General features: G+C 43.1%; 3 protein-coding genes, 1 non-coding gene and 2 pseudogenes across 4 annotated transcripts; 3 read left to right on the forward strand and 3 right to left on the reverse strand.

Annotated features, from left to right (window-relative positions):
* Window positions 1-117,656: 117,656 nt before the first annotated feature.
* On the reverse strand, window positions 117,657-158,330 carry LOC126336473 (dehydrogenase/reductase SDR family member 11-like). Its single transcript, XM_050000212.1, has 5 exons — window positions 158,199-158,330; window positions 141,016-141,181; window positions 131,882-132,011; window positions 131,666-131,795; window positions 117,657-117,753 (listed from the first exon to the last, which is right to left on the reverse strand). Exons 1-5 carry the CDS (start codon window positions 158,328-158,330, stop codon window positions 117,700-117,702), a joined length of 612 nt encoding a protein of 203 aa, XP_049856169.1. The 3' UTR covers window positions 117,657-117,699.
* An 85,742-nt stretch (window positions 158,331-244,072) lies between these two features.
* On the forward strand, window positions 244,073-245,077 carry LOC126335976 (uncharacterized). Its single transcript, XM_049999453.1, has 3 exons — window positions 244,073-244,265; window positions 244,317-244,433; window positions 245,037-245,077. Exons 1-3 carry the CDS (start codon window positions 244,073-244,075, stop codon window positions 245,075-245,077), a joined length of 351 nt encoding a protein of 116 aa, XP_049855410.1.
* A 229,544-nt stretch (window positions 245,078-474,621) lies between these two features.
* On the forward strand, window positions 474,622-953,139 carry LOC126335977 (uncharacterized). Its single transcript, XM_049999454.1, has 8 exons — window positions 474,622-474,669; window positions 489,093-489,456; window positions 798,378-798,571; window positions 893,285-893,529; window positions 899,041-899,203; window positions 908,452-908,593; window positions 918,721-919,189; window positions 949,721-953,139. The coding sequence occupies exons 1-8, from the start codon at window positions 474,622-474,624 to the stop codon at window positions 949,893-949,895; spliced, it is 1,800 nt and encodes a 599-aa protein (XP_049855411.1). The 3' UTR covers window positions 949,896-953,139.
* On the forward strand, window positions 583,733-583,850 carry LOC126337341 (5S ribosomal RNA; annotated as a pseudogene).
* On the reverse strand, window positions 659,608-659,725 carry LOC126337213 (5S ribosomal RNA; annotated as a pseudogene).
* Window positions 934,373-934,446, reverse strand: Trnat-ugu (transfer RNA threonine (anticodon UGU)). The gene has a single exon. It is a non-coding gene; the product is annotated as a tRNA-Thr (tRNA).
* Window positions 953,140-1,000,993: the final 47,854 nt, after the last annotated feature.

Genomic DNA, 1,000,993 nt, shown 5'->3' on the forward strand with positions numbered 1-1,000,993 from the left:
CTACATTTCTAGCATTTGTTGAATTAGACAAAGCTTTTTACAGTGTTGACTGAAATATTCCATTTCAAATTCTGAAGATGGCAGGGGTAAAATACAGGGAGCGAAAGGCTATTTACGAATTGCACAGAAACCAGATGGCAGTTACAAGAGTCGAGGGGCATGAAAAGGAAGCAGTGGTTGGGAAGGGAGTGAGATACGGTTGTAGCGTATCCTCATGTTATTCAATTTGTGTATTGACCATGTAGTAAAGGAAATAAAGAAAAATTCGGAGTAGGTATTAAAATCCATGAAGAAGAAATGTGTCCTGAAAGGAGGATATAAGATGAACATCAACAAAAGCAAAACGAGGATAATGGAATGTAGTCTAATTAAGTCGTTTGAGGCTAAGGGAATTAGAGTAGGAAATGAGACAAAGTAATAAAGGAGTTTTGGTATTTGGGGAGCAAAATAACTGACGATGGTCGAAGTAGAGAGGATATAAAATGTAGACTGGCAATGGCAAGGAAAGCAAACCATTTCTGAAGAGGAGAAATTTGTTAACATAGAGGATAGATTTAAGTGTCAGGAAGTCGTTTCTGAAAGTATTTGTATGGAGTGTAGCCATGTATGGAAGTGAAACGTCGACATAAATAGTTTGGTCAAGAAGAGAATACAAGCTTTCGAAACGTGGTTCGACAGAAGAATGCTGAAAATTATGTGGGTAGATCAAAAATGGTTTAAATGGCTCTGAGCACTATGGGACTTAACATCTGAGGTCATCAGTCCCCTAGACGTAGAACTACTTAAACCTAACTAAGCTAAGGACAGTAAACAGATCCATGCACGAGGCAGGATTCGAACCTGTGACCGTAGTAACAGTGCAGTTCCGGACTGACACTCCTAGAAGCGCTCGGCCACAACGGACGGCTGGGTAGATCACATAACTATTGTGGAGGTATTGAATAGAATTGGGGAGAAGAAAAATTTGTGGCACAACTTGACTATAATAAATGATCGGTTGGTAGGACATGTTCTGAGCCATCGAGGGGTGACCGATTTAGTATTTGAGGGCAGCGTGGAGGGTGAAAATCGTAGAGGGAGACCAAGAGATGAATACACTAAGCAGATTCAGAATGTTGTGGGTTGTAGTAGGTACTGGGAGATGTAGAATCTTGCACAGGATAGAGTAGGATAGAGAGCTGCATCAAACCAGTCTCCCGACTGAAGACAACAACATCGAGGGTAAATTAAAATCACCACCAACTATAATCGTATGAGTTGGGTACGTGTTTGAAATGAAGCTCAAGTTTTCTTTGAACCTTTCAGCAAGTGCATCATCTGAATTAGAAGGTCGGAAATAGGCTCCAATTATTATTTTATTCCGGTTGCCAACAATGACCTCTCCCCATACTAACTTACAGGAACTATCTATTTCAGTTTCACGACCAGATGAAGTACTTCTAACAGCAACAAACACGCCACCGCCAACCGTGTTTACCGTATCCTTTCGGAACACCATTAGGTTTGTAAGCGAGCTGCTTCTGTGTTGGCAGCGCTGTGTAGTGCTTTGCATTGGACCTCTGAATGCGCTTTCTTTGTAAGAGACTCTGTGACTGGTCGGACTCGTTGTTGGAAGTGAATCGCCAGTGTTGTTGGGCAGTTGGAAGTTAACCGCCAGTAGTGATGGAAGCACTATTGGGCAGTTGGAGGTGAACAGCCAGCAGCGATGGATGTTAGGTGTGAGAAGTTAGCATTGATGCACGGTAGAGGTCTGAAGTGTTAGCGTAGGCTAACGATCTGGAAATATTCGACTTGGAGATTGAATATTATATATCTTTGTACTAGATGTCAACGACGATTTATATTCGTGTTTGAACTGGATGTCACATTCTTAAGGTAGAAAATACATTATTTGGTTTCCAACAAAATCTTTCCTTTGCTAACCACATGTCTATTAGTAGTTAGTTGCTTTAGTAGTTTGAATCTTATATTTAGCTGACATTCGCTGTATTGTAGTTGTTCGCGTAATGAAGATTTTTGTGAGATAAGTGCTTAATGAAATGTGTAGGTTATAGTCAGGATTGCTTCTTATTCAGGGCCATTCTTTTGTATTAATTAGGTGAAGTCAAGTTGGTATTTTCTTTTCTTGCGTTGTGCTAGAATATTGTGTGTCAGTGTTGACATGATAAGTAAAAGTAAAGGGAAAGTAGGCTCAGCACGTTCTGTTTTACTCAGCTGTTTCAGAAACAAATAACGTAGAAGTTTCATCTTCTCAGTCGTTCATCAGTTTGAATGTAGATTCAACATTTAAATAAATAAGTTTCAGGTTCTTCGCAAAAAATTTCGGCTGAGCTTATCTCTCGCATTAGCCAGATTTCAGTGTCTACAATGTTTTGAGCATCAGTGCTTTCTATTAGCGATTGGAGCTCTGGTACTATTCCAACACAGCTACGACAATTTACAAGTTATACCTATGGTTCCTGTATCTACATTCTTCCTGCGTTGGGACTGCACCCTTTGTGACTGAAGCCCTTCTTGTGTTTTCCCGAGACCCTCTAACCTAAAATACCCCCCAGTCCATGCCACACAGCCCCTGCCACACGTGTAGCCACCTCCTGAGTATAGTGGACACCTGACCTATTCAGCTGAACCCGAAACCCAATCACCCTTTGATGCAAGTCGAGGAATCTGCTGCCTACACGGTCGCAGAACCGTCGGAGCCTCTGATTCAGACACTCCACTCGGCTCTGCACCAAAGATCCGCAATCGGTTCTGTCGACTGTGCTGAAAATGGTCAGCTCTGCTTTCATCTTGCAAGCAAGACTATCAGCCTTTAGCACTTCCGTTAGCCGCTCGAAACCAGAGAGAATCTCTTTTAATCCAAAGTGACACGCATCATTAGTAACGACGTGAGCAACCAACTGCAGCTGGCTGCACCCTGTGCTCTTCATTGCATCCGAGAGGACCCGTTCCACATCTGGAATGACTCCACTCGGTATACACACGGAGTGCACATTGGTTTTCTTTCCCTTCGTGGCAGCCATGTTCCTAAGGGTTCCCATAAGGTGTCTAACGTTGTAGCTCCCAATTATCAATAATCCCATCTTCTGTGATTGTCTGGATCTTGCAGGCTGAGAGGTTTCCTCTGAAACAGGACAAGCGACAGCATCTGGCTCAGCGACAGTGTCAGCCACAGACAGCGCCTCTATGTCAAACAAACGCACTTATGTGCGGCCGCCTGGGAAGTCTTTCGCCTCCTGCTACACCTCGGGGCGACCTCCCACTCGACCACAGGTGAGGGGATCAACCTCATTACGAGCAGTAACAGGGGTGGCCACCGGTGAGTACCGATCGTAGGAACTCTGACGTGCTGGACGTCCGTTGGATCCGCACGGCCGGCCCACAACAGTGGTGCCCATCCACTGCACCCTCAAGCTGTGTAACCGAAACCATCACAGCCTAAGGCTGAGAGCGAAGTGTCACCAACTCGGCTCGCATCTACACACAACAATCGCAGTCCCTATCCATATTAAAGACCGTGTAAAGCTAAACTATGCAGATAAAAGAACTCTCGCCATGTGCTACGCAACTCTACTGTAAACCCTGACGAAAACGCAGGAACAGGGCCAATAAATTAGATTAACACGCACAGATTCAAGAGCCTAATTACTAAAGCTCTCAGGTGAAACTAAATAACTTGCCCCTGATTAGGAATTTGTAATATGTCACAAAATAGGTTCGCTTTCCGGCGTAAACGAAAACGCGAGAACTGTGGCCTTTAGATACGAGGGTTGGAACTTAAATAGTGGCAACTATTTATTTACAGCTCGTACAAAATACATACGTGTTTCAAAGTTTTACTGAACTGCATTGTGTATGACCGCTGCCAGCGATGTGGGAGTCGTAGGACACTGTTAGCAGTGCCAGTTGTATTGACAGTTCGAGCGGCGCGGTCTATTGCCAGCCGAATTTGTAGCATTTCTGAAGCGAATGCCGTGAAGTGTTTCCTTCAGTTTAGAAATAGAGTTGAATTCACGATAGCTTAAGTCAGGGGAGTGCAGTAGGTGGTATAGCACTTAGCAGCCCCATCAGTCAAACAAATCAGTAACAGCTCGCACTGTACGTGCTTGAGCATTGTCCTGCGGAATGATGGCCAGGTCACTGCTGTATTTAAATTGGACGTAGGTTGTGTTCCAAAAAAGAACAGCATAGCGACAGAATTGATAACACTTTCTGCAGGACCTGACCATCATTTTACAGGACAATGCTCAAGCACGTACAGTGCAAGCTGTTACTGATTTGTTTGACTGATGGGGCTGCTAAGTGCTATACCACCTACTGCACTCCCCTGACTAAGCCGGCGTAAGTTCAACTCGATTTCTAAACTGAAGGAAACACTTACCGGTATTCGCTTCAGAACTGCTACAAATTCGCCCTGCTCGAATTGTCAACACAACGGGCACTGCTGAGAGTATCCTATGACTTCCACATAGCTGGCAACGGGTTATACTCAATGCTGGTGACTGCTTTGAAGGTCAGGAAAACTTTGAAATACTTATCTATTTTATACGAGCTGTAAATAAGTAGTTGCCGCCATTAAAGGTCTAACCCTCTTAATATATTAAGACGTAGAAACTCAAGAAAGTAAGTGTCATTAAAGCACACACATGATATTATAAAATTCGCTCCTCGTTTAGGAACTCGTAAAAGTCACAAAATCGGTTACTTCCCTGTCGCTGCTTGTGTCTGCCGGCTGCTACTGCCTGTCTCCAGCAATAGCCACTTCATTTAGCTGAAGTTTCAGTTTCACATCAAAATACACTACAGATAATCTGAACAGTGCCCTTTCCATCACAGCGCCTTGTCACACAGATGTCATTCCTAAGTTTACCATGTGACGGGCATCTGGCGCACCTTGCACCGTCAACTCTCAGTTCACGTGCCTCTGTGCAGTCCTGCAGTTTAGTCTATGATTCCATATTGTAATCTACAAGCACCTCCTCCCATATTACTAAATCAGAAGGTAATCATAGAAAATTGCGTTTGTACTCGCATTAGCGATTCCAAAGCAATTACAGGCTGTCTCTACGCTGTACGGCATTCTGTATATAACAATAACTACATTGTGCCCATATTTCGTTGCTACACAGCACAGAAGAGGGACATATGACATATTTAATAATTTAATTAGCTCATCACAACTTAGCCAACTTAAAGTCAACAACTGTAAATTTTACAATATTTGAATTTCGTTTTATTCATTCATAGCTTATTGGGTGTTACGCTTTTAACGTAGATGTTTTTCTTCGATTTATTTTACTGTATATGATGAGGGCAGTCTTTTTTTGCCGATGCTCTAATCGTGGTACCCAAAAAGTAACAACACCGTACTGGTAAGTTTCAATAGAACTTTTAAATTTTTAATTTTTCCAGTTTGCAACAAAGGATCAAACATTTCTAATACGATTGCCATAAAGTTAGGTCAGCCTCAAGATACATTGTATTAGGCGAAACGCACATCATAAATAAATAAATCAATAAAATCAATTCTTCAACCAAGACTGTTGTTTTCACCACATTCTTCGTACTGTTTGCTGTAGCCGGCCTATGTGGCCGAGCGTTTCTAGGCGTGGACGTAGGTCGAATTCTGCCTCGGGAATGTATGTGTATGATGTCCTTAGGTTAGTTAGATTTAAGTAGTTCTAAGTCTAGGGGACTAACGACCTCAGATGATAAGTACTATAGCGCTTAGAGCTATTTGAAATTTGTTTGCTGTACCAACACGCTATGAAGTGGATATGCTTTTATAATAAGCAAAAATGTACATTAAATTTGTTTTATATATGAAATCATGCAGAATACATGACCGCAAAAAGTATTTTGCTTGAAATGATCGTTCCTGTCACACAGCTGAATATTAACCATACGACTTGGGATGCACTGCATATTGAGCATACGTGACTATAGCGCAAAATAAATGCTTGTATTAGTACAACACGTTCTGAAGGAAACAATTACATCAATAGGGTCACATGTATTGCACAATTCAGATGTAATTTAGCATCCAGAGTTTTTATAGATGTTGGTCTCTAGTGTTAAAATAACGGAAATTAACTACCCTTAGATTCAAAAGTGAGATAGTCCTTTTTTAAACAATTCACTCGTTTAGCGCTCCCTTCAGTCCAACCAATTACTTCAAGCAGAAACAGGGTATGACTAGAATTCGCGTAGCATAGTGTGGCTGTAGTCGTGCTGGGGACCTAAAGTGGTGCAGGGAGCGTCCATGTGAGGGCGGTGTCTTCGACCGCGAGACCATTGCGTGCAGGGCTCGGCAGACGTTAGTCGGCACTGCGTTGCGGGCTTGCAGACCTCATTAGGGGCGCCGGCGGCAGCAGAGAGGTTAGGCGTGGGCGTCATTGAGAGGTGCTGCGCTGCCGGCGGCCGACTCAATGGCCGCTTGTACCCAGCCTGCGGTCGATGGCGGGCCGAGACCGCCGGCTCATTCAGCACGGCGGGAGGTCAACAGTGTGGTGACAGTGCTCTCGTGTAGCGCTGGCAGCGAGGCAACGCTGCGGCTGCGGTGACACTGACATACAGGGATTCCGCCGACGGCCGACAATGTCCGAAGATGCTGAGCTCTTCAGAACAGTGCGGCGGTACATTAGTCTAAGTAACGTAGGAAAATGAGACAAAAAATTCGTGTAGGCGCAAATTTCTTTTTACAGTGGTAGGAGTGTGTGTCGTGAAAAACATACTAAGAATCCTGATCCAGGGGGGGGGGGGGGGGGTGAGCGTCGTGAGGGGCGGAGGAGGGAGTTATGATTTTCCTTTTTTTGTGTTTTTTTTCTTTAACATCGCAAACACCGTGGGTTATAGGGAAAAAGTTTACCACTGTGAAATTAAACCATTGAAGTTCCGCCATAAGGTGTCCTATTCCTTTTTTTCTCTAGGACTAATAGTTTCCGCGTTGCAGTGGACGGAAAAATCCAAGATTATTGAAAATAGAGGATTAATGGTATAAAATTAATGTATGTTGTTAAACGAAGTGGATCAAGTATTTCTCTCTTCACAGCTTTGCCAAGCTGAAGATCTTTCAGGTGATTTCCCATTATGCGTAAAGCAGTTTGTCGCAAAAATTATCTTTAGAGTGTCTCATTTAAAGTTATACCGACCCTTCTGTAGCCCTTACGACTAGCTAGAGACGCTGTGTGCAGACATGTATCGGGAGGGCAGGGGGGGGGGGAGGAGGAGGAGTGTTTATTTTCCACTACATGGAATGCATATATGGACAGAATCTACGCGAATCTCTGCACGCTGTACTGTACTGCTAGAGAACGATTGATTCTTAGCCATCCTGCATCGAAGCTGTTGTGTTTTTCTATCAAAATCAATTCCCTTCTCACTTTTCAATTTACAGGCGGACTATACCTCCGAAACATTCCCTATCCAATTATCGCATGTGAGCAGACAAAATAACTTCACTGAACCCGAGTTTATATGTTGAAGTTATATTTAGTTTATTAATTGTGGCCGGACGCAGTGGCCGAGGGGTTCTAGGCGCTTCAGTCCGAAACCGCGCTGCTGCTACGGTCGCAGGATCGAATCCTGCCTCGGGAATGGATGTGTGTGATGTCCTTAGGTTAGTTGGGTTGAAGTAGTTCTAAGTCTAGGGGACTGCTTACAGATGTTAAGTCCCATAGTGCTTAGAGCCACTTGAACCATTTTTATTAAGTGTGTACTTATGTGCTGTTGTTGAGTGATGTCTACAGCTGGAGCAGTCAACTGTCTACCACACCGAAGAACCTCTCCAAACTCTAACATTCTGGCAGAATATTAGACAATATTGATTTCATGGTGTCACTGCAAATGACTGTAATACCTTTCGCAGCATCTTTGGTATCAAATGCTTCACTCCAGCTCAGTTCTCCACACATTCGAAGAGGCCCAGAGGCTTACATTGGCTCTCTCTGCAACAGAAATAGTCTACCTAGGTGTTATAGAGCTTCAGATATTTCATCATAAGTCGAGCAATTCATTACAGCAGATTACTATTCTAGATTTGAACATCATGTTGTTGTGGCTCCACTCAGCACAACCCTCTCTACCAGTTTCACCAATTCCTAAATATAAGAGATTTTTGCGGTCTACCAGTAGCACAGCTGGTACTGAGAGAAGTTCAGTAACCTACTAGTCATTCATTTATCGCCACCAAGTCACGACAGTGGTTATGGGTCTTTACAATATGCTGTCAACGATATAGTGGAGAAATATGAGACACTTTCCAATGCAATCATTTTCGCACCAACTCACATCACAGAAAATTAAGCACTTCTCTGTGATAGGAAATTATTGTACATAAGAGTTCACTATCAACTGTAAGAACTGGATAAACAGAAAACAAGTCCATCATATCAACACGAGCGCAATGAAACTATTTTTGAAATGTCAGTGGACACCCAGGATAAAGGAACAAGTAAAGAGGCATAGAAAAGTGCGGGCCATTTATAACAAGTCACTTGTTACTTCGCAAGATAAGTCTTATAATCTTCCACAAATCAATCTTATAATTCAGCCGCCTAGCAAAAATTCTGAATTCGCTTATTCCATAAAAAATAAATATAGAGAATTTTTCAAACATAACTTACAAATTGAAACTCTTCAGTTCATATTTATAGTTAAACAGAAGATAAATAGTTTCAATATAAATCAATAAAAAATTTATAACGCTTGCCAAAGTTCAGTCACATAATTCTGAAAATATATTTCCTCGGTCAGGGAAGGCTCTTGGACATATTCAAGATACTGTGGTGGAAAAATAACAAAATACCATTTAACAGTCGAGAATTACATCAATATTAAAACTACACTTACGCTCATACATTAAGTATAATGCTGATACATGGTGAAACAACTCTCTGGTGGGCGATTTGCGGGATTAAATCACCTCGGGGTATGACCATGCGGTGCTTTTGACCTGCTGTCGTCGCACGGTGGCGCTGGCAGCAGTCCACATACGGAGAGGTGTATTGGTGCACGTCAGAGTACGGTGCAGCGAGTAAGTGTGCAGACGTTTTCATACGTACTAATGGTGATTGTGTGTTGAAAATGGCTCAAAGCACACATGTTGTTGACGTTATGAGGGGTAGAATACTGGGGCGACTGGAGGCTGGTCAACAACAGAAGGTCGTAGCATGTGCCCTCCAAGTGCCACAAAGTGTGATCTCAAGATTATGGCAACGACTCCAGCAGACACAAACGTGAAAACGTGACCAGGCGCTACAGTACGAGACGTCCACAGTGTACAACGCCACAAGAAGACCGCTATCTCACCATCAGTGCCTGCAGACGGCCACGGAGTACTGCAGGTAGCCTTGCTCGGGACCTGACCGCAGCCACTGGAACATTTGTCTCCAGACACACAGTCTGCAGACGACTGAACAGACATAGCTTATTCGCCTGGAGACCTGCAAGGTGCATTCCACTGAACCCTGGTTACAGGAGACCCCATGAAGCTTGATGTCAAGAACACAGTACACGGTCATTAGAACAGTGGTCCCAGGTTATGTTCACGGACGAGTCCAGGTATAGTCTGCACAGTGATTCTCGCCGAGTTTTCATCCGGCGTGAACCAGGAAGCAGATACCAACCTCTTAATGTCCTTGGACATCGTGGTTTGATGGCGTGGGGTGGGATTATGATTCGTGCACGTACACCCCTGCATGTCTTTGACAGAGGAACTGTAACAGGTCAGGTGCATCGGGACGTCATTTTGCACCAGTATGTCCGCCTTTTCAGGGGTGCACCCCATAGAGCACGCCTAGGATACTCTCGGTCGACACATTCCTGCTCCTCTTCAAACCCTTACGACACTTCAGGAGCTCGCACAGGCACTGGTGCAAGAATGGGAGGCTATACCCCAGCAGCTGCTCGGCCACCTGATCCAGAGTATGCCAACCAGTTGTGCGGTCTGTGTATGTGTGCATGAAGATCATATCCCATACTGATGTCGGGGTACATGCGCAGGAAACAGTGGCGTTCTGTAGCACGTGTGTTTAGGGAGCGTTTGCTGAATTCTGTGGACTTACAGATCTGTGTCGTGTATGTTCCCTATGTGCCTATGCTATTAGTACCAGTTTTGTGTAGTGTCACTTTGTGTGGCACCACATTCTGCAGTTATCTTTAATTTATGAGGATGAGTGCACTACGTTAAAAACCAAATTTCAGACAGGGAAACCATGGAATGGGCAGGTACGGCACGTGAGGACTGAATAAGATGATTTAGAATGACGGGCGCTATTGGGTAAATTAACGCCCGATTGCTAAGCGATAGAAACACAACCTCCGAGAGATACCGTAGCAAGCCAGGAGGCCACAACGTCTCAGAGACTACGGTGAGACGGGAAGCGGGGCGACAACCGCGCGCACCTACTGTACACAGCCGGCGCGGACAGGCTACACCCGATGAACCGGAGGGTAACAGATAACACTCAGGAGCAGCGCATAGAAACCCAACAGCACGGATGGGCGAGAGAAAACAAGCAAACATACAATTCATGCATAATAACCATAGAACATACGAAAATGCTCAGATCAAGACAAGAGGCTCAATTTGAGCTTTGCTCAAAGCCCCCAGCCATATCTTACGTGTAACAACAAGAATTTTACAATAAGAATTACGAAGAGGATTAACCGGTAAATCTTACAATAAAATATAACAAGTTACGTAATAATCAGAAAATCACACAGCCACCACACGCATTAACTTAAGCGGCTTAAAAATCTTGAGGGCTAATGCTCAAAGAGCTACAATAGTAATTCTATTTGAAACAATAAATATTAAATTTCCTGAAAGGGACAAAATCTCACCAGAGGTATGGAATTCAACTGCTCAAATAGGCCAAGATTCACTGGGCCGCTAGCGTTTGCTTACCACAGCCATAGGCAATATTATATAGTCTCTACGTGAGTCAGGGAAGCAACAACTTCCAATAAAAATACGACTGAATTTCGACGTAAGTGGTCACTAACATACGTGGAGGTCTAGAACATATGAGAATTACCTTCGGGTGCAACTGACAAATAAGCAGAGATTGAACAAGTTGTAATTAAAAGGAATTTTAAAACAAACAAATAGGGCACTCAGTTTAAAACAGTGGCACCAAAGAGTAAATTTAACACTTCAGGCAGTGTGATGGAGAATCACAGGCAACCCAGCGCAGCGGGAGAAACTTCAACACGGGAGCACAGGCGTTAATCAAGTAATGAGTATCTTACCCACAAACAGCGGAACAGACGGCACCAGAAAATGAACGGCACTCCAACACCCACAACAGCAACTGTGCCTCCTTAATCCAGGGTAGATCGGCTGCGTCGACATTAGCCCCAAGTATTGTCGACCAACACAACTCTACCGACCACCGGCCGCTTAAACAATCGTGCGCCCGTAAGCTCCGTGAACAGCCCGCCGCACGTCACACGTGCATCTTGTTTCTCTGATTGCGACCGACCGCCTGACTATGTGGTGAACAACCAAAGACTCAACCAACAGGCAATCGAAGCGCCACGCGCCGACTAGACAGAGATGGATCGCGTCAGTAGGCAAAGATGTAAAACGTAGAACGCGCCGACACAGCTCAATTTTATCTGCTCACGTAAGGGGTCAGGATATGATGGGGAAGTACACATTGAAGAGCCAGTAGCGCTCTTGGTTGAGTAAGTCAGCATTTCCAGATGAACACTACACTAACGTAAAAGATAACCTAGAATCAATTTCGTCTCTAGCAGTGTAGAACAGTGTGCCAAGATATACGTAGCATTTGTTCATATGCTTTTCTTGCGTTAGTATTATCCGCATCTCACACCTGTAACCAGTGTAGTGTTAACTCTCCAGGGAGTGTGTGCGCATTACGTCGCCAGTGATTCACAAAGAGAGCTGAGGGACGGTAGGCATAAGTTAGTGTACTATCCTGTAGTGCCTTTTTGTTACTAGTGAGGCAGAGAGGGGGGAGGGTGGAGTGGGGGGCGAGGGGGCTTGTTGCCCGTACTCGCTCTCCAGCCCACAGACCTACAGAGAAGGGTAGTGTGTGACCACAGTCTGGTGACCTTCCTTCTCTAGCGCATCCTCTCTACAACTTCCCCCCTCCCCCCTACCCTCAACCTCCCCTCCAGATCGTCACACCATCAGAGCAAAATTTTTCCCTTAACACGGTACTGCGCTTATATGAGGTGTACCTTTTCATATTTGTTCTTAACTCACATTCTTTCGCAATAAACATTAATTCCATACGATTTAACCACTATTTTTAGTAATCTGTTACTTTCCATCTCCTGCAACCCATAAACTATTTAATAGGTAATTGTATTTATACTTATATTTGTGATGGAATTGTGATATCATGGCTGATAACGAGACATAATTTTTTCCTTTCTCTTAACACCTTGTACTCCATAGATATATTTCAGATGACGTAGAACATTTTTCAGTTGGTTATACAGTGTTGAACATGAAGCGTGTATACCTATGTCTGCTGTGCTATTTTCTATACGATTTCCTTATGTAAAGACTTCAATTTTTTCTGATGATATTTTAGACAGTTTTTTTAATGTATTGTATGAAACAGATACAATAGGCAGAAGTGTTATAACAACTGTGGAGCGAGACATGTATCGATAGTTCTCGGGTTAAACAGTATGTAGCAGACAGTCGCGGATTGCGCATGAGCGTGGCGGTACGAAAGCAAGTACTGTGTGTAGTAACGGTGTGCGTTTACCGCGATATTAATACCGGACTGAAATTTAAATTTGACTGTATGATGGATATTGTAAACGGACGCTGTATTACGCAAGCGCTGTTAGTTTTTGCAGAATGATGCTTGTGGCAGTGACAGAGCACTCGTGAACAGACAGTACTGTCGTCGATTTAGAACTGAGCTGCTTTACATAAACTGTGAATTTAATATTGCTCATTTCCTTGACTACGATGTATGATGTATGTTAAAACACTAACAGCCAATGTGAAAACTGTGAACTGTGTTGGGCTACGTAAGTGAATGCTTTCGCGGGAACAGTGCTATCGTGAACCATGAATATTTACTGTAGATGGACTGTCTAACTTCGCAATTGGCAAATTATAGCAAACGGAATGTTAATTTAAACACGTCGTGTGGATTGTTCCAAACTATCGTGCGTGAAAGTTGAAGTTGAACTAACACGACCTTCACGTGCTGCATAAACAGTTACTTTGTTCCAGCCTACGACAAATGGATGCTACGCAACTTATTACCAACGCCAGGCGAAACAGGATGTAAGAAAAAGAGGATATAATAATGCCAGGGACACAACTGGATGAAGATTCATACCAGCAATTTCAAACTGCTTCTATTGCCGTTGCTACATCACGCCGACCCAGAACAGGTAAAACTCAAAACCATGCCTCTCTTCGAGAAACACAATTGCAAACAATTTAATTTCTTTTAGATTTGTCTGTCTCTTCACGTCTCTCGGTAAATAAAAGTATTGTAGTGTACTGTAAAGACTGTTCACCTTCAGTGATTGTTAACTTCACCACTAACAGTAGTTACGGGCATCGTTTGTTTGTTTATGCTTTTCAGTGTATTTGTACTAGTCGTTGCATGCGTTGTATGTGTCTTTTGGAAGGGCGTGCTTCGATGTGTATATACAGTAGCTTAGACTATGAAACGTGGCCAGACGGGTAAGTTGATGCATCCGTTATTGAAGTTATTTATACTGACCAATTACAAAGAAGTAGCTTATTCGCCATTGGTTCAAGTTAGCGTATTAGAGGGAACTTTGAATCTGACAGCTGTCAAAGTACACGATCTTCGTTTACGTGCCTTTTAACGTCATATTTCGATTCATTCACGGTTAGATACAAATTTATCTGGGTTTAACTGTTACTGGTAAGCAAAATTACAGTATACTGTGTCATTAATCAAATTAGCTTCATTTTACTGTTTTCCACTATCAAAAAATTTTCAGAATTTTAACGGAATTAGAAAACTTTTATAGAGGTTTGATTTTGGAGTTTCCGGAAGTAGACCTAGTTCTTGGGATTAATGCAATATTAATTTACTTCATGCAGTTTTTCTTTAAACATTTTCTGATTACAAATTCACGGTCATAGTAAATCTCCAGGAACCGTTTTCTTCACAGAGTACACTTTAGAATTGTGTCTCGTCCAGAGTGAGAGAACGACTGTTGCAAAGAGTGGAAATATTCATACGCAGTTAGACAGTAAATTCAGTGCCCCAATCGCGAATACTGTGATAGAACATATTCAGTGTCTGGGATTCTTAAGATAGGTCCATAACTGGTTGAGTTTTGCCGAATAAAGAGGCTTTTAATTTTGTGTACGGTACATTCGGGAAGTGATGGTCAATATTCTTTCATTTACACTCATTCAGTACGATAGTAGCAGTTTCATCACAAAGAGGTATCTCAAGCAGTACGATGCTGTTCTCAAAAGCATCCAGAATAAACATAGTCTTTAACAATTAGATTTCCGGCCACAGATGAGTGAAAAGAGATGGAGCTAAACGTAGCTACTGGTTGTTGAGTGTGTAGTCTAAAAGTTTTAATAACTGTAAAGTACTTGGCTCGAGTCTCATCGGTTCTACTTGCTTTTATATTTTATTTAAAGTTCTATATTTATAAATAAGTGGGAGTGTTAATTAAGCAATGCTGAATAATAGGTTTAAAAAAAAAGGAAAATTTTTCTAATGACTAATCACATGAAAACGATTAAAACTTGGTAGATATGCGTCATGTAAGAGTGTGAAATGAAGAAAAGTTGTATACATCAATAACGCTGATTAATGTCTAGAGATAAGAATGTATTTTATTTTCTCATTGACGGTTTGCATCTTCTACCAAATTTTAATTTATTGTGAATACTCATATTTTCATGTGGTTGGTAATCAAAAATAGGAAGATATTATTTTTGTCAAAAATGGTAAGTCAGTAGTTGTTAATTAAGATATCCGTTCGTAAATGTATATGGAATTTGCATGAAAGTAAAAAGTGTTCACTACCAACAAGAGTCGAACCAAAACTTTATGATCAGCAGACTTACGCTACGCGCTCCATTACTGGCAACTGTGTTACTTAACTCGACATTTTTATAGTCAAACGCTGCAGGAAATCTTTTTCTCAAAAGCGATTTGTTCCAAGTTGTTGTGAGAAATCCGTCGTACTGCTTTGGGAATTTGATGTCCAGGCACAGATTTTCAAAATATATAAATATGCAGAAGGTGGAGGATGCCAGACCAGTCCGCGAAGTAGCCTTGTAAAATGTAACGGAGGTTAAAACGCTGACACATTTCCCCTCTCGTGATCTTCATTTAAGACCTTTCTTTTCTACCGCTTGATCCTCTGACTGCCCTAGCGTAATGCTTGAATCTCAGTTGATGCGACAGTTGTTTGGACGTGAAGATCTTCGGAATACTGCGAAAGCAGCCTGCATCTTTTTCGTTGTTATTATCGCTTGCCTAGGGCGACTGCATAACTCAAGCATTCGTATTCCAGCGGCACGCGGCAGCTCCACGACAGCCTTTGGTGTGTCCCTCTCAGCCCCTCCTGCTGTTTCAGGCTCGGCTCGCCCCCCACCCCTCGCCAGCAGCAGCAGCAGCAGCAGGAAGGCTACTGCATAAACATGAGAGGTTGGTGCGGAGAAGAGAACAGAGCGACTGCCTGCCTGCCGTCACAGATCCCCAGCCCGGCAGCAGGAGCAAAACACAGGCGTCGGCGAAACGAATTCAGAGACAAAACAGGTGTCCAGCTGTTGTGACTTTCAGCAGCGAGGGAGCTGACTTTCACAATATCACTGTAGGGTGCTTAGACCAAAACACACAGCACATCACGTTTTCCAGCTAAGCTAGTACTAATTCGACACAAGAGAAATCGAGAGTTCGCTTTATCAAGGAACTATTTGTCGTGGCGTATTACTGAGCAGTTTTTCTTCGGGAAATAAGGTAAATATACCTTTCATTAAGTAGATTAGTAATGAGGAAATCCTCGTTAATATGAAAATGGAGAGCTGCAACAACTCTTATCAATCAGTGGCAAGCCGAATAACTGTTTGCATAAGGTGAAAAGGTAGACCAACGCGTTATCGACTTGTGCAATTTGTGAAAGTCGTTCTCGTGAACAAGTGATCCAGTTTTTTGAAACTGTAATTACTTGTTTGTCCACACATGACCTCATACCCACTGATTTCCGTTCCATTCGGTCAATTATTTCGTGGTGTAACACTTTTTTTCCTTCTGCCTTAGAGTGTATATTTCTTTGATTTGAATTCGCTTTTGAATTTATCAGCCGGCCGCTGTGACCGAGGGTTTTTAGGCGCTTCAGTCCGGAACCTCACTGCTGCTACGGTCGCAGATTCGAATCCTGCCTCGGGCATGAATGTGTGTGATGTCTTAGGATAGTTAGGTTTAAGTAGTTCTAAGTCTAGGCGACTGCTGACCTCAGATGTTAAGTCCCATAGTGCTCAGAGCCATTTGAACCATTTTCTGAATTTATCCCAAAGTTTTAGCGGGATTTTTGAACACATTTTGTGAGAGTGTAATGGCATAGGGCCTATTGTGAGACGAATAGAATCTTTCCTGAGGGGAGATCCTTACGATCAAACGAGTCAGAAAACAGCTGAAGAGCAAATATGGGCATGAAGAAAAATTGTCATTCTCTTCCACCGTTAGAGATCTTATCTCCTCCCCCTATGTAATGGGACTTCCTCCTCAACAGAAATTGTCGGTACCAGTATTATTTTTCGACTTTCAGGGCAGGTCAATATTGTCTCATCTGCTTTTCTGAATACTTTCATATCGTTTTATACACAATATGCTACATTTCAAGCTAAAATTTATCAAAAGGAATTATTTTATTTTCGATGGTACACTCGATAAGTACTAGCTCTGAATGTAAAGTTAATTTTTCTTAGAAACATTTGAAATCACGAGTTATTTGGCACACTTAAAATTTCTATTATTAATTACGCAATCTAGTACTGTTTACAGTGTTTATTTCTGGCTTCATTAATGAAATAATAATCGAAATTAATAGAAATTCATTTGTCAAGAAAGATTGTAAACCCTCTGGAATATTGTTATTACCGCAGAGTGAAGTTGTAGTAAGGATGCCTCTATGTGATCGGACGTATTTTTGTATTTTGGGCGAACAATATAATTTCGGCTTTGTTAAGGAGAAAATTCAAAAGACTATATGATATACTAAAATGAGACAAAATGTATTAATGTAACAACGAAAATCTTGCAACAACAATTTTCATATTTATTTAGAGCCAACTCTACACGAAAAGCAAATCATATTAAGAAGTTTACTGTAATCTTCGCTCCTATCAAATTTTTCATAAAAGTCTTTGCTTATTGTGGACAATAGATGGAGTTAGGAGAGCTTACACCTATCGTCTGCGAATGTGTCACACCGTTTGAGGACCTCTAACTTTTCTACAGTAAACAGTCACGTTCTACCAGAGAAGCGAAACAATGTTTTCCAAGACAAAAAAATGTAAGCCATGGCATCCTGAAACCAACGGGACAGTCGTCGTGGCTTCAGTGGATTGTTGTGTAAGACCTAAAGAGATCGACATTTTGTCATAATTAAACGGGTCAAATTAAATTAAACTTAATAAAATTGTAGTGTGTTATTTTGGTTAGCAATTAATATGTGCAAAAATTTTCATATCAGTTTTCTGTGTTTTCTAGCGACGGGAGAAAGGCAGAAACTATATCTTGTGTTCTTTAGCTGCCCAAGTGTTTTCAAAGTTTTTTTTTTTACGGCGATGTATCGCCTCTCCAGTTATAATTTTGTTGATTTTCACCAGGATGTCAGCCACCGTTACACGTTCTTTTGTGTGAATAATGTTAATGTTTGATGAACAATATCTGTATTGCTTACGCTAGAATTATTCATTCCCAGTTTCAGAAAGTTTGTCCAACGGCTTGCAGGGGCAACAAAATTTATATTTCAGTATTTTATTTAATTATTGACCGAATTACAAAAATTTGAAATCCCACCATAACTACTCACTGTTGTAAACTTGCGTTAACGGTTGAACACACAAATCAAGTTTGAAGTGGAAAAAGTGTGGATGTCTTGGGGCAGTATAACTCTCACCGCACAAATACCTACACTATATTCATGCAGTATTTGAGAATGAGAGCAGTTAACGACTTCCAACAACCTTTACAAACAATTTCAAACCTTTTCGAAACTTTTCTCGCTGACACACTACATAAAATAAAAGGAAAAAGATTTTCGCTATTCTAGCTATTTATAAGTATACCTTCGAGTAGTACTGTAACATTTATATCGATTAGTAGGTTTATTTTATATAATTGTGTATTTACAATTAAGGAAGTGTGTATTTTGTGTTGTTTAAATTCCTTGATATATGGCAAGAAACTAGAGTTTTGTAATGTATATATTAAAAAAGCGAAAGAATATGTTGCAACTATAAATTATTATAATATGAATATGTTTATAAAAAAGAATATGTTTGTTAAAAGCTGGTTCATGCTTAGGGCACTTGTATTTGTAACATGTAAACGATGTAGGGAAGTCTCTCTACAACGAAAGTTTTGCAGGATTACAGTGCAAAATTGTGTAAATATTATTGTAAAGAATACCTGCTTTGCAGGTAATTAAAGTTCTAGTACAAATAAATCTTTACTGTATTGTTAGAAGAAAAATTATGCACATTTTTAAAGAAGGAGTACTTTTGGTATCCATAATGAAAGGTTCGTTTTTTGAAGTTAATTGAGCCCAATATTGTATTTTATTGTTTTGCAAGATAATTTAAATGAATTATTAGCTTTTAGAGTTATTCATCACTACTGTAATAATCAAAGAAATTTGAATAGTGAAACTATGCGAGTTTATGGGTCCCCATCATATCTTTCACCTATTAAGAAAAAAATTGAACTATTACTGTTACTAAGGAAACACCTATATTTATAGGAGCTTAAACAGTGTATTTATGATGTTATTCATCTTTGTGTTTTTCATCTCAGTCAAGATAGAAGCCCTTCATGTCCAAATGTAGTTCTGCACTTCATGCAGTGACATTTCAGTATTTGGTTAAGTAATACTCTTGAATGTGGCTGAGATTAGTAAGAGCCTGGTGCAAATTTGCTCCCAGTAATTTACTGGTGTGTATGTTATTGGTAACTTCTGCTGCATACAGTACAGAGTGCACTGTGCCAGTTTTTATCCTTTTTGCTATTCAAAGGGGAATCTCAACAAAAGTAACTTCAATAACCAATACTCAATTTTCTCAAATATATATCTCCAAATTAATGTGCCTAATTGGGCTGGAAACCATTCATTTTTTCATTCATTTATGATTTTACCATTTTCGTTGACTCCCAAGATCAAAGCTCGTTTGGTTTTCCTGTTATTTCTCCAAATTCGAAATTTTAGTTCGGTACCCTTGTCCATTAGATACACGCGCGGTCAAACTTCGAAATCCTCTCACAGGGTAACATTAGCTTGTTTCACGGCACGTTAGTCTTATAGTACCTTTTGCACTTGCCAAAGACCCTTCTTTGAATATCCGGGTAAGTGTTACACCACATGGTCGCAAGATTAAGCCTTCCTAAAACTTTAACTTCGTGCGCGTCGTCTTTCTTAAGGCAATGCGTTTTTAAGTTTCAAATTCTGCTAGTGGCATTCTTGTGTATAAAATAATGTGTATTGATTTTCTGGCTATTTGTAATCCGTGTAGTTGCCAGTGGGTCGCCATATGTTGGATTGTTGGGTCCTGTTAACGATATAGAAACTTTTCTTGGTCAAGTGAGAGTCATCCGTTCGAGGAATATAAACGTAGTTCTTTTGAGCTTCTGCACATACAGTTTTGGATAAAAGTGTTTTTCTTAGTATTTGTCGTTCTATTGTCTTTGCAAAACAATATTGTACATTAGGAATAATGCGAATGTTATTGCCCTCTTGTAAATATACTGGATTTGTATTCGAGAGGACGGAAGTTCCATTCCAGTGGTTACCATAAATTACTTCAGGAAATTCCGATATTGTCCCTAGTCTAAGGCCATGACCAGCTACCTGTGAAATCTTCGTAAAGCTAGACCCGTAAGATTGCAAATGTCTGTTTATGTGACTTATTGATTCTTTTATTCTTAAACTGTAAAACCGTGACATGCACAACGTCACTGTAGACTTGAGCCACTCATGACTAAATCTGGTACAATTTCTGCAACTACATTACGCACTTGCTTAAATAACTGCACTAGTTACAGACAGTCACATTGTCACCACTGTCCTTCGCAAGGTGGATTGCCACCTGATCATGTTGCGTGCAGGGAACACGCTAAGGAAAGTATGTTCGTGGGACATAAACGAAATGGGAATCGTTATAGCGACGAAGCGGGCCGCAAATGGGGAAATCTATTGCCGTAGGGCAGACTGTTATGGACCGACGTCTAGGAGCGAGCATCTCTGAAAAGGCGAAAATGATTGGGTGTCCGTGATAATGTCGTGAGCATCTTCCAAAGCTGTGGCGGCTCCAGTTCATTTTAACTCTGTCTTGGTGGTGCCTTCTTTCACTGGCACCCCACCCCGATAGGCGGCGCGAATTCAGCTTGCAACTCTCGTAGATGATCAATGGCTCAGAGAGCTATAAAATAGGCCAGTAGCGGATTGTGAGGTGAGAAAGGGCAGGAGGGGTGAAGCTTTAGGGCATGACGCGTGGAATTTCGGGCGCAGTGGTTCTAGCGGCCGTTACTTATGTTTGTGATGAGGTTGACTATTCGCTCCTTTTGGGTAGTGGTAATCACACAGCTGTACCGAAGGTGTCTTCCTACGGCCTTCGTTGGATTTGTACTTCCCTGTTTACCATTACTGGAAAATTTTGCTGTCAGTATTGCTCGCGCCCAGATATCTGTGCCTCTTCTGTTGGTGTTTTATGGAGCACTGGTACATTTTACTTTGTTATGATTGATCTTGGCCGCAACTTTGCTGTACATGTGCATTAATTTCAGTGGTGAAAATTTTGGGTGGAAATTAATGACTGTGCCTGTGCTGGCGATAAACCGTACCATTGAGACCTTTGCTTGCCGCAGATTATCAAGGCCATGAGCCGTCCACCATATTCAAACTCAGTTGTTTACTAGTGTATGGCAATTTAGTGTTCAAGCTTTAGTGTTTAATGATGTTCTCACCACTCAGTCTAAAACCGGTTGTATATTTACAATGTACAGCTGATATTTCTATAACCCCGTACGTCAATACTTTTTTCCGATATGCAGATATATCGATTCTTTTTTCAATATATCTAGGACCGACATAGCTACTTCTTTTTAAATATCAATTGTCGAATTCCCGATTTTTTTTAAAAACTAACAACAGTCCTAGTCTGTGCAGACAAACCACCTGTCCGTAATTTCCAGTAATTGCGTGACCTGTACGTACACATATGCTGCCACATATTTCCGAAAACCTATCGAGGACTTGCCGAACCCACGCCACTCAAAACTGTTACTGTACTGCGTTGCAAAGGTTGGACCAACATGCTTTAACCTGTTGGTCACATTGTTTCAGGTAATCAATGAAAATGCCAGAGTTTCGGCATGCGTTCTTTCGTTTCCCCCTCCATTCATGCCCGGCTGATCTTGTGTCAGTGAAATCTGTGGCAGTGATATAAGTATCTTTATAGGCATCGACCGGCACCGGCGACGTGACATCAATCATGGCACTTAAATTAATCTACTTGACGTTCATCAATCCTGACTTTAAGTTTCCCGTTGTTCTAATTTCTGCTGCTTCTCATTACTTTCGTCTTTCTTCGATTTACTCTCAGTCCATATTCTGTACTCATTAGACTGTCCATTCCGTTCAGCAGATCATATAATTCTTCTTCCCTTTCACTCAGGATAACAATGTCATCAGCGAATCATATCACTTGAATATTAATACGATTTCTGGATCTTTCTTTTATTTCCATTAGTGCTTCTTCGATGTACAGATTGAATAGTAGGGGCGAAAGACTGCATCCCTGTCTCACACCCTTTTCAATCCGAGCACTACGTTCTTGGTCGTCCACTCTTGCTATTCCCTCTTGGCTCTTGTACATATTGTATATGACCCGTCTGTACCCTAGCTTACCCCTACTATTTTTAGAATTTCGATCATCTTGCACCATTTTACATTGTCGAACGCATTTTCCAGTTCGAAAATTCCCCTGAGCGTTCCTTGATTTTTCTTTAGTCTTGCTTTCATTACCAACCGCAAAGTCAGAATTGCCTCTCCCGTGCCTCTACCTTTCCTAACGCCAAACTGATCGTCATCCAACACATCTTCAGTTTTCTTTTCTTCAATGGGAGGAAACAAAAACTTATTAGTGGGGATACAAGAGGGAAAACTTGCGCTAACTATGCACAGGAGTAGGCCAAAGTTGAGCTACAGCGTGAATATTAAATCTTCTGTACATAATCCTTGCACCAGGGAACTATTTTGGGCCTGACAAATTTAAGGAGTGGCCCGAAATATCAGCGCCTTACCAGGATGAAATCTGAATAAAGTAAACAAGCTTACAAACACGATAAAATGCAATTAATCTTCTGACTAGAGAGCGCAATAAATTTACAGAAATCTTAAATATGTAATTTGCAGTAAAATATTATCTAGATCACAAATTTACATCACCAAGTTCTGCAATGGTACGCAGCATGGTACCAATAAGGTTCAAACTTAAAACAAGGTAAATTAAGCTTTAATACCTTACAGTTTACCACAGGTCTAGCAACGAGCCCACGAATAAACAACAGGCAGATACACCCAACGGAACAACCGTCGAGTGACAACCATAGTTTATCCTTAGCAGTCCACGTGACAATACTAGAAGACACAAAGATTTCCATCACTTTTCAGTACATAGAAATGGATGAATTTAAGGCAAATGACACCCAAGCAAATTTAAACAATGTCACATTACACGTAGCCGGAGCCAAAGTTGACAATCTCAAGCCAGCTCTCATCAGAGCGGCACTACGAATGCAATAGGAAGCAATTACGGCACCAGGATCTAGAGTTCCGAACAGTAATACCTTCGTATCCAGAATATGGGCTTCGTTCTCCTAAAATATGGCTTGAATAGACAAACAGAAGGCCCAACCAAAATCACTTTGGCCCGTCGGCCTGCGTGCAACCAAAATGCAGCACGACCACCAAGATCGTGACCACTGTAAGATAAGTATGTAGATAAAATGCCGATATATCGATATTTTTTCAAAGATATTGACATAACATGGATATTCTTACTCTATATATCGATTAATCGATACCAAAATTTCAATATCGAGTTCCTATATTTTTATTTCATACTATATTTCTTCCACAATATTCGGTAAATATTTGAAGCTGTTCTTTTGAAATCGTAATGGGACCTTCACTCTGTGAAGAAGTCTTACTACTTTTTGAGTCTTCATCACGCCCAATCTTTGTCTTTGACTGTGTGAAGCAAGTAAATGTGCCACAAAACAATAAGTCTGATTGAACTTGAGGGGGTGACGGTCTGAATGGAACAACCATATTTCCGATGTGAGCAAATAGCACAATTTTTGACGCAACTGGTGTGCTATTTCTTCACATTGGCATTCGTAACAGGAATATAAATGACAAGACTGGTCTTTTCAGTGGGCGGAGACGAGTGGAAGAAAATGTTGACATAATCGGCGCTCGGCGCTGCCAACAGAAACAGGAACGTTTCGGTTCACCACGCAATTTTGACACAATAACTGTAAGATCACTGGCGATGTCAGCAATGAGATACAGGAAAGTCGACATTAAGTATTTCGGAACAATCTGATACGTGATGAACACGGACGACAGACCAATCGGACACCTTTTATTGTGCCACTCACATGCAGTTACCACTGTCAGTAAAGTGGTTATCGGCAAGTGTGAACGTGCATCGATTTGCTTTCAATTCGTGAAGGGGGAAAGGCAGCCTTGTAGCTCGTTGGTGCACAGAATATCTAATAATAAATCAATATTCAAATGTTTAATACTTAAAGGTAGAGCTCTAAAACAGGCACTATATTTACAATGTCATCCGGTATTTTTATAGACACCACCGTAAGTATTTTCTCCGTCGATATATATAGATACACTCCTGGAAATGGAAAAAAGAACACATTGACACCGGTGCGTCAGACCCACCATACTTGCTCCGGACACTGCGAGAGGGCTGTACAAGTAATGATCACACGCACGGCACAGCGGACACACCAGGAACCGCGATGTTGGCCGTCGAATGGTGCTAGCTGCGCAGCATTTGTGCACCGCCGCCGTCAGTGTCAGCCAGTTTGCCGTGGCATACGGAGCTCCATCGCAGTCTTTAACACTGGTAGCATGCCGCGACAGCGTGGACGTGAACCGTATGTGCAGTTGACGGACTTTGAGCGAGGGCGTATAGTGGGCATGCGGGAGGCCGGGTGGACGTACCGCCGAATTGCTCAACACGTGGGGCGTGAGGTCTCCACAGTACATCGATGTTGTCGCCAGTGGTCGGCGGAAGGTGCACATGCCCGTCGACCTGGGACCGGACCGCAGCGACGCACGGATGCACGCCAAGACCGTAGGATCCTACGCAGTGCCGTAGGGGACCGCACCGCCACTTCCCAGCAAATTAGGGACACTGTTGCTCCTGGGGTATCGGCGAGGACCATTCCCAACCGTCTCCATGAAGCTGGGCTACGGTCCCGCACACCGTTAGGCCGTCTTCCGCTCACGACCCAACATCGTGCAGCCCGCCTCCAGTGGTGTCGCGACAGGCATGAATGGAGGGACGAATGGAGACGTGTCGTCTTCAGCGATGAGAGTCGCTTCTGCCTCGGTGCCAGTGATGGTCGTATGCGTGTTTGGCGCCGTGAAGGTGAGCGCCACAATCAGGACTGCATACGACCGAGGCACACAGGGCCAACACCCGGCATCATGGTGTGGGGAGCGATCTCCTACACTGGCCGTACACCTCTGGTGATCGTCGAGGGGACACTGAATAGTGCACGGTACATCCAAACCGTCATCGAACCCATTGTTCTACCATTCCTAGACCGGCAAGGGAACTTGCTGTTCCAACAGGACAATGCACGTCCGCTTGTATCCCGTGTCACCCAACGTGCTCTAGAAGGTGTAAGTCAACTACCCTGGCCAGCAAGATCTCCGGATCTGTTCCCCATTCAGCATGTTTGGGTCTGGATGAAGCGTCGTCTCACGCGGTCTGCACGTCCAGCACGAACGCTGGTCCAACTGAGGCGCCAGGTGGAAATGGCATGGCAAGCCGTTCCAAAGGACTACATCCAGCATCTCTACGATCGCCTTCATGGGAGAATAGCAGCCTGCATTGCTGCGAAAGGTGGATATACACTGTACTAGTGCCGACATTGTGCATGCTCTGTTGCCTGTGTCTGTGTGCCTGTGGTTCTGTCAGTGTGATCATGTAATGTATCTGACCCCAGGAATGTGTCAATAAAGTTTCCTCTTCCTGGGACAATGAATTCACGGTGTTCTTATTTCAATTTCCAGGAGTGTATATCGATACTAATGACCGAATATTTTTAAAATATCGATACATTAGATTCCCCTTATTTTTGAAAATATCAACAGTCCTACGGTACAGTTGCTATAAGGCCCCACAGCCCGTGGAGCTACCACTGGCGTGCAACACGGACTTCTTCGTAAACGGCCTTGCCTAGCACGGTGCAGTCACCTCACTCCCCGACGGCAACTCTCCGGCGCTTGTAGTTCGCTTGTCTCCCGGCTCCGGAGCGCCACCTAGCCACACTGCGCGATAGTGAACCAAAGATGTGAAAGTAGCGATGGATCGACTGCAAACGAGACGCCAAGGGTCTCCCAGTCGTGCATATTAACATGGTGTGAGGTCACCGTTTCTATAGGGCCAAATGGGACCGGCCTCGCAACACGAGATAGCTGAAGCAACGGGAAAAGAGACTGTGTGTGTGTGTGTGTGTGTGTGTGTGTGTGTGTGTGTGTGTGTGTGTGTGTGTGTGTATGAGTGTATGTGTGTGTGTGTGTGTGTGTGTGTGTGTGTGTGTGTGTGTCAAACAGCAAGCAGCTACCGTGCACTGCGGTGGTGGTCTTCGTTACAACATGGCCCACAGACAACATCTGCATCATTTCACACGTGGAAGAATCGTCGGGATTCTAGAAAAAGGGCGGTCTGTGACGAGTGTAGCCCAAAATATGCATGTGGAGAGTTCCGAGCCACCGTCAATGCTGCCATAAGGAGGGGATATTGTTGACCACAGCAGATGACGGCTACTGTGTGCAACAGGCAACAAGGGAGCCACGTCAGACATTTAAGAGAACTGTAAGGTACACAGTCTCACTATAACAGGGGCTCGGCGACTGTTTGGGGGTGGTCCCTTTGCCGAACGACCAGTACCTTGTGTTCCATTGACACCCGCACATAAGCGACACCCGTTGGTGTCAAGAGTACGGGGTGAACCAATGAGAAGTGGGATCGGGTGCTCTCCTCGGAAGAGAGAAGATTTAGTGTGAGTAGTGATACTGGACGTACCCTCAGATAGCGAGAGGTGGGAACACGTAACCACCCAGGAACAGTGTCGATAATGATTGTTTTGATGCGCAGAGTGTTATTCTGCGGCGAGGCATAATAGTGTATAGACGCACTGAGCTACAAACACGATACAATTGATCGGTCAACGTTAATTTGACACTTGTAACATTATTAGCGATATTACTTGTAATTCTCTTATCTACTTAATGCGGTTTATGTACAACCGTACTCTTTGATATAACATCAAAGTAATTGTTTTATTTATTACTTATGGTAATTTATGTAATTGTAATTAATCTATGGATATAATCTCAAATGTAGTGTACTGTAAAACAATGTAAAACATTAGTTTTAATACTTGTTCACTCATAAGAGAAGTAGGCTTGTAATCATGTAACATTTTGAGGGAAGTTGCTCCGCAATGGAACTGGCTAGGCGGGAAGAGGAATGGTGGATTTTTCGGTCGAACTTCAAGGCTCCTGTGTGGCATGAGTTAGTCGGTGGGTAGCATGCAGAGGGTGAACATCTTGTGAACTGAAAGAGGCGAGAAGAACTGCGAAATTATACAATACAGCAGCGGATTCGGAGGTAATTCGGCTTACTGTTTATGGCATACTTTGGTTACCTCTTTACTATGAAAATACGAATCTAAAAAGATAATATTCAGAGCTTGTTACCCAGGAAGAGCCATGTGTAGTTTTTCAGCCTCTTTTGAAAAGCGCAGGAAATCGACACTGCCACCAACTTAATCTAAAATCATCAGTTGAGGACTGTATAATTGCATGAACCAGTTACGTGGTTTCGCTTTTAATAATAATTCTGTGTTCTGTAAAGTTTGTGTTGAGCCATCGTATTTTATCCTCAGTCATTTACCTACACAGGGTCCTGTCCCAAGAGCTACGATGAATCTGAGTATCCTATTTTACTGAACTGAAAAGCAATTATCGTCCTTAATAAAATTTAATAAGCTTTGCGGAGATGTAAAGTACATTATTATTTTGAGAGTATAACTTTTGAAACACTGCACGTAGTTTTCATAAATGGACAGTTAAACTTTCATCAATGTACGATTATTAATAGAAGATTTAAAGTATTCAGTTCAATGATTTCTCTTATTGAAATAATATTTATGTACTTAACAGTGTTTCCCATATTGTCTTGTAACTAAAGTGTTCAGCCTCGATCTGAGTCCACCGAGAAATTAGTTTCTGGGTGCCCACGCTACTAGTTGAGTCAAGAATAAGCAACTGGATACAAATATTCAAACGGTACTACATTCAGGTGTCACATGTTCCGGTTTGGCTAGTTAGAATTGAGAAGTCAACAGTCCTTGAGAATGCAAATAGTAATCAGTACGAGAAATACAATTACTTCATAGCTATTTTAGTAGTAGTAATTGCCTATAATTAAACTGACAAAAGAACCGCCATGCCAAGTCAGCAGTGCTGCACCATGTGTAGTCATTTAGCTATAATTATCGTTATCTTCTTACTATAATGTACAGATACTAAGTGTTACTGACAGCCAGTTGGACCCTAAATGCATTAATACAGCTCCCATGCAGTTCAAGTCAAACCACTGGTACATTACTTATTAAATCGGTGTACTGTCTTTTATCTTATCCGCAAAACAGAAGTTCAACAAAGTAAAGTCAATCCTAATAGTTAACTTCCTTTATGGACCATGCTAGTACTGGGTAAAACTTTGCCTAATTAGGCTGGCAACCGTTTCCTTTAACGTAATTACAGTTTACTTGCTTAGTACTAGAACTTTGGTTCAGTTCCCGTTTGTTTTGCTACTGCTTCCTTTCAATAGAAATCCATAGGGAAATAAAATTACTCCAACATCTTTCCGTCACCCACGATCACGTTCAAAGAAGTATCCTTTCACAGGAATAACATTATCGGCATATTACTAATTTAATAGTAGCCAGTAGTGTTATACGTGGCTTTTCCCGTGACGGGATTAGTTTTCCTGGTGGAGGAAGAGAGTTATACGTTGTGCCGTGTGACAGAACATTCGTTAGGTTCTTACACAGTAAATTTATGTCTAAAATGTGGCTGTGGCACTTGATGTCCCATACCACCCTCCGAAGTTCAATGCAGCCAAAAAAAAAAAAGAAAAAAACGTTCAAATGGCTATAAGCACTATGGGACTTATCATCAGAGGTCATCAGTCGCCTAGAACTTAGAACTACTTAAACCTAACTAACCTAAGGACATCACACAAATCAATGCCCGAGGCAGGATTCGAACCTGCGACCGTAGCGGTCGTGTGGTGCTAGACTGAAGCGCCTAGAACCGCTCGGCCACTGCGGCCGGCTTTCAATGTAGCAGGCAACAGGTATCACGACTACGTAGGTACTGATACTGGTGGTCGCACGAGGGCCGACACATATCGAGTGGTCGTATCAAGACTGACCCTTCGTTAGTGGAATCTGATTCCTCGAGGATGGTGAGAGAAACAGGGTGGTGGTGCTAGTGACGGGCAGTTGTGTTGCCAATGTGTTGTAAGCCAGAGACTATTTCGTGCAGGGCATTCACTTTGCCATAGAGACCTTGTCTTCTCTCGAATGGGTGTGTTCAGGATGAAAACATCTGTTTCTTCGTGGGTGGTAGCTACCCTCATGAGGGGAAGGGCGTGCAGGCTCCAACGAAGAACCTTATTCTGCAGGTGCTGGAGGGTCTTCATCCGGGAGGCACTAATCGTGTTCCACGCGTTGGAGCCATAGGTGAGGGAAGGGTGGACAACCACCCAGTACAGTCGGAGCTTGGTGTCGAGGTTCAGTTCCCTGCTGTTGAACATTGGGTACAGCGCTTTTGTCAGCTTCTGTCCTTTTTTGGGTGAATTATTCTGCATGTCAATGGAAGAGCAGTATTTTATCCATCCGGACACCTAGATATTTGGTATCAGGGGACCATGAGACACGGACTCCTGCAATAGTGGCGGAGGGTTGGACGCCGTTTGATGAAGTAGACTGCCGTAGTTTTGGCACCATTGAGGGAAATCTTTTTTGAACAACTCCACTGTCACATCCACCTGCCGCCTTGTTGCGGCCGGCCATATACAGCACCATAATCATTGGTACATTGCGCCAGGTGGCAGTGTGGGATGAATGGCGTATCATTAACATAAATGTTAAAGAGGATTGGAGATAACACAGACCCATGAGTGGTAGCCACGATATGTGACGTAAGCTTGAGCGTTTTCGTTACTGAGTAACCAAGAAGGAAATTATCCACCACCTTGACACATACAGTAAAATACAGATCGTAGGATACGTACTAAGCGCAAAAAAAGTATTACGAGCACTAAATGCCCAATGGCACGAACTTCCATTGAATTCAATAAAACAAATAATAGCAAATATTACGAGATTTTACGAATTTATATTTAATAGTATATGGCTACAAAAACAGTAGCAGATCAAAGCGAACTGAAAGAGATATTACAGGGCATACCGAGAAACATCATAGAGCCCGATAGTAGCTACTTTAATGTGTACAGAGGCAGCGCCACAGAACGGCAATTGACTTATGTAGCACATCACGCTTATGTAAATTATCAGATTCAGATAAGAGCCTGTCACATAAAAAACAGGAACCAAAGACCGGAACAAATGAGAAAGGTGACGTGGTAGATAATGATAATGCATTTGAATCGGCTGATATGTTCAGTTCATCACAGAGAAAAAACCGATCGAGAAACCTGAGATAGAATCAGAACGTGGAGATACGGTGGAGAAAGAGAGTGAAAAACCTTTGAGCAAGAATGATATGTTGAAAATTTTATACACACAAATTAAATTAGTCCGATATCTTTCCATTATGGACCATCACGGTGAAAGAAGTATCTTTTCAAAGGAATAACATTGTCGGCATATTACTATTTTAATAGTAGCCAGTAGTGTTACACACTGAGTTCGTCTTTTCAGTGGTGCATTAGGCCCTGTCTTCATTTTTATGGTACACAATGTGCGACCGTATAGAACAGTGCAGCTGGAGCAGCTCTTGTCACTAGAGCGTATTCGCTGAGCGGAGTGGCCAGCCAGTTTTCCCGACTATCAATGCTATCGCGCACGTGTAGGATGCAGCACGCCACACACACCAACGACCATCCAGCACTTTCAACCGCGGTGGTGTAGAAGTTGAACGCCGTACCAGAACTACTGGTTACCAACCTTGTGGGCAGCGTGGGAGCAGATTACAGAATCAAGAACTGCCATCCATGGTAGTCACACACCCTATTAAACACCATGCCGCCGGCCGCTGATGGGCGAGCGGTTCTAGGCGCTTCTTAGTTGGTTGGTTGTTTTGGGGAAGGAGACCAGACAGCGTGGTCATCGGTCTCATCGGATTAGGGAAGAACCTGGAAGGAAGTCGGCCGTGCCATTTCAGAGGAACCATCTCAGCATTTGTATGGAGTGATTTAGGGAAACCACGGAAACCCTAAGTTAGGATGGCCGGACGCGGGATTGAACCGTCGTCCTCCCGAATGCGAGTCCAGTGTCTAACCACTGCGCCTCTAGGCGCTTCTGTCTGGAACCGCACCACCGCTACGGTCGCAGGTTCGAATCCTGCCTCGGGCATGGATGTGTGTGATGTCCTTAGGTTAGTTAGGTTTAAGTAGTTCTAAGTTCTGGGGGACTGATGACCTGAGATCTAAGTCCGATAGTGCTCATAGCCAAACATCATGACCCGCCTTTTGTAACGTTGTTCAGTGTAATTATTGTCTTTGAGTAAAACTGCCATTTCCGTTCGTCTTATTACGTATTACTTCCGATTACCATCAGTACTATATAATAACAGGAGTTTATTTTTTGTGTGGTCCAAGTTCCGTCAAGCTTTGTTAGGTAGCAGATAAAATACCTTCGACACCATTGAAATTTTTTCGTCGTTTAATATCCGTTAGTAAATTGTACTGTATTTTTGATTCTGAATCTGTGAGCTTTATTACATTTAATACGTAATCGATGTAGTAGTATATTTATTTCTGACTGCATATAAGTGATTGTAAATATAATGAAAATTTCTGGGTAATGGCCAACGGGACTTTATTTAAATGTATCGGTAGCAACGACGAAATGATGGTAGCTGTGCCGTTGTTTATTTTTGCTTACGGAGAGTATCGGTCACGTTGCGAGTAGAGAGGAAACAGAACACCTAGTCATGAAAGAATCCGGAAGTGTTTGTTGGTCGCTCCTGCAGACTCGGGATGCAGCCATGATCGCGCCAGTGTAGGGGTGCCTAATTCGTTAAACTACGAGTATTGAGAGCACGGTAGGAGCGGACAGGCTGAGGAAGCTGCAGTTCTAACTACTGCCTGTCCCATTCTTATCCGTGGCTCTAAAGGCGACTCGGGGTCCTCAAACAGCAGCAACAGCAGCAGCTCAGCATTGTGGTCGGATACATATTTCGTCGTCCGCACAGTTACAAAATCGTAAGACTGTCAAGTGAAAAGTTATGAACCTATATAGGCATTATCCAGCGATTTTTTTCTTTCACAGATGCAGACTAACCTCAATAATAACCTGCAATAATTAAAACTTGTAGGGCACCAGTGTTGACATTATGTTCAGCCTTTATTACCAGGCAGGGTCCCTTTCCTTTCCAAGCAATCACAGAGTGTCTTACATAGATCAAACAAGACGCACCGCTCATGAGAGATGTGTGGAGCATCGTAGATACACACGCTTATTACAGCCAGACAAGTCAGCTGTGGCCGAACATTGTATTGATACAGGGCATTCCATGAACTACAGTGATGTGAAGATTTTAACATCCACCTCTTCCTTTTGGTAATCTGTCTTCAAGGAAGCTATAGAGATTAGGTTAGCTAGTAACTTAATAAATAGAGATAATGGTTTTAATTTGGACAAAGCATAGAATCCGGCTCTTGGGGTAATTAAACTGCAGAGAAGTCGTCATGGTGTCACCGCCGCCTATCATATATCGACAAGCGAATCGAATGTCTGTACGCCTTAGCCACAGGCGGCGCACGTGTAAGCGTATTTCGTTGCCGCCGACCAGCATCTGTTACCCGCATGCGCAGTACCGCCGCGGTGGAGCATATAAGGCTGCGCTTGGAATCTTGTCGTCAGTCTTGTGACTCACTCTGAGGATGGCCGGACGATACGCGGCCGAAATATCAGTGGAGGAAATTTTATTTGCACGGCTGCATGTCCGAAATTTAATGGACTATATGTGATCACGTTCAGTTACATCGCAGTCCATTAGGTCGATTAGGAAGGAGGAGGTTACGACATAATTCGAAAATTACTTTCACCTTTAAGTTTTACACGCTAGTATGCAATGGAATACGATGCTTCCGAAGCAACAGAATCTGCCTCTTTTAAGTTGGACTTGTTATGGTTGCTAGTGAGCGAATTAGGTGTGTCTACACTCTCTGTCGGTAAAGAGACGCTCTCTACATTGAACGTTGCCGAAGCGTAAAACAGAGGAGTTGGTAGAAAATAAAAAACAAATGGAATGTAAAATCAACATGAAGAATGTAAAAAGAACATGAACGGTCACAACCGTAAGAAAATTGTTTTATTACGAGGTTACCGGTTTCGGTCTGTTTTAGACCATCTTCAGACCCATCATAGTTTTAGAAGCGTCGCACCAGCTTGGAGTGCGGCCGTGTGCGCCGGCCACCAGTGGTGTGAGTCTCCAGTTATAGCAGGTCTGAAAATGGTCTAAAACGGACAGAAACTGGTAACCTCGCAATAAAACAAGTTTCTTGGGGCTGTGACTATTCATGTTCATTTTAAGTATTAAAAAACCATCTTTCTCCAAGAGAAATGTCCTCAAAAATTATAAATAGAATGTATTTCTTAAGAGCAGCATATTTATATGTGTGGAACGTCATGAACGATAATTTACATAAGAAGTACAGAGAAGCTGACGACATTGACGTCTCGTGCTCTTCACGCAGTGCATCATCAGCGGACCGGCCGACAGTGGACACACAAAACAGATATTCTTGGGGGAGAAGTGCGCTATAACTTGGTGGCGAGAGTCTGCGAGCCGGAAGTTTTAATTCACCGCAAGTTTGCACCGCCGCGATGCCCGGCCCGGAGCCGCTGGCTCCCCGAGCCACTTGTTTGCCAAACTGCAGCGGCGGAACAAAGAGTAAACAACATTTGTCTTCCCGAGTTTGGCCGGCGGCCGGAGCAAATGAACTAATAACTTCTGCGCCCGGTTTTTTGCAGCAGAAGTTATCCCCCAGAAGTTACTGTTATCTGTGAGACGTTTTCCGATGTACTTGCGACAGTGAACAATGACAGGAATATTTCACGATCGTGTGAGACACGATAAAGAACTAGTGGTCGAAGCGTGTTAGATAGGTTTAGGTGACACTTTTCACACAAAATTAATTTACTACCTACAACTGGGCAGAAAGACCAATTAGAGTTGGAAAAAGGATGTAAGTTCATGGCTAACTTCTCGACCACGATCGGCTCGTTAAAGATGGAGCAAAGGTTCGGAATTCCGTAGGATGGAAAAAAAACGGTCGTGTCGTTTTCTGTTTGATAGTACTGCGGAAGTGTGTACATACACTTCGTGTCACTTCGGTTTCGAGAGTTCCGGAACCAGTACAGAAAATTGGAATAGAGGTCAACATAAACATCACTTTCACGCTTTTTATTGCTCATGAAAACCACACTTGCGTGTTGGAAAACCATACAGCGAGACCTTCAGGGGTGGTGGCCCAGATTGCTGTACACACCGGTACCTCTAATAGTAGCACGTCCTCTTTCAATGATGCGTGCCTGTATTCGTCGTGGCATACTATCAACAAGTTCATCAAGGCACTGTTGGTTCAGATGTCCCACTCCTCAACAGCAATTCGGCGTGGATCCCTCACAGTGGTTGTTGGGTCACGTCGTCCATAAAAGAGCCTTTTTCTATCCCAGGCACGTCCGATAGGGTTCATGTCTGGAGAACATGCTGGCCACTCTAATCGAGCGATGTCGCTATCCTGAAGGAATTCATTCACAAGATGTGCACGATGGGGGTGCGCATTGTCGCCCATGAAGACGAATGACTCACCATTTTTCTGCCGATATGGTTGCACTATCGGTTAGAGGATGGCTTTACGTATCGTACAGCCGTTACGGCGCCTTCCATGACCACCAGCGGCGTACATCGGCCCCACATAAAGCCACCCCAAAACAGCAGGGAACCTCCACCTTGCTGCACTCGCTGGACAACGTGTCTAAGGCGTTCAGCCTGACCAGGTTGCGTCCAAACACGTCTCCGATATGCGACACTCATCGGTGAAGAGAACGTGATGCCAATCTTGAGCGGTCCATTCGGCATGTTGTTGGGCGCATCTGCATGGTGTCGTGGTTGTAAGGATGGACCTCGCCATGGACGTCGGAGTGAAGTTGCGCATCATGCAGCCTATTGCACACAGTTTAAGTCGTAATATGACGTCCTGTGGCTGCACGAAAAGCATTATTCAATATGGTTGCGTTGCTGTCAGGGTTCATCCGAGCCATAATCCGTAAGTAGCGGGCATCCACTGTAGTAGTAGCCCTTGGGCGGCATGTCATCGACACTTCTTGTCTCTCTGTATCTCCTCCATGTCCGAACAACATCGGTTTGGTTCACTCCGAGACGCCAGGACACTTCCCTTGTTGAAAGCCATTCCTGGCACAAAGTAACAATGCGGACACAATCGAACAGCGGCACTGGCCTCTAGGCATGGTTGAACTACAGACAACACGAGCCGTGTACCTCCTTCCTAATGGAATGACTAGAACTTTTCTGCTGTCGGACCCCTTCCATCTAATAGGCGCTGCTCATGCATGGTTGTTTATATCTTCCGATGGGTTTAGTTACACCTCCGACCAGTCAAAGGCAGTGTGTCTGTGATACAATATCCAACATGAACGTTATCTTCTGGAGTTTTGGGAACCGGTGTGTGCTTGTGTTGTGTGTATGAACTGGTGTTTGTTTTGGTACGATGAGGTGTGGTTGGATCTTTTTTAAAGTGGAACGTTTTTATATTATTTCTTTTATTATATTTAGCAGATTCGGTATTGATGTGTATCTGGTTTTCCATCACACGTTTGCTCTCAGCAATGATTAGCTGAAGTGGTAGTTTTCCCACATTTGTAGAAAGCATTTGTTGTAGTTGTTTAACCTGATTTTTCATATCTTTTTCGATGTTTGTAGGATAGTGGACGTGATGTTTTACGTGTTCTGCAAATGTGGAATGGATTGTTTCATATATCCAATACCCAGTTTTTCTTTCTACAAGTATTGCTTCAAATGGCTCTGACCACTATGCGACTTAACTTCTGACGTCATCAGTCGCCTAGAACTTAGAACTACTTAAACCTAACTAACCTAAGGACATCACACACATCCATGCCCGAGGCAGGGTTCGAACCTGCGACCGTAGCGGTCGCTCGGCTCCAGACTGTAGCGCCTAGAACCGCACGGCTACTCCAGCCGGCTACCAAGTATTAAAATGTCATGCCAATATATACAGCATCACAACTTTGACACTCAAGTTTTTAGATACCTGATCCATGAACTGTGTCCCTCTTGATTTTTTGGTTGGTTTAAATTATATTGGGAAGTTTGCACAATTCTATATGCTGTTTAGAAGACCTGTTTCTTTAGTACATTTGCCACTCTCTGTATTAATTTTTGTAAGTCATAGTATACCATGGTGCTTCGACCGATTCCACAAGAAGTGTTAGTTGACTGTTTTCAACAGGTCTATCAACAATGTCACAAGCGTGTTGTAGCTAATGTTAATTGCTTTGAAGGCCACTAATTGTACTTGGTTTGTAACTCGTGTTTCCTTTAATTTTTGAGACTACTCACTGAACTTTGTACAAGCTATGTACTCGTGTTCAAATGTTGACTGTTTGTGAAAAGATCGTAGTATGCAATGTGCACGTAGGTACGGCCACGATTTAGAATCCGACAGCATTATGATGGCTGTCTAACGAGGTTGCAGTCTTTCAAGTAGACTAGGGAAAAGGGTAATCGCTGACTACTCCAAATGTAGTCGTTCAATTGCCACTGGTAGCACAATGTTTCATGGCTCTAAGTTAGAATGTCTTCATTGTTAGTTAGTTACTGCTTCGATAGCCGAGAAGCTATGACGCACGTCTGTGCGGCTGCGTTCCTCTCAGAGGTAAGCCTGTTCGAATCATGGTGGTATATGAAATTTAGACGGTCAGTATTTCGCCGACATGCGAGGGAGAGATGGCAGCGTGTAGCGTGTAGCTACCGATAACCAGTCTATGCTCCAGTCTCCTGGATTAAATTCCGAACCTCTCTGCAGTCCATCATGACGTGAGAAAATGTGATACTGTTGACCGTTAACCCTCCGTTGGATGGAGACGATAGGCAAGCAGGCCCTCTTGATGTAGGTTGGATATCACCGCCGGATCTCATCCTCTCCCTTCTTTCATCGTCATCATCACAAAACATTAAGCATCCATCGTGCTCGTCTATACTTTACAAATACGTATACGACACAACCCTCAAATATCCGCAAGGATAAACGGAATTCTGCTATTGAATGAGCAGCCATCTAGGCTTTAGAAGACATTGTATTTCGGTAAAATTTTCCAATAGCCTCAGTGCAAACTACTATTGAACATTTACTACACCATGTGATTCAGAAAGAAAGAATACTTTTCGATTGTTACAGACAAACTAAAATGTAGAAACACATTCCGCGCGTCACAGGGAAGAGGAAGGTTCAAAACTTTTGACAGAATTGCGCTATTGATTGCAGCAAAATGGCGACTACACCACAAGAGAAACCATTTTGTATGTTGAAATTTCATCTGCATCCACAACTCTATCTGCATGGGCTCTCCCCAAATCACACTTAAGTGCCTGGCAGAGGGTTCGTGGAACCACCTTCACAGTAACTGTATAACTTCCCTCTCTAAAAGCGCGGATAAAACGAGCACCTATATCTTTCCATGCGAGCTCTGGTTTCCCTTAATTTATCATGATGATCGTTTGTCCCTACGTGGCTCGGCGTCAACAAACTATTTTCGCATTCGCAGGAGAAATTTCGTGATTGAACTTTCGTGAGAAGCTTCCATCGCAACGAGAAACGTCTTCGTTTTAATGGAGTCCACCCCAACTCCAGTACCGCGTCATTGACACTTCTATTTATCTGTAATACAAAACGTGCTAACCTTCTTTGAGTTTTCTCGACGTAAACCGTTAACCCTATTTGGTAAGGATCCCACACTGCACATCAGTACTCCAAGAGAGGATGAACAAGCATTGTGTGCGCAGTCTCTGTAAGAGATCTATTGCATTTTCTAAGTGCTCAGCCAATAAAACGCAGTCTTCGAGTCGCCTTCCCCACAGCATTTTATGTGTGTTCTTTGCAATTTCAGTTGTTCGTAATTGTAATTCTTAGGCATTTACTTGAATTTACGGACTTGAGATTTGACTGATTTATCGTGTAACCGAAGTCTAACGGATTCCTTTTACCACTCATGTGGAAGACCTCACACTTTTCATTATTTGCCGGCCGATGTGGCCGTGCGGTTCTAGGCGCTTCAGTCTGGAACCGCGTGACTGCTACGGTCGCAGGTTCGAATACTGCCTCTGGCATGGATGTGTGTGATGTCCTTAGGTTAGTTAGGTTTATGTAGTTCTAAGTTCTAGGGGACTGATGACCACAGCAGTTGAGTCCCATAGTGCTCAGAGCCATCTGAACCATTTTTTCATTATTTAGAGTCAACTGCCGATTTTCGCAATATACAGATGTATTTTGTAACTTGTTATCATTTGGTTTTGATCTTCTGATGACTTTACTAGTAGCTAAACGGCAGCATCATCTGCAAACATCCTAGGACTGCTGCTCAAATTGTCTCCTAAATCATTTGTATACATAAGGAAAGGCAGAGAGCCTATAACACTACCATGGGAAACGACATAAATCATTTCTGTTTTACTCAACCACTTTCCGTCAGTTACTACAAAATGTGAGCTCTCTATTCACGAAACCACGAATCCAGTGACCTAAGCACGCAACTTGATTACAAGTCGCTTGTGAGGTACGGTGTCGAAAGCCTTGAAATCTAGAAATACGGAACCAATTTCAAATCCCTTGTCGGTAGCACTCAGCACTTCGTGTAAGGATAGAGCTAGTTGTGTTTTACACCAACGATGTTTTCTAAATTCTTGTTGACTATGTACCAATAGACGGTTCTTTTCAGGGTAATTCGTGCTGTTGATACACAACACATGTTGTTAAATCCTGCTGCATATCGACGTTAATGGCATTGCCCTAAAATTTAGTGGATTACTCATATTGACTGTAACAGAACATTAAGTGGAAGGGCTGTAGGTGAGGAGGTAGGCGTAATATAGCAGTTCTAAGCATAATTTTATTGTAACTAACCATATAGTAAAATCCAATGATACTCTTAAAACCATACTTTTAATAACAACACAAAATAATTGATTTAAAACAGTACGTCAAAAAAACTTCACAATGAATTGATAATTAAATTTAATGTGGTACCTTGGCCAAGAAAGACTTTACAGCCAGAACTGAATATAACACATGTGCTCATCTTATCAGAATTGCTGCAGTTCCTCATTCGTCTATCATTGCTCAATGCAAACAGTTACAAAAGAAAACACAACTATCAGAATTTGTCTCTGGAAGGGACACGAAAATAACCATCTGAATACAGTATATATGAGTACTACAGTACTACCAGCCCGGTGGCCTCGTCTGGATCTTCATTCCTGTTTGGATGGTTGGTTTCCCTGAGAAGTTCCTCAGGCGCTACTTTGAACCTTATAAGGTTGTATGACAGTTGTCTGATGTTATTTATGAAGCTGAAGATTTCGACCCCGACCATCGACGACGAAAGATCAGAGATATGGTCCGCGTCTTTCGAATGAAGACCTGTAAGGATCATGAAACCGAGGGTAAATTCGAAGCTCCGGCGACAGGCGACAAGCAGAAAGGTGACGAAGAACGTAGCGGCAAGGGATGTTCTAAGAAGATCGCCACCAGGGCGAACATGAGTCATCGGGAGTCGGAGTATGCAGGACCGATGACTTGTTCCGGGACTAGGAAGACATAACACTCACAAGTTGTTCTCTTAAAGAGAGAGCAATGTCGCAGAAGGAGCTGAGTAGTACAGTGACTGTAGTGTAGCGGTTATAATACTGGACTATTGAATTGAGAGACGTGAGTTCAAAATTCAATTGAAGTGTAAAATTTTAATTTCTATATTCGGTTCGAGGACATTCTAAAAGTACTCACAAATGTCAGGAATCATTATACTGGAATGTTCTGTAACTACATATACAGGGTGTTACAAGAAGGTACGGCCAAACTTTCAGGAAACATTCCTCACACACAAATAAAGAAAAGATGTTACGTGGACATGTGTCTGGAAACGCTTAATTTACATGTTAGAGCTTATTTTAGTTTCGACAGTATTTACTGTACTTCCTCGATTCACCGCCAGTTGGCCCAATTGAAGGAAGGTAATGTTGACTTCGGTGCTTGTGTTGACATGCGACTCATTGCTCTACAGTACTAGCATCAAGCACATCAGTACGTAGCATCAACAGGTTAGTGTTCATCACGAACGTGGTTTTGCAGTCAGTGCGATGTTTACAAATGCGGAGTTGGCAGATGCCCATTTTATGTATGGATTAGCACGCGGCAATAGCCGTGGCGCGGTACGTTTGTATCGAGACAGATTTCCAGAACGAAGGTGTTCCGACAGGAAGACGTTCGAAGCAATTGATCGGCGTCTTAGGGAGCACGGAACATTCCAGCCTATGACTCGCGACTGAGGAAGACCTACTACGACGTGGACACCTGCAATGGACGAGGCAATTCTTCGTGCAGTTGACGATAACCCTAATGTCAGCGTTGGAGAAATTGCTGCTGTACAAGGTGACGTTGACCACGTCACTATATGGAGAGTGCTACGGGAGAACCAGTTGTTTCCGTACCATGTACAGCGTGAGCAGGCACTATCAGCAGCTGATTGGCCTCCACGGGTACACTTTTGCGAATGGTTCATCCAACAATGTGTCAATCCTCATTTCAGTGCAAATGTTCTCTTTACCGATGAGGCTTCATTCCAACGAGATCAAATTGTAAATTTTCACAATCAACATATGTGGGCTGAAGAGAATCCGCACGCAATTGTGCAATCACGTCATCAACACAGATTTTCTGTGAACGTTTGGGCAGGCATTGTTTGATGTCTTGATTTGACCCCATGTTGCTCCACCTACGCTCAATGGAGCACGTTGTCATGGTTTCATACGGGATACTCTACCTGTGCTGCTAGAACACGTGCCTTTACAAGTACGACACAACATGTGGTTCATGCACGATGGAGCTCCTGCACATTCAGTCAAAGTGTGCGTATGTTTCTCAACAACAGATTCGGTTTCTTCTTCTTCTTCTGTATCCGGATGCACCAATAACAGATTCGGTGACCAATGGATTGGTAGAGGCGGACCAATTCCATGGCCTCCACGCTCTCCTGACCTCAACCCTCTTGACTTTCATTTATGGGGGCATTTGAAAGCTCTTGTCTACGCAACCCCGGTACCAAATGTAGAGACTCTTCGTGCTCGTATTTTGGACGGCTGTGATACAATACGCCATTCTTCAGGGCTGCATCAGCGCATCAGGGATTCCATGCGTCGGAGGGTGGATGCATGTGTCCTCGCTAACGGATGACATTTTGAACATTTCCTGTAACAAAGTGAAGTCACGCTGGTACGTTCTGTTGCTGTGTGTTTCCATTCCATGATAAATGTAATTTGAAGAGAATTAACAAAATGAGCTCTAACTTGGAAAGTAAGCGTTTCCGGACACATGTGCACATAACATATTTTCTTTCTTTGTGTGTGAGGAACGTTTCCTGAAAATTTGGCCGTACCTTTTTGTAACACCCTGTATACCGTATGTGTTCTGGCTGGAGGCAGTTCCCTCCGCGCTCTTGTATGTGCAAGTGCTGTAAAAACCTCTGTTAAGTGAAGTTAGTGTTCGTCATTCATCTAATTACACCTTATTCTACGTGACAATATAGAAGGGGCCTCTCTCGCAACTTGTCCTAAGGTCGGCTGAGATAATTCCCCATCCATGGCGTTTCCTCCACGTACTAAAACCCATGGGTACGTCTTAATAATGCGTTTAACTTTTCAGACAATTCTTTACACTGGGTGTTGGATGAGATGACAGTACACAGATCCTGTGCCCTACCAACATAGTGTATTAATCTGTGAGCGTAACGGCTCACTGAATTCAAAGAAGGAAACTACTGACTGTATGTAACTCGCGTAGTGCACACTTAATGCTCGATATGGCGTCACTCACCTCACTTTCCCCCAGCTGCGGCGGTACAACCGGACGGTCAACAACTTCCCGCAGCCGTCGCGCTAACGCGGCCACACACCCCGAGGTATCGGCGCCCCGTACACTTACTTCATATAATAGTTCCTCCTTCCTCAACTCCAACACCCCAATCACTTCTCTGGCTGCCATGCTGAAACTATACAAAACCAAAGTACTATCGGCTTTACAAAATATAATACAGTTCAATCTTAGTGAACTGCCATTAAAAAAATAATATACTTCGTACCACCTGCACGTCCTCACACCACAACCAGTGTAACAGAGCATTAAGTGGAAGGGCTGGGGGTGAGGAGGTCGGCGCAATATAGCAGTTCTAAGCTAATTTTATTGTAAATAACCATACAGTAAAATCAACTGATAATCTTAAAACCAAACTTTTAAAAACAACACAAAATAATGGATTTAAAACAGTATGTCAAAAAACTTCACATTGAATTGTTTAATTTAATTTAACGTGGTACCTTGGCCAAGAAAAACTTTACGACCAGAAGTGAATATAACACATGCGATCATCTTATCACAATTACAGCAGTTCCTCATTCGTCTATTTTTGCCCAATGCAAACAATTACAAAAGAAAACACAACTATCAGAATTTGTCTCTGGAAGGGACACGAAAATAGCCACCTGAATACAGTACATATGAGTACTCCCCTCCCGCAGAGTTCTCTTACTTAAATATACGCAACAGCTGAGCCACACAGACCACACCAGGTATTCAGAGCCCTGGGCGACGACCATTCCAATCAACGACAGCACACTATAACTCAAAAAGGTTAATGATCGGTACTATCCACGGTGTCACCGACACCGACCAAATGCTACGGTCGCAGGTTCGAATCCTGCCTCGGGCATGGATGTGTGTGATGTCCTTAGGTTAGTTAGGTTTAAGTAGTTCTAAGTTCTAGGGGACTAATGACCGCAGCAGTTGAGTCCCATAGTGCTCAGAGCCATTTGAACCATTTTTGAACACCGACCAAAGGCATCTTCTTCCCGGAACATGTCGTGTAGCAGACTGACGCAGACCGGGGCTCCGCTCGTCGTCTCGTTGCCTGGTTGCAACCGTTCTCCGACCATCTCTCTTGGCAGTCGGCAGAGGGCGACATCTGGATGGCATTGGTTGCACCACACTGTAGCACCGGCGCGGGAAGGTTGCGCGCGGCATTCAAAGGCATCGGACATGTGACGGCACACTGACCTTCTTGAATATTATATGCTTACATGTATATGGTGTCTGTTCTTTCGGACATCTGGAGAACAAACACCATTGATGACCTGCAGGCGTCTAGAACAAAATTAGAATTATATATTAATATCTTCAGCTGCTGACGGGCGTTGATATATATCGACGTGGACAGAAAAAAATGTGTGCCCTGACCGGAACTCGAACCCAGGATCTCCTGCTCACAGAGCAGACGCACTACCCATCTCGTCCACCGAGGGCACACATGATAGTGCGACTGCAGGGACTATCTCGCGCACGCCTCCCGCGAGACCCACATATTACCCGAACTCTTACGGAACATGATAAGATTGTCGTCCACGAGTAATGAGTGTGTTGGCTAGGTACACTACGAATGTAGTGCGTGGACATATACGGTGAGAATGTGGGTGGCTCAGAAGGATAGAACGTATGCCCTGTAAGCAGGAGATCCCAGGTTCGAGTTCCGGTTGGAGCACACATTTTCACATGTCCCCTTTGATATATATCAACGCCAGTCAGCAGCTGAAGGTATATTAATATATAATTCTAATTTCGTTCTTGAATATTGGTGTGACCTGTACAACTTTCCAGTTTTTGGGTACGGATCTTTCACTCGAAGTCAGTGCATTGTTCAAGTGCAGCGTGCATTCCGTATTCGATTCAGCATGAAGCCGCCTTCGCACAAGAATATTTATGACTGGCATACAAAATTCTTGAGAGTCGGTTTCATACGCAATGTCGGCCACGCACATCTGGTTAAAATGTCGAGCGTATCCGAGATGAGGTCACACGGAGCCCTCGGAAGTGGCGTGTTCTGAAACGATGCTCTACATACGAATCCTTACAAGCTGGAATTACTGAAGCAATTTCGACGTAACGGAAGGTACGAATTTTGCATTTCAGTGCTCCAGAATAGGCTCAAAAATGATTCAAATGGCTCTGAGCACTATGGGACTTAACTTCTAAGGTCATCAGTCCCCTAGAACTTAGAACTACTTGAACCTAACTAACCTAAGGGCACCACACACAACCATGACCGAGGCAGGATTCGAACCTGCGACCGTAGCGGTCGCGCGGTTCCAGACTGTAGCGCCTAGAACCGCTCGGCCACTCCGGCCGGCCCAGGATACGCAAACCACTTTTTCCCTAACGACTAATCTTTTGGGACCAATCGACGTTACATGTACCAGGTGAAGGATACAACATTATTTGTTTATGGTACATTTAATTTTTTTTAATTTTTCTACTTTAAAATTTTCGCATATTGGTACTATATTTGCTGTATATTGTAAAGTAAAGTGTTCTATACTGGAATTTGAAGTTCTTTGAATTCTATGTGAACAATGTATGTAAAATACTATGTAAATTGTTTATAACGTTCAATAATTTTCGGATGACATTTCGCATTTAAAAATATTTCTGTCTATAAGTTGTTCATGTCGATGTAAATCTGACAACATAATAAATGGTCATGCTTAAGAACAATGTAAGCAATAAGTGTTATGTACAAGCCAGTGTCTATTTTTTTAAGACTGAAGTGGCTCTGGGGAGTGGAAAAGGTGGCAAAGGTGAACTGGCGCGCTACCTAGAGCAAGAGCGGGAGTTAAGTTACACAGTCTGCACGCAGCAGTGGTTGAGGCATCACCTCTGTGGAGCAGATGAAACTTTGCCTGCAAATTTGCACAAAAGTGCCTCGCATGAAGACTGCAAACGGCTTATGGCATGCCTGCGGGTTGTTGGGCTACTGTATTTAAAATTGATCGACGCCAAGGAGAGAAATTAAGGCCATACAGCAAGATACTTGCAAGGCATAATGTGGGTAGTGTAACCGTCATAATTGTTCGCCACACCCAAGCCTACAGCCACCAGAAAATATTTTCTTGTATTTTCACTTTCGTGCAGCGTGAACCATTAATTCCATTAATTTAAGTTGTGTTTTAATAATCATGGTTGAACTTTAAAGAAACTGGTTCACTCCGTGTTTCATCCTAGCCATACACCTGTATAGATTTCCTTCCTGGTGTTTGATTAATCCTTATATCCTGTTTGGACCTGTTGATTGCTGTATGGAATTGTACTACCGTTTCGATATTTTTCGATCATGATGCTCATGTTGAGTACATAGCATAGTGTCTGACATAAAACTCTGAACCTTTCTGTATCCAGTGATATGCGCAATTTGTTTATTTCTTTCACAGCCTGTCTACAATAAACAACTGAAATCCGTTTTTTTCCTTTTTAAATGCCCTGTATTTGGCCTTCAGGTTATTGATGTTTTTATGTATTAATGCGTTGCACACAAATTATGTTGTTTCTTTACTAGCCTTTCAGAGTAATTTCAAGTAACATACTCTCCTATTGTTACGGCAAATGTATGCGAAAGCGCTTCAAAGTATTAGCACTGCATTGGCAAAGATAAACGTTCGTGGAATTGTAATTTGCGTTGCCGCTGTTTTTGTTGATGTACTAACACTATGGTGTAGTATGCCTGACCTTTGAAATCCTTCTGTACTTTTCTATGAGTTTAAACACATGTCGTTCAAGTAGGAAAATCCTAGTATACAGGGTGTTCCAAAAAGGTACGGCCAAACTTTCAGAAAACACAAAGAAAGAAAATATGTTATGTGGACATGTGTCAGGAAACGCTTACTTTCCATGTTAGAGCTCATTTTATTACTTCTCTTCAAATCACATTAATCATGGAATGGAAACACACAGCAACAGAACGTACCAGCGTGACTTCAAACACTTTGTTACAGGAAATGTTCAAAATGTCCTCCGTTAGTGAGGGTACATGCATCCACCCTCCGTCGCATGGAATCCCCGATGCGCTGATGCAGCCCTGGAGAATGGCGTATTGTATCACAGCCGTCCACAATACGAGCACGAAGAGTCTCTACATTTGGTATCGGGGTTGCGTAGAGAGCAGCTTTCAAATACCCCCATAAATGAAAGTCAAGAGGGTTGAGCTCAGGAGAGCGTGGAGGCTATGGAATTGGTCCGCCTCTACCAATCCATCAGTCACCGAATCTGTTGTTGTTGAGAAGCGTACGAACACTTTGACTGAAATGTGCAGGAGCTCCATCGTGCATGAACCACATGTTGTGTCGTATACTTGTAAAGGCACATGTTCTAGCAGCACAGGTAGAGTATCACGTATGAAATCATGATAACGTGCTCCATTGAGCGTAGGAAGTGCAGTACATACTGACGACACTAAAATGAGCTCTAACATGGAAATTAAGCATATCCGGACACATGTCCAAATAACATCTTTTCTTTATTTGTGTGAGAGGAATGTTTCCTGAAAGTTTGGCCGTACCTTTTTGTAACACCCTGTATACAGTACAATAAATTCTAACAACCCGCCAGGGTAAGCGAGACCACTAACGCGCTGCTTCCTGGACTTGGGTAGGCGCGCCGGCCCCAATCGACTCCGCCCGGCGGATTAACGACGAGGGCCGGTGTGCCGGTAAGCCTGGATGTGGTTTTTAGGCGGTTTTCCACATCCCGCTAGGTGAATACTGGGCTGGTACCCACGTTCCGCCTCAGTTACACGTTCGCACTATTTCACGATTTACACTCGATTAAGACAGCTGGGGTACACTGATTCCATCCCTGGGGGTATGGGGTGGCGGCAGGAAGGGCATCCGGCCACCAGGCCACCCATAAAACTCACCTTGCCAAATCCGTTCTAACCGCGCCGAGCCAGCGATCGCTGCAGGACTATGGCGTAAGCGAAAGAAAAGAATTCTAACAATAGTTTTCCGATTTTGATGACTTTCGCTTACATGTCACCCAGACATTTGATGAAATGAACGTGGAATTCTTTCAGGTTGTCGGCGGGGGACTTCCTGGAGGCTGACTGGTATGGAGGAGCGATGTACCAGACCGACAGCACGGCCACGGAGTACCGCTCTGCTCTCCAGAGCAGGACGGGTGTGATGAAATGGCCGTCGCCAGACTCTGAATGGTGCTGGCGCCATTGTCGTGTGGCTTTCTTGTGGGCGACAGGTCCTTTCTGTAGACCCTGCCTGCAGCACACCACGCTTCGTACAGCACGCTTCTCTCCACTGTACTTTACATGCCGATAAAATTACTTTCCTGCAGTGGTAGCTAAGGTCTTCCCTGTAATTTAGGTGATGGTAGGATTTTCAAATGACCTAGGTTGTTAACACATATCTCATTCCAGCAAGAACAGCGACAAAACTCAAAACTGCAATAATTAAGAAAACTCTACTTAAAGAATTAATTCTCTAAAACTTACACAATGTTATAAGCTGCCTTTGAATTTCAAGTAAATATTATTGACGGCAAATACCATTATATTCTCTGTGCACGTTGGAGCACTCCACAAGTTTTTTTTTTTTTTTTTTTTTTTCAGTGACAAACTAAAGAGCTGCCGTTTTTCGACTTGTGTCACTATTCTTCCCAGGGCGCGATATAATTTCTGTATACGAGTGTCTGGCGCTCTACCATTCTTATATGAGTGTCCAGAAGCCACGTCTCTAGAATTACACATTTTTTCGAGCAGGTAACTGCAGAAACATGTTTTGAGTTATTACTCTGTAATTCATTGGCTGACAGTGTTTGTGCTGCACCACGTATACTACAAGCCTGATTGTTCTCATTAAGGCGGGCGCGGTGGTCTCGCGGTTAAGGTGCATAGTGCGGAACCGCGTGAGTGATAGGGTCGCAGGTTCGAATCCTGCCTCGGGCATGGATGTGTGTGATGTCCTTAGGTTAGTTAGGTTTAAGTAGTTCCACGTTCCATGGGACTGATGACCACAGATGTTAAGTCCCATAGTGTCCAGAGCCATTTGAACTTTTTTTTTTTTTTTGTACTCATTAAGTTCCTCTTCTGTGAAATTACGTACGACGGGTGAAGCTTTGATAGTTTACTTTCTTATTTGGATGAATGTCGAGGACCGAAACCAGTAGTAATAAAGAAGATGTACAACAAAGCTCTGTTATGTATTTCTCGAAATATATGAAATTATTGACGCAGCAGATAGACCGAGAACTTTTTACGCCAGGACTCCGTGGCGCAAGACTCCGCATCGACACATGAGGTATGGTTCTTCATGAGGAGAAAGTGAAAAATAGCCAGATTAGTTGCAATAGTAAAAGGGTTTACTCAAACCCGTCGACATAGGTTTCGACGTCTTCTTCAGGAGGACCAGTGAATCACACTTAAAGTAGTTAACATTATATACATGTTAAAATATAAGTGTAAAGTAAAAGTGAAAACAAATTATAGACTTACATGTTACACATTGTTGTGGAGGCTCGTTAAAAATGTCGCCATTAGGCACAAACGAACATAAAATTCACTTCCCTAATAATAATAATAATATCGTGCTGACTATAATTAGAAAGTGCTTCACTATGACACCCAGTGAACTGACGTCGAGGACGCGAGAGGACACGGATGTAGAAGCGGCATCAATGCGCAGGAGTAAAGAAAATAATGGAACTCAAATGACTAGAAAACCACTACAGTATTAAATACTGACATAAAAAAAATCACAAACCTAAAACGTGTTATTTGGTTAGCAGCCAATTTTTTTTTCGGAATCAACTGCATTACAGTATTTATATACAAAATAACTTAAAATAAATTATTTTCAAGCGATAAAGGGGGGAACGAGGAGGTGGAGGAAGGAGGAGAGGGTTAAAGTGAAATGACAGAAGAAGATGGAGAAAAAGGGGAGGGGAGGGGTTCACATTAGGTAGCTACAGCCCAATCGTCACCACAATTTTGTAGAAAAATACGTTTGTTGGCATGGTCATATTACACGAAAACCGTTAAAATTACTTACTATTGATTTTCCGTCTTGACCTTACTACAATTTAATTATAGAGAACTACACCAGACGTGTTTTACTTTTATTTATAAAGCATCTTCGGGAGTCATTCTACTATTTGAATATATATCTACAAACAGACGTATCCAAGTTGGAGAATAACCACTGAATCGCGTCTGGTGTAATTCTCTTTAATTAAACTGCAGAAAGCTGAAAATGGAAAACTATTAATAACTGAATTTGTAGAAAAAGTTCACAGAACGTATACCAGATTTAGTACAAAAATACCATAAAATGCAACAACAAATTTAGGAGTTATATAATGTGTGGTTTATAGTAAATACCGAAACATAATATTATATACAAAAGATGTTTATTAAAAAAATTGTATTTGCACTTGTACCTATTCCTTTCATTCTTTAATTCCTGCTTCCAGTCAGGTTCAATATTTTGAAATACATTCTCAAGCCCTTCATTTTATAAATGGACATGCAATTCCATCGTAGTATACCTCAAGTCTATAGCAGGTGGTCTAATACATCTAAAAGGATGGAAGAAACGAAGGAAGATTATCGCTTAACGTCCGGTCGAAAGCGAGGTCATTAGCGACGGAGCACAAGCTCGGATTATAAAAGGATGGGAAAGTAAATATGCCGTGTCCCTTCGAAAACATTTACAAAACAAAGACCTTATGTGCTTCAACCCTTTTTCCCAAAAAGAGTGGGAAATCGGAACCAAGGAAAAAGATAGCAAGAAAACGAAAAAGAGCTACAGTAATCCAGAATGAGATTTTCACTCTGCAGCGGAGTGTGCGCTGATATGAAACTTCCTGGCAGATTAAAACTGTGTGCCCGACCGAGACTCGAACTCGGGACCTTTGCCTTTCGCGGGCAAGTGCTCTACCAACTGAGCTACCGAAGCACGATTCACGTCCAGTACTCACAGCTTTACTTCTGCCAGTATCCGTCTCCTACCTTCCAAACTTTACAGAAGCTCTTCTGCGAAACTTGCAGAACTAGCACTCCTGAAAGAAAGGATACTGCGGAGACATGGCTTAGCCACAGCCTGGGGGATGTTTCCAGAATGAGATTTTCACTCTGCAGCGGAGTGTGCGCTGATATGAAACTTCCTGGCAGATTAAAACTGTGTGCCCGACCGAGACTCGAACTCGGGACCTTTGCCTTTCGCGGGCAAGTGCTCTACCAACTTTTTTTTTAATTATCAGATTGACTTGGTATATTTCACGAGAATTCAGACAACCATAGTCAAATCATCATTTAATATTAGCTGCAAAAAGAAAATCAACAAATTAGTTGAAACACAAATAAAACATTTCTTCTGAAGGGGAAGACCAACCCGTTATCCCACCCGTATGAATTTTGGGTGTGTATATATATACATGCAAAAGAGAAAAAAAAATTACGAAAAAATACAACAAAGGAGGGGACTCAAGCTCAGGGAAGAAACAGGAATCACAGGGGAACTTAACCAACACCTTGACGGTTAAACACAAGAAAAAGCATATTCGCAAAAAGCGTTCGGTATTGTGGTAACCGCTGCCATTTCCAATGCGCAGTTGACAAATAATGGTGAAAAACGCGGGGATCTGGGTCATTACCGCCTTCAATGACGTAGTGGACATAGTAACCCAAGAGCCAGACAATCGTGTTCGTTTTCGTCTGAGGAAAATAAGAGATGACCGGATGTAAGAAGATGTCGTCTGGGAATGCGGTTTCAGGCCCTCTAGTAAGAAAAGCTAATTGACGGCGGACCCAGAGCCAATGATCCCGTCCGCAAGCAACTAGCCTGTGAAGTAAGGTGTCAGTTTGATGACATTCATCACACTGATCAGTCGGACGAAGGCCAATACGAAAAAGACGATCACCAGTAGGTATCAGACGGTAAATGACCTTATACCACGTTGAAACAATCTCCATCGGCAAAATGGGAAGACTAAGATGAGACCAGACCGTTTTCCATGACGTTGACGGGGAAGCAAGTTCAACAGAAGAAGGGAAACATGCTGTACCCCAACGGATTTGTAACATGTTGGTAGTAATATGCGTCATAGAAAGTATATCAGCACCCAGAATACCGACAAGTACAAAGTATTCACGAATGTGCCGCAATTTAGGATTAATCCGTCCAACATCAACAGGAGGGGTCAGACTGGCCGGCCGGAGGCGGGAAAGTAAACGAGAGGTGACTGAATGCGGAGCCCGCGTACAGGTTAAAACATTGCGGCGGGCAAATAAGATGGACGTCTTCACTTCGATATCTGAAAGACCCAATCCTCCAAGCTTCCGAGGCCTGGCCACAACTTCATACCGGACACGGAAGACATGGCGGCGCCACAGAAATCGACTAGACAGCTGTTTCAGCCTGCAGGCCATCATCGCGGGAAGCGGGAAGACCTGCGCAACGTAGTATATTTTACTGAAGACATAGGTCTCTAAAACCCGTGCCTTGTGAAGGAGGCTAAGGGAACGGCGGTCATGTTCAAGGATCGCCCCGTGAACACGACTCGTAACCTCACGCCAATTTAGTGCCGCCATTTTGATCGGATTACGATCCACTATGATCCCCAAGGTCTTATGGCGATCGACAACCGTCGCCCAAGGAATGACGACATGATCAAAGCCTCTCAACGGCAGGAACGTGCATTTGCGATCATTAATGCGAGCACCAGAAAGACCACAAAATGAATCCAAGGTATCCTTAAGCCGCGGTATGTCCTCGGCATGTCGTACTAAAACCATGACGTCATCGGCGTATGCACGGACTGCAAAAATTCCCCCCAATATATTCCAGCCAAGTAATTGCATGGTGAGATGGCGAAGTAAGGGCTCTAAGGATAGAACAAAAAGTGACATGGATAAGGGGCTTCCCTGGGGTAACCCCCGTCTGATCGATATCCGGGGGGTAGGGTGACCGTTCACAATCACCGAGACACTGATACCGGTAAAAAGATTAGTTAAGACTTGTAGAGCATCATTATTAAAGCCGACAGCGGTGAGCACTCTCGATAAAAAATCATGGCTGACGCGATCGAACGCTTTTTGGAAATCAAGAAAAAGCAAAGCCCCTGGGATATTAGCGGCAGCCGCCACCGAGATTACATCGCGACATTCGAGAACGGAAGTCAGTATCGTGCGTCCAGGCACACAGCTTTGGTGGGCGGCAATAATGGTATCGAGCAGCTTAGAGAGACGGATATTAATTGCTCGAGCGACAAGTTTATAATCAAAGTTAAGGAGAGTAATAGGACGGAGGGAATCAATTGCAGGTCGACCTGTGGATTTCGGGAGGAGGACCATTCTGCCTTCCTGAAAAGGAGCAGGAAGTGAGACTCCCCGCATCACTTCATTTACCATTGACGTTAAGGTGTCACCAATGAGCGGCCAAAATTGAACATAGAACTCCTTAGGAATACCATCTAATCCAGGCGACTTGCGGGACTGCGATCCTGCAACAACATCATATATGTCATCCTTCTGAAAGGGACGCAGAAAGGTGTCGCTTATTTGAGGAGTGACGACGCGAGGCAGCAAGGAGGTAAAGTCGTCAAGAGAGGTTTCCGCCGGGACATGAGTATCGTACAGATCAGTAAAATAGGTGTAAACGAAGTCAGAAATGTCACGGTGAGAGGTGAACACGCGGCCGTCAGCGGTTGTGAGGGAGGCAAGGCACCCACGTTTCCGGCGCGACCGTAAACGGACTAGATGGTAGAGTGACGTCAGTTCCTCTTGTAGAAGGGAACGTGGTTGAGACCTCGTCCGCAGGCCCTCCATTTGAGTGCGTTTGAGCTGCAGCAATTTGGCTTTGATGCGCTGTATATCAGTAACCCGTAGGGGAGCATGCGTAGCACTATCGTACAGTTGACGTAAGACAGAATAGTAAAATTCTTGCGTTCGTCGATCTTCTGCCACCTTCGCAGCCCCAAAACGCATGAGAGCCCTACGGATGTGTGGTTTTGCATACAGTGTCCACCATGCCACGATAGACGGGTACCGGTCCATAGTACGAGAACCACGAGTCCAAATGTCCTCCAGGACAATACCAAGGGAGGTATCTTGCAAATACGCGATATTGAGCATCCAAGGAGGACGAAACAATTTTACCGGTTGTCGCTCGTAATTAAACGTAACGGCTACAGCGCAATGATCAGTAAAACAGGCTGGTATCACATCAACAGCCAGAAGTTGCCCACACAAGGAATCAGAAAGGTAAAAGCGATCGAGGCGACTGCTAGACGTTGGAGTAAAGTAGGTATGTCGCACAAGTGTAGGATAGCGAGAAACCCACACGTCACGCAGGTGCAAGGAGCGCACAAGGTCGTCGAGTTCTTTACTGAAATTAAAATTAGGAGACTGATCTACCGGCCGTAGAACACAATTGAAGTCCCCACCTATAATTATCTTTGTCGGGGATTTACGAAGCAGGTAAATGACTTCTTCTTTATAGAAACTCGAACGTGCGGTAGTACAACCCGAACCAGAAGGGGCATAAAGAAGGAGTAAACTGAGATCATAAAACGTGCACCCGATCCCCCTTCCACTGTCGAGTACTTCGAAATTCATCAACGGAATGCCTTCTATATAAAACAAGGCAGTGCCCGTAGAAAGTTCGGAAGCGACATTAAAAAACGTCGAGAACCCAGGAATGGAAAACTGGTCGAATAGGACTTCAATTAAAAAAACAACATCTGCCCCAGACTGATAGATAAACTGTCGCAAAGCGGCGAGCCGAAGCTCAGAACATATTCTGTTAATATTCAGAGTAAGAAATGTATATGCTTGCATGGAACTTCAACCCAGAAAGAAGAACAAAGATCGGTAGAGAGCCGTCAGCTGACGGAGCAACATACAAGTAATCATACCAGAAACAAGCGCTGAACCACAGAGAGAAAAACTACGAAACAGAACCCTCATCTTCCCACTGCTTTTTCTTCGGCCGTGACGCGGCTCTCTGTGGCTGTCTACGGATTCGACTGCGGCTCCGCGGTGCCGACGCTGCAGCGTTCGGCTGCGTGGGAGCATCATGTAGACATTCCGTGTCAGATTGCGGAAGAGAGGCCTCTACATCCCACTCGTCCGCAGACATGGGTTCACGGTGGGACAGTTGGTGAATAACAACGGGATCCACTGGCTCTGGAGAATCAATCAGTTGTTTGATGGGAGGAGGATGTGACCCAGAGGGGGCGACAGAAATTCCAGAAGGGGGATGCGAAACAGAGTCAATAGGAGAAGTGTGAGAGAGAACCGGAGAAGACACGTGGCAACCAGAAGCAGGTTCCGTCACGGGCGTCTCCGAAGAGGCTGCCGCGGCAGCAGGAACAACGTCAGATAAGGTGTCAGGGAGCTTCTGCAAAGGCGGGATAGCACCTGTGGCGTCCTCATCCACGATTTCCGACTGAGAAAGAGAGTCCTTTACCGGAGGCCCATCGGAAGGGCGAGCCAATAAGGAAGATTCATCAGCCGCATCATCCTGTGTTCGCCGACGCTTGTTGTGAGAAATCAACGCGGGCACATCGGAATTAAGGGCAGCAACATCCCTACTCAAGGACAACGGGGGAAAATCACGGCCGTTGTCGGGCAACGGATCACTGCGTCCCTCAGTAACAGTGAGCGATTCAGTCCGAGATCCTTGCGGGAGAAGATCAGCTAAAGTCAATTTTTTACGCTGTTCGTATGTAGGTTTTAATACCACCACACGCCGCGGACAATTAGTACGGAAATGACCAGTTTCATTACAATAATAACATGTTCCTTCCTGGCCACTGTACGTGATATGGACCCTATAACCACATACCTGTAGGTGAGAAGGAATAGGTTTTTTGACCACCATTTCCACCGACCGAATACCACTATATACCTGTAAGCGGTGCTGAGCAGACCAGCGTTCCTTTCGAATATGGCGTACGTCCCCATAAGGAAGTAAAACGGACTTCAGAAAACAGTCGTCAACCTCGGGCGGAAGGTTAAATACTCTAACATTCGTATATATCACTACTGCATTTGCCAAGAGAACCATACTAGTGGAACCATCACGGTGCGTAAAGGGTACCTGAGAACCATGACGAGAAAGTAGCCTATCAACCTGGAGCGGGTCAAGAAACTTAACAAAAAACACATATAATTCGCTGTCGAAATATGCGGTATGCAACTGATCAGTAGTGACCTTAACTGTATCGACTAACCAGTCATGTATCTCCAAAGAACCGGGCTGGACGTGACGCGTGGATTTGTCAAAGGTAAAACTGACTGTCCTGTACGCGGAACTTTCGTGGAAACCATGGTGGACATCACGGCGAGAGACGACGCCGCGACAGGAAGGGCCGCACGAACACCAAACACCAGCCGACAATCAGCGATGCGACGCGCACGGAGACCAACACGGCACTAAACTGACAGGAGGAAAACACGCTGCGCTACGGTAGAGGCGGAACTAAGAGCACAGCCTAGTCGCCCGACGCGCGAAGCGAGAAGTGTCCAACTGAGCTACCGAAGCACGACTCACGTCCGGTACTCACAGCTTTACTTCTGCCAGTATCCGTCTCCTACCTTCCAAACTTTACAGAAGCTCTTCTGCGAAACTTGCAGAACTAGCACTCCTGAAAGAAAGGATACTGCGGAGACATGGCTTAGCCACAGCCTGGGGGATGTTTCCAGAATGAGATTTTCACTCTGCAGCGGAGTATGCGCTGATATGAAACTTCCTGGCAGATTAAAACTGTGTGCCCGACCGAGACTCGAACTCGGGACCTTTGCCTTTCGCAGGCAAGTGCTCTACCAACTGAGCTACCGAAGCACGACTCACGTCCGGTACTCACAGCTTTACTTCTGCCAGTATCCGTCTCCTACCTTCCAAACTTTGCAGAAGCTCTTCTGCGAAACTTGCAGAACTAGAACTCCTGAAAGAAAGGATACGGCGGAGACATGGCTTAGCCACAGCCTGGGGGATGTTTCCAGAATGAGATTTTCACTGTGCAGCGGATTGTGCGCTGATATGAAACTTCCTGGCAGAAGTAAAGCTGTGAGTACCGGACGTGAGTCGTGCTTCGGTAGCTCAGTTGGTAGAGCACTTGCCCGCGAAAGGCAAAGGTCCCGAGTTCGAGTCTCAGTCGGGCACACAGTTTCAATCTGCCAGGAAGTTTCATATCAGCGCACACTCCGCTGCAGAGTGAAAATCTCATTCTGGAAACATCCCCCAGGCTGTGGCTAAGCCATGTCTCCGCAGTATCCTTTCTTTCAGGAGTGCTAGTTCTGCAAGTTTCGCAGAAGAGCTTCTGCAAAGTTTGGAAGGTAGGAGACGGATACTGGCAGAAGTAAAGCTGTGAGTACCGGACGTGAGTCGTGCTTCGGTAGCTCAGTTGGTAGAGCACTTGCCCGCGAAAGGCAAAGGTCCCAAGTTTGAGTCTCGGTCGGGCACACAGTTTTAATCTGCCAGGAAGTTTCATATCAGCGCACACTCCGCTGCAGAGTGAAAATCTCATTCTGGAAACATCCCCCAGGCTGTGGCTAAGCCATGTCTCCGCAGTATCCTTTCTTTCAGGAGTGCTAGTTCTGCAAGTTTCGCAGAAGAGCTTCTGCAAAGTTTGGAAGGTAGGAGACGGATACTGGCAGAAGTAAAGCTGTGAGTACCGGACGTGAGTCGTGCTTCGGTAGCTCAGTTGGTAGAGCACTTGCCCGCGAAAGGCAAAGGTCCCAAGTTTGAGTCTCGGTCGGGCACACAGTTTTAATCTGCCAGGAAGTTTCATATCAGCGCACACTCCGCTGCAGAGTGAAAATCTCATTCTGGAAACATCCCCCAGGCTGTGGCTAAGCCATGTCTCCGCAGTATCCTTTCTTTCAGGAGTGCTAGTTCTGCAAGTTTCGCAGAAGAGCTTCTGTAAAATTTGGAAGGTAGGAGACGGATACTGGCAGAAGTAAAGCTGTGAGTACCGGACGTGAGTCGTGCTTCGGTAGCTCAGTTGGTAGAGCACTTGCCCGCGAAAGGCAAAGGTCCCGAGTTCGAGTCTCGGTCGGGCACACAGTTTTAATCTGCCAGGAAGTTTTATATCAGCGCACACTCCGCTGCAGAGTGAAAATCTCATTCTGGAAACATCCCCCAGGCTGTGGCTAAGCCATGTCTCCGCAGTATCCTTTCATTCAGGAGTGCTAGTTCTGCGAGTTTCGCAGAAGAGCTTCTGTAAAGTTTGGAAGGTAGTAGACGGATACTGGCAGAAGTAAAGCTGTGAGTACCGGACGTGAGTCGTGCTTCGGTAGCTCAGTTGGTAGAGCACTTGCCCGCGAAAGGCAAAGGTCCCGAGTTCGAGTCTCGGTCGGGCACACAGTTTTAATCTGCCAGGAAGTTTCAGCTACAGTAATGTTGACAGACAGTCCAGTGAAAGACACATTACAATGGAAACAACAAGCCTTCACAGAGGGGAGATAAAAACTTGAAAGAGAAATAATGATATTGTGCGTAAAAGTTGCTGTGGTCATGAAAAGCCTCCTCAGGTAAAGCGCAGAAAGAAAGTAGGCATTCATAAGTAGGTTTTCAAGACGAAGAAAATGAGGATGAGAATGTACTGTGTCTTAGGTGTCTTAAACCATTTTCTCACAGAACTCCAGCTGATGGTTGGAGTCACTGAACAAGTTGCAAGCTATGGACACATCTGTTACATGTTCAAAATGACGTGAAAGGAATTATTTTATGAGTATTTGAACTGTGAAGATCCTATCGGACAATCAAATGAAGACTAATAAAAGTTCCGGACATGCTTTTCTGGCCGGCCTCAGTGACCGAGCGGTTCTAGGAGCTTCAGTCTGGAACCGCGCGGGGCGCTACGGTCGCAGGTTCGAATCCAGCCTCGGGCCGAGGTCAGGGATTTTCTCTGCCTCGTGATGACTGGGTGTTGTGTGCTGTCCTTAGGTTAGTTAGGTTTAAGTAATTTTAAGTTCTAGGGGACTGATGACCATAGATGTTAAGTCCCATAGTGCTCAGAGCCATTTGAACCTGCCTCGGGCATGGATGTGTGTGATGTCCTTAGGTTAGTTAGGTTTAAGTATTCCAAGTTCTGGGGGACTGATGACCTCAGATATGAAGTCCCATAGTAATCAGTGCCATGATTTGCTGTCAGTCTGTTATTATAAGAATTATAGCACAATTTGTGATACTTTTCTATGATAAAGCTGTAGAACTAGACATAGTTTTCGAACACCAAGAAAAAAAGTGGGTCAACCTGTCCCGGTCTCTCTCGAACCGCATTTCAGCGATGGCAGCCGTGGTTTTCCTACTCGTATGGGGACGAATGTCACCGTATTGCGAAAGCTCTTTTCGTGACAGTAGCCTACACACTCTCGACTTATTGCAACCAAGCGTCCGTGAAAATCCGCAGCGCTTACATACTCCCACTACAGAAAACACGCCCTCCAGCGCTGTCCTTGGTTATCAGCCTCCACGTTACCCACTGACCTAATGACTGGAGTTCAGAAAACGGGCTGTACGGTGCAGGGATTATGCTTATAGAGATTTTCCTGCCACCTGCAGTTAGGCAAAAGTACTAGATACTCCCAACTGTAATGAGTCAAATGGCGCATCGTGAATGATGGGAAAGATAAAGTGTAAATCAATATGGAACACCTCTCATAATTTGACGTATGACTATTTAAAAGAGAAAAAATTCTTTCAAAGGTTAATTTTGTTTAACACATGGGCCTTCAAAAACAGGAAAACAATTTTAAAAAGAATTAACTTTTTGTTACAAATAAATACAGAAAAGACTTCGGTAAAAACAATCAACACTAAAATCTGAATTCTGTTTGCCTTCTACAAGCAGGTTTTGAATTACCTGAGTATTTACGTGTAACCCGTAATGCTGATATACATTGGCTTCTAAGACCAAAATAATGGTCGTTATTCAAAGCAAGCAAGCAGCACACACGAGAAACAATAGCTCTCTAAAACAACTATAGTGTCCACAAATCACAACCAGCGCTTTTTTCACGTATAACTCTAGTCCTTGGCTGTTTAATAATAACCGGCAGCTCAGAATCCATAAACCAAAACAGCAGGAATAAGAAACGTGTCGACTCTGAAGACACAACCCCACGACCACGAATGCGGAGGGAAGCAGTATCTCACAAAAATGGTAGGCATACTTTCCACAGTCATTCATGACACGACGAACCTGACCTCTGTCTTCGGAGAGCAATCCCAGTTAGTATGCGGAACAGGAAGCAAACATCGAGAGCCAGAAAGGAGAGCGCGTGCTATTAAGGCAGCTCGATGTGCGGTGACATTGCGCCTCTACGTAAGCTGGCGAACTCGTCGCTAGGACACGAAGCGTGGACGACTTTAACGAGGGACAGATATCGATTCTAACGGACGCACTGCTCAAACAGTTAAGACTATTACCTGTAGAAAACGATTACATCCATGTGTGCCTGCTTTAATTTGCCGAAAAATCTCGTGTCATTATCTGGAATCGCCCACGAAATAAAAGGATTGCGAGTTTGCCTCGATGCGCAGTATATAGACAGAATCGCCCATGAAAAAAAAGAGTTGGGAGTTTAACGCTACGCACAATATATAGACAGAATCACTCAAGAAATAGAGGGTTGCGAGGTTCACGCGATGCACAGTATATAGACAATCCAGATGTCAATATTGTATGGGAACGCTACAATCGTGGCCTGTGTGAGTTTGCGGACTGCCTGCGGACGGCACCTCTGCTTCTCCCGTGTTCTGGTGTAACACCACGGCAGGTGTGTACACAGGCAGGGGACTGGGTAGACTGGCTCCGCCCACGCTGTGTTTTCCGACTCGGCCTCCCACGCCATTCAGGAGTCCCAGAGGACGCGCCAGTGCGGATGTCACCGGCGCGGCTTCATCCCCACTTGTTTACAAAGCCCCATTTGAAAGGCCAGCAGTACCGCCCCCAGACTCCACCGCTGTACGTCACAGCTGCTTCAACGCTTCATTCCTTTATACCTTTTAATTGCCGGCATACACAACTTATTTAACCTTTCTTCGGTGAACATCCTTCACTGCACTGGTAAGAAACATAGCAGCAGAAACTGTAGAGAATTTTGTAGACCCACGAATATGTTTCCTTCTTAAGCAAAACACGGTATTCCTTTTCCGATCATCAGGTTTGATGCGGTCCGCCACGAGTAGCTCCTGCATCTATCGTCCTCCTCATTTATTTCTGTATGTCTACAGCTACATCCACACTCCGCAAGCCACCTGACGGTGTGTGGCGGAGGGTACCTTGAGTACCTCTATCGGTTCTCCCTTCTATTCCAGTCTCGTATTGTTCGTGGAAAGGAAGATTGTCTGTATGCCTCTGTGTGGGCTCTAATCTCTCTGATTTTATACTCATGGTCTCTTCGCGAGATATACGTAGGAGGGAGCAATATACTGCTTGACTCTTAGGTGTAGGTATGTTCTCGAAACTTTAACAAAATTCCGTACCGAGCTACTGAGCGTCTCTCCTGCAAAGTCTTCCACTGGAGTTTATCTATCATCTCCGTAACGCTTTCGCGATTACTAAATGATCCTGTAAAGAAACGCGCTGCTCTCCGTTGGATCTTCTCTATCTCTTCTATCAACCCTATCTGGTACGGATCCACTGGTGACCAATATTCAAGCAGTGGGCGAACAAGTGTACTGTAACCTACTTCCTTTGTTTTCGGATTGCATTTCCTTAGGATTCTTACAATTAATCTCAATCTGGCATCTGCTTTACCGACGATCAACTTTATATGATCATTCCATTTTCAATCACTCCTAATGCCTACTCACAGATAATTGACGGAATTAACTGCTTCCAGTAGCTGACCTGCTATATTGTAGCTAAATGATAAAGGATCTTTCTTTCTATGTACCCGCAGCAAATTACACTTGTCTACATTGAGACTCAATTGTCATTCCCTGCACCATGCGTCAATTCGTTGCATATCCTCCTGCATTTCCAATTTTCCATTGTTAGAACCTCTCGATATACCACAGCATCATCCGCAAAAAGCCTCAGTGAACTTCCGATGTTGTCCACAAGGTCATTTATGTATATTGTGAACAGCAACGGCCCCACGACACTCCCCTGCGGCACACCCGAAATCACTCTTTTCAGAGATGGTTGCTGGACTTGGCTGTTCGATACAGAATGTCAAATTAAACACCTTTCCACCGTCTAGTCTGCAAACTTGTTTTATTTGGCTACCAGTCAGGGGTCTGAAAACGGCGTAGTAAATTGCCGAAAGTGGTAGCTAAACAAAAGACGTTAACTAGTAGCCAAATAAAATAAATTTGGAAACTAGACGACTGAAAGGTGTTGAATTTTACGTCCTCCTCAATAATTTGTTGGATGTATTCCAGCTTCTGTCTTCCCCTGCAACTTTGTACCCTCTACAGCTCTTTCTAGTGTCACGGAAAGTAATACTTTAATGTTTAACATACGATGTTCTACCCCTTTGTATCGTCTTCTTGTCACTCTTTTTCCGTATGTTCCTTCCTTCGCAGACTCTGTGGAGAGCCTCCTGATTCCTTATCCATCAGTCCACCTAACTGCCAACATCCATCTACATAGACATCTGTATCTACATACATACTTCGCTAGCCACCATGTGCTGCCACAGGTGTCATTTCCTTTCCTATTCCACTTGCAAAGAGATCGAGAGGAAAAGTTGGTCTTTATGCCTCCGCAAGAGCCCTGGCTTCTCGTAAACAATCTTCGTAGTCCTTGCACGAAATGTACATTGGCGGCTGTGGAATAATTCTGCAGCCAGCCTGATATGCCTGTTCTCTACATTTTCTGAATACTCTTTCTCTGGAAACGTCGCCTACCTTCCAATGATTCCCATTTGAGTTCCCGAAGCGACTCTGTCACACCTAGGCGTTGCTGGAACCTACCGTTAACAAATGCATCAGCCCACCTCGCAATTTCCTCGATGTCTTCCGACCTGGTGAGGATCACAATCACTCGAACGGTATTCAACAGTGCGTCGCACTAGCATCCCATTAGCAGTCTCCTTTATAGATGGATCACAATTTCCCAGAATTTTCTCAAGAAACCGAAGTGAACCATTCGCCTTCCCTACCACAATCCTTACATGCCCATTCCATTTCATACTGTTTTGCAACGTAACGCTTTCATATTTAGCTGATGTTGCTGTGTCACGCAGAACACTACTAATGCTGTACTTGAACATCATGGGTTTCCTTTTCCTTCTCACCTGCATTAACTTAAATTTTCTAAAATTAGAACTAGCTGCCATTCATCTCACCAACTACAAATTTTGCCTAAGTCATCTTGTATCCTCCTACAGTCAGTCACCGATGACACCTTACCATACACCACAGCATCATCAGTAAACAACCGCAGACTCCTGCTTGTCCTGTCCGCCATATCTTATATGTATACAGAAAATAACAGCGATCCCATCTAAAACGGAACAACAATGTACTGGTGATGCTGGTATAAATCTGTAAAAAAACTATGCGAGCATTAATTTGTAAGGAAGATCGGTAGTAGCGAGCCAGACTGGGTTTGTCTTCACAACTTTCGAGTCGAGTATAAGAAGTTTCAGTCTTAAATGATAAAGAGATAATATTTTGTAAAATAAAAGAGTAGTTAATGTTATTATTGAATATAACGACCGATGAGCTGCTCCAAGCTTTTAAAAATTAACATAATTAGAATAAAAACTGTAGAGAAACTGCGGGCTAGTCCTGATTGGACGAGAAGGGTGGCGTCCATTGGTGACATGTGCAACCCCAGCGGAGGTAGCTTGAGCCTTGACGTGAGAGTACCTGGTACTCACGGCTGCAGAGGTGAATAATGGTGTTGTGCAATAAGGCTCTAATTCACCCTAAGGTGGGAGGTGCCTTTTATGTCCACTGCGGAAAGTCGTCTCGTAGAGTATGTGGTCGTGGACGCAACAATTTCCCGACTAAACCGCTGTTGTTGGTTGCGGTTGTAATGTATGCCACAACAGCAATGGTCCAAAATGTAGCGTGGTTTTGAAGCACACCATATCCATGCAGGGAGACTTGGAAATCCTTTGCTACACCGGACTTAACCGCACTGAACATCTAACAACGAGTAACACTGCTCACAAACAGGCAGGAATTTGTATTTAATTTTGTGTAAAATCATTTGTAATGTTTCAGTCTAGTAGACACGTCTGGGAGAGGAATGCCGTCTTTGCCTGCACTAGACTGCTTTTCATGTCGCTCTTCGCCCATCATGGGTTCTTTGGCTTCAAAAGTAGTAGAATTCTTTAACTTCGTCTTCGTCTTCGTCTTGATCTCCAAATTTTATGTTAACTTTATCGTTATTATCAATTCTGCTACTCTTAATTACTTTCGTCCTTCTCCGGTTTATCCGCGGAACTGTATATTCTAACTCATTAGACTACTCATTACGTTCTTCTGACACTGTATACCCTCTTTGCTTTCCATGAGTACAGAAATGTTATCAGCGAATATTATCATCTATATCCTTTCATGCTGAATTTTAATACGCTCTTGAATCCTTCTTTTATTTACATCGGTGCCCCTTAGGTTTATAGATCGCTAGGGCTTAAAGAGCACAGCCCGATTTCACATCCTTTCTAATTCAAGCACTATGTTCTTGGTGTTCCATTTTCATGGTTACCTCTTGGTTGTTCTACATGTTATACTATCATGTTTCTCCAAATTTCTATTATCTTGCACAGTTTTACATGGTTGAACACCTTTTAGGTCAACAAATCTAAAGAACGTGTCCTGATTTTATGCTGTGTCTGTGTTAAAAATAATAGTAGTTTTTAAGTAAATGAAACATTCCTAATAACATCCTAGAAAGTGTCGGAAACACTGATGAGGGTCTGAGTGGTCAAACACCCCAACGGACAAAATTAAAACAAAACAAAAATCATATGACACTACTGCCTCCCTACCTTTTCAGCACGATGTTGATGACGTTATCGTGACGACCTGAAACAAATAGTAGGGATTTCCACTTCAATATGAATAACTGACTCGTGCTTGTTTGAAAGCGTCTAGAAGGCTGTAAAACCTTAATGCATTCTTGTTGTTCGGTAACAGGTTCACTACAATGTAGTTAGAAAGGATTTTTAAATAAACTTATGTCAAATGTACACTCCTGGAAATTGAAATAAGAACACCATGAATTCATTGTCCCAGGAAGGGGAAACTTTATTGACACATTCCTGGGGTCAGATACATCACATGATCACACTGACAGAACCACAGGCACATAGACACAGGCAACAGAGCATGCACAATGTCGGCACTAGTACAGTGTATATCCACCTTTCGCAGCAATGCAGGCTGCTATTCTCCCATGGAGACGATCTTAGAGATGCTGGATGTAGTCCTGTGGAACGGCTTCCACCTGGCGCCTCAGTTGGACCAGCGTTCGTGCTGGACGTGCAGACCGCGTGAGACGATGCTTCATCCAATCCCAAACATGCTCAATGGGGGACAGATCCGGAGATCTTGCTGGCCAGGGTAGTTGACTTACACTTAAGCTGAAGACGACACGTCTCCATTCGTCCCTCCATTCACGCCTGTCGCGACACCACTGGAGGCGGGCTGCACGATGTTGGGGCGTGAGCGGAAGACGGCCTAACGGTGTGCGGGACCGTAGCCCAGCTTCATGGAGACGGTTGCGAATGGTCCTCGCCGATACCCCAGGAGCAACAGTGTTCCTAATTTGCTGGGAAGTGGCGGTGCGGTCCCCTACGGCACTGCGTAGAATCCTACAGTCTTGGCGTGCATCCGTGCGTCGCTGCGGTCCGGTCCCAGGTCGACGGGCACGTGCACCTTCCGCCGATCACTGGCGACAACATCGATGTACTGTGGAGAACTCACGCCACACGTGTTGAGCAATTCGGCGGTACGTCCACCCGGCCTCCCGCATGCCCACTATACGCCCTCGCTCAAAGTCCGTCAACTGCACATACGGTTCACGTCCACGCTGTCGCGGCATGCTACCAGTGTTAAAGACTGCGATGGAGCTCAGTATGCCACGGCAAACTGGCTGACACTGACGGTGGCGGTGCACAAATGCTGCGCAGCTATCGCCATACGACGGCCAACACCGCAGTTCCTGGTGTGTCCGCTGTGCCGTGAGTGTGATCATTGCTTGTACAGCCCTCTCTCAGTGTCCGGAGCAAGTATGGTGGGTCTGACACACCGGTGTCAATGTGTTCTATTTTCCATTTCCAGGAGTGTATTTCTCGCTTTGGATCACGGAAATTGCAACATAACCGATCACAGCTTTTACGTGGTCGTCTGTAACCTTCAGTTCCATCAGTCAGAGTGCAGACGTGCTTCCATTCCTTGGTTTGTTAGTTTGTATGTTTACATAAGTACCGTATACAGCCTTTTTGGGGAGTTTGTCGGTCCTTGAAAACTTTGGGTGGCACTAGCATGAAAACCTGATGGTCTGTTTGTATAATGCAAGCGTCTGTATACAGACGAATATACTCGGCGCGCCAAGACGTCTTATGAAGTGACGGTCAATATTCAGGAACGTGACAGGAATGATCATTCGAATCAAATGAGTCAGGTAAAAATGGACTCTAAAACGCATACCTCAAGAGCTATGAGCAGTTCTTGATCCTCGATTCTGTGATGCAAATCTGTTCCACTGCAAGCTCTTCGCTTTCCATTTTTAGCGAAGTGCTAGTGTGGGGCAAAACAAGAAAAAAATGTCCAATAAACGTGTGATCTGAAATGCATACCTTAAAGATTATGAGCACTTGTTCATTAGAAGAGTTGTGTTTAAGAGTAGAGAAGATAAACTAGTGCTCATAGGTCTTAAGGTATGCCTTTTAGGGTACGTGTTTACTGGACATTTTTTCTTGTTTTCGTTCATACTACTACTTCCCAAAATATAGAAACTAAAGAGTTTACAGTTGAAGAGAACTGTTTCATAGTATCAAATATCAAGAATTGCTCATAGCTCTTAAGCTATGCCGTTTTAGAGCCGATGTTTACTTCACTTCTTTGTTCCAAATGATCATTGCTGTCATATCCCTCAATACTGACCCTCGCTTCTGAAGCATCCTGTAGATAGGATATGGAGTCACACAAAACGTAACATCCCTTTTGTTTCGTAAACGGTTACAAATATCGAAACGCGGTTTTCGGCAAATATTAAGCGTCGAGGCGCACGTATGTTTTCTTTGGTTAATGTTTTAAGCTCTGGAATCAACTGAGATAGTGAGTAGGTACGTCTTTTTAAATGGAACCGTATAATTTTTATAAGTACCGTTCCTCACAAGCGACTATTAATCAGATTACGTGCATTTGGAGTATCGTCTCAGTTGTGTGACTGGATTCGTGATTTCCTCTCAGAGAGGTCACAGTTCGAGTAGAACATAAGTGAAATCTGGCGTTCCGCAAGGTAATGTCACAGGCTCTCTGCTGTACCTGATTTATATAAATGATCTAGGTGATAATCTGAGCAGCCCCCTTAGATTGTTCGCAGATGACGCTGTAATTTACCGTCTAGTTAAATCATCAAACGATCAATTCCTATTACAAAATGATCCAGAGAGAATTTCTATGTTGTTGTTGTCTTCAGTCCTGAGACTGGTTTGATGCAGCTCTCCATGCTACTCTATCCTGTGCAAGCTTCTTCATCTCCCAGTACCTACTGCAACCTACATCCTTCTGACTCTGCTTAGTGTATTCATCTCTTGGTCTTCCTCTACGAGTTTTACCCTCCACGCTGCCCTCCAATACTAAATTGGTGATCCCTTGATGCCTCAGAACATGTCCTACCAACCGATCCCTTCTTCTGGTCAAGTTGTGCCACAAACTCCTCTTCTCCCCAATCCTATCCAATACTTCCTCATCAGTTATGTGATCTACCCATCTAATCTTCAGCATCCTTCTGTAGCACCACAGTTCGAAAGCTTCTATTCTCTTCTTGTCCAAACTATTTATCGTCCATGTTTCACTTCCATACATGGCTATACTCCATACAAATACTTTCAGAAATGACTTCCTGACACTTAAATCTATACTCGATGTTAAAAAATTTCTCTTCTTCAGAAAGGCTTTCCTTGCCATTGCCAGTCTACATTTGATATCCTCTCTACTTCGACCATCATCAGTTATTTTGCTCCCCAAATAGCAAAACTCCTTTACTACTTGAGGTGTCTCATTTCCTAATCTAATTCCCTCAGCATCACCCGACTTAATTCGACTACATTCCATTATTCACGTTTTGCTTTTGTTGATGTTCATCTTATATCCTCCTTTCAAGACACTGTCCATTCCGTTCAACTTCTCTTCCAAGTCCTTTGCTGTCTCTGACAGAATTACAATGTCATCGGCGAGCCTCAAAGTTTTTACTTCTTCTCCATGGATTTAAATACCTACTCCGAATTTTTCTTTTGTTTCCTTCACTGCTTGCTCAATATACAGATAGAATAACATCGGGGAGAGGCTGCAAATCTGTCTTACTCCCTTCCCAACCACTGCTTTCCTTTCATGTCCCTCGACTCTTATAACTGCCATCTGGTTTCTGTACAAATTGTAAATAGCTTTTCGCTCCCTGTATTTTACCCCTGCCGCCTTTAGAATTTGAAAGAGAGTATTCCAGTCAACATTGTCAAAAGCTTTCTCTAAGTCTACAAATGCTAGAAAAGTAGGTTTGCCTTTCCTTAATCTTTCTTCTAAGATAAGTCTTAAGGTAAGTATTGCCTCACGTGTTCCAGTATTTCTACGGAATCCAAACTGATCCTCCCCGAGGTCGGTTTCTACTAGTTTTTCCATTCGTCTGTAAAGAATTCGAGTTAGTATTTTGCAGCTGTGGCTTATTAAACTGATTGTTCAGTAATTTTCACATCTGTTAACACCTGCTTTCTTTGGGATTGGAATTATTATATTCTTCTTGAAGTCTGAGGGTATTTCGCCTCTTTCATACATTGTGCTCACCAGATGGTAGAGTTTTGTCAGGACTGGCTCTCCCAAGGCCGTCAGTAGTTCCAATGGAATGTTGTCTACTCCGGGGGCCTTGTTTCGACTCAGGTCTTTCAATGTTCTGTCAGACTCTTCACGCACTATCGTATCTCCCATTTCATCTTCATCTACATCCTCTTCCATTTCCATAATATTGTCCTGAAATACATCGCCCTTGTATAGACCCTCTATATACTTCTTCCACCTTTCTGCTTTCCCTTCTTTGCTTAGAACTGGGTTTCCATCTGAGCTCTTGATATTCATACAAGTGGTTCTCTTTTCTCCAAAGGTCTCTTTAATTTCCCTGTAGGCAGTATCTATCTTACACCTAGTTAGATAAGCCTCTACATCCTTACATTTGTCTTCTAGCCATCCCTGCGTAGCCATTTTGCACTTCCTGTCGATCTCATTTTTGAGACGTTTGTATTCCTTTTTGCCTGCTTCATTTACTGCATTTTTATATTTTCTCTTTTCATCAATTAAATTCAATATTTCTTCTGTTACCCAAGGATTTCTACTAGCCCTCGTCTTTTTACCAACTTGATCCTCTGCTGCCTTCAATACTTCATCCCTCAAAGCTATCAATTCTTCTTCTACTGTGTTTCTTTCCCCCTTTCCTGTCAATTGTTCCCTTATGCTCTCCCTGAAACTCTGTACAACCTCTGGTTCTTTCAGTTTATCCAGGTCCTATCTCCTTAAATTCCCACCTTTTTGCAGTTTCTTCAGTTTTAATCAACAGTTCATAACCAATAGATTGTGGTCAGAGTCCACATCTGCCCCTGGAAATGTCTTACAATTTAAAACCTGGTTCCAAAATCTCTGTCTTACCATTAAATAATCTGTCTGATACCTTTTAGTATCTTCAGGGTTCTTCCATGTATACAACCTCTTTTAATGATTCTGAAACCAAATGTTAGCTATGATTAAGTTGTGCTCCATGCAAAATTCTACCAGCCTATATGGTGCGAAAAATGGCAATTTACGCTAAACAAAGAAAAGTTCGAGGTCATCCACACGGGTACTAAAAAAAATCCGATAAGTTTTGGGTATACGATAAATCGCACAAATATAAGGGCTGTCAATTCAACTAAATACCTAGGAATTACAATTACGAGCAACTTAAAATGGTTCAAATGGTTCTGACCACTATGGGACTTAACGTCTAAGGTCATCAGTCCCCTAGAACGTAGAACTGCTTAAATCTAACTAACCTAAGGACATCACACACATCCATGCCCGAGGCAGGATTCGAACCTGCGACCGTAGCCTAGAACCGCTCGGCCACACTGGCCGGCCAAGAACAACTTAAATTGGAAAGACCACATAGATAATATTGTGGGGAAGGCGAAACAAAGACTGGCGCTTTGTTGGCAGAACACTTCGAACATGCGACAAACCAACGAAAGAGACAGCCTACTTTACACTTGTCCGTCCTCTTCTGGAAAATTGCTGCGCAGTATGGGAACCTTACAAGGTAGGATTGACGGAGGACGTCGAAAAAGTGCAAAGAGCGGCAGCACGTTCCGTGTTATCGCGCAATAGGCGTGAGAGTGTCACTGATATGATGCGCGAGTTGGGGTGGCAGTCACTGAAACAAAGGAGGTTTTCTTTGCGGCGAGATCTATTTACAAAATTTCAATCACCAACTTCCTCTTCCGAATGTGAAAATATTTTGTTGACACCCACCTACGTAGGGAAAATAATCATCACAATAAAATAAGAGAAATTAGAGCTCGAACGGAAAGATTTAGGTGTTCCTTTTTCCCACGTGCCACTCGAGAGTGGAATGGTAGAGAAGTAGTATGAAAATGGTTCGATGAACCCTCTGTCAGACACTTAAACTTGAATTGCAGAGTAACCATGTAGATGTAGATGGTGCATTCGATAGCTCTTGAGAAGACAGTTACAGTGGTACAGCGTTTGTTAATGTAGGCGTTTAAGCTTGTAAAAAAATCGAGACATACAATAGAATGTGAGAAAACAGTGACCGGAAACGGCATTTCGGTGCAAACACTGCCAAGCAGGCGTCTCTGATCAGACTTCGTAGTTGTATACCGTAAGGGGTAGGCCTGCGCTACGAGAATAAATCATTATTTCCGGTTGAACCAACATAAGATCTGGACACAGGTTCACCTACGATTGCTGTATATGGGAATATGACGTAGGCTAGAATCTAGCGTGTCGCAAAGGGCTTAGGAAAACTCATCTTGGGGTTGAAGCTCTTTTGTCCGTGTTTGAATTAACTATACATTTGTTTTTGGATGGGGCCCGCCTTTAGCAATATTTCACATTTGTGTATCCTCCCAGATTTACGTGAGCTGATACAGAGAAATCAACTGTTCATTCTTCAAAAATAAAAAAGTCTTACACGGTGCAAAAAACAACTGCTGTATTAAATAACTAAATTTTAGAAGGAAGTTTTGATCTATCCTTCCCTGCACGTGGCTGTGTGTTTCTTAGAAGTAAAATACATGCTGTCGGACAACAGTTTCTATCTACACTGCTCTAAATTATATAATATGGGATACATTCGTTGAAGTAAACATATTATTAAAAATACTTTGGTGACCACGTGCACACCGCAAAATAAATATTCTTCTTAACGAAACGTCGTTTCATGCTGAACGTAAGCGCGTAATATAAATTTTACCAGCTACGTGCAATACACGCTGTCGTCTTATTTGACACTAAAATGCAATTTAATACACACAATGATTTCATAACCATCCAAACCACGTTAGATAAATTTTGTCTTCCAAAAAAATAACTTTATTATTAATTTAAGTATGCGTTCAAACTATTGACCATAGACTGAAAGGCACATTTGCAATCGCCGTTCAAAAGAACGATGAATAGATGTCATTACAGTGGATATATGGTAGATGACGCACTGGCGATTCGACGGCACATATCGTCTGGCGTAGTTGGAGCTTCGTCATAGGCTGCATCTTTGAGTGCTTTCCAAAGAAAGAAATCAAGAGGAGTTAGATCGGGGGCCTTCACAGGCCATTTTACAGCAGAATTTCGTCCTATCCATCGTCCAGGAAAGTTTTTATTCAGTATCTGCATTGCAACACGGAACGAGTGAGCTGGACAATCGTCGTGTTGCAGCCACATGCATTGTCAACTATCCAGTGGCATCTCTTCTAGAAGAGCCGGCAAAATGTTATTCAGAAAATGTGCCTACGAATGTCCATTTACAACGCCTGAGATGAAGGAAGGACCCAGAAGGGTTCAAAATGATTCATATGGCTCTGAGCACTATGGGACTTAACATCTGAGGTCATCAGTCCCCTAGACCGTAGAACTACTTAAACGTAACTAACCTAAGGACATCACACACACCCATGCCCAAGGCAGGATTCGAACCTGCGACCGTAGCAGTCTCGCGGTTCCGGTCTGAAGCTCCAAGAACTTCTCAGCCACCGGTGCCGGTGGTCCCACAATGTAATTTCCTGTGATACCGCACCATACGTTTACGCTCCACGTCCGTTGCTGCTGCACCTGACGAAGCCAGTGTCGATTTTCGGCTGGCCAGGAGTACATCTTACGCAAATTCACATTAGCCAGGGTAGTAAAATTTGCTTTAGAGCACGCGTTGAAAAAGTGTAAGGTCGACCCTCAGTTGCTGAACAAACCGACAAAATTCTGGACGACGTTTGAAATCACTGGCATAGGGTGCATGAAGTAGTTACAGGCGACGGGGATGAAAATTCCGTCGATGCAGGATGCGAATGGCATTCGTGTGGCTGACTCCACAATCTTTGGCAATATGTCTCGTACCACTGTGCGGATTCATTAGCGTCGTAGCCAGAGCAGCTTCTTCGTGTTCTCTACCTGTTGCAGTATTCCTTCTTGTCCTGTTTCTGACGTTCAAACAGCCTGTCCGCGCTAGCGTCTTAATAATTCACACAGTTGTCTGGCGCGTCGGACACTGGAGATCCGGTTAGATAATCCTATACAGTTGTATTGCTTCTACGGTGTTTCTTTTCCATTCACCAAACAAAAGTAGTATATTTAACTTATCCTCACTGAGGTGCATTTCTGCAAGTAAACAGGCACATCTGTCGACATTCTGACACAGCGTAACATGGGACCTGTGTCTGGGAGCGTTTGAACCGCTAATGCCGATTCCGGCCACCGTGCTCTCAAATTCTAGGACATTTCTCGAATTTTTTTTTAACGACAGGTCTCAATGTCAACAGTAACAAACGCAACATCGCTATAATTGTCTTCTCAAGAGTTATCGAATGCTGTTACAAAAAGTATATGGTTCCATTTAAGAAAACGTGCTTGTTTCAATATCTCTGTTGATACCAGTGCTAAAAACATCAACCAAGCAAAAGAGAACGTGCCCCTCGACGCTCTAACATTCGAAAACCGCGTTTCGATATGTGTAACCGTTCACGAAAAAAGTGTTCGTCTTATATGACTCACTCAAAAGGCACTACTCCTCTGCTTATAGGGATTTTCAGTTTCGTAGGTATGCCGAATGGCAATTCGCTACACACTTTTGCACCAGAATACAAACTCCATTATGAACTTTAGGGGACGCATGGTCTATACAGAAATTATTTCTACCTCCAGTGTTGTAATCGTGAATAGATGAATTTATAATCTGTGTATACTGGCGATATCACTACATGTACTCAGTGGCAATCCAAATTTTTCGCCTACTTAAATGCTACGCAGTTCACACGTCTACCCTTTTGCTCAACACACAATGGCAGATGTGTGTCATGAAAATAAATGTTATGTTTCAGGATACAGGAAAATTAGTTATCGGCTTTCCAATGGCTCTGCGTTTGGCCTTCACTTTTTCTTAATTTCACAAAGAGCTTACTATAGAACCGCAGAACCGCTTTTGTTTACAGATATTACCCTCTTTGTTAAATGACAAATTCACGCTGATTTACTCCAAAAAAGGGAGGGGAGACTGCAATTGAAAAATAAATTACATGAAGGTTTTAGGAGCTAGGTTGAATAATCGTTGTTGATATGAAAAACACGTTACTTAGCTGAAAAAAGCAGCAGTAAATACAGTTACGTCTTAGGAAAGTTTAGGGACTACAAAAAGAGCACAACGCAATTACGTGCTTCAAATACAAATGTGCACAGCTTGTTACCACAAGGTGTAGTCATCTAGAGAAATGTAACTTCAGCAAACTAGTCATTTAAAATTCAAAAACAAGCAAGAAAGAAAATCAAAAAACTCCATCCGAACAGCCATTGAAAGGCCCGGCGGTACCGACCGACCGCCGCGTCGCGCTCAGCCGATTGGCGCCACTGGATGCGCATATGGAGGGGTCATAAGGTCGGACACCGCTCTCCCTGCTGCTGTCAGTTTTTATCACCAGAGCCACTAATTCTCAGTCAAGTGGCTCCTGAAATGGCCTCACAGGGCCACCCCCTTGCCTACAGCGCTCGGCATTCCCGGACGGTCACCCACTCAGGTGCCAGCCAGGGCCGACAGCGCTTAACTTCAGTGATTGACGAAAATCAGTGTTACCTCTGCGGCAAGGCCGTCACCAATGAAAATGAAAGGGGTTTCCCATAGCGAATGAGACAGGTGCGTTTTGAATAACTTAACATTTCGAATCTTCCAGCGCTATTTGCATACACTGAAGAGCTAAATAAACTGGTACACTGCCGAATATCACGTAGCATCCCAGTAAGCATGCAGAGTGCCGCAACACGATGTGGCAAGGATCCGACGAATGTCTGAAGTAGCGCTGGAGGGAACTGACACCATGAATCCTCCAGGGCTGTCCATTAATCCGTAAGCGTACGAGGGGGTGGAGATCTCTTCTGAACAGCATGTTGCAAGGCATCCAAGATATGCTCAATAATGTTAATGTCTGGCGAGTTTGGTGGGCATCGAAAGTGTTTAAACTCAGAAGAGTGTTCCTGAAGCCACTCTGTAAAAATTCTGGACGTGTGGGGTGTCGCATTGTCCTGCTGGAATTGCCCAAGTCCATCGGGATGCGCAATAGACACGAATGGATGTACGTGATCACACAGGATGCTTATGTACGTGTCAACTGTCGGAGTCGCATCTAGACGCATCAGAGGTTCCATATCACTCCAACTGCACACGCCCCACACCCTTACAGAGCCCCACCAGCTTGAATATTCCCCTACTGACAAGCAGGATCAGTAGATTGATGAGGTTGTCTCCATACCTGTGGACGTCCATCCGCTCGGAATAATTTGAACGCAACACGCGTTTGTTACTGCTGACATTGAAACCTGTCGTTAAAAGAAATTCGAGAAATGTCCTAGAATTTGAGAACATGGTGACCGTTATCGGCATTAGCGGTACAAACACTGCCAAGCACAGATCACAAGTTACGCTGTGTCAGAATGTCAACAGATCTACCTGTTTACTTGCATATTTCCAGTCATCAACAGTCCAGTGTCAGTGTTGACGGGCCCAGGCGAGGCGTAAAGCTTTGTGTCGTTCAGTAATCAAGTGTACACGAGTGGACCTTAGGCTTCGAAAGCCCATATAAACGGCGTTTCGTTTAATGGTTCGCACTTTGTCACTTGTTGATGGTCCAACACTGAAATTGCAGCAATTTACGGAAATGTTGTCACGTTGAATGATCTCTTCAATCGTCATTGGTCCCATTCTTGCAGGATCTTTTTTTCCGGCTGCAGCGATGTCGGAGATTTGATGGTTTAGGGATTCCTGATATTCACACTAGACTCGTGAAATGGTCGTACGGGAAAATCCCCACTGCGTGGTCAAAGACGTACGCTAATAAACCTAAAGTAATCTACACTGTATTCTCCGCAAAAGTAAATACAGTAAAATATCAGAATGAAGGAAGAACTGAAGACGATATAACATTTAATAGTTTCAGTGTGTGAAGTATGTGACTCAGTCCTGTCAGTAGGACGACGGTTCAATCCCGCGTCCGGCCATCCTGATTTAGGTTTTCCGTGATTTCCCTAAAATCACTTCAGGCAAATGCCAGGATGGTTCCTCTGAAAGGGCACGGCCGACTTCCTTCCCCATCCTTCCCTAATCCGATGAGACCGATGACCACGCTGTCTGGTCTCCTTCCCCAAAACAACCAACCAGCCTGTCAGTAAATTTAACCATAGCAGCCATAACATGCCATTTTACTTAGTTCTATCAGGAACTCAGACATATGTGAAGTATGTGAGTTGTATAACAAAATTTAACCATATGTGATGAAAACGATTATTTGAGATCTAACTCTGTCTAATTTTGACCATGGAAAAGGAAATATAGTGTGGCTAGGGCCTCCCGTAGGGTAGACCGTTTGCCTGGTGCAACTCTTTCGAGTTGACGCCACTTCGGCGGCTTGCGTGTCGATGGGGATGGAATGGTGATGATAAGGATAACACAACACCAGTCCCTGAGCGGAGAAAATCTCCGACCCAGCCGGGAATCGAACCTTGGCCGTTAGGTAAGACATTCGCGCTGACCATTCAACTACCAGGAACGGACATTTTGACTATGAATTTATTTAACTGATTTGGAAAAACTTGTTGAAGTAAAATTCGATTATTTACCTCAAAGGTACGCGTTTCACTTCCGAACTTGATGAGAGCTATTATGTCACAATTTGTTAACGAACTCCAAAAAAATACAAATCGCGAAATAATTCTGTAATTAATCTCATACATAGCAATGTAACAGAGTGTAATTCTGTTCAAGTATGTCTGTGAAACCCAAATAATATCGCACTTGGTCATGAGCATATGGTAATATGAGCTGTACTAAATGCAAAAACCTCTCGCATAGTTGGACATCTATCACCGACAGCGAACGAGGAGCTTTGCTATGCAAACGTCGCACAGATACAGAACTACACATCCCTCCCAAAGATATTTTTGTACACATGTAACAACTACTATAATAACATTAAAGAGAAAGATGGAGTTGGTAAGAGGCAACGACAACTGCTAATGGCGAAACCAACAATGTCATCGCAGACGTTGACACACTTCACTGGAACTAAATTTATTTAAGAAAAACAAATATTGGGAATAACGTATCACAACAAAGAGAAGTTACAATTGAGACTATTTTTATATTGTTTTAAGAGTTTTGACTCACAGGTAGAACGAACGAGAGTTTAGAAAGAACGAGAGTTTTAAGTTGCAGATTATCTGTCCGTAGTTGTTCTGATGTGGCATCAGCGACGGCTTGTTCGTACTGGCGGTGTAATTAAAGCTGCTCCATCAGTCATTGCAATGGCTACATCCTCTTCCTTGATGTAAGTTGCTCTTGATGGTGGTATTGTCCCTCGTCGCATTCTTTTGGCAATTTTTGCCGTATGCAGAGCAAGATTCGTATATGCACGACAGTAAGGTCTCTTACATACGCTGCTGTTATTAACATTCGATACAAGATTTGCAAATAGTGAAAAATTCACTTTAATACGCCGTCTCGAAGCTGCAGTTCATTCGATTTTTGCATGAATATCACGATCGTGATGAATTCGCAGTTCCGACGAAGAAAGTCCCAACACAACAAACAGTTTAAAAGTGTCAACATCGGCGATTCTGAAAGTTCATTAACCTGCAAACAAGATAAGGATTTGGAAGTATATTAATTTGTGCAACTTAACCGGATGCAAACATTTCTAACAACGACAATCACTGGCCATAAGTGGGTACATTGTCATTATTGTTCATCACAGTCTACAAAGCTAGGAGTTTTCAAATACTTCCTTTCGTAATGCGCACTTCAAAATTTAGTTCAAACTGTGTCCAATACATAAGAGCTCTGGCGTAAAGTTGTGGGTCTTTTCATCAGACGCGGTACTCAAACAGTTCACAGCGCACGCATGTACACCACATCACTGATCACTGTTCAACTGCCCCTACCAGTTTCATTCTCGCCTCACAGTGTATATTAAAGTTCCGTGCATTAATTTTTTTACACATTTCATTTAGCAAAAGAAATATAAGGAAGATCGAACACATGTTGCAATTCTGTGTTCTCTACTAAAGTCACGTTTCATAGTACAGAACGAAAAAAAGAAAATAGACCATCAAAGAAATACGTACAGAGTAAAAGGAAACAAAAGTAAAGAAAGAAGCCAAAATTTATCTCTCGCAATTAGCAATATCTTCACAAGTGCCACTGAGGAATATAGAAATTATCTGTTCACGTTACACTCTGTTGAAGGATACATGAGCTATGTATTTTCTATAAAGAACATTTCTACTTCATCTCCTCTCACTTGATTGTTATTAAGGGACAACTTCATTCTCATTTAATTTAGGTGTGACTTGTTAACGTAACTGTACAAAATAATGAAAGGAAGAATAAATATTTGAAGACGCTAGCGCACGACACCATCTAGACGCTCTGTTAGCTCTACCAGTGGCATCACGCACGGGTTTCTCTGCCCGTTACTGACCTTTCCCTACAGGACTTGAGTTAATTACCGTCCTGATTTAGCAATTAATGAGAGCCGCCATGTAAATGTGACTTCTTTGAGTGCAGTGAATAATTCTAGCCGCTAATGCAGCCGCGTGCAGCTGGCAGAATTGATTTAAACGTACGCTGCGGTTTCCTACTCCCCATCACTTATTCAGCAAACGGGGATTTATGCGAACGAGAAAACCACCCTTTGATCATTGGAAATTACTCTACTTTCAATTAATTAGGGCGAAAAATTACAAAAACATCAATATTCTGGAGAAAAATTGAACAAATTGACACGAAAATTCGAGCATGCTATTATTATAGTAAGGGTGAACAAACCACCGCATTTAAACCGCTTGCCTCAACTGTACATAGGAGAGATCTGCGTATTTGAAAGCAGCACCGCGCTTCGTGCTGTGAGAACGACAGAATGCAGCTGCGAGAGCAAACTTTTCGAGTGGAGCCCAGGGACGATCTCCCGATCGAACTGTCGCAGAAGACCATTCAGGCGCGAGGTAGCCCTTGGATTGCATCACGACTTTACACTGATGTGACAAATGTCATTCGGTACGCACGTATACAGATGGCAGCAGCATCGCGTATACAAGATATAAAAGGGCACTGCATTGGCGGAGCAGTCATTTGCACTCAGGTGGATCACGTGAAAAAAGTTTCAGACGTGATTATGGACGCACTGCGGGAATTAACACACTTTGAACGCGGACTACTAGTTGGAAGTCGGCGCATGGAACTCGCCACTTCGTAAATCGTTAGTAAATTCAATATTCCGAGATCCACCATGTCAAGAGTGTGCCGAGAATACCACATTTCAGGCATTAATTCTAATCGAAGGCAACGCAGTGACCGGCGGCCTTCACTTAACGACAGAGAACAGCGGCGTTTGCGTAGAGTTGTCAGTGCTAACAAACAAGCAACACTGCGTGAAATAATCGCAGAAATTAATGTGGGATGTACGATGAACGTATACGTTAGGACAGTGCGCCGAAATGTGGCGTTAATGTGCTATGGCAGCAGACGAGCGACGCGAGTGGCTTTGCTAACAGCACGACGTCGACTGCAGCGCCTCTCCTGGGTTCGTGACCGTAACGGTTGGACTCTAGACGACTGGGAAGCCGCGGCCTGATCATCTGAGTCCCGATTTCAGTTGGTAAGAGCTGACGGTAGGATTCGAGTGTGGTGAAGACTCCACGAAGCCACGGAGCCAAGTTGTGACGAAGGCACCACGCAAGCTGATGGTGGCTCCATTATGTTGTGGTCTGGGTCTTTTAGTCCAACTGAACCGATAGTTCACTGGAAATGGTTATGTTTTGCTGCTTGGGCACAATTTTCAGCCCTTTATGAAGTTCATATTTCCAAGTAAGGATGATGAACATTCAGCACATTTCGAGGGAATGATTTCGCCATCCAGATCACCCAGTATGAATTCCGTTCTGTCAACTCGTGAGTGTTACGGAATGCTCAATATGCGCAGTATCACCGAGACACAATTGTTCACGACTTGGTTTGATGAACATTCAGGACAATTCGAGGGAATGATTTCGCCATCCACATCACCCGATATGAATTCCGTCGGACATTTAGGGCGCACAATCTAGAGGACAGTTTGCGCACAAACTCCTGAGCTGGTAACACTTCCGTAATTTTGGACGACTATAGAGGCAGGGCCGATCTTAGTTGGAGCTTATCTTCCTATTCTGTCGGTCCTACCTAGTAAGGGTCGCAGACTGATAAATAATACACTCCTGGAAATTGAAATAAGAACACCGTGAATTCATTGTCCCAGGAAGGGAAAACTTTATTGACACATTCCTGCGGTCAGATACATCACATGAGCACACTGACAGAACCACAGGCACATAGACACAGGCAACAGAGCATGCACAATGTCGGCACTAGTACAGTGTATATCCACCTTTCGCAGCAATGCAGGCTGCTATTCTCCCATGGAGACGATCGTAGAGATGCTGGATGTAGTCCTGTGGAACGGCTTGCCATGCCATTTCCACCTGGCGCCTCAGTTGGACCAGCGTTCGTGCTGGACGTGCAGACCGCGTGAGACGACACTTCATCCAGTCCCAAACATGCTCAATGGGGGACAGATCCGGAGATCTTGCTGGCCAGGGTAGTTGACTTACACCTTCTAGAGCACATTGGGTGGCACGGGATACACGCGGAGGTGCATTGTCCTGTTGGAACACCAAGTTCCCTTGCCGGTCTAGGAATGGGTTCGATGACGGTTTGGATGTACCGTGCACTATTCAGTGTCCCCTCGACGATCACCAGAGGTGTACGGCCAGTGTAGGAGATCGCTCCCCACACCATGATGCCGGGTGTTGGCCCTGTGTGCCTCGGTCGTATGCAGTCCTGATTGTGGCGCTCACCTGCACGGCGCCAAACACGCATACGACCATCATTGGCACCAAGGCAGAAGCGACTCTCATCGCTGAAGACGACACGTCTCCATTCGTCCCTCCATTCACGCCTGTCACGACACCACTGGAGGCGGGCTGCACGATGTTGGGGCGTGAGCGGAAGACGGCCCAACGGTGTGCGGGACCGTAGCCCAGCTTCATGGAGACGGTTGCGAATGGTCGTCGCCGATATCCCAGGAGCAACAGTGTCCCTAATTTGCTGGGAAGTTTCGGTGTGGTCCCCTACGGCACTGCGTAGGATCCTACGGTCTTGGCGTGCAGCCGTGCGTCGCTGCGGTCCGGTCCCAGGTCGACGGGCACGTGCACCTTCCGCCGACCACTGGCGACAACATCGATGTACTGTGGAGACCTCACGCCCCACGTGTTGAGCAATTCGGCGGTACGTCCACCCGGCCTCCCGCATGCCCACTATACGCCCTCGCTCAAAGTCCGTCAACTGCACATACGGTTCACGTCCACGCTGTCGCGGCATGCTACCAGTGTTAAAGACTGCGATGGAGCTCAGTATGCCACGGCAAACTGGCTGACACTGACGGCTGCGGTGCACAAATGCTGCGCAGCTAGCACCATTCGATGGCCAACACCGCGGTTCCTGGTGTGTCCGCTGTGCCGTGCGTGTGATCATTGCTTGTACAGCCCTCTCGCAGTGTCCGGAGCAAGTATGATGGGTCTGACACACCGGTGTCAATGTGTTGTTTTTTCCATTTCCAGAAGTGTATTCAAGAATCGGTCGAACAAGAGGCTTGACTCCTGCTGAATCTGTGCTAAAGCTCTCTTTGCTTGCGTTACCGGTAAGTTCTGTCAACACGCGAGTGTTACGGGACGCTCAAATGGGAATCCTTGGAGTACAGACGACGTTCTTCTCGGTAAATCTGTTTACGAAAGTTTATAGTGCCGGAATTTGAAGCTGAATGCAGAACGATTCTAGTGTCGTGAACGGACATTTCGCGTAAGGTCCATGAATATAAGCAAAATTAACTGTCTTACGGGCGTATAGAAAGTTGTACGTCACTGGCTCTATTTGCTAATAGAAGAGGAAAGTAAACGATTAGTAATGGTACAAGGTACGCCCCACGTTACCCTTGTCAAATGTGCACCGTTTTCCACTTCACTACTCCTCTATGTTTCACACACTCTATATTTCGTGCTTCGTTGATAAATACGAAAAGAATGAATAACAACACAGCAACTTCTGTTTTTGGGAATATGAGTCTGCAAGTAGTGTATGTTTTAATATATATTTCTTGAGAAAAATGCTTGGATTTTGGTCAAATAATCCCCCCTATTTTCTTACACTAAGTCTCGTGATAATAGTATCTGTTACGTGGTATTATTTCCTCAAAGCCTTGATTTACGATGTCTTTAGATACGTTATCGTTTAAATATCGGATATATGTGAGTACAGTGTTTTAAAGTAAATGGACTGGATGATTACTAGAGCAGAGACAAACCTCATTTTTAAAAGTAATTTCAACACGTTTTAGTCATTCTAGCTGTAATATTTCCCTTGAAAATATAGCCGATCCTCGGGATGGCGTGGGTTGGCTGAATTGACAGGAGGCTAAGTGATTGAAGGCTAAGGCCGATGGCAGTCCGATGAGGCACAGCAAGAGTCGGTTATCGAGATAAATACTTCATTTGATACGTCGTACGTTGGTTTCGCGCCATGGGGTGGAGGCGATTACGTCTCTGCCCCACAAGGGGGCGGGGGGGGGGGGGGCTGGAAGTCCGTCAGCTGACAGCTAGCACCGATCCATCTGGCTACGAGACGTGCTTTCGCCCCGCTCCGATGACGTCTGCACTCGATGCAGGGCCCGCTGCTGTTTTTCGTGAGCCGCAGCACCAAAGTCAGTGTCGTGTACTGGAATCCTGCAGACGTAGACCCTCCCAGACGAATGACCGCACACTGGTGAACAGGAAGAGATGTACCCACCACATTGTCGGTAGGTAGCTATCGTACCTGGACGGTGACCTGGCAGCAGTCGGGCTCCTGCTGAAGTGGACCAGCAGGCCCGCTGCTCTGTGGCACCAAGTCTAGGGGTGCAGCAGGAAGCTGTGGAGGCTCGCACCTGCACCTGTGCCTGGTGGCTCCACGTCATTTCCTTGTCTAGCATATCGCCGGTTCTCGGTGGTACTACTCAACTCTGAATGACTCTACTGCAAAGTCAACAGTAATTTATAACCTATATCAGTTCAGTTATTATGAGAGAAAGGGCATAACATATTCCACGTTCATCTCGCACAGCTGATCGGTCACGACCGACCGTCAGCTGGCTGACTAAACTGGCTGCTCATCATTGTGGCTGCCCAGTGCTTTATAGCCCAAACTGCTGAGGCCATCCAGCTGTTTTCATCTTGAAGGATAGTTTCAGCACTGTACTGCTTGTAACATTACAGGACATATTGGGACATATTGAAGTATTCGATACTGTAGACTTTTAGGGGATGTCGATACAGATATGCAAAATGTAAAGGGAAACTTTGGTGATGTTTAAATATTGTACTGTGTCAATATTAGGACATTTTGCACAGAAAGAACAAAAATAGAATTAATGTAAATATATATTAGTGTTAGTAACCTATTTTCATTCAATTTTGTAATTATATTTCATTTTGTAAAAGAAAGACTCACTGTTTGCTGATTAATTGTATAAATTATCAGTTTTGAGCTAAATTATTTCGTATAATATGGACAAGATGCTTTTAAAAACTCACCAGCTAAGGAGAAAATCTGTAAATGAACGTTTAATGCACACTTCTGGAACTTTCTATGGAGAAATTCTATATTATGATCACAAAAATACGAAAACTTGTGAAAACTGTTTCATAACCTAATTTCGAAAGACGATTTGTATCAAGAAATATTGCTAAAAAGATTTATTTACGTTTTGAAAGACGATTTAAATCATTTTACATATAAATAGTTGTTCTAAATCACTCAAGAAATATCCAGAATCAAATGTCAAGATATTTCTGGAAACATCGGTACAAATCTGGTGAAGGTTATCCAGAAGCTGGTAGAAAAATGTTATAAAATCTATTTGGAAATTATACTTGTAAGAATTTATATGTACTGATACTTTTACTTACTTTAATCTGTACTAAAATTCTGTAATGTCTAATTTAGTTTTAAGTCGTGAATTGCTATCGTATTGTAAACAAAACATTGTCAAAGACTCTCATTGTTTGGAAAGATATTAATACACCTAGGAGCTGTCAGTTGCCAGTTCGGATATGCAGTGCGGTTAGCTCGGAGAGTCAGTTGTTGAGTCTGTGAAGTCTGTCAGTTGTGTTTGTAAATAAACGTCTGTAATGAAGAATTACTTGTTGTCGTCAATATGAACTCAAGACCTTTTGCACGAAGCAGACACCTCCTAATGCAACGTTTTAATTTGGAGTTGAGGAGCTGAAATGTTATAATTTGCTGGAGGAGCTGGGATGTTATAATTTGGTTGAGGAAGCTGGGATCGCTATAAGTGCAAACAAATTGAAGTGAAATGTTATAACTTGGTGGAGGAGCTGGGATGTTATAATTTGGTGGAGGAAGCAGAGGATTTGACGACCACCCAGTGATTCTTCAAAATAAAATACGTCTCTTCTGGGATCACAAGAAGAAAATACGTCTGTTTTGGGACCACAAGAAGAGGATATACGACGGACCAGTCATTCTTCAGAAGTAAATACGTCGATTCCGGGGTCACAAGAAGAGGAGTGAATCAACCGAGCGAAACCATCCTGGAATTGAAGAAATTTCGCAAAACACGGACACCAACGACCGCCGACGGACACTAAGATAAGTACCTGCTTCCTAAAATAATGGAAAAAGACGCAGATTTCAGTATTGACAGCGGCGTAGCGAGTACACCTATTAGGGAAAGTGCTTCTGACAGTGTAGGAATGTTGGAAATGTTAAAGCAAATGTTTTCAGAGTTAAACTCGAAGTTGGATAACATAAACTCGAAGATGGACGATTCTTGTGCCGAATTACGTCAACAAATTGAACAGACACAACAACAGATGGACAGGTCGATTTCGAAGGCTGTGTGTGATTTAAAATCAGAAATAAATTCAAATACAGAACAGATTGCTCACACTAATCAGGTTCTCGAAGAATGGCGAATTACATTTGAGTCAAACCAAAAAGAACTTAGTTGTCGTGTGGACACGGTTGAGAGCAAAAAATCTGTCCTTGAAACTGATTTAAGTAACGAAATTTCAAATAACCAGTCAAAACTTAAAAAAGTTGTTGATTTTGTAAATGAGGAAAATTCTCAATTGAGAAATGAATTTGACCAGACAAAACGATTTTTTGAAAGCGAAATTGAATCTTTCAAATCTGATTCTGACAAAAAGGTCACAGAAATTTGTAGTAAAGTAGGTAATGTCGAAAAAACTGTAGACAGAAAATTTGTAGAAATACAAGAAACTATGTTGCAAAAAGGTTTTAGTAATAGTTGTAATGGGGTATGGGGAAATTTTCCCATTAAAACTTATCCCGGTGACAAGAATATACACCCAAAAGACTTCATGCAATTCTGCAAGGAGCAGTTCACGTCCATAATGACAGATAGTGTTAAGATAAAATTTGTAAAGAAATTACTTGATGGTGAGGCGCTTTCGTGGGCCAATCAGAATTGTTCCGCAGAAATGTCCTTTGAAGATTTCGAAAAATGTTTTCTAGCCAAATTTTGGTCTGAAACTGAGCAAGCTCGAATCAAAAGTGAATTCTTGAATGGTCCTAGTTACAGAGAATCTGATGGGTCAATGAAAGCCTATTGTGAGAAACAGTTGCAAAAATTAGTGCATCTGAATAAGCCGTTTGATGAGCTAACTCAAATTGATGCACTGAAACGGAGACTTCCGAAAAGAGTACAATGGGGTTTAGTATATGGTCCAGATGAGTCCATAGAACAATTCTTGAAATATGTGGACAAACTTGATAGAGTCTTTGAACAAAACAACAGATTTAACGACTTTGTAGGTTCATCACACAGAGGGTGGGAACCGAAACGTGGAAATAATAACAATAATAGTGAACGAAGAAACTTTAACAACAACAGGGATAATTATAATAGCAATGACAGAAGAAATTTTGGTAGGAATGATCAGCACTTTAATTCAAACAGAGAATGGGAAAATCGAAACAGGTCCTGGGGTAATGACATGAGAGAAGGTAACCCGAGGCAGGGAAACGACAGACATAGGCCTTTAAACGACTAAATGCTCCACTGGGAGTCTGTCAGTTTGGGGCAAGGAATTTTCAAAATCAGGCTAATTTCACCCGGAACAGACAGCACTATAATCAGAGACCTAACCAGTATAGACAGTATGCTTATGATCGATCTGTAGATAGAGGTAATGAAAAAATTAAATTTGACAGCAAATTTTGGAATGTCATCAGAGAAAATACTAGAAACAACTGTAATAGGAACCAGGCAACCTTTGATGAAGTAGGCTTAGAAGATGATATAATTGCAAATTTATATAATCAAGAAGAAGCACCTAATGCTGAAATGAAAGGTAAGGATAAATTTGATAATTTTGGATTGTACAAACTTATGTGTGGTGATGTTTTAGATGTAAGTTGTCGTAATGATATTCGTACTGAAGTTTCTGGAAAGTCTGATATTCATGTGGATGTGGTTGGTGAAGATGGTGTCGTGAGTAATGTTGGTGATACTAGTAGTGTTTGTAGTGTAAGCTCAGGCAATGATGATGATAATGTTGATGTTAATGGTGATTATGTACTAGAAGATTTTGATGGTGAATTGGATGGTATAGTTTATGTTGAAGTTAAGGAGGATGTTATAAGCAATAGTGTTGAGAATAGTTGTGCCAGGAACTCTAACTACATTCCACATGAGAATCAGATTGTGCCAGTTCAGCTTAGTAATACATCAGGAGACAGGGGGGTTGATTGTGCTGATGCATCTGAGATTATTTTGAAATCTGTTTGGGACAAATTTAAAGATTACAGTGATGACAATGATGTTAAGATCAAATTAAGGGAAATTTGTGAACCAGTTGCTGCTTTTAAGCCTAATGAAATCATCAAACGGGGTACTAGTCAGGATGTGTGTGAGGTAAATAGTAATCCAGACATTCCAATAAATTCCAGTAGACCTAGAAGTTTGAAGAAAGTATTGCCTAATAAAGAAAACCTAAATATGGAACAGAGGTATGATGAGATAGCAGAAGATCTTTTGTATAAAGAACAGGAAGAAAGGGAAAACACCACTATTGGTAGTCCATACATAAAAACTAAAGCTGCAGGTTGGGAAGGGTATTGTTTGATTGACACAGGGAGTCCAGTTAGTGCCATTTCAAGCAAATTAAGAGATATAATTAAGCATGATCCTGACTTTGTAGAATTACCAGTTGTTGGAATAAAAATTAGAGGCATTACCGGCAAACTGAGCAAAATTGTTAATAGACAGGTGTTGTTGTCCTTCAGTATAAATGATGTACAGTTTACTCAAGGATGTCTTGTAATAAGTGACCTAAATGAGAATGTACTGTTGGGTATGGACTGGATATTAAAAGCTAATGCAGCATTTGATTGGGAAAAGAGTTTGTTTACCTTTATTGATCCTAAGACGAGAGTATGTTCCAGTACTAACATGTCGGTTCAAAACTGTGCTGATAAGGGGATTGAAATTAGGGACGTTACATTTTCTAAAGACAGTGGTTATTGTGTAGAGGAAATTACTGAGGATTATGATGATGTAGAATATGGGGATATAGTTCAAGAAAAATTACAGGAATCAGATAATTTGAACCAAGAACAGAAGGTAGAGTTAGAAAGATTATTGTGGAATTACTGTGATGTTTTTTATGATAGACCTGGCAGAGTAAAGAATTATCAATGTAAACTCAGCTTAAAACCACATGAGCCATTCTTTATAAAACCTTATAGTGTACCCATTGCAAAGAGAAAAGATGTAGAAAAGGAACTTCAAAAGATGGAAGAGTGGGGCAGCATTGAGAGAAGTAAGAGCCAATACAATAATCCTTTGGTAGTGGTTGCAAAACGTGATGGCAGTGTCAGGCTTGTACTAGATTCAAGACACCTAAATAAGTATCTGGAAAGATAGACCGATCATCCCGAGAATATAGACGAATTACTTCATAAATTTGAAAGAATGAAATACATGACCAGTTTAGATCTCACATCAGGATTTCACCAAGTAGAATTAGAAAATGATTCCAGAAAGTATACTGCCTTTTTGTATGGGGGAAGATGTTACCAGTATTGTGTGGTACCATTTGGGCTGAATGTCTCAGTAGCCGAATTCATTAGAGCACTTGACTTTGTTTTGGGAAAAGATCTTTTATCAAAATTAACTGTGTATGTAGATGACATTTTGATCACTGGAGAAATTTGGGAAGAACATGTTAATACTTTGATGGAGGTTTGCAATAGATTAAGGAAAGGGGGAATGTCACTTAAATTATCTAAATGTAAGTTTGGTATAAAAAATTGAAGTTTCTGGGGCACAGTATTTCTGAGGAAGGTATTTTACCAGATCCTGAAAAACTCGAGGCAATTGCAAAATTCCCAATTCCAAAAACCAAGAAACAACTAAAGTCATTTTTCGGGATGTGCGGTTACTACAGAAAGTTCATTAGTACCCAAGCTCTAAATGCTCCAAGTCTTAACAGATTGCTGAAGAAAAACGCAATGTGGGTTTGGGATCAGGAATGTGAAGCTGCTTTTGAAGAAATAAAAACACAGTTATGTAACAGTCAAATTTTGTACCGTCCTGATTTAAGTTTACCTTTTGCATTATGGCAGATAGTAGTGATTATGGCCTAGGTGCTCACCTTTTCCAAGAAGTAAATATAAATGGGAAAATAGAACACAGGTCTATTGCTTTTGCTAGTCGAACCTTGAAAAAACATGAGAGGCAATACACTGTTACCGAGAAAGAGCTTTTGGCCATTTACTGGGCATTTTCTAAATTCAGAAATTATTTATTGGGAAACCAGGTAGTTGTCTACACAGACCATAAGGCATTAATTTATATTCAAGAATGTAGGTTGCATCATGGAAGGATTACCAGGTGGGCACCCTTGTTACAACAATTTAATTACTCAATAAAATATCTTAGAGGACCCGATAATGTAGTTGCTGATGCTTTATCTAGACTACCTGGGGGGGGGGTGACTTTGAAGATGACTGTGGGGAATGTGAAAAAGAATTCAAAATTATGTATTTAAGAGGGGTGGACAATGAGCAAGAAATCAGAGATATTTGTAATGACATCCGACAGAATCGGAACCACGATGAGAACTGTAAACTGGTCAAAAGTTATTTAGGGAAAAAGGGACATTAAAAAGTGGGAGATTATTACAAAATCTACAAGGGGATTCTATTCAAGAGAAACAGTGTAGATAGCGATGTATGGAAATTATGTTGGCCTGAACAGTACATCAATGTACTCATCGAGTACATTCATGAAAGTTTTGGTCATTTTGGGATTCAAAAGTGTATCCAGAAAATCCAAGAAAATGTGTACTTTAACAACATAGCCAGGAGGGTTAGAAAAATTTTGACGGGTTGTGACAGGTGCCAAAGAGTAAAAGTATCCAACCAAACTTGTCGAGGATTGATGCAAAACATCTTACCAAAAGAACAACACGAGTTAGTCGCTGTCGACTTATATGGACCATTACCGAAGACCAGAGGAGGCTATTGCTACATTATGGTTGATGTTTTTTCAAAATTCATTAAGTTATACCCTCTTCGCAAGGCAAACAGTAAGAGCATTATTTCAAAAATCAGAGGAGATTATTTTGGCAAGGTTGGAAAACCTCAGAAAATCTTATCAGACAATGGGACTCAATTTACTTCTGGAGTATGGAAAGCTTTTGTTGAAGATGAAAATATATGTCACATTCTTATTTCAGCTTATCATCCGTCAGGAAACCCTTCGGAGAGATACATGAGGGGAAATTGGGCGATTCTTTAGAACCTACTGCAATACTGATCATGCTAGTTGGATTGACTATGTTGAGAAATTCGAAGATGTTGTGAACAGCCTACAGCATTCCTCAACAGGGTTTTCGCCTTATGAAATACAGTATAATAGCAAACCACCACATCCAATTAGTGATTTCATTGATTTTCCAGTCTGCAAACCATTAAGTACTCAAGAGAGAGAGGAAATAGTGAGAAAGACCATGAAATCTCAAGGTGATAAGAGGAAATGTAGACATAACAAAAGATTGAAGCCTACTCAATTTAAAATTGAAGACTTGGTCCTTGTTAAAACACAAGAGAAGTCTAAAGCCATCAGTGGTGAATTAAAAAAGTTTTTTGACATATACATTGGACCTTTCAAGATTCAGGACAATCCTCATTCGAATGCTTACCGTCTAGTCTACCCAAATTCTGGCAGACTGTTTGGCCTACGAAACGTGACTGAACTGAAATTGTATAAAAAAATGTAAAAAAGTATTTTAGATAATAGATGTTTATAGACTTTTATATGTAATCTTACCAGGATATTTTTGTATACTTTGTTATGTTGTATTTATCTGATTCCTCAGGGGAGCATACATTCTTTGTGTGCTAAGTGTTTGGCGAGCACTAGGTCCCCTAGCTATGCAATTGTCATATTTCATTTTCGTATTCTGACATTGCATCTTACACTTATTCTGTGATCCTGTATAATCAATTTTCTCCATCTGTCAGTCTACCCTCTCTTAGCTTTAAGAAATTATTTGGAGTAAATTTTCTTGAGTAATTAGACTTTAGAGAATTCAAATTTCTGTGTCCTTAAAAAACCGGTCCACCGACTATTAAGTGCTTTTGCTAATGTTTAACTGGGTTTGACCACTGTATGCTGTATATTCATAGCGGACTGTGCTATTGCAGCCTGTGATAGCCGGCAGTGTATATGGAAACCATACTGACTGTGAAGATGAGACTGAAATACAGTGTGTGGCATTGAGGTATACCGACCTTTAAGGAAGAAGATCACCGACCTTCAAGAAAGAAGATCACCGGTCTTCAAGAAAGAAGACACCAAATATATGTGTAAACCTTTTCTGTTTTGTAATGTAAGGACATCAACCCTTCCGTGTTTCACGTGGAAGTACTGATGGGGGGGGGGGGGGGGTTGTGTAACATTACAGGACATTTTGGGACATATTGAAGTATTCGATACTGTAGACTTTTAGGGGATGTCGATACAGATATGCAAAATGTAAAGGGAAACTTTAGTGATGTTTAAATATTGTACTGTGTCACTATTAGGACATTTTGCACAGAAAGAACAAAAATGGAATTAATGTAAATATATATTAGTGTTAGTAACCTATTTTCATTCAATTTTGTAATTATATTTCATTTTGTAAAAGAAAGACTCACTGTTTGCTGATTAATTGTATAAATTATCAGTTTTGAGCTAAATTATTTCGTATAATATGGACAAGATACTTTTAAAAACTCACCAGCTAAAGAGAAAGTCTGTAAATGAACGTTTACTGCACACTTCTAGAACTTTCTATGGAGAAATTCTATATTATGATAGCAAAAATACGAAAACTTGTGAAAACGGTTTCATAACCTTCGAAAGACGATTTGTATCAAGAAATATTGCTAAAAAGATTTATTTACGTTTTGAAAGACGATTTAAATCATTTTACATATAAATAGTTGTTCTAAATCACTCAAGAAATATCCAGAATCAAATGTCAAGATATTTCTGGAAACATCGGTACAAATCTGGTGAAGGTTATCCAGAAGCTGGTAGAAAAATGTTATAAAATCTATTTGGAAATTATGCTTGTAAGAATTTATATATACTGATACTTTTACTTACTTTAATCTGTACTAAAATTCTGTAATGTCTAATTTAGTTTTAAGTCGTGAATTGCTATCGTATTGTAAACAAAACATTGTCAAAAGACTCTCATTGTTTGGAAAGATATTAATACACCTAGGAGCTGTCAGTTGCCAGTTCGGATATGCAGTGCGGTTAGCTCGGAGAGTCAGTTGTTGAGTCTGTGAAGTCTGTCAGTTGTGTTTGTAAATAAACGTCTGTAATGAAGAATTACTTGTTGTCGTCAATATGAACTCAAGACCTTTTGCACGAAGCAGACACCTCCTAATGCAACGTTTTAATTTGGAGTTGAGGAGCTGAAATGTTATAATTTGCTGGAGGAGCTGGGATGTTATAATTTGGTTGAGGAGGCTGGGATCGCTATAAGTGCAAACAAATTGAAGTGAAATGTTATATGCTCTACTAAGGCATGGTGGTATGCACTATTGTCATTGTTGTTGGTAATTGAAACAATGACCGGAGAAAATCGTAAGATCTACCGGGAAAGGAACCCTAAGCCTTTCTTAGTGAGAAACGTATACCACTGAGTTCTTGACAAACTATTAATTAGTTACTTCTCAAGCAGAAAATGCAGTAAGGCAAGGAAATAAATACTATTTCTGGTAAAGAACTAAACAAAGAAAATACGGTGGCATTGTACGTTAGATTATTTTACTTATTTCTGAATAAATTTGTTCGAATGATCTACTTATTCGGATAATTACTCAAATAGAAATCTATTTGAGTAATACCCATCTCTTTTCACCGCTACATCTTACGCTTCCTTTCTCTTTCTGTTCATATTATCAAATTGGCCACGTCCTGCTACTTTGTTTGCTCGATTTACTTACGACAGCCCACGGTGTAGCTGGACTGAAGTTTCTTTTTTTATTATAAACAAAATTAACGACTATAGTGCGTTGACACCCTCTTCAGTGTAAATCTTTTTAAGTTGTTCTGTGCTAAGTATGCCTAAACGTCAGTGCGATTTTAGCAGCTAACTGAAAGCGACCATTAATTCATCAGTTATTATATCACGGAAAGCACAATTTCACAACTGAAACGTACTTTCGATAATAAACATTTGGTTATCACTTTAATTTTCGTAATTCTGTTTTAACACTTGGTGAATCTCAGTTATACAACACACTCACTCTCCATAGAAAACATGGAAAATCCACACCTAAAGGTCTCGCGGTTCTAGGCGCGCAGTCCGGAACCGTGCGACTGCTACGGTCGCAGGTTCGAATCCTGCCTCGGGCATGGATGTGTGTGATGTCCTTAGGTTAGTTAGGTTTAAGTAGTTCTAAGTTCTAGGGGACTAATGACCACAGCAGTTGAGTCCCATAGTGCTCAGAGCCATTTGAACCAATCCACACCTAAAGGCTTGCAGGGCCCGTAAGTTCCGCTGTTTTGTGTCGAATCTGTGTAGATAGAGTCCTTGTTTCCTTCCCCACGCGTAAGGCCATGAGGCTTTTGCCAATCCCTCAGTGAGCGAGCGCCATGTGATACCGAGAGTAAGTCGCGTACTTCTGCGTGTTTGCGCATAGCTAGTGATGTGGACGAGCGCTACTCACGGGGATTCGCGAAAATCAACACTTTCAGCTAACTACTCAAGATATAAAACTGCGATCACATCAGAGCGTACCTTCGACTACGAAAGAAGTAAGTCAATTCAGTGAATACGTCGTAAGGTATGTTACATCAGACAGTAAAGCGACTGGGTTATTTTTTATATAGATATTGAGCTAAGAATTGGAATTAAAAATTCTTATACGAGGAGAGAGAGAAGAGAGAGACTAGAGGTGGACCATTAGCGGATGAACGAGTCCAAAGGAATGGGTCACTTAACTGAACGGAATTCACCATTCAGTTCGGCTGGCCTTGTCCCCACCACGGTCTCGTTTAGTCGCTCTCCTTCCTTGGGATAGTTTCTCCGTTCCTGCCTTGCTCCCATTCAACCGATTACTTTCTTTTTTGTGTAGTCATTCGTTCCTTGTTCCAGTTCCACATTTTTATAATAATATAACTAACACAAAATTTATGTTTTATGTAATACGTACATATTTTTCGTCATTTTGATCAGTTGTAGAACACACACTTATCACAAGGATATTAATTTATTTCACCAAGTAAAATGAGAAGCCATTATTTAATTCTCAGACTTTTTCAGTTTCGTCTGCTTGATTGGACGACAAATTTTTAAGATAACTTTTAGTCATTCTAATTGAAATCTAATGAAGTTTACATAAAACATGCGACTATCGCTTTTATTCCAGAAATAAAATACGATACTTATGGAGGCTCTTATTTTTCAAATTTGTTTCTTTGTGGCAACCCCTAGTTTGGTTTTCATGCTCAAAAAATGAGTTGCGCGTGATTTCGACTCAGTGAGAAAGGAGGAACCAGTTCCTCTCCATTTCAAAAGTCGTAGACTGTCACGAACTCGTATTTACTTTTTATCTCAAAGAACATTGTTCAGAAGTAGCATTTTGAAGTAGCATGTTAAAGAAACACTTTTTTGCTTTCAGCTTAGTTATTAATACCGCACTGCTGCTTTAATTTTAATAACTCGGCCTATAAGCATATTATTTACTAATTGTGTGAGGCAGATGTGACAAGAATTTTATTTCAAGCATACTTATTCTTCGCTAGTCTCGTTATAATTTAGATGTCGGTGCATGGGCAGTGACAGCTCTTAGACAGTGTACGTAGATATACCCTTGCTACTAGTAGCGGCACTGATCACATCACCTTAAACAATCTCATTTTTGCCAATGTTGCCTCACATGCAGTAAGTTGAACGTTTGGAAAATCTAACGTTTATACAAAAATCTGACGTTCATACTAAGACGTGACGCTTATTCGAACAGCTGACGTCTACACTACGTTAAATAAAGATTAATGTCACGTGGGACTATCGGAGGCAGAACCAACAAGGACACAGTTTAGTATTACATAATAATCTTCTAAAACAATGTCAGAAGTCACATTTATTAAATATTGGTGGTTTTCATATTTTGATTTTGTTATCGTCTTTTGTTGTTGAGTTATCCCAGAAACCATCTTCCATTTACTTTATACACGTGACTAGCTGCTATCCACAGCTGCGCTGGCACATCAATAGTTTTATTATGATGATTGATGGTGAGTAAGACAGCCAGTAATTTATTAAGTGTCTGTGTACACAGTGTGTGGCGATAATGGATCAGGAGATCCCACGAAACGTAACTAACTATATCATCCGAAACAGCACCCCTTCGAACAATGAACGAGCTGTAACGGACTGTGTGTGTGTTTTGTCTAATAGCCATTCCATAAACGTTCTGTATTTTGTCAATTACACTGACAGTTTATAACACTATTCCCTGGGAACTGAACCTTTAGTTCTGTCACGAGAAAAGCTACGTATAACACTGACGTGCGGTGAAGCATGAAAATGGCACCCTCTGAAAGGATTTCAAAGTTCGATCATGCGTGTGTCTAATGGAAAAGGGTATCGGACAATAATTGCGAATTTTCTGAAGCTGACATTAAAACCAAACGGGCCTTACCCTTGGAAATTAAAATAAGTGTAAAATTACAAGTGAATTAAAAATGAATGAACGGTCGCCAGCCTAATTAGGCATACTATTTCGGAAATATATATTTGAGGAAACTGGATATTAGTTATTGAAGTTTCTTTTGTTGAGATTTCCCTTAAATAGAAAACAGGATACAAACTGACACAGTGCACTCTGCAGTTACCAGTAACACACACACACACACACACCTGTAAATTATGGAGATCGAAACTGCACGGAGCTCATACTATTGACGACCACAATCATTAGCATTACTTAATCAAAACACTGAATCATCACTACATGAAGTGTAGAACTAATTTTGGACATGAGGGGCTTCTATCTTGACTGAGATGAATAACACAAATCAAGATAAATAACATCTTAAATTCACACAAAGGAGCCGTTCAGTAAGACCGCCAAACCCACCTTTTACATCGCGCCATGCCACTTTCGTTGCGGAGGGACTTCCCTACAGCGTTTACATGTTACCAATACAAGTGCCCTAAGCATGAACCAGCTTTTAACACACTTACTTCTTTCATAAACATATTCATAATATATTAATTTAAAATTTCAACATATTCTTTCGCTTTTTTCATACATACTTTACAAAACTCCAATTTTCTTGCCATAAATACAGGAGTTGGAACAACACAGAATGCACACTTCATAAATTGCAGATACACAGTTATTTAAAACAAATCTACTCCTAATCGATGTAAGTGTTACAAGTTAACCTTCCACTCCCAACCAACCCTTTACCATCACTGAGCTTTTGTTTTGTGTACCAAGCTTTCAGTCGCCGAAATCTTGATTCCATTTTTTATGCGTTTCCAATGCACTCATATTTCTGCATTACATCACCGCCATAGGACTTCAGTTTTTGAATATGTTCGAAGCTTTTAGAATCAATGGACTTGTTGCATCTTCTAAGTGTCCTGCCAATGAAACGCAGTCCCTAAGCATGAACCAGCTTTTAACACACTTACTTCTTTCATAAACATATTCATAATATAATAATTTAAAATTTCAACATATTCTTTCGCTTTTTTCATACATACTTTACAAAACTCCAATTTTCTTGCCATAAATACAGGAGTTGGAACAACACAGAATGCACACTTCATAAATTGCAGATACACAGTTATTTAAAACAAATCTACTCCTAATCGATGTAAGTGTTACAAGTTAACCTTCCACTCCCAACCAACCCTTTACCATCACTGAGCTTTTGTTTTGTGTACCAAGCTTTCAGTCGCCGAAATCTTGATTCCATTTTTTATGCGTTTCCAATGCACTCATATTTCTGCATTACATCACCGCCATAGGACTTCAGTTTTTGAATATGTTCGAAGCTTTTAGAATCAATGGACTTGTTGCATCTTCTAAGTGTCCTGCCAATGAAACGCAGTCCCTAAGCATGAACCAGCTTTTAACACACTTACTTCTTTCATAAACATATTCATAATATAATAATTTAAAATTTCAACATATTCTTTCGCTTTTTTCATACATACTTTACAAAACTCCAATTTTCTTGCCATAAATACAGGAGTTGGAACAACACAGAATGCACACTTCATAAATTGCAGATACACAGTTATTTAAAACAAATCTACTCCTAATCGATGTAAGTGTTACAAGTTAACCTTCCACTCCCAACCAACCCTTTACCATCACTGAGTTTTTGTTTTGTGTACCAAGCTTTCAGTCGCCGAAATCTTGATTCCATTTTTTATGCGTTTCCAATGCACTCATATTTCTGCATTACATCACCGCCATAGGACTTCAGTTTTTGAATATGTTCGAAGCTTTTAGAATCAATGGACTTGTTGCATCTTCTAAGTGTCCTGCCAATGAAACGCAACCTTTGGCTCGCCTTCCCCACAATATTATCTATGTGGTCCTTCCAACTGAAGTTGTTCGTAATTTTAACACCCAGGTACTTAGTTGAATTGACAGCCTTGAGAATTGTACTATTTATCGAGTAATCGAATTCCAACGGATTTCTTTTGGAACTCATGTGGATCATCTCACACTTTTCGTTATTTAGCAACTGCCACCTCCCACACCATACAGCAATCTTTTCTAAATCACTTTGAAACTGATACTGGTCTTCGGATGACCTTACTAGACGGTAAATTACAGCATCATCTGCGAACAATCTAAGAGAACTGCTCAGATTGTCACCCAGGTCATTTATATAGATCAGGAACAGTAGAGGTCCCAGGACGCTTTCCTGGGGAACACCTGATATCACTTCAGTTTTACTCGATGATTTGCCGTCTATTGCAACGAACTGCGACCTTCCTGACAGCAAATCACGAATCAAGTCGCACAACTGAAACGATGCCGCATAGGTCCGCAGCTTGATTAGAAGTCGCTTGTGAGGAACGGTGTCAAAAGCTTTCCGGAAATCTAGAAATACGGAATCAACTTGAGATCCCCTGTCGATAGTGGCCATTACTTCGTGCGAATAAAGAGCTAGCTGGGTTGCACAAGAGCGATGTTTTCTGAGGCCATGCTGATTACGTGTCAATAGATCGTTCCCTTCGAGGTGATTCATAATATTTGAATACAGTATATGCTCCAAAACCCTACTGCAAACCGACGTCAATGATATAGGTCTGTAGTTAGATGGATTACTCCTACTACCCTTCTTAAACACTGGTGCGACCTGCGCAATTTTCCAGTCTGGAGGTACAGATCTATCGGTGAGCGAGCGGTTGTATATGAGTGCTAAGTAGGGAGCTACTGTATCAGCGTAATCTCAAAGGAACCTAATGAGAATTTCACACACTAAAGAATGCTGTTTTATCTACACACCCTATTTTTCCACGTCATCTCTATCCTGTTCTATGGCATTCCTCAAATCCGGAAACATGGGTGTGTAGGCCCTGTTGGTACCAATCCTTGTCCTGATGGCGGAGCCAGTTCTTCACTGTATGAATCACCTCCCCTCCCTCCTCAAAATGTCTTCCACGAATTGCACCCTCTAGTGGCCCACAGAAGTGGAAGTCCGAGAGGCTAGGTAGATGTTTTAGGTGTGACAGCTGTGGATGGTTTCCCTGAGCGCTGCAAATCATGGAGCTCCGCCGAACCGCGTTCTGATGACTCACCCTCCGTGTCCAGCGACTAACTTTACTTCTGTCCACACCTTATGCTCCACAGACTTTGCACAAGCGTTTGTGAATATTGTCCACAGTTTCTTTCTCTGTGACAAATTCTATGGCAGCACGTTCCGTGCAACGTACATCACCTACAGACGCTATTTTGAAATTGTCCTGCAGCTACGGTATCTGTCGGAACTGACGGAAACTTGCCGCGCACACTCAGGAGACTTTAAATAATACATACGTAACGTTTCGCATTCGTAGCATTGTTTTTGGCTGAGAAAAAAATGCGGTGTATTACTTTCTGGGCAACCCTCGTATACCAGCAACACCAGCCACCACCATTCCTCCACTACTGTCACTATGTGCAATTATTTTCATGTGTACCTTTATATTTTTGTGGATGCCTACAATATTTAGATATTACTGTTGCATCTAATACTTTCTCTGTATACATGCTGGTGACAGACACTACATCATAAAGAGATGTTATACCTGCTGAACACTGTTTTCTATTACTGCGTCCTCCACAACTTTCTTCATAGAGTGTATACTGACATCTTCTGCTTTAGACCCTATAAATCTATTATAGTTCTTGAACTTGGTTAGGGGATTTGAAATATTCATCATGCTACAGAAAACTGACCCGCAGTAGGACCCTTAAAATCGTACGCAAGGCAAAAACAAATCTATTGTTATGTGTTTATAGGTTTTGCTACCATTTTGTTCATTTGGAGTTACTGCAACACTGTTCAAAAGGGTGGTCATGTATGAACACTTATCACATTTCAGTTCCATTTAATTAGCAAGTCCTACGTGATTTTTTATAGAGAGTTTCAGACCGACTTAATAGCAATGAATGCATCTTAAACAGTTTGCAAAAATTCTGTAGAGAACTGGCGTAACAAATATTTCGTTCACATCCGATTCGCCCATAAAGCATTCATACTCTTCACCAACCTTCCTCTGCGAAGTACTTTCTTTCTCACTGTCACTGCAATGGCTAGGTGTACCAGCAAAGGTTAGGTTAACATATTTGGTTATCGTCTTTCTTGTTTACGATAACAACACCTACCTTCACCTTTCCAACGTTTCTCCTTTTCTTAAAAGTCTTCAGAGGATTTCTAGTGACTTTACAAAATGGCTCTAAGCACTATGGGACTTAACATCTGAGGTCATCAGTCCTCTATACTTAGGACTACTTAAACATAACTAAAATAAGGACATCACACACATCCATGCCCGAGGCAGGATTCGAACCTGCGACCGTAGCAGCAGCGCGGTTCCTGACTGAAGCGCCTAGAACCGCTGGGCCACAACAGGTCGGCAGTCACATTACATTTACGCATGGTTAACCTTCCATATAACAGAGATTTCAATGAACAGAATTCACTACGAAAATTTTTCAGGATTACAAAAGAATAAATAAACATGAAACACACAACGATTGAGCGAACGATATATATCGAACTATCTCAGGTTAGTGATAACACATATTTTGTACCACTTATTTTCTCTCGCATCACTAAAATGTGCATGATGAGCTCGTAGATACATGAATGTAACATTGGACAGCAGTTTAACAGCGCCACAGTGGGGCATGCCCATGCAGAACATATTTCAAAAATATTTTAAAAATATTTGTAGTCTTCTGAACTGAATGAATTATATACCAATTGAAAGGGGAAAGCCTGTGGGTTTTATAACAGCAAACGTGTAAAAATTGAACGTCTCTTGATTTTGAACCTTTATGGAGCCCCTGAAAGTTTTGACAAGGGACATTCAACTGCTGGCACATTTAATGCGCGGTATCTCATGAAACCATCGCTACCAAATACCAGCCATTCCGATGACGCCTAAATAAAGGTGAAACACGTCATTGAGAAATAATAAGAAATTTTAACACTGCAACCAAGACTGCCTGTTTTTTGATATCTTAGCGAATCTTTTACTCGGCTCCTTTCGAATTCCTCTAGCTGTTAGTAATTGGTTCAACTTTTCAAATAGCCTCTTTCCCATAGATAAACTCACCCATATTTGTACTGTGCAGCTTACCCCACATCTCATTAAACTTCGTAGATACAAAAGGATTTTACTTGTTCAATCGTTTTTCCGCCTAGGAATATGTTAACTGGTGTTTCCTTCTACCTTATTCTCATCACTAATGTCTTTCCTTTATTTTTCATTATTCCATACTTCTTGCCCCTTCTTGCAACACTCCTCGGCATCTTCTGTAGCTCCTCTTCTGGTCCCCCTAGTACTTCTTGAACATCCGCATATTTTGTTGACTTCATTACTTCTCCTCAAATTACAATGCCTTTAGGTCCTCTACGGAGTTATCCACCACTTCTTCTCCATGTATGTTGAATATCTTCTATGATAGAAGGCATCCTTGCCTTACACCCCTTCCAATGCTCATCTCTTCCATCTCCTCATTTCCTTCTCAGTCACTTTTTGCTTTGTGTGCATCTCCTTCATTAACCTTCTCTCTTTCCAGTCTAAACCAATAGTTTTTAAAATTCTGAGCAGTTTCCTCCGGTTGACTCTGTCGAATGCCTTCTCCCAGTCGATAAAACAAATGTATACTTCCATGTTCTGAGATTGCCTAAGTAGATGTAATTTAATTCAGCTGAACATACCTGTGCCTTTCGATGACTCCATATATAGAAATTAATTATGTTTTAACAGTTCGTGGCAATTTTAAACTGTGAGGTGGACCACGAACACGGTACAATATCTTTGCAGAGTCGTGCTCCTACTGACTGAAGTAGCCAGGCACGACCCACGATCAGACCTCACTACACTTGACTCATGCCTGGCTAGTTCGATAAGAGCACTGCCCTGAAAAGGCATGCAGTTTTAATCTGCAAGTTTCGTAACAGCACACATTCCGTCCTAGAGTGAACGGTTCATTCTATAACTAAGGTGAAACCTAGTGATCGGGCTGGGCAATCTTCTGTCGCACTTCGCCCAATGCAGCATCGTTCGTTTGTGTGCATTCTGTCTTTATCTAACGCTGAAACTGGTCACCTTAGTCGAATTTTCAGAAGTAAGGAATGCCATGAAGCGACCTTTCTCATTCCTCAGCTGATAAAAGCCTGAAAATAGTATCTGCACAACAGCTGTGCACAGATTTATTTAGCTGCATTACGCTGGCGCAGTGAATTAACTTCAGCAGGTCTGACTTATTACTAAACAATGAGAAGTCCCTGCACAACAAAGAAGTAAATATTTCTACTCAGTTTTATTGGTGTCTGAAATCTGGTTTCACAGGACAGAGTGGACCAGGTTGTGGAAAAGGGGCCAATCTCAATTACTGTTAGCTATACAAGAACACACACAACTTTATTCCTCAAACCAATGCACAGTTTCCTCTTTAAAGCAACAAAGATCAATTCACGGCTGAGCGCCCAAGTAACTTCTCCAGAATAAGTTTAAATGATTGCTTTTAAAACACCAGGATTTAGAGTAATGGCTGAAGGCGTTACTTAAGTAAACCTACAATATCTTCTTGGCTAAAGGCCGAAATAATATTTCAGATCAGCTAAGGAAATTCTTTAAAGATAAGCATTTACAAATTCTGGCTAAAGGCCATATTAAGGAAAATTCAAGTTAATTCTTCGACTGAAAGTCCAATTAAAAATTCTTTCTTTACATAGTAAAAGACAGAATTTAAAGATAAGCCTTTACACAGTACAAATCTTAAGAAACTTGAAGTATCTTGTCGGCTGAAGGCTCAAGCAATAACTCAAGAATAATTAAAGACAACCTAAAGATAAACATTAATAGAAAACCGCTGAAGGCCGTTTCAAGAATTCAAGATAATTAAAGAGAAACCTTACAGACAAGGATTTACATATTAAAGCCACAGATTCTGAAACAAATGCTGCTGAAGGCCTAAATGCAGAGCAACAAGAATTTTAAATGAAACACGGCTGTAGGCCTAACCTTAAAGTTGTTAAGAAGTTCAGCTGAAGGCCATATACTAAACATAAAACAGACAATATTAATACATGGCTTAATGCCTGCCACTGTACCTGCGACCAAATAAAATGACAATCACAAACAACAAACAGCTGTGCTCAGAAGTGTTCCAAGGGTCGGTCTGAGGAGGAAACTCTAACCACAATTTAGGTGAGACAGCCAGCCAAGCATAACACTAAACTGTCGGACTGCAGCACGATCTACAGACGGCTGACGAACCAAACTGCTTAATCAATTCCCTTCGACCCGACCAACAGCACGACAACCCAAAGTACCAGCGAAGACGAGGATCGCAGCAGGATTATGTCTTAATAACTGGCGTATAAAGTCAAGGCACAATAAAAACTCAAAGAGAAACGGAGAACAACAATAAAGCTGTCGAAATACACGCCGTGCTGGACAGCATCAACACGGTGAGGAAAACACACAGCCACAAAACTATGCTAACGACCAGGACAGGTAACCAGAACGTTAACGGCCACAAGGCAGACGATACCGCTGGTGCACTTCACTAATAAATTACAATCATTTCAAAGGTTAATCACCATATAGGGAGTCAGCTGCAAAATTCTACCGACTCCAACACACCATCATGTTTTCTGCTTGCCGTTACAGCCAAGGAAGCAACAAGTAGTAATCAATGAAGAGATGTCACAACGGTTGAGCTTTCATGACAGGTACACAGATTGCTCAACTGCACTATGCAGGTGCGGTGGGCGACGAACTTAAGTTTTCGCAGCTAGTGCCACACAACTCCGACCGCGCATGCACGCCGCCAGCGGCCCCGGCCTGGTAACACGCCGCAGAGACTTCCTCGCTGCTCCGTCGCAACTGACCAACTGCCACACACACCACGACACGGAAATATAACTGCCACGCCAAAGAAATTACAGCAGTACTAATATCGATAAATGCTCCCACTGATGGAGGCGAGTGAGCAGCTCGTTCAGATAGTAACTGAGGGAGGAATAAGAGGCCACTCGATGGTGACAAAATGCCCAAAAGGAAAAAAGACATTAACGCGAGCCGACTACGGCTTATTGTCAGTTGTAGTTCCCCCACCAAATTGACGGAAATGGAAAGTGTTACACCACTGACTCAAGGCGACCAAACAGTCCCACAGTTTAAAACTGTGTGCCAGACCGAGACTCAAACTCGGGAGCTTTGCCTTTCGCGAGCAAGTGCACTACCAGCTCTTTGTCCGCGAAAGGCAAAGGTCCCAAGTTTGAGTCTCGTTCCGGCACACAGTTTTAATCTGCCAGGAAGTTTCATATCAGCGCGACACTTCGCTGCAGAGTGCAAATCTCATTCTGGAGTCCCTCAGTTTTTCCATGTGAGGTGGACATGGTTAAAATTTCGTCCATATACTAACTTATCTTCAGAACAAAAAACTCCATTCATACTGATGAAGAATGTTGAGAGTACGTATTCCTGTTGGGTGGGCGTGACAGAATTAAAGCTTTTCAGTAGGAGATAGCAACTCAGTACTCACTAGGGACGAGAATGTGCACATTGTCGTCAATTATCGAGCGAAGAGAAAGGTCGAATCAATGGTATGAGGCACCGTAATACCGGCCTAGGGCACAGTTGGCTGTAGTCCAGTGACTGAACGAATGGCTTTGAGTCTGACTCAGGACAGCAATGTGGAAAGTACAGTAGGCATGGATACGTCCAGGAGGACTTTATCGACTGCTTCACGAGAAGACAGTAGGACTGTTCTACTGAATCTGACGAATAGAGAACGGCCAAAGGCTGAAACACGTGCAGAGGTTACAGGCAGAGGGTCACCATCAACCGTCGGGAGAGATTACTGGGAGCTGCACTGAGGCACTGAGTTGTTATCCATCATCTACCACAGACATCATACGTGAAAGATTTGCAAGGCGTAGAGCCAGACTTTACTCAAACATTGAGTGGTACTCTCTACTGTTCAGCCATGAGCCACGCTTCTGTTTGTTATGGACCGTTCAAAGCCAATGTGCTCATGGGCGACCTGGTGAAAGGTCACAGGAAGCAGCGGTTCTCGAGACGCTTACCTCTTCAAGTTGTGTAACCACCGTGTGGGGAAGCTGTTGGAAATAATAACAGGATTATTTGTTAATTGTAGCAAGAAGGATAAACGCTCCCCAGTAGTAACAAAATGTAAAACCCTGTCGTTATTCCCTTCATGACCATGACACTAAATGACATATACAGGCAGCATAATGAAAGACACCGCACTGCAGGTCACAATTCAATCTATCTGTAGCGCTGTCGATATTTTTTGGGCGTTGCTGTGGAAAACGGCAGCCCATCCACAGTAATCTATGAAGCTTTAAGCAATCCGCGGACGCCAAGGCGTTGGCAACGTGTACCGTCATTCAGAAAATGACGTACGTTGTGACGCCAGTGCGGTGGAGCTCCATCCTGTTGGAAAAAAAGTCAACTCCTCTTGAAGTTGTGGAAAAGCCAGCAATGCTGCATTTGAAGACAGCTCATTCCAGTCACTGCATTTTCCTCAAACAAGAATGGACTGTACACTTTTTCCAGAGAAATGGTACAAAAAACGTTCATTTTAGGTGAGTCTCAGCAATGTGGCAAAGACAGTAGGCATGGATCCGTCCAGGAGAACTTTATCGACTGCTTCACGAGAAGACAGTAGGATTGTTATACTGAATCTGACGAATAGAGGAATGACAACAGCTGAAACACGTGCAGAGGTTACAAATAATGTCATGAGGGTTCTAGAATCCCTATACGCGCACTTTATGACGTTTACTTTCCTGCTAACGAGAAATGTTGCTCCATCATTGAAAAATAACTATGGTAAAAATGTATCGTCTTCCATGTCTTCTAGCAGAGCATTGCTGACGTCAACATGTTTCCATCCATCATCAACCCGAACACCTTACACTAATAGTAGTCTCTATGGTTTATAGACTAACGATGCCTTGAGGTATTGTCAGTTCACTGGTTGCACAATGAGTAAACTTTCGTGGACTTCGCTCAAAGATTGCCGAATTCCTTCCACCACGTCATCAGAAGTGAGAGGTCGACCTGGACTCTTCCCTTTGTACAAGCATCGTGTCTTTCTCAGTTGCCGATATCAACGATGAATGTTTTTGGATGCAAGAGGATCAATGCCAAACTCCGACGAAAAACACGCTGGACTGGAATCACTGACTCACTCTATGCAAACTGCAGCACACAAAACACCTTCTGTTGAGTGGACGCCGTCTTCCTTCTGACTGAGTGCAAACTGATAAGACGCATTGACTGACATCGCGGCGATTTTCTGAAACTCTAGGACATTCAAACAACATACATTTCCTTACCGGCACGTCCCACGTTTCGTAATTACTACCGCCCAAAATGAGGCCATTCTTTTGGAAACACGCTGTATTTGAAATTAATTATAAAAGAGTCTAGATTGCATAGGTACATTCTTAAAAGGTGAGTGATTTCGATCATCATAATCATCTTCAGATCTTCAGCCACACTGATAGACAATGGCTGTGCATGGATCAGGAACCGCTGAATGATGATAGTGCACGGTAATTGTCTGTCAGTATGACGATCATCATGTGATGATCGAAACTGGTCACTTTTGATAAACGTGCCTTAGCGATCTAGACAGGTTTATAATTAATTTAGTGTAAATTATTGTTAATATTACACTACTGGCCATTAAAATTGCTACACCACGAAGATGACGTGCTACAGACGCGAAATTTAACCGACAGGAAGAAGATGCTGTGATATGCAAATGATTAGCTTTTCAGAGCATTCACACAAGGTTGGCGCCGGTGGCGGCACCTACAACGTGCTCACATGAGGAAACTTTCCAATCGATTTCTCATACACAAACAGTAGTTGACCGGCGTTGCCTGGTGAAACGTTGTTGTGATGCCTCGTGTAAGAAGGAGAAATGTGTACCATCACGTTTCCAACTTTAATGAAGGTCGGATTGTAGCCTTTCGCGACATTGCTGCTCGCGTTGGTCGAGATCCAATGACTGTTAGCAGAATATCTAATCGGTGGGTTCAGGAGGGTAAGTGTTGGATCCCAACGGCCTCGTATCACTAGCAGTCGAGATGACAGGCATCTTATCCGCATGGCTGTAACGGATCGCGAGCCACGTCTCGATCCCTGAGTCAACAGATGGGGTCGTTTGCAAGACAACAACCATCTGCACGAACAGTTCGACGACGTTTGCAGCAGCATGGACTATCAGCTCGGAGACCATGGGTGCGGTTACCCTTGACGCTGCATCACAGATAGGAGCGCCTGCGATGGTGTACTCAACGACGAACCTGGGTGCACGAATGACAAAATGTCATTTTTTCGGATGAATCCAGGTTCTGTTTACAGCATCATGATGGTCGCATCCATGTTTGGCGACATCGCGATGAACGCACCCTTGGAAGCGTGTATTCGTCATCGCCATACTGGTGTATCACCCAGCGTGATGTTATGGGGTGCCATTCGTTAGACGTCTCGGTCACCTCTTGTTCACATTGACGGCACTTTGAACAGTGGACGTTACGTTTCAGATGTGTTACGAGCCGTGGCTCTACCCTTCATTCGGTCCCTGCGAAACCCTACATTTCAGCAGGATAATGCACGACCGCATGTTACAGGTCCTGAACAGACCTTTCTGGATACAGAAAATGTTCTACTGTTGCCCTGGCCACCACATTCTCCAGCACCAGTCACTACTCTTGAAGAACTGTGGTATCGTCTTGAAGCTGCATGGGCAGCTGTACCTGTACACGCCATCCAAGCTCTGTTTGACTCAATGCCCAGGCGTATCAAGACAGTTATTTCGGGGAGAGGTGGTTGTTCTGGGTACTGATTTCTCAGGATTTATACACCCAAATTGCGTGAAAATGTAATCATATGTCAGTTCTAGTATAATATATTTGTCCAATGAATACCCGTTTATCATCAGCATTTCTTCTTGGAGTAGCAATTTTAATGGCCAGTAGTGTATTAGGGTTTTGCATCTCAAAACATAAAGGTTTTACATGCTTAACGTGAAATACACAGTAACTCATATGTAAGGTAATCAGAAGTTTGCATCTGTCTTATACGTGGGTGCTCGATTCTTCAGAAAATCAGGGGTAGTTGCGGGCTTGCTGGTACCTATTACTACACCGTAACATTACCGTAATCCTGTGCCTCCTCGCACATCAGCGTCACCACCCCTGGCATTTGCCACACACAAAGAGCGCGTGCGCTCTCTCGCGCTACAGCAGAATGGGGGTTACTCTGCCTTGTAACGTGGGCAGGCGGGCTGCGGCAGCTGTGTGGAGTGCTCCCTCCGCCTCCCTGAGCCCGGGGAATCCCCCGCGCTGAGTGCACGCGTGGGAACCGCCGCTGCCCTCGGGGGCCGCACGCCTGACCTTTCGGGTGCGCTCCTCCGCCCTTCTCTTACGCAAAGGTTGGCCCCCTGCGACCCCGTCACTTGCTGGAATTTGCAATACTGCTGGTGTACACAGTAATTGGTGGTGGGCGTTAGACGACAATAAAATGTCAAGTGGTCCCCGAATGTCAACCAGTTCTACGTCCACGGCGCGCTTTCTGCTTCAGTCCGGCCCGATACGAAGGCTACTAGTACGTACGTTCCGCCACACGCACGATACACGTGCAGACTGGCAGCTTTATTGGAAGGTCGAGACACAGTGTACTCTTTGCAAGGGTGCTGTGGGTTTTGCTCCAACTGCCGGTAAACGTGCGCGGATAACGTCAGAACTGGTCAGACGGAGTGAAACTTCTACTCACCTAACAGCACATGTTGGTCCAGCCTTACTACAGACAATAGATGCAGTTAATCACGCTATAGATACAACAGTGTGATTTTCTACCTCTACATCTACGTGATTACTCTGCTATTCAAAATAAAGCGCCTGGCAGAGGCTACAGTGTACCACCTTCAAGCGGTCTCTCTACCTTTCCACTATCGAAAGGCACGCGGGAAAAACGAGCACTTAAATTTTTCCGTCGAGCCCTGATTTCTCTTATTTTATCGTGATGATCATTTCTCCCTATGTAGGTGGGCTCCAACAGAATGTTTTCGCAATCGGAGGAGAAAACTGGTGATCGAAATTTCGTGAGAAGTTCCCGCCGCGACGAAAAACGCCTTTGTTTTAATGATTGCCACTCCAATTCAGGTATCATGTCTGTGACACTATCTCCTCTATTTCGCGATAATACAAAAGAAGATGCCCTTATTTGTACTTTTTCGATGTCTTCCGTCAGTCCCACCTGATGCGGGTCCCACACCGCACAGCAACACTCTAGAATAGGGCGGACAAGCGTAGTATACGCAGTCTCTTTAGTAGACTTGTTGCACTTCTAAGTGTTCTGCCAATGAATCGTAGTCTTTGGTTTCCTCTACCCACAATATTATCTATGTGATCGTTCCAGTTTACGTTATTTGTAATTGTAATCCCTAAGTATTTAGTTGAATTTACAGCCCTCAGATTTGTGTGACATACTGCGTAATCGAAATTTAGCTGATTTCTTTTAGTACTCATGTGAATAACTTCGCACTTTTCTTTATTGAAGACCAATTGCCACTTTTCACACCATACAGATATCATGTGTAAATCATTTCGCAAGTCGTTTTGATCATCTGATGACTGTACAAGACGGTAATTGACAGCATCATCTGCAAACAATCTAAGATGGCTACTCAGATTGTCTCCTATGTCTTTAATATAGATCAGGAACGACAGAGTGCCTACAACACTTCCTTGGGGAATGCCGAATATTACTTCTGTTTTACTCGATGAGTTTCAGCCTATTACTACGAACTGTGACCTTTCTGACAGATACAGACGCACAACTGAGGCGATATTCAGTAGGCACGCAGTTTGGTTAGAAGACGCTTTTATGGTACTGCATTATTTTTCTTTCCCCCAAAACAGTATTGACCATGCAGTCAGAGTGAATTTGACCGTACTGAAAGGGGAAGGAAGATTAATGTTAAACTTGCAGCGACGAGCTCATTCCATACGAAGAACATCAGATTGCGGAAGAATGGAAAAGGACACTGACCATTGTATTTCAAATCGCAATACCCTTGTTTGCTACGTCGACTACGTGTAGTTTAGTTGATTCATAAGTCATGTATAGATCACTGTGTTTAGGGTCTGAAATTCCCGCAAAAATATTCAGCAGTATTCTTTGAGGTACATATTGTACCTAGCATTTCTATGTCTACATCTACGTACATTCTCCATAAGCCACAGTGCGGTGACTGGTGGAGGGTACCATTACCACTACTAGTCGTCTCCTTCTCTGGTTCACTCACAACAAGAGGGAGGGAAAAACGGCTGTCTATATGTCTCCGTATGGGCCCTAATTTCTTTGATTTTATCCTTGTGGTCCCTGCGCGAAATGTACGTTAGTGGTAGTAGAATCAATATGCAGTCGGCTTCAAATGCCGGTTCTCTAAATTTCCACAACAGTGCCTCGCGAAAAGAGGGCCGTCTGTCCTTCAGGGACGCCCATTTTGATTTTACGAAGAATCTCCGTAATATTTGCGTGCTGATGGACCCTACCGGTAAAATATCTAGCAGCACGTCTGTGAATTGCTCCGATGTCTTCGTTTAAGGGGGTCCGGAAAGGTTGGTAATCAACAGCTTTAGTAGTGTAAAATTTATTCATATGAAAGGTACTTTTTATCAGAAATTGTTGGGAATAAAAATTTGTAAAAGAAATGTGGCTTGTAGGTTACACATTTCTAACCACTTTATCAGAAGTATTTCTAAAAATAATGATTAATTTTAGGATTTTAATTATTTTAGTAAAATGTATATTCATTTTTCTTTGGAAGTGAGGCTCTAATGTATCGGAGATTAACAAAATAAGAATGTCCCTGTGTTATAATATGCACTATACTCATATTAGTGTATCCCGCAAAAGCTGAACAAATTCGGCAGGAAGAAGCTGAGAAAAAGTACACTTTACTATTAAAAAATACAAGTTAATGGAAAGAGCGATTAAAGTTGTCAGTGCATCCCAGCTCCATAAGATGTGTTGACATCATCCTCTTCCACGTAATTTGCAATGTCCTTTCTCCTGCTCGTATGCGTACTTTTGCCCTTGTTTCAAGGTCGCTAATAGCTCTCTCTGATGCAGTAACTTTCTCTTTATCTAAATTTAACGTTTGTTTCACTGTTAAACGACCAGCATTTAGTAGAACTGTTTCCAGGACTTCATACCTTGCAACGTTTCGTTCACTGAATGTTGCCATTACATCAAAGACCCTAAAATGCAGAATACTAATTGACACAAACACTGTCTTGGTGTTTCTGATCCAGACTGTACTGTTAATGAACTCGTTGGGATTCTGGTTGCGGCCATGAACACATTTCTTCAATACTCTTACATCTGACAAAGCTCTGAAACACTATGGCAAAAGATATAGCAGGTTTGTGAATAAATTTCTCACCATTTTGCTGTGCTCTGATGTATATCCATTATGAATACTTCCTGGAGGGGACAGGCGAAGAGTGGGTTTGTCGTCTGTTGTAAGTGCGTGGGACAATACTGCCCAAACAGCTTTTCTCGTGTCTTCTACGCTACTAACGTTTGCCTGATGGCCATGCCATGATAATTTTGGATTTTATCTATGATATATCCTGCGAGTCGCTTCTTACCATGAAATCCTCTGCCATCTTCCAATTTATTTCCCTTGTTTGCACTTTCCAGTCGTCTCAGCTTCATACTCATTCGCTTTTGTACATGATCTATGTACTCCAGTTTAGTGATAGTTATATCTTCTCTGTATGGCTTCTCTTCCTCAGCTGCTTCGAAGCTATTGAATACCCATCTCCTAAGTAACTGACGAATCTTACATTCAACTGTTCAGGTTCTTGGAAAGCGGTCACGCCCACACAGTGTTTGTTTTAATATATATAATCATCGGAAATGGGACTGGTATGGAGTCCCCTAAATCCAACCTAGCGCGGATCCCAAAAAATCTGGCAGTACCTAAGAATAGTCTGCACTAGAGTTCTGTACGCCGTCTTTTATACATGATCTACACTTTCCCAAGATTCTCCCAATAAAACGAAGATAGCATTCGCCTTCCCAAATGGCAACCTGATGTGGTCATTGCATTTCATAGCGACTTGCAGCGTTATTCCCAAGTACTTAATCTATGTGATTCTGGCAGGCAGAACATTACTAGTGGTGTATTCGAACGTTGCTGGATTGTTTTTCGTGCTCATCCGCGTTAGCTTACATTTTTCTACATTTAGAGCCAGCTGTCAATAATTACACCAACTAGAAATTTTTCCTGCGTCATACTGTATCCTCTTACAGTCACTCAACGGCCATGGCCTTTTGGATATAAGATAAATTACTTTGTTTCCGCATTACGACAATGTCTGAACTGTTTTCCGCGCCCCTAATTTCTCGCCCCCCCCCCCCCCCCCCACCCCCGACAATATTTGTAAACCCTCTTCTACTAGTGCTGCTATCTACTGTCTGCAAGTGGTTATTACACGTTGACGTCGAACACAGGCGGTGATCATATTGCTGTTGCTGGGCCGTGTATTTACTTCACCACAATGGCATTTTTCATAGACAGTATATATCGATACCTCGAGCAAGCGATGCCTGTTTACGATACACTTGGCCCGTGTTCTGTTTCGTTGTGTAATCGAAAGCGCGATATATCCCTGGCCTTTAACCAAGGAACGACCTGCTTCGAGTTTCGCCTGGATGCATCTCCGCGCTCTGCCGCGCCGACTTAACGACGGCCCGCATCAGCTCGCTCCCAGTCCCAGGCCAACGATATCTGGAGCACGCCAGTCCAACCAAAGTGCTGGAAGTTACGTTGGACATGGTCGCCATAAGAAACTGCCGGAGCTACATGTAACTTTGAGAGAGAGTATGTGTTCCTAATCTGTTAATTAATACAGTTGTAAACTACCGTAGGCTACCATAAGTAAGTGCAGCCTGTGGCAGTTTCCCTAGTAGCCTTGGTTAGTAACTAGCGTATCCGCGTTACCTACACGATAGATGTGTTGCATACCTATCGGGCTTTACCTCATCTGGATTTTATTTGCGTTGCTCAGTGCTTTACTAGATTCTCCTAGAAGCCGGAAGTGGAGAACCGCGTAGAAACTGAGTGAGGAAATGCAAAGGGCCGTATACCCTGCGGAACATTTTTATGCTTCATAGTTATCCTCGAGTCTGTTACTTAAAAGTTAACCATAGTTATAGCGAAAATGAAACAGCCAACGATTAATTCACTGTTTATTCGAAAGTTTTTGTTCATTTCTAACGTAAAACAGGTGGATGTTGTAATAAAAATAAAAACAAACAATACACATGCGTCACACAGTGCTAGAAGACACAATTTCCTCAACAAAAAAAAAGTAAATCAAATCAACGAAAAACGGGAAACAAAAACGAATCGATTCAACTCTTTGTCGAGCTTATATAATACACAACAAACATTTGCACTTCATTTATAACAGGAAACTCTTGCATTTGATCATGATGAAGAATGATGCATCGAGTACAGAAGAACAACAATAATTATGTCGTATTTTTATGTTGGCACACGTAAACTGTACATTCATTTACAGTACTTGCTTTGGTTACGTATAAGTGTAGAACTTACGCGATCAACCAAATTTATTACATATAAAACGCAACTTTTACGTTGTAAGGATGCAAAATGCACTACCGACAAACGCAGAACGGTTCTAATTATGTATATTACAAACAAATACACAAAAACAAAGAACAGTCCTCGACTCCCATTTTGCCTCTTACATATTCATTTATGTCTCTCTCGCTACCAATGCTACTAATACTACCGATAATACTAGCATTTACTACGTCACAGAATCGTAGTTTTTGTGGAGCGCAACTGTGTCAGTTTATATGCTTCAGAAACAAATCTCTTGGTTTTTGAGTAATACGGTGTTGTTCTTCCCTTTACTGTTTGGTATCTACAGAAATTATGCGCAAAGTTGAATGATTGAGCCGTATGGACTTGTCTGGTGAGGTCTTAATGTGTAGAATGTACGAGCTGCTCCCCGGAGCTGTCCACTTTACCGTAGGGCCTTTTTATACCGAGTTAACCCCGGTGGTATTTAAAAGAGAGTGTAAAGGGGGCGCTAACTTACGTTGGTAAGTACTTTCACTGTGTAAATTGAAGGTGGAAGGGCGAGAAAGAAAAGGGACTATTGATTTCAGCTGTGTGCCAGACTGGGATTCGATCCCAGGATCTCCAGCTTACTAGGCAGTTCCGTTAACCACTGCGTCACACAGACATGCCCTCCATGCTCGCTGTTTCGAGATTCCAGCAGGAGGTCGTACTTAAATGTGCATCCTCTTTGCATTTGTCCGAAAGAACAGACACCACGCCTTCAAATCAATATTTTATGTCATCGTTATTTCTGTCTACTGGGTTTGACCACTGCTAATAATTTATGAGCATTGTATGAGTTGTTTTCGTAACCTATTGTGCAGTCAGCATAAAGGCAAGTTCAGCTTTCTTGTCTTATTTGAAACAACGTGGATGTTCTCATCAAATTCTATTTAAACACGCTTTTATGGAACTAGACTCTGTAATCTAAACTTAATATCAAGCTATGTACACTGCTTAAGCTTTAATGTTTGTAAATGTAAAGATTTTACTGTTTATCAGGTGTGAGCCAGATTGGTAATTTATGAGTATTATTTGTGTTGGCTTTGGTTTTCAGGGTTAAACTTACTACTTGTTGTTGAAACTAGCTAGATGTTCTTCTTTAAAATTTATATATGCATTTTTATCGTTGCCGATTTAGTTTCGAAGTTTTTTTATTCTTTTTTTATTTATTTTTTTTATAATGGATCATTGCCTTCTCTTCTCTAATAACTTAATATATGTTCGACGTGAATTTATTACTGTGTAAAACTCACTAATGAAATTTTTTCTCTTTTTTTTAATTCATACTGTGCTTCATTTAATGCATGTTGGAACAGAACCATTGGAGTGTGGTGACTCTCAACGGTTTGATATCTCAGCATAAATTATTCAATGTATAATTCTAAAATTGTATTGTTCATTTGCATTCATTTGAGACTTATTACAGAAATATGTAATAGTTATCTGGAGCACTCGTTAAAAAATAAAATCGTTTTTCTTGTTCAGATGTCATATTTTTGTGACATGTCACCTCACACCTCCTGGACTGCCATAGTTTTTCAACACCACTAACTGCCATTAAGCTTTAAGATACTCACTGCTACTTGTCACGTAGCTAATTGCAATTTTAGATCAATTTCTTGTAGTCATTGTCAGGTCACTTTTATGACACTGCTCCGTACGCAGTCGTGCGGTACACAGCGACAGCCGCAGAAAGCGCCACTATCCAAGCAATTTTCACGCCTGACGCTACTCACTTCCAGTCTGTCGCCAGGCAGATGACATTCAGAAACTGGAACAAATTTATGCTCCCGCCACGTGATCTTCAAATAGTGCGTTCCATCCTGCTGTAGTTATGTCTGCTGCCACAGAGGTTACTGGTAACTGGAACGATTTTGCTCATTCTCAAAATAGTGCGCACACTGACGTCGTTTTACCCGTCACGGATAACTGGAGAAGCATTGCCACACTCAGCCAGCTGGCATATTTGGCAACGGTTCGGGTTCCTATAGTTCACCAGCAACCAGATACAGGGTGTTTCAAAAATGACCGGTATATTTGAAACGGCAATAAAAACTAAACGAGCAGCGATAGAAATACACCGTTTGTTGCAATGTGCTTGGGACAACAGTACATTTTCAGGCAGACAAACTTTCGAAATTACAGTAGTTACAATTGTCAACAACAGATGGCGCTGCGGTCTGCGAAACTCTGTTGTACGATATTTTCCACATATCCACCATGCGTAGCAATAATATGGCGTAGTCTCTGAATGAGATTACCCGAAACCTTTGACAACGTATCTGGCGGAATGGCTTCACATGCAGATGAGATGTACTGCTTCAGCTGTTCAATTGTTTCTGGATTCTGGCGGTACACCTGGTCCCCACAGAAAGAAGTCACAGGGGTTCATGTGTGGCGAATAGGGAGGCCAATCCACGTTGCCTCCTGCATGTTTCGGATAGCCCAAAGCAATCACACGATCATCGAAATATTCATTCAGGAAATTAAAGACGTCGACCGTGCGATGTGGCCGGGCACCATCTTGCATAAACCACGAGGTGTTCGCAGTGTCGTCTAAGGCACTTTGTACCGCCACAAATTCACGAAGAATGTCCAGATAGTGTGATGCAGTAATCGTTTCGGATCTGAAAAATGGGCCAATGGTTCCTTTGGAAGAAATGGAGGCCCAGACCAGTACTTTTTGAGGATGCAGGGACGATGGGACTGCAACATGGGCTTTTCGGTTCCCCATAGCGCCAGTTCTGTTTATTGACGAAGCCTTCCAGGTAAAAATAAGCTTCGTCAGTAAACCAAATGCTGCCCACATGCATATCGCCGTCATCAATCCTGTGCACTATATCGTTAGCGAATGTCTCTCGTGGAGCAATGGTAGCGGCGCTGAGGGGTTGCTGCGTTTGAATTTTGTATGCATAGAGGTGTAAACTCTGGCGCATGAGACGATACGTGGACGTTGGCGTCATTTCGACCGCAGCTGCAACACGGCGAAAGGAAACCCGAGGCCACTGTTGGATCACCTGCTGCACTAGCTGCGTGTTGCCCTCTGTGGTTGCCGTACGCGGTCGCTCTACCTTTACAGCACATTCATCCGTCAGGTTCCCAGTCTGTTGAAATTTTTCAAACAGATCCTTTATTGTATCGCTTTTCGGTCCTTTGGTTACATTTAACTTCCGTTGAAAACTCCGCTTGTTGCAACGACACTGTGTTCTAGGCGGTGGAATTCCAACACTAGAAAAATCCTCTGTTCTAAGGAATAAACGATGCTGTCCACAGCACACTTGCACGTTGTGAACAGCACACGCTTACAGCAGAAAGACGACGTACAGAATGGCGCACCCAGAGACTGCGTTGTCTTCTATATCTTTCACATCACTTGCAGCACCATCTGTTGTTGAAAATTGTAACTACTGTAATTTCTAAAGTTTGTCCGCCTGAAAATGTACTGTTGACCCAAGCATATTGCAACAAACGGTGTATTTCTATTGCTGCTCGTTTAGTTTTTATTGCCGTTTCAAATATACCGGTCATTTTTGAAACACCATGTATCTTCAGTTCCACTCGCCGCAGATCTGCAAATGCACCCTTTCATATCCAGCTGCTATAAAACAGTGGTCGTCGGGCTGTGAACGCAGAGTGTCTATCTAAGTGGTTTTCAATATTCAGAGCCAGAACTCAGAACTTTTAGATATAGCAGTCCAGATTGAACTTCTATAGAGTCTACAACTCTCATTCAAGGCATTTGGTTAGATTTGCGTGTAGGATTTGGACTACAAAGCCATGCATCATTCATCACTCAAAGACGAATGTTTCATTGTACTTTTGTTAATAAATGTTATCTCCTTGTTTCAGTTTGTGTTACGATTTTAGTTTACATATATCGTCCAGTAATCACGCCTCTTACTAGCGTGGAATCCAAATGTCTTATACAATGACTAGTTTTCTGTAGTAGGGTGTTCGTTCCCTGTTAACTTGGATGCTGGTCGTGAGATATTTTGGCAGATACAAAAAAATACCTAAACATGCACTGATGATCCAATACATTATGGCCACTGCCCACTGCAAGTTTAAATGCCTGCTGGTGGTACTGCGGGCAAGTGACGCAGTAAGGAAAGAATGTAAGTGGAAGAGAAACGAATGAGCAGTCACTATGGCGAAGATACGGGCAGCATATGCGAAAATCCACCAATACCAGCGGTATTAACAAAGAGCACATTGTTGTGGCGTTTCGGTTGGAAACGAGATTCTATGGAGCCGGCCGTTGTGGCCGTGTGGTTCTAGACCATCACTCCGGAACAGCGCGACTGCTATGATAGCAGGTTTGAATCATGTCTCGGGCATGGATGTGTGTGCTGTCATTAGGTTAGTTAGGTTTAAGTAGTTCTACGTTCTAGGGGACTGCTGACATCAGATGTAAAGTCCAATAGTGCTCAGAGCCATTTGAATCATTTTTTCGAGCATCTATGAAACAGCGAAGCTGATCGCCTGTTGGCGTACATCTGTCGTGAGCACTTACGACAAGCAGTTAAAGATGGTGAAATAACGTGTAGCCGTACGGTACTGGATGTCCAAATCTCATCAACGTAGAGGTCGGAGGACTCCCCACTGAGGTCTGTGGTAGCTCTGACGACAGAGTGCAATGCTGGTGCAGGCACAAGTGTCTCGGAGCACACGGTTCAACGGCCACTGTTGGACACGTAGCTCCACATCTCACGACCCCTACGTGTTCCTACATTGACCCAACGTTATCATTAGTTATGTTTGCAGTGGGCACGGCATCACTGAATTTTCAAAGTGGACCAACAGAAACGTGTCACCTGTCGAATGAATTGCATTTCTTGTTACACCAGGTGGATGGTTGCATCCTTACACGTCGCTATCCAGGAGAATGGCATGGATCATGTACCACACCACAGATTCAAGCTGGTGAGGACAGAATTATGCTATGGGGTTGGGCTTATACGGGATCTGTGGTGGTAACTGAAGGCATCAGGACAGTCACGAACTACCTCAACATTATTGTGGACCATCTATATGCTTCATGTTTGAAGTCTCTCCCTACGGGGATGATATCTCCCAGCAGGATAGCAGTACATGTTGCAGGGTCAGAATGGTGCTACAGTGGCTTGAGAGACACTGTAGTGAACTCATAATGACTTCTTGCCCAGCAGATGTAGGAGATTGGTACCCACTGGCACACGGATCGGGAGCAAGCTGCAAGCTTGTAGAGCACCATCCTGTAATTTCCAGGAGCTACTTGACCTGTGGGTAATCTGCTTCCATGTACTTTGGGAATCCTGTCAAGGACTTGAAGAATCCATTCCAAGCAGAATCTCTGTTGTACTGTGTTTGAAAAGTGGAACAACATGCTTTAAACAGCTGGCCATAATGTTTTGGCCCCTCGGTGTATGTGTTTTTATAGATGTACACCAAAATAAAGTAAAATTTTAGGTAATGAAATGATTTCGTACCTTACAAGCAACATGCCATTTTTAAATCAATACAGGTAAGTATATACAATTACTTTGTTGTATTCAGGACTTCACACTTCTACGGAAAAACATCAAAATAGACATTGTTCCAAATCTTTCTTTCAGTGCCGAAGGGGTAAGAACATACGGCAAATGACATGTGAGTTAAGAAAACATGGATATATTTTGATTATGTTTGTGATTTACGTCGACTGTGTCGCATACTGAAGAGGCTATCACAAGTAGGCAGCGTGTCTGCTACAGTTCGCTCAGGTGCTTCTGTTTGACCGGCATCACCATCATCTCGTGCACCTGAAACGTAACGGTTGCCTTTCACAGATGAACTAACAATTTCAGGACATCAATCACAGTATGACATTTCATAATCTTGAACCAGGTAGACACTTATATTTCAGTCAAAACAAAATAAGGAATAATCTGAGCCTTTTCGGGGTCGTGGAGGGGAAGTGTGGGACATGGAAAATCACTTTTTGGAGCGCCAAGTCGCTAAGTGTTGGTCGAAGTAGTGATAAAAGTACTACTGTGTTCAGATACTTGTTAAGTAGCGTCTGGATTATAATTAGCAGTTTGATAGTAGTAGCGCAGGAGATGTTAGTATCTAGCCAATGGGTGGTAACTGCGTCATTAAATGAATGACTATCACGAAGCTGCTCAATTTACCAGCAAGATAATGTTTGTTAGAATAATTCTTTTCTTAATGTCAATACAATTAATTACATGTCAAACTGATGCGTCATTTACCCTTTCGTGTTGTGCAACGTGTGGTTTGTAACATCTGATGCGAAGCGTTTTAGTTCCAGAGTAGGCAAAATGCCACTTCCTTGAAACTGAGAAGAACTAATCTAAAGTTTAGTAAATCACACAATTTATTGAATGCGTATTACTTGACACTATTAAATTATTATGGAAAGTAGGCATTGATGAAATCTTACTTGCAACATGAAACCGAAAAACAAATATCTTATCCTAAAAATGGTAGTACGTATTTCAGACTCTTGGAGATGGCCCATTACGACTCTAGTGTTTTTATAGTCAAACTAGTAAAGGCTTCTGTGGGCCATCTCCAAACACCCTCTTGCTGCTTAGTTTTCCACGTTTAAATTCTCGAAAAATTGATGTGAAGCTGGTGGAGTATAAAGTAACAAACACATCAGGTTTTCATATTTAGTTTTAGTTATTTTAATGGCTCCTTTATAAGAACGTGAGAGATACCATGTGGAAGGAACGGCAGGTGTAATATTCATAGTCTTTCTGCCCCTTTCCACTGGCGAATTACCAATAACTTTTCAGGTTTATTTCATTTAATGAACATCGGAATTTAATTTTCACGGTTCTATATGTTTTAAACCTCATCCATCTACTCATAATTTTTAACCATTGACGTTTTCTCCATCTATAGTTTCCTAGCACCTTGAAAATTTTCGTTTTGTATTACCTTTGATATCCAAAGAGTCTGATTTATTTCTTTCACTGTGAAAGGGTTCTTTCTCCTGCTGCAATTTTTTATGAGATCCACATGCTCATCTACTGAAAACTGAGATTTGGCTTTGCCTTTATAAGATACAATACTACTGAAGTTCCTGTCATTTGGGAGGAAAGAATGACCTGCTTCTAGAAATTATTGATCTATAATATTTGAGTGTGGTGGAATAGATAGGCCCACAGCGAAGCTATGTGCTGCTTCCTGTTTTATCCTCCACATGTGTCAGAATATGTTAGTAAATAGTCAGCTTTTGTATTTACTGATTTGAGGTAAGATAAGAGACATGTTCCCACTTCATTAGCACCCCTTTGAGCAGTGTGTTCCCTGCACAAATACATGTGTCCTGAATCATGTTCACAATCATAAATTCCTACATTGTACAACCAAATTTTTTTGTATAGAAATAAACATTTGTAGTGAGAAGGGGTAGAGGTATTGTTTGCTCCATGGCAAAAGTTATACTATGCACAACGTCACTGTTTTTAGAATTCGTAATGTCTGCTCTCATCTCATTTTGTGCTTTCTCCGTACGACGCTTATGAAACTTCCATTTAAACTTTTGCTAATTTTCTCCCTCCTGACTTGCACTCACTCTCATTAGAAAACCAACAGAGCATGTATCAGTTATTGTTTTTTTTTTAATAAATTGAACTTAGTATTAAACGTACTTCTGCGACATCATTCTTTAACAGAATTATTTTTTTTCTTTGTACAACTTATAATAAAGTTCATACATTTGCTCAGCTATAGTTTTTGCTATAAATACTGACATTTATCGTTATCTACACTGCTGTAATGACTTGTCTCGGTAGGAAGACTTTTAATTCATGATAACCTCCTATACCTATTGCCATGAAAGTTGAGAAATGTGGTTTTGCTTGCTCTGACATTACTGTCACCGTAGAAGAAACCAAATGCCACTGTAACTAAATAATATACTGTTAACACTACTTAGTATAATCACGAACGATTTATGACCATGAACCAGTGCGTGGCTGGGATGAAACATACTTTCAAGTTGGTGTAATAAACATGTGAATGTTCACGACTGTCTTCTGAGTTAATATCCTCACGACGCCGCTTGATTATCATTACATGAACCATCCCTGAAAGATATACCTTTTGCTACTCGGAATCACCAGTGGACCAGAACGTAGCATGCACATGTGCCCAGTTATTTGTATCGCCCAAACGTTCGAAACAGTGCAAGCAACATTTACAGTCTTTGTCTGTGTATGTTTTCGCAGATACACGTTTTCCATTTGAATTAACATACTGTTGTGTTTCTTTTTCAAGTATTTTTCATTCAATGATCGCAATCTTACATACGTTTTCTTGCTTTTGTAACTATTTCACTACTTTCTTGCATAATGTCGACCATATTGAATGTTTATATCCATGGTACTAGTTGTTTGTTTTGATTGACTGCTTAGATATTGCCCACTATGGCTCTTAAGGGAACTGAAATTTCATAGAGAGGATTTTCTTTGTCATTATCTCCCATTATGAGGGGTTTGAACAAAACCAACCGTTTCACGAAGCGCTTAAAGCAGCTTTCTGGTCTAGAGGTTCGATTTTTATCTCACTTTCAACATTTTGTGAGATGATATCAAAAGCTAAGTCAAGCAAAGCTTATATCTTTTTTATTCATCTGTCTATTATCTGCATTTAAAAAATTTGTGGCCGGAAATATTGTGGGGTTATGAAACAAAATGGCGCCGAAGACGGTAATGCACTGGTGGGCAGCTGGACCTGGTTCAGGTAACAGTGTGGTCTGAAAGAGACCAGACGAAAAATCTGTTAAAACGTACGACTGTACTTAGGGTCAGAACCCCCGAAATGTGAAACTGTCTTCTTTCACAAAATGCCTGCTATTTGAAAAAATTAAGAAAAATTTACATTTTGACATTTCAAACGTTCATAAAAATAGATATTTTGAAAATTGTTTACAGTTTAGGGGCCCCACCATACGCATTTGAAGCGGTATCAAGAACGGCAGAGTAGTTTTTCCACAATATAAACACCCAGCAAAAAAATGTGACTTTTAGGAAATCGCGATTAAGGTTTTGGAAAGTTATAGCAACAGTCTGCGATGCCTGGAGCATACAATACGCCTTTCTCGATCTCGTAAATCTCGTTCGCGTGCACAGCTTCCTCCCGGGCCTCAGATCTGGCTTCTATACTGGCCGCAGACGCGCGGTGCTCTGAGCGCACAAGGCGGTCTGCGTTGCGCCTTCTGCAAAATTCGAACGCCTTGTTGCCATGATGAATGCTCATGACATTCATTGTCTGTGCGATTCCCATGAGGCTGTCGCTAAAGATAGCTGCAGTTAAATTGTTCGCAATTTCAAGTACTTCTTTTCGGGAATATATGTGTTTTGGGGAATTTATCGACTCGTCAGAGTTTTGAGTGTTCGCGCCAACACATTTTTCCAGTAAACTGTCACTCGAAAGGACTTCGTATACAGGTCTGATTGCCTCCGAGCGCCGTCCGTAGGCACTCGACGACGCGGTACTGCCGGTCCGATGATCACGTACTTCGACTATATCCAATACTTTGCAGGTAAGACGGGCTCGTCCACACAATAGAAGGAGTCGAAAAATGGAATAAAAATTCATTTTTTGAAGCTTGTAGACCAGAAAACCCCCTTAACTCAGCAAAGAATCCATAGATGCCGTGAGCTTCAAAAACATGAAAATTGGATTTGGCCCACACTGGTTCTCAGCCCTTCATTTATTCTTGCTGTCGGCAAACACTTTGATTCCCCCACAAGCCCTGCAATGACAGCAACATTGAACACATTCTGCCTTTTGAACTAAGTACAGAGACATAGAGAAAATACTTCATAATGTGGTGTCACCATTTCTCTTGCGTGATCACTATCAGAGGTTACATATCAGTTAATAATCCATCCAGTAACTTATACAGCGTTCACTGGCCAGTTCATCAGCGCTCCCATTCCAGGTCTGTGCGGCTGAAGGAGATGACTCGATCCTTAATTATTGGATTTCTTATTTAAAACGAAATCTGACTCGTAATAATGACTTGCAGCGTAGAAAACATAATCTAAATCTAAAATTTTATTCACGCACTCAGCGAAGTACCTGGCTGTGCAAAGTCACCATCCGTGCAATTAAGTCTGATCTTCTCTAACACCGAATCCCGTCTAGCTATTGTGCCAGCGATATCGATAATGGGTCCCGAGTCGAAAGGCTCGTAAATATGTGATTTCACTAGACGTGTTCAACCCCCGTACAGGCCCAACTTGTTTGCCTGACGATGCACTCGGGCAGTGCCGTGAAGGATCTGTTCCCCGTGCCACCCTGCCTCTATCGGTCAGCCAAGGATCTCAGGAGTTGGAATCGCATGTAGATTCACAAATGAAAAAACAACTTACAGGCCCTGAAGCCCACAAGAAGCTACAGAGGTAATGTCAAAGGAAGTATGTGTGGGAAAAGTGTTCTAAGTCTACACCGAATACTAGAGGTGACAGCTGGGAGTCAATATCTACGAAAAATGTCGCTGTCCAGCTGTGAAGTGCCAGCAAGTAGGTAGCTGACGTAAAGAAGGAGCTGTCGCAAAGTAATCACCGCTAACCGCAGGGTTAAGGAAGTAAGACGCTGAGTAGTACACAAGCCTGCCCCTCGTTTACAAATAAACTCCATCTTCGTTAACGGCATTGAGTATTAATTACTTGGAAATGATTGCCTTTCATCAGCAGCAAAAACGACAAAACAGCGCATGCTAGAGGCAACGTCAGCAACAGAAACATGTTCTAATTTCCCCCTCTCCCCTTTAACACAGCACCGTCGTTGCCAGAACCACATCCAGAATGCCCCCGTCGTGTTCTCACGTCTTTTCATGACATTGATAGCACACTGGAGTACTGGAAGGACAAAACACGCATTTGAGAGCTGCCATATTGTGAGTGCCCAGCGGACGGGACGCTCCATCTCTGACGTGCTCCCCCACGGCTGTACCGTGGGTAATTTCTGGGAACATTTGTCATGGAGAAAACCAGCGGTCTGGCTAAAATAGTCTAAAAATGGATTAAAAATAATCTTTAACGTAATAAAACTATAATTTGTTTTCAAGATTATCGGTTTCGGTCAGAATGTGACCATCTTCAGACTATTTATACCATGTTGGCAGGCGGGGCCGGTGAACGGAACACGTGTCGTGCCTCCACAAACGTCTACTCAACACATGACGTTCATGGAGTCACAACGGCTGCTCCATTCACCACCACAGCCTACCAGCATGATATAAATCGTCTGAAGATGGTAACATTCAACCGAAACCAGAAACCATTGCAAACAAATATTTTTTTAAGTTACCTTCCATTAGGAACGTGGATGCTCTCGACGACTGAGATATGATTTACAAATGATAGCGCAGGAATCAGTCGTCCTTTACTTGCGGATTTTATTTGGCAAATCTCCACCACTGGCCATTAAAATTGCTACACCATGAAGATGACGTGCTACATACGCGAAATTTAACCGACAGCAAGAAGATGCTGTGGTATGCAAATGATTAGCTTTTCAGAGCATTCATAAACGGTCGGCGCCAGGGGCAACACCTACAACGTGCTGACATGAGGAAAGTTTCCAGCCGATTTCTCATACACAAAGAGCAGTTGACCGGGGTTGCCTGCTGAAACGTTGTTGTGATGCCTCGTGTAAGGAAGAGAAATGTGTACCATCACGTTTCCGACTTTGGTAAAGGTCAGATGAAGCCTATCGCGATTGCGGTTTATCGTATCGCAACATTGCTGCTCACGTTGGTCGAGATCCAATGACTGTTAGCAGAATATGGAATCGGTGAGTTCAGGAGGGTAATACGCAATGCCGTGCTGGATCCCAACAGCATCGAGTTACTAGCAGTCGAGATGACGGGCATCTTATCCGCATGGCTGTAACGGATCGTGCAGCCACGTCTCAAACTCTGAGTCAACAGTTTGGGTCGTTTGCAAGACAACAACCATCTGCACGAACACTTCGCAGCAGTTTGCAGCAGCATGGTCTATCAGCTCGGAGACGATGGCTGCGGTTACCCTTGATGCTGCATCACAGACCATGCCTGCGATGGTGTACTCAACGCCGAGCCGGGGTGCACGAATGGCAAAACGTCATTTTTTCTGATGAATCCCGAATCTGTTTACAGCATCATGATGGTCGCATACGTGTTTGGCGACTTAGCGGTGAACCCACATTTGAAACGTGTATTCGTCATCGCCATACTGGCGTATCACCCGGCGTGATGGTATGGGATGCCATTGGTTACACGTCTCGGTCTCCCCTTGTTCGCATTGCCGGCACTTTGAACAGTGGACGTTACATTTCAGATGTGTTACGACCCGTGGCTCTACCCTTCATTCGGTCCCTGCGAAACCCTACATTTCAGCCGGATAATGCACGACCACATGTTGCAGGTTCTGTACGGGCTTTTCTGGATACAGAAAATGTTCGACTGCTGCCCTGGCCAGCACATTCTCCAGATTTCTCACCAATTGAAAACGTCTGGTTAATGGTGACCGAACAACTGGCTCGTCACAATACGACAGTCACTATTCTTGATGAACTATGGTATCGTGTTGCAGCTGCATGGGCAGCTGTACCTGTACACGCCATCCAAGCTCTGTTTGACTCAATGCCCAGGCGTATCAAGGCCGTTACTACGGCCAGAGGAGGTTGCTCTGGGTACTGATTTCTCATTATCTATGTACCAAAATTGCGTGAAAATGTAATCACATGTCAGTTCTAGTATAATATATTTGTCGAATGAATACCCGTTTATCAATTGCATTTCTTCTTGGTGTAGCAATTTTAATGGCCAGTAGTGTAGATTATCAATGCACTGTTTCGCAGTATCAATGCATGTCAGTTCCCTGTTGTTCGGTCGTCTGTCACAGTTTTTTCAAGACTACGGAACTGTGACAGATGGGGACTGACATGCATTGATACTATGAAATACTGTATTGATAAAGGCTAGGTACTAGCCGAAATCTAAATTTGCTAAATAAAATCTGCAAATAAAGGACGACTAACATTATATATATATGTTCTTGACAGTATCACTGATTTTCTTCGAATGCCCTCACTCTTAATTTTAAAAAGACTAATTTATTCAGTTCTGCATATTTAGGAGTGTTATATCAATGGTTAGTGTAATACATGCTTAGGAATTAATAATTATGGCGGACACTTCAAAATTTTAAGGTATACGCATTGATGATATTGTAAACTGTGCTTCTTCAGTTTACATTATCATCGACAGGGACACCTACGAGTTTTGAAGTTTCCACCCCATTTATTATTTTCGTCACCAGCTACATTTGCACTTAGCATCACTGCAACTTCTGAGGAGAGATATAACAGTCAGTTGACATATTTTGCTAATTTCATTATAATATCGTATGGATTAATGTACTGGGATAACTCATCTTTAAGAAAGAAAGTCTTCAAAGCTCAAAAACGCAATGAAACAATAATATGTGGTGCTCACCCACGATCAACTTGTAGACATCTATAGAAAGAGTTGGGCCTTGTGACTACTGCTTCAATTGTATTTATTCCCTCATTAAGTTTGTTGTAAATAATCCAGTGCAAAAGCAAAAGGAATAATAACATTCACTATTCCACGTTAAGATTGTGTTTAGCACCAAAGGTAGTACATAATACTGCAACAAAAATTTTTGATACCAGATGCTGGGATGTAACAGTTCTGACAGAGAGAAAAGTAGAATTTGAAAAAGAAACTGAAATAGTTTCTCCTTTACAACTCCTTCTATTCCACAGAAGAATTTCTATTATTGTAATGCGTCATAGGTGGTGTGCAGAAATTACTAAGTCACATCTGTATGTTGAAAAAAATAATATAAAACATTTAAAAAATGAAAAGTCATTCAGCATGTAGCTACATTTTCAAATTCATTTGAGATGTGTGTGTGAAATGATTCATTCCATATAATTAGGATTTACCTGATAACATGATCCTTGAAATATGACACTAACTACTGCATGCAAAGACTCTAGAAAACAACGGTGGTATCTATGTACGATGTTGTTAATTTTTTTTATTGCCGTTGTAGCTGAACATGATGTTTATACCTCGAAACACGTTCTTTCAATAGATAATTTGTCAACAAATTTTACGAACGGTTACGGACTGAAGATCAGAAAACAACATCTGCAGAGTTTCAAAGAATGTATTCTAGGTAACTTTGCCATCAACGTTCTCTGAATTTACAAAGGCTAAAAATGTAGGTACCACTTCATTCAATCTATCTTTTATGGCAATTCGTAGGGTCATTATTGCGTCACATGTTTCATTTCTCCAGAACCCAAATTGATCTTTCCCAAAGACAGCTACAACCGATCTGCCCACTGTCCTGTTAATAATAAATGGTTTTTTAATCATGACATATTAATTGCTACACAACAGAGAGTGGTGGGAAAATGAAGAAAATGCCAGAGCCTATCAATACACAACGTAGTTCAGTCTCTGAACTTGGTGCTTTTGGCTCATAGGTGGAAAGTTGGCAAGTACGTACTAGCACAGAACCCGGAGCTCCCAGGACATAGATGACGGCATCGGCGATGTCCTCCGGCATGATGTGCGGATGCTTCAGGACAACGTCCCGCGAGAGGAGCTGCTGCTTGTCGAAGATGTCGGTGGCCACCACACCAGGGCTGATCTCCTGCAAGGCGAATGAAAGTCGACACAACCACGCACCACGGCTACCCGCACTTTAGGTACAATTTATATGTACGTAAACATTATATGATTTCAAAATAAACAAAATGTGAAGCTCGTCATAAGGTTTAAATTCTTCTTTTCCTATTGCTATTTTCTCGTTTTGTATTGGGCCACCATGCTACTTTAGCAGCGCTGGGCGTCATTTCTGACGCCACCACTCTCTCCAGGAAGGAATTTATATACCACCCCATCTCAGGGAGTGTGGTGCAGATCTCGTGTTCAAGTTCAGTAACGTTTTCTGAGTATGCCTAAAGTACAACTGAGATAGAAAGTGGGTACCATCCCAGTATGTACAAAGGGCGTTCAAAAAGTTTTGCACAGTCGTCTCTAATTGTCTTATTTTTTTTGTGAACATACTTAAATTATTTAGCTATAAGTTGGTATACAAAAGTATATTCTTTCATTTACAGGTGAGCCATAATGGACCGTGAAGTAGATGTCAGGTTGCGACAACGGTCGGTGATGGAGTTCCACTTCAAGAACGACCATGACTCTGCCAGGATGAAACATGGTTGTTTTTGTCCGAAACTGAGAACAAAACCCAATACATGGAGTGGCGTCATCCAGGTTCCCCTCGGAAGAAGATACCAAGACTTTCACGAACAACAGGCCTTCTTCTGGGATCAGTTTGGTGTCATTTTCATTGACGTTTTGGAACCTGGTTCCACAATTAACCAGGACTGTTACTGTTTGTCATTGAACAATCTGTGACGTACCATCAAGACCAACAGACCACAGTTTCAGGGTCAGCTCATCAGTCTAGACCATCACAATTCCAAACCCCATACAGCCCTTATGAAACAGGAGAAAATCAGAAAAGTGGGTTGGAAAATTGTTCCTCATCCTCCCTACAGTCCCGACTTGGCTCCTTCTGACTTTTACCTCTTTGGTCGCCTGAAGACCCACCTGCGTGGTAAAACATTTGATAGTGAGAAATCCCTTATTTCCTGCGTCAAGCGATGGTGTAAAAGTCAGTCCCTAGAATTTTATTAAAGTGCAGTTACATCATGGAAAGAACGTTGGACCAGATGCATTACAGCTGATGGAGGCTACATTGAGTAGTCTCAATGTATAGCTAAATGTTCCAAGAATGTTAACAAAAAAAGTTTTGCGCAGTCGTCTGTGCAAAACTTTTTGAACGCCCTTTGTACCTATTTGGATGTGAAAAATAACTTCGAAACTACATCCAAGCTGGCCAATATACCAGCACCCGTCATTAATCCCCAAGGAGAATTCGACATGAGGCTCGCTTCCCCGGGTCCCGGAAGGGGTGCCTTTAACGCGCTTTGCTATCCTGCCTCCATAAGTAAAGTTATTTAATTACTTTTTCGTTTCCTTGCATATACTGGTCTGCAGAGCTGGTACACTTCGAAATTCCTGTACACAGTACCTGAGCACGTCGCTAGAGGGGCTCAGCATTAGATATCCGCTGAACAGTGGGACAATGAGATTGAAAGAAGAGTTAGGCGAAGAGAGCCTACATCATCGAAACTATTCTCAGAAGTCCTTGAGGATAATTTCAGATCCGTAAACTGGGAAAAGAAGCGATCGCTGTTACTAGAACATAACTGGAAAATTTTGTTTTTGCTTATAACGTATTGAGTTTTCACCTGGGACAGTAGTATTTCAACGACGAATGTTGAAACACATTTTGGCAGTTACTAGGAGGAACAACAAAAGAAGCAAATACATCAGGAAACATACTAGAGAGAGACGGATAACTAAGTGATGGACATGAAAGGTAGGTGGACGTAGCATGGAACCAGGTAACTTGATGGTAGGTGGTCCAAGAGGGTTCTTAACAAGGGGATAAGAAATTAAAACGACGACCTCACGAACGTAGTCGTGAAAAGCTGAAGACCATAACACACGAAAACTCAGGAAGACACCTTTACACAGCAATGGATGCCAGATTGGAGGGGGGAGGGCTGAATATTATGGTGAGACTCCTGGAGATACCTAGCAATGAAAAGGTGCCAACGCCACGAAGACTGGAAACGAAGATGTCTCAACCCTCTGCGCTAACAACTGCATCTTTTCCTTTCCCGTTTCGGCAGCAGAGATTATCTATCAGATTTCATCAATGTACAAGTGGCCTCCCATTCGAGTGAAAGTTGGAGGTACCGAACGTGGCGAACATTGGAGAAAAATAAGTGTTGTGACCTGCGCTTTCTAAACCCCAAGACAATTTTATACATGAATGACAATGTGTAAAATTCTGAGGCCTGTGCACAGATGCCGTTAATCATAATAGCGACAGAGATGGTAGTTACAGGCTTTTTTTTTCAGCCAAAGGCAGTACGAAAGTAGAACTGTATGGTTCATATAATGATCCACATTGAAAACTACACCCCTGCCCTCTGCCCTTTCCACAAACCATGTACCTAGTCAAGGTGAGGTGGCTTGTGTGCTTTACTCATACAGATAGCTGTACCGCAGGTGCAGCCACTATGGAAGAGTTTTTGCAGACAGTCCAGGCAAACGTGTCGTAGCTGAATAGGGGCGGCAGACGTTGCAAGGGGCAACAGCCAGGATCATGGACTGATCTGACCTTGTTACATTGGCCAACATGGTCATGCTGTGTTGGTACTGCGAAAAACTGAAAGCACGCTGAAACTACAGCCTGATGTCAAGCAACCTACTCTCTGGCTCAATGATGACAATATCATCTTGGATATAATAATCCTAAGATAAAATATTGTATTAATCGAACTTCTGGGCGTGACTTCTCTGGACGACAACAAAACTCAATCTACACATTGGAGCATGGAAAGTTGGTGAAGGTGGATTAGTGAACTTAAAAATAGAAATGGATATGTTGGAGTTAGAGATTATGAGAATGAATGAATTACAGTTCCAGGAAGGGTGGTACTTCTGGTCAGGTAAGTATGCAGTGATCAACAGCAAATCAAATAGATGTAGTACAGTAGAAGTTCTAATAATGAATTAGAAAACAGGAATGCGGTAAGTTATTACGGAGAACGTACTGAATCTTTTATACTAGCCAAAATGGACACGAAGCCAACATCCACCACAGTAACACACATTATCCTAACCAAAATAGACACGAAGGGAACACCCACTACAGTAGTGCGAACTAGCTCCAAGCATCACGAAAAGGTAGAAACATTATGTGATGAGATAAAAGAAGTTATTCAGACTGATTGTGATTGGAGACTGGAAGTCTATAGTAGCAAAAGGAAGAGAGCGAAAACTAGTAGGAGAACGGGAATGAAAGTGGGAGTTGCCCGCTAGAATTTTGCTCGAAGCACAATTCAATCATTGCTAATACTTGAATAAAACGTTCTCCAGTTTTCAGCTCCGTCAAGAGATCAAAATTACACGAGCTTTCGGCCAAGCGCTCCTTGGCCACTGTCAATTACTATGACTGCCAGTGGGCTGATGGTACGTCTTTATATACCGTAGCTGCCGGCTGTGACGTCACTGGTGCCTGCGGCATCGCCATATATGGCCATACGTTGACTCGGCACTCGGTGTACCCGCTTCAACCGCGCCATCGCCTGGATCCCAGGCTGCGCTGAACTGCAGCCTTCGTCTCTATCAAGGGTGTTAACGGTGATTTATGTCAATGGCTTCTTCTGTTAGTGCAAGCCACGAGAGAGGTTTCGTGAAATTTGATCCGGTGACCGTTTTCTAAAGCATGCTTATTAAATCGAGTTATCGGCTTTTACGTCTTTCTCGGCTTAGGGCAGGCGATAAAAACTCGCATGCTCCTTCCTGCATTGTTCCATAGTGCGTACTGTTTGTCCAATCTAAGACTGGCGACTCTCGCAAGGTTTTTGTAGACCCCAGGTCTTCTGAGACGTGCTGCGTCTTTAACTAGTCTCTGTAATTGCCAGATTTTTGTCGTAGATCTGAATTCGATTGGATCTTGTGTCTTTTTAGCATGCAGCTTATCTTGCGCCACAGGAGGCGATGAAGAGTATTGCATTTTCTTTTCCTACCTCCGTGGTTAACTGGATCTTACTGTTAGTACCGCTGAGATTATCTAAGAACTCTTGGAACTTGTCACATGCATGAGGTCAAGTGACGAAAATGTCGTCATTCTGTCGAAAGAAACAACTAGTATGGTACCGCGCGCCGCAGAATTTGAATCCCCGCCAGACGGCATGGACGTCTCTGCAACATCGCGCCGTAAGCTGTGGCGGCACGCGCCGTAAGCTGTGGCGGCACGCGCCTCCTGGCCCGCTTACAGTGTAAGGGCGCCACAGTGGAACACGTAGTCCCAGCGGCCAATAGCGTCGCTCCGATATTTAAGCGCCTGCCTCTCGCTCAGCCAGCGAGTCTAATCGTTGCGTGAGTCTCGACATATCGCCTCAACAACAGACAGCGTGTTTATCGTCATTTGTTTTCATTACTAGCGGACGTCTTGGATTTTTTTGGTTGTCTTTGTCACTCCGATGCTTCTTGCGTGTTGTCGTCGTAAGGTCTCTCTCCATCGTCCATCGTTGTTTCGTGTCCGTCCTTTCTGTTCGTTTGTTTGTTCGCCGGCTGCTCTCTGTTTGGTCCCACCGCGCTTTCCCGACCAAGCCGCCACCGTTCTGGTCTCGGTCACAACATATTACAACTAGGGTTTAATAGCACTGTGTCTAAGGCAATATCCTCAAAATTCTCCATGAAGAGGTCTGCAATACCTGAAGTTTACAGGCTTCCCGTGGCCACGTCATCGGACTGATCGTAATACTGATCGTTGTACAGAAAATAAGAAAAAGAGAGAGTTTATCGATGTCCTCGTCGTTCATAACAGATGATACGGAAGCTTATAGAGATTTGTTTTTCCCTCGTTCTATTTACGAGTGGGTCAGAAAGGTGTATAATGATCTGCAGTAGTGTAACTGCATATACATGTAGACCATGTAGACACCAGGTGGAGCAGCAGAGAACTGGAGTCTGCTCTATTGCTTCAGCAGAGATGCTAGGTCGGTAGGAGTACTCACGGTGACCCTCATGTTCGAGTCGCGCTGGAGGAACTCGCGACGCCGGCCCTCGGACAGCACCCTGACCGCGTGCTTGGTGCCGTAGTAGAAAGCGCCCTCCGACATCAGGGGTAGCCAGTGGCCCGCCACGCTGCAAGCACACAGCAGACAATAAGTAATGAGGCAATGATTAGCGTGAGCAGCAGCTGGTGGGCGGGAGAAGGGAGCGAGCGTCACCTGCCGATGTTGACGATGTGGCCGTCGTCGACGCCCTTGGCGCGCATCAGGTTAACGGCCTCCCTGGTGCACAGCGTCAGCCCCAGCACGTTCACCTCCAGCATGCGGCGGAACTCCTCCGTGCTGCTCTCTGCACACACACTCACACACATACAAGCATTACCCAATGTAGGCCTGGTCTGACACATTAGTCTCCCACAGTGCACTGATGAGCCGAAACATTATGACTACCGTGGTTAATAACATACTGGAACGACATAGAAATCCGATTCTGCGTCGAATGAATTCATCAAGTCCTTGATAGGTTTCTGGAAGTGTGTGACACCAGATCTCTACCCAAGTCACGCCAATTACGAGCCAATGGATTTTGGGCCAAAAGTGGCACATAATAGCTTCCTTGATGTGCTTCATACGTTCAGATCATGCGAATCTGGTAGCCGAGATACCACTGTGAGTCGACTATGATGCTCCTTGAACCACTGTAGCACGATTCTGGCCTATTTCTCACTGGAATATGCCGTCTACATCCGTAGCAAACTAACCATGAAGGGATACACGGGCTCCACATCAACGATGATGCAGTCGACTGTGGTTACTATCACAGGTCCCACGTAAGACCCATCGAGTGTCCACCATAGCTTAGTGCTGTCCCCCACTTTCATCCGTCCACGGCAAGGGTCATGTTTCCAGTAGCCGTTTACCTGGATCACGGCCTAACCAGACACGACTGAGGACGTGCTGTAACGACAAAAGTGATTGATCATACCATGTGGCACGTTTCCATTGATCCATGGTCAAATCCCGTTTATTCCACTTTCGCTGCATTTACCATCGGCGATGCCGGTAACTCTTGTGTCTGCACCAGCACTGTACCCTGTCGGCAGATCTGCCTCAGATCGCTACCTGCCTTGCTTTAAACAGCTGGGAAATCCGACCTCCTTGTCCCGTGATGAGACGTCGACGTCCAACACCATGTCACTGACTGGCCGTGTCACCATCCTTCAACCATTCTCCATAACTGCTCACGGCAGTAGTTGGCGCACAAACAGTCGACCAGCATAGCTTTTTTCCTTGACGCACGTTTCCAGTTGCCAGGCCGTAATAATCTCGACTTTGCCACAGTTACTTGAATCAGTAAATTACATTTGCGGCTTGCAACGTGATTCCTCATTCGTCTCTGTTCATTTACCCCTGAAATCTGGTTTCGCAGGACAGAGCGGATCAGGTTGTGGAAAGGGGCCAAGGTCAATTACTGTGAGTTATACAAGAACACACAACTTTATTGCTCAAACCAATGCACAGTTTTCTCTTTAAAACAACAAAGATCAATTCACGGCTGAGGGCCTAAGTAAGTTTTCCACAAAAACTGATTCCTTCTAAAACATCAGGATTTAGAGTAATGGCTGAAGGCCCCATTTAAGTAAAAATGCAATATCTTCTCGGCTAAAGGCCAAAATAAAATTTCAGATCATCTAAGAAAATTCTTTAAAAGACAAGCATGTACAAAATTCGGCTAAAGGCCATATTAAGGAAAATTCAAACTAATTCTTCTACTGAAAGCCCAATAAAAGAATTTTTTACATAACAAAAGAGAGGCTTTAAAAATAAGCTTCTACACAGTACAACAAAAAACATCTTAAGAAACTTGAAGTATCTTGTCGGCTGAAGGCCCAAACAATTATTCAAAATAATTAAAGACAACCTTAAGCTCAACATTGTAAGACGTCGTGGTCTCCTGACATTCATTGCTTACATATTCCGCCCTCACAATCATATTCCGCACATCAAGACGCTTCATTCGAATCCAAACTCGATAAGATAAAGTCAATGTTGTATGAATTCATGTAAACGATATGTGAATAACTAATAAATTGCAAGTGCGCACCGTGGTTGAAATACTCGAGGCTGGCGTACACACATACATTCCAGACACGACGGTCATAGGAGCTTTTAGTTTGAGAGAGACAACCGCGCGCCAGGAGGCCAGTACCAACCCATCTACGTCAGCCGGTGGACGCGTTCGTCCGAGGGAAAGGAGGATTGACCCCGTGTTCGGCTTAATAGCAAATTCCGCTACATTGGGTGGGAGCGGCCAGCCTACGCATTCTTTACACATAGCATGCAGTTTCAGAGATTTTCACAGGGAGACAGCAAACGCCAAACGCCGATACTACAGATTTCCGGATTGGTCGCCTTAAATGACACTTCTCCCGTTTTAGAAGAGCAATGCTGACTGACAGACGATATTTCTGAAGCCTTGAGCGGAAGGAGTAATGGAAGAGACCGAAAGATATACCCCTTCATGTTTGGCGTGTTGTGTTGATCAATTGTATTTTCTAGAATGACGAGATCACCCAGCGAATGCCACAAAAATATTCCCCAGATCTTAACGTTCCGCTTTGTTTGCTTCCAGATGTTTCACGCCGTACTCGCGAATGGCCATCTGTCTGATAGGGCATGAAACGTGATTCATCTGAAAGGCCACCTGTTGCCACTGAGTGGGCGTCCAATTGCGGCATCGCCGCCTTCGTCGCCGATGAGCAGCAGTCAGCACGGTTCCAAGAACCAGCCACCTGCTGCGGAAACTCATACGCAGCAACGATCAATGGACTCTCTGCCCTCGTTCGCCCCTGTCATCTATGGCCCGTGTTGCACCACAGTTACTGCGGAGCCAGTTCTGGACAGCTCCATTTTGCCATGCACAGTATACTTTCATCACGGCGGCTCGCGAACAGTTTACAAACTTTCCCGTTTCGGAAAAGCTTTCACCCTTGGCGTGAAAACCAGTGCTCATGCCCTTTTGGACGTCAGATAAATCGCTCCATTTCAGCATTACGACAACGACTGCATTGTTTTCCGCGATCCCGCCCCCCCCCCCCCTTCCCTCCGCCACATGCTTTCCATTCTCCATTTCTACTGCTGCCACGTGTCATTAGCGGGGATGATTGCCGTCGAACATAGGCCGTAGCTACATTAATAAAACCGTGTAACGGTCTGAAGTTATGAAAGGGAAGCCATAGTAGAGAATGGATGAGACATGTTGTACCCTCACCTTGTGTCATTTAACCTCTACACTAAGGAAGCAGTAAAGAATACCAAGGAGATATTTGGAAAGGGAGTTCAGTTTAAGGGAGAAAAAAATGAGATTTACGAATGATATCGGAATTCTGTAAGATACGGCAAGGACCTGGATGATTCGTTCAACGGAATGGATGGTATCGTGAAAAGTGCTGACAAAACGGACATCAACAAAACTAAATCAAAAGTAATGGAGCACAGTCGAGTTAAAACATGTGATGCGGAGAGAATTAAATTCGGAAATGAGACAGTAAAATAAATAGATGATGTTTACTACATGAGTAGCAAAATAAGAACTTTTTGGAATATTGTCCTTCTGCGAAGGCTGAATGATGTCATTCTTCGTCATTTTCTCTACCTCGTCGCGAATTATTCGACGTTCCGTTGCTGACATACGGTATGCTCTCTGGCTTATTGGTTGATGGTCTCCAGTGCAAATCCGGTGCTTCACCGTCGACTTGTCTAACTTGCTCTTCACCTGCGGATTGATGCATCCAGAGAACTCTTGAAGATTGCCAAGTAGCTTCTTCTGTTTTTCCTTAGTGAGATCTGGTGATAGTCGAGCTAGAAGATCTTGTAGTAGTAGCGCTAATTTCGCCAACAGACTCGGCATGGGAGGTTTCTATGACGCTCAACTGTTCTTCAATTAACGGCTCAGCGTTTGCTACGCACATGCGTCTTGGTAGGATCTGCCGTTCTCGACGACAGTTAACTATCCACAGTTCACCGAATCCGTTCTTAAACGAGACGACGGGGGTAGCCACCTCTTTCCAAATGGATCAAAGTTATTCTTGCAAAGCAATCCATTAACTACCTTAAATTGTCATTTCACATCCTCTGACAGATTTAAGACAAGCATAATTGAGATACCTTGGAGGCATTCTTCTACTCAGCAGAGCGATCTTGGAGTGCAGCGAGACAGTCACTATCTTCATCAAAGCCTTGATGGTCTTGCACAGCGTTTCTTGATAGATAGTCAACATCTTGGTGTTTTCTTCCAATTTTGTACACTATGTTACTGTCATACTCTTGAAGACGTAGTGCCCACCTATCGAGTCGTCTTGTTGGATCCTTAAGACCTGTCAGCCAACAAAGTGAATGATGGTCTATAAGAACAGTGAATGGCCTTCCATAGGAATACTGTCGAAATTTGCACATGACCCATATCACAGCAAGACATTCCCTTTCTGTAGTTGAGTAGTTTCACTCGGCTTTTGTAAGTGTCCTAGAAGCGTAGGCTATAACCTTCTCATTTCCAACCGAAATTTGCACCAGAACAGCACCGATCCGATACCCTCTGGTATCTGTTTGTAGTTCTGTAGGTGCTCTCTCTGGCGTTCAACGGATCGGAGTATGGAATGTCAGATCCCTTAATCGTGCAGGTAGGTTAGAAAATTTAAAAAGGGAAATGGATAGGTTAAAGTTAGATATAGTGGGAATTAGTGAAGTTCGGTGGCAGGAGGAACAAGACTTCTGGTCAGGTGACTACAGGGTTATAAACACAAAATCAAATAGGGGTAATGCAGGAGTAGGTTTAATAATGAATAGTAAAATAGGAATGCGGGTAAGCTACTACAAACAGCATAGTGAACGCAGTATTGTGGCCAAGATAGATACGAAGCCCACACCTACTATAGTAGTACAAGTCTATATGCCAACTAGCACTGAAGATGACGAAGAAATTGAAGAAATGTATGATGAAATAAAAGAAATTATTCAGATTGTGAAGGGAGACAAAAATTTAAGAGTCATGGGTGACTGGAATTCGGCAGTAGGAAAAGGAAGAGAAGGAAACGTAGTAGGTGAATATGGATTGGGGCTAAGAAATACAAGAGGAAGCCGCCTGGTAGAATTTTGCACAGAGCACAACTTAATCATAGCTAACACTTGGTTCAAGAATCATGAAAGAAGGTTGTATACATGGATGAAAGCCTGGAGATACTGACAGGTTTCAGATAGAATATATAATGGTAAGACAGAGATTTAGGAACCAGGTTCTAAATAGTAAGATATTTCCAGGGACAGATGTTGACACCGACCTACAGAGGGAGGAACGATCTCCACGATAAAATAAGGGAAATCAGAGGTCGTACAGAAGATATAGCTGTCCATTCTTTCCACGCGCTTTACGAGATTGGAATAATAGAGAATTGTGGAGGTGGTTCGACGAACCCTCTGTCAGACACTTAAATGTGATTTTCAGAGTATCCATGTAGATGTAGATGTAGCAAATGGCAGAGTTCCACGTCGGGCGATCTTGGCTTGAGCCGGCCGCTGTGGCCGAGTGGTTCTAGGCGCTTCAGTCCGGAACCGCGCTGCTGCTACGGTCGCAGGTTCGAATCCTGCCTCGGGCATGGATGTGTGTGATGTCCTTAGGTTAGTTAGGTTTAAGGGTTCTATGGAACTGATGATCTCAGGTGTTTAAGTTCCACAGTGCTTAGAGCTATTTGAACCATTCCTGGCGCCTGTAGTCACGTTAGCAACTGTGGCAACACTTCCGCCCCTTTTGTTCACACATTAGAATATAGCGGCAACATATTATTGTCCAAGCGGGCCGTACTATGCACAACATTACAAATTAATTCCAATTAAACATTATATACGAGAGTATAGGCTATGGACAGCGATCGTGAAAAATGGAATGAATCGGGAGGCAGCGCTAAATATGGCCCGCTGGAGATTTTGAGTGTCGCTGTGCAAGTAGCTCGAGGTTAAAGTGTCTGTCTGTCACTCGTTTATCGCACTTCGGTTCTGCCATCGGACCAATATACATGAAATGTATTCGCAGTTGCGAGTATGGACAACCGTCAGCTGTAAACTGGAATGATTGCAATGAAAATTTGTGCCTCTTTTCACAAGCGGTCTCCTTACCATTAGGCTATTCGAGCATGACTCACAGTCAGTCCCAAACTTCCACATGTCGTCAACAATTGAAAAGTCCAATTAGAAAAATTTATGAATGACTGTGCTGATAAACCTCTTAGATTATTTGATTTTAAGCAGAACTGAAGTACCCAGACATTTCGCTCTTTACTTATTCTGATCAACACTAAACTGACACACAATATTTTTAGCGCAACGCAGTCTGACTTTCAAAAATCCCTACAAAAAAATTGCCCTGACTAACAATAACCTATACCTTTCATGAATCACTTACCTCACAAAAATCTTCGTTACTCGAACTACTGCAATACAGCGAGCGCCAATATTGCCAGCTAAATAAAGGATTCTAAGTACTGAAGGCACTGAACTACTGATAGGCATAGTTAGCAAATGAAAGATTTTGATAATGAACAAACAATGTATTTACCTTAATAGTGTTCAAAAGTCAAAATAAATATATATCATTTTATTTACTCTTTCTGATGGACACACGTCCAGATCGTCCGCTCTCAAAATTCTGTCATTTTTCTCCCCACATCCAGCACTGCTGGCGGCTCACCTCCAACTGCGCAACGCTACGCGCTGTTCACATCCAACTGCCCAACACTACAATGGCGAATATTCTAACAATACCAACCAGCCACAGACTGCACAAAGCACAGCCAGTGATTTTCATACAAAGCGCTAGGTGGCGTTACCAACATAAAAATCTAAACAGCCTACTTACACCATGTGTGTACAACCTATACTCGTACATCCATTATGGGTATTCCCATACAGGGGAGACATTGTACTTGAAAGTCGCTTGCCCGGTGCCGGCATGTAAATGCGATGTTGCAGTGCCTGTGTTATTCTGAATTACGATGCAATATTCCTTGCATCTCCACAGGGACAATGCATCGTAATTCGGAATAACACAGGCACTGCAATAAACCTAACTAACCTAAGGACATCACACACATCCATGCCCGAGGCAGGATTCGAACCTGCGACCGTAGCAGCAGCGCGGTTCCGGACTGAAGCGCCTAGAACCACTCGGCCACAGCGGCCGGCTCAAGCCAAGATCGCCCGACGTGGAACTCTGCCATTTGCTACATCTACATCTACATGGATACTCTGAAAATCACATTTAAGTGTCTGACAGAGGGTTCGTCGAACCACCTCCACAATTCTCTATTATTCCAATCTCGTAAAGCGCGTGGAAAGAATGGACAGCTATATCTTCTGTACGACCTCTGATTTCCCTTATTTTATCGTGGAGATCGTTCCTCCCTCTGTAGGTTGGTGTCAACAAAATATTTTCGCATTCGGAGGAGAAAGTAGGTGATTGGAATTTCGGGAGAATATTTTGTCACAACGAAAAATACCTTTCTTTTAATGATGTCCAGCCCAATTCCTGTATCATTTGTGTAATTCTCTCTCCCATATTTCCCGATAATACAAAACGTGCTGCCTTTCTTTGAACTTTTTCGATGTACTCAGTCAGTCCTATCTGATAAGGATCCCACACCGCGCTGCAGTATTCTAAAAGAGGACGGGCAAGCGTAGTGTAGGCAGTCTCCTTAGTAGGTCTGTTACATTTTCTGAGTGTCCTGCCAATAAAACGCATTCTTTGGTTAGCCTTCCCCACAACATTTTCTATGTGTTCCTTCCAGTTTAAGTTGTTCTCAATTCTAATACCTAGGTATTTAGTTGAATTTACGACTTTTAGATTAGACTGATTTTAACGAGTTCCTTTTAGCACTCATGTGGATGACCTCACTCTTATGTTATTTAAGGTCAACTGCCACATTTCACACCATTCAGATATGTTTTCTAAATCGTTAAGCAGTTTGTTTTATCTTCTGATGACTTTATTTGTCGATAAACGACAATGTCATCGCCAAACAACCGATGACGGCTGCTCAGATTGTCTACCAAATCGTTTATATAGATAAGGAACAGAAAATGGCCTATAACACTACCTTGAGGAACGCCTGAAATCAATTCTGTTTTACTCGATGACTTTCCGTCAGTTACTACGAACTGTGACCTCTCTGGCAGAAAATCACAAATCCAGTTACATAAGTAAGACGATATTCCATAAGCACGCAATTTCACTAGGAGACGCTTGTGTGGTATAGTGTTAAAAGCCTTCCGGAAATCCAGAAATCCGGAATCGATCTGAAATCCCTTGTCAGTAGCACTCAACACTCAATGTGAATCAAGAGCTAGTTGTGTTTCACACGAACGATGTTTTCTAAACCCATGTTGACTGGTGTCAATAGACCGTTTTATTCGAGGTAATTCGTAATGTTCGAAGACAATATATGTTCCAAAATCCTGCTGCATATCGACGTTAACGATATGGGCCTGTAATTTAGTGGATTACTTCCGTGCGAACAGTTCTGTTGTATGGACTGTAGATAACTGAATTTGATGTTGAAGACAAGAACAAGAAAAGACAAGAAGTATGTATGCTGAAAAAAAAGTTTAATGTATTTAGTCTCTTAAGAAGCTTTTGCTGCAGAACTGGTTACAACTCGGGAAAAATAGCAACATTAACAAATGTAAGTCTACGAACAAAAATGGCCTCTCTTACTAAGAGATATCCTGTACACAAACGAGCGAGCTAAGCACCTATAAATAATATTTGAGCAGCTCCCTTGTGAATTAAATGTATTGGCTAAAAACGGAAGTAGTTTTAAAAACATATTAAAATCATTTTTGGCAAAGAAATCAGGTACTAAATTTAAATGGAGGTTAAGATTAACGTAAAAGCCATTTGTGTGCATTGTTTGTAGCGTTACTATCCCCGAGGAACGGTATCGGAATTGTAGATCAGCTGGCTTGTTCAGCACTATAGCGAGCTATCGTATGCTGCAGACAACATACAAATACCTAGGCTATTTAAATAAACTAAGCTAAACCTGCTGGCCATGACACTCATTTGGTCGAGGTTGGTTCAAATGGCTCTGAGCACTATGGGACTTATCTATGGTCATCAGTCCCCTAGAACTTAGAACTACTTAAACCTAACTAACCTAAGGACATCACACAACACCCAGCCATCACGATGCAGAGAAAATCCCTGACCCCACCGGGAATCGAACCCGAGAACCAGGGCGTGGGAAGCGAGAACGCTACGGCACGACCTCGAGATGCGGGCATTTGGCTGAGGTATGGTGACTAACCTGTAAGCTGAGAGTCAGAGAAGACGCCAGCGTTGTTGACCAGGATGTCGACGCGGCCAAGGTTATCCTTGAGCCAGCGGAAGGCCGCCTGTATGTCCCCCTCCTTGCTCAGGTCTGCCTCGACTGCGTGCAGCTTGCCAGGGTACGAGTGGGTCTTGGCAATAGCCTGAAAGCAAGAAATGTCCCACAAAACGACTGAAATGTTTGAATTCTGTAAACAATGGGGCTCCACAGATATAGTATTTCACTCGATTCAAAATGCAACAGATACTGAAACAAAAGCTTGCGAAAGAGACGGAAGTGAATGAAAAATCATGACATTTCTGAGCTTGTAAGCTCTCGATGTGAACATCCAGAAAGATACCTTTACTCCCAAGGAGAACTGTTCATCGTCCGTGTAATACCTGGCAAAGGATGTTTTGTAATCTGGAATACTGCTGCGCTATTACTTTAAAAATATCAACATTAAAAAATTCAAACATCAGCCTACGGAGAAATGTACATAACATGCAGATTCCTCGATGGCAGAGAAAAGCTTTTCTAAAAATATTGCAAAAATTAGGCCTGGAAATAGTCCAGTGCTAACATGACGGATATATGGCGCAAAGTCAAGAAGTTTAAAAACAAAACGTATGTTGACAACCTCGGAGAGACTGTCACAGCCTGGACGGAACACTTTGCAACTACATCGCGATCTGTTAACCTTCAAACAATTTAATTTGATCTCATGATGACGGATTAGTTTCTACGCATACCCTTTACAGTGGGAAGCAAGAAACAACACAACGACGTCTTTAGTAGGGCCCATCATATTTTTCTCCTGAACGATAGGCCGAAATTAACTTGAATTCATACACTAACCCAGTTATAAATGTAGAAAAACGTATTTTCATTGGGCATATGATGCTATATTTACAACTTTTTTACTAATGCGTCTTACTCCGGCCAACGTTTGCCAAAAATACATATATTGGTTGTATCTTTAAGAACACAAAAATAAAAGAAATGAGCATGTTGCTCACAGGAGATTGTTTCGAGGGATATTGTCACAAATAAACACAAAACTGATACAAAGCTTTCTTTATCAGGGCTACAGTAGACAAGGACTCGAAGCCAACAAAGGCGGCTTCCGAAGTAATAAACACCGCATTCGTGGTCACACTATTCAGATTGAAAACAAACTCAGTCTGTTTCAACACGCCGAAAGTAAAGTACTAGAATAACATGAAGTTGCGAGGTTTTGTTCATGATTTTAGAGATAAGGTCTTGGGCACTGACAGGAAAATATTATTTTGTAAGCTGTGTGAAGCTAAATTTAGAGCAGGAAAGCGCCTTAAGGTGCGCCAACACCGTAATAACGCAAAACGCAGCAGCTGTCTGAAGAGAAGTGCTGAAAATTATAGCCTACAAACGCTGTTATTTCAACAGAGAGTCGCAGCTCGTGGTCGTGCGGTAGCGTTCTCGCTTCCCACGCCCGGGTTCCCGGGTTCGATTCCCGGCGGGGTGTGGGATTTTCTCTGCCTCGTGATGACTGGATGTTGTGTGATGTCCATAGGTCTAAGGGACTGATGACCATAGATGTTAAGTCCCTTAGTGCTCAGAGCCATTTGAACCATTTTTTTCAACAGACGGGTCTATCTTCAACTCTGCAGTCGTTTTTGGAGGACTTGTGTGTCTTGTAACATAAGATCGGAGAAGCTGAGGAATCCACACAACACCTTGAGTTCCAGATCAATTTACTTTGAGAATGAAATATTTACCCGTGTGCTGCATGGAGTTGCTCATCAAAATGCGACGCGGGTTGCAGACCAGGTCTTGGGGCCCGTAGATAAAACCATCGACGTTGGTGGGCGTTACGTTGCAAATTATGTTGTCGGTGTCCCATAAGCCGACTGACCTGGAGAAACGTTCCTCCTAAAATGTGAAGTTCCCTTGAGGGTAAACAACTAGACAAATGATATTTTGCTTCGTAACTTCGTAAAGTTAGTGTGGCCGGATGGTGTGAATACAGACAACGTTTTTCTGCTTCGTACATGGCTAAAGCAGCCAAACGGCTTCAGATTCCCTACCCCGGTATGGTGTGCGTCACGTGCCTGGCACATGAGATCACTTTACCCTGACGTGGGCAAATTAATTTCCTGTACTAAGAAAATCTATGTGAAAGCTATGCTATGGCTGCATAAATTCAAGGCACAAACACCTCTCGAAATCTGACAGGAAATCCAAAGAGATTCTCTTCGTATGAAAAGTATATCAAGGCCAAGATGCAGTCAGTACTTTCACTGGACGATAACAATGGTGATGTAATGATGACAGAACTACTGGAGCAGGCTCACTAAACACGGTTTTCCTAAATTCCTTCACAAAAGGAGACAGGGTACATTTTCGAGAATTTGAATGAAGACCAACTGCCAACACGAGTATCTTAGAAATAAACATTCTCGATGTATCGAAGCAGCTTAAAACTCTCAAGACAGGCAAAGCCTCCTGTACAGATTGTATATGAATCAGTCATTCAGAGTATGCTGATACAATAGCTCCATTTCAGGGAGCATATACAACTGCTCGCTCGTAGAAAGATCCCTACCCAAAGACTGGAAAGTGGTACGAGTTACGTAACTGGATTCGAGATCGTCTGCCAGATAGATCACAATTCGTAATAACTGGCAGAAAGTCGTCTGGTGAAACAGAACTAATATCTGGCGTTCACCAAGGAAGTGTTACAGACCCTCTGTTGTTCCTGCTCTACATAAAAGATTTTGCAAAAATTCTGAGCAGCCGTCTTAGATTGTTTGCAGATGATGCTGTCATTTAAGCTCTTGAAAAGTCATCAGATGATCGAAACAATTTATTAAAGATATTTGTATGGTGTAAAAAGTGGCAATTGACTCTGAATAATGAAAAGTGTGAAGTCATGCATAAAGTACTAAAAGGAACCCGCTAAATTTCAATTACACGATACGTCACACAAATCTAAAGGGTGTAAACTCAACTAAATACTTGGGGGTTATAATTACAAACAAAATTAAAGCAATAACAGCCTTCAAACTGGTACGTCATGTATAAAATAAATATCTAGCGATAAAGCTTCAGTCACAAAATTTTTATAGTAGAACACGTGGAAGGCAAGCCGCTACGGGCTGCTCACATACGGTCGAGCAACAGGAAGTATTAAACTCATCGTTTTACTTTTGATGAAGGCACTCTTAGCAGTGCCGAAACCAGGTCAAGAGACTTACCTTTTACGACCGAGGGCTGTTATTGCTTTAATTTTACTTTGTAAACGATCGCTGACCATGCAGCAATGTTTAAAACTTTAATTACGAATAACTTAAATTGTAACGCTCACATACATAACGTTGTGAGGGAAGCAAACCAAAGACTACGAGTTTTGGCAGAACACCTGGAAAATGTAACATGTCTACTACAGAGACTGTCTACACTACGCTTGTACGTCCTCTTTTTGAGGGATTTCTCCTCAGAGTGTGAAAATATTTTGTTGACGCCCACTTGGAAAGGGAGAAATGATCATCATAACAAAATAAGAGAAATCGCAGCTCGCACGGAAATATTTAAGTGTTCGCTTTACCCGCGCGCTATTCGAGAGTGGAACGGTAGAGAAGTAGCTTAAAAGCAGTTCATGAACCCTCTGCCATACACTTAATTGTGAACTGAAGAATAATGATTCAGATGTCGGGTTCTTGGCTTAATGCTGCTGAGTATTAGTGCTCCAACTGTACCAAAATAAAGACAATCTTTTGTGAGCTTGATAGAGATGAATCAAGTGCTATCAAAACTGAGAGAGGGTTCTTTAGAGATACCTTGGATGTGAACATCAACGCCAACTTTTCAGTGGCATCTCACGACTGGAAGCTGTTCCTACTGAACTATATGGCGCCCTAGATATTGTGCAACAGGTGCAGATTTAGTTGGGTCGAGCGCGTGGTCATGTGTCTGACAAAGTGAACTGTAAATTGCAACCTGATCTCCAGCGGAAAACTGAAATTTCATAATGTAAAAAATTAGTGACAGTCTTTCTGGGACAGTCACAACATTTAAAGAAAATGAACCAAAGCTAGAAACTGAAGATTGACAGGATGTGTAAAGTAATTTGGAATATTTTAAACAAGTAGTATGCAGTAGTAAAAACGTGGTGTTATTATTTGGATAGGTTTTATGATTTACACTTACTTTTTGTTTTTTTTTCTTCTTTTTTTTAGTTAGTTTCAAAGACTGCAAGAAGTATGTACTATACTCACAATTTGTTCAAAAATGAGTTTCATGTTACATAAAAAATCAACAAATGTTTTTAAATAAACTTATATAATGATATATTTTATGTTTAAAGCCATATTTATATAATTTGTATCTCATGAATGCTTCCATATTCCGCTGACTTTTAGGTATTAAAAAAACGGACTTAAGTCGTCAGAGACTGCGAACAAGTTCAGATTAGGGAATGGTGTGGAAACAAGTAGCATCTTATCATTTTGAAAGTAGCCATACCGGCTTTTGCCTCAACAGATTTAAGGAAATAACGTGAAATCTAAATCTGGACGGCCGGACGGAGATTTGAACCGATGTTCAGTGTGCTGGCCATAGAACCTCCTGGCTTATTTGTTCCTTTGAGTGAAATTGTGATCAACGAATCTCTGAAACCGATCCAGGAGTTGAAAATATTTGCATTACACAGTGACCACATATTTACCATCAGACTAGAATAGAGGGGAGAACCGATAGGGGTACTCAGGGTACCCTCCGCCACACACCGTCAGGTGGCTTGCGGAGTATGGATGTAGATGTAGATGCAGAGGTTTTAAAATTTCAAAACAGGAGATATTCTTCACAAAGAATCCACAATCCCTATTTATACAAAATAGACTTATTTTCTGCCTTTGTATCATTGTTCATTTATATAGAAATTAACGGTTTCTGGCAATGTCACAATCTTCTGATAGGGTTCTTGTATTTATATTTACAAAGCTTACACATTTTATTACTTAATTACAATAAAAAGGTTCTATAACACACTATACAAGGTGCGACAATAAAGTAATAAGACTGATCTTCTTTGCAAGATGTGGAAACCCTGCAGGCTTGCGTTGGCACAATATCTTTGACCTTGATCTATTTGCTGCTTCTAGTCCAAGTGACACATCGATGCAACTGCTCAGTCGTGAGTTGTGCTGTAATAAGCTAAAACATGTTTGTGTCTCTCGTCACGGAAATGGAACTGCATAATATTGCGCAGCGTTATGCCATTTCTTTTTGTGTTAAATTGGGTGAAAACGCGACGACAACTTACGGTAAGCTTCAGAAAGCTTTTGGAGCGGATGTTATGTGAGGAGCTTAAGTTTTTCGTTGGCATAAAATGTTTAGTGAAGGCAGAACGAACGCTGAAGATGAAGACCGCGGTGGACGACCATCACCCTCACGGATCGATGTCAACTTGGCCAGGGTGCGTGAACTCTTATGATCTGATCGAAGATTATCCTTGAAAATGATTTCAGAAGAACTGAACATCAATTGAGAAACGGTTCGTCTAGTAGTAACTAAAGATCTTGGTATGAGGAAGATTTGTGCAAAAATTGTCCCCAAAAATCTCACATTACAACAGCTAGAAACACGGAAAAATGTGGCAGCCGATGTATTAGAGCAAACAGAAATAAATATAGAATTGTTGAGCCGTGTTATCACTGGTGATAAAGTTGGTTTTTTCAGTACAATCCAGAGACAAAACGCCGTAGTTTCCAATGGTGCTCAAAGGGATCACCCAGACCAAAAAAACTCGCATGTCAAAGTCAAAAGTGAAATGCATGCTTGTGTGCTTCTTTGATTTCAAGGGAATTGTTCATAAAGAGTGGGTGCCTCCTGGACAAACAGTTAACCAATACCACTACAAAGAAATTTTCGAAAGACTTCGTAAAAGAGTTCTCCGTCTCCGTGACAACATTGCCGATAATTGGATTCTGCATCATGATAATGCGCTGCTCTGTCAGTACAGCAATTTTTAACCTCAAAATAAATTTCAACACTACCACAGCCACCTTATTCACCAGATATCGCTCAGTGCGACTTTTTTCTGTTTCCAAGAGTCAAAACGGCGGTCAAGGGACACCATTTTCAAACAACACAATATGTCAAAAGAGCTGTGACGAGGGTCTTGGAGGATATTACAGAAGATTAGTTCTAGAAAAGTTACCATCAATGGCAGAAGCGCTGGAAAAAGTGTGCGTAATCAGAAGGGAACTACTTTGAAGGAGACAACAATAGACTAAATAAGCAACTTTTTTTCACATCAGTCTCATTACTTTATTGTATGTTGTAGGTGCATCTACACCTACGTCTACGCATACTCCACAAGCTATTGTACGGTGCATGGTGGAGGATGCCCTGTATCACCGCTAGTCATGTCCTTTCCTGTTCCACTCGCAAATACAGCAACGGATAAACGGCTATCTATGAGTATTCATACGAGTCCTAACTTCTTTCATCTTACCTTCGAGGTCATTACTTCAAACATACACTGGTGACAACAGAATCGTTCTGAAGTCAGCTTCAGATGCTGGTTCTTTAAATTTTCTCATTAGCTTTCCTTGAAAAGAACGTCTCCTTCCCTCCAGGGATTTCCATTTCGGTTCCTGAAGTATTTCGTAGGACTGTTTTGTTAGAACCTACCAGTAACAAATCTAATAACCTGCCTCAGACTTACTTCGTTCCCTTAACCCGGCCTGGTGCACAACCCAAACACTAGTGCAATACTCATCAATAGGTCACGCCAGCATCCTGTATGTTGTCTCCTTTGCAGATGAACCACACTTACCGAAAATTCTGTAGCAGCTCTACCATTTGGGATAGAAAAAGTCAGTTTTGGTGCAATATTTCTGAGTGTGCAAGTTACAGCCAGGAGCGGGCCTGTTTCCAGTGAGTTATACTCACCAGCAGTTGTGAAGTAAAATGGAGGTCACAGGGGCATAGACCTGCCGGAAAAAGTACACGCTGCAGTTTACATGGCGCAAGTCACAGGCAGAAGGGGTCCACTGACCAACCTGTTATGAGAATGTGACACAGAGTGGCGTGTATAGCAAAACAGAGGCGCACAGCCACATGTAAATAGGCGCCGGTTCACTGACAAAGCATTCAAGTGTGGCATCTCTCGCAGACGGAGGGGCGTGTCACACCACCGACTACACACAGCAGCAGATGGGGCGCCAGCATTCCAGTCCATGGCGGGTCGCTGGTTCGACCCTCTGCCCTCTGAGGCTGACGCAGGGTCTGTAGCCAGCCAATGGAGGGCCACTCCATGGCTTGCTACCTCGGGCAGTCGTCTCAGCTCCCAACGTGCACTGGAGACATCCAGGGCGAGTGCCGCAGATCAGCCATCGGATCGCGGGCGCTTGTTGCCGCTGGGAGGGGAGGAAGCACGCCGCTGGGCCGCCTAGCGGCTTCCCGGTGTCAGCGCTGAGGCGGCAGGGGCTAAGATCGCCGATTCGACTGACGTCGCAGCAACTACACGGTCGTGCAAGCCCACCACACTGCAGTGCGCTGCTTGGGTCACTGAGACAGCCATTTCGCATCAAGCTGTTTCACAGACAGCGAAGTGGTGTCCTCAGCATTGCGGGACCCAGCGACGCTGACTGAGGGGAACACGGCACTGTAGTTGGAAACGATAAATCACTTGGAAAGACACTATGGTGCCTTCTACCTCCTCGCTCTACAATTCTTTCAATAAACCCAAGCCGGTTATTTGCCTTCCAGCGTAATTTAATATTATTGTTGCTTATCGGTTGGTGTGTAGTACTTCAGAGAGGTTAAAAAATGAGTTTTACAAGTCTGATGATTTTAATTTTTGTACCTGATTAAATGATCTACCCATAGATTTTTAAAGGTAAGTGGTAGTGTGCTGCAGCGTCTATGTATTTTCAGGTTCAAGCTTATTGGGATGCTACAGTAATCACAGCATGTTTTATAGCGTTAAGAATATTCTGTCAAAATTATTGCCATACTGGTTTCAATACCATAAATTCAGTAATCACAGGCAATATTTTTATCTGCAGGCATGATTCAGAATGTCATAGTTGTACCCGCAATAGTTGATTATGTGCGTCTTTGCTATAAGCAAACGATTTTGAAGTTTGTCCGAGCAGACGGGGGCCACTATTACTTAAAAATTATTCTAGTCCCCTGACATTATTCAGTCAGTGCATTTCCGTGAAAGATCAGTACCAACTTTAATCATTTTATTCATAAATAATTCCATAGCGAGAATGTTGTGAATGAGTTAGTTGTCACTGCCACTCTCGACAGTGGCTTGCACAGAACAGTGTTGATCCTAGAGGACTGTGTAAATGTGACACACGATGGTATTTAGCCGGTACTTCAGTCTACTGATTCACTGTAGAATCACATGAAAGAATGCGCACTAGAGACCACAGTAAACAGTTTCCGTCATTTCCTACTGTTTTTGTTGTTGCTAGGCATGAGGTTGTGTTTTGTGAGATGTGACATGTTTACGTGCTATTTTGAATATGCTGCTAATTCTTCAGTTATAAAATTTTATAGGAAGTACAGTTCTATACATTTTTAACATTATTTATATAAAGTGTGAACAATTGAGCCATATTCCGTCAGTAGTGCATCACTTAGGCCTATTACCATGCAACATTTGAGATTTGCAAATAAATATTTTATCGTTACTGCCTTATAAACTTACCTGTCATGAAAATGGAAACTTGTGTCACTTTCTCATAGCAACAGTTTCAGAGTTTGTTGAACGTGAAACCGTTTTTGATGATATTTCTCCATGGTTCGATATCACTTATTATTGGTGTGTAATAATGCAACACACAGACGACTAAAAACAGTGTTGACAATATTTTTTCGCCTGCAATACTTTAAAATTTGTTCCTAGCTAAACAATCGTATTGTTACTTGGAATATGTTTCCAAATTTGGAAAAAAACTTATTTTCCGTAGTAATTTTGATATTTTCAGAAAAAGACTCTAACACAGGATTGTGAAGGCCACTGTTTAAAAATGCATTAAGAAAATATATTACATTTCAGAGGGCTGGCTGGCTAGGGACGAAAGTCTGAAAAGTGCTCCATGGTTCAAAACTCTCCCCTATATGTTTCCTCGTTCTGATTCGGTGCTATTAGGATAGAATAGTCCCGTTCCCGGAATCCGACTATGCGATCAGACGGTCAAATGGTTTAACAGATCGGAAATTGCGCGACGTTACAAATTTCACGGGTATCAGACGAGTAATATGTGTTCATTGCAACAGGTACGTCTGCAGTTATACGGTTGAATCGTGTGCTTAAATCACCTTACGCACAGCGTTCTACACGCATAGGGAACTATATTTAACAGTTCTTTTGAAATGATAAAAGCCACTCTAAATAAATGAAGATTATTATATCATGTACAGAAAGCTTATGGTCCATGATTTGTCTCTCTGACTCACACATTTCTCATCCCACTTAGCCCGGAAGTCAGTTTCTTTCATCTACTTCTCATTACGTATGTTTAAATTACCTACATATTTAAAATAAATTAGTTTGCTACTAATTACTGCCATTCATGTATCACACTGTGATCATCAAACTGTTCAAAATTTATAATTCTTGAAACTTAGACTGACTAAACTAATTACCCTGAAAATACCGTTACTGTCGCAACTCTTTCCTCTTATCAGTTTCAAAATATTTATTCTTCTTGTCGGCCTTTTTGGACCGCATCCCGACCGCCTCTATCGATCACTGGCCACCGAATGACTCACTCCAACGTCTCCTAAGCACGCACTCTCTGCCAGGGATTTCCCAGCTGTTGATACACAACTGCAACTGCCAGAACCTTCTACAATATAGAGCGTTGATATCGCATCCACAGGAAATGATCCGCTAATAGCTATCATTAGTAAGTGTATCGACAACGGCATCCTTGGATGTCGTACGACAGCCGTCTTCGGTTGTTTGCAGATGACGCTGTCGTTTATCGACTAATAAAGTATTCAGAAGATCAAAGCAAACTTCAACATGATTTAGAAAAAATATCTGAATGGTGCGAAAAGTGGCAGTGGACCCTAAATAAGTGCTAAAAGGAACTTGTTGAACTTCGGTTACATGATAAATCAGTCTAATCTAAAAATTGTAAATTCAACTAAATACCTAGATATTACAATTACGAACAACTTAAATTGGAAGGAGCACATATAAAATGTTGTGGGGAAGGCTAACCAAAGACTGCCTTTTATTGGCAAGACACTTAGAAAATGTAACAGACGTACTAAGGAGACTGCCTACACTAAGCTTGTCCGTCCTCTTTTAGAACACTGCTGCGCGGTGTGCGATCCTTACCAGATAGGACTATTAATATTTTTTGTGGAAAAAAAATTAAAAACCACTCTCACACCGGCCTGATTTAGCTTCACTGATCAGGATAGTAAAAACATGCGCGTGTTAAGGGAATTTTCATTCACAAAGCTGGCTTATCACATTCACACAGTTCAATACTGTTCTATCCTGATTAAATTGAGCTTAACTTAAATTCCATAAGCCAGTGAAGCAATTTCGAAGTCTCGGTGCGACGAAAATTGTCAGTCGATCTCCTGGAAACATTTGTAATAATTATTAACTTTCGGTGATAACCTGGGGAAGATCGGAGATCTGCTGGTAAGACCGTGTTAGCCTATTTATTTGAAGTAACTGGATATCTTGAGCACACAAAACGGCAGGCTCGTCCAGTGTAAATAAGACGTTCCCCACTGATCCCGTGCAACACAGAAGAGTAAGCAGACACTGTCAATAATAATCAGTTAAATAATACGCGAACACACTTACTTTAGTTTAGTTCATGTATTAAATTCCTTCTCATACAGAATCTCATCAAGATGGCGACTAGCTCAACAATACATACATATACATCCTCCTTCTTTCACGACTAATCCGCAAGCATTCCTTCATTCTTTTCATCAGAGAAATCATAGATAGCAGAGAAGCTATTCCATGGAGTAAATGGACGCTCCATGAAATAATTGGGCTTGAAACTACTTTGCATTGATAATCGGTAAGATAAGAAGAGATATTTCGAGATATGTACTGAGTTATGTAATTTATAAAATTTCTGAAAATGTCGCGGAGAGACCACTGCAAGAGACATTACAAACTGACGGAGTACATCTAAGAAGTTCAAAGAAAGGCAGCACATTCTGTATTATCGCGAAATATGGGAGAGAGAGTAACAGAAATATAAAGGATTTGGGCTGGAAATCATTCAAAGAGTGGCGTTTTTCGTTGCGACGGAATCTTCTCACGAAATTCCAATCACCAACTTTCTCATCCGAATGCGAAAATATTTTGTTGACACTGACCCACATAGGGAGGAACGATCACCACGATAAAATAAGAGAAATCAAAGCTCGTACGGAAAGATACAGATGTTCATTCTTTCTTCGCGCTATACGAGATTGGATTAATAGAGAATTGCGAAGCCAGGCACTTAAATGTGATTTGCAGAGTATCCATGTAGATGTAGATGTAGATATATATACCATCCTCTGCACGCTAATACGTAAGCTTCGTTCTCTTAGAACATCCGATGCCTTCGTCACATCTACATCCACGTGGAAGCTCAGCAAATCACACTTAAGTGCCTGCCAGAGGTTTCAAGGAACCACCTTCACAATAATTCTCTATTATTCCAACATGAGGAAGAAACGAACACCCATATCTATCCGTGCGGGGTCTCATTTCCCTTATTTATTATGATTATTGTTTCTGCCTATCTATGTCGGCGTCCAGAAAATATTTTTGCATTCGGAAAAGAAGGTTGGTGATTGAAATACCGTGAAAAACTACTTCGTTTTAATTATGTGCACCCCAAATCTTGTAGCATGTCAGTAACAGAATCTCTTCTATTTCGCGATAATGCAAAACGTGCTGCTGTTCTTTGAAATTTCTCGGTGCACTCCGTTAATCCTATCTGGTAAGAATCGCAGGCCACGCAGCAGTATTCTAAAGACAGACAAACAGTCTGTTTAGCAGATCTGTTACATTTTCAAAGTGTTCTGCCCATAAAACACAGTCTTTGGTTTGCCTTCCCCACACCATTTCCTATGTGTTCTTTCCAATTTAAGTTGTTGGTAATTTTAATTCCTGGGTATTCAGTTGAATTTACGGTCTTTAGATTTGACTGACTTATCGTTTATCCGAACTTTAACGGATTCTTTTTAGCACTCATGTGGATGACTTCACAGTTTTCATTATTTAGGGTCAATTGCGAATTTTCGCACCGTTGAGATATCTTTTCTAAATCGTTTTGCAATTTGTTTTGATCTTGTGATGCCTTTACTGTGCGATAAACGACAGCATCATCTGAAAAAAACCAAGACGACTGCTCAGATTGTGGCCCATATCGTTTATATGGATAATGAACAGCAGAGAGCCTATAACACTACCTTGGTGAACGCCAGAAATCACTTCTGTTTTACTCGATGAGTCTCCGTCAGTTACTAAGAATTGTGGCCTCTCTGACTGAAAATCAGGATTCCAGTCACATAATTGAGACGATATTCCATAAACATGCAATTTGATTAAATGCCGCTTGCGAGGTATAGTGTCAAAACACTTATGGAAATCTGGAAATACGGAATCAATTTGAAATACCTTGTCAGTAGCGCTCAATACTTCGTGTGAGTAAAGAGCTAGTTGTGTTTCACAAGAATGATGTTTTGTAAATCCGTGTTGACTGTGTGATTCGAACACAATATATGTTCCAAAATCCTGCTGCACATAGGCATTAATGATATGGGCCTTTAATTTAGTGGCTTACTCCTACTGCCTTTTTTGAATAGCGGTGAGACCTGTGCAAGTTACCAGTCTTTGGTTACGAATCTTCCGTCACGCGAGCGGTTGAATATGATTGTTAAATATAGAGCTACTGCATCAGCGTACTCTGAAAGGAACCTAACTGGTATACAGTCTGGACAGGGAGACTTGCTTTTAGTACACTATTTAACTTACTTCACTAGTCAGAGGATAGCTACATCTAAGTTACTCATGTTGGCAGCTGTTCTTGATTCGAATTCTGGAATATGTACTTCGTCTTCTTTAGTGAAGGATTTTTCGAAGGCTGTGTTTAGTAACTCTGGTTTGAAAGCACTGTTGTCGATAGTATTACCATTGCTATCTCGCAGAGAAGGCATTGATTCTGCCTTCGTGTTAGAATGTATCTATGGGCTGTTTCACACTCCTTGGACATCCGTTAGGTACAGAAACGGCTCTGGAGAGTCGAGTTGATCAGGGATCAGCACTGCAATTGGAAGCAGCGGAATTTCCTCTTGACATTCGGTGTCAATCGCTGGAGGATAAATTTGTGTTGTTGGGACTTACTTCTCTGGAGCTTCTGATTGCTCAGCAATCGGACGATCTCAGGGGCTCGTTCGGACCAGTTACCGTTTATCCCTTGAAACGAAATACGCGGTGCCTGAATAGTAACTGCCACTTCACGGCGACGCTTCCCTACAACGGACAGAATACGAACCAACGCGTCAAAATTCTTTTTTCTCACTCACTTACTTCGTGTAATATCCATCTGGTCCACAAATGTGAATCACTAGAACATTAACGACGTAACGGCAGCAGTACAAATGCGGTGGCTAGACCCGATTAGAATTTTCGCGAAAAGGACGAAACTGTCTGTTGATTCATGTGTGGCCAGAACTTTATTTTCTTCTACAAAAACAAATGACATACTGCCCTTCGTCATAACTCGTCAGTATTTACTGCAGAGTGAAAGTTCTCAGTTACATTGCAACTTTCAATATTGAATTTTACTATTTTACAATTCAGTCATTTTTGCGTTCTGATTACTGATATGTGGTATTGATCTGTAAGGCACTCCAGATGTATTCTGTGAGTTCCAGGTAACTGAATCACAGTTCACTGCCCACTCGCTGACAGTGCTGCGGCACAGGTTTGAATAGCTAGTCCTGTGTTACGTAGTGTGGAGATAAGACGTCCCTGGTATCGCACGACGCGGGTACGTGTGTTGCTGTACGGTGAGAAGGTGACATGTAGGTTGATTTGGTCAAGTAAATGCACAAATGCAATAATTGACAACACACTTGTGGTTCATGCTTGACTATTTGTTGATTCGCGCCACGAAACTGCTATAACTTTCACGCCTTGGACGTGCGTCTGACTTGTGGCTATCGGCTATTTGTGTTTTTGTGAGGCGAGTATGTTTCGAGGCTCAGAACAGATTCCACGTGCCATTAATTCATGTGAATGGTGATATAGCTAGTTTAGACATACTCCCTATTACTGATTTTTTGTGAGTGTTCTGCGATTTATATTCGATCATATTTTGATGAATTTCCTTACCGTCAGAGGTATGCCCAAGGAATACCTCTGCCGCTGTGACTTGTTCACTTTTCTGAGATCAGTTGTATGAAATTATATTTACACGTTCTTCACATTCATTCTCCTCGCCATGCATTTTCATATTTGAACGAATTAGGTCAACTTGATAAGTTAATCTAAAACGTCTTGAATGGCTAGCCGGCCGCGGTGGTCTCGTGGTTCTAGTCGCGCAGTCCGGAACCGTGCGACTGCTACGGTCGCAGGTTCGAATCCTGCCTCGGGCATGGATGTGTGTGATGTCCTTAGGTTAGTTAGGTTGAAGTAGTTCTAAGTTCTAGGGGACTGATGGCCACAGCAGTTGAGTCCCATAGTACTCAGAGCCATTTTGAACCATTTTTTTGAATGGCTGCCTTAAGTAATAGAATTTTCCTGTTTTCTCATTCAATTCACGTCAGCAACAGTAGAAGTCACAACGTGTATTATACTTCACATTTCTGTGCAAAGTTTTTTTTTCCAGCAGAGAAGGTGGCTTCTGGTACAACTGGCAGAGAAGCAAGCCTTTGTTCTACGGAGAGCGTCTTTATTCGACGTCTTATGTTTCGTACAAGACAGCAAAATACTGGGCGCACATTCCCATTGGATTACAAACGGTAGAACCCACGTTGCTTGAACACTGTCATGCCTGGTGGTTTGATATGATTGCTCATATTCACATGAATTCAGTTTTGGGTTACTAGGTCAAATGTAAGGATTTAGAAACATATTTCACTACGGGAAAAGTAGATACCACCTACATGAAAACTAAATAGGCCTTTGGAGAAGCAGCTGCAAACTAATCCTAAACAAAGAAGGGAAAGCTGAAAGGAGGGACATGAAGTGTAAGGTAATGTTATAGAAATCGAGGAGGACGTCGAAGATGAGGTAAGAGATATAACACTGCGGGAAGAATTTGACAGAGCAGTGAAAGACCTAAGTCGAAATAAGGCCGCCGGGAGTAGACGACATTCCGTCAGAACTACTGACAGCCTTGGGAGAGCCAGCCATGTCAAAACTCTTTCATCTTGTGTGCAATCTGTATGAGACACGTGAAATACCCTCAGAGTGCAAGAAGAATGTAGTAATTCCAAATCCAAAGAAAGCAGTTGCTGATAGCTGTGAATATTACCGAGCTATCACTTTTATAAGTCATGGTTGCAAAATACTAACACGAATTCCTCAATGAAGAATGGAAAAACATGGACACACCAACCTCTGGGAAAATCAGTTTGGATTTCGGAGAAATGTGGGCACGCGTGAGGCGATACAGACCCTACAACCTATCTTAGAAGATAGGTTAAGGAATGGCAATCCTACGTTTACAGCATTTGCAGATTTAGAGAAAGCTTTTGACAACGTTGACTGGAATACACTCTCTGAAATTCTGAAGGTAGCAGGGGTAAAACATAGTGAGCGAAAAGCTATGTACAATTTGTACAGAAACCAGACGGCAGTTATGAGAATCGATTGGCATGAAATGGATTGAGCGGTTGAGAAGGGAGTGAAGCAGAGTTGTAGCCGACGTTATTCAATTTGTACGCACATCAAGTTGCAAAGGAAACAAAAGAAAAATTTGGAATATTAATTAAAAATCAGTTACTCAAAAGGACAGTCACAATCGCATTATTTATTTTTCCACCAACCTGTTTCAACCCGCGATGCGGTATCCTCAGGGCAATTCACATTTGGTCGCTTGCTGGAGTCGTCGCCCTGCCAGTGCACGGTTGGTAACTAACAACTGGGATACCGTTACCAACCGTGCACAGGCAGGGTGACGACTCCAGCGAGCGACCAAATGGTATAAATATCCCTGAAGATACCGCATCGCGGGTTGAAACAGGTTGGCGACAAAATAAATAATACGATTGTGGCTGTCAATTTGAATAATTGATTAGAAGTAAATTAATCGCTTTTATCCCCACACAACAATGTTGTCTACAAATTTGTATATTAATTAAAGTACAGCAAGAAGAAATAAAAACATTTAGGTTTGCCAATGACATTGTAATTCTATCAGAGACAGCAAAGAACTTGGAAGAGCAGCTGAATGGAATGGACAGGATCTTAAAAGGAGGATATACGAGTAAGACGAACATCAATAAAAGCAAAACAAGGATAATGAAATGGAGTCGAATCAAATCAGGTGATGTTGAGGGAATTAGATAAGGAAATGAGACACTCAAAGTAGTATAAGATTTATGCTGTTTGGTTAGTAAAATAACGGATGATGTCTGAAATAGAAAGGACATAAAACGTAGATTGACAATGGCAAGAAAAGCATTTCTGAAGAAGAAGAGAAAATTATTAACATCGAATACAGATTTAAGTAAGGAAGCTTTTTCAGTATTTGTCTGGAGTGTAGCCATGTATGGAAGCGAAACATGGGCGATAAACTGCTCAGACAAAAACAGAATACAAGCTTTTGAAATGAAATGCCAGAGAAGAATGCTGAAGAATAGATGGGCATATCACGTAACTAATGAGGAGGTACTGAATAAAATTGGGCAGAAAGGAAATTTATGGCACAACCTGACCAGAAGACGGGCTCGGTACATAGGACACATCAGGTATCGCCACGTTAGTATAGGAGGGCAGTGTGTGTGTGTGTGTGTGTGTGTGTGTGTGTGTGTGTGTGTGTGTGGGCGGAGGGGGTGGGCAAAATAGTTGAAGGAGACCAAGTCCAGGCCTACACTAGAGAAGCTGCTGGAGTGGCGTGACCATCTTAAGGGCTCACCCCCTACTTTCTCTCCAGCTGGAACTGGGTGGCCCGGTGGCCCACACCCACCTGCACCCTGTCGGCGCGCCGGGCGACTCCCACGACGGTGACGCCGTGCCGGAGCAGGGCGCGCACCACGGCGGCGCCGATGCCCGCGCTGGCGCCAGTCACCACCGCCACCCGGACGCGCCAGCGATCCATCAGTCAGGCCTCTGGTCCCTGGTCTCTGGTCTCGACTTGTCGTCTGGGCTAGTCTCGACTCGTCGTCTGGCCTCCAGGCGCAGGGCGCCGCTCTTATATACGGCGCTGCGCCATCTGCGGAGGTGAGGTGGGAGGTTCTGCTATAGCCTGCGGGACACAGAGCTTGCGACAACTGGCAGGTGGAGCGCGTGACGTCACGAAGTTGGTCCACGAGAAGCCGAGTTTTAATTGAATTCCCGGTAATTCCTTCACTTACGGTCGAGTCCTGATCCCTTAGACTATGGTGGTGGGCTCCATGTCGATGATGGTGAAGCCATAATTCATAACTTGAGATGCACTAGACAGGTTTGTATTTGTATTTTAACCGGGGACCTAGAAACGACGGAGAGGCTCTGTCCCCACCGCAGTCGCAGTGGTCCACAACTCCACGACGACTACCGCAGTCCACTTCACCCCTCCGCCGTCCCACACCGAACACATGGTTGTTGTGCGGTTCGCCCCCCCCCCCCCTCCTAGTGAACGTCTCACACCAGACGAGTGTAAGCCCTATGTTTGCGTTGTAGAGTAATGGTGGTGTTCGCGTACGTGGAGAACTTGTTTGCGCAGCAATCACCGACATAGTGTAACTGAGGCGGAATAAAGGGAACCAGCCCGCATTCGGAGAGGAAGATGGAAAACCGCCTAAAAACTATCCATAGACTGGGCGGTTCACCGGACCTCGACACAAATCCGCCGGTCGGATTCGCGTGGGGCACCAGGCGCACCTTCCCGCCCGGAAAGCCGTGCGTTAGACCGCACGACCAACCGGGCGGGCACTAGATAGCTTTACTACAACCTGTTTCCTTCTAAGCACATTTGAATTCTTGCACCCATATACTCCTGGAAATTGAAATAACAACACCGTGAATTCATTGTCCCAGGAAGGGGAAACTTTATTGACACATTCCTGGGGTCAGATACATCACATGATCACACTGACAGAACCACAGGCACATAGACACAGGCAACAGAGCATGCACAATGTCGGCACTAGTACAGTGTATATCCACCTTTCGCAGCAATGCAGGCTGCTATTCTCCCATGGAGACGATCGTAGAGATGCTGGATGTAGTCCTGTGGAACGGCTTGCCATGCCATTTCCTCAGTTGGACCAGCGTTCGTGCTGGACGTGCAGACCGCGTGAGAAGACGCTTCATCCAGTCCCAAACATGCTAAATGGGGGACAGATCCGGAGATCTTGCTGGCCAGGGTAGTTGACTTACACCTTCTAGAGCACGTTGGGTGGCACGGGATACATGCGGACGTGCATTGTCCTCTTGGAACAGCAAGTTCCCTTGCCGGTCTAGGAATGGTAGAACGATGGGTTCGATGACGGTTTGGATGTACCGTGCACTATTCAGTGTCCCCTAGACGATCACCAGAGGTATACGGCCAGTGTAGGAGATCGCTCCCCACACCATGATGCCGGGTGTTGGCCCTGTGTGCCTCGGTCGTATGCAGTCCTGATTGTGGCACTCACCTGCACGGCGCCAAACACGAATACGACCATCATTGGCACCAAGGCAGAAGCGACTCTCATCGCTGAAGACGACACGTCTCCATTCGTCCTCCCTTCACGCCTGTCGCGACACCACTGGAGGCGGGCTGCACGATGTTGGGGCGTGAGCGGAAGACGGCCTAACGGTGTGCGGGACCGTAGCCCAGCTTCATGGAGACGGTTGCGAATGGTCCTCGCCAATACCCCAGGAGCAAACAGTGTCCCTAATTTGCTGGGAAGTGGCGGTGCGGTCCCTTACGGCACTGCGCAGGATCCTACGGTCTTGGCGTGCATCCGTGCGTCGCTGCGGTCCGGTCCCAGGTCGACGGGCACGTGCACCTTCCGCCGAGCACTGGCGACAACATCGATGTACTGTGGAGACCTCACGCCCCACGTGATGAGCAATTCGGCGGTACGTCCACCCGGCCTCCCGCATGCCCACTATACGCCCTCGCTCAAAGTCCGTCAACTGCACATACGGTTCACGTCCACGTTGTCGCGGCATGCTACCAGTGTTAAAGACTGCGATGGAGCTCCGTATGCCACGGCAAACTGGCTGACACTGACGGCGGCGGTGCACAAATGCTGCGCAGCTAACGCCATTCGACGGCCAACACCGCGGTTCCTGGTGTGTCCGCTGTGCCGTGCGTGTGATCATTGCTTGTACAGCCCTCTCGCAGTGTCCGGAGCAAGTATGGTGGGTCTGACACACCGGTGTCAATGTGTTCTTTTTTCCATTTCCAGGCAAAGCATCTTCGTAACACGTGTTGTTTGAACCTACCGGTAACAAATCTAGCAGTCCGCCTCTGAATTGCTTCAGTGTCTTCTTTCAATCCGACCTCGTACGGATCCCAAGCACTGGAGCAGTACTCAAGAATAGGTCGCACCTGCGTCCTGTATGCTGTCTTTTCTAAAATTCTCCTAATGAACCGAAGTCGACCATTCGCCTTAGATACCACATTTCTTGCATGCTCTTTCCATCTCATATCGCTTTGCAACGTTACACCCAGACATTTAAACGACTTTGCTTTGTCAAACACGACACTAGTAATACTGTAACCAAACATAACAGTTTTTATCTTCCTACTCACTTGCATTAACTTACAGTTTTACATTTAGGGCTAGCTGCCACTCGTCATACCAACTAGAAATTTAGTCTAATTCGTCTTGTATCTTCCTACAGTCACTCAAGTTGGCACCCTGTCGTACACCACCGCACGTCAACCAACAATCGCAGACTGATGCCCACCGTGTCCGCCAAATCATTTATGTATACAAAGAACAACAGCGGTCCTATCATAGATTCCTGGGGCACTCCTGACGATACTCCTCTCTCTGATGAACACTCACCGTCGAGGACAACATACTGGATTCTATTATATTTGCGACAGGCCCTGTACAAAACAGAATTAGTCACTATCGATAGATGGATGGTATCAGACTCTCTAAAGAAACAAAGTAATTTGTGAATGTAATTGTATTTAAAGTGTATCTGTGCTGGTTAAAAACAGTATTGGTTGCAATTTGAGCTTTTTTTATTTTTCAACGACGCGTTTCGCCTTATTTAGGCATCTTCAGGTTATCTTTTCAGGTAGACGCGAGTGACACCAAGATCTGCATAACGCATAAAATTCTGTTACTCGCTCCTGTGAAGGGGAATGCGTTATGCGGATTTTGGTGTCACTCGCGTCCACCTGAAAACATAACCTAAAGATGCCTAAATAAGGCGAAACGCGTCGCTGAAAAATAAAAAAAATAAAATTGCAAAAATGGTTCAAATGGCTCTGAGCACTATGGGACTGATGAGGTCATCAGTCCCCTAGAACTTAGATCTACTTAAACCTAACTAACCTAAGGACATCACACACATCCATGCCCGACGCAGGATTCGAACCTGCGACCGTTGCGGTCGCGCACCTCTAGACTGTAGCGCCTAGAACCGCTCGGCCACCCAGGAAAGGCTAAAATTGCAACCAAGACTGTTTTTAACCAATACTGCTTAGCACTGGTTTGTTGTATGCCACATATGGATTGGAAGAATTTCTGTATCTGTGTTGTTTCGTGACTTTTGTGAAAGACCTGACATTCATTTCTGTAGAACAAACGTGTTGTAGACATTTAGAGGATTTCATGAACGTACAAGTCAAATAGAAACCTCTCAAAATGACTTTTCTTGAAATCTCTAAGTGGGGTGCTATAAATGTAAAAGCCCGTTTCTGTATCTGGGTCGTCAGCGCGGCTGACTGCCATGCGGAAGACCCGGGTTCGATTCCTGGTGCTGCTAGTTATTTTTCATTGGTGACAGGACTGGTCTGGGGTGCATTCAGCCTCGCCGAGGCCAACTGAGGAGCTATTCGAGTGAATAGTAACCGTTTCGGGTCGCAAAAACTGACTATGGCTTGGAGAGCGCTCTGGTGATCACACGCCATCCAGTGACGCCCCTGGCGGAAGAAGATATTGTGCTTGATCGGGTCCGACTGGCCCGTCTAGAGACAGAGCGCGGAACGATATAAACGTAAAATATTTGTTGCCAGTGCGGCTGAGATCACCGCAAACGGGATAAACAATGACATATTTACTCAATCTCTTGGGATGAGCATTAGTATTTCAAAGAGTCATCGGAGAGTACCCATGGCTTCAAACTGTTATATCTGGTGACTTTAAAAGATCATTCCTAAGCAGTAGAAATCACAGGGAATGAAACTTTTACCCATTGCTGATAAGCATTACTGCGATTGTCATGAAGAAAGGTTTCTTGGAATTACTGCCACCAGTCGCCACTTGCTTTGTTCTTCAATTTTTATGACTCCTTTACCGGTTTCGAACTGCCTAGCGATTCATCATCAGATAGCACTTATTTATTGATTGTCTACAGCAGTATGGGAGTCGTGTAGTTGTGGTAATATGTATTAACGAAACGTATCAGTACTGAGTGAGGCGAGAATCATTCACATTACGAACATAGTTTTGTTGCGTTACTTACAGTTACTAGTATCCTTTGATTGGGTGTTGCTGCCCACAGTATTCTGAAAAATATAATTAGTGTTTTCCAGTGACGTTAATTTTACTGCAATTCACATACTTAGCCACAGGTAACACGCTCCACATGCTTTAACGAAACGTAAATAAACCAAGGAGTACATCCAAAATTATGTCAAAGTGTTCGTGTTAGGACAAAGAGTCTCATTGTTCTGCTCTTGTAATACACACTGACGACAATATGTGTGTATCTTTTGTCTACGGCAAATATAACATGTAGTTACCTGCCAAAGCTGACATGTGATATTTTTAAAATGTATTAAACAGTGAGTTTGGAACGTAATCCACACCGAAATGTGTGTGTGTGTGTGTGTGTGTGTGTGTGTGTGTGTGTGTGTGTGGGTGGGTGTGTGTGACCTGATGATGAACAGCTAGGCTGTTCGAAATGGGATAGTAAAAATTGAAGAACAAAACAAAAGGCGACTGACACCATCACAGAGGATGGTTTTTGAACAACTTCTGAAACTGACAGTTGACTATTCTCGCTTTACTGATAAGTGTACTTGTGGTAATATGTGAAAGAAATTACTTTAAAATATGTCACACTTTGTGATTCCTGATGTTTCCGCAGAGTAAAGAGTATTCCACGAAATTTTGGGTTTGCAGTCGTATGACGTCCACGATATTTCGGCTGTCAACTATTGAGCCATCGTCAGATGAGTGCTTTAGACTCGAGAGAGCTGTTCCAAATCGAGAACTTTATACGAAAGACTGGCGCGGAGACGCACACGCATAGGCAGCCTCTACATGGGCGCCGTCTTCGAATAGTGTTCCATGTATTGCAGGCAGGCTCATGTGTAACGGAAATGCTACATGCACAGCACCTGTCTAGATCCGGGCAAGCGCAGTTAAGTATAAGTAGTAAAATTAACTGTCACTAAACATATCACTAGGCGTAAAATGTTTTCTTTCTGAAGAACAGCAGCTCCAAGCGTTATCGGTTTGAAAGCCGCCGTCGCGATTAAAAAGATCTTCCGCCAAACGTATGTGCACAGGTTCCTTAAAAAGTGAATCCCAGAAGTATCTTGCCGAGGCCAAGAGTGGCAGAGTAATCCGTCGAATGTTCTGTGAAGGTACGATGCTCAGTATCACTGGGCTGTGAAAAGCGGGCGTGGCGATCATGTTCAACACACCTTTCACGTACTGTGTGTGTGGTCTGAACAGTGTAGTGTGTTGTTTTTCTAATATCTGTGCATGTTGTCCTGTTCCGTACGTCAAGTGGTGCAATTTAATTGTGTATACATGTGCTGTTCCGTAAACGGTATCACTTGTAGGCACATATACGTATAATTGTACATCAAATGACGCCAGAAAAACTAAAGTGACAATACAATTTATCACTCTCAAATTACACTCTTTTTTATGGAAATATTATTTGAAGGGTTTACCCGCAATATGACACAGGTAAAGAGCGGTGTGAATCATCGCACTAGCTCGTATATTAGTAAGAGATCTCAGGCTCTTTTTGCGTTGCTGTTTCATTGAAATTAATAGTGCTTTAATGTCCTAGGTTCGCGTAGAGGAATATTATTATTGTCTGACATGTTTATCACTGATCATTTTGGATTAAGTTAATTTCTGTGAATTTACGTAGCTGAGATAAAAGGTAGCCGTTAAGTGGCAACCACAAAATTTAATGAAAACTGTTATTAATTCCTGCAAATAAATTAAAATGACACGGAAGTTAAATAACATAATCAAAATGCCAACTTTGTAAGTTATTACCGCGGCTCTGTCCCGTTTAATATTGGCAATATTCAAATAAGATGTTGCGACCGTTAAAATGACCGACAACAATCTTTCATAGGCTCGCACTGTATTGCACTTCCTGACATTCTGAAAAACTAAGTGATCAGTTTCCTAACATGTAGGGATGCTAAAGATACATCAATAAAGGTTTTAAGAGCTAATAAACAAATACATTCAAGCAAAATGCATCGTAAGTACTTTTACAATGCTTCTCACGTCTACCCTCATCCAAGATAGAGACCGGACAAAGTAATTACATAAAATCATTCAACTGTTTCGCACTTATTAATATTTTTGACCTATAACAAAGTACAATATGCATGATAAATCTATATTGTGTTTAAATACAATTGCGTTGAATGAAAAATGTTTTCCTGTATATTTTTACGTACGTCTTTCAATGATCATAAAAGTCTTAATTCACTGCACTGTACGTAATTCGATACGAATAAATATTGTTCTCCCCAGGGCAATCAGTAACGTAGGCTTTGCCACATTGGCACTGTATTCCGTAGATTCCAGACTTTCGCACTACTAGAGAAGAATCCAAATATTTGTAGGTGCCTGAAAGATTAACAGAATTTTTCCTTAGCATTTTGCCTAATTTCTACGAAATATTGCTGACATCTGGGAGGACTGCCCTAGACTTGAACGTTTCCTTCTCTTGATCTTACGGATTGTATTGCTTCATCCTGCTAAAGGTCTGATGTGAACACAGACTGTAGGTAGAGCACTTGCCCGCAAAAGGCAAAGGTCCCGATTTCGAGTCTCGGTCCGGCACAAAGTATTAATCTGCCAGATTGTGGTTTTGCAGCTCCTTTGCAAAGCTGTGTCTGTCAGACACAACATGTTTCCAGTGCACAAACGTTGGAAGAACGCCTGTATGTTTGTGAAAGATGCTTATAGCTAGACGTAACTGCAGGTCTGTATGTGAGGGCTTACGGTAAACGGAATACCCATATACTTTCTGAATGAATCCGACACCCTGAAACAGCAGATAACCGCTCTTCTTCATTTCCATCATAAACTGGATCTTCTCATGGACTGAATTCAGATGCTGAAGAAACCGACGGAGTTGTTCTTCAGCCGGGGGGCCACACTAGAAAAGTATCATTAACATATCGGCAGAAGACTTTTGATTTAAGTACCCTCTCCACTGAGTAAAGAAGTTTTCTACTAGAGGGGAGAAAACACCATACATGGCAACACCTTCAGTTTGTTCAAAATACTCATTGTTGAATTAAGCAGTGATGTTTCATTATGCCGTTTCCACAACCTACTTTTTATTGAGCAACCAATTTTTTGAGCAAATTGACGCTGTTGCCATTGATGGTCCTCTCTCCCCTCTGGTAGCAAACTTTTTTATGGAAGATTTTGAGGAGAGGATATTGGGTTCGGCAGGACTTAAGCAAGAAGTACCTATAATGTATTCGCAGTTGTGAATATGGACAACCATTGGCTGTATAATGGAATGACGACAATGAAAATATGTGCCGGATTGGGACTCGAGACCGGATTCCTGTATATCGAGAGCGGTTGCAAAACACGCATGTCCAAAGGAATGTGGCCTCACACTTCTGAACAGCACAGGCACTGCAATATCGTAAGCCAGAAGTATTCTGGCGATATGTTGATTACATTTTTGTAGCGCGGTCCAACTTAAATTCATCCGAATTGAGTTCACAAGAATATCCAATTTTATGATGGAAATGTAGAAGGGCGGATGTCTGTCGTTTTGGACGTCTTGGTCAGTGGGAAGGTGGGTGGCCTATTGGAATACGCCATTTATCGCAAACCTACACATACGGACCTGTATTTCCATCCATCTGCCTGACACCATACTGCAGTCCGCACCGATAGCTGAGTGGTCAACATGACAGATCGCCGTCCTACGAGCCCGGGTTCGATTCCCGCTCAGGGACTGGGTGTCGTATTGTCTCAATCACTGTTTCATCCACATCCGGAGCGAAGATCGCCCAATGTGGCGTCGAACGTAATGAGACCTGCACGAAGGCGGCCTAACGTGCCCCGTAAGGGTCCCTCCGGCCAATGACGCAAAAAGCTCATTTCCATACCATACTGCACGAACTATGGCCGTCCTTCGAACTTCTTAGCTACACTAAACAAATTTTGTGTCTGGTAGAGACAGCCTTGTAAAGAAGCTGGAACACAGAAAATATGTTGTTCAAATAGTGTATGCTTAAAATAGGTTGAAATGAGTAATAATGTCAGTAATAAATAGGAGAATTGGTAATTCTTAACGATCCTGCTCTTAAAAGAGCCCCTCATTGTCCGCTTCGTCACGCCTTCATAACTTAGTGAACTTAGCTTGCTTCATTTACTGTCCACTTTCTCAAATTACCAGTAAATGAACCAAATATATCGTTAGTTCCTTGAAGTGGAGAGAGCAGAATTACGTCGTCGTAATATATGTTGCACACCTAGCCGTCGTGTTATAATATGCGCCCGCAAGAAAAAATTAACGAATTTTATTCCTTAGGCGTGATAATTAAGATTTTATGAGTATCCTTACACGGGCAGTGCACTTACCAGCTGAGCTATCGTTGTGCAGATCACGATCCAACCTTTCAGTTTCAATCCTGGCAAACAATCCCCCAGGCAGTGGCTTCCTCCTAAACACCTTTTCTCGCAGGAGCGCTATTCGAGCTAGGTATTCCAGAGAATATCTGTGGTGTTCAGAGAACAGGATAGAAGAACTCGCAGAATTGAAGCCGTTACAGCGTTTCGTTAAATCGTTGAAGGATAGCTCAGTAGATAAGAGAATTTTCTGTCAAAAACGAGGCTTGACAATCACGTCTCTCCCCGGAAATAAGCTTTAAGGTGGTACGTAGATGAACATTACCTAGGGTTTTCACGACGATAAGGTATCTTGTTCTAGTACCACGACGTTTTCAATAGTTCTAAAGTCATTTGTACGCTTGATTCAGTGACGTACGGGAGGTAAGAGGCCTTAAACGCCATTCAAACAGTCAAGACTCAAATGACAACTGAAGATGTTTCGCATTCGGCTGTGCTGGAGATGTAGCAAGCAAGTTAAGTGTCTCCGTCTCAGAATTCTCGACACTTCACAGTCAGAGGCTCTTCGTTCAGCCCTTCACCTAAGAAGCAAAAGAAGTGTTGTCACCATCTCAGACAGGTAAGGTGCCCTGCGGAAGACGGCTCAGGTGAAATACGTCCGGCGACCACAAACTACAGCAGTGCGCTCGCTATGACACGGAAGCAAGGAAGGTCACGCTTCATCACTCTGTGACGTCAACGCCGATGGAGGAGAGGCACTACCTCAGTTGGAAAAATCTTCATCATCATCACCAGTTAAAATTAACAGCAAATTAACGAAGCTGTTAGTAGCACTAATAAGACTCACTGGGACTAGAGTTCAGAACCCCATTCGTCCACAAAGATTTTGTTGTTGCCTAAACTGCTTAAGCTTCCTTTCAAGAGAGCACTACCATTGTCCTTCCCAATTTACATCTACATAAATATTCGGCACGAAGCTGCGCAGCGCATGGCGGAGGGCATATCTGACCAATGTTACTGATTTTCTTTCATATTCCATTAGCATATTGAGGAGGTGTAGTGAAAGAGGAGATACCCACCAAATCAATCTTCCTACTAGTAATGACCTTGTTTATGCAAAATGTAACAAAATTTAATCTATCTTTTGAATGAAAGGGAAATCTGGCGAATAACTTAAAAGAAAAGAGAAGAAACCTAACTCCTCCACAACGATTCAAGTACAAAATCTGTCTTACGTACTTTTGGAACAGCTAAAAATAAATTATAAAATTTGACTGTTCCGAGAATTTACCGGATGCTACTCTCATGCTTGCCAGATTAATCGTTAACTCTCTTCATCATAACCAGGTAACTTCCAGCAATGGCTCTGGAATATTGTAATATGACAAGTTTCTATATGTAAGCCAACTTGATTCGGAACGCCACCCACCAAATTAAAGCTTTCCCGCTGTCTAAACGCTCTACGAACGGAAACCTACATACTCTGCATTGACTGGTCTAAGCTAACTGGTGTAATGGTGGACACTTTATGAAGCGAATAGTTTATTGACACTCCGAATAAATCATGACATAATCAGTATAAGATATAATGAAAATAAATGCTCCTAAACTATTTGCAATAAGGTAATATATTTTTTAAATATTTTACACGACAGGTCTATTTTGGCTTGATGCTATTGTCAAGTGACTTGCAAAAGCAATACTGGTAAGATGATCTACACGTAAATAATGGCTATTTCATGTTTACATTTGCAATGGTACTTACGTCTAGTTGGAAATGATGACCATATTGCACACATATTCGCAGGTCACTTGATAGTGGCAATGAGCCGAAACAGGCCTGTCGTGTAAAATATTAAAAATATGGTACCTTAAGGCAGCTAGTCTTGGAAGATTGATTTTCATTATGTCTTATACTGAGGTATATTTTGCTGCGGGCCCAAAGAAACATAAAGTATTACACAATCCACTGAAAAATATTCACCGACTTACAAAAGAAACAGTAATACTCACAAACGAACAGAAAAACTGAACTGAATGGTTCTACTACTGCAGAAGGTTACAAATGTGTACTTACGCAAAGCGTATGATAACAGTGAAAAGAACTATGCATTTAAATTAGCGAAATTTGGTTTTATTCGACAATTCATTGAAAAATCTTCCCCATCAACTGTAATTTTCTGGAAAAGAAACTTCGCTGTGAGACACTGCAGACTGAAAGAAGAAGCTGAAGACAGAGATAATTGGTGTCAAAAATTCTCTGTATGGAGACACTGATCTTACCAGCCTACAAATATACTGTTTGTAATTACTACAATTATTAGTCTGCAAATGACATAAAACTGATGTAATGTTGTGCACTACACCGTCCTCAATCAACAACAGAAAGATCGGCGCTATACCCGTTACATCATGTGCAGTGCACAGATGGGAACATGGTTTTAGTACTGAAATCAACTCACTCGGTAAACCTATCCTTTTACTGACACAGCCTTCATATTCATCCACGATATGATTTCATGATAAGAGGCACATCGACACATTGGAATTTTATCTTTGAAGCCTGCGTTTTGCTTCAGAAGACTGCCGTTAACAGACGTATCTCTGTACATCTTCACGGTCGCAGCCTTTATGATATTTTCTGTAAAATTAATCCGTGACGCTTAACACATAAATATATTTCATCGATAATTTCGACTGTCGATAGTACACCGGAAATTCGTCATCGACGCGCGTCCAAAGGCCAAGGGCCAAACTCCTGTAACCGAAGTCCTCTACTGTTATATCAAAAGTAACTGCTTATCAACACACACCAACTCGCTCTCTCACAAAATATTTTCTCAGTTAAATTTTGTCAAATTTCTTAATTTAAAACAAACACACACACACACACACACACACACACACACACACACAAGCATATTTCATTTAGTTATGCAAAAAAAAAATTAATTGTTTGAAAGTCATTGTATCTTAAAGGGTTACTATTCTGTCCACAAAAAGTTCCGCTGAATTTTATATCAATTACAGTAGAGCCTCATCATCTGCCCTTGTTTATGTCGTGCTGTACTGCCCAATCAGTAATTTTCGGGTCTGCATTTGTAATATTCTACAGAAGGAGCGGGAAGGAAAGCCCTAACACAAAAAATATTCTAGATATAACATTTACTAAAAGAAGGCAGAAAATTATATGCACGCTTGGTTGATTGTTGACATTTACATGCACTCTAGCTATATTGAATGAAAATGTATCAACTGATCTGTCCCCAGGATGTGCAATGATTCTAAGAGCAAATGTGGGCAAACTAAGTTGTTTTAACGGTTCCAAAATTAGCTTTTTCCGTTTTAAACTCTCATCAATATGGACACTAAAATTTTGATGTTTCCACCATAATTGTTATTTTCCCATCATGTGTTACACTTATCATTTGTGTTGTACCCTAGGATTGCAGAACTAAATGTAGACCATTCGCATAAAATCAGTCAATGATACTTTTAAGGACACTGTTTACCATTTCTTATGTTTCTGTATACATGCATGGATTGAATGCAATACTAGTGTCATATGCAGAAAGAACTAGTTCTGCTTGTTCTATGTGAGACGATAGGCCTTTTAAATATATGAGGAACAACAGTGGACCCTAAGACTGAGCCTTGGAAAACTCCGTACATGATTTCTCTTCAGTCAGAATTATGTCCCCGGACTGTATTGGCTGAATTACTAAGTATTACCTCCTGGGTTTTTTGGTTAGACATGACATTATACATTGGTTGCCTACGCTATTATTTCCATAAACTTCTATTTATCTAGGAGAATAACAATGCATTAGATAGACGGCACAAAAATCAGCCCGCGGTATTTTATTATTTAATGCTTGTAACATTTAGTGAGTGAACATTTAAATGACATGCCCAGTAGAGAAACCCTTCTGAAACCCAAACTGTGATTTTCTGAGGATGTTATTGTTGCTAAGGTGAGATACTACTCTAAAACACATCATCTTCTCAAAACGTTTAGGACACTATGTCAGCCTTGAAACAGATCTACAGTAATGACATCTCTTCCATCACCTTTCTTAAAGAGGTTTTTAAAAACGGCGTATTTCAGTCTCTCTGGAAAATTGCCTGGAGTTACTGTGCATTACATATTTCAGGTAAAACTGAGCCTAAAACAAGGAAATAAATCTTTAGTACTATTTTGAAAACATCATCAAAACCAGATGTGCTTCTATTTTTAAGAGCATGCATAATTTTCTTAATTTCAAAAGGAGAAGATGGTGATACATCAATATGATTGTATTGTGTGATAGATACTTTTTGAACGTAGTGCTGTGATATTTTTCTTGAATTATTTGTTCCTATGCTTTTTCCTATATTTAAGATAGGATAGAGAGTGTCACGGACATGAAACGGATATGGGGTGGATGTGATTAAAAGAAAGGCATTTCTCGAAGCAGCGGGGTCTTCTCACGAAATTTCAATCACCAACTTTCTTCTCGAATGCAAAAATATTGTGTTGACCCCTACCTACATAGAAAGAAACGATCATCAGAATAAAACAAGAGAAACAGAGCTCACACGGAAAATATAGGTATTTTTTTTTTTTCCAACGCGCTGTTCGAGAGTGGAATAACGGAGAATTATTGCGAAGGTGATTCGATAAACCCTCTACCAGGCACTTAAGTGTGCTTTGCAGAGTAGCTCCGTAGACGTAAATGCAAATGATTACTTAGTACATTTTCTACCTGTGACACGTCGTTTATACCCTTCCCATTCAGTCCAAAAATGATATTATTCTGCTCTGTGGCAGGTTGTCCCGTCACTCGTACCACTACATTCCTTACAGCTTCAAGTTTGTTATCGAACTATTGACTTCTGACATTATATACATGTTCCTTGATTTTTTAATTACCTTTCTTAGTAATTTTAAGTAGTTTTTGTAGCCTGTAATTACTCCAGGATCTGTGTTTCTTCTTGCCAACAGATACATTTCCCTTTTCCTTTCACAAGATTCTTTATAAATCCTCTAGTGATCCATGGCTCTTTCCGTAGTTGCTCATGTGCTTTCTGATTATTTTAAGCAAAAATCAGTTTACGAATAATTATATGCATTTATCACGGAATAGATTAAATTGTATGTTAACATTTGGTTCATTATAAATTTCATACCATGTCATCTCTTGTTAACTGTTCTTAAAAACATTTGTCCCGCTGTCATTAATTATTCTGATTGCCATTGAGGAGTATCCATACTGTAAGGCAATATATTATTGATCACAGCTGATGGTCAGAGATAGCATTTCTGACTGGGTAAACAGTTACTGTCTTCCTTTGAACATTTTTTTTAAAAAAAGGAAAGCGTCAATTAGGGTAGTGCTGTCTTTATCCATTCATTCCGGAAAAGTAACTACTGAAGTCAAATTGTAGGATCCAAGTAAGGTTATTATATTATTTTTCCTAGCAGAATCCTTTAGAGATTCTGTATTTAAATGACCACGGACGATCAACTGCTTGGTGCTGTTTGACAGAGAGCACAGTGAGGAATTCATATTCCTCGTAAACAGTTAAAAGTATCCTAATGGGGATCCGTATACAGTTACAGCTAAATGTGAAATATTTTTCCGTATAAATTCAGAAGCAAGCATTTCCTTGTGCTAATCACTAGAAAATCTTCTTGTCTCGCTGTTACAGTTTGTGTAAATATTTGACATAACCACGTTTTCACGCCTTTATCTACCTCAATAGTCGAAACGACACTGAGTTTAATTTTGTGGGAAAGCTGGAATACGAAAAATACACTGAAGAGCCAAGAAAACAGGTATCGGCATACGTGTTCAAATACAGAGATATGTGAACAGGCAGGATACGGCGCTGCAGTCGGTAACGCCTATATGAGACAACAAGTGTCTGGCGCACTTGTTAGATCTGTTGTTGCTGCTACAAAGTCAGGTTATCAAGATTTAAATGATCTTAAACTTGGTGTTATAGTCGGCGCACGAGCGATGGGACACAGCATCTCCGAGGTAGCGGTGATCTGCGGATTTCCTGTGCGACCATTTCACGAGTGTACCGTAAATATCAGTAATCTGCTAAAACATCAAATCTCCGACACCGCTGTGATCGGAAAAAGTCTTACAAGAACGAGAACAATGACGACTGAAGAGAATCGTTCATCGTGACAGAAGTGCAATCCTTCCACAAATTGCAGGAGATTTTAATGCTGGGACAGCAACAAGTGTCAGCGTGCGAACCATTCAACGAAACATCAACGACATGGGTTTTCGGAGTTGAAGGTCCACTCGTGTACCCTTGATGACTACATGACACAAACCTTTACGCCTCGCCTGGGCCCGTCAAACCGACATTGGACTGTTGATGACTGGAAACATGTTGCTTGGTCGAAAGAGTCTAGTTTGAAATTGAATCGAGCGAAGGGACGTGTACGGGTACGGAGACAACCTCATGAATCCTTGAACCCTGCATGTCAGCAGGGGACTGTTCAAGCGGGTAGAGGCTCTGTAATGATGTTGGGCGTGTGCAGCAGGAGCGATATGGGACACCCACTACGTCTAGATACGACTCTTGACAGGTGACACGTGCGTAAGCATCCTGTCTGATTACCTGCATCCATTTATATCCACTGTGCATTCCGACGGACGTGGGAATTCCAGCAGGACAATGCGACACCCCACTCGTTCAGAATTACTACAGAGTGGCTACAGGAACACTTTTCTGAGCTTAAACACTTCGTTTGGCTACCCAACTCACCAGACATGAACATTATTGAGCATATCTGGGATGCCTGGCAACGTGCTGTTCAGAAGAGATCTCCACTTCCTCGTACTCTTACGGATTTATTGACAATTCTGCCAGATTCATGGTGTCATTTCCCTCCAGCACTACTTCAGATATTGGTCAAGCCCATGCCAAGTCGTGTTGCTGCACCTCTCCGTCCTCGCGGGGACTCTGCACGATATTAAACAGGTGTACCAGTTTCTTTGGCTCTTCAGTGTATGATCTTAATGTAGCAAACATCAGTAGGTTGTACTGAAACAAATTCTCTACCATGTGATTAATACATTAGTACTTGTCATATTCTTCAAAAGGCAGCAGTGATCAGAATGTAGTTAGTAATTCTTCTTGAGGGTCTATAGTATCTTCGCATTCACTTCTGCAAAGTTTCATTTCAGAAACTATACCAATGAATTCATATGTGTGAACTATACACTCTTGTGAATGAGACAAAGAGTAACAATAATCATGTTTTAGATAGCGAACATTAATAAAAAATTATTTTTTTTAATCGTAAATCGCTTCGAATTTGTGAATTATAATATTTGTCAAGTTTCGTTGCCATACGAAAATTATAGCCCGTACTGGATCTCTGTGAGTGGCTGCGCTACAATTGCAATCACCCAGTATCTCTTACAGTTCCGCTGCATGGTACCTTGTTATAGGAAATGACATATTTGTATATACACATCTTTCTCCTTGTGACATATGAGGCGAATGCATTAGTTTGTACCATCTGTGGCCATGTTGTTCACTTTCCCACAATAAATCAAGTTCACAGTGCCGCTGTTAAGAAGCTCAATCATCACTGACGGAAGGGAGTCTTGATGGTAGATATGTTTTGCAGTCAAATAAACCAGTACTGGTGCTTCAGATTTGGTGTTGACATGCCTTGCCTTCAATATTTGGTTCCGTTTCCCCTTCTCTTGTGTCGAAACACTTTCGGTGCCTATTGATGTTTTACCATTACCCAGACGCATTCCTGTTTTCTTGACCCGAACAATCCGTGCTCTTTTTCGTACTTATACACACAGCATGTCGTAAAGTGGTTTAATGGCAAAAGACAGACACCGTAAAGAAAAAAATTCATATAATACAAATGTGTATTATAACATGCGAACTTCTTATTGCAGTCCGCCTGCTTATCTAGGTGGTAACGTGCTCGCTTCTCATGCAAGCGGGCCCAGATTCGATTTCCGGCCGGGTTGGAGATTTTCTCCGCTCGGGGACTGGGTGTTGTGTTGTCCCCATCATCATTTCTTCGTCCCAATGTTGCGTCGAGGCGTCGAATGCAAGAAGACTTGCACTTGGCGGCCGAAATTCCCCGAATGGGGACACCCGCCCCACGATGCCATATGGTCATTTCATTTATTATTGCATTAGAGTAAGTTATTGATTACTGTTAAATCAACTGTTGCACTCAAAGCAATGACTCCACATAGCAATGACCACTTTATCGTCTAGTATGACACACATTTCCACCTTAGCGAAATTGAAGAGCCTTTTCTTCGAATTTTTAAATCACATATGTTTGGTAAAACAATACAAGCTATATGAAAGATAAAAGACTAAAAACTAGCGATGTCCAGGTAAGGTAGGAACCGAGAAGCTGAATTTTTAAAGAAGCGTCATTTTTAACAAAAATTTAGTTGTTTTTGGTTTAAAGAGACTTAATGTTCTGTTTGATAATCCAATACCAGTAGGAATGGCTATTTTACATTTCTTTAAGACTCACCTTACACACATTTATTTCGGATATACACTAAGGAAGTTTCCAGCAAACATTGCAAAAGTGTGCTGTGAGGATATCAGGTGATTATGGTACTTTAGGTTTCCCTGTAAGTAACAAGTATAACATTCGACTTGTGTGAAGAAAAAAAGGTTTCCATAATTGAAAGGCGAGTTGAAAGGTGAATCTGCACTGAATTTGATCGTCTGTGAGGTAAAATTATGGACTCGAGACTGACTCAAGATGTGTAATGTGCAGAGTGAAGTGTGTGACACAGCCTTCTGTTAAAGAGTTAACCATTGATGATTGCTACCAATGTGCTTTGAATTCTGTTGCTGAAACAAATGTACTCGAACCCATCATGTGTGGCTATTATAACAGCATATATTCGGTTTCTGAAAGCTGAATGCACGCAAACCCGTGCTAGATTAGCATCATTAATGTTAACACGCTTCATAGCTGCCTCACCCACTGGTTATAATTTAGACTATTGAACTGTCGGCAGTTGCCTCTTCTTCACCAAGGGATTTCAAAATGGAGACATTACAGTACCCTGACGTGCAAAAATCTCTCGAAGACATATGCAGCTTCAAACGAGAAATTTCTGATGGAGTCTCGCTGGCTTTGTTACCCACATTTTCGTTTAGTCAAAGAGTTAATTCTTTCTTGATCTCCAAACATGCCATACTTCGCTCACATGACGAAAACGCATGTGTGCTTTCCTCATACAAGCCATGACAAGCTATGGCTCGTTTTGTCATTGAATTTGTATTGACTGCTGCTTGCTTCCACATCCAAAGAAATCAGTATGCAGGTCATATTGCACCATGCTGAAAGCAAAATATACTGACGAGAAATGTGAGATGCGTGACGAAATGAAATGGTTTGTGGAAACATCAAGCATTATTTTGTGAAACATCGATTATATCATTAACCTGTACCCATAATGTAAGTGGTATCATTGCGGATTACGATAAATAATGGAACGTTATGAAGTCATCCAACGAATCGTTTGGACACATCTGAACACACCGACCGTTTATGCTCAGTTCGTTCAGATACCTTTCAAAATGACGCTAATTTTTGTGAAACTGAGATACTTTTGAACGTGATAGGCTATATCACTGTTTACCAGCTGTCTATAGCGGTGCAGTGGTGGTCAGCACCTTTTCCCAGTTTGTCGCCATGTCTAACTTGAGCTGTGCCTGTCTGTCGAACTTCCAATTGAAACAAGCCACCTCTCGCACACGCTTCAATTTGAAACGAGACTCGTCCGACCAGGCAACACGTTTCCAGTCATCAACAGTCCAATGTCGGTTTGAGGGGCCCAGGCGAGGCCTAAAGCTTTGTGTCGTGCAGTCATCAAGTGTACACGAGTGGGCCTTCAGCTCCGAAAGCCCATATCGATGATGTTTCGTTGAATGGTTCGCACCCTGACACTTGTTGGTCCAACGATAAAATCTGCAGCAATTTGGGGAAGGGATGCACTTCTGTCATGTTGAACGATTCTCTTCAGTCGTCATTGATCTCGTTCTTGCAGGACTTTTTTCGATCGCAGCGGTGTCGGAGATTGGATGTTTTACTGGATTCCTGATACGGTACACGCTTGAAATGATCGTATGAGAAAATCCTCACTTCATCGCTACCTCGCAGATGTGTCCGATCGCTCATGCGTCGGTAATAACACCATGTTGAAACACTCTTAAATTTTGATAACCTGCCATTGTAGCAGCAGTAACGTATCTCACAACTGCAACAGGCACTTGTCTTATATAGGCGTTGCCGACAGCAGCAGCGTATTCTGCCTGTTTACATAACTCTTTATTTTAATATGGATGCCTATACAAGTTTCTTCGGTACTTCATTGTAGTATAAGAAAAAGGAGATACTGTTTTTTTCGGTCGTTGCACTGCACTTTATCGTACTCTGGACTCCATGTCAATAAAATACGATGTTCCGGTATTGGAGAATGGTTCTCTACTATGTCAGAGCGAAAGTGCCCTCGTAAATGAACTTGTAAAAAATATGGGATTTATCACACTTTGAAATATTTTTCGGGAATGAAATCGTTCCGATTTTTAGGGTTCTGTATCTTAACCGGTGAGAACGGAACACTAATAGGATACCTTCGTTGTCTGTCTGTCTGCCCGACTGTTAAAAACCCTTATTCCAGGTAACAAGTTTAAGTTCAAAAATGGTTCAAATGGCTCTGAGCACTATGGGACTCAACATCTTAGGTCATAAGTCCCCTAGAACTTAGAACTACTTAAACCTAACTAACCTAAGGACATCACACACACCCATGCCCAAGGCAGGATTCGAACCTGCGACCGTAGCAGTCCCGCGGTTCTGGACTGCAGCGCCAGAACCGCACGGCCACCGCGGCCGGCCAAGTTTAAGTATCAGTTTACTTCAAATTCTTAAGTCTACGATTCCCTGTCGATGTGAAAATTTCGAACATCTACGTCAATGCAGTCAAAAGATACGGCCAATTTGATGCTCGCAAACTCACTCATCAAAATCTATAGATGGTATCACTATACATGTGTCGGGATTCGTGGCAGTACAGTAGCTCAGTGTGTTAGGTCACAGTGTGACTGCGCAATCTAAGTGAAGTAATCAACGATGAAGTTGAAAGTGTGTCATGCGACATCTACCCATACCAAATGAAGCGATCGTTGCCGAATAAAATGGAAAAAAGGAAAAAAACATAGTTCAAATGGCTCTAAGCACTATGGGACTTAAGATTTGAGGTCATTAGTGCCCTAGACTTAGAACTACTTAAAATTAACTAACCTCACACACATCCATGTCCGAGGCAGGATTCGAACCTGTGACCGTAACAGCAGCGTGGTTCCGGACTGAAGCGCCTAGAACCGTTCGGCCACAGGGGGCGGCTGAAAAATTTATAGTTAAGTACATGACTGGAGACAGTGAGGTCACGAGATTGAATCACCGTCCGACGAGGGATTTTTCACTCTTCGTTTTAGCTTATCCTTTACCATTCTACGAAGTGATGAGCCGCCAGAAAAAAAAACACGTAGTTCGGATTCCTGGCTACACTATTGGTTCTCCTTCTCCAGTTGGATACCTGGGACGTGTTAGAGACATGCGAGTCGCCGAAGTGGTGTCCAATAGGACGACTTGCACTACGCTATGCAGCCACACGAGGTTATTATTATCTACATACATAATCGAAGTTTGTGCACAACCCTCAGAGTGCAAGTCGTACTCGCACGTGTCGGGTTTTTTTCTGATACAATCTTTTTAATCTTAGGTTCATAGGTAAAATTAAATACGAAGGTTTACTGAAATATAATCCCTCCGAATTTTTTATGTAGTAACTCGTAAAGCTTTTTTAAATTAAAACAATAGTCAATACCACTCTGTATCTTTATTCTTCGTCCCTACGTACTTGAGATCCTCACTACCACTAGAGGGCTCCTAATTGTATGACGTAACATGGCGGTTGTAACGTAACTACACTGGTTGGTAAGAAACAGCATTCTGCAGTCAAGTCTCGAATTCGAAGACTTCGTCCACAGATGGGGCACCCTCTCCTTCAGTATGACAAAGCCAGACCACACACAAGTCATAACACCTGCAACAATCCGACGCCATGGGTTCACTGTCGTCGATTATCCTCCATATAGCGCCCACTTGGCCCTGTCCGCTTGTAATCTGTTTGGAAAGCTTAAAAAAATACCTTCGAGAACTTCACTTTGATGACGATGAAGTAGTGCAACCAGAGGTGACGTTGTGGCTCCGTCAGCAAAGTCAAACATTCTACAGTGATGGTATCAACAAACTGGTCTCTCTTTGGAAGAAAATTATTCGTCGCCAGGGTGACTATGTTGAGAAATAAATATACAGACTTGAAGAACAAAGATGTAGAATGTTAAATAAGCTTTGTTTTATTTACAAAACCTTAAAACTTCTCACATATTAAATTTGGAGACATTACTTTTCAGCAGGTCCTTATATTATTTGCTCATAATCATTCTCCATTTTGTGGCCGGGCGTGCATTCACAAGATATGTCAGGCTTTAAGTCACAAAATTCACGACAAAAGAAGGTTACATCAAAATACTGATGGACGATTATTTGTGCTCATGTGGTACGCCCAAAGGACTCCACTCTGATCATTTGTTAGCGAAAACATGCCCTCCACTCGACCTTGCACAGTAAGGCTGTATTTCTCGTTGATGCATCCTTTCCATCCATGCTATACTGCAGAAATTCCTTTACTCTCAGGATATTTTCCTTTGATCCTACCCGGCAGCTAAGTCCATCCTGTGGTTTGGATGCACAACTGGTCCAAGAATTGTAAAACTGACATTATTACCTCATTAATGTCACTATCGCTCTGGTCATTACCATCTTCCCGCACGAATTTCATTTCAACTTCGACAATTTTTTTGTGTTTACCCTGATAATATGCAGTCTCGACATCTTGTTCCTGTATTGGCAAGGCCCACTGTATCACTCTGCCACTACTGTGCCTAAGAGTTTTTCGGAATGACAGAACACAAGTGGTCAGTGTATAGAAGAGTCTTTTGATTTAGAGCCTGTATTTCCAGTTCTGTAGTGAAGTACCATGCCCACATGTCTAGTAGTTTCTCGCTGCATGTGGCGCCATGTGCAATCTCCCAGTTTTATTCTCCGTTGCAAGCAGGCTCCGGTGAGACGTGTTGTCGCATTTCTGAAGAGTTGGACAGGTGCCAAGAAGTGAGGATGTGCTAGACATATGATGTCATGGAATGCAATCCTTATCTCCATGAATCCATTTTCATCCTTATCTCCCAAACTTATTTCTTTCCCTTCTTCAACAGTGCGCATAGGCAACTCAACTCCGGTGGAAATTTGACAAAGTGCCTCTATACAATGAAATCAAGATCAAGAACTGGCTCGATTCTCGTAGGTGCGATGACCGCTACATTATGCTTGATTCCATTACTTTCCCCATTTTCAGACGGATGCCATCTGGCGAGATCACGCTTTGTCAGGCGTACCTCCCGCAGCCTCTTTTGTCTTCTTAAGTCGCGTATGTGTTTTTGAAATGTAGTCGATAGAGGCGACGCAAAATTTCTTAGTTTATGTTGCGATTATTCAGGGACCTGGAAAAAAAAACTCGAGCTCCTAACGTGAAGTGGTACTCAGTTGTAAACAGATTGTTTACCCCTGAACGGGAAAGCAGCGCACTTTGATTAGGGCGCATCGAGCTCAGCACGACTGCAGCCAGCCGTAACGTCGAGAGTCAAAAGTAAAGTTTTCAAACATAATTCGCGGAGCCTATCCTGAATAGGTACCGGCCTTGCTCCGTCTGCCACATTGTGCATTTGTGGGGGAAACCATGGGCGCTTTCACGTATTCCGAAGCGGTCTGCGTTATGAACAGGCAGCCACCAGCATCTTTATTGTTTCCCTCGCAGGCCTTCAGTGTTTCCAGGGAGATAGGTACTCCATCATTGGATGCATGCGATGACACACCACCCTTAATTTGTGAAGTGCTCCACGAAATTTTCTCCATAGTAATGAAACGTCTGTCTGAATTCTGTTGTCGTCGCCAACAAATGCTGTCTCTGCTTCTGTCTCTAAACCTAAGTATCCCGATCGGTGCTCCGCACATCTACCTCTGACTTACAGCTCGTACACTCGACATCATCTACTATGCAGTCATGTGCGTTAGAATGAGATGTCATTTCTGTCTTCGCCATTTCGGCCCACGGAAACACTTGTCGTCCGACAACTGTCTAACTTCAGTAACTCTTTCGTCTGTGGACGGAACAGCATTCTTTTCTACTAATGGTTGGGGCCGTATCCTAAAGTTCCGTGGTGCACCTAAAAGTGGGCAATATCTGCCACATTCTTCACTTCACCTAAGCTTCTGTTTCAACGAAGCGGTCCTACTTAAACTTTTCTTGTCGTTGGTTTCGTTAGCGCGCGGTTCGGTTGCAGCCTTACGCCGCACACTAGCAAGGCCTTCTTGGTGTTCGCGTGGGAGGCGTGTGGTATCATGGCGTGTAGCCGTCTAAACCCTATAAAAACATTTACGTGGCTATGTGACACAAGGGAATTCAGAATGTGTCTCTCAGATCCCCTTCGTCGGAAAGGGGCGCGGACGGTAGATTGAGCTCATCTGGAGCACCTGTTGAATCTAATAAATTACCCTTTAGCTCCTGCGGCCCATCTTTAAAAACTTTCTTGGGAGCGACAACCAGCCCATAACAATAGTCTTCACCAAAAAGACATTTATTCCGTCTCTCAGTGACATCAAGACATCGTTTCTTTCTCACTCCAAACGCATGAATCTATGATGTCCCTTCTACTAGTTTTAAGTGAAAAGACTTCGAAAGGGTCATCGTTTCCGAACTAGAATCCAGGCATGCCGTGGTTGAGACTCCTTCCTAGGTTATCTGGATGATACTGTCGCACCGATTGCCTGCCTTCTCGGACATCTCTTGTTCATCACAATACTCGTCAATTTTGTCTTTCCCTTCCGACCGCCAGTACAGAACACTGAGTTCGTCATGCCCCTTTTTTAGTGATAAGTCTTGTAGGAAAAATATCCTTTTGTCATGTATTTGCGAGCTTTTCCATAGTTCTTCTTTATTCGAGGCCAGCGATGGCGCACACACATTGCTGTCACGCCCTGTATTTCTCTCTTCTCTCCCTAAGGCGCCTCGCGACGGTGCTCCCGGCTCTCTCCGTCGAAGGTTCGAGTCCTCTCTTGGGCATGGGTGTATGGCTTGTCCGTAGTGTAAGTTTAAGGTAGATTAAGTAGTGTGTAAGCCTAGGGACCGATGACCTCATCAGTTTGGTCCCATAGAACTTTCGACAAATTTCCAATTTCTTTTCTTCCTCTCTCCCCCTCCCTCTTCCCTCCTCCGCCCCACCCCCCTCTCTCGCCATACTACAACATGGTGCCTGTCATCATCTTGCCTCTTCCTCTCATCTCTTCGTCCACCGGTATTTTGCGAATTCGACTCTCTACTGTGTCACCTGAACACTTGCGGCGCACGGTTCGCCATCCTCTGTGTACTAGCATGCGTCGTCCTCTGTTTTTCTTGGCCGTCATTGTCGTTAAACTGTTCTGTCAACATCACCTTCACGAGTGCACGCCGTGGGTGAGCAGGGAAGTGTGTGGGCATCGCACTACATTCCTCATCTTCCATTTTGTCGAGAATTGAATTGATGACCATCAGTTCTCTGGGATTTAATAAGATTTTTGTATCTCTTATAAAAATCAGCTCTTGTGACATGACACACCTCGAAACTGTGAATCTCATTTATATCAAAGTTATCTTCTCCCCCATGAAAAATTTTTTGCCGACACCTCTGCCTACAGTATTAGATGCCGCATGTTTACTTCCACTATAATTGATACTATTCATCACTAAAAAAAGATTTCTAAATATTAATCATTTAACGCAATATTACACTAAACCGCGTAGTTGAAACCCTGATATGGATATTTCGTACCTAAAAATATTTGAAACTTCTTTATTTAAATGAGTGTGTCTGTACTTGAATTGCCGAATGACTGAGAAGGTGAAACTTCTACGTTGTTTGATTCTGAAACAGCTGAGTAAAACAGAACGTACTGAGCCTACTTTCTCTTTACTTTTTCTTATCATGTCAACACTGACCCAAAATATTCTAGCGCAACGCAATCTGACTGCTCAAAAAAATAAAAACCTGATTTCAAATAATTAATTCCAAAGAATAGCCCTGACTAAAATGAAAGCTTAACAATAACCTATAAATTTCATTAAGCACTTACCTCCCATAAATCTTCATTACGCGAACTACTGCAATAGAGCGAGCGTCAATATTTCCAGCTAAATAAAAGCTTACAACTACTAAAGCCAGTAACTACTAATAGGCATGTGGTTAGCAAAGGAAAAATTTTGTTGCAAACCGAATAATGTATTTTTTACCTTAATAATGTGACATCCAGTTGAAACACGAATATAAATCGTCATTGACATCTAGTACAAAGGTATATAATCATGAATAATATTAAATGTCTAAGTCTAACATGCACAGATTGTTAGCCTACGCTAACACTTCAGACCTCCACCCTCCATCAATACTAACTTCTCACATTTAACATCTATTACTGCTCGCTGTTCACCTCCAACTGCTCAAGAGTACTTCCATCACTTCTGGCGACTAACTTCCAACTGCCCAGCAGTACTGGCGATTAACTTCCAACAACAGGTCCGGCCAGCCACAGAGTCTCTTACAAAGAAAGCGCAGTCAGAGATCCTATGCAAAGAGCTACACAGCGATGCCAAAACAGGAGCAGCCCACTTACATACTGGCTACTACACTGAGGCAGAAAAGGCACGGTATATCTCCTAATATCGTGTCGGACCTCCTTTCACCCAGCGTATTGCACCACCTCGACGTGGCACGGACTCAGCAAGTCGTTGGAAGTTACCTGCACAAATATTGAGCCATGCTGATTTTACAGGCGTCCACAGTTTTGAAAGTGTTGCTACTGCACGATTTTGTGCACAAACTGACCTCTCGATTGTGTCCCATAAGTGTTCGATGGGATTCATGTCGGACGATATGAATGACCAAATCATTCCCTAGAATTGTCCAGAATGTTCTTCATTTCCATCACTGTTTGTGATCATGAAGTGTATGAATGGCTGCAAATGGTCTCCAAGTAGTCGAACATAATCATTAATCATTACCAGAAAAATGGCCTTTAAAATTGCTTACACCACGAAGATAACATGCTACAGACGCAAAATTTAACAGACAGGAAGAAGATGCTGTGATATGCAAATGATTAGCTTTTCAGAGCATTCACACAAGGTTGGCGCCGGTGGCGACACCTACAACGTGCTGACATGAGGGAAGTTTTCAACCAATTTCTCATACACAAACAGCAGTTGACCGGCGTTTCCGGGTGAAACGTTGTTGTGATGCCTCGTGAAAGGCGGATAAATGCGTACCATCACGTTTCCGACTTTGATAAAGGTCGGATTGTAGCCTATCGTGAATACGGTTTATCGTATCGCGACATTGCTGCTCGCGTTGGTCGAGATCCAATGACTGTTAACAGAATATGGAATCGGTGGGTTCCGGAGGGCAATACGGAACGCCGTGCTGGATACCAACGGCCTCGTATCACTAATAGTCGAGATGACAGGCATCTTATCCGCAGGGCTGTAGCGGATCGTGCAGCCACGTCTCGATCCCTGAGTCAACGGATGGGGACGTTTGCAAGACAACAACCATCTGCAAGAACAGTTCGACGACGTTTGCAGCAGCACGGACTATCAGCTCGGAGACCATGGCTGCGGTTACCCCTGACGCTACATCACAGACAGGAGCGCCTGCGATGGTGTACTCAACGACGAACCTGGGTGCACAAATGGCAAAATGTCATTTTTTTTCGGATGAATCCTGGTTCTGTTTACAGCATCATGCTGGTCGCATCCGTGTTTGGCGACATCGCGGTGAACGCACATTGGAAACGTGTATTCGTCATCGCCATGCTCCCGTATCACCCGGCTTGATGGTATGGGGTGCCATTGGCTACACGTCTCGGTCACTTCTCGTTTGCATTGACGGAACTTTCAACAGAGGACGTTACATTTCAGATGTGTTACGACCCGTGGCTTTATGGAGCCACTAGCAGTTTGCTCTGCCCCTTGTTGACAACTTGTGTCCATGGCTTCTTGGGGGTCTGCGTCACACTCGAACCCTACCTTGACTCCTTACCCACTGAAATCAGGACTTCTCTGACCAGACCACGGGTTTCCAGTAGTCTGGGGTCCAACCGATATGGTCACGAGCCCTGGAGAGGCGCTGCAGGCGATGTCATGCTGTTGGCAAAGGGACTCACGTTGCTGGCCTGCTGCCATAGGCTATTAACACCAAATTTCGCCTCACTGTCGTAAAGTATATGTTTTTCGTGAGTCCCACATTGATTTCTGGGGTTATTTCAAGCAGTGTTGCTTGTCTCTTAGTGCTGACGACTCTACGCAAACGCCACTGTTCTCGATCGTTACGTGAAGCCTGTCGGCAACTGCGTTGCCAGGGTGAGAGCTAATGACTGAAATTTGATATTTTCAGCACACTCTAAACACTGTGGATCTGAGAATATTGAATTTTCTAACAATTTCCGAAATGGAGTGCCCCGTGCGTCTAGCTCCAACTACAAATCCGCTTTCAAAGTCTGTCAATTCCCATCGTGTGGCCATAATGACCTCGGAAACCGTTTCATCTGAATCACTTGAGTACCAATGACAGCTCCGCCAATGCACTGCCCTTTTATACCTTGTGCATTCGATGCTACTGCCATCTGTATTGTGCATATTGCTGTCCCATGACTTTTGTAACCTTCGTTTAATGTTACTGTATATGCTACCGTCTGTCACACCTACATCTACGTCATGACCCAGGATCTGAAATATTTTCCTCCCTCGCCTCGTCTCCTCTTCCCTTACATACACCCATTTAAGTTATTTTATCTATGTCCCTCCTCCATTTTTAATACACACATATCAAACAAAAGTTTTGCATCACCTCGGTTTCGAGAGTTCTGGAACCTGTACAGAAAATTGGAACAGAGATCAACATAAACATCATTTGCACCCTTTTATTACTCATGAAAACCATACATTGCATGCTGTACCACCATACAGCGAGACCTTCAGAGATGGCGGTCCAAATTGCTGTGCACGCCGGTACATCTAATACCCAGTAGCACGTCCTCCTGTACTGATGCATGCCATTATTCGTCCTGGCATACTAACCACAAGTTCATCAAGGCATTGTTGGTCCAGACTGTCGAACTCCTCAACGGCGATTCGGCGTAGATCCCTCAGAGTGGTTGCAGGGTCAAGTCGTCCATAAACAGCCCTTTTCAATCTATTCGAGGCATATTCGATAGGGTTCATGTCTGGAGAACATACTGGCTACTCTTCTAGAGCGATGTCGTTATCGGAGTGGCGGCGTGGTTTCAGCCGCCCTGTCACGGATTGCGCGGCCCCTCCCGCCGGAGGTTTGAGCCCTCCCACGGGCATTGTGTTTGGGTTATTCTTAGCAAACGTTAGTTGAAGTTCTTTTTAGTAGTGTGTAAGTCTAGGGATCGATAACCTCTGTAGTTTGGTCCCTTATAAATTCACACATTTGACCATCTGAACATTTGATGTCGTTATCCTGAACTAAGTCATTCACAAGATGTGCATGATGGGACCGCAAATTGTCATCCATGAAGTTGGAGGATGCCATTCACGTATCGTACAGCCATTACGGCGCCTTCCATGACCACCAGCGGCGTATGTCGGCCCCACATAATGCCACCCCAAAACATTAGGGAACCTCTACCTTGCTGCAGTCGCAAGACAGTGTGTCTAAGACGTTCACCCTGACAGGGTTGCCTCCAAGCACGTCTCCGACGATTGTCTGCCTGAAGGCATATGAGACACTCATAGGTGAAGAGAACATGATGCCAATCCTGAGTGGTCATTCGGAATGTTGTTGCGACCATCTGTATCGCGCTGCCTGGGGTCGTGGTTGCAAAGATGGACCTCGCCATGGACATTGGGAGTGAAGTTGCGCATCATGCAGCCTGTTGCCTACAGTTTGATTCGTAACTCTACGTCCTGTGGCTACATTATTCAACGTGGTGGCGTTGCTGTCAGGGTTCCTCCGAGCCATAATCCGTAGGTAGCCGTCATCCACTGCTGTAGTAGCCCTTGGGCGGCGTGACCAAGGCTTGTCATCGACAGTTCCTGTCTCTCTGTAACTCCTCCATGCTCGAATAACATTGCTTTGGTTCACTCCGATACGCCTGGACACTTCCCTTGTCACAAAGTAACAATGCGGACCCGATCGAACCGCAGTATTCACCGTCTAGGTATGGTTGGATTACAGACATCACGAGACATGTACCTCCTTCGTAATGGAATGACTTTAACTGTTCGGCTGTTGGTCCCCCTCCGGCTAATAGCCGCTGCTCATGCATCGTTGTTTACATCTTTGGGTCGGTTTAGTGACATCTCTGAACAGTCAAAGGGACTGTGTCTTTGGTACAATATCTACAGTGAACGACTATCTTCAGGAGTTCTGGGATCTGGAGTGATGCAAAACTTTTTTTGATGAGTGTATGTGCAGTCCACTGTCTTATCCTTGTTTTTATTACATCCAGTAATTATTTTTGCTCTCCCACTCTTCTTAATGCCTTTTCATGTTTCGCTCTGTCCGTTTATCTTATTCTTTCCATCCTCCGCCATGTCCACATCTCAGAAGCCTCCATACTTACTACATCTTCCTTCCACAGTGTCCACATTTCAGCACCACGCAGGGAGACAATTCATACAAAACAAATGTTTCATTACTCTTTCCCTCATCTCTCTGGCCATATTTCTGCGAAAATTCGCCTTGTCTTACAAAATGTCTCTTTCGCCACTGCTATCCTGGTTTTAATTTCTTTGCTGCCCTTCCAGTCAATTTATATACATCGTCCGAGGTATTTAAATCTTCTCACATGTCTTAATATTTCCCATTCAGAATTATATTTACGCTTGTATTTCCCCTTAGTGCCATAACTTTTGTTTTCTTTATATTGATTTTCATTCCAAAAATCTTTCCTTTAACTTCTGTGGCACCCACTACGTCCTCTCTTTTCCATCTGCTGCTAGAAGCACCACGTCGTCTGCAAACCTGAAACACCAATTTTTACTTCTTGTCTCGTAGTGGGCAGTGATCAGTCACATTTTCTAAATAGAGACTGAGAAGTGTAGGAGACATACGGCAGCGATCTCTTACTCACTTTGCTAGTTCTTTTAAATGGGTACTTGTTTCTCTCACTTTCATTTACGCTTTTTGATTTAAATACAATGCGTTTATAAGTCATCTGGTTTACCAGTCCACTCCCTTTTCTGTTATTATAGTTGCAAACTTATACCAAGCCACATTATCAAATACCTTTTTACAGGTTTATTAAACACATTCCGCTTCAAAAAACCTCTCTCCCAAAATTTGCAAGAGCCGTATTGTAGCTCTTTGGCCTGTATTCCGTCTAAAACTTATTTTCCTCGGCCACATTTTTCTTCAGTAGCTTCTCCAGTGTTTTGATTATTACTCTTAAAGATAATTTTGGCTGCAAGTGAAAAGAGGCTATCTGTCCCGTGTTCTCTGCATTCATAGTTCCTTGCCGTTTCATATAGTTCTCTGGTCACCATCACTGCTATATAATTTGTTACATAATCTCAATATTTCTCTTACCCTTTCTTGGTTCAAATATTTCAGTATTTCTCCTGGTACCATATTTACTGATTTCCCATTTTTCATTGTAGCTATTTCAAATTCTTCCGTTATGATTGCTGATCCTTTATCCTCATCATTAACACTCTTTGAGGATTCACGTTCCAGAGTTGTTGTTCTGTGATATGTCATATAGCTCTTTAAATCGTCTTCCCATATCCGTAGGACGTCATCTGGATGTTTGTACACTACAGTTTAGACTTTAATGAGAATTTCCGTAGCGCCACTTCCTGGTCTTTGACTTCATGTTGTAGTCTTTACTCTGCTGTACAGGACTGTACCCGCGGTCTAGGGGTAGCGTCTTTGATTCATAATCAAAACGTCTTCGGTCCCGGGTTCGACCCCCGCCACTACCTAAATTTTGATAAATAATCAGCATTGGTGGCCGAAGACTTCCGCCATAAGAAGTCAGCCTCATTCTGCCAACGTCCTTGTCAAAGAGGGCGGAGGAGCGAATAGAGGTTCAGGGCAGTCTGTTGTCCTAGGGGTGGGAAATTGCCCCTAAAGGTGGAAGAATCAGAAATGATCAACGACATGAGGATGCAGAAGGCAATGAAAACCACTGCATTAAAGACACGTAACGTGTATCAACAGCAGCAGGATTAGTTATGAATAGGGAGGTAGGGCAGAGGGTGTGTTACTTTTAACAGTTCAGTGACCGGGTTGTTCTAATCAGAACCGACAGCAGACCAACACCGACAACGAAAGTTCAGGTGAACATGCCGACGCCGCAAGCTGAAGATGAACAGATAGAGAAAGTGTATGAGGATATTGAAAGGGTAATGCAGTATGTAAAGGAGGACGAAAATCTAATAGTCATGGGCGACTGGAATGCAGTTGTAGGGGAAGAAGTAGGAGAAAAGGTTACAGGAGAATATGGGCTTGGGACAAGGAATGAAAGAGGAGAAAGACTAATTGAGTTCTGTAACAAGTTTCAGCTAGTAATAGCGAATACCCTGTTCAAGAATCACAAGAGGAGAATGTATACTTGGAAAAGGCCGAGAGATACGGGAAGGTTTCAATTAGATTACATCATGGTCAGACAGAGCTTCCGAAATCAGATACTGGATTGTACGGCGTACCCAGGAGCAGATATAGACTCAGATCACAATATAGTAGTGATGAAGAGTAGGCTGAAGTTCAAGACATTAGTCAGGAAGAATCAATACGCAAATAAGTGGGATACGGAAGTTCTAAGGAATGACGAGAAACATTTGAAGTTCTCTAACGCTATAGATACAGCAATAAGGAATAGCGCATTAGGCAGCACAGTTGAAGAGGAATGGACAACTCTATAAAGGGCCATCACATAAGTTGGGAAGGAAAACATAAGAACAAGAAGGTAGCTGCAAAGAAACCATGGGTAACAAAAGAAATACTTCAGTTGATTGATGAAAGGAGGAAGTACAAACATGTTCCGGGAAAATCAGGAATACAGAAATACAAGTCGCTGAGTAATGAAATAAATAGGAAGTGCAAGGAATCTAAGACGAAATGGCTGCAGGAAAAATGTGAAGACATCGAAAAAGATATGATTGTCTGAAGGACAGACTCAGCATACACGAAAGTCAAAACAACCTTTAGTGACATTAAAAGCAACGGTGGTAATATTAAGAGTGCAACGGGAATTCCACTGTTAAATGCAGAGGAGAAAGCATATAGGTGGAAAGAATTCATTGAAAGCCTCTATGAGGGTGAAGATTTGTCTGATGTGATACAAGAAGAAACAGGCGTCGATTTAGAAGAGGTAGGGGATCCAGTATTAGAATCAGAATTTAACAGATCTTTGGAGGACTTACGGTCAAATAGGGCAGAAGGGATAGATAACATTCCATCAGAATTTCTAAAATCATTAGGGGAAGTGGCAACAAAACGACTATCCACGTTGGTGTGTAGAATGTATGAGTCTGGCGACATACCATCTGACTTTCGGAAAAGCATCATCCACACAATTCCGAAGACGGCAAGAGCTGAAAAGTGCGAGAATTATCGCACAATCAGCTTAACAGCTCATGCATCGAAGCTGCTTACAAGAATAATATACAGAAGAATGGAAAAGAAAATTGAGAATGCGCTAGGTGACGATCAGTTTGGCTTTAGGAAAAGTAAAGGCACGAGAGAGGCAATTCTGACGTTACGGCTAATAATGGAAGCAAGGCTAAAGAAAAATCAAGACACGTTCATAGGATTTGTCGGCATGGAAAAAACGTTCGACAATATAAAATGGTGCAAGCTGTTCAGGATTCTGAAAAAAGTAGGGGTAAGCTATAGGGAGCGACGGGTCATATACAATATGTACAACAACCGAGAGGGAATAATAAGAGTGGACGATCAAGAACGAAGTGCTCGTATTAAGAAGGGAGTAAGACAAGGCTGTAGCCTTTCGCCCCTACTCTTCAATCTGTACATCGAGGAAGCAATGATGGAAATAAAAAAAAGGTTCAAGAGTGGAATTAAAATACAAGGTGAAAGGATATCAATGATACGATTCGCTGATGACAGTGCTATCCAGAGTGAAAGTGAAGAAGAATTAAATGATCTGCTGAACGGAATGAACAGTCTAATGAGTACACAGTATGGTTTGAGAGTAAATCGGAGAAAGACGAAGGTAATGAGAAGTAGTAGAAATGAGAACAGCGAGAAACTTAACATCAGGATTGATGGTCACGAAGTCAATGAAGTTAAGGAATTCTGCTACCTAGGCAGTAAAATAACCAATGACGGACGGAGCTAGGAGTACATCAAAAGCAGACTCGCTATGGCAAAAAAGGCATTTCTGACTAAGAGTGTGTCTGTGTATGTGTGTGTGCATGTGTGTGTTTATGCTCGTGTTTATGAGTTTGCTTGTGTGTATCCGATAACAGGAATGAATTAGGAGAACAGCGAGTGATTTATGGTGTTTGTTTCCGCTACAAGGCTCTTACAGCAGAAGCATAGACGCAGTGGCAGGTGGATTGTAAGGGATCTCAGGTCTACTTTCTCATGCAAATCCCGCCGTCACTCGGAACTCGGCCGCCGTTGAGGTGTAAGGCCGCAGTCTGCCACGAAATGAGGCGGGCGGAACCTCTACAGACAGACAGCTAGGTGTGGGCTCGACAAATGACGTCACGTCGGCTGTCTGCGAAAACGCCTGCGAAAGGAACAGCTCGATATTTACATCCTTGCTTTTCATTCAACGACAATAGCATAGCTATGCTATTGTGGGCATAGCGTCGCTCTTTCAGCATCATTTGGCTACAATGGGTCACTGTTGCCTCATTTGCAACTTTACCGGGGTGCATCTCCAGCCTGGTTCGGAGTGATATGGCATATATTTATTTATTTGTGTGTTTATTTTTCATGCATGTATTTCATCTCACAAGGTTAGGTCCTTCAGATTCTTCGCTACATTTAACCAGGCGATGTTAGCGGCTTATATCCCAATATGCATAGTACACGAAGAGTGTATAATGACAATCTACACACACAGGTTAAGTCACCTGCCCTGATCTATGGATTTTATGCAACGCCAAATTCGTTTAAAACCATGTGCAAGAATTTCATATTTCCTCACTTGCTACATGCAAACTATTAATCCAACAAAAAAAAAGGAACGGGGCCTTTTTGTAGGAAATTTAATGTATTTACGTTTTGTGCAGGAATACGTTTCGCTGGACGACATGGTTTTCGTGTTACTCAAGAAAAATGCATCACTTTTGTAGATTTTTCTTGAATATTCGAATACTGCGGCCTCTAGTGAAAATGTATCCCACCATACAATTTAACTACATTAAATTTCCTGCAAAAACGTCCAGCCGATTTTTATTTTTGACTAATAGTTTGCATGTCGTGAGCATAAGAATATGGAAGTCTCGCACATGGTTTTTGAAGGCAATCCGATCGGTTGGGGGTAGCTGAATTACCCAGGATATATAAAGTCATGTGCTACGCTTTTATGTCTGTACGTGGAACTAGTGTAGCGATTTCCGTACAGTGTTTGTTAATGTACAAACTGCTACACGAGGAAGGTTTGAGTAAGTACGTTGCTGCTACACCAGTGAATCCACTAAACCAAGAAGCCGGGTCGAAAAACTAGTACTCTATACCACTGAAGTAACATCAGTTGCAGGTTTGCCTATCTGACGATTTCCAGAGGCAAAAACATTTAATTTACAATATTTCATATAATTAATGAAGCCTCTAGGTGACATGCAGATGACATTGTAGTTGTTGCTCGCTACTCATACGCTGACCTGAGAGTTCTTCAACATACACAGCTTTTTCCCAGAGGACGACAGTGTCTCTATCGAAAATTATATATATATCACCCTCACACAACCTTACAGTATGTGGTGGAGAGTACTAAAGAATTTGCCGCAGGTGGAACTAAAGTCACTAGTGTTCGTAAATATAGTTATTGGGAAATATGGTATGCTAGTCTGCTGCGACGAACCAAACACACAAATTAACGTCCAAAAATGACTGACAGGCTGAAGGCCTTAGTCCGACAACTCGAAGTCTTGTACTTAGTCGAGTTTCCACGAACGAAAATTTACGAAGTTCTACTACTGCATACGGTAACCAAATTCTAAGAGAGTCTAATTTTAGTACGTGCACAGTGATAAAACACAAGACAGTCAATGTTCTAACATAGTTCGTGATCCAGGTTACGTCACCAAACAACGAAGGCTGGACTGGCGATGGAGCTGCAGAGGCCAGGCAGTGTCTGTCGAAGATGTAGCTGGTCGGAGGCAGGCAACGTGGTGGATGGATAAGCGTCAGTAGCTTTGGCTCGACGTGAACTGCCTCTGCACGGCGGTGTGCGGGTCTTAATTCGCCGCGCGGCAAGATATTGCAGGAACTATTCTGTGTCATTTGGGTCGCGGATGCAAATAGGCTCCTCCCTGTCCGCTATCCCTGGCGGAGCGGCTAGGGCTGCCTAGTGGAACTGCTGCAAGATTGTCTCCTGGTGCAGAGTGGGTGCGTGGCATGTAGGCAACCCGCGAAGTTGTGGTGCCAAATGGGTTGCCGGACACACAGGCGGAACGCAGAAGCATGTCTACATCTACACTACTGGCAATTAAACGGGCATTCATTGGACAAATATATTATACTAGAACTGGCATGTGATTACATTTTCACGCAACTTTGGTACATAGATCCTGAGAAATCAGTACCCAGAATTACCACCTCTGGCCGTAATAACGGCCTTGATACGCCTGGGCATTGAGTCAAACAGAGCTTGGATGGCGTGTACAGGCACAGCTGCCCATTCAGCTTCACCACGATACCACAGTTCATCAAGAGTAGTGACTGGCGTATTGTGACGAGCCAATTGCTCGGCCACCATTGACCAGACGTATTCAATTGGTTACAGATTTGGAGAATGTGCTGACCAGAGTAGCAGTCGAACATTTCCTGTATCCAGAAAGATCCGTACGGGCCTCCAATATGCGGATGTGCATTATCCTGTTGAAATAAAGGGTTTTGCACGGATCGAATGAAGGGTAGAGCCACGGGTCGTAACACATCGGAAATGTAACGTCCACTGTTCAAATTGCCGTCAATGCGGACAAGAGGTGACCGATACGTGTAACCAATGGCACCCCATACCATCACGCCGGGTGATACGCCAGTATGGCGATGACGAATACACCTTTCCAATGTGCGTTCACCTCGATGTTGCCAATCACGGATGCGAGAATCATAATGCTGTAGACAGAACCTGGATTCATCCGAAAAAAATGAAGTTTTACCGTTCGTACACCTAGGTTCGTCGTTGAGTACATCATCGCAGGCGCTCCTCTCTGTGATGCAGCGTCAGGGGTAACCACAGCCATGGTCTCCGAGCTGATAGTCCATGCTGCTGCAAACGTCGTCGAACTGTTCGTGCAGGTGGTTGTTGTCTTGCAAACGTCACCATCCGTTGGCTCAGGGTTCGAGACGTGTCTGCACTATCCGTTACAGCCATGCGGATAAGATGTCTGTCATCTCGACTGCTAGTGATACGAGGTCGTTGGGATTCAACACGGCGTTCCGCATTACCCTCCTGAACCCACCGATTCCATATTCTGCAAGCTGTCATTAGATCTCGACCATCGCGAGCATCAATGTCGCGATACGATAAATCGCAATCGCAATAGGCTACAATCCGACCTTTCCCAAAGTCGCAAACGTGGTGGTACGCATTTCTCCTCCTTACACGAGGCGTCACAACAACGTTTCAGCAGACAACGCCGGTCAATTACTGTTCGTGCATGAGAAATCGGTTGCACTTTGTAAGTGTCTCCACAATCGCCAACCTTGTGTGAATGCTCTGAAAATCTAATCATTTGCATATCTCAGCATCTTCTTCCTGTCGGTTAAATTTCGCGTCTGTAGCACGTCATCTTCGTGGTGTAGCAATTTTAATGACCAGTAGTGTAAACTCCGCTAGCCACCAAGCGCTGTGCGGCGGAGGGCACAATTCGCACCAAAGTCATTTTTCCACCTCTCTGTACCACTCGCGAATCGCGCAAGAGAAAAACGACTGTCTGAACGCCTCAGCAGGAGCTCTTATTTCCCTTATCTTTGAATCGTGATCACTGCGCGATTTGAATAATATATGCTCTACATCCTCGGTGAAGATCGAATTTCGGAATTTAGTGAGCAGTCCCTTCTGTTTAGCATGTCGTATATCTGTAAGTGTGTCCCACTTCAAACTTTCTATGAAATTTGTAACGCTCTCGCCGTGGCTGAATGCTCCAGTCACGAATCTTACCGCTCTTCTTCGGACCTTCTCAATCTCGTGAATCAGACCCAATTGGTAACGGTCCCATACAGACGAACAATACTCCAAGACTGGACTAAGTAACGTATTGTAAGCTATTTCCTTTGTTGAAGGATTGCATCTCTTCAGTATTCTACCAATAAACCGCAATCTAGAGTTCGCCTTATCCTTTACTTGTGTAATCTGATCATTCCATTTGAGGTCATTTCGAACAGTCACACACAGATACCTGACGGACGTTACGGCTTCCAAAGACTGGGCATTTATTTTGTACTCGTATATTAATGGGGACTTTCGCCTTGTTATACCAATATTGAGAGATAACTGCCAGTCATTACCCAACGCATTTATTTTCTGCTAATCCTCATTGATTTGTTCACAACTTTCGTGTGACACTACTTTCCTGTAGAATAATTAGCAAACAGCCTAAGGCCGCTATCAATACCATCAACCAGATCGTTTACATAAATCGTAAAAAACAGAAGACCTATTACGCAGCCCTGGGGCACACCTGACGTTACGCTTATTTCTGTTGAAGTCACCCCGTTCAGGACGACATACTGCTCCCTGTCTGTTAGAAAACTTCCTATGCAATCGCATATGTCATCGGATACACAGTAAGCGCACACTTTTTGTAGCAAGGGACAGTGCGGAACTGAGTCGAACGCCTTTAGAAAGTTGAGAAATATGGCATCAACCTGGGAGCTGGTATCTAGAGCCTGTTCTATATCAAGCACAAAGAGTGTGGAGTCTCGCATGACCGCTGTTTCCTAAAACCGTGCTGGTTTCTGCAGATGAGCTTCTCAGTGTCTAGAAAGGTCATTATGTATGAACACAAAATATGTTCCACGATTCTACAACAAATCGATGTCAGTGAAATTGGCAGGTAATTGTGTGCATCCGATTTTCTACCCTTTTTATAGATTGATATGACCTGGGCCGTCTTCCAGTCCCGTGGAACTTTCCGCCGTTCCAATGATCTCTGGTAGATGACGGATAATAATGGTGCTGTATTTGTAGCATAATCAAAGTCTTACAGGGTTACCATCCGTGGGGCAACGGCCTTGCCACAGTGGTTACTCCGGTTCCCGTAAGATCACCGAAGTTAAGCGCTGTTGGGCGTGGGCGGCACTTGGATGGGTGACCATCCGGCTGCCATGCGCTGTGTTGCCATTTTTCGGGATACGCTCCGCCTCTTGATGCCAGTTGAGGAGCTACTCGACCGAACAGTAGCGGCTTCGGTCAAGAATATCATCATAACGACCGGGAGAGCGGTGTACTGACCCCACGCTCCTCCTGTCTGCATCCTCCTCTGCGGATGACACGGCGGTCGGATGGTCCCGGTAGACCACTCGTGGCCTGGAGTGTTTTTTTTTTTTTTTACCGTCTGGGCCAGGTGCCTTCCTGGCCTCTAAGGGTCTTACAGTCCCAGAAACACTAAACACTATGACAGCCATCCTTTCGGTTTTCGATAATTGAAAGGGGGAATGATGCTACAGTCGTCTATCGTAAACGAGTTTCTGAAAGGTAGGTTTGGAATTTCGGCCTTCTGTTTATCATCAGCAGTTACATTACCCGTACTGTCAGCTAGAGAAGGTATTGAATTATTTGTAGCATTCATAGATTTTACTTATGCCAACATTTTTTGGGGGTTATTTTTAGAATCTGCAGATAAAATATTCCTTTCAAATTCGTTAAAAGAATCTCTCATTGTCCTTGGGGCAGCTGCTTTTTTTCGCTTAATTTCAGCGGGGCAGTGACTACATTTAAAACGACTGTGCAAAATTGCTTTCTCAGCAACTTTCTTTTTTTTTCTTTTTTTTGCAACTTCCGCTGACATAGAAGCAGAACGACATTATGGTTGCTAATACCTCCTTCTAGATTAACTTCCTCAAAAAGATCAGGTCTGTTTGTCGCCAAGATATCTAATATGTTCCCATATCGAGTTGGTTTTCTGACCAATTGTTCTGCGACACTTGCTGCGGATGCTGGTTGTCTATAAAAATATCCTAATACAGTGGTCAATCCTTGTCTGATTGACAGCTGTATCCAGACTATTTCACAGTCCGACCCAGTATCGATCTCAATCGTGTTTAAACAGCTTTTGCCGTCCGCTGTGGCCAAGCGGTTCTAGGCGCTTCAGCCCGGAACCGCGCTGTTGCTGCGGTCGCAGGTTCGAATACTCCCTCTGGCATGGATGTGTGTGATGTCCTTAGGTGGCACTCTGGAGCTTGTTTACTGTGGCCAAAAAAGCTTCCAGCTGCGTTTGGACTGTGGCCAACTCCTCCTGCATCCGCACACAACAGACACAGTCCCTATCCATCTAGCTAATAACTGATTTACTATAAAAAACTTAAGGAAACCTACTGCCATACAAGGTTAACAGCTACACTCTAGTTGGCAGAAAGGACATTCAATAATGAAAATAAAAATTTGTGGTAGAAGAAAGATCTGGTGCTTATTTTCCTGCTAGGGGCTATTTAGTGAAATCTAAAGAATACGACAGTGACCCACAGTAAACGGCTAGGTGCTATCTAGTGAATGTTATAAACGAATTAAACAGTGACCTACTGTAAGCTGCACCTACTGATTATCCCTCGTATTTGTAATTTAAACAAGCGTTTACGTACACGTGAAAGTTACCTAATAAAATTATAAAAACTGCTACCTTAAATGTACCGAGTCTAAATCACAGTAATAAACGTAAACACTGGGTATTGTACACTGACAGATGCAACTACCAAACAAAACGTTTACCTAACAATAAGAGTTCAGAATGTAAAGCACAAATACAAATACTACTTTATAGGAACCGATGGGATTACCGTACACGATCACCATGGCCCACAACACGCTAAGTAATTTAAGAAGACGGCGAAGTGAGTTTTCGCTTTCTGCTAACTAAACCGTATGTAAGAAGGACTCAGAAGTTGTGTTGTAACACTAATTTACTCAGATATTGTAGTGTAATACTACACTCCTGGAAATGGAAAAAAGAACACATTGACACCGGTGTGTCAGACCCACCATACTTGCTCCGGACACTGCGAGAGGGCTGTACAAGCAATGATCACACGCACGGCACAGCGGACACACCAGGAACCGCGGTGTTGGCCGTCGAATGGCGCTAGCTGCGCAGCATTTGTGCACCGCCGCCGTCAGTGTCAGCCAGTTTGCCGTGGCATACGGAGCTCCATCGCAGTCTTTAACACTGGTAGCATGCCGCGACAGCGTGGACGTGAACCGTATGTGCAGTTGACGAACTTTGAGCGAGGGCGTATAGTGGGCATGCGGGAGGCCGGGTGGACGTACCGCCGAATTGCTCAACACGTGGGGCGTGAGGTCTCCACAGTACATCGATGTTGTCGCCAGTGGTCGGCGGAAGGTGCACGTACCCGTCGACCTGGGACCGGACCGCAGCGACGCACGGATGCACGCCAAGACCGTAGGATCCTACGCAGTGCCGTAGGGGACCGCACCGCCACTTCCCAGCAAATTAGGGACACTGTTGGTCCTGGGGTATCGGCGAGGACCATTCGCAACCGTCTCCATGAAGCTGGGCTACGGTCCCGCACACCGTTAGGCCGTCTTCCGCTCACGCCACAACATCGTGCAGCGCGCCTCCAGTGGTGTCGCGACAGGCGTGAATGGAGGGACGAATGGAGACGTGTCGTCTTCACAATGAGAGTTGCTTCTGCCTTGGTGCCAATGATGGTCGTATGCGTGTTTGGCGCCGTGCAGGTGAGCGCCACAATCAGGACTGCATACGACCGAGGCACACAGGGCCAACATGGTGTGGGGAGCGATCTCCTACACTGGCCGTACACCTCTGGTGATCGTCGAGGGGACACTGAATAGTGCACGGTACATCCAAACCGTCATCGAACCCATCGTTCTACCATTCCTACACCGGCAAGGGAACTTGCTGTTCCAACAGGACAATGCACGTCCGCATGTATCCCGTGCCACCCAACGTGCTCTAGAAGGTGTAAGTCAACTACTCTGGCCAGTAAGATCTCCGGATCTGTCCCCCATTGAGCATGTTTGGGACTGGATGAATGTCGTCTCACGCGGTCTTCACGTCCAGCACTAACGCTGGTCCAACTGAGGCGCCAGGTGGAAACGGCATGGCAATCCGTTCCACAGGACTACGTCCAGCATCTCTACGATCGTCTCCATGGGAGAATAGCAGCCTACATTGCTGCGAAAGGTGGATATACACTGTACTAGTGCCGACATTGTGCATGCTCTGTTGCCTGTGTCTATGTGCCTGTGGTTCTGTCAGTGTGATCATGTGATGTATCTGACCCCAGGAATGTGTCAATAAAGTTTCCCCTTCCTGGGACAATGAATTCACGGTGTTCTTATTTCAATTTCCAGGAGTGTAGTTTACCACGTATGTTACGTTTGCTTAACTGTTAACGGTCGCAGGTTGCGCTAGTGAAACGTATACAAGTGAGGTTAGAAATCACTGTCACTATCACTATTCCTAATAAAACATATAAAAACTGCTACCTTCAATGTATCGAGTTTAAATGGCACTACGTGAATAGTAAGTATTGTACACTAAGTTAAACTGATTAACCCTCATATTCATAATGTAAACAAACGTTTACGTTCACGCGAAAAATAACCTAATGAAACGTATAAAAACTGCTACCGTCAATGTATCGTCCCTAAATGACGCTAATAATCGCAAATTCTGCGTATTGTGCACTGAATAAATGGATAATACCTCGTATTTAACGTCAGTTAAGAATGTAAACAAACGTTTGCGTACACCCGGAACTGTCCTAAATAGAAACTTCGCTTATTTTATTCAGACGCAAATAAAAACTTAAACCTTTAATTTATCACGTGTATCTGACGCTAATGCACGTAAATACTATAGAATAGACAACAAAAACGATTAATTACTAGCTAAATTACTTATCTTGTGACACAGCAAGCGAAAAGAGCTCGTAGCCGGCGTCAGGGCTGCCATATAACGAGTACATCTGACATTTAACCTGCGAGATTCACGTTGATAGAAAAATTGTCAGTGTAAACCAAATACTCTCTTATTTCTCATTGTGGGAGAAAGCAATATATTCCCCAGAACGTACTCCCTCAGATTTTTGCAACTGTAAACCTCTCCATGATATGGAACGCCTCTCGGGCAGCAACCACCATTGGAGTCCATCAAGCATCTCCACAACGATCCCACGACAAATTGTGCTAGTCAGAAGTATCTGTAGAATAAGTGTCTGTAAACCGCTCTTTGTGTAAAAGATTCCTATCCAAGTAGCGCCCACATTTCCTACTGTTTGACTCATGCGTTCCATACACTCCACTTCAGTTCGGACAGTTCCTTCTTGATACTTCACAATTGTTTACGCTGGGCAGCGATTTATCGTCAATATTGTAATATAACAGTAATGGGCCTCTTTGTCTGTTTATATGCAATAAGTTACACTTACGTGTGTCAGCAGTGGGTAAGTTCCGCTCCTAATACAAAGAGCACATTGTTCTCCTAACCAGCAAGGTCAAAGCCCACTGTCCTCCAGAGACTATGGTCTCCGCAGTTTTGTGTAATTTATTTCCAAGGTAAAGGGATCTATTGTTCTATACAAGTCAACTACCTGGCCTAGCCTCCTTACCTCCATCATTTTTATTAATGATCTATCGTGTTACTGCTATAATTTATTGTCCATTTAGTATAATTTATTGCCCATTTACTGTAATTAATGACATGGCACTTATATCGCCATTATTGACTTAGAAATTATAATGATTTAATTGTTTGTCTAGGATTTGGGACGAATTGTATTACGTTTAAATGGCAAGACATTCAAAGAGACGATGCCCTATTGGTTGAGGAAATGAGTGCAGCTCGCATATATTATTCATCGCGCCTTTGTATAATTTAGTATCTATTTATAAAGATTTATGTCTAAAAATGGATAGTCAATAATTTCCCTCCAGTTTACATGGCGCTGAAGGGACGAAAGGACATACTCCCCCACCCCCCACTCTCCGTCCAGCAGACACACACACACACACACACACACACACACACACACACACACACACATACAACACCGCCACCACAAGTCCAAAATACTTACCTCCGCCACTCACCAACTGAATTCTGATCTAATAATCATACGACATTCGCGCTCTGTACAGTGTAGCGAGCGCATCGTGAAGTGTTGGCAACAGTAACAGAAGATCTATCACCCAATCTAGAATAAAAAGAAGCTAACTAAATGTAATAATTATTAGGCATTTACTCATTGTAGATTATTATTCTTTACGTTTTCGCAAATGCATAAGATTTGTCTTTCCAACATCGTAACTCTCTCTTGATGGAGCACTAGGTGACATATTGGAGCAGAAAACAGGACTATTCAATCGGCTGTTGTCTGCACCAGCACCGATCATCGAACAACGGTACATGGATAGACTAACTGATTTTTTGAGCAGGAGACACTATTGTTTCTAAAGAGATCTACCACCACTGCCCCCACACAGAAGAAGAAGAAGAAGAAGAAGAAGAAGAAGAAAAGAAAATGACATGTAGGTATTATTAAGCCATACGTCTCACTACCTCTCTCTCTCTCTCACTCCTCATTACCTTTCCTTACGTTCTCAGTGACATTTACGCTTTCCTTCTCAACAGCAACTTGATGCTGCACGACTTTGTATATAGGAACAGGACATGAAATAATTCGAGCTTTCGCTAACTCCAGTGAAGCTGCAGTGCATGGATGGAGTACCTAATATATCTGAGCAGGAGACGCAGTCTCGTAACCGGTTGGCCCTGAATAATATTAGTACGCAATATGACTGCATAGAACAACAACAATGAATGAAAGGAAATTTCCGTTAACACAATTAATTAATTAAATCCCCAGCAACTATAAAAGCTACGAAACAAGAAAGCATAAGTGTAGCTGTTCTGTGTGTGGAAGTGTAATTCAACGTACACATCTGGCATGGTTCTTCCTCAATACGACAAAATGTTTTAAACGCCATTTACAATGAGGTAATTAAAAAAACCAGAAATACTATGATTGCACATAGAAACCAGAATTACAGTCTAATACAAGAACACGAGCCAGATGCTTTGTTGACTGAACCTGTGACCAAGAGGCATTGTTATTTAGGACATTTGAAATAAAAAAATTTCTTTACCTTCATATATACTGACGAAAAATACACTCTGATCATTACAACATCCCCAAACGAACAACATATGGTGTCTTGCCCAACACAACAACTGCACACGACACTCTCACAACTAGTACTATATCAACATCGTCTCAACAAGCACTGATCACTCCTACCTCAGAACTACAACTGCCCATAGCAACTTCTGAACTACAACTACCAGTGGAGGCGGCTGAATAATACTCTTTGGTACAATCTCTGGCGCTGTGACTCAGTGTAGCCACCTTCCACTACTATTACTACTACTACTACTACTACTACTACATTACCACAGTCCTCTCTCATTATCCTCTACTCTGGGTATAATTTCACAAATACTTACTTTTTTCCAACAGCGAAACAGCCCTCTGATGCATCACTAGCTGGTATGCTGGAGCAGGAGACACAAACTGTTTGCTGCACAACGAACCGTGAAGCCACAGCAGCATGCAAATAAATGAGTTACTTGATATTTCCGAGCAGGACACACAACCCGCCAATCCACAGCTACATAGTCGAAGTCTATTACATATAATTTGACTTCCAGCTGATCCAAACTTGTAAATATAGGTATAGAAGTAGATAGTGACTGTGATGTAGCACTAACAGAAATCGAGAATACCAAACACGATGCTAAAGCAGAGTTTACGAAGGCTATACGAGACGAGCTATGCGGTGCATGTAGTACATCAACGTTCAGATGACGACTGTGTATGATTTGTCTCATACTTCTTTCGACATCTGTCTCTTTGGCGTTAAGGCATCCATAATCGAACAGTACGAGGGCACAACACTCAACGCAACGTCTGGACACTCATCCATTTCTTCACTTCTTTCGAGTGTTATGTATCTACGTGGTCTATATCATGCATTATAGACTTCGACAAACTGGCTGAGTTGCTAGAAACTGTATGTTAAAACTGTATTAAATGACTTTATAAGCTCTCTGTGTGGGCATAGTACGAGTGTTGTGAAACATTTATATTTCTATTGTCTATTGTCAAACCACGATTTATCGAAGATGTTTATATTTTATTAATAGGATTAAGTAGGAATAATTAATATTTGTCATGTTGGAAAAAATTGTGGTAGCAGGGAATGTCTGCACCAAAGTATTGTTGGCAAGAGAGACCGCACATTGATATAATTTTAAAAAGGGCGGGAGAGAGAGCGTATGGATACATTTTAAGGAAAGAGCGGGAAAGACAGCGTATTGATACGTTTTGTAATGGTAGCAGGGATTCTCTGCACCAGAAAGCATTGTTGGCAAGAGAGACCGCACTTTAGCGTTCGTAGGAAGTCAGTAATAAGCGAGATGTGAAGCGAGTCAGTAGCAGGTCTGAAGCGAGAGGATGAGAGGAATGGTGTGTCTGCCAGCCACCAGCTATGATTTTCAAGAGATTATAAACGGATGTACAGAGACATCAGCTAATTATTATCATAAGAGGAACTAATATTATTGAATTATTTTTTTTAGAAACTCAAGACTATTGAAGGTATGTTGGCGCACTGCCAGTTGTAAGCTTATTGAAAAAGTAAGTCCCCTTTGAACGTTGGTAAAATCATTTCATTCAGAATATAATTAATTTTTGCCAGCAATATTGCATTACTGATTATAATCCATCTCAAAAACTATCAACATAAAACTTCGCAAAATTTTATTGTTGTCAAGAAAAAGTTTAACTCTGAATTACGTGACGTCAGTCAAATTAATTAAAGAATAACGTCAGCTTTGCTATTAAAGAATAGCGTCAGCTATGGTAATAAATACAGCCACTTATTATGACAGCCCACCAGCACCTAATAGAGTATAGTAAAACAGAGTAAGTATATTCAATTCGCAGTTGATGTAGCAGTCAGATGGCGATCCAGTAAGAGTGAAAAAGGTAAGGAACAGTTTTGGGTTGTTGCAGGTAACGGCTGAGGGCTACGACCACGACACGTTCTACATTTCTTAGAAATAATCAGAAAATCACTTTTAATAAGCAGCATTTAAATTTGCATGCAAAGATGCAGTAGTTATCATTAAGCAAGAGGAAGAAATCCTAAGGGAAGGTTTCATAGGTTATTGTAGAAAGGAAAGTTATCATTAACATAAGAGGTGACGGGAAGGTTTCAATGTGAATGACTTATAACGAAGTACAAACTTATGTGTCCACGCAGTGACAAAGTCAGCATCTACTACAACTTAAATGTTACAGACGGAAACACCGAATTTTAATTGTTGTTTTCTTCTGTTTGACTGCGATACAGTATCAATAAGAAACAGATATTTGTGAAATACTGCAGTCCACGTGCCGTGTAGAGAGAGACAAACTTTTTTTACGATTGTGAACAATAGCGTATGAAATATATACATTGATGAAAAAAATTGCAGCACCAAGAAATTATTAATGTAGAATAATGAAATTTCGGAGACACATTTATCTAGGTACCATATTTAAGAGATTAACATTACAAGATCACAGGTCAATGTAAGCTCAACATAACCCATTGCAAATGTGACATGCTGGTACATTAACAACAAGTGTACGCGCCAGAATGTTGAATGCAAACGTGCGTGCATTGTGTTTTACAGGAGCTGGATGTCTGTTTGTGGGATGGAGTTCCACGCCTCTTGCACTTGATCGCCGGCCAGAGTAGCCGGCGCTGCACTCTGGAACCGCGCGACCACTCCGGTCGCAGGTTCGAATCCTGCCTCGGGCATGGATGTATGTGATGTCCTTAGGTTAGTTAAGTTTAAGTAGTTCTAAGTTCTAGGGACTGATGACCTCAGAAGTTACGTCCCATAGTGCTCAGAGCCATTTGAAGCATTTTTGCACTTGGTCGGTCAACACAGGGCGGTTACTGTTGTTTGTGGATGACGCTGGAGTTGTCGTCCGATGATGTCCCATACGTGCTCAACTGGAGACAGATCTGGTGATCAAGAATGCCGAAGGTACAGGTTGACATTCTGTATAGGATGTTGGGATACTACAGTGGGATGTGAGCGAGTGTTATCCTTTTGGAATGTTGTTCATGAATTGCAGCACGAGAGGTCGAATCTCCAGACTGACGTCCAAATTTGGTGTCAGGGTGCGAGGGATTACCACGAGAGTGCTCCTGCTGCCGTATGAAATCGCCCCCAGACCATAGCTCCAGATATAGGACCACACAGGTCGGTTGCAGGCCCTCAACTGGAATCCTTCAAACCAATACACGGTCATCACTGGCACCGAGGAAGAGCTAGCTTTCATCGAAGAACACAACAGGCCTCCACCCTACCCTCCAATGGCCTCTCCCTGACACCACTGAAGTCTCGCTAGTGGCACGAGGCCGTCCGGAGGACGGTCTTCTTGAAACGATACATCCTCATGACCATCACCAGCAGCAGTTATGTACAGTGGCTACATTATCCTGAAAAGACTTTCTGCAATATCGCCAAAAGAACATCCAGCTTCTCGTAGCTCTATTATATGACCTCGTTCTAACGCAGCGAGGGGTTGATAATGGCGTCTTTGTCGCGTTGTAGCCATTCTTGACTAACGTGAACTCACAACTTCCAATCTCAAAGATTATTGACGCTCGCTACCTTTACAGTGTGTGTATAAAGCAAACTTGATTTTCATCCTCCTAGTGGCGCTACTGGAGCCCTCTTATGAAACTGCCGCGAAATGTGAATAGTCGTCAGCTTCCTGATGTAGAAACACGCCGTCCAGTATTAATTTATGTTACACGACTCCTTCTTAGTTTGCGGTTTCTTTCCGTCAGTGTTTATAATAAATAATACAGCATTTTCTCATAAAACTTTGTCCTACGGCATCACGACATTTAAAAATGGGGCTGACAAACTCACCAATGCATTAAATTGTTAAATACACCATGTGATCAAAAGTATCCAGACACCTGGATGGAAATGAAGTACAAGTTCGTGGCGCCCTCCATTGATAATGCTGGAATTCAATATGATGTTAGCACACTGGACTCACCTTCGGGACGATGACTGTCTAAATCTAAGTCAGGCCGTCGTGATTCAGCTTTTCTACAATTTTCCTAAATCGCACCATGCAAGTGCTGTGTTAGTTTCTTGCGAAGTGCAGGGCTGATTTCCTCAAAGAATTTATTACTTCTTCTAAATTCCTTGGCATTCTTTACTGCTTGCTCAGCGCACAGACTAATAAGTTCAGGGATAGTTTACAACCCTATCTCAGTTCCTTCTCAACCACTGCTTTCCCTTCATGCCGCTCGACTCTTATCCGTCTGTCTTCTATGCAAGTTGTAAATAGCCTTTCGCTCTCTGTATTTTACCCATGCTACCTTCAGAATTTCACAGGCAATATCCCAGTCAACATTTTCAAAAGTTGTCTCTAAGTCTTCAAATGCTATAAACTTAGACACGTCTTTCCTTAACCAATCTTCTATGAGCGCTCGTAGGTTCAGTACCAAATGGTTCAAATGGCTCTGAGCAGTATGTGACTTAACATCTGAGGTCATCAGTCCTCTAGAACTTAGAACTTTTGGGGATGTCCGGATAGTTTTGGTCTCTCTAACCGTCACCTCCTCCCTCTTCCCCATCCCTCTGTTCACCTCCTCCTCCTCAAACTCTCTGTCCATCTCTTCTTTCCCTAAAGACATCACACATATCCATACCCGAAATAGGATTCGAACCTGCGACCGTTGCGCCTAGAACCGCTGGGCCACACCAGCCGTCGCGGTCAGTACCACCTCGCGTGTTCCTGCATTTCTTCAGAATTTTAACTCATCATCTCCGAGGTCGGCTTCTACCAGTTTTTTTATTCTTCTGAAAGGAATTCGTGTTAGAATTTCGCAACGATGACTTGTTAAACATAATTCGGTAATATTCGCATGTGTCAGCACCTGCTGTCTTTTGAATTGGAATTATTACATTATTCTTGAAGTCTGTTCGTATTCATCCTGTCTCATACATCTTGCACGACCTATAGAATAGTCTTCTCATGGCTGGCTCTCCCAACACTGCCAGTAGTTCTGATGGAATGTCATCTACTCTGGTCCTTCTTTCTACTTAGGTCTCTGAGTGTTGTGTCAAATTCTCCTGGCATTATCATGTCTCTCATCTCACCTTCACCTACTTTCTCTTCCCTTTCTATAATATTACCCCCAAATACATCTAACTTGTATAGACCCTCTATATACTCTTATACAGGGTGGTTCATTGATAGTGACCGTGCCAAATATCTCACGAAAGAAGCGTCAAACGAAAAAACTACAAAGAATGAAACTCGTCTAGCTTGAAGGGGTAAACCAGATGGCGCTATGGTTGGCCCGCTTTATTGTGCTGCCATAGGTAAAACGAATATCAACTGCGTTTTTTTTTAAAATAAGAACCTCCATTTTTCATTACATATTCGTCTAGTACGTAAAGAAATATGGATGCTTTAGTTAGATCATTTTTTTCGCTCTCTGGTAGATGGCGCTGAAACACTGACAAAAGAAAACGTACGTAGTACCACGCAACATTACGCCAATGCGGACGGTATTCGCTTCCTGATACATTACCCTTGTTAAAATTGACCATTTATCAATTGCGGAAAACATCGATATCGTCTTGATGTATGGCTATCGTGATCAAATAGCCCAACGGGCGTGTGCTATGTATGCTGTTCGGTATCCTGGACGACATCATCCACGTGTCCGGACCGTACGCCAGATAGTTTCGTCATTTACGAAAACAGGAAGTGTTCAGCCACATGTGAAACGTCAACCACTACCTGCAACAAATGATGATACCCAAGTAGGTGTTTTAGCTGATGTCGCGGCTAATCCGCACATCAGTAGCAGACAAATTGCGTGAATATCGGGAATCTCAGAAACGTCGGTACTGAGAATGCTACATCAACATCGATTGCACCCATACCATATTTCTATGCACCAGGAATTGCATGGCGATGACTTTGAACGTCGTGTACGGTTCTGCCACTGGGCACAAGAGAAATTACGGGACGATGACAGATTTTTGCAAGCGTTCTATTTAGTGACGAAGCGTCATTCGCCAACAGAGGTAACGTAAACCGGCACAATATGCACTATTGGGCAACGGAAAATCCACGATGGCTGCGACAAGTGGAACATCAGCGACCTTGGCGGGTTAATGTATGGTGCGGCATTATGGGAGAAAGGATAATTGGTCCCCATTTTATCGATGGCGATCTAAATGGTGCAACGTATGCTGATTTCCTACGTAATGCTCTACCTATGTTACTACAAGATGTTTCACTGCATGACGGTGCAACGTATGCTGATTTCCTACGTAATGCTCTACCTATGTTACTACAAGATGTTTCACTGCATGACAGAATGGCGATGTACTTCCAACATGATGGATGTCCGGCACATAGCTCGCGTGCGGTTGAAGCGGTATTGAGTTGCATATTTCATGACAGTTGGATTAGTCGTCATAGCACCGTACCATGGCCCGCACGTTCACCGGATCTGACGTCCCCGGATTTCTTTCTGTGGGGAAAGTTGAAGGATATTTGCTATCGTGATCCACCGACAACGCCTGAGAACATGCGTCAGCGCCTTGTCAATGCATGTGCGAACATTACGGAAGGCAAACTACTCGCTGTTGAGAGGAATGTCGTTACACGTATTGCTAAATGCATTGAGGTTGAGGGACATCATTTTTAGCATTTATTGCATTAATGTAGTATTTACAGGTAATCACGCTGTAACAGCATGCGTTTTAAGAAATGATAAGCTCACAAAGGTACTTGTATCACATTGGAACAACCGAAATAAAATGTTCAAACGTACCTACGTTCTGTATTTTAATTTAAAAGATCTACCTGTTACCAAATGTTCGTCTAAAATTGTTAGCCATACGTTTGTGACTATTACAGCGCCATCTATCACAAAGCGAAAAAAGTGGTCTAACTAAAACATTCATATTTCTTTATGTACTACGCGAATATGTAATAAAAATGGAGGTTCCTATTTAAAAGCCAGCCGTAGTGGCCAGCGGTTATAGGCGCTACAGTCTGGAACCGCGCGACCGCTACGGTCGCAGGTTCGAATCCTGATTCGGGCATGGATGTGTGTGATATCCTTAGGTTAGTTAGGTTTAAGTAGTTTTAAGTTCTAGGGGACTGATGACCTCAGAAGTTAAGTCCCATATTGCTCAGAGACAGTTGAACCTATTTAAAATAACGCAGATGATATCCGTTTGACCTATGGCAGCGCCATCTAGCGGGCCAACTACAGGGCGATAAGGTTTCCCCCTTCAAGCTAGACAAGTTTCGTTCTTTGTAGTTTTTTCGTTTCACGCTTACTTTGTGAGATATTTGGCCCGGTCACGATTAATGGACCACCATGTATACGCCTTTCTTCTTTTATGTTTCCCTTATTTGGTTAGGTCTCGTTTTCTGTCTGAGCTGTTGATATTCATACAGCCGGAACAATGCATGAAGTCATGTGTTCATACAACACCAAAGTCCGTTACTACCAGCCCCATAAGTATTAAACCCTTATGAGTGGAATGTACAGACATAATATGTAAAAATTTTTGTATCCCTATATGTTTGAATGCAATCTAGGTTGAATTTATGACATATGAAAAACAATTTTTTTGCGAAATACTGCACTGTGATGTACTAAAAAAACATTGCCTTTTGTAATATCGACGATTTATTGCATCCGATGTATCAAAAGCTGTAATAAAATATTGTTTGCAGAATACTGTAACAGTGTATAGCACCAATCCTTGTAAGGGACATGCTTGCACTGGAGAGGCTCCACACCATATAAACTAACAATTATTCACAAGAGAAATCAATCACATTCTCAAAACATTTCAGCATCAGCACGTCTCGAAGTTCTCTGTAGCTCAGACCTACCTCATTCCCGCTGTAACATGCACGCAAAGAAATAACTGGACAATCCATCGATTGCAAATGATTTCACGTATCGTACAGCCATTACGGTGCCTTGCATGGCTACCCGAGGCGTACGTCGGCCCCACATAATGCCACCCCAAACAGCAGGGAACGTCCGCCTTGTTGCACTCGCTGGACAGTGTGACTAAGGCGTTCAGCCTGACCGGGTTACCTACAAACATTTCTCCGACTATCGTCTGGTTGAAGGCATATGCGACCCTCATCGGTGAAGAGAACGTGGTGCCAGTCCTGGTCGGGCGGAGAGGCGGCGGGTTCTAGGCCCTACAGTCTGGAACCGCACGACTGCTACGATCGCAGGTTCGAATCCTGCCTCGGGCATGGATATGTTTGATGTCCTTAGGTTAGTTAGGCTTAAATAGTTCTAAGTTCTAGGGGATTGATGACCTCAGAAGTTAAGTGCCATAGTGCTCAGAGCCATTTCTTTGAGTCAATCCTCAGCGGTCCATTCGTCATGTTGTTGGACGCATCTGTACCGCGCTGCACGGTGTCGTGGTTGCAAAGATGGACCTCGTCATGGACGTCGGGAATAAAGTTACGCATCATGCGGCCTATTGCGCACAGGTTGAGTCGTAATACGACGTGCCGTGGCTGGACGAAAAGCATTATTCAACATGGTGGCGTTGCTGTCAGGGTTCGTCCGAGCCATAATCCGTAGGTAGCTGTCATCCACTGCAATAGTTGCCTTTGGGTGGCCTGAGCGAGTCATGTTATCCAGCGACAATTCTTGTCTATCTGTATCTCCTCCGTGTCCGAACAACATCGCTTTGGTTCACTCCGAGACGCCTGGACACTTGTTGAGAGCCCTTCCTGGCACAAAGTAATAATGCGGACGCGATCAACGGCAATATTGACATTTTAGGCATGGTTGAAATACAGACAACACGAGTCGTGTATCTCCTTCCTGGTGGAATGACTAGAACTGATGGGCTTTCTGACCCCATCCGTCTAATAGGCGCTGCAAATGCATGGTTGTTTACATCTTTGGACGCGTTCAGTGACATCTCTGATCAGTCAAAGGTACTGTGTCTGTGTTACAATATGGATAGTCAACGAATATCTTCAAGAGTTCTAACAGGGGTGACGCAAAACATTTTTGATTTTTTTATTATTGTTATTATTAGCTCTATTCTCGATCATTGCCCTTTAGGAGAGGGTGTCAAGTTGAGCCAATAACAGCTTCACTTCTTTTCTTCCCAAATGCTCTTCATTAAATCACTGTGTTTTCTTCCTTTCGTCTGTCCATATTTTCACTGCTGTCTCTTTCGTTAAGACTTTCTCAAATTTTTTATTTTACTTTTGAATTGTTTTCAGTCCTCTGTTTCTTCTTCTGAAATTTTCAGTTGTTGCACACTTCTTGTGTTCTTTTATCTAGCTGATCTTTTAATTTTTCTTTCATAAATAACAGATAGATAAATAATAGATAGATTACATAACGGTAAGACAGAGATTTAGGAACCAGGTTTTAAATTGTAAGACATATCCAGTGGCAGATGTGGACTCTGACCACAATCTGTTGGTTATGAACTGTAGATTAAAACTGAAGCAACTGCAAAAAAAAGTGGGAATTTAAGGAGATGGGACCTGGATAAACTGATAGAACCAGAGGTTGCAGAGAGTTTCAAGGAGAACATAGGGGAGCAATTGACAAGAATGGGGGAAAGAAATACTGTACAAGAAGAATGGGTAGCTTTGAGGGATGAAGTAGTGAAGGCAGCAGAGCATCAAGTAGGTAAAAAGACGAGGGCTAGTAGAAATCCTTGGGTAACAGAAGAAATATTGAATTTAATTGATAAAAGGAGAAAATATAAATGAAGCAGGCAAAAAAGATAACAAACGTCTCAAAAACGAGCTCGACAGGAAGTGCAAAATAGCTAAGCAGGGATGGCTAGAGGACAAATGTTGGGATGTAGAGGCTTATCTCACTAGGGGTAAGATAGATACTGCCTACAGGGAAATTAAAGAGACCTTTGGAGAAAAGAGAACCACTTGTATGAATATCAAGAGCTCAGATGGAAACCCAGTTCTAAGCAAAGTAGGGAGACCAGAAAGATGGAGGGAGTATATAGAGGGTCTATACAAGGGCGATGTATTTGATGACAATATTATGGAAATTGAAGAGGATGTAGGTGAAGATGAAATGGGAGATACGATACTGCGTGAAGAGTTTGACAGAGCACTGAAAGATCTGAGTCGAAACAAGGCCCCAGGAGTAGACAACATTCCATCAGAACTACTGACGGCCTTGGGAGAGCCAGTCCTGACAAAACTCTACCATCTGGTGAGGAAGATGTATGAAACAGGCGAAATACCCTCAGACTTCAAGAAGAATATAATAATTCCAATCCCAAAGAAAGCAGGTGTTGACAGATATGAAAATTACCGAACTATCAGTTTAATAAGTCACAGCTGCAAAATACTAACGCGAATTCTTTACAGACGAATGGGAAAACTAGTAGAAGCCGACCTCGGGGAAGATCAATTTGGATTCCGTAGAAATGTTGGAACACTTGAGGCCATACTGACCCTACCACTTATCTTAGAAGCTAGATTAAGGAAGGGCAAAACTACGTTTCTAGCATTTGTTGACTTAGAGAAAGCTTTTGACAATGTTGATTGGAATACTCTCTTTCAAATTCTGAAGGTGGCATGGGTAAAAAACAGGGAGCAAAAGGCTATTTACAATTTGTACAGAAACCAGATAGCAGTCATAAGAGTCGAGGGACATGAAAGGGAAGCAGTGGTTGGGAAGGTAGTGAGACAGGATTGTAGTCTCTCCCCGATGTTATTCAATCTGTATATTGAGCAAGCAGTAAAGGAAACAAAAGAAAAATTCGGAGTAGGTATTAAAATCAAAATGTTGAGGTTCGCCGATGACATCGTAATTCTGTCAGAGACAGCAAAGGACTTGGAAGAACAGTTGAACGGAATGGATAGTGTCTTGAAAGGAGGATATAAGATGAACATCAACAAAAGCAAAGCGAGGATAATGGAATGTAGTCGAATTAAGTCGGGTGATGCTGAGGGAATTAGATTAGGAAATGAGACACTTAAAGTAGTGAAGGAGTTTTGCTATTTGGGAAGTAAAATAACTGGTCGAAGTAGAGAGGATATAAAATGTCGACTGGCAATGGCAAGGAAAGCGTTTCTGAAGAAGAGAAATTTGCTAACATCGAGTATAGATTTAAGTGTCAGGAAGTCATTTCTGAAAGTATTTGTATGGAGTGTAGCCATGTATGGAAGTGAAACATGGACGATAAATAGTTTGGACAAGAAGAGAATAGAAGCTTTCGAAATGTGGTGCTACAGAAGAATGCTGAAGATTAGATGGGTACATCACATAACTAATGAAGAAGTATTGAACAGGATTGGGGAGAAGAGAGGTTTGTGACACAACTTGACCAGAAGAAGGGATCGGTTGGTAGGACATGTTCTGAGGCATCAAGGGTTGACCAATTTAGTACTGGAGGGCAGTGTGGAGGGTAAAAATCGTAGAGGGAGACCAAGAGATGACTACACTAAGCAGATTCAGAAGGATGTAGGTTGCTGTAGTTACTGGGAGATGAAGAAGCTTGCACAAGAAAGAGTAGCATGGAGAGCTCAATCAAACCAGTCTCAGGACTGAAGACCACAACAACAACAACAACAAACATAAATTCACGTATACATCTCCCCACTTAGATTTACTTATAGTTCTTTTTCAGGTACCATAGTGTGTGCTCTATAAATGGACGAGACTTCCATGCGTCATCACCTTCATAATGATATGTTATAAAACGAATATGTCGTCATTATATAATGTTTCATATGTAGTGCGCAATTATAACTTACACAATAACATGCTAATTTCTGCTTGTACTTTCATTAGTTTTTTTTAACATTTACAGTTTTATTTTAATAGTACGAGGAAGGCATGTAGAAGGAGATAGATATATAGATGAAAAGCCTGTCAGGGTACACCAAATGTATATGTTGTTGGAAACAATCTAAAACGACAGCGTTACCAGGCTGGCATGTGTACCACGCAAATGGTTGCAAACCCTGCATCTTTAAGTCAGCATAGAGATACTACACTGAAGAGCCTAATAAACTGGTACACCTGTCTGATATCGTATAGAGCCCCCGCGAGCACGCAGAAGTGCCGCAACACGACGTGGCATGGACTCCACTAATGTCTGCAGCAGTGCTGGAGGGAACTGACACCAAGAATCCTGCAGGCCTGTCCATAAATCCGTAAGAGTACGAGGGGGTGGAGATCTCTTCTGATCAGCACGTTGCAAGGAATTCCATATATGTTCAATAATGTTAATGCCTTGAGAGATTGGTGGCCTTCGAAAGCGTTTAAACTTAGAAGTGTGTTGCTGGAGCAACTCTCGAGCAATTCTTGACGTGTGGCATTTCGCATTGCCCTGCTGGAATTAGCCAAGTCTTTCGAAATGCACAATGGACATGAATGGATGCAGGCGATCACAAAGGATGGTTACGTACGCGTCACGTGTTAGAGTCGTATCTAGGCGTATCATAAATCCCCTATCACTCAAATTGCACACGCCTCTCACTAATACAGAGCATCCACCAACTTGAACAGTCCCCTGCTGACATGCAAAGTCCATAAATTCATGAGGTTGTCTCCATAACCGTACACGTCCATCCGCTCGATACAATTTCAAACGAGGCTCGTCCAACCAGGCAACACGTTTCAAGTCATCAACAGTCCAGTGTTGGTGTTGACGGACCCAGGCTAGACGTAAAGCATTTGTGTCGTGCAGGCATATTGATGATGTTTCGTTGAATGTTTTGCACGCTGACACTTGTTGATGGCGCAGCACTGAAATCTGCTGCAATTTATTCAAGGGTTGAACGTTGCACTTATGTCACATTGAACGATTCTCTTGAGTCGTCGCTAGTTCCGTTCTTGCAGGATCTTTTTCCGTGCGCAGCGATGTCGGGAATGTGATGTATTACAGAATTCCTGGTACTCACAGTACGCTCTTGAAATGATCGTACGGGAAAATCCCCACTGCATCGCTACCTCGGAGATGCTTTGCTTCATCGCTCATGCACCGACTGTAAGGTCAAGTTCAAACTCACTTAAATCTTGACCACCTGCCATTGTAGCAGAAGTGATCGATCTGACAACTGCGTCAGGCCCTTGGTACCTTATAGAGGCGTTGGCGACCGCAGCGCCGTGCTCTGCCTGTTTACGTATCTCTGTATTTGAACAAGCATGCCTATACCAGTTTTTTTTTGGCGCTTCAGTGTGTGACAATGGAAATATTGGTTTGTTCAAAAATCCGAAAGATGTTGACCGATTTGTTTGAAAGTTTTGATAAACGGAAATACCACATACTTTTTGATGAGAGTTTGTTAAGTATCAAAATATGTGAATTATATGGCCGTATCTATTCATTGAACTGACTTAGGAGGTTAAAAGCGTTATACCACCAGCGGACCGCAGACCTTAATATATGACACAAATTTCAACTTGATACTGCTTCCTGCTGCTGAGGAAAAGTGTTTTTAACAGTCGGACAGACAGACAGGTAGATGGAAAATAAAGTCATCATACTGTATAAGGGTTCCATTTTTTAGCGATTGAGGTACACAACCCTAAAAAGTGCTCCTGAGTTTGTAACGCAGCAACTTATTACGAGCTGTTATCTTAGATTGAAAGTGTAGCTTGACGTGGAGCCAGGAGGAGAGCAGATTTTCATTCCCACTCTGGCAATGCTAACGCTGGCTACTGGACCGAGCGAGTAGTTTACTGAACTAACTCAGCGTGCTGGTCGTTACACTTACTGGACCGAGCGAGTAGTTACTGAACTAACTCAGCGTGCTGGTCGTTACACTTACTGGACCGAGCGAGTAGTTTCTGGACTAACTCAGCGTGCTGGTCGTTACACTTACTGGACCGAGCGAGTAGTTACTGAACTAACTCAGCGTGCTGGTCGTTACACTTACTGGACCGAGCGAGTAGTTACTGAACTAACTCAGCGTGCTGGTCGTTACACTTACTGGACCGAGCGAGTAGTTACTGAACTAACTCAGCGTGCTGGTCGTTACACTTACTGGACCGAGCGAGTAGTTACTGAACTAACTCAGCGTGCTGGTCGTTACACTTACTGGACCGAGCGAGTAGTTTCTGGACTAACTCAGCGTGCTGGTCGTTACACTTACTGGACCGAGCGAGTAGTTACTGAACTAACTCAGCGTGCTGGTCGTTACACTTACTGGACCGAGCGAGTAGTTTCTGGACTAACTCAGCGTGCTGGTCGTTACACTTACTGGACCGAGCGAGTAGTTACTGAACTAACTCAGCGTGCTGGTCGTTACACTTACTGGACCGAGCGAGTAGTTTCTGGACTAACTCAGCGTGCTGGTCGTTACACTTACTGGACCGAGCGAGTAGTTACTGAACTAACTCAGCGTGCTGGTCGTTACACTTACTGGACCGAGCGAGTAGTTTCTGGACTAACTCAGCGTGCTGGTCGTTACACTTACTGGACCGAGCGAGTAGTTACTGAACTAACTCAGCGTGCTGGTCGTTACACTTACTGGACCGAGCGAGTAGTTACTGAACTAACTCAGCGTGCTGGTCGTTACACTTACTGGACCGAGCGAGTAGTTTCTGGACTAACTCAGCGTGCTGGTCGTTACACTTACTGGACCGAGCGAGTAGTTACTGAACTAACTCAGCGTGCTGGTCGTTACACTTACTGGACCGAGCGAGTAGTTACTGAACTAACTCAGCGTGCTGGTCGTTACACTTACTGGACCCAGCGAGTAGTTTCTGGACTAACTCAGCGTGCTGGTCGTTACACTTACTGGACCGAGCGAGTAGTTTCTGGACTAACTCAGCGTGCTGGTCGTTACACTTACTTTCTATAAATCTGCAGCAGTATTATTAAATATTAGTCGATCTTTTTCGTACTTAGCATATCAAATTCCATGAATAACACAGCCATACTGTTAAAAATTCAAATGAATAATTTCATAGATATAAATTTTTACCTAAAACGCGTAATAATCGTGCTAGTTTTGTGAAAGTGAGTTACGGCGGTTATATATTGAAACTCCAGACAAGAAGATAGGTCCATATAATGTAATTTTCTGGAATTTTCTTCAGTTTCACTAACACAGATTACTGGCGTAATTAAAAGTACTTCGGAAAATTAAAATTTCATCGTATTTTGAGTGTGTGAGTGATTTGGAGAGACAGGGAGTGAATGGAGAACATACGTAAATTGGTAATATGGTGTTGTACTAAAACAATGTGAACGTCAGCTCGAGAAATTTGTTGTGTAATAGGAGAATTTGTGACAAATGCTCGAGTGAGTTTGATTTTGTAAAACGCAATCAGAATGGGGGTTGAATATTAAATTTATTAATAATTTATTTTGTGGAGACGAATCACATTTTGTTTTCGTTAAAGTTTATTTATTTTTCGAAATTACTTGTGGTAATTTTATTGGCTGACATTAGAAGTGCTCGAGATGATCGGATTGGCTGCTTAACATACTAGCCAATAAGAATTCACCATTTCCCGCGAGTTTGAGCAGGGCTTTGTGCCTCAAATCAATCAGTCGATACAGTCAGGTGAACACCTATGTTAAACTAGGCTGATAAAATGTGTACCAAAATGAAGACATTAGCGCGTTTGATCGATTCTCGTGTCGTTGACGAAAAGAGACTACATTACGTTTGAGCTTTGTGAGTGGTCTATTTTAAGAAATATTCGCGTGTGAACATTTCATGCCGAGCATAAACTGCACGTGGCGTGTTTCGTGCAGATTACGAGACAATATGGCGAGCACTTCTTTACAAGAGGTCTACTGAACGACTGACTGCGTTAACTCGCAAGTAGTCGTGGGTCAGTGACTGTTTAGCACGTTAAAAATATCGGGTCGGACTAAACATCTTATGACTGCTTTAGAATGTGAACTTGTAACAGAGCCGGTCAGCAACAATGCATAAGTGATATCGGGATGTGAAATACGGACTTTACAACCATTTTCCGTGTTTTAAAGACAATAAATCAACTTAAGGGTGAAACGTCCCCTTGGAAAAATTATACAAAACTGTGCTTAAACTGACACACAATATCTTTAGCGCAACGCAATCTGACTTTCAAAAATCCCTACAAAAGAATGGCCCTGACTATCACTAACCTATACGTTTCACATATCACTTACCTCACAAAAATCTTGGTTACTCGAACTACTGCAATACAGCGAGTGCCACTACTGCCATCTAAATAAAAGATTCAAACTACGGAAGGCACTAACTACTGATAGGCATAGTTGCAAATGAAAGATTTTAATAGAGAACAAACAATGTATTTACCTTAATAGTCATAATATATATAGCAGTTCATGACATCCATTCTTACAAATTTCAAACCTCCGCCATCTCTTTCCCCACATCCACCACTGCCAGCTCTACAAGGACTACAGTCGGTCTACATCTTTGATGACTCACCTATACCATTGTTTCTACCAGGACTGCAGTGGGTCTGCACCTCTGGTGGCCCACCAATACCATAATCTCTACTAGGACTACAGTGGGTCTGCTCTGTGATGACCAACCTACCAATATTCTTCAAAACTTCCACTGACTCTGCTGTGGGTTTGCTCTGTTGTGGCCCATTACCTGTCAGCATGTCAAGAGTCAGAACTGTCTTTCCGTTGGAAGGACAACACTACTTCTTCAAGACATCATGGAAATCCACTACTTCCGTGTGCATTCTCTTTTACTGCTCAGACTTTGAAAAAAAAAAATCTGCAGTTTTACTGTGATGAATGATCAGAACTGTCTTTATGGACTGTGGGAAAATTTTAGCTTTTGACCAACATTCTATCGATAATTTTGAAATTTGTAAGAATGGATGTCATGAACTGCTATATATATATATATATATATATATATATATATATATATATATATATATATATATATATATAATGACTATTATGGTAAATACATTGTTTGTTCTCTATTAAAATCTTTCATTTGCTAACTGTGCCTATCAGTAGTTAGTGCCTTCCGTAGTTTGAATCTTTTATTTAGCTGGCAGTAGTGGTGCTCGCTGTATTGCAGTAGTTGGAGTAACCAAGCTCTTTCAAACCCATACAGCCCCTCAGAACTCATCCGCATTTGCTTAATCAAATTACCTGAACATTTACGACAGATTATTTTAGCAGGACGATGCAAAGACGACATTGAAGCTTTTCAGGGACTGTTCCAAGAACTGGAAATTGACACTGACAATTGCGGAACGCGAAAACAGGAGCACTTCACTTTTGTTTATCATGAGGTAAGTACATTGACTTCTGCAGAACTTAGCTTTCGGAGGACGATAACTACGACACTTCCAAAGAATTTCTTACAACAAGACGCACAGTTTAGCGCTACAGTACACGTAATTGAGTGATTAATTTTGTACTTAAAACATTTATTTTTAAAGATATTTGAAGTACAATGATACAAAGGTTTTCCGTGATACATTTCATTCCATTGCTGTAATCTGTAACACCTAAGGATATAATTACATTAATCCTCAGGGGGTACGTGCTTACTTTGTGTGCCATGTGTTTGGCAAGCACAAGGAGCCCTAGCCAATATGGTATCTGCTTATACAACTTTACACATCGGTACCATATTTCTCTCCACACACAATTCCTTTTTTTTTTTTTTTTTAATGTCCTTAGAATGAGCAATGCTGTTAACCAGTCCCTTGCTGAATTATTAACTCACGTGCAAACACTATCATTCCCTACTTCTCACATATTGTCCATATACTATGACCAACAGAAACGTGTGCAGTGAAATGTAGTTTACAAGTTACTTAATTTGATGAACTGGTGTCAATTACAATTTTATAACATAAGAATACAATAACAAATGTACAAAATACATCATTAAAGAAAATAACAATACAGATAACATTTGTAGTAATAGGGGCTTTAGAAAAGAATCTAAATAACAAATACATCAGTGTTACAAAAATTATGACATAAGTATATACATAAAAGATCAGAATAACTTTTGAAACATCAACTTCACAAGTGAGCATTAGAACAAAACAGAATAAATAATGTTTAAACATCTTTATGAAGTAAATAACATGTTATTAATGCAAATTATATTTGAGGATAACAGTATTCCTCAACATAGTGAATGTAGCTTAGTGTTAGAAGAGAAAAAATTCTGTGAAACAGTACACAGAGACAGGAAGAAAATAAATACACAAGGGTACACAAACACATAGTGGGATAACACAAAAGGAAAGAACAGGGTTTGTTTTCAGGGTAACATTTGGTACTGCAGTCCAACCCAAAACTTCATTCCATAGATCGTCACTCTTATTTCAACATTTTCACCAGCCAAAAAAAAAAAATGCTATCCAAGCATGCTTTGTGTATTCTGTTCACATCCTCGTTCAAAAATAGTTTTTCTCCACTGTACACTACTTTTTTGACCAAACCATTTTCTTATAGCTTCTCAATCCATTTCTTCCAATTCATCATAGTTAGTTTCTTATATAGTCTACCCCCTCTTAAGCTAACTTAAATCTACTGAGCTCAGATGCTAAACTAAGGAACGACGCATTGAAGCAGCACAAAACAATTAACACAAACAGCAATGACAAAAAATTCAAATTGGCAAAAAAGGCAGCAATATAGGACTTAGCAAAGCAAGTGCAACATTACAACTAACATGAAGCAATGAACAGCAAAAAGAAAAATAAATCAGTAGTAAAACTGGCTTAACAGAGTAATACAAAGTGAAATTCAGTAACACTATGCCTGGCAATAACTTATATCTAAACATGACAAAGCTCAAGCAGAAAAAATATTACAGTAAAGACAACAATGCAGAAAACGGAAATGTCTATTCACATATTAATATCTGTGTTATTAAAGTGGTGCACCACAAAACTAATTCTACAAAAGATATTACCAAGTAGTTGAAAAGAAAATTAAGTATGCAGCAACTGTTATTAATCCCTTCTTATTGTTCTTTCCTTTCCAAGTGCTCCTTTTTCGAAGAACGTGGATCATAAAATGATTAATTAATAAATCTGTTGACAGAAAGTGTTAGCAAATGCATTTAATTTTATTTTATAAAACCAATGCTGCAACACAGCTGGAAACCAGATATCAAATGAAATAAGCAACTATGAAAGGCAAAGCATAAAAATATCATTCAATAGTTATGTGACATTTCATAAGTTAGTACAAATTCTCTCAACTCTCGTAGAAAGACACTTGTCGTTATCAGGTGTGCAGATGTAAGAAAGTATCTTTCCAAGTAATGAGCGTGTCGTTTTTGCGATGCTTTCTACAAAGGAATGTCAATAGCGAGGATAATGGCCTCTCTTTTTTTTCACCTAATGGCTTTCTTTTGTCAGGTGGCTGTCGCGCAGCTGGGTGCCCACGACGCATTACGTGCACGTGGTCACTTAACTGTCTTACCGAAATATTTACGACACCAGTTTCCGCTACAGTGGCAGTCTCATATAAAAAATTTCACAGGTCAAGAATTTGCGTTACACATCTGTAGAAACAAACTCCTATAAATATAACAGTGTTCAAAAAAATTTCGCCGGCATTGTGATACATTCACGCATTTACACACATTTCATAACTCTTAAAGTACGATTCTTGGTTTCCAACATCCTTTTTCACAAACCAGAGTCCCTAACCACTACTCATTATTCCTTTCCTTATTATACATATACATATTCGTAGACACTTCTTCAATATTTCATCATAATAAATACGTAGCATAATCAAATTCCTCACATAAGGTAGCATCATCTTATTGATCATAAATATACCGCAACAGCATAATACACATAGTCATCGTAGTAATTACATCATAACATCTCAGTCAACTCTCAATCATCGTAGCTTCCTCCAATAATTTCAAAACCTAAAAACAAATCTCTGCTCATGTCAAAAGTGTCATCTGCCTCAAACGTACTTTAAAAATCATGATCCCATACCAAATACATCATTCAAAGCTCTCATAGTATCATAATGGTTCCGAAAGAATATGAACATTTCATAAACTACAGACAAAATACAATTTCATAAGTGTGAAGTTATCCAATCATGTAATTAAACATCTGTCACTGATATAGTAAAATAAATATTTATCTCTCTCAGTTAAATGATCAGATATCTGTGTAATTCTGTGTTAGAGAAATATGGTACCGATGTGTAAAGTTGTATAAGCAAATACCATATTAGCTAGGGCTCCTTGTGCTTTCCATACACATGGTACACAAAGTAAGCGTGTACCCCCCTGAGGATTAATGTAATTATATCCTCAGGTGTTACAGATTACAGCAATGGAATGAAATGTATCACGGAAAACTTTTGTATCATTGTACTTCAAATATCTTTAAAAATAAATGTTTTAAGAACAAAATTAATCACTCAAATACGTGTACTGTAGCGCTACACTGTGCGTCTTGTTGTAAGATAATCTCTGTGGAAGTGTCGTAGTTATCGTCCTCCGAAAGCTAAATTCTGCAGGAGTCCATGTACTTACCTCATGACAAACAAAAGTGAAATGCTATGCATATAGACATCGTAGTTACTACGCTTCTTGCCGTGATGAAGTAAGTGCTGTACTGTAACGTATTGTTGTGCTTCAGAAAAGGCTGTCTCATTGTAGCTATACCACAAAGTTACTACTAAAACATGTTTTCCTTTCCAGAAGAATTCAGAAAAACTGAGCAGATATAAAACAGATACACCGCAAAAGCACAATGTAAATTGTGTCACACATTAGTAGCGTCGTGATATAATCATGTACCTATCAAAGAAACCAAATGCTAAGTCATCTTTAATCTCACAGAAAGTACTTCAAATAAAGAATGTCTTTTCAACTAAACCAAAATGTTGCATTAAAATCTCATTAATAGTATATGTTCTAAGTATGTTAGCCTTAAAGTCGTTACGTAATCGTGCAACTAACAAGCAAGAATATACAAATAACAACACTGTGTCGTCTGTTCATTCTAACAATGCATTCGTTATTTCTGTTTAAAAATGTTCCCTAGGTTCTAGACTGGATAGTTAACTTTAAAACATAGTTGCATGTTAACAGTTTGTAAGTGTCACAAGGAGTACTAGTAACGTGAAGTGAAAAATTTTATAGCAAAGACTAAGTTAAAAAGCAGATTCTCATTCAAGAAACTGTTTTACATGTGAAATGTGGTGTAAACCTTTACTCTTCCTCCTATGCAAAGATCGAGCTTCAACGGAATTATCATGTCGTATATGTCGGTAAAGAATGCTAAAATATTTCTCAAGGTTAGCGTCTATGTTATTTTTCGCTGATCCAGCCGGCGCACGTGGCTGCCTGCGGTGCGAGTCATTGTCTGCTATCTCTTTGTTGGCGCGCGTCGTTATTGGGATTAGGAGACCTAACTTCTACAAATTCACCTTGACGAGAAGGCCCTGCCCTGTTTGAAGCTCGGCAGTTCTGATGAAATTCAGGTCTGTCGTTTTGTTGGTAGTTTCCATAGTTTCTTGTTTGTGGGTCATGTGGTGGAGAATTTCTCCCGTAATCGTAACTGCGTGGTGGACCGTTGCGTCTAAAGTTATTCTGTCTCCCTTGATAATACTTATTTTGGTTCCCGTATTGTCTGTTTCTCTGATTGTCTCTGTGATAGTCATTACCGCGGAAATGCGATCTTTCTCTGTGATTATTGCTACTCTGCCAATGGTTGTCATATGGGTGGTGTTTGTTTTCGTCACGATTTACGTTGTAAGAATAGCCTTGTCGTGTCCAGTTATTATTTCTGTCATTGCGGAATTGTGACGGATGTGACCTGTGATTGTTGTGCTTCTGTTTTTGCGTTCCGCGATTGCAAGTGTCAATTTCCAGTTCTTGTAACAGTCCCTGAAAAGCTTCAATGTCGTCTTTGCATCGTCCTGCTAAAATAATCTGACGTAAATGTTCAGGTAATTTGATTAAGCAAATGCGGATGAGTTCTGAGGGGCTGTATGGGTTTGAGAGATACTGATTCTTATGTAACATGTCTTCGAAATATTTGACAAGACTGGAGAATTCAGATTTTTCGAAATGTTTCATCATTATGATGCTATGTTTTACTCGGTCTTGTGTAGCATGAGACCAATATGCTGAGAAGAAGGCATGATAAAATTCTCATTCACTGTGACAAACGTGAATGACCGATCGCATTCTTACAGCTGGTTCATTATCCAAGTAGCCACACATAAATTCTAATCTGTGCTCTAATGACCAGTTGGGAGGAAAACAATGAGAGAATTGATGGAGCCACGCTTGTGGACGAATGTCGTTGCCAGAATTCTTAAATATTTTGAATTTACGTGCAGTAATGAACAGCTTATAGTCAAAATCATCGTGTCGGCGAGTAGCATATCGATCATTGTTACATCGTGTCGGCGGTTCCTTCTCAAAATTCGGTGCACCTTGGCAATTTCTTTCATGATTTCCGAAATGCCCTGTGTTATTATTTTGTGGCTTTTCCGTATTTCTAAGTGCCTCTTCCCGTGTTGGAGAGCGAGTGTCCTCTGAAATATGTAATTTTTGTATTACCTGCGTCAACTGATCTTGTACTTCCCGTGTTTCTCTTTTGTATTGCGTATTAATTTGTTTCTGATTTTGTTTGAATTTCTTAATTTGTTCATACTCTTCTGTGTCAGTGATGGCTACAGGTCTTGTGTCATTCAGATCATCATCTACCTTTGCAGATAAATTGGTGAACTGGTGCGGAAGTTCGGCTACTTTCTCCGATAGGGAACACATTTCCTCAGTGTGTTTTTCTGAACCAAGTTTCAAAGTGTCAATTTGTGTTGAATCTACTGTGTCCTTTACGTTTCCCTGAGTACTTGCAAGTTGCGTAACCGAATCGGTGGATGCAACTGAGTCCATTTTAGCTTGAAAGGTGTCGTGATTTTCACGAACAATAGTTTGCTGTTCTTTTATGGCTGCTTCGTGATTCTGTAATGAATTTTCATGCCATGAAAAAATAGGTTGAAAATGCTCACAAATTTGTGTTTTTAAATCATTACAGATTTTTTGACATTTCGATTCAATGTTATGTAACTCAGTAGTTAAATCTTCACGAATTTGTTCAAGTGTGGTGTCTAACTTCCGAAGATTTTGTTCCATTGTGTCTAACTTTTGAAGATTTTGTTCCATTGTGTCTAACTGTTGCTGTGTTTGTCTCTGGTGTTGTTCCATTGTGTCTAACTTTTGAAGCTTTTGCTGTGTTTGTCTCTGATTTTGTTTCATTTGTTGCATTAATTGCAATAATAATGTATTAGTGTTTGGAATCTGTTCCGCTATGCGTTTCGGCAGTGCATTTGCACCGGCAACATTCACATTTTGACAAGCAGAAAATGTGTCTTGACTTATTTGAGAAAACGGCGAGGACGCAAAACCTGAATGTACAGTATTTGTAAGATTGTGTCCTGTCAATTCGGATTCCTGACGCGAGCTGTTGCCGACCGATCGATCGATAATGCTTCCCTGTTCACTAATTGTTTCACTGCCTACACCATTATTTGCAGCCAGCTCCATTTCCCTATGCACTATTACCAGATTACTCCTTTGAACATTAGTTAATTCAGTACATGGTGGCGCTAACACACTGCTTTCGTCTTCACTGTCATTTCTCAGTTTGATTTGGAGCCTAGTATTACGTTTTTCACACGTCATTATTGTCTCAATACTTCACACGACAACACATAAAAACACAATTTGAAGAGAAAAAATAAGAGAACACATTAACATAGCACTGAAAATAATCTCTAGTTAATTGCAAGCGCAGGTGCGAAATACTTGGTGCAAATTTACATGCGTGCCACAACTGTTTTACTGTACAACAATGAAAGACTACAACTACAAAGGAGATTCTCTCTACAATTACGCGCTAGCAATAAACAAAATCTACACTATTACACAAACTGCAAGAAAAAAATCAGAAGATTCCAGTGAGGTATCTTCGGCTAAGGGTCGACATATGAAACGACCCCTTGGAAAAATTATACAAGACTGTGCTTAATCTGACACACAATATCTTTAGCGCAACGCAATCTCACTTTCAAAAATCCCTACAAAAGAATGGCCCTGACTAACATTAACCTATACCTTTCACAAATCGCTTACCTTACAAAAATCTTGGTTACTCGAACTACTATAATACAGCGAGCGCCACTACTGCCAGCTAAATAAAAGATTCAAACTACGGAAGGCACAAACTACTGATAGGCATAGTTAGCAAATGAAAGATTTTAATAGAGAACAAACAATGTATTTACCTTAATAGTCATAATATATGTAGCAGTTCATGACATCCATTCTTACAAATTTCAAAACTCCGCCATCTCTCTCCCCACATCCACCACTGCTGGCGGCCCACCTCCAACTGCGCAACGCTACGCGCTGTTAACATCCAGCTGCCATTCAAATGGCTCTGAGCACTATGGGACTTAACATCTATGGTCATCAGTCCCCTAGAAGTTAGAACTACTTAAACCTAACTAACCTAAGGACATCACACAACACCCAGCCATCACGAGGCAGAGAAAATCCCTGACCCTGCCGGGAATCGAACACGGGAACCCGGGCGTGGGAAGCGAGAACGCTACCGCACGACCACGAAATGCGGGCAAAGAGTTTGTCAAGTTCTAAAATTAATAAAGGGGACGGTCGTAAAAAGTGCTTACCGGTACATCTGTGAATACATAGTAAGAAAGATGTCCATAGTAGATGGCTTAAAAAAGAATAACAAATATTTAATATCCTATTTTGGTACATGTATCTTAGTAATAGCTTTAGTTTTATCATTTATCCGTAAATAAGGCTCTTAAATTGTTGGACGGTTCTGACTAATGTGATGGAACGGTAGGATTGTGAATTTCTGTACCATAAAAAGTATAATTACCTTTTTGCCCCAATTTTTATGCTCATAATTGACAATGTAGCGATGTGTAAAAAAGAAAACTATCTAATAGTGATAAAGATACGATTACGATGTGTATTCACAGATCGCATGTAACATACTGAAGCTCCCACAAGTTGTAAAACTGGTGAATGGAAAGCCAGTGAAAAGAAATGAAAGTGCGCTTTTCTTTTATCTTCCTCTTGTAGGGGGACTACTACTACCTTTTGTCGTATGAAGCTCAAGCAGAGCGGAAGAAACTGTTGTAAATGTATCTATATATCTTCGATAAAGGTTATTTAAATCCATTTTTGTGTCGGCTCCAGCATTAATTACCTTGTCCTATAATCATTTATGCTGTTTTCTCCACATGCTACAGACAAAAATAGGCGAGATTGGCGACGGACTCATCGGACACGAACAATTGAACATAATTAGTGTCCCAACAATGACGTCTTCCAGCCTACTCAGTGGCTTAATAACACGCAGATCTGCAAATGAAAATCAAGGGGGTCGAGTTCAGTGAGGTAAGTCGTTGTTTTAAAGCAGAGATCTCTCTTAAGGTGCACCGCACTGTGCACCTCTTAGTAAAATTATCCATACTCAATTAAGGCTGCCTCCATGTCGCAGCTGTTCTATTGTTCTAAACTGTACCATTTGTAGATTGTGAAATTCTTGCCAAACCTTTGAGTACCGCCACATCTGGCTTTCATCTAGAGATTGGGCGGAGACACTTCAACCGCCATCATACTCTCCGGAGTTGAGCCTTTGTGACTTCAAATTGAATCCTAAATTGAAAGGAGCACTTCAAGGCATTCGCTTCACAACCTTTACAGAGATTCGATGGGCGACAGACCGCTTCCACTCGAACTATCAACCCACCTGGCGCGTCGGTGGATCTCCTGCGAGTTCCACATCTCTGGGTGACTACTTTGAAGGACAGTAAAACTTTTAAACATGTATCCATTTTCTTTAAGTAGTAAATAAATAGTTGCCACTATTGAAGTTCCTACGCGCATATAAAGCCGCTTGGTTGTGGGGTGAAAGAAAGGAAACCTTTTAATGCAAGGAAAATACGAACGTAAATTGTGGTAGAAAGACATTCTAAGGTTTCAAAAGGTTATTTACACAACACCTCATGGCGACGATACAACTAGCGTCAAGTACCAGACGCTAATAATTCGTGGTCCAGTTACGCAGCAAGACCAAAAAAGTAGTATTAAAGCAGTCTTTCTACTTTTTGTTGAAAGGGAGAAAAGAGGAAGAGAGAGAAAGAGAGATAGAGACAAAGAGTTTAAATGCCGCCAGAGTTTACGGATGTTCACCGATTTTCACGGATATGTTAAACAAAACTGGATATCGCCATATACATCATTCTGAACTGGTCACAAAATATCTTATTTTCGTAATAGTATGAACAAACACACGACTTAAGAATGTATTGCATATAAATATGACTCAAACACAATACGATCTGGAAAAACTGAAAGTGACTCAACGTGAAATGCACAAAGCACAGAGCTTGTAGCTATCTGAGCCAGATGCTGAAACATCCTTTTGAAACCGCACACCCACGTCGCCCATTCGAAAATTAGCACCAGAGTGTGCCACGACACAAAAGCCGAGCACAAATGAAATGAAATGCCGTGTGACGAGGGCCTCCCGTCGGGTAGACCGTTCGTAATACATATGGGAATTGGATATACGTCCTGTTTGCTTCTTATTGTATTGACACTGATGGGAGTTTCTTCAAGTGACAGCGGTGTGAGTGCATCTGGCAACTGTTTCCGAAATACTGTGACTGATATTTTCCGTCTCCTCACATCTTAGAATATACAATACGCATTCCCAGCATCGGTGTTTAAAAAATATCGAATGCTAACTTGCGATCTGGTATTTTCCTTATCAAGTATTTTACCAGTGTAATTTCTAAAACTGTTGCAGTATCCAATACTGCAGAACAGTTTAAACATTTTCATGCATTACTTGTGACTCTTTTGTTTCAAATATTGCCTGAATATACGAGGGCTATTCGGAAGTAAGTTCCGATCGGCTGTGAAATGGAAACCACTGTTAATATCAAAAATGTTTTTTTATTTGGAGTAGTTAGCTACACCTTACAGCTACTTGTCTACAAAGTCGCCGCTCCGACTTAGACGTTTCTCAGCGTTGTACCAATTTTCCAATATCCTCGATATATAACGCAGCCGCCTGTGTTTTTCGCCAATTCTCTAGGCTCGTCTACAGCTCGCTGTCTGTGTCAATATGTTGTTTTCATAGCCAGCGGTTCAAGTGCTCAGAGACGAAAATCAGGACGAGCGAATTATGAACTGTATTATGGATTATCAATCACTACCCATCGAAATCGGTGCAGCAGCTTCTTCATTGCCACTGCATTGTACGGCCGAGATCTGTCACGAAGAACAAAACGTATGACAGTTATGTTATGTGGCCTACACGATACCAGGTGGAATCTCTCACCAGATCCTCATACTTGGCGGGAGTCACTGTATTCGAGGCACCTTTACGTGATCATTGCGCCCTCAGATCTTAAAAGAGTGACGCGTCGCGACAGACGGGCATACATGAGACACTACCAAACACATCTGTGCAAAACGTCATCGGATTTTCACAATGGTTACGATTTCGCGACCTATCAGAACTTACTTTCGTCCTAGGAATGGTGTTAGAAATTCGACAGTACATAATGTTTCAGCATGAAGATAATTTTTTTTAAATTTTTTGTTCAATTCGCCGAGCATTTCACAGCCAATCTAAAGCATCTACTTTTATACTGTCTGCAAAGTTGTCCTTGAACACTTGTTCAAATATCGAAAGAATAGATAGTGTCGTAAGTTCCATGCGGAAGATGCTGTAGTATACAGAGAAGTTGCAGCATTAGAAAATTGTAGCGAAATGCAGGAAGATCTGCAGTGGATAGGCACTTGGTGCAGGGAGTGGCAACTGACCCTTAACATAGACAAATGTAATGTATTGCGAATGCATAGAAAGAAGGATCCTTTATTGTATGATCATATGATAGCGGAACAAACACTGGTAGTAGTTACTTCTGTAAAATATCTGGGTGTAGGCGTACGGAACGATTTGAAGTGGAATGATCATATAAAATTAATTGTTGGTAAGGCGGGTACCAGGTTCAAATTCATTGTGGGAGTCCTTAGAAAATGTAGTCCATCAACAAAGGAGGTGGTTTACAAAACACTCGTTCGACCTATACTTGAGTATTTCTCATCAGTATGGGATCCGTACCAGATCGGGCTGACGGAGGAGATAGAGAGGATCCAAGGAAGAGCGGCGCGTTTCGTCACAGGGTTATTTGGTAACCGTGATAGCGTTGCGGAGATGTTTGGCAAACTCAAGTGGCAAACTCTGCAAGAGAGGCGCTCTGCATCGCGGTGTAGCTTGTTCGCCAGGTTCGAGAGGGTGCGTTTTTGGATGAGGTATCGAATATATTGCTTCCCCCTACTTATACCTCCCGAGGAGATCACGAATGTAAAATTAGAGAGATTCGAGCGCGCACGGAGGCTTTCAGACAGTCGTTCTTCCCGCGAACCATACGCGACTGGAACAGAAAAGGGAGGTAATGACAGTGGCACGTAAAGTGCCCTCCGCCACACACCGTTGGGCGGCTTGCGGAGTATAAATGTAAATATAGATGTAGATGTAGAATTCTCACTTCCACATGATGGCAATTGCATTGCTCGGTGATGATTAAGTGTTACAAGAAAAGAGCATTCAATGAATCACTGTTGAATTAGTGTATTCTAATCGCGACTTTTTGCTTTTTTCAAATGAATCGCTGTGACTCTGTAGCTTTCTCCGATTGCTTGGCGTTGGAGGTTGTCGTCCTACCTCACCGCAACCATATATACTCCAAGTCACCAAACGTCAAGTGGTGCCTTACATTTGGTTCAGTTGTGCAATTCGGCGGCAGGTGCCGAGCAAAAATTTTCCAAGGTAACGCCTGCGTGCTGCGTGGCACGTACAGAGAAGCCGTCGGATGGGTTGCAGACCCGCAGGCGCACCATTACGAGCCTGTTTAATTCGGCACAGGACAAGCGGTCGCCGGCACACGAAACTGCCGCCTCGAAAAAAAGCCCATTAAAATCGACTCTGCGCTCATCTTTTCACCTGCGTGTGGGATCAAGACGAATAGCAGTCTAGGTTCTGTAACGTGCTCCCATGCTGGCTACAAGATTTCTGAGGAGTTCATGCAGTAACATGCTCCATACATGCATAGCGCGTTTGACAGCTGCTGGATGGTTGTGGTGCATGTGGATATGCTGCAATACGTCCTCCCAACGGACCCCGCATGCGCTCCATGGGACTTAAGCCGGAGGAACACGTAAGTCAGTCCATTCGCCAAATATTCTCACGTTCCTAGAGCTCTTCCACTTGCGCTCTTCGGTCCGGTGGCACTTGTCAACAATAGAAAGGGACCACTGAAAAGACGCTCCTGGTGAAGGAATAACGGTGACCGCTTACTCATATATTTGAAAGTCAGCACGGCCTCAAAGCACTATGCCGCACCATATCATACCACCTGAACCACCAAAACAAACATGTTCGAGAACGTCCCTGGGTGCAATGCGTGTTCCCACTTCTCACCGTAAGGTCGTATGTCCAGAATCACTACTCAGACTGCTCCGATACGAGACGAGCTCGCGACCCACTTCTCCTTGGTCCAGCTTCTATGTCCTTGCGACCATCGCAAACGGTGCAGCTGATGTGCGGAGCCGATGGAACACTAAGTACTCGTCTTCGGTTGAAACGCCCGCCCCGAAGCAGTTGTCGTTCCACTGTGGAGCGTGGGACTGCCTCCTACCTAATACCTCTCTTTTGTCCAGTCGCTGTTGTGCTTTTACTGTTCGTGATAGCCTTTAAAGTTATTGATCGATCGCCTGTACTTTGACTAGAGATGTCATTTGGATTAGCTTCTATGCTCTTGAGGTCTTTCTTCAGTTCAAATGGCTCTGAGCACTACGGGACTTATCATCTGAGGTCATCAGTCCCCTAGACTTAGAACTACTTAAACCTAACTAACCTAAGGACATCACACACATCCATGCCCGAGGCAGGATTCGAACCTGCGACCGTAGCAGTCGCACGGTTCCGGACTGCGCGCCTAGAACCGCGCGACCACCGCTTTGCTTAATTTAGTTCGCCCTTAAGTTCTACAGAGTGATTCCATGATGATATTACAGACTTTTAGGGAGGATAGAGAAGAGAAAATAAATCAATTTGGAGTAACGGACACTGTTCCGGAAACGACAGGGTTGAAAGTTATGAGTCAATGTCGTTCTGATACCTTTGAAGGTGAATTACATGCCTCAGGACTGTTGTTGCTAACGCTGTAGTGTAGACAACTTTCAGATGGGGTAGTACGGACCGAAACAAGGAAAAAATGTCCAATAAACATGGGCACTTCTTCATCTCTTCCAGTAAACAAGAGCTCATAGCTTTTGAGGTATCTGTCTTAGAGCCCATGTTTGTTGCTTAGTGGAAGAGAAGTGTTTCAAAGTATCTAAGATGAAGAAGTGCTCATAGCTCTTAAGGAATGGATTTTAAAGCCGATTTTTACAGACTTTTTTGTTGTTGTTTTGGTTCATTGTACCACCTCTGAACGTTGTCTACGCTATAATTATAGCAACAACACTATCAGGGGTATCAGACCGATTTTCGCATTTTACCTTCGACTCGGTCGTTTCCGAAACAGGATCCCTGATATCAAATTGATAGACTTAACCTTCTCTATCATCCCTGGAAGTTAGTAACATCATCACGGCATTAGCTGCCTCTGCTGACGTCGTTTTACGCAACCCGCAGTTCTGTATCTGGTCTTAAAAATTACGCTCGACTTTTTCATGTTCTCTCGCTCGCCAGGCAAAAATTATTACTGTTACAGAGAAGAATGAAGGGGACCTAACGTAGCAAATTTAATATAGTTAAATTTTGTACTCGGATACGTTTGGTTGGGGGTCACGGTTTTCGAGTTATTCTAGAAAAACGTACAGAAGCGACCTTCAAACACATCTCCATCTCACACTCTTCCCTCACCGGCCAGGATTTCTAGTATTTTGTTCACGGCACTCCCTCCTATCATCGTACAAAAATTTCCAGCTACACGAACTATTCCCTAATTTTAGACACTTTTGGTCTCTATTGATTGGGCTATTACACCACTAGCATAATCGGCTATTTCGTTAGCATTGTTAGTTCAAACGTGCCCGTGGGAGTAATGAAGGAAAAATGACTCTTGTAAACATTGCGCTAAAACTAATGATAATGACAGTTCGATCTAAACTTAACCCTTACAAACATTGCAGTTTCGTAGTCAAAGGCCTGACGAATAAAACGATGTAACTGTTTATGTTATGCAGTTGAAATCAGCAAAATTTACACAAACGTCAGTTTCACAGTTTGTATGTAGTTGACAAAGGTCGAATCGGGGAAACAATTCATGCAGTCGTCATTTTTTGCATCGTGGTAGGAGGGAGTGTCACGAATAACATACAAGAACTCCTGACGGGGGGGGGGGGGGGGGCTGAGTGTGATGAGAGTAGGTGCATATGAAGGTCACCATTTTATGTCTTTTTGATTAACTTGAAAACTACAGCCTTTAAGGGAAATGAATACACGTACGAAATTTACCTACATTACTTTCCTATAGAAAGGTCCTGTTTGTTTTTCTTTAGGACTAATAGTTTGCGCGTAGCTAGCGAGAGAATATGAAAGGCTCGAGGGTGGTTTTTGAAGGCCAAGTATAGAATTACAGGTTGGATAAAACGACACCCTATATATACCAGATGACGGACAGTGTCTGTAGGTCTACAAAATAGTTGCGTACAGGGCGGTGACATCGTCAGAAATGAATTTTGAAATGCAGACAGACTTCCAGATGACCTCCCCTTGGTGCAGACACTGGTAGCTGACCGTAGAGATATTAAAAAGTAATTTAAATATATACTATATCGTTTGACTACCCGATTAGCAATCAGACACCTGTAATCCTCACAGGCTTCAAGCGTCTTTAAGCGTGTTCGTCATGAGTGGTGTAAGGTTGTCAGGTAGGTGTTGGGAATCCCGAGTCAGACTCGTATTTATTGGCAGAATTATTAGGAAAATTTGATTCACGCACAAAAGAGAAAGGTTACAAAGCTCCTGTTCATCGAATTCTTACTTTCTGTTTGTTGGTGAAGAATGCTTAGAAATTTGGATCAACAGAAGGGATAGAAAAGTTTCAGAATTCGGGCGAACTGCCCGTCATGGATTTGTTAATACGTCGTGGGAGTGTGAGAGATACATTGAACAAACCACTGTGGGAGACCACAGGGGATTGATGTGCATCTTTCGGAGCCTCACTCAAAAAGTTCATGAATCATATGTTCCACAAAAGGTCGCGAGACACACCATGCATCTCGCGCGGTGACCACACCAGTAGCATTAAGATCTGCCTTCGGCACCCTGCAGGACAGGGCAAGATGACATTTCATGCAACTGTTAAGTTCTTTTCCACGCATTTTTCATTCCTGCAAGTGGCTCCCATATATCTGGACGACAGCGCACAAATATCAATAGTAACGTCTTGCCGCACTGACAGTTACAATGAGCTGACGATGTCGAAGGTGACCATATCAACGCAAACTTCAGATGTCACCGTTAATTTTATTATTGACGAACAATTAAACTTTGTGTATGTAAAGTAACACGTAAGTTAAACCAGAAAATAATGCTGCAGTTTGATTAGAATAAAGCAGCACTCTGAAAACAAAATTATTGAAAGAGTATTGCATTAATCGTTAAATCATGCGAAAATCTAAATTGTAAAGTTGTACAGAGGTTGGCTTAGGCTGTTACCTAACGCCGTTACACACTGAAGAGCCAAAGAAATTGGTAAACCTGCCTGACATCGTGTAGTCACCCCGCTAGAACGCAGAAGTGCCCCAACACGACGCGGCATAGACTCGACTGATGTCTGAAGTAGTGCTGGAGGGAACTGACACCATGAATCCTGCAGGGCTGTCCATAAATCCGTAAGAGTAGCAGAGGACGCAAACCTCTTCTGAACAACACGTTGCAAGGCATCCCAGATATGCTCAACAATGTTCATGTCTGGGTAGTTTGGTGGGCAGTGGAACTGTTTAAACTCAGAAGAGTGTTGCTGGAGCGACTCTGTAGCATTTCGTGAGGTGTGGGGTGTCGCATTGTTCTTCTTGAATTGCTCAAGTCCGTAAGAATGCAAAATGGACATGAATAGATGCAGGTGATCAGACAGGATGCTTACGTACGTGTCACCTGTCAGAGTCATATCTAGACGTATCAGCAGTCCCGTATCATTCCAACTGCACACGCCCCACACCGTTACAGATCCTCCACTAGCATGAAAAGTTCCCTTCTAACACGCAGCGTCCATGGATTCATGAGGTTGTCTCCATACCCATCCACGTCCATTCGCTCGACACAATTTGAAACAAGACTTATCAGATCAGGCAACACGTTTCAAGTCATCAACAGTCCAATTTCGGTGTTGACGTACCTAGGCGAGGCGTAAAGCTTCGTGTCGTGCAGTCATCAAGGGTACACGAGTGAGCCTTCAGCTCCGAAACCCCACATCGATGAAGCGTCGTTGAATGGTTCGCATGCTGACACTTGTTGATGGCCCAGCGTTATAATCTGCAGCAATTTGAGGAAGTGTTGCACTTCTGTCACGTTCAGCGATTCTCATTAGTCGTCGTTGGTCCCGTTCTTGGTTCAAATGGGTCTGAGCACTATGGTACTTAACTTCTGAGGTCATCAATCCCCTAGAACTTAGAACTACTTAAACCTAACTAATCTAAGGACATCAGACACATCCATGCCCGAGGCAGGATTCGAACCTGCGACCGTAGCGGTCGCGCGGTTCCATACTGTAGCGCCTAGAACCACTCGGCCAATCCGGCCGGCCGGTCCCGTTCTTGCAGGATCTTTTTCCGGCAGCAGCGATGTCGGAGATTTGATGTTTTACAGGATTCCTGATATTCACGATACGCTCGTGAAATGGTCGTACGGGAAAATGCCCACTTCATCGCTACCTGTTGTGCTCCATCGCTCGTGCGCCGAGTGTAACACCACGTTCAGACTCACTTATCTTGGTAATTTGCTATTGCAGCTGTACTAGCCGACCTAACAATTGCGCCAGACCCTTGTTGTCTTATATACACGATGCCGACCGCAGAATCGTATTCTGCCTGTTTACATATCTCTGTATTTCAATACGCATTCCAGTACCGGTTGGCGCTTCAGTGTATCTTTTTGTAACATTACCCACTAGTATACGTTGCTTCCATACAGGTATTCCATAGTTTGTTTTACGATGTAAGAACGATCTTCATATATCCCGAAATATTTAACTATATTCGATACAGGGTGTGTGGATAGGTCATAACATTTTTGTGGTTTTTCTGTGGTTGTTGACTGCTTTGTCTGGATAATGGCTTACTTACAAATTATTAGGTACATTGCTATTTTCCATCGGATATCTAATACTTTATTACATTATGGATATTACTAATAACATATAATACGATCTCCAGATACTATATGTTAAGTGAATGTGTATTAATAGTATCTATCATTTACATGACTTACGTAGTTCTCCATGTGTGATATTTATTTTATGGCATTACATGATATGTGGATGCATTCACACACGAATGTTGTTCACCCGGAATAGTTTCTTGTGAGGTCTTTTCATATATTCTGCATATGTTATGATATAGGTGGGACCGCAAAACAATTGAAGAGGGTCGTAATGTGTAATAGGCAGACATGTATGCAGACCATCACACAGGAATTCCAGACTGCATCAGGATCCACTGCAAGTACTATGACAATCAGGCGGGAGGTGTGAAAACTTGGATTTCAATGGCCGAGTGGCTGTGCATAAGCCACACATCACGCCGGTAAATGCCAAACGACGGCTCCCTCGGTGTAAGGAGAATAAGCATTGGACGACTGAACAGTGGAAAAACGCTGTGTAGAGCGACGAATCACGGTACACAATGTGGCGATCCGTTGGCAGGATGTGGGTATGGCGAAATCACGGTGAAAGTCATCTGCCACCGTGTGTAGTGCCAACAGTAAAATTCGGAGGCGATGGTGTTATGGTGTGGTCGTGTTTTCATGGAGGGGGCTGTCACCCCTTGTGTTTTGGGTGGCACTATCACAGCACAGGCCTACATTGATGTTTTAAGCATCTTCTTGCTTCTCACTCTTGAAGAGCAATTCGGGGATGGCGATTGCGTCTTTCAACACGATTGAGCATCAGTTCACAATACACGGCCTGTGGAGGAGTATTTACACGACAATAACATCCCTCTAATGGACTGGCCTGCACAGAGTCCTGACATAAATCCTACAGAACACGCTTGGGATGTTTTGGAACGCAGACATCGTGGCAGGCCTCACCGACCGACAGCAATACCTCTCCACCGTGCAGCACCCCATGAAGAATAGACTGCCATTCACCAAGCAACCTTCCAGCACCGGACTGAAAGTACGCCTGAGAGAGTGGAAGCTGTCATCAAAGTTTAGGGTGGGCCAACACCATACTGAATTCCAGCATTATCGATGGAGGACGCCAGGAACTTGTATGTCATTTTCAGCCAGGTTTCCTGATACTTTGATAACATAGTGTAATTTTGATGTGAGATATAGACATTTTTATACTTGTATTTTGCTAGCCTCTCTTGTATTGAGTCTAATATATTGTTGATGCTGTGCTTGTGCAAGAACTGTTTCCGATAGATCGATATTTCTTGAGTTTACTTATTTCTGAAGTTGTACTTTCTTTCAAACATCTGTCCTTTTCTACAGTTATTTTAGTCGTTTAGTAAGTTATTTTAGGATTTTGCAGTTTATTGTATCATCAAACTGACCAATAAAAATCATCGAATATTTTATTAATGAATTTATTAATAAATATTATATTTATATAACTTGTATAGTGGAAATTCGTTCTGGTTTCCTTTGGCATGTGGCAATGGATATATCTGTTGGTTTTATCAAATTTATAGTAAATTCACTTGTATAGTCTTGTACTTGATTCTTATTCCGTTTTTAATCTGTCATTGTATTGCATATCTGGTCAGTTGATGATGCTATCATTACTGTTTATGCCTACAGCCCTGAAGATCGTGTACTAAAGCACCGAAACCGGTACTCGTAGAATAAATAATATCGAAAGGACGCAGGTAAGTATTCCATTTTATTACATAAAATGTAATAGGTGAATATCATCACATATGATCTAGGGACGCTAGCCACTGGCGCCAGCCGAGAAGATACACCCCTGAATACTGAGGCCCAGCAGGGCAGTTTGGGGCAGTTGCGAAGTAGAGAAAGTTGGGACCGGGCGAGAGTGAACATAGAGGAGTGAGATCAAATTAGGTGGAGGAGTAGTGAGGTAATCAGAAGTTTTGAGACAGAATACTAAGGGCGGAACATAGTCCTGTGTACTGAACACTCGAAACAGTTTATTGTTAAATTAAGTGCAACACAGCGAATACACGCGATGCCACTGGTAATGACAGTCTGTGGTCGTAACACAACAGCGGTCATGACAACTGACAATGCAAAATGAATGACTGAACGTTGCTCTTGTTTCAATAAATCATTTGCCTACAAATTTACCCCAGGAAAGGATTGACCCACTCTGTCAAAGCTCAGTTTCATGTCAAGGTAACAAATAATTGATTCGTATTGCAGGAGTTGCAAAATAGTTCTGATGAAAAGGACAGCTTGGAAATGTCAGTGTTGTCTGTAGATCGTTGAAGCTCTGAATAACTTTCCTTGCTGTCATATTCCATTTATAAACGCTGTCATATTTAGAAACAGGGACAGACATAATTCCCTTGCGCATAAACATTAATATTTAACAAACAGAGAACAGTAGGTTCACTGTAATTGTCACCAATGAGAAAGTGCGCTACAGTTGTAACTGTTATTTAAAAACTGATTTTATCGTTGGTGTTGGATATCAACCTTTATGGATGACCCGTCAAGAGAACTGTATTACTATAATTGCCTTTCAATGCGAAAAATAAAGTGTTAAAAGTGCACGCTATACACCTCGCCTCCTGCCAGGATATGATATCACAAAATTTATAGGTTGCTTCGATAAAACATTGTGAGACGTGTGCAGTGTAATCCGCTAGCAAACCTGTGAAGAACATTTGCAGCAACTCTATCGCGAATGCCCCGGAAGTTAAAATTACAATTCAGTTTGTTTACGACTACTGACGTGTCATTGATCGACCTTTAAAACAGTGCATTCAGATTTGTTTCACCTTAAGTGGATCGACTGCTTTCGTTATCAGGTCTTTTCTTTGCTCCCATTGCCGTAGTCTATAAATCAGGCCACGTGGCGCGCTGACTTTCCTTTTCCCGCGGCCGCCCCTCCCCACCCACCCCCCACCCCCACCCCTACCAAAGCCGTTCGCCACGTGACGTCACACCATTACCTGCACCAGGCGCGCTCTCACGACACCACTCTGCCAGCTTCCGCTGAGCACCTCCTTCACTTCTCCTGGCCAATTACCTTTCGTATTGCGTCACAACCAAATCTGCCATTCCAATCAGCTGTCAAAGAAATTCAACAACGCTAAGATGCTAGGCAGTATCGTGACTGCGAATAAATAAACAAATCACAACCAGTCATTAAACTTTAACTATTCAGTCGATTTAAAATTAGTTTAATTATTTTTTCTTTATATTTGTTTACTGAAAATACTGGGAAAATTCAGTCTACAAATGATATTGGCCAAAAACACTGGTCCATCTACATCTGTACTTTGCAGACCAATGGGAAATGCATGGAAGAGGGTACATCCCACTGTAACAGTTATTAGGGTTTCTTCCCATTCCATTCATGCACGCGTCCACGGCTCGTGTTCTTGCGGTAGCGTTCTCGCTTCCCGCGAACGGGGTCCCGGGTTCGATTCCCGGCGGGATCAGGGATTCTTCCTGCCTCGAGATGACTGGGTGTTGTAGTGTCGTCTGCATCATCATCTTCATTTATCTCCATTACGGTCGGAGGAAGGCAATGCAAACCACCTCCACTAGGACCTTGCCTAGTACGGCGGTGCGGGTCTCCCGCATTGTCCCCTACGCTCCTCGGAGTATGGGACCTCATTAATCAATCAGTTCACACATGCAGCACGAGAAGAATAAGTGTTTGAATGTCTCTGTGTCAGCTGTAATTAATATTATCTTCTCCTCCTGTTTTCTACGGGTGCTTTCCTTAAGGGGTGGTAGTAAATCCCTAGATTCATCATTTAAAGCTAATTTTTAAAATTTTGTAAGAAGGCTTTCACTGAGTAGTTAGCGTCCATCCCCACGCATCTGCCAGTTCAGTTTCTTCAGAGTCTCCGTAAACTCTCACATGGGTAAAAAAAAAAAAGAAAGAAAGAAAGTGACCATTCGCGGTTATCAGTGTATACGTTCGTTATCCCCAGCTAGAATATTACGTAACCGTCCCACACGCTTCAGCGAAATTCTAGGATGGGTCTCATCAGCATTTCGCAAACCAGTCTCCTTTGTAGACTGACTGCAGTTCGCTAGTATTAATCAACCAACCGGGCTGTGCTACCCATTTAACCCATGACTGTCTATGTGAAAGTTCCATTTCATGTCGCTACAAACTGCGACATCCCGTTATTTGTATGAGTTGCCTAATCGTCAGGATGTCTTTTACTAAATTATTTGTGTGGAGTGTAGCTCATATTGAAGTGTAACAGTAACAAAGATAAACAGTAGAGACAGAACGAGAATGGGAGTGTTGAATTGTAGTGTTACGAAAGAAAACTGAAGACAACGTGGGTAGATCAAGTAATTAATGAAGAGATTGTGAACTGTATTGAGTGGGAGAGAAGTCAAGGCACAACTTGAGTAGAAGGAAGGTAAGCTAATAGGACACATCCTTAGGAACCTTTAAGGAGGGAGGGAGAGGTGCAGTTTAAACGTTGTAAATAGAGAGTAAAACTTTTCCAAATAAGGAGACCGAAGTGTGTGTACGAGTAGATTGCTGTAGCTGTGGATTATTTTGGAGTAAACCGTTCAACCAAGACAAATTTTTCCGAGTGCAAGATCGTATAATATTATCTATTTGTGGTGTGAACCTAAGAATCCTTTACAGACACATACGTTGGGAATTACTTCCCAACATATTTATTTATTTATTATTTTTAAACCAACGGCTCAGTTCATAACCTCAGTTCTAGAAACAGGAACCCTTTTTCCTAAAGATTTGAAGTCATCTATATGCGCCACGAACAAACATATTTTGTTACCCGGCAGCATCCATAACAATAACGCTGAGTTTAAGAGGAGCATTAACGATTTATTTATTTGTTTCCAACATCAGACACATTAATGGACTTCTCAGCAGAACCCGTTTATGTGCATCCTACAAACAATATCAAATAACTTGTCTTACACAAAATCTAAGTTATGCACAGCTTCAATGCAGTTATGTCGTCAATGAAAATAGCTGTCGGAAAGTAATTTTCGACAACGGCTGGTTACGAAAGTTAAGAATTATCATATGCTCCCCAACGTACAGTATATTTGCATGTTCTGCCACAGGTATCTTCACCTCTCCTTGTCTCGTCTAGGGCCGTTAGATACCACCTCGAATAACTACGAGGCGCTTCTGGAAGCTTTCTTCGCAGCGGAAAACAGTTGCGTTCCCTCTCTGGCCGCCCGCCTTATCTCTTCCGTCCAGCCGCAATTCTGCTTTTGTTCATCGCAGAATTCCTTAAAGTTGTTGATCAGTGATCTGTACCATGACTGGTTAGAGAAGTGTTCCTGATTCACCGCAGTGCACTTCAAGTCTTTCCTCACTTCTTTCAGACACTTATCAGCGATAAGTATTTAACAGAGAGTTTAGGTATTTTATCCAAAACATTAGAAACTTGTTTCGTTACTCGGGTTAGGCCCGCCTTCGACAGATGTCCATAGTACTTCGGTCGTCGTTTTCTTATTGACTCCATTGCTCGTTCATTAACACTGTATAATCTTTCTCAAAGCCTGTATCGGACCCAGTATTTTGCGAATGATTTCTAGCTCCTACCTATTTTGTCATTCTTAGGCATTCAGTTGCTATTCGGTTTTGATCACTGCGTTATAGCGCTTGAGTTCAGCTTTCCTTGAGATTACGTTTTACTTGCATTGAACATGAGTCCTACGACAAGCGGCAGACATCTTCCCTCGCCTGGTGCAGTTCGCTCTTTTTCGCTATTTTGCATCTGCCCTGTCTCACCAAGGCATCTGAAACTCGATACCTAATTCCAATGGGAACCGTGTGCACCACGACCGTATTACTGTCTAAATATTATGGACAAAGGGGAACGTTGCTCGTAAAGATTGAAATCCTGTATTTTACTGATCTATTCGAACCTTTTAGGTCCAACATACAGGAAGCTCAGTGTACAATGGATCAGCGACTGCTAAGGTCACAATATAGGCTCTTCTGTAATTTCAAAATTATTTATGCGGTAAAAGTGAAGATATCAGTTGGAAATAATGATCACAGTATATATTGGATTATTATGATATGCTCCTACAAGGTTTGAATAATTTGCACTGAAGATGGTCATACAGTGACTGAAATCGATCTTCATAATAAAGGATTTGTCTGTCTGTTGCTGCCATTTATCCAAAATATATTGGAATCTGAAACTGTCCACTATTTTTATTTTACAGTAATTTGCTGTTGTTCAGATACTGATTGTGTACTTCGTTGCTTACGTACTACGTTTCCTCGGTAGCAATTTGTAGGCCAATTTTTTTCTACCTATTTCTTCAGCATGTTTATCTCGTTCAGATCCTCTGCGGACGGCTTCACTTAGGATCTGTGGAAACAATATTGTCTTATCTCTATTTTCTATTAATATTTATTATGTCTGTATATTTCTTTTATGTCATGTTCTATGTACCTGAGGATCTTCTCATTACGAATCCATGGAACAAAAAGCACATCGAGTGTAATGCTGTCTGTAGAGATGGGGAGAGTTGTACAGGATACAGCAGCGCGTATCAAACCAGTCTCCGGACTAAAGACAGCAGCAGCGTATCTTCCGCAGATACCCGCAGTGAAGGCTCCTGGTTAAGTGGATATGTAGGACAGTAGCCACGCACAACGCCTTAGTCCCATCTGCGACGCCACACGCACAGCGCAGCACGGCCCAGCACGCCACACAGCGGTGAATGGCAGCAGCAGCGGCGGCGGCAGCGGGGCGCAGCGCGCCATTGCGTGGCGTCGCGGAGCGTCGCCCTGCGTTCCGACGCCTGCCGCCGCCGCCGCAGCCGGCTCGTCCAGTTTCGTGCCGTTCCGTTCCGTTCCGGGCCGGGCAGAGCCCGCTGGCGTCGCCGTCGCTCGATATGACGCCGAGGCCCGGAGGTATGACGTCATCTGATCGATGACGTAGTGTGACGTCATACCGGAATGCAGCGGCGGTGGCGGCGGCGGCGGCGGCGGCGGCGGCAGCGCGGGCGGGCGTGGGCGGATCAATACGGTACAGCAACAGCAGCAGACAGCAGCGGCTTCAGCATCCAGTCAGCTGCAGCGGTACAGGAAAAGGGGCAGGCTGGAGGGTCCTCGTACTGAAAGCTAGAAGTGTACATACGGGAGAGCGGCGCAGCTGCTGGGATGCTGTACTCTGCCCGTCTAAAGCGTATCGTGTGGGCACCGGGAATAGGAGCCGGTACTGTTCCTGTATGTGGAAACGGTAGCCGGAATACGTTTAGATCTAAATGCCTACCCTGGAAACGACTTTGAAGTGCATGGGAGAGGATACTTACCACTGTACTACGTGACAGGGTTTCTTCCCGTTCCAGTAGTTTACAAAGTGCGGGAAGAATGTAAGTACAAATGCCTTGGGAGTTTTGTGGAGATGTGGCAAAATAAAATTGGCTTGTAAAATATTTGCACTGACACTGACACCGAATTCGATCCTTTGTAAATGAAAATAGCAGAAGAATCTAGAAATGGCCACCGTAGACATCGATGCGGTGCTGTGCACGAATTCTCAAATTATGACACACATGTAGCATATCGTCATAGAGTCAGCAGCAAAAGTGTTTTCAGTCTTCTGCTGTTGCTCTTCCAGAGTGTGAGGATTATTTGAATCCATTTTACACTGTTACTTTTTTGTATTTCTTGGTTTTACAGACAAGATTGGAATGCATCTTGGTTTTAAAATGGTGTCTTGAAATTGTCCATAGAAAATACACTTACCTTGTGTGTGTTTTGTAGTGTGGTAATATGTCGGTAAAGAGCTGTGGCAGATTTCTTGTTGCGTGCTCTTGAGTCTGGTGGAAGTCGTCGTGTTCATTTGCAGGTTTGTTCGCCAATCCCCCCTCCCAGTGTCTCTCCAACTCCACGTCGAATTAGTGCAGCCGAAATTTTCTATAGTAACTAGAATTATTAGAAAGACAGATATTTATGTCCGAGGCTCATTTAATCATTTATCAAAGAAGACAACTTTTTCATTTCTTCCTTGATACTTCGCTCATATTAACAAGTTTTAATATGTAACATTCACAATTATAAGCTCCCTTCGTCTTTATCGGAGCAAAAACAATATCTTAGTCATTAACATTACGTTCAACAACAGAGTTAATAAAAATCAGCGATAACGAAAATATAGTGTTCGCTTTTCTTCTGCAATTCTTCTTTAATTCCTACAAATAGCACAGTATCTGACACAGCTATTTCCGTAATAAAATGTGATATTACAACTTGAAAGTTCAATTTACCCCACTGGCAAAAACGAGAGACAGAAGGCGGTGGAGGTGCCCCGAAATTTTCACCGCCTCTGCTGATTGTCGTCTTCTCACCAGTCACCTCATGAACTAGTGACACGGTTGTCAAGACGGTGTGTGCTGCTGTACCGTCTTACTGAAGATTCCGCAAGTCCTTCATCTTCTTTCAGTTGAACCGTGTATGAATTAAATAGGTAATGAACATACCTGTTAGATTTACAGTTGGATGAAGGAATCGTGGTACGAAGTCAACACAGACATTATGAACCAGACACTATACTCTTGAGACTATCCAATCGCTAGTCAAAGTATTAGTTGGCGCAGTGGTTAGTACAGTGGATTTTGGTTCAGGAGAACGACGGTTCTAATCCGCGTCCCGCCAAACTGATTTAGATTTTCCGTAAAATCCCTAAGTCGCTCTAGGAATGTCTGGAACGTCGTTTTGAATGGGCTTGACTTATTTCCTTCCCCATCTCTGAAAAGATCCGAGCTAGTGCTCCTTCTCTAAAGACCTCGCTATCGACGGGACGTTGTTGTTGCTGTTTTGGTCTTCAGTCCTGAGACTGGTTTAATGGAGCTCTCCATGCTACTCTATCTCGTGCAAGCTTCTTCATCTCCCAGTACCTGCTGCAACCTACATCCTTCTGAATCTGCTTGGTGTATTCATCTCCTGGTCTCCCTCTACGATTTTTACCCTCCACGCTGCCCGCCAATAGTAAATTGGTGATTCCTTGATGCCTCAGAACGTTTCCTACCAACCGATCCCTTCTTCTAGTCATGTTGTGCCACAAACTTCTCTTCTCTCCAATTATATTCAATACCTCCTCATTAGTTATGTGATCTACCCATCTAATCTTCAGCATTCTTCTGTAGCACCACATTTCGAAAGTTACTTGTGTAAATTATTTATCGTCCATGTTTCACTTCCATACATGGCTAAACTCCATACAAATACTTTCCGAATCGACTTCCTGACACTTAAATCTATACTCGGTGTTAACAAATTTCTCTTCTTCAGAAACGCTTTCCTTGCCATTGCTATTCTACATTTTATATCGTCTCTACTTTTTTTTTTTTTAGTGGCGATTTTCTCATACATAATGGCGCACGTTCTGCCAGTTCAGGCTAAACCAGGCCTTGTCTGAAGAAAGGAAGAACTGAGGATCCAAGAGTCGTCATTCCACTTCGCTCAGAAACCACCAGCAAAACTCAGCAAGCGAAAGCTCTTTCGGATGTTCCTACTCACACGCACCAGCAAATTAGTGAGGATACTGATAAAAGAACTTTTTTGGTAGTGTTTTGATAGGGCGATCTCCTTAAACCTTGCTGGCACAGAGTCAAGGCTTTGTTATTTCGTCGGACTTTGCTCGAGCCTTTCGTATATTCGAGCAGTGTTTTCTAGAGTTAGAACTCGTTTCAGATAGTTTCTGATTTCACTCACTAAAGAGCCCCTTCATTTTACCACTAAATTTTCCATTACAGGCGTTGATGGATGTTTCCGGAAAACACTTCCTATCTTAAACTCCTGCACAAACACGTTTTACAACAATCATGCTTCTCGTTACACTCGACAATTAACATGGGCTGTTTTTTCGGAAGCACCACTCTGCATTGCATTCAGCTGTTCACTAAAGACGTCTGCTGCTCTTGCTGACTCATATGTAACGACACAGTGATGTACTCGAGACAGAGCACACAGGAGATGGGCATGAGCAGACATAATTATGGCAGTACCTGATAGGTCCATCAATATCACAGTTTCCATCATTTTCTGTCTATTCATTGACGACGGTCATCAGTCTAATAAACACTATCCGCGCCAGTTCTATTCTGCACACCCAGTATTTCCAAATTCTTAGTAGTGGTTTTTTAAGCTTTGAAAGTTGGCTTCACGTGATACTAAGCGTCTATCTTCAAACGTCTTACAATTCAAGTTTGTGTTGGCGTGCTTCTTCGCCAGCACACCGGTCGGCATTAGGAAACACTATGTAGCATAAGGTGAACTAGGCGTGCCTATGACAAGAGAAGGCCAAGACACACCCCCAGGCTAAGCGCCGATAACGCCGTCTGGGCAGCGTGCTTATAGACCGCCGCCGCAGACCGAGTTGTCTCAGGTGATCATTGTAGGCAAAACCACCCCTTCCTTCCGTCTCCTCGATTTCTATATCGCAATCTACGGCCGTCCTATCATCCTCAACCGCACCCTCAAGTACCTTGGCGCCACCCTTGACTGTTGCTTCTCCTGGACTCCCCCATCTCCGGACTATCCAAGCCAAGTACGCTCCAGAGTCCGTCTCCTCAAGCTCTTTTCTGGCCGCACATGGGGTCTGGACCCCTCCACCATCCTCCACACCTATAAATCCCTCATCCGCCCTATCTTCTGCTACGCCCATCCCGCCTGGATCTCCGCCTCTCCAACCTTTTACAAATCCTTTCAAGTCCTGGAACGCCATGCATTCTACCTCGCCTATCGCATCTGCCTCCCCTCCCCCACGCGGATCCTGTATGACCTAATTCCTTTTCCTCAAACGGATACAGATCCTCTCCACCTTCCACAAACTTGATCCTCCTCTTTCTCATCCTTTCCCACCCCTGTACACTGCCGCACCTGTATTCCCACATCCCACCTTCTCTCCATCTCTCCACTCCCCAAACCCTTGCCCAAGGTGGCTAGCACCAACCCCCCCTCCCTGATGATGCCCTCATTCCCTCCATCTACCCTTCCTACCAACTTTGATCCTCCCATTCCACCTTCTGTGTTTTTCCCAGGGCACCCTCTCTCCCTTCTCTTCCTTCTCTCCCTCCTCTCGTCCTCCCTCCCTCCTCTCCCCTGGGCTTTCCCTACCCCCCCCCCCTACCTTCCTTCTTTCCTCCCCCTCCTTGCTCCTCCGCCACCTTTTCCCCTTTGGCAGGTCCCCGGATTCGTACCTGAACAGTGAACATTCGTGCGCCGGAGATCGTCGCCAGTGTTTGTGTGTGCCTTCGTGGTCGTGTCTCAGTGTTTCATCGTTTGTGCTCCATCGTTCACTTGTGTCATTTCTGTCACCTCTGGTCGTGTCCTCGTTCGGAACGTTCTTTATTCGGACACTGCGCCCGTGAGCGGCAACATGTATTTTAATTTTGACTGTCTACTGTTGTTTATCCACCATGTTTGTTTTTCGATGTCTTCTTATATACCGATTGTCTTATCTGTGGCCAAAGAGAGGCGTAGTTTGCGCTGCCGGCCTACCTGTATGAGGTATGAAAATAACAATAAAGAAAAAAACCGAGTTGTCTCAATCTCTCAATCTCAGTACCTCAGTACGTCACATAAGGGACTCAGTTCGCATTGCATACCAATTCGTCGCACTGTACTCTCGTCTTCCACAGTGATACTCGTCGCCTTGCACCTTAGCTAGCTGTGAGGGAATGTTATTGTATATAGTCGCGACATGAATTAGTACATATTTTTTAATTGCTGCTAACGACAGAGAGGACCGGGGTGGCCGAGCGGTTCTAGGCGCTACAGTCTGGAAGCACACGACCGCTACGGTCGCAGGTTAGAATCCTGCCTCGGGCTTGAATGTGTGTGATGTCCTTAGGTTAGCTAGGTTTAAGTGGTTCTAAGTTCTATGGGACTGATGACCTCAGAAGCTAAGTCCCATAGTGCTCAGAGCCATTTGAACCTAACCACAGAACTTCAGATTGAACATCATTGAAGTTAAGTACTCTGTTGCTTCCTGTAATTAAGTGTACTTTAACCATGTGTGCATTTTGTGTTGTAGTGGGAGTAAACCGGCCACCCAATTATCATACCACCTTCTCCTCATCGAGCCAAGAACCGCAAAACATTACAAGAGGGCACAGACACAATAAAGCTTTTCAGCGTTTCCGAGACACTCTGGTGTGAATCATATACAGCTGTAACCGTTCGAGCTGTCCTCTCTTGAATACATTCAATATCCTCTATTGCTCTGTCAGTACAGTCTTGTATCCAAAAACTACCCATATGCAACCGGAAGCCTTTTATACGCATCCGTAATTATTAACGTTCAGTAAATCACTTGGCCCTACGTCCGGGTGTATGCGAGCGCCTAGCCTGAATTTTTGTCTGAATTCGGACTTGGTACTTTACACTCCACAGACTGTAAATGAAAAAAGTAGATCAAGACAGCATTTTAATAATACATTTCCATCATGTTATTGATACGTTCCGTAAGCTGAAACTTTTTATCGTAACTACTATAATAGATTTTCTAATATTTTCTTGTAGCATTTTCGCAACATTAGACATTATAATAAAATACTGGTAGAAGTTATCGTCACTCTTTCTATACTATTAAATGTCAGTCATAAAGTACACTAAGGTGACAAAAGTCATGGGATACCTCCTAATATCGTGTCGGGGTGCCTTTTGCCCGTTGCAGAGCAGCAACTCGACATGGAATGGACTCAACAAGTCGTTGGAATTTCCCTGCAGAAATACTGAGCCATGCCGCCATTGTAGCCATCCATAATTGCGAAGGTGTTGGCTGTGCAGAATTTTGTGCACAAAATGACTTCTCGATTAGTCCCATAAATTTTCTATGGGGTTCATGTAGGGCGATCTGCTTGGCCAAACCAGAAAACCTGGTACTATGGGACTTAACTTCTGAGGTCATCAGTCCCCTAGAACCCACAACTACTTAAACCTAACTAACCTAAGGACATCACACACATCCATGCCCGAGGCAGTATTCGAACCTGCGACCCGAGTGAAGCGCATAGAACCTCTCTTCCACCGCGGTGGGTTTGACCAAGCCATTCCCTCAAACTTTCCAGAGTGTTCTTCACGCAAATGGTGTGCAATTGCGGTCCGGTGACATGCCACATGGTCATCCAGAAAAAATTCATCATTGTTTGGAATCATGACGTTCATGACGCTGCAAATGGTCTCCAAGTAGTCAAACATGTAAACACAGCCCACAGCGTTATGGAGCCACCACCAGCTTTCATAGCGCCTTGTTGACAAGTTGGGCCCATGACTTCATAGGGTCTGCACCACACTTAAACCCTACCATCAGCTCTCACCAACTGAAATCGGGACTCATCTGACCAGCCCACGATTTCTCACCCGTTGAGAGTCCGACCGATATCGTCATTAGCCCAGAAGAGGCGCTTCAGACGGTGTCGCTCTGTTAGCAAAAGTAATCGCATGGGAAGTCTGCTGGCATAGCCCATTAACGCCAAATTTTGCCGCACTGTCTTAACAACTACGTTCGTTCTACATCCCTGACTGATATCTGTGGTTATTTCACGCAGTGTTGCACTGACAACCATAAACAAACGCTGCCGATACCAACCGTTAAGTAAAAGCCGTCGTCCACTGCGATGTTCGTGGTGAGAGATAATGGCTGAAATTTGGCATTCTCGGCATACTCTTGATACCGTGGATGGAAAAATACTAAATTCCGTAAAGGTTTCCGGATTAGAATGTCCCATGTCTCTAGCTCCAACCACCAGTCAGCGTTCGAAGGCTGTTAATTCCCGTCGTCCGGCCATAATCACGTCGTAAACCTTATCTTACGAATCACTTCAGTATAAATGACAGCTCCGACAATGCACTGCATTTTTATACTTTTTGTATACGATACTACCGCCATCTGCAACGTGCATTCGCTATCCCACGATTTTTGTCACCTTAGTGTGTGTTCATAAAATTTACGTTAATGCTCCACAACGTTCGTTCACTTTAATGTGTTACACTTCTCAGCATAATAAGAATTTCCTTGTGTGTTAGTAGTTATATTTAAGGGAAACACACACATGGGTCTTAACATGTCAGATCATCAGTCCCCTATATATATATATATCATATGCTAAAAATATTTATATGCATGTACTGCAAACAGGCCAGAATAATAATACTGACAATGACCATTAACATTTAAACGTAAAACAATTATTAACGCAGATATCCGCAGCAGAAAGCAAGCATTATCGCTTATATCGGTAGACTCACCGTATGAGCACAGGGTAATGACCTAAAACTGGTTATTACTGTGGATTTTCCCCAGGAATCCCTGTCCGTGCATACCTCAACCTATTTGGTGTGGTTTCCACGCACCTGAACAGTTTCATAAGCTAGGGCGCGAAAGTGATTCCTAAGCACTCTTCTTCACAGGCTGACTACATTTTTTCAATATCCTATCAATTAACCAAAGTCGTGCCACATGCTTTACCTAGAATTCAGTGTATGTGTGTAACATTACGAGTATGTTGACGAGTAACTCGTGCATCTAGTACTGGTATGGAGGTGAGCTTGTGACACAATTATCGATATTACATATTGTGGTTTTTTTATATAAATTATTTTTTCTGATTTTACTTAATTTGACTTCTGCATAATTATGCTCTTTGGTGTAAGTAACATCGTTGTATATGTTTTATTCTTTATTTATGATAAGTTATGTGACTGTAGTTAATTATGAATATGATTTCGAAAATAATTTAGTGTAAAAGAATGTAAGAAGCTAAAAATTTAAGTGTATTACTGGTTCATGCATAGGGAAATTAGGTTTGTAATCATGTAAAAGTTGGAAGTCCTTCCGCAACGGAAATGGCTAGGCCGGAATAGAAAAGGTAGATCTGGTGGCTGAACTGCGAACTGAAAGAGGCGAGAACTGCAAGATTACATCATATATAGCTTCGGATGCGGAATTTATGCTGCTTATTATTTTTCATGGTATACTTTGGGTAGCTCTGTACTATGAAAATCCGACTATACGAACAGAATTTTCAGAGCGCGTGAGACAGGAAGAGCCACTGATACATTTGACACCCATTGGCATGTGCCACGTTCATGTTGTGAGTAGGCTGTTTAGGTGGGGAGAGAGATGGCGGAGTTTTGAAATTTGTAAGAATGGATGTCATGAACTGATATATATGTTATGACTATTAAGGTAAATACATTGTTTGTTCTCTATTCAAATCTTTCATTCGCTAACTATGCCTATCAGTAGTTAGTGCCTTCCGTAGTTTGAATCCTTTATTTAGCTGGCAGTAGTGGCGCTCGTTGTACTGCAGTAGTTCGAGTAACGAAGATTTTTGATGAGGTAAGTGATTTGTGAAAGGTATAGGTTAATGTTAGTCAGGGCCATTCTTTTGTAGGGATTTTTGAAAGTCAGATTGCGTTGCGCTAAAAAACATTGTGTGTCAGTTTAAGCACAGTCATGTACAATTGTTCGAAGGGGACGTTTCATATGTCGACCCTTAGCCGAGGATACCTCACCGGAATCTTCTGATTTTTTTCTTGTAGTTTGTGTAATTAGTGTGGCTATTGTTTATTGCTAGTGCATAATTGTAGAGAGAATCTCCCTTGTAGTTGCAGCCTTTCATTGTTGTACAGTAAAACAGTTGTGGCATTCATGTAGATTTGAACCAAGTATTTCGCAGCTGAGCTTGCAAATTAACTAGATATTATTTTCAGTACTATGTTAATGTGTTCTCTTATTTTTGCTCTTCAAATTGTGCTTTTCTGTGTTATCGTGTGAAATATTGTGACAATAATGGCGTGTGAAAAACGTAACACTAGGCTCCAAAGTAAACTAAGAAATAATAGTGACGACGTGCGTAGCTTATCAGCACCACTGTGTAGTGAATTAACAGACATTCGAAGGAGTAATTTGGTAATTGTGCATAGGGAAATGGAGCGGGCGTCAAATAATGGTGTAGACAGTGAAACAGGTAGTGAACAGGGAAGCATTATCGATCGATCGGATGGCAACAGCTCGCCTCAGGAATCAGGAATGACAGAGCACAATCTTGCAAATACTATACATTCAGGTTTTGCGTCCTCGCCGTTTTCTCAAATAAGTCAAGACACATTTTCTGTTTTTCAAACTGCGAATATTGCCGGTTCAAATGCATTACCGAATAGCACTGAGGAACATGTTTCAGACACCAGTGCATTGTTATTACAAGTAATGCAACAAATGGGACAAAATCTTCAAAAGTTAGACACAATAGAACAAAACCTTCAAAAGTTAGACACAATGGAACAAAATCAGAGACAAACACAGCAAAAGCTTCAAATGTTAGACACAATGGAACAAAATCAGAGACAAACACAGCAAAAGCTTCAAAAGTTAGACACAATGGAACAAAATCAGAGACAAACACAGCAAAAATTAGACGCAATGGAACAAAAGCTTCAAAAGTTAGACTCAGTGGAACATACGCTTGAACAAACAAACGAAGATTTAACTACTGACTTTAAGCACAGTTATGTGTAATTGTTCGAAGAGGACATTTCAATGGTCCCATTTTCAGTGATAATTTTGTGTCCTGTAAGTTTTGTGTTGAGCCACTGTATTCAATCCTTAGTGATTTACCGAGACATAGTACTATCCCAAGTGCTGCGATGAACCCCAGTATCTTGTTTTACTGAAATGAAAATCAGTTGCTTTCCTTAACAAACCTTGTGGAGTTGTAAACTACATAGTTATTTAGTGAGCATAAATTTTGAAATATTCCACGTAGTTTTCATGGATAGTTAAAGCACTCAGTTCAACGATTTTTTTTAATTGAAATAATAGTGTTTACAATTTCATGTGTAAAGATAATAGTGTTTACAATTTCATGTGTAAAGATAATAGTGTTTACAATTTCATGTGTAAAGATAATAGTGTTTACAATTTCATGTGTAAAGATAATAGTGTTTACAATTTCATGTGTAAAGATAATAGTGTTTACAATTTCATGTGTAAAGATAATAGTGTTCACAATTTCATGTGTAAAGTAGTTAACAGTGCGCCCCATTGTGTGCCTTGAATAAAGTGTTCAGCCACAATAAATTAGTTTCTGGGTCCCCATGCTGGATATTGAGCCAAGTTTAAATATCATATTACAATAACAGCAATAAAAAAACAGCTTGCCACAATTATTCAAACTATACTAGATCCAGAGCCACATATTCCACCTGAGTTAAATAATATAAGGCAATGACTGATCCTTGAAAATTCAAACAATGATCACTAATCAAAGTAATATTAATTCATAACTATTTCAATATTAGTGATTTCCTGTAATTCAACTAACAAAAGAAGCTCTTGTCTATATCAGTAGTGTGCCTCCCCCTCCCCCCCCCCCCCCTAGTTAGTAATCATTTACCTATTATTGTCATCTTCCAACTGTAATAAACAGATAATAAGCGTTGTTGAGAGCCAGTTAACTTTCTTTATCAATCGTGCTAGTACTGAATACATCTATGCCTAAGTAGGCTGGCGTCCGTTTCATTTTGCGTAATCACAGTTCGCTTCATTACTAACAGAACCTATGTTCGATCCCCGTTTGTTTTGCTACTGTTACCTCTCAATAACAATATTTCCAGGCCCATATGTTTCCATTACACACAGTCACCGTCACAACAATCCTTTCATAGCAATAATAGTATAGGAATAGTACTAATATAACAGCAGCTGGTAGTATTATAAGCTGAATTTGCTAGCTGGAGTGGGTGCGAGTCGGCTGCACAAGGGCGTCTTGCGGCCGCTCCGGGCATGTCCAGGGGCAGAGGGGAGCAGCGCCACCGGAAACGGGTAAATCCCAACAAAGGGAATTTAGGCGACTGTTGCTCGCATTGCCTTTGTGTAGGAGACAATGCTCCAAGAAATGGCAGTGTGTTAGACAATCTTAAAGATGGTTAAGTTACAGCTCTCTGAGATTCGACAATAACTCACAGTCAGATATGAATGTAAATCTGAATACATCTGTGATCTCATAAAAATGAGGCACACCCTCTTTAAAATTAAAGAAGATAATATTTCATATTTCACAGTGAATGAACATTTACACACTGAACCTCTGAATTAACAACATTTAATCGCTTAATCTGATTTCAACAAACGATATCCCACGTGGTAACACAGCACTATAGGTACGTATCCCTGAAAGGTACGTATCTGTATCTACTTTATTTAATGATTTACAACGTCTTTTATATCTAATTCATTAAGCAAATGTTTGTCAGAACATCGTATTCTTCACATTCCCACAGAAAATGAACACAGCACGAATAACTCATTCTTGTGTATTAATATAATGAACAGTTTACTATTTTGTCATTAATTTCATTTAAATATTGATTGGAAGTGCTATTAAAACTGTACTAATTTAAAAGTGTTCAGTCGCATGTGTTAGCGTGTACCACAACTGAACAGGGAACGCTTTTGTCCAGCAGACATAAATAATTGTTGAGAAATAATTATCTACAATCTGTTGTCATTTATGGTGAGCGCCCTTGCGCAAGAATACTGGCGTATTTATTTATGGACAAATATTTATTTACATTTATTATGAATGGTTTGAGTATGACTGAAAGTTTATAACATTTATTTACTTAAATATTGTTGTAATTTATTAGTTTAGTGCAGGAAACAGGCCATGTTGAGTCAGTTCAAGTATTTAGAGCTTGAGAACGATGTATCTTAGGTGTGGGCGGCCTTCAGCCAATGCAAAAGCAGACACTAGCGGAACATTATGGGATTCAAGTGGAGACGGACTTTTGGAGTGAAGAGCTTATTGGAGCGATTCGGAGACTTTGTAGCGAGTTCTGGAAGAAGAGAGACCTGTCCAGAGTAACATGCGTGATTCAATCATGTAGGTAATTGTTTCTGGGCAGCGAACGACGGCTACAGTAAACTTTTCAAGGGATTTTATATTTAGAGATGTCTGAATATGCTCCAGAGTAGGTTTCCACTTCCACTTGCTTTAAAGAACTGAGAACAAATAGAGTATGAGTTACTATTCGTTGTACTTTGTATGTTAATTTGTGAATCATCATGTTGAACTCTGAACTATTGTGAGCCGTCGAATAATTCGTGTATAGTGATTAAAAGATTGACTTAGTTTTGGCGTATCTTCGATTACAGTTAAGTCTGAGGATTTTACAACCATTCTCACAATGCTCTCAACATAACTTTACTGCATATGATAAGGATATTTATAGCTGTATTTTTAATGAATATTGGAGAACCAATTCCCATCTACTTGAAATGTCTTTTGTTGAATAAACATTGCTCAACGTAATTCTCTGTAGTCTACTTCGATTACAAATGTTTGAATCGAAGCCTTGTTATTAAATTATTCATTTACCTTTTATTTTATATTCCTGTGTATTTTAATAATTCGCAATTCTGGCCAATGCAGAGACAGTTTAACTGCAGGATGAGAGCTACAGGTTATTATTTGCAGCGAATTATCTGCGAGGTATGAAAGCAGAAGTGCTCGGCTTGACCTTATGACTAGTCGGAGCTATTCTTCTAAACCGAGCCCTGCATAGCCCCATTACCTAAAGTAATAGTAACCGCAAGTAATGACGCAACTGGTTTGAGCATGAAAATGGAAATGAGCGTTTGGCACCATTGATGATAAAGACAACCCAACACCCAGTCCCTAAACGCAGAAAATCCCCAAGCCAGCCGGGGATCGAACCCGGGCCTGTTATGACGGCCGTCCGTCACGATGACCATTCGGCTATCGGGACGGACGCGGTGTTCGTATGAGATGCTGTTTGGAAGAACATGTAAACGAGCAGTAATCGTTGGATACTATCGCAATTGGGGTTTCCTCGTCCGGCATACGTATCTAATCTCTTTAGAATTGCTACTGTAATTCTAACACTTCACAATATTCTGTGATCCAGAGGTCCCAAACCTCAAGCATGATAGGCAGCTTGCATGGACATAAATTCTGCATCAGTTGTGTGGCTAAGAAATGGTATCAAAAGCTATATGAAGGCAAGTTCGCAGCGGAACTTCAAGAAAGAAGGAGTCTAGGCAGACGCGTGCTGAGTTCGAATCTGCAGCGCTCAGCAACAGCGGAGACCTCGGCGACGGCATAGGGTAGTGGCGGTCACGGCAACTCCAGCCACCGCCGGCGACTCCGACATCATCAGCATCGACCCTTTGTGCAGCACAGTAGAAGCAGCCAGTTGACTGACAAGTAATCACTCAGTGTGTGAAGTTCAGGTAATGTGGAGTGCGTCCACAGTCTGAACGTGGTGATGTTGACAGGGACGATGTTACTGGGGCATATAGTCTGAAATTACAGAAAGTAAATGTAATTGTGAGTGATCCAGTGGCATGGTTAAGGGAAATTGTGACAAAATTGAACTCTAAAAAGTTGATATTGTTGCAGAGATAGGTTCGATAAAAACAGAGATAACTTCAATAGAGACAAATGTAGCAGAAGGTGTAAAAACTAAGGCGAAGAAAATTATATCCGATGTAGAAGGGGTGATAGATCCAAAATTAGAAGCTCTAAAGGCATATGTAGGCAAAATTTCTGAAGAGGTTGGCCTGTTTAACACCAGAGTCGACGCTATGGAAAAAAAGTTTCTTGGGCAAGTTGGAAAACATACGTTACAAGCTGGATGGCGATGTTAGAAGTGTGTGCTGAGGCAAAATGCACTTGAAGAAGTGACCACTAAGTCTATTAACAATTCGTCTGGTAGAATGGTAGAGTAGGAAAAAGAGGTAGCGAAAAATTCACAACAGCTGAAGCAGAGATTAAATACCGAAGTTTTGCTGCGAGAACAGCAGAGAACATAGGTGTGGGCAGAATTAAATACTTTAGCTATTAATCAAGCTACTACTGTGTTCCTTGGGTTAATTCAGGAACAATCAAGCGTTTTGAAAATGATGGAATATACCATCCAGTTGATTTTCTTGCTAAGTGTAGAGATTGTTGTGTGGGAGGAATGTCGGCAGAGGCAAAAATTAAGTTTTTAAACACCTCGAGGGCAATGCACAATCATGAGGAAATTTATTGAATTTACTACCTATGAAGTGTTTGAGAACTGTTTCCTGAACAAATCCCGGAGTGAAGCGAAGAAAACGCGACTTCAGAATGAGTTTCTAAACGGACCACGTTTCAGACACGGAGGTGGGTCGATACGGGATTTTTGTGTGCGTGAACGGGTTAAGTTGTCACACATAAATCACCCGCTAGGAGTGATAATGGAAATTACAACGCTGAAGAGACGCATGCGGGAACATTTATAATGGGATAATGTAAACAATCCGACTAATTCCACTGACGAGTTTTTAGATTTTACTGAGAAATCTGAATAGGCGTTGAAATTCAAGGCACATAACTGGAACAGTAGACAGGAAAATGGGTACCATAATGGGTATTATAATAAATATCAAAATAGTTACCACTTTAATAATTATTTTCACATGGGAAATGGGAACGGGAAGTTTCATAACGAAAATCAAAATCGGAAATGATTATTTGAGAGGCAGGAGTATCACGAAATGCAACGCTAGAATAAGAGATCGGAAATCTAGAGATGGCCGGATATCAGATCCGGAGGTGGCGAGTGAACCGGCGTTGAAAAAGACACGTTATTTTAAAAATTATGTGGATATCGAAAATTTGGCAAATAAGCCACAAATGTTGGAGATAGACGTTATGAGAAATAAAAATAAAATTGGGAATAATTTTAAGCAGCACAACCGTAAAGAGGGCTCAACAACTATCGTAAAATGTGCTGAGCGATAGGACAATGATGATATGAGGCTGGAGAATTTATTTGGTGAAAGAGAAGTGAATGATGGAATGAATGTATGTTTGTTGAGTGAATCTGTGATCAAAAGAGAGACAAAGGTGGATCTGAAATTGGTGGATGCGGAATGTATGACGAATTCTAATGAGATACTGGTCAGTAGCTACAATAATAATAATTTAGGTCCAAGTAATGTAAAAGAGTTTGTATCGGTGGAAGTATGTAAAGATATTTGGAAAGCTAACGACGCTGTACTCTCACCAGCTGGTGATGAATTTTATTAAGTATCGGCAGAAGTGGATGATTAAAGGGAGCAATGGTGATGTTTTAGGTGCTGATATTGCGAAGGGTGAAGCTACTCATTTAGAGATCTCGGAGGTAGAAGTCTGTGCATTTATTTCTGTTGATGAAAGTGAACCGATGGCTCTTGATGAAAGCATAAGTTATGAATTAATGTGAAAGTAGTGTATTAGGTAGTAATCGGCATGCAGTGTCGGAACAATCAGAGAGTAAAGAAAATGTAACGGAGACAAACGTACACCCAAGTCTGGTGCAATTGGAGTGTACTGAGAATTCTATTGTGGAGCGATGCAGTAGGGGCAATTTATATGTTGTATCGGCGAATGCTGGCGGAGTTATTGGTGGTGATTTGTAGAATATACTGAAGGATGTAATGGATATTTAAACTAATAAAGTTTGTGAGTTGTCCAATGTATGTTAAAAGAGTTAATTGTGATAACGTTTGTAGGGTTTCGGCGGAAATAAGTGAGGATTTGTTTAAGAGACTCGAAGTTTTAAATTGTATGATTAATTGCGAAAATGTTGCAGCTACTGATATCGTTACTTCAGAGAAAGTGAACAGTATATTTGACGCTTACGAGAATGAAGAAACGAAGGATTCTGAGAATGATTTAAATCCTATGCATAAGTTGCTGGTACATCAGGAGAATCTAGGAATGGATAATGAGACTGAGGGTTGTTCTGAAGTTATTATATGCACTATATATATTGAAAAAAAGGAAGGGATGTTGGTCTTTCAGGGAACACTGTCCATGGAGAAGCGAAATGAAAAAGTGTGCAGCCTGCAAGTGAAATAAATACTGTTGATGAAGAATCAAAATCGGCATCTCTCTAATCTAAAAATGGTGTTGCAGCAGGAGTTACAAATTTTGTCTAAAAAACGCAAAAGTCCATTGGTGAACGAGAAGAGAGAGCTAGAATTTGAGCAATTTAAGAAACGCAAAAAATGTGAGATTCAGGAGATACGCTGGCGAGAAAAATGCTACAAGAGGCAACGGTGGCAGAGTTGTACCTTGTGGTTGAAAAATATGGTGTGTATTAATATAATTGTGTAAGGAAGTGTGATTTCATGTTTGAAACTTCCTGGCAGATTAAAACTGTGTGCCCGACCGAGACTCGAACCCGGGACCTTTGCCTTTCGCGGGCAAGTGCTCTACCATCTGAGATACCGAAGCACGACTCACGCTCGGTGCTCACAGCTTTACTTCTGCCAGTATCTCGTCTCCTACCTTCCAAACTTCACAGAAGCTCTCCTGCGAACCTTGCAGAATTTGTCATTCTCCAACAGTTCTGCAAGGTTCGCAGGAGAGCTTCTGTGAAGTTTGGAAGGTAGGAGACGAAATACTGGCAGAAGTAAAGCTGTGAGTACCGGGCGTGAGTCGTGCTTCAGTAGCTCAGATGGTAGCCGGCACGGTATCTCAGCGCGTTCGGTCAGAGGGGTAGCTGCCCTCTGTAATAAAAAAACTGAGTTAATCGATCAACATCGAACTTAAAAGGATGTCTTACGACGTCAGCCTCGAGCAGATGCAACGAACAGAAGCGAACAAAATGAAAGAAGAAAAAAAAAAAAGATGGTAGAGCACTTGAGCGCGAAAGCCAAAGGTCCCGCGTTCGAGTCTGGGTCGGGCACACAGTTTTAATCTGCCAGGAAGTTTCATATCAGCGCACACTCCGCTGCAGAGTTAAAATCTCACTCTGGATTCATGTTTACCTCTATAAAAAAAATTTTGGGCTACTTCTATTCTGTATAAGCTGTAATTTGGTGAATTTAAAATGTAAATGGTAAAGTATGGAAGCAAAGTTTAGTGCAAGAAGGGAAAGGAAGGAGTAAATATTGGCCGCACAAATGTTAGTGCTAGGAGCTTACCAAAACAAAATTAACTTAGTTATTTATGTAAGAGAGAAATGAGTGCTACTGTGCATACGATTTGGGGGTGAAATTTCAGGGGGCTATTTATATATGTTACTTGTAGTACTTTGGAAGGTTTTTCAGTGTAATATGTGTAGTTTATTTGTAACTATTATTAGCACAAAATTTGGTGCGTGGAGGTTATCAAAGCGCGTTAAAATTTTACTTGTTTGTGGGAGTAAAATACGTAGATATGTGCAAACTATGAAGTACGGTTTTGAGGGTGTCTTACATACGTTAATTAAATAATGTAAATTAATTTTTAAGGGTTTTGAATTGATTTATTTATGTCAAATTACGGGGATATCTTCGTAAATTGTTCATGAGAATAGAGTCTGGAGATACTTTCTATTTTAGTGTAAACAAGAGCGAACATTTGCTTCATTTATGATCAAGCTATCCGCTGAGTTAAAAATGAAAGTTAAATAGGCGATTTGTGCACAGGGTGGTATTATTTCCAAAGTTTCTAACTGGACCTTGTAAAATTATAAAGAAATGTAAAATCTTAATTGATTTATGATGTCGAAGTAATTTCATAGCACGCAAGACGTGTTTTCTAGTTGGAACGTGGAAAGAGTTTTTGAAGTGTCGAGTTAAATCAAATGCGTTTTGCCTGTCTTATAAATCAGTTTTTACTTGCTATCCTGTTTGTGAATCTATCGATTCCACTGGGGAGGGCGTTCAGTGCCTGATTTATGGAGACTTGGGAAGTCATATGATTATTGGTAACAAAACCACGGTCGTATTTCGACAGTTATCGTCCTTCATCACTGACGGTGATTTCTGATTGGCGCATGTTCGGCACAGTACTTGGCCAAGTGCGGCACGAACATCGGCAGAGACAGCTAGCCCGCGAACTATCTAAACTTCGACACCAGAACATTGATGGTGTGCTGTGTTTGCGTTGATGAAGTGCTCCGAAAATGTGAACAAAGCAAAAGAGTGCTATCAGGTGAGCGCAAAAGCTCTAGAAACTTTTGAAAAATCGAGATGTCTCTAAAGTTACATAAAAGTTACGTGTTTATTTGTGCATTTAATTAATATATCGCAAGTGTTATAATTTGTGTTAGATTTAGTAAATGTATACTGATAAAATGACAATTCCTAGGAGGTAGATGCTGTTGCATACATGGTCTCAAAAATAACTACACTGTTGTTCTGACACGCAGTTAGGATATTCTATTTATTATGTTATGTACGTATTTATTATGTTATGAGAGAATGTCAAATTCAGTGCGGCTTAAAGTGCCAAATTAGTGAGCTAATGTGCCATATTAAATGTATATGTATAACGTTACGTGTCTGTGGACGAGTTACTCGTCCGCCTAGTACTGGTATTGAAGAGAGCTCAATTTGCTTGCTGGGGTGGGTGTAACTCGGCTGGACGAGGACGTCACGCAGCCTCAGGTGTGTCCAGGTGCAGAGACGAACAGCGAAGTCTGAAACGAGTAAATCCCAACACTGGGAATTTGTACGGTTGTCGATCCCATTGCCTCTGTGCAGGAGAACATGCTCCAAGTCATGGAGGAGTATCAGACAATGTTAAAGATAGTTGCAGCTCTTTAAGATTCAACTATAATTCAAAGTCAGACATTAATTCAGATCTGAATACATCTGTGATCTCAGAAAAAGAGGCATATCCTCTTTAACACCACAGATGTTAATATTTCACAGTGAATAAACATTTACACAATGAGCCTCTGAAGTAACAACATTTAATCACTTCTTGCGACTTCAAAAAACAATATCTCAGACGATAACATTGCACTAGAGTTGTAATCTCTGAAAGCTACTTATTTGTGTTTGTTTAATTTATTGATTTACGACGTCTTCTAAATCTTTTTCACTAAGCAATTTTTTGTCAAAACATCGTATTCTCCACACATGCACAGCAAATGAACACAGCATCAGTACCTCATTTTTTATCATTCTTCTATTTTTATTTAATGAACAGTTTACTAATTTGACATTAATTTTATTTAATTGTTCACATGGACTGCTATTAAAAAATGGTGCTAACTTAAAAGTAGTCAGTTTCACTGAACAGGAAACCAAAAGACTGTTCTTTCAAGCATGTATAAATAACAGTTAAATAATAATTGTTGTCATTTATCGTGAGCGAATTTGTACAAGTTTGCTGGCTTATTTATTTATGGATAAACTTTTATTTATATTTATGGTTTGAGTTTGACTGATTGTTTATAACACTTCTTTCTTTAAATATAGTTGTAATTTATTAGTTAAGCGTTGGAAAGTGGTCATGTTGAGTCAGTTCATGTCCGTAGATCTTGAAATGATGTATTTTTGGTGGGGATGGCCTTTAGCCAACGGAAAAGCAGACAGTAGCAGAACACTATGAGAGTCAAATGAAGACTGGGAATTCTGAAGTGGAATTTCATGGGAGCGAGTTCTGGAAGAAGACAGACTTGTCTAGAGTCACGTGCACCGTTCAGTCTGGGCTGCGAACGACCGCTGCAGTACTCCACCTTCTGAAGGGACCATAAATTTCGAGAGGTCTCAGTGTGCTCCAGAGCAGGCTTCCACTTCCTCTCGGTTTACGGAATCGAGAGCAGACAGAGTATGAGTTATTATGCTTTGTATTGCGTGTTTTAATTTCTAAATAATCGTGTTGAACTCTGAATTAGTTTGAGATGGAGAGAATTTCATGTATTGTCATCACGAAATGGTCTTAGTTTAGTGTATCTTTGATTACACTTTTGTTTCAGAATTTGCTTCCATTCTCTTAATGCTCTCAACGTAACTTTACTCCATTTGATGAGGGTATCTTTTACTGTATTTTAGCTGAACATCGCAGAACAACTTACCTTTTATTTGAGATGTCCTTTCTTCAATAATTGTTATTCAAAGTAATTTTCAGTCATCTACATCATTTACAGAGATTATTCATTTATCTTTTATTTTATATTTCTGTATATTTTAGTAATTTGGAATTCTAGCCAATGCATAGACTATTTGGCTGCAGGATCACAGCTACAGGTTATTATTATCTGCAGCGAATCAGCTGCGAGGCATGGAAGCAGACGTGCGTGGCTCGACCTTATCACTACATCGAGTTATTCTTCCTACGAGTAACCTCAGGTAAAGACGCAAATGATTTGCTCCTATGAGATGCTGTTTGGAAGAACAACAACACAAACAGTAACTGTAAGGTTCTGTCGCATTTGATAATTTCAGTTGATATACATAAAAATTGTTACACCCAGGTATTTATATGATTTGATGCATTTCGACTGTGACTCTTTTGCTGTATGGTTGTAGGTTGCTACTTTTCTCCCTTTGTGGAAGTGCACAGTTTTACTTTCCCCTTCATTCAAAGCTTGGTGTCAGTACATCATGCAGAAACTATATCTAAGAGAATATTTACGTAATTTTATTTTCAGGCAATACTTCATTACACGGTAGATAACTGTATAAAAGTCTCAGGTTACTATTAATATCGTTTTCCATGTTATTAAAAGACAAATTGAACAACGAGGTTCCCAATAAATTTCCCTGGGCCACGCTAGAAGTTACTTCTGTCGCTGACTCTCCATACAAGATAGCCCAGTCATAAATTTTGTTCGATACCCCATCGTAGGCAAGATATGCACGAGATACCTCATTACTTCCACGCTAACTCCACAGATGCTGAAGATATTGGTGGAATATATCACGAGATAAAAGACAATATTAAAATAGTTAAGGCCACACCTACTACAGTAGTACAAGTCTATATGCCAACTAGCTCTACAGATGATGAAGAAATTGAAGAAAAGTACGATGAAATAAAAGAAATTGTTCAGATAGTGAAGGGTGACGAAAATTTAATAGTAATGGGTGACTGGAATTCGAGTGTAGGAAAAGGGAGAGAAGGAAACATAGTAGGTGAATATGGATTGGGGCTAAGAAATGAAAGAGGAAGCCGCCTAGTAGAATTTTGCACGGAGCACAACTTAATCATAGCTAACACTTGGTTTCAGAATCATGAAAGAAGGTTGTATACGTGGAAGAACCCTGGAGATACTAAAAGGTATCAAATAGATTATATAATGGTAAGACAGAGATTTAGGAACCAGGTTTTAAGTTGTAAGACATTTCCAGGGGCAGATGTGGACTCGGACCACAATCTATTGGTTATGACCTGTAGATTAAAACTGAAGAAACTGCAAAAATGTGGGAAATTAAGGAGATGGGACCTAGATAAACTGAAAGAACCAGAGGTTGTACAGAGTTTCAGGGAGAGCATAAGGGGACAATTGACAAGAATAGGGGAAAGAAATACAGTAGAAGAAGAATGGGTAGCTCTGAGGGATGAAGTAGTGAAGGCAGCAGAGGATAAAGTAGGTAAAAAGACGAGGGCTGCTAGAAATCCTTGGGTAACAGAAGAAATATTGAATTTAATTGATGAAAGGAGAAAATATAAAAATGCAGTAAATGCAGCAGGCAAAAAGGAATACAGACGTCTCAAAAATGAGATCGACAGGAAGTGCAAAATAGCTAAACAGGGATGGCTAGAGGACAAATGTAAGGATGTAGAAGCTTATCTCACTAGGGGTAAGATAGATACTGCCTACAGGAAAATTAAAGAGACCTTTGGAGAGAAGAGAACCACGTGTATGAATATCAAGAGCTCAGATGGCAACCCAGTTCTAAGCAAAGAAGGGAAGGCAGAAAGGTGGAAGGAGTATATAGAAGGTTTATACAAGGGTGATGTACTTGAGGACAATATTATGGAAATGGAAGAGGATGTAGATGAAGACGAAATGGGAGATACGATACTGCGTGAAGAGTTTGACAGAGCACTGAAAGACCTGAGTCGAAACAAGGCCCCCGGAGTAGACAACATTCCATTAGAACTACTGACGGCCTTGGGAGAGCCAGTCCTGACAAAACTCTACCATCTGGTGAGGAAGATGTATGAAACAGGCGAAATACCCTCAGACTTCAAGAAGAATATAATAATTCCAATCCCAAAGAAAGCAGGTGCTGACAGATGTGAAAATTACCGAACTATCAGTTTAATAAGTCACAGCTGCAAAATACTAACGCGAATTCTTTACAGACGAATGGAAAAACTGGTAAATGGGTACCTCGGGGAGGATCAGTTTGGATTCCGTCGAAATGTTGGAACACGTGAGACAATACTGACCTTACGACTTATCTTAGAAGAAAGATTAAGAAAAGGCAAACCTACGTTTCTAGCATTTGTAGACTTAGAGAAAGCTTTTGACAAAGTTGACTGGAATACTCTTTTTCAAATTCTAAAGGTGGCAGGGGTAAAATACAGGGAGCGAAAGGCTATTTACAATTTGTACAGAAACCAGATGGCAGTCATAAAAGTCGAGGGGCATGAAAAGGAAGCAGTGGTTGGGAAAGGAGTGAGACAAGGTTGTAGCCTCTCCCCGATGTTATTCAATCTGTATATTGAGCAAGCAGTAAAGGAAACAAAAGAAAAATTTGGAGTAGGTATTAAAATTCATGGAGAAGAAGTAAAAACTTTGAGGTTCGCCGATGACATTGTAATTCTGTCAGAGACGGCAAAGGACTCGGAAGAGCAGTTGAACGGAATGGACAGTGTCTTGAAAGGAGGATATAAGATGAACATCAACAAAAGTAAAACGAGGATAATGGAATGTAGTCAAATTAGATCGGGTGATGCTGAGGGAATTAGATTAGGAAATGAAACACTTAAAGTAGTAAAGGAGTTTTGCTATTTAGGAAGTGAAATAACTGATGATGGTCGAAGTAGAGAGGATATAAAATGTAGACTGGCAATGGCAAGGAAAGCGTTTCTGAAGAAGAGAAATTTGTTAACATCGAATATAGATTTATGTATCAGGAAGTCGTTTCTGAAAGTATTCGTTTGGAGTGTAGCCATGTATGGAAGTGAAACATGGACGATTACTAGTTTGGACAAGAAGAGAATAGAAGCTTTCGAAATGTGGTGCTACAGAAGAATACTGAAGATAAGGTGGATAGATCACGTAACTAATGAGGAAGTAATGAATAGGATTGGGGAGAAGAGAAGTTTGTGGCACAACTTGACTAGAAGAAGGGATCGGTTGGTAGGACATGTTTTGAGGCATCAAGGGATCACAAATTTAGCGTTGGAGGGCAGCGTGGAGGGTAAAAATCGTAGAGGGAGACCGAGAGATGAGTACACTAAGCAGATTCAAAAGGATGTAGGTTACAGTAGGTACTGGGAGATGAAGCAGCTTGCACAGGATAGAGTAGCATGGAGAGCTGCATCAAACCAGTCTCAGGACTGAAGACAACAACAACAACAAGGCAGAAAAATTTTTAGTGTGAAGGGCAACTGAAATATCGATAGCAGAAAAAGCAGAAAGGAAAAATAGTAGGAGAACGTTGACTGTCGACAGGAATTAAATAGGTAGCGCCTTAGTGGATTTTCGAAAAGAGGATAATTTAATCATTACAACATTTGGTTTAAGGGTGTTAAAAGAAGATTGAACACATAGAAGAGCTCTGCACCCGTAGAAAAATTGCAGATGTATTACGTAATTGTATGACAGAGATTTCGAAATTAAATTTTAAACTGTAAGACAATTCGACGGGCAGATGTGATCCTCTGATCGTAAGTTATTGGTTATAAAATTTAGATACAAACAGAAATAATTTAACAGAAGTTCAAAATTAATGAGATGAGACCTGGATAAGTGAAAATAATTTCAACAGTTTAAAAAGGGCACGTTAGGGAGTTATTGTTTGTACCAGGAAAATAGAATATGAGAAGCTACGAATGGGTAGGTCTGAGAGATGAAATAGGCAAAAGACAAGGCAAAAGACAAGGCCCAGTAAGAATACTTGGATAACACAAGAGATATTAAATTTATTTGACGAATGAAAGCAGTACAAAAATTTATAAAAGGAAGTAGGATCTGCATTTAAATTTGCTTACGGTGGATGGTGGAAGGTACGTAGTAGTTATTCCACTTCTTGTTTCACTCCCAAACGTAGCTTGGCAAGAATGACGACCTATATGCCTCCGTGCGAGCGGCAATAGAACTGTTCTGCAGTCAACGCCAGATGCCGGTTTTCCTAAACTCTCTAAATAGTGTTTCGCGAAAAGAACGTCGTCTTCCGTCCAGGGATTTCCATCCAAGTTCACGAAACATCTCCGTAATACTCACGTGTTAATCGAATCTACTGATAATAAATCTAGGAGCACGCCTCTGAACAGCTTAAATATCTTCCAGGACACATTACGATGCAGCAGACTTTTAGGAAATAAACTAGATGTAGCACGGTACCGAAAGAGAATAGAAAGAAAAGAGTCTTGCGAGTAAGTAGTAGTCATGGGAGGGGTGTAGACCCGATGGTACAGGACAAATTAGGGACAGGATACTAGGTAACAAGCATCGTGAAGCCAAGTGCTATCCTAATCCAGGCGACAGAGGACATAGAGAATTTCTGCAAAGGTTTTGGCAAAGAGAATCAGGTTACTGTAGTTGGTGGAGCGGGAAACAGGCTGGCTATGAACAGTAATTACAGCATTAGGGGTGGTCTGGACGAAATGTCAACGATGATGTCAGGGTACGCATGAAACAAGGTATGTTTACCTAGTAGGCCCACATCCACAGTCGCTGTGTACACAGTCACAGACGTTGCAGTGTGGCACAGACACTCTGCAGTGGAGGGCATGGAAAGAAAGGAAACAAGGCAGTCACAAACTGATGTGTCCCTATGGCTTTTAATGTGAATCGTTCTGTTGTTTTTCGGATGTGACGACAGTTTATAGGGACTGAAACTGCATCCTGGGGACCAGGGTGGGACCAAGCATGTGGGACTTCAGAAGAGGGGACCGTTATTTGATTGTAAGGGTACGACGGTACCGCCTTAGCACTGCGTGGCAACTGGCATCTGCCTTTGCAGCATCCACTGGAGGTGGTGTTTCGAGGAAGACGATGTGCAGAACCCTTAGGCAGAGTTGCCTCTGTTGTCAAAGACCTGCTGTACGTATATCTCTGGACGGCCGAACAACGGGCCAATATTGTTTTCACACACGAGCATCTGGAAGGAACGTGGAACACGATTTCGGAACCAAAACGTTGTTGATAGCGACCAATATGGAGGAGGATCCCAAATGGTGTAGGCAGGGATTATGTTTACCATTCGAAACCCTGTTCCTGAAATTGTATGGGTGAATCGGTAAGGTTTAACTGCTACCAGGTATCATCTTGGGACCACATTGGCCACTGTTGCGAGATGGTGTGGGCCCTGACTTCGATAATGCTCGACCTCATATAGAACGGATGGTTGACGGAAGATACTACACTCATGGCGTGGCCTGCTCTATCTCCCGATCAAACAGGGTATGTCTGGGATGCACTAGGGAGACGGGTTGCATCTCGTCAACATCCACCAACTACTCTCCAAGACTGCGAGCAGCTCTGCAGCACGAATGGGCGCTATTGCCTCAGCATGGGACTGATGACATCACTCACCGCATTCCCCGAGCCATGTGAACACTTAGTTGAGGTGCCTGCCACTGAAACAGAATTTCATGAGTGCAGTGCCAGTTGCTACAATTGACCTAAGGTAATGTACTAGACATGGCCTACACCTGAATAGGAGAGGGAAAGATAGGTTGGCTGACCTTTCTTCAGGTAATATACGGGGGCCCACCATCACACATAGCAATATCCCTATGGCTACTAACCTTTTTTAGGTTAAAATCAGGATTCAGGAACCCTGTTTTGGAAGAAGCTATAATAAGAGAAGAGCGCCACACAATCCTTAATAATGGACAGAAAAATAAGGAGCTCGTTTCATTAAAATAGTAGAGTAATGAGTAGTAAGGTAGAAGAGCTTCTTGTCTGTTTGGTAAATTTAGTTACATACATTAAGACAGAACACGAGTTCAGAAACACTGATACAATTTTGAACTATTTATGAGGAATGAAATTTTCACTCTGAAGCGGAGTGTGCGCTGATATGAAACTTCCTGGCAGGTTAAAACTCTGTGCCGGACCAAGAGTCGAACTTGAGACCTTTGCCTTTCGAAGTGAAGGCAAAGGTCCCGAGTTCGAGACTCGGTCTGGTGTACAGTTGTAATCTGACAGGAAGTTAGTCATAAGGAATCTGGATTCCTTACTTTGCTACCTGCCAGACGGCAGCAAGCAGTTAATGGTCTGCAGTGATTTCGATGTAGATTTCTCTACAGAATTTTGATACGAAAAATGATGTTGAAACTTTATTTGTATCCTACAATTTCCTCACACTAATTTACTTTCCAACATAGGTGGATAAAGATAGTAGAACTCTAATTGATAATGTTTCCTTTGATGAAGCTCAAAGCATTGAAATAACTGTTTCCCCAGTAACAAATGTTCACTCTGATCATAATGCACAGTTAGTCAGGATAAATATGACAGTGCCTTACAATATCGATACTCCTCAGTGGAAATCAGTTAGCACAATTAATGACGCCAGGACAAAAGTTTTTAGGAATGGCTTGCAGGATCTGAATGGGATGTAATTTACAATAAAGCAAATGCTAACTTAAAATTTAAACTATTCCATGATAAATTCTTATCATTATTTAAAAACAGCTTTGGGCTTAAGCTAGTCAGAAAGAACACTAAACAACCATGGAAAAAACAGTGGATCCCTAAAGAGATTAAAGTAGCTTGTGAAAGGAAAAGTGAACTGTATGTTTTGACAAGAACAAGTACGGATCCTACAAATACTGCTCGTAATTACTAAGAAAGATTATTAAAAATCTAAGTAACATGAACATAATGTCGGAAATCAGTACTTCCGACAACAGACTTAAGGCTGTACGGAATGCACTGAAACGAGAGAGAGGATAACTAGCCACAAGACAACACACTATTGAACTGAATGGAAGAGCTATAAATGATGATGCACACGTAGCAAATGCATTTAATAATTATTTCTTAAATATAGTAGAAATCATAGGGACAAACAATTCGTGAGCAAAGTCACCGCAGTATGTTGAAAATGTAACTTTCACAGAATTCAATCACATGAACGTATCACCAACTTCTCCTTCTGAAATTAAGAAAATCATACACTCTCTCGAAAATAATGGCTCATCTGGTTTCCTACAGAGTACTAAAAATCTGTTCCCATGTAATAAGCTGAGCCTTATTTGAAATATATAGTGCATCGCTCACTCAAGGCATTATTCCAGAGAGCAAGGTGATAAGAGAGATGTCAGTAGCAACCGATCTGTTTCACCACTGACATTATTTTCTCAAATTTATGAGAAGATGTGTATTCCAGAATAGTGTCTCACCCTAACAACAACACTATCCTCAGCAAATGACAGTTGTTTCAGAAGGGTTGCTCGGATGAGAACATCATTTACACGTACAGTCACCAGATTTTACAAGCATTTAACAATAATATAGCGCCGGTTGCTATTTTCTGGGACGTCTCTAAGGCATTTGACTGTGTGAATCACAGGGTTCTCCTAGGCAAATTGACGTTTATCAGGATTGATGGTATAGTCAATCAATTGACATCCAACCAACAGAATGTAGAACGTTATATTTAGTAATACGAACAATATAGTCCAGAGACATAATTCTGACAGGGGAGAAATTACGTATTAGATTCGCCAAGGTTCAATCTTAAGTCCGCTACTATTCCTCAAATTCCTCAAATATGCAAACGATCTTCGGTCTAGCATACAATAAGCACAATTAGTTCCTCTTGCAGATGACACTCGTATTGCAATCAATCCAAGTGTACATACTGAAACAGAAGAAATGGTAAACAAAGTTCTTAAAAGTGTCATTGACTGATTTTCTGCGATTCGTATCTACCTCAACTTTAAAAAGACAGAATATCCATCCCTGCATATCTAAAGGCACTACACGAATGATAAGTGTAACACATGGTGAGGAAATAATAAATATAATGGAAACTCCAAAATTCTTAGGGGTCCACATTTATGAGAATTTAAATAGAATTGAACAGATTTTGGAGCTCATAAAACGATTTAGTTCAGCCACATTTGCACTTAGAATAATTGCAAATCTTGAGGAGAGACAAATCTATAAGCTGACAAGAAAATCTTCATTGCGCAAAAACGTGCCGTAAGTATAATATGTGGTGCACACCCACACTCATCTTGTAGACATCTGGTTAAGGAGGTCGGCATTCAGACTACAGCTTCACAGTTTATTAACTCCCTCATGAAGTTTGTTTTAAAAAAAAAAGTCCACTACAGTTCACAAAGAGCAATGATGTATGTAACTGCAATACCAGAGGGAAAAATGGCGTTCATTACTCCACATTAACGTTGTCTTTATCATAAAAAGGGGTTCAAACTGCTGTAACAAAAATATTTGATCACATACTAAAATGTCTGACAGATAGCAAAGTAAAATATTGTAACAAACAGTATGTTTCTCCTTGGAAACTCCTTCTGTTCTATAGAAGAATCTCTATAATTGTCGAAGATGCTACTCCAGGCGAGTGCAAAATGAATGTGCGCAATGGAAAATAATAAACGCTAAAATGAAGATTTGGCCCTGTCTGACAACCCCCTGAATCAGGTCTTAGGATCTGCTAATTCTATAAATTACAATCTAAACAAAAATGAATGATGAAGGCAACTAATCCTACTGTATGATAAACGTTGTTGTTGCTTATATATTCATTGTAGATTAAAAAAACCTTTATACTACGAAGTTAACATTTCCTAAGTAAAATTATTAATCAGTTGCCCAACTCTGGCCCTTATTATGACAGCGCGATCTAATATCAATAACACGAAATGACGGACATCATACACGTACCAAACACTAGAAGACACTACTTTCAAAGATGATCTACGGTGGTGTGGAACCTCAGTGGAAATAAAGTAACGGGATCACAGCTGTTTAGCTTTTATAGCCCTAATAAGCTGAAGCAATTTGCGATATCACTGTATGTACTGCGTCCGGTGCGTCGAAGTGATGGTTCTCGTACTCGTCTGTGACGATGGAAGAACTCCAGCCACAAATAAACTCTTTCAAACACTAGGACGGCAGAAGGCAGTCCTCTGACTATTATACTCTAATACTGCCTTCTCGTCCCTGTGTTCTACAGACGAGAAACGCGAACCACGCCACAAGGACGGAGTTCAGATAAGGGAGAGGAAGTGCTCTCAATTACTGAACTCTGTGTACTCAGTGATGACTTCCAACCCGGAGATACAGTCCAGAATCGTATAAGTTCACAACAGTTCAGTGCCTAACCGTTCCAACTATAAACTCTCCTGCGAGCAAAGAGAGCAAGTTCGTCTGTACCAACAAAAGCTGATATCGAGCGACCGTCACACACGGGCGCTCACAACAGAAGCCCACGTCTCTCCACTGCTGGCCGTCCACCAAGGCTCGGCTCCCCACCCTCGTAATTCCGAAAACAAATTATATTCCCGAAACCACGGAATATTCTCCCTCTGTACAGATTCTTCCGAACGCCGACCTACCATATTTTAGTCTTTTGTCGTCCGGCGCGGAAAGTTGGTAGGGAAAACTTACACTCATACAATGGTACGCTTCTGAGTAAAAATCATTGGAAATAACCCAGCCTGCATGGTTTCTAAGGTGACGCTTCCTCGTTCCTCTCAGCTGCGTACAAGATTTTCGTAAAGTATAATCCTTCCCGTCCGACTACAACACCAGCCGGTCGCTACTCTATTGTGCCCCAGCTCTCAGGTGTCCTAATGTCCGTCTTTCTACTTCCTGTGTTTAAGCAGGACCGACACACCTGTGTAGGGCCTTCCACCCAGGGCTTGAGTTCCGCCTGCCGTTTCATTTCCACTGTCGCTCCAACCTCTACTCCTATGATAAGAAAGACACTCCGTCACCTTTCATGCAATAAGCGTTAACAATTATTTACAAGGTGTACGTGGCGATGTCAGTCTCCTTTATATATTCGTATATAAGAAGTACAACCTATCACATGATACCTAATTGCGTTTCTAGATCACAGCAAAAGTATGGGGATGGATGCTTGTAAGGTGCAAAATTATAGCCACCTTACAACTGCATTACTGTAATGTGTAAAAGGTGGTGGGTACGAATTTCTGACATTAACTCACATCTGAATTTCGTTTTCTGTTAAAATAAAAAAAGAGAGAAGAAAAACCTTAGAAATTTTTACAATGTAACCATATGTACAAATTAATTTGCAATGTGAATGTAAAATGTCTCGTTCCACATCATTACGTTCTAGCTAATAAAATGAACCGCAGAACATGTAACGAACTAACGAACTTAATACTATGCCAGACAATCGAGCAGGACTTCAGAATGGGTCACACTAGTGTTCTGTACAAGGTCTTTTCCATACATGAGCTACACTTTCTTAAAATTCTCCCAGTAAGCCGAAGACGACAGTTCACCATCCCTACTACCGACGTTATGTGCTCGTTCCATGTGATGTCGCTTTGCAACGTTACGTCGAAATATTTAATCGACGTGACAGTGTCAGTCAGCACATCAGTAATACTGCATTCGAACATTAGGAGATTGTTTTACTTACTCATCTACATAATTATTTTTTCTGTATTTACACTAATTTGTCATTCATCACAAGTAAGATTCCTGTATCTTCCTACTGCTACTCAACGACGGCAAAGAATAAAGGGAGTATAGACGTCTAGAAAATTACACTGACAGAAAGTGTAGAAATGGAAAAACAGGAATGCTTAGAGGAGAAATACAAAGGTGCAAAGAATCATGCATACACATGGGAAAGACAGATGCTGGCTATAGGAAAATTAGAGTGAGCCGAAGGGCAAACATGAGCTCAGGTGGCAGAACAATTCCAAGCACACAAGCCGAGGCTGAAAGTTGGAAGGTTTATATGGAAGATGTGTACAAAGAAAACGAACTTCAAGATAATAATGTGGAAAGGAAAAATTCAAAATTAGGCACATGGAATGAAGGAATTTCCCTCAGAATTATTGAGATCCTTTGGAGAATATTTTGAGATGAAACTATTCCATCTCTTCTGTAAGGCCGTGTCCTACCTGAGCGACAGAAGCGACCTATAGCGAGCGACTTCTGGATACGTGACGCTCCAGCGACAAGCAGCAGCATCGGGCGAAAAGTTCGGGGTGTCCTGAGTGCGAGCGACCATGTCGCGATACAAGATGGTTGCTTAGAGCCAACCAGCTGTTTCTATAAAATGGCGTCCCTAAACTGTAGAATACTGTAGCTGGAGAGTAAGGCTACAAAATTAGGTTTACTTGAGAAAATAAAACGAAAAGGAATGCTGTACATGACAATTACAAAGAGAGGAATCTCCATGGAGAATTTCATAAATATCATCAACTACGACGATCACCAGATAAATTCCTCGAATACACGTGAATGAACAGAGGAGCATTCGACTATCTCATCACTAAATTAAATACGAATGTTTTTTACATGATCAAGAACTTTAACAGCCAATAAATGCTGAAGAATGACTGACTACATGACTAAGTACCCTAAATACTTACATAAATACACAGATTGATAACCTGACATAATGCTAGCTAGCTGCGGTGCGTTACAGTTCGTGAATACGTACTTCGAAAACGTCCTGGGTTCGATTCCGCGATCTTCTCGTATTTTAACTGACTTAGTTGCAATTCTGCATACTATGTTTTACGTATGCTGTTTACACTGGATTCCTAAGTATATTTTTAAAGTCTTGCCAAAGAACTTGATCTTAGAGTGTATACACACATATCCCAGTTTATCACACACATTAAATTATTAAATTAAAATATTCATATCATTAATTAATTAAATTAAATTACATTAAATTAAATATTAATTAAATTACAATGAACCATGAAACTTTACAGATATTGGATGTTGCGAAAGTAATTCATCAGTAGTCAGTGTTAAAGCCAAGCATTTCAATTAATCTAAATAGTATCTAAGAGTAAAGCACACAAAATGTTTCAAAAGAGAGTCAAACGTTTTGTGTAACGATTTGTCTAAAAGTATGAAATAAAAAATGTTAGGGAAACGTTTGGTGCACCCCATTTTCTGTTCATTTTTTCTAGCATCATTCAAAGGCAAGTAGAACGTTTTTCTTTTACACAAATCATTTAACAAAATATTTGAGTGATTTCTTTCATTTTTCATTTTAAGTTTTATTCAGAAAGGTTGATCTCACTGACTCTTCGTTTGCCTACCTAACGTACTTGTTCGAAGGAAGTCTTTTTGACATTTAAATACAGTACCAACGTATCTTTTTATGTGCAAAATAGCTAGGCCTTGAACAGATGAAATTTTTAATAATCCATTTACATAGCTTGTCAGCAGCTTTTTGTGAAATATTTCAGTTTTTCCTCAACTCATTAAATAATTTATCGTTAAGTACCATGATTACTTCCAAGCAATTAAATATCTTAATGCAGAATTAGACCTCACGCTGGTCACTTTGATACCCCGTTTACCTGTTTCTTTCCCTTTTTTTGCCTATGAGAATTCGGACAAAAACTCATGGCATAATTTATAGGGAGGTTTGTTTTCGCTCTGCTCACGCGTTTACTAAAACGTATCGAGTGTTAATCACATGATAAAATAGTCCTTTCTGCGCGCTGTCATTTCCAAAAATCGTCGTTTCGATATCTTGAACTGTTTATGAGATACGACGAGTTTTACAACCACTTGCGTCCGGAAGAGCAGGAAAAGTTCGGACACACCACGAGTGACTCGTCCGCCGTTATAACAACCAATATCTCAAGAATGAAAGGGGATTTCGTCCCCATCGTTCAACATTAAATACAATTTAGATATATTGGTTACATTTAATTCGCAATAATGTATCGCCTTAAATGAACTATACAGAAATTCTACGCAATGTGATTTTACCTCTGTAAATTCTTAAACATTTCGTGCAACCATGTACCCAATTTCGTGCAGCACAGCAGCTATGACGAATAACGACAGTAAATTCAGACCCTTATCGTTTAAAGATATCAAGCTATAAGATGCGGAAGAATCAAATTTTTTCACCGAATACGTTTCTTAAAATCGGATGATAAGTATTTCATAGGTGCCGTCGCGTCCGCAGCCCTGCTTTGCCGAGAAGACATGTGGCTGTCGCTCCCTGTCGCGCGTGCTGCAGCGACAAGATTCAAACACGTTTGAATTCAAACGTCGCCAGTTGCAGCGGGAGACAGGCAGCGACACAGATATCGCGCACGTAGGACACTTCATGAACTATACATGCGGTTGTGTTTTGTCGCCTGAAGCTGTCGCGCTCTGTCGGTCGCTTCTGTCTCTTACGTAACACGCGAAATATCCCCCGGCTTCAAGAAAAATGTAAAAATTGGAGTTCCAAAAAAGGCAGATACTGATATAGGTGTTGAAAAAGTCATGGTTCCAAAAAAACTAACTCTGCTTATTTATAGAAGATTGGCGAAAGTGGTAGGAGCCGACATTGGGAAAGATCAGTTTTGGTTTCGGAGAAACGTAGGAACATTTGAGGCAATACTGAGTCACTAATTTGTCTTAGAACACTAGTCGATTTGGAGAAATCTTTTGACACTCACATCAAACCATATGGTTCGTAAAATTCTCCCAACAAACTACCAACTCAACTACAAACGAATGGAAATTTGTATCGAGGCTGGGATTCGAAGCTGGGTTTTAATTCGTCGCTTCAGTGTGCATATATACATAATAGATGTTTGAGATTCGAAGAGGTCTCTGGAACCATACAGTTTCATTGGACTGAAACATGTATGCCCTAGTTTCAGGTAGGATCCCCCGTTTCGTTTGATGCTGAGGCTCTGTTCCAGTGCAGTTGAAGAGACTATGCAATGTAGTTCTAGTTTAGGGGGAACACCAATTAGGCTGAGGCGTGAATGGGAGTTTGGATTGAGGAAGGAGGCATGCTGGGGTAGTCCGTGCAGTTGTGCAAGGCCACTGTGCCAGGGAGGAGTAGTCGTTAGCGCAACCACCTAGTAGGGAATAGTCTGATAAAACAGGGTAGTCTGATGAAACAGGGTACTGTACTTTTCTCGTCTGATATATGCTGCCATCTCCCGGTAAACATAGTAACCTCTTTCCCACTCGATGGCCTTCATTCTAGATGAGATTAGTAGTTGTTCCATAGATCATGAATACGACATTTCGTAATGATGTGGACTGTGTCTGATTAATAAAAGGTGTCTATACAAGATATTACATTAGACAAAATATTACATGACACTCAATACTTTTTTGTGGGTTGGGAAATTATCCACTTACTATATAAAAAATTCATCTAATGAGTAGAAGGAGTTGCCATTAAGAAATTTATTAATTTCTTTTTAATTGCTATATGGCTATCTGTCAGACCTCTGATGCTATTAGGTAAGTGACCAAAGACTTTTGTGGCAGCATAATTTACCCCCTTCTGAGCCAAAGTTAGATTTACCTTTGAGTAGTGAATATGATCCTTTCTCCTACTGTTGTAGCCATGTACACTGCTATTACTTTTGAATTCGTTCGGATTGTTAATAACAAATTTCATAAGTGGATATATATACTGTGAGGCTACACTGAAGATTCCTAGCTCTTTAAATAAGTGTCTGCAGGATGATCTTGGATGAGCTCCAGCAATTATTCTGATTACATGCTTTTGTGCAATGAACTCTCTTTTACTCAATGATAAGTTACCCCAGAATATGATGCCATACGAAAGCAGAGAAAGAAAATACACTCCTGGAAATGGAAAAAAGAACACATTGACACCGGTGTGTCAGACCCACCATACTTGCTCCGGACACTGCGAGAGGGCTGTATAAGCAATGATCACAAGCACGGCACAGTGGACACACCAGGAACCGCTGTGTTGGCCGTCGAATGGCGCTAGCTGCGCAGCATTTGTGCACCGCCGCCGTCAGTGTCAGCCAGTTTGCCGTGGCATACGGAGCTCCATCGCAGTGTTTAATACTGGTAGCATGCCGCGACAGCGTGGACGTGAACCGTATGTGCAGTTGACGGACTTTGAGCGAGGGCGTATAGTGGGCATGCGGGAGGCCGGGTGGACGTACCGGCGAATTGCTCAACACGTGGGGCGTGAGGTCTCCACAGTACATCGATGTTGTCGCCAGTGGACGGCGGAAGGTGCACGTGCCCGTCGACCTGGGACCGGACCGCAGCGACGCACGGATGCACGCCAAGACCGTAGGATCCTACGCAGTGCCGTAGGGGACCGCACCGCTTTAACGGTTCAGTGGTGAAGCAGTTGCTGTTAGAACTTTATAACAGGTACAACTTCACAGCCGATAGAGTCTATGATGTGGATGAGACAGGAATAAAAACAGTCCTTAATAAGCAATCAAAGATGCTTGCCTTGAGGGGAAAACGTCAAGTTGGCGGTTTGGTTTCTGACGAGAGAGGCGTCTTAGTGACTGCTGTATGAGCGATTCCGGAATTAATATGCCCACAATGTTTGCATTCCCTAGACAAAGAGCCAAGCCTGAGATGCGGGATAATGCTCCGCCAGGATCCACTGCGGAGTATCAACCCAGCGGATGGATGCGAAAAGAAATTTTCCTGAAGTTCTTTCAACGATTTGTTGAATTTTCTAAACCAACTGCAGAGAAACCCGTTCTTCTGCTCTTGGATGATCACTCAACACACACAAAGAGTACTGAACTTATTGATATGGCTAGAGAAAACCATGTTCATTTCCTATGCTTCCCCCAAAGTGCACCCACCGAATGCAGCCCCTGGATGTTACATTCATAGCTCCACTGAGCAATTATTACTCTCAAGAGGTTCGAAAGTGGCTTCAGTGTCATCCTGGACGAGTGATAACCATCAATCAAGTTGCAAGGCTGTATGGGACGGCATTCATGAAAGCTGCTTCTGTTGATACTGCTGTAAACGCATTCCGTAAAACTGGAATGTTCCCACTGGATGCAGATATTTTTCCTGATTGGATGTATCAGCCTGCTTAAATAACAGACACTGACCCACCGTTGAAGAAAGGTGATGTCCCGCCTACGGAACCTACTTCCGAGTCATTAAGCAGAGAAACATATTTTCCAAACACACCAGGGTGTTCCCAGAGTGATAGGTCTAAGCCTTCAACTTCAGCTTTCCACGTCTCTACGAAAGACATAAAAGCAGGGCCGATAGCTGAAAGAAAGGAACAAAAATCTGATAGATGAAAAGGAAAGACAGCTATTCTCACAAGTTCACCTTATGAGGAAGAACTAAAGTCTTCTATGAAAAAGGGGAAGACTCCCAAAAGGAAACCTCAAATGGGGCCACATTCTAACAGTTCTAGGCCTACTGAAGTCAGAAATGTTGGACAGAAGAAAGCAAAGTAAGCTGGAAAAGTACGGGAGTATAGCACATTGTCAGAAGAGGAAGGGGAAGATAATAATACAGCTTGCATTTATTGTAATGAACTTTTCTACAGTTCTAAGTGTGAAGAAGGCTGGGTGAAGTGTTTTAAGTGTAGTGAATGGGCTCTTGAACAGTGGGCCGGCGGCATTGATGATGACGATGATGAACAATATATATGTGACTTTTGTACATGAAATGATTGTCAGGGTTTGTAAATGGATTTTTTTTTAAATTTTCATTATAATGTAGTACCCTGTTTTATCCAACTAGTCTGACAGAACGGGATAGTTGAAACAAGTGCAAAAAAATTCTTTTCTGTGATGAGGCAATTTTTAAATGTATGTTTTTCATGCCCAATTGTAAGTAGACAGATTGGACAATTAGTCATTAAAAATTCAACAGATTGGTGCACATAGTTCATTACATATGCCACTTTGTTTATTAAGTACCCTGTTTTAACCGACTCTCCCCTAAACAGGAGACCTGGGTCGAATCCCGGTTTAGCACAAATTTTCATTTGTCGCTTCAGTCTGCATATATACACTCCTGGAAATGGAAAAAAGAACACATTGACACCGGTGTGTCAGACCCACCATACTTGCTCCGGACACTGCGAGAGGGCTGTACAAGCAATGATCACAAGCACGGCACAGTGGACACACCAGGAACCGCTGTGTTGGCCGTCGAATGGCGCTAGCTGCGCAGCATTTGTGCACCGCCGCCGTCAGTGTCAGCCAGTTTGCCGTGGCATACGGAGCTCCATCGCAGTGTTTAATACTGGTAGCATGCCGCGACAGCGTGGACGTGAACCGTATGTGCAGTTGACGGACTTTGAGCGAGGGCGTATAGTGGGCATGCGGGAGGCCGGGTGGACGTACCGGCGAATTGCTCAACACGTGGGGCGTGAGGTCTCCACAGTACATCGATGTTGTCGCCAGTGGTCGGCGGAAGGTGCACGTGCCCGTCGACCTGGGACCGGACCGCAGCGACGCACGGATGCACGCCAAGACCGTAGGATCCTACGCAGTGCCGTAGGGGACCGCACCGCCACTTCCCAGACAATTAGGGACACTGTTGCTCCTGGGGTATCGGCGAGGACCATTCGCAACCGTCTCCATGAAGCTGGGCTACGGTCCCGCACACCATTAGGCCGTCTTCCGCTCACGCCCCAACATCGTGCAGCCCGCCTCCAGTGGTGTCGCGACAGGCGTGAATGGAGGGACGAATGGAGACGTGTCGTCTTCAGCGATGAGAGTCGCTTCTGCCTTGGTGCCAATGATGGTCGTATGCGTGTTTGGCGCCGTGCAGGTGAGCGCCACAAACAGGACTGCATACGACCTAGGCACACAGGGCCAACACCCGGCATCATGGTGTGGGGAGCGATCTCCTACACTGGCCGTACACCTCTGGTGATCGTCGAGGGGACACTGAATAGTGCACGGTACATCCAAACCGTCATCGAACCCATCGTTCTACCATTCCTAGACCGGCAAGGGAACTTGCTGTTCCAACAGGACAATGCACGTCCGCATGTATCTCGTGCCATCCAACGTGCTCTAGAAGGTGTAAGTCAACTACCCTGGCCAGCAAGATCTCCGGATCTGTCCCCCATTGAGCATGTTTGGGACTGGATGAAGCGTCGTCTCACGCGGTCTGCACGTCCAGCACGAACGCTGGTCCAACTGAGGCGCCAGGTGGAAATGGCATGGCAAGCCGTTCCACAGGACTACATCCAGCATCTCTACGATCGTCTCCATGGGAGAATAGCAGCCTGCATTGCTGCGAAAGGTGGATATACACTGTACTAGTGCCGACATTGTGCATGCTCTGTTGCCTGTGTTTATGTGCCTGTGGTTCTGTCAGTGTGATCATGTGATGTATCTGACCCCAGGAATGTGTCAATAAAGTTTCCCCTTCCTGGGACAATGAATTCACGGTGTTCTTATTTCAATTTCCATGAGTGTAGGTGTGGTAAGCTAATTTACTCAGATGAATATCGCCAAAATTTACAATGACCCTAATAGCATAAGTAGCTGAACTCAAACGTTTCAGCAGATCCTCAGTGTGTTTTTTTCCATTCAACCTCTCATCAATGCATACACCTAGGAATTTTGAATATTCTACCTTAGCTAAAGATTTCTGATCGAAGTCTATATTTATTAATGGGGTCATTCCATTCACTGTGTGGAACTGTATATCCTGTGTTTTGTCAAAGGTGAATGAGAGCCCATTTGCAGAGAACCACTTAATGATTTTCTGAAAAACATCGTTTACAATTTCACCAGTTAACTCTTGTCTGTCGGGTGTGATAGCTATACTTGTATCATCGGCAAAAAGTACCAGCTTTGCATCTTCGTGAATATAGAATGGCAAGTCATTAATATATCTTAGGAACAGCAGAGGACCCAACACCGAACCTTGCGGCACCCCATTCCTGATCGTTCCCCAGTTTGAGAAATCACCAGTTTTTTGCGTATTAAGTGAACTGTTTATTTCAACTTTCTGCACTCTTCCAGTTAGGTATGATTTAAACGATTTGAGCACTGTCCCATTCATACCGCAATACTTGAGCTTATCTAGAAGTATTCCATGATTTACACAATCAAAAGCCTTTGATAGATCACAAAAAATCCCAATGGGTGACTTCTGGTTACTCAGAGCATTTAATATTTCATTAGTGAAAGTATATATAGCATTTTCCGTTGAAAAACCCTTATGGAAACCAAACTGACATTTTGTTAAAACTTTATTTTTACATAGGTGTGAAGCTACTCTACGATACATTACTTTTTCAAGAATTTTGGATAAGGCAATCAGAAGAGAGATTGGGCGGTAGTTGTTGACATCAGACGTATCCCCTTTTTTATGCAGTGGTATAACAATGGCATACTTTAGTCTATCTGGAAAAATACCGTCCTTCAGAGAGCTATTACATATGTGGCTAAGAATCCCACTTATTTCTTGGGAACAAGCTTTTATTATCCTGCTGGAAATGCTATCAATCCCATGTGAGCTTTCATTCTTGAGAGAGTTTATTATCTTCCTAATTTCAGACGGAGAGGTGGGTGAAATTTCAATTGTATCAAATGGTGTGGGTAAGGCCTCTTCCATTAACTGACTTGCTTCTTCTGATGAACATTTAGATCCTATTTTCTCTAAAACATTTAAAAAATGATTATTAAAAATGTTTTCGACTTCCGACTTGTTGTTTATCAAGTTTCCATTTGCTTTAATAGTGATGCCGTCAACCACTGCTGGCAGCTCACCTCCAACTGCGCAACGCTACGCGCTGTTAACATCCAGCCGCCCAACACTACAATGACGAGTATTACAACAATGCCAACCAGCCACAGACTGCACACAGCACAGCCAGTGATCTTCATACAGAGCGCTACATGGCGTTACCAATAAGAAAACCTAAACAGCCTACTTACATAGCCCCATGCTACCTACAAAAAATTTTACAAATTGTTTTGGGCACTGGCCAATACAGATTTGAAAATTTTTTTCATAATTATAATAACAAAGAAATGAAATGCACACACTTATCGATACAATGTTGGACAAAAGCTAAAATTTTCTCACAGTCCATAACGACAGTCCTGATCGTTCATCACAGTGAAATAGCAGTGTTTTTGCTCAATGTCTGACCAGTGAAAGAAAATGCACACTGAAGTAGTGGATTTCCATGCAGTCTTGAAGAAGTAGTGTTGTCCTTCCAACGGAAAGACAGTGCTGACTCTTGACATGCTGAAGGTAATGGGCCACAACAGAGCAAACCCACAGCAGAGTCAGTCCACGTTTTGAAGAATATTGGTAGGTTGGTCAACAAAGAGCAGACCAACTGTAGGCCTAGTAGAGATTATGGTATTGGTGGGCCACCAGAGGTGCAGACCCACTGCAGTCCTTGTAGAAAGAATGGTATTGGTGGGCCATCAAAGTTGCAGACCCACTGTAGTCCTTGTAGAGACGGCCAGCAGCCATCTGTTGCGACCGTGCAGGTGCACAATAGCAAGTACATGAACCAACAATCGTGCACTAAAAAAATTTTTTTTGAAATGTCCTTAGAATCAGCAATGCTGTTATCCAGTCCATTGCTGAATTATTAACACACGTGGGAGCACTATCAGTCCCTACTTCTCACATATTGTCCATATAATATGACCAACAGAAATGTGTGTGGTGAAATGTAACTTACAAGTTACTTAATTTGATGAACTGGTGTCAATTACAATTTTATAACATAAGAATATAATAACAAAGATACAGAATACATCAATAAAAGATAATAATACAGATAACATTTGTAGTAAAACAGGCTTTACAGAAGAAAAGAAATAAACATGCACATCAGTGTTACAATAATTATGACATAAGTACATCCATAAAGATCATAATAACTTTTGAAACATCAGCTTCACACATGAGCATTAAAACAGAACAGAATAAATAATGTCTAAACATCTTTACAAAGAAAATAACATATTATCAGAAAAATTCTATAACGGAAATCTTATTACCTAAACACATAAAGACAGGACAAACACAGATTCACATAGTGTAATAACACAAATACAGGACAGGGTTTGTTTTCAGTGTGACATTTGGTACTGCAGTCCAACCCAAAACTTCATTCTGTAGATCTTTCGTCACATCTCAACATTATTTTCCACCAAAAATATCCTATCCAAGCATGCTTTCTGTATTTTGTTCACTTCCCCTTTCAAAACCAGTTTTTCGCCACTGTACACTACTTTTTTGGCCAAATCATTTTCTTATAGCTTCTCAATGCATTTCTTCCAATTCATCACAACTCGTTCTCTTTTATAGCCTACCCCATCTTAAGCTAACTTAAAGCTACTGAGCTCAGATGCTAAACTAAGGGACGAGGCAATGCAGCAGCATAAAACAATTAATGCAAACAGCAATGAAAAAAATGGAAATTGTCAAAGCAAGCAGCAATATTAAAACTAACATAAGTCAATAAAAAATGGAACTTGTCAAAGCAAGCAGCAATAATACAACTAATATAGGGTAATGCGCAGCAAACAAGAAAAGTAAATCCGTAGTAAAACTGGCTTAACAGAGTAATACAAAGTCAAATTCAGTAACATTATGCCTGGCAAACAGCAACAGCAAATGCACTAACTTATATCTAAACATGACAAAGCTGAAGCAGAAAAAATATTAAAGTAAAAATGTTTAATACCTATGTCACATCTTAACACTAGAGTGATGCATCACAAGAACATACTCTAGCAGATAAGTTACCAAATCGTAAAAAAATTATTTTTGCATTTCCTGTGAAGGGAAATGTCGATTTGTGCTCTCTTTTCTAAGAAAGTACATCATAAAATGATTCTTTACTGGGTCTGTAGACAGAAAACAGTGATATTAGTACGTCTATAAAATTTTATTTTAACCAATGCTGCAGTGTAGATAGAAACTGGATATTAAACAAAATGAGCAATCTCTCAGCTAGAAAGACAATAGATATAAAATGTTTCTCATCATTTTATTTCAGTAAATATCATAAATTAAGCGCTTCACAGTGTAATCATATGTTTTCAAGTTTGGGCGTGTCGTATTTCCGATGCTTTCTACAAAGGAATGTCAATAGCGAGGTTAATGGCTTCCTATTTTCTCCACCTGTGCCTCTGAAAGGCACACACTAATGACTTTTTCTCAAGACTGCTGGCACACCTGGACGCTCACAACGCATTACGTCACGGTCACTTACCTTTCATACCGAAATATTTACGACAGCAGATTCCGCTACAGTGACAGTCTCATATTAAAAAAAATTCACAGGTTGAGAATTTGCGTTACAAATGTGTAGAAAATAAAATCCTATAAATATAACAGTGTCCAAAAAGTTTTCGTCGGCATTGTAATAGATTCACGCATTTACATACATTTCATAACTCTTAAAGTACGATTCTTGGTTTCAAACAACCTTTTTCACAAACCAGAGTCCCTAACCACTATTTATTATTCCTTACCTTATTCGTTGACACGTCTTCAATATTTCATCATAACAGATGCATAGCATAATCAAATAACTCATATAGCACCAGCTTATTGATCATAAACATACCGCAACAGCGTAATACACATCGTCATCATAACATCATAAAACCTCAGCCTAATCTCTAAATCGTCATAGCTTCCTCCAGTAATTTAAAATCCTAAAAAAATTCTCTGCTCATGTGAAAAGTGTCATCTACCTCAAACATACTTTAAAAATCATGATCTCATACCAAATATGTCATTCAAAGCTCTCACAGTATCACAATGGTTCCGAAAAAATATGAACAGTTCATAAAGTACAGACAAAATACAATTTCGTAAGTGTGAAGTTATCCAACTGTGTAATTACGTAAACATCTGTCACTGATGTAGTATAATAAATGTTTGTTTCTCTCAGTTAAATAATCAGATAGCTGTGTAATTTATGTGTTAGAGAAATATGGTACCGATGTGTAAAGTTATATAAGCAAATACCATATTAGCTAGGGCTCCTTGTGCTTGCCAGACACATGGTACACAAAAGTAAGCGTGTTCCCCCCCCCCGCCGAGGATTTATGTAATTATACCCTCAGGTGTTACAGATTACAGGAATGGACTGAAATGTATCACTGAAAACTTTCTTTGTAATTCAAAAATCTTGAAAAATAAGTGGTTCAAGTACAAAATTAATCACTCAAATGTGTGTCCTGTAGCGCTAAATGTGCGTCTTCCTGTAAGATAATTCTGTGGAAGTGTCGTAGTTTTCGTCCTCCGAAAGCTAAGTTCTGCAGAAGTCAATGTACTTACCTCATGATAAACAAAAGTGAAATGCTTTGCGTATAAATATCTTAGTTATTACGCTTATTGCCGTGATGAAGAAAGTACTGTGCTGTAACGTATTGTTGTGCTACGAAAAAGGCTGTCTCATTGTACCTATACCACAAAAGTTACTACTAGAACATGTTTTCCTTTCCAGAAGAATTCAGAAAAACTGTGCAGATATAAAACAGAAACACCGCAAAAGCAACATTGTAAATTGTCACTCATTAGTAGTGTCGTGATGAAATCGTGTAGCTGTCAAATAAACCAAATACTAAGTCATCTTTAATGCCACAAAAACTACTTGAAATAAGGAATGCCTTTTCAAGTAAACCAAAATGTTGCATTAAAATCTCATTAGCAATATATGTTCTAAGTATGTAAGCCTTATAGCCGTTAGTAATGGTGCAACCATCAAGCAAGAATGTACACACACAGTAACACTGTGTCCTCTGTTCACTATCACAATGCAGTGGTAATTACTGTATGTTCCGTAGGTTATAGACTGGATAGTTAACTCCAAAACATTGTTGCATGATAACAGTTTCAAAGTGTGACAACGCATACTAGTAACGTGAAGTGAAAAGTTTTATGGCAAAGACAAAGTTAAAAACCAGATTATCTTTCTATAAACGGTTTTACATGTGAAATGTGGTGCAAACCTTTACTCTTCCTAGTACGCAGAGTTTCAACTTCAACGCAATTATCATGTGGTATACGTCGGATTCTGTACGGTCCATTGTAAATCAGAAAGAATTTGTGACTCAAGTGTTTCTTCTTATGTGACAATGAATGACCTTTAATGAGAACTTTCTGACCAATATATAATTTCTTTGCATTTGCTTTACCGTGTAGTCTTCTCCTTTTGTCTGCTGCAGAATTTATATTTTTATTAGCCAAATCAATTATGTCTTTGTGTCGAAGTTTACGAGTATTCGGAAAAGGTACAAGCTCTCTGATTCTGTTCGGTGGTTATTTATTCTTCAGTACAAGAATAGGTGGTAAGGCAGTGGAGTCATGAGGCATTTCATTCAGCACGTTTTGAAATAACTGTAAATATCTGTCCCAATGCTGATGCTTTCTGTGACAATAAAGGCTGCAAAGCTTATTGATTTCTTTCATAATCCGTTCAGAAGGGTTACAATGTGGTGAGTATAATGAAATAAAAACAGGTTTGATTTTATGGTTCCGCAGCATGAGTGACCAAACAGCAGATCTGCGGTCTGTTGTCTGAAATGACTTTACTAACGTGTCCAGCTTCATGTAAGAAATTTTTAACAAAGGCGTTGGATACAGACCGTCCAGTGGCTTTACGTAACGGAGTGAAAGAAACAAATTTTGAAGTAAGTTCAACAGCGACTAGAACGTACGAAAATCCATTAGATGTTCTGACAAGGGGTTCCAAGAGATCAACGGCAGCAAGTTCTTTTAATTTAGAAGGAATGATAGGAAACAACGGAGCACGATGTGAGATAGTAGATGGTTTCGCCTTTTGACAAAGTTTACAAATAGACAAGACTCTTCGAATTCTCTTTTCCATATTGTTACAATAACAAGTCGTTCGAAGAATATGATAACACTTTCGTGGACCGAAATGTGCGTAGCTGAAATGAATGTAGCAAATGAGCTTACTAACAAAATCGTCCGGAATGCAAAGTACCCATAGCTTGTCATCAACAGTGCAGCGTTTGAAGGTATAGCCGGCACGGTAGCTCAGCGTGTTCGGTCAGAGGGTTAGCTGCCTCTGTAATAAAAGAAAACTGAGTTCATAGATCAACAACTAACTAAACGGATATCTTACGACGTCCGTCCCGAGCAGCGTTTGAAGGTATAGCCGGCACGGTAGCTCAGCGTGTTCGGTCAGAGGGTTAGCTGCCTCTGTAATAAAAGAAAACTGAGTTCATAGATCAACAACTAACTAAACGGATATCTTACGACGTCCGTCCCGAGCGGATGCAACGAACAACAGCGAACAAGATGAAGTTTAAAAAAAAAATTAAAAAAAGTCTGTTGTTTCTAACCAGATAATAATGCCGAATCTGCGTGTGCAGCTTTTCATGCCATTTACTTTTGATGTCTTTCCAAATCGGATCTCTATCCTGTTCATGAGCAATGTCTTTTAAAGATGTGGTGATGAAGTTTTCAAAGGCGGCTTTCTGAATGTAAAGAATACTGAAATTTTTCTCGAGATTGCCTTCTGTGTTACTTTTCTCAAGCCCAGCAGGTGCGCGTGACAGTGCGTCCGCAACAATGTTCTCCTTGCCGGGAATGTAGACTACTGTGAAGTGGAATTCTTGCAGAAACAATGCCCAACGTTTTAACCTGTCATGATTTAATTTTGAAGACATAAGAAATTGTAATGCACGATGATCACTGTATACTTTTACGTGCTTACCAAAAAGAAAGAAACGGAATTTGTTAAATGCCCAAACGATAGCTAAAGCTTCTAATTCCGTAACGGAATAATTTTTTTTCAGATTTTGTTAGCACTCGGCTAGAAAAAGCAATGGTTTTCTGAACAGTAATGTCATTTTCTGTGGCTTCTTGATATAAACGGGCACCAAGACCGATTTTAGAAGAATCCGTGCTAAGGCAAAAATCTTGTGAGAGATCTGGATGAGCTAGTATTGGCGCGTTAAGTAGCGATTCTTTCAAAGAATTGAATTCCAACTGTGTTTGTTCGTTCCAGTTCCAAATAGTATTTTTTCCAGTGAGAGACCTAGAAAACTGCGGACTTGTCTTTTTGTGGATGGAACTGGAATGGCCCTGACTAAGATTAACCTATACCTTTCACAAATCGCTTACCTCACAAAAATCTTGTTTACTCGAACTACTGCAATACAGCGAGCGGCACTACTGCCACCTAAATAAAAGATTCAAACTACGGAAGGCACTAACTACTAGGCATAGCAAATGAAAAATTTTGATAGAGAACAAAAAATGTATTTACCTCAATAGTGTTCAAAAGACATAATGTATATAGCAGTTCATGACATCCAGTCTTACAAATTTCAAAACTCTGCCATCTCTCTCCCCACATCCACCACTGCTGGCGGCTCACCTCCAACTGCGCAACGCTACGCGCTGTTCACATCCAGCTGCCCAATACTACAATGGCGAGTATTACAACAATGCCAATCAGCCACTGACTGCACACAGCACAGCCATTGATCTTCACACAGAGCGCTACATGGCGTTACTAATAAGAAAACCTAAACAGCCTACTTACATAGATACTCTTTCTTTCATTTGCTAACTATGCCTATCAGTAGTTAGTGCCTTCCGTAGTTTGAATCTTTTATTTAGGTGGCAGTAGTGGCGCTCGCTGTATTGCAGTAGTTCGAGTAAACAAGATTTTTGTAAGTCATTTGTGAAAGGCAGAGGTTAATGTTAGTCAGGGCCATTCTTTTGTAGGGATTATTGAAAGTCAGACTGCGTTGCGCTAAAAATATTGTGTGCCAGTTTAAGCACAGTTATGTATAATTTTTCAAAGGGGACGTTTCAAACCTTTCTTAATGTAGCACAGTAGTTTTTATAATATTTGGCCGTTTCTGGGTCATTACTCTTTCTTTTTGTTGGATACAGTTCCCCTCTTGTGCTGTGTGCAGTCTGTGGCTGGTTGGCATTGTTGTAATACTCACCATTGTAGCGTTGGGCAGATGGATGTGAACAGCGCGTAGCGTTGCGCAGTTGGAGGTGAGCCGCCAGCAGTGGTGGATGTGGGGAGAGAGATGGCGGACTTTTGAAATTTGTAAGAATGGATGTCATGAACTGCTATATATATTATGACTATTGAGGTAAATACATTGTTTGTTCTCCATTAAAATCTTTCATTTGCTAACTATCCCTATCAGTAGTTAGTGCCTTCTGTAATTTGAATAAACGTTGTCTGCACTACAGATCGTTAAGTGTTTCAGAAAGTTTGTACCGCTCCAGGGCTGTTGAAATCAACTTGTCCTTAACATGGCTTTGTCGGATTAAACAGGGTGCCACGAAGGTCTGATAAAATAGGATAGTACCCCGTTTTATCTAACTGATTTTAAAATCGCTGTTTGCGATTTTCAAATTGTTTATTTAGTTTGTTCAATTAGAAAATTTATTATTATTATTATTCATAGGATCCAACTTAAATTACGCCATAATTATGGCGCCTTATAAAACGAAAACTGACAGACAGTCATGGAGTCAAGAGAGTATCAAAGAAGCTGTAGCGGCAGTTTTGGCCCAAACAATGGGCTGTTTGAAGGCATCGAAGTCCTTCGGGATTCCTCAGAGTATTCTGGAAGCGCGTGTAAAGAAGGCCCAGAGTGGAATGTGTTTAGAGGATGCTACAAAGAAAGGTAGGCCTATTTACTATTTTAGAAGAAATTAATTAAATTGTTGCAGTTATTATTATTATTATTATTATTATTATTATTATTATTATTATTATTATTATTATTATGGCAGTAGTTGTTGTTGTTGTTGTTGTTGTTGTTGTTGTTTTAGGTCTAGGCTGCTACAAACCTGTATTTAATCAGGAGCAGGAATATGAACTGACTAAATACATCCTTTTAATGGAAAGACGATTGTTTGGATTGACCATCGATGAGGTGCGGAGTCTTGCTTCCGAACTGGCCGAGAAAAATAACTTGCCGTATAACTTCAACAAGACTAAGAAGATGGCAGGTAATTGTTGGTTCTACTCCTCTTTGGAGAAGAAACCGGAAATAAGCCTGCGTTCTGCCGAGCCAACATCTCTTGCCAGAACAATGGGCTTTAACGGTTCAGTGGTGAAGCAGTTCTTCTGTTTGCTGTTAGAACTTTATAACAGGTACAACTTCACAGCCGATAGAGTCTATGATGTGGATGAGACAGGAATAAAAACAGTCCTTAATAAGCAATCAAAGATGCTTGCCTTGAGGGGAAAACGTCAAGTTGGCGGTTTGGTTTCTGACGAGAGAGGCGTCTTAGTGACTGCTGTATGAGCGATTCCGGAATTAATATGCCCACAATGTTTGCATTCCCTAGACAAAGAGCCAAGCCTGAGATGCGGGATAATGCTCCGCCAGGATCCACTGCGGAGTATCAACCCAGCGGATGGATGCGAAAAGAAATTTTCCTGAAGTTCTTTCAACGATTTGTTGAATTTTCTAAACCAACTGCAGAGAAACCCGTTCTTCTGCTCTTGGATGATCACTCAACACACACAAAGAGTACTGAACTTATTGATATGGCTAGAGAAAACCATGTTCATTTCCTATGCTTCCCCCCACAGTGCACCCACCGAATGCAGCCCCTGGATGTTACATTCATAGCTCCACTGAGCAATTATTACTCTCAAGAGGTTCGAAAGTGGCTTCAGTGTCATCCTGGACGAGTGATAACCATCAATCAAGTTGCAAGGCTGTATGGGACGGCATTCATGAAAGCTGCTTCTGTTGATACTGCTGTAAACGCATTCCGTAAAACTGGAATGTTCCCACTGGATGCAGATATTTTTCCTGATTGGATGTATCAGCCTGCTTAAATAACAGACACTGACCCACCGTTGAAGAAAGGTGATGTCCCGCCTACGGAACCTACTTCCGAGTCATTAAGCAGAGAAACATATTTTCCAAACACACCAGGGTGTTCCCAGAGTGATAGGTCTAAGCCTTCAACTTCAGCTTTCCACGTCTCTACGAAAGACATAAAAGCAGGGCCGATAGCTGAAAGAAAGGAACAAAAATCTGATAGATGAAAAGGAAAGACAGCTATTCTCACAAGTTCACCTTATGAGGAAGAACTAAAGTCTTCTATGAAAAAGGGGAAGACTCCCAAAAGGAAACCTCAAATGGGGCCACATTCTAACAGTTCTAGGCCTACTGAAGTCAGAAATGTTGGACAGAAGAAAGCAAAGTAAGCTGGAAAAGTACGGGAGTATAGCACATTGTCAGAAGAGGAAGGGGAAGATAATAATACAGCTTGCATTTATTGTAATGAACTTTTCTACAGTTCTAAGTGTGAAGAAGGCTGGGTGAAGTGTTTTAAGTGTAGTGAATGGGCTCTTGAACAGTGGGCCGGCGGCATTGATGATGACGATGATGAACAATATATATGTGACTTTTGTACATGAAATGATTGTCAGGGTTTGTAAATGGATTTTTTTTTAAATTTTCATTATAATGTAGTACCCTGTTTTATCCAACTAGTCTGACAGAACGGGATAGTTGAAACAAGTGCAAAAAAATTCTTTTCTGTGATGAGGCAATTTTTAAATGTATGTTTTTCATGCCCAATTGTAAGTAGACAGATTGGACAATTAGTCATTAAAAATTCAACAGATTGGTGCACATAGTTCATTACATATGCCACTTTGTTTATTAAGTACCCTGTTTTAACCGACTCTCCCCTAAACAGGAGACCTGGGTCGAATCCCGGTTTAGCACAAATTTTCATTTGTCGCTTCAGTCTGCATATATACACTCCTGGAAATGGAAAAAAGAACACATTGACACCGGTGTGTCAGACCCACCATACTTGCTCCGGACACTGCGAGAGGGCTGTACAAGCAATGACCACAAGCACGGCACAGTGGACACACCAGGAACCGCTGTGTTGGCCGTCGAATGGCGCTAGCTGCGCAGCATTTGTGCACCGCCGCCGTCAGTGTCAGCCAGTTTGCCGTGGCATACGGAGCTCCATCGCAGTGTTTAATACTGGTAGCATGCCGCGACAGCGTGGACGTGAACCGTATGTGCAGTTGACGGACTTTGAGCGAGGGCGTATAGTGGGCATGCGGGAGGCCGGGTGGACGTACCGGCGAATTGCTCAACACGTGGGGCGTGAGGTCTCCACAGTACATCGATGTTGTCGCCAGTGGTCGGCGGAAGGTGCACGTGCCCGTCGACCTGGGACCGGACCGCAGCGACGCACGGATGCACGCCAAGACCGTAGGATCCTACGCAGTGCCGTAGGCGACCGCACCGCCACTTCCCAGACAATTAGGGACACTGTTGCTCCTGGGGTATCGGCGAGGACCATTCGCAACCGTCTCCATGAAGCTGGGCTACGGTCCCGCACACCATTAGGCCGTCTTCCGCTCACGCCCCAACATCGTGCAGCCCGCCTCCAGTGGTGTCGCGACAGGCGTGAATGGAGGGACGAATGGAGACGTGTCATCTTCAGCGATGAGAGTCGCTTCTGCCTTGGTGCCAATGATGGTCGTATGCGTGTTTGGCGCCGTGCAGGTGAGCGCCACAAACAGGACTGCATACGACCTAGGCACACAGGGCCAACACCCGGCATCATGGTGTGGGGAGCGATCTCCTACACTGGCCGTACACCTCTGGTGATCGTCGAGGGGACACTGAATAGTGCACGGTACATCCAAACCGTCATCGAACCCATCGTTCTACAATTCCTAGACCGGCAAGGGAACTTGCTGTTCCAACAGGACAATGCACGTCCGCATGTATCCCGTGCCATCCAACGTGCTCTAGAAGGTGTAAGTCAACTACCCTGGCCAGCAAGATCTCCGGATCTGTCCCCCATTGAGCATGTTTGGGACTGGATGAAGCGTCGTCTCACGCGGTCTGCACGTCCAGCACGAACGCTGGTCCAACTGAGGCACCAGGTGGAAATGGCATGGCAAGCCGTTCCACAGGATTACATCCAGCATCTCTACGATCGTCTCCATGGGAGAATAGCAGCCTGCATTGCTGCGAAAGGTGGATATACACTGTACTAGTGCCGACATTGTGCATGCTCTGTTGCCTGTGTTTATGTGCCTGTGGTTCTGTCAGTGTGATCATGTGATGTATCTGACCCCAGGAATGTGTCAATAAAGTTCCCCCTTCCTGGGACAATGAATTCACGGTGTTCTTATTTCAATTTCCAGGAGTGTACATCACACCTTTTGACAATGTTGACAAATGGCTCCTAATTCTGAAATACAGAGCGCGATATGTTATCTACAACCTGCACAGAAATAATAATGAAGTAAGTAAAGTTCCGCATTCCAGCTGCAATGGACCAGTCGGCCCCGACATGACCGACCGCCGTGTCACTCTCTACCAATGGCGTAACCGAGTGCGTTGCGGGCATGTCATCAGCACATCACTATCTACCGCCCCCGAGTTTCGATTCTAAGACCTTAAGAGCTATGAACATTTGTTGTACGAGTAAATACGACAAATTCAGCTTCATAATGATAACCAGCAAAGTGTACTTTCAAACAATTTCATGAATCAGAACTGTCTACCAGATGCTATGCTGCCAGAACTATCAGAATAAGTTTTAGATGGCGTCGAGCCACAGTTATCAAATACTTTTTTAAAAGAGTAAGCCTTCATTTGACAGTGTATATTATATTTACCTTTTGTTCCATCCACGTTTCGGCTTTTATGCCATTATCAAGTTCAGCGCTAAAGGTTGTTAGACCATTATTAAATCATATTTTTAAATCAGTCCAAAGCAGCTAAAAAAGGTCAGCACATGTCTTTAAGATGTAACTGTCAAAGACTTTGGACTCGCTTAACAAATACGACTTAATAATGGTCTAGCAACCTTAAGCATTGTAAATGATAATTAACTGAAACCCTCAGCTGCCGACAGGTGTTGTTGATATACCTTGATGGGGACAGCTGAAAATGTGTACCCCGACCGAGACATTCGCACAGACATTCACACAGACACATACGTATATCAACACCTGTCGGCAGCTGAGGGTTTCAATTATTTATTATATATTCTAGAGAAGCTGCACGCTCATCAGTGGTATCTGTTCTTTCGAGAACAGTTACTACCTTTACGTATAGTTAAAGGCTAGGCGACCACTGACCTTCGTCTGTGCGAATGCGTACAGGTTGCACGAACTCTTTTTGGAACCGTCACCTTAGTTGGCGCGAGTAATGAGTGGATGGGCAGTATGTCTGTTAGGAACATTACGTATGTAGATTGTGGGAATGTGGGTCTCACGGGAAGCGTGCAAGGGATAAGTCCCTGCAGTTGCGCTATTCATTTGTATCCATGGTGGCTCCGATGGATGCCGGCACCGTATTTTGAGCGTGTTCGGTCAGAGGGCTGCGTGCTCTCTGTAATAGAAAAAAACTGAGTTAAAGATCAACTTGAACGGATGTCTTGTGACGTCCGCCCAGACCAAACGCTACGAACAATATCGAGGAAAAAAAAAAATGTATAGAGCGTCTGCCATGTAAGCAGGAGATACCGGGTTCGAGTCTCGGTCGGGGCACACATTTTCAGTTGTATCCATTGAGGTCTATCAACAACACCTGTCGGCAGCTGAGGGTTTCAATTAATTATCGTTTATTCTAGAGAAGCTACACGGTTATGAATGGTACCTGTTCTTTCGAGAGCAGTTACTACCTTAATATATACTTTAGCATTGCACCTGATAACTGCATAAAAGCCGGAATATGGATAGTACAAAAGATAAATATAATAATAGACAAATGGCATTTCACTCTTTTAAAACCTATCAGAATGATAGAAAGAGAGCTCAACTCTCCTTACGTTCGGAAACGCTGATATACCACAGTTACATAAAGTGAAATAGTCTATGACCCTTCATTAGCCAACCCCCGGTAGCTGAGTGGTCAGCGCGACAGAATGTCAATCCTAAGGGCCTGGGTTCGATTCCCGGCTGGATCGGAGATTTTCTCCGCTCAGGGACTGAGTGTTGTGTTGTCCTAATCATCACCATTTCATCTCCATCGACCCGCAAGTCGCCGAAGTGGCGTCAAATCGAAAGATTTGCACCAGGCGAACGGTCTACCCCACGGGAGGCCCTCGTCACACGACCTCCCTCTCTCACCCTTCATTACAAAGAAAACGTTTCTTCATTCTGAAAAGTAACTCTAGTATTTACAGTGTTGACGAGAGCGAAGATAACAGGATTTTCGCTTTACATTCCGTGGAAAACGAGGGTATTAGAGATGGTCCATGTGCTCTAAATGAGAAAGGTGGAGGAAAAAAGTGGATCGGATATTGATTACAAAAAAATCACCATGGCAGTGAATTAAATGATTTAGGAAAATGAAAACCTGTTTTCCAGACGGAGATATGAACCCTGCATCTCACCGATTCGTCTCCAGTGACTTACTATTACGTCATCTCGCTCGGCAGTAGCCACAAGACGCACCAGTACGTGCAACCAGCCATGTGCAAAGTTAAACTGCACTCGTTGCTAGAGCTTCAAATCCCAGTTCGGCCGTCCAAACTTAGGTTTCCCGTGGTTTCCCATACTGCTGAAGGTGAACACCGCGATGGTCCATTTGTAAAGCCGATGTCCTGTCTATCCTTCCTTGCCCCGAGCTTATGCATGGTCTCTGCTGTCATCCTCATCGACGGCTCATGAACCATAACCTTCCTTCCTTCCATACTTCCTTTTCTCCTGCATAACTACCGCATCCTACGTCCGTTTCAGTTTGCTTATGTAGTCAGGCCTCCGTCTCGCTGAACAGTTTTTACCACCTGCCCCTACTTGCCTCCATTTCTAAACTGACTCTTCGTTCATGTGTCCCGTAAGCCAACCCATGTAACCTTCAACATTCTTCTGTAGCACAAAACGTAAAGAGGAGTCACTATTCTCCTGTCGTCTCCACAGTCCATGTTTCACTTCCATATGAGGTCACGTAAGTTTTACTTATTACTGTCAGTCAGTACTCTGCATATTTCTTTACGTTTGGTATAGTCAGTTACTTAGCTATCCAATCAGCAAAACTCGTATAGTACTTCCAGTGCTCCATTTCCTAGTCTGCTTCCCCCAGACTCAGGTAATTTAGACTACACTCCATTACACTTGTTTTGTTTTCATTGATGTTTTTTACAATGTCTACTCCAGATACTACTCATTCTGTTCTACCTATGGCCGGCCGTGGTAGCCGAGCGGTTATAGGCGCTTCAATCTGGAACCGCGCGACCGGTACAGTCGCAGGTTCGAATCCTGCCTCGGGCATGGCTGTGTTTATGTCCTTAGGTTACTTAGATTTAAGTAGTTCTAAGTTCTAGGGGACTGATGACCTCAGATATTAAGTCCAAAAGTGCTCGGAGCCAATTGAACCATTTTTTTGTTCAACCTATCTACCAGATACACTGATGTTACAATTGTGTCATCGACAAAGCTCGTAACTTTAATTTCTTCACCCTAAACTTACATTATTTTCCCAAATTTCTCTATGTGTCCTTCACTGTTTTCACTCAAGGGAATAGAAGGTTTTTGGATTTGGTGCTACAGAGGAATGCTGGAAATTAGAGGATTAGATCATGTAACCAGTTAATAAGTACTGATCCGACTGGAAGAGAAAAAAACAAACTGTAAAGAAAGACCAAGAGATTGTAATATTATTCGGTTTCAGATGCTCTGTATATAAAATATTTGTCGTAAAAGAGAAGAATAACTATCGAGCTGTAGTTGGCAAAATGTTACGCATCACACCGCAAATGTTAGGAAAAGAAATATTTTTGTAATGTGCGTCTACACAAAGGCGCGAGTCGAGCATTAACTGCGTCAAATAAACACTATGGCCCACCGAGCGCGGATATGCAAATAATTGCCGCATCGCTCGATCCTAATAAGATACGAAACATATGAATCATAAAAATTTTGTCTTTTGTTATGAATAGTCTAGAGACGTGGGTACCTTTTACTGTTTCGATGATGACGTGTTAAGAAGTGCAGTGTAGCATCGCTACAAGTTTTATATTTGTGTACCAGTAATGTAAATTTTCGAACGAACGCTTCGATAAACATTGCGACGCCATAAAATATTCACGCGAACGCAAGGAGAATTAATTTTGAGAAAATATTGGACATACAAAAAAGGACATTGTCGTAGCACGGAATGTGCGTAAGAAGTGCAAAATGTAAGTTCTATATTCCATGGTTATTTGTTCATGCTTAGTGGCATGGATTATTTCAGAATATACTGATGTATTATAACGAAATCCCTTTTTTAATTCTTTTCTTTGAATAAGTTCAGTGTTTTTCTGTTGTATGCAAACTATGTAACAGGGCAGCTGTTTATAGCGGTATCTTGGTTGTTTTCTGGAGGTTACTAATATATTCAATCACAGGTTTGATAACCATTACCATAGCTCACTTTTGTTCATACATTTCCCTTTCGGTATTCAGTTAGGTCCCTTAGGCATTTGTATCGAAAAATCAGATTGCGTGACGGCAATCCGGGTTAAATGTCAGGTTCAAACCAACTTCGAACACTATTCCCCCTGGACACAATTGAGAACCGACGCAACGCTGTTCAGAAAATCTGCTCTCTCTGTCTCTCTCCAACCTGCGCTAAAATCGGTAAAGAAATTACCATGAGTGCAAGATCTAGTATAATTACTATCGTCATACCACATTACATTAAACTTATAATAATATATTCATGATATTAGAAGATGAATACAGTTCATCAAACCAGTCTTCGGACTGAAGGCCACAACAACAACAACAACAACAACAACTCCATCTACTGATACAAGAACATGGCGGGCAGGTCCTTACCCGTCCTGCTCCTACACCGCAGTATCGTTCCTGTAGGTATGGCAGATAGCCTTTCTCTGCCTGTCTTTGTCCCTCATAGCTTCAGCATTGAAAAGATGGTAGAAATGGAAGAGAGGGAAAACGATGACAAATTACGGGTCTGATCCTCAAAACCCATCACAATAAAACTCATTGCTCACAATGACAAAACAGTAAAAACACCTCAGGAAACTATATAGCATTAGGATAATTACCTTTACACACTCAGTAAATGATTTTACCAAATTTAAATTTACGCAGGTCTCGGCATGGATAATAACCACGGCAGACATTTAAGATTCCCAAGTAAAACAAGATATTATGTGAAATGTCCATATAATCCAGAATCACGATTAAACTGTTTCAGAGACACTTTGGAGCTCAAGATAAGTTTCTAAACACGTCTTATTGTCATTTTCTTCACGAGAGGTACCACAGACGCTGTAATGTCTCCACATCAGCCTTTGCTTATTCCCTTTATAATCTATCACAACTGGGCAGATTTGGTCTTACATTTCATTTTGAACTGCATTACGTGCCGATAGTCGTTTTCCTTCGCCATCCTTCCCAGTTGTATCGTTTCTAACAAACTCATCCGAGTCAGGATTTTTAACCCTAATCATTATTTCCTTTATCCACGACATTACCTATTGAACGTAAGCGTTTCATGAAGCTGAAATGGTCACAGTTCATCACATTTGCCAGCAGTGCAGTGGTCTGTAGTAGGAAGCAGTAAAAACGACATTCGTGGAAGCCCGTTGGTCTTTTCGAAGTGGCAACGAGAAAATCATTTTCTTGCTTTACTTCTTCTAGCACTTAGCCTAGGTATAGCACCAATATTTCAGCTGCCTCCGCTATCTGCAGCCCTTTACTAAATCTAAAGGAAACAAAATTTCACACATGTTATATTTTTCTTGCGTTTCAAGCTCCGTTTTCTAACGCTTAACACGTGGTCTGCTGCAAGTGTGGGAGCCGACGCAACAGGGATTCATGTCTCATGCCGCGTTCCGACCGATGTCTTACGTTGTTGTATAGCGAGCAAATAAAAATAAAGAACTTATTCACCTCTCTTACTACCGACCTGATGTGCTCCATTTCATATCACTTTGCTTCGTTGATATTTAACAGAAGTGACTGTGTCAAGCGCACATCACTGATACTGTATTCGGACAGTTGGGGATTGTTTTTCCTACACAACTAGATTAGCATACAGTCTTTTAAAGTTAGAGAAAGCTGCCAGTTAGCACGTCAACTGGAAATCCTAAATAACTCACCCTGCATCCTCCTACAGTCACTACACCACAGTATCCTCAGCAAACAGTGGGTCACTCTATTGGTCAGATCGCCTATATACTCGTACAGAGCAAGGTAAGTACCATCACACTTCCCTGGGACACGCCTGACGATAACCTTGTCTCTCATGAACATTCACCGCCCAGGACAACGTACTGGCAGTGTGGCCGAGCGGCTCTAGGCGCTTCAGCCTGGAACCGCGCGTCCGCTACGGCCGCAGGTTCGAATCCTACCTCGGGCATGGATGTGTGTGATGTCCTTAGGTTAGTTAGGTTTAAGTAGTTCTAAGTTCTAGGGGACTGATGACCTCAAATGTTGACTCCCATAATGCTCAGAGCCATTTGAACCATTTGACAACGTACTGGTTCCTACTACTTAAGAAATCTTCGATCCACGTACGTGCCTGAGAGACTATCCCGTACGCTTGGACCCTTGTTAAAACAGTCTGGTGTGGGACGCCGTCTCAGATCCTTTTCGGAAATCTAGAAATATGGAGTCTGAATGCTGCTCTTCATCTGTGGTTCGCACAATGTCGTGGGAGAAAAGGGCAAGCTGAGTCTGACACGTACGATGATTTCTAAATCCGTGATGATTTGTGGACAGAACATTTTCTCTCTCAAGGACATTAATTAAAATTTATTACTTTCGAACTGAGAATATGTTCAAGAATTCTCCAACAAACTGATAAGGACATTGGTTTTTAATTTTGTAGATCCATTCTTTTACCTTTCTGATATACAGGAGTCACCTGCGCTTTCTTCCAGTCTTTCGGGACTTTGCGCTGAGCAAGAGATTCGTGAAAAATGCAAGCTAAATAGAGGCCACTGGTATGAAACTAGCTTCTGTGACACCGATCTGGGATTTCATGTGTTCCTGGTGAATTATTTATTTTCAACTCTTTCAGTTACTTCGCGACACCAGAGATGCCTATTTCTGTGTCCTCTGTTAGGGAGTCTGTGCGACTGAACGATCCTATTGAGTAAATGATTTTTTAAATGCAAAATATGAAATGCAAAATATATATTGTCTGATTGTGCCACACCAGTCTGGTCGACGGGTGACTGAATAGAATTCTTCCACCCGTTTAGCAGTTTTACGTAGATCCGGTGACTCGGATTTTCTACAAGATCTTTCGCTAAAGTATGATAGGGTAAGTTGTTGTACACTGAGCTGACAAAAGTCGTTGAACAGAGATATGCACATATAAAGATGGCCTTAGTGTCGCATACACAAGGTATAAAAGTGCAGTGCATCGACAGAGCTGCCCCTTGTACTCAGGTGATTCACGTGAAAAGGTTTCCACCAAGATTATGGCCGCGCGACGGGTATTAACGGACTTTGAACGCGGAATGGTAATTGGAACAAGACCCATGGGACATTCAACTATGGAAATTGTTAGGGCATTATATTCTGAGATCCACAGTGTCAAGAGTTTGCCGAGAATACCAAATTGCAGGCGTTACCTCTCACTAGGGACAACGCACTGGCCGACGGCCTTCGTAAGGACTGACAGTAGAACCATTTGCTTAGAGTTGACAGTGCTGACAGAAATGCAGCACATGAAATAACCGCAGAAATCAATGGAGGCCATAGAACGCAGGTATCCGTTAGGAGAATGCAACGAAATTTGACGTTAAAGGGCTATGGCAGCAAATTACGTCTCGAATGCCTTTGTTAGCACCACGACCGCCTGCAGAGCCTCTCCTGGGCTCGTGATCATATCGACTGAACTCTACATGACTGAAAAACTGTGACCTTGGTTGGATGAGTCCCAATTTCATTTGATAAGAGCTCATGGTAGGTTTCGAGCGTGGTGCAGACCCCAGAACCCATGAACCCAAGTTGTCAACACGGCACAGTGGAAGACGGTGGTGGCTCCATAATAGTGTGGGCTGGGTTTACATGAAATATACTGGGTTCTCTGGATGTCCATCTGAACAGATCAAAAGTTTATGTTCGGCTACTTGGAGTCTATTTGCAGCCATTCATGGCCTTCATATTCTCAAATAAAGGTGGATTTTTTATGGATGACAGTGTGCCATGTCCATGCACCACAATTGTTCACGATTTGTTTCCAGAATATTCTTGAGAGTTCGAGCAAATGATTCGACCACCCAGATGGACCTATATGAATCGCGTCGAACGTTTATGGAACATAATCAACAGATCAGTTCGTGCACAAAATCCTACGCCGCCAGCACTTTAACGGTTATGGACGGCTATGGAGGCAGCATAGATCAATGTTTCAGTTGGGGAACTTCCAAAGACGTGTTGAGTCCATGATATGTCGTCTTGCTGCACTAGGTCGGGCAAAAGGAAGTCCGACACGATATTAGATCATTTCAGTGTATGTTTCACGCATCGATCTTTCTACAGACGTGCGAAATAATGATTTTTCCTACCGATCATGTTTGCTTTTCGGACCGGACGTGCAACAGTCTGTTCCCTCAGCATTTCTCGATTTTTTTTTACTAAACCACGGTGGTATTTTCCGCCCTTAGCACATTTGATATGATTTTGACAGAGAAGCTAAAACAGCTTAGGTTTAACCCGCCACTGTCCGCACCAAAACTGAGTTTATTGGACGGTATTGCTCTCTGTAAATCTAGTAATTCCAACCAATGCCCTTGAATAGTTCAAGGAGTTCCTTTACCAGTTTTTTGTGAGACACAATTTCTTCAGGTCTAGTTGTCCCGAAGATTCTGTATCTTTTGCTCTCCAATGCCAAGCATTCGAAGATTAAGTGTGATGCAATTTCTTCACCCTCATCACAGATCCTACATTTAGGGTCTTCTTCTGTTATACCAATTTTATGGAGGTGTTTTTTGAAAGTCCCATGGGCGGTCATCAGTCCAGTCATAACTTTGATCTCCTTCCTGTTCAATCCTAAGATTACAGAGCTTCTGTTAAAGCATGGCTTGAGCATCATTACCTTATCATGTTTTAGTTGATGGACCTTGGTCCAATATCCTACATTCTGTTTCCTAAGCCAGCTCTGTAGTTCTAGTTTGATCATAGCCTTGGTGATTATCAATAAACGGAGTCATTGTCCCCATCCAGGCCAATCTGTCGGCTTGTTCATTGCCACAGATCTCTGAGTAGCCAGGGACCCACAGTATATTTACCCTACTGCTTCACCCTGCTCCACCAGAGCCCTATGGCATTCTGCAATAATCTTAGATCCCCTTTTAGGCGTTGCCAGTGATTTCAAGGCTGCCTGGCTTTCTGAATAGATGTAGATGCTACGGTCCTTGTATCACCTATGCATATTCTCCTCCACGCATGTGCTGATTGCAGTAATTGCCCCAGCTGCTGCCTCGATCTTGACCCATAGGTGTAGTGGAGGCATGTCCAGCATGGCTTCCATCCCAGCGGTTGGTGTGCTGCTAATTCCGCCTGTTATGGTTAAGCAGGCCAACCTCTGCACCTTAGCAAGCTCCTCAGCTGCAACCCACGCTGCTACTGCACAGGAAATCCTAGGTCTAGCCACTGTGGTGTATATCCAATGCAAACCTCTGGGGCTTAGGCCCCAGTTTTTACCACAAGTCCTTCTGGTACTCACTAGAGTACTTTTCGCCTCGGAGCGAATGCTCTTAATGTTAGTTTTTCATCTAAGGTTACCCCTAGATATTTCATTATCCCCTTCACAGGTACAGTTTCATCAAAGAGCTTTAGATTCCAACTTGAGTGTTGGATATGCCTCTTCGTGAATGGCACGAATGGCACACAGTCTTCTTAGGATTAACCCTTAGATCCTGTTTAATGCACCATTCTTGCAAAATGTCCAGTTCTCCTTGTGCCATATTTCCAACCGTGTCAGTAAATTTGCCAGGTCTTACTATGACAAGGTCATCTGTGTATCCTTGGCAGGAGCATTGTCTGGAATTTAGTTCCTCAATGAGTTCGTTCACCACTAGATTCCACAATAAAGGGGACAGAAATCCTCGTTGGCAACCTCTACTGGTGTTAATTACCATATTTTCAATCATCATGGTAGCCTCTACCTTCCTTCCACTAAGCATGATCCTAGTCCACCTACATATAGTGGTCCCTAGGTCATGCACCTCTGCTGCCCTTACCATGGAAATGAAGGTCGTGTTACTGAAGACCCCATCGATATCCAGAGGACTATTTCTTGGAAGCGAAGTGCTTTCTCCACCCTCCCAACGAATTGATGGAGAGCTGTCCTACATGATTTACCTGGTTGATATGCGTGTTGGTTTGAATGTAGAGGGGCCCTAATTAGCCTCCTCTCCCCAACGTATACATTCACCAGCTTTTCTAATGTTTTGAGAATGAAGGAGGACAGACTGATTGGTCTCATATCCTTGGTCTTGGTATGATCAATTCTCCCTGGTTTTCGAATGAAGACAACCTTCATTGCTCTCCAACCATTGGGAATGTTTCCTACTGCTAGATAAACCCTGAATAATCTGCATAGGACTCTTACGAGTTTCTCTCATGCCTGTTGCAGGAGAGCTGGAAAGATTCCATCTGGGCCAGGTGATTTGAACAGTTGGAATGTTCCGACCACTCATTGGATTTTATTGAAATCGACACATTTCTTGGCCGATTCCGAGTCTCTCTTTGAGTGCCTGAGAACCATTGTCTCCCCAGGATCACATTTTGGACTGTGTTGTCTGACAGAGCATATTGAGGAAAGTGAGTTTTGAGGAATAGTTCCAATGTCTCATGTGCTGTCTTTGTCTACTCCCAACCTCCTTCATCAAAGTACCTCCTGGATTGGTTGGTACTCTGGTTAGGATTCTGTGGAGTCTGGCTTGAGCAGTCGTGCTCTCCACTCCCTCACAGAATGGCTTTCAGGATGCCTCCATTGCTTGTCTGATTGCAACGTTGTAGTGCACAATGGCCTCACGATATTTTACCCATTGGCCTTTATGTCTCACAAGGTTAAACAATCTTCATACCTGTTTTCTTTGCATTTCCAAGTTATTATTCCACCAAGGCACACTCTTATTAGTGCACTTCTTGGTGATTGTGCCATTGTCCTGATACGGCATCACTACGGCAGAGGTAACAGCTCTGCTACTTCCTCAAACTCTACTGGATCCCTTATTGAGGTTGTAAATTCCGATAAGCTGAAATGAAGTTCCTTCCTAAATGTCTCCCAGTCTTCCTGGGATTCCTGTAGGTCATGGTCTGTCTGATTCCTGTTTCAACCTTGAATTTAATGTACATATTGTCCTCTGAGGACCATGGAACCAAAGGTTATGTCAATTACTTCTTCCCTTGTGCTATTCCTGAATGTAGGTTCGTTGCCCCTATTCAGGACCTCCAAGATGTTAGCTAAGAGAAATTCAAGAAAGTACTCTACTGTTGGTGTCCTTGCTAACCCACACTAGGCTGTGGGCATTGGCGTCACATCCCACCAACAGTTGTCACCTTGCCAATGGCAAGCTTCTACCAGTCTCCTCACCTCCAAATGCGAAGGAGAGCTGAGGCCAAAACAATTTCCCTCATGATACCTTCCTGATCACTAGGTCACTAGATCCCTGGAGCAGAAATCCATCATTGGCAATGAAAGGAATTCCGTTTCTTATATAGATGCACCTCCAGTGCCACCAAGGCCCGATACACCCTCTTTATACAAGTATGGTTCTTGTATCAGGGCCACGTCCACTTCCTGCCTCCCGAGGCAGCGGATCAGGGAAGCAGAGGCCCCTTTACAGTGCTGCAGATTAATCTGCAGTACCACCAGTCTCCATCTTGCTGCTGTCACTGCCTTTGAAGTCTTTTATAACTCTGACAGTGACCTGTGAGAACCCTAAAAACAATTTCAGGCCTTGGTGTCACACCACGTTCAGGGACTTCTCTCCTAACTCCACCACCAGAGTTCATCCTTCCGGTACAGCCTTCTGGTTGATCACTCTCCAGTCTTCTGTCGGGACTTTTGGGTTCTGGGCCCCTACTTTCTAGAACAGAGTCTTAGAGGAGACATCCTTCAGGATCTTTGTTACCCATATTGATACATTTGCTGTCTTAAAAGCTCTGCTGCTGTCTTGACCAGCAGCTTCGCATCTTCTCATGGGCACCTTGTCCTTAATCCATTCTACCGTGTGCACCACCTTACATACAAAAATGAGGGCACCTCGATCTTGATAAACCCTCCTGAAGTTGGGTCCTGGACCAGCATCCCCCCCCCCCCCCGCAATCTTTTCGAAGAGGGCCATCTGTACAAGTTCCTCCTGCTGTGAGGTGATGGCTACCGGTCGATAGCTATCCTGGATAACTGCCATGTCAAAAACTGAGACTATAGTACTATAGGTCTGTTTCCCTATTTCTTGGCTGTGTTTTATCTGGGCTCGCTTATTCAGGTAGGAGGGAGTCTTAGATTCCTCCCTTATCCTCTTGCTGCTTGTCTTCGACGTTGTGGGGGTCTGCGTATCCCCATCAACCTGAAACAGTTTTTTCTTGGGGGTCTTAGGTTCAAGCTCCTTTAATTCCCTACACTTGTCTTCAGGAAGCCATTCTTTCCCTTCAATTTTTCTCTGTTCCGTGATTAGTTTCCTCCTCTGGGCCCCAGACAAGGTTTTAATGTTGATCTGGTCCAACTTCTCGGTAACAGTTCTCACTTCTGACTCAGGTCTAGTCCATGATTCAGTAGTGGGAATGCCTTCCATTGGTCCTGACTCCGATATTTGGGTCTCTGAGGTCTCAGTTTGCCCCTCAGTTCGTTTTATTTTCTTTAGTCGTGTCCATATTGATCCCACGAAATTTGGGGTTCTACACGGTCCACACCGTGCAGTAAAAGGCTAATTACTCAGGGAGGTCGCCAGTATCCCTGAGGCTCCGTTTGCAGCACATCTTCCCACGTGCTACGCACCCCTTGGCATGGATCGCATCCCAGCTTGGGTTGGGAAAGGGAATCTGGTAAGGAGTAGGAGTGGATAGGAAGATGGGACGTTGTGGGACACTCTTAGTCTGATCCACACAGCTGAGCCCTTTCTGGCAGCAGGTCCTCTGCCTTCGGTATAGCCCTCCGTTTCACACGGATACGCAAGCCTCTCCACATGCACAGACAGTGCTTCATCAAGATGGTGTCCCCCGCCGAAGTTAGCACATAATTCTACAGAGCGCGATTTATAATCATTTTAAACATTGGCCATCATCCCTATACGTCCATCACACTGGAACTAAATCATGTCCATTCACTGCCTAAGTAGGATGCAAACGACAGCTTATCTGCTCCTTCCAGCAATAAAGCTCTCGTAGTCTTCTTGATGCGTTTACTAACTTTAGTTAATCTCTCTACTGACATTGTCGGTAAGTTCAGACATGTTTGTAGCTTAAAGGTATAAAATATTTCAAATGCTCGTGGGTTGTCGACCTAGCTGCTGAAGACTGTTTTCGGAAAATGTTTTCAGAACTACTTCACAATAATTTCTGCGATGAATTCATATGCGTCTCATCAGTTTCTTGCAAAACCCACTAAGAGACCGACTAAAGACTCCTGACAAAACCATATGCGCCCTGTCGTTCGCCCATATATACTTTCTGTGATGCCACATCCTACTGAAACCAAGTCAGACACATAAATAATGACTTCTATTCAAATCTAAAGGCCAGTACAACGAAATACCAGTGCAAAGTTGCAAATTTCACTTTTTTTATTCACTCGATAACTAGCTTCGGGTCCAGTACCATTTTCACATCATCATAACATATTCAAAATGTTATTTTCGAAAATGCAAACCCATGTCAAAAATGTACAAACGAATAGTCACAGTGCAATTTCGGAAATACCATTTTTGACTATGTTAAGATGATTTGAAACTGGTCTTCGAGTGAACAAAAAAATGAAATTTGTCCCTTTGGACTGGTTTTACGTCGTTCTGATTGACAGATGTTGCTAACTCACAACAATTTCAGGTTGCTGAATGTTCATAAATCTAAATCGCACGAGCGATGGGACACAGCATCTACGAGGTAGCGATGGATTTTCCTGTAAGACCATTTTACGAGTGTACTGTGAATATCAAGAATCCGTTAGAACATCTAATCTCCGACGTCACTGCGGAAGGAAAAAGATCCTGCAAGAACTGAACCAACGACGACTGAAGAGAATCGTTCAGGGTGACGAAAGTGCAACACTTCCACAACTTGCTGTAGATTTCAATGTCGGGTCATCATTAAGTGTCAGCATGCGAACCATTCAACGACACATCATCGATATGGGCTTTCGGAGCAAAAGGCCCACTCGTGTGCCCTTGATAACTGCAGGACACAAAGCTTTACACCTCTCCTGGGCCCGTCAAAACTGACATTGGATTGCTGATGACTGGAAACATCTAGCCTTGCCGGACGAGTCTCGTTTGAAATTGTATTGAGCAGATGGGCATGTACGTTCATTGAGACAACCTCATGAATCCATGGACCCTGCGTATGAGAAGGGAAATTTTTAAGCTTATGGAGGCTTTGTAACGGTGTTGAGCGTGTGGAGATGGAATGATATGGGGCCGCTGATACGTCTAGGTACGACTCTGACAGGTGACACGTACGTAAGCATCCTGTCTGATCACCTGCATCCATTCATGTCCATTGTGCATTCCGACGGACTTGGGCAATTCCAGCCGGACAATGCGACACCCCACACGTCCTTAATTGCTACAGAGTGATTCCAGAAACATTCTGAGTTTAAACACTTCCGCTGGCCACCAAACTCCCCAGAGATGAACGTTATTGGGCATATCTAGGACGCCTTACAACGTGCTGTTGAGAAGAGATCTCCACAACCTCCGACTCTTACGGATTTATGGGCGGCCCTACAGGATTCATGGCGTCAATTCCCTCCAACACTACTTCAGACATTAGAGGAGTCCGTGCCATGTCGTGTTGCTGTACCTCTGCGTGACTCTGGGGACCGACCGATATTAGGCAGGTGTACCAGTTTCTTTGGCTCTTAATTGTAAGACAGCTCCTTTAGTTTAATTACTATTAAATGTCTGATCTATCACAATTAAAACAGTTCCAGATTTCTTAACATACATCCTAGAATCATGCTTGAAGCTGCAACGGGTTCATCTCATTGGCCCAGGTCCTTTTTTTTAACTTGTAGAGGAGTTTAAGACTGAATTACAGAACTTACTGTTGGATGAATCACATCATTCCGCTAAAGAGTTTCTCCATAGGAAATCTTAAAATCAACATTTTAGTTATTTGATAATTAGCACTATCACTGTAAGACAATTATATTTCTTAATTTTATGTAATTTCAAAGTATTGCACTTGAATAAAATATATATATATGGGTTCTTTCGTCATTACGAATATCCTTCCAGTGTGGTCCACCGAACTGAACTCACGAAATGTAAGAAAAAAATTGTGATGGAGACAGAGTACGGTGGAATTATCTGGAAACTGATAAAATTGTCAAATGTAATATCACGTGGATTTACTCGTGACGATACCGGAATTAACGCCCGCGTAGCTCAGGTTACACGATGAAGAGAGACAGACGCAAAATCGATGCGTAATCATGCTGATGGCGCTTCGCTTTTCATTATTACATAATTAACGGCTGTTCTGAACGAGCGCAGCTCCGATTACAGTTACGGCAAAGAACACACGCGACGCCACTTTCGCTGTCAGTTGACATGCTAACAGCACGTGTAATACACAGCGAATGTAAACGCACCAAGGCAGCAGCAGCAGCAGCGAGGCTTGTAAGGTACAGTATTCGCGTTCCAGTTCCTTTGGCATAGTGACACTTTAAAAAGACACATCTTATACAGTACTTAATGATGATTAACACATGTTTCCTCACTCCAAAAGTGTAGCAAACCTTGTTAATATTTACTTGCTGAATTTATCTGAGAAAAGCAGTACACTCGACTGAAAAAAAAATAGTGTCATAATCAACTCAGCGTCTTCCAGCGAAAACATGGAAATAATTAACTAGCTTAAAACCACAACTAGTATTATTTTAAGCAAAATATTACAAGCGTGGCCTTCTGATATAGCTATCGCACTCAGCCACATATTTAATGCATTACTTTCGTAAGGTATCTTTCCAGTCTGTCTGCAGTATGTCACAGTTAGAATTCTCTTTTAGAAAGATATTAATCATGGACCCACTTCGCTTTTTTGCTCAAAGGTTTTCTAAAAGGCAATGCATTTCAGAAAGCCTGAGCGTATCTGCAAGTATAGGATTCTGAGTTACAATTTCCAGAAAGTCTCCTCCACTAGCTCATGCATCGGAATACGACATGGGTCTAACTTTTCAATCCCCTCGTCACAGAAGGCAGCCACCTATGCTTTCTGTCAATTCTTTAAGCTGATCTGCACTTTTTTTGTCAGTGCCAAAATGTTGTCTTCATAGCCAGCGCTTCATGTAAGCAGAAATTAAAATCAGGAGGAACGATGTCTAGGCTGTACAGTGGTGGATGAAACACTTCCGAAAGAAAACGTTGCAGGAGCGTCCTCATTTCCCCTGCAGTGTGCGGCCGAGAATTGTCATGAAGAAGGAACTGCATAACAGCTACGTTTCCCAGGCTGCATGAAATCAGGTGAAATCTCTCACAGGCATTCGTACTTGGCGAGAGACACTATCTGCTGTGCATCTCTAAGTGCTTTCTGTGCGCTTAGAAGTAAAGAGAGCGACGTGACGCGATCGACGGTAGTACTAGAGACACTTCCCAACACATCTACCCAAAGCTTCGTCTGATTTTCCTGTGGTTTCCATTTCACGATCGATCGCACCTTACTTTCCGAATAGCCCTCGTATAAACAACTACCATCTTACACAGACAAAGCAGAAATGCTTATTTTTTTAAAGGACATCATATTCAACATTGACTGTAGATATTGTTTATTTCACAATTGCAATTTCGGCCTTATGTCACTTATCAAATGGTGCTGAGAACTTTAAAATACTCTGACTTGTATACATGTCATTAGATGGGAAATAGATAGTCTCTAAAGCCAACGGCGAATATGATCTCCTTCAAAAATTCTACATAACATGAGAAGTTAATCAGAAATTTTTATGATGCAAGCATCATAACAAAGCTGCAACAACAGAAGGAGCAATAAAGGAAGTATACACAAGTACATAAAGTACTTTTGACTTGTTCCCAATAAACTGTGAAATAATTAGAAAAAAACACAATTAATTCAATTCTGTCTAAGACAAGAAATATTATGATCAATAACAGTACAACACAGGCGAAACGAAATGTATAAAACTGAATGCTGAAAGTTCCTGGTTGTACGTATTGATCATAACTTGAACTGAAAAACACGTGTTATAGATTTTTCAAACCTCTGAATTCAAAAACGTGTGCTTGTAACCTCACCCCCTCTCTAACCAGCTACCCAAAAAATTACCATGATCGTTTGGACCTAATCGTATCCGAAAATTTAAGTCAATCGTTTCTAAAGTAAATAACTGATAAGTGGGGAAGAGTGTAGAACAAGATAGTTTTACAAATAACTTACTTCACTTACGCAAATTTCGAATAAGTTTTATAAATAAGTGTAAATCGCACTTTGTGAAGAGTATGGAAAAAGTATCACAAAGCATCTAACTAACCCACAGCAAATCAGTCAAATGCTGTGCTGGATCCCAAATTCTAGCGTTGACCGATGAACAGCAGTCAGCATAAGTGGTTGAACCAGGTGACTGCTGCGGAGGTCCATATGTAGCAACGTTCGATGAACGCTGAGACACTGCTTCATTTGAGCTGGCACCTGCTCAACGGCTGCACATCTGTTCGCCCGCACACATCTCCATATCGTTCATTCCTGTCATCTATGCGCAGTTGCTTAAGTTTTTCTTCTGTGGGGAGTGGGAATGGCGCCATTCCATCGACTGTCGTTTTGTTTCGTGCTCAAAATGGTGAACCTAGGTTTCATCAACTGTCGAAATCCGGGACAAAAAGGCCTCCCCCTTAGCTTGAAAATGTTGCAACAAATTGAGACAATTTTTTTTCTTTCTGATTTGTGATCCACCGTTAGACACCGTGGGACCCATCTTGAACACAATTATCAATATCCAAGAGTGCCGATGATTTCATCCACACTTCTTTTGCTGATTGACAATTGCAACGCTAACTGAACGTCAGCTCGCTGCAACACGTCAGGTTCGACAGCCGTGCGTAGTCTCCCCGACCGCTGCAAATCGAGGACCTCCGCCGAACCGCCTTCTGATAACATTATTCTCCGTTCCCAGCGACTAACTGTGCTTCTGTCGACAGCAGGTGCTCCATAGACTTTGCAAAAGCGTTTGTGAATATTCCCCACAGTTTCTTTAATTCAATGGCGGCAGGCTGTCTGTAATGTACCTCACCTACAGACACCATTTTGAAACTGTCCTGCATTCCACTCAGTAGCGTCGAAGGTTTCTCTACGTATACAACTGCAATAAACGTAGATTTTCCCTAGTTCAACCTACCTTCCAGCTTACGTCGTAGAGTCAGTATTGCTTTGCGAGTTGTTACATTTCTCTGGAACGTAAGGTAATCTCCACAGAGGTCGGTTGACGGAAACGGTCGAGTGACGGAAACTTGGCGCGATCATTCAGGAGATTTCAAATAATACATGCGTAACGTTTCGCAATAGTAGCATTGTTTTCGTCTGAGAAAAAAATGCGGTGCATTACCTTCTCACCGACACCCGTAATATAGGGCGAATATCGGCATAATTCAACAGGAATGTATTAAATCCAACTTCAAAGAAGGCATGTCCTGACAGGTGTGAATATTACCGAACCATGAGTTTAATATGTCATCGTTGTAAAATGCTGATATGAACTTTTTACAGAAGAATAAGAAGATTGATAGAAGCCGACCTCGGAGGATATCAGCTTACGTTCCACAGAAATGTAACAATTCACAAAGCAATACTGACTCTACGACTAAGCTGGAAGGTAGATTGAAGATGGGAAAACCTACGTTTATTGCATTTTTATATGTAGAGAAAGCTTTGACTCTATTGAGTGGAATGGCTGCCAATGTTGATTTGGCTATGATCTTTAGAACCGTGACGTTAACAGCGATAAAATTTCATTCTGTACATTAAGAAAGCTGTGAAGAAAACGAAGGAGAAATTTGGAAAGGGAGTTAAAGGTCTGGAAGACGTAATCAACACTTTGCGATTTGCAGATGGTAATGCAATTCCGTCAGAGACGGCAAAGGAAACAACAGCTGATCGGAATAGATAGTGTCTTAAAAAGAAATTATAACATCAATATCCAACAAAAGAAAAACAAGGACAATGGAATGCAGCCGAATTAAATGAGGCGACGGTGAGGAAATTAAATTGGAAAATGAGGAAGTAAGAACAGGAGACACGTTTTGTTATAAGAGCAGCAAAATAAGTGCCGATATGTGAAGTAGAAACGATACTATATTCAGACTGGCAACAGGGAGAAGACCAATTTGTTAGCATGTAATATAAATTTTAATGTTAGTGTGTACGAAATGTAGCCTTGTACGGAAGTGAAACGTGGGTTATATGCAGTCCAGAGAAGATGAGAAATTGTTTTCTTTTTTTTAATTTATTTTGTTTTTATTTTTTTAATGTTTTGGAGATATATTGGCACACAAGAATGCTAAGAGTAGGATGGGCAGATCGGATGACCAATGAGGAGCTATGTACAGAATTGGGGAGAAAATAAATGTACTAGGACACATTCTGTGATTACTGTAAGTAGCCTCAAATGGACGAAGGTTGAAGTAGTCTCGCAGAGATGACGTGTCTTGCACAAGGTACTCTAGCGTAGAGAGATGCATCATACTAGATCCCACAACGAGAACAAAGGCGTATTATGACAAAGACCATTTTATATACTCGTAGTGAAACGGGAAAGATCCTCAACCAGAGATTATTTACAAACAGAGATATCAGGTTCATTCAGCTATTTTAGGCGATTGTAATTTCAAAATCCCCTCTCGGTACCAAACTTCCACACAAGTTCCTTAGTTCAGCCACGATTCCACAGAAAGTGGTATAGCTAACGTACTGTATACTGGTCAAGCCTTCCCATCCGAACTTTGCTGTTTAAGATGACGCTTTCATGGTTTAAAATGTGTGTGAAATCTTACGGTACTTAACTGCTAAGGTCATCAGTCCCTAAGCTTACACACTACTTAACCTAAATTATCCTAAGGACAAAGACACACACCCATGCCCGAGGGAGGACTCGAACCTCCGCTGGGATCAGCCGTTCATGGATTATCTTAGTGAATCGATGCATAGGATTACCTCCTTAGCCCCTCAAAGCAGCTCTTATAGCGCATTCGAGTCCTCAGGAAATTCAAGCAGGTTACCTGTGATTCTAAGTGGTTTTTTTTATTTATTTATTTATTTTTTTTTGAGAAAGAGGTGGAGCCCGTCCACGCCCACACCGGCATGATGGCCAGCACAAAAGGTCTACTGCCATCTCTGCATAAGGGTTAGTATTCACTAAAGTGAGGTGTCGCAAAATGTGGGTACTGCGATGTTTGCGTACGTCTGCTTAGGATTAACCATTAATACGCGCTCATCTGGAGATAGATTGGTCGAAATCTGACGAAGGGTAGCGGTTTTACCTCTGCGATAGTTAGGTCGGGTGGTAAGAGCAGTAGCGGTTGTCTTGCTGCCTGCGATAGGTTGTGCAAGGATAGGCTTTGTTAGTAGTGGGTATCATGCTTGTCGATACCTTGGCGTTGTCCGTTGTGCTGCTCGGCGGCTGGCGCTGGGTGCTGGTACGGAGTCCTCGTTCAGCGTCAGCAACCTGCAACAGTTAGGTTTGTTATCGATCTTGTGTCCGATAGGTCATATACCGAAGATCACTGTGTGAGGGAATGTTGGCAACTTGTTTGTGCGCCTGTGGGCGAGCTCGGTCGGTGTCCCTGCTGTGGCCTGTTGGTCGGCTCTGGTAGCAGCTGGTAGTTGCCAGTCAGTGTTGCTGATGTTCCGGGGCTTACCGACGTTTGTCGCTGTTTGCGTATGTTTACCACAGGTGGCTATGCCCTAGCTAGCAGTGTCTTTGGCCGCTTGTGTTTCCACCTGTGGTTGTGATTAAAGTGGTGGTGCGGATAGCTAATTTCTATGAGAAAAGACTAGGGATGTCATTACTATGTGTTTAACTGGAAACATCGTAAAATACTAACAATTTAGTACACTCAGCGGTACGTTGACGATTGTCTACGTTCCTTTTAGTTGCCCTTCACGGCAAGTCAACCTGGGCTTACATTTCAGCAAGGTAATACCCATCCGCACACAGCGAGAATTTATCCTACTCGTCTTTGTGATAGCCGAACCTCGCATTGGCTAGCAAGGTTGCCGGATCTCTCGCCAATTGAGAACTTTGGGAGCATTATGGGCAGGCCCTCCAACCAGCTCGGGGTTTTGACGATGTAACTCGCCAGATGGACAGAATTTGGCACCATATCTCTCTGGAGAATACCCGACAACTTGATCAATCAATGCCCAACCGAATAACTGCTTACATAAGGGCCAACACATTATTTACTTGCTCGGTTTTTGAATCTGTTTCTCTTGAATCAGTAATTCAATTTTTTTTTTTTTAGATTGTAATCTTTGTTTCTCTGTGCATATACGTTACATGTACCGCTTTCCGCCGCATCGGATAATTTCTTCGTGGTCTGCCGTGTTTTTCCTCGAAACTATTCCTCTCAAAAAGTTAACAAAATTCGGGTGCATGGTAAAGCCGACTGTCACATAAAAACAAGCTTCGAGCACGTCCCTTCGCTGACTGATAAGATTGAGTTGTACCTTATACACCATTTAAACTGGATACGTCCGGCATATGTGAACCGTTGTGATATTGTGTATCGTGTTTGTATGACGTAACAGACAACTCCAAGCAATTCGTAAATGGACCTGGCCTTTTGCACTAGATGCGTTATGTTTTTAAATATGGGCTACTTTTATCCGCTTGATATCTTGTGCGTGAAGTTAGCGTAAAATGAACATCTTATACAACAAATATAAGTATACAGATCCACTTCCGGTTTTCATAATACCAGACTAAAGCTTTTATATCAGATGTGACGTCTTAACTTATGAGACATGTTCCACGTATATGCACTTTCTTGCAGACCTGAATATGACAGGATAGTCTGCTAAAACAGTCTTCCTTAAATGAAGGAAAATTTTATGTGATCTCTTGAATAGTTTTTAACAATTAAACAGGCCACCCTGCAGTTTTCTAAAAATGAGAAAATTCAATCCACGATATTGGTGCGCAGTACTGAATTTACAGGTTTCCAGCACAGCGATTTTATTGCAGTCAGGTTCTGATGACCTGTAGGCTTCTCCCAGTAAGAGTTACGCCAAAAGTGAACCTTAATCGGTATTTGATAAAGTAAAATCCGCGTTTCACACCAGATCACTTGTGATCCCCGCGCATTTACAGCCGAACAAGTTCGTTTTCAAAGCTCGCGTTATTCCTCCACCCTCGGGATTCACCGTAGTGCCATGTGGTCCTTTCGCTAACTTCGCCTCTATGGGAACCAGCTACTTGTTCACTGCCATCTTATTCTGCTGCACTGCTTGAGGGAGCGAACTGACTTCGGATATGTGCCAATTTCCAGTAAACGTAAAATTTGGAAAAATTAATACACTCTAATTCAGAGTAAGACTACAGACTGACAGATTCTCGAAAGTTTACAACCAATCCATAGTTGTAACAAACCAGTGGGAAAACTTGTTGGGGGCTACCGAAGTGCACATATTCGTGCTGCACTAAGTCTCATCTCTCTTTTTGCTACACGAAGAATAGCACTGAATCCATGGGTGAATAGATGTACTATCTAGAGAAATATGAATGGTTGTTTTGTATCTCCGTATCATTTCCATATTGATTAACACTAAGCGAAGATTACTGCAGACTACACTCGCCAGGTGGACCTGGTTTATACGAGGGCTTTTCGGAAAGTAAGATGAAACTCAGAGGGAGACAATTACGGGCTGTATTGTGGGTAATCAAACATTTCCAACTGAAAAGGATGCAGGAGCATCTCCACTGCCCCTGCAGAATGCGGCTGAGAATTGCCTTGAAGAAGAAAACGCACGACAGTTATGTAATATTGGCTGCATAGCTTCAGGCGAAATTTCTCGCCAGTCCCTCGTACTTGGCGGGAGACACTATTGTTCTAGGTATATTTACGTGCTCCCTGTTTGCTCAGAACTAAAAAGAAAGACATAATGTGATCTACGGGCATACGAGAGACACTGCCAAACAAACCTTGCAAAACTTCATCAGATTTTCACTGTGGTTTCTATTTCGCGACCGATCGTTCTTTACTTTCCGAATAACCCTCGTAAATCGCGCGATCTAAGGCGCCTAGTTACGGTCCGCGCTGCTCCCTCCGTCGAAGGTTCGTGTCCTCCCTTGGGCATGAGTGTGAGTGTTGTCCTTATAGCGGAAGTTAGTTGAAATTAGACTAAATAGTGTGTAAGTTGAGGGATCGATGACCTAAGCAGTTTGGTCCCATAAGATCTTACCACAAATTTCCAAATTTATAAATGAAAATTATTGTCATAGTCTGGGCTGATTCAGCCGCTTTCATGGCTGACGGAAACGTAAATGTTCACAATGCGCAATATTTAAGAAAGGTCTCACCAGAAAGTGTTGTGCATAAATACTTGATGTGGCCTCATCGACTCCAATGTTATAGGGCTCTCTCAAAAACAGTTATGGGGTACCGTATTTGCGGGGCTGGGCCCCTGCTTCTTCCGCCACTCCTGTTTCTGGCACGACGGCTGCGTCACGCGGGTTGCCGAACCATATTCCCGCAGGCGCTTCTCCTTCGGAATCACTCATGCATCTCGTCAGTACAATCCATGTTTGGACTCGGTGGTGATACTAAACACCACCAGGTATCGCTACCATCGTTCATAGACAGCGCGAGCAGCAGTAAAGGCGGTGGTGGTATCGGAGACTATTTTGCGTCCTCGGGTGATTTGATTATTAAGTACCCGTGGATATTCCTCCCCCGCGGTGTACGTAACCACTAGCGAACAAATACGGTCAATCATTCTGTGAAACTCTTGGTGCCACCACTACTATAACTACCTACCTGTAGTATCTTCTGACCGGCAACACTGAACTTCCACCGTTGCAGGGTGGTTCAAATGGTTCAAATGGCTCTGAGCACTATGGGACTTAACATCTGTGGTCATCAATCCCCTAGTACTTACAACTACTTAAACCTAACTAATCTAAGGACATCACACACATCCATGCCCGAGGCATGATTCGAACCTGCGACCGTAGCAACAGCGCGATTCTGGACTGAAGCGTTTAAAATCGCTCGGCCACAACGGCCGGCTTCGGAGGGTTGTATGAGCTTCACGTCTCACCGCCAAACCTTCAACTTGCCATAAAATGACGTCATTCTATGGTGGGAAAAAATTACTGCTACACCAAGACAGTTAGCCCGGTCTACACTGTTTGGTGCTGTATCACAACCTAAAGAGAGAGAGGGGGGGGGGGGGGGGGGGGAAGAGAAAAATGGCTCCGCTAAGTCCCCAGCACTGGGTGCCAGCGATTTTGTCGCGAACTATGTCACGGCAACGTCATGACCCAGATGACGACAGATTTTTTTGGTTTTGCTGCATTTATTCGTCACGGACGATCATATCTGTCACTATTGTGTACGTGGAACTTCACTTTTCTGTGGTGAGTCTGCAATAAAAGTACACGGCCAACCTAAATGTAGAAACAGCAATCATATGCTTTCAGTACGGACTACTGTCCAACCAAAAAATTAAATGATGAGCGGTACTCCGAATTTCTTCGAATATGTTGACACAGTTGCACTAGCGATATGATTGTTAATGCGGCAGCAAGTGGATTGGAGAGCAGCAATTTTTTGTTGTTGGCCAGGCAAACAAAAAATTCATTTTTTCGTGGTCGATGGTTTAATAGCAGAGCCAGGAAGTTTACCACAACAGTCGCTTGATTTAACTCGGCTGGATTATTTCTTTTGGGGACACATCAGGGACGTTCTGTTCACACACACACACACACACACACGCAGACATACACTCCTGGAAATTGAAAAAAGAACACATTGACACCGGTGTGTCAGACCCACCATACTTGCTCATGGACACTGCGAGAGGGCTGTACAAGCAATGATCACACGCACGGCACAGCGGACACACCAGGAACCGCGGTGTTGGCCGTCGAATGGCGCTAGCTGCGCAGCATTTGTGAACCGCCGCCGTCAGTGTCAGCCAGTATGCCGTGGCCATCGGAGCTCCATCGCAGTCTTTAACACTGGTAGCATGCCGCGACAGCGTGGACGTGAACCGTATGTGCAGTTGACGGACTTAGAGCGAGGGCGTATGGTGGGCATGCGGGAGGCCTGGTGGACGTACCGCCGAATTGCTCAACACGTGGGGCGTGAGGTCTCCACAGTACGTCGATGTTGTCGCCAGTGGTCGGCGGAAGGTGCACGTGCCCGTCGACCTGGGACCGGACCGCAGCGACGCACGGATGCACGCCAAGACCGTAGGATCCTACGCAGTGCCATAGGGGACCGCACCGCCACTTCCCAGCAAATTAGGGACATTGTTGCTACTGGGGTATCGGCGAGGACCATTCGCAACCGTCTCCATGAAGCTGGGCTACGGTCCCGCACACCGTTAGGCGGTCTTCCGCTCACGCCCCAACATCGTGCAGCCCGCCTCCAGTGGTGTCACGACAGGCGTGAATGGAGGGACGAATGGAGACGTGTCGTCTTCAGCGATGGGAGTCGCTTCTCCCTTGGTGCCAATGATGGTCGTATGCGTGTTTGGCGCCGTGCAGGTGAGCGCCACAATGAGGACTGCATACGACCGAGGCCCACAGGGCCAACACCCGGCATCATGGTGTGGGGAGCGATCTCCTACACTGGCCCTACTCCTCTGGTGATCGTCGAGGGGACACTGAATAGTGCACGGTACATCCAAACCGTCATCGAACCCAGCGTTCTACCATTCCTAGACCGGCAAGGGAACTTGCTGTTCCAACAGGACAATGCACGTCCGCATGTATCCCGTGCCACCCAACGTGCTCTGGAAGGTGTGAGTCAACTACCCTGGCCAGCAAGATCTCCGGATCTGTCCCCCATTGACCATGTTTGGGACTGGATGAAGCGTAGTCTCACGCGGTCTGCACGTCCAGCACGAACGGTGCTCCAACTGAGGCGCCAGGTGGAAATGGCATGGCAAGCCGTTCCACAGGACTACAACTAGCATCTCTACGATCGTCTCCATGGGAGAATAGCAGCCTGCATTGCTGCGAAAGGTGGATATACACTGTACTAGTGCCGACTTTGTGCATGCTCTGTTGCCTGTGTCTATGTGCCTGTGGTTCTGTAAGTGTGATCATGTGATGTATCTGACCCCAGGAATATGTCAATAAAGTTTCCTCTTCCTGGGACAATGAATTCACGGTGTTCTTATTTCAATTTCCAGGAGTGTATGTATATGGTATGATGGAGAGGATGAGCATCAGTCTGCTGCTGTTTGCTGATGATAATGTGTGTGTGCGAATTCCTAAGGGACCAATCTGCTGAGGTCATCGGTCCCTAGACTTACACACTACTTAAACTAACTTATGCTGAGAACAACACACACACACTCATGGCCGAGGGAGGACTCTAACCTCTGGCGGGAGGGGTCGCGCAGTCCGTGACAGGTTGCTGATGATGCTGAGGTGTACCGGAGAGTGTCGTTGTTAAGTGACAGTACTAGGAAACAAGAAGACTTACGCCAAGTTACTAGTCACGATGACGGTCAGCTTCCTCTAAATGTCGAAAAATGTAAGTTTATCCAGATGGGTAAGAAAACCAACTGCGTATAGTTCGAAAAAACGTGGTGCAGTCACTCTGATGTGACTACCGCCTATGTTAGACATCAACGTGCAATAACCATTCTGACGACAGCTGGCTGCACTAGCAGTGGAGTGTATATATACCGCGTTGGGAGGAGGTAGGAAACAGTTCAGTCGTTGTCGTAATGCGGAAATAGAACGAGCTATCTGACGTCCGAAAGATCATGATCATCAGCTTTCGGGCCAAGAATGGAAGGATTTTCGAAACGGCTATGTTTGTACATTGTTTCCGTGCCTCCGTGGATAAAGTACGTTGTACATGGCAAAAGGCTGCTACCAAAACCAGAGCAAGACAACTACGGTGTACCACGGGTCAGAGATGGGCTAAGAGACGTGCAGCTGTTGACCACCCAGATGAGCAAAGGGGCTACCAACACTGTCTCCCCAGTGACCGTCAGCGAACGTTGTAGAGTACGGGTGTCCGCAGCAGTTGCCTGGTTGATTCACCCATGCTATCTGCTGTTCATCGGCGACGGAGAGTACAGTTTGTACGTCAGTATCCCAAGCGAACGTTCACTGAGTGGCGACACGTTGCCTTTTTAGATGAGTCACGTTTTATGCTCCAACGGACTGGAACGTCTGAAGGCAAACAGCCTGCAACAATCATCGGACGAAACCAGAACGGAGGAGCGAGCGTTTTGGTCGGGGGAATGTTTTCGTGGCATTCCCTGGGTGATCTAGTCATTCTGGAAAGCACAGTGGGTCAAAACAAGTATGCATCTATCCTTGGCACCATGTTTTTCCTCGGCATGACGACACCAATCAGTAGGCCAATGCAACTTATCACACAGCTCGCCGAGTACGTGAGTGCTTCCTAGAGCACCAGGATGATTCTGCCGCACTCCACTGACCACCAAAATCGCAGGATTTAAACGCAATGGAGAATCTGTGGGACAAACTCGATCAGCCTGTTCAACCTGTCGATCCTCGACCGACAAACCTAGCGCAGCCGGCCACAGCACTGTAGTCGACGTACGATGCCACTCCCTGTCGGCACCTTTCAGAACCCCACTTTCTTCCTGCACTTCTTTCAAGGTTCCGCGCTGCAAGGCTTCTGACAGGAGCTTACATTAATGTGACTGGATATTCCACTGCTTGACCCATCCGTATCGATAAATATCTGCATGTAACGTGCAAAGAAATTCGAGATGAAACGAGCATGTATGAACGTTAGTACGGAAGGCGAATGGTCGAGCTTGCTTCATCTGGTCACCTCTGGGAAAGCGACTTATCTGTTAAAGAGACCACGTATAGAACACAAGTGCGACCCATTCTAGGGTACATCTCGAGTGTCTGGTATCACAACCAGATTAAAGAAAGATATCGAAGCTATTCAGAGGCAGGCGCTAGATTTGTTGCCGGAGGGTTCGATGAACATCCGAATATTACAGAGATGCTCCGTGTACTGAAGCTGGTATCCCTGAAGGAAAGACAAATTTCTTTCCGCGGTACAGTATTTATAAAACTTAGAGAACCGGAATATAAAGCTGACTGCAGAACGGTTCTACTGCCGTCTACGTTCATTTAGCGTTAGAATCACGAAGATAAGATCGGAGAAATCAGGGTTCTTACGCAGGCACATGGACAGTCGTTTTTCCATCGCTCTATGAATAGTTAGCGGTACGGTGTACCCTCCGCCACACACCTTACTGTGGCTTGAAGAATGTATACGTAGATGTAGATATGGAACTGTATCACACAATGCAAGATGATACGAAAAGTGAACCTGTGAAATATGCGCTCACTCCCAAATCCAGAGATACTCTGCCATGCTCATAGTGCGCCTAGACACGCACAGATTTGCTTAGAAACAATGCGGTAGGCCTTCTAAACCCCTATTACCCCAGACATAACTAAAAAAGACTGAAAATTCAAGTGATACCTCGTCCGTCTAAATTGTAAGTAAAGGTTAGAGTTTTAAGAAATCTATTCTTTTTTCTCAATGCTGCATTGCATTCTGTGGTTGTTTACTGATGATGCCATGGTGTACAGTAAAATGATACAAGACGATTTACACAAAATTTCCAGTTGGTGTCATGAATGGCAGCTAGCCCTAAACGTGGAAAAATGTAAGTTAATGCGGATGAGTAGAATGTTAGGGTATAGTATTACTACTGTCCTGCACACAGTCAAGTCATTTAAATATCTGAGCATAACGCTGCAAAGCAATATGAGGTTGGACAAGCATGTGAGATCTGTGGTATGGAAGGCGAATGGTCGACTTCGGTTTCTTCCGAGAATTTTAGGAAAGAGTGGTTCACCTGTATAGGAGACCGCTTACAGACCGCTGGTGCGACCTATTCTTGAGTACTGCTCGATTGTTTGGGATCCGTACGAGGTCGGATTGAGGGCAGACATCGAAGCAATGCAGAAGCGGGCTGCTAGATTTGTTACCGGTATGTATGAGCAACACCTCAGTGTTGCGTATCAAATACGATTCCCTGGATGGAAAACTATTGACGAAATTTAGAGAAACAGCATTTGAAGCTGACTACCGAACAAAGGGACCACGAAGATAAAGTAAGAGGAATTAGAATTCCTAAGGAGGCATTCAGACAATCGTGTTTCCCTCGGAGTATTTGCAAGTGGAAAATGGCCACGCACCGTACGGCGTCTTGCTGAGTATCTATGTAGATGTAGATATAGACAGAGGACCTACATTACAGTAGACACTTCCTTTTTCTTTCCGTAGATGTTGTCATGATTATATCACGAAACAAAGAAAAACAAAAACCATTATTCCTGCACGTATTTTTAACGGCATGTTCTCCCGCGTTTCAATTTTAAATTCTGGGCTTCCTTTACTTCATTTCCATGCAGTTTAATAGCTTCATGTATGCATTGTAGCCGAAAAAGATAGGCCACAACATTTCCGAGAAAAAGTGCCTGCGAAGTACACTCCTGGAAATTGATAAAGAACACCGTGAATTCATTGTCCCAGGAAGGGGAAACTTTATTGACACATTCCTGGGGTCAGATACATAACATGATCACACTGACAGAACCACAGGCACATAGACACAGGCAACAGAGCATGCACAATGTCGGCACTAGTACAGTGTATATCCACCTTTCGCAGCAATGCAGGCTGCTATTCTCCCGTGGAGACGATCGTAGAGATGCTGGATGTAGTCCTGTGGAACGGCTTGCCATGCCATTTCCACCTGGCGCCTCAGTTGGACCAGCGTTCGTGCTGGACGTGCAGACCGCGTGAGACTACGCTTCATCCAGTCCCAAACATGCTCAATGGGGGACAGATCCGGAGATCTTGCTGGCCAGGGTAGTTGACTCACACCTTCCAGAGCACGTTGGGTGGCACGGGATACATGCGGACGTGCATTGTCCTGTTGGAACAGCAAGTTCCCTTGCCGGTCTAGGAATGGTAGAACGATGGGTTCGATGACGGTTTGGATGTACCGTGCACTATTCAGTGTCCCCTCGACGATCACCAGAGGTGTACGGCCAGTGTAGGAGATCGCTCCCCACACCATGATGTCGGGTGTTGGCCCTGTGTGCCTCGGTCGTATGCAGTCCTGATTGTGGCGCTCACCTGCACGCCGCCAAACACGCATACGACCATCATTGGCACCAAGGCAGAAGCGACTCCCATCGCTAAAGACGACACGTCTCCATTCGTCCCTCCATTCACGCCTGTCGTGACACCACTGGAGGCGGGCTGCACGATGTTGGGGCGTGAGCGGAAGACCGCCTAACGGTGTGCGGGACCGTAGCCCAGCTTCATGGAGACGGTTGCGAATGGTCCTCGCCGATACCCCAGTAGCAACAGTGTCCCTAATTTGGTGGGAAGTGGCGGTGCGGTCCCCTACGGCACTGCGTAGGATCCTACGGTCTTGGCGTGCATCTGTGCGTCGCTGCGGTCCGGTCCCAGGTCGACGGGCACGTGCACCTTCCGCCGACCACTGGCGACAACATCGACGTACTGTGGAGACCTCACGCCCCACGTGTTGAGCAATTCGGCGGTACGTCCACCCGGCCTCCCGCATGCCCACTATACGCCCTCGCTCAAAGTCCGTCAACTGCACATACGGTTCACGTCCACGCTGTCGCGGCATGCTACCAGTGTTATAGACTGCGATGGAGCTCCGTATGCCACGGCAAACTGGCTGACACTGACGGTGGCGGTGCACAAATGCTGCGCAGCTAGCGCCATTCGACGGCCAACACCGCGGTTCCTGGTGTGTCCGCTGTGCCGTGCGTGTGATCATTGCTTGTACAGCCCTCTCGCAGTGTCCGGAGCAAGTATGGTGGGTCTGACACACCGGTGTCAATGTGTTCTTTTTTCCATTTCCAGGAGTGTAGATGTGTATAGAGGCCGCGCGTCCGTCCCTCCAGTCATCCGTTTCCAGATGAAAAGATAACAAAAATTTTTAAAAGCTCGAGTTTTATCTAATACGTGATCAGCGAGAAAATTTTATATGCGGATGCCACCACGAAAAACGCTGAGTCCATATTGTACTTTTCTGTAGATTTTTTTTGTTCGTTTCTCCTATTGTTTACGAACATCTAACAAAAATGTTCGTGTCTAAATTTCTTTTTTCTTAAACTAAAACGCCAGTAATACAGAGTTCATATTTATGCAGGCTATTGAAGTAAAACTGACCCATAAAACATGTCATGCACCTAAAAATAGGCATCCGAAGGTACATCACCTGCTATAGGTGCTCTTATTGTAAGTTGGGCTGCCTAACTTAAGGTGCATGAAATGTTTTCCCGAAAACTTCTGTTTTTCCCACCCTGTACAAGGGAAGGGTAAAATTTTGTCAGCCGTACGGCAAGAAAAATAAACAGTACATTTTCGATAAAGTCTCTTTTTAAATCGATGCAGTTCGTACTTTCTGTCACTAAAAACATTAGAGAATTGATGTATCCTAAATTATATAAAATTCGTAGTAGGCTTATTTGACCACAGGGCAATTAACACCTCGACTGGGAACGACATAATGTTAGAACACGTTGAAGAATCCTCTTGGAATCAATATTACACAGGATAAGAAAACGAAGAAAAAGTTGCTGAAAGAATACGTCTGCCGAATAGCATTCTGTGGAAGTGAAACCAGTGTCATTGAAAATCCGCAGAAGGAGAAATTAAAAGCATTTGAGATGTAGTGATAAGGAAGACTGTCGGAAATTAAGCGGGCCTATAAAAGTGCGAAATGAAAAAGTTCTAAAGACAGTAGGTGAGAAGCGACGTGTGTGGCAGACCTTACATCTACCACGGCATCCGGGCGTTGGGAAACATAGCACAATACAGGTAACAAAACAGGGTCAGACAAAAGCTGAATTTGGAAAATATGCTATAACTGATGTTTACAGAAATAGTAACATGAGTTGAAAATATTACACAGCGGTAGGATCGGATTTGACTACAGCATCGAACCACTCAAAGAGTAATGAGTTGGGGAAAAAAAAGACAGTTCGATAGATCAGCCACTGTTTTTGGGGTGAGTAGTACTACACGTCAGAATAAGCAAATGGTTCCAAAAGCAGATGGCTGCTTAATTAAAGTTAGCTTTGGCGGTATCCTGGTCGAGTAATTACACATTGCTAATAAAACGAGACCCCAGCATCACAGGAAATGAAGCAGGATGAATGAAGCACCAGCGGATCAATACTCGGACTGTCACATGTGACCGAATAGTAAGGAATCAGACTTACTTACACGAGCACTTGAAGATTACACATATTACGGTAACCAAAACAGCACAAAACCTAATCAGCTTCGTTTATCATTCGCCAAAGCTGTCAGTAATTGGCTGCACTGCAGTAAAAGTCAAGACTCATTAAAAGTGTCAGAACAAGATTTCTACGTGGCTACAAGAATTAGTAATTGTAAACCAATATTATCTGTCATATAAGATAAACATCACAACTTGAAGTATTGACTCAATAAACCGTGTGAAATCGCAAGCTAAGTTAACCTTAATTAATATACTCACTTGGCAGACTGTTACTCATCAAGTTTTTTCATTAATTATGATATTTTCAAATATATCGTTAAGGTAGTGTGGAAGGTAATCATTCTGTAATGCAAGAAGTCCTACCCTGTAATTTGGCAGCTCATTGCTCACGAAATTCTCAATAACCGTTCGCACACAGTACTTCCAAGATTCAAATGGTACTGGATGTGTTCTAGATAATTATGCCAGATGTAAAGTAAGCTGTTAGTTACTGAAACAATAACTGTTGCTATCGTTCCCAATCGGAAGGCTGATTTGAGCAGATCCCCATGCAAATTCCACTTGTGCAAGTAATTGCATACATACCATTTACAGAATACGGATGTAATCGGAAATCCAGACTAATAATAATGCACGAAAGACTATACCTGAATGTGTGTCTAGGAATTCTTCTTTGTTCAAATATTCGGCACTTGCCGGTAATATTATCCTACCTCTTAATTCACGTTAGTTTGTATTAGAGCCTTCTACGTCATTTTTGTCCATCTCCTGACCTTTTCCTTATTGGTGGTTATTTCATTATTACACTGAAGAGCCAAGGAAACTGGTACACGTGCCTAATATCGTGTAGGGCACCTGCGACCACACAACACGACATGGCATGGACTCAACTAATGCCTGTAGTAGCAGAATTGGCACCATGAAACCTGCATGCAGGGCTGTCCATTAATCCGTAAGAGTAGGAGCTCTTTTCAACAGCACGTTGTAAGGCATCCCAGATATGCTCAATAATGTTCATCTCTGGGGATTCCGGTGGACAGCGGAAGTGTTTAAACTCAGAATGTCAGTATAGCCAACGTGTAGCAATTTTGAACGTGTGGAGTGTTGTATTGTCCTGCTGGAATTGTCCAAAACAGTCAGAATGCACAATGGAGATCAATGGATGCAGCTGATCAGACAGGATGCTTACGTACGTGTCACCTGTCAGAGTCGTATCTAGACGTATCAGAGGTCCCATATCACTCCAACTGCGCACGGCCCACACCATTACAGAGCCTCCACCAGCTTGAAAAATTCACTTCTGACACCCAGGGTCCATGGATTCCTGAGGTTGTCTCCATACCCATACACGTCTATCTGCTAGATACAATTTCAAACGATACTCGTTCGGCAAGGCAACATGTTTCCAGTTATCAACAGTCCAATGTCGGTGTTGACGGGCCCAGGAGAGGTGTAAAGCTTTGTGTCGTGCAGTCATCAAGGGCACACGAGTGGGCCTTGTTCTCCGAAAGCCCATATCGATGATGTGTCGTTGAATGGTTCGCACGCTGACACATGTTGATGGCCCAGCATTGCAAACTGCAGCAGTGTGCGGAAGGGTTGCGCTTCCGTCACGTTGAAGGATTCTCTTCAGTCGTCGTTGGTCGCGTTTTTTGCAGGAACTTTTTCCGGCCACAGCGATGTCGGAGATTTGATGTTTTAGCTGATTCCTGATATTCACGGTACACTCGTGAAATGGACTAATCGCCACTTCATCGCTACCTCGGAGATTCTGTGTCCCAAGGCTCGGGCGCCGACTGTAACACCACGTTCAAACTCACTTAAATCTTGATCATCTGCCATTGTAGCAGCAGTAACCGATCTAACCACTGCGCCAGCAACTTCTTGTCTGATATAGGCATTGCCGACTGCAGCGCCGTATTCTGACTGTTTACATATCTCTGTATTCGAATACTCAAGCCTATACCAGTTTCTTCGGCGCTTCAGAGTTATTTTGGGCATTCCACTTTCATTGAAAATTGTAAATTGATCTCTCCGTTTCTTTCTGTACTCATGAGCTGTTGGTCTACGCTTTCAAGTCCCAGTCCTTCTCTGACAGAAGTTTATAATCAGCTACTCTTCTTTAAAAAATCCATTTCTGCAGCTTGCGTTCTTTGGTCGTTACGGGCAATCATTGTCCAAGTCTCACTACAGTAAAATATAGATGGAATAAGCCATTGTAATGTGCAACTTTATTAGCTTCGTCCCTCACCTTTTTATTCTGTGGACCCATTAACAGAATCAAATCTTTCACTTATTCGAGGCATCGTTATGAGAATTGCTAGTAGCTAGAATTTCCCACGGCAGCGTTAAGGGTGCTGTGCTGGGTAAGCCTTCTGATGAGGGTGCCACCTCTACGTCTTCAGGCAGGCACAATTTCTGTCAGGGTTTACTCGCTCAACCTCTGAAGGTTCGTCTTTCGGCAAGATGCCCCTCTCTCAGCTCCGCTGTACCAAAGAGAATGTATTCTGTTGTTTCTGTTGTTTTGTCAAAGAGGGTATGACCTGAGCCGAACGAGGTATCACTTTAGGGTTAGGACAGCTACCGTAATTGCCTCGGGACATATGGAGCTCCCACAGTGCTTCACCCGTAAAGACAATTCCTTTACTTTATGCCGTTGCCCGTCTCTCGTGGCCAAACTTGCACTATGGTTGAGGAATCACGGTCTTTAGTAACTGATTCTCGTAACCGATCGGTAATCGTGGAGTAGAAGGAATTTGAACTCCTCTCCTGCTTGGCAGTGCACTAGTACCGCTCATCAATTGCTGGCGTCCCAGGGACTTGTGTGTCAACTTGCACAGCGCCACTGCTAAGTGAGAAATGGCGTGCTGCCAGAGTGAACTGTAGTCTGACTGCTGGAACTGTAGCAGCACGATCGACTTGAGCCATTGACTTGCCGCTGTCGGTAATGGTGGACAAGACTTCGGTTCAGTGCCGACGAGATTGTATGGCCCACTGGTCGAACTTGTTTTGATTTGTGTGGCTGGCCCAGGGGGTTGGCCGGTTATAGTGGCCCTTTGGAGCTGCAGGACGCAGTGGCTGGGGCCGACATAGGAGCCTGTAGACAGTGGTGTCATCTAACAGTTTGGAGTATGGGAACTGCTGTCTGCATTCGAAACAGGAAGCAGGCTGGGCATCAAGGGCGAGATTGTTGCTGTCAACCAAGGGGCACCTTCCCGACTGCAGCAGCGGAGGGTGTTTCGCTTTGAGTATCCAGAGGACACGGGACGGCTATGAGGGAGGAGGTGCTTGCTGCAGAGGGTGTTCTACAACGACGGTTAGAAAGAAGTGTGTTGTGGTGGCTAGTGCTACTATGCCAAGGAAATGTTAATCCAGTGCTGGCCCAGTTAGCACGCTACACTTTTGAAACGAAACGAGTCTGCCGTCGGGCCTGGAAATTGCAGAGCACAGCTCCGTCTGTCTAAGTGTGGCTATTTGTGTTGTCTGCCTGATGCTAACTTAAGATGTCCGTCTTGATTGGGTGCGGTTGTTATTAGGTACTGGGCTAAAACCCTTTACTTGATCTATTTGTGTGTTCTACTGTTGCTACGTATCTAGTTTTTTTATTGTTATTGATGACCCCTTTTATTATGAAGTTTAAGATCTCATAATGGTTCTGTTATTGATACTTTATGCTATTGTCGTAAGTTAATCGTTTGTTATTTTTATATACGTATTCGTGCTCCATTTTGTAAAGCTGATTAATTCCAGTGGTTCAAATATCTCATATTGTATTATTGCATTAGGACTCTAGTGTTAGTTGATAACTGAATAGTATTTCATTATTTGTTCGTTCTCGTGCATGCTCTCTGGGTTGCTGTACTGTTTAATGAGTTGGATTTACATTTTGTCAAGGATTGACGCTCATACAACTCCATACACTTTCCACTGCCACCGTTTGCTCCGTCACAAAGTGTGCCGAGAATTCGTTTTATATGCACTGTGTTACACTGAGCTGACAAAACTTGTGGGACAGCGATATATACATATACAGATGGCAAAAGTTATCACGTACACAAGGTATAATAGGTGGTGCCATTTGTACTTAGCTGATACACGGCGGGGATTAACAGCCTTTGAACGCGGAATGGTAGTTGGAGCTAGACTCATGGGACATACCATTTCGCAAATCGTTAGGGAATTCAGTATTCTTATTTGAGTAAATAGTATAATTAACTAATATACACTCCAGGAAATTGAAATAAGAACACCGTGAATTCATTGTCCCAGGAAGGGGAAACTTTATTGACACATTCCTGGGGTAAGATACATCACATGATCACACTGACAGAACCACAGGCACATAGACACAGGCAACAGAGCATGCACAATGTCGGCACTAGTACAGTGTATATCCACCTTTCGCAGCAATGCAGGCTGCTATTCTCCCATGGAGACGATCGTAGAGATGCTGGATGTAGTCCTGTGGAACGGCTTGCCATGCCATTTCCACCTGACGCCTCAGTTGGAAAACCGTTCGTGCTGGACGTGCAGACCGCGTGAGACGACGCTTCATCCAGTCCCAAACATGCTCAATGGGGGACAGATCCGGAGATCTTGCTGGCCAGGGTAGTTGACTTACACCTTCTAGAGCACGTTGGGTGGCACGGGATACATGCGGACGTGCATTGTCCTGTTGGAACAGCAAGTTCCCTTGCCGGTCTAGGAATGGTAGAACGATGGGTTCGATGACGGTTTGGATGTACCGTGCACTATTCAGTTTCCCCTCGACGATCACCAGAGGTGTACGGCCAGTGTAGGAGATCGCTCCCCACACCATGATGCCGGGTGTTGGCCCTGTGTGCCTCGGTCGTATGCAGTCCTGATTGTGGCGCTCACCTGCACGGCGCCAAACACGCATACGACCATCATTGGCACCAAGGCAGAAGCGACTCTCATCGCTGAAGACGACACGTCTCCATTCGTCCCTCCATTCACGCCTGTCGCGACACCACTGGAGGCGGGCTGCACGATGTTGGGGCGTGAGCGGAAGACGGCCTAACGGTGTGCGGGACCGAAACCCAGCTTCATGGAGACGGTTGCGAATGGTCCTCGCCGATACCCCAGGAGCAACAGTGTCCCTAATTTGCTGGGAAGTAGCGGCGCGGTCCCCTACGGCACCGCGTAGGATCCTACGGTCTTGGCGTGCATCCGTACGTCGCTGCGGTCCGGTCCCAGGTCGACGGGCACGTGCACCTTCCGCCGACCACTGGCGACAACATCGATGTACTGTGGAGACCTCACGCCCCACGTGTTGAGCAATTCGGCGGTACGTCCACCCGGCCTCCCGCATGCCCAATATACGCCCTCGCTCAAAGTCCGTCAACTGCACATACGGTTCACGTCCACGCTGTCGCGGCATGCTGCCAGTGTTAAAGACTGCGATGGAGCTCCGTATGCCACGGCAAACTGGCTGACACTGACGGCGGCGGTGCACAAATGCTGCGCAGCTAGCGCCATTCGACGGCCAACACCGCGGTTCCTGGTGTGTCCGCTGTGCCGTGCGTGTGATCATTGCTTGTACAGCCGTCTCACAGTGTCCGGAGCAAGTATGGTGGGTCTGACACACCGGTGTCAATGTGTTCTTTTTTCCATTTCCAGGAGTGTAGTTAATACTGGCAGTAGTTGTGCTAATAGCCTCTTGCATCTGGATAGTTTGTTAATCGCATTCATCCTTTCGTGGCGCGATGGATTCGTATCTTCTTGTTGTTTCTTCCTCAGCACGTCTTATTCGCAACTTTACATCTCGCTGTTCTGTTTGGCTATGCTGGCATTTATACTCAACAAGAGTGTACTACTGTTCTGGGCGGTTTTTCGAGATGTTTCCTGCGCAAGAACCGTTCTTCATGTCTGTCGGATTGAGATGACGAGTCCGATTCTCCTCTTCGACGTTTGCGTCTTTTCATTTTTCTGTAATATTGAGTGTCGCAATTTGTGCGCTTTATTCTTGTGTCATGATCAACTCTTGCGTTAATCATTTTGGTTTGCGCTGCTTCTTGAATCAAGTAGTGTAAAATTAGGAGTACAGTTTGTTGTCTTGTGTGGGGTGTTTTGTTGTTGAAGTGAGATGATCTTCCTGCACGCGTCCACTGTTCTATGCCTAATTGGTCTTCCAATTGACACCCTCAGGTGGAGACCTGGCTTCTCAGCGACCCCCGTACGTCACATCTAGCAGGCACGGCTAACCTCCCTCAATGCCCAATGCTGATAGGTAAGAGAGAGTGTTGTACGCGGGGGACAGTATACCTAGCAACACATGATGATTGCTGGTCAGTACTACAGACTCATAACCGATTTTAGAACCACATGAAGGAATGTGCACTAGAAAACGTTGTACCCAGTCTTCGGCATTGTCTACTCGTTTTGCTGTCGTGGGACACGTTGTGTTTTGTGTAGCGTTTTTAAATTACACGAGTAAAGAGCTGCACAATACATTAAAGCTATTTCGAGCACACTGTTAGTTCCTCAGTTACAGTGTTTTATGGGGAGTAAAATTCAGTACAGTTTTACAACTTGTTACATAACGTCTGGACGATTAAGCCAGATTTTGTCGAACATGCACCATCTTGTACAGAGGGCGGAAAATAAGGAAACACTAGAAACACAACACATTACCATGCTTAATGCCGTCTAGAAAAACCGTTGGCTTCTGAATCTCGGAATGGATAAATACAAATCCTGTGTGGTTTTTCAAGAGAATCTTCTTCTGCAAAAATAGTGGCAGGTTCGGTTACCGATGATGGAAGTGGACACCTATCATGCAACATTCTCTCCAAAGTAGTGCAACAAACGCTCAATAATATTGAGGTCTGTTGACTGTGATGGCCAGGATAGATGGAACAATTGATCCCTGTGCTCACAAAATCAGGCCTGGAAGATGAAAGCTGTGTGAACAGGTGCCCTGTCCTCTTGGAACACAGCATCACAATATGGGAACAAACTTTGTACTCTGGGTTGGACCTGATTATCCAAAAAGCTCACATAGCCCTTGCCAGTAATGCCACCTTGCAGAGTAACAACGAGGCCCACAGAACACTACGATATAGCTGCCCAAATCATCACCCAACTCCCACCGTGTTGCACTCTTAGGACGTAAACTTGTCCAGAGGTTGGAAACAGCGTGAGACAAGACTCATCCGACTCAATGATGTTCTTCCGTTACTCCAAAGTCCAGATTTCATGGCTTCCGCACTGCGTTTTAATGTTAAGGGTACTTGCAACACTGTTCAGTAGCGTTGGAATTCCAGCTCTGCTCTCATTTCCCTGCTTGTGGTGCTGTTATCGTGCTGACAGGATCCGCGAGTGCGACATATATTTCTGCACTGGCTTTTACAGCTGTCATCGTTTTACTTTTCACCACAATCTTCTCTAATTACCGACCGTTACGATCACTGGACACATACTTCTGTCTACGTTCTAACTTACCGCAAGACGTTTTCCCCATTTCCTGAAAATGCAGATAAAATACATTCTGCACCATCCAAAAATTTTCCTTTTAAATACCCGTTGATAACTTGTACTGTATACTGATTCTGAATCTCTAAGCTGTATTGCAGAAACTATATTTAATAAGTAATCGATGTAGTGGTGTATTTATTTCTGACTGTATATAACTGATTGTAATTGCATTGAAAATATTGTAAACTGCTGGGTAATTCATTTATTTGTTTACATGTCAAGCTCCGTAGGACCAAATTTAGGAACAAATCTCCAAGGTCATGGAACGTATAAGTACATGACATCACAACATAAAAGTAATAACAGATAAAAATAAAATGTTTATTACCACTAAAATGTTATTCCATAAATTTAAGTAAACGCAATACATAATACAACAGGAATCAGCTTAATTTTACTCCTCGACAGAATAGAGGGAGTGATTCATGAGGAAACTCTTCAGTTTAGATTTACAAGCGCGAGGATTACTGCTAATATTTTTGAATTAGAGTGGTAGCTTATTGAAAATGGATGCAGCAGTATACTCCACACCTTTTTGCACAAGAACTAAGGAAGTCCGATCTAAATGCAGGTTTGACTTCTGACGAGTATTAACTAAGTGGAAGCTGCTTATTCTTAGAAATAAGCTAATATTATTAACAAGAAATGACAGTAAGGAATACATATACTGAGAGGCCAGTGCCAAATGCCCAGACTCTTGAACAGGGGTCGACAAGAGGTTCGTGAACTTACACCACGTATTGCTCCAACCACCCGTTTCTTAGCCAAAAATATCATTTTAGAATGGGAAGAGTTACCCCCAAATACAATAATATACGACATAAGCGAATGAAAGTAAGCAGAGTAGACTAATTTTCGTGTCGAAAGAGCACTTACTTCAGATACCGATCGAATGCTAAAAATGGCAGCATTAAGTCTTTGAACAAGATCCTGAACATAGGCTTTCCACGTCACTTTACTATCTACATCAACACCTAGAAATTTGAACTGTTTAGTTTCACTAATCATATGCCCATTCTGTGAAATTAAAACGTTAGGTTTTGTTGAATTGTGTGTTAGAAACTATAAAAGCTGAGTCTTACTTTGATTTAGCATTAGTTTATTTTCTACAAGCCATGAACTTAGGCCATGAACTGCTCTAGTTGAAACTGAGCCAATGTTGCACACAACGTCCTTTACTACCAAGCTAGTGTCATCAGCAAACAGAAATATTTCAGTGTTACCCGTAATACTAGAGGGCATATCATTTATATAAATAAAGAAACAGGAGCGGCCCCAACACTGATCCCTAGGGCGCCCTCCACTTCACCATACCCTTCTCAGACCCCACATCACAGCCATTCTCTACATTGTGAATAATGACCTCTTGCTGTCTGTTGCTAAAGTAAGAGGTGAACCAATTGTGAGCCACTCCCCGTGTTCCATAATAGTCCAACTTCTTGAGCAATATTTTGTAATTAACACCATCAAACGCCTTAGTTAAATCAAAAAATATGTCTAGGTTTCGAAACCTTTTGTTTAACTCATCCAGTACCTCACAGACAAAATAAAATAAAGCATTTTCATATATTAAACGACTTATAAAGCCTAGCCGTACATTTGCTAGCAAATCGTGTGATATAAAATGATCAATTATCCTTATATACACAGCCTTCTCAATAACTTTAGCAAACACTGATGGCATGGAAATAGGTCTAAAATTATCTACATTATCCCTTTCCCCCTTTTTATAAAGCGGCTTTACTACTGAGTACTAGAATCGTTCAGGAAACTGCCCATTCCTAAAGAAAAAATTACAAATAGATGGCTAACATGTGCAGCACAGTACTTTAATATTCTGCTAGGCACTCCATCATAGCCATGAGAGTACTTGTTCTTGACTCAGTCTCTCCCTTGTATGTATCACAGAAGAGTATTTCAGACATCAATTTCAGAAACGTATTTGCCAAGAGAATTATATGATTACCTGTAGAAGCTAAATTTTTGTTTAGTTCACCAGCAATGCTCAGAAATTGATTGTTAAATACTGTACATATATCTGATTTATCAGTAACAACAATTATTTTTATTATGAACTGACTTTATATCGTCGACCTTGTGCTGCTGACCAGGCACTTCCTTCACAACTGACCATATGGTTTTAATTTTATCCTGTGAATTAGCTATTCCATTTGCATACCTCATACTCTTTGCCTTCTTAATAACATTTTAAGCACCTTATAATGCTGTTTGTAATGGGCTACTGTAGCTTGATTGTGACTAATTCTACCATTTTAATATAATTCCAGCTTTGTTCAACACGATATCTTTATCCTACTAGTCAACCACTTGAGTTGCCTATTTCTGATAGTTCCCCGTTTAAAACGTTCTAATGGAAAACAGCTCTCAAAGAGCATGGTAAATGTGTTAAGGAAAGCATTATATTTATCATCTGTGTTATCGACACTATAAAAATCCTGCCACTCTTGTCCTTGACAGGGTTTTAAAAATTCTCTATTGCTGTTGGATTAACTTTCCTACATAGTTTGCAATTAAATGTGACATTTGTTTGAGTGCAAAACCTTTTTAGTGTTAAAATCTGTGCATCATCGTCTGATAGGCCACCCTTTTACTAACAGAATGCCCATCTAGTAATCAAGAATGAATAAAAACATAGTCTATGGCTGTGCCACTGTTCCCTTGCACCCTAGTTGGAAAAAACACATTCTGCATCAGATCTTATGAATTTAGGAGATCTACCAACATCCTTTTTCTTGCACCATCATATACAAAATTTATACTGAAGTCACCACATGTAACTTATTTCTGGTACTGCCGACAAAGTGAATCAAGAACTCTCTCTGGCTTGAGCAGAAATTTTCTGAAGTTAGAGTTAGGGGAGCTATAAACAACAACAATTAGAAGTTTAGTTTCACTAAATTTAACTGCCTCTGTACAACATTCAAATATCTGTTCAGTGCAGTACCGTGATACGTCAATGGTCTCAAATGGAACATTATTTTTACGTACATAGCCACTCCCCCAGGTTCTAGGCGCTACATTCTGGAACAGCGAGACCGCTACGGTCGCAGGTTCGAATCCTGCCTCGGTCATGGATGTATATGATGTCCTTAGGTTAGTTAGTTTCAAGTAGTTCTACGTTCTAGGGGACTGATGACCTCAGAAGTTAAGTCCCATAGTGCTCAGAGCCATCTGAATCACTCGCCCACCCAACAAGGAACTCCTTGAAAAACAGCCAGCTAATCTGTATCCTGGTAAAGGACGCCTCTGAATTGTCAAATTATTTAAGTGGTGCTTCGACGTACCAATATTTTCAGTGTCAATATCTGTAAGCAGTTCACTAACTTTATCTCTAATACCTATTATACACTCCTGGAAATTGAAATAAGAACACCGTGAATTCATTGTCCCAGGAAGGGGAAACTTTATTGACACATTCCTGGGGTCAGATACATCACATGATCACAGTGACAGAACCACAGGCACATAGACACAGGCAACAGAGCATGCACAATGTCGGCACTAGCACAGTGTACATCCACCTTTCGCAGCAATGCAGGCTGCTATTCTCCCATGGAGACGATCGTAGAGATGCTGGATGTAGTCCTGTGGAACGGCTTGCCATGCCATTTCCACCTGGCGCCTCAGTTGGACCAGCGTTCGTGCTGGACGTGCAGACCGCGTGAGACGACGCTTCATCCAGTCCCAAACATGCTCAATGGGGGACAGATCCGGAGATCTTGCTGGCCAGGGTAGTTGACTTACACCTTCTAGAGCACGTTGGGTGGCACGGGATACATGCGGACGTGCATTGTCCTGTTGGAACAGCAAGTTCCCTTGCCGGTCTAGGAATGGTAGAACGATGGGTTCGATGACGGTTTGGATGTACCGTGCACTATTCAGTGTCCCCTCGACGATCACCAGAGGTGTACGGCCAGTGTAGGAGATCGCTCCCCACACCATGATGCCGGGTGTTGGCCCTGTGTGCCTCGGTCGTATGCAGTCCTGATTGTGGCGCTCACCTGCACGGCGCCAAACACGCATACGACCATCATTGGCACCAAGGCAGAAGCGACTCTCATCGCTGAAGACGACACGTCTCCATTCGTCCCTCCATTCACGCCTGTCGCGACACCACTGGAGGCGGGCTGCACGATGTTGGGGCGTGAGCGGAAGACAGCCTAACGGTGTGCGGGACCGTAGCCCAGCATCATTGAGACGGTTGCGAATGGTCCTCGCCGATACCCCAGGAGCAACAGTGTCCCTAATTTGCTGGGAAGTGGCGGCGCGGTCCCCTACGGCACTGCGTAGGATCCTACGGTCTTGGCGTGCATCCGTGCGTCGCTGCGGTCCGGTCCCAGGTCAACGGGCACTTGCACCTTCCGCCGACCACTGGCGACAACATCGATGTACTGTGGAGACCTCACGCCCCACGTGTTGAGCTATTCGGCGGTACGTCCACCAGGCCTCCCGCATGCCCACTATACTCCTTCGCTCAAAGTCCGTCAACTGCACATACGGTTCACGTCCACGCTGTCGCGGCATGCTACCAGTGTTAAAGACTGCGATGGAGCTCCGTATGCCACGGCAAACTGGCTGACACTGACGGCGGCGGTGCACAAATGCTGCGCAGCTAGCGCCATTCGACGGCCAACACCGCGGTTCCTGGTGTGTCCGCTGTGCCGTGCGTGTGATCATTGCTTGTACAGCCCTCTCGCAGTGTCCGGAGCAAGTATGGTGGGTCTGACACACCGCTGTCAATGTGTTCTTTTTTCCATTTCCAGGAGTGTATTTTGATGAAATATGGTAATTCCTTCTGCACTTCGAAACATTACGTCCTCGGAAAGTGAGCCCTTAGAGGGACTTCCTTTAAGCAGGTATACGTATCAGCTGACTTCAATCTAAAAAAAGATGCAGCTCTAACACCAACTACTACATGAATTTTTCCATGAGTGATCTCACCACAACCCCCTACACTGTCACGTATAAGCTTCGCCAACTTCCCCTTCCCATTCTTATTGAGGTGCAGGCCATGCATAGTGAAACCCGGTCTACTGATAGACGCAACTGGCACCACTGAAAGGTGACCCATGCCCTCTGCCAACAGCGCCCTCCCCAGCCCCATGTTAACTCGCCTAACAGACGCATTAAAATGAGGCCGATCATGACGCTGAAACAGTTGCACGAAATGCACATTAGTGCGACCAGTTTGAGTAGCTATACTTACCAGGTCACCATCTACATCATATTGACCATCCCTATCAAGGCTGTTCCCAGCTGCATCCACCATCACTACTTGATCATCCTTCGTAGAATTCCTAGGTAACACCCCTATGCTGTCAGTCACTTGAGCCAACCCTGCACTAGGCTTAACAATGCTAGTGACCTGGTACTTACTCCCAATCACTTCCTACAACTGCTGGCCCACACCTCTACCGTGTGAACTAGCTAGCAGCAGAACCTTCTTCTTTCTGTTAGACTTTGTAACTGATGTAGGCCTCCTAACTGCTGAGGACTGCTGCATGTTCTCTACGTCTACAGCTACAAGACGCTCCTCTTCACTGAACTCTGACAGGTAGTGAGATCTATTACATATACGCAAAGTATAACAGTCTGAATAACTCCTCTTCCTAGCTGCCTTCTTGCCAACTGCCAGTTCCCATTCCCCACCACCCTTCACCCTCCTCAGCCTATCTAGTTCCTCCTTTGCACGTTGTAACTGCACCTGAGTGGCACAGGTTTTACGCTCCTGTCCTCCATCAACTTATTTCTACTACAGGTTCTGCGTTCTCAGGAGAGGATCTAACTAGAATGCCTACTGGCTTCCCCACTGTATTTCCCCCAATGAAAATCCTTTGAACAAATCCCACACCATAACCCATTACTCACAAACCTACGATAGAGCCCACACTTCTCACTCATGATAAAATTTTACTGGTACTGAAAAAAAAAACTATATGTCTACATGACCGAAGTTTTGTTACACCAGTAGAACTATTTATAGAACTAACAATAGCGGTCTAGAAGTGTTCTATCTACTAACAAAGCAACTATTTGTATTAATACTACTACACCACTGCTAATAGCAATATCAACAATACTTCACAAAAACATTAGGTAAAACAAAATACTGAAGCGGCCACTGGAACACTCAACGAAGTTAAAACACTGAATGAAACTTTTACTGAAATATTACACCAGAAACAATAAGAAACGTCAACTGAAAGCTAAAACACGAAATTTACTTAAATACTTCAACGCACAAAAAACTCTAAAAAACACAGCGAGCGAAAGTATCCAAAAGTTTATTAAATCGTTATTTCGACACAAATAGCACGAAACACCTCTGAAAACTATCAAATTTGATAACTGTATAACAGTTCACAAATAACTTTATCAGTACTTAGCTTTCTAACTGCTACAGCCGCAACTACACGCCGCAAAATGTAACACACTACTGAGGCGTGAGGCTTGGACGAACGACGTAAGCACACTCAGGAATAACAGACCACTCGAGTCAATAACACAGGAAGAAAGACTGAGATTAAAGAAAATCCAGTAATAAGTTACTTTTACAGCAAATATTAACACAAATATACTTTAAAATAAGTAACTGAAGACTAAAACTTCATAAAATATTGACGAGCAATTTCAACAGCTGTCCAGCACACGTGACGTCAAACCGTAATAGCCAAGGGAACTCTATTAAAATGTATCGATAGCAACGGCGAAACGGCAGTATCTATGACGTTGCTTATCTTTGCGTATGGAGACTCCCTGTCGCGTCGAGAGCAGAGAGGAAACAGAGTAGCTCGAATCATGAAATAGTGTGGAAGTGTTTGTTGGGCGCTGCTGCAGACCCTTGTGCAGCTATGCTCGCAATAGTATAGACGTGCCCTATTCTTTAACCCGCGAGTATGGAGAAGACGGTAGGAGTGGACAGGCGGAGGAAGCTGCAGTTCCATCTACTGCCTGTCACGTAATTATCCGTGGTTCTGGAGCCGACTCGAAGTTTTCAATCAGCAGCAGTGGAAACTCAGCACTGTCGTCGGCTACATACTTCGTCGTCCGCACAGCTACAACATCGTAAGACTGTTAAATGCCATATATAGTACTGTAGAGGCTTTACCAAGTTGAATTTCCTTCATAGAGTATGACTAACTTGAATAGTTACTTGCAATAGTTAAAACTTGTAGGGCACTTGTGTTATTGTCCTCAGACATCAAGCACGGTCCCTTTCCTTTCCATGCAATCACTGACTGTAGTAAAAATATGGAAATTGTGACTCTTCAAGCTTTCCCGGCGGATGTGTTGTAAATAGTCTTCACGGGTTTGCCGCCGGATCACGTTGTGCAAATTCCACAATATTTCCTCGGAGAAACTGTCCGACTTCTTCAGGTGGTTCATCCTTGCTGGTGGCTAGGTACGACTGACGGTATCCGCACACCAGCACCCCGTTTTTAGAACACGCGCGCGAAGAATGCGCAGCCGCGGAAATGGCGCATGCGCAGTGATTTGCCATATTCAAACTGCCAGTCCTTGTGGCCGAGCGGTTCTAGGCGCTTCAGTCCGGAACCGCGCAACCGCTACGGTCGCAGGTTCGAATCCTGCCTCTGGCATGGATGTGTGTGATGTCCTTAGGTTAGGTTTAAGTAGTTCTAAGTTTTAGTGGACAGACGACCTCAGATGTTAAGTCCCATAGTGCTTAGAGCCATTTGAACTATTTTTGAGACTGTCGGATAGTTTTTTTCAGTGCACATACCTCTCACTCGTACTGAACCTCCAGAAATGACTCCGTTTACCCGGTGAGTCCGTAGATGGCGGTAATTAAGCCTGTCCATCCTTGAACTGACTGCCTGACTTAGTAAACCACCGGGAAGGAATGCTTCCTACCTCTTATATGAAGATGCTCTCACAGATTTATGGCCCTTGCAGAGACGTAGCAGCGCCGTCGGATTCTCAAAGGGCAATGCTACAGTCTATGTTTTACGTAATGAAGTGGGAAGATGTTTTTTGTGCAAATACATTCATGTTCAGAAAAAAGCAGAACGCCTTGAATGACTAGAGACAGGACGTTCACATTCACAGCACATGTACTTTAGTATGTTCTAAAGAAATAATTATCATTTGAACCATATTGGCCTGCGGATTCCACATCAACATCGATATCGCTGCGCAACACCACCTATCTGTAAAATGTGCCTGCGGCTCTCGTTGTCGCCGTAAACCGAAGGTAATGGATCCGTGTCACTTGAGAAGACGTGCAGGATGCCTCGCAGACGAATACGCTAACAATACTGTCAGATCAGTGATTCTGAAAGTGAGCGCGTTATTGGCAAGAGAGAATGTGATGTATCCATCCGGAAAATTGCTGCTCGTGTGGGACGAAGTATTTCGTCAGTGCAACAGGTGTGTGCAGAATGGTTGACGGAAGGACGGAGAATGAAACGAGATGGTTCTGGTCACACCACCCAGACCATCCCCCCAGAAGATCGACATCTCATACGAATGGCATCGCACGACAGATCTGCGTCCTCCTGGGCTCTGACGCAACAGTGGAACACATCGTATACTATCAGCAGTGACAGTCCGTCGTCGATTATTACGGCGTGAGTTAGGTGCGCCTCGTCCACTTCTCCTCCTGTCTTTGACGAATGTGCAGAAACATGCTAGAAGGCAATGGCGTATGGAACGACGTCACTGAGGACAGGAATGGCAACAGATAATGTTTTCGGATGGATCCAGGTTCTGTTTGTTTGAAAAATATGGTCGCAGTTTGGTTCGCAACGGACAGGAGGAGCAGCATCACAGTGACTGCATTCGCACAAGACATATAGTGCTAACCAAGGCCTTATTGGGTACAATCACAAATCGCAGTTGGTGGATGTCCAGGGCATTGTGACCAGTGTGACCTACGTGAATAACATCTGTGACCCGTGGAAGCAGCCTTCCTGCACAACACCCCAGATGCCACTTTTCAGCAAGACGATGCACGACCACATGTTTCTCCACGAACATTTGCTTTCTTGGTGTCACAGGCCCACCAGATCACCAGACTTGTCGCCAATCAAAAATATGTGGGATATGGAGAAACGATGGGTGCAGTGCTCTGGCCCGGTGCCAGCCGCTACAGATGAACTTTGGAACCATGTGAACGCAGAATGTATGGCTATACCACAGGACGACAATCACGCCATATAGGCTTCGATGTCATCACGCATGGAACAGGTTATCTGGCCTATGGCGGACCATGTGCTAGTAGGCAACAGGACACGTGCTGACCTGCTAATCATTTCAGCGGAACATACTAATGTACACGAACTGTCAATATTAACTTCCCATCTCTGATCCTTCGAGGTGTTCTAGTTTTATATATATATATATATATATATATATATATATATATATATATATATATATATATATATATATATATATGAGTGTAATTTTTACGTGGGACGCCAGAATGGTGCGTTTATTTAAGAAACACGGTAAAATGAACTCGTTCACACTACTTAGAAGCTAACTGTTAACGGTAGAAGAGTAAGGTCTAGTGCATGACTAGATCGAAAGGCGTCGTATCGACGACTGCCGACTAAGCCGCTCAGTCTGTAACTCGAGCATACAATCGATGTAGCTCCTATAAGATCGTACATCTTCGGTTATCAAAAATGGCTCTGAGCACTATGGGACTCAACTGCTGTGGTCATCAGTCCCCTAGAACTTAGAACTACTTAAACCTAACTAACCTAAGGACATCACACACATCCATGCCCGAGGCAGGATTCGAACCTGCGACCGTAGCAGTCGCACAGTTCCGGACTGCGCGCCTAGAACCGTGAGACCACCGCGGCCGGCTCTTCGGTTATCCCAAAGTTATTTATTTATCAATATCAATGTTTGCTGGCAATATAAAACTACTGAAAGATATTATTTATAACTCATAGACTCCTCCAAACCCGCCAGGTTAGCCGAGCGCGCTAACGCGCTGCTTCCTGGACTCTGGTAGGCGCGCCAGCCCCGGATCGAATCCGCCCGGCGGATTAACGACGAGGGCCGGTGTGCCGGCCAGCCTGGATGTGGTTTTTAGGCGGTTTTCCACATCCCCCTAGGTGAATACCGGGCTGGGCCCCACGTTCCGCCTCAGTTACAAGGCTCGCAGACATCTGCACACTTTCACACTATTCCATGGACTACACTAGTCGCAGACAGTTGGGGTACACTAATTCCTTCCCGGGAGGGGGGGGGGGGGGTGGCAGGAAGGGCATCTGGCCACCCCTTAAACTACTGACATTGCCATATCCGATTAACCATGTCGACCCTGCGTATCCGCGGGAAAAACGGCACAAGCAAAAGAAAGAAAGAAAGACTCCTCGTAATCTCTGAGTGGCAAAAGGCAATTTTTGTTACCAAATATTTATTAATGACAGTAACTTGATTCACGCCAGAACAAATGTACTTTCCCTACATATCTTTTAGCTGACGCGACAAATGATTTCTGCATCTGCGCTGAAAGAGCCAGATGAACAACAGCCTCCACTAGCGAGCGTGGGAACCTACTGTTCGCTCCTTACTTCGTAGACACTGCAGCGCTGATGCTTCACGTAAGTGAAAAAGCAAAACGAAATAAAGTAAAATGAGCTCTTACCGGCAAATAAGAGGTACCTTACACATGCTTTTAAGTAATTTCCTTTCAAAATTGTGATTTTTTTCTTTCAGATGAAATCGGAATTTTGGAAATATTAGAAATGTGGTATCTAATTTCTTAGGATCAGCTGTTATACCATAGGTCATTTTATTTCATACCAGTTACTTCAAATATACTTTTTTGTCTTCAAATACAATTTGAGTAGTTTGACAGAACTCTTTAAAATGAAAAATCTACTGATTTATGAAACCTTATTACATTAGCACCTACTGAAATATTTTTCCTAGCTTCTAATTTTTACTATTTGCGTAATCTTTGGGTTTTAACTACAATGCTCTCCTAAATTTTAACTACCAAAATTCTTTCAAAATATCACATTAATACACATCAACAAAACATTTCATAGAAAACACTTTAGATATGTTCACAAAGACAACTAAACATTAGCTTTTGAAACATGTATCAAGCACATAAAATTAAATGTGTCCTTTGAGTCGTATTTGATCATTATCATCACATAAAATTAGTTTAGCAATATCGTAACAGTACAGTTTGTTTAAGTTTAACAAAACTGTAGCTCATTTTTTCAAGCAGCTACTTGGCTGCGCCACAGAAGTCCATTTTAGCAGAATTTTCTAGAGTTTTGCTAAACACGCAAGATATACAAAATACACAACACATTTTATAAAACCACATGGAATTTTTTTTCTTTTTTCACTGACCACCGTTGGTATTTATGGGGCACTTACGACTCAGGGTCGTTCTTTGACAAATCGCTGCAATGATACACTTATTTGGCGAGAAGCACTATTATTCGCTGGCCGAAATTGTTGGTCCCAAGCGACTTGTTTGTATTGCTTGATGAGAGCAGCCATAACCTCGGCATATCCCAACGGCGTCTCTGGTTGCTGGCTGGTGGTTAGGCTTGGTTATCAGTGGACTTCATCTGGGTAGGGCTGCTAAGAACTACCCGTGTTCCCATCATCAAGACATCAAATGTAGATATATGAAAAAAAAGACATAGTTTAGATCATAGCAATAATAAGTTACATTTCCCAAACACTGGACTGTTCCTTCTAACAATACTTGTTCTGCCGAAGTGGCAAAAATTCAAAACTACTACCTTCATGAATTAGAGAATACTTTTCAAATTATTATTATGTAATTAACAATTCTGAAGTTACACGACAGTCTATTAATTTCATTGACTCTTGAAAAGTTATCCTCTTTCAATTGTTTTATTCTTTACATAATTGATTAACTGCTGACTATTAACTCGTGATATTAAATTATTTACGTTTACATGGTTGATCTAACTATATTCATAACGGGTCTCTATGTTTACCAACGTCACAGTCGTGACGTGTCTCTGCTTACGTCACACCGGTCACGTTACATAATCACCTGACTTAGCTATTTCAGCCGCCAGCTGTGCTATGCACATGTCATTAGCCTCTCGCTGCCTGCGCACTCCCTCACATCACAATACGCCAGCAAATCGCGTCCTCTCGAGGCTCATACAACTCCTGCCTTATGTATACAAACACATAAACAGGACATTAGTCATTTCAAAATACTCAGAACTACTTTCGCTCTCAGCAGTTTAATAGAGCTAAAGATTATAATGCATTTCATGCTCGTGTCTGTGTCTTTTACAATATATGTTCCTTAATAACCTACTAGAGAGATCTTGTCTTGTAACTGATATACAACCACGTCATAGTTTGTAGGCTTTCCCTTAATTACCATGGAATCTCTTAACATCGATTACATTTTTCATGCCCCTTACTACATGGGATTCTGGATGTGCTGCTTTCACTGCCCTATGGTGTGGCACCCTATTAACCACATATGATCCTCCAAAAATTTTCGTAAAATTTCATTATTTGAACATCTATTTCAGATGATTTTCCGTGAGCCTTAACAGTACCAGGTCACCCACAGTATATTCCATGGGTGTTATGTTCTCGTTATGCCTCACCTTACGAGACTGTCCCTTTGCTATTATCTTTTCCAAACCTAATTTACGTTTTCTTCCAAATTCAAGTCAGTTCATTTTGGGAATTTTACTAGGAATTTTACTAAGCGTTCGATCATAGTTTCAGGTCTCTTACCTGTCAACAATTCATAGCGTGATATTTCTGTTGTTCGACGTGGAAGCTCATTAGGCATCTCCTCAAACTCTCTAACATACATTCTCCAAGTGCTATGGCGGTCAGGCAAAAAGCTCTACATAGTCTTCCTAACTCTTCCATAACACTCTCCATGTGGTTCAAAGATGGATGGACCTGGATATATATTCAGACTTTTGGAGATGTTCTTCCAAGATTTTGGTAAAAACTGGAATCCATTATCTCTAAGTATTTGTTTAAGCCTGCATACTGTATACATATGATCTTGCCCTAATTTGCTAGCCATTACTTTTCCATTGTATTTCCTCATAGAGTACGATTTTAAAAATGTAGAAAACACGTCGGTTATCAGCAACAAATCTTTAAAACCGCCTCTGGTGGTCAGAGTCCTGAACACGTCGGCTGCAGCTCACCTACCTCTTTCGGCTCATTGCATTACAATTGCCCTTCACCGCTGGCTGTAGGTTTTTTCGTTTTCTGACACTTTTCACATCTTTCTAATATTTTTTCTAGCCCTATTTATCGTACTGTTGAAAACGTAAGTTTATTTCAACGGTTCCGTGCATTTTTTGGGTCCAAAAGCTCATGTGTATATACCATACAAACTACTCTACAGTATGTTCAGGTAAACGTAACTCCAAATCTTCCCACAGTAAATTAGTTCAGCGGTGCAATATCCCTTTTTCCACCAAATAATATTCCCTTATTTTGGGCTCCTGATTCTCGTAACACTTTTGCTTTACCTCTGCCAAGATCGGATCGTTTTCTTTTTCTCTTTTCATGTTTCTTAAGATTTTTCGAACCTCAGTTTCGTGCTATACTCCTTTCATGTGAAACAAACGTATTTCACTGAGATTTGATTCTCTCTGTTCCCTTGTTCCATTCCTAATGACAACTGTAACAGTGCATCTGCCACCACAGTGTCCTTGTCAGAACTATAATATATATCAAACTGGAATTCCTGGAGAACTGTGGCCCATCTGGTAATTCTACCACAGGTCAATCTGCAACTCTTAATAAACAAAAGTGCTTTATGGTCTGTATATATGTTTCTTCCTATCAGTTAGTACTGGAACTTTTTCAAGGCCCACACAATTGCTAATGCATCTTTCTCAGTGACTGTTTAGGTAGATTCACACTTCGTTAACATCCTGCAAGTAAAGCTAATTGATCTCTGTTCTGCACCATTCTCAGTTTCAAATACCCTTGGAATATATGTCCTCAAATTCCAAAACTGAAACTGTCAGCAGATACACAACCCGGAGGTGAAACAGTATTCCAGCTTTACAGAGTGTCTCCATAATATTATCGATCTCTTTCTGACACTATTGTGTCCACGACCATGGAATATTCTTCTCAAGTAAATTCAGTAGAGCTGCTGCATTTTGTATCTGTTCATTTACGAACTTGTGATAAAAATTACAGAGACTGAGGAAAGATTTTTTTTTTGTTCCTTGGTGGTGGGAACCGTTGATTGCTTCTAGTTTATTAGGATTCGCCCTTTTTTGGAATTCAGATTTGGCTAAATTGACTGTGGCATTATCTCTTTGAAAGGCCTTCAGTACTTCCTCCAGTATTCGATTGTGTTCCTGCCAATTGCTAGCTGCACTTAAAATATCGTCCACTTACATAGTGGTTTTAGATAACAGCTCTTCCCCAAGTATGGAATGCAAGAGCCTTTTAAACGCACCTAATGAAATATTTAGCCCAAATGATAATGCCCAGAACTGATAGCATCTGCTGTTAGTTATGGAAGCTGTGAATTTCCTATTATTTTGAGCCAATTTTATCTGCCACTAGCCAACAGTCAGGTCCAGACTAGATAACTTACTAATAGCCTCGAATTTCTGCAATAGTTCCTTTAAAATTTATGGTCTATTGCTCTAAGGTTCTATTACCTTATTTAGTACTCTTGCATCCAACGTATTCACACTGAACCATCTCTTTTGGTAATTTAAACTACATTGTTACAGTACTGACTGGCTGTTCTCTCTATAATCTGTAAAGACATCATCCTCTGTATCTCTCTACAGCCTCCTTTACTGATATTGGTATTACATATGGTCTTAGCCTAATTGGTTGATGTGGCTTCACTTTAAATTCATAAGATTCTCCCTTCATTAATCACAGTCCATCAGAAAATACTTCTTTACATTTTATAATACATTTTCTAGCTCTCTTTTCCCATCTATGTCAATAACATCAATATTCATTACTTTATTTCAGTCACTATCCCTGAACCAATCGCACTCTGATCAGATTCTCTTTTCTGTGTGGAATACCTTCCTTTATATCTACTTCTCACTGACACCACTTGTACATTATTCTTAGGTAGTACTTATCCTTCACTCTCCCTTTGGCACTAACCACGTTACCAATTTTAATTTATCTTTGAGTACTGTTCTCTTTAGGGTCATACTGCCCTGTCCCAAATCCGTAAGTGCTGTAATTGCTCTGTGAGCTACCAACAATTCAGTCCCTATTATATCCAGTAACTTACCTGTTATTACTTTTATGTTGTAATTTCATGTTCTGACACGTTGGAGATTCGCTCCTCAACTTGGGCCTACGGAAATAAAATAAAATAAATTTGAGGCCACCGTAGCACTAACCTCCAATAAAATTCCTTGAAAGTTTACCTCTACTAACATTTGACTATTTTCTGACTTTTCCTTCCTACTGTACCGATAACTGTAACTTATAAGGGCAAAACTGGTACCGCACTTCCACCTCTTATTTGATCATAGAGCTACAGCACATAACTTGATACCTGCATCAATAACATCAATTGCTTTAATTCATTAATTTTCATGTCTACGACCAGCTGTTATTCCTCTTTACTATCTTCTTCAAAAAGGAATTTCGTAATACATGCAGGACTTTCCCTTATTAACCTTTTCACAGTGAACAGTCCGTCACTTATCTGAGCATGTGTTCAGGCCTCGCACGAACTCCTTTCTAGCTTTCCCTTTCCCGATTCATTTCCGTAGTGTCATCATTATGTCTCTCATTTCCTCCTTGATATTGCTTGTTTCTGTGATTATTATTATCTCCTCGGTTCCCACCTTCTCTACCACAACTGTTTAATCCATTTCCACGCCTCTTGTCATCTCTCCCATTTTTATTTCTGTTATGTTCCCTTTGCTCATTATGGTTTCTATTTTGTTCCCTCCAATTACCAATCTCTATCGATCTCCAATTTACTCTTCTCCTGCCATTACTAGATGTTTCCTCACCTGAAATTGAATCCACCTGCTCTAAGCTTCTAAAATATATTGTTTTCTTTTACGACATTCCAATTAATTTTTCCTGAATACTCAGTGGTAGATTGACCAATACTACAGCAATACGGTCTTCCTCACCAAGTGGATTATCTAAATACAAGTTCTTCTCACAGAAACCTTGAAAGTAATATTTATAGCTATCATATCCACTGACTAGGGAACTTCTCCCCTGAGTTTCTGACATCGCATTGAGTACTGTTAGACCAATACTTGTCAAAAAATGTTGATAAATTCGTCATACGCTTGACATGATTCGCCAGCTCTCATTCCCCATGTAAAAGCATCTCCTTCCATTCCACTTGTAACACATCCTATTTTCCTCGTCTCAGCACATTTACTTCTAGTAAAAGACCTTGGAACAGTTTCGCAAAAGCTTTACGACGAAGTTTCCCTTTTACTGAAAAATTACGAAAAGCACAAACTTTTAAATAGTGGTCGCCATTTGTACTGTAGCAACATCTTTCAAATTTGAATCCAATTTCCTTTCAACCCTTTTAGCAAAGACATCAGTGCCTCCATTAGTAAAATCACTGACCTCTTTCTGAACGCTGGCTACATTAGTGAATATCTTTTGAGTATTTTTCTACTGAAGATATTCTATGTTTATCTACTTTTTTATTTACCTTCGAGATCGACGGATTACATTTTACAATCTCCTAACCATAAACGCGATCTAAATTTATGATTTTCTATTGTAATTGTGTAATAAATATACGGCTACTTCCCCAGTGTTGACTCTTTTTTCCTAATTTTGAGCGACTGCCCGCTGTTCCTTGATTGTATTCTCAATTGTTTCACCTACCACTCTGAAATTTTGGTTAGGATCACTAATATATTTATCCAATCCATCATGTGTTCTTGTTAACATCTTTCCTAATTTTTATCAACTGTTCTTTAGTGTCTCTAGCACTTTCATCTATTTTCTTATTAGTTGCTTAGAGTTTTTGGTTATTTTCTTATAGTTTCTTGTAAGTTTACCTCATAGTTCCTTCTATTTTGTTGTTAGTCATTTCCATTTTTGGTTTAATTGTTTAGCTTCTCTAGCTCTTTACTCATCATAGCTGAAAATCTGGCTTGTATATTAAATTCTGAACCATAATTAAATTCTGAACCATAATTAAATTCTGAACCATAAATTCTGAACATTATTAGGGATATAGGACGAATTCACCAGAGACACCAAGAGAAAGCAGTCTTCCACCCACCAGCTAAAACGTAGATGCTGACTGCTCGGCAGTGTCAAGGATGATCTCGAACTACAAAAGCCGGGGTTTTCTCAGATCCCCTGCCGACGTGACACGACATATAAAGATCAGATGGTCCGTATTGTCAAAGATACTTGCTGAGAACACCAACGGCACACCAGACTGCAGCATCCGTATAAGAAATGAACTCATCGAACAGTGCTTACCGTAAATACACGGAATGGATGACGACTATACTAAGGTTTTGACACAGACTTACTTTCGACGTGTCAATAAAGGATCTATAGAGATTGGAGTAAGGTAACGGCTGATCATTCGTGAAAGTGGCCACATACTTAGCGTGATTAAGAAGAGGGAGGAGATACCCCACAACAAACTGACGTCGAGGAGAGACGGAGAAACAGTGGGTACCCACCAGCATGCGTCCCTGGGCGCGAACCGGGGTCTGAGCGGCAGGTCGGAGACAGAGAGAGAGGGAAGGGGGCAGGAGGGGAGATATGAGCCCTGCGCTAGCTCCTAGACAATCAGTTCATCAGCGCACCTCACGATGGCAATGTGGACGCTTGATGAAATATTGTGCCTGCTGGTCTCTGAAAAATAGCTCTGAGCACTGTGCGACTTAACTTCTGAGGTCATCAGTCGCCTAGAATTTAGAACCAATTAAACTTAACTAACCTAAGGACATCATACACATCCATGCCCGAGGCAGGATACGAACCAGCGACCGTAGCGGTCGCTCGGTTCCAGACTGTAGCGCCTAGAACCGCACAGCCACTCCGGCCGGCCTGGTCTCTGATATCCGCCTGTTCACCCTTCGTTACAAATTACGATGGAAGAATTGAAAGAATCGCACCTATAGGGTGCCCCAAACCTTTAGAGACAAAATTACACGCATCATGTTAAACTGAGAATATTCAGACGAGATTACGTGTTGAACGAGAGGCATCTTTACGTAACTGCTTATGTTTCGTCTTCTTTATGTTTTATGACAAACAACTCCCTGCTGCATCAGCATTGTGACAATAGTTTCATAACCGCCTCACGAACTTCCGTGGTGTTTGCACAATGGAGTCTCCCACTATTTACAGCTCATGAATGTTTGTAGGTGAAGAATTGTTCGTTACAGGAACTCCTAGCCACAGATTTAATGTGTGGTGGAGCAGGGCGCACTGACATAAAAACGAATGATTCGAAACAGAAATCCTTGCCAATATGTTTCATCCTAATTGTCAGAAATTCATCACCGTGGGAAAAAACTTAAAGGGAATTGGGCAGTTGAAGCCACAGAGATCTCTCCAATATATTCGAAAAGGCGTTGTCTACACTGTAGAATTTTAGGAAATGGACCTGGTTTGTTTGGAGAAAGAGGCATCGCTTAGTCCCCACCAACAAGGCCGTCAAAGTTTCACTTAGTTAGAATACAGTGTGGAACAGCAGTTACACTCCTACATCATAAACAATGTTTTCTGAATTATTCTGGGCCTACAGCGACCGCGTTAACGATGTGTCATTGATGTAAGTACCACGACAGATATATACAAAATTGTTATTAGTTACAAAAAGACACACATATATGCACTAATAATTCCATACGTTATCAGAAAGTTTGATAATGTCCATGGAACCGAAATAAGTTTGTAGCATCAATACATAACTCACAATAAAAAGTCTTTGAATATAGCAGTGTTTTGGCTTACTAAACACATAATGTCTTCACATAAACTATTTGCTTAAGCTACAAGTTCTGAAAAAGAATCATTTTGTAATACACCCATTTAGACATACGATAATCAAATTGTAGAGTTGTTACTAATACACTCCTGGAAATTGAAATAAGAACACCGTGAATTCATTGTCCCAGGAAGGGGAAACTTTATTGACACATTCCTGGGGTCAGATACATCACATGATCACACTGACAGAACCACAGGCACATAGACACAGGCAACAGAGCATGCACAATGTCGGCATTAGTACAGTGTATATCCACCTTTCGCAGCAATGCAGGCTGCTATACTCCCATGGAGACGATCGTAGAGATGCTGGATGTAGTCCAGTGGAACGGCTTGCCATGCCATTTCCACCTGGCGCCTCAGTTGGACCAGCGTTCGTGCTGGACGTGCAGACCGCGTGAGACGACGCTTCATCCAGTCCCAAACAAGCTCAATGGGGGACAGATCCGGAGATCTTGCTGGCCAGGGTAGTTGACTTACACCTTCTAGAGCACGTTGGGTGGCACGGGATACATGCGGACATGCATTGTCCTGTTGGAACAGCAAGTTCCCTTGCCGGTCTAGGAATGGTAGAACGATGGGTTCAATGACGGTTTGGATGTACCGTGCACTATTCAGTGTCCCCTCGACGATCACCAGAGGTGTACGGCCAGTTTAGGAGATCGCTCCCCACACCATGTTGCCGGGTATTGGTCCTGTGTGCCTCGGTCGTATGCAGTCCTGATTGTGGCGCTCACCTGCACGGCGCCAAACACGCATACGACCATCATTGGCACCAAGGCAGAAGCGACTCTCATCGCTGAAGACGACACGTCTCCATTCGTCCCTCCATTCACGCCTGTCGCGACACCACTGGAGGCGGGCTGCACGATGTTGGGGCGTGAGCGGGACCTAACACCTAACGGTGTGCGGGACCGTAGCCCAGCTTCATGGAGACGGTTGCGAATGGTCCTCGCCGATACCCCAGGAGCAACAGTGTCCCTAATTTGCTGGGAAGTGACGGTGCGGTCCCCTACGGCACTGCGTAGGATCCTACGGTCTTGGCGTGCATCCGTGCGTTGCTGCGGTCCGGTCCCAGGTCGACGGGCACGTGCACCTACCGCCGACCACTGGCGACAACATCGATGTACTGTGGAGACCTCACGCCCCACGTGTTGAGCAATTCGGCGGTACGTCCACCCGGCCTCCCGCATGCCCACTATACGCCCTCGCTCAAAGTCCGTCAACTGCACATACGGTTCACGTCCACGCTGTCGCGGCATGCTACCAGTGTTAAAGACTGCGATGGAGCTCCGTATGCCACGGCAAACTGGCTGACACTGACGGCGGTGGTGCACAAATGCTGCGCAGCTAGCGCCATTCGACGGCCAACACCGCGGTTCCTGGTGTGTCCGCTGTGCCGTGCGTGTGATCATTGCTTGTACAGACCTCTCGCAGTGTCCGGAACAAGTATGGTGGGTCTGACACACCGGTGTCAATGTGTTCTTTTTTCCATTTCCAGGAGTGTATAAGTTGTTTATGAACATAAAAAGCTAACTTTTCGTATTGTATTATTAGTTTGACATCTTTAAGTAAATAGTTTAAAGTAGCTTATGTCATGTGTTACTTTTTTAAAAAATGATTTGTAGGACACCGCCTATCAAATCGAGTTAAGCGATTACATTTTTAGAACCTCTGGTGCTGTTCGCAAACAACATACAGGGAAGCGGAATGGAATAACGGTTACAGTAGATGCAGGGACACTTGAAAATTATCAGAGCTGGCCGAGAAGACACCTGGTATTCAACATAAGCAAATGTAATGGAGCAGTCTCGACACACTTCGTGTGCAGAAAACTGTGGGAGTGACAAATGGGTAGATGTTGCGTGGGCGTATATTCTAAACGAAATATAAAAACAACTCATTAAACAGTGCAATAACTCAGAGCGCATACACGAAAATGAACATAAAACGAAACAGACGACAATTATTAAATGGCATTACAGTCCTAATGCAGTAATATAAAACACTAGGAACTGTTTGCACAATTGGAAATAATAAGCTTCACAAAAAGGGGCACGAATACATATATAACAATTACAAAATAGTAATCGAAGACAATAGCATGAAGTATCAACAAAATAGCCCCTCTGAGATCAAAAACCTTTTTATTGAAAAGGGGCACCAATCACTGTACAAAAAAAACAAGACAATAAGCAAAATCAGAACGTAAGTATATAAAGTAAAGGATCTTAGCCCAGTACCTAACATAGCATGCACTCAACAAAGGGCGACACTTTAAAACCAGGCGGACAATATAAACAGATACATTTAGACAATCAACAGCAAAACTCATTTACATACTCTTGAGTAGGTAAGACAAAAAAAAGGGGCAACAGCAAAAACAGGCAGAATTCGCCCTAAGCACAAATTATTCAGATGCAGCTCTCCTCTGTAATTTCGAGGCCCAACAGTGGACGCATTTACGAGGGGCGTTCAATAGCCGATGCAATTTTCTTTTCTGCTTTTATTCAGGATTTCAGTAAACAATATTGTATTGTATGTTAACCGGGAGTCTATAAACGGCGGTGACGCTCCATCCCCGCCGCAGCCGCAGTGGTCCACAACCCCACGACGACTACCGCAGTCCACTTCACCCCTCCGCCGGACCACAGCGAACCACTCTTTCAGGGTTATTGTGAGGTTTGGTTCCCGGTGGACATCTCCCCCCAAGGGAACGTCTCACACCAGACGAGTGTAACCCCTATTTTTGCGTGGTAGAGTAATGGTGCTGAATGCTTACGTGTTTGCGCAGCAATCGCCGACATAGTGTAGCTGAGGCGGAATAAGGGTAACCAGCCCGCATTCGCCGAGGCAGATGGAAAACCGCGTAAAAACCATCCACAGACTGGCCGGCTCACCGGAGCTCGACACAAGTCCGCCGGACGGATTCGTGCCGGGGACCAGGCGCACCTTACCAGCCCGGAAAGCCGTGCCTCAGACCGCACGGCTAACTGAATGGGCCATACGAAGTATTACTTCCCGTTCTTCCACTTGCAAACCCCTGCTTTTCAAAATAGTCTCCGTTCAATGGGTTTGTGCATGCCCGGATGGTACAACTCTACTGGTCGACTTCGGAATCAACGTCTTGGTGCATCAATAACCTCCCAATCACCCATGTACTGCTTCGTGCGGAGGGCGTCCTTCATAGAGCCAAACAGATGGAAGTCAGAAATTGCGAATCCTGGCTGTAGGATGGATGAGGAAGAACACTGCAACGAAGTTGGAGCGCATTTCGGGTGGGCAGACTTGTGTGAGGACTTGCGTAGTCATGGAGAAGAAGAAGTTTATTTGCATTTTTGTTGCGACGAACACACTGAAGTCGTTTCTTCAATGTCCCGAGGGTAGGCCTCAGTAGACATTCTGCATGCGCCTATGAATATCTGCAACGCTTTACTTTTCCGCCAAAAGTAACTCAATGGCGGCTCTCTGCTTGGAATACATCTCCGTTACAGACGCCATATTCAAGGCTACGTACTTAGAATCGTATCGGAACTTAATGAAACTTTGGGGGCTGATGTAGGAATATTCCACAAAGTTCAACAACAAATTCCGCAGTTTTCAACCGAAAGTTCAAATGGCTCTGAGCACTACGGTACTTAACATCTGAGGTCATCAATCCCCTAGACTTAGAACTACTTAAACCTAACTAACCTAAGAACATCACACACATCCATTCACGAGGCAGGATTCGACCTGCGACCGTAGCATCAGCGCGGTTCCGGACTGAAGCGCCAAACGAAAGAGGACGAGAAAAAAAAAGTTGTGTTACTTATTGAAAGCCCCTCATTGATCCAGAAATTTAGCCTCTTAATTGGGTGAGCACTGGATCAAGCACTTGCGTCGCAAAGTAGCACTGGTGACCATAACACCCTCCCTTCCATCTGTCGTTGTAGAACACCTCTACAGCAAACACTCCCTCGCTTGCAGCTGTGCCGTGTCACCTGGATGCGCAAGCCAAACACCATCCGCTTCCACGTTGACAGCACTAGCCTCGGCATTGCTGCGCGCCATGCTTCGTGTTTCCAATCCAGTTGGCTGTTGTCGTTCTCCAAATTAAGAGATGAGCTCACTTTCACTGAACGATGCTCCAACGACGGCCCCAGCCACCGACCGTGTCCTGCATCCCCATAGCGTCACTACCGCCGGCGAACCCCCTGGTCCAGCCACAGGAATCAAAGCAAGCTCAGCTAGCGCACCACCCAAGGTCCTCGGCGCCACCCCCACTGCGGCAAGCCGCTGGCTCAAGTTGATTGTGCTGCTACAGTTGCAATCGTCAGATAGCTATTCCCTGTGACAGCACGCCACTCATCGCTCCGCAGTGGTGCTGTGCTTGTCGACCATCAGGTAAGTGCGTCCTCTGGGGCGCCAGTAATGGATGGACAGTGCTGGTGCAGTGCTAAGTATGGCAGGAATTCAAATATGCTGGTGAAATGTTAAGCAGGGCAGGAATTCAAATGTGCTGGTGAACTGCTAAGCAGGTCAGGAAATCAAATTTAGCTGGTGAACTGTTAAGCATGGCACAAATTCAAATGTGCTGGTGAACTGCTAAGCAGGGCAGGAATTTAAATATGGCGTGGAACTGCTAATTTATAGCTCACCTTCGATGCCCGATTAGCGATCACCTACAGGATTCAGTTACAGGCAAGTCTTTAAAGCAGACCATGATTCCTAAGCCTTGATCTATTGTTTGAGTGGGATGTGAAACCGCTGCTGCCGTTACGCCCCTAACATTGTTCCAGTTTGGTCATTGGAGACGAGCAACGTCATGAAGTAAAGGAACTGCCTTTACAGATGATGTACAATGGGGACTCCATGTGTTCCGAGGCTACTACCGTAGCTGTGGTACCTCAAAAAGTGATGCCTAATTGAAATCTGATCAAGAACTCGATGACAACAACAGCGCAGTAGATTCTCTTTAGAACAGTGAACTGAGAGATGGGCATCTTAGTCACTGCCGAGGAGAGGAATCTTCAAATGTAGGAGAATAAACCCTGACAGAAATTATGCCAGCCTGAAGACATAGAGGTGGCAGCCCCATCAGAAGGCTTACCCAGCATAGCAACTGTAACGCTGCCAGAGGAAATTACTAGGAATTCGCCGTTCCGAGACTAAAACATCGAATAATTGAAAGACTCAATCATATTAATGGGTCCACAGAATATATGGATGAGGTAACAAATCCTAATAAAGTGCTGAAAAAGAATGGCAATGCCAACTGTATTTTACCACAGTGAGACTTGAACAATGATAGCTCGTGACGAACAAAGAACACACAAGCTGCGGAAATTGATTTTTAAGAACTGTAGCTGGCTATCGACGATCTCATATAAGGAATACAACAGTCTGAGAAGAACTAGTACTTACAAGCGTAGACGAACAGCTCAAGAAGTACAGAAGTAAATGGACAGATCATGTCCATAAAAATGAATGTAAATAGAATGTCCAAAAGACTGGCGATCTTTTACAGAAGCTCCAAATTCGGCGCGGAGTTCAATGCGAGATGCTTATAATACAATCCTGGAAATTGAAATAAGAACACCGTGAATTCATTGTCCCAGGAAGGGGAAACTTTATTGACACATTTCTGGAGTCAGATACATCACATGATCACACTGTCAGAACCACAGGCACATAGACACAGGCAACAGAGCATGCACAATGTCGGCACTAGTACAGTGTATATCCACCTTTCGCAGCAATGCAGGCTGCTATTCTCACATGGGGACGATCGTAGAGATGCTGGATGTAGTCCTGTGGAACGGCTTGCCATGCCATTTCCACCTGGCGCCTCAGTTGGACCAGCGTTCGTGCTGGACGTGCAGACCGCGTGAGACGACGCTTCATCCAGTCCCAAACAAGCTCAATGGGGGACAGATCCGGAGATCTTGCTGGCCAGCGTAGTTGACTTACACCTTCTAGAGCACGTTGGGTGGCACGGGATACATGCGGACGTGCATTGTCCTGTTGGAACAGCAAGTTCCCTTGCCGGTCTAGGAATGGTAGAACGATGGGTTCGATGACGGTTTGGATGTACCGTGCACTATTCAGTGTCCCCTCGACGATCACCAGAGGAGTAGGGCCAGTGTAGGAGATCGCTCCCCACACCATGATGCCGGGTGTTGGCCCTGTGTGCCTCAGTCATATGCAGTCCTGATTGTGGCGCTCACCTGCACGGCGCCAAACACGCATACGACCATCATTGGCATCAAGGCAGAAGCGACTCTCATCGCTGAAGACGACACGTCTCCATTCGTCCTTCCATTCACGCCTGTCGCGACACCACTGGAGGCGGGCTGCACGATGTTGGGGCGTGAGCGGAAGACGGCCTAACGGTGTGCGGGACCGTAGCCCAGCTTCATTGAGACGGTTGCGAATGGTCCTCGCCGATACCCCAGGAGCAACAGTGTTCCTAATTGTCTGGGAAGTGGCGGTCCGGTCCCCTACGGCACTGCGTAGGATCCTACGGTCTTGGCGTGCATCCGTGCGTCGCTGCGGTCCGGTCCCAGGTCGACGGGCACGTGCACCTTCCGCAGACCACTGGTGACAACATCGATGTACTGTGGAGACCTCATTCCCCACGTGTTGAGCAATTCGGCGGTACGTCCACCCGGCCTCCCGCATGCCCACTATACGCCCTCGCTCAAAGTCCGACAACTGCACATACGGTTCACGTCCACGCTGTCGCGGCATGCTACCAGTGTTAAAGACTGCGATGGAGCTCCGTATGCCACGGCAAACTGGCTGACACTGACGGCGGCGGTGCACAAATGCTGCGCAGCTAGCGCCATTCGACGGCCAACACCGCGGTTCCTGGTGTGTCCGCTGTGCCGTGCGTGTGATCATTGCTTGTACAGCCCTCTCGCAGTGTCCGGAACAAGTATGGTGGGTCTGACACACCTGTGTCAATGTGTTCTTTTTTCCATTTCCAGGAGTGTAGATTCCACAACGAAACTTCGTCTCCAAACCTGGCAGAAAATCCAAACAGATTGAAATTTGACGATAAAAAGATCCTGGCAATGTCGTACACAATTCAAGGCTGCAAGTTAACGTTGTATGCAATGAAAATTAACTCTTGTGGTTACCATATTAAAATGATGATTTAATTTAGAAGGCAAACAACATTTAGTTTATTGACAACATTTATATTTCCAAACAAACAGAAGATAGATGTAACAAAGACAGGTCTAATTAAACCTAAACAGATTATTTTCAAATATCGTAAACAACTAAGAGGTGGTTTATGACCACAATGGACAAGGATCCTGGGTGGCAAACGTGAGTCAAATACACTGGCGCTAATCTGTCGGTGCTAATCTGACGCTGAGCAGAATTTGACTTGTTCAATCTACTTTAGGCTATGTGGGTGCAGCTGAGAGAAAGTAGCGATTAGGGTTTGTACGCCTAGACAAGGCCGGAGCAGCAGTACTTTACCCTGTTGGTTCGTGCAGCGATGTAACTTGCAGATGGCGAGTCGTGGACGGCAGAGGCGAGACGAAAGGCAGCACTTGTGAGTCGATCGCGCCCACGAAAGAAATGAAAAATCCCACGATCTAGTGATCAGGCAGACGACGGATCGCAATTTACTCCCTACTAGAGCCTTGATATCACGGAAGATCTCAGTGTGTGACACACCCGTTCGCTGGTTGTACCAAGGACCGATTCGGCTCACTTATACGGCAGAGCGCACAAGGATGCCAAACGTCGAGACTGGTTAACCAAACTGAGTAAGTGTGCTCCCGGCAAACGAGTAGTCCGAGACGTTTGAAGTCACACTGTCGGTACAGTGAAAACTTCACCACAGGCTCTCCAGTCTAACTTCTCGCAAGTTGAGTCAGTCTTGGGGCGAGTCCCAAGTACCAACCACACCTGCCAGAGCTTCGCCCAGAAATTGATTGCTTCCAGACCGAAGTCCAGAGCCGGAGAGCCTCGCCGACCGAAGTCCAGCGTCAGAGTTCTCCAGATAGAAACAATTCCCACTTTTCAACACAGTATACGAACAACACCTTCCATTTCGACTTGAGCCAACCAAAGAGCTTCAGAGGCACTAAATTTTCCCTCCTCCACGCCAGCATCAACTCACGACCAATCAGTGCAAGAGTTAAGAGACCTGCATCTGTCGAAGAAAAGAAACCGCCAATTACAGCCATTTTTAAGATTGGCAGTGGGAGCAGTTATTTTTCCCCGAAGTCGCGTCGCTTCCCACGGCAGCAAACGAGCAGTTACAATCTTACAGATCTTTATCTTAATTGCCTGTGCATTGGAGCAAGTTAGTCCTAGCTATGTGGTGTAATAAAGGTACTGTCTTCAAACGTTTCCCCGGCGTCGGCATTTCCTTTGCGACCGAAGTGGCCTATGGAAGTGGGTCACTGGCCCCTTTGCAGTTTTCAGCGAACACGAAAACTTGTAAACTTTTTTTAGGCGTAGCGCAGTCCACAATGCCCTGTTTACAACCCCAGTGTGTAGACGCGTCCCTTCAGTCCGTCGCCCCCAGCCCAGCTTTCGGATGGCGCCGACGCAGCTAAAGTGGACATTGTCCTGCTGGAAACTGTCTCGACTAGGAGGTGCTCTGTCGGCACCTTTGCGATCGTCGAATAGTCCGGCATGGTCAACTAAGGGACGGCTCGCCGCCACTAGTGTTCAACTTCAAATATGCCGTTTCTAAGAACCAATAACCATAAACGTTCCTCATGCTTCTACCTCCGTCAACGTCCGCTCAGGCTGTCAACTTCTGATGTCTCGCATCGGTTGCGAAACGTTGGAACAACATTATTCATTTCAAACAAAATATTTATGAAAAAGAGGTGAGAGAGTAACTTGTCCAAGAAATATTTATGAAAAATCGGTGAGAGAGAAACTTGTCTTCTCTCAAGGTTCTGGTCGTATGTGGAGTAGCTTAGCGGCAAGAAACAATCAATGCCTTCTCTGCGCTATAACAACGGAAATGCTATCGAAGACAGTGCTGCCAAAGCAGAGTTACTAAACACAGTCTTCCGAAATGCCTTCACAAAAGAAGATGAAGTAAATATTCCAGAATTCGAATCGAGAACAGCTGCCAACATGAGTAACGTAGAAGTAAATGTCCTCGGAGTAGTGAAGCAACTTAAATCACTTAATAAATGCAACTCTTCTCATCCAGACTGTATACCAATTAGGTTCCTTTCGAAGTATGCTGATGCATTAGCTCCATACTTAACAATCATACACAACGGTTCGTTCGACGAAAAATCCGTACCCAAAGACTGGAAAGTTGCACAGGCCACACCAACATTCAAGAAAGGTAGTGGGAGTAATCCACTAAATTAAAAGCCCATATCATTAACGTCGATATGCGGCAATATATCGAAACATATATTGTGTTCGAACATTATCAATTACCTCTAAGAAAACGGTCTCCTGAGACACAGTCAACACGGATTTATAAAACATCTTTCCTGTGAAACACAACTAGCTCTTTATTCACATGAAGTGTTTAGTGCTACTGACAAGGGATTTCAGATAGATTCCGTATTTCTGGATTTCCGGAAGGCTTTTGACACTGTACCACACAAGCGGCTCGTAGTGAAATTGCGTGCTTACGGAATATAGCCTCATTTCTGTGACTGGATTTGTGATTTCTTGTCAGAGAGGTCACAGTTCGTAGTAATTGGTGGAAAGTCATCGAGTGAAACAGAAGTGATTTATGGCGTTCCCCAAGGTAGTGTTATAGGCCCTTTGCTGTTCTTTATCTATATAAACGATTTGGGAGAGAATCTGAGCAGATGTTTTAGGTTGTTTGCAGTTGACGCTGTCGTTTATCGACTAATAAAGTCATCAGAAGGTCAAAACAGATTTCAAAACGATTTGGAAAAGATACATGAATGGTGCGAAAATTGGCAGTTGACCCTAAATAACGAAAAGTGTGACGTCATCCAGATGAGTGCTAAAAGGAATTCGTTAAACTTCGGTTACACGATAAATCAGACTCATCTAAAAGCCGTAGATTCAACTAAGTACCTAGGTATTACAATTACGAACATCTTAAATTGGAAGGAACACATAGAAAATGTTGTGGGGAAGGCTAACCAAAGACTGCGTTTTATTGGCAGGACACTTCCAAAATGTAACAAATCTACTAAAGAGACTGCCTACACTGCGCTTGTCCGTCCTCTTTTAGAATACTGCTGCGCAGTGTGGTATCCTTACCAGATAAAACTGGGAGGAAGACATCGAAAAAGTTCAAAGAAGTGCAGCATATTTTGTATTATCGCGAAATATAGGAAAGAGTCTCACAGAAATAATACAGGATTTGGGCTGATCATCATTAAAAGAAAGGTGTTTTTCGTTGCGACGGAATATTCTCACGAAATTCCAATCACAAACTTTCTCCACCGAATGCGAAAATATTTTGTTGACACATTCCTACACAGGAAGCAATGATAACCACAATAAAATCAGGGAAATCAGAGCTCGTACGGAAAGATGTAGGTGTTCGTTCTTTCAACGTGCTGTTCGAGATTGGAATAACAGAGCATTGTGAAGGTGGTTCGATGAACCCTCCGCCACGCACTTAAATGTGATTTGCACAGTATCCATGTAGATGCAGATATAGAAAATAATAACGAATTAAAGGGCAATAGGATATAGGTCAACAGTTAGACGAAATGGAGGGATTAAAGACAAACTAAACAAAATTAATAGTGGCAGGAGGACGTAGTAGGCAAATGCCAAATACTTAAACAAAGAAGAAGAAGAATTCGTTGACACACAGATTCATATATATGTTGCAATATTACTAGTCTCCCGGCCGCTGTGTCTGTGATAGCATATCCACAGTGAATGTCTATCTTCAAGAATTCTGGGAACTGGGGTGGCCGGCCGATGTGGCCGAGCGGTTCTAGGCGCTTCAGTCCGGATCCGTGCTGCTGCTGCGGTTGCAGGTTCGAATCCTGCCTAGGGCGTGAATGTGTGTGATGTCCTTAGGTCAGTTAGGTTTAAGTAGTTCTAAGTTCTACCCCTAGAAGATGTTAAGTTCCTGAATAAGGCCATATTCTAAAAGTCATACGCAGGGGGAGAAAGTCTTTTTGCTTATAGTGGCTTTAGATTTACTTCATGCTCTTTCACTATCTGTTTTATGTCATTCTTCAATTAATTACTAATTGATTCCCTTTTAGTTCATTATTAAATTCTGAACTATGTGAAAATTCTTCTCATATTCTACTTAATGAACGAGCAGCAAAATGAAAATTGTTTTTCTACAGTATGTATACTTCTTTTTTTATTTCCCTTCTGTCGGTTTTAGTTTTGGACAGCAAATGTTTAAACTTTCACAGAGTTCTGAAACAGCACTTCACAGCACACACAGATATTCGGTACATGCACTGCTCCATGCTACGGTAAGCACTTAATGATAAAGCCGTTTCTGCTATTTGGTTGACGTGATACTGTGTGTGACTGCTAGGAGATCCGGCGGATGTTCTGGCTACCAGTATCATCGTTGTTCATTTAGCACTATGCAGGAGGCACATGTAGTTTAAAGAATGCTACGGGTGCGAACGATTTTAACTCCCAACTCAACACCATTATACGCTTTATATACGGCGCCATCTAATCTACCACGTTTCTTTGGCTTCTGGTGATAACAGAGATGTCGTGCCATCTGCACAGATCTACTGCTATTATGAGGTAATTCAGCAAGATCTCCAGATGTCCCAACCAATCTACTTGTAGTAACCTGCCTCTTTTAAATATTAAAAGGCTGCAGTCACGCCATCCTGTTCTGTGTGATAACACGGCTGTCAGAGGTTTTAAACCTTTTGAATAATAGATAGGTAGATGGAGAGCAGTAACAGATGTATGACTGGATAACGTCTTTTCAACTGCTCAGCTCCCAGTGGGATCTCACCTACTACGCCAGACCTTGACTGCTATCCTGAATCGACTGCAAACGGGCCATGGCAGTTGTAACAAGCTTACCAATCCAGATTTTGGGTACGGAGCTCCACGTCACTTTGTATGTGCGTCACATTGTCAGCGATTGTTGGATAATAATATTTCACGTCAGTGAATATTTACTCCTAGCAACAACAGCGCCTGTGTACTGCATTGAAGAACTGGACATTCGGTTATGAAACACATGTATTCTTGTTAAGTTCTTTGTCTGTCACTGATATCAATGTGTACAGTGTGTTACAAAAAGGTACGGCCAAACTTTCAGGAAACATTCCTCACACACAAATAAAGAAAACATGTTATGTGGACTTGTGTCCGGAAACGCTTAATTTCCATCTTAGAGCTCATTTTAGTTTCTTTCGTCAGTATGTACTGTACTTCCTCGATTCACCGCCATGATTTCATATGGGATACTCTACCTGTGCTGCTAGAACATGTGCCTTTACAAGTATGACACAACATGTGGTTCATGCACGATGGAGCTCTTGCACATTTCAGTCGAAGTGTTCGTACGCTTCTCAACAACAGATTCGGTGACAGATGGATTGGTAGAGCAGGACCAATTCCATGGCCTCCACGCTCTCCTGACCTCAACCCTCTTGACTTTCATTTGTGGGGGCATTTGAAAGCTCTTGTCTACGCAACTCCGGTACCAAATGTAGAGACTCTTCGTGCTCGTATTGTGGACGGCTGTGATACAATACGCCATTCTCCATGGCTGCATCAGCGCATCAGGGATTCCCTGCGACGGAGGGTGGATACATGTATTCTCGCTAACGGAGGACATTTTGAACATTTCCTGTAACAAAGTGTTTGAAGTCACGCTGGTACGCTCTGTAGCTGTGTGTTTCCGTTCCATGATTAATGTGATTTGAAGAGAAGCAATAAAATGAGCTCTACTATGGAAAGTAAGCGTTTCCGGACACATGTCCACATAACATATTTTCTTTCTTTGTGTGTGAGGAATGTTTCCTGAAAGTTTGGCCGTACCTTTTTGTAACATCCTGTACATCTGTGTGTATCTGATGATAATTGGGTTTATTAGCCTTAGGTTTAATTAAATAAGTAGTGATAAAAAAAGCTAAGCTGTTAGAGGTGGAGGAGGCATTAAAGTAACTCTTCTTGATGAATCGTTGCCTGCAATTTTAATATAACTAGTCTGCAGCTATTCAAATAGTCACGTGCTCTTGTTCCACCATCATCACGTGTTCTCGTAGTTAATCACTGTCTACTAAAATTGTGCGTCTATTGATACCAGAAAATGAAACGTAAAATTTGGGCTGCATTGTACACAATTTATAGCTATCAGTACTTTAACTTTTGATACACAGAAGCGAAAAAGAAACTGATACAGACTTCCATATTCAAATACAGAGATGCGTAAATTGGCAGGATACGGCGTGGCGGTAAGCAACGCCTATATAAGACAACAAGTGCATGACGCATTTGTTAGATCAGTTACTGCTACTACAATGTCAGGTTATCAAGATTTAAGTGAGTTTGAACATGGTATTATTGTCGGCGCACGCGCCATGTGAGACAGTATCTCCGAGGTAGCGATGAAGTGGGGATTTTCCAGTATGACCACTTCACGAACGTACCGTGAATATCAGGAATCTGATAAAACATCAAATCTCCAACACTCTGTAAGAATGGGACCAACGACGACTGAAGAGAATCGTTCAACGCAACAGAAGTGAAACCCTTCCCAAAATTTCTGCAGAATTCTATGCTGGCCATCAACAAGTGTCAGCGTGTGAACCATTCAACAAAAAATCATCGATATGACTTTCGGAGCCGAAGACCCACTCGTGTCCGCTTGATGACTGCATGACACGAAGCTTTTGCCTCGCCTGGGTCCATCAACACCGACATTGGTTGTTCGGACGAGTCTCGTTTCAAATTGTATCGAGCGGATGGACGTGGACGTGTACAGGTATGGAAACAACCTCATGAATCTACGGACCCTGCACGTCATCAGGGGGCTGTTCGAGCTGGTGGAGGCTCTGTAATGATGTGGGGCGTGTGCAGTTGGAATGATATTGGACCCATGATACGTCTAGATACGACTCTGACAGGTGACACGTGAGTAAGCATCCTGTCTGATCACCTGCATCGATTCATGTCCATGATGTACTCCGACGGCTTGGGCAATTCCAGCAGGGCAATGCGACACCCCACACGTGCATTATTGCTACAGAGTGGCTCCAGGAACACTCTTCTGAGTTTAAACTCTTCCGTTGGCCACCAAACTCCCCAGACATGAACTTTACTGAGCATATATGGGATGAATTCCAACGTACTGTTCAGATGAGATCTCCAGCCCCTCGCACTCTTACAAATTTATGGACAGCCCTGCAGGATTCATGGTGTCAATTCCCTCCAGCACTACTTCAGACATTATTCGAGTCCACGCCACGTCGTGTTGAGGCACTTCTGCGTGTTCGTGGGGGCCCTACACGATATTAGGCACATGTGCGACTTTCTTTGCCACTTCAGTGTATCTGCAGTTGAAGACACGAAAGGATGTTGTCCCCACGACACTGTAACGAAGCGAATGTTCAGTAACACGTAAAATACGCTCATGTAATGTAGCCTTTCACTGACACTGAACTTTCACACTGAAGCTTCTTGTTCTTGCATACTAAGCCGTCAAGATCGTGGTAAGTGCTGATCTTCACGACAAACCACACTTATTCGAAACTCAATTCAATTTCTAAAACTGTTCATACACTTATTCCAAACTGAGCATACACATCTGATATCATATCGTTTAACAGGATTACGACCGTTTGAAAGCGTTTTCATTGTGCATGATACTCAAGCCGTTAACATGCTTACTCTCAAGTTTTGTCCGTCTGAAACGGAATAACCGTCTCACATCATTACATTACATAACTTACACACATGTTAACTGCATTCTTACATCTGACCATCATTGGAGATACTTAACTCTTGGTGCCAACAGTGTTCAGGAGTTAAGAGAGAAATCTCCAAGATTACCTGTATAGATTAAGGCAAGAATATGTTGACTATAACAAGTCTTAGAAAGGGGAGAGAGAGAGAGAGAGAGAGAGAGAGAGAGAGAGAGAGAGAGAGGTTTATAGTACAAGAGAAAGATGCTGTGCAGACCACAGCGCCTGAAGGAGCGGCAACCCACCTGACGACTCACTGCGGCAGGTTGCCTACACAAAATAAAACAGGTGCTCGGAAGAGGCGCCAAGTCATTGGAGCACCGGTGTTTTACGCTTCGGCTGAGAAAACGACTTTCAGATAAGGCGAGGTATAAATTATCGTCAAAGATAGATAGTTTTACAGTATGCCTATCCTATAATACGAACCCCAAACTATGAATGGGCTGTAAATGTAGTTTAGAACAGTGATCATATGTAAAATAATAAGCGCACTGATTTAAAAAATACCTTGATTAATTATAGAAGCGTGGTATCGGCTATTCAGTTTTGTGGACATACTCTCTCAGTACTACTAAGCAATTGGTAAGGTTGCTCACGCTGTTAAGCATAAGTCCCCATCAGGGTTGTTAAGGTTTGCCTGTAGAAGCACATGCCGAATAACGAACTCATTTGTTCAAGTATTGTTGTAGGTTGTGTTGTGTTGAGTGTAATCGGCATAAAATTTGTCACGTGTGTGCCTATTCATTGAACCAACAAAAAGAAGAAAATACGAAGCACTTTAAAGGTGTTACAACAAACTAAAGTATCCAAAAACTGTACTGCAGCAAGAGCTTTAGGTACAATATAGAAGATGATAAAAGGCTAACGAAAGAATGAAGATTCTATTTAAAAAATGCCAATGAAAAAGTTTTCTATTTGGTGAGGAAAAGTTGCTGGCCAGATTTAGAAAATAAGAGTTGCGAAGTGGGAACAAGAACAGAGGCAGAACTGTTCATGTTGTAGCGAGAAATATGATTAGGTCTTATGCACTGAACTGGGCACGGACCACTGGAGAGCATGGCAAGCAATTTAAAGCGACATTAGGTTGGTGTAATCATTTCATGACCAGAAAAAATATGACGGAAAATAAAAATTGCACAGAAATTACAGAAAGATCTTGAGTACAAAATTACGAGATTTCGTAACTTTTCACTATCTCATACTGGAAATATGGATGAAACGCCGATGAACTTCGATATTTTAAAGAACAGAACTGTGGCAACGGTTGGCCTACGGTACAAACTGTGCAAATCAGAAGTAAGGACATGAAAAGACCAGGTTTACAGTAGTATTAACATGCATGGCCATTTTCAAGCAGAAAACACGCAACCAATCGCTTGCTTGCTATAAACATAAATATATGTCTGAGTAATGCTTAATGTTATTTTTACACCAAGAAAAGTATAATGTTCTAAATCTTCAAATCGTGAGCTACTCTCTTAGTTTTTATATATGAATTAGTGAATTTACTCATGGCACTTTTGTTGCCTACGCCTGCGGTCGCTTTCAGAACTAAAATTAATAACCAAACTAATTACTTACATAAGATTGAACCCAAACTTGCTGGTGTACCCATGTACCACCACAATAAAACAAAAGCAGTGTTTCGTTGAGGAAGTATGAATGAGAACAGTGGAGCATTTCAGTTTAAAAAATGCCAAGTTTTATTTATCCTTTTGAAATTACATGTGGCTGATAAATCTTACACAATAATGACAAACGCAAATCAGGAAAGGAATAATGTTTGATTAGCAAAGTATGCACTGGAGTGGAAGGAATACAAATTCTCTCCTGAATTAATCCCTTTTTCAATGCAATCTGTTTACATGAATCCTCTGACTGGCCCAGCTCTGTTCAAATGGAATTAACTACGACCAAGTACACCACAAACCACGTTTCACTTCAGAACAAGGAGCTGTGAATAACACTTAATAACCCTAAGCTGGGGCAGCAATATTTTACCCTTTCATCATAACGCAGGCAGCAGCAGAAAACGGCACGCTGTGGGCGTGGAGCACAGTGATGTAGCAGAAGTAATTTTCTGACGCGTCCACGAAAATTTGTAAACCAAATGGTCAGTCCATCACAAGATACAGACCACAAGTCTTCCCACTAGGAAAAGAACTGAAGTTCTTCACCAGGGCAGGACCAGAAGATGAAGAAGGCAAAGAATCACAACCACTTTCCACCAAGCATCTACATCTACATTTACACTCCGTGTGGCGGAAGGCACTTTACGTGCCACTGTCATTACCTCCCTTTCCTGTTCCAGTCGCGTATGATTCGCGGGAAGAACAACTGCCGGAAAGCCTCCGTGCGCGCTCGAAACTATCTAATTTTTCATTCGTGATCTCCTCGGGAGGTATAAGTAGGGGGAAGCAATATATTCGATACCTCATCCAGAAGCGCACCCTCTTGAAACCTGGCGAGCAAGCTACACCTCGATGCAGAGCGCCTCTCTTGCAGAGTCTGCCACTTGAGTTTGCTAAACATCTCCGTAACGTTATCCCGCTTACCAAATAGCCCTGTGACGAAACGCGCCGCTCTTCTTTGGAGCTTCTCTATCTCTTCTGTCAACCCGACCTGGCACGGATCCTACATTGATAAACAATACTCAAGTATAGGTCGAACGAGTGTTTTGTAAGCCACCTCCTTTGTTGATGGACTACATTTTCTAAGGACACTCCCAATGAATCTCATCCTGGCACCCGCCTTACCAACAATTAATTTTATATCATCGTTCCACTTCAAATCGTTCCGTACGCATACTCCCAGATATTTTACAGAAGTAACTGCTACCAGTGTTTGATCCACTATCATATAATCATACAATAAAGGATCCTTCTTCCTATGTCTTCGCAATACATTACATTCCTTTTACTTCTCCTCCGGAGTAGTACAAGACATATTCATCTGACTGCAACTCTCCATGTCCATTCCATCTTACCTCAGCAACTCCTACGAGGTCCATATGATTCTTTTCCATCTCTCTTTTAAGGTTTTCTAGTTTTCCTGCTGGTAGCAGAGTTCTATCATTCCAGGTATCAATTCTCGTTTTGATTTTTTGACTCCTTTCAAGTTGCCCCCCCCCCCCCCCCCCCACGCCACGTCGGACACGCTGTGTCGTCCGTAGCTCGTGGTCGTGCTGTAGCGTTCTCGATTCCCACACCCGGGTTCCCGGGTTCGATTCCCGGCAGGGTCAGGGATTTTCTCTGCCTCGTGATGACTGGGTGTTGTGTGATGTCCTTAGGTTAGTTAGGTTTAAGTAGTTCTAAGTTCTAGGGCACTGATGACCATCGATGTTAAGTCCCATAGTGCTCAGCGCCATTTGAACCATTTGAACACGTGTGTCCCATCGCTCGGGCGCTGACTATAACAACACGTTCAAACTCAGTTACATCTTAATAGGCCGGCCGGTGTGGTCGAGCGGTTCTAGGTGTTGCAGTCTGAAACAGTGCGACCGCTACGGTCGCAGATTCGAATCCTGCCCCGGGCATGGATGTGTGTCATGTCCTTAGGTTAGTTAGATTTAAGTAGTTCGAAGTTCTAGGGGACTGATGACTTCAGATGTTAAGTTCCATAGTGCTCAGAGCCATTTGAACCATTTGAAATCTTGATAACCTGCCATAGCAGCAGCAGTAACCGATCTACCAACTGCTCGAGACCCTTGTTGTCTTATATAGGCTTTGGCGACCGCAGTGCCGTATTCTCCCTGTTTACGTATCTCTGTATTTGAATACGCAGCCGGCCAGAGTGGCCAAACGGTTCTAGGCGCTACAGTCTGGAACCGCGCGACCGCTACGGTCGCAGGTGCGAATCGTGCCTCGGGCATGGATCTCTGTGATGTCCTTAGGTTAGTTAGGTTTAAGTAGTTCTAAGTTCTAGGGGACTGATGACCTCAGAAGTTAAGTCCCATAGTGCTCAGAGCCATTTTGAGCCATTTGAATATGCATGGCTACACCAATTTCTTTGGCGCTTTTATATATATATATATATCATGAGACGTTGGTCACTGGAGTGTATCAAACAGACTTGAATACCGCCTGGAGACTGGCCAATGGAGAAATGAATCACTGTTTTGCCGCGAGACTTTACGACCGCTCCGTTGAGCAACTTCCTCTGCACTTCGCTGTGCTCAAATGAGCGTCCGGTGAAACTCAGACGGCAGAAATGCATTTCTACTGCGCAACCATCTGGCTATGCGAATGCGCTTCACGAATGACAAGGTGACAATCTGGAAGTCCTTCACAGACTTAATGTTCTACTTCCCGGGTGTCCACACTTTTAGCGTGCAGGCTGTGTTTACGAGTGACAACACGTTGTTAAAGTCGACACCTGGTCGCAGTTACAGGAATGTTATGTTGCTTTCCTTTCAAAGCAAGGTGGGGAACAAGAGGTTTTCTTTTTCAATCTTAACTTGACTCCCATTAGCGAAATGCATATTTCCTTCATTTCTGTTAGTCTCACAGTGTTTTAGAACACGTATGTCTATTTTAGTTCTGTGGGTATAAACTTATTTTATTTATTTGTCTTTATGTTACACACTGCCATCTAAACATTACCCTGGAAAATTGTTTACGAGGACAATCTTCGAATGATGTTATATTTGTTCTGTGTTACGTCTGCTCCTGTGCTCCGCTTATTACGCAGATACTGTGAATCAAACAACCAGCTATATTATGTCTAATACCACAGAACTGCTTAATCCGATGTAACGGATAATTCTAACAGTGCATACTCACTGACCGCAGCTATACACGAAAAAAATAACCTTTCATAAAACGTAAACAAGATACTGTCTTGGAAAATGAATATCAAGTAAACTCTCCCTCGCGGGTTTTCAATTAAATAAAACTAAACAGTACACAGATTATTGCTAATAAAGCATAAATATAATTAAATTTTTCACGCTTCTGTTCCTAACAAATACTGTCCCTACGTAACATTACTTGATAAAATATTACCGGTATAAAACCCCGACTGAGGTCAAAAGTTTCGAATCAGTCAACGTGCTTAAATAAAATCGGGCACTTCCTAAAGTATAATTCTCTTTTATTGTCATCTTCTACATTTATCGCATCGTTTATAAATCCATTTAGCTCTCGAATTTGACCAGACAGTAAAAATAAACTAAATGTCCTTGAAACATCAGTTCAGCCCTAGTGGCAATTGGGGCAGTGGGTGCCACACGCGTTACGAAAAACTGGAGCAAAAAAATTAAAGGGTCTTATGCCAGTCCTGTGTTCGCACAAAAACTCCAGTGATCACCAGTGACTACGGATAACTGTGGCCTTGTGGGATTTTATTTCCTATTGTGATATTGGTTAACACCAACAAATAGCGAAAACTCAATAGGATTCGAAATCGCCATGAATGCTTGCTTAACATATGTGTGCAACATTCGGTTGTTTGATCACGTCAGAGAGCCGCGCGGGGTGGCCGCGCGATCTTGGGCGCCATGTCACGTACTGCACTGCTCCTCCAGCCGGAGGTTCGAGTCTTCCCTCGGTCATATATATGTGTGTGAGTGTGTGTGTGTGTGTGTGTGTGTGTGTGTGTGTGTGTGTGTGTGTGTTGTTCTTAGCTTAAGTTAGTTTAAGTAGTATGTAAGTTTAGGAACCCATGACCTCAGCAGTTTGGTCCCTTAGGAATTCACACACATTTGAGCATTTTTTTTTTGATCACGTGAGTTCATCCTATGCACGACTATGGTGGACGTGACTGGAAAGGCTACGTGATTTTCAAGCGCTGCGTTTTCTTCTTCGTTTCCTCAGTCACTGGCGTCCTCAATAACCGCTATATTAGAACTTACGCTATGCCTATGGATAACATTAATTCTTTCCCCATCTCCATTTATTAAATCATTCTCCATCTCCGTATGCTCTAACCTGTTTCTTGTCCGAACCCACTCTGCTCACAAGAGCAGATCAAGAATTTACCCATTATCAACACCACAGCTTCCCTCTCGGCAAACCCCAGAAACAGCTCTGCCATCTAGTCTATGCGAGCCTCTTCGTCTCTGCAGCCTATGTCCATTGTAACCTGCTTGATGTACACATGCCCAGGTCTACTGCTTCAGTTTCTATCCCACACACCTCCATCCGTTTTCCATAACGACAATGTAGATGTAGAATTAGATGTACAGCCGTGGACAAAACGAGCGAGACCCCTCTCCTTTTCGTTATGCTGATCCGCACAGCTTTAAAGTCTGCTACACAGCATAACAGGCAAGGCGACGAAGTGCTACCAACATACTATGCACAGGAGTGAAGTTGAAAATCTATCCGAGCATCGTCTGACTGTCTTCGATCATGTGTAAAACTATATTGATGCTGATTAGTGTGCTAAACAGAACACGTAAATATAAGATATAAATGAAAGGAGAAACGCTAATTAGTATGAACTGTACTAATAAAATGAATTTCAGCTTATCGAGATAACACAACTATTTTAGAAAGACAAAGTACCCCAGATCGTCACGAATTAGCAACATATTATGCGCATTCGGACGCGAAACGGTCTGTGACAACGTTCAGATCAGTCATACTGGATTGGCGTTGCTGACCCACCATGAAAGTGTGCAAATTTAGCAATGCCTGAATATTCATAACGAAATCAGTTAAAAACCATTCAGTGCCACACTTAACTCAGTTCAATCATTGACAGAAGCTGAAACAGAAGGCAGTGACAAGTACGAAATTCTACAAGAGTTTCATATTGACATCCACAGGGCGCTGGGACAGAATAAATGTAACAATAAAACTTATTTGGGGCCCAAGAATTTCTTAAAATTGCTTTACTGATAGTCTATCTTCCTCCGTCGAGATTAGAACCGAAAACAAACCAGACCTCCCTTGCAGTATCAAACACCTTTCACTACGCTAGCAGACAATCCAGGCAAACAGCCCTCTTTTGTTACCCCAGACATGAATAAGCCGGCAATTTTGCATTGAAAATGGCAAAATGATCTGCAGTTTCTTAGAGCTTTCTGGACCTTTATGTCACCACTTATGTGACAATCATTCGGGATGTTTATCGAAGTGACAAAATGCTGTTATTAGCGAGTAAATTTAGTAGGATAATGCTGCACCACCCCAGGAAATAAACGGCGACATAGCCGCCAAACGTATTCCACAATGTTTCGAATTCTCCATTAGACTCGCCACAGCCAGAAAACGTTCATTATCCGAAGTTTTTCTATAGCTCTGGAATGCTCGCACTTGTAAAACGCGATGGCATTAATTCTGGGATCTCAATTACCATGTGTATAGGCAAATGGATTTTATTTGTATTCCTGTAAACGTGATTTGGACCGCATGCGTAGCTACGATTAATATGCTGATATCGACTGCAACTAGAACATTTCGAATAAAGAGTAGGGGGAATTATTTATGCGGCCCTGGTCTTCAGTAACAGTCGGAGCTATTTCGTCACCTAAAACGGTAAAAATGGAACCCTACTAGTCTCACTTTCTCGACCGTTTACCTCGAGCAAGAGTAGGCATAATAAGCGGAAGTGTATCGCACTTACTGCGGTACACCGTCCCTTAGTGGTGTGAAAATGTGAGCTTCTATATCAACGCACCATAAAAAGATAAGGCCGTTTATGTAAAGAAAGTTTACGCGAAACGTCGAAAAACGGTTCTGAGAACTATGCGACCAAACTGCTTAGGTCACCAGTCCCCTAGACCTAGGACTACTTAAACCAACCTTACCTAATACGCATCTATGCCTGGGTAAGGATTCGAACTGACTGCGCAAAAAGCCGCGCGGTCCGCGATATGACGTCGTTGAACGCACGGCTAACCCGCCCCTGCAAGCTGTTAATATCATCCGGTGTTGCTAAAAAGTTATTCACTTCTGGTGAGTGATTTTCTACGCAGATCATTTAAGGTGGAATAACTCAAATATATTTGATGTCACGGAAGAGGAAGGACGCCTAATTCCCTTCCCTTGTGTTTCTTCATGATTTTAGATTCGCAATCTGAGCATACTTACTATCCATAACCACACTTTAGCGCCAAGTCATTGTGACAGATGTGCGAATACAACACATAGGCTTATACTTGAGGTATTTCGTTTCTCACGAAGTGGTGGCAGACGATGCTGCGGCGTCTTCGAAGCGCGTGGTTCGCCAGTGCTACCTATCTCAGCACATCAGCTGAGCAAACGTTTTCTTCCTGCTGCAAGTCTAATAGACAATGGCAACTCCGTAGAATACGTTTGACAACTATGTGATAATCGATATACGTTCTTGAGTGGTTCATAATTATGTTAGTATATCCACTCGATCTTTTTATGTCCTTTAAATTACATTTGCTACATGATTCGCACTGAAGACGTAGGACACGTATGTTATTTGGTCCAGGAAGCACGTTCCAACAGAAACTGATGCTTACATTGACATTTATGTTGCGAATTAGTCGTCTTAGGCATCACATGGACAACTAGGATGCTCTGTTTTGCTACAGTTGTTTCGTAGCTTTGTGGCATTGTGTGTTGGTGGCGTTGCCAGTTTACATACTACGCATGTAACATACAATAAAAGCGTTGTATGTCTACAGTGATCAGTCAACTTGAAAAACGTTTGTTGTCGTCGTTATTTATGTAACTTGCTCATCGACTTCCTATTTGACAATTTGTGGAAACATGTTTTACCTTGCTATTCCTACCTTCAAAAATTGTCTGACTGAGAAAACGTAGGCATGAAGCCGTCAGTAAAAGCAATTATTCGCTATTATAGCAAAATTTTGAATCTACTGGACACTTGAAGTCTCTATATTGATTCTGAGAGTTTTGTTATTCCTCTTGTTATGTACTGTCTCAATGACATCCGTGAGAATAAAATTAAAGGCATTGGGATTAAGTTCCTGATCTATATACTGTGTATTAATATTCTGCGCTACTACGTAAATTTTAAAGGTTATATTCTTATACGTAAAACAGAGCATCGGTTTCAGTCCTAGAATCGACGACAAACTTCAGAAATACGATTACAGAATAGTGGCATATCGATTATGCCTCCTCACCATCAACAGTAGTTGTTACCCATAGTTTCGTATTTGCTATTTGACCGTCGTCACCCTTTAGAGACCAACCTGATCTTTCCACAACACAATTTTTAACTTGCTTCGTACTATGTCCTATAACTACAGATATGTTGAAAATATCACAGCAACGTTTCACCAGGCAACGCCGGTCAATTGCTGTTTGTGTATGAGAAATCGGTTGGAAACTTTCCTCGTGTCAGAACGTTGTAGGTGTCGCCACCGGCGCCAACTTGTGTGAATTCTCTGAAAAGCTAATCATTTGGATACCACAGCATCTTCTTCCTGTCGGTTAAATTTCGCGTCTGTAGCACGTCATCTTCGTGGTGTAGCAATTTTAATGGCCAGTAGTGTATATAAAATATACGTCTCTAAAACAAAAATAACTTGAAACATCTATTGCAGCTTATTGGTTCAGAGCTGAAAAGAAAAACATCTCTACTGATGCTGCTTAGTATCGCGTATAGCGTACTTCGGCTTGCACAATGGCTCGAAGTCTGTTGGGCACTGAGCCCACAGCTCTAGCCACATAACTAGCAGATTCAAGTAACTCATCCCAAGGGTCATGAATCACATCAGAAAGCTGTCGGCGAGTCGACGGTGTCTGCCCCTTTTCCGTGTTACTCTAACCATTTCTGCCCAAATATTCTCAATGGGATTCATGTCAGCCCCTCTAGGTGGCCATTCCGTTACAGTAATATTACTATGGTCGTCGAACCACCTCTTAACCACACGTGTCATATGAATAGGCGAGCGATCTTGTTGGAATATGATCTTATCATCGCCAAATCTTGCTGTCACAGAAGGCAACATCACGTTCTCCAGAACTGGTATATAATTGCGCGCATCGAGTCTTCCTTCCACATCCCACAGGAACCCACACCCTTCGACCGATATCCATACCCATACCGTTACCGACTCCCTGACACTCCCTAGGCAACTGTAAATATATTTTGGATTATACCTAGCTCCTTTCGGCCGGTAAACAAGTACTTTTCCGGTTGATGCCGTAGAGAAACTTTTTCGTCCGTGAAACTCACTGCCGCGCGGGATTAGCCGAGCGTTCTGATTTGCTGCAGTCATGGACTGTGCGGCTGATCCCGGCGGAGGTTCGAGTCCTCCCTCGGGCATGGATGTGTGTGTTTGTCCTTAGGATAATTTAGGTTAAGTATTGTGAAAGCTTAGGGACTGATGACCTTAGAAGTTAAGTCCCATAAGATTTCACACATATTTGAAAATCACTCGCCTCCAAAACTGGAGAGGTTTGTTGACATTTGCAGCAGCAAAAGCAAGGCGGGTGTCTCCGTGGGAAACAGTCAATGTCTCTTTCACAACAACGCTTGCCGGCCGGAGCGGCCGAGCGGTTCTAGGCGCTTCAGTCTGGAACCTGACGACTGCTACGGTCGCAGGTTCGAATCCTGCCTCGGGCATGGATGTGTGTGATGTTCTTATGTTAGGTAGGTTTAAGTAGTTCTAAGTTCTAGAGCTGTTGTTTTGCGGTGACGGCCATGAAGCCCTCCATTCAGGTTACCTCCGTCTTCCTTTCGTCAAATTCACCTGGCTACTTGTGATGACCCATTTAAAAATCCCTCTGCATGGAGTGCTACTATAGCGCCCTTGTCTGCCTCAGCCAGATGCGATATGTCACGTTGACTGAATGATTCGTCGCGGTTAATATCTGCTGCAAAAACAGCGCTAATAGGAAACAGACGACCTCCTCCACGACTTCAGCCACAACGCAATGGCCAAGTATGTGTAACACGGAAATCGATGGCATAAACCAGAGATCGCAAGTCCCGTATCCGTGTCATTACATAGTGGAGCAACTTAGAATTTGTAATTTTTCTCAGAAGGGACTGGACCGCTCTTGTCATGTCTTATCCTGATAAATATTACAGGAAATGAAATGTTTACGTTTTGAATAAACTGCGGGCCTAACGTAAGAAACATTTCTGAAATATCTGAGGCAACCTCAAGAAGACTCCGTGAATTTTAGCTGTAGAAGGTTGCCTTATAAAAAGAAAAACGTATCTATCCTCTCATGCCATGTTTCCAAGTGGCGCAGTATATTCTGAGGCATACATAGTTCTCGCCGGGCTTAAGAAGCGACTCTATTAACGAGGGGAACTCGCCAGGTGCCATACACTGAGTGTCCGGAAACTTTGCTCAGTGAAGGAGAGGTCAAAATAAGCTTTCGGCTTATCTGCAGCCACTCGACCGTTTCCGAAAAATCCACGGTCAAAGTTATCAACGTGCTGTTGCTATACTATAGATACCTTTTGCACCCAAAAATACAATTGAAGCGGTGGCTCAGTGGCTACCGCCGTTCCTTCTTAACTTTGATTCCCGAGTTCGAGACCATATTGGGTTTTTCATTATAATTTTTTCCTCCCTTCATCAGAACGTTTTTTCCAATTTATGTTGAAATAATATTGTCGTTATTCGTCAATCAACTTTCAATGTAACTAATGAATTTTAAAAAAATAAACGAATGAGATAATAATGTGAAATATTTTTGAACCTTCTTACAACTGTGAGGTTGCAAGGGCATTCACAAATATTCCACATCATATTCTCATTTATTTATTTTTTAAACTTCTTTCATTAGACAGTAAATTAACTGACGAATATCGACAACACTGAAACATCCTGGCAGATTAAAACTATGTGCCGGACCGAGACTCGAACTCGGCACCTTTGCCTTTCGTGGGCAAGTGCTCTACCATCTGAGCTATCCAAGCACGACTCACGCCCCGTCCTCACAGCTTTACTTCTGCCAGTATCTCGTGTCCTACCTTCCAAACTTCACAGTAGCTCTCCTGCGAACCTTGCAGAACTAGCACTCCTGGAAGAAAGGATATCCTTTCTTCAACTGAATCGTTACACACTAAAAGGGTTGGGTTATTTTGGGGGAAGAGACCAAACTGCGAGGTCATCGGTCTCATCGGTTTAGGGAAGGAAGGGGAAGGAGCCGGCCGTGCCCTTTCAAAGGAACCATCCGGCATTTTGCCTGGAGCGATTTAGGGAAATCACTGAAATCTTAATTGGGATGGCCAGCACGCTAAAAGGTATCTACACTAGAGCAATAGCGTGTCGAAAACTTTGACCCTCGTTTTCTCAGAAGAGGTCGAGTGTATGCAGATAAGCCGAGACACGTGTTCGCTTATTTTGTCCCCACTTCCACTGAGTGAAGTTTCAGCAAGATCGGGGTATGACACTTGGGTCCCGTCGTAAGTGGCTTGCGTTGTGATTCAGTAGACAGAATGCGTCCACTTTCCTCGACTACTCATTGACATATTTGGAAAATTTCGTACTTTTAGTGGCAGTTTGCACCATGAGGGCTTGTTTACCTGATAACGATCTACTAATGGACTTTGCTCCTAATCCTAATTTACGTTACTGTGTAATAGACCTACTGCTACGAAATGTTTGTTTATTTGGATATTCCGTTTCTTAGTTGCCATTTTTCGCTATAATATTTTCATTTGTTTCAAAACAGCAAGTTTAGATGACAACTGCAACTTGTTACATCAGTAACAATTTAATACTTTGAAACAGTTACGTGTGGTGTACGAGGGTGTACTCTGTTGAATACATTAAACACGAAAGCTGCGTCCAGTAACAATAATTAACTTTCGGTTACATGACAAAACACAAGTCGAAATACTATCAATTCATCTCAGTGCCCAGTAAAACTTAAACTGGAAAGATCGAAAACATACTTTCGTGGGGAAAGCAAACGGAAGAGTGCGTTTTATTGACCGAACACTTGGAATACGCAACAGGTCTACTGAAAACACTGCCTACACTACGTTTGTCCGTCCACTGCTACAGTATTCCTGCGCGGTATGGGATCCATGACAGACGTCATTGACGGTGCACGGTGCACGCACAAGTAACGGTAGCACGAATTGTAATATCACGAAACAGGAGAGAGAGAGTTCCAGATTTGGTAACCGAATTGGTGTGACATTCATGAAAAAATTGCGTTTTCGTTCCCTCGAGATCTTTTCACGAAATTTCAATCACCAATATCTGTTCTGAACCCCAAGACATTATTTCCTCGGGAACGTACACAGGAAGAAATGACCATAGTAATAACGTAATTCAGGGTTCGTAAGAAAAGATTTAAGTAGTCCTTTTTCTCCGCATGCTGTTTAAGAGTGGGACGGTAGAGAAAAAGTTCGAAGGTGGTTCGATGAACCCTCTGCCAGGCCCATAAGACTGGATTGCAAAGAAATCCTGTTGTCATTGCGACATGTGAGTTACATTTGATTTGAACATCGAAGTTGTTTGCTGTTTATTTATTTTTTGTTCATTATTTTAAGCCATAGACAGACACCTAGGTGCCTTAAATTGATAGTGAAATAAAGTGTCATGCATGGATCAATAACAATGAATTTTTAACTCATTGTTATAGTGCTGCAATATCTTCCAGAGTCTTCAGAAGTGGATATCGTATACGACGTTCCTAGGGTGTTTATATGTGGATATTGCAGACGACTTCGAACAAAATTTGAATGTAGCTTCGTGAAAGTTCCGTGATCAAACGATCTGAGTTGCTGGCGAAAACAGTTTATCCTCACTAGACACCATATATTATCATTATACATAAGGTGAAAAGGGTTTCGCCGGGTACTGTGGCGCGAGCGGTTCTAGGAGATTCAGTGACGAACTGCGTGGGTGCTTCAGTCGCAGGTTGGAATCCTACCTCGGGCATGGATGTGTGTGATGTCCGTAGGTTAGTTACGTTTAAGTAATTCAAGGTCTCGGGGACTGGTGACCTAAGCAGTTGGTCGCATAGTTCTCAGAACCATTTTTTGACGTTTCGCGTAAACTTTCTTTACATAAACGGCCTTATCTTTATGGTGCGTTGATATAGAAGCTCACATTTTCACACCACTAAGGGACGGTATACCGCAGTAAGTGCGATACACTTCCGCTTATTATGCCTACTCTTGCTCGAGGTAAACGGTCGAGAAAGTGAGACTAGTAGGGTTCCATTTTTACCGTTTTAGGTGACGAAATAGCTCCGACTGTTACTGAAGACCAGGGCCGCATAAATAATTCCCCCTACTCTTTATTCGAAATGTTCTAGTTGCAGTCGATATCAGCATATTAATCGTAGCTACGCATGCGATCCAAATCACGTTTACAGGAATACAAATAAAATCCATTTGCCTATACACATGGTAATTGAGATCCCAGTATTAATGCCATCGCGTTTTAGAAGTGGGAGCATTCCAGAGCTATAGAAAAACTTCGGCTAATGAACGTTTTCTGGCTGTGGCGAGTCTAATGGAGAATTCGAAACATTGTGGAATACGTTTGGCAGCTATGTCGCCGTTTATTTCCTGGGGTGGTGCAGAATTATCCTACTAAATTTACTCGCTAATAACAGCATTTTGTCACTTCGATAAACATCCCGAATGATTGTCACATAAGTGGTGACATAAAGGTCCAGAAAGCTCTAAGAAACTGCAGATCATTTTGCCATTTTCAATGCAAAATTGCCGGCTTATTCATGTCTGGGGTAACAAAAGAGGGCTGTTTGCCTGGATTGTCTGCTAGCGTAGTGAAAGGTGTTTGATACTGCAAGGGAGGTCTGGTTTGTTTTCGGTTCTAATCTCGACGGAGGAAGATAGACTATCAGTAAAGCAATTTTAAGAAATTCTTGGGCCCCAAATAAGTTTTATTGTTACATTTATTCTGTGCCAGCGCCCTGTGGATGTCAATATGAAACTCTTGTAGAATTTCGTACTTGTCACTGCCTACTGTTTCAGCTTCTGTCAATGATTGAACTGACTTAAGTGTGGCACTGAATGGTTTTTAACTGATTTCGTTATGAATATTCAGGCATTGCTAAATTTGCACACTTTCATGGTAGGTCAGCAACGCCAATCCAGTATGACTGGTCTGAACGTTGTCACAGACCGTTTCGCGTCCGAATGCGCATAATATGTTGCTAATTCGTGACGATCTGGGGTACTTTATCTTTCTAAAATAGTTGTGTTATCTCGATAAGCTGAAATTCATTTTATTAGTACAGTTCATACTAATTAGCGTTTCTCCTTTCATTTATATCTTATATTTACGTGTTCTGTTTAGCACACTAATCAGCATCAATATAGTCTTACACATGATCGAAAACAGTCAGACGATGCTCGGATAGATTTTCAACTTCACTCCTGTGCATAGTATGTTGGTAGTACTTCGTCGCCTTGCCTGTTATGCTGTGTAGCAGACTTTAAAGCTGTGCGGATCAGCATAACGAAAAGGCGAGGTGTCTCGCTCGTTTTGTCCATGACTGTACATTTTTGAACAATAATGATTCTGTAATAATTACTTGTGAAAGACGTAGACGTAGATGTAAGTAGATGTACATATTTGGACAACAGTAATTATTCTGTAATAATTACTTGCGGAACTCCAAAACTTATATTTACATCTGAAGATTCCCCCTTCCCTCCTCCCCATTTACGACAACACGTTCAGTTCTGTCTGGTAGAGATGGTTTTGTGGTTACCTTATATTTAACTTCTGAATGCCAGTGGGGAACTCCATCTAAGGTCTTCCGGGTGCAATTGAACACTTCATCAACCTAAGAAATACTGTCTACTGTTCTTTGGATTTCATGGACGCAAAGAAAGCGTTAAATTTAACAAGACAGCTGTTTGTAGGACGCATTTAAACACTTTCATAGGAAATTTTTGGTCTGAAGTCAGCTCCAAATCTTTTTTACTCTCCGAAACTTTTTGAACATCGAACACCCACCATGAATACCTCTCCTGTGACAACCTTTCCATCTCAGAATGGCACTTTGTAGCTACATCCTCAGTTTGCTGAGTGTATTCCGTCTTCCTCTACAGTTTTTACCCTCTACAGCTCTCCATTGTGGCATGGAAGTTACTCCCTGATGTCTTTAAAAATAGAGATGGGGCCCCTCCACGCCCGCACAAACGTGGTGAGCAAACCAAAAGTTCTGTGGATCACAGGATGCTGGGCTGTGATGTTACCCGTGCGTCTGGGTAAGACTACGCATTAACACGGTCCATCAGGTGATAGATAGTCGACGAAACGCGAGTGAGAGTAGCGACCTGAAGAGCAGAGGGAAGGCTCGTGCCGTGGGAAAAAAACCTCTCCGACAGTGGGATGGGTAGTAAGAGCAGTAGTGGCTTACCAGCTGCGATAGTTCAAGGAAGGTTGGATTTGTTAGTATGGGTATCATGCATCATTACCGTGGCAAGCGATGGCGATGTATACCAGTTGCTGCAGCCGCTGCATTCCTGGAACAATCAAGATCGTTATATAGTAGTGGGAGATAGGCCATAGATCATCTCACTGTGTGGGGGATGTGTGGAGCTTGTCTGCATGCAGTGTACGGTACGGCTATCCTGCGTGGTGCCAGTTATTCGGCAGTGTATTCCAGCTGGATATCCAGTAATGACGTCTGATTAACAGGGGCTCACCTGTACCGTTGTGTTTGCGTGTGCTCGGCCAGAGATGTTATGTCCTTACAAGTATGTCTTTTGGTCTTTTATGTTTCCATCTATGGTTGTGGTCGCAGTTCTCCACATTCAGAATAAACGGGTTCTGCGAATGTCTGCAGTTTCTGTATAGTCTTGTGGTGAGTTTGTGAACTACGTCCGTACGTCGGTATTCCCGGTGAAGGTCCGCGATGCCTGTGTATCGTGGAGCATTGCTTATGATATTGAGTACTTTGTTTTGAATGAGCTGCAGACGGCGCCGGGGTCGAACATGTGTCATGTACATGGACCTCGACACCCTTCTGTTCAGTGTGCTACGCCTGATCAGCATAGGGTAGAGCTGTTTGAGCCTCGCGCTAGCTCCGTTGGTCATGTGTTGTGTGTGGTCCCCCAAGAGTATTTTCCGGTCCAGCCAGACACCGAGGAATTTGACTTTCTCACGGCAACGTATTGTTCGTGCATGTAGAGTTATTGGTCTGCAATGTTTGCGCAGTTGCTTCGGTCTTCCAGTTAACAGAACGGCTTCGCCCTTGTCGACGTTAGTCTAACACGCCGTTTCTCCAACCAAGGCTCAGCCGCTCTGAGTGCAGTCTGTACGCGTGACGTAATGTTTGATGGTTTCCAATCTTGCGCGAGGATGGCGGTGTCATCCGCGTAGATTGCCATCGTTGTATTGTGTGGTTGGGAGATCGTTTAAACAGTAGGGCCCCTAGGATGCTTCCCTGGGGTACTCCCGCGTGTATACCGTGTGGTGTTGATTGTTTTCCCTGCACGTCAGTGTTGAAACTCCTGTCTGTGAGGTATGAGTGTATGAGACGCAGCAGCCCGTCGGGGAATGCCGCGTCGCTGAGTTTGCGAATGAGGCCGTTGTGCCAGAGACGAAAGCCTTTTCGATGTCCAGGAACACCGCCCCTATTGCTTTGTTTATGTTGAAGCCATGTGTTATATGTTCAACGACTCGTAAGAGTTGTTGTGTTGTGGAGTGGTGATTCCTGAAGCCGAATTACTCCAGTCTCAGGATGTCATTTGTTATGCAGTGCCTAGTGATGCGCTTGAGAATCACCTTCTCAACAATCTTGCTGAGCGAGCTCAGAAGGCCGATGGGTCGGTAATTTTGTGGGATGCTGTGGTCTTTCCCCGGATTCCTGAACATCAGGACCTTGGCCGTCTTCCAAAAGGCGGGGAAGTGTTTGTGTTTTAGTATGGCATTCGTTATGTGTGTTAGGTACTCAGTTGCTTTATCTGTGAACTCCTGGAGGACACGGTTTTGAATGCCATCATGATCAAGGGCTTTCCTAGCAGAGAAATGCACTATATCCCAGGAGATTTCGTCTGTGCTAGCATGTCGAATGTCGTCGCGCGATGGTCGGGATAGAATGCGTGTAACCTCCTGGTCAGTAGCAAGTGTGAACACTGGATCTGATGGTACCAGGTTCGGTGTGAATGACGCTGCGAGTGTGCAGGCCATTAGTTCTGCTTTCTCTTCCGCTGAGTATGCAGGTCCGTCAGGCCCTTGAAGCGTTGGGGTATATATTTTCTCCCTGGTGAAGTGTCGGGCTAGTTGCCACACACCAGATCGCGCGGTGTCCAGCCCTTCGAGTTTTTGGTTCCACTGTTGTGTTCTATGTGTTTGTAATTTGTCGTGTATAATGCCCTGTAGCCTGTTAGTGTGCCGTTTGAAGTACTGACGCCTGGTGAGCTGCCAATGTCTCCTGAGGCGATTTCTCATTGAGATTAGGCCCAGGACTTCCTGAGGCAGGGCCGCACTGTGTTGCTGTGAGGTGCGATCAGGTATGGTGCCCGTCATTGCGTCCTGGACGGCGTTAGTGAGGGTTTCTACTGCCTCGTCAATTTGTGCTGTTTCGTTAATTTCGTGTAAGGGTGGGATGTGATTATCGAGCGTTTCCTCGAACAATGTCCAATTCGCACGACCGCAGTCCAACATCCTGCGTTGTTCCATGTGCTGCAGTGTGTCCTCAATGTATAATATTACAGGTTGGTGGTTTGAGGGCAGATAGTCTTCAACGGCGACGTTGAGTGTCGATGTAATGCCCTTAATGAGGACCATGGCTAACACGTCTGGCCTGTGTCCCCTATGATAGGGAGTGAGCGTCGGTTCAGTCGTCCCTGATGCCTTAACACATTTCCTATCACCCTGTCTCTTCTTCTTGCCTTCCTTACTTCTCCGATTGTGCGGAGAACCCCCTCGTTCCTTACCTTTCAGTTTACCTAATTTTCAACACTCTTATGTAGCATCAAATCTTAGATGTTAAAATATGTGTGAATTCCTAAGGGACCAAACTGCTAAGGTCATCGGTCCCTAGACTTACACACTTCTTAAATTACCTTTTGCTAAGAACAACAAACACACCCATGCCCGAGGGAGGACTCGAACTTCCGGCGGGAGAGGCCGCGGAGTCCGTGGCATGGCACCTCAAACCGCGCGGCCACTCCACGTGGCTACACCTCAGATCCTACGTCTCTCTTCTCTTCTGGTTTTCTCACAATCCACGATTCACTAAAATACAATGCTGTGCTCCAAATGTACATTGTCAGAAATTTCTTCCTCATACAATGAAGGCTTTCACGACCGGATGTTTCAGCTGCCGAGAATTCTTCTAGGTTGTATGGCCGTGGTCCAAGGAACTCTCCTATCCCTGACGTTTCGTCCAAAGCTACATTAGACATCTTCGAGGTGCTCCTGGTTGTGATGAATCTTGCAGACTTCCTCAAATGAAGGCCTATGTTTGATGCTGTGTACTTACTCCTGGAAATTTACGGTTTGTTTGATCTAAGATGCCTTTTCCTCTTACGACCATGTACGGAACAGTGATCTGTGTTACAGGTTAAACTAGATATTAAACTATCAGTTCTTCCTAACAGTTGGTTTTCAATTCTTAAATGTCTTTTCAGTAGCAACTGTGATGACCTCAACCCACAGGAAAAATAATTATCAAAATCTGAACTGTGGAGTCATCCAAAATTCTAGTTGGAAAACCACACTCTTTTTTACACTTCTCAATTCGTCACGACCCCACTTTGTTTATGAACTGAAAACTCTAATATTCACGAGAAACTGTTCTGAAATTAACCTGAACCGACAAAGTTGTGTATATATTCTATGAAACTTCAAAGGAATTAGAAAAAGTGACAAAATTTCGTGAATCACACACAATACTTTTAACAACCGCATGAACGCAGTTCGTACATCTACCCACTTTTGAGTATAACCAGAGTCTCTTAATACTACGACTCGTAGCAATACAATAACAAAAAACTTTTATTACTAGGTAAAGAGTCACTACGTGTTTTGACAGCGAACATTTATAATTCCCGCTCACGTCAGGAAAAGCACCAATACGGGAATAGCAGCTTTTACATTATTGGTCAGAACGGAAGCAATTATGGCAGTCGCCGTAATTTTCGCGCAAAGCCATATTTCGCGACAAAATACTCTTATTAGTGACTGTCATACATCTAGTCTCATAACAATACATAAAACTACATAAAATAACTACAATAATTTTGACAAGCAAGGAGAATTAGTCCTAATGAGAGGAAGAAGTTTATATTTACTGGTGTTTCAACAATGACTACCAGGCAACTTTTAATTCACTGATTATAATTTTATTTTCGTTCTGGTACTGCGAACGGCTGAAAGCAATGGGAAACTACAGCCGTAATTTTCCCAAGGACATGCAGCTTTACTATATGGTTAAATAATGATGGCGTCCTCTTGGGTAAAATATTCCGGAGGTAAAATAGTCCCCCATTCGGTTCATCGGGCGGGGACTACTCAGGAGGACGTCATTACCAGGAGAAAGAAAACTGGCGTTCTACGGATCGGAGCGTGGATGTCAGAGCCCTTAATCGGGCAGGTAGGTTAGAAAACTAAAAAAGGGAAATTGTTAGGTTAAAGTTATATATAGTGGGAATTAGTGAAGTTCGGTGGCAGGAAGAACAAGACTTCTGGTCAGGTGAATACAGGGTTATAAACATAAAATGAAATAGGGGTAATGCAGGAGTGGGTTTAATAATGAATAAAAAATAGGCGTACAGGTAACCTACTACAAACAGCATAGTGAACGCATTATTGTGGTCAAGATAGATACGAAGCCCACACCTACTACAGTAGTACAAATTTGTATGCCAACTAGCTCTGCAGATGACGAAGAAATTGATGAAATGTATGATGAGATAAAAGAAATTATTCAGGTAGTGAAGGGAGACGAAAATTTAATAGTCATGGGTGACTGGAATTCATCAGTAGGAAAAGGGAGAGAAGGAAACATAGTAGGTGAATATGGATTGGGGCTAAGAAATGAAAGAGAAAGCCGCCTGGTAGAATTTTGCGCAGTGCATAACTTAATCATACCTAATACTTGATTTAAGAATCATAAAAGAAGGTTGTATACATGGAAGAATCCTGGAGATACTAAAAGGTATCAGATAGATTATATAATGGTAAGACAGAGATTTAGGAACCAGGTTTTAAGTTGTAAGACATTTCCAGGGGCAGATGTGGACTCTGGCCACAATCTATTGGTTATGAACTGTAGATTAAAACTGAAGAAAGTGCAAAAAGGTGGGAATTTAAGAAGATTGGACCTGGATAAACTGAAAGAACCAGAGATTGTACAGAGTTTCAGGGAGAGCATAAGGAAACAATTGACAGGAATCGGGGAAAGAAATACTGTAGAAGAAGAATGGGTAGCTTTCAGGCATGAAATAGTGAAGGCAGCAGAGGATCAAATAGGCATAAAGATGAGGGCTAGTAGAAACCTTTGAGTAACAGAAGAAATATTGAATTTAATTCATGAAAGGAGAAAAATATAAATTCAGTAAATGAAGCAGGCAAAAAGGAAAACAAACGTCTCAAAAATGAGATCGACAGGAAGTGCAAAATGGCTAAGCAGGGATGGCTAGAGGACAAATGTAAGGATGTAGAGGCTTATCTCACTAGGGGTAAGATAGATACTGCGTACAGGAAAATTAAAGAGACCTTTGGAGAAAGGAGAACCACTTGTATGAATATCAATAGCTTTGATGGAAACCCAGTTCTAAGCAAAGAAGAGGAAGCAGAAAGGTGGAAGGAGTATATAGAGGGCCTATACAGGGGCGATGTACTTGAGGACAATATTATGGAAATGGAAGAGGATGGAGGTGAAGATGAAATGCGAGATATGATATTGCGTGAAGAGTTTGACAGAGCACTGAAAGACCTGAGTCGAAACAAGGCCCTGGGAGTAGACAACATTCCATTAGAACTACTGAAAACCTTGGGAGAGCCAGTCCTGACAAAACTCTACCATCTGGTGAGCAAGATGTATGAGACACGCGAAATAACCTCAGACTTCAAGAAGAATATAGTAATTCCAATCCCAAAGAAAGCAGGTGTTGACAGATGTGAAAATTACCGAACAGTTTAATAAGTCACAGCTGCAAAATACTAACGGGAATTATTTACAGACAAATGGAGAAACTGATAGAAGCCGACCTCGTGGAAGATCAGTTTGGATCCGTAGAAATGTTGGAACACGTGAGGCAATACTGACCCTACGACTTATCTTAGAAGAAAGATTAAGGAAAGGTAAACCTGCGTTTCTAGCATTTGTAGACTTAGAGAAAGCTTTTGACAATGTTGATTGGAATACCCTCTTTCAAATTCTGAAGGTGGCAGGGATAAAATACAGAGAGCGAAAGGCCTTTTACAATTTGTACAGAAACCAGATGGCAGTTCTAAGAGTCGAGGGGTATGAAAGGGAAGCAGTGGTTGGGAAGGGAGTGAGACAGGGTTGTAGCCTCTCCCCGATGTTATTCAATCTGTATATTGAGCAAGCAATAAAGGAAACAAAAGAAAAGTTCGGAGTAGGTATTAAAATTCATGGAGAAGAAATAACAACTTTGACGTTCGCCGATGACATCGTAATTCTGTCAGAGACAGCAAAGGACTTGGAAGAGTAGTTGAACGGAATGGACAGTGTCTTGAAAGGAGGATATAAGATGAACATCAACAAAATCAAAACGAGGATAATGGAATGTAGTCGAATTAAGTCGGGTGATGCTGAGGGAATTAGATTAGCAAATGACAAACTTAAAGTAATAAAGGAGTTTTGCTATTTGGGGAGCAAAATAACCGATGGTTGTCGAAGTAGAGAGGATATAAAATGTAGACTGGCAATGGCGAGGAAAGCGTTTTTGAAGAAGAGAAATTTGTTAACATCGAGTATTGATTTAAGTGTCAGGAAGTTGTTTCTCAAAGTATTTGTATGGTGTGTAGCCATGTATTGAAGTGAAACGTGGACGATAAATAGCTTAGACAAGAAGAGAATAGAAGCTTTCGAAATGTGGTGCTACAGAAGAATGCTGAAGATTACATGGGTTGATCACATAGCTTATGAGGAGGTTTTGAATAGAATTGGGGAGAAGACGAGCTTGTGGCACAACTTGACTAGAAGAAGGGATCGGTTGGTAGGACATGTTCTGAGACATCGAGGGATCACCAATTTAGTATTTGAGGGCAGCGTGGAGGGTAAAAATCGTAGAGGGGGACCAAGAGATGAATACACTAAGCAGATTCAGAAGGATGTAGGTTGCAGTAGGTACAGGGAGATGAAGAAGCATGCACAGGATAAAGTAGCATGGAGAGCTGCATCAAACTAGTCTCAGGACTGAAGACCACAACAACAACATGAGAAAGCAAACAAACTAAACAAAGAATTCAATTAAACAGAGACTGTAATTCTTATACTTTTAATAGAGAAAGAAAGTTTCTAGATCAGGGGATAGCGCTCAGCAAAATCCCTTAACTTTTTGTTTCCTACGAAGCGTTGCGTTAGGCAGCACGATGTCTGCGGGTTGCGATGGTGAGAGCAGGATACAGGCAGATTCGCTGGTTAATCTTCTCCAGCAAAACGCAAATAAAGTTCCGGCACAGCTGTATCATTAACCCCGTGGTGATTAACAAACCACAAGACGCCAGTATACGAACGTTGACATGTGTCTCTTTCAAAGTACATGACGTAGACATCGCTCATTTTTACACTTTATGCACTGTCCGTGACGCTATCATCCATAATTGCATTGTTCTTCACATTCATATAGTCTTAGCCACAAATACACAGTTCATATAATTGTTCATGCATGTGAAGCACACTGTAAACAATGTCCACTCTGTTCTCGCATTTGAAACTTCGACAACGTCACTGAAAGCTATTTATATTGCACAGTTAATTAGTCTTCACTTTCATGGCTTGATAGAATGTGATATACAACAGTTCCACCACCCAAAACCAATACCAGCAAAGTTCATTCGAATAAAGGCACAGTTCGTGTCGGCCACAACAAAGTAATGTTAGCGGCACTTTCACAGTCTGGTTTATTTGCTCTTAAAGTTCGCTGGCGGTGGCATTACATACAGCACTGGTAAAGAGAATTAACAATCTGATAGTTCGGTATCACTGTCCATACAATTACGTATGCTTTTCATGGAACACAGTACTATTTTTCCCGCGCACGCTTCACAAACACGCCATCCACCATCCCCTCTACAACGCAACAACCTTTCGACTCTCGATATCACTATCGCTGTCCCCTGTCTATAGATGTTATATCGTTATCGTAAATTACATAAACCTTTATAAATGTTATTGACTGCATTTTTCACAATTAATAATATTCCAAAAGAGAACTTAAGAAACTTTACCAAAGGTACAAAGCAAGAAACATATTTATCCATTGGCAAACGAAATAATCACAATTACATCTTTACATTTAGAAACCACAGTAGAGTGTTACATAATCACAATTAGAAATGCCCATATGAACAAAAGAAAAAGAATAGAAATCTAAAGAAAATCACGAAAAAAAATTATATGCGTAATTAGCAATGCCTTCACACAACTAAAAATTAGCTGAACTGGTTACATGTGTGGTAATAAGCTGTTGTCACTCTTTCATCTTGCTCCTAGTACCATGTCAGCCTTCAGCAAACGGAATATCTGTTGAAGCAGACATAATGTGACACTATCGATATACCTGAGGCAGTTAAGTCTTTGGAGTTGTGACATATTTCTGTTAATTTTTTTTCGGTCAAGTTGTCAGGGAATGTGACGTCACTTTCCATTGCCGAAAGGTGATTTTGTGTGCATGGACAATTGTCTACCGAGTGTGGGACAGAAAGAGGGCAACGAAAAATTTTACAGTCACGAGTATGTTGGGGCAGGTAACACATCGCAAATATCACTCTCAGAAATATGGTACACGGGTGTACCGGTGTGAAGTCAAGCGCCGGCACGCCAATCACGATATTGGAGCGGAGAGGGCTGTGAGACGGCGTCAGCTAACAGTACGTTTGAGGCGTAGCGCCTTATATCGCTCCTGTCTAGAGCCTGTGCATCAGTACAATGATTCACGCGTGCACGGTGACGTATGGTCTGAAGTGGGTTCAGTCGAGAACGTAGTTCTACTTTTCATGCACCAGAGTCCAGTAGTCCACAGAGACATTCAAGAAACAGAACAAGTGAATGTTTTTGTGACTTGTTGTATTCATTTCTTAAAAGCTTTTTTTGTATATTTATGTTTGAACAGTTTCTTATACGTTTTGAGCAGTGTGAATGATGCGTGAATGTGGTCTAAAGTATGTAGATCATTGTTCTACTGATTAACGCTGTACTAACTAGTGTGAATGTAGACGACAGCGAATTTTACATCATAATATGTTAAGTAAGTTTATAGTAAAAGGAAAGATAAGTTGAGTCCAAATGAAAATAGTTTATAACGTAAAGTATAGCCGCGCGGGCTTAGCCGAGCGGTCTCAGGCTCTGCAGTCATGGACTGTGCGGCTGGTCCCGACGGAGGTTCGACTCCTCCCTTGGGCATGGGTGTGTGCGTTTGTCCTTAGGATAATTTAGGTTAAGTAGTGTGTAAGCTCAGGGACTGATGACCTTAGCAGTTAAGTCCGATAAGATTTCACACACATTTGAAAATTTTTTTCGTAAAGTATAAACAAATTACCAGAATGTTAAATATTTATTTTGGGAAAAAGTACAGTTCCAAAGTGTGTTATTTGTTGTTTGGTTGGTCAACAAAAGCGCGGACTAACGCAGGAGAATAATGTTTATCTATCGGCCTTAAAAAAAACTGACCAATCAGAATGGAGTATTCTTCGCACATCTTTTCTCTTGGAGATACATAATGCTTACAGCAGCCAAAAGGTGTTGGAGCCCAGCCTTTCAATGGTTCAGTCGTCTGTAGTATGAGCTCCTAAGGAAGTTATATTTTGCCACTTTTAGTTGTGCTACATGCTTCAAAGTTTTAAACGTAAGGCATATTTATTCCGGTGTGTTTTTTAGAAAGTACGGATATATTAAGTAATTTTGTGTATGAGAAAAGACAGTAATTCGGCGTGGCATATTGAGCAGATCAGTGACTAAAAGCCTTGAGTCAGACTCCGACCGATAAACTTAATACACTACGAGACATTATAACTGCTACACCAAGACGAAATGCAGATGATAAACGGGTATTCTTTGGTCACATATATTATACTAGAACTGACATATGATTACATTTTCACGCAGTTTGGGTGCATAGACCCTGAGGAATTAGTAGCCCGAACAACCACCACTGGCCGTAATAACGGCCTTGAGACGCCTGGGTATTGAGTCAAACAGAGTTTGGATGGCTTTTACAGGTACAGCTGCCCATGCAGCTTCAACACGATACCACAGTTCATCAAGAGTAGTGACTGGAGTATTGTGACGAGCCAGTTGCTCGGCCACCATTGACCAGACGTTTTCAACTGGTGAGAGATCTGGAGAATGTGCTGGCCAGGGCAGCAGCCGAACATTTTCTGTATCCAGAAAGGCCCGCTGAAATGTAGGGTTTCGCACGGATCGAATGAAGGGAAGAGCCACGGGTCGTAACATATCTGAAATGTAACGCCCACTGTTCAAACTGACGTCAATGCGAACAAGAAGTGACCAAGACGTGTAACCAATGGCATCCCATACCATCACGCCGGGTGATACGCCAGTATGGCGATGACGAATACACGCTTCCAATGTGCGTTCAGCGCGATGTCGCCAAATATGGATGCGACCATCATGATGCTGTAAACAGAGCCTGGATTCATCTGAAAAAATGACGTTTTGCCATTCGTGCACCCAGGTTCGTCGTTGAGTATACCATCGCACGCGCTCCTGTCTGTGATGCAGCGTCGAGGGTAACCGCAGCCATGGTCTCCGAGCTGATGGTCCATGCTGCTGCAAACGCCGTCGAACTGTTTGTGCAGATGGTTGTTGTCTTGCTAACGTCCCCATTTGTTGACTCAGGAATCGAGACGTGGCTGCACGATCCGTTACAGCCATGCGGATAAGATGCCTGTCATCTCGACTGCTATTGATACGAGGTCGTTGGGATCCAGCACGGCGTTCCATATTATGCTCCTGAACCCACCGATTCCATATTCTGCTAAGTCGTGCCCTACGCAGCTTATAGTGAATAACGCTTCACCACGCACACCCACCAGTCCATCGCTGTAAGTCGTTCATGCAAACGCACTCCCACTTGCCCACTCTCGCTCACTTACTCAGCCCAACTCACTGTCATTATGTCTTTGTGTCTCTTTAACTGCCGCTGTCTCACAGCCCCAGCCCCTTCGTTCTGTCCTACTTCTACAGCCTCCTCTCACTGACACTGCCTTCGTCCTGCCCTTACTGCCCTCATTCATTCCTGTCCACTGCTGTTGTCTCTTCTCACTGTCTCTCTCTCTCTCTCTCTCTCTCTCTCTCTCTCTCTTCCTCGTTTTCATTGTCACAGACTTGTCTCCCATTATCACTGGCTCACATTCATTTCCACTTTCGCTTCCTCTTTATTCGTCTCCCCACTGGTACTGTCTCCTTCACTCTTAACCTCTTTGCATCTCTCACACTGCCTTTTCTCCTCTGATCTTCCTACGCTGCAACCACTGTCTAGAATCATCCACTATTTATTACTTTTCTGTCTCTTTCCCAATGGCACTGTCACCTTCTCTCTCAGCATAGAAAAGCGCGATACGTTCGCATGTCAAACGTTTTGGGAACATTTTAAAAGGTGCTGAGGAAGGCAGAATGAGTCACCTGGTATCCCACTTTTCAGTCAGAGTCTTTTAAACAGGAGCACATTAGCCTTTTTTGTGCTCCGATAGAAGCATTTTGCCTCTGATTTCCTTCTTTTTCCTGCTACAACAGGGCATATCACTCACGTGAAACTGCATGAGTCAGTAAAAGTTTACTTATCTGAAATTTAAATAATGCAAAACTAATTTTACACTTCATGCCGGATTTTAGTGCACGAAATGTTTCCATATACCTCCGCACTACAACATGGGGTAACCAGAACACTTCTGATGATAACAGAAACACTTTACCGCATATTTCTACGCGCGACATTTCATAAATTACGTTTTCACCTCACAAGTGCGTATCTTGCGTGTACGACTTGGCTAACTTTGAACCTCCGCGTCTCGGTAACCGATAAAGATATCAAGAAAATTTTCATGGTTATTCGAGCCATTTGCTGTGCAAAGACGTCTTGAAATCGGTGGCTCGGTTTTGGAACCCAAAAACCATGTGTTTCTCGATAACGGATAAAGATTTTTGGAAACGAGAAGACAACACTTCCAGATAAATGCTAGAGAACATAGCGTCACAATATTGTCGCTGACGACGCTGAGTAGCTCCGTGGTGTAGTTGCTATGATGCTAAATTGTTTCATGGAGAGGGGTGGGTTCAAAACTCACTTGGACTGCACAATTTTAATTTCTTTATTCTCTTCGAGTACATTCTAGAAGTATCCACAAATGTCAAGTATCATTGGACTGGAATGTTCTGTAGCTGTATATATACCGCATGTGTTCTGGCCCAAGGCAGTTCGCTTCGCACTCTTGTATGTGCAAGTGCTGAATAAGCCTTCGTTACGTGAAGCTGGTGTTCGTCATTCATCTAGTTACACCTTCTTCTACGTGACAACATGGGCAATTTGCTGTGGTTAGTTACTGAGATATCCGCTGTTGATGGCGAAAATTTTGGGAAAAATGCTGTTTTATGTAAGACGATCCTTCTGTTGGTTATACCCAAGGACCGTCCGGAACACTTGACCCTACCTTTCTATCACCAATAGAACCCGAGGTACGTCGCAACAAAAATCTCGTTTGTGTGCGCGGCGTTTTAGAACATGTTGGTCGGTTATGTTGTCCCATGTAGTGGTCCAAGTAGGAAGCATCAAGTCGACGTAAAAACACATTACAATAAAACTTCGTGGGGGGAAGGGTTAACTAGTTAAAGTTGAAAAAATACCCGCTAATTTGATGTTACAGTCAGGAAACGGAAAACTACAACGTGAAGCCTAAAGAAATACACTGGTGTCCAATTAAAGCAACATACCGCTATTTCCCTGTCCTGTGTCTAATTAATGATATCATCGTGCAAACCGTCAACAGATGGCCGTACGATCGTGTTGTACACAGAAGGTGGCATTCCGCTCAACGGACAACCACGCCACCGATGACGTAAGGGCACCTATCAAACGAGATAGTGTTTGCTGGGTAGTCCCATGTCCAAAATCGCTGTGTACAGTCACAGATGGTGCAGTATGGCACAGAGAAGACGCCTACAGACTCTGCTGTCAGGTGTCATAGGAAGAATGGAAGCAAGACAGTCGCTAACTACTGTGGCTCGAGGCTTAATGCGAATCGTTCTGTTGTTTCTCGGAAGTAGCGACTCTGCCAGGGTAGAGCCGAACACGTATGACATCAGAAAGAGAAGACCATTATTTGGCTGTAAAGGCACGACGTTACTGCCTTAGTACGGCACGGCAACTGGCATCTGACCTCACAGCATCCATTGGATGTGTTATATCAAGGCAAACGGTGTACAGAGGACTTCGGCAGTGGCCTCTATTGTTGGAGACTGGCTGTATATGAGCCTCTGATGCTTCTTCACAGAAGAGGACGTCTTTGAAATCATCAACAATGCCACTTGGACAGTCGAACTGGGAGCCAATGTGCTTTTCATAGATGAACCCCGATTTGGTGTGGAAAGAAATTCGCGACAAATTCGCATCCGGGACACGATTTCGGGACTCTTGTGGAAAAGAAGGTATCGTGGAAGATCCCTAATGATGTGGGCAACAATTATGTTGACCACTCAGACACCTCTATAGGAATCTGCACGGATAAATCGGCAAGGTTTAATTGCTTTCAGGTATCGTGACGCGACCTTGGGATCACATGTCTGGTTGTTGCGAAATGCTGTTGGACCAGAACTCGTACTAATGGACGATAATGCTCGACTTCACGGAGCACCAGTAGTTGATGTTTTCTGGGAAACGGGAGATATTGCACATGTGGCGTAGCCTGCTAGCTCTTTCGACTTGAATCCCATAGAGCACGTGTGGGATGCACTAGGCAGCCTGTTTGCATCGCGTCAGCGTCCATCAAGACTTGAGAGCAGCTCTATAGGAAGAATGGGCGTTATTGCCTTAACATGAGACTTATGACATCACTGACAGCATTCCCCGGTGTTGTCAGGCCTGTATTGCTGCCAGAGGTGATCACACCCCCTTTGAGCGCATTAAACCAGTTGTCCAGATGTGTGTAAATCTGTTAAGTTGGAAAAAAAGAAGAACTTCTTTGTCTACAGTTATGCACTTGCAATTGTTTACATACTGAATTCTTTACGTTCTTTCTGCTTTACTACCACTTGTATATGTTGTTTTGTGGCAAAATAAACGGAATCTTGCATGTATTTTACCATAGAACCGAATAAACAGGTGATCTGCAATCTTGAAAAATTTCCGCTTGTTGCTTTAATTGTGGACACCAGTTTACATAGTTATTAAGCATCACTTACAAGCAGATGACGAATCATACAAAAAATAAAGTCGGTATGACCTCCACATACATTTTTTGTATTGCGTATTGTTGGTACTGTCTCCAGCGCTCGCTTTATGCAGGTGGAATGAAAGTCTCATCCTTTGTCACACAACACACAGTCAGCGGCCAATTCCTGCAGACCAGATGGACGTGAAAGGACGTCCGGTACATTGCTCTTAACTTTCAGCTCCAACTAAGAAACGTTACTCGCCTACTTCTGGACCGTGAAGGACGCAGCGAATCTGAAAGTGCAGAATAGCGGGGGTGACGTGTTAAGGTCGCGGCCGACTCCAGGAACCCGCTGGGAGCACCGTGTGACGTGGCAGCAGGCTGAGCGTCGCGGTCCGTTTGCAGCCCTGCGCGATCCGAACTGCTCCTTCTCCTTTTTATGACGTATGACATGGTCGGCCGCTGCGCTTACTTTCACAAGAATACCTGCGGACGGCGGCAGCAGAATGCAGCAGCAAGCGGGCAGACTACAGAGCACAGGGAAACAGCTGCAGCTACCGGGGGACCAACGCACAGCAGTCAGCTGCTGTGGTGCCTGGGCTGGCAGGCACCGTAAAAGGTCGCGAGGCGTGCTGGCATCGCTGTCAGTTATACGTCTACATCTCACGCGTGGTTGTAGTTAAAATGTAGCTGCCCACAGAAGTCCGGTGTGGGCTGCAATTATCGTATGGCAGCTAAACGTGGCAGATATTCTAATGCGATAACGCGGAACCGATTTAATGTTGCAAAAGAAGTAGTTCCAATTTTGGCCACCAGGCGCAAATCTGGTCCTGTACAGAAAAATTGTTCAAATGGCTCTAAGCACTATGGGACTTAACATCTGAGGTCATCAGTCCCCTAGACTTAGAACTACTAAAACCTAACCTAAGGACATCACACACATCCATGCCCGAACTTGTGGCCGGAGCAGCAGCAGCGCGGTTCCGGACAGAAGCGCTTATAACCGCTCGGCCACAGCAGCCGGCACACGGGCAGAAAAGGTCAAACAAGTGAGCAAGGCACAATGTTGATTTTATTATTAATCGCCATTTACACAATTTGTTCAGTAGGAGAACCGGAGACGTTGATGAGATACTGCATCCGTAAAACGACGTGATCAACAGTTGCTCGCAACAGTTCCAGTGAAATCTGCGCAACGCCTTCCTGTGCACTGACCTTCAGAACAGGTACAGACTGAACGTCAGTCCAACAAAAACCCAGTTCAAAGTTGCAATTTTTTTTCTTCTTTCGATGACTAGTTTTGGCCCGTGACCCATTTTCAAATCATCGTAACATAGTTAAACATGGTATTTCGGAAGATGTTAAAACCATGTCAAAAATGTGCAATGAACAGTTACAGCGCATACGGTTATCCGTATCATCATAGTTATCTGTATCCGTTGCAACTGTTCGTTGCACATTTTTGACATGGTTTTAACATCTTCCGAAATACCATGTTTAACTATGTTACGATGATTTGAAAATTGGTCTCGGCCCGAAACAAGTCATCAAGTGAATTTAAAAAAAAGTAAAATTCACAACTGCGGACTGGTTTTTTCGTTGTACTGATTTACAGAAATTGCTGACCCACAGCTATTCTAGCATGCTGGAAGTTCGTTGAAACCGAACGATCCCTGCTAAATGCGTTCGTTTACGTATCCCCAGAGCCAAAAGTCACATGGATTTAGATCAGGTGATCTTGCAGAATACGTATCTGAATAACCTCTGGAGATAACAAGTTCAAGGAAAGTTGCAACATCCAGATCTTTCACTGTCTGGCCGAGATGAGGTGTTGCCCTATCTGGCAAGAAAACAGTGGTTTCCACACAGATGCGTTCATTCAAAGCAGGAATCACATTTTGTACAAGAAAGTCTCGTGATTTGCAGACTCACAGTACATCTGATAAGTCCTCTGGGTGTGTATTCCATTCAAAGAAGCACGAACCGAGAATAAAGATGGATCCACGCCACATAGTCACAGACGAGTAGTGCGAGGGATCTCCGTGCATAATACACGTTTTAACAGTACCGCAAATGCGGCAGTTGTGAGTATTCACTGCAGCCTATAGTGTAAAATATGTCCCAAGACTCCATAGAATACTTCGCGGTTAGATGTCATCACTTCGATCGACGGCACAAGCCGAAGAGCAAATTCAGAATGTTGCTGCTGATCCTGAGGTTTAGGTGCTGCACCATCTGAGGCTTGTTCGCAAAACTTTCCGTGCTGTTGACCGTGGTGGACAATTCTCTTAACACTGTACGAGCACTAGCGCTACCAGGAACACGTGCTGCGTGGTCAGTTACAGCGACAGCAACCTCGTCACTAACGTCCAGTAGGATACGACACGTACCCCTACCTGGTGCTACACCATGCTCGCCCGCGCTTTCTAGTGATCATCACCTTCTTTAAACCATTTAATAACGTCGAGCTTGTCTTCAGACGTTTCAGTCAGTGATACTCTCTCAATACAGCACGGTAATTGCTGCAGCCCACATACAGTGCGCACAAAGTTAGGAAACTACTGCGTAATCAAAGAGAGCTTCACTGCAAATTTAAACGCAGCCAAAACCTCTCAGACTAACAAAAGCTAAACAATGTCAAAGTTAGCGTACGGAGGGCTATCCGTGGAGCGTTCAGTGAATTCGAAAGTAAAATTCTATGTACCGACTTGACAGAAAATCCTAGGAAGTTCTGGTTTTACGTTAAATCAGTAAGTGCATCGAAAAAGCTTTTCCAGACACTCTGGGATGATAATGGCCTTAAAACAGAGGATGACACGCGTAAAGCTGAAATACTAAACACCTTTTTGCAAAGCTGTTTCACAGAGGAAGACTGCACTGCAGTTCCTTCTCTAAATCCTCACACAAACAAAAAAGTGGCTGACATCGAAATAAGTGTCCGAGAAACAGAAAAGCAATTGAAATCGCTCAACAGAGGAAAGTCCACTGAACATGACGGGATACCAATTCGATTCTAGGCAGAGTACGCGAAAGAACTTGCCCCCCTTCTAACAGCCGTGTACCGCAAGTCTCTAGAGGAACGGCAGGTTCCAAATGATTGCAAAAGAGCACAGGTAGTTCCAGTTTTCAAGAAAGGTCGTCGAGCAGATGCGCAAAACTATATACCTATATCTCTGACGTCGATCTGTTGTAGAATTTTAGAACATGTTATTTGCTCGAGCATCGTGTCTTTTTGGAAACCCAGAATCTACTCTGTAGGAATCAACGTGCATTCCGGAAACTGCGATCGTGTGAGACCCAACTCGCTTTATTTGTTCAAGGAACCCAGAAAATATTAGATACAGGCTCCCAGATAGATGCCATTTTCCTTGACTTCCGGAAGGCGTTCGATACAGTTCCGCACTGTCGCCTGATAGACAAACTAAGAGCCTACGGAATATCAGACTAGCTGTGTTGCTGGATTGAAGAGTATTTAGCAAACAGAACACAGCATGTTGTTCTCAATGGAGAGAAGCAACCTCTGGTGTGCCACAGGGGAGTGTTATGGGACCATTGCTTTTCACAATATATATAAATGACCTAGTAGTGTCGGAAGTTCCATGCGGTTTTTCGAGGATGATGCTGTAGTATACAGAGAAGTTGCAGCATTAGAAAATTGTAGCGAAATGCAGGAAGATCTGCAGCGGATAGGCACTTGGTGCAGGGAGTGGCAACTGACCCTTAACGTAGACAAATGCAATGTATTGCAAAAAAATAGAAAGAAGGATACTTTATTGTATGATAATATGATACCGGAACAAACATTCGTTGCAGTTGCTTCAGTAAAATATCTGGGAGTATGTGTACGGAACGATTTGAAGTGGAATGATCATATGAAATTAATTGTTGGCAAGGCGGGTGCCAGGTTGAGATTCATTGGGAGAGTCCTTAGAAAATGTAGTCCGTCAATAAAGGAGGTGGTTTACAAAACACTCGTTCAACCTATACTTCACTATTGCTCATCAGTGTGGGATCCGTACCAGGTCGGGTTGACAGAGGAGATAGAGAAGATCCAAAGAAGAACGGCGCGTTTCGCCACAGGGTTATTTGGTAAGCGTGATAGCAAACTCAAGTGGCAGACTCTGCAAGAGAGTCGCGGTGTAGCTTGCTGTTCAGGTTTCGAGAGGGTGCGTTCCTGGATAAGGTATAGAATATATTGCTTCCCCCTACTTATTCCTTCCGAGGAGATCACGAATGTAAAATAGAGAGATTCGAGCGCGCACGGAGGCTTTCCGGCAGTCGTTCTTCCCACGAACCATACGCGACTGGAACAGGAAAGGGAAGTAATGACAGTGGCACGTATATTGCCGTCCGACACTCATCGTTGGGTAGATGTTGGGTAGATGTTGGGTAGATGAAGATGCATACAACAGTTTCACTGACAGCGCACGATCTCTTTTCTCGATAGCCATTGTTCACTGTAAAAAAATGGTTCAAATGGCTCTGAGCACTATGGGACTCAACTGCTGTGGTCATTAGTAACCTAGAGCTTAGAACTACTTAAACCTAACTAACCTAAGAACATCACACACATCCATGCCCGAGGCAGGATTCGAACCTGCGACCGTAGCAGTCGCACGGTTCCGTACTGCGCGCCTAGAACCGCGAGACCACCGCGGCCGGCTGTTCACTGTACAGCGCCAGATTTGCACCTGGTGGTCACAACTAGAACTAATTATTTATTTTTTTTTTTTTGAGTGTAAATCGGTCCCGCTTTAACGAATTAGCGTACCTGGCAAATTTCGCTGCTATACGATAATCACAGCCCACACTGAACCCTGTGAGGAACAACACTTAAATTAAACTACTCGGTATATCTACAACCAGCCGACCACTGTAGAGTGTGTGGAACAGCGTACTTTTCATTAAACTCTGCATGAAGTTTGGAATACCAACAGTCTTCGAAATTCTAAAGTTAGCGGGAGTAGAATACACGGAGTAAAAGGTTGTCTGCAGTTTGAATGGAAAACGCACTGAACTTTGAACTCATAAGAATCGAAAGCCGTGAAAGGGAAGCAACCGTTGATGAGTGAGTGAGACGGGGTTGTACCTTATAACTCATGTTCTTCAATCTGTATATCGAGTAAAGGAAACCAAGAAGACAATTTGAGAAGAGATTTAAACTTCAACGAGAAGAAATAAAATTTTTAAGCAATTTTCGTTTCGTTTTTATCCGATTTTGAAATGAAGGAACAGAAGTAGAACTTCAAATAGCCAAGGTCACTATTGTACAGTATTTACTGTGATGACCGGTTTCATTAAACAATAAATGATGCACAGGAGCGATCTTGGCTGTCTGAAGGTGTGCTTCTGTTTCTACATTAATTCAGGTCGCCCTGTAACTTGATAATGTCAAATTTAAAAGGTATCTATGACAAGCTGTGACGTGGACTCATGCACGTAAAAGCGGCGACTCCTTACCACGTTCATGACGTCAGCAGCGACAACATGATTGGTCTTCCTAATTGCCGTCTGGTTTACATACTACATTAATTTAGATCGCCGCGGAACTTGATAATGCCAGATTTAAAAGGTATTTATGAGCAGTTATAAATCCGAGGGATGGGTTCATGCATGTTTATGACGTCAGCAGAGACAACATGAATGGTCTTCCTAATTGCCGAATAGATAAATTTTAAAAAATGCCATGCTATTTGAAATTTATTACTTTCATTAGTATACAAAACTATGTATGTGTACCAGATATGTCGCGGACAGCCGGTGGGGAGAAGGCGATGGCATGATGAACCATCCCTGTTTCTTCTTCTCTTACTATCAAATCTATTCATCAAGAATCAGCAACATTAATGGGCATGGGTCCCTTTGAAGTAGAATATTCCGGAGGTAATCTAGGTTCCCATTCGAATCTCCGGGCGGAACCTACTTCGAAGAGATTCAGGCCGAAAGGAACTTTCAGGTTGGGAACATAGAAAGTTAAAAGTTTGAACAGGCCAGGAACATTCCAGACATTAGACGAATTAGATAGGTAGGATGTAGACATTACAGCTATTCAAGAAACACGGTTTCAGGGGGAGGGTAGCATAAAGAGGGGTAACTATACATTTTTCTATGGAGGCGCGGAAGCTCACAGTTTCCGAACAGGTTTCGCAGTACAGAGGAAAGTGCTTCACGCAATCAGACATATAAGGTTCATTAGTGACCATCAGTTATAGTGTTGTCCGGCAGGTGGAATACACTAGCAGTAATTAATGTATACGCAGCAACTGAGGACACTGAAGAGGTTGTTAAAGATGCCTTTTATGAAGAACTAGATCAACTGTGGGATGAGTTATCCTCGAATGATACAAAATTAATCATAGGTAATTTTAACGCGAAGATAGGAAAGGAGGAAGCATTCCGTCCTACAATTGGGAAAGAAAGTTTGTATAAAATTTCGAATGATAATGGCACAAGGGTGGTTAATTTTGCTGTTTCAAAAGTCATGATTGTTGAGAGCACATATTTCAAAAGGAAGGACATTCATGAAGCAACTTGCGTCTCTCTGGATGGACACACGCGAAACCAAACTGATCATGTTCTTATAGATCGAAGATGGCACACTACTATAGAAAATGTTAGGACTTTCCGAGGAGCAGACTGCGATTCTGATCATTTTCTTGTAGTTGCCAGAGATCATCAACGGCTATTTACAGCAACATCAAGGTGTCACAATGCAGAACTTGTTAGGTTCGACACTGACAGGCTAAATCATGAAAACTTTAGAAGAAGGTACATGATAGAAATTTCAAATGGGTTTGATGCTCTCAGGACACACGAAGATCAAGACGAGGATGTAAATATACAGTGCATCATTGTGAGGTATAATATCAAAGAGACAGCGAAAGTCACAATAGGTACAATTAAGAAGAACAGGAGGAAACCGTGGTTTGATGAGGAATGCAAGAAATTGGTAGAGGAAAGGAGAAGAGCGCGATTAGATTGGGATAGAATGGGAGACAGGAAACGAGAGGAGTTCTTGCTCTTGAGAAGGGAAGTTGGTCGTAGGCTACGGGCAAAGAAGAGGGATTATTTGAACAATAAAATTACCAAAATGGAAGCTAACAGTAAAACAAATAACATTACGGAACTTTACATAGAAATAAATGGGTATAAGAAGGGCTTCAAGGCTAGGACAAATGCACTTCGAGGGGATGCTGTGGCAATACTGACAGACCCCAGTGCTATATTAAGTAAATGGAGAGCGTATTTTGAGCATCTATTAAATGTAAACCAGGAATCAGGAAATGAGCAGACGTACGAAATACATACAATAGAACCCCAGATACCTGAGCCAACGTTAAAGGAAGTAAGAGATGCAATCAACAAATTGAAAAACCATGAAGCTCCAGGATCAGATTGCATAACTGCAGAATTAGTGAAAAATGGGGGACAGAAATTGGTGGAAGTAGTTCACAAAGTGATAACTGAAGTATGGAACTCAGAGATGATACCTGAAGAGTGGCAGGAGCAGATTCTGATCCCAATTTTTAAGAAAGGTGACAAAATGGATTGTAGTAATTATAGATGGATATCGCTATTACCAGTATGTTCCAAAATTTTCTCGAATATTCTGCTAAGCAGGCTTACACCATATGCAGATGAAATTATGGGGGATTACCAAGCCGGCTTTGGGGGGAACAGATCCACTATAGACCAAATATTCACCCTGTGTCAAATTTTGGAAAAGAAATGGGAATACAATAAACCAGTTCATAATCTTTTCATACATTTTACAAAAACATATGATTCAGTATTGCAGTCAAAATTGTACACAATTCTTTTGGAACTTGGAATACCAAAGAAGTATGTTAGACTTACAGGAGCGAGTTAGAAAAACACAAAAGGTAGAATACGAGTGGGGAAACTGGAGTCAGAAGAATTTGTAATAAAGAACGGACTTAAGCGGGGAGATGCCCTGTCTCCGCTCTTTTTAATTTAGTCCTAGAATATATTGTACGAATGGCAGGAGATAATTCTGAGGGTGTGGAGTTAAATGGAATTATTAAGATATTAGGGTATGCAGATGATCTAAACATCATTATCGATAGGAAAGAATCTGTAACAGCAAATGCGAATGCGTTAATCAAAGCTAGCGAAGATGTAGTTCTAAGGATAAGTGAGGAAAAAACTAAATACCTGGTTACTACTAGAATGCCAACAGCAGCAGATCAGGAAATGTTAAGACTTGGAGACATGCACTTTGAAAAATTGGACACATTTAAGTAATAGGCGTGGACATCACTTCGAGAAATGAGATTGAATCCGAAATGAAGAAGATATTACGGGCGGGAAATGCGTGCTACTTCTCACTGAATAGATTACTTTCATCACGGATATTGTCTAGAAATTTAAAGATTAGAATATACAAAACTATTATTCTACCAGTTATGCTGTCTGGGTGTGAGACTTGGTCTCTCACTGTGCAAAATAAAAAGCCGTTTCTAGTATTTGAAAACAAAATTTTGAGGAATATTTTCGGAGCAAAATGGGATGACATTAGCGGAGAGTGGCGAAAACTAAGAGGTTCACGAACTCTATTGAAGCCCTGACATAATCAGTATTATCAAATCACGTAGGCTGCGATGGATGAGGACAGGGCAGCACGCAGAGTACGGGTGGGCACCTAGGAAAACGTCCTGTGGGGACCGAGAGACCGGGAGACCGAGGCGTAGATCGGAGGACAATGTGAAGGCTGATTTGAGGAGCCTAGGTATTGAAGGTGAATGGAAGGAAATAGCGCAAAACAGGGACAGATGGCGAAAATACGTTGCTGCGGTAATGGACTCTCGAGTCCGGTATGACCAGTGAGTGAGTAAGTAAGTAAGTAAGTAAGTACCAGATATGTTTATTGCACATAAATATTAATGTTCTAAATGCCTTCCCCTCCATATAAGGGACTCTAATAGCTATAGACGTAAGAGGAGTGGTGTCACCATGTCTCAATGGTACGTTTAATCTAAACTAACGCAAGCTAGCTTTAGTATCATGAATAACCTGTTGTATACATGCCGTATGTCTATTAATATTCATAAAAGCGGCAATTATAATTTATTTTGTAAATTTGCTATGTCTTTCAAATTACTTTAATAAGCACGTATGGCTTTTTTGGACCTTTATTTGTTACCAAGCGGAAAAGCTTCGTATGTTTGTTATAGTTTAGTAATATTATTATTTTTTGTATTACACTGTTTTACGTTACGCATCATAAGGTAGTGTAAAAGCGTATCGATAGGGCTTTGACTCGCCCAGCAAGAAATGATATGTTTTGCTGTTTAATCTTAGAATGTACCTGACCAGAGACTTCACGTTAACTGTACACTACCAACATCCTTCACTTTATGTATGAGGGCGGCGCTGTACACAGCCAGATATGTGTAACGTGTGGCCCTCGGCAATGCAAGTTATCGAGTCGTAACTTGAATCTGTGAATTTATTTTATCGTATGGTGTCGTGACCTATTGTATTTCCACAGTTCTGAAGATACTCGCTCTAGTCGAATAAAAAAATACATGTAAATTATGGCTGCTTTGCAATTGTAAAAACTTTAAGGTTAGCCTGTGAAAGTGAAATTTCGTCAGAGACAGCGAAGGATTTAGAAGGAGCAGTTGAACGACATAAATATTGCCTTGTAAACAAATTATTACATGAACATAAACAAAAATAAAACTAAGGTGATGGGCTGTAGCCCGGATGAATCAGGAGAGGCTGAATTTATTAGGTTAGGAAATTAACACTAAAAGCAGCAGATGAGTTTTGCTATTTGGGAAGTAAAATAACTGATTGTGGGCCGAAGTAGAGAGGATATAAATTGGACTGCCAAAAGCAAGAAAAACATTTCTGAAAGAGAGAAGTCTGTTAATATCCAATGTAAATTCAAGTGTTAAGAGGTCTTTTGTCAAGGTATCTGCAGTACATTCTTGTGTGAAAGTGATTTGTGAACAATAAACAACCTAGATAAGAAGAGAATACAAGCCTCCACAATGTTTTGTTACAGATGAATATTGAAGATGAGATGTGTAGATAGAATAACTAACTGTGACTTATAGAATACAACTGGGGAAAAAGGAGGGATATAAAACTGAAAATGAGCTCCAAACTGAAGACCAGAGTGAAGAAATCAGAGACGGGTAACTTCAGATTTCTACCTACTTGATCTCCACTGAAAGATGCAAACCCGATTTAGAGGGAAGCATAGGGAAACAAAATACGTTGTTAATGCATAGCTTTTTGAAACACCATAGGTGTATATTACTAGCAAAAATCCCTATAACGCCCTAGTTTGTTATAGATCCTAGATTTGAGGTCGCTTTTTTCCTAATCTTTCAATTTATTTTTATTTTTTTGTAATTCACTTAATCCATTATGCCTAACGCACAGTTCATTAAATCTATTCTTCCCGAAGCACAGTACTGGTCGAATTGTCAATGTCAATTAAATTCATCAACAGCCATGTAACTCAAGATGTTATTTTATTATGTTTTGAAGGCTCACAGTTCCATCAATCCACAAGCCACCGAATGAAGTACTAGTGTAACGACTGAATTTACGACGTCCAGAGATTTATGTCTCTATATGACATTTTCGTGAATTTGGAGAGATGAATGCGAGGCCTGAAAATGTCATAGTGAAATACTTAAACTGGTAGCCTTCAAAACAAAATAAAATAACATGTTAAGTTACACGGCTATTGGTGAATTTCATTGAAATTGCCACTTACTTAACCAGCTGGTGTCCCCAGTCCATGAAAGACCAACAGGGATACTGGTCGAAGGTGCCAATTTGCTTTATCAGGTTTTGCGCTCAAGGGGTAGGAGGAGAGTCATCGGCTGTTATAGACGACAGTCAGTTCCACTAGAAAGTGTACGCCGTTATCTGTATGAAATAAAATACACTATTATAAATATATGTTTACAAGAAAATACATGTTATTACTAATTGTGCAATTGCCTAATACTTAATACAATCACCGCCATTATCGATTATAGCTTGGCATCTTTGTAGTATGCTTTTCACGAGATTTTCTGCATACTCTCTCGGTAACAACCTCCATACGCTGCTTCAAAGTATATATTGGCTTTCCTTTAAGCTTCATCTTAATATACTACAAAACGTTTTCGATGGGATTTGCATCCGGAAACATTGCAGGCCAATCCATCGTGAACACCCCACCGTCTTGCTTCCACACTATACAGAGACGGCTGCGATATTTCGGATCATTATGCTCTTGAAGCACCCAGTTTGCCTCGTTCGAAACAAATAGCTTCTTAACTGACCTCAGAAGGAATTTTTGATAAATATTGCACATTTTTTCTGAGTTTAAGTTGGCTGTAAATAAACCGACAAAACAAAGCATTCAACTCTCACACTGTTTACTCTACACTGTGCAAAAGGGCATTGATTATAGAGACCACTACCCAAGATGTCGCTGCGGACGTTACATTTTAAATCATGGCGTACACTTTCTTGTGGAATCGACTATCGTACACAGTCTCCTGACTGGTTTGCCGACCTCTTCCTGTCAGAGCATTCCAATCTCTGTCTTCCTCTCCAGCTTTTGCTCACTGTTTCTCAAGCGAGCCTCCTCTTTCCTTATCTTATCATTTCACCTAATTTTCAACATTCTTCTGTAGCACTACGTTTCAAACACTTCGATTCTCTCTTATCCCGGCTTTCCCACAGTCCGTGCTTCACTACCTTCCAGTGCTGAGGTCCAAACTTACTTTCTCAGAAATTCCTTCACTCACTGGCTTCCTCAGAGTTTAAACGTCTGAACCGTCCAGCAGAACAAGAACAACTCTGAAGATAACGTTAAAACATCTAGCAATCAAACAGAAAGTCAAGAAACAGTCAATTTCGAGGAAATTCCTATGCAAAAGACATTCCAGAGTGATTTTTTCTTTGTATAATGAATGTCACATTAACATACCATGCCCTGAAATCTATCTATGGCACTTTCAAGTCACCGTAATTCCCAAGAACCTAATACACAATATGTGTATCGAAGATTCTAATTTAAACTTAAGGACTACACACGACACAACATTGGTTAAAAAAGGCCATTGAAACCATAATGTAGTGAACTCCAAGCTGTTACAAGGAGACTGGAGACCCAAAAATAGAAATAAAAAAGAGAAGTGAAAAAAGGTATTCACTGTGTATGACTGCCGTGTAAAGGGTATATGTTCGACTGCTGGTACTGTTAGGGACTTTTCCGTGGTAGAATGACTGGAACGGTCTGCACCACTTAAATGAAAAGTTACAAGGTCCCACATCGACCGATAGAGCGTTGTTCTGACCCTGTGCCGTTCCATACCAGATCCGAATGACTCCGTGGGAAAGGATGACACGGCGGTCGGTCGCCCACGCGTGGTCCAAAGAGCATGATCAGAAATTAATTCTTCTTTATTTTTGCTTGATTTTGACTGCATAACAAACATCACTATTAGAAAATGTGAGTTGAATTTCATTCCTTTGTAACACGGACATGAACACGCCTTCTTATGTCAAATTATCTACTAACTAAGGGGTTTTCGTACTGTGCATCGCGACCCAAGATTTCACAAAATGAATAACTCTGTTTATTTATTTATGAGTAGAAGAGTAATGATACTAGGGGGGCCTTCAAATAAGTGTTGTTATTATGACATTCTTTTAAATGACAGTCGAATCTAACTACAGTAACAATCACTTTGAAGGTTAGTTTTCTCGAAAGTAGATCATTTTTAATTCTTGCTTGTCCTCTGTAATTTGTATTTCTCTCTCAGCATGGACAATTTTTAAATATAAGTGCAACACGTCACGTTTCAAATGTATCGTACAGCTCTAAAGGTATGGATACACGAAAATGCGGAAAGCATGATTAATAACAGATGGTATTCATCCTCCACAGTACGCAGAAAACATCAGAATACTATTGTAGAAGCAACGAAAGAGGCATGCCAAATTTAAAATAACGGAAAACCCCTAAGATTGGCAAAGCTTTACAGGAGCTCGAAATTTAGCACGAACGTCAATGCGAGATGTTTTTAACAGTTTCCACAGTTACACAATGAAACTCTCTCTCGAAATCTGGCAGAAAATAGAAAGAGATTCTGGTCGTGTGTAAAGTACACCACAGGCAAGACCCAATGAATACCTTCACTGGGAGATAACAGTGGTGATGTTATCAACGGCAGTGGCACTAAAGCAGAGTTACTACACACAGTTCCCAAGAGTACTTCACAAAGGCAGACGAAGTAAATACTCCAGAAGTCGAATCAAGAATAACTGCCAACATGAGATATCCTCGGTGTAGCGAAGCAGCTTAAAACAGTTAAGAAAGGTTATGTACAAGTCTGGTCACCTTCAGAGTACGCTGATACCATAGGTCCCTATTTAGCAATAATATACAACCGCTCGCCCATCGAAAGGTCCGTGCCTAAAGACTGAAAAGTTGCACAAATGACGTCAGTATCCAAGAAAGGAATTAGGAGGAAGCCAATGAACTACAACCCCTATCAGTAACGTCGATTTTCAGTAGGATTTTGGAACATATAATGTATTCGATGTTTATGTATTAGCTCGAAGTTTCAGAAAATATCGTCCTTGTGAAACACCGCTAGGTCTTTATTCGCACGAAGTAATGAGTGCTATCGACATGGGATGTCAAACTGATTCCATATTTTTAGATTACCAGAAGGCTTTTGACACCGTTTCTCAAAAATGACTTCGAATCAGATTGCGTGCCTATGGATTATCGCCTCAGTTGTGCGAATGGGTTAGCGACTTCCTGTCAAAAAGGTCACAGTTCGTAGTAACTGACAAGAAGTCATCGAGTAAAACAAGTACTATCTAGCATACCCCAAAAAAGTGTTCTAGGCCTTCGGCTGTTCCTGATCTGCGTAAACGATTTAGGAGATAATCTGAGCAGTCCTCTTAGATTGTTTGCAGATGATACTGTCACTTACCATCTTGAAAAGTCATCAGATGATCGAAACAAATAGCAAACTGATTTAGACAAGATATCTGTATCGCGGGAAAAGTTTCAATTGTCTCTAAAAGATGAAAAGTGTGAAGTCATGCACATGAGTACTAATAGGAATCCGCTAAATTTTAGTTGCATGATAAATCATACAAATCTAATGTTTGTAAACGCAACTAAATACTTAGGCATTATAATTACGAATAACTTAAATTGGAATGATCATACAAATATGTTGTGGGGAAAGGAAACCAAAGACTGCGAGTTACTGGCAGAACACTTACAAAATGTAACATGCCTATTGAAGAGATTGCTTACATTACGCTTTTCCGCGTCTTCTGGAGTACTGATGGGCGGTGTGGGATCCGCATCAGATAGGATTGAAGGAGGACATCGGAAAAGTCCAAAGAAGGGTAGCTTGTTTTGTATTATCATGAAATAAGGGAGATAGTGCCACGGATATGATGCACGAATTGGGGTGGCATTCATTAAAACAAAGACGTTTTTCCCTGGAGCAGGACTTTCTCATGAAGTTGATTTCACCAACTTTCTCCTCAGAGTGTGAAAATATTTTGTTGGCGTCCACTTACATAGGGAAAAATGATCATCATAGTAAAATAAATCAGAGCTCGCACGAGTAGATTTGAGTAGATTTTAGTGTCATTTCCCCTCGCGCTGTTCAAGAGTGGAACGACTGAGAAACTGCTTAAAGGTTGTTCGATGAAACCTCTGCCAAGCGCTTACTTGTGAAATACAGAATTATCATATAGATGTACATATAGGTTTAAGCAGTTACTTGAATGTTGGCATTACGTGTACTACTTTTGGAAATGAAGAACGACAGCGTATCACTTGTTTTAAAGTCCTAGAAACGTAAAGTATGATTCTTAAAAAAATGAAAAATTTGGAGCATAATTACAGTGGTCTGGTGAATAAACTGTGAGAACAGAAGTAAAAATAAATGAAGGAACCAAAAAACTTCACTAAACAAGCTACGACTGCTACAAAGGCTCTTCTTTCTCCTTACAAAGTTGTCTTCCGTGTAGCAAAGAGCAAGAAACCTCACCCCATAGCGAAAGAACTTATTTTACTAGCTGCTCTGGACATGGTGTCTATTATGATACGCGAGTTTCTGAGCAACTGGTAAGTGTTGCTTACAGACAATGTTCTTAATTCTAGTAATACCAATGCGTTTTACTGAAGGGAGAAGAATGTACTTTATACTCACCCTAACAAAATTAAAAACAGAACAAAATTCGTTAATTCTTGTTATCTTATAACGTTTTTTAAAGAAGTGCTGATGTTTAAGTAGGTTCCATAATCTGAAAATATCCTTTTGCACATTCTTTCAATATCAAGGCACTTTCAAGAATGTGCACTGCCAAGAGTGAGGACTTTATGACGACCACGAAAAAATTAAGTGCAAATTTCGTTAATTATTATTGACTTTGACTTACAACGTAATTTTCAAAGAAATATTGACGTTTAAGTCAGGTACTGAACCCGAAAATATTGAATATGATATTCGATGGGAAAATTGACATCTACTACCAACAAGGAGAGGTCCCCAGCGGTACAGTCGTCTTGAAACTACATGTACGGTAATGTAGGTTAAGATCCGAGGTATTACACACTGCAGCCACTGTCCTGGTGGGCCTTCACTTGCGAGTATCTGATGAAAGAAAAATATGGATTTTTGTGCGCCTCTCAATAGCAGTAAAAAAAGTTACGTTGTATACCTTGGCTGTGTGGTGTGACGGACACTATAACATCTTTCTGCGCACGAGGTTGTCAGTTGCACAGTTTTCTTTTTATTTTTAAATCCTCTTCAAAATTACTTCGATCATTATTTTTATTTAGTTTCTTAGTTTACATTTTTTTTATTTCTGTTCCTTTATCACATTTTATTCGTTCCATTTTTCTTTACATCGTTCTTTTTCAGATAGGAATTTTTGTGAATATGAATTTCATTATATTTATTTATTGTAATATTCAATTGTTTGAAAATTCCGCTCTATCAGTTAAAAAACAAAAGACGAAATAATCTATTTTGTGCAATGGTGTGACAAATGTATTTTTGTTATGATATGTGCAACTTTTTTGCGTGGTAATCGTCATTCAATCATTTAAAACATAACCAAAGTATCTATTGCACTATGGACGAAATAACACAAACGCAAATTTAAGTGAAAAACAGGTGTAAAAGTTAAACTAAATTCAAGCAAACTGAGAAATAGATATGATGAAAGCAATATTGTGGACGAATAACCGGATAACTACACAAAAGAAATTAAATCGAAATTAATACATGAAATTAATTAAAAACACATGAACAAAGATTTCAAGTGGAGATAGAATGATAGGAAGAAAAATTCGAGCAAATGAAAAAGTTGGTATTATGATTAAACTCATGTGACAAAAGAATGGAATTAAAATATCACATTTAAATCAATTAACTGAATAAAAATAATGATCGAAGTAATTTCGACAAAGATTTAAAAACAAAATATTTTATGTGGACCTGACAACATTAGAACCAGCATCCTCCTGCACAGGAAGCTCTTATCGTATTCATTACACAACTTGACATTTTTATTATTATTCTGAGTCACAAAAATATCCGAATTTTTCTTTCGTCAATTTCTCGTAAACTAGGGTTCGCCAGGGTGAATGGCTGCAGTCTGTGATACCTGGGATCTTAACCTACATCACCGTATACATAGTTTCAAAAAGTCGACTGCACCTCTGGGGACCCTTCCTTGTAAGATCTAAGGAGCTTAGGACGTCAAACGGGTCGACTTGGAGCAGGAGAGTCATCACAAGACAATTTAATTTCCACTGTCTATACTTTTACAAACAAATTCATAAAACTTTGCCACCATGACCAGGAAGGATTCAGGCTTCACACTCATAGCAGTGGACGTTCAAAAACAGAACAAAGTAATTTTTTTACATGTGAAATTTCATCCTTTTTCACTTACTATTGGCTGCATTTGTTGCTTTAAGTACACTTTTGTCCATAAGTAAGAGAATTCTTCGATGAATTTTGCACAGAATACAAACCATACTTACAGGTATATGAAACTCTAGACTTTAACTTCTAAAAAAAAAAAAAAATCGAATGAGCTGTTACATTTTAAACTCTATGTTTAGAAAAAAACTCAAATTTTATGGTTAATTATCTCAATTTTTACCACGGTTTTAATATGTTTGGAAAATTCTACAGTATCATATACCTGAAAATATGGCTTGTATGATGTGCAAAATTCATCGAAGAATCTCACTTACTTATGAAGAAAAGTGTACCTATAGCAACAAACGCCGCCAATAGTAAGTGAAAAAATGATGAAATTTCACATGTAAAAAGGTTTTATTTTGTTCTGTTTTTGAACTTCCACTGCTCTGAATGTGAATTTTGAATCCTTCCTGTTCGTGCTGACAAAGTTTTATGAATTTTTTTGTAAAAGTATAGACAGTGCAAATTAAAATGTCTTGTGGTGCTTCTCGTGCTCCAAGTCGGCCCGTTTGACGTCCTATGCGCCTTAAGTATTTGGCTTAAGTTTAACCGAGAAATTTAAAACATTTTTGCAATTGTAGAAGAATTTATTAAAAATGATAAATAATTTTTTCAGACTTTTAAAATATACAGTAATTCACCTGTTTACAATATTTTCGAAAGGTAGGCATAAAGTAACTTCTAGCGCATCCAGTCCTTGCTATTGCGAGGGTTAATCGTCGAATATTCGATATTACTGAGGACGTTAATGATAATATGGTTGGAAAACTCTTCGGTAATAGTGATTTCGCTATTTGAGTGGATGAAGCTGCAGCCATCCACAATTATGCGTATCTGATTTGTTCCGTGCGGTTTGCACAAAATAAATATCACCAAGATCTTCTTTTCCGCAGACCTCTTTGAAATTCTACAATCTTTTATGGAAGAAAACAACATCAACTGGGAAAACTTGTAGGCTAGCGTTGGGAAAGCTGTGTAGGCTGGGACATAGTTGGAGGCGGTAGCATGGCTGGCAGTTAGGCCGGGATGAAAGCTTCGAGCCGGAAAAAAGCTCCTGACGCTAGCTACAAATTTATTTTCATTCATCGAGAAGCACTGACGTAAAGAAAAGCAAGAGCTCTGTCCTTCAATCAATCAATGACCGAAGTGGTAAACATCATTAAAACTCGGTCACTAAAGTCGAGAAGTTTCCAACAAACGTGCATTGAGTACATTTCCGCAATTTATTACACTAACTCTCGCTGGCTTTCACAATGGATTGTCTTGAAAAGCGTTTGTGAGCTTATGAATGAACTCTACTTTTACTGTGTTCAAAGGAAACATCGGAGTTCCGAGAAGTTCGTACACAGTGATTTTGTTTTGATGGACATTAATGAAAAACCTAATTTATTGAGCTTATTGGGTCAAGGTAATGAGAGCAACAGTCTTCAACAGTCAGACAAAATTTCATGCTCCAGAACGAAATCATTATTGAAAAAAAAAGTTGAATTATAAGGATATACACGTTTTTCCCGCTTTTAACGCGGTTTTGGAAAAGAATGACTTTTTTTGCTGCGCTACGAATAAGTACAGGTGTGGATTTGGGAAATTCTTATATGTCTTGCGCCGCTACAGCTGGAAAGGCAGTAGTTAAGGGACCGACCGCCACATCGGACGTGCGGGCGATGTTGATATTTTGCAAACGGGTCTGCGGAGCAGGTTTACGACACCGCTCGCACGCTAGAAGGCACTGTATACAAGTAGGAAGTAATCAGGGCAGCACAGAGCTACGACGTGCTGTGTAGAACCCATACGTTGCAGTTACAAAAGCTCCTAGTGACCTGTGTGTAAGGCTCGAAGCGGGGTGAGAAAAGCTGACGTTGTAATTATCAAAGACCACTCTCCTTGTCCTCCTCCAGAGGAAATCCGTCAGAAGCGTAGGGAAAAGACGTATAAATTAGCGAGCCCGGAGGCTCAAAGCAGGCAGTCGTATCGCTAGTTTGTCCGAGTCTAGAACTGGAGAGAATGACGCTTATTCAAATTGCAGGCCAACCACGACGACCCTATGGTGATGGACATCGACGACCGACCGACCCGCCCGCTGCAGCTATCCGCAATCTCCGCTGCACGGACGCATCATTATTGTGACAGGGCGCGTCGCACCTTGGAGCCACACTGGTGCGAGGACCGGGGGGAGGGAGATGTGGAAGGGGGGGGGGGGGGAGGGGTAGGCGGCTGGCCTCCGCTCTCTGCGCGACGTCGTCCATCGTCCGGTGGACTGTAAGCTGCCGTCAGCAAAGGTGGGGATGGGGCGCGAACTCGCGGCGTCCCTAGCGCAGAGCCGTCTGCGGGCACCCAACGAGCTACCCTGGGCCAGAGCCAGAGCTGCTAAGGCCCACCACAATGGTATGGTCAGTTGTGAAGGAAGTGTCTAGTAAGCAGCACAAGGTCGACGATATAAAGTCAGTTTGTAGTAAAATAATTTCTGTTACTGATAAATCAGATATTTGTACAGTACGTAAAAATCATTTGCTGAGCATTGCGGGTGAGTTAAATAAAAATTTAGTTTGTATAGGGAATCATATAACTTTCTTGGCGAATGCCTTTCCGAGATGGATGTCTGAAATACTCCTCTGTGATACAGACAATGGGGAGATTGAGTCAATAATTAATCCACTAAAGACTAAGGACTCTCATGGATATGATGCAATGCCTACCAGAATATGTAAGTATTGTACTGCGCATGTTAGCCCTGTATTGACTTATATTTGTAATTTTTCCTTTAGGAATGGTTAGTTTCCTGAACGATGATGTACTCAGTAGTAAAGCTGCTTTACAAAAAGGGAGAACGAGATAATGTAGATAATTTTAGATCTATTTCTATGCCATCAGTGTTTGCTAAAGTTATTGAAAAGGCTGTGTATATAAGAACGATTGATCATTTTATCTCACGCGATTTGCTATTAAATGTACAGTTCGGCTTTACATGTCTTTTAACAACTGAAAATCCTATATTCTCTTTTCTCTGTGAGGTATTGAGTGTGTTAAACAAAAGGTTTCGCACGCTAGGCATATTTGTTTATTTAACTAATGCATTTGATTGTGTTGATTGCAAAACATTGGTCCAGAATTTCGACCATTACAGGATAGGGGAGTAGCTGAGAATTGGTTGACCTCTTACTTTAGCAACAGACAGTAAAAGATCATTAATCACGATGTTGAGAATGGCTGTGATGTGGGGTGTGAGTGAGGTACGGTCAAGTGGAGGGTGCCCCAGGGATCAGTGTTGGGGCCACTCCTGTTCCTTATTTTTATAAATAATATGCCTTCTAGTATTACGAGTAACTAAAATATTTCTGATTGTTCTGATTTATGGATCATATGTTGAAAACAATAGACTGGCTGGGTGAGATTAAGATATGTGAACACAAAATAAGCAGTCTTGCATATGCGGATGACTTAGTTGTGATGGCAGATTCTATTGAAAGTTTGCAAAGTAATATTTCAGAGCTAGATCAGAAATGTAAGGATTATGGTATGAAGATTAGCATCTCCAAAACGAAAGTAATGTCAGTGGGAAAGAAATATAAACGGATTGAGTGCCATATAGGAGGAACAAAGTTAGAACAGGTGGACGGTTCCAAGTACTTAGAATGTATATTCTCACAGGATGGCAACAGGGTGAAAGAACTGTAAGCGAGGTGTAGCAAAGCTAATGCAGTGAGCGCTCAGCTACGATCTACTCTCTTCTCCAAGAAGGAAGTCAGTACCAAGACTAAGTTATCTGTACACCGTTCAATCTTTCGACCAAATTTGTTGTATGGGAGCGAAAGCTGGGTGGATTCAGGTTACCTTACAACAAGGTTGGGGTTACGGATATGAAAGTAGCTAGGATGATTGCAGGTACTGGTAGATGGGAACAACGGTAGAAGGGAGTCCACAATGAGGAAATCAAAGAAAAACTGGGAATGAACTCTATAGATGTAGCAGTCAGGGAGAACAGGCTTAGATGGTGGGGTCATGTTACACGATGGGAGAAGCAAAGTTACCCAAGAGACACATGTGTTCAGCAGTAGAGGGTAGGAGGAGTCGGGGCAGACCAAGGAGAAGGTACCTGGATTCGGTTAAGAATGATTTTGAAGTAATAGGTTTAACATCAGAAGAGGCACCAATGTTAGCACTGAATAGGGGATCATGGAGGAATTTTATAAGGGGGCTATGCTCCAGACTGAACGCTGAAAGGCATAATCAGTCTTAAATGATGATGATGATGATTATTAAAATATTTCTGTTTGTTGATGACACTGACTTGGTAGCAAAGGGTGTTGTGTGCAACAGTGTCTCGGATTCAAATAGTGAAGTTCATGACCCAAATTCACAGCCTGTAGAAAATAAACTAATGCTATATCACAGTAAGGTTCAGTTTTTACTTTTTGTAACACACAATCCAACATAACCTGTCGTTTTAATTTCACAGAATGGGCATATGATTAGTGAAACTGAACAGTTCAAATCTCTATGTGTTCAGATAGATAGTAAACTGTCGTGGAAAGCCCACGTTCAGGATCTTTTTTAAAGACTCAATGCTGTCATTTTTACTATTCCAACGGTATTTGAAGTGAGTGATCGTTCGACACGAAAATTAGTCTGCTTATTTACATTCGCTTATGTCGTATGGTATTATATTCTGGGGTAACTCTTCCCATTCTAAAAGGATATTGTTGGCCAAGAAACGGGTGGTTCGGGCAATAAGTGGTGTAAGTTCACGAACCTCTTGTCGACCCCTGTTCACGAGTCTGAGTAGTTTGACATTGGCCTCTCCATATATTCCTTACAGTCATTTCTTATTAACAATATTAGCTTATTTCCAAGAATAAGCAGCTTTCACTCAGTTAATACTTGGCAGAAATCAAACCTGCATTTGGATCGGACTTCCTCAACTCTTGTGCAGAAAGGTGGGCAGTATATTGCTGCATCAGTTTTAAATAAGCTACCACTCGAATTCAAAAATCTTAGCAGTAATCCACGCGCTTTCAAATCGAAATTGAAGAGTTTCCTCATGGATCACTCCTGCTATTCTATCGAGGAGTTCCTTGAAGAATTTAGCAGATTTTTTTATTATTGTCGATTGCGCTTACTTAAACTTACGGATTGAGTTTTCCGGTTCATAAACATTTTATTTTGATCTGCTTTTACTTTTATGTTGTAATTTCATGTACTGACACGTTCCATGAGCTTTGAGATTTGCCGCTCAATTTGGTCCTACGGAACTTGACGTGTAAATAAATAAAATAAAAACGAGGGCTGCCGGCTGATTCTCTTCGGCGCTCTATACGGGGTCAACGAGTCGCGCTTAAGGAAGCAGTCAGCCGTGTTCCGGACCGCGAGCACAGTTAACGCAGGCGGTGGCCACTTAGCCGTGGTGGGAGTGGAGCGCTACGTCCGCAAGGCTGGGCAACCGGAAACTGAAGCTGCAAATTCCGGCATTTCATTGTGGATCATTTAACCGAACTCAGTAATTACTTTAATAAAGTACTTTCCACAAGTAGTTGATCAAAACAACTGGATTGAACATCCTTTCAGTACATAACTTCTGCCAATATTAACCACTGAACACCAAGAGCAGTCTACCGGTATTTCTTCGACCTCTGCACTCGAATCGACGTGCGTTTCCTCACTACTGCCGGAGTTTTGGCGTCTGGTGAAGCAGGAGTATCAGCAAATAGGTAACAAGGCCCTACGAGAGTATTGATACTTTTTGCAACATGCTACTTATGTGAGTATGGTTTTTGAACATTGCCAGTCATCAACTCTAAATATACCGATCGAGGTGGCGCAGTGGTTAGCACACTGGACTCGCATTCGGACGGACGACGGTTCAATCCCGCGTCCGGCCATCCTGATTTTGGTTTTCCGTGATTTCCCTAAATAGCTCCAGGCAAATGCCGGGATGGTTCCTTTGAAAGGGCACGGCCGACTTCCTTCCCAGTCCTTCCCTAATCCGATGCGACCGGTGACCTCGTAGTTTGGTCTCTTCCCCCAAACAACCCAACCCAACCCAGCCCAATTCTAAATATAGCGCGCAAACTGATGTGGAGAAAGAGATGCGAGTTGCTGTTTCGAGTATTGTGCCAAGATTTGAATAACTGGTGGTGAAGATGCAAACTCATCCTTCCCATTGATTGGGTTGTAGGAAAAAGGTACAAGAACATTTGCCGGCCGCGGTGGTCTCGCGGTTCTAGGCGCGCAGTCCGGAACCGTGCGACTGCTACGGTCGCAGGTTCGAATCCTGCCTCGGGCATGGATGTGTGTGATGTCCTTAGGTTAGTTAGGTTTAAGTAGTTCTAAGTTATAGGGGACTGATGACCACATCTGTTGAGTCCCATAGTGCTCAGAGTCAAGAACATTAAAAGTTGATTGCGGTGTGTTATGTGAAGAGTTAATAAAGAAATAACTACACTTGTTAATTTTTTATCGAAACTTAAGTTTATTTATTGCATATTTAACGACAGTTGTCATTGGAAAAGAAGCCGCGTGTGTTTATATTCAGTTCCCTGTGACAGGTAAAACGGCAACCAGAGTGCATTAGAGGTGTTCCTGTTTACTGTCGTTATCACGTCTGGTGGGATATAACTCTCTAAGAGTCGTAAACACCGTCGGATGTTGAGTAATTACCGTAAAAGACACTGAGATGCCGCGTGCGAGACACCATTATCAGAACCTAATACGGCTTGAAAGATGCCTCGTTGTGGGTCTTCATTTGGCCGACTCGTCAAATCGTGTAATGTCCAGATTTGCTGGACAGTCGGATGTGATAGTACCCCAATGTTGGACTGCAATGTTCCTCTCGATCGTGTCTGAACGTCACAAGGGAGAACCGTCGTATTGTGCAGCAGGCACATCGTAATACCTCACTCCTGTGCCTGCCATCCGAGAACAAGTAAGTAGCTTTCTGTGTCATTTTACACCACTGGTCTGAGACTAGCAGAAACCAGACTGGGGAACTACCGTCCAGTGTGTATACTGCTGTTAACACCTCAGCACAAACGGTGTGCAGAATTATTTAATTTAAGAGCGAATAGGCACTTCAACAAGAACAAAAAACAACAGGATTAGCGTTGCCATAACTTAACAAATAGTCTCTAGTTCCCTAATGTTACATCAATGCCCATTCCCAATTGGCCATGGTTGATTACTGATTTACGTAATTTATTAATAATAGTTTACTGAAATACAAGTCTTAAAACACTTCAAAGAAAGACTGATTAAATAACTGTTCCTTTGGGTAATAAATTCTCAACCAATAACAGTAGCAAACAACATCACTTCCAAATAAAAACTTACAGAATCGTAATGTTAGAAATGTACCGTACAAACTTCAAAATTCACTTTCATTTTAACAAGCAGACATAAAAATTTATCCAAAACTCACAGTTAGCATATATGGTAAAGTCCAGTATTTATAACCCGCTGAACTACAACGCAGAACTGAATTTCAGATCTATCCAATGAGTACTCCTGATAACACAAAATTATGTTCACAAATGAGAAATATAATAACTTTATGACAACGCCCATCCGGCATTAGCCAAACCTTTACACACTCCTTAATTCCGTTGAAAAGTGATAGTTACTGCTGAAGCAGTTAAGCAAACTGACACCGCAGAATTCACTGAAGATTAATACACATACCGTATTCCATTGCTTTCTTCTCCAATATCATGACATCCTTATTGTGGGCAAACATGATACAGCACAGCGTGTTCAGGTTGGGCCCACACTGTCTTGCCGATCTGCCGTGACAAAACACCCACAAACGACATCGGCCACAGCTCGCCGTAATTGCGTCCATACAATTTTTAGAGCCCACGGCTTATCGTTCCACAGCAGTGTTGAATTCTCAAGCGTTTCGGTTTCACCATCAGTCCATAACCACAGAGTACCCAAATTATTAAATGCACAGTTATGACCATCCAGATCCCAGCACTCTGTCGTTCTGTCTTTCTCGCTCGGTACTGTACAATCCTCCACTCCTCTTCGCCAGAGGGCGACTCACCGCCAATTCGGCGCCCCAGTGCCTCTGGCGAGGCCAATATCGACCTTAGCACTCGCGGCCGGAGCACAATCGTGCCGAAAATCGTCACAATGGTTGCGTTTATATTGGCGACCTGGCCAGGAATCATGGACTGCTAATGAATGCGTCACACTACATTCAGTGATGAAGCACAGTTCTGCTCTACAGCATATGATCATCATCAGTAAGACAGCGATCTGGGCCGAGGGTGACGTGTTACAGAGAGGCACAGCAGTATTATTTCTGATGTCATGGTGTGAGGAGCCACTGCATATAACCTGAAGTCACTACTGGTAGTGTATGAGGAAACTGACAGCAGAATGGTATGACCATCATCGACGAGTACGATGGCGACTTATTGGGAGGTCACATAGTTCCAACATTTTGGAGTAGCGCACTGATGCTACTCCTGGAATCATGTTGTGGGCAGCCATCAGGTATTACTCGTGGTCGCGAATGTTACTGACTGGGTGCACTCTGACGGCACATAGATACGTCATGGAGATCCTGTGTCCTCGTGTGTTATCTCTGAAGCCACAGTGTTGTGGTACGATTTTTTAATACGACAGCGCTGGTCCATAGATGGCACGTATTTCTATGAGCTGTCTCTGCAGTGCAGAGTACTCCATTATCCAGTGAGATCCCCCAATCTGTCATCGATAGAACATGAACTATATGGGACCAACTGTGACGTCTACTCCGTCTCAGTGCCAGTATTCAGAAGATCAAGGGCTAGTTAGAACAATAGTGAATGAGCTCGGCTCAGGAAAGGAGCCAACGGCTTTTTGACACCCTTTTCAAGATAATCAGTGCGTGCACCCAGGCCACAGTGGGTGCAACGTCATTCTGATAGCTGCACATACTGGCAAGTTCTTCATAAATTTGACTAGATTTTGCTAGCACTGAAGCAACAGCACAAACCTCTTCAACCAGTGAGGTTTGATTTCAAGACGCAAAGGAATTATAGACATTAGCTGCAAAGGGCATTGATTTACCAATGGGGAAAGTTGAAAATCTGTGCTGGACCGAGATTTCTACCCGGGTCTCCTGCTTACTAGAGTAACACCTACAGCGCCTCTCGGTGTTGAAAAAACAAAAATAGCTCCCAAATTAGCTCCCATGTCCTTAAAATATCAATTCACTAAATGACCCAAGTCCCTCCCCAAGTAGTAACTACGAAAAACATATAAAAAACAAATGGAGAGAAATATCTAGTATAGAAAGCAAAAGAAAAGTAAAGGAAAATTTAATTATAAATTTTAGAAACATGGGAAGGGGGAAAAACAGTAGAAAATATTAAAATATTAGTTATTCCAATATGTACGAAAATCAATATTATGCTCACAGAACGTAGGTCTGAGACATCAAAGATAGTGTTTATTAAAGTATGAATAGCCATACGTTGTAATTACGATACTCCAGTCTCTAGTCTGTTCTGGTTCGGAAGTTATTTAGGATGTACAGCTTTAGAGAACAACAATTGGGACCTTATTTATTTTATTTATTTATTTATTTATGCATTTATTTTACCTGGCAAGATTAGGGCCTTCAGGCCCTCTCTTACACCTAACCAGGCATACTCAGGTTGAACGAGTTACAGTTTCTACAGAACATTAAGGACATATAACGTATTATGCAGTATTGATGTTAAAGAAAAAAAATAGAGATTATAACCGTAGTACAATGATAATTATAACAATAAAAAAATAATTATAACATTCAAGAATAATAATGATAATAATAATAATAATAGTAATGACTATGTATATGAAAGTAAACACACTTTTCTTTTGTTAATGTCAGTCCTATTGTTAATTGGGAATTTTCTCGTTATGTTCTTGCAGCTTGTGAGTTATTCACATCGAGCAGAGACATGAAACGATAGAATGGGGTGAAAGAGATGTATAAGAGGTAGATAGGTTAGAGGAAGAGAAATAGAATGGTAAAATTCGAAGATGTGATGGAGAGGAGAAAGAAAGAGGTGAGAGAGGCACAACAATGGTGGCTATACCGTCCCTAATATGTAAGTTTTGAGTTCCCTCTTGAATGTTGAGTAGTTCTGGATAAGACGCAGATCACAGGGGAGCGCGTTTCATAGTCGTATGGCTGAGATGGAGAATGACACCGAGAAAGATTTTGTGTTATGTAAAGGTACAGCCAAGATGCTAGACGTATCCGATCTAGTATTGCGATTGTGGAATGATGATAGGTGTTTAATGTGAGAAGATAAGTATTGGGGCCACCAGTGGCTAAGAAATCGATGAAGTAAGCACATCTTGTAGAGATCGCTTGCCTTATGTGGGCGTATCCAACCTAGCTGGGAGTATGAAGGACTGATATGATCATACAACCGAATATTGCACACGTATCTAACGCAAGCATTCATCACTAGCTCGAGGCATCTAGAATTTTCACTATTTGTGCCGTGTTTAACTACATCACAGTAGTAAAGATTAGGCAAGACTAGTGTTTGGACTAATTTTTGTTTAACATGGGTTGGAAATATTTTTCTAAATTTTTGAATTGCATGTGGGAAGGAGAGCGATTTCCGGCAAGCTGTGACTGTTTGTTCTTCCCAGTTTAGGTGTTCATCCAAGATTATTCCAAGGTCTTTTACAGTTTTTTGGTATGGTAGTTGGGTACCATTGAGGAGTATTTGAGGGACTTATTAAACGGGGATCAAGAATAGATCGTTACGAGATTGCTTTTGAGGATTGTCAATTCAAGACTTTAATTTGGACATTTATCTGATTAGATAAACGGGAAGGTGAATAGTAATCTCTTTGGCTTTAATGTCAATTCGTGTGAATATTTAAACGCTTTACTGAATTGAGAATTTTAAGCGTATTCGGACTTTGAATTGTGATAGTGGGAAACTTTAACTTCACGCGACTAGTGATCATAGTTAATGACAGTTTGCGGATATTAAACAGTAATAACTTATTTACCGAAAGTGACAGGATATTATCTAACATCTCTGATGCTAGCGGGAATCCTACTTAGATATCTAATTAAAGAACTTCTTTGAATGAGATCGTATGAGTGAACCTATTTATTGATAATTCTCGTCAATAAACTGACATTGTTAATTTGAAACATAATACAAGTCTTGAACATTAATTTAACTTAGATTAATAAACGTTAATGTTACGTGATCTATGCCAAGAACAAATTAGCTATTCGTAACTAAAACAACTGAACGAAAGGTTAAAGTATCGTCATCTGTAAACATTGGTAGTAAAGCTACTAAAGATTTTTTCTCTCAGAGTTGGGAAGACTATACGTGTAGTGACCCAGGTTTAACATTGGATTTTAAAAGTAATCAAACTGATACTTAGCCGGGACAATATTAAATATAAGTGAAACCCTTCAATGACAGTCAATGTGTAAAAAATAAAATCAAACTTTCACCTATAAGACGAAAAAGCGAAAACAGAAAAAAGGGCTGCTACACTAGCCAGATGCCCTGACTACTGCGCCACCCGGACCCGGTGGTCACCACACCCGCAAAGACTACCCTGGCACGCCACGCACCACACCCAAATACTCAGTTTAAACCACACACTGCTCATGTAGTTCCCCTGCTCATTTAGCTTCATTATTCGCCGCATCTTGCCGATTACCCTAAAAGTTCGAGCTTGGTGTATATCTGCACTGCAGGAATCATTGGCTGTCTTCGCCTTAATTATGTATATTTCATCCTGCAGCCGCTATGAATCACGACACAAAGCAATAACACATATATAAGTCTGAATTTGTCTCCTGCTCCACTTCTGGGTGTTTTATTTTTTCTGTGAGACTGTGCGATTTCTGATAGGTATGTGAATGATACGCTACAGAAAATTGAATAAAACGAAATGTTCAAATGTGTGTGAATTCCTAAGGGGCCAAACTACTGAGGTCATCGGTCCCTAGACTTACACATTGCTTAAACTAACTTGTGCTAAGAACAACAGACATACACCCATGACCGAGGGAGGACTCGAACCTACGGCGGGAGGTGAATAAAACGAAAACGTTTTCTATATACTGTCAAAGATGGTTCAAATGGCTCTGAGCACAATGGGACTAAACTTCTGAGGTCACCAGTCACCTAGAACTTAGAACTACTTCAACCTAACTAATCTAAGGACATCACATACACCCATGCCCGAGGCAGGAGTCGAACCTGCGACCGTAGCGGTCGCGCGGTTCCAGACTGTAGCGCCTAGAACCGTTCGGCCACCCCGGCCGGCTGTCAAAGATGCATCGGCGCTGTGTGCTCTTGCTTTTCTTGCGTGAAATAACCGCAGGTCTCTTTGTTTCTCGGTTATGTCGTCACGCCATCCACCAACTGTCCGGACGACAGACCGTAGCGAATGCAGTGTTCGCGAACTGCTCCAGGATACTGGATGGCCTGAAACGCCGGACATACAACGTGCATTCTACATCAAACACGATGCATTACACCGAAATAAAAAGTTGGTACATTTGACATGTACGAGGGCTGTTCGGAAAGTTAGGTTCGATCGGTCGCGAAATGGAAACCTCAGTGAATATCAAAAATGTTTTTTTGCAGCAGTGTGCTACACCTTGCAGCTACTTCTCTGCATAGTCGCCGCTCCGACTTAGATATCTGTCGTAGAGTTGTACCAAATTTTCAGTAATCTAGTCGTAGAATTACCCACCTGTTCTTTCCGCCACTTCTCTACCATGGTGTGCGGTTCGTTGTCTGTGCCAATATATTACCTTCAAAGCCAGCAGTTCGTGAGCATGGAGAAACACCAGAGGGAGCGAAGTGCAGGCTGTACGGAGGGTGATCAAACATTTTCCATCGAAAATGTTGCAGGGCCGTCCTCATTGTCCCTGCAGTGTGCGGTCGAGAATTGTAATGGAAAATGAAATTCATGACAGATACGTTACGTGGGGTTGCTTGAAGTCAGGCGCAACCTCGCAGCAGGCACCCATACTTGGAGGAAGACATTATTTGCTAGACATCTATACATGCCCACTGTACGCTCAGAACTAAAAAGAGCATTGTGACGCAATAGACAGATATACTAGAGACACTTCCCAACACCTCTGCGCCAGGCTTCATCGGATTTTTACTGTCGTTTCCATTTCGCGACCTATAGGATCTTACTTCCCCTTGTATTATTGAACATATTGAGTGTTTGCTGTGTGCAAGGCCGAAGGCAACAGTAACAGATTGGAGGAAACAGAGATGGGTTGCGAGCTATAGAGAGAGAGAGAGAGAGAGAGAGAGAGAGAGAGAGAGAGAGACTATTGAGCACAAAAAATAAATGGAAAACTGCATTTAGGTTTTAAAGTGAAGCCATCCTCCAGTAAGAAAAGAATGAGAATTATCTTTCCTAAGAGAACACCTAATGGTATTAAGCATCGGTAATGGAATCTCCTTTTTGCTTCCAGCAGTAGCTGCTTCAACTCCCAAGAGTGTAAATTCGCTTCTGGGAATTGTGAGGAATGCTGTAACTTTGATCTGCAGCGTCGCCGAAGACAAACTCCTGTCCGGAACAGCACTTAGGCAGATGAAGTGGGCACCCGGGCGTCCGTATCCTCCGGTAAATTTCTTATGGACCGGGAAGCTAGCGAGGTGCGCCATTCCGAATGCAAACGGCCGCGCGATACCGAGAAAAATGTCCTCGTCTGCTGCATCGACGTAGGTAGACAGACGTTCACTAAAACATGTTCGCTCCTGCCGTGTTTCGAAAGTAGTAGATTAAGTAACACAAAAAAAACTTTATAAATAATAGAGTGGTTGGTGGCTTCTGGCGCAATACCGAATCTACGTATACCTGCTCAGCGTGGTCTTCAATGAGTGCGTAACGTAAGACTGAAATATTTTGTATGTTATGTCATATCTTTGTCTCTGTATTACCATAACAGTTAAATCGTATGTGAAGGCGTTCTGTGCAATTACTATTTAACTGGTGTTTATGTATAATACCTGTTTTATCATGCTAATGTTTTTATTATTGTGAAGTAAGGACTTGTTAAGTTCGTGAAAACTTCTCCTGAGAGTTTAGATGGGGAGGAGAAATGAAATCAAACTTCATACGTTGCGAGGGAATTTTGTGTTACTTCCGTCATTGTAATATCGAGTCAAACTTCTAAAGAAATTGACTGTATGGCCTTATAGACTCTCTGGCCTGGATACAAACTCTGCTTCAGTTGGGATGGATGTGATAAGGCTGTAGTATCCTGTCCTGAGGCAAGCTGTCCCACAATATTTGTAATTGGTCCTTGATATCCTGAATACTGCGACCAGGACGAAATTGATGTCAAAGAGATGTCCACATATTGTAAGTGAAGAATTGTATCGCTGACTATCGATAGTCGTCTCTCTGCCGAGCGCAGAGCAACAGTGGGGCGTAGCTTTCGTGGAGCGTGGGCGGAGTGTTGTATTGATGCCGAGGCTGCAGCACGTATCTTACAAGTTATGGTGAAGTAATTGAAAAAGTTTGCCACACAAGTTTTGTGTATAATTTCAGTGATCACGACTCAGCACCAATGTTCATCCAAAAGGTGATGTTTCTATGTTTCGTGCGTCGTGTTGGGAGAACAACAATCAACCACGTCGCGATGGTTACGGAAAAATAATGTGGACTGGTATGAACCTAATTGCAAGTTGTAAGTGAAAGAAACACATATCGTTTTGACTGGCTGAATATCACGAGCGCAGGTACTTACTCGTTCGTATGTCGTAACCGATATTTTATGGAGCATCCGCGCCGCGATTCCGTCAAGCACACGCTCGTGTTGTAAGCTGTTGAATTGTTTAGTACTGTTGGAAGAACTGTGACAATCGTCGACTGATAAAACATCCTCTGAACAGCAATTGTTTTGATTTCTATGCACCGTGTTTTTGCATTGGATGCCATCATTTAGATAGCAACCTTATACATCACAACCGACACGTACTTGGAGTCCATTGTGGAATAATGTTAACTGTGAATAGTGCAGGCCCACCCTGTGCTAGTGTATAACAGAATACAGTGAATTCCACCAGATCAACTTGGTATCGTCGGTGTGAGTGGCTCCTCACGCTGCTAGACAATAGTCATTAGAGAACACGTCATGGCAGGCAGTGCAGAGAGCAGCATATCAACCGCTGCGGGAAGGACCAGGTACGTGGGTTTAGGCACATGGTCGTTAGATACCCAGTCCCATTCCTGTGTCTAGGGAGTGTTTTACAGTCTCGAGTGCTAAAGGCTAGCTTCTATTAGTACTGCATATCTACACCTTTTCCCCCCGGGCGTGTTGCAAACGTGTTCTATCTGAAGATCTTGCTGATCACGAAGCACCTCAACATCACGCAGACAGTTCATATAGAGGCGTGCCATGCATGGACGAGCATTGTTCTGCGCAAAAATGGTACTGTCGCGTGAGAGATAATACATGGGGACACAGGATATCCATGAAGTACCATTTTGCCGTCAGAGTTCCGTCAATCGCTAGCAGTCATCACACGAAATCATACCGTATGGTTCCCACACCAAACCGTTGTACCTTTCCAAAACATTCTAAAAATGAGATCTCTCGCTATACTAGTCAATAACGGTAACCCCGTCGTAGCGCAAATCGCGAGATTCATCGCTGAAAGCCATCATTCATCAGAATTTCACCACTCTATACGCACGCCGCAGTAATTACCAAGCGCAGTTGCTGCCAGTCTCTGACCAATGGTGCAGGATGACTCTGAATGTTGATGGGAGTCCATTACTCGTTCTCAGATGGCAGGTGCAGGCGTGAAGTGGTTACGATGTGATTGGTACACAAGACGGCGATCCTCCTTTAAGGTGGTCGTGCGTGGTTGACTGGAACCTTGACATGTTGCCACACAGCCCAGCATCGGACCACTACCATGTGCGAATGCCCCACAGATCTGGGCATTACACGATTCAGCCAGCGGACCCAGTGGAGAGTCAGCATGAGACCCTTGCTTATAATGCTGTCTCACACGAGTACTCGGCATCTTCGTGTCCTTTGCAGTGGTCGCTGAATATCCCGACGCTGTTCGCGCCCCAACACTACCAGGCGTGGTAGCAACATGTGAAGATATTGCTCAATAAAAGATACATTTTTGTCCTTCTTTGTTTTCTTTTGTTCCTTTTAATCTGTACAATTATTTTTAATTTTTTTCCTTTCTTCCACAGTATGAAATGTGACTACTTTTTTTCTTTATTTATGTTACTACATGAAACTCTATTTAACGGACTATGCAAAATTTCAGTGTAAAAAACGTGTTATGTGAACTGGAATGCGAGAGCGATGGTGATACTGACAGTCTGATAGGAACACTCAATATGCGCGCAGTTTGGTGGCGTGAACGTGCGTTCTGTTTTTTAACCGTGCTAGACAGAAACACACGAAGATGCACTACAAGACAGAAAAGACTCACCACGAAAGAATCATCCGAGTGGGACGCAAATCATGCACATGTACAGAGGATAAGTTTCATTTAAAATTGGATGATTCATTCGAAAGAAAGAGCTCGAAGACTGAACAAGTCAGTAACGAGTTGGTCCACCTCTGGCGTTACGTATTGATTCACAGAGTTGTTGGATGCCCTCCCAAGGGATATCGTGACAAACTCTGTCCAACTGACGCGTCTGATCGTCGAAATGGCGAGCTGGGTGGAGAGCATTGCCTATAATGCTCCAAACGTTGTCAATTGGGGAGAGATCCGGTGTTCGTGCTAGCCAAGTTTGGGTTTTGCAGGCACAAAGACAAGCAGTAGAAACTCTTGCCGTGAGAGGGCGGACATTATCTGGGTGGAATATATGTCCAGGATCACTTGACATGATGGACAACGTAACGGGGCGCAGACAATCGTCGACGTACCGTTGTGCTGTAAGGGTGTCGCGAATGGTCAGAGTGCTGTCACCTAAGCTTTCCGCGGTTTCCAGTTATGCTGGTCACTGATGCGATATATGTAGGAATCGTATCTACCCCTTTCCGCATCAACTACAGCCCGAAGATGGCACATTGAAACACCGAAATTGGTTGCAGCAAAATAAATAAAACCTCAAGGACGACTGTAGACATTTTTTTTCTCATGACAACCACAGGGGTCCTGCTATAAAATGAAATGCTACGCCAGACCGTCACTCCTCGTTATGGAGCCCTGTGCGATACTCAGGTTGGTATCCCGCCGCTGTCCAGAGACCACAGACAGGTATTGGCTCGTCATCGGGGCTCCATTCGAAGCGGGACTCATCACTGAAGACAATTGTACTACAGTCAATGAGATTAGAGGCCAAAGAGTTGTCTGAATAGTGGTAGAATGCCAACTTGACTGCCCCCCACGCCCCCATTTCAGTGAGGTGTGTTTGCTACCTGTGCTATTATATTAGTCCTACTATTTGCTACTTTTGCTACTTTCTCTTTTATTGTAATTATTATTACGCGTGTTTTATCATATCTTTTCGAGGGTTGTGCTTTCACACACACTACCATAAAAAATTATCACACTCGGAAAGATGACATCGATTTTGATCGGAAGATGGCATATGCCACCTGGGCGTTAGTATATGTACCGATGATGATTTCAACGTCGTCCACCAACAGATAGCGTAGTGGCGTAGCTACCAGAGCGCCATCTGTGTCTACCCGTTAATAGGGAATGTTCACGGCTAGAAGGCTCAGTGTGGTGCAAACGTGAAAATCAAGCAGCCAACCATGTCACGTAGACGCACCCGTGCTTCCTACAGCCAACTCAGCGAGGTTGAAAGGGGTCAAATTGTAACCTTCCGAGAAGCGGCCACAGAATTTGGTCGTACTGTGTCAGTTGTGCAACGATGCTAGTATCACTCTCACACCGCTGGACGAGGTTCTGGACGTCCACGTGGCGCAGACATCCGCCAGGATCGTCGTACTGTACGGACACCAGTGGCAGATCGTACTCCTGCCACAGAACAGATAAGATGGCTTCTGAGCCTAGACGTTTCAACACGAACTGTTGCGAACCAGCTATGAGCAGCGGGACTACAGCCACACACACCTCTACCCCGTCTTCCGCTCACGCTGAAGCATCGACGTGGCTCATGGTTCAACTGGCTCAACTGGTGTCGTCAGAGGATCAGAACTGGCGCGCCGTGGCCTTCTACGATGAAATCAGTTTCTGTCTGCATGCTAGTGGTTGTCGTTTGTGCGTACGTCGTAGACCTGCCTAGCGCTGTCTCGTACAGTGCATTCGTTCAAAACGCGCTGGCCACACTCCATACCTCATGGTCTGAAGTGCGATAAGCTATAGCTCTCGTTTACCCTTGATGTTTCTGATGGGGACACTATCCAGCGCAGTTTGTTATGCCCGTTCTTTTGCCGTTCTTGTATTAGGAAGGTGATGTGTTGTTCCAGCAGGATAATGCTCATGCACACACTGCCCGTGCAAGACGCGCAGCAACTTCCCTAGTCAGCACGATCTCCGGACTTATCTCCGATCGAGCGAGCACCTGCGGGATGTGACGGGACGAGAAGTAACACGTGTGAACGTTAACCAACAACTTTTGCTGAACTGCGTAAACAGGTCGAGCAGGTGTGGAATAACGTATTCCAAGACAGTATTCGCCATCTCCACGATCGACTGGATGCTAGAGTCAGCACCTGCATTGCCGGCTTGTGGAGGCCACGCCACGTAGTAATAAGGGTGTTGCAACATGGTTCGATACCCGGTACCTCAGAACCACTTGTGCTATTGATCTGTAAATTTTGTAAAGTATGTACGTAGAACTGTAAACGGATCCTAGCCAAGGCTCGACATACGTTACGTACCAAGAATAATTGTGCGCAATTTCTGGTTAAGCCACCTCATAAGGACATTAATAAATTTAAAAATCACAGGGTCGCCACCAGCCCAAGCCCATCCTAACAATTGAGAAAAGACAGAACAGGAAATTATCAGTTCAATTAAATTAAGAATTTAATTATAAGAATGCATTTTTAAAGACACTAACAAGATGAACAGCATTGTATGCACTACATCAATGAGCGTGTTTAATTAAACTTATTTTGCCTCCCATTTTTGTTCATCACAAGCAAGCAGATAAAATTAAAAATCAGGGAATATAAAATTAAGTTGAAAATTAAAGGACGCAGAGTTTATCTTTTACGTGGCACATTTATTTCATTACTGAATTTGATGCACATCCTATGAATACACATGACTGGTGCCTGAATGAAAAATCTAACTAAATAATTCGCTAAAAAATGTTAGACCAGCGCAATTTAAAAAGGAAAAACACACAAAAGGGAAGTGGAACACAATAATTCAATCATTCCATCTACATACCCACGACAGAAATTGTTCAGAGAGATACCTGTCACCATTATGCTCATGCACTAGCTTGGAAAGAGGTTTATCCGATTCGAAAGGTTTGTATAGTAGATATATGACACGGAATCCGCGCCTGCAGCTTACGAGCGGCCGAACTTCAGCTCGTAGTAAACTTGATTACGACTTAACTGTTCAGAAATTAGACATTAAACCAGGCCCAAATGTAAGAAATTTTAATGGTGCAATAGCAGAATGATTTTGCTGTCATGAAATAAAATTAACTCGGCAAGGCAGAAACCCTCCCTAGGAGCTACGAACTGTACTCACCAACAGCTAGCTGCAGAGTGTCCTTTCTCCACCGAGCTTCGCCTAACGACCCGTGCAACGGAAGCTTCCAGAGGGCTAGTCTTCCGCCACCAACCTGACAGACAAACCAACCTCAGAGTAAAAGGGGTAAACCTCTCTGTCCAGGTACTGGGATCCTATTTTGGTCATCCTGTGCTACTCTCCAAACTAGCAGCAAACATCACCTGCTCCTAGCAGACGACAACCAACTCAGCGTCCCCCGCAAAAGAAACCCGAAACCACTCATAAAAACACTCATTCAGTCACGTTTAAGCACACACAGGGTAGGGTGAAGGGAAAAACATAATAAATACAGGTCATGATTTCCTATGGAACACAAAAAAAATCAGACATAATATCATTTAATAAGCCTTACTTTAATTGCTCAGTCTTTTTGGGAAGGTTAATAAATTAAACCGTAATCAGGCGGTGGATAGAATAGGATGCACAGAATCAAGTGAGACAAGCGTCTATGAAACTACTCCACAGAGATGTTTCAATTTAAACATTTCATTTACTCTACACGCAATGTTGCAACAAAAAGTCTTGAGTGAATTGGAATCCTCTAAAATGGTGTACTAATCTTTTTTCGGCAGTGTATGTGGGCAGAGTTTTCGTCAGGCACATTTACGTATTTCGTTCCGGTATGTGGCGTTATTCCTAAGTTCTGGCGTCCGTCATTAGATTCCGAACTCCGATCCAGCATAGCAAAGCCGTTCGCTGTCAGTGCAAGGCACACTACCGTGGGGGACAATGAAACTGACAGCTGTCAGCTACGTAAGCTGTGGTTACGTTCTGTAGGACGTCACATTACAGCATACACATGACGAAGTGCGAGTTCGTTTGACTGTTTATAACTGAACCAAATTTGCAGCCATTTTCATCATCGATTGCGAAATTATTCATGGGACTTTTATGTGTTTTATATTCTTTTAGAGTTCGTTATCAGACTCTGACGTGTTTACTTTAGTTAATTTTCAAAGTGGAACGGGTGCTTTTGATAAATGAAAAGCACTGTATTCCTTACCTTCTACACGATTAATTTATTGAGTTCACCGGTTTTCGGCTTACAAGGTCATAATCAGACTTTAACTCGTCATTCTTGATTTGTTTTGAGTCTAAATGATCAAAATTCGCAGTCAAAATTACGCGAAGTAAGTCTCTGACAACTGTTTTCTTCACATATTGATTACTTTGTGACGGCTCAACACAGCAGGTTAGGTGGCGTTACGGCTAAATTTCGTGTCACCACTGATCTATTTTCCTCACAAACACTAAACACGAACTACACTCGCTCAGTCTAGTGGCCGTTCTACCTGTCGCGGAGTATTGCAACTCAAATAATTTGCATATGTACTGATGATGTGGATATGTATCAAGTTACATTCACTTCCCACCATTTTTTGCAAAAACATCGGTCTATTAATTCTTTTTGCACTAATTTCACTCCACATTTCCGTTTTTACATAATGCTATTGGTCTTGATACAATGGATCAGGATTTTCAGAACTCCAACATCGATTTTTGTGCGAGTTAATGCACACATACAGAAAGAAAAGGAAGTTTCAAGATCAATCTGCTACAACAGACAGTTGTCCAGCTCCCTATTTTATGCTTGAGTTTGTTATGGACGGTTGCGCCATTGTCAATATGACTCGGACGGCACTGTGGACTAGTTCACACCACATTTTAAATATATGTGACGACGCTAAGCTGGTTTTGTATAAATTTTCTGACGATTCCACTATGAATTTATTATAGTAGGACATGTTACAAAACGGATCTGACGATGGATATTACAAAAAGAAACCGGTAGTCTAGCGACCAACCGTTTTGTGGTCACTGATGGAAATAAAAGAAATTTTTCTGCTTTTCTTAGGCTTCATTATTTTTATCTTTGTCTTTCAGTATGAGATTAGCTCAGATTCTTTGTTGCTTCCCGGAGTTCACTTTCGCATTTAATTACTGTATGTTAACTTTAAGTTGGCTGGTTTAACAAGGGATTAGTTGGGGAACTGAAGAAGAAAGCCGAGTTCGCACATAGCTCGCCAACGGGGGAAGAGGGGAGAGAGGGCGGGGGGTAGGGAAGCCACATCTGCCCCCTGACAGTGCTGGTAAAACATACTATGCTTCGTCTTTTTGCGAAAACGGAAGTCACTCAAGAATATAAAACGAAACTGAAATCGTCTTACACATTGGCATGATTAAGAAGGATCTTCTTGATTTGTGGTTTTACTGATAATTCTGTAGATTCTGCCTATCACTGTTTCCTCTTCCAGCAGTTAACGCTATCACCTGCTGTTCTTCTATTCTCTGAACTGCGGAGACATCGTACTATGATATCTACAGCAGACAGTTCTTTTGAATAGATAAAAGACTCAGTTAATAAATGAAACTGTGGAAGAACTAAAAGCCAGTAATAAACAGAGAAGCATACCTGTTCTGGACAAAAAATACGCAAGTGTAAGGCAGTCTTGTCGCGAAGAATGGCGTTATTCAGCCCACAATTCTAGGTTATACAGTATAGCGAGCCGCCAGCTTGCTGTGGGTCAAGCTAAATGAACATACAATAGATATACATGGCGAAACAGAATTAAAGAATCACTTTTTCGAAAGCGTGTAATTTCTTCCACCCATTGCGACGTTTAAGTTCGAAATTTGACTCAAAGGTTCGTTCAATCTTCTTCTGCAACGATGCAAACTCGTGGCGCCCTGTGACCTGACCGTCAGGCTCGACAACGCTTCAAACAGCAAAATGTCGACACTTACGAAAATAGCACCACCGCTCAGAATCGGCACAAAAAGGCCGCAGGGTGTGGAATAAACGGCGTCAATTAAACTACCACTATTCCTGGTATGTTGATTCCCACACAACGTGATCGCACCCATTTGATCTCGTGTACAGGCTGGAAGCGCTAAGGACTGTTCAAAACCATTCAACGAAATCTGGATGTGATCCGAAGCATTTAAGAGCGTTTGTGCTTTTCCGGCGCTCCTAATTCGTGTTCTCCAGTGGCATGATCATGGGGGGGGGGAGGATGCGACATTGACACATGAATGAATTAAACACCACTCCGTTCGGTAAAATCCTCGGTGCCATCCACCTGCCTTTTATGATCACCTTGACAATGTGCCTGTACAGACTGAACTAGTGACGAGAGAATCATGCGCCTGCTCGCTGGCTACACTGCCGTTCTTGGGCCTGATAGTAGGCTATCCGGAATCGGGAATAGTCGAAGGGGTTCCCGGTCTGCAGTGCGCTCAGGACTTCGTCACGGGTTCTTTGTGCACAGGTACATTTTTAAAATTCTCAGTTCAGGCGGGCAGGTGCCCCAGAGGGATTTGCTAGGCTGGGCTTTTAGAGGGATCCTTCGCTGTTTTATTCACTTATGGGTCCTTGTCGCATATCCCTGCTACCTCGTCATGGGGAGGGGGGCACAAAATAGGAGCGCTGAAGAGGCAGAGCATCCTCAGCTGCTTTTCATATCACGTTCAAATTAGGTCGAATGGTTCCGAACGGTCCCTAGGGGTTCCAGTCTCTACACTACAGCACAATTTGTGGTCTCACTGCCCTCCAATGGGGTCGAATCACTGTGGATATTATGTCCGAAGGTGCCAGAGGTATCAAAGTTTGTCAAGAACGTCTTCCTGTTACTCTTCGCTCTGCGGACCGTCGTTTTCCACCGATAAATGTGTGGAAATCAACGTCCCAGAGAAAGGGATGGTTTCACTGAGGTTCTTTACGCCACGCCCTGAGACCCTTTCGTGCCGATTCTAGAATGTTTTCCTCGGACACTCATAGGAAAAACGAGCGATTTCAGCACTGGGTGTCGCGGTTCTGACCTCCATCGCAGAGGCGTCAAAAGAAGGGGGGAAGTGTGTGTAAGAGGGGGTGTGAAGAGCTTTCCATTGCGTGACACGTCCACGGTGCGTTGGGCAGGATTGTGGATTAGTTTGATGCCAATCTGAACGTTTGAACTTTGTACTTTTGAGCTGTAGCCTTTTTTTTCGCGTTTGGGGACACCTTACCGTTTGAAGCATCGTCCGTTGCTGCATTATAGAGGAAGGTTATAGTCATCTTTGAGCCAAATTTCAAACTTACGCGTCGTAATGGATGGGAATTACTGGGTTTCGAAAAAGTGATCCTTTAATTGTGTTGTGACGTGTAGAATCAAACAGGAAACAACCATAATTTGTCCATTGCCTAGACGAAAGAATTTCCGGAAAAACAGAGATGAAATCTGGGAATTGAGAATGATCGCCGAAATCAGGCATGAGGAGCCACGTAATTTAACACCATGTATAGGGGCAACATGATAAAGATTGGCGGTCTAACATTGATGGAAGCGCAATGCAGGTTGCCCGCAATGCAAATAGCGTATTTGCAATTTAATCATGGACTAGGTTGCCACGAGCATTCTACTGCGAAATGTGATGAGTTAAGTTGACTGAATCTACACATGACCGCTTTCAGGGTGATGGAAGCCAATCGATGAATTGCGAAATGGCGGCAATTACTGCACTGCTGCCAGTCACGAAGTGAAGTCAGCTAAGAACTGCAACGAAATGGGGCTGAGAGAACGTCTCTCCATAGTTTTTAAACTCGGTTGCAGTGTGACTTTTCCTCTAAAGGTCTCTGTAAGGAATTTGAATGAGGATGGCAATGCGAACCGTTCTAACTCCTCTCAGTAGATGGGGGAGCAAAGACCTTCTCGCGCTGAGGTTGATGGCTCTGGTGGCGCAGTTCATTTATACTCAGTGTGTATGCTTTGGGAGCCTCATGCAACATGTTTAAGAGATTATTCCGGCGGACACAGGGAACCAGATTGCGGCTCACATTGGCTAGGTCGATGCCTTTCTTCTGGAATCGAAATCACACTTGGAACATTCCAGCGACTGGCAGAGATGGTTCAGAATATCAGCCCTGCTCATGGAGTTCAAACTAATCTGCAGTACTGTCCCAGAGCAGATCGTGGTCTCCTAGTTCTGAGTCGACTGTAAGGCTTGAGCCAGAAACTGCGAATGTTCTAGGATAAGCTATGCTGCGACTTTCTTGAATTTCGCCATAAGGTTTAGAAGTGTAAGGTATCACCAAATGAGTGTGGTGTGCACTACACATCACACGATGCTACTGTTTGAAGCGTCCACCCATGGTTTCTCCGGACTAGGCGGTTCTCCATCCAGTCCAGGTAATTATAGCTGTAGGAATAAGATCCAAAGAAATGCCCCTCCCCCCCCCCCTCACACACCTGGCGAGAGTATTCAAATTCATTCTAGTGGGTACCTGCCGGAACATTCGCAACAAGATGCTAGAGATTGTAGCGCTCCTAAAACATCATTGGAGCTCAAGCAATGTTACACACAGAAAGTCGGGTAAAATGTAAAACTGAAAACAGCAAAATTTTTGGAGAAAATGTATGTTTCTGTAGGAAGGACAGGAAAATGGGAAACAGACAAGGTGTCTTTGTCGCAGTAAATAAAAAACTCAAATCTACCGAGATGGAAACTGAAGCTTCATATGAGAATGTTTGGGCAAGACTCGGTATCAGGGGTGAGTATAAATTTATAATTGGAGCCTTCTATCGACCACAAGAGTGATGTAAGCAAAACCTTCGCTTGTACATACACTATTTGATCAAAAGTATCCGGACACCTAGCTGAAAATGACTTACAAGTTATTGTCGCCTCTATCGGTAATGCTGGGATTCAGTAAAGTTGTTGGTCCACACTTAACCATCATGGAATAGAAACCCATTCTTCACGGAGTGCTGCACTGAGGAGAGGTATCGCTGTCTTTCGGTGAGGTCTGGCACGAAGTCGGCGTTCCAAAACATCCCCAAGGTGTTGTATAGGATTCAGGTCAGGATTCTGTGCAGGCCAGTCCACTACACCGATGTTATTGTCGCGTAATCACGTTGCCACAGGCCGTGCGTTATGAACAGGTGCTCGATCGTGTTGAAAGATGCAAACGCCATTCCCGAATTGCTCTTCAACAGTGGGAAGCAAGAAGTTGCTCAAGACATCAATGTAGGCCTCACGACCACACGATAACACCACAGCCTCCGATTTTTACTGTTGGCAATATACATGCTGGCAGGTGACGTTCAACGGGCATTCGCCATGCCCACACCCTGCCATCGGATCGCCACTTTATGTACTGTGATTCGTCACTCCATACAACGTTTTCCCACTATTCAATCGTCCAGTTTTTACGCTCCTTACACCAAGCGTGGTGTCGTTTGGCATTTACCAGCGTGATGTGTGGCTTATGAGCCGCCGCTCGACCATGAAATCCAAGTTTTCTCACCTCCCACCTAACTGTCACAGTACTTGCAGAGCATCCTGATGCAGTTTGCAAGTCCTGTGTTATGGTCTGCATAGATGTCTGCCTATTACACAGTACGACCCTCTTCAACTGTCGACGGTCTCTGTCAGTCAACAAACGACGTCTATCTGTACGCTTTTGTGCTGTGCGTGTCCCTTCATGTTTCCAGTTCATTATCACATCAGAAACAGTGGGCCTAGTGATGTTTATAAGTATGGAAATCTCGCGTACAGACGTATGACACAAGTGACACCCAGTCACCTGACCACGTTCGAAGTCCGTGAGTTCCGTGGAGCTCCCATTCTACTCTGGCTGGCTGGCTGTTTTGCGGAAGGAGACCAAACAGTGAGGTCATCGGTCTCATCGGATTAGGGAAGGTTGGTTAAGGAAGTCGGCCGTGCCCTTTGGAAGGAACCATCCCGGCTACTGAGGTTGCTGATATGGAGTATCTGACATCAGGTGGCAACTCAATGTACTTGATATGAAAAACATATGTTTTGGGGGATGTCCGTACAGTTTTGATCACATAGTGTAAGTTCCCAAATCACACTGGAATGCTTAAGCATCCAACAATCAGTTGGGCTAATTTCAGTTTTGTTAGTGACGAGGGTGACACGACAGCCTGTGAAAGATTACTGTAAGCCTCCTCTGGAATCTACCTAGAACATATCGTTCGGAACCTCACTCATGATAGAATTATGTTACATCTAAAGGCAACAAATAGACCTGACCTGTTTGAGAATATCCACATCCAAGTTGATATCTCTGACAATGAGTCAGTTGTAACAACAATGATTAGCGAAGAAAAAGAGGCTACTAAAGCAAGTAGAAGGATTTATGTGTTCGGCAAATTAGATAAAGTAGCAATAGTGTCATACGTCAGTGAGGAACTTGAGACTTTTAGTACAATGCAGGATCATGTACTGGAGCAGACTATGTACTGGATAGATAAGTACACCGTAGACGAAATCGTGATGGACAGACTCTCCATTATACACAACCACTGTAAAGAAACACTCCTATCAAAACAGAGGTTACTGCACAACAGATGCAAATCGAAGTAGGGGGCTATAGATAGAAACTGAATGAAATGCGTTTGGCTGTAAAGACAGGTATGCCTGAAGCTTTCAATGACAAACTAGCAGAAAATTGCCAAAAGATCTTTCACAAAACCCAAAGAAATGCTGGTTCTAATAAAGGCTGTGACACCAAAATTAGTGTACAGTCATTCACAACGAGACAGTCATTCACAGGAATACTTCACTCCGTTTCCAAATGTTCTTTTTCATAGAAAATACATGATTATTGTCCAATTTAATTCTCGTACCAATGAAATACATATTAGTGTCAGTGGCGTTGAAAAACAGCTAAAATCGTTAAAATTGAACAAAGCTTCCAGCGCCGGATGGAATCCATATGAGGTTCTAAACTGAATTTGCGGCTGAGTTAGCAGCTTTTTCAGCTATAACCTAGTAGATCCCTCGAACAAGAATCCGGACCGACTAGCTGGAAGAAAGCATGGGTCACACCCTTCTTGTAGAAGGGCAGAAGAGGAGCAGAAGTGATCCACAAAACTACTGTCCAGCATAACTGACATCTGTTTGTTGGGGAATTGTTGTTGTTGTGGTCTTAGGTCCTGAGACTGGTTTGATGCAGCTCTCCATGCTACTCTATCATGTGCAACCTTCTTCATCTCCCAGTACCTACTGCAACCTACATCCTTCTGAATCTGCTTAGTGTATTCATCTCTTGGTCTCCCTCTACGATTTTTACCCTCCGCGCTGCCCTCCAACACTAAATTGGTGATCCCTTGATGCTTCAGAACGTGTCCTACCAACAGATTCCTGCTTCTAGTCAAGTTGTGCCAAAAATTTCTCTTCTTCCCAATCCTATTCAATACCTCCTCATTAGTTATGTGATCTACCCATCTAATCTTCAGCATTCTTCTGTAGCACCACATTTCGAAAGCTTCTATTCTCTTCTTGCCCAAACTAGTTATCGTCCATGTTTCACTTCCATACATGGCTACGCTCCATACATATACTTTCAGAAACGACTTCCTGACACTTAAATCTATACTCGCTGTTAAATTTATCTTCTTCAGAAGCGCTTTCATTGCCATTGCCAGTCTACATTTGATATCCTCTCTACTTCGACCATCATCAGTTATTTTGCTCCCCAAATAGCAAAACTCCTTTACTCCTTGAAGTGACTCATTTCCTAATCTAATTCCCTCAGCATCACCCGACTTAATTCAACTACATTCCATTATCCAAAGATACATACCAATCATACAGAGAGAGCCCGAATGTTCAGAGATTAGGGTAAACTATGGCAGAGTGCCACAGAGATGCTGCAGAATCTGATAGGGGGGACGCCACATATTATTTTGGATGGAGAGTAATCGTCAGATGTAGAAGTAACTTCAGGTGTGCCCCAGGGAAGGATGTTGGGACCCTTGCTGTTCCTGTTGGATTTTAATGACCTTGCAGATAACATTAATGGTAACCTCAGAATTTTTGCAGAAGACACAGTAATTTACAATGAAGTGCTGTCTGAAAGAAGCTGTGCAAGTATTCAGTCAGATCTCAATAAGATTTTAAAGAGCTCAAGAACTGGCAACTTGCTTTAACTGTTCAAAAATGTAAAATTGTCACAACGAGAAAAAAATGAAGTATCCTATGGCTACATCAGTGAATCGGCCAACTCATATAAATACCGGGGTGTTTAAGTGTTTGCGGAAATGAAATGGATCTAACACATAGACAAAGTATTAGCTAATGCAGGCGAAAGACTTGGCTTTATTGGTAGAATACTAGGGGGGATGCAGTCAGTCTATAAGTGAGACTACTTACTAAACACTCATGCAACCAATCTTAGAATATTGTTTTAGTGTGTGCGACCCCACCCCAAAGGGGACTAACAGGTGTTATTGAAAGGGAAGCACGAATGGTCGTAGCTTAGTATGAACCATGGCAGAGTACCACACAGAGGCTGCAGAATCTGAACTGGCAGACACTTGAAGATAGATACCGATCATACAGAGAAATCCAAATTAAGAAGTCCCAAGAATCAGCTTTAAGAGATTAATCCAGGAATATACTAGACCCCTCCAACGTATCGTTCCCATAGGGATCGCGGAGACGCAATTAAACTAAATACAGCCTGCGCAGAGAACACTTGGAAAACAACAGAAAATGGGAGCTGACAGGCTGCATAAGCGAATAGAATTAGAGTAAGCCGGAAACAGTGGAACAATCGAAGTTATCCTCTCCCATGCACTTCACAGAGGTTTTCAGATGTAAAACTTGGTGAACAGATAGATGTAGGCGCAGAGTTCTGGAATTTAGTTTTTGTTAACTCGTGGTCCATAGTGGATGAATTCTAATAAACGGATAATAATAATATTATTAATATTAATAATAATAGGCGAGGATGTAGATGTAGTTATAGAGTTGGAGACTTAACGTCTTCTCATGGTGTTTCGATGTACCAAGATGCTGTTATTAAGTGGTATATGAACAGACTTATGTCTATACTTCACTATTCCATGGTGCGAAGCCAATTTCAGTCGCTGTTGTAGCAGAGTGGAGAACAGTAACGCGAACAGCTGTCCTTGGAATTCGCGTTTCCACCCCTCTCTTGTCCATGCCCATTCCGTGTTTTGCAGCAGTTTATGAAAATTTTCCATTTCTTGTAATACTGATTAATGGCGACCATTGAACCGTAATATTTCAGTCACTTCGTCCAATTTCCTGTTCGTCACTTATTTAAATCCGCTTCTGCACTGCCGTCAATACCACGAACGACAGAACACGAATAAGTGGTACCGGAAATTAAATCAGAATAACTTGCAGTGTTGTTAGAAGGGAAACAGGGAAGTCTTTCAAGGAACAAGACGATGGAGTACTTACAGATAATGGCCAAACGGTCCGCGAAAGAAGTGTGTGGCATAGCACAGAAAATCCGTACCACCAGCTCAAACGAAAAAGCGTTGCAACATTTGCGATTATCGGTACCACAAGCATTCATTTAAATCTGACGTCACTCTGAGTGATCATCCAGGGAATTCAGGGGAATAATTAACTGTTTTAAAATTATAAACTCTCATCTAAATGATCGTATGAAAAGAATATATTAAAAGCTTATTCTTCTGCTTTATCTTTAGCATTATTTCGTACATGTAATGAAACATATCCCAAGGTACCTCTCCAGACAAATCAGAGCATTTCACCGACAGTCTATTAAAATATCTGATTGACAAAAATTCACGTACTGAGATTTTTTGTGATCTATTTATGGCATTCGACTGCGAAGATCACAGTATTGTTTTGGAGAAACTTTGGTAGAATTCCGTATGCAAAACACTCATTTCATTTTTAACTAAGAGGGAACAAAGGGTCTTAATCCCTCACAAAGTTTTCATGATGAATCTTGTTCTGAATAGGCAAAACATTACTACTGATATTCCATATGGTTCAACATTAGGAGAGCTCTTGTCTTGCTTACATTGAGAACTTGCAAATGACTGAGTTCTTACATAAAAACGTTTTGGTTTTTCAAGATTAGTGATTAATGAGATATAACCTTAATAATTTTAAATATTTCAGTTTAATCGATACGTATGGTGTAGTCACCCAGTTGTGTTTGGTAGTCTTTACGATGATCTTTTGCTGGGTGGAATGGTTCAGTCACTAAGAAACCAAAGCGGCCAGAGCGAACAACATACTGTTTCAATGGATAACAAAGGAACTACTCATCTCCGTTCTGTGTGGTGTACGGTGTAAGGTGGAGAGCTCTACATCTACATCTACATGACTACTCTGCAATTCACATTTAAGTGCTTGGCAGAGGGTTCATCGAACCACAATCATACTATCTCTCTACTATTCCACTCCCGAACAGCGAGCGGGAAAACGAACACCTAAACCTTTCTGTTCGAGCTCTGATTTCTCTTATTTTATTTTGATGATCATTCCTACCTATGTAGGTTGGGCTCAACAAAATATTTTCGCAAGAGAAAGTTGGTGAGTGAAATTTCGTAAAAAGGTCTCGCCGCGACGAAAAACGTCTATGCTGTAATGACTTCCATCCCAACTCGTGTATCATATCTGCCACACTCTCTCCCCTATAACGCGATAATACAAAACGAGCTGCCCTTTTTTGCACCCTTTCGATGTCCTCCGTCAATCCCACCTGGTAAGGATCCCACACCGCGCAGCAATATTCTAACAGAGGACGAACGAGTATAGTGTAAGCTGTCTCTTTAGTGGACTTGTTGCATCTGCTAAGTGTCTTGCCAATGAAACGCAACCTTTGGCTCGCCTTCCCGACAATATTATCTATGTGGTCCTTCCAACTGAAGTTGTTCGTAATTTTAACACCCAGGTACTTAGTTGAATTGACAGCCTTGAGAATTGTACTATTTATCGAGTAATCGAATTCCAACGGATTTCTTTTGGAACTCATGTGGATCATCTCACACTTTTCGTTATTTAGCGTCAACTGCCACCTGACACACCATACAGCAATCTTTTCTAAATCGCTTTGCAGCTGATACTGGTCTTCGGATGACCTTACTAGACGGTAAATTACAGCATTATCTGCGAACAGTCTAAGAGAACTGCTCAGATTGTTGCCCAGGTCATTTATATAGATCAGGAAGAGTAGAGGTCCCAGGACGCTTCCCTGGGGAACACCTGGTATCACTTCAGTTTTACTCGATGATTTGCCGTCTATTACTACGAACTGCGACCTTCCTGACAGGAAATCACGAATCCAGTCGCACAACTGAGACGATACCCCATAGCTCCGCAGCTTGATTAGAAGTCACTTGTGAGGAACGGTGTCAAAAGCTTTCCGGAAATCTAGAAATACGGAATCAACTTGAGATCCCCTGTCGATAGCGGCCATTACTTCGTGCTAATAAAGAGCTAGCTGCGTTGCACAAGAGCGATGTTTTCTGAAGCCATGCTGATTACGTGTCAATAGATCGTTCCCTTCGAGGTGGTTCATAATGTTTGAATACAGTATATGCTCCAAAACCCTACTGCAATCCGACGTCAATGATATAGGTCTGTAGTTAAATGGATTACTCCTACTACCCTTCTTGAACACTGGTGCGACCTGCGCAATTTTCCAATCTGTAGGTACAGATCTATCGGTGAGCGAGCGGTTCTATATGAGTGCTAAGTAGGGAGCTATAGTATCAGCGTAATCTGAAAGGAACCTAATCGGTATACAATCTGGACCTGAAGACTTGCCCGTATCAAGCGATTTGAGTTGCTTCGCAACCCCTAAGGTATCTACTTCTAAGAAACTCATGCTAGCAGATGTTCGTGTTTCAAATTCTGGAATATTCCATTCGTCTTCCCTGGTGAAGGAATTTCGGAAAACTGCGTTCAATAACTCCGCTTTAGCGGCACAGTCGTCGATAACAGTACCATCGGCACTGCGCAGCGAAGGTATTGACTGCGTCTTGCCGCTTGTGTACTTTACATACGACCAGAATTTCTTCGGATTTTCTACCAAATTTCGAGACAATGTTTCGTTGTGGAACCTATTAAAGGCATCTCGCATCGAAGTACGTGCCAAATTTCGCGCGTCTGTAAATTTTAGCCCATCTTCGGGATTTCGCGTTCTTCTGAACTTCGCATGCTTTTTCCGTTGCCTCTGCAACAGCGTTCGGACCTTTTTTGTGTACCACGGGGGATCCGTTCCATCTCTTACCAATTTATGAGGTATGAATCTCTCAATTGCTGTTGCTACTATATCTCTGAATTTGAGCCACATCTCGTTTACATTCGCATAGTCAGTTCGGAAGGAATGGAAATTGTCTTTTAGGAAGGCTTCTAGTGGCACTTTATCCGCTTTTTTAAATAAAATTATTTTGCGTTTGTTTCTGATGGGTTTGGAAGAAATGGTATTGAGCCTAGCTACAATGACCTTGTGATCACTAATCCCTGGTCTTATTTATTTTAGAGAAAGGAAGAGAGAAAAGAGAGAGAGAGATAGATTATGTGAGAACTGCTTCCTGCATTTTCTGATCACAGTCGACGGGAAATAAGGTAACATACTTCAGTCCGCAGCTTTTCGTGCCATATTGATGCAAAGAGTCCACTCCGGTTAAGGTGACATGACTCGGTGATTGATGGGAGCGACCGAAAAATGCATTTCCGATTTGCAGCCGCTCCCAAAACCACCAAACCGAATGTCATCTTAGTTTGCGTAGATAGTACTCACGTCTGTATTGAGTCAGTATCATTGATACTATTGGACATGACTAGCACTGTGGGACACCAAGTTTCGAATAATGTGATCCAGAATGCGTTTCCTTTATGCTATGTAATTGAATCGCAGGCGAGATATTTAAAAATGTTCTACATTCATCTGACGATACCCAGTATTTTCAGTGTTTTCAAGAGAACTTTGTAGCTGAAGACTTTTTTATATACAGCTATACAATGATCAGCCTGAACATTATGACCACCGACCTACTTCCGATATAAATCCGTCCAGGCGATAGCAGCCTTACCTGGCGAGAAATGACCGCCTGTAGTACCAACGAGCGTGCTGTCTGTATGTAGAATGGGGAACGCGCGCGATCTATCTGATTTTAACTGTTGTGGTGAGTGTCTCCAACACGTGACGAAATCAAGGTGAAACCACTTCCAGACATTGTGAGGTTGGGCGGCGACCCCTCATTACAGATGTCGGATGTCGTAGGGCGGGTAGACTGGTAAAACAGGTGAACTGCGGCGGAACTAACATCAGACTTTAATGCTGGGCAGAGTGTAAGTGTGTCTGAACACACAGTGCAACGAACACTCCTAATGATGGGCCTCCGCAGCAGACGACCCATGCATGTGCCAATGTTAACACCAAGACATCGACAGCTACGGCTGAAATGGACATGCGACCATCAGCACTGGACGTTGAGGCAGTGGCAGAGCGTTGCATGGTTTGATGAATCCCACTACTTTCTTCATAATGCAGATGGTATGGCGTCGTCTTCCAGGGGATCAGCTCCTCGACGCCTGTGCCGCAGGACGGAGATAAGCTAGTGGTGGCCCCATGATGCTCTCCGGAACATTCACGTGGCCATCCATGGGTCCAGTGGAGCTCGTACAAGGCACCATGACGGCCAAGGGATTCAGAAGACATGGAAGACTGGATGCAGGTCACGTACAATCCTTCATGACGATCATGTTTCCCGTTGGCAGCAGCGTTTTTCAACAAGATAACGCGCCATGTCACAAGGTCAGTAGTGTGATGGAGTGATTCGAGGAACACAGTGGCGAATTCCAATTGATATGCTGGCCTCCCAACGCGCCAGATCTGAACCCGATCGAAGACATCTGGAATGAGATTGAGCGTGGTGTCATAGCTCATCGCCCACCTGCCCGAAATTTACGGTAATTAGGTGACGTGTGTGTAGGTGTGGTGCCATCTCCCTCCAGCGACCTACCGAGACCTCACTCCTTCTATGCCAGGACGCGTCGCCGCTGTTGTCTATGCCAAAGGTGGACATATTGGCTATTAGGTAGATGGCATAATTTTCTGACTGAACAGTGTAGTTGTCACATGGTTCATGTAACAGTACGTAAGTTCTTCCACATAACATGAGACACGTTTTCGCATTGAAATAATGAATAATTGATACACTATCATTCTGCATTTGTTCGTGCTCCATCCGATTATCGAATTGAGAGCATTTGTTCAAAACGGCTCTGAGCACTATGGGACTTAACATCTGAGGTCATCAGTCCCCTAGAACTTAGAACTACTTAAACCTAACTAACTTAAGGACATCACACACACCTGCGACCGTAGCGGTCGCGCGGTTCCAGACTGAAGCGCCTAGAACCGCTAGGCCACACCGGCCGGCTGAGAGCATTTATATAACGATTCTTTAAAAGAAACTGCATAGTCACTGACTTACAAATTATGCAATAGAAAGGATCGTACCATTGTCATTTGGCTTCGGCAAATTTATGCAGAACTGTTTCAGCGTAAGACTGATAGCAGCATTTTTTTACCTGATTCTTTCAGGTTGCAGAAGGTAATTCTGCGACATGATCTTGGGAGCAGAGAATGATATATCAAGTTCCACTCAGTGTTCTTCCGTTATTCAACAGTTTCAGTTTTCTCGTGGGTAAGTGGTTAGATTACAATAGTGAGCCAAGCATGTTGAGGGCACTATCTTCGTTTGCAAGCTGGGGCGTTTAAAACAACTCTTAAGTCAAGTAATAATTTCACTAGTGGGAAACTGAAATATCAGTTATCGCCCCATGAGGGATAATGTTGACAACGTCCTTACTAACGTCTAACTGATCCACCTTTCAACAGATACGACTCGTTCGTCACTTGTCAAAGTTGTGGGGACAACTCGGTCACAGTGATCAAAGGGGGCAGTTCTCAAATTGAAATCTCATAAACCAACTAACCTTGTACTGCCACGATGCACCTGGCTCCTTTCTAGCAGTCATATCTACATCAGAACAAATGAAAGCAAGACACAGTTTCTCAACAAAGTAATGCTAAAGCAGTGGGCACCAAGTCTGGCACAATGCACCAAGACACTCTGCTGGCAATTGTAGCACCGGCTTGGGTGAAGCAGCGTTTGGGTTGGAGGCTATGCAAGAAGTGGGCTTATATATAATTTTGTTCAAATGGTTCAAATGACTCTGAGCACTATGGGACTTAACAGCTGAGGGCATCAATCTCCTAGACATAGAACTACTTAAACCTAACTAACCTAAGAACATCATACACATCTATGCTCGAGGCAGGATTCGAACCTGCGACCGTAGCAGCAGCGCGGTTTCGAACTGAAGCGCCTAGAACCGCTCGATCACACCGGCCGGCTATAATTTTGTACCATAGATAACATTGCTTTATAAACAAAACAAGTAGAGATTTGCTCTTCAGTTTTTCAATTTCTTTATATTCATCTGTTCGTCTCTATAACTGATATCGGGCCGATGTATTACGAGCTCCGTCAATATTGTTAAAAAAAACTCTGTTTGTCTCTGTAAGCGGTAGCGGGCGGACGTATGAAGAGTTCCGCCGCATTAATATTCCTCAAAAATGTGTATTCTAGTCGGACATTAAAGAAGTATTTGTAAAGAAATAAATGTTATTTGTGAGACGTAGTTTAATACAAAAAAAACGTATGTTCATTATTGAGCAACGTGCCTAGAATCCTGCATCAAGAGGATCGAAGCAAACAAGAGGAATTTGTGTGAGTGGCGGAGGGGCGATCGTCATAAGCAGCTCTATGCCCAATGGCGATAACAAGAAAAATAAGTACGTAAAATTAAGTGCTGAATATATATACTGAATACTGAAGGTCTATTGATAATAGTGCCAGTTAAAGCCCACTCTGGATATGTGTACCTTCCAACTTCTTTCAATTATTCTTTCAAAATTCCCCTTTTAATTATTTAAGCACCAAATTTTTAATCAGTTTTCCAACATACATTACATTTTATACTCCCCCTCCAGTATTCAATGGCGACCGTTCAAAGGACGGCGCCGAGCGGAATATGAACAGACCTTTCAATTGTTGAGATTAAATTTTTTGAGATAAATTATCCATATTTTCATTACAAAAACTAATGAGGATTTGTTACATGTCTGTGAGATTGGGACTATTAACGACTTGAAGGACCAAATTAAAATTAAATTCTGCCTACAAACGAGACACGCCGGGAATGCGGATTTCAGCGGTTAAGGTAGGAAGCTGCTACACTGTATACCTCTATGTCCGCGCTTGGCGCCGTATCTCTCGCAGTAGATAATCTCCCTTCCTTCCAATTAATATCCTTTACGGAAAGTGCGATTCTGTAGGAAATACGAAGATTTGTGTAAAGTTAACACCAAAGAGCAAAATAATTCATTCAAATTCTGTTTCAGAATAATCAAGTTCATTAATGAATATGCATATAAAATTGCTTGATTTGTGTAAAGTTAACACCAAAGAGCAAAATAATTCATTAAAATTCTGTTTAAGAATAATGAAGTTCATTAATGAATATGCATATAAAATTGCTTTAATTGAAAAGTACCGATACAAACAAAATTTCGTTTTCGAAATCATTTTTTTCCGTAATTTTATTCAACACAGTTCATAGTGAAGTCAAAGGGAATGGCCATTGTTGAACACTCATTACAAAATGCAATATGCCAAGATGGAAATCCGAACTAGGCAACAGTTGAAAGCAACTCGTGAACTAGCCAATGGCTACCAAAATAGCCAGGTTGGCGTCCCACTATTGAAAAGTGACACTGGTAATATAACTAATCATGATGTCACTTCCATGACGCTCAATGAGACAATTTCTCAGGTCTCACCGGGAATCTTTTTTTTTTTTTTTTTTTAATAGTGAAACTGAAGCGCGCGACAGCGAAAATTCCTTTGATTATTTGCTCACGACGTCGCGAACGCAAGCACAGGTAACAGCTCACAAAAGCACTGCAAATACTAATGAGACACACTTTGACACAGCTCATGCAACTAATAACACCACAGTTTCCACAGCAAAACTATACGCGCTGAATTATCTCACGAATTCTCCGGTAAGTTCACAGAGCTCGGTAAACAACTAAAACAAGAAATAATTACGTACATGTCCCTCAATGTAAATACGTTATCGGAAAAGGTAACATCCGTAGACTATAAACAGTAACAACTTGCAGATGAGTTACAAAACCTTACTGGAGCATATTCTCAAATTCAGGAGAGATGCGTCGGTAAAAAATGTGACGAACGTAGTCAGCGAGCTGCGAGACGCATGCAAAAACCTACCTACAGAAATACAGAAGTTGGGTCTAAGAGTAAACCAGTTACGTTTAGAGTCAGAATTTGCGAAAAAGCAAAGAGATAATCTATGTGCAGATGTAAAGGAAATAACTGAAAAGGCTGAAGCCGGGATGCTGGATAAGGGCAGCAACCTTGCTGAAAAGGTAGTGTCAGAATGCAAAACGTATCTAGACACTGTAGAAAAAGCTGTAAAAGAGAAAGATATTCAACTGCTAGCTAAAATAGACTCGGATTTAAAGGAAGCAGAGGAAAGGTTACGAGGCAGTGTTGCCAAAACTACAGACATTCCAAAACATCGTATGACAGAAAGCAAACTTATGCCTTTAGAGAAGTTAGACACCTTCTGTGGTTATCCGCAATACGGGGTTAGATCGCCGAAGGAAAATAGCGAAAGTTGCACAATGCACCTTTCGAGCAAGCGCAGTTACCATGCGCTACGCCAGGAGCGAGCTTAAAAACGACTGTCACTGACAGCGCTGCATGTTTGTGAACATTACTTGCATCGACAGTTCCCGACATTTACTTCTGAAGGGAAAAGAACACACCCTGTGGTCTTTATCAGAGCATTTCGAAATGTTTTACCTCGTACCTGGACCGAAGCTCAGAAAATTAGATTTGTTGTCGGATACACATAGGGTGACGTTCCGTTATGGGCTACGGACATGGCGGAACGTTGCCACTTTTATGAACAGTTTGAGAGAGAATTTCTGGATAAGTATTGGTCTGAGGCCATACAAGAGAGGCTCAGACGTGACGTATTCAACCCTTCTCCGTTCAGTAGCAAGTGTGGAAGCTCAAGGGGCTACTTTGAAAAATATTTGAATAAAACCAGATACTGGACGAACCCGGTATCTCAAGTAGACGTGCCGAAAACTTTGAAGAGCCGTCTTCCTGCCCACATTAGGGAAAACTCATTACCATCTCGGAACACGACACGAATACTTTCTATCTACCATCCCGGAAAACGACACCGAATACTTTCATCTGTACGGGACTCAACAGATTTAATATACGAAGAAAGACCAGTACAACCGAAGCCCGTTAATACGCCTATAGCGACACAGATTTACAGACCAACAAGTAAACAACGGATTCGTAGTACAACACGGATAGCAACCTCACCCCACACAGACCTACGGTAATGGTAACGGTAATCACACCAGCAGTGGAGAACTTCGTAAATACAAAGGTGGATATAAAAGAAATGGACAAAAATTTAGAAAAACAATTACAATGAGCTAGTAGCGTACGGCCAGCCTGTACAATATGTGCAGACACAAGCTACCGGCAATAATCAGCCGATCGCTTGGCAAACGCAATACAACAAACAACCGAATAACCCGCAGACAGTGGCCGAATAACACGCAGAGGCAGAGAGAATTTCAGTCGAGAGCCTCTCAGGACACTAATTGGCGTAACCAAACTCCAATGGTCAAATAGTGAAAGTTTTGCCTAAACTTGAGGTCGATGCCACCGCGACGCCGGAAAACTTCAATCGGTCCAAATGATAAGGTGTGTGGATGTAACAAGAAAGAGCTTTACTTTTATACGTCTAGAGACGACGATACTTAAACACAACGCTTCGCATTGCGTGTAGCCCATTTGTAAATGAATAAAGGACTTGTGAAACACACGGTAGCGCACACTGCAATACACGACTCGCCGCGACGTTAGTGGTAACAGAACGACGCAGCGCATGATTATTGGGAAGAAAGCTAGTCAACAAACCACAGGCGCACGCGCATCAGACACAGATGAAAGTGTTGGAACACCCAACAAACAAACCCTATGAGCTACAGCCTGCACTAGCATTTTAAAGCCTATTGCATAAACTGAGACATAGAAAACTAAGGGAGAGTCTATACTACAACTACGACTATCTACACAATACATACAAACAAAGATAAGCTAAGGGATTACATACACGGAAAGGGATCCTAAACTACGAAATATTTACTGAAGTTACACTACTATGTACATTATTTCTATACATTCACAAATTTAAGTACTGAAAGTACACGCACTAATTATAATTGAGGGACCAGAAAACTCTTGCTTCAGGTAAACAAGCGAGTACAATATAAGTGGCAAGCTATAACACACTTTATCTTTCAGATTTATAAGGTAAGTAGAGACGCAGACATGACATTAAATGAGGTTGTGATAGCACGACTGCAAACTGACGTAAATGAATACATGGTTGAATATATGAGAGAGGTATTAGTGATCAACGAGCCACTGTACACTTACCTATGAAGATTTAGTTTTAAGTTAGTATTCAGTTTTTTTCTTCCGGGGGTCGATGCATCGGCACGTCCTATAGTGAAGAAAGACAAATGCTTGTCGAGTGTTAGGTACGATATAAACATCAGAAAAGGCCGCACCACAAGGAAATATAGTTTATTATATGTATGAATGTGATAATGTGAAAATACATGTAGAAGAATGCAGTCGCAGTACGTAGCATATCACGATACTGAACTAAGGTGGAACACTACCAAATAATCAAGGGTCGAAACCGAACTACTTTGAGCGTCGACTACTCATGAAAGCGTCAAACACCTGATTTACATTGAAATTTGTATACACGTTTGTTTCTTATATCAAACTATTTTACGCTCATTATACATAACATATAGTATTGATGATACATCTCTGTATACCTCTGCATATGAAATGGTTATTCTTTATACAATGAACATAAAAAGTAAATACTGAGGTGCACTTTAAACACTCAATAAGTATTTGATACCATTGGTGTCACCAGACTCGCGTTGTATTTATAACCAACAAACTATTTTGTTGACCAGCAACGAGACGTAACTGAGCACTTAAATGCCTTTCCGTGAAGTTTCCTCAACCCTGTAGTGTGTAGATCCGTCTGGAGAACGGTAAAGAGGGGAGGCCATGCGTAGTTATTCAAGCAGCGCGTAGAACCTGTTGTAGCGACTATTGTTTACTTCTTTAATTCTTTGAACTTGATAAATATGCTCCGACAAGAAGCCACTGTAAATTGAAATGAAATTATTTATGTCATGAAGGAAAAAAGAAGCTATTATTGTATGAATGTTATGTAAAGAATGTAAAACCAAACGAGAGTAAAAAGTGTATTCGTATAATTGGAACTGAAGAATGTAACGAAATTATAATTTAACAAAATGTATTAAAGCAAAATGACAATCAGACTACAATGTATATAAGTATCAAAAATGGCATGTCAGCAAATGAACAGGATAAGTTTATTCTTGTAGTTGTATTTTTCTGTTATGTGTATAGTATGTGAATAGGACACTACAGAATTTTTGTGCAGTGGTATGAAAGACGCTCAAAAACAAAGCCGAAAAACATACGAAACCTGTCTGCAAAATGTAACTATGCGTGTAAGATATGTGGGTGTGCTGGTGATGAACTAAAAATGACTATACTTCGTGCAACCTGAATTTTCTGTGCTCGACAACGCCGTAGAAGCGGAAAGAAACTTATGTTGTCGGCGAATGTCGGATTACGGCTGGTGTCCCCACTGAGTAAGTGCAAGCGACGCGTTGAAATACATTCCTCGGGCCGCTGATGTGGAAACACCAACAATTATGAGACTATGCGCTTACAACAAGCACTTTGTTATGAAGAAAAAATTATGTATATATGTATGTGTTAAGGGAGCTGACATGCCCATATACATTGGTAACAATATAGGATAACTCAAATGGCCGAAAAATAAAGGCTATCCCATACCGGCCAGGGTTATCAACCCATAAAAAGAGAAATAAGCTCAGACACTGTGCACCTCCGTAGGACGTCAGTGCCAGTGGGGGGAGAGGGGAGGAACTGTAATATATAATTTTTTTTTCTTTTCTCTCTCGTTCTTTCCTTTATATACTATATATATGAAGAGTTCCGCCGCATTAATATTGTTCAAAAATGAGTATTCTAATCGGAAATTAAAGAAGTATTAAACACGTTATTTGGGAGGCGAAGTATATTTAAAAAAAAAACTATCTGTTCATCTTTACGCGACGTGCTGAGAATCCTGTATCAAGAGGATCGAAGCAAACAAGACGAATTTGTGTGAGCAGCGGAGAGGCCATCGTCATACCCAGCTCAATGCACAATGGCGACAACAAGAAAAATAAGTATGTAAAGTTAAATGCATACTATATGTACTGAATATTGAAGGTCTGTTGATATTAGTGCCAGTTAAGGTCCACTCAGGATATGTGTACCTTCCAATTTCATCAAGTTATTCTTTCAAAATTTTCCTTTTAACTATTTAAGCAGCAAATGATTAATCAGTTTTCTAGAATATATTGAATTTTATTCCCCCCTACGACTTTTTAGATGCCCAGCACTATTGTGCATTTTTCTTTAACAACCTCCGTAAAGCTTCGCTGTTAAGCTGATGAGTCGTCAGAAATCTTCGAAAAAAGATGCTAATCCAATGAAACTTTTGATTTGTTTTTTCCGTGAGTATGGAAAATTCGCAATTGCCTCCGTTTTGCTTGGGCCTGGTCTTATGCCTTGAGGCGATATTATGTGACCTAAGATTTTAATTTGTTGTCGAACAAACTTGGATTTCCTTTTTTTTTTAATTTACAGTTACTCTACTTGCTAGAAACTTGTCCAGCACATTCTGTATTAATTCAAGGTGTTCTTCCCAAGTGTCCGTCGCTAGCAAAAGGTCATCCATGTATGCTGTGACCTGATGTAATACCTGGTGTCCTAGTCCATTATCTAAGGCTGTTATGAACACACCAGCACTAAAATTCAAGTCAGAGGGAAGAAAGAATTGGTAGCTTCGGCCCCCAAACATAAAAGCAGTGTATTGTCTAGATTCCTTAGATAATAAGATCTGCCAAACGAAGAACGCAAATCAAGTGAAGTCAAATATTTCTTACCAAAGAACTTCTGAATTTGCTCGTCGAGGTTTTCAGGCCTTGTTCCCACTGGCGCAATAATCTTGTTGGTGTCTCGTGCGTGGTGAATTTGATGTTTCAGTAATTCCCCAGTCCAGCAATTTTCGGATTTCCTTCATTATTTCATTTTTCTTTGTTCAGAGGACCGAGTCTGAAGCTCTACAATAGGTCTTATGGGGATGGACTTTCACATCATAAACATAATCTTTTATGATACGTTGTCGATCTATACAAACTTCATGGTACCTGGATAGCAATTTTATTAATTGTCCAGCCTGTGAAGCGTCAATGCAAGATGATTCTTTCAACTTCTCCTCTAGTGTTGCACCGATGTCACTCACGGTATTGGGTGCAACATTGTTTCGGTTAGTATAAAACTTTTGTAGGTGATCATACTAAACACCAACAATTTTTGTTTGCCGACAGATACGTCTAATCCTCTTGTCAGCGGAAGGCTGGCACAGAACTCCCAATTCAGCTTACGCGTTATTGGTCGCTGCTGGGACTTAAGTACACATGTTCCCCGGGCAAGATTTATTATTGCCTCTCTGTCCCGTGAAAATTGAAGGCCCAGTACCATCGGTATTGATAAGTTTTCCATTAATAGGAACGTGTCTATGTCTGGTACTTAATAATTGGTGCCTTTTTCCCCAGCACTCCTACAACTTTGCAATTCGTAACAGGCAAAATAGGCACTCTTTTTATTTGCGTTACCTTCTTGAAAAATTGTGCGTTCATCACCGATACACTCGCTCCTATGTCTAGGAGGATAATAGTTGCTACACCATTTATGGTTCCATTGACACTTGCCTGAATACTTTCCTTTTCTTTTCTATCAGCGACGGCAGATTCTTGATATAGTTCATCATCGATTTTCTTACCATCCTGATAGCGAATCATACTGACGCTCTCTTACATAGACCTACTGCCTTTATTCTTAGTCTCGATCTCCTGGCGAGGGCCTACAGGGACAGAGAATAGTTTGGTGACTTTGGTATATTCTGTTTCGGCTCCGAGGATACCTCCACTATTTTCACATTTTGTGATTCTACAGTTGGAGGTGCTCTACTCGGGTCCCGCCACTGTGGATACTGGTTATTCGGCATGAGTACAGGCTGTACGTAATTTATCGGCTGACCCGGATCCATAAAATTTCGTTGCGGCTGTCAATGACTTGGTCGTGGTTGTTGCCAATATTCATTGTCACCACGCATGTTTTTTTATTTATCCTTGTACGAACTCTCTAATTCATTTTCATTTCGTCTTCTACTTTTAGAATTATTATTATTGTTGGCATTTTCGTTACTATACTGCATTTGATTACCATTTTTACATGTACGAGGTGCATTCAAGTTCTAAGGCCTCGGATTTTTTTTTCTCCGGACTGGAAAGAGATAGAAACATGCGCATTGTTTTAAAATGAGGCAGCGTTCATTGTCAATACGTCCCAGAGATGGCAGCACCGTACGGCAGATGTAATTTTACCGCGAGCGGCGAGAATGAGAACTGTTTTATACTTAAAATGTTTAATGAAGGCAGAACATCGTGTGGCAACAAACCGAAACAACCTCGGGCTCGCACAAGCCGGTCGGACGACGTGATCGAGAAAGTGGAGAAATTGTTTTGGGGGATCGCCGAATGACTGTTGAACAGTTCGCCTCCAGAGTTGGCATTTCTGTGGGTTCTGTGCACACAATCCTGCATGATGACCTGAAAATGCGAAAAGTGTCATCCAGGTGGGTGCCACGAATGCTGACGGACGACCACATGGCTGCCCCGTGTGGCATGTTGCCAAGTAATGTTGACGCCCAACGACAGCATGAATGGAACTTTCTTGTCGTCGGTTGTGACAATGGATGAGAAGTGGAAGCCATTTTTCAATCCAGAAACAAAGCACCAGTCAGCTTATGGAAGCACACAGATTCACCGCCACCAAAAAAATTTCGGGTAACCGGCAGTGCTGAAAAAATGATGGTGTCCATGTTCTAGGACAGCGAGGGCGTAATCCTTACCCATTGCGTTCCAAAGGGCACTACGGTAACAAGTGCATCCTACGAAAATGATTTGAAGAACAAATTCCTCCCTGCACTGCAACAAAAACGTCCGGGAAGGGCTGCGCGTGTGCTGTTCCACCAAGACAAGGCACCCGTGCATCGAGCTAACGTTACGCAACAGTTTCTTCGTGATAACAACTTTGAAGTGATTCCTCATGCTCCCTACTCATCTGACCGGCTCCTAGTGACGTTTGACTTTTTCCAACAATGAAAGACACTCTCCGTGGCCGCACATTCACTGCCGTGTTGCTATTGCCTCAGCGATTTTCCAGTGGTCAAAACAGGCTCCTAAAGAAGCCTTCGCTGCTGCCATGGAATCATGGCGTCAGCGCTGTGAAAAATGTGTATGTCTGCAGGGCGATTACGTCGAGAAGTAACGCCAGTTTCATCGATTTCGGGTGAGTAGTTAATTAGAAAAAAAATCGGAGGCCTTAGAACTCGAATGCACCTCGTATTTCAAAGTATTTTCTCAAATGCCTGTCTTCCGGTTATATATTTTGCGTTATATACGATCTTCCGTAGTCGTTCTTGAGTCGACGCTGTCCAGAACTTGTCGAGAAAGGCCTTCTCAAATTCGTTACACGTTTTGCATGTTTCTGCTGCGTTCAACGCCCAGAGCCATGCGTCGCCGGGAATGTGTGAAACCACAAACTGGATTTTCTGTTCCTCCGTCCAAAACTTTGGGAGAACACTTCTAAAGTTTCTAATAAAAACTGCGGGATGAATATTCTTTTAACTCTCCTCTTTGAATACTTGGAATTGGCGGTGTTTAATCAAACTCTCTTCATACATTAAGGTACTTAAGTGGGTGGAGTTGTCATTAGCAGGGAGTATACTGACTTTATTGCAAGTACACTCTGCTTCATAATTTGGTTTCTTTTTGAAACAAATTGCTGTGTTATTCCAGAATGTTTACCGGAACTTGGTCTATTAGGCACTGCAATAGAGGTTGTCGGCAAATTTTCAATGATCTTTTATCTGTAAGTACCAGCGTCCTCGTTGCTGCGTGCTGACGTTGTTTCAAGTTTGTGGTTTTCCATGTTCAATGCCTTGGCTACTTCCTTTCTGACTTGTTTCTGTACGTCTTTGGGGATATCATTCTGTATTGACTCCACAGTAGTAGTCAAAGCCTTGAACTGGATTTCTATCTACATCGATTTGAAGATTATTCACTTGAGTTGGTATGTTTTCTAACGGTTTAATACTAGTCTTTATTGCGTTGATTTCTTTTTTTGAAATGAGTCGTAATTGCTGTATCGCGGTCAACTAACACCTAATTAATTCTCTGGACCATCTCCTTATCTCGTTCTATAATAATATTATTTATTGGTTCGATGAATTTCCTATCATGCCCCTGCTCCCTGGCCTCGCCTTGCTTTTCTTTTATAGCCTTTTGTTCCTTGCTCTTTTCCTTTTCCTGTCCCATGATATTGATCTTTCCAAATAATAATAATGCTAGCATTTAACTATTCGGTAGTGGCATAGCTTGAGAATTGCTAATTTCTGCCCTTGCCCGGAAGAAATATTATCATTCACTTCTAAAGGTTTAAGTGCAAGAACGTCCGTCTGTGTTGACATCGCCTCAGTGTCATTTTCGCTCGGGATATCAGGTAATAAATCGTTGTCATCTATATTTACATTATCAAGAACTTACACTGAACTGTGCGATGGTTGAGAGTCTGATGCCATTTCTACATCACCATGCTAATTCGATTTTACTTGCTTCTTCGGTCGAGCCATGTTTGACACTAATATTGCAGAAAAATATATTACTGACAATAACAAAAAATCTCAAAAAATCTTACAACTAACACATATACAAATAACAATAGCTAAATGGGTGAAATGTGTGCACAAAATATCTACCAGAAAAATTACATCTGAAAATGTTACACACGCAGCTGGTATACTGAAGCACTGATATTTAATGTTGCTGTCACTTTAAGTGCACTGTGGCCATTTTGTAACAGTGCATACGTAACTAATCTCGTGTTAGGCTCACACATGAAAAGAGAATAACGTAATGCCAGGAAAATTAGCATGAACATCTGACATACTGCGTGTAACAGTGCATACGTAACGAATCTCGTGTTAGGCTCACACATGAAAAAAGAATAACGTAATGCCAGGAAAATGAGCATGAACATCTGAGATAAAGCCAGGAATATGAGCATGAACATCTGAGATACTGCGTATTACAACAAATACAATATTACAATTAATGTTGTTTATTGTGGCCCCACGTTAGGCGCCAATATGGCGTGTATGGTTTGATTGCGTGTTGTACAATTTCAACAAGATTATAATAAAACTAGTTACTTACTATAAAGAAATCTCCACCTGGGAACATGTAGCAATGTTGTCTGTCAAGCAGTGAAAATGTCACTAAGTTCATGCACAATAGTAATAATATTTAACCAGCAAACAAGCGAAATGTATGATAAGTAAGCTGAACTAAACAAGAGTAATGATTCTTAGTAATTTTCAGTACTCTTGTATAGTAGTCTCTTTACTAGTTGCAGATCGTTCAAATTTAACGCTACTGTTATTCGAGGTGGCAACACTTTTCTTTAAGAAAAATGAACAGTTTTGTCACACAATACCAGACGCACACAACACTAATCTATTTTTTCCTGTCAAAATATTTTATAAAAGTTGTTAAGAAATAAACAAGCCTCATACGTCAGCAAATACGAATTATTATCACGTAAGATGCTGTTTACATTCATATAAGTTTACTATATTCACAGCATAACTGGAATTTATTACGTCAGAGTGGGTTCTGGGCCACCAGTACACAATTATTAACGCAATTATGACCGACAACATTTATGTCTGTATAGAAAATCAATTTAAAACTACCGCTGCATCATTAAGATGGCGGCTAACATAAGACACTCACTTATCAATTCTGCTTCAGCCCCTGTTTTACTACTGACGAATAATATATATTAAATCTTTTTGTACCTTAACTATATGCATTAACCTCTGAAAAAATTTCTCAATATTAATCGCTTATTATTCAGCATTTAGCAGTAAACCGCGCAGTATATCAATAGCGCTAATGGCTGCGCTCTTTTGTAGTTGAGCAGAAAACTTAATATTTACGTAGGTCCTGAATTACAATGAAATAAAATCGCAAACAGAGAAGATTCATTTCAATGACACATAAACTCTATTTTTCAAATATTAAATTAGCAACTTAATACAGTTTTTTTACAGACCTCTGTGTTACGAGACATCAATCACATACCGTCAGTACAACAGTTGGAACAAGAAGAAGGATTTTTCAAGAAGAATCTTAAATAGCAAAAGATTGAGATTTTCATTACCTTTTTCGATGGGTATTGACTGAGGTATAATTTTTTACAAAATATTAAATTAAGTCATTGACAGTAATTATTATTTTATTAACGATGAAGTCATTTTTATTAATATCACGAGAATACATTTAATGTTCATTCACACAATGCTGTCGTGAATATTATTCTGAATAAAATTTTGGCGTGGATATTACAGTCAGTACCATGTTTCAACATTTTTGGAGGATTTCTGTTGGATGGTTTATGCGAAGAGAAATGTTCACGCGAAGTCGTTTAGTTATTTTGTAGTTGAGGATTAAAGGACGCACTAAGGGATAGCAGCGTTGCATTGCATGATTGTGGCCGTATAGGTGTACACAGGCACTCAGGAATAGTGACTTAGGTTTATTTGGTTATAATTTGTTGTGTGACTTTGACCTAAGCATCGATAATATAATAAATTCCGGAAATCTCGTTGGATGCACTGAATGTGTAGTCTGTATTAAAGAGAACGGTCGTCCTACGTAAAAGTTATTTACTGAGAAACTATCCGAAGCTTACTTAGAATTTGATAGCTTTTCCCCTTGTCCCTAAACACAAATCAATAACCATTCTTTCGAGAATATGCTAATTCTCTCTAAAAGAGATCATTGAGAGCTTTGTTTTGAGTTTTAAATACTAGCGGATCGCGAAAATCAACGCCTGTAGTGGTTGCGCTTTGTTTTTTTATTTAAAGTTTACATAGTGGTGGTGACACTCAGGTTTTTTGTTTCACTTTTTCTTTATTACATTTCCGCTTAATGAGGTTTGGAATAGAGAACCAGCACTCGTAAAGTAAAACGCTGACTTGTTCCTGTAAACGAATTAATGGGAGGAAATTAGGAATTAAGTGTTTTAAAGTGAGAAAGTCACTAAACCGAGTAGTCGTTTAATCCAGAACTAGTACAAGAAAAGTATTCAAAAGTTTATCAGAAAGCAAATTAATATCTAGAATATATCTTCACGTATTAAAGTAAATCCAAAGGCCAATAAGCTATAAGACTGAGATGTCGGTAAAAGCAAAGTTCAAAGAAAAAAATGCTAAAGAGAAGGAATACAATTGTTCAATTAATAACTTGCAGCGAAAAGGAAGATGATTAATCTTTATTTAGACAGGGAAATCAACTTCACGGTTTGTAGAAATGTGACTAATAATAAATGAAAAGTTATTCCATTGATTTCTAAAGTGTTGAGACTGACGAAATAGTTTATTACGATAAAATTTCAATAGAGTCAAGGATAATGTTGAGGGAAGGCGATGCTTATATAGGTTAACGTTGACTGCCGACGAAAGATAAAATTATATCTTTGGCTTGTAAACATATTCTCCAATTTGTGTAAAAATTTATAACGTTCACACTGATTGCTTGTATGTATCAATAGTCGTTGAAGCTTTAAAAGAGTAACTACAAGAGGCAACGCATCTATATGACGTTTTCATCAGTTATATATGAAAGCTGTCTTTTCTAGTGCTAACATCGTCGAGAAAGTGTTTAGTTGTGTTGTCAGAGTGCACAGAGTAAGCTTCGCTATAGGTTGCTGTTAATGGTAAAGTAAATAATGCTTTTCAGTGCATAATTTGATGCGGCATCTTTAAGACAATGGTTTGTGGCAAATAACATTCCTGAAATGGAAGCTAGGCCAGAGTCCCGTTATGAACAGCACAACTTTGGAATGAGTTAGAATGTCGACTTGGCTCCAGATCCCATCTTCTCTGGTTTCGGATCTTGAGGGAGAATGGTCTGTCACTCTTCCACAGACATTCAGACACCTCGTTGAAAGTGACCTCAGCAGAGATCAAGCCGTCTTAGAGGAGAAGGGTGGGCATACCCCACACTAGTGTCCGCTAATAGACGTCCAGATATTTTTAATCAGATAGTCTGCGTTATCCAGATTGAATATGTTTGTGACTCCCGTATTGTACACCCATCACGCAACTGTAGCTCTTCCATTTATTAATATGTTATATGCCACTTTCATTTGTTTTGAGTTGTGTGGGAGTGGTTACAAGAAATGTATGAAGTGGGCAGAAGCTATAAGCTTGTAGCATTGTGCCACGTAGCTTGGTTGGAAAACGGAGTGTTGGGTTTTATTGACTGATGGTCGGTTGAGTTAAATGTTTCTTTCATTTAAATCTCTAATAAAAATAAGTCCGCCTGTGTCTTCTAGACGTCTGCTTCCTTGTCGCTGAGAGGGAGGTGTGGGGAGGGGTGGCGAAAGAGAGAGAGTGACAGCGCGACTGCAGAATGGCTGCCGGTGGAATGCAACCAGACACGACAGCTTACCCTGAAACTAAACTGTATAAATAAAATGGCCTTTGCTGACATACTCCTTATTACCTTACTGCAACGTTGCAGATTTTGCAGGTGGAAGTATTTTAAACAATCAATGGCACTATACAAAAAGAAAGCGTTCATGAATTGCAATGATTTTAACAAACAATTAAAAATTACTAATAGCCTTTAAAATCAACACATACACCTCAAACACTAAAAACAGTTGCCTTGAAAACAAAACTCAGCTCTCTGACCGATGGCGTCCTTAAAGCCACAATAGGCATTTGCAATCTCTCATAAAATTTCCGATCAGCACGCACTGCCACACACCCAACACAATACAGCATATGTAAACAATCAACATATGGTCAAATATAATAAATAAATTATATATATACACTCCTGGAAATGGAAAAAAGAACACATTGACACCGGTGTGTCAGACCCACCATACTTGCTCCGGACACTGCAAGAGGGCTGTACAAGCAATGATCACACGCACGGCACAGCGGACACACCAGGAACCGCGGTGTTGGCCGTCGAATGGCGCTAGCTGCGCAGCATTTGTGCACCGCCGCCGTCAGTGTCAGCCAGTTTGCCGTGGCATACGGAGCTCCATCGCAGTCTTTAACACTGGTAGCATGCCGCGACAGCGTGGACGTGAACCGTATGTGCAGTTGACGGACTTTGAGCGAGGGCGTATAGTGGGCATGCGGAAAGCCGGGTGGACGTACCGCCGAATTGCTCAACACGTGGGGCGTGAGGTCTCCACAGTACATCGATGTTGTCGCCAGTAGTCGGCGGAAGGTGCACGTGCCCGTCGACCTGGGACCGGACCGCAGCGACGCACGGATGCACGCCAAGACCGTAGGACCCTACGCAGTGCCGTAGGGGACCGCACCGCCACTTCCCAGCGAATTAGGGACACTGTTGCTCCTGGGGTATCGGCGAGGACCATTCGCAACCGTCTCCATGAAGCTGGGCTACGGTCCCGCACACTGTTAGGCCGTCTTCCGCTCACGCCCCAACATCGTGCAGCCCGCCTCCAGTGGTGTCGCGACAGGCGTGAATGGAGGGACGAATGGAGACGTGTCGTCTTCAGTGACGAGAGTCGCTTCTGCCTTGGTGCCAATGATAGTCGTATGCGTGTTTGGCACCGTGCAGGTGAGCGCCACAATCAGGACTGCATACGACCGAGGCACACAGGGCCAACATCCAGCATCATGGTGTGGGGAGCGATCTCCTACACTGGCCGTACACCTCTGGTGATCGTCGAGGGGACACTGAATAGTGCACAGTACATCCAAACCGTCATCGAACCCTTCGTTCTACCATTCCTAGACCGGCAAGGGAACTTGCTGTCCCAACAGGACAATGCGAGTCCGCATGTATCCCGTGCCACCCAACGTGCTCTAGAAGGTGTAAGTCAACTACCCTGGCCAGCAAGATCTCCGGATCTGTCCCCCATTGAGCATGTTTGGGTCTGGGTGAAGCGTCGTCTCACGCGGTCTGCACGTCCAGCACGAACGCTGGTCCAACTGAGGCGCGAGGTGGAAATGGCGTGGCAAGCCGTTCCACATGACTACATCCAGCATCTCTACGATCGTCTCCATGGGAGAATAGCAGCCTGCAATGCTGCGAAAGGTGGATATCTAGTGTACTAGTGCCGACATTGTGCATGCCTGTTGCCTGTGTCTATGTGCCTGTGGTTTTGTCAGTGTGATCATGTGATGTATCTGACCCCAGGAATGTGTCAATAAAGTTTCCCCTTCCTGGGACAATGAATTCACGGTGTTCTTATTTCAATTTCCAGGAGTGTATATCACAGCTAGGAAATACAAGGTTCAATACAAACAGCTGAAGGCCACAATTAAATTTCAAAATTTTAATATATATTACCATAATCTTTAAACGTAGAAGGCCGCAATGTTTTAGCTTAAAGGGAAATTTGGAGAATGAGGCTTTAATTGGTTGAAGGCCCACAGTTGATTTACATAAACTGATTTAAATAAAACACAATGATTTTTTTTTCTTTTAAGGATTGGCTATAACAGATTACCAACAAGCATTAAACACCCATGAAAAGGACAGTATAGAAAAAGGCACTCAGACGTCTCCAGGGGGGGGGGGGGGGGGGGGGGAGCTGCCCTCTAAACATTAACATTTACTTAGGTGAGACAGGTAGTGGGCCCAACTACACTTGATCCGTCGGTAACCCAACCAAGAAACAGTCACGGACCGACCGACCAGATGACTTGCTAGCCGCCAATCGGTACAAAAGAATTTTAAGACCAAACTGTTACGGACGTGATTATCCACAATGAAATACGTATTAATTTGTCAAAACTAGACATCATATTGGACAGAGACAACAGGTGACGAAAGGACGCTGCCTGAAATTACGTTAGTGGCCAGGGCAGATAACCAGAACACTAAGGCCACAAGGCAGAAGATTCCGCTGGTGCACTTGAATTATAGTCAACCAATATAGTTAATTCCACCGCACGGGGCTCATTTCACCACTACAAACACTCGTTGTTGCTCACAGGAAAAGCTCCCCAACAGCGAACCACTGAAGCGAAGGAGAACATGAACGGACGTGGTTTGGGTACTTAACACACCACTCAGCTTTGACGTCCTAGATTGGTGAGCCACGAAGCTCGTAGCGATCGGACACCTCCATACACGCTCTGACACCGCACAGGGACAGCCAGCGGACCCAGCCGACCGCACCGCTCGGAGATGCCCTCCCTGGTCGCACAGACGGACCAGTACGCCGACAACATTTAAAACAAGTTGTCAGTGGAAATAACGCCAACTACACACACAGTTTGACAAACACTTGCACGAAGACGTGAACGACACTCAGCAGTGCCTGTGCAATCACAAAGACAAATCGGGAGTCGATAGACACACTCAGCCAACCCATAAACGATCGGTGAGCCAATTCACGTCGACGACCGACCGACGATCCACGAATACCGTCTCCGGCTCAAGTGATGCGTGGCGGCAACGGTCCGGCGAGCCATTGACATTCTGGCCACGCTGCTGTTCCAACTCCACGACTGGCAGGTCCGAACTGCCCCCCCCCCCCCCCCCCCTGGCACGTTACAACTGACTCCACGACAGACGACAACAGGGAAGTAATAGCAGTGCCGCAAAGATAACACGTGAGGGCTATATCGATAGGCACTGCTGTTGCCGCTGACGGGCAGACCAAGCAGCAACTCAGTGACAACAGAAATAAAAACTAACATAACGAGGAGGCAACACGAAAAAAAAGACAAGATGCAAAATAAGAGATGGCACGAGTGCGAGCCACGCACGGCTCAACCGTCTATAGGCCTTCGATGTTTGTCGCGGTATTTCAGAGATGTCCTGTATGCCATGCCTCATTTCAGCAACGAAACGTGTAGCAGGTGATACCAGCTGATGGCCCCTTCTACTGCATTTGGCGGCACTAGAAGAAATGCCATCATCGTCAGAGCATGTCCAAACTCTCTCTCTCTCTCTCTCTCTCTCTCTCTCTCTCTCTCTCTCTCTCTCTCTCCCTCTCTCTCTCTATTATATCGACACACAGTAACACCCTCTGAAAAATCGCTCTTTTGAATCGTGTCCTTTTGTTTTCAGGGAATGCAGGAGGACTTGATCAACGACGTGTAAGGAAGTGATGTTGTTCAGTTTAGGATTTGAGAACGTTTACGATGAACAGCACAGAGAAGCGGGAGCTCTCCAAAACAAACAGAGGAATTAACGAGAAAGGTTGATTAGACGAAAAAATGCGACAAATTTTTGACGGTCGGGTCACATGTGCTTACCATGACGATGACGAAGAAATTCTTATTGGGTGGTTACCGTGACAAACAATGAATGTTTACATTTTCCGCCTAAGCCATCAGCGTGTCTTACCGTCAAGTGGAGGTTCAAATGGCTCTGAGTACTATGGGACTTAACATCTGAGATCATCAGTCCTCTAGAACTTAGAACTACTTAAACGTAACTAACCTAAGGACATCACACACATCCATGCCCGAGGCAGGATTCGAACCTGCGACCGTAGCGGACACGTTGTTCCAGACTGTAGCGCCTAGAACCGCTCGGCCACTCCGGCCGGCCGTCAAGCGGAGGATACCGGGTTTAATTCCAGTCATAGTCAAAGATTTTCCCTTGGTTGGAGGACTAGAACGGGGTATATTTAGTAAGGTACACATGCTGTGCTGTGTGGCGATACATGTGGTCGAAAATTAACACATTTCGTACGTCGTTGTGGCAGTGTAGGCACTTTTATTGTTCCAAGATGACCGGGTTACACTGTCTTATGCTGCCATCATCTGATCTGATGGAACTTGTTATAAAATTGCCACGCTACATTACATGGAGTGTCCTGTGTCTCATGAGTCCACTTCTGCTTGATATAGAAGTAGCTTCTTTAAGGTCTATGCAGGTGACAATAGCAGGGAGACCGGTGTACTCACAACACATTGTAAGTTGTCAGGCAAATCCAACACCTTCCATGAAAACCCTGACATGATAAGCAAATCTAGTAGTATGTCACATAGCTCCGAATAAATCGTGACATTAAATTAACTAAAGTAATACGAGTAACGAGTGAGTAAATGGAATACCATAGACTAACACAAGAATGCCTAAATGCATGTCATACCTTCCCACTGTGAGACAGACGCAGTTCCGAGGAGAGAAACGAGAACCGAAGCCGAGAGCAGAACCGTGTTAAGCTAGAAGGCCCAACGATAAGGGACGGACTGGACACCCACGTCGCCAGCTAACCATTATAACGACACCACCCGCAAGTTTTTGCGTGAGACTTTTTCGCGTCTCTGTTACGTCAAGGACCACCCCCCAGCCCATGTTAAAAGCTAGAGCCCTCCAGAAAAACAGTATAGATCTTACGATAACACAAAAAGGGCCACTACCACCCGCAAGTTTTAGCGTGAGACTTTTTCGCGTCTTGTTACGTTAGGATCACCCCCCAGCCCATGTTAAGAGATACAGCCCTCCAGAAGAACAGTATAGATCTTACAATAACACAAAAAGGGCCACTACCACCCGCAAGTTTTAGCGTGAGACTTTTTCGCGTCTTGTTACGTTAGGATCACCCCCCAGCCCATGTTAAGAGATACAGCCCTCCAGAAGAACAGTATAGATCTTACGATAACGCTAAAAGGACCACACCAGCTGCAACTTTTAGCGTGAGAATTTTTCGCGTCTCTGTTACGTTGCAAACTTTAAAAACATTGCCCCACCACGAAAAGTATAACGTTTCTCATTGGATAGACAGAATTTTTGTAGGCGGAGCTTAAGGTTAACATTGAGACTGTGATTGGTCAGATGAAAACACAGCCAGATAGTTTTTTTAAACCAACTTCGTTAAATTGTAGTAAGTAGAAGTTAGAGTTAGTTCCGAGACGGCGAGCTGGATGGCTGCTGCGCCGGCCGCTGCCGCCCTGACGCTGCCTAAACACCGACAAGGTAATGAACACACGCGATGCCGCATTTTTGAACGCATAAGGCTTCACTCAGAACTGCAGAAGTCTCATCTGTTACACCCCCTTTTTGCGTAATACTAGTGTAGATCGTTAATTAAAACTCATGGTGTTCACATTTGCCACTTGAAGTAAAGATCTGAAACGCGATGATTTTTCTGTTATATAGTTATTGAGAAGCCACATCAGCCACTGTAATTTACGACAAGTTAGATAAGTAATTAAAGTAATTGAGGGTCACTGTAGACCATTTTGATAGTTTTATCTTTTGTGAAACTTAATTTAAACCTAGATTATAGACGTGATATGGCATAGGTCATCCTTCGATCCATTGTAGAACTTGGAAACCCATTCAGGGAATATTCGTTCACATTTTTGTTGAACGCAGTTGGCTTTTACCATCCTGTATTAAAACACTTCTTTTATCATTAGTACAATTTATAAACAATGTTTTGTGAGTAGAATAAGATTTCCAGTGGTAAACTTAACTGCTTTTTCGACGTTATTTTACCAGCTAACTAAAAATAGGAAAGCCTTGAACCCTTTCCACTAAATTTAGTTAGTATTAAGATTCTTTTACAGGGAGTGCAGTGGAGCTGACGCTGAGATCATTTAGTATTTGGTTATATCATCGCTAGTCTCACTGAACTCTTCTGAATTCTACATGTCATGTGTGATCTGGCGTCTCCATACCAGCAACAGGTCCCAGGTTCAAACTAGTTAATTCCCTAAAAAACACACTCAGAGCGTCGTTACGCGAAAGTGGTAGGGAGACACGATATAGTACAAACAGACAGCACCATGAATGATTAGAACATCACACGACGGGGTCAGCCGTGCGGACCGTGACAAGGCGTCCAAAACCACGCGGCTACCAGCGCGGCCACAAACACGTTAACTTACGAACATTACGCAGAATGTTGTTAAGCTATGGATAAGCCGAATGAGACAGCATAGTTTTAAACGGTGTGGCTTTGTATCAGAGAGGGTCAGGCCACGATTGACTAACTCTTGACAAACTAGACTTGCAAGTACGTGGGTGTCTGAGTACGATAATTACCTTATTATTGTTACTGCTAAATTTTGATAGCAAGACATGTCGGATATCCTTGTAAAAGCGACCTCTGGACGAATAAAACTACTAAAATTGCTACTATTAAGTAAGTATGTAAGTCCAGTGAACAACCTAATCTTAAAACTACGGTACGCAACCCATAGAAAGAGAAACTGGAAGAGCCACAGATGCAAAGAGTCTTCGGTTCTGCAGGGTATATCATAACTCATAGCGAACACTGACGTCGGTGAAAGTTACGACAGCAGAAGCAAAAACTATCCGGCACAAGTGAGTCCACAGATTAGCCGCTTGCAGGATAACTGTGAGTGTTTGAGTGAATTCCCTACGAAATATGGCTCTAGTTAGTAGAAAAGTATCTCATATATAAACTCCCCACCTGACTCGACTCAAATTTCACCCAAGGTTAGGTTCTTCGCATATCGGTTACAAATAAATGAAACAAACGAAGTAATGAAGAGTAGTAGGAGGAAAGAGAAAGCTTGCTTAAAATGTAACTGGGTGTAGACGTAAGAATTCTATATTTCAGAAAATGGAAGGTTTATGGAAGGAACTACCACGGCCCAAGAAAATGTCTGCACAAAAAATGTGTAGGACTCTCTCGTAAAGAAAGAAAAACATTTGTTGTTTCACGCCGTGTCAACGACAAAGTAATTTGAAACAGAGAACTCGAATTAGAAAATGATGCGGTAGGAAATCTAACCAGGATTTTTTAAAGAACCCGTAGTGACGGTCGCACTTATGATTTAGGGAAACCAAAAGAACGAAAATCTGGATGGTCACTTTGGGGCTTGAGTTCCACCCGTCCCGAATTTGAGTTCCCTGTGTTAACCAGTAAACCACCTCGAGCGACTAGTTTTGTACGGTACAAACATAGAAGTAGATGTTAGAAGGACAATATGAGGACTGAATGGGTATTCAGCACATTATGCGGAAAAATAAACTTATAGGAATCATCTACACGAAGAAGGGACAAGTAAGTGGGACATTCGCCATCACATTAAAGAGTAGTTAACTCCTAAGAGTACGTAGCTAGCCAGGAGAAGGGAACACTAAAGGGGAAGACAACAGCGCGAGTCGAATGTTATCACATGAACAGCAGATGAGACTGTTGAGAATGGTAGACATTGCAAATAATCTACTGCCTCCTAATGGACAAAATACAAGCGTACGTAATAACAGGCCAACTGTGTAACCGGATTAAAGTGTTTTTATCAAACAAAACGCAGCATATCATTCTGAAAGGAGAGAAGTCTTCAGACGTAAACGTAACTTCGAGCGCACACAAGGGGGGTATTGTACCCAGATTTGCTGAGGGAGCCGATATGAAATTGTGTGGACGCTTTTATATTTCGAAGAAAGTGTTTTGATTGTGGAGTTTGCCCGGTCATGTAATGTAAAAACTCTTGGGGAGGTGCCTCCAGTGGTGGTAATCGAATTTTTCCATTTGTGCAACAGACTCCTGGTGTTTCTCCATTAAACTGATCGCATTACAAAATTGGCAGATGGGGTTCATTCCTCCAATTACAACGTGAATGTGTTCCTCACATTCTTTCGTCGGGTCGTAGCTGAATGCTTCATCTGTTTGGTTCTACTGTTTACTTGTCCTCGTCCGCGCTTCTCTTAAATATTTTCGCGGCTGGCTTCAGTTCTCAGTATTTTATTATTAGATGTGTCACAGTTCTGTATTCTTCAATCCGCTCATTCCGTTGTTCTTCAGTTTCTCTGCTTCTGATGGTGCTCGTTCTCGTTCGTTGGGAATTTAAACATGCTTTGCGATCTTCGTCTGTTTCGCTTTTTCGCTGTCCTTTTTGTTTTCACTGTTTTGCTTCAGAGCTGGCAAGATCTCGTTCTCTTTTGCGTTTTGGGCATTGCCTGAAATATAAACCAAATCAACTTTTTATTAACTAATACACTAAGTACACTTAAGGCACTTTTCACGCTTTATTTTCGAGTTATATCCAGTGACTGTATCACTCTGACTACTCACGCTTCACTGTTTGTTTTGATTCACTCACTGAACTACTTTTTCGGTTCCTCCCTTCGTCACCGATAAGATGATAAGAAACTTTCTAACTCACCACGAGTCTCGCTTTATACACCCCGACCAATGGATAGACCCACCAGTGGCGAATTCTAGAACATACCAAAAAGACTTCAAATGGTCCACAATATTCCAGAACATTCCACAACATTCGAGAGTGTTCTGGAATGTTCCAATATGATCTGGGATATTCCCGAATGTCCCAGACTATTCCTAAACATTACAGAGCATCCCGGATCGATGTGAAACATTTTCGAATGTTGTAAAATGCTCTAGAATGCTCTGGAATGTTCTCCAATACTCTCGAATTTTCTAGAAATATCTAGTGGGCGAAACTTTTCAGCCCTTATATCTTCAAAGGCACGCCCTTCAGGTAATGGTAACATTCTTCATGAATGGGGAATAGAGGGTTACCACACCGTGTAACACCCTTGATCGTACCAGGACTCGTTTCTGAGTTTTAGACGCACGCACATTCTTTTATAATATGTATTGATTACTTTGCACTGTACATATAAACGACCTAGTAGCTAGCGTCGTAAGTTCAATCAGCCTTTTCGCGGATGATGCTGTTGTCGGTACGCTAGAAAATTGTAGCGAAATGCAGATCTGTCGAGGATTACCGCTTGGTGCTGAGAAGTGGCAATCGACCCTCAACACATGGTTACATGACTGCAGAACATTCACTGGAAGCAGTTGCATCCGTAAATACCTAGGAGTACGCGTAGGGGGCGATCTGAAGTGACCACTACGGTCGCAGGTTCGGATCCTGCCTCGGGCATGGACGTGTGTGATGTCCTCAGGTTTAAGTAGTTCTAAGTTCTACGGGACTCATGACCTCAGCTGTTGAGTCCCATAGTGCGCAGAGCCATTTGAACCGCTTGATTTGATCTGAAGTGGAACGACTGCATAAAACTAATCGCGAGTAAGGCAGATGCGAGACAGACTAACTGGAAGAGTCCTCAGCAAACGTAGTCCATCAACAAAGGAAGTAGCTTACAAAACACTCGTCCGCGCAATACCCGAGTGTTGCTCTTAAGCATGGGATACAAAACAGATAGGACCGATAGAGAAAATAGAGGATATCCAAATCAGAGCAGCGCTTTTTGTTACAGTTTCATTTATTCAGAACGACAGCGTCAGGGAAACGATCCGTCAATTCCAGTGGCAGACGCTACAAGAGAGGGCCGGCCGCTGTGGCCGAGCAGTTCTAGGCGCTTCAGTACGGAACCGCGCTGCTGCTACTGCGGTCATAGGTTCGAATCTTGCTTCAGTCATGAAAGTGTGTGATGTCCATAGGTTAGTTAGGTTTAAGTAGATCTAAGACTAGGGGACTGATGAAAAAATTGCACAGGATTTATTTGTCGCCACCTCCTTTTGCTCCCCTGATGAATTTGTCAGCAATACCAAATGGTATCCGTGTTACTAATATACAATGCATAACATTAACGAGATGTAATGTCTGGCAATGGCGCCGCTTCTGGGCCGTAGTACTGTGTGTTCTGTCTATGTAATTAAGCCATGTAAATCGTTTTCGTTCAGACAGTTCTTAGAAGAGTCTAGTTATTATCCTAGCCTTTTTAGTATATTAATTTTTAATGTTAGTATTAAGCTTCTTGAACTAACATGTTAGCGAATACATTTGCAGTTTTGCGTTTTTCGACATCGTTAATGACCATGTCATTTAGGACCTGTGGAAATAATCTCTCCGGTATATCAGATATTTTCTAAACATGTATCAGTTTTATTTATTTATTTATTCATTTTTGCTTTTGTGACATGTTTCACAATCTGGAGCATCTTATCAGTATAGTTCTGCGCAGAACAGTGTATCTAACCTACTCTAATCTCTTCATCTATCATTCTACGCCTTCATCTACGTTTGTATCGCACAAGCCTCCTTCAGGTGTGCAGCGGAGGATATTTTGTGTAACACTGCCATTTCCACCTGTTCCTGTTCCAGTCGCGTGAGGTAAGCCTCCGTATAAGATCCAATATATCTAATTTTAACTTCATGGTTTTTTCACGAGGTATAGATAGGAGGAGCATTCGTTGACTTTCTAGGAATGTACGCTTTCGGAAGTCTGACAGTAGACTATAACGTGATGGAGAACGCCTCACTTGCAAAATGGTTCAAATGGCTCTGAGCACTATGGGACTTAACATCTGAGGTCATCAGTCCCCTAGAACTTAGAAGTACTTAAACCTAACTAACCTAAGGACTTTACACACATCCATGCCCGAGGCAGGATTCGAGCCTGCGACCGTAGCAGTCGCGCGGTTTCGAACTGAAGCGCGTACAACCGCTCGGCCACCGCGACAAATAAATCCTGTGGGATCCTTCTTAACTGTACTTCACTAGTTTCTGAATTTGTTGTGTTTGCTGGCAAGCTGTTAAATACATTTGTTCCCGGATGTCTTTCTGGGCCAAAGAGTGAGTTCGAGTACTTATGAAAATTGTTCTTATTATTGAACTGAGCTATCCGTTTGAAAGACTAGTTAATGACATATTTAATTGCGAAATAATTGCGTGATATAGACAGTACAACAAATTCTTCGAAGAGGATTCCGCTAAGACATTCTAGAATTTACAATTCGTATTACTCTCTTTTGGACCAGTAAATCTTAAGCTTGGCTTGTTGAGTTACCCGAAGCAATGGTACCATATTCCGTTATGGGATAAAAGTATGTAAAATAGCGCGAAATTTCTATTTCCTTGTCGTTTAGGTCTGACATTGAAACAAAGATTTGTTTAGGGTTTGCAGCACTTTTTTCTTTTGTTATTCTCATCTCAGTTTATGACATAGCGTAAGTCCCAAAAATTTAACGCCGTCAACGGTTTAAATCTGTTTCTTCTCATGTTTCAGACGTAATTTTGATGGAAACTCTTAACGGTTCTGAACCGCATACGATGATGTGAATTTGGTAAAACCATCTAATAATGTTTCGAGAAAATGTGTTATTAATTGTGTCTAAAACTGAACGTGATGTGCCACATATCGTAATATTTGTATCATCTGCAAACAAAAGAAAAGTCCGACCTGCTTATGTTACTGTGGACAGGTCCTTCACATCTAAAAGAACTACAAAATTCCATAAATTAATACCTTACGTAACCCACAGTAATGAATGATAGCTTAGCGATTTTCTATTCACAACTTTTGTTTTGTTTCAGATATGACTTGAACATGTTCCTGCAGTTTCTTTCGATACTGTAAAATTCTAAATTACTTAGTCAGCCGCTGTGACCGAGCGGTTCTAGGCCTTCAGTCCGGAACCGCGCTGCTGCCACGGTCGCAGGTTCGATTTCTGCCTCGGGCATGGATGTATGTGAAGTCCTTAGTTTAGTTAGGTTTAATGAGTTCTAAGTCTAGGGGACTGATAACCACAGATGTTAAGTCCCATAGTACTTAGAGCCATTTGAACCGTTCATATTACTTAAAACGGCGTTGTGATCAGCGGAGGCTAGAATGAAGTCAATAACTTCATCAAAATACCGGAAAAACGAATAGCTCTGTAACAATAACGTCAGAATATTATCACGTAATTTACTCAGAGATTGCTGTCAACAGGCCTGGAAACACATTGACCGTGACACTATTCCCAACTGACAACCTTGGTCGCGGCGCGTAGAAATTTCAAGCTGTGAAGATATGAAATGAAAGGTTCATTGTTTTCTGTAGTTCTGTTTGACACTGCGAGCAAAAAAAGTTTCGCGACACGCAATTTACACACCAGCAGGTGACACGTATTTCCCTTTCAACTTTGCGTAGGACCTGGTACAGCTCTCTGTTCATGGCCGCAGCGAGCTGTTGTAGGAACATCCACATCACATCAAGAGCGCCTGTGAACAACAGTATACAGAACATTGCATCAGATTTACCAGAATAAGGAAAATAGTTCAGTTTCTGAAAATGCTTCTATTTGAATGTCATTAAATAGCCTACAATCTCGAGTGCTTCATTTCAGCATAAACGTAATCCTGTTTTTTTATTATTTGGCTCGGGCGAACCACCGTGATAAGAGCCTGATTAAAAATCCACTGAGAAAAAAATCTACCTGTTGGTGACTTCAGTCTGAAGACTGGTTTGACGCAGCTCTCCAGATCATCTTATGCTAATTCATCATACTAGGTTCCTGAAATTATCAACTTGTTCCAGAGTTCGTGGTGGTCGGGGACTCGCCCGCACGATAGCTCTGCGTGTTCGGTCAGAGGGTTAGCTGGTCTCTGTAATTAAAAAAAAAACTGAGTAAATAAATCAACGACGAAGTTAAACGGGTGCCACGAGACGTCCGCCGCGAATAAATGCAACGAACGACTACAAACAAAATGAGATCCACACAAAAAAAAATTGTTAACATTTGAGGTTCTTAAGACGAAGTGCAAGAGGCGACTTTTGGACTCCTGCTCGCACTTAATTGTTAACCAATTTTTTTTCGTCACTGGTCATATCACCTAATGTATATGACATGTGGGAGGTACTAAAATTAAAAGAAACCCCGTGTATTTGCACGAAGTTTTAATGAATTTAATGTTAATTGGATACCTACAATAATTATTAGAACGAACATATTTACAGTTGTAGACAACTAAACGAAGAAACGCATCCTGATTTACGAGTGTCGTCCACAAAGTAAGTTCCTTTTGGTTATATAAAACAAACGTGTACAGATACAGAAAAAATATTTATTGTACAAAAATCTACAACTGTTAAACTACTTTTCTAACAGCTTCCGAAATTTTGTGGGCACTTGACATAGCGTGACACAACTCTTTGTATGCCTTCTTCATAGAAGGTTGCCGCTTGTGTATTCACCCATGTGGTAACACGTTCTTTCACCTCGGCATCATCGTTGAAGTGTTGACCACCAAGGACAGATTTTAGGTGTAAGGAGACATGAAAGATTGTAAGAGAGAGGTCCGGGCTGTAGGGAGGATAATCCAAAGCGTCCCAGTGGAATTCTCGTAAGAGTTGTTTGGCCACATTCGCAGTGTGAGGTCGGGCATTATAGTGGAAAAAAATAACACCTTTTGACAGTAATCCTCGGCGCTTCTTCTGTATTGCGTGGCGCAATTTCCTAATGGTCTCACAGTAACCATGTGGCTTGATTTTTTGGCCTCGTAGTAAGAAATCAATCTGCAAAATGCCTTTAATGTCCCAAAAACGGTGCACATGGCTTTTCGAGGTGTCAAGATTTGCTTAGGCTTAACCTTCGTTGGGGATGAAGTTCGCCTCCATTCCATTCATTGCCGTTTTGTTTCAGGGGTGTCGTACGAAACCCAAGTTTCATCCCCCGTGACTATCCGAGAAACAAAACCATTGCCTTGTTCATTGTAGCGTGTCAAAAACTGAAAAGCACTGCCCATCCGTTGTTTTTTATGTTGTTCAGTAAGAATTTTGGGTACCCAAGGTGAGCAAAGTTTTCGAAATTTCAGTTTTTCAGTAACAATTTCGTAAATTAGTGATCGTCATATCTGCGAAACTTCCATAGCAAGGGCACTAAGTGTAAGCTTACGGTTGTGCTTAATCTTCCCTTCAACTGTGGGAACCAGTTCATCAATAACCACAGACGGGTGTCTACTTCGTTCTTCATCGATCATTAGATCACGTCCTTCATTGGTCTGATCCCTCTTCTAACCATTGAATCACTCATAGCATTTTGTCCGTAAACCTCGCAGATTTTCCGATGAATTTTCTTTGATTTAACTTTCTTTGCATTCAGAAAACGAATCACAGATCTGATTTCACACGCGACGGCATTTTCAGTTACGGCTGACATTATAAAGAAGCACTACAAAGCACACGTCGGCTGAAGCGACCTGAAAATAGCGTACATGTCTTCTCCTTGAGTCTGAGTAACTGCCGCCCTTGCTCGGAACTGCGATCATAGCGCTGTCGCGGATATAAATAGAAACGGGACTTACTTTGTGGTTCAAAAAATGGTTCAAATGGCTCTGAGCACTATGCGACTTAACGTCTGAGGTCATCAGTCGCCTAGAACTTAGAACTAATTAAACCTAGCTAACCTAAGGACATCACACACGTCCATGCCCGAGGCAGGATTCGAACCTGCGACCGTAGCGGTCGCTCGGTTCCAGGCTGTAGCGCCCAGAACCGCACGGCCACTTCGGCCGGCCTTACCTTGTGGACGATCCTCGTACACAATGACATCTTTACCGATGACGCAAGTCTTCCAGCTTGCACAGTTAAAGCCATACTCCCAAAATGTACTCCGATTTGCCAACCATGAGAGTTTTTGCTTCACGTGAAGATGCTCTTAAAATCCATTTCACTGTACATCACCAATTATTAGCATCTATAAAGAAATGGTTCAAATGGCTCTGAGCACTATGGAACTTATGATCTATTGTCATCAGTCCCCTAGAACTTCTTAAACCTAACTAACCTAAGGACATCACACAACACCCAGCCAACACGAGGCAGAGAAAATCCATGACCCCGGCGGGAATCGAACCCGGCAACCCGGGCGGGGGAAGCGAGAACGCTACCACACCACCACAAGATGCTGGCGTGTCAGCATCTATTTTTGCCAAAATGTCGCGTTGCGCATTTTTTGCATTCAAACTATCGGAAGAAAGAGAAATTTTTCAAAAGTCAACGAAGTGTGTTTTTCCTTAGTAACTCTGAACATTTACTGTAAGAGCGGGAAACTGCATTCATTCGATGTAGTGGATGCCGTATCTATTTATGTTTTCCATATCTGTGTGACAAATCTCAACCCGCAACGTGTGACGTCGAGAGCACCTCAGACGATTAATTGTACATTATTACTCTTGTGGTCTGGCACATTGTGACTTACTGTATTACTGATTGTGAATAACGCCATTCGCATCATAGTTCATCGAGGTCTGACTTGGGCTTACCAAGCCCGTTCCACGACCTTGAAAATTTAATTAAAAATAGTAAACAGTCAAAAACATGTGAAATTCACAACTTCATGTGGGATTTTTTTTATTGTATTACCTGTCATATTATTATATAAGTTCAATAATGTGATCAGTGATGAAAAAAATATAGATTAGGTGTTAACAGGATTCGAACCACCGCCTCGTCTACGCCCTTCTTGTTCAGCGCAGACCACAATGACCTCCTACGGCCGGCACCTTCGCCCAGTCACATCAGTTACACAACAGACCCGTAAAACTTCTCTTGCGATTTTCTCGGAATTGCCAGAGTGGTGCAACATACCATTTGCCGTTATGTTGTTTTAACGGCCTACTAAAGGTGTACAAAGTTTGCAGTAAATACGTGATCCCAACGTCTTGGCCACCGCTTGTCAGTACTGCCATGTCATCAGCAAATCTTTTATTATAAGTCCTGCTATTGTCTGAAAAAAAATCTGCACAACTTGCAGCGAAAACTTAGTACCCTGTTAATACAGCATCAGTGAGTCACAACTCGAATCATTCAGCACACACGTATCTTCCGTGTAACAATTTGTAATAATATGAAGCGGAACGACAACTGCGTTCTACCGTAGGTAAAGTAGCCAGGAGACTTCGATTCATTAGTAGAATACTAGGGTAATGCAATTAGTTTCCAAGGAGACTGCCTGCAAAACATCCATGTAACCCAGCCCAGAATACTACTCGTATGTGCGGGAACGGTGTCAGAAAGTTCTAACAGGAGATACTGAACGTGTACAAAGAAGGGTAGCACCAGCGGTCACAAATTTGTTCGAGCCCTTGAAGTGCATCACAGAGATGCTGAAAGTCTGAAGTCGTAGACGCTTGTAGATAGACACCAATTACTATGTGAAAGACTACTTACAGAGTTTCAAGAACCAATACTAAACGAGAAATCTAGGATTATTCTATGACTTCTTACGCTAGGCCCCACCGGGGCTGCGAGAACAGGAACGGACTAATTGCAGCGTACAGGGAGGCGTTTGAAACAGTTGTCCTTCTCAAGTTGCATGCTTGAATGGAAAGAAATGGCTCTGAGCACTATGGGACTTAACTTCTGAGATCAGCAGTCCCCTATAACTTAGAACTACTTGAACTTAACTAACCTAAGGACATCACACACATCCATGCCCGAGGCAGGATTCGAACCTGCGACCGTAGCGGTCACGCGGTTCCGGACTGTAGCGCCTAGAACCGCTAGGCCACCTCGGCCGGCTGAATGGAAAGGGGAGAGACAGTAGCAAGTGGTACGACAGTACAGCTCACGGTGTGCAGCAAAGTTCATATGTAGCTGTAGAAATGTTTAGTATTCTCTCTGCCTTCGGTTAGTCTAGGTTGATGAATCAAAATTCAGTTCCACGAGTTTTTTGTAAGCAGAATGAATCTTCCACTCTTCAGCGGAGTGTGTGCTGATATAATACTTCCGGCTTGTCGGTCGATGAATTACGCTTCCATGTTGTTCTTGAAACCAAATAAATCTTAGTTTGGTATTTTCCACAGAACTTAGTTAAAAATACAGGCCGCTGATGTACAATCCTATGATCTATGATCAGGATGTGTCGCTGTCACTCACCTTCAATAGGCGACTACGTATTTGCGTTCGCAACGGAGAGAATTCGTCAGATTTGTAGAGAAATGCTGGAAGACATGCAGAGCATCGTCGCCAAGTGCAGAGACTGCCAGCTGACTCTCGTGTAGAGTGATTATCAATCACCAGAGAGGGAAACAAAGGTGAAGTTTCTAGAAGTGGGCATCCAAGGGATCTGAAATGAATCGGTAATGTAAAACTATTTGTAGGAAACGTAAATGTCTCATACATTCAGACATTCACTGTAAGCACGGTACGGAAGTTAAATTGATCCACGAAGGAAACAGTTTACAAGAGACTCGTTGAATCGGTTCTTGAGTATTGTTCGTCCGACTGTAACCACTACCACATAGGGTCAATAGACGAGACAGAGAGGATCCGATCAAGAGCTACACGTTTCGTCACGGAATCGTTCAGCAAGGGCAAGAGCGTCGCCGAGAAGGTCAACAAACTACAGTGTCAGACGCCGCCGCAAGAGAAGCTTTTCTGCATGAAGGGAAGGTTTACTCTTAAACTGTCAAGAATATATATATAAAAGTCAAGCAACGTAAAAAATCAATTATTTTCTGTTATTTTCTTCAAAAGTTCTGTGGTATTTTAAAAATGTATAATGCGTCCCCTGGCCTATTATTACATTTCTTTATATTCGATCGCGATTTTAGAATCTTTTCCATTCTCAACAAATAGCTCACCACGATGTGCGACAGTAAATACACCCCTCCTATACTACGATGCACTTCGTAGAGAGCTCTTAAGTAGCAAAATAGCCGAAACTGCGATGTCAAATAAAGAAATTTCATAACTGTTCAGGTGGATCTCTCCATTTTTAAACAGAAAATCCAGTTCATACGTAAAGTTACAGTTGTACAACGTCCTCCCATCATAGCGGTCTTCCAGGTACCCATTGCCAAATGCGTAGTGTAGCTACACTTTTTTCGCAGCCCAGTTTAGAACCCAAAACGCCCAAAGTCGAGTGTCGCGATGTTAACGCTATTAAACGATCTCCTCCCTACAGGCAAAAGCGGCATCGAGCGTAATTTGTGACTGGATTGAGGAGTTATTGGTAGGGCGGATGCAGCAAGTTATCTTGGATGGAGAGTCATTGACAGAAATAGAAGTAATTTCGAGTGTGCCCCTGGGAACTGTATTGGAGTCCTTGCTGTTCACATTGTACACTCCTGGAAATGGAAAAAAGAACACAACAATATTAAATTTTACCTAGAAGTTACTTTACAAAATTATTTTTAAAGTTACGTTATGATGTTCGTTAGTACTACGATAAACATCCGATTCCGTTTCAAAGTTCGGTTCTACACTCCTGGAAATGGAAAAAAAAACACATTGACACCGGTGTTTCAGACCCACCATACTTGCTCCGGACACTGCGAGAGGGCTGTACAAGCAATGATCACACGCACGGCACAGCGGACACACCAGGAACCGCGGTGTTGGCCGTCGAATGGCGCTAGCTGCGCAGCATTTGTGCACCGCCGCCGTCAGTGTCAGCCAGTTTGCCGTGGCATACGGAGCTCCATCGCAGTCTTTTAACACTGGTAGCATGCCGCGACAGCGTGGACGTGAACCGTATGTGCAGTTGACGGACTTTGGGCGAGGGCGTATAGTGGGCATGCGGGAGGCCGGGTGGACGTACCGCCGAATTGCTCAACACGTGGGGCGTGAGGTCTCCACAGTACATCGATGTTGTCGCCAGTGGTCGGCGGAAGGTGCACGTGACCGACGACCTGGGACCGGACGGTAGCGACGCACGGATGCACGCCAAGACCGTAAGATCCTACGCAGTGCCGTAGGGGACCGCACCGCCACTTCCCAGCAAATTAGGGACACTGTTGCTCCTGGGGTATCGGCGAGGACCATTCGCAACCGTCTCCATGAAGCTGGGCTACAGTCCCGCACACCGTTAGGCCGTCTTCCACTCACGCCCCAACATCGTGCAGCCCGCCTCCAGTGGTGTCGCGACAGGCGTGAATGGAGGGACGAATGGAGACGTGTCGTCTTCAGCGACGAGAGTCGCTTCTGCCTTGGTGCCAATGATGGTCGTATGCGTGTTTGGCGCCGTGCAGGTGAGCGCCACAATCAGGACTGCATACGACCAAGGCACACAGGGCCAACACCCGGCATCATGGTGTGGGGAGCAATCTCCTACACAGGCCGTACACCTCTGGTGATCGTCGAGGTTACACTGAATAGTGCTCGGTACATCCAAACCGTCATCGAACCCATCGTTCTACCATTCCTAGACCGGCAAGGGAACTTGCTGTTCCAACAGGACAATGCACGTCCGCATGTATCCCGTGCCACCCAACGTGCTCTAGAAGGTGTAAGTCAACTACCCTGGCCAGCAAGATCTCCGGATCTGTCCCCCATTGAGCATGTTTGGGACTGGATGAAGCGTCGTCTCACGCGGTCTGCACGTCCAGCACGAACGCTGGTCCAACTGAGGCGCCAGGTGGAAATGGCATGGCAAGCCGTTCCACAGGACTACATCCAGCATCTCTACGATCGTCTCCATGGGAGAATAGCAGCCTGCATTGCTGCGAAAGGTGGATATGCACTGTACTAGTGCCGACATTGTGCGTGCTCTGTTGCCTGTGTCTATGTGCCTGTGGTTCTGTCAGAGTGATCATGTGATGTATCTGACCCCAGGAATGTGTCAATTGAGTTTCCCCTTCCTGGGACAATGAATTCACGGTGTTCTTATTTCAATTTCCAGGAGTGTATATTAGTGACCTTTTGGACAAAATAATAATCTCAGAGTTTTGGCCGACTTTGCAGTTATCAATAATGAAGTGGTGTCTGAAAGAAGCAGCACGAATATTTAGCAGCACTTGATAAGATTTCAAACTGATGCAAAGATTGGCAACTTACTTTGTATGTTCAGGAATGTAAAATTGTGCTGTTCGCAAAACGAAAAGGCGTAGTGTCCGATGATTATCGCAGCTAGAATCGATCAACTTTTATAAATATGTGAGTGCAACAAATTGTAGGTATGTGAAATGCAACGTTCTTATAGGCTCAATCGTAGGTAAAGCAGGTGACGCGCTGGAATTTATTGGTAGAATACGACGGAAATACGGTCTATAACGGAGACTTCAGGCAAAATACTCGTGCCACTCATCCTAGGACATTTAGCAAGTGTGTGGGGAACCACATCAAACAGGACTAACAGGAGATGCTGAACGTATACAGAAAGGGGCGGTACGAGTGGACACAGGGTTGTTTGGTCCGTCACAGAGGTGCTGAAGAAACGGAACTGGCGGACGCTTGAAATAGACGTAAACTATCCCACGAAAACCTACTTAGAAAGTTCGTAGAAACGGCTTCAAAAGATGACAGCAGGAATATAATACAACCCCTTAAGTATCGCCCCTTCTTCCTGCGATCCAAACGTGAATGAAACGGAGAAAGCCCTAATAACTGGCACAATGAGATGTACCCTCTGCCATGCTCTTCATGGCAGTTTGCAGAGTATAGACTGCAAAATACTGATGCGAATTCTTCACAGACGAATGGAAAACTGTTAGTAGCTGACCTCGGGGAAGATCAGTTTGAATTCCGTAGAAATGTTGGAACACGTGAGGCAATACTGACCTTACGACTTATCTTAGAAGAAAGATTAAGGAAAGGCAAACCTACGTTACTAGCATTTGTAGACTTAGAGAAAGCTTTTGACAATGCTGACTGGAATACTCTCTTTCAAATTCTGAGGGTGGCAGGGGTAAAATACAGGGAGAGAAAGGCTATTTACAATTTTTACAGGAAGCAGATGGTAGTTATTAGAGTTGAGGGGTATGAAAGGGAAGCAGTGGTTGGGAAGGGAATGAGACAGGGTTATAGCCTCTCCCCGATGCTATTCAGTCTGCATATTCAGGAAGCAGTAAAGGAAACAAAAGAAAAGTTCGGAGTAGGTATTAAAATCCATGGAGAAGAAATAAAAACTTTGAGGTTTGCCGATGACATTGTAATCCTGTCAGAGACGGCAAAGGACTTGTAAGAGCAGTTGAACGGAATGGAAAGTGTCTTGAAAGAAGGGTATAAGATGAACATCAACAAAAGCAAAACGAGGATAATGGAATGTAGTCGAATTAAGGGATTAAGCTGAGGGAATTAGATTAGGAAATGAGCCACGTAAAGTAGTAAAGGAGTTGTGCTATTTGGGGAGCAAGATAGCTGATGATGATCGAAGTAGAGAGGATATAAAATGTAGACTAGCAATGGCAAGGAAAGCGTTTCTGAAGAAAAATTTGTTAACATCGAGTATTGATTTAAGTGTCAGGAAATCGTTTCTGAAAGTATTTGTATGGAGTGTAGCCATGTATGGAAGTGAAACATGGACGATAAATAGTTTAGACAAGACGAGAATAGAAGCTTTCGAAATGTGGTGCTACAGCCGAATGCTAAAGATTAGATGGGTAGATCACATAACGAATGAGGAGGTATTGAATAGAATTGGGGAGAAGAGGAGTTTGTGGCACAGCTTGACTAGAAGAAGGGATCGGTTGGTAGGACATGTTCTGAGGCATCAAGGGATCACCAATTTGGTACTGGAGGGCAGCGTGGAAGGTAAAAATCGTAGAGGGAGACCAAGAGATGAATACTCTAAGCAGATTCAGAAATTTGTAGGTTGCAGTAGGTACTGGGAGGTGAAGAAGCTTGCACAGGATAGAGTAGCATGGAGAGCTGCATCAAACCAGTCTCATGACTGAAGACCACAACAACAACAGACGTAGATGAAGCTGCAGCCAACCACTCCTTTTCACTGGCAGTACATAACGGTTTCCGAGCTACGTTTACCAAGCGGATAGCGATCAAGTCCCTCAGTCTTGGCGATTATCGGAGACCCGGCGCGTGACACCGGTCATTAGGCCCGTGACACGACCAGAGTCGGCGGCCTCGCCGCCACGGCAGGCGGTGCTTCGCGCCGCGGCCGCTAGAGGACGCCGCCGTGACGTCACGGCGGCCCTCCAGGCCCCGCAGCGGCGAGTGCGTCTGACACCTGGCACCACTCCAGTCCGCGACTCGCTGCCGGCCCGCGCGCTCCGGAGAACTCCAGCTGCCATGTTGGTGCTGACGTCGACGCCGCGCGTCGTGTCCGGCGTCCGCAAGCAGCGCGCCGCCCCCGGAGGCGGGGGACGACCGGAGCAGCCCCGCACCGCCCCCGCCGCCTCCAACCTGCGTCTCGCCGGTGAGTGATTCTGTGGCCTGTTTGTAAACATAGTCTCCCCCCCCCCCCCCCCCAATGGGGTCGCGACGCTGCACTGTGGTAAGCTGCTTCGATGAGTCTAGATGATAAAAGATTTTCCATAGGTGTAGAGCCACAGTCATAGTAAACGTTTTGAGAGATACAACCACCAGCCGACTGTACATAATAGGTTCTATTCCACAATTTAGATTTGAATTCTTGACCATTATAAGGTGTTATGAATTTAAGTATTTACAAGATTTGAGTACGACCAATCATTTTAGGATTACTTACCTTCGGTTATATAAATCAATTTTGTCATAAATAAGAACATTTGTGTAATAGAGCAATTTATTGGAAATTAGCATTTTATACGGTTGTGCAGTCAAATAGATGACCAAATCACAGGTTTTAAACGTCGTTAACCTGAGTCTAAGCAGACACTGACATAAACGTAAGTGAAACGATCTACAGTTACGTCCCAGTTTCCACCATGTGACCTCTACTCAAGTTTAATGATTTTTTAAAATACTTTAACACTTGATAATGGCCAAAGGCTACATTGTGGAATAAAACTTGTTGTACAGTCAAATGACAGTTATACCTTTCAATAAAAAAAGTCATTTAACTAAGGCAGAGGTGCTCGACTTGAAGGTCTCAGTTTCGTGCTCGCTAGAGAATGTAATATTTATTGCGAGATTACTTTCGACCGAAAGGCAATTCTCAAGTCTAACTACAATTAAAACAGAGTACAGCTGTGAGTGTATATTTAAAGGGTTCAAGCATAAACATTTCACAACAGCGACGGAATACGTGTACCTCATATCGTACATGTTTATGGCGTTCCCTACTACGATATCTGGCACCATGAATAACTTTGAACATAAACAAAGGCATACGCAAAACAAGCAAATGCATTAAGAGCCGTAACGGAGTACAACATTTATAACCAACATCACACGATGTAAAACACGTTCTAGAGAGCTTTTTATTACTGTGCTGAGTAGATATGTTGCTTTCATATTCCGTTGCCTTCTGTGATACACTAGTATTTGCTTTTCCCGTGAAATGTTTTGTCTTAGTTTTTCTTTTAGATTAGATTCAATTTTAGTTTCATAGACCCAAGTATGAGATGATTCTCGTGGGCATGGAACAAGTCAGATAGTAGAACATAAAAAACATAAAACATTTGACATAATACTCACTATCCTGATCATTTGTCAGGACACTGTCAAATTATATCAGTACGTTAGAGTATACTGGAATTGCTGACAGTTACAGAATTAACACACTTCAGAAGGAAACATGGTTATGCACTTCTGAAAAATTTATCGTGCACACAATTGCCTAATCTTGCGTGTTAGGACAAAGTGCTGTCAAAATTGAAGTCCTGAATATGAGACACCTTTTAATTAATAAAAATAATAGTAATATCTGCGTAAGTGTGTGATACCTCCTTATAACAACTGGATACAATGTTTCACCGTGTAAATAACATGTATTCCGACAATATAACATTTTTGTAGCCTCCTTATGATACGGCTTCGCAGCCTCAGTGAATTATTTGTAACATTGTTTTTTTTTATTCCGTACTTCGTTCGGTATAAACGGAACTCTAATAGGAACACTTTGTTGTTCGTCAGTTTGTCTGTGCGCTTGTTGGTCTATTAAGAACCCTCTGTCTGAGGGACGGATAGACTTCACAGGTTGACGTTTATCTCACATACGAAAGACCACGGTCTCTTATACGGCGATAGAATGGAACTATACGTCAATTTATGTCGTATATTGTGGTATCTTGCCATTATCCGAGTTTTTATGTTAACTCCACAGCTTTTATAAATGACATTTCTATGTATAACCTTCACAAAACTGCGTAAAGTCTTTATCGTTTTGCAACTATTTTGATAGCATCTCATCTGGCAGATTTAGTATGTTGAAATTTGAGAATATGCTAAGTTTCTATTCTCTTTGAAGCTAACAATACCATGCTTATGTCACATGATGTATCCCAGAGCACAACTATGTAAATTTTTGTAACTTCTGCATATGCGATCAACTGTTGCTGTGTTTTAAGCTTACGTAGATTTCAAATTTCATACGACAAAATTACTGCTTCAGTAAAGCTTATCGTGTTTGTCAGCTTCCGATGTTTCAACGTGAAACTATTTCAACAAATATTTAAAAGTTTACAACGCAAGGCTTGCAAGTCAGTAGCATTAATCACATACGTATTATTTCTTTTGGCATTCGCTGTGAATATGTGTATGGGACGTAAAATGTTTTAACCAGCAGTCATCAGTAGTTGTTCTACAAAAATCCAATGTTTAATTCATCATCAAGTTTAGTAAATGTTACCTCCTTCGTAAAATCACATGTTGTGGCTGTTAGTCCATTGCGCGTTCCACGGATTTCGTTGAGTTGGAACGGGTCTGTTGGTTTCCAGAATCGTACAATGTACGTATAGGTTCTGGCAGACCATTACATGAATGCTCTGTTCACACTACGGGAGGCTTCACAACCGCAACGCACCATTCAAAGAATGAGCTGCAACATTGTGAGAGCAGACATTCAAAGAGCTTAGCAAAACCGTACTTCATCTCGATGTCTGTAAGAGTAATTTTGGCGATTGCTTCTTCCAGATATCATACGTTGACTTCCACAGACAAACAAACAAAATGCAAATATCTTACTTGACAGAACACGTTCTGCAAAGGAGCAGAGAGATTTGCCAAGAGATTTTTTAAGCATTTTGATTAGCTCCCTGCGGAAACGGGTGAAGATGTTAAAGAATGTAAATTTTACTCCATAATACACGATAAATCATAGCTAGTGTTTTTACTTCTGGTGCTATACTTTCGGTACTATAGTTTTTGGATTGTGTTGGGCTCTTGATGACGAATGTTGATGCGGAACTAAATGGTAAGCTGTAAATACTTATAATGGCACCCTTGTTTTGATATTCTGTTTGCAAAATGCTACCGACGAAAATTAAAAACGCTCTTGACGCGGTACCTGTCCACCTGTTATTTAGTTGAAATGTCGTAATATACCAACAATCCACATACGGAACACAATGGGCACCTTGAATACATAATTCCTGTCTTATGAATTCTGTAATTTATTGACGCAGCGTAGCGTTAAATGTTGGTAACGTCAAACACTATAAAACAGCATGTATCAGGCATCTGAAGACTTTACTCCATCGAAAAAACTGAATCTGCGGATTTTTACGGTCATTGCTATTTAAACGAATAAAAAATTATTTTGGTTTGAGAAGCTAAGGATCTGAGTTGTTTGGCAGTGTAGACATTTACACTTAGTTACCGAAATGTAGGCTTTTAATTAGCATCCTATGTTTCATTTCACTAACTTTCATATTTGGACCATGTAGGTCTACGTGCGGACCTGCATAAAGAAAAAGAATAAAGTTCGTGAAGAAATAAATCTACTTGAAGGGTAGAGGGTTTCCCTATTAGTAAAGCCAACTAATATTAGATGTACAGGTAGGCGTTAAGAAACGTTTTATACCTACGTGTGTTACTGGAAAACTCATTCTCAGGTAATAGTAGGCCGCACGCGATATCAGATGGTGATTGACAGACACAAAGTAAAACAACGCTAAATGTTTCTCAAGGAAACCTTATAGGCCCTATAATTTTCGCCAGACACACAAACAATTTATGAGGTAGGATAGCAGCTACGTTGCTGTTCGCAGATCATGCTGTTGTGAACTGGAAGCTGTGTTTGTTGGACAACCGTAAGGAAGTGCATAAATACTTAATATTAAAACTGGTGTAATGAACGATAGCTACCTTCAGTTGGTGATGAATGTAAGATAACAGTAACAATTGGAATTAATGTAAAGTTTCCCTTTATGTCGTTCCTCACCTCTAAGACTTGTGTGTTCAACCTGCATGTACTTATTTATCCATTCTCCACATCGGTAGGAGATACAAAAAAAAAAAAAAAAAACCACTGCTTATTGGAAATAATCTTCTTTCAGCAGAATTAATAGTATCATCGGAAAAATGGTACCATCGGAGCATAAAACTGCAATACGCTCCTACTTAAAAGTCACCGACTCAAAAATGGAATACCAGCTGCCTCTGCACATTAAAAAATTTTCCCAAAAAATATGACATGCAAATCTCTCACTCCCAAAAGATCCGCTACCTGTAACTCACTCACACCCACTAGTCCATCGCTGTAAAGCACTCATACCCATCCACTCCCGCTTGCCTATTCTAATTCATTCTTTCAGCCAAATTCATTGTCATCTTCTCTTTGTGGCTCTCCAGTGATCACTGTCTCCTTTTTCACAGCCACAGTCTCCTTAGTTCTGTCCTCCTCCTCCTCCTCCTCCTACTACTACTACTACTACTACTACTACTATTACTACTAGTATCCTCCTCTCAATGTCACTGTCTCCCTCTTGCTCTCTCTTACTGCTACTGTACCATTCTTTCCCTCCCACTGCTACCCTCTCTTCTCACTGTCACTATCTCCTCTTCCTCGTTGCCATTGTCACACTCTCCCTTATAACTAGCTGTCGCCCACTTCCACGTTCTCCTTCTCTTTATTCCTCTCCCCTTCGTACTGTCTTCTTCACTGTTTAGCCGGCCGTGGTGGCCAGCGGTTCTAGGCGCTTCAGTCCGGAACCGCGCTGCTGCTAAGGTCGCAGGTTCGAATCCTCCCTCAGGCATGGATGTGTGTGATGTCCTTCGGTTAGTTAGGTTTAAGTGGTTCTAAGTTCTGGGGGACTGATGACCATAGATGTTAAGTCCCATAGTGCTCAGAGCCATTTGATCCTTCACTGTTTTCCTAGCACTGTTCTCTCACTGTCAACTATGTTCTACTCACATTGTTTCCCACTCTTTCTCCCACGCTGTCGTGTCTTCTACGCTGTTCCTTTATCACTAACACTGTCTACTAATCTTGCAGAATTTATTATTTTTCCGTCTCCTTCCCACAACCAATGTGACCTTCTCTCTTAGCCAAACAAGCGTGAATATATTCGCATGCCGAAAGTTTTGGGAAATTTTTTAAAGCAGTTGTGGAAGGTAGAATAACGCAGATGGTACCCAACTTTTCAGTCTTCTGAAACGGGACAGTATTGGCCTTTTTTGTGCTCTGATGGGAGCATTTTCCCACTGTTTCCCTTCTTTTACCAATCTTAGCAGGGCATTTCACTCATATTTTTTAACGAATTAACCGAGTTTCAACACCGCTAGGAGTGTCTTCCTCAGAATTTAAATCAAAGAATGGTCTATATTCTATAACATGTCACTCGTATGAAAAGAAATTTATGGAACAGTAAACTTTTTGACGGTTTACGTATGTAAAACTGGAAGTAACCCAAAACTAATTTCACAGCTCAGACCGGATTTGACGTGTACAAAAATTTTGCACGTGCTTCATTCTACAACATGGGGTTTCCAGGACCCTTCTGAAGATGTCCACCTCCATAGCTGAGCAGTGCCGGCTCAGTGTTTTCGGTCAGAGGACCGGCTGCCCTCTGTAATAAAAAAAATAAAAATGCTGAAGTATTTAACAATGAACTTAGGGGTGTCATGCGTCGTCCGCCCAGACTAAATGCAGAGAACTACGACCAACAACATGAAGACAGGGGGAGGGAGGAAAAAGTCGTCATTGCAGCAGAATGCAATCCGAGGGCCTGGGTGGATTCCCGACTTGTTGGAAATTTTCTTCGCTCGGGGACTGAGTGTTGTGTGGACTTCATCCTCATCGACACTCCAGTCGCAGAATTAGCGTCAACTTAAGACGCTTGCACCACACGATCTGTCTACCCGACGGGAGACCCTATTCATAGGCACATTTCATTTTCTTCTGAAGATAACTGAGACTGTTTACAGCATATTTCTCCGTGCTACGTGACTTTATTAACGACATTTTTGCCTCGCATCGGATTTTATGTTCGTATTTTACTTTTAAAGGTAGGGTAATTTTGAACCTCTGTATCGCGGTAACGGATAAAAATACCAATTTTGAAAATTGTTACAGATCGGGAACTTAGGAATATATTGTAAAAATTTCAACCATGCTGTACATGCCCGTCTTGAGATCCGAGGCTTGGTTTTGGAACGATAAAATGGGGAAGCACCCTTCAGTTACCACAAGAAATGCAAACAAGAAACAACCGTTCTGCTCCATTTGCCGAAACAGGAAAAGTGCATAATATTCATACTTCTTACTGTAGGATAGTGACACTAAGGCGATACTTCCGTTGGATATACAAATCGTCCTTAGTCCAAGTAGGGCAACAGGGGTACCATCCCACTACAGGAGACGCGCTGCAGGCGATGTCGTGCTCTTAGCAATGGCACTCGAGTCAGTCGTCTAGTGCCATAGCACATTAGTCATACACTACTGGCCATTGATATTGCTAGACCAAGAAGAAATGCAGATGATAAACGGGTATTCAGTGGACAAATATATTATACTAGAACTGACATGTGATTACATTTTCACGCAATTTGGGTCGATAGATCCTGAGAAACCAGTATCCAGAACAACCACCTCTGGCCGTAATAACTGCCTTGATACGCCTGGGCATTGAGTCAAACAGAGCTTGAATGACGTGTACAGGTACAGCTGCCCATGCAGCTGCAACACGATACCATAGTTCATCAAGAGTAGTGACGGGCGTATTGTGACGAGCCAGTTGCTCAGCCACCATTGACCGGACATTTTCAGTTGATGAGAGATCTGGAGAATGTGCTGGTCAGGGCAGCAGTCCAACATTTTCTGTATCCAGAAAGGCCCGTACGGGACCTGCAACATGCGGTCATGCATTATCTTGCTGCAATGTAGGTTTTTGCAGGAATCGAATGAAGGGTAGAACCACGGGTCGTAACACATCAGAAATGTAACGTCCATTGTTCAAAGTGCCGGCAATGCGAACGAGAGGTGACCGAGACGTGTAAACAATGGCACCCCACACCATCACGCCGGGTGATATACCAGTATGGAGATAACGAACACACGCTTCCAATATGCGTTCACTGCGATGTCGCCAAACACGGATGCGACCATCATGGTGCTATAAACAGAACCTGGATTCATCCGAAAAATGACGTTTTGCCATTCGTGCACCCAGGTTCGTCGTTGAGGACACCATCGCAGGCGCTCCTGTCTGTGATGCAGCGTCAAGGGTAACCGCAGCCATGGTCTCAGAGCTGATGATCCATGCTGCTGCAAACGTCGTCGAACTGTTCGTGCAGATGGTTGTTGTCTTGAAAACGTCCCCATCTGTTGACTCAGAGACGTGGATGCACGATCCGTTACAGCCATGCGGATAAGATGCCCGCCATCGCCACTGGTAGAGATACGATGTCGTAGAGATCCAGCACGGCGTTCCGTATTACCCTTCTGAACCCATCGATTCCGTATTCTCCTAACAGTCAGTGGATCTCGACCAACGCGAGCAGCAATGTCGCGATACGATAAACCGCACTCGCGATAGGCTACAATGCGACCTTTATCAAAGTCGGAAACGTGACGGTACGAACTTCGCCTCCTTAGACGAGGCATCAGAACAACGTTTCACCAGGCAACGCCTGTCAACTGCTGTTTGTGTGTGAGAAATCGGTTGGAAACTTTCCTAATGTCAGCACGTTGTAGGTGTCGCCACCGGTGCCAACCATGTGTGAATGCTCTGAAAAGCTAATCATTTGTAATCACAGCACCTTCTTCCTGTCTGTTAAATGTCGCGTCTGTAGCACGTCATCTTCGTGGTGTAGCAATTTTAATGCAAGTAGTGTAGTTTTTATTTTCTGTTATGAGGTTCTGCTTTCCTTCCTGGAGCAGGGGCTACGTGGCTGTAGTTGGTACCTCTCTTCGGTTTCTATGCGCCTAGGCCCCATCACCACTCCCCCGTGCAAAGACTGCTCTTCTATTCCTCAGTTTTACCAGTTTTTAGATTTGACTTACCCTTTTATGCCTTCTACTGTATTTCTTTACCTTCCTCGCTTTATTGTTTGCGTCTGACTGGATCCGCCCTCTTTCCACGGACGCCTCTATCTTTCGCATGTAGCTTTTGAATCGCAGAACTGTTGAGCTCGCTGTTTGTTCCGATTATCACCCTCAGGAAATCATCGGACAGGTCTAGTACAAAGGACAACTTTTGATCAGCTACAGCGTTGAAATAAACTTCCTGGCTCATTCTCAGGACAACCTGAATAAGTGAGGGCAAGGTCGTGGTGCGCGAAACACCCCCTAAACACACTCAACTGCATCTGGCCTGGAAAGTACGCTCAATACACTGCGGCTTAAACACGCGGACCACATTACGCGCCTCCAATCAGAAGTGTCCACTTCATGGCAGTTCCCTTAGCAATGTTGGCTCATAAACTTGTCAAGATGGGCCCTCCATTCGCTAACAGCAGCAATGACTGTCGCATTTCAATCTGTCATTGTGAAGGCGTGACACTTCCAGTCACTGTCTGGAAGGATTCCTTTAGCTGTCTCTGTTCTTACGCCATGGCTGCATGCAAGTCGGACACGAATCTATGAAGACACGCTGGGCCGTACGCTTTGATACACAAGCAAATCCGAGACAGACTTTTACGCTGTGGTAATGGAAACGTCGAAACACTATAAGCTTCTTTCTTCCATTCTTTCACCTGTCGTTATTGCACTGATTTCGCACTACGTCTGGTAGGAGTTCTCTGCCATCTATGTCTTAACAGAGACACAGAAAGACGACTAGCTCGCTCTATTAAGCGGGTGACTAATATCTTGTCTGGTGAGACATCGCAGCTCGTGACAAGGAATCAAATCACGACTCTGCAGAAGCAGCCCGGTAACAGATTCTTTGGAAGACCGGCCTCCACAACAGGAAGTACGTCGTTTGTCATCAACCAGGAAGCAGGATCAGGACATGGGGCTACCACTAACCACACACATCTCCCTCCCTCCCTCCCTCCCTCCCTCCCTCCCTCCCTCCCTCCCTCCCTCCGCGCCACGACTATAAAATTGCAGCACAGTTTTATCCTGCACTTCTGCTTCAATGTTTGACGCAATTTGGCATTACAATAAAGCTTTCCTACTGACAGTGGATTGAATCTTGCCACTGTTGAGTGCTGTCACTCTGTAGTCTTAGAGAAGCATGGATTTCAGCATTACTGTTACTTCCTATTTGCGACAATATTCATGACCCATTCTTATTGGTATCGCTTAGAATGCTACAGCCTTCGTCTAGAACGCACTTGTTAAGTGTATTAGCACACAGTACAGTTACTTTAAGTTAATGTGAAATATTTAAGGAGCGGTACTGCTATAGTTTGATTACCTTGCTTAATGACTTCTAATATTTGTCCCTCATAGATGAATCCCCTATCTTTCCGTGTCGTTCTAGTCCGTCGTGAAGAATACCAAACAATCGGAGGAATTATATTCGCTGCTGCTTTGCATACCTTATCTCCACGTTTCAGTAAATACACCACGAGAAATACGTATGCATAGTGATCTCCCATTCAGCAAGGCATAACTACACTGAATCGCCGAGGAAATTGCTGAAGGCATGCGTATTCAAATACAGAGATACATAAACAGGCAGAATACGAAGGTGCGGTCGGCGACGCCTATGTAAGACGACAGCTGGCTGGTGCAGTTGTCAGATCGGTTACTGTTGTTACAATGGCAGTTTATAAAGATTATTGTGGGTTTGAACGTGATGATATAGTTGGCGCACGAGCGATGGGACACAGCATCTCTGAGATAGCGATGAAAAGGATTTTCCCGTACGACCGTTTCACGAGTGTATCGTGAATATCAAGAATCCGGTAAAACATCAAATCTCAGACATCGATGCGGCCGGAAAAAAAGATCATACAAGAACGGGACCAACAACGACTCGAGAATCGTTCAATGTGACAGAAGTGCAACCCTTCCCCAAATTGCTGCAGATTTCAGTGCTGGGCCATCAGTAAGTGTCAGCGTGAGAACCATTCAACGAAACATTATGGATATGGGCTTTCGGAGCCGAAGGTCCACTCGTGTACCCTTGATGACTGCACGACACACAGCTTTTCGCGCCGCCTGGGACAGTCGATACCCCGACTTTCGATTACTGGAAACATGTTGCCCGATCGGACTAGTCTTTCATCAAATTGTATTGAGTGGATGGACGTATACTGGTATGGAGATAGCCTCAGAAATCCATGGACGGTGCATGTCAGCAGGTGATTGTTCATGCTGGTGAAGGCTCTGTACTTACGTGGGGCGTTGGATTGATACGTCTAGATAAGACTCTGACAGATGACACGTACGTAAGCATCCTGACTGATCACATGCATCCATTCGAGGCGTTTATGCGTTCTGACGGACTTCGGCAATTCCAGCAGGACATTGTGACGCCCAACCGTCATGAATTGCTTCAGAATGGCTCCAGTCGCACTCTTCTGAGTTTAAACACCCGCTGGCCACCAAACTCCCCAGACATGAACATCATTTAGCATATCTGGGGTGCTTTGCAACGTGCTGTTAAGAATAGATCTCCACCCCGTCGTACTGTGCAGGATTTACGGAGTAAGTTCCCCCCAGCACTGCTTCAGACAGTAGTAGAGTCCATGCCACGTCGTGTTGCGGCACCTTCGCGTGATCGCGGGGGCCCTACACGATATTAAACAGATGTACCCGTACCAATTTCGTCCTTCAGTGTACATTGAACGATCTAGTTACCGGCTGGTTCCGGACTGAAAAGATGAATATGTTGTCACTGAAACGGTGGGCAGTAATGGCAGCGCTGGGAACAATAGATGGCTTTTTTTCATACCTGGCATTATTTAGATTTTGTCCCAGAGGTACAGGATTCGCTAATATTCTGAGTACGATAGCGCACAACAGAGGGTGTGTGTGTGTGTGTGTGTGTGTGTGTGTTTGTGTGTTTGTGTGTTTGTGTGTTTGTGTGTTTGTGTGTTTGTGTGTTTGTGTGTGTGTGTTTGTGTGTGTGTGTGTGTGTGTGTGTGTGTGTGTGTGTCCTCCCCCCTGCCGTCCACCCTGCCGCCGGCGTGTACTACCGGGACGTCACACCGACGGAAGGGGCGTCCGGCAGCTGAGATAAGCAAGCGCTCGCAACGTGATGGCCGCAGTTGTCTCGGAAAACAGATAGTGAACATCATCGCTGGACGCAACGAACAGCGATCTTTTGTCCACGAAGTGACAGGCAAGGAAAACAATGAAATCTGTACTTCTTCCGAACGAATGCTGTATGCAAAACAGCTGCCATTCGTCAACGGTATCATTTCATCCGGAAGTACTAGTCCGTGAGAGCTTGGGGAAGCCTGAAAAGGGCGACAGATGAAATGGCGATAGCGAAGATGCGAGGTTAGTTTCCTATGCCTGGATACGACAACCGCTTCAGCGTTTACCGCTGTTCACTATTCCAACAATCGAGCAACAACCTGATAGTGACCGAATATAAGGAAGTATATGCGATTGTAAGCCAATTAGGTGCAGCTATGCTTTCCACCAACTGAGCAACCTTACATTATACCGGAATGTCAGGGTACAGCACTGCAATAGTCCGGCCAAATGCAACAGGAGCTATAAAAATACACAAAATGAAATAGTTTAACCAAGCCTTGAACACACACACACACACACACACACACACACACAGGGTTGGCAAAATAAAACTGTCGAGGAAAATACTTCGTGCGCCTTAGGCAGGCCACCCAACTCACATCATCTGCCCCAGGTGCATATAATGTAAGTTGGGTCGCTTGTCTTCAGGCGCATCAAATATTTTCTGCAAAAGTTGTTTTTTAATTATTTTTTGCCAATGCTGAACATAAATACACTCAAATGATCGACAACTTACTGATAGTGGTAAGTTCTGGGTACCAGAAAGTCTGACACATGGTCAGTGAAAAGCTGAGACATCTGTTTCTTTATTTAAGGTACACTAATAGCAGTCGCATCTCCTAGGACTTAAAAGCAAATGGAAATAACACAGAACATGGGAGAATGTCATAATAGCGGGACAGAGTTTGATTTGATCACCCACTCACCTTGATTCAACACCCACCCACTCATCTTGCTTCATCGAGCGTCGCTAGAGGTTATGGTACAACTGTCTGATAAACGGGCCTTTGAAGTACGGTGATCAATAGCAGACCATCACAGCAGGCTTTGAGGTGAGAATTTTCGGTAGATATAGTCACCGGAAGCACGAATTACCTGCCAAGGACTTACAAGAAATAGTTAATGTGCTTTCTCGGTAACGTAATTAATGTGATTAGCCGCGTTGCTGCCTAGCGAATTTACATGAGAATTAAACTATAAATAATGTACGCAACGCTCGCTGTTGGCCAACCAACGCCCTTTGACATATGCAGTCTGCGTTACTTCGGTTTGATCATTAGGCTTTGGAGAAGCTACGCAGAACGTGATCTGAATAAATACGCTTGAATACACAGTATAGTATCTGGCGCATTAAAAGAGACGACTCGGCACACAGGAAGGAAAAATGTCCGGCTTTTCTACAGAAAAATCCACTGTTAAGGAATTAACTGTACATATACGGGGGAAATGATCCAAAACTTTGACCACTTTTATTTCGTGAACAGTTTAACATAACGGTGCGAGGTTTTTGACATCAGATCGTATATGGAGGAGCATATAAATTTAACAGATTAATCCCCTCGACTCTTGCATCATCCAAGATAGTGACTCTGAAAGGCCTCTACTTTAGCGCGAAACGCGTTTCAAGTCGCTTGTTCGTGTACGCTACAACAGTCACTGGTCAGTCCCAAGAATCTCTGGTCGCCTACCTGTCTGCCAGAGTCGTTCATATCTGGGCGAAAACTGCACGGTATGTCTTGACAGCCGACCGAGCTTCGGTTGGAATGGTCAAGTGGAATGCTGGTCTGCAGAATTCATTTCGGAAGGAGTCCTGGCCAGCTCACAGAGGCTCTCTGGTCTTTCCTAGAGATCAGAAATGAGATCAGTGTACTCGCTTTGGACTCCCCAGCGAGTCCCGTGACGTCATCCCCGATCTCGCCGTCCCCGCGTGGCCGTAGACAAGTCTACTGCAGCCCATTCGTCACCTGAGTCACTTGTCGGGTCCAAGTGGACTCGACTCACCCACAAAGCTGAGATAATATATGACTTCTCAAGTAGAACCGCGGACACGCTGCATTCTGGCTACATACGCAACTGTTTAGAAGGAAATTTCCGCCAGTAGACTGCAAATTACCATTTATTTCACTTTCATGATTTCGGCTTTATAGCCATTCTCCAGTGCAAACTGAAGTGTCACAAAAGGGCCCACATGCCTAAACGACAGGCTCAAGATTTGTACCAGTATAACGACTCATCAATTAGCAGTGAATATTCTGTTTATATACCGGATGGTTATAATTAAACTTTCCCTACTGAACACGTCATAACACGGAAACTACAGTGCAAGTACCAAACTTGGAACGATCAGTGTTTGATTTCCATGCGTCACAGCGCCACCGTCCAGTTCAAACTCTGTCCACCAGGCGCCGTGTTAAGTCAGCGTGACTCAGTCTCACACCTGACCATTCGAACTGTTGACGTGTCAATGTGAGCTTGGACGTAAGGAGCACAGAGTTATTGATGAAGTTCTATTATCAAAACAAGAGTAATGCTGCAGCTGCAGTTAGAGAATTTTGCCCACTGAATCGATTGCGGAGGGGTCTTCTTTCTCCAACTGCTCTGCTGAGCATGGTGAAACAGTTCGAATCAACTAGAGAAGTGGCGTCGCTCTGGGAAGAGGCCGACGACCAGTTGCACCACAGGTGGTTGATAAAGTTGCTGTTGCTATGTTAGACAACGTTGCGCACAATTCCCGATCGTCAGTCTTCCCCCCCTCCCCCCCTCTGCGGGTCCGGGGGTTAGATTAGGCCAAGGGTATCCCTGCCTGTCGTAAAAGGCGACTAAAAGGAGTCCCACACTTATCGGCCCTGTAAGTTCAGGTCCCATTTTATGGTTTGACCTGCCACTTTCTAAATTCTACAGAAGTGCGAACCATATGGGGAAGGAGTTTCCCGTAGTGCCCTTGGATTCGATCTTCTGAACCTCTTGTCATGGCTTTGCATCTCCACCTGCAATTCAACTATTTGGGTGTGGACACTTCCATATCTTCTTCTTCCATTGTCTCCTGTTCTTGCGCCTCCATAACGATATTGGATTTCTCTGTGCCCAACATCCAGCATGGTAGCCAGTCTTTTGTGGTGGGGCCGTCATGTACCCATTTGGTGGTAGCCTCCTGACAACACAGAGATTGCACTGTTGATTCCTGAGCTGTAAACTCCCCACGTATGCCAAGGAGTAGATGCCAGTCTCCTGCAGCACCAGGACTCCCGGCAACGGCCATCTTGATAGGTGGCTTTTGCTGCGGCTGGGTGGAGCCCATGGGGAGAGCCTCAGATCGAAATGAGTGGCATCAGGGTGGATGACCCGCAATGAAGCGGACTAAGTCATCTTTTTCCGGTAACTGTACGACGTCAGCAGTTTTTAAGAGCGCAAGAGCGAGTCCAGTGCTGACAGATACGGCCCTAAATCCTTTCCCTCTTTCACTGCACCATGGGAGGAACATAGGCTACAGAAAGAAGAGAGCCATATTCGCCACAGTATTTAGTCTGTAGCAGAATGGACGGGGACTCCTTTCTACCCACGAAGCCTCAGTTCTTTGTGGAACATCTTGAAGATAAGTTTGGGTAATTGACAGCACTGTACAAGATTAGAAGCGTGGAGTCTTGATTCAGACAGCATCCCCAGCCCAATCCCGGGCGTTACTCGCTTGCGACCAGCTGCGTGATAGTCCTGTTTCCGTGACTCCCGATAAAAGCCTCAACATGGTCCAGGGGATTATTTTCCATCGCGACCTCCTCTTGCAGTCAGACGACGAGCTCCGCGCTAATCAAGAACGGCGGGGGAGTCATTTCATCCAACGCGTTTTCAGGTGACCTAAAGACAACAGGTTTGCTACTGGTGCCTCCATCTTGGCATTTAAGGGTGATTCATTGCCTGGAAAGGACAAGGTGATGGTTTACCACTGTGACGTTGAACCATACGTCCCTCCCTCTATGCGGTGCTTTAAGTGCTGGAAATTCGGGCACATGTCTTCCCGCTGCACTTCTAGCGCCACATGTCGAGACTGCGGACGTCCACTGCATCCAGATACTCCATGTGCGCCTCCTCCCACTTGTATCAACTATGGAGAGTAGCACTCCCCATGCTCGCCATAGTGCACAGTACTCCAAAGGGAGCGGAAAAATCGGAGTACAAGACCCTGGACCGGTTGACAGCAAGAGGCTAAACGTAAATTTGAACGATTACATCCCGTTTAGTTGACATTCACATATGCTGCACGTACATGACCATTTCCGTCACAAGTACGTCATACCATCCTCTGCGCCACGAACAGTGGGCCCTCTGGGCCTCCAGAATACATTCGTCCCCTTGGTGGGGAGGGGGGGGGGAGGAATTTCCTTCCATTGCTCCCAAAGTACCCCAAATGCAGGGGACACTGGTCCCCTCCTCCCAGCCAGAGAAGCAACAGCCTCCTCCGGCTCCTCTCGTGCAGAAGGGGTCCCTTGGGACCCTCTCTCCCAAGGTCTCCACTAATGCCACAACAGACGCTCACCAATGGCTAAGGGACCCAAAAGCTACTAGACCAGGAGTTTCACGGTCTTCCTCTGTGCCTGAAGCAACCTTGGAGAAGTCCTCCCAGCAAGCCCCTGAAGAGAAGCGAGAGGGCAAGCAAACAAAAAAGTCAGCTAAGAAAAAGGACCCTCCGGTGGCCCCAACACCACCACCACCACCACCACTTCCTACCAATTGTGCACCTGCCGATGAGGTGGAGATCTTAGCGTCCCCTGAGGACCCGGATCTCACTGATGCCTCATCCATAATAGGAATGGATACAAATAATCAATCGGTGGCAGCATGTGACCCTGAGGTATAACATGCCTCCTTGTGTGCTTCATGCCTTCCCAGCCTCATGATAAAGTCATCTTCCAGTGGAATTACTATGCTTTTTTCCACCACCTGGCTGAGCTACGGCAACTGTTAAGCTTTACACCTGCTTTCTTCATTGCCCTCTAGGAAACCTGGCTCCCAACAATGTGGAAACCTGCCCTCGAAGGCTACAGGGAGTATTACAAGAACTGTAGCGACTAAAATAGTGTCAGGTGAAGTTAGGGTCTATGTCCTGAACTCTGTATGCAGTGAACCTGTGCCCATTCAAACCTCTCTCGAAGGGCTATCACGATAAGGATGCCGCAGAAAATAACTATCTGCAATGTATATCTTCTTCCAGATGGTGCAGTACACCTGAACGCACTGACTGCACTGATTCAACCGCTCCCTGAAGCTTCCCCACTTTCAGGCGATTTTAAAGCCCATAAACCCTTGCGGGGTGGCAACATGCTTACTGGCCGAGGTAGAGGTGTCGAAACTTTCCTGTCTCAACTCGACCTCTACCTCTTAAATACTGGGGCTAAAAATGGTTCAAATGGTTCAAATGGCTCTGAGACTATGGTACTTAATATCTGAGGTCATCAGTCCCCTAGACCTTAGAATTACTTAAACGTAACTAACATAAGGACGTCACTCACATCCATTTCCGAGGCAGGATGCGAACCTGCGACCGTAGCAGTCTCGCGATTCCCGACTGAAGCGCCTAGAACCGCTCGACCATCGCAGCCAGCAATACTGGGGCCCCCCACATATATCAGTGTAGCTCATGGCACTTACTTGGCCATTGATATATCCCTCTGCAGCCTAGGACTTGTCCCATCTGTCCACTGGAGAGCCCACAATGACTTGTGTGGTAGTGACCACTACCCCATCTTCCTGTCACTCCCACAGCGCCATTCTCCTGGACGTCTACCAAGATGGGCTTTAAACCAGGCAGACTGGGGAAGCTTTCACTTCTGGTGTCACCGTTGAATCTTCCCTACATGGTACCATCGATGTGGTAGTTGAACAAGTCACTAGAAAGATCGTTTCTGCGGCGGAAATCATGATCCCTTGTTCTTTAGGGTGCCCCCGGCGAAAGTCAGTGCTTTGGTGGTCGCCGGAAATAGCTGAGGCCATTAAAGAGCGTCGGCGAGCTCTACAGTGACATAAGCGGCACCCTTCCCTAGAGCCTCTACTAAACGGCTCCGTGTCCGCATTCGCCAGCTTATAAAAAGATGGAAACATGAATGTTGGGAGAGGTACATCTCGACCGTTGAATGCCATACGTCACCTTCCCAAGGTTGGACGAAGATGAGACGTGTCTGTGGGTACCAGACGCAGACAGGTGTCATTGGCATTAACATCAATGGCATGTATCTATCGAAGCAAACGCAATTGCCGATCACTTTGTTGAGGACTACACTCGAGCCTCCACATCGAAGAATTACCCACCAGCATTTCGCACCCTCAAACGGCGGATGGAAAGGAAAGCCCTCTAGTTCATTGAATGTTATAGTGAAACCTATAATGCTCCTTCTACAGAGTGGGAGCTCCTCAGCGTCCTTGCACATTGCCCCGACGAATCCAGATCGGATCCACAGTCATGTGATCAAACATCTCTCGTCCGACTACAAGTGACATCTCCTCGTCATCTTCAATCAGATGGCGTCTTTCAATCGCAGTGGCGAGAGAGCACCATCATTCCAGTGCTCAAACCCGGCAAATACCTGCTTGATGAGGAAAGCTACCGGCCCATCAGCCTCAGAAATGTTCTTTGTAAACTGTTAGAACGTTTGGTAAATCGGCGGTTGTGCTGGGTTCTGGAGTCACGTGGCCTACTGACTCCATGTCAGCGCAGTTTCCGCCAGGGTCGCTCGGCCACTGATGGTCTAGTTTCCTTAGTCTGTCATCCGAACAGCCTTTCCCAGACGCCAACACCTGGTTGCCGTCTTTTTGATTTACAGAAAGCTTGCGACACGACCTAGTGACATTATATCATTGACACTATCTGAGTGAGGTCTCCAGGGCCCGCTCCCGGTTTTTATCCATCGCTCCGCATTTTCCGTATCAAAGTTGGTGTCTCCCATAGTTGCCCCCATATGCAGGAGGATGGGATCCCGCAAGGCTCTGTACTGAGTGTGTTTTTTAGTGGCCACAACGGTCTAGCAACAACTGTAGGGCCGTCTGTCTCACCTTCTCTGTATGCAGACGACTTCTGCATTTTGTACTGATCCTCGAGTACTGGTGTTGCTAAGCGGCACCTGCAGGGAGCCATTCACAAGATGCAGTCATGGATTGTAGCCCACAGCTTCCAGTTTTCAGCCACGAAGTCGTGTCATGCCCTTCTGTCGTCGTCGTACCGCTCAACCTGAACCAGAACTTTACCTTAATGACGATCCACTCACTTTATTGCAGACGTATCGAGTCTTTGGACTGGTTTTCGATGCCCAATTGATGTGGCTTCCTCATCTTAGTCAGCTGAAGCAGAAGTGCTGGCAGCACCTCAATGCCCTCCGCTGCCTGAGCAACACCAACTGGGGTGGAGATAGCTCTACGCTGCTGCATCTCCACAGAGCCCTTGTTCAATCCTGCCTTGACGATGGGAGTCTGATTTACTGTTCGGCGACGCCCTCAGCGTTGCATTTACTCGATCCAGTGCACCACTGTGGCTTTCGACTGGCAATGGGAACTTTTAGGACAAGTCCAGTGACCAGCGCCCTGGTGGAGACCAGAGTCCCTCCGTTGAAGGTTAGGCGTGCACAGCTGCTCGCCAGTTACGTTTCACGCACTCATAGTTCTCCTGAGCATTCGAATTACCGTCTACTTATCCCACTTACAGCTGTTCCTCTCCTGTGTTTGAGACCCAGGTCAGGGCTTACGACTGTGGTTCGCGTCCGATCTTTTCTGTCTGAAGTAGAGTCCTTGCCTTTACCACCTATACTCGAGGACCATTGAACGTACACCTCCATCGTGTACACCTAGGGCGAAGATTTGCCTGGACATTTCACATGGCCCTAAGGACTCAGTTAATCCCGCGGCCCTCTGCTGTCACTTCCTCTCGATTCTTGACATGTACCGGGACTATGTAGTGGTTTACATACACGGCTTGATGGCTGATGGTCACGTTGTTTTCGCGTATGTTCATGGAGGACATATTGAACATCACTCAGTGCCAGATGGCTGCAGTGTTTTCACTGCAGAGCATGCGACAATTTCTCGTATTGTGGAGCGCATCCACTCATGTCCTGGCACATCGTTTCTTCTCTGTACTGACTCCTTCAGCAGCCTACAAGTTATCAACCAGTGCTACCCCCACAATCCTTTGGTAGCAACCATCCAGGAGTCTATCTATGCCCTGGAATTGTCCAGTCTTTCCCTGGTGTTTTTGTGAACCCCAGGCCACGTCGGAATCCCAGGAAATGAACTTGCCGACAGGCTGGCCAAACAGGCTACACGGAAACCGCTTCTGCAGACCGGCATCCCTGTAACTGAACTGCGATCATTATTGCACCACAAGGTTTCATCTTTTGGAGACAGAGTGGCATAATCTCAGCATGCACAACAAACTGTGTGCCATTAAAGAGACTGCGAATGTATGGAAGACATCCATGTGAGCCTCTCACAGGGACTCTGTGGTTCTCTGCCAGCTCCATATTGGCCATACATTGCTAACACATGGTTACCTCCTCCATCGCTGTGGCTCACATACGACTGTCGTCCACTTCTTGCTGGACTGGCCACTTGTAGCCGCTCTGCGGCGGACTTTTAACCTTCCCAGCACCCTACCTTCAGTGTTGGGTGACAATGCCTTAACAGCAGATTTAATTCGTTTTATTCGTGAGGGGGGGGGGGGTGTTTATCGTACCATCTAAGGGTGGGCATTTAGCCTTCTCTCTGAGGCCACCAGGCTCCCTCCATTTCAACTCTGTCGCACTTACTTTGTATTTGTTGGTCTTGGTTGTCATCTTTTCCCTAAATGTGTTCAGACCGCCTTGCGTTTTTGGGGGTGGACATTTTAATGTGTTGCAGAGTGGCTGGCTCATCCTCTTTTTTTATTGTGATCAGCCAACCCAGACCATGTGCTCTATGGTTTTAATACCTTCTTCTACTTTTCCTTGTGGTGTATGTTTTCCCGTTTTTTGTTCATTCCATTCGTTTTCTTAGGTGTTGTTACCCATTCCTTTCCCCCTCTCACTTTCTCAGACGTACTTTCGGTGTTTTTGTACCTTCAGCCTTGATTGCGCCAGGGAAAAGGGACTGATGAACCTGCAGTTTTGTCCCTTTATACCCCCAACCAACGAACTGATACTCAGGCAGTGTATGTGGTGACCATTCTCAAATGGTGTCTATAAAAGATCCATACCGGCTGCTGGTTGCACCACAGGATGAATAGCAACGTATTGACTTCACTTTCTCGCAAAGATTTAAGTTTATGGTCATGGATCATCCTATTGACAGGCGAAGCTCATTTTTCTCTCATGGGTGAGGTGAACACACAGAATTTCAGAGTGTGGAAATCCACCTCCAGTCACTGTGCATTCACACATGTGCTGATCTGAAGAGCAGCATATGAAGAGAGGTAACCAGCATATCTACAGACATACTTCTTTCTGCTGTGCAGAATCCAATCCAGTGCTTTCAGACTCTTCAGGACACTTATGGGCGCCTTATTGATCCCCTTTCATAGCTGTAATGGCACCGGTAGGTAACGGTGTGATGAACCATAGCAGCACATCAAAAGTGTTTCAACTGAACTGATTCTACAATATCTCTCTACCCCATGCCCTTGACATTGTTACCAGGTTTAGTCCTTGTGTGGAAAATTAGTTCAGAGTTATAGGGGAAGTTCAATTATAACCACTCGGTATACGATTACGTAGACAAAATTTTGCGAAAGCTGCTGTAAATTAATTTGATATCTGTTCAGAGAGTGCATAACAATTGTTGACACATACACACTTACGAAGCGTTACCTAGTCTGTAACGACAGTAACAGAAAACATGACATGATGATCAAGTGCCATCTCTTAAAGGTGATTAATTTTTAAAATACAGCAATGAACAATCAGCTACACAACTTACTTTCAGCCCACACACACAACCTGCCATGAACGAATGAAAACAGATATGGGTGCCTAGTTGTCTCAGGGTGTCAACAGTGATGTTGCTCTGCTCAGTTTTCATTCGACGTAGCACACATGTTTTCTAACATTAGAGGTGGAATAAACAAGAATACGTTTTGTTTGCATTGGATAAAGTTTACACATTTTTCGTCTGAAGCGTGGACTATAGCATGAAACTTATTCCAGATATCACTGCTCCTCCAGTGGAACGCATTTACAACTGTGTAATTTGCATTAATTAATATTAGCCTTAGACCTTCCACAGTAACAGAACACAGCTTCAGTTAAATGCCATCTGATGCCAACAGTCGGTCATTTCGCCTTGTGAGTGCTACTATACAGCAACAAGATCGTATGCTCATCTTCCGTACTAACAGTAAGTCACGACTAGCCTCACGCTCCTGCATGCCTCAGTAAGAGAGGAGGAGTCGACGGGTATGAAGTGACTGCAGCGCCACAGTTCCCAGACGTGTCATACTCTCGGAACTACAGTGGGGACAAAGGACGGCCGCTAGCGCTGATATAATAGCGGCCCCTTGATTCGTGAAGTATGCAACCCGTAACATGAGAATAGTACTCTGCCCATTAGAGAGCTGTAGTAGCTTCCTGTTGCTGCACTGACTGCACGTGCCAATTCTCCTCATAGTAAAGACGCTTTGTCTTGTGATAGTGAAATGAGCACATTGCAGCGACTTCGTTGTGGGTTGTTCGTTGTGAGTTGTGCCGATATTGTTGCTGGCTTGCACATTTGTGTTAGTTACCTTTTTGTAAATAGCGTGACCTCTGAGGTGATCCAGAATTCGGTTTCCATCCACAATATATTTTACAGTCTTATATGGCGTGGGGAATGTTAGGTCTTCGTTCACACTTTCAACTTCTCTTGAACACCTGGGGATGAACAGCCATTTCTGTTTTTTTAATGTCCTCTTGCTTTCAGCGGTTAGTGTCATATTTTATGATTCCAATTTTGGCATTATACAGTTTCCAACCATAAGATTCTGAGAGGTTACAAGAAAGTAACATTTCGAATTTAGTCATCCAATATTTCAAGAACTAACAATTGCATGCTGGGAATTTTGTTTAATGTGTCTGGTGGGAGTAAAAGGGCACATCAACTGTTGAATGTCAAGTATGCAATTGTGTACATGTATAGTGATTATTACATTTCATTCCAGTATTCGGTACATTACGAATTCATTATCCTCCTCCATGATCTTTGTTTAATAAATATTCGCGCATCTTCCACGCTTCTACATGTGTTCACTTAAGACATAAGTTCTCGAAGTGTACTTAATTTAAATTAGTTCAAAGCTGGGGTAAAGTAAGCACCCTTCAGTAGTAATCACAAATATACAGTCCGAGAAGTAATCGTCTGTATTCAGGAATACGATAGGACAGAACATTCGAAGCAAGAAAGCCTAGTAAACAAGCACTCTAAAATTAATACCTTAAGAGCCATGAGCACTTCTTCAGTGGAAGAGATGTTTCATCATATCGAAGACGAACAAATTCCCGTACGTTTTTTAGAGCACATGTTTACTGCACTTTTTTGCTTCGAATGATCGTTTCTGCCTTGTCGCTTAATGCTGACCGTTCCCCCTAAGACTCCGTGCGTATTAAGCAAGAATTTCAGCTACGCAGCTAACTCTGTTTTAGTGAGGAAATCGAGCCACGTGCCAACAGAGGTGGAGTGATAGACAGAAAATTTACAGAAGCATTTTATTGGATTTATACTTTTTACGACGTCCGAAAGCTGTTGAGTAGGCGAGTGCAGCAATGTAGTGATTGTTAATGTCGTGGTTGAAACGAGTTGAAATTGGAACGCAAGAGGGTAGAACCGGGATTGCGATGTGAACTCTATCAAATGGAGCTGAAGACAAGGATTTATCAGAAGTACTTTGACAAGCTTTCAGTGTGGGTTCCTCACAGCAAAACAAGAAGAAACTGTTAAGTTGTTGAAAGATAGTAATTAGCAAGTAACAAAAACTGTTATGGCCTCATCGGTTTAATGGCTCATGGACGGTCGTACCCTTGTATAGACTCCAGACTGCTGTCAAAAGCATCCACCAGTTCCATTGTAAAGCGTCTGTGTGCTTAGAATAACTGCGGATAAAAATTCAATTATAGAGGTCTGGTGTACTTTCAAGCCAAGAGTTGAATTCTTCCATCTGTCCGTCCGTGCGTCCACTCATGAATGCATGCATGCATAGGCCACCGAAACATGGTCATTGCACAGCACTATTCTGATTTGCTGCGGAAAACTTCTTAGAAGTTCTAAAAAAAAGTCATCACTTATTTAGATTTTACAGGTAACCTCATGTAGAATGTAGCTTCAGTAAAAATCCTAAATCTCATTTCGAGATAGATAGGATTAAACTGTTTCAAATTCTGAAGGTAGCAGGGGTAAAATACAGGGAGCGAAAGGCTATTTACAATTTGTACAGAAACCAGATGGCAGTAATAAGAGTCGAGGGGCATGAAAGGGAAACAGTGGTTGGGAAAGGAGTGAGACAGGGTTGTAGCCTCTCCCCGATGTTATTCAATCTGTATATTGAGCAAGCAGTAAAGGAAAGAAAAGAAAAATTTGGAGTAGGTATTAAAATCCATGGAGAAGAAATAAAAACTTCGAGGTTCGCCGATGACATCGTAATTCTGTCAGAGAAAGCAAAGGACTTGAACGGAATGGACAGTGTCTTGAAAGGAGGGTATAAAATGAACATCAACAAAAGCAAAACAAGGATAATGGAATGTAGTCGAATTAAGTCGGGTGATGCTGAGGGAATTAGATTAGGAAATGAGACAAAGTAGTAAAGGAGTTTTGCTATTTGGGGAGCAAAATAACTGATGATGGTCGAAGAAGAGAGGATATAAAATGTAGACAGGCAATGGCAAGGAAAGCGTTTCTGAAGAAGAGAAATTTGTTAACATTGAGTAAAGATTTAAGCGTCAGGAAGTCATTTCTGAAAGTATTTGTATAGAGTGTAGCCATGTATGGAAGTGAAACATGGACGATAAATTGTTTGGACAAGAAGAGAATAGAAGCTTTCGAAATGTGGTGCTACAGAAGAATGCAGAAGATTAGGTGGATAGATCACATAACTAATGAGGAAGTATTGAACAGGATTGGGGAGAAGAGGTTTGTGGCACAACTTGACCAGAAGAAGGGATCGGTTGGTAGGACATGTTCTAAGGCATCAAGGCATCACCAATTTAGTATTGGAGGGCAGCGTAGAGGGTAAAAATCGTAGAGGGAGACCAAGAGATGACTACGCTAAGCAGATTCAGAAGGATGTGGGTTGCAGTGGGTACTGGGAGGTGAAGCAGCTTGCACAGGATAGAGTAGCATGGACAGCTGCATCAAACCAGTCTCAGGACTGAAGACTACAACCACAACAACAACAGGATTATACGAGATACATTGTTCGTTTGCATATCGCTTTAGTGAGGAAACCCTAGAGTATGTGGAAGATCCCAGAACAACAAAAATTCACGATACATACTTACAAATGAACAGATATGCTAATGTACCTGTGAAAATCCTAAGTGAGATGGTACTGGAAAAGGCGAAAAGTTGAGATAACTCTTTAATTTATTCATTAAGAGTTACCACAGACACTGAGATGCATACAACTAAAGCGCTTTTATAAAAAAAAGACAAGATTTCATAGGCTTACTTTTAAAAAATCTATTATAACATTGACGTTGATACGTACATCAGTTGGTTCTGCTAAAAAATTAATCAACGGAATGAATTACGTACGTTCTCACCAAAAGTTTGTCAAAATATTATTGTTCTACGCTTCATTTAATCTACATTTGGGGCAAGTATCATGTAAACTGTTTACAGCGTCAGCCCTGGAGCAAAGACGGCAGCAATGTTTCGGCATTAATCAGAGTGATTAGTCGGGCCCTTGCAACTGGGGAAGTTATTTACTCCCGCCCCCTGGCTTCATTTCCCAGACAATTAGAGCCGCGAGAGGAGCCATCTCCGGTGAAGGATGGCGCTCGCTTCCTGCGCCTCCCCGTCGCGTCGTCATCTGACGTCTGTGTTTCGAAATGATGGCTATTACATCAGCTGCCCGGTAGCTGCAGATGAACACGCCGCCAGCTGCTGGAAATGGAGCGTTTAGAAAGTGGTAGAAGGCGGCGAGACAGTTGCAGAATTTCCCCTCCTCTCGCACGCAGCAGACGGCGGAAATTACGCGGAAACTGAAGCTTCAGAGACGCACTAGCAACGCGTCCTGCAGTTCCCACAATTTGTACTAACACTCGTCATTTATTAAAAAATCTTCACTCCACTCGTTATTGTTACGTATAAAAATATTACTCCCAGCACTATGTTATTTGTTTCTTTTACATTATTTGTTTATCGTGCGAGCTAGCGTAGTGGTTAGCACACTAAACTTGCATTCGGGAAGACGACGGTTCAAACCAGCGTCCGGCCATCTTAATTTACGTTTTACGAGATTTCCCTAAACGGCTTCAGGCAAATGGTTCCTTTAAAACGGCACGGTCGACTACCTTCCCCGATGCGATGATACCGATAATCTCGCTGTTTGGTTCCTCCCCCTATTCAACTAAAAAAAAAGTATTTGTTTCAATTAATCAAAACATTTTGCTCTTACAACTAAAGATTTATGACGACATTCTAAACATTCATGGCGGTGTCTGTTTGTTCTATATCGTGTCTCCCCACAACGACGCTCTGAGGGTGTTTTTTTAGGGAATTGACTAGTTTGAACCTGGGACCTGTTGCTGGTAAAGAGACACCAGACCACACATGACATGTAGAATTCAGAAGAGTTCAGTGAGACTAGCGATGATATAACCAAATACTTACTTGTTTCAGCGTCAGCTCCACTGCACTACCTGTAATACAATCTTAATACTAACTAAATTTAGTGGAAGGGGTTCAAGGCTTTCCTATTTTTAGTTAGATGGTAAAATAACGTCGAAAAAGCAGTTAAGTTTACCATTGGAAATTTTATTCTACTCACAAAACATTGTTTATAAATTGCGCTATATATAAAAGGAAGTGTTTTAATACAGGATGGTAAAAACCAACTGCGTTCAACAAAAATGTGAACGAATATTCACTGAATGGGTTTCCAAGTTCTACAATCGATCGAAGGATGACCTATGCCAAATTACGTCTATAATCTAGGTTTAAATTAAGTTTCACAAAAGAGCAAACTATCAAAATGGTCTACAGTGATCCTCAATTATCTCTAATTACTTACCTAACTTGTCGTAAATTACAGTGGCTGATGTGGCTTCTCAATAACTATATAACAGAAAAATCATCGCGTTTCAGATCTTTACTTAAAGTGGCAAATGTGAACACCATGAGTTTTAATTGACGATCGACACTAGTATTATGCAAAAAAGGGGGTGTAACAGATGAGACTTCTGCAGTTCTGAGTGAAGCCTTATGCGCTCAAAAATGCGGCATCGCGTGTGTTCATTACCTTGTCGGTGTTGAGGCAGCGTCAGGGCGGCAGCGGCCGGCGCAGCAGCCATCCAACTCGCCGTCTCGAAACTAACTCTCCCCCTCACTTCTCCTTACTAAAATTTACCGAAGTTGGTTTAAAAAAACTATCTGGCTGTGTTTTCATCTGACCATTCAGGGTCTCGATGTTAACCTTAAACTCCGCCTACAAAAATTGTCTATCCAATGAGAAACGTTATACTTTTCGTGGTGGGGCAATGTTTTTAAAGTTTGCGGGTGGTAGTTTTAGAGGTAGGCTGCCGACGTGGGTGTCCAGTCTGTCCCTTACCGTAGGGCCTTCTAGCTTAACACGGTTCTGCTCTCTGCTTCTGTTCTCGTTTCTCCCCTCGGAACTGCGTCTGCCTCACGGTGGGAAGGTACAACATGCATTTAGGCATTCTTGTGTTAGTCTGTGGTATTCCATTTGCTCACTCGTTACTCGTATTACTTTGGTTAATTTAATGTCACGATTTATTCGGAGCTATGTGATATACTACTGGATTTGCTTATCATGTCAGGGTTTTCATGGAAGGTGCTAGATTTGCCTGACACCTTACAATATGACAACTATGACAACGACGTGATGTATTTTATACTGTCTAAATGATGTTAAACCCTCAGCTTTCCTTACCTTCTATGAACATCGTTGAATCTATTCTACGCATTCTAGAGTCATCTCCCCTCTACTGCAGTGTTATCAAATTCTGTAAGATCTTGATTACAGCACAGAAACCTCTTCCTTTCTCTGACATGGGTTCTCGAATAGTCTCTTCTCCTGTGACGTTTCTGACAGCTATATGATACTTCATTGTTCTCTTAGTGTTCCATTCAAAATGTCTTAAGTTTTCTCGAATTACCCTATTATCCACCACCAAAAATCTTCGGCTCCTCACATCATCTGTAGGACTTAATTTGAACCCTGATGCCTATATTTGCCCTTAGTACAGCTGTACTTACACAATCGAACTGTACGTCTTGACCACAATTATTTCATCGATTTTCATGAAATTTTTAGGCCATTGGGTGTCTTCAAAAGGACAGTACCAAAAAAGGAAAAGTATCGAAAAAAAGTTATGTCTAGAAACATGTTAGGAATCACAAGCTTGTAAATCGCATGAACAAACTCGATATATGCATCTTGCTTATTTGCTAATAAAATGAACGTTTACAGTGAAAGACATAATCCTAAAGATGATAAATGCCTTAAACGCTCCTGGAAATTGTTGTTATTAATGATACAGCCTTGACAATACTACACACAGTACCCAGAGGAAGAGTCATGAGCGTCCTTGAAGACAAGGAAACATCTTTTCAGAAATGTTCCTGACAAAGTTTTAAACGACCAAACTGACTTGAGAAACAAACGATACCTAGATAACTTTTATTCGATCGTACGACGTATGCACAAATACTAGCTTACGCATAGGTTCATATTAATGCAGTAAATCCAGTGTTTTATGAATTTTATATAACGACGTAATCTCGCCAAAACGACATTGTACCATATTTTACGACTAAAAATTTTTATTTTTCGATATTAACGCTATTTTATGCAATTGACAACAGAAAATGCTTAGTACATTGTCATATCATTTTAGTATGCCACGTCGACGATCAATTCGTTTGCTTATTGTTTATGTAAAGTTGGCGAAATGCCACGCCAGTTGTATTTTAATTGAATGAGGGGGGCCTATGGGAGCGTGCCGATGATTTGGAAAGTGAGAGACCGCCTCTGTGATTCTGGTTATGCTAAGTTAATGCAACAAACCACGACGAAATAAATAACCTATTGAAATTTAACAGTAGTGATGGGCAGCATAAGAATACCTACAATTATATACAAAGATGTATATCCTTTATGTATATAGAACGATGAATAACGGTATATTCCTTTTTGTAAGTAGAACGGTGATCAACCTCCATGTATTTTGTGTACGATGTATTAAAAATAGGTTACGTAAGAGGATATAGCGGCACCAGGGCACACACTAAACTTGCTATTACAGACGCTGGTCGGAAATGGCGCTCCACACAGAGCAAAACAATATCTGTAATTATTTTACGCGCAAACACGGCTACCAGTAGCCTGTAAACAGTAATCTACCGCTGCAGTTTAGTGCATATGTGACTAGTGATGGGCTAACGAACATGAGTGTCTACAGACTACGTTGTTTTTTTATGATGGATATGTGTGCTCGCACTATGTAACAGCGTCACCAATATATTTAATAGTTATCACAACTACCTATAAATCGCCTACAGAATAAAAGTTCTCACGTGGAGTCTTCACGCCCCTCCGCTCACCAGGATTGTCACTCTGCATGAGAAGACAAATACGGCTCATCTTAAGATGACCATTCGCTGTAAGGCTAGCCAGCTATACAGTAAAGTGCACGCCCTCCTTGACACGGTCGCTGGACTACAAACCATCGGCACCACGGTTCCATGGCGCTCACCATCCTGGAGGACTCTGATTCGGGCTATGACTGGCAAATGGCCCAATACGACCACGTTTTTCTTTTTGCTTTCGTACAGTCACTAGGAGTGGCCTGTTCTCGTCCAGCCACTTTTTTTAAAATAAAAACATAGTTGGCGCATTCCTGCACCGCTCCTATGTACTTCCAACGTCGGAGGGTGGCCACACCTTCAACCTATGCTCGGTTGTTTATCATCTGTTGCTTTGAGTCTCCTCTCACTCGTCCACCGAGAAAGTTGGACCGGATCTGAACCGGTGACGCTGTGTATTAGTAAATTGCCACAAAAAAACGTATGTGTCGGCTCATTTTAGTTTGATATGGCCTAATAACCATAACATGTAAATAACATGCTTACGCAGTTGAATTTTTCATTCTGCGTAATCGGCTGAATACAAAGATACACAATGATTATGTTTAATAATTTAAAAACGTTCTGTATTTTTCAGCTTCTCTTGATAATGGCCTAAGCCCAAAATTGCAATCGTGAAATAAAGAAAGTCTTACAGTCACTGCCGTAAATACGTCTCTTATTTAAATTTTTAATTGTAAGACATTTCCAGGGGCGGATGTGGACTGTACTATTTATTGGTTATCAACTGCAGATTAAAACGGAAGAAACTGCAAAAAGACAGGAATTTATGGAGACGGGACTTACATCAACTGAAAGAACCAGAGGTTAGAGAGGGTTGCAGAGGGAGCAGTCGAGACGAATGCCAAGCACGGCGGAAAGTAATAAAGAAAAAGAATGGGTAGCTTTGAGAGATGAAATAATGAAGGCAGCAGAGGATCGAGTAGGTAAAAAGGGCTAGTAGAAATCCCTGGGTAACAGAAGATATATTGAATTTAATTGATGAAAGGAGGAAATATAAAAATGCAGTAAATGAAGCGGACGAAAGGGAAAACAAAAGTGTAAAAAATGAGATTGAGAGGAAGTGCTAAATGGCTAAGCAGGAATGGCTAGATGACAAAGGTAAAGACGTAGAAGCATATACCGTTAGACGTAAGATAAATACTGCCTATAGGAAAATTTAGATGATTTTCGGAGAAAACAGAACCACCTGTCTGAATATGAAGATCTCAGTTCTAAGCAAAGAAGGAAAAGTAGAAAAGAGGACGGAGTATACAGAGTATCTATACAAGGGAGGTGTCCTTGAAGGTAATATTATGGAAATGGTAGAGGACGTAGATGATCAGGAAGATACGATATTACGCGAAGGATTTGACAAAGCACCGAAAGACCTAAGTCGAAACAAGGCCCGGCTGTTTATAGCCTTTGGAGAGCCAACCACGACAGAGCTCTTCCGTCTGGCGAGCAAGATGTATGATACAGGCTAAATACCCTCACACTTCAAGAGGAATATAATAACTCCAAAGAAAGCATGTGCTGACAGGTGTGAAAATTACCGAGCTATCAGTTTAATAAGTCACGGCTGCAAAATACTAACACGAATCCTTTACGGAAGAATGGAAAAACTGGTAGACGCAGACCTCGGGGAAGATAAGTTTGGATTTCGGAGTAATGTAGGAACACGGGAGAGAATACTGACTCTACGGCTTCTCGTGGAACGTAGGATAGGGAAAGACAAACCTACGAATATAGCGTTTGTAGACATAGCGAAAGCATTCGACAATGTTGACTGTAATACTCTCTTTAAAAATCTGAAGTTGGAGGCGGTAAAATGCAAGGAGTGAAAGACTATTTACAATTTTCATAGAAATCAGATGGTAGTTATGAGTCAAAGGGCATGAAAGGGAAGCACTGGTTGGGAAGGGACTGAGACATGGCTGTAACCTTTCCCCGATTTTACGCAGTCTGTATACTGAGCAAGCAGTAAAGGAAACGAAAGAAAAATTTGGATTAGAGATTAAAGTCCAGGGAGAAGAAATAAAACTTTGAGCTTTGCTGATGACATAATAATTGTCAGACACCGCAAAGGACGTGGAAGAGCAGTTTGAACGGAATGGACAGTGTCAGGAAAGTAGGATATAAGATGATCATCAACAAAAGCAAAACGAGGATAATGGAATGTAGTTGAAATGAATCACGTGATGCTGAGAGAATTAGATTACGAAATGAGACACACAAAGTAGTAGATGAGTCTTGCTATTCCGGGAGCAAAATAACTGACGACGGCAAGGAAAGCTTTTCTGAAGAAGGGGAGTTTGTTAACATTGAGTATAGATAAGTGTCAGGAAGTCGTCTCTGAAAGTATTTGTGTGGAGTGTAGCCACGTATGGTAGTGAAACATGGACGATGAATAGTTTAGACAAGGGAATCGAAGCTTTCCAAATGTGGTACTATAGAAGAATGCTGAAGATTAGACGGGTGTATCACGTAACTAATTACGTACTGAATAATTGAGAAGAGGAATTTATGGTACAGCCTGACAGAAAAAGGTATCGGTTGGTAGTACACATTGAGGCATCAAGGGATCACCAATTTAGTTCGGGATGGAAGACTGGGATGAAATAATCGTAGAGAAAGACCAAGAGATGAATATACTGAGCAGATTCAGAAGGATGTAGGTTGCTGTAGTTACTCGGGTGAGAAGAGGTTTGCACAGGTTAGAGTAGCAGGGAGAGTTGCATCAAACCAGTCTTTCGACTGAAGACAACAACAAGAACAACAAAAAATAGGGAGCCAGAGCAACTAGTAAGAACGACTGCCAACCGCCCAAGCACTTCGTTTTTGCACACCAGGATGCCATGTCACATATGATCAAATCCGTATGTGTCAAAAATAAAATAAATTCACTGTAAACCTAAATAACACATGCAGGCCAACAAGGTGTATGGAACCCACACCACTTGGGAAGTTAGATAAAGCGGTTGAATTGTCATATCTCGAATGTAAAATTTAAACAGACTTTCACGAACGCCCCTGCCGTATACAGCCCTTTATGCGAACCAGCCTGACCTAACTCCCGCTGGAGATTACTCCGTACTGAGCCAATAAGAACCCCAAATAGCCATCCCCTCGCAAGAGATACCCGACGCAAAATACAAAGCTGTAAGATCTGAACAACACTGAATCGCATAAGTATGGGTGTAGCGCTAGTTAAAACAAATCTAATAAAATGTGGCTTCAGAGACGAAGCAGTCAACAAACTGTGGTGAAATCGAGGACACGGAACTTCTGCAAATGTCCCAGCTGCCTCGCGAGCTGAAAAGTTGACGACCTATGGATTGACAAGAATGAAGCATGAACGTGGCCTGATAATGGGCTGGAAAACTTTTGGGGGAATTTTCTGGACAGGAGGAAGTAAAGAAATTCGTGTGTGCCATATATGGGCGTACTTTCCTTAATAAGCATTGACGTGATACTGAGTTAAATTCTTTTCAGAAATGAAAGAATACTGTCTCAAGCTGATGACATTCATTCATGGCTCCCTGAACGCCATCTGGGGGAAATCACTAGTTTCACATGACTGATGATTTCGAAATTTGTGCTTCTTGTCTTAGATGATATAATTCTGTTAGAGATACTTCACTTACGGCGACTGAATAATGTCACTAGAAGAGAGAAACGACTGGGCGATTGGAAAATGGCAGTACAGTAGGCGGCGACGTGGTCACTCAGGATGCCGCTCTTTGTGGAAGACTGTCCGTGGCTAATTGGCTTGCAGTTCCCGTGCCGACTCCAGGTGAAACCTTTCTTTACGTCGAGGCAAGGCGAAGAGCATATCCTGTTAAGACTCTGACCCGACTCACCTGCGAGGAATCCCTTTGCTCAGACTCGCAATTCTTGTTCCAAGAAACGTCACGGATATTCCATAAATTTTCTTTCGATTACATTATTTTCAAGCTAAATATGGGAGGGGTCAGGTATTTCATTATACTGGAGACGGTATATTTGCTACTATTCAGTCGTGAGACATGGTTAGGTCGCGTTATTAGAAAATTGTTGCGAAATCCAATTGTAGAATCTCAACTGTTATTGAAAAAGCCGGCAACTGAGTCCCAGTAAAATGAAATGTAATGTAACGGTCGCGAAAAAACAAATTTCCGATACTGTTAGTAACAATATCAAGAAGCAGCCCCTGAAAGTAATCGTAATATCATATATTCTGGGGCGATGATCCGAAATTATTCAGCAATTTATAGTAAAACGACGACATATTTCTAGTAAGATAGATCTTTGGCTACAATAGCCAAAGAATGATGTGTTTACACGTTTGTGGCGTATTCCGTAACACCTCTTAAATGAAAATGTATCAGAAGTTTTACTTATTCTACATGCACGAAGAATGTTTTCCCTATGGTCTGTGAGTGGAACTTCAGAATCTTTTTTTTAAATGTTTACCATATATTCTTGCCTTTCTGGTGTGTTTCATTCCTTAAGGATTTCCTCACTATGGATCTGTGCATCGAAAAGCAAATACAATTTATTAAAGATCACTTTAAAGGATTGGAACGATGTATAATTCGTTCACTATGGACTGACCAGTTCTCGAATATTTTTTCGTCAGTGTAGAGCACTTATCGAGTTTAGGTTTAGTGAAATACGACATAATCTTTTAAAGATAGTGTATCAGTGCAGTAGTGTTTATTAAAGAGAGAGACTCGTTTAGGTAGTCACAGACTAGGACAGTATGGCACTGCTGTCTTCAGCGATGTGGATACGTTCAGTGTTTGTATTCGAGTGACGGACATACACGTGCGCCGTACAAGCGGTGAACACGTCAGTTGCAGGAGTGCAATAGAGTTCCTGTTTCAAACAGGGACGAAAAGACTAAAATAAGAGTACGTGCGCCGTCAGCACATTTTAAGTGTTAATTTCGTGAATAATTATTCTTCTATTCTAGGTGTGAAAGCGCACCTGTAATAAATCATGTTAGTACGATAACGAATGGTCTTAGTATAAAGAGATCGTTATTGCTGTGCGTTTTGTGTGATTATTTCTTCATTGTTGCTGTCGTCATGATACTAATATCACACTTTTATTTTCACAAAAATTTAAATAGCACATTTCTTTATTTTTAGATCTAAAGATAATTTTTTCTGTCATGAGTCTTCTGACTGGTTCGATGTGGACCTCCAAGAATTCTTCTCTTGTGCCAACCTACTCACTTCAGTTTGCACCCTACGTCCTCAATTGATTGTTGGTTGCACTCCAATCTCTGTCTTCCTCTACAATTCTGACCTTCTAGAGCCCCCTCAGAGATCATGGAAATAAATTACTGATGTCTTAACACACGCCCCATCATCCAGTCCCTCCTTGTTAGTGTTTTCCTTATGTTCCTATCTTCGGAGAAGCTCCTCATTCCTTATCAGCCCACCTAACCGTCAGCATCCTTTTGTAGCAGCAAATTTCAAACGCTTCGATTCTATTCCTTACAGTATTTCTCACAGTCCATGGTTCAGTACCATAAAATTCTGAGCTCGAAACCTTTTTCAGAAGATCTTTCCTCAGTTTAAGGCTGACACCTGATACTAAGATTTTCTTGTTCATTAATGACCTTTTTGACTTTGCTAGTGTAGTTCTTATGTTCTCCCTTCGTCTTTCCAGTGTTATTTTGTGTCTAAGATGTCAGAATTCCTTAAGTTCTACTTCGTGATTACCAGTTGGGCAGGCAGCATATCTGCCACTCATGACTTTCATATTTTTTCGGGCTACTCGCCATCCATGTCCTGTAGTCATTACTCTGTTCATTTCATTCGACATATAACCCTACCAATACTATTGTAATTTAGCATACTTTTACCCAAATAACGGAAAACCTTGTCTCTATGTTGCCACGTATACTATCCCAACAGAACAAATAGCACTGTCACAGGAAAAGCCACGTATAACCCTCTTTTTAGCTTCGAAATAAAGTACACTATGGGACCTTGCCAAATAAGGCGGTGCGGGTCTCCGGCATCGTTCCCCTATAATCTGTCAAGAAGCATGGTATTTCATTTCCATGGGGGGAAATAGGAAAAGCCACGTGTAACCCGCTTACCAAACTTCAGTTCAGTTTTCAAATAAAGTACGCTATTGGGTGGGGGGGGGGGGGGGGAGGGAGGGTAGTCCTGTTAATAGGAAAAGCTAATCAGAGTTATCCTTCTTACAGGATTTGACCGTGTGTTGTGACTAATGGATAAGTAAATCAGACTATTCACTTCTTTTCCTAAAATCTTACCCAGCCGTTAGATAGAAATGCAGTATGAATAATATTACATTGAAGCTAGGACAACTCAGTTCCAAGTGAAGTATTGGAAAAGCAGAATTATGAATTTCGCCTACTTTCTTGCTACGGTATAAGTTGCTTCTTCAAGTAAATAAGACTCCACGTAAACAATATTGGACTTACATCCTTACACATTACGTTTTTAAGAGAAAAAAAAGTAGATAACTTTAACGACGCTAAAAAATTTGGCCACAGGGCACCTTTAGAAAAGCACTTTCCATAATCAAAAAACTTAAATACTAAAATAGTTGGATACTAAAGCGCACACTTTTTATGCTGAACATGTCACTTCAACAACACCTCTTTCTTACTGGAATTTACTTTCAAAAGCTATTACTCTTTGAACTAACTCTGTATATTCGTTTAATAGGTTTTAGAAACTTTGCTTCACTCTGAGTTTTACATAAGCAAACTTGTACTATAACATTTTGCACTAGTTAAGGAAACTTTGTTTATTTACACAAAAACAATTTAAATTGTGCTTCTTTATATTAACTTGGTGCTTCATAAGTCTTCAAAGCAGGATACTCGGATTAATCAAACACCAGGATGAAGTAACAGGGTGAACCAGTTTCTTTAAAGTTCAACCATGATTATTAAAACACAGTTTAAATTAATGGTTCACGCTGTACAAAAGTAAAATACATATAAATGTTATCCGGTGGCTGTAGGCTTGGGTGTAGCGAAAAATTATAGCGGCTACCCTCCCACAGTACGGCCTGCAAGAATCTTGCTGTATGGGTTTAGTTTTTCTTGGCGTCGTTCAGTTTTACATACAGCAGCCCAACAACTCTCAGCTGTGCCATAACTCGTTTGCAGTCTTCATCCGAGGCATTTTTGTGCAAATGTGCAGGCAAAGCTTCTCCTGCTCCACAAAGGTGTTGCCTCAACCACTGCTGCCTACAGACTGAGTGACTTACTTCCTGCACTTGCTCTAGGTAGCCCACCAACTCGCCCTAGCCACCTTTTCCACTCCCCAGAGCCACTTTCGTTTCAAACAAAAGCACACTGGCTTTTACAGAACACCTATTTCTTACATTGTTCCTAAGAGTGACCATTTCTTAAAATTGTCAAATTTACATGAACATGAATAGTTTATACACACACATTTTTAAATACAAAATGTAATCAGAAAATTATTTAACGCAATAAACATTTTACACAGTATTTTGCATACGTTACTCACATACAATGCAAAGAACTCCAAACTCCAGTAGAGCACATTTCACTTCACATATACAGAAAATATAGTACCAATACATTAAAATTTTAAATCAAAATATTACAAAAATTTAGATGAACCCTAAACAAATAGTGTTACAAACACGTCCTGTAATTATTAATCACTTGCACTAAGGAAAGCTGTCATCCGCGAGTCGTATGCAAGGTACCTCGTATTCACCAATTTTAATCCCATTCTTGAATGTTTCCATCTCTCCGCCATCGCTTTTTCCACCTATAGATACAGCAGTAGGGGCGAAAGACTACATATATGCCTCACATCCTTTTAATCCTAGTACTGAGAACAAAGTAAGTTCATGCATCTGTGACCAAAATGCAATAACCATTTGGGAATTGTGTAAGCTCCCGGCATACTAGGGAATTCCGCGTTGGTTCCTGCTAGCGGTAAGGGCTGCGCATACCTTCGGCCGTGGAATGTTGCGGAGTAGGATAACATCTGCGCTGCGCCTATACGGCACGCAGGCTTTCACCGGTTACGCTACCGGCATGCCTCGAGCGAATATACCGGAACAGACTGCTAGCTGCAAGCACACTTAATAGACATCTACTATGTTACCGCCCTCACAGTCTTTGAAAATCTGGGACACAGGGTTGTTGTGCCTCCACAGCATCATTACCTCCGAAGGACAAGAGTAAAACTGTACGTAAACCGCCATTACTCGTCGGGCGACTAGGTGAGCCAACTAATGGTTCCTAACTGTGAACGAAGTCTGTGACTGCAACTAAACTGCATGAACTATCGTCCGCTGGGTGCAAGAGGTCACGTAGTGCTGTAGAACCAGTTCTCCCCCACCCCATTACAACTCATTTTTCATTCCCCTATGGTTTTTCAAACTGTTCTAATATGACGTTACAGAAGAGCTAAAAATGTCAGCTGGTCACCCTATTCCAACTGAAGGCTGCTTTTCGAATGGCTTTCAGAGCCAACAAAATCTTTATTTTCACTAGTTCATGTAATTATTGATAAAGTTTAAACTTCTACAATGCTGTCGTAATCCACACACAAAGAAGTATAAGCTTAAAAATTTAACACTTTAAGTCAAATATTAAAGATACACTGAGTGTATCTCTTCATGAAGCGTAACTCATGGAGCGCGAATTAGCTGTATTATATTAACACGGCATTTGAGAATGACAGCACGTAGCGACTTTCAACAAACTTTCCACATGATTTCAAACCTTTTCGAAACATCTTCTCGCTGACTTGCCCACAAATTAATGGAAGAGAAACAATTCATGGGTTACTATATTTTCACTGTTCATGCAGTATAACTGCAGCATCAGGCAAGTTTGACTCCTTTACAATTGACTATCTGCAACACATTCCTACTCAGAATTTTTCTTTCGTTTCCTTTACTGCTTGCCCGATATACAGATTGAGTAACATCTGGGAGAGGCTACAACCCTGTCTCACTCCCTTCCCAACCACTGCTTCCCTCGACTCTTTATAACTGCCATCTGCTTTCTATACAAATTGTAAATAGCCTTTCGCTCCCTGTCGTTGACCACTGTCACCTTCAGAATTCGAAACACTATTCCAGTCAACATTGTCAAATGCTTTCTCTAAGCCTACAATTGCTATAAATATATGTTTGTCTTTCCTTAATCTTACTTCTAAGATAAGTCTAGGGCCATTTCTGCCTCACGTGTTCCAACATTACTACGCAATACAAACTGATCTTCGCCGAGATCGGCTCCTACCAATTTTTCCGTTCGTCTGTAAATAATTCGTGTTAGTATTTTGTAACCGTGACTTATTAAACTAATGGTTCGGTAATTTTCACACCTGTCAACATTTGCTTTCTTTGCGATTGGAATTAACATATTCTTAAAGTCTGAGGGTAATTCGCCTGTCTCATACATCTTGCCCACTAGATGGTGGAGTTTCGTTAGGGCTGGCTCTCCCAAGGCTATCAGCAGCTCTAATGAAATGTTGTCTACTCCCGGGGCCTTGTTTCGACTCGGGTCTTTCAGAGCTCTGTCATTTTCTTCACGCAGTATCATATTTCCCATTTTATCTACGTCCTCTTACATTTCCATAATACTGACCTCAAGTACATCGCCCTTATGCAGATCCTCTATATACCCCCTCCACCTTTTTTCTTCCCCTTATTTGCTTAGAACTGGTTTTCCATCTGAGCTATTGATATTCATAAAGGTGGTTCTATTTTCTCGAGAGGTCTCTTTAAGTTTTCTGTAGGCAGTATCTATCTTACCCTTAGTGATATATGCCTCTTCATCCTTAAATTTGTCCTCTAGCCATCCCTGCTTAGCCATTTTGCACTTCTTGACTTTGTCTTTTTGAGACGTTTGTATTCGTTTTAGCCTGCTTCATTATTGCATTTTTATATTTTCTCCTTTCATAAATTAAACTCAATATCTCTTACGTTACCCAAGGATTTGTAATTGCCCTAGTCTTTTTACCTACTTGATCCTCTTCAGCCTTCCCTATTTCATCTCTGAAAGCTACCCATTCTTTTTCTACTGTATATCTTTCCCCCATTCTTGTCAATCGTTTGGGAGCTGGTACGCAAGTGGAAAGGTGCTGGGATAAAAAAATTTTAAGTATATTTAAACAACAGATAAAAGCACACAAAGATAGGGCTCATCAGAGTTAAAAAGGAGTTAAACCAGGGGTCTCCAAACTTTTTAGTCCTCAGGCCACATTGACTCCACGAAGTCATAAGGGTCAAGATCTACCTAGTGAGATTAAAGCGCCCTAGCACTCCATGATAACCGTAATGTAAGGCTAAAGGAAAGATGAAATCGCAAAAATCTAAGATTGTGGGAATAGCTAGCACTGAAACTAAGATTTTTATTTAATTACATAATTTTGACTGGTGGATGTACCTGACCGAAATTCTGGCGAATTGCACCGACCAAAAAGTATGTCGCTGCACATCTTCACGAAAGCGTCCTGCAAAGTTAACGAAATCTCAAAATCATTGTTAGCAGCACTATTACTGCAAGACGTAACAAGGGTAGAGTATGTCGAAGCATTGTTATTTCAAGCGACGCAACAATAAGTTTAGTTATGTAGTCTTGTAGAGAGTAAGAGAGCCAATGTCGCCGTGTATTGGTCGTGATAGGCCTCGAAACTCAATTGTTGGCAGTATAGGCACCAGCTCAAATATTTAGCGGGCCGGATACCGGGGATGTCCGGCCAGCTAACGCGGGCCGGTTTCGGAGACCCCTGAGTTAAACCAGTAACAATCTAATAAACAGTCAAGGATAAATAAGCGCTTTCTATAACGAGACTTAATTATTTTTAAATCTTGCACTGACAACGTATCAAATTGCTGTTAAACAGTTAATTGCACTGTTACTTTGTTCATAGTCACGTAAAGGACGCCAAATGATACTTAACAACTAAAAATTTGGTCTAAGCCACAAACAAAGTACCCGATACACGATCTTAAACTTTAGCGCGGCACCGGATAAGTTATGACTGCTACATAATAGAAATTTCCCACAACCGTTACAACAAATCTGACTCTTCAGTTCGCCTTTTCTAATAATGGATCCTAAACACGAGAGGACTATTATAGCCCCCTTGCGAGAGGTGACTGCCGTTCGATAGTGTCTCTATCTCCCGAGGTAGGCCACTTTGGTGGCTGACAGCAGCGGGCCGTCTCGCGGAGGCGGCTCCACTTGCTGTCGCAAGAGTCTGACGGGATCCCCTTTGCTGTGGCTCGCGCTGGCGGAGCGCCGCTAATTGCCGCCGAGTGCAGCGCCCACCAGCTGGTGGTCCGCCGACGGACGCCTCGGTCCCGGGAGGTGCGGCCGAGGCTCCAGCTGTGCGCACAGCTTCCGACGTCCGCCGCGGGAGCGCGCTGGCGCTGCCGTCGCTGGCGGCGCAGCTACGTCTGGGCCTCGCGTCCCAGCTGGTACAGTCGTGCGTGCGGCGTGTGCGGGGCGCCAACTGGCTGCGCTGGACGCGAGCGTGTAGCGTGCGCCAGCCATGCTGGTCCTGAGCTCGCAGCAGCCGCGCGTCGTGGCCGGCGTGCGCAAGCAGGTGGTCGCCGCGACGACGACGACGACAACAACAGCCGCCGTAGACGCCACCGCTAACTCCCGGCAGCCACCGCGCATCGCCGGTGAGTCCGACCACAACAATACCGTATCCTCACGTCCCAGGCCTGAGATTCAAGCTGCTGTCAGGATAACGGCACGCACTTTGTACTGTACTAGGACACACAAGCTACAGTTTTCATTGTACGTGTTTCGAGCGAGTTTTTCATCCTCAGGAACAGAGTGAAATTGGAGGACAGTGCACTAGATTGGAACTCGTCCGACGGGACAAGGGTGTCAGCAGATTAGATTTATTCATGTGTCTCTTCTTTTTCTGCAATTTACTTGCTCTTAATGATACAGCTGACACAGAAAAACGGCAACTTTGGAAACATTCAGTAAAAAATCCAACAAATTTTATCGACAGCAGTTGAACCATTACAGCGTGCTTTTAAGAGACAGAAATCCAAAGTATCTTTTTGAAAATTACGTTCTGTAGATGCTGTCTTCTTGTATGTATGCATTCTTCCAGTGTCCATATAAACTGCTGCTACATCTCAGCCTTAATCCCATGAATTCTGTCCTGAATTCCTTGTTTCAACTCAACCAGCATAGTTGACGGAGTCGTGTTGCCCCGGCTCCTGACGCAGTCCCACACGAATAGAATCAAAAACGGACAAATCCCGAGATCATGGAGACCACGGAATGTCACCGAATCTTGAGGTGACACAGTTACCGAACAATTCCCGCGCAGCTGTCATTGATTGCCCTGCCGTGAGCGGTGTTACGCCATCCTGTAGAAACTAGGTTTCGTTAAGTTCTGGGACATTTTTCAGTGCAGGTGCAACTAAAGATTGCAACATCCAAACATACGGACCCGAAATGACAGTAACTGTGATCTGTTCTTCATTTTCTAAAAAGTAAGGTCCAACGGTAGTTCTGCTTAATCACATAACCTGTATGACGAAAATGGGGCACTATCTGACAAAGACAGCTTCTCAACAAATTCATTGTCGTCGTTTGCTTGTCATAATTTGCTGACAGAATTCTAATCGCAAGCCTTCAGACCTGTAGCTATTACAGAAGAAATTTTAAATGATTGTGGAGAATGCGGCGAACACTCTCTGGATACACTGCCCATAGCTGCTTGCTTAAGAACTGCCTGCCGTTAGCAGCACGACTCTGAAACGCGTAAAGCTTCGATATTGTATGGAGTAACAGCACTTCCCTGACATTGAGTCGTTTTTTCTGTTTTAGAGAAGATCCAAATCCTACGTTTCAAGGAAGCTCGACCACGAGGCCTAAAGTCGAAAAAATTGCCAGAACTCCCTCTGCGCACTTTCCACGGTATCATTGTGTTAGTAAAACATTCTTATGGCAAAAGCACGCTGTTGGCCGTTCCACTGGTCATTACTAAAAATGGCGAGATTGTTTACAGCTCATGGTTCTTGTCCCGCAGTGATACCATCTGTCACTACACATTTCCAATATTTCCTTTTTTCTGAGTCTCCTTGTATGCTGTTATCAAAATGATGGCATCATTGTCCACATGAGGTCCCACTACATGCCTATGTACTAATTTGTCTGATAATTTAATATTCAAGTCTTTGCGGGGCTACGAGAAATCCAATATACAGAAAGATCTGGACAAAGTTTCCAGTTGGCAAACGAATTACAGCTCTCTTCAAATACGGACAAATGCAGAATGAAGCCAATAAGCAGGCACTAAACACCCCGATCCTATTCCATCACAATACTATTGGTGAAGACGTTAGGCATGTAAGTCGTAGGATGGACACTTCGGAAAAAAACCAAGTGACAACCATGGAATTTGATTTTCAGCCCTTCACCTAGATGTTCACCTTCCAATAAGACAAATTTTTCCGTAAAGACGAATGACTTGACGGAGCTCTTGGTTGTACAAGTTCGGATTTTGGCTGTCCAGGAAACTTTACGGCTCTCAAATCACCTAGCTTTTCTGGAAATACATGCCACGGAATGGTTTCTTTATCCGAGGAAAGGGGAAGGGTTCATTGGGTGCCGTGTCAGGAGAATAACGCAGTGAATTTGAGAGTCCAAAGAAGTAACATGTGGGACTGTGTGGAATGTGCTGGGGCGTTGGTGCGCAGCAAAAACAGATGGACAGCTTGCTGCGACCCTGTATCTTAACAGCCTAGAGTAACCTCGCCAGGAGGTATCGTTATCATGTCCCTTTAAGGGTTTGCCCTTTACCAAATAATCCGGTAGCACGGCACCACGGTAGTCCCAAACACCACTCAAAACCACCTTGCCCAGTGGCAGTCTACATTTTTCGGCGGTGATGATTCCTCGTGTTTGCATTGCTTGCTTTTGGTCCTTTGTCTTAAGGCTTACAGAACCCCAGGTCTCGTCCGTGGTGGTTAGGTGGCAAAAGGAGTCATCTGGATTGGCATAATGCAGGTGGAACGAAGTTTCTGCTGCTCTCTACGGTCTGAAGTTTCTTCTTTTCTTTTTAAAAAATAGTGCGTGTGAGCTGTCGCGGAACCAAGCGGTCGGTGACTTATAACGTTCAAAATGTTGTAAAAGCTGTTCACAACTGATTCACGCTAATTTTCAGTTTTTCTACTATCGCCTCGATTGTGTTGTGAAGCTCTGATTTTTGAGCACCACGACCTTCACTTATCTTCAGATTTTCGCTTCTTGAGAGAGAGAGAGAGAGTGGTCTACCACTTCGTTCTTCGTCTCGCGAATTTCTTTCGACGCATTGGAAGAGCGAGCGCCGTCTAACCAGTGTAAGACGACGACGACGAAATATTGTCGTACAATTCCAGGTCACCAGAGATTCTCGCAGCATTGTTCACCTTAAAATTCGTAGAACGTATTCTACTGCACCTTACGCCGCTTTATCAGTGCGCTCCCTCATATCATTATTTCCTTTTTCCACTAGCATTCTGCTACGGGGAAAGGGGGTAGGGAGGAAGAGGGAGATTTCAGAATGTATTAGGACTGTGGGCTTGTACCTGCAAATAAACACCACATTAATTAACACTTTATTTTTCTGGGTGATAATTTAAACACTGGGTCTTGTTCGTATTCTGTACCAGGTCGTGAAAGCTGTTGTTTACATCGTGTATGTTTCAAACTCGTTGTTCGTTCTCAGGCACATAGTGAAGTGCCACCTCCGTTCACGAATCTGGGTGTGTGACATTGTGGATACCATACCGCCGCCGACTAAACTTGTTAACATTTTCCCAGCTTTATCTGCAGATTACTTGAGCTGAAAGTTCATATTTTTTCTTCAGGAAAGTAATGATTCTTGCTTGATCTACCAACATGTCTAATTCACTCGAATGATTTAGTTCTCAGCTGAGGAACGTTTTTCTCGAAAAAAATTACACTAAATATATTGGCATTCGCTGTATTTGGTATAGATCTACTACTCAATAGTGGCATACGAAAATTTTTGCCATACAGGCACTTAACCTGTATTTCTCTCTTAACTCGAGTAGTCGCCTTAACCGGATCAGCTACTGTGCACGCTCCCTGGACCAACGCAAAGTTCCACGATGGGTACATTACAGTTGTAGCGTATGTCTCGATTCCAATTTGTCTCATGCTCCCTGTTGTGGGGAAAGCAAGAAATGTTGAGAGCATAAAGTAATGAATTCAGTTGACTATGGTATAAGAATGTAGAGAGTGTGACATATGTAAGTTGTGATCGGTTCAGAGAGCGTCCACGGATAGGAGAAGTGGTTACGGTGACCGCTCGTGATAAGGACGAAATCCGGGTTAGAGTCCCGGCGTGGTAGAAATCTTCATAAGTCACTATCGTGTATTAAATCTACACCTAATACAGCTGATGCCAAGTAGTTAGTAGTCGGGGAACAAATTTCGAATTCTTTCAAACAGTTGTGGATCGTCAACAGTGTCTGTTCCTTCAGGCAAAAATGTAAGAACATATTTTTGCTGCATTACGAGAGCCCGAAAAAGCAAAAAGTTTTACAAAATTTCCACATTGGAGAAAAGACTGAATGGGCTAAAGAAGGAGACAAGGACATAACCGTCAAAATAAGATGTGTGGTCTCTACCAAAATAACAAATTACAGAAAAGAAGCCAAATAAACTGTGGAGACACACGAAAAAACAAAACGCCGTACATGGACACAAAATCCATCGACAGAGTTCCACTAGTAACGACGTATGGAAACATAACACTAGTAGAAAGTTTCAAATAACTGGGAAAAAACCATACAGGAAACGAGACCGAACTAGACATGCAGTGAAGAAGAAAAGATTGCAAAAGTGTACAGACTTAGAGGTATAGGGAACCATTACAACTAAGGTAGTATTTCCATCAATGTTAAATTGAGACATTACTCCACATTAGCAGAGGCCTTGTGTGCCTCAGAAACAACAGTAATCAAGGGAAGAATGAAAATGAACGAGAAAATAAGAGTGGAAAATAGAACGATCCACAGGCCGCTTCAGAAAGAAGGGCTCTACATAAAGAGATAGACAGAGGTACTCTACAGACAGGAAATTGAAATAATATCAGGAAAAGAAGATAAAAGTTCAGTGGACACATACATGTGTGAACGAAAACTAAGAAGATGAACATTGTGATAACTAATAGATCACCTCAGAAGACATGACTGGAAAAAATACAGAGGAAAAATCAGAAAAGACATGTGAGCAAACGCGCAAAGAGAAGAAAACAGGAAAGAAACAGAAAGAAGAGAGGGAGAAAGAACACAGTGATTATGTGAGAGATTTTTAGGAAGGAAACAGAGACAGAAAAATACCAAGGAAGTTAATTGCGTTTTAGTGTTCCTCTTACTAACTATGATGATGATGATGATGATGATTTGGGACTAATAAGGAAATGGCAATCACTTGAAATCGGTATTAGAGATGAGGAATGGAAGACAGCTTTGTTGGAGAGGTTCTGGGCAAAGTACTGTGCGTCTGTTAATGAAATCACTTAAAAGGTGTTAGTCCACCTAATTCTAGAGCATTGTTCCGATATTTGGAGTCCTTATCAAGAAGCGCGACACCAAACATGGAAAGAATTCATGAAGACGCCACTAGATGATGATAAATCGGCAAAGCTCACAGGAATGCCTAACACAGTTGCTTGAAGGATCTTAAATGTGTATGCTTGGAAGAAAGAAGACTTAGTTCTCGCGAAACCCTTATGGGTTTATTTGGAGAAGTATCATTCGCACACGACTGTGAGACCATTATACTGCCGTCGACGTGCATCTCGTGTAGGAATCATGAAGATAAGGTAAGAGACAAGTAGGTGAGCAGCGGAACATGGGCATTATTTTTTCCTCCGGTCAATATGTGAATGGAATAGAACAGGAAATGCATATTGGTACGATATAGCCTCCGCCATGCACCGTACAGTAGCTTGCGGATTATATATGTATAGGTAGACAAAGCTGATTACCTATGTAGTCCGTTTCCAAGGATAAATTTAATCATTTTGGAAACAGCGGAAGCTAGTTGCCGCAGCATTCCAAAAAATCCAACATCGGCGCAGCGTTAGCACGAACAAGTACTCCCGTCCAGTTCGCAACATTGTGCATGGAACCCGCCTCCTTGGATGAGGTCGGCGGTAAAACACGTCTGCGTGATAGCTCGGGACTAAAGTATACTAAGTAATCCTATAGTTTCTCCCAACCAACAGTGCCATACAACATTACCTATTTACTGCATTATCTGTGTGTGTGTCAATTCTTCATATTCATTGCCAATCTCTTCTTCTCACAGTAACACTTATATCCTACGCCTTCAATTATTTTTCAGATGTATTCTGTTTTTACCTAACCCATCCCTCAAGGACCATGGAAGTTATTTTTCTATTTCTTCACAAATTTCCTACAATTCTGCACCTTAAGCTAGTCATTTTTCTCCTGTCCCTGAAAGTTCTGTGGAGAACAGAATTTCTTATCAGTCCACTTTATCTTGAGCATGTGCTATTCTCTTCTGTTCCGGTTTCCCCACAGTCCATGTTTCACTACTATTCAATGCTGTGCTCCAAACGTACATTCTCAGAAATTTCTCATGTTGAAACCTACGATTATGTTTGACACGAGTAGACTTCGTTTGGCTATGAATGCCTGTGCCTTTGCTAGTCTGCTTTTCATGTTGTCCTTGCTTCATCTGTCAAGTGTTATAGTTCAAGCTAGAAGGATTCCTTCACTTCGTCTACTTCGTAATCGTCAACTTTGGCGTTGAGTTTAGCTCTCATCTTATTTCTACTACTCCGCATTACTTTAGTCTTTCTTCGATTTGCTCTTAATCCGTCTTCCGTGCAAACAAAACCGTTGATTCCGTTAAACAGTTTCTGTAATTATTCCTAACTTTCCTGTGGATACCAATGTCATCAGTTAACCGCATCAATGACCTTTGACCCTGGAGTTTAATCTCACTCCTGAACATTTATTTACGTTATTGCTGTTCCATACATCGGTTTAACACTAGGGGGAGAAAGACTGCGCCCCGTTTCACACCCTTTGCAATCCCGGCTCTTCTGTACTGGTGTTAGATTATTATTGTCCTCTTGGTTCTTATACATATTGTATGTTACCAATCCTTATTTACCGGCTGTTTCCCTGAGAATTTGGAACATCTTAAACAATTTACTTCTAAAGCTTTTCCTAAATCATTAATCTCATGGAAAGTGTCTGCATTAACAGGAATGCCCAGAACTGCCTCTTGAGTCTACTATTTACTCAATTTTACTGAATTTTCGTTTCCATTCTTCAATTTAAGTATTGTGTATCACCACTCAATATCTTATTGAAATAGTTTTTCCCTAGTGCCACAGAAGGGTGTGACCCTGACCTCAGTCTTGTTGATCTTCGATTGCTGTCCAACAACACTGCCAGCACCTCGAACCTCCAAAGTCTTCTGTTCCTACAGAGAACTATACCGATGTTTTGCACCGCGAAAGGGCGATCACAATACGCATTTGTCGACTGCTTAATGATGACAACCAAGGACGATTTAAAGCACAAGCGGCAGCTTGGGGCATCAAGTTGTATCACAAGCGTCGCCCAAGTGTAATTTCTGTGTACAGGATCTATCTTTAGTAGCGAACTGGCACAGGGGAGAGAATAAAACAGGTCGGCGGGAACACCAAATGCGTCACTTGTGTGGAAAAATGGTCTCGAAACGCCGCTTATCGCAGCTCTGAGTATAGTCAACAATAGTAAGCAACACTCACGAGAAACGAAATATATAGATTCTAATTACTGTTAATTCCAGATAATAATACTGTTAAAGTCACCATTTAGGTGTATTTGTTAAGCACTTCTGGCTACATAAACGACATAAGAGCAGGTTGTTATCGACGGTGAGGTGGCAAAATATTAACTTTCTGTAATTAACTGGTGCCTACTACATAGTAAAACTTCATCAATGATATAGCCGTTGTTGCCTAATACGCAAATACGCAGTTAATTTGCTTTATTTTTTTATGGAAGTGTAAAGAATGCAAATTACTTGTAATTCATAAAGTGGAATATAATTGTGCAGTTTCTCGTACTCCGCTAATAAAAAGCGAGTGGCATCCCGTATAAATAAAACTGGAAAATTTTATTATCCATACAATATCGTTTCTTGCTAAGAATTTATTGTAGCCTCCAGATAATGCATTCACGACCTGTGCGCTGTTTTTGCGTACGGGATAACTACTATAGACGACTTCAGGCTGCTGAACATTAATTATAACTTACGCATTCCACTCATTGCGATGGAAGCCAATAGGCGCCTCGCGTCTACTGCAGTCGTAGTACAAATGACATCAGTGACACGTCATCTGTGGTAACATAGAGGAGGTATGAAGCAGAGAAATTTTTGAGGGAATGGGTTCATCACACTCAAGTATATACCACCCCCCCCCCCTCTCTCTCTCTCTCTCTCTCTCTCTCTCTCTCTCTCTCTCTCTCTCTCTCTCTCTCTCTCTCTGTTTTTTAACTTGCCGTAACAGATGTTTTATAACAACGAATAATGAAGACAGCCGGCCGTTGAGGCCGAGCGGTTCTAGGCGCTTCAGTCTGGAACCGCGCGACCTCTAGGGTTCTAGGTTCGAATCTTGCCGCGGGCATGGATGTGTGTGATGTTCTTAGGTTAGTTAGGTATTAGTAGTTCTAAGTTCTGGGGGGACTGATGACCTCAGATGTTAAGTCCCATAGTGCTCAGAGCCAATAATGAAGACAATAAAAATGTAGTGGCACCATTCGCCTTTGCCAGTACCAAAAAAAGTTATCTTACTCGAGTTGAAACTTCTCTGCCTATATTTTTCTGGGGAGGAGGGGAGGAGGGGGTCTTTCCGTTGGTTTCATGGAATGCGGGTCAACAGTCAAGCCGACGCTTACATAGAAACTCTCATCAAACGGAGAACGGAGGCGAAGTGCCATTCAGAATGGAGGGCTCAGGAAACTATCTTCCTCTGTAGTGCTTCCCCCCTAAAACGGGCATTCACTGCCTCTCAGATCCTGCGGAGGATAAAATTGGTTGGAAAATTTTCGGCCATTCACACCACAGTCCTTTTAGTCGCGAAACAGTAGTTCGATGAACAGTGTTGATGATGAAGAGCTGTAGAAGGACACTACGAGCTGGTTCGTAATCCAGCCAGTGAAGTATACGGAGGATTTGAAGAAGCTTATGAGAAACACAAGAACTATGAAAAGAAACCGCGTGTGTGCGTGCTTGCGCATGTCTCCCGAACGGTGTCATGCACCCTACGCCTGGGTCAAGCTCGCCATTTCAGAGTAGCAGTTGTTGCACAAAATATCGTCACTTATTTGTTGGATGTTTTCCCCTTCAGATTTTATACTCTACAGTCCCTCGAGTACCCTGAACGTTATTCCTTGACGTCCTAAACCGTGTCATAGCCTGCGTCCCTTCTTGTCAGTTTTTCCTGCTGTTCCAGTATTGCAAACAATGTTAAATTCATATTTAATGCTTGGACCTCGCCCACCCCCTCCCCCCTCCCATGCGCACCCAGTGACTGTGCAGTCGGAGAAAGCATCTCGGGCGTCGTCGATGACGGCAGGTGCTAAACGCCGAAGCAGGAAAACAGTTTCTAACTCGCGAGTGAAACGAAACGGCACCTGTGGAGGAGACTGACGAAACAGTATTACTCAGCAAAATATAGACTCCACTGGTGGAGGGAAACTTTTTGCCAGCGTACCGCTCTCGAAATAAAAATTCTACATGGTGATATCATTCCGCAATGTTTCAGAACTAATATGCGGAGCCGTGCGCAGTGGCCGAGCGGTTAGAGGCGCCATGTCACGGATTGTGTGGCCCCTCCCTCCGGAGGTTCGACTCCTCCCTCGGGCATGGGTGTATGTTTTGTTCTCAGCGTAAGTTAAAGTAGCGTGTAAGCCTAGGAACCGATAACATCAGCAGTTTGGTCCCTTAGGAATGCACACACATTTGAACATTTTTTCTTCCTAACGTGCGGAGTCTTAAAGTGGGATCTCGGCATTAGAAGAGCGCAAAAAGAAAACGCCATGTGGAATGCAGTGCATATAACGTCTATGCAAAATTGTTGACGTTCCGCTGCAGCTGTTTGTTTACAAAAAGAAAAAAGATAGATCTGAGTAGGACTCGCGACCTGAGGGTTCCGCACAAACCCAATTATGTTTACAGGCAGTTCATCCATCTCGAGAATCTCTACGATTTTTGCCTGTTACCGACACTGAGATAAGCAAGATATCGGTCCTCAGAATTCCAATACTTTCGAAAAATATTTCCATGTTATGTTTGAAATCGGTTAAAACTGGCAATAGAAATATTTCTTCGGGTGATTAACAATTTTCTGATCATTTCCTTTGCTTGCACTGTGAATCCTTGCTTTTTGCCAAATTTGATGATTCTAGGTCAAAGGAAAGCACCCCATAGTTTCTGAAGAGCAAATTTGCGAGTATTAAAATATGTAACATAAATCGCCTTGTCTATTGATTCCATTGACTCACAACCTGCAATTTTTTTTTGCAAATTCTGACAAACATTCGAGCATATAATTTTTTAAATATCTTTATATTCGTCATAGACCGTACCACTTACTTAAAATACCCACTACCGTAATGTCGACCTTAGTCATTTTACAGTGGTTACACGTACTGAAAACAGTGGTAGTCAACATCAATACAAAGAATAAAAATGTCACCCTCTATGGCTCCTGTCAGTCTTTTGTCAAGAACACATCGTTATGTCACATGTGAAATGAAAATTCACATAACTAGATTTGTGCCTACTATACCTGTCAATAACGAACACGACAATGATTTAGCTTTCCCATGGTTTACCAAGATCGCTTAAGGCAAAAACCGGGATGGTTCCTTTGGATAGGACACAGCAGACCTTTTCCCCTTCCTTCGCGAATTTATAGGTGGATTCATTATTTAAGAAGGTACACAGATAAAGTTAAGCGGTCCGCAAACCCGACGAAGATTTTTAAATGAACTCACCGCCATTTGACTGTATTGTTTTTTAATTACGACCCAGTTTTCGGCCTTCTATGCCATTTTCAAGTGTGAGTTCATGTTATTAACTTAAAATTCAGGACATCAACCTCAAAATTTGATACAAATTAAGAAAAATATTCGCTCCCCACGAAATACCAGTAGCAAAATAATCTTGTAAAAAGATCAGTAAGACTCCCCCTATTATTTACTGATCTTTTCACAAGATGAAGATTTTACGACTGACATTTCGTGGGGAGCGAATATTTCTCCTTAATTTATGGCCAATTTTGAGCTGCTTGTCCTGAAATTTATGTTAACAAACTCAATCACTTGAAAATGGCATAAAAATCCGAAACATGGTTCCTAATTAAATAAACGCCAAAAAAATAAAACGGCGACTTGATCATTCAAAAATTATTGAATGACTGCTGCCCAGCAACATCAAAAACTGCGACGAAGATTGATTGGAAGATCTCGAAGGAAATGTAATTCGTCCGCCCAACGTATATTTATCCGTAATTATTGGCCTCACTCCATGAAACTACGTATCAACATTGTTCGTGATGATACAGTGGTACTTGCTGACAGCTGAAATAGTCCTCAGCATCTTGTATATCGCGTCAATGAAAGCAATGGGCTTTAAGGCCTAGAAATTAACTAAGTTAAACAAAATTTTCATTAGCAGGAAATGCATACTAAACTAACGTGAACACTAATAGTAAACTTACTGAACAAGTAAACAAATGCACATATCGGCATATTAACACTAACAGCCAATGTGATAACGCGCAAGAAATTAGTCCGTATTTACAACATCAGAGCTACACATTGTAAAATGACTAATGTGTCAAAGAGCCATCACCTTCAGTCGAAATAAAATTACGACTTCTACGTTACTACATATTTCTCATCCTTTCCAAGCATCTGACTTCGTCTGAGATTAACTTCAGGCGTCTGAGATGCGACTGTACAGGAGAATGGTAGGAGTCCCACGGAAAGATAAAATGACTAACGTCTCCGTAAAACTAAGAAATAAAAGGAAGCCCCAAATACAGTAAATGCGGAGAAACTAGAATATTTTGGCTGTGTTATGAGGAATAGAAACGGGTATAAACCGGTGTAGAACGTTCTTTTTAAAGAAAAATGCCTGCTAAAAGTAGGCTAGGAAGAATAAGAACAAGAAGGTATTTTTAAATTAAGATTAGAATTATCGACGTTTAGACACTTCGGTTAAACTACAGCCGAGAGGGCGGAAAAGTCATTACTGAAAGATGCTCAACCCCCCCCTCCCCCTCTCACCATTAGTTTCTCAGGAGTTTCTTCTGGCATAATATCCCTGTCCATACCTAGACTCACGGACTTTTCAGGGAGTATTTTATTCTTAAAGTCTGAGTAGCCACCGTGGTGGACTAAAAAAACGAGCGAGGAACTATTTCGAAAAAATGAAAGTGCAATGGTCACCAACATCCAGGACGGATAATCACTAGAAAAAGAAAAAGGTGATACCCATCCAAGTGACTAAAGAAGTTAGTCCGAGGAGAGAGAGAGAGAGAGAGAGAGAGAGAGAGAGAGAGAGAGAGAGAGAGAGAGAGAGAGAGACTCTGATTGGGAGGGAGGAACTTAAGTGTCGTATAATTATTCGCGAGCTCGCTTAGCCAGCGCGAGAGCGACAAAAGTTTAATCATTTCCAGTACAAAAAGGAAACAGAAAGGCATTGTGTCCAGAATGAATCTTTCATTCTACAGCGGAGTAGACGAAGCTTTTATTCCTGGTAGATTAAAAATGTGTGCCGGACCAAGACTCGAACCTGGAACGTTGCCTTCAGCGATGAAGGTTCTCACAACCGCGCTGGATTGCACCATGGTGTCCATCACATAGTTTAGGCAAAATCAGGATACCGGCAAGGAGCGAGCCATTACAGGTCCTGGAAAGCTCAATGGTAAGAACACTGGTGGCTAAAAGCAAGCTTTCGTATCTTCGTCCTCGGTTCAGTACTCGATTCCAATACCACTTCACGAATAGTACCGTCTGGATCGCTTAAAGACTTGCATAAAATGTCATAAATATAAGTATTTAAGCGATCCAGACTAGCAACAATGCAGGTTGAACACGGGCAGCACTGCAAGTGTGTGTATACGGTCGGAAGACTTGTATGGTGTAGCGTCAATCTCTATACATGAGTGACTGAATCACTCATCACCGCCCAGCCCTAACCACTGAGGACAGAAACTTTAAACTTTGCGAGGGTGTTGATCTTACACTGTAAGCATGGTTTAAGAAGGGATTTTTCGCAATTGTACCAGTAATGGGGTGACATAAGGGATCAAAAGATTTCTTTTTGAAATGTCGCTAAGGCGATTTTGAAGCTCTAACTGCGAAAGTTAGTATTTGGTTTTGAAATGCGGTAAGGAGCTGTTATTGAGCGGAAAGGTACTGAGCCATAATGAATTTATTAACGTTAACAAATTGCCTCCAGAACTGAAAAGACTAAATTCCAGTAATACATAAAACACCTCAAAACGGCAACAGTATAAAATCACTTCCTTTTAGTAAAGAATATTAAAACAAAAATACATTTACATTACAAACAGCAAAAAACAAAAAAATTGGTTCAAATGGCTATGGAACTCAACTTCTGAGATCATAAGACCCTGGAACTTAGAACTACTTAAACCTAACTAACCTAAGGACATCACACACATCCATGCCCGAGGCAGGATTCGAACCTGCGACCGTAGTGGTCGCGCGGTTCCGGACTGTAGCGCCTAGAACCGATTGGCCACTCCGGCCGGCACAAACAGCAAAACATAGGCTCAAATGAATGGCACAAATATCAACCATCGCCTATTGCCAGTAATTATCAAAACGCCATTGCCTTCGAAGTAGCCAAAATGACTGAAAAATTTGGTTCAAATTTATGACTAGAAGCGGTGGCAGAGACAACACCTGTAGCAATACTTCCCGCTCCTCTCTACCATAGGACGGTGGTTGCCTCTATCACAGTACTAGCAACCTTCATTAAAAATTTCAATTATGGTACTCAGTCATCTTTAACTAGAGCACAGTTAACAAGAGGTACGATCACCTATCCTGTAACACAGAGGCAATTCGTTAGTTATTTAGCAAAAATTAAAAATACACAAATGCAGATAGGTACGATCATTTTTTACGTGAACAGTTTAGTAAACAGCTCAAGGTCGTGATACTAGATAACAGGTAACTACAGACATGCCTCAGAAATAAGGTAGCTAGGTTAAACAATTTTCACTGACTGTAAGGTACAATTCGTAAATCAGAATTACATCTGCGTTCTATACTCTTAGATTCTAAAAGAGACAGCCACAAGCCTACACACATTGACAGAACTGAACTCAAGTAGTACCAGGCAAAACCTTCATAAATAACGCGTTCATATGCACAACGGGCAACCAGGATATCGAGTCAAAATAGGCACCACGCGATACCAAATGACGCGCACGCTAATCGAATGTTCACCATGATTTCTCGTAAAATCCAGCGTCCAATGACGAACGCTTGCTAAGAGCGCCGAGAGAACGACTTAAAGATCATCTCACTCTTAGTCGGATACCCACGGGTATCATCCAGAAGACGCAACCGCGTCAAGTACTTGCAAAGGTCAGACTGGACTCCAACCCGCCACCACAATGGACACGAAGTGCTTTGCAACTTCAGCAGCAGAGGATACGCCGAATACTGTGCGTCCTGCCGAAGTGGCTTTTAAGGGGCAATGTTCACGGCTGAGACCAACACCCGGCCCCGCAAAACCCGCAGTGAGCAAAGGCACCACTCTAGACAACGGGCCACGGCTGACGCTTGGCCACAACACGCCGCCTAGGTCAGACTCTCCTCTTCTCCAGGTCGTCGCAGCCCCTAACTACCTTCTCCTCCGACCTGCCCTCTACCGGCGACAGTAACGCTCCATGCGCTCTTGCGACAAGAGGGATTCCAAATCCGCGGGAATTGCGCGAAATTAAACGCGGGCGCACGGCTCAGGTTTCTCTGTCAGAAACAAACAAAAAAAGTTTGTGTTTCGAAATTCAACCCCTAAGGGGGTGAGCTTTTTGAAAATCTTCAATTATTAAAGCATTTTTGAAGGTAAATCTATGAAGATGTGTATTTGGCTTCTCGGTTAGAAATTAAAAAACATGTCAGGGGATGAAAGTTTCTACGTAAATGTCACCAAGAGAACTCAGAAGGCAGGATTAAAAGAGAATATCAGACTCCAGCTACCAGGCTCGATTTTGGTCAGAAATACATTCGGAAAAGACCACGCTGCTTCTATTCCCTCAATGAACGTGAAAAGCTTATAAAGTGTTTAATTTATGAACTCAGTCAGAGAAAACTATGTAACAGTCACTAAGATTAATCGGCTGTGCCAGAATTGCATAGAGAGAGAAAAAAAGTTGCTCTCTAATTCATTAAGTTTTCTGTAGGCCTAAAATATGTTTATAACATTATTTTTGTTGTAATTTACACGGAAACTCGAGCGATGTAGCGAGCGCTAAGCAGAAAATAATATACAGAAACCTTTAGAGTGAATCAGTCTGTCCATTAGTGAAAAATTTGTCAACAGCCCTAGCGTAGTTCCTGAGACTAACCGTCACATAAGAGAGGAACCGCGACACGTATATTTAATTTATAAGAAGTCAAGCAGCTTTCCCTCTACGTCACTACGTCACTTTTTTAAAGTACCTAATGCGTAGTGACTGCTTTACTATACGTCAGGCGTTAACCCTTCCACGACCAAGGGGACTAGAGTATCCGAGGGACGTACCTGCTTCGCACCGCCCACGGAGGCAAGAATGTCCTACATCTGTTGTTCGGATTCCAGATGTATTCCAAACAAACAGGCCGCTTTATGTACTGCGTGAAGCATGGGTTTCCGCTTTGTTTTGACAGTACGTTGTTTGAGAGAGAAGGGTGAATCCCGATATCTATTGTCAGTTACGTTGTTTCTACATGCGGTGCCTACTAAAAAAATTGTAACACAAACAAAGTGAGGAAGAAGCGAAATGAAGCATCATGTATTTAAAGGTAATGTGTTTATATCCTTCTGGACTGATCGCCTGAGCTACGAAGGGTATCTAGCGACTGGAGGAAAGCGCAGGTCGGTCATTCTAGTTTTAAAAACTAGAGGGCCGCAGGACAGATATACACAGTTATAGACCTACACCTTGACGTCAGTCTGTTTCACACTTACGCAATATGTTTCACGCTTGAGCATTATGACTTTTCTGTACAGTGAGAATCTCCACTATAAAAATCAACATGGATACCGAAAATGGAGGTCCTGCGAAACTCAGCTCTCTGTTCCTCCGTGAGATCCGTAGACAACGGTTGATGCTATGTTAACTTCAGGAATGCACTTGAGACCGGCCCGCAGTGCCGTTTAGTGAAAAAATACAAGCTTATCGAGTATCGGAGCAGATTTTCGACTGCATTGAAGAGAACTTAACACGTCGCTCTCAACGGAACAAAATCTGCAGATGTAAATTTCCACAGTACCCCAAGGAAGTGTGATAGGACCCTTATTTATTACAATGTACACACATCAAAAAAAAGTTTTGCATCACCCCGGTTCCCAGAACTACTGAAGATAGACGTTGACTGTGGATATTGTATCACAGACACAGTCCCTTCGGCTGTTCAGAGATTTCGTTAAACCCGCCCAAAGATGTAAACAAATATGTTTCAGCAGCGCCTATTACATCAGTTTGTCATTCCACCAGGAAGGAGGTACACGGCCCGTGTTGTCTGTACTTCAACCTTGCCTTGACGGTCAATACCGCGGTTCGATCGCGTCCGCATTGTTCCTTCGTGCCAGGAAGGGCTCTCAACAAGGGAAGTGTCCACGCGTCTCGGAGTGAACCAAAGCGATGTTGTTCGGACGTGGAGGACATACAGAGAAACAGAAACTGTCGATGACATGCCTCGCTCAGGCCGCCCAAAGGCTACTACTGCACTGGATGACCGCTACCTACGGATTATGTCTCTGATGAACCCTGACAGCAACGCCACCATGTTGAATAATGAGTTTCGTGAAGCCATAGGACGTCGTGTGACGACTCAAACTGTGCGCAATAGGTTTCATGATGAGCAGCTTCACTCCCGACGTCCATGGCGAGGTCCATCTTTGCAACCACGACACCATGCAACACGGTACAAATGGGCCCAACAAAATGCCGAATGGACCTCTCAGGAATCGCATCACGTTCTCATCACCGATGAGTGTCGCATATGCTTTCAATCAGACAATCGTGTTTGGAGGCAACCCGGTCAGGCTTGAACGCCTTAGACACACTGTTCAGCGAGTGCAGCAAGGTGGAGGTTCCCTGATGTTTTGGGGTGGCATTATGAGGGGGCAACGTACGCCGTTGCTGGTCATGGAAGGCGCCGTAACGGTTGTACGATACAGGAATGCCTCCATCCGATCGATAGTGCAACCACATCACCGGCATATTGGCGAAGCATTCGTCTTTATGGACAATTCGCACCCCCATCAGGCACATCTGAATGGCTTCCTTCAGTGAAACGACATCGCTCGACTAGGGTGGCTCGCGTGTTCTCCAAACACGAGTCCTATCCAACGTGCCTGGGATAGATCGAAAAGGGCTGTTTATGGACGACGTGGCCCACTAACCACTCTGAGGGATCTACGCGAATCGCCGTTGAGGAGTGGGACAATCTGGACCAACAGTGCCTTGATAAACTTGTGGATAGTATGCCACGACGAATAACAGCATGTATCAATACAAGAGGGCGTGCTACAGGGTATTAGAGGTACCGGTGTGTACAGCAATCTGGACCACCACCTCTGAAGGTCTCGCTGTATGGTGGTGTAACATACAATGTGTGGTTTTCATGAGCAATAAAAAGGGCGGAAATGATGATCATGTTGATCTCTCTTCCAGTTTTCTGGACAGGTTGCGTAACTCTCGGAACTAAGGTGATGCAAAACTTTTTTTGATGTGTGTATGTAAATGGTCTAATAGAAAGCTTCGGATGCTGGTTAAGGCTTTTCGCAGATTATGCTGTGGTCTATAACAAAGTAGCAACGACAGAAGGTATTAACGATTTGCAGACTGATATCTAGAGAATTGATGAATGGCGCAGACTCTGGCAGTTGACCCTGAACGTAAATAAATATTATTGCCCATACGTAGTAAAAGAAATCCGCTACTCCACAACTACACTATTGATAACAAACCGTTGGAATCAGTATCTACTGTAAAATATGTAGGAGTAACTATTCAGAGCAATCTTAAGTAGAATGTCCACATAAAAGAAACACTAGGAAAAGCAAATGACAGACTGAGATTCATAGGAGGAATCTTAAAAAAATTTAATGCACTAAAGGTGTGGCTTACAAAGGGCTAGTTCGACCGATTCTTGAGTACTGTTCCTCTATCTTGAATACCTGCCAGGTAGGAATGGCAGAAGAGATAGAGAAGATAGGAAGAAGAGCGTTGCGTTTCTCACGGAATCGTTTAGCTGGTGAGAGAGCGTTACGGAGATGATAAACTCCTGTAGCAGATCTTAAAAGAGAGGCGTTGAGCATCACGGAGAGATTTACTACTCAAATCTGGAAGAGTCGGACAACATATCACTTTCCCCCACATAGGTCTCGCGTGATGATCACGAGATGAAAATTCAAGAATTTCGAGACAATACAGAAGCTTACCGATATTTCTTCGGAAGCGCCATTCCCGAGTGGAACGGGGTTGGAGGGCTCAGTCAGCGGTAAAAAAGGTACTCTCCGCCACACACCATAAGGTGGCTTGCGGAGTACCATGTAGATGTAGTTGCAGATGAACGTAGTTAACACCCGAAATGGTCTCACACATGTTCTATCGGGAAGAGAATTGGGAATCATCTTGGCTACAGCAGACAGTATCTCACCTACTCGTAGGCAGTTCATACGGAAACTTCCCAAGTGTGGACGAGCATTGTCCTGTTGAAAAGTGGCACCACCATACTTTCGCATGAGAAGTAAGACACGAGAATCTAGTAAGTCTTTGACGCACCGTTGTGTCGTCAATTTCCTCAATCATACGCGTTGAGACCTGACGTTATGCCAGCGTGTTCTGCACACCGTGACGCCAGTAGCCACGCCGAGTGCTTTTCAAAACACTGTAAGAAGGTGACCTCTGCCCAGGACGCTGCTACGGTCACCGACGATGATAATCATCCGGGGTAGTGCAGAACTGCGATTCATCGGTGAAGACATTCATCGGCAGTGTGTTTCTCTGTCACGGTACCATGTCAGACAGCCGTTTCCGTTGTGTCGCTAACGGCAGCAGGAGCGTGGGACGGTAATTAGCTGGTCCAGCTGCTGCCGTTGTCCGACCTGTGGTTCAGGATGGCCCGCTTTGTTACAGGGAGTCCATTACATGTTCTCGGATAGCAGGCTCAGATGTGAAGGAGATGCACAATATGGCGACCCTCCCTTTTGGTGGTCAGATGTGATCACTGAAACCTTGATGACAATTGTCTGATCTCACGTTCCCATGCAGCCCAACACTGGGTCGCTGTTACTGAATGTCCCAAAAATCTGGATGTTGGATGATTCGACCAGACAGTCAAATAGAGATCCGATAGTGGTACCCCTTCGATATCTTGTCATGTGCTGATGATGTCTGATGTGCCCTGTCAGTGTCCTTCACAGTAATCACTCAACGTCTGCCCTGTTCATGCCTCTTATGTACCGTACAACACTTAAATCGAACAATATACATGCACGGCTGTTGATCAGTCCACTTATCACGAAGAACTGCAATTCTAATTTGAAGAATGTGAGGTAGAAATTGTTAAATTTTAACAGTAATAACTGACAACATTGAACCGTTTAATGTCTTACCGCAATTCAACAATGCATTTCGAGAGACAATCTGACGATGGTGGACATTGTCGAAACATGTTCAAGAGTTGTACTACTACCTCTATGAATATCTGCGATGCTCTGGTTTTCCGCCATAAGAAAATAAATGAGTTCTCTGCTCGGAACGCGCCTCCGTTGCTGACGCCGTCTTGAAGGCTACCCCATAGCGCTTCCACTTACCGGAACTTCACGACTCTACTTCTACTTAAGAGACAATCTAATGAAGCTTTTTTACCTCTACTTCAAATGAAAATTGAACACCCACCACGCATGAACCATGGAATGGTTCCATTCTACTCACCACTTGCGTAAAGACATTATCCCACTGGCAAACGAGACGATCAATTTCTTTGGAGGTATGAATTGAACAATGCTTTAAGTCACAACTTCTTCGTGTTTTATTAACTAGACGATGCATTTCGGACCCTGTGGGGTAAACCGTCAGGTGTAACTTGTCTTAATACACGTTTATTTGTTCTTTTGAATGAAAGAATTCCGTCATCATGCAACAAGTGGCCCATGGGGACCGCCCGACCGCCGTGTCATCCTCAGCTGAGGATGCGGATAGGAGGGGCGTCTGGTCAGCACACCGCACTCCCTGTCGTTATGATGGTTTGCTTTGACCGGAGACTCCACTATTCCGTCGAGTAGCTCCTCAGTTTGCATCACGAGGCTGAGTGCATCCTGTCTCTTGAATGAGGTGAAATGCGTATTCCACGTAATCCAAGGAAAGGATTTTTAACGTTTTAGTACTGGCAAACATTGTTTTCTCCGTCGTTTTAGTACATCTTGAATGAAGTGACGTGTGCTAAAACGACGGAGAAATAACGTTTGCCGGTACTAAAACGTTAAGGCTGCTTTCCTTGGATTACGTGTAATATGCATTTCACCTCATTCAAGAGAAGAAATAAACATGTATTAAGACAAATTACACCTGTAAATGGACCCACAGGCTCCGAAATGCATCGTGGAGTTCATAAAACACGAAAAAGTTGTTACTGACGGCGTTGTTTAATTCATAGCACCAATGATTTGAATAGTCACGTTTCAAGCTGCAAAATATGCATAAAATTAAATCGATCTATTCCTGTTTCGTATAATGCGGTCGGTCGTTGACGGATGCACCCACTTGTCCGACTGAAACCGATGTCCACGGAAGTCTCTTCAGGTTGCCAAAGCTGTGCAAATCAAACGGTGAAAAGCCAGGCCGTACGGAGGATGTTGCAGTGTTTCCCAGTCGAATCGCTGAAGTGTAGCCTTCGTCATATTGTCAGTGCGGGGGCGGGAGTTATCATGCAGCAGGATGATTCCGTCTGATGGCATTGCGACAGCCCGAGGGTAAACGGGAAAGCGAACAGTGGAAACATCCCATATCTCTCCCGCCAAAGAAAGAGGTGCAAGTGCGCCTGTGGTTACGGATACGTCGGCGGTCGACAGCGATTTACGAAACTGATCTTCTCATCTCCCAAAGGAATAAATGTCTTTAAGCGTGTGGTGATTAGTTTTGGATGGAACCATTCCATGGTCCCATTGTGGTGGGTGTATTCTTTACGTATCCATCGATGGTGGGTGCGTGAACGGCTTTGCATTGGAATCCCACCATGACTTGTACGTGTTTCACTTCTTTTGTCAGACACTGTATGTCCCACATAAAATAAAGATAAAACTGAAATTAGTAGGGGGAAATTACAAAATTGGCTTACGGACTACGCATTCATAAATGAAACTTCGAGTCTCGGTCGGCCACACAGTTTTAATCTGCCAGGAAGTTTCATATCAGCGCACACTCCGCTGCAGAGTGAAAAAATCTCATTCTGGCATTCATGAAATACTCAAAGTAATTAGAGTTGTGTGATACGGGAATTAATTAGTTCCTTAAATTCTTCACAACGGCAATATGTAGGGGGGCTATCAGGAAGAAAAGGCGGTCTGTGAAAGTAGATTCCAGTACAACTACTGCAGAATGCGGCAGCGTAAAAAGCGGCTCTCGCTTTCCGTGAACAAAGGCCACTGTGCATTTGGGTTGCTTAGCCTCTGCTGTGGCACTATATGCAAGTTAAGAGCTGCATTCAAATAAATATAAATAGTGTTTGTTTCAGGCTACTGAATATTCCTCGGTAAATTCAAGCGAAACGCATTTCGCAAAGAGGTAATTGGATTTATTTTCTTGATCATACACTCAGATAACCTAAAAATCATTGTTATCGGAAATTTCTATTCAGTGGCAGAGTAGAATGCTAATTCAGTTTGCGAAGATCTTAAACGGGATGGAGACAGGTGGTGAGAGTATGATACAGATGCTTTGCCCTGTTCCCTGCTGAATTAGTACCTGGCGCACGTAGAATCGTCACGACGACGATGTGCACATAACGCGTACTTCTAATTTTGCTCTGGCCCAAGAGAGCTTCACTTACGTCAATGCCTTCCTAAGGGTACGTCTAATTACTGTTCAGCAATTCACACGTAAGTGCCTGGCACACGGTTCATCGAACAACTTTCATCTAATTCTCTACCTTCCACTCTCGAACAGCGCACTACAAAAAAACACAAGCATTTTCCCGTAAGAAATCTGATTTCTCTTATTTTGTTACAATCATGATATCTCCTTGGCGACAGCAAAATATTTTTGCATTCGGGGGAAAGAGTTGGCGACTAAAATTTCATGAAAAGATCTCGCCGCAAAGAAAGTCTTTGCTTTTATGATTGCCACCGCAACTCCCGTATCGTATCCGTAACACTCTTGTCCTTATTTCACGGTAATACAATACGAGCTGCCCTTCTTTGAATTTTTTCGACATCGGGCGTCGATCGTATCTGGTGCGAATCACTTACCTCGCGGCAATAGTGAAGACAGTCTCTTGAGTATACCTGTTGCATCTTCAAGGGTTCTGCCAATAAAACGCCATCTTTTGTTCTCCTTCCCCACAACATAACCTGTGTGACCGTTCCAACTGAAGTTGTTGGTAAATGCTATCCTCAGGTATTTAGTTTAACTGTGACAGTCCATAAATTTACTTGAGTTATCGTGTAAGCGAATTATGAAAGATTCCTTTTAGTACTCATGTTTATGACCTGTCAGTTTTCATATCCTCGTATCAGTTGCCTTTTTTGTGTGACACAGATACTTTTTCTCAATCATTTTGCAATTGGTTTTCATCTTCTGATGATTTGACTAGGTGGTAAATGACAGCATCATTTCGAAATAATGAGAGGCTTGGTCAGATTGTCTCCTAAATCGTTTATATAGATTCGGAACAGCAGATGGGACGCCAGAAATCACTTAAATGTTCCAAAATCCAACAGTAAATCGACGTTAATGATGCTGGTCTGTAATTCAGCAAGTTACTCATATTTCCTTTCTTGAGTGTTAGTGTGACTTGGACAACTTTCGGAACGGATCTTCTGCCGAGCGAGTGGTTGTACATCGTCGCTAAAGAAGAAGGTGTTAAATCAGCAAACTCTGCAACTAACCTAATTCATATACAATCTGGACCGGAGGCCTTGCTTTTATTAAGTGATTTAAGCTACTTCGTTACACCGAGGATATCTACTTGCTGCAGTTCTTGATTATAATTCTGGATTATTGACTTCGTCGACTTTGGTGAATGAATTTCGGAGAATAAAGGTCAGTAGCTTTGTCATCGCTAACATTAACATCGTTATCACGCAATGAAGGTATTATGTCTTGCCGCTAACATACATCACATATGGCTAGAATCTCTTGCGATTTCCTGCGAGGTTTCGTTGTGTAACTATTTAAGAGCATCTCACATTGAAATCAGCTCTAAATTTCGGGCTTCTGTGAAACTTGGTCAATCTTGGGATTCTTTCGTTTTTTAAATTTCGCAGGTTTTTTCTTCGCTTCTGCAACAGTTATATGTCCTATTTAACGTGTCATGGGGCATCAGTTTCTTTCATTAAATTAGTTGGAGATGTTGAAAAAAAAATTTCAGCCAGTCAGTTGCAAAGTATAGGTTTATTAGCCTTGCCCTGTCAGCAAATGTACTAGAAGTTTTATATGTAATGTATACCAGTAAATTTATTGTATTTTTGGTAGCCTTGTAGAGCAGATTTCATTCTTACTTTACTCTAAAATGCTGTTGTTTATCTCTAACAATACGCAGGTCTTACGCGCATATCTTTAGCTCCCTCTGCAGCCCAAATTTTCCTGGTCGCATGAGCCTGTACATTCGTACAGTTGGCCTTTGTCTCTGGCATGGTGTATACCTAAGTTACGCAAATATTTTATCCTTTGGCTCGTGCTATAATTTTATGTCGACAAGAGTCTTTACCTGTCGGCATTTATTGTGACGTACGCTGAACGTAATTTGGCTGCTGTCTTAAGCCATGTTCACAAATATATTTCTATTATTACTTATTACTTACTATTATTATTCACGTATGGACGCAATAGGACCACGCGAGGTACAACCTTTGATGGTTGGCCTTCCTTTGTGTTCACGCGTTTCATCCTTTCAGAATGGAGTCTCTCTCTTCCTTCATCAGACCGCGGTGTTAGTCCGTTTTCTAATTTAATTCTGACCAACTTTCCAGTCTCACACCTTTAGTTAGAATGTTTACCTATGTGTAACGTTTGCCTTTTAAGTTTGTAAAAATAATTTTGTAACCAGATATATACACTTACTTGGCTAATGGCAAGTGAGTGCATTTAAATATCTTGGAAGCACAACTGAAGACTGTTACCAGGAGGTGAAAAATCGAAATTCACAGCGAAGGAGGCAGTCAACAGGAAGAGGAGACTGTTACGTGGCAAATTAGATAAGTGTGTAAAGAAAAGGCTTCGCAAATGTTTTGTCTGGAGTGAGGCACTAAATGGGGCAGAAGCATCGACGCTGAGACTAGAGGATGAAAAAAAAGTTAGAATCATTTGAGATGTGGATCTAAAGGAGAATGGAGAGGATAAGCTGGATGGAAAAGGTGAGTAATGATAGTACTGGAAACGGTTGGTGAGAGATGTCTGCAGAAGGTTATGAGAGAATCGAAGAAAACTGAGTGGGACATATATTGAGAAGGGAGTGATTGCTAGCAGATGCTTTGGAAGGACTAGTTTGTGGGAGACGACTGAGAGGAAGAAGGAGATACAAGATGATGAAAGACATAAAGGGAAGAGGAAATTATGCGGACCTGACGAGGATGGCAGAAGACCGGACAGCCTGGAAAACTACCATGTGAAAACATGCCTTTTGGCAGAACACTGGTGGTGGTGGTTGTCGTTATATACATGTCTAGGGCGCACTCCTTCTGAAGAAAATATTTTTACAAATATCGAAACCTAAATCATGGGCTAATGAACCTTTATTTTGCAACTGGTTGGCCGATTTTTTTTAACCTCTTCGAATTTACACAGTTGCTGATCCGCATCCATTTTTAAGATTTTTAAATTGTATTTTTTAATAGATAAGTTTTGTGTTTATTTTTCGTAGGTTCGGAAGTTACGGTAGTCAGTGTCGCTACAATGACCATGTTGTTAGTGATACTTGTATACGTGATGGTGGTCATTAATTGCTCGGGATTATTTGTTGTTAAGATGTCTCCTGAGCTATCAAACGTAGATCTGCTCAGCGTACACAGTATAACTGGACGCGTTGCCGCTGGCTTGAGCGCCGGCGCCCTTGCTGGTCTGCTGGGAGAATTGGCGCCCTGGTGAGGGAGGGAGAGAGAGAGAGAGAGAGAGAGAGAGAGAGAGAGAGAGAGAGAGAGGGGGGGGGGGCCGTTGCTGGCCGCTGTGTTCGCAGCTTCCTGCGGAAGCGATAGCGTCGCCCGATAAGGCGAGCCAAGGCGAGGCGGCAGGCGCCCGCGTCCCTGCAGCCGCCACGTGTGTGTCCCCCCTGTACTCTGGTCCGCTGTATTGCAGGACAGTGGGTACGTGACAGTGCGTGCTGCTCCCGTGTCTGAGAGGGGTCGTACCGGTCACCGGACACCGAGCACACAGGGGGTGGGCGCCCATGTATTGTCTGCGCACCGCGTGAGAGCCGGAAGCAGGTCCACTTCTCCCGCCAATTGTGCGAGGCTTCTTTCCGGCTAGCTCTCTGTCGCATCATCTGAGTGGCCACCCAAATCCTGTTTCCCCAAAAACTGTATACTGGTTAATTTTCACTAAGTGAGTTATCGCGAGTGCTGGGTACTGCAATGTTTGTGTACGTTCTGGTTACGATTAACCATTAACAAGCGCTCATCTGGAGATAGGTTGAGTCGAGATTTCCGCACTGTCGCCTGATAAAGTAAGAGCCTACGGAATATCAGACCAGCTGTTTGGCTGGATTGAAGGGATTTTAGCAAACAGAACACAGCATGTTGTTCTCAATGGAGAGGCGTCTACAGACTTTAAAGTAACCTTTGGCGTGCCACAGGGGAGTGTTAAGGGACCACTGCTTTTCACTATGTATACATATATAACCTACTAGTGTCGGAAGTTCCATGGGGCTTTTCGCGGATGATGCTGTAGTATACAGAGAATTTGCAGCATTAGAAAATTGTAGCGAAATGCAGGAAGATCTGCAGCGGATAGGCACCTGGCGCAGGGAGTGGCAACTGACACTTAACATAGACAAATGTAATGTATTGCGAGTACATAGAAAGAAGGATCCTTTATTGTATGATTATATGATAGCGGAACAAACACTGGTAGCAGTTACTTCTGTAAAATATGTGGGAGTATGCATGCGGAACGATTTGAAGTGGAATGATCATATAAAATTAATTGTTGGTAAGGCGGGTACCAGGTTGAGATTCATTGGGAGAATCCTTAGAAAGTGTAGTCCATTAACAAAGGAGGTGGCTTGCAAAACACTCGCTCGATCTATACTTGAGTATTGCTCATCAGTGTGGAATACGTACCAGATCGGGTTGGCGGAGGAGACAGAGAAGATCCAAAGAAGAGCGGCGCGTTTCGTCACAGGGTTATTTGGTAAGCGTGATAGCGTTACGGAGATGGTTAGCAAGCTCAAGTGGCAGACTCTGCAAGAGAGACGCTCTGCATGGCGATGTAGCTTGCACGCCAGGTTTCGAGAGGGTGCGTTTCTGGATGAGGTATCGAATATATTGCTTCCCCCTACTTATACCTTCCGAGGAGATCACGAATGTAAAATTAGAGAGATTCGAGCGCGCACGGAGGCTTTCAGACAGTCGTTCCTCCCCTGAACCATACGCGACTGGAACAGAAAAGGGAGGTAATGACAGTGGCACGTAAAGTGCTCTCCGCCACACACCGTTGGGTGGCTTGTGGAGTATAAATGTAGATGACTGTAGATGTAGATACACGCTTCTGGTTGCTCATGTGAACCCTACAGTATCTATTTTCCGATTTTGTCACCGTGGTTGTTTAATGGTATGCTTTCGTGAGTTAAGTCAGCTGTTTATCCCATTTTTCCCGATCGAAATTTCAACAACCAGCATACCCACTGCGTGGACGCTGACGAGATTTTCAATTATTCTCAGGTGTCGCACTTATCAACTCAGGTAAAAAAAAAAAGAAAATAAGGTAGAGCCCCACCACGCCCACACCAGCATGACGGCCAACACAAAAGCTTTACTGCCATCTCTGCATATTGGTTGGTTTTCGCTAAGTGAGGTATCGCAAGAGCTGGGTACTGCGATGTTTGCGTACGTTCTGGTTATGATTAATCATTAATAAGCGCTCATCTGGAGATAGGTTGAGTCGAAAGTTGAACGAAGGGTAGCGGTTTGGAGGGCAGAAGGGAGGAAAAAAGTGCCAAGGCAAGAGACAAGGGGGAAAAACCTCCTAGATAGCTGGGTCGGGCTGTAAGGGCTGCGACAGGTCATGCAAGGGTAGGCTTTGTTAGTAGTGGGTATCACGCCGGCGGATACCTTTGACATTGTGCAGTGGTCTGGTTACGTCTCGTCACCACCTGCTCTTGCAGCAGGCAGATACCAGAGACCTAAAATGGCAAAAATCTCGATTTTTGAAATCTACAACTGGAGTAAAGATGCAGGTAGGACTTGCGGAGCAGTTGTGAACTCCATTTCCTTTTCGTTAATGCCTGGTTCAAATGGTTCAAGTGGCTCTGAGCACTGTGCGACTTAACTTCTAAGGTCGCCCGGCTCCAGACTGTAGCGCCTAGAACAGCACGGTCACTCCGGCTGGCTAATGCCAGGTGTTGAGGCGGTGCGAATACTCTCGGTCATATAGTATGTATCATATATTCACAGCGCTCCGAACACACAGTTTCTCGGGCAGCATAATTAAGAAATCTATCGAAATAAACCGGAACGGATGTTTCAATGTTCAAGCAAGGCTTCTGATCGAGGAAGCAGTTTATTTATGCACATCCGAACGTCTCATCATCCAGATCTGGAAAACGCAGAAAGTGTGTCCGTTTCGCAGGATATCAGTGCGGACTCCGAAAAACAAGGGAGCGTTGCAGGGAGTTGGTTTGGGGGGAGGGGGCGGGGGCGGTGGTGGCGGTGGCGGCAGCGGCGGCAGAGATTCCGAACCGGCTGTGAATGGTGTCGAGTGTCCAACAGTGCTTCATTCCGGGTGGAATCCAGTCAACGGGTAGCGTAACAGCACAGCTCACAGCTCCTGATGCTGATAGCTGCGTCGGTTATCGAAATGTTGTGCAGAAAAATGGAATCACCAACTCGGGTGCACACCAGGAGAAACTGCGTTACTCAAATATATATTCTGGAAATGTGGTTCTGGCTGGCGGAAGTCCATTTCCACACTCAGTGGCTTCCGCATACACAGACAGCCGCATTTGAGTTACGATTGGACAGTCATGGTTTTGTTTCTTTAAAGGTGCCCATTAACGAAGACGAAGTGATATTGTGCGCAGAGAAAAGTGTTGGTTTGACCTGGGAGCTATTAATTTGCTTTATTTAATTGAAGAGACAAACATTTTACATTTATTAAATGAAAACAATTCTTAGACACCGTCATATAGCCGCGTGGGATTAGCCGAGCGGTCTTAGGCGCTGCAGTCGTGGACTGTGCGGCTGGTCCCGGCGGAGGTTAGAGTCCTCCCTCTGGCATGTGTGTGTGTGTGTGTGTGTGTGTGTGTGTGTGTGTGTGTGTGTGTGTGTGTGTCCTTAGGATAATTTAGGTTAAGCAGTGTGTCAGCTTAGGGACTGGTGACCTCAGCGTAACCTCCCATAACATTTCACACACATTAAAACACACCCTCATATACCACGGAAGCTGCTCCATGTGCACGGAGCGTTAAACTGGCGGTGTGACACAGTATCAAAATATCTGTAAGTGGCTTTGAAACGCGGAATGCGTCTGTTCGCGAGTGTCCTCTTGTTTGTTAGGCGTCGTCAGCGGATGGAGCGAAGCGTGACTAGTGCGTGTGACGCGGAGAGCGAAAACTCCTTCCAGGAGCGAGCGAAAGCAGAACGCTAACAGTACGTACGGCGTCGCACCGGAACGTAACGTAGCGTAGCGCTGCGCGAGCACAACCTGTCTAATTAGTTCCCGCACGGCGCCTTGTGTAACAACCGCGGGATGTGGCGTGTCGCTACAACTAAAAAAAAAATTTCTCTCCCTGTGTGTGTGTGTGTGTGTGTGTGTGTGTGTGTGTGTGTGTGTGTGTGTGTGTTTCAAAATGTACACTCCTGGAAATTGAAATAAGAACACCGTGAATTCATTGTCCCAGGAAGGGGAAACTTTATTGACACATTCCTGGGGTCAGATACATCACATGATCACACTGACAGAACCACAGGCACACAGACACAGGCAACAGAGCATGCACAATGTCGGCACTAGTACAGTGTATATCCACCTTTCGCAGCAATGCAGGCTGCTATTCTCCCATGGAGACGATCGTAGAGATGCTGGATGTAGTCCTGTGGAACGGCTTGCCATGCATTTCCACCTGGCGCCTCAGTTGGACCAGCGTTCGTGCTGGACGTTCAGACCGCGTGACACGATGCTTCATCCAGTCCCAAACATGCTCAATGGGGGATAGATCCGGAGATCTTGCTGGCCAGGGTAGTTGACTTACACCTTCTAGAGCACGTTGGGTGGCACGGGATACATGCGGACGTGCATTGTCCTGTTGGAACAGCAAGTTCCCTTGCCGGTCTAGGAATGGTAGAACGATGGGTTCGATGACGGTTTGGATGTACCGTGCACTATTCAGTGTCCCCTCGACGATCACCAGAGGTGCACGGCCAGTGTAGGAGATCGCTACCCACACCATGATGCCGGGTGTTGGCCCTGTGTGCCTCAGTCGTATGCAGTCCTGATTGTGGCGCTCACCTGCACGGCGCCAAACACGCATACGACCATCATTGGCACCAAGGCACAAGCGACTCTCATCGCTGAAGACGACACGTCTCCATTCGTCCCTCCATTCACGCCTGTCGCGACACCACTGGAGGCGGGCTCCACGATGTTGGGGCGTGAGCGGAAGACGGCCTAACGGTGTGCGGGACCGTAGCCCAGCTTCATGGAGACGGTTGCGAATGGTCCTCGCCGATACCCCTGGAGCAACAGTGTCCCTAATTTGCTGGGAAGTGGCGGTGCGGCCCCTACGGCACTGCGTAGGATCCTACGGTCTTGGCGTGCATCCGTGCGTCGCTGCGGTCCGGTCCCAGGTCGACGGGCACGTGCACCTTCCGCCGACCACTGGCGACAACATCGATGTACTGTGGAGACCTCACGCCCCACGTGTTGAGCAATTCGGCGGTACGTGCACCCGGCCTCCCGTATGCCCACTATACGCCCTCGCTCAAAGTCCGTCAACTGCACATACGGTTCACGTCCACGCTGTAGCGGCATGCTACCAGTGTTAAAGACTGCGATGGAGCTCCGTATGCCACGGCAAACTGGCTGACACTGACGACGGCGGTGCACAAATGCTGCGCAGCTAGCGCCATTCGACGGCCAACACCGCGGTTCCTGGTGTGTCCGCTGTGCCGTGCGTGTGATCATTGCTTGTACAGCCCTCTCGCAGTGTCCGGAGCAAGTATGGTGGGTCTGACACACCGGTGTCAATGTGTTCTTTTTTCCATTTCCAGGAGTGTATTTCTGTAACGTTCTGGAAGACACCGATCTACCGCACTGGCTGTTGTTGGTTGCGATAAAAATATCATTTCACTTTCTGGTATCCACTACTGCAGAGTTTCGGCTTGTGTATCCTTTTAAATATAGTGTAATCCGTCAAACGGACGTGTTCATGGAGGACAGTTTCCGAGTTTTCCACCTTGGCTGTTTTCCACAAATATTGAGTTTATTTACCTTGCACGATTCGCCAATTTCGCCCTTTCTGGACATTCTTCAAGATTATGTGTCAATGCACTGTTACTCTATTACTAAATAGCAGTATAGCTGATCTAAAAGCGAGCATATAACGTACAGGCGTCAGACCTAAAATCAGAAAGCTTACTGCGTGCAGTAATAGTCTCTATTAATGCCATGTTTTAAACACTACATGTGCCTGCTTTCTTTGTCAACATAAACGCTAATTGGTCACTTCTACAAGGAATAGTAACCTGAACGACAGATAGCCGAGGTGGAAAACTTCAAATTGTCCTTTAAAAAATGTAAGATTGTGACGCACCACACGAAGAAAATGTTTGGGACGTTTTACAGCTGCACTCGAAACATTCTTCTAGTTGCAGCTTGGTAACACATAGTGAGTCGGCCTAACTTCAAAATTAAAATGAAAGTGTTTAACTAGTTGTGACTTAACATACCTCTTACACTTACGTGCGTTAAGTCGCTTCTGTTCAGTAAACACTTCGTCATTGTGTTAATTTCAAAATTAATTAATTTATTTATTTATTTATTACCTTTAGAAAACCTGAGTCCATGTGTGTGTGTACAGCTTGTTGAGCAAGACATTCAATGCATTAAATCTCTTTGTGTGAGATTTTTATTATTCCTCTACTCCAATAAGACAGTAAAAAAGATATTTTGTACAATACCAGTAAATCCCAATCCCGATTCTTTAAAAAGTCGAAAGACCATGTACAAAGGAGCTTCAAACATCCGATTTCAAATTAGATAATGTGTTAATAAATTTGACGTTAAGCAAGTAATGTTTGAAATTTAGTTTTTTGAGAGTATCTATATGCTGTGATAATGGAAGATAGAATAAGTATCGTCTGGGTAATCTGGGCGTTATTTTTTGAGAAGATAGTTTTTCTCGCATTCCAGTGTTTGTGGCACTACTTCATGAACTGTTTCTGACAGTGACATAATTTTGCAGGTACAGTGACTGATATATGTGGATAATGCCTGCAAAGTCTGTTGCGGTTAGTAGTAAAGAAGTAATTAATCACAAAGTCATGCCTAATGCTGAATTTTACTGCATGAACAGCGATAAAGTAGTCAGCGATGGACTTTCTTTCCTTTCATTATTTAGTCAGAGAAAAAATCCATAAATTTTTGAAATTAGGGAGCATCCATGAAACTTTACACCTATCTATAATACTGGATAAACATAGATGGGAAATTTGCACGCAGCCAATTATGCTGTCTAAAGACACACACATAATTCGTTCAGGTCTGCAAAATCTTTATCGTAATATTATACCCCTTAAAGAGTAGATTGTGAGCAGTTTGTATTGTTAAATTATAAATAATTATACATAACACCGAAATCAAGTTCGTCTTGGTCTTGGAAGCCATTCTATAACCAATCCGCAACTTGGGCGGTGCACCAGGTTAGGTGTTCAGTAATACAGATGACGTAATAAGTCTGTATAAGAAGTCATAACTAATTAGAAAGTACATTCATTTCATATTCTAAGTTGCTGCTAATGTGGACGTCTGTTGATGCCCTTGTTTTCGCGAGCGCCACATTATGTGCCGAGCTTGCTTGCACAGAGAGAAAAAAGAACATTTTGAATGCGACACTTCAAAATGGCTATGCAGTCTGAAGCGCCGAGTAGTGAAAAGGGTATTGAACCCAAGCTACGGCAGCCAGCGTGGAAGACGACAGTTAAAATATTTGTATCTTTGCCGTCAGCTAATTACCATTCTTTCGGTACGTACGCCAGCTGCAGCACATTTCTAGGTTCTCAACCAACGTATTCCTGAAACTTTCTGAATACGTTCTCCTGTTACGACAGGCGTATATTTACTAGCGTATGCATACTAGATTATTTCACAGTACCCGTGATACTCTACGAAGAGTCAAACAAGCATAGAGCCATTGCATTTCCGTTCTTTAAATATCGTAAAACCTAAATACGTGGACGAAAACGGGGACACTGCTTTCCACTCGATTTGTTGGATAATGTTCGTCTCGGTCTTGAAAGACCCATAGCTTGCTTGGGCATCAGTGGTCTCGATAAAGTGCCTAGGGACAGGATTTAAGTATCCCGAAATCGGTTGCATGTGTCTCAGTAAATCTTCAAAGAGCACAGCTTTTTGTGGAAGCGAATTAGATAAACGGAAGTCGAATAACAAAGAGTAGCGAAAGCTCGTAAATATAAAGGCAGCGTGGAATCGGTTGAGACGTTTGCCCAGTCTGGAAGGTGACGTTAGCCCGCATGTTGACCAGTGGGCGGTGCGGGCAGCTGACGGTAAGATACAGTCGCCTTTCATTCCTTGCTACGTTTAAGTCGTGAGACTATTCTAACGTTGAAGGAGGAAGAAAAAGTACTTCTACAGTTAAACTATTTGATAAAGAATCACTTAGACAGCTACAAATACAGTCAAGCGTTTTTGAGGCAGAGATTTTCAAGGTTAAGTACTTATTCTTTTATTATACAGCCCTACCTACTGACCATTACGCGACTCGCTGTAGTATAGGCATTCGTTCTTATATCAGTCCTTTCTATCTGTGTATGTCACGATCTGTATTGTTCCTGTAAACCGAACGAGGTGGCGCAATGGTTACGACGTTGGACTAACATTTTGGAGAACAACGTTTGAAACTGCCGTAAGACCATTCTAATTCAGGTGTCACGTGGTTTCCCTGAGTCGTTAAAGGCAAATGTAGGGGTAGTTCCTACTTAAGCGAATCGATCGATTTCATTTCGAAGACCTACAGGGGGTAAATCGAACCTATATGTTCCTACCTTGTCCTGAAAAGAGACAGTGTCTTATGTAATACATATGTACTTAAAACCTGTACAATCAATCAAAAAATTAAAGTGATCAGAATGGACACTCTTAATCTGAGACTCTGGTCGCTTCGAAAGGTAAGTCTTCGAACGACATTGTCTTCTTTCAAAACAAGACAGAAAGATCATGGTTAAATGTCTTTAACAGGAGGTCTAAAGTACTCAAGAGTCAATGTAGGTAGTGACGATGAATGTTTCTCTGAAATTTTATTTTGTTGACTTAAAGCAGGGTTTTTTTAATGCTGTGAAGCAAGTCAGAAATAAATCTTACCCTCCGGTCACGAATGACAACCAAGCCACCCGCTGAGTAGACAAAAAAGGGCCTCTATACATCAGTTGAAACCCCACTCTTCCTTTCTGTCAGAGAGAGAGAATTGCAATGCGTGTAAGAGTTGGCAGGTGCGTATCAAGATTTTGACGAGATTTAGAGGAAGCAGCACAATATGACGACGTGAGGGAAATTGCTATAGTCAGGCAACTCAGCACCGTCAAGATTTCAGGTACAGAAATCTGAGTTAACTGATGGTGTAACCACGGTTCGAAATGAAAGCATTACCATGTATTACACGCATTACTGGAGACATCGCAGCCGCCGTCACGTTGGATAGAGTTAGACTTCCGACGCCTATAGTGCACCTGAAGAAGCACACTGTGTCTTTCTGAGGGGTTGTCGAACGGAGGCACTTGGTTATTGAACGTTGTCCTTTCATTGAGGAAATCTCTGAAGCAAATACTCCAGGAAAGAAAGCATGACAAACGTTAAAATTTCAGTACATACAGCAAGTATCACAACACGTAAAAATTTACAACGTTATGTGTACTGAAGAAATTTGCAGAAAGTACGGAGGACGAGAGATGAGACAGGCTAAGAACCGATCTACGGCTTGGTTATTAGTAACTTCGACATTCGTGTAAATAGTGTGTACGAATAGAAACAAACACAGTACCAGAAACCAGTGTGACTTAGTACTGTTTTTAAACACTTCATTGTCAGACAGTATGGAAACGAAAAACTGTAGCACCCAACACTACCTCTAAAAGTGGTTAATAGTGACTTAGGTCCATTCGAAGGGGAACAAGGATCTTAGGTGAATCATACCGGGTGGTTATAGTCAAATTTTTCTCTACTTCAGCCAGTGCAGGTGGAAAACTATTCACCATATCATCTGAAACAGTGGAAGTTCAATTATGACCATCCGGTACGTCATGCTATTTCGTATTAGTGATTTTCCAGAGCACTGTTCTATCTAGTTAAACTGCAGCTCTAATGAGAAAGTAATTTGGCCGTTGTCAGAACTTCTTTACAAGACTTTGTTTCACACGAGGTGAAAAATTGCCCCTGTGACAACATGGCGCCCATTTCACATAATGTAATACGGCCATGAACATGATCACAACTAAATATGTGGAATACAGATGGTCTGGATATTCACGCAATCGTGTCTCACTGGAGTACCGTGAGTGCCTCGATTTGACACGTACTTCCAGATTGAACTGCCGATGGGCCGCAGTAGAGAATGGGGGCCACCTACTTCAAAGCTTGGACCGCAGTGCAGCATCTATTCCGCGTGGCATGGATTCGACAAGTCCTTGATAGGTTCCCGGGAGCACCACTTGTCTGTCAACCATTTGCAAAATTTCCGCAAATTACGGATCAGTAGTTCGTCGGCACGGAGTAGTGCCCTATAGCGTTCCAAATTTGTTCCGTTGAGTTAAGATGAAGCGACTTTGGTGGCGAAGATATCAAAGTGAGTTCACTATCATGGTTCTCAGACCACCGTAGCACAATCAGCCCTTGTGACACGGACAGTCATCCTGGTGGAAGACGCCAACGCGTTGAGGGAAGGTTTCAAGCATCTACATTTGTACTCGGCAAGCCACCCAACGATGTGTGGCGGAGGGCACTTTACGTGCCACTGTCATTACCTCCCTTTCTTGTTCCAGTTGCGTATGGTTCGCGCGAAGAAAGACTGCCGGAAAGCCTCCGTGCGCGCTCGAATCTCTCTAATTTTACATTCGTGATCTCCTCGGGAGGTGTAAGTAGGAGGAAGCAATATATTAGATACATAATGCAGAAACGCACCCTCTCGAATCCTGGCAAGCAAGCTACACCGCGATGCAGAGCGCCTCTCTTGCAGCGTCTGCCACTTGAGTTTGCTAAACATCTCCATAACGCTATCACGGTTACCAAATAACCCTGTCACGAAACGCGCCGCTCTTCTTTCGATCTTCTCTACCTCCTCCGTCAATCCGATCTGGTACATATCCCACGCTGATGAGCAATACTCAAGTATAGATCGAACGAGTGTTTTGTAAGCCACCTCCTTTGTTGATGGACTAAATTTTCTAAAGACTCTCCCAATGAATCTCAACCTGGTACCCGCCTTACCAACAATTATTATATGATCATTCCTCTTTAAATCGTTCGTACGCATACTCCCAGATATTTTAAAGAAGTAACTGCTACCAGTGTTCGTTCCGGTATCCTTCTTTCTATGTATTCGCAATACATTACATTTGTCTACGTTAAGGGCCCCTGCACAAAGTGTCTAACCGCTGTAGATCTTCCTGCATTTCGCCGCAATTTTCTAATGCTGCAACTTCTCTGTGTACTACAGCATCACCCGCAAAAAGCCGCATGTAATGTCCGACACTATCTACTCGGTCATTTATACATGTTGTGAAAAGCAATGGTCCCATAACACTCCCCTGTGACACTCCAGAGGTTACTTTAACGTCTGTAGACGTCTCTCCATTGAGAACAACATGCTGTGTGTGCGATGCAGGTTGTCCGCAGTAAGGTTTACGTGGTTGACAGCCGTCAATGTGCATTCCATTAGTACTTCATGCCCCATGGAAACTCAGGTCATTGTCCCATATATTCTCCTCCCTCTCGCGCCGCGCCCCGGGCCGGACTGCGTTCGAACCGTGGTAGATGTTTCGTGGAGCCGTTCGTATGAATGGCGGCGTACCTGGACACAGCCATCGCCCTGTGTAATGACAGATGTGATTCAATCTACGAGGCGGCACGTTACCATTCATGTACTGTCCGATCCTGATGATACCCTGCACGCTGCAGTCGTGACTGACGATGTGTCTGGGTCAACGTGGGCACGTGTCGTCTGCTGAGAGACAGCATTTTCAATAATGTGCTCCGAACGAAGTGCGCTGAAAAACGTTGTACTGCGGCGTCGGATTTGCTGCAGATCCTCTCTTATCCTTCTTTACAAAGCAGGGAAGCATCAGACATCTACTTCCTGTGATGAGGCATGGACGTCCAGCAACCACTAGTTGTTTCGCCGTCCGTCGACCACTTTAGATAGGTGCTCGCGACAGTAGCACGAAAACAATCGGCCAAGTTCGCCGCATATAGCATTTTTTCGTTAATTCCTTCTTCATTAGTTTCTGACTGTATAGCACACTCTAGTTCAGAAAATAAAGCAGATAGACTAAAGACAGGACGTTCATATTCATAGGACATGTACATTAATATGTGCTGTAAAAATTATTAGCATTTGAAGCATATCGGCCCGCAGGTTTAAGATACAGAGATCGCTGCGCAGCACCTCCTACGGATAAAATGTCCCTGCGGCTCTCGTTGTTGCTACAAACCGAAGGTAATGAATCAGTGTGTCTGGAGCAGTCGTGTAGGGTGCCTCTTACGAGGGAAGTTTGAAAAGTCCGTGCAAAGTCGAGAGATGGCACCGCCTGCGCGTATCGAGGTCATGTTTAGTTAGTAGTATCTTTGGAAAGAATGCACATAAAGTTTCAGCCATATTGGTCTATTTCTTTGTGTTCGGCATTCGTATGAATCAAAGAAGTCGAGTGATTGTCAAACAATGGACGACAATGAATTTCGTGTGATGATTAAACATTACTTTATGAAAGGCAAAACGCCTCAGGATACTAAAAAGACGCTTAATAAAAATTACGGTGACTCTGCACCTTAGATTAGAACAGTTTATAAGTGGTTTCAAAATTTTTGCAGTGGCCGAACGTTCTGGACACCCTGTGGAGGTTACGACTTTAGAAATTATTGGTAAAATACATGATATGATAATGGATAACAGAAGAGGTAAGGTGCGCGAGATTGCTATTGCTGTGGGCATCTCGAATAAATGGGTACATAATATTTTGCATAAACATTCGGACATGAGAAAACTATCCACAATATGAATTCCGCAATTGCTCACTCTTGACCAAAAACGGAATCGCGTGAAGTCTTGCAAGAATGGTTTGCAGCTGTTCAGGAAGAATCCACAGGACTTGGTAAGCGTCGTTTCGTCTCTGTGGATGAAACATAGATACATTACTATACTCCCGAGACCAAACAATAATCTAAATAATGGGTTACCAAGGGAGAATTTGCACCAAAAAAAGGCGAAGGCCATTCCTTCGCCCGGAAAGGTTATGGCGACTGTCTTTTGGGATTCACAAGGGATAATCCCCATCGACTATCTGGAAAAGGGTAAAACAGTTACAGTTGCATATTATTCAGTGTTATTGGGACTTTTGAAAACAGAGCTGCAAGAAAAACGCCAGCGATTGGACCTCAAAAAAGTTGTTTCCCATCACAACAATGCGCCAAATTAATCGAAATAGGATTCCAACTCGTTTCACATTCTCCCCCCCCCCCCCCCCCCCCCTATTCTCCATACTTGGCTCCTCGGACTACTATTTGTTTCCCAATTTGAAGAAATGGCTGGCAGGACAAAGATTTTATTCAAACGAGGAGGCGATTGCAGCAACTAATAGCTATTTCGCAGACTTGGACAATTCCTGTTATTCGAAAGGGACCAACATATTAGAACAGCGTTAGACGAAGTGTATAAGTCTAAAAACAGACTGTCGAAAAACAAAAGGTTTACCCCAAAAACGTAAGTAGTTTTTATTTTTGCACGGACTTTTTGAACGTCCCTCGTAGACCGTAACGACAAATAAGTGAGTTTGAAGGAGGGAGCATTTTTGACATGAGACAATGTAATGCATCCATCAAGGAAATTACTGTTCGTGTGGAACGAAGTGCTTCGACAGAGCATCGGGTGTGTGACTGATAGTTGACGGAAGGACGTAGAACACGACGAGATGGGTCAGGTCGCACCACCCAGACCATCCTTCGAGAAGATCGACATCTCATCCGAATGGCGTTGCAGGGCAGATCAGCGTGCTCCTCGGCTCTGGAGCAACAGTGGAACAAATCGTACACTGTCAGGGGTGACAGCCCGTCGCCGTTTATTACGACATGGGTTACGTAAGCGTCGTTCCCTTCTCCGCCTACCTTTGACGAACGTGCAGAAACATGCTAGACGACAATGGTGTATGGAACGAAGCCACTGGGGATACGAATTGAATCAGACAGTGTTTCGGGCGAATCCAAGTTTTGTTCGATGAAAATGGTGACCGCATTTTGGTTCGCCGCAGACAGGGCAACAGCATCAGTTACTGCATTCTCAAAAACGTACGGCACCAGCTCAAGGCCTTATTGTGTCGGGTGCTGTTGGGTACAAACGCAAATCACAGTTGGTGCGTGTCCAGGTCACTGTGACCAATGGCACCTACGTGACTGACATCCTGCGACCTGTACTCACACCCTTTCCGCATGCCACCCCAGACGCCATTTTTCAGAAAGACAATGCACTACCACATGCTGCTGCACGACCACGTGCCCCCCTTGGTGTCACAGTACTTCAGCCTTCTGTCTTAGCCCACCAGATCATCAGACCTGTCGCCAGACGAATGTGTATGGGGTATGGTGAAAAGACGGGTGCACGGCTGTGACCCAATCCAACCACCACAGTCGAACTCTGGAACCAGGTGAATGCAGCATGGTCGACTATACAACAGGGTGCCATTCGCGCCTTTTACGAGTCGACACCATAACGCATGGAACAAGTTATCAGAGCGTATGGCGGACCCTGTGCCTACTAGGCAACAGTACATACGCTGAACAGAGGTGCCTGAAATAGTTAAAATTTCTGCGGAACATACTAATGTACATATCCTGTGAATATTAACTCTCTATAGTCGTTAAAGGTGTTCTGTTTTCTTTTCTGAACATGAGTATATGTTACTTATGATAATGTTATCTATAATGTAATTCGTAACAATAAATTATGGAGTGAAAACGTAAAATCATAAAAATTCTGTCAAAGTTCTCAGGAATAGAGTGACCGACATTACCATATTTGTAAAAGGAATATTCGTCTTTTGTCTACATCCTTCATCTGTCACTTCACTCTCCACATTTCGTCCTGTGGCCTTGTGTGAAGACGTACAATGTAAGTTTCTTTAAATGAAAATAGTCGCTATTTTTTGTACAAACTCTGGTTTATGATCTTATACTTAATAATGTCTCCTTTTATATGTTACTAACAAGTTTTTTAATCGAATGCAGGTGGGTCTTGGTGTATGGACGGTCATAAAGGGCTTGGGAGATGTTTCGGCCCGCAATCACAACCATCAAGTGTAGTAATTATTGAGCACCTCCTTGCTATTTAATTTACGAAGTGCGATCTGATAGTGCCAACAGTATTGGCGCACCTGGGATATTCAGAGCTTACGCGGTCGCGAAAAATAGGAAAACAAGCCAGTTACTCCCGAAGCATATATTTCATGCGAGCTTAATGATTTTCAGTTCATCATAAACTTAAGCCTCCTTCAGAGTTAACCGGGCCTTATCAGTCTGCTCGATATCGGTCACTTATTTCTCACTTGCGGCCAGTACCTTCGCTACAATGAATCCCCATTCCTCTCTACCCTGCTTATGTACTTCCTTACCACCTCACATACCTGCAACGCTACAAGCGGCTCTGTCTCACATTGGACGATGGCAAAATGTTTCGTCTGACCACTGCAAATGAACCACAGCGCAACAAACCATTCTCCAACTCGATGTTGACAGACAACAAATGGAAGCAGCCGTGTAATACTGAACAACCGGATTGTTAGGAAACACACACACACACACACACACACACACACACACACACACACACACACCCCCCACACGTACCTATGCTAACAGCAGGTCACAGGGCACCGACGTTAGTGCGGTTACTCACGCTGGACATCCAAAGTATGAAGAAAGGTTGGCCTGTTGCGGTACAGTACATGGTGGCTCACGCCAATGATAGGGTGGGTGAACGTAGACCATCATACGAGATGGTGCAGGCCATTTTCCACACAGGGCACCGATCATTCAGATTGAGGAGGTATTTTCCGCGTATGGGAACTTGACGTGTAATAAATGAGGACCTGCTGTGAGATCATATCGACTCGTTTGCTAGCTTACAGCATCCCTCCAGTGTTCTGTACTTCCAGGAAGTCAATGCACCATCAAATCTCACCCAAATTGTCAAACTGATTTGTGGAACACTCCACGGTACCTCTCCTTAATTTTTTTTTCATCTGACATCAATTTTGCTTTTGCTGCCTCTATTCTACCGCTTCTATGTATTATCACAATTCAATCAAATTTCTGTCTGACAGTCACTAACTCCAGATGGACTATCATTTGAACGAGGAATTGATCACCTAGCTGTAGACACTGTTAACTGCTCCCCTTCCCCTCCGCCAAACCAATCGACGAATGAAAGAAACATGGAGGTAACTAATACCTCCCCTCATCACCTCATCTCAGACCTAATCAGACATTCTGGAAGTCAGCAAGCGCCTTGCGCCCAGCTCTGTGAGTTCAGGGTGGCAGTTGAGTGGTCAGCATGTGTTATCTCGTGGACTCCACACCACAACCCACTGCTGATACCAACCAGGAAGTAAAGGGTCGCTACACGCTGCTTACTTACGACTTTCCAATTCAAGCACTCATGTGTGTGTTTCCATAAAACGGGCAAAGGTGTGAAAATAGTCTGTGATAGTATGATACAAGTGATTTGGTGGAACCATAACACTTTATACTACAATATCAAGAAGGGAGTGGTTAGACTCCAGGTTTCTGTGGTCTCTTCTAAATTCCTTAAGATTTTTTTTATAGTTCGTAAACTTTGTTCCCATTTTGAGCATTTGTTTCCCGAAAAGATTTGCATAGCTAAGAACAGGATGTACATCCGAGTAATAAAGTAATTAAAGTACTGGCCGTTAAAAACTGATGACATTCTGTTCCTATCTTTGAGTGCCCACGCTACCTCAATTGGCAATTTGCATTCAGTATACAAACGCATTAAATTTAACTGACATTTTCCGTCTTCGAACTGAAATTCATGACACTTGATTTACGTCCAATCTTCACCAGCGTAATGTAAATTTCCTCTAGAGTTGAATTTGCTTGCTCTGCAAGGAATTACCTTGCTTTTTCAGTGATAACAATGTTACTGTCATAGGCAAAGATATTTATCCTTCCTTAACATATTTGGGTCCGCAGTTCGTGGTCTCGCGCTTGCGTTCTCGCTTCCCGAACATGGGTTCCTGGGTTCGATTTTAGGCGGGGTCAGGGATATACACCTGTCCCGATATGACTGGGTGGTGGTGGTGCGTCGTCGTCGTCGTCGTCGTCTGTATCATTCATCCCCATTACGGTCGGAGGAAGGCAACGGCAAACCACCTCCACTAGGACCCTGACTAGCACGAGGATGGGGGTCACCCGCATCATTCCCCCTAGCTGTGTCAAGAAGCATGGGACTTCTTTTCCAACATATTTGGGAAGTTATTAATGCATACCATGTGCATCATTGGAGTTGATACAGTTACTCGGAGGAGCTCATATAAATTGTTCCTTAAAAGTGTTTCACTGAATTGAAATAAATGGTTGTAGTTTCGTCATAGGTTTCATTGAGAAGTATCTACTTTTAATTTCTTCGACTTAAATCGGCCCTCTGCCGCTTTGATTACTGCAGGGGCAGTTTTTGTATGTGGGCTATTGTCTGTATGGATAGCATGGATAGTTTGAAAATGGACACAGGTGTCAGAAACTAGTCACCACGAAGAAATAAAAGCAACAGATACTTCTCAATACAACTTACGACGAAGCTACAACCATTTATTTCAATTAAGACAAGTTGTGGACCTTATTTTCACCTGCAGGATGGTGCAAGTTCTTCTCATTAAATATTTCGCCTTATTTCAGATTTGTATTACCTCTAGTCTTTGCATCCTACTTACTGGACATGACTGGTATCACTCGTTAACTACACGTACCATTCCTAATGATTCTGCCTTATTTAGCATAATCTGACAGTCAACAGTATCAAAAGCTATGGCTAGATTTAGGAATATGCCTCTGGCACATGCTTGTCTAGAGCATCGTTTGTGAATTTACTAAGGTTTATCTCGTACTCCCTCCATTTCGGACACCATAAAGCGACTCTCTTGAAAGGTTGACTTTCGTCACTGACTTATTTTCTGGAAACATGACAGCAGGTAAACCGGCCGGTAATTTTCCTTTTCTTCTGAATTGTTGTTGTTGTGGTCTTCAGTCCTGAGACTGGTTTGATGCAGCTCTCCATGCTACTCTATCCTGTGCAAGCTTCTTCATCTCCCAGTACCTACTGCAACCTACATCCTTCTGAATCTGCTTAGTGTACTCATCTCTCGGTCTCCCTCTACGATTTTTACCCTCCACACTGCCCTCCAATGATAAATTTGTGATCCCTTGATGCCTCAAAACATGTCCTACCAACCGATCCCTTCTTCTAGTCAAGTTGTGCCATAAACTTCTCTTCTCCCCAATCCTATTCAGTACCTCCTCATTAGTTACGTGATCTATCCACCTTATCTTCAGTATTCTTCTGTAGCACCACATTTCGAAAGCTTCTATTCTCTTCTTGTCCAAACTATTTATCGTCCATGTTTCACTTCCATACATGGCTACACTCCATACAAATACTTTCAGAAAATACTTCCTGACACTTAAATCTATATTCGATGTTAACAAATTTCTCTTCTTCAGAAACGCTTTCCTTGCCATTGCCAGTCTACATTTTATATCCTCTCTACTTCGACCATCATCAGTTATTTTACTTCCTAAATAGCAAATCTCCTTTACTACTTTAAGTGTCTCATTTCCTAATCTAATTCCCTCAGCATCACCCGATTTAATTGGACTACATTCCATTATCCTCGTTTTGCTTTTGTTGATGTTCATCTTATATCCTCCTTTCAAGACACTGTCCATTCCGTTCAACTGCTCTTCCAAGTCCTTTGCCGTCTCTGACAGAATTACAATGTCATCGGCGAACCTCAAAGTTTTTACTTCGTCTCCATGAATTTTAATACCTACTCCAAATTTTTCTTATGTTTCCTTTACTGCTTGCTCAATATACAGATTGAATAACATCGGGGAGAGGCTACAACCCTGTCTCACTCCTTTCCCAACCACTGCTTCCCTTTCATGCCCCTCGACTCTTATGACTGCCATCTGGTTTCTGTACAAATTGTAAATAGCCTTTCGCTCCCTGTATTTTACCCCTGCCACCTTTAGAATTTGAAAAAGAGTATTCCAGTCAACACTGTCAGAAGTCTACAAATGCTAGAAACGTAGGTTTGCCTTTTCTTAATCTTTCTTCTAAGATAAGTCGTAAGGTCAGTATTGCCTCACGTGTTCCAACATTTCGACGGAATCCAAACTGATCCTCCCCGAGGTCCGCATCTATCAGTTTTTCCATTCGTCTGTAAAGAATTCGCGTTAGTATTTTGCAGCTGTGACTTATTAAACTGATAGTTCGGTAATTTTCACATCTGTCAGCACCTGCTTTCTTTGGGATTGGAATTATTATATTCTTCTTGAAGTCTGAGGGTATTTGGCCTGTCTCATACATCTTGCTCACCAGCTGGTAGAGTTTTGTCATGACTGGCTCTCCCAAGGCCGTCAGTAGTTCTAATGGAATGTTGTCTACTCCGGGGGCCTTGTTCCGACTCAGGTCTTTCAGTGCTCTGTCAAACTCTTCACGCAATATCGTATCACCCATTTCGTCTTCATCTACATCCTCTTCCATTTCCATAATATTGTCCTCAAGTACATCACCCTTGTATAAACCTTCTATATACTCCTTCCATCTTTCTGCCTTCCCTTCTTTGCTTAGAACTGGGTTGCCATCTGAGCTCTTGATATTCATACACGTGGTTCTCTTCTCTCCAAAGGTCTCTTTAATTTTCCTGTAGGCAGTATCTATCTTACCCCTAGTGAGATAAGCCTCTACATCCGTACATTTATCCTCTAGCCATCCCTGTTTAGCCATTTTGCACTTCCTGTCGATCTCATTTTTGAGACGTTTGTATTCCTTTTTGCCTGCTTCATTTACTGCATTTTTATATTTTCTCCTTTCATCAATTAAATTCAATATTTCTTCTGTTACCCAAGGATTTCTAGCAGCCCTCGTCTTTGTACCTACTTTATCCTCTGCTGCCTTCACTACTTCACCCCTCAGAGCTACCCATTCTTCTTCTACTGTATTTCTTTCGCCTATTCCTGTCAATTGTTCCCTTATGCTCTCCCTGAAACTCTGTACAACCTCTGGTTCTTTCAGTTTATCCAGGTCCCATCTCCTTAATTTCCCACATTTTTGCAGTTTCTTCAGTTTTAATCTACAGGTCATAACCAATAGATTGTGGTCAGAGTCCACATCTGCCCCTGGAAATGTCTTACAACTTAAAACCTGGTTCCTAAATCTCTGTCTTACCATTATATAATCTATCTGATACCTTTTAGTATCTCCAGGGTTCTTCCACGTATACAACCTTCTTTCATGATTCTTAAACCAAGTGTTACCTATGACTAAGTTGTGCTCTGTACAAAATTCTACTAGACGGCTTCCTCTTTCATTTCTTAGCCCCAATCCATATTCACCTACTATGTTTCCTTCTCTCCCTTTTCCTACACTCGAATTCCAGTCACCCATTACTATTAAATTTTCGTCTCCCTTCACTATCTGAATAATTTCTTTTATTTAATCGTACATTTCTTCAATTTCTTCGTCATCTGCAGAGCTAGTTGGCATATAAACTTGTACTACTGTAGTAGGTGTGGGCTTCGTATCTATCTTGGCCACAATAATGCGTTCACTATGCTGTTTGTAGTAGCTTACCCGCATTCCTATTTTCCTATTCATTATTAAACCTACTCCTGCATTACCCCTATTTGATTTTGTGTTTATGACCCTGTAATCACCTGACCAGAAGTCTTGTTCCTCCTGCCACCGAACTTCACTAATTCCCACTATATCTAACTTTAACCTATCCATTTCCCTTTTTAAATTTTCTAACCTACCTGCCAGATTAAGGGATCTGACATTCCACGCTCCGATCCGTAGAACGCCAGTTTTCTTTCTCCTGATAACGACATCCTCCTGAGTAGTCCCCGCCCGGAGATCCGAATGGGGGACTATTTTACCTCCGGAATATTTTACCCAAGAGGATGCCATCATCATTGAATCATACAGTAAAGCTGCATGTCCTCGGGAAAAATTACGGCTGTAGTTTCCCCTTGCTTTCAGCCGTTCGCAGTACCTGAACAGTAAGGCCGTTTTGGTTAATGTTGCAAGGCCAGATCAGTCAATCATCCAGACTGTTGCCCCTGCAACTACTGAAAAGGCTGCTGCCCCTCTTCAGGAACCACACGTTTGTCTGGCCTCTCAACAGATACCCCTCCGTTGTGGTTGCACCTACGGTACGGCCATCTGTATCGCTGAGGCACGCAAGCCTCCCCACCAACGGCAAGGTCCATGGTTCATGGGGGGGTCTTCTGAATTATCTTTCCTATTTTAAATACTTCAGCCTGCTGATTTTTTCTTATTTTTTGCAACTTTACTCACTTCGTGCTTTGTCGATAATCATGCACTGCGTACAAGTGCATGATATTTACGTGGTGGTTCATGTTACAAGGCCACGGTCAATTCTCGCACCGTATTAATCTACACGTGGTAGCATGTAAATACCTGTATACATGAAGTACAATGTTTGTTTTTAACCTGCGACAACGCGGTGTGCCCAATATCCTTGTAAAGTAATGGACAGCTGAAAAAACCACCACCACCACCACCACCACCACCGTCTGTCAGAGGCTGGCCAGGTGTGTGTCGTATCACCCGCGTTTTCTGGGAGTAGCCATATACCGGCGCATTACATCAGCGCGAGTCGCGCACAGCTGCGCAGAAGTTGTACAAACAGCGCTATCGGCTACAGTCCAAGGCTTGGCGACGGTTCGTTGGTTTTGAATAACCAACGGTCGCTTACTGTTACAAGGCTCGTCTTTGTCCAGAAACTGTGACCTGTTTTCCGTGTTTTTACAAGTTGGAAAGTCATTCCCCCTCCAGCTCCCTGTAAGATACTGTATAATTTTATCAGTGTACTTGTTTTTCTAACAAGGGGAGCTCACGATTATGCGGTCATAGATTTACTTCGAAACTTGTATACCTTCAGTAAATACCTTCAGTAAGCCGTTGTTGTTGTTGTTGTTGTTGTTGTTGTTGTCTTCAGTCCGGAGATTGGTTTGATGCAGCTCTCCAGGCTACTCTCAGTAAGCCCTTAAAACAACATAATGTACAAGTAGTAAGGTGCACTAATCTGGCAGTTCCGAGAAAAACGCTGAGAAGGTTTACGCATATATTATACAACTGATGTATCTGTTCGAAGGTGCCGGCCGTAAGAAGTCGGTGTGATCATGTGGTTAGCGTTCGCTTTTTGCAAGAGTCTTGGACGACGCGACGGCTCGAATAGTCATGGTATTCTTTATCTGAAGTATTCGAAGAACCTTTCCTGTAGTGAAAGTGTAATTTCTGTGACATGCAAAAAAATTAGCACTTACCATTTATTTTTGCTGTATTAGCAACGTCTCACCACTACATACGTTAACTGCAAAGTGGGTCTTGCGTCGAGATGCAAAGTAGTTCCGGGTACCTTAGCAGACTACAGAACGCAACATGTCATTCTCAATGGAGAGAAAAGTGTTCCGAAGTAAGAGTGATTTCAGGTATGCCGCAGGGGAGTGTCGTAAGACCGTTGCTATTCACAATGTACGTAAATGACTTTGTGGATAACATCGAAAGTTGACTGAGGCTTTTTGCGGATGATGCTGCAGCATATCGAGAGGTTGTAACAATGGAAAGTTGTACTGAAATGCAGGAGGATCTGCAACGAATGGACGCATGGTGCAGGGAATGGCAATTCAATCTCAATGTAGAGAAGTGTAATGTGCTGCGAATACATAGAAAGAAAGATCATCATTTGGCTACAATATAGCAGGTCAGTAACTGGAAGTAGTTAATTCGATAAATTAACTGGGAGTAGGCATTAGGAGTGATTTAAAATGGAATGACTATATAAAATTAATCGTCGGTAAAGCAGATGCCAGACTGAGATTCATTGGAAGAATCCTAAGGAAATGCAGCCCGAAAACAAAGGAAGTAGGTTACAGTACATTTGTTCGCCCACTGAATACTACTCAGCCGTTTGGGAACCGTACCAGATAGGGTTGATAGAGGCAGAGAAGGTCCAACGAAGAGCAGCGCTCTTCGTTACATGATCATTTAGTAAGCGTAAAAGCGTTACGGAGATGATAAACGCCAGTAGAAGACTGCAAGAGAGACGCTCAGTAGCTCGGTATGGGCTTTTGTTGAAGTTTCGAGAACATACTTTGACCGAGGAGTCAAGCATTATATTGCTGTCTCCTACGTATATCTCGCTAAGAGACCATGAGTATAAAATCAGAGCGACCAGAGCCCACAGATAGGCACACCGACAATCTTTCTTTCCACGAACAATACGAGAATGGAATAGAAAGGAGAACCGATAGAGGCACTCAAGGTACCCTCCGCCACACATCGTCAAGTGACTTGCGGAGTATGGATGTAGATATATATGTATAAGGGATTTCACAAACCACGACAGGCATACATTTTAAGGAAAACTCTAAAATGGTTCAAATGGCTCTAAGCGCTATGGGACTTACCACCTGAGGTAATCAGTCTCCTAGGCTTATAACTACTTAAACGTAAGTAACCTAAGGACATCACACACATCTATGCTTGAGGAAGGATTCGAACCTGCGCCCTTAGCAGCACCGCGGTTCCGGACTGAAGCGCCTAGAGCCTCTCGGCCACAGCGGCCGGCAGAAAAACTCTATGCGTTTCTTTGTTTACTTCTCGATTGTTATAAATGTTTGTTCTAATAACTAAATTTAATTAAAAGGAGTAAGTAGTGAAATAGCATGAAATATCCTAATACTTCATGCAAAAACATTTTTTTAAAATTATATTACCTCTAAAATTTCAGAGAATAAAGAATATAACCAGTAATGAAAAAGATATACGAGGCGCATTCAAGTTCTAAGGCCTCTGATTTTTTTTCTCCGGACTGGATAGAGATTGAAACATGCGCATTATTTTAAAATGAGGCCGCGTTCATTGTCAATACGTCCCAGAGATGGCAGCACCGTACAACAGACGGAGCTATTTTAAATACTTAAAATGGCAACGTTTTCCTTACTTGAACAGCGTGCAATCATTCGTTTTCTGAATTTGCGTGGTGTGAAACCAATTGAAATTCACCGACAGTTGAAGGAGACATGTGGTGATGGAGTTATGGATGTGTCGAAAGAGCGTTCGTGGGTGCGACAGTTTAATGAAGGCAGAACATCGTGTGACAACAAACCGAAACAACCTCGGGCTCGCACAAGCCGGTCTGACGACGTGATCGAGAAAGTGGAGAGAATTGTTTTGGGGGATCGCCGAATGACTGTTGAACAGATCGCCTCCAGACTTGGCATTTCTGTGGGTTCTGTGCACACAATCCTGCATGACGACCTGAAAATGCGAAAAGTGTCATCCAGGTGGGTGCCACGTATGCTGACGGACGATCACACGGCTGCCCGTGTGGCATGTTGCCAAGCAATGTTGATGCGCAACGACAGCATGAATGGGACTTTTTTTTCGTCGGTTGTGACAATGGATGAGACGTGGTTGCCATTTTGCAACCCAGAAACAAAGCGCCAATCAGCTCAATGGAAGCACACAGATTCACCGCCACCAAAAATCTTTCGGGTAATCGCCAGTGCTGAAAAAATGGTGTCCATGTTCTGGGACAACGAGGGCGTAATCCTTACCCATTGCGTTCCAAAGGGCACTACGGTAACAGGTGCATCCTACGAAAATGTATTGAAGAACAAATTCCTTCCTGCACTGCAACAAAAACGTCCGGGGAGGGCTGTGCGTGTGCTGTTTCACCAAGACAACGCACCCGCACATCGAGCTAACGTTACGCAACAGCTTCTTCGTGATAACAACTTTGAAGTGATTCACCTGACCTGGCTCCTAGTGACTTTTGGCTTTTTCCAACAATGAAAGACACTCTCCGTGGCCGCACATTCGCCAGCCGTGCTGCTATTGCCTCAGCGATTTTCCACTGGTCAAAACAGACTCCTAAAGAAGCCTTCGCCGCTGCCATGGAATCATGGCGTCAGCGTTGTGAAAAATGTGTACGCTTGCAAGGCGATTACGTCGAGTAGTAACGCCAGTTTAATCGATTTCGGGTGAGTAGTTAATTAGAAAAAAAATCGGAGGCCTTAGAACTTGAATGCACCTCGTAGATTAAAAATTACGTCTGAACGGGAGTCAAACCGCTGCCTTATATACTCGTTCGTCTTGGAAACCTCGAACGCTAACCATTTGGCCGCCATGAACTCCAACGTCCAGTATCTACGCTCACATACATAAGCCACATAATAGACGTCTAAACTTGTCTTGCGGATTTCTCGGAATTGCAGAGTAGCGCGCCTCACTACTAGCAAATGACGATGTTTTTAATCGCCTACTAAAGGTGTGCAAAGTTTGAAGTAAATCTGCGATACCAACGTCGTGGCCTCCCCTTGCAAAATACTGTACTTTAGGTTAGAACATTTTGGTATCGTGGCATTAAAACTGAAAGTTCAGTGGTTCTTAACATTTTACATCGATACACACGTTCTCTGAAAAAAAAGTCTATATCTGTAAATGTTAACCATTTTGTAGTTTTTCGCTTCATTTCAGCTGTTCTCTCCATTATGTTTCCGGTCTTCAGCTTTTGTAGGGCTTGGTGGCACTGAAAGACATGCAAAAGTTGATCATATTTCGTTTCATAAACGCACCGTATCCTACTGACGACAATGTTTGTCCTAAAAAACCAAAAGTCGAATCCGGTTACCGCAAAATCTACACAAGCAAGCTAAACTGGCAGCAAGCGTGTCCCATGTTGGTGCTCGTATCAAGAACGTTACCGTTCGCTGGCAACGTTCTTACCGACTGAGGGATTACCAAGTTGTCCACTCTGATTCAGTTCTTCCCCAGTTCTGCGATGTCCATTCCTCCAGCCTCCAGAGTGATAGTCCAGTAAGAAGCCTTCATAAAGATCGAAAGCTTCAGAGGCCTGGGAGATCTTCATGTGAGGGGGGGGGGGAGGAATGTAGGGAGGGGGGGCGGAGTATATCGCGACTAATGTCCAGGTGCCCACTAGGTAAGAGCGTTGCTAGCGGGAGGCAACGTTGTGAGTTCGTGTCCCGGTGCAGAGCACAGTTTTAAAAACCGTGCTCACTCCTCTGCAGAACAAACTTAATTTGAAATTTGTATAGTCGTAAAATACCGTGCCTCAACCGTTGAAGAGTCGCGAAATAAATTTAAAATAAAATCTAAAACAAATGCACAGTTACGGAAACAGTATCCACTGTCTGAATTTTAAAGCGTGACCTTCGTAGCATTGTGAGAAGTAATTCTTAACTTGCTTTGTTTGACGACCCTTTTTTTCAGCTGCAGAGCCGAATTCGCGTTACGAAAGAACTGCAGTAATTTGACACTCCAGCTTGAAATAATTAAGTGCTGGGTCAGGGGTTATCTTACTGTTTCAACAGAGCTAATAATCTTCATTTACCAACACCGAGACGAGCACTGGGAAGCTTTTGTCTGACAGCAAGCGGATTTGAAATTAAACTACGGGCAAAGTGGATCGCAGCTGCTTACACCCGGCGTAAAAATAGCAGAGATTCACGACATGACGTCAGTCATGTGGCTGACAACGGCCCGAAAACGGCTGTGGTTTGCACTGTCCGTATACAGCTAGTGTCAGAGCAAAATCCCACTAAGTCCAGAAGTTATTCATTTTAAAACAGCCACCAGTACATTAAAAAAAAGCATCTTGCAAGGTCGCTGTATGGCACTAGGGCTGCGTTACATAACGTCCGTTATATAAGATATAGCTAATAGTAAGTTAAGCGAAAGATTCTAATAAGAGCAGAAAGAAACTAATAATCCCAGAAGGAAGGAATGGCCAACAAAGCCTTTGAACTCTTCATAAACTGTACTTAATTCACATCCAAATTTTCTGTTGTTGCTGGTAAACTGTGGGAAACGTTTCATTTGTAAATAATGGATACATGAACGTCTTCATGAAGATCCTTCGGGGTCATAGTATTGGTTTCGAGAACTAGGTGTTCACCAATTTTCATTGAGTTATACAGAGAAGTAGTAAACCCAGTATTGAGAAACAGGATTTCAGTAATGGACACGAAGGATAAATTTGGAAAAATAAACTGAAGTAGGAAGTGGGAAAAAATAAAGGTTTTTCGGATGACTCTATAATTTTTTTCAGACGATTTCGAAGATCAGTTCAACGGAAGAATGTTGCAAGATGAATAGGTTAATTCAATGTAGTTTAATTACTACTGGTCATGCAGGGGAATTAGATAAAATTAGACACTAAAAGTAGAATATTTCAGCATCAAAATGACTTAGGATAGCCGAAGTAAAGAGGTAAAGGGATAAGATCAAGAAGACTTTATCTGAAAGAGAACCTGGTTAACAGTGAACATAAATTTAAATGTTGCAAGAGGGCATACTGTGAAAGCATTTGTTCAGAGAGTGGTCTCACGTGGAAATAAAACGTAGACGATAAGCGATGCAGGCAAGAACAGAATAGAGGAAACTTTCGAAATGTCTTGCTACAGAAGAATGCTGGAGATCAGACGGTTAGTTCTAGCAACTAACGACGTGGTACTGAATCGAATCGAGATTTACGCCACTCTTAACTAAACGGAGGAGTCGTTTGATAACTAATCCTGAGATGTCAAGGAATTCGACAAGTTTTCGAATAGTCAGTTATCTGCTTGATCGAATCAGGCAGGATGAGTGATTGGGAAGGCAGGTGATTGGTAAACGCTGTATAGCGATAGCATGACTTACGCAAGCAAATTCAGTGCTCAGGCAGACACGAGACTTGCAGAGAGTAGAGCACCGTGGTCTGTGCATAATTGCTATCTTCGAACTACCGGCAACGATACCTTCATAAAATACTGACTACACCTTGGGTTGCTCCATATGTCCGCAGCGTTTGTCAAAAATAGCTCTGAACACTGTGGGAGGTCATCAGTCCCCTAGAACTTAGAGCTACTTAAACCTAACTAACCTAAAGACATCACACACATCCATGGCCGAGGCAGGATTCGAACCTGCGACCGTAGCGGTCGCGCGGTTCCAGACTGTAGCGCCTAGAACCGCTCGGTCACTCTGGCCGGCCTAGCGTTTGTCCATAAGTTTAATAAACACAAGAGATACGCGAGACGGAGAGTTTAAGCATCAATAATATATTCTTCTTCACTATCTACAACAGTCTGCCAACACTGGGCTAACTTTTCGATTCCATGGCTGATGAAACCAGGTGAAGAAGTCTTACACCCAAGTTCGGAGCGCATTTTCATCAGGAAACGAAGTTTCTTGAAGGTTGTTAGACAGGGAGCGGAAAAGGTGAAAATCTGAGAGGGCAAGAAGCGGGATTTCCCAACACATCTCCTATACAGGGCTTCTTGTCAGTCTACCAGAACACAGGCAGATGTTATCGTGAAGTAGCATCACTTTAGCCAGTCGTCGTGGTCGTTATTGCTCGGTTGCGTCTGCAAGACGTCTGTTGTTAACAGCAAATGACAGGAGTGATGGTTACACATCGGGGGAGCAACATTTAGTACACCGCACCGTCGCTGTTCCACCAGATGCGTAACATCTACTGTGGATGCCCGTATAACTTTGTACGGGAGTTGGTACTTCTTTTGTTTTCAGCCACTCCTTTCTTTTCCTTATGCTACTATAAAGACACATTTTTCGTCACCATTAACGACACAGGAGAGACATTTTCGGTGTTTTAAAATGAACATAAACAGAAACCTAAATTTTTTTGTTACAAGTTTTGGTTAGTTTTCGACATCTTCAAGCCTTACACCATGATGGAAGGCGACGGTGGTGAAAGGAGCAAGGTTACGACTCCACGAAGGTCAACTGCTCAAGTAGCAACGCCTGCTCCGTAACTACAAAAATAAATCTTTCTTGCGATCGAGACTGTGTTCATTTTAAAGTACTAAAAGACAGCTCTTCTCCACGAGAAATGTTGTCAAATATTAATGGTCGGTGTAGTTCATGAGCCGCCAACTGCCTTGCCGCAGTGGTAACACCGGTTCCCGTCAGATCACAGAAGTTAAGCGCTGTCGGGCTGGGCTAGCACTTGGATGGGTGACCATCCGGTCTGCCGAGCGCTGTTGACAAGCGGGGTGCACTCAGCCCTTGTGAGGCAAACTGAGGAGCTACTTGATTTAGATGTAGCGGCTCCGGTCTCGTAAACGGACATACGGCCGGGAGAGCGGTGTGCTGACCACATGCCCCTCCATATCCGCATCCGGTGACGCCTGTGGGCTGAGCAGGACACGGGGTACCGTTGGGCCTTCCAAGACCTGTTCGGACGGGTTTAAGTTTTTTAGTTCACGAGCCAATTGACGACTGGTGAGCGCAGATGCACATATGGCATCCCGCTAATCTTCGTGATTTCTTATATCATGCTGTACCCATACAAACGATTTTTTAATCTTCTCCATTGCATGCAAATGTCACGTGATGGTGGAATGATCACAGTTCATCACATTGGCTAGTTCTCGAGTACACTGGCGTGTATCATTCTGGCTTAGTGTGTTTAAACGATTTTAATCAGTCCCCGAAGGTCTTCCCGAGGGTGGCGAGTCATTAATGTCATTGATCCTCCTTAAAACGAGACAACCATTTTCTTGCCGTTCTCTGTCCTGTAGCGTTATCCCCAGACACGGCGCAAATGTTTCTGACTGCGAGCGCTTCTGACACCCCTCTACTGAACGCAAACAGAACAATATGTCGGAAATGTTCCGATTTCTCCCCTTGGCACTCCATTTACCGACGTCCACAGCTCCGCTCACAAATCCCAAACGACTGTATGTAAACTCAGACAGCAACAGTGAACCACAAATAAAAAATGAGAACTGATATATAAACCCGTAACAGGAATACCAACATGTAAAACAAAAACGCTACGAACTTACGCACCAAACTAATACAACTAAAATCTGAGTGAAATCGTTTGTCACCTCGGAAAAATTACATTTGCAAAAACTTTTTTAAAAGTACGCGAATAAAATAGGGAGGTTTAGAATGCTCAGAGTGTATTCTGTGGTCCATCTCTTCGCGATATGTCGCCTGCTGCCGCACTGTCTATCGATGTGACAGTCCAGCGCAAGGCGCGAGACATCTCCGCATTTCATCGCTGCCTCATCATGTCAGGCGCACGGAACACTCCTTTTTTGACTAGGTTATACAAACACTGGGTTCTTCAAGAATTTCCCAGTATCCGGTAGGTGCGTGTCACGATTTGAAGTGAAGCGCAGCTACCAACCAGCTCTCGTGGACCATGACTTGATCATGACAGGAGCCACCATCGACTACTGCTAACCGTAAGTCGACAGATGGACTGGAATGCAGCACATCACAACAAGCACAATACCAGACAACTGCGGCCAATGAATAATCATAACGCCTTTACTGTGCTCAGCATTAGAATAAACCTGATGTAAACGTTACACTATGTGTTCTTTCGCGTTCGCTAGAATCTGAATTTCGTTTCGCACTGAGCGGGAGACCAGATGTGTCGAGCATAGTCGAGTGCAATAATAAGGATACGTTTTATGCCGTGAGCTACTCGCACATCGACTGAGTGATAATACGGGACAACAGTTCTATCTACGGATTTAATGTGGGTAGCAGTGGCTATCCAGCTGGTCCGACTAACCTGCAGGAGTGTGAGCAGACGCAGTTGAGACGAAAAGAGACGAGCATAGAAACAATTCAGCGAATATCATTTAAATTTCAAGGTGAATGAGATATTAGGCAGAAATCCAAAAGTACCCCACACTTGTTAGAGGGCCAGATGTCTGACACCTTAAATGTATTGAAAATTCTTGGTAGATTAAAACTGTGTGCCGTACCGACTCTCAACTCGGGGCCTTTCCATTTCGCGCTCAACCGCTCTGCCGACTGAGATACCCAAGTGCGACTCACGATCCGCCCTAACAGCTTCGATTCTGCCAGTACCTCGTCTCCCACCTTCCAAACTTTACAGAAGCTCTTCTGCGAACCTTGCAGAACTAGTACTCCTGGAAGAAAGGATATTACGCAGACATGGCTTATTCATAACCAAGGGGTTGTTTCATTGTGTAACGGAGTGCCAGTTCTGCAAGGTTCGCAGGAGAGCTTCTGTGAAGTTTGGAATGCGGGAGACGAGGTACTGGCAGAATTTAAGGTGTGAGGACGGGACGTGGGTCATACTTGGTTTGCTCAGACGGTAGAGCACTTGCCAGCGAAAGGTAAAGGTTTCGAGTCTCGGTCTAGCACACAGTTTTAATCTGCCATGAAGTTTGTGAGGGCTCACTCCGCTGCAGAGTGAGAATTTTATTCTGGAGCTTAAATGCCATTTCTCGCGACACATCCCTTAACTTGGCCCCAGATCAGTTCTGCTGTGTTCATATGCAACGATACTGTTGCAACTGTAAAAATGCAGCATGTGTATGGGTGGTCGATGCTGTGAAAATTTCTTCTTCTTTTTTTTCTATGACGCTTCTCACTCTGGCCCGAGTAGGACCACATCTATGGTAGAAAAGGTCTTAGTCCCAAAAAAGAGTATTTGATTTTTCATTTTTGCCCCGAAATTTAGTAATGTAAACAACCTTTATTAACTATTTTTCTTTGAATTATCTATAACTAGGAATTTATATTCGCAATGACAATCGGAATTCCATGTGCAGTACCTAATTAGAAAAGAGATGACGTGGAGTTTTTCATAAAAATGGTTAGTTATCTTAAATTTGATGAGTTTTACATTTAAAAGTTGAAGGCATTCCAAACTGAACGAAAAAGAGGCGAAAGCGAGCGTGAAACCGTCGATCATTGGGCTTGTACTAGTTTGCGTTTCAGAACTCAACTGAGTCAGCTATGCACGCAGTTTTACTAAGCACCTTAAGATACAGTTCGTCTAAAAACTTAGAAGCTGATTTTTTTGTGTAAACTTGTGAACAACATTATGAACGACCTGTTTCTTGCTGCTTTGTTTACAGTGTTCAATGCGCGCGTTTCACTATCGAGCAGGAAGCACCGTCATTTGTTTTCACATTGCATATTAACAGCGCGACGATCAGAGCACAACAGTAGAGAGACTGTGACTGTACACGATTTTTTTGTATAAAAACTACATAGCTACAGCGTGATTAAGAAAAATGTTGTTAACTGTTAATGTCGTGAAGTTAATTTACAATAACTTAGTAGATAATAAAACCTTTAATACATAAGTAGGACCTGCTTCAAACAGCGTAACGACACCCGTGTACGTGTGCTACGGCTGCTGACCCATCATCGCGTTTGTATTTGTTTGCATCGGGTTTATTCTTACGATAAACAGAGTACAGCTAACGCAGCCTTCGGACGCGCACAGCACGGAATGGGACCCCACGTACTGTTGCGCCGCGTCGTACGTCGTACGAGTCAAGGGCGTATCCGCTTTCTTGTCATTTCATCGTCGACGAAACTTGAAGACTTACGAAACGACTAAGTTACTGAGTCTCAAAATGTAATAAAAGCAGAGAGCTATAACGGAAACAGTAAAAATAGGGTAAACTAGAGCCATGGAGCGGCAGTAGAAGTTAATAGCTGGCGCAGTGGTGAATGGCGGGCCCGCATTCCTTGGTCTCGCTTCGACCTCCGGTGCTCCCCACCACCCACTGCCGCCTCAGACAGCCGTTAACCCGCACCTTCTGCGCACACTAAACTCCACCTCACCCTGTCGCCGTCTAATGACACGCGTAGGCTGCCCTAGGGACCCGTATATTGTCTCCTGCATACACCGTCTTAGACTGTCGCAACCTGTCCCGTAAGTAGCAGCTGTTCGCGTCCACCACACACGTGCTACTGAGTTTGCCCCGCTCATCTCCCAAGACCCTGTCTTCCTAGCAGTGCCTACCGCCGTACATTGGAGTCTGCGTTGATACGAAACTTTGTGGCTGACTGAAACTGCGCGCCAGACAGGATTCGAACCTTCGCTTACAGTAGCGATGACCTTACAGACTTCATACTCCGTGAACGACTCACGACCCATCCTGACAGCTCCACTTCTGACAATCTCTCTTCCCTACTTTCCGAATTTAACACACATACTCCCGCACACGTTTCAGAACTGGCACTTCCTTCCTTCCATGGGTGCTACTATAGCAGAAGTATATTAGAACAAATAAGCCTTCGGTCACAAATATAAGTCAAAATTGACCAGGTTTCGATGCTACTATGTGCGTCGTCTTCAGAATTAAACTAACTGTTCTAAAACATATTATGTATATAATACTTAGATTTTATTAAAGTTTGTACTGACTGAAAAGAGTTGCAGTACTTAAGTCACGTTTAAAAAAGGATCTAAGCCGGAAAAGCGACGTCATGAATAGTTGTAAATAAGATGGCGAGCAGCTAAGGGCTGCTCGTACTTCAGCGAACAAGGGTTGCAACAAGACTAACGTCAATAGTGCTGTTTCTAGTAGCTTACACGCATGCCTATTTTTTTCTTAATTCTTTATTAAACCTACTCCTTTCTGATTTTGTATTTATAACCCTGTATTAACCTGACCTGAAGTCTTGTTCCTCCTGCCACCGAACTTCACTAATTCCCACTATATCTAACTTTAAGCGATCCATTTCGCTTTTTAAATTTTCTAAACTACCTGCCCGATTAAGGGATCTGACATTCCACGCTCCGATCCGCAGAACGCCAGTTTTCTTTCTCCTGATAACAACGTCCTCCTGAGCAGTCCCCACCTGGCCGTTTGCAGTAGCATCGTAGCAAGGCCGTTTTGGTTAATGTTACAAGGTCAGAGCAGTCAATTATCCAGACTGTCGCCCCTGCAACTACTAAAAGGCTGCTGCCATTCTTCAGGAACCACACGTTTGCCTGGCCTCTCAACAGATACCCCTCCGTTGTGGTTGCACCAACGGCAAGGTCCATGCTTCATGCGGGGATAATGCTAGTCATGCGTAAATCTGCAGTATACGGACTGAGTCCACATCATTTCGATAAAAGAATTGGTAAAGAAATTTATGAAATACGTAACTAAGTAGCTAAATAACTAACCAACTTCGTAAATCGTCTGTATAAAATTACCATGTGTACATATCATCAGAAAATGTCAACTATAGGGACAGACACATACTATACACTACATAGAAAAAATAATGGAAGACCAAGAAGGAAGTGCTTAGATTAGAAAGGGTGTCACGCAAGGATGCAGTCTTTCACCACTAACATTCAATCTACATACCGAAGAACCATCAACGTGAGTGAAATTCATAGTGGAAGAACATCATTTACATGATTCGCTGACGACATTGCTATCCTCACTGGGAAAGAATTGCAGGACCAGTTACACAGGAAAAAAGTCTGACGACCACACACTGTGGACTAGGAGTAAACCGAAGAAAGACGAAACTACTGAGGCGTGGCAGAAATGAGAACAGCGATAAATTTAACAGCAGAATTTGGAATGAAGTAGGTGAAGTATTTCTACATTGGACGCGAAGTAGCAGATAAAAATGGTTCAAATAGCTCTGAGCACTATGGGACTTACCATCTGTGGTCATCAGTCCCCTAAACATAACTAACCTAAGCACATCACACACAACCATGCCCGAGGCAGGATTCGAACCTGCGACCGTAGCGGTCGCTCAGTTCCGGACAGAAGCGCTTAGAACCGCTCGGCCACAGCGGACGGAAGCACATGAACGACGAAGCAAGGACATAAAACGAGAATACTTCAAGGACATTCCTGGCGAAAAGAAGTCTTCTGCTATTAAACACTGGTCTCGACTTCCATGAAAATTTCTGAGCACATACGTTTAGTACACAGCATTGTAAGGAAGTGAATAATGGACTGTGGGAAAACGAGGAAAGTAGGAAATCCAAGCATTCGAGATGCAGTGCTACAGGAGATTCTTGAAAATTACGTGGACTGATAAGACAAGGAGTGATCAGGTTCTCCAGAGAATTGTTCAGGGAAGTAATGTAAGGAAAACATTAACGAGAAGAAGGGACCGGACAATAGGACAAGGGTTAAGGCATCATGGATTGACGTCAACGATACTAGGGGGAGCCGTAGAAGGTAGAAGCAGTAGAGCTTTGCAATACATCCAATAGGGGAGGGGGGGGGTGCAACCTTACTCATCTCGTCGTGTTCTACGGCCTTCCGTGAACGATTCTTTACACACACGTTCCACTGCGGAAACAATTCGTCCCACAAGAGCAGCAATTTCCCGGATGGATGCGTCACCTCCTCCCATGCCAGCAATGTGCCATCTTTCAAACTCACTGACTTGACGGTTCGGTTCGATGATTCGCGCATTCGTCTGCGAGGCATCCTGCATGTCTGCTTAAGCCACACTCATCCTTTTTCGGTTTACAGCGACGACGAGACCAGCAGACGTATTTTACCGGTAGGTGCCGTTGCGCAGCGATATCGATATCGATATCGATCTTGAACCCACGGGCCGACGTGCTTCAAATTCTAATCATTTCCGCAGAACATACTAATGCACGTGTACTACGAATACGACCGACCTATCTCTAATCCTTTCTGTTCTGTTTTTCTGAACATCAGTGTATATTCTACTTTCGTATAAAAATCGTCGAAAAATTATTTACATGTATGAATGCATGTCACACGTCGGACATATAAAAACGTTTCAAAATGCACTTGAGAAGGGCTAGAAAGCCAAAATCGTGGTTGTGTGCAGTAAATGAATATTTAAAAGTGAAACGGCGGAAATTTCTTTCAAAAGACTCTAGATGCCTGCGGTCCCTCCCCCCTTCCACGAAGGAAGAATATATGAACATGATTTTACGCAAGTAATAAAAGCTTCACCAACTAATACATAATCGCGTATACAAACAGTGATCCAATACTGTAAAATGCTTTTTTATTCCAGTCTCTGATCACAATATCAATTCTGTAGACGATGACCGGTTTCAGCCCGTAATGACCATGATCAGACCTAAAATATATAAATATATGCATCTAGTGAGAAGTGTGTCTTTTAACATAAAACAGCATATGTATCACAATATACTGTCATACAACCAGGGAAATGTACAGGTAAAATATGGTATAAAGTACCTTTTTCACACCATGTCCTAAAGTGATACGGCAATAATGGCATAGTCAAAACATATAAATATAATCAATAGCATCGTCACATAGATCTAAAATAAAGTGTAGAATAAATAGGCTACATCGTCCACATAGTGATTATTGCAACTAGCTACTGAAGTACAGCAGCAACCAGAAACCCTTTTTATGATCGGACCTATCCTCTTCATATATTTCCTTTTGGTAATTTTACATGGGTCACTGCACGATTGGTTGCTATGATTGTCATCAATTTTAATAAGTTTGCTACATACATTTTATCTGATGTGTTTTTATCGGATTATGTTTTTGCGTAAATGATGACTACATATAAGCAAGCCCACAGCAGCGACGTCAAGGGAGGGTGTAGGTAAACAGGTTTCTGGTTGCTGCTGTACTTCAGTAGCTAGTTGCTGCTATGCTGATTATATTTGCATGTTTTGACTATGCCATTATGGTCGTATCACTTTAGGACATGGTGTAAAAAAGATGCTTTATACCATATTTTACCTGTACATTTCCCTGGTTGTATGACAGTATTGCTGTTTTATGTTAAGACACACTGTTCACTAGATGCATATATTTATTATTTTAGGTCTGAGGGTGGTTATTACGGACTGAAACTGGTCATCGTCTAAAGAATTGATATTGTGATCAGAGACTGAAATAAAAAAGCATTTTAACAAAAACTTATCGACATATGGATTCCATGTTTGCACGTATGGCAGTTTTGTCAGAAGTTATCAAGTATTGTCACTGTGTAAGATTCAACAGCAGTAACGTATATGACAACCTGTGCGCTGTGAGACGGGACAGATTTCAGATGCTGTCGTATTAACTGACACGCATGTCACTGCTGCAGAGGTACACAATGTAAGTAGAATTATATTACTGCCACTACATAAGTAGTTCTCAGTTTGTAGAAATCATCTACATACATTTGTTTGACCCTCTGCATCAGATGTGACTGATAATGAATTATGAACCCGGAAAACGGTTTTGCCAAATAAACTTTTCTAGTGCAGTTCACGCTGTATACATGATGTCCTCTAAAAACGCGACACCGTGTGTTGAAGAGTGAGTACTGTAATAGAAAAAACTGAGACACTCACTTCGTGTGTGTGGGGGGGGGGGGGGGGGGGGGAGGAGGGGGGGGCGGGCGTCAGGTAAGCAGATACACCTTTCGTCCCATAGATCCATTTTGAAGAGCTGCTTACGGGTATTGAACATATAATACAAACAAAAATACTTACTTACAAAAGAACGAATATACTTACGTTCCTTCCACAGATCCTAAATGAAATGGAAATGGTCCCCGTAAGAAGTACTTTCATTCTCAAAATCCGTCCAGCTGAAGATTTTTGGAATTTTGTTACATGAGGCTGCTTTTCATTTTCTTTGTTTGCGACTGAAGACGACCTTTGGCAGCCACTCGCATGCGCTATTCTCTTTTAACACCATTGGAAGTTATCAGAGTATCGTCACAACCATCGGTTGGTGCCAGTGTCTCGGTGTTAACTGTCGTCAAATCCCGTGCTCTGGTGCTTCTTCACAAGCTGCAACCACACTTTGTACTTGCGTTCCTTCTGTTCCAATATTTGATTCACTACAACCAATTAATTACTTGACCATCTTCCGTTTCTTACCAGTCAGTCGTTGTAGTGCATTGTATCCAAATCTTTTTCAGTCTCTTAATTTTTTTACTAAATCACATGAAATAACTCGGCTGGCAATGCCCATTTTCTGTAACAATACACATGGCCTCATATGGTGAACATCTGACCCCTTCATGATAATCCCTATTTTTCCTTGTTTGCACAAACCTTAAGACTATTTTGATGTGAGTGTTCGGCCACCATGACCTATAGCAGTATGGATTTCCTGTATTATGTTAAACAGGTTAGCAAAAAAACGTAATAACGAATTTCTTCTTTCCCAGCGGACACAAGTGCAATGGGTTTCACTTTGTTCACTACAGACTGTCGAAGCGATAGCGATACGTTGTTCTGAACATTCGAGGCCAAAACGATGAATTGTAAATCTTTCTGAAAAGATTTCTTATTTTTAGTACAGATTCTATAAACTGAGCTGCTCGTTTGAAACAAATACTGTTCGTGCTTAATTTCGTTTAGAAATTCAAATAGTGGGGAGTATTGGTTAATACTGAAGTTCCTTCAACACGCCTTTGCAGGACATTCCTGAAATCACGCTATAAATAAGTGGTACTAGATAATTTTTTACTTAAAAAATTCAGATTAACTTTTCGAGTTACCCCAAAATGTAATTGCCTTTGGCATGATTAACTTCTTTATTCTTAATCAACCATCCCCGACAATATCCGCATTGCAAACAAAGATTTATTTAGCCGTTTCAGAAGTTCTATGGTGTGCCCTTTCATCTTAAAGTATTACCACGTTATGATCAAAAAAATTTAATCTGTTCCATCTGATTGTCGTCATACTTCAAACATTTATTTAGTGGAAACCTCTTAAACTTTCTTAACTGCAACTACGTCTTTTTCTGAAATTTAGTGGTACATAATTGACTAGAAAGCATCGATTAACGTTCATTAAATGTCATTAACAGATCTTCATAAAAGTAGACTTTATATTTTGAATGCATGGCCATGTCACATTGTGCCGGGGCAGGTTACTCTCACCAACCTTCTAAACAATCTGTCCACTTACCCGAGTAAGCATCAGGTTGTCTGCCCCTTCAACCTGCGATGGTAGATACTAGTTTAGCCGACAAAAGCAACGTTGATGAAAATTCAACTAAACACCTACCACGCAAAGACCACGTAACTCCAGCCCATGGGCAGTAGCTGAAAGTTAAACTATCGAGCGTTCTATATACTTACATGAATCGTATCAAAGAACGTCTAAAATTTGTTTCTCATTCGCTTTATTGTCTTTAAAATAAGGAAAACTGTTTTCAGGTCCGTATTTAATATTCCGATACTAATTATGCTATGGCACTGGCTGTCAGTTAAAAGCTCACACCCAAAAGCAGCCAGAAGATATTTAATTCGACCTGGTATTTTCAACTGATCCGCGACTACTTGCGAGTTGACACAGTCGTTTAGTGGTCTTCTTGTACAGAAGTGCTCGCCATAACGTCTTACAATTTACGTGATACACGCCACGTGGAGTTTACGTAAGACTTGAAATGTTCATATTCGAAATCTTTTAAAATAAACCACTGACAAAGCTGAAACTTTCACAAAATACAAACACTATAGTCGATTTTCGTCAGTTACACGAGAACCGATCAAACGCGCAAATTCCTTCATTTTGGTACAAATTTGATCAGCGTGATTTAACATACAGTGGATTTACCAGAAAGTGGCTCCCGAGCGAGTATCGCGACTCGTACATCTGCGGGACAATCCACTAGCCAAACGCGCGGGGAAATGTGGAATTCGTATTGGCTAGTACAGGGTGTTTCAGAAATGACCGGTATATTTGAAACGGCAATACAAACTAAACGAGCAGCGATAGAAATACACCGTTTGTTGCAATATGCTTGGGACAACAGTACATTTCAGGCAGACAAACTTTGGAAATTACAGTAGTTACAATTGTCAACAACAGATGGCGCTGCGGTCTGGGAAACTCTATACTACGATATTTTCCACATATCCACCATGCGTAGAAATAATATGGCGTAGTCTCTGAATGAAATTACCCGAAACCTTTGATAACGTGTCTGGCGGAATGGCTTCACATGCAGATGAGATGTACTGCTTCAGCTGTTCAATTGTTTCTGGATTCTGGCGGTACACCTGGTCTTCCAAGTGTCCCCACAGAAAGAAGTCACAGAGGTTCATGTCTGGCGAATAGGGAGGCCAATCCACGCCGCCTCCTGTATGTTTCGGATAGCCCAAAGCAATCACACGATCATCGAAATATTCATTCACGAAATTAAAGACGTCGGCCGTGCGATGTGGCCGGGCACCATCTTGCAACCACGAGGTATTCGCAGTGTCGTCTAAGGCAGTTTGTACCGCCACAAATTCACGAAGAATGTCCAGATAGCGTGATGCAGTAATCGTTTCGGATCTGAAAAATGCGCCAATGATTCCCTTGGAAGAGATGGCGGCCCAGACCAAAACTTTTTGAGGATGCAGGGACGATGGGACTGCAACATGGGGCTTTTCGGTTCCCCATATGCGCCAGTTCTGTTTATTGACGAAGCCGTCCAGGTAAAAATAAGCTTCGTCAGTAAACCAAATGCTGCCCACTTGCATATCGCAGTCATCAATCCTGTGCACTATATCGTTAGCGAATGTCTCTCGTGAAGCAATGGTAGCGGCGCTTAGGGGTTGCCGCATTTGAATTTTGTATGGATAGAGGTGTAAACTCTGGCGTATGAGACGATACGTGGACGTTGGCGTCATTTGGACCGCAGCTACAACACGGCGAACGGAAACCCGAGGCCGCTGTTGGATTACCTGCTGCACTAGCTGCACGTTGCCCTCTGTGGTTGCCGTACGCGGTCGCTCTACCTTTCCAGCACGTTCATCCGTCACGTTCCCAGTGCGATGAAATTTTTCAAACAGATCCTTTATTGTATCGCTTTTCGGTCCTTTGGTTACATTAAACCTCCGTTGAAAACTTCGTCTTGTTGCAACAACACTGTGTTCTAGGCGGTGGAATTCCAACACCAGAAAAATCCTCTGTTCTAAGGAATAAACCATGTTGTCCACAGCACACTTGCACGTTGTGAACAGCACACGCTTACAGCAGAAAGACGACGCACAGAATGGCGCACCCACAGACTGCGTTGTCTTCTATATCTTTCACATCACTTGCAGCGCCATCTGTTGTTGAAAATTGTAACTACTGTAATTTCGAAAGTTTGTCCGCCTGAAAATGTACTGTTGTCCCAAGCATATTGCAACAAACGGTGCATTTCTGTCGCTGCTCGTTTAGTTTTTATTGCCGTTTCAAATATACCGGTCATTTTTGAAACACCCTGTATGTTAAACAGCCAATCAGATCATCTGGAGCACTCCTATACCACCTTCATTTCTAATGTCAGCCAATCAGATTACCACACGTAATTTAGACTAGTAATCTCGTAATTCCGAATCTACGTAAAATTTAATGAAAACAAAATAAGACATCTTTCTACAAAATAAATTGCTAATAATAAATTTAATACCCAACGCCTCTTCTGGCTGCATTTTACAAAATCAAGCTCACAAATTCCCCTATTGTTCAGCTACTTCGTCGCGCTTACGTTTACATATTTCTAATAAAATCACATTCTCAGTTTCAACATGTCCTCCATTCGCTCTGTCTCTCCAAAACACTCGCACAACCAAAAGACAATGAAATAATAATTTTCAAATGCACTGTTAATTACGTCAAAAATCTGTGGCAATGAAAATAAAGAAAATTCCAGAACGTTAGAGTATATGGACTTCTCCTCTTGGTTGTAGTTTAAATTGATACTATACGTCAATACATTCCACTCCCTAACTCAGTTTCACTGTGCCAGCACTGTTAAGTGTTTCAGGTAAAATAATATATCTCCTAAGATATTGAAGTTATTGATTTGAAATTTTAGCAGTATGGTTCTGTTATCCAGACTGTGGTAAATTAAGTATGATAAAGATCGATTAATATTTAATAGTACTTCAGATTCGCAGAGAGTGTGTAAAAAAAATAAAAATAAAAATAAAAAATAAATGCACCCAGTATTAGTCAAGCACATCGCTCGCCCGGCCCAATAGCTCAGTTGTGCGAGCGTGAGAACTAACATCACTCCAACCGGCTCCGCGGCAAGCTACGTTTTCAATGGAAGCTGACAACTCGTAATAATTTACTACATTACATCACGATGTTACGAAAAGTATTGAAGATATCTAAAAGTGCACCTGAAAAGGAAATTTTTTGTAAGCCGTTTACAAGAAGGTTGTCTCCGTATTCATGGCATTTAAGGTTTACTCAGTCACGTAACCAGAAGCTCACATCAAAGAAGGCAGAGGAAACTGGGTACTTCTTCATTTATTTATTTATTTATCTGGGCAGCTCACAGATATTGAATATCTTTACTAAATTTTACGTGGACTAGATAGCTGAATATTACACCGTCATACAGTGATTCCGAAAGTGGTTTTCTTGTAAGTCCCAACCACCATTAAAGTTCCGTAATTGAAAACGATCTTCAATCCTCCATTACACGTAAGCGAAGCTTTCAAACGCTTGTGACATTAACGGGAAGGAAAAAGCTTTACTCGTGTCGAGAACGGTGGATTTTCTATATTTTTACACCACAGCAGTATACTTCGTTTTGTATTGCCTGCTTGTATTTCAAATCTTGAAGCAAAGAATTAGTATATTATTTGTTAAACCCACCATTTCTTTGATGACCTTGACTGAATCCCATTGCGTCTATCAGTACTTCCGGATCAGCATTATTGATTGCTCTCGTCCCCCCTTGATACTGGAACCCGACGTTCAATATTTTGTACAAGTTTACCGCTTCCGTAAGTTTTACTACGGCAACAGGTCATTAACTGCTGGAGACTTGGGCCCCAGCTTGTGACTAGGGGCAATAAAAGAGAGAGTATATAGCGGCGTCCAATGTGTGTCTAGCAAGCTATCTTGAGCCTGCACGCATATGCGTGTGCCTCGGGTGTTCTTCCAGCGGCTTTCGCAGAAATTTGCTTCACCTCTAAGGAACGTTCTGTGAGGTTCTCTCTTCTTGACAGGCCTCTTCCACTTTCGCTGAGGTTAACGACGCGAGAGCCGACACGTGATAGGTTGGCATGGCCCTTAGAGACAGCACTCTGTGAAAGTAACTTTAAAGATTTAAAAGCATTTTATTACTAACGCTGACATTTGGCGTGGTGGAGAAAGCCGAAATCTCACTGACACGAGTGGAGAAGATTGGACGACAGCTGGCAGTGCAATAAAGTGCTCCGCGCAGATGTGGACACATGTCATTAATCACTAGCGTATAGACAGAAATTCAGTACTCCATTAGGAGTCGGAGGGTTTATACAGATTCCAGTAACAATGAGCTAGCACAGCGTTAAGAACACTTTATCTCATTCAGGAAATAATGGGTTGAAAACTGGTAGAGTATCCAGATTCAGGTTTCTGTAAATGACATACTTTCTTCAAAAGCGGGTACAGCTCCGAAGTCCGGCCTCCATTGTCAGCGCTATCGCTGCCGGGTGCGGACTTCACTGTAAGCGAACGCTTTTCCGTGCCTGAATAAATTGCAGACCACTATCCTGACACCTCATTTCAATGGCCTCTTCAATCACGCAAACATAGGAGAACGAAGATAGCTAAATATTTTTCTGTCGTTGTAACCGACAGTATGGCGTAGCATACGAAAGGCGGGAAGAGCGGCCATTGGCGAGTTACGTAACAAATGTTTCTGAGCACTATGCGACTTAACTTCTGACGTCATCGGTCGCCTAGAACGTATAACTAATTAAACCTAACCAACCTATGGACATCACACACATCCATGCCCGAGGCAGGATTCGAACCTGCGACCGTAGCGGTCGCCCGGCTCCAGACTGTTGCGCCTCGAACCGCACGGCCACTCCGGCCGGCAGTTACGTAACAATCCTGAGTTGGTCGTCCTGCCTGCTAAGTGACCTGCTGGCGAGTTTCGACGCAGTGCCTTCTTTATCAGGGTACCACTGAAGGACTCCATGGATCTGGAAAGAACGAACTTCCAAACCAACGGAACGAGACTCAGTTTGTGCTCACTTAAACGTACTTCCTCTGTTCATTTCAATCGGACACTATCTTCATGTGATGTTCCCTGTTCCCTGTTGTCGGTTGTGGCGGATTTTCTCTTGGAGGATTTCGAGGAAAAGACCTTGGATCAAGCCCAACTAAAACAAACTTGTTGCTACCGTTATGTGAGTGACAGGTTCGTTGTTAAGTCACTTGGATGGGTTAATTGTCTTCTCCATCACTTCAACTCGCTGCACCCCAAGACACAGTTTACCATGGAGGTGAAACAGATTTTTGGCGCCCTGGTGAAACGGAAACCAGAAGGGAAGTTATTTACAGAAAACCTCTAAGCACAGACCTCTGTCTGCGTGAAGTAATCACAGCTCCCAGCGCGCAAGTTTTTATACGCACACTTGTTCCCATGGCGCGGTTCATCTGTGAACAAGAAACACTTCCAATTGCACTCAAGCACCTCGAAACGACATTCCGAAGAAATGAAAACAACAGTAAGTAAGGAAGGCGTGTGTTCAGACAGAATGTAGCTAGACGACACCAGGAAGAAAAAGAAAGGCACCGGTAGGATATGGGAGCGACATAATGCCAAATGTATCTTTCGTTCACCACCGACTAGGCACAGTAAAAGATGTCGCTTGCCAGTGTGGCAAAGTATACGTACCGTAGAAGAGAGGTGCCGTGGACATAAACGCCACACTGAATTATGAAAGACCACGGCCGACCACACCAAACAACTGACCATCGTATGGAGTACTAAAACGCCAGAATGATTACGCCAGCTTCCTCCTTCGGGCTTTGCGTGATAAAGAGGCTATTGAAAGTGGGGTCGAGGCTCAAGAAAGATAGCGGCCTACAACTGAATCAGTGTGTAATCCTGTATAGTGTCTAGAAAAGAAATGCGTTCCCGCGCAGAGAGGTCGGCACCCGAAGGCGACAGCGAGGACGCTGGAGACAAGAACCTGGAGTTGGGCACGGCTACCCCCCACCACCGCACCTCATCTACTGCAGCGAGCGGACGGATAGCAACAGGAGCGGAGAGATGGAGAGGGTGACACAAGACGCCGACAGTAGCGGAGCAGCAGTCATCAGGGTCCACGTGAAGACGCAACAGTGTGTTTGCCGAAGTGCCCTTAATTACGACGTGATCTGGCCGAACAAACTAGAATTCTAAAACTTTTTGTGTTTGCTGCGTAATGTCGTCGGCTAGTCAGAAAGAGACGTGTCATCGGCGACTTGGACATGCGTGATATTGATAGTTGGCATGTCATTAACGTAAACTGAGCGTAACATCGACGATAAGACAGAAACTTGCGGTATTCCGGCCAGTAGAATTTTTGCGTCTGATTTTTTTTTTCCTTGATTTTAACGATCATTGTCCTTTCTAGAAAGCTAGCGATGATCTCGATGCAACAGAGTAGTATTGCAGTTCGTTCATGTAGCTTTCCTACGAAGTTTACTTGGCAAACGTTATCATATGCTTTCTCTACCGAGCGACTGCTACGGTCGCAGGTTTGAATCCTGCCTCGGGCATGGATGTGTGTGATGTCCTTAGGTTAGTTAGGTTTAAGTAGTTCTAAGTTCTAGGGGACTGATGACCAAAGATGTTAAGTCCCATAGTGCTCAGAGCCATTTGAACCAGTTTTTGGTTTCTCTACGTCGAGAAACAAGGCTGTGGATGGAAAGGATGAAGTTGCTAGTTACGTGTTTCATCTGCTTCAGTACATGGGACTTTCGCTGAGACCTTCTGCTGAAATTCGTACTGCTCTGACAGTTTCATCGATGACAGAATATTCCTGGATTTGTTCCTTGATTAATACCCCCAAACACCTAGCGTAGAATGTTCAGAAGACTTATTTGCCAATGGTTTTCCGTTCGTAAGTGGTCTTTCTTAGTTTAGGGATAGGGCCAGTACTTGCTAACATCCATTGTGTTGGGAAGCAGCGGTTCAGTATATTGCTGCTACAAATTCTGATTGCCGCATCTCCGCGCGCGCCGACTTGTAAAGAGGCGCGGAATGATATAATGCCCGAAGATATGAAACTGCAGCCGGTCGCCACAAACTTCACTCCACGGTAATCAGACTGGAACGCCTGCCAGCCATCCTCAGGTGAACCGAGCGAGGTGACGCACTGGCTAGCACACTGGACTCGCATTCGGGAGGACGACGGTTTAATCCCGCGTCCGGCCATCCTGACTTAAGTTTACCGTGATTTCCCTAAATCGCTTCAGGCAAATGCTGGGATGATTCCTTTGAAAGGGCGCGGCCGACTTCCTTCCACGTCCTTCCCGAATCCGATGAGACCGATGACCTCGCTGTCTGGTCTCCTCCCCCACACAACCCAACCCCAACCTATCCTCAGGTGAGCCATTGAAGAAGACGTTCTCCGCTTCGCCTTACATAGTGCGTTGATAGTACTGCATGCATCAGAGTCAGGGTGACAGGACCACACAGCCCGTCGGCAGCGCCCTCGTTGGTGGAACTGCAAGGATCAGCTGTCTTCGGCGTTGCCACTCGCCACAGTCATAGGAGTATTCTAACAAATTCGTCTGGAGCAAACGTCAGAGATAACAGGATTCCACGCATTATCCAGCTGGTAGCTTTGTCACGGTTCATTAGATTTTCCGCGATGCGTACTTCAACGATTTCTTTTATAAAAAGTTATTGCTGTGGCCAAAATTAACGCTTTTTCGTACACTATTGAAAGTCCTTTGGAGCTAAATTGTTCCGAAAGTGCAGACAGCTGGGTTGCTGAAGGCGAGTACAAAGTTACTCCTGTGCAACGTTCTTCCACTGCGCGTGTTGTTCGTCCTACACTAAAGAGCCAAAGAAACTGGTACACATTCCTAATATCGTGTAGGGCCCCTACGAGCACGCAGATGTGCCGCAACACGACGTGGAAGGGACTCTACTAATATCTGAAGTAGTGCTGGAGGAAATGGACACCATGAATCCTGCAGGGCTGTCCATAAATCTATTAGAATACGAGGTGGTGGAGATATCTTCTGAACAGCACGTTGCAAGGCATCCCAGATATGCTCAATAATGTTCATGTCTGTAGAATTCTGTGTACAGCAGAAGTGTGTAAACTTAAGTGTGTTCCTGGAGCCACTCTGCAACAATTCTGGACGTTTGGGGTGTCATGTTGTCCTGCTGAAATTGCCCAAGTCCACTCGTATCACTACATCTGCACACGCCCTCACACAATTAGGGAGCCTCCACCAGCTCGAACAGTCTCTGCTGATATGCAGGGTCCATGGGTTCCTGAGATTGTCTCCATACTCGTACACGTCCTTCCGCTCGGTACAATTTGAAACGAGACTCGTCCGACCAGGCAACTTGTTAACAGTGAAGTGTCGGTGGTGTTGGGCCCAGGCGAGGCGTAAGGCTTTGTGCCGTGTTGTCATCAATGAACACGAATGGTCCTTCGGCTCCGAAAGCCCATGTTGATGATACTTCGTTGAATTGTTCGCACGCTGACACTTGCTGATGGCCCAGCACTGGAATCTGCAGCGATTTGCGGAAAGGTTGCACTTCTGTGACGTGAAAGATTCTCTTTATTCGTCGTTGGTAGAGTTCTTCTAGGATCTTTTTCCAGCGGCAGCCATGTCGGAGATTTGATGTTTTACGGGATTCTTCATATCACGGTACCTCGTGAAAGGGTCGTACGGCAAAATCCCCACTTCATAGCTACCTCGGAGATACTGTGTCCCATCGCTCGTGCGCCGACTACGACACCATGTTCAAAGTGACTTAAATATTGATAACCCGCCATTGTATCAGCAGCAACGGATCTAACAACTGCGCCAGACACTTGTTGTCTTATAAAGGCGTTGCCGGTCGCAGCGCCGTATTCGGTCCGTTTACATCTCTCTGCATTTGTATACTCATGCCTATATCAGCTTCTTTGGCGCTTCAGCGTACATAGGCCATACCACAATGGCGAGATATTTTATAAATCCCCGCCTCCCACAATAACAAATTATCCTTCAATGGTCCCATCAGGTCTGAAATCTTAGCTCGTGGGTGGAGAATGGCTTTCACGTGAAAATTTCTAAGGATTCATACTATTTTAAGGAATTACTTCCAACGAAGGGAAGAAAAACTAAGGACTTAGCTGGCTCGTACTCCGATTTATCCACTTCCCGGTTCTTGATTTTAGCTGACAACACTTAGTTTGGTGAGTCGAGTATGTATTGACTCTCAACACTGTCCTCAAATGTTAAAGCTCTTTAGGTTAACTATCTTCATCCGACACTGTATGGACTCTGTGTACGAGGGTTTCAAGCACACTCATGGTTGGGATGGGTGATATTCTGCGTTGAGGGCGGGGCCATTGACGGCATCCTGTACCTTCATATATAGCGCCACCCGTCGGTCTTTTGGGGAACCGGCGTGGAGTTATCATACTGTACTCGGTCGCATTTGGAGCGGCCCGCCGGCACCGCCGTGTGCGGTCGGCGCGAACAGCGCCGGTCCCACAGCGTGCCTTTGGCGCGTCGCACAGCCGGGCAGCGGCTTTTGTCAGTGCGCCGTAGACTCGCTATCGCGGCGTCCTAGTTCTGCTGCGGCCGGCCAGCTGGTGTTTGGAGCAAAGCAGCCAGCCGCTATCTGCCGCCAGCATCAGCTGGCCAGCCCATCGCGTCCCGGCCACTGTGCTGCGTGTCAGCTGGGGGAGGCGACCGCCCACCCCACCCACGCACACAACGCCACCTTCTGCCGAGCAGCTTCTGTGAGCGCCGCCGGCTCGGAGGCCTTTGAGGCCGATACCCGCCCACCTCACACTGCAGTCCTCTGGCTTCCGGTGCGAAAGCTCAGCTGTTGTTCACCACACTCTTAGTTACACTTCCTCTTTCCGTGTAAAAATAGCAGTGACGGATTTGACTTCACGCGCCTCTTGCCGTACAGACTACTTCACGCCATAAGAGGAAATTGGTTTCTATTGCTGTTCCTCTCTCTCCGACCACAATATATTAAGTCCATACTCAGCGAATACCTGCAGACTGCGTAGCAGTGGGTAATTTCTGTTGCACCACGTAATTACTAAGGTTTATTGCTGTTCCATTCACAATTGGAACACGGTTGGGCTAAATGCTTTTACGTCCCCACGTGGGATTTTACTAGCTGATTTTATCTCCAGTCTGCGAGATAAATACGTAGGGGGCGTTTAAGGCGTTAAAGACTATTCCTAAAGTTGTATAAGCCGGTTCTAGAGAAATATATGGCGCCTTTCTTGAATAGTCTGCCACTTAAGATTTGGAAACACTTCTCTCCCTGCTCTAACATAATTCCATTTCTGGAGCACCGTATTTATTTGTAATCAGATTATTAATTTTGGTAGGTAATTTATGATCTTCAGACCTGAGTATAAATCTGCCCTCTCTGTCTATCCATCTATCAATCCCGGCAGTCACATAAACTTGAGACCGTTCCTGCAGTCCTGCTTTGTACACGTGCGATATCCCCTGGTAGTCCTATTTGCTACGTCTCCCTTACACTTAGACAATAATCTAGGACAAGTCGCTCGACTAGTTTGTATGCAACTTTACTTGTACAGTGAGTAAATTTTTGTAGTATACTAAAAACGTATCGTACTCCCGTACTTGCTCCACATACGACTGAATCAATCTGACAATTCCATTTCAGATACGCAGGAATTGACACATCCGGGTATTTGTAACAGTTGTCTGTTAATTGCTTCTGTTTTAGGGACTTACACTGTAGTTGCGGGATAGTATTTTCCATTTTGTGAGGTTGTGAAATACTAGATTTGCCATGATTATAAGTAATTCTGATGGCTGTAGTGAGCCGGCTGGAAAATCACGTACTGTAGTAGCGCACAAATGAACACGGCTGAAAAGTTTCCCGTTAGTGGGGAATGGAGCTCGATGATTACCTATATCCCTAGATAGGATCACAGTTTCTTTATATTACGTTATGTTGTTGTTGTTCATCTGTATTTCTTTTGGACTTCATGCTGCGCCAAGTTTGGTCGAGGTGAGACTGACGTCACCCACAAATGCAGCATGAAGGCGTCTGCGCCGAACGCTGCTCCAAGGAATACCGATGAACCGAACGTCCTACACGAGAATGTCAACGGGATTAAGAGCTCATTGTATGTTCATGTTAAAAGCTTGCCTGTAAAACGCCGTGAGAGTGAGTCGTTGTACAAAGAATGAAGGTTAAATAGTGTTGTAGCCACAAGTTCAGTTTCTTCTTCAGTACAGTTACTAATAATTAATGTAATGAGTGACTTTTACTTTATCAGACGAGTTTGACAGATGTGTATTCTGATAAGGTGCACAATTTTACGATTAAGAATAGTTCAAAAAATGTTATCACTCTCTGCACCATTTCTAATCTTGCATCTTGCATTTTGCCGGCCGGAGTGGCCGTGCGGTTCTAGGCGCTACAGTCTGGAGCCGAGCGACCGCTGCGGTCGCAGATTCGAATCCTGCCTCGGGCATGGATGTGTGTGCTGTCCTTAGGTTAGTTAGGTTTAATTAGTTGTGGGTTCTAGGCGACTGATGGCCTCAGAAGTCGCATAATGCTCAGAGCCATTTGAACCATTTTTGCATTTTGCATCCTTTTTTAGATTGTACTTCAGCGCTGAGGAAATGCGTCATAGAGTTGTTGCCGCTTCAAATTCGTATTGTCTCCATCGTTCGACGACGCGCTCTGTTATCCTCCAGACTTACCTATAGGCCGTCTGTCCCAATTATGTCAGAGACGTGACGAGATCAATGAATTTCTTTGCGTTACCATAGGGTATGTCGATGTCTTACTATCGAGAAAATATTTGGTAACCATGTTATTTCGTTAGATGCTTGATGACTCTGATTCTGTGTGGTCCTTCAGCTTCGAGCGACCGTTTTCATGCAAAACTAAGGACGCAACCACTGTCAGAGATGCAGTAGTTAGGCACTAGTAACTTATCTGGCGATCATTTCTAGAGCATTTTCATTTGTTTTACTGGCCATCTACTCGTTGTCATCAAACGATGTAAACGGACAATGTGCATCCAATTTACAATTTTCGTTCAGACACGGTAATTGTGTGTTGTTTAGGTGTTACTGCAATTAATGTTCAGACCTACTTGAATACGTATAACAATTTCTTCCACTCGCTGTTAAAGTCCATTGCCTCAAGAGTTAAACAGTGCAGTGTCATCAACAAAACAACCACTTAGTCCTTGATCGTTTCTCACGTTTCTTGATCTGAATACTTCCCGTAGGACTGCGGAATTATTATTGCTAATAAAGATCGTCTGTGGCTCTTATTTAAATTTTGGACTTGGCCCTCTCCTGATGCAGCCCAACAGACTATAATCGTGCATGTAACCTGCTGTAGTCCATCGTGGGTTGAGTCAGTGCGTTATTTTTGAAACGCAGTTAGCATAGTGCTCCTTTAAACAAAGTCAAAAGCTGTCACAAAATAAACGAATCCTAGGCGTAGTAGTAATTCGCACCAAGTGCTTCGTTATGATTTGAAATATAGTGTAGTACACACTTATAATGTCAGCTCTTTCCTTTGGCTGTTTATTCAACTTTACCGAAGCGGTTGGTGAAACTTTTAGCGAATGTATGGTGCATTTATGCAGAAAAAGCAGGTGGATCGTATTCTTTCTCTTTTCTTCCTCCGCGTGCATCTCTGACAGCATTCTGCAAGTTCCTTGCCTACAAATTTCCCTCCAACTTTAACCATATCAACAGCCATGTCACCCGGTAGTGAAAGCCTTGATTCTACAATGAGAAGACTCTACGGGGAAGATTTCTCAAAATCAGTTAGGCGCCTGGAATTTTTACGTAAGAAGAGAGCACATTTAATTTGTACTCTAACTTCTTTGTTACGTTGTAGAGACTCGTCTTCTATACCAAACTTTTTAAAGCTGAAGTGGATGTTCCGGACAGCTCGTGTACATCGGATTTATTATAAGAAAGAGCACTACTTCGAGAAAGGATTCATTACACAAGACGAGAAATGGATTCTGTTGACAGTTACTGAAGCTTCATTTATTCTTAGCTTGTAAGATACAGATAGACCTGTGGAATACAATTGATTATCTTACGTTTACAACTATGGAAGCTACGATAGAAATGACTACTAGTAGACATAAGAAAAAGTTCGGAAAGTTACAAGCTAATGTAACAACTACAAGTAATACGATGATGATTGATACTGTTATAAACAAGTCAATGAAAGTGTTATCTCAAGACGAGATTTCCGTCATTGCAAAAGGAGGAAATTACGCTATAACACCTGTGAAAGTACCACTTCAAGATATCATCGAGAATATAGAAGCAGATACACGAAATATCCCTAAGGCAACCGCGAATGCAACTCGAATTGAAACCACTAGAGTTTTAAGCCACAGCAGACCTCTGGAAAGTAATTTAACAAAAGGTCAGAGAAAGGCTCTTATGGATTTGAATGCAGATGAAGAAATAGTGGTTCTTCCTGCAGATAAAGGGAACGCTACTGTTGTTACGAATACAGAAGATTACCGTAGAAAAATTTTGAACCTTTTAACGTCAGGACAGTATAAAAAACTTGCGAGGGATCCTACAGCCAGTGTACTTAGGAAAACAAATAATTTGATTAAGTCATCTACCTCTATCCGAAAAGAAGATAAAAGAACTTTGTTGAAAAGTGAAGCTGTGTGTCCCCGATTGTATGGTGTACCTAAAATTCATAAAATAGATTTTCCTTTAAGACTCATAGTTAGTGTCATCAATTCTCCCACTTATGAAATAGCAAGATATTTAACAACTTGTTTACAACCATTTATTGGAAAAACTGTCTCATATATAAGACTCGCGTCATTTTATTGAAAAACTAGAGGGGCTAACTCTAGCCCCTGAAGATATTGTTGTAAGTTTTGACATTGTCCCCTTATTCACAATGATTCCTGTTAACGAAGTTACGATTTTCATAGCGGATATTTTTCCAGACGATTTGACTGTTCTTTTCAGACATTGTCTAACATCAAGTCAGCTCCAGTGGGATAATGAATTTTATGAACAACTTCATAGAGTAGCAATCGGTAATCCATTAGGCCCTGCGATTGGCAATCAGCCCTAGACAAAGCTAATAATAAACCATCTCGTTGGTATCGATACGTAGATGACACATTTGTGGTTTGGTCTCATGGCAGAAAGGCCTTGGACGATTTCTTTGATTATCTAAATAAAATTCACCCAAAAATACAGTTTACCATGGAAATAGAAAAGGATAACAGAATATCTTTCTTGGATGTCTTAGTTATGAGACGGCCCGATAGAAGCTTGGAATAGAAAGTTTTTCGGAAGGCAACACATACGGACAGATCATCATCCACAACAAAAAAGGGGTATCATAAAGTCTTGTCGATCGAGCGGAACGGATATGTACACCTGAACATTTGGATGCTGAAGTGAAACATCTGAAGCAGGCTTTTGGAAAAAAAAAGCTACTCAAGAAAAGACAAGAAAAGAGAAATAGAATTTTGCGTCCAAGGAACAGAAGACCAAAAGATAAGAATGTACCACAACGACAGAAAATTACAGTAGTTCTCCCTTTTGTTAAAAAAGTAACAGATCGGATAGGTAAGATTTTACGAAAACATGACATAAAACCGGTCTTTAAACCAACAAAGAAAATAAGTACTACGATCTGTGAAGGATAAACGCCCTCCCCTGTCGACATGTGGTGTGTATAAAATTCCATGTACCTGTGGTAAAGTTTATATTGTTACTACCAAAAGAAGCGTAAATACGCGAATGAAAGAGCATAAAAATCTTTGTCGACTTGGAAAAATAGAAAAATCACCTGTAGCGGAACATGCTCTTCAACCAGGCAACCACCACGTGAAGTTTTCGGACACCGAAGTTTTATCTACAACGTTAAATTACTATCCACGGTTATATAGAGAAGCTACTGAAATATATAAACATAACGATAATTTTAATAGGAAAGAGGAGGCTATGAAACTTAGCGATATATGGACAGTGGCTCTACAAAAATGCTAACAAGTTTTATCTTTGACAAGGTGGTAATCGATAGTCAACCTTAACTTTCCTATGGATTATCACTGCTCATCACGTGTCTCCCGAACCACGCCCCCCCCTTTCTCACAATATAAAACTCGCTCTCAGACACCCGACCAGTCAGTCGGCAAGACTCAGCGGAGCAGCGCCTCTGAGGAAATCCAGCTCAGCCCTGAACGAAACGTAAGGAGCAGAAGAGTTCTTGGACCACGAACTCACATCCCGAAAAGTATATCAACAGCCATATCACCTGGTCGTGAAAGCCTTCATTCTACAGTTTTCTTTTTGTTTTACAATGGCTTCTTTGTAGACTTTGCTCTAACCTTGGTTAGTTTTGGGGGAAACAGTATTCAAATAAGGTAAGCACTTCATTAGCAAAAATGTTATGTTTTTCTTCATTCCATGAGCACTGTAAGCATCACTCCAGTGAATGTCTCTGAGGAGTGTCCTAAAATAATCAATTTTTGGCTTATTGGCTACCCTCTTGAGTTCAGATGTAACAGATTTTATATCTGGTTCAGTATTAACATTTAACTAAAGGAACTTCATGTCATGGTCTGAGAGGCCATTGACTATTGGTTTTATAATATAATTTTGTTCATTGGACTTTCCTGTAAGATATCAGTGTCTGTCAGTTCCCACGTTGGGAACTTCACAGTGGGAATTAAGTTGAATGGAAGTGTTACTAACTCAGGTAAGTTCTTATCTGGAGAGTCTTTAAGGAAATCTACATTGAAGTCACTAGCAACCACTATCTCTTTGTTTTTGGTTTTTAAATGTGCCAGTACAGCTTTAAGGTGGTTTATGAACAGATTAAAGTTACCTGCAGGTGCTCGATATACACTTATTAATATGGAGTTTTTTACGAAATTCTGCTTTTTTTGACGTGCTTCCATATGCTGTTATAGGCAATGTTTATGAATGTTTATGTTCTTAAATATATGGTAGTTCCTGATGAATGTGACAGCTTCTTCTTTCTCCATTTCTGATCCACAAAAGTGAGTTGCTAACCTAAATCCTGTAACACTTCAGTTTGATACCAGTGGTCACATGATGTTCAGAGAGGCAGATTATGTCAGCTGGGTCTGAGGACTCTAATTCATCTGTGCAGATAATTAATTCGTTGATTTTATTTCTCAGTCCTCGAATATTTTCATGCAATAAACATAACTGACATTTCATATTGACTGGGTTGAAATTTACGACAGGAATTGATTGGAATGCTGATTGGTAGTTCGAATATCGTTAGGGAATTCAAAATCCCGAGATACGCACTGAAAGATTGTGCCAAAAACACCAAATTACAACCACTTACCATGGGCAACGCTGTGACCGACAACTTTAACGACCGAGAGCTCAGCGGCGTTTCCGTAGGGTTGTCATCGCTAACAGAGAAGCAACACCGCGTGATACAAGCGCAGTGGTGGACGTGAGCTGAACGTGTCCGTTAGGACACTGCTGAGAAATTTGCCGTTAATGTGGTATGGCTGCAGACGACCGACGTAGCTGCCTTTGCTAACACGACATCGCCTGCAGCGCCTCTCCTTAGCTCGTGACCATATCGGTTGGATCCTAGACGAGTGGAAAACCGTGGCCTTGCCGGATGAGTCCCGATTTCAGTTGGTAACAGCTGATGGTAGGGTTCGAATGTGGCGCAGACCCGACGGACCCAGGTTGTCAAGTAGGCATCATGAAAATAGGTGGTCGCTCTTAATGGTGTGAGTTGTGTTCAGTTGGAATGGACTGGGTTCTCTGCCCCTATTGAACCGATGATTGGCTGGAAATGGTTATATTCGGCTACCTGGATACCATTTCGGATATACACGGACTTAGTGTTCCCAAAGAGCAAGAGAATTTTTATGGATGACAATGCGCCATATCACAGGGCCACAATTGTTCGCGACTGGTTTGAAGAACGTTCTCGACAATTCGAGCGAATTTTTTTTTTTCCACCCATCGAACGTTTAAAGCTCATAATCGACATGTCAGTTCAGTTCGTGCACAAAATCCTGCACAAGCAATACCTCGCAGTTATGGACGGCTGTAGACGCTGCGTGGCTCAACATTTTTGCAGGGGTCTTCCAAAGACTTGTTGAGTCGATGCGACGTAGAGTTGCCGCACTACGCCGGATAAAGGAGGTCCGAAACGATGTTAGGTGGAGTACAATGACTTTTGTCACCTCGTTGTATGTCCCACGTCTCCTCCTATACTAGTGAAGTGATTTCATCGAAACTTTGTATACCTATCACATACTCTCTGACAAAAATCTTAGTGGGGTAAGAACAACGTACCTCTCAAAGAGGAGAGGCTGGGGGTGAAAGAGGAAGAAGAGCTCAGGCAGTATAAACAGCCATACTACACTACTGGCCATTAATGTTGCTACACCATGAAGATGATGTACTACAGACGCGAAATTTAACCGACAGGAAGAAGATGCTGTGTATGCAAATGATTAGCTTTTCAGAGCATTCACGCAAGGTTGGCGCCTGTGGCGACACCTACAACGTGCTGACATTAGGAAAGTTTCCAACCGATTTATCATACACAAACGGCAGTTGACCGGCGTTGCCTGGTGAAACGTCGTTGTGATGCCTCGTGTTAGGAGGAGAAATGCGTACCATCACGTTTCCGACTTTCATAAAGGTCGGATTGTAGCCTATTGCGATTGCGGTTTATCATATTGCGACATTGGTGCTCGCTTTGGTCGAGATCCAATGACTGTTAGCAGAATATGAAATTGGTGGGTTCAGCAGGATAATACGGAACGCCGTGCTGGAAACCAACGGCCTCGTGTCACTAGCAGTCTAAATGACAAGCATCTTACCCACAAGGCTGTAACGGATCGTGCAGCCACGTCTCAATCCTTGAGTCAACAGATGGGGACGTTTGCTAGACGACAACCATCTGCACGAACAGTTCCACGACCTTTGCAGCAGCTTCTTGGTATAGCAATGTTAATGGCCAGTACTGCATATTCAAACAGTAATTCAGAATGAGAGCACGTAGTGAATAGCAACGAACTCCATGCAAAATTTCAAACTTTTAAGAGACTTTTTCTCGATGACAAACCCTTCTCAGACAAAATGATGAAAAAAAATGAATCTCGTCAGAGGAGCCCACAACTGAGCATTATAGCAGAGGTTGAAAATGCCGCTTCAGTTGTAAGGTTCCTCTTATTTAAAACACGATCGGTTTGGGGCTCTTATATGCCAATCATCAGGTGTCACACTGAAAGTAAACAAGAGACCAGAGATAATAAGATTTTTACTCCCAGCAGTACACGCAAAAAGGTACAGAAGTTCCATATAACAATTTAAAAACTAGCGGTCGGGCTACATGCGGTAAAATCTAAGTCAACGGCAAAGTGACACCAGACAGTACTACGTACGACTGCCTGGGTAAAGAAATCTGTAATGGACACGGAGAGACACTTGGTTCTCTGACCCGAGCGCCGCGATGGACGAGTACAGGACGTGGTGTATTACCAGCGAGCGCAGAGCACCGGAACACCTTACGCGAACGGGAAACCGCTTACCATATTCTCACTCTTTCTGCAGTAAAGTCTCCGCACCGGAGTAAAACTCCAACAACAGGGAAGGCATTTATGTTTCACTTCTTAAAGTTTATTACTTCTTTACCGCTAACACTATTTGCAACGCAATTTACAGACAGTATTCACATATACCACCTGTTAAAATGTATCCTTCTACGTAATGTGTTTCAACAGATAGGCCGTCGTAAACAAAGAGATGCGTTATAAAACAAGTTCCTCTTAAAATGAAGCAGAAATTAGCCAGAGTATACGCATTCAGTGTTTGATATCACACACACACACACACACACACACACACACACACACGGTATAAAAGGGTAATGCTTAGGCGGAGCTGTTTCTTGTTCTTAGGTGATTCATACGAAAAGCTTTACGACGGGAATGGATCAGAACGCTGATTGGTAGTTCGGATATCGTTAGGGAATTCAAAATGCCGAGATCCGTACTGAAAGACTGTGCCAAAAATACCAAATTATATGTACTCATCATGGGCATAGCTGTGACCGATAACCTTAACGGCAGAGAGCTCAGCGGCGTTTCCGTAGGGTTGTCATTGCTGACAGAGAAGACAATACTAGCACTTACGGACATATTTAACACACTAACTTATTTGTCAAGTAATCAAACGTTTGAAGGACCAGAACGAGAAGGAGGGGGGGGGGAGAGATAATGGTAGCATTGTAGTATTTAACCACTGCCACAGACCGTAACTGAGTCGCGGAGTCCAGATGCACACTCTTCAGGACTGTGACGCTTCTTGGGAGGAACGTGGCAAGATTAAATGAAGGTTAAGGGATTGGACGATTATGGTGATGTGGCCCATTTTACAGGCATTTATCTTCTGTGACAAAGGAGGAGAACAAGTGCGTGTCAAACGAAGTCGCCGCAGACCATCCCGTAAAGGTCAGCGTGGACTCAATGATGAGCTCATATCTGAAATGAAAAACGACTTGGGCTTGTATTAAATCATTTGACAGGGATTTACGGTCTGAGAGGCGCAGTAGCAATTAAACTATCAAGTTTATAAGGGCGGTATTTATTGGCGGGAAGGACTGTGTGGGCATTCCTGTCAGAAAGGGCAGGGGTGGCCACCCATTCCGAGGCTGGTGTGGCGTGTTGAATGGTGTAATGTCCGTCCATTTGGGGAGACACCCGGCGCTGTATCTGGGTCGGTAAACAAAGCGACGGGGCGGCCGCTGCTATTTCTGGCTCACACACATATGTGTGTGTGCGTTCTGGCTGGCCACCGGCGGCCCTTTATTGGTGCGTCCGTTAATCCCGCTGTAGGCCACGTGTGCGCACGTGCGAGAGCGCGCGCCAGCGGTCTGCATGCCGCAGGGAAGACCGCGCGGGAAAAGAGGAGTCAGGGACATATGTGTAGAGTGGGACGAATGGGGGGGGGGGAGGGGGAGGAAGGCACAAGGAGCTCGACACACACCACTGCTGCTGACATTTCCATTTTTTTTTTAACGAAGCTGTGAGACTAAAATAAAACTTTTCCACCTGCAGAGTGTTCCACGTGCGACACAAGCGCTGTATCTGGCGCTGCACAGAAACCGCTACTGTGTAGGGTGGCTCCGAACGCCGTACGTGTTCCGGCGCAATCCCCGGACTCACAAGTGATGTATCGCTTTACGTAGAATAAGTGTCGCGTGGCTAACAGACTGTTGCAAACCCTTCCATTTCATCATTATATCTACACCAGTACTTAGTGTAGCAAACCAGTGCGCGGTCCAAGCCCCGGGAGTAGACAACAGTTGTACACAGAATTTACTGAATCTTTATTGCGTTGTTTACTTCGTTTTTGTGACACAATGCGGACCCTCCCGCCGGAGGTTTGAGTCCTCCCTCGGGCGTGTGCGTGCGTGCTGTTCTTAGCATAGGTTAGTTTAAGTAGTGTGTAAGTCTACGGACCGATGACCTAAGCAGTTCGGTTTGTTTAGGAATTCACACACATTTGAACATTTTTTGCGACACAATGAAAAGATTGCTCGAGGTCTTGGCATTTTTCTACTAGTGTTGTCCAACAACACACGAAATATGTGAAAACAAAAAGGTATTTACGTTTTATAAAGGAAAAGCCTACATTGTGAATAAATAAGAACGTAAATAGACGTGTTTTAATGAAAATTACTTGAACAGTGAAAAAAACCGTTATTTGACGACAAATAAAATTCAGCGTTATTTGGCCCTTAGCACCAAAACGAAATACAAAGGAGAAAGCAGAAAGACGCTGTTCCTGCGTTGTAGATACTGTTTGGTGTGGTTGCTAGTTGGTATTTTTTCGAAAAAAATACATCTGTGTTCTGGAATGTTTGGATGATACTTCTACTATGTATTCTTCCAGTTCTCAGGAGTGTAATGAATTTACCACACAACCTTTGACAAGATCTTTAACTATGAATTGTGCTTTGTTCATTAATAGATTCTATCGTCGTTGCTGTATTTTGTTACTATATTTCAAATTTTTTGTAAAAAGCATAGAACCTCATCTCACTTCAGCCGTTCAGATGCCAAACTGAACAACAGACAGATCTCTTAACACACGCAATTCTGATACGGCGGGAACAGACGATTCAGTACAGGAAAAAAAAAAGCCAGGGACTCTGTTCGAGGCTCAATTTTCTCGAGCACTCTATTCAGTCAGTCTTCCGCGTTTAATATCGGGCACACGCGGATGAATCATTACATTACGACTATTTCCTTTAATAGTGCGTTGTTTCACCTTTCCAATGCAATGCAGCAGCGATTCTGTGTCTCATGGAATCGAAAGCCGTGGGTAGATTAGTGGAGGCATGTCTGCTCTCAGGTAACGCAATTCCCGTAAATACGTGCCGGTATTTTGTGAACGCGGAGCTGGCACCCGATACCATCCCAGGCGTGTTCCATCGGATTTAGATCAGACAAATTTCGTGGCCAAAACAACAGAGTGAGATGACTCTTCCTCGTCGTCTTGACGACAAAGCTGCGTACAAAGCACGAGTTAAGCTCGCAGCATCCCGCTGTACCGCCGCTGAGCAAAGAGGCCAAGCAGCGAGTGCGTTGACATCAGCGCCGTATCCGTCAGCTGTTTTTATTCGGGGAGCCACGCGGGAGAACCATTCCGAGAAGGGCGGGCGTGCCTCCGTATGCCAGACGAAAAAGTAATTGCCGCCAATGAGACCACTTGACCAAGTCTAATTAAATGTGTACAAAGAGGCGACGGCTTGGTGCACGCGCCCAATTGCTCCATCTGTTATTGCCTGACGTGCGGGGCTAGCTTAGCTGCGGGAAGCCGGCAACGAGCACGCTGCTGTAACACGTCCAGTGTACAACTGTTAGCTGACCGCTGTTCGTGTGCATAAACTACGACGCTGGTTCTTTCGCAGCACTGCGGAAGGAAATATTCCCCGTACTGGATCACTGTGGCTCTAATGTATGGATCCGTACGCTTGTAAACAAGACTACTTTCTGCAAATCGTTAAACGTGGCAACCCTGCACGATTGGCCTTCGTACAGGGTGAAATTTCTTTATTTAAATGAGTGTGTCTGAACGTAAATTGTAGAATGACTGAGAAGATGAAACTTCCAGGTCACTTGATTCTGAAACAGTTGAGTAAAACTGAACGTACTGAGTTTACTTTCTCTTATGTCAACACTGACCCACAAAATTCTAACGCAACGCAATCAGACTGCTCAAAAAAATTAGAACCTGACTTAAAGTAATTAATTCAAAATAATGGCCCTGACTAAAAAGAAAAATAACAATAACCTTTACATTTCATTGAGCACTTACCTCACAAAAATCTTCGTTAGGCAAACTACTGCAATACAGCGACCGTCAATACCGGCAACTAAATAAAATATTCTAACTACTAAATCCATTAACTACTAATAGGCATGTTGTTAGCAAAGGAAAGATTATGTTGCAAACGAAATAATGTATTTTTTACCTTAATAATGTGACATTCAGTTCAAAAAATGGTTGAAATGGCTCTGAGCACAATGGGACTTGACTTCTGAGGACATCACACACATCCATGCACGAGGCAGGATTCGAGCCGGCGACCGTAGCGGTCGCGCGGTTCCAGACTGTAGCGCCTAGAACCGCTCGGCCACCCGGCCAGCATCCAGTTCAAACACGAATATAAATCGTCATTGACAGCTAGTACAAAAGTATATAATCATGAATAATATTCAGTCTCCAAGTGGAACATGTACAGATCGTTAGCCTAAGACCTCCACCCGCCATCAATGCTAACTTCTCACATCTAACATCCATCACTGCCGGCGACTAACTTCCTATTGCACAACAGTACTGGTCACTAACTTCCAACAACGGGTCCGGCCAGCCACAGAGTCTCTTATAAAGAAAGCGCAGTCAGAGACCCAGTGCAAAGAGCTACACAGCGCTGCCAACACAGAAGCAGCCGACTTAAAAGGGTTCTTTATTGATGCGCCTTCTTACAAACATCTGATAGCTGCGATAAGGAAAACAAACGATACTATTTTTAAAAAAAGACTTCATGTTCACCATTAACTGCATATTTACATTGAAGAGACAAAGAAACTGGTACAGCTGCCTAATTTCGTTTAGGGCCCCCCGCTAGCACCCAGAAATGCCGCAACACGACGTGGCGTGGACTCGACCGATGTCTGGACTAGTGCTGGAGACCAGTGACACCATGAATCCTGCAGGGTCCATAAACCCGTAAGATTACGAGGGGATGGAGATCTCTTCTGAACAGCATGTTGCAAGGCATCCCAGATATGCTCAATAATGTTCACGTCTGGTGAGTTAGGTGGCCAGCGGAAGTGCTTAAAGTCAGAAGAGTGTTCCTGGAGACACTAAGTAGTAATTCTGGACCTGTAGGGTAACGCACTGTCCTGTTGGAGTTGCTTAAGTCCGTCGGAATGCACAGTGGACACGAATGAATGCACGTGATCAGACCGGATGCTTACGTACTTGTCACCCATCAGGGTGGTATGTAGACTCCTGGAAATGGAAAAAAGAACACATTGACACCGGTGTTGCAGACCCACCATACTTGCTCCGGACACTGCGAGAGGGCTGTGCATGCAATGATCACACGCACGGCACAGCGGACACACCAGGAACCGCGGTGTTGGCCGTCGAATGGCGCTAGCTGCGCAGCATTTGTGCACCGCCGCCGTCAGTGTCAGCCGGTTTGCCGTGGCATACAGAGCTCCATCGCAGTCTTTAACACTGGTAGCATGCCGCAACAGCGTGGACGTGAACCGTATGTGCAGCTGACGGACTTTGAGCGAGGGCGTATAGTGGGCATGCGGGAGGCCGGGTGGACGTACCGCCGAATTGCTCAACACGTGGGGCATGAGGTCTCCACAGTACATAGATGTTGTCGCCAGTGGTCGGCGGAAGGTGCACGTGCCCGTCGACCTGGGACCGGACCGCAGCGACGCACGGATGCACGCCAAGACGGTAGGATCCTACGCAGTGCCGTAGGGGACCGCACCGCCACTTCCCTGCAAATTAGGGACACTGTTGCTCCTGGGGTATCGGCGAGGACCATTCGCAACCGTCTCCATGAAGCTGGGCTACGGTCCCGCACACCGTTAGGCCGTCTTCCGCTCACGCCCCAACATCGTGCAGCCCGCCTCCAGTGGTGTCGCGACAGGCGTGAATGGAGGGACGAATGGAGACGTGTCGTCTTCAGCGATAGTCGCTTCTGCCTTGGTGCCAATGATGGTCGTATGCGTGTTTGGCGCCGTGCAGGTGAGCGCCACAATCAGGACTGCATACGACTGAGGCACACAGGGCCAACACCCGGCATCATGGTGTGGGGAGCGATCTCCTACACTGGCCGTACACCTCTAGTGATCGTCGAGGGGACACTGAATAGTGCATGGTACACCCAAACTGTCATCGAACCCATCGTTCTACCATTCCTAGACCGGCAAGGGAACTTGATGTTCCAACAGGACAATGCACGTCCGCATGTATCCCGTGCCACCCAACGTGCTCTAGAAGGTGTAAGTCAACTACCCTGGCCAGCAAGATCTCCGCATCAGTCCCTCATTGAGCATGTTTGGGACTGGATGAAGCGTCGTCTCACGCGGTCTGCACGTCCAGCACGAACGCTGGTCCAACTGAGGCGCCAGGTGGAAATGGCATGGCAAGCCGTTCCACAGGACTACATCCAGCATCTCTACGATCGTCTCCATGGGAGAATAGCAGCCTCCATTGCTGCGAAAGGTGGATATACATTGTACTAGTGCCGACATTGTGCACGCTCTGTTGCCTGTGTCTATGTGCCTGTGGTTCTGTCAGTGTGATCATGTGATGTATCTGACCCCAGGAATGTGTCAATAAAGTTTCCCCTTCCTGGGACAATGAATTCACGGTGTTCTTATTTCAATTTTCAGGAGTGTAGATGTATCAGGGGTCCCATTCACTCCAATTGCACACGCCCCAAACCATTACAGACCATCCACCATCTTGAACAGTCCCCTGCTGACATGCAGGGCCCATGGATTCAAGAGGTTGTCTCCATACTCGTACACTTGCATCCGCTCGACACAATTTGAAACGAGACTCGTCCGACAAGGCAAAATGTTTCCAGTCATCAACAGTCCAATGTCAGTGCTTCCGGGCTCAGGCGTGGCTTAAAACTTTGTGTCGTGCAGTCATCAAGGGAGCACGAGTGGGCCTTCGCCTCCGAAAGCCCATATCGATGATGTTTCATTGAATAGTTCGCACGGTGACACTTGTTGATGACCCAGCATTGAAATCTGCAGCAATTTGCGGAAGGGTTGCTCTTCAGTCACGTTGAACGACTCTATTCAGTCGTCGTTGATCCTAGCCTTGCAGGATCTTTTTCCGGTCGCAGCGTTGACGGAGATTTCAGGTTTTACAGGATTCCTGTTGTTCACGGTACACTGGTGAAATTGTCGTACGGGAAATCCCATCATTACCTCGGAGATGCTGTGTCCCATCGATCTTGCGCCGACTGTAACACCACGTTCGAACTCAATGAAATCTTGATAACCTGCCGTAGTAGCAGCAATAACCGATCTAACCACTGCGCCAGACACTTGTTTTATGTAAGCGTTGCCGACCGCAGCGCTGTATTCTGCCTGTTTTACAAATCTTTGCATTTGAATACGCATGCCTGTACCAGTTTCTTTGGCACTTCACTGTATTACAATACCTACCATTGCAATTTCGATCTTTTGGCCATTTTGAAGTGGGTACAGGTGACGTCTTTTTAAAAATATTCTGCGAGGTAATGTGCGCCAGGGGCGTACGAGGAGCACATCACCAGTCACTATACTTTGCAACGTCCAAAAGAGTGCTTCGTAGAAAGCTCGTGATATTTTACATTATTGCTTCATAAGTTATGTAGTTGTTCTAAATTAATTCATTAACTTGCGTTATTAAAGTCAATGAGTTAAGACACTTGGTAATGAGCATAACGACCTCGAAACGTTCGCATTATATTAAATGAAAACGGAATAAATAATGCGACTGGAGGCCGTACAAAACGAGCAGTTTACACCCGTAAAATTAGTAGGATTTTCTTGGTGCTGGAACTAGTGGACTTTTACTTCAAGCACTGCAGGGAGAAACAGCAAAAAGTTGGTCTCTGATATCGAAAATTCGTTGTCTGTCGAGCAAGCAGGAGCGTGCTTTTCATCGCCTGCAGGTGAGTTTGGAGCGAAGGACACAGCGGTAGGAGGTAAACGCCGCTCTTAAGAGTGAGCGGATACTGCTGCTGTTGGGGTTAGACCGGCTAGACAAGTGTGTTCGTGGAGAGGGATCTGAAAGGCACGGCGCGTGCGTTTCTCTCGCAAGGCGAATGAATCAGTGGTTCTATGACGGCTGGGGAGAAGTCCACGTGGTCGCGGCATTGTGCATTTCGAGCTAAGAACATAAATCATTCGGTAGTCATTTGCTCTGCCGTCACAGTTCTGTCCGTCTCCTGAGTGCTGTCACTCGCTTCTGCACCATTGTGTAGTGCATGGCAAAGGGTATTCCCCACCACATGATTTATTTGTCTGGAGTCCCCTTCCACCCGCGTAGGGAACGCGGTCAGAATGATTGCTTAAGTGTTTCTGTAATTGGTTTCACTCGGTCTCGCGGTCCCTTCAGGACCAGTACATAGGGGTCTGAAGTATACCTCCAGATTCTAAACTTAATTATGTTCCTTGAAACTTTCGCAGTAGGTTTTCACATCATGTATTATTTATTTATTCCAGGTTATTCTGACATGGCCTGATGAATTTCTTGTTGAAACCCAGCGTTTCGTCCCCGTCTGGAAAGGACATCATAAAGGTGGGCTGCAGCCGCCAAAGTGTGCATATGACGTTGGGGAAAGCTACAATTCCGCTTCAAGATGTCCTCCGCAGACAGGGACGAAACGCTGGGTTTCAACAAGAAATTCGTCTGACCATGGTACACTAGCCCAGAATATTTTAATAAGTGTGACATTTCCGGTCGTGAAAGTTTACATTCTAAAACAAATTTGCGTCTGGTGATTCTGGCCTCAGAGTTGCTGCGACTTTGTCCAGTGAGTCAAAACAACATTTCATTACTCACGCTGCCCTCCTTTAAATACATTCTGTATAATGTGGTAACATAACGAGACTTAGCAAGCCTACTGCAACTGATAGCCAACTTTGCATTCTTATCATCGTTTTCAAACGCAGATCTTAGTTTTGTTTAATATATGAGCTAATAATTAAAATACATAAATGTAAATTTGCATTTAAGGGAGAGTTGTACTGATAAATGAAGTTGATAGTCTGCGGTGTAACAAATTGGGGAAAGATGGTGGGGGGCGGTTGTAATTCAACACGTTCGAATGGATGTAAGTTGCAGTAGTTACTATTAGCTCGAGGCTGATGCACTAACGTGGAGAGTTACATCAAACAAGTCTACAGAGCGAACAACACCACAAACAAACAAACCTGTACAAAAGAAAAGCTTTGCATGAAAATAACAAAAACTGATCGATGAAAACTGTGATGACGGCTGTCGTAAGCTTTCATTCGGAAACGGCAGCAAGGCAATTTTACACAAACCAGTAACATTGCGACCACCTGTCAAAAGACTGAATAACCAAATTTTTCAGCGTGAACTGCTGCGAGACGAGCAGAAAGACAGTCAGTGAGGTTCTGGAAGTTATAGACAGGGTTACATGCCAACTCGAGTGCCGTGAGCACCTTCCGTAGGTTTCTCATTGAGAAGCCGTGGCACAATCAGCCCAGTGGATGTGGTCCCACGAATTCCCGATACGGGAAGCTTGGTGCCCAGGGGAGTACGGTAAGCTCATCTAGGTGCTTTTCAAACGACGCACGAACAGTGTGACACGTTGTACTCTCCTGCTGCTAAATGGCATCGTACCGAGAAAAAAAATGCATTTAGGGGTGCACATAGTTCCCAAGGTCAGATGTATACTTAAGTTAATCCATTGTGTCGAGAATTCTTCCGGGTTGTGTGGTCCATGGAACTCTATCCTGCCGTTTCGTCCGAAGCTACGTTGGACGAAAGGTCAGGGATAGAAGAGTTCCATGGACCACGGCCTTACAACAAGGAAGAATTCTCGGTAGCTGAAACATTCGGTCGTGGAAGCATTCATTGTATGATTAATCCATTCTGCCTTCCAGAATGATAAAAATATTACCGAGGCCATAACACTCTCTCCTCCCGCCTGGACCCTTCCGACTACGGTTACAGGGTTTTACTTTGACGCTTCAAGCCATACACAGAGACGGCCGTATGTCCCATGCAACATAAATCGTGATTCATCTGCAAACGTCACCTTCGCCACTCAGCTGCTGTACTTTCGTGCAAATTCCAGCCTCGGTCACCTATGAGCAGCAGTCATCATGGGTGCGTGAACCAGACACCTACTGTGTAAGCCCATACATGGCAGTGTTCGCTGAGCTGCTTTTGAGGAGACACTGTTGACAACCCCTTGGTTCATCCGGTCGATCAGTTGCTTAACAATTACACGTCTATTCGCCCGTACACGACTCCGCCGCCGCCGTCTTTCACCCCAGTCATCTACGGCCCATGGTGAACCAGTTGCCTCAGCGCCGGTTTTGGATAGCGCCATCTTGCCATGCACGTTTTACTTTAACCAGGTCGGCACTCGAGCAGTTAACAGACTTAGCCGCTTCGGAAATGCTTCCACCCTTGGCCCGAAAGTCAACGATCGTGCCCTTTTGACTTCGGATAAATCACTCCATTTCCGCATTACGAAAAATATTGCACTGTTTTCCGCATCCCCCAACAGGTTTTACATACTCCCCATTGCCAATACTGCCGCCTGCCGTCTGAGAATGGTTATTCCACGCTGACGTCGAACATAAGCGGCGGTGACATTCATGTGACGAGACAGAGTATGTGATCGTCTGAGACTAGCAATCGTTTAACGAGATCGTTCTTCCAACCAACTGCGGCAACGTATAATGAATCGGTCCTGGTTCGCTGTGGAAGAAGTACTTCTATCAAGCACGGGTAACTATGTAATGTACGGTATTAAATAAGCCCGGAAATTACGATCAAGGTTATAGCATTGTGAAAACTTAACTTTACTGAATCGAAGTCTACCTAAAATATTACGTAAAATTAGGTTATGTCACATACACAGCGAGAAAGCATGACGCTAAATGTGTTGCATACATTAGAAATCTACAAAACCCAAAAATCTGTGGTCATATGTAATTCTGAATGAAATTACTGACAATGAGTACGGTAAAGAAAGAAGGGATTAGCGCCACATGCCTCTCCCTCAAACAACTTGTTATGCAGTTGGTCCTACTCAATTTTATTTACTATTTATCCTCTCTTCGAATATACAAAGATATTTTATTTTTGAAAGCTCATCAAATCCAGTTACATTCGTACTATGAAACGCAAAATGACAAATTAATATATATTTTCTAAATTGAATGGCTGATGTGTCGTAAATTAATAGCACAGTGCTCGTTTATGTAGATACATACAGACTAAATATGCAGAAAACAATGTTCACTGGCGTATAACTTCATAATAAGCTTTCCACGTTGTCACACAGTAAGAACAGCTATAAAGTGGCCATACTTTAGTGCGCATGAGTCAACTTACAGCGGAAGTAGTCTAGCGAAGTATTAATATCCTGTTTACGTTTTCCGCTAATACCGAAAATATAATTTGACACATATTGGCCCTGTGTTTACACATTCATTATTAAAAGTAAATGTGTGTTGTTCCTGTAATGGGTATAAATCGAAATTCTTCAGAGAGGGAAAAGTTACTTTTCTCAGGTAAGTGCCAAAATATTCCTAATTTCTTTTTTCATACCAATTAAGGGGGTTTTATTTGTTGTTTAGTATTGAAACACGGTGTAAAAGCGATAAAATCGTAGAGCTAACACATACGAGGCAGGTGCTAGATATATGTGGCAGTGTTAATGTGCTATGAGTCAGTCCGTTGGATGCATACCCGCTTTGAGCATTTTTTGACTGTAGATCAAATTTATACATAACTGTTAGAGTCCTTACCTCTGGATTATACAGATTTCCAAACCACTGTGTTGTTATTAAGGTAATCATAACAGGAATTTCGGGTGCTAGCTTGTACTATGAGGTGGGGAATGAGTATGTTCAGTTAATATTGCATTTTCCGTGAGGATGAACGAAGATTGAGGTCATGGTACCAGAAACTAAGAAAGGAAGAATTTGGTTACTAAAAAGTTTACCAAAGTGTAATAAATCATTAATTGCATGTATGTCGTAGCTCCAAATTCGATGTTCGTCGGACATTTTCACTTCAGTGTACTATGAAGTCATTTCCCAATACCACACAAGCATAATTTATTATAACACAGAATAGGAATCATACAAAATGTAAAAAAATTGCAGAGGCCCTCCTTTCTTTTCCTATTGCAAAAAAAAAAATCAAGGTCTTAGCTGCGACACATGGTGAAAACAAGTAAAATACCCCTGTTAGTCATTTTCATGTACATCATTAAGATGCCTATGAAATGCGTGTAGAAATGCAAGGTACGTTTGAACGGGATTTCCACTACAGCTGACATAATCGTCTTCGGAGAATTCAGTATCTGTATACGAGCAGATATTTATGATTGTCATTTATTGTTCCGCACTCTGCACTCTGATGTGTTCTAGGTAGACAGAACGGGTTTCTGATGTAGTTATTTAGATACGAAGATGATTCAGAGTCTCGAAACATGTAATCGATACAAAAAAAGTGTGCAGCTGAGAAGGAACAATGAATGAGAATTATCTTAAACATCTGAACGGGATTCGTCTGTACTGAAGATATAATGACATTTAAAGTCTGCAGTGCGTTTAAGGGTAAAAATAACACGGCATCATGTTGTTGTGGCTTTTGGACCAAATATATGTAGGTGACAAATTTTGTTCTGCGCATTTGAATTCTCACTCAACAGGTATTCCTCGTCTATGCACATAGCAAGACATCCCCCATTCCGTAAGACGAAATCACACACAGAATCTTAAACGAGGAGACGCTAAGGGCATGAAACCTCTCTGGCAAATTTTGTAGGGCGTCAATGTGTTAATTTAAAATGCAGTGCTGTCGAGAAAATGAATATACGCGAAGCTTCAGGTATGCGACATCAGTTCCGAAATGTTTCTTCTCGGTAATCGAGAAAAACGATTCTGTAATAAAAGCGAAAAACTTTATAGACAGACATAGTTGTTCTCCATGGATAAATGCACATAAACTGATGTGCCACTTAATGGAGAAAAGCCTGAAAATACACCGTATAAGATGGTTGCATCTAAACTGACGATTTTCAGAGTGGTCGAGTGCGTGCTGTATATACCGCAGGACACTGAAACATCTCAGGTATGTTGTTTAGTCGGTGTGCTCGCGGGGGAAAAAAAAGTTCTATCTTCTGCTGCCAGGTGCAAATACGGTGCGTTAAGCAGGCAGAATGTGGTGTGGGTGCAGGAAAATGGGAGCAACGATCAAACCACGAACAAGTTGTGACCATACCCTAAAAAGTGTGCCAGGACCAAGTTATATTTTCAGTACGGTCTCTCTACTCAGCAACGTGCTGCATCCGTAACACAGCATGGTCAACAGTTGCTTGAAGCGTATCTGGTGTAATCAGAGCTGTCCTTCTGATCAGGAAGAGTCCGGATACATCTCTGATAAATACGAGCTTTCAGATATCCCCACAGCCAGAAGTCACTTGGATTTAGGTCAGCGGATCTGAAAGGCCAGACAAATTGAAATTGCCTAAAGATGGTTTCTCGAAGCAAATATTTCACCTGACAAGCCACGTTGTTGTGTCGCTCCATCTTGCTTGAAAACAATGATTTGAATATAGCTGCATCATTGCTTGAAAAATAGTGGTGTGATCACAGTTGCTTTCTTGCAAATGGGGAACAACGTGTTGTACAAGGAGGTCCTTAAAACGTGCAGAAGTCGTTGTACACCTAACGGGCCCGCAAGGTGTCACTCCTCGAAGAAAACCGGGCCGAGAATGAAGAAGCTTGTGGAACCACACCACAGTCACATCAACTGAGTGCAGCAGATGATCCTTCACAATATGTGAAGGGGCAGAACCACATATCCGATTGTTCAATGCCTTCGCGGCACTGTGCAGAGTGTAAAATTTACCTCGTCCGTCCAGGGAATATTTTCCGGCGACATGTCATCCATTTCCAGGAGGTCAGAAAAACTAAGGGCAAAGTCACGGCGTTGTAGTCTAGCCTGGGGCTTCATTTCGTACATACTCTGAATCCTGTGTACAATGCGCCGGGAAATCTTTTAAGCAGGTAACCAGGGAAGAAAAATTGCCATGACGAAGCTCAAGCTTCATCGCTTCATAAAATATCTTTCTTGCGCGCACGGAGGCTTTGACAGTCGTTCTTCCCGCGAACCATACGCGAGTGGAACAGAAAAGGGAGGCAATGACAGTGGCACGTAAAGTGCCCTCCGCCACACACAGTTGGGTGGCTTGCGGAGTATAAATGTAGATGTAGAAGCACTGACTGCAGAATTTGAGGCATGTGCTGCACGACCGGCTGTAGCTACAGTAGCTTCATCACTAACAGCCATGGGAATGCGCCTTCTCCCTCAGCCTGCTGCACCACCTAACATAACTGTTGCTTTTTGGTTTTTTTAGATATGTAGAATATATTCTTTGGCCCGTTTATTGACATGGGGCCTCTTCGCAGCTGTTTCTGTGAGCGATATTTCAGCAATGAGCGGTGCTTTTGCTACCAGTCTGACAAAAGTTCACCAGCGGTGCACAGTCGTTCTTCTCAACAGCCATTGTGTTTCGTACGGAGAACCTCAACCTTCTTTACCCTTCACACAAATAGTCGCTTCACAAAAGAAATAAACATACTTCGCCAAGCCACAAAGAGCATAGTCAGCCACGGATTCAGAAAATACCGTTCTTGCGAAACACAACTAGCTCTTTATATTCATGAAGTATGAGTGCTGTCGACAGGAAATGTCAAACTGATTCCATATTTTTAGATTTCCAGAAGGCTTTCCACACTGTTCCTGACAAGTGTCTTCTTACCAAACTGCATGCCTATGGAATATCGCCTCAGTTGTGCGACTGTATTCGTGATTTCCTGTCAGAAAGGTCACAGTTCGTAGCAATACAAGGAAAGTTATCCATCAAAAAAGGAGTAATACCCGGCGTTCCCCCTAGGAAGTTTTATAGGCCCTCCATTATTACTGATCTATATGAACGACATAGCAGACAATCTGAGTTGCCCTATTAGACTGTTTGCAGATGATGCTGTCATTTACCGTCTTGTAAAGTCATCAGATGACCAAAACGAATTGCAAAATGATTCAGATAAGATATCTGCATGGTGCGAAAAGTGGCAATTAACCCTGGATAAAGAAAGCTCTGAAGTTATTCACATGAGTTCTAAAAGAAATCCGCCAAATTTCGATTACGCGATAAGTCACACAAATCTGAAGGCTGTAAATTCAACTAAATACTTAAGGATTACAATTACAAATAACCTAAATTGGAATGGTCACATAAAAAATGTTGTGGTTACAGCAAACCAAAGACTGCAATTCATTGGCAGAACACTTAGAAGGTGCAACAGGTCTACTAAAGAGACTGCTTAAACGACGCTTGTCAACCCTATTCTGGAGAATTGCTGCGCGGTGTGGGATCCCCATCAGGTTGGACTGACGGATGACATCAAAAAAGTTAAAAGAAGGGCATCTCGTTTTTTACTACCGCGAAGCAGGGAAGATAGTGCCACAGACATGATACGTGGATTGGAGTGGCAATCATTAAAACAAAGGCGTTTTTCGTTGCGACAGGATCTTATGAAATTTCAATCACCAATTTTCTCCTCCGATTGCGAAAACATTCTGATGGCGCCCATCTACATAGGTAGAAATGATCATTACGATAAAATAAGAGAAATCGGGGCCCGCACAGAAAAATGTAAGTGTTCGTTTTTGCCGCGCGCCCTTAGAGCGCGGAACGCTACAGAGATTGCTTGAAGGTGATTCACTGAACCCTCTGGCAGGCACTTCATTGTGAAAGGAGAGTAATCACGTAGATGCAGATGAAGACATCAAAACAGGAACCCTTTCACGTTATGAGTGCTTACAGCGCTAGGTTTTCACCTGGTGGCAGAAAGTGGAACTTGCTTTGCAGCGTATTCCGTGAGAGCGCTAATGAATGAACGTACCTACGACGTACGTGTATCCTGTGATTTATACGGAGCGCAGTGCAACAGTAAGAAATGTATCAGTTTAATTATCACCCGATGTGTTAAAAAACATGAAGTTCAGTGATTTGTTAAGTCGCTTTTTTTATTTTTATTTGTGGCTCTTCTAATTGACGTTGTCAAATAATTTGTGCTTTGTTTGTTTGTTTGCAGGTGAGTTCACTGCCCAGTTGCACATGCTGCTTCAGCACCCTTGGTGATGTAAGTAGGTGGAGCGGCTTGCATAAAACGTTCCGTCAACATCGAAGTTATTAAAGTTCCCGGGTTCGATTCCCGGCGGGGTCAGGGATTTTCTACGCCTCGTTATGACTGGGTGTTGTGTGATGTCCTTAGGTTAGTTAGGTTTAAGTAGTTCTAAGTGACTGGTGACCATAGATGTTAAGTCCCATAGTGCTCAGAGCGATTTTTGAAGTTAAGGTGGGTTGTTTTTGGGGAAGGAGACCAGACATCGCGGTCATCGGATGAGGGAGGGATGGGGAAGGAAGTCGGCCGTGCCCTTGGAAAGGAACCATCCCGGCATTTGCCTGGAGCGATCTAGAGAAATCAGGGAAAACATAAATCAGGATGGCAGGACGCGGGATTGAACCGTCGTCCTCCCGAATGCGAGTCCAGTGTCTAACCACTGCGCCACCTCGCTCGGTGAAGTTATTAAGGGCTGTGTACTAATACAGTTATACAGTGACAAGTGTGTTATGACAAAAGTGTGAAGTCTATAGTGATGTACGTAGACGAATCTGTGCTGGGCGCCTTTTATAACAATTAATTAATTAGCCCCATATTATGAAAATAATTGTTGATATTCACAATTACTAATCACCAAAATTGGTTCCTAATTACACCATTCGTAATCAATAACGAAAGTATTAGGTGCTCAAACACCAAGAGTGGTATTAAAGTATGTACACCAAATAATAATAATAGTAATAATAGTAATAATAATAATAATAATAATAATAATAATAATAATAATAATAATAATAATAATAATAATCGCAAGGAGTGGCCGCGCGGTTTAAGGCGTTATGTCACGGATTGCGCGGTCCCACCCGTCGGAGGTTCGAGTCGTCCCTCGGCGTGTGTGTGTGTGTGTGTGTGTGTGTGTGTGTGTGTGTGTGTGTGTGTGTAAGTCTAGGGACGGATGACCTAAGCAGTTTGGTCCCTTAGGAATTCACATTAATTTGAACATTAAATAATAATGTGCAATTCGACCTTAACGAATCGCGTCAACCTTTTATGTTTCAATCTTCGGAGTTTGCAAGCACCTCTCATTTCTCTCTGTCAGTTTTGTTTCTTCCTTCAGTCCACTTTGTCCTTGGCCAAGTGGCAATTTCGTTCTCTCACACTACTCCCAAATGGCGAAGTTTTGTCTGTATGGACTAATATGGGCCTTTTCTAAGCCCGTTTAACAGCTGGACCCACGGTTTGGTTTTCAGTTGTTCTGTATACGTCCTAGCTTCGTGAGTGATTCTTGGTGTAGGAAGTCTGTGGGTATGTGAATGGAATTTGTCATTTTATGATAGGATACTATAACTGCTTTTAAGAAAATGTGGCTAGACTTACTGCAGCTACCCTTTAAAAAACTTACCTTGGCGCAATTAATATATTCCCACCATACACTATTTTTTTAAAAAAAAATCCACATTGTTTCTGGAAAATCTGAGGGCCATCTTGTCGCGTGTTAGTGACCATTGGCAGACGTATTTTCATTTGGATGCATTAGTGTCGATAAGTACCAGCCAGTACATGGCTGACATGCTGGTGTGTTGAGTGACTCCCTGAAGCCTTTGGCGGGCAGCAGGCGTTTACTTTGAAGGTTGCCGCCAGACTGCGTGAGCTACAAGGACGTCGCAGGACCAATAGGGGCAACAAGGACTCCCCCTGACACTGCACTCGGAAGCAGTGTCCTGAACATCATCTCAGCGACCGTTAAGGAGCCTCAACTCATTCCGCCTCACACTGGTGCGAAACTCCCCTAATGGGAGTATCTCCATGTATGATCATCCAGCGCAGACTGTACACTCTGTGAGCCTAACAATTTGTTTGTAACTTTCATTGCTGTTGCATACTGCTCTATTTTTCCTACATTACGAGGCATACGCATTGGCCAACAATATTCCTATCCAAATACAGTCCTGCATGCCGATTTCTCTGTGCTCTGCTGGGAGAAGAAGAAAATAAGTCGTGCCCTTTCGAAGAAACTTTCCCAACGTTTGCCTGGACCGATTTAGTTAACACGGGAATCTCTGATCTGGATGGCTAGACGCAGATTTGAGCCGTCGTTCTCAAGAATTATTCCAGTGTGCTACAGACGACTGGAGGATTTGGTAAGGAGACTGCCGGCTGCAGTGGCCGAGCGGTTCTAGGCGCTTAAGTCCGAAACTGCGTTACTGCTACGGCACAGGTTCGAATCCTGCCTCGGGCATGGATGTGTGTAATGTCCTTAGGTTAGTTAGGTTCAAGTAGTTCTAAGTTATAGGGGACTGATGACCTCAGATGTTAAGTCCCATAGTGCTCAGAGCCATTTGAACCGGTTTTTGTTGTTTTAAGGGTTTCAATAACGTGACAATCCCCCGATTTTTACATACGGACATACAGACCGTTGCCGATACATGTTATGTGGCGAAAGTTAGTCAGTCTTCCTGAGAAAGGAGAGTTTAAATACGTCGAAACCATGGTATAGGTTATTTGAAAACCACCATTTACAGCCACTGGTTGGCTGTATACCTGCCGATACAAAAATCGGGCAAAATAGAGGTAAAACCATACAGTCCGGTATAAAACCATTAAATAGAATCGGACTTAAATTTGACGTACATCTGTCTTAGAACTCCTGGTAACAAAGTCCTGCACTCACAACTGCATCCCATTAGTTAAAGAAGACTTCATTTTCGCTCCTCTTCATGTACAAGGAAGTAGGAACAGCGAGTTGATACAGGCCACAGTGGGGTAGAATAGCACACAGCAGGTACCCAGAGCTGCGGCTGGTTAGAGCCAGACGTGCAGTGTAGGCGGAAGCAGCTGAGACTCGTATGGTGTAGTGGGTGGGCGCGTGCTCACAACCGCTCTGCGCTCTACCTGCAATTAGCTGGAGCACCACACCTGCCGCTGGAGGCGACCTCTCCGCACCTGGAAGAAGCTGTCACCACCAGACCACTGAGGTTGTCACTGCTGTCTAGCGCGCCTGACGGACTGACCTCCTTTGATTTTCTCCACACTTGTACGATTTTAGTGACAGTACCTGGCCACTGATTCCATAAAGCACTGCGACCAACTACTCGAAAAAATGGACTTGGAAGACTAACTGATATCCAAATACTCCTAAGTACAAAACCTTTCAAAATTGTGGATATTTACCATTGACTTTTTAAGTTCAGGATTTACTATAGAAGGGGGTGTAACCACGAAGAACTTACTGGACTGTTAATTATGGTTCGGTTACTCACTCATAAAGAACCACCTTGGAATAAGGGGGGAGAGGAAACAGGTACGGAAATGCCACTGTTTAAGGATATGATGACAGTTCTCGAATAGAAGTAGACTAAATTTTTGCCTATGTGTAATTCTTGCCCACTGGATGTGACTAGTCAGTCTGAGTGCTCTAATTGGGATCTGTAATTTGCAGTTGCCTTATGTCTTCTCATATTAAGTTGTTCATTTTCCTCATTCATTTAATGAAGAAATCTTTTTTTTCCAATTCTTAGAAATAGAAATTAATTACAATGTAATTATACACCGAGAGACTTTGTTACCTTCAACGTGACAATGAGTAATAAATAATAAAAGGGAGCCATGATTTTAAGGAAATGAGTAAGTGTTGGAATCCAATAATCACCGGTTCGGATCTCGCTAGTTGACACGTTCTTTTAATTTTTCGAATTATATAGCATCAAATAGAAACGTCAGTTAACAAATATTATCATATTGTTTCGGTGCTCGTGGTCTAGCGGTATCGTTATCGCTTCCCAAGCACGGGGTCCCGGGTTCGATTCCCGGCGGGATCACCAGCCCAAGATGATTGGGTGTTGTCATTTTCATTATCATTCATCCCCATTACGGTCGGAGGAAGACAACATGCCTGAAAATTACGTTTCATAGAACAAGACGATGTATTACGGACGAATACAACCTAACATTCCCTCGAAGGTTTGGTTCCACACAGTTACGGCGAATAAATCGCATGAGACTTACCATGGATCTTTCCTCAGCCATTTTCAGCGAATACACATTCGAAATAATCCTTATGTGAATGCATTGGGGTAACAGTACGAGACATCAATCACATGTCTTTCGTATTTAAACTGTGTTCAAACCAGCAAAATGATTTCATAGAAGGGAGATATGATAAACCAATATCAAACAATAACAGCATACATCATGAGCCATTTCAACTAACATATCGGTTCTCCTTCATCAGAATAATATACTTCAAAACTACTTACAAATTTTTAAATAAATGTTACTGTACACTGCAAGTCGTAGAAAATCACTAAAACACGAAGACAGTGGTTCCCAATCTCCACCCCGGATGCCATCAGATATTAGTCGAGCATTCGCCTTCCCTACAACAGACCTTACGTGCTCATTCAATTTCATATTACTTTGCAAAGCTATGCCCAATTATTTAAACGATCTGACTGTGTCTAGCAGTACCCTACTAATGCTATACTCGAACATTGCAGTACTCCTACGACGACACCTTCCCTTACACCACAGCGTCATCGGAAAATAACCGTAAACTGCAGCTGCACTATGCGTCAGGTCATTTCTATATACAGACAACAACGGCGGTCCTGACGATGCCTTTGTATCTAACACTGGTCACCGAGACCAAAGTACTGGGTTTTAATACTCAAAAGTCTTAGTGCCACTCACATATTTGGGAATCTAAACCTTACCCTTGGGCCTCTGTCAACAGTCTGTAGTGGGCACAGTGTCAAATGCTTTCCAGGAAGCTGTGGTTCAAATGGCTTTGAGCACTATGAGACTTAACTAAAATCTGAGGTCATCAGTCCCCTAGAACTTAGAACTACTTAAGCCTAACTAACCTAAGGACATCATACACATCCATGCCTGAGGCAGCATTCGAACCTGTGACGCTAGCGGTCGCACGGTTCCAGATTGAAGTGCCTAGAATCGCTCGGCCACAGCGGCTGGTGAAATCCGACACTGGAATCTGCCTGTTACCCTCTATCCAGTGTTCGTAAGTCAGCATGTCAAAAAATTGCAAGCTCAGTTGAGCACAAGTGACGCTTTCTAAATTCGTGCTGATTTGTGGACAGACCTATTCTGTCTCAAGGAAATTTATTAAATTCGAACTTCGGGTATGTTCAATAACTTTACAGCAAACCGATGTGAACGATGTTTTGTAATTATGTGGTCCGTTCCTTTATTTTTCTTATACAGAGGAGTCTGCTTAGGCGGTTTTTTAAGTCGTTTGGGATTTTTTGCTGGCTGAGAGATTTGCGAAAAATGCAAGCTGACTGAGAAGCTAGTGCCGCTGAGAACTCTTTGTAAAAACGAAATAAAAATAGGAAAAAAATAGGATTCCATTCCGACATGGCGACTTATTTGAACTCTTTCAGTTGTTTCTCCATACGACGGAGACATATTTCTATGTTCTCAATGAGGAAATCTGCACGACGGTCAAACAAAAGTATGTTTTTATAGTCCTCCTGCGTGAATAATTCACGTGAAATTTAAAACTTTAGCTTTCTTTTGCTGTTTCCTGTTGCCACCCCAGACTGCTTATACAGTCAGTGTTACATTGTCCCGAAACAGTGATGTAGCGTTTATGCCACATCACTGCTAACGTGTATTACATTTTTATTGCAATGTTTCAATGCGCAGTGTAGGAAGATTTTGTTACGGGAGGCAGGATCACCGAACGACGCGTCAGTTGGTCACTTAGCGTGAGAATGGCAGGTTAAGAAAGAGCTGTATCGTGTCGGAGCAGAGAGAGAGAGAGAGAGAGAGAGAGAGAGAGAGAGAGAGAGAGAGAGAGAGAGAGAGAGACGGTGGGGATTCACCTGCCACGCTGACTGCCAAGAAGCGAGTCTTATATAATTTATACTTAGCGTTTACATATTAATATACGGTTCCAAGGCGTGCTGATGATGATGCCTGCACTGAGAACTTAATAATCATTTCAATAGCACAAAACTCATAAGGAAATGCTAATTAAAATTTTTAGATATTTTCAGTGCTTATTGTTGGGAAAGATGGACCAATGAAAAGCTCACCCTGAAAGGGAAGGCACCAAATTGCCTAGGTAGCTGGCTAATTAGTCTGCCATAGGTTTACGAGGTCGCAACACGTGAAGTAATGTGTGAAGTGCAACTTCAGCGCAAAGATATAATTAACTGATAAAATTACCTCAGAAAACATATTTGTGCGAACTCGATTCCAAGATCGTGTGAAGCGTTTTTGTGACTTTTGACGTGCTCGAGAACTAATGATTAATACCCGGGAATCTTGTTTTGAATATTATCGATTAACTGGCTGTAGAAATAGTTTCATTAATTTTTGGGATTAATGAGATAAAACAAAATTAGTTGGCATCCTAACATTTTTCGTTACTTATGCTTAGTATTTAAACCTACCCACTTGTTAAATTATCATGTACTGTTTAGGACACAAGCGTTAGAGCTCGCGACCGACGGACAAGAAACCATCCTGGACAAATTGCTACGCGGCACCTTTAGAGGACGTGAGGTAAGCAAGCTGCCTCCGGTTGTGCTACGGAAAGCGATCGCAGACATTTCTTGTTAAAATCCACCGTGCTTGTTGATCCTGGCTCATCTTTAACATATGAAAGTTTATATACTGTAACCTACTTGTAACCACCGCAATGAATTTATTTCTGTATGAAATTTAGCTCAACTTTACCTCCCACTCCATAAAAATCGACGTATTACCAAAACTATCTCTACAAAAACTGTTATCCAATTTACAGTCGTGTGCTAATTTTTGACTAAACAGAACCTAATTTGAACTGAACTGTAACTGATCTGAATGCAGTTTGACCTGTATTAAATTCGCAATGAAAGTAAAACAGTTATCTGGTCCTAATCAAAATTTCCACTTACCTCGCATTGTTGGAGGTTTCTCGAAAGTACGACAGCAAATAGCAAGCAACTAGTCAGTGGCTGAGCTGGATTTCTGTCTCTAAATACGTACTCAAACTGTTGTGTGTGGTAATGCGGAATGATAAACAGTGGCGTGGGGAGAGTAACTATTCCTCTGAAATGATATTCCAAGACAACGGTTTTAGAATGTAGTATACAAGGTGAGGCAGCTAAGTCATAACACACCTTGTATCGCCCCAACCGTAATGGACACAAAGACGCCGTTTGGACAGTGAATTGCAGGTACAGGGACTACCTGAACACATCACATTTCATGTTTGTGCTACTTTCTATTACAGAGATATGAGGCCATATTTGATTTTTTAAATGGAACCCTGTATTAAATTTTAGCGTAACATGATGGGCTTAAAAAGACGGTTTCAAATATGTGTATATCATAATATTTAGGCGAATAGTTTTTGAGACACAGATGTGTTCCCGTATCGTATTAGTCCTTCGAAGCGGCATTGTCCACTGTGACCTTTCCTGTTGACCACTGAGGAACTTAAAGAGGAAGGCGTTGTGTTCCTGCTTCTCGATAACGCAGCAATGTGACGCACGAGGTAGCTGGAGAAAGGGTGTAAATGTGCTGCTTGGGTAATGAGACATCGCATTTCCGTCACAGTTTCTTGGAGCAGAAATGTACATCTACGAAGAAAAGTTAGATATGCTTCTAGTGTGTAGTGAAAGCAGAAGAAATGCTGTTGGAGAAATAAAGCGATATGGAGAGCTGTATCCTGATCGTGAGCGTCCTACGCGCCAGCTTCTTGCACGTATTTGCAAGAAACTACTTGAATCGGGATCATGGGACGCCATACAGAGAACAAGGGAGAAAACTGCAAATGGCGAGGTACATGAAGAGGGCGTTCTAGCGTTGGCGCATAACGACAATAGTGTTTCGTCGCGACGTATCGCCTCGGGATGTGATAAGTCAGAGAAGTGTTCTACGCATATCGTACCGGCATAGATTTCACTCGTTTCACCTCTCATTACATTGAGTTCTCTCCGGTGTGGATTTTGAACGACGCCAGAAATTTTGCCGGTTTGCTCTGCAGCGCCTACAAGATGATCCAACGTTTTTTCGACGGGTGCTTTTTACAGATGAAGCGACTGTCACCAACCACGGTAATGTGAATTTGCACAGTATGCATTACTGGTCAATAGAAATCTCTCATTGGCTTCGACAGGCACAGCATCAGCAACCATGGAGTGTTGACGTGTGGTGCGGCATAGTCGGAAATGTCATTGTAATGTAGTACGTCATTCAGGGTATACTAAATGGCAATAACTATGCACAGTTCCCGCGAAATGTTCTGCCTAATTTCCTGGAAGAGGTACCACTAACTACGCGTCAGTGCATGACGGCTCCCGTGCTCACTCTTCCCGTGTGGCTACAGAGCTCTTAAATGGAATTTTCCGGATTGTTGGATAGGACGACACGCTGATGTGAAGTGGCCAGCCCGGTCTCCTGATTTGACCCCTCTTGATTTTTTTTCCTGCGGGGAGCAATCAAACAAAGTGTGTGCTCAAATACCAACTGCGCCAGACGATATGAAGCAACGTATTATCAAAGCGTGCGCTGACATCTCACGTGATACCCTCGCAGCCGTCCACAAATCATTCGAACGGCGACTACAAATCCGAATTCCAGCAGATGGGAAGCATTTTGAGCCCATGATTCAGTAAAATTTTGTGTCATGTACAGTATGTATTTTGCATCTTTGTGTGTATTTGCTTCGTATTGTGATCAATAGTAAATATTTTCAAATAAAAAACAAGTAAGTACGAAATAATTGTGAGCGATAAAGGCCCCCACATGTAGATTTGTGTTACTGTTACTTAAAATGTATTAACATCTTGTAGTATTTTAATACTGTATGTTGTCTATTTTGGTATCACAGTTGTCAAATAACTGAATAATATTTGCGCGACATTATCAGTTAATTTTTACGCAAAATAACGCAGTGTGTATTACTATTGTCGGTAAATGGGCGTGTTTGTGTACAGACGAACTCGCGACGTTTACCACGTGCTCTACACAACAGGAAAGGTCGCATTGAACAACGCTGCTTCGAAAAACGAATTCGATACGGGAACATATGTGTCCCAAAAACTATTAGCCTAAATATTGTGATATACACATATTTGAAATCGTCTTTTTAAGCCCATCATGTTACGCTAAAATTTAACATAGGGTTCCATTAGAAAAAAAACAAAGTAGGCCTGATATCTCTAATAAAAAAAATAGCACAAACATGACATGTGATGTATTCAAGTAGCCTCTGCACCTGTAATTCACTGTCCAAACGGCATATTTGTATCCATTAAGGTTGGGGAGATACAAGGGGTGTTATGACATAACTGCCTCACCCTGTATATTTAAAAAAAGACAGGCCAAACCTTCGCATGATTTTTCACAAATATCATTGGTCTGAACAGTACTATGCTTAACGAAGTTTATAATGGTTTAAGGAGGGCACAATGCTAACAGAGAATTTCTATAAAATCAAACGGCTAAATTACTTAGTGTGGAAATCCATGACTCAGGTGGTCTTTCTCTCAGCTCTGAACTAGTTGACTGGCTAACAATAATCATTCCTAGTTGAGCAGAGCTGCAGTCTTACCTCAAACTTCTTCTAATCAAAAACGGTGACATTATTCAGAATTTATATTCCTTTCAACTTCCATTGTCTACATGATATTCATCCTTGCTCTCCTTTCTTCACCCAACGGATACAATCACAATTCCAGACAGCACAACTAAATACGTCCGTATCCTACCATACCTCAACGAAGAATGTATGGGACTGCGCAGAGGCAAAGACTGTGTCACGACAAGGCAAAAGACTGTTTAACAGTAACGTAATTTGTTCTGTGGCATACAAAAATCGAAATGACATGACCATCTTACAGACTTTTTAGCTTATGAGGGTCAAATCAGCCTTGACGTGAAATTATATTTTAATATCGATCCTAATATACGTTACACTTGGCACACCATGTGCGAGGAAAAGTACCTTTAAACAGCGGTTAATTGTATAGGATGGTTAAAACCGTCATAAAATATTCTTTACAATGAAAGCCGTTTTTTCTTTAAAAAATAATTTAGTGTCTTGTCCTAACCGCAGACAAACCCTTTTGTTTTTTACCCCCCTCAAAAAATTCTATTTTACTCGTCAGGGGATAATTACCTCCATTTCGGAACCGCTGCATTAGGATATGGCTGTGCGATTCTGTGGCCAGACGCAGAAGGAAGGTTGCCCCTTGTCAGAGCAGTACGGGCACCCAGCGCACCCTTTTGTTTGTGTGATCGAACGCAGCTATCGCCCTGTATGCGCGGTCCCCTCCCTCCGTCTGCTACAGACTCTCACTGATGATGAAATATCGGTACCTCGATTTTTTTCCGAAAGGTATCTGTAAATTCCAGCTATATAGCCATCGATATCGAAATGGCAATATCGACTGCCGATATTTTTATTTTATACTGTGTTTTTTTTCACTGTTCGGTAAATACTTGAAATTGTAGTAGAGGAGCAAGCATAAGTGACACAAAGAAGAAATCTGACTGCACTGGGGAGGCGAGAGGAGGGGGTAGTGTGAACGGAATAACTCTATTTCGAACAAGGAGAAATAGCACACCAGTTGCGCTAAAAAAAAAAAGAAAAAACTAAAAACTGTTCCGCCAATTCCTTACATCGACTTTCTACAAAAACGGTTGCTGAAAATGAACAAAAATCCAAATGTCAAGACTGGTTTTGCTTTGGGCGAAGACTTGAGGGGAAACGCCGGCGTAATCGGTGCTCAGCGTTACCTACAGAAACTGCAACATTTAACCTCGCCACTCAATTTTGACACTACCACTGCTAGGTCGTTGGCATTTGCAGAAATGACAAAAACAGGGAAGTCGACCGAAGTGTTCCGGACGAAACCGATATGTGACGAAACCAAACGACGGACCCATCGGACACCTTTTATCGTGCTACTTACATGCAGTTACCGTTGATAGCAAAGTTATTGCCAAGCGTAAACTTGCGCTGCTTTCCTTACAGTTCGCCGGCCGGTGTGGCCGAGCGGTTCTAGGCGTTTGTCTCGAACCGCGAGTCCACTACGGTCGCAGGTTCGAATCCTGCCTCAGGCATGGATGTGTGTGATGTCCTTACGTTACTTAGGTTTAAGTAGTTCCAAGTTGGAGGGGACTGATGACCTCAGGTGTTGAGTCCCACAGCGCTCAGAGCCAATTAAGCCAATTCCTTACAGTTCTTGTTGTAAGGGGTAAGCAGGCTGATAACACCTTATAAGAAGTCAATACCTAAATACACTGCTCCAAAACCGGCGGTATATTTGCAATGTACAGACGATATTCTTATAGAGCGGTTTGTCGATAATACTTCCGTTCTCTAGATACCTTCTAGGCCCGGTAGCACTTCTTTGAATATCGATCTATATTGATTCCCGATATTTTTAAAAATATCAACAGTCCTATTAGACACACACGCCGGGACGGCGGCTGCAGAATCTGCGCAGAGGATGGGCGAGCCACCGCGCCGGCGGGCGTTGGCGGTTAGGCCGCTGCCTGTTCTCCCATTGTTCTGCGGAGCGTGGGTGGCATGCGATGAGATGAGACCGCCTGCTCACCTCTTGCACACGAATGCGCGAGCAGCAGAAACAGCGGCAGCAGCAGCAGCAGCAGCCGCCGCCGCCGCCGCCTGTCTGCAAACCGGTGGCGGCCGTGGACGTTGCAGCCCGAAGCTTCAAACAGACCAGTACCGGCCAACACGCGCAAACAGCCACACACTTCGATTTCTTTTATCTATCTTCTCGATGAATGAAGTCTCTGGATTAAAAAGTGTGTAAGACAGGGATGTAATGTTTCGTCCCTACTCATCAGTCTACACACACACACACACACACACACACGTTTTGCGTCACCCTGTTGTGTTATGCAGGTGTGTTGCTAGTGTGACTAGAGTTGTAAATCTACGGTAGGCTACCGTAGACTGTCATAAGTAAGCATACACTATGGTAGTTTGCCCGGTAGCCTCTGTCCGTCAATTGCGTTACCTGTACGTTAGGTGTGTTGCATACTTATTGGGCGTTACCTCATACCGACCGCTTTTATTCACTATCCGATCAGTGTCTTACTAGTTTCCCGTCTAGAAAGTAAGTGAGGACATACAAAGGGCCGTGTAACATACGGAACATTCTTGTTCCGTATAGTTATTCTCCTGCCTGTTACCTAAAAATAAACAGCATTTGTAGCACAATAGAAATTTTCGGTGTTTACGTCACGTTTTATACGAAAATTGTTGTTGATTTATTACGTGAAACAGAGGGATGTTGAAGCAAAAATAAAAAATACACAGTTATCACATAGCACTAGAAAATGCAGTTTCCTCAGAAAGTTAAAATTTAAATAACGCAAATCAAAAGCGTATCAAACATCGCTTCAATACTCCCTCGAGCTTATATAAAGTCTTTTTCTATTATTTGTAAGAAAAATTGCATTTATCAATTACAACAGCGAACTTTGGTTTTGATTATGATGAACATTCGATTGAGATCAAACTAACAATAACTATATATATTAAAAAAACAAAGATTCCAAGACTTACCAAGCGGGAAAGCGCCGGCAGACAGGCACATGAACAAAACACACAAACACACACACAGAATTACTAGCTTTCGCAACCGATGGTTGCTTCTTCAGGAAGGAGAGGGAAAGACGAAAGGATGTGGGTTTTAAGGGAGAGGGTAAGGAGTCATTCCAATCCCAGGAGCGGAAAGACTTCCCTTAGGGGAAAAAAAGGACAGGTGTACACTCGCACACACACACACACACACACACACACACACACACACACACACACACACACACACACACACACACATATCCATCCGCACATACACAGACACAAGCAGACATATTTAAAGGCAAAGAGTAAGGGCAGAGATGTCAGTCGAGGCGGAAGTACAGAGGCAAAGAAGTTGTAGAAGACAGGTGAGGTATGAGCGGCGGCAACTTGAAATTAGCAGAGGTTGAGGCCTGGCGGATATCGAGAAGAGAGGATATACTGAAGGGCGAGTTCCCATCTCCGGAGTTCGGATAGGTTGGTGTTGGTGGGAAGTATCCAGATAACTCGGACGGTGTAACACTGTGCCAAGATGTGCTGGCCGTGCATCAAGGCATGTTTAGCCACAGGGTGATCCTCATTACCAACAAACACTGTCTGCCTGTGTCCATTCATGCGAATGGACAGTTTGTTGCTGGTCATTCCCACATAGAAAGCGTCACAGTGCAGGCAGGTCAGTTGGTAAATCACGTGGGTGCTTTCACACGTGGCTCTCCCTTTGATCGTGTACACCTTCTGGGTTACAGGACTGGAGTAGGTGGTGGTGGGAGGGTGCATAGGACAGGTTTTACACCGGGGGCGGTTGCAAGGGTAGGAGCCAGAGGGTAGGGAAGGTGGTTTGGGGATTTCATAGGGATGAACCAAGAGGTTACGAAGGTTAGGTGGACGGCGGAAAGACACTCTTGGTGGAGTGGGGAGGATTTCATGAAGGATGGATCTCATTTCGGGGCAGGATTTTAGGAAGTCGTATCCCTGCTGGAGAGCCACATTCAAGGTCTGATCCAGTCCCGGGAAGTATTCTGTCACAAGTGGGGCACTTTCGGGGTTCTTCTGTGAGAGGTTCTGGGTTTGAGGGGATGAGGAAGTGGCTCTGGTTATCTGCTTCTGTACCAGGTTGGGAGGGTAGTTGCGGGATGCGAAAGCTGTTTTCAGGTTGTTGGTGTAATGGTCGAGGGATTCAGGACTGGAGCAGATTCGTTTGCCACGAAGGCCTAGGCTGTAGGGAAGGGACCGTTTGATATGGAATGGGTGGCAGCTGTCATAATGGAGGTCCTTTTTTTCCCCTAAGGGAAGTCTTTCTGCTCCCGGGATTGGAATGACTCCTTACCCTCTCCCTTAAAACCCACATCCTTTCGTCTTTCCCTCTCCTTCCTGAAGAAGCAACCATCGGTTGCGAAAGCTAGTAATTCTGTGTGTGTGTTTGTGTGTTTTGTTCATGTGCCTGTCTGCCGGCGCTTTCCCGCTTGGTAAGTCTTGGAATCTTTGTTTTTAATATATTTTTCCCATGTGGAAGTTTCTTTCTATTTTATTTATAACTTATATATATATATATATATATATTATGTTTGTGCATGCAAACTGTACTTGGTTCTGAAATAATTCCTTTGGTTATACAAAAGCGCAGACTGGGCACAGTCTGTCGCCTGGCCATTAAGAGCTGTTGCACGGTCAGTTATATGGCTCCTTCCGTGTATAGCGATTTTACGACTATGACGTGTAGGCCTGAAGATGCCACCAATGTAATGCCGAAACTGGTAGAACATACGAAGTTCATAAAATAAATTTTTGCAATACATACGGCTGTTGGTAAATTATTGCATCAACAAAAACATGCCAGCCGTTGTCCCACAGTCCATAATGGATCAACAAAGATTGCTCAGGAGTGGCATGAAAAAACCTGCATGCGTACCAGACGATTCTGTCGTTACACAAATGTTAGTTCCTTTTATTTTATTTTATTTATTTGGTGACCTGGACACATTCCAAGTGTATGTATACGCATTTTGCACAACCAATTTTTGTTTTCTTTTGCATGAATTTCGAAATAAAGGGATGACGCAAAACTTTCGTTGATACGTGTATGCAACGGAGCAATGGCAGAAATTACGAAATGTACAGGACTGTTCTTAAACTGACACACAATATATATCCAAGTGTATATATACGCATTTTGCACAACCAATTTTTGTTTTCTTTTGCATGAATTTCGAAATAAAGGGATGACGCAAAACTTTCGTTGATACGTGTATGCAACGGAGCAATGGCAGAAATTACGAAATGTACAGGACTGTTCTTAAACTGACACACAATATATATATAATTTTTTTTGCGCAACGCAATCTTTCAGTTATCCCTAAAAGAGAATGGCCCTGACTAAATTAACCTATACCTTTCACAAATCACTTACCTCACAAAAATCTTCGTTACTCGAACTACTGCAATACAGCGAGCGTCACTACTGCCAGCTAAATAAAAGATTCAAACTACGGAAGGCACTAACTACTGATAGGCGTAGTTAGCAAATGAAAGATTTTGATACAGAACAAACAATGTATTTACCTTAATAGTCATAATATATATAGCAGTTCATGACATCCATTCTTACAAATTTACTGTTTCTGATGGACACACCTCCAGATCATCCATCTAAAAAATCCGCCATCTCACTTCCCCACATCCACCACTGCTGGTGGCTCGCCTCCAACTGCACAACGCTAGGCGCTGTTAACAGCCAACTCCCAACACTACAATGGCAGACAACAATGCAAACTAGCCACATACTGCACACAGCACAGCCAGTGATTTTCATACAGAGCGCTACGTGGCGTTACCAATAAGAAAACCTAAACAGCCTACTTACAAAATATAGGAAAGTTACAGAAGCGACATTAGAATTCACCAGATTCGCTGCCGGTGTTGTTATCCGCGGTGAAATACAAGGACAAAAGGACGTTCAAAACAGAGTGAAGAGTGCAGTGCTCGCGTAATAAGGTTTGAGGGTAAACCGAAGAAAGACAAAAGTAATGAGTAATAGCAGAAACAAGGATATCAATAATTTAAAAATTAAGACTGGTGACTACGAAGTAGATAAAGGAATTCTGCCATACTAGAAGCAAAGTAATATGACAAATGACGCGAGGAGGACATATGAAGCAAACTAGCACAGGCGAAGAGCCCATTCCTGGCCAAAAGAAGTATACTAGTAGCGAACATGGGCCTTATTTGAAAAAGAAATTTCTGAGAATTTACCTTTTCGAGCACAGAATTATACGGTAGTGAATCATGAACTGTGGGTAAAGCCGAAAAGAAGAGTATCGAAGCGGTTGAGCTGCAGGTTTGTAGAAGGACGTTGAAACTCAGATTTACTTATGAAAACGAGATGATTTTCTGCAAAACAAGCAAGGAAACGAACACACGGAGAACAGTGGTTAGTAAGACGGTAGGACGTGCTTTTCGACATGTGACAGAAAACGTTCCATGGTACTAGAGGTAGATGCAGAGGCTAAAAACTAGGGAAAGGCGCACATTAGAATACAGCCAGCAAATAATGAGTGTCGGGCACGAGTGCTGCTGTGAGATGAAGCGGGTGGTACTGGAGATAAATTAGTACCGGGCCGCATCGAACCAGTCGGAAGACTGATGACGCAAGAGACCACCTCATCCAGTGGTTGGCATGCTCTCTACCACGTGACGGCATGACGATATAGATTAGTGGGCAGTGTCACTTGAGGCCGATATAAACCCCACACACATCACATAGTGTGGATCTTCTTACTTAACGAGATCTCTAGCTGGCAAATCTTCAGTAGACGTAACGATTCCATGGACTACTCCCTCGGTGCTCCAGTGTTCAGTGAGTTGTCTACAGGCACAAAAGTCTCCAATTCGATAGCAGGCGACATCTTTTACAAATCCAGATCATCTTTCTAGATTTCCACCTCGTAACAGAACGCAGGAAAAGTGCAACTTTAATTTCTACGCGCATGGTGTGTGTGTGTGTGTGTGTGTGTGTGTGTGTGTGTGTGTGTGTGTGTGTGTGTGTGTTTTCTGCGGTGGTGTCGGCACTTCGCGAGGTCTTACACAAAAGCAGCCGGCCGTGAGAGACTGTAGGAACACAGACAAAAGCGAGCAGCAGGAGGCGTGCTTAGTCACTGGAGCTTACTCACCTGGGGGAACGCCTTGTTCAGGGATTCCCTGGAGAGGAAGGGAGGGGGAAAGAACCGTGTTCTGTCCTTGCACATATTCGGCCTTCTTGTCATTTTACGCTGTTCTCTGAGAATTTCAGAAAACGTTGGAGCCGCACGCGCACCCACACACGGTGCATTCCAGTCAGCAGCCACCCTCACACGAAACATTTGCTCATTGACGTTCCTCACGTCACAGCGCAGAATTCTACGTTGCGCAACATTTCCAAGCACCAGCTCCCGAGTAAGAGCACAAGGAATCTTATGAGATGGGTCAGAAACACGAATGAATGACACCATCTTGTAGCTTCAGTAGTAGTGGGACGTGGAGTGGACGTCAGCTAACAAACACATTACGGTGGAAATAGATTATTATAGCCTCCTTATTGACCTCATATTCCGGAGGGTGGACTCTGCAGCACAGGAGAACTTCCGTGAATGAAATTACAATAAAATCCAGATCTTTAGCTGCTTACATGCGTTGATAAATATCAATGGGGACAGTTGAAAATGTGTGCCCCGACCGGGACTCGAACCTGGAATCTCCTGCTTACATGGCAGACACACTATCCGACTCAGTCATCAAGTACACAAAGGACAGTCCGACTGCAGGGACTTACCTCTGGCATGCCCTCAAATAAAATCACAAACCCGTAAGCCAGCCATGTAAGCTCCGGCCACAATCCATTTATGAGGATTACAGAAAGGTCGGACCATCAACTCCAGGGTGGGAAACCGCTATCCACCTTGTAAGTAAGCAGGCGGGACTCGGAAATTATACGTTACAAATCTCTGCTTTTATGAAAATAATGAGTGTTCATTACTCAGGGAACTTCACTTCTTTATAATCTGCACAGTCAAATATTTTCCCATTTGTCTCCTTTGAAAAACTCATAAAATTTATTCACTGGCTTCTACCATCGGACGATTGTCCTAAAAGTGGCATTTGGTCTAATTATCATGTGTGTGTATATATACATGGAATTTTGTTCTTCTGTTACTTATTTACCATAGAAAAAGCGTAAATTCATAGCCTACTGTACTTTTTAGTAGAACTGTTATCATGTTTGCCACATTTTTCTATAGTTAAAGCACACATTTAAATTGCTTACATTTTAAAATTCTTTTTTGAGAATTACTAGATTAGTTGCTCTTGGTGTGAAAGTAAAGTTTTTTGGTTTATTCTCATTTACATACTCATAACAGACTGAGTTACTCTAAGTGACAGTCAAATTAAAACGAGACAGATGGGAAAATATAAGTAAACTGTTTACTGTTTCTAAAATAATCGCCACAGCTGTTAATACATTTATACCACTGTGTGACAAGATGGTCAATGCGTTCATAGAAAAATAACTGCAGTTGTCTACGGTGCCATGATTGTACCCAGCGTGCATCTCTTAGTTCAAAACAAATCGACGGTCACGAATGTCTTGTTTCGGGGCTCCAAAAATAAGAAAATCGCATGTTCATTTCATTTTGAGCCGGAGAGCAAGCATCAGAGCCAATAAGAGAAGCAAAGAGATTCACCCCCACAGAAACGATCAAAAGCCGCGCACGCCAGCTCTAGCGAAGTCGTCGCCACCTTTTTCTTAGATTACAAGAGCCTTCTGCGTACTAACTTTCTGGAACTCGGCACAGCAATTAACGCATGGCGGTATGTGGACACTTTGTGAAAACTGATGTGCGCCATCAAGACCAAACGCTCCGGAACGTTGACGAATGGCATCCGTAAGCAAACATAACGTTTTTTCACGAAGGCATTGATCGTCTTGTCTCAATAGAATAAAAACAGAGAGGTCCAAAAAAATGTATCCACTGTTTAAAAGTCCTTAATTGGCAAACTAACTGACGGAGTTGTCTCGTCTTTGGTAGTGTAATAGTTTGTAGTTGAGGCAATCGCCACACAAGCGTTGTATTGCGTTGTTTTGTTTTGTCAGATGACAGTCGCCAATTAACCAGTGTTTTGTTCTTAGTTGCACCTCGTTACTAGAGTAAACATGGCTGGCGCAAGGCTTACATTCCATCAAAGGAAGTCAGTTTCGAAGTGGCATTTTAAGTACGAAAACATCATGAGGTTCAACGGCAATGGCGAAATGAGTATCAAACAGAGCCACCGACACGTTTAACGATTCGTCGCATTCGAGACGAATTTGGAGCCGAAGGCTGTGTTACAGATGTACACAAACAACGATCTGGACGATCTAACAGTAACAAGTCCAGCTAACTCCTGTCGTATGTTACAACAATTCACTCGCTCACCACAGAAGTGCCGGCCGTAGTGGCCGAGCGGTTCTAGGCGCTACAGTCTGGAACCGCGCGACCGCTACGGTCGCAGGTTCGAATCCTGCCTCGGGCATGGATGTGATGTCCTTAGGTTAGTTAGGTTTAAGTAGTTCTAAGTTCTTCTAAGTTCTAGGGGACTGATGACCTCAGATGTTAAGTCCCATAGTGCTCAGAGCCATTTGAACTACAGAAGTCTGAGACAGGATGCCCGTGAAACTGGAGTGAGTCGCTCAAGTGTTCGGCGAATTTTGAAGACAGCAAAGTGGAAGTGCTACATCCCACGATTGCTACACGCAATCAACGAGGACGACCCAGATCGTAGAATGGAGTACTGCGAGTGGTTTACTAACATAGTGCGCAACGATGAAGAGTTTGCAGAGATGATTGTGTGGTCTGATGAGGTACAGTTCAAACTTAATGGTACAGTTAATCGCGACAATTGCATCTACTGAGCCGCCGAAAATCCGAACGTCCTTGTAGACAAAGCCGTGAATTTGCCAGGAGTAAATGTGTGGTGTGGGTTGTCTTACCGGGGCTTGATTGGGCCATTCTTCTTTGACGGCACAGTTACCGGTGAGGTGTAACTTCAGAAGCTTCAGACATCCATTTTACCTGCCATTCTAGACTTTTATGGAGACGATGGAGACGGAAGAGTTTACTTTCAACAAGATGATGCCCCAACCCACTACCAAAATCGTGTTAGGACGTATCTCGACGAAAATCTACCAGGAAGATGGACAGGCCGTAGAGGTGTTGTGGAGTATGCACCACGTTCCACGGATCTAAATCCTCTGAACTTTTACGTGTGGGGAACACTAAAGGACGTCGTTTATCGACAAAATCCACGTACATTGAATGAACTTCGAGAATCCATTAAACATTAATGTGTAAATATCCAACTGAACCCGTTGCAGTCAGTAGTTCGTGCTGCAGTTCGGCGGTATCGTTTGTGTGTGGATGTTAATGGTGACTATTTCGAAGACCTATACTGATATCTTTAAGTTGGACTTTCAGCTACCCTTTCACCAAATATGAGACAACTCTGTTATTTTGCAGGTAATGGACCTTTAAACAGTGGATACATTTTTTTGGACCCCTCTGTATATTACCAGTTACGGTGATTACTTTCGAAATAATAAACAGTTTACTTCATGTTTTCCTCCTTCCTCGTTTTCATTTGACTGCCACTTATATTCTGCACATTCAGTATACGTCCTCTCTTGTTACTGTAGAGATGTATTCTGCGTGTGCACAGACTTAGTAATTATTGTACACATTTCGTCTCGTACATCTGTTCGATTTTTTAATGCCATCACAGAAATCGTTGCGCGAAACGTACAGTAGTGGAAATAGTCTACCTAAACCACTGCCTTGAGTGACTTTCACAGCGTTTCTAACGCAGTTTGATAGATGTCTGTCCTCTCCGCAGAGCCTAGAACTTGGAGGCCTCTGAATACATGCGTAACGTGCTGCGAGTGGAAAATCGCAGAAAAACCTGATCAGGATGGCCGGAGGAACTGGCACCCCCCCCCCCCCCCTTCTCGACTAGAAGCCCAGATTCTTAAAAACACTGTGCCATCTCCATAAGTCAGTGCATCACAGTTTGAATGGAGCTATCTGCCACATGCTTGGCTGCCTAGGACTCAAGACACAACTTACGTCAGACTTGGCACGAAAGTTCATGAGACTGGTCTCAATTAAGGAGAACAGAAATATTTTCGAAAGAAGGGAGGGGGAGGCGAGACTGAATTTTTTAAGCTAGATGTGCGTTTAGGTAGAAGCAGTACCAACCTTGTTGTGGCTTCCCGCTGGGCGCCGAAGCACCCACCGCCAGACGCCCAGACGTGTTTATGTGCTACAGCACGAGCCTTCGGCGGCCTCGCCCCCGTCATTTACTTGCAAGGACACGAATCCTGCGTCTCGAAAAGGTCGTTTGTCCTCCCGGCGCAATTGTCCTTGCAGCGTTTTGTGAAACCGCCTTAAAGTACGCCACAGGAACGCCGTTCCAAATGATCTTCTGAATGTTGCCTGGCTACTTTTCTTAAATCGTAAGGAAACGGTACACAGTGTCTGAAAGAGCAGATTCTGAACTGTCATGTATCTCCCGCCTTGTACGCATGGTGAGAAAAACAAAATCCAGTCTACAGTTAATCGGCAGCCTTCTTAGAATAAGAACAACCACGATTAACTGCGCGTTTGGTGTTGATGCAGAACGTGGGCGTACTTTCGGAAGAGAGAATTGTTGGACAATTCTCTGCCATAACACGAGCTCTAAGGTATATAGGGAAATGAAATTATTGTATGGCATTTATTGGCCGGGATATCCCCTTCAGGATTCGGTCGCCGTATTGCAAGTCTTTTGTTGACGCCATTTCGGCGACTTGCGTGTCAATGATTATGTAAATGATGATGGACACACAACACCCAGTCCCCTGCCGGGAATCGAACCCGGGCCCCTTGCGTCGTAGGCGGTAACACTACCGCTGCGCTACGGAGGCGGACTATATACAGCGATGTATCCTACACGTTAGTATGACATTTTCGCCCATGTAGAAGAAATTTCATCGGAATGTTAACAAAAAAGCAGCTCTCTTTTGAGTAAGATTGGACAAACCATGACATAAACGAATAATGAACCCGAGGGCGAAATTTTCGGCAGTTGTAATTAAAACCGTGTATATCACCGCAAAACTAAACGTGTTTCGTCTCCCAGTCGAAACATGAAACAAGTATCAAGTATGTTTCCTGTTTACGGAGGAATGTTGGAGGGAGGTGCAACAAATAGTGGGAGGGGGAACATTAGAGGACGGACTGCGTAGCTGTATGACTGTAGCCTGTTGGCAAACAAGGTGACGCGAGCAAGATGTTTGAATGTGTTCCCCTCTCTTATCCAACAATGTTTGTTCAGTTACACGCAATTTTAATCAAGCCTGTGTATATTATCGCAAAAGTAAAGTAGATGTAGATGAAATCGGAGATACACGGGCTATTACGAAGGTACTCAATAACACCCGAAAATGAAACAAGCTGTGGTGTCACCGCCAGACACCACACTTGCTAGGTGGTAGCCTTTAAATCGGCTGCGGTCCGGTAGTATACGTCGCACCCGCGTGTCGCCACTATCAGTGATTGCAGACCGAGCGCCGCCACACGGCAGGTCTAGAGAGACTTCCTAGCACTCGCCCCAGTTGTACCGACTTCGCTAGCGATGGTTCACTGACTACAGACGCTCTCATTTGCAGAGACTACAGTTTAGCATAGCCTTCAGCTACGTCATTTGCCACGACCTAGCAAGGCGCCACAGTTCAGTTACTATGTCATCTGAACAGATAATATTGTGACTCATGTACCGTCAAGAGCGACGTTCATCATTAATGGTTTAAAGTTAAGTATGAAACTAATTACGTCCGCTTTCTGAATTCTCATTCCTTGTCATGTTTCAGACCTCGCGTCAGTATAGTTCTTCCCTCTTCACGCCAGCCTGCGTGAGCTAAAAGCGTGCATTTCAGCCTCCTCTAGTAACACGGTGTTGGCTCTCATGTCAACATTACACAAGCTGTTGCCGTTCAATATAAACGTGAATATTTTGCTTATAGGCGGACACACCCATAATGGTTTTATTGCATGACTAGCGATCAATAACTGAGAATAGTATCAGTTTCTGTTAGTGACAGAGGAACATCTGCTGCAACAAAACATTGTAATAATCAGAGCAGGTGTCACTCAGTGGCAAATTATTAAGTAGAAAGTTGATTTTCGTGAATTCCACCTCAGACTTCATTGCTCTTTCAAATTCTCTTGACAATACCACATGCAGTTCATCTTAAGTTCATCGTGTTGGCTTTCTTTTATGAGAGCAGCAATTTTCATACCCAGAATTTTCAATTCGTCTCTCCTGTACAGTTTTTCTTTGTAGAGTACGCCTTCAGCAACCCTTACAGGCAAAAATATGACGCCGTGTAAGATTCGGGAATAGGGTACAAGGCCCTATGAAACGATTCGCTTACACAACAGACCTAAAGAATTTAGCACAACACACCATACATTTACAGAACTAAGTTCTTGAAAATGTCCCCACAAAGGAATGTGCATTTTCGTCGGACCACCGATGTGCGTTAAGAACGTTACTCACTCCATCACGAAAGAAACTGCTCATCAGTAAACTCCACTAATGCGGTTACTCTGCCTGGGTAAATTCAAATCGTCTAGCTTCATTTCCTCCTCGAAGGTGTTAAATCCGCTCTAAATGATAAGGCTGGAGGCCACTCGTACACAACGCATAATGCCCTTTGTATTTTGTGCGTGTGCACACGCTCTTTGAAGGACTGCTTTCTGACAACTGACTGATACCTTCTACTTGATGCACTTTGTCCATTGGCACATTCGGATGATACATTACTGATAGTACAGCACAAATCTCTAACAGTGTACTGGAAACACGAGTAAACACACACGAGTCTGGTACCCTACGGTAGGGAAATAGCTTACCAGATTCTCTCAAAGCAGCAGCGTTTCCATTAAAAATATAAATAAATAAATTCACAAATACCATATCAGGATACTCACCATTTGTAAATATGTGCAGCATGCTTAAATTATACAGTATAATTAGACGACAAACTATAATCACAGTTAAAAAATTCAATACAACTTAGTTTATTCTGCAACCTCTTTAAGGTAACTTGCCTGCGAAGGCCCTGAAAAAGCTAACAAGTTTCATAAAGTTTACACGGCTCTTAACTACAAAATGTGAACTCTTAAAAGGGTAAAAATTGTAGGATAATAGGACTGTCGCCTGCTTAACATTTTGATACAGACTTAATTACAGCAGTTCTCACACTGATTTTATTACAATTTTTTGTGAAGATCAGTAAATTAAATTTTCATTTGTTGGTCCGTACTTGGAATCTACGCGCTGAATACCGATCTTTCTTAGATGCTTGAAACTTAAAGTACACACTAACAGTCATGTCTGCTTAAAAAGTAGACTACGATCATGTCACTTCAGCCATAAACTTGTTCTACAAATACTTACTTCTGATTATCATAATTGAGGTTACCTTTTTTTATAATTAATCAGTATGTATTTTTCCTCCTGACGGTAGTGCGTTAGTGTCTACAGTCTACTTTCTTCCACGTAGTACCGTAAAACATGCTAAAAAAATTCAGACCTCTAGCTGAAATAGAGTTTTTTGTGCATAAAGTAAACATCTCAGGAAACTTATTCTTACAAAATTTAGTTGAAAATTACATTTGATCTGTTACTCACCTCAGCTGTTACTAATACATTTCAATTACATAGTCGTCTTCTTGCTTTTCTTCTTCCCCTCATGTGACTGTGGCGCCTTTAGTTGCCTCAAGAACCAGTTTTTGCGCTTCGGCCACTCCCCCTCTCAGGTTTCAGTTTCAACAGTGATGTGTCATAGTAAACGCAGAACATATTCCTAGCAACTCTAACACTTCACACTCTCTAACTGTTCCACATTAAAACAAATTACAGGCATAATAACATTCGAGAAAAACAAAGAAGCAGCAACTCGGACAACGAAAAGTTTATGAAGAAAACACTCGAAAACCAAAGATATACTAGGGAAACATAAGAGCATCGCAAAATGTATATTCCATCGGGGCTATCAACTTGAAAAAACAGTGTACATTTTGTGTTTTCCGAACAGGAGTCTAATGAAAACACTGACGTGTGTAAGCAACGGGAACATGGATGTAAAAGTACCCTGAAGTATCTTTGATTTGACAACTTCCTGATATGCTGTTCAGCGCTTGTAACTAATGTTTTTTGTTGATTTAAGATGAAAGAGAAACAGCCGATGTTTTAAGCGGATTCAGAAACTAAGGACCGTAAATGTATATTAATCCTCCTCAGATACCCTGTATATTTGACTTGGATTACACAGTGTGTTCATAAATTAGCTAAACATGGGTAACCTTTAATTGTGGAAAGAGTAAGTAACTTACATAATTGTTTGATACAGCACTGAAAGCCGTAATCTTAAAAGTTCAATTCCTGCGCAATACTGTTAGTTCCCGTCGCTCGCACTGGGGGGCATGCACGTATGATTTATTCCAACAGTCATCATGGAGTAGTACGATGAATTCAAATCCGCTTAAACAGTTAACACAATTCAGGGCTACAAACTATTAGTAACTGGTACAATCGTTTGACGGGTGGCCAGAGTCGGCCAGCAAGCTCTGATGCAGCAATTGAAAAATTTAGACAGTCTTACATTCGTATTCTGGGTAAATCAGTGAGGTGCACCAGCTTAGAATTGAATATGCCTAGTTTTACAGTGTGGAATGTGTTACGTAAAGTGAATCGAGATAATGTTAAGAAATGGAGTGAGCAGAAACCACTTCACTTAATTCGCCTAAGGTAAACTTTTTTGCCCTGTTAGCTGTAACATCATTTACGGTGCATTTTCTGCCGAATCAATTGTAACTGTCATATGATACCTGGACATGCTTGAACACTATCAATTACTACAGGATATGGGTACAGAATTTATTTTCCAGCAAGATGGCGCGCTGCGAGATTATCATCGTGAAGTTGTCGCATGTCTCCATAGGAATTTGCCGACTTGAAATACACCTGGTGGAACTATATTCTGGCCACTACGATCATCTGATATAACCCCAATGGACTTAGGTCTATGGGGTTACATTAAAGACAGTGTGTTTGTTCGGGCGCTTCCAGAAACGTCGACAAGCTGCGACAATGGATAATGCAAGCAGTTGGCACCAGACATCAAGACTGGATTCATAGGACTTGGCAGGAAAATGATTACAGATGCCAGACTTGCCATGTTACAAAAGGTAGCCATACCGTACGCAAAATTTGAAGGTATACTGCATTCAGTGCTATATAAAACAATTGCGTATTTTACTTGATTTTTACCATTAAAGGTTATTACGCAAAACTAATTTATAAACACCTTGTATGTACTGGAACGAGAGGCCTGATGGCATGCATGCTGGACTTGCAATGGAGAGGACGACGGTTCAAATACGTGTGCAACGTCCCAGATTTTCCTAAGTCGCTTCACGTAAATGCCGGGATGCTTCCTTGAAAGCATGGCCCCCTTCCCAATCCTTGAAACACTTTGAACTTGTACTCAGTCTCTAATGACCTCGATATTGACTAGACATTAACCCTAATCCTCCTTCCTTCCTGGTTGCGTTCGCATATAGCTTAACAGTTAAACGCTGCTGTTGGTGCTAAGCAGAAAATTTGGCAATTTCCAGTTACTACCACATACTCATTACAATTCATTTTCTTTACTTCACGTCGATGGACACAAATTTTTTGTCGTCAGACTGCCGCTTTCGGTCTATGACTATCTTCAGATCTGTTTCATAAAGACACGTACTAATATACTGGAGCCATAGTGGCGTCGTCAAATGCTACACGACGTCACTGTGTCTCCAACATATTAGTACGTGTCTTTATGAAACACATCTGAATATGGTCATTATAGACCGAAACCGGTAGACAGATAAAATTTGTGACCATTGACATGAAGTATAGGAAAATCAGCCTGTTCGTGTCACTGTTCAGTTCGCGACTACGTCGCAGCTTGTATTCATTACAATGTAAGTTAGTCATATCTGAATGGTTTGCGTTGATACCTCTTCATGTTGTTGCAACTATGATATTTCATCCGTAGCAATCCATTCAATATATATATATATATATATATATATATATATATATATATATATATATATATATATATATATATATATATATATATAGTATGCAGCGTTTAAAGTGGAACGACCACTCGTAACTATAGAAGTTGTAGGTAGAAGTTGTAGGGAATGCAGATTGCGGATTAGAATTCACTGGAAATGTGATTCGTCAGCAGGAGGAGGCAGCATGTGGAGAAATTTTCTCAACATATTCTAGAGAACTTCTGACGGTCTAAGATTCTTAATAACGAGGATTGATAGAAGAGACAATAGACCCAAAGAGCGGTGCGTTTCGGCACAGGTTTCTTCAGTGCGGGCGATTACGTGCCTGGGCGGCTTATCCAACTACAGTGAGAGATCAGCACGACAGGTATTTCGCTTCACGGAGAGGGCTGCTGTCGTAAGAGTGTACGCTTTTACAAGGTTCAAGTAATACGTTCTTTTCTCCTACAAATATCTCGCGAAAGACCTCGATGGGGAAATCAGAATAATGAGAACTCATGGACCAGGAAGTGTGGGAAATTTATTTTCCCCGTTCATACATTTTCAGAAATAATTCTAATTTCGTGTGGCTCAGTTGCCTGGTGCGAGTCTTTCAGTTGGACGCCACTTCGGTGATTTGTGCCTCCTTAACATATCCTGGCCGCTAGGTGTCATACAGTCATACTCAACATTGCTTTGTCAATACTGGACATAACAGGAAACAAAACTGATTTTGTTCTGTCAGATACAGTCATAAGAAAAAAAAATAAAGATCAGAAACACATTTGTATTTGATAAATACAAACAAAAACTAAAAGCAGAGCCTTACAAATGATCCCATCCAAACACTAAAATTCCGTCTGTCTGTCATCTTGCATAAAAACTGTTTACAAATCAACTGGCCCTTTTGTGCGGAGTTCGGCATACATCTTACCAAATTGTCTAGGTAAGTCTGTGGGAATTGTCCTATTCCTCCACAATGACCTACGAGATGCGCTGTACGGTCTGTGGTGGGACAGGACGACTGCAAACCGTCGTTTTAGCGTGGCCTCTGCATTCTCAGTGCAGATGACATCTGGAGAATATGGAGAACATTCCGTTCGACTGATTCTGTGCCTCACTAGGGAGACTGTTACGATGGAGGCGTACATTGTCGTCCATAAGTCTGAATCCCATTTCAACATATTCGCCAGACTGAACCACAATGCACGGAAAGGTGTCTTCCCGATCCACCAGTCATCCTCTCATGTACTGGCACAAGGAATGTCCTGTGGCTATTCATGACTCAAAGCCAAAACATGACTACACTTGTTGAGGCGGTTCAGTCATCTACGATACATTTCGGGTATAAACGTTCTTCTGATTGCCTCCAAACGCCAGTGTCACTATTGCCAGGGTGGAGACTTACACTGGCCTCATCAGCAAAGAGCGTTGTGTCCTACTGCTGCTGCCTAGTCCACAAAGATCGGTTTCGTGTCCATGCGACACGAGGTCCTCTCCGAACCAGATTAAGAGGAGTCGTCTTGAGAGGTCTCCTCGCAAGTAATCCCTGCTCATGGAGTGTGTTTCGAATCGTTTACGTCGACACATGCACACCTGTAGCTATTTGTAACTTCCGCCGTAGGCGTGTAGCATGGTGCCGAGGGTTTCTCCTTGCTGTTTTACGCAGATACAGGTTCTACACACCTGTTGTTTCTCTCCCGCGGCCATTTTTGTGACGAGACTCAACTGATCCTGTCACTATAAACTCATTCGGGATTCTAGACACATCGCCTTGACTCAACGAGATTCGCTGTGACGTTCACAGTCTCATTCGCTGCCAATTTTAGGGCCTCTGATCGTATGTATTGTCAGAAACACGATATCGTAATGACACACAAGTTTTGCAACATTTACAGGCGACACGGTTGCGTTAGACTGCACATGCTGCCCCGTCATGGTAGGAAGATGGATTATTTTTCCGCTACAATTACATTACAAACATCCAATGTGTTTATATCATATTTCGTATCACAACGTTCAGTATAAGTTTCGGCAATTTTCAGCATTTATTTTGACCACTGTATTAAGACGACAGCGCTTCTCTCGACTCCAAGATGTTAACGATATATTTATTTATGACTTAGAGAAAATTTTTAGTTGCTGTAATGAATAGCAGATGGCTATAGATGTGGAAAAAACGTAAGTTAATGCGGATGAGTAGAGAGAACAAACCTGTACTGTTCAGTTACAGTATTGCTATCGTCCTGCTCCACACAATCCGGTCGTTTAAATATCTGGTCGTAGCAGAAAGATGTGAAACAAAAAGAGCACGTGAGAACTTAGGTAGGGAAGGTGAATGGTAGACTTCAGTTTATTGGGAAAATTTTAGGAAAGTGTTTCACCTGTAGAGGAGACAGCTTATAGGACACTGGTGCGACCTATTCTCGAGTACTGCTCTAGTGATTGGGATGCGTACAAGGTCGAACTGAAGGAAGATAACGAAACAGTTCAGAGGTGGGTTGCTAGATTTGTTACCGGTGGTTTCGAGCATCACGTAAGTGTTATGGAGAGGCTTTGGAAACTGAAACGGGAATACCTGGAGGGAAGGCGACATTCTTTTCAAGAAAAACTTCTGAGAAAATTTAGAGAATCGCCATTTGAAGCAGACTGCCGAACGATTCTACTGCCGCCAACATACATTGCGGATAAGGACCACGTAGATAAGATTCGAGAAATTAGGGCTCATACAGAGGCATAAAGACAGTGGTTTCTCCCTCGCTCTGTATACGACTGGAACAGGGAAGGAAATGACTAGTGGTACAGGGCTCCGTCCGCCACAGAGTATAGATCTATATGTAGATTCCATTTACTGGTAATTTGAGGAAGAGAATAATGACAGGTTCGATTAAGAACAGAGACTGCTAGCGAATCGCCAACTGTACGGTTTATTGCCGAAGTTATTACTCATTTCAAACACTTTTAAAGACACTGGGTTTTAGCTGTATTCCGCATACCACTATACAACATTGATCGTTTGACCCTGGAACTTTAACGTGAACAGAACGCGGCGCGAATGACTACACCGGATGCAAACTCGCAAGTGCGTCTGAGCAATGCCGGCACGCAAGTGTCTGAGCTCCACGGTCCATTTAGCACTGCACTAATTCGACCGCCACACTAAGCACCAGCGCCAAGCACACAGAATCACTACTACTGACAGCAGCAAGCAGCGATTGTTCTGGAATACAGGACTCGGCTAAAGCAGCTGCGGTTCCAGTAACGAATTATACTCTCCGCAATGATGCAGATGGATAGCTTTAAAGGCGAATATCACAAAGAATGATAAATAAATCACTTATATCCCAAGGGCCTACAATTTATCATGGAATACGAACCACACGTCGTAGTTTTCTGGTGAATCTTCACACCGTTGAAGGATGAAGGCCAAGTTAACGGCAGATTGAAAACATTTGCGCGGTTCGACCGGGATTCGATCCAGGGTCCTCTGTTTCCAGACACACGCCTTACCAGTAGACCACAAGGCCCGACGTTTCCAGAAATAAACACTCGGTTTACAGACGCTACTGCCGGCCGAAGTGGCCGAGCGTCTCTAGGCGCTACAGTCTAGAACCGCGCGACCGCGACCGCTACGGTCGCAGGTTCGAATCCTGCCTCGGGCATGGATGTGTGTGATGTCTTTAGGTTAGTTAGGTTTAAGTAGTTCTAAGTTCTAGGGGACTGATGACCTCAGATGTTAAGTCCCATAGTGCTCAGAGCCATTTGAACCATTTTGAACAGACGCTACATGTTAAACCACTTGAATATAACTGCTATGCATCCCACGCTGGAGTTTGATGGATCACTTTTAAAGTGATCCAATCCTAACTTCGAGGATCACTTGTCGTTGCCATGATTCCAGCTACTAGCAGCATTTCACAAAGAAGTTAAAGTTCATGCTGAAACCTAACGGTGCGCTTGAAACTTGTATGATGCTTCACAGGTTGAGTTTGAATATTCAAATGATTTCTAGCCATTTTTCAGGTAATCCCACGTGTTAAGGCAAACTGACTCAAAATACTCAGTGACAACAATTAAACTTCAGCAAGGGCAAGGAAAGTTTTGTTCATGTGTTCCTGAAGGATAAAAATCAGATAACATTAGCAAAGGAGATAGGCAAAGTTAATACATTATGGCTATAAGGAGTTTTATCTTGAAGATAAATACTTGTGCAATACGTATGTAGGCTACAGGCCATCTTCAAGATCTGAACTAGCAATGAAATCTGATTTTATGCCTCCGAAAGTGTTAACCTCTGAGTTCTAATCATTTACGACGACCTTAGTCAGAGAGAGAACTTCCAGCGGAACTGCATTCCTTAACAAACTGCCACAGAAACAGTTAACGGAAATCTGAAATGTTACATAAAATAAGGGACTAATACGTGGCGCTACGAAGCTAGTGCATTGCTGGTCTAAACAGAGAAGTTAAATATGAAAAGCCAAGTGATTCCACGAACAAAGGGAGTTTCAAGAGACGAATTTGGATACGTAAAATCAATCTAATGGTCACAACTTGAGATACATAATTAGTGGCTTTAAACAGGCGACCAACAGAAATCTTAGCTGTTAGACAAAGGGGCGTAATCTATCAAGTCTTTATAAAAACTAAACTCCGTCCGAACATGCCTTGGAAGGCCCAACAGTAACGACCGGCCGCCGTGTCATCCTCAGCCTAAAGGCGTCACTGGATGCGTATATGGAGGGGCGTGTGGTCAGTACACCGCTCTCCCGGCCGTATGTCAGTTTCCGAGACCGGAGTCGCTACTTTTCAGTCAAGTAGCTCCTCAGTTTGCCTCACAAGGGCCGAGTGCACCCCGCTTGCCAACAGCGCTCGGCCGACCGGAGGGTCACCCATCAAAGTGCTAGCTCAGCCCGACAGCGCTGAACTTCGGTGATCTGACGGAAACCGGTGTTACCACTGCGGCAAGGCTGTTGGCATCAAGTCTTTATAATTTTCATGAAATAATCATAACAAGACGATAGATTTGTATTTGGAGGGTTCCGCATTTAAAAAAAAAAAAAAAACTGTTGGTAGGGTATTCACGAACAGAAGACTTTCACCCTCAAGATGATTATCTTGACAAAGCAGTTCGCTCACATATAACTGAAAAAGGGACTAAACGTCACGAATGCTCACGGAGGAATGAAGCGACGTGAACAGGAGATGCTCAATTGATCGTAAGGGAAAACTCAGTTCTATTTAATCTGACAAAGCACATCCCACAAGTGTTTACCCGGGTAACTATGACTCGCCAAACAAACTGGATCTGCATGAATGTAGTCGAATATGCGCGAAAAGCATTGTTCAACCTAAGAGCACGTTGAGATCTCGCCTAACAAGGCTGATGCGGCGTGATGAAAACCGCAGTTGGCGTCCACCAGATAGGTCCAGACAGAACGAAATTCAGCTTTAGAGTGAAGCTTCTGGCTGACCGTGCAACCACACAACCGAAAATCAGCGATCCTTTGCCCTACTGACTGACTCTGGCCGAAGTCCCTGACCTGCTCAAGATACGTCACACACACGTCATCCAGAGATGAGAAAGGCGGTCAGAGCAGAGAGATGAAGATTCTGTCTCTTTGGACCAGAGTAAGGCAGCCTGTCTAGGAGTACGTGTCTCTTTGGAAAACAGAAGGGTGACAAGGTACGTACTTATGGAAAAAGGTAAAGAGTCTATGCGAATAGCAGAAGCGTTTCATTGTAAATAAGTAGCATCTGAATAATCCTGCAGTGGATCGAATGCTGTCTAATTGGAAAGCAAAACCTTCTACAACAACATAAAGTGACTGCTTGCTATTTCTATAAAGAGAACTCACCACTTTACCACATCTACATACATACACCGCCAGCCACTGGACGGTGCATAGTGGAGGATACTGCGTAGCATTACTAGCCGTTCCCTCACCCGCTCCACTCCGATGGCGCGCGGGAAAAACGACTGTTTATATGCCTCCGTATGAGCGCCAATTTTTCGTATCTCATTTTCGTGGTCTTTACGTTGGCTGTAGAGTCGTTCTGCAGGTTCTCCATTTCTCAGTTTTTTTCTTCGAAAATAATGTCACCTTCCTTTCAAGGATTCCCATCTGAGGTACCGAAACATCTCCACAAAACCTGAGTGTTGTTCGAACCTACCGGTAACAAATCTAGCAGTCCGCCTCTGAACTGCTTCGATGTCTTTCTTTAATGGGATGTGGTACGGGTGCCGAACACTTCAGCAGCACTGAAGATAAGGTGGCACGAGCGTCCGATATACGCTCTCCTGTAAACATGGACGACACTTTCCTGAAATTTTCCCAATAACCGAAGTCGATGCTTAGCCTCCCCTACTTTAGTTCTGACGTGCTCGTTCCATCTGATATCGGTTTCCAACGAAACGCCGAAACATATAAACGACGTGACTGTGTTTAGCAGCACACTACTAATACTGTATCCCAACACTACGGCTTTGGTTTTGCCCACTCATCCGCCTTAACTTACATTTATCTACACTTATCTACACAACCAGCTGGAAATTTTGTCTCAGTCGCTTGTATCTTCCTACAGTCCCCTATCTCATGCATATTCCCGTACATCACAGCATCATCAGCAAACAACCGCAGATAGCTCCCCGTACTGTCCGCCAGTTCATGTATGAATGTAGATGATAATAGCGATCCTATCACGCTTCCCTGGGGCCCTCCTGACAATACCCCTGTCTCTGGTGAAGAGTCGCTGTCGAGGACAACATACTGGGTTCTATTACTTTAAGGAGTCTTAAAGCCACTCACATACCTGGCAATCTAAACCGTATTCTCGGACCTACGTTAAGTCTGTAGAGGGGTACCGTGTCAAATGCTTTCCGAAAATCCAGGAATGTGGAATTTGCCTGTTCCCTTCATTCGTAGTTCGCAATATGTCGTGTGGAAAAGGGTGAGCTGAATTTCACACGAGCGATGCTTTCTAAAACACCACTAACTCGTGGACATAAGTTTCTCGACGTGAAAGAAATTTATTTTTTTCGAGCTGAGAATATGTTCAAAGTATTCTGCAGCAATCTGATGTTAGGGATACTGGTCCGTAATTTCGCAGGTCCGTTCATTTACCCTTCTTATGTACAGGAATAACTGCGCTTTCGTCCAGTCGGAACTTTCCCGAGGGGGGGGGGGGGGGGGGGAGGAGGAGGAGAGTGATCAGCTATAAAGGCAAGCTGAGTAAAGGAACAGTGCCGTTGAGTACTCTCTGTAAAAACCGATCTGGGATTCCACCCGAACTTGACGACTTACTTGTTTTCAATTCTTTCTGTTGTTTCTCTACTCCAGGTATGTTGACTACTTTGTCATCGATATGGGACTTCGCGGTGGTCAAACGACGGTATTTTTGAATGATTCTCCTGCGTGAATGATTTGTTATAAGCAGAATTGAAACCATCGGCTTTCGTTTCGCGATCTTGAACTGCTGGTGTTTCGTCGCAGCGTTCAACGACCGGAATGGATAACATACATTTGTATTATATCTCCCACAGGTCCGATTTCAAGAGGATCAATCGTTGCGATGCGCCGTATTGTATGTTCGCCCCCACTGCTCTTTCTGACCTAGGAGGCGGCTTCCTCTACCATAACATTGTAGCCTTACACAAAACACCCTCCGTAACACATCTAAAGATGTCCTGCACAGGACAGACGTAGATGTACTACTGTGTACATGGTCACAACCTGCAATATTCCGTGTGATTAAAATTAGTCTCTGGCACCAGTAACGATTTCTGTCTCGACTCCGACACTCCCATTAAAACCCGATATTGGCACAATAGCACGGGAGAACGCTGCCTGAAATTTGTCCTGCCATGAGACTGTAAGGTGGGGAATTGCTACAAAATCCGTTTATAAACATATTTTGAGAAATGAGGTGAACGAAACACTACCTCCTTTAAATGGAATTGAAAACGAAATAAACTGGTGATTTATTACAAAAGTTCGTCTTCGTGCACGAAAAATCAGCAGATTGACAATACGAATGTAGCAAAATAGGAAAGTAATCAGCGTAGATAGGATTTGCAGGGAAGGATGATTGATTTACGCTGCGGATACCTTCAGTGCCGTGAATAAAACCCACGAATCTAAATGAGCTGTCCAGTGGATGCTAATCCAAACTAAAATGAAGAACAACCTATCTTCGTGAATGGAATCCAACGACACATTGATAAACTCCCATTTAACGACGCAGTGCTGGACAATATGCTCACCGATCTCTGGTCGTCCCTCCCCATCCGCTCAGCTATCGAGCACGTGAAGTCGTCGCCTCTAAGACAACCGATCCCAGAGTGTTTGCGATCCTGCATCCCTGCACCCAACCCCCCCCCCTTTCTTTATATCTACCATTTGCGTCGGCATGGCAGCGAACACCAATTAGGCAAAACATTATTTACTTACGTCCAATTGAGTTAGTAATTTCCCTCTACCGAATGTATCAACTAGCGGGTCAATCAGTGCACACTCTTCTCTCAAAGTTTGTTGCGTAAATTCCTGTCTGAGGTCAAAAGGTAATCTCAATAAAATTCTTCTGGGCTGTTGACCCCATTGTCAATATATGAAATTGTCCGACTTTTCGGAGCAATAACAAAATAAAAAAGGCGTTCTAGGCTGAGCGAGAAATGCGGTCGACAAGCTAAACACAGCAGGAGCGTACCACATCTGTTGTGAATGTGGACTGGTGTGTGTAGGCGCGACGGGGCGGCCGATGAGCGCAGTAGTTAGAGAGCGCGAAACATACATCCGTCTGGGACAACGCACCAGGTCAGTGGTAGCGGAACACCAACAATATTTCGTGAAGCCCGTATACTAAGCGAAACAGCCACTTAGATTGAGGAGGAAGAGTAGAGACGCGATAGAATTAGCCAAGCGACCCGCCAATATGAACAGAGAGGACAGTAGTGGGTTCTGGCCGCCAGCAGTGACAGCGCTACAGGAAGGCGTCGCACGAAAAGACGGGCGCGCGGGAGACCGCGGTGGTCGTACGTGCGCGCGCGCGCGCGCGCGCGCGCGCGCGCGCGCGTGCGCACACACACACACACACACACACACACACACACACACACACACACGCTCTACACAGAGCGCGGGCATGCCGCAGCCCGCACCTCTGCAGCACGTAAGCAACGTTACGTCACAGCTACCGCCCGTCTTTGATTCGCCTGTTTCAACCAGTGGCAAGAAATGATGTAAACACGAATGAAGCGCGTCTTTATTTACCAGTGACAAACAGTAATGTAAAGGCCAATAAGGAACACCTAACAGCCCTCTTCCTGTCCTCAAGTACCCAATCAAATTACCTAAACAGCTTCACCCACGCTGTTATACAGGGTGCTCCATTGATAATGACCGGGCCAAATATCTCACGAAATAAGCGTCAAACGAAAAAACTACAAGAACGAAACTCGTCTAGTTTGAAGGGGGAAACCAATGGCGCTGTGGTTGGCCCACTAGATGACCTTGCCATACGTCAAATGGATATCGACTGCGCTTTTTTTACATACGAACCACCATTTTTTATTATATATTCGTGTAGTACGTAAAGAAATATTAATGTTTTAGTTGGACCACTTCTTTCGCTTTGTGATACATGGCGCTGTAATAGTCACAAACATGTATGTACGTGGTATCACGTAACATTCCGCCAGGGTGCGGACGGTATTTGCTTCGTGATACATTACCCGTATAACGATGCCAAGTACGTATTTTAGCTGTCTTCGCGGCTAATCCGCACATCAGTAGCAGACAAACTGCGCGAGAATCGGGAATCTCAAAAACGTCGGTGTTGAGGATGCTACATCAACTTCGATTGCACCCGTACCATATTTCTATGCACCAGGAATCGCATGGCGACGACTCTGAACGTAGTGTACAGTTCTGCCACTGGTCTCGAGGGAAATTACAGTACGACGACAGATTTTTTGCTTGCGTTCTATTTAGCGACGAAGCGTAATTCACCAACACCAGTAACGTAAACCGGCATAATATGCACTACTGGGGAACGGAAAATCCACGTTGGCTGGGACAAGTGGAACATCAGCGACCTTGGCGGGTTAATGTATGGTGCGGCATTATGGGAGGAAGGATAATTGGCCGCCATTTTATCGATGGCAGTCCAAATGGTGCAATGTATGCTGATTTTCTACGTAGTGTTCTACCGATGTTACCACAAGATGTTTCACTTCATGACAGAATGGCGATGTACTTCCAAGATGATGGATGTCCGGCACATAGTCCGCTTGCGGTTGAAGCAGTATTGAATAGCATATTTCATGACGGATGGATTGGTCGTCGAAGCAGCATACCATGTCCCGCACGTTCACCGGATCTGACGTCCCCCGGATTTCTTTCTGTGGGGGAAAGTTGCAGGATATTTGTTATCGTGATCCACCGACAACGCCTGACAACATGCGTCAGCGCATGTGCGAACATTACAGAAGGCGAACTACTCGCTGTTGAGAGGAATGTCGTTACACGCATTCCCACATGCATTGAGGTTGACGGACATCATTTTGAGCATTTATTGCATTAATATGGTATTTACAGGTGCACCGCACTTTTCTTTCTCGACCGAAAACAATGCTAAGAATGCGAAACGTCAAGTATGTATTAATTAATGTCTCCTGAGAGAGTGAGCGAGCCAAGTTTCCGTCACTTCCGACAGTGTAGCTGCAGGACAGTTTCAAAATGGCGTCTGTGGGTGATATACGTTACAATCAACGTGCCGTCAATGAATTTCGCGAGGCAGAGAAAGAAACTGTGGGGAATATTCACAAACGCTTGTGCGAAGTCTCTGGAGGATCTGCTGTAGCCAAAAGTACAGTTAGTATCCGGGCACGGAGGGTGAGGTCATCAGAAGGCGGTTCGGTGTAGCTACACGATTTGCAGTGATTGGGGAGACCATCCACGGCTGTCACACTGTCACACCTGATCTATGCCCCTCGGACCTCCACTTGTTTGCGCCATTCGTGGAAGACAAGCTGAGGACGACGAGGGGGTGATTCACCAAGTGAAGAACTGGCTCCGCCACCGGGAAAATGACTGCTACCGACAGAGCAGACACGCCCTTGTTTCGCGCTGGAGGAAGGCTATAGAACAGGATGCAGATTACGTGGAAAAATATAATGTGTAGATAAAACACCACTGTGTCTGTAATTCTCTTTACAATCAGTAAAGAATTGTTAATCAATAAAATGGGATACATTACTTTCTGGGCATCCCTTGTATGTTGACAATGAGGTCAACAGCCCAGAAGAATTTTATTGACACTGACAACGGCTGCGGAAGCCTATGCTTACATGAACAGTAGTTGTTAATACAATTCCAAATTTCCAATACGCCAAGCGATCGGGACGCGAGCTCCACCAGGTCCCATTCCAAAAGCGCAGTCTTGCCCTCCACCAGATGCCATCAGGCGGTGCGCCAGCCTTTAAGGATCACACTCGCCCCAGCTGGGCACCGGACAGTATCGTACGCAACAACCCCAAAAGTCCCGTCCTTTGAGTGCCAGTCACGCAAAGGCCCACTCAAGTGTGTTTGCCACCCTCGCAAGCGAGTGGCGTGCGGACTGCCCTGTAACTGCCAGTACTGTATGCATTGGCTGTTCCCAAACTCCTGGAGAAACGAACTCGCAAGGTTCTCTCGAATGCCCTAGCCGCAGCGGCATAAGCTCAGAAAGGCTGCCCATAACCATTTACCGTACGAGGGTCGGTCAAAAAGTAATACCACCCATTTTTTTTCTACTTAAAAAAATTAAGTTACGTGAAAAATTTGAATTTGGCGCCATTCCTCAAACCTTCTTCTGCAATCCACTGCAATAGTAACTTTCTGTGTCAACAGGTGGCAGCACAGCAGAAGTTTGTAAGATGGCCGACATCGATGTTCGTTTGAGACAGCGTTGTGTGATTGAATTCTTGAATGCAGAAGGTGAAACGCCCATACGCATTCATGAAAGACTGAAGAAGGTGTATGGTGTTGTGACAGTGGATGTCAGCACTGTTAGACGATGGGTTCGTAGTTGTAAGGAAGCTGAAGGGCAAACACCGTTGACTGACGAAAAGCGGAGCGGCAGGCCGGTGAGTGCAGTGACTCCACTCAACATTCAGCAAGTTGATGACATCATTCGTGGTGACCGTCGGGTGACTGCAGATGAAGTGTGTCGCATTATTTCTCTTAGTAAAGGCAGTGTGATCACGATCATTAAACAATTGGGGTACTCAAAAGTTTGTGCACGGTGGGTTCCAAGAATGTTAACCGATCAGAATAAAGAGGCAAGGAAAACAATAGCCTCCCAACACTTGCAGCGCTTCCGTTTGGAGGGAGATGAGTTTCTGAAAAAAATTGTGACTGGGGACGAAACATGGGTGCATTTTTTTGAACCCGAATCAAAGAGGCAGTCAATGGAGTGGCGTCACACAAGCTCGCCGAGGAAGAAAAAATTCAAAACTGTGCGATCGGCAGGGAAAGTTATGGCAACAGTTTTCTGGGATACAGAGGGTGTGATTCTGGTTGATTTTTTGGAGCAGGGATGCACAATAAATTCTGTTCAATACGTCACAACCCTCAAAAAACTTAAAGCACGTCTTCAGCGAGTTCGCCCAACAAAATCAATGGCAGATGTTCTTCTTTTGTATGGCAATGCAAGACCATACACCAGTCGTCACACCTCTGACGAGATTGTCAAAATTGGATGGGAAGTTTTGCCTCATCCCCCATACAGCTCTGACCTGGCACCATCAGACTTCCATCTGTTCGGGCCACTAAAAGAAGCTCATCGTGGGATTCATTTTGAAGATGAGGAGGCCGTCAAAACATCCGTGCGTCAATGGCTTAGGAAGCAGAGCTGTGATTTTTACCGTGCTGGGATACATGCCCTTGTTCAAAGATGGACCAAAACTGTAGAGATGGGCGGAGATTACATTGAAAAATGACAAAATGATCCTCAATGTTGTGGTTTTCAACCTATGTAATTGCATTTAAATTTCCTGACAATTAAACGTAGAAAAAAATAGGAGGCATTACTTTTTGACTGACCCTCGTATTTTACAGACTATTAGACACACTTCTTTTTCTTTTTTGAAAAATTGTCTCCAAAATTCAGGTGCACCTTACAGTAGAAACTACATAAATGCCGACGGTTCGATTTTAAATTCCCGCCAGCCTTAAGAACGGCCATATGTTCGATCGCGGGTAACCTCTCTCTATCGGGCAACAATGGATTCAACTGGCAGCAGCAGTGCACTCATCCGACTAACATCAACTGCGTGGATTCAGAAGCTCGCTAATACTGCTTCCCTCCCGCCCCGTAACTAGCAAACCAAAATACTGCCTACCCTGCCTGTGAAGCATCATTGCAATCTACAGTGCTAGAGAAATTGAATTGAAAGTGATCTGAGTTATCAGTAACAGTAAAATATTTTTGTTAGTAGCTAGTTTCATAATGGAAAAAGTACTCCTACAATGTAGGCTGTGCATTGAAGGTAATAGCGCAAGCAGAACAACGTGGAAACCGAGCAGCTGAGCTACATTTCGGCCCTTCAACAGAAAAAACCATTCGCGATTACCCAGCGGTGCCGCGCTGGTTAGCACACTGGATTCACATTCGGGAGGACAACTTTTCAAACTCGCGTCCGGCTATCCCGATTTAGGTTTTCCGTGAGTCCCTAGATCGCTTCACGCAAATGCGGGGGAGGTTCCTTTAAAAGGGCAGGGACGACTTCCTTCCCCAGCTTTCCCTAAACCGATGACACCGATGATCTCACTGTTTCGTCCCCTACCCCGAATCAACCAAGCATTTGCGATTGGAAGACTAATAAAGAAGGGGATGCGGAAGATAAAATGTGCAAATAGAAGACTGAATGCAAAATGGCCAAAACTTGAAGGTATGATATTGAGTGATTTTAATGGTCAGTTCAGTTATATAAACTAAGATTTTTGTAGTGCGTCTTTGCAGTCAAATAATAAAAATGATAAAAATATTACTTAAAAAATACTTAAAAATTAAGGTCCGTCTTGTAGTCCATAGCGTCTTATAATTGTAAGTAGCCTGTTTGTATGTTAGCAGCGCTATAGACTGTGTTAATATTGTTGACGTCACTATGCGCCCTCGGCAAGATTGGACGGATTAGCAGTAAGCGAGTGGATACGGAAGTGTATGGGCACGTTTTTCTTGGTGGAGACTCTGTGTGGATGGGACGCGCAATGTAAATTCAGATGAAATTTCTTATAAGGAAAGGTATGATAATGGATGTATGGTTGATAATGTTTGGGGAATGGAATTATTTACAGCTACATGATTTTTGGAACTGGATGTCATATGAATCAGGTAAAATTTTTTAAATACATAGTTTGCTCTACAACAAAATTCTTCTTTCGCTAACCATATGTCTCCTAGTAGTATATAGTAGTTAGAATCCTTTTATTTAGCTGGGTAATTTTGGTACTTGATGTAATTGCTGTAGCTCGTGTTACGAAGATTTTCTGTGAGGTAAGTGACTTAGAAAAAAGAATGGGGGTTTCCACTATTGGGATTCGTGATTGAAATGAGTTTAGGCAATTAACAGACCTGGAGGTAGTTTCATATTTCTTTAATTTCATATTTGTTTGATTTGCATTATTGTTAGGATTTCTTGCAATTCAGGGCTATCCATTTGTGTTAATTATTGGAAGTCATGTCATCAATGTGTAGCAGTCAGATTGCGTTGGGCTTGTATCTGTCAATCGCTTGCGCCTTTGTCCCGCATTTTGCGCGGGGTTGGCGTGGTTAAATCGTATTTGGCATGTTAATGTGAAGGGGTGGCCGGATCCCCTTCCTGCCGCCACCCAGTGCCCCCTGGGACGGAATCATTGTACCCCATCTGTCTCCATCCAGTGTAAATCATGGAAAAGTGTGGATGTGTTTCAAATGTATGTGAGTCGTGTGACTGAGGCGGGACGTGGGGACCAGCCCGGTATTCACCTAGAGGGGTGTGGAAAACGCCTAAAAACCACATCCAGGCTGGCTGGCACACCGGCCCTCGTCGTTAATCCGGCGGGCAGATTCGATCCGGGGCCGGCGCGCCTACCCGAGTCCAGGAAGCAGCGCGTTAGCGCTCTCGGCTAACCTGACGGGTCTGAGTTGGGTTTGTATATTGGGTAATAAATGAATAGGCTAAGTTGGAGTCGTCTTCGTCAGGGCAAATTCTGTAGGTCAGTGTTCAATAAAGAAATAGTTTCATAGTCCATAAAATACGGCTACAAATAAAACATGCAGAATCATGTCCGGTAATTGGAATTAAAGTGATGAGAAACATATGAACCGCATATCTCGTGTCACGACAGGGAGCGGATGGTGTTAGTTTATTAACGGAAGAAGGCAAATCAGGCGGACTGTAATCTTTCGAAGTCTTTAAATGGGAAGGGCTCTTACTGGCGACAGTATTTAGTGATGTCTTGTACGTGGGGCTGGTGGTGTGTGGTGTCGCTGCGGAGCCTAGCAGAGTTGTCCCTTGGCAGGCGATGGAGACGGCCGTGGGAACCCTCGAGGTGAGTGACCTTGGCAAGCGGCCCTCCACAGCCGCGCGCCTACTGCCGGTGCAGCGCCTGCCGCCTAGAGGCAGCCACAGCCAGCAGCCTTGCTACGCTAACGGGACCGCAATTACACACCTGCCGCCCGCCGGCACCGGAGGCTGCCGGGCACGCCCCGCCCACTCACAGCCCCACAGGGCCGGATCACGCTCCACACACCCTCCAACTCTCTCTCTCTCTCTCTCTCTCTCTCTCTCTCTCTCTGTCTCTCTCTCTTTCTGTCTCTCTCTCTCTCTCTCTCTTTCTGTCTCTGTCTCTGTCTCTCTCTCTGTCTCTCTCTCTCTCTGTCTCTCTCTGTCTCTCTCTCTCTCTCTCTCTCTCTCTCTCTCTCTCTCTCTCTCTCTCTCTCTCTCCCCCTTCCTGTCTGCACTGCAGACCTGTCACCGCCACAGAGCCGTAGACGACCGTACTTCATCTACTTCTATACGACTACTGCCAAAATCACACACTACGTCACCTGAAAAAAGAGTTCTTCAAACCACCTTCAGACTACACTGAGAAAGTCGTGGGATAGCGATATGCAGATATACAGACGGCGGTAGTACTGCGTACACACACACTAGGACAGTACATTGGCGGAGCTGTCATTTGTTGTCAGGTGATTCATGTGAAAAGGTGTCCGACGTGATTAAGGTCGCACGACGGGAATTAAGACTAGGAAGGCGGAATGGTAGTTGGAGCTAGACACATGGGACACTCCATTTCGGAAATATTTAGGCCATTCAATATTCAGAGATCCGTAATGTCAAAAGTGTGACGAGAACACCAAATTTCAGGCATTACCTCTCATCACGGAAAACGCAACAGCCGACGGTCTTCACTTAAGGGGGGTAGGACGTCAAACGGGCCGACTTGGAGCAGGAGAGGCATCGCAGGACATTTTAATTACCACTGTCTATACTTTTACAAATAATTTCATAAAACTTTGTCAGCATGACCAGGAAGGATTCAGGTTTCACACTCATTGCAATGGAAGTTCCAAAACATACCAAAATAATTTTTTTTACGTGTGAAATTTCATCATTTTTTTCACTTACTAATGGCTGCATTTGTTGCTTTAGGTACACTTTTCTTCATAAGTTAGGGAGATTCTTAGATGAATTTTGCACAGCATACATACCATACTTACAGGTGAATGAAACTCTACAATTTATTTAATTTATGAAAAAACGAATGATCTGTTGTATTTTAACTTTCATGTTTAGAAAAAACACATTTTGTAGTTAATTACCTCAATTACCTCAATTTTTACCACAGCTTTTCTAAGATTTGGAAAATTTTAGAGTTTCATACACCTGTAGGTATGGTATGTATGCTGTACAAAATTCATCGAAGAATCTCTCTGACTTATGAAGAAAAGTGTACCTATGGCAACAAATGCAGCTATTAGTAAATGAAAAAATGATATTTCACACGTAAAAAATTATTTTGTTATGTTTACGAACTTCCACTGCTATGAGTGTGAATTCTGAATCCTTCCTGGTCATGCTGACAAAGTTTTATGAATGTATGTGTAAAAGTATAGACGGTGGAAATTAAAATGTCCTGTGGTGTCTCTCCTTCTCCAGGTCGTCCCGTTTGACGTCCTACCCCCCTTAACGATCATAAGTAGCGGCATTTGCGAAGAGTTGTCAGGGACAAACAACACTGGGAGTCAGTCACAGATTGTACCGACCTAGGCATATGTGACAAGGCATGAACGTATATTATTTTATTTTTGAGCATAGCTGCTCTCAATTTTGACCTTTACTTTCTTTCAATGTACTTTTAAGATTTCTTAAAATTTCATTCTGATGAGGACATCCCTAGGTGGTGTCGAAACCTAGGTTAGTTGTACCAGTTCGCTGTATAATTCCTATGTTTGTAAATTTTGTACGGTTGCTGAGAAAACAGCCATGTTTAAAACTGTAACACTAGGTGAAATTACGGCAGAAATCAGTATAGGCCGTATGACGAACGTTTCCGTTAGGCGGCGAATTACGGCGTTAATGGGCTGTGGCAGCAGACGGCCGGCGCGAGTGCTTTTCCTAAAAGCACAATATCGCTTACAACGCCTCTCTTGGGCTCCTGACCATAACGGCTGGACTCTAGATGAGTGGGAAACGGTGGCCTGGTCGCAAGAGTCCCGATTTCAGTTGATAAGAGCCGATAGTAGAGTCAGAGTGCGGCGCAGACCTTAAGGCGCCATGGACAGTGCAAGTCGATGGTGACTCCATAATGGTGTGGCCTCTGTTCAGGTTGAATGTATTGGGTCCTCCGGTCCAATGAACCAAACGTTTACTGCAGATGGTTATATTCGTCTACTTGCAGGCCGTTTCTAGTCATTCATGAACGGCATGATCCCAAACATCGAAGGGATTCTTACGGATGACAGTGCGTCATGTCACCGGGCGACAGCTGTTCGCGACTGGTTTGAAGACCAATCTCCAAAATTCGGGCGAATGGTTTGGCCACACAATCACCTAAAATGAACCCTTTCAAGCATTTACGGGGACATAATAAACAACTCCTTCACCGGCAACACCTTAGCAAATATGGAAGGCTATACAGGAAGCATGGCTCAATATTTAGTCAGGGGGCCTCCAACCACTTTGCACATGCGACTTTGAGCTGCTCTACTACCTCGGTCAAAAGGTGGTCCGACACGATATTAGGAGGCATCCCATGACTTTCGTCACCTCAGTGTATTTTTCTACCGTTCTACTCTCTAACAGCGCCCGGGAAAATACGGCAAAATCTTCCTGTACGTAGTCTGATTTATACGAGGTTCAATAAGTAATGCAACACATTTTTTTCCTCGGGCAATTTCGGTACAAAAAATGCGGAATTTGTTGTGGAACGTCCAGGAATATTCCCACTTCACCCTCTGTAGTTTCATGAAGTGCCAATAGATGGCGGCGCTGCATGTAGCCTTCAAAATGGCGTCTCTGACGGAGATGTGTTCCAAACAGAGAGCTGTCATCTAGTTTTTTTGGAAAACAAGACTATCGCAGTTGTTCATAGCCTCTTGAAGAATATCTACTGAGGCCTAGCAGTGAACAAAACCATGGTGAACAGTTGGGCGAGCGCCCGTCATCATTGTAAACCTGTCTGATCTCTCGTCTGCCAGCCTGGTCGCACACAGCTGTGACTCCTCCAATGTTGGAACGTGCGGACACTCGCATTCGAGGTGATAGACGGATCACTAACAAACACCTCGCAGCACAACTGGACGTCTCTGTTGGTAGTGGTGGCATACTCGTCCACCGGTTTGGGTACTCAAATCTGTGTGAGCCCGCTGGTTCCTCACCCTGCGAGGAAATGCTTGCGCGTTGCGAGGCTGATAGCGACAATTTTTGTTGTACACCGTCACAGACGATGAAACATTGGTTCATCACTTAAAACCGAAAACAACGGCAATCCATGGAGTGACGACACACAACCTCCATTCCAAACAGTTCAAAGCAGCACCCTTAGCCGGTAAAGTAATGGCGACGGTCTTCTGGGACTCAGAATGGTTTATTCTGGTTGATGTCCTCCCTCATGGTGGAACGATCAACTCTACATCTACAAACATACTCCGCACTCCACCATACGGTGCGTGGCGGAGGGTACCTCGTACCACAACTAGCATCTTCTCTCCCTGTTCCACTTCCAAAGAGAACGAGGGAAGAATGACTGCCTATTTGCCTCTGTACGAGCCCTAATCTCTCTTATCTTATCTTTGTGGTCTTTCCGCGAAATATGTTGGGGGCAGTAAAATTGTACTCCAGTCAGCCTCAAATGCTGGTTCTCCAAATTTCCTCAGTAGCGATTCACGAAAAAGAACGCCTCCTTTCCTCCAGAGTCTCCCACCGGAGTTCCTGAAGCATTTCCGTAACACTCGCGTGATGATCAAACCTACCAGTAACAAATCTAGCACCCCGCTTCTATGTCATTCCTCAATCCGACCTGATAGGGATCCCAAATGCTCGAGCAATACTCAAGAATAGGTCGTATTAGTGTTTTATAATAGGTCTCCTTTACAGATGAACCATATCTTCCCAAAATTCTACCAATAAACCGAAGAAGACTATCCGCCTTTCCCACAACTGCCATTACATGCTTGTCTCACTTCATATCACTTTGCAATGTTACGCCCAAATATTTAATCGACGTGACTGTGTCAAGCGCTACACTACTAACGGAGTATTCAAACATTACATGATTCTTTTTCATATTCATCTGCATTAATTTTCATTTATCTATATTTACAGTTAGCTGCCAGTCTTCACACCAATCACAAATCCTGTCAAAGTCATCTTGCATCCTCCTACAACCACACCTTCCCGTACACCACAGCATCATCAGAAAACAGCCGCACATTGCTATCTACCCTATCCAAAAGATCATTTATGTAGATAGAAAACAACAGCTGACCTACCACACTTCCCTGGGGCACTCCAGATGATACCCTCACCTCCGATGAACACTCACCATCGAGGAGAAATTACTGGGTTCTATTACTTAAGAAGTCTTCGAGCCACTCACATACTTGGGAACCAATCCCATATGCTCGTACATTAGTTAAAGTCTGCAGTGGGGCACCGAGTCAAACGCTTTCCGGAAGTCAAGGAATATGGCATCCGTCTGATACCCTTCATCCATGGTTCACAAGATATCATGTGAAAAAAGGGCGAGTTGGGTTTCGCAGGAGCGATGCTTTCTAAAGCCGTGCTGATGCATGGGGCAGCAACTTCTCAAGGAAATTCACTATATTCGAACCGAGAATATGTTCGAGAATACTGCAACAAACCGATGTGTAGGATATTGGTCTGTAATTTTGAGGATCCGTCCTTCTACCCTTCTTATATACAGGCGTCACCTGCGCTTTTTTCCAGTCGCTCGGGACTTTACGTTGGGCTAGAGATTCGAGATAAATGCAAGCTAAGTAAGGAGCCAATGCAGTAGAGTACTCTCTGTAAAACCGAATTGGAATCCCATCGACCTGGTGATTTATTTATTTTCATCCCATTCAGCTGCTTCACAACCCCAGGGATGTCTATCACTATGTCCTCCATTTGGGAATCTGTACGAGACTCAAATGGTGGTATGTTTGTACGATCCTCCTGCGTGAAAGATTTCTCAAATGCTAAATTTAAAATTTCAGCTTTCGTTTTGCTGTCTTCCATTGCCAGGCCAGACTGATCAGTGAGTGAGTGACTGGATGGAAGCCTTCGACCCGCTTATCGATTTTAGATAAGACCAGAATTTCATTGGGTTTTCGGCAAGACCTTTTGCTAAGGTATGACGGTGGTAGTGGTTGAATACTACGCGCATCGCTCTCTGTTAACTTTTGCCTGTCCTCATTCTCCCGATCTTCCTTGTACCGCGAGTGCAGCTGCTTTTGCTTCCTGAGCATTCTCCGAATTGCGCTGTTAAAGCACGGTCCGTAACCCACTTTTTCGGCACATACTTGTCCAATGCGTGATTTACAATGTGTTTAAAATTGGCCCATAATTCTTCCACGTCCATCGTACCGGAAGTAAATGAAGTCGATTCATTTACTAAGTGGGATGCTAACAACTGCTTATCTGCTCTTTATAGTAAGAATACTCTCCTAGCCTTCTTGGCCGACTTTTTAACTTTCGTAACCATAGTCGTAATGACATCATGATCACTAACCCCTGTCTCAACACTGACACCGTCGATGAGGTCTGGTCTGTTCGTGGCTACCAGATCCAAAATATTTCCATTACCCGTTGACTGTCGATTTAGCTGCTCAAGACAGTTCTCGGATAATGTGTTCAAAAGTAATTCACAGGACGGCTTGTCTGTACCAACTGTAATGAATACCTAGACATCCCAGTCTATACTAGATTGAAATGTATTGTGGCACCCTCAGGAAATACAGTAAATGACTTTAGGGTCTTCGTCGCCACAAGAACGCAAACTAACTTCTCGACAATAACGCAAGGCCTCACACAAGTCTACATACCCGAGAGCAGCTCGTAAAGCTTCATTGGACTGTTCCTCCACATCCACTCCACAGCCCGGATCTTGCACCTTCCGACTTACTTCTGTGTGGCATAATGAAGATGTGCACCACAGGAACCACTACACGGGTGATATCGAAGTCATTGATGCAGCAAGAAGTAAAAATAAATAAATAAATAAATAAAGGTTCAAATGGCTCTGAGCACTATGGGACTTAACATCTGAGATCATCAGTTCCCTAGACTTAGAACTACTTAAACCTAACTAACCTAAGGACATCACACAAATCCATGCCCGAGGCAGGATTCGAACCTGCGACCGTAGCGGTCGCGCGGTTCCAGACTACGCGCCTATAACCGCTCGGCCATTCCGGCCAGCAGCAAGAAGTCAGCTTCGACATCTACCAGTAGCGTGGTACCATTTAGGCCAACAGGCCCTCTCAGTAAGGTGGTAAGGGCCGCCGCACTGAACGGAGATGGTGTTGAAAAATAGTTTTTTAGCCAAAAGAGTGGGGAATAATATTCTGTGCCGGATTCGTGAATACAACCACACTGATTACGGGAAAAGAGTGTTGTATTACTTACTAAAGGCCCCTCCAATTACGATGATAATTTCACACGGTGTATTTCGGCGGCCTCAACATATTTTCACGTACGTAGGCGTAAAATGGTTATCGAAATTTGATGAAAATATCTCGTCGCAATGGAATACACTTTTGCTCTAATGACTGCTATCCCAACTCGCTTATTATATCCCTGACACACTCGCGCATATTTCGCGACAATACAAAATCAGGTGCCCTTCTTTTAACTCTGCGGATATCCTCCATCAATCCTCTCTCGGATACTGCACAGTAATACTCTACCAGAGGAAGAACATGCGTAGTGTAGGCAGTCTCTTTATGAGGCCTGTTGCACTTAGTGTTGTGGCAATAAATCGCAATCTTTGGTTCGCCTTCACCACAACATCTTAGTAATTGTTCTAATTTAGGTTCGTAATTGTAGTTCCTCAGTATGTAGCCCACCTGAGTGCTTTGACATACGTGGGTGTCTTCACACCTTTCCTTATTAATAGACAATTGCCACCATCACACCATACTAATATCTAAATAATTTTACGTTTGGTTTCCATCGCTTGAAGATTTTACGAGACGGCAAATGACAGCATCATCTGCAAACAATCTAAGAGGGCCTAAAACGTTTATGTAGATCAGAAACAGCAGAAGGCCTATAACACTTCTTTAGGGAACGCCTAATATTACTTCTTTCTACTCCATAGCTTTCTGTCAGTTACTACGAACTGTGACCCTCCTGAAAGAAAATCACAAATCCAGTCGCAGAGCTGAGGCGATACTCCATACATACGCAATTTGATTAGAAGTCGCTTGTGAGGAACGGTGTCAAAGGCCTTCCGGAAGTCGAGAAATACGGTATCAATTTGAGATTCCCTGCCGACAGCACTAATTATTTCGTGTGAATAATCTCTTTGATGTAATTCTGTTAACCAACGTAGCTAGTTTCCATTATAACACTGGTATAAAAATCCACAGCCAGTAGCTATACGGAGATTATGATGCGAAGGGTACAGAAGTTTAAAAAATTTTTGTGTGACTATGGTACTTCGTTAAAAAGGTACGCGCAGACCTCTAGGCTTCTTCGTGCGTCGTATCACTGAGTTAACGACCTGTGGCCGTGTTAATCAACCCGTCGGCGCATGGACAGCGGAAGCTAACGAGCATCGAACAGAGGACCCCGGTGTGGCCGGACGTGACGCATCGCGAGCTGGAGAAAGCTGGAGCCACCGCGCTGGTGCAAACACGACCGCGAGCACCGCCTGGAGCAACACTGCTGATCAGGGCGGCCGCTGGAGCCGCGGCTGGAACTTTCCCTGGAAGCACTTCCGCACAATCTCGCAGGCTGCTCATTGTACCGCACCCACTCAACCGCTTCCTTTCCACTCTCGATTACTGCAGCCGTCATGTCCTCACTTTCTGCGGAAGCCATGTGTTCACAATCTGCCCGTCTTTCCTCTTCCAACACACACACACACACACACACACACACACACACACACACACACACACAGACACTGGTAGTGCTTTAACTACCTGTCATTTCTCACGCGTACAGATGGCAGTCAGTACCCCAACAAGGAACACTAAGACCCCTAGTGTTAAAGCAACGAATGATAAATAATAGTTAACAATCAAACAAAACAAACAAACACGGTTTTGTAGCTTTCTACTGAACGAAGAAATGTGTGGATGAGACGGTTGGTTCTGCTTATTTGTGATGTTATTGTAATACGCAGTTCCTCCTGTGAATCAACGTATGAACGCCGAAATGGCAGGTATTGAGACAAATGATAGCCGAATATAAAATCAAGGAAAATCAGTGAACAGATGTAGGATGGATACGATTCCTGTCAGACTGTACAAAGGTTAGTGTTAATGAACATGATTATAGTGGAAGCGTATTACAGGTTACTGGAGAAGAGAAGTGTACCCAGAGAAAATAAAAAAGACGATCGTTCCAATTTTCAACAAAGATGTTACAGGAAAAGTCCATAAACTATAGGCTTGTGTGACTCAGGAAGTTGGGATGAGGGGTACACTTAGCATGGACGGTCAAGGTCCCTACTATGTCACTCCGTAACACAACAACTAACAAATCAATAATTGACAGGTTATTCAAAACAGATAAGAGGCAATCAACATGTGACCGTGAGTAAGACAATATCAACATACACAATCACATGACTTAAAAGATGAGCCACAGAGCTTTCAGTACTTAAGAATCATACATTACAATCTGAAGGTGATTTTAAAAGGTGGCACAGATAGTTTTTTAGGCAATAATCTGCAATATGAAAGAGATTCACAAGCACGCCAGTTCGTTACAAACCCAAATAACACAAGGAGCACAACAAATAATACAATTCGTTCACAAGCAGATTAAACCCCCCTTTTCTTATATACATGATAGAGGTTAAACGGGCAGCGAAGCCAAGCTGCCCTGGGCAAAAGGTGACTTGACTTAAAATGGCGGGAGCAGCAGACCAGCCGTCCAAAACAACACCTAAACGTCAGGGTCCAACCGGGAGTCACTTCCCATTAGACGACACGCCACAGCTTCTGTGCACCGGAGCAGAGCGTGGCGCCGCTCCCAAACACCCCAACTAAAAGAAAACTGGAATACAACCAGACCGCAGGAAACACGGCAAACACCAAGCAAACATCAATTAATATAAGCAAAGGTATCAATAAACAATATAAATGAAGAACCAATAAATGCTTTCAATACAAGTGACAAGTCTTACAGTAATATCAATGCTGTAAAACATTTAAACTAGGAACTGTACACAAATCCAATGCTGAAAACACTCTCGTAGTTTGCCAAACAATATGTCCACATCTGATTAAGGTCGACAATGTGTACAAAGATGAAATGGAAAACATTTCAAGATAATATCACGTTATTCAAATGCACAACTTCACAACGATACTAGGTTTTGTGCACTTTAATTTGGTTGCATAGGTCTGCAATGTAGCTCCCAATTGTGTAAGCTTGGTATGCAGGAAATTACAACTAGACTATGACCTAATATGACGTTAGGTACTACCTCAGTTGGAACACCGATTTTTTAAGGAAGTAATGACTATTGTTCCCCATGAGGTCACACACCTTGCCGGCTGCTCTTACTTCAGCAACACGTACGTTAGGGCAACCAACCGACAAGTACACTCGCTGCAACGCAGATCGTTCAACGACACGAAGGCACCCAAATGACTCACACCTTCAATGGAGAGCGTTGTTCGAGATGGTCTCGAGGGATGTCTCTCTCCGAGAAAGCAGGTCCCAAAGAAATGCGACGACCACCGCCCAGAGTTGACATCAGGCAGGTCCACCACAAACTCGCGACCGTCTTGCAAGGTAGACCGACAACGCCACTGCTGGCCGAACCCGCGTGATCCCCCCCCCCCCCCCCCCCCCCTCGTCACCAACCATCGCGACCGCACAGCCCCCAAATCACAACAGGGGCAAAGATCGTAGTAAAGCTGGGTAATCGATAGTGACGTGCCAAAGACCTCGTGTGCCAGAAAAGGCGCACCACGGATCGGCCTTTATTGTTGACATAAGGAGTAAGCTAAAGGGATAGAGACTAATCTGCAGTATTTGTAATGACCAAGAAGGAATAATGAGAACGGAAGAATAAGAAACACAGTGCTAGCATTAAAAACGGTGTAAGACTGGCATACAGGCTTTTACCGTTATTGTTCGATCTCTCTCTCTCTCTCGAAGAAGCAATGACTGAACTAAAAGGTTCAAGAGGGGGGGGGGGGGCGAAAGATTAGACGTCAGAGTCAGAGATGCTGAGATTATCTGTCGACGTTGCTACCCTTAGTGAAAGCGGCGAAGAACTACAGGACGTACTGAATAGAATGATCAGCCTTCTAAGTACATAATATGGATTGAGAGTAAACAGAAGAAAAACGAAAGTAACAGAAACAAGATACATGATAAACTTATCATGAAAAGTGGTAGTCACAAAGTATACGAAGGTAAGGAATACAGTTACAGTGGAAGGTAGACCTAAAAAGCAGACAAGCACAGGCAAAGAAGGCATTTCTAGGCAAAAGTGTCGTACAAGCATCAAACATCGGTCGTAATTTAAGGAAAAACTTTGAGAAACGTGTGGAGCACATTACTGTGTGGTAGTTAATCATGGACAATAAGGAGAAACGGAAGAAAAGAGAATCGAATGGTTTGAGACGTGATGCTACAGAAGAGCGTTATAAATACGTGGACTGGTGAGATAAGGAATGAGATGGTTCTCTGTAGCATCGGTGAAGAACGAAATATGAGTAAAACACTGTCAAGAAGAAGGGCTGTCATGACAGGACTTGTGTTAAGACATCATAACTTCCATGGTACTAGAGGAAGCTGAAGAAGATAAAAGCCGTAGGGGAAGACAAAGACTGGAATAACAATTGTGGACGTAGGTTCCAAGTGCTACTGAGATGAAGAGCTTAGCACAGGAGAAAAAATTTTGGCAGGCAGGCAGGCTGTCAGAAGGATGCTGCCGTCAATCCGTTTCAGAATAAATGAACATGGCCGGCCGCAGTGGCCGAGCGGTTCTAGGCGCTTCAGTCTGGAACAGCGCGCCCGCTACGGTCACAGGTTCGAATCCTGCCTCGGGCATGGATGTGTGTGTGATGTCCTTAGGTTTATGTGGTTTTAAGTTCTAGGGGACTGATGACCTCAGGTGTTAAGTCCCATAGTGCCCAGAGTTATTTGCACATTTTTTTTTAATGAACATGCCTTTACGCATGGTGTGGTGTTATGAGCACGAAAATATTTATAAAGATAAACTTGCATCCCGGAGGCAGAGGTCTTGTGAAACAGTTAGATTTGTTTGTCCATAAGATTCGGTGCGGCGCAGGCAAAAGCGCCCACGTTGATGCCGTCTTCCTGGGTGGATTTGATTCCTCTCCACACTGTCTTGCAGTGAACAAACTTCGAGCTAACCGATTAATCTACCTCTTATCTAGGTGGATTTTTTGGAACTGCTTACAAGGCAGAATTCAACATTTCGTTATTACGGCGACGAAGCACACGCATAAACAAAATTTGGAAAGTGCCCCACAAACTGTGATAGAGTAGTTATAGTTTACAATATATACAAATATTCTGAACCAAAGAAACCGGTACACCAGCCTAATATCGTGTAGGACCCTAGCGATTACGTAGAAGTGCCGCAACTAGACATGGCATGGACTCTACTAATGTCTGAAGTAGTGCTGGAGGGAATTTACACCACGAATCCTGCAGGGCTGTCCACAAATCCGTAAGAGTACGAGAGGGTGGAGAATTCTGAACAGCACGTTTTAAAGCATCTCAGATATGCTCGCTAACGTTCATGACTGGGGAGTTTGGTGGCGAATGGAAGTGTTTAAGCTCAGAAGAGTGCTCCTAGAGACATTCTGTAGCAATTCTGGAAGTGTGGGGTGTAGCATTGTCCAGCTGGAATTGCCTAAGTCCCTCGGAATAAACAACGGACATGAATGGGTGCAGAATTCTTATGTAAGTATCTAGACGCATTAGCAGTCCCATGTTACTCCAACTGCATATGCCCCACACAATCACAGAGCGTCTACCAGCTGAGACAGTCCTCTACAGACATGGAGCATCTATAGATTTATAAGGTTGTCTCCATACTCCTACACACCCATCCGCTCGATACTTTTTAAAATGGGTCTCGTTCGACCAGGCAACATGTTCCCAGTCATGAACAGTCCTATGTCGGTGCTGACAGGCTCAAGCGAATGGTCAGTACGCTGACACTTATTGATGACCCAGCATTGAAATCTGCTGCGATCTGCCGAAGTGTTCCACTTCTGTCACGTTGAACGATTCTCTTCAGTTGTCGCTCGTCTCGTTCTTGCAAGCTCTTCCTTCGGCCGCAGCGATGTCGGAGATTTGATGTTTTAACAGTTTCCTGATATTCAATGTACACTCATAAAATGGTGGTACGGGAAAATTCCCACTTCATCGCTACCTCGGAGATGCAGTGTCCCATCTCTCGTGCGCCGGCTATAGCACCAAATTCAGACTCACTTAAATCTTCACAACCTACCGTCGTAGCAGCAGTAACCAGCCGGCAGCGGTGGCCGAGCGGTTCTAGGCGCTTCCGTCCGGAACCGCGCGACTGCTATGCTCGTAGGTTCGAATCCTACTTCGGGCATGGATGTGTATGCTGTCCTTAGGTTAGTTAGGTTTAAGTAGTTCTAAGTCTATGGAACTGATGACCTCAGATGTTAAGTCCCATAGTGCTCAGAGCCATTTGAACCATTTTTGAGCAGCAGTAACCGATCTAACAACTGCCCCAGACACTTGTCTTACATAGGCGTTGCCGACTGGAGCTCCGCATTCTGCCTGTTTACATATCCCTGTATTTGAATACACATGCCTATACCAGTTTCTTTCGCGCTTCAGCGTAACTAGGTCTGTGTGCTGTCAGTGTCCTTATGACGACACCGCCATCAGTTTTTTATCATAGTTTATCATGTTTTTTTTTCTTTTTGTGCGCCTGTCTTGGCTGTATTTTTCTTTGCGTTTCATATGCTAATTTGGCGAGACAGGCATATCCAATGAAAATCGATGAATCGAAATCGGTCGTAAGACAAACTTCTCGCTATCGGAAACACACATTCTACACGTTAAAAACATCTTGTCGCTGTGTCATTCACCGTGATCATGCTACATTAAATGAAATGATCGTGTAGCACTGATAGCCGGGAGGGCCAGTCCGGGGAAGTTTGGCCACCGTGTTGCAAGTCTTATTTCAGGTGACGCAACATTGGGCGCTGAAGGCAACACTCATTCCACGAGCGAAGAAAATCTCCAACCCGACTAGGAATCGAACCCGGGCTCGCTGCATGGTAGGCAAACACATTACCAATCAGCTAAGGAGGCAGACTATGTTACAGTACTTCGTTAGCATTATAAAGGGAAGAAAGGAAGAAAGAAATGAAAGAAATTAAAGAAATTAAAGAAATGAAGGAAAAAGATTGTTCCATGTTCCGTCGACAACGGCATCATTAGAGACGGAGCCCAAGCTCATGTTAGGGACGAATTGGGAAGGATGTTTGTCGTTCCCATTCAAACGAACCATACCGGCATTTGCCTCAGGCGATTTACTATTACAGTTGGTTGAAATTCAGGCATCGGTCTGTAACGGGGCTCCCATATGTGGATCTACATCTACATGATCACTCTGCAATTCACTATTAAGTGCCTGATAGAGTTCATCGAACCACCACCAATCAATTTCTCTAGCATTCGACTCTCGGACAGCGCGTGAAGGAAACGAACACTTAAACCTTCGGCGCGAGCTCTGATTTCACTTAATTTATTATGATAATCATTTCTCCCTATGTAAGTGCTCGCCAACAAAGTTGGTGATTGAAATCGCATTGAAGAGCCCATCTCAACGAAAAACGCCATTGTTTTGATGATTACCACCGTAATTGGTTGGTTGGGACCAAACAGCATGGTCATCGGTCCCATCGGGATAGGGAAGGATGGGGAAATAAGACTGCCGTGCCGTTTCAATGGAACCATGCCGGCATTTGCCTGAAGCGATTTAGGGAAATCACGGAAAGCCTAAATCCGAATGGCCGGACGCGGGTTTGAAAGGTCGTCTTCCCGAATGCACTCCAACGTGTTAATCACTGTGCCTTCTCGCTCGGTCCACCCCAATCCGTGCATCATATCCGTGGCACTCTTTTCCCTATTTCTCGATAACACAAAACAAGCTTTTTCGATGTCCTCCATCAGTTCTATCTCATGCGGATCGCACACCGCGCAGCAAAAAGCCAGAAGGGGACGGAGAAGCGTAGTGGAGGCAGTCTCTTTTTAGAAGACCTGTTCCATTTTCTAAGTGCTCCGCCAATAAATTGCACTCTTTAGTTTGCTTTCCCCACAACATTATTTGTATTGGAGAAATTCGTAATTCTAATCCCAAAATACTCCCTTTGAATTTGTGTGATGTATCGTGTAACCGATATTTAACCGATTTTGGCACTCAGGTTGACTGTTTCATACTTTCCATTGTTTACTCATCTGCCCCTTTTCGCACAATCTTGTCTAAATCATCTGATGACTCCACAAGACTATAAATGACAGCATCGCCTGTATACAGTCGAAGAAGGTTGCTTCACGGCCTCCTCCTATGGTAACGGTTTTGTTGGTAACAATGACCGCGTGGACCTCCTGCTAATGAGAGGAAAAGTTAAAATGAGAAATTACACAATTTTTTCACTATCCTTTATTTTGATGTTACCTGTGAATATCACTGTGACGTAAGTCTCGAAATCTCAATTCTGCATTGTATGTAGTTAGCCGGTCTATTACTCGAGATACTGTACAATCAGTCCTCTCAAAATTAATCAAGCGCGAGCTCGGTTTGCTGTTCCAATCATTTGCGGTCGCAAAAACTTTCAGTAATTTTACTTACTTTTGTTCAGCGACTACTATATTCTCTTAAAGTGTGCACCAATCGATCACAAAATTCAGTTAAATCAGTCCGTAAGGATGACATTGCTTCAGTTCTTCCTCCACCATGACATTACCGGAAATACGAAAAAAATCATCTAACGTTAATCATTACGAAAATATTCTCGCCTTTATTCCGCTCATCTCGCGTAAATCGACCGCGCCCTAGGAAATCACTTCAATTTCCTCTCCTTCAGTGCGCTCAGGCGGCTCCTATTCCAAACCGACATTGTGCTTCGTCGCCGCAACACTCTAACCTTGCGACAGCAGAAAGCGAACCACTGGCAGAGGAAAAACTACACCGTCGTCCAGGGTAAGCACGAGCGTACGCTGTTTGCTTAGCAGCACGTGAGGGCCCCTCCGACCGACCCCTACCCGACGTAACAGAGCAACTGTAATTCTGTGCCGTACTTCTGCGCAAAGCACCCCAGCTCAGTGCTGGTGGGTCTCGCTTGCAAGATAGCAAACGAATAAGGGGAGCCTGAAAGTTAAACGAAGCAAATGAATAGGACACAACCATCATAATTCGCATCAACGGCCTTGCCGTAGTAGTAACACCGGTTCCCGTCAGATGACCGGAATTAAGGGCTGTCGGGCTTGGCTAGCCCTTAGGTGGGTGATCGTTCCGTCTTCCGAGCGCTGCTGGAGAGCGGAACGCACTCAGCTCTTGTGAGGTCAGTTAAGGAGCTACTTGACTTAGAAGTAGCGGCTCCGGTCACGAAAACAGACAACGGCTGGGAAAGCGGTGTAACGAGCGTACACGCCTCTATATCCAGTGATGCCTAACGGCTGAGGAAGACAGGGCTGTCGATCGGTACCGTTGGGCATTCCGAGGGTTGTTCGTGCGGAGTTTATACACTGAACAACCAAAGAAACTGGTACACCTGCTGAAAGTCGTTTAGGGCCACCGCGAGCACGCAGAAGTACCGCAACACGACATGGCCTCGACCAATGTCTGAAGTAGTGCTGGAGGGAACTGACACCATGAATCCTGCAAGGCTGTCCATGAATCCGTGAGAGTACGAGTATGTGAATCTCTTATGAAGAGCACGTTGCAAGCCATCCCAGACATGCTCATGTCTGGGGAGTCTGTGGCCAGCAGATGTGTTTAAATTCAGAAGAGTGCTCCTGGAGCCACTCTGTAGCAATTCTGGACGTATGGCGTGTCGCATTAACTCGCTGCAGTTCCCCAATTCCGTCGGAATGTACAATGGATACAGGTGATCATACAGGATGCTTAGTACGTGTCACTTGTCAGAGTCGTATGTAGATGCATCAGGAGTCCCAGATCACAGCCCCCTGCCGACATGCAGGGTCTATGGATTCATGAGGTCGTCTCCAAACCCGTACACGGCCATCCGCTCGACATAATTTGAAACAGTCCAATGTCACTGTTGACGGACCCAGGCGAGGCGTAAGGCTTTGTGTCGTGCAGTCATCGAAGGTACACGAGAGAGCTTTCGGCTCCGAAAGCCCATACCGATGATATTTGGTTCGCATGCTGACACTTGTTGATGGCTCAGCATTGAAATGTACAGTAATTTGCGGAAGGCTGGCACTTCTGTCACGTTGAACGATTCTCTTCAGTCTTCGTTGGTCCCGTTCTTGCAGGATCTTTTTTCGGCCGCAGCGATGTCGGAGATTTGATGGTTTACCGGATTTCCGATATTCACGGTACATTCGTGAAATGGCCGTACGGGTAAATCCCTGTTCATCGTTACCTCTGAGGTGCTATGTCCCGTCGCAAGAGCGCCGACTGTAACACGACGTTCAAATGTTGATAATTCTTCCGGGATATATGGCCGTGGTCCATGGAATACTTCTATTCCTAACATTTAGTCCAATACTACGTTGGATATCATCAGAGGTATGGCTGGTCCTGTTGAGTCCTGCCTTCATTGTATGACCACGTTCAAACTCACTTGCAGGTCGGAGTGACTGTGCTTCGAGGCGCTACAGTCTGGAGCCGCGCGACCGCTACGGTCTCAGGTTCTAATTCTGCCTCGGGCATGGATGTGTGTGATGTCCTTAGGTTAGTTAGGTTTAATTAGTTCTAAGTTTAGGGGACTGATGACCTCCGCTGTTAAATCCCATAGTGCTTAGAGCCATTTGAACCATTTTTATCCTATCGTTTTCCAGTTGACACCGTATTTGACATCGGTTCAAATGGTTCAAATGGCTCTGAGAACAATGGGACTTAACATCTGTGGTTATCAATACTCTAGAACTTAGAACTACTTAAACCTAACTAACCTAAGAACATCACACACATCCATGCCCGAGGCAGGATTCGAACCTGCGACTGTAGCGGTCACGCGGTTTCAGACTGAAGCGCCTAGACCTGCACGGCCACACCGGCTGGCTTGACATCGGTCCTTGTCTTCCAGTAGCGGGCAACCGTTCTCCGAGTACTCTTAAACTGTTATTGAAATTTTACAGGTTATTTGCTTACTGATTCGTGGCGTTTCAGAAACATCAACAGATACGACAGACTGGTGAAACAGTCTACTTTGGTCCAGGAGTCCAGGGCGGCGCGCGGTGTCCGGGGAGTGGTCCGCTGTGCCGGGAGCCTGCAAGTGGCGCCTGTTTACCCTCCGGCATTAGCGCTAAGTGGCGTCGCTCAATCTGCCCCCCTGTTTACTCGGCGACGCGGCCGCGCCTCTGCCGACACCAGCTGTAGCCGCCACCCACGCCCTCCCCTCTGACGGGCAGGCGCGCCCTGGAAACTGAGAGCATTTGTTCTGCTCAGCAGTGCCCTGGACAACTTGCGTCGACGCGGAACTGGCCACAACCTTAATATCTGCGATATGTCCTCCAGTGCATATATTCCTGTCACGGTAGCCAGCTTTACAGAAACCACAAAACCATAGCTTCCAGGCGCGAGATTGTGGGTAACGAATATTAAGTGTGCAATAAACAAAATACAGTTGATGATAATATAAAAGAATAATTGCCTGATCTCTCAGTAAGTTCCCAGGGATGGCAGAGTGCTGTGAAACAAACCAACTTCCGTAAACAGTAGGACCAGCATTGTTGGTGCTGGATAACGTTGGGGTGGTTGGACCTCCGCGCAGATCTGGCCCGGGAGAAACAGAGAACTTAAAATCTAACTTCCCGACTACAATTAGGTCATTAGCGACGAAGCATAAGCTATAGTAAAGGAGGAAAGGAGAAGGAAATATGTCGTGTTCTTCTCCGACGTATCATCCCGGCGTTCGCCTTAAGCAAAGACACGGAGACACTGTTTTGGCCCTTAAGGCGGTTTATTGAGGCACCATTAGTTCATGGGTGGTTCGTTTGTAAAACCCCAACAAAAGGGGTTTTTTACCATCTTTTCATACCAAAACCGTGTCGCGGATTCCTAGCAAATGGTTGAATTTTTTGCGATCTATTGATAAAATTCAGAAAACTATGGAAATTTTCTTAAATCTTTATCCGTTTCCGAGATACAGTGATTCCAATTTTCCTTACTTTGACACTTAATTTCCGGTATGAGGCAAAAACGTACTTAATAAAGCAGAAAGATAGTACAAGGAGTTTTGGACGAGTGAGTGAAAGTGGTCAATTGGGAGTCGATGGATATAAGCAACTTACAGTTAAGGATAAGTGGAAGTGAGTGAGTTAAAGTTAGAGGAGCTTTGGGAGTGAGAGTGAAAGTTGCGTGTTACAAAAATGGCGAATACATTCGCATGGCAAAAATTTTTGTGAAAATGTTTAAAGATGCTAAGGAAGGTAGAATGCGGCCGCTAGTAGCCCACTTTTCTGTCAGTCTCTTAAACAGGAGCACAGCCACAATTTTTGTGCTCCGTTTGGAACAGTTTTTCCTCTAGTAACTGCTGTGGTAGCAAGTGACCTTAAAGTATGGCACATCATGCACCAGCCAAACAAAAGCAATCGTTGACACGTCTTACAGCACTTTGAGCACAGTCTGCCAGATAATGATGAAAAGCAGAAACTAGTCAGAGCAAATTAAAATTTTATTTAACACGATTTAAATATAATTCGTAGAGAACAGTTTTGTGTAAATGAAGCACAGCTACATCCGTTCCAGTGATTTGTTTTTCAGGCGACATTTTATTTTATTATTTTTTCCATAAAAATAAGAGCCAATAGCATTGCATTACCTACTTTGCAGTGTAGTCGTTCTCTTGTAACTTTGAAGAAATTGGCGAAAAAGTTTCATATCTGCTTGAGAGGCGTCAGCCGAAGCATGGCTGCCTCCTCTGATTTTGAGTTAATTTCTTCATGTTGTTAAGCTAATTTGGAAACTAACCGAGTAATGCTTGTGATATTAAAATGATTCGATGAGTGGTTATTACGTGGTCCATCAACAGTATCACTTCAGCTCTTTTTCCTAATTTTTTTAGATTAAAGGGCATAAACTGCTTGCTCTTTTAGCAATGCTAACTGCATTCAAGTATTATCGCGATGGGAGGAATCCTAGCATAGAAGTGGTCACTAGAGCCGAAAGCTACATCAACAGTCATCGAATGACGTTTCAGTGGGTCCGGTGACACGGCACGTTGTCATCCTTAAAATTCAGTCGTTATGTGGGAACATGACATACAATGAATGGCTGAATGGCTGGAGACGGTCTCAAAGTAAGCGAACATAACCAGAGGATCCAGTCAATTCCATGTAAACAAAGCTCATACCCTTACAAAGCCACCAACAGCTTTCACAATAATGCCTTGCTGACAAGTCAGGTCCATGGCTTTTTGGGGTCTGCGCTGCACTCGAATCCTACAATAGCCTTCTACCAAGTGAAAGCGAGACTCATCTGCCCAGGCCACGGTTTCCCAGTCGTCTTGGGCCCAAACAATATGGTCACGAGCCCAGGAGAGGCGCTGTAGGCGATATCGAAATGTTAGCAAAGGCACTCGTATGTTTTGTGTGCTGCCATAGCCCATTAACGCCAAATTTCGCCGCACTGGCTGGACGGATACGTTCTTCGGACGTCCACATTGATTTCCGCGGTTATTTCCCGTAGTGTTGCTTGTCTGTTAGCACTGAAAACGCTACGCAAACACCGCTGCTCTCGGTCGTAAGCCCGTTATCCACTGCGTTGTCCGTGATGGCAGGTAATGTCTAGAATATGGTCTTGACTCTGTGGATTGCGAAATACTGAATTCCGTAACGATATCAGACATGGAATGTCCCATGCGTCTAGCTCCAACTAACATTCCACGTTGTGAAAAACGTTATACACATGATGTAACAGATCTTCAGAGTACCCTCGGGTCACAGTAAACACGAAAGCAGCTTTTCGCTAAAAGTGCTCGTTTCTGGTGTGACACCGAGCTGGGGAAAAGATTTGAGGACTCATTTCTCTGTATGTGGAAAGCCCTTTCCTTCACCCAGAAAATTTCCGTAAGTGTGAGATGTAAATTGGTTATTAAACTTCCCTTTAGACATGAGCTTTTGGATCTAGCCCTCCGGTTGGTGGAGAAAGAGAGCAGTCTCATGGTCGATTATTCTTGGTGTGCTGCTGTTTTGGGTATCAAATTTAAGAACAGAACGTCAGGGTGACGATCGAAAAACTCGAAATTTTTTATTATGGAATTCAAATTTATATAAATTGAATAATTATTCCCAATTATTGTGCGCGAACTACAAAAAGTAACGATTCTGTGACCGACTGAAGCCGAGCGTAAGTGGCACACCTCGAGGTTTCAGAACCGGTTCCGAGCTCAAATTCCCTATTTTTACCGATTTGAGTAAGCCTGATCTGTTGAAGCATTGTTTAGGTGGTTTTGCTCAAAATCTCATCAAAAGTTTCAATACTCTTATTTGGAGATACGTTCCAAAAATAGCATTCAGTAGAAACAAAATTGTCAACATTGCTTCAAATTTGGCCGTGTGTCTATTCAGTGTAGGCCATATTGCATTAATGCACATGTCAAATGCCCTTCAAATCAAAATCAGCGATGAAATGTGTCGGTTCTGTGAAAATATAGGCTCCAAGGGCGATGTGTTCAGCGACGAAAAGGGCGTTGGACAAAAGTGAGGGCTTATCACGTCAAAATAACATAAAGTGGACATCCACTAGCCGAGGCGATAGCTATTATGGACGAGCCATCGATGACATGCCGTAAGTTTCAAGCTTTGTCCCTTTTTTATGATAAATGCTAGTCAAACTTTAAACGCACTATTCTCAAAACCTCGTTTTTCGGCATGGTTGTCGTCGTCCAAACTATAATTTTCATCTGAATTTAATGATTTTTGGTCTCCCTTGCAGCAGACTTGATTTCATCGCAGCTGATTTTCTATGTCGATATTTTGTAGTTTTCCGGCCGAAAAAGGAGGTCCTAAAATGGCTATCTTTTTGAAATATCTTTAATTTCACCAAAAAATTTCGCTTTTGAAAATCCCTACATGATCTAAAATTACATCTGTAAGGATCAAGGTACTACGTTAATTTCATGTTTCAGACAACCATTTCATGTTTCAGACAACCACAACCGGAGTTACAGCGATCACAGGCTATCTCGTTTCAGAGCTGACTCTGCAAAATCACAATTACACAATGAAGATATTAATATTTTTCAATAAAAACTTCAATACATTCTTTATTCATTGCAGCAAAACCTATTTGTCTAGTACATTCCAGTATGGAGAAAAAGAATTCCGAATTCGAGCAAAATTTTCGTCCGACACCTTGTCGTTCCCCTTAAGCACTTTCCACGCTCGCTCTGCTCTTTGATGAGCAGCGGAGGCGCAAGGACGTTGGAGACTAGACACATCTAACCATCCCACGGTTGATGTTTGCGGTTCATTCGGTTGCTGCAATAAGCGTCTTGCAGCTGCCGTTTCCTGCATGCTGTTGGTAAGGTGTATACGCGGCGCGATGTCTCGACACTTTGATGAATTTTAGGCGCAATCGGACGATGCGATAAAGTCAGTCTGTAATAATTATTCTATACACGTATATGCTGGTGTGACTTACCTATGGTTTGTTGGGAAAAGTATGGTGCGTGGGACTATGTATAGCCTCACATTCAGATTTGTGTAACCACTCAAGCAACTAGCAACCAATATTAAAATCTTTGGTTGTAGTATCGTATTATCCACTTGCACACCCATTACCGGCACAGTCACGCCACACTCAAGTTGTACTACTTAACTTCATCAATGTTTGTTGATCGCGTTCTTCCACCAGACTGAAACTTGAATTTCATTTAAGTAATTTCAAATTATATGCCATTTCATGTTGCATATCGTAAATGTAGATACACCAACACTACAGCCCATTAGGATTTCATGTAAATAATAAATGTCATTAGGGGCTGTCTGTTTGACATAGGTCCAGGTGAGGCGGACACTTCTTATCAAAAGTTGTTTCAAAGTTCGGTCGGCATCTTTCAAGCTTCTTAAGGAAGTTGTAATTGTTTCCGTAGTTATTTCTTGCAGTCAGTATGGTGCTCTTTCTATACAACGTTGATTTTTGTATGATGGTGAAGCATAAGCAGTTGTCTAAACCCCTGTGGAGAGAGGCGGCTGGAAACAAAGGGAAACTAAGACACAGCTGAAATTATGTCTCTAATTATTTTTATCATTTAAACACTGACATACAGAATTTTTGCCTGTCAAAGACAACTCAAACTTGCCTATTCATTTCAAAAAATGTTGAAATGTGTGTGAAATCTTATGGGACTTAACTGCTAAGGTTATCAGTCCCTAAGCTTACACACTTCCTAACCTAAATTAGCCTAAGGACACACACACACACACACACACACACACACACACACACACACACACACACACACACGCCCGAGGGAGGACTCGAACCTCCGCCGGGACCAGCCGCACGGTAACCTATTCATTTATTACCTACAATATACAAGTCCAACGTCATCTGACTGCTATACAATGACAACATGACTTCCAATAATTAAAACAAAAGAATGCCCCTGAATTGCAAGAAATCCTAACAATAAGAAAATTCCAAAAAATATGAAATTAAAGAACTATGAAACTACCTCCAACTCTGTTGATTGTCTGAAATCTACATAACACTAACTACAGCAATTACAGCAAGCAGCAACTACAGCCAGCTAAATAAAAAGATTCCAACTACTATAGACTGTAACTACTAGAAGGCACAGAGTTACAAAAAAGATTTTGTGGAAGAAAAATCTATGTATTTAGAAAATTTTGCCTTATTCATGTGACATGCAGTTCCAAAAATTCTATAGCTGTCAATAATTCCACAACCCAAACGTTACCAACAACATCCATCCTCATCTTACATTTCCTTGCGTTTCACTTTACAATGCATATCCTACCAACACAGAGTCTCCACTATGCTTATCATGTCCATAAACTTCCCTATCGGCTCTCTTAACTGCTAGTCCGCCAACCACAGAATCTCCTGCCGAGGGCGCAGAGCGCTGTCAGCGATAATACAGTCTATAGCGCTGCTAACATATAAACAGGTTACCTACAACATCCGAGAACTGAGAAATTTTACGAGAGCAAGCAGTAAAGGTTGTCGTCCTGGTCTCGAGCGCTGACGATACGTCTGATACAGGACGTCAACCGGAGGTATTATTTTCCAACGTATTATTCGAACTATCAGGGTCAGTTGTCGAGGAATGGAGAACTTTAAGTTCTCGAGTTGCCCAGCTGTGGCTGTGGATGGCTCAGACATAGACACTAGCGAGACAGGAACTGTTATGAGGTGAACAGCATGTGTTTGGGAGGCTGTTACCTCAGCCCAGCGAGTCGTGCGAAATCCTCGCTTCCCACGGCGGGCTTTCGCTGCCGCAGACGCAGCCTGCCCTTCCGCCCCCCCCCCCCCCCCACACACACACACACAGAATGTCGTTCTCCGTAGAGTCCATGTCCCCTGCAGAGCAATGACTTTTTCCACTCAACTTCCTTCCCGTATGCGTTCCGCAGCTCAGTACACGCAAGTACTTCCCCATAATCTAAAATCCGATACAGAATTTTACCTCATATCGTTACACTGTAGGATAAAAAGTACCCTCTTCCATCGACTTGGAATTATTTGAAGAATACAAATCTGGATATTTATTTATGTATTTATTTATTGAAGTCTGTTTTCTGGGTCAACACTGCTCGTACGAGTCGTGTAAAGTTTAACAGTCGGTCTTCCGTTTCTTTCTCATCAAGAAAACAAAAGATGGATGGTCGACAGAGATGGAAGAAAGGCTTGACAGAAGTGAGGATAGCACATGAAATTATCTAGGAATGAGTTCCACTGAAGAAGAAATTTGGCGTGCACTTTTATTTCTATGAAACGCAAAAAAATAAAAACTGGTAAAACGCGGAGTGAAGGAATAGCATAAACAACACATGCAAGAATATTAAACGTCAGGTAGAGGAAATGTAGTTGCAATGTGATCAGTGTCCGACCAAAACGACAACAATTACGAGAAGAATTGGTTTATTCATTATAGCCAAAGAATAGGGTCTGCTTTCTTGCCACCCCTCACCTTGTTGTGTCTTTAGATTGTGTCTTTAGACTCCCTTATGCAAGACACTGCCTCGGTTATATGTGTCTTCTTTTACCTGTCGTGTTAGGACTGTCACGCCCTTTTTCAAATTCTTTGACTTGCTTACATTGTTGGAGCAGCCAAGTCCCCATTTTTTTCTATTGTTACCTTTTTGTGTGTTTAGTTCAAGAAATGGACTGATGAGCCACTGATTTAGTCTGTTTAAACACATCATCAATATGGTCTCCGTATTAAAGGTAGCGCTTATTCAGCAAGTTAATGACACCTCTCTCCAGTTTACCATGTTTTTGTTCTACAATAAAATTCAAGATTTTTCTTGTAACGGGAGTAAAATAGTAGCAATTGGTAGTGAGAGTCCCCGTGATGTGAAGTTCACAGTTTCTGATGGGAGACGAGACTTCAGACGTAAAAGAAACTTCGGGGGTGCCCATGGGAAACTTTATAGGACCATTACTTCTCCACAATACCGATAAGGAAGCGGTAGTTGAGAAAAGAGGAAGACGCGATTGTAGCCTATCATCGATGTTATGTTAAAACATGAGCAGCAGCAAAAGGAAAATAAGGGTAATATGAGCAGCCGAGTTAAATTAGGCGATGCTGATGGAATTAGGCTAGAAAATACACCAAGAGTAGTAGATTAGTCAGGTGTTTGGGCAGAAAAATAAGTGATGAGGGCCGGAGTAGGGAAAGTATAAATTGCAGAATAACAGCAGCAAGATGATGATTTCTCAAAAAGATGAATTTGTAGATATCTAATGTAAATTTGAATGTTAGCAAGCTATTTGTGAAAGTTTTCGTTTAGAGTGCAGCCGTAGATGCTAGTGGAAGGTCGGCGAACAGGAGTTCAGACGAGAAGAAAATAAAAGCTTCTGAAGTGTGGTGTTACAGAAGAATGCTGAAGATTAGGTGGATGAATTGTGTAACTAATGAGGCTGTACTGAATAGAATTGTGGAAAAAAGGAATTTATGACAAAATTTGACTAACAGAAGGAATCTGTTGATTAGACACACGCTACGGCATAAAGCAGTTTAGTTTTGTAATGGAACTAAGTGTAGGGGGGGGGGGGAGGGGTAAAAGTTGCAAAGGGGAGGTTCAGTTGGATGTAGGTTGCCGTAGTTCTGAGGAGATGGAAGATGTTTACACAGGAAAGAGTACCATGAAGAGCTGCATCAAACCAGCCTTCGGACTAAAGACAACAACGTACTTCGGAAAATAGATCCTCAGCCAGGCACTTGAGTATGAATTGCAATGTCGTCATGTAGATGCACAAATATACTTTATTCGCGAACTCCGACAGTAAGCCCAACAACTGCAGCTGACCTTGTTTCACACAGATTGACTCTCACGTTGCAAAAAAATAGTCTGCATAGGCTCCAAGTATCGTTGACGCGCGTCTGTGTAACTTGTCGCCGGCCGAGGTGGCAAGGTGGCCGAGCTGTTCTAGGCGCTACAGTCTGGGACCGCGCGACCGCTACGTTCGCAGGTTCGAATCCTGTCTCTGGCATGGATGTGTGAGATGTCCTCAGGTTAGTTAGGTTGAAGTAGTTCTAAGTTCTACGCAACTGATGACCTCAGAAGTTAATTCCCTTAGTGGTCCGAGCCATTTGAACAATAGAACTTGTTGACATTCTAGAATACTTGCACTACAGCAAGGAAATAAGCCTCTGGTGCCGATACTTTTCACAAGGTACCGGTAAGAATTCGCTTGAAGATCTGGGTCTCGCCTCTGCCACACCGCCGCTCTCCCTGGCGCAACGCGCACACGTTTGGGCTGACGGTGCAGGACAGTTGTAATTTTCGGTCCGTGGGACGCGGCCATTGCTAGGAGGGTGGTTGGCTCGGTGTTGCCGCCTCGGGGTCGGGGACCGGCCTTCCGGGTCCCACGCGAGGCCAGGCGAGGCGAAGACCGGCAGATATACGACATAGGCAGCCCGGAGCAGTGTTTGCGGGCCACAGGATGCCCCACAAGTCGCCACACACCTGCCGCGACACGTCACAGCCATTCCCACGCGTCCTTTTCATCCACGCAATAGTTTCCCTAAAGTTCCCTAACCCCCTGAGGACATCCAATTACACAAAAACAGATCGTCATCCGTCCCTTGAATTTGAAAAACGAAAAAGTAAATGTCATATTTATTAGAGTTTCGAATTATCCTTTCACTCTGCACCGGGGTATTGAACTGCTTCGAAACTTCTTGCCAGTTAAAGAAATACAATAACCAGCCATATTCTACAGGATGTTACACAATTTCCGTTACAACCTTTCAGTTGTAGAGGCGACTTAGTACACTCAAGTTCAGAAAAAAAAAAAACGGGACACCTTGATCGATTAGAGGTAGAACGTTCATATACAAAAGGACATGTACTTTAGTATGTTGTGCAGAAATGTTAGCGTTTGAATCATGGAGGCCCGCGGTTAAAGGTCAACATCGATATCAAATGGCTTCAAATGGCTCTGAGCACTACGGGACTTAACTTCAGAGGTCATCAGTCCCCTATAACTTAAAATTACTTAAATCTGACTAACCTAAGGACATCACATATCCATGCCGGAGGCAGGATTCGAACCTGCGACCGTAGCGGTCGCAGACTGTAGCGCCTGGATCCGCTGGGCCACAACATCGATATCGTGGCACTACACCACCTACCGGTAAAATTTACCTGCGGCCATCGTTGTCGCTGTAAACCGAAGGTAGTGGATCAGTGTGTCTGGAGCAGACGTGCAGGATGCCTCGCAGACGTATGCGCGAATCGTACCTTCAAATCATGAGTCCGAAAGTGCCTCCGCATGGGATTAGCAGAGCGGTCTGGGGCGCTGCAGTCATGGACTGAGCGGCTGATACCGGCGTAGGTTGGAGTCCTCCCTCGCGTGTGTGTGTGTGTGTGTGTGTGTGTGTGTGTGTGTGTGTGTGTGTGTGTGTGTGTGTGTGTGTGTGTGTTTGTCCTTAGGATAATTTAGGTTAAGTAGTGTGTGAGCATAGGGATTGATGACCTTCGTAGTTAAGTCCCATAAGATATCACACACATTTCAACCTTTAAAAAAAAAAAAAAAAAGCTCATCATTAGCATGAGAGAACGTGCATGGTGCAGGCAATCCGGGAAACTGCTTCTCTTGTGGGACAAAGTGTTTCGGCAATACGTGCAGAATAGTTTACGGAAGTCCGTAGAACACTTAAAGATTGGTCAGGTTGCACCACCCGGACCACCTTTGAGACGGTCGACACCTCATCCGAAAGGCATTGTAGGACAGATCTGCGTCCTCGTCGGCTCTGGCGCAACAGCGAAACAGTATGACACATCGCACACTATCAGTGGTGACAGCCCATGCTGTAATAAACGGCGGCGGACTATGTCTGAGTCCAAATTTGTCGAATTTGCACAAACATGCTAGATGGCAATGGTGTCTGGAACTACGTCACTGGGGATGGAAATGGCATCTGATAGTATTTTCGGGCGAATCCAGGTTCTGTTTTTTTTGAAAATAATAATCGTATTTTGGTTCAGCGCCAACTCAAGACATTATGGCGTGGGGTGCTATTGGATACAACAAAAAATCGCAGTTGGTGCGTGTCCAGAGCACAGTGACCAGTGTGACCTACGTGACCTACATGACCTACATCCTGCGACTCGTGTCCATAAGGTGCACATCATCCCAGAGGCATTTTTCAGAAAGACAATGCAAGACCACATGTTGCTGCACGAACACATGCCTTCTTGGTTCACAGGATATCAGTCTTTTTGCTCTGGCCCGCCGGGTACCAGACTTGTCGGCAGTCGAAAATATGTGGGATATGGTGAAATGACGGGTGTATTTCTGTGACCCAATGCCAACCACCAAAGATGAACTTTGGAACCAGGTGAATACACCGTCGAAGGTTATACCACAGGACGCTATTCGCGCATTATACGCGTCGATGCCATAACGCCAACTAGGCAACAGAAAACATGCTGAAGTGAGGTGACAGAAGTGCTAATCATTTCTCCAACATACGTGTCCTTTGAATATGAACGTCGATCACTAGTCGTTCAAAGTGTTCTGTTTTTTCTGAACATGAGTATAGATACACACACACACACACACACACACAGAAAGAACGAAACTTGTCTAACTTGAAGGGGAAACCAGATGGTGCTATGGTTGGCCCGCTAGATGGCGCTGCCATAGGTCAAACGGATATCAACAGCGATTTTTAAAATAAGAACCCCCATTTTTATTATATATTCGCGTAGTACGTAAATAAATATGAATGTTTTAGTTGGACCACTTTTTTTTCGCTCTGAGATAGATTGCGCTGTAAATAGTCACAAACCAGTAAGTACGTGGTATCACGTAACATGCCGCCAGTGCGGACGGTATTTGCTTCGTGATACATTACCCGTGTTAAAATGGACCGTTTACCAATTGCGGAAAAGGTAGATATCGTGTTGATGTATGGCTATTGTGATTAAAATAGCCAACGGGCGTGTGCTATGTATGCTGCTCGGTATCCTGGACGATATCATTCAAGTTTCCGGACCGTTCGCCGGATAGTTACGTTATTTAAGGAAACAGGAAGTGTTCAGTCACATGCGAAACGTCAACACGACCTGCAACAAATGATGACCAAGTAGGTGTTTAGCTGCTGTCGCGGCTAATCCGCACATCAGTAGGAGACAAATTTCGCGAGAATCGGGAATCTCGTTTCCCCCTTCAAGCTAGACGAGTTTAGTTCTTTGTAGTTTTTTTGTTTGATGCTTATTTCGTGAGATGTTAGGTCCGGTCACTATCAATGGACCACCCTGTATACAAGGTGTTACAAAAAGGTACGGCCAAACTTTCAGAAAACATTCCTCACACACAAATAAAGAAAAGATGTTATGTGGACATGTGTCCGGAAACGCTTGATTTCCATGTTAGAGCTCATTTTAGTTTTGTCCACCTACGCTCAATAGAGCACGATATTATGATTTCATACTGGATACTCTACCTGTGCTGCTAGAACATGTGCCTTTACAAGTACGACACAACGTGGTTCATGCACGATGGAGCTCCTGCACATTTCAGCCGAAGTGTCTGTACGCTTCTCAACAACAGATTCGGTGACCGATGGATTGGTAGAGACGGACCAATTACATGGTCTACTCGCTCTCCTGACCTCAACCCTCATGACTTTCATTTATGGATGATTTGAAAGCTCTTGTCTACGCAACCCCAGTACCAAATGTAGAGACTCCTCGTGCTCGTATTGTGGACGTCTGTGATATAATATGCCATTCTCCAGGGCTGCATCAGCGCATCAGGGATTCCATGCGACGGAGGGTGAACGTATGTATCCTCGCTAACGGAGACCATTTTGAACATTTCCTGTAACAAAGTGTTTGTAGTCACGCTGGTTCGTTCTGTTGCTGTGTGTTTCCATTCCATGATTAATGTGATTTGAAGAGAAGTAATAAAATGAGCTCTAACATGGAAAGTAAGCGTTTCCGGACACATGTCCACATAACATGTTTTTTTTCTTTGTGTGTGTGTGAGGAATGTTTCCTGAAAGTTTGGCCGTACCTTTTTGTAACAGCCTGTATATTGGAGACGGTGAGCTCTGACCTATGTGCTCGCGGGTTGTTGTTTAGAGTAGTCGGCGTCGGGTTATCTTCTACTTTACGAAGGAGGGTGTTGCAAGTTTGCGGGACACTACAGTGGCCGAGTTGCAAACGTGCCAGTTCCTCGCAGCCGTCTCTGTTGTCCGGACGAAAATGACGGGGCCAGCGAGACATATGGGCCGTGCAAGGGACTAGTGACGTCACACTAGTCGGCTTGTCCGCCACACTTCGCGAACGCTCGGCTCCGTGCAGGGCCCACGGTAAACCCGATGTTTAATTGGAAAGACATCCTCTAAAAGTCTTAATTTTTATCTTGCACCGTCGACAACTAACATGCATTTAAACACGCAGTCAAGGAATTATTAAACTCGTTTGAAATAGTTACTCGCTCCCCGCCTCAGACGGCTGCTGGCACTCCTAAGACCTGTAGCATCACGTACTGTGACGTACACACCGCGGCTTGCTTTACTTGTGGGCCTCGCGAAATGGTCTGTGACGTCATAATTGCAGCAGGAATTGACGAAGGCACCCTTTCTCAGTTTCCGTTCGTGCCATGAAGAGGAAAATTTGAAACTTGTTCTACATTATAACTGTACGTTACGGGACATGCGTTCCTCATGAAACTATTATCTGCTATGTCTCGTCCACAACCCCTACAACCTCTAACATTCTGCGTGGTGTCTGTTTGTTCTAAGTCGTGTCTCCCTATCACTTTCGCGCAACGACGCTCTAAGGGTGTTTTTTTTTTTAGGGAATTGACTAGTTTGAACCTGGGACCTGTTGCTGGTAAGGAGAAGTCAGACCACACATGACATGTAGAATTCAGAAGAGTTCAGTGAGACTAGCGATGATATAACCAAATAATGATTTCAGCATCAGCTCCACTGCACTCCCTGTAAAAGAATCTTAATACTACCTAAATTTAGTGCAAGGAGTGCAAGGCTTTCCTATTATTAGTTAGCTGGTAAAATAACGTCGAAAAAGCAGTTAAGTTTCCCATTGGAAATTTTATTCTACTCACAAAACGTTGTTTACAAATTGCGCTATTGATAAAAGGAAATGTTTTAATACTGGATGGTAAAAACCAACTGCGTTCAACAAAAATGTGAACGAATGTTCCCTGAAAGGGTTTCCAAGTTCTATAATGGATCGAAGGATGACGTATGCCATATCACATCTATAATCTAGGTTTAAATTAAGTTTCACAAAAGAGAAAACTATCAAAATGGTCTACAGTGACTCTCAATTCTCTTTAATTACTTATCTAACTTGTCGTAAATTACAGTGGCTGATGTGGCTCCTCAGTAACTATAGAAAAGAAAAATCATCGCGTTTCAAATCTGTTCTTCAAATGGCAAATGTGAACACCATGAGCTTTAATTGACGATCGACACTAGTATTACGCAAAAAGGGGGTGTAACAGATGAGACTTCTGAAGTTCTGAGTGAAGCTTTATGCGCTGTTATGCGGCATCGCGTGCGTTCATTACCTTGTCGGTGTTGAGGCAGCGTCAGAGCGGAGGCGCGAACACAGCTCCGCTCACCTCGCCGTCTCGGAATCAACTCTCCCCTAACTTCTCCTTACTACAGTTTACCGAAGTTGGTTTAAAAAAAAGTATATGGCTGTGTTTTCATCTGACCAATCAGGGTCTCAATGTTAACCTTAAGCTCCGCCTACAAAAATTCTGTCTATCCAATGAGAAACGTTATACTTTTCGTGGTGGGGCAATGTTTTTAAAGTTTGCAACGTAACAGAGACGCGAAAAAGTCTCACGCTAAAACTTGCAGCTGGTGTGGTCCTTCTAGTCTTATCGTAAGATTAATACTGTTCTTCTGGAGGGCTCTATCTTTTAACATGGGCTGGGAGGTGGTCCTGGTGGTTGGCTGGAATTTGGGTGTCCGTCCCTTATCGTAGGGCCTTCTAGTTTAACACGGTTCTGCTCTCGGCTTCTGTTCTCGTTTCTCCACTCGGAACTGCGTCTGTTTCATGATGGGAAGGTATGACATGCATTGAGGCATTCTTGTGTTAGTCTGTGGTATTCCATTAGCTCACTCGTTGATCGTATTACTTTGGTTAATTTAATGTCACGATTTATTTGGACCTATGTGACATACAGCTGGATTTGCTTATCATGTCAGGGTTTTCATGGAAGGTGTTGGATTTGCATGACACCTTACAAACCCTGTGGTAGAAGTAGTAACACCCTATGTATTACTTTCTGCGAAGACGCGTTTAGTGTTTCCACCCGACTGCAACTGGAGTAATACATTTACGAAGGTAAGCTGAAAAGTAATATCTCCGAATTTTTTATGTGAAAACTTTTGCAGATTTTTAAATAAAACAATCTTTTTGTACGTTCTGTTGGGCCCGTAGCATAGCATATGTTGGTATAAGACATAATGGGAATAAATGCTCCAGACCAGTTGCAATAGGGTATTGTTTCCTTAATATTCTACACGACAGGCCTGTTTAGGCCTTGCCATTATCAAGTGACGTCTAGTGTGACGACCGTATTTTATCTATTGGTAAAGTCTTCCTGTCATATCTCGGTAAGTATAATAATTCTTGCAATTACGAAAGGTAAAGATACGTTTTTGTCAGACATTTTGACAGTCCTTTACTATTACGAACTACAGCAACATACTACATGTTTATTCTTCATGTCTAAGTATTTACTTCTCAGCACAGTCACTCTGGCGACGAAGACATTTCTCCTAACGAAAGACCAGTTTTTAAATAGTAGTGATGGGTTTGCCACCGAATGAAGTTGTGCAAATTCCGAAATATTTCCTTGGATCAACTGTCCGGCATCTTCAACTGGTTGAACCTTGCTGGTGGCTATGTCGTACCCACTTATAACATGTCCTCCGGGAAAGCTTGAAGAAAGACCAGTTTGTTAAATGTCTGACTGTTGACGGTGCCACAATTTCATTTCTCGCTTGCACCACTTCATCATTATCAAAGTGAATTCCTCGAAGGTTCTTAAAGTTGTGGAAACGGATGAAAATCGGAGAGGCCAAGGCCGGAATGTATAGATGTTGATGGATGGCAGAGAACCCAAGGCGTCGGCTTTTGGATATGTCGCAGTCCTTGAGTGTGGTCTAGCATTGTCATGCCGAAAGAGAGGGTGTTCAGAGTGTGGACGAATTCGTGCTTTGTTTTCTCAGGGTGTTCTCACACACCGACATACTTGCGTTGCACAACGCCGTGTTGCTCACCACTCACTTTAGCGGCAGTGCTGCGAATACGTAAACATGAAGAATAAAACAATAGAATGTCAACAACGTTTGTTCTATTTAAAAATGTGTAAGAGTTTTCACATAAATTCGGAGGCACTACTTCTCAGTATGCTCTCGTATATCTTGTTAATTTATTCTTACATCACTTGTTGATAGAAAAACTTCATAATTATATAAAAATCTCATATTTTATTCATAGCTGTTACGCTTTTAGCAACCGTTTTATGTATTTTTTCGAAATTAAATTTAGTCATCAGCTGCGTAAGTGGAATATTTTATTGCACTCAATCGGTTTCGACAGATAAATCTGGAATCATCGGGAGTTACTAAATTTAGGAAAATGTACATCGTTAGAACATGCCGATACATGTACCTAAACTAGAAGAAACACATTACAAACAGTTACTCAGTATTGGCTTGTAACACAAACGAGCAGGCACCAGTATGTTCATTTTGCTCAGGCAATGGTCAACAGCATGTATAAATTTCAAAAGATTTGTAACACTGTGCAATCCGTAATGTTAGTTTTTATTTTGGTACCGGTTTCGGTTCTGAACCATCATCAGTGGTAGGGAAATTATCACTTATGACGTGTCATACATGCTTTACCATAAATTACCACGAAAAACAATAACTCCCAAGAAAAATCATAGACTGTGACAAGATTAAAATGCAGTAGCACAGTGACACAAGGACAAATTTGTTGTAGCACATCAGCGAAGGATACTGCCGTGATATATCACATAATCCACACAGGGTATGCGATAATCACAAGGACAGACTTAAAACTTATAGTGCGTTAATCACACTTGTATATAGTGTCAAGATGGTGGACTGACAGCAAGAACGTTATATAACAGCACATGAAAGTACAACTAAAGCGTCAGACACAAAGGCTGAACCACCAACCAAGTGTGAATGTAAATAAAAATCTTAAAAAGGCTGACAAGAATCGTATTTATTAGAAGTTGATGAAGACGGCACAGGCCGATTGTGATTAATTCACTCTATCAGTCTTCGGTTGTAGTTAATGGATACATAAAGTGCGTTATGCGAGATGTCATGGAAAAATGCTTCATTGATGAAGCTAATTAAGTTTTCTTCTCCTTGCTGTAAAAGTCAATACCAAGTTGTTTCTCACAGTATCTGCACTGCCATTTGGATTTCCTATTGTGGTTGTTCCAAAGATGCATAGTTGGCTGTATTTCAATTACATACGAAGACCGTTTGAGAATGGACACGGTGTCCAAAACAATGAATAAAGGAACTTGTTACTTGAAGTGACGTCGGAATTCTAACCACGTATTTCAATAAAGGAAAAAGTTGCGGTCTTATTTCACCTTCAGCATGTGGAGGTCCGTAAAATCCGTCTTCACTTGTCGCGTCAGATCTGGATACATTAAAAATCGACATCTTAAGGAATCGGCTGTTGCCAAACACACGCTCACCAAGTAAACACAGAATGACACTTGACAGAATTAAAATCTTATCCCACGCTTCTCCATACTGGGATTCTGTTATCAAACCACCAATAGAAATTAGAATGTACGAACACAAACTCCACAGTGACAGCGGCTGTAATCTTAGGAGCGTGTCGCAGCGAGATTTCGGCGCTGAGAAAGAGAGAGAGAGAGAGAGAGAGAGAGAGAGAGAGAGAGAGAGAGAGATACGCCAGACTGTTTACGTTTATACTAGAGTGCTGACGCAGCCAGTGCAGACGTGGACACTGCCTCCGGCAGCTCGGCGTAATGACGTCGTACATCGACCAATTTCCAGCCGTCTGTCGGCTGCAAATGGTCACAGTACCAGCAGACACGACCATCAGCTGCTCATTACGAAGGCGATGGAGGATTTCGTCGAAAGCTCCGGATTATACTGAAATGTGCGGCTGCAGGTACACGCGAGAAAGTTTTGTACAAAGATGTCGTCGCGGGAGATTTCAATCTCGTGTACAAGGCGACAAAAGATTTCGCTAATAATGTCGCAAAATTCTTATCACTTTCCTGCGGAATACACAGAGCAAAGATAATATGCACTGAAGCAATTTCTGGAGCACAAAATTTTGATTGTATTTTCAGGAGCAAAACCACAAGAGAGAAGGTAAATTTCGTAGCTTCTGTGAAGGAAGGCACCTTTGTCGTGGGTGCACACTCTCAAGCCCTTCATTCAGTACTGGCTGACAAACCCGGCATTGCTCGGGTCTTCATTTTGCCAGTCTTCTGTTAGTAACGAAAACAAAACAATTAACTGTGTTTGTAGTGTAGTGTCGAAAAAATTTTGGTTTCACGTATTCGTGAAAACGCCTTTGACATTATTAAACAGTCGTACCAAACAAAATGCATAATATGCAGATGTATAATATCCTGGAGAGTTTCTGTAAGCTGGGAGCAGCCGTTTCGCGTGTCTACAATGCGATTTCGTAAATAAATGTGTCTATGGCAACTCTTCTTCATAGATCCATAGACGGCTATTCTTTTCTAGTACAGCCGTTCGCGCTTGACAGTTGAAAGCTGTCCAAAGCGCTGCCAGGTATCGGGGATATCCTTAAGGTGACCTGACTGTAGGAATTTCTTAGTAGTACAGAATAAATGTATGAAAACTTCACTCAAAATGCCGCAGTTTTTCACGCACCTCAGAGTTTATGGCATCGTATCTCCTGAACTCTGTGTGACACCACGATATAATTTTATAGGTGCATTTAGCAACGTATGTGAATACTGTCTGCGAAATGTGTTGCGAATAGTCTAAGTAGCACAGAAGTAAAGAACATCAACATCATGCGTATTGCGGCAGTTTTTCATGCATCTTATTGTTTATGACGTCATTTCTCCTGATCCATGGTGCGTAGGTGGTTCTTGACATTTTTACACAATGGAAACAAGAAGTTACGCCAGGCATAAAATTAATTGCAAGAAAAACACTTTTAAATGCTGTACTCTTCGCTGATGACCAAATAAATTCATAAGAGACGGAAGATGATCTCCAGTTTTTTATACATCACTTGGACTTAATAATCAAACCCTATAACATGAAAATAGCAAAAAACTAAACTAGAGTAATGACTTTTATAGGAAAATACCCAGTACCACCTAAAATTATTCTAAATGGATAATCAATTCAACAGTTCTCTTACTATTAGCTGTTGGGACGTGATCTAAGTTAGGAATATGGTATGACATTCCCAGTAAGTTTAACAGGTTTCAAAAGGTATGTGGCATTATACTAAGAACATTAGCCAACAAAAACAGAAAAGGTAAAAAGATCAAATTCTACAAGGCAATGGCGACACCTATGCTCACACACCAAAATGAAATTTAGATAGTAACTAAGAAAAACAGAAGAACGTAGGGTGACATGAACTGCAGCGAGTCTATTGAATTGTAACGAAAATCCACTGAAGATGGCTATTCGTAGTCGAAATCTAGATTTGCAGACATAATAAAGACTAATGCGATTGCGTCTGACTGCTGTGTGCCTCTCTTTCCATTCAATCTACGGTCGCTGTGAACAACGGGTCCTGAATGGTGACGTGGGGTTCCAGAGAGAGAGAGAGAGAGAGAGAGAGAGAGAGAGAGAGAGAGAGAGAGAGAGAGAGAATCAGCTTAGTGTCTTAGGGATGAAACGCTCAGCAAATCTTGCGAGAATAGTTATGATTGCTGTAAAGGTATTAGATAGCCTCCCGAAATGTCCAACAACTTGGATCGTGGACGAAATGATGAAAAAGTGGTTGGTCTCTCTCTGTCTCTCTGTCTCACTCTCTCTCTCTCTCTCTCTCTCTCTCTCTCTCTCTCTCTCTCCATCTTGCGCCATAACCCGTCGTAATGACATCTATGTTTCCTTCAGTACGTCACCGTCTGCTTCCTTAGGACTCTAGCTGTCTGCGTAGCTCCAGACTTCACGCGCATGGAGGACACGACATTACACAGCAGTGTGTGTGTGTGTGTGTGTGTGTGTGTGTGTGTGTGTGTGAGGGCGGGCGCGCGCGCAGCTTGATGACATTTTCGTCCCTCCGTGCAGCTTCTGGCGCACCAGTCATACCAACTGCGAGTAACTCAATTTCCTTCCCACGTTGCTACAACTTTTGCTGCTGGCGCCTCGCTTGCAAAATGGGTTTATGTTTCAGACGATTCGAGTTGCCGAAACCAGATTTGTCGTACGCCGAATACTCCCGGAGGAGCTCGAGGTGGAAGCACTCCAACTGATCGTTCTCGGAGTTATAAGCAGTCGAGGTGACGAAAACTTCAGCACACAGACAGAATTATCGGAATAGGCTGCTGGGTATGGAACACGCAAAGCAAATTAGAGCCAGTCAATGTTTTAAATTATGAGGCTTGGAGGTAACTATGCTACTTAAAATTTGCTGGAAGGATGACACATTTAAAAACAGCCGTTCCGTACCAGGAATAAGTTTTATCTTTCCTCTACAATCACATAAAGTCAATGTGCGAACCCAGACATCACATCAAATTTCCCACGGATCAGTGTAGTGATAAAACAGACAACCACAAAAAGCCGAAAGTTTAATGCTCTCGAAAAAAAAAACTCCTGTTTCAAAAGCATCTAGATCTGCTACCAGTTTAAATGTTCTGATCATTTTTCAGGTGACATAAAATTTGGTGGCAGGCTGTATGGCAAAGTTCCTAATGTGACTTCAAATAAAATAAAAACCATTATGTGTCACTGTCGTCAAGAATGAAATACACTGCACAGTCATTAGGATAACATAACGACTAAGTTGGCCTATCTTCGTGTACAGTTATAATCAGGTTCAAACATAGGCGTGTGGAGAGCATTCGGCACACTTCGCTCATTACATTTTATTTGTTTATTTAGTGTTTCTGCAGGCCGGAGTGGCCGAGCGGTTCTAAGCGCTACAGTCTGGAGCCGTGCGACCGCTACGGTCGCAGGTTCAAATCCTGCCTCGGGGCATGGATGTGTGTGATGTCCTTAGGTTAGTTAGGTTTAAGTAGTTCTAAGATGTAGGGGACTGATGATTTCAGCAGTTGAGTCCCATAGTGCTCAGAGCCATTTGAACCATTTATTTATTGTTTCTGTTTGAGGCCACATTCAGAACGTTACCATATGGGCTGTTCCACACTGAAGCTCCAAAGAATCTGGTATGGGCGTGCATATTCAAATACACAGATACCTAAACAAGGACAATACGGCGCTGGGCTCGGCAACCCCTAAATAAGACAAGAGTCTGGCGCAGTTGTTAGATCCGTTACTGCTGATACATTGGCAGGGTATCAAGATTAAAGGTAGTTCAAATGGTTCTGAGCACTATGGGACTTAGCTGCTGTGGTCATCAGTCCCCTAGAACTTAGAACTACTTAAACCTAACTAACCTAACTACAACACACACGTCCATGCCCGAGGCAGGATTCTGACATGCGACCGTAGCGGTCGCGCGGTTCCAGACTGTAGCGCCTAGAACCGCTCGGCCACACCTGCCGGCATTAAAGGTAGTCTGAGCGAGGTGTTATAGTCGGCGCACAAGCGATGGGACACAGCATCTCCGAGTTAGCGATGAAGTGGGGATTTTCGTGTACGACCATTTCACGAATGTACCGTGAATATCAGGAATCCGGTGAAACATCGAATCTCCAACGTCGCTACGGCCGGGAAAATATCCTGAAAGAACGGGACCAACGGCGACTGAGGAGAATCGTTCGTGACCGAAGTGCAATCCTTACGCAAATTGCTGCAGATTTCAATGCTGGGCCATGAAAAAGTGTCGGCGTGCGAACCGTTCAACGAAATATTATCGATATGGGCTTCCGGAGTCGAAGGATCACTCGTGTACCCTCAATTACGGTACGACACAAAGCGTTACGCCTCGCCTGGGCTCGTCAACACCGAGAATGGACTGTTTATGACTGGAAAAACATTGCCTGGATGGACGTGTAAGCCAACGGCCTTGCCGCAGTAGTAAAACCGAAGTTAAGCGCTGTCGGGCTGGGCTAGCACTTGGATGGGTGACCATCCGGTCTGCCGAGCGTTGTTGGCAAGCGGGGTGCACTCAGCCCTTGTGAGGGAAACTGAGGAGCTACTCGATTGGGAAGCAGCGGCTCCGGTCTCGGAAACTGACATACGGCCGGGAGAGTGGTGTGCTGACCACATGCCCCTCCGTATCCGCATTCAGTAACGCCTGTAGGCTGAGGATGAAACGGCGGCCAGTCGGTACCTTTGGGCCTTCATGGCCTGTGCGGGAGGAGTTTAGTTTTTTAGAATTTAGGAGGGACGTGTACGGTTATGCAGACAACCTCATGAATCCATGGTCCCTGCATGTTATCAGGGTGCTGTTAAAACTGGTGGAGGCTCTGTAATGTTGTGAAACGTGTGCAGTTGGAGTGATGTGTGACCCCCTGATACTTCTAGATACGACTCTGACAGGTGACACGTACATCAGCATCCTGTATGATCACCTGCATCAATTCATGTCTATTCCGATTTCCGACGGACTTGGGCAATTCCAGAAGTCAATGAGACATCCCACACAATGAGAATTGCTAGAGTGGCCTCAGGAACACTCTCCTGACGTGAAAAATGTCTCCACACATGAAAAATATTGAGCATATCTGGGATGCATAGCAACGTGCTGTTCAGAAGAGACCTCCACCCCGCCGAACTCTTAAGGCTTTATGGACAGCCCTGCACGATTCATGGTGTCAGCTCCCTCTAGCACTACTTCAGACATTAGTCGAGTCCATGCCACGTAGTGTTGAGGCACTTCTGCGTGCTCGCGGGAGCCGTACCCTACACGATATTAGGCAGATGTACGAGTTTCTTTGGCTCTTCAGTGTAATTTGGCGATGGTAACTGAAAATAATCAGAACATCGATAACAGTAGTAAATAGTCACTTCAACAGTAGCTCTTTGTAAGTCGTTATTTCATCAGCATCTCCTTACGATTTTGTAATATTACTCTTTTGAACCAACCACCAACACAAACCACTTTATAGCTTACGTTCAAATTTGCATTCACGCATGAAGGTTCTACCAACGTCCCAGTGTTTGACTCGGCTGCTACTGAAGCAAGCTATCCACGTATTGAACGATAATCGAAACGGCCCGAAGTGCACAAGCACCAGATCCTGACAGATACAGCCCGTTACGTGGGTACACTGCAGAATAAGTCCCTTTCCTAGATCGTCGTTTCCAAAAATTTCTCGAGTAATATTAGTCCGCTGTGACTGGAAATGAGTGCATGTGAGGCCAGTTTATATCAATGGTAAAGAAAATATTAGAAAGGTGCAACAGTAATGTTGTTTGCAATAACTTATCTTTATTCACGATATACAGTTTCGGTATTTATCGCCATTGTTAAGTACACCTAGCCTGATGTGACGTCAGTATTATGTTGTTAGCGAACTGTCTTATGTCACTGTTTTAATAAGATGGTAAATTACGTAAATACATTGAAAATAGTAGGTTAATTGCGGTTTGACATCGTAGGTGTTGAAGATAGCAGAGATGCTTAAGGTACTTAAATGGAAATTCGTAGATCGCTTCCCGAAACCGTTTTGGCTTAATAAAGAGAAGGGCCAGTCGCAATAAGAGACACTTGGAGGGCACGATGAGACATTACTTTCTCGCTCAATAAGGGAATTGCATAGGACAAAATCGTTAACAGTGGTACGAAATGTCCTGCACGAAGCTCTATGCAGTCTTTTGCGTGGTTTGTATGTAGATGTAGAACATGGAGACCAATTAACTACCTGTTCCTCAAACCTAAATCATTGATCGAAGATCAACTTACACCAATCACCAGAGGACGCAACATTAGAAATTTCTAAAGACTGAATATTGTTCAATTGTTATTGTTGAACTGTGAAAAACACCTCTTCCCGATGGATTTTGCACAATCTGACCGAAATTCAAAAACAGATTCGTGTCAATTGATGTAAGAAAACATAAAGTTAAATTACTATTTGTTCCTTTGGAAGCACAGGAAGTGCAAAGAACATAGCTTTAGAGTATCGAATAATAATCAGTGCTCAGTGGCATATAACAGTTTTCGTGTCACAAGTCATCGATGAAATCACGAAAATAATCTATAATGTACAGCAGCATCAATCGTCGTAGGAATGCCAGCTGTCAAGCAATTGATAATTTGACGTAGAAATATATTGAGTTCAGTAATTTTGTATTAATGATCACTGGTTTCGATCTGACTAGCAGATTATCTTCAGATCTACGTTGGAAAAAAGAATGAGGCGAGACAGTATAAAAATACAGAAGTAGAACACATTGAATAATATTGGCAATGGTGCTACGCACATTATTTTAAAAAGAGGACGCACTTCTAGTGATCCAAGGTGCAGTTATCAGCAGTGGTAAGAATGTAGCATAAAAACTACGTAAAAAGGAGTACAGATGACGCAATGATGATGGTTACGTAGTCAACAACGTGATTTGTGCGGAAGTTAGCGCCCTCGTATCATCAATGCCCAGTACGTTGATACAGTGTAAAGAAGAATCAACCGTCATGGAGTGAAGAGAGTTGTTAAAAAGGAAAAATACTTAAAATTACTGCATTTCAGGATGTATGCTCTGTCCCAAGATAAAAGTAAAATACGAATGTAGGAAACAGCAGCACCATAAATTACAGACTGTATACTTTCGTCTGTATTTATACATTTCGTAAGACATTCTGAAATTAGAACACATATAATTTGCTTATTTGAGTCGTTCTCGTGTTAAAACAAAACCTTAAGAACTTCATTTACGGAAAGTATTAATTATTGGGGCTCTTAATTTAATCTAAGATAAAAATGGTAAAAAAAATCTGATTACAAAATGGCTACAACTTTTAGCAAGTAATATTACTACATATTAAGAAAGGAGTTGGGGCAACGTCTCATTGCCAGTATTCGTGTAATTTATCGCGTAACAACTTTTTTTTGTTCACTTATGTCGAACAAAAACTACCTAGGCAGCGGGTGTCATGGCCTGAAGATGTGAAATTCTTGTAAAAATGTTGGACATACCAGTATGAGAGTGGAAATGGCAAAAGTTCATGATCTTTAAATACGAATATTTTAATGAACGACAAAACGAAGTGAAACAAAATTATTTCACTATTTCTGTGAATACTTCTAAAGCGCCAAGGAATGGACTAAGATACACGAAGCTTTCGATACATGTTTGCGGCGGAATTGCGTTATACATTAGGGCAGAGGCAGTAAGTTTTGTTTGAAATCGTTAGAGGTTAACGTGGGCATTCCTCTCAGTCCTAGTTTTTCAGAATTTGTGAAGCTGCGTTATTTAAGCAAGGTACGTCATCCTACCGTATCTTTTGGGGCAGCAGAGCATAATTAAAGGGAAGAATGATAAATACATTTGCAATCAGCAGTGTGTTTTCTTTTACACATTCTGCTAAATACGTTATCAGGACATACTGTTCAACGAATTTGGAAAATTTGAAAGGGTACCTGGTGGCGAGGTGAGACTTGGCACCTGATTCGAATAAAACCTGTATCTCGCTGTTGTGAGAAACTGTCACTGTTCGTATTATGCGAAAGGATGTCTGACTGTAAAGGAATCTATTTGGCCCTGCCTTAAATGACACTTCACTGGTTGACCCTTTTACGTAATTTACAATATACTGAATAATCTTACCGAAAAATGCCTCGCCTCCCCTATCCTGGGCGCCTCTCCCACACAGGATGTCCCTTGATACCCGATCATCTTACTGTCGTCATCCCCTCTAAGGGCAATTAAAGAAAATAAACGAGAGAGGACGAGCCACAAGGGTTTGGCGTCTCTCAAATTTTATGAAGAAATGTATTGCTCAGAACCTCTCCATCTTGCTGAATATAATTATACCGTTTGTTCGACCCAAAATTTTTCAGTAAAAGAAAATTCCCAGTAAGTTGGAATGTAAACAAGTTACATTAAGTGATATTTCTTAAAATTTAAAAATAGTTGAAATTAAATGTCACATACCTAATTGGACAGTACCTATTATCTTCTTTTAAGTAAACAGTTCAGCTTGTCAAAAACTTATTCGTTCATAAATTTTGATCTTCAATATTGACTGTTTCGAAACTAAACACAAAATTATGTAAAATATTCATCGTCCCTGGATGATTTCACTATTCCATAAAAATGGGTAACGTTACTCTAACTAATGGTTTGTTAACAAAATCATTGTAATATGAACATTTTTTGTTAAAGAAAGTACCGGCGAGATTGGAGAATTTATGAATAAGCGAAAAGCATACAAATAGTGTCAAGCTGTTGTTGTAATTACTGTCTGAAAAAAACATCCCTGGGACAGTATGAATGTAAATAGTATAATTAGAAATTGTCTCCCTTTGATGAACACGGGACATCCTAAACAAGACGACTTAAAAAATTGCCAGCAAACAAATCGCCGAACCGTCGAGATTAAGCAAAGTACCAGAGATGTATGTAACTTGCAAATTTCACTTCCCACTAAAAAAGTCAGCTGCTCAAATATCTGTTATTTCTCCTAAAGCAGCAGTTAAGTTTCCTGAAATACTTTTAGCCATAAAAAATAATTTGAGAGTTATGCATTAGTGATAATTACGTTGTATGTAGCCCATTTGGGAAGTGAATTTACAAAGTGAAATATGGCACTCTTGCAATCATTGCTTCATCGAGCGTTTGTCGTGGTATTACAAATAGGCAACATGATCAGAGTCTTTAATATTGGCTATCGAAACTGGAGCCGCTACTTTACCTCGTGGTAACGCCTCATTGGTGCTCACTGCACTGAGTTACATGGAATACATTTAGTACAAAAATCGCTCATAAACACGTCAATATAATTTTTCCCCTTTCAGAATAATAGGGTGTTTAAGTGTGATAGTGGAGGAATCCACGTCGCGGTGAGATTTTGAAAACTTCTTACAGCTTTCTGTAGAGCTGTGATATCGTATAAGATGCAAGGCTTCCTACTTTCTGGGGTGTAGGCGGCGGAAAAATAAGGGAGATACAAATTGTCTGAGAAGCAGCGACCTTAATAAACTTCTCCAGTAACTAATTAGGCTCGTATCTTTAACAAGCTCTAAAAATAAACCATAGTACTTGGAGTTGTTCGATACAAGTTTTGTGTTCATTAACGCCGCTTTATCACAAGCTTACGGAACGGAATTAGCTTAGGTCCGAGACCTCCAATAAGCCGCTTATTCCAGACTTGTGTGTGCATAAAATTTTAATGAAGACAGGGTTGTTGAGAGAGCCTCCAACCTCGTATTCTACTTTCAAAACGGAGATCCTTACACACTTGTTAGTGTTTCTCCACTTTTCGTATTGGCAATTTTTTTACGCTATCACGTAGGAAACTGCACTGTTAATTATTTCTCTATTGGATTTCTTGTTACTAATGAGAAAAGTGTTACCCTCCTTCACCCTCCCCTCCCCTCCCCTCCCCTCTCCGCTCCCCCCCCCCCCCCAACTTACTGCATACAAAGATCATCTGCTACTCGCTGGACGTGGATAGTTTACGACCACAACATTTATTTAAAAGTACATCTACACCCAAGAATAGTGTAACCCCGGGTATCCGGAGTGGCCGAGCGGTTCTAGGAGCTTCAGTCTGGAACCGCGCGACCGCTACGGTCGCAGGTTCGAATCCTGCCTCGGGCATGGATGTGTGTGATGTCCTTAGGTTAGTTAGGTTTAAGTAGTTCTAAGTTCTGGGGACTGATGACCTCAGATGTTGAGTCCCACAGTGCTCAGGGCCATTTGAACCATTTTAACCCCGGGGTTGTGTACTGAAAAGGCACCGAGGGTAGTAAAGGACTACCTCAACGTTGTGGTAGTTTGTATGGACTGTAAATCTGTGTAATGGCATAGCAATTGAAAGCCATCTATTAGAAACGTTGTAACTTGTAGTTATTTTGTGTAAAAGCTGTTTTGTGATTCCACGCAAGTGGATAACATATCTTACTGTCTTAAGGCCAGGATGATAGACAGACATTCCGCATAGCTATTAATTTTGGCCCTGTAATACCGCTAATGTTAGGTGTGGATCATCTCAAATTAATTAGAAATTCTGCTGTGACGTTACAAGAATGCACAAATTGATATAAATGAGAGTTTGGGATTTTTTCTAAAATGGCAACACAACCTCTCCCTTTTTGATTCTACATTTAATTTATCACTGCTTTCAGGGTTCAAGTGATACATAACAAGCATGTCCAACTACTTTCAACTCTCAACAAAATAATTAACATTTAGACATTGAATACGTGATTATTAAATCTTTACCTCTACATATGAGAATGTTATCACTATCAAAATAATTAAATCTTTATCATTGAAATTTACATCTACGTTGTCGTGGCTGTTCAATGGACTAAGTTGGTGGAGAATGAAATTTTATCATCAAACTCTCATGTACTCAATAGAGGGTATGTTAGTATTCAGATTCTTGAAATTCTATATACAAAGCGTACACAGATTGGAGTGAGAAAACTCTCGACTCAACATTTAATGTGGCCTAATGCGTGTTGGTACATTACCAATCAGGAACTGCGGCGACGTTGTCTGCGTGCTGGATCTTAAACGCTAATTCCCTACTCTGGCTTTGACTGAATCACTCAGTCTCAACTTTCCTGCAAACCGTAGAACGTTAATTTTTCCGTAGTCGAAAAAATGGCTATTGCACACTCGATAAGGGATGCAGCGACGTGCACAATGCTCGGCCCGCAAAAATCCCTGCAGGAATATGAACCACCGCTTTACATCTGTCGCCACGATACGTGAAGCGCTCCGCCCTCACTTCACAGACATAAATCAACGTCTTCGCTATTTTTCCACACATAGGTGTGGCCTGCTGCGAGATATAGCTCTGTTAATATAGTTCTCCATCACGCTTTCATATGACATGACTCTCTCCACCGCGTCTCTTCTACAGCACGCAGTATGGCTTCAGCCAACTGCTTCCTTGTTATAGCTGAATTTTTTTTCTTGTCGGATCGCCACTAACCTTGTTAGTGCTGTCTAGCCACTTATCCATGGTCTTGGCTGTGTTTATTTAAAGGAATTGTACTGTTCTCGCCTTATTTCTTTCTGCGCTGCAGCTGGGACTCCTTTCGTTAACGTTAACTGGGGTTTCCCAATGCCATCAGCCAAGTGCACTGTCCGCCTCCAAACTGCGTTCACTTCATCTCATATACGCACGCCTCTGCCGTTACAAGAGTAGATGTTGTTTTGTTATTCGGTACATGAGATTATTAAAAGTGCTTCCTGTTAACAATATAGAGTTACTTTCTAGGGATTTTATTCTGTATCGTAATTATGAACACCTTACAACGTCATTCATATTATGTATCATTACACAAGTTGCCAGGCGAAATACCAACACACTTCAAGAAGAATATAATAATTCCAATCCCAAAGAAAGCAGATGTTGACAGATGTGAAAATTACCGAACTGTCAGTTTAATAAGCCACGCGTGCAAAATACTAACACGAATGGAAAAACTGGTAGAAGCCGACCTCGGGAAAAGATGAGTTTGGATTCCGTAGAAATATTGTAACACTTGAGGTAATACTGACCCTACGAATTATCTTAGAAAATAGATTAAGAAAAGGCCAAAAGGCAAACCGACGTTTCTAGCATTTGTAGACTTTTGACAATGTTGACTGGAATACTCTCTTTCAAATTCTGAAGGTTGAAGAAGTAAAATACAGGGAGCGAAAGGCTATTTACAATTTGTACAGAAACCGGGTGGCAGTTATAAGAGTCGAGGGTCATGAAAGGGAAGCAGTGATTGGGAAGGGAGTGAGACAGGGTTGTAGCCTCTCCCCGTTGCTATTCAATCTGTATATTGAGCAAGCAGTAAAGGAAACGAAAGAAAAGTTCGGAGTAGGTATTAAAATCCATGGAGAAGAAATAGACTTTGAGGTTCACCGATGACATTGTAATTCTTTCAGAGACGGCAAAGGACTGGGAGGAGCAATTGAACTGAATGGACAGTGTCTTGAAAGGAGGGTATAAGATGAACAACAAAAGCAAGACGAGGATAATGGAATGTAGTCGAATTAAATCGGGTGAGGCTGCGGGAATTAGATTAGGAAATGAGACACTTTAAGTAGTAAAGGAGTTTTGCTATTTGGGGAGCAAAATAACTGATGATGGTCGAAGTAGAGAGGATATATAATGTAGACTGGCAATGGCAAGGGAAGCGCTTCTGAAGAAGAGAAATTTGTTATCGTGGAGTATAGATTTAAGTGTCAGGAAGTCGTTTCTGAAAGTATTTGTATGGAGTGTAGCCATGTAGGTAAGTGAAACGTGGACGATAAATAGTTTAGACAGGAAGAGAATAGAAGCTTTCGAAATGTGGTGCTACAGAAGAATGCTGAAGATTAGATGGGTAGATCACATAACTAATCAGGAGATATTGAAGAGATGGGGAGTTTGTGGCACAACTTGACAAGAAGAAGGGATCGGTTGGTGGGGCATATTCTCAGGCATCAAGGGATCACCAATTTAGTATTGGAGGGCAGCCTGGAGGATAAAAATCGTAGAGGGAGACCAAGCGACGAATATACTAAACAGATTCAGAAGGATGTAGGTTGCAGTAGGTACTGGGAGATGAAGCGGCTTGCACAGGATAGAGTAGCATGGAGAGCTGCGCCAAACCAGTCTCAGGACTGAAGACCACCACCACAACAATAACAAAAGTTGCAAGTCACTCACATGACTCAGACTATATATGTTGTGTATGCCTTCATAAGCAGCGGTAAGGTTAGCGTATAGAGTTGTATGGCAACTGTCGTCTTGGGGAAGCTGGACAGGAGCAGAAATTATTAGTGAACAAGTTAACAGAACAAATAGATTTATTTAACCTGGATTTCTCCTAGCATACGAAGACACATTAAAAATAACGCAGCAAGAATAGTTCAGCTCTCGATGACAACAAGGATAAGTTGGAAGGAGAAACAACATTGGACGTATTTTTTTGTTCTATTATCCGCAAAATCGATTTTTGGTCACTATCCATTATCTGGTCGTGGTGCACAGAACACTCCATGGAGTCGCCAATAAACAAGGATGAGACTTGCTGCACACAACACGATCGATGGTATCATAGCGAAGGCGCTCAAAGTGCAACCGGATCGTCTAGCTGCCGCCGTCCACCCTATATGGAAGCAGCAGAGGGAGCTCGTGATACAGAGCCACTGGAGGCGTGGCTTAGCGGGCGTATTCCACTGGCTCTGCCAGATCTAGTACGACCGCTATCGGTGTGCACTTGCCATTCCATTATCAGATTTGCAACGCAAAGCCCGTTTCGTGGCTTACTTTCAAATGAAGCCATATCTGAATCTTACGACCTCTTATGTGTTCTTTAGGCCTTCAGTCGCACTAGAAGCTGGTGTGAGCACAGCTTATTGCAAATTGACTATCTTCGTGAGAATTAATAGCGCTATAAACTGAGTTTGGTAGACAGTGTTTTTTTAACATACTTTTTTCAGCGAAAGGTTTGAATTGCATCGAAATTAGACATGTGCTACAGGCCTGCATAGAAAGAGATGTTGGGTTAAACTATTAATGCTACCTGTCATTACATACTACGGCATCTTCCCCGCAAGCGTCATTCCTACTAGAAGAGACGCATTTTCAGTTCAAAGTTGTACTATCAGAGTACCTGGCGCTGCCCGGGTATGTATTTATTCCAGTCTTCTATTAGTCTATCTCCTCGTCCACCCTGTTTCTCCACGTTATCACCCCCGCCCCAATAGAAGGCTATTCATTCTTACCCCGCCATACTTGTTACATGTTCCAAGTTTGGTTGAAATCGACGCAGGGGCTGTAGAACACACTCTCATAATCCACTTTTGTAATAATTATGCTTGGCTTTTTGATAATCACAATATTACCCCACGTGGTCAATCTGCAAGTAGGTTGTTTAGGTTTTCTTATTGGTAACGCCACGTAGTGCTCTGTATGAAAAATCACTGGCTGTGCTGTGCGCAGTCTGTGGGTAGTTTGCATTGTTGTCTGCCATGGTAGTGTTGGGCAGATGGATGTGAACAGCGCGTAGCGTTGCGCAGTTGGGGGTGAGCCGCCAACAGTGGTGGATGTGGGGGGAGAGATGGCGGAGTTTTGAAATTTTTAAGACGCGATGCCATGAACTGCTATATACATTATGACCTTCGAACACTATTAAGGTTAATACATTGTTGATTCTCTATCAAAATCTTACTTTTGTTAACTGTCCCTATCAGTAGTTAGTGCCTTCAGTAGTTTGAATCTTTTATTTAGCTGGCAGTAGTGGCGCTCGCTGTATTGCAGTAGTTCGAGTAACGAAGATTTTTGGTGAGGTAAGTGATATGTGAAAGGTATAGGTTAATGTTAGTCAGGGCCATACTTTTGTAGGGATTTTTGAAAGCCAGATTGCGTTTCGCTAAAAATATTGTGTGTCAGTTTAAGCACAGTCTTGTATAATTTTTATAAGTGGACGTTTCAAATCCACCGCCAGTATTACTGGCGCAACTGGTATTTCCGATTCTGGAGCGGCCAGGTTAAAAAGCAATGTGATTCAACAGAGCAAATCGGAGACCTTTGGCCAACTTAAAACGAAACAAACACAATTTTTTGCAACACTTAACGTACTTTTGCAACCAGATAAACTCCGTAAATTGGGAGGCACATTAAAAGAACCAAAAATTCAAATTTTGGCACTCCAAGAAAGACGAATGACGGACAATAACAACATGGATTTCGGTAATTGTCGTCTTTCCGAAAGTAAAACTGATAAGAGAATGCAAAGCAACTCCCAGATTTGTGTATTATTAAGTAGTCTCCAAAAATATTTGAAATTCAATGACGGAGGTAAAACCCATTAATAATAGACCAATGACAATATCTTATAAATGCGCAGATAAAACATACACTTTAATTAATGCCCATATGCTAATCAATGAGGATAACCGTAAAAACCTGTAGAAGTTAATGAAGTTTGGGAAACCTTAGAAAGCATCATCTCGAAAATTCCCTCAAACCTTGTTAAATTTTTAATGAGTGATTGTAATGCTCAACTATATTTAGGTAAAGAGAAAAAATATAAGCAAACGGTGGGTGGATTTCCTGCGCATAAATGGACAAACCAAAATAGAAAAGATTTGTTAAAACGTGTAAAATTTTAACCTTAAAATCACGGCAACGTATTGTAAAAAGAACCCTTTTAAAGAAAAAACTTGGCGGGCACCCAATACATTTACTGGGGAATTTCAAATCGATCATGTAGCAATTTCATGTCCCAAGTACAAAGGAATTTTAAATGTCAGAGTTAGGAAAGAGGCTAATATAGACTCTGACCATTATTTAATGTGAATAAAAGTAAAACTTCAACATCAAAAGCACTTCCAAACAAAAAATGTTATCCCAAAATTTGACATTGCTAGAATAACCCCAACTCTAACAAGCGAACTTGACAAAAAACAATCCAACAATTCGCAAAGCCTAAAAGGGGAGGTCATCACGACAGCACAAAATTTAATTCCGTTTCGAAAAAAAACCCTAGGTAGAAAGTGTATTGTGAAACAGCATTTAAGTCTAGGCATGAGGAATTCAAAAATTGGAATTGTAACAAAACTGAAAATACGTACAACACCTCTCTAACTGTAAGAAAAGAAACATCAAAATTAATTCGACAGACTAAACAAGACTACGAAAATGCCCAGCTTTTAGAAATCGAAAAAGACTTCCAAAAGAACAATACAAGAAACTTCTATGAAACATTCAAAACAAAACTAATTGTTTACCAACCTCGAAGTCTTCACATTAAAACTGAAAATGGCTGTTCGGCTCTTAACAACCAGGAAAATTGTAAGGTACTTGCTAATTATGATGGAAAAACTATTAAACTGTCCAGAACCAGCGAATAAATTCCAACCACAGCAAACTAACAACACCTTCCCTAACTCTAAAGAACCTGATGAAATAGAAATAATTAAACACATTAAGAGACTTGAAAATAATTAAGCATCCAGAGAAGATGGTATAATTGAAGATCCACTAAAATCAGCTGACCCTACCACTAGAAAATAGATCACTCAACTAATAGGACATATCTGGCAAACTGAGAAATTGCCAGAAGACTGAAAAACTGCCTTCATTCATCCATTGCATAAAAAAGGGGATCGAACAGATGTTAAGAACTACCGAGGAATCTCTCTTCTCCCAGTCACATACAAAATTCTCTCGCAATCTTTACTTGATCAAGACCAAGAAAATTGGTGAATACCAAGCAGGCTTTAGACCAAATATCTTGCCTGGAACAAATTCTTAAATTAAAACTAATCCTTAGACACCAAAGTATTTCTGATGACAATATTGTATGTGGATTTTAAGGGGCCCTACGACTCAGTTAATCGTGAATCTCTTCTTCCAAATTTTAAAGGTGCAAGGGCTACGTAATAAAACTCTAACACTGATTAAGTAAACGTTAACTGACACTAGGTCTAAAGTTAAACTCAAGGGAGAAATTTTTGAACCATTTGGTATAAAGACTGGTGTTAGACAGGGAGATAGACGCTCATCATTACTGTTTAATCGTGTTTTGGATAACGTTAGTACAGAATGGCAGGAGCAAAAGTAGAATCAAAATATAGATCAAATAGTTAGGCAGAAGTAATACTAGAGTAGATTGTCTCACATTTGCAGCTGATCTGCTAATTTTTACTACTGATATTACCAAAGATCAAAAACAAATTGATATTATTGAAGAAGTTGCGGAATAAGTAGGACTACAAATATCATTCTTAAAATGGAATAAATGACATGCAACAAAGACACACCAAAGGTTTTGAACACGAAATATGGAAAAATAAAAAGGAATTCTCAGTTCAACTGCTTGTGGGAAATCATAAAAGAAAACGGTTTGGAAAAAGCTGCAAACGAAGATAGCTGTCAAAAAATGGCAATTGCATTCAGATTAACACAAAATATTTATAATAAAAAAATCACTTTCTAAATACAGTAAACTTAGGCATTACAGCAAGATAATCAAACCTGAATGTCTTTATGGAGCAGGAGCTTCAATTTTAAATAGAAAGAGGGATATTGAAGAATTTCGAAAAAAACAAAGATTATCAGGACAACGACAACCTTAGGCCCCAAAATTACTGATGGAGGAACTTATAGGCTGAGTAGTAAGAAGTAAATAGAAGAATACAGACATGTATGGTGACATCCAAAAACGAAGGCTTAAATTTTATGGGCACTTTAAAGAATAACACCTGATAGGTTGACAAAACAAGTAGTAGAATTCTACGAAAACACAAGTAAGGCCAAAACTGAGCCAGTTAAATTGATCGCTGCGATTGAGAAGGATCCTAAAGTAGCCGATATAACTCAGACATTGCAGAAAGAGAAACATTCAGGCAAAATATATTTGTTTGGAAAGTTGGTCAGAGGGAAATTAGAAAGCGGACTGGAACACCGTAGTCTGATGAAAGAGACTCCGTTCTGAAAGGATGAAACAGGTTTGGACACAAAGGAAGACCAACCATCAAAAGTGACATTGATTGATTGTACGTCGCAGGGTCGTATTGGGCTCATACATGAATAATAAATATGTATGGATTAGAACGATGGGAGATCTTCGTTGTGATTCCTCCTCCTCCTTCTTCTTCTTCTTCTTCTTCTTCTTCTTCTTCTTCTGCCTTTGTCCCGCACAGGTTTCATCTACATGACTACTCTGCAATTCACATTTAAGTGCTTGGCAGATGGTTCATCGAACCACAATCATACTATCTCTCTACTATTCCACTCCCGAACAGCGAGCGGGAAAAACGAACACCTAAACCTTTCTGTTCGAGCTCTGATTTCTCTTATTTTGTTTTGATGATCATTTCTACCTATGTAGGTTGGGCTCAACAAAATATCTTCGCATTCGGAAGAGAAAGTTGGTGACTGAAATTTCGTAAAAAGGTCTCGCCGCGACGAAAAACGTCTATGCTGTAATGACTTCCATCCCAACTCCTGTATGATATCTGCCACACTCTCTCCCCTATAACGTGATAATACAAAACGAGCTGCCCTTTTTTTTGCACCCTTTCGATCCCACCTAGTAAGGATCCCACACCGCGCAGCAATATTCTAACAGAGGACGAACGAGTGTAGTGTAAGCTGTCTCTTTAGTGGACTTGTTGCATCTTCTAAGTGTCCTGCCAATGAAACGCAACCTTTGGCTCGCCTTCCCGACAATATTATCTATGTGGTCCTTCCAACTGAAGTTGTTCGTAATTTTAACACCCAGGTACTTAGTTGAATTGACAGCCTTGAGAATTGTACTATTCATCGAGTAATCGAATTCCAACGGATTTCTTTTGGAACTCATGTGGGTCATCACACACTTTTCGTTATTTAGCGTCAACTGCCACCTGACACACCATACAGCAATCTTTTCTAAATCGCTTTGCAACTGATACTGGTCTTCGGATGATCTTACTAGACGGTAAATTACAGCATCATCTGCGAACAGTCTAAGAGAACTGCTCAGATTGTCACCCAGGTCATTTATATAGATCAGGAACAGTAGAGGTCCCAGGACGCTTCCCTGGGGAAAACCTGATATCACTTCAGTTTTACTCGATGATTTGCCGTCTATTACTTCAAACTGCAACCTTCCTGACAGGAAATCACGAATCCAGTCGCACAACTGAGACGATACCCCATAGCTCCGCAGCTTGATTAGAAGTCGCTTGTGAGGAATGGTGTCAAAAGCTTTCCGGAAATCTAGAAATACGGAATCAACTTGAGATCCCCTGTCGATAGCGGCCATTACTTCGTGCGAATAAAGAGCTAGCTGCGTTGCACAAGAGCGATGTTTTCTGAAGCCATGCTGATTACGTGTCAATAGATCGTTCCCTTCGAGGTGATTCATAATGTTTGAATACAGTATATGCTCCAAAACCCTACTGCAAACCGACGTCAATGATATAGGTCTGTAGTTAAATGGATTACTCCTACTACCCTTCTTGAACACTGGTGCGACCTGCGCAATTTTCCAATCTGTAGGTACAGATCTATCGGTGAGCGAGCGGTTGTATATGAGTGCTAAGTAGGGAGCTATAGTATCAGCGTAATCTGAAAGGAACCTAATCGGTATACAATCTGGACCTGAAGACTTGCCCGTATCAAGCGATTTGAGTTGCTTCGCAACCCCTAAGGTATCTACTTCTAAGAGACTCATGCTAGCAGATGTTCGTGTTTCAAATTCTGGAATATTCCATTCGGATTTGGCGGCATGGTTATTTTAAGCGAAGGCTGGATATCCTTCCTGTCGCCATCCAGTTACCCCCCCCCCCTATCCCCCTCCCCCCTCCCCTCTCCCCTCTCCCCCATGACGCAATATGTTTACCCCCGAATGTTTGCGTGTAGTATCAGTCATGTGAAAGTGTACTGGAGGCTTCTAAACGTTTGCGTATCTCAAGACTGAGGTGGGACTTGGGTGACTAGCCCGGTATTCACTTAGTGAGATGTGGGAAACCACCTAGAAACCTCACCAATGCTGGCCGACATTTGAATCTCGTCGTTAATTCTCTCTGCGAACTCGCTGCGGGGTCGGTGCATCTCCCCGTCCCAGAAGCGGGGCTTTAACACGCACGGCAAATCCGGGAGGGTGCTACGAAAGCTTGTTTTAATACCTCGTATTTCATTAACAGTAGTCAGATTTCGTTGTTCTTCATTCGTGGTTCTAATTTTATACAAAGGAGAATAGTTTCAGGGCATTTGTGAATTTAGACTTTCCAGGCATTTAGTGCTGGCGAAATTTTCTTAGGTTTCTATTCGGGTGACTGCGTTGAAAACCTTCGGCAGATGATGAGACACTAATTGAAACGTCGCGGAGCTCCAACGCAGCCACCCGGATAGAATCTCGAGAAGATTTCGTCATTTTCGGGATATTAAGACTGGGGTCGTAATCTGCCGTGTACTCCAAGGTGAAACTGGAACAGATGGTGGCACTTTCCTGGAAATGGAATTATGCTACCTGATCGCTACAATATGCATTGAAAGGTAACTAAAATTGTGGCGATGGTGTGCACAACAGGTGGATATGCTGGATAGCTAATGAGAAAATTGGACAAGACACTCTTCAAGAAGTAAATGAATTTTGTAATCTTGGAAGCACATTAGATAACACAAGAAAATGCAAGCAAGTCGTAGTAACACGGATTACACAAGGTAAAAAAGAGATAGCGGTTACCCGAAAGAGATTCCTGAGAATCTCTGCTTGGAGGGCAGCAATGTAACAGAATCAAACTTGCATAGTGAAATAATCAGATTCCAAGTTGTCATTTGTATAAGCAGGGAGCTGTTCAGGATCGGGTGCTTTGATTCACTATCGGATGATAACAGCCTGCAACGAGTCGACAAGAAGAAATTTATATAAAAAAGAAATAACTAAAGTGATAGTGGTTGAGCACATACACCGTCAGTCCAAATAGTTCCGAGACTGACTTTATTCCTAGCGTATAGGCGTCGTCAGTGCAATCTTACACTGCTAGTTAACTACGCTAACAGTTGTAAGTAAACAACAGAATTACATTAAACATGTCACCTGTGAGCAGGCAGTCTTAAGTCGTGGACGTGCGGCTGTAGTGTCAACGATGTAGTCGCAAATCACAGGGGAACCAACATCTTTAAATCGTGTGTTCAAGACAGTCTCCGGAATGTTTTGAAGCAAAATAAAGTGTCTGCTAACATTTTCCTGCACACCTTGAACTCCGAACAAAAACGACGACGTATCCATGCCTTTTGTGAGTTTATTGAAATGAAAAGCAAGGACTAATCTTTTTTGAAACAAAAGTCACTTGTGACGAGACTTGGTGTCGTCAGTACGAACCTCTCAAATAGCGAAATAGTGCAGAAATTCACGTGAATGGTCAACGCTTTGACACTACCGACAAAGAAGCCGATGTGTTGCACGATTTGAACAGCAATCCGAAGGACGACTTTCGCGACAGTTTCACATGCGTGTACGACCGTTGTATGCGCTGTACTCAGGTGGAGGGAGCCTACGCAAAACACCGAAGCCTTAAAACCATCTTCACTTTCTTCTAATCTTTTTATTAACCCAGTCTCGAAATATGCATAACTGGTGGTTTAAATCTGTATCTGGACGGGAGGATAGCTGACAAGCGATGTGAATGGAGAACATGAGACGACCTTGTGTTTATGGTGCGATATTTTGCACCACTATAATGTACTAATTTTTTGCAAGGAACATGCATACATTCAGATATTACGTGTGAGTGCAATGTGCTATATTAACCCCATGTTAAACTCGTAGTGCAAAGGGAAACGTAACGTCGAAGGTTGAAAAACAGTGCTACAGGAATCTTCTTCGCCAGTTCATGATGATTTTTTTCAAGAACACAGTTGAAAAGCCTCGGACAGAGACCATCGCCTTTTCCGACTCTTGTATAGCATGTTACAATAGTTTACAATAATGTTACTAGTACAGTGGCCGACCGGTGTGGCAGAGCGGTTCTAGGCGCTTCAATCTGGAACCGCGCGACCTCTACGGGCGCAGGTTCGAATCCTGCGTCAGGCATGGACTGATGACCTCAGATGTTAAGTCCTATAGTGCTCAGAGCCATTTGAACCATTTGAAGTAGCACAGTTACAGCCGTTATTGCTCGCTCTCTCTCTCTCTCTCTCTCTCTCTCTCTCTCTCTCTCTCTCTCTCTCTCTCTCTCTCTCTCGGTCACGCGTGTACGATAATACAAATACAATAATATCACCTGTAAAGGGAACTACAATCATTGTTACTCCGTAAAACATCATTCGGTCTTGAAACATGGTCATGTGTCGTAATAATAAAATCTGGTCCTTCATGTTCGTTACTTGATTTGGTACTTAAAATTCACGGCCCAGTTAAATTGTGACGATCGTCTGTGTTCGAAGTCATCGTGCAACAACCGCTCACAGACGGTAGGTAGCGCCACTGGAAGTGGAGGTGTATCAAGCGTGTCGTGGGATGCGGAAAACAGTGCAGCCGCTGTGTTAATGTGGACATAAGGCGATTTATCTGACGTCCGAAATGGCATGATCACTGTCTTTCGGCCCAAGGTTGGAAGCATTTCCTAAACTGTTCGCGTGCTGCCGTGGTTAAAGTATACCGCGCATAGCAAAATGGAGGTCTCCAAAACCGGCACCGAGGCAACTGTGTTGCACCATGGGCCATAGATCACAAGGATGGACAACGACTGTGGAGATGAATACTGGCGAACAGACGTGCAGTTCAGCAACTGACCGTGTGGATGAACCAAGATGCTAGCAACAGTGTCTCCTCAACGACCGTCTCATTCGTGAAAGTGGCGAAATTGGACTGAGCAACGGTTGGTAATTTGTGCGGGCGCTGATAACAGCGCATTTGAGCGCCCCACAAACCAATCAACATCATTATCAACGACCGTCCAGCTAACGTTGCTGCTTATAGTCAAACGCAGCAGGCGCCTCGTACATACAACTGTGCTGACTGCTGTTCGTCGGACACGAAGGCTGCAATTGGCACACCAACACCGCAATTGGGCGTCCACTGAGTGGCGGCAGGTGGCCTTTTGAGATGAATCATGTATGATGTGAAACGTCTGAAAGCAAACACCCTGCAGCAATCGTCGGAAGCGTCCAGGTCAAAGGTCATTCCCTGGATCATGTTGTCGTTTTGGAAGGCACAGTGGATCAACACAAATGTCCATGAATCCTTGGAGACATGATCGCACCTAAATCTATTTTGTTTTTCCTCGTCTGCTACCAGTAGGATACCGTAACATGTCACACGGCTCTCAGTGTACGTGCAGGGTCCGAAGAGCTCTACGATCAGTTTGCCGTGCTCCACTGGACGCCAAACTTTCCGGGTTCAACCGAATCGAGACTCTGTGGACTACCTCGATTATGCTGTTCGCGCTATGGATCCTCAGCGGAGCTGCTGGCCACATCCCTGGAGTGTGCACGGCTCCACGTCCCTGTCAGTACCTTCCAGAACCTCACTGACTTCTACTGCACGTCTTACAGCAGTCGGCACTGCAAAAGGTGGTTGTTAGCGCTTTTGGCAGATGGCCATATTAATGAGAGTGGCTGGTAAGTAGCTACAGTAACTCAAAAACCCCGTGTGTTGTGTAAATAGGTAAAGTAACGACCAGTGTGTGAAACTGATGTACAAACTGTACCAAATACAGCTCAGTAAGTGACTAATGTTTCGTATTAAAAAGGGAAACTCATCATCACACCCCTTCCCCTCTTCTCCCACTTTCTCCCCCCAACCTACTCCCCCTCCCCCGCCTACTCCCCCCTTTCCAATCCCTCTCCATTCTCGCCCCTTTCCAACCCCTCTCCATTCTCGCCCCTTTCCAATCCCTCTCCATTCTCGCCCCCTTTCCAACCCCTCTCCATTCTCGCCCCTTTCCACCCCTTCTCGGCCCTTAGACTGAAAGGTAAGATGGCCCAGAGGATAGCCCACCAAAAACTGATCACAGATCAATCATGAAAATAGGATGAAGGTGTACTGAACTGTGAAAAATGAAACAGCACCCTGTCGAAGCTCAAGATGTGCAACATGGAGCCAGTCTGAAAAGCCTCAGCGTCGTGATTATATGGTTGTGGTCTTGGACTCGTGCCCCAATTTTTTTTCCACCCACAAAATTATGAACTCCTCTTCTGGTCACTGGCGTGTCTGTTCTCATTATTTAAATTTGTCTCTGTGGCGTGGTGTAGCGTACGTTTGCAACAGCGAGGTGTAAGGAAGGGACATCCAGACGTACGTTCCTCCCTTCTATTCTACGCAAGTTCCACATGTAACGACTCTTGCGTTCAGCTTTGGAGCTCTTCAATTCCTTCGTTGTAACACAATTCACACCCATTTATTTGTTGCTTTTATTTCTGTGAGCGGTGTATGCTGCATCTCACCTCCTCTCAGTAATAATTGCATTTACGTGCGACGGTAATATATTCTTCTCACATGACTCATATTCTATAACCAACACACAGTCTGACAAGCGCCAAGACTACAGATGGGGAACAAAGACGTCAATGATCGGACGGACAGTTCATAATTTTGCGAAAAAAAGGGCAAGAGGGGGATTTGAACTCGGATATCTTGCTTTACAGGCCAACACCGCCACCACAGAATCACGATGTCGCAGATATTGAAATACGTTCGATGTTAAGCTTAGAGCATTCGCTGTTTCTATTTCGCAGATTTTTCTCACAGTTCAGTACCTTTCTGTTTCCATGTTTGATCTGTGTTCAGTTTTTGACGAGCTATGCAGTAAGCCATCTTATCAGTAATTCTGAGGGGGGGGGGGGGGGGGGAGGAGGCAGTTTCCCCTTGTAAGAGGCACAAAAGTAGGCCACTGAAGTTTAAGGTCCCTTTCGCAGTAACGAATAATCTTGTTCTGATGAGAGACGTGTCGTTGCTCAGACACGAGATGACGTATTCAAACTTAAACGTAGGCTTTCGTGGCCACTGCCATAGTCAAAATTTTTCTGGATTTGTGACCGCATTGTCAATATGTGAAATTACCGACGTTTCGGTCACTGTTGCAAGTGACCTCCTTCAGGGTGTGCAACAGTGACCGAAACGTCGGTCGTTTTACGTATTGCGAATGCGGTCACAAACCCAGAAAAACTTTGTTGACGTATTCAGTCTTGTTTTGCAGGTTAAAACAGATGGCCGAGCCGGTACTGGAGGAAGGGGAGTTATTAGAGTTGGTGTGTCGTGCCTTTACATTTCAGTCACTGACAACACTGCCCTCCAAAGGCAAATCTCAGTGTTCGATTCCGTATGCGGCACAGAGTTCTGATCTGCCAGGAAGTTTGGAAACGGCGTAGATGCCGCCGCGGTGCAGGAAATTCGTTCCAGATGACGCGTTCCTTACAGATGAACAGCGCGCGCTCGTGGAGCAGTAGGAAGTCGCTTCGCTGCCTCGCCTCGGTCGGTCAGCTGGTAACTGGTCCGCGGCTCAGTTATCGGGGTCGCAGGTACGCGGATGTTTCCCAAGGCCGCCAGCCGGGACACTGCTGTACGGGAACAGGTTGTGAGCTCGCCTGGGGCAGGGCGGCTAGTCTGATACACACACACCGCCACCAGACGAGGACGCTGCCCCGTTGGGTGCCTCGACTCAAGCCGCTGCAGCGGCGGGAGCTGACCTCCCAGACGTACGTGTTCCGTGGCCGCTCCTTGAGACCGTCCTACACGAACGACTGTCTGTCCAAGATAGATCGCTCATTCTCAATGTGCGCCACGTGCCTGCGTATGAACCACCCGCCAGTTACATCGCCATCGGACCAATGATGATGCCGATGATGAACAAAGTTTCATTATCACAGGTCCTTAGCTTCCGAGACTAACCTGTTTTCCCACTAAAATCGTATTATATTTGTCAAAGATAGAATCTCTGTTAGCACTAAGGCTTCATTAATAGTTTACATTTTAATGGACCACCTTCAGTTATGCAGAAAAGCCAATACTACATGGACTACCTCTCCGCTCTCATTTATCGGGTACGTACATTGAAACTGTCTGGGTGCGTTGCTACTCTGTAGCTTAGCTTATTCCACACGGCCTTGATCCGGGTTTTATTTCTATAGTTTCTATGCCGTCTCCTTCACTTTAACTTCGGACTACCGCTTTTAGCGCACCTGTTGTAACTGAACGAGAGCGGTGAGGAGGGGTCTCTATGGCAGTTTGCCGCGCGGAGTGGCCGCGCGGTTAGAGCCGCCATGTCATTGATTACGCGGTCTCTCCCGCCGGAGGTTCGAGGCCTCCCTCAGGCACGGGTATGTGTGCTGCGCGTTGTTCTTAGCATAAGTTAGTTTAAATAGTGTGTAAGTCTAGGGACCAATGACCTCAGCAGTTCGGCCTACATCTACATCTACATCTACATGACTACTCTGCAATTCACATTTAAGTGCTTGGCAGAGGGTTCATCGAACCACAATCATACTATCTCTCTACTATTCCACTCCCGAACAGCGAGCGGGAAAAACGAACACCTAAACCTTTCTGTTCGAGCTCTGATTTCTCTTATTTTAATTTGATGATCATTCCTACCTACGTAGGTTGGGCTCAACAAAATATCTTCGCATTCGGAAGAGAAAGTTGGTGACTGAAACTTCGTAAAAAGGTCTCGCCGCGACGAAAAACGTCTATGCTGTAATGACTTCCATCCCAACTCCTGTATGATATCTGCCACACTCTCTCCCCTATAACGTGATAATACAAAACGAGCTGCCCTTTTTTTTGCACCCTTTCGATCCCACCTAGTAAGGATCCCACACCGCGCAGCAATATTCTAACAGAGGACGAACGAGTGTAGTGTAAGCTGTCTCTTTAGTGGACTTGTTGCATCTTCTAAGTGTCCTGCCAATGAAACGCAACCTTTGGCTCGCCTTCCTGACAATATTATCTATGTGGTCCTTCCAACTGAAGCTGTTCGTAATTTTAACACCCAGGTACTTAGTTGAATTGACAGCCTTGAGAATTGTACTATTCATCGATTAATCGAATTCCAACGGATTTCTTTTGGAACTCATGTGGATCATCTCTCACTTTTCGTTATTTAGCGTCAACTGCCACCTGACACACCATACAGCAATCTTTTCTAAATCGCTTTGCAACTGATACTGGTCTTCGGATGACCTTACTAGACGGTAAATTACAGCATCATCTGCGAACAGTCTAAGAGAACTGCTCAGATTGTCACCCAGGTCATTTATATAGATCAGGAACAGCAGAGGTCCCAGGACGCTTCCCTGGGGAACACCTGATATCACTTCAGTTTTACTTGGTGATTTGCCGTCTATTACTACGAACTGCGACCTTCCTGACAGGAAATCACGAATCCAGTCGCACAACTGAGACGATACCCCATAGCTCCGCAGCTTGATTAGAAGTCGCTTGTGAGGAATGGTGTCAAAAGCTTTCCGGAAATCTAGAAATACGGAATCAACTTGAGATCCCCTGTCGATGGCGGCCATTACTTCGTGCGAATAAAGAGCTAGCTGCGTTGCACAAGAGCGATGTTTTCTGAAGCTATGCTGATTACGTGTCAATAGATCGTTCCCTTAGAGGTGATTCATAATGTTTGAATACAGTATATGCTCCAAAACCCTACTGCAAACAGACGTCAATGATATAGGTCTGTAGTTCCCATAGGTCCCATAGAAATTCACACACATTTCAACATTTGTGGCAGTTTCCATTCCAGTGAGTTGTCAAACATAACTACTATAAGTACACATCAGGTACTGCCTTATGATATTATTTTTCAGCAAACATTTTTGCTTCATAGCACTGTTAAGAATTCTTTCTAAAAAGGCTTCTTTATATTTTCTGTACAGATCAACTGAGGAAACGTCTACAATCGACGCTAAACCGGTCTTGGCTTCCAATAAAAATACTTCACATGCCATGTGGATCGTTTCATTTAAAATGTGGAAACTCGGCTGCGGTTGCCTGAAACATGCTTAGTTCTAAAGTCCTTACTGCCAGTAACCAGCCCACACCCGCTTCTTCAAACAATCGAACTCCCATGTTTATGGTGCAGAAAGTGGCAGTTCACCCTAAATAATAGTGAGGTCCTCCATATGAGTGCTAAAAGAAAATCGTTAAATTTCGGTTACACAATAAATCACACAAATCTATAGGTGGTCAAATCAGCTGAATAGCTACAGTAGCAATTACAAACAAATTAAGTCTAAGCGATCACGTATGCAATGTTGTCGGGAAGGCGAACCAAAGACTGCGTGTTCTTGGCAGAACTCTTACATCATTTAAACAGGTTCACTTAAGAGACTGCCTCCACTAAACTTGTCCCTCTTCTGTAGAGTAATGCTGTGCATTATGGGATCCTTAGGGTGTATTATTGACAGAGGACGACGAAAAAGTCCAAAGAGCGGCAGCTAGATTTCTATTATCGTGAAATAGCGGACAGTGTGTCACGGATATGATACTCAAGTTTGTTGTGGCAATCATTAAAACAAGTGCCTCTCTGGTTGATGCGAGATCTCTCCACTACCTTTCAATCACCAGCTTTCTCTCCCCAATGAGAGAAATATGATCCTAATAAAATAAGAGAAATCAGAGGTCGCATGGAAAGATTTAAGTGTTAATTATCCGTAGCGCTGTTAGAGAGCGGAAAGGTAAACACATAATGTGAAAGTGGTTTGATGAACGATCTGCGTGGGCAAGTCTGTACTGAAGAGTAATCATGTAGATACAAACATTTATGAGCTCACATCTCATTAACTGTGTATGCTAGAGGGATACATTTCTGTGGTGTATGTGTATGTTGCCTCGAAACCGTGTTGCGTACTGAATTAATAGTAAAGAAGCAATAAAAACTACATGCACGATGCTGAAGTGTTTCTGCATGAACAGGAAAAATTTAGTAACCTAGAAACAGTTTTCATTTTATTATTTTTTTCGGGGCTACGATCGAGAGACTGTTTGGAAGAGAACGTTTGCAGTTACGTATAGATTTTGTTAGAACTGCTAAAGTAGTATTATTCTCAAGTAGTAGATGAATATAGCCTGAGTAATTTATGCTCTTCGAATTGTGCTACCTCTAGATACATACGAAGTTTCTAGCTTTAATACTTGTCTTCTTGTGTTAAATCTTAAACGTAAGTTAATACGTCTTGAGAAGTTTATGACTGCACTTTAAATTTTTCGATCCAGCCATTACTTACACGAAATACTGAAAAGCAAATTTTATTCCCTCTAAAAGTCGTTATATAGGCAACATGCAACTAATGTTATCCGTTTAGTGACAACAGGGAATGTTTCCGTGGCATTCGTTGGGTGATCTCGTCGTTCTGGAAGGCACAGAAGAGCAGCACGAGTAGGCAGCTATCCTTGGGGAATTTTTCCATCTCTAGATACAGTTTGTTATTCCTCGACACGATGGCATCTACCAGCAGGACAATGCAACGGCTAACACAGCTGGCTGTGGACGTGCGTGGTTCAGCGAGCACCAGAATGACTTTACCCTCTCCCCTGGACACAAAAGTCCCCTAATACTGAATCTGCGCGACCACCCCATCTGTCTGTTGACACCGTCCACAGAGAAACCTGGTGCAGCTGGCCACAGCACTGGAGGAGACAAGGCCCCACATCCCCGCCGGTGCCTTCCAGAACCTCACTAACTCTGTTCCTGCACGTCTCGCAGCGCCCTCACTGTAAGTGGGGGTCAATGAAGCGTTTGACAGGTGGTCACGTTTATATGACCGGGCAGTGTACTCGTGTATATCGTGATGGAGAAGCTCAAATGCCTAATTCCTTGAAGAGAGATCTAGATGACATCACGTATTATTCCTATATTCAGGTTATTCTGCAATCAGTACTTTCCTCCTAAGTGATGAGTTACCCTAAAAAATTATTCTGTAAGACATAATCGAGTGGAAACGTGCAGAATATATCAGGAGATTGGTTCGTTTGTTTCCAACACTAGCGATTACACGAATAGCAAAAATAACTGAACTTTAGAGTTCAAGCAGGTCATAAATACGTGTCTTCCCGTTAAAATTTTTTAAAAAAAGTTCAAATGTGTGTGATATCTTATGGGACTTAACTGCTAAGGTCATCAGTCTCTAAGCCTACACACTACTTAACCTAAATTATCCTAAGGACAGACACACACACCCATGCCCGAGGGAGGACTCGAACCTCCGCCGGGACCAGCCGCACAGTCAATGACTGCAGCGCCCCCTACAACGCTCGGCTAATCCCGCGCGGCGTTAAAATTTACTTAAACATGTACACCCAAAAATTCTTTCCCACTGACTGACTCCTGTTGTTGCGCTACATTACTTGCTTGGTATGTACAGTACATGACATAGCTCCATGCAGTATAATAAATCAGACTTTCAAAGCAGTGCGTTCAATTAACAATATAAATATTGCAAACTTTAGGGAAAGCCTACAGCAGCTAGACTGGGATGAAGTGTATAAGGAACCCGATGCAAACTTGAAATATAACTTATTTCACAATACATTTTTAAGGGTATTTGAAAATTGTTTTCCCAAGAAAATAGTTAAACATAATTCCAAGAAAACATATAAAAAACCTTGGCTAACTAAAGGAATAAGAATATCTTGCAACCGCAAAAGAGAACTGTATCTAACAGCAAGATGGAGTACTGACCCCGAAATTGTTCAATATTATAATAACTATTGTGCGGTACTAAGAAAAGTTATTAAAAAGTCCAGAAGCATGTGTATCATGTCTGAGATCAGTAACTCTGATAATAAAATTAAAGCAATTTGGAATATTATTGAAAGGGAAACAGGGCAACCAAGAGCACAGGAAGACTTTAGTGCAATAAAATTGAATGACAAGTGCACTAACAAACAATCAGAAATTGAAAATATTTTGAATAATCATTTTTTAAATGTTGTGGAGAAAATAGGATCTAGATCTTCACTAGAAGAGGCAAGGCTATTAATAGAAGAGGCCATACCTGCACAGTTTGAAACAGCTGTAATTCCACCAACCTCTCCCTCTGAAATCAGTAAAATAATAAACTCACTGAAAAGTAAAAGCTCTTACGGAATTGATGGCATTTCCAGCAAAGTACTTAAAGCTTGTTCCCCACAGATAAGTAGAATTCTCAGCCACGTATGTAATAGCTCTTTGGAGCAGGGTGTTTTCCCTGATAGACTGAAATATGCCATTGTAAAACCATTGCATAAAAAGGGGGATATGTCGGATGTCAACAACTACCGCCCAATCTCTCTTCTGACAGCTCTATCAAAAATTTTTGAGAAAGTAATGTATTCAAGAGTAGCCTCCCATATTTGTAAAAATAAAGTACTAACAAAATGTCAGTTTGGTTTTCAGAAAGGCTTTTCAACAGAAAATGCTATATATGCTTTCACTGATCAAATATTAAATGCTCTGAATAACCGGACATCACCCATTGGTATTTTTTGTGATCTCTCAAAGGCCTTTGATTGTGTAAATCATCGAATTCTTTTAGATAAGCTAAATCATTATGGTTTGAGTGGGGCAGTGCACAAATGGTTTAATTCATACTTAACTGGAAGAATGCAGAAAGTTGAAATAAGTGGTTCGTGTAATGTTAAAACAGCTGATTCCTCAAACTGGGGTGCTATCAAGCACGGGGTCCCACAGGGTTCGGTCTTAGGTCCTTTACTGTTCTTGATATACATTAATGACTTACCATTCCACATTGATGAAGATGCAAAGTTAGTTCTTTTTGCTGATGATACAAGTATAGTAATAACATCCAAGAACTAAGTGATGTAATTGTAAATGATGTTTTTCACAAAATTATTAAGTGGTTCTCAGCAAACGGACTCTCTTTAAATTTTGATAAAACACAGTATATACAGTTCCGTACAGTAAATGGCACAACTCCAGTAATAAACATAGAATTTGAACAGAAGTCTGTAGCTAAGGTAGAATTTTCAAAATTTTTAGGTGTGTCCATTGATGAGAGGTTAAACTGGAAGCAACACATTGATGGTCTGCTGAAACGTCTGAGTTCAGCTACGTATGCTATTAGGGTTATTGCAAATTTTGGTGATAAGAATCTCAGTAAATTAGCTTACTATGCCTACTTTCATTCACTGCTTTCGTATGGCATCATATTCTGGGGTAATTCATCGTTGAGTAGAAAGTATTCATTGCACAAAAACGTGTAATCAGAATAATTGCTGGAGCCCACCCACGGTCATCCTGCAGACATCTATTTAAGGATCTAGGGATCCTCACAGTAACCTCACAGTATATATATTCCCTTATGAAATTTGTTGATAATAATCCAACCCAATTCAAAAGTAATAGCAGTGTGCATACCTATAACACCAGGAGAAAGGATGATCTTCACTATGCAGGGTTAAATCTGACTTTGGCACAGAAAGGGGTAAATTATGCTGCCACAAAAGTCTTTGGGCACCTACCAAACAGCATCAAAAGCCTGACAGATAGCCAACTAACATTTAAAAATAAATTAAAAGAATTTCTAGATGACAACTCCTTCTACTCATTGGCTGAATTTTTAGATATAAAGTAAATAAAAAAAACTTAATCATTAGTGTCATGCAATATTTTGTGTAATGTAATTTCTTGTACAGACATCTTTTATTAACCTGACACGTTCCACATCATTACGAAGTGTCGTATTCATGATCTATGGAACAAGTATTAATCTAATCTAATCTAATCTAATCTGATACTGTTCGTTGTACAGAACTGAGTATGACATTTCATCGCGACCACAAAAAGCATACAGGTGCACCACCAGCTACGGTTTTTGTATAAGGAACGAGTATGCAGTGCGTTCCTCACTGGAAGGTCGCATTTTGATATCTGTTGTTGGTGAATAGATCGTGTTACGCATCGTGTGATAAGGAGAATCGCCCACTAGCTCGTAGAGGGATACCACAGCAGCGGGATGGTGCCCTACCGAGACTACGGTTCGTCGTCCTGCCATGATGCTGGTAGCGTTGGTCAGGGTCCAACGACTGTCTTCCTAATATGCATTTGATCGGTTCAGATGGAACATGCTCTACGTCTTGCAGATTTCAGTGGCCGCTCAAGGCTAGCGCCCAGAGGAATGTCATTGATCTCTGCCATGCTGGACCGTTCAGCAATCTCGTCAAGAGATGGGCTTGATTGCAGAAAGCAGTGTATTCACAGGGGGCAGTGGGCGAAATGTGGAGCATTACTGACTTCCAGCAATCTAATTACCGAAATTTGGAACGCAATTTAATCTCAGCATTTACCTTCAATGAACATACTGAAGTAAATATATTTTAGACTTAAAAGAACCCGGTTTCACTACCAAACTTTCTGAGACGGACTGTGTGAATTTGGTACACAAACCCAAAAGCTGACTGATTCTCCGTCGGTTATTGTCAGAACAACATCTTAATCAATGAGAAGCATGAGGTATATTGCTTGTTGTACATGATTAATTTATTGGGTTAACCGGTTTTCGGTTTACACGGCTATCATCAGACTTTCGCCGCCAAAATGTTTAGTGTTTGTAAACAGGATGGGAAAAGATGTTACTCATATCAGGCGCACACACGGACGTAGTAAATGTCATCTTTGACAATGTGGCGGAAACGCAGTTTAGGAAGTAAAAACTTTTAAAATAAATATATAAATACAGTATAAAGTGTTTTCCTTGTATTCGAAAACCGTGCCTATATATCTCTTTACATTAAATAACAAACCAAATAAAGTACTTCATGAGACTACTTCAAGAGGTATTAAACGTGGAAAGTGATACAGAAGCCAATTAAAAGAAACAATTAACAGTTGTAACATCTAAATATTTGAAGTAATAAGCAATCACGATAAAACAATAAGAAGTGAACACACGCAAGAAAATTGAGCAATGTGAAGGAACAAAGTGTGGTACAGCGGGGCGGGCAGGGCGGTTTCACTCACTATCCTTTAAATAATCTGTCCATCTACCTGGGTAGGCTTCAGATTGTCTGCCCCCGTTACTCTGCGATGGTAGATAATGGTTTAGCCGACAAAAACAGCGTTGACAAAAATTCTACTAAATATCTGCCACACAAAGGCCACGTAACTCCAGACCACGGATAAAATCTGAAAGTTAGTTATACTATCAAGCGTTGGCGATCATTCATTAGTCGTTTAAAAATGTCAATTTCCCGTTAGTTTGTTTATTGTCTTTAAAACAAGTCCGTATTTAATATCCCGACATCAGTTCCGCAATTTTACTGACTGTCCCTGTAATAAGTTCACACCTGAAATCAGCCATAAGATATTTAATGCGACCTGTCCTAAACAATCACTGACACAAGACTATTTGCGCGTTAACGCATTCAGTCGTCGTTCAGTAGGCTTCTTGTACATGGGCAGTCACCATAATGTCTTGTAATCGGCACGAAACACGCCACGCGGAGTTTATGTACGACTTGAAATGCCCACACGCGAAATCTCCTAAAATAAATCAGTCGCAGAGCTCAAACTTTCTCAGAACATTTAATACTGTGGTCGCTCTTCTACACGAGAACCAATCAAACACGCAGATTTCTACATTTCGGTACAAATTTGATCAGCGTGACTTAACATAGGCGTTTACCCGAACTCAGAGGTGCGGGTGATGCTGAATTCGTATTGGTTAGTATGTTAAGCACACAATCAGATCATCTCGAGCATTTCTACATTCCCGTTATTTCTAATGTCAGCCAATGAGATTACTACAAGTAATTCAGACTAGAAATCACCTAATTCCGAAACTAGATAAATTTAATGAAAACAAAATACGATACCTTTCCACAAAATTAATTACTAATAAATTCAATTCTTAACGCCCCTTCCCACTGCCCTTTACAAAATCAAGCTCACTCAGACATATGTCACGGATGACATAATAATTTTTCAATGTGCTGTTATTTACTTCAGAACTCTGACAATGAAACGAAAGAAAATTCCAGAAAATTAGATTACATGAACCTATGCTCTTGGCCGTAGTTTCAATCGATACTATTATCAATACATTACAGTCCCTAACTTGGTTTGACGATGCTCACACTGTCATTATGTGTTTCAGGCAAAACATTATATCTCCGTAAGAAATGAAGTTATTGATTAGAAATTTTAACAGTATGGTTCTGATATCCATAGAATTTCATACACTAAGTATTAAAAAGATTGATTAATTTAATAGTACTTCTTCAGATTCATAGAGTATGTTAACGTATTGCACTCTGCACTAGTCAAGTACAACGCTCTCCTTAGCCCAGGACCCAGCGTCAATTGTGCGAGCGTGAGAACCAACCTATCCTCTCCTACCGGAAACCTAAGTTTTCAGTGCAAGGTGAAAACTCTTAATTTGCTACGTTACAGTGGAAAATAATGGGAAGCTAAAATTATTATTTGAAGTTTAGAAGAGACGTGATTACTAGGCTATCTGACCATGAACGCAACTGAAGGTTACAGAATTCTGACTCCACATTTACTAAGCATGTACTGAGTGAGGACCACAGCTACGAGCTGGTAGCCCTGAAAATCCTAGCCATGGGTTCACTGCGTGTATTCACATCTTGTTATTTTATTATCATTGCTTATGTACTCCATAACTCTGGTTATAACAATTGTTAGATTTATGTTTTTATTGGTTTCTGTATCACTTTCCATGTTTAATAACCCTTGAAGTAGTTTCGTCCAGTACTAATTTTGGTTTATTTATTTTGTTTCCTTACTTAGTTTGTTTAATTTAATCTATTATATAGGTACTGTTTCCGATTATAGTGTGACTGTTTTACGTGTCTGCTCACTTTATACACTCCTGGAAATGGAAAAAAGAACACATTGACACCGGTGTGTCAGACCCACCATACTTGCTCCGGACACTGCGAGAGGGCTGTACAAGCAATGATCACATGCACGCCACAGCGGACACACCAGGAACCGCGGTGTTGGCCGTCGAATGGCGCTAGCTGCGCAGCATTTGTGCACGGCTGCCGTCAGTGTCAGCCAGTTTGCCGTGGCATACGGAGCTCCATCGCAGTCTTTAACACTGGTAGCATGCCCCGACAGCGTGGACGTGAACCGTATGTGCAGTTGACGGACTTTGAGCGAGGGCGTATAGTGGGCATGCGGGAGGCCGGGTGGACGTACCGCCGAATTGCTCAACACGTGGGGCGTGAGGTCTCCACAGTACATCGATGTTGTCGCCAGTGGTCGGTGGAAGGTGCACGTGCCCGTCGACCTGGGACCGGACCGCAGCGACGCACGGATGCACGCAAAGACCGTAGGATCCTACGCAGTGCCGTAGGGGACCGCACCGCCACTTCCCAGCAAATTAGGACACTGTTGCTCCTGGGGTATCGGCGAGGACCATTCGCAACCGTCTCCATGAAGCTGGGCTACGGTCCCGCACACCGTTAGGACGTCTTCCTCTCACGCCCCAACATCGTGCAGCCCGCCTCCAGTGGTGTCGCGACAGGCGTGAATGGAGGGACGAATGGAGACGTGTCGTCTTCAGCGATGAGAGTCGCTTCTGCCTTGGTGCCAATGATGGTCGTATGCGTGTTTGGCGCCGTGCAGGTGAGCGCCACAATCAGGACTGCATACGACCGAGGCACACAGGGCCAACACCCTGCGTCATGGTAGTGGGGAGCGATCTCCTACACTGGGCGTCCACCTCTGGTGATCGTCGAGGGGACACTGAATAGTGCACGGTACATCCAAACCGTCATCGAACCCATCGTTCTACCATTCCTAGACCGGCAAGGGAACTTGCTGTTCCAACAGGACAATGCACGTCCGCATGTATCCCGTGCCACCCAACGTGCTCTAGAAGGTGTAAGTCAACTACCCTGGCCAGAAAGATCTCCGTATCTGTCCCCCATTGAGCATGTTTGGGACTGGATGAAGCGTCGTCCCACGCGGTCTGCACGTCCAGCACGAACGCTGGTCCAACTGAGGCGCCAGGTGGAAATGGCATGGCAAGCCGTTCCACAGGACTACATCCAGCATCTCTACGATCGTATCCATGGGAGAATAGCAGCCTGCATTGCTGCGAAAGGTGGATATACACTGTACTAGTGCCGACATTGTGCATGCTCTGTTGGCTGTGTCTATGTGCCTGTGGTTCTGTCAGTGTGATCATGTGACGTATCTGACCCCAGGAATGTGTCAATAAAGTTTCCCCTTCCTGGGACAATGAATTCACGGTGTTCTTATTTCAATTTCCAGGAGTGTATTTTCTTTATTTGTTGTACAACTTTTTACTTTTTAAGCTGCTTTACCACGACACAGTCAAAGATTACATTCACTGAATGTTCGTGCCCATGGAGGTAGAAAACGAGGGGAGGTGGCATTACGTCACAACCTTTAAGCCCATGTCCGCCATGTTAAGCAGCCCAAAATATTAGGTTCACCGCGGAGACACTTCCCCGTGACGTCACTCTGTCGTATTACTAGAGCAAATACACAGTCAAGGACAGAAAAACTTTCGAAATTGCCTTCCTGACGCTGTTATTTATATAATCTCAATCATTTCCAGTTCTTAAAACAATTATTGCGCTCAAGCAACAGAAATAATGAACAAGAATAGTCGTAACTATGCGAGAGGCTTTCAATGAATTCGAAAGTAAAGTTCTATGTACTGACTTCGCAGAAAATCCTAAGAAATTTTGGTCCTATGTCAAAGCGGTAGGTGGATCAAAACAAAATGTCCAGACACTCTGTGACCAAAATGGTACTGAAACAGAGGATGACAGACTAAAGGCCGAAATACTAAATGTCTTATTCCAAAGCTGTTTCACAGAGGAAGACTGCACTGTGCTTCCTTCTCTAGATTGTCGCACAGTTGACAAAATGGTTGATATCGAAATAGACGACAGAGGGATATAGAAACAATTTAAATCGCTCAAAAGAGGAAAGGCCGCTGGTCCTGATGGGATACCAGTTCGATTTTACACAGAGTACGCGAAGGAACTTGCGCCCCCCCCCCCCCTTTCTTGCAGCGGTGTACCGAGGTCTCTAGAAGAGCGAAGCGTTCCTAAGGATTGGAAAAGGGCACAGGTCATCCCCGTTTTCAAGAAGGGACGTCGAACAGATGTGCAGCACTATAGACCTATATCTCTAACGTCGATCAGTTGTAGAATTTTGGAACACGTATTATGTTCGAGTATAATGTCTTTTCTGGAGACTAGAAATCTACTCTGTAGGAATCAGCATGGGTTTCGAAAAAGACTGTCGTGTGAAACCCAGCTCGCGCTATTCGTCCACGAGACTCAGAGGGCCTTAGACACGGGTTCACAGGTAGATGCCGTGTTTCTTGACTTCCGCAAGGCGTTTGACACAGTTCAACACAGTCGTTTAATGAACAAATTAAGAGCATACGGACTATCAGATCAATTGTGTGATTGGATTGAGGAGTTCCTAGATAACAGAACGCAGCATGTCATTCTCAATGAAGAGAAGTCTTCCGAAGTAAGAGTGATTTCAGGTGTGCCGCAGGGGAGTGTCATAGGACCGTTGCTATTCACAATATACATAAATGACCTGGTGGATGACATCGGAAGTTCACTGAGGCTTTTTCCAGATGATGCTGTGGTGTATCGAGAGGTTGCAACAATGGAAAATTGTACTGAAATGCAGGAGGATCTGCAGCGAATTGACGCATGGTGCACGGAGTGGCAATTGAATCTCAATGTAGACAAGTGTAATGTGATGCGAATACATAGAAAAAGATCCATTATTATTTAGCTACAATATAGGTGGTCAGCAACTGTATGCAGTTAATTCCATAAATTATCTGAGAGTACGCATTAGGAGTGATTTAAAATGGAATGATCATATAAAGTTGATCGTTGGTAAAGCAGATACCAGACTGAGATTGATTGGAAGAATCCTAAGGAAAAGCAATCCGACAACAAAGGAAGTAGGTTACAGTACGCTTGTTCGGCCACTGCTTGAATACTGCTCAACAGTGTGGGATCCGTACCAGATAGGGTTGATAGAAGAGATAGAGAAGATACAATGGAGAGCAGCGCGCTTCGTTACAGGATCATTTAGTAATTGCGAAAGCGTTACGGAGATGATAGATAAACTCCAGTGGAAGACTCTGCAGGAGAGACGCTCAGTAGCTCGGTACGGGCTTTTGTTAAAGTTTCGAGAACATACTTTCACCGAAGAGTCAAGCAGCATATTGCTCCCTCCTACGTGTATCTCGCGAAGAGACCATGAGGTCTCAAGTCGGTAGATGTAACCAGTAGTCTGCTAATGTTTTGGGCTACTTAAAATGGCGCCCACTCTGGCTTCAAAACAACTTACAGCCTAAGTTTGTAGTACCTCCTTTCCTTTTTTCCGTGATGTTTGTGGTTCCATCTGGACGAAAAACATCTTCCCCTATTTTCTCTGCAAACAATGTAACTTCTTGGGAGACAAAAGATAATTAAAATCTGACGATGGCCTTGTAAGCCGAAAACGGGTTAATTCAATAATCAGTCACATAGAACATAAACAATATAGTGCTTTTCATTTATTAAATCCAAAGGTATATGTTAAGCGAAATCATTAAATCACTTCGTAAACAATAGTACGACCTTCTATAATATTGTTCAATCATAAGTATGAAAAACAAACTAACTCACAGTTGATCCTGAGTAGGCTGTAATATGACGGCCTTCAGAATGTAAACATAGCTCTCGTAGCTGGGTGGCCGTAAAATTTGAAGTCTCCACAGATCTTGTGCCTTGCACCAACGACAGACGGGTAGCTCTAGTTTTATTGGATGTGGTCGGATACTAATGGAGGACGACTCAGATCACGCGACTTGAGACATACCACAGTCAAATACGTAATGTCCCTAAACTCGGCGCGCGCGCACGCACACAAGAACACTAGTTCTGGTTTATTTATTGTGTTTGTTCGTTCAATTTAAACTATAATGTAGGTACGGTTTTCGATGATGTCACTGTTTTACCTGTGTTCTCTCTTTGTTGTACAAATTTTCACTTTTTAAACTGCATTATCCAAAAGATAAGTAAACACACTGACAGTAACAACCGAATGAGAATGAAAGACAAAGGCAGCAACGGTAATGACAGCAGCTAACAATAGGATAAACAATGTCAACACGAACTCGTGAATGGCCTCACTCAAAAACTACGTTCATTTGTAGAAAAAGTAATGATGGGAACATTATATATATATATTTATTGTGTGTGTGTGTGTGTGTGTGTGTGTGTGTGTGTGTGTGTGTGTGTGTGTGTGTGTGTTGTAGCTTGCCTTCTATGTATTCTAATTCAAAACTTTTGTAAAAAAAAGAAAAGAAAAAGAAATCTTTATCGCTTGATATTTAGTTCCATGCGTGACATGTAAGTACAATTTCTTTATTTTACTCCTACTCAGTACTGACACTTACAATTTTTCCCCCTTTAAGCTTGTAATTGTGTTATCGGTTAGTTTGGGTGTTTTACTTCTGGTGAACGTGCTCATAGCAGTGCCGAAACCTAAGTCAAAAGGCTTCTTTTCTGCTCGCGAGGGCTGCTATTTCTTTAATTATACTTGCTGAACGGTCGCTGACCACGCAGCCATGCTCAAAACTTTTAGCTTCAACAGATTCTGTAGCGTCGATTAACGGTTTAACGCGAGCGAAGTCCACTGCTTCTCAAGCAGAATGAGAATTTTAAAGGACATTCGTTTCTACAACTCGCTTCACTGCAAAACTTTTGGTACTAATGACCTCAATCACTGTCCACTGGCATGTGCATTGTCACTGCTCTTTGTTACACCCACGAAGCTCACAGTATTCAGTCTGACATTTTCTTTGCTAACGTCCACGCCAATATCTAGTTCAAACCGTGTTCGAAACATTCGAACTCTGCAGTATATTTTGCCGGTATTTATGTCGGATGCAGTACTGACACGTTACATACTCAACACACCCCCGCGCACTCGCCACTGCACACCCACACACTGACTCTGTTTGACAGCAACTCTGGATAAAGCCCTCGCGTCACAGCTCGTATAACCGTTCTACAAAATACATGTTGCATTTACAGGGTGACAATTATTGGACTATATGAAAAAAAGTAGATTAATTACAAATTTCAGCGTTCACAATCTTTATTCAGCATGTAACTACAGATAATCGGATTTAGGTCACGACATGTGCGATATGCCTGCCATCAAATGCTCAAAGAATGTTCATATGAATTCCTAAGGGACCAAATTGCTGATATCATCGATCCCTAGACTTACACACTGCTTAAACTAACTTACGCTAAGAACAGCAAACACACCCATGCCCGAGACTGGACTCGAACCTCCGGAGGGAGAGGCCGCGCAATCCGTGACAAAGCGCCTCAAACCGCGCGGGCAGTCCACGCGGCTGCCTGCCATCATTGGCGATGATGGGGTGCAGACGAATAGCGAAATTCTGCATTATACACTGAAGTTTCGGAATATCGCTGCCGTCGATGACCTCCTGACTAGCTGTTTTCTGTTCTGCAATGGTTTTACATTTATTGCTGCACACAGTGTCTTCAATACAGCCTCAAAAAGGAGTAGCATCTGTTCAGATAAAGAGAGTATGACGGGCAGTCGGGCCGGCCGGGGTGGCCGAGCGGTTCTAGGCGCTACAGTCTGGAACCGCGCGACCGCTACGGTCGCAGGTTCGAATCCTGCCTCGGGCATGGATGTGTGTGATGTCCTTTAGTTAGTTAGGTTTAAGTAGTTCTAAGTTCTAAAGGACTGATGACCTCAGAAGTTAAGTCCCATAGTGCTCAGAGCCATTTGCACGGGCAGTCGAGGCCCATGCCAGTAGCCTCTGGGTAACCCAGACACAATGCGGTCCCCAAAGTGCTCCTCCAGATCACCAAACGCTCTGTTGCTTCGGTGGGGCGGGGTCTAACACCGTCTTGTATGAATCACATCTTGTTCAAATCAGGATCATTTTGGATAATAGGGATGAAACATCTTCCAAAACCATCACGTACTGTTCGGTAGTAACCGCGCCATCAAGGAATGTCGCACCGATTATTCCGTGACTGGACATAGCGCACTACAGTCACCAGTTGTGGATGAAGAGACTTCTCGATCGCGAAATGCGGATTCTCTATTACCCAAATGCGACAATTTTGCTTATTGACGAACCCATCCAAATGACAGAGGGCTTCGTCGCGAAACCAAACCAAACCATGCATGCTTATACTAATTCCCGTCATGACTGGAGGCAAACCATGCAGTTTGAACAGCCGAACTGAAACCGTTCAGAAGTTACGACGTTTTTAATTTTATGTCATATAGTTCAATAACAGTTGACATCACAGCAGCTGAGAAGGATGCCATGGTTCTGATGATAGTCGCGTGTTATGACCGAAACCGGTCACCTATGTTCTTGTAGCATACGTGGTGCGATCAAGACTGAATTTTTTAATAATTTTTTGATCGCTGTTTCGTTGAACGGTTCGCACGCTGACACTTGTCTGCCCAGCATTGAAATCTGCAACAATTTGCGGGAGGGTTGCACTTCTGTGAAGATGAACAACTCTCTTCAGTCGTCGTTGGTCACGTTCTTGCAGGATCTTTTTCCGGCCGCAGCGATGTCGGAAATTTGATGTTTTACTGGATTCCTGATATTCACGGTTCACTCGTGTACAGGAAAATCCCCACTTCATCGCATTCTCGGAGATGCTGTGTCCCATCGTTCGTGCGCCTACTATGACACCACGTTCAAACTCTCTAGCCATTGCATCACCAGTAACATCTCTAACAACTGCGCCGGACACATGTTGTCTTACATAGGCGTTGCCAACCGCTGCTCGGTATTATGCCTGTTTATATGTGTCTCTATTGGACTACGCACGCCTATACCAGTTTCTTTGGCGTTTCAGTGTACTTAAAGTTAGTCTTGCGCAAGACAGATGGCTTCAGGTTGTTGTGTATGTAGTTTCTATGCGATATGATAGAAATCACTTCCTGACGGACACTTTTTGAGCTGCAAAATACCGTTAATTTTATTGTTTCGTTAAGACAGTGAAAGGTGTGAATGGGGAGTACTGTTTTAAGTTTTTACACTACACAGTGAAGTTATTGGTCACCTGAGGGATATAGTTTAATTACATAAAACTGAAATAATGTGAAACTAATTTTACACCTCTTTTGCGTGTGGTTCAGTACTACAACAATGAGTTTCCAGAGCCCTTGTAATGATAGCGGACCTACTACACAGCATGTATCTCTGTGCTACGTCACTTTATAAACTACATTTTCGCCTCACACCGGATATTACGTGCGTATTTTATGTGTACGAGTAGGGTAACTTTGAACCTCTGTATCTCGGATTCTGATAAATATATCAAGACAAGTTTGAAGGCTGTTAGAGATCGGGGTCTTAGGAATTATTATAACAGTTTAAGCCATTGTCTGTGAACAGCAATCTCGATCCGCGGCTCAGTTTGGTGCCCAAAAGACGACTCTTTCCTCAAGACCTAAATGAAACCTCCAAACGCCCATTAAAGCGCACTATAGACCACATACTCTTATAATGCAAAAGGAACCAACAGATTTGCTTCGTTTGCTTAAGGTGGAGGAAGTGTGCAGTACTCAAACTTTGACCCTCTGCTGTAGGGTAGTTACAAAAAGACGAGTGTTCTTTTGGGTATACAAATGGTCGCTTGCTCGAGGGCTATCCAAAACACTTGAACCTACCTTTCAGGTACCAATAAACCCAAGAAATGAGACGTCGTAAAATCCCGTTTTTATGTGCGGTGTTTTGGAGCATCGTACAGCGCGGTGTTCCCCTTTGAGAATCCCGGTAGTTTGGCGGAAACCTTGTTAATTTTGAAGATTCAATAAAATTTTTGAGAAAGAGGAAAACTGGTTTTATTCAGTGATGGCCTCACTTTAAAATTGTAACTATTAAAGCACAAAACGTAATAAACCATATTAAAAATTAGTGTCGTCAAAATATCGAGGAGAAAAACACCGTGTTATTAATATTTTTGGCGGAGCTCTTACTGACTTACCATGGTATGCAGTGAAAAGAAGGAAAGAAAAATCTATCACCGGCAGTTAGCTGTGTCTTTACTGGTGGCAGCGCCGACAATTGTGCGCCTGATGTTCTTGATGAATGTACAACACTGAGATGCTTGTAGCAGCCGTGTTTGGAGCATCCGAAGAGGACAAACGTCGTCACATTGTATTCATCGTCGTCATAAAGCGCCCAACAGTACCCAGGCACGGGTGGTGTGGGATGCCGTTGAGTACATAAAACGGTCAATTCTGCTGCGAGCAGATGGTGATTTGGGCAGCATCCGATGGTTGTGCCCTGCCTTCAAAATCTCCGCGGCATTACCTTTCCGCAAGGTAATGCAGGGCCCCACGTAGCCCGTGCTGACCTGTCCAAACTGTAAACAGACTGTGTTGGGCTGCTGCCCCAGATAGCATGTTCTACAGACCTCTCACCCACAGGACACATCTGGTCCTGAGTTCCAGACACACCGATACACTCGTCCACTCACGACCATTCGTGAACTGCGGCACAGATGAAGCAGCATGGACCGACGTAACTGTGCCTGTCATCCAACTGGATGCTCAGTCGGATTAAAACCACAGTTACTGTCAGAGGTGGTCCCTCTTAAGCTCTAGGTTTCGCACTCTGTATAACAGCTACCAGCTGTAAACCACCAACTAATTTAATCCTGTATTCTTCCTACTGTTCTGGACAGACACAGTAAAAACAATTTCCATCTTTGCTATCCTTAATGATGATAGATTTTAATTGCCAGAAATACACAGTTCAGATGAAATAGCTGTTCTCTGTTGGGTACAGTTGTGTACATCCACGTCGGACAAGCATTGTGCGGTTAAAACGCTGGTGAGACTACCACTGCTTTATCATTTAGGCGCCAATTAGCATAGCGCGACGGTTGCCTATCGGCGGTCGTGAAACATCCCCACCCCCCACATAACCTCCCTCTCCCCCCACATAAAACGCACACGCACACACTGATTGTTGCCCTCGAAGTATCGTAGGCACCGCCGTCTATTTGCGGCGATGCGGCATCCACAGTACGCTCTGTTTCCCGGAACTTGCTCACTCGCTGCGGGAAGTCCATCTGATAAAGACCGCAGACATATGAGTGAGATGAAAGAGGTGACACTCGCATCTATTGCGAGAAGCTTTAACACTGTTTGCAGTGTCCACGCATTCCTGCTGATTCTATATTCTATTTTTCGCCAGTCGTGGCAAGTTGAATCGTACAAAATTATTCATCGTATGTCTTACATTCCTTGCTGGGTATTGCTTTCTCTACAGGTTTTGCCCTCTGTGGCCGCATCCGTTATCATAGACGTCATATCTTGATTTTTTTAAGACATTACGTACATTCATGTCCATTCTTTCAGTTAGTGTTCTACACTTATCCATTCTCCTGCCGACACTACGGAGAACACCTCACTTCATATCAGTCCACGTAGCGGTCAGCTTTGTAAACCACATTTAAAAAGCTCCGATTCTATTCTTCTCTGACTTTGTAATGAGACAGTTATGTCTAAACAGTAACATCAACTTAGTCACTCACTTGCGAAACATAAAAGCACAGCAAAAATTTTATTTGTGTATTTATTAATTTCAGTTCATAATACGATCTGAAATATTTCACAGTATGCGCCACTATTCTGTAAGCGTAACCGATATCGGTATCTGTTAGCAGCGTAAGGAACTGTTTGCATAAATATTATAATTTTTTCTGACACTTCAGTATTTGCGAATGTTCTTTGTTTGACCAATTGTTTCAAAAATGAAACTATACCGATAAGTAGAAATTGTTAAAAGAAAGTAAGTACGTAAAACATTTATAAGCGTGCACTAGTTACGCAGATACTATTACTGGAGTTGTCCAATATGAAACTGTTACTGCAGCTCATGTATAGTCAGTTACTTGCATCACTTTTACATATTTACTACTTAGTACATGGACTGTCTATTACTATTTATTCCCTGCAAGTGAGAATTTTTAAATTTTTGTTTGCATAACAGATTTATTTTTCTATGATCTAGTCTGACTGCAAAAGGAAATATTAGTAATAGAACCTGCGACACGTATTATTTATTCTTGAGCACTGAATCCCCTACTCTTTGTGTTAAAAAACTATATTTTAAGATACGATTTTTGGAGAATGCCAATAATGTGTTCTGCTTCACGCACAACATGTAAGCGAGCCCTGATTGAGTACTTCGCTCATTTCATCCCGACGTTTTGTAGGAAGATAATTAAATTAAAGAAGAACCCCAGAATTACTAGCTGTGAGCTGTGAATAAAAGATTTTCTCTTTGCTTTTTGGCAGTAGCTGTTAATATACATAGTCCAGTCACATTAATGTGACCACCGCCTATGTCCGACATCAACGCGCAATAACCGCTCACGGACGACGGGTGGCGGCACTCTAATTGGAGAGTATATAGAGCGTCTCCAAAGGAGACGGAAAACAGCTCAGTCGTTCTCGTAATGTGAAAACGGAGCGATTTATCTGGCGTGCAAAAGAGCGTGTCATTGGCTTTCAGGGCATGGTGTAAGCATTTCCGAAAAAGCTAAGTTCGTAAGCAGTTTACAAGTTTGGTTATACATGCGCGTCCGCGTTGCGAAAGGTGGTTATTCATGCCTTCGACAGATGGTCACATTGTCACTAGACAGTGAAAAAGAGTTGTACCGGTTTTACAACCTACGCTAATAATCTCTGTCGAACCTTGACATCACTTGTGTACTTCCTTCACAATTTTGTGATTGTCGCGTCTTTACTGCAACCTCGACATTCTATCCCTAATGTTAATTTTCTCAGTGCCTCGCACACTATCTCACGGTATCCGTCGTCGCACCGATCACTGGTCCCGTCCGACACATACATAATTAGCGTTCTTCCACCAGATGCCTCTATTTCGAAGCACGCTGTGATCATGTGAACAGCCCGCAGAGGTTGACAACAGACACGTTCACTACTCTCCTGGACCATTCCTTTCCATTCCTTTTTGGTACCTTTATAATTAAACAGCGGCATCAGAGAGACACTGAGCTCAGGGGTGAATTCAGATATTCATTTTGAGTAATAGAAGTTTAATCAACTCTGCCTTAACGAATTGTCAGGTGATATATTGAGATACAGAATATGGTCACCTTACAAATGGATCGCTTCTTTTAGTCGAGTTGCGTCCAAAGGCTTTTCATCAGTTAATTGATGCACCCATCTAATCTCTAGCAATCTTTTGTTTTTTTTAACATTTTAGTAGCTTATTCTCTTCTTGTATGTACTGTTTATCGTCTGCAGTTCACGTTCGTATAACGTTGCGCCTTAGACAGTCACTTCTGGAAGAGACTCCTAACAAGTTCATACGCAGTCAACACACTGTGACGTCAGGATAGAACTCTCCGTCCTTGCGTTTCAGATAGTTTTGCATCGGTGGTAGTCAGTCACTTTGCTGCTCGAATAGTAAAACTCTTCTTCTAGTTCTAGCATCACGCTTCCTAATTTCCCCGTAAGACTATTAATCCACAGTAGTAAAAGACAGTTTTACAAAATTTGCATTTAAGACATTACTGTACAACCTTTCAACCCGTTCATAAATGCGAATTTTTTGGGTTTACGTCAAGAACGTTTTGGCTGAAATATAAATTAAAATAACTGCTTTTGATTGCAACTGAAAATGTAATTCGACATCTGCCACGAGTGTAAGGAACTACAGGGTGTTACAAAAAGGTACGGCCAAACTTTCAGGAAACATTCCTCACACACAAATAAAGAAAAGGTGTTATGTGGACATGTGTCCGGAAACAATTAATTTCCATGTTAGAGCTCATTTTAGTTTCGTCCACCTACGCTCAATGGAGCACGTTATCATGGTTTCGTACGGAATACTCTACCTGTGCTGCTAGAACATGTGCTTTTACAAGTACGACACAACATGTGGTTCATGCACGATGGAGCTCCTGCACATTTCAGTCGAAGTGTTCGTACGCTTCTCAACAACAGATTCGGTGACCGATGGATTTGTAGAGACGGACCAATTCCATAGCCTCTACGCTCTCCTGACCTCAACCCTCATGACTTTCATTTATGGGGTATTTGAAAGCTCTTGTCTACGCAACCCCGGTACCAAATGTAAAGACTTCGTGCTCGTATTGTGGACGGCAGTGATACAATACGCCATTCTCCAGGGCTGCATCAGCGCATCAGGGATTCCATGCGACGGAGGGTGGATGCATGTATCCTCGCTAACGGAGGACATTTTGAACATTTCCTGTAACAAAGTGTTTGAAGTCACGCTGGTACGTTCTGTTGCTGTGTGTTTCCATTCCATGATTAATGTGATTTGAAGAGAAGTAATAAAATGAGCTTTAACATGGAAAGTAAGCGTTTCCGCATACATGTCCACATAACATATTTTCTTTCTTTGTGTGTGAGGAATGTTTCCTGAAAGTTTGGCCGTACCTTTTTGTAACACCCTGTATAGAGAGCCGTAAAGTAAATTTCGTGGAACGGTTACACTCCTGTATACGATGCAGAATGCTGTCCGTGCCAGAGTAGAACGCGTTATACCGGGAATATTGTCACTACTTTCTGCATTTGTTATTACTCTGGTACAGTTACTTTCGGTCTGGAGAGTCCTGCTATTTTTTAGATACTCGTTGTGCAGCTGTTTCTGCGTATGTGGAGAGCTCGCCAGGGAGCACACGTTGCGAATGTTAGTGTCGGCAGCTGCGGGGCAGAGAAGGCCGTGTGTAGCAGCAGCAGCAGACCCCAGGGGAGCAGCTGCTCTCAGCTTCCGACAGTAAAACACGCCGCGGCTGAGCTGGCAGCTCGAATCTCGCTGCCCCTGGAGGCGCGCAACTCGCGCGACGCAGCACTGTGCCACACTTGACGCTCGTAACGATGGCCACACGCTGGGCCCACTGAGTTAGTGCAACCAATAAGACACTCTATTGTGTATAGATCACTAAGATTTAATTTTCGGAAGAAATGATGTCGTAGGTCATGACATAGGATCCATTTCGGACTACGTGAAATCCTTAGTACAGACAAACATGAGGAAATACTACGATCCGTTGCAGTTATTATTCTTGAAGAGGAAACCTGTTAACTAAATGAGGTGGTGATTATTTCTCCTGTTTGTACTGTTGCCGAGTGTCTAGCCGTGTGCGGTCTTTTTCATAACACGATAGTACCGTGCCGTCATCATCTGCTGATGCATGTAGAATGACCATCTTCACGGCATCCCACCTCCTTTATGCTCTTACCCCACCCCCCACACCAATGCTTCATCCACTGCCGGCCGCACGCCGTGACGGGTGAAGTGATGAAGGGGGGAAGGTGGTGGGGAGGGGTGACCGGTGGTAGTTTGTCTCCTTCAGTACACATTGCCAAAAAGACTATGTCTGTCTTAGCACTTCGTTTCTTCATACTTCATGGAGTCCCCTGTAGCCACAGCAGATTTTGTTGGTTGCTTGCCGGCTTGCCGGCCGTTGTGGCCGAGCGGTTATGGGCGCTTCAGTCCGGAACCGCGCTGCTGCTACGGTCGCAGGTTCGAATCCTGCCTTGGGAATGGATGCGTGTGATGTCCTTAGGTTAGTTAGGTTCAATTATTTCTATGTCTAGGGGACTGATGACTTCAGATGTTAAGTCCCATAGTGCTCAGAGCCATTTGAACCATTTTTTCTTTTTTTGTTGGTTGCAGAACTTCGATGTGTCTTCTGTGCCTTTGGCATCTTTTAGTCTTCTGTGCCTTTGGCATCTTTTAGTCTTCTGTGCCTTTGGCATCTTTTAGTCTTCTGTGCCTTTGGCATCTTTTAGTCTTCTGTGCCTTTGGCATCTTTTAGTCTTCTGTGCCTTTGGCATCTTTTAGTCTTCTGTGCCTTTGGCATCTTTTAGTCTTCTGTGCCTTTGGCATCTTTTAGTCTTCTGTGCCTTTGGCATCTTTTAGTCTTCTGTGCCTTTGGCACCTTTTAGTCTTCTGTGCCTTTCGCACCTTTTAGTCTTCTGTGCCTTTGGCACCTTTTAGTCTTCTGTGCCTTTGGCACCTTTTAGTCTTCTGTGCCTTTCGCACCTTTTAGTCTTCTGTGCCTTTCGCACCTTTTAGTCTTCTGTGCCTTTCGCACCTTTTAGTCTTCTGTGCCTTTCGCACCTTTTAGTCTTCTGTGCCTTTCGCACCTTTTAGTCTTCTGTGCCTTTCGCACCTTTTAGTCTTCTGTGCCTTTCGCACCTTTTAGTCTTCTGTGCCTTTCGCACCTTTTAGTCTTCTGTGCCTTTCGCACCTTTTAGTCTTCTGTGCCTTTCGCACCTTTTAGTCTTCTGTGCCTTTCGCACCTTTTAGTCTTCTGTGCCTTTCGCACCTTTTATCAATTGTCCATACGGTCTCCCCGACTTACGCCTCAGTGTATTTACATGGAATTCGATAAACAACTAGTTTGCGGAGCCCCAAGTTATATTCCACCGTAACTAATAGAGCACGCGCTTTCGGGGTGGACGTAAAACACATTTAATGTTACGTCGAGACAGGATTCTGCCGATTCTGCTTACCGCAGACACGTAATTGTCTTTTCCTCGTTGTTTTCTGTCTCCCGGGCTTGTACTTCTTGCCTGAAACTACGGTCAGATTTGTATGTCGCCGTATTCGCTCTTGTTGAAAAACGTGCTTAACGTGGTTTAACTCCATTGGTAGGAATTCACCGTCGGATATTGCGCGGGTCATGTATGCCAGTGTACATAGCACACCCTTATGCTGTGAAGGATGATGTCAGCCGGGAGTGCGGAGATAGAAATCAGTGAGGGTGGATTTCCTGTACACACAGCATCCTGTAGTGCCGCTAGTTCTGCTCTTGCTTAAGACGTCCAAAAAGGGAAGTTGGCCATTCCCTTCCACCTCCATGGTGAATTTGATACAGGAGTGCGAAAAGCTCATGTCGGTGCAACTCCTGAAATCTTTCCCTGCCCTGTGGCCACGCCACAAACGTCTCATCACAATATCTTCCATTCTTCTATTGCTATCACGTCTAGCATAATTTGCAACAAAAATATCTTGTTATTTATGTATCACTGTCAAATACAAACTGTCGGACAAGAAAGTTAGGCACTCAGAAGACATTGTCCAATATCAATGGAACATCCTACACGTACCCACTACTGACGGGAATGGCCACCAGAGTGCATTAGAATTGTTCTGCCTGGTAGGGCATACAAGGGGGGCGAGAACAGCGCCAGATTTTCAAAGGTCACTATGAAGGGCACAGAGATGCCAAGTAATCGTAGGAGACAGCATTATCAGCATTTGATAGGGTTTGAAAGAAGTCTCATTGTGGGTGTCTACGTAGCCAGTGGGTGAATGGCATTCGGTATGTTACGGTGGTTCGGTGTTGGATGGAAAGGATACGTGACATGATGGCAGGCATTCTCGTGTACAAGATACCAGTCCACCACGTCTGACCCTCACAGAAGATAATCGACATTTTGTGCACCAAGCGCGTCGTAATTTCTTCGTATCTGCGCCTGCCCGTTGAGAACAAGTAATGGACTACGTACGACATTCTGTGTAATCTCGCACCATCGACCAGAGCCTAGCAGTATCCGGATAGGAAATTACCGCCCCATATGTAGGCAACCGGGAACACCACCACACAAAAGGCTGCGTTTCAAGCGGTGCCGTGTCCGGCAAGCATGACTGGTGATAGATGGCGTCGCATTCTATTCGATGATGAATTGCGGTTGTTCTACCGCGGATGACAGTCGCCAGCGCGGATGGTTGCGACTTGTGCATGGGTCCAACCATTTTTCCATTGTTCTGAGAGACACGGCGCTCTCATCCCTCACGTCATGTGGGGGAGCCGCCAGGCGAGGATAACTGCAGGTCACGGCTGGTAGTGACTGAAGGGTCTGTGATGGCACAATGGGGCATCGTGGATAAACTTCGTTCTAATGTGCTTCCTCTCATGCGACCGTATAGACTTCGCATTTTACAACATGACAATGCTCGTCTACACACGGCTCTTCTATGAACTGTATGCGTACCGTTCAGGCACTCCCACAGCCAGCAAGATTCCTAAATCTGTCGGTGATAGAAACAATAATGGGGCTATCTTAAAGGGTCAACCCCATCTCACTGCCAGTGTCCAGGATACCAGGGACCAGTTACAGCAATAGTGAGCCAGGTTTGCCTCACGGAAGGACACTACAACCATATGGCACCATCCCCATCCTAATCAGCCCATGCATGCTAGCCAAAGAGAATGCAAGGTCATACTGAAAAGTGGGATGTTAAAACCAACCTCTTTGTAATTAATCATAGATACTACATCACATACACACACATACCATGATTTTTCATTTACGTTCCTCTTTTGCATGCTTCACATTCAGGTCAGGCAGCGAATGCCGGGAACTATGGGATTGTGTTTGATCTCGTCAGCTGTACCGTATAAGGAATTCGGGCAATCTCCTCAGCAGTCTCGGGTACTGGAGTAATGTAAGCCACACTCTTGACGGTACGGTATCGGAGGCGTATATGTATACCAACCGTTCAGCGAAAAAGCGCCAAATATTCAAATAGAGCGCATGGTGAAAAGTGGCTTATGGCAAGTAACTTACAATATAAATTGACTACATCACGACGCAATTGTTGAGGCCCATGAAAGCCATAGTCTCTACCAACGTATCTAATAAAGAATCTGCGTAGGAACGACACACCTTTTTGAACGATTTTGCTGCTCACTGGGTCTATTAATATTCACTTCGGCTATCGGACTGGTTACGACTAACAATGCTGGTTGCGAAGATATTACATGGCTGTCTACACACAACATAATTTTTTTCTTCCAAATCCTCTGTGAGAGTGAGAAAATAACACACTAAGGAATTTCAGGCCTTGGATGCGAGTGGGCATTGATTGAAGTCAAGTTGTAAATTTGCGCCGGACAGGGATTCGAACCCGAGTGCCCTGCTTACTAGGAAGATGCTCTGACCACTGAGACATCCGGACAGAGTGGTCATTGCAGCTGCTCGGACTACCCTAGCACGCTTTCCATCAGACCCAAATTCTCGACTTACCAACACACTACAGATGTAATGCCACATTTTTGATCCAGCATCCATTAGGAATTAACGCACGTTATATTTTTGCTGCGTGCATAAGCTGAGACTTTGGACCTGTCGGGAGACGTTCTAGGACAGTCCGTGCAATTGCAATGACTACTGCGTCTGAATGGCTCAGTGGTCAGAATATCTGTCTTGCAAACAGCAGACCCGAGTTCGAATCCCAGACCTGCACAAATTCTCAGCTCCTTCCATCGATTTCAGTCAACGCCCGCTCGTAGCCAAGGTCTGAAACTCCTGTTGCGTTAATTCATAATGGCTGCTGCATCAAAAATGGCGTCTGTTCTTTCGGACTTACATATACTGAGGAAAAAATAAATGTCGTGTGACTAGGGCCTCCCATCGGGTAGACCGTTCGCCGGGTGTAAGTCTTTCGATTTGGCGCCACTTCGGTGACTTGCGCGTCGATGGGGATGAAATGATGATGATTGGGACAACAGAACACCCAGTCCCTGAGCGGAGAAAATCTCCGACCCAGTCGGGAATTGAACCTGCGCCCTTAGGATTGACATTCTGTCGCGCTGACCACTCATTTTTTTTAAATCTCATTTTGTTCCCTTTTGTTCGTTGCTTCTGCTCGGGGCGGACGTCGTAGGACATCCGTTGGAGGTCGTTGTTGATCGATTAACTCTGTTTTTTTTATTACAGAGGGCAGCTATCCCTCTGACCGAACACGCTGAGCTACCGTGCCAGCTGCCACTCAGCTAGCGGGGGCGGACTACTGAGGAAATAACATAGGGACAGCTGGAATAACAGACCATTGCAATTACAATGCCTTTTCACAAAGCTTTTCTAAATTACAACATCTCGTACAAGAACAGCAGCAGCAACGACAACAACAACAACTAAATTAAAAGCCCGGGGTCTCATAGATCCATTAGCACATACGTTCTAACCGTGTATACACAGACCCATTTGTACACTCCAATCAGTACTTCCCCCTCCACAAAATATGGCAAGCAACAATTGGGCATCTGAATCTATGAACGAGCGCTCACGCTGTTTGTGATCTACCATAAAAAAGAGACCTCGGAGTGTTTTTACTCCCGTGGCAGCACTCCGGGAACAGCCTCGGACATTTACAGTCGTCCTCATTGACACAACAGCGCCTTTCGAGTCGTAAACTTTAAATTTCGCGGCACGAGCCAGTGCTGTTATTAAAAAATTCTTCTGCTTGTTAGAACAATTGCCTGTAATGGCCCCTCTCCTCCCACCAGCGACTTTTTACAGCAGGTCAGGCGGCGGACAGCCTGTGGAAGCACTTTCCCAATCAAAACGCCGTCTGCGATCTACACGCCGCTCGTTTTCACATCGTTGCTTGTTTTTCAGTGTGGCCTGCTACCCCGACAAATCGTGGCGTGCTTCCCATATCGTCCATCACACTGATAAAGGGCCATCGCCCATCTGAACTTGGCAAAGGAAACTAGATTGTTTAGCGACGGTCACTGCTACCACTGTCAAGCGTTTATGGTTACTATCGGCATCATATTCACTGTCAAGCGGGTCCGAATTTGTACAGATTTCTTATTATTTCAAAGAATTTGTTCTGAAATCTGTTCTAATTCGACTTTTTACATTATACCATTTTTGATAAATTTGATCAGTGTTTGCTGCAAACTTCCCATTTGCTATGGTTTGCACACTCGTTGCTCTCTTCGCTACTCTGAATTCACTTTGCTTCTCGTTCGTAGTTAGTTGCCTGATGAATGATTCGAACAAATTTCGTGTTAATTTACAGTGATATCAAACTACTATCTCAAGGCTTGTGTGTTTTATCTCTGAAATGTCATTTTAGAACTGGTTGAGGGGAGACTGTATTTGTTTGACGTCCTAGTGGGGGTTCTAATCGCTCTACTTGATCGTAATATAAAGCGGCAGCTCATTCACAAATGAAAATGTCGAAGTTCTATATGTCTACCTATAGTGATGTGAATTCAATAGAAGACATATAAATAATGAATAACATCACTGTTATATTTCCACTTTGGGTTTAGATTTTAAACACGAACACACTTTCAAAGACCAGATGGGGACTCTAAACACAATTTTTTTGCTCGTCAGCTAGAGACGAAAACTTAATTTCTTGCCTTTCTACGAATTCTTAAGGAGATGTGACCGTGATAGGTTGAAACAAGCGGAGATTACTGAGAACTCTAAACGAGCATTAGGCACGAAAGGCACGAAGTCACACAAACAGGAGAAAAGGAATGCAATAGGAGATACTTGGGAACTTTGAGAGACGAGGTAGTGAACGAAGCAGAACAAGTAGGCAAAAAGACCAGCCCGAGCGGACATCCTATAGTAAAAGAAATAGTTACATTTATTCATGAAAGAAGAAAATACAAATACGCAGACAAGAAGTAGGAAAAGAAACATAGCTGTCTAAAAGAGATGTTAACAATAAGTGTAAATGGCAAAGATGCAATGACTACAGAAGAAATGTAGAGCTGTAGAAACAAGAATGACCGTAGGAAAAGCATATGCCACTGCAGTAAGGCTAAAGCGAGGTTTAGAGAAAAGCAGATGCACGAAGATCAAGAACTCAGAAAGTTAGTAGTAACCACAAACGGGAGGCCTGAAAGGTTGAAGAAATCCGTATGAGAGCACTGAAAAAGCAAGAAACTAGAAGAAAATATTATTGACAAAGAGGAGGAAATCGATGAACGAGAGATGGCGATTTTACAAAGCGAGAAGACTTTGACAGAGCACTGGAATACCTCATCTGAGACATGTAGATATAGATAAGGATGTAAAAGATCACTGGAGTAATAAGACATTCCCTCGGAATTATTGAGATGCTTCGGAGAGGTATTCATGATGAAACTGGTACGCAAAATGTATAATACAGGTGAAATACTCGCAGACTTCAAGCACACTGTTTCAAAGAAAGCAGGTGCTACCGGGTGGGAATACTACCTAACTTAAGTTTATTAGACTATTCTTGCAAAACTAGCACGAATTACCAACAGAAGACTGGCCTGAGGGAAAATCAGTAATGTTGGTTGCACGTGAGGCAAATGTGAACAAAACTAATGCTCAAAGTTTTTAATCATAATGACTGCAATATACTATTTCAAATTCCGAACTTATCAGGGATCAAATACAAGCATTAGGTTATCTATAACTCGTGCAGAATCATTCGGAATTTAATTTCAAAAATAAATTGGACTTCAGGTAGAAGAAACTAAAATTTTTAAGGTTTATCGATGACATACAAATTCTGTCAACGCTTCGCAGCCAGTCCCCACCGGAACGTAGGTGTGTCAACAATGTGGAAAATTCTGCAACTGAAGGACTGGCCTCTACAATCACTTGAGGGCCCACAAAAACTGAGTTTCGAAGTCGAGCGTCATACTCGTCAACGACTGATAGTCTATCATCATCATAAATTCAGTCGGTGGTGGCAAATAACTTGGAAAAGGATAGTTTTCGAAAATAAATCATAAAATTAACATCAATAACAGTAGAGCATGAATAATGCAGAGTAGAGGACTGAAGTAAGATGATGCAGAGGAAAGTGGAAGTCAAATAGTGAAACTTCTTGGCAGATTAAAACTGTATGCTGGACCGAGACTCGAACTGGGGACCTTTGCCTTACGCGGGCAAGTGCTCTACCAACATAGCTACCCACGATCCATCCTCGCAGCTCTACTTCCGCCAATAACTCGTATCCTACATTAGAAATTTTCAGATCAGCACACACTCCACTACAGAGTGAAAATTTCATTCTGGAAATCACATATTAATAGTAATTCGAGCAGCGAGATATCTGACAGTAAAAGAAGTAAATGGCTAACAAAATTATTGGCAAAAACAAAACAAAAACTTTCTAATATAGAAATATTTTCTAATGTCGAAATTAATTCAGTATTGAGATCATTTTCGACTTTATTTGCTTGAAAGGGAAGAAAGGAACTTCATGATACAAATTGACAAAACGAAGGAATGTGTTACTGTGACACAACAGGATACATTAAGGTACAGCCAGCTTGGTTATGCAGGCAAATGTGGGACAAAAATTGTTGAGGGTGAACAAGGTAGCCAATAATAAGCAAGGCAGTAGGTTGCAGTACATATGGATATGAATGAGATTTAGGAGAGATCCATCAACTCCGTCTACGGACGGAAAGACGACGACTACGACGAAAACAGAGTTACTTTTGACGCCTTTCACGTAATTTTTTTATTTTTTAATTTTTTCAGAGCGGAGCTCATAAGATTGTGTGTCATCTGCCTTCAATGAGATTAATTTTATGTAGTCGTTCCATTTCAAGTCACTCTGTAAGCAAAATCGTAGACTTATTGTTTCCAGTGATTGTTATGAAATCGTGTAATCACAGAGAGATAGATATTTCTGAGCAGTACGTCACAATTCTTTCGGTTGAGGAACAACTGGCAATTCCTGTAGTCTCCGCAGGTCTGCCCCCATTTCGGTTCAATTTTCTAGCGATGAGACTTCCCTGCATACAACAGCATCATGCGCGGAAAGCATCCTGGAACCTTCGGCGTTATCCACGAGGTCTGGAATCTGCACCAGACAGAATAGATCGAGCAATTAGGGAATATGCAAAGAAGAGCAGAGTGTTTCCTTACAAGCTTAGTAAACGCGAAAGTGCCACGGAGATGCCCATCCAACTCCAGTGGCAAGCGCTACAAGAGAGGTGGTTTGCATGAAGGTGTGGATTACTGTTAAAGGTGAGAGGACATTGATTTCGAGGAGAACCGGCCAGTATATTGCTTTCCACTTCCAACAATACCACCACTTACAAAATAGGTTAGAAATCAGATTAATAATATTGCTCATGCAGCATATGTTCGCTTTATCAGGCAACAACAAAGGTATTGAGGTCGATGGTATCGTCAGAATGGAAATAATGGAGTCACTGTAAAAAAAGTCATTGATTTTGGCACTTACCTTGAATGGATTCCCACGTAGATGTCGTCGAAGTTGTTATGGCTCATCATGTTCGTTCTGGGGTGATTCCACTTTGACTGCTAGAAGGTCCAGATCTGTATTTTAGCAATATTTGAAGACCTAACAAATGCGTTTTTCAAGGAATTCTTAATGAACAAACAATCCCAGATCAGAACGATGATATGGTAGAAACAATTTTTGACTTGGTGTTCACGATCCACATTTTTATTAAACTTATTGTAAATTCACATATGCTTCTTCTTAATTGTCATATCATCAAGAAAACAGTTTTGTGTCAATCTTCGTATATTTAATTTCCACTTTAACTAAACACAAGGCTTGACTGTTCTTTTACAAAGCGAAATAACAACTTAACTTTTGAAAAAGTGAATCAAAGACTGCTCTGTGCGCATTCGCGCCAAAATGGTTACAAGTAAGTCAAAGATTGAGTCTCGCAGAAATGAATACACACAAGAACCATATCACTGTAATATATCCATACATCGGAGTACCTATACATTAATAAAACCAAATGTGAATATTGTCAAAAAAATATGTCTGTTACTTCGCAGAAAAGTAGTACGATATTACTGGTATCGAGAACTGGGTTTGGAATGCCTTTATGGTCACGTAAATAAGGACCATTACACCCTGATATCTCGCGTACAGAGCATGAAAGTAAAATTAGGGAAATTAGAGCTATAATGGAAGTTTACTTGTTCTTCCCACTGACCGTTCACGGCCCGAACAGTAAAGGAGGATGGAAAAGGGGGGGGGGGGGAGATTATAGGGGTCCACGAAGTTACCTCCGCCACACACCATAAGATATCTTGCAATGTAAATGTAGATATATTTAGTCTCAGGCAACTGTGTGTGCTGCAGAACCAGTGAAACTCCTGTGTGTGACTGCTAGTTTGTCATGCAAGGAGGCTGCGTAAACTAATAACGCGGCGGGGGCAAACTTGGAAGGAGGCTGTTGTGACGTGCCAGCAGCGCTACAAGCTACCACGTACCACGTGACTCGTGACGTCGGCGCAGGGTGTGCTGGACAGCTGCGCTCAGCGAGTGTCGCAAAAACGCGTCGCCCGTCCTGAGGGTGACAGCCCTACGTGCCCTGACAACTTTCCCCAACACGCTTCAGCGTCCCAGAGTCCCGCGAAACTGCCAAATGGCGCACCTCACTGCTGTTCACAAAAAAAAAAGTTAAGCTCAACTACGCACCAATATTGCCGGTGTCAGTCTGTTACAGGAACCTATAGCATATCCGAAGCTCGAACGCAGTTTCGTTCTTCGAGCAATGCATGATTTTTCTAATACAGAAGGTAACAATTCATGAAACACCACTCTTTTTGAATCAGTGTTTATTACATATGAACATCATCTAGAAAACTATAGGATGCGAGCAGTGTACCGACCCCACTCTCAAACGAAACTAAACGCAAAATTCAAATTATAGATCGCTTTCTCTTCATGTCGAAATGAGCAGTTTTGAAGTCGGTAGAAGTCTGTGAGCAGGAAGCGTTAGTTTTACGATGGATAGTTAGTTAATTAGAAGTTTCTTGACTTATACATACCGCTGAGTCCTTCAGCAACTCTCGTATGTTGACTATTTGAAATACACTGCCGAAGAAAATAATTTTACACCTGGTAAAACGACGTCGATTATGATCCGGTGGCGGCGTGTGCCACCTGGGCAGATGTACTGACAATGGTTTCAACGTCGTCCGCCAACAGACTGTGTGGTGGCATAGCTAGCAGAGCACCATCTGTGTCTACCAAAATAGGTAATGATCACGCCAGAAAGCTCAGTGTGGTGCAAACGTTTGAAGCAAGCAGGCAACAATGCCACAAAGATGCGCTGGTGCTTCCTACGGCCAACTGAGCGAGTTTGAAAGAAGTCAAATTGCGGCCTTCCGTTGGCGGGATGGTCCTTTCGAAGAACTGCCACACAAGTTGGACTTCTGCGTCAGTTGTGCATCCATACTGGCATCTGTGATCACGTAAAAATTCGCACATTCGTATAACAGCACAGACGCCCGCCAGGATAGTAGTTTAAGGGTACCAGTGGTAGGTAGTACAGCTACCACAGAGCAGGTGAGAGGGCTTGTGAGACAGTACGTGTCAACAGGAACTGTTTCGAACCGCTTACTAGCAGTGGGACTACGGGCACGCTCATCTCTAGCCTGCGTCCCACTCACGCCACAGCATCGACGTTGTTGGCTTGATTGGTGACGTCAGAGGATCACTTTGAAGATGGAATGCCACGTTGTGGCCTTCAGCGATGAAAGCAGATTCTGCCTGCACGCAAAGGATTGTCTTATTCGCATACGACGAGACATGAATGGTGTCTCGTACAGTGCGTTCACCCAAGATATTATGGTCTGGGTTGCGATAAATTAAGACTCTCTTTCACTTTTGGTGTTTCTGAGGGGATGCTAACCAGCGCTCGGTACGTGCAGAATGTTGTTAGAACTGTTCTTTCCCCATTCTTGCAACAGGAATGTCCTGTTTTGTTCCAACAGGATAATGCTTACCTACAAAGTACCCGTGAAACTCAACGTGCTCTGCAAGACGAGCAGCAACTTCCCTAGTCAGCACCATCTCCAGACATGTCTCCAATCGAGCACGTGTGGGATATGATGAGACGAGAAGTGACTCATGCGACTTGTCAACCAACCAATCTTACAGAAGTACGCGAACAGGTCCTACAGGCGTGGCGTAACGTAACGTATCCCAGCCATCTGTACGATCGACTGGATGCCGGTTTCAGTACCGGCATTGCCACCCGCAGAGGCTACACTGGGTGTTCCAGCATAGAAAGATACCTGGTGCCTCAGAACCGCTTGTGCTATTGATCAGTGAATATAATGATTACATGTCCTCCAAATGCACTTTTGCAGCACCTTATCTTGCGTGAACTGGAAACCTCTAATAGGGTGTAATATTTTTTTTCTTTCCGGCAGTGTAAAAAGATCCAATATGAATGTATTGATAAATTATCCTCATTTCTTCCTTCCACCTAACTGTTACTCCACTTATGCTGCCTCTGATGACTAACGCTAACCGCTGACAAACTAAATGAAAGCACGGCTTCCGCCCAACAGCGGCCGTTATATGAATGTATTACTAACAATTCAAGATGATTATGTGCTTTCATAAATTTATAATGAAAAATTACATATTCAAAGACTAAAATATAACGGTGTCTTTTATATTATTGACAGAAATGTTTCTCACAGTGTTCTCTCGTATAATTAGTTTTTGTATAAAATTTCTTAAAATTTAATTTGTACAGCGTTACGTCTAAAATATGCAAATTTTTATTGAATTATTTGAATATGTAATTATCAACATTTAAGTATATTCCCACAATAAGGTCACATTTTTCCATTTAATAAATTACTTTATTATGCTGCACATTACTAAAGAGTCCTGATTTTGCTATGCTGACTTCCTTGAAGTTCCTAAACGATAATCACACAAGAAAAGAACTCTGCTACGTAACTGAGTTATTGTCGTTTTAAATTTTACAATTATGTTTAACTAAAAATTAAGTCGTAATTACGAATTACTGAGATTCCTAATTTTGTTAATTAACCGGTTCTAGGCGCTTTAGTGCGGAATCGCGCTGCTGCTGCGGTCGCAGGTTCGAATCCTGTCCCGGGCATGGATGTGTGTCATGTCCTTAGGTTAGTTAGGTTTAAGTAGTTCTACGTTCTAGGGGACTGATGACCTCAGAAGTTAAGTCCCATAATGCTTGGAGCCATCTGAACATTAATTAACGAGAAATAAATGAGAAGTGTAGTTATATACCATAATTAAAACTGCAAACTGGGGTCCAAGGCTGTAATATTAAAACGGGTACATAACATATTTCTACGTTTACGAAATCGTCGTCTAACAGACAATCTCAGTACAGGGCAGCGATTTGTCAATCACTGTCAACAGAAGTATAATGTCGTTAGTACCGTCACTGGACAACAGCGAGTCCCACCACTCGTCTAATGAATGGCACCTGTTTTTAAATATGCATAGATGCGAGGGAATAACCATAGCAGAGAGGATCTAATAATATTATTATAATAATCACGTATGCAATGAAGGGAGTGAGACGGGGTTGTACCCTATCCGCAATGTTACTCAATCTGTACATCGGCAAGGTGTAGCGAAACCAAATAGAAATTGAGAAAGAATAAAGTTCAGAGCGAATAAATAAAAGCTTTGTAGTTTGTTGATGACACTGAAATTCATTCAGAAACAGCAAAAGGAACTGGAAGAGTGGTTGAACGGTAAGGGCAGTGTCTTGAAAAGACATAACACGAACACCAACGAAAGGTAAACAAGGGTAATGCAGTGTAGTCTAATTAATCAGGCGATGATGCTGGGACTACATTAGGAAGTGACAGACTAAAAGCAGTAAGCAAAGTTTGGAGTTCGGGCAGCCGCACAGTAACCCTGGGTTCGGCGTGGGGCGGCGGTGGGGTAGGTGGACTGCTGTGGGCTATTGTGCGGTTGTGAACCACTGAGGTCTACTGCAGGACGAAGTCTATCCATCGGTTCTAGGTCCCCGATTCAACGCAATACAATACAACAATACAATGACTAACTTTCTGCTGGCAGCTCATAGTAAAAATGGTACTGGAGCCACTTCAGAAGACACCATCCTGATTCTCTTTGACAGCTGCGAAGGAACTCAGTCGTTATGGTAACAAATGCTGTCCGTGATACACATGTTAGACACTTGCCGCCCATCTAACTACGTCGTCTCCATGGCAGCGTCCGTAGATAGCAAGTTCAGGCCAGAAGAGTGCGCCAGTCTTAAACTGTGTGCCGAATAATACGGAATTTAGTGTAACTATTGCGTGATTGCCATAAATTATAGTTACTTCATATTAATCCATTTGTTTTATCTGTGCACATTCTATTGACTGGATATTTTATACTGCTTACATAAATTATTGCCACCAGATAGTACCAAAACATATAATACAGACAATATTTATATACAATTGCGTAGGCTTCCGCGGCCAGAGTCAGTCGAGATAAGTTTTCTGTGTGTGGTACCGCGTCATGTGGTATAAAACTACTGCTACTGGAGAAAAACCAACGTTTCGGCCACGGTTGCAGTAGACCCAGGAGGAGGCCACTGCAACCGTGGCCGAATTGGTTTTTCTCCAGTAGCAGTAGTTTTATACAATACGACGCGGCACCACACCCAGAAAACTTTTATGTCGAATTTTTATATGATCGTATTACATTAATCACCATTTTCGACATTCTGTTCTGTCCTCCAAGGCACTACTTTTTATTCAGTATTAGATGAAATGTGTCTTCAAATCAAACATAATTTGTGTAAATCGTTCCTCACTGGCTGACGTTGACGTCATATAGCACAAACAGGCCTTCATCAGGTCTGTATAACGCAAGGCTGCCTAGCCAAAGCAGCAGTTTCAGCGACTAAGGTCAACTGACTGTTCCATGTAATGCGAATGTCAGCTGATGGATAACGACTCTTAGATCTTAATAAGTTGAAATTATTTTAAGTCACTGACTTCTTTATGCAACCAGCACATTTTCTACCTTTCAGTGCTTTTTGAAAATAGCGTAAGGCTAGAGCGAAACCGGTCATTACAACAATCACCGCGATCTCTTCTGGTTTCGACCAGTACTACTCTCCTGTAGGGAAGTGTGGCACTTCTTTAAAGCAGCCTGTGTGTGACGTAGCGCTCGAACGGCTGGACTTGGCGGCAGGGCGTGAGAGGTGAGGCGTGTCGCTGTCACGCATCACGCCTGCTCGGCTGGCACCATGACAGGAGGCGTGCCGTGCGGTGGTCAGCGGAGGCAGTCGTTGCCCCCGACCCGCGGCTGGCAAACACAGCTCGGCGGGGCGGGTCACGGCTGGCTGATAAGGCCAATCACTGGCGCCTCCGCTGCCGTACAAACAAAGCGGGAGATGCCCACTGTCACTGCCTCCTACAGTGTCCTCTTAACGCTACCTTGCGTAACTCTCCACGAAGCAACACGACGCGGTCTGCAGTTCCGTCCCAGCAGCACAAACACCCCGTCGACGTCGTCTTCACTCTGAATAGTGTGTCGCTGCTGGTGCTGAAGCTGCTGCTATTGTCGCTGCTCAGTTCGAGGATTGACTTGATGCACTTCTCCGCGCTACTTTGTCCAGTAGAACAGTCATCACCTCCGCGTAACTACCACGTCCTCAATCCATATCAGTCTACTTACTGTGGTCAAGCCTTAGTCTCTAGCTACAATTGTTTACTCCTTTCACTTTCTTGTATTAGCAAATTGCCTATTGCTTTGTCTCTCACGATTTATCCTGTAAACCGACCCCTATGTGCCATAAAGTTCTATACTCCCTAATTTAATACGTGTTCATTACTTACGTTACACACCTCTGATTGCCAGCATTCTTCTGTAGTCCACAAATCAAAAGTATTTCGTATGCTAATTTGGCTTGACAGGAACATCCGATGAAAATCGTTTGGATCGAAATCGGTCGTAAAACAAACTTTTCGCGATCAGAGAGACACATTCAACACGTTTGAAACATCTGGTAGCTTTATCCTTCACCGTGATTATGCTAAAATAAATGAAATGAAATGATCGTGTGGCTCTCATGGCAGGGAGACCCAATCCGGGGAAGTTCTTCCGCTGTGCTGCAAGTGTTATTTCAGGTGACGCAACGTTGGGAGATGAAGACAACACCCAGTCCACGAGCGGAGAAAATCTCCAGCCCGGCCAGGAATCGAACCCGGGCTCGCTGCGCCGTAGGCAAACATGTAATTACTCGCCAAAGGGTGTGGCCGAGCGGTGCTAGGCGCTTCAGTCTGAAACTGCGCGGCTGCTACGCTCGCAGGTTCGAATCCTGCCTGGGGCATGGATGTGTGATGTCCTTAGGTTGGTTAGATTTAAGTAGTTCTAAGTCTAGGGGACTGATGACCTCAGATGTTAAGTCGCATAGTGCTCAGAGCCATTTGAGCCGCCTCTATTTCGTTCTTGTTTCAACTGTTTATTGTCCACGCTTCACTCCCATATAAGGCTGTACTCCAGATATACTCCTTCAGCAGAGACTTCCTAACACTTAAATTCATATTAGCTAGCAACAAATTTCCCGTTTTGAGAAGTCCTCCTATTGTTGGTAGACAAAATTTTATTGCTCTCTACATCGGTCATCGTCAGTTATTTTGCTGCCGAAATAGCAAAACTCATCTGTTCCTTTTGGTGTCTCATTACCTAATCCATTTTCCTCAGCATAGCCTGATTAAATAAAAGTAAAGGAAAGAAACTGGAATGTAGTCGATTTTAAACCTATATTATGACTTCTTTTTCTGACATTATCCATTCTGTTCAGCTGCTCTTGCAAATCCTTTGCCGTCTACGATTAAATTACAATTCCATGTGCAAAGCGTAAACTTTTTATTTCTTCTCCTTGAACTTTAATTCCTCTCATTCTGTCTTCCGTTTCCTTCACAGCTCGCTCATTGTACGAACTGAATAACACGGTTGATAGGCTACAACCTTTTCTCATTCCCTTTTCAACTACGGCTTCCCGTTAATGTACCTTGACTTGCTTTGCGTAAAAGTTCTTTCAAGTATATTCCAGTCATTATTGCTAAAAACTCTCTCAATCTAAAAATCCGGTAAATATACGTTTCCATACGTTCTAAGATACGTCGTGTTGCCAGTACTGCCTCGCGTGTTCCCACACTTCTCCTGAGCCAAAGCTGAACTACCGCGACGTCGGCTTCAACCAGTCTTTGCCTTCTCGTGTAAATAATTCGTGTCAATGTTTTGCAACTATGACTTATTAATCAGATGTTTCTGTAATATTCACAGATGTCTGAGTCTGATATCCTTGGAATCGGAGTTACATTTTCATTAAGTCTGATGGTACTTCCGTCTGATGTATCTGGTATATCAGCTGTAATCGTTTTGTCATTTTATGTTTTCTCTAGAATGTCAATAATTCTGAGGTGCCTTGTTTCGTTTTAGTTCTTTCAGCATCGCATCCCCCATCTCATCTTTATCAATTTCCTCTTCTTTACCCGAAATACTGCTTTCAAGTTTCTTATATTTATACACAGTGAATATTAGTTAATAAAGCCGACCAGCTAGAGGGACGGATTCCTGACTGGAAATGGAAGAAAAAAAGGTGCTGTGACCATGGGTCCGGAAATGCCACGGCAGGTGGCGCTGACGGATGAAAGTTCCTCTGTCCAAGTGCCGTGTCGTCTTTGTGTGTTACAGGCTGTGTGACTCACACCGCGTACTGTAAGCAGCCCAGTGCTCCGGTATGCATATCGGGAACAAGCCGAGATGGCGTTTGTGTACTGCCAAGCACAGGGAAACGGTCTAGAGGCAGAACCCGGTCGTCCAAATCTGGTGCACGCATGGTCTGCCGTCGCCCAGCGTTTTGGTGTCTGCTTCAAAGGACCCATGATCTCACAGACTTCCAAAAAGGAAGTGAAATATTGTGTGATGTGATTGGTATCTGTGAGGGCAATTATTTTGATATAGCAGTGCTGCCTATAGACCATTTCCATCTGCTTCGCCGTACACAAACACCATCTCGGCTTGTTCCCGACGTGAATACCGGACCATTCTGCAGCTTACAGTACGCTGCATCAGTCACACAGCCTGCAAACACACAACGAACGCACGACACTTCGTCAGAGGGATTGTCATTCACCAGCGCCATCTAACGTAGCAACGAAGCATTTCCGGACACATGTTCATAGGATATATTTCCTCCATTTCCAGTCAGAAATCCGTCCCTGCAGTGTATCGGTTTTATTAACGTCCACCCTGTAAATCCCATATACTCCTTAGAAGCCAGCCTTATACTCCACAAATGACTGATGGAAGATACTATTTTCCAATATAGCGAATTGCTGCACAATTCTGTTCGTATATGCAACGAGATAAAAATGAATATCTGTGTGTGAGGGTGTGTGTGGTCTATTCTTTTTATCTTAATCTATCTGTTGATTCTAATGTGAAATATACAATGGAAACAACTAAATCGTGACACAGGATTTCACTATCACCACGTATTTGTAAAGGATTTCATGACAACAGTTGCCGTTTACGTTCCCCAAGCATCTGTGTAACAGTTTCGCATTCACTGCAACAACCTGGTACAATCCTATCGATCCACCTGTGAATCATGGCTCTGAGCACTGTGGGACTTAACGTCTGAGGTCACCAGTCCCTTAGAACTTAGAACTACTTAAACCTAAGGACATCACACATCCATGCCCGAGGCAGGATTCGAACCTGCGACCGTAGCGGTCGTGCAGTTCCAGGCTGTAGCGCATAGAACCGCTCGGCCACCTCGGTCGGCGCTGTGAATTCAACATGTGTCCTTCAGCTCTGTTACTCCCCATTGCTGCAAATATGCGATGGATAAGTAAATGTTTTTATCGTGCTTTTGGTACTATAAACATAGGGAGATCAACGTTGACAAGTTGCCGCGAGCTTGTACGTAAAACTTCCAGGTGTATTGAACGCACTTGTTTTTAACTGTAGCACACCATAATAAATGACTTCCACCAATTCCCTTTGGACTGATTTCACAAAATCCTGCACACTTACAGTGTACTCCACGATTTGTCGCACAAGTACCTTTGGGCTACTCTGCTTTGAAGACTCTACTCTTAAACGTCGGTCTCCCAAAAGATCGAAGTCTTTCATTCAGCTTCCGTACAGAGTACCTTGTTGATTCCCCAACACAGTTAAAGATGAGCTTCTGTACTATTCCACCGTATACTAATACAGCCGATTACTGCCCTCTGTCGAGCTATCTGCGAGAATTTCTTTGCACTTGAAGCGTGCTACGATTAACAAAGATAAGTAAAAATTTCGAGGTTGTAATTAGCTGTCCGGCGACTAGTCTGCTGTATTTGAGACTGCTGTTGTGCCTCGTGGTTATTGTTCTTACAAGACGACCCTACTTACCTCCAACGCGATCGAAATGTTTCATATTCGGTTTAAGATAGTCAAGCAACATTTCATCAAATGCAATGAATATTCTGCTTTACAGGTAAGAGCCAATAAGTTATCGATGAAATGCCATAAATGCTATGATTTTGTACAAATGATATTTTTTGCGGCCTCCGATAACTTTCGAACAAAAGAGTAACTTCACGTACCTTCTGTTAACTTTTTGTCATTGAGGAACATAACTGTGCGTCGGTACCTTACATATCTGAGGAACATTTTTTATATTTTTCATTCAATTTCTATCTGTATCGTATCTTGGACGTAGTTAATTCTAGTTACATAAGAAGTTTCGGCGTACAGCCATCATCAGAAACACTGCCTGATATCGAAAACATACCATCTGGTACTGCGATCTGCTTTTTCCAAGCTAGTATTTGCTGAATGATCCACGTTTAGATAGACTTTCATCGGTAAAAATATAAAACAAACGTAAGAAACGTGTCGTCGGTTGCGTTCCGGCAATAAAGGTTAACATCAAGGAGAAAATACTGATTCATAGGGTAGTTCCGGACGTCAAACTGGACCCATTGATATGTCACAGGCGATGTGGACAAGCGTGGCCATTGTTCCTCGGCAGATAGAAATCCAAATGAAGTTAATGAACGGCTTCACACAGCTGTAAAGTAAGCTGTGTCATGTCTAGATTCTGTATCGTTCTCTGACCACTGCTCACACCGAATATTTAAAATTTTTCGTTTCTTGACTTACCAATCGACAGACTGGATATTCTCGTATATAGATAACGGCACTACGTACGGTAAATAATTTTTAATCAGTTCTGCCTTAGTTTACAGTCTAGTGAGGGTAGTACTACCATGCCAACGTCTGAGAATAAAAAGATATTACTGTCTTTCTTTTATCTGTGGCGATTTTTTTAGGAGCCTTGTACTTTTTTGCATGCGTAGTTCCAGAAATGACACACTGTGTGGCGCAGAGTAAAATTAGCGTTCGCGGAAAACTCGACTGCCTGCGGCAGGAAGCGGGCAAGAAAACTGAATCAGCAATCTGTCTGACTCACAGCTCATGGGCCCTAGGCTTTATTGCGGTCATGGTAGACCGTGGGCGCCGTCAGGGAAGTATATGTTGGCGATACGACCATTGTTCTGGCATACTGCCGTAACAACAACGCGTGGTTTACGTCTAGATCTGTACTCTGCAGTTCACTAATGGTATGTGGCATGAACGACCGCCGATAACCCTCCGTATGAGCTCAAATGTTTCTAACTTCGTCATCGTAGTCATTTCGCTGCATATACGTGAGCGTTTAAGAGGGAGCACTAGGCAGCGTTGGACTATCACCGGGGAAACTAATACAGTATAAGACGGATGGGTATCTTTGAGAAATGAGACAGTGAAGGCAGCAGGAGGTCACATAGGTAAAACGACAAGGCCTAGTAGAAACCACTGGATCACATAGGAGACATGAATTTTAATTAACGAAAGGAGAAAACATGAAAATGCAGAAAATTAAGCAAGCGAAAGGGAATACAGACGTGTAAATAATGAGACATAAAAAGTGCAAAATGGCTGAGCAGTGTTGGCTATACGTCAAAGGTAAGGGCCGGCCGGTATGGCCGAGCGGTTCTAGGCGCTTCAATTTGGAACCGCGCCACCGCTACGGTCGTAGGTTCGAATCCTGCTTCGGACATGGATATGTGTGATGTCCTTAGGTTAGTTAGGTTAAAGTAGTTCTAAGTTCTAGGGGACTGATGACCTCAGATGTTAAGTCTCATATCGCTCAGTCATTTGAAACATTTTGAAACGTAAGGCTGTAGAAGAAAGCATAACTATTGGAAACATAGGTCTCATCTATAAGAAAGCTGGAGACTTTTGGAGAAAAGATAAACACCCGTATGGATAACAAGAACTCCGCTGGCAAGTCAGTGTAAGCAAAGAAAAGAAAACTCAAAGGTGGGAAGAGTGTACGAGGTATGTCGGAAAAGTAATGACACTGACAACATTGCGATCGATTTGACAACGCTGTGTTGTTCCGCTTGTGTAGACAGGTGTCTTCATCGCTTCCAGATGCTCAGTCCGAGTTTCGATTCAGTACAGCCGTAATTGAAGTTGTGCTTTTTTGTGTGTTACGAAAATGAAAAAGCGACGAGTGACCTTCGAATGAGGAAATCAAAGATCAAAACAGTGCTAATTTTCTTTTTTGATAGTAGGGGTATCGTGCATAAATAATTCGTTTCTGCTGGACACACTCTCAACCAAATGTTTTACAAAGATGTCCTTGAAACGCTCAGGAAAAGATTAATCGAATGAGACTTGATATTGCAGACAAGTGGATGCTGCATCACGACAACGCCTCATGTCACAAGGCCCCTCCCTATACACACCTGATCTGAGTCCTTGTGCCTTTTTTCCTTTTTTCGAAATCGAATAATGTCTTAACAGGACGTCATTGTGAGACTCCGGAGAACATCCAAAAGAACGTGACCGACCGACATGTTTAAGGCCCTACCAGTTGGAACCTTTCAGCGCTGGTACCGAGACTGGAAACGAAGACTCCGCCTGTATTTAGCGAAGGGAACTACTTTGAAGGCGACAATGTTGATCTTTGAAACAAAATGGAAACTTTGGCAGATAAAAAATGAATCTCATTACTTTTTTCACACACCTCGTATAGAGGGACTATAAAACGGAAATTAACTAGAGGGCAAACAGAAGAGGAAGTAGATGAAGATGAGATGAAATGATTCAGGGAAAAGAATTTGGCAGAGCACTGAGACCTAAGTGGGAACAAATCCCACGGAGCAGACGATATTCACTCAAAATCACGCAGATCCCACCACAAAATTATTCCATTAGGAGCATACAGTATGTGAGACTGGCGAAATACTGCCAGACATTAGAAAGAATGTGATATTTATTCCTAAGAAAGTAGGTGCTGATAGGTGTGAGTACTATCGAACCATCCGTTTAATAAGTCATCGTCGCAAAATATTAACACGAATAATTTACAGAAGAAAGGAAAAACTGGCAGAGGCAGATGTTGGGGAAGAACTGGAGAAATGTTGAAACGTGTAATGCAATACTGACCCTACGAATTGTCTTACAAGATACTTTAACAAAATGAAAACTTGTGTTGATAGCATTAGTAGATTTAGACACCGCTTTTGCTAACGTTGACTGGACGACACTCTCCGAAATTACAGTATGAAGGTAGAATGAATTAAATACAGACACTAAAAGACTGTTTTACAGTTAGTACAAACACGACATGACTGTCAAGAGTCAAAGAATATGAAACAGAAGCCATAGCTGGGAAAGGAGTGAGACAGGGTTTTAGCTTATGCCCCATCGTTATTCTATCTCTACATTAAGCGAACAGTAAAGGACGCCAAGGAATAATTTGGAAAAATAATTAAGTCATAGAGAAGAAACAGAAAGTTGAAGGTTTGCCGATTACATTGTAATTCTTTGAGATGACTACCTTGGAAGAGCAGTGGAACATAATGGATAGTCGAAGAGTTATATTATTTCTGTAATAGCAAGAAAAACATTTCTGAAAAAGAAGAATTTAAGGTCGGATCTATACCACTATGTAAAGCAAAGTCGTTGTTTAACGTTGTTACTAAAATTTCGAAAAGTTCTTGACCGACTAACTTCAAATTTTTACACATTGCTCTAATGAAAGTTCAGACAGCATAGGCTATACGTTTCTAATGAATAGAATATTTAAATATATGACTAATATAGAAAGGAGAAATGTTGTTAGCGAAAGTTAATGACGGATTACCTTCTCATTTTTACACGATACACTAATAAACATTCCAATGGGTAAAAGCTACGTACATTTTTAAACGACTCAACAGGTTTTCCGTACAAACCGGATTCGAGAAATAAAACTCTGTATTTCCTTCTCTTTCTTGCAACCTGTTTCAACTGCGGTAGCAAGGCATGTAAAACATTAGACACTTCCGTTTCTCACGCTTACATATTCTCTCTCCTTATATATAATTTGAAACGGGACTGAATACACAACAAAGTGCTGTTTTATTATCTTCCTTTCCGCCGACTTTACAGTAAACAGGAGAAATGTATTTGTTATCGACTTGTGACTACAATACTACAATTTCCAATAAGTTTTCACTAACGACAATAGTAAACAAAGCTGATTGACAGAGAGAGTGGCAAGAGAGCCAATTTGGGGTGGGGGTTAGCGAGTGGGAATGGATAGAGGGGGAGAGGAAGTGGACAAAGCCGGCCGGTGTGGCCGAGCGGTTCTAGGCGCTTCAGTCTGGAACCGCGCGACCGCTACGGTCGCAAGTTCGAATACTGCCTCGGGCATGGATGTGTGTGATGTCCTTAGGTTAGTTAGGTTTAAGTAGTTCTAGGGGACTCATGGCCTCAGATGCTAAGTCCCATAGTGCTCAGAGCCATTTGAACCATTTTTTTATGTGGACAAAGAGGGTAGGAGGAGACGGGCAGAGAAAGTGTGGGGGGGGGGGGGGGGAAGCGAGGGAGGAGTTCAAGCTTTACATCGAATTCCCCATTCATATTTAGCAATTACGAAGCATTGCTGGGTTCGGAAGTCTAAAATATTAGTGGTTTCATCTGGTTAGCCTGGAGTGTAGCCTTGTACAGGAGTGAAACATGGCCAATAAGGATTTCAGGCAAGACGAGAATACAAGCTTTCGAAATGTGATGCTACAGAAGAATGCTGAATATTAGGTAGGTAGAGAGAACAGTTATGAGGAACTGAATCGAATTTGGAAGGTCAGAAATTTATTGCACCAGTTGAGTAAAAGAAGAGAACGCTGGCAAGACACATCCTGAGGAATGAAGGAATAGTTAATTTCGAGATGGAGTGAAGTTTGCGGAGTAAAAATTGTAAAGGGAGACTTAGACATGAATATGCGAGTAGTAAGCAGATTGAAAGGGATGTACGTTGCATTTATTATTCATAGATGAAGAGACTTGCACAGGATAGAGTAGCATTGGAGAGCTGCATCAAACCAGTCTTCGGACTGAAAACAACAACAACAACATGATAGAGCGAAATTACGTTTAGAACTTACAATGTCAAACCGAACATCAAAGGCTCGATGTAATTCCGTGGCTGTCTCTTCAGATCACTGACGCTGGCGTGCAACCATCTTATCATTCCTGCCTTTCTCTTATTACTAACATTGTTACTGAACACCCACCGATTCTTTAATCTATTTGGAAGCTTATATTTTGCTTAATTTTCTTTGTAACTCATTATCGAAAACAATATCTGCTTGTACAATGAAAGTTTGTTGTTACATAACGGAAATCCTACAATGTACGACAAGTTTTAAAATAAAAGTTAAATATGCAGTAAATAAAAAGAAAAGACTCTACAGACGCTCGCATTTATACTGCTTTATCGAATTTCCAACACATTACCAATGCTGTAAACCTCTTTCTGGTTCCCAGAGAAACGTTTTCTTGTACTGTAAAAAAAAAAATCTGTGTGTGAATCGTCGTCGTAGTCTGCTGTATCTTTATCCCCGTAGAAGATGGGAGAGCACGTAGGAGCACCGTTGCAGACTTACACGCATCGTTCGCGTTCCGTTCCCAACATGAGTTGCAAAGCGCCACAGGCAGCAGGAATTTGCTAATACACCGACTGGCCTCTTGAAGTGCCTCTCGGATAACAAGAGAATGCGGCAGAATGCGTCGTGACGAGGCGTGTCCGTGGGCTTAAGTGGACGCCGGCTGTGCCGTGCCGTGCCGGGCCCGACGCCAAACTCGGGGCAGCGGCTAATGGCCGACTTCCCTCCTACCCCACTACCAGCGCTCCTGTCCCGCGCCGATACGGCGGCACGGCCGTTTCTGCTCTGAGCGCAACGCCACGGAGTTTCTTAAAAAAGAAAAAGAAATTGGGACGGATATGACGTTTCCAGACAGCGGGCGAGAATAGAAGAGGGCGTGGTTTTATTTGCGCCCGTGCCTTTTGAGGAACACTTTATGGCACGTGAATTTCGTGACCAGGGACAGGGCGATTGGGTGCCCCGACTCTATTCACGGGAACGGCCATTAGCATTCTCACCTGGGTCGAGTTATTAGCGTCGCACGGAGCCGGTTCTGAGGTCGAGGTTGCTGGTCAGAGCAGACGTCTTCCGTACGTCACCGATTTTTCACTGATTCAGAGGACGGTTCGCCATTTCCTGACGGAATGCCCTTTTTTTTTAACCTATTACGTCGTAATTTATGTTTGCCGAGTTATCGGCCTTTTCAAGAAACGACGCGCGGGTGACTGCGTTTTACTTTCTATCCGTCGTACCAATATGACGCAGGCCATTTAACCATTAGTTCAGGACCTCCGATGCCTCCATGGCGTATTATCTAGCCCTTTCTCCAAGACTGGTCCTTTCCCTCCGTCGACTGGGCTTAAAGTGTAGTCTCTTTTACCTCCCTTTTCGTCTTCGTGTTCTACGGTTCTGACATACGCGCGTATGACAACAGTTGTTTTTGCACCCTAAAACAAAACAAAACTGACTCGGAAGTCTCCAAAATAGTCTAGATTTTTCTACCTGCACGTTCCTTTGACAGCACCCAAGTAACGATTGCAAACTGTAGGAAAACGCTTTGATTGACCTCTCTCTGGCAGTCATTTTATGAACTCTCTTTTCGTGATGATACATGAATTCATTGTGCGAGGGTCGCCCAGAAAGTAATGCACCATATTGTTTTCTCTTCGGCATTTATGAACACAACGAAACATACACACAAGAGAGAATGATGTTCCTCCTACACTCCTATTTCTCAGCTTAATCTCCTCCCCGTTCAATGACCTTTCCTCCAGCGAGACACAACGGCGTGTATTCCCTGTCGGTACCGATTCCTGTACTGGTCACGAAGCCATTTCTCCACTGTGCGAATCACCTATCAGCCATCCTCAAAACTCTTTCACTAACGGCATTCTTTACTGGCCCAAACAAGAGGAAGTGTGAGGGAGCTAAGCTTGGGCTATACGGTTTATGGATAATACTGCCCAATCTTGTCTAGTGGTGTGTTCCAAAATCCTCAAACTTAGGTGAAGCTGAGCGTCATTTTAAATCAATCATGTGGTTAGTTACGGCGCCGAATTCGGAGGAAGCGCCTCTTGGGTTTCCTTAATGTGTTCACAGATGCTTCAGAATTGAGGGTGCTGCCTCTTTGCATCACGTCAGTGACTCACCCTCACAGTGCCAAACACAGTGAGCGTGATCTTACCGGAGAAAGCAGATGTTCTGTTCTTTGTATCACCTGTCACATCCCGGGACACGAAGGTTGCCCCCCTCAGTTTCAAAACGTTGCAGCAACACAGAAGAAACAATTTTTTTTGTTTCTGACAATATCTGACTATTGCGGAAGTGCTGACTCGCAATAACAACAAAAGCGTTTCTGAAAGAGACAATGTGTTAGGAAGATGTATCGAAAGGCAATCCTCTGTACTACAGCGTCGTACGAAAGTAAAACGCGGACGATAAACAGTTCAGACGAGATGAAAACACACATTTGAAATGCGGTGCTACAGAAGAATGCAGAAGCTCAGATGGGTAGATCGAGTAATCAATGAGGAGGTACGGAATCTGACTTGCTACCCATTTCATGTGATCATGATGATGATCATGATCATCATCATCATCGTCGTATGTCATATTTGGCCGGGAGGTTCCATTCTGATGCAAGTCTTATTTCAGTCGGCGTCACATGGGCGACTTGCTGCCGATGATGAGGATGAAATGATAACAGCACGACACCCAGTCCCCGAGTGGAGAAACTCACCAACCAGGACGGGAATCGAACATGGGCCCAGTGCGTGGGAGACAAGCACATTACCACCCAACTAAGCAGGCGGACACATTTCATGTAATATAAATTTTGATGTAACTAAAGTAACACGATACGTGTCAGTCATGTCGTATAACATGAGTGACACATGCCATCATGTCTTCAACATGCCATTTGTCACGTCGTGCAATATGACACAATGTATCATTAAACTTCACGACGCGTGCATGCCCGCCCACTGTGGGACACATCCAATTATACACAGAAGCGCCAAAGAAATTGGCATCAGCATGTGCATTCAAATACTGAGATGTGTAAATAGGCAGAATTCTGCGAGGCGGTCGGTAACGCGTATGTAACAAAAAAAGTGCCTGGCGCAGTTTTTAGATCGGTTACTGAGGTCGCAACGGCAGGTTATCAAGATCTGAGTTTGAACGTGGCGTTACAGTAGCCGTATGAGCTATGGGACACAGCACCTCCGAGGGACGACTATACCTTGAATATCAGGAATCCTGTAAAATATCACATATCCGACATCGCTGCGACCGGAAAAAGATCATGCAAGAATGGGACCAACGACGACTGAAGAGAATCGCTCAATGTGACACAAGTGCAACCCTTCCGCAAATTGCTGCAGATTTCAATCCTGGACCATCGACAAGCGTCAGCGTACGAACCAATTAACGAAACATCATCGATATGGGCTTTCGGGGCCGAAGGCCCAATCTTGTAACCTTGTCGACTGCACGAGACAAAAGTTTTACTTCTCGCCTGGGCCCGTCAACATCGACATTGGACTGTTGATGACTGGATACATGTTGCTGATCGCACAAATTTCGCTTCGAACTCTTATCGAGCGGAAGGATATATGACAGGTATGGAGACAACCTCATGAATGCATGGAACCTGCATCTCCTCAGCGGACTGTCCAAGCTGATGGAGCCCCTATAATGGTGTGAGGCTTGTGCAGGGACCCCTGATACGTATAGACACGACTCTGACAGCTGATACTTAATAAGCATCCTGTCTGATTACCTGTATGCATTCATTTCCATTGTACATTCCGACGGACTTCGGCGATTCCAACAGGACATTGCGACGCCCCACACGTTCAGAATTGCTACAGAGTGGCTCCAGGAACGCTCTTCTAAGTTTAACCATTTTCGCCGACCATCAAATTCCACTGGCATGAGCATTACTGAGGATATCTGAGAGGCCTTGCAACGTGCTATTGAGAAGAGATCTCCACACCCTCGTAGTCTTTCGGATCTGTGGACAGCCATGTAGCAATCATGGTGTCAGTTCCCTCCAGTACTACTTCACACATTAGTCTAGTCCATGCCACGCACACAGTAGTCTAGTCCATGCCACGCCTTGTTGCGGCATTTCTGCGTGCTCGCGAGGGTCCTGCACGATGTTAGGCAGGTGCACCAAATTCTTTGGCTCCTCAGATGTAGACGCATCACCTCTCGAATTTTTCGTATGATAGATAAATCCCACTCTATAGAAGCACATAAATATGTGTGTATTAGTTCTTACACCCGTAACAGAAGGTGGGTTTTGGGAAGACATTGTCCCCTCGCGAAAAACATCAACCCCCACCTAGTAATCAAATATTCGTTTAGCATCGTCTCAGGAGCAATACCACACCCCGAGCCTTTAACCCCCCCAGAAAAACTTTTTTAGTTATTACATGTACACTCTTCAGCCACATGATATTGTATAGAGTGAAGAAAAAAATGCCGCATTTGGCGGATGGCATTAGATTGCTGATCCCATTCTACTTGATTGACCTCGACGATCGGTTCACTTACGTTTATGTCAGTGGCAGCTTAGACACAGTGTAGCAAGATTTAAAAACCTGTTTTATTCCGCAACCATATCAAATGAAGAATTCATGCTAATTGCCAGTAAATTAGCCTATTACACAAATATTTTGGCATTTACTTTTGACAAAAGTGGTTTATACACATATCAAAAAAAAATTTGCATAAACCCGCTTCCCAGAACTTCTGAAAATGGACATTTACTGTGGATATTGTCACAGACACATTCCCTTTGACTGTTCAGAGCTGCCACTAAAACCCTCCGAAAGATGTAAACAACCATGCATGAGCTGCGCCTATTTGACTGATGGTAGGGGGGGGGGGGGGCCGAGAGCCGATCAGTTCCAGTCATTGCACCAGGAAGGAGGTACACGGCTACTGTTGTCTGTAGTTCAACCACGCCTAGACGGTCAATACCTCTTTTTGATCGCCTCCGCATTGTTACTTTGTGCCAGGAAGGGCTCTTAACAAGGAAAGTGTCCAGGTGTCTCGGAGTGAACCAAACCGATATTGTTCCGATATGGAGGAGATACAGAAAGGCAGGAACTGTCGATGACTTGCCTCGCTCAGACCGCCCAAGGGCTACTACTCCACTGGATAACCGCTAACTACGGATTATGGCTCGGAGGAACCTGACAGCAACGCCACAGTGTTGAATAATGCTTTTCGCGCATACACAGGACGTCGTGTTACGACTAAAACTGTACACAGTAGGCTGCATGATGCGCAGATTCACTCCCGACGCCCATGGCGAGATCCATCTTTGCAACCACGACACCATGCAGCGCGGTATAGATGGGCCCCAACAACATGCGTAGTTGACCGCTCAGGATTGGCATCACGTTCTCTTCACCGATGAGTGTCGCATATGCCTTCAGCCAGACAGTCATCGGAGACGTGTTTGGAGACAACCCGGTCTGATCAGGCTGAATGCCTTAGATACACTGTCCAGCGAGTGCAGCAAGGTGAAGGTTCCCTGCTGTTTTGGGTTGGCATAATGTGGGGCCGACGTATGCCGCTGATAGTCAAGGAAGGTGCCGTAATGGCTGTACGATGCGTGAATGCCATCCTCCGACCGATAGTGCAACCATATCGGCAGCATATTGGCGAGGCATTCGTCTTCATGGAAGGCATTTCGCGCCCCCATCGTGCACATCTTGTGAATGACTTCCTTCAAGATAACGACATCGCTTGACTAGAGTGACCTACAATTTCTCCAGACATGAACCCTATCGAACATGCTTGGAATAGATTGAAATGGGCTGTTTATGGACGACGTGACCCACCAACCACTCTGAGGGATCTACGCTGAATCGCCGTGAGGAGTGAGACAATAAGGACCAACAGTGTCTTGAACTTGTGTATAGTACGCCACGACGAATACAGGCATGGATCAATACAAGAGGACTTGCTACTGGGTATTAGAGGTACCGGTGTGTACAGCAATCTGGACCACCACCTCTGAAGATCTCTGTGTAATGAGGTACAATATGCAATGTGTGGTTTTCATGAGCAATGAAAAGGGCTGAAATGATGTTTATGTTGATCTATATTCCAATTTTCTGTACAGTTCCGGAACTCTACGACTCGAGGTGATGCAAAACATTTTTCTGATGTGCGTATAACCGAAGATACATGGTTTGACAATTACTTGTGTTCTACTAAAGTCCAATGATTTTAATACTGATAACACTTGATAATGGCCTAAGGCTGAAATCTAGATTGTGGATTGCTGTACAGTCAAATGGCGGTCATACCTTTCATAACTTATGACTTTGGCTCCACACACAAGTAAAATCATAATTCACAAAACTGTTCTCATCTAACGAGGTCTTTTGGCCGCTGGTGTTAACGTGTAATGCAACACTTCAACAACCAGTCCTTGAGATAAGTGGAACTGCCTTGTAATATCACGAGTACTTCACCGAAGTGACTGGTGTGCGTTTTCAAGAATAGCGTGCTCTGTTTGTGGAGTACATGTAGTCCGTGGATGAATACACTGTTACTCGTGGACGAAGATTGCCGGTTTCCCGAAGGCGTTGCTCCAGAGGACGAAATACGTGATTTTTGGGGTGGCGTATTTGAGGTTACCGTGCAGCATACGAACGAGCAGCAGCGGTTTGGTTATAGGATGCACCCAGCACGAAAAGCATATCGATGTATCCATTGTTTGTGTACTCCATCGGGAAGCCGCCTTATATGAGCTCAACAGGACAAGTTACGGTGGTGCACCGATCGGTTAGTACACACATGCCATTGCTGTTTAAAGGATCCCACTGCCATGTGATATACTATTGTCAGGTGACAAAATGATGCCCTGCTTGTAAACGACGAGAATTAGGGAACAGACACCTTAAAAAAATCCGAACCTAATAAGATGGTGGATGGGGGGTTTGATGTCCCAGCACTCTACTCGTTGGGCTAAGATTGCTGGTATGGTAGCCTGGGGTGACACACGTTCCTCTGCACTTTCGATGCGCTGCATGATGTGACAGTGTTTCCAAAATGCACGCGATCTGGTTTTGCTAGATAAACTTCTGTCTTGAATCAGGATGAGGAATATGATGCTGACCTTCAGGTGCAGCATTTTTTCTTCTTCACTCTGTACATTGTTTACTATGGCTGGCAATTCTTCTGGATTTTGGACACAAGATCACGGACTGTAGCCCATAAACTGCAAGACGCAGGTGTGCCAATACGTAGTGGCTAAGAGAGCTCACTGCGCTGGCGAAGTAGGGTTAACTCGTAAACAAGCGTGAATATGTCGATGTTTTCGTTTAAACTTCTTTGAAGTTGCCAGGTAAGTCGGAAAGCTAGTTCCTTTCTTTTACACCTCTCTCTCTTCTAAGGACATATTCTTCTCTTTCGTGCAATTGCAGGAGTGTTTCTCATTCTGCTTCCTAACTTTTATTCTGCCATAATTTTGACACAAGACCGCCATAGCTTGACAACCAACGGAGGTTTTTATTGACTCGGGAGGCGACTGATCCAGGATAGGATTTTTTAATTGTCTTTCGAACCGTGCTGCTCATACCGTGGTAGCGAATAAGGCTTTCACATACCAACAGGGAGACCATTAATTCCACGTATTTGTCTGCCTTCTTACAAAATTCAAACCGATTTGCACAAGTTTGAAATATAGAAGTGGCGTGTATATTGATATTCATGACATGGTCTACATATTATTTAATTAATGACAAATGAATGTTGTGGGTTAAACCACTTTAACCCTTAAATTTATATGGATATAGTGTCTGTACTTTCGGACATGTCCGAAAGAACAGACACCATATCCACATAAATATATAGTTCTGGCAATACCGCCCATGACCTTCTTCTTCTGTGCGGATGCACACACATTCCCCGAACTCTTACGGGAGTTGGAAAGAATGTCTTCCATAAGTAACGATGTGCTGGGGTGGGACACTAAGGAGGTAGTGTGTGGATGTACAAGGTGAGAATGTGAGTCTCGCGGGAGGCGTGCGAGGGGACAGTCCCTGCAGTTGCACTATCCTATGCGCCCTCGGTGGCTCAGATGGATAGAGCGTCTGCCATGTAAGCAGGAGATCCCGGGTTCGAGTCCCGCTCGGGGTACACATTTTAAACCTGTCCCCGTTGATATATATCAACGCCCGTGAGCAGCTGACGCTATTAATATAATTCTAATTTCACTTTAACCCTTATCCGTGGAGATGTCACATGGCCGAAACTGGTCGACATATGGGTTTAAAGTAAAAGCAGCGATGTTCAAACATGTATTTTAACAGTTAAAAAACTCACAAAAATCTGCTTTTCGCATGTAGAATGCGGATGAAGCAAGATTTTTAAAGCAAGTTTTCAACTTTGTCATAAGAATGCGTTTTTTTTATTTATTTGGTTCAACTTAAACCATTTCGCGCATTCTATTCACGTACTTTAGCTCTACTGTAAGCTTCTTAGCCGGCCGGAGTGGCCTAGCGGTTCTAGGCGCTACAGTCTGGAACGCGCGACCGCTACAGTCGGAGGTTCGAATCCGGCCTCGGGCATGCATGTGTGTGATGTCCTTAGGTTAGTTAGGTTTAAGTAGTTCTAAGTTCTAGGGGACTGATGACCTTAGAAGTTAAGTCCCATAGTGCTCAGAGCCATTAGAACCATTTATTTAAGCTGTCTTATCTCGACAACGGATGAAGGTTATTGGATAAAAAAAATGAAGTTTAGAATTCATCCATTTATATATCTTCGTGCAAAGTTTCAAATTATAGCATTGGCGCACTGCAACAACTCCACAGAAAAACGTGTTCTTGGCACGTATTTGCACTTAAAATCCAAACGGTGCACATACAAATTCCGCCATTAGCTGAGCGTTAATATCAACCAGATTAAAAGCTTTTACAAAAAGAATTACTCGATTATCACAATTTGCCAGGGCGCTAGCTCCGGTTCGTAGTCCACACCTTGCTTAACGTACTGCTACACAACTGCAGTAAGACAGTGGCTGTGCAAATGGCCGCTGGTCCGGGTTAAACCAAAAACTTTTTACCCCATAATCCTACCTCAAATACAAGACGGGCACCAACACACTCGCAAACAGTGATTTGCGCGTGGCCCTTCCATATTTGAAAAATCTGGTGCCTCAGAAGTTACTGCAGTAATTATTTTTCGGTACCAAGCATTTTAAAATTGACTTCATCCCTCATGGTCAAGCTGCCTGCGATAGATTCAATGATGCATTTCTACTGTGAGAGGTTTGCAAAACCTATGTAAAAACTTAGTTCTGACGGGGAAATACGGGTCTAACGAATAGCCTGCCGTAGGCGAGTCGTGGACACAGTTCAGGAGGAGAAGCCATTTGGGGGGAAGCCCCACTCGTGTCGGCTCTGTCCCACCAGAAGACACGGCGCGCGCGTCGCTACCGCCTTTAACTCCAGGGCATCTAACACTGCAAAACGCCATCTACAATCCCCAGTCTGGGTCCCAAACAAAAAAGACATAATTCATTATTATTGTGGAGTATACACGAAGATAATAGACAAACAGCAACGTATTAAACAGACCGGTTCAGAAAAGTGTTACAAAAAGTAAGGTCAAGTTAATTCATAGCAATGTATTTTGTTAAAATTTATAACAGTTTATAGGTACGTCACCTTAAGTTTTCCTTGCGAATCAACTGCTGCGCCCTCGTATGGTGGGTGGCAGGAGCGGGAGGGGTGGGGGGTGGGGGGTGGGGAACGGAGTGCTGGGCGTTAAATCTGGTCCCTCGGTGGTTGGAGTGAGTTCAGATGGCTGAGCGCTGGGTTCCTCGCTTTACTGGGAGTGAAGGAACTGTCTTTATTGGCTAGGCCACCGGCCTCACCTATTTAAACAGCCTGTTTTAGAACATCATCCCAAAACGACGAAACTTTGTCAGCATTTCAGTTTGCTCATAGTTCCCTGCAGCTACACAATGCTCCGCAAGCGCCGGTTTTGCTGGTCGCCTGATTCCCCTGCTCCTGGCACCCTCCTTCGACTGCGAAGGGGTACTAAGACAGTTTATTATATTTATACTCCATTTATTTTATTTATTTAAGAAATTAGTTTAAGAAAATTCTCTGCTTCTCATTTATTTTTGATATTTTTAGTTATTATTTGCAGTGGTTTTGTTCAGGTTTTAGCTTCAGTCTTTTAAACGCTAAAAAATATAAGTCTTTGGTTTTTAATACCACAGGAGAGCTAGATGTATATCCCGCAGCGTCGATCTCGCTTATACTCCTCGTCGGAACTGCTCCACCTGAAATCTCTAAAATGTTTATTTCGCTACGAAGATCGTTCGTCACAACTAGGTGCTATGTTGTATGATGCGTATGGATTGATGTGTCCAACTTTTTTAGCAACGAAAAGTGTATTGCTTCTGAGATAGGAGCCTGCATCTTTTCACGGTCAATATTCTTCGGGAGAACATCATCGTTCCACACTGCACCTCCGATCGATCTCCGTCATGTGACATCTGAAGAACGTTTGTCAAATCTTTCATAAATTGATAAATACACACATTGAATGTGTATTATTTTCTTGAATTTGTTTATTGTGCCATCAACTAACTAAACATTCACAGTGGAGCTTAATGGCGTCGCACAACAATACCAAAATCCCTCCAACACAAAACACGTCCGATCTCTGAATCGCTTCACACAGAGTCCTCCAGTATACTGTACGTCTTTGGTTACTTATTCCAGAGAGATGCGTCCTTAGTACGGATCGACCAATTCTCGCAGGTAGTTTATACTACTCTTGGTATAATACTCGCCGCACACGAGTCACGCATTTGTGTTATTTATACTCTATTGCAACAAACTTCGTTGTCATGATTTTGTGTTCTAATGTAGTCGTTGAAACATGTGTGGGCAACAGTCGGATCAACGTAGGCAACGCTTCACTCTCAGCAAATATTCTGCGTTAATGTCCACCCACGTAAAGTCAAAACGTCGGCCAAGAGATACTTAAGCGCCCGACGAGGCCGGCACAAGTGCCGGGGAACCGATGTTTATATGGATATAAAAAAAGTCATTATCGGCACTCGAAGAAAGGTACCGATGTATCGCGGGGAAAATATCGACGTACCTGCCTACAAAAGTATCGGCTGCACATAGTAAACAGACCGCCGGTTTTAGGACTGAATATTTAAGTATTAATTTATTAATAGATGTTCTGTTCATCAAGAAGCTAACAGACTGCTTATCCCCCTTAGAGCAAGAAGTGAAAGGCAAACGATGCTCGTTCACGCTAGGCTATAGCCAGTTTGCTAACAATGGTAACTGCATTGTAAGTGACTCAGTAATGGGTTTCCGAGGGATCTGTCGTTCGGTTTCGTCACACATCTGATTTGTAGAGAACACTTCATGAAGACTTCGCTGTTTTTGCATTTCTGGCTACGCCAGTAATTGCAGTGTCAAAATTGTGTGCTGAAGCTAAACGTTGCAGTTTTTGCTAGTAGCGCCAATTACTTCAGCGTTTCCCCTCATGCGTCTCCGCCCACTGTTAAGACCGACTTCGTCATTCAGATTTTTGTTCATGATTTTCAGCAACTGTGTTTTGCTTCACACAGTCAAAGAGAAACATTGGGCGTGATGAAAGCTCAAAAAGTAGTAAGACTCCTTCACACAGTGAAAGTAAATTTACGTTCTGCTACAATTTCAAAAGAACACCTTCGAATATTTACCGAAAATTTTGAAAGGAATAAAAATGTCGGCACTCGATATTGCCATTTTGATATCGATATATATCTACGTTTCTGAAAAATATCGGTGTATTAATGAATACATATCTTACTCAGTCATATTCACAAATGGCGTTCCATCACCACTCCACCAGGGGGCCGGATTGTGGGCAGGGATGAAGAAGGCGCGGTGAAGTAGAGACGCTCTTTCTACCGGTATTATCTGAAGATGACGGCAAGATACGCTGTCTAAACTTCGTGTTTCGTAAACAAGTGCACCTGGATGGAACCCTTGAGCAAAACACAAACTTATACAAGTTTCTGCAGAATGAATGTTTCAGCCTACAACGGTGTGTGCACTGTTTCGAAACCGTGGCTACCTAAAACTTTGTGTCGGACTAGAATCCGAACCGGGAACCATGCCTTTCACACGCAGTGCTCTAACCAGCTGAGATATCAAGGCGTGAATGACGTCGCGCCTAAGCAGTGTTAATTCACTGGGAAACAAAAGACGATTATTTAAACGATCCACTGGACTGTTATTGAATCATTTCTCCGCAATATGCTTCCTTCTAGGAGTTCTAGGCAAGGGAAATATTACCGAGAGCCTCTGTAAACCTTTGTAGTCTCGTAAACAAAATTTTCTTTTTGTATTTTTCTAGAATATACTCCCACAACTGATGTTTAATCGCTTCCCACTTCTTAGAATGTCGTCATAAGCTGATCTCATTGAAATAGGAATAGTTAAGTAGCAAAACACTAAACTAAAAATTTAAACCGCTTTCGTATTATAACGTAACAGACTGAGACTCAAATAACGAAACACACGATTCATCTCATAATCACGATGCACGACAGGGACCACAGAGATCCAGAACCGCAGCGGACCGAAAACGGACTGGCGACGCTGTAGAAGATCGCAGTGAGCGGGAGAGGACCCCAGGGAGAACGCCTGGGAAGCCAGACAGAGCTCCAAACGCACCAGGTTGAAGATGGAAAACCCAGGAGGGGATTTGGTAGACGCGGACCGCACAGGGAACGCCCAGAACCACAGCGGACGGAAAACGGAACGGCAGCGCTCCAGCAGGTCGCAGCGAGCGGGCGCCGACCGCAGAGGGGAGGAGCAGTCTCAGGTCGCACCTGATGAATGTTACGAGCTACGTTACCGAAATATCGTGCAAGAACGACGCTGATATCCGGGGGCTCCACTGCGGGCCGAACCGCACAATAACCCTGGGTTCGGTGTGGGGCGAGGGTGAGGTGGGTGGATTGCTGTGGCTTGTTGTTGGCTTGTGAACCACTGAGGGCTACGGCGGGACGAAGTCTGTCGTTTCTGGGTCCCCGGTACAATACACAACGCTGCTAAGAGGAAATGTGTAAATATAACGTTGAATGGCGAAGTGTTAGGGCATTTGCAAAGTTTTAAATATGTCTGAAGCAGGACGGAAAACGGTAGGAAGAGCAACTAGAAATTTAAAGCAGGAAAGCCGTGGCAAAAGAGGCATTTTATGAGAAAACGAGAATTTTCTGCAGCAATATGGAAAAAGATTTGATGAAAATGGTAATAAGATGTTTTGTGTGAAGTGTCCCCTGTATGGTGCTGAAACGAGTACGCTGAAGAAGAAAGAAAAGAGCAAGGCTGTGTGATTCCGAGACGTGCACATGGCGGAGGATGGAATAAGTTGGAGACGCAGTGGAAACGAAGAGGCACGAAGAAGAGCGGAAGAGCAAAAACAATTACTGGATGTAAAAAAAGAAAAAGAAGGAACTGTATTGGACATACATTAAGAAAGGAGAGGCTTATAAAAAGTCTGTATGTGGAATGAAAGAAGTGAGGAAGGATTCCTGAATGAATGGTATGGTTGAGGAAGGAGCCCAGATGATGGGATGGACGATGGCACTTATAGCAACATCAAGAAAAGCTCAATGGATCGCAGGAAATGGAGAAAGAGAGGATCTGCTAATATCGCAAATAAGATAATGATAATGATACGTAAAGGGCGAGTAACTCTTAAATAGCAAATATGGCTTAAAATTATTCACAATCTTAAAGTGGTCGTCAAGATACACCTTTGCCAGACACAAAATTCGAAAAAATTGCTTACCGGCTGACGGAGGGCGTAAAGTTACACTGAACAGCCAGACTGAAGCGGCTATTTAGTGAGGCTACTGCAAATCATGTACGAACTGGCATACGTCTACATCTACATTTATACTCCGCAAGCCACCCAACGGTGTGTGGTGGAGGGCACTTTACGTGCCACTGTCATTACCTCCCTTTTCTGTTCCAGTCACGTATGGTTCGCGGTAAGAACGACTGCCGGAAAGCCTCCGTGCGCGCTCTAATCTCTCTAATTTCACATTCGTGATCTCCTCGGGAGGTATCAGTAGGGGGAAGCAATATATCCGATACCTCATCCAGAAACGCACCCTCTCGAAACCTGGCGAGCAAGCTACACCACGATGCAGAGCGCCTCTCTTTCAGAGTCTGCCACTTGAGTTTGCTAAACATCTCCGTAATGCTATCACGGTTACCAAATAACCCTGTGACGAAACGCGCCGCTCTTCTTTGGATCTTCTCTATTTCCTCCGTCAACCCGACCTGGTACGAATCCCACACTGATGAGCAATACTCAAGTATAGGTCGAACGAGTGTTTTGTAAGCCACCTCCTATGTTAATGGACTACACTTCCTAAGGACACTCCCAATGAATCTCAACCTGGTACCCGCCTTACCAACAATTAATTTTATATGATCATTCCACTTCAAATCTTTTCGCACGCATACTCCCAGATATTTTACAGAAGTAACTGCTACCAGTGTTTGTTCCGCTGTCATATAATCATACAATAAAAGATCCTTCTTTCTATGCATTCGCAATACATTACATTTGTCTATCCTAAGGGTCAGTTGCCACTCCCTGCACCAAGTGCCTATCCGCTGCAGATCTTCCTACATTTCGCTACAATTTTCTAATGCTGCAACTTCTCTGTATACTACAGCATCATCAGCGAATAGCCGCATGGAACTTCCGACACTATCTACAAGGTCATTTATATATATTGTGAAAAGCAGTGGTCCCATAACACTCCCCTGTGGCACGCCAGAGATTACTTTAACGTCTGTAGACGTCTCTCCATTGATAACAACATTCTGTGTTCTGTTTGCTAAAAACCCTTCAATCCAGCCACACAGCTGGTCTGATATTCCGTAGACTCTTACTTTGTTTATCAAGCGACAGTGCGGAACTGTATCGAACGCCTTCCGAAAGTCAAGGAAAATAGCATCTACCTGGGAGCCTGTATCTAATATTTTCTGGGTCTCATGAACAAATAAAGCGAGTTGGGTCTCTCACGATCGCTGTTTCCAGAATCCATGTTAATTCCTACAGAGTAGATTCTGGGTTTCCAAAAAGTTTTGCGCATTTGCTCGACGCCCCTTCTTGAAGACTGGGACCACCTGTGCTCTTTTCCAATCATTTGGAACCTTCCGTTCCTCTAGAGACTTGCGGTACACGGCTGTTAGAAGGGGGGGGGGCGGCAAGTTCTTTCGCGTACTTTTTTAGAAACGAATTAGTATTCCGTCAGGTCCAGTGGCCTTTCCTCTGTTGAGTGATTTCAGTTGCTTTTCTATTCCTTGGACACTTATTTCGATGTCAGCCATTTTTTCGTTTGTGCGAGGATTTAGAGAAGGAACTGCAGTGCGCTCTTCCTCTGTGAAACAGCTTTGGAAAAAGCTGTTTCCTATTTCAGCTTTACGCGTGTCATCCTCTGTTTCAAAGCCATCATCATCCCGGAGTGTCTGGATATGCTGTTTCGAGCCACTTACTGATTTAACGTAAGACTAGAACTTCCTACGATTTTCTGTGAAGTCGGTACATAGAATTTTACTTTCGAATTCACTGAACGCTTCACGCATAGCCCTCCTTACGCTAACTTTGACATCGTTTAGGTTCTGTTTGTCTGAGAGGATTTGGCTCCGTTTAAACTTTGAGTGAAGCTCTCTTTGCTTCCGCAGTAGTTTCCTAACTTTGTTGTTGAGCCATGGTGGGTTATTCCAGTCCCTCGCAGTTTTACTCGGCACGTACCTGTCTAAAACGCATTTTACAATTGCCCTAAACTTTTTGCATAAACACTCAACATTGTCAGTGTCGGAACAGAAATTTTCGTTTTTATCTGATAGGTAGTCTGAAATCTGCCTTCTATTACTCTTGCTAATCGGATAAACCTCCCTCCCTTTTTTATATATTCCTATTAACTTCGATATTCAGGGATGCTGCAACGGCCTTATGATCACTGATTCCCTGTTCTGCAATTACAGAGTCGAAAAGTTGGGGTCTGTTTGTTATCAGTAGGTCCAAGATATTATCTCCACGAGTCGGTTCTCTGTTTAATTGCTCGAGGTTATTTTCGGATAGTGCACTCAGTATAATGTCACTCGATGCTCTGTCCCTACCACCCGTCCTAAACATCTGTGTGTCCCAGTCCATATCTGGTAAATTGAAATCTCCACCTTAGACTATAATATGCTGAAAAAATTTATGTGAAATGTATTCCAAATTTTCTCTCAGCTGTTCTGCCACTAATGCTGCTGAGTCGGGAGGTCGGTAAAAGGAGCCAATTATTAACCTAACTCGGTTGTTGAGTGTAACCTCCACCCATAATAATTCACAGCAACTACCCACTTCTACTTCACTACAGGATAAACTACTACTAACAGCGACAAACACGCCACCACCGGTTGCATGCAATCTATCCTCTATAAACACCGTCTGTGCCTTAGTAAAAATTTCGGCTGAATTTATCACTGGTATCAGCCAGCTTTCTGTACCTATAACGAAAGGACTCCCATTAGAGAACTGTCGTGCAGGTGTCGTAATTACAATATTGTAATAATGTCAGTAATAATTTTCATAATGGTGGTGATAAGCAGTGTTGGTGATAAAGGACGTCAGTGGTGTTGCCACGTCACGTCACGTCGCGACACACTGGAGCGCCGGCAGCTGTTCCAGCGCGCATCGGATTTCCATTTAAACGCGGCCGGCGCCAGAGGCGGCTGAAATTGGGCCGCGCAGCGAGCCGATCACGCTGCCATTTTGTTTGTTTTTTTTAATTTTTCATTTTTACGCTGCCGTTCCATTAGAGCGCGATCACAACTCATCCGCCACTTAAACGAGCGACGCGCCCCAGCCACGACAGCGAGAGCTGCGGAAAATTACTCAGACACCCACTCACTCGTAAATCTCTTGCTTTGTCCACGAGATATTTCGACTAGTCATCGCCTTTAAGCCGCCACACTGAACGTACACGTCTGTACTCCGTATTTGTGAGAGAGAGCCTTTCTAGATGAAGTGTATTTTCCTAGTACTTCCGCAGTGGATCTTCTTCCAGAAATCACTCACATACACAAAAAAGTCGTTTCAAATATCTCAGGATGAATCGTCATCGTCGGCACTTATCGCCTTAGACATGCGCAAGCATGATCCCTATTGAGCTAACTACCCCCCCCCCCCCCCCCCCTCCGCAAAAAAGCAGCCTCAATTGGCCTGGTGTTTGCACATGCCTAAGTTATATTGGAATATATGGTCTTACAATTACGTTGAGTCTACGTGACTATATACAAGGAACTGATTATAGCTACACTGCTATCTGAAACATAGTATCATCAGTCTTGTTTCACTGCATATCTACGACCGAGGCTGACCATCTTTCAGCTCCCACACAACTCATTCACTCGTCTTCGACTTCATACGCCGAAGCACGGTACAAATACTGGACTATGTTACAAAGAATTCTATGAATCGTGCAGCAGCTTCTAAACACAAACGCGCGCGCGCGCGCGCGCACACACACACACACACACACACACACACACACACACACACACAAACTGTTTCTTAGCTGTCCGCAAAGAGGTGCTGTGAACTTCAACATCGATGGTCCACTAGCGCGACTGTCGAACCCAGGCGGAACGCAGGCAGTTAAAAGTTGGCCAAAGTAGAGACAACAGAGGCCGATCGCTACAACAAATAAAATTTGGACATTTATCCACTATCGAGGACTGTGGCTGTTTGCAATAAAGTAAGAATGTCTGCAACCAGAAAGTGGTTACAGTCCTTCAACTTTTACTGGACATAGAACAATGTTAACACTCTTGTCGAAAGGTAAGGCTAAGTTGAAAAAGGGTGGAAAACAATTCGTCCCAGATCATGACACAACCCCTCAAATATGTTCACGCGAACCCAACTTTGAAGCCGGCCTTTGTGGCCGAACGGTTCTAGGCACTTCAATCTGCAACAGCGCTAGCGCTACGGTCGCATGTTAGAATCCTGCCTCGGGCATGGATGTGTGTGGTGTCCTTAGGTTAGTTAGGTTTAAGTAGTTCTAAGTCCTAGGGGACTGATGACCTCAGATGTTAAGCCCCATAGTACTCAGAGCCATTTGAACCCACTTTGTATTTGGTGTCCGTAATTGAATTTCCAGGTTCAAAACGCCGCAGAAGGAAAACCACGGCCCAGAATGATAAATTTGAAGAGAGCATTGTTAACACAGGTGAAACGTCATGGAACACAGATTTAACGAAAATTGTAGCAACAGATGGCGCTGTAAGCGTCTTAACGTAAATGATGTCGGCTGCAAATTACAGATTAATCGCAAACCAACCGCTGTGGTTCGATTTCCGCATTACTCCATTCCTACTGTTGAGTGTGCGTGACTACGCAAGTTCAGCAGTCAATAGACTTGGCACTGTTAATTAGGTAAGCCGATTCACTATGGCAAGGTCGTACCACATCGAATGGGAACAACCAGTGACGCTGGTCTCTGACAGTCATGAGTCTGACACAAGACATGTTCAGTTTGCTGTCCACCGCTTTGTGTCACAGGTTGAAATTGCGAAACAGCGTGTTTCACAGCAGGGCGTCTTCAGTTCAGCTACGGTGGTAATTGGAGCACTAAATACAATATCTTACGGATAACCCCAGAGTCTGAGGACCAAGCAGTAGGCAAATTACAGCTGATAATTCTATCATTTCCGCTTCACTGGCTGTGCAAAGTACGGAGGAGCGCAATCTTGCAAAAATATATATATATATATATATATATATATATATATCTTACCCACTCGTACATGTTGTTGAAGCGTTGGAGTAACGTTCGTGCACAATAGACTCTCATAGCGTTTACTAGTTACATCACAGGTAACAGAACACGCTGGACGCATCTCCTCGAAGAAAAAAAAAATAGGTCTATAATAAACGATGCGAAAAGGTAACAGGACCCGCAGGACTCATCTTCTCGAAAGGAAACACGGCCCTACGATAAACGATGCTGTCAACCCGCACCACACAGTCACCTTTGCAGAATGAAGTAATTCCTGGTATTGTGCGTGCGGAAGTTCCGTTGCCCATATCCTGCAATTCTTCGTATTAACATGTCCTTGGAGATGGAAATGGGCTTTGTCCATCCACAGAATGTTCCATAGCTATCCCTGGTCAACTTCCAGGTGAGCTGCAAATTCCAAAGGGAAAGTTTCTCTTGCTGTCAGGTCGGCAGGAAGCAACTCCAGTACATACACGATTTTGTATGGATAGCAGTGCAGGATGTTTCGTAGGATTTAATGCACCGTTCTTGCACGCGTGTCCAACGTTCGGGCAATTCCATGCGCACTGCATGTTTGCACACCACCACTCGACTCCCTCCTGTGACGATGTAGCTACTTCTTCGACAGACGTAGCTACTTCTTCGACAGACGTCAGATCAACAGCTTTCCTCGCTGTGCTGCATGGCACTTCAAAAGAACATGTCTTCCCGAATTTTTAATCATTTTCTCGAGACCGTTAGCAGACGTCCGACCAACGCCTTTTTTCACACCCTCGAGTGTTCAAATGTGTGTGAAATCTTATGGGGCTGACCGCTAAGGTCATCAGTCCCTAAGCTTACACACTACTTAACCTAAATTATTCTGAGGACAAACACACATACACTCATGCCCGAGGGAGGGCTCGAACCTCCGCCGGGACCAGCCGCACAATCGACGACTACAGCGTCTTAGAACGCGCGGTTCCTCGAGTGTCTGCAACTTCTGCAAGGCTACTGGGCGACGGGCGCAGACACCGTTCTTGTTAAAGAGCTTTACTAGTAGTGCGCGGTCCTTCACGAAGACAGTCACGTTGAGCGTCTCGGGCGCCAACTGAGGAATGGCCGTGTGTCGCGCTTCTGTTGGTGTGCATATTCTGACGCTCACTGCGCCATCTATTGTTCAAATTCCCGCCCTCCGCCCCCCCCTCACATCAATAATACACTGTTCAAATTTGACTTCATTCTGACCTGTAGTCCTGTTTCTACAGCGTTTTGAAACAGGAACTTTAACTACGAACACCACGTTAGTGTTGAGGGCAGTCAGCAGCAGTGGACGGTCTGGTTGCAGGCGTGCTGCGCTGCCTGTGGGACGGCGTGTCGCGGCACTGCGAGGTGCGGGCGGGCAGCCTGGAGGTGCTGGGTTCGGAGCCCGGCTGCTGCCTGCGGCTGCCGCTGTGCCGCCTCCACCTGCGGCCGCACCCCGCCCTGCCCCGCGCCTTCACGCTGGGCACCGACCCCGAGGCTCCCGCGGCCGCCTTCCAGGTGAGTCCAGCCTACAGAATCTCCAGGTGTCACCTATCGTTTTGCATGGCACCCCACCCCAACCTCTGTTGTGGATGTCATCCTCTGTCCTTTTGAGTCCTTTGTATGAAACCTGGACCGGCCTTCGTAGCCGAGGTCGCTAACGCACGCATGTTCAGTGGCGTTAGACTCGGAGGTAAGCCGGTTCTAATACTGGTGGTGGATGGAATTTTCACTGTCAGTATTTCGATCGCAAGGGGAGGAGAGGTAGTGGCGTAAAGTTCCTGAACACCAGTCTTGAATACATTCCAAACCTCGTCACAATGTCACACGAAGAAAAGGAGTGTTGATGGTGATCTGTCCGCCGGATTCGGACGTTAAGCTCCGTGGGCACATGGTGCTTTTCGAGAGGAGCGGGCTACAGCGCGGCACTTTATTTGACCCACTCTCCCTTTGATCAATAACACAAACCCAGCACTACACTGTGCAAGCACTCAACACAAACACTCACACAGCACAGATACCAGATACGGTCGGAGAAAGGCATCAGCGTACCATCTCCACCAGGACCTTGCCGTGAGCGGCATGTGCCCCCCCCCCCCCGCCCCCCCCCCCCCCAAGCTCATTCCAAGAGTATCGGAATATTGTCTCTACATAATGCTACCGACACAGAATGACATTCGCATCAGCAATTAAAAGTCTGGCCACAAATGTAGGGGGAACTTGATGGATCTTCGTCGTGGCTGCCCAGTGTAACGCATTCCAAGACTAATAGAAAAGAACGAGTCTCCACAAAGGAAGTATCAGAATGGGACGGAAGTCAGTAAATGAGATGTACGTGTACTAACAAAACAATTACAATTTCAGAAAAATTGGATGGTATATTCAGGAGAAAGAGCTTCACAAACTGAGCAAATCAATGCGTTGGTTCACGGCTGGCCCTTTTGCATGCAGTTATTCTGCTTCGCATGATTTGGCAGATTTGTTGAACGTCCTCCTGGGGGATGCCATGCCAAATTTTGTTCAATTCGAGCTGGTTGGAGGGCCCCTGCTCATAAGGCTCTAAACGTTCCCAGTGTGGGAGATCTATCGACTCACCGTGTACAGGCCGGCAGTATCTTGCTGAAATGAAAGCCGAGAATGGCTTGCTATGAAAGCAACAAAACGGGACGTACGATATCTATAGTATCATTTCCGTGCCACTGTGCTTACAGGGTGCCGCGTTTGACAACCAAAGGAGTCGCATGGACAGAAATGGCACCCCACACAACACTTCTGGTTGTTTGACAGTTTGGTATCCTGCTACTGTCCGTGGCGCCCCAAGACGCGTCTTTGCTGGTCAGTGGGGTACATTCCGAAGCGGGGCCCATCACTACAGACCATTCTACTCCAATTAGTGAGATTCACGGCCAAAGACATGAATGTAAATGGTTCATAAAAAAATGTTTGATCGACTTTCCTAGATGCATCCTTAAACCAAACAAGGAAAAAGAATCATTAAAGTGTCCAAAAATGCTTAAGAACTGATTTGTAATTAAAAGTACGTCATATTTGTTAAAGATTATCAGCAACTCACTTCCTGTCATAGTTACTCAAAGTTTAATCGGCTGGTAAAAACTTCTACAATTTGTTCACACTGTGCTCTTACTATTACAGACCGAATAATTTCTCAGAACATGGACTGCTCAATCTCTTACAAGTCTCGCAAGCGGATCCAGTGCTGTAATTAGTAAGTTCTCATTTCCAGCAGCTTCCAGTAGTATAGAACCTGGCAGGATATTTGCAAAAAGGATAAGTTTTCTTACTGCGAATATGTCTATACGGTCGCTATTTATCTATTTGAAGTTCACTTTACCCTAAATGCGCAATAAAATTTAGTAAATCTAACCCACTCAGGCACATGTATCTATGAAGTAAGAGTGTAGAATGATTTCTACAATCTTTGAAATTGTCTTTATATGCCAAAATCTTCAATTCGTATGGATGGATGCCATGCTTCTTTCTTCCCAAAGTAACGTTAAATTGTGGATAGTGCAGGATAATATACATCAGTACTCCTGAAACCACCTGACAGTGCGTAGCGGAGGGTACTTCTGGTACCACTAACTGATCCCACCCTTCCCTGTTCCATTCGCGAATGGCGTGCGGGAGGAATGATTAACGTAAAGCCTCTGTATTGGCTCTAATTTCTCAAATTTTCTCGTCGCGGTCATTTCGCGAGATGTATGTGGGAAGAAGTAACAAGGCATGTTGTCAGACTCTTCCACAAAAGCGCTCTCTCGAAATTTCAGTAGTAAACTTCTCCCTAATGCACAACGCCTCTCTTTTTAACGTCTGCGGCTGGAGTTACTTGAGCACCTGTGTAACGCTCTCCCACCGAACAAACGATCCTATGACGAAACGCGCCCCTCTTCGTTGTATCTCTCTAAGTCCTGCCTGCTTATGATTCTAGATTGATGGACAATACTGAAGACCAAGCGCCTTGTAAGCCACATATTTCGTGGGTGAGCTAGATTTTCTTAAAATCCTTCCTATGAACCATTGTGACATCCGCTTTTCGTACTATTTGTTTTATGTGGTTATTACTTTTAAGGCAGCTCTGGATAGTGAATCATAGATATTTTGCGGTAGATACTGTTTTCAGCAGTTAGTCATAAATAGTGTAACTGTACCGTACGTATTTTCTTTTTCCGTGAATGCGTTATTACGTTAGTGGTGCTGTATTTATTATTACTACTACTACTACTACTACTACTACTACTACTGTTTCCAAATTCTGACTCGTTTTTGATAGCAAATTTCACAGGAGAGTCAATGTGCTACAATACATGCCTAATTTTTAAGAAGTTGTCTCGACCGTTTACGTGCAACTAATCCTTTGAGTGGAACTGTCCCAGACAATTATTCTGCATAGAATTATTAACTGAAAGTACGCAAAATTAGTCAACTTTCAGATGCTTCCATCAATACTCTCAACAATACCTATATAGCAAAGGTTGCTGAATTCAAGCATTTGGCAACATCTGTTATCAGTAATCCCATTCCAGATTCACAGAGAATCGAGGTCTCGCATATAAAATAGTTTCTAAGAGGTGATTAGTCTACAAATGAGTTATTGTGTTAATTTGACTTTAATCATGTAAAAATATTATTGCTGAAGATCTGAAATATTAAGTTCTTTTTACTAATTTCGAATTATCCACCAGAAGACTGGTAAAAAAACCAGAAATTGTAAACAAATAAATTAAAACACCTTTATATGTTCATGTAAGACCATTTTGGCAAATTGCGTAGTTTTAAAAATACACAGTCTCCCAGTTCGTACCAAGGCTCTTGGAGGGGTTCTGATGGTTTTAAGGATGAAAGCTACCATCATGTAAGGCGAAAGACTAGAGCCCAAGTACCATGATGTGTCATTTTCTTTTACTACTTTATTGACATCAATACCTCTGAAACTGGCAATCAACACGGATTGAGTAAGATATAAAATCTCAATGATAAGGCAATAAAAAGAGGTAGACCTTGATTAACAACAGTTTCAGCTAACCCAAATTATCAAGTAGCTCGTAATTTAATTATAAGGGAACAGGCATGCCTTCAATAATAACAGCTTCAGTTAAGTAAGATTACCAAATAGAAAACAGGCACGCCTTGATGAATAACTGCTTCATTTAAGTAACCAATGCTTTGAATTGGCTCTTCACGAGGGGAGCGCCGTAAGGCTTAAACGCAAGGAGGCCAAGACTACACCAAACAGGAAGGCTAAGAAAGGTTACACCGAGAGTACCGCCTTTCCAAGATCCTTTCCGTTGGGGTACAGACCGACAAAGAACTATTGACACAGCAATGTTAATTACATGAAAGTAATAGTAACTAGCCGAACGGTGTATCCGCGTAACTGCAAGATACCGCCTCTACAATGACGGCGAAACGCCCGAAAGAAAACTAGGCTGCCAAACCAAATTCCATAGCCTCAGCAAATGCAAATTTTGTGACGCAGGCACCTCCTAAGCCAATACAATTAACAGAGCGATGACTACTGCAGTGCCCGAAGGTGTCTCGAAACCAGCACCCGGTCATATTACAAGAGAAAGGCACTTACATGGTGTTCGAAGAGGGTTGGCAGCGGGCGGCTTCTTCAAGCCTATCTAACGGCTTCCAGAGGAAAACATAAATTTGATTTTCAGTATTTCAAGAACGACTTTCAAATTTTAAATACAGGTGTAATCTACTCATTAAGTAATAAAATCGTGGGTTAAAGGCTTATCGGAAGTGTTAAAGTTGAAAACTAAGTATTTTTCTTCAGGCAGCGTAATTCGCAGTGTGCAGATTACCCACACCATATTCGTCCCATATTTAAGAGTGAGACCACCGAATGACTTCTGACAAACCTTACACTTAATTTCGAGCCTTTTTGAAGCTTTTATCGGTTACACGACCAAAAAAAAAATCAACGAAAGGAAAATTGCTTAACTTATTTAATTTTCGTCGTTCATACAGTAAGGCTTCAGCATCAGGAGCGACGTTTTAATTGAGTATTTCTTCACTAATGACTCGATTCATAATAGGAGCAGCCGGCGCTACTGATTATGTTACTTTCAGTATCACAGCACCTAGTACTTCGGATAATAAAGGCAAGGTTAAGGGCATTGGTTCACGGGCCGTGGTTGACGGTCCGCGTGTATTTCGTGGAGGTATTTTGAATTTTACCATTAGGTCTGATGCAGTCAGTCAAGTTTACGGTTGCCTTACAGTATCTATTACTCGCTGTGGAGGCACGAGAGGGTGTTGGTGGCCTTTAAAGTTGTAATAATTGTGACATCATTACGTGCCCTACTTTTAATATTGGTGAAGTTTGCTATAATGACATCGGTGCTCCTTACTTTTACTCTACGGTGCCTTCCTTAGTTAGGAGAAGCAATCCTCTTACATTGCACTTGCATTACGGAGAGGTTTCGGGAACTAAAATTGGGATCGCTGGAGGAAAGGTGACGTTCCTCTCGACGGGCACAATTGAGAAAATTAAGAGAATCGGTATTTCAGGCTGGCTGCAGAACGATTCTACGGCCGCCAACGTACGTTTCGCATAGGGACCACGAAGTTTAGGGCTCGTGCGGAAGACTATAAATGTCGTTTATCTCTCGCTCTATTTGCAAGTGGAACGGAAAAGGCAATGACTCAGTAGTGGTCCAGGGTACCATCCTCCACGTACCACACAGTGGTTAGCGGAGTCTGTACATAGATGGAGATATTTTGCAGAGAGTATCAGCGTGTACCGTTGAATGTACAATTTCTGTTTAAAAAATTGCGGAACATTGGTAATTTGGCGCCAATCGTGTGTTGGAGCCAAATGCGGTTGGCAGCCCTGTATACGCCTGTGTTTGATGTGTAACTACCGGAAGTTTCATTGTTGTATATCGGTTTGTTATTGTTCAGTGCTGTCTAGAGTAGAACTTTGTGTCGCGCAGTTTGCGAATTTACAGATGAGTTAGAGGAGTAACGCGTCTGCATTAAATTTTGCGAGAAACTCACGAAAATCTTCAGACACACACATCAAATGACAGGAATCCTAGTATGATAACCACTTAAGCCGTACTTGATGTTACAGAATGGTTCACACGGTTTAAAATTGACGGGAAGGAAGTTAAATATGACCCTCGTTGAGGACGCACTTCGACGTCTACCGACTACGATGACGTCACGAACGTCAACGAAACTGTGCTTGCCAATCGAAGACTGATTGCCCGAGAGATTGCAGAAGAATTTAACATTTCAGTTGGATCATGTCATGAAATCGTGACACAACATCTTGGAATGCATCGTATTCAAACCAAGTTCGTCCCATGGGCTATGATAGGTTCAAATGGCTCTGAGCACTATGGGACTTAATATCTATGGTCATCAGTCCCCTAGAACTTAGAACTAGTTAAACCTAACTAACCTAAGGACATCACACAACAACCATTCATCACGAGGCAGAGATAATCCCTGACCCCGCCGGGAATCGAACCCGGGCGCGGGAAGCGAGAACGCCACCACGCCACCACGCTACCACACGACCACGAGCTGCGGGCATATGGGCTATGAGTCAAGATCAGAAATACCTTCGCCTCGCAATCTGTGAAGACCGCCTGAATCGCGCAAATTTTCCGTAAGAGAACAATGAGTGGTGACGAGATGTGGCTCTGTGGCTATGATACTGAGACCAAGATTACATCTTCACAACGGGCCGGAAAGCATCAGGTCAAGTGAAATGTCAAAGCCACGCTGATAGTTTTCTTCGACTTAGAAGGATTAGTTCATCATGAAATTGTGTGTCAGGGACAAACTATTAATCGATTATACTATCAAGACGTGTTGCGACGCAAGCGAGAAAATGTGACAAGGAAGCAGCTTGAAATGTGGAGGGACAATTCATAGCTCATCAATTACGATAACGCACCCGCACATGTACCCCTGTTGGTGCATAACTATTGCACAAAAAACGAAGTCATTCTGCTGCCTCATCCTTCGTACTCTCCTTACCTGGCCATTGCGGACTTCTTTTTGTTTCCAAAGTTTAAAATCGCTCTGAAGGGACGAAAAAAAATGATTCAAATGGCTCTGAGCACTATGGGACTCAACTTCTAAGGTCATCAGTCCCCTAGAACTTAGAAGTACTTAAACCTAACAAACCTAGGGACTTTACACACATCCATGTCCGAGGCAGGATTCGAACCTGCGACCGTAGCAGTCGCACGGTTCCGGACTGCGCGCCTTGAACCGCGAGACCACCGCGGCCGGCGAAAGGACGAAGATCTGCAACGATAGATAATATAAAAGAAAACTAGCACGATCCAGCAAAAGGCGTACCCAGACTGCTTCAAGAACTGGAAACGGCGTTGGGGGTACTGATTGTGGAGGAGAGTATTTCGAAGAAGATTATGCCCAATAAGTACAAGGTAAGCGTAGAAAAATTTTCTGGACAAAGTTCCGGAATTTTTTGTACGGACCTTACACTTCGAATAGTACGTGATTTAACGACACGTTCTTCAGCGAGTATGGTGTCATAAACACGGCGGTAGGTGAAAAACTAGCTTTTTACAAAGATAGTTTGTTTTTACACTTGGGAGTTCGATTCTTTAATGAATCAGGGGTGGGAGGTAGGATTACTGCTTTATTCCTGACAGTGACAGTCTGTTCCACAACCGGCTCTATGTGTCTGAAAACAACTGAGACACTGTAACGGGCCGCATCTCGAAGAGCCCACTCTTCTATTCCTTCTTGCAGGAATAGAAGTTTGAAAACAAAAGAGAAACGCTTGCCGTGTGCAGATGTCTTGTTCAGTGCTGGGTGGAGTGAGGAATGATCTGTTTTGTGTCACTGCGCCATAAAAAAACTGGCTCCGCTTTTAACATCGGCCGCGTTATGGAGATTGACTACAACTGGTTAGTGCCAGCTGTTCCGTAAGGCGAGCGTACTCGAAGGAAGTCGTAAAGGGCCGCGACGCCAATAAAAAAAAAAGTCGCCCGCGACCCTGCAGTGATACGTAACAGTACTGCTGCTGCTGCGACCACGCGTCCCCATTCCACTGTACTGCGCCCGCCCCTCTTCGGCGCCGCGGTATCAGCTGATTTACGACGACTGTCGAAGCCGGGCGGTGACGTCCGATGTCACTCGCCTAGCAGAAAAAAAACTTCCGCTCCCATCTGGCACGTCACAGGCTCCGGACAACCGTAGCAGGCGGCAGTGTAACAGCGACACCCGAAGCCTTATTTACACTGGAGCGAATGTAAGCGAACTCTGCGATGGCGTGGCGATCGAGCACTCGCAAACAATTTTCCAGTGTTCGCTGCAGTTCGCCTCTACCTGTGAACACGCGTTTGCACTAGCGGGAACGGAAGACAACACGAAATTAACGATCGTCTCCTACGATCGCTGCGTTATAGTTTCTTGCCGCTGATAGTATTCACACAGGGTACAACATTATCTAGACTAACCTAAAAAAAAGTCACAACACCAAGGAGTTGTTGTGGGATGTTAAGAAAATTGGTAGGAGTGTTTCTACATCTGAAAGATGGCGTCTGTTCAAATTTCGCGCCAGTCGCAGAATAATGGCGGTAGAAGCGCCACTATGAGGATGCATGTAAGTTTTGCTTTAATACTCGCTGTAAGGATCTTCAGCTTTAGTTACTTTAGAGGTTCGACGTAAAGAGTTAGCCTTGAATGCCCTTGAGGCGACAAAGGCGCCATTCAAAATGGTTCAAATGGCTCTGAGCACTAAGCGACTTAACTTCTTAGGTCATCAGTCACCTAGAACTTAGAACTAATTAAACCTAACTAACATACGGACATCACACACATCCATGCCCGAGGCAGGATTCGAACCTGCGATCGTAGCGGTCACTCGGCTCCAGACTGTAGCGCCTAGGACCGCACGGCCACTGCGGCCGGCTAAAGGCGCCATTATAAACACCTCAGTGAGTTTGAACGGGGCCGCGTAATAGGACTGCGAAAAGCTGGATATTCCTTCTGCGATACTGCAAAAAGATTTGGCAGAAATGTAGAAACTGCACATTATTGACGGCAGCATGATCACGAGAATGTACGGTCGCATGAAGACCAGGCTGAGGACGGCCACGTGGCACTACCGAGAGGAAAGATCCTCGTGTTTGGTGTACGCCTCTGGCGCATCTTACTGCACCTGCAGCAGTCACCTGAACAGCAGTTGGTACCACTGTGACACAACGAACTGTTGCAAATAGATTACTTCAGGCACATGTCCTAGCCAGATGCCCTGTAGCGTGCATTCCCCAGTCGCCAAACCACCATCTCTTGCAGTTTGAGTGGTGCAAAGTGAAACCTCATTGGAGGAAGCTGGTTTCCATATCCCTGCACCTTACTTCAGACCTTGGTGTTCTTGCAACAGTTCATGATATTCTATATTTCTTCAATGGTGGGTCATTGATCATGGTTTATGATTCAACATACATGGAGAACGTCTCCATTTAGGTTCCTCTGTGTTGAGAGCCTTCTGTAAATTAAATTATTATTATTATTATTATTATTATAATTATTATTATTATTATTATTATTATTATTATTATGAAATAATAATAATAATAATAATAATAATAATAATAATAATAATAATAATAATAATAATAATATTTTCCAAGCACTCCGCAATGCCAAAAATTTGAGTTACTTTAAGGTTTAACATCCCATCGACGTAGAGTTTAGTAGAGATGCAGCACAACCTCGAACTGAGGAAGGAAATCGGCTGTGTCTATTTTCAAGGTACCGTCGCTGCATTATTTAGGGAAGCCACGGAACCTGTGAGCCCGGATGAAAGTCTGAGCGACATTGTGCAGTGGTGATACACATGGTACAGTCACTGCAACGTAATCTGTAACAGAAATTGATATAGGCCAAAGCAGTGAATTAAATTTGTTCCAGCTCTGGGATTCAAACTCGGGGCTCCTGCTATTTAGGCTGATATGTTATTTGTTACTCCACACTGGCGCTAGACATACCACAGATAGATTGACTGCCGTAGTACATCTGACTCATTTCAACTCACGCCTCAGTCCACTGCTAATCGCCTTCTAAACGCGCATCAGTATTGCAGACACACTCCGAAATTGGGATAGCATCTTTGCAATGATTGACATGCGGTTAATCCTTCATATACCTCAGTTGTAGGTGATAAATTAATCATACATCGTTGGTATTCCCGAGAGTACCGAGTCTCACCTTTAACCCATTTCTGCCTAGCGTAACATATGTCACATAACGTTTTGCCTTGCGGTTTTGACGTATAAAAACAGGTTAGGTGGTGAACCTGAGACTGATCACTGTCATGACGATGAACCAGTCATGGCATTAATCTGTGAGACGATACTCTAAACATATTAAGTAAAGAATCTCCATGCCCCAACCACTAGTTATCGGAGAACATAACAAGAATATGGGTTGGGGGGGGGGGGGGGGAGGGGTGAAGATGGGTTCTTGTCAGGATATAGCTCTCTGTACAGTTCTGCTTCCTGTGTATCATTTTGCCTACCTTCAACAACAACAACAACAATAATAATAATAATAATAATAATAATAATAATAATAATAATAATAATAATAATAATAATAATAAAAGAAACGTTACATCGATGCAGTTTGCACGAGGAACAGCCTAACAGCCTTTAAATACTGTTGTGTAGAGTACGCATACGGTAAAAGGACTAAACTGCTGTATTAAATGTAGCCGTACATAGTAAAACAGTAATTCAATTACTGTTCTCCTATCTTAAAATCCCCATAGATGAGTAGCATTTCTAGCTTCTCTTCGTTGGTGTACGTTCTACCCACACAACTCTTCAACTGCCGATGTTTGACGGAATGACGGGTGCGCATTCTACTTATGTTTACAGTTGTACTTCGTCTACGTCAGCACGTGGATGTGTTCCATTACCCCGGGTACCTGCACTAAGTAGCGTCAATGTTGTGTTATGTAATTAATAACGTTGTGTTTCAGTGATGGTACACTGATACATTTTTGAGCAGTTTTTTAGGAGAGGAAATGAATTATTTCTTTTGCTTCGCCCTTATCCCGCATTGTGCGCAAGGTCGGCAGGGTTAAGTACGGATTTGGCATGGTTAAGTTAAGGCGTGACCGGATGACCTTCCTACCGCCACCCCATACCCCCTGGGACGGAATTAGTGCACCCCAGCTGTCTGCGTCTAGTGTAAATCGTGAAATAATGTGAATGTCTTTCATATGTCTGCGAGTCGAGGAACTGAGGCGGGACGTGGGGACCAGCCCAGTATTCACCTAGTAGGATGTGGGAAACCGCCTAAAAACCACATCCAGGCTGGCCGGCACACCGGCGGGCAGATTCGATCCGGGGCCGGCGCGCCTACCCGAGTCCAGGAAGCAGCGCGTTAGCGCTCTCGGCTATCCTAGCGGGTTAGGAGAGGAAATGAATTACCGGATAAAAAATACAGGGTGACATTTAAAAAAGTCTTACTGCTGTTCATATCATCGTAAAAAAAGACACAACGAAGGCAATCATGCCGACTGATGTCCCCCTGACGGCTAAAGAACATTTGCTTGAAACATATTGTACTTTGCATCTGGACAAATAGTTATTTAGGGTGGTCAAGATAAATAGGACACCCTTCTACAGAAAAGTAAGAACGAATACGCCACAACTACAGTTTCCGTGCTGAATGTGATATCTTACCTAACTTCCAATGCAACAATCCCTAGAGGGCCCAGTCACATTGCAGGCTATTCATATCAAAGTAGAGTGCTTCATGACATCAGATACGGCAAGAATAATCATCTGGTAGCTATGGTGCCACAGAAAGGAAAGGATGATCTGCCACAGAAACCAGCAAAGGCACTAAAAGACCAATGTGCTGCAAATGTGATGTTGGTTTATCCGCAGTGTTTTGGCAGAAAATGAGTGCTGTTTCCTAGACATGGTGTAAGTGACATACAATGCATTATTTTATTTACTGACATGAACTTCTCGGACAGTGTATGTTGTGCATAGCGTGACATGTATGTTACACCCTCTTTTGCTTAAGTAATTGGCTCTGAGCACTATGGTACTTAACATCTGAGGTCATCAGTCCCCTAGAACTTAGAACTACGTAAACCTAACTAACCTAAGGACATCACACACATCCATGACCGAGGCAGAACTCGAACCTGCGACCGTAGCGGTCGCGCGGTTCCAGACTGAAGTGCCTAGAACCGCTCGTCCACACCGGCCGGCTTAAGTAACTAATTACTTCTTTGTTTAGATTTTGCAGTATGTTTCTTTGACAGTAACAAATACGTATCTTATCTAATTTGCAATGTTCAGAAGCGAAAAATAATTCAGGCGAAAATGGGTAAGTTCATTGCTTCGGCCTACGTCATTGTCATAGATAAAGGTGAGACTCAACTCACCTCAGAAATACCAACTATATAATGATCGATATAGAGGAAAAGGTGCGTGCAGGCGTGAAGGACTTGAAAAACCTTTCCAATTAAACGGGTGAACATGCCCTTCAGGGTGTCCCACCCATTCATGCCGTACGACTTCTCTTTATAGTTAAAGTAATCTCTTCGCATGCCTGGTTAGATGTAAATAAAATACATAAATAAAAACTCTAGTCCACTCTGTGCAATACAGAGTCAAGAATGCGAAAAGGGAAGCAGTGCAGAATTTTTCGCGACGAGATCTTCCTGTACTATTTAAAAGATGGCGTGTTTCTCTGGCTAGCCAAGATGTTACGCTCTCGATCATAACAGATTTCTGTGTCTCCAGAGGAGTTTGAAACCCTTGGCATATCTAGGACGCCATATAATATCCCGCTCCTTCTCTATTTTTTCTGCAATGAAACATTAACCTGGCGTGCTATGCGTGCTCACATAGCGTAAGAGGCAGTCCGAAGCACTAAGATGAATTACCGAAGGACGGTTAGCTCACGGGGAGCTGAATTTTGGCAGTCTCCCGGGTGAGTACAGTGTTAGAGAGGAGCCTTTAATTTCGCACTGAGTTACGGCGACCTTTATAATGTAATTTACGGGCGGAGGCAGCCAGACGCCTGATGAAGGGATTAAAATACGCGCCCCGGATTTATGGGGTGGCACTGCAGTACAGTATGGCGCCGCGCCGCTAGATGTCACCACTGGGTTGGGGGGCTCAAAGTGGGCCCCGGCACCGACCGGCCGTGGGGTATTCGGCTATTCGGGTCGGCAGCTCTCTGCTCCTCTTCTTTCCCGAGAATCCGCTTACAGCTCAGCTACCCATGTTCCGAGCTGAGCCGCTAGCGCAGGGGTTTAATGCAGTATTCCGCTGGATAGCAACCGTTCAGGAGCGCCCTAGAGATTCGATACGAAGTACTGGTGAATGAAAACGCCAAAAAACAGATACACATCTGTTCTGCCATGATTGCTTCATCTGTGAAACAGTGTCGATGAGAATCGATTTGGAATCATTTCTTTCTAGGCAAATACGATGGTAATCCCAAAAGTAAGGTCTCCTATTTTTTATAAGTACATACGCCTGTTTATTTCTACAATGGTTTAAATAATGTTACAGCTTGAACATTTAGCTATTTTTAGTCGTAATCACAATTTCTGTCGATGCATTTTTGTAGACGCTTTGGCAGTTTTTGTATGCCCATGTCCTACCAGCTCGCCGCCATGCTGTTCAGAAAGTTATGAACCGTTTGTTCCCCTCCAGCACTTCGCATTTCCCTACGGGTCTGCCCACAAATCCCACCACCACCTATATCCCCACGCGTGCCCTACCTATACTGCGCAACTATTAGCCACGTTATCCTCCGTACACTATATAAGGGACCCACTGTCTCTGGCAGCTTGGTACAGAGTTACTGCATTTCCTTTGGTTTCTCGCCCCACTTAGTTTTTTGTCTTTGTTACACTGAAAATAGTGTTGACGTTATTCGCAGTGTCTCTTGCACGAAAACACTCTATTCACTCCCAGAATTTTCTACGATAGCAGTAACACTCATTTTACTTCTCGCCCTCAAGCTAGTATCCGGTACTGAATTGTTCAATCTAGGGCCTTGTTATCCGGTAGTGGTAGGTGTACATCAACAGTGATACACTAGGAGTACTATGGAAACGTTTGCTGAAGAAGAGTTGGCCAATAAAACACCTCATGTCTGGGTTCACTGAATACATTGGACGAGCGGCATGATGAAACTGTTCCTACAACGGTGGCTGCCACGTCACGGTATCGTAGCTTGTGTACATAGACGCCTACTTGAAACAGTTTTGTTTTGTAGATTAAAATGAGTTTACATGACAGGCTTATTCACAGTTCTGAACGTATTTTCATAGAAATAAAGGTGATCAGGATATCAAACCAAATGAATCATAATTCCATAACACTGTGCAAGGAATGGCCAGAGACCGTGGTTACCTTATACCTACACATTCTGAAGATACACCTGAAGAACCTCTGAAAGTTCGTCAGTGGAGTTCTGGTTCACCTTGTATAGCCTCGTCACCGATCCAAATAGGGATAGGCCAATCTACCAGCAAAAAAGATAGCAACACAGATTACTAACAATTTACGGTATTTGTCTAATACGAGTAGATACTTCAGTCAATTCTAGTCTAAAGTTGGTGCGTGGCACTAGTTCAGTATTCACTCTCACTGACCTGCCTTTAACTCTGATCTAGACCTAAATTCAGTGAACCATAACTAACGTACCCAGAAGTATGTCCAGTTGGGCTCTACAGAACAGCGGCTGTGGATAGATCCTTATGCTGTTTTGAGACACGGTGTTCATAATGTCGAACTGACTACTGACAAAGGGACCATCAGACCCGTTAATCACGAATTTTGATAAGCCTTAACTAAGTTGTAGAAGGACCTGTCCTGAATACCTATCTAGCGGCTTTTCATGCGACGGACCCTAGTTTGCGAGAAAATCGATGTTGAATTTTTGTGCGTACCTCTCAAGTCCGTAACGTTAAATCGGTCTCCGGCGAGTGAGCGTGGTGCAGATAATAAGGTTCATGGCCACCTACCTCCCTGGTGGTATGTGTTCAAGCCCCACCCATATACTTTTTTTTTCGAATTCATCGTACATAATCTCACTGAATAGTACATGTCATGCAAAGTTATTAAAAACAATTTTCGTCATAATAATATCATTAATAAATTAATCATTACAGAACACCCCGGCCAGAGTGGCCGAGCTGTTCTAGGCGCTACAGTCTGGAACCGCGCGACCGCTACGGTCGCAGGTTAGAATCCTGCCTCGGCCATGTATGTATGTGATGTCCTTAGGTTAGTTAGGTTTAAGTAATTCTAAGTTCTAGGGGACGGATGACCTCAGAAGTTAAATCCCATAGTGCTCAGAGCCATTTGATTTACAGCACACTCCTTCAAATGTGTGTTCCAAGGAGCTACCAACGATGGAAGAAGTATTACCAGCTGCGGAGGAATTCCTGATACAGACAAAAGTTCTCAGCCCTAATTTTACCGCACAAGCCCACTGCCAGAGGTAATCGACGTACAATAGATCCCTTGCGGAACAAGGAACGAAACCTAATTTGAGGAAGATGTCATTCCTTCACAGTAAAGAATAATATTACTGGATTACGAAAGAGATTTCGTTAAGTTTTCTTATGTATCCAACAACCATCCGGGAAATTTGGTGGAAATGTTCAAAAAAGAGTTGGCCAGTCGACTCATAAATTAAAAATGTAATTGTGATCTGCGTGGTATCAGGGAAGTTGACGGAAATGGTCCGTGAAGAGGTTTTAAAATCTTTCATTGTTCTGTATATAGGAAAAGAAAAATTTCTTTACGTTATTGATTCATGGGAGACCACACTGATCAGAAGCTTCACAATCATCTCTCTGTAGGTGAAAGATAAGCTCGCACGTGCGTACGTCCCACCTAATAGCAATCCAGTTCTACAAACTTGTGATGCTCATCTTTGCAGGCAGGTTCATGTTTTCGCGAAAAACACTTTAAACTGCTCTCTACTTGCTAAAAACTAATGGATAATTCGTTCTGAACGAAGATTCCATAAAATACGTTCTTCAACTTCGCATTAATTAGTGCATCTGCTTTCACAGGAATGATCAAAGACGCGCGGTTTGTATCTAGTGTGATCGAGGAGAGTATAATTTTTTTGAATTTCAAGGAACTATGTTTTGCGGTATTGCATCTAAATAACTACTGCTAGGCTGTAGCTTCTGTTAAATATGCGTGGCGCTATACCAGTTTCTATTTTGGTTTCTTATGCGACGAATACCATCCGTAATTATCTTCTAGCAGAGCAAGTGATGCAACCAATAGTCACTAAGACAATTTTGTAATCTATTCTGAAACAAACGAAATACACACTTGAAAGAATATTGCTGTAATATGTGAACTTTCAGAGAAACTAAAATGGCGAAAATGACTAATTCAGAATAATTTTGCGTGACATATGTTTCAAAGTTAATGATATTTTGTACGAGGTGCATTTAAGTTCTAAGGCCTCCGATTTTTTTTCTAATTAACTACTCACCCGAAATCGATGACACTGGCGTTACTTCTCTACGTAATCGCCCTGCAGACGTACACATTTTTCACAACGCTGACGCCATAATTCCATGGCAGCGGCGAAGGCTTCTTTAGGAGTCTGTTTTGACCACTGGAAAATCGCTGAGGCAATAGCACCACGGCTGGTGACTGTGCGACCACGGGGAGTGTCTTTCATTGTTGGAAAAAGACGAAAGTCACACGGAGCCAGGTCAGGTGAGTAGGGAGCATGAGGAATCACTTCAAAGTTGTTATCACGAAGAAACTGTTGCGTAACGTTAGCTCTATGTGCGGGTGCGTTGTCTTGGTGAAACAGCACACGCGCAGCCCTTACCGGACGTTTTTGTTGCAGTGCAGGAATGAATTTGTTCTTCAAAACATTTTCGTAGGATTCACCTGTTACCGTAGTGCCCTTTGGAACGCAATGGGTAAGGATTACGCACTCGCTGTCCCAGAACATGGACAATATCATTTTTTCAGCACTGGCGGTTACCCGAAATTTTTTTGATGGCGGTGAATCTGTGTGCTTCCATTGCGCTGACTGGCGCTTTGTTTCTGGATTGAAAAATGGCATCCACGTCTCATCCATTGTCACAACCAACGAAAAAAAAGTCCCATTCATGCTGTCGTTGCGCGTCAACATTGCTTGGCAACATGCCACACGGGCAGCCGTGTGATCGTCCGTCAGCATTCGTGGCACCCACCTGGATGACACTTTTCGCATTTTCAGGTCGTCATGCAGGGTTGTGTGCACATAACCCACAGAAATGCCAAGTCTGGTGGCGATCTGTTCAACAGTCATTCGGCGATCCCCCAAAACAATTCTCTCTACTTTCTCGATCATGTCGTCAGACCGACTTGTGTGAGCCCGAGGTTGTTTCGGTTTGTTGTCACACGATGTTCTGCCTTCATTAAACTGCCGCACCCAAGAACGCACTTTCGACACATCCATAACTCCATCACCATATGTCTCCTTCAACTGTCGATGAATTTCAATTGGTTTCACACCACGCAAATTCAGAAAACGAATGATTGCACGCTTTTCAAGTAAGGAGAACGTCGCCATTTTCAGTATTTAAAACAGTTCTCATTCTCGCCGCTGGCGGTAAAATTCCATCTGCCGTATGGTGCTGCCATCTCTGGGACGTATTGGTAATGAACGCGGCCTCATTTTAAAACAATGCGCATGTTTCTATCTCTTTCCAGTCCGGAGAAAAAAAATCGGAGGCCTTAGAACTTGAATGCACCTTGTATGATGAAATTTAAAAAAGCACACAGGCTCGGTTTGAACCGATACCGCCAGCGTCATAGCAGTTTACCTGTCACCACCCTCTTATAACCCAAAATCAATTCATTAATTTTTAAGTTCATTTAAATTTGGGCGGCTGGTCACAGTTTCACAGCGCAGCACTGGGAGAGTGACACGGTGCAGAGAGGTGTAGCAACCGCAGAATTTAAATATTCATATTTCATAGTACACATCTGTTACTGTTCTTCGTTGTTGTAGAAAGTTTTAGGCTCGTAATCCATGTCCATACTGGATTCTGAAATGCAACTTCATAAACTGGTCTAGAGGACGCTTGCTTCATTTTCTTAAGTAATATGAACGCTACATGAGTTTCTGGTGTCGAAAAGAAACATTTTAGTCATGTCACCAAAATACAATGAAGACCAACCTCAATGCTGACTCAATCCACGCAAACAACTCATGCTGAGCGGGAATAAAGACTTATCTCTCATAACATATAGCAAAGAAAATACTACCGTATATCGATTTATTTAAGCAAATTCATCTTTGGAGCATACATTACAAAAACAAAGTACAAATATTTATTTATCATTGCATTCCTTTAAAAAGTTCATTATAACCACAGTACTTACATATAGCGTTTACACATGTAGTCGTTTATACATATTGGTATAGCTATATGATAGTGGATTTCTGGGTTTTGAGTCTTCATTCTTGGAATCGGTTGTTTCATATGATCCAAGGTCGGTTAGTACTTTTGTCTCACCATAACCAGTTTTATTTCACCGTGAACCTCAACTCCTTCCACTACGCTTGCTCGGTCGAGACATATTTGTCACGGATATTGGATGTACGCATGAAACTACATCAATTTTCTCGGAAATAGGTGCCGTCGCCTGAGAAGGCACTAGCTAGGTATTCAGGACAGGTCCTTCTACAAAACACCTAAGACTCATCTAAATCCGTGGTTAACAGGTCTTATAGCCGTGCGTCTGCTTATATCCGCACTTGGCGCATGCATGTCCCCATGAGAACTATTTGTTGTGCGCCCTCCCTGGACGCTGGACTCCACTCACAAGGGGAAGGCCTCAGACACGGCCAACCGAATCGGCTCAAATTTGGCAGGTCGCTTGTGTACAACCTAAAACGAAGGAATCTAAGATATTTTGGCTCAACACCCCCTCAATTTTGAGAAAATCGCCCCTAAATGTTATGACTAGCTAACGACTCAAAATTGGCGAGATCAATAGATAATTGTAAATAGAGCATTTTTCATCATCAGGTATAGGGTCCGAAAATGCATACTTATCCAGAAATCGAGGAAGTAAACTTTTACAACTGCCGCTTCAGTACGCCGATAGCGCAACGGCTGGGTACGAATCTCGAACAAACCTAGCAGTTGATGTTCTTTTCGTTTATTATCCTTCCTATTCCTATCAACTATAATATGGAAAAATAAAAACGAAAAGAATAACATCCGCTACGTTCCTTCGAGATTCGAACCCGGGTTTTCCAATTCCTAGCCAATTACCTTGGCCATTGCGCTATCGGCGCTGTCGGCGAAAGGCGTTTACCGTGTGGGTACAGAAGCGTCAGTTCTAAAAGTTCCTTTCCTCGATTTCTGGAAGATTTTGCGTTTGCGGACCCCATACCTGATGATGAAAAATTATCTATCGCTCTTCCAATTTTGAGTCGATTGCTTGTCATAACATTTAGGGGCGATTTTCCCAAAATTGAGGGGGTGTTGAGCCAAAATATCTTAGATTCCTTCGTTTTAGGTTGTACACAAGCGACCTGCCAAATTTGAGCCGAATCGGTTGGCCTTGTCTGAGGCCTTCCCCTTGTGAGCGCTGCTTGAGTCACACGCAGCTCGGCGCTTCTCTTCTGTTGAGTCTGTGTACCTCCCATGAGACATCGACACTTACCACTATCAGAAAATCTAGGGATCAGTATTTCACGTCCCATCGACAACGAGGTCATTAAAATATCAGGAAATATAAATGATCAAACAATAATAGTTAATCTCCTGAAACATTTTGTTAATAGAGGTGGACTGCGATTCTCCGCAGTAACATGAAAAACTGTACCAGAGTAGCAGTCAGTGGTCAAAACGGAAAGATTAAAAATCTGAAATATGTAGCACAGATAGCTGGAGAAACTGGGTTGGAAAAATTTCCGCAATCAAAATGGTACCACAACAGAAAAAGCATATCGAATAATTAACAATATTTACAACGAAAATTGCACGTAGGGAAAAAGGAACTATAATGCATTACAGGACTGTAGGAAACCGGAATGCCTGCTACTGAATTATAAATTAGAGATAAACCGGAATTATTGCATAGAAGAATTATCAGGAAAATTGTCGGTCTTCCATACGCAGAATCTAAGAAGCGACGTAGCATTGATAAAATTACTACGTAAGAAAAATAACTGTATAGAGAAGTGCGATTTTTTGGAAGTGCGCTGATAGTAAGGTTTACAATACGTGAACAACACAGATCATGAAGTATTGCTGGATTAATTGATAAGAAACGGAATGTGAGAATTTAAGTAGTATATCGAAATGCACCATATAGAAGGAGAAGGAGCAGCAGCAGCAGCAAAAGCAAATAGTAATGTTTTCAGAAGGAAAAACAAAAAATTCAAAGTTAGAAATAATAAGAAAACAGATATGGTCCGAGAAAAAAAGAGAGAGACAATTAAAAGATATCACTCTCGGCAGAAAAGAATACAGCAGATACAAATGATCTGAATTTGGCACGTGGCCCGTAGTTGGCCATGACGACAAGACAAGATGATCTCCAGTCTTTCGACTCATATGGTAGGGTGGACACAACCGGACTCTTTTGACATGATAGTGCATTGCTAATAGATTGCTACAAAGGGAAGGCTCCTTGATAATCATAATGTAAAATTTAACGTAGTAAAAGTAGCTTCTTATGGAACAGAACATACGCGCACTTGTGGCTAAAACTCAAAATTGCTTGATATTATCTCTCTTTCTTTAAATTAGTCGTTTTACCTAAATATACTTATCAGGTTGGATCGTGTGATTAAAGTTTTCGCATTAGGTTTCCCTTTTTTGTAATTTACCCACAACATTTATTAGAATTCGGAACCAGCTCTTGTTCGCAGTGATTAATCCCACCAAACGCAATACGAGAAAACTGCCCAGCTTGCTCTTTGACGTTTCTTTAAAAATGAAGAATATTTTATTGATTCCGCCATGAAGTCGATCTCTTAGATTTTATTTTTTGAGCAAACAGCTCGCATCTTCCTAGTCTCCGTAGGTACGATTTTTCAGCGTTTTTGTTACATTCTGTTGCTCCCTGTTAAACCACCCTATCTTTCGTCACCATTATCATAATCATCATAATCATCTTGTGGTGTGCCTGTTGACAGGTTCCAGATGCCATTACTGCCTCCATGTAATCCCTTTCCACTCCAACTTCACCGGCCGTTGAGGCCGAGCGGTTCTAGGCGCTTCAGTCTGGAACCGCGCGACCGCTACGGTCGCAGGTTCGAATCCTGCCTCGGGCATGGATGTGTTTGCTGTCCTTAGGTTAGTTAGGTTTAAGTAGTTCTAAGTCCTAAGGGACTGATGGCCGCAGATGGTAAGTCTCATAGTGGTGGTGGTGGTGGTTTGTGTTTAACGTCCCGTCGACAACGAGGTCATTAGAGACGGAGCGCAAGCTCGGGTTAGGGAAGGATTGAGAAGGAAATCGGCCGTGCCCTTTCAAAGGAACCATCCCGGCATATTGTCTTAAGCAGAGGTCAAACATAAACCTCTGCTTAAGGTTTATGTTTGACCTCTGCTTAAGACAATATTACTACTCAGAGCACATATTGGTTGAAAGCACCGATGATGGCTGTTAATCAGTTGAAATCGATTTGCACAAATGAATAAATAAAACATGATTTTGCGACTGGTTGCTGCATATTTGGTAATTTTATGGTTTACGGTCGCTGCACGACTCGGGAACCACGTGGAGCCCACCATTCATAACTATCCTCAGTCTGACTGTAGCTACTGGGATCTACGTCCCTTTGTCGCACTACTCAGTGAGCGATGTTGATGCGTCCTACTACGCCAATGACGTCCTGCTGGCCTCGACGTCTTCAGTGGCGCGTGATCCAAGGTGTCGGCTGTCGCAGATAGACGCGGAAGCTCTCGCTGACTGCGCCTCTGGCTGCAGTGCGTCACATCCGCCGCCACCGGCGAGGCTAAATGTAAGCGCAGTGAGTGAAGACACCAGTCCTGGCAGACTGGCTGTGCGAACACTAGCCGACAGCAAGGCTTCAGACACACCACCTCTTATGCTGCCACTACGAGAACAATTGCAGCCCTATCAGTTCCGCGAGTTCCAGTCGGCTCTCGGAGATGGAAGACTACACCTGCCCCCTGATGGTGGGGGGCACTTCCCTCCCCCTGTTGCTCCCGCACCACCTTACGTCGGAAGCACTGTGACCGCCCCCCCCCCCCCCCCCACTGCCATCTGGGACACCAGTTCCCACACTTCTCAGCTGGAGAATCCTAAGTCTTCTTCTGCTCCTCTCGCAAGGAAGGGGTCCTTTGGGGTCACTCCCTCCCCAGGTTTCTGCTAGTGGGAAAGATGACACCTGCCAGTTGCTGAACTGCCAAAAAGCACCTGGTCGTAGGGCTTCACAATCATCCTCAGCCCCAGAGATCGAATCAGTGAAGCCCTCCTAGCCAGAGAAACCAAAGGATCAGCGAGAGAAATCCAAAAAGAAGACACCCCCCCCCCCCCCCCCCCAAGACCAAGAGAATTGCGATCGCATCCACACCACAGCTGCCTGCAAGCTCTGCATAGGAGGATGAGGTGAAGATTCTGGCGTCTGCTGAGGACCTAGATCTCACCAGACCCTCAGACGCAATGGATATAGCCTGTTCAGGAAATAAGTCAATGGCAGCAGGTGACCCTGAGGCGTAGACGGCCTCTTTTAGTGTTTCATGCTTTCCCAGTCTCACGATCACGTCATCCTCCAGTGGAGCTGAGGCCGTTTTTTCATCCACCTGGTTCAGATACGGTAATTGTTATGCTTCACACCTGCTTTCTGCATTGCACTCCAGAAAACCTAGTTCCCGGCAATCCGGACCCCTGCGCTTCACAGCTACAGGGGATATTCCAAGAACTGTAGCGAACATAAGTGTCATGTTATGTCCTGAATTCGGTATGTAGTGAACCTGTGCCCCTTCAAACTCCTCTTGAAGCTGTGGCTGTCAGGATACGGACACAGCAGGAAATAACTGTCTGCAACGTACATCTCCCTCCAGATGGTGCGGTACCCCTGAAAGTATTGGCTGCACTGACTGATCAACTCCCTAAACCTTTCCTACTTTTGGGAGATTTTAACGCCCATAACCAATTGTGGGGTAGCACCATGCTTACTGGCCGTGGCAGTAAAATTTGCTGTCCCAAGTCGACCACTGCCTATTAATACTGGCGCCGCCACACATAACAGTGTGGCTCATGGTAGTTACTTCGCCATTGATTTGTCAATTTGCACCGCAGGACTTCTCCCATCTATCCACTGGCGAGCACATGACGACCTGTGTGTTAGTGACCACTTCCCCATCTTCTTGTCACTGCCCTGGAGTCATGCCCACGGAGTCACTTGGCCCACTGGCTCCATTTAAGGGTAGCTTTCGCTAGGGTCGCTCTACCACTGATAATCTTGTGTCCGTCAAGTCTGCCATCCGAACAGCCTTTTCCAGACGCCAAAACCTGGTTGCCGTCTTTTTTTACTTACGTAACGCATACGACGTGACCTGGCGACATCACATCCTTGCCACGTTGTATGAGTAGGGTCTCCTGGGCCCGCTCCTGATTTTTATCCAAAACTTCCTGTCGCTCCGTACTTTCCGTCTCCAAGTTGGTGCCTCCCATACTTCCTCCCGTATTCAGGAGAATGGCGTTACAGGGCTCTCTATTGAATGTGTCTCTATTTTTAGTGGCCATTAACGGCCTAGCAGCAGCAGTTGGGCCATCGGTCTCCCCTTCTGTGTATGCGGATGACTTCTGCATTTCGTATTGTTCCTTGAGTACTGAAGTTGCTGAACGGCGCCTACAGTCAGTTACGGGCTCTAGCCCAAGGCTTCCAGTTTTCAGCCGCGAAGTCGTGTATCCTGCACTTCTGTCGGCGTCGTACTGTTCATCCAGAACCAGAACTTCACTTTAGTGACGATCCACTCACTGTAGTGGAGACGTATCGATTCTGAGGACTGGTTTTCGACGGCCGATTGACTTGGCTACCTCACCTTCGTCAGCTTAAGCAGGAGTGCTGGCGGCATCTCAATGCGCTGCCTCAGCAACACCAACTAGGGTGCAGATCGCTCTACCCTTCTGCAGCTCTACAAAGCCCTTGTTCAATCCCGCCTTGACTACGGGAGTCTGGTTTACGGTTCGGCGGCGCCCTCAGCGTTGCGTTTACTCGACCCAGTGCAAATTCAGTAACATCCGAGACTATGAGGGTAAGATTGTTTCCTATCCTGCTGAAATACGGACTATGCCACATGAGCATGGCAGTGCGTAAACAGAGCCTTATGATATTTTTCCAGAGCTTTACTTTAGCGACGGGAGCTTTTAGAACGAGCCCGGTAACCATTGTCCTGGTGGAGGCTGGAGTCCCTCTTTCGGATCCGACGTGCACAACTGCTCGCCACTTATGTTTCACACATTCTTAGTTCTCCTGAGCATCCGAATTACCGTCTCCTTTTCCCACCCGCGCCAATACGTCTCCCGCATCCGCGGTCAGGGCCCATGATTGCGGTTCGCGTGCGATCCTCTCTCTTCGAACTGGAGTCCTTCCCTTTACCACCTCTACTTGACGTCCACTCACATACACCTCCATGGTGTACACCTCGGCCGAATCTTCGTCTGGACGTTTTGCATTGCCCTAAGGACTCCGTTAACTCCGCCGCTCTCCGCTGTCACTTCCTGTCGCTTCTTGAGGTGTTCCGCCGGCCGCGGTGGCCGTGCGGTTCTGGCGCTGCAGTCCGGAACCGCGGGGCTGCTACGGTCGCAGGTTCGAATCCTGCCTCGGGCATGGGTGTGTGTGATGTCCTTAGGTTAGTTAGGTTTAAGTAGTTCTAAGTTCTAGGGTACTTATGACCTAAGATTTTGAGTCCCATAGTGCTCAGAGCCATTTGACCTTGAGGTGTTACGGGGCTATGAAGTTGTTTACACCGACGGCTCGATGACTGACGGTAATATTGGCTCCGCCTATGTCCTCAGAGACCTTATTGAACAGTATTCCTCGCCCGCTGGCTGCAGTGTATTCACTGCAGAGCTTGTGACTATCTCGTGCACTTCATACATCAGTTCCTGTTCTGATGAGTCGTTTCTTCCCTGTTCTGACTCCCTGAGCAGCTTACAAGCTATCGACCAGTGCTAACCTCGCCATTCCTTGGCAGCGAACATCCAGGAGTCCATTTCTGCCCTGGAACGGTCCAGTCGTTCTGTGGTGTTTGTGTGGACCCCAGGACACGTCGCAATCCCAGGCAACAAACTTGCTGAAAAGCTGACCAAACAGACTACGCGGAAACCGCTCCTGGAGATGGGCATCTCTGTAACTGTCCTACGCTCTCTCTTACGCCGCTGACTGAGTCACATAACAGTATGCACAACAAACTGCGTGTCATTAACGAAACTGCGAATGTGTGCAAGTCTTCCCTGCGGGCTTCTCGCAGGGACTCAGTGGTCCTTTGTCGGCTCCGCATTAGCCATACTTCGCTCTCACATGGTTACCTCCTCCGTCGCGAGGGCCCGCCTCAGTATCGCTGTTGCTCCCAAATGACAGTCGTCCACCTCTTGCTGGACTGCCCTCTTTTAGCCTCTCTGCAGCGGACTTTTAACTTTCCCAGCACCCTACCTTCGGTGTTGGGTGACAATGCCTCAACAGCAGATTTAGTTTTAGATTTTACTCGTGAGAGTGGGTTTTATCATTTGATCTGAGTTTTAATGCATATGCTTTGTCCCTCTGTTTCCTCCACCCTAGGGCTTTTAGGGTGGGGTCCTTAAGGTGTTCCAGAGTAGCTGGCTTCTCCTTTCTTTCCTCATGGTCAGCCAGCCATTGTATCTGCTTTCTTGTTTTTAATTTCTTCTTCCTGTTTCATGCGTCTCTCTGTGGTTTTCTGGTCCTGTTTTGTCCATTGTAGTGTTTTTTGTCCTTCAGTCGATCTTCTGGTTCTTCCTTTCTCCTGTTATTGTGCCGTACGTCTTCTTTGTTTTCTTCTTTCCCTTGGGTAATTGTTCTACTGGGAACAAGGGACCGATGACCTCGCAGTTTGGTCCTTCCGCCCCCCCCCCCCCCCCTTAAACCAATCATCACTGCTGGTGTCGCCACTACATTTTTTGAATGGTTACTGCACGTTAATGTCTAACATGGTCGGTGGTCACATTGTAACTGAACCGTTTATGTAAATGCTGTTAATGCTACCGAGGTTAGTGACCCGACACTCATGGACGATACAGGAACTAAGACTGAGGATAGCAGACCAAAGGGCAGAAATGCTTAACACCGCTTTCAACTGCTCCTTTACAAAGGAAAATCCAGCAGTATTGCTGAAATTTTATTCTCGTAGCAGTGCAGGTGTGAGTGATACAGATATTAGTGTCAGTGATCCTGAAACACAGCGGAAATCACAAAAACTCAACAAAGCTCTGGGCCCAGTTGAATACCGAATACGCTGCTGAATTAGTCCCTCTTTCGGCCGTAATATATCGTAGACCTTAGAATAAAACACTGTTCCCAGCAATTGGAAGAAAGCACAAGTCAGAAGCATATTTAGGTTTAATGGTATCAGAAATTATCACCAAAACTACTATGCAACACCCTTAACATCCATTTGTTGTACAGTCGTAGAACATATTCGGAGAATAAACTTAATCAGAGGTCTCGAATGTTTTGAACTCTGAAAAAATCGATCATGTGAAACCCAACTTCCTCCCTTCTCATGCGAAATTCTGAAAGCCGCTGATAGAGAGCACCGAAGCTGAAATAGTTATAGGTACAGAAAGCTGACTGAAGCCACAGATAAATTCAGCCGAAATATTTACAAAGGCACAGACGGTGTTTAGAAAAGATAGATTGCATGCAACCGGTGGTGGCGTGTTTGTCGCTGTTAGTAGTAGATTATCCTGTAGTGAAGTAGAAGTGGATAGTTCCTGTGAAATATTATGGGTGGAGGTTACACTCAACAACCGAGTTAGGTTAATAATTGGCTCCTTTTACCGACCTCCCGACTCAGCAGCATTAGTGGCAGAACAGCTGAGAGAAAATTTGGAATACATTTCACATCAATTTTCTCAGCATATTATAGTCTAAGGTGATTTCAATTTACCAGATATAGACTGGGACACACAGATGTTTAGGACGGGTGGTAGGGACAGAGCATCGAGTGACATTATACTGAGTGTACTATCCGAAAATTACCTCGAGCAATTAAACGGAGAACCGACTCGTGGAGATAATATCTTGGACCTACTGATAACAAACAGACCCCAACTTTTCGACTCTGTAATTGCAGAACAGGGAATCAGTGATCATAAGGCCGTTGCAGCATCCCTGAATATCGAAGTTAATAGGAATATATAAAAAAGGGAGATAGGTTTATCCGATTAGCAAGAGTAATAGAAGGCAGATTTCAGACTACCTATCAGATAAAAACGAAAATTTCTGTTCCGACACTGACAATGTTGAGTGTTTATGCAAAAAGTTTAGGGCAATTGTAAAATGCGTTTTAGACAGATACGTGCCGAGTAAAACTGCGAGGGGCTGGAAAAACCCACCATGGTTCAACAACAAAGTTAGGAAACTACTGCGGAAGCAAAGAGAGCTTCACTCAAAGTTTAAACGGAGCCAAAACCTCTCAGACAAACAGAACCTAAACGATGTCAAAGTTAGCGTAAGGAGGGCTATGCGTGAAGCGTTCAGTGAATTCGAAAGTAAAATTCTATGTACCGACTTGACAGAAAATCGTAGGAAGTTCTGGTCTTACGTTAAATCAGTAAGTGGCCTTCTAACAGCCGTGTACCGCAAGTATCTAGAGGAACGGAAGGTTCCAAATGATTGGAAAAGAGCACAGGTAGTCCCAGTCTTCAAAAAGGGTCGTCGAGCAGATGCGCAAAACTATAGACCTATATCTCTGACGTCGATCTGTTATAGAATTTTAGAACATGTTTTTTGCTCGAGTATCATGTCGTTTTTGGAAACCCAGAATCTACTCTGTAGGAATTAACATGGATTCCGGAAACAGAGATCGTGTGAGAAGCAGCTCGCTTTATTTGTTCATGAGACCCACAAATTATTAGATACAGGCTCCCAGGTAGATGCTATTTTCCTTGACTTCCGGAAGGCGTTCGATACAGTTCCGCACTGTCGCCTGATAAACAAAGTAAGAGCCTACGGAATATCAGACCAGCTGTGTGGCTGGACTGAAGAGTTTTTAGCAAACAGAACACAGAATGTTATCAATGGAGAGACGTCTACAGACGTTAAAGTAACCTCTGGCGTGCCACAGGGGATTGTTATGGGACCATTGCTTTTCACAATATATGTAAATGACCTTGTAGATAGTGTCGGAAGTTCCATGCGGCTTTTCGCGGATGATGCTGTAGTGTGCAGGGAAGTTGCAGCATTAGAAAACTGTAGCGAAATGCAGGAAGATCTGCAGCGGATAGGCACTTAGTGTAGGGAGTGGCAACTTACCCTTAAGATAGACAAATGTAATGTATTGCGAATACATAGAAAGGATCTTTTATTGTATGATTATATGACAGCGGAACAAACACTGGTAGCAGTTACTTCTGTAAAATATCTGGGAGTATGCGTGCGGAACGATTTGAAGTGGAATGGTCATATTAAATTAATTGTTGGTAAGACGGGTACCAGGTTGAGATTCATTGGGAGAATCCTTAGAAAGTGTAGTCCATTAACAAAGGAGGTGGCTTGCAAAACACTCGTTCGACCTATACTTGAGTACTGCTCATCAGTGTGGGATCCGTACCAGGTCGGGTTGACGGAGGAAATAGAGAAGATCCAAAGAAGAGCGGCGCGTTTCGTCACAGGGTTATTTGGTAACCGTGATAGCGTTATGGAGATGTTTAGCAAACTCAAGTCGCAGACTCTGAAAGAGAGGCGCTCTGCATCGCGGTGTAGCTTGCTCGCCAGGTTTCGAGAGCGTGCGTTTCTGGATGAGGTATCGAATATACTGCTTCCCACTAGTTATACCTTCCGTGGAGATCACGAATGTAAAATTAGAGAGATTCGAGAGCGCACGGAGGCTTTCAGACAGTCGTTCTTCCCGCGAACCAAACGCGACTGGAACAGAAAAGGGAGGTAATGACAGTGGCACATAAAGTGCCCTCCGTCACACACCGTTGGGTGGCTTGCGGATTATGAATGTAGATGTAGATGACACCGGATAGATTGTTACATTACTTCTTCACTTCCGAAAAGCACACTCACACTTGCTTTCCTATGTACATTCGTATGCCATACGAAGCGAAATTTGTGCCTGTACTCATGATTTCGTGGTAGAGAGAACGCAGAATGCCACCCTGGGTTATAGACAATTTTGGAAGTGATATTGGTTTACGAAGCGTCAATCGAGCGAGTCTTCCGGTTGCTTTAAGCACCGACATGAGCAGTCGAAAGAGATTCACTAACTATATAATTAAAATCTTAGCCGAAGTCAATCTGTGTTTATTATATTCATTTTCGGGATCCACAAGTGAAATAGTGACATCAATATGACTCTTCACTAAGCACACAACAAAACATTTAATTAGAACAAATAAAAGAGATACAACTAGCACTAACGAACTTGGTTAAATTTTGAGTAAAGGAATCGATGTTCAGAAGTCATTATCATCTTGAAAAACTAATAATTTGACTCATAGCCACGAGTGAATACGCAGTGTTGTACGAAGGTATAGATTGGTGAAGAGAACATAACACGTAATGCCCCTGATCCTCTGGTCTTAGTTGAGCTCGCATGAATTTAAACGTCGGACCCCTCCCCCCCCCCCCCCCTATTTTCATTCATTATTCCAGGTGCAGATAAGCGAATTCACATCAAATCTCTTTTGGCTCAAAAGTAGAATGACGTCTGGTGCGCTACTGCTCTCAGTAATAAACTCCGTAAGATCAAGGAGAGACCACTGCAGTTTGGCGCTCCTCTTCCGCTACTCTGGGAAAGAGACCACTGTCTTATGTCGTCTACGTATCGGTAATACCAGGCTCACCCATTGTTGTCTCTTGCGTAACGAGCCACCCCCACAAAGTGGCTGTGGAGCCAGACTGACGGTATCTCATATACTGGTGGAATGTCCACTTCTTTTGGCCCTTCGTACAAAGTATAGCGTTCCAAATTCCTTGTATTTAATATTAGCAGATGATTCACGGATGGTTGAACTGCTCCTCAGTTTCCTTCGTGACAGTGATTTTTACTTTCAGTTATAAGGTTTTTCTTTCCTCCTAGAGCAGGGGCGGGGTGGTTTTGGTTGTGGCTTCTGTGTTTTTTCTGGGTCTGGGACCAATGGTGGTCATAGACCGCTCTTTTATCCCTCTGTTTTTTTCCAATTTTTAGTTTTGACCTACTCTTTTATGGCTTCTACTGCGTGTGTGTCTTTAACTTCCTCTCTTTATAGTTTGACCCCTCTGACTGGATCCGCCCACTTTTCACGGACGCCTCTGTCTTATGCACGTAACTTTTGAATTGTGGGGCTGATTACTTCGCTGGTTAGTGCCATAACCCCCGTCAATCAGTAATCAATCGTTCAGTTTAACAATCGGAAAATACCTAACTTGCCCTGACCAGCCGATGCAGCCAGATAATCTCACCACAACTGTTGGGAAGGAATGCGCGCGTCATCAGACAACGGGCAGTTCGCCTCTCCAAAAAGGAGTTTCGGTCGCTGTTGCATCTCGCCCCGAAGTCTGAAGCCTCCAGTCCTAGCCCTGAAATGTCCACTGTCTCGCGCCTGCTCCCACAGTCTCTCCTTCCTCCGCATCTCTTGTCCCTGCTGTGAGCAGATTCGACCACACAAACATAATCCTCCAAGGAAAAGAAGGTGCGCCAAACCGTAGCCAATAAGTAAAATTTTCAAGTCGATGTCTCTTATCCCACCAAAGAATTGGGGTAAGATGTTCTCCAGTCAGCCAGCTTCCCATCGATGCCGCTTCTAGAACATTCTGTGTCACTTCCCTATCATCGATTTCAAAAAGTTTGCCAATCTGTAGTTTTCCTGCGTATACAAAATTTTCAGAACGTCAGTTCCTAGTCTCCCATTCTAGTGTTGTTTTTAACGAAAAATACCATTCATTACCTTAAGCGTTATTAAAATTAAACATTTCATTGTTGTTTCGAGACTTGTTCATATTAAGTAGGTCTATGAAAAGGTAAAAACATCGTGAATCTGCATATTATTCGCTAATTAATTGCTCCAAAAATCTATTTTTTTTAACTTTTGATAGGCACGAGATATTAAAGTTACAACGCTCGGCTTTTGTAGTTAGATGCAGTTTATCGTAAACAACGGATGTTAGGAGTTCCACTTTTTGCGAAATTTTAAGAAGCACATAATATTGAAGTTTGAGTGTTCTGTTTCTGGAACTAGCTTCAGTTCATTATATAAACATAATGTAGACGCTTTCGTGATGCTACCTCTTCTACTTTTTGTATTAAGGAATAACTAGTTTTGTACCTTAATACTGTAAGAGAGAATCGGTAACTAATCTTTTCTATTAAACTACTAAGTCAAGACGACAGCGCTACATTTATTATATGTATTTAAGAAGCTGTATCAAAATTGAAATTGAAAATCAAGTGGTAATTTTACAAAGGTACAGAAATTAAAACACAGGAAATTGAGACGCCACCATCTATCTCGGTTCCGTTTGAAAAATTTTGGAGTTCAAAATCTAAGATAAATCAGGCTAAGGATTTTATACAATATTAACAAAGTAAGGGTTTACGTAGAGAAAATTTGGGATCGTTATAGGTCTTCAACTTTCGATGCTATAAGTAGTTTTGTAGTCATATAGGGTGCTGGCTGGGAGCTACTATCTACGCTGGAAGCGATTTTGGAGCAAATGTTTCCTTCGCCGTCCGCACCGAGCATGTATAAAGAACGAGGTGTCTGCACCTGCGACATTATTTGATCGTTGTCAGTCATAGCGAAAGATGTTACGCTCCGCCACTCAATGTGCCGTGGCTTTATGCGCAACAGTGGCCCCTTAAGTCTCGGATGGCTTTGAAGATGACAGACATAGTGTTTCGGTCGAATGATACATCGCGTATATCTTGTACAATTGTGGATTAAGAACTTATCCTGGAAAGCTCGTGATTCGTTCTCCGTGTTCTGTTTCGTGTGCCGCACGCTATATTATTAAAAAGCGCGTGGCAAGTGTCCAAGGTTACTGTCCACTTTTAAGGCGAGCAGTTCCCTTTACGTAACTAGCTTTTTCCTGTGCTGAGAACGGTACAACAAACTTTATTTTCGTACTTATTACTTGTGAACGCGAACTCTTATCAGAATATATTGATCCGTTAAACGACAGTAGACTTTTATTGTAGTGGTTCCTGTGTCCTCTGCATAGTTCTTAGAAAGTTAATCATCTTTATTTCAGTTTAGAATAGCTTTATTATGGATCTGTAGACTGAAGGTTATTGAACAGCTTGTCCTCCGCCGCTTGCTGGCGCATAATACACTCCTGGAAATTGAAATAAGAACACCGTGAATTCATTGTCCCAGGAAGGGGAAACTTTGTTGACACATTCCTGGGGTCAGATACATCACATGATCACATTGACAGAACCACAGGCACATAGACACAGGCATCAGAGCATGCACAATGTCGGCACTAGTACAGTGTATATCCACCTTTCGCAGCAATGCAGGCTGCTATTCTCCCATGGAGACGATCGTAGAGATGCTGGATGTAGTCCTGTGGAACGGCTTGCCATGCCATTTCCACATGGCGCCTCAGTTGGACCAGCGTTCGTGCTGGACATGCAGACCGCGTGAGACGACGCTTCATCCAGTCCCAAACATGCTCAATGGGGGACAGATCCGGAGATCTTGCTGGCCAGGGTAGTTTACTTACACCTTCTAGAGCACGTTGGGTGGCACGGGATACATGCGGACGTGCATTGTCCTGTTGGAACAGCAAGTTCCCTCGCCGGTCTTGGAATGGTAGAACGATAGGTTCGATGACGGTTTGGATGTACCGTGCACTATTCAGTGTCCCCTCGACGATCACCAGAGGTGTACGGCCAGTGTAGGAGATCGCTCCCCACACCATGATGCCGGGTGTTGGCCCTGTGTGCCTCGGTCGTATGCAGTCCTGATTGTGGCGCTCACCTGCACGGCGCCAAACACGCATACGACCATCATTGGCACCAAGGCAGAAGCGACTCTCATCGCTGAAGACGACACGTCTCCATTCGTCCCTCCATTCACGCCTGTCGCGACACCACTGGAGGCGGGCTGCACGATGTTGGGGCGTGAGCGGAAGACGGCCTAACGGTGAGCGGGACCGTAGCCCAGCTTCATGGAGACGGTTGCGAATGGTCCTCGCCGATACCCCAGGGACAACAGTGTCCCTAATTTGCTGGGAAGTGGCGGTGCGGTCCCCTACGGCACTGCGTAGGATCCTACGGTCTTGGCGTGCATCCGTGCGTCGCTGCGGTCCGGTCCCAGGTCGACGGGCACGTGCACCTTCCACCGACCACTGGCGACAACATCGATGTACTGTGGAGACCTCACGCCCCACGTGTTGAGCAATTCGGTGGTACGTCCACCCAGCCTCCGGCATGCCCACTATACGCCCTCGCTCAAAGTCCGTCAACTGCACATACGGTTCACGTCCACGCTGTCGCGGCATGCTACCAGTGTTAAAGACTGCGATGGAGCTCCGTATGCCACGGCAAACTGGCTGACACTGACGGCAGCGGTGCACAAATGCTGCGCAGCTAGCGCCATTCGACGGCCAACACCGCGGTTCCTGGTGTGTCTGCTGTGCCGTGCGTGTGATCATTGCTTGTACAGCCCTCTCGCAGTGTCCGGAGCAAGTATGGTGGGTCTGACACACCGGTGTCAATGTGTTCTTTTTTCCATTTCCAGGAGTGTAGTTCTCAGGCCCTTTTAAAATGCTTTGGTATCCAAAAATAATACTAGACTACCAAATACTAACTACGTTCAAAATTTAAAAAAAACAGTCATAACAACTTATTCCGGCCGCCCCACAGTGGTAATCTGTACAAACTGTTTCCCGGGCCACCATCCTTTGGAGAAGTCATGGACGAGTGCTACGCCCTCTAACAAAGCGTGCATTGACTCAGCTGCGCCTGGTCGAGAAACGAAGACTTACCTGCGTCACGCGAGTCTCCCCACGACTAATTATTTTTAGTTCTGTGAGAAAATAAAACGGCTACAGCCGTTCTTGTGATTTTATTTATTTTCTTGCAAGCAGCTTCGGTGCTTCAGTGCGCGATCAGGCTGTAGTTATTGCGGAACGGGTTGATACGGTATATTCCAGCAGTGGCCAGCATAACTGGATACGCAGATAATCTGAAAACTTGGCTGTAATCACTCTAACCCTTATGCAAGGGTGTTCAGATAACCTGCGTATCTAGTTACGCTGGCCTATGGATCGTAACAACCCCTTCCGCATCAACTACAACCTGAAAATAGCGCACTGAAGCGCCGAAGCTGGTTGCAACAAAATAAATAAGGACGGCTGTAGATGTTTTATTTTCTTACAACAGTAAACGGCCGTCTCCCCAAAGACGTTCTGCCAAGAGAATGGACATACAAAAACATTCTGAAAAAAATATATGGAACAGAGTTGATCAGCTGAGTGGCTATGCCCTGGCTGGCTAGAACGTCGACTTGTCCTGTCGACAGTATTCTCAGAAGTCGGTCCCTGGCCTTTAGAGAGTACTTGTGCAGAGTTCTCGGCCCGCGACCCCCTGCTGTGGCTCTCCAGACAAGGGCTCGTAAGCGAAGTTAACAATGCTACATGCAGAAACTTCCAGAAGCCTAACGGATATGAAAAGATGGTTTGACCTTCACAATCACTGATATCGTTACCCGTAATTAGCAGTGAGCATAAATCGATCGACAGAAACTGGATTGCAGTTGTGATTAATGGAATTCGTGGAATAAAATAAAAGATATCATGGCGGAAACAGAGTGTCGCCTTTAAAGATGTACCAAAGAAATTTGTACTTGGACTATAGCATTACATGTTCAGAAGTGTAAAATAGTGAACTTCACAAAGCTTAAAAAACATGTTATCCTAGGGTAACAACGTAAACAAGATGTATTTTGAATCTGTCGACTGGTACAAATACCTATGAGTAAATAATTTTTAGATGCAGAAGAGGTAACTGTTACATAGGAGCAGTTCTAGGTAAAGCACGTGGTGAATTTCGTTTCATTGGGAGCATACTAGAGAAATATTATCATTCTGTAAAGCAAAATGCTTACAAAAAAGTCGTGTGAGCAGTCGTAGAATATTGTTAAAGTAATTTATAAATTATAGAGCGCAGCAATCAGTCGTCCTTTTTTGCAGGTTTTATTACACACAGATTTCGACTAGTGCGTAATCATTACCAATGCAGTATTTTCTAATCTCATCAATGCACTATTTTCTAATCTCGATGCATGTTGGTTTCCTGTTGTTCGGCGTCAGTCACAGTTCAAATGACTAACATGTTCAAAGAACTAAGACTGACGTCCGAACAACAGGGAACTAACATGCATCGAGATTAGAAAATAGTGTATTGATAATGATTAGGCACTAACCGAAATCTGGATTTGCGTAATAAAACCTGCAGAAAAAAGGACGACTGATTGCTGTGCTATATAATTTATAAATCACAAAATAGTCGCTTAGTGCACCCACTTTCCTGATGGAAGGTAACCTGATGCTGTTAAAGTTGTGTGTTGGATCCCCACCAAACGGGAATAATGGGCACATTGAACGGGCACCAAGAATACCTGCAGGAGTATTCACGGGTAATTTTTTCCGTCGTGGGAGAGCATTAGAGATCCTAAAGAAACTGACCTGGCAGACTCTTAAAGATGGTCACAGATTATACCGACAAAGCTGCCTTCAAAAGTTTCAAGAACTTTAAGTGAGGAAAAAACTGGTTGAAGCTGACCTTGGGGAAGCTCAGTTTAGATTCCGTGGAAATGTTGGAACACGTGATGCAATACTGACCCCACGACTCATATTAGAAGAAAGATTAAGGAAAGGCAAACCTACATTTCTAGCATTTGTAGGCTTAGAGAAAACTTTTGACAATGTTGACTGGAATATTCTCTTTCAAATTCTGAAGGTGACAGGGGTAAAATACAGGGAGCGAAAGGCTATTCACAATTTCTACAGAAACAAGAAGGGGCATGAAAGGGAAGCAGTGTTTGAGAAAGGAGTGAGACAGGGTTGTAGCTTATCCCCGATGTTATTCAATCTGTATATTGAGCAAGCAGTAAATGAAACAAAAGAAAATTTCGGATTATGAATTAAAATCCACGGAGAAGAAATAAAAACTTTGAGGTTCGCCGATGACGTAATTCTGTCAGAAACAGCGAAGGACCTGGAAGAGCAGTTGAACGGAATGGATAGTGTCTTGAAAGGAGGATATAAGATGAACATAAACAAAAGCAAAACGAGGATAATGGAATGTAGTCGAATGAAATTGGGTGATGCTACGGGAATTAGATTAGGAAATGAGACGGTTAAAGTAGTAAATGAGTTCTGCTATTTGGGGAGCAAAATAACTGATGATGGTCGAAGTACAGAGGATATAAAATGTAGACTGAAAATGGCAAGAAAAGCGTTTCTGAAGAAATTTGTTAACATCAAGTATAGATTTAAGTGTCAGGAAACGTCTGAAAGTATTTGTATGGAGTGCATCCATGTATGGACGTGAAACGTGGACGATAAATAATTTACACAAGAAGAGAATAGAATCTTTCGAAATGTGTTGCTACAGAAGAATGCTGAAGATCAGATGGGTAGATCACATAACTAATGAGGAGGTGTTGAATAGAATTGGAAACAACAAGTAGTGAGGGATCTAGCGATGTGCTTCAACCTGCTACGTATCGCCTCCGTAGGAACCGTGAGTACAAGACTAGGATAACTGCAGCACGCACAGAAGGGTTTTAGGCAATCATTCTTTCTGCGCTGCGCATGCGAATGGGACGAGAAGAAACCCTAATAATTGGTCTGATGGGAAATGTCGTGCACTTCACAGTGGTTTGGGGAGTATGTATGCTGACGTCTTCCGTGATTTCTCTAGCGTCTTCTGTCGCTTCCATCGTCCACGAACATTCTCACGGGGCTTCTGATATTTTCTACCGGATCATTTGCGTGCGCAGCCCTCCGAGACAGCCCAGTGTTACTACCGGAATTAGACTGAAGTCTTGTGTTCCGTTAAAAACGTGTTCTGCTCTGTCAGCATGGAAGTAGCGAATCTGGGGACAAATATGTTTCGCCACGTGAAATTTCGTGTTTTGTTCACTAAACGGCTGTGCGGAGCGCGATGGAAGGTCTTCAGGAAGCCAACAAACATGGCATCCAACTGAGCGACGATGCTTACAGTGTTTTACTTCCTCCCATGGACGAACTGAGCGATCTGATCTCTATGGGAACTCCATCTTGTTTTTCATTCTCCAAAATGCATAAGAATACAACATGTTCCGCAATTCTAAAAAAAAAAGGCTCTGAGCACTATGGGACTTAACATTTGAGGTCATCAGTTCCCTAGAACTTCGAACCACTTAAACCTAACTAACCTAAGGTCACCACACATACCAATGCTCGAGGCAGGATTCGAACCTGCGACCGTAGTGGTCGCACGGTTCCAGACTGAAATGCGTAGAACCGCTCGGTCACATCGGCCAGCCGCAATTCTAAGACGTTGTTTTCAGCCTCATAGGCGTTTACTTATGTACATACGTTCGACAACTTTTCATGAACACCGAAATTACTTGCATCCTTTTTCTTTTGCCTTCAATAGGTTGGTACCCTTCACTGCTACAACGACAGGCGATAAACTCCTACGACGGGGAGAAGGGGACGCCGGTGACAGCATTTTAGTTGATTTTTGTATTTTCCCTGTCACTTAATCTCAGTACTGCACGTTTTGAGACATCTGCCCAAATACATTGTCGCAGGTACACTATGCGGTCTCTTATTATTGTTGTTGTGGTCTTCAGTCCTGAGACTGGTTTGATGCAGCTCTCCATGCTACTCTATCCTCTGCAAGCCTCTTCATCTCCCAGTACCTACTGCAACCTGCATCCTTCTTAATCGGCTTAGTGTATTCATCTCTTGGTCTCCCTCTATGATTTTTACCCTCCACGCTGTACTCCAATGCTAAATTTGTGATCCCTTGATGCCTCAGAACATGACGTACCAACCGATCCCTTCTTCTAGTCAAGTTCTTCTCTTCTCCCCAATCCTATTCAATATCTCGTCATTAGTTACGTGACCTATCCACCTTATCTTCAGCATTCTTCTGTAGCATCACATTTCGAAAGCTTCTATTCTCTTCTTGTCCGAACTAGTTATCGTCCATGTTTCACTTCCATACATGGCTACACTCCATACAAATACTTTCAGAAATGACTTCCTGACACTTAAATCTATACTCGATGATAAGAAATTTCTCTTCTTCAGAAACGCTTTCCTTGCCACTGCCACTCTACATTTGAAAATCCTCTCTACTGCGACCATCATCAGTTATTTTGCTCCCCAAATAGCAAAACTCCTTTACTACCTTAAGTGTCTCATTTCCTAATCTAATTCCCTCAGCATCACCGGACTTCATTCGACTACATTCCATTATCCTCGTTTTGCTTTTGTTGATGTTCATCTTATATACTCCTCTCACGACACTGTCCATTCCATTCAACTGCTCTTCCAAGTCCTTTGCTCTCTCTGACAGAATTACGATGTCATCGGCGAACCTCAAAGTTTTTATTTCTTCTCCATGGATTTTAATACCTACTCCAAACATCCTTTTTGTTTCCTTTACTGCTTGCTCAATAAACAGATTGAATAACACCGGGGAGAGGCTACAACCCTGTCTCACTCCCTTCCCCACCACTGCTTCCCTTTCATGCCCCGCGACTCTTATGACTGCAATCTGGTTTCTGTACAAACTGTAAATAGCCTTTCGCTCCCTGTATTTTACCCCTGCCACCTTCAGAATTTGAAAGAGAGTATTCCAGTCAACATTGTCAAAAGCTTTCTCTAAGTCTACAAATGCTAGAAACGTAGGTTTGCCTTTCCTTAATCTTTCTTCTAAGATAAGTCGTAAGGTCAGTATTGCCTCACGTGTTCAAACATTTCTACGGAATCCAAACTGATCGTCCCCGAGGTCTGCATCTACTGCTTTTTCCATTCGTCTGTAAAGAATTCGCGTTAGTATTTTGCAGCTGTGACTTATTAAACTGATAGTTCGGTAATTTCACATCTGTCAGCACCTGCTTTCTCTGGGATTGGAATTATTATATTCTTCTTGAAGTCTGAGGGTACTTCGCCTGTCTCGTACATCTTGCTCACCAGCTGGTAGAGTTTTGTCAGGACTGGCTCCCCCAAGGCCGTCAGTAGTTCCAATGGAATTTTGTCTACTCCGGGGGCCTTGTTTCGACTCAGGTCTTTCAGTGCTCTGTCAAACTCTTCATGCAGTATCATATCTCCCATTTCATCTTCATCTACATCCTCTTCCATTTCCATAATATTGTCCTCAAGCACATCGCCCTTCTATAGACCTTCTATATACTCCTTCCACCTTTCTGCTTTCCCTTCTTTGCTTAGAACTGGGTTTCCATCTGAGCTCTTGATGTTCATACAAGTGTTTCTCTTATCTCCAAAGGTCTCTTTAATTTTCCTGTAGGCAGTATCTATGTTACCCCTAGTGAGATAAGCCTCTACATCCTGACATTTGTCCTCTAGCCATCCCTGTTTAGCCATTTTGCACTTCCTGTCGATCTCATTTTTGAGACGTTTGTATTCCTTTTTGCCTGCTTCATTTACTAGATTTTTATATTTTCTCCTTTCATGAATTAAATTCAATATTTCTTCTGTTACCCAAGGATTTCTACTAGCCCTCGTCTTTTTACTACTTTATCCTCTGCTGCCTTCACTACTTCATCCCTCAGAGCTACCCATTCTTCTTCTACTGTGTTTCTTTCCCCCATTCCTGTCAATTGTTCCCATATGCTCTCCTTGCAACCCTGTACAACCTCTGGTTCTTTCAGTTTATCCAGATCCCATGTTCTTAAATTCCCTCCCTTTTGCAGTTTCTTCAGTTTTAATCTACAGGTCATAACCTATAGATTGTGGTCGGAGTCCACATCTGCCACTGGAAGTGTCTCACAGTTTAAAACCTGGTTCCTAAATCTCTGCCTTACCATTATATAATCTACCTGATACCTTTCAGTATCTCCAGGATTCTTCCATGTATACAACCTTCTTTTATGATAAGCTATGATTAAGTTATGCTCTGTGCAAAATTCTACCAGACGGCTTCCTCTTTCATTTCTTAGCCCCAACCCATAATCACCTACTATGTTTCCTTCTCTCCCTTTTCCTACTGACGAATTCCAGTCACCCATGACTATTAAATGTTCGTCTCCCTTCACTACCTGAATAATTTCTTTTATCTCATCATACATTTCTTCAATTTCTTCAATTTCTTCGTCATCTGCACAGCTAGTTGACATATAAACTTGTACTACTGTAGTAAGCATTGGCTTAGTATCTATCTTGGCCACAATAATGCGTTCACAATGCTGTTTGTAGTAGCTTACCTGCATTCCTATTTTCCTGTTCATTATTAAACCGACTCCTGCATTACCCCTATTTGATTTTTTATTTATAATCCTGTATTCACCTGACCAAAAGTCTTGTTCCTCCTGCCACCGAACTTCACTAATTCCCACTATATCTAACTTTAACTTATCCATTTCCCTTTTTAAATTTTCTAGCCTACCTGCCCGATTAAGGGATCTGACATTCCACGCTCCGATCCGTAGAACGCCAGTTTTCTTTCTCCTGATAACGACATCCTCTTGAGTAGTCCCCGCCCGGAGATCCGAATGGGGGACTATTTTACCTCCGGAATATTTTACCCAAGAGGACGCCATCATCATTTAATCATACAGTAAAGCTGCATGTCCTCGGGAAAAATTACGGCTGTAGTTTCCCCTTGCTTTCAGCCGTTCGCAGTACCAGCACAGCAATGCCGTTTTGGTTATTGTTACAAGGCCAGATCAGTCAATCATCCAGACTGTTGCCCCTGCAACTAATGAAAAGGCTGCTGCCCCTCTTCAGGAACCACACGTTTGTCTGGCCTCTCAACAGATACCCCTCCGTTGTGGTTGCACCTACGGTACGGCCATCTGTATCGCTGAGGCACGCAAGCCTCCCCACCAACGGCAAGGTCCAGGGTTCATGGGGGGGGGGGGTCTCTTATTGGCGTAGTATATATTTTCAATATTGTCTGGTCACAATTGTCCACACAGTGCAACCATAACGACAGAAGAGTATAGTTATACCACAACTACCCTCCGTCACGCCCTAAGGTAGCTGCCGAGTGTAGACGTAGATGCAGAAGTGCATTATTCATTTTCTAGCGGATTGGAGTATTTCTTAACCTTTCGACTTGAGTGTAGTTTGAATACTTCGCGACAGTTGCAGACGGAAGCCATACGTTCTCAGAGTGTAACTGCGACGCGTCTGCGAAGCTGTGTGGTGGCGGTGACGTACCGGGGAAGACGTCAGCATCCGGCAGAGCAAGAAGTGTCGGTCCCTGGGGCCGCAGCATCCGCCTGTGCGCCAACATCGCTTAGTCCTGCTGTCCAAAGTCGTATCTACAGCGTCGTTCTGAACAAAGAAGAGGCGGCACCAAGAAGTTAAAATGTAGCATCGTTCGACTAGTTTTGATTTCCCTCAGCATTCGTCGTCCTCCTCCCCCTCTTCCTCTTGCACTACACCGCAAACCACCGTGCGGTGCGTGGTAGAGAGTACCTTGTACCACTGCTAGTCATTTCCTCTCCCGTTCTACAGGAAACAGAGCATGGGAAAAAAGATTGTCTAAAAGCCTTCCGTACGAGCACTAATGTCTTGTATCTTATCTTCATGGTCCTTAGGCGAAATCTACATTAGCGAGAGTAGAATCGTTCTGCAGACGGCCTCAAACGCCAGTTTTCTACATTTTCGCAATAGTACCTCTCGGTAAGAGCATCGTCGCCTTCCCTCCGGGATTAACTTTTGAGTTCGCGAAGCAACTGCGTAATATCTTAGTGTTTCGAACATATTGATCAAAAATGAAGCGGCTCGGCTCTTAATTGCTTCGTTGTCCTCCTTTAATCCGACGGCGAGCTTGACGTTGCAGTGCGTTTTTACAAGTTTTCTTTCCGTTGAGTACCTCTACTTGCGGCTCTTACTGATAATAGCTGCAGCACAGCACATCTACGTTAGTAACTTAAAACCCTAGCCAGATAACGGTGTAACGTAGGAAAATGTATTAGGCACTCTAATCGCCATACGAATAGGTGGCCCTCTGCTCTGACGAGTCATCCCAGCTAAAACATACTTTAAAAATACGTGAAGAATACGTAACGTAAAAAAAGCAATAAGACAACTTGGCTAGATAACTAAATTTGAGGAAAAAAGTGAGCAAACAACAGATGCAAATGCTCTTTCTTCACAAGCAGTAAAAAGCCTTAGGCAAATAGGGAGGTTAACCGTTGGTTAAGCAAATACGCAAGTTACAAGTCATTTGAAAATACAATCACAAAAAAACTGGTTTCTAAGATAGAACTGATCATTCATCAGATCTTTGGAGGCCGGGCAGAAATGCTTATAAATTTCTCTCTTCTGAAAGATTAGTTTTGCACCCGTTATCCACTATGTTCAAGATTTCCACATTAAGTAACGAAATCGGTGGTTGTAAATGCTTATCACCACCTTGAAAAGTATTATGTCTAATCATTCATTTACTGTTTTCCTTGTCTTCAACGTGAAAAAGGATAAAAGGTGATTTTTTTCTAGAAATGGAAAAAAGGATACACAAGAACATCCAGTCAGATCAGTATAGTCATTTTATTTATATTATTCTATCTGCATTTGTGGCAAGTATAATGTGTAAGTTATGCAACACTTCACGAATCAGGATGCTACTGATCGTAAGAACATAGAAAACAATTATCACGACATACAAAAGCTGTTAGGATCGCCGAATTTTTACATGTCCATGGTTTTTTCCTTATTTTTACGTGTCTATTGCAAAATAAAATTAGTTTACGTGCATAAATGGCTCTTATAACAGAATTTCGCAGCGTACCATGCCTATCAAAACATGTCACCGAATATTGGTGCAAATGATTCGCAAAAAATAATAGTGCCGGCAGCGAGATTCGATCCACAGACATTGCGCTTATGAAACGAAGTGCTTACTCACTCGGCTGGTAACATTTTGCTATTAGCGAACATACAAAGGGTGAATCAGCTAAAACCTACACAGCAGATGTTGTTGAAACGTGAACTGCTATTGATGAGTGGTTTTCATAGAGGGCGTTGGTAGTCAGGGGCTCGTATTGTTAGCCAACATTCATATTGTAATAATACTTGAAAAGCATATTTTTATGCAAATATACACGTTTCTAAATGGAAGAAAGCATATTACCATTAATAAACTGAAAGTAGGTAAGTTGGAACTACAGTCATGTTTGCTGCAAGATTCTAGTGCGAGTCATTTATGAGATATGGTATTTTCTAAAGTTCCCACACCAGAACTTGCACAATACCTGTGGTAGCACACACTAAAGAACAACACAGGTGCATACATTAGTTACGTGGATTCTGACCGGTAACGAGACAACTGACCATAGCAGGTTGTGCTCAAAATGACCACCGGCAGCGGCAGGCTTCCAGTCTCGTATAGAACGACTGCTACACATGTGCTAACGTTACAGCGGAGATGTCCGACCAGGCTACAGTAATACGTCGTTGCATATCGTCTGATGTAGTCGGTATGTCCTAGACAGAGTCTTTCAGCTTGCACAGAAAAAGTCTAGAGGCGTCAAATTCAGTGAACAAGCCGGCCATGGTACAGCTCCTCTGCGTCGAATCCAACGATTTTGAAACAATTCGTGAAGACAAACTGTAGTCCTTCGTGCAGTGTGGGCTGGACGGGTGGCATGTTGGTACCATGCAGGTTCCTCCTAGCCTGCGGAGTAACGTCATCTAGCATTCGTGGAAGACGGTCTGATACTATGCTGCGATCCTTGTGGGCGTTCAGGGTTCCTTCTATTAAAAGCGGCACATTTACACTCCACGGACGCTGTCGTTCCACCTGACGAAGCTAGCAGGGATTGTCAACAGGCCAATAGTACACGTTACGGCGAGGAGACGAGATACTGGCATAAGTAAAGCTGTGAAGACGGGGCGTGAGTCGTGCTTGGGTAGCTCACATGGTAGAGTTCTTGCCCGCGAAAGGCAAAGATCCCGAGTTCAAGTCTCGGTCCGGCACACAGTTTTAATCTGCCTGGAAGTTTCACACGTTTCGGCGGTTTAGCTGGCCATGATTGGTAAATGTGGCTTCGTCACTAAACAAGGTACATCACACATCTTGAGTATCGTGTCTTAATGCCCATGTACAGAAGTTAACACGATTCTCATAATCATATCCATGCAGCTCTTGACGGAGAGAGATGCGATAGGAATGGAACCTATGTCGATGGGGAATGCGTAGGACACTTGCCTGATTCATAACACTTCCACGTGCGATTTCTCGGGAGCTAATGTGCTGTGCAACAGCAGTAAGAACATTAACTTTCGCCTCTTCTGTCGCCACTTGTTTCCTTGTGTTGTGTTGTCTAGGTGTTTTCACGTGACTGGTTGAAAAGGTTGGTAAATAACTGCTGAGATGGTTGACGTCTATTGGGATATCTTCCACATACACCTTCTACACCCTCCTTATACCGTGATCATGTCGGCTTTTCTTGCACTTACACTAACTGACTAGCAAGTCGCAAAGCACTCGAGGAACACACAAGCACACTGTAAGCAAACATAACATTGAGGTGTCGGTGTGGAAACGTTTTGAAATACGATAGCTCGTAAACGATTCGCACTAGAATTTTCTAACAAATACCACTGACTTTCTAATTTACCCTACTTTTAGTATGTTAATGTCAATAGGCAATTTTACATTCCAAGATGCTACTCCAGGCGCGTGCAAAAATAAATGAGCGCAACGGAAAGTAATAAACGTTAAAATGTTGATTTGGCCCTGTCTGACTACCCCCTGAAACAGATCTCAGGATCTCAGGATCTCTTAATGCTCTTCTTTACATATAAATTACAATCGAAACATGAGTGATGAAGGCAACAAATACTACTAAAAGATAAGTTGTTGTTCAATATATATTTTTTCAATATATATTTGTTATAGATTAAAATCAACTTTTTAAGTAACATTTTCTATATTTCTTGACTAAAATTATTAATCAGTTCCCCAACACTGCCCCTTATTATGAGTGCACGGTCTAATATCACTAACGCGAAATGACTGACATCATCTATGTAGCAAACACTAGAAGACACTACTTTCAAAGATGACCTACGGTGGTGTGGGACCTCAGTGGAAATAAACTAACGTGATCATAGACGTTTAGCTTTATAGCCCTAATAAAGTGAAGCAATTTGCGATATCACCGTAAGTACTGCATTCGGTGTGTCGAAGTGATGGTTCTCGTACTCGTCTGAGACGATGGAAGAACTCGAGCCACAAATACTATCTTTCAAACTCTAGGGCGGCAGAAGGCGCGGTCCTGTGACTAATATACTCTAATATTGTCTCCTCCTCTCTGTGTTCTACAGACGAGAAACGTTAACTCCCAGCCACAAGGACGGGGTTCAGATAACGTCTCAACGTAAGTATAAGCAGAAGTGCTCCCAATTACTGAACGTTGCGTACTCAACGACGACTTCCAACCAGGAGGTGAAGTGCACAATCGAAAAGGTTCGCAACAGTACAGTGCCTAACTGTTCTAACTATAAACTCTCCTGAGAGCAAAGACAGCAAGTCCGTCTGTACCAACAAAGCTGATACCGAGCGACCGTCACAACGGAAGACCTCGTCTCTCCAGCGCTGGCTGCCCAGCAAGGCTCGGCTCCCCACCTTCGTAATTCCGAAAACGAATCATTTTCCCGAAACCACCGAATATTCTTCCTCTCTACATATTCTTCCGAACGCCGACCAACCATATTTTAGTCTCTTGTCGTTCAGCGGGAAAGTTTGCGAGGAAACACCTATAATCGTACAATGGTACGCTTCGGAGTAAAAATCCGTGGAAAGAACCCAGTGTGCGTGGTTTCTGAGGTGCCGTTTCTTCGTTCCTCTCACCTGCGTCCAAGATTTGCAGAGTCCTGCTACAATAGCGGCCGGCCGTTACCCTATTGTGCTCCAGAGCTCAAGTGCCACGACATCCGTTTACCTACTTCTTGTTTTTAAGCAGCACCAACATCTGTATGGGCCTTCCACCCAGAGCTTGAGTTCTGCCTCCCGTTTCATCTCCACTGGCGTTCCAACCTCTACTAGAATAGGCAATCGTTCAATTACGCCGTTCTGATAATAAAGACAATCCGTCACCTTTCATGCAATAAGCTTTAACAATTATTTACAAGGTGTACGTGACAATGTCAGTTTCCTTTAAATATTCATATATACGATGTACAACCTATCAAATGATATTTAATTGTGGTTGTAGTTCACGGCAATGTGTGTCGATGAGTGCTTGTAAGATGCGAAATTATAGCCACCTTACAACATTCAAAAAAGTATGTTTGCTCAAAAATACACTTTCTAGATGTTAATTCAGTCCATTTATTGGCTCACAATACGAGTGCCTGATTACCAATCCATTCTGTGAAAACTGCACATCACTTGTTGTTGTTGTTGTTGTTGTTGTTGTTGTTGCGGTCTTCAGTCCTGAGACAGGTTTGATACAGCTGTCCATGCTACTCTATCCTGTACAAGCTTCATCATCTCCCAGAACCCACTGAAACCCACATCCTTCTGAATCTGCTTAGTGTATTCATCTCTTGGTCTCCCTCTGCGATTTTTACCCTCTATGCTGCCCTCCAATACAAAATTGGTGATCTCTTGATGCCTCAGAACATGACGTACCAACCAATCCCATCTTCTGGTCAAGTTGTGCCACAAACTTCTCTTCTCCCCAATCCCATTAATTACTTCCTCATTAGTTATGTGATCTACCCATCTAATCTTCAGCATTCTTCTGTAGCACCACATTTCTAAAGCTTCTATTCTCTCTTGTCCAAACTAGTTATCGTCCATGTTTCACTTCCATACATCGCTACACTCCATACAAATACTTTCAGAAACGACTTCCTGACACTTAAATCTATACTCTATCATAAGAAATTTCTCTTCTTCAGAAACGCTTTCCTTGCCACTGCCACTCTACATTTGAAAATCCTCTCTACTGCGATCATCAGCAGTTATTTTGCTCCCCAAATAGCAAAACTCCTTTACTACTTTAAGCGTCTCGTTGCCTAATCTAGTTCCCTCAGCATCACCCAACTTAATTCGAATACATTCCATTATCCTCGTTTTGCTTTTGTTGATGTTCATCTTATATGCTCCTCTCACGACACTGTCCATTCCATTCAACTGCTCTTCCAGGTTCTTTGCTGTCTCTGACAGAATTACGATGTCATCAGCGGACCTCAAAGTTTTTATTTCTTCTCCATGGATTTTAATACCTACTCCAAACATCCTTTTTGTTTCCTTTAGTGCTTGCTCAATATACAGATTGAATAACACCGGGGAGAGGCTACAACCCTGTCTCACACCTTTCCCAACCACTGCTTCCCTTTCATGCCCCTCGACTCTTATGACTGCCACCTGGTTTCTGTACAAACCGTAAATAGCCTTTCGCTCCCTATATTTTACCCCTGCCAAATTCATAATTTGAAAGAGAGTATTCCAGTCAACATTGTCAAAAGCTTTCTCTAAGTCTACAAATGCTAGAAACGTAGGTTTGCCTTTCCTTAATCTTTCTTCTAAAATAAGTCGTAAGGTCAATATTGCCTCACGTGTTCCAATATTTCTACGGAATCCAAACTGATCTTCCGCGAGGTCGGCTTCTACTAGTTTCTCCATTCGTCTGTAAAGAATTCGCGTCAGTATTTTGCAGCTGTGACTTATTAAACTGATAGTTCGGTAATTTTCACATCTGTCAACACCTGCTTTCTTTGAGATTGGAATTATTATATTCTTCTTGAAGTTCGAGGGTATTTCGCCTGTCTCATACATCTTGTTCACCCGATGGTAGAGTTTTGTCAGGACTGGCTCTCCCAAGGCCGTCAGTAGTTCCAATGGAATGTTGTCTACTGCGGGGGCCTTGTTTTGATTCACGTCTTACAGTGCTTTGTCAATCTCTACAGGCAGTATCGTATCTCCCATTTCGTCTTCATCTACATCCTCTTCCATTTCCATAATATTGTCCTCAAGTACATCGCCCTTGTATAGACCCTCTATATACTCCTTCCACCTTTCTGCTTTCCCTTCTTTGCTTAGAACTGGGTTTCCATCTGAGCTCTTGATGTTCATACAAGTGGTTCTCTTCTCTCCAAAGGCCTCTTTGATTTTCCTGTAGGCAGTATCTATGTTACTCCTAGTGAGATAAACCTCTACATCCTGACATTTGTCATCTAGCCATGCCTGCTTAGCCATTTTGCACTTCCTGTCGAACTCATTTTTGAGACTTTTGTATTCCTTTTTCCCTGCTTCACTTACTGCATTTTTATATTTTCTCCTTTCATCAATTAAATTCAATATTTCTTCTGTTACCCAAGGATTTCTACTAGCCCTTGCCTTTTTACCTACTTGATCCTCTGCTGCCTTCACTACTTCATCCCTCAAAGCTACCCATTCTTCTTCTACTATATTTCTTTCCCCCATTTCTGTCAATTGTTCCCTTATGCTCTCCCTGAAACTCTGTACAATCTCTGGTTCTCTCAGGTTATCCAGGTCCCATCTCCTTAATTTCCCACATTTTTGCAGTTTCTTCAGTTTTAATCTAGATTGTGGTCAGAGTCCACATCTGCGCCTGGAAATGTCTTACAATTTAAAACCTGGTTCCTAAATCTCTGTCTTACCATTACATAATCTGATACTTTTTAGTATCTCCAGGGTTCTTCCATGTATACAGCCTTCTTTTATGATTCTTAAACCAAGTGTTAGCTATGATTAAGTTGTGCTCTGTGCAAAATTCTACCAGGCGGTTTCCTCTTTCATTTCTTACCCCCAATCCATATTCACCTACTACGTTTCCTTCTCTCCCTTTTCCTACTGACGAATTCCAGTCACCCATGACTATTAAATTTTCGTCACCCTTCACTATCTGAATAATTTCTTTTATTTGATCATACATTTCTTGAATTTTTTCAATTTCTTCGTCATCTGCAGAGCTAGTTGGCATAAATTTGTACTACTATAGTAGGTATGGGCTTCGTATCTATCTTGGCTACAATAATGCGTTGACTATGCTGTTTGTAGTAGCTTACCCACATTCTTGTTTTTCTATTCATTATTAAACCTACTCCTGCATTGCCCCTATTTGGTTTTGTGTTTATAACCCTGTAGTCACCTGACCAGAATTCTTGTTCCTCCTGCCAACGCACTTCACTAATTCCCACTATACCTAACTTTAACCTATCCATTTCCCTTTTTAAATTTTCTAATCTACCTGTCCGATTAAGGGATCTGCCATTCCACACTCCGATCCGTAGAACGCCAGTTTTCTTTCTCCTGATAACGACATCCTCTTGAGTAGTCCCCGCCCGGAGATCCGAATGGGGGACTATTTTACCTCCGGAGTATTTTACCCAAGAGGACGCCATCATCATTTAATCATACAGTAAAGCTGCATGCCCTCGGGAAAAATTACGGCTGTAGTTTCCCCTTGCTTTCAGCCGTTCGCAGTACGAGCACAGCAATGCCGTTTTGGTTATTGTTACAAGGCCAGGTCAGTCAATCATCCAGACTGTTGCCCCTGCAACTAATGAAAAGGCTGCTGCCCCTCTTCAGGAACCTCATGTTTGTCTGGCCTCTCAACAGATACCCCTCCGTTTTGGTTTCACTTACGGTTCGCCCATCTGTATCGCTGAGGCACGCAAGCCTCCCCACCAACGGCAAGGTCCATGGTTCATGGGGGGAGGGTATCACTCTTAATTCCCGCAATATTATCGGTGCAAGCTCTAGGTGATTCAACCTGTATAAGCACACTTAAAATATTCAAACTCGATTTTCTAGAAAACTGTTGAAAATTGCGTTTTCCTATTCAGAAACTGTGAAGTCCCAGTGTTGTGCTGTACACCGTGTAAGCACGAATCAAATCGGTGAGCAGAAGTTAAGTTCGTACTGTTCTCTTCTGAGCTATTAATTTATGTCTGGACTTCATAATTTCTGAAAAACAGTAACATGGCCAGTGTAAGCAGTGCTATAGCAGTAAATAGCGTTTCGTGTCATATTTTCAGGGGCCTAAGCTCATCTTCAGTCACTCATAGAGCTTCCATTCCATTTGTGTGCTGTTGGAAATGCCCGCCCAGTGGTATAAATGGATGTTTTTCTGTAAATATTCATTCAACGTGAGAAGCATATGTATCAAGAGGTTTTTAGTCTGCAACCGCTCACAAACTATACACACCCTCGTCTTTGCGGCACGGTTTCCCTGTAATATTCATGAATAGGGGCGCCTGCACATGCCAGGGGCGCAGGGCAGTGCACTGCAGTCCATTGTCCTAATGGAACCGAAAGAAGAATGCGAGCAATATCGGGATAGCATGCGCTCCGCCGTGCCTTACAGAGTGGTCTGCGAAGCACGGATATGAATGCGGTGCATGTGGACGTACAGAAATACGCGGAGTAACATACTGCAGTGGGGTACGATGAGACAGGCGTTTCCTTCCAAGCGGGATGTCGGCTTTGCTACACAGCAGGCGAAATGCTGGGGAAGGGTGATAAACTGGGCCTCCAGCACACGGGAGATGCTAGTCTCCAGCTTGTGATCTCCGTCCACGTGTGCTCTAAGCTGCTGGCCCGTGTCTGTACTATTTCCGTGACAAGTTTCTGGGAGAAGGGGGCGGGCTCTTGTAGCAGATGGCGACGATAGACGCTCATCGGGACTAAGACTGCTTCTGCTGCGGCTAGACTCTCACTGGGCTCTCTAATGTTTGGCTGCTGGAGTGGCTGTGAGTAGCCGCAGCAAAGTTATCGATAAACAGCACTTTGCTAGCGTGCGCGTGGACAGATATACGACGCTGTTGGTTTAGTCTTCATGTTTACTCCCGAAATACGGCGTTTTTCAGAGGAACGTTTGGGATTTCAGAAGATTGCAGCGTGGAAGCTACAAGAGACATACAAACATGACAGATTTCAGCTCTCAAAGTTTCGTTTCATAATACGCGCCGCTTGTTAGTTGCAATATGGTACAGGCATGCGGGTACACTTAAGAGAGCTATTGAGAAAGTAAGTTCTTATAGGTCGCGAAATGGAAACCAGTGTGAAAATCCGATGAAATTTTCAACAGATACGTTGGGTAGTGTCTAGTACGCCCGTCTATCGCGACTGAACGCACGGTGAACACGTGAAGATGCTTAAAAAATAGTGTCTCCCGCCAAATGTGAGGGCCTGGTGAGAGATTTCGCCTGATAACGTGCAGCCTACAAAACACAACTATATGCGTATTCTTCTTAAAGACCATTCTCGGCCGCACACTCAGGGGAAAAGGAGATAGTGCTGCACTGTTTTCGACGGGAAACATTTGATCATCCACAACACAGCCCGTAATTAGCTCGTCCTGAGGTTCGTTTCTGCTCACATGCACTGCTGGCTATGAAGACAACATTTTGGCAGACAGCGAGCTGTAGACGAGCGTAGAGAATTGGCGGAAAGCACAGGCGGCTGCCTTCTGTGACGAGGGTATTGATAAGTTGGGTCCTACGCCTCGACAAATGTCTTAGTCGAAGTGGCCACTATGTAGAGAAGTAGTTGTATGGTGTAGCTTACTGTTGCAAATAAAACATTTTTGATTTTCACAGTGTTTTCCATTTCGCGACTGATCGGGACTTACTTTCCGAAAAACCCTTGTAGACGGATTGTAAGTAGGATGTTCAGGTTTCTATGTTGGTAACGCCACGTAGCGCTCTATATGAAAACCTAAATCTGGATGGGCGGATGCGGTTTTGAACTGTCGTCCTCCCGAATGTGAGTCCAGTTAATACCGTGTAGGACTTCACGTCGTAGTACAGCAGCTCGATGTAGCGTGTACTCAAGACTTTGTAAGTCCCCTGCAGAAATACTGACCCACGCTGCCTCTATAGCCGTCTGTAACTTTGAAAGTGTTGCCGGTGCAGGATTTCGTGCACAAATTGACCTCTCGAGTATGTACTAAGACTGTTAGATGGGATTCATGTCGGGCGATCTGGGTGGCCAAATTATTCGCTCGAATTGTTTACAATGTTCTGCAAAGCACTCGCCCTTTGACATGGCGCATTGTCGCCCATAAAATTTCCAACGTTGTTTGTGAATACGAAGTCCAAGAATGACTGCAGATGGTCTCAAAGTAGGCGAACGTAACCATTTCCAGTCATTGGTTCCTCTGGTCCAACTGAACCGATCAGTCCCTTCCATTTAAACACAGACCACACTATAATTGAGTCACCACCAGCTTACACAGCGCATTTTTGACAACGTACGTCTATGGATTCTTGGGGTCTGCGCCACACTCGAATCCTACATCAGCTGTTACCAACTGAAATCGGGGCTCATCTGACCAGGCTACGGTTTCCAGTCTTGTAGGGTCCAAGAAATATGGTCACGAGCCCAGAAGAAGCGCTCCAAGCGGTGTCTTGCTGTTAGCAAAGGCACTGTTGTCGGTCGTCTGCTACCATACACAGTCCATTAACGCCAGACTACGCCGCACTGTCCGGAAGGATACGTTTGTAGTACGCCACACATTGATTTATGCGGTTATTTCACACAGTGTTGCTTGTCTTTTAGCACTGACAACTCTGCGCAAACGCCGCTGCTCACGATTGTTAAGTGAATGCTGTCGCCCACTGGGTTGTCGGTGGTGCTGGGAATATTGAATTCCCTAACGATTTCCGAAATGGAATGTACTATGCGTCTAGTTCTAAATGCAAATTCGTGTTCAAAGTCTGTTAATTCCCATTGAGCGGCCGTAATCACATGGGACACCTTTTCGCATGAATCACCTGGGTACAAATGCTAGCTCCGCCAACGCACTGCCCTTTTATACCTTGTGTACGTCATACTAAGAACATGTATATATGTGCATAGCACTATCCCATGACTTCTGTCACCTCTGTTTAAACATTTCAGTAAACATTATTGAACACTACGCCTACATAAGACGACCTATATTTTTTTCCCTTGTTGAGCGAAAAAACATCAGTTACGTTTGCGGTTGGCCCAGAACATAGACCTGATCTTCCTTGGGGACCTGTGGTAGTTATTGCGGACTACATGGTCCGCTTCATGCTTGATTTATTTTCTAACAGCGACGTACTTTCTGACAGCATTAAAAAAATGGCTCTAAGCACTATGGGGCTTAACATCTGAGGTCATCAATCCCCTAAAACTTAGAACTACTTAAACCTAACTAACCTAAGGACATCACACACATCCATGCCCGAAGCAGGATTCGAACCGGTGACCGTAGCGGTCACGCGGTTCCGGATTGAAGCGCCTAGAAGCGCTCTGTCACATCGCCCGGACCTGACAGGATTACAGTCCGTATAGCAGGCCCGGAATCCAGATTCTAGAACCGTGTTACCGTGGTTTGAGTAGCCTGACAGTCAACGCACTCTGATGTGTTAACCGCCAAATGCGCCTGACCCGATGAAACACTTCTGGCACGCTATCGGGTGCCAGCTCGGCAATCTACAAACACCTAGCCTCTGTATTCCATCATTTTTTCGGGAGTGCATCCGGGATATTTCTTGTACCGCTATTTTGGCAACATCCTTTGTCAATCTCAAGGCGAATCGCTTGCAAGATATTTAAAGCTCTTTACACTGCAGACTAACGCGCATGCGTCGGAGATAACACTGTTTGTAACCACAGCGTCAGTCACAGATAAAACTTCACGCCTCTAAAACTAAAACAAAACAAGCTCTGAGTTAGTGGATTCACAGTGCTTACGAAAGCTTATTTGATTATTATGGCGTATGTTGTTACGGCGTGCGTTTGGCAGGCAGTGAAGACGTAGAACAATTTTTCTTTGAGAGCGCAGACGTGAAATGAGCAACAGGAGTTAATAATATCCTGTATGCACTACCGGAAAAAATGATGGAATCTGTTACTGTTGGTTATCCGTCTTGAGCTTACTGCAATTTAATTAAAGACTGTTACACCTGATGCGTTTCGCTTTTATTTGTAAAGCGTCTTCAGTGGTTATTCTACAAATTGGATACATACGTTTGTATATTTTTGGATGTTTTCGGTTAAAAACAGATTTAAAGTTCGTGTGCATTTTACTACCGCTGTTTGTTTACGTATTCTGCTTCTTCCCTCCTTGTTAGCGGCGGCTGACGTCGAAAGGCTTCGATTCACATATGCACTTGGCAGTTTTTGCCTTTGTGCAGTATTTCTTGCATTGCATTATTTGCATTTCGATTTTGTAAACTGTTTTTCATTCGACACAGTAACAGTGTTTATGTGTGTTCGTTGGTTTGGTTTTCGCTCACGATTTGAGTGTTTCCAATCCATGAAACTCTCTCTCTCTGTGTGTGTGTGTGTGTGTGTGTGTGTGTGTGTGTGTGTGTGTGAGAGAGAGAGAGAGAGAGAGAGAGAGAGAGAGAGAGAGAGAGAGAGAGAGAGAGAGAGAGAGTATAAATTTGGGAAATTGTTGAAATTTCCCTGTGCGTTAGGTAGAGAAATGAGAGGATTTCTACATCTGTTCTGGTGATAGTTTTATGCGGGTGTTGGTGTAAGTGATCTGCAAAAGTTGACTGATTCGTCATACACTTCCTTGCTCTTACATGTTCGTTGCATCTGGTAGACTTGACCTATATATCTTCCATTACACTTATTGCATTTCAGCCGATACGTTACTGACTTCCGAAATAGCTCACTTTTCCTACTGTTTTTGTGAAATATTCCTGAGTTGAGTTGTTGGTTTGGTGGGCTATTTTAAGCCTTTTTTTAAATAAAAAAAAGGTATTGGATATTCTGTGTGTATTTGTGGTTGAATGTCATTGTGTACATTTTATTTTCTGTTACTTACACAGTACGTAACTTGCATCCCAACTTCATAAACAAACCGTTGTTTTTAACCTAAAACAACCAAAAACGTCGGGAGGACGACTGTTCAACCCCCTCGTCCGGCTATCCTGATTTAGGATTTCCGTGATTTCCCTATATCGCTCCAGGCAAATGCTGGGATGGTTCCTTTGAAAGGGCACGGTCGACTTCCTTTCCCATCCTCCCCTAATCCGATGAGACCGATGACCTCGCTGTCTGGTCTCCTTCCCCAAACACCACAACCCAACCAAAAATGTACAAACGTATGTATCCAATTTGCTTAATAACCACGGAAGATGCTTTATAGGCGAAACGCGTCTCGTGTAAATCGTTTTAATTAAATGACAATAACTTAAAGACTGATAACCAATAGTAACTGATTCTAACAGCTGCTGCGGAACATGGCCATGCGATCAAATTTAAAATGATGGAGTATTCGATCGATCGGGAGACCTTCAAGAAACATCTGGCCCGTATTTATAGCAATCACGTGACCTGTGCGCCAACGGACTTGCCGCAGTGGTAACACGGGTTTCCGTCAGATCACCGAAGTTAAGCGCGTTCGGGCTGGGCCAGCACTTGGATTGGTGACCATACGGTCTGCCGAGCGCTGTTGGCAAGTGGGGTGCACTCAGCGCTTGTGAGGCAAACTGAGGAGCAACTTGATTGAGAAGTAGCGGCTCCGGTCTCGGAAACTGGCATACGGCCGGGATTGCGGAGTGCTGACCTCATGTCCCTCCATATCCGCATCCAGTGACGTCTATGGGCTGAGGATGACACGGCGACCGGTCGGTACCGTTGGGCCTTCATGGCCTGTTCGGGAGGAAAGGAGAGCGACCTGTGCGGTGACACCTGGTGGCATCTAATTCCAGAAACCTACCAATAACTTGTCGGATCCCTGCCACGCAGAATCGCTGCTGCACTGCGATTTTATTATATGTACCAAAACGCTATCAAACAGGTTGTCACCATGTTTCTCATCAGTGTACCTTCCCGTGCAGCGAAATGTGTAGCGTCAGTTTCTCGCGATATATTGCATGCTAACCAACGGACTGTGTTTCAGTTTCCCCCACAGTGGGTGTCGCCCTGATATCTGCTCACACTAAATGCAATCGTAAGGAGACGCGGAATGCAGTGGATTTCTGTGCAGCTACCACTGGCTCCGGCAAATCGTGTCATTTGGCAAATATCAAGAAGGAACATTGGTTGACGACGATGTTACGACTGTCTCGTTAAATGCCTCACAGCGTGTAGGAAGCACACAGAAACGGGTTAACAGGGACAGAACAGACAGATGAGGGCTACAGAGCAGGAAGAGCGCCGTGCTGACCCGGTGACCCTGTCTGAAGGCCAGGAAGTTGCAGCGGCGGCCAGCCACGCCCACGCCTGCGGCTGAGACTCTCGCGCCAGACGCGGGGTTGAGCAGTAATCGCCCCCTTCCGGTGCAGCCTGCGGCACTCTGCGCTGCAATCAGCTGGACACACGCTGTCAACAACACGCGCACAGCTGCTAAGGCTGCACTCGAGAGTGTCCAACGTAGAGGCCCCCGTAAAAGAGCGAACATTTTGTCAAACTTAACTATGCCAAATATTTGGTGCTATTTGATGTGTTTGCCAGAAATTTTGACTGACGGAAAGTTTCCCAAGATGGAGGACGTTATTCCTAACGAAGTTCCGCCGCAAATTTTAAGTGGGAAAACTGTTTCATTATCGCAAGCACTAAGCCAAAATCACGAAACTCAGCGGGTGGCCAAATGTGCACCTCTGCTTGCTCGTCATCAATTTGCCCGTGAGCAACATCGACCATTCCTATCCTGTATCGTTATCGGTAACGAGATACGGTTTCTTTATGCTACAATAAGGAAAAGAAAGGAGTGGTTGAGCCCAAACAAAACAGTAACTCCCGTACAAAGACCTGCGTGAAACCACAAAATATAATATTGTGTATGTGGTCGGTTTGGTGTATTACGACTACTTCCCTAAGGAGTAACTGTTGCCATTCATCATCAGCAACTCCGACGGCTTACAGACGCGGTCCAAGAACAACGATTAAGACATTTTCCGCTCTGTCGGACAACCTTCAAGGAACTTCCTTTCCGGATGAAATGCGTTCAGAACATGTATCGACGATTTCAGCACCTCAAAAACACGTCATTTCGCTAGTTGAGGAATCTAAAAGTTACCCTAGCGTTGGCAAACTGTTGTAAACTGTGAAGGATAATAAACACTACTGGCCATTAAATTGCTACACAAAGAAGAAATGCAGATGATAAACGGGTATTCATTGGACAAATATATTATACTAGGACTGACATGTGATTACATTTTCATGCAATTTGGGCGCATAGATCCTGAGAAATCAGTACCCAGAATAACTACCTCTGGCGTAATAACGGCCTTGATACACCTGTCCTTTGAGTCAAACAGAGCTTGGATGGCGTGTACAGGTACAGCTGCCCATGCAGCTTCAACACGATACCACAGTTCATCAAGAGTAGCGACTGGCGTATTGTGACGAGCCAGTTGCTCGGCCACCATTGACCAGGCGACTTCAATTGGTGAGATATATGGAGAATGTTCTGGCCAGGACAGCAGTCGAACATTTTCTGTATCCAGAAAGGCCCGTACAGGACCTGCAACGTGCGGTCGTGCATTATTCTGCTGAAATCTAGGGATTCGCAGGGATCGAATGAAGGGTAGAGCCACGGGTCGTAACACATCTGAAATGTAACGCCCACTGTTCAAAGTGCCGTCAATGTGAACAAGAGGTGGCCGAGACGTGTAACTAATGGCACCCCATACCATAACGCAGGGTGTTGCGCCAGTATGACGATGACGAATACACCCTTCCAATGTGCGTTCAACACGATGTCGCCAAACACGGATGCGACCATCACGAGGCTGTAAACAGAACCTGGATTCATCCGAAAAAATGACGTTCTACCATTCGTGCACCCAGGTTCGTCGTTGAGTACACCGTCGCAGGCGCTCCTGTCTGTGATGCAGCGTCAAGGGTAACCGTGGCCATGGTCTCCGTGCTGTTAGTCCATGCTGCCGCAAACGTCGTCGAACTGTTCGTGCAGATGGTTGTTTTGCAAACATCCCCATCTGTTGACTCAGGGATCGAGACGTGGCTGCACGATCCGTTACAGCCTTGCAGATAAGATGCCTGTCATCTCGACTGCTAGTGATACGAGGCCGTTAGGATCCAAGACGGCGTTCGGTATTACCCTCCTAAACCCATATTCTGCTAACAGCCATTGGATCTCGACCAACGCGAGCAGTAACGTCGCGATACGATAAACGGCAGCCGGCGTATGCTACAATCTGACCTTTATCAAAGTCGGAAACGTGATGGTACGCATTTCTCCTCCTTACACGAGGCATGACAACAACGTTTCACCAGGCAACGCCGGTCAACTTCTGTTTGTGTATGAGAAATCTGTTGGAAACTTTCCTCATGTCAGCACGTTGTAGGTGTCGCCACCGACGCCAACCATGTGTGCATGCTCTGAAAAGCAAATCATTTACATATCACAGCATCTTCTTCCTGTCGGTTAAATTTAGCGTCTGTAGCACCTCATCTTCGTGGTGTAGGAATTTTAATGGCCAGTAGTGTATTACTGATGAATTAAGTCCCTACTATATGCATATGTTGTGTTTATTAAACTTACGAAAACCACTACAAACTTACGCACCAACCCAGTACTTGATCGTCGGGTTTCACATCGCTCTTTACTGTTAGTCCTAAATATTTGAATGATTTGAAGTTGACCACGAGTTTCTTGTCTCCCCATAAACCCCCTCCTGTCGAACTAATGGTGCACTACCCAGATTGAACCTTTCAGCACAGCTAAGAACGTCAAAGGCAGTTGCTGACAACGAGCAGCTCTGACTAACGAGAACGTCAAAGCTGCCGCTAAACTGATTGACGGGGATCGTAAAATGCCGTCTCGAATGGCAGAAGCAGTGCCAAAGCTCACCACGACAATGTGTTTATGCAACCTTCACGAATATCTCAAGAAGCAGAAGCTGGGTCTAAGGTCTGTAACCCTATGACGAGATTCGTGAGCAAATTTACTGCCGAATTGTCTTGTCGAGACCTATTATCGGTGATTGCCCGTGACAAGACATTTTTAGACAAAATTATTGGTGGTGACAAGATTTAATGTGCTATCTACTATGCTGAAACAAGAGGTCAGAGTTCCAAACGAGTCTGTGAAGCATCCGAAAGACCGAAAGTAACAGCGTATTGGAAGATAAGGAATGGAGAGAACGTTATGTGTGTTTTCCTACAGTTACGACGTCGTTAACAAGGAAGTTATGCTTCCAGGTAGAATGGCACATAAAGAAATATATCGGGAAGCGTTATAACTCTTGCTTGATTCCTCGAATCCAACACTTTCATCCGGATCTCTTACCTCTCGAGGTTTTTTTCTTTGATTTTCTTCTGCGCGAAACAACCTCTCTCTCTCACTAACCATATCTGCCATTTTCTCGGCAAAAAGTAAATCTTAGCGGAATATATGTGGTGTCATTATCTGTTTAATGCCTTCACGCTAAAACAGAACGTAGCACATAACGCAGTTAGTGCATTTCTCAAGTCAGGTGATTCGTTTTTAATTATTTATTTCCAACGGCTGAGGAAAGGGCAATGCGAGGAGTACTGCATAGGTACACACAAGATAAAAATCAAACAGGATGATATAATAAATTACCGACGTACGGTCTAATGTGATATTCTAATCTAGGAAGTGCTGATGGAATTGTGAACTTTCTACATCTTTTAACAACATAGTCTACATTTTTTCGTTTTAATAACGACGTAATTAAACTATTACATGTAAATTTCTTTGTGATTCAACTCTGCTACAACCTAAAATGGAGTCAACGCAGTGAAAAGAACTAGTAAAGGAACTCTTAAGGTTTTTTTCACTTCCAGGTATCTCTTCCTACTTCACGTCGATGGATCAGTTTACATAGTTTCACTCCTTCTTGGCTTACGGAATTATCTTTTGAGGGAATCTCAGCTATTAATAAACCAACCTCCGATTCAACAAAAGCGTGCAGTGCGAATACGTTCTGAAGTAGACTGACGCACATCTTCGCAAGACCACGTCAAAAATCTTGGCGTTCTTGCACTGACTTTCCAGCTCATCGGCTTTTGAATTGTGTTTGTAGTCAGATATGCAAAAACAGTTTCAGTTGGAGTCCTTTTACACAACCACACCAGGGGACAAAAATAATGTCCATGTGGGTTCGGTATTGTGGGGGGAAAGGACTTCGGCAGTCTCTCTCCTTCAAAACTAAAAAATTGACGAAGCCTAAGAACTGAATAGAAAATTACAAATATATCTCACTAGCCACTAATTTAAAAGTTTAGCTGATTTACATTCGGAAACGGAAGACTTCTGTTAACTGCGTGGCAGAAAGGAACTCTCCTTGTAAATAGGCCGTTAATCTCACATATACAGATATCTCTTGCTAGGTGATACGTGTTAAGATGGGCGTGTGTCCAATGCTCTAAGCATAAAATGGGCTTTGTGGACGAAACTGGTCGTGGTTTTCAAAAATAGAAGTGCAAATCGTGATCGAGCTTTTGATTCCAAGTATTAACTACAGCTGCGAATCCATAACCATCATGCTTCACAAGCAATTTTGTAGAGGAGCTTTGCGGTCCGCAGAAAGGTCATAATCCGTAAGTACAGAATATGTCCCACAATTCTACAGCGGACTGACGTCAGTAATGTAGGCATATAATTACGTACATCAGTCCGACGAGCCTTCTTGAATACCGGAAATACGTGTGCGTTTATCCATTTATTTGTTACATTTCGTTGTTCGAGAGATCTACGATAAAATACTGTTAGACGGAGAGAAAGTTCTTTCACATATTCTCTGGAGGATCTCACAGGTCTCTCATCCTGTTTAAATTTTTGCTACTATTTAGCGATTGTAATTGATTTTGTATTCCGCGATCTCTTATCTCAATGTCTGCCATTTTGGTGTTCGTGCGATAACTGAAGGGGTGGGGGGGTGGGGGGGCGGGCATACATAGAGGTGGCAAGTTGTGCGATCCTTCTAACATCGTGGTGGACCTGCTGTTGCCTGGGACAGCGCAGCGATTCGACGTGGCATGGTCTCAACAAGTCGTTGAAAGTCCCCTACAGAAATATTGTCCCATGCTGCCTCTATAGCTGTCCATACTCAAGAAAGTGTTGGCGCTGCAGATACTTGTGCAGGAACTGGCCTCTCGACTATGTACCATAAATGTTCGATGGGATTGATGTCAGGCGAGCTGGGTGCCCAAATCATTCACTTGAACTGTCCACAATATTCTTCTAATCAATCGCGAACAACTGTAGCCCGATGGCATGGCATTATCATCCACAAAAATTCCTTCGTTGTTCGTGGAACATGAAGTGCATGCATTACTGCAAATGATCGCCAAGTAGCCAAACATAACCAATTCCATCCAATGACCGGTTCAGTTGAATCAGAGGACCCAGTCCATTCCATGCAGACACAGATCACATCATTATAGAACCACCAGTAGCTTTCACAGTGCCTTGTTAACAACTTCGATCCATGGCTTCTTTGGGTCTGCGGTACACTTGAACACTACGATCAGCTCCTACTAACTGAAATCGAGAGCAATCTGACTGGCCCAGTCATCTAGGATCTAACCGATAAGGTCACGTGCCCATGAGAGGCTCTGCAGGCGTCGGTTGTATGCTGCCACAGCCCATTAACGCCAAATTTCGTCGCACTGTCGTGACGGGTACGTTCGCCGTACGTGTCACATTGATTTCTGCGGTTATTTCACGTAGTGTTGGTTGTCTGTTAGCAATGACAACACTATGCAAATGCTGCTGCTCTCGGTCGTTAAGCGAAGGCCGTCGGCCACTGCGTTTTTCGTTGTGGGAGGTAATGCCCGAAATTTGTTCTCGGCACACTCTTGACGCTGTGAATCTCGGAATACTGAATTCCCTGACGGTTTCCGAAATGGCACGTCCCTGCGTCTAGTTCTAATTGCTATTCTGCGTTCGAAGTCTGGTAATTCCCGTTGTGCGGCCGTAATCACGTCTGAAACCTTTTCATATGAATCACCTGGGCAGAAATGACAGGACCGCCATTGCACTGCCCTTTTATGCCTTGTGTACGTGATACTAGCGTCATATGTATACAGGGTGTCCCATTTATCTTGACCACCCTAGATAACTGTTTCTCCAGACGCAAATTAGAAAATGTTTCAACCAAATGTTCATTAGCCGTCAGGGGGACATCAATCAGCATGTCTGAGGTATCCTGCCTGATGGATTGGTCGTGGATGAACAGTTACTTGGCCTGCTAGGTCTCCTGACCTCGGGACTTTTTTCTTTCGGGATGCATTAAAGACGTTGTCTGTCGCGATATTCCAACAACTCGAGAGGACACGCAGGAACGTATCGTGCTTGACTCTAATTCTCTTCAGCAGGCAGCACTGGAAACAGTAAATAATTCTTTCATCCAACGAGTGCACCAGTGTATCGGTGTCCAGGGTCAACACTTTGAGCACCTTTGAATGTTGTTCTCCTGAGCATTGGCACAGGAGAGTCAAAGACAATTTTGTGTTACGTTTTTACTCGGTTTTCATTTGTTTTCTGACAACTCCAGCAAGTGGACGAGTTTGTGATCCCAGGCTCAAAGTAAGTGCTGTTTTATGTAATTAATAACGTTGTGTTTCAGTGAATGTTACACTGTGATACATTTTTGAATAGGTCTTTAGGAAAGGAAATGAATCACAGAATAAAAAAATACAGAGTGCCATTTAAAAAGTCATACCGCTGTTCATATTTTTGTAAAAAAACAAAGCTACAATGAAGGCAATCATGCTGATTGATTTTCCCCTGATGTCTAAAAAACATGTGGTTGAAACATTTTCTAATTTGCATCTGGACAAACAGTTATTTAGGGTGGTCAACATAAATGGGACACCCTTCATATGCATATCGCTGTTCCATGACTTTGTCACCTCAGTTTATTATTCCTTCCTCCTCTCTCTCTCTCTCTCTCTCTCTCTCTCTCTCTCTCTCTCTCTCTCTCTCTCTCTCTCTCTCTCTCCACACACTTCTTCCCTTCCTTCCTTCCTTCCCTCTGCCATATTCCGTTTCTGTGCTATTACGGTCACTGGGAGACTGACTAGATTACTACGATCCGCTTACTGACTTCCTGTAGAACTAAAAAAAAAAGTTAGGAGTTTTAGTCAGTGATCTCAATCCACTTTAAATTGCACCTGAAGGTAGTTACCGATTCCAGTGACTGATTGTTTGTCGCGTATCAAACCATACTTTGTTCCTTTATTCGTGCTATATTACATTTACTATTAATGTCGTTAGGGAACTGCTGGTCCAATCGACGTACATCGTGGAGTCTTTCCGGTGGTTTGGCCCCTTGAGACTATACTGTTTTCACTGTCTCAGAATGGACACTCTTCCGTTCATTATACCAAGCAGTTCCTCTTTTCTTGGGTTTTTCTTCTATATCAAGCGTCTAGTAGTGAATTTCCTGCATAAATATTTTCCTGACTCTCGTATTACGTTGCGTCATCCCTGCTTACTGCACCGATCCATTTAGCAGTTTCAATTTTCGCTTTGCTAAGAGTTTCGTAGAGTTCCACCATTTGTCTAGTTAATTTGGTTCAATTGTTTTAATATGCCCATCGAATTTAAGTTTGCGTTTCTTCATGTCCGATTACATATTGGTATATTTATCAATTTCTGTATTTCCTCTTAGGGTGAGTGTTCCTTCTTCTATATATTTGTAACCTAAAACTTTCCTGGTTACTTTCCGTTCTCTCTTTTGGATTTCTTCAAGGCCTCTCTTTGTCCTTAAAATCAATATTTCAGCCCCATGAAGGCACTCAGATTTGATGACCGTGTTGTACTGTCTCAGATTTGCGTATTTTGAAATGTCTTGTACGTTTGAAAGCTGTACAGCAAGACGGTTTCCGAACGACTCCTAAAAACAAAGCGCGGGAACTGCTTAATTCCAGCTGTGTTGGTCCATTACGGCCAGGGGATGTCCGCTGGTACGTAATTTTCAATGTCAATAAATTTTACCAACAGCCGTACACTTTTATTATATTCTGAAGGCAGTCACTTTCGGCAATTCATTTTGCCATCTTCAGGCCTCATACGCTTTTTTCAAGTGGTTCAAATGGCTCTGAGCACTATGGGAATTAACATCTGAGGTCATCAGCCCCCTAGAATTTATAACTACTTAAACCTAACAAACCTAAGGACATCACACATCCATGCCCGAGGCAGGATTCGAACCTGCGACCGTAGCAGTCGCACGGTTCCGGACTGAAGCGCCTAGAACGCTTTCCTCAAATCAACGAACTTATCGTATAGCACTATAGCACTGGATACCGTGAATTCTACTACTTTCAGGCTTTCGTTTGAAGCAGCTGCACAACAATTGGAATTCACGGTATCCAGTCTTATGGCCCTATACGAAAAGTTCTGTTGAGTTCAAAAAAAGCGTATGGGGTCTGAAGATGGCGAAACGAATTGCCGAAAGTGGTTGCTTTCAGAATAAAACAAAATATCTTAAAGATAAAGTTTATTATTGACACTGAAAAACTACTTAATTCCTGTTGGCTAATGATGTAGTCAGCCAATCAGAATAGCATGAACATTCCTACTCTCACGGTAATTCTTACGTCATCCGTTAAAATTGCATACAGATAGCACTTTGTACAAGAAATCCTGTATTTACAAATACCAAATTTAATTTTAGTAAAACTAAATATGAGTTATACTAGAAATGAAATACTAATTGACTTACATCTAATATTTATTCTGGCTGCTTTTATACAAAAGCATGCACACGTTACATACGTAACATGATTCCTGGTTGCCCAAGAGTTGTTCCCCCGTACATTTTACATGGTTTTGAATGGAATAAAACATCTGTACTTACCGCATGTCTTCCATGCACCCTCTCCATCTCTCCACTGCACTCAAACAACAAATCATAGTTAAATAACAATTTTTCAAAATATTCACTATTGCTTCAGAAATCTGTTGTAGCGGAAGTAAAGAACTTTTGGGAAAATAACTTCTATAAATGGAATGTTTTTATAGTCTTAACTGATATTATAAATGAATACGTTATAAGCTTTAGATCAGTTTTGTAATACCAGGAAAGATATTAAATTGGGATTCATAAGGTATAGTTGTATTAAAAATACAAGTCTGTATATGTAATATCAAAAAGATCGAATAACATGTAGTATTACTTAATCGTAGATTCATAGTATGTGTGCGTAACGAAATAGTACACATGCGGTAGGCCAGATCACGCCAGCGACAACTGTGCTGAAGAGAGCAAAAAAAGACTGCCCTACACTCGGCTACACGGTAAGACAGTCTAACACCCCTCACTTCACCGAAAGATTTCAAGACTCGGAATAATCTGCTACGTCACACACACCCCTATGGACAGAATATTACTTTCTAATAAATTTAAGGTTCAACGGCTATATTGTAATGAAACACCTTCTTTAATTGAACAAAACAAAACCATTCAAGTATCGATAGCCAACAAAATTTTTAAATATCATACCGCTTGTCAATAAACGAAAATTTAACGAAACATTACACTTCATTACAGCATTACATAAAAATTCAACTACCGTGGATTTGATGGCAATACGTCGAAATTTTTTTGCAGATTTTTACGAAAAGTATATTCTCTACAAAGTTCCCATATTTTAATTCTTTTCAACGAAAGTACATCTACTCTACATCTACATCTACATCCATACTCCGAAAGCTACCTGACGGTGTGTGGCGGAGGGTACCCTGAGTACCTCTGTCGGTTCTCCCTTCTATTCCAGTCTCGTATTGTTTGTGGAAAGAAGGATTGTCGGTATGCTTCTGTGTGGGCTCTAATCTCTCTGATTTTATCCTCATGGTCTCTTCGCGAGATGTACGTAGGAGGGAGCAATATACTGCTTGACTCTTCGGTGAAGGTATGTTCTCGAAACTTTTACAAAAGCCCGTACCGAGCTACTGAGCGTCTCTCCTGCAGAGTCTTCCACTGGAGTTCATCTATCATCTCCGTAACGCTTTCGCGATTACTAAATGATCCTGTAACGAAGCGCGCTGCTCTCTGTTGGATCTTCTCTATCTCTTCTATCAACCCTATCTGGTACGGATCCCACACTGTTGAGCAGTATTAAAGCAGTGGCCGAACAAGCGTACTGTAACCTACTTCCTTTGTTTTCGGATTGCATTTCCTTAGGATTCTTCCAATGAATCTCAGTCTGGCATCTGCTTTACCAAAGATCAACTTTACATTTTAAATCACTCCTAATGCGTACTCCCAGATAATTTATGGAATTAACTGCTTCCAGTTGCTGACCTGCTATTTTGTAGCTAAATGACAAGGGATCTATCTTTCTATGTGTACATTGAGATTCAATTGCCATTCCCTGCACCATGCGTCAATTCGCTGCAGATCCTCCTGCATTTCAATACAATTTTTCATTGTTGCAACCTCTCGATACACCACAGCATCATCTGCAAAAAGCCTCAGTGAACTTCCGATGTCATCCACCATGTCCATTTGCTAAAATTAGCTTGCAATGAATTTTTAAATGTCCTCCACCTTGAAAATTTTCTTTCGTATACAAACATACTAATTTACATAGCTGACATTTTTACGTAAGTGCACTACAGTGGCTGTTCTTTCTTTAGGGCAACTATTTCCTTTCTTTATCTAAAATGCTAGTCACTAAATCGCTATGGTGAGCGTTCATGAGAAAATTCTAGAACATTGCATCACCTGCAACTTGAAGAGGCACTGTGGCCAGTGTCTCTCTTTGCACCATAGACAGTCTTTTCGTTAATTAAATTTTCACAAAATACTCCCGATGCTTGGCGTTCAATATCAAGATTCTTTACAACATCTATTTTACTACGAGATATTGTAGAAACCGTTACTTTCCCATAATTACATTTGACGCATTTGAAACGTCCCCTTAGAAAAATTAATGAATTACTGTGCTGATAAACCTCTTACATTATTTGATTTTCAAACAGCTGAACAGAACTGAACGCACTCAGACATTTCGCTCCTTCCCTATTCTGATCAACAATAAACTGACACGCAATCTTTTTAGCGCAACGCAATCTGACTTTTAATAATCCCTACAAAAGAATGGCACTGACTAACAATAACCTACACCTTTCACAAATCACTTACCTCACAAAAATCTTCGTTACTTAAACTACTGCAATACAGCGAGTGCCAATACTGCCAGCTAAATAAAAGATTCAAACTGCTGAAGGCACTAACTACTGATAGGCACAGTTCGCAAATGACAGATTTTGATAGAGAACAATGTATTTACCTTAGTAGCGTTCAAAAGTCATAATATCTATATCAGACCATGATATCCAATATTACAAATTTACTGTCTCTGTCCAGATCATACGATATCAAAACTCCATCCCACTCCCCACATCCACCACTGCTGGCAGCTCACCTCCAACTGCGCAACGCTACGCGCTGTTAACAGACAACTGCCCAACACTACAATAGCAAACAACAATGCAAACCAGCCACAGACTGCACACAGCACAGCCAGTGACTTTCATACAGAGCGCTATGTGGCTTTACCAATAAAAAACCTTGCACATTTTACGTAACGCTCTTTACGCTGTGAAATATAGGGTAGACATCAAATTTAACATACTTCTGACAGCAGTAGCATTTTGGCAGAGATTCGCACCAGGTTGGGGTAGTGGTAGATTAGACCTTCACAAACAAACACGTATCGATAATTTCTGTATCCACGAATCAGCCGGTAGTGAATATGCAATTTTACAAAATGTTTTACACATGACAAACACAGCGAATGTGGGTGGGCGACTGATTGGTAGTTGATTCCAAGAGCGGGTCCTCAGGCTAACTGTAGTCCATTTAAAATTACTTGAAACTTGACGTCTGTCACTTGACACTGCGGTGTTGCCACATCAGCCGCAGGCTACCTCTCGGTTGTAGGTAACATACAAACAAAGCGTGTCATTTCACAAATGGAGCAGTGTTGGAAACGACGGCCGCGACGTACGTCAGAAATGCGAGATGCTCTGTCGACAGCTCATTTTAAGCGACCAGTGACTGAACCACGTCAGGAGACGCGTTTTGTAGCCCTGAATTTGAACACGTGTCCTGAGCTAACCACGACTTCGTGATGTGTAATGTATCTGAGGAAGAGGTGATCAGCAGTCTGCAGCAGAACTAAATGGTTCAATGGCTCTGAGCACTATGGGACTCAACTGCTGTGGTCATTAGTCCCCTAGAACTTAGAACTACTTAAACCTAACTGACCTAAGGACATCACACACATCCATGCCCGAGGCAGGATTCGAACCTGCGACCGTAGCAGTCACACGGTTCCGGACTGCGCGCCTAGAACCGCGAGACCACCGTGGCCGGCTAGCAGAACTAAAGTCACGATCGCTTTGTTCACTGCTATTAAAGCTAATCTCGAAGAGAAAACTCAAAACAGAAGGTTCAGATCAGCGCTGAAAGCAAACTGTAATTTGTTGCTACCATTCGTTACCAGAAACTGTCCTCTCACTGGCTACCCTAGGTCGCCGCGTTATCAGTCGATGAGTAGTCCTCGTTGGCAATTGGTTGCAGTTTGTAGATGATACAGGCAGATTCCAGAAGAAAAAAGAATGATGGAAAAATAAGAACAAATAAAAAGGTCAGTGGGATGATGAAAATGGTGGGGCAAAGAATTAGAAATAAAAAAATACATTTAAACGAATTGAGTGACAAAAAATAAGAACTCTTTCTTAGATGTAGCAAAAACTTCCAATGGAATTGCCTATATAGGAACCTCCAACGATCAGAATGGCCGGTTACTACGCTAACCATTGCGCTGAAGTACAGTGTTGAGTCTAGTTGTTTCATTTCTGACAGAACGAACTGTAGCCTTCAAAAACTGTTTCATACGATGTCGTGCGAAGCTTACCTAATATAAGCAGATACCTGTGATTATGATAAACGCATACGTGACGCTGAGTCGCTTTTTGTGGGTAGGTACCGAGTGATTGCTTTGTATGAAACGTGATTGTTTCATTAGTTTCGGTTGTGTGTGTGTGTGTGTGTGTGTGTGTGTGTGTGTGTGTGTGTGTGTGTGTGTGTGTGTGGGAGGGGGGGGGGTGGTTATGAACGAACGCGAAATAAAAGTACCAGATCCCTGACTCTGAATCCATACAAATCAGGAAAGCCCACTCTCTGCATTCGTTGGCAGCACGCCGCGATTTGCACTCGTCCACCGCAGTGCTCGGAGTCACGGCACCATGTTATGACACCTGAAGATGGACGTATACGAGCCCGAAATCGGTCGTGTGTTAAATAAAAGAACTTTACAACCGCAGCGGCATTTTCAACCTCGGGTATAACCCTCAGTTGTGGATGCTCCTCCGACAGGATTGTTTGTACTTCGAGACAGTATGCTGGAGAAGGCATTGAAGTCAGTTGACCAGTTGTGGGGGCAATTTGGAAACGGCGAACGGTTCGGCCGTGACGTTGAGAACTCTGATTGGAGAAAACCAGTTCCAGCGGATGAAGAGTCAACTATCAAGTAATTATAATCAATCTACAGTCGCAACATCACTGAACCCAGCACAGGTTGCCGTTGTGCGGCACAGAGGACACTAATATAGGCGTGACAGCATCGTCGGGGGAAGGCTCACCGCAGCTCCTCGTACCCGCCCTTTATCGCAGCTAATTCCACCCCCAACTCCCCTCTCCACCTTTGCGGGGTGTTAACACAGAAAGCCAGTCTCCTTGTGTTGCGGGTCACGCCCCTGCCAGGCGCCTAGAGCTACTCCGAAACGCTTCCGCTCGTGCAAACGCAATTACTCTGCCCTTCAGTAGTGGCAATAGGGGAGAGTGGGGAGGAGGAAGAAGGGAGGTGGAGGGATAGGGGAGGGAGAGAGAGAGAGAGAGAGAGAGAGAGAGAGAGAGAGAGAGACGTTCCGTTTAAAGGCCGCTACGAGAAAAATCCTCGCTATTCACGAACAGCACAGTTAGCGAACATTCTCCATTGGCTGAGCGACCGAATGGAGGCCGCCATTTGTACCAGCGGAGCGACGTCTTAACCATTGCACTCTGCGTTTCAACTAATCTCTGAGAAAGCTGTCGCGAAAACGTGCCCTTCCGAAAAACGTTTAATTACTTTAGACTTTGTCATTCAACTTGCTCGTTACTCGCCACGGTGTTCACTATAGTAGTGTTTTCTTTTTCATTCTCGAAATGTACTGAGATGTTAAATTTGTCGGCAATACCCAAACAGTACAGTGCAGTGTAAGGTGAACGTTGATAACCTGCGGTAATTAGGTGCGCTGAAGTTGCTCCTATTTTCCTCAATCTTCTATGCAAATCTCTCTTGTCCACCACGAACAGTACCGCTTCCCTCTTGAATACTTCAGTTGAGTGACTATATGACGGCGTGACGTGGCAGTCTGCTGACGCGGAAGGAGAAGCAAGGTTAGGGCTTAACGTAACGTCAGCGACGACGTCATTAGAAATGTACGAGATCTGAGTAGGGTCTGGTAAACAAAGAATCCACCGTGTGCTTTCAAAGGAAAAAAGGGACCAACGCGGTACTTACCTTCAGGAACTAAGGGAAACCACGGAAAACACGAATCTGTATGAACGGACAGGGATTTGAACCACCGCTCTCCTGAATGAGAGTTCAATGTAAGCCACTGCAGGAAGCCCGGGACGTGTACTTTGTTCTGGAAATGTGCCACTTACGATGCGCAATGCTCTTGGTGCGCAACGACACGTGGAACTTGCTTTCAGAAGACCGTAAGTATAAGGTTCCATGTTACTACTGCATATTTTCTAATTCCATACGAAGTGTGTTCAAAAAATAACGGGAGATTCGTAACTTTGCATGTATTAGATTCGTGTGGGTTTTTCGTTGTTGTGTTGGTAAACGTGTCTGAAAGGTACCTGTACAGTGTTGGGCATATCGGAAATTTAGTCTGTTACCAGCTGGTAAAAAGCTTACAAATCTTTTGGTAGTATCGGCGTTTATTTTTATGTAAAAATGGATCCTAAAACTTGTCTCAAACCTTGATAAGAACCGAATAAAGCGCAAAAAATTTTTACGGGTGTCGTAAGCGTACGAAGACCGCCATAAAGACGTTGATGATGACGAGCGTCCTTCACACCCCAGCACGCCATCAACCGACGACACCATGAAGAAAATGAAAGAAACCATTATGAACCATCGACGAATCACAGTCGGTGGAGTGGCTGATGATTCTGGCATATACACTGGTTCATACCATGATATTTTTGGTATGAAGCGTCTGACAAAATTTGTTACAAAATTCTTGAATATCGGACGAAAACAGACGAATTCCAGTTGCCCAGGAGATGCTAGATGGAGACGACGACGATGCAGAACTACTGAAACTCTGTGTTCGAACATGTATTTTCGGGTATGACGTCAAAACTAAGGATCAGTCGTTGAAGCGGAATCGTTCTGGGTCACCGCGACCGAAAAGTACACAAGTGCTGTCAGATATGTTTATGCTCACTGCGGTCTTCAGTTTTAACGCCATATTCCAGCACGAGTTCTTGTCAGAAAAGTCGCTTTTTTCGTGAAGGAATTCGTAAAATACGCGAAACAGCTCACAGCTTTTGCACAACAATAATGCTTGTTCGTGAATTCTTGGTCATAAAGAATACTGCAGTGATGCCCCATACGACTTACTGCTGTTACCAGTATTCTTATTGGTGACGTTTTCTTCTATTTCTACAACCTCAAATTTTTCTATTGTTCTTTTCACGTATTAGGATTACTGTTTAGGGTTCCTTACCTCAACTGGTAAAATGTAACCCTCTGTCTGTCCGTTCACACCCGTTTTGCACAGATATGGGTAGTCTTACCAAGTTGAAATTCATGTCACATACTAAGGTCTATGGTCTCTTGGAGCTATAGTAAACGTTAACTTCTAAGCCACTTCTGGTCATCAGTATATACGGCCATTAAGGGAACATTGTATGTCCTATGCTGCCAATGTTAAATTATCGAATTTTGTGACCCATTATCCTGCAAACTTTTTAAGACTCCAGCTTATAATTTTTCGTAATTACTGAATGCACCTTTCTAGATACAGACCTAGAATTATTACTAAAATTGCAATGTGGGGCATACTATCTTCTTTTTTTCAAACACACAATTTTTGACAGAATTTTGTAAATAAATGAACATAAAAACGAAACTCAGGATATTTTAGTTATTCTAGTTCCATATGTGTTGAACCTCTCACTTGGCATTCTGTGAAAATTTCATGTCTCTACCATCAATACATTTGTAGAAAACGTGTCATTTATTGCAAAACATGTAGTTCAGAGATATTGAGGTTTAAAACTTTATTACATATTCTTATATAGACTTACATTTCTGCTTCTTTTATGCACTAGAATTCAAAAATGGTTCAAATGGCTCTGAGCACTATGGGACTCAACTGCTGTGGTCATTAGTCCCCTAGAACTTAGAACTACTTAAACCTAACTAACCTAAGGACATCACACACATCCATGCCCGAGGCAGGATTCGAACCTGCGACCGTAGCAGTCGCACGGTTCCGGACTGCGCGCCTAGAACCACGAGACCACCGCGGCCGGCGCACTAGAATTGCCCTGGTCCATATTCTATCTTCTGCAGTGTCACAACAGCCCAATGCTTGCCTCCCTCTTTTCTGTCTTGGTTCTTTTGTCCTTTGCTGAGCAGCTTACTCTGCCTCACATATACGAAGCTCGTCCAGTTCCAGAAGTCCTTTACCTGCGTTCTGTTCAGATCTTACCCGTAATTTCTCCAGAACACTAAGCCTTTCATAGTTCCCACCATTAAAAATTACTACAGCATCAGATACCGGTAACTTAGGTCACAAGGCCAACAAATACCTTTCTAGGCACATAGCACCACACAACATTATTGAAGGACTCATTTACATTCTGAGTCTTCCCATGTAAACAGTTCTTTAGTAGCTCAGGATTTGCCAAATCTTTGTAAATAGGTTTTATTGCCTCCATTATTGCCAAAGGAAGAGAATGTTTGTGTGTATTCATGCAGGGTGCCAGAAAATTCAGCTTGCTTATATTTACACTAAGTGTTTGGTAGAGGTGGACACAAAGCGTGACGTGGCTCTTCATCGGTTGATATTCGCGCCACACAGCTCTTTTTATCTTCTTCTAAATTGTCGCAGTTACCTCTAATGACCTTCCATAATATCCCTGTAAGATAGCTTGCTACAGAAATAGGCGATAATCACACTACTTTCAACAAAACTAATATCAGAAACAAAGAACTGATTTGTTTGTTCGTAATGCCAACTTCTGAGACGTAGCAGTAGGCACAAAACAAAGCAATTCACAGCCTTCTAGACTGTGTAGTTACCAAGATATGACTGCTCAACTGTGGCAGTATATGCATAGCTGCGAAATTTGATAGTCACATGTTAATATTCAAAATATTATTTGAAGGTCTCACAATTGCCCGATTTTAATGTATTATATACCAAAATGTTCAGGAAAGTCCAAAGTACATTACGGAATAGAAAACAGAAAATGTCAAATTTCAAATTTCAATGAATTTCACATACAGTGTCCCGTTAATGCCACATATTTTGATTCTTGGAAACACATTAAAACTTACAGGATTCGTCCCCTTCATGTTGAATCATGAAATTTGGCCAGAAGCATGGTTTCACGGTACATATAAAGGAATAAAATAAGAAAAATGTTAATTTATAATTATATAACGTAAAAAATTTGGCATTTGTTATCAGGCGTCAAACTTGAAATTAAAACATTCTCGAAAGTCTCTGAATCCATGGGACCGATATCAGACATTCAGATCGGTACCAAACGTACGTCCATAGCGTATCAACCAAAAAAACCCAATTTAGTTCGTGCTGTTTGCGGTCGTCCAATAGAATATGCTGAAACGGCAATCAAAAGCAACACCAGAACTACAGAGCACAGGAAGAGCGTATCTGTGTGTTTTGTAGATTTCGCGTGGGCGAGTTGGTAGAGTGTGAGGTAGCCGTGTCGAAAGTCCCGCATTCAAACGCAACAAATGACAATTCTTTATCTGTTTACTCTTGAAACTGTTGTATGGAATATCATTTTCCTGGCATGTAAAAGGACTTTCCAAAGCTTACAGCAACTTTTTTTTAAACCAGTCTGCTTTCCCTTGTTAGTTGACAGTAGTAAACGTATAGAGTACACTTGTATCGATAAGTTGATGTTCTATCTGACATGGGCGACTTACAAATGTACTCTATAGGTTGGCTACTTTCAACCAACGAAGCTAAAGCAGACTGCCAAAATAAGATTGCAACGAACTTTGAAAAGTCCTTCATGTCTGAAAATGTTCTACCAACACTTTAATGCGATAACAGTTTTTCAGCTGGGTTTGAACGCAAGACCTATTGTACGAACACCTCACACTCTATCAACTCACTCACACAAAATCTACGAAAATGGTACTCACAGATTCGCTATTCCTATGCTTCGTAGTTCTGGTGTTGTTTTTTATTACCGTTTGCGCATGTTCTACTGGAGGACAGCACCAGCACGAACTAAATAGGTGTTTCGGTTGACACACTATCGACATAAAACGTTTGGTGCTGATGGCTCGGCTGTCACTGCTTGGGCCCAACTCGCACCTGCTCAGTTTTTTTAATAGTTCTATATGTTCTCCGTTTTAATATTTTTATTTTCGTTAATTATGAGCACATCCCTCATTCCATATCTTCCTTTTATTCTTGAACAATCCCAACGATTTCTCTGTAGCATTTGCAGTTTTCTCTTGGAATTCACGCCATCCACCGTTCTCAGTTGTTTCAATTTCTTCCGTAAATTTTTCTATTATTGCATTCGTAATCTTGGCATTACTGGTGCTCTATCCGGTTGTTTTATGGATTTTCTGCTTCATGTTACATGGGGGAAATCGAATATTAACCTTAGAGTCAAATTCCCCTTCTCTGTTCACTTTAAAATTCATAATTTATTTAGTACTCCTTTTGCGTATGGCTATGTGAACATTAAATTCTCCTAGATTTCGATTTGGCATTTGAAAGGGAGCAACGCTGAAGCAGTCTATGCTAAGTTGTTAGAACCATACAGCGACATTGGACCATCAACGATACAATGGTTGAACGGAGACTCACAAAGAGTGGTGAGACAAGTCTGAATGAATGACACTCTCTCTGTCTGAATATCAGATAATCGTAATAGAATCTGAGGCTCTGATACTCGAAGAACGGGCCTGTCACAATCGAGGCGATAGTGTGAAAAGGGAAAATCAGTGACAGGAGAGCTTTCAGTATATTCGACAGCATTTAAAAGATTACAAAGGTTTCCGCCCGTTGGTTCCGTGACTGCACGTACCCATTCAAAAAACCCGTCGAACTGAGACAGTCGCACCAGCCTAATCCAGATAACTTCTGTAAGTACCTCGTCACCCCTCATGCCTGTTTGGATGTTATCACTTTGGCTCCGAAACGAAGGAGCAAAGTGAACAGTGGAAAAGTAGATTCACCACCAACAAGAAAGGCGAAGACCCAACCATCATAGGGCAATTTGATGCTGAGTGACTTTTGGGACTGTCATGATCTCCTACCACTATACTCCTAAAGAGGAAAACTGCCACAATAGCCGGCCGCCGTGGCCGAGCGGTTCTAGGCGCTCCAGTCCGGAACCGCGCTGCTGCTACGTTAGCTATTTCGAATCGTGTCTCGGGCATGGATGTGTGTGATGTCCTTAGGTTAGTTAGGTTCAAGTAGTTCTAAGTCTAGGGGACTGATGACCTCAGATGTTAAGTCCCATAGTGCTTAGTCATTTGAATCGTCACAGTAGCATACTGCAGAAATTTCTCGATGAGAGTACACGAATCTGTCGAAAGGACAAGTTTTGCTGCGCGACAATCACACTTGCTGTTTCTGTGGGCTGTCAGATTTTGCCTCAACTTCCGTATTCTCTCAAGGAATTCTTGCTCCTTCCTCGGATGAAGAAACCTTTGCGTGACAGGTGTTTCTAGAACGATGACGATCTGATTTTCGACGTGGATCATGTACAATCTCTCGGTCGACGGAAGATCCGTACCTAAGCACTGGAAAGTTGTGCAGGTCACACCAAGGCAGGGAATAGACGTAATCCGCTGCATTACAGCCCCATATCGCTAACGTAGAGTTGCAGTAGGAATCAGGAACATACACTGTGTTCCAGCATTACGAATTACCTCAAAGGAAATAACTTATTGACAAATAGTCAACACGGGTTCAGAAAATCTTTCTTTTGAAACACAACTAGTTGTTTATCCTCACGAAGTAATGAGTGCTATCCACAGGATATGTCATTGATTCCGTATTTTCAGATTTCCGTAAGGCTTTGGACACCGTTCCTCCAAATTGTCTACATATTCATTCTTCAACGCAGCACCGTTTTCCCCTACGATGGGTACCTGTATGAGACTGAATTTTAGCCGTGCAGGAAAAGTTCCGACTGGGTGGTTATGAAGTATCGTCTCAGTTGTGCGATTGGATTCGTGATTGTTTACAGATGATCAAAACCAAATGCAAAATGACTTAGACAAAATTTCATTATGTTGCGAAAAGTAAAAAGTCACTCTAACTAATGAAAAATTTGAAGTCATCCACATGAGTGGAAAAGAATCAACTAAATTTCGATTACACGATAAATCACACAAATCTAAAAGCTATGTATTCGGCTAATCAGTTAGGAATTATAATTACGAATAACTTAAATTGGAACGATCACATAGGTCACGTTATGGGGAAAGCGAACCAGAGACAGCTATTTATTGACAGAAAGAAGAGGCTGTAGGTCTCTTACATACACTACTCACGCTACGCTTGTCTGTCGTCTTTTCGAGTATTGCTGTGAGGGATTTGCATCAGATAGGATTCACCGACACACTGAAAAAGATCATGGAAGGACACCTCGCTTTGTATTATCACAAAACAGGGGGGAGGGGGGGGGGGAGTGCCACAGATATGACACTCGATTTGCGGTGGCAATTATTAAAACAAAAGCGTTTTTCGTTATGGCAAAATCTTCTCACTAAGTTTCAATCACCAACTATCTCCTCAGAATGCGAAAATATTTTGTTGGCGCTAACCTACACAGGGAGAGATGATAACCATAATAAAATAACAGAAACCAGAGATTCAAGTATTCGTTTTTCCTGTGGGCTGTTCGAGAGTGGAATGTTAGAGAAATGGGTTGAAAGTGGCTCGATGGATCCTCTGCCAGGCACTTGTCAGTTAGGGAGTAACCGTGTAGATGTAGATACAGATGCAACTTTGTCTGCACGGCTTAAATTCAGTCTCTCACAGCTAAGGTACCCATCGAAGGGAAAACCGGTGCTGCACTGAAGAGTGGATATGTAGACAATAACTGACGCTGCCACCAAAGTTCGTGGCGACAGCCTGTTTTTTCTAGTTGCTACTTTCAAACTTTAGCTGTTTGTGACGTAGTTTTGGTTAGACCGTCAATGAGAGTGCAACTCCAGTTCCTGCTGCTCATTAGGCTAGTACACCGTTCGTTTGTTACATATTTTTTATGAGCTTCAAAAAAGGAGGAAATTCATTAGTATATAGGAACTGTGAATGCTGTTTACACATGCGAGCTGAGTTGGTGACCCTTCGCTCACAGCTCCAGGCTGCTTTGGCTTCAGTCAGACAGCTTGAGGCTGCTGCCAAGGGGCACTGTGTGTGTGGGGGGGCAGGGGGGGGGGGGGCGCGCGGGGATGCGAGGGACGTCGAGACGTCCAACGTGTCCCCCATTCGGTCCACTGCTGTGGCCACGCAGTGTACCACACAGAGGTTGACCCTCTCATGCATGGTAGAATGGGAGATCATTCCAAAGTCTGGCAGGCAGCGAAAGACTTTCCAAGGGGCCGCCGTAGGGCCTCCCCTGTTCGTTTGATGAACAGTTTTCGGGTGTTATCTGTGGCTGACGAAGTCTCTGAGCCGGATGCAGTCGTCCACCTTGTTCCAGAGCAAGCTTCTCGGCCTGCAAGGTCTGGGCATTCGCAGAAGGTGGGTTTGCTGGAAGTTGGGAGCTCCAACATTAGGCGCGTAATGGGGCCCTTTAGGGCATACCTGAATGTGGATAGGGTGCTTCCGGATGCCTTTAAGAGAAGAGTACTAGGTGCAGCCAACTGCAGGTGGTGGCTCATGTCGGTACCAATGACGTTTGTCGCTTTGGATCGGAAGAGATTGGTTTCAGGCGGCTAGCGCAATGGTAGAGATTCCCACCAGTCTTGCTTGCGAGATTAAGGCGGAGCTCACCATCTGCAGCATCGTTGGCAGAACCGATTGTGGTTCTTTGGTGCAGAGCTGAGTGCTGCACTGAAGAGTGGATATGTAGACAATAAGGGTCTGAATCAGAGGCTCAGGAGGTTCTGTGACCGTGACCGTTCTGTATATTACTTGACTTGAGCCAACGGTTGGTGCGTTTCCGGGTTCCGCTTAAAAGGTCAGGAGTTCTCTACGCACAGGAAGCGGTTACACGGGTAGCGGGGGGCTGTGTGGAAGGGACTGGGCGGTCTTTTCCAGATCAGAGGGTCTCAGAAAACCACAGAAAGGACGTCCGTCTAAAAGGGGGCAGGTAAAACACGGTAAGGTAGTTGTAGCAACAATAGCTATTGCAGTCGTAATTTGTCATAGCAGTGTTGGGAAAGAACCAGAGCTCCAAGCCCTAGTAAAAATCACTGAAGCTGAAATAGTTAAAGGTACAGAGAGCTGGCTAAAGCCGGAAATAAGTTCAGCCGAAATGTTTTTCAAACAGTCAAACAGTGTTCAGAAAGCATAGATTAAATCAGTTGGTGGTGGAGTATTTATTGCTGTCAGAAGTAGCTGCCTTGTAGTGAAAACGAAGTAGATAGTTCCTGAGTATAGTATGAGTAGCGGTTATGCTTGACAATTGGACTAACCCTTGAATTTTACCGACCCCCCGATGCGGAAGATACAGTTGCTGAACAGTTGAAAGAAAACTAGAGTCTCATTTATAATAGGTACCCCACTCGTACAATTATAGTCGCTGGCGACTTCAATCTACCCTCGATTGCTGGAAAAATTATAGATTTAAAGCCGGCGGCAGGCAGGAAACGTCATCCGAAATTGTACTGAGTGCTCTCTCAGAAGGTTGTTGTGAATATGAAATTTATGAAATGACTGTGCTAGTAAACCTCTAACTTTATTTGATTTTCAAACAGCTGAGCAAAACTGAACGTACTCAGACATTTCTCTCTTTACTTATTCTGACCATCACTAAACCAACACACAATATTTTCAACGCAACGCAATCTGGCTTTCAAAAATCCCTACAAAAGAATGGCCCTGACTAACAACAACCTATACCTTTCATGAATCACTTACCTCGCAAAAACCTTAGTTACTCGAACTACTTCAATACAGCGAGCGCCAATACTGTCAGCTAAATAAAAGATTATAACTACCGAAGGCACTAACTACTGATAGGCAGAGATAGCAAATGAAAGATTTTGGTAGAGAACAAACAATGTATTACCTTAATAGTGTTCAAAAGTCATAATATATATACTCAGTTCATGACATCCAGTCTTACAAAATTTTTCTGTCTCTGATGGACACATGTCCAGATCATCCGCTCTCAAAACTCCGCCATCTCTCTCCCCACATCCACCACTGCTGGCGGCTCACCAACTGCGCAACGCTACGCGCTGTTAACATCCAGCTGCCCAACACTACAATAGCAAATTCCAACAATGCAAACCAGCCACCGACTGCACACAGCACAGTCAGTGATTTTCATACAGAGCGCTACATAGCGTTACCAACATAAAAACCTAAACAGCCTAGTTACAGGATTAGCGACCACAAGGCAGTTCTGCTAGGCTAAATACCGAAACACCCACAACCATCAGAAAGAAAGGCGAAGTATGTCTATTTAAAAAAGCTGATAAAATGCTCTTAACGCCTCTTTAAGAGACAGTCTTCACTCCTTTCGATCTGATCATGTAAGCGTAGAAAAGATGTGGAATAATTTCAAAGAGATAGTATCGACGGAAGTTCAGAGATATACACCGCATAAGTGATGGTACCATGGGGGCATGGTACACAAAACAGTTCAGATCGATGTTGCAGAAGCAACGAAAAAATGATGCCAAATTTAAAAGAATGCAAAATACCACAGAATGCAAAGTTTTGCAGAAGTCTAAATATAGTGCGTCCTTCAATGCGAGATGAGTTCTAAAAGAGATCCGCTAAATTTAGATTGCGCGTTAAGTCACACAAATCTGAAGGCCGTAAATTCAACTAAATACTTAGTGATCACAATTACAAATAACCTAAATTGGAACGATGACATAGAAAATGTTGTGGGTAGAGCAATCCAAAGACTGCGATTCATTGGCAGAATACTTACAAAGTGCAACAGCCCTACTAAAGAAACTGCTTACACCACGCTTGTCTTCCCTGTTCTGGAGTATTGCTCTACAGTGTGTCATCCGCATCAGGTGGGGCTGACGGATGACATCGAAAAAAGTCCAAATATGGGCAGCTCGTTTTGTATTATCGCGAAATAGGGGAGTAGTGCCACAGACATGATACGTGAATTGGAGTGGCACGCATTAAAACAAGGACGAGTTTCGTTGCGACGGGATCTTCTCCTACCAGTTTTCTCGCCCGACTGCGAAAACATTGTTGGCACCCACCTACATATGGAGAAATGATCATCATGATAAAATGAGAGAAGTCAGGGCTCGCACATAAAAACGTAAGTGTTCGTTTTTCCCGCGCGCGGTTCGAGAGTGGAATGGTGGAGAGACAGCTTGAAGGTGGTTCATTGAACCCTCTGCCAGGCATTTTATTGTGAGTAGCAGAGTAATCTCTTAGATGTAGATGTATTTTACGATAATGGGCATGTGCTACAAACCAGTTTAAGCCTTAAAGTCTGCCGAATGAGGATGTAAGGTACATTGACAAAACTAGATGGAACATGAAGTTTTTAGCAGATTTCGGTGGTTCATATGGTTCATATGGCTCTGAGCACTATGGGACTTAACATCTGAGGTCATCAGTCCCCTAGGACTTATAACTACTTAAACCTAACTAACCTAAGGACATCACAAACATCCATGCCCGAGGCAGGATTCGAACCTGCGATCGTAGCGGTCGCACGGTTCCAGACTGTAGCGCCTAGAACCGCTCTGCCACTCTGGCCGGCGATTTCGGTGGTATAGGTAATAATATTTTTATCCGTGCTGAGGAGTACAGCCCAAATAATGACCTAGAAAGTGAAATTTCGTGTTTATTTTCGCTGTACAGAAGCCCAGTATCGTTTGTCTTTGTTTATAGCAGCAACAGTTGTATTTGGTCGTAACCCGTAGTGAGGTGAGGATGGTCTGTAGGTGCTACAGCTCGCCGCCGTTTGCTACTAGCCAGCCAGCCAGCCAGCCAGCCAGCCAGTGTGCGATGTGTAAACTGACTCAACCTACTTGTGACCTGGGTGAGTCAGCGAAGAGATTCGCTCCCGTGCTGCCCTGTGTACGTCACGTGGGCCGAAGCCCTAGCAACAGACCGGGGGCGCGGCAAGCAGGGAAGCCGTCCGCAGTCACGAGTCTAGCACTGTGTGGACCGAGCTGAAAAAACCGAAAGCGGAGCTTGATCGCAGCTACCGTGTCCCCAGCAGAGGACTCGCCGATCCGGTATGTGCGTGCGTGCCACGGTGAGTCTCCGCGCGTTCGACAAACCAACCCCATCGCTTCAATTTTCTGCAGCCTTTAATGTCTGCTAGTCTGCCGCCAAAATCCCTTCCTCGTATCTGTACAAATCCTACTCCTCCTTTGCTGCTTCCTACATGCTTAGTTATACATGCTGCGTGGTAAGTAGTCGCCCAAAATACGTAGAGAATGGTTAAGCCACAGAGCGTCATCGTTGCAACAATTTATTGTAGTCTGGATATACAGTGGTACCGACGGCACGCCAGACGGTTACGCCAGATATTCACTTAGACTGGTACTCCAAAGCAATGAACAGTTCATCTCAAAAACCGTATGTGCCCATCACTGAGATCCAGGCACCACAGTAGGCCAAAAGTTTGCGAGTCATTACCCTGTAAATACCGCTGGAAATGGTTTTGCATCATACCCTTCACTGCTTCTCGGTACGCAATACCGGATCAACGAAAGTTGCTTAAACGATGCGAATTGTAAATATTGTGAAAATAAAATGCTACTACTAGTAGTTTTTAGTTTTTAGTTTCTACAGTCCATTCCCAACGTAAGCACAGATCGATGCTACATACTCGGAAGAAGACACCCAACCACACTAATTGCACAATATTCTACTCTTTTAGATAGCATGTTTCGGGGTGGGCGCATTGTTGTATTGACAACTCGCTTATTTTTATTTTTTGCACGGTAATGGATAAACAGAATTCCTTCTACATCTCTGTAACTGCAAGCCAAACATTCCTGACGATTCCATCGTTTTCGTTGAAAGGTCACCAGCTACCATCCATTAAAATGTTCCAAACATAGCTGACATTTCTGCATCAGAGTTGGGTGGAAATTCAACAAATATGATTCCCTTCGTCCACAGAACGTTCAGATCGTTAATTCAAAAGGGTAAATCTACAGTGAGACACTGACGTCTTTGATAATGGGTAATAAAGATCGTGTTTTCCTCTAGGCTTGTAGATGTGAACATCTCAAATTGTCATGGTTTACTGAAGATAAATTTCATTTGTGAATGAATGAATTGTGATTGTACAGTTAAAGTATCTTTCTTCTTGAAGAGATACATACATAACGACAGCGGGTGAGCACAACATATTATTCATAATGCTCGATTTTGTACTATCGGTACTGTCTTTCTAAGTTATGCGTTATCCCAGAAAATTAGTACGTAAGACATTATTGAGTGGAAAAGTTCAAAATATATTTGGATATGGCGACGCGATAAAAAGGAAAAATGTATGAACTCTGTTTGTTCATCAGGGGCAGATTTTTCTTTACCTGAAATTCGTCACTTTATTTTGAATTAAGATTGTAGAATGGTTACTTACAACTGGACAGAATTCCACTAACTGCTAGGTTGAAACATGGGTGCAGTTTCCACATCACAAACGCATTTACAAGTGATGTAAGTTTTCACAAATCAAATTTGTTGCCCAATCAACACAAATTGTTATCTGGTGATCAGCACAAGTTGTTATGCAGCAAAGAATGGTACGACTCGAGCCCCCACAGGTGGATAACACACCATAAATACACACAATAGCTGGAAAAACTCGAGTCTGTGTTCGCAGTTACAAATCACAAGTAAATATCTTCATTCAAAGCTGGCCAACCGACACAATGATTAATTGCCCTATACGTCGATCAGATGAAATTCAAATATAGTTCCCGCCAGCTGCTGTAGCACACTGAAAAAATGATCAGAGTCCAAACTGAGCCAGAATAATTCGAAGTCATGCGACAAAGCCAGAAACAGTCCAAAGACCGACCGATATGCCTCCAAAGCCACACTACCTTACACAGTTCCAAACACCAACAGACCGCCCGCCAAATATAGACCGAACAGACAGACAGACAGACAGCGAGGGACCTGACTGCAAAGCTATTAAAAGCGTCGGTCATCACTCTAGTAGCTGTCCCCTTCTCTCTCAACGTCTCCAAACCGCAAAACCACTCACTGGCGTCACACGGATTCCTCATGTGATCTCCGGTATAAATTTGTAACTTTGTATACATACACATAATTGCAATTCCGATTGCGCCATTAGCTGCATGATAAAATTCTACTTCAAAAGCATGAATCATAATAATTTGTAAGTACCATATTATGCCCATAAATTAAAGTTCAATTAATCACAATTTACGCTTTCAGCGGCGAAAATTGTTTGTGTTCTTTACAATCTTGTTTTTTAGGTTACACTTACAAATGGTGTACTATTTTTGTCGCCTGTTTTTATTACTGTAATCAAGATTCACGTTTCTTTGATGAAATTGAAACCATGGATAAAAACTAGGTAAATTTAACAATCGACATTAAAAAATACTAACAAAAAAATTATTTAGATTGTAAAATTGTGTTTGTAGTTACTGGTATCCGCTGCCAACACTTACTGCCATACCGTCAGTGTATATGTCTTCATATATAAGTTATGCTGCATTTAATTAATTTCCAGTTAACTGATTCTCTCTCCAGAATGAGATTTTCACTCTGCAGCGGAGTGTGCGTTGATACGAAACTTCCTGGCAGATTAAAACTGTTTTAATCTGCCAGGAAGTTTCGTATCAGCGCACACTCCGCTGCAGAGTGAAAATCTCATTCTGGAAACATCCCCCAGGCTGTGGCTAAGCCATGTCTCCGCTATATCCTTTCTTTCAGGAGTGCTAGTTCTACAAGGTTCGCAGAAGAGCTTCTGTAAAGTTTGGAAGGTAGGAGACGAAATACTGGCAGAAGTAAAGCTGTGAGTACCGGGCGTGAGTCGTGCTTCGGTAGCTCAGTTGGTAGAGCACTTGCCCGCGAAAGGCAAAGGTCCCTAGTTCGAGTCTCGGTCGGGCACACAGTTTTAATCTGCCAGGAAGTTTTGATTCTCTCTCCTTAATTGTTAAGAGTTATGGATTATATGATTATCGCAATCATCATATTTCATCAAAAGCAGCAGTTTGATTGCTCAATTTCTTTGGTTACGTGATGATGTTAAAAGTTATAAATTGAAAAATGCGTATATTATAAATAAATTAGTAAGTTCTTTTATATAAAACACTCAGATGATATCTTTATATCACTAGATGTGTAAGGAGATCCTCTTTCATATAACACCTCGCGTGTTCCTCTACGTAGTACTGTCTGAGCTGCGCATGCACTGGTGACTGCAAAGCAACAGGAACTTCCCAACCGGCCAGTCGCCCTTGACATCACGGGCGCGAGAGGTGTGAAGCCGTCCCCTGGTAACCGTACGCGCGCGATTCAAACGCCGCCCTCGACCGACTCACCTAATACGCAGTCATGGCTCGCTGTGTTAAAAGGCTGATTCATTTATTTCTGTGGCTAGCAGCAATTGTACGAAGAGCAAAAGTAGCTGAATTTTAAGTGTTCGAACACATCAGAGATATGCTTCTTGCACATGAAGATTTCTTCAATATCTACACCTAAAATTATACCCTGCTCACTGGTTGCTGTTCGCGCGCCACATCAGTGGTATAACTTTCTCATAGACAACTGAATATAGTGTGTTTTCTCAAAATCTTCCAGAGATCCCCTTAACAACTCTTTGAAAAACATCAGTAACAATCTTCTCTTGCTTTCTTGCTAATGGGAATTATTATAACACTAGTGTCCTCTGCGAAAGGTATCAGTTTTGCCCGATTAATGATACGTGTAATTTGAAAAATGACATCTACCGCCTTGACCTGCTGGTTATATTTTACTATTTCCAATCGTCTGACCACCAACAGGTTCCAATATACCAAGTACACTAATACATACACTATGTGATCAAAAGTATCCGGACACCCACAAAAACATAAGTTTTTCATATTTGGTGCATTGTGCTGCCACCTACTGCCAGGTACTCCTTATCAGCGACCTCAGTAGTCATTAGACATCGTGAGAGTAGAATGGGGCGCTCCACGGACTTCGAACGTGGTCAGGTAATTGGGTATCACTTGTCATACGTCTGTAGGCGAGATTTCCACACTCCTAAACATCCCTAGGTCCACTGTGTGCGATGTCATAGTGAACCGGAAATGTGAGGTGACACGTACAGCACAAAAGCGTATAGGCCGACCTCGTCTGCTGACTGACAGAAAACGCCGACAGTTGAAGAGGGTCGTAATGTGTAGCAGGCAGACATCTATCCAGACCATCACATAGGAATTCCAAACAGCATCAGGATCCACTGCAAATACTAGGACAATTTAACGGGAGGTGACAAAACTTGCATTTCATGGTCAAGCGGCTGCTCATAAGCCACACATCACGCCAGTAAATACAAAACGACGCCTCGCTTGCTGTAAGGAGCGTAAATATTGGATGATTGAACAGTGGAAAAAAGTTGTGTGGAGTGACGAATCACGTTACACAATGCGGCGATCCGATTGCAGGGTGTGTGTGTGTGTGTGTGTGTGTTTGAGGTTTACGGGCGCTAAACAGCGTGGTCATCAGCGCCCAAGCGCATAGAAACAGGAACACAGGCGGTGAAGGGACGAAGACGGACGCCGAACAAGGAGAACGGCTAAAAGACACAGGCCTGATGCAGTTCCAAATGCGCACATACAGAGGCAAAACAAGAGGAGAAGAAACACACTAAAAAAGGAAAGGAAACACAAGGAAAAGAGAACAGATACCGAAGTGAAACAAGGAGGTAATCGTGACTGGCGGACCTCTTACCTAAAAACTGGGTGAGCCAGTCACCCAGCAGCACATTAAAACCTTCTCCCTAAAATCCGAGGCAACAGATTGGACAGGACACAAAACCGTAAAACCTTAACCACAGTCGCTGCGTCGTCTTGCAAAATAGAGGGCAAATCCGGTGGCAAGGAAACCACCGCCCTCTGGTCAGAGAATAAAAGACAGTCAAGTAAAATGTGGCGGACAGTAATCTGGACGCCACAAGCACTGCAGATTGGGGGGTCCTCCCGCCGGAGTAAAAAACCATGCGTGAAGGGACTGTGTCCAATGCGGAGGCGAGTGAGGAGAACCTCATCCCGCCTGTATGACTGGTAGGACGTACGCCATGGTCGCGTAGTGGCCTTTACCAGACGCAGCTTATTGTCAGAAACTGCCAACCACTCCTCTTCCCATTGATGCATAACACGAAAACGCAAAAGGGAGGTTACAGCATGGAGGGGGACGGCACATTCAACAACGTGAGGGAGGGAACATGCATCTTTGGCAGCCACATCCGCCAGTTCGTTTCCCCTAATACCCACGTGCCCCGGCACCCAGCAGAAAGAAACCTCCTTCCCCTGCCGTTGCAGGTGGAGTAGGGCATCATGGATGTTCTGGACGACCGTATCCGCTGGGTACAAGTGTTGAATGGTCTGAAGGGCACTCAGGGAGTCAGAACAGATGAGGAACTTAATACTGGGAACACATCTCATCTGCTCCAATGCCCGCAGTATTGCAAATAATTCGGCATCGAGGATGGTAAACACCGCAGGAAGCCGTAACTTGACGACTCGATCAGGGAAAACAACAGCACAACCAACAGTGTCCCCCTGTTTAGAGCCATCTGTGAATACAGGTACATGGTCCGGATGCTGGTTTAAAATATCGTAAAATAAGGAGGTAAAAACAAACGCCGGAGTGCAGTTCCTCCGGTTCTCCGACAAGTCTAAAAGGATGCTGGGCCTCTGGAGCAACCAGGGAGGCAGGCGAGTAAAACCTTGTCGTTGGGGGGCCACACGCTCCGCACCAAGGGACTCAAGCAAATGCTTGGCACGAATCCCAAATGGTTTTGTTGCCCTGGGACGACTGGAAAAGAGACGTTCCATAGGCGGTCGGGCAGCGGTAGGGTACGCAGGGGAGGTAGGACAGGCAAGGAAATGACACACCCGTCGCACCATGAGGAGTTTCCGCCGGATGGCGAGCGGCGGTTCCCCTGCCTCAGCACACAGGCTGGGGATGGGACTGGTACGGAAGGCACCAGTGGCCAGCCTGATACCCTCATGGTGTACTGCGTCAAGGATCTTCAGATACGAAGGCCTTGCTGACCCATACACGGTGCAAGCATAGTCAAGACGCGATCGGACGAAAGCCCTATAAAACTGCAGCAGACGCGCCCGATCTGCTCCCCAGGACCGATGGCTCAGACACTTCAAAATATTCAGTGCCTTCAGGGCCCGCACCTTGAGGTCTTTAAGGTGAGGCAACCACGACAACTTGGAATCAAAAGTGAGGCCCAGGAACCTCACAGTGTCTCTAAAAGGAAGAACGGTGTCCCTCAGACGCAATTCAGGGGAGGTAAAAAGACGCCGAGAACGATTAAAATGAACACACACAGATTTGTCTGCAGAAAAGGTAAAACCCGTCTTTGCAGTCCATGCCTCTAAGCGCTTTATCGTAAGCTGTAACTGCCGACTAGCACTGACAAGACTGGAGGAAGAACAGAAAACAGCAAAATCGTCCACAAACAAGGAGCATTGGGCAGGACTCCGGATAGTGGACGTGATACTGTTAATAGCAATGGCAAAGAGGGTGACACTTAAAACGCTGCCCTGAGGAACACCATTCTCCTGCACGTACAAATCCGATAGCACATTACCAACCCGATACCGAAAGAGGCGGTGAGAAAGAAAGGACCGAATGAAGATGGGGAGACGGCCACGAAAGCCCCACTCATGGAGTTGATTGAGGATAAGGCGGCGCCAAGTAGTGTCATACGCCTTATTAATGTCAAAGAAGACCCCTAGACAATGCTGGTTACGTAGAAAGGCCTGCTGGATGGCGGCCTCAAGCAGGGTCAAGTTGTCTATAGTGGAACGACATCTCCGAAAGCCACACTGAGAGGGGCTAAGGAGCTGCCTGGTCTCGAGCAGCCAAACCAGGCGGCGGTTGACCATGCGTTCCAACGTCTTCCCGACACAGCTCGTCAAGGCAACACTCCGATAACTACTGGGATGCGTTCGGTCCTTCCCTGGTTTGAGGAGGGGAATCAAAATTGCCTCCCTCCACGAGTCAGGGTACGTGCCAGATAACCATATCATATTGAAACAGTTCAGGAGAACTTCCTTGGATGGCAGCGACAGGTGCCGCAGCATGCTGTACCGGATTTGATCATGACCAGGCGCAGTATCATGAGCCACAGACAGCGCAGAATCCAGTTCCCACATTGTGAAGGGGCAGTTATAGGGTTCAGAATTTAGAGACCGGAAGTCCAAATGACCCCTTTCGACGGCAGTGCGGTAGCGGCAGAAATCTGGATCACAGTTAATAGTGGCGGTAGATTCCGCAAAATGCATGGCCAGTGTCTGGGCAATGTCTCTCGGCGCCGTGAGGAGACATCCCTGATGCACCAATGCCGTGACAGGTAGCTGGCTGAGTTTCCCGGAAATCCTCCTGATGGCTTCCCATACTTTCGTAGAACTAGTGGAGCGAGAGATGGAATTCAAGAACGATTGCCATGACCGTCGTTTGCTCTCTTTAATCACCCGCCGCGCTCTGGCCCTTGCCACTCGAAAGGCCGCAAGATTGTCAGCTGAGGGACGGCACTTGAAGCGGCGCAGTGCTGCACGGCGGGCGCGGATGGCTGAGTGGCACTCAGTGGTCCACCAAGGGACAGGACGCCTCTTGGGATGACCGGATGACCGTGGGATGGACAATTCAGCAGCATGAGAGATCACGGCTGCAACATGGTCTACCCATTCGTGGACGCTGGCACGGTGTTCCAAAACAGCCAGTTGGCTGAAAAGTGTCCAGTCAGCTCTGCAAAGGTGCCACCGGGGCGGCACTGGTAATGCCACAGCCTCATCCAGGAGGCGAATCCAGAGGGGGAAGTGGTCACTAGAATGGAGGTCAGCTGCAGCCTCCCACAGAGCAGAATCCGCGAGTGCTGGAGAGCAAAAGGAAAGGTCAATAGCCGATGACGATCCGGAAGCAGTACAGAAATGAGTGGGAGCACCAGAGTTGAGGAGGCACAGTTCTTCAGACATCATGACGCTTTCCAGAATGCGACCCCTGGGGCAAGTAGTCGGAGAGCCCCATAAGACATTATGAGCGTTGAAGTCCCCCAGAAGAAGAAACGGGCGAGGGAGTTGGCTAATAAGGTCCATGAGAGCCTCAGTGTCTATCGCATCCGGAGGTGGTAAATAAACAGAACAGACTGTGAGCCTCCGACCCACAAGAATGTCAACTGCAACTGCTTGCAAGTCGGTGACGAGAGGGAGCTCAGATGAGGGGTGCACATCACGGACAAAAACTGCAACACCACCCTTTGCCCTTTGCCCCGTCAGATCATCTTTTCGATATGCGGTATAGCCGCGTAAAGAAGGAGAATCAGTGGCCCGAAAATGTGTCTCTTGGAGACATAAGCACAAGGGGCACTCTCGTATGAGGAGTTGTAATTCGGCCACATGCGTCCTGAAACCATTCAGGTTCCACTGTAATATGGGAGCCAGTGATCAGGGTGGTTGAACTTTCACCCTGCCTCTGTGCTTTGGAGGAGAGACCGTACTGGCCGGAGATTTATTCCTGGGGCGAGAAGATCGCCCCCGGTCGACATCAATGTCCATAAGATCCGATGACGACCCACGGGAGATGTCAGACAGCACGATGGCATCATCATCGGACCGACGCTGACTAGTCTCCTCAGGTGGCAGAACCTTCATCTTCTGAGGCTTTGTCTTGGGGGGCTTGGAATGCAGAGCCTTGTCAACAGTTGGAGGTTGACTCGCCTGGGCAGAAGGCGCCATATGGGGGGAGGCTGGAAGTACCTCAATGTCAGCAACCACGGCCTTGTCCGATGTAGCGGGGAGAGCCGCAGATTGCAAAACAACCGCAGCAGCACAAGTGCACTGGCAAGCGCAGGTTTTAGTGCTAACACTAGCAACCTCCGTTTGTGTAGCAACAGTGGCCAGTTGTACCGGTTTTTTGAGAGCGGAAGCGAAAGATGTGGAAAACACAGGAGGTTGCATGGCCTTAAAGATCTTCTTGGCCTCACCATAGGGGATGCGCTTAGATGTTTTAATCTCCTGTACCTTCCGCTCTTCGAGATAGATGGGGCAGATCCGGCTCCAGACAGGGTGACTCCCAGAGCAATTCACGCACTTCACAGGCGATGAACAATCGGCTCCGTCATGGGCAGGCTGACCACATTTACCACACGTGGCTATTCCATTGCACCCCAACGTAGTATGCCCAAAGCGCTGACATTTAAAACAGCGCATTGGGTTGGGGAAATATGGCCGTACGGACAAACGTAAGAACCCCGCTTTAACATGCTCCGGCAGTCTCGGGCAACTGAATGTGAGAATAAACGAGTCAGATTTGACGAGGTCCCCATGGACTCGTTTCATAATGTGCTGCACGTCAACAATTCCTTCGTCAGCCCACTCAGATTTTAGCACGTCTATGGGGATATCCACCAAGTCCCTACACGTCACAACACCCTTACTATAGTTCAAAGTGGAGTGGAGTTCGGTCTCGACAGCGTACTCTCCTAGACAATTTGCTTTCCGAAGGGCAGCGACTTGACGGGAACTAGAAGTTTCAACTAACAGAGTCCCATTGCGCAGTCGCTTTACAGATTTCAGTGTTCCTGCAATTCCCTCAAGACCCTTGTGGATGTAAAAGGGAGAAACCCTCTCAAAGCTACCCTCCTTCCTTTTAATAATCAAAAACACATTCTGATTATCAGCATGTGCTCCGTTACTACATTCTGTTAAATCTCTAGCAACACCAGGCGCTGGAGGACTCGCAGCGCGTAGCCGCTTTTTCGATTGGGTGTGTTTTCCTACCAGCGGCTCACCCAAGCCACTGGTAGGGGGAAATGTAGAGGTCGAAGGGTCCATTGTGGTCCCACGAGCAGCTAGGGAACTAAAAGTCCGCTCAGACAGAGCCCCGCGTGCCTGAGTAAGCCTTATACAACTGGGGTGCGGCAGGTGCCCCAGAGGTTGCCCGCTTGCGACTGTTCCACCCCAACAGCCATGCATCTTCTAGGCGCGGAGCACACCGAAAGATTGAGGGGTTTTTATAGAGGTTGGCCTTCCTCGCAATCCAGGCGGTCAAGCCAAGATTACCATTCCCCGCAGCACACAACATTTCACCGCCGCGCCGTACGGTGGTCGCTGAAGCATGTCCGGGGGTTACGGTGACAGGACACTGGCGGCGCAGACCAGTCCCCAGCTCAGGACCCCGGGGTCGCCAAGCCCGTACTCAGCAAGTGAATGCTGAGCCCCTGGGGGGCCGATTGCAGGGTGTAGGTATGGCGAATGCCCAGTGAACATCATCTACCAGTGCCCGGTGAACATCATCTACCAGCGTGTGTAGTGCTAACAGTAAAATTCGGAGGCGGTGATGTTTTGGTGTGGTGGTGTTTTCCATGGAGGGGGCTTGCACCCGTTGTTGTTTTGCGTGGCACTATCACAACACAGACCTACATTGATGTTTTGAGCACCTTCTTGCTACCCACTGTTGAAGAGCAATCCGGGGATGGCGATTGCATCTTTCAACACGATCGAGCACATGTTCATACTGCACGGCCTGTGGCGAAGTGGGTACACGACAATAACATCCCTGTAATGGACTGGCCTGCACAGAATCTTGACCGTAATCATATAGAACACCTTTGGGATGTTTTGGAACGCCGACTTGGTGCGAGGCCTCACCGACCGACATCGATACCTCTCCTCAGTGCAGCACTCCGTGAAGAATGGGCTGCAATTCCGCAAGAAACCTTCCATTACCTGATTGAACGTTTGCCTACGAGAGTGGAAACTATCACAAAGGCCATTATTTTCAGTCAGGTGTCCGGATACTTCTGATCACATACTGTAGCTACCATTGCATGCTTAAACTGTCACGAATCTATTAACTGATACAAATGTTACCACCACACACGTAATAGAATTTTACGTACATGTTAGTCGAAATATAAAATAGCTAGCGTCAGGTGATAAAACCGAGACTAATACGCTGCCAATAAAAGTATAGCACAGTAATGTGACTCATTATGAAAACCACATATCATAGATACGCAAATGCTTCAGTTTGTACAGAGTTACCTGTTATCATATGGTAAAATAATTTACATATTCACTCTATAAAAACTGTGCTATGGAGTGTACTTAAAGTTAAAACTGTAATGGACGATAAAGCTGAGAACAGATTCATACCACGCAGAGGCGATCGACCAGCTGGTCCCTGTTTAATGGTAGAGGCAATGATCGACATTGAGGTCTACATACATCAATAGTCACTAGAGTCTTAAGATCACTAAGCTCAGTGTTGTCTGCTACGATAAGTACATGTGACAGTCATAACTAGTATTTTGTATGTTGCATGAAATAACATTTTTCAAATGTTACAGCCACGTTAGCGATGACAGAAAACAAAGTCCATAGAAGTAACGACTTACGCGTACTGACAGCAACCAGTATGAAACGATTTATAGTGACGTTCATACGTATACTGCTTCCATCGTATATAATTTTTTTATGGGACGGGGCATACAGATACATACAATGTACACCTAGCCGAATTGTCTGTGTCCAGTAGCAGATGGAACACACCCAATTTCTTGGACAAATACATTGACGGAAAAAAGAATTGCGACATAAATGAATATTGATAGGCTACTTTCTACATATGAAAGATGTCTCTTCAAATGTCGAGTGTCACCCGTTAACAGAAATCTGTTTCATAACGATCGGATTTACGATTCCAGTTTTATGGCACCATTCGCTAAGATTGTTAATACGATAATAGCGTATGGGGCCTGAAGATGGCAATATTGAGTTGCCGAAACTGGTAGCATTTGAGATACAAAATAAAATAAAACATACGGGTGTTGGTAAAATTTTTTGAATCAAGAAATACGTGCCAGCCGATGTCCCCCAGGCCATAACGGACCGGCAGAGAGATACAGGTGTTGTCATTTGTGCTATTTTAAGTTGGAGAGCTATGTTTGAATGCTGACGTGTAATAGTTCTGTAATCTTTCTACATGTATTGCTATACAGTAAATAAACAAAAGTTTTAACATGAATAATTACACTCTCTAGCTGAGTTTTTATAGGCTGACGACGTAATGTACATTACGGTATGATGACAGGTAAATCATTACAAATATGAACCATTTACTACTTTATCATATGTGATTTTTGCAATGAGTCACAGCACTCTGTGATGGTACACTTTTCAGTGTATTATTCATGGTTCTATCACCTGACGATAATTATTTTATGTTTCGCCTAACATGATACTTTGGATACTTCTATGAGAGTACATGACATTCCATTAAATGTGTATTGTTTGTAACATTTACATTAGTTTAAGCTTGTAGTGGTACCTAAGTTTTCTTTGTAATGTGGGTATCTGGTGGTTAGATGACTGAAACTGGTTGTATGAGTAAAGTATTTTACCAGAAGCTCAAGGCGGTAATAGGACATTTTTTAAAAATACATACCCTTGAGGCATCTTCCGCTGAAAATGTATTGATATTTTGAAGGTCATTCACATATGTAACGAATAGGAATGGCCCAAAATTGAACCTTGTGGGACTCCTTTCGCTATTCCTCCCCAGTCACTAGCATTTCTCCCCTTCCAACATTGTTTGTATTATTTACCACAACTTTTCGCATTCTGTTTGTTAACTGTGATGAAAACCAGTTGTGTGTAAAGTCGTCACTTTAAAGACACTGAGCCGCTTGGGGTATCCGTGCGGTCGGGGGCGCCTTGTCACGGTACGCGCGGCTCTTCCCGTCGGAGGTTCGAGTACTCTCTCGGGGGAGTGTGTGTGTGTGTGTGTGTGTGTGTGTGTGTGTGTGTGTGTGTGTGTTGTCATTAGCATAAGTTAGTTAAAGTTCGATTAATTAGTTTGTAAGCCTAGGGACCGATGACCTCAGCAGTTTGGTCCCATAAGAACGTACCAAAAATTAAAAAAAAAAAAAAAAAAAAATTCAGGGACGTTGACTGCTGACCCCGTCCGCTCCTGGTAGCTGCGTGGTCACGTCGACGGAATGTCATACCTAACGGCCCGGATTCGATTCCCGGCTGGGTCGGAGATTTTCTCCGCTCGAGGGCTGTCCGCTGTGTTGTCCTTATCGTTTCATCCCCATCGACACCCAACTCGCTGACGTGGCGTCAACTCGAAAGACTTGCACCAGGCGAACGGTCTCCCCGACGGGAGACCCTGGCCACACGGCATTTCCATTACTGCTGACCCCCACACGGTGTCTGTCTCTCTGTGTCGCCAGGCGGTGAGCGAGTCGGACTTCTCGCGGTGGGTGCGCACGCTGGCCGTGGAGCTGCTGCGGCAGACGCCCCTGGACGCGCTGCGCTACCTGGACGTGCTGGCCATCACCGCCACCACCACGGCGGCGCCACCCGCCACCGGCACCAACCACCACCTCGCCACCAACGGCGGCGGCGCCTGGCACCAGCCCAGGGCGCGGTCGGAGGACAGCCGCGGCTGGGCCGCGCACAGGCACCACGCCTACAGGTAGCTACCTCAACCTCACCCTCACCCTCACCAAGGGCGTCAGCCAGCCCAACTACTACCACATAAGAGTAACTTAACTTTGATGTGGTTCACGCAGTTTATGACAACTGATCTAGAGGTCAGTTTGTGACGGAAGCGCTCTTAACTAGTAAGGTCCATCCTCTGCGGAAATGTATTTTAATGTTTGGCTTGACAGATCGGAGGAGCACTGTGGTCTCTGGATATTCGTTTGGAGCTACTGCTATTTGAAATCGGCTTCTGCCACCTACATTTGTGTTTTTCCGTGATTTCTCTGAGTTCCTTGGGATGAGCGCTGGCATCTTTTCATTTAAACGACCACGTCCGATTTCATTATACAGCTTTATCCAATCCAAGCGCATTCTCCGTCACTAATGACCTTTATTTCGAAGCGTCGTTAATAATTCATGGCGTCTGATAAGTCTTAATTTCTACAAAGTAACGCTACACAATAAAAAACTTACGTTTGCTTCTGGACATGAAAGGAAGTGGGAATTAACTTATGACATACGCGCTGTAACTGCATATTTTTGACCTGGTTTTCACATCTTCGGAAATACCGTATTTGAGTGTGTTACGACGATTTGAAAATGGTTCTCGCCACGAAACTAGTCATCGATTGAATAAATGAAGTAAAATGTGCGACTTTGAACTGGTTTCTCGTTGTTCTGTTCACTACGAGACTGACATTCCTTGCTCTTATCATCGAATGAAATGATGGCAACTTTACATACAAAAGTGAAATGGTATAATTTTGTCTTGAAATGGAGTGAGGTCACAATTTATTACCTTGTCACTGAGAAGCATAGTTGGATAAATACATGCAATGAAATTGGTCGCGGCCTTGTTGAACTATACTGGCATTAAACTTAATCAGTTTAGGAAAACTACGGACATCCCAAGTGAGCCACTGAACCCAGAACATCTCTCATGTGTCAACGGTCGCAACCGCCGTTGCACATGGTTCAGTGACAAGCTCAGTGGATTACGCAAATTACCACGCCGTTCCGTAAAAGGAGAAAAGGGAAAAGAAAAATTTCAGTTGTGCATATCTACATCTACATACATACTCCGCAATCCACCATACGGTGCGTCGTGGAGGGTACCTCGTACCACAACTAGCATCTTCTCTCTCTGTTCCACTCCCAAACAGAACGAGGGAAAAATGACTGCCTATATGCCTCTGTACGAGCTCTAATCTCTCTTATCTTTGTGGTCTTTCCGCGAAGTATAAGTTGGTGGCAGTAAAATTGTACTGCAGTCAGCCTCAAATGCTGGTTCTCCAAATTTCCTCAGTAGCGATTCACGAAAAGAACGCCTCCTTTCCTGCAGAGTCTCCCACCCGAGTTCCTGAAGCATTTCCGTAACACTCGCGTGCTGATCAAACCTACCAGTAACAAGCCTACCAGCTCGCCTCTGGACTGGTTCTATGTCCTCCCTCAATCCGACCTGATAGAGATACCAAACCCTCTAGTAGTGTATACTGAGAAGTGGATGAATTCGACACCGGCACCTCGTAGTCTGTAGAACTCCATCGTTCTGTCAACGGAGGCGCTGTGTAGTGCGTCGGAACCAATTGCCTCACTGCTGCTACTTTTCGGAGGCGTGTCCAGCGCGAGTACACCTTGCAAATATGCGCAGGTCGGGTGACCCGTGGCGCAACATATGCACCTTCACACCGATGATGTGCCCCTCGAACTATTCCGGCATAACTCGGGAGCGATGGTGCATTATCACTGGAATGCTGTGACGAACAGACGGATCCACGTGACGGGGAATCAACTGAAATAATTGTCCACTAAGCTTTTGGACTAAAGCAGCACGATTCCTTCTCCTCCTCCTCCTCCTCCTCCTCCTCCTCCAATGTTTCAGCTGTATACCTCTCGGCTATCTTCAGAGGAGGCGACCGACTGAAGCTACAGGCAACGTCACCAGCGTCTAGTGGTACCTACTGCTGCTAGCAATCCAACAGAGGGCAACTGCACAACCTGTTAAACGGCTCGTCTGCACAGGGGTTTCGTTGCACACCGTTTCTTTATGTCCTTAAGTAAATGATTATGAAGATGAGCTATGAGGTCAGTAAGGGAAATACAGATATCTATGAGCAAATTGAGCAATGAAATCGAGAATTGAGTGTATTAATGTACGATTAGCCCACGTTAGATTTATATCGTTGCTTTATTCATAGAAACTTGCTTAGCTATCACTGACGGTTCTACACACAAATGTCCAGTCGGATCTGTAAATAGTTTTAACACAGCAATGGCAGGCAATAAACAGTTCACTACATCACAGTCACTGTAAATTCTTCTATGTTTACAGCTCACAAACTCATGAACCGAAAAGTATCATCTGAACAGTCCTATAGGCTTGATCCCTCCTCGCAATTAACACACATGTGGCCCGAGGCCGTTCTAGCCCACCTTACCCGCACGGCTCCCAGTGCACCAAAGACCACGATCTCTGCCTTGCGGCTCTGTCCTGCATTTTGTCACGTGACAGAGCACTCAAATCCAATTAGTATACATATACCTGATCATCATCCGGTCACAAACACTTTTAACAACAATAATTTAAACCAAATACATTATACAGTTCTGTACACGTTGTTTTATCACATACTGTTATATTTCCTCACTACAATTATTTTTAATATATTACACGAACCTAACAGCAGTTGCGAGTCGAAACAACTACTTAATTCTTTCTTGGCCATTTTTCATTATGTTATTCAAATTCTACTGCAAGTATAAATACTTAAAATTAGTATTAAATGAGCATAGAAAATGAATTATCGTTACAAATTACCCATGCAAAGGCTAATAGCTTCATGTATTTGTGGACGACTCCATTTTAGGTGCATATTTTCACCTGTTATGCTATATTAAGTACTCCTTTCGTCGTTTTAAGCTATAGGTACGCAAGCGCTAGAGATGTTGATCCATATTAAAGAACTTACACTAATTGAATCTATTGCTACGCGGTCGGACCATGCTGGGACGTCGATGTATCATTATAAAGCTGCACTGTAGCGTGTATTTGTGAGGTTAATTAACGAAAGGTCCACATTCCATGATCTGATGAGGTTGAAACCACTGTCTGTGTTAGTTAAATTCTTCGCCAAGCCAATTTCAATAGCTTATTTCACCAAAAAAGTGAAGTCGACGTTAGACTGTCCAGTTCAGAGCTGGATGTACCTACAGTGTTCGGTACATCTTTCAAGCAATCTACAAGTCTTCTGTCCGACATACCAAAGCCCACAGTCGCAGGTGATCTAGTAAGCCTCTGAATTGCGGAACACCGAGTCACCTTTAACGGAACCAAAAAGTGATGCATTGACACAGCATGATTTTTTTTTCTAGTAGAATTTATAGTGTCGCCAAATCAAGGTATTCGGGGTACACGTGTAACACTGTAGACCGTAAGTCCAGATTCTGAATAACCTCGCACGTTGTGGGCAATCTGTTTGGCTCCAATGAGACCCCCCTGGTACCAAGCGGCTTGGCCATGCTACGCTGACTGTCACGCTGACAGACTTGATTCTACTGCAGCCCCAAGTCACGCACACTCATCGTGGTGAAAAGAGTTCTCTCGCTACAATCAGCAGCTATCGTTAATTTAATACCTCCTGGGTACAGTTGGCAGCTACACCACACGGTTCAGCCTTCCGTGTCTGTATCGCGATGCCAGACGCGTAGATTCTGCCAGCGTGCCCCACACGAGACGCTAGCGGAGCGTAAAGCCGTCGGCACACGGACCGTGCTGTCGAACGTTAACATTGAGCGTGCTGAGTTCAACTTGCTGCTGATCGCTCAGGAACGACGAGACTTGTGCATACGGTACGTGGCCCCCAACGTGGTATACGTGATCGCAATGCACTCTAGCGGCAGTAGAGGGATGTTTCTAGTTCGTAAACCACACAGTTTACTCAACAGGCGCGCGTGAAATTCCCACGTTAGCCCTACTAAAACGCACATTTCCTCCAACGTCCACGAAAAGGAAAGTACCATGTCCAATCAATAAGGACACAGCCTTATAAAAGTACCATAACAAACAATGTGTTACAAATTTGGAATATTTCTCCACATAAGATAAACATTATTTCATCATTTCCACATTTTAGTAAAACCCCAAGGTCAGTTTTACTTTATCACTGTTCCTACCTAGTAGCAGAATCTCTGCAGCATGTGAATTACGAAGCGTAAAAGAAAAAGAAGCAAAATATCTTTATACAAGTAGCGCAAGCTGTCTTGTAGATGAAGCCAATCGAACAAAGTCACCCCTCAAAAAAAGGTAAAGTTATAATTACATAACATCAATTATTATAGTATTTACTTACATTAACTTGACCGGAAGAAGGGATCGGTTGGTAGGACATGTTCTGAGGCATCAAGGGATCACCAATTTAGTGTTGGAGGGCAGCGTGGAGGGTAAAAATCGTAGAGGGAGACTAAGATATGAATACCCTAAGCAGATTCAGAAGGATGTAGGCTGCAGTTCGTACTGGGAGATGAAGCTTGCACAGAATAGAGTAGCATGGAGAGCTGCATCAAACCAGTCTCAGGACTGAAGACCACAACAACAACAACAACTTACATTAAATTAGTAATAAAGTATCAGAACTAAATAAAAACGCGAATGTTAGGAAAAAATTGGGAGTGTTAAGACGCGAACCATGGCCCCATCAAAGACTCATTTCTGGACAGAGACGCTAATCGTTACGCTTTTTTTTCCTCCACATTTTGTTCGATATAGTTCGTTGAGTTTGGTCGGGGCGGACGTCACAGGACATCCGTTCAAATTGATCGTTGGTTCATTGACTAAGTTTTTATTACAGAGAGCACGCAGCCCTCTGACCGAACACGCTGAGCTACCGTGCCGGGGCGCTAAACCAACAACATGGTCCTATTTCTTAAAAATATTATTTTACCCCTTGCTAAAAACGTTAATCGTAGATAATTATGTTATTAATTGCAATTTAATTATAACAAATTGTACGGAGAACAATGCGTTATGGGTGAATCTGCAGTGTGTCGCTGCCTTCAAATAGCCTATTCTCATAATACGCTCGTTACAATAATTCTTTTGCCATGAATATGATGTTTCTCATTAATTTATTGGAACGAATCACACAACTAACAACGGGTTTTGCGCTGATTCTCAATTTACTGGTGCTCAGAATCGGCATATATACATATAGGCTTGAAATGAATCCCAATATTGCGCCTTACAACTCTGCACTGAAGGGAGATGGCGTGCGTGTGACGTGGGTGGCGCTGTGCCATCTCATTGGTCAACGCTCAGACACACGCTCAGAATATCAGACATTCCAGATATTGCTCTGCACGTTCGGAAAGACTCCTGAGCGTGCTACTCCACACTATGACGTCAGAAACTCGGCACGCTCAACGCTCGGATGCACGGTCAGTGTGCCGACGGCTTGGGGTTGTCCCCCAGCTGGGCTGAGTGGGTGACGGACAGCGGCTGTTGCAGGGACCGCAGCGAGAACAGGGCGGCGGGCTGCGGACGCCTCAGCCGGCGCGACGCCAGCGCCGCGGCCGTCACCAACGGCGACGCCGCCAACCACTGCCACAGCCGCAACCAACCGGCCACCACCACTCCTGACAGTTCGGAGGAAGACGACGAGGAGCGCGAGGTGAGCCACACGCTGCCTCTCTGCTGGACTTCCGGTCGTCTTAACTAGATACATTTACTTCAGTGTGGTTCTTCAGCTTTCTCCGGCCTATTTCCTGTTAAAATAATCCACAGATGTACTATCACCTTAAGCGCTCGCTACTGCCACCATCATGAGGTGCACTCCACAGCGTTCGGTCTGCAGTTAGCTCTCCGTGAAGTGCCTCGGCGTGTTGGCAGCAGAGGCTCCGTGAGTTCCATGGATAACTTCTCCACATTTCCTGAAAAACTTCTTTTGAGGCTTACTTAAAGCAAAGCGGGTTCTAAGCTTCCGTGAGGCTGTCGTAAGTGTTACGGGTGGTGGGTTCGTCTCAGGTTCGAATTTCAATATATTCCTTGATTATGAACTTCCAGTAACATAATTTTGGAGCCAAGTTTTCAACACAAAGGGAATTGTGTAAATAACCATGTAAGCAAGTGGAGACGTAATCTCGATATGTTACACTGAATTAACTAAACGGTGTGAGTTAACAGTGATTAATTTCAGGTATGGAATTCTGAGATGAAAACAATAAAACCAAATTTACTGTGCAACTCAAAAGCAATAAACCTGTTCTGGCATCTCGCCCTTTATCTTCTGAAAAATGTAAAAATCAGATTCAACAAAAGTGAAAAAAACATCATTCTCTAGCATTAAATAAAATTTGCTGAAGTTAGTGACGCTCCCAACCCTTCGTGGAACATTAAATCCGTCTGGTGGGCCGGGACTTCGAACCTGGGAACTTCGCCTTTCGTAGAAAAGTGCTGTACCGACTGACATACCGAAGCACGACTTACGACCCGTCCTCACAGCTTTACTTCAGCCAATACCTCCTCTCCCACCTTGTAGACTCCACAGAAGTTCTCCTGCGAAACTTGAAGGACTAGCAGTCCTTGGAGAAAGGATATCTGTGGAGGTACGATAGAGCCACAGCCTCGGGAATTGCTTCCAGAATGACTTTCCACTCTGTAGCGGAGTGTGCGCTGATTTTGAAACTGCTGATTTCCTTGCTGGTATGCTCACTGAGTGAATGAATACATGATTTTGCTCCAGTTATTTATTTTATTTCTTATTAGGATTTTATGTCAATCCTGTTGTGAAATTTTACATTGAAATGCAGCGGTTGGGACTTAAATGGTGGCAACTGTTTGTTTACAGCTCGTACAAAATAGATACGTGTTTCAAAGTAGTCACCGGCTTTGTGTATAACCCATTGCTAGCCATGTGGAAGTCGTAGGATACTCTTAGCAGTGCCAGTTGTGTAGACAGTTCGAGAGGCTCGGTCTATTGCCCAACGAATTTGTAGCAGTTCTGAAGAGAATGCCGTGAAGTGCTTCCTAAGTTTAAAAATTAGAGTTGAACTCACGAGGGCTTAACTCAGGGGAGTGTAGTAGGTGGTATACCACAAATAAATCAATAACAGCTAGCACTGTACGTTCTTGAGCATTGTCCTGCGGAATGATAGTCAGGTCACTTCTGTATTAAAAAACTGGACGTAGGTTGTGTTCCAAAAATGAACAGCATAGCGACAGAATTAATAACACTTTCTGCAGGACCTGACCATCATTTTACAGGACAATGCTCAAGCACGTACAGTGCAAGCTGTTACTGATTTGTTTGGCTGATGGGGCTGCTAAGTGCTATACCCTTACTTCACTCCCCTGACTTACGCCCTCATGAGTTCAGCTCGGTTTCTAAACTGAAGGAAATACTTCACGGTATTCGCTTCAGATCTGCTACAAATTCGTCGGGCAATAGACCGCGCCGCTCGAACTGTCAACACAACTGGCACTGCTAAGAGTGTCCTACGACTTCCACATCGCTGGCAACGGGTTTTACACAATGTTGGTGACTACTCCGAAGGTCAGTAAGAACTATTAACGTTCCAACCCTCGTATAAGGGGCAGTCTAATGGAAACGAGACAGATGGAAAACAAAAGTCAGGGTATGTGTGAGCAATTTCGCGCACCGATGGTTTCGTACAATCTTGGTTTTGTATATAGAGAGTTCATCCATCCCTAGAATCGAGGTTTGCGACGATGTGTATCTGTTACCAGCATCGATACTGGCCAGATATCAAAATGTGTGTTTTACACTACCAAGCGGCTATAGTCCTTACTATAGACATAGAGTTCAACTTGATACGTCTACTCGTTCCTGAGAAAAACGGTTCTTGACGGGCGGACAGACCGACAAACACAACGAAGTAATCGTATGAGTGATATTCATATCGAATCTGCAGCCGAAACATAACGTAATCCTGACAACATTTCGGCGATCCACCTGGCCGCCATCTTCAGGTGTATAAGCTGTCGCACTAACCAGTTCCGATGGCTTACTCTTTTGAAGATGGCTGCCAGGTGGACCGCCGAAATATTGTGTCAAGATGACGTTTCTGATGGAGACCCCATATGAATATCATCCATTACTTCACCGAGAAAGTTTACGGAGCCATGATCCTATAAGTGTATCTCACTGAGAGACGAAACGCTCAATGCCTTCACGAAAAAATGTTGGCGGTTGCCTAGAAGACCATGATTGTACCGAGGCGTGCACCTCTTCGTCCGAAGCAAATCGGCGGCCACGAACGTCTTTCTTCAGGACTCAAAGAACCTGTAAATCGCATGGGGGGGGGGGGGGGGAGGGAGAGAGATCGCGACTGTATGAAGGACGCGTAAAGGCGTTCCAGCGGAACTTCTGCATATGGTCGGGCGTTATCCTGCAAACAGAAAGATGCCTTTCGTCAAAAATCCTGGTCGTTGTGACTTGATAACGCGCTTCAATTTTTGCGAAGTGTCCGCATACCACTGCGTTAATGGTGGCGCCGTGTTCCAGAAAGTCTATGAGCAGCGGTCCCTTTGAAACCGAAGTGAAAGGCCATCATTACTTTTCCGGAGCTGTGTTTCCCTGGAAATCCTTTACAAATCCTCCAGAAAGTTCCGACCTGTCCCCATGCTATTTCGATATTACTGCAGCCCTGGAAAATGCATTCCTGGCTGTCGGTTTGCTTCGGACGAAGAGATGGACGCCTGGGTACAGTCATGGTTCCGTAGGCAACCGCAAGAAGTTTTCCATGGAAGTACTGACTGTCTGTTCGCACAGTGTGTGAAATGTGTCAAGAACTATTGCAATTACGTTTGAAATAATAAACAGGTTACTTACTTTTCTTCCCTGTATCCCGTTTTCATTTTACTGCCCTTTTTACAGTAGGCGCTTCTTGCACTGCTCTCCTCGTGCTCATTTAATCTTCTTTTGGAATTTGCTTCTTAAGAAAGCTTTGGTCACTCCTGATTTGTGATAAAACATTACCAGCTGTTACTACGAGAGTAATTCCCCGATAGTGTTACTCCTGCGATAGGAAGTAGTCTGGCCGTGATCGTGTGTAATGGAAGGCAATCGGACTAACTTCTGTTACCTGGAAGATGTCTGATAGGGAGCAGTAGTTATTTTAACAGAAATCCAACCAATATTGTTCAGTTTGTAAAGTGAAGCTGTAGTTGTGGAAATCAAACGGTCGCCAGGTTAAGTACGCAAACTGATCGCGAGTAAATATACTGTTAATCAAGAAAATTAACAGTTGTATGTGACCTTACCTGGGACTGGAATCTGTTCTATTGGACACGAAACACCACCACACTCGACCAAGTCTTGATAAGAAAACTAGCCATGAGAAACACATAAAAATTAAGTGTTCTGGCAATAAACTGTCCCTCAGTAACGAACAGTATCTGTATTGAAACAAAAAAAACTAATATCCATAATACAGTATCATTTCATAAGCGAGGAGCGCAGCTAATTTGGAAATGAGGTAACTTTAACAATTCACTCTCGAAAGACAGATAGTATAAAAATGTTCGTCAAATTGTCATGCTAACAGCTACGATTAATAAATGTTTTCATTTTGGTTATATACTTCACTGCATAAAGCAGAGCGTAGGTGAAACAGTGGGGCCCTGAATCTGTTACTGTCTTACAAGTTGTAGCCAGCTGTATTAACGAGGACACTTATGTCTCAAAAGCGATTACTATAGTTCATAAATACTTTATCTGCGAAACTTACTGAAGTAGTGGTCCAGCATTAGATGGGGAGAGCCAGAAACTGTTTTGTACATTGAATGGGTGCACAACTACCACTGCAAACAAGATACAATGAAGATACATACATAAATGTGTTACCACAAGAATAAAATCACTGTTACAAAGCAGCACGATAAAGTCTGAGTATGCCCCTCAACTGTAATGGTGTGCAAATAATTCTTCTGTTCATAAAGCTACTTCGTCATACTGAGCAAAATTTTTGATATAAATGAAAATGAAATAATGTATTTAAGCCTTTTTCTTTATAATCTTTCTTTTGGAGTACTTTTATTTACAGGGCTACTCAAAAAGAAGGAACACATTTCAAACATTTATTGCTTCCCAACTACGAAAGATAGAAAAACATTTCCAACGTTTCTGTATAGAGAAAAGTTAAAATTTGTAGGCATTCAATGTGAGCAACTGCTTAGAGAAATTGTCTAAGCACGTCCAACGTTAGCTGAATGACAGCATTACAGGACGTTGGACCGGGGAGGAGGAGCTAGAGATGAACTTCGTCGTCGGTGCCCTCCAAGATGCCCAGACCTCACATCTTGTGCGTTTTATCTGTGGGGTTACGCAAAAGACCGCGTTTTTATCACCCCTGTGCCTAACTGTTGAAATTCTACGACATCGCATTGTTGAAGCTGTGAATTCCATAACGAGAGGCCAGCTGCTTCGTATGTGGCAAGAAATGAGCAACCGTTTCGATATTCGTTGTGTAAGACATGGTGCTCACATTGATTGCATAAAAATCTGAACATTCCTCTTTCCAGGAACGCTGGAATTGTATTTCTATCTTTCGTAGTTTGGAAGCAATAAATGTTGTTCTTTCTTTTTGAATAGCCCTGAATTGTTGATCAAATGGATCATTTCATACCACAGAATAACTACACACTTCAGAAATTTAAGCTGCCCAAAAGTAAACAAATACTTTTAACAGGGTAGTGATTCTGTAGTTCATTAGAACCCGGACCCTCGGGTTTTATGGCATCATAAGCAACAGGAACCTGTGCGGGTAAGTGATTAAAGAGAAATCATTGATCTCGACACAAAATTCCTGAAATTACATCAGTTATTGTTCTCATTTCTACGCAACTTACTGGTCCATGCAAATAAATACAATGTTAAGTTTCAGTTGTAGTGGCGAACTTCTTGACTCAAGTATGAAATCGTCATGCCTGTACATGGCTCTTGATGTGCAACTGGTCTAGATATTATCTTACTGGCGCCGAAACTTTATGCTTCAAGGCATATCAATAAATACTATGATGTAATAGCTAATACACATCTACATACGAGGCATAATTAATCCAACTTCATGCTTTCCTTACTTCAAGCAGACCATAGGACGCCAACTGTTTGCCAGCTAGCCAGCGACTATGTCTCTCACAAAGACTTCTTACAGTACTTCGCGCCAAATCACATTTTTCCTTCCTGCCTGCAAAGCAGCTTTGCGGAAGGACTTCCCTCAAGATACTATATCTGTATAACTCGTGTGCCCTGCGCATGAACCAGTCGTTATAATATTTTAATGTATTCATATAATAAAAAACATTTTTGAGCCGGCCGAAGTGGCCGTGCGGTTCTAGGCGCTGCAGTCTGGAACCGCGAGACCGCTACGGTCGCAGGTTCGAATCCTGCGTCGGGCATGGATATGTGTGATGTCCTTTGGTTAGTTCGGTTTAACTAGTTCTAAGTTCTAGCGGACTAACGACCCCAGAGGTTGAGTCCCATAGTGCTCAGAGCCATTTCAACCATTTGAACCATATTTTTGAAAACTACATTCACAAATTAACTCTTGTTAAATAACTTCACAGAAAAGACGACCAATTATTTGTATATGTGATGAACCAAAGAACATAGTAACACAGACATTGCATTAAACAGGGTGGTCCAAAATTCCGTTAACGTTTTAAAATTCTACACTTCACTTACAATATACAGGGTGTCTCCGTAAGACCGTGTGAAAATGTAACAGGAGATAGAGCATGCTCAACTGAACAATATTAGGTAGTGAACCTGGGATGGCAGAAGCCAGATTAAGGAGATATGAAAGTAAACTTGTCTGCCGCTTTGACCTGCATAACTGTTTTCCACCTTATGTACTACTAACATGCATACAAGTTTACGCGTACTGTGCTGTTTATTCACATGTACATTCTTTATTTCCTGCAAGGAAACAAGGACCATCTCATTGGGCCATAGCTTCTACCTGGCCGTCTGAATGGCGACCTGTACTTGAGGCTCGTGCGAAGAGATCTGAGTCATTGGAGAACGTGCCCTTCATTGTTAGTGAGAGGATGTGGATACAGCCTCACTTGAGTGTGGGCGTCCGCAACCATCTCAGTGTTGTATTTCCTGGTAGCTGGATTGGTAGGGGATATTCTTTTCCATTATCTGCGACGTCGCCTTACCTGAATCCCTTTGATTATTTCCTATGGGAATAGCTAAAATCACTTGCGTATGAGACCCCAGTGGATACGGAGATGGAATTAGTTGCCAGAATTATAGCTGTCTGTAGTGTGATTTGAAACACACCGGGGACATTTGTCACAGTGCATCACAATCTTGTACGTCGATGCCATGCTTGCATTTAGGTTGATTGCCGTCAGTTTCGGCACATTTTGTAAGATACTGTGTAAATGGTACGTTCATTGTGTCAGTGATTGCATTTGCACTTAATTGTAACTAATGCAAATAAAAAGTACGCAGTAATGTGATTTTACTCCTATTATCTCCTTAAGCTGGCTTCTCTGGCACCCGGTTCCCTTCCTCCAACTGTTCAGTGAAGCGTCCTCTATCTCCTTTTAAAATTTCACAAACTCTCACGGAAACACCGTGTAGGTAGAGAGATAAAAATTGACACACACACACTGGAAGTGACATGGGATTTTATCGAAACCAAAAGAGGAGCACAGAATGACCAACAGATGGCGCTTCATATGACACAAAATCAGTAATTAGCATAGCGTGTGATCTTTTTTTTATTTTTAAGCAAAGACGATGTTCTTTATGACAAATGCTCAGCATGTCTGCCGTCATTCATCAACAGTTCCTATAGTCCAAGGACAATGTTGTGAAGAGCACTGTACGGCACATGAGTAGGCACGGTGAGGCGCTACCCTCGGATGTTGTCTTTCAGCATTCCAAATGAGTCTGGACGATCGCGGTAGACCTGCGACTTCAAGTAACCCCACAACCAATAATTATACAGATTGAGATTTCCTGGCAGATTGAAACTGTGTGCCGGACCGAGACTCAAACTCGGTCTCGGTCCGGCACACAATTTTAATCTGCCAGGTTTAATATCAGCGCACACTCCGCAGCAGAGTGAAAATCTCATTCTGGATACGGATTAAGCCCTGGAGAATTGGGAGGCCAAGCACGACGCAAGTGGCTGCTCAGCACGCGATCCTCACCAAACTGTGTGTGAGGACGGTCTTTCACACGTGTAGCAATGTGGGTTGGAGCCATCCTGCACAAAAGCGGGTGTTCATCACCCAGGCTAGGATGATGTGATTCTGTAACATATCAGAGTAGCTCGCTCCCGTCATTTGATAGACGATTCTCATGCGGCGTCACTCATTTGTTGCTGTCCAGCACCATCTGTTGACCGGATTTTGCACTCGTTTCTGATTTCAATAAAGCCCCATGTCGTTTCAGGCAAGTGTGTTGGGTTTTACCTCTTTACCTACATTATTCAGTGAGAGTGTTCTAAAATGTTAACGGACTTTTGGGTCACCCTGCACATAACAAAACCATTAAGTTACATGGGTGTCGAACATATGTGTTACAAGGGGCACTCTACCATTTCTCATACACAAACAGCACTAGAACGGCGTTGGCTGGTGAAACGTTGTTGTGATCCCTCGTGTAAGGAGGAGAAATGCGTACCATCACGTTTCCGACTTTGATAAAGGTCGGATTGTAGCCTATCGCGATTGCGGTTTATCGTATCGCGACATTGCTGCGCGCGTTGGTCGAGATCCAATGACTGTTAGCAGAATATGGAATTGGTGGGTTCAGGAGGGTAATACGAAACCCTACACTGGATCCCAACGGCCTCGTATCACTAGCAGTCGAGCTGACAGACATCTTATCCGCTTGGCTGTAACGGATCGTGCAGCCACGTCTCAATCCCTGAGTCAACAGATGGGGACATTTACAAGACAACAACCACCTCCACGAACAGTTCGACGACGTTTGCAGCAGACTGAACTAGACTATTAGCTCGAAGGCCGTGTGTGCGGTTACACTTCACAGACAGGGGCGGCTGCGATGGTGTACTCAACGACGAACCTGGGTGCACGAATGGCAAAACGTCATTTTTTCGGACGAATCCAGGTTGTGTTTACAGCATCTTGATGGTCGCATCCGTGTTTGGCGACATCGCGGTGAACGCACATTGGAAACGTGTATTTGTCATCGCCATACTGGCGTATCATCCGGCGTGATGGTATGGGGTGCCATTGGTTACACGTCTCGGTCACTCTTGTCCACACTGACGGCACTTTGAACAGTGGACGTTACATTTCAGATGTGTTACGACCCGTGGCCCTACCCTTCATTCAGTCCCTGTGCAACCCTAAATTTCAGCATGACAATTCACGACCGCATGTTGCAGGTCGTGTACGGTCCTTTCTGAATACAGAAAATGTTCGACTGCTGCCCTGGGCAGCACTTACTCCAGATCTCTCACCAACTGAAAACGTCTGGTCAATGGTGGCCGAGCAACTGGCTCGTCACAATACGCCAGTCACTACTCTAGATGAACTGTGGTATCGTGTTGAAGCTGCATGGGCAGCTGTACCTGTACACGCCATCCAAGCTCTGTTTGATTCAATTCCCACGCCTATCAAGGCCGTTATTACGGCCAGAGTTGGTTAGTCTGGATACTGATTTCTCAGGATCTATGCACCCAAGTTGCGTGAAAATGTAATCACATGTCAGTTGCAGTATAATATATTTGTCCAATGAACACCCTTTCATCGTCTGCATTTCTCCTTGGTGTAGCAATTTTAATGACCAGTAGTGTATTTGTGCCGAGTTACCATGGAAATGGTGGATGTCTCAGGCACTCTGGATCAGGAGCCACGATGTCAGTTAGAGGGGCGAGTGGCTGAGAGATGCGTGTGTCTTGTGGTCGGCAGGTGGCGGCGCTACTGCGGCGGTGCCAGCGCGCCGACGGCGTCGCGACGGTGGGCGACAAGCGGCGCCTGTTCGAGGCGCTGTGCCGGCGCCGCGCCAGGTCCCAGGACGCGCTCACCAGGGCCCTGCCGCCCGCCCTGCCAGGTCTGTAACCCTGCAGCTGTACTCATCGCCCCGAAAAAGTTACAAAACTTCGCCATTTATTTTCATTTATTTACTTATTTATTTAATCTCAACTAATCACGGTCGTGAGGTCCCCTCCTCATACAGGGTGACAATTATTGAATTATATAAAATCGTCATACCTTCTGAATGGTTTGCGTTAGGACGTTCATGCTGGAAGACTGGCCGTGGCCATGATGGCATTAGTATGCGCATGCGTGGTTTGGTTCAGCGACGGGTTCGTCGAAAAGCAAAATTGGCGCATCTGGGGGCTGAGAATCCGCATTTGGCGATCGAGAGGTCTCTTCAGCTTCACCGTGTGGTGCACAATGTCCAGTCACGGAATAATCGGTGCGATACTCCTTGATGACACGGTGACTACCGTGCCGTACGTGAAGGTTTTAGAAGATGGTTTCATCCCCAATTTCCAAAGTGACCCTGATTTCGACAATATGTGGTTCATGCAAGGCGGAACTCGACCACATCGAAGCAGGTGAGTGTATGACGTCCTGGAGGAACACTTTGGGGACTGCGTTCTGGCTCATGGGTACCCAGAGCCACTGGCATGGGCATCGATTGGCCTTCATATTCTCCGGATCTGAACACATCCGACTCCTTTTTTGGGGGGCTCTATTAGACAAGGTGTACAGAAATAATCTCAAAACCACTGCCGAGCTGAAAACAGCCATTCAGGAGGTCACTGACAGCATCGATGTTCCGACAGTTACGCGTATCATGCATAATTTCGCTATTCGACTGCGCATTATGATCGGCAATGATATGCATATCAAACATATTATAATCTAAATCCGAATATCTGTAATGGCGTTTACATGTTGAATAAAGTGTATGCACGCCGTGGTTTAAAACAAATTTACGTTTTCATATAGTTAAATAATTGTCACCCTTTAGGATCAGGGTTTCACACATGCAGACCCTTTTTTACATCATACTTACCTAAGAAATAGCAGTAATTTTAATATGAACAACAGTACTAAAATGATTAGAATGCCTACAGAGACAATGTGAATAAGTAATGCTGACTAAGAGCTAATACTGGCATTATTTCTACTACTACTGCTGCTTCCAATAATAATTATGAAAATAATGATGATGATAGATGTACAAAGAATTTATTGGTGTGCAAAGTAAGGATAGTGACAAATATAAGAACAATTTATGAATGTATAAAATAGACATTTTCTGATATATCGAGTTCTGGGAAGGAGAAGTTTAAGAACGCTGCATCAGCTAAGTACGCTTGGAAATGAGAAAGACCTGGTTAGGAAGAGGTACCTAGCGCGGACAGGGACAGAGGCAGATATCATTGTTGCTTCAGTGGATATGACGCTGTATGTCTTCTGAAGCTGGAGATGTTATACAGTTCTTTAATATAGTGCGGGAGGTAATTCCAATGTGGATTCCAACTACTAAGACGGACTTAGAGAAAGTGGGTGAACGATGGAGTGGTACAGAAAAGGTTTTGTTCTAATGCGAACGGGTGTTTCTACCATGTTGTTCAGACAAGAGCGTTAAGATCGAGGAGAGATATGAGGGACAGTGTTAATTGATAGGACAGTAGAGGAAACAGTGGATATGGAAATCTCTGCGCTTGTCTGCACGCATCCAGGATGGTGATATATGATCAAAGAGTGCAGCGTCACAGGCATATGGAACACAGGGGCTCAAAACCAGTTCCAGGCGCCGTCAGCTTTCCTGACAATTACCTTGCAGGCCAACATCGTTGTAATGGATAGTTGAAGTATGATTGTTTCTACAGTTTCTATTTCAGATCAAGAGGTAAGAGCTTTTATATTTTTGTAGGCCAAGGAGAGATGGTGATGCCTTCCCGCAGTTACGTGCTTGGTTCAATGTAGATTTTTATTTATTATCACCCGTAGACTGTGCTGGAGGAGAGAAGTTGATGTTTGTCCCACTTAGCGTTAAGATAGTAGGAATTCCTGATACTTCGGTCTAATGAGCCTAGAATGACCAACAAGTACCGCTTCAGTTTTGGATGGATTGACCTGTAACACTATATCGTGCATCCAATTTGATAGTGCACATAGGTGGATATTGAGATATTTATTGGTTTTGCACTTAGATTTTACTGGAGGTCATCAGCGCACATATGGTAATTCCAGCAGGACAAAACTGATGACACACAATTTGTGTAGAATGAAAGTAGTGTAGGTCCTAACACCGAACCTTGGGGTCGCTGACACTACCTGCCCCCGTTGTGACCTTATGGTGCCGAACAAGACGCGTCGCTGCAGAGACCTCAGGTATGAGCGAAACGATTGCAGTGCACCTGGCGAGAAATTTAGGCTGCTAAGTTTGCCAAGTAAAGTGTCGGTGACGAGGGTGTCAAACGCTATGCTGAAGTCGAAGAACAACATGACAGTCGCCTCTTGTCCATCCACCGCAAGCTTGAGGACATCTGCTACCTTTATTAAGGCAGATGTTGTATTGCGATGTTCACAAAAACCTCACTGGTATCCTTCTAGTAGGTTGTTTGAAGTTGTTGGCTGGTGGTGGACTGTATATTCGAAGGCTTTGGTCAATGCAGGAAAAATGCAAATAGATCGGTAATCAGACGATGTTGTCATGGCACAGGATGGAGCAGATGAATCGCATGTTTTTTAACCGCTAGAACGCAGTGAAAATTGGGGAAATTTACTTTGAGTGACATCTGGTGGACAGCTCACTTTCAGTTGCTATGGAGCGTAGATAATCGCGTGTTTGCTGTCGAGTAGTCTCTTAGAAGCAATGGTTCTGTCGTGACGGTTCAACGACTTTTCGTCGAATTTTAATGTAGAACGTAGAGGAACGACCTACTCCGATGGGTTGAGGCGTTTAGAAGTACCGGAACTATGATGTGGAAAAAAAACTACCTGGTCTTCCCCGTTCAGTCCGGACTCCGGGAAACGAAACAAGTGAGAAGGGCAGTTCTTGCTAGTCAGAACCGATCCGCTATTCGGCAGACTTTTAGCGCTGCGTACGCCACCTCGTTCATTTTACCGTGTCTTACATGATGATCGCAAATTTTACCCATACAAAATAATGATCGCAAGCAGGTAAGCGAAAAGGATTTTGCGCAATTGAAAGAACTTTGCGACACAATGGATGTCATTCTTACAGAAGATGCAAGCATCTTAATATTGAGTGACGAAGCCCATTTCCATCTAGATGGCCACGTTGATGAACAGAACCGTCGGTACTAGGAGTCGGAGAACCCACGTGCACTACACCTGATTAATGTATGTAGATTTTAAAAAGCAATACAAATATTATTTAATGTAAAACGTTTTTCGGTAAATAAAACCTCTGAAGTTTTTCAGTAGTTCCAAACACGCAGTTCATCTGCTCCAGCCTGCGTTATTCCTTCTGCACATGTGCATCCTTCAGTGCTGCAGATTCTCTGTTTTCAGGAAACATTATACCTGGATAAGCCACCTAGTTTTCATTCTGTAATAGTTTCTTCATCCGACGGCAGAGGTTGAAAGCAGCCACTACAGCTACCTTTAACCTATGACGACGCGGCATGCTATGACTGGTTTCATTGCCCTGAAAACATTCTCCTTTGTATTAAATTTGACTCACGAATGAACAATAACGCTATCTGACTGTTTTCAGTGGTATTCGCGGTAGTGAACCAACTTTCAAATCATAACTGAATAATAAAATGGCATTTAACGTAACTTAAACAGATACAAACAGAAATCAAAATCTTCGACTGTTCTTCTACACCCTATTAATGTATCACTCCTTGTAGGAGTGATACGTGTCGTGCAGATGTAACTGCATGTCGTGTTTCCCATCACCTAAAGAATACAAAAGACTGAATTGAAAGCAACGTTTCGAAACATTCTTTGATGCAGTGTGTGTCTTCAAGAGTACGCCAACGTCCACTCACCTTACTTAGTTGAAAATTCCACATGAAATCAGAAAACAACGTTGCTACAGAGGCCAGTGTAAGAAACGTTTCCTTTGCTGAAGCAGTCAGGGAAGTATTTCAAATACAAGCTTGAATCAACCCAAGTGCCGACAAACATGAAAGATCGCAAAACTGGAAATTGACTTGGAGAGGTAAGTAATTCAAGAGAGAGATGAATTTAAATACTGTTATTAATCGGAAAATAGCTCATGAATAACACGTACAAACTTCCTCTAATGGACTGCTTGGGTGTAGATGTAGACGTGTAGAATCTCACGTTTACAAAACATGAGAACATAACCCCTATTTATTATAACCCCTGTAATATTATTTAATGAGTGGGAGAGTATATAATGAACTATTGATACACTACTGGCCATTAAAATTGCAACACCACGAAGATAACGTGTTACAAACGCGAAATTTAACCGACAGGAAGAAGATGCTGTGATATGCAAATGATTAGCTTTTCAGAGATTCACACAAGGCTGGCACCGGTGGCGACACCTACAACATGCCCACGTGAGGAAAGTTTCCAACTGATTTCTCATATAAAAACATCAGTTGACCGTCGTTGCCTGGTGAAACGTTGTTGTGATGCCTCGTGTAAGGACGAGAAATGCGTACCATGTTTCCGGCTTTGATAAAGGTCGGACTGTAGCCTATCGCGATTGTGGTTTATCGTATCACGACATTGCTGCTCGCGTTGGTCGAGATCCAATGACTGTTAGCAGAATATGGAATCGGTGGGTTCAGGAGGGTAATACGGAACGCCGCTTGATTCCAATGGCCTTGTATCACTAGCAGTCGAGATGACAGGCATCTTATCCGCATAGCTGTAACGGATTGTGCAGCCACATCTCGATCCCTGAGTCAACAGATGGGGACGTTTGCAAGTCAACAGCCACCTCCACGAACAGTTCGAAGGCGTTTACAGCATAATGGACTATCAATCACCTCGGAGACCACGGCTGCGGTTAGCTTCGACGTTCCATCACAGACAGGAGCGCCTGCGATGGTGTACTCAACGACGAACCTGGGTGCACGAATGGCAAAACGTCATTTTTTTTCGGATGAATCCAGGTTATGTTTACAGCATCTTGATGGTCACATCCGTGTTTGGCGACATCGCGGTGAACGCACATTGGAAACGTGTATTCGTCATCGCCATACTGGCGTATCACCCGGCGTGATGGTATGGGGTGCCATTGGTTACACGTCTACACTGACGGCACTTTGAACAGTGGACGTTACATTTGAGATGTGTTGCGACCCGTGGCTCTACCCTTTATTCGATCCCTGCGAAACCCCAGCAGGATAATGCACGACCGCATGTTGCAGGTCCTGTACGGGTCTTTCTGGATACAGAAAATGTTAGACTGCTGCCCTGGCCTGCACATTCTCCAGATCTCTCACCAATGGAAAACGTCTGTCCAATGGTGGCCGAGCAACTGGCTCGTCACAATACGCTAGTCACTATTTGTGATGAACTTTGGTATCGTGTTGAAGCTGCATGGTCATCTGTACCTGTACCCAACCATCCAAGCTCTGTTTGACTCAATACCCAGGCGTATCATAGCCGTTATTATCGCTAGAGGTGGTTGTTGTGGGTACTGATTTCTCAGAATCTATGCACCCAAATTGCGTGAAAATGTAATCACATGTCAGTTGCAGTATAATATATTTGTCCAATGAATACGCGTTTGTCATCTGCATTTCTTGTGGTGCAGCAATTTTAATGGCCAGTAGTGTATATTCGGATAACCCAATGGAAACGTTTATACAGGTCCCTGTGTATTCTAACAAAGGCGCGAATAGAACAAAAAACTAATATTACGTAAGAGGATCACAACTAAGAAGTTCGTGTCATAGACATCAAAAATCGTGTGACATGTGTGTTTTTGTTCCACAGTCAACAAACTCCAGGCATTGATCGATGAGACGATACGGAACAAAAAAGGGCCTAATGAATTTATGTCCGGAAGTGCATGTTTTCCATGCTAGAGACCATTTATTCAGTCATGCGTTGTTACAAAGAGTACGCGCTGTACCGCGCAGCTACAGTGTCTCTTGAAAATGGTTTCCGTGTGCCTCATTGCATACGTGTAACCAGCATTGCAGGTTCTGTATTACATTCTCACAACGGCCGGGCTGCGTGTGAACAGTGTCGAAGGCAACATGAATACCATGTTCCAGCGTCTCCACATCTAGAGTGGGCTCTGCATACACGTTACTTTCGAGACGGCCCCGTAACCAGAAAGCGCAAGGATTGAAGTCTGTGAACGAGCAGGCCATGCAACTGGACCCCTTCGTCTGATTCATCGACCAGGAAAGACACGATTGAGATGCGTCCGGACGTTAACAGCGAAGTAGGCTGGAGCACAATCATGTAACAGCCACATAACCCTTCGAATCATCAATGGCACTTCTTCCAGCAGCCGGCCGATGTGGCAGAGCGGTTCTAGTCGCTTCAGTCTGGAACCGCGTGACCGCTATGGTCGCAGGTTCGAATCCTGCCTCGGATTGCGTGTGTGTGATTTCCTTAGGTTAGTTAGGTTTAAGTAGTTCTAAGTTCTAGGGGACTGATGACCTCAGATGTTACGTCCCATAGTGCTCAGAGCCATTTGAACCATTCTTCCAGCAGGGGAGGCAAACTCACCCGCAAGAAACGCCGATAGTTCCGGCCTCTTTGGCGACGAGGAAGGAAGACTGATCACAAAATACGGTCCCCAATTAACCCGACCCACACACTCTGTCTGCACAGATGCTGATGATGATTCACTGACACCATACTAAGGGGTTTCTGCATACTCTTCCACAGATGACTGTTATGAAAGTTGAAGATACCACTCCGCATAAAAGTGGCCTCCCCTGTGAATAGGATGGAGGATACAAATCCAGGAATCGTGGTTGCCTGGTGAAGAAACCGGTGACACAAATGTTCCCGAGTTCGAAAGTGTTGCTGGTAAGCCCTGCATACGCTGCCAGTTATAAGGGTAGCAACAGTTGTTCAGCACGGTCGTCTGGCTTACCCTGTACTTGCGGTCCAACTGCCTGGTACTGACACTGCTATTGCTTTCCACAATGTTAATCACATTTTCCTCCAAGTCTGGTGTACGAACATTTCGTGTACGTCCTTCAAGATTTCCAGCTTCCTGAAATAACCCTGCCTGAGACAAACGGCGAAACAAAGATGCAAACATTGCTTCGGTTGTTGTCGGAGTGGGTAGGTCTCCTGGCACAATCTTGCTGCCCGCCGCCATTTGCCTTTCCGTAAGTAAACACCATACCGGCAAGCTCTCGATTCGAATACGGAACCGTTGCGTACAGCGTTGTATCACATCTACTACAAGTTGAGTCAGCAAGACAAGTGAATCGGACTCAATAATACCAATGCTATGACCATGAGAGGGCGCGAGGGCATGACGTATGAGGAACAGCACCACTCTCTAGGAGGAAACCGTCCATACTGTAATTGTGGCTGCATGGTACAGCGCATATTAGATCGCAATCTCTCTGACAAAGCATGATTGAATAAATGGTCTCTAGCATGGAAGCCATGCATTTCCGGACCTAAGTTCATTGGACCATTTTTGTTCCATATCCTCTCATCGATCAATCCCTTGAGTTCGTACACAGTGGAAAAAATCACCCTGTACAACTACGCCAACGCTGTTCGAGCAAGAAACTGTCTCACCAGTAATTCTGGAACCTGCAGTTTCGAAAGTCGGCAGCAACTAGGTGATATTCCAAGCAAAAAAAGAAGAGTGCCTTGTCTGTCCGACAACATTAGACTAGCGATCTCAGAAGTCGGCGCCAAGCAATATGATTGGATGGCGTGACTCCAAGTGCTTGCCTTGCACTTCTCTTAGCAGACAGAAACCTTGGCTAGCGCGTCTTTCAGCCAAACAAGTGCTTAGCATCTCGCATAACAATACAGGACGTGAAACTCATTTCTACAAGACGGCTTTCTAGGTGAAGTCACAGGTTTCTATAGCATTGGAATACGGGAGGGTGAGATAAAATTTGAGAGGCCTAGGAGCAACATGTGTGACTGTGTCCTCGGGGAAAATGAGCCAGGCTGCTTTCACGGGGGACAAACATCCTCTTGCACAGCTCCTTGCTATGCTTTCGTTTGACAGCCTCCCATAACCTTACACACATATTTCGGTAGTATGCTCCCGTAAACGTATGCCCCCTTACGAGCATAATCTGTTAGCAACACACCGTGGCAGTCCCAAAAAACGCACAGCCGGCCGGAGTATGGAACCGGCACTTCAGTCTGGAACCGCGCGACCGCTACGGTCGCAGGTTCGAATCCTGACTCGGGCATGGATGTGTGTGATGTCCTTAGGTTTAAGTAGTTCTAAGTTCTAGGGGGACGACCTTAGAAGTTAAGTCCCATAGTGCTCAGAACCATCTGAACATAACTCTATGACGGCTTACTGAGAAGTAATGCCTCCGAATGTATTATGTGAAAACTCGTAAAGCCTCATAGATAAAACAAACTTTATTGACATTCAACATCTTCATTCTTCATGTGCACGTGTTTATTTCTCAACATAGGCACCCTGGCCGACACATTTCTCCCAAAATAAAAATTGTTCAAATGGCTCTAAGCACTATGGGACTAGACATCTGAGGTCATCAGTCCCCTAGACTTAGAACTACTTAAACCTAACTGACCTAAGGACATCACACACATCCATGCTCGAGGCAGGATTCGAACCTGCGACCGCAGCAGCAGCGCGGCTCCGGACAGAAGCGCCTAGAACCGCTCGGCCACAGCGGCCGGCACATTTCTCCAAACGAGAGACTAGTTTCTTGATAGTGTCACTGTAGGATGTTTGACATTGTTGATGTTTCTAATTAATGAGAAGTGTGAAGTAATCCAAAAGAGTAGGAAAAGGGTAGATCACGAAAATCTAATTGGGAACAATCGCATAGATCAGTAAAGCAAACCAACGACTAAGATTCATTGGCAGAGCACTTAGAAAATGCAACAGGTCTATTAACGAGAATGCTTCTGAGTCCTGTTCTGGAGTAATGCTGTGCAGTGCGGGATCTGCATCAGATAGGATCGACAGGGGACATCGAAAAAGCTGAAAGAAGGCATTCTCGTTTTTTTTACTATCGCGAAGTAGGGGAGACCGCCACCAATATGGTACGTAAATTGGGGTGGCAGTAATTAAAAGAAATGCGTTTTTCGTTGGGACAAGATCTTACCACGACCGTTCCATCACCAGCTTTCTCCACCCAAAGCGAAATTATTCTGTCGGTACCCACCTACATAAGGAGATTGATGATTGTAGTAAAGTAAATCGGAGCTCGCATAAAAATAAAAGTGTCTGTTTTACCCACACACTGCTAAAGAGTGGAACAGTACAGGAATAGCTTGGAGGCAGTTTGATGAACCCTCTGCCAGGCACTTGATTGTGAATTGCAGAGTAATGATGTAGATGCAGATGGAGCCACTAGCTCTCACCTCCGCTTGCACCGCCTCGTCGCTAGCAAAGTGGACTCCTCAAAGGTGTTCTTTTAGTTATGAAAATAGATGAAAATCGGACAGTGACAAGTCGAGATTGTATGCAGGACGATCGATGTGAGTGACCCCAATGCATTGGACTGCTGCATATGTTGCAGCGCTGATTCAGGGTCTTGCATTGTCATGCTGAAGAAGAGAGTGTTCCATGTGTGGACCAACTCTCCAAATTTGAGTTTTCTGATGATTTGTCGTGAACTGACAAAGCTACATTACACACTGCCATGTTACAACTCAGAACCCTCTAGTGGCAAAGGGTTGCAACTTGCAGCAGTGAAGTGGTAAAGTTTACAAAATAATATGCACGATGTGTAGTATATCAACCAATGTGGAGAACAGAATTAAAAGTTCGTGTGCCTTACTTTTCAGCACACCCTAGATAATTATTTTAAGTGATAATTCAAATTTTGTCTACCCCTCATGGCAGAAAATTTGATGTGTGATAAGGTATGCAGGAGTGCAATCATTGTACAGAAAGATCGAGAATCGACATGTTCTACTTAAGGTCTGCTAAGTTACGCATAACTATTATACCACTTGGAAGAAAGTTCTGAAGAGCAGTAAATGCCACAAGCCTTCTGAGGCTGTGTTGTCGGTACCTTCATCAGGTGATACCATTTACTATGGCAGGTGCTGACGTGGTCGGCTGTGGCGCTAAGCGCGCCCGCTCGCTGCACGACCTGCGCGCCGGCCCCGTGACGTCTGCCGTGAGAGACATGTGCCGTCTGTTCGAGGAGCGCGTCCAACAGCAGCAGCAACACCAGCAACCACAACAGCAGCAGCTCGGGGAACAGCTGCACAGGCGGCGAGGGGTCTCAGTGGGTCGTGAGGCCGCCGCCGTCTTGTGCGCGGAGGTCCGTAAGCAGCCAGCCCCCACCCACACGACCACCAACAACAGCTGCAGTAGCGGTGGCGGCAGCAACAACAACAGCTGCAGCAACAGCAACAACCAACTGGCGTGCCGGCGGCGGGTGCGCCGCGCTGAGCGGCGCCTGGCGCGCCTGCAGGAGCTGTCTGCCGCCGCAGAGGACAAGGTGTGGCGCCTGCAGGAGGACATGGCCGCCATAGACCGCCACCGCTCGCCAGCCAACACTCACAGGTGCGTCTCAGCTCACAGCGATGTACCCTGCGTAGTGCCACAGTGGCTGGTTCCTCCATAAACAACGCAAAACTGCATATTCCCACTACTGAAACAGTTTTCCCAGTGAAGAACCATCTGTTTGTTCTAAGCATCCTTTTACTTCGGAGTAACCAATCTTTTTCGAGAGATCACCAATGCATTAACTCATGTGCGAATTGGCAAATTTCCTTGCAACAAAATTATTCCTCTTACAGTCGCCTTAAAGAATAGGAAGCCCCACCTCAACCATGTGGCTAACAAAGCTCGTATTCACCCTATACCTCAGGCTGGAAATCCTCAGCCATAGTTTGTACCTCTATTTCGCACTGCATGGCTACTACTGCTCTGTGCTACTGGGAGATAATTCATCACCATCATCATCATCATGCTCCCAACTGACTTAAATCTTCTTATCTGTGGAGGTAATATTTATTCTTTCTTTCCAGATATTTATTCCAGTTTCTCCTATTCTCTTGTAGTTTGCAAATTTCGAAATCTGTCATCTCTTGTGCATTACTTCACTGCTCTTAGAAATCTCATTATAACCCACAGTTCACTTCCGTAAACAAGCACTGGACCTAGTACTCTCTTATAAAATTTCGAGCTTGTTTCCTTCCTCGTTTTAATTTTTAGAGATCCAATTCTTATAGTTAGTTTATAGTGCAGCCCTGCTGCTGGCACATCGCTGCTTGCCGAGAGCTTTTACCTTGCGCCTGTTAAAATATCCAGCTGTTAGCATTACTTGCAATGGTGCGACATGAAAACTACATTATCTGCATCGTCTGGGGACAGTAACAATGGTTTGTGCACAATAGAATTGCGATTATTGAAACAGAGAAAGGAGAGGTGATACTTGGAATGCAGAATGTCCAAACTGTAGATACTTTCACCTATAATTTCATCTCGCTTCTCGAGACAGTTATAAATGTCACAGCAAAGTTTCCTGTTTATTTTAAATATTACTAAACCACAAACAGTTAAATATATGATGAATCGGCACATCGTCATTAATGATGTTTCTGTAGCCAAGTGATTCATTGATATGTCTACTCTGACCGAGGTAACAGTTGGTCAGTTTTTACAAACACATTCTTCATGTACTAAGTCTGTCATTCATAGATTTTCGTCCCTTTTCTATCGACGAGCAGAATACGATAAATCAAGTGAAGCAGACAGACTGTTTCCGAAATTTATTATAACTAATATTATCCATTATGATGCTCTGTACTCCACATGTCCAAGGCAGTTTTGTGCCCTAAAACGGCTGAGATAACTAATTGGCAAAACCTTCATATGTAATTCTCACTCTTGAAGGTATCTCGTAAGATCACAAGTACCACTATCTTTTTGCTGTAGTTCCATTAGTAGGACAGTGGGAAAATGCAGTCCGTCTAGGAAGGAGGCTGCCTACAAAGCACACGTACAACCCATTCTCAAATATTACTAAAGTGTTTGGGATCCATACCAAACAGGAATATCAGCAAGTATTGGGCGTATACGAACAAGGGCAACACCAACAACCACATGTTTGTTTGATCCACGGGAGGCAGTCACAATAATGCAGAAGGGCCTGAAATGGCAAATGCTTGAAGACAGACGCAAACTGTCTCAAGAAACGACTTACGGTGTTTAATTACCAGTATTAAGTGAGCAAAACCAGGAATATGCAGCAGCCGCCTATGTATTGATCTTGCAGGGACTGCAAAGACAAGATGACACTAATTACAGCTGGTACAGAGGTATTTAAGCAGTCATTTCTCCCATGTTCCGTATGCACATGGAATGGGAAGAAACTTTAATACGCTATTTCACTAAAATTATCCGGACGTCCCTAGTAATGTCCACTGGATGTACGAGTAGTGGTACCATCAGTTTAAAAGTAGGCGGGGAGTACTGTGATGTCCATAGAGAAGCTACGTCTAACAGGAGAATGTGTTGGTCAGAACAGAATAGTGGTTTCGAACGTGGACTAGTCATTAGATGTCACCTGAGGAACAAATACGTCAGGGAGTCACCTGCGTAACATATCCACCAGGGACATTTCAATCCTCCTAACGCGCCTACGTCGGCTATTGGTGATGTGTATGTTTAGCTGTGGTTGTCCCATTTAACAAAGACTACTCAGACCTCTCACACTAATGAATAGAGATCACCGAGCACTGCTGAGGGGTGGTTGTCGAAAATCACATGGAATCAGCAGAAGGAATCGCTCATTTTATTCCAAAGAGCTATCAGCAGTCCATCTAGTGCAATGGCTATGTGCGTAGGGAGTCAAGAAGAATCGGGTACAGTGGTTGAGCAGCTCCATATAATCCACAAGTTTCCGTTGGAAATGCTAAACAAAGCTGGAAGTGGTGTAAAGGGTGACGTCATTGACAGTGAATGACTGGAAACAAGCGATTTGTAGTGATGAAAGATGCTATACCATATGCATTCCGATTCAAAGGCGTGGATTTGACGAATAGCTGGAGAATGTTTCCTGGCGGTATTCTTCGTGGTTAGGGTGTGGTCACCTTACGAAAACGCTAAATGCGCTAGGGTATGCAAAGGAGAGAGCGGAAAGGTGAAAAGAGTGCATTGGAGGTGCTCTGAGGTGGAAGATTTGTCTGATACTATAGAAGAATTAACAGGAGTAGATTTAGAACAGACAGGGGATCTAGAATCAGATTTTAAAGGAGCTTTGGAGGATTAAAAATCAAATAAGACATGAAGGATAGATAAAATTCCATCAGAATTTCTAAAATCATTGGGCGAAATGGCAACAAAAGGACTATTCACGTCGGTGTGTAGAATGTACGACTCTGACGACATACCATCTGACTTTCGTAAAAATATCATATACACACTTCCGAAGACTGCAAGAGCTTACAAGTGAGAGAATTATCGCACAGTCCGCTTAACAGCTCATACGTCCAAGTTCCTGATAAGAATAATATACAGAAGAATGGAAAAGAAAATAGAGAACCTGTTAGATGATCAGATTTGCTTTAGGAAAGATAAAGGCACCAAGAGGCAGTAATGACATTGCGGTTGATAATGGAAGCAAGGCTAAAGAAAAATCAAGACACTTTCATACGATTTGTCGCTCTGGAAAAAGCGTTCGACAGTGTAAAATGGTGAGATATGTCAGAAATTCTGCTGTAGGGAAAGACGGATAGTATATAATAAGTAAAAGAGCCAACGGGGAATAATAAGAGTGGACGACCAAGAATGAAGTGCTCGCATTAAAAAGGGTGTAGGACAAGGATGTAGTCTTTAGCCCTTACTGATGAATCTGTACATCGAAGAAGCAATGATGGAAATAAGAGAGGTTCAGGAGAGGAATTAAAATTCAAGGTGAAAGTAATATCAGTGACACGATTCGCTGATGATGTTGTTATCCTGAATGAAAGTGGAGAAGAATTACATCATGTGCTGAATGGAATGAACAGTCTAATGAATACAGAATATGAATTGAGAGTACATCGAAAAAAGGCGGAAGTAATGTAAAGTAGCAGAAATGAGAACCGAGAGAAACTTCACATCAGGATTGATCGTCACGAAGTAGATTCAGTTAAGGAAATATGCTAACTAGGCAGCAAAATAACCAATGACGGACGGACCATGGAGGACTAGCACTTGCTAAAAGGACATTCCTGGCCAAGAGAAGTCTCTCCGTATCAAATATAGGCCATAATTTGAGGAAGAAATTTCTGAGAATGTATGTTTAGAACACAGCTTTCTAAGGTAATGAAACATGGGCTGTGGGAAAACTGGAAAAGTAGAGAATTGAAGCATTTGAGATGTGGTGCTACAGACAAATGTAGAAAATTGGGTGAACTGATAAGGTAAGGAATGAGGAGGTTCTGCGCAGAATCAGAGAGGAAAGGAATATGCGGAAAACACTGACAAGGAGAAGGCATAGGATGATAGGACATCTATTAAGATATTACGAAATGACTTCCAAGGTACTAGAGGGAGTTGTAGAGGGGAAAAAACTGTAGAGAGACAGATGTTAGAATATATCCAGCAAATAATTGAGTACATAGGTGATACTCTGACATGAACAGTTTGGCACAGGAGGGGAACTCGTGGCAGATCGCATCAGACCAGTCAGAAGACTGACGACTCAAAAATAAATGAACGTATGTACAGCATTTTTTAATATGTACAGTGAAGAAACAGTTCGAAAACGATAATTGTTTCAATCGGCATGACACTGCACCATGTCACAAAGCAGAGTCTTTGGGGCAATGGTTTGTGGACAGTAACAGTCATGAAATAGACTGGCCTGCCCAGAGTACTGACCTGGACCAAAAAAAAATGGCTCTGAGCACTATGGAACTTAACATCTGTGGTCATCAGTCCCCTAGAACTTAGAACTACTTAAACCTAACTAACCTAAGGACATCACACACATCCATGCCCGAGGCAGGATTCGAACCTGCGACCGTAGCAGTCCCGCGGTTCCGGACTGAGCGCCTGAACCGCTAGACCACCGCGGCCGGCGACCTGGACCCAATGGAACACCAGTAGTATGTGTCAGAACGTAGATTTCACTCCAGGCCCCAGCGTCTAACACCTGTTTTTTCTGGCTTTGGCTCTCGAAGACGAGTAAGCTACCGTTCCTTAACAGATGTCGACACCTCATTGGAAGTGTTTACAGGAGAGCTTAAGCCGTCGTAAAGCCGAAGGATGGACACACCCCACGTTAATGTCCGCTAATAGGTGCCCACATAGATCTGATCATATAGTCTATGTGGTACAGTCGCAAATAACTGCACTTAAGTGGTTTGTAGGCTGTGGATTTAGATGGAGAAATGGATGTAGACCTGCGGCATGCGAAAAACCGCGTAAACGAGGAGCTGTTCTCTAAAATAACGGCGCTGGTGCAGTGACGTTGAAGCAGCCAATCACAGCTCAAGTTTCACCTCTATATCCAATCCTGGCAAGGATCGTAGCGTGCAGTGATGCTGTAGTTTAAAAGTGACAATAGGGCTCTCTGGACTTTTCATCGCTGGCGCATTTCATTTGTAGTATCACTGCTCACCAGACGAGAATGTCAACCTCGTTTATGTGCGGCCATCACCGCGCATCCTGAAACTTAAGCCATGGCTGGTTGCTTTTGCATCACTCTCGCTGTGGCGTTGTTGAGTGGGCAGTTCCTCTTCGTGCAGTTATGAACACATGGGCACAGACCTTAGTGTCCCTTCTGATCTTCAGAAATAATTTGAAGAGTGCAAATCAAAGCTAGTACTTACGTCTGTCAATTTTGAACGCAGAGAGTTAATCATAGAAGTAAATATAAAAAAGAATGACGTCAAAATTTTTTATTAATTCGGATGTCTCAACCACTACTCCTTCCGAAATTAAGAAAATAATGCATTCTCCCAAAAACAAAGGCTCATCTAGAGTTAATGATGTTTCCTACTGAGTAACGAAGAGTTTTCCCCGCTTCATTTGTACTGTCTTTTCTGAAATATGTAATACATAAATAATTCAGAGCATTTTCCTGGAGATATTGAAATGGGCCGTTGTTAAAACCTTCCTCGAGAAAATCTACAGACGAGATCGCAATGATTACTGACCTGTTCCGTTTGTGACATCATTATCAAAAAAAATTTTAGAAGATCGTATATATTCACAGCACATCATAGTTTGAATTTCAGAAGAGTTGCTCAAATGTAAATAGCATTTATGTGTTTACCCTCAAATTTTACGACATTGCACCGGTTAGTATTCCCTGTCTGTCTAAGTCATTTGACTGAGTGAATCACATTTATCTTCTGAGGGAAACTGAAGTTTTACACAACTGATAATAAAGCCAACGAAAGTATGTCATATCTAAGCAGAAGACTGGAGAGAGCTGTACAGTAGTAATTCAGCCAATGTAAGCAGGGCAGATTCTTCTGGTTAGGGAGAAATTACTTGCGGGCCTCCACAAGGATCAATCTTAGGTCCACTACTGTTTCTCATATACGTGAACAACCTTCCACGTAATATAAAACAACGAGAATTACATCTTTTTGTGGATGATTCAAGTATTGTGATGAATGTCAGCAGATAGCTCAGGCCACTCGATTAGAGTGAATCATGTCTCCTGGAGGAAGGCGCTCAGGACAAAGAGTGTGCATAACCATTTCAAAAGACGAACTTATCGCAGAAATGTTGTCTGTAGGGCTTGACAGTGGGCTGGAGGACCCTGTCCCGACACTGCAAAAGGCAACAATCAGGCAGACATCGTAGACGCAACAGCTACCCTGGCGAGCTGCAGAAGTGAAGAGGCGGCCACTTGGCGTGTGTGTCTGCCGCGCAGAGGAGATAGGAAGCCCTGCGAGCACTGCGATCGATGGCCGCGGGTGCTTGCAACGCTGTTAGCTGTCACAACCGTCTCCGTCACACAGACTGTGACGTGTCTACAAAGACCCCTACATTTCAAAACATTTCCAGTACCATACCTAAAGCAGAATCTCCCATGGTTGAAACTTACCGGCCTAAACCTGACATACTAATTCACCTACACGGTGACAATTATTGAACTATATGAAAAAACTTAGATTAGTTACAAACTACGGCGTGCACACACTTTATTCAACATGTAAACCTCACTACACATATTCAGATTTAGGTTTCTACCATGGAGGTAAAAAAAACGAAGGGAGGTGGCATTACGTCCCAATCTTGAAGCAGATGTCCACCATCTTAACTAGCCCAAAACATTAGGTTCATCTCATTCATACCCCATAGTTCACTGCATAACACTTCCTCGTGCCGTCACACTGTCTGCGTCGTACTACTAGAGAACGATAAGCATTCAAGAACAGAAAAACGTTCGAAATTACCTTTCTTAACCTATGATATTCATTTAAGCTATATTTTTTTGTATTTAAAACAGTTACTGCGCGCACACGACAGAAATAATGAACAAAAAGCACTCGTACACAATAGTCTGCTAATGTTGAGGGCTACTTAAAATGGTGCCCACGCTGGCTTCAAAACAACGTACAGCCTAAGTCTGTCGTTCTACCTCCCTTCTTTTTTTATCTCCATGCTCCAGACACATTTCTCCTCTGTCCCGTACCAACTATGTTAATGCCGTACCGAGATTATCTTTTGTTAGATATTGTTACCATGCAGGAAATAAGAGAAGGGAGGTGATACTGCAGACTTACACTGTATGTTGTTGTGAAGCCAGGGTGGCGCGGCATGTCGCCATTTTAAGCAGCCCAAAACATTAGTAGACTACGGTGTGCGATTGATTCTTGTTCATTATTTCTGTCGTGTGTATGCAACAAGTGTTTTAATTACGAAAAATTACAGAGCTTACATGAATATCATAGTGTCAAGAAAGCAATTTCAAACGTTTTCTGTTCTTGAATGTGTATTTGCTCCAGTAATACGACACATTTGGCCTCGTTAACGTAACTTGTTTTTCGCTGCTATATTTCGGATAATCGGAAACAGAAGGAAGCGATATGAAAAGCATGCTTTCGTAATCCATTTAATGCCACTTTTATTGTATTTGTATCGATAGCAAATGAAACTGGAACTCCGAAACCAATGCTTGTTTGCTTAGTGCTCTCTATACTGCGTCTTGTTCATTCCATTTTCAGCTTTCAAGTCCTATGCACAACATTTTCAGTGTTCACGTTTGCAAAAAAGCTTGTATACGTGTTCTTTGCTAGCTTTAATTGTGTGCAATGAGGAAAGAAGTAAGGCATGCTATCGTATCTTGTGCATGTCAACAAAGCGAACGATTATTGAAATGTCAAAGAAACACAACTGCGTAGAGGTACACTACGTGATCAAAAGTATCCGGGCACCTGGCTGAAAATGACTTATAAGTTCGTGGAGCCCTCCATCGGTAATTCTGGAGTTCAGTACGGTGTTGGCCAACCCTTAGCCTTGATGACAGCTTCCACTCTCACAGGCATACGTTCAATCAGGAGGCGGAAGGTTTCTTGGGGAATTGGCGCCCATTCTTCAAGGAGTGCTACACTGACGAAAGGTATCGATGTCGGTCGATGAGGCCTAGCACGAAGTCTGCGTTCCAAAACATCCTAAAGGTGATCTATAGGATACAGGTCAGGATTCTGTGCAGGCCATTCCATTACAAAGATGTTATTGTCATATAACCACCCCACCACAGGCCGTGCAGTATGAACAGGTGCTCGATCGTGCTCAAAGATGCAATCGCCATCCCCGAATTGCTCTTCAACAGTGGAAAGCAAGAAGGTGCTTAAAGCATGACTGTAGACCTTCTATGATAGTGGCACGCAAAACAACAAGGGCTACAAGTCCCCTCCATGAAATACACGAGCACACCCTAACACCACTGCCTCCGAATTTTATTGTTCCGCTACACACGCTGGCAAATGACGTTCACCGGGCATTCGCCATACCTACACCCTGCCATCGGATCGCCACATCGTCTACCGTGATTCGTCACTCTACACAACGTTTTTCCACTGTTCAATCGTCTGCTCGACCGTGAAATCCAAGTTTTCTCACCTCCCGCCTAACTGTCATAGTACTTGCAGTGGATCCTGATGCAGTTTGGAATTCCTGTGTGATGGTCGGGATAGACATTACACATTACGGCCCTTTTCAACTGTCGGCGTTTTCTGTCGGTCAACAGACAAGGTTGGCCTGTACGCTTTTGTGCTGTATGTGCCCCTTCACATTTCTACTTCCCTATCCCATCGGAAACAGTGGGCCTAGGGATGTTTGGGAGTGTGGAAATCTCGTGTACAGCCGTATGACACAAGTGACACCCAATCACCTGAACACGTTGGAAGTCCGTGAGTTCCGCTGAGCGCCATATTCTGCTCTCTCACGATGTCTAATGACTACTGAGTTCGCTGATGTGGAGTACCTGGCAGTAGGTGGCAGCACAAAGCACCTAACATGAAAACTTATGTTTCTGGGGGTGTCCGGATACTCTTGATCACACAGTGTATATCTACGTGCAGAATACAGTTTCACTGTAATTTACATATCTTCTCACTTTGAATTCTCTCTTATGATGTGTCGTCATTCAGTGTCTGACCAATAATAGCAATTTACAGGATAAAAAAGATGAAAAAGTTTAAACATCTTCCAGCATAATGAAATGCTATAAATGTGACTAAGGAAATGGTCTGAAAAGCTTAAGACACCTTAAAATCGCTATTTTTCTGTAACATGTATGGGAGCTACGTTTTAGTAATAATAGCTTAACCTGTATTAGATGTAGACCTACCTTTCCAACAGTAACTATTTGCTTCTTTTCCCCGAATAATTCTCTCCCGTAACTCTCAGGTTTTCGAGAATAAGCAAACATAGCACAATTGGAATATACATCTACTTTGATCATCCGTTTGATTTTGTTTTTGAAATTCATTTTGAGGTTTTCAAAGTATATAATACTGTAGCATGCTTTCTGATATAACAAGAGTTCTTTGCTTGCTTTCGTGTTCCATGTTATCACTTGCACGATAAATCGTAATGATATGGAACGAGTTATTATATATTTACATTAATTTTTTTGTAAAAATGCCTCCATACTGATCATTAATTAGTTCTTACGTTTTTTAGTTAAAGACAGATATTAGTAATTATTACCCATCATCATTTACAAACAGATAATTTTCCGCAGAATATGGGGAGTTATCAAAGAGAAACGTTTTCAATTCAGTGTCAGTATTACTTTGCTGATTGTCATTTTATATCAGTGGGTAAGTGTTCAGAACTTTCGGTTGCAGCATTGTGAACCCCTATTTGTGCTACAGACTACCTTAATGTGGAGTAATGAATGACATTTTTTTTCTTCTGGTAGTATAATTATATGTACATCCTTGTTCCTGCTAAAGTGCAGTGGATTATCTACAACAAACCTCATAACCTCATAACTATACTGTGAAACGGATAGACTGCTACTCACATGCCGAGCAGAAAAGAGTGCTCACACAAGTTTTCAACCAAAGCCTTCTTCAGAAAGGAAGCGGAGCGGGAGCACACATTAACACAATCATACACGCCAAACGTGATAGTTGTCTCCGGCTGTTCCAGCTAGAATCTTTCTGAAAGAGGGAGAAAATGTAAACGAATAATTATTGGCGAGACGAACATACGGCATGAGATGCTGCTCAACAATCAGCGCGGTTAAGTAGCAGAGTCTCGTGAGGGGACGAGACCGTTGATACAAAATTCTGGTTTTCATTGCGTACACACATTCTTAATTATCAATATTTTATAAGAGATTGTTAAAGAGTTAGAGTTAAGAAAACATTACACAGTTAAATTTTTTGGACAAATGTGTTGTTGGTGTTGTTGTGGTCTTCAGTCCTGAGACTGGTTTGATGCAGCTCTCCACGCTACTATACCATGTGCAAGCTTCTTCATCTCACAGTACCTACTGACCAACATCCTTTTGAATCTGCTTGGTGTTTTCATCTCTTCGTCTCCCTCTACGATTTTTACCCTCCACGCTGCCCCCCAATACTAAATTTGTGATCCCTTGATACCTCAGAACATGCCCTACCAACCGATCCCTTCTTCTAGGCAAGTTGTGCCATAAACTCCTCTTCTCCCCAATCCTATTCAGTACCTCCTCATTAGTTATGTCATTTACCCATCTAATCTTCAGCATCCTTTTGTAGCACCACATTTCGAAAGTTTCTATTCTCTTCTTGTCCAAACTAGTTATCGTCCATGTTTCACTTCCATACATGGCTACACTCCATACATATACTTTCAGAAATGATTTCCTCACATTTAAATCTATACTCGATGTTAAATTTCTCTTATTCAGAAACGCTTTCCTTGCCATTGCCAGTCTACATTTTATATACTCTCTACTTCGGATATAAGCAGTTAGCTTGCTCCCCAAATAGCAAAACTACTTTACTGCTTTAAGTGTCTCATTTCCTAATCTAATTCCCTCAGCATCACCCGACTTAATTCGACTACATTCCATTATGCTCGTTTTGCTTTTGTTGATGTTCATCTTATTTCCTTTTAAGACACTGTCCATTCCGTTCAACTGCTCTTCCAAGTCCTTTGCTGTCTCTGACAGAACCTGAAAGTTTTTATTTCTTCTCCATGGATTTTAATACCTACTCCGAATTTTTCTTTTGTTTCCTCCACTGCTTGCTCAATATACAGATTGAATAACATCGGAGAGAGACTACAACCCTGTCTCACTCCCTTCCCAACCACTGCTTCCCTTTCATGTCCCTCGACTCTTATAACTGCCATCTAGTGCCTGTACAAATTGTAAATATCCTTTCGCTCCCTGTCCTTTACCCCTGCCACCTTCAGGATTTGAAAGAGAGTATTCCAGTCAACATTGTCAAATGCTTTCTCTAAGTCTACAATTGCTAGAAATGTAGGTTTGCCTTTTCTTAATCTAGCTTCTAAAATAACTCGTAGGGTCAGTATAGCCTCAGGTGTCCCCATATTTCTACGGAATCCAAACCGATCTTCCCCAAGGTCGGCTTCTGCCAGTTTTTCCATTCGTCTGTAAAGAATTCGCGTTAGTATTTTGCAGCTGTGACTTATTAAACTGATATTCGGCAATTTTCACATTTGACAACGCCTGCTTTCTTTGGGATTGAAATTATTATATTCTTCTTGAAGTCTGAGGGTATTTCGCCTGTCTCATACATTTTGCTCACCAGATGGTAGAGAACTAGCTTTCCCAAGGCTGTCAGTAGTTCTAATGGAATGTTGTCTACTCCCGGGGCCTTGTTTCGGCTCAGGCCTTTCAGTGCTCTGTCAAACTCTTCATGCAGTATCATATCTCCCATTTCGTCTACATCCTCTTCCTTTTCCATAATATTGTCCTCAAGTACATCGCCATTGTATAGACCCTCTATATACTTTTTCCACGTTTCTGCTTTCCCTTCTTTGCTTAGGACTGTGTTTCCATCTGAGCTCTTGATGTTCATACAAGTGTTTCTCTTTTCTCCAAAGGTCTCTTTGATTTTCCTGTAGGCAGTATCTATCTTACCTCTAGTGAGATAAGCCTTTATATTCTTACATTTGTCCTCTAGCCATGCCTGCTTAGCAATTTTGCACTTCCTGTCGATCTCATTTTTGAGACGTCTGTATTCCTTTGGAGAAATGGAAAAAAAAATCATATAGTCTTTGTCTGAATATGCTCATTAATTTATAGGACAGATGTCTGACACGAGCCAGAGTGAAAAGTCTCACAGAAACACGGAGAAGAATTTTCGCGGCGTTGAGCACAGTATTCAAATGAAGCATTTTTACAAAAAAAAGTGGTTGAAATGGCTCTGAGCACTATGGGACTTCACTTCTAAGGTCATCAGTCTCGTGGAACATAGAACCACTTGAGCCTAAATAAGCTAAGGACATCACACACATCCATGCCCGAGGCAGGATTCGAACCTGCGATCGTAGCGGTGGCGCGGTTCGATTGTAGCGCCTAGAACCACTCGGCCACTCCGGCCCGCGCATTTTTACAGTTGTCACCGTACCACTGCTATCCGAACTCATCAGAACTGTTTTAAGGGATCTGTCGCGAGAAGTAACAAGACATTTAAGCTGCCGAACGTACTGGAACTAATGCACGAAGCTTTGCGACACGTCACTGCCGAACGCTGGCAAAATGCAGAACAGGACGTCAGAAACGTGGAGGAAATGAGAAATTTTTGGTGGCTTGGGATTCTGTTGCTGATCGCCTCGTTATCAACGTAGCAATACTGAAATGTATTCCTCGGAGTCCGATATGGAAGAAGTTCAGAGATCTCCAGATAACTACCTTCAGTGGCTCAGTATTTGCGCTTTTACGCTGCAGATAGCACATGCTGAAAATTACTTTTGTTAAAGTCAGGAATTTTCGTCACTCTCGTTTTTAATTACAGAACAAAGTTCGCTAAGATCGAAAGCATGTTACGTTTCCCATCAAATCACGTAAGAAGAGTACCGCCTGAGTTTTACCTGTATTTCCTTCTGTTCGAAAATTAAATGACATTCAAGGCTATCTTGTTCTCTGCTCGTCACTTTTTACGTCTTTATTACAACTGTTCACGTCGCTACAGGTTAGTTGGACCAGGTGGCTGGCCGGTGCTGTCCAAGTTTCTTAAATGCGCCGGCAAAGCTGTTGTCCCATATTATCGCTGACTCGATGTACGTGTAACGCAAAGCATAAAACTATCCTCGTTTATCGTACTTAACTGTACTTGACACAGCGTGGCTTCCTCTCCACGGGAAACAAAATCAAATGAGGTTTCAGGAACCACGGAAGAATACATAGTGTAATGTCTGCATGAGGTATATTTTTATGATGAACGGAGTATAGCTCCTTAGTTCATCTGAGCGGTCAGGTGCTCAACAGTTGCACATCTAGTTGCCCGTACACACGTCCGCAGCCGTCGTTCACCCATGTCATCTATGGCCTGTGGCGCAACACAGTTGCCTCGGCGCTGGTTTTGGATAGCTCAATTTTACCACAATGGTATACCTTAACCACAGTGCCACACCAACAGTTTACCAAGTTAGCAGCTTCGGAAACGTTTCCACCCTTGGCAGGAAAGCCAGTGATCGTGCCCTTTTGGACGTCAGATAAACAGCTCTGTACTTCCATTACGGCTACAACAGTGTTGTTTTCCGCGTGCCCCAAACACGCTTTATATACCCTTCACTGCTAGTGCTGCCAGCTGCCGTCTGTGAGCTGTTACTCCACATTGTCGAACGCAGGCGGTGATCACGTTAATGTGACTCGACCGTGTATTAGTGGTGTATTGCGGGTAGTGTTACGCTGGACGACCACAATGGCAACACGGTAAGTTTTGACGACATGGGTCACACTATCGTGCAGTGTTACTGTGGAGGGACAGTTGCCGGGTTACAGTAACCTCGGCAAGTGGGCAACAGGTGTGCGAGGACTAGCGTGGAGGAGTGGGGAGGGAGGCCGGAGGCTGCGTCAGGGCCTTGCGGCGCGTTGCGGCGCAGTGCGTGACTCCGCCGCCTCGCCTCACCTCACGCAGGCGCTGACCGCAGAAACAAAACACGGGGTGCGGTGCGTGTTCCCTGGTCTCCTCTGGTTACGGCGGCGGCGAGCCACGGTCGGGCGGGCAGACACTGGCAAGGACCCGCGCCGTTACCTTGCCTCAAGGTCGCCGCCGCTCCGCGCCAATACCTCCCAACGAGGCGGCACGGGCCACAAACTGAGGCACTCGGGTTCTTTGCCCACTTACGCAGATACTCCTCAAACCGTCGCCATTCGGCTTTTAAATTTCCAACGACACCCGCGTTTGTAAACTGAGTTACTGTAATGAATGTCTGTAAGATAGAATGAGACACGTAACAGAAAAGCCAATGATCATGCCCTTTTGGACGTATTTATGTGTTTAATAATTTCGTGGAGCGGTCTGCAAAGCCAATAAGTCTTGCGACAGTCTCCATGAGGCGTAGAAATAATAATTATTATTATTATTACTAATACGGTCGCCGCTGTCTTCGTCTTCGGTCCAGAGACTGGTTTGAGGCAGCTCTCCATGCTACTCTAACCTGTGTAAGCCTCTTCATCTCTGAGGAACTACTGCAACCTACACCCTTCTGAATCTGCTTAGTGTACTCATGCCTTGGTCTCCCTGTACGATTTTTACCCTCCGCGCTTCCCTCCAATACTAAGTTGATGATCCTTTGATGCGTCAGAACGTGTCCTACCAATCGATTCCTTCTTTTAGTCAAGTTGTGCCACAAATTCCTCTTCTCCCCAATACTATTCAGTACCTCCTCATAAGTTATGTGATCTACCCACGCAATCTTCAACATTCTTCTGTAGCGCCACGTTTCAAAAGCTTCTATTTTCTTCTTGCCTAAACTATTTATCGTCCATTTTTCCCTTCCATAAATAGCTACATTCCACACAAATACTTTTAGAAACGACGTCCTGACACTAAAATCTATACTCGATGTCAGCAAATTTCTCTTCTTCAGAAACGCTTTCCTTGCCATAGTCAGCGTACATTTTATATCCTCTCTACTTCGACCGCCATCAGTTATTTTTCTCCCCAAATAGCAAAACTCATCTACTATATATATGAAGATAGTAACTGTTCTCGAAAGAGTTGAGGACCGTGCACCTTCTCAAGAATAAATGATAATTAATTGATACCCTCAGCTGCTGACAGGTGTTGCTGATATACCTCGATGGGGACGGCTGAAAATGTGTGCCCCGACCGGGACTCGAACCCGGGATCTCCTGCTTACATGGCAGACGCTCTATCCATCTGAGCCACCGAGGACATACATGAATAGCGCGACCCACATTCTCAACTGTCCACAATCTCACAATCTACATACGTAATGCACCTAATAGGTATTTGTCCATCTGCTCATTACTCGCGCACACTAAGGTGACGATTCCCGTAAGAGTTCGGGCAACCTATGCGCATTTGCACAGACGAAGGTCAATGGCTGAGTGGCCTATATATAAAGATCGTAACTGTTCTCGAAATAACCCTCTGTAATAAAATAAAAACTGGGTAAATCGATCAATAACGAACTTAAACGGGTGTCTTTAGGCGTCCGCCCCGAGCAGATGCAACGAACGAAAGCGAGCAAAATGAGAGTAAAAAAAAATGGATAGAGCGCCTGCCATGTAAGCAGGAGATTCCACGTTCGAGTCCCGGTCGGGGCACACATTTTCAGCTGTCCCCATCGAGGTATATCAACAACACCTGTCGACAGTTGAGGGTATCAATTATCATTTACTCACCTACTACTTTAAGTGCCTCATTTCCTAATCTAATTTGATCAGCATCACCTGATTTAATTCGATTACGTTTCATTATCTTCGTTTTGCTTTTGTCGGTGTTCATCTTACATCTCTCTTTTAAGACACTGTCCATTCCGTTCTACATCTCTTCCAGGTTTTTTGTTGTCTCTGACAGTCTGAGGAATGTTCTGTCGTATTCGCTGGGTAGTCTCTCCATTCTGGAAGACGTATGCATCAACAAAAGCGTGCACCCATCCTTGGGAACCATGTCGTCGTCCCTCCCCTCCCCCCCCCCCTCACTACAGTCTTTTGTTGGGTTTTTTTCCTGAAAGCGATGGCATCTTCCATCAGGACAATGCAATGTGTTACATAGCTCGCAATGTAAGTGCTTGGTTCGAAGAACACCAGGATGAGTTAACTACACTCCCCTCGCCGCCAAACTTAAACCCAGTCAAGAATCTGTCACCACCTCGCTCGGGCTGTTCTCGCCAGGGATACTCAAACGAGAAACCTGGAGCAGCTGGCCACGTCACTGGAGTCTTAATGGCTGCACGTGCCTGTCGGTGCCTTGCAGAACCTCACTGACCCACTTCCTGCACCTCTCGCAGCTGCCCGTGTTCCAAGAGGCGGTTATTCAGGTTTTCTACACGTGGTTACATTAATGTGACTGAAGACGTATATGTGTGTAGTTACGCGTTGAGAAACAGCTGAAATCGCTAAAATTGCAAAGGTCTATACGGCCCTGTGGAGTACATGTCACATTCTCGACAGAATTCGAAGCAAAATTAAACTCCATTTCAACAATAACATGCCGTAATAATACACTGTAGATCCTTCGAACGAAAAAACTGAAAGAAATTACGTTACATCCGTCTATAAGAAGTAATCTACAAAACTACAGTACAGTTTGACATCCATCTGTTGGAGAATCGTTCAACATACTGAAGTTTATCGTACAGAATGACTTCCTCTGTGCCACCAGCACGGGTACCCAAAATGTCGCTTACGCTTAATCCAACTTGCGCTTCCTTCACAAATCATTCTGAAAGCCAAGGACGAAGGTAATCAGTGTTGTTGACACCCAAAAAATACATTTGTTTCAGTATCACGCCAAGGTTTACTAAGGAAAGCAAGATCATGCGTGGTGTCAAATAATTTTTTTTCCTGTATTGAGGATTTCTTGGTAGAGACGACGCATATGTCGTCTCCGATGGACAACCGTCGACAGAAGTAACTTCAGGCGTGGCCCAAGGGAAATCTATTGAGAGCTTTGCTGTTTATATTGTATGTTAATGATCTAAGATCTAGCAGACAGTGTCAATGCTAGCAGCAGATGGTGCAGTTATCTATAATTTATATTGCTAAAATGCTATCCTAGAACTCGGAACCCTGTACCAGTTGCAGTGCATGGGCAACAAAAATCTTTTTTTCTGTATTTCGTATGATTATTGACCAAAATTAAAAATTGATAATTTTGTCAATTTTCATTAAGAAGTATAATCCTGTGTTAAACTTTTAACACAGTAAGACAAGCATTACACTTGACAAACTGTTTGTCTTCAGGCAGCTCGGGCGCTGATGACCTCCATGTTGAGCGCCCATAAGCCCCAACACACCATGAGGCAGCTCGCCAATGCACGAACTTCATCCATTCTTTATTTGAGAGCACTTAATGACTTGCAACGAACCTAACACATCACTTCAACCGTTACGAAACGTTTTCTCGCCCACTTCCCACACGCGCCCCCCCCCCCCCCCCCCCCCCCCCTCCGGTGACGAATGGAGAAATGTTTATAGCTTACCTTTTCGCTGTTCATGCGGTAGAAATTCACATTAGCCGTGACGTTTTAATTTATTACTTGTTTATTGCTAACTCTCTCCGCAACATACTCTGCAAACAATATCACAAGTATAACGGAATGTGCCAACAAAATTAAAACAGTGTGCCACACACAGGTCAGGAGATACGTCGTCATAAACATTGAGATGTGTCAAGAACTAGCTTTTTATTAAAATGGAGAGCAAACTCCCTAGTTTATATTCATCCAGTGTTTCATAATAACACTTAGCGATTTCCATCTAACTTTAAGCATAATTTCAATGCTTTCCTAATATTCTTATATTAGAATGTCTGTTCTGTCGGATCCATCTAAAAATAAAATAGTCAGAAAAGCTCTTACATCTTGCATGAAAGAAAAAAAAAACAAAATGACGCGACATCTCCATTAATTCCATTTCAGACCAACCTCTCGTTGAGCTAAGGAAGGGTTACAGCAACAATTTGAAGCTGTTAATAATGCTTCTGATTAAAATCAATGCTGGAATTATCTCTGAATGATATATCAGTAGAATTATGAGGGCCGGTCAGAAAGCAATGTCTCCTACTAGTTTCCTTCCTCGTGAAATAGATTACGTTATAATGATGATTTGGCGCAATTTCACAAACCTTCTATAGCCCACTCCACTAACGTTGTCCTACATAAACAGATGGTAGTGTTGTATGAGTTTAGGAAATGGCTGGCACTGACGTACAAGTAGGATACAGTTCTGTTAGTAGTTCCTTGCTGCAGAGGATGAAACGCCCAGTTGTATTCACGAAAGGCTGAAGAAGGCGTACGAAATACAGGTTCACTGCTCCGCAGCCAAACCATTCGGTCGCTACACCAGAGACGCTTTCGTTGAACAGCTACGGGTCCAAAAGAGATAATCTTAACAGTATCTCTTCGTGATGTCTTTGAAAATACCCGTTGTGGACCTCCATATACGAGGTCTGTTCAAAATATTTCGGAACATTCGTAACTTCGCGCCCAATGGTGTGCTGGGGCTAAATGCGATTGACATCCCCGTACACGCCTGTGTTTAAAATGTAATTGTCGGAAGTTTCATTGTAGTGTGTTAGTCATTGTTCAGTGCTGTATTGAGTAGAATATTGTGTCGCACAGTTTGCAACGCATCTACATTGAATTTTGAGTGAAACTCAAGAAGACCTTTACAGAGACACACAAAATGACGCAGGAAGCCTACGGTGACGCAAGAAGCCTACGGTGACGAGTGCTTAAGCCGTACTCAGTTTTAGAGTGGTTCACACAGTTTAAAAATGGCCGGGCGGAAGTTAAAGATGACCCTCGTTCAGAACGCGTTTCGACTTCTCTACCGATGGTGACCATGTCAGGAACGTCCGCCCCGATAGCTGAGCGGTCAGTGTGACGGATTACCGTCCTACGGGCATGGGTTCGATTCCCGGCTGGGTCGGAGATTTCTCGGTTCAGAGACTGGGTGTTGTATTGTCTTTATCCTCATTTCATCCCCATCCGGCGCGCTCTCGCCCAATGTGGCGTCGAATGTACCAAGACCTACACCAAGGCGGCCGGACCTGCCTCGCAAAGGGTCTCCTGGTCAATTATGCCAAACGCTCATTTAATTTCCATGTCATTAACGTCAACGAAATTGTGCGTGCAAATCGAAGACTGACTGTCCAATAGATTACAGAAGAATGTAAGATTTCAGTTGGATCATGTCATCAAATCATGACACAGTATCTTAGAATGCATCGTGTTGCCGCCGAGTTCGTCCCACTGCCCATGAGGCAACAAAAGAAAGACCTTCACCTCGCAATCTATGAAAGGCTTTTCGATCGCGCAAATGAGAACGAGATGTTCCTTACGAGAATCATAACTGGTGATGAAACTTGAATCTACTGTTATGGTGTTGAGACCAAGGTTCAGTCCTCACAATGGATCGGGAAAGGTTTCCAAAGATCAAAAATAGCTCATCAGATCAGATGTCAAAACCATGCTGATAGTTTTCTTTTACTTCAAAGGACTACTTGATCATGAATTCGTGCCATAGGGACGAACTGTCAATCGACGGTACTATCCGGACATCTTACGACGCCTGCGAGAAAATGTGAGAAGGAAACTACTTGAAATGTGTCGAAACCATTCATGGCTCTTGCATCACGATAACGCACCCGCAGATTCATCCCTGTTGGTGCGTGGCTATTGCACAAACAACGAAAGCACTGTGCTGCCTTATCCTCCGTACTCTCCAGACCTGGCCCCCCTTCGGAATTTGGAAATAAAAAGTTCAGTACCGCGCTGAGAGGACGAAGATCTGCAACGATAGATGTCACACCAATACCCAAAAAGGGAAGTAGGAGTAATCCGCTGAATTACAGGCCTATGTCACTAACGTCGATTTGCTGTAGGGTTTTGGAAAAGATATTGTATTCGAACATTATGAAGTACCTCGAAGAAAACGATTTATTGACACACAGCACGGTTTCAGAAAATATCGTTCTTGTGAAGCACAACTAGCTCTTCATACTCATGAAGTAATAAGTGCTATCGACAAGGGATGTCAAATTGATTCCATATTTTTAGATTTCCAGAAGGCTTTGGACACCATTCCTCACAAGCGTCTTCTAACCAAACTGCGTGCCTACTGAGTATCGCCTCAGTTGTGCGATTGGATTCGTGATTTCCTGTCAGAAAGGTCACAGTTCGTAGTAATAGACGGAAAGTCATCGTGTAAAACAGAAGTACTATCCGGCGTTCCCCAAGGTAGTGTTATAGGCCCTCTGTTGTCTCTGATCTATATTAACGACATAGGAGACAATCTGAGTAGCTGTCTTAGATTGTTTGCAGATGATGCTGTCATTTACCGTCTTGTAAAGTCATCAGATCATCAAAACTACTTGCAAAATGATTTAGATAAGATATTTGTGTTGTGCGAAAAGTGGCAATTGACCATGAATAAGGAAAAGTGTGAAGTTATTCACATGAGTACTAAAAGAAATCAGCTTAATTTCGATTACGCGATAAGTCACGCAAATCTGAAGGCTGTAAATTCAGCTAAATACTTAGGGATTACAATTACAAATAACCTAAATTGGAAGATCACATAGATATTGCTGTGGGTAGAGCAAACCAAAACTGTGATTCATTGGCAGAACACTTAGAAGGTGCAACAGGTCTACTAAAGAGACTGCTAACACCACGCTCGTCAACCCTATTCCGGATTATTGCTGTGTGGTGTGGGATCCTCATCAGGTGGGACTGATGAATGACATCGGAAAAGTACAAAGGAGGACAGCTCGTTTTGTATTATCGCGAAACAAGGGAAATAGTGTCACATACATGATACCCGAATTGGAGTGGCAATCGTTAAAACAAAGGCGTTTTTCGTTGCGACGGGATCTTCTCGTGAAATTTCAATCACCAGTTTCTTCTTCGATTGCGAAAACATTCTGTTCGCACCCACCTACATAGGGAGAAATGATCATCACGACAAAATAAGAAAAATCAGGGCTCGCCCAGAGGTGTAAGTGCTCGTTTTTCCCGCGTGCCTTAGAGAGTCGAACAGTAGGGAGACAGCTTGAATGTGGTTCATTGAACCCTCTGCCAGGCACTTTATTGTGAATAGCAGATTAATCACGTAGACGTAGGTGATATAGAAGAAAATTCGGATACGGCGCTTCGTGCGATCCAGCAAGAGGCGTACGAGGACTGCTTCGAGAAGTGTAAACGGCATTGGGAGCGGGGTATCAACTGTGGAGGCGAAAATTTCGGAGACCAAGCACAACAAGTAAAAGGGAAGAGTAGAACAATTTTGTGAACAGACCTCGAATGATCAAAAATGCTCGGTTTTCAGTATAAATCGATTCGCTCAACTTGGTCTGGATTACGCATCATGAACTTTAGGGGAGGGTTGAGCCATACTGTATTAGAGCCTTTCATTTTAGGTGGTTCACATGCGACCTACCAGATACGAGCCTAATCAGTTGGCTGTGTCTGAGAGCTTCCACTTGTTAGTGTAGAGACCACCCAGACTGCACGATTCTGTACGGAACAGCCATAAATGCTGCGGTGCTTATGCAGCATCGTGTGGCCGTCCTTGCGTTATTCCCGGCGCGGAATCCGTTTCACAGCTGCACAGAAGATCGGCACGTGGGAGCTTCCAGAATTTCCCCACAGCACAGGTGAGGTGAGCTGCGTCATACTCATCATAACCTTCCCAGCCTTCACGCCCGCTGGCCTTCAACTTCCTGCGGCTGAAGCTTTTGTCGCTGATATCTGGATCGCCGTGGGAAACCTGTGTCCTGGATGTTTCGCTTTAATCTCGCGTGAAATCTCGCAGTCGCTCATTTCCGTTTACGACACCCCGCGGCTGTGTTGTCCTAGACCAGCTCAACAGCGCGGAAGATCTTCCTCTGACGTCTGTCTGTGCACTGTAGCCTCTCATTCGTAGAATAGTAATTGAAATTTTTATTTTTATTTAATTTGAGGTATTTACATGAGTTATGCCAATTTTTGCTTGAAATTTACAAGTTTATTAATACAATAAAATAATTAAGATTTTTCAAGGAAGCTAAAGGCTTCAGACTAACAAGTAGGTGTTACATTGTTCAGTGTTTTGTTTTTATTACTATAAGTGTATGTTTTAGACCGTTTCTGTTCTGTTGGCTCTCCCTGTTAGAATCTCTGGTACATTTATGTTTGTTGTTGAAAAGTGTTATTTGTGAAAGTTTCGTTTAGTGCGCGTTACGAATAAAACAGAATCAGAAGTAATCTCTGGTTCAGCTTCGTTATTTGTGGATTTTAATATGTGCAGTTATTGATTTTACGCCTGTGGCTAATTGGTTTAAAAATACTGGACTGCACCTGCTATAATTTTGAAATAAGCCTCAATCCAACAGCAGTTAAACAATTTTCGTGATAAAGTTAACTTCCGTTCGCAACACTGAGCAATCGGCTAACTGTCATTTATTTGAAGAATTTCACAGACTACATTACAGCAACCTCTCTTACTTTCAGCGTGTAATCTGACGTGAAAACTTAATCACGGCGAATATAAGGTGTCAAGACATTTATTTTCATTTCTGAGTGCTTGAAATTAATTCTAATGAAAAACAAAGTGTTGGTTCATCGAATTAGATTGAGCTTGCTTAATAACAGGGCTTGTGGATAAACAATTTACGACGATGTCAAGCTACGTTACGTCCAATTACTTCATCTTGGAACTCTTCCATTTGGTCCGTGTTATTACGTTACGTCCACTATTACCGTTTAAAGAGATTTTAATGAAATTTGTGACCAGTCTTCCAAGCTTGAAATGAAATAGTGAACTGAACACGACCCTGGAGGTCAAAGACATCTTCACCCGCCAACGTAATTAGCTAAAATTTAGCACCCACGAAACACTACAAAAAGGAGGAGGAGCCACAGCACTTACATGCAGACCTCCAGGTGTCAGACACTCAGATCGGTACCCAACGTTTCTGTCTGAGTTAGTGTTACATGCTGTTGTCCAGCAGAACGGGCGTAAATGTTAATTAAACGTAATACCAGAACTACGAAGCACAGCAAAAGCGTAAAGTAACTAACACGTATAGTTCCCATGGGGAAGCTGGTAGAGCATTAGATCACCGTACACAGGGTCACATGTTCAAATCCTACAGATAATTATTTTTTCACTGTATTATGCGAGAAAGTTTCATATGGGGCTATTAAAACTTCTCCAAGTGTGATTCAATTGCTTCTTTATTCCACGATTCCGATTGTTTATATTTATTGCGTGAAACTACAAATGTACCAGCTGATTCATCATGAGTGGTGTCCGATCTGTTGCACATGTCCGACAAAACGCCACACCTACCTATACAAAAGTTCTCTATAGGTTTGCTACTTTCAACTAACGAAGCGAAAGTAGACTGCCAAAAGAACATTGCTACAAACTCCGTAAAGTTTATTTACATGTTAGGAATGTGTACTCCCATGTAACAGCTGCACGCGTAAACAATTGAAACAACGGGGTTTGAACGCGGGACATGTGGTACGACGATCTCACACTATCAACTCATCCACGCGAGGTTTACATTTCCTGTGCTCCATAGTTCTGGTGTTACTTTTAATTACGCATATTCTACTAGACGACAGCACATGGCACGAACTGAATTGGTGTTTTGTTAATACGCTATCGACATGCAATGTTTGGTGGCAATCTGAGTGTCAGACATCTCGAGGTTTGGGTGTTAACACGAATATGGAAGGAACAGAATGCGCACGGTTAGGCGAGATGACGTCGTGGTTAACACACTGGACCAAAGTTCCGGATTACTTCGGCTTATGCTTCCGCCAAACATACTGATACAAATTTCGAATGACTTACAGAAATAAATTCAGGCTGTAACCTCCCCATAGAAAACTTAATGAATTACTGTGCTGATAAACCTGTTACGTTATTTGATTTTCAAACCGCTGAGCAGAACTGAACGTACTCAGACATTTCTCTCTTTATTTATTCTGATCAACACTTAACTGACATACAATATTTTTGGCGCAACGCAATCAGACTTTCAATAATCCCTACAAAAGAATGGCAGTTACTAACAATAACCTACACCTTTCATGAATCATCTCACAAAAGTCTTCGTTACTCGAACTAGTGCAATACAGCGAGCGCCAATACTGCCAGCTAAATAATGGATTCTAATTACTGAATGCAATAACTATTAATAGACATAGTTAGCAAACAATGTATTTACCTTAATAGTGTTCAAAAGTTATATATATATATATATATATATATATATATATATATATATATATATATATATATATATATAAATCTCAGTTCATGACATCCAGTCTTGCAAATTTCCTTTTTCTGGCGGACACACGTCCAGATCGTCCGCTCTCAAAACTCTGCCATCTCTCTTCCCAAATCCACCAATGCTGGCGGCTCGCCTCCAACTGCGCAACGCTACGCGCTGTTCACATCCAACTGTCCAACACTACAGTAGCGACTATTCCAACAATGCCAACCAGCCACATACTGCACACAGCACACCCAGTGATTTTCATATAGAGCGCTACGTGACGTTACCAACATAAAAACCTAAACAGCCTACTTACATAGCAAATCTGTATTGGCCACTGCCCAAAACAGTTTGTAAAATTTTTGTGGGGAGCATGGGGGCTATGTAAGTAGGACAGTTTTCAGCGGGATCTAGCAACAGCATTCTTTCCTGAAAATGAAGGATTGGTGAATTGCGCCGAAATATCGATTCATGTTAATTTGAGCATCCGGCAGTAAACCCGAAGAGACTTTCAAGAATTATTAGGCAGGGAAACTTCGGACAACTTTAAGGAATACAGCCAACAACGTTCTGGTGTCCATCAGATCCACAAAGGGGTTCTTGATCTTGTTTGCGGTATTTGAGTGAGTGGCATCGGTTGCCGAGAACTCGTTTGAGTAGTGTGTGTTTTGATTCTATGGTTGCCCACAACCGCAAAGATCTGTAGTCTTCCTTACTTCTAATTAAACAGGCGCCGGTCCCTCTATAGCGCACTGTAATCCTGTGACTCCCAAACTGTTTAAAGACGAGTTTTAAAGTATTCGTCGCATACACTGTGCAGATTTCCATCGAAGGCAGGTAGCACCGTATTCGCTGTTCTAAAGTCTACCACTCCCTTCTCAACTTCGCGGCTCACGGTTTCTCTACAAGTTTTGGATAACCATTCGCTCTTTATTTTATCTCTACCACCTGCAGAATTCCAAAAGGCTGCAAAAACAGGTTGTCAAATGTAATCTGCAACCTACGTGGTTTATTCTACAATGTCATTAAAAAACATTAGTTGCCATATCTGGGTCTATACAGGGCTACTATAAATAATTCGTTCGTTTTCAAAGCTCTATGTTTTCCAAACCGCTGTTGTTGTTGCAGTCTTCAGTCCTGAGACTGGTTTGATGCAGCTCTCCATGCTACTCTATTCTGTGCAAGCTTCTTCATCTCCCAGTACCTACTGCAACCTACATCCTTCTGAATCTGCTTGGTGTATTTATCTCTTGGTCTCCCTCTACGATTTTTACCCTCCACACTGCCCTCCAATACTAAACTGGTGATCCCTTGATGCCTCAGAACATGTCCTACCAACCGCTCCCTTCTTCTAGGCAAGTTGTGCCAAAAGCTCCTCTTCTCCCCAATCCCATTCAATACTTCCTCATTAGTTATGTCATCTACCAATCTAATCTTCAGCATCCTTCTGTAGCACCACATTTCGAAAGCTTCTATTCTCTTCTTGTCCAAACTACTTATCGTCCATGTTTCACTTCCATACATGGCTACACGCCATACAAATACTTTCAGAAATGACTTCCTGACACTTAAATCTATACTCGATGTTAACAAATTTCTCTTCTTCAGAAACACTTTATTTGCCATTGCCAGTCTACATTTTATATCCTCTCTACTTCGACCATCATCAGTTATTTTGCTCCCCAAATAGCAAAACTCCTTTACTACTTTAAGTGTCTCATTTCCTAATCTAAATCCCTCAGCATCACCCGGCTTACTTCGAATACATTCCATTATCCTCGTTTTGCTTTTGTTGATGTTCATCTTATATCCTCCTTTCAAGACACTGTCCATTCCATTCAACTGCTCTTCTAAGTCCTTTGCTGTCTCTGACAGAATTACAATGTCATCGGCGAACCTGAGTTTTTATTTCTTCTCCGTAGATTTTAATACCTACTCCGAATTTTTCTTTCGTTTTCTTTACTGCTTGCTCAATATACAGATGGAATAACATCGGGGAGAGGCTACAACCCAGTCTTACTCGCTTCCCCACCAATGCTTCCCTTTCATGTCCCTCGACTCTTATAATTGCCATCTGGTTTCTGTACAAATTGTAAATAGCCTTTCGCTCCCTGTATTTTACCACCGCCACCTTTAGAATTTGAAAGAGAGTATTCCAGTCAACATTGTCAAAAGCTTTCCCTAAGTCTACAAATGCTAGAAACGTAGGTTTGCTTTCCTTAATCTTTCTTCTAAGATAAGTCGTAGGGTCAGTATTGCCTCACGTGTTCCAACATTTCTATGGAATCCAAATTGATCTACCCCGAGGTCGGCTTCTACTAGTTTTTCCATTCGTCTGTAAAGAATTCGTGTTAGTAGTATTTTGCAGCTGTAACTTATTAAACTGATAGTTCGGTAATTTTCACATCTGTCAACACCTGCTTTCTTTGAGATTGGAATTATTATATTCTTCTTGAAGACTGAGGGTATTTCGCCTGTCTCATACATCTTGTTCACCCGATGGTAGAGTTTTGTCAGGACTGGCTCTCCCAAGGCCGTCAGTAGTTCTAATGGAATTTTGTCTACTCCCGGGGCCTTGTTTAGACTCAGGTCTTCCAGTGCTCTGTCAAACTCTTCATGCAGTATCATATCTCCCATTTCATCTTCATCTACATCCTCTTCCATTTCCATAATATTGTCCTCAAGCACATCGCCCTTCTATAGACCTTCTATATACTCCTTCCACCTTTCTGCTTTCCCTTCTTTGCTTAGAACTGGGCTTCCATCTGAGCTCTTGATGTTCATACAAGTGTTTCTCTTATCTCCAAAGGTCTCTTTAATTTTCCTGTAGGCAGTATCTATGTTACCCCTAGTGAGATAAGCCTCTACATCCTGACATTTGTCATCTAGCCATCCCTGCTTAGCCATTTTGCACTTCCTGTCGGTCTCATTTTTGAGACATTTGTATTCTTTTTTCCCTGCTTCACTTACTGCATTTTTATATTTTCTCCTTTCATTAATTAAATTCAATATTTCTTCTGTTACCCATTGATTTCTACTAGCCCTCGTCTCTTTACTACTTGATCCTCTGCTGCCTTCACTACTTCATCCCTCAAAGCTACCCATTCTTCTTCTACTATATTTCTTTCCTAAATCTCTGTCTTACCATTATATAATCTATCTGATACTTTTAGTATCTCCAGGGTTCTTCCATGTATACAACCTTCCCTCATGATTCTTAAACCAAGTGTTAGCTATGATTAAGTTGTGCTCTGTGCAAAATTCTACCAGGCGGCTTCCTCTTTCATTTCTTACCCGCAATCCATATTCACCTACTACGTTTCCTTCTCTCCCTTTTCCTACTACCGAATTCCAGTCACCCATGACTATTACATTTTCGTCACCCTTCACTATCTGAATAATTTCTTTTATTTCATCATACATTTCTTCAATTTCTTCGTCACCTGCAGAGCTAGTTGGCATATAAACTTGTACTACTGTAGTAGGTGTGGGCTTCGTATCTATCTTGGCCACAATAATGCGTTCACTATGCTGTTTGTAGTAGCTTACCTGCATTCCTATTTTCCTATTCATTATTAAACCGACTCCTGCATTGCCCTTATTTGATTTTGTGTTTATAACGCTGTAGTCACCTGACCAGAAGTCTTGTTCCTCCTGCCACCGAACTTCACTAATACCCACTATATCTAACTTTAACCTATCCATTTCCCTTTTTAAATTTTCTAACCTACCTGTCCGATTAAGGGATCTGACATTCCACGCTCCGACTGCTAAAAGTACAAATATGATTGATGCATGAATAGACGCATATATTCACCAAGTTTGCACTCTGCGCTTTAAAAATATTCTTTGAGTGTCCGTCTGCGCACACGACACACGTCCAAGTGGCAGTGAAGTTCAATCGACACATTATTTAGTAACATCCTGTCATTGATAATCACAGTATCATTAATGCGTTCTCTGAGCCAATCGAGTGTTATTAGCAGTGGGGTGCTTGAACACGATCCTTAAAGTACCGAAAAAAAGTCAGAAGGCACTACATCTGGCAACCTGGACGCCAAGCAAACAGTACCACATTATCTTCAACATCACGCTCAATCCAGCGATGCGGGGATTTCGACGTTTACATAGCGACGTACATCGTACATGAGGGGCTGCCCCCATGTGTTGGGAGCTGAAATTCTCGGAATCTGCAGTCAGTTGCGAAAACCACCACACCTGCAACGTTTCGTGATAAGAGGTACCCGTCGCAGTATTCTCATAGAAAAAACAAAAGAAAAAAAACTGCCGATACAACTTCGCATGGGACTGCACAGGAAACATCAACCTTCGGCGAATCTCGTTCATCCCTCCCAAATTCATGAGTTTTTCAGTGCCCCAAGCTTCCACATTGTGGCTATTAACCTTTCCCGATAGACCGAAGGTTGGTTCGTCGCTGGATATCATCTCGGAAACGAAATGTTGATTCTCAGATGCTTTCTGCATTTTGATGCAAAACAGAAGACACCGGCCATAATCTTGCGGTTTTAACTGTTGCAGGTGCTGCAGCCGGTACAGTTTGAGTAGTAACCGCCTTCGCAAAATCTCTCGCGCAGTTCGCTGTGGTATTCGAAGTTGGTGGCTTGCGCGGACCGTTGGGTTTTTTGGACTGCATTCGAAACTTACCATAGCAGTCTCTACAGTTGCATCTGGCACACTTGATCGACCGGTACTTTTCTCTTTATAGACACAACCAGTGTCTCTCGATTGTCGATACCAACGCACGAAGCTCGTTTCCATGACGGTTCTTTTCCGTAATTCCTTCTGAATGCACGCTGCACTGCTGAAAACACACAAACATTTCGGATATTCCAATGAGCATTGCTTTGTCGCCATTTTATCGATGCACTACACTCGTAACGACAACTGGTGGATACAGTGCGAACTCCGTGAGTTTACGGTTCTGTTCATGCACTAATCACATTAGTACATCTAATACTTCTGAAGGTATAGAACTTCGAAAGCGAATGAATCATTTACGTGCATCTACATACATACTCTGGACACCACTGTGAAGTGCGTGACATAGGGTACGTAGTAATTACGTAGTATAGTACCGGACGTTGGCGTTTCTTCCCGTTGCAAGTGCGTTTCTGTGGAAAGAACGACGGCTTAAACGCCCCAATGCGCGCTATTTTTTGCTGAATTTGTCTTCGCAGTCCCTACATAAGTGACGTACAGTGGACTGAAATGTATTCCCCACGTCTTCGGTCGATGCTTGTTCTTGAAACTTAGTCAACAGGCTTTCGCGGAATAGTAGTCAAGCAACAGCCAATTCACATTCTTCGTTCTTTCCGTGACACCCCGTTGTGACAGCAATATGTGATAATTCGTGGTGTGCTGTCCTCCTTTGTATACTTCCAATATCCCTTGTTAGTCTCGTCCGGTATTGGTTCCATCCACTTGAGCAGTATTCTAAGACACCACGAACGGGTATTCTTTAAGTAGTCTCTTTGGTGGAATGACCGTTTTCCCATTTTACTGCCGATGAACCGAAGTCTGTCTGGTGCTCTGCTTGCGACTGAGTCTAAATGATCGTTCTATTTCATATCCAAACAAATTATTACACCCAACAATTTGTACGAGTTGATTGTCCCCAGTGGTGGCATACTGATATCGTAGTCATATAATAAAACAATTCATGTGTATTGTTAAGTGTAAGATTTTGCATTACTCTACATTCAAAGCAAGCTGCCAATGTTTGCACCACTTTCATATCTTATAAAAATATTGTTGTACATTTGAGCTGCTGTGTTTCACATAGTATTTTACCAGTAAACTCCTGATTCTTTAAAGAATCAAACTCCCATGTATTCAAATTGTTACAGTAGAAATCGGTCGAGCTTAATCTGCCTGATTCTATTCCATATAAAGGTCCCACTATCCTCTCGTAGCACGTATTTCCCGCAGCTTGTAGTCTAGTGGTTAGTACTGCAGCCTAATTAGAAAAAACATCGGAGGCCTTAGAACTAGAATGCACCTCGTAGGTCACTGGTCCCGGGTTCTCTCTCTCTCTCTCTCTCTCTCTCTCTCTCTCTCTCTCTCTCTCTCTCTCTCTTTCACTCACTGTTTACTGATATCCATATTTATGAAAAATACTACTCCGCCTACCACATGTTGTGTTGCACAGAAACGTGATAAGCGAGTCTGTTGATTGTTGTAGGACGAACACGCTGTACGCGGCGCTGGAGCAGCGGCTGTCGCTGGAGGAGGCGCGTCTCACGCGTCTGCAGCAGGAGTCGCAGCGCGTGCTGAAGGAAGTGGAGGAAGCGACGGGACACCTGGAGACTGCCACGGCCAGCTCCAGGGACCGCCGCAGCCGCCGCCTTGCCCCGTGAGGCCTATACTCCACTCCACCTCCTGCAGGAGCCCCACCGCCGAAGGCGCCTTGCGAGGTGGATTCCGTCAAGGTTGCCCCATATCACGCCAACAGAGGGATACACCAGTGATTTCTGAGCTCACGCAGGTATTGGGAAACAAACATCTGCTCACGAAAAAATAAGAAACACTGTTAACTGGCTCCCGAATAATCGGTTTCGTCAGAAAGCAATTCGTCTTGTACCCAAAATGAGGGCGATCACCATTCAGTACTTGGATATACTGTGCAGGTTGCAACCATCACACAGAAAGCCGGTGGCACAACGTTATTCTCTGTACCGTAGGTGGCCTGGAAATCTGTAGCTTTGTGCATTTCAGATGTTCGTGTATAAATGTGAGTCCTGAAGTTGGCGGTACAATGAACACAGTGTTGTTTTTTCAGGATGAGGTGGGAGCACTATGAAAGTGTAATAAATGTGCAGTATAGGATAACATACAAAGCCTGTCTTGTGTTACAGGCTGGTCTTCTCTGCCACACTCCTTGTGGGTGTCAACAAAATGTAACTACTGCTTTTGAGCCACAATAATGGACAAGAAACATGAATTGGTGATACTGGAGTTGGGAGTATGAATAGTGTCGATCACCTGTTCACGTGTCATCTGTTACTGCTCCACAGCTGCTGGCAGTCACTGAGACATCACCTCCAGCAGTCTCTGTTTCGCAGGAGCATTCGTGGTCTCTCTAACTGCAGCATCTTGATTGTGCACACTATACTCATTTTGTTTTTATTGACATACACCTGACAAAGCCTTCTCGATATTACTTTCTTCCCCCTCCCCCCCCCCCCCCCCCCTTTTTTATCCTTTACTCACATTATTGACTGTCTCTAGTTTCTCGATATCCACATACCGACTCAGTAACTATCGAGACTTCAAACCAGTAGTACTCCATTATACATGCTGTGAGTAAATACTTATTGATTATCTTTCTTTTTTTATTAAAAATGCATTTATTACTCAAGATGTGACTATAAAAATAATACAAGGGATTTTACTAAATATCTGAAAATCTTGTCATTCAGTCTTCCTTGAACCTCCTGGTTTGGTCCTTACTTACTCATATTCCAGACCTATTGTGACACTGAAGCAGTTTTAGATCATCATGGATTTGTATTTTCATGCAGGACTTTCACGATGGCTTTCAGTTATGAGATGTTAGTGTGGACTAATGTAAGATACATGAAGGCCAGTATCAGATTATGTTTGATCCACTTACATACATTTTAAACATGCAAAATGTATATGTCCAAATAATTCGTCCTTTATTTGATGTTTCAAATAATAAAATGTCTTTGTGTATGAGCAATGTTCCTTGCACATAATTTTATGCAGCACCTCTGTGCTGGAGTGATGGCCTTAAAACTTAATGCTGAGGAAACTTTCGTAGCTACATACTAGCTCTTCCTCCTCTTTATTCTGTCCTTCACAAAGTTTTCATGTAAAACGAATAGAAAAATCCAAAAGACAGTTTTAGATCAAGAAGTATCAGTGGTGGCAACAAGCAAGTACTCCAATTGCTTACATAATACCATTGTTTGTGATAGCATTATACGCAATTTAAAAATATCACCTGTAATTTCAGTTAGTGAAATCATTAATAAGTTGAAAACCAGGAATATATTAATTCTGTAAGGACTGTTCATAATCAAACTTGGACATTACCAGAAATATACTAATTAACATATATCTGTTAAAATGTGCATCATGATTTCAGTTAATTTTATTCATTTTCCCAGTATTACATGTGCGTAGCAATATCGTGTAACAAATATAATTTTTGTTGTAACAAATAGGGAGGCAAGTGTATCCAGTATGTCATGTAACATTGCTGTAATGTTTCCTTCCATCCATTTCAGACTTTTCCCTTTGCTGAAGTATGACTGAAAGATTAAGTAAATTTTTATTAACATAGTTTGCAAAAAAAAACTCCTTTTGGAAACTACTCCAGTTTATACACAGCTGATGCAGAACTGGCCACCACAAGGTTGTTCTGTAGATGTGTTTGTAACTGAAAAGAATGATAAGATTTACACTTATACAGTGAAACATTAGCAGTACATCTTACACTTTAAAGTTTTATTCACTTGAAGAATAAAGAGCTGATAATCACCTCTGTTGGGAATGAGCTGAAAACTGAAAGCAGACTGATGTTTTTAGACATTTATTAGCTAGTATGTAAATGTTTGCCAATAATACTTCCATGCTATAAAAGTGCCAATAGGTACAGAGTAAAGGGAATAGATTTCTAATGCCTTCTTTGTGGTATGATTTCCCAGCTTCAGAATATTTTTTGGGGGACAGCTTCAAAGTATAATAATTAGTGATTGCTTTTTATCTTCACAACTGAAAGACGTAATGGGAAAAACAAATGAGAAATTGAAGGAAAGCTAGTTTTTTATATGCTGGATTTACCACCTTTCAGACATGATAATATGAGCATAAAAATATGCTCGGTTTTTTATTTTATGCTGAGATGATTTTAAATTTGTTCTGACTGAAGGTATGTTACTTAATTGTGTGTCATTGTCTATTAGAAACAGAGTTTAAGGAAATATAAAGTTGTAATGTTACCTGAGAATATAGAATCGTCATGAAAATAACAAATATTTTGCCCAGAATCCTGATCTCTGTTTTAAATGAAAGCTCTCTGTGCGAGACTTGCAGTTTAGTCTGGCAAATAAATGCCTTGCTTTGATACATTATTGTGTTGTTTCTATAAAGTCTACTTGTATTAATGAAAACCCAGCCCCAAGAAAAATATTATGCATTTATAGTTCAGTATAAATGCAAATACAACAAAACTGAACTATTTCTTGCATTAGCATCCTAAAATCTTTCATGTGACCTTTTAATGTACTATGCAGACATTTATATCTTAAAGGTTACCTAGTACTGAATCAATATACCAAACAGTGTTGACAAGAAAATGTTTGTAGGAAACTAAAAATATGTGGGAAGCTATAAACCAAAGTATGACAATTTAATTGAAAAATATATTGTGATAGGTATGTAAATGTATTTAAAATATGTACCACTTGTACCAGTTTTGTACTTTTCTGTTAATACATTTATGTAACTTAAGAATTATTGTGTGACAAAACAAACTGTCTGTATTCCCAGAATGACTGTATCACATAGTTTGTTCTAATGTTTCATTTTCTGTATTTGAATATTGACAGATTTGTCATAAATCTTTTAAACAAACAGCAGTCTATCATGTTTATGCTTATGCATACATTCACCATGTTCTATAGAACCAAAAAAGAAATAGAACCTTCAGGGATATGGACTGCATCAAGGTATACACCAACATAAGCTGAAGATATCATATAAATATTAAAACTGAAATGTGCAATGTTGATGTTTCACAATACTATTTATTTTATAGTCCATTGTGAACTGGCTTTTGGATTTTTAGTCCATCTGTAGACAGCTTAAGACTAAACAGATAATCCACATCCCATCGCAACAGCTTTAAGCTGTATGAGGATTGTGTTTCCAAAGGTATGTGACATTTTACCTTTAATGTTCTAGGAACTGTTATAGAGTAAAAACAGTGATGCAGCACATAAGACCTCATGGCTTTTCTAAATTGTATGTTTTCCTCAATAGACTTTATATTTATGGGGAACTTACTCAACAGTTGTAGGTCCAAATGGAATGCTCCAATTTGACAAAGTTGTTTATTAACAGGTAAGATGTGCACATATGAGTTTATTCTAGTGTACTGTTCACAAATTTCATTATTTTTCTTTGCTCTATATTTGGTCGACAGTATCAGTTTTTAGAATAGAATACAAATACAAATAAGCAAGAAAGTATTAGGATCTTCGGGTTTCCAAAACTGGGTTTGTATGATTCTCTAGTTTTGGTGAAAAGCTCTGATGTTTCCAGCTTGTTGTAAATGTTAAAATGCTGCTACATTTTAACAAGTGCTATACTCTCTAGTTTTGCTTCCATGTGTGATCCTCATGGCTCTCTTCTGAATTCTAGAAGTTCTAAGGGCATCTAGAGAATTTTCCAGAAGCTGTACCTGCTTACTTCCACTTAGTACCCACTACATTCAGCACTGACAGTGGCCAACACACAGAATTTAGAATTTACTCACCTTCACACATCCTACATGTTACTGATGTCATTATTTACATACATAAATAAGAGACATAATGTACATAAAAGCTTCATGGTATTTACATTAGTGACTCGCTGTTGCACATAATGTGAAAAATATATATGTAGGAGCCTTTTAACCAGTGATTTATTACAGCTTTAGTATGACAGTAGTCAGAACTTTGTCACTTCCATCTGATGCCTCATACTATTTTTCTGTGGTAGCACACTTCATTCTTAAATCTCTCTGAATGTATATCAATTGATTCTCCAACTATATTTGAATATACTAGGGACTGTCACAATATTGGGCTCTTCGAAGTGATGTTTACAAGATTCTCTTAGAATAAAGTGCTACTACACATCTGATAGCCTTTTTTTGCTACTTGAGTACAGTTTTTGAGCTGAAGCAGTTACCCCATAGAAGAGTTCCAAAGGTAAGTAGGGAGGGGAAAAAATGCAAAACATGTGACCCTAGTAGGATATGGCTTACAATATTCCTCAGTTTCTACAGCAGACAAATCACTCGAGAAAGTTTTGAGCACAATTTTTCTGTGTGACTCTCCTACCTGAGTTTCTTATCTATGTGGAAACGTTATGGTTTGATTTTTTTCTTCTCCCCTTCATTGGAAGTGCGTAAATTGAAAACTGGGTCTTCTGTTTTACTGTTATTAATTTGTAAATAATGAACCCAGTACTGAGCCCTGTGGAATGTCTTTTGTAACAGGTAACAAGTGTGACATTTGGTTTTTGTTGCTAGATATGACTTAGTAAGATGAATGGCATTATCTTCAACTATGTGGTACTGGAGCTTGTTAATAAGTATACTATGGGAGGCAGGATCAAAAACTTTCCTCGGATCTAGAAGAGTCACAAAGGTTGTTTTCTTGGTCTCGAAAGAATCAGTTACTTTTGTGTTGATAGTCTCAGCTGCTTTTAGAGTGGAAAGATGAGGTCTGAAACCATATTGTGAGGAGCTAAGTAGATTTTTTTGCTCGAAGTGCTGGTTCACAATTTGTGCATATAATATTCTATAATTTTTGATAGGATTGGTATGAGTGAGACGAGATATTTATCAGGGGGTGCTTTATCACCTTTCTTGTCAACAGGTGTTACATTAGTAATTTTTAAGCAGTCTCGAAGATTCTGTCCTGTAGCGTATAGTTGATGATTTTGGTTAGTGGCAGTAGAATTTCTTTCTTTATATTTTTTATTAGATGACTATAAAGTCCATAGTAGGCTGTTAGGTTAGGTTAGGTTAAGTGCTTTTGGCTTGCTAAGTTTGGCAATTGCTTTGCTAACGTGTCTGTAGGATACACAAGACCAGCAGAAGTTGTCAAGTTCTTACTCTCTAGAGCTGAAAGCAAAACTACAGCTTTATTTGCGCATTCTGTAAGCTTTTCATTTGAGCCAGAACTGGTAAAGTGTGCATTTAAGATGTTCGGTTGAATTGGAATGCTGTGTTTATTTTTAGAGACTACCTCTGCTTTGATAGCTTTCCATGCTGCTTTACACTCATTTGTCGAACTGAATATGTAATTGACATTGGCTTTCCTCTGTGCTGCTCTAATATCTCATCTATACACCCTTCTCACTGCTGTGTAAATTTCCTTCTGAGCTTGACTCTGTTGCAATCTGTCACAGTGCGCCATCATTTCTTCCCTAACTTTGCAAAGGTGTGGCTGGTAACAATTTATCAGTTGTATTTTGTGTGTTTTTTGTGATACTTGGGAAAAAATTAGTCAAGGTTTTATATTAATAATTCTAAAAATTTTGGTGTTGGACCATTCTTTATTACTAGGGGACTGGTATGCTGATACAGCTATTAGTTCTTGACTTGGTATCAAGATTGCTGAAACTTCAAAACAGCTTCTGCACATAGAAAACATGTATCTATTTCTTTGTATTTGAAACTATTTGTTTCTCTGATAAAGAATGAAACACCATGCTTCAAATTTGTTCTGTAGTAACGTGTTGCTAACTAGTATATCACGGTATGGTACACTTAATCCAAATCGACAATAAATTAACCAGTGTTCATTTACTACCAAAAATCACAATTTAATTCTTCAGACCAGTACTCAATTTCTGTAAGTTTATTTTCAAGTGACTATTAAGACACTTTTTTGGATTATTGTCTGCCGAGTTGGAAACAAAATTCTTGACTACTGTCATCTGGTTGCCCCAGGTGAAGTGCATCAGATGACTTACACTGCACCTCCCCTGTGTGACTCACACTAGGAAGGAGCATCAGCATTTTTTATGGCATGTCAGATGAGGTGTTTTTCTCTACTGGCACTGCTTGTAATGGAGTTGCTGTGCTGTGAGAGTGCCATAAGATGATTTCGCTTTTGGGTATTTGATACCTGTTGTTATAAATAATTTATAATTTTTACAGGCAGTTTTTACCCTAGGCTATTAAGGTGTAACCCATGTGACGCATGGAATCTGTGGCTGATATTACTAACATACAGGATTTTCACATTTTTGAAATGTTTACATAACACACACTAGTCCATTGACAGCAGCAATTCCCTTACTTACCTGCAACCACAGTAGTAAGTTGTATTGCCGTGGGATATTCAGCATTGTAACATTTGTGTGCATCAACTGTCCTAAGCACTTTTTTAATCTTAGTTTTACTTTGGAAATTGGTTTTTTGTTTACATCATTTGACCCACCACAAACCACAACATAATCTTCTGAGAACAAGCTTATTGGGTCAGTGGACCAGGATGCAAATGTACCAGGCTTTGTGAAGGCACTTGCACTTACTGTGGGCTGCTCATTGAGAAGATGGGCAACTCCACGACCATGAGCGTGTGCCATAACAATTACTTTATTACTCTGTTCAGTTCTTACCAGTTTTAGCTTGTAAACTTTTATATTTTTTATCAAGAAAACTTACATTTTTGGGAAGAGTACTTCCACTGTTTTTCCCATTTTCAACAAAGTCTGGCACTTCAAATAGCTGACCAATCCATCATCATTCTTCCGGCTGATAAGAGTTCCACGACCGTGGTACTTGATCATCGGGAGTATGTGGCTGAGGGACTGCGTCAGCTTTCAGACAACTCTACATACAAAGTTTGTTGAAATAATCCCATTCCTGATGTCCAAGCGGAGCTTCAAGGAATCCTCAGAACCTTAGGCCCCCTACAAAACCTTTCACCTGACTCCATCAAACTCCTCACCCCACCGACACCTCGCACTCCTACCTTCTACCTTCTACCTACTTCCTAAAATTCACAAACCCAAACATCCTGGCCGCCCCATTGTAGCTGGTTACCAAGCCCCCACAGAACGTATCTCTGCCTACGTAGATCAACACCTTCAACCCATTACATGCAGTCTCCCATCCTTCATCAAAGACACCAACCACTTTCTCGAACGCCTGGAATCCGTACCCAGTCTGTTACCCCCGGAAACCATCCTTGTAACCATTGATGCCACTTCCCTATACACGAATATCCCGCACGTCCAGGGCCTCGCTGCAATGGAGCACTTCCTTTCATGCCGATCACCTGCCACCCTACCTAAAACCTCTTTCCTCGTCACCTTAGCCGGCTTCATCCTGACCCACAACTTCTTCACTTTTGAAGGCCAGACATACCAACAATTAAAGGGAACAGCCATGGGTACCAGGATGGCCCCCTCGTATGCCAACCTATTCATGGGTCACTTAGAGGGAGCCTTCTTGGTTACCCAGGCCTGCCAACCCAAAGTTTGGTACAGATTTATTGATGACATCTTCATGATCTGGACTCACAGTGAAGAACAACTCCAGAATTTCCTCTCCAACCTCAACTCCTTTGGTTCCATCAGATTCACCTGGTCCTACTCCAAATCCCATGCCACTTTCCTTGACGTTGACCTCCATCTGTCCAATGGCCAGCTTCACTCGTCCGTCCACATCAAACCCACCATCAAACCCTCCATTATGACAGCTGCCTCCCATTCCACAGCGAACGGTCCCTTCCCTACAGCCTAGGCCTTCGTGGCAAACGAATCTGCTCCAGTCCTGAATCCCTCGACCATTACACCAACAACCTGAAAACAGCTTTTGCATCCCACAACTACCCTCCCAACCTGGTACAGAAGCAGATAACCAGAGCCACTTCCTCATCCCCTCAAACCCAGAACCTCTCACAGAAGAACCCCAAAAGTGCCGCACTTGTGACAGAATACTTCCCGGGACTGGATCAGACCTTGAATGTGGCTCTCCAGCAGGGATACGACTTCCTAAAATCCTGCCCCGAAATGAGATCCATCCTTCATGAAATCCTTCCCACTCCACCAAGAGTGTCTTTCCGCCATCCACCTAACCTTTGTAACCTCTTGGTTCATCCCTATGAAATCCCCAAACCACCTTCCCTACCCTCTGGCTCCTACCCTTGCAACCGCCCCCGGTGTAAAACCTGTCCTATGCACCCTCCCACCACCACCTACTCCAGTCCTGTAACCCGGAAGGTGTACACGATCAAAGGGAGAGGCACATGTGAAAGCACCCACGTGATTTACCAACTGACCTGCTTACACTGTGACGCTTTCTATGTGAGAATGACCAGCAACAAACTGTCCATTCGCATGAATGGACACAGGCAGACAGTGTTTGTTGGTAATGAGGATCACCCTGTGGCTAAACATGCCTTGATGCACGGCCAGCACATCTTGGCACAGTGTTACACCGTCCGAGTTATCTGGATACTTCCCACCAACACCAACCTATCCGAACTCCGGAGATGGGAACTCGCCCTTCAGTATATCCTCTCTTCTCGATATCCGCCAGGCCTCAACCTCCGCTAATTTCAAGTTGCCGCCGCTCATACCTCACCTGTCTTTCAACAACTTCTTTGCCTCTGTACTTCCGCCTCGACTGACATCTCTGCCCTTACTCTTTGCCTTTAAATATGTCTGCTTGTGTGCGTGCGTGCGTGTGTGTGTGTGTGTGTGTGTGTGTGTGTGTGTGTGTGTGCGTGTGCGTGTGCGAGTGTACACCTGTCCTTTTTTTCCCCTAAGGGAAGTCTTTCCGCTCCCGGGATTGGAATGACTCCTTACCCTCTCCCTTAAAACCCACATCCTTTCATTTTTCCCTCTCCTTCCCTCTTTCCTGACGAAGCAACTGCCAGTTGCGAAAGCTCGTAATTCTGTGTGTGTGTGTTTGTGTGTTTTGTTCATGTGCCTGTCTGCCAGTGCTTTCCCGCTTGGTAAGTCTTGGAATCTTTGTTTTTAATATATTATCTGAAAGTAAGATATTGTTGTTTTCCTGGGATCTGATACAAAATACGCACTCATTGTTTTGTTCAGTTAACTTTTTCTAAAGATCTATAATTATTTCACTTTTCAGCTCTAACTCTAGTTTGTAACAATGTTTGGTTTCCACGATGCACAATGCGCATTGCCAGGTTGTAGTTTCATCCAGGTATTTAAGGTTGACTCTTGCAGATCATGTATACAGCCAGTAGGTGCACTATGTACACTCGAGTTCTTTCATCACTTTTTTATGCTGTCTACACTTAGTGCTACATAAAACATAATTTATGTCACACATGTTTATGTTTTCAGTTTTAATGGGTGCCATCTTAACCTTAGCTCATGTCAATTGGTTGACCATAACGTGCACAAATACAATCTGATCAAAAGTATCCGGACACCTGGCTGAAAATGACTTAAAAGTTCGTGGTGCCCTTGATTGGCAATGCTGGAATTCAATACTGTGTTGGCCCACCCCTAGAATTGATGACAGCTTCCACTCTCGCAGGCATATTTTCAATCAGGTGCTGGAAGGTATCCTGGGGAATGGCGGCCCATTCTTCATGGAGTGCTGCACTGATGGGAGCTATTGATGTCTGTCGGTGAGGTCTGGCACAAAGTTGGCATTCCAGAACATCCCAAAGGTGTTCTATAGGATTCAGATCAGGACTCTGAACAGGCCAGTCCACTACAGGGATGTAACTGCTGTGTAACCACTCCACCACAGGCTGTGCATTATGAACAGGTGCTCGATCATGTTGAAAGATGCAGTTTCCAGCTCCGAATTGCTCTCCAGCAGTGGGAAGCAAGAAGGTACTTCAGACATCAATGTAGGTCTATGCTGTGATAGTGACATGCAAAACAACAAGGGCTGCAAGCCCCCTCTATGAAGAACATGACCACACCATAACACCACCGTCTCCGAATTTTACTGTTCTCACTACACATGCTGGCAGATGACGTTCACCGGGCATTCACCATACTCACACCCTACCGTTGGATCGCCAGATTGTGTACCCTGTTTGATTACTTCGCACAATATTTATCCACTGTTCAATCACCCAATGTTTATGCTCCTTACACCAAGTGAGGCTATGTTTATCATTTACTGGCATAATGTGTGGCTTGTGAGCAGCCACACAACCATGAAATCAAAGTTTTATCACCTTCCACCTAACTATCATAGAACTTTTGTGGATCCTGATGCAATTTGGAATTCCTGTGTGATGGTCTGGATAGATGTCTGCCTATTACACATTATGACGCTCTTCAACTGTTGTCAGTCTCTGTCAGTCAACAGACAAGGTTGGCCTGTACACTTATGTGCTGTACTTGTCTCTTCACGTTTCCACATCACTAACACATTGGAAACAGTGGACCTAGGGATGTTTAGGAGTGTGGAAATCTTGCATACGGAAGTATGAGACAAGTGACACCCAATCACCTGACCACGTTCGAAGTCCGTGAGTTCTGTGGAGCACACCATTCTGCTTTCTCACGATGTCTAATGACTACTGAGGTCGCTGATATGGAGTACCTGGCAGTAAGTGGAAGCACAATGCCCCTAATATTGAAAACATATGTTCTTGGAGGTGTCTGGATACTTTAGATCACTTGGTGTATATGCATGCTATGTTTTTTATTTATAGTTCCCACTCTCATAATAGTAAAGTTATCTTACATCAGTATGTCACTCTTAACACTGCAATTCTCCATTAGGTATGGTGCTTTTGGATGTGCCTTATCTTCTTCCCACTTTTGACGGTAATTCATGAAGTACTAGCCCACAAAACGTTTACAGATACTTTCAGAACTTGATAAAATTTCAAAGTGAATTAACGTATGTCAACTCAGTTTAAATATTCAGAAATGAAAAAATTATGCACTTCATAAAATGGAAAAACATAGTATTATTTGACTATAGTACCAATGAGTCACATGTGGAATGAGCCAACTCACAAACACCTGGTTTTTACAATTAATGGGGATGTGTAATAGACTGATCACATAGGCTTAGTCAAAGGTATCTTGGCACAGTGTCCATACACCTTCCATCACAAGACTGTGCAGAGAGAAAGCAGTCTTGGTCTGAGGCAGTTGCATGTGTTTGTGGTGGATGATAAAGTTTATGTAAATGGTAGTCAAAAATACTGGCCCATACTACAATCTACCCACAGGTAATATAAAGCACCCCATCTTCAGGCCACAAGTGGCCCATCAGGACCGTCTGACAGCCGCATCATCCTCAGCTGAGGAGGGGCGTGTGGTCAGCTCCCAGTCATTATGATGTTTTCTGTGACTGGAGCCGCTACTATTTGGGCGAGTAGCTGCTCAATTGGCATCACAAGGCTGAGTGCACCCTGAAAAATGGCAACAGCACAGGACGGCCATGATGGTCACCCATCCAAGCGCTGGCCACGCCTGACAGCACTTCTGTGATCTGACGGGAACCGGTGCATCTACTACAGCAGGGGCATTGTCACAGGTAACATGACCAACTTTATTTCAATGACGATCACAGATTTGTTTGATACATATGAGAAACTCACATAAATGCTTAAAGATAAAAATAGGCACTAACTATCATGTGAAAGCCTATTTAAAAGATTCAGCAATCGGCACTAAGTGAAGAATCTAAGAATGCACCACCACCCCCGTTCTATTGCTCATTTAGGGGTCACAAAGACAAGGCTGGACCAGTTGCTGCATGCACGGAGGCATGTAAACAGTCATTCTCAACATGCTGTATACACAAACGGTATGACAAGACTCACTAATATGTGATACAAAGGTAAGTGTTCTATACCATGCACTCCAGTGGTTTACAGAGTATGGACTCAATGTAAACAACTTACCCAGCTAACTACAGGGGGAGATCCACACTTAAGCTTAGAGTCTAAACCTTAACGCAACTCCACATTTTTCATATAACTGAATCACTGCTATTGATGGAAAAACTCGGTGAGTGATGCTAAAAACACTATGACTGAATGAAGACTGAACGCCGGACCTCAGAATTTACAGTTTGATAGTTCGTTGCAAAGCCCTAATCATTAAAATTAAGGGACAGAGATGGGAAAGGTATCAGCAGGAATACCTCAGGGATCATTTTGTCACTAGCATTATTTAACATTTATGAACAATGTCATCCTCACACAAATGGCCAGTCATACTGTGTTTCTCCCAAGTTGACATCATACAGGGAACATTAGTAGACTACAAGGCCACATAAGAGTTGGAAAGAGGGTGGAAAAACAACCAAATTCAACTCAAGCTGCTAAAAGACACTGGTGTCTACTTCACACAAAAATATGGGCTATGATTGTAACACATTTCCAGCTACACAACTGCCAAACACACTGGTGTAACCTGCAATACGAATCTTACTGCCAGACATAAAGTTCACAAGAAGTGTCAAAACTCTATGGGCATGGCTAAATCACTACTGCCAGGCCTCATGAACCAAGAATTAGACTAAAAACATCTCTCTAAATTGACAGCTCTCCTCATGATATATATGGAAACTCATCATGGGTATTAACTGAGGATGGCCAGCTTTATCAGATCCAAATTGTACAAAATAAATGCCTCTGATGGATAGTATGAGCATCTATTTTTATCAGGAATGACATGTATACCATGAACTGAACATAAGGAAGTTTTGAGACCAAACAAAGGATAGATCATGGCAAATCGATGAAAAATAAAAAAGAGCTGTCAATTCACACACCACATCAGAGAAGTAGGCGCAATGTTCCCACATCCAAGACACAATATCAAGGTGTTAAGTGCATTAACTGAGCGGATTTTAAGTTAAGTATTCAGGTATTTCAAAATCTTTAAATTTTATCCTCGCTCAGAAATGTACAGTAATCTGAAACACCCTCTAAAGTGAATGAATGAATAAAGAAAAATCCTTAACCATCCTCAACCATATGCTAAAGAAGTAGAACACAACAGAGTGGTTGTCTTTCAACACTACATGGAAAAAAGGCAAGAATCACAGATACATACGCAAAATTTTAATCTTTGTCTGGGACAGTTTATCATAGTCCCAGGAAAAAAAAAAAATGGTCAAATCGCCCAGTCCAACAAAGATTTTCAGGAGGTTTCCCTTTATCATCATATGAATTTCGGGACTGAAAATCACATCCCACACATTCCCATTTGGGAGTCACTCTGCTGCACTCCCTATCTGTTGATATGTCTGGCTGGAACGAACAACGTCTTACAGCAGCCTGCACAGCTCTCACAAGTTGGGGCTGAAAGATTGGGGGGGGGGGGGGGGCAGAATGTTGGGGTCCCTTAACTCTATCACCATAGTGATAGTAGTTGCTCTTCTGGATTCAGAATCTGACAATTAAAACCACTCAGTGGAATATAACCACAGCCATTACTTTGTATGAGTGGTTGTATTTGCTACATCAACCTCCTACTGTGAATAGATGCTAGCACCATCACCAGACGGCACTCGAATAACCAAGCCATCAGAATGAGGACATTTATTTATTTATTTTATCCATATAATCTCTTTTTCAGTACATACTCATACACGGGATACTGGAGAGAAAATCTTTTATCTATTGATTTTTCAAACATACATTATTTAAATTTTTATCACAAACCAGATCTATACAGTTAATTATTAAAATTTGTTTAAAATACTGAATACTTTTAACTTATTTCTACAATTAAAGGTACAAATTACATTTTTTCTTGCACAAGATACTGTGAGATTGAATAGTAGCAGTTTTTCAGAAGGTAGGCTGTCACAGACTTTTTAGAAGCTCTGCAGTTCAGAAAGAGATTTTATGTCTTGGTAACCTGTTGTACAGTTTTGTTCCTGCAGCATATACACCTTTTTGGCCTAGTGTGGTGTTACAATGATTAACATGTATGTCACTGTCTGACCTGGTGCTGCAACCATGGGCACATTTGTTTTGAGGAAAGAGGTTTTCTTTTCTCAGCACACTTTTTTGGGCATGCATGACTACTTCCAGTAAATAAAAGCAGGGAAGCGGTAAGATCTTTAAAAAAAAGGTTTGCATGGTTTACTGTTGCTCAGTTGTTTCATTATTCTTATAATTGCCTTTCGTTTCCTGAAAACTGTTACAGGCTGGTGTACATTTCCACAGAAAATGATACCATACTTTGGTATTGAATGTACATGAACATAGTATACAGCCCTAACCATTTCTGCATAGCATTGTTACAAAGAATTCTTACTACATAGCTCATTTTTGCTAGTTTTGAATTTAGGAATGTGATACGAGAGCTCCATTTAAGATGTTCCTGGATATGAATCCTAAGAAATTTAGTTTCATTGACAGCATTAATGATTTGGTTATCTTTACATATTACAGGTTGTGTCACATTTTTATTTTGATCTGTGTGGAAATTCATGAGTACCGTTTTTTTGGGCATTAACTATTAACTTGTTTCTGCTAAAACATCAGACACTTCTTTTGTAATATCTTTTGCAGAAGCAGTGAGATTTTCTTCTTTATTTCCTTCAGTCAATAGACTGGTGTCATCTGCAAACAGTACAGGTTCAGAATTCCTAATTTGTGATGGGAAGTCAGTAAGGTATACCAAAAAAAGGAGACCTAAAATAGATCTCTGTGGAACACCATTACTTAGTTTGTATGATTCTGAAATATATACCTGGAGTTCATTTCCTTCCATGTACTTAATTTCAGTTGTCTGAGAACGATACTCCAAATATGATTTAATCCACTGATTTGGCACACCTCTTATGCCATACTGTTCAACTGTAATGTCTCTTGCAGCAGTCTCTCTGTGATATTTTCAGAAATTTTATAAATTATATAACTCAGTACATATCTCTAAATATCTCTTCTTATCTTACCGATTCCTAAACTTTAATATACGATGATTATCCGTACAAAGTAGTTTCAAGCCCTATTATTCCTTGGAGCGTCCATTTACTCCATGGAATAGCTTCTCTGCTATCTATGTTTTCTCTTATAAAAATAATGAAGGAGTTCTTGTCGATAAGCTGTGAAAGGAGGAGGATGTATATGTATGTATTGTTGAGCTAGTCACCATCTTGATGAGATTCTGTATGAGAAGGAATTTAATACATGAACTAAACTAAAGTAAGTGTGTTTGCGTATTATTTAACTGATTATTATTGACAGTATCTGCTTACTACGCTGTGTTGCACGGGATCAGTGGGGAACATCTGATTTACACTGGATGAACCTGCCGTTTTGTATGCTCAAGATATCAAGTTATTACTTCCTAAAAATAGGCTAACACGGTCTTACCAGCAGATCTCCAGTATTCCCCATGTGATCACCAAAAGTTAATAATTATTACAAATGTTTTCAGGAGATAGACTGACAATTTTTGTCGCACTGAGACTTTGAAATTGCTTCACTGCCCTATAGAATTTAAGTTAAGCTCAATTTAATCAGAATAGAACAGTATTGAACTGTGTGAATGTGATAAGCCTGTTTTGTGAATGAAAATTCCCTTAATATACGCATGTTTTCACTATCCTGATCAGTGAAGCTAAATCAGGCCGGTGTGAGAGAGGTTCCTTAAATTTTAGATCCCACAAAAATATATATTAAACATCCATCCTCAGGAGTACAGAATGATCAATCACATCAGAAATTTTTGTTAGGTCCAAGAATAAATCTGAGATATTTCTGTGGTGTCCTGTGCATTTAAGACACAGTTTATCAGGTTGAGAGTGGCTGTTTCAGTTGATTGCTGTGGTCTGGAGCCACATTGACATCCAAAAATAAAATTATTCTTGTCGAAAAATGTAGTAATTTTTACAAAACCTGGCAGTAGAGAGTTGGGTTTGGTTGTTTTGGGGAAGGAGACCAGACAGCGAGGTCATCGGTCTCATTGGATTAGGGAAGGATGGGGAAGGAAGTCGGCCGTGCCCTTTGAAAGGACCCATCCCGGCATTTGCCTGGAGCAATTTAGGTAAATCATGAAAAACCTAAATCAGGATGGCCGGATGCAGGATTGAACCGTTGTCCTCCCGAATGCGAGTCCAGGCAGTAGAGACACAGGCTTATAGTTACTCATACATTGCTGGTCACCTTTTTTTATATAGGGGTATTACTTTTGCCATTTTCAATTGCTGTGGGAGGACACCACATAAGGAAGAATTGAATATGTATAATAAAATAGAGAGTATTTGTCTTGGTGTTATTTTTATAATATAATCTGGAATATAATCAATACCAGTTGAATAATTGCTCTTAAGTGAATTAATGGTATTTAGGAGCTCTGTTGGGCCTATCGGACTGAGGAACCTGGATGTATTATTTATTTCAATAGATGAAAGTTCTTTTCATGTTGTATTAGGTGGATTACCAAATTTTTTCTTCACTAATTTTCCAGCAACAGTTGCACAATAAGGATTGAAGCTGTTTCAACTGCACTAGGGTCAGTGACATTCTTGCCATTGTCCGATATCACAATATTTTTGTGAGTTGTCTTCTTCCTCATAAAATTCTGCACAGCTTTCCACATGGACTTTGTTTTATTGGATGACTTCATAGTATATTTGTCTTTTTCCTTAATTTTTGCCTCTTGTGACATGTTTCAAAACTGTCTTGTATTTTTTGAAATAACTAAGAAATTCTGGACTGCTGTCAGTTTTTGACTGCAGAAAAAGTTCTCACTTTATTTTACAAGGTATTCTAATGCCTGATGTCATCCAGTTTTTGAATCTATCTGTGCTTCTGGAAATCATGTTCCTTTCTGAAAAAGCTATGTCAAAGTTATGTTTCAAGATGTTAAAAAAAATTCCATCTTTTCATTGGTAATAGAGGTATCATGTACTTCTCTCCATGATTGTTCACCAATTAGACACAGGAAGTATTCAATATTTTTCTGACTATAAATCCTTTAATGGATAATATTTTGTACACTGGTCAAAATGTGATTTGCAGGTATGGTTAGTAATTGCAAAAGATGGTCACTACAGCCAGTATCAAAGTTTTCTGATGTTTACACATACCTGATCAAGGAGAGTGACACTAGTTTTTGTGACATGTGTTGGAGAGCTAACAGTCAGACAAAGATTGTAGGCTTCTATAATATTTAAGAACTTATCCCTGCGAAGGTTATGGCTCAGAAAGTCAGTATTAAAATCTCCACACAGTAACACTGACATTAACTCAACAGCTGAGATTTCAAAGTCTTCCTCACAACCTAGTTTGCAAACAGAGGCTATACTCATAAAATCTTCATTTTCTTTTACATATATACAAGCTCCCCAATGTTTTGATTCCATTCAATAAAAGCAGTTTGAAAGGTAAAAAGGCAATATTTTTAAGTATTGAAAATACTTATTTTATAACCAGTGCTCACAAAACATAAAACTGAAACATCTTTCCATTCACTACAGAGGAGTATATTTATTTCATCAACTTTGTTTGTTAATGTCTGTACATTCTGGTGTACAATCTTCAGTGTGTATTTGCAATTTAATTCTGCATCACATTTTTTTGCGATACAGTTTACTTCCCTAAAAAATGTCTTTCACCATTTTTATAAGCCATCACATCCTTCTTTGACTCATTAGTCCAAGGTACTTTGGACTGCTTCTATCCTATGCCTGTATTAATTTATTTACACATGACCAAGGAGGTAGGTCATATCTGTGTGGTTGATTTACAATAGCTACTTTGTGTTGCTTAATTTTGGTAACACACTTTGAAGAACATGATGAGTTCACTACCTTTATCTCTGGCAATATCATTTGCACCTGCACAAATTATGACACAGTCTTTTGAGTCAAGGTTTTCACATGATTCCAGCACTGTTTTCCTCACTTCTACAATGCCTGCTCTTGGTTTGACAAAGGTGTGGACACTTGCATTAGTTTGTGTATCTCCCACCTTTTCTGCTATCTGATGTCCATGATTATCACCAAAAATTAAGACACTTCATTCTTTTTTGGCACTTTTGAGGTCAGTTGACTTATTTAATAAATCACATTTCTTTGTTTACAATGCAATGCATGAAAAATTTAGAGTGCACAGCTGTTGTTGTTTGTAATTATTATCTGGACACACATGTTTCTGAGTGGCATTGTTTGTAGAATCACATTTGTCATTATAGCTGTTTGATGCAGATACTTTAATATTTCCAAGTTTTGTGCTGGCTTCCACAGTCATTCTTCTATTGTTTATATCATTGGTAGCCGGTATTTGTGTAAGGTTAAGTCGATACTTTGTTTTTTCAGTTTTACAACCTAGATGTTGCAGCAAAAATGGCGACTCAGAATACAAAGCACAAAGAAATTGAAAGTAAGCAGACACTACAGACAAACTTAAAAATAAAAAAGATGGGACCTCAATTTAATGCAGGAAGCATCCTGTGGGAGTAACAAGAAATGACAACACAAGCATATCACTGTTAGTGGTACTTATAATAGAATGTCCACCTGACTGAACGCCTCACCCACATGTCCTCACTACAAGCAACACCACCTTCACAAACAATTCCCCAACCTACAATCCCCACCTACATGCAGCACTTATGACATGTCTCACCCTACGTACTTCCACAAGTGCCCCCCCCCCCCCCTCCCCCCAAAGAAAAAACCTAAACTTGCTGTCACTGTATGTGATGTTGACAAATCACTCTGTAAAAACATCTCAGTCCTTGACCCACCATTGCAGATTCCTCCCTGTCTAACTGAAAATGGTGCAGTGAACATACATCATCAAATACTGAAAATATCCATTCAGTCCAATGCAATAAACATCTTCTTGCCCAAACACTCAGACAATGTGAAATCCATACCTTTCTCCAATTGCAAAATTCCATATTGATGTTTCCTTATGCCCTACATTGAACTGATAATCCTAATCTTACTACCCATGGTACAGTAAAACTCACCCATCTCTAAAATATTCCTTTTATCATTCAACAATTCCTAAATTATCCAGCTGAGCTCCTAATCCTCACTATCTTTCTCCCAAAATTCACAGGAACCCTTACCACTGTTTACATCCCCCCTTACCATCCAATCCTTCATAATTTCCTACACCACATAAACTGAACCTTTAACACATACATAAGTAGTGTTGATTTTAATCTGCACTCCCACACATCTGTTGAAAAACAGCAGTTGCATTAGTTAATCAGCACTCTTAATGGCCATAAAATCTATGTCCATGACCACACCCAACATCACACATACTACTTCCAATGCCATTATTGCTTCTCCAAACTTTTTGAGGTGCACCACAGTAAAGTCCTAGATCTAACTGGGAGTGGTCATCCATCTGTCCTCCTCCACATCTCACACATCTACAAAACTCCATCTGACCCTTGACAAATCCAGGGCTACTCCCATGCTGACTGGAATCCATACCACACCCAAAACAATACACTAACTGAAAGCCATGACTCCATCCTTCAAAATACTGACTGCATCCAGTGTGAGGCTGGTTTCCTGCAACACACCATGTCAAACACAATCTATAATCATATCACATTCCAAACTATCTACACTCATGCTCATAAATTAAGGATAATTGTAGAACATGGTTACAAACAATGTGGCATTGCACGAAACTGGCACTAATAGTGTAGGCACATAGGGAAAACACATGACACAGATCTGTAAGGCCACTGTATTGGTGATAAGTTGAGAAAACTGTCCCAAAACACATGTGCTACAAAATTCCACTGTTTCCTGCACATGTACCCCAACATCAATAGGGTATATGATCTCCATGCACATGTACACAGGTCGCACAATGGGTTGGCATACTCTGGATCAGGTGGTAGAGCAGCTGCTGGGGTATAGTGTCCCATTCTTGCACCAATGCCTGTCGGAGCTCGTGAAGTGTCATAGGGGTTTGAAAACGCGCAGCGATACGTGATCCAAGAGCATCCCAGACACGCCTGATGGGGTTTAGTTCTGGAGAACATGTAAATCACTCCATTCACCTGATATCTTATGTTTCAAGGTACTACTCCACAATGGCAGCTCAGTGGGGCTGTGCGTTACCATCCATCAGGAGGAAGGTGAGACCCACTGCATCCCTAAAAAGGTGGACATACTGGTGCAAAATGTCGTCCCAATACACCTGACCTGTTACAGTTCCTCTGTCAAAGATATGCAGGGGTGTACGTGGACCCCACACCATCATACCACAACTCCATACCGGACCCCTTTGAAGGACATTGAGGGGTTGGTATCTAGTTCCTGGTTCATGCCAGATGAAAACTCAGCAAGAATCACTGTTCCGACTATACCTGGACTCGTCCGTGAACATAACCTGGGACCAGTGTTCCAATGACCATGTAGTGCATTCTTGACACCAGGCTTTACAGTCTCTCCTGTAACCAGAGGTCAGCAGAATGCACCTTGCAGGTCTCCAGGTGAATAAACCATGTCTGTTCAGTCATCTGTAGACTGTGTGTCTAGAGACAACTGTTCCAGTGGCTGCGTTAAGGTTCCGAGCAAGGCTACCTGCAGTACTCTGTGGCCATCGCAGGCACTAATGGTGAGACATTCGTCTTCTTGTGGTGTTGTACACTGTGGACATCCCATACTGTAGCGCCTGGACACGTTTCCTGTCTGCTGGAATAGTTGCCGTAATATTGAGATCACACTTTGTGGCACACAGAGGGCCTGTGCTACTACCTGCTGTGTTTGACCAGCCTCCAGTCACTCTAGTATTCTACCCTTCATGACGTCATCAATATGTGTTCTTTGAGCCATTTTCAACACACATTCACCATTAGAATGTCTGGAAATGTCTGCACACGTACTCGCTGCACCGTACTCTGACATGCACCAACACAGCTCAGCGTATATGGACTGCTGCCAGCACCACTGTGCAATGACCACAAGTCAAATGCACTGCATTGTCATACCCTGAGGTGATTTAAACCCACAAGCTGCCCACCAAGGTGTTGTTTCACCATGTATCAGCATTATCCTTAATTTATGAGCATGAGTGTACAATGACTGTCACACTCTCCCTCCATGTGCCCTTGATTTGCTCCAAAAATCTCATTGTTTCTATAACAAATTCCTTCATAGGTGAGGGAGACATGTACGCAAACCACTCACAGCTCCAGAGATTTGTTCACAGTTACTTACAAACAAAACAATATTGAAAGTGGCACATGACATGCACTCTATCAAATTGTACTATGTACTGAAAAGCATTCCATAGGATCTCGGGAAACAACCCAACTCCCAAGTTTCCCATCTTTCATAACAACAAACCCCTTCCTAATGGTCTCGCCAAAGCCAACCAGCCACAACTATCAAAAACATCCCGAGTCTTGCACTTCCTGAAATCTGACAAACCTCCCTCACAGACCTCAGCCTCACAAAAGTTTTCCATAAAATCTTTGAAATTATCCTTATCCAATGAATCCATCAGCCACTCACAACCTACCTACCCACCCATCCCAAAAATCCAAAATAGCTTTTGTCCCAACTATTCCATCGACAACCAACTTCTTTACCTTATCAAATATATTTCCCATTGATTAAATAAATGAAAATCTCTTGGTATCCAAAGTGCGTTTGGCCATGTAGACCACTCTGGACTGCTCTTCAGACTACCAACCAATGTGCACCTAGTTAATTTTATCCTCCTTATAGCATCCTTCCTTTACCACCACACTACATACATCACACCTGCTCACACGTGTTTATCCCACTGCAGATATGCCTCAAGCCTCTGTCCTCTCTGCCTTCCTTTACTTACTGCACATAAGTCATTCCCCAAACCCCAACCACCACCTCCCAATATGCTGATGACTACACTCTCAAATCTAGATGCCATCGGGGTCTGAGGGATAATCAGATTGCCACCGGTGCCTTCATCTTGGTCTTCGAGGATGACACATTGCCTGAGAAGGTCAAGGTGATGGTCTACCGCTGTGATGTCAAGCCATACATCCCTCCCCGATGTGGTGCTTCACGTGCTGGAAGTCTGGCCATATGTCTTCCCACTGTACTTCCAGCCCCACCTGTTGAGATTGTGGACATCCATCGCATCCCAATACTCCATGTGCCCCACCTCCCATCTGTGTCAACTGCAGAGAGCATCATTCACCTTGCACGCCAGACTGCAGGATTTTACAGAAAGAGAGGAATATAAGACCCTTGAACGACTGACCTACACTGAGGCTAAGAGGGAATTTGAGCGCCCACATCCTGTGGCTATGACCACCTCATATGCCGCAGCTATGAGAACAGTTGTTGCCCCCATCAGTTCCTCGAATTCCTGTCGCCTCTCATAACCAGGAGACTACACCTGCCCCCTTGATGGTGGGGGGCACTTCCCTCCCTGTTGCTCCAACACCGCCTACTTCAGGAGGTATTTCAAGCCCCACTTCTGAGCCAGAGAAGTGCAAGTCTTCCTGTCTTGGGTCACTCCCTCACTCCCTTCCCAGGTTTCTGCTAGTGGGAAAGATGACACCCACCAGTGGCTGAAGAGCCCAAAAGTAGCTGGTCGTAGGGCTTCACCCTCATCCTCAGTCCCAGAGACAGATTCAGTGAAGTACTCCCAGCCAGTGAAACCCAAGGAACAGCGCAAGAAATCGAAAAAGAAGACCCCCCCAGAACAAGGTACTTGTGGTGGCACCCACACCACAGCTATCTACAAGCTCTGCATCTGAGGATGGGGTGAAGATTGTGGCATCCGGTGAAGACCTGGATCCCGCCAGATCCTCAGACACAATGGATATATACTGCTCGGGCAATAAGTTGGTGGCAGCAGATGACCCTCATTCATAAACTGCCTCATTGAATGTTCCACACCTTCCCAGTCTCATGATGATGTCATCCTCCAGCGGAATTGTGTAGGCGGTCTTATCCACCACCTGGCTGAGCTAAGGCAACTGTTACGCTTTACACCTGCTTTCTGCATTGCCCTCTAGCAAACCTGGTTCACGGCTATGCGGACCCCTGCCCTATAAGGTATTTTACAGGAACCATAGCACTGTAATTGAGTGTCAGGTGGAGTTTGCGTTTATGTCCTATACTCCATCTGTAGTGAACCTGTGCCCCTTCAAAACCCTCTTGAAGCTGTGGATGTGAGAATAAGGATGACGCGGGAAATAATTGTCTGCAATGTATACCTTCCTCCAGATGGTGCAGTAGCCCTGAATGCATTAGCTGCACTGGTTGAACAACTTCCTAAACCTTTCCTACTTTTGGGAGATTTTAATGCCCATAACACCTTGAGGGGTGACACTATGCTTAATAGCCGAGAGAGATGTCAAAACTGTACTGTCTCAGTTCAACCTCTGAACTGCCATACATTTTAGTGTGGCTTGAGGTAGTTTCTCAGCCATTCATTTATCAATTTGCAGCCCAGGACTTCTTCCATCTATCCACTGGAGAGCACCTGACGACCTGTGTGGTAGTGAAACTTCCCCAACTTCCTGTCACTCCCCCAGCGTCATGCTCACGAATGCCTACCCAGATGGGCTTTAAACAAGGTAGACTCGGTAGCCTTCACTTCTGCTGTCACCACTGAATCTCCCCCCACGTGGTGCCATCAATGTTGTGATTGAGCAGGTCACTACAATGATAATTTCTGTGGCTGAAAACACAATCCCTCATTGTGTAGGGTGCCCCCGGCAAAAGACAGTCCCTTGGTGGTCGCTGGAAGTCTCTGAAGCAATTACAGAGTGTCGGCGAGCTCTACAGCGACGCGAGTGGCGCCCTTCAATAGAGCATCTTATAGCCTTTAAGTAGCCTGTGTACGTCAGCTTATAAAACGAAGGAAACAGGAGTTTTGGGGGAGGTATGTGTCGACCATTGGGTGTCATGCATCACCTTCCCAAGTCTGGATGAAGATCCGATGTCTTTTTGGGTACCAGACCCCAACAGGTCTCCATGGCATTAACATCAATGGTGTGTTATCTACTGACGCAAACGCAGTTGCTGAGCACTTTACTGAGAACTATGCTTGAGCATCTGCATCAGAGAACTACCCCCCCCCCCCCCCCCCCCCAAGCCTTTCGCAACCTCAAATGGTGGATGGAAAGTAAAGTCCTATAATACTCCATTTACGGAGTGGGAGCTCCTCAGAACACTTGCACATTGCCCCGACACAGCTCCTGGGACACAATGGATCCACAGGCAGATGATTAAACATCTCTTGTCTCACTACAACTGCCATCTCTTTGTCATCGTACCAGTGCTCAAACCCAATAAAAACCTGCTTCATGTGGATAGCTATCGGCCCATCAGCCTCACCAACGTTCTTTGTAAGCTGCTGGAATGTATGGTGTGCCGGCAGTTGGGTTGCATCCTGGAGTCACGTGGTCGTCTGGCTCCATCTCAGGGTGGCTTCTGCCAGGTGTGCTCTACCACTGATAATCTAATGACCCTCAAGTCTGCCATCCGAACAGCCCTTTCCAGATGCCAACACCTTGTTGTCGTCTTTTTTTATCTACGTGGAGTGTATGACACCACCTGGCGACATCATATTTTTGCCACATTATAGAAGTGGGATCTCCAAGGCATGCTCCTGATTTTTACCCAAAATTTCCTGTCGCTTCATACTTTTTGTGTCCAAGTTGTTGCCTCCCGTAGTCCCCCCCCCTCCCATATCCAGGAGAACGGGGTCCTGCAGGGCTCTGTATTGAGTGTATCACTATTTTTAGTGGCCATTAATGCTCTAGCAGCAGCTGTAGGGCCGTCCGTCTCACTGTCTCTGTATGCAGACGACTTCTGCATTTCATACTGCTCCACCAGTACTGGTGTTGCCGAGTAGTGCCTACAGGAAGCCATCCACAACGTGCAGTCATGGGCTCTCGCTTACGGCTTCCAGCTAAGTCGTGTGTCATGCACTTCTGTCAGTGCCGCATGATTCATCCAGAACCAGAACTTTATCTTCATGACAATTCACTCACTGTAGTGAAGACATACGTATTACTGGTTTTTGACACCCAATTTACTTGGATACCTCGCCTTCTTCAGCCTAAGCGGAAGTGCTGGTAGCACCTCAATGCCCTTTGCTGCCTCAGCAACACCAACTGGGGTGCAGATCGCTGTACGCTGCTGCAGCTCTACAGAGCCCTTGTTCAATCCCATCTTCACTATGGGAGTCTGGTTTATGGTTTGGCGGCACCCTCAGTGTTGCATGTACTCAACCCAGTGCACCACTGTGGCATTCGCCTAGTGACGGGAGCTTTTAGGACAAGTCTGGTGACCAGTGTCCTGGAGGAGGCCAGAGTCCCTCCATTGCAGATCCGATGTGCACAACTGTTTGCCAGTTATGTTGCACACATTCATAGTTCTCCTGAGCATCCAAATTACCATCTCCTTTTTCCACCCATGGCAGTTCATCTCCTGCATCAGCGGTCCAGGTTGGGGTTAACCACTGCGTTTTGCTTGGGATCCCTTCTGTCTGAACTGGAGTCTTTCCCTTTACCACCTCCCATCCAGGTGGGTCCACATACATCTCCATGGTGTACACCTAGGCCGCAGATTCATCTGGAGCTTTTGCATGACGCTAAGGACTCAGTTATTCCTGCCACTCTCCGCTGTCACTTCCTCTCGATTCTTGCCGTGTTCCGGGACTCTGAAGAGGTTTACACCTACAGCTCGATGGCTGATGGTAATGTTGGCTTCACTTATGTCCACAGAGGCCAGTTTGAACAGCATTCCTTGCCCAATGGCTGCAGTGTATTCACTCCAGAGGAGGTGGCCATCTCTCGTGCACTTCAGTATATCCATTCATGCCCCGGGGAATCATTTCTTCTGTGTACTGACTCCTTGAGCACCTACAAGCTATCGACCAGTGCTACCCTCACTATCCTTTGGTAGTGTCCATCCAGGAGTCCATCTATGCCCTGGACCAGCCCAGTCATTCAGTGGTGTTTGTGTGTACCCCAGGACATGTCGGTATCCCAGGCAACGAACATGCTGACAGGCTGGCAAAACAGGCTACCCGGAAACCGCTTCTGGAAGTGGGCATCTCTGAAACTGGCCTGTGTTCTGGGTTATGCCATAGGGTTTTTTGGCTTTGGAAGATGGAGTAGCATAACAATACACACAATGAACTTGTGTGTCATTTAGGAGACTACACATGAGTGGAAGTCTTCCATGCAGGCCTCTTGCAGGGATTCAGTTGTCCACTGCCAGCTCTGCATTGGCCATGCTTGGACGTCTCACGGTCACCTCATCTGCCTTGAAGACCCGCCTGAGTGTCGGTGTGGTGCCCGGTTGACAGTGGCCCACATTCTGATACACTGACCCACTTTGACTGTCCAGTGACGAAATCTTGTGTTGCCGGACTTGCTGCTGCTAAATTTATATGACAACACCTCGTCGGCTGATTTAGTTTTATGTTTTATTCATGAGTGTGAGTTTTATCATTTGATTAAGTTTTAGCATGTCTTTTGTCCCTCTGTGTCCTCCACTCTAGGGCATTTTGGGTGGAGGTTGTAATGCTTCTCCTTTTTATCCTCGTGGTCAGCCAGCCATGGTAATCTTCTTTGTTGTCTTAACCTCTTCATCCCATATATTGAATTTCTGTGGTTTTCTTGTCTCCTTTTGTTCATTTAGATGTCTGTTGCCCTGCATCATTCTTGTGATTTTTCCATTCATTCCATTTTGAGTTGTCGGTCTCATTTGTTTTACTCTCAAACTTGTGGCATTGTTTTCTTCGGAACAAGTGACTGATGACCTCGTAGTTTGGTCCTTCCCCACCCCCCCCCCCCCCTTTTAATCCAACCAACCAACTCTCTCTGAAACTCTCTACAACCTCTGGTTCTTTCAGTTTATCCAGGTCCCATCTTCTTAAAGTCCCACCTTTTTTGCAATTTCTTCACTTTTAATCTACAGTTCATAACCAATAGATTCTGATCAGAGTCCACATCTGCCCGTGAAAATGTCTCACAATTTAAAACCTGGTTCCTAAATATAATCTATCTGAAACCTTTCAGTGTCCCTAGGCCTCTTCAATGTATACAACCTTCTTTCATGATTCTTGAACCAAGTGTTAGCTGTTGTTGTTGTTGTTGTTGTTGTTGTTGTTGTTGTTGTTGTTGTTGTTGTCTTCAGTCCTGAGATTGGTTTTATGCAGCTCTCCATGTTAATCTATCCTGTGCAAGCTTCATCTCCCACTACCTACTGCAACCTACATCCTTCTGAATTTTCTTGGTATATTCGTCTCTTGGTCTCCCTCTACGATTTTTACCCTCCACGCTGCCCTCCAGTGCCAAATTGGCGATCCCTTGATGCCTCAGAACATGTCCTACCAACCGATCCCTTCTTCTAGTCAAGTTGTCCCACAATCTCCTCTTCTCCCCAATTCTATTCAATACCTCCTCATTAGTTATGTGATCTACCCATCTAATCTTCAACATTTTTCTGTAGCACCACATTTCGAAAGCTTCTATTCTCTTCTTGTCTAAACTATTTATCGTCCATGTTTCACTTCCATACATGGCTACACTCCATACAAATACTTTCAGAAACGACTTCCTGACACTTAAATCAATACTCGATGTTAACAAATTTCTCTTCTTAAGAAACACTTTATTTGCCATTGCCAGTCTACATTTTATATCCTCTCTACTTCCACCATCATCAGTTATTTTGCTCCCCAAATAGCAAAACTCCTTTACTACTTTAAGTTTCTCACTTCCTAATCTAATACCCTCAGCATCACCCGACTTAATTTGAATACATTCCATAATCCTCGTTTTACTTTTGTTGTTGTTCATCTTATATCCTCCTCTCAAGACACTATCCATTCCGTTCAACTACTCTTCCAAGTCCTTTGCTGCCTCTGACAGAATTACAATGTCATCGGTGAACCTCAAAGTTTTTATTTCTTCTCCATGAATTTTAATACCTACTCCGAAGTTTTCTTTTGTTTCCTTCACTGCTTGCTCAATATACAGATTGAATAACACCGGGGAGAGGTTACAACCCTGTCTAACTCACTTCCCAACCACTGCTTCCCTTTCATGCCCCTCAACTCTTATAACTGCCATTTGGTTACTATACACATTGTAAATAGCCTTTCTCTCCCTGTAGGGTCAGTATTGCCTCATGTGTTCCAATATTTCTACGGAACCCAAACTGATCTTCCCCTAGGTCGGCATCTACTAGTTTTTCCATTCGTCTGTAAAGAATTCGTGTTAGTATTTTGCAGCCATGACTTATTAAACTGATAGTTTGGTAATTTTCACACCTGTCAACACCTGCTTTCTTTGGGATTGTTAGCTATGATTAATTTATGTTCTGTGCAAAATTCTACCAGGCAGCTTCCACTTTCATTTTTTACCCCTATTCCATATTCACCTACTACTTTTTCTTTTCTCCTTTTCCTGCTATCTAATTCCAGTCACCCATGACTATTAAATTTTCATCTCCCTTCACTATCTGTATAACTTCTTTTATCTCATCATACATTTCACCAATTTCTTTGTCATCTGCAGAGATAGTTGGCATATAAACTTGTACTACTGTGGTAGGTGTGGGTTTTGTGTCTATTTTGCTACAATAATGCATTCACTGTGCTGTCTGTAGTAGCTTACCCACCCTCCTATTTTTTTATTCATTATTAAACCTACTTCTGCATTACCCCTATTTGATTTTGTATTTATAACTCTATATTCACATGACCAGAAGTCTTCTTCATCCCGCAGTCCAGAACCGTGCGACTGCTACGGTCGCAGGTTCGAATCCTGCCTTGGGCATGGATGTGTGTGAAGTCCTTAGGTTAGTTAGGTTTAAGTAGTTCTAAGTTCTAGGGGACTAATGACCACAGCAAATGAGTCCCATAGTGCTCAGAACCATTTGAAACATTTGAATCTTCTTCATCCTGCCACCAAACTTCACTAATTCCTACTATATCTAGCTTTTACTTATACATTTCCCTTTTTAAATTTTCTAACCTGGCTGCCTGATTAAGGGATCTGACATTCCACACTCCGATCTGTAGAAAGCCAGTTTTCTTTCTCCCAATAGTGACGTCGCCCTGAGTAGTCCCAGCCTGGAGATCTGAATGGTGGACTATTTTACCTCTGGAATATTTTACCCAAGAGGTTGCCATCATCATTTAACCATACAGTAAAGATGCATGCCCTCAGGAAAAATTACAGATGTAGTTTCCCCTGGCTCTCAGCCGCTTGCAGTACCAGCTCAGCAAGGCCGTTTTGGTTAGTGTTACAAGGCCAGATCAGTCAATCATCCAGACTGCTGCCCCTGCAACTACTGAAAAGGCTGCTGCCCCTCTTCAGGAACCACACATTTGTCTGGCCTCTCAACAGATACCCCGCCATTGTGGTTGCACTTACGGTACAGCTATGTGATTCGTGAGGCATGCAAGCCTCCACACCAATGGCAAGGTCCATTGTTCATGAGGGGAGGCAAGAAGACCATAAAAGAGAGAAAATGGTGTTAGAAATGAAACACAAAGTCACTAAAAAATGTGAACATGGTGTGAACATTGCTCATTTAGCCTGCACATACAATCGCTTTACATCAACTATTTGTGCTGCCCTCACAAATAAGGACAAGATGAAGGAGATCGATGCTGCAAAGTAAGCAACAAGAGTATCTAAACAATGTTTTTGTATTCTGGACAATGTAGAAATGTTGCTCCTTACATGGATAAATGAAAAGCAATTGCAAAGTCACACTATTGATGAGAACATCATTTGCGAGAAGGTGAGAATGATTTACGGAAAGCTGTGGTTGGTTTGAGAAGTTTAAGAGAAGATCCGGCATCCAAAGTGTTGTGAGGTGTAGTGAACCAGCCAGCTATGACACAAAGACAGCAGAGAATTTCATCAGCAACTTCAACATGCTCGTATATTCTGAGGGTTATCTGCCGCGACAGGTTTTTAATCGTGATGAGACAGGTCTGTTCTGGAAAACAATGCTGAAGAGTACCTATATAACAGCAGAGGAGAATGTATTGCCCAGTCAAAAGCCAATGAAAGACTGTCTTACATTGCTATTCTGTTCCAATGCAAGCAGCAATTTGAAAATTAAACTGCTGCTTGTTTTACATTCAGAAACACCACAAGCCTTCAAGAAGTGTAAAGTACAGAAAAGCAGTTAAATGTGATGAGGTGGTCCAATGACAAGGCTTGGTGACATGTGGTCTTTTCTGTGATTGTATCAATGAAGTGTTTGGTCCTTCAGTGAAAATATATTTGCTTCAGATGAAACTGCCACTCCATGTATTGCTTGTTATGGACAACGCTCCTGCCCATTTTCCAGGCTGACAAGATGATGTCCTTGAAGAATTTCAATTCCTCAAGAACCAATTCCTGCCTCCCAACACCACTCCATTACTCCAGCTTGTGGATCAGCAGATTATTTCTAACTTTAAGCAGCTCTACACTGAACAAATCTTCGAGAATTGCTTTGAGGTGACTGAAGCTACCAATCTCATTCTCAGTGAGTCTTGGAAATGTCATTGCAGTATTGTTGCCTGCATCAAGATGACTGAAAAGGCATGAGAAGGGATTACCTAGGGAACTCCCACTTCTGCTTGGAAGAAACTTTGGCCAGCATGCATTGTTGAACACGACTCTGAGGCGTTCGCATCAGTACCTGTGGAGCCTGTAGTCAATGAGACTGTGTCTTTGGCGAATAGCATTGGACTAGATCCACACTTATGGAGTTACAGTTGTTTCACAGCAGAAATGTGTGGAAGGGAGTTCCTCAGAGGAGGAGGTAGTAATGCCAAAGCAACAATCTTTTGGCACAACAAGAGAGATGCTGAAAGCATGGGAATCATTTTCATCATACATTGAAAATCATCCCTATAAAGTAGTAGCTACGTGTGCTACAAATTTATTTGATGATAATGCTGTGTTGCATTTTTGCCAAGTGTTGAACCATTGGCAGAAACAAACGACTATAGATAGCTTACTAGTAAAAAAGAATTAATTATGTATCATGAATAATAAAGTATGTGCTACTGCACGTATAATTTTCTTTGAATAAATGGCATGAATAAGATAAAACTCTCTTCTCTGCTTAGGACTCATTATCATATCTTACATTAATTTACAAGGGATAAATTGTTTTGCTTAATGTGCACTCTCACATTGCTACATTCCATCATGGGTTTTCCATTGTTTGATTAGTGTAAGTCTTATAATTTATATATGTGACTATATCACTACACTTGAACCCTGACTTTCATGTAAGTGATTACATATGAAACAATGGAATGTCCAGGTTGGAATATCAACAATATTACGAAAAGGATAGACTGCTATTCACTGTTCAGATGGCATGTTGAGTTGCAAACAGGCACAATGCAAACTTTGCTGCCCATTGAGCTTTTGGCCAAAGCCTTCTTCAGAAGGGAAAAACACACACACACACACACACACACACACACACACACACAAAGCAAGCACACCTCATGCACACCTCATGCACACATCAACACTATGTTCAGCTACTCTGACCACAATGCAGCTACGTTTAATGGAAGCAGCTACCTGGAGTGGGTTGGGGAAGGGGTTGGAATAACAGAGTATGGGTGGGGCAAGGAAATGTGTGCTGTTTGGTGGAGTATGCAAGGACTAGATGGTGGCAGGAAAAAGGTACCAGGTACAGCATGGGAAGCTGTGGAAAAGGCAGAGGGCATGGGGAGAAAATGGGGAGCAGAAAAGGAGAGGAGCAGAGAAGGGGCCAGAGTGGCATGGACAATGAGGGTAATAGGACAGAGGGGGCATAAACTATTGACTGAAGGGTCTGGGGACAGTAGTTTACCATAGGTTGATGCAGGGATGATTTAGAGAGCAGAATGTGTGTTCTAAGGACAACTCTCATCTGCACAGTTCAGAAAAGCAGGTGGTGGAAGGGAGCATTGAGAGGGCCTGGCTTGTGAAGCAGCCATTGAACTCAAGCATGTTACATTCAGCTGCATGCTGTGCCACAGGGTAGTCCACTTGGTTTTTGGTGTATGGTGGTGGCAATTCATTGAGGTGGACAGCTGGTTGGCAGTCATAAAAATGTAAAAATCTGTTCAATGATTGCAGCACAGCTGGTACACAGCATGGTTGCTTTCATAGGTTGCCCAGCCTCTGATAGCATAGGATAAGTGTGTGACAGGACTGGTATAGGGAGTGCTGGGAGGGGGGGGGGGGGGTGGATATGGCAGGTCTTGCACCTGGATCTTCCACAGGGGTATGATGCCTGTAGCAAGAGATTGGGGTTGGGGCTGGGAGTGGCATGGGTATGCCTTTCTTTCAGTGGAGAAACAATTGTAAATTACATTGATGTAGTGGAGTCTGAAATATGTGGGAGAGGTAGTGTTCAGCAGTGGAAAGACCAAGGGCATGAGGATATTGGTGCAGAGAGGTGGAATCAGCAGTGATGAGTAGGGATCCAGGACGTAAAGGATTAGTTTGTTTGATATAGGGGGCTTAATTTGTACTGTATGACTCATAACTATTTATGTATGGTTATTATTGCAGTAAACTGACATGTTCTACATCAGTGATACACACTTCAGGGATACATTTAATTCAAAAATAAATATACAACGTCACCTGTCTGATATGTGCACCACTACATACCATCAAAGAAGTGTGGGCAAATACTATGAACTAAATAAAACAATTTTATATTCTAGAAAAGTGTTTCTGAGAGTGCTGTAATGTGTTGCTCTTTGGAGAACTACTGCTGAACATAGCCCCACCATCTGATCCTATCCTAACAAAGTGGTGCACATTGACTGAAGTTGTTGGTTTTTATTATAAACATTTTCAATTCATGTAATTTGTGATTGATTTATTTCTGAGAGAATTTACAGTTTCAGTGTGGCAGGTACAAAATGAATTCACTGAACCTAAAATAAAAGATGCTCTGGTGTGCATTCACAGCTACTTTTGTTTCCTTGCCAGCAGTATCAAAGAATTGGAATCTATTGGGTTGCATTTGCAAAAATCGTTAGAAATTGTTGAGTACGCCAAAAACAAAAATTATTCACTAATAATTTTGATGCTTTTTTGGCAAAAAATCAAGGCTACACAACTCTAGCTACAATCTGTACTCTCCTCAGTGGGGATGAAGGAGATACTCCAGGAGTATTTCATCCTCTAAAATTTCCACTATCAATGTCCTGTGAAGTGAAGGGATCATTTCCCTTCTATAAAAATATTCCTTCTGTTCAGCAACAATCTATGACTGCAAAGAACTTAGAGATGTATCTGGTTATTTGCTGCAATTCAAAATGAGAGGTGAGGTATGGCACCTTAGTGATTTCAGTGTCACAGGGAACTTTAGTAACTTCAGCATCACAGTGTACCTTAGTAATTTCAATGTCACAGAAGTGAATAAAAATAATTTTCTTTTTTTTATTTTCAGAGTAAAGACCTTCAAAATAAAAAAAACTAAGTAATGTAAAATGTAACATCTTAAAGTTCTTCTCATATTTCTATCTTGTTTAAATGCTTATGGAAATAATTTAAAAAGCTGTGGTGTAATTCTGACATTAAATTCAATGAATGGGAGACCCATGTTAGAATATCAAGAACCTGAACTCATCATCTACCTGCAGACAAAAAGTTCCACCACTGTTGTTATGAATCACAGTGACTGCCTGGCAGAAGGCCTCCACCAATTGTCTGACACCTCCAGCTATAAACTCTGCCAGAGTGATCCGATCCTAATAGGCCAACTTATCCTCCAATCCCTGCTTAAAGCTTATGTGCTGCCTAAAACCTCTGCACAAGAATCTATTTCCTTCCTCACGCCTATGACATCTTGCTCACCCACCCTCTACATGCTCCCCAAAATCCAAAAACCCTACAATCCTGGACACCCCATTGTTGCTGGTTATGGTGGCCCCACTGAAAGAATTTCAGCCTTCACTCATGAACATATCCAACCAACAGCCCAAAATCTAGCCTCCCATGTCAAAGATACCAACCAGTTCCTTCACCAACTCTCTACAATCCCCACCCTTTACATCCTGGACAATTACTCATCAGCATTGATGACACTTCCCTAAACACTGACATCCCTTATACTGTGGTCTTGTCACTATTGAACACTACCTTCCCAATGTTCCTCAGACTTCAAACCCACTATCCTATTCCTCTTACATCTTAATAATTTTATCTTAACACTTAACTACTTATTTGATGGGAAACAAATCTGCAGCACAGCCATGGGCACTCACATAGCACCCTCCTACGCAACCTGTTTAAGGACTATCTAAACAAAAACTTTCTAGCCTCCCAAAATCCCATAACCCTAGACCAGTTCAAGTTTGTTGATGATATGTGCGTGATCTGGACTAAAGGCCAAGACACCCTATCTTCATTCCTTCAGGACCTCAATACCTCCTCTCCCATCCATTTCACCTGGTCTTCCACAACCCAGCATGCCACCTTACTGGATGTTAACCTTCTCCTCTCTGATGGCTCCTTCCACACCTCTGTCAACATTAAACCCACCAGCCACCAACAGCACCTCAACGTTAAACCCACCAGCCACCAACTGCACCTGCATTACGACAGCATCATCCCTTTCTCACCAAAAATTCCCTTCCATACAACCTGCCCTTGCCCTGTTTGCAGATGGTCTCACAAAGGCCTCCAAAGACACGCATTGTCCTCTAGACCTAGTCAATAAACAGATTTCATATGCTGTATCCCCCACACACTCTCAATCCTCCCTCACCCTCAAGAACTAGCTACAAAGGAAGTCCCCTTCTATTAACCAATACCATCCCAGACTGGGACAGCTGAACGACATCCTTCATCAGGGCTTCAATTATCTATTGTCAGACTCTGATATTAGGAACATCATACGTAAGATCCTTGCCACTCCTCCTAAGGTGATGTTCCAATGCCCACGCAACCTCCAGGATACCCTGCTTCATACCTAGGCTACTCCCAGTGTCAATCCCAACCACTTGCCACACACATTATATCCCAGTGAAAGATCCAGGTGCAAGACCTGCCAAATCCATCCATGCATGCAGTACTTCCTATTCCAGTACTGTCGCATGCTTATCCTACCCTATCAGAGGTTGGGCCACCTGTGAAAGCAACCATGTTGTATACCAGCTGTGTTGCAATCATTGCACAGATTTTTACATTTGTATGACTGCCAACCAGCAGTCCACCTGGATGAAACGTCACCACCACACTCAGGCCAAAAGCGAAGTGGAGTACACTGAGGCACAACATGCAGCTGAAAATAACATGCTTGATTTCAATGGCTGCTTCACAATCCAGGCCCTCAGAGTCCTCCCCTTCATCACCAGTTTTTCTGAAGTGTGCAGATGAGAGTTATCCTTGTAACATGCATTCTGCCCCTGGAAACATCCCCCCCTATCAGCCTGTGGTAACCTACTGCCCCTCCCCCCCCCCCCCCCCCACTCAACAGTTTCTGCCCCCTCTGTCCTGTCACCTCCTCCAAATTCACGTGCCCTCACTCACATTGTGCATGACTCTCTGGCAGCACACCAACTGATCTTTTCCCCTTCTCTTCTCCTCTCCTTTTCAGTCCCCCTCCCCGACATACACCCAACAGTGCACCTGGCAGCCTTAACCTGCTGACATCTAATTCCTACAAGCTTCACCACACAGCACTCTCCCCTCCCATCACCCCTACCCTGCTATCCCTCTCACTTCCTGAACCCAATCTGGACTGCTGCTTCTGTTCAGTGCCATAGTTGCATCCTGGCTGCAGCGGCCAAAGATAGCAGCCATGTGTGTGTGGTGTGCCTGATTGTGTGAATGTGAGTTTTTTTTTATTTTCTGAAGGATTTGGCCAAAATCTCAATGTGTAACAGGCTTTTTGTTGTGCCTGTCTGCAACTCATTGTGTCATCTTTATGGTGAGAAGTTGATTTCAGTTGGAGTTACTGTTAAAAATTAAATATTTATTAAAATATTTCATATTTTCTTATATATTTTACACAGTTTTGTTACATAAATATTTACATGTTTTGTGTGTCAATATTACATGATAAAAGTTTGGGCTCTACTCATTGCCTGCAACTTTTGCTTGAACCTCATCCAGTATTTTAATATCTTCTGGTCATCCATTCAATAGAAATAATTTTATGCAATGCTAATTTTCCATTCACTATTTATACACCTGCAACAACTTCAAAACCTGCTCATTAACAAATCCTGCAGACCCTGTACAACTGACTACAATACAAGCCCTGTTTACATAAATTTTTCTTGTACTGGTTGACCATCATTTCACACACTTGAATAAGTTTATGCATAACAGATGAGTATAAAACACTTTATAAATAGTCCCAAAACTATAATGATTATTATATTTAATTGTCTTAAAATTTTCAGACAAGCCTCTCTCTGCTGTAGTTGATCAGCACTTGGCATACATTTTCAAATGGAATCTGATCAGTGTTTTCAAAGCCACACTAGAAACTGTGAAAGGATATACAAGATGCTGTTTTATGCTCACAATCATTTCACTTCAGTCTGCAGTAATGTTGCTCAAGTGTGTGGGACCCATTCTAAACAACACTGATGAAGGACAAGGGGATAACGAATATAAAGGAAGGTAACACAAATGGTGACATGAAAGCCCCATGAAAGCCTATTCATAAAGTTTCATGAAACAGCTGCTAGTGAGGAACCTAGGAATGTATTACAGCTCCATATATATTGCTCCCACAGGGACTACAAAGAGAAGATTAGACTAATTACAGTGTAGAGGCACTTAAGTAGTTGTTCTTCCCATACATCATATATGAATTGAATGCAAAGAAACTATGATCTGTGGCACGATAGGAAGTACTCCCTGTCATGATCTTCAAAGTGGTTTGCAGAATATGTATGCAGATGAGAACACAGAAACAGTTAAGCTTTCCATAGCTGTAATAAAAGGCATAGGCATCCCACTCTTTACAAGAAAAACAATGAAAACAATCAATTTTTGACAATATAATGTAATTGGATAGATAAAAAATCTACTCACCAAGCGGTTGCAGAACACCCACATATGTTAAGTTCCTCTGTCTCAACATTTCTGCACAGTACTACTCCATTCTTCACTCCATTTTATGTAACGGAGTTTGGAGGGGGGGGGGGGGGGGGGGGAGGGAGGGTGACGAAAAATAGATAGCAGTAATCTCTGTCTTGAATATTACCCTGTCTTCCATCTTTAAGTTCAGTTTTCAAATCTCATCCAGTACAGTTGCCAACATCAATCTTTCCTTCCAAATCCCACCTGATAAGTCTCCCCTGACCCACAGGTCTGAGTGACGTCCCCAAAATTTAACCTTTCCCTAGACCTCTCTAGTCCTTTTCCTTTACCCCTTTCCCTTCCCCTTTAACCTTCCTGCCTGAAGAAGGAGACACTAGCTTCAAAAGATTGTGTATTTATGACCTTCTTTTATGTTTGTGTTCTGCCATTGCTATAAAAAGGATCAGAGGCCAGGTATGCAGAGCTCCAGACCTATCTGCTGATGACAATTTACAGCAGAATTATGGAGCACTCCTCTGTAGCAACCATCACATATTCTTTAACTTCTGATAGTATGTAAGTCATCTGCACATCCATTTACAAATCCAGAAGGCTGTAGATAGTGGATCCAACACTGATCTTCATATCCTTTGACTCCTGAAAAGCTGTAGATATAGTTCTATTTCACCAACTAGTAAACGAATTACACATCCATGAAATATTGGAATGGATGTGTGATTGGATTCATAACTTCCTAATTAACAGAACACAATACTTCATAAATGAAAGTTGCATCCAACGTACATGTATTATTTTTAATACCGCTGTTACAGTTCACAGTATACATAAACAACTAGAGGGCAATGTTTGTAGGTATCTGTAGCTGTTTGCAGGCAATGCAGTTGTACATATGTAGGCTGTCATATGGTAAAATTATACTGAAGTGTAAAAATACTTTAAAACCATGAGCACTGGATGCAATGAGCTGACCTTTAATATAAGTAAACAACTTTATTGTAAAAACACTATGTGATCAAAAGTATCTGGAAAACCCCCAAAAAATATGTTTTTCATATTAGGTGGGCTGTGCAGATACCTGCTGCCAGGTACTCCATATCAGCAACCTCCATGGCCACCAGACATCGTGAGAGAGCAGAATGGGGTGCTCTGTGGAACTCATGGACATCAAATGTGGCCACGTGATTGGGTGTCACTCATGTCATATGGCTGTATGTGAGGTTTACACACTCCTAAACATCCCTAGGTCGTCTGTTCATTGACAGAGACCACTGACAGTTGAAGAGGGTCGTAATGTGTAATAGGCATATATGTATCCAGACCATCACACAGGAATTCCAAACTGTATCAGTATCCACTGCAAGTACTATGACAGTTATGCAGGAGGTGAGAAAATTGGATTTCATGCTCGTGCGACTGCTCAAAAGCCACACATCACGCTGGTAAATGCCAAACAATCCCTCGCTTGGTGTAAGGAGCATAAACATTGGACGACTGAACAGTGAAAAAACGTTGTGTGGTGTGATGAATCATGGTACACAATGTGGCAATACGATGACAGGGTGTGGATGTGGCAAATGCCTGGTGAATGTCAACCACAAGTGTGTGTAGCATCAACAGTAAAATTTGGAGGTGGTCTTGTTATGGTGTGGTCTCTTTTTCATGGAGGGGGCTTGCACCCCTTGTTGTTTTGCATGGCACTATCACAGCACAGGCCAACACTGATGTATTAAGCACCTTCTTGCTTCCCATTGATGAACAGCAATTCAGGGATGGCTACTGCATCTGCCAACACGATTGAGCAGCTGTTCATAATGCACGGCCTGTGGCAGAGTGGTTACATGACAATAACATCCCTGTAATGGACTGGCCTGCACAGAGTCCTGACCTGAATCCTATAGAACACCTTTGGGACATTTTGGAATGCTGACTTTGTGCCAGGCCTCACCGACTGATATCAATACCTCTCCTCAGTGCAGCACTCCGTGAAGAATGGGCTGCCATTCCCCACAAAACCTTCCAGCAACTGATTGGACGTATGCCTGCAAGAGTGGAAGCTGTTGTCAGGACTAAGGGTGGGCCAACACAATATTGAATTACAGGATTACCAATGGAGGGTGCCATGAACTTTTCATTTTCAGCCAACTCTACAGATACTTTTGATCACAGAGTGTATATGGATAGAGATAACACTGTTTGACTTCACCATAAAGAACCAGTCTATGGAATCATTCGCAACTATAAAGTATCCAGAAGTATATCTGTCTGTAGGCTGGGCAATAGGTTTCCTAGCTGTCTTGAAATCATAAATGCAGTGGTATCAGCAAGGTATTTTTTACAGAAGAATTCATGTAGGCACTGCAGACAGCTTAACAATGGCACAATGTTGACTACAGACAACAGTGTGTGCCATATAAGAGTATCCGGCCATGCAGCTGGCCTGTGGCAGACATGGATACAGGGGCAGCAGAGTGCTGGTACAGCGGAGCCAGGTTGGCAGGCACATCCTTGCTGACATCAGGATTGCAGCAACAGCAGGCTCTTGTGTTGGCTGACAGGGCCATTAGGCATGAATGTGGTGGCCAGCCAGCAGCTCACAGTTGATCAGGTGTGAGATGCACCCGGGCAGGGACAATGAACTCAAGACTCCTTGTAGGCACCCACAAGTCGGCTGAAGGCAGCCCGCAGAAGGCCTCAGGTGGATAGAGAGTGTTCGGGCCACGGTAGCATCATGTGGCCCAAAGACCACTGGCTAGCAGGGGCATTGCTCAGTTGCTGATGAGCGTGGCTGACCTACTGATTAGCTCTCAGGGTAGGCAGCAGTCGACAATGAAACTGTTAGGCCAGGTTGGGTGTTTTTTGTATGTGCTCTGACAGGTCCTATTACAATGAGGTGCCACTTCTGGGCAAGTGGAGGAGATGAGATAGTGCTGCTTGAGATAACCTGGCTCTCCACTGAGCCATGCTGGTTGCTCGCATTGTCTAACTACAGCATTTTTCTGGCCCATGCTATAGAACTTTATGGGCAGCGTGCTGGACAGCCCAGCCACAGGTTGTGAAAAATGCTAAGGAAGTGTTGGTGCAAAGTGCATATTTCTGTGTTCTCTAGCTCAATAAAGGATTCATATGAAAACTAGCTATTTTTTTTGTTTGTTTTTGTGTGCCTGTAGACTACTAAATGCTTCTACTGTTCAGTAAGTGGTCTTCTTGAATTCTAAATTATTTACATTCTTATATTACTTTTCCAGCCTGGCACCTAATAAAAGCATCATTATAAGATGGGGAACAAGTTCAGATGAATAAACAAAGATACTGAAGGAATTCTGTTGTGTCCTTTTCAATGGAGCTATTCTGACATTCTTCATTAGTTCTGGGAACCATGGGAAATATGATCTGGGATAGTCAGACAGGAATTTTAATCTCACTTCTTCTGCATGGAACTTCAGTGCCTTAACCCTTTTGATGTATTCATCCACTGTACTACAAGATTTTATTTTTAGTTGATATATGCATTCCAATAGCTTTGTAAGGCACCTGGCATAGATACTTTGTGGTGGAAGTTGTTTTCTTCAAGTCTCTTTAACTTCCAGAGAATGCCTGAAAAGTTGTGCAAAGATTTTGGTTAAGTGTGACTATCTAGATTTTAGAATTGTACACTTGTTTTCACCCTATACAGGGTGGTCCATTGATTGTGACTGGGCCAAATATCTCACGAAATAAGTGTCAAACGAAAAAACTACAAAGAACAAAACTTGTCTAGCTTGAAGGGGGAAACCAGATGGCACTATGGTTGGTCCACTAGATGGCGCTGCCACAGGTCAAACGGATATCAACTGCGTTTTTTAAAATAGGAACCCCCATTTTTTATTACATATTCGTGTAGCATGTAAAGAAATATGAATGTTTTAGTTGGACCACTTTTTTCGCTTTGTGACAGATGGCGCTGTAATAGTCACAAAAATATGGCTCACAATTTTGGATGAACAGTTGGTAACAGGTAGGTTTTTTAAATTAAAATACAGAACGTGGGTACATTTGAACATTTTATTTCGGTTGTTCCAATGTGATACATGTACCTTTGTGAACTTATCATTTCTGAGAATGCATGCTGTTACAGCATGATTACCTGTAAATACCACATTAATGCAATAAATGCTCAAAATGATGTCCATTATTCTCAATGCATTTGGCAATACATGTAACGACATTCCTCTCAACAGCAAGTAGTTCACCTTCCGTAATGTTCACACATGCATTGACAATGCAATGACACATGTCGGAAGTTGTTGGTGGATCACGTTAGCAAATATCCTCCAACTTTCCCCGCAGTAAGATATCCGGGGACGTCACATCTGTTGAACATGCAGACCATGGTACGGTGCTTTGACGACCAATACACCTGTCATGAAATATGCTATTCAATACCACTTCAACCGCATGCAAGCTATGTGCTGGAGATCCATTATGTTGGAAATAGATCGCCATTCTGTGATGCAGTGAAACATCTTGTAATAACATTGGTAGAACATTATGTAGGAAATCAGCATACATTGCACCATTTAGATTGACACTGATAAAATGGGGGCCAATTATCCTTCCTCCCATAATGCTGCACCATACATTAACCAAACCAAGGTCACTGATGTTCCACTTGTTGCCGCCATCGTGGATTTTCTGTTGTCCAACAGTACTTATTATGCTGGTTTACGTTACTGCTGTTGGTGAATGATGCTTCATCGCTAAATAGAAAGTGAGCAAAAAATCTGTCATTGTGCCTTAATTTCTCTTGTGCCCAGTGGCAGAACTGTACATGACATTCAAAGTTGTCACAGTGCAATTCCTGGTGCACAGAAATATGGTACGGGTGCAATCGATGTTGATGTAGCATTCTCAACACCGATGTTTTTGAGATTCTCGATTCTTGTGCAATTTGTATGCTACTGATGTGCGGATTAGTCATGACAGCAGGTAAAACACTTACTTGGGAATCATCATTTGTTGCAAGTCGAGGCTGATGTTTCACACGTGGCTGAACACATCCTGTTTCCTTAAATAACGTAATTATCCAGCGAATGGTCCAGACACTTGGATGATGTCATCCAGGATACCAAGCAGCATACATAGCACACGCCCATTGGGCATTTTGACCACAATAGCCATACATCAACATGATATCAACCTTTCCTGCAATTGGGAAACAGTCCATTTTAACACGGGTAATGTATTACGAAGCAAATACCATCTGCACTGGTGGAATATTAAGTGGTACCACATACTTATACGTTTGTGACTATTACAATGCCATCTATCACTAAGCAAAAAAAGTGGTCCAACTAAAACATTCATATTTCTTTATGTACTACACGAATATGTAATAAAAAATGGTGGTTCCTATTTTTTTAAATGCAGTTAATGTTTATTTTACCTATGGCAGTGCCATCTAGCAGGCCAACCGTAGCACCATCTGGTTTCCTCCTTCAAGCTAGACAAGTTTTGTTCTGTGTAGTTTTTCATTTGATGCTTATTTCATGAGATATTTGGCCCAGTCATATCAATGGACCACCCTGTATGTTCAACAAAGTTCCGGTAATTTTTTCTGTTGAAAGAGGTTTCCCTAATTTCAAAACTACTTACAATAATAAGTTATCTGAATTACAGTTGTCATGGCAAAGTTTCAAGGAATCATCACTGTAATTGTAGGTGGCAATAGTTAGGGACTCACCCTGTATATTATATGAGAAACAGGAAGTAGCTGTCCTGATCAAATTTTCTATTAAAGTGATCATGAAACATTAAAAAACAAAGATTAGTTGTCACTTTTGTTGGCTTCAAAAAAGTATGTGACAGTACCCAACACAAATCATTAATGTAAATCGTGAAGGAACCTGACAGCATCTTCAAAGGATAGATTGCCGCTCACTATACAGTGGACATTTTGAGTCACAGACGGGTGCAACAAAAATACTGCTAAACAAGCAAGTGTTCAGCCAAAAGGCCTCCTTATGAATTAGACTACATACATAAACATTCATGCAAATACAACACACACACATACATGACCACTGTCTCAGGCTGCTGAGGGCAGAATCTAAGTAACTGCACATGATGGGATAAGCAATCTGGGTGGTTGATTGTTGATTGTGGGAGCATACAGGGAGTAGGTGGGGAGAGGGTAGGGTAGCTAGTTGCAGTCGGGAAGTTAGGTGAAGAACGGGGATGAGGGGAGGGAAAAGGAGAGAAGTAAAAATACTGTTGGTATGTAGTTGGAATAGAGGGCTGTTTAGTCCTGGAATGGGAACAGGAAAGGGGACAGGTGTCTGAAGGACAGTGACTAATGAAGGTTGAGGCTAGGAGGGTTATAGAAATGTAGGGTATATTGCAGAGAGCATTCCCACCTGTACGCTTCAGAACAGCTGGTGTTAGTAGGAATAATCCAGGTGGCAGAGGCTGTGAAGTCAGTCATTGAAATGAAGAACACTATGTTGGACAGCATGCTCAGCAACTGGGTGGCCCAGCCATTTCTTGGCCACAGTTTGTCAGTGCCCATTCATGTGGACAGAGTGTGAAAGCATTGCTAATTACGCATATAATTTTATTTTTTTTGCGATTTTCTTTAGATTTCTATTCTTTTTCTTTTGTTCATATGGGCATTTCTAATTGTAATTATGTAACATTCTACTGTGGTTTTTAAATGTGAAGATGTAACTGTGATTATTTCGTTTGCCAATGGATAAGTATGTTTCTTGATTTGTACCTGTGGTAAAGTTTGTAAAGTTCTCTGCTGGAATATTATTAATTGTGAAAAATGCAGTCAATAACATTTATAAAGGTTTATGTAATATATGATAATGTTATAACATCTATAGACAGGGGACAGTGATAGTGATATTGAGAGTCGAAAAGTTGTTGCGTAGTAGAGGGGATGGTGGATGGCATGTCTGTGAAGTGTGTGCGGGAAAAATAGTACTGTGTTTCATGAAAAGAATATGTAATTGTATGGACAGTGATACCGAACTATCAGATTGTTAATTCTCTTTACCACTTTGGTATGTAATGCCATTTCCAGCAAACTTTAAGAGCAAATAAACCGGACTGTGAAAGTGCCGCTAACATTACTTTGTTGTGGCCGACACGAACTGTGCTTTTATGCGAATGAACTTTGCTGGTATTGGTTTTGGGTGGTGGAACTGTTGTAATCACATTCTATCAAGCCATGAAAGTGAAGACTAATTAACTGTGCAATATAAATGGCTTTCAGTGATGTTGTCGAAGTTTTGAAATGCGAGAACAGAGTGGACATTGTTTACGGTGTGTTTACACACAAGAACAATTCTATGAACTGTGTATTTGTGGCAAAGACTATATGAATGTGTCGAACCATGTAATTATAGATGACAGCATCACAGACAGTGCATAAAGTGTAAAAATGTGCGATGTCTACGTCATGTACTTTGAAAGAGAGGACATGTCAACAACGTTCATAAACTGGTGTCTTGTGGTTTGTTAATCACCACGGGGTTAATGATACAGCTGTGTCAGAACTTTATTTGCGTTTCACCGGAGAAGATTATCCAGCGGAACTGTCTGTATCCTGCTCTCATCATCGTAACCCACCGACATTGTGCTGCCTAATGCAACGCTTCGTATGCAACGAATAGATAAGGGATTTTGCCAAACGCTATCCCCTGACCAAGAAACTTACTTTCTCTATTAAAAGTATAAGAATTACAAACTCTATTTAATTAAATTCTTTGTTTAGTTTGTTTGCTTTCTGCTAATGAAAATAAAATTACAATCAGTGAGTTAAAAGTTGCCTGGTAGTCATTGTTGAAATAGCCTGGTAGTCATTGTTGAAACACCAGTAAATATAAACTTCTTCCTCCCATTAGGACTAATTCTCCTCGCATGTCAAAATTATTGTAGTTATATTATGTAGTTTTATGTATTGTTATGAGACTAGATTTATGACAGTGACTAATAAGAGTATTTTGTCGCAAAATATGGTTTCACGCGAAAATTACGGAGACTGCCATAATTGCTTGCGTTATGACCAATAATGTAAAAGCCCCTATTCCCGTATTGGTGCTTTTCCTGATGTGAGCGGGAATTATAAATGTCAGCTCTCAAATCACGTAGTGACTGTTTACCCAGTAATAAGAGTTGTTGATATTGTATTGCTACGAGGCATAGTATTAAGAGAATCTGGTTATACTCAAAAAGTGGGTAGATGTATGGTGAAACCCCCCTGTGTTCATGCAATTGTTAACAGTATTGTGTGTGATTCCCAAAATTTTGTCACTTTTTCTAATTCCTTTCCAATGTCTTTGAAGTTTCAGAGAATATATACACAATTTTGTCGGTTCAGGTTAATTTCAGAGCAGTTTCTCGTGAATATTAGAGTTTTCAGTTCATAAACAAAGTGGGCTCCCCCCCATGAACCAGGGACCTTGCCGTTGGTGGGGAGGCTTGTGTGCTTCAACGATAGAGATAGCCGTACCATAGGTGCAATCACAATGGAGGGGTATCTGTTGAGAGGCCAGACAAATGTGTGGTTCCTAAAGAGGGGCAGCAGCCTTTTCAGTAGTTGCAGGGGCAGCTGTCTGGATGATTGACTTATCTGGCCTTGCAACATTAACCAAAACGGCCTTGCTGTGCTGGTACTGCGAATGGCTGAAAGCAAGGGGACACTACAGCTGTAATTTTTCCCGAGGACATGCAGCTTTACTGTATAGTTAAATAATGATGATGGCATCCTCTTGGGTAAAATTTTCCAGAGGTAAAATAGTCCCCCATTCGGATCTCCGGGCAGGGACTACTCAGGAGGACGTCGTTATCAGGAGAAAAAAAAACTGGCATTGTATGGATCAGAGTGTGGAATGTCAGATCCCTTAATCGGGCAGGTAGGTCAGAAAATTTAAAAAGGGAAATGGATAGGTTAAAGTTAGATATAGTGGGAATTAGCGACTTTTGGTGGCAGGAGGAACAAGACTTTTCGTCAGGGGAATAGTGGGTTACAAATACAAAATCAAATAGGGGTAATGCAGGAGCAGGTTTAATAATGAATAAAACATAGGAGTGCACACAAGCTACTACAAACAGCATAGTGAACACATTATTGTGGCCAAGATAGACACGAAGCCCACGCCTACTACAGTAGTACAAGTTTATATGCCAACTAGCTCTGCAGATGATGAAGAAATTATTCAGGTAGTGAAGGGAGACAAAAATTTAATAGTCATGGGTGACTGGAATTCGTCAGTAGGAAAAGGAAGAGAAGGAAACATAGTAGGTGAATATGGATTGGGGCTAAGAAATGAAAGAGGAAGCCGCCTGGTAGAATTTTGCGCAGAGCATAACTTAATCATAGCTAATAATACCTTGATTAGGAATCATGAAAGAAGGTTGTATACATGAAAGAACCCTTGAGATACTAAAAGGTATCAGATAGATTATATAATGGTAAGACAGAGATTTAGGAAACAGGTTTTAAATTGTAAGACATTTCCAGGGGTAGATGTTAACTCTGACCACAATCTATTAGTTATGAACTGTAGATTAAAACTGAAGAAACTGCAAAAATGTGGGAACATAAAGAGACTGGACCTGGATAAACTGAAAGAACCAGAGATTGTACAGAGTTTCAGGGAGAGCATAAGGGAACAATTTACAGGAATGGGGGGGGGGGGGGGGGGGGAGAGATACAGTAGAAGAAGAATTGGTAGCTTTGAGAGAGAAAAAAGTGAAGGCAGCAGAGAATCAAATAGGTAAAAAGAAGAGGGCTAGTAGAAACCCTTGCGTAACAGAAGAAATATTGAATTTAATTGATGAAAGGAGAAAATATAAAAATGCAGTAAATGAAGCAGGCAAAAAGGAATACAAACGTCTCAAAAATGAGATCGACAGGAAGTGCAAAATGGCTAAGCAGGCATGGCTAGACGACAAATGTAAGGATGTAGAGGCTTATCTCACTAGGGGTAAGATAGATACTGCCTACAGGAAAATTAAATAGACCTTTGGAGAAAGGAGAACCACTTGCATGAACATCAAGAGCTCAGATGGAAACCCAGTTCTAAGCAAAGAAGGGAAAGCAGAAAGGTGGAAGGAGTATATAGAGGGCCTATACAAGGGCGATGTGCTTGAGGACAATATCATGGAAATGGAAGAGGATGTAAATGAAGATTAAATGGGAGGCCCCCGGAGTAGACAACATTCCATTAGAACTACTGACAGCCTTGGGAGAGCCAGTCCTGACAAAACTCTACCATCTGGTGAGCAAGATGTATGAGACAGGCGAAATACCCTCAGACTTCAAGAAGAATATAATAATTACAATCTCAAAGAAAGCAGGTGTTGAAAGATGTGAAAATTACCGAACTATCAGTTTAATAAGTCACAGCTACCAAATACTAACGCGAATTCTTTACAGACGAATGGAAAAACTAGTAGAAGCCGACCTCGGGGAAGATCAGTTTGGATTCCGTAGAAATGTTGGAACACGTGGGGCAATACTGACCCTATGACTTACTTAGAAGAAAGATTAAGGAAAGGCAAACCTACGTTTATAGTATTTGTAGACTTAGAGAAAGCTTTTGACAATGTTGATTGGAATACTCTCTTTCAAATTCCGAAGGTGGCAGGGGTCAAATACAGAGATCAAAAGGCTATTTACAAGTTGTACAGAAAGCAGATGGCAGTTATAAGAGTCGAGGGGTAGGAAAGGGAAGCAGTGGTTGGGGAGGGAGTGAGACAGGGTTGTAGCCTCTCCCCGATGTTATTCAATCTGTATACTGAGCAAGCAGTGAAGGAAACAAAAGAAAACTTCGGAGTAGGTATTAAAATTCATGGAGAAGAAGTAAAAACTTTGAAGTTCACCGATGACATTGTAATTCTGTCAGAGACAGCACAGGACTTGGAAGAGCAGTTGAATGGAATGGACAGTGTCTTGAAAGGAGGGTATAAGATGAACATCAACAAAGCAAAATGAGGATAATGGAATGTACACGAATAAAGTCAGGTCATGCTGAGGGAATTAGATTAGGAAATGAGACACTTAAAGTAGTAAAGGGGTTTTTGCTATTTGGGGAGCAAAATAACTGATGATGGTCGAAGTAGAGAGGATATAAAACGTAGACTGGCAATGGCAGGAAAAGCATTTCTGAAGAAGAGAAATTTGTTAACATCGAGTATAGATTTAAGTGTCAGGAAGTCGTTTCTGAAAGTATTTGTATGGAGTGTAGCCATGTATGGAAGTGAAACGTGGACAATAAATAGCTTAGACAAGAAGAGAAAAGAAGCTTTCAAAATGTGGTGCTACAGAAGAATGCTGAAGATTAGATAGGTTAATCACATAACTAATGAGGAGGTATTGAATAGAACTGGGGAGAAGAGGAGCTTGTGGCACAACTTGACTAGAAGAAGGGATCGGTTGGTAGGACATGTTCTGAGACATCGAAGGATCACCAATTGAGTATTGGAGGGCAGTGTGGAGGGTAAAAATCGTAGAGGGAGACAAAGAGATGAATACACTAATCAGATTCAGAAGGATGTAGGTTGCAGTAGGTACTGCGAGATGAAGAAGTTTGCACAGGATAGAGTAGCATGGAGAGCTGCATCAAACCAGTCTCAGGACTGAAAATCACAACAACAACAACAAACAAACAAACAAAGTGGGATCGTGACCAATTGAGAAGTATAACAAAGAGTGTGGTTTTCCAACTAGAATTTTGGATTACTTCACAGTTCAGATTTTGATAATTATTTTTCCTGTGGGTTGAGGTCATCACATATGGTGCCATGTTGTGACAGACAGTGTTTTAGTAATACTGTCTTTTTGAACCTGTCAGTCTTAGGATTGATGTTTGAATTTGGAAGAGTGAAAATTGTACTGTTTTGTTTTGTATGGGTTACTTCTTGTAGACAAAATTACAATCAAAGAAGATGAGTGTGTAGCTAGTTTCAAGGTGTGGGGAAGTGAGCAAGAAAAAAAATAAAGAAGAAGAGTTTGTTATGGAAAAGGTAGTTAAAGGATTAGACATTAAAGTGGAACCAGGTGTCAGAAGAGAAGCAGATGACAAGGGAGGAGTGGAAAGTATGTTAGCATTGCTGTTGATGAAACTGGAAGGAATGAAAACAGAAATGAGTGGAAAGCTAGAAGCTGTCAGCAAATCACAGGAAAAAATGGGTGAAGAAATAAAAAAGCTAGACGAAAAGTTTGAAAAACGTCTGAGGAGATTTAAACAGGAAATGGAAGATGGGTTGGGAAAGAAAAACTTGGGCTTCAAGTCATTGGTTGATACTGATTTTGTGAAGTTTAAAGATGACATCAAAGAGACTTTTAAAGAGGCAGAGTTTGAGTTAAATAAGAAGCAAGAGAAGTTTGAAAACCTCATAAAGGAAAGTGTAGAATGCTTGGATAAAAACATTAAAACCCAAGCTACTGAATGTATGAAGGGGAAGGATGAAATTAAAGATTATTTGCAAAGGAATGTTCTGTGAATATAGACAAGAGACTAAGGCAGAAGTGGAAGATATTAGAGAGAGACCACTGCTAAGATCGAGAATAGGGTAGGGACTTTAGAAAAGGCAGTACAGAGTAAGCAGTTTACTGCACCACCAAGAATAGTGCAGATAAGGAATGGTAGTAGTTTCAATAATATAGTTTTTGATTGTAGTGGAGATGTACATCCTGTGTCTTTTGTGAATAGTTTGAGAAGTCAGTTTACTACATATTGGACAGAAAAGGACAAACTAAGGAGGGCAAGTGCTTGTTTAAAATGGGAAGGTTTAGGTTGGGGAGCTGATGCACCAGAAAAACATGAAACATTTGAGGATTTTGTGTCAGCATTTTTGAAAGAACAAAGGGATGTCATAGAAGCTTTTAAGAATGCCCCATGGTATGATAGGAGTAATAGGGAGAATATTGTGAGAAATGGATAAGTAAACTAAAACATTTGGACAGCCCATGGAGTGACAAGGATACTATAGAAGTATTGATAGGGAAGTTCCCTCCTAATAGAAGATGTGGGTTGATAGGAAATTTTAGTACTATGAAGACTTTCTGAACAGAGTGAGGGATGTGGATAAGTGGCAAGTGGGCTGTTCATTTAATGAAAATAGACATGTGGATGGTCATTATGATAATCAGGATAGAGTAGCGAGTATGAACCAAGTAAATGTTAGAGGTAGGGGAAGAGGCCGAGGAGCTTTTAGAGGAAATAGCCAAGGTTATCAGACAGTAGGGGAATCACGAGAGGGAAACGGGATCCCACTACAGTGAAGGCGCGTGCTGGGGCGGGTCAAAGAGTAGGGCCTATTGAATTTTCAAATCACCATGGCAACGTAAGGGATACAGTGATGGGTAATCGTATTAGTAATGATTATGGTGATAGGGTGTGTAGTCATCATGGTCTGGTGATGGAAGAAATTGGACCTGAGGTTAATGTGAAGGTGGTAAGGAATTAGGGAACTCATGTATGGAGAGATTTTCCCAGATGTATGAGGGAGTCAAAGAATATGAAAGGCAGCCAAAGGCAGTGATAAATGAAAAGAAATTATTTCAAAATGCAAGTGGTAATAATGAAAGGGGGAGTATGAGTAATGGTTGCAGTACAGGAGGAGAGAAAGAAAGGAGTAAAAGGGGTGCTTTCCATGCATGTGATGATTTAAGGAAAGATGCTAAGCCAAGAGGAAGGTCCATTTCTGAGGTCAATGGATGGGGTGATGAATACACATGCCTTGAACCATA

This window comes from Schistocerca gregaria, chromosome 2, assembly GCF_023897955.1.
Source record: "Schistocerca gregaria isolate iqSchGreg1 chromosome 2, iqSchGreg1.2, whole genome shotgun sequence".
Classification (NCBI taxonomy): Eukaryota; Metazoa; Arthropoda; class Insecta; order Orthoptera; family Acrididae; genus Schistocerca; species Schistocerca gregaria.

Excerpts from the sequence above, each read along its gene's own strand:
- LOC126336473 (XM_050000212.1), bottom strand. The coding sequence starts at position 158,330 with ATGGATCGCTGGCGCGTCCGGGTGGCGGTGGTGACTGGCGCCAGCGCG. Across the intron at positions 132,012-141,015 it reads CTCTGACTCTCAGCTTACAG|AGAGCAGCACGGAGGAGTTC; the intron begins GTTAGTCACCAT and ends GTGTGTGTGCAG. Across the intron at positions 117,754-131,665 it reads ACTCGAACATGAGGGTCACC|GTGCACGAGATGATGGTGAT; the intron begins GTGAGTACTCCT and ends GTTACGTTTCAG.
- LOC126335976 (XM_049999453.1), top strand. The coding sequence starts at position 244,073 with ATGGCAGCAGCAGCGGCGGCGGCAGCGGGGCGCAGCGCGCCATTGCGT. Across the intron at positions 244,266-244,316 it reads TATGACGCCGAGGCCCGGAG|CGGCGGTGGCGGCGGCGGCG; the intron begins GTATGACGTCAT and ends ACCGGAATGCAG. Across the intron at positions 244,434-245,036 it reads GCATCCAGTCAGCTGCAGCG|ACAAGATTGGAATGCATCTT; the intron begins GTACAGGAAAAG and ends TTGGTTTTACAG.
- LOC126335977 (XM_049999454.1), top strand. The coding sequence starts at position 474,622 with ATGCGGAAAAATAAACTTATAGGAATCATCTACACGAAGAAGGGACAA. Across the intron at positions 474,670-489,092 it reads TCTACACGAAGAAGGGACAA|TCTTGGCGATTATCGGAGAC; the intron begins GTAAGTGGGACA and ends CAAGTCCCTCAG. Across the intron at positions 489,457-798,377 it reads CTCCAACCTGCGTCTCGCCG|GCGTGCTGCGCTGCCTGTGG; the intron begins GTGAGTGATTCT and ends GTCTGGTTGCAG.